Below are 1,153,433 nucleotides of genomic sequence, written 5' to 3'. Positions count from 1 at the left end.
TCAGATCTGTGGAAATCAATGGAATTCCAGAAACAGAAAAGTTGAGAAACACAATGACTGATGCTACTGGAGCTTTAGAAAACTCTTCTTCATCTGACCTTGGAGATTTGGCACAGAAAAAAAAGATTCCAATTCCAGGATGTAAAAGGCAGCATCACCTTTCTAAAGTTTATGGTCTCCTATTGCTGATGCATTGTTCTAAATACATAAAAGGGAGAATTCAGAAAAAGTTACAGAAGCAAACATGCTATATTGAACAGACTGGCAAATGCCCTGTATTTCACCAGTGAAATCCATATTTCCAGCCCTGGAAAGAATTCCTATTGATTCTTTTGGCTCTCATACTGTGTGTGTTGTAGTGGGTGGTTAGTATGTGGAAAGCCAGGTATGCACAACAAAGTGAAATGGGTATTTTGTCTATTTTGTAAAAAGTGCCCACTCCTGAATAGTTTCTCTGGCTATGTGAGTTGACACCATCAGGCAGCTGGAATAACCACAGACTCATGGCTCAAATACAAAAAGGAAATTTATTTCCATTAACCTTGCTAATTGAGAGATCCCCAAAGAATGCCTAGGCAGAGGTACAAAATTAGAGATGCAGGCACCATTAAACTCAGTTCATGCTAGAGGATTACTGACCTGCTATTCACACAGGCTTATCAAAAATTATTCCCAGCTGCAAGGTCACCTGAGCAATGTACAATCTTCCTCACCAGTCTTCTGCTTTTAACCCAGCCCACACAGTACTGTCCATGTTACAATGGGGAGGACCACAGAAATCCCCACATCACAACTTGAACCAGTACTTTTCTTCCTCCCTTATCAGAAATTTCACCACTATGTCAGAGAGAATAATAAAAAAAGAATTGAATCTGTGTATTTCTTGCCTGAATATATAAGCCTTGAATCTCACCTGTGGGTTCATCTTAAGTTTTAAAAGAAAACAAAAGCAAGTTGAAATGAAGAACGTATTTTAGATGTCACTGGAGGTCTTTAGGGATGCATGCCTCATATATAAGGTGCTCAGTACCCCTATACATCTTATTCTTAAGTATAAACTACAGGCTCATTTGTTTCAATAATTCCCTAACTTAATCTGTTACTTTTGCTTTTTTGATTCCTTGACTTTTTATTGCCTAATTCATTCACTCCGTAAGTGTAGGAGTCAATGTGAATGGCAAATACCAACCCTAATATGAAAGAGATGTAATGAAAAACTGTGATGGAAATCAGACTTTACAACACCACATACAAAATATGTGACTTTAGACTATGTGCTGCAGGGGTCCCAACCCCTGTGCCCAAATCTGCCCCTCTTGTTTCTTCAGTAGTGTTGAGTAAACTCAGCTCCTGGCTTCCTCTTTCCAGTGTCCTGTGAAGCAGCTCTGCTGCTGTCGTGAATTATTTCTTACTGCCCGGAGAGCCTGGGAAAAAGGACTGATTCACTACAGAGCATTGGAGGAGTAATTAGACACAACCCAATACTTGGCTCTGGGGAACAGCTGCACTGGCAAAATATCCCCCAGCAGCACTTCTTAAAGGACAGAGTAAAACAAACGAGACAATGAGTGAACAAGAGAAAAGTGAAGATGTAGACTTTAAGAGAGTGCTGGGAAGAGGGTCAAGTATCCCTCTAATCAATAGCTACATAGAGCAGGAGACTAATGGCACAGCAGGAGGAAACCAAGGCAGTTGAGTCAGCATGAAGGATTAAATGTGCTGTGCTGAACATCTCCGGTGCCTGTGCCATGGGCTAATCTCCCAGGCAGAAAGGGAACAGTCAGCCTAGAGCTGACCATGCAAAAGAAAGGACCTGACTTCTGTGTGTGACAGAGTGGGGTCAGGGCCACATGCCTTGTACTTCCTGGCAATTTGGGAAAATAATTCAACTGAGACAGAGAAAGGAATGCCAAGCTGACAAAGTATTTTCTGCTCTCCGTTCCTTGCTGGTGTGAGGGAGTTTGTCCACTGCTTTGAGGAAAATATACCACACAGCTGAGGGAAAACCAAAGGGTTTCTTTGCAGACGTTGCTACAGTTTGTGGGATTTCTAATTAAGCTTTTCCTCCCCGCCTTTTTTTCTTTTTTTATGTAACTCTCAGAAGTGCATCCAACATTAAAAACAAGGCCTCCAGTGAAGTTCAGCATCTTTTGTCTGAAAACTGAAATGTACTCTCTTCAGCAAAGAAGAAAGTCCTGAATATTTTAATACAATAATAAAATTTGTTTCACAAATACAGACCAAAGAGCATGGTGGGCCAGGTAAAATTTTATACAATGGCCCAGCTCTGTGTTACTTCAGCTCCTGGTCTGCCTTCCTCAGAATACTCCATTAAGAATGGATATATGCCCTTAGCAGGCTGTCATGTCTGCTAGTCTTGCCCACTCCTTAATTAACCTCATCCTGGGACCCTTATTCACATCTCTGACAAACTAAAGGATCTGACAAAGAATGAGGGAAAATATCAAGTTCTGAGTAACCACTTGATTTGCCTCTGTAACAATGTTCTTGCTCAATGCTGTTTTATGTCTCAATCGTGGAAGTCATAAATTGAGATATCAGTGACAGTTGATAAGGGGATGAATTACAAAATACTGTACAGCTTTATCTTTGCCTACTTATTCAAAGTAAGTAAATGGGACGTCTACAAAGCTTTTTCTACATAGACTGCTTGGATTTCAAGATGCAAGAAAATATCTCTGGGTGCTCTTTTGTTTTTGCCTTTCCTTCAGTAGATTTCATGTCTTGCTGAGCATTCAAATCCTACCTTCTCCTGACAGGGCAGGTATTAATTGTGCATTAAGAACTGCTCTCCTGCTGCATCCCAGTGAGATTTTTCACTTGGAGTAGATCACGCAGATCTTTACTTCCCTTGTCTCCTTTCCCTGCCTCAATGAACAGGTAAGCAATAAATGGTGACATTTGGAAGTCATCAGTGGTGTCTGAGTTAAAGCTGAAAGGAGCTTTTCTTGTTTTTAGTGCTTCAAGCTCTTGGCATACTCGAGCATATATAACTGAATTGACTACCTTCAGATCATATTTCCAAGGATTTGTTTACAATTACAGAAGCTAGAGAGACCTCATGTCAAACAAAAAAATATAACATAACTAAATATTTGGAAAACCAAGGAACTGACTCTTCTAACATACATATTTCCCTTTACAAGCCATGTAAAAGGCAGTTTCCACCTAAATTTAAGTATGTGAACCACTCAATCATGTACAACTATTTTCATTATACTTTTTCCTTTTTTTTTTTTTTTTTTTTTTTTTTTTTTTTTTTTTTTTTTTTTTTTTTCTTTTCCTAAATGAGATAAAAAACTTTTAATTTTATGGGAGAGTTCACTAGCATTTTCTCATCTTTTTTAGGAAGGTCTCAGTCTGGAGAACTCCTTTCATTCAAACCATATAAAAACTCTTTGAAACAGAGTCAAAGTACAAGAATGAGAAGTCATATTAAAGCATCACTACTCATTTCAGAAGAGGAAAGTGAATTCTTTAATCTAAAAGTATTCCATGATCTTGTAAGTGACTAAATTCTACACACAGAGCTTCTTTTAATTAACTTTACTTGGTAAGAGGGAATAATCAAGGTGGCTAAAGTAAAAATGTAAGTCCTAAGGCAAGTTTTCTGTTGTGTCAGTTAGCCTGTTTTTAAATCAAGAGATTACATAACTTCCTTCTCTATGTGGGGTCTTACTTTAAAGAAATTAAATTATTTAAAAAAAAATTGACTTGATGTGAAGTATTAAAAGATATTGTGTTTTCCTTTTTTACATTCATCAAGTTTAGAAATCATACCATATAAAAATGTGGTAAATAGGTATAGACTAAAAGTCTTGCTTTCCTATGAGAGACTCCTTTTTCATGATTGTAACCACAAAATGCATCCCACTTAGAAAAGGCTTCATAGAGAATCCCAAATGACATTACAAATCTTCACTTTTTCTTGACCTTGACATCACAGCCCTGGAAGAAGCACTGAGGGAAGTATATTATTGTGTCTCTGAAGCATCCTGTTTAGAACGTTGAAATAAACACCTTAAATTTTCAGCAGGGCTACACATGTGGAAGTACACACCTCAGGGACTTGAGCAAATTTTCCTGCTTGCATCTTACAGCCTGTGTAATTTTTTAACTGAATTGCTTTTTGACCATGTATTTCAAGGCCAACCTAAGTAGGACATTTCCCCTTTTGGTTCAAATTTGAATAGGAAGTTAATATACAGCGTTTCACTGCTTCAAAACTTTGGGTCTGAAGATCTTAAGCTTTCTGCCCTCACCATTTGGAGGTTTGACTCTAGGAATTCTGCTTTTATGCAGGGGACTGTTTTACAAAATTTTAAATTCTCTAATTTGAACACCACCCAGCATTTCTGGTATAAAGCAGAACACAAAACCAGTGTACTGGAGAGAATTAAAAAAAGTCATTTTATCATCTCACTTTTTATAAAATATATCAAACAGAAGTGGTACTGAATGCAAAGAGTTCTTTTTCCTTTGCAGCAGCTCTTAGGCATCCATTTGAAAAGCTTTTTACAAGCTTTTATAGGAGAGAGTTTCAAAAAGGACTGGGCAGACCAGGACAGAACTGAAGACAGGAAACACTGCAGAAATGCTTGCATTTCTAAGAGTCTTCTAAAGCAAAGTTTGAGAGTTCAATTACATTAGTGAAGTGAGTCAAGGCCACTTTTTCACTCAAAAAATTTGGTGTTGGAATGGCTTTTTCCTTGCTATCCATGTGTCCTGGGAGTGCTGGAAAACTCCTCTTCCCCAGGCTGGTGTGCAACACTATGATGGGCTGAATGAGGACCAGTGCTGCAAGACCCTTCTAGGTTCTACTTGTGCAATTTTTCAAACCATCCAGATACAAAAGAAAATCTATTCTCCCTCTTTTTAGCCATGTGAAAAATGAAGCATCTCATCTAAGCTGCTACTGTAACTTCTCCAGTATCATAACATGGATGTCAATCCATCCTCACTGCACTAAGCCAATGTCTCTCTGCAACCTGAAAGGTTGATCCACAACTGTAGCAGACTTCACTGTATTAATCTTTCCTTGCTTGCTTGCTTGTTTTCCTGTAACCTCATTAAACCTGACATTCTACAGAAAAAAAAAAAAGTTTATGAGATCACATTGTGTGTGGAAATGTGTCATCCATTTTTGAGCTTAATAGTCCTTAAACCATAAAATAATCATGTGCATCCCTGCATTCTGTCACTACTTTTGCTGCTGGATGCATAAAATCTACCACAGGTTTTTGGATGCTTTCAGCTTTATGACCTAGATTTGCAAATTAACAGTAAAAGTGTATGAGACGTGAGATTTTTTTTTCCTTTTATTTTTCTCTTCCATATCTGAGGCATTCTCCCACTTAAAAAACTCAGTGGAAGAAATAGCTGAGACACGAATCTGGCAACAAGACCCAATATTAATTCTCACAGAGAGGGTCTTTCATTTTTTCCTTCTGCTGTGCTCAAGAGGCAACAAAAATAACAGTGCGTTCTCTAGTAAAAACATTACTTTCCCATCTAAACTTCCACTACTTCTTCCACCAAAAAAATGAGTTACAGAATTATACCAAACCCTCACCCAGAAAATGAACTTCTGCTTGCAGGTCCCCAGAGCGTGGCCTGCACTTAAAGCTGTATTTGCTGCACATCCCCAGTTGGAGATGTAATAGTCAGACATTTATGAAAAGCAAATGTGGCAATAAATATTTCAGGTAGAGAAAAGTGCAAGGGCATTCCCTTGTCTCATTCTTGGCTTATAACTTGCCACAGTATCACAGACTACAATGTTGAGCTTGCCCCTGATGCTTGCATATTAGCACCATAAATGATATCTGGATAAAGTGTTTGTAGGTTTATTTGAAACATTAATGCTGATGCCTGACAGCATTATCTGTACTGTTTATATGACTATAAAATAGCTTTATAGTGATACAATTAGTAATGCTGAATTTAGATAGCATAAATGGTAGCACTGATTGTACCACTATAAACTTATCTTTATAGTGACATAAATGAGCAATATTTGTGTCATGGTGTTTTATGGCATCAGGTAATCTCAGGCATAAGAGTATAACACAAGGTCTCGCACACTTCAGTTTCACATCTAAAGTACAATGCCAAAGAACATTCTCATTCGCTCTTAGAACATCAACCCTACACTAATTTTCATTTACTTTAAGCTGCAGGGACAAGTTTATCTATAAAGCAATTTCAAGCACCACATTTCCAAAATTGTGTTCCTACAGCATTGCTGGGTTATGACTGGTCCCAGTGATGGGGCCAGTAGATGAGGGTTGATAGATGTCACAAGCCAGGGCAAACTCTCTGCTTAGACTTCTTTAATTGTCTCCCTCCATTGCTATTTCACTCCATGCCTTTTATCCCAAAGGGGGACATGATAAATGAAAGACTGATCAGCCGCAAAACAATTTTTAATTAATTTCACAGTTTTGCCTCATTCAATTCATAGCTGACATAAAAATGACTTTGAAAGGCTGCTTGCCTGCCATTCCCAGAGTGCCACTCACTAGCAAAAGGCAGGAAAAAAGACCTCTGATGTTACATTGTTATCTTTGAAAAATGATTTGTGACTACTCATTACTGGAGTGGATATCTGTGCTGAGTTAAGGTTTTATGCACATTGGTTAACAGTGCAATGGAAATGTCCTCTTTTGGGTTTTTTATATAAATTGCATTACTATTTGTAACACAGAAGACATAATCCACAGAAGTCACGATACCATCTCCTTCTCTGTTCCTTCCCCTTGGGCAATAGTAAGCTTCACAGGAAAACACCTCAGGAATTTCACCTACTCCCCTAATTCTCCATGATATCACTGGTTGTGGACTCTGCATTTTTTGCCCATGTATATAACGTCAATTAACTCAACAGGAGGAATCCCAGTTCCTCAGTTAACAATGAATTGGGCATCATAAACACAGATCTTCATATAAGAAGACTTCATTATGTAGGCAGCACTGTATAGCAGCCTGAACATCAGTGTAGTCTAAAAGCTGAACAATCCTGGGACTAAAAATCTAGGAGCAACAAATACATCTTCTTTTGTTCTTTCTTTTAACTGCAGTATAACTCCACCATCCATCCATATTTTTGTCTCAAAAAATGGTACAAATGTAGTGTGCTGATGGCAAAATACACAAAAGCAACCTCTAAGAAGCCCTGAGGGAATTTACTCATCCATTTATAAGCCTGGAGCTGTAATTTATTTAAACCACTCTGTTCTGCGTATCCAGCACACTGCACAATATTTAAGAGTGTGCAGTGGGTTCACCCAAAGTCTCCTTTTCAGCATTAAGAACAAGGACATATGATTACAGTTAGAAAGATGGGATCAAATATGATATCACATTTAAAAGAAATAAAGTTTTCCTCTCCTCAAATATGAGTAATTCTACAGTAGTACCACAGGGGCACTCTGAATTCCATGAAGAAAGACCTGCTTTCACTTATCTTCTGAAATATCTTGGATCCTTTTGGGTTTGCCCAGAGCCATTTCATTACAGTTTCCTGCCAGTTCTTTGGCTATTTTGTACAGCAGCATGAACCATCAGTGGAGATGCCTGTATTTTGGAAGTAGTTAAGATTTTTGACAACACATAGGGAAGAACTAAGAGATGACTTCTAGCATCATGCACTGGTTCAATGGGCATGCCAAAGCCTGAAAAGAACTTTCTGAAATTGTAGGGACATTTTGTTTTCCTCAGCCAACTCATCCATGGTGCACCTTTATGTAACTTTAACATCCTGAGAACATCTTTTCCCTGTGCCCTAGGCCCCCATCTTCTCTAACACATTGCATGAAAAAGCATCAAAAAAGGGACTTATCCATGTTAACTAGAAGGAAAAAGAGTGAGATGACAGAGCAATCATATAGGGCGAGGCTGACAGAAATAATACAACACCTTCACTGGTCCAGTTTCTAAAAATTCCCTTCTACTGACGATTTAAGAAGACTCAGTTGTGTAGTTCTATATGTCAGTCTCCAAACAGAGGTCCTACCAATCCAGCACCTTTGTTGAAAGCTATTTCAGATCCTCATGGACTGACCAACTGGGAGAGTCCTTCCTCATTCTCATACAGATTAATTTGGGCAACCAATCCTACCATCTTTTTCCCTACACATCAGTATCTCATACTCCTCTTTGATTTTTCCCTTCATGCTTCCTATAGGAGATAAAAAACCAGGAAGGTCACATAAGGCTGCCTGACATTACCATATATCTGTCATACACACAGCTCTCAAAACCTGGAGCAAATTCTTTCTGCATCTCATTACTAGGAAAATAGATGAAGTCCGAAGAAAAGGTAATTTTTGTGCTTTATTATCTTCAAGGTGCTTTAGTCTAGCTTAGGGAGAAACAGCATGGCCACGATGAAAGACTGAGCAAATCACAGGTTAAGTAGAACAAAACAAAATCAAATATCCTATCTAAAATAGGAACTGGAGACACTCATCATGTGTGTAAACAAAATGTAAATAACCTTTTAGATAACCCTTTTGAATATTTGAGAGTTGTCTTGGAAATTTTTGTGGAAAGAAGCTTCACCTTGTAACATTCAAGCACGATCAGTGCCACTTTTCATGCAATACACTGTGCATTCCATGGAAAGGAAATTTAGTCCAGTTGTTTATATTCTCCAACAATATATAATTCTGGAAACTCCATTTTCAGGAGTATGCTGGTCACATATTCAGTGTTTTCATTGTGGCCTCTAAATTTATTCTTCTTTTTATGAGAGCTATTAACAGCTTTTAAATATTTTTGGCTGCTGGAGGGTAATTAATTATCTGTGCTTCCAAACTAATCAAGGATATTAGTCTTTCTAGAACACTCAGGCAAACCATACAGGGGTAACTGGGGAAATCCAGATGGTTACTGCCACACTAGCATGCACTTTACTGATAATGGCTACCCAGGTTTTCAGAGCTTCTCAGTATATTCTCATTACACTCATATGGTTCCATTACGCAAATAATAGTGAGAATTAATTGCTTCTAATTGAGGTGATGGTATTAAATCAAATTAGTGTCTACAGCATAATACAAACAATGTCAACAATGCTGGCTCTGTTACGGCAACTAAATAGAAACTAAATACAAGTGTTCAGAATTGCATTCTTTAGTGATCTTCAGTGAGTTAAATTCTGGCCATTGAAGAAGAATGAGGTTTTACAAGAACACCCCTTAGGAGTTTCACCATCTCCTATACATAATGTGAGCTGAACCTAGTCAACCCAAATTTTGAATATTCAGGTACGGGAGAAAGAACCAGTATGCACAATTCATGCTACTGAAAGATGTCTGATAATATCCATGACAGCAAGAAAGTTTGTCCTTTTTCCTTCTTTTGGGTAAAACTTTCAAAAGATATTAAATACCTGAGAAAGAGGTGCAATGACATCTGTAAAATAAGAATCTTGATATTTCTGTTCTTTTCAAGTCCCATTTCCACTGCTGCTAACCAGCAGGACTTCAAATGGTGTAAGACTCTTCAGCTAGACTGTCCAGAGGAGCTCAACTGATCTCAGTGGACAGTTTGGCAATTCTTCTTATTTCTGCTGCCCTAAGATGGAATTCATGACTGTCACACGTGACAGTGACCACAATGATTTTTTTTCTTGCTTAGAGCAACGATGACATAGCTGAACTGATATCAAAAAAGATTTTAGCCTAGACTGGATTTTCCCACTGAGATACAAGCTTACTCTTACTTTCTGCTGTATTTTCAAGCAGGTGTGTACATCAATTTCCATAGCTTTACCATTTTTCCTGAGTTGTCAAGAACAGCCTCCACCCTAACGTGCAATGGCACAGCTGTGGTTAATTATTTTTAGAGCCTTTCAGTGGCACATCCCATAATAACCCATTTGGATGTGATAAAAGTGATGTAGACACTTGTCTTTCAGGTGATAAAATAAAGAAAGTAGGCTCGAAACTGAATAGATAAAATTAAAAGAAGGGTGTTTTGTGTGGTTTTGGTTTGGGTTTGTTTTTGTTTTTTTTTTTTTTTTTTTTTTGAAAGAGCGGTAAAATTTATTTCTTCTGAACTTCTATCCTGAGCTGGAGCAATTAGTGGAGAACTGCCGGTAAACATCTTGTCTAGATTAGTTCCATTACCAATGGGGAGATGTCAAATATCCACCTGAATCCCAGGGAAATTCCTCTAAATCTGCTGAATGTTATTTCTGCCCTGAGGAAATCCTCCAGGCATTCCATTGAACTAAATATTGATAACCTGACCCGCTGCTTGCAGAAATTTCTTTGTTGATACCAATCAAATATAAACTGTGCAATATTAAGGGCTTACTTTGCCCAAGATCAGGACACTTCCAGGTGTGGAAGACAGCTCCCGCAATGCACTAATAATAGCGCAGACAAATGAAAAGAACAGACCTTGGGTTTAGTTCTGATTTTCCAGGTCATGAAAAACACATGAAAGCAAAAAAAAAAGACCTTATGATCTGTCCAGATGTTGCCTAAACCCTCCTTTGGCCAAGGCCAAAGCTATGTCAATCATTTGTATTAATGTCACAAAGAAACTGATAGGAAGAAATCCATGGAATAAGCACACGGAACCAGATTGTCAAATAGATGGCACAACCATCCTTTTGCTCCTGGGTAGCAGAGAGGGATGAAGGGCAGAATAGGACACAGAGAAGCTTTGGGACTGATGTTTTGCATCCCAAGTTGTCACAAAATCTCTGCACCAGCAAAGTCAAACATTACTCTTGAAAAGAAATGAATAAATGGTCAAAAGAACAAAATGGCTGGACCTCATTGTCAGAAAGATTTTTTCCTATTTAATTTTATTTAGTTTCATGGTATTAGGTTTGTTAATTTTGCTACAGAATTACAGCTGTTGACTTTCTAAAGTGATTTTGTTAGAAGTCAAGGGTACATTAGAACCTGAAATGCTATTAAACACAACCATGAGTTCTTCTATGCCTGAAATATCTCCTAAAACTCCAATAGTTTGGCAGTGTGGTGAGCACGGAAAGACATTCACATCTGATTTCCCTGGGGTCAATTAAGGTGTTTTTCTATGTGGCAAAATATCAACATCTTATAATATTTATGTGTTAAGTAGACAAAGATGTTTCATATTGAGCTGCTGGAAATGTCCTGAAGAATATCTTTAAATATTGATGTTTCCCAATGTAGCCCTTAGACATTCTGTTTGCAGTGACATTTCAGCTTGCTATAATTTTGCTGTAATTAAACCCCTCCATTTTTTCCCCCTAGATAATTTGTGCATATAGACAACTGCATTTTTCTGCTACAACTAATTTGATATTTCACCAGCTTCTCTTATGAGCGGGAAGAATTCTAAGTTACTTAGCACATTTTAAGCAATTTTTTCTTCTGTTTGTAATTATACATTGCACCTGCTCAAAATCCAAGGGAACAAATGACTAGACAAAAAGGAACATAAGAGTAATATTTCAAACTGAGGTGTAGAACACACTATTCATGGAGGTAGAAATTTTTCACTTTACATCCCAGTTACCTGTTATGTCCAAGGACCAAACTGCCAGTATGAGCAGAAGTTATTTTTCCAAAACTGAGATTGGCATTCAGGTATTAATGTGTCTCACAAAATTAGTTTCATTTCAGATTCTGGAACTTCAGAAACTCCAAAAAATCACACATCTTAACTTTGAAAGCTGAATTAGAAGTGCTGTAATTAGAGGTGAGTTTGAAACCTCCATTAAACCCCACTTCAGGGATATAAGTTTTTTAAATATATTCAAGACCCATTGTTCTGGTCTTCTCAGAGAACATACTGTGTAAGACACATTGAGCATAGTATTTTAGTCTGTCGTGTAAGGAATGGTATTTCAGTAGGCAGTATATAGCCAAAAGCCGTTTGTCAGAACCTTCATTTTTCTTGACAGGCCAGTCAAATCAGTAATCATGCAAACACTGTCAGGGTGTGGGTCTGACTGCACAGACGTTTTTCCTTTCTGATACTTGACTGTGTTGCCCTTCTCTGCAAACAGCACTCAGAGTATATAAATCAAACCCTTCTCATCTTCTCTCATTTTCCTTCAAGCTTTAAATTATTACAAGACTGGGTTAAGCCACTGCTCACTTGCCCCTTGGTTCAAGAGAAAGGAATAATTTCCATTCATGCAAGTCTACATCACTGGAACAGCTAACACATCTTCTTTCTGTCCCAAAGTACCATGAAAGATGACTTCTCCAGCACTGGCATCGACCTCTTTATCAGGCATTACAGACAGTTGCTGCACCTCAAGTGCAGTTATCTCTGAGATATAACAGGAGATATGCTACAGGAAAGAAGTGGGCTGTCAGGATTTTGTGCTGAGTTCAAAATAAATAACTACTTAAAAAGTGTTACATGCTAAAATGCACTCATACATTTTACCCCTCTTAAGGGTATGGCTTTGTACTCAATCATTTTTTTAGCCATTTTAAGATTCGAGGTGTGTCAAGATTTAACCCTGAGAACCATTGTGCCAGCCATGCTACCATGAGTCATGATTGGCTTCATTTATTTAGTTGACTTAGGCATATTTCACAGGCATTATCAGTGGCTTTTGATAAACAGGAGATGGAAATATATGCTATCTGTACATCCTGGATAGCAGTCAATGGCCACAATATTTCAGAATAATGGAGTGTCCTTATAATTTTGGCAACAAAAATCTTGTATTTCCTTAAAAACCCTCAGATTTTCAAAATCTCCAGCTGGCCATCAAAAAAATCACACAACCCAGAAATATCTAGAAAACATCAGATCTAAGTGAAAACCAACAAGTTCTAGGAAGAAAGGCTGAGAAAGTTGGGGTTGTTCAGTCTGCAGAAGAAAAGGCTCTGGGGCCTCCTTGTTGTGTCCATCCAATACTTAATACAGACATTTACCAGGGCCTGTAGTGACTGAACAAGGAGCAAAGGGTTTAAACTGAAGTAGGGCAGGTTTACGTTGGCTATAACATGGAAATTCTTTACAAGACATGGATGAGACACTGGTAGACGTTGTCTGATGTTCTGTCATTGAAAATATGATGTTTGGCAAATTTAGCAAAATAAATGGGGCCATGCATGCATTATGCCACACAATTTTTTCTTTCAAATTAATATGTTAATGGGGCTTAGGGAGAGTCTCTGCTACTTTGGGTCAGAATACACAGCTGACAAAAGATGTAGAATAAACACTTTGGACCTCTTCCACAAACTGAGGCAACAGCAATGGCTGATGAGAAATCTCATAATTTATGAGCTGTTTCAAGGGTTTATCTTCAAAGTTTGCAATAAAAAAATCTTCTTTGGATTTAAAGTATGTTTAAATACTTTCACATAAGAAGTTTACTAAGTATATATTTAGCAGTTTTACATAATTTGTTATTACCAAGGCTAAAGGACAGATTTGCAAAAGAGGCATTTTAGCAAGTATTATAGATGAAAAAGACAAGGCAGACAGAAAAAAAAACTTGCAAAAACATCAATAAGAAATTATGCCACCCAGTCCAGTGGTTTACTTATTTATTCCTGATGATGCATTAAAATAATCAGCATAGTTTAATCTCACTCGGGCACAACATTTTTACACATGGATCGATGTCCTTTTATTCATTACTGTACATTTCCTTTATAATTTCTGCTATCATTTGCAAGGTGTAAACAGCTTCTAATGCTTCCTTTCGGCTCTGCACTTGAACAATAGCTTAAGTAATCAAGTAGAAAATTAATGAGAAGCAAAAGCTTATTTATAATTACACTCAGACCAAATTGCTATTTAAAGTATGAATAGTGCATGAACTGTTATTCTACAAATCTCCTCTAATTCCTCACAGATGCTAATTAGTGTTTGTCACATACTCCAGAATTGCTTGTTTTTCTGAACTAACCCTAAAATTAGCCGTTCCTTTGTAACCTACTTATCAACTAGAAAACTTTCTCTGCCATATTTGATCCCTTTAAGGGCAATGGTTTAATTCACATGCTAAAAACTATGTATGTGCTTAAGGTATCTTAACTCCACCTGTACCTGCTGATTTTGGCAGGATTTTACTGGAGTTCAATGTCCAGTATTAAGGATGTCAGCGTAGCTATCTAAAACTTCAGTAAACGTGGTCATTATATAAGTAACAGCAAGCAGGTAACAGGGAGCTGCAAATAATGTGTGCTCAGGCATTATATGTTAGTGGGAAGACTGCTCTAATGGGCAAAAGATTCACTTCATAGGTCAAATTGCTTTTGAAAACATGTGTTTAGGACTGTTCAGAGGGAGAAAAAATGGACTAGTTGAATTCACTTGTTCATACTGTTTCTTTTATATGTTTCTGCCATTTTCTCCTCACTCTTAAGAGGGCTCACAAAAGATAAATTCCAGATGCCAGGATGCCAGTTTTGTTCCTGGATGATCTGAGGGCTGATTATTCAAACAAAAGATGATATAATATAGTGCTGATGTGCTACTGAATGCATCCAGTGATATGCACTGTGTTCCCAGGTAAGAAACAAAGCCTGTGCTTTGAAATGTATGTAAATGATCAGTCATTTACAATCTGGATAATGGCATTCTAAATAGGATACTACAAAAAGAAGAGTGAGAGTCAAAAATGCCAAACTGGAAGAGCCAGACCAGACATCAATAATCAATAATTGTCAAGAGTGCAAAGCCCTCTCTGTAGCGAGAATATCAATAATACTTCAGGCCCACACCAGTCCTCTCATACAGAACACTGCAAGCATTTTCTGAACACTAATTTGCACATATCTGCTATGAGGTAACAACATTTTATTTTTGGTAGAGCTCCTCGGGCAAGTCTTGACAATGCAGTAACCAATGCTAGGTTCAAAATGTCTAAGGGTCCTTTTAGGGAAAATCACACAAAGAACAGCTCAAGGCATAGTCAGAAACTATTTGATATCACTTCTGAGAAATATAAAAGAACTTTCTTTGAACTCTCTAACAGGTATTTCTTTCCCATTGTAAAGCTGCCTGAATCCAAAATGTGGCAAGCACATGTCAAAGCAAAAACCTCAAATTATGAGACCACTGTTAATGCTGTTACTCACACAATCCCAGTGGTGACCACCCTGCTAGTCATTACTGCCTCTTCTGAAATGCTGCTCACAATTGGGTTAGATAACAAGCTGAGATATCCAGCTGCAAAGTAATCCTTTACTTGTCTGAAGTTTTCCTCAGTTACCACCTTATTCTCCTCCTGAGGGAGCACCTTCTGGAGCTTACTTTGACTGCATTGGTATGACTGTACTGAAGAACTCAGAAACACCATGTAAAAATCCACGCTCAGAATTATGTCACTTCTTAAAACAAAAATAATGTTTATTCTTCTTTCACCTTAGTTTCTACTCTGCTTCATCCAATACAAAGAGATTTTTCCCCTATCCTTTATGCAAGTTGTTTTTCCTTTCATTTTTCATTTACATGACAGAATTCCAGAAATATGTCTCCTAAAAAACTTTAATTATTCTCTTGCTTTTTTCTTTTTTTTTATTTTTAGTTTGTATCTGATTACATCTCACAGTGCACACATGCTTTAAGAATTCTGTCTCTTTTGATAAATACAAATATTTATTAGATTTTAATATGTACACAAGGACAGTTAAACACAGTGTGATTTTGTGGTCTCCATTACCACATGTAAAGGAGTACATTTTTCAAACATGCTCCATACATCTGACCTCAAATCCATGAGAAAGATGAGAGATTTAAAAGCAGCAATAAAATAGTAATTTTCACCCTGGCTGTCATACAATTGATGTGTCTCTGATAATGTGAAGCCAAAAGAACCTGAAAACTCATAATTCTGCACATAATCTTTTAGTATTCTTGAAGGATCATCCAGGTAATATGTCATCTCCGGAAAAGCCATAAAACTGTGCAGAGTATTACTTTTTTCCTTTTGGGAGAATATTGTACAATACTTTTCCCCCTCTCTCATTAAAGCATCTTGCCTCCGAGGAATGGTGACAATAATTAAATCTGTCTCAAGAGGTTGTCTCACCCCCTTATGGCGATGGACTTGTCTGTTCAGGAATGCCTTTAATTACTGTAAATTTCAGTCTATCTCACATTGAGTTAAACTCCTAAACTCCAAGAGAATCAAATGAAGGCTGAAAGCAGCAGCAGAGCCCACTTCTGTCAGAGCTGCACTACCAGGGACTGCCTCCACGTCTCAGAGGAGCCCAGCTCCGAATGGAAACTAGTTGGGTTTGCCTATTTGGTTTGGAAGAAATGAGGTGAGCAGAACCTTTCTCAGGTCCCCATCAGGCTGACTTCCCATTGGGATCCAAGTATGGAACCACAGAATCACAGAATGGCCTGGGCTGGAAAAGACCTTAAAGATTATCCCATTCCACCCTCGCTGCCATGGGCAGGGACACCTCCCACTAGACCAGGTTGCTCAGAATTCTACCCAACCTGGCCATAAGCACTTCCAGGGATGGGGCATCAACAGATTTTCTGGGCAACCTGTTCTAGTGCTTCACTACCCTCACAGTAAAATTTTTTTTCCTAATATCTAACCTAATTTTACACTCTTTCAGCCTGAAGCCATTCCCCCTTGTCTTATCACTGCATGCCCTTGTGACAATTCCTTCTCCTTCTTCCTTGTAGGCACCCTGATGTACTGGAAGGTCACAATTAGGTCACCCCAAAGCCTTCTCTCCTCCAGACTCAATAGACTCAATTCTCTCAGCCTTTCCTTGTGGGAGAGGTGTTCCATTCCTCAAATCATGTTGGTGGCTCTCTTATGGACTTGCTCTGTCCACATCATTTCTGTGCTGGTGACCCCAGAGCTGGATGCAGCCCTGCAGGTGGGGTCTCACCAGAGTGGAGCAGAGGGGCAGAAAGAGCATTATCAATACCGTGAGGACATTTAGAGCAGATTCCACAGAAGGTGACATACGGCATCTGACACAAAAGGTTGAAATAAATATCAAGTTGTTGGCCTGGAACTTCTCTGTCAACCAGTGTGACAGACAAAAAGCTCAGCAGAGAAGTCTAGCAGGTTCTTAGCAAACATCCACAGCTTGAAGCCATCATGTTCAGACCAACACCAGCTTTCTCCTTAATGGTACAGAGGACAGGAACTCTTCACCTGTTAGGTCACTGCAGTAGCACTGGCAAACATCGTGCTGCCATGCACAAAGGGAATTAAAGTGAGCACTCTCTAAGAGAGAGAGGAGTATTGATACAGACCCATTGAGTACGCAAAATCTTGCAGTCACAATTGTCCTATACAAGTTTCTGTTCCTTGGCTGAAGAGAAAATGTTCAATATACTCTCTTCTCCTCAGGCCTTTGGAGCATTTCTTGCTCTTCTTCCCATACTTATTCATCCGATCTTGGACTTTCTGCCCTTTAGGCTCTGCCCTACCTGGAGAGCCCACGGAAGACCCTGTGACAGGCGGCCATCAGGGTCATTGGTGAGCCAGAGCACGGGGCCCCTCCCAGCCCCGGCAGCCTTGGAGCCGCGCCTGTCCTTGGGGCAGGGGGCTGCAATCCCTGTGTGGACAAGGGGGGCACGGGCAGAACACAGAGAGGTTTCAGGGGCGCAAGCGAGACGATTCGTGGGCAGCACCTTGCGGCCAATCCCCCTTGTTGGCCCCTCGTCTCTTGGGATGGCCACGGCAAGAGCTGGGGGGGATGGCCCTTGGCAGGAGAGTCTCCTTCAACTCCTGCACGTCCGGGCTCTGACCGTGGTGCTCTGCCTTGTCTCTTCCAGCTCTTCAGGCCCTGAGAGAAGACGACAGCCCCTCTCTGATAAGCCTCTTTGTCCAGCTGAAATTCGAGGGGCGAGCTGCAGAACTACGGTCATCTGCTAGCTCAGAAGAACCAGCGTCCATACAAGACCTTCAGGCACCACACAAGACGAGACCACCTGGAGACCAGAGGGGACGGGGACCAGGCGCAGCTCCAGGCACAGCTAACGATTGGCACAGGAGAGCCTGTGGGAAGCTCGCGTGGCTTCAGCCCCCTCCCTGCCTTGCTACGCTCTCCATCCCTTCTCCCTCCACTATTCCTCCCTTTCGACACCTCCATCCCTTCGACACTCAGACCACGCCCATCCCCTTTCTTCCCTCCCAGCTCATCCCTTTGCCTTGCTACACTCTCCATCCCTTCTCCCTCCACTATTTCTCCCTTTTGACAGCTCCATCCCTTCAGCCCTCAGACCACGCCCTTTCATCCCCTTTCTTCCCTCCCCATCCCTTTCATCCCCTTCCTTCCCCAGCTCATCCCTTTGCTTCGCTTTCCATTAATAAACTGTTTGTCTTGTTCATTTTATCTGCATCTCTGTGGAGCTGAAGCAATGTAAACCCAGAGCCCTGGGACACACGTTATGTTATAAATGGGCGGAGATAATATTTTTCTCCTTCAAATGCCTTTATTAATCAGCTCTTACAATGGTGGCTCGAGGGGTTTGGCAGCCCGGTGCGCCCTTGAGGAGGAGGGTCCTTGTCAGCTCTGCAGCAGGAAGTTCAGCAGGGCTGGAGAACTCTTCCCTCGCTGGGAGTGTCCTCGGAGTTGTGAATTCTGTCTGTTTGCCTCGGGGTCTCACTCTTGGTTTGGTAATTTTAAGTTACAGTGAGTTACAAAAACTAGAAAAATCAGTTCCACCGATGCTCTAGGGTACACACGGCCTAGTATTGGTTCTTGTGGGTTTAAATTTTACTTAGGTTTATTTTTATAAGGGGTTTTTGGTGTTCAAAGGGTCCCGAGATGCACCTGGGATTTTTAATTTGCATGTACAGGGTCGCTCTGGGGGCGCAGGGGTTGCAGAGGCTCCAGCCGCCTCATGGCATGGCTGCACTCGGGGGGCAAGCGTTTTGGAGGTCTCGATGGTGGCAGGGCTGTGAGGTGGGGACGGAGCGCGCCGGAGCGGTGGCGGGAGCGGGTTCTTTTTGGAGCGGGTTCTTTTTGGAGCGGGGCGGCGGTCTGGCGGCTGCCCGGCTGGTTGCGCCACGTGGTGGTTTTGCGGGCTTTGGGGTTTTCCGCGCCGGGCTCGGGCCGGGGCGTGCTGCCGCGGCGGCGGTTTGGCGGCCCGGCAGCGGCCCGGGGACGCGGCTCTTGACGGGAGCCCGGGGACGCGCCGTCTGGTCGGCAGAGCCGTAGCGGCCGCGGCCGCCCAGGAGCGGTTTGGGAGCCGGGGTCGGCGGCAACCGCGGGAGCACACGGCATTGCTCCAGCAGCGGCGGCAGCAGCAGGGGTCGGGGCCGGGGCGGCCCCGCTCACTCTTGGCTTCCTCGGCGGCTGGGGTCCCCGCAGTGGGCAGCGCCGCGGAGCCAAGTGGGAGCCGTGCGGCACGCTATCAGCCACGGGGGCTCTCCCGTGGCCTCGGTGGTGGGCGGGCAAGCTTCCCCTCGCCCGGCTCCGGCGGCGGAAGCCCCCTTCCCCGGCGGCCGGCGGCTCGCTCCGGCGTCGGGGTGGGGGTGGGGGCCGGGAGCCGCGGTGCCGGCAGCTGTTTCGCGGCGGGCTCGGCAGCCGCTACCGCATGCCTGCGGGCGTTCGCCTCCCCCTCCCGGCTTTCTGGCACTCACGGCAGGCGAACTCGCTTTGGCTTCGGGGGGTGGCTGCGGTTTTTAAAGAGCTCCCTCCTTTTTGCTTACCAAGGTGGCTTCTCGTTGTTACATTACAAAATAAACATTCAAGATATTAATACACTTATTACATAACAATCAAGGCTTTCAATTCTCTAAATTTCATTTCTTTCAGATAGATGTAGCTTGAAGTGTGCAAAGCATTTCTCTTCAGGTGCAAAGGCTGCAGCTCATTTAAGGAGGTTTTGACTACTTTACTACTGTAAGGTTTTTACTACTCTAACGTTTTGGGTGCTGTTACTATAACATTTCCATAGTTGTCTTACTGTTCTAGTACAACCTTTAGTACTTTAGCATGCTGGGGGAAAAAAAAAAGCAACGAGGGCAGGTGTGTGTAACCTGCCCCTGTTTTGCATTAAAGGCTGTGAGATTAGGGTTTTCCTTCCGGCTTTTGGAAAGGAGTATAGATGGAGGGAAAATAATTTCGGAATAATGAGGATAAATGTCATAAACATCTGTTGACAGGCACTGAGAGGGAGAGCCTTCCAAGCAGGAAGGGTAAGACTGAAAATAGCTCGCCATAAATGATGTGATTCCACCAGAAAGCAACAGTTATGAGTTAGAAGTGGTATTGCCACTACAGGCAGAAATCAAAGCAGTCATTAAGCGGTGTGTCAGTGAAATAAGACCTGTAATTGTTTTAAAATTGTCTGAGCACTTGGCTACAGTGTAGGAATGGGGGCAGACATTTGGGGAAGGGCTGTGCAGTGGGAAGTAGGCTGGGTAGTGTGGCAGGGTGGGCAAGTTCAGCTTGCACTTTGAAATGCATTCCTGTAACGTGGAGTGAAGAGTTCTTCCCTGCCCCTTTCTTAAAACAAGAGGAACTCCAGAGGTTTTCACCCAAAACGGGGAGTTTTTCTGGCCTGCTGCCTGGCTGCTGCTCTCCAAAGCGAGCTGAAGACAGGCAGGAGGGGCTGGGCTGGGCCAACGAGGTGTTAGCACAGTTAGAGGAGTGTGTGACATGGGCTGTAACACAGTATCCATTTGCTCCCAGCAGCTACTGCTGTGATGTGTGCTGGTCTGTGTGCAGCTGTCGGGTCAGGATGGGCACCAGATCCCATGATATGGGCAAAGGGCATCCCAAGCGCCATGCACCCCTACAAACGACAGAGCCAAGGACTGGGGTAAGGCCTAATACAGAACTTTCTTTACTTGACACATCAGCATCTCCCCAGCCATCACTGTGCAAACTCCTATGTGGGATGTGGCTTTACTTTCCCCCACTGGAAAAGTACATCAACGCAGGGGTGCCCAGAGCGTTTGCTGATGACTTGAGCCATCAAATCATTCAAGATCCTTTCGGGCTGTCTTAGACGCTTAGGGTGAGGGATTCCTTCCAACCTGGGCCACTTTGGGTGGAGTGGGGGGGCAGCGCCAGAGCAGGTGGCGGGGTGTGCAAGGGCCCTTTAAGACACACTGCAGCACGGTAACGGTGGAATGGAAGAGGAATGGGTGTCCGTTGTGGCATGTGGTGACATTAGCCGTTGGTGGCAACGCAGCCACGCCAGAGTGCTCAGTGCTCGCGACGGGAGAGGACGTGCCAGAGCAGTGCTGTGAGGAGTCCCCGCACAGTGCACTCGTTGGCGTCTGACCCGGAGCTTTTCTGAGGCGCTACTCCCGCGGCTGGCCCGACGGCCAGACCGCGGGTCTTGGTGACTTGTAGCTTTCCCGAGACCAGACGGCATGGCTGGCATGGCGGCCAGATTTCTCCGTCTTCTTAAAGTTCCTAGGAAGAACAGAAATACAAGCCCTGCAGATGCTCCAGCACAACACCCTGAAGAGCTGGAGCAGTTCCAGCCACTGCAGGATGGTGAGTGGTAGAGCTGGGCTACAGGGCTGATGGCAGTGGACAGCTTGGCCCCATCCCCATTCCCATCCCGCCCACAGACGGCATGGAAGAGGGGCTGAGGCTCTCCCCACAGCAGCTGTGCTCCATCCCCTGGGGCATCCCAGGGCTGTCCCTGCCTGGGGAGTGGAGGCCTGGCTTCTCTGGCCTCTTCTGCAGCCCCCTCAGCTCTGGCTGTGCTCTTTGCCAGATGCAGCCATGGACCGCACACAAGAGCAGAAGCCCGCCCGTGGCCGCATCCGCAGAACCCTGAAGGTACCTGCAGCCATCTCCACCTGGGCTGGGCCTGCTGTCGCTGCTCAGCCGAGCTCCGCGCTTGGAGCGCTCCATGGAACATGCTTCTCTTCCCCGTCCTTTGCTCTCCTGCAGGCATTCCGCAAGTTGCTGTCCATTCGACGTAGGAAGACCTGCACCGCAGCAACTGAGAGCACGGGCGAGCCTGACTCCGGGCTGACCGAGCTCCAGGATGCCATGCCCGCTCCCACTCTGGATTTTTTCGAGGAGAGTGCTACTTCTCAGCAGCAGGCAAGCAGCTTGGGGCCAGGGCTGCAGGCCTCTCAGGATCAGGTGCCCCCTCAGGCCACGGCCACTGGACCACCTCAGTCTTTGAGGCCAGCAGAGTGTGGCAGGAAGGGAAGCACTTCTTGGGGGAAGCTGGGGAAGGTGCTCCCTTGGACAGCGCTCCAAGTCTTCCCCATGTCTCCTCCAGGTGCCAGCCGTGGTGAAGAACATTCACCAGAGACTGGCGGCCCGTGTCACCGTGGATGCCAGGCTGCGCATTCACTTTCTGAGGCTGGCTCAAGATCAACCTGCAGACGTGGTTCTGACCCTCTTGCGCTGTGCCCCAACGTGTGACAGGTACGGGGCCCACCTGCCTTGAGAGCTCAGGGCTCACCAGCCTCTAGGGCCCCTGGCCCCGCACACAGCCTGTCCAATGGGGTCTGCCAGACAGGCGGAGTGGTCCAGGACCCTTGGGCCCCTGTTTCCCAAGCCTGCTGCCATGCTCCCTCCCTGCCCCTCAGGGCACCAGGGCTCTGTCCCCTGGGCCTCCACAGCTGCACAGGGCATGCTACTGTGACTGAGACGCCCCTGACACAGAGCTCCAATCCCATAGAGCTGCTGCAATGATGTGGAGAGCCATAGGCTCGTCGGCTCTGACAGTGGAGAAGGTGCTGCCAACGCTGATGACTGTGATGGAGGATTGGCCGCTGCACAGAACGTTCACCTCTGATGGGGACAACGAGGCCGTTTTTGCCTGAAGAGGTGCTGGCATCTCAAGGAAGAAAAACATTTTATTTAGAGACCCTTTATATAATTTATGATTTTCTTCTTCCTTCATTATTACTAGAAGCATTTGCATGAAAACAGGATCCATATTCTTTGGACTTAATTTGCTGCTTCTGCAGCTGCCTTCTCTTCACCTGCCTTGTGCCTCTTACTTGGTTCTGTATATTTAAATTGAAGGTTAATATTAAAAGATTTCTTATTCCTAGTGGCAGTACATCTACTGTGGGGGAAAGAGGAGTGCTACAATTGTCCTAATGTTGTCTGAGAAAAGTCAGAGAAGAGAGGTAGAAAATAACATCTCTGTACTGCATTCTCCCAGAATATGGGTTTCAGTTTCACATAAACCTGCAGCTAACTTCAAGTAGATTTTAATGACAATATCCCATCTACTGGCAATCTGATAGGGAGAAAAGGAATAACAGTACAATTCATGTTTCACTTTATTTAGAAGTCAGGGTTGCAAGGTTAGACTTCACTATGTAGTGTAACAACACCTCATTTTCTCTCACTCCCTATTAAATGTTTATTTGTGAAACAGAATTGCCAGAGGTTATGTGATCCAGCAGGCTTATGCTTCACCTGTACACAATGTGTTTTTGTCACATGACAAGAAATCATTCTCAGTTGTAATCCTGACTCTTGTAAATAGTGAACATATACATTCATGTAGCAAAATATACAAGTATAAGAGTTTGTCTTTATAGTGCAGAGGCCAAACTTTACATTTTATTCATCTAGAAATACAAACAGCTACTCAGGTGTGAGTGGTAGATTATATTGTATATTCTCAGGCTTTAGTAGGATGTAGAATCAAGCAATCTAAATTTGACCATGGAAAAATTTATAAGAAAATATTCAAGATTCTGTCTGACTTTCAAGATATCAAAAGGAAGGACAAATATCACAAAGCCATCAGTTGATGGCTGGATAAAAGAATCTGAGGGGAAAAGATTATTGAGTGAAAGATTATTGAGAGAGGTTTGTGAACTCAGCTACAATGATATCATCAGTTTGCAAAAACGGGTGGAGGAGATCACACTGTCTTTAACACAGATGAATTTATCAAAAGCCAGGAAGACTTTCAAAGATGAGCAAAATCTCTAGTAGTTTTTCTCATCACACACCTACACAAGGTCTTCACAAGCTTTTGCTCTGTTGATGTTGGGCAACTAAAAAGCAGAGATTGTGTTCTGTTTTCTACAATCACTATGGAATTTTTAAAATCCACACCTATCTTTTCTTTAACTTGAGCACAATTTATCTTTCTTCTGTGCTGCACTCCATCTATTTTATCAAAGAGCAGATTGGTGAAGCACAGTATTATATAATACTTATAAATTTTTTTTTCTGACATGGAGAAATGTATGATCAAAAGTTGTAAATGCCAAATAGATGATAAGCCCTATAATTTACTTGATAAAAGCTGACTCCACAGGAGATATTTTAATGAATGTAATGACAGAATGTTCCAAGGGAAAAGCTTTAAAATGCTCAGATTACATTCAGTCTGTAAATTCTGTCCAGCTATTAAAAGCAAATTGATTACTATAAGATGATCATCACAGTAATCTCCACATTCAAGAAGTTTTATAATTGCCAGGAAAAAGTTGGAAAAAGATATTGAAAAGCAGCTATCTGTAACTGCAAACATATTGATCTTTTGTGATTTAGCAGTGCCGGTCTCATCACAATTTAGAAGTTTGTGTTCTGGTCCCTCAGCCCTGTTTCCCCAGAAAAACTTGTCCATCATCTATCTGTACTCACAGATATTTCTAGTTGCCACATCATGCATATTAATTCATCTCTCTCCTTAGGCATGGATTTTTTGTAGATTTTTTTGTAGACTGAACTTCCAAAAACATACATTATACATACAAGTGTGTGTCTTTGTCTACCTTCACATTCAAACCATGCCAGGACAAGGAGTTCCATCCTCTCTGAATCTTTTTGACATAGATATTGATATGAATAGTAATTAATTAATAAAATGATTCAAGTTCAGTAGAAAGCAGCTTAAAACTTTTCTTGTGTAGACAGGAGAATTCATGACAAAGAATTCTTCCTTTCTAGCAAGGAGTAACATCTACATTTAAGGCTGGGACAAGTAGTTATATATTAGCTATGAGTCTGCTATACAGACCTATCACAAGATCATGACAAACACCATGCTGAATTAGCATGGATTAAATTCCTTGTTTAAAATCTCATTTGGAGATCTCTCATTCACCAGAGACTGACTATGGAAAAGGATTCAGCTGCAACACAGGCTTTTATCAAAAATGCCCAAATGCATTTCCTGAGTGATAAGGTAAATATATTTCAAGTAAAGACATAAATACATGTTGCTTCAGATTTCAAACAATCATGGTTGGAGTAAATCTGTACAATTTGGAGAACACTTCAGCAATCTGTTAGTGAATGCATGGGATAAAACATCAGTGACAAAGTACTCGTTTAGTGGTAAATACATGGATGGCTGGGAGAGGAACTCTTGAACACAGTAAGTTTGAACATCAGCTATCTTAATTAAAGCTGCCTGCCACCACTGTAAATGGTCCAGCAAAGCATGCAGAGATGAAGCAACCAGACGGAAGAGAAGGGGGCATAATTTTGTATATGTTTCTGGGTTCAGTTCCAGTTCTTTAGAGAACTAAGGCTGATTGAATCTGTTCCTTTCCATGTGAGTCCTTTGAATGCTCTCCTTCTTCCTACCAGCAAGGACATAAGCAATCTCTTGTCCCTTCTATTTCAGGATCAGTGCAACTACTGATTGCAAACTGACACAAGGCTAGGACATTTGCTGGTGGGTCTGTTTAGGTTTTTATGTGATGTCATGTAAATATTTTCTGTGATGTAGTCACTACAGGTAAAGAGTATGTGCTCTTTTGTGCATCAGAGCTAGTGATTGGCAAAGATACTTTGGATGTATTAGCACAGAAAATGTGACTTCTCAAATAAAAGTTAAGTGCTGGGACAAATCTGTATGTGTTTAAGTTTTCCATACATAAAATAACTCTGTTTGCAACGGAATGAGTTTATAATCATTGAGTAAAATTGAGAAGTTATGAGCAAGAAAGCCAGGAAAAAACACAGCTGCTTTTTCTTGAAATCAATATAAAGGCAAAGAGAGGAAAACACAGTTTGATTTTCTGCCTTATTATTTTCATACATCATTTGAGCAACTCATTTTATTTGATTCTTTGACGCTTAACTTATTATATCAACTTTTATTTAAATTAAGCTGCTTCTAAACTGCTTTGATTTAGGCAATCCAAAGCAAGACATTTGGCAAAGCCTTTGAGAAGTCCTCTGTTAACAAAATCACTGTTGATGGTGGAATGAAGCTAACTTGCAGTGGCAAAGCTGAGAGTTTCTCATCATGTCTGAGAATCCTGTAGTTAACTTCCTCAGCCAAACACACTGGTAATAGCTTGGATCCAGGAAAACACCAAGTACCTATCAGCCTTTTCAAATAGCACCAGTTCACTAAGATAAATGAGTCCCTAGAGGTTTCTATTCCATCTGGACAACCGTTTGCAAAGCAAATTTTAATTCTTGCAATAAGCCACAAACTGGTGAATTCACTGAAGCTTGTAAAACCAGCCTAAATAGTTTCCAGTTCCAAAAATTTAAAAGGATTCCTGAAAAAAATTATAGGCATTAAATAATCTGAAGTAAACCAGCATTTTTAAAAACAGACTTTGGAACCAACACTTAGGTTGGAAAATTCCAGGGGCAAATCTTACCTTTTAAAGGGTATGTGGAACTTTCCCATTAATTTAACTGAAGTCATGATTTTGTTATAGGAGTTAGCATATAAAGTCCGATACACAGCTGAGTGATGAGGTGAACAGACTAAACTGGTTTTGGGGGTTGTTTTCGGTTGGTTTGTTTTCTGGTTGGTTTGTTTCCATTCTGGGTTAAAGGCCTGTGCAAAACAACCAGCACACTGAATAGTAGTTTCTATCCATGCTACTGGAATTTGATGCTGTTTGTGCTTCCTCTTGCATGGGTCTAAGCAACTTAAGAAAACAAAGTGTGAAAATGTGGCCACCTATCAACAGAGAAAATTCTCCTAAGAGAAAGCATTAATTTACCTTTAATGGCAGATAATAGCCGTTTCCTGCCCTTCCCCTCAGATTTATATGACGTTTCCAAGGAAACCAACTCTGGAAACACTTTTACAGTATCACTATGTACCGTGATATTCTTATACTTCAGAGCTTATTTAAGGCTTTGTAGGCTTATGACTGGAAGCAAAGGTCTTTCTCACTCCCTCATAAACATCCAGCTCCATCCCAATACTCTCCCATCGAGACAAGGATGAGAGGCCATGCAAGAGGAATGGAACACCTCTCCTCAAAGGAAAGGCAGAAGAGAGAGTTGGGGTTCAGCTTGGAGAAGAGAAGGCCCCAGGAATACCTTATTGCCAAGGAACTTAGAGAGGGGCAGATTTTTTAACAGTCCCTTTAGGGATAGGACAGAGAAGAATGGTTTCAAACTAGAAAAAAATAGATTCAGGCTATATATAAGGAAGAATTTTTTTACAATAAAGGTGTTGCAAGACTGGAACAGGTTGCTCAGAAAGATTATAGATGACTCATCCCTGGAAATATTCAGTGTTATGTTGGACTGGGCTCTGATCGAACAGATCAAGTTGATGATGTCCCTGCTCATTGCAGGAGGTTGGACTAAATGACCTTTAAATACCCCTTCAAACCCTAAATATCCTCTGATTTCCTGATAAGAGAAAGGAGCAGGGAGAAGAGGAAAACAGAAGCACAGAAACAGGAGGATGAGAGCCAGCCGTGGAGATACACAAGAAGTTATTGCCTCCCAACATTGTTGTTGTTTCATTTTGCATAACTTTATAAACACGTCATGTCTTTCATGCATCATGACATGGCTCCATGTATCCTCATGACAGCAAAATCCTTGAAATTGGAGGAATCTGTGAACCAGCAGGGCACAGTTTCTGCATTGGCTCCAGAGGAGTGAACCCCTATCTCAGTACTGGGGCCATGCTAATATTGATTATGGTTAAGGGAATTATAAATACGTCACTGTCCCATATTTCCTACATGAGGGTTTGGATTAGGAATACTTAAAGTTTCTTCATCTAGATAGTTGAGCTGTAAACTTGATGTCGTATTGAAAGAAAGATCAGTGAGGCTTTTATCTGTGCCTTAAAGCTGATCATCTGTCAATAGCATGGCAAAGTGTAGCTAATACTCTACAAATCAATTTATAAACAGCATTTTTGCTCTTTTTATTAAAGTATTATTTCAAGCACCCTTCGGATTACACTAATATTTTCAGAGGGCACACTTCTAAGTATCTTCAGACACTTCTTTACAGCCATTATGCATTTATTTTATTAAATAATTTGTCTGCACTTTAATACTTTCTATGCAACCAGCTTGCAAAGTCTATCACCTGCTCTCTTCATACTGCTGTGATATCTCTGCAGAATGGTATTGCCTCTGAATTTGTGTGAGAGAGGACTTATTGCTGCCTGTGGCATACCTGCTGCCAGTGAAAAAAAGTGAAGAGAGAAAGCAGGATGAGTAAAATCCTGAGGTCCATTTGAGGTCTTGCTGTATTTTCATTGAGAAAGTTGCTGAGAAAAGATAAAATCTTCACATCAGCAAAACAGCAGCAGATGATAAAGCACCTGGTCCACAGCCAAATGGACCAGGCTTGCTGATCCTGAAAGGTATGATTGTGTAGGAAGTAGGTAAAATATCCTTATGTTATCTATGTTTTGTTCCAGGTACATTTTCCATAACTTATTAGAACATACACCAAATATCTATTCTGGGTAAATTACAAAACTCCATATGACATTGAGGTTTGGGTAAAAAAAGTCGTTTGGAGATATCTTTGCCAAAGACAGAAAATTTGACACTTCAGCCTAGAGTCTGAAGAACAGGTATTTTTATTCACTTATTTTTCTAAATTTTTATTGTATCATGTCTCTGCAGAATAACTTTGATTTATAAGAACATGCTTGTGGGCATGAAAAGGTTCTGGATTTGAATCTTTTTTATGACCCAATTCAGTGATGGAACTGAAATCAGGATGGTGATGTTTGGAGCAAGAGAAGAATTATTTTGATGGCAGGATGACACTGTGTTCTTGAAATCAACAGATATCTCAACAAAGTAGATTTTAATCACAACTAAGAACTCAGAAAACATAAGGCCCATATTGATTGTCTTAGATTCCAAAACCCAAAAACAGCCAAGACGTGCAGCAAGGTCTGTCTTCAGCAAGAAGTGAGCTCCCTGTCAGGCCTGCATTCTCTGGTGGATCAGGACATTCGTCCCCATGATGGTTCCACCAACCGTGAGGAGGCAGCAGCAGGGTCCCTGCTCCATGGTGAGCTGACTTCTACTCATTATTTCCACTCAATATGGGAACATTATTCTTTCCAGACTCTGTGAAGGACAGTGAAAATGGTTTTTCTTCACAGTGTTCATTCATGCAGCATTTGACATGAGCCTAGCTCTTTGTATTTTATTACTGTTCAGCTGTTTTATTTATAACAGCAATAATTAGCTGAGATCATGTAATTGCAGCTGCTTCAAATTACTTAGTGCTTCTACACCATGACTTCCCACACCATGGAGGCATCCACAGTGATGATATAAATCTTTTACTGCATTGATAAGTGCAGCTATTTCACTTCTCGTCAGCTCGCCATCTGTGAACTGGGGGCAAAGGGAGCTGACAGTAGCACAAAGCCTGTCTGTTCCCTCAGAGAGCCACTCAGAAGCCATTTCAGAGTGTCACAGTACATAGTTTGTCATCTCAGTTGTTGTCCTGCTCTTAACTCTGCCTGTCATGATCCCCCTGGATGACTCACTCTCGTTACACAGCACGATGCTTGCAGCACTGAAATGAGAATTCCCCTTGAAAAGATGTTTGCAGTTTACTTTTAAGTTAGTCCCCTGAGTGCTGAGAAAGGGAACTGGTAGCCTTTCCTGTGCTTCAGTGGCAGATGACAGCTGATCTGCAGGCCACTCCTGCAAATAGCACACAGTCCATTGCAGCTGCTGCCCTCATTGCCTGTACAGGGTCACTCTTTCAATAGTGAGCCCTCTTTGACCTTGCTGACCTTCTGGAAAGCCAAAGAAGCAGGGACACCTCTGGGACAGGCATGGAGGGGCTTGACAGCTGGCCTGTAAGCCAAACTAAGCTAGTAAAAGAAGCAATTGATAAATTCAGAGTATATCCATAGCAAGAAAGAAGACGAGGCTGTCAGCATAAAAAGCAATTTAAAAAGACATAGAAAAGATTTTTGTAGTTAAACTATGTGTATAAGTAAACATGTATATGTGCCTCATTAACTTTTTACAAAACTTTTGCCAAATATATTAACACTAATTGCTTTACACCAGTAAATATAAAAGTTATTGTAATATGGTTATTGTAATATGATCAATAACTTAAGATTACGCTTTGTTAAAAGTATATAAACTAGAGAACAAGCAAAACAAAGAGACACGCCATTGTTATTCCATTTACATATGTGTGTGTGTGTGTGAGAGAGAGAGACCCAACAGTAACAGACGGGACAACCACCTGTGGCTGCAAAACACATGGAATCACAGAATCAGAGAATGCTTTCGGTTGGAAGGGACTTTTAAAGGTCATCTGTAGTCCTGCAATGAGCAGGGACATGGTTAACTAGATCCAGCTGCTCAGAGCCCTGTCCAATATAACATCGAATATTTCCAGGTATAAGTCATCTACAACCTCTCTGGGCAACCTGTTCCAGTTTTGCAATGCACTCATTGTAAAACAATCTTCCTTGTATATGGTCTGAACCTACTCTCTTCTAGTTCAAAATTCTCCTTGTCCTATCCCTACAGGCCCTTTTAAAGAATCTGTCTTTACACAGAGGTTTCTTTGGCTCAGAAAACATTCTTGTACACCACAATTCTCTGCTGTGCTGTGGGATGCACCTTAGTACTGTAAGGATGACCCATCTTCCCTTTTTCCCAGCAGTAGCTCAGGTTTGCCTGTCCTCAAGGACACCCATTTTCTCCTAATACCTCTAGGAAATTTTTTTTTTGGCTTTTTATATGTTTGTTCAAAAAAAGCATCTACATGATCGTGTAACCTTGCAGTTATAAATCAGTTTCCAATTTGACAAAACTGCAGGGATGGTCAGTAGTGCCATCCCATGTAATGATTGTCAATAATATGCATAATAAATGTAGCTAATATATTAAAAGTATTTAAAACCATAGCAAAGATTCATTATTTTAAGGATAATTTGTGATCACAGTTACAAAATAATTGCTTTTCAATACAAACAGAACAAAAGTAATTCTTTCTTCATGTCACTGGGAGTGTAAAACCACTTGATTTGATTTCCCCTTGGTACTCTATTGCTTCATTTGGTACTCAGCCTTGCAAGCCTGCTGCAATATCCAAAAGCAGAATTGGGCCTATGTATTGTGTGATAGTCAGCATACTTGTACGACATGTGGTTCCTGTGAGAGGCAAACCAATAACCCAGAGTACAGCATTCCCACTAGCATGCAATAAAATCTACTTAACTAAACCATCAGAGCACATTAGCTTTACTTAGTTATTAGAAGTGAAGAGTTTCCTAATAAAAAACGACCAGAATAAAGAGGAGGCTGAGTAAAATCTGTGATCCATAGCCATTTTCCCATTTGCATGAGAAGGTATCTCAAAATGGAAGTATTTATTTTAATTTTTCAAAGCAAGGTGTTTAGTAGTTATATGGTTAAGGGAAAAAAGGAAAATTTATATTTCGTTATGAAATAACTTTTGCTACCAGGCACTTTCAAGACATTTTCGTATCTGAAAAGAAGGCAAATATAATAGATTTGGATAAAAGTGGATATGAAAATTAAGAAAACATGGTGAAAAAATGGATTTTCCCAAAAAAGAAACATTAGTCAGGCTATGATGTTTTTCCTGTCCTTGGGATGAAATGCAGGAACTACAATTTTTTTCATAAATTCTTTGTTATGTTACAGCTTAATAATTTCAAATATTTCATTTTAAACCATAGCATTTTGGTTTCACCTTTTTATTCTTTGGAACCAAATGACTGAGCATCACAAGAGGAAAGTAAATGCAAATGTAAAAAAAAAGAATTTCTGTTTTCATTCTGAAAATGTCAGAAGATCTTTAGTCAACTTCTAAATGCTTTCCAATCTCTCAAAAAATGAGAACTTTTTCAGAAAACCTCACCCATTCCCATGCAACACATCATAATTTCTCAATAAAAAAAAAAAGCTTATTATAAAAAGAAATTCCCAGTCAGCAGCTGAAAATGAAGCAGTCTATAAAAACCAATAAATCAGACACCATGAGATTGTAATTTAACTATTAATATAAAGTAAAGCAATGGATGAGTTGAGATCAGCTGTTTGTAAATGTTTGGTTAATGAGTGAACTAACTTTATTTTTGTTGTTCATGTTTTACAAATATTATACATACAATGGCTGAAGGAGCCAAAGGTGAGCTTCTGGGTCCCAAGAAAAGAGTTCTTAAGGAAGGTGATACAGGTTGATAATAGAACCCAAAGCTTGCACAATTACCTCCAGCTGGATCCTGTGCCACTGACTGCCACCCTCTGGGACCTGCAGTGCAGCCATTTCTCAATCCACCTCACTGTCCTCTCATCCATTCCAGACTTCCCAAGCTTGCCTGTGAGGATGTTGTGAGAGACAGTGTTGAAAGCTTTGCTGAAGTCGAGGCAGACAATATCCAGTGCTCTGCCCTCACCCATACAGTTAGTTTTTTCATCAAGGAAGGCAACCATGTTGGTCAGGCATGATTTATTTTCATGAATTCATGCTGACTGCCCTGAGCACATTCTTATCATCCATGTGGATAGAGATGGCTGCCAGAACAAGGTGCTTCATCACCTTTGCAGGGATTGAGGTGAGGCTGACTGGCTGGTAGTTCCCTGGGTCCTCCTTCTTGCCCTTTTTTGAAGACATGAGTGACATTTCCTTTCTTCCAGCCCTCAGGCATCTCTCCTGATTGCCACAGCCTTTCAAGATGATCATGAGCTGCCTTGCCATGGTGTCCATCAAATCTCAGCACTTGTGGATGCATCCCATTCAGGCTCAGGGACTTGTGGATGCTGAGTTTGCCTACATATTCCCTAACCCTGACCAAGCAAAATTCCTATAGCCTAGATGCACACAGACATTATGGAAGATTTAGCCAGCAGAACAGAGGGTGAAAACAAATGCTTCAAGGGGAACACAGGGTTACATGGTCAAAAAGTCTGTCTGTTCTGTGCTTCATTATTGTGAGAAAATTTAAAATAACTGAACAGTTCGTGAAGTAGCTGAGCAGTTCATGCATTAGTTCACAAAGAATACATGCCCAGCCATGAGCAATTTATTGTCAAAATCAGTTCAGTGGTGCACAGGAAAATGGGCTTAGAGGAGCTTGCCAGACAGCTGGGTTTTATAAAAGTGATTGAAACACATAGGGAGGAATGGAAAAGCCAGTAGAGTAATGGGAGAAGAAGGAAAATAATATGCAACTGGGAGAAAGAAGAACAAAAGGGAAAGTATTATTATGGAGGCAAAATACACTGGAAAAGTCACTCTCTATTGAAAAATTGGAGCTTTCCACTAAAACTCAGAAACCATGAATTTTGAGATCATTGCTAACTCCAGACAATATTTAGAAGAAGGTTTTTGTAACAATTCATATTAGTCTGGGATAATTTTCAGAGTTTACTAAAAACAGCTGATACTATAATTAGTGAAATTGACAAAGAGATTCAAAACAAGAGCTTGAGGATTCAAATTACATTTAGTCCCTTGATAATTAAGTTGTTCTTCTAATTGAAAATCACCCAAGAGGCAATAAACTCCATGTGAGTTTTCCACAACCTCAGCACTATGATCTCAGGGATGGAACCAGCTGTAGTGAGTAACAACTCCTAGAACATGCACATATCCTGCAGAGTTGTATTAAGATACAAGTCCAAGGTCTTCCTTTCTCTGTGCATCATGTGCCCATGATGAATGCTAAAACAAGCAAGAAAATGAGAGAATGAGAGGAAATTACCTAATTAATGGGTCTATAGACTGGTATGGTAGGGTAGTTACTTTCCAGAAAGAAGGAGATCCTGGGTTCTCGTGTTCCTTCAGATAATTTCTGTGAAGCCTATATGGATCTTTACTGAGTGGTACACAAAAGTAAAAAGCAAGAGAACTTGGCCCTTCTGGTGTGCAAATGTCTCTGGGGTTCTGATACTAAGTGTGTTACACATTTTTTGCAGCAAACTTTCCCAGTGATTCCTTACATCAAAAGCAGAAATCATTTAAGGATAGAACTGAGGTGCTTCAATTTCCACAGAACTATTAAAATTAAAAGTATTGGAATAAAGCTACCCCCGATATTTCACGAGAATTTCTGAGACTGAACTCCTGAATTCCCAAAGAAGTAAGGTATTGATGTTTTTTATATCTGCTTTGGAATTTACATAATTTAAAAGTAAATAAATACACAATTAAGAAATTAAGAAATAAAATTCCTAGCAGTTATAAAGCACTTCATATTCTTCAAAGCACTCTAGGTTCATTAAATATATTACCTAATTAATTCCTCCACAAGCCAGTCTAAGAGACTTCACTTCATGCTGTGCACTGAGAAACTGTTGCTTGATTTAAGGTTTATGCTTACTGCTCTTCACTTTTACCATTTTGTCACCAAACAAAACCAATTCTTTGATGATTTTAACTTTCCATGGTTTTTTGCTCACATAATAATTACTTAAATGCTACTGACATCAGCCACCTTCAAGTCAGTAGAACTACTAATATATTATACAGTTATAATTTTTGCAGATATTGTTACTAAGTTGCCTTACTGTGCATTTAGAAAGGGTGTTTACAGGGGTCAGCCCTCCAGGATAGCCTCTCGCCTTATTAGTACAATCCAGACAATAAAAAGACACTCTGTCTTTTCTATCTTTTAAAATGCTTAACACACACCTGTGATAGTCCATCTAAGAGACTGACCCAAAACCTCTGCAGCTGGGTCTTGCAGCAATGCACAAACTGGAGATTATTTTTTTTAATTAGTTTTGCTGTTTTTTCAAGGCAAATTTGGAGTTTTTCAGGATGCAATGGTACCGTGTTCTATATAATCTCAAGGAGACTCCCTTTCCTAAAAACTGTTAGACCAGATGATCTTTCAAGTTCCATTTTTGGCTGGATTGTTTTACAGTTCTGTGAAACCTAACTGACATTAAAGAGATTTAGAAGGAACAAGGATTTTACTGCCAGAAAGTCAGGATGACATTAAGGCACTTCTGCAGAGTCTTTAGCATTTTGAATACAAAAATAAAGCTGTATACAAAGACTGCTCCTGATTCCACCATTAATAAAGTTTCCTCTACAATGTGTTGCGATTCTGAACAGATATATAGAAAAGAAAATATAAATACATCTTCTTCAAGATTTTTTTTCTCTCAGGAATATTCTCTCTCATGGAAGTAAGCACTGAGCATCATTTTATGCATCATTCAGATGGGGCACTAAGGATGCTGAAAATATGAATGCCAACTGCAATTTGCAGATGTTGGGTATTTTTAGGGGTAAATATTCTAATTTATTTTGAAATTCAATATTTCTTTTGAAAAAGAATGGGAACAACGAAACAAAGATGTGAGGAAAAAAATACAAAGATGTATGAATTGAGAGGTGACAACACATAAATCAACCACTGTGTGGTCCAGCCACCATGCAAAGCTGACTTTTAAAAGACTAAAGGACACAGAGGGCAGATTTAGGAAAGGCAAACAGACGATATCCACTCCCACATGTGGCACTATCACAGACAAAGAAGCACTTAAATGTGACCTGTGGGATACTTATGTCGGCTACGAGTTTCCTGAGCAGGTAGGAATTTCACTCTGATCAGGTGTCCCATTTTTGCCATTTCATTAGTAAGTGCTTCATGTTTTCTTAATCAGGAATTCTGGAGGTTTAGTCCAGTGTTTGTTAAAGGTATGGGAAACTCTTTAGAACATATTTATTAGAATAAAAGTTGCATTTTATTACCAAGACGTAAAATGCAGAATATTCTAAAAAATCAGTATCTCTTACAATATAAATTACAGTTACATCTTTAGAAAGGCAACAAAATATAAGCAGAAAAGCAAATCTGACCAGAAATTATGACTTTGGGTTTGAAAATGCTTTTTTCCAAGGCATCCAGTTTCTGACACGGAGCAGTAAAACTGGTATGAAAATTTAATTAAAATTGAGTACCAAAAGATAAAATCAGAATAAAATTGATTTCAAGAGACAAACTTCTAAATAACTTCTAGTGTAAATTATGGGGTAGAGTGCCTTTAAAAAAAAGAAAAAAAAAAAAAAAGACTTATTCAAAACTGGAAATTACATACTTCCTAATTGGAATTCTTAAATCTTGAGTTTATGATTAAAAAAAAAATAAAATTAATGTGTTAGTTTAGAAACAAATTTTAAAAGTAAGTTCTTTTCTAGTACAGATTTCTTTTACTTTTCATTTTATAAAACAATCTGACCTGTGGCTTTAAACCTTTGACTCTTTAAAGGAAGTTGCTTGGTACAGAAGATAATCTCTTTCAAGACCATGAATATTTATTTTCATTTCTCCCATGCAAGCACCAGCAGTTACCAAAGAGACTTACTGTTGAGAAAACACCTTTTTTTGCAGTCCTACAATGTATTAATTTAGGATACCAACTCCCACAAGGTAAGTCACATATTTCCAAGTCACATATTTCCATTTTCCATATTTAGTCATATTTTTTTGACTCTGTCTCTTACACAGTGAGGTTTTCTGTCCAAGGCTATCTGAACAAAGGCTTTTGTTCCATCCTATTGCTCTGAAATTCATGCAAAATTTCTCAGCTCAGCTGTGGTTTAAACCCATACACGTGGGTCTATTTCTGCAGCATATCCCAGGTCAACCCAAGTTCAACTCAGAGGTAACCAGTAATGGATCCCAGTCAATTCTAATGTGTGGAATGTGCTGCTGCAGGAGCTGTTCTGCATGTGCATTAGTCAGCCCTGCCACAGGGGACCTGATCTTGATGGCAAAGGCAGAGCAGGCAGCGGGGAGCAAAAGGATGCTCAACTCAGAGAGCTTAATTTGCATTAGCCTGCATAATTAGCATGCTAAACAACTGTATGGCTCACTCGGAATCAGGCTGCTCTTTTAATCCCTCTCCTAACTCAGTTCAGCAAAAGTGATGCAAGATAACAAAAAAAATTACTTCTTTTAAATCTGGATTTTTTTACAGAAAGAGGATGGGCAATGGCTACACCTGCATTTGTGCTCAGTTATCCCTGGGTAAGGGGCACCAAAAACACTGGAGAAAGGATGGAAATAAACAACTAGGGCAGGTTGTCAGGGCTGGTAGTTATTCTAACTTAATGACAGCCAGAACGCAGTCACTACTGTGACTGTAATCAGTGATCACAGCTAAATTATATTTCTTTGGGCAGCAAGAAATAGTGGAAAAATTTAGCTAGAATGGGTCAAGTCAAACATCTTTCTTGTTCTGTAATCAATTTCGGATAACAGCTAGTAGGGAAGAATACCAGAACTAAGCAAGTATACAGCAATATTTTCCCAGAAAACCCTCCCAGTCTTCAACGATTTGTAATTAAATGACTTCTGGACATAAACATGCTGACGTTGCACCTAAGAACCACTGATGTATTTTTCCTCTGCAAAAATCATGAGCTGCTTTTAGCAACCATGTAAAATTTTGGCATTCTCAATTCTGTGGCAACTGTACAAAACTTAACTAGTTGTTCAGTGAAGAAACATCTCTTTCTGCTTGTTCTCATCATCTCTTCCTCCCGAAATTTAATTTGTTGTAACCGTGTTCTTATGACAGAAGCGACAGTGCACAACTCACTTTGTATTCACCTGGCATGCCTGATTTTAGAGACTCCAGTCATGTCACCCAGAGTCATGTCTTTTCAAAGCTGAGGAGTCAAAGCTTATTCATCCAGAAAACTACAGTGACGCTTCCAGATTTCTGATCACCTTTTACCATAACAATTGTGCGGAAAAAAAGAAGCAGGGGAAGGGACCACACACCGTGTTGACATTGTAAGATGGCAATTTATAACAGCATAAAGATGTTTTCCATTTTTCTTCTCTATTTCTTTCCTAGTAATTCCTGACATTGTTGTTGTTTTGGGGGTTTTTTGGGTTTTTTAATATATTATTGTGGTGGTAGTAGTAATAGTAATAATAATAGTAATAGTAATACTAATACTACTAATAATATCATGAGTGTAATATATGTAGCTAGTTATTCAAATCAGCCAAATGGCCTCTAAACAATTTTTTAAGTCATAATGGTTAAGTTTATCTGAATCCAATGGCAAGGACATTAACCACAGAAAACCACAAATAATAAAAGTTATATCTGATTAGCCCAGGAAATTTTATATCCCTGCTGATGGTGAGCTGTAGACAATATAAAGAACACTGCAAGCAGCTGCCTTCCAGAAGGAACAGGCTACATCATACGTGGATAAGTTTGTAGAAAGCCTTGTGTATCTGCAAGGTCCTGCAAAGGAATAAAGACACTCCTCACTCTCCTGTGTGGGCCACAAGCCCTGTGGGTGACAGAAGCCTGGAGAGTTGGCTCCCATGCTTGTTGTTTTCTTTGGAAGGGCACAGAGTCAGAAAAGGGATGATAGCAGCCATGCTTCACACTGACAGCTGCCTGAGCAAAGGACAGACACAGACAAGGGACTGGGCAGAGAGTCACCTCGCAGGCAGCAGAAGAAAATCTATGCAAGGATTTTCACATAAATATTCCTTTGCAAAAGTATCCTCCCATGACTTCTAACTTAATGCAGAGTGATAGATCTGAGAGTCCTTTGCCATCCTTGAGACACACTAAATGTGTCTTTGCATTTGTATCTTGGCCAGAAAAAAAAAAGGCTTGACCCTGAGAAACAGCAGGAAGGGACAGAAAATAAAGATGGAACCCCTATTACCTAATATCTGAGTGTTAGAGATTGTCATTTATGCTAGAGAAACCCTTTTTCCCCAGTCTTGGACTCTTCCCTTAGTAGTGGAAAGCAGACTCAAACCAGTACAAAGTTTCCTTCATGGACAATGCAAAAAGTCTCAATAACTAGCCCAGGCTATAGTGCTGACTATGAGAGAGTTACATTCAGAGGAGATGACTTCTGGAAGTGTCTTGATTTTTCAGTGAGAAGGTTTCAATAGCTATGTAAGAATATTTTTTTTGAGTATTTGCTTTGTTCACTCTGCAGATCTTCCCTAAAGCATGTGTCACGCAGAAATTCAGCAGAAGATGGGTACTTGATTTCAATGGCATTTTCAGGAGACTAAGATGACCCCTGTTCTTACCATGTGCCAGGTCTGGAAAGATGAAAAGCAATAACTGTGGTGTAATAAAGCAATGAAAATACAATTTAATTGACAGAATTTGCATTTAAATTAAGTTTTAAAATAAAAACATATAAGAACTTTACAGATGCAATGTTTGTTACACCTTATGATGGCAATTTCTTAATGTTTGATTATATTTCCTTGATCCACAGGAATTTGCAAAAATTTAGACTCATGTTAAGACTGAAAACCATCCTAAACTTTATGCTATAAAGATTGTTTTAGCTTTTTGAAATTGGTATGAAAAATATTTGACTACTAACTTTAGCAGCAAAGATCCCATTGGTGGGACCCACATACTTCACTGCTAATAAAGACTTGGGATTGTGAAATTGACAGGAAGGTGTACTTTGAGTTAAAAAGGATAAATAGATGGGTCTTCTACCAGTAGTAAAGAATGAAGAAAAAACACAGACACATTCACAGTTATGAAGATGGAAAATTAATAAGAAGCAGATGCTAAATAAACATGTGGACACCATATTCAAAAAATTGTTAAATTCCTCAAAAAAAAGCTAAAACCCAAATGAAAGTGGAAAAAATATAAAAAGCCATAATAAATAATGCAGTTTAGTTTTAAGTATAGCACACAATTCTAGCCAAAACTTACTGTTTGGATTAGGCTTGAAATAGAATATAAAAAGGAACAGCACCAGGAACACAGAAATGGAAAACCTAAGAAAGGCCTAAGTTGACATATTCTATCATGAAAAAGCTGGAAGAAAAGCCTCCCACGGGGACAAGGGCTTCATTTTTTAATAATGCATGCTAGTGTGAATTAGGAACAGGAACTAAAATGCTGTGAAATCAATGTAATTAAAATATCTTGCCCAGGGGTTGAGAAGAGTATCTTGGAGGAGAAAGTTGTATTCCTTTTAGACAGGAATGCAGGCATGTGTTTATGTGTCATCAATATCATTCCTACTTATGCCATGCAAATAATTTTCATCATCATTAGCCCAGCATTCTGCCTCTCTGGGGTATAGCTACAGCAGTGGGAAGAAGTAGGAGAAACAGGAAACTGTATAAGGTTAAATTTCTGAAAAAACAAAACAAAACAAAACAAAACAAAACAAAAATCCGAATTAGCATTAATTTTTTAAGCCCTAAATACCAGCTAAAGCATATGGAAAATCCTTTAGGGTGTACCCAGCTCTACACCGAAAAGAAAAAACAGGCACAAAATGTGTTAAAAAACAGAGCCAAAAAAACCCCCCAGAACGGCACAGGAAACCATATGAACCCTCCAGTCTATGTATAGGGCTGGGAGATAACTGGATAATCTAGAGGTGTGACTCATGCAGCTATACTTGCCCTCTCTTAGTCAGTCCTTTATCTCATCAAATAATCCATCAGAATTCAGGCTGCCTGCCCAACAGCTACATCAACAGAGATCAGTCAATCAACCCCCTCAATGGTGCATTCTGTCAAATTGCATTATTTTGCTGGGCACCACACCAGGTTGTGTGATGTTGTCCTCCTTTGGCAGATGATGCTGGGGATAACAGCAATAGAGACCAAGCTACTTTTAACTTGGCAATGTTAAGGTGTTGACAGCTGGTAAGTCACAGGTGAGTGAATGATACATGTATGAAAGTGTTCTGGATTTGGCTGAGGTGGAGTTAGTTTTCATCACAGAAAATAGTGAGCAACTTGAGTTGCTATAGCCCAAGGCTGTTTCCTGAGGAAGTTAGTAGGATGAACCATAGATGCTGCAAATTCACTGAATTCTTGCATGGCAGCTTCCTGGACATAAACCCCCTAAATTAAGACAAATCTGTTTCAGGATTTCTCAAGGGTATCCTCAAAATTATGACTGGGAAGCTTTTGCTTTAATTTCAATTAAATAGAAGGTAAGATATTGATTCCTCCATCCTCAGGAATTAATATTTGTGCTATTCAAGGTACTGAATCTCTTACGTGGGTTTAAAATGCCAAGCAAAGCAGAGAAACCATTAATAACATGAATATAAAAGCAATCTAATGGATTCATTATAATCTACATACACACATAAAAATTGATTATAATCTACCACTTTTCATCCTGAAGCACATATTTTGGTTTATAGCACCTCATTAATTTTAATTGTAAACCTAGGAAATAATCTCTTTTTCTCCCTCCTAGTATACAGAATGGGAAAATGTGACTGATACATTTGTCATTTTGTTTCAAGTCGTTAACTTTCCCCTCCAATACAAGCCTGTACAGAGTTTATGAGGCATTGAGCAAGTTTTTAAAGCCCAGTAGAAAATGAGGAATTCTTTAATAAAAAGAAAAAAAAAAAAAGAAAAAAAGAAAAAAAAAAAAATACAGAGATAAAGAACTATCAAAGGAGGATCATAAGCTATTCATCCCTACAATTCAGGTTGAAGCAGGTCTGTCATTCTCTTATATCTGGTAATATATCCATGAATTCACAACCAAATTGCATTTTAAATTACAGTTGCAATTACTGTATGGCTTGCATTTGGTTTGCATTTTCTGTGTCTTCTAAATATTCCAAGACTTGCAAACAACAATAAAGGAGAACAGAGAAGAAAAAGCACAACAATTGTCATCTATATCTTATCTTCTGTATTTATTATGCTAATGTACTGAAGGAATTGGACCACAGCAGACCTAGAGTGTTTCAGCACTGCACAATCTGTTTTTAATAAGAGCAAATATTGCAAGATGGTCTTTTCTTCATTATTTGATAGAATTCCTGTGTTTGGAGAAACAGAAATTGAAATAATTTAATTTTAAACTGTGAGCTACAGTGCATAGTTCTGGCTTTGCAGTGCAGAATAGTACTGTATCCCTATTATATATCCCGCTATAGTATACTGTTTTTTCATGCCTTAGACACCCACTTGGAAACAGCATTTGATTCTAGCTCATTTGGTTCTGTGCTCATTATAAGTTTAAAATTATGACCACCTGCTCTATGCTGCATAATACCTCAGCTAGGACGGATGTCTTTCAGGGATCCATCTATAAAATGATTCAGTCTATCAAAATAACATTGAGAGGAAAGACTTATTAGACAGAAATATGTTAGATTTCAGTGGCTTGTTTAACCTGTAGTCCTGTATAACACTGTCAAATAAACTTAACCCAAATTATCCTTCATTTATTTTCATTTGTTTTTCAACTGAACTGAGGCAGTTCATTAACAGTGAACCCTGAGCCATCCAGACTGACTGTGTGGGGTCTTTGGCCAGCAACTCTTGCATTCAATATTGTTTAACAAGCACTATCATTTAAGAAATATATTATACAGACTACGAGCCTCTAAACCTTATGATGTGCAAAAGCATCGAGGAACATATAAAGCCCCAGAGGTCATAAAGACTTGCATCTTACAGGAATTAAGGGTGTATAAATATGTTCTAGGAGGAAAATAATACATCACACACAAAATACAGCACAAAGTAAAGAAAATAGAACGCAGCTGTAAGGTCTGACCAAAATGTCTTTTTATCTACCTCATCATTAGTATTCCATATTTGAGTGTGTGAGTCACAAAACTGTACTGTAAATCTTCTTTTATTCAAACTTATTACTAGTTGTGTCTGCTTCTATATGACTACCTGAAATTTGGTGGAAAAAATGGCACAGAAGCCCACTGAGAACACAACAGGTTTTCTTCTGCTTTCTAGTGTCTGTTAAAAAGCATCTCCTCTTCAAAATGAAGACTTTTAAAAAATATATACTGAATTTATTAAACTAGTAACCCACCTGTTTAATTTGTCTCTTCTTTTAGACTCCTGCTGCTAGGTACTTAATCCCACATTCCTGTATTTCTTTTCAGAATGACCATTCATCTAAATCAGTGTTTACTCGGGACTGAAGTGCAGCAAGAAAAAAGGATGGACTTTTACAATGTTTGGAAATACCAGTGTGTCAAATTCTTAATACCTTCAGTGCACACTTTATGTCTTGGCAAATTTAATCCAAAGTACATTTTTTAGAGGTAACACCTCTAAAAACACCTCCAAGATTATGGAGACAAGAGAGTTTGCACGATTTATATCTGAAAAACAGCTTTGTTTCCTTTGTGAGTTCAGAATAGTAAGCACTCTGAATATGCAGGAGGCAACTACCACTTCTCCTATGCATGCATATCCCTATTTAATGTACTTTATCTGAGATTGTGGAGAAAGTAATCCATATTGCAACTCCTTTGGAAAAATGACCCCTAATTTTTTGCCTTTGTCATTCAGAGTTTGGAGATAATTTTGTTAGAAATCCACAGGCAATGGAAGCACTCACATATAACCAGAAGAGTGCACAGTACAGGGAAATATACTTTTTTTTTTTTTTTTCAAACTGGGCAAAGACAAAATCTGTGCACAGGAAGTGCCATTAAAAACATATAATGATTCTCTGCTATAAATTAAATCAGTCTGAGTTTGCAGAATTCACTTCAGCATCCATTAGGCAAAGGAAAGACTCAACCAATTGCCTTTTATCTACCGGCCAGTCTCATGTTGGCAAGAGAACAAGTAGAGATGGGTTCAGAACATCCAGGAGTACACAGCAAAGGCTCCCATTAGCCCAGACATCAGATACTGCTGTGTGAATCCCTGCCAGTATCATCTAGCAGCTGGTGGATCCTTTAATACCAGCAAGCTCAGTGAGCGTATTCAGCTCTTGTTGCTATCACCAGATTGCACTGCGTAACAGTGGTATTCACCTTTGCAGATACAAAACTGAAAAGGCTATGCAGAAATACTGTCTAGCCAAAGCATAAATGCACAAAAACAGAAGGATGGGGGGTGTTTATAATGGGAAAGAATGCAAATGAAAAATATTGACAAATGTGCAAAAAAATAAAAAAACCCTAAATTTTTCAATAATATATGTAATTATTTCAATACAGAAAAAAATTTAGGGAACAGTCAGTCTCCACCAATTTTACTGCCTGCATGATATAGAAGAATATTGAGAGACAGCCTAGTGTGTTCTTGTTCCCTGTAGTCCAGGCTGCTCAGGAAGGCACGGCATCAGCCAAGAACTTACAGCTATTGATACAAAGTCAGACAGGTATATTGACTCCTTGGATTGTCTATAAAAATGGAAATTTATCAGAAGGCATTTTTTAAACACACTACACCCCATGAATTATTTAGCAGCTGCCTAACCCTGCTCAGTACTGCAACTCTGGCAACAGACACTGCAAGCAGAAAACTTTGCTTGGCACTTGACAGAACTATTGCAATCTCATAAATTAATTAGGTGCAATCTAGTGGCCTGGCATTTCCCTGCTGCACTCCACAGTGGCTTTATATCTAGGACAGGCTCACAACTAACATTAAACAGTGCTGCCACAGGATTGCACTGAGAAATGGTCCAGTCCCAATTTTGTAGGATTTAGTTTGGTTTTTTGCTGCATTTTGGTGCTGTTTCTGTATTCCTTAATCAACAAGAGCAGGTAGATAGGCACAGTATTTTCAAGAAAGAAGTGAAAAAGGCAATGTCAAATCTCCAAGGTACTTAGTCCTCAGATGTCATGGTCATACAGCTAAACTGAAAGCAGCTAGAGCATTGCTGGAAGTGCTCAGCAGCTGGTAGGATGAAAACCTGCAATCTGTTGCAAAAGAAAATGTACAATATATATATTTTTTTAAAGAAAAGAGTATTGTAATATAAAAAGTAAGGAACATTTATACATGCAGAACCAGACACTTCTCAAAATCCCATAGGTCAGCGCCTGCCTGGATACAGCTATGATATTGACTGGATGTTGAATCCCTCTTTTATCACATCTGCTACTTGATAAACAAGAAGAGAAGCAGAAGGAGCAAAGAAGCTTACCCTTTGCTCTTATGCCACAAGAAATCCCACTCCCTTTCAGAACCAGCACAACAGGAGTGTCTCTGTTTCAGCACATCATGCTGTCACATTTTCAAAAAGTATCTTTGCATCCCTATAAGTGGCGCCACGCAAAATTATTTTCCAAAATGGATGTGAAGCCCTCCTAAAGCCAAATCCAGGCCACTTGCTGCAAACACACTGATAAACTCAGCTCTCCTACATCCTGTGCTGAGCTGCTTCATGCCCACACAAGCAGAGATTTCTCACTGATCTCCAAGTACAAGCAGCTCACATTTTGTGCAGCCCCCAGTCCACTGTGAGAAACAACAGTTGTCAGTTTAAATGGTTTGGTTTGATTAAATCAATGCAAAATAGAAGCCATCATTAATAAATCATTCACCTTCCCTGCTGTTTCAATGATTACATATTAAGCTTTCAGGGTATTATTAGAACCCATATTTCCTTCAAATCTTTAGACAATTAATTTGGGGGTTGTGATTTTTGAGAGGAGAGTGATTCCAGCTTTTTCAAAATCAGAGACAAGGACTTTTTCCCATGTTCTTGCAACATTGGTAAGATGAGGCAATTTTAGAAACACAACAGTTCTTTTTTTACAAACCTGTATGGCTAAAAATATTCAGAAAACATACTGAATATTGATGGAGTGAGAAAATACCATTTTGTTTATATTAAGGAGTCCCTCATCACATAAGATACTGTGGTAGCAAGTATTGCTATGGGAAAAGGAAGAGCTCAGAGTGTTCTGAGTTCAGTTCATTCACTTTCACGGATTCTGTCTTCCCAGGAGACACACAGGAAAAATAGATATAGTAGGAAAAGAGGAAGGACTGAAAAAGCTATTCACTTGTGCCTGCTACCCATTTAACGAAAGGCATGAGTGGAAAATCCACCTCTACCTCCCCCTCTTCCACAAGCAAAGAGACCTCATTCCTGACACTCCCACGTGATTATGAAGTGGAAATGGATCCTTACTTTGTCAAGTGCTGAACACTTCAGACAATAAACAGAAAGATACATTTGAAGTTGAGAGACAGAAGTACCTCACCACATGTGCATGCTGCCCTGCAGTAATTTGGATCTCCACCACCTGGCATGACCTGGCACTGACCACACACTGAAATATTTTGTCTTGTGAGGATCCAACCAGAAAGCAAATAATTCATTATGATTCAATGACTGAGAGAGAGTGTTCAAAGATGTTTCTACACTAAAGTGCTGTAATTCAATGTCTTCTTTGGGTTAATAGCCCATGAGGATCTTCTATATTTTCCCCTGACCACTAGGAAAAGGAGCAGGGATACAAATTTAAGTAGAGCAGAGTCCTTGAAAATCACATAATTTTCAGCTAACTGAAATTTATAAATAATAGGTCAAGTTTTAAGGCGGTTTTCTAAAAGTTCCTGAATCAATCTTTAAGTTCTCCATTCAAATTGGCTTGATTTAGAACATTTAAAGATTTAGTTGACTTAATATGGAAAAGGAGGCAGTTTAGGGCTTTTATATGTCCAGATATCTGGCTTCAAGTTCAAGGCATTGCTGCAGAAGGAATTCCTTTCTCTTCATATGAACATAGTGAGCATGGGAAAGCTCCTTGGGCTCACCAGTTTGTGGATGCTTTGGAGATATCTAGGAGTTTGTTATCTTTTGGATTTGCTACTTTATCAAAACAGGAACTGATATTCTTACTTATGAGCTGGAAATTAATCCTTTAGTACAGTAAAGTTATTTTTTCCAAGACCATAAGAGATTCAATTTTCATGGCTGTTTTATTTATCATGCCCAAAGGCACACCATCATTCACCTGTGTCAATCTTACATACCCCCTATGAAGATCTTTTACAGCTGAAAATCTTGGAAATGGTTCCTGATCTATTTTACAGCAAATACAAATCTTCTATTCAAACAGATTCTGAATAAAATGGAGATAAGCTCTTAAATAAGATCTCTAAATGTGACCTGTGGTTGCTCTTTGCCTTTACAGCCTTCTGCTCACTATGTAGTTTGTGATGTGTTGTAAATTTCAGGCTTCTTTTTTTAATGTTTCTTGTTAATAGAAAAGTTATCCCAGATCCCAGCTCTTCTCCAGTTACTGTTACCTTCTCTTCCATCTTTGAAACTTCATCAATGCTATCAAGCAACAAAGCTAACTATGTATTTAATATTCAGATAAAGTATAATTAAATATTTCAACTCTTCAAATTATTTCTGTAGCAGTGTTTAAGATCCAGGGATTTTGAAAAATCATAAGGGAGCATAAATGCTTGAGTCTGAAAATCTGTTCTACTGAGTCAATGTGTGTTTTCCCCTGGTAGTGTTTACACACTAGTCTGAAGTGTTTCTAGTGCATTTTCTCTCCACATCAGACCCCTTAGCAGGAAACACCAGTTTAACTCCGATGACCTATATAAGTTTACATCTTAAGATGATCCTGCCTACTGAAATCACATATTTCACATAAGTCACATAAATCACATTGTCTTCCTCTAGAAAAGTACAAAATGCAGAGTGATTTCATCTCCTCAATTTTTCATTCATTAAATGGGACAAGGTGGAGAGAGCTCATTTCTTTGTTTCCTTGATAGAAAACACAACTGTGTCCAGAAGTTCATCACCCTTTCCTGATACATATAATTGGCTGCAAGAAACACCCATTTTTCCACCATTTTGCCCTCCTTTCTCTCAACTTCTCTTTGTATCACTTTGAAGTGATAATATACACTCATAAAATGACCCTCACCTGAAACTTCCTGCAGTATTACCAACCACATACCCTACCATCAGCTGCCCTCATAGTTCACTTACAAGGGTTTGCTATTTAATCCCTGCAAAGTGTAATTCCTGAAGTGCCTCACCGCTTTTCCTGTCTTTTAGAACAAAACCCAAGCGCAAATGAAGAGATTGCACAAAGAAGACTGAACCATGTGGAAGGACACAGTATACACCAGTTCTTTTGTAAAAATAAGGTGAAAAGGTGCATAAGAGAGCTAAGTGGTTAAGACTATGATTAAGAAGGGTTGGAAGATAGTGGGAGATGGAACATTCAGAGAGCAGTAGGTTAAAAGTTCAGCTCATAAACAGAAATTGCAGTTTGCAAGCAGATAACAAAGTTTTTGTGGTTTAGACATTCTTGGCATTTACCTAAATCTTTGAGACCCATGGGAACTTTTGAGGTTCAATCTCATTGTTGACACAGGCTGTAATCCTTGAGTGAAGGATCTACAAATAACTAACCTTCTCAAACTGTCAAGACTTGTAGCAGAATTTGCTGAGGCAAGACTGTAAGATAAATACTGCTTTGACAGTCAGCACTACCATGTGTTTAGAGAAATCATTGTGTTTTTCCAGATACAGCACTGAGACCACATGAAAATGGTTCAGTCAACTTTTCCTTCAAATTTCCTTCGAACATTCCAAGTCTATAATTGCAAGTGTACCCTAATATTCAAAATAGAGACAAATGATGACATTATTCATCTCATAAAAGTCACTATTTCTGCACTCAAACTACAAATATATACTTAAAATGACCTAAAGTAATATGTCATTCTCTTTCTTATACACAGATATAATAATCTATAATTTAATAATTTAAATATAACCCCTTTCAACTTTTTACAGGCTGTAATTGCTTTCCACTTTCTTTACCTGGTTATTCCACTGTAAAACTACACATCTACCTTCAGTATTTGACAATGTCTATTGGCAGGGACTTCAGGGACTTTCACACACTCTTTCTCTGAGACAGGTGGGGTTGGCACTCAGTTGTGACCTGTAGTGCTGCACACACTGCATCAACCATGATGGTCTTCATGGACATGCATACTCCTTAATCCTGCAGGGTGGTACAGATGTCCCCTCTCAGCCTCAAGATGAAACAGCTGGGAGCCCCAAGGGATTACACAGGTGTATATTCCTGTAACACTGCTACATCTGATGTTGCTCCATGAGATATTCATCCAAGCTGAGGCACCCACCAAAAACTGTGGCTGAAAAACAAATAAATCCCTGAATTCAAAAGATATTTGTAAAAAGTGTTTTCCTTCCCAGATTCATCAAGGCAGAGCCAGATCCTCAATTAAATGTAGATGACATGAATGTAGACCACAGATAGAGACTTTCATGTAAATTGGGTTATTTTGCTCTTAAATAGCAAACTGTTACCAGGAGCAAATTAAAGTGCACAGACCACAGAATTTTGTTTAATCATGGAATTATGAATTGGTAAAGAATTTAATTGCATAGAATTACAGAATTGCTAAAGTTCGGAAAGATGTCTAAGATCATCAAGTTCAACCATTAACATAGCACCACCACCATGTTCACCACTAAACCATATCTCCAAGTGATATATCTTCACTTTTTTTGAACATTTCCAGGGATGGTGATCCAAACACTTCCCTCAGCAGTTGGTTCCAGCACCTGATCACCTTTTCAGTGAAGACATTTTTCCAGTAATGCAATCTAAACCTCCATTGGCGCAACCTGAGTCCATTTCCTCTTGTCTTATCACTTGTTACATAGGAAAGAACAGCAACCCCCACCTCACTGCAGCCTCCTGTCAGGTAGTTGTAGAGAACAATTAGGTCACCCCTCAGTGTCCAGGCTAGACAACTCTGGCTCCCTGAGCTGTTCCTCATAAGACTGGTGCTTGTGACCCTTCCCCAGCTCTATCGTCCTTCTCTGGACATGCTCCAAGACTTCAATGTCCTTCTTGTGGCAAGACTGAACAGTATTTGCAGCAAAGCCCCATCAGTGTTGATGACCGACACCCAGAGGTCCCTTTCCAGCAGGCAGCTTTCCAGCCACTCTCCCCCAAGCCTTTGCATGAGGTTGCTGGGACACAACAGCAGGACCAGAATATCACCCAGCTAAATCTCATATAGGTGGCCTCAGAGCACAAATCCAGCCTGTCCAGGTCTCTTGGTAGTGCCTACCCTCAGACAGATGAAAACCAACAGAAAAATGAATTTTTCTGTTGTTGGAGCTCAACATACAATAGGTGATATGTTTCATATATATTTCATATATCTGAAAGAAATAAAATTATGTTTTCCCCTGTATGTCTATATGCCTATACTTATCTATCAATCTTTAACCATGCTCTTGTAAAGCGGGGCAGGTATATAAAGGTGAAGGATGGTTTGTATCAAACAGCCCTGAGCATTACACAATATGTGTTCTATTATCACTGCATCACAGAAACCACCTTATCTTCCTATCTGTGTTTTCTGACTCTATCTGTTGATAGTTTGGACTTTTCTTATAGCTACTATTTCTTTTTATAGAGCTTACTTGTAATGTGTTAAATTCCTTCACCTTCCCAATCAATTTAGAATGGTGTACTAGTACCTCCTGTTAATTGCCATTTATCCTCTTTGCCTTTGACTTTCCAGTATGTGTTAGTATTAAATACATAATAAATACATACTGGGAATGTATCCTAGCATCATTATATGGAATTCAGAAATGTGTCAAAAACAGTATTGGAAACACCACCCCACATCTTTATGAAAACCATTCTGTCACTACAGAAGGGATTCAGGTTGAACAGCTTATTAACATAAGCTGAAAATTTTACAATGTAACATTACTTGAGAAATACATAATTTTCTCCAACAAAAAAAGAACTCTACCCCTCTGCTCCTACATATAAGTCTGCCAGGAATAGTCTCTAATCAGTATGGAATATATTGTCTTGGAACTCTATGGCCATAAGGACTTAGTGTCATCTGCACACTTATTGAGGGTGCACTTGATCCCCTCATCCAGATCATTGATAAGGACTGGTTATTATTTATGATTATTTATTATTGATAAGGATAAGGATATTAAACAGACTTGGCTCCAAACTGAGCCCTGGGGACTCCCACTGGTGACCAGCTGTCAGCTGGATTTAACTCCACTCACCACCACTCTCTGGGCATGGCATCCAGCCAGTTTTTTAACTCAGCAAAGAGCACACACAAGCCTTGAGGAGCCAGTTTCTCCAGGAGGATGCATTGGGAGACAGTGTCAGGGACAGTGTCTGAAGTCCAGGTAGACAAATTCCACAGCCTCATCCCTTTAGTGGGTCACCTTGTCATAGAAGGCCATCAGGTTGGTCAAGCAGGACCTGCCTTCTATAAACCCACACTGTCTGGGCCTGATCCCATTGCTGTCCTTTACATCCAGTGACAGTACTCAAGATCCCAGCTCTAAGATCAGGATGACAGGCCTGTAGTTCCTTGATCCTCCTTCTGGCGCTTCTTGTAGCTAGGTGTCACATTTACTAACCTCAGTCACCTGGGACCTCCCCAGTTAGCCAGGACTGCTGATAAATTAGTAGTGAACCTCCCCGAGTATGACAAATAATTTGAAGGAAAGTCATGCTGAATGCTTAGGGCTAAGTGTAACTAATGTGTTTTATTTTTACATGTTTCAAGATAGAATGCCTGTTTTACTATACAGCTTTGTTTATTGAATAGTTGCCTTCAAAATTTTTTTGTACCCTCCAGCAACATATGTAAATTCCACTAGAAATTATCTTCACATTAAAGCTATTATTATATTGTACCATATTTTACTATTTCATAGCAAGTACAATCAAGTTTCCTATCCCAGAGCACATCACAGATTGCACAGGAATCAAAACCCCAGTGTCTACGTAGTGTCAAAATATGTCTCACCATGAAAAAGACAGGCTGTATTCTGACACAAGATAATTCAGTATAAACAGTGTGACAGATGGATGGTATATTTGAACTGGTGCAAATTACATAATTTCCTTTATAAGTTAGAAATCTATTTCCATTTGGGAAATTTTCAGTGGAGAAAAAACACAAGCTGAACTCTTAGCTTAGTATCAGTACAGGGAAATATTTAACCCAATGGAATTGTTTGGATAGGAAAGGAAGTATAGCAGCCAAAAGGAGAGCGGACAAGTCTTTTCAAACAACTGTAAAAATGTTCAGATTTAAGGAATGCCATCATCTCAGCTTCTTCTCGTGGAGCAACTCTACTGACTTGTACAGGGACAGGAGAGAAAAACAAATCAAGAATCTTTCAACACTTGAGAGCTTCTGGGAAATGCAAGCTGACTCTGCTCTGCCTATCAAAATACTTTGCCATTATAGCACATAATTAGGTGAGAACAAACACACATGCATCCACATCCTGTTTTAGAAGACACTGCTTGAGTGTTTTATGCTACGCACTAAATACAAATGTATTCATTCCATATAGCACAAAGAGGTTACCATGAAGGATTAAGGAGGAGGCGGAGTGTGTGGAGCAAAGCCTCCTGGAGAGTGTGAGGGCTCAGGTGCCACTCCCCATCAACCTCAGCAAATGCACCAGGGGAAAAAAAACATCCCAGACAAACAAGCAGAGCTAACCTCTGAGCTGGAGGAGCCAATCTGAGGATAAGGTTCGGCAGAAACTGTTGTGTGCATTGCTCATAATTCCTGATACCCAGCTGTGTACTGCTGTCTGGAGGTATTTTTTGGATAAATATGAAAACCTCAGAAACAACAGGGATTTATAGGGGGATAAGAGCCACTGAAAGACCATAATGTGAGATAGGTTGCTGTTTCAATATTCCCAGTGGTATTTTATTTTAAGGTAAACACCTGTGTGAATAACTGAGTCATATGTTTACATTGGGAGACCAAAGGAATATTTTTAAAATGTGATCTCTCTTTTAGGTTAAGTGAAAACATATTTTATTATTTTAACCTCTTAATCTTAAAGAATTCTTTGGAAAAATACATGAGGTTTCCATAGATCTTATTTGATCAAGTTTTGGGTTTTGGCCCTTTTAAATTTTTTTTTTAATTTTTTTTTTAATTTTTTTTAAATTTTTTTAAAATTCAATTCCCTCGACCTCAAAAGATAAAAAGGAACTCTTAAATTGAAAGGTAAATAAAGAATGCAACAAACTCTGCACAGGGTCAAACGGAGACAAGTCATAAGACAAGGGAAGAACAATGCTCCCTTTCCTCATAGAAATACACTCAAACTCAGCTGCATTGAAATCAAAATGAAGGGGAGGTATATTATGCTGCTGAGTAGAAAATATGACATTTTTCAGGTGTACTCTAACAAGAAACTGCATCATATCATTATTTATTCTGGCTGCATTTCAGTCCTTGAATATACTTTCATTGTGCTGCCAATCAGTAGGTATGTCAAGCATGGAGAAAGAAAACCTGTACTAATCATTAACAGTAATTAACAAATCTAACAGTCCCTGGATTGTGGGCCATCTGGGCTGGCAAAACTTGCCGTGCAGACAGCACAGAAAGGGGTCAACAAATAGTGTGGATTTAATGTATTTCATCTTGTCAAAGAGGTTTTGACAATACAACAGGACGTTGTACTGATGGCTCTTAAATAATGATGATAATAGTGAATTTTTTTTTTTTTCTTAATAGTATTTGTATCCATGGAGGAAAAAACTTTTAGCCTTATTTTGTAAGTAAGCTGTGACCTCTGTTTACATAGCTCAAATATCTCTCTCCACAATGAGCCAAGATAAGTGGCAAGTGACACAGTGAAGTACTGTACACTCTGTGTTTTGATTAATGTATAATGATGCACGGGCTATTTCTTACTCCTACTGACTTCTCACAATAACCACCTCAGAAGTATCCTCCAGACACAAAAAAAAAAAAAAAAAAAATTAAAATAACTTTATTTCTGAAGACTTTGGGGATTTAGGGAGGTATATAAAAGATCTTTGCTTAGAAATTGTTCTTACTTCTTCTATCAACTTAAAAATAAAATCAATGTCTTCTAAGGAAAGTTAGGCATTGTCTTGCTCTTGTTGCATGAACACGTGCTATTAAACTTACATTTTTTTTATTCTGACATTTAAACTGGTGTAACTAGGGAACTTACTGTTCACTTATTCCCTGTTAAGGCTCATCAAAGCTATATGCTGCTGCAAATTTTTTTTTAATACGTCATTGTTGCTGATATAGGACTCATACTTTTGAAAATTATAGTTCTATATAACTATCACTGTCAAAACTACATAATGTATTTGCTGTACCAAATCCTAACTTTCAAGACAAGATTTTTTTGAAAAAGCAAGACAGAAAACAAATATACAATTTGTGCAAAGGAACAGAATTATTTGGTAGTTTAATTGGCTTATAGAGTTGAAATACTTATGTATTTTCTTAAGTTCTAAATTTTTTATAGCTAGGTTTTTTTCCCACTGGAGCTCATTTTTGGCTATTTAATTGACAAATCTTACATTTTTATAAATGGTGAGCTCATAAAACATGCTTCATATATTAGACATCTGGAATTCTATTTAATCAGAGCAGGAGGGTATCCTTATATTGCTAGCTTGAACAGATGGATTATATTCCTCAAAACCAAAAAAGAGATAAGAATGAATCAGAATTTTTTCAGCCTTGCTCTTTTTCAACCTTCAACTCTCATTCCATAGAGAGTTTATTGGTGGGGGCTGTAACTGCGGGTAAACCTTTTCATTCATTCTGAGGTGACTTTCTTTTCTTTAACTGGTATATTTAATAGAAGTCCTGTCATCCTTTGTTTCTTCATTCCCCCTACCTACAGTATACACTAGGATCATTTCTAACAAGGAATTGTTGTTTTGAGATTACAATTTTCCTCTTTGGCAAGGGGTGGTGCATGCTGCAGAAGGAACTCAGAACATTATTAATTGCATTTGGCCTTTCATTGCCTTCAGTACCTTAAGACAAATATTTCTGATCATGGTTTGAAGGCATACTCTTAAAAATATGGGACTAGAAATTATATGCAAATATGTACAGGATTCAGTTGCTAATTTTTTAGGAAATCCATTCTTTATGCTTCACATGTCATGCAAACTGTCAAACCTTAAGTACCTAATTTGTGTTCTTTAATGGCATTTACACCAATATCAGAGATAGATTGAAGAAATATTTTTACTTCTTGAATGTTCACATAAACAATAGACAACAAATAAACAAAGCAGTTGATTATTTTTATTATTGTCGCATTTGCAATTGATTTCACAATTCTATTTATTACATCTGTTGTTTTCTGACTTTATTTCACAGCAGGCAATGGTGCTGAAATAAAGGAGTAGATGAGATAAAACAGTGCACTTCCCTGTGTTCAATGAAACATGGGAAATACACACTCAATGTTTTTTAAACAAAACAGAACAATGTCTCGAGGCTCATGGAAGCAGCAACCTCCATGTCAAAGTGAAAAATGAACTCTGACACAGGCTGTATCAGACAGAGTTGAACCATGAAAGCAATTAATGCCTTTTAGAGGATACTTATTTGATACTTTATCTTTGTGGATCTTCTATTTTCAGGACAATCACATGCAATGCTTTTTTTGTCAAGAATATAAATCTTCTTTAAGCTATGAGTATTACAGTTCATTAATGCTGCGTTTCAATGCTAATTAAATCCTCAATATAATTTTCAAGTACTGATGTAAAAGATGCAGAGGTCAAGGAACATTTGGCTACCATTCCTACTGTCTACAGTCCTTTGACTTCATGTTTAAGTAAGACTTTAAATTGCAGTTGATGGAAGAACAGCTTCTGTCTATTCCCTCTCCAGATCTTTCTCAGCTCTCTCAATTAGCTCAATTTACCTCCTGGCAGCTTTGCAAATGTAAAAACGTCCTGACAAATGAGATCAAATGGGAAGGCCAGAGTTTGAGAGCAGCTCATTGATATGATATTTGAGAATTGGTTAGAATTTTGTAGAATATCTCAAGTTAGAAAGCACTCATAAGAATCATCAAACCCAACTCCCTCTAGCTTACAGGATTGCCTAAAACTAAACCATATGACTAAGAGAGTCATCCAGACCCAATTTTGAACAATGAGTTGCTGACTTTCCTTAATTCAATTTCCTGAAGCCCATATAAAACAGTATATTGCAGTTCTGGGGAGAATATTTTTCAGGGAACTACATTTCTTTCCACCTATTCATCACTAAAACAAGAGCAGGAATTATTAAAAGCACATTCTTCTGATGGTCTTCCCATCAATATACTTTATCAAAAGGACCTGCATCCCATCAAGACTCCTGCAATTATGGATATCAAGTTTGCCTAGGTATTCTCTAACCCAATCCTTCTTCACCAAAGAAAAATCTTCCTTCCTCCAGACCTTCTCCCTGGTCTCTTGGGTGAGGGATTCCTGAGAGCTGGCCTTGATGGTTAAGAGTGAAGCAAAGAGGGCCTTAAGTATGGCAGCCTTATCTTCAGCACCTACTGTCGCAGGGTCCCCATCCCATTCAGTAGCAGTCACCCATTTCCCCTTTTGTTTCTGACGGACTTGAAGGACCTTCTTGTACTCCTTGACATCCTTGGCCAGGTTTAATTTCAAGCTGGCCTTGGCTTCTTCATGGCCTATCTGCACACTCTGACCACATTCTTATGTTCATCCCTGCTTCCATCTCACGTGTATATCCTGCTTATGTCTGAGCTTTGACAGGGGTTCCTTGTTCAGTCATGCAGGTGTCTTGCTCCTTTTGCCCAATTTCTCACTTATTGGGATGCACCATTTTTAGGCCTGGAAGAAGTAATCCTTGAGTATTAACCAGCTCTCTAAGATCCCTCTTCCCTTCAGGGTCTGTTCCCATGTGATTCTTCCACACAGATCCCTGAGGAGGCCAAAGTTATCCCTCCTGAAGTTCCTTGTTGTCATCTTCTTGTTCTGCCTTCTCACCATACTGAGCTCCACAACCTTGTGGTCACTGTGGGCAGCTCTGTTTGGCTGCTCTGATCCCTGTGCTCGTGATCGCCAGGACTCCCTGGGCTGCTTTTTACAGGAAGATACTAAACCTTTGAAAGACAAAAACCGTTCACCTACATTATGTGCAATGTGCACAGATATGCTGTTTAATGATCACTCCCTGTTTGACAGAAAACCCTTTGGCTTTAGTGACTTTTTCAAGTGCTGTACTCCCAAGCACTACAAGGGTAATTACTTCTGGAAAAAGGGGGAGGTCTCTTTTTTGATTCTTTTAGCCACCTATATTAGTATGAATTGCGATAAGAAAAAAGGGAAGGGAAGGGAAGGGAAGGGAAGGGAAGGGAAAGGAAGGGAAGGGAAGGGAAGGGAAGGGAAGGGAAGGGAAGGGAAGGGAAGGGAAGGGAAGGGAAGGGAAGGGAAGGGAAGGGAAGGGAAAAATACATTATGATCTCTCTGTGCCTTGGTGGCAAATAATGTGCACATTATCCTAACATTATGCGAATGTGACTGATCATGCAGAATGATGTACTGCAGCCATTGAGCTGGATAGTCAAATAAAAGAATGTGAAAACACCACCCTAAAATGTTGATTTCTTTCTTTAGAAATCTGTTTCACTTCCAGGAGCTTGGTTGGAGTCTTTTCCTATTGTTTTTTGGTGGTTTTGTTCGTTTGCCTGCTTTAAGTTTATCTTGAAAGGATACTCCTAAATCTGGAAATTTTTTCATTCAAAGGTTTGCAGGTCAGAGACAAAAAAGTCTTTTGATATTTTCTCAAACATCTCAAACCATTTTTAATCTTTTAGACATTTGTACATTCCCAGATCCAAGTATCAGGTTCTGTTTTAAAAATGCAGAATTATTCTTGGCAGAATGATTTCTTGGAAAATTTTGCAGCATTGAGTATGCATACGATACTATTTTTTGAACTCTTTATCTGGCAGGACACCTTGCTGATTTTTTTTTTCCTTGATGTCTGTGAGGTTCAAAGTGGCACCATTCTACCCCAGATAAAAATGAAAATCCTCTGAAATAGCAATTGAAGAGAAACAGCCACCACTCAGTAGTCCTTACAATATTGCAAAATGCCTGGTATGAACTTCTCCAAGATGACAAATGTTTGGATTTTTTTCCCCCCCAAAAAAATTAAATGGGAGAAAACCAGAAAACTTAGAAATATGATATTTCAGGAATTTATTTGAATATAATTTAAAACAGCTTGGGTGTCCATTTTCATAGGTACAACATGGCTTCCAGGCTCAACAATTAAAAAATAGCAGTGGAGAGACTTCTTAATGAAGACTTCCACATCTTGGATGACTTTCATAGCTACACAATCTGGTCTAGCCAACACCCACATAGCACCCAAATAAGGTATCATACTTTTATATACTCTTTATTTCCTTTCATGCTCTCTAACCATTCTTCATTCCTCTTCTAAGCATGCAAATGATACCAGCTTAGATTCCTTTCTATGCAGGCCAATTGAGTCAAATTCAGAGGCAGATATGTGTGTACAGTTAGTCAGAGAATAAAAAGTCGTGAGCTTCCATTGGAGTTTAATGTGGGATGAGGGAGAAGTTTAAATTAAATTATGTTATTCCTATTATATTCCCATATAGTAAACACAGTACTTTGAATCTTCATTTATCTTAATTTTTATTCTTGATGAAAAACCTTGTGCCAGCTCTTGTAGCATTCCTCCATTTCATTTGGGAACTCTCTTATCTCCAAGTATTCCAACCCTTTCTACCATTGATGTCCTTCCTATATTAAAGCTTATACCAGGAGATCTCATATTTCACATAATTTCTTTGTGGTGAATATAACTCCTTCTTCTGGTATTAAACTAGTTTTTGGGTTGTTTTTTACATGATCTTATTCTCTGTTACGGTGAAAGTTCCCTTAGAATCAATTATTCCAGCTACAAACATCTTGAATGTATATTCTACTTTTAAGTGTTCAATTTCTCTGGTGAGACAAACCCCAGCAGATTAGATGACATACAGACTTTGCAAACAGAAAGCAAGAAGCTAATTAAGAAGTAAAACTCTGCTCCTTTTCTTTGCTTGCATTTAAAAGTGAAATATTCATCAAGTATTAACCATGGCATGGGGAAACTGAACAATCTTTGTTGCAGACAGGAAAGAAAACCTTCTCCCTTACAGCTATCAGGTTCTGATTTTCAAAGGGCCTGCTATGAGATGTTTTATTCTAGTGCCTATCCTGGCTGCTATGTCAAGTGCAGGAAAGATGTCATCCCCTCTACATTTCTTATAGTTAGCTTTTTATTTATTTATTTATTTATTTATTTATTTATTTATTTATTTATTTTTTAACAACAATGCTTCCCTGCAGTTTATCTACCTTTTCTGAGAGACAGCTGTAAAATACATGTTTTCTTCCAGGTTGCCATGACTGCTTGCACTGTCTTTCCTGTCATTAAGGGAAAACATCTGTTGGTGGTTGACACTTGCTATGTGTCTGTCTTCCTGTAGGACTTGCAGCACCAACACAGGCTGTGCCAACACGTGTGTCTTGTGATTTGTTGTCTCTGTACCTGGTAGATCTCTTTACTGTATCTGACGATTGTTTTAAACTGTTTGAATTGTTTGACGCAGTAGAAAATGGCAGGATTTTAATAGTCACATTGCTCATTATTTATTCCAGAACTTCACAAGAGTTTGATTTCTTAAATTAGAAAGAATCACTCTGAAAATGATCCCTTCAATTCTCCAACAAGCCTGAAGCTATGGATCCACAACAGTGGGTAACAGAAGCCTGGTGGAGAAGCTCTAAATCACCCATTGCCTTTGAGTAAGGGTAAAGAACTCTGCCACTCTGGGAAAGGATGTATGATGAGATCCAGCAATCTGCCAAGATGATTTTCAAAATGGACAGATTCTGGGTCTTTTTGCAAGTAAGTAGGGGTATATAAAGTCTTCCCTCAAAAAACAGGTGTAGGTTTGTGGGATCTTCCATCTGAGGCCACAGAGGAGGGTGGTTTTGGGATTTTGTGCTTATTTTTGATAAAAAAGCAAAAGCCAGGAAGGACTTGGATATATAAACGAAAACAAATTATAAGAAAATTAAAGATATCTTTGTTATCCTTAGAGAAAGCAAGAGCTCTGAGACATTAATCTTGATGACAAGTTGGTTATGGCATAAATCCTGAAGTGAAAGTGTTGCTTTTTCCTCTCTTCATTTTAAATTTCTAATTTTCAATACAGCTTTAGAAAACCCAGATCATATAACATATAGAAAGGTAGGAGATAAGAAAAAGCAGACACATTATGCTAAGTATACACTATGCAGACATTAACAAAAGACTAAACTCAGTGACTTCAAGCTGAGCACAAGACTGACTACACCAGGATTTTCAGGAGGGTGGAACCTACATCACAAATTAAGATTGGGAAATTACAGTCAGTTTCAGGATTTTGCTGTACTAACTAAAAAACTTTTGAACAAGACTTTTGAAAACTTCCTCTCCCATAACATTCACTTTTGTTTCCTCCAGTGTGTGAGGCTCTAAGAAAACATTCAGCGTAATGAATTTCCTGTAACATATACCTAAGTTCCTACTTGGTTTTAAGCCGTGAATGATTATTGACATTCTCCTTGGTTTGAACTGCTAGAATAATTATTTTTGTTCAACAGATTAAACACAAGCTCAAGAATTTTGTTGATGCATTCATGCCTGTGTCTAAAGCATTAGTTGAAGTTTAAAGACAATTAATGAGCCGAACACACCAGATTTCAAATATCCACTTGTCCAAAATGCACCATTTTGATTAATTTATTATTTCCAGAGAGCTGACTAAGAAAAAAAGTTCTGAGTGCAAATTCTCATCAACACTTCTAAATTTCTTTAAGGGCAAGAATTTCAAACTCCTTTTATTTTCTGTAATTTTTGGGTGTGTTTACTGAAAGGATGTGAAAAGCTTCACTGAAATCATTGATAAAGCTAAATACACATATACTTGTTAGTAGGAGAAAAAAGCCTTAATTACCAGCTATATCTGATGCTTTTTAATTTGCTTCTGCATTGTGTTGCTGTCTTGCTTTCATTATGTTTTCTACCACATCTTTGTGTCATATCTTCTTGTTGTGAGAGCATCACTTCATCTTAATTAAATTTGTTGTTTGTAGTCATTTTACAGTAATCAATGCCTGTTTTGAAAAGATTTCCCTTCAATGAGGCGTATTTTCACTATTTGATATCCCAGTCCTTTTTCTTTCACATCTCTTTTATTTATCATTGTATTGTTTCCCCTGCTATTTGCAGCATGTCATGATTTAAGCCTGTTCAGATGGCAGTTTTAAATTTAATAATAGATCTGTCTTCCTACCAAATGCAGTGTAGCAGTTTCAGCAAACTGGCAGCAAAATTTGGTGATTCACTGAGAAAGTTTTAGGTTACTGTCAGTCCGATGAATTTAAGGTCTGTATTGAGCACATAACAAAGCACAAGACAAAAGTACAAAGTGAAACCTTCTTTTTGTTGTTTTTAAATTTCCTTGGTATTGGTTATAAATGTTAATGGATTTCAAACCCATAGTGGCTTTCACTGGTAGAACAGGCACAGTAATCCTATGTTTATAAATGTGGCTAGAGCTATTTTTTTCCTTTTAAAAGAGAATAAATTGTATTTTCCTGTAATACATCTAGAAAAAAAAATTATTCACTTCTTTCTTTAAGCTGTTGTTGGTGTTGTCACTAGATGAACTTCAGGTGCCTTTCAACCAAAAGCATTCTATGATTTCTACAACAGATGCAATGTAATGTTAGTTTAGATCTTGCTTATTGCAGGAACAGTATGTTTACATATATATCCTACTCCAGAATACACACTCTTATCACTCTGCCTTTAAACAGGAGCTGCTTACTGTAAGCTACACTGAGAATCTGACCACTCTGTCTGATACCTCAGTGAACAGAGTTCCTTTGAAAAATTCTCATCACCATGTGCATTGAAGCTGGAAAAGGTGCAAAGAAACATCAAGAAGAAAAAGACTGGGCTTTGAACATAAATGTTTATAAATTCAGCCGTATTTTTTTCTTTCTTTGACAGAGAAAGCATCTCATGCTATTTTTTTTTTCACCTTTTCACAGATTTTGCTATAAAACATTTGGTACCCATTATTGTCAAAGACAAGACTGATGCAGGCTTTTGTGGCCCATCTGAAATGCAGTTCGGGTGCACCCTTAAACAAGGTGATCCTTTTTGGTTGGTTCACTGGGTAGAAATGAAGAGGGAGATCCAAAGTTTAGAAAATGCAGGAAGCTGCATTTAAAGAAAGGTAGTCTTTGTGATGGGATAGTTCAATTGACCAGATTTAAAATGAGGTAACAAGGTAGACTAACAGAAAATTTTCAATATTTGCAACTTTTAAGTGTTTTTCCTATGACTGCAAGGCATAAAGATACATTGCTTATCTGCAATGTCCTTTCTTTTACATGACTGTGCTAATTACCTAGAAAAATCTGGTTGCTTCAAACTGAAAAACATCTTAATAGTATCTAAAACAATACTCATAAGGTCTGGCACACAGACACAGAAAAAAGCAAAGACCAATACCTTTCTCTCTGTTAAAAATGCACCTGAAAGATGCTACCTGAAGAAGAGATGTGGTCCATTATTCTCTCAAATTACAAGTCAGCTGATGAAACAGGCGTGTTCTTAGCCTTTACTTTAGACCAATGTGCAGCAGTGCAGCTGTAACTCTTCCTTCACTGCAGAGTGAATTCAACATTCATTGAATTAATTTGTATTTTCTGGGGGCATGCACATAGACAGTTTCTTCAAAATTCCTCCTGCTCAAAGAGCAATTTGCTAAGCCATGAAAATTCCCTTGTGTGTCTGAGCCAGCAATAAGCTGAATAAGGAAATATTACTTCAGCATGCCACCTCTTTTTGAGAGTTCATAATTAGCAGGCCATTTGGACAGCCTCTTGCCAGGGACAGCATGATTACCACCACTTAGAAAAGGAAGGCCCCAACAGATGATGCTGTTAATGCATTTCTTATCTAACACAGGCAAGATTAATGTATAATTATAGTGACATCAACTAAAATCTGCTTAGAGAGGAACCAGAGCTTGTTTAATTGACAACAGTTTAAGGGACTACAAAAGCTGATGCTTTCCAGCCTTTTCACTCAGCAGTCAAAAGGATGCCTCATGGTTTAACAGCACTGCTGCACTGTAGGATTCTGTGTATCTACACAGTTCCACCTAAGCATTCTGGCACCCGTTTTAAGAATCTTTCCACCTATCTTTTCCAATATCAAGCATCAATAATACCTCTTTCAGCCTCTTCTGGTTGTTTTAGGAAGAAAATTATTTTTAGAATTGCTATAATTAAACAGAAGCAGAAAATCACTGAACAAACCATTAAACTGCATTGAAATATGCTGTCTTCAAAAGCAAAATCTAATTAAGGTTTAAACTGCAATGTTAATTGCACAGCACTGAGATTCACCATGCATTATGGGTTTATTATCAGTTTTCTGGCGAGTAATTTCAGAGAGGCAAATGCAGCTTCTGGGAACCATGTTAAGTCCATGGAAAAGGACTTAATTACTAGCAGGAAAATATTTGCTTTATAGTTAGTTTAGGGCAGAATATCTGAAGATATCTTAGTAAGAGCCTGGGAACATGGAGCATCAAATAAACCACAATGTAGCAATTCTATTATCTTCAGAACTATTTATATTACATTTCAAATGCAATCATCTTTGCATAGTTTGGAGGGGACTAAACTTATTGTTAACATTGCTACAAATAACCAGATTCTAAGAAATAACATTCTTAGAGTAAAATAATTAAACCAAATAATTATTCATGGAATAAAGGAAACAAAGAAAACCTGTTTTGTGTTACCAGCACTCAATCCTCAGTAAAGGGCAGCATTTCAGACCAGATTTTTTGCCTGATTACTTTTCCTGCATGAAAACTTTTAAAGAGGAAAAATCTTTCTTCCTCTGTGCATTTTTGAGTTACTTTTTGCTGTCAGCTAATTCATAATACTATGGAAACTCCAGGTGAAGCCTAATACTTAGGCATCTGATTATCTTTTTCTTTTATAGAGACTTTGGTTAAGCAAGGCTCAGCTCCTTAAAGGCATTATGTCTTTACTTCTGAAGTCAGAACCAAAATATCTTTGAGGATTTAAGTCTTAGGAGACTATGTTACATCTAGTAATGAGATTGGGGTGCCCAGACAAAATTACCACTTTCAATTTTCCTTCCCAATGCTTTGAATTTTCACTCCTGTACATAGGAGTTTTTCGTAAAACTTAGATGAGTGCAGGTGACATAACTGGACAATTTGTGACAGTATTTCAGAATTCCTCATTTAATGTCCTTTGCATGCCACCAATGACATCTTTTTAGACATAGCTGAAAAATAGATGTAGCATTCCATCAGGATTAAACATGCACATGAAAATTGCACTATATTTTAGCTACAAGGTTTCTGCTGAGTATTTCCACCTATTTTTGACAATTTTCAGGGAAGGAATTTTGTTTGCACTGTAGACAGAGGAAGTGTTATTTTTCAGGTTGACCTGAAGACCTTTATCCACAGGTGAGTACTACTGTTGTTGCAGAAATATATATGTGATTTTCAAACTTCTGTTTTCCACCGAAGGAAAAGAAATGAGTTTTGGTAGCTGAATAAACCCAATGGAAAACAAGGAATGCTTGGAGGAAAATTGTTCATACCCGGAAGGAAATTGCAAATTGCTCAACAGAATAACCTATACACTGACATTCTTCATTCACAAAAAGAATCAGGTTATTTCATGAATGACTTTTGAAGAGAAAATAGAATTAAATTCACAGCTAATACTCCTTACAATAAATTATTCAACCAGATCGACGTCTTTTGTTACCAAAACAACATAGCTGTAAATATCTCTCCTCCATAACAGTGAAGTTTTTCAGCAAGAAAAAATGTGTTTGATGAGTGTAACATCTCTTGTCCCTCTGAATGACCCATTTAAAAATATACTATTAAAGCAGCCATTTTTATAGCCTGATTCTTGCATTCTGATTAAAGCAGAATCAATCAATGGTTGTGCATTGACAGCCCAATATATAAAATGATAAGGATGTAAGTATCACAGTCACTAATTATACATATATTTGAAAACTTCTGTCAGAAGGATACCAACTGCTCTTCATGTGCTAGTCCAGCTCCACAGTTGTAGAATCATAGAATGGTTTAGGTTGGAATGTACTTTAAAGATCAACTAGTTCCATGGGCAGAACCTTCCCCTGGAACAGGTTGCCCAGTGCCCTGTCCAGCCTGGCCTGTTTTGTCTCACTTCCAGGATATTTTGGATGAAATGCAGAACAAGCTGCACTCCTCAGCATGAACTAGCAGGTTGGGAAAGCCTGGCATCCATTGCTATTTAAGCACAGAAGATGAGGCAAAGTATGGAAGAAAGATCATAGTGATGAAATAATGGTATCTGTCCCTCACAAAGATTCACAGATTTTTAAATTATCCTGTCTGCTTAGCAGAGGCTGGAGCAGCTGACCCTGAAATGCATTGCATCTAGCCCATAATATCAGACTTAACTGTAGCAACAGTCAGAATCATATCAAATTTGATATCTGAACCTCCCTGAGCTTAGTCCTGTCTACATAAAAGTATTTTTAAATTTATTTTTTTTATTGCTCATCTGTCTCCTGTTCTGCAGCTTTCATATCACACTAGATGTAAGGACTATGCACATGTTTTTGCAATGTTTTATAAAACATTATGAGCCTCATTCAATTAATTAATTAATTAATTAAATAATATTAAGTCATCACACAGCACATACTGTCACTATTAGAATTGAAAGTAACTGCAACTATACTCAGAAGATGGCAGCTGCCAGAGGGGACTAACTAACAAGCTATTTATAATATGCTAATTTTAACTTGAACTACAAAAGCAAAATTAATAGTTAATGCAAAAACAGGAAACACTTCCTTTCACACACAAAACTTTCTAGACTGTTGCAGGGAGCAAAGAGGAACCAAATGTCCCCCAGATCTTACTAAAAGAAATTGCTTTAAATAGAGACATCAACTCAAACACTTCTATTGCAGGTTAATTTAGTCCAAGAACTTGCACAACTAGCAAAAGATGTGATGCAAACAGCTACTTATGCTTCTGAACAAACTGCTGTAATCAATTCTCCAGGGGGCTGACCTTTCTGAGTAAGATTTCAAATAGTGCATAAATGAACCTCTAGTTAATTCGTTCTCTAGACAGAATACGACTGGAGTGGGAGATATTTGGAAGTTTTTGCCTTTCATAACATATACAGGACAGCAACAAAATCAGAACACTATCATCATGTTATAATATTCCTGTAAACAAATGCTTATTTTTTCTGAATATACATGCTGCTAAAAATCCTCAGAGTAAAACTATTAAAAATAATAGAATACCAGTGTTTGTTTTTGTAAATAATTCTTTAATGCCATAGGAGGAATTATCAATTTTATACCAGCATGTCAAGATAATAAAACATTACTTGTCTTCCTATCTATGCTGGCCTTTACGTGCCTAGATAAAGATGTAGTAAAAAAGATTGTTTTATATTCATTATATAGCACAGAGTATCTCTCTTTGTTCCACTTTTCATATTTTCTAGTCCCAGCATGTGAAAAATCACAAATTTTATTCCTAGATACCTATTGGGCGTTCTTCAATAATAATTAATCATCTTCATGTTGCCTTTAGGCATGTCCTCTATTCTTAGGTAATTATTATCCACATGCTCAGGAAGATGCTACATGTTCCTTCTGCTCCTTGTGCATGCATACTAGAAACAAAATATTTTTTACTTAGCATGCTATTAGTTTCCATAGAAGTTATTTTTGCCTTACAGAGCTGGTAAATAATCAATACATTATAAAATGGATAAAACCTTGCTCCTCCATTAGATTTTTTTTGTTTATTATTTAGATTTTTTTGTCTATTATTAGTTTCTTTTTTTTTTATAAGAAAGATATACAGAATGGAGTTTTTTTGGGTGGTGTTTTTTTGTTGTTGTTTTTTTTTTTTAGTATGAGGTGTAGGGGTTGTTGTTTTTGAAAGAAAATTGATGTATCAGTATTTCATTTGAACTTTAGTGCATAAGCTCCATCACCCAAGGACCATAAGAGATCACTATTTTTCTGAAACATCTGCAAACACATTTAATAGGGAATCTTTACCCAAAAACCCCCCTCAAAACATCCCTCTTTTTATCTATATTTAGATTTATATTAGATGCTGCCAATTCTTTGAAATTTCCATTAAATTTTCCCTGAATGTTTAATTTTGAAACAATATGCTCAGAAATATCACATTTTCATTCCTAAAATAAGTAAAACTTTTCAGTTTGTAAGCATTTTGTTTAAAAATTCAAATGAATTCATAGTAAGATGATAAAAAGTTACCATAATTGCTAAGGCTAATTTTTTATGTCAGCTGTTTTGTTTTCTCCCCTTCAACTGTTTGAGTGACAAAAGCTTGCAAGATTTCAGCCTTTTATCTTGATTTGCTATGTGATTTTATTTTTAAACCCAAATCTTTACAAGAAGTTGGAAAAAACTTCCCTTGCAGGTTATAATGGGCCTGCTTAAGTCAAGAAGATAGAAGGAGATGATGTGCTGCCTAGGGAATAACAGGAAGAGGGAAAGATCAAGGGACAGAAGCAAACTCTCATCTTTGGGATGGCTCCTGAGGAATAACTCCTAAGTACATTTTTCCACAGATTGCATGGTGGGGAGGAGCTGTTAATTTTTTTGTGAGAGCACCAATGATTCCAGCCACAGTCAAAGGGACAGTGGAAAACATTGAAAGCAGTACTGGGCAGAAGAAAACGAGGCCATGACCTCATTGCTAAGTGCTCCACAAAAGCCTAATTAAAGTCCCACAGGCTTTTACAGTTTTTCTTTGCTTTTTATCCCATCCTACCAGGAGCAGTTTGTAAATCCTGCCTTGTCATCTTAACACATGGAAACAAAAATGCATCAAATGCTTGAGTAAACTGGGTTTTATGGTTTGTGTGAGATAATGGCAGGATTTGTTGAGGAAAGTGGATCATTCCCTTTCCTTTGTGGGTAATTCACATTACAAATATCTCTCCTCATATTACAAAAGCCAGATTGGAATCCCAAGCCGAGCAACTGACTTCCAACCTCTCTGGAAGCACAAGAACTCTTTCCTGAGATAAGATTTCTAAGATTTGCAGTGATGCAAATGTGCATCACACTGAAATCAAATAGTTTTTTCTATATTATTGTCCCAAGTTTAGAGTTAATTAATGCCTTTGAGGAATTTCTGTTATTACATGTAGTGACACTTCACTGAGTAACAATTAACAGCAAGGACCAGCCCAAGGTGTCTGTGAGGGGAGCTTATCCTGGGAACCACTGCTTGCTTCCCTACTCCAAGGATAAGGGTCATAGCACAGGTTCTGTAACAATCCTGTGGCAGACTGAGAGCAAATCTGTAATAGAAGTGTCAAGGTGCACCTGTTATCCATCCTGAAATACCAACTGGTATTACATACCAAGTTTTGCCATAGGAAACCCAACCATGTATCTCCTAGTAAGGGCAGAGCTTCTATTTGGCAAATATTTCTTTGCATAAGCTACTTTAGCAGTTGCTTCTATAAAATCATTTCAGACCTGGAGAATTTTCCAGAGCTACACCATTACTCAGGTATTACAGAAGCCACCTTCCCTCCTTTTTTTAAAATATTTATTTATTTATTTATTTATTTATTTATTTATTTTCTCTCACCATACCACCATAAAGAGTTTTATGTCTTTTTTCAGGTGCAGATGTCATTTACTGCTCAGCACCTTCTCCTTTATCTTGTCTTTTCCAGCCTCTCCTAGCCTCTTGGTAATTCTGGTAGACTCGAAATGGGACACTAAAAGTAAGGACTTCTCAACAGTGTTTCTATTAAATCTAAACTGTTGGAGGAAAACATCATTTTAATGTCATTTGTGTTTGAGCAAAATATACAGAAGAATTGTAATAGCCCTGACTTGAATTTTGCAACATGTAGGAGCACCCTTATTCTCTCCTTTGTCACTCACCCTTCTTTAATGGTAGGAGAGAAAAGGGAACAGACAAAAGGGAGAAACAATGTCTAACGAGAGAGAAGTACATGTGAGCAAAACTATTCAACATTTTTTTCAGCTGTAGTTTTAGAACCTTTCTCAAAACACAGCATAAAAATTATTTGGTTACTGACAAATTGTGTGTTCCTAAGCAACTCCTGAGTGGGAATTCAGCTGTAAGTTGAATAATTTCTACTGGCTGAGAGCCTTCTGTATGTGAGCATATTATACACCCTCTTTGATTGACCATTATGTGATCACTATGGCCTCAAGTTTTCCTTTTTTGGGAAAAACAAGGAATTAAACTAGCTGTTCAAAATTGACCACAAAAAAAAAAAAAAAGGAAATATGGTCTTCCTGGCTGAAGAATTTGATCTTTCTTCATCCAGGCAAAGACAATGCACTCCTTCCTCGTGGAGAAAGGAGGAGGGGCAGGCACTGATCTCCTCTGGCCTGAAGTTGTGTCAAGAGAGGATTAGGTTGGATATTACACAGTACTTCACCCAGAGGGTGGCTGAGAACTGGAACTGAGTCTCAGGGAAGTGGTCACAGCACCAGCCTGACAAAGTTTGAGAAACATTTGGAAAATGCCTTCAAATATATGGTGTTATTTTTGGGATGATCCTGTGCACACTCAGGAGTTGGAATCGATCCTAGTGGGTCCCTTCCAACTCAGGATATTATATTATTCTAAATTAGTTAAATTAAATCTTTATTGCAGATTTCTTTTTCTGCATTCTACGCATCACTTTGTTGTCACTGTGTCAGTTGTACTGGACCTGTCTGAAAGGACATATTATTCTCCTATACCTGCACAATATAGCAAAGCCAAAGTTTGTCTCTGCCCAGTGAATGTTTTCCATTTTAATACACACCCAGAACAAGCAATCCAGGGGAGCTTGAAGTGTAGCAGTGTCATTAAGAATGGTATTTTCATATGCACCAGTAACATTGGCCAACCACTGTTCCTATTGACTTCAGAATTAAATCAAGACCAAATCACTTTTTAAATACTGCTAACATGTTGTTTTCAATACAGTAATTAGTGAACATTTCATTAATCTTCCTTGAAATTGCATCTGTGCGTTACTTTGCTGACCTGTTATTTTCAGTTACTTTCAAATCACACACTATACATGCAGCAACATTTTGTTTCTGCTTCAGTCATCTTGTCTTCTTATATCTTATGCAATTAATATTTGTTTCCCTAACTCTTCCATAGAAGAAAATACACAGAAATACATTATCATCTAATGCACAGAACATCACCTCTCTGAGGAAAATTTAAAGAGATGCAACAGTGCAGTTTGGAAAGCAGTTGAACAGGTGTATGACAGAGGTACATAAAATCATAAGCATATGAGTTATGTCAATTGGGAATCAATACTCATTGCTTTTTGCAGCACAAGAGCTATGGGAGGCAAATGAAATTTTAGGAAACACCGTTTCACACAGCTTATAGTTACAGCAGGAGACTCCCTATGACAGGAAGTTGCTGAGACTCAATAGCATTCAAGAAAAATTAATGAAAAATAAAGTATTACTGAGTGCTAATAAAAATAACAAGCTGGGAAAAAAAAAAAAAAAGGCAAAAAGAAAAAGCTATATGACTTTCCTAAGCCACAGATTGTGGGAAGATGGAGGAAGTAAAGGGAAAAGCCTAACCCTATTCTATATATTCCTAAATGTTTGGCCACTGCCAGAGACAGGTATTGAGAGGGTTTGAGTCACTATAGCCATTCTTTTTATGGATGTTTTAAAATCTGAAGTACTGAAATCTCTGATTCTTTTTCACTAAATAACTACAAATGACACTTCTCTCTGAAATATGGTAAACAGACTGCATTTCTGAAGTGCCAGAAAAGCATTCATTATCATGCAGGTGAGTGTCAGCCAGTACGTACTGTGTTTGTCACATATTACACTGGAAGGCAGGGAGGTAAGTGACAAATATGGTTGAAGATGTGAGTAAATTACTGAATATATGGGAATCAAAAGTTCTCGTTCTGAACATAAGAGACTTGGTTCTTTGCAAGTATGACAATGTAATTGCAAAAGAGTGGGATTGTGAATAAAGAAACAAAAGAGGAAGAGTCTTGTGATTCAAGTGAAATTAACATTCTCAAGCTGTTTTTACTGCTCTCAACTTCTAGTTTTTACCAGCAAATTTGTTTGAAACCTTTCAAATGTAACAGCCCACTTGTGATTCTATTTTCTTGTCTGTTCCACCAACATATTTGTCTGAGGTATGGGATGGTTAAAAGACACTGGCAAAATATTAGGCTGTCTGATTCTATCCTTTTAGTGGTTCTGTGAAAAAAAACAATTTTGTCTGGTTTGTTCTGAATGTGGTTTTCATCAGTTACTGTAAAAAAAGCCTATTTGAGGACAGTAGAGAACAGCTCGGATATTGCAAAGTGTAGGATTTAATGAGTTTAGGAACTGACTTCAACAAGAAGCAGAAATATAAATGACAATTATGGTTGTAGCACATGTAAAGAAACCCATACACAAAAATATGTAATTATTAATTTAAAATAATTTTCTCAGATATTTCCATTTACCAATGCAATTTTAAGTGAAAAATAAAAAAGTACCAAATCTCTTTTCCCTGGATGGTCTCATCAACAGAGAGAGTTCGGGGCTCTAAATTCAGTTTCTGGATTTGCCACAGTCTGATTATGGTCTTGGTTTGTCTGTTTCTCCTTCTGGGCATCAATTCTTCAGCCTCAAGGTAAAAGTACTTCCTTGTTTCATCCTTCCTTTCCTTCTTTGATTTGTCCTTCTTTTCCTACCCATAAATCACTCAAAGAACCTACTGCCCTCTACAACACTAAATGTAACCCAGGGATGTTCAGGATTTGGTTTCCAGCCCTGGTTAGCTTAGATTTTAACTCATATTCAAATATTAAATACAATCCATTAATATCCATGCTGCAAAAATTAATGTTAGTATTACTTTCCAAATGAAAAGATTTAGAAAGACAACAATTAAATGGCTCACCTTATCAAAACTAATTCTTCGCTTGGAAAACCAACTGCTTGATTTAAGTAAAATGTTGTTAGAAATTTGTTAGAAATTTTTTCTCTTCAAAACTTCATTTGTGTGAAGCATCTTGATTTTGATGCAACTGCGATTTTTCATGGAGAATCATTCCATTGTCATCTAGAGGATCCAGACATTGCACTTCATCCTTCTTCTCTAATGTAGACAAGAGGAAAAAAATTCTGCAACCTTCCCTATTTTTTTCTGCTGAGTGAGACAGTTTTAAATGGGCTTAATGATACTCTGGGTCTCCCAAAGTCCATGAAAATTTCCATATGTCTCTGCGTCCAATGGAATTGCACAAGGGCACCATTTGAAAGCCTTTACTTCTCAAAAATGATGCATGGAGAAAGATTTTCTCTCTACTCTTCTGCTCCATGTGAACCTTGATGATAATGGGGGAAAGACAGAACTTTCCTTTTTTCCTCAATAAATGGCCATAGGTTTACATGAATGAGCTCACTGTGAGAGGTCTGTGCTGACAGGAATCAGCCAAATTCACATTTCCTACCCACACTTCATGCCAACCTCCTGCTGCTCTTTGCTCTTTCTGATGTCTGGAGCATCCCAAAGAAGGATGATGAAGATAATGCTAAACACAAACACTACACCAGAGAGTGGAAAAAAGACAATTAACATATTTATTTGTCTGCTATGCTGACAAGCAAAAAGGTCCCAAATAAATCTAATAAAATTTAAAAATTAAACATAAAAATGCCAGAGAAGTCTGCTTCAAAAAAAATAACAAATGATCTAATAACAATTTATATAGTCCAGTTAGTCACAATGGAGGCAGGCATGATTTTTTAGTTCTTTCTTTACAAAATGCAAACATTGGAAGATAGAGGTCCCCAGTGAGCCAGGGAGAGATCTGGGAACAAAAACCTCATCTAGTGCTTCATCGACTGAGAGACACTGCTCCTGAACAACATCACCAATGTTGGGAATGCATTGAATAATTAACCTTTCCATTAACAATTAAATATATCTGTAGGAAAAACTTGAGAAACCTTGGCTTTTCTGAAGGCTAAAGAGCAAACTCAAGAGGTTTGTGAGGTCCTTCAAATGCAGTATTTACTTGACCTAGTGCAGACCTGTACAATACACACACTGCCCTATCTTCTTAGTCAATAGAGAGAAATATTTCTCAATCCTTCCATTCCCAGGAAGACATCCAAAATAGGCCAGCTGGACTGCTTTTTTTTAAAAGGGCTTGTTTCAGGGAATATTAAGCATGACTTGAAAACTGTCTCAGAGACAGATATCTGCTCTGTAGAAATTTGAAATTATTTGACAAATCTTACTGACAGTGATATCAAATAGAGGTTTATAAGGGCCTGTTTGTGGGCATTATTGTGGTCAATTAAGAAAATAAGAACAAAGTTAGGCTTTTCAGAGGAATAAATAACTTCCATAAACTACCTTGAAATATCATACATCTCAATATTTCTTTGCTATATTAAAGTAACTTTGAGACATACTCTTAAAAATATTCTGATGACAAGTAGTTTCAGGGCCTAGTCCTTTAATATTCAAGGAATATGATTTTAATATCATTTTTCTGTGTGGGAACATGAGATTTATTTTTCCAGGACTGTGGGACAGACTGTTCTCTCTCGCTGTATGGAACAGAGCCCCAAACTACTTTGATGTGCGGAGTCATGTTGGGTTGGACTCTGGCCTCTTCCAGCAGGTCCACATATTTCTTGTGATCAGGGCTCCAGACCTCGATGCAGAACTCCAGTCAGAGTCTCATGAGAGTGAAGTAGCAGGGAAGAATCATCTCCCTTTACCTGCTGGCTTCTTCTTTTGATCCAGCCCAGGACACAACTGGTGACTACACTCTTCAGGATTCAACTGGCTTCCTGGGCTACAGGTGTACATTGCCAGCTCATATTTTCATCAGATTTCCATCCATGAGAATTCCCCTGTCTGACTCTGTCCTTATCTGCAGAGCTGCTCTCCGTGGGTTCTTCTCCCAGTCTGTACTCATGTCTGGGATTTAGAAACACACACAATTGTTTGGTGCTATGTAGACTTTCAGATTTGAGAAGTGCCTTGGTAAGAGCAATGTATTTTTGTTGTGATGGCTATGGAAGTACTATTCTGTGCTGGTCTTCTAACAGGTAGAGGCATTTTGGTATCTGCAGAATTCTAATGACAGCTTGTGCTTTTGTCTCCTCCTACCCATGTTATTAAAGTAGACAAACACACAAAAAATTCCTGAAGACAGAATGGCTTTCAATTGTTAGAAATTTCACTACACTCTCCAGAAAATAGGTCTGTTTGCAGACTACCCAAATGGATGATTTGGCAGATGTCTAATTCAGAAGAGAGGAAAAAATATTTAAAAATTTATGGCAGAAACTTGCAAAGCAATACATCTTAAGAACAGAGCTGACTTACATTTACTCATTATCTGCAGCTTATGGTGGGTTGTTACAGTAATTCAGTCACAAATGCAAGTTAAGATGCAGAGAAGTGCTCTTTATTTATGATGCTGATGAGGCATGCAAAAGTGAAACAGTTTATAAGGAAGTTAGGCTATTCCTTAGACCTGAATACTCAAAAGTGTGAATTTCATCATCTCCCTTTGCAGACAACTGTCTCCTGCCACCTCTTTGGATGAAGATACATTCTTTATTCAAGTCTTGGAATAATAAAGGGGACAAAAGAAGGGGTAAAAATGATCAAAACAAACAGCAAAATATTTAGATTGTTTTTTCAATCAGACTACCTAACTGAATGTGACAAAGAAAGGACAGTATAGTCAGATACTTCACTTGGCCCTCAATCTACAAAATCAATTAATCACTGCTTTATATCTTTGCTGTACAAGGCTTTGTGGTTTAAAGGAGGTGCACAATTAACAAGGAACATGCTGAGGCTTCTGATGGGAAATAGGCTCCAGAATCCAAACTGTGTATATGCCAAATATATATCCTTGTTAATCAAAATTCCATAAAGCTTACTCTTCCAGAGTCAGAGGATACTCTTTGGCAGAAATTGTCATAGTCATGAGGTTGTTGTAACAGGTGCCAAAATCCCTACAGGCTTTGCCACCCTATGTAACACCTGACTGCAGGTTTTCCCCTTTGACACAGCAGCAGACACCTGCTCACAGACAGTATTGCCACTTGCATTGTGTTGCAGGTCTCAGGACAAATGTGAGAGGTACATTTCAAACTGCCTCACTCCCCAGACAGCCCTGCTCAGAGAACTCAGAAACAGATCAGTGTCCTGATTTGGATTTGGGAGACAGTAACACATATGAAATTTATTCAGTTTATGTCTACTAACAGAGCATCACACAAAATGCATTTGCTAGAGCAGTATGAACATCTCTTAAGTGTATTATTAAAGCACTCTTAGGTGGCTACAGACTCAAAAACACTCCCCACTTTGGGAAGGAATCAAATATAATAAGGAAAGTGCATTACCAGAAATTAGGGCTTCAAGCACAAGGAACAACTCACAGTTCTGTGCAACATTAACATCCTTTTCTCTAATTTTTTTGTCACTTCAGGAACACTTATCATCATGGTCTAGTTATAAAAGCAGTACTTTGCCTACTTACAAGTTAATCGGGTTTAAAGCAAAAATTAAACGTAATTAGAAGGTCCATGATCTTAGACCACGAAAATTCAGGCTATTACTTTTGTGCAAAGCTTCATCCTAAATGGCTCTTTATTTCAATAAAATATCTTCTATTAATTAGCATCATGAACTCCATCTGCCAAATTGAGAGTGAGCTCTCTCTGTGTATTTCCAGTATTCTGAACCAAAGATTTCAAGTAACTATAAGACGATGCATTTTTAGTAGCATAAAACCCTGAAATGCTAATCCATGACAGAAGGAATTAGCATTTCATACACAATAACTTAAAAAGCAAGAAAAGTGTTAGCTTATGATTTACTGAATACAAGGTCTTGATTCCCATTCATTAAAGTTTTCATCAGACTAGTTACAATTTTTAAATGCATTAGTGTCATAGTTTAAGTTGCTTGTTATTTTTTTTTTCCTGAACTGATACGGACTTTGAATAACCAAAATGAAAGAACTTATACAAGATTCTGGCTCTTGCTCTTAAAGAAGCTCAATTGTGCAAAGGATTATTGAACTCCAGGCGACTTGGTGCTGTGACCACTTCCCTGGGGAGCCTGTTCCAGTGATCATCCACACTCTGAGAAAAGGAGCTTTTCCCAATACCCAACCTAAACACCCCCAATGAAGCTTCATGCTGTTCCCCTGGGTCCTGTCAGTGATCATCAGAGAGAAATGAGAAAGATTAATGAGTGTCTGTACGCCCTAGAAAGGAACCTGGCCTGACACACAGGTGAGATGCTGAGGAAGGGGTGAATTCAAACACCCCCCCAAACTGGGTTGGTGAGTGGATCTGACAGGCAGAAATAAAACCTTCCCCTGCCCTACTTCCTTCTGAGGGTGGGAAATAATGTTTTTCAACAGAGTAGTCTTATGGTTTTATCCCATAAGTATTTACTCAGAAATTCACCCATTAATAAAGCCTATTTACACGTTTCAACTTAAGCACATTTAAATGCACATATTTGTTATGATTCCTAGATTACCAAGTTCCTTATTGCCATATGCATTTCTACCCATAAAAATGCTTAATTTTAGCTATAGTCCAACTGAAAATGATGAAGTGCAGAAAAAAAAATAAAACTATTTTCGTTCCACTCTATTTCTACCTGCTATGGTATACACATAATAAATGCAGTTTGGGGATGGCAGTCATAAGTCAACATCAAACTCTCTGGAAAATACTGCCCTTCTCAATTTCCAATGCTTCCTGCAAAAAATCAGCACAATTTTGAGAATTCAGAAAAAGAAGTTGAATTTCTACATGGGGAATTACCATCCAATACAGTGTTATTTCACATAATGCTATCATGGGAAAACATACTTTGAGCTAAACAGCGCAAAAATTTGGCCAGATCCCATTACTCCTAGATCTTAATAACAGCTCTCAAAATACCAGTTTATATGTACAAAAACCTAATGAACCATACAATGATTGCTTACAGAGGCTGGAGCTGCAGTTGGCAGGATGGAGAAAGGGGGAAATCTGGCTGTTGCTCAGCCATAACCAATGAGGAGTTAACACAGAGGGACTGCAGCACAAAGCAGCACTTCCCCTGGCAGGATAGCTATTTGTTCAGAATAAAGGTTACTGCCATTCATTTGAATAAAATGGGCACTGTAGCTAACTTAACTGTCAGGCAAGATACAGCTGAATGGTGCTTTTGTTGAGAATGATAAAAGACAAGAATTTCAGGTAAAATGAGGTCTGTTTCATACATACCAGGTAACCTGACATATCTTATTTTCCCAGGATAGTATCAACTTGCTGTTTAAATAACCCTGGTATTTTGGCTTCAAAAATCCTGGAGACAAGCACAAATATTTTCTGCTTTTCACTTGAAAAAGTGCTTTCCTGGCCTGCCATATATTTTCTGCAGACACTTTACTACCTAACTGAAAAAAATATGTCCTAACATGTCTATGGGGCATTGCTGATGGAGTAATTCATGGAGGCTGACTTATTGAACACATCTTATCTGGGGGCCTGATTTGTTCTTGCTCTCAATGCTTTCCTGGTGCAACACACATATGGTTAGAGCCTCAAACTATGAAAAGATGTTATGGTACATGAAAACAGAACAATCTGGTCCTAAATATGCAACTCCTCTAGGTGGAAAAAAAAAGAAGAAGAAAAAAGACAGCTGCTGCCTTTCTATTAACATTACATAAAAAGAAAGAACAATTTTAGAAGATGAAAATTCAACTGAATTTAATAATGCAATGACTCTGGGGTCAGATCACAGCCAATTAGCTGCCTACAGAGTTAGTATTTCACTTGCAGGGTTTCTGCTCTGTATTTTGAGCAAAAAACCCAGGGCAAACTGCTTTTTTCACCTTTGCACAGAAGTGGTTTTTTCTAAGTCCTCCTTTTTTTGAAAGACATCCTCATTTTTTGAAAGTCCTTATTGTCTTGAAATTACTGAGGCTGAGTAACTTCACAGGTAGAAAAGGGCAAAATAAAAAAGTCCAGGTAATTTTGCTTCAAGTCCCTTATGCATCTCTAATGACATAATTTGTATTTTGTGTTCCCTTATAGCATGATAACTACATGAAGAAACATCATGGGAATAATTCCATGAAAGTATAATATTGCACATTGACTTTTTATAACTACATTTTCACCCTGACAAGCCTGCAAACTTGCTTATATGCTTTTTAACACCAGCAATATAATGAATCTTGTCTCAAAAATATTCCCAGTAATCAAAGCATCTAAGCTCCAGGCAGATATCCAGTACAGGAAATTTCAGACCACAGAGTTAAAGCCTTTTCCAGGATTAAGTGAGTGAAAGCTGGGCCCCAAAAAGAAAAATGTCAGGCAAGTTCAGCAATGTATGTTTCTGTAAGTAATGGCTAACAGGAAGCTTTCTAGCTCTATTTATTTGCAAACTAACCAGAAGGAATTTGAATTGACGCCTTGCTAAATATTTCAGTTGTGTCATACCAAAGTGCAGTGGCAAAGATAACAAAACAGAATTTCTTGGTAAACTGGGAAATCTCAAGGGAAGAATGACATTCTTAATTCTTACCATTCTCAGAATTCCTCATCATCATTTAGTGTTAAATAAAAACAGAAGAAGAGAAAACAAACAGAGAAAACAACTTCAAACCAACAGGAAAGGATAAATTAAAAGCCAAGGTTTTCTGTTACACTACCAAATGGGTCTTGAATCTCAAAAGGCCTCTTTTATTCTACACATTAGAAACAATAATGACATATGCTGGTGCTGCTATTCTCTCTGAAAAGGATGGTAGAACAGGGTTTGTTGGTAAATGGGCAGAGCCTATTTAAATATTTGGATTAGCAGTAAATAGAAGTGCTTTCATTCACCTGCTTGTCTTGTCCCTGCTCAGACTGTGCAGAGAAAATTAGAAAAACTCTACACGGCTTGTTTCAAAAGTGAGGCAACATTATTGTGCTGTCCTTACCCTCACCCTCTCCATAGCTCACCTAATCTATTTTATGCCACCTGTCAGGATCTGCTTGCTTTTAACTCGACACACTCTTCTCCAATTTATTTAAAATGAAGTTCTGTGCAGAAGTTATCTTGCTTGCATCTTCTTTGCCCCAGTTTCTTTAAACTTCCACTTTCTATGTTTAAAACCTTGCTTTGTTAGTCCAGTTTCAGCAGTTAGGAGAACAATGTTACGATACACTGCTTTATCTTCTCTGCTTTCATTTCCTTTGGTTATTCATTTACATAAGATTTCCTACCTTCATCCAGGAAAAGAACACATGTTATTTTTCAGGATTTCAGTGGTTAGAGCTTGATCATATCAATTACTGCCATCTATTTATCTGTTATATCAATTGAACAATAAAAAGAGCATCAGTGTCACATGAAAAAGCCAAACCCAAAAGATCTGAAAACAAATTTAACTCTGGTTTCTAGGGGAGGAATATTTCTGCAAAACTATACACATCTAGGATTTCAATAGAGATCTCAAAGATATAATAAATAATTCTCACCAAAGGCAATAAATAACTGAACTATAGAGTTAACACACCTGTGGAAATCTTGCCATCTCTGCTCAGTCTTTGTCATGACTACTGCACTACTACTAAGACATGCACGCTTCATTCATGTGTCAGAAGTACCTTTATATCATTGTGCTGGGTTTTTCAGTGATAAGATAACTGGAGCCATCCCTTAAAACATAAAACTGTCAAATGCTATTGAGATATCATAGTAAGCTTGAGCACAATGTTTAAACAGAGAATGAACTGAAGAAGTGACCAGAACCTTGGGTATTTGCTTAACATTACCAGCATCAGAAGAAAAATAAATCTCTCTGTAGGAGTTTTGATGTGACATTAAACATGACCTTTTAAGTAACTGATTGAAATGGGATTCTGTAGAAAAAGAAAGACATATATGAAATGTCGAGGTAACTACTGCATTCATTACTGATAGTCTCATTGAGTTTAAAAAACTTTTTAAAAAATAAATGCAATAGTCAGAAATTAATTCTAACTCATCATTATCATCTAGGCTACTTTTCAGCCAATATGAAAACAACTAATTTTAAAGGCATGTCAATGCAAAATCAACTAATAGACTGAAATTTTCAGATGGAGATGGAAGTGAATGAAATCATGATTAGCCAGGGATTTCCTAGGGAAAAAGATTGAGGAACTGCCCCCAAGTTGTGAAGAAAAGTCAGGTCTCCGATTTTTCTACTTGGCCTTTGGCATCCCTGCATCATGAATCCTTGTTTCCCCAGCACCATGCCTGTCAGACCAGCATTCTGTCCAACTCGGCTGTGCAGTGTTTGTTAAAGTACCCCCCTCAGAAAGAGATCTTTAAAAAACAACAGATTTGAAGGGAGCCTTAACCCTCTAGATAATTTTCAAAGAGCACCTTTGAGATTTAGAGAACTGAATTTTATCGCTTGTAAACTGCCCTCCAGAGTATGAAATTTCAAAAGCTGTGGAGCAAAAGCACAGGTTGAAGTCACACTGAAGGTCTTGGTTCTCCTTTAAAATACCTCACTCCCTGTGCAGTCCATTATAGTCTACAGAATTTGCCAGTAAGGTGGGCTTTTTTCCCATGTCCCCATTATGGCTTTTTTCCCCATATCCCCACCCCATTGGTGGCATTTTCCACAAAGTCAAATTAAGGATGCAAGGGCCTACCGTGAAGAGTACTCAAAGTCTGTTCGTAAAAGCAAATTATTTGGCTTCCAAAAAACAAAATTATTAGAGGTTTGTGTTTGATATTTATTTAAGTCATGCTAAACACAACGAGATCATAATCTTGACCAGGATTTTTTTACACTATGAAGCACTCACTTCTAGGTTTGTCACAGCCTTTGACCAAAGTCAGAAAATTGTACGAATAAGACATATTATAAAGGTAAAGGAAAAGTAAGAAGAAGGTTGGGAAAATGTATTAATGACATAAAAATATGTAAAAAGTAATTCAGATTGTGTTGTTTCATTCTCAATATAGATTGCTGTAAAGAGCATAAGCTTATTTAGCAGAATAACTGAGAGAATAAAAAGGAAAATAAAAAGTTCCCTATATTTTCATACCCTGAGTTTTTACCTTATTTCAGTTCAGAAAAATATTTACCTTATTTCAGTTCAGATTCCTACCCATCCCTAAAACTTTCATTTAAAAATATGAATTACTCTTTTTCTGAAGTCATATGACTTTGTTCCAAATATATTAATGAAAGATGACGTTGTATGACCAGATGATTATTTTGTTTAGTTGCAAAACCAGAAACAGAGAGCAAGAACACTTTGAGGTTACCAAGCTGAAAAAATTGCTTAGAATAAGACTTGAAGGGAGGGGATTATTCTGTGACTGGTTCATGGTCACAGCTTGTACTTCAGCATGTATTGTCATGCATTAAGTTGTAGGATTTTCTAGACAACTCTGACAAAGCCAGTTAGTACAAATGGCCTTCATCTTTGGAGATTTAATCTAGCCCATTCCAGAATAGAAATATTTATAAATATTTCCTATTTTTTTACAGAGAATGAAGTACTATGACATGTTTTTTAGCTGTTCTCAAATAGGGATTTGAGATGGCAATGGAAAAAGTCTTTTGAAAAGGCTTTTGCAGACTAAAAGGTGGTAGCTTATTGATTGACTAAGCTAGATCCCTATTGAAAATAAGTCAACTTTTGATCTGTGCAATCACTATTTCACCTTTATAAATCAAAGAACAAACTGCAGTGGAAGGGTCCAAAGCATATTCACACTTTAAAATACCATTCAGCAGTTACTGCTGCAGTCCCATGGCAATGCTTCAACAACTCCATACAATTAAATCAGACCCAGAAAATCCTCTGACTAAAAGAAGACAGAATAAGACAGAGACAGTGATTCTACTTCCATTACAGCAGGTAAATAACCCTCTCCAATTTCCTTCAAACATGGAACCAATCAGGTAATGTGCATCCTCACATTATCATGACATCTTCACACAGGTATGATGAATGTTTTTGGTGCCTCAAAATACAGTTTAATTTTAAAAGTAAGACACACGTAAACAGACCAGTTTCCATTCTATTTACAAGGAAATATCTTTCCACAATATATAAAGGACGATATAATGGAAGGATTTAGGTGTGCCAGACAAGAGCATTCAGTATACTGAAATTTTCACAAATGATAAGAAAAGTTTAGCTTCTCTAAGTACAACTGCTAGAAGGGCTTTGTTAGAAAGCAAAAGGAAATCTACTCTGTGATCTGTCAGGAAGAGCCTGGGAGACACAGCTGCTTTATGTATGGTCTATGTAAACCGAGCTGTTATCTCTAGAGTATGTGCGATGTCTTCTGCTACCCCAGGTACTGAAGCACAAACAAAACACGTGAATCACAGATATAAAACTGCTCCAAACCTCAAGCAGAGGGTTAGCTAAAGCACCAGCCTATATGCATAGCACATATGTTGCTTATAAAGTTTTCCAAAGTTTGAAGTTCCCTGAAGAGCTCTGTATGCAACAGGTAACAGTCCTTATTCCCATTCACAATGAAGAAAAGGCATTGCAGATTTCTTTCTTTTGTCATTTCTTTCCTAATGTCATATAAAAACTATATTCCTTGGTCCCTTAATTTACTTCCATTTGTATTTTGAGTTGATTCCTGGTGATGGGGTGTTTTTTGTTTTGTTTTCATTTTTTTTTTTCTGAAGGTTGGGGAAGAAGTCCCAGAAATCTGAAAACAGATTACAAGAGTAGAAAATTGAAGTTTCTTTGCTTTGGAAAGAGGTGGTGAGACATGGAAAGAGATTAGAAAGAGGGATATGAGTTGGGAGCAAACTATTCCTTGTGCCACTGGCTATTCTCAAGTAATCTGCAGATGGAACTCTGTATATCCAGTTATATCCAGCAGATGAGAAATGCAAGAAAAGGGAATGAAAAAACCCAAAACACAGAACATTTGCTTTGTTTTAAACATATCCATAATCAAAGTCATGTATTCTCTCCCCTGAATTATATAAGCTGTTAATAAAGATACCCAGGAGTTGTTTGGATTTCTTCTTCCATTGTAAATTCTTGAAAAATTCCATTTATGTAGAAGGTATATTTTCGAGAAATGCAAGTCAAATCTCCATGAGCAGAAGCCTAAAAGCTGCCACATCACAGAAAGCTGCATCCAGGGGCAAGGCTGCAAGCACAAATACACGCCAGCACTTTCTTGAATATCATCAGCTTTCCAGTGTTATCAGCTGTGTGTTCACCAGGATTTTTACACATCTTTCAGCAAAACGGGAGCTCCAAATGCAAAGTGAGCAGCTCAGGAAGGTTACATGTGCTTCTCCCCAGTGGGGGCTAAAGGTCACAAACCAATGAAGAGATTGAAATTAAGCACGCAGAGCAAGATTTCAATGTGCAATGAAGACAATTTGTTAAATACTGTTCCATGCTTCATATCATTCATTTCCTTCAATTCAGTATTTTGATAATTCATAAGACATGAAGCTCTACTCAGCATTAATATGTAGAGAATTCCACAGGGCAATTAATTTAAAAGGCAAAGCTGCAAAGGAGTCATAAATTAAGGATTGATTCTGTTAAAATATAACATCAGAGGGTATCATAAACCAGAGAGGAGACTTCTCATCTGGAAGAACACTTTATGTGTCTGGTGCGATATGAAATGCAACTGACTCTGTCAAGTGAGAAATTTCTGGAGATATGGACAAATTGACTTTCTCAGACAGACCTTTGCTTTGGGCTTCACTCACAGCTCAAAGGTCAGGAGTAGGAGCAAGAGGAGGTTTGTCCCCACAAGACACTAGACATGGAACAGGGGGATTAATTCTCTGTAGCCCACCTGAACGGTGAGTTTTGGTAAGATTTTCAATGATGCTCAGCTTTACCAGTAGCTATCAGTTCTGGCTAAGTTGACAAGGTTGGAAAGGCAAAGAGTCATAGATAAACCCCTCAACTGTATTCCTTTTCCAGAGCTGGTTTAGTTGTATCAATCTCAGTTCCAGTTATGCATGCAATGGTCAGAATTGTCTCTTTCTTTACATCTAAACAAACCTGAATCTTGGCTCTGAATAAAAGTGCCCTCTTTTTTTGAAAATTGAGAGATAAAACTTGTTTGTTCTTTTGTTGCCCTCACTTTGATACCATTTAAATTACCCAAACCTTATTTATTTGTTTAAATTGCGAAGCTGTTAAAGCAAATAAATACTTTTAAATCCAGATATAGAGCAACTATCTTGAGACAATGAAATATCAAAAATGTGATGAGGTCATTGATTAAATTGTTCCCTTCAGCAAACAGTAAATAAATGACAGCATGGATTCCCATTTGGCTCAGGAAGTGAAGCCAGCACAACTCACTTCAATAGCTGCCAAAGGATCATTGATTATGAGGGATCAAACTCTTTGCTAGCTCACTAATATCAAAGCAGAGAGATTAATCAAGGACTGCAATTCAGAGAAAACTGTTGCAAGACCCATCACAGCCTTTGATCTATGAAGGTTAGGTTTACCTCTGGCAGATCCCAGTGATGAGGCTCACAGGACAGCTTGGACACAGCTATGTCCACTGCAAATTCACTAAAACCCCTCCACAAAACTTTCAAATGCTTTTGGGAATGCAAAGTACCTTTCAATCTTTGTTTATCCTGATTCAGTTGTTGTGAGAGGTAGTCAATCACTGAAGTAGCTCTTAGCTGAAGAGCCTTGCAATATATTCTGCGCACCAAGATGCATTTTTCATCTGGCATACACAAGACTTCTCTCACATCAGCAACTTGCATGGTTAGTCTTTGTTATTGATAATTTTCTACTAGAATAAGAAATATCTTAAAAATATTCACTCTCTTTGTCAAGAAATAAAAGATTCAGCACAGCTAGCAGGGTTTTACTTGGGAAAGAATTTGCTGTAGGTAACAACAGAGTTAACTAAGTGGAAGTAGGGTAAGAGATTCTATATCTTCTTTTACCAGAAGCAGACCAAAACCTTAATCATGAAGTCAGCATTAAAATTCTCTTCTCAACTGGAACAGAAATTACTTTTTTAAAAGAAGTAATCTACATTAGATATTGTCATACAAACACTGAGCATACAAGAATATCATGGGGTTTTTTTAATGCTCTTTTTAAGAGGAACTCAACCAGCCTCTGTAATGAAACTAAAATGAAGATTTACCAAGGTCATATTCTTATGCTCTTGGTGAACTCATCCAGAACTTTCCAGAACTCCATCCAAATTTTCTTGCACCTCTCAGTGACAAGCCTTCAGCACACTCTGGGGAAATTATTCCATATGTAAGTGCTTCTACACAAAGCAGAGGATACAACTCCTCAACAGCAGATTGGTTCTGATTGCACATCTAATATTAGACAGCCTAACTCTCAGTAGGATTTTCAGAGAGAGACTATTGACTTACTGTCCTTGTGTGTCAAACCAACAACCTGTAAATCATATGACAAAGTATATGGGGAGTTAATTTCTGAGCCCAGACAGGGAGATAAAGATGCACCTAAAAAAGATTGAAACTCAAATCATTGATTTCCTGAGGCAAAATTAATAAAGATTTTTTTTCTCATACTTTACAGTTAAACCTCAGACTTCTGTCCTGCAGAAAAGCTTTGTGTTGGCTAGCATAATACCAAGTAATCCAAAATTTAGTTTCTTCTGTTAAACCCATTAAATCCAGATTTAACCTCGCATGGGAATGCATTTGGGGTTTTTTTTTTGCTGTTTGTCCATAGCGAAAACCCACAAAAAAATTTTCTCAGACTAATGTAAGGATGTAAAATGCATTTACTGAAGAAAAAGCAGAATAAAGGACATTCAATGTGTTTAGCATGTCAAAATTTAAATGTATTTTATTGGTGGAAGTTGTTTTGTGAAACAAGAGTAAATTTACGCTTAACAGAAATTCTACTTAAAAGGTTAAAAGTTCTCAGTAGTTCTTTATTCTAGAAGAAATTAAAGAACTTCCAAAATACAATATCATAAGCTTTATTACAATGTTGGCTGCCATGAGCTCTCCCCTATATTTTATGACCAAGCTATAAATTTTCCTCTTGGCAGATTGATAACTTCGCTCTTGCTGCTTACAAGCTCCAAATATGAACCCACCAAGTGGGGGGGGTGTGGTGTGCATAAAGTTCTCTGTGGTATTTCATTCTAATATCGTCCAGTTTTCTCCTGTTACGTTGTAAAAGAGTCTGTTCTCAGTGCTACTGCATGGAAACATGGAAAAAATACCAAGAAAATGAAATGAAGGTGAGCAATGAGAGGGAGAATCAGCTGTTCAGAACAGCTCAGTCTAGTCTCATTCTTGCATTTAAGAACTCCGTGATTTCTACTCTCCACTCAAGAGAAAAGTGGATTTAAGCAACGTCAGATTAATGAAACTAAAATAAAAATAAATGAAATAAAATAATAACACTAAATAAAATAAACCAAATGAAATTACAATAAAAATAAATAAAATTAAATTAAAATCACAATAAAATACATTAAAATAAAATAAAAATAAAATAAATGAGAATAGAATAAAATTAATTTAAACAAAATAAATAAATAAATAAATAAATAAATAAATAAAAATAGCATAAAGTAAATGAAAAATAATAACAATATTATTTTAATTATTTTTTTGTAATTTTAATTCAGTTTAATGCAATTTTATTTTATGTCACGTTTTTTTGAAATTTTTTTGGTTTATTTTAATTTAATTTATCCTATCTGAAAAGTAGTCCTTTTAGAATACTTTCAAGTTTATTTACAATCTTCATTTTGCTTTTATCTTCAATATATTCTTCTCAGCTAAAGACGACATGAATTTAACATTTTGTTGCACCATATATACTTATACCCACTTGCTCCAGTAATTATTAAAAGAGACAAAAGGAAAAATCTGAAATTTGAATCCACTTGTTTGGTACCATGAGGATAATTTCTAAGGTCATAAGACACCGAGGAGGATCTGCTTCCAAAGGCCTGCTATGCTTGTTGAGGTTCTAGACAAAGGAAATTATTATTCTGAGGGCCATCTGACAAGAGCTGTTGGCTACAAACAAACCTCTTTATTGCCATCAATTACAACATGGAAGATGGTCCACTACTGAGGAAAAGGCAGGAGGACAAATGCTAAAACTGACAGCAAAAATATGACATGTGTCTTTCTTTCCTTGAGTATTTTGTGTCCAACTCTGTTGTACAAAGGCAGGACTCTTTTAAAAAGTGTGTTAACAGTGTTGTACTTCTGAAATCTCCATTTCACATGGACTAATTGATGGCTCTGCAGATGGTCAGTGTTGATCAATCCCAACCCACTGTTATCAGTTAATAAAAGACCTCTTGTGACTCTACTTTAATACAAATTAATAAAGAAATCTTTGCCTAAGGAAGTTATTCACATTTTCCTCTATTAATGTTATTGTGGCACCATGAGCCTTCTTCAGGATATAGAAATCTGGACAGTGGCAAAACTTGTTGTTGAAAGGTAGAAGAGCTTTTCATACTGATTATGGACATTCTGACTTGAATAAACAGTGTTTGTAGCAAGCATTGTATCTTATTCTATGTGAGGAAAAGTACTTACAACACATGGAATACTTTAGTGATACAGTTTTGGGTTTTTTTTGAGGAATTAGGCATTTTTTTTCTCTTGAGTGATATTAACCTCAGACAGAAAAAGGAGACATGGAGTTACATTGTTGGTGCTGAACATTGCTGCACCATGCACGTTTGACACTTGCAAACTTCCCCAAATCCCTCTATAAACACAAAAGTCTGACAAGCCCTGGTGAGAAGCACAAAGCTACCTGCACAATGTTCAGATTTTGTTGAGTCTTTATAGCAAGGATCTGCTGTGTCATGATCTGACCACCCTCTGACTTCCAATTTAAACAAAAAGAGTTACAGATATTTTGGTAATTAATTTTATTTGCTGGGGAGAAATGCACAGTGTAAGCAATAACTGCACAGAAAAAGCACATATCAAAGATTTTTTTCAATCTTAGTGCTCATTTACCCCTTTTTTCCTATCTTCTGAATGTAGATTAGCACTTGATCTCAAGTTTAATATCATCTATTTATATTTTTATTTATTTTTTTTGGCCGTTGTGCAGAACTGTGGCCTGGTGATACTGTACCAAAACATAAATACTGGCAAAACTCTGTCATTTGATCCAATGCCCAGTATTCTATGAATTAAATTAATTACTTTTGCTTTTTAATTTTTCTAATGTAAGCAAGATACTAATATAATAATTATTATTTTTAAGAGATTGTTTTGAACACAGAATGACCATGTTCTCAAAAGTTGTGTTACTTTACAGATTCTCCAAGGGCAGTGTGGGAATATTTTATGTGAATTTAGAATGTCTTTGTTGTTTCAAGCTACTTTTGTTATTTAAGTCATATCAGGTCAGGATTTCATACTTCCCATTGGCCACAAGTTTGTTTTAAAGTCAATAACACACCCAGCTACACCAGAAAGTCCTGCTTTCAATCCTCTGATTCTACCACCTCCCTGGGCAGCCCATTCCAATATCTAGTCACCTTTTCTTTGAAGAAATTCTCCCTAATATTACATGCCAGTAACACCAAAAAGTATTTTGGAGAAAAATACTAAACATAATAAATAAGAACAAGCTAATTTTTTCCCTGGTTTGTGAGGGTGTGGAACATCACCAATAGAAAAATCCTGTTGCTTCTGCTGGAGTTGTCTTCCACATCCTGGCTGAAAGTACCTAGGAATTAAAGGAAAGAGAAATAAACTGAGATTTTATTTTTTTTTAAATCAAAGAGTTAAGCATTCAAAATTCAGAAGAGGCTCAGATGAGGCCCAAAACTGAAGAAATCAGCACTGTTCCTAATAGTAATGGAAGTGTTTAGTGTTACATTAGGTTTCAGGAACATAATCTCCTTTTTGAGGACAACCAGCACACCTTTTTGGCCCTGAACTTCTCTGATTTTGTAGTTGTACAAGGACTTTCAGGCCAAACAGTTCAGGCCTCTGTGTGCAGCACACTAATCATCTCTTGAATTAAAAACCTTAAGCTCAAGAACTCTTTCAGTACCAAATTTATTTATCTTGTCCTTTGCTATTATTAGACCCTTTATATAAGAGATGAATCTTGCAAAATTCCTTGCATATGAGAACGTGTAAGTTTGCTTGTCTTACTGCAGTATCTGTTCATATCTGTAAATGTTCAGGTATGAGCCAGTTGGGCTTATTTGATAGTCACATCACCAAGGGATTTTTGCATTATGTGCATGTCCAGCTTTGGAATAATCAGGAAGCAGCTCTGCTCAGTCACATCATGATAGGGACCTGCAGTACAGGGATGTGTGGGAAGTATCACTGAAAAGCTGCTGCTTTTATTACCTAGAAAATAATCAATTATCTGTTCTGAGGTAACAACAGTCTCCTGGAAAGATGAGAGGGAAATAGCAGCAAAAGAGGATTAATGGAGCAGTTAGTGTGGTATTGATTAGGCCTCTGGCTTGTGGGGCTCGTTCTGGATTTGGCTAAAAGTCAACTTTACCCAAATAATGGCTGGATAGATTTTTTTGCTGTGATAAGAGGACCAAATCCTGCATGCAAAAATAGCAGACAAGCAAGTGGTGTGGCTGTAATGTTTTATGTAGCTGAGAGTCTCCCAGAATATTAGTTTTATGCAGAATAATAAGTCATGCAACTGCATAAAATTTTCATGCTATTTTCCCCAACTCTTTCCACCATTAACACAAACCACACTGAAGGCAAAAACCTTGTTTATTAGACAAATGTTAATGTGGAAACTACCAAAAAAACCAATCTGAATAAAGGTTATATGACATTTTCCCAGACAAACAGAACACCTGAGTATCTGGTATTCTGCTTTAAGAAAAGGCTTCAGGTTGTTTGTGGTTTTGCAGAGCAGAAAGGAAATGCACTTACTAGAACTAGACTCTACATTGGTTTACAAACTCTAGGAACTGAGATGATTTCCAATAGAGTGGGTATTCATGAAGGTACAAACTGAGCTGTGGCAGTGGATTTTCTCAAAAGAGCAAGGCTTTTCTCTGTTTTGCCCTGGGAATGTTACCATGTTAATAATGTTAATAATCTCTGGTGTTACTTAATTAGTCATTTAAGACCTGGAAATGGCATAAGAAATGAGCAGGAGGAACATTAATGCAAAACTAAGGAAACTAGCTAAAAGTAATTAAAAGAAGGAAGAATGCTACAAGGCTGAACATGCCACATGACATTACAGGTGAAAGTAGGACTTAATAATTTTTAAAAACGTATTTACTATATACTTGATACCCAAATTATGGGACTTTTAATTTTTTTTTTCACTCTTCATTTTCTTATCATTAGAAGAAGAATCATTAAAAGCAATATAACAGCAAAAACAGAGGAAATGGCAAAATTCGAAATCAGACACTTGTTTTCTGTCCTATTCAAATAGTGACCATGGAGTGAAAATCAGGAAAAAATCTGTAGCAAGAGGGGAAAACACTGTAAAAGAGGCATATAATCATAAATCAGTATGTTACAGTAGCATATTCCAGCTCTAGTGTAGAATAGACTGTTTGCATGAAAAATATGTAGATTTAAAATGCAATAAAAAAGACCAACAAAAGAAATCAATAATGATACATTTTATTTCAAGCAGTCATAACAGCAGTGCCACATCCATCAGTCATATTTTCCTAGGCCGGTATATAATAATCCCCCTGATCCCTATATAATTGCCAGCTTCACCTTTTGAATTATCAACAGCTCTCAGAGCTTATTGCTCCGTACTTTCTTAATAAGAACCCGCAATCAATAATCTTCCTACTGAGTAAGCAGCAACCAGCCAGCCAAACACGGGGTGTAAATGTTTCAGAAGTGATCATTACAGGGATTTGAATGACAAGGTGACTGTGCTAATGCAATAGGCATGAAGTAAAGACATAATTTGGAAAATCTGCTTGCTGGAATGTGTAGGTGTCTTGCCATGGCAAAATGCTCATTCTGCAGAGGAGAATATTTACCCTTGCAAATGAAACTTCAAATCCTCCTGGAAGGCATTTTTTTTTTCCCTGAGATGGCAGGCACCATTAGCAGACTTTGATACCTCGCCATCAAAACAAACCATCCAGCATGTCTGCAGCCAACCTATTCTATTTGGAAATGCAACTGCTCACTGTTCCACACAAACTCTGCAATAATTGATAACAGGGATTTGCATGCAAATTTGAGAATAGTGTCACTTTGATGACAGTGGTTTAAATAATAATGGGTATAACAAGGGCCCTCACAATTTTTTTCTGCTACAACTCACTCTCTAAACACCAACACAGAAAACATTCACCTATCTTTGAAAATTATTTCTTAAATTTGACAAACAGAACAAAGAAACATTGATCCATAAATTAAATGAACTTTGAACAGAGACAGTTTTTCCGGAGTGCTTAGTAGTCACATTGAACAAAGGAGCTCAACTCCAGCATACTAAAGTTAACTTTTAGTCAACAAAAAAAAAGGATAAAAGTTTTCAAAATGTCTTGATGAAAAAAGTGGTAATTTTCTTTCATTCTTCATATGGCTGCAGGCCGTGGGCTCTTAAAAACCTTTCTATTTAGGCACATGGATTAGTTCCACAGGAAATACTCAGAACTTCTGAAAACGTAACTGTTTATTTAAATGTCTAAATGAATATTTGTTTCGTTATCCAGTCTGAAGAATCCTTGGGATAGCAGGTTAATTGTGGTCACTTACAGTGGCAGAATGCTTTCCTTCAAAAATAGTATCTAGACCTCATAGAAATTAGTCATTCTCATCATTACACTCTCAAATACATACATCCTCTTCTGTTTGGGGATGACAGTGCATAGAAAGATGAAAATCCTGACAATTTATTAAAATTTGCAAGACATAGCAAGAAAAACATATATTTATCCCTATTTTCAATATTATTTTTGAATTCACAAAAGGCTTGTGGTAAATCCAGAGTTTGATCAACAACATGACAGAAACTGATATGGAAAGTACCATCAAAATAGAAAGAGAGTTTAACCTTTATTGTATTAACTATGAGTTAGCATTTGTCTCTGTTGACAGGTGGTTTATTTAAACATTTTTTCCTGATCAATTTTTTTTAATGTGTTATTGATTTTACAAACTGGCTTGTAAGATATCTGAAATAAAAACATAAGGCATATTCATTTCAGAATGAAAGCTAAACTAAACTGTAGGCAAGAAGAAAATGAAAAAAAATTTAAAATCCACAGTGGCCTGTTCTTCAATACACCATCAGTGCCAAGATTCCAAACAATTGCTTATTTCCTGGCACTCCTGTTTGCAGAAAAATCAGGGTTCAGTGCCTGTTTACTTTGTTTCTTTTTATTTTATCTTTTTATCTGAGGTTTCATTCTGCAAAGGCCTCATAGTATTTACTGATATTTGTTTTTCTTTAAGAAGTGAGCAACTACTGAGCTTTCCCTATGAAGGACATGCTGAAACAGAATATCTAAAAGTCCTGCAAAGTACCCAGCCTTCTAAATTAGTCACAAAAATTCATTCCTGGCATTCTGACATGCACATTACCACAAAACCCAGTATAAAGACCTTTAGGCAAGACTACTGGTGAGCCATTAGATGAGATGATGATGATGATAGGAAGCTGGTCATTAAACAGCATACTCTTAAGGGACCACTTCTGCCACACTCATTATCCTTAGATATCCTTAGACTTAGAGCTTTATATATTGCCCACAACAGCAGCACCATCTAAGTGTTACAGCCTATCAATAGACCCAGAAAGGTCTGCAGTGCATTGCCTGGCCTATCTATTTTTTAAGGGAGAAAAATGCATTAGAGATATATAACATGTTGTTTCCCACTGGTTTGCATCTGTTGGTAGGACAATGATATACAGGAGGGTTAGATGCTTATTAATTTCATGTACTTCAGTGAATTGCTTGGGAATTGAAGTGTCACACACTATGTGAATATGGACAGAGGGTATGGCCTGCAAATGGATTCTGCTAGTGTTATAAAAGAGTAGGTTTGTACCTGTAAGAGTGCTTCTTTTAAAGGAAGGAGGGAGCTGCATGTTTGCAGATAGAGCAGGAGTGGTCTCCACTGTTTTTCAGGCATATCTTTAGGTTCGTCTCCCCTTTTTGACCTAAACTACACTAAGAAGCCTTACCTTTTGTGAAAAAATATGATGAACACTATTTGTTGACCTAAAGAACTATAGACTTTCCAGTCGTCTCCCTTGCTCTTCACCATAAAGCAGCTACTGACAGAGAAACCTCTAAATTATTCTTGCTTTTTCATTCCCTCCTCCTAAGTGATTCTAACAAATCTCCTCATATTCTTCACTCCCTAACTGATTCCTCTGCTTCAGAAAGATGGGAACATGCTGCAGTTTCCCAGGACTTCAAAACCACCATTGTGCTCCTGGCAGGGACTACCAAGAGTCCTGTCAAGAAAGGTCAAAGACATGGCTCAATTCTGGAGACTCAGGCTCTGATCCAAAGCTCACAATTATTGCACAGTCTTTTAACATCCTTTGAGAAAGTTAAGATATTTCTCATGCCATTCATGAGTGGGAAAGCTTCTACTGGTGACAAGAGACTCCAACATAACCACCAGTCATGGATTGGCTGAAAATTAACCTCAGCACATGAGTGAAAATTAATCTCTGTACATTTAAACCAAAAGCTCTGCCTTACTGTCCTTATAAGCACAGTTTTGGACACCTGGACCCAAAATTGGATCTTCTAAGACTTCTGCTACGAAGTGCGTAAGCAATTCAGCTGCATAGTCCATCAAAAGTGAATGGATTAAGTGCACAAAAGTGCCTCAGATCAGCAGCCATATCCAGAGTGACTGTATGTACAGCTTTGTCACTGCTCAGGTATGCCCATGTGAGCAGTCAATAGCTGGCCTTTTTCAGGTAGGCATGCAAACAGGCAAAATGGGCATTCCAGAGCTTGCAATAGAGTTTAAATACTTAGAACAGCAAGGTTGGAAATGAATAATAAAAAAGCTGTTTGGTTAGCAATTCATAGCCGCCAATTCATCAATTAATAAAACCAAAATTAATTGCTAACTCTGAAATTACCTCATCTATTTTCAAAAGAAGCTGACAGCTTGATGTATTAAAATAAGAATGATCACTTATTGTAAACAAATTTCAGTTTACCTCCCCCCAGAGCTCTTTAATTTCAAGAAGGATGGTGCACCTCATTTTTGTGTCTGCTGGACAACCTTCAGCTCTGCATTAGCTAATTAATTCAAAGAAGGAAGAATGTCTTTTCCACAGAATCATCAGTATAGCTAATATTATTTATATCTAACCATAAATAATACAGGGAAAAATATCTTTGAGTTCTTCCTGGGAATGCTCCTCTCACTTTAACCCTCTATCAATCCTTAGGGGTTTAAGAAAGCAATGATAATACGTGCTATCGTTGGTAACAAAAGCACCTCTGTAGTGTGGAGATGAAGGTAATAAAGCATGGTTTCAGAAACAGGAGCAGAAAAAGCACATGCATGCAAAACAAGGGAAGGAAATGCTGTGCAAAACTATATAACTATAGGGGACAAAGATGCATTAATTTAATTTAAAATAAGGTGGTGAGATGGTGTGTTGTCAAGGAATAAAAGAAGTATTGAATGAAGGTTTGAAAAAAGAAAAGAGAAGGAAGTAATATAGATAAATAAAACAACTGAAAGGGCAACACTTGTTGATATATGAAAGGACAGGCTTTCTTCAGTCTGTGGTGACAACTTCATGAAGAACTTTTCATAAACTTGAAAAGATGACTTCAACAGGTCTTTTCTGAAAGGATGTCACAGGGCTTCACAGGAAAGCACAGAAATCCAAGGCAGAAACTTTGAACAGCAGGAAGAGTGAGAAGAAAGCAGTGCAGAACTGAAAGCTCCCCTCTTGTTTGCATAGGGGTGTTAACTCTGAATTGTGAGAATATTTTAAGTAACAGACAATATGATCCCTGAGGAAGTCAGGATGCTGCACTGGAAAGCACCATGCACTGATTCATGAAAAGGCAGGACTGATGTTAAACTTAAGTTAATGTTTCAACCATTAAAAGGCCTTAAGTGCCTACCTTTAATCTTCTAAATGTACACACGCACAGGTTACTGAACTATATGTCTGGGATACTGTCATGTGAATCACACTATATTCCAACAAATGGACATGACTGAGTTTTATTTAGATAAAATGGCAGCATATACTAAGACTGGTAATCATTTTTCTTCTTAAAAAAGTTCTGGCTGTAAGTGCAGGTTTGTTTATTGAGGTTTTATTTTGTTTGTTGTTTCGATTATTTCTTTCATTCCCTTATTTTCTTTTTATTATTTTTTTTTAATTTCCCTTAAGCAGTTTTTCTGAAATTCTGAAATCGTGTGTATTGTTTGTGTATTTCCTTTCAAGTGCTAAATTAAATTTCTACTCCATTATTTCAGGAAATCCCCTGTATCTTCATACCTCAGGAAGTTTAATGTTTTCTGTTTATGTGATATCTGCTTATTTAAGTATTTGAATACTTATTTAAGGATTTGAATACCTAAATGCATTATGGGTAAACTGGAATATGCCGTGGTAAAGTCTTCGTCTACTAATTCATGTGTGGATTTCTACCACAGAGTAAATAAAATGTTTTTCTGTATGAAAGTCATGCTTGAAAACAAACACATGAAAAATCTACCTGCAAAGTCTTCTAATAGCAAAAAACATCAAAATAAGTGTCATCAAGCTGCAGTACTCTTGATAGGTTCTCTTGTCCTTCAGCATGACATGACAGTAACTATGATTTCAGTCTTAAAAAAATAAATAAGTTTCACAAACAAAAATTCCCAAAAAAGGAAACAAGCAAGCAACCAAAAAAACCCTCTAAATGTAAGCTGTTCCAGTCCTGAGTCAGCTCACACATTTATGGATGACTGAAACCAGCATTTTAATCAGCTTTTTAATATAAAATAGAATTTCTTTTTGCCCCATTCCTTTATTTATCTTGTGTGTTATTCCAAATACACCACACTGGCTTATGTCACTGAAGTCAGCGCAGACAGACAAGAATAGTGTCCATGTCAGGTCACAGTTAGATTCTTCTTTCCCACTCTACTTTTTCCAGTCCTGCTGAAAAGTTGTGCTGTGGTTACTCCATTCCACACTGTCACAGTGCCAGCTCTGATGTCTCACAATTGATTGAGCAGCAATTCTGGCAGCAATTTCTGTTACCTTTTCCTCAAATCTCCAGCTCCTGACATCCTGCAAAAGAAGTTGCAACAGGTCGTGGTATGGAGCATTAGGCCAGGAGCAAGGAAGACATGGTCTTTTTGAACAGAATACACAAAGATTAGATAATCTCTCCTGTGAGGAAAGGCTGAAATAGGACTGTTCTTTGTGAAGAAGGGAACTTTTGGGGGGATTATTATTAATGATTGATCTAATTAATCTTATTAAATCTCACTAACCTTATTAGCTAATTAATCTGACTAAATCTAGATAATACCTGAAGGCAAGGTATAAGGATGACATAGCCAGGCTCTTTTCAGTGGTTTTCAGAGACAGGATCAGAAGTGATGGACACAAACAGAATCACAGCAGGTTATTCCCAAATATCAAGAAATGCTTTTTCACTCTGAAGGTGGTGACCAAGCAAACAGCAACTTACAGTGTATCACAACCACTTTTCCATTCTCTTTCTGTGGAAAGAGCAGCACTCTAAAGTCCTGAGATATCTGAATCATAAATCAAGCCAGAGCTTGCTCAGAAATTCCACCCCCCAACCTTGTCCCCAAAACTGAGCTCCCAAGTAAATAGGTATTCAGCTCTGGCTTGTGATATTTTACAGATTGATGTGAACCCTTACAGTTATATTAAAGATGGAAGAAAGGAAGGCAATTAGTTACCTAGCATTGAAAATTGACACAAAATAGCAGAAACTGGCAAAAGTTTGTCCTGAAAAGAGAGAAACAGCATTGCTGGTTTTCTGATTCTCTCTTCTCCATTCACAGGGTTTACTGTTGGCCAAGAAAAGAGGAAGAAAGGAAGCACAAAGCCAGGCCATTGGAAGTCAGGAAATGAAAAGAGAAGAGACAAAGCTGAAGTGCAGAAATCACAAGCCTCACTGTCAGCATCTCAAGTTCAGAGCCAAAGGCACTTTCCACTCCAGCACAACGATTCATGAATTTAACTTTTTCTGTGAACCCTTACATTGGCTTGTGTAACAAAAGTGATAGCAGTGCAAAAGCCTCATATTGTGGTCCTAACTTGAATTGCAGACAACCTGTTTACCTGTGATTAAAATGGCAAAGTTCTGACCCTTGTCCTTTCTGTCCTTCAGATTCAAAATGTCCTGTGTCACTGTCATGCTCTAAGGATAAGCATATGAAAGGTCATTAAATACTCAGATTCTACCATAATAAAGATAAAAACAGGTTTGCAGGCAACATATTCTCTCTTCTGTTGTGCTTTTTTCTAGTAGGGATAGAGTTAATTTTCTTCATAATACCTTTTAAAGGGCCATGTGTTGGATTTTTTTCTTTGCTTGTGCATACAACTTTCACTTTACCTATTAAACTGGACCTCAAACCGTTTTTTACACTTTTACCATTCCGATCCTCTCCTCTATCTCCCTGTGGAGGAGAGCTGAACTAGTGTCTGTGTGAGGCCAAACTGCCTGCTGGGGTTAAATCACAACCAAAAGCAATTATGTAATCTTTTTCAATTAGGTATTGATGTACTGCCAATAAATAAAAAACTGCTCTTGACCACAGACTGTAATTTTTTCTGATTTCATATGGCTTGCTTAATTAAATTAGCAACATAATTTGCATTTGTTGGATACAGTCAGTTCCAAAGTCCTGCCAGAAGGAAAAATAGTAGCAAGTTGTACCTCTCACAGTAGGGACAGCAAAGATTTCTTATTTTTATTTCACCTTGACCCAGTGTGAGCAGCATTCCCCAGCAAGTCTACCATTCCAGCAAGGTTTAGAGGTGAGAAAACATTAGCAGCTGCAAATTTTATCCAAAAGGCACTTAGCACTTTTTTCTGCCCAAGTCTGGCTATGTTCTTCCTTCACTCTCATCCTGCAATAAAATTCCCTGAAATCAATGGAAAGGTTTCTTCCTATATCCTGAAAGGTATCCTTTCAGTTAGCTGAAATCTATTCATAGAAGATATATTACATTTTGTGAGCTTCCCTAAAAGTCCCTGCAACTGTGGACACCTCTTTGCCCTAGAATTTTAAATTGTCTACTGCATTGTAAGAAAATGAAACCCATGAATGCTTCTATATCATGGCAGTATCTCAATATCCATTCATCATCTGGCATTTTCTCCTGGGAAAAAAAGACTTCAAGGAACTGACACTGGCCAGCCAGGCCAACATGGCCAAGGATGCCCTACAGCCCCATAAAGCATAAGATTCATTCATGCCTTGTAGCCTTTTTGCAGCTTCAAGGCACTGATAGGGGAACAGTGTGTGTTAGCAGGGTCCAGGGGAGCCCAGCTGTGGGTACCTTCCCTGGTGCTGCAGAATTGTAATGGCTTTGATGGCAGGAAAGTGTCAGTAATATCAAGAGCAGCCAAAACAAAGCCAATTCAGAACCAGCACACCCAGATTTTGCACTACATTTGCCTTACTGTTAATTGTAGTCTCAGAGTATGGGGTGAGAAGTGAATTTCAAAGCCTCTGCTTAGCACATTCCTGTCTCTGCTTCAGACTTGCCTATTAGTGGTGCAAATTGTTCTCTTTCCCAATATTTTTAGAGTTCTCTCAGCCAATGCATCTGAGCACTCTGTAACCTGTAATGTGTTTACCCTCACAGCACCCCTGAGGGCAGTAGAGTGCAATTATCCCCGTTTCACTGATGGAAAACTGCAGTATAAAACAGATTAAGCCATTCACACAAGAATCAAGAGCTCTTTGCTCTACTTATTGTGGGCAGGTCATCTTGCTGCTCGTTTTCCATTTGGCCTGAATCCCAGTCAGCAGTTGAGAACCAGATCCAGCCGAGAAAATCTTCTCCAAGAAATCACCATGAAACCACAAACCTTAATAAAACAATGAAGGTATAAATAAATGTAATTTCTCTTGGGAATACTTTGAGCCCATGGATAGTTGCAACTCAGTCTCTCACAGTAAAGACACCGTGATGTGTCCTAGGACATGCAGCTGCTGTCTTCCCCTCCTTTCCCAGCTCACACTGCTGGCCCCTGGTTCCCAGAGGGCACAGTTCTGCTGCTGGTTATGGGATTGGCCTGCTCCAAGCAGACAGCACTCACTACTGAGAGAAAATAGCAGGGACCTGGTCGTCACACAGAGACCTGGAGGAAGCAGGAAACACCACAGGAGTGTTCCCTGGTCTGTCTGGCAGAGCTATGAATTTTATATACTGGGGATAGAAATTAAATCTTGTGTTGGAAGGATAAAGTCCATCACACATGAACAATCAGGAGTCAGTGTGATATGGGTACACATTCTGCTCTAGTATTTCCCTCTAAAGCATCTGCTGTGGGCATTTGGAAAAGTTTGCCTTTCTAGAAGGTTTAGTGATGAGCCATTTTAACAGTTTTGGAATTTGTTCTGCTTACTATGAACATTTTGATTTGAACTCTAAGAGCACCAAGAGGAACCTCATGGATCAGGAACCAGGAAAAAAGGAAAAGCAGATTTTCTTCTGAGGAATGATTAAACAGTAAATTGTCCAGAAGCAGGATGTATTTATTAATTCTATTTATCAGTACCATGGACAGAAGAACATCCATGTAAAAAAACATTAATGCAAAGACAACCTTATTCTTCGTTGGGTTTTGATCTTTTTTTATTTTGTTTTATTTTCTCTTTTAACTTAGTGCTACTTAGCACAAAGACATGGACCTGTGAATGATTTTTGTTGCTGTTTTAAATCAGCAAAGAAAAGACAGCTTAGATGTGTTAGTAAAATCTTCATCTCAGTCTGCCTCAGTGCATAATTATAATAGGAGTTGTGACACTGTTTATATCATAGAGATTAAATTTTGCTTTCACATCCCAGACATTTCACATTGTAAATCTTTGCACACTGTAAATCTCTTCACAGCTTGCTTCGTGTCCTGGTCTCAGTCACTCAAGATCTGCCATTCTGGGTTAAACCATGGTATCACTGTGTGACAAACACTGGCAATGGGGTTTGTTGTTAGCACTCCCTCTACAGAAAAAAAAGAGGGAAAAATAGGCAATTTTTTTACCCTTCCAAACCATGTATCACAATCTCACATAAAGGACAGGAATTATTTTATGAAAGAAAGCATCTGTGGCCCACGACTTTATTCTCATTCCCCTTCCTCCCTCTGTTCACTTTTATCACTTTCACTCTTTCTTGACAACAACTTCACATCTAGAAATAGTAAACTGTGTTACAAAGCCTTGAACAATTATGAGGTGTGTATGGTCTTGCAGGGGTAGGATTGCCTTAGAAGTCATAAAATATTTCCCACCCTTTCCTGAAAGGAAAATTTGTAATCAGTTTTAAAGACTAAGTTTGGGCTTAAGTGCTTTCTTCAATAAGGTAGATTTATGAAGTACCCAATTGCTTCCCTGGTTCAAGGTATTAAATGACAACAACACCTCCATACCCACTCTAAAAATTACTCAGAAAAGAGTTTTCCTGTGAAATTCATCTCATTCTTTTGGTTAGCAAAAGAATTCTGCACCTGACAAAGAGCTGATTCCTTTTGCTTTGGGAATTGAACGGATCAATATTTGCTGTATGAGTTTCTTGGCATCAAGTTGGCAGCAAGCGTTCTAGTTAACTGTACCTAAGCACAATTAGATTTCAGACACACTCTAATGCGATTCTTTCTTTCAGGTCAGTGATCAAACATGGTAAAATGAGTTGAAAGGCAGCACATTCAAGTCTTATTCTCTAACTCATGATTGGCATCTATTCCCTTGCCCTGTTGTGAACTTATGTACAGCAATATTTTTTTGGTGGCCATTAATACAGTTACAGTTGCTACTCCAATAACCATAGGAATAACCTTTCCCTCATTCTCCCATGCAAATAAAAACCTGTTTTTCTGAAAAAGGTCTCCTTCTTTTCTTCATGTGTGACAGTGGCAGCTCCTAATGATTTTTCTGTTCTACTCACCATGGGGAATGATAATAATCCCTGTACTCCTCTGCCAGCATGACAAACACCCTGATTTACTTAATAAGAGGCATTTCTGTGATTATTTATGACCCTGCCCAAGGGTTTTGTGTTTTGCGTCACTGAGAGAAAGGGGAAATACATGTGTGAGTTCATACATGTCTTGAAGTGGAGAGTTGCTCCCCTATTTTTTAACTTCCAGTACCACAGAACCATTTAATATGAAACTAATTTCTGACCTTTGGGGCTTCTCTACTTAAACACGTAAACACCTACTGCTATTTTTTGTCAACAGCTGCTCATCTTCTCTTAACTGTTTATGCACTGCATTGGTAATCATTAGATGTGATGTTAATTTAAATCTCAGTTTCTCTAACGGTCCAAGGAGCTGCAGAAGGAACAGATTAATGAGCAAAGTCACAAGCAAATGTGCAAAACCAGAAAATCTGAAATAAAATACAACACTGAAAATGAATGTACACACTGTCAGGGGTTAAGCCATAAACTGAAAAAAGAAGTAGCACTGCAAACCACAGTGTACCAAAGGTGAAATTTTTCATATCTTCAGATATACACTGATATTGCACATTTCAGACTTATAAAACAGAGTAGGTTTGTCCAGTAGACTTTCAGCTGTGTTTCAGTAATTTATGAACACAAAATTGAACAATTTTTTTTTAGAGTTTTTTGTTTTAACAAACTCATTTGTTAGCAGTAGTTCATTCTAGAAAAGGAGTGGTGCACAAAGATAATCAATTTGATATTTTGAAAGAAATATTCAAGACAGACACTTTAGAATGGAATATACATTTTAATCCCAGTAAATATACCGACTGAAAAGTCACTTAAAAGGCCTTCTCATACTTTTGAAAGTCCAGTGAGTCTAGTCACTTCTGAGCTTAGGTTGAATTGTAGAGCTTATGCTTGAATTTTTTTCATTCTGCGTAAGAAGATGCAAATAAAGAGGGCAAACAAAGCCAAACTGACCAAACAAAACACTTTCCTTTAATTTTAATTTAATATTTTATTTTATTTTATTTTTATAACATGTAATTTTTATTTATTCAAATTTATTTAATTTTATTTCAACTTTAATTCTATTTTTATTTTATTTTTATTTTTATTTAATTTAGTTTCATTTAATTGTTTTTAATTTTAAGTTAATTTATTTATCTTCATTTTCATTTTCATTTCCATTTTATCTTCATTTTATTTTTTATAAAATCTCATAAAACAAATATAATTTTATAAATTAATGAAAATAAACTAGAAAGAAAAGAGAAGAGGAGAGAAGAGGAGAGAAGAGGAGAGAAGAGAAGAGAAGAGAAGAGAAGAGAAGAGAAGAGAAGAGAAGAGAAGAGAAGAAGAGAAGAAAACTAAAAATTAAAATGAAAAGAAAATTATATTAATACAGTTTAATAGAAAAAATAAAAAAATAGAAAATAAAATAACAAATAAAATAAAGAAATGGCTCTGGTATGCAATTCTTATAATCTTCTCAGTCTCTTCCTTAGCTGCAAAATACATCTCTCATTTCAAGTTTTCAAGTCTATTATTCTTCCCTCAATTAACATCAAATATTGTTTTCTCTCATCCATTTTCAGTCAGCCTTCTCTTTTAACATCCACTCCTCAGAATTCACATCTGTGTAAGAGCGATTTGCTCAGCTTCATCTCAGCATTAGCAAGTCTTTACAAGACATGGAAATCAAAAATACTTCATTTCCTCTTTTCTCTTCATACTGCAATAATGGGACTGTAAGCCTTGGTTACTCAATCACTAATTCCCAAAGCCCAAATCCCCCTGATCTGACGAAAGTCAAACCACTTTGCCACAGACTTATTAGCAATATTACCACAATGAGTGAAAGGATGATGATTTATCTAGGGGGTCAGAACATAGTATTCCAGGACACTGGAATGTAGTTTACATCTTGGCAGATAATAAAAATGCAGATGAAATGCACATACCAAGTTAACAAATCACCTCAGCTTGACGAGATTTTAAAGGCTGATCAGCAAAAAGCCACTCCATTAGCTCTAATAACAAGTCCAGAGAGAGAAGATGCCTAAATGGCCTCCTGATGAAGTTCAGAAGAATCTGAAATGTATTTAAAAATAAGTAGATCAGTACCATTACTTTCAGTGCAGGTTACAAAACTCATGGCAGAAGAGAAAAATCATTTCCCATTACATGGGTTATCTAAGACATTTCTGGAAGAGCACAATAGTCAAAACCTCAGTTGAAATAAAAAGGAACTTGGTTTGAACTGTGGCTCCTTTATAGTCAAGCAATATTGAAATGCACTTAACTTAAAAGAAGACTTAAAAAACTTTAAGGCTTCACTGCACAGAGAGTGAGGGAGTACAGAAATGAAAGGAACTCCAGCTGAAATGGGATTTTGTTCCAGCAGCTTGAAACTGCCAAAACTGCACTCGCCTGTGGAATTCCAAGGTTCTCACAGACGCGGATCCATGCTAACTGGGAACTGCTGTGGCAAACACATGAAGTTAGGGACTGTTTTTTAGAAGAAAGGGTGTGTGAGGGAGAGTATATGGGGGGTGTGTGTGTAGGGTCCAGAGGAGGCAGTTCAGTCTCATCCTCTACATGCAATGTTAACACCCATTTGTATTCTGTCAGGTGTCATCACTTAAATCAGATAAAAATTATTAAATTTGTGCTTTTTCTTATTTGGGTTTGTTAGGGGTTTTTTTCTGAAAGAAAACACCATGTATGCCTGGCAGTGGCCTTAGTTTTGACACAACCTTTTTATCCCAGTGCAACAAGATGAAAAATACATGTCCAGGGCCTCCTGATGTTTCAGTGACGATAAAGACTGAAAAATTCATCACATCTCTTGTACACTATGATTGTCAGCTTCTGTAAGTGAATAAATTAATTATTTCATTAAATTCATAATTTAGTCTAGCCTTTTATGTCTTCTTTCTGATCCCTCCTGAGCTAGGATTTTGTTTTGCTGTGGTACACTTCAGTTGGTTTGAAGATGACGCTGAAGCCACAAGCAACACTAAAAGCAGCAACTATGACAGGCTTGCCCTTTTCATGTTTGCTGCAGTATGTTTTACATTTAAATGCCATTTGGGCATTACTGTCTCAAATCAAATGAAAACGCTTCAGAACCACCAACTATTCTGCAAGGTAATATTATATTTTACATGTAAATCCTTTTCCTTTCCTCAGGATTTTTCTATAAATCTCAAAGAAAACATTTGACTTGCCTCATAGTAGTTAAAACCTATAAAGATTCCCTTTAAATTATTTATCTACCACATTCCCAAAAACTTCCTCTGTCTGAAGGGCTCTGTGAGGTCTTAAGGGATGATATATAAATTACCCAACAGCAAGAATTTTAAAAACTCTGATTTAAAAGCTGGGGAAAGCATGGTTTCTGTTCTATGCAGTTTCTATATGATAAAATAGAATAAAACATAAACCAGTTGGAAATCCTTCAAGAGGATTCTAGAGCTATAAGTGGTGGTTCTGGATTGGAATTCTAGAGCTGATTCCCATCAAGAGAAGTATTCTTACCTGCAACCTTTGCTTATTCACTGACTCTAATTGTCATAAAATGACCGTGTAAGAAGCAAACTTGTACATATTATAGTGGAGCCTTGGGAAGTTGTCACTATGAATTAAATTGCCGATTTATCTGTTAAAACAAATTCCAAGTGATGCTTGCAGGTTTTTGACCTGGTCAATCAGGCTTTTTACTCCTATGCCTGTACAGCAACAAACACAGAGTGGCACCTACCCACAACAGAGGTTTCCCACCGTCTATGACATGGTTCATGATTAACAGCACAAGTTCCAGGAGTTGTTCAGACAAATCTCTCTTTCACATGAGCATGCATTGTATATGCACTCCTGTAGCGCAGAAAAAAAAAAAGTTATTAGGTTCGAGAGGAGGAGAGGGATTATTCTCTACATTTCAGTGACTTTTTCACAGGGATGTGGGTCAAAACAAAAAACAGAAGAAGAAATGATGATTTTTAGAATCACAATGGAGTTTATGTAGTTCAAAACTATCATTATCTTTACATTTGTTATTGCCAGCTCAGAGCAGTTTTAAATATAAAGGAAACTGGTTTGGGCAAAATGACTGCTAAAACACTAGTTCATGTTTCCTATTGTGTGGTGGTGCTTAAATTCAATTCCAGTTGGGTTTTCACTGCTCCAGTTTGGTTTTATAATTTGTGTTTTATAATTTTGTAATTATTACTATTGTTTAAGATGGCCACTCCTTCCCTCTCCTTCTCTCCTTCCCTCTCCTTCTCCCCTTCTCTCCTTCCCCCAGACTTTCCTGCCAAAACCTTGGTTGTCCTGGTAACCCTATCCCATAATAGTTGTTTACCACTTTTCTGTTAAGTGTCAATCTTTAAGTTATATAACTTCCCCATCCCCTCATCATGTATTCGTCCTCCCCAAGTTACTTATTATTGGTTCAAAAGTTGTGCATTCCCTCATTATACGTTGGCAAAAGGTTGTGATTGGTCCCACTCAATCCCACCTCTGTAACCCACTCAATAAAGAGCCGTGGCATTCCGAGGTCAGCGTCTCTCTCAGAGCGCTGCCTTGGGGACCACGCACCCCTTGGTTGCACATCCTGAGAGTCCCGCCTTTCTATTCTGCGCACTATCCGCACCGTGGTTGAGTTTGCCCACGCCTCTGGCAAAGTGGCCCCCGGGTTGTAGTGGCGGCAGGGCTGGCCGGAGCTGCACCCATTGGAGAAGCCGAACCACTGCACTATTGTGTGCTGCTCCTTCTACCATAAGTCCTTGCCCCTGTGCTGACCCAGAGTAAGCTATTCCCTCCCTTCACCTTGCCCTTTTGGTATGAGAAGGAATAGCTGTGGATGGCAGGCACTTAAAAACTTCAGTCCAAGACTGCAGCATGATAAATAAAGCGTGCCATAACAACAGAAAAGCAAGATCAACACAATACCTTGCACCTAAATCCTGAGCTTAGGTACTCTGGAGCCAATCAAAACCTTTAATAATTCTGTAGAAACACAGCCCTGTACCCCTGTACAGCACTACATAATTGTATACATGAGATTGCCTTAAAGAATCTCCTCATCTTCTTTGGTCGTGACACTGCATTATTTGTAGGGATAAGAAATGTTATGGAGATTTTTCTGAATGATTAAGTAGAACTGAAACTAAATGTAATCATACATTTATAGGAATGAGTTTCTTGTTTTGTTCACACTGGGAGTTTTCAACTGAATATTCACACTTATTTTTAAGCACACACTGCATCTCATGCACTACACAAGTCATAGATGAGGAAGGCTTGGATAATATTGATTTCAACAGACATAAATTTTTAAATCCTTTTCAGGCACATAGAAGAAACAAACACTTAAGGTCATAGAAAACATAACCATAACTTGGTTATTATGTGTAGCTGTTCCTGTGTCACCTGCATGAGGTGATCCTGCCTTGGCAAGGGGTTGGATGAGATGATCTCCAGAGGCCCCTTCTAACCCTAATGATTTTATGATTCTGTAAACAACAAACTTAAAATATCAGAAGATAGCTTAAAAAATAGTCTAATATGGATCAATTAAAGCTGTATATATTAGTATATAATCATGTTCTGTACCATACTACTTCAATTTGAGAAAAAATTTGTTGCCTAGAAAACTGATCATAAAATATTGAAAATACTTCATATTATGCTTTAGATTTAAATAGTACAGGTAAAACTCAAATGTAATTATCTTGTGTTAGGCCAGCTGATAGAGCAACCAAAACCAGACAAAATTTTACAATTAGTGTTCTGTCATAAATTCATAGAAAGGATAGAACAATCCAGCCTCACTGCAGGTTAATGATTATAGCTCTTAATGTGATCTAATTACATAAATCAATTGGACCACAAGAGAGGGAGAAGTAGTTAACCTCTGTCAATAGAGAGGAGGGGAAGCTGTTAGCATCTGTGCAAAAGAAAGGAGACAGCATAGAAATTTCTGTGAGCAATAAAGCCAATATCTCTGTCTCGTTCACAGTTTTAGTATCTTTGTTATGAATTCATAGTCCAAAATTGGCTTTTCAAAGTATTTTATACAGCTAAAAACTCTCCCCAGTTATAAACTCTCCCCAGTTTTCCTGATTTATATCCTTAGACTATTGGGAAGATAGTGAAATGATAGCACTGCTATTTTAAACTCACAGTTCTGGAATAAGACATCTAACACTTAGCTTTAGTCTAGACAGATTATTGAGAGACGAAAACCCTCACGGACAAAAGAATGGATGCTACCAAACGGTACGATTAAAACAAGAAAAAAAAATCCCAAATCATTTGGTTACCCTAAAAGGGAGGCAAACCCAAACACTGCTAACCAAGAAAAGGCCAGGAAAAACTGAACTGTAAAATCAGAGCAATGGTTCTCTCCATAATTTGCTTGAACTTTTGCTTTTCTCTTCCTTGTCTAGAAGGATTTGTGTGCTCGAAAGCTTGTCTGATTTCCCTGAAATCATATCAAATACTGCTTTTCCAACAGAGCTTCATCTCGCTTGTACTCCCACATCACAACAACTGCAACAACCTTACTATCCTGAACTTGATTTTTTTCCTGAACCATCTAGATTATAAAATAAATGAGTGCAGATTATATAAAAAATATTTTAAAAACATGAAGTAACATAACTTCAAATGACAGTGTGTGGAAACAGTACCATTCCACTTCTAAAAATGTCTTCTTTCCTCTGTCTTCTTGCAGGCCAACTGCTGGCACTAAAACCCTAGAATGTTACACATGCTCCAGGAATTATCACACATTTGATATTTAAGGAAGTTTTCCAAGGAACTTGACAGTGAACTTAAGACCAGTTCCTAAAAACAGTTTCCCATGCAAAGACTGTGAAAGAATGGTACCAAAAGTACACAAAAGTCCAAATGGTTATGAATTATCCAAGGTTTATACTTCACAGAGCAGCATATCATTATACCTTTGCTAACCCTCACTAAATATTCTGTTGGTTTTCACAGCATCAATAAAGAGGACTAGACTTTGAACACCAGTAATAAGTACACAGAGCTTTCCTTACGTTAGCCAAGACCACTTTACCCCTCTGAGTAAGAACAACCATGCTTGTAGTACATTTATAATCTGGTTTTAGGCATTTGCAAACTGAACAATAAATACTGAAGTATTAGATATGGTTGTGTGACACTACTCAGGTCTGATTCCATTTTTCAAGATATCCTTAAGGAAGTTTATACTTAATAAGAACAGTGACAGAAACACTGCCCAGAGGAACAGAGTACACCTATTACAGAAGTACAAAATGAGTAGACATAGTGCACATATATGATCATTACATAAATTAGGGATCAGGTGAAGCTTTATTCCAAGATGGCATTTCAGCACCTTCTCACCACTTCCTAATTCTCTACTTCATTGTAAATTAAAAAGCTCTAACATAAATAACCCCTAGTAAACTTACTTCTTAAGTGATACAATCTTAAACCAAGGCATTGATTATAAGAGGAGTTATAAGCTTGTCTACTAGAACAAGTTTTCACTTGAAACTTCATTTATGAAGACTTGATGGGACATGCTAATGTTAATAACAAACGCTTTGCAAGCAATCTATCCAGAGTGCTCAATATCCACAAGAGCACATCTGACTATCAAAGTTCACTGATGTATTTTCAAGACTCTGCAGCTAAGTCAAAATGAAAATATAGCAGAAATTCAGAAACTATGCTCTAAGGATCTGCATCAGAGATAATAAATTCTTGCACTTGATATGAATTTTCCATAGAAAAACATTATTCTGTTTCAAAATAAAAACTGAATACTTTTTACTGAATAGAATGTCAATTCTACATGTAAAACAGAATGCTAACTTATCAAATTTAGCTTGTTTTGGAAAGCAGATGTATTTTTCAGTTTCATTCTCTAATCTTTTCATAAGGTATTTTTCAAAATCCAAAAACCTGTAAAAGCAGATGAAATAGAACAGAAACAGGTTGCATTTTTCAAAAAAAAAACACCTACCAAAAAGCAACTTTTTGCCTAAGCATCTACCTGAGCATGAAAATAAAGGTAATATAGGAATTAACATCTCATGGTGTCATACTCAGGTCTATCAGGGTCTCTCAGGGTAGCGCAATTCCCTATCTAGCAGCAGGGAATATTTCCTCTTTTAATTTGCCCTCCTCTTCTGTGCTAGTCACATCCAGCCACAAAAATTTTCAATTTAACCCAGATAAAAGTGAACTCACACTTTCTGTATCATGTTAGGTCAATTTATTCCAATAGAGGTTTTCTGACCAGCTCCACCTTGGAAGTCAACTTATTCCCATGCTGAAGCAAACATGTGCTCTTAAGTGTCATTTTTGGATATATTTTTCTCTTCTCACATCAGTGTGAAGTACATAAATTGAAACAAGCATCCTTCATTCCTCTGTCTTGTCAACTAAGATTTTAATTTCCTGAGTGTAGTGACTTATGTGCATTTCCAAGTCTCCCTGCAGAGAGCTTTGAATTCAGCTGGGGCTCCTGGATGCTGCTGGGGCTCCACGATAGGTGTCAGGCACATAAAAGCACAGTGCAGGATCCAAAGCAGAAGTGATTCATACTGAATTAGAGCTCATAAGACCTCCTCATTAAAAAAATTCCACAGTGGCCCTACTTACCATGCATGTCATTCCCTAAAGTACTTGTGTAGCATCTGCCACCCACAAATAATTAACTGCCTAAGAGTGAGGAAAGGTGCGTGCAGCAAGTCAGATCGGCTGTTCCCCCACGTTCTGCCGGTAAAGGGATGTGAAAAGGGTAAAAAACACCAAGGCAGAGCAGCAATTACTCCACCACACAAAAGCACAAGGCAGCAAAGAATGTTTACACTTCAGCACTGACAGAGCAGATGAACACAGCTACCACGGAGCAACACCATAAGCTCTGAAAAGATTTGCATTTAAGCGTGTGTTAAACTCCCTCAGAGCTTTCCTGCCAGCACAAATTGTGCTGGCTTGACTACAGTGGAACTGTCAGAATTCTGCAGCCCAGTCCACACATACGTGTGGCTACAGGAGCGCGAAGATGCTCACACAAGCTGACACAAAGTCACACAAGGATAAGGGATCATTACAGCAGTGTAAATGCATCCAGCCTAGCAAAACTGTGCTGCTGTAACAGAAAGATCACCATGAGGAGCAGCGTATCTTCGCATGAGCAGCCTGCCTTTCAGAGAACACATTGGCTCAGCCAACACAATGCAAAGGTTCAGGGAAAAAAGAAGCAAGGGGATTCTGAAGCAGGAGCAGCAGCTCCCAGGAGATGAAAAGGAGAGGTACTGAGTGCAGCCATCATAACAAAGTCACCATACTACTGACCAATTATTGCATTAAAGCTACATGGTATCACAGAGGTGTGTTTCAGCTTATTAGCTGCCAAAAAATATAGACGAAAATTATAAAAATTATGCAGGGACCAGATCCTTACAGAGAGAAAGAACACATGAAACATTCCCCCTACAGTGGGAAATACCTTGTTTACATATTGGGAGAAACAAAACCGGAAAACCAGGATACAGTGTGAGAGAACAGTTCCTGTGTGTAATATATCGGTGGCACCAGGCCCTAGCACTTCAGTAAACACAATCAAAGCAGCACAGCTGGAATTTGTAGCCCACTGTGTTATCAGTTTATGAAAAGCTGCTTAATAGAGACAGTGCCATCTGGGCCAATTACAGACAGCACATCTTAGGCATGATGGAAAGTGATTCCAAGTCACTGTGTTAAAATTCAACATAGTCTTCTTTTGTCCTGCTTTTCCTTTGATTTTGCCTATAAAACAAGGACCAGTAGCAATGACTTTGGCTTAGACTAAACATACTAAAGTGCTATGGTAATTTCCTATCTACTTAATTGAAGGGATTTGGTTGCAAAGATTTAGAAGGAAAGAAATCAGCATAAGTTTCAATATAGAAGAATAAATCTCAGTTTTGGACTTGTCTACTCCCTCACACGTTATACACAAAGTACTCCCCTGGGAATAAACAGACCAGTTGTCATTTCTTTACTATATTCAGATCACTTGGAAGAAATAAAAAGAAAACCAATGCCAACAGCACATCATTCCAATAAAGCCTATGCAATAAACCAGAACAAAATAGAACTATAAGGATATGAATATTACTACACTCCTGATGCCCTATCTGACAACCTTTTGCATCAGCACAGCTGAGACATATTTTATACCTTTTCGTTTGCTTTTCTTTTAACAAATTCTGCCTAGGCAAAACTAAATCATACATGGGACCTGTCACTCCCAGCAGGACTGTAATATGCAGTTTGTCCAGCACAAAACCAATCTCTGTTTAAGAAAAACATTAATGGGTATAGCCACCAGGTGACATTTAAAGGAATTTATTCTGCAAAAAATCCTGTTTAAAGTGTCCCAGTGGTTGTAAATAACTTACTGAATTTTCAGCAGTAAAAGTTTCACTGGGCTACATAAAGCTACTTAACATCCAAAGGGGGGTATTACCCTCTCTGCAGAGAATACTGGAATTTTGTTCATTCCTTTGAGGAACACTACAAGAAGAACAATTAATCCACAGAAGTTGGCCCTTTAACCCCACCATGTAGCTGCTCTTGAAGGCTGCTCCTTTTTTAACTTTAGCAGAAGACGCAGCAGTGTCATCTGTGGTAGATGTGTTCAGTACATGTTCAAATAGGCACCAAATTCACAGTGAGTTGCTCTGAGCCTTTCTGATATAAAATTGCTTCAGAGAAGTGATGCATTCTGGTACTTCAGTTGAAATTTGTAGGAACTCACCTGGCAAATGTAAAAACAGAACTGCTCAGTAGGGAGCTGTTACCATCTACCTTCAGTGATTGGCTTTATAAAATAATTGCTTCTTTCATTACTCTCCAGGAAAAGAAAAAAAAAGCTAAAAAATTATGAACACTCCTGTCTTGCAGTAACTTATATGACAACAAATAAAATCTATTTTTATTAAACTGAGTAAAGTTTGTGTTGTTTAAATCTATAAGGAAACAGGCACAAGGAAGGTGTGGGAAAATGACAGGGGGTAAAATCAGAGAAAACTGGGAAGTTATATTCACATTCTAACAGAAGTTATAATAGTAAGGGAGTTCCAGGGTGAAATGCAGTGGCCAAATGCAAAGCCCTAAACCTCTGTGACACGCCCCACACAAAACATGCTAAGGGAGATGAAACAAAGGGTGGAGCTGAATAAAGACACCATGGCCAGGTTCTGTTTCAACCCTGCAGGAATGGGAACTTGACGTTTCCAGGTAGATGATAAACCACATAGCAGCTGCTAACCAGGAGAGAGAGGAGATGTCCTGCTGCTGAACCAGCAACTGTGGAAAAATTACTCTCCTCAGATGAACTTTGTTCATTATATTGTCATTGTCATAACTAACTCACACCTGCATCCCAAAGTTACCCTCACTGGGCATGTGATTTTTATTTTATTGACTCTACATCTAGGAGCCAAGGGAGAGAATTTTGTCCCTCTGGGCTGCTCTGTGCAGAGTCCCCATGATGGGACACTGACAGACTGGTCAGCACAGGGGTCTCAGCTTTCCAGAGGCACTGGTAGACCATCAGACACGGGGTTTGAGGAAATCCTCCCTTTCTCATGACACAGAGCTCCTGTAAAAAAGAAAATTTTCATTCAAAATAACTTGGTGAAGTATTAGGATGCACTGATCATTGACTGGGTAACAGAACAACAGAGGAGTAAAATTTCACAACACACTGATGGAAACATTTCTGGAAGCAAACATGTATACAGAAAGATACTGCTTTATGGTAGCAAGATATTTTCATAATCAGAACCATTAGATTTAATCTTTCATTCTGAAGTGAATATTCTAGTTGGATGTTGGTATAAAGGTGAACCCAATGAAGCATGAAATTACAAGAAGGTATTCTTATACTATTTGCTGCTTAAGTGCATCTGCATTTTTTCACCGAGAGTACTCAAATTACTTTATAAATACCAGTATTCTATTTTACAGATGAGGAGACTGAGATTCTGAATGGTGATGTTTGCTAGGAATAACAAGCAGTTTAGCAGCAGAGTTTTCACACCTAGTGGGGCTCGATTCAAACAGTGTTACCTCGTGAGCCATGCTCCCAAGGCAGGACTATGCAAATAACTTCTGTATGTTTTTGTTTCTCTTGCAAATCCTCTCTCCAGTCAAGAGACTTCTAGGTCGTCAAACAAAGAATAGTAAATTCCCCTTGTCACAATAAGCAAGAAAAATGTTTTTTTCATAGTTCAAGCTAATCAAAAGGAGGTGGTCTTGGGTGAGGGTTTTTTGCTTTTATGGCAAGGGCATCAAAGCAACTTAACCATGGAAAGACATAGAAAAGGATTTAAGAAATTATTTTATTGGAGACCAAACTGCAACAGTATCCCAGACCTTGAGTTTGGTAGCTAGACACCCAGTGAGCTGGGGAAAATGGAGAGAGAGTTCTTGCTCAGGGAGTCTTTTCACTGATCAATCATTTACTCTAAAATACAGAAATAGCCCCAGGAACACAGAGCAGAATAAAACATTAGTTCTAAGTTTCTGAATGCTTTTTGCTTTTCAGCTTTTTTTTAATGCTTTTTGACTTCTACAAAGATATATATGCATGACAGCAAAAGATGAAAACAAATAATCTTTTACATCCTAAGACAGAAAAAACCCCATACCTAGAATTTTCCCAGCCTAAACCAGTACTTTTTAGAGCTGCATCATTGCAGTTTATTTTATAATGAACTTAAAAGCTGAAATATCCAATGACATAGCATAGTGAAGGAGATACATCCTTTGGTGGTTGTTAATTTGCAGAATAATTCATAATAGTGGAAGAAACTTTGTTTCCTAAGAAAATTTCATGTCAAAAACATGTTAAATAAGACAAATGTCTGGAGAGGTGGAACTGTAGTGCCTGCATATTGAACAAGAAGACTTTGGGATTAATTAAAAAACTACTAGCTACTTCTACCAGCATGCCTTCGCAGACCTTGCAAAAATTCACCAGATATTATGAAGTGGCAGAAGTAACCAAGAATAAACAAAGCAAAAAATTAAAAAAAAAAAAAAAAACTCCTCAAAGCAAACATTTGCATCTAAAAGAAGTGTAAAACCTCAAAGTATGAGAGAGAATAGACTTAAAAGAAATAGAACTTTTATGTAATGAAATCTCCTGAATATAAAAAAAAAAAATTGACCAAAAAAACCCAAAACAAACCAAATCAAAACAAAACAAAACAAAACAAACAACAACAACAACAACAACAACAACAACAACAACAAACCAGCAATGTTTGTGATTCTTATTTTAGTGGAAAAAAATTGATTTCAAAAATGTGAGTTTAGGATAGTAATTTCTCTTTATTTGCAGTATTATTGGTGCTTCACACTATGAAAAAAAGTCTACTACTATTATTTTTTTTAAACCTACATTTCAACCAACTAGAAAATGAATGAATTTCCAGTGCCATTGAAAAATCTTCAATTCATTCTATTTCAATCTACAGGTGTATTAATTCCTGTACATTTCCCTCAGTTCTTCATAAGAAGCTCCTCCATCAGCACGTTTACATACTATTTCTAGCTGATCCATCATCTTTGGTAGAGAACAAGTAAAACATCAGAAAGGCAAAGAAATCTTTACGAAACCTTCAAGCCAGTGCTTTAAAATTTGGGCTGTCCAACTAAAGAGAGACTCTACACCTTCAAGGAGTGTTGGGGCCAGTGTGATAAAATGAATGAAAAACTTCCCTGAGAAAATTCTTATACCATCCTGAATTTATATAATCAGGATTTTTGCATCAGGAGAATGGCTGGAACTAAATTTTTTAAGATCCATGAGTCTCTCCATCCACCTCTGCACATTTTCATCTACGCTTCTGTGCATTGCCAGTTACAAAATATCAAATTTATTAATGTTTCTTGTGAATACAGTGGAAAATTCCTATATAAAAGTCGGAGAAGTGTCTATCCAGAAAATTATTACCTTTTTCTTTTAACTCAGAAAACAATAATTAATCTCTTAGGCACCAGAATATTCCCTTTTCAAAATATGGTGGTGTATTAAAAAGTAGGTTAAATGTGGTACTGTTTGTTTGTTTGTTTGTTTTCTTTTTTAAGTATCAGGAGTAGACAAATTAAGAAATATGGATTTGTTTACACTCCTTAGAATAGATATACAATAGAGGAGGGAGAACTGAGGGATGAAATAAAATGCCACATTTTATATTCAAATATCAACCAGGCAACAACATATATTTTGTGTTAAACACAGACAAAACAATGTAGGAACAATAGGAAATAGGAAAGTAATGTATCTGTGGGGCACAGGGGTCAACTTGTGAATTCCTTGGACCAGACTGAGAAGATAAAGCGGCTTCAAAGGCAGTCTGGCACTGTTTTCTCAGCTAGTCTTTTCCCAGAAGGTCTTTCAGTAGAAGGCTGCCCAGGTAATACAATTTTTATCTGGGACTTGGACTCAAAGATTCTTACTGGTCACTTCCAAATTGAGATATTCTATTATTTATAAAATTATTGCATTTTCAGTATCAGTTTCAGCAGGCTATCTTGGAGATTTATGACATCAATCTCTCTCAACATTTTACTTTCATTTAGACTATGGCAAGCCCATAGCCATGCAAAGGAAGAAAATCCCAGATTTTATTTCCACAGGAAATTCCTAAATGAAAACAACACTGAGTAAACTTAAAAGGGAAAAAAAATAATTAAATGAAATTACTTATTTTAAGTAATTTTTAAGTTCTTTGATTAAGCAGCCCAACTGGTTCATATGAAGTAATCATTCCTTGAAGTGTACTACTTAGCCCCAGCATGTCTGTGTCCAGCCTGCAGCAGCAGAACACTTGAGCACTGGCAAGAACATCTGCAGTGCTGTTGTTCCACGCATCCTGAGATGCCCTTTGAGGGAAGTTGCTGCAGCACATGGCAGCACAGTGCCTGTCACAGCATTGTCCTTGCCTTACTGTTGCCTGTTTTGCAGCAGTTTAGAGGCTGGAGACACAGGCTGAAATAAAAGGTTATTTTGTATATTCGTTTTCTGGAGCAGGCAGGTTTTTGGTCTCTAACTAGATTGCATTTGGTAAAAGGAGCACACCACAGATGCCCCCTCAAGGCAGCCCAGAATTCTTATCTGCCAATGGCACATAAGGTTTAATCAACATATGAGAAAGAAGGAAGGAAAGCATCTGCTGACCTGCTCTAGCCAAAACACAGACAATTTTATTCTTCTTAAGATGAAGTTACTCAGCAAGCAATCCCCTATTTTATTATGGGGGAAATGCAAGGCAGCCAAGCATCCCTACTAAATCCAACTATCCTGAGCTGCCCTCTGAAGCTGCAATCCTCAGTACTGGAGCCTGCGATCTGCCAAATTAAAACATTACTTAAGTAATCACCATTTTACAAATAGGAGAACAATTTCTCCTGCAGCCAAATCTCCGTATGTGAGACAACAAGAAAATGTTTCCACATTTTAAATATTAACTCTGCTATAGACACACCACATTTGAGATGGAAACTTGTTAACCTGCCAAGTCTCAAATAGCTGTACTATAAGAATACTGGGTTATATCCTCAGCTCTGTAAATCATTGACTTTACTTCAACAGAAATAATGCACATCACCTACAGATCCAGCATACTGTTTATTACTGAATTTGAATAGAAAGAAGTGCTTTGAAATATATAATGCCCCTGTCATTCATTTCAGGAATGCATTTTCATGATGACTGGTCAAATCTGGCTTTTCCCTTGTATTTTCACTGCTTTACTGGCAGATATTACAGACAACTTTATTTATTTCAAAAGCTTTGTCCTCATCCTTCTTATAGGCTCCCTTTGAGCATGGAAAGGTCACAAGTCTCCCCAGAGACCTCTCCAAGTCTCTTGAAGTTAAACACCCAACAACCCGATGTACAGCTGGTATTCAAATATGACTGTAAGTCAATCATCTTACTCCATAAATAGTGGAGAACCTGGTAAACTCTCCAGCATGGCAGTGGACTACAGAACAGGATTTCCCCTTGACTGGGGAAGCCTCTCAAAATTACTCCTTGAGCCAGGGTAATTCCTTGCAAAAGATTTGCATTTTGAATAGCAGCATGTTAAACTTTGAAATCTTAGATAAGTAATATAAAGGATGTATTATGAACATATAACCCTTTAGACATAAACTTTTGACTAATTCTCAGACTAACTCTGGATCCAGCTGCACCCAAATTCCCTTCAGAAGGGAGTTTAAAAAGCAAGGGAATCCTTTCTGAAACTCATGAGTTAGTGGGAGAGTGTTCCTTGCAGTTTTATCTGATGCTGTGCTCTATGCAGTAAATCATCAAATGTACATTGTCATGGGATCTTGTTAAACCCCTGCCACATTAACTACCAATCTTTGTTAAATCACTGTTTTATATCAATAAATATATTGCTACTTCACTGTTGCAAGAGAAGGCACAGCATCCTACACGACATCTGAGTGTAAGATTTCAATTGCAATACCCATTTTCAACAGATTAGCTCCTGAGCAATCAATTTGCTAGAACTTTCTTGACCAGTCAGATGGATATCTTAAAAAAAATAAATTCTTTCAAGCATCTGCAATTAAAATGTGGTCATGAGAATGTGTGAATCAGGAATAGGTGTAAAAAAGTACCCCAAAAAGAGAGACATTGAATAGAACTTTCACCTAAAAGCTATGGATAAGCACACTTAGTTTTGACATCTAACTTGGTTTCTTTTGCTTAAGCTCTCGTGGGGACCTTTCAGCTGGAGCAGATGTTCAGACCAATGGTTTTTGACAGTAATTGGTCATGACAAATAAATATTGAACCTGAGTTTGGTTAACACAGATATCAGAAACTGTGTCTGAGAAAGAGGATCTGGGAAAGTTTATGGAGGTGTTTATGTGTAAAAATAATATGGAAAAATGACATGGGCAGTTTTACACCAAAGACTAATATAAAAAAATGAATGGCCAGAGTACAGCACGAAGTTATTGTGTGGCTTCATTGGTTTTCTTTGGGTTTTTTAAAGTAAAATTAATCTGGGGACAGGGAACAAAATGAAGCATAAGCAATAAGTTCAACACAAAAGTGTTATTCTAAATAAAAGGGCAAGCCTCCCAGTAACCAACCTTTTATTATTTAGACTGTGTAAAATTACAAATAGCACTGATTTCCATCCAAGAAGCTGCAAAAAAGAATAAATCAATGGACCTTTTTTAAGACATTGTTACCTTTATTCTGATGGAGGACAAAACACTGCACAGCATGATAAAGGGACTATTCATATGCATCCAGTATTTACATAATATCTGACAAAGATGAGCTTTATCAGATTTCAATATGCACCCAATTTACATAGTCATAAAAATATCTGAAAATACAGCCCCAGTTTATGGACTGTTCATGGACACACTATTTCCAAACAAGGCCTTGCTGGAGCACACACAACATGCACCAGAAGTGGATGGAGAAACAAGCCACACTTGATACTCCGGGCTTTTCTGTATGCAAATGATAATATCTTTTAAATCATAATCCAAAACATAGGAAAATATTCCTGGTGTGCAGACACAAAGCTGATTAAAGAGTCATGTTGTCAGCTGAGCAGCTTACTGGCAATTAGTTACCTGAATAAAATGAAGGTGGTCACAACAGAGCAGCCTCCTATGAGTTACAATTACCTTTGTATTTGGACTAAATTTGCCAAAAAGCACAGAAATACTTCACAGTTTGTAAGAAGAACTTGCAAGAGTTCAGGGACTACATTTAATGAGAGGAAAATTATGAATTCACTACCAAGTGTGGCCACCTAAAAGCTTAAAGGCAATGAGCACAGAAGGCAATAGAACCTCAGACAGTTTGTAATATATAGATATAGATCATATAGATACATTTTCTCAAATAAAGCCCTGAAGTTTAAGAAACAATTCACTGAAGCATGCCAGTTGCTGTTAGCCCTACAGTTCGTGAAAAAAAAAAGAGCCAGTGGAGTTTAACTGTATATTTTGCACTCACTGAAAAAATGCTAAGAAGCAGAATATGAATGGTAGAGACTATTTTGAGACAGAAAACAAAAATATACAAGAAGAATGAGCATGCAAGTCCCCAAAAGATCATGTATTCTTTACTGGTGAAGTAACAAGTCCACTTACTTCAGTTTCCTTAAGCTGCTTAATATAATTCATGGAGAGACTAAATCTGAGTTCTCACAGCCTGACAGCAGAACTACCATGAGGTGATGGCAATGACAGATTCTGATTACATGACATCACATCTTAGAAGAAACGGGAAAAAAAGAGTTTGAAACTTAGGCCACAATGTTCCCACTTGTGCCTTAGGTTGTCACCAAGAGAAACCTGTACTTTGGCACCTAAGTCTGAGTGTCTTTATTTTATCACTCACAGCTACTAAATAAAGCCATTGATGTGAGACCAACAGAAGATTCACCACCTTTATAAATCTCAACATTTTCATTTGCACACCTATTTTCAGTATAAAACTTTAACAAAAAAAACCTCCTGAGAAAAGGAAAGTGCAATTGTTTTCACTCATGTCCAAACATATGATGCAGTTTTAAAATATATTATATAATATGATTATATTTAAAAATATAAATAAAGCATCCATGAAGACATTTTGTAGTGTTATGAAATTGCTTCAGAGACAAATATGGAAGTCAGGACAGGCGTCTATGTGAAAAATCAATGAATTAATTAAATTTCAAATGTTAATACATTAGCATGTAGCATATATAGGCTATTAAGTTTTAAAATAGTCCAACTATTTCAAGACAGATCACAATGCATGACATATAAAATAGTCTCTTAGATATCCATTACATAGATGGAATTTTCTTGCTGGAAGAGCTGAAAGTATAGTAAAAATCAACCAAAATACACAACTCTAGATAAAATCTATTTTCCAATAATAAAAAATAGGGATTCATCTAGTTATACACTGATATTTCTTAACATCAAATAAAACATTAGATAACTCCATATGAGAGAGATGATACATTTCATTTCAAAGTGTTGTGTCTATGCACGGATCGGTGTTGGTCACAGTTGGAAAATTTCCAGCTTCCACACAGGCTTCCTTTCCACTTTGGATAAATCACAAACACAGTCAACTTTTACAGGATTATTTGTCTATGCATTGTGTACTATTAGAAACAGAGGCAATGACACCTTTTGTCTCAGGGTATTTTTGGCTGCACAGGGAAGAGGAAACAAGAGAAGATAGATTGATTTTTTTTTTTTTTTTTTTTTTTTTTTTTTGGTCTGGTTTTGCATTCCAAGGAGGTTTAGATACCTATTTATTCAAATAGGCAGGTGCTTAGCCAGCCTTACCCTAAGAAAGGCTGGTACATATCCCTGCAGTAATCAGAATGCAGAGTTTAGCACTAATTTGCAAGAATGATAATTAATACAGTAGAAATCTTTGTTTAAACGTTGCCTTGGCTGAGCATGTTCAAAATTAATGACACATTGAATTCTTGCAGTTGATGCTTTCATTTGCATTTGATATGGGACTCAGATCCCTTGTAAGAATTTTAGAAAACTGTGTATGCATCTTTATTTTTTAAGAAAGCTCCTAGTGTTCAAAGGTGTTTCCCCCCAAGATTCAAACTTGGCAAGCAGTTGCAGGCCTCTCAGTGATTTCCATTTCAACATTTGATTTATTAAAAATACCCTAGATATAGTTTAATTTACTTGCAAATATTTTTTTTTACCTGTCCTTAAATGGAAAACCTGTGCACTTGAAAATTGTTTATTTCCACAGCAGCATCTGCAAATATCTGTGTAACGTCTGTTGAAATTTTATTCTGTAATTTATTGCAGCAGTATTTCTTCAGGCACCATAGTTGATATGCTTGTAACTTCTTTAGTAGCCGCTTTAAAGGAAAGTTTTTTCTTTGCCTCTCCCAGCTCTGGATAAAGAAAAGACTCAATGTCATTAAGTTTTCCTAGATCAGTTTCATTGTGTTTTTACTGATTGTTCTTTTTATGATGTAGCAACATGCTACACATGTTGCTTGTGTCACAAAGACATGTATTGCCACAAAACATTTCTTAATTTACAGCATTTGAGATTCTTTGGTATATTTAATCCAAAATCATAAGGACCTTGCAATCAGTAAAGTCAGTCTAATAGTAATTCAGTTTATGGATGATAGAATTCTCATGGAATCAAAACTTTTCTAGTTTTGGTCAAAATACTGACTTTTCCTGGCTTAGAACAAAACCTGAGCCCAAAACTCTGTGGCATGTTCAGTTCCATGTAATTTAGTAGCTTCCTAAAAGGAAGGGTTTATGAGTAACTTGAAACAGTGATTCCTTCCTGCAATGCACAATCAAAATATTTCAGTAACTGCTGCAAATGTAACTTTCAGATTGTTTTCCTGTGGTCCTTTGGGTAATCAAAATTTAAAGTTAAATGCTCATTCTTTAAGCTGTGTCTTTTTAATGATAAGTACTGTAACTGGATAGAAAACATCTCAACCTGTGTGCCGTAAAGTTCACAATATTTGGTGTCTATTAGCCTCCAAATAAACTTATTTTCTGTCTGCATTTGTTCATGCATGCAAATTAATGATATGACAAACAAGATGAATTCTAGCTGATGAAAAGTAGTCTGGACTGAAAGTTATGCTGCAGATATTTTCCATATGAAAATACTTACCAAGAAATTTTTCATTAAATTTACCTTAGATTAAATCCACAATATAAGAAATTGCTCTGATAACTTCAGCTGAGAAATATCTTCTTAATGAGTCTTCCTATGTAACCTCAGAAAGTATTGTAAAATACATTTTATATATATGTTACTGATTTTCCACATTTTTATTAAATTGCTGATTAAAAAAGGAAAAAAAATCAAATTTACTATGTTGCCAGTTACTAATATTCCCTGTTTAGAACACATTTTAAAAAGAATTAATTCTGATTAATAAATTTCTATCAAATGAATAATCTCTTGATTATTTTAATTGGAATTTGCCAAATGTACATTATTTCTGCTACCAAAGGAGGCAATAAATTATATATGCACTTAATTTTATATGGCTTACAGGCTTGACAAATTGCTTATTCAGAATGACTAACTAATCTATCACTTTTTTAGCAAAAAGTACAAAATGTAAAAAGAATCCTAATAAATTTACTAAACATCATCTATGTACAGAAGGAAATTAAACAAATTAAATTAAAATTTCATTTGCACACACAGTTAAGCAGGAGAATGCTCTCAGGTATGAGAAGTTAACAACTAAATGCCGTGAACATAATAACTAATTGTTTCCACATTCTAGACATTTCTGCATTTAAAGTAATTACCAACACAAACTCTTTTTGCTTTTCTGGGACACTTGTTCAATAAAAGCAGCACAAAAGACAGAAATTACTCCACCCTAAGCCTACATTGTAGGACTGTTTTAAGGTTTCTGGAGAAAATTAATGTATAATTTCCTGAAAATGAAGCACAAACGCTGTAAACTCAACTCATTCATACACTGTGGCTGCTCTGGGGGGGCGATGCCACCCTGCCAGAACCTGGCCTGATGTGGCAGCCTTTAGGCCACTGAGCAAGCCAGGCTTATTGGGCTCTGAACTCACACTACACCAGGTGCACTTCCAAACACCAACTCAGTGTCTGCCAGCAGTCACAGATACCACATCTTCTAAGAAACTTCCAGAGTTTTTCATCTCCCTATTTCCTTTTCCAGTGCACAGACCAAATTTAGCTGAGCTCTTCTTTCCAGTGGTCTGACTGTGTAGACATACTGATGAGAAAAGAAGGATTTGGATATGTTCTATCTCATAACTAAACCTGTTTTTTTACAGCTTGTGGATCTCCTAATGGCTTTTTCAGCAACCTGATGAGAAGTATTATACAGACAAGTCATCTGTACAGCAGGGGAAGCAGAAGACTTCTGCAGTATATTATTCTCACCCAGAGGCCTGGGTTCCCATTTCCTGTAGGTCCATGCATGAATGCCCACTTATACAAACTAATTCTGCAAGGGAAATATAAAAAAAGCCCTTCCATCACAGGTGTTTTTTCCTTTGCAGCACCACTGGATGGGAATTATTCCTCCGAACATCCCATATTGTAACTATATAGTTACAAAGAGGGTTCCTAAACAAAATCCTTGCTGGTGCAAGAATGTGTACCCACAGAACTGTGGTCAGGTAGAGGAAAAGTTTTCAGACACTTCTCTTTTGCAGCTTACCCCAGCCTGGCTTTAAACAAGCCTATTTTGTATTACAATGCTTTGGTTAGTTTCTAACAGTTCTAGAAGTTTGAAACAAGAAGGGAAGGTCTTCTCCTCTGTTCAAGGCAGTTCAGTACTGGCAAAAACACAATCGGTGGTTCTTGCAAAAAAGCCCAAACAATCAGAAGTCTTTTGAACTTTAATCAAAACTTGGTGTCCGTTAATTGTTCTAGATTAAAATGCATCAAATTTTTTATTTAGTTATCAACTTCCCAATAAAATCAAACCAGTATTGACACCTTTTATTATACAGATTCCTTAAAATTAGAGGTGAGGGTGAGGACATCTACATGTTTCATCTTCCATGTTGGCCTTTCCTTTGTTGTTCAGCCTCTACAATTTAAGTCTCTGAGGAAGGCAGCAGTTCAATCCCTGCAAAGCATGTAAGCTGTGAGCCCCAGATTTCAGGCCAAAGAATAAAGAACCATGACACAGCTGTCATCACTGGAGTCTACAGGATTTTTAATCTTCTAAGAGTCTGCCTAATAACTGTTGTCTGCTTCATTGTCTCAGAGCTGTAATTTGGCCAAGCATATGAGTGCAATTTTGACATCCACCCCTTAAAATCCATTATCTATCTGCAACAGTGTACAAAACACTGAAATATCCAAAGCAGGAGGAAAAATCAATATCAGCCCTTTAATGATATTATTCCAAGCATCTATATTAAGTCTGCACATACCCTTTTCCATCCTGAATTTGCTATCAGCTGTTATCACCAGCCTGCTGAATACCACAGGAAGTGGGAGAGTAAAGATGATAAATGCATACAGCTTTCTCTATAAGCAGGCAATATTGTGAACACACTGATGGAATAACACTGAGATCAGCAGGCTTCTCTATTGCTGAAGCTTTTCTTGCATGTTTATAACACAAGAACTGATGCCAGTGAATGTTTTTCACATTCTGTAACAGCAGTCCGTCACAGTATGTATTTATGTAACTAGAAAAATACATGTATTTATGTAACCAGAAAAAAAAAAAAAAAAAAAGCTGAAAGTGTTTATCAAGTTTTGAAACTTGCTTGTAGCTTCGAGTGAAATAGGTTGATGAAACAGTTCAGGACTGAAATAAATGAGCTTTGTATAGAAAAAAAAAAAAAAAAAAAAAAGAAAAGGAAGTGTAATTGCACAATTTTAAGGGATTGTCCAGACATCTGCCTTTTACAAAAACAATTTAGTTTCTTTTTATTTGCATACCTCAATGCAGTCTTAGATATTGAAGTTTCTCTATTTAGAGGTCATGGTCTTTTAGACTAAAGCCTTGCCCCTCACAACTAATGAGGGAGCCATTTCTTAAGCATTACCTTTGTACTCCTTCCAATCTTCAACCTCCAGCAAGAGCTTCACTACCCACCTCCCTACAGTGTCTTTCCCCAGTGTTTTCCTCTAAAGCTTGGTGATAGAAAGAACAGCTTTCTTGTTAGCAGCTCAGTCATCAATGGCCAGAGTCCAACCATGTTTCTGCTAACTCACTGCTTTCTTCTTCTTTTCTTTCCTAGGTACAAGCTTCTGCAGCACCTGGATACCTCCTTACAGCTTAGGGTCCCCTGCTCATCATTAGTGTGGTTCCCCTGTTCAGACAGCTCTCTTTAATCTTTGCTGTGCAAAAGCACCACCATTATCCTTTCCATTGCATTTCTCTTCTAAACCTTTAGCTCCCCTCTGCCACTTCTTTTCCCTCCTTTTATCTTTACTTCCCTTGTCCATTGATGTTCAGCATTTCTTGACACATTTCTGATGCAGAGAAAGCACATATTCCCTCTTAGGATCCCCGTTTAGTGAATAAATTAATAAGCATAGAATTGGATGACTTTGAAGGCAATAAATGCATTTTAAAAAGGGGCAGAAGGGTAAAAAAACCTGCTTGCTAGTGTCAATTTTTTGACTGCTGTCTCCATGGAAAGAAGGAAAGGCTCCTTCAACACAGTGATTTTATTCTCTAAAATTATTTCATGTTTTACCATCCTTAGAAGATGGATTTAAGATTCATTCTGTTGCACATTGTTATGTGTTGTCAGTATGTGCCCCTTTTACTAGAGAGAGTGGTAACATTCTATTATGTTCCACTGGTGAATAGGCATTAAAATTTTCCTTTCCCTGGGTTGCACAGCATGTGAGAGTGTTAGGGCCATGATATCGAAACCCTAATTCTTTTGTTTATGCAGTTAAATACTATTTATTCCGTCTGGAAATTCCCAGTTTAGTCCTTGTTGTTTTGGCCATCTTTTCACTCTCACACAGTTCACCCAACCTGCTCATGATTCCTTGTATAAAGGAGGAAATGTTCATAAGGAGCTGCAGTATTATTTGTTAGACCAATTGATATATCCACAAAACAAAGATCATCTTTCAGGGAAAGTCTTTAAATTTTATCTTAAAGTTTATTTTCCACAATTTATCTCAAGTAGGATATCCTTCCAGACACTATCTTAGTTATATCTTTAGAACATCTTATCTACCCTACTTGTACCACACCAAACACAAACCTTCATGCCCAGAGGAAGTGAAAGTGCATTTTCTTCATGCTTGTGTTCAAAGAAGGAGAAAGCACCAGCTGGAAAACAAAATTCTGCTAAGCTTGAAACATTTATACTTTGTTCTTTGAAAGTATGCCATCTTGGGAACACTGACTTAAGGGATAGGAAGGAAAGAATAGAGCATTGGAAACTAGACAAGAGGGAAGATGTACACATCAGTAATTTATAGACACGTATTTAGTTTAGTCAGATAGCTTGGATTCAAAATTTCTGCATGACAGTTATTCCACGGAGGGGCTATGATTCTCTGAAATCTGAATGTGGAAAGGAAAAATAAGATTCACTGCTTCATAAAATTCCTATTGCCTCAAAGCTGGGTATCCCTTTATATAACATAAGAAGAGCAGGCAGGAGGGCTCAGTTTCTGGAGGCATAAACCAGTTCTGAGTGTGAGCAGGTTTGTGTCTGCTCCCCTACTGCCATACTTTTGAATATTGCTATCCAGAGGTTATCAGTCAGCCACTCAATTGGTTTTACATTGATACTCTTGTGACATCTGCATATCTCCCAGAGTTTCACATTCAGCTCTGTGATGCAGGAAAGAACAATCTCCAGGGGGGTCACAGCTCCTGGCAGTGCAGGTGGGTTTAAGTGACTTCCCAAAGAACAAGCAGCTCTGTGGCAGAATAGGGATAATTACAACCGGAGTTTTCCAGATGAGATATGTACACACAGGAAATGGGGATCCCTGTTTGTAGCATTTTGAGGAATTTCCATGTAGCCTATGGTAATTGCTTCAGGAATTCTGTAGCTGCAGAACTCCATGCAGACTTGCCAATCAATTGGTATTAAGTGGTCCCTCTTCAGGATTCAACACCAGATGCCAGTATATACTCTCTGAAACATAAAATTATTTGGAAATATTTGTATTTTTTGTCACTGATGAAACAGGATCTGCCTAATAAAAATCATCAGGGTACAAGTGAGGGGAGACTGGATCGTGAGACCCTTTCACAAAAGGCTCCTTATCCTTTCAAAAAACAAATTGAATTAATATATATTATTTCAGAAACGTTTAATACCAAGCCATGTTTGTCTTTGAGTCTATATGACACGGAGTGCACCACTACAGAGAAGTTGCTGATCATTCAGGGAAACAGAACTCTGAAAATTTATTTAAATATTTGGTGTGTTGTCTGGTTGTTTGTTTGTTTGTTTGTTTTTCATTAAAAAGTCCAGTATAATGATTGCTTTTTCACTCACTTGAGATTTTTTGAAACACATATATGATTCCCTTGCCCACTGTGCCCTTCCTCAAAAACTTCCTGTCCCCAAGGAAAAGCTGTGCTGCAGTGTTAAAAGAGGTGTGAAAAATAGACTATCTCGAATGAAACATTTGATTTTTAAGTATATTTAAAAATGCAAAATTAATTTCCAAAAAATCCATTTCCCTCTTGAAATGGAATTATGATCTCTTTGAAGCTGTGCTAGATTGGGTGGATTCAGTTGAAAATTGAACTACCCAGCATAAGAGCAACTTTTCTCCTGAATGCACTGCTTAAAGCAGCTCTGAAAGAGCACAACAAAGAAATAAACACATCTCTTGCTTCAGAAGGAGGTGATTTAAATCCCGTTTCATTCCTTCAAGCTCAGCTCTATGTAGAGTTGAACAGTTCTGTGATGTGTGGAGGGAGCATCCTTGACATCTACCAAGTCTTAGAGAGAGCAAGGTAGATCACTGGCATTTTAGAAATGAGCACACCCTTTCTAAGCAGAGACTTCAAAGAGGACAAGATAGAATGCTTTTCCTTCTTTGAAATATTCACCTGCTGAAAAAAAAAATGAATTTCTTATTGATTTTCATCAGTTCCACTTGGCTTACAGCTCAAACCTTGAGCATAAGGGCTATTTTGGAAGCCATAATTAAAAACAATATTCCCCTGGAGTGTAAGAGTTAATGTTAAAATATTGCAGTTATTTATTTCTTTGTTACTTTGTTACTTTGTCTGATTTTCCTTTCTGTGAGGTCTTTCACAATTTTATCAGCTCTTGCCTTCTGTAGATTTTGTGCTTTTTCCAAAGTTTGGATGAATGTTTTTTGGACTGTTTAAACGTTTGTTGAATGTTTGAATCTTTTCAAGTCCCCTGTATTTAGTGGCACTTTCACACTGAAAACAATGTTCTGTTGTTCATGGCTGTGACTGGTGAAAGAAGGTTCAGAAGAGATGGCCAAGGGAGATGTGCCTGTGAAACTCAGTTCACTGAAAGAATGAGACTGCCCTGACTTAGCCAGGCCACAAGAACAGAGTAATTTACATTTACACAACAGTGTAAAATCAGACTAAAAAAAATTGGAAGAGAGCAATGGCTTCAACCTGCATATCCACAGTATCATAGAGATGGACAGTGGGAATCACAATGATATTGTGATTAAACTCTACATTGTGATTAGTATGTATTTTTTTTGTGTGTAACTTATAATAATATTGTTTTATGCAATGTATTTATCTTTAAATAAAGTAATTTGGTATTGAACTTTACATCCTCCACGTGTGAAATGCCTAAAAGAGACTAATCAATAAGTATTGAATTCTGAAGATGAATCTGAATAAGCAGCTGAGAAGAACCCCAAAAGATTTAAAAACAATTCAAAGGAATTAAAGGCTAGAAGAAACAAATGTTAAAATCCTTTGTTTAAGATTTTATGGTAATTAAATTAATAATTAACACAATTATTAAATTAATAATAACATAATTTTTTGAGGCATGAATGATAGTCCTGGGAAAATAATCTTTGCCTGGTGAAGGCTGACTTATGGACATGTCATTTCCCCACCACCATCAGAAGCAAACGGGACAACAATACATGTCACTTTTTAAACTGATTCTAAATTATATTTTCAGAGGCAGTCATTACCTGCTTTAGGCTTCCTAAATTTTGTATATTGTATTATTAGTAATTATTATGTGTTTATTAGTAATTATTATATGTTGTAATATTTTTGTATAATATGGTATTATATATTAATAAATCACATCTTTTATATTATCAGAGTATTATTGCTTGACTAACAGATGATACTGCAACTTCAGGCATAAATATATTACTTAGCTAATTTAAGCTGTTTATTTTTTCCTTGGAGAACCAGACTAATCTGGACAGATTAAGGCAGAAATGTTTGTGTGCAGGGTCTGAAGCAAGTCCTTAGGCAAATTCCACCACATTTCAAAAAGGTAATTTATGGGCAAAATGTCTCTGCATGGCCTAGAGTTATTGTTTATTCTTTTGATTTCTTGCCAACTAATGGGACATAATTAAAGTAAGTTCTAGCTTGTTGTATGGGAACAGGAGGGTTTGTGAACTTTGGACTTGATTTATTTATCACAAGCCTTATAATTAATTCAACATCTAATGTAGGTCTTCTTAAAATATTCTTTAAAAATTGTTTAAAAGAAAGCTCGAAGTCTTTTAGTCTGTCGAACAAGGTCCTCAGCATTATTCCATTGAAGTCAATGCAGAAAAGCATCAAAGTGGATTTGCTATCTGTGACTTGGTTTTCAAGTAAATTTCCACCTCTGTAACTAGGAGCATACACTGCTCAGGGCTTTTTGCTCACTTGATTACCTATAAAAATTAAATAGAATGAAACTAGAGTACTTTTACATTGTTTTGAGAGCAGCACATGGCCTCATTCTGCTGAGACCTTTGACTTAGCATTGGTTCAAATTAATTTCATGGTGTGACTAAAATTGATTTCTAGAAAAGAACATGAAAGAGGTGAAGAAAAGTGACTCCAACTCCTCAAAATTCTAGATTTTAAGACCACATCCCAGACATTTTTACAGTGTTCATTGGCTATTCCTGTCACTGCTGTCAACTTCTTACAAATATATTCTGACACAGAGAGACTGTGATAAGGGAGAACAATGCACACATCTCTTTTCAGTATGGTAGCCCCAGGGAGTTAGGCTGCCTAAATATTTGTGGAAGCAGGATTTTATGTTGCTGACCATTTGTGAATGGTCATGCCTTAAAAGAAAATAAAAGGAAACCAAAGGTTGTCATTATAAGCTACTTTCTGCCTTGTCTATTTATCTCTAAGACAAAACAAAAAACATTAAACCTGAGAACTTGTCTAGTTTCATTTAAGGAAAACAAATACTCAGCACTGCTTTTAGTAAGTAGGTCAGAAAAGTCTCCAGGGCATCCAACACGCATTTTGTGTAAACATGAGTTGTTAGGCAAATGAACTTAAAATGGACACAGAAGATTTTAGCATTTACATCATGATCTCTTCTTGGGATTAAAAGGAAATAAAAGAAGCTATAAGAATCTTACTACTATCTTGGGTCAATATTCCTCTTCTATTATGTGAAAGGGTGTCTCAGAAACTTTGGCTTTGTAAGCTTAGGTGTAATACCAGTGTACATTTATTAAAGCTTTGACTCTGCCACATCTCACTCTGACTTGACACAGACTTTGGGTTAATAAGCAGCCTTTTTGAAAAGGGGTTGAGCTCAGCTTTCACAAGGACAGTTTGTGTTCCTCTGGATGCTCCTGGGTTATTAGTTCAGGAGACAGGGCATCTATCCTCGGGCTTTCATATACCAAGTTAGGACTCATCAGTCAAATTTCTCAAGCTCTCACACAGTGTAAGGTTGCCACTGGGTGGTGGATACAGAAGGTTGGATACTTTTTCCAACAGCTGGGTATTGTGTGGTTAAAAGGATCTCCCTTCTTACTCCAGAAGAGGTTAATGGAAAATGTTTAATAAGGTGAATTTCAAACTATGAGCCTCCCCTCAAAATTTCCTTCTGATTTGCATGATCTTTGGGGCGATCCAGCTCTTTTTGGATTTGAGTGTTGTTGGAAGCTGTGAATTCTTGATGGACAGTCCATCCTGACCTAGCTGGACTGAGAACTACAACTTAATTATTAGAATGAACTGAGCAATTCGTCATTACCAAAAATCCAACTTTTTTCTGGTAAGTGTATTGTCAACAGCCAAGTTTCAGTTCTCTTAGTCATATTTGGTATTGAGCATAATCCAGTAAATGGCTTTTGTGGATAATTCTGGCTTTATTATAGGTGATTCCCAAGCACTTCCTAGTGAATATTCAATAGTTGGAAGCAAAGATGTTTTGCAGTGGATACTCAGAAAATATGTCTTTCTGAGCAGATGAGTTCAGTGCTCGAAGTCGATTTTTCAGGGTGACTACTCCATTTCACTTTATTTTCTTGTGGATGAACAAGACTTAAATGTCATATCATTTTCCAAGCAACATGACATCAATATTTACTGATGTCAGCCATTTACTAGACTTGTTCTACCAGCATTCTTACTTTCTGGCCATCTAGAATGATGCATTTAAGAACAATTTAAAGTTCTCCAGGATTTTTAGGCATCCACAGTTCCTTTTGCACCATTGCATAGGTCAGCAACAGAATAGGATGTCAATAATTACCCCACCATATTGCCAGTAACAAGCCAACTGTGTGATGGACTGGAAATTCATTACATGGCTCCTTAAAATTAAGTAAAGCTTCTTCTAATAGAACTTAATCTCATCAAACCTGCAGAGAACTATTGCCCTAATAAACCAGATCAATTGAAGTTCTGCTCTCTAGTATGGAACTTCCTCCTCAGTGTTATAACAGGTAGATTTGCACTGTCATTCATTAGCTCTATTGCCATTGACCTGCTAATTGAACTCTTTGCCAAGTGGGAATAATCTGGTAGCTAACCCATAAAATACTAAATGTTCAGAAAGACAATAGCATAAAATACATTTTGTCTCAGTAATGAAGCTGCAATTAGGCACATTACAGTTCCATATCTATTCATAATAAGAGCATATAACTACAAGCAAGCTGGGAAATGTACCAAATTTAATTTCAAGACACGTGTTATCCACCAGACATTTTTAAGGAGATACACAGAAAACAGACATTTTGTAAGTATACAACTTGGGTTATTACTGTGCCCTTCCACCTCTTTCATGTTTACCTCCAGAATTTGTTTTTTTAGATGAAATAAAAGGTACCATTTTTTGTTTTAGGGTAGAGATTCAATCCTAGCTACTCTGTAATATGCTTTTGAGACACTTGGAGGAAAGCCAGTTTATAAATGCCGCTTTAGTTGTTTTCTTTGTTATTGTAATATTTTCCCATCACTTTAGAAAACCAGCCACCTTTCCCCTCCGAAACAAAAGCTTCCATATTAAATGTATCTATTCTACACTTAAAAAGCATCTAACATTCAGGGAAGAAAAGAATAAAAATGTCACAGCATAAAATACAATCTTTTCTTTGTGGAAATTTCTGTCATATTTTATCTGCATCCTGCATCTACATATGAATGGACAAGCATTCATCGTGAAACCATTAGGCTTTCACAGGATGAAAGGAAATATAAATAGTTTGAAAAATGAATAGAAATACACATGCAATATGTGTGCTTTTTCCAGCATGATGTACGGTATTTTTCTGCTCTGCATTAGACCAAAATGTGAGCACATTAAGGGCTTAAAGAGTTGGAAGTGTTCAAAAATATTCTGATTAGAACCAGAACTAGATCAGAAATACGAGCAGGCTTTGAGCTACTGTACCTTAACTCCGGCCAAACTCAATGAGCCCTTTGTGAGATCATTTAAAGTGCACATGTAAATCCCTGCTTGCCCAAGGCAGTCCTAAGTAGCCAGAATTATAGATCTCCTATCTGCTGATCATATGACCCAGACCAATTCTTTAGCCCTCCCTTAAAGAAAAAAAAAAAGTAATATTTTTCTTATTCCAGATCTTCAGAGCATGATTTAACAACTGTCTTCCCTCCTTTAAGCTGTATTGTCATAGCCATACATAGTTGCTATGCAGAAGTGGTTCTGTCAAAATATCAGCACCTCATCTTATCTAAAAGACAACATCACTCCTATCTTGCTCTGAACTCTAAACAAAATGTGTCAAACCTGCCAAAAAATTTAGGTCAGTTCCTCTGTTAGAAAGACCTTTTAAAATTATTTATGTTAGTGGATAGGTGTAGGGAATTCAGGTGGATAAGAATACTATCCTTTAATTGCTGTTATATTTGTGTTCATTGCTCTGGTCAAATGCTTGCAGTCCTACTGATCTGGAAGGGATAAACAGCAGTTTATTTTACCTCAGTGATTTTATTTCCCATATTTGAATATGGAACACATAGGAAACAATCTACCACCTACTAGGAAAAAATAATTCTGAGACAGTCATCCACAACATTTGCAATATGTAAGAAATGTGAAGATTACCCTCTAAAATATACTGCCGTGTGTATGAAACTGAGATTCACTGTGACCTTTTTACAGCTAAAAGTAGCTGTAGTACCTGCAGTAATGTATCATCTGATCTTACAAAAGAATACATGGCAATGATAATTACTGGTGCTTGTGTAAAGATTTTTTATTTATTACTTCATGGTATTAAAAAAATACTTTCCTTAAAGTGCATTTGAAATCTGGCCTAGGAATTAATACAACCTCCAGTGTAAATCGACTGAGTTTTCTGGCTGCAAAGGGTTTGTCTGCTCTCAACACACACTTTATTGTCTCCTCTGAGAGATTAGACATGTACATGCTCTTCCTACACTTATTTTTTTTTCCGGGAAGCAATACATCTATGAGATAGTGGTCAAGATATCAAAGCTCTTTGGGTTTGGTTTTGTCAGGTGTGCAGCACTGAAAATCTTAACTGAAACCCCTTGTTACAGGTCCAGCATAAGAAATCTCTAAGGTTCCTATTTTGTGGGCAATGTGAGCCCAGAACTTAAAACACCTTTGCCAGGTCTGTGAGAACATAGACAACTTATCAACTAAATAATTGCAGGTGCTAAATACAGCAAACTCTTATTTCACACAGATCATGAGACAAAATTTGGCTCTTTACGTCTTTTTTTGTTAACAGCAGAAAGTAAGTTGTGTTTCAAATGTAGTATTGTGCTTCTGTTTCCTTGTGAATGGAAGAAGTCAAGTCCTGGAAGATAATTCCTTTGTCCACAACCTTAAGCTTCTTATTAGGAATCCTCTTGAAATGTTGTCATGCTTTGTCTCATTGTTGCTCCTTCTCCCAGATGGATTTCTCAAAGCCATGCAATTCCCTCCTCAGCATCTGGGGTTTGGGTAGAGCCTTTTCCCATTTTGAGCAACTGGTTACATAGCTGGGAAATCCTGAATAGAACAGCTTTCTGTTATTCCTTAGTGGGAAAGAGGTCTTAGACTTCCCAGACCACAAGCTCTGCCTCGATTCTTGCACACAAAGAATAATGAAAAAGTGTCAAGAGTAACCTGGCATTGGAACTGGTCAAGCACAAAGGTTGTGGAGTCTCCTTCTCTCGAGATGTCCAAAACCTGGCTGGATGTGATCCTGTGCAACCTTCTCTAGGTGAACTGGCTTTAGCAGGAGGTTGTGCCAGATGATGTCAAGAGTCATCCTTCCAGCTCCAACTGTTTTGTAGTGACTCTGATTCTGCAGCTGTCTTAAAAAGATTTTTCCCTATTGCCCCTGAGATGAAGTTGTTAAGCCCATTAGAAGAATCTCCTCTTTCCCATACCTCTAAACAAACAGTAACTCTTTTGTATGTTTATAACCAACCCAAAGAGCAAGTTCCTGTCTGCAGTTAAAGCTGAAATATTGATTCAAAACAGAGTTCAACATTGTCTGGCATTAAGATACTTGGTTTATCCTGGAACTTTGATGCTGTAAGCCAGAGAGCTCTGCAACCTACCTATTATAGTTTAATCCTGTTCGAGGATTTTGGAAGATATGTGGGGAGAAGGATGAGAGTGCTGCAGTTTTTTTTGCTTTTCTGAGGATATCAAAAGCACATGAGGTCAGTCCTCCTCGCCATAGTAAATGAAGATAATAAATGGAAAGTGCATGGGCATGTGAAAAGAAAATAAAAAATAAACTACACTTTGGTAGTTATAGGAAAGAGTTCAGCAAAATTAGGCATTCTCATGATACTCTCATACTAAGTGTGTTCTGATAAAACATAAAGCATTCCATTACATGGGGCTTTCTGCTTGTTAACAAGAATGCTCAGACTACCCAACACAATCAAGTTGTAGATTAAATGTTAGCTGTAAGGAAGAAATGAAAATTTTCCCTCCATAGAAAGTCACTAGTCTCACATTCTGGTTTTGACTCAATTACCATTTCTTGATGAAGGTCTGGAGTGTCACTTCCACACTTTCAATGAGGTAAGCAACCACACCTAGTACACTTCCATACCTCCAAGGTATGCTTCCATAGCATACTTCTACCGAGCAGATTTATGTTCTTCTGCCTTTTGTATTTCTGTTATTAGCTTTGGGATTTTTAGGCAAGTGTTAATGTGTGATGAGAAAACATCAATTTACCCCACTGTGATGGTTTTGTATATGTGACACCCTTTTTGCCTCAGAGATTTTGGAGGTGGAGAGTCCTCAGTCTACTGGGGAAGAACTGGAACCAGCTTCACAGCATGCCCAGAAATCAGGGAAGGAGAGGGATGGTTCTGGGCACTGAAGTACCTTGGGGTCCCATTGCCCTTGGGTGTAATGTTGAGTTCTGCCACTCATTTGCTCTGTTTCTGCCTGCCATCCACCCAGAGGGCTCAAGGGTCACAAGGAATCACAAGGAATAGGCATTTTGTGCCAAGGGTGTTCAAGGGGATAAGAATCAAGCATGGTCCTTGTTCATTTAGAAGCATGGTCTTACTCCTTAGTCGATTAATCTTGCTGAACAAGTAAACCTAGGAGCAAATGGATTTGATGGATGTCACTTTTGTCTTCTGAAGTTTGTTTCAGAGTATTATTGCTCTTTTTGCTTTCAGTTAACTTGCTGTTAGAAAACTAAAACAGTACATCAGTGTGAAGCCTCCAATTCCCAATAAACAGGAATTCTTTCCTCCCCTGAGACCAAATTAATCCAAAGGCAATGTAGCCTTCAAAGAGCCTGAATTCTGAATCTGTATTATTGAGGTAATTCCATCCTGCCTTCTTCCTCTTCCTGGGATAAGTGTAGCCACATGGGAGGAGTGGTGGTAGTAAAGACATGCATCTTACTATGCCACATATGCTTGAAGAATATTCTTGGTTGCCTGTGGGGATGAATCTGAAATTAGGCTGTTTAGACATATTTAATGCACTAGACTCTTTTCTGAAATGCTGGAAGAAACTTAGGCAAGTCATTTCACCTCTCTGTGCCTCTGAGGCACCTCACGCTGTCAGACTTTTTTAGACAAATGGGATGCATTTCAGGCCAGGGCTAGACTTGACTTTCCTGTTATAGCTAACCTGCAGGAGCCCCTTTCTTTCTGATGAATTACAAGAGCAGGAAAACATTAAACCATTCATGGATTAAAAAGAGGGCACTGGAAAATCATACAGAAGGTACTGTTGTCTGTTATACCAGCTGCTTCATGGCTGAAATCATTCCTAGTGCTACCTGGTCACCTCTGTATCCTGAGCTGCTCCATAATGCTCCAGTGTGTCTCTACTCAAAGTAGTGAGTTGATAGCATTTGAGGTCTCAAGACACTGACAACTCGTCTTTGGAAAGCTGTAAGTGTCTAAACTTATTCATCTTTCAGGTAATCTGATCTGGCTAGCGTAATTTTGTTCCCTTGGTCTTTTTGTCCATATGTCTCTATATTCAGCCCCCTGGCTTGGTTTCCTGTCTCACTGTCACTTTGAATTAAATGTATCCCCTCCCATTAAATCAGTCATGTTTGTGCTGTCATTCTCCTGTACGTCTGATGATCCTAGTCTTCACTTAACTTGATTTGCCATCCACTCTGGCTTTTATAGATGAGCTTTCCTGTCTTCATCTGCAATAATACTCATACAGGTGAGAGCACATGTAACTGCTTAATGGCACTTCTCCATTAATGTAAAGCCTGGAGGCTCATGTAAATCCACAAGATTGCCTGTTTTCACCACATTTCTATCAGCTTATGTCAGATGAAGGACTAGTTGAGAGTTTTCCTTCCCACTTCTCTCTTAAAAGCCTCTGGAAAGTCTCTTGTGTGCAAGTCATGAAGAAACACCTCACATTGTTATTCCTGAAATTCCTACTTAGCATAGACAGGTGACACAAAAAGGGAATGTCTAATTCCCACTCCTAAAATGATGCAAGAGAAATACTGCTTCCATATGTGAGCTGGTTCAGAAAGAAACTTAAAGGTAGAATTTTGTTTAATCTTGAGCCAGAAACTACAAAATCTGGAAACCAAGCATTGCTGAAAGTCTGTGAGCCTGTGGCTTTCAGCACTGGAGTTTGTGAGTATTAAGTAAGTGATAATTAAGCCAGAATTCTGCTTTGTTTCAGTATTGTCTGGGCTTCTCTTCTACACAGATCCTCTCTATTACTGAAGTAGAAAATCCTCTTAAAAACAATAGAAATTATTCAACAGAATGTTTACTTTAGTCAGAGTCCTAAAATTTGGATGCAGACAATTAAATCACTTGCAAGCTCTAAGAGTATTATCCATGTGCCTCTGAAAATCTATGTCTCAGTACTCACTGAGCAGTCTGACTTAAAAATCATGGTAAATACAATCATGGAGGGTAGCTCTGTGCATTTACATCTCCATGTCCCAAATCCACTTTCAAACCATAATGGTTCAATCAAAATTGACAAAATAGATGATGTAAAAATGTTTTATTTGACAGCTTCTATGAAATTATGGACTTAGTCAAGAAAGAGCCTCCTAAAACCTGCAGGATGGAAACACAGTGATACCTTTTCTTTTCTGTTTTAAGATACTTAGACAATACTCTAGAGAGGAGGGGAGACACGAGACTTCACTGGAAACTGGACTTTACTCTTCCTGCAGCCAGAAATCCTGTGGCAAATTTAGCCATTTAAAAATTGAGTCACAGGCCTCTCAAAACATTTCATTTGCATTACTCCTGAGCTCTGCTGACTACTTTGGGGAAAGAGTTGCTAGATCTTTCTGGAAAAAGAAAAGTGCTTCTGCAAGCACTTAAATATTTACCCACTAAAAAGTCATTAATTAACTTTCTGGGATGTTTTCTATTTGGTGTAATTTACTGTAATGCATCCATCAGGACAGTTAATTTGGTGGCACAAGCACAACATAAAGAAATGCCATGTCAGCCAAAGCTAATGTCTTTCCCTACCTTGTGCTGGGGATCACTAGTGTTTACAAGATTAATACTATTCACCAGAGGATGTGGTGTCAGGACAAGGGGAAATGGCTTAAAACTGAAAGACAGTAAGTTCAAACTAGATATTATGGAGATTTTTTTTTACTCTGGGCATGATGAGGTGGTGGAACCTGTTGCCCTGAGTAGTTCTGGCTGACCTATCCATGGAAGCATTCAAGGCCAGGTCAGATAAGGCTTGGGACAACCTGGTCTAGCGGGAGGTGTCCCTGCCTAGGGAAGGTGGGTTGGAATTAGGTGATCTTTAAGGTCCTTTCCAACCCAATTCCTTCTAAAACTCATAATCCATTCTATGATTATTGTTTGTCGTGGCCCCCAGAGGCATCATAGTTCATTGAGGAACCAGAGGTGCTCACCAACCAATGCTTTTGTGCTGCTTGATTCAGATCCCTTGGCTTAACTCTGTGTTGCATCTGTGCCTCAATTTATGCATCCAGGTGTTATTTACTACACATACAGTTTCATTGTTCTTAGAGTTACTCAATTTCTATTTTATTTTAGCTCCATCTTCTTCATAATAGTAAACTACTTTTCTTTCCTCCTTCAACACTGCATTAATATCATTTTTCCAGAGAAGAATTTTTCCTTCTGCAATTTTTTTCAGTTGTTGAGAGGAAATAAAATTTATCTCCAAAGCCATCTTCTTACATTCCTCTTAATTAATATAAAAAGCACTGTGGTTATGAACTGCCTTCTTGAGCACTGCATTTTAGCCTTTAGTTCCTGTATTTTCTGAGGAATTTTGTAGAATGATGAACGTGAAATCAAATATAGAACAAAGTTGGACTGTTATCATTTTGCTTTGCTTATTAATAAAAATTGGCAAGGCAGCCACTAGACATTTTAAACTAATTTGCATGTTGGAAGTGTTTTATAGTTGGAAAATTCTGTTTCCTTTTGTTTAGCTCAAGTGCAACATTTTCAGAGAGCTGAGTATAGACTAAAATGCTCTGTGTAGCCACTCTGACTGGAGACAGCTAGCAGTCTCCAGTCCTTCAGAAGTTTTCCATTGCCTCTCTCTTCTGAGGAATGATACCAGTGTCTCAGTTCTCCAGGATTCTTGCCTTAGTGCATGCCATGACAAGACCTCCTTCCTCTCCTAGCAATGTCTTTTAAATGGACTGAAAATCACCCACAGCGACAGCTCCTTTACTGCTTCTAGAAAGTATGAAAATACATACCCTTAAAAAACTGTTCTCCTGTGGTGGTTTGAATAATGCGCTTCTACTTTACAAATGGTTTCCAGATAATGTACCACAGGGGAAACCCTTTATGCCCTTGAAGGCATATCCCTTGCATGCTGTATATCAGCCCTGAGATACATAAAATTTTTAACAGTATCCCTTGTGTTTAAACTTTCTTCCATTCACACAGCATTTCCCTTATTACTTACTTTTATGGGCAGTGAATCTGTGGTGTCCATTACATAGATCAGTGTTTACTATCCCACTTAATGTGTTTCATTTCGACTACAGCTTTATAGTGCATCCCTTTTTTCTCTCCACTGTCTTACTATTAAATACTGCTGTTTGGCCTGTGCTCATGTATGCATTTTTTTTTTTTTTTTTTTTTTTTTTTTTTTTTTTTTTAGAAAAAGCTTTCTTCCAGTTGTAATCTCCTGCTTTATTTCCATACACTTTTTTCCAACACTGTAAGTCAGTTTTCACAAGAATCTACTGAAACAATAGATGAAAACACAACTAAATGCAACCTGTGATGAAGTGAACTATCAGACCTCTTGTACTGTGCTATAAATAGTTTTCAGGACTTGAGAGCAGAAGAACTTACAATTGTAATGTAAAGAATCTGAAAAAGTGAATCGCAGCAGAAAAACCTCCTTGTGTTTGGGCTGATGTTCCCTCTCACCATGTGCTGAGATTTTTGTATTCCTAATAATCCCACTAACCTGGTTGGCTGAGAGAGGGATATAAGTGTTAATATTTACATCATTTTAAGCAAAGAGTGACATAAACCAGAAATAGTAGTATAGATGCAGCTGGCCACCCAGCCATCATGGGCATGGAATTCCATAAAATAGCTGTCTATATGGAAACTTTGAGATATGAATGCTTCTGTCTTGTTTGAAGCAATATGCCCAGATCAGGTAGATTTTTCCAGAAATGGGAACTCCCTCTTTCCATACAGCTGTGCTGTTTTTCTGTTCCATCACATTCTCTTACCCTGAGGTAGAACATCTTGTTCTGCTGCTAAATCTGTCCTGAATGGCTCAAAACAAAGTCTGTTTTTTGACACAAGGTATCTCAGGATATTGCTGTATTTTGGTTGCAACTGTGAAAATTCAAAGCAAAAGCATTTTCTATAGAGAAACAACTTTTCTCCCAGTTTCTGCTGTGGACACCAAAAAATGCATATTACAGATTAAAAAAAAAAAAAACAAACAAAAAACAAAAAACCACAACCTTACCTGTAGACAGAACACTTATGTGAGGACTAGAATACACAAAAACAGTCTAGAGTACTCTGGCAGAATGAAATCATCACTGAAAGTCGTACCACACATATTTCCTAGTAGCAAAGAACAGAGTGGGTTAAGAACTTCCAATTTTGCTATTTTTTGGTAAAAAAAAAAAAAAAAAAAAAAAAAAAAAAAGAATTTTGAGGAAGTATTTCATCCCTCACTTTTTCTGGAGGACAAGAAAGTTCAGGGTTATCATCATAATATAGGAGAATCCTGAGAAGTTGACATCTGTTGTTCCATGTAAGTTAGAAGGTGTGAGAACTTTGGTGACTTAAGGAGAAAAGCCATCTTGAGTCAAATATTACTCTCACTAAAGGGCTGTGTGTCAGCCTGATCTGCATCCTGTTATATATTTATGAGCAGAAGAAGAAAATTTCTGGTGCCATTACAGCTTCCAAAGCTTTTCCAGAGGCTGTAGTGGCAGCAATGGAATCCGTCTAAACTCGGTTTTTTATTGCCCTCTGTGATGCAACAAGGAGCAATATTAACACCTTTCATTATTTCCTTTAGTTTCTCAATAAGACCGAGGTCTTGGAGTATTCTCATCTTTTCATTGGAAAGCTTTCCATTGGAAAGTTTAATGACCAGCTCCATTGCCTATCAGCACTAACATTTTTAGCACCATTATTAATGAGGCTGAGTTTCTTCTAAATGGAAACACATAAAAATCTTGTCAGTCTAAGCCATCTTAATTTTGGGTTTACCAGATTCTCAGCCGCTCATCAGCTGGCAAACTTTTTCAAATAATATCTGAGATCAAGATCAAAAGATCTGAAACTGTAATGTAGACTCTAATTAGGCTGTCAGAAGTTATGCAGAAGGGAAGATATTTGGCAATTAATCAGCCCATATCTAATACTAAGAAAAATATATTTATTCAAAGTCAGATCTTAGTACATTTCCCTTGAAGTTTTCTCCACATTGTCATTTTCAGTAAAATGTTCAAAGCAAAATCAAATAATTTTATAGTTAATAGTTCTCATTCCTTAACTAGGACTTAAAGTGTTCTTTAATGATGCAATTTTTCAGTTTTGTAGAACTGTATGTTTCAGTTTTGTTTCAGAAGAGAAAATCAGGGTAAAAAACTATCCATATGAAATGAAATTTTTAAGATCAGAACAGAGAATTTTATATAAAAAAACTGATATCACATTCTAAAACAACTCTTTTGGGATGTCTACACAAAGCAGAATTTTATGCTTCAGTTCTCTTTAAAGGACAATGAGTTGTCAGATTTCTACATAATTAATCATGTAAAAAGCCCCACCTTAACTGCCCATAACTGCAGCTAGTATTAGGCTTGAATTCATCCACCAAGTTGAGATATTGAAAGCAGAGGACCAGTCATTTGAGGCTGGTTCCATAAGTGCAAAGAGATAGACACATGCAGACCATTCACATATTCATTTTCATTTTCCCTCTGTACATGCCAGATTCTCTTAACTCAGTTTGTAGAGAGCTGAGGACAGGTATTTTTCATAAGTCTATCAGATATAAGCCTGATAAGCCTATCAGATATCAGATACCTCTTGCACTTGGACACCTCCTTGGTCTTGGACTGGACTTTTCAAGACACCCTTCACTTCAATACCCAATTCCTTTTTACTTCTACTTGCTTCTGTAATCAGCTTCTGGTTTTTGCTGGGGCACAGTTTCAGTAAACAAGCTGGTGGGTGAATTAATGCCCTTTCTGTTTCAGATTAGGTGAAGATGCTCCTGTCAACAGCTTCCAGGCAGAGTCCAATCCATTTGCTAGGCTGGAGAGCATTGAGAAAGGTTTAAAACAGGCCACTCCTTATCTCAGTGTTGTCATTAAATTTGGCTTCTGCATATTTGTCTTGAGACTGTCCAAGCAGCCTTAAAGCATAACCTGAGAGCATGGAGGAAAGTGAAGAAGTTCTCCTGGCTGAGGAGGCAGGGTTACATCCCTTGCTGCGTAGATATGCTTTCATGCCCCCAGCCTTTGGGAGAAAACAGTAAGGATAACAACAGCCTGACTACCAACTTCACTACACATTTTTTTGCTTGTTTAGTGGTATTAAGGTTCAGCTGGCACCTGCTGTGTGAGCAACCAAGGTCTCTAATGTCCATCTGCTGTTCAGCTATTTTATTTGATAACAGCTGATGCCAAACTCTGGGGCACCTCTCTGGTATACTCAACCTCTGAGCACAGAGAGTTTCCTATAAAGGAAAGAACTGAAACTGGGACTGGCTGATGAAAACAGATACAGTGAATCAACAGCATCCTCACAGAGTGAGCAAAAGGCAAACCACAATTCGCTGCAGATTGCAGGCGGGCCAGAATCCAGTGATCTGTGCCAAATGATAACAACAGAGATTTGGAGCCAGCTTGTACTTTTTTATTTCTTTTAAGATGTGCTGAATGCTTCATAGAGTCTGAAAAATATTCCATGAGAAAGCAATTCGGCTGACATACCGCTTTGTAATTAATGTCTCTCACTTGCTCTTTTTTTCCCTCTTAAATGGACATATTTGCATGCAGATAGCATCTCTCTTTATGTAAACCCTTCTGTTCCTACCAATCCCTCAGCTGAAGTCATAGCCCTTTTTTTGTGACACCAACATGGGTTGCTGTGTGATTATGATGTTAAGGAGAGTACATTATGGCTCCAGGTGAGGAATGAACAGCAGGGGCACACAAAATTGCAGCTCAAAAATATACTGCTTGCATGTAAATACTGACATTGTCATATCACAAATCTCACAGAGTAAGATTTGCAGAATATGGAACATGCAAATAATTGTAAGCAGAGTGGTTCTCCAGACTCTCCAAAATTCTCTAGAAACCATGCCCCTTTTTTAGAAAAAGTTGAATGTGCATGATTTCTTTGTGAACATTAATTCTAAGGGTTTACTGACTTGTTTTTCTCTTCTGTGAGGAAATAGCTCTTCTGCTCAACTTTTTTAATTTCCTGAGTGTTCCCACTTTTACAGCTTCCAGTTCTTAACTGTGTGCCTCAGTCAGCAGGCATTTGGGTTTGAACATAGCCTGGCTGCTCAGAGTCTTTGCTACCAGTAAGAGTTCTTTCTCAGAAATGAAACTTCAGAAACTAAGCCCCACTTCAAACAGAAGCATATCACTGTGTTGGGCATTTGGGCATTCTTGCACACAGAAAGTGCAGGAAAACTGTCAAAATTATTTCAAATGTGTGCTTTTTAAGATGTAAGACAGGTATTTTTTTGCAACTGTGATGCTCTGATAAACAAACGTACACTATCTTGAAAATTAGGTAACACAAAAGGACCTCTGATGATCATTTATGTAACTGTCATACACTTTTGGTCCTTTTCGAGATGTTTTCTTTCTATTAGTAATAGCAATTAGTAGAAATAATTGTGACTAAAAAGAACAAGACCTCACTTCATTAGATACAGAGAAAAGAATAAATTGTTGCCTTAAATAATTTAGGAGTCTGAGGATACCAGAACAGCAAGAATTTACTACAAAACTATCCCCCACTGAGGCTGAGGTTTTCATTAAGTCATTCCTACTGTCTCGAGTTGGAAATATGATAAAAACCTTATTAAAAATCAGAAGCTATTTTTTTCATCAAGGATGAAGGTAAATGGAACCTCTTCAACATGTGTGCCATGTCTGGATTTGTATTTCAGCAAGCTGATGACTGTATTTATTACCTGTATTGATTCATTACTATTTTTTCCCCCCCAGTGTTGACTAGGAGACATTTCTGATTTTCTTACAATAAAACAGTGCTCAAAGTGAAAAGAAAGATGAAAGGCTTCAGAATCATATTTTTCAGCCCTGATTAGAGATGGATGGAATTCAAATATGGTTCTATTCCTCGATCTTGAATTAAGGTCAGTCTGAAACCTACATAGCTGGAAGATATAGCTGGTAAGAAAATCAAAAGAAATAGGTTCTGTTCCCTGTCCACTAGTGAAACTGCAAAGAGTTTTCCCCTCTGGTGTTATTTGGAAAGCTTGAAAAATACTTGCAAACAAACTGAAAAAAAAACACAAAAAAACCACCAAACCCAAGCACGAAAAAGTCAGGATTTTTTTCATGTATACTTGTAATCCCAAAAGTTGACTGGAGTAAAGTACTTCTACCTTTAACTTTCCCCCTACTTCAGGTGAACTGCAAGTGTTCTCTAGACTTATGCATTGTGAAGTGACTCTCTTTTTGCAGCAATACTCCTTACTGAGTTGAGAAGCTCAACATGAGCCAGGACTGGATTCTTACAGTCCAGATATCCAACTGTGTCCTGGCGTTGTAGTTTAAGCACAGAAGAAAATTAAGGAGCACACATGCACTTGCCCCTTCCACCCCAGTGGAAAGGGGAGGAGAATCAAAGTAAAACTTGTAGATTTAGATAAGAACAATGTAATAATTGAAAACAAGGTAAAATAGAGTAATGATGGTAAATAATCATAATAATAATGATAATAAAAAGGGTAAAACAAGTGATACACAATGCAATTGCTCACCACCAAGTGACCAATGCCAGACCTCCCCTCTTAAATTCAGATCAGCCCCTCCTTCTGGGTGGCTCCTCCCAGTTTATGTCCTGGGCATGACATTCCATGGTGTGGGATATCCCTTTGGTCAGTTTGGGTCCTCTGTCCCAGCCGTGCTCCATCCCAATTACTTTTGCAAACCTTCTCACTGGCAGAGCACAAGACAAGGGAGAATAAAAGTCATTGAGTAAGGATAAACACAACTTAGCAAAACCCCCCAACTTCAGTGTCTTATCAACACCATTCTCATTTCAAATCTGAAACACAGCACTGCTACTGCTTCTGACGAGAAATTAATTCTACCCTGACTGAAACCAGGGCACCTGGGCTGCATCAAAAAACATATGACCAAGAGGCTGAGGGAGGTGATTAAATCCCTCTATTCTGCTCTTGTAAGACTCCACTTGGAGTTCAGCTCCAGGGCCCCCAAAAGAAGGAGGCGATGGACTTGGTGGAATGGGTTCAAAGGAAGGCTAAAAGGTGATCAGAAGGATAGAATATCTGCTATGAGGAAAGGCTGAGAGAGTTGGGGTTGTTTTTCCTGCAGAAGGGAAACCTCTGTGTAGACTTTCTAGCAGACTTTTAGTGCCTAAAGGGCACCTACAAGAAAGCTGGAATCTTTGTACCAGAGCATGTAGGGATACAACACAGGGTAATGGTTTTAAACTTAAAGGGTGTAGGTTTAATTTAGATATTTTTCACATCATGTAGCACTAAAACAGGTTGCCCAGAGAAGCTATGATGTCCTGTCCCTGGATGTACTTTAGGTCATGTTGGACATGCTGAGCAACCTGGTCTAGTAGAAGGTCCCTGTTCATGTCCAGGGGATTGGTCTGAATGGTCTTTAAGGTCCCTTCCAACCCAAATCATTCCATAATTCAATGGTTCTTGGTTTGCTTAAACTAGAAATGTTCCCTTGATTCCTAGAGGAATCTGGAGGAAGACCAAGATTCAGTGCTGTGCTAGAATGTCTTTAGCCTCTCCTATAGTCTATTCCTATTAATTTAGACCTTTCATCTAAGTCAGAAGTAGTTCTCTTTGGGGAAAAATGCATAATGCCTTGGAACCCTTTACCCATAAAGTCTCCAGTATTAATTTAACTGGAGCTGTGATACAAAATATGCTATTGCTTCCTCCTTCCTGCTGGTAGGATATCTTTAATCTCTTTAGCCGAATGTGTAGGCACCCACCATATATCCCAGCAAAGACCTGGGAAGTAGGACCTTTTGGGAAAAACAGTTCAGGCATCATTAGGTGGTTGAACTATGGCAAGCAGGAGGTACCACAACAGCATTTCAGAATCAGCTCAGGTACAGTTACACAGCAGAATAGATATTTATATGAAGATGTATTCATGAATATATACAGAGAATATTCATTACCCAGGGTCAGTGGCTTTCTATAATCTCGCGAAAAAACCCTATCACTAAAACCTGATTTGCAAATGACCTACTGGCAGGACTGGACATAGGGCAAGAATATTTGCATTTAAAATATATTCAGAGGTGGTTAGCTCATTCTTTCCTTAGCTATGTAGTATTTCCTTCTTGTACAAATATTTGTTAGCTGTAGATGATGGGGATTAATATGTGTGGATATGTGGAACCATTGGACTAAACGTTAAATAGACCTCTTGGGTGTGCTCAAACCAGTTTCAGAACTGAATAGTGTCTACATTTTTCATTTCATTTGGTGAGGGTGTTGGGGGGACCAGTGTGGAGATGAGAAGGGTGGGATGGTTATGGTAATGCCACTTATCTTTCAGTTAGAAAGAAAGGAAAGCAAAGGAAGGTTGTTGTTGAACTGAAAGGAAAACTTCTCCCAGCTTGACTGAGCTGTAATGCTAACATCACAAAGGAGATAGGGCTTAATTAATGAAGAGCAATATTCTTTCTTATTATTCCCCACTATTTCTGGCCTTGAATAGCTACACTATTTTATGATGCCCCTTAAATTGTATAATAGAGAAAAGAAGGAGCAACTTTCAACTCAAACATAGCAGAACTCCCATTCAGCTCTACTTTGACTAAGTCACAGCAAATGGGGTGAAAACATTTTCAAAGACTTCCTGGGAAAATCTCATCCCAAGAGCTGCTGGAGAATTAATGTTGGTTTTTTTTCAAATCAGACCAGTTATTTCAGTGTCTAAGCACAAACTGTTGGAACACATCTCTTGGTATTTCCTTTGATTTTCTATGGCTGGACAGAAAAGGAAGCCTAACCAAGCAGAGCTGTGGGATGGTTGGGCAGTTTTATCAACTCACCTTGAAATTTCTGGATATAACCTAATCAATGCACCAATGCAGAACATTGAAAACCTTCTGGTCTGCTTTAAAAAACCTATGAAATTAATTTTCTTCTGTTGTTACTTGGTATTTTTCCATGACTTTATATCCTGATTTTAGTTGGGGTCACTAAATTCTATAAATCTGGACAACTAGGCAAAAATTGGAAGATGAAGCAATGTTGTGTGAATTAGTAGGTTAGACATTTCAAAACTAGGTTTTGATCCACTAGGTTTACATCCTAACTTCCTGTCTACCATCAGTCCTGGTTAGCCAGAGAGGTCTCACTTGGCTGGAAGTTAGCAAATGTAATGACCACCTACAAGAAGGATTGGAAGAAGGATTTTGGGAATTGAGGCATGCCAGCATGACCTTAGCGCCAGGGAAGATTATAGAGCAGATTATCCTGAGTGTCATCTGTGGGAGGGACAACCAGGAAAACAAGAGCACCCAACATGGGTTAAGAAAAGACAGATCTTGATTTATTTTTTTTCCTATTTATGGTTTTATTTACTTTTTATTTTCTGTAAATCGTTGACAGGCCTTTTGCTAGCTAGCTAGCTAGCTCCACCGTGTTCACCACTGAATCATTTCCCAAGTAACACTAGGTTTTTGAAGAGTTCCAGGGTTGGTGATTCCACTCCTTCTTGCACAGGCAGCCTGTTCTGAGGCCTGACCACACTTTCAGTGAAGATATTTTTTCCTCATATCTGATCTAAACCTGCCCTGGACATCATTGCTGTACTGACTGGTTTTTGTCACCTGGGAGGAACATGTTCAACACATGGCTTGAAAAATCAGCTCAATTATCAGTGTACTCTGCCATATTAGTTATAGTTGCAAATTGCCTTTTTTTTTTTTTTTCCCTAGTAGTAATATGTTTGGATAAGCAAAAGGTGTGAGAAATTATTATAGTGGAAGCAAAGTGCATGTTTTCTTATAATTCAAGCCAGCTCTGTGATCATGACAATTGGTTTTGTGGTCAATTGACAGCAAGAGAGTTTGGATTTGCTTGGAGGGAAAATTAATCTTTCAAAAGAGAGCAAGAAGAAATGCAAGTGGCATTTCAGGATCAACCCTTAAAGGACTTATAATAGATCAGTATAATTAAAATTACGGTAACCAGTAAATAAAATTATTGCTATGCCCTAAATTTCTCAGTCCTGAGAAACACAAGGAATTTCTCTAAATAATAGACACTAACTTCCTGCACCTTACCTATTTAGACTGTGAATTTAGTTTCAAAATAAGGCAAGAAATACTTTACACTAGATCATTAATTTAATACTTATTAGATCTCAGCAACTAGCAAATACCTACAGAAAACGTGATATATTCAGTGCCCAGCAAATAAAAGGGAGTTGTGGAGCAGCCAATCTAATTACTTAAATCTCTCTACCCAGGGAAGAGTCTTCCAGCCCTTCATTAGGATTCTGAGCCATGTCTGTAGCCTGAGGAGAACAAAGACATGAGATGAAGGGGCAATGAAAAAAAGTAGGGAAGCATAGACAGTTCCTTATTTTGGTGAAGGAAAGGAGGATAAATGGATAAATGACATAGCCAGAAGCCACAGAGGTCCAGGTGAAAGTTGTATTCTTTCTATGCCAGTGCCACCGTGTGCTGCCTGCTGTTCAGCACTTCTCTTTGCTGTCCTTTACTAATGACACCTGCTCTGCAGCCTGGCTATCACAATGGAAAATTGCCTCTTGTGCAGTGACAGCCTTTGGCCAATGAGTCCTACATCTGCACAGGTAGTGGGACTATGATAACTCTTGTGTCTTCTTTCCAAATCTTGTATCATCCTCTCATGACTCCTTTTTGGGTACCTACCCTGCTGTCCAGCAAATCCTGATCCTCCTCTTTCTCTCAATGAAGAGGTGGTGCATTCCCTCTGTTCATCCAGAATCCACACACAGCCTCTTGCTGCATCTGATTGTCAGGTTTCTGGTAGCACAAAATTCCTGTCCTTTTTTGAATGTAACTGGACAAAGGAAGACCTAAAACTTGATAACAAGGCCCTGAGCTGAGAGAGGATAGACAGATGTCCACTGTAATGATTTCACTCCTCCTAACAAATGAGATACGAGGGAGGCTGCTTAGATATGGAAGAAAACAGGTGTCAAATCTTCCTTGCCAAGAAGGAGAATGGCTAAGTGAGTTTTAGGAAACTGGAAATTTAAGAAGTTAAAACAAAAGAGGACATGACCCAGGATATGGAAAACAGATGCCATCTGTCCCAGAACTCAGAATTGGATGGATTACATGCACCTATTCCATATAGAGAGTATATAGAAAGGACTTGAAATTCCTAAAATTGTTTTATTGGATAAGAAATAAAGAAAATTCAGATGTGCAGTGTGAGATAAACAAACTAGTCCAAAATTCCTACAGAAACACAGTTCAAGGCCAGCACAGCAGCTGCCTGAGAAGAGCAAACTCCACCAACTCCACTCAAGCAAATCTGAGGCAAATAGACAAACATTTTAGTTTCAATCACATGAATTTCTTTGGGACTATGAAATGTTTTTACAAGCCTATCTCTAAACCTCAGGTTCTTGTCAGTCAAGCAGTTACCCCTGGAATAATTAATTGTACAAGTACAGAGGATAATCCTGAGGGTCATTTTTTGAATGGAGAACCTACCTTGACATGCAGGAGACTAAACCTGTATCTGTTAAAATGTGTAATTTAGTGATTGATCATGAATGATTGATCCAGACTCCCACATTTTTGGTGTGACTTGTTTGGATTATGACCTGGCTTGTTTCATGGGGATGGCTCTCCAGGAAACCTGGACACTGAGCCAGAATGATTGTACTTCACCATGAACACAGGAACAGAGAAAACTTGACCCCAAAGCCTAGCACAAGCATCAAGAGTACAGAATGTCAGATAAGAGGTTCTGGAGCTTCCTCCAAGTGTGAGAGATGGAAAGAAAGAAACTCAAGAAACATTGAGTTTGAATTTGGCTGTTTATTCAAGGGGGTTATGATTTGATGAGTCTGTTCAGATGGATTCTGAATGACTTGAGAGACTGGTCCACTCTGTGCCCCATGGACTGTGAGATTCCTTCCTCCTTGATTCTGTCTGTGAGTCTTCTCTGATATATGAAAAAAGAGTAGTAGCTCTATGGCATGTGACTCTTAAAACGATTTAAACAAGTAAATAACTTCCTGTAGATAAATCAATGTTTTTCAATGTGTGGGAGCTAGGATTTTCTTTTCCTAGTCAAGTCTTTAACAAAGGGAACATGAAACAGCAGGAAAGCTGGCTTCCCTCCAAGAGCAGGGCTATATAAAGTTCAATATATTTCCAACACTGTTGCTATTCTTGAATGACAGCAGTTTTTCATATCTACTACTTTCCTTTAAATAAATAACTTTTGCTTTACATTCCACTTAATTCTGTACATAAAGGTCTGAATAATATATTATGTCAGTTAGTTATTAATATGAAAGTTAATTTTAATAAGTAGATGAAAAGACCACTTGTTTTCCTTTTTTAATGCTTTGCCAGTGGCAAGGATATTTTAAAACATTTTTGTTTATAGAAAGACTTAACATTGAATATAACTGCTTGAAATTTATTGCTCGTAGGTTCTGAAATCATTACAATTTTATTGGCAACTGTGTAACATCCAGAACACACCTGTGCTGAAGGGTTAAAAAAATCATTATGGATAAAATGACCAAAATAGCTATTCATTGTGATTGCAGGGATGGATGGGATTGCTCCATCATCCTTGAAGAATCCATTTTGTGTATCTATGTGACTGCTGGGCGCAGAGGAAGTGCCAGAGCTGCTCTGCCCCTCTGCCTGGCAGTGGTTGGTAGCTGTGGATTCAGAGCACAGTTCCGAAAACCTCACAGTAGGGAATTGTGTGATATCAGGTAGTTAAGTGATGGCCTCTGAGACTTAAGCTATTCAGGACTTGGAAAAATCATACTGTAGAGCCACAAGGTGATTATCCACAGGCACGTGCCTGCACTATTTTATAGGAATCATGGAAAAGATAATAAACATATTTTTAATATATTACTTGTCTTTAAATAGGTTTTTTCATACCTTGTTCCTCATTTTAATTGTCTTTTTGACAGCAATGGTGAGCCAAATGATGAGCAATGATGTTGTCTTTGGTGTATTTAATAGAATCTGTGCCATTGAAGTACATTCAGATGATTAAAATTTCATACTAATACCATGGAAATATCTCAAGACTGTCACTTTCTCTGCTAGAAAGTCTAAAATATGTGTTCATTTCAATCTGGTTACTCAATCTGTTTGGCAGTGTGATTGAATTGCTCCTTGCAGCCCATAGCCATGGCTCAGAGCGCCACCGACAAGATGCTTTTGTGACAAAGGCTAAAAGAAACTCTCCAACTCTTCCTGGTAAAGCATTGAAAGGTGTCAAAATCCATCTTAAGACTAATAGAAGCATCTGGTGATTCTATCTGACTGCTTCCTTTTGGCTTCCCATGTGGGATTTGTGCCCTTTCAGGAATCTGGTCCCTGCTATGCAGAAAGGCAGGTATAAAGAATTGCAAGTCTGTGTTTTAATGTGAGCCAGGCCATACAGCTGGACAGGATAACAGTGTTTGTGCTGGCAGCAATCAGCTCCCCTTAAAGCATTTTTTAATCTTGTAGTTAAGATACAAAAACACTGATGAGTTTCTGAAGAATTTGGTAGTTTGTACAGCTGCAACATCTTTTACTGGTTTTGACTGTTGATGAGGCTGATTTTTTCTCCAAATATTTCCATATTATTTCACTCATTTCCTTTTCTCTTTTTCTTTGACTAGTCATCTTAACAAATTCCTTGAATAATGTAACAAAGATTTTTATCTGGTCTGTTCCAGAGAGGATGTTTTCCTCTGCTGTAGTTACTAATACTGTCTTTGGATGCTGTAATGTTTGAACTTGTCCTCCTTGTAATAATCAGAATAGTGGTTCACCACACAAGAATGTAAAGAGCAAAACCTTTCCATAATCTTTAGACTCCTACATAGATGTCTGAAAATTGAGGGTGATGGGTGAAGGGGTCCTGCTGGATTCTTGATGCTTCTTGACAGTGCTACTTTAAATGTCACAATCTCATTGGGATCTCTCATTTCTAAAAATCAGAACCAAATCTGATAAGCTAGTGATCTCCTATGTCTTTTACCTTTCTTCCTCTTTCATCTTTAACTGCTTGTCTGTCTTGTGTTTAGCTTTGAAGACTTTAGCTGTATGTGTTCTCCTTCCCCGAAAGACTCCTATATTAGGTGAGATATTTTATCCATTGAACCTCAGTTTATTGCTTTTACTCAAAAGTCGTATTTCTCACACTTCTGATTCTGACATGTTTCTCCCCGTGTACCTTCCGCATGGACTGGAAAAAAAAGGAAATCCAGCCACTTTTCAAGATGTCTATACCAGCACTGAGGCAGAACCTGTCTTGAATGGAACAGCAGCTTAGGGGTCATGAATGTCTGAAACTTGATATGCTGTGGAATCTAAGTATGTTTGTCTCCTGAATTTCCCTTCCTGGGATTAGGACTAGGGGTTAGTGGTAGAGTTAGGGCCAGGGTTAGTTAGTGTTAGGATAAATATTAGGATTAGGGGTCAGATTTAGAGTTAGGGTTGAGTTAGTGTTAGGGTTGGGAGTTAGGGGTTAGGGTTAGGGATTAGGTTTAAGGTTAGAGTTAGGCTAAAGTTCAGGATCAGTGTTAGGGTCAGAATCTGGGTTAGGATCTGGGTCTAGGTTTGAGTTACGGTTCTGGTCAGGGTTACTAGAGTTAGGATTTAGAGTTAGGATTTTGGCTTCCTTTAATTTAGCAGGAAAAAATGTTATTTGCTTTAAATTCATGTTACTAAATAATAGTCTTCATGTCTTCATAATTCATTTTTGGGACCATCTCCAGGCTGTAAAAGTGTTTTTCTTCTGGTAGGAAGGGCTGCGGAATTACTTTGTAATAGCATATCCTGTGAGCAAGTCACTGGTTCCACAAGTAAGTTTGCTTATAAATCCTTGTCCAGCTCAGATCAAGGAATGTTTTGGCATAGAAATTGACTAAAAGATGCCAGTCAAGAATGTGTAGACAGTATGGTGCTCATGCTTTGCTAGCCAGTGCTCATTTGGACTAATTAATAAAAGATATTAAGAAAGTTACTGTAAAAATATGACTTTTGTAAAGTACAGTATGACTACTGTAAAAATTGACTTTTATGAATGTATTCTTGAAAAAAAGAAGGGAGAACCTCAACTACCCAAGTAGTTCTGTTTGGCATGTCTGCCTTCTTTGTTCATTCTTGCCCCTTGGATTTTATCACCCCATTTATGCTGATGTGGCAGAAAGCAGCAGTGTATATGTGAACAAAATATGTATATGTGAACAAAATATCGCTGGGGGATAATCTAAATTCTTTAAAACAGGTGGCGAATTACCTGCACTTCGTTTGGTATTGTTAGCAAAAACATTAATCACGTTGAATTCTTTTGCTATTATGCATTTGGATGTAAGAGATACTTCCATCTTAAGCACTGGATAATTCTAAGGGTAAATAATCTAAATACCATCCTGATTGGGTCTCAGAGCTCATACTCAAAACACAAGTATACAGCAAAGGGGGAAGAATGAGCTTTAATTTATTGGTGTTTAGCAGAACAGACAAAATTGCTCTTGCTGTCAGGATAAGCTGTTCATCCTCTCTGCTGATACACAGGCTGAACACTGTTTTCCTTTCCTGGAGTCTGTTTTTGTTGTAATGGGATGCACTTTCATGTAGATGACAGGAGAGAGGTGTTAAGACGTTATACATGACCGCGCAGCAGCTCGTATTTCCTCCTGTTAGCCAAGAACAACTAATTGGCAAAGCTGTTTTGGCAGAAGTTTCTTGCTCAGAAGTAATTTCAAACAAAGGGGACAGAGTAACACAGCCCACTTATGTCTCAGGGCCCTTCTAGTGAACCAAGAGCATCCCTTTACACTCAGAATAACCATCCCTTTCCTGAAAAGCGTGGGATTCTGAGGATGGTACACAAGGTGCAATGTATATGCAATGTTCATGCTTTCCCACTGGGGAGAAAATCCCTGAATGGCTCATTCCTAAACCTCATGCTGGTCTGTCTCCAAGTGGAATGAGGTTTGGCCCTGCTGAAACATGAACATGGAAATGATACCAGTGTCCAGTTCTCAGTGGGAAAGTGCATGAGAAGACAAGCCTGTGCAGCAGTTTTCCCAGTGTCCTGTCTCTGCAACAGTTAAAAATGTTATTTTTTAATCATCAAGAAACAGAAGCAGTGCTGTTTTTAAGAGCAAAAATTCCTCAGAGCTGTAGAAATACAAACTTAAACCTGTTCTTTGACTGGCTAGCATACACCAGGTAGCACACTGGGCCTGTGTGCATTGACAGGATATCAGATCTGTGTCCTTTCCATCCTGTCACACCTCTCTTACTGCTGCTTTTGTCTGCAACACATCGTAACAACACAGATCATCATCAAGCAACAGCAGGTATAAGCCATGCCTTGACATTCTGAAAAACTGATGTGGGATATCCCAAGGGAAGATATTTATGTCAGCAGTTGAGGCACTTCCAGCAGCAAACCACTATTAGAAGTGCGTGGGCCAAGTGTAGCTTTAGCTTTATTGCTTCATCCATAATCCCAAGGAGAAAGTGCACTAGGCTCTCTCTTAGGTGATTTCTGACTTGTCTGTTTTTCTTCTCAAGTTTTAAATAAAGCAGTTCTCAAACTTATCACCAACACTGTTAAGCACATTTAATTTACAAATATTGTCCAGACAACCTGTTTATTAGCAGTCAGACTCCAGTAAACTCAGCAACTAATTAATTTAATGCTTAACTTCAACAAAAGCAAATTAAGCTCTCAGTTTATATGGGTGATACAGTTCAGGCAGGATGCAGGTCAATTAATTGGGACATGCCAAGGGCCGTAAATGCTCTGACATAGCTAATTTAGATAATTTTGGCAGTTGCACTGCTTTAGGCATGTCTAAGCAATTATTATATCTTCTTTTGTCTCATATACTTGCCAGTGTGAAGTGTCATTTAAACTAGCAATGCAGAAACAGACTTGGGTTATTGAGTTTTGTACATAAACTTTTTGACTCTTGACCCAAATTTGCTATGAATTTGCTACTGAGGCATATATGTACATAGTTCAAGCATTGAGAAGTGGTGCCATGAATCACATAGCTGTTTACTGCGTTAGCCTTTTCTTAGCCACTTAGCAGCTGAAGAAAAAAGATAAACTTGGTATTTTGTGGCTACAATTAAAAAAAATATCCTGGATGAGCTGAAAAAAACCCTAGAATTTTCCTATTCTTCTGCTGTGTCTGGAGGTGCTTCCCCACTTCATAGCTCATTGGAATTTTTTGTGGGTTGCTTGCTGTTTCCCAGATTCTGAGAGAGCAAGTGAGGCAAAGCACAGGTGTGTCAAGTCTGTGTTGTGAAGATGTTTCTCACATGTGTCCACGGATTTGGTTTCGTTTTTTTAGGGTAGTAATGGGAACCAGCAGGCATAAAAGTAGCTGCCTAGAGAGCTCTCTCTGTCACCTCATATGCTTCAGGTATTGTCACCTCATCTCCTGGGACTTGAGTACAAGGGAGTGGTCTGACCTCTTCATAAAGTTGTTATAGATTTGCCTTTCCAAATAACTAAAGAGAGATGTTAGCTCAAAGCCTCTCACTTAGGAAATTGAGATTATAAGGCACGTTTGAAGTCTGCATTCCCAGATATATTGATCCTGTGGGATGTTCAGGGTGAACTTCCTGACATGGTACTGAAAAGAAACTGCAGGGAATATGGAAGACCTTATACTGGGTTTCTTAGTGCACTGGAGGAAAATAAGTGGCACAAAGAACTATTTGGGGAAATAAATTTAATTTACTGCCGATCAATAACAAAGCAGTAGAATAGCAAGTAATAAAATCAAAACTAAACATGCATTTCCACCACTCCCTCTTTTTGCCAGGCTCAGCTTCACTCCTGACCCAGCAGGCAGCACAGCAGGATGAGGAATGGGTGTTGTGGTCTTCTCACAACACTTTGTCTCTGTTGTTCCTTTCTCTCCATGCTGTTCCTCTGCTTCAGAGTGAGGTCCCTCACAGGCCCTCATGGCTGAAGACCACTGAGGGAACCTGAAGGTGCACAAGTCCATGGAACCTCCTGAAATACATCTGTGAGTCCTGAGAGAACTGGTCAAGGAACTGGCTAAGCCACTATCCATCATATTTGAGAAGATATGTCAGTCTGATGAAGGTCCCATTGACTGGAAAAGCGAAAATATTCTATTAGTGCTGTGAAGAGACATTGCAGAGTGCACTCATTTTTTATAGATGCCATCAGACTTAAGTCAGGCAGAGATGTGTAATGAATATTTAAAATACTTTAAAAAAGCTTACCAGAAAATTCAGCCAAGAGATGCAGGGCCAAAAGAACCAGATTGAGATGATTCAGTTCTCATAGCAATATGTTTATTTTTGGAGATAAGTAAGCTGTCACTTAAGTTTTGGTTAGAAACATTCACTTTATTTGATAAATAAGTCATAATTCATAGCCAAAAAAGCTCAAAAGTGCTCCTCTACAAAAACGAGAGTTCTCCATGGAAAATTGAGACACTTTATGAAAAGCAATTTCTTGTTGGTAAGGCACATATTTTGACTGAATTTTTATTTAAAAAAAATAGGAATAAGTCCCTCATTGCCTTTGGGTTTGAAAAAAGGTGAGAAACCTGAACATTAGGAAAGTCAAAAAAAGGGAAAAAGGATACAGAGGATGATGAAAGAAACTGAATGGATGTAGGAAGGGCATGTCTGGTTGAGAAAGAAAGAACTTTCCTTTCTTCTGTATTTTGCCTCATTCTGACATATATTTCACTTTTACAATAGAAGATCTGAGCCACATTTTCCTTATGATATATGGTATGAAATAAAAATACAGCTCAATTCAGAAGAGAACAAGTCAAACTTTGAAATGGGAATGTTTTTCCTGTTTAAGTCTCCTGTTGGTTACCTGCATTTATGGATGAAATTTCAAGCACCTAAGTTGATTACACATTGTGACTGCAAGCAAATTGGAGACACTCTGAGCAATCCATGTGGAGAGTACATGGTATAAAAAATGTATTTGGACATAGATAATGGAATCAAACTTGCTCTCATGAGCAATTATCCTGCTGATCAATTTCCTCTAAACATAGAAGCCTCATTTGGGAATCATATTTATGTCCAGATTGGTTTGTTTGTTTGTTTTGTCAGAAAAGGTTCATCTGTTTCTTACAGCTTTACAGGTAGTGTAAGGCAACAGATTTTTTTCAGCCCACACTTCCCTGGGTGAAGAGAGAGTTTGTAATTGTTATGGTTGCTTGTGTCTTCCTATTTGATGTCTATGTTAGATTGTTCAGGTTTCAAAAGCAAATTTTATTTGTTGTGTTTTCTGTTTTCCGTGGGAGTTGCCACCTGCTAATGAATCTTGCCTAAGGACTCATAATCAGTCAGAACTTGCTCTAACCATGACACTTCAAGATGCAGAGTTTCCAAAAACGCAGAAAAAGATCTGTGGTCTGTCCCATACATATGTGTGTGTATACATATATACACACATAATTTTTTATTTATTTTTTTGATCTAGTAACCTTCATTGAGTGAACCTGTGGTCAGAGAGGCTTTCTGAAATGGAAACTCACATACAAAACAATTGGTTCCTGGTGGAGCAACCTGCTCATGCTGGATACTGGTCTTGAATGAGCAGTGAGAACAGTCCAAGAAGCACAATGAACTCTTCACTTCACCCTTAGTTTTCCAGAGCTGTAAAGGTTCTCTGAGATGACTGCATTTTACATGATTGCCAGTGTAATGCACAAGCTAAACATACATACACTACTGGGCTATTTTATATATTTAGTGCAAAGATGTGATCAGAAGAGTGGACCTTGGACACAGATCTGAGCAGGACTTTTAAAGGAATTGAGAAATGAAGAATTGTAATTGGCATCTGTCATTTGGGTTATTTTTATTTTTCCGAGGTTGCTAATGAGATGAAAGACAGTCAGACTGCAGAATGGCAACAGACATCTTTGAACTCAATATCTTGGAGGTAATACTAGTTCTTTTCCCCAGAAGATGACATTTCTATTATTTAGGCCACCAAAAGATGTGACAGTTCTTTTGGAGACTTTCCTCCCAGGCAAAACTTCCAAGCAGTATTTAAAACTAAAAGTATAGTTGTATCTGTTTGTAACAAATACTCTTTTCTCTCTCAATCTGCAATGTTTTATTAATTATTGAAAAATCACTTCATTCACCCATTTTCACACAAGAAACACCAATAAGTAGATGAAGTCTTTGAGAACTGCATAACATTGAAAATTAGATCAGGTTTTTATATGCTTTCCATGTTATGAGAAACACCTACATTCAAACTGAGGAGCAAACCTCAGACACATTGAAGGCTGAAGATATTAAAGGGCTTCATGTTGGTTTATTGCAGAAGAGGAAATTCCATCAAAGTGGGATTTGGTGTATTTTTTATTGATGAGTCAGCAAAAGAAACTCCAGCCAAGAACTACAATGTGAAATGGAAAGGTACATGATTAATGAAGTTTCCTGACTTTGATGAAGCCGAGGGAACTATCTCACAGCAGAGGCACTATCTCACTCTCCACCTCTGACACTACAGCAATATTGCTATACTCTTTGAGCTTCCTGCGGGCTGGAGGTTGATTTCAAAACACATCACATCAACACTTAAAACCCAAAATTCCAAAGGTCAGAAGACTAGAATTCTGGGACTGGATTAAGCCGCTTTCTTCTCCTGCTGCTGCTTTCTGGGAGTAGAAATGTCCCAAGCTGTCTACAAGCCTATGACTGTGGCCTTCCAATGGCTCATGTACTGAAACCTCTCTAAGACTGATACTTTCTTGTTAGTGAAAGGGCAAGCAGCTATAAAATATGTTCACAGTTTCATGAAAAATCGTCTTCTGGCTTTCTTCAGTTGCTTCATCTTGCCTTTAATTTACTGTTGAGGGTGAAGGACATAGCAGTGTCATTTTGTTATTTATTTATTTGTTTGTTTATTTATTCATTTATGTATCATTCTGGCTAGCAGGCTGTGGTTATCTGGAATACATTTCCCCCTATGACAGCCACTTTTAATTTATTTGAGTGAGCGATCTCTCCTTTCTGACACTTTTGCTGTTTGAAAAATATGATGCTGTGTGATTGAGGAGGCAATGTAATTAGCCATGGTACAGCCAGAATTACCAGATTTTTTCAACTTTACACAAATGCAACTCTTCAATTTTTGGACCTATACATCTCTCTACTCAAGTGTTGAGTCTAAGTTTTGCCTTAGGGTTTTTTTTGGTTGTTTTTTTTTTTTTTAAACTCAGGATTGCTGAATACTGGAATGTCACAAAAATATTTTTTCTATATATTTCTGTAGTAAAACAGCCTACTTTGTGTTGCAGGACAGGAAAAACCCCTAATTTTTAATCATTCATTTTTAATCAGAAAGTTTGACAGAAGAAGTTTGAAAGAAAAGACACGTTATTCTATGTTTTCAATTCAGTGTTTTACAGCTGGAAGGGTAAAATAGACAGAACTCCTGTGCTATCAACACAAGTTTCTAGGTGGATAGAAATAAGGGTGTAATCACCTTTTCCCTCATAACCTCCTGACTGGATGTCTCATGCTTCAGGTTACATTGTCCTGAGACAATGGTACCTGCAGCTACTGTTCAGAAACTTCCTTCTGCCATGGGGATGGACAAGTGCACTTTGTGGTCAATGCATAATAAAAGCAAGAAACTTATTAGGACAAAAACATTCTTGGGTCTGATTAATCTAGCTAAAGATTGAAGTAAGGGGAGGATGTTGAAGGGGACTAAACCATTTCAGTGAATATGCAAGGCAATATTGCTGAAGTTGATGAAGACGGCTTTATATTTAAAGAGATCAGGCTTCAGAACACCTTTTGTGACTTAATAGGCAGAGAAAATTATTACTGTCCATTAAAAAATTATGTTTCACACAAAATGGAAAATCTGATTAGTGCACCTCAGAGTGGCTAGCTTCTAAAATTATAAAATTAATGAATATATGAAATATTTCATTTCATACATAAATATATCTTAATAGAAATTAATTACTGCATGCAATATAATTCATTTATTGCACATAGAGGACTAAATGTTAAATATGAGATGAAGTAAAAAGATGAGAATTTTCATTGCTTATTTATAAGTGATTTGGTTATTTGTTGAAGATTTTTGTTACTGTACAAACAACATAGATCAAACTCAGTGATAAGATAAACTCTCTCTATATTTTCAGTGTCTCTCATATGGTAATAAAAGAAGTCCTTCTTCATGGAGCAGATCATCTGTAGGTGCAATTGATCTCAGATATCATTTGGAGTGCAAAAGTTAATGAAATAAAATATATGCTTGAGGGTTTACAGAACTGTAACCTGTGCTTTCATCATAATGAATTTTCAGGCTATTGGACTATGAGAATAAGTACAACATCTGCAGTTTCTGCAACTGTCCCAGATAAAAATAAACAACACTCTCATATGTGCCTCTGATTTGGCAAAGACATAGTTGCCATGATTTAAGTTGAGCTTATCTTTCAGCCAACTCCTATCACTTGCACTGGATTTACTGGCTTCATTATTGTGGATCTCCTCATTTCCCAATCTTCCTCTACACTGTGAAAACTTCCTCTGTGTCCATTCTGGCAGGCCATTCACCGTCCTAACTTTGTCAAGCTGCAGCTTCTGCTGGGAGTTGTTTCTCCTCCTGGTCTGAGCTTCTAGTGCACCTGCTTGACAGCAGAGCATAGCAAATAAAACAATGCTAGACTCAGAATAAACATTATTTAGCAACAATCCAAGCATTGGTGTGTTATCAGTATTCTTCTCATAGCAAAGACAAAACATGGCACTGTACCAGCTGCTAGGGAAAATACTAAGAAAGCCAACTCCATTCTGGCTGAAAGGGTATCTGAGTTAAAGTTCCCAGCTTGCAGCCTGCAGCTTCAGCAAATCCAGCTAGTTGTGGTAATCAATTAAAGTAAAGCAAAGAGCATATTAATTCACACAATATTATAACTCTGTGCAACTCATTCTATTTAAAACATACTTATTTAAGCTGAACAACTGATATCTCTCAACAGTAAACAGAAATGTGCTGGAATGAGGTAGTATTTTTTCAAATAGTTTAAACCAGGTAGTGCTAGTTAATGTGTCCTGTGAAATGCTGGGAGGTATAGGTAGGAAAGGCATGTCCAGCTGTATTTAATTAGCCATGTTATTTGGAATTCATCTGTGCTAGTGTCAGTGTTTTATTGTGTTTAACAAAACTACTGGAGGAGAAACTAGATACAGCGGTCTAACAAAACCAGAATTGCTGCCTGAAGCTACTCAGCATTCAAGGAAACAGCTCACTTTTGGGAGAAACAGGATTAGAAAATGTCTGACTGCTCAGGGAAAATGGACTTGCTGGGGGGGTCCATCCACTTCTGAAGTAGACAACAGAGAAAGGCTTTGAATGTTGTTAGTCATTAATAATGCAAGTGATAAGAAAGGGTGATTGGGGTGGGTGGCAAAAATTGGTAACTTAACAGCTACTTTTAAGCTTGAGGGTAAAAACTACTTAAATTGTAGAGTGTACTTTTCCAATGGTCTGCTGCCCAAAGCCTTGGAGGTCCTTTTATAATGAAATCCAGAAAAAGAAACAGTTTCTTGGTGTCTTTTACTTAAGAAAGCTAAAAAATCACTGTCGATTTGGATGATATTTGAGTAATTTTCCAGGTTCGTCATTAGCCTCTGCAACCTAGGAGAGATAATTTGTCGTATTGGCTGGTGGCAATCATATCCTGAAACTTACTTAATTGAAGTCTCTCTGAAAGTGTCATAACATACTTCCAGTCACTGTCTTCAAAGGACAGCTTTGGCTGTACTTATGAGTTGGCCTTTGAGTTGTTGCATGAAGTCCTCCTTTGAGTGAGAGATGCACCAAGTAACTCCCTGAGAAGCATCAGAAAGTTATTTGCAAGTTCTAGGCAAAAAGCAAATGAGATCAAATCCTCATTTTTTCTGAGGTTTGGTTGTGTTCTGTGATAATGCCATGTTCAAAGGCAACTTGAACAACTCATTTAAGCAAACTTTTTGACATGATCTCAATATAAAACCTCAGCTGTGAGGGTTTTTTCCTGAAAATGATTAATTATTGTCCTGATATATGACTTAAGAGTGTTACATCCCACAAACAAGCTGTCACAGCAGAGAGTTGTTCTGTGTCCATGGTCTGCTTTGTTGAGGCTAAGAAACTCAGAACTCTTGGATGGCAGATATTCCCTTAGGGAGTAGCTTGCAGTGATTCTCATACATGCTTAAAGCAATCAGTGCTTGAGATGGGTGGTCATACTGAAAGTCCTATAAATATTGCTTTCCAAATTTCTTTCCTCCACAGAGCACCACTGAGCTTCCAACCATAGACAAGCTTTGGGGCTAGTTTTCAAGGAAAAGTTTTCCCACTGTCTCTGACTACAGTTTATGAATTGTTAGTCTGAATCCTTAATGCAGTGAAGGGACAATATGTATTGATAATTGCCTCCTGGCAGGGATGGGGAGATTTGGGGATTCATCTTGGGATAGTAACAAACTTGGGTGCCAGGTACCAAGAAAATCTGGTGGAAGGTGCCCTTGTGGGGCTGGAGCCAGGGGCAGCTGATATATTTTGCTTGGAGGTGATTAAGGACTGATTAACCCACAGATACTGTGATGTTTTTTGAGGCTGGCAGCAAATGTTACATGTATTTAAAGATACTCATTTGTTTTTCTGGGAATGGCAAGGTACTGTGGAGCAGAGTATGTTAAACCAACCCCTTTGAAGAATTAAAAAAAGGTGTGGTCTAATTGCAGTAAATGTCCATTCTAGATACCCTGCAGGGTTGTAATCTAATTCTTTCAAGAGGTGACTCTTTATGGACAGTGGTGATATAAGACCCGTTTTCCCATACTGATAAAATGGACATGAAACTTGTTACACCTATACAGAAGTATCACTTTCCTGAAAGAAGTGCTATCAAAATTTTAAATTAAATGTCACATTACTGCAAATAGTAAAAAGGTATATTGAGGCAATCAAGAAATTTATGCTGCATTACTGGAAAAAATAGCTTACATTATAATGCAAACTTCTTATTAGTCTATGCAAATTTATTGTGAGTAGTGATTTTACAGCATATTATTTTGGGTTCTAAAGTAAATGTTACACTGAAACTTAAGAGGTATATTATAAAGAATGTGAGGAAGAGTATTTGATTAAACCTGAAGTGAGATAGGAAATGGCTTTCCTGCCCTGGAGTGAGTGTCTGCAGGAGGGAACCAGCAACTGCCAAAACAGTGTGAAAGGTTGTGTGTGAAAGAAAATCTCCCTGGAGTCCCAGAAGCTCAGGGATTAGCATGGTTACCCACTTGCTTTGTAGGAGACCTGATTTCAAACCAGTTTTTGACAGGCTTGTCAGGTGGAAAAAGACCAGAGGTGGCAGAAGGTAGCTTTCAAACCTCAGTTTTTCCCATTTTTTCTGCTTCCTTTGTTTGTTTGTTTTGTTTGTTTGTTTTTTTAAAAGGGGTAAAACACCAAGCAACCTTATCTCCCCTTTTCCTCCTTTTGAATCCATTCATAGTTCTGCCCTGTTTTAAGTGAACTAATAGCTTTAGGGAGGGGAGTTATTTTAAACTACATTTACTAAAGAGCTCACATCAGCAACGGGCCCTTAAACTGAGTTTTAACCTGCTTGTCAAAACATGACATTAAGTGAATCAAAACCTGCTGACAGGGTCAATGAGGATATGGCCATGCTGATCTTTCTAATGATATAATGCAACCATGACCCCTGTGCAGAGAGGATAATTGATGTCTGGCCTCAGATTAAAATCTGAGGGATTTTAATAAGAAAGTTGATCTTACAGGATTAAATAATTGAGAAAAGAATGATAGAGCTTCTGCTATCAAAGGACTTAACATAGATCTGCCTGTTTAACTGCTTTAACAAGTCTGCAGACATACAAAACTAAAAATCCGTGTGGTTTTATGTTGTTCAATTCACTGGATAATGGTTTGGGATTAGAATTTGAATCTCAGAGACACTGAGAGGACTCAGAAGTGCTGGTAAATGCAGCAGGATCCCCAGTACCCTAAGAGTCACTGGGATGATTCAAGCTTTTCAAAAGAGGTTGTTTTATAAGATGTACCATTGCTGACACAGAAAAATAACTGCAAAAGGCCCAGAAGAAGAAACAAGGTTCTGACTACTCATACTGTCCATGGAAATAAAAACCCACAGACCTTCTGGAGATGAATTTCACCCCCTTTCTTTGCCCTCAGGTTTGTCTACTTTCATCTGGGATGACTTTCAGAGTAGGACAGCTAAAAGGACTGTCCCAACTGTATTGGAAAGGTTTATTCTTGCACAGTGGTTTGTATTACAGGGATAAAGCTATGCATACCATTATGGTTTCATGTCAGCTAAAAGTCCTCTAATCTAATGCCATTCTTTTCTCTGAATCTGGAAATTATGATCTTTGTCATGTCTTATTAGAGAGCATGAAATTGTATTTGCAGACACTTATGCACAGTATAATAGCACTCTGTTAGTAAAATGTAATGCAGTACAGATTCCCTCTCACATCCTCCCCTTACTGTGAAATGGACTCAGGAAAAGTTCAAGAGCAAAAAGAATCTCAGGCCATTTCACTTTCAGTTGTCTGTTTCTTGAACTTGGAAAACAACAGCCATGTATGATTTTATTAACCCCCTGTAGATACCATCTATGAGAGGCATTTCCTATATTCATGCCTAATCAAATTCAACATGTAAAATAAAGCTCAGTGAGGGATGATTAAAATCACCTCTTTCTTGCAGCCATCTGCCCTGCAGTGTCTTGTGCATCCCAAATGTGAGAATGTCAACTACCACAAAAGAGAAGTACTGTGTAAATGGAATGCAGCTGAGTCAGGGGAGGTTTAGGTTGAATGGATATCAGGAAAAATGTTTTCCAACTTAAGAGCTAAAAGACAAGCATTGTGTGCTAATGGGGTTAGACCATACTTTTTGTGTCTACAGTGAGAGTGAAGAGAAATCCAAATTTTATTTCACTTTTATTGTCTGGGCCTATTTAAAGTTATTTGCTAGCTCTTTCTGTTTTACAATCACACATCATAGCAGAGTGCAGTGGCATGCACTTCCACTTCCCTGATTCAGGACTTCCTTCACTGCAGGTTTTGGAGGCATGCTGGCAACTCAGGCTGTGTGTACTGACACAGCTGCACTGCAGTTAAATAGTACCATGCATTTCTAGATGTACATAGTAGCCATAATGACCTCACATCTGAGTTTGTCCTAGAATTTGCATGTGAGATTCAACTAAAATTTAGAGATGGCTTTTGCTCTCTCTCCCTTCCTACTTCAAAGAGATGTATCTCCACAAAGAATGAACAATTCTTTGAAGTAGCTTTTTTGAATTCTCAAGTACCTTACACTTCTGAAGAAGAAGAAAGGACATTGAAAAAGATCACAGCAAAATAATACAATCTATCACAGAATCATCAACTTTATCAGAAACTTGCAAATCTTACCCTGGTAGTTAAACTTTTACTCCAAAATTAGCAGATAATGCTTCAAGATTGAACCCCTCAACATTCAGTCTGTGTCTGAATTGTTCAGCAATTCATTGTTCAATATTTAGGTCCCTTGCTTTGTAGTTTGTTGTTTTTCTTTTCTCCAAGAGGGAGATCTAAAGCATCCTTCTTTTTCAAAGGTAAAAATCTTCACACAATACACAGAAGGAATGGAAACTGAAGTCCTTTGCTCAATTGTTAAATGTGTAGAACTAATAAAAGATGAAGTATTTGCTTTTCTGAGCCTCACATAATTACTGTCTCTGTTATTTCCCTTATGCCAGCTGCTTAGAGGATAAAAATTTGTTTTTATTAGAAATTGTGGCATTAATTACCAATTATGTCAGGTGTCAGGTTCGGGTTGTAGTTCACGTTATGGGTGGAGTTGCAATGAGATTTTAATTCATTTTCCATGTCTGAGTTTCTATTTGATGGTCACATAGCAGAAGTGTCATATTAAGTGTCATATCACTGAAAGCAATATGGGCATTAGAGCTTCTTCTGAGCCTGGGTTGTCATGTCCACCCCAATCCTTTGCAGACCAAGGCACATTTTTTTCCTTACAGATGACATGTGATAATTTGCACAAGAAATAGGGACATTTGCTTTAAGACTGTGTCAACTAGACATTCCCAAAATAACCTTGAAAAACAACCTGTATCTGTATCATTTATGTTGGTGTAAATCAAGGAATGTGATATTAAAACAGATGAAATCAAAATCTGGCCCTTGGCATGGGGGAAAATGCTATGGTTTTCTCATGAGTTTTGCAACTTGTTACAGAGACTGTCCTTCAAAGCATAACCTGACCTTTTTCCTTGAGAAATGTTTATGCAGCATATGACTTATATACAAAATTATAGCTAGAGTGAAATTGTGCACAGAGCTATTAATTTGGTTGAATGTCTAGTAGACAATAATAAATCTAGCTGACATTATGAGACCCTTATAATAGTCCTTGTTGATGGGTTGTAACAAAAAGGTTTACAGGCTTCTTCATTAGTAAAAAGTCAGTTAATAAATAAAGCTAAGTAAACTTGATACTCGATTCTGTTTGGCTCAGGTAGGTGTTTGTGCTGTGTGCTGCCCACTGTGTCTATTCATTAAAAAGGGAAAGAAAACAGGGCTCAAAGCCCATTTTACAAGCCACTGCTTATTGCTGTGGGAGTATCCATATATCTGTGAGCAAAACAACTTTCTCTGAAAGGGTTTGTTGACTCATTTCTTTCATCAGTGAGAATGGCAACGGTATACTTCATTTGCACAAGAAGTTTCACATTTTAAGACTCTTTGCTGAAAACATCTCATTATACTGTTCTGTAGAATGGCTCTGGATGTTGATTGTGTCTGTTGTCTTGAGGAATGAAGTAATTTTCCAAGATGGGGATAAACTTGGTGTACAGATTTGCTCAGGACCTGCAGAATATGGAGGAGTATTTGTGTTATAATTTCCACAGCTGGGACTTTTTATATTTGCTTCAGTTTTTCATTGCAGTTCTCTGTTTTGCCCAGCCAATGCTGTGAAGCAGCTTGGGCATTAGAGATGTTACAGGAATTAATTTTTTTGATTTTTCCTTTTTTATCTTTTCTCCAGTCCTCCCCCCTTTGCCCCAATTTTATATCAGTGCCTGTGCAATGATTTCAGTTAGTGCATATCCTGCAGAGAAGCAACTGCTGCTTTCATCAAGTAAAACTATGTAGTACTTTGGTTTGTGAAAGCATCTGAATGCCATCACTTGATATCAGAATTTAACTCTTTCTGTTGGAGACCTGTGAGGAAGCAAACCTAGGAGTGCAAAAAGAGCTAGAATTGCCACAGCAAATGGCTGTGGAGTCTGCATCCTTAGTTAGAGTCCAAAGCCATTTGGACACAGTGCTGAGCAAGTGGCTCTATATGGTCCTGCTTGAGCAGGGAGGTTGGACCAAAGGACCTCCAGAGGCCTGTTCCAACTTTAATCACTGAGATTTTGTGATAACCTACATTTGGGTCAGAGTGAAGAAGGTTTGGAGATCACTGCTAGAACTACAATTAGGAGAGACAGCAAGAAAATGTTGGACATATTTACATATTTATAAAAAAGATGTATATTCATATACACAGGCTCAGCTAAATCTATATACACTTCTTTTTTTATTTTTTTTTATTTTTATTTTTTTTTTAATTTGTAGCAGCATAGAATCAACAATATTCCACATTGAGATAAATGAGTAAAATAGTTTAGCAGGATATCTTAGCATGCTCCTGGGTTTAAGTATCTGAATGGTTATTTTCTCAGTGATCTCAGTGATTTTAGATGACCAAGTGCAACTTTGGAAGTCTGACACCTGAAGTGTTTTGGATTTACTTTTGAAGAAGTAAGTTCCACAATTTTTGAAACATTGCTTCTTCAAATACATGGCCTTCCTTCAACTGACAAGAAATTTTTAACCTAGTAATTACTACAAAAACAGCTAAAAGCATTACAGGAAAAAAATCCCCAATATTATTTTCTGTTCTTTGTGGACTGCTCAAATAAGGGGACATGCTCTCATTCCAGAATCTCTTTTGTTTTTGGCAACACTGTATACACCACTGGCTGAAAATTAATAATGCAGGAGTCAAAATGGATGACGTCACGGCAAAATGTTTGGTGGTTTGAAGTTTTGTTACATTTCGTTTTATTCCTCCAGAAAGGAAATGCACAGGTGGTCACAAAAGTAGTTTGAGCTGCTGTCTGAATTTGTGGGGAATAAAAATTGAGCATCATTTGTGTCAGCTTTTAGTTTTTCTGTCTAGAACACATATATACATATTCACTGCTGTGGGGAAAGAAACATACCTAATTGGTCCTCATTGCAGTTTTTCACATTTCTGTGCAACAAAGACAATGTAATCACAGTAAATCAGAGATTGCAGTGTTACTTTGATATCTTTGAGTCTTCTTTGGGAGCAGTCACAGGGTCACATGCCAAGCCCAGACTTGACTGACACAATATGCTGACTGGCAATGTCATAGAGTCTCATTGCATTTGTTGGATTTGCTCTGACGGAAGTGAAGGTACCTGAGACTAAAAATAAAAACATGGCTCTGCCATAGCCTCCAGCCTTCTCAGTTCACTTCAGTGAGACACAGAATGTGAAGGTTTTAGTTGCAGAAGGTCAGACCAGGTCCCCCCCGTTAGTCTCTTAGTTTACATGGCATGGCATGTTGCCACAACACAAAATGAGATGCCTGCCTTTTTCTGTCACAAGCCTTACAAGAGCCTTATGAAGAGAGTTTTCTGTATCTATACCTCTGCATCTTTTATTCTTTGGAAACATTACCTCCTTCAGCAAAGCAATGGATTTTAGATGAAAACATCTGATAGGACTGTAGATGTATGGTAATATAGCTTATATACATGTGTATGAATGTATGAGTACATACATGTGAATTTATGTATTCTCATTTAAAGTAGCTTAATGTTTCCTGGTCTGCATTTTTCTCTGGTCTATCAGTGCTACAGACTATGGTACGCTAAAGGCTGTAGAGTGATGCATATGTAAAGGTGACCAAGCTTCTCCTTTCTTCTTTTTACATCTTACTGTGAATTCCTTAGATAAGCTCTGAAATTAAAGGAGATGTCTTGTCAATGGATTATTCTGTACTTAGTTGAGACAGCTCTTTTATCAAGTTAGGGGAAGTGTTATGAAAATAAGCCAAGGAAAAGAAAGCTGCACTAAAGCGGCTTGGTTGGTTGAGGTTTTAAAGAGATCTGGAGCTACTGGGAATTACTTAGGTACTGCTAGTGATGGGTGTAGGGGCACAGCATCTGTTCCATCCTCAGAGCCCCAGCATTCACACCCCCTCTGTGCCTTGCGCCTGCTGGGTTTTGCAAAGCTCAAACCTGTCAAGGTGATCCGCTGCTTCTGCCCTTCGAGGAAGCTGAATATTTAACCCAATACTTCCACTGAACCTGACTTCCAGCTCTGTGTCAGTGCAGGACACCTTTTTAATCAATCTGTTTTTCTCAGTGAGAGGCATTCCCTATTAAGTTTACAGGATGACAAGAAAAACAGATTTATTATCAAAGTTAATGTAATTTCTGTGGAGTAAAAGCACGATGGCTAATGCTATGATGAGGTATCACTAATAGCATTACTAATTGTGACTGCCACAAATTTATAAATAGCTAAAGAATATCATTAAGTATGTGAATCATGAAGAGCTAGCTTAATTGTGTCTTGTCTTGTTATCAGACAAAGACAGCTCTTTGACTAATACTTAAAACTCCTTATCCTGAAAACCATCAGGATTTCATTATTTAACTCAAATATTTCAGTGTTGTTGCAGTATAGATGCTGTGGTTCCTTCCTCTCCTTCCTCTGCTCTGTGAATATGAGCCTTCTTTTTATACAATAATGTCCAGATTAGCTTCTGTTTTACACAAACTCTCTGAAATCTTTCATGCCTCAACTCCCAGCAGTATCCTTTGCCTAATTTTGTTTCATTCACATGAGAGGCTGTGAATGTGGCTTGAAAACACCCTTCAAATGTGTGTCTTGATCTCAGTAGGATTTCAAAAAGAGGCATAGATGCAAATGTGATACCAAGGTTGTAATTTGCCTGACTACTATTAGAGGTTACTTTAAAATTTGCCCATGGGCTTTGGATTTATTCAGTGTATACCCTGCATTGTACATGAGCTCCTCGGAGCCAGCAAGAAAGTAGATTGCATGATTATTTACACTGCAAGTACAAAAAGAAATTTTAGATCTTTTCTGTGTACAGCAGGAGGTATTTGGTGATAAGCAGGGTCCAATAACAAGTTTGGTTTAAGGTTGTATGCTAAAAGCTGAATTTTTTATTATTTTTTTCCTTTTTCCCTTCTTTTTTTTTTATTTTAAAATATTTATTATCTTTAAATACATTTTCCAATGGCTTATAGTCTTTGAATATCTGCTCTGAGATTAGGATATGTCCTTATTATGATTATTCTTCATTAAAAAATCCCGAAAGATATGTGAAGGACAGGCTGGGACTGGAGTTACACACTTTGAGGTTACTGTGCGTGCTCTTTCACAGTTTCAATGTATTTCTTGAAACGTACTTGTCTAAAAGTTAATATCACTGAGGCATTTCCACCAAGATTGCAATTAAATCCAGTCACCATCCAAAATCTTGGTCAATATGTTTTGGAATTATAAAGCAAAAGCCGTGCTGCTGTCTCGGGGCTGCTGGCATTGAGGCTGAGCTGTCCTTTTAGCTGGGACCCTTCTTTAAAACAACTTCTACCACCTAACCCTGAGCAAGTCAGTGTGAAGATTCATGGTGATTTAAACAGGAGGCATGAAAGGTCTCTCCTACAAATCAGCTTTACAGCTCCCTGTTTATGAACTTCCAAGCATGTATTGCCCTTGTGGTAAACAGACTCTTAAAAGAATCTGATGTTGGCAAATAAATTACATAAAGACAGTATCTGATGGCATTTTCCAGTCTGTTCTTTAAGCCAGGAAACACCACACTTTATTTAGTTTATTTGAAAACTTCAGAAAGTTTTAAGATCCGGTCTCTTCTCTAGCTAAATAATGATGCTTATGATTCTGAATGTTCATTGGTGGTGACACCTTCTGTGATGTCACTGTCAGGAATGGAAGATGGGAAAAAATAAGAAAACCAGACAAGTTTCCTATGTAGACATTGTATTCCAGACACTGAGAGAGCTTTGAATAAAATGTGCCCCATGGTCTGAGAAGAGAGAAATGCTTCACACAACTAATTTTTTTTTGTGTATTTGCACTACTGCCTGTATTTTGATTTTTTTCATAAAACATGAAGAAATGGAACTCAAAGTTTCAAAAAGCTTGTGCTAAAAGATCACTTGGTATCTTTTTCCAAAGTCTTTATTTAATTAGTCTTTAAATGCAGCCATTGTTTCAAAGAAATGAGAATGATTATGTAATGCATAGATTAAATTCAGAGCAACTTAATTGGTAAACATCTTTCATACCATTGTGCCTGGTAAGAAGTGCTGACAGAGTTTTTGCTTTACTTGCTACAATATAGTTGTAATTTTGTAATTTATATATATTTAAATTTTGATCTTTTTTTTAAAGTGTGTAATCAGTATTTTAAAAATAATTCTTATGGAAAAAAGAGAAAACATCTGGGGCAAGCCCAGTATTTGGTATCAGTATGAAATCTGGACAAAGACTTTATAACCTGAAAATTTTGGTCTTCTTAACAAACCTTTTAGAGCTGCTGACTTTAGTAGCAGAACTTCCTCTCCCCCTTCTCTTCCCCCAAGCCTGATGGTTTTTCATGCAAGCACAGCAAAATAGGCTCTGAGAAACTCCAAGCCCAAGCAAAGTAATACACTTCAACATGCCACACCCTCAGCCTCTCTGGGAAGGAAAGGATTTCATGGGCTTGGCAGTCATATGAATGTCCAATCTTCGTGCCTATTTTGAGAGAATATCTGTGCTTCCCAGACAGCTGTTTAGATTTTGCTACAGATGCTCTCTAAAAGTAAAAAAAAAAAATGGGAGAAGCATATTTTAAAAAGCCCCAAGTATCCTATCAAAGCATTAACAAGAGTTTGAAACTTGAGGGTCTGAAAGTATTGCATGCATAGTAAAAAGAAATGTAACTGGCTAACAGTAAGCATTACTTCTTAGATATTGATACAGCAGAGTAAGCAGGCATGATGCTTAAGCATATGAAAAATTAGGTTTTTGAGAAGACAACCTTGAAAATTAATTTGCACACTATAAGTCTTCAACTTTTCAATTTAAAAATATGATTGCATTCACACTATTTGTAATCTGATCCAGAATATAGAATTTAAGCCTCAAAGACTCCTATATCTTTAAAGAGCCTTAGAACCTCAAATTTCCACACCCTACCTCTGAGATCCAAGCTATTGTTATTCTCAGAATTGCCAAGTCTGAAACAACTGTACCCTTTCTTCTTCCTCTTATGTATTCTCATTGATGGCACAGAAGAATTGAAAGGCCTCTAAAGAAATTGCACGTGTGGGTTGCTGCACTCCTTTTCCAGGCTGATGAATCTCATTCTTAAGCTGCTCTTGCTGCTAAAGCCTTTGCTTATCTTGTCACCATCTTGTCCCCTCTTTGCATTGCTCCTGTCTTTTCAGAAAAGATTAAAACTCTGTGCAGTGCTGCAGATTCAGATGCTGCATACATTTACTGCCATAATCTGCTCTTTGCTCCTTTCCTAACAATTCTGAACTTCTTTTTTGCTTACTGACTATTGCTGAACGCTGAACTTATATTTTCATGCAATTAACTGTTTTTACCTTATGACTCCTTCCTAAGTGGTAAGTCAGCTCAGAAGCTGCCTTTATACACTCATATCAGGATTGTTTTTTCTTTTTTCACTTTACCCTGAATGCTATCTGCAATTTCAGTGCCCTGACACTCAGTGTCATTCCCCTACTCGTTCATTCCTCAATATATAATTAGATTTGCAGGTTACTGGCTGTATTTATCAGAAATGGATGTTGATTGCAGCGTGCATTCCTTAAATACAAGCTGTGTACCTCTAGATGGAGTCGGGAGCTTTCATCTCTGTCAGGTTTACAAATGCAGCTGAGTTGTTTTGCTTCTCATAGTTTTGGATATAATGCTCCCTAGGCGCATCTGGACACTGAGTGATCTGAGTATATCCTTTTTTGCCTTTCATTTCTTCTACTCCTTTTTTGTGACCTTTCATAAGCATTGAATTTGTGGGGAGAATACAGGTTAAGTTTGGAAAAGGCAGAGTAGATGTACTCTGGAACTCAGATTTGGACGTAACTTAAAGAGGATTAGAGCTCTGAATTAAAGCTGCCCTTAGGGGTTTTCCACAAAGTCATCCATTTCCATCTGATTTTGTGTTCTCATGTTTCTTTGCTTCTTGTTATCTCAAATTGCAAATGGCAGTAGATGGGCTGAAACTTCCACAGTGGGTGTGTCTGCAGTGCATTTTTGTCACATCTATAACTTTCCTTACCAAATTGTTTTTTATGACCAACTTTCAAATTACATCTTCACTTAAAAAATATCTAGTTGGAGGCCTGTCAGTAATGGCATCCCCCACAGCTCACTAGTGGGCACAGTGTTGTTTAATTTATTAATCAAATAGTTGGATAAAGGGGAAGAGTCCTTCTCAGCAAGTTCACTGATGACACAAAGCTGGGAGGAGTGGCTGATTCCCTAGAGAGATGTGCAGCCCTTCAATAGGATCTCGACAGGATGAAGAGATGGGAAGGGAGGAACTGTCTGAAATTCAGCAAAGGTAAGTGCAGGGTGTTGTTCCTGGGAAAGATTAACCCCAGGCACCAGCACAAGATGGAACAGACCTACTGGAAAGCAGCTCTGTGGAGAAGGACCTGGGGGTATTGTTGGACAACAAGCTATTGTCATTGTCTACCTTTGGTTGGCTGGAAAATGATGGAAACTTTGGCATGAATTTTCATAATTTGTTAAATTTCCACAAGGAATAATATTCCCTCTGCTGATTCAAGCAATGGTGTCTGGATATAATTATGATAATTTCCACTGGGATTACAGGCATTCTCAGAAGAAGTGGATTTAACACATTTATTTAAAGCTGTCAATAAAATAATTCCTGTCAGTGGAAAAAAATAGTTGACATTCTTCTTTCTTTGTCTTCCCCATTTCTGTCAGTGTATTACCTTCTCAGTCCTGCTTCTTTACAAAGGAAATTTGTTTAGAGGAACACATTTTCCTTTCATAACCAAGACCTGTAGCCACACAAAGACATCCACAACTAAATTAAAGATTCGTACTTTAGGAAAGAGACCTAATAAATACTAATTTAAGGGATGAATCTAAAAGTACTAATGAAGCTGCCTATCTAAGGATCACTCTAATAGGAAGACTTGTGGCTTCTGACCTGTGTGTGACAAGAGTAAAGGTAGCACCTTAGAATACTTTGTCAAAATATACTTGCTGTTTTATACTGGGCCAAAGGCAGAAGTCAGATGCTGTACTTGTGCAAGACATCTAATCAACACACCTTGGTGTGTCGGCTTGCAGACAGGAAATGGAACCCAGGAGGACATTCTTCTTCAGACAATTGCTTCTAACTTTTTGTGTCTTGGTTTTATTATTATAAATCGTCCATCCACCATTTTTTAATATTATTCAGCTACAATTCATTAAAAATATTTGTCATTACATATGTGTGTATAAAGGCAGAAGGCAAAGAGAAGATCTGGTGATATTTTTCTCTTTATTGTTCTGCTTTCTAGCCTGCTCACCAGTTTTGCTGTCCTCTGGATGCATTCAGTGACCTTCACACTCTTCTTAAACTGTGGGGCCCAGAAATGCACTCAGGGTGAGGCTGAATCAACATGGAGTGCAGTGGAGTAATCTCTCTTTTGATGGGCTGTTTGTGCTGTGTTTGATGCACCCCAGGATGGGGTTTGCCTTTTTGGCTGCTGGTGCACACAGTTCTGGCTCACTCTGAGCTGCTGCCAACCAATATTCCCAAATCCCTTTCTGGAGGGCTGCTCTCCAGGCACTCCACTCCCCATTTACACTTCTGCCTGGTCTTGCTTTGTCCTGGATGCAGAACCTGGCACCCGGACTTGCTCAATTTCATCCCAATAATCATGCCAGTACAAGAAGGCTCAATTTTACTTTACTTTAGGTGGTCTGTAGCTCCAATGAGTCTTCAGTTTTGAGGTTTTTGGTATTGTGGGGGAATTTTTTGAATTTTTTAAACTTGTTTTTCTAAACAGAATGTTGTTTCAGGTTCTTGTACCAGTCTGAATATTTCCACAGATGCCTCAGGCAAAAAGCTGGCAACTAGCATACAGGCAGCACACAGTGCTCACCAGTTTTATACCAGCCACTGCAGACAGCTTGAAATTGCTTATTCCAAGCCATCCACACTACAGAAAGGGAGGAGAGAGGTGCAGAAAGCAGCCAGACATCTTTTGGCAATTGGACCTCAGCACTGGCCACATTGGAGACATGAGCAAGGCTGGTTTTTTATATGTTCTTACTGCCTGTCTCCAGCCAAGGGCAGATATCTGCCAAGCCACTGAGAAAAAGAGCAGCCAGGAGCTCATCCCATTTCTCATTTCCCCATGGATATGACAAAGGCAGGCTGCCAGGTTGGTTCTGTGATGTGGTGACTCCTGTAGCACTGCAGATATCAGGATCAGAGATCCTGAATATCTCACTGGTTTCCTACCTAAGTCCAGGTCTGCTATATAGTCTGGAAGTCTAAGACATGCAGAGCATCAGTAGAAGTTCTTCTGTGACCTTCTAGGAAAGGACAGAATGGGATTTTCTAATCCAAAAACATTCCCTGGAAAACCAGACAAAGTATGCATCAGTAAACAAATGAGCACAATAACTATTTATAGACTAATAAGCAAAGGCTTCCTGTATCATGAGTACATTACAAAAAGAAATATAGGTTCCATTACAGCATCTATAAGGAAAAATAAAAATTTATTGTTGGATTAGCAAACAGAAGAAAAGTATTATACACCAAACTTATTAATGATCTAGAAGAAAAACCTGGCAGTATCTAGTGAAGATGATGAAGTTTGAGAATGATGCAAAATTACTTCACAAGCTTCTTACTTTCACAGATACCAGAAACTCAGGACGCTGGATGTTGTCTCTCTATGCTAATATTTCCACAGATCCCTAGGCTTTAGTTACTGGGCTGCTCAGCTACTGAATCAACACTTTTGATGTCTTGTGTGTGAGAGGAATAGTGAGGGAACCACGGTTCTCCCCACACAAGACCTTATTCACACATCCTTCCTTAGTGACAGTGAACTGAAAAAGATCAGTGCTCTATTTGCAGGAACATAGTCTATGAAATTCATTAAGATCTGGTGTTGCTGTTGCTCCTGAAATGTTTTGGCATAAAGCAATGTTTGCACTCTAAAAGAGTAGTCTTGACTAGCCCTGTTATTTCCAGCTAGAATGGATTGAGGAGCTCTTGTCCTGTTGCATTGGATGTTTGAGCCTTCAGCTGGTCATACTGTGAGGAGTGCTTAGCCCTGGGCAGTCTGAAAAGGCACCAGGCTGCAAAGTCTGTTTCATTTCTGAGCTGTTAAATTTAAGTTTCTGCAACCATTAGTCAACTTGTATTTGGACTGTGTTATCAAAATTATTACTATAAAGAGAAAAGCCTGTGGGAGGGTTTGTTATTACTGTTTTGTGAGTGTGTGTTTTGTTTTCCTCAAACAAAAGTTAAAATTTATAGTGCTCATACAGATGATCATTATGGAAAGGCCTCTCTCCTCACTCATGCCTCACCTCTCTCCATACATGTGATTTCTGAGATATATAATGGTCCTTCCACACATTTCCCTTCTTTGATTTTAGTATTAATTCTTTTAACCTTTAAGCATTTGTGTCAGTCCTTATGTTGACAACAATGAAAATTGTATTTCTTCTTACTGATACATGTATTCCGTCAGATTTTTCTTCCTGCAATATACTTACGTTTAAAAAAGGAAGTTCATCAAAAGTAAAGTGTTTTCTTTAATTGTTTCCTGAAATAAAAATTGAAAAAAATGTTTGGATAGGTAGCATTTTATTTTGATCTTTGTGGAACAAAACTTTCTAATCTTCTATTTTGTAGTAACTAATTTCAGTAGATTTGTGATTTCATATTTATAAAACAATACAAAGAAAAGCCTAAAAAATTACATCAAATCTATTGACTTTTCAACGCTAAGTACATTACCTGAGAGACTTTTCAGATAACTTTTCAGGATATTCACATGAAAAACTTTTGTTCTGCTACTGAGGAAAAGGCATTTGGGAAACCTAGCTGATGACATGGACACCATATGGTTTTAATGGATAGACAAAAAACATGTTGTAGCATCAGGGGATTTCACCAAGTGCTTCATCATTCTAAAGCTAAAAGCTGATGGCTATTTAATAGTGAATTTACCAGTGCAAAACTGTTCATTTTGTGTCTCACAATTAGTTGTCCATCTTCTATAAGCATGTCAGTTTTAGGAACTAGAAAGTTTTAAGCACTTTGATTGCTTCTGTGAACTGACAGTCTATTCCCAACATGTGGTTTCAGAGCGGCTGTCACAGAGCAATGAAATCAAAGTTCCTTCAGCTGTTAATGAAATAGGGAAAAAAATCCAACAAATTCTTACATACTCGGGTATATTATTATTATTATTATAATTTTAAAAAATTGTTCATGTTCCTCTAACCTTTGTGAAACAATTGTTCCTCCTGTCACATAAAATCTATGAAGAGAAATGCACATGGGTAAGCTTCTCTTGGATCCATGAATAAGACACCACCTCTCCCAAAATCTGACACACAAGCTGACAGACTTGAAAAACTTACACAGCAGGGAGAATATCACCTTGCTTCTCTAGCTAGAAATAATACTTAGAAAATTAAGCATCCTGTTTTTTAAAAGACATCACTGACAAAATTCACAAAAATCTCAGCATATGCATAATCCTGCAATACAGATGACGTGTAATATTCTCTGTTTTCATCTTGAATGGAAATATATATTTGTGTTTAATTTCCATTTGAGAACGGTGTGCTATGGAGGGTGGCAAACCTGAGGACCGAAGAGTTATGTAACAACAAAAACAACAACAAGTACTAGTATCTTTCTATATTCAAAGGTGTCTTTTATTTAGAGCTGTAGTAAACAAGTATTGAGAAAAAGCAACCTCCTTTACAGCATCTGAAGCTGAGAATTCAGAAATCACTGTCTTCAAAATTGTTATTGTGTTCAGAACTGGCATGAAAATTTGCTCATATTTCATCACAATATGAAGCTTAAAAATGAGAAAGAAGAATTCTTAAAAAAATAATGAAAAAGGAAGGCTCATGGTCTGCTGGGCTACAAAATGCAAGCAACAACTGCCAATATTCAAGATATTGGTCTGTGTCATTCTTTCTGTGGCCATGTCACTGGTCCTTCAATATGTTTTCACTACTATGGAATACACATTTTGTTTGTTAATCAAGTCAAAAACACCAAAAGCTTGCAAAAAACCATAGGAGCAGAAAGCTGTTTTACATTGTCATAGTAACAGAAATTTAACAGTACCCTTATTTGTCAGAAATTTGTGAAACATTGCTCTGGGCAAATTTACATTGAACAAATTTCTAATTTTTGTATAATTATTAAATAATGCCATTCAAATACAATGAATAATTCAATTCTCATTTATATTCACCAAGGACTTTACTTTTAATAATTCTCATCAGTGTGGACAGTTTGCTTTTTAGGGCAGGCAAGTAGGAATTTATCTGAGATGTTTTTGAAGTGTTTTACCTTCTGGAATTCAGGGAAAGGGAAAATAATGAGAGTCTACGTTATCATGGAAGTGACTAGCAGAAGCTTAGACAATAGAGTACATAATTCATAACCACAGTCCATTATTTAGGATGAAATGTTCCTCTCTAAAGCAAAGATAACAACAAATGCATTTAGCCATGGAAAAGTCAGACAGCTTGCACAAAGAGCCCTCTTGGTCCCATTTTCTACTGTGAAAAGAATCAGAATAAAATTCTGGTCCAAACAAATCCAGGGACTGTTTTTGTTAAATAGGATTAGTGTTGAAACCTCAATTTGTGTTTGTAACGTAGAAAGGCAGTTTTGACCAAGCCAGGGATATCTAGCTATTCCAATCCTGATGTTTACTGTCATGCTATCACTCTCCTATCAGATCAGCTTTTCCACCTTTAAGGGCCTCTTCCTGTAGTGAGAATGTTTCATTTCCTCCTGCTAGCTGAATTCTAATTTCCAGATAGCAATTTGTGTAGGACAGACAAAGATATAAGATAGGATTCTGCCAAACAGAGGCACGTTGAGCATTTTTTGCACATTTTCTGGATGCATTGCATGGATATAAGAAAACTCACTTTCTTCCTCACAGATAAGAGTGCTGAGCTTTTCTGCGTAAAAGAAAAGGAGAAAGGGAAGTAAGTGAGCATGTGCACGATCTGTCAGCAGAGGAGTTATGGAAAAATATGGCCACTTTCCACCAACTCATTAAACATGAGGTGAGATTGCAAAGGACTGGATTTCTTATCTTAAAGGTGGAACTGAGTCAGGTGACCATGGGACATGCTCAAAGAGTGTGGAGACTATGCCTTACTCAAGAGAGGTTACAAGCTCCAAGGCACAGCTGTCCTCTGGGGTGACTCATGTCACAGGGGCACTGTGGTTGACATACACAAAGGGATGGAGTGCACTGGGCTGTGGCAAATCCTGGAGCAGAGACAAAAAATCAGGAATACCAAGCAATGGTATTGTCCATAAGTGAACCAGAGAAAGGCTGTTGTCTTCACCTGCTTTCCTGGGTGTAACTTTATCCATAGATATTAAAAAATATTAAAATGATTCCCACACCTACACACCTATCCACTATGGTGGGAACAGCTGGACATCAAGCATTTTCTAAAGAAATCTCTGGATCTACTTATTGATTTTAAAAATATTTTGTTTCTTATCTGCAACTTATATTAGTTTTCCTTGTCTACATTTCTTTTATAGAAAATCAATGGGCCTCAGCACATTACAAACATTGGAGCAGTTTCCCTTTAAGCTTGCAATATATTTCTTAATCATTCTTTCTTTCTATTAATAATCCTTGTACACATACAGTTATTCAATATTTAAAACTAAAACCGTAAATGCAATATAGTGCCTTACTTCAGCTTACAACTTGTACAAAACCAAAGCTTTTTTTTTAAAAAAAAGCATTCCACTCTTTCAGGATCCATTAAAAAGTACCATTTATAGAAGACAATCATTTTAAGCTTTATTATGGCTTAAATATTATCTTTCTTCACAGTAACTTTGGAAAAGCAAACCTGTAAAATAAAACTCTTTTTTGTTTTCCTCTTCTGTATACTTCAGTTTTATAAATAAAAATAAGATACCCCCTTTATGGTAACAAAAAAATCAAAACTTAAGAGTGGAAAACAAAATTTTACCAGCATTTTTGTTAGCTAAACCCATCTACTCCATGTGTTTTAAGTGTATGATCTGGAGAAAGATGATTTCTTATCTTTAGGAATTAGAGTGGAGAAAAAGCTCATTAGCTCTTCCCTAATTTTCAAGAGGTTGTTATCTTTATATGACTGCTATCCGCGTTTTGCCCTAGAAACCAGATGCTTATGAATCTGTACATCTAAACTCCTTCCAAAAGACTTCTGTTTTAGATATGGATAATTTTAGACTCTGACCTTTGAAGCTTTTGAAACAAATCATCACCTAGTGTCTAAGAGGGGCACTTTAAGAGAAGAGCTCTTTCTCCAGAAGGGTACATCTCCTTTTTCTCTTTATCCTAGCTAGTCACTACATGTCCCCATCCCTGACATTTAATTGCAGCTAAAGCAGGTGGAGAAGGGATGTGTGTGGGGAGGCAGGAGGTGTTTCCATTGCAATAAAAGGCTATGCTTCTTTTTCTACACTTAGTACTTTGAAAAACAAGGAAGCTAATTGCCTTTGAAAGTGCTTAAAGTTATTTTTAAGCTATATTTAAATATATTTGTTGAAATGTGTCATTCTGATGATCTGATTCCCTCTTTGGCTTTCACATAGGTAGGGATTTTTTTTTTCATGCTGTTACAATTTTAAAGGGAAAGAAAGCTGGTTTAAGCATTTTTTTTTTCTTCTGCAATATTTGAAGAATGTATTTTTGTGGCAAGTGGATATAGCCTGTGTCCCAGCCCTGACTGAACCTACCCTTCCAAAATCCAGAACTGGGTACAATTACGTTAGATCTTCTCACATGTGTGAATCACAGTACAAATTGATTAAATTTAAATAGGCTGACTTCCCTAAGATATAGCATGTGTCACTGGCCTTGTGACATCTGTGATAATTAGTAGCCAGAAACTCACTTATTTTGCTGTCTTAGTCCCCATCTAATAGTGTTGGATTGTTACTACTTTAAGAGAAGGAATTGACAAATGGTGAAATATAAAGGGGGGCAAAAATTGTAACCATATTCTTACAGAATGTTCCAGGATGGAAAGAACATCTGGTCCAACATCTCTGCTCAGGTGGGGCCAGTTGGCCAGGATTGTCTCCAGACAGCTTTCGAATATCATGGAGGATGGAGATTTCACAGCCTCTCTGGTCAACCTGTGCCAGTTCTTGGTCACCCTCACAGCAAAAAGATGTTTCCTGGCTCTCAGGAGAACCCTGTGTTTCATTTTGTGCCATTGCTTCTGGCCATCAACCCTCAAAATAGCCCAACTTCACAGTCTTTACATCCTTCTGTCATGTATTTTTTCACACATTGATAGAATCCCTTCCAAAGCATTCCCTTCTCCCAGCTGAGTTGTCCCGGGTCTCTCAGCCTTTCCTCATATGAGAGATGCTTCAGTCCTTTCACTATCTTTGCACAGCTTCACCGGGCTGTCTCCAGAATATCCCTGTCTCTGTTGTACATCCCAGAACTGGCCACAGTGCTTCTGCTGTGGCCTTAAGAGTGGGGAAAGTAAAAATCACGCTGTACAGGAAAAGGAAGACATAATTTCTGATCTTTTTAATGCCTAAATTGGATTAAAAGGAGGGACTCTCTTCACTTTCAAGTTTCTATTTAAAACCAGGGAACTATTTTTTAAAAAAAAATGTATTGGCCTCTTAACAATTGCAACAGAGCTGTTCGTTTTTTCTCAGTGATTTTTTTTCATCACACTCCCTCCTAAGATCCATGCTGAAAGAAAAAAATCTTGTCCCTTATAAGGAACTTTTTGGAGAAGCTGAAGCACATCCTTTTCCCAAGACATTAACTTGAGGTGCCAACAACTTCTGCAAGCCAACCTCTATGCTCATGCAAATCTGCCCTGTGCTTTTGATGTCAGGAGAGCAAAACTGGCCCATGCCAAATTTTTATTGCTGGCATCTGCATGACTGATGTCCAAATTCACTTGAAAAAAATCAAAGTGACAAAGAGCACAGCAGAGAATGAGGGTATTCACTCTGCTGTCTTCATGTGTCCATACCCACAGCCTCAGGTGCCAGAAGAGTGTCACTTGTGCTGACACAACTCCAATGATTGTCTCAAACTCGTTGGCATTTCAGAGCTACCTTTTTTGGCTGGACAGGCACATTGAAGGAAACAATAATTTTGGTATTGAAAACTTTTCAAACCCAAATTATTTAGCCACTGAATTTCTGCAAAGCAATGAGACTTGTGGCATCTTATTGCTTTATCAGTAGCAGTGCTTCAAAATATACTCTTTGCATATGGATATTCCCAGTCATCATCTTCCCTCCTCTCCTTTGGTCATTCAGTAAATTTCCAGACATTTGATTCTGACCCCAAATCTGCACTTGTCAATGGATCATGTAACACCTGAAAGTATGCTTTATTCCTCAAAGAATACAGCCAAGTAGGGAATAAATTGAAAATCCTGTTTTCCACCTTAACCTGACCCATGGCAGCAAACTGCAGAAGCAAGCAGTTCTGAGAGTTACTTTTGTTTGGTTTGCAGTTAAGCCACAGAGAAAGTAAAGCACTTCCATAAGATACCATGTACTTGTGAGTATCAGTGTGTTGGTGCATTTTCCCTTGTCCACTCTTCCTGAGTTAATGTCATTTGTTGAAGATGGATATAAGATACAGCATGTTCCATGAGAAATAAGATGAAAATATTTTCCAGCACAGAAACCTTATTTCAGGGTAAGTTTCTCTGAGAGTTTTTATTGGGTCCCAAAGTACACAGTGAAGTTAAGACAGAACTAGCCTGACTTTACTAATCCTCACTTCACAGTGGATTGCAGTGCTTCAGTTTTGTAACTGAACCGGCAGTTTAAAAAGAACATCTGAATGATGGTACGGATAAACATTCCCAAGGGTAATTCCATGGTGTGGGTAAACATTCTAAACATTCCAGAGGGTAATTCCATATCATCTCCATCAATTTATGCCTCCTCTAATGAACACCCAGAAAAAAAAAAAAAAAAAAAAAAAAAAAAAAAAAAAAAAAAAAAAAAAGCTCTTATATTCTTCACCTCTTGACTTTCCAGCATGCACACACTCTACAAAATAAGATGTTTGCAAATCACCTATTTGTCTTCACATTAACAAAAAAAAAAAAAAAAAAAAAAGCTTTACTTTATAATTTCTTTCAGAGTTTTTTGAGTTCAGAGTGCATTTAGACTAAGCTTTAAAAGCTATTTTTTTTTTCACAACAAAATTAAAATTATGCTTGATTTAAAAAACAAATAAAAAGAAATACCCTTTGCAAGAAATTACCTGATAGCCAGGTTCTGGATTTTAAGGTGGTGTGGCAGGGAGAAATAACCTTTCTTCTTGAAACATATCCAAATTGCCAAAACCTTTTAAGATGCATCAGTAGGTCAGGAAAGGAAGGGATTCTTTCATTTGCAAGAGACTATCCACAAATGCAGAAACTTAAACAGCAAAGCACAGTTTGCTTCTTTGCTTTTTTATTTGGCCACCAAACAAGAAAGAATGAAGAAGAGAAAAATCCACTGTTCACTCAGTTTGCCTCTGCATTTCTGAACTTCAGTCTTCCTTTCATGGCCCCAATACATTTACCACAGCATCCTGTCTCCTGCATGGGCTGTGGGTCAGCTGCAGTGTGTGAATGGTATATGTGTTTGTCTTTTTCTCCAAGGTCAAGAATAAGAGTAGTTTCAAAAGCAGGCTTACGATGCTATTGTCCTTTCCAAAAAACAGAGCCATTTAATCTCCCTAATAGTGACTCTAATTAAGGATGCAAATATTCAATTAATTTGGAAAGCGCAATGGGCTTCACAATCGAGTGAAATAATATGAATGAAGTAATTGGCCTGGGACCACAATTTATCTTTATACTCTTTCTATTTCACAAAGGCATTACTTTGCTAAGAGTTATGTTTTATTCACACACTTGAGTACTAAAGCCCTGGGGATCTGGGATATTTAATTACATCACAGCAGCACACACAATGGTTACAACTCACAGGATACGTTTTCGATATTCCCAACCCTGTTGGCACACAACCCCCTGCTTTGCTGTCCTGGGAAAGACGTATATGGAAGGAAATGGCTTTGAGGAATGTGTATTTCTGAAGTGCTTAGAAGCTTGTATCTCAAAACAATCTTTTTGCCTGAGCAAGACTGGTAAATTATCATTAGTCTGAAAATACTTTGTAGTAAAGAAATTATACAATGTGCCATGATGGAGAGAAACAAACCAAGAAGGAACATTTAGTGGTGGGAAGATGAACCATGCAACAGGCCCAGACCTATTGGCTGGGAGTGAGGGGATCTTAATTTGTGCTGTATTGTGTTGTATGAGCTGCTGGATGAATCTCCTATGTATCTTGCAACTCTGCAGTCGCTTGCTGATTTTTGGAGCAATTCCCTTTTCCTCCCTAGCTCATTGATGCTAATGACAGGCTTTCTACTCATCATCTGGATGTTGCTTAGGGGTCACAGTGGAGACAACTCATTCTGGGTGTAACACAAAAAAACCCACCTGACAACCAAAACGGCTCCTTCAACTTACCCCTACTCTGGCCACTACCACAGAGAAAGGCCTTGCAAAATATTCTCTTTCAAGGGAAAAGATTTTTGTATGGGACTAGTATTTTAGGAGGGCTTTTTCCCAAAAAATACACAGGCATCTTGAACTGGAGTACCAGGATAAACTCCGAGTATCCCATCTCACTGCTTACTGATGCTAGTCAAACGGAATGTCTTGTCTCTGCTCAGGTGAGCTGGTATATTTTTCCACACAAATAAGGGAAATATCTTGGAAGTTCACAGTCAGAAATATGTTCAGTCTGTCTGGAGCATAAAGCCCAAAATCTGGTATAATGCCCAGAACCAGGCACATTCAGATGATTGGTAATTGCTAAATATCAAGTTCCAGGGCATCCATCACTACCTTAATGTCCTTTCACCTCCAGTGAAGTGTGAAGTCTTTATAAATGATAATGTTGTATGAACTCTGTTGAGTGATCCATCCCCTCATTTTCTCTTTACAACAAGGCACAGATTCAGTATTCCAGACTCAGCATCAGAAATCAGAGTCTGGACATGAGTCATCAATGTGTGCTCACAGCTCAGAAACCAAACTTCTCTTGGGCTGCATGCAAAGCACCGTGGGCAGCAGGGCCAGGGAGGGGATTCTGCTCCTCTGCTCTGCTCTGGTGAGAGCCCCCCTGCAGTGCTGCATCAGCTCTGAGGTCCCAGCACAGGAAGGACATGGACCTGTTGGAGTAAGCCCAGAGGAGGTCACCAAGATGATCAGAGGGATGGAACACCTCTCATGTGAGGAAAAGCTGAGAGAATTGGGGTTGTTCAGCCTGGAAAAGAGACCTGATCTGATTGCATCCTTCCAGTACCTGAAGGGAGCTGACAGGAAAGATGGATTTTCTGTGCAGATATTTACTTTGTTAGTTTTTCTCAAAACCATCTTAGCTGCAGAATTAAATTCAACTTTGATAAAACCCCTCATAGAATTAGGGTTCCACTGTGTAACCTTGTCAGAGTAGCACCTTCTTATTTTATGTCTTAAGGCTGACCTAGGCATTGAAATACTTATGCTGTGTTTTCTCCTATTTTTTCCGACATGTTTTTCATAACTTCCCTTGCCCCCTGAAAGTCCCTTGCCAAATTGTAGCCAGATGCTTGGCACTCGAAGAAACACTGCAACAGCAAGAAAATGTGTGCTTAAAAAGAACTGAGGCGAAATCAATTTCAATAATAAAACATATTTCATTTTAAAGTTCCTGAGATATTATTAAAAGAAGGAGCAGAACAAATAGGCAAGGAAACATGAAAGATATGTTGACAGTGTTCTAGCAAGCATTCAGCAGGAAATTTGAAGTTAAACTGGTGCTCACATTATGCCTTTTGTAATGGAATCCATTAAGGATTCCCTGGGCATGATTTCACTTCCTCCTGAAAACTAAAGATTACTATAATCTTAATTTAATATGTGCTCTCTCTGGCTGTAATGTCTATTCAGAATGCAAAAAATTTTATATATTTAGTGGCCTTTTTATTTAGCATTGCATCAAACGATTGAACAAATAACACAAAAAAATTGTCCTTAAACAACATTAGGCTTGCAATATCAGGCTGTTACAAGGCAAAAACATCAGAAATTGTTTTGCCCTCATTATGTAATGGAAGATAATGACAGTGCCCAGGTTCATCTGACTGCTTTCCCTCAGAAAGCCTCTCCAGTTCCTGCAGAGACAGAATCATCCCAGGAAGTGGCAGGACTGAGGAAATTTTTTTTGTTTGGGTCAACTGGAATTGCATTTCAGGTAACACTTCTCTCTTCATTTACCAGAGAGGCAGCCTAAGACAACTGCCCAGCTACCTTAGCCAGCTGGGGTAATTCCTTGACATAAGACCACATGAATACTTTCCGTCTCTGAAGTAGTGGAATACAGCTGCAAAGCACACTTCTCTGACAAAAAATTTCAGAAGTTTTGTTTCTTGTTTTGCTTTGGCACTGAGTTTTTACAATAAATCCCAACTTTCTGTTGGAGCCTTGGTTAATCATTCCTCACTATCTTCTAAGCTGTAGGAGAAAGGAAGGTCAATGGGCACAAGTTTTTATTTCGAATATCCCAAACCAGGTTGGAAAGGCAGCTCTGGTTATTTAATAATTTCTATCTCTGAACATGTCTTTTCTCCTCTGTCATTTCTTGCTTATTTTTAGTATCAATAATTCTATAGCAACAAGCAGTCTGTACTCCGTATACAAATCAGGAATACTTTAAAATGCAAACATCAGCATTTTAACAAGCTAAATAAGAGACAGCATGCTAATTCTGTATAGGATTTTCAAGTGAGCTATCCTCAAAGGACTATATAATCATTAAAACAAAGAGGTTTGAAAATTGAAATTAATATTGCACATCAGCATGTCAGAGAAAATTCTATCATGGCTTAATATATTTTTTCCTAGCTCAAATAATCTTGCTCAGTTTCCTGTGAGTTTAACAACTTGGCTTTAACTTGTTATTTGTTGTTGTGCTATTAGGTACTTTGATAATCACTTGATTTTGCTTTTATGCTTTGGAGGAAAGGGGAGCTCCAGATAAAGTATAATAAGGGTCAGAAAGCTCAAAGGAGAAAAAAGGAGACAAGAATAGCAACACTAGGAAATCTTTAAATATAATCTCTGGTGCCAAGAGCACCACATTTTAACTAAGAGATTTCATAGTGGATTTCATATTAGTGCATTTCACAGTAGATAGTGGATTTTGCAATTTCATTTATCATAAATAATAGACATATTTGGGCAGGACAATGAAAAACACCTGGGGAAATTAGATACTGAAATCTTGTTTTAAAAAAAATATTCATTTTTTTTTAAAACCCTGACCTTCAACCTTAAAAATAAATGTTTCTATTTGGCTTTCCTTCTTCTAGGTCCTGCAAAATATTTTGTACAGGACATCACAACTAAATCATACATAGGGAAAAAACCCCGAATAGAAGATCATTTATATCTTCTGGAAAGGCTTAAAGGGGACAGTTATCCATCTCCAGTTTGCAGTGAACTGCAGTCACCAAAATGCAGCTAATCCAGTGGAATTTCTACTTTTTGTGTTACAGAATCTCTGGATTTTTCAGCAGGTCCTTCAAGCTAGAAAGTCCCAAGCAGTTCAGCCTCCATATGGTAACAGAGTCTGGATGTTTCACTTGGAAAACAAAGGTATTGTTAGTGTTATTTCGATAGATGTTGCCTGAGGAATAAATTTAAAAGCTTCATTTTTTTTTTGAAAATTGCTGTGATTGAGAAATTAGTTCATGCAGAGATAATTAATTTTTGAATGACACCATCCAAAATTTATTTGCCTGGTTGACTGGTCAACAACATTTTCCAGACCCATGTGGAGAAATTCCTGCGACCAGACATTCAACAAAGGAAAAGGATGGCTGTTGGACAGCTCCTTAGGTGGTGTACTTAGTAATCTTTTGTGAACTTTTCATGAGCTGTCACCATTCTGAAATCAAGGAAGATTTCTGGAGCTATTTCCAGTATGCCAAGCGTTCAGTTCTAAATCTGACTGTTGCATTTGGAAAGAATCCAGGTGATGACTATGCAGGCAAAAAACCTTGAGATCTGAGTATTCAAGTTCCCGAGCCATCACTTGGGAAAAGTCCACTGATATTTTTAAATTTTGAGCAAAAACAACATTCAGCACAACCACAGGCCATTTACCAAAGGCGAGACTATTAAAAATGCCATATTATGCATCATTCTCCCAGAAAAGTTTCATTTAAAAAAAATAAAGATATCCATTGAAAAGAGATTCTGAAAAGATCAGTCATAGCTCAAAACTTTTAACTTAATATGACTCAGTTTACTACCAATGTCTTTGGCAGTGGGGGATGTGAGGTTATTTCTTATTAAATACTCCAAAATTTGCTGCCAGCTCTCAGAGAAGCTACAGATTCCATAGACTTGCTGTATGTTTAAAAAAACCCCTCAACTCTCCTAGTCTTCCGTAATACATACATCTTTTGAGGCTACATAAAAAGGTAAAGACCCAGCAAATTTTCTTTACACACTTAAGTTTTGATCATTCCAGTCCAGTTATCACTTGCTTTGCCATCTAAACATTATTCTCTGAAACTTCACTATCTGTACTGCTTTACTATTTTCTATGCCTTGTATTCCATGCTTTGTATTCCTCTCTTTTTACTTCATGAAGTGTATCTATCTCCATGCTGCATCCCATTTCTGCTAGTCTTTCCTGAGTGTTCTTAATATGGCCTAAGAGGCCCCATTTTCAATGGGGGCAAGTTTTTAGCTTGTTAGAGCCAATAGGAGAGAGAAGCTATCCTTACCTAGGGACACATTGCAAACAACAGTAATCTGACCACATGGTGTTGTGGCAACCATGAGCACAGAGACAGATTTGGGGTGAAGTGGGAGAAAATCAGCTCAGAGGAAGGAGGACAGAGCAGGCTTGTCTGCCATTTATTTTCAGCCCTGTCTTCTGCTTGCACACCTCTGGATGAACAAGGAGTTTGCCTCCTCAGCTGAAAGCACATCTATTTCTATACACTTCTATTAGAGCTGGCAGCTTGTCATGCCAGTACATCCTTCTGCTGCAGTGTATGACATGGCACAACACAGCAGTGTGACGAAATGAACTGCCAGAGCCACATCAGATATATTTAGAGTCAAAAGTGCCTGTGCCCAGTGGGATAAAAATATTATTAGATCATTTCAGAGGGCCATTTCACCAGGTGGTACTTGTGGTTTGGAGTCACTTTTTTGCCCAGCTCAGCTACTCTTATCATAATGGGAAGCTCATCTTTGTCATTTACCTCTTCAGCGCCACAAAATCAACTTGAAACAATTAGACAGTTTTAAATCTGTCTATCATTTTGTCACCTGTCAACTTATTCTTTGTTTCTCATTCAGGTGGTGACATGCCCTGAGCTCTAGAGGAGGCCACTAATTTTTCTGAAAGGGAGATTCAGTTGCAATTGAAATTTTATCAGTGTTTTTAAAGAGTATTTTTAGTCCATTTGAGAAATAAAACCCCATTTCTTGATGGGGATTTTTCTTACACATTTTCTTATTTTCAACAAAAGGATATTTTCACAGGATTTCAATGTTTCTGTTGGGATTTTTTTATTTCCTTCTCTTTTGTTTTTGAACTGAAGCAAAACTGTGTTTTTCCAAGTACATCTATTGTCCAGTATTGAGACTGCAAAGGAAGTTTTGCTTTTTATAACTCTGTATGAAGACCAAGCATCAAGCCATTCTTCCAAAGACTATTATAATACTGTAATACTTAGAAGGGATGAGTGGGGATGAGTGAGGAAAATGCATTTTCTAAGGCAGACGGACATATGCCTTCATTCTCATCAATGGCTATAAAAGTAGAAAAACAAATTGCATCATTTATACACTGTAAAAGTTCATTGAGGACACACCTGCATGGCCTGGTTTATGAAGTTCCAGCAGTATTATAGTTGCTTAGTTTTCATTTTCCAGGAGACAGCAGGAAAAGATATGTGCTCCATCCTCAGCTGTGGGGCTTTTTTGACCTTCTAGATTATACATCATCTGAAGATACCAGATTGTGTAAGAACAAAAACATTAGTATTGTAACATAACTCACTAATAGTAGTATATTCTTCAGAGTTGACATTATAGGGGGGGTCAAGTTACAGACAGACCCAAAGAAAAGGGAATGGAAATAGCCTCACTGGGCCCCACAGATATTTTTGTACTTGCTTGTGCTATCCTGAGAAACATGGATGTTTCACCTCTAACACTTTTTTTTCTTCAGAGGGAGTGCCTGAAAAGTCCTTCTCTGCAGACATTAATCTTGACTTTGTAAAGGGAAATTATAGTTTTTATAGAATAGCCAAAACCTGTATAAAAAGGATTAGACAAAAGTGTGTCTAAAAGTAAGCATATTCAGAAAAATGAAGCTGCAGGACAGCAGAATTCCAGCACCTTAGAGCACCTTAAATTCTAACTTTTATTAACTTTTCAACTTTGCAACCATTTTGGTGATAGATAAATAGATTCTTCTATTCTCCCTTTCTCTTTCAATTTTAGGTAAAAATAGCCAGATCACTCCTTCTAACCTTAAGATAAAAAGATTTCATATTTTAATCTCTTTTCCATAGTGTCTCTGATCATCACATAAATGATGATCGCACACATCTTGTGCAAGTGTATTTATATATGGGCCCTATTCTGGACTGAATTGAATGCTTTGAAGACAATGAACTTGGGAAGCTGACCTGGAACATAATTGCATAGATGTCTGTATAAAAAGTGTTATGAAATGAAACAACATTGTATATAAAGGAGAAAAAAAGTGACTCACCTGATTCCCTTTCTTACACATGTACACTGCTTGCCTTTCCTTTATTTTCTTTTCAAGAGAAAACATATGACAACATTCAATTTTCTGTCATTTCTGCAGTCCTTATAAATGAGAAGCATGCTAGGATGTAATTTAATAGGTGATGCATTTGCTCTCAAATTCTTGATTATATCAATAATGAAAGGTTTCTTCTTGATCACGTTCTGTAAATATGAGGTGTGAAGTTTTACTGACTTAAATACAGTATCAGTATATATCAAATAATTGATGTTGCTATGCTTAAATGTTCACCAAAAAAGTATTTTTGAAGGATTTGTGAAATTTTCATTTATACTTTGCTCATTACTCACATAAGCCGCATAATTAAAGAATTTAATCTGAAACCCCATAGCAGAAGTGATTAATCAACTGTCTATTTGGAAATGATTAAACACTCGACTAATTTCAAAAACTGATTTAAAATCCAAACTCCAAAGATATTCAAACATCTTCGAATATTATGATGATAATTAATGGATAAAATAATGGAAAACAAAATTTGGCCAAAATCATATTTATCCATAACTTATGGTTTCCTCAGCTCACAGTATGTAAAGGGAATTTATTACCTACTCTGAAATCAGGGTAGAAAGGTAATAAATATGTGTTTATTTGCCTTCATTAAACTCCCTTGTTCTTTTCAGTAAAATGTTTCCCTCTTAATACTTTCAAAGCAACATAAGGAAGTCAGTTGCAATTCCATTAGGTCCTTTTAAGTCATAGCATATCAAATAAATAGATATTAAATTCTCAGGTCCTGGTAGCTTATGTCAGTTTTGTAATTTCCCATTAAAAAGAAACAGAAATTGTTTTTAAAAGAGCATGTCACCCTGAGTGCCACTGCACAGCTCATAAATCCAGTCCTTGTTTTAATTTAGTGTGTCAGAAAATGACTCATTTGTTCATTATGCCATTAATTCATTCAGAACAGTACTTTGTCAGGGAAGTGCAGCTACTATAAAACTAATCATCTCAGACTATCTACTCCCTGGAAAGACAAGGATATCTCCTTCTCAGGATGGGTGGAAGCACACCTGGGCTCAAAAAAGGCTTATGCTTTAAATTGTATTTGGCTTAGTAACAAGTATTCTTAGAAACCCACCAACAAACATCAGTGACAAGCATTCTTAGAATTACCCCAAATCATTAGGGTATATTAGTTTAAAGCAGCCCTACCAGAGTATTCAAAGAATCACAGAATGGGTAAGGTTGAAACATTCATATCACTTCCAAATATTTCTAAATATAGAAAATGAGGAAACGATTTTTGTGAATATTGTCACTTCTTTGCCTTGGTGGGGCAGAGGGTGCATCACTGACTGGGGTAGCTGGTTACACTCTGCTGAAAAGCTCTGCTTCATGAGGACTCCAGCTTCAGTAGCTGTCCCTGTGCAGTGCAGTCAGTTGTGGAAACCAGAGCTCATGACATGTTAGGGCTGAAAATATTTAGTTCCCTTGGATCCTCCTGCTTACTAAACATCTTCATCCTATGTGATCAAATTGCCTAGTATGGGAACTTCACTGTCAAGGGAATCAGACCTGAATGGAGGTGAGTTAAAGGACAGTCCCAGCTGTCAGAGTGAAGGATGGACAGGGCACAGAAATCAGTAATTTCCTAGGTTATGGGTTCAATTTTGGATTTGCAGCTGCCTTTGATATTGCTAACATAGTCTGTTTATTTATCTTAGAAGAGCATCTACACATCTCAGTTGGAACTAGAGCTTGTTGGTGATACACGGAATACAGGAGATTTATTGTTGAAGCTGGTGATCAGCTGGCTCTGCTATACCAAATCCACATCATTATCTCCACAGCCACATTCTTCTGCTGCTACTTGGACCAAATGAGAAATATACCAATAACTTCTATTCTACCAGGAACACTGAACAAAATGCAATATTTTCCTTGGAGAACTCTGAAAACAGCTTCCTGAGTGTCTGTCAGCCCTTCTAACTTTCAGGAGTAATTTTTTTCCTGGTAGATGAGGAGAGGTTATCTTACTCTTCTTAAGTGTTGTGGGTTAGAAAGGTTTCTTTTTCTTACTATTGTAATATGTTTGTATTTCCAATTTGCTTAATTTGCCTGGAGAGTTGTGAAAGGCACTCTGCAAATCAGGCGAGGAAATCATGTGCTAAGATTTTTCTATGAATTAATCAAATATTATGGCAAAGATTATTTTCCTCTTCTTCTCCCACATTGTTTCTCTCTGATCACAGTACTACTCTTATTCCAGACATATTTGGAAAAAAAAAAGCTGCATGGCTTGAAACAATGAATAAGAGTCTGCAACAGTTAAGGTGATGAAAGAAATGGATTTTGTCACTAAATAGGATTAAGCCACTATGAAGTAAAGGGATACATAGTTGAGACTCTGACAGAGTTTCATTACCTGTGTTCCTGTTAAAGAGATAAATGCTTCAGCTGAGCTTTTATAGTAACAATCCTGAGGCTACTTTTCTACCTTGCTATAAATGCAGTCATAATGCAGATTGTAGTTTATGTTGACAAAAGCTGAAATTAGGAGCAGTCACAGTATTGTATCTTCCATTCTAGGGATTTTCAGGGTTTTCTTTCCTGTACAATAAGGTAACATGCAGAGACAGAAGAGAGATTAAATTATATTTTTTAAATTGAGTGTTTCTAAGACTGTTCTGTATGCATTTAAAAAGTTATTTAGGATTTTTTTATTATTATTCTTGATTGACTTTGATTGGCTTGTTTGTCAGTTCATTTGATTTAGGGGGGATTATCTTTTCTGCATCATTAATTTCTGTCCTTGTGCTCTTTGAAACGTATTACTTGCTTTTACTGGAGGCCAGTTTTTTTCCTACTGTTTCAGAGCAATGGCTTTCTAACCAGAAACAGACCCTAAAAGCAAAATCACAGATCCAGCTACTTCCTCTGTACTGCAGATATTTAGTATCTAAATATTCCTCTAGTAGATGATCCTTCCATTTTTCAGTGTATACATCAACCTTGAAGGTGATTTTGAATGAAAAAACATATAAATATGCCATCTAATTGAAGTCTGTCCTTCAGAGAATTAACACCTACACTTGAGTGCTAAATGACCCAATACAATTTGTAGGCATGGTGTTTATTCTGCAGTAGCACCAATTGTAGTGAAATCACAGCAGAAGTGAATTTGCAAATAAGGGCTCTGTTTAATTCTCTGAGTTGATGGGATGCCAGATTTCAGTGGCATTAAATGGGCTGTAATGGAAAACATGTTTTCCTATTAGAACTATATTCTGTAGCTGTAGGAGACATCAAGAAAGTGGTCCCTCATTGCCCCTTGCTACAGATAAATCTATGGTGTGTATTCACTGGAGTTTATTCATATTGATTTTTCATTTTATAAATCACTTTACCATTGCAGCACCTTGACAAGCTTACATGTTAAAGCACAATACATTAATATTTACTTGCTGCCTAAAAGCCACACACAGGCTTTCCTTGCTTTCTAATTATATTCGAGCATGAATGAAAAGAGGCTGAGAAAAGCAATCTCTACAATGGGAATGCATCTGATTTATACCCTAAAATGGGAAATTATTATAGTTGTAATAATATACTTTCACATAAGCTGTCACAAATGGAGTGAAACTTGGCCAATAAATACCCATTTTCTGAAATGGAAGAAGTCAAATGATCAGTTCTTCAATGTCCAGCCAAAAGGCAGTTATCAAAACTTGGAAAAATTTCCTCAAGACATCAGTAAAGGGGAAAGGAAGCTGCTTAAAGAGCACAGTGTTTCTTGTGTAGCCATGGGGAGGGTGTAGGGAAAGATCTTATTCCCCAATGTTTGCATTAGATATGAGCTGTGTCTAAAATAACAGACAGAAGATTTATTTCCCTGGAGCTTGCACTTCTTGCACATCTGCAGATGGCACAGATGCAGCGGGTGTTGGGGCACTTAGGGAAGCCAGCCTTGAGGAATGAGGCTGGAAATGTTCTCCCATTGTCTTCTGGAGGATTATCTGTCCCTCTCTTTTGCCAGGGGCTGCAGGAGGTTGCTGTGGTTTGTCTTGCTCCTTGGTAGGAAGGATTACACATTCCTTTCACCAGGTGGTTATGGCCTGGTGAGTGGGGTGTTGTGGGCCTGTTCTTTCCTCCCAAGGAGAGAAAGTTTGGCAAAAACGCTGCCTTTTGCATTGGAGCATAAGGTAAAGATGTCTGCTGGGCCCAGAGGCATCTCTAGGGATTTCCAAAAGCTTTTTTGAACATGTACCCAAACTATTCCCCAGCATCTTTGTATTTTAAAGTTCCTTGTGGATGTGAAAGGTTTATTTTGAGTCTGTGTTAATGCTTCTGTGAAGTGAGAGCTTTGCTCTAGAATGAAGTATGTGCTCTGGGGAAATTTATGAGTTTCTCTTTTTCGTGTATGTAAGGGTTGCAAATTAAGCTGTGGGATTGAGACACTGCTTTTATTTGGTGACTTCTAGCTATTTAAAAATTTGCCAAGATTTCTGCTTCTTTGTTGTTGGGGGTTTTTTATCAGTGCTTTTCTGTCTCAGCTTCCTATGTATAAATGAATGAAAATGTAGTTTTAGTGAAATGGTGTGAATGGTACTATGGTTGAGATGACTGTAAAAGGCCTTGGTTAGACTGATAACAGCAGGGTCAGGTCTTTGTAAGCCCACGGAGTACTGTTAAAAAGGGTAAAAAGTGGCTGTCCAGAGTGTAAACTAAATCAGACACAGAGATGGGACTCTTTTAATCCCTTAGTTGAGATTAACCCTACCTAAAGTTTGGCTATCTTAGACTCCAATTGCAGCTGATGAATTAGACCAAGTTCCGTCCAGAGTGCAATTCCTTCTAACCATGCCAAGAAGCTTGCTTTTTAGTAAATGAAGGAAGTCTAACAGCAGAAGTTCAGGGACAGGAGGCTTACACCACTGACTTGGAGGGAACTATTGTGAAGCAGGAGAGTGGATGAAAAATCTGCTTAAGAGCATGCTTTTCACTTAAAAGGTCCTTTCTTATCTATAAAGATAAAAGCACTTTTAAAAATCTGTATTCTGTATTTTTTTTAGCAGTCTACATATGCAGAGAGCTGTGAAGGAATTGGTACAAAAGCTGTGTTATAGTGAATAAAATCTTTCTATTAAATTGACAATCAAGCTCTTACTACCAGTCCCATGATAAATTTTTGGCATCATCCTTGATGGGGTGTTTGGGGCCACACTCTCTGGAAAGCAGACTCCCACCAAAGCACTTGAATGAAGTGATTGCTGCTCATTCTCTGCACCCAGCAAGGATTTCTTTAGAAATAGTCTCATCTTATTCTGCCTCCTAAGAAGTAATAGAGTGTTTGCTGACCTACAGCTTTTCTGTCTCTTCTGTCTTGCCCTGGTGGGAAAAAAAATCTCCTCGATGGGGACAGAGAGTTTTCAGATTTTCATTTCTTCATGGATAGCTTGGTCCACAGGGCTCTTTTGTGGAATAAATACTTTTTATATCTTTTTTTTTTTTTAATTGCTGCAATTGCAAGACTTTAGTTGTGGGTGCTGTTAGCCCTTTTCATCCTTCCTAGATGTTAAAAATGCTCAGTTTTTTTTGTCACAAGAGTGATCCTGGCATTTGTCACCCTGAGAAAGAGGTCTTGCACTCTGGAAACAAAGTTCCTGCTGCCTGTATTATCTGTAGTTACCTCTTTGATCACTAGAGGTTGTTGTGTACATGCAGGCTTAAAAACTGCCTGCTCCTCAGAGATGGCATGGAAGGGCTAAGGAATTCGGGGGTTGAGGGAAAAGAGGAAAGGGATTTTGTTCATACGGACTGGCAATCCTGGACTTGGAGTCTGTAGTCAGTAATATACACTGAATTTTGTGTTCTTATCCCGTAAGATTGAAAATTCAAGCTCCTTGCCTCTGTTAACACATAACTGTACCAGAGCATAAATGCACAAGTTACAAACTCCAAATTAACATTCTTTGTTCTAAAAGTTTTTATTTATAAAAACTTTGTGCATTTAAAGATTATTTTCTCTAGATTGGACCTTGAAGTGTGGTGTTTCATTACACAAGACTGAAAATATTCCTCATCAGTCACAATTTCTTGTTCTTGTACCTCTTGTGGACTCTCCTGGATCAAGGGGAGAGATTGGATGGAATAATGCAATTTCAGACAAAAGGACATTTTTTTTTCTTAATGACCAATATATTGAACAGCAAATTCCAATTAGTACACAAGCAAAAAATAAACCAAAATCACTCTCAAACCTGCATTCTCATCTCTCCACACACCCCCACACACACACTCGGCAGAATATAGACATATTACATGCCAATCTGTCATGTACACCCAAAGGTCAAGTCTTGACAGAGGAGAGGCTTTCACCCATAAATGGAGAAAAGACAGATCTTGTTGTCATGAACTGGCATAGGAAGAAGCCATTTGCAGTGATGTGACAGGTTTAATCTGTCCAACAATCAGAGAGATCTGCCTTCAGTGTTGCTGGGCTTTAGCCTTTTCCATCCTTATATGTTTCTTCCCACCATAGGCTGGTGTTTCTTACTTAGGAAGAATTAAGGAGCTCCTGAAGAAGCCTGAGTTAGAATGAGTGAAGTCTGAGCTCCTGGTCAGAACTGAAATGTGGATGCAGCTGCTAGTCCTTGTGGTGTCCAAGTGGCTATAAGAGGTGGCAGAGTTGTCACCCTGGCTCAGCAGGAAACTCCCATTACAGCTATCAAAGTGGGTGTCTCTTATCTAATATTGAGAATGGCTTCACTGAGAGCTCAGCTGCAGCCCCTCTGAAAGATTTTTATTAGATAATGGTTCTGATTTATGGTTTAATTTAACGAAGTTGGAACAACATCTAACCTTCCTCTGATTTTTCCCTGCAAGTACAGCTGGGACAGTGTCTGTCCTCTCTTTCTGAGGTGTCCACTTCACAGTGCCAGTAAGTGAATGCCTATTTTTCAATGCCAGAAAAGCACAAACCCAAACCAAACCAAAACCCCAAACCAAGCACACAAACAAACAAACAAACAAAAACCCCAATTTTTTTAAAAAAAATAAGTAACGAGTAGTTCTCGCTTCCAAAGTCAATGACACTTCAGGAAAAGAGCTACATTTCATAAGAGCTGCACCTCATTTCTGAAGAAGCACTTCTATCTTGCTCAGGGAATAGACTAAATTTTAACCACTTTTGTGACTGTCTGGGTTTCTAATTTTTATAAATGTTTATTGAAAGACTAAAGTCTTACCAACAGTCTGCCACTTTAAAGTGCTATCAAAATTGAGGGTCCTTCTTTTCCATAATAAAAGTACAGGTGTTGGGTAACAGAAAGAAATGTGGAGTAAACCTGAAGTGAATGGTGACTGAAGAATGCCCACAAAAATAAAAGTGGGAGTGAAACAGGGACATAACTCATGTGATCCTCCCTCTACTTGCCCTTGCTGGAGCTAAGAGGAAAAAAGAAGCCAGATTAGAGCTTTTGTTCAGCAAGGGACCAGGCTATCATGTGTTGTGACATCACTTTGACCTTGCTCTGGTCAATTGAAAAGAAACACTGTCTGTATTTTAAAGCAGTTTGCACACTTTTACCTCACTTAGGTTTTCTTCACAAAAACCGTGCTTGAACAGAAGAGTATATAAAGCATGATGTAACTTACATGAAAATGCACAATAGTATATGTGGAGAAGTGCTCTGTTTCTCAATCTGAATGGTAAATCATTCTTCTAAATCAACAGAGTTTACAGTGGACCTAAATTGATATAAAGGATTTTACATTCTATTTTGTGTTCATTTTTATTAATGTTCTGCATAGTAAATGCAGAATATTTACTCCTTTAAATCTTTGTGCCATTAGCTTATACCTATTTAATATTTTAAACTTCACAGGATTTTTTGTGAGTTTTGCTCCTTTAACTGTGAAGTAGTCAGGGGTTTATGTAATTATGAAGCCCTGTGTTTCCTGAGAAAACTAGGACACAAGTTTCCCAGGAGGAATTAGCAAATAATTAAAATATTGAGGAAAAGAAAAACAACAGTGAAGCACCAGCCAACAGGGTTACAGATCTCTGATATCTGACAGCATTTTTATTTGGTTTGTTTTTAAGTATTTCAGCTAAAGGATGTCCTGTGCTTGATTTTTGTGCCGCTGTGTTGGGGTGAGGGAAAATAAATGCAAGAATTGGACTCACTGAGTTCTGCATCTGCCAAGGTTAATGCTCATGCATCTGCTTCATAGTTTGTCATCTCTCTCCTATTCCATGTTGTTCTTTTGTCCTCCCTTTCCTTTGTCTCCTCCCTTTGTCCTCCCTTTTCCTTCACTTTAGACAATCAGTGTTCCTACCATTGTTTGATACCTCCCGTGCCTCTGCCAGAGGCAGAATGACAAATTTGTGCCAGCTTTGGCTTTCCTTGTGCTCTTCTGTGTCTGTAATTCCACAAAACAAAATTTAAGATGACCTTTCTTCCTCCGGAGTCTGAGATCTGAGATCTGCCTCATGTTTCAGGGTGCATATATCTCCCCCAAAGTTGGGCATCCTTTTTGTTATTATTCCCAAGGGAGAAGAGTGAGCAAAGACTGGAGACATAAGACCTCTGAACTACAGTTTCCATATGCATAGAAACAAACTGATACCTTAAAGGTTCAAATCTTGTCAAAAACTTGTTGTCATTGTATATTTGTGTAGATTTTTTTTTTTTAAACTGAGGCTCATTGATTTAATCCTTTTTTGCTTATCATATTATACGTGGTAGTGCTTAATTTGTGTAGAAGCAGAGGCAGTGTAGATCAATATTACAACACTTACACTTTGCTGAAGAGTACTTACTGACTGCCTTTTCACCTAATTACATGTGACCATCTAGTCTTTATCCTTTAAAAAAAGAAAAAGGGAGTTCTTAATCCCATTTGGAGATGGCAAGAAAATATCTTCCCATGCTTTACAATGGGCTTCATGTTGCCTGTTAAACCACTGCACATCTGTGATGAGAATCCATTTGAAAGGCAATTAAAGCTAAGGGGTCTGTATGTGTATTATGTATAAATCTCTGAAGTTGGCTTTTGTGCCAGGAGTACCTTTCTCCTCAAAGGAATTGTCATTTCAGTGATCACAGTCTAAGAAGCAATAAACTGTTTAAGAGCAAGCTCAATTAACAACCTTAATTTCTAAACTGAAGTGTCTGTTTAGGAGCATATCAGTGAATTATGCTCAGATTTAATTCTGAACTCAATATACTGTATTAACTTTTGGAAGCCGACCTGTCGAACACCAGCTGTGTGTTTCAGTGACAGGTTTTGATAGGAGCCAGTAGCCTTTTTGTCTTAGCAGATGAATTTATTGTTCACATAATGGAAAAAAAAAAAAAAAAAAGAGTGTCCATAGCTGCAGCATTCATATGAGAATGTTGCTGGTCTTCTACTTCAGCTGTGAAAATTTGTACCTGAAGGTGTATGACATCTTTTGGTTATCATAGTTTCTTGTACACTATTGAAAGTTCCTTGTTTCACTATTTTTTATAACACCCCAAGTAACCATTGTTAGGAAGTTGAATTAATTTTTTTCCTATATCCTAATAGTATTTGAAATTCCCTCCACACTAAAGAAAATCCAGTTCATTTTGATTCCTCTCTGGATTATTAATCAAGTTGGTGAAAGACAAAATGGCTCCAGCTTTCATGGAAAGCTGTAGGGATTCTGACATGCTGTAAGCAGAGTAGAGAGAAGTCTGCTTCAGGGGCCTGATAAAATGAATGCTGATTCACTGTTAGCTTTGATCTCTGGCTGGTAAGGTTGGCTTATTCCTTACAAATATTCTTTTTCATCTCCTTCACAACTTCTTTCCTGAAAGTATGACTGTGAGTTCTCAACTGAACATAATTGAGTTATGGTGACTTCAAAAGTGCTGTCTTTGACTAAACCTTGGTAACCAGCTGTGTGATTATCCTGACTTAGCTCCAATTCTAGGGAAAAATAGTGTTAGCCCTAATGACATCACTGCTTTTTGAGATAAATGCAGACTGAATGTAGACTATTATACCCTCCCTTTTGTAAGTATGGATACCTACATGTATCCTGAGGAAATGTTTTATGTGACAGTAATTGTGCAGCCCAGGATGGAAAGAATGGTCTGCTGAACTGCAGAGAACTATAAGGACACCACTGAAGATGCTTATAGGATGCTAAATCACACCCACTTTTTGATTACAGAAAACTTAAAGCATTCTTCACCCCATCTGTCTTTCCTTGACACCTGCTTTTCCCACGTGATCGAGCAGTGAGATATGTGCAACCCTGAATTTGGTTTCCTCCTGTGCATGTCCTCCCTAATCAAATGCCACCAACTACCATTCATTTATGGGTGATCTCTGTATATGAACCTTCTCCAGGTGTGATGGCCAAGTCCTGTCAGGAGTGGTAAGAGGATTTGGTAAATATAGGGCTGATTTTTTTCTTTTTGTGTTGTCTCCTCTGATCTACCACTACAAGTTTGTCCCATGCTTCATGGGAAATACATGGTCTTGGAATAACTCTCAGAGTTGTGTGCAATTAAGGACTTGCAGAATACCTGAATAACTAAAAGAATACCACCAGGACCTAGACCTCCAAAACAAATATCAGAAAAGGCAAAATATCTTAACTTACATTCTTGCAACAAAACATCCAATTCAGGTTATTTGCTCATGGGGTTGGTGGCTTCTGGAGGAAAAGTTTTGTTAGAAAACTTGGAGCTGTTGCCAACAAATATGACAGCACCTAGTAGATGCTGATGTGATGTTGCACAGCTGTGGCTCCAGTGCACTATTTGGAGTCATCTACATTCAAAGATTTCCATGTAATTAGGAGTGTGAAAGCTATTCAATGGAGTCTGCTACTTGTGAGGTCTTCACAAGTAGGAATCTGAATTCCAGCAAGAGATGGAAATAGCTTTCTTTATTAAAAAGCTGGTGAGTAATGGGAGAGGGTATTTCAGGGTAACTATTGTTAGTTAGTTATTGTTAACCTAGAAAGGCTCCTATTTGTCTGTCCTGAGTGAAGATACTTTTTAGACAATAGAATTCAGTTTTTGTGTTAGGGAACCCATTACTGGAGACAAGGCCTTAAATGAGAAAGTCTTCCATCCGCAAGGAATGAACTTGTTCAGGCATTGTGCACAGGAGAGTTATTTTTGAGATCATTGCAGTCCATAAGTTGGCAGTGAAACATGCCATGCCCCTGGTCTGTGATAGTCAAAAGAGATGGAGAATGAGAAAAAGTTGTAGCAATTTCTTTTTCTACTTCTTCATCTTCAAGACAGCACGATAAACCTCATCTCACCAATCCTCTCACACTCCAGAAGTTAGGTTAGTGTTTCCTTTTCTTGTCTTTGGTGCTGTTTGGTGTAAAAAGTAGACACTTTAAGACCTGAGGAAAATAACCCTACAGTCTCAGTAAAGCTTTTGTCAAAAAAATTTAAAAATTGATTGAAAAGTAAATAATAAATCATCCAGGTTCTTTTCAGAAACAGTTAATGCCCAGTGTTTTATTTTTCTGTTCTTACCTTGTCCTGTGATGAAGACCTCTCAGTGTGTCTAATATAATAATACTTCAGAATGGAAGCAGAAAGGGCAAAGAAAAATATGAAGAACAAGTCAGCAAATTGTATTAAACTTTCTTAAATGTGTTAGGAACAAGAACAGAGTCAGGAGATTTTTACATTACTTCAGAGGCATCTGGATAAGCAGTTACTGAAGAGGAGGGGGTGGTTGCTCTCAGCAGCCAGTGAACTGAAGGTCCAGTGGCTTGCCTTGAAGGCAGGTTTTGTAGTATTGGTTTCAATTCTCCTTTCAAAGGAATCTTAATTTAACTGCTTTAATTTCAGTAGTACGGATTGAGAGTCTAATTACAGATACTAATGACGTGTTTAAGAAAATGTGTGGTTAAGCTCTGGGCATTGGAAAATGTATCATAGTCCTTCTGTTGGCACCATGCTGAGTTTCAGAACAGTGGCATTTTGGAAAGTTTAGTTTCAAAGTCAGGCTTTCCATTTCATCTGAAAAAGAATTTCTGGGGGAATCCTTCAAGATGTCAAATCTGGACAACCTTAGATCTCTCTGTTCTGATTGGAACTGTTTTCTTCAGGAGACTGACTGGAAGACCATCCTGAAGTCTATTTCAAGCAATGTGAATACAAACTATATGATCATGTGGGTTGTGTCCATTTATTTGTATTTTGGGATGGGAGGGAAAGCCTAGGGATAGCACCAAGGGATGAGGTAAATGGGAGTAATAGCAAGATATAGTCTCCACAGACCTTGGTTGTTAGGAGCCAAGACTTAAAATTCCAGGAAACCTTGTAAGTCTCTGCTCCTGCCTTATTAATTCTGCAGGTAGAAAAGCTGAAATTCCCCTCTCAGGAGCCAATTTTGATGGTGATTAGTGCACTGTTCAGAGTTGTCTCTAACACTTCTCTCAAGTGCAGCATGGCTTCAGACAATGGGTTTTTTGTATCCAAGATTAAAGATTTTTATGTTACATCACATTGTTCTCTAAGTAGAAATTGTTTCTGAAGTGAAATACTCTTCACAAAGTGACAGAAAACCAGGCAAGGGATAAAATTCCAGCTACGAACACAAGTGTTTGTTGCACGCATTTAAGATTTATGGTCTTAAAAGGTGTTTAATTCTTGTGTTTAATCTTGATTGTATTCCCTATTGTGGCTGGCCAGATACTTCTTACCACCCTAAAAGAAAGGAGTCCTCCTTTAGACCTCTCTTATTTTTTTTTTATTTTTTTCTTTTTTTCTCTGAAAAGAGGTTAAACTGTTCAAGAGCACTAAATACCAATCCTGCAGATTTCTAGATCAAGTGTTAGAAACCAGTAATGTGAAACCTCAAATTTGTCTTTTCCCTTCTTCCCTTAAGCAAATAAGTGACAGGATGGCAATAATGCCAAGCAAACCAGTTTCCTGGTTTCTGTCCCAGGACTAGGAAGGTAGGAGATCATAATGGAATGTTTCAAATCCTTCACGCACCTGGGCTACTACTGGCCTTGCTGCTCAGTGGGTATCTTTCCAACAGATGCAGATTTACACTTGTTTAGAGTTTAAAATATACAATTTGGGGTTCATAAACCATCAAGTCATCTACATTCAGCTGCCACATTCCTCACATCTCAGTCTGTCTTCTGCTTCTGTGACTTCCCCATTCTCCTCCCATCCTAACTCCAGTTATGTTACATTTTGACCTTATGTGTTTTTTTCTCAAAAAATAATAGATACAGCTGTCTACCCAACCTTGTACTAAACTCCTGCTTTACCTTGAGGCAGATACTAATATGCATGTGTAATGCATTCCAGGGCTGAAGCTCCTGGATGGTTTATACTCACAGCCCAACAGGTTTATGAAGTTCTATTTTACAGGATGCCGACAACTTTATGAGTTTGCTTTAGTTTGTATTCCAAAGCAGTTGCTTAAACTGTGAATTTGCCTTGTTTGCTTACAAATAAGCAATTTATTTTATAAATGAACTCTTTTTGGCACTTCACTGCTACTCCTCCAGTGTGGCGTGTTTAACGTCTGTCATGGTTTCATCTTGAATCAGAAAATATCATAGGAAAGAGACCACTTCCTTAAAATAACAGACACCAAGATAGCCATTTGCAGCCCCAGCTTTTCAGCACATTTCTACTTACATAAGTAATTTGATTTCAAGGGGGCTATGCATTAAAACAAATTATAGCGCCCATGTGAACGTTTACATGGCTCAGAATATGATTAGGTACCCCTGCAAGCAGTGTTATTTTTCCAGCTCCAGTTGCTAAAGCCATTAATTGCCCAATGAGATAGACAGTTGTAGAGCAGACTTCCATCAAATATATCCTCCATGAAAATATTCAAGTATTACATGTGTGAAAATCTATAATAATGAGAAAAAAAATAGATTTTTGGTTCTCTCCTGAAATGTAACACACACTTTGAGACATCCGGTCTTCCTGGCAATATAGAATAAGATCTTAAAATGCATGGATGTGTTTTCTTTCAGCAACATCCTAAATTGGATTATCAGAATTGGAAACTTTTGGAAAAGTTCTTCTCCTGTATTAGGCACACTGTTCTTGGCATAAGGGCTATGCTGATACAGTGATTGTTTTTCTCTCTATTTATTTCCTTATCAGCACTAAAGATTGATGTAGAGGCAGGGGAATAACCCTTAACAAAATCACTATTCTGGGTAAAACTGGGGTCATGCTGAATCTGAGTTAAGACTCCCAGAACTTTGACAAAAATGCCCATCACTGACCTTTGATAAACTTACTGCTCCGAAACTGGTAAAAGGTTAATTTGCTGTTGCTGTATTAAGTCAAATACAATATTGCCTTTCCACACAACCTTACTTATCCTGAATTGGATTCTGTCTTATCTTTCAGCTAGAGTAAACTTTACATAAACTTTGAATTACCAGTTTGGCTAGCTAATGTCACCCTTGTGTTGTATATATCAGATCTAAATCAAATGCATATTGGAAATGCACCTGTCAGAGGGCCACGATTACAAAGGGACAGCCTGGGAATGGAAAGGATGAAATTGTTTGTTGGCAATATCAATCCTTTTTGAAATCAAATAAGCAGGTGATGAAATGACTCAGAGATATCTGATGATGGGTTTATGCCAGGCCCTAGGGGAGTTACTAAATGCACAACTTAGAAGTCCTTGAATTAGTCCCATTCTGTCAAGGGACTGCCTCAGGCTGGGTGAAGTAGTTTTGTTTCATAACATTTCCGGAGTACTGAGCTCCAGAACTTGCCGATCTGCAAGTTGGAGAAGGAAATTAGAATAAACACACACAATTGCCTACATACTCCTGAATTACTGTGTGCTGCACTGAAGCCAGGAGATCTCCTTCTGCTCCTTCCCAGCCCCTTTATCCTGCGTTTTCTTGATTATACCAGTGCAGCTGCTTGTGCACCTGTATGAAAAACTAGACTCGGGAAATTTATCTCAGTGAAGTGGTGTGAGGAAAGCATCTGAGTGGGTGTGGGGTGTGCTGTTTGTGGGGTTTGTTTGTTTGTTTATTTTTAATGGCCCTACTTTGACTAGATTCAGCAGAGTCTACAAAATGCGCAAGTGACTGAGAGCAGTTTTGCCAGCTGAGAGAATAAAAACCTAGAAGTCTTAAGCGTTGATTGATCAACTGAAAGTTGGAGATGTCATAATTTCTCAGCTATAAACAGTTTTTTAAATGCATTTTTCCTCTAAAGCATTGAGGATTATTATTTTTATTAGCTTAAAACCAGACAAGTGACCAGATATATTTTAATGTCAGTGAAGGTGATGTACAAAAATGTGGCCATTTACACGAAGTGTATAGGGGGTTATTTCAGCTTCCTTCTGTCCCTCACTATCAGGAGGTAATGGCAGCTGCTAGGAAATGAAAAGACCATTTAAAAGCAAGCTAAGTAACCTGCAGCTACCATGTACATGAAAAGAAAGCACTTTTTACTTTCTCATCACATTTAAAAGCTTAGTATTTACTGAGGTGATTTTTGAATTCTGGAAGCCTGTTTAGTTTGATTTATTTGTGGCTTGAGAGTTCAGATGCAAAGGCATATTTGTCATTTAGTTCTTGCTGCAAGGCTTGCCAAATACCCTGTGACTCTAATGAACCTGGAGGGAGGCTTCTTTACTTATGAACACGCTTTAAATTAAAAGCACCAACTGGCAGCTGAATTTTGAAGGTTGAGTGCACAACAGGGGGAAAGAGCAAATGGTAGAGCACTGCTCATATCCACAATTGAGGACATTTTTCCCCCTGGAAAGGTGTGCCCTTATGGAGATTTTGAACAGAGTTTTCTCCACCATGCTGCTCCTTTCCTTTTTTCCTGAATGCCAGAGTTAAAACCCAGCTTTATTGTTCCTCCATTTTGCTGTATGCTGAGCCCTTTAGGCAGTATATGTTTGGTTACCAATGTAATGGCAAGTAGACAGAACTTTGGAAAAAGCTGAAAAATAATAATAATAAAAAAAAATTGAGCTCTAGAAATCATCTTTCTTATAATGATCTTGAAGCTTTGAAGCATCTGCTTGGTGCCTCTTGCCTTGCTTTAGCCTTTGCCAAGGAATGTATTTCAACCTCTTCTGCCTCCCAAGAATGTGCAACGAGTTTCTCTCAGCACAGAAATCTTTCCCACTCACACTCAGGGGTCAAATGGTCTTTCTGTGCTTCTTGAAAGGAAGCAGGAAAACATCAGATTTTTGCTGTTGTAGCTCAACAGCATAGTTAATATAGTAAATCTAATCTATGCTGAGGAGAAAAAAAAATGGATAGTGAAGAAAAAAATATCTAAGGATTGTTTGGATAATTCATAAAGCAAGGATATCTTGACCTTTGTATCAATTTACCCCATGGTTTCAAGGCAGGGCTTTGGGAGTGTTTCTTTGTTAGTGTGTCTGCTTATTTTTTTTATTCTTTTACTGAAATTATGTTTGTAGGCTTAAATCACAATTTAGGCTGAAGTTTCTTCTTTCACTTTATTATAAGGAGCTATGAATGAAGATTAAGTGGCTGGTGAGCTGGTACACAAATGAGGTTAGAAATCTCAAATGCTCTGTGCTTCCCAGCTTAAACTGGAAGGAAGTGAAATGACAGGGGAAGCTCTGATATGATTTTCATGTCTGGAGAAAATTCAGCACAACAAAAAGCTGAGTTCTTGGAACAGAGGAAAATGGGCTTAAAGTGAAGACATTTTGCCAGATCTGCATGCTTATGGTTTAAATAAGGCTTTCATTCACAAAGGGATACAACTATGTATCAATTTATGCATTTTCAGAAAATACATAAATTTTGGCTTTAAATTGAATAAATCCCATAAATTTGAAAGGGACAGTAGATTATATAGAATATATTTTCATATAAACTATCATAAAGCAAATCCTAAGACCTCTAGATGTTATCGTGTTGAAACAGATAAAAAGTATTATTGAGTGTGATAGTATCAATCCTTTATTAAATCTGTCTAAATTTTGAATTCGAGGCACAAATGAAAAAGTGAAGACATTGGGGAGAAATCTTAATTTTTTGATGGATGTTGTTTCTCAGTAACAGTTAGGGTAGGATCAACTTGTGCTCTGCTTGAAGTCAGGCATTCTAATGACCTTTAAATTTAGGGACATTCACCTTCATCCTGCTAACCAGATGCATATTGCACCTGGACAATGGGCTGAGCAAGCAGTGGGATGTGGCAAAGAAGTAAGGATGAAAAGTGAGTTTTGCTGCACTTCTGTGAAGTATTTCCTCCTCCATGCAGGTACCCAGGTACTCCCAAGCAGCCAAGACCTGGTCAACAGGAGATCTGCACAGTGAAGGTGTCAGTTTTGTAACACTAAAGAACAGTGGTGAGGATGTGCACATTTTGCAGCTTTCAGATAAACATTTAGACAACAAACTGAATTGTTAGTAGTCCCTCTGCACATTCTGTTGTACAAGAGGCTCTTCTGTAAAAACAGACTAGGTTGCTGCCTTTTTTTTCTCAAAACTGGTGTCTGTTCATTTTTTGCCTTGATTTTTAATAGAACATCTAAAGGGTTGCATCAGTTCTCTCTGTGTGATTTGTTGACTGCACACAGTTGACAAATCCCACTTTTAGGGACAACAGGATCATCTGCAGACATTACTTTTCTGCCAATTTTCATCTGTTTTATTTCACTGTAGTTTCATTCATCCTCATGAAAAACAGTAATTCTGGGTTTGTACCATCAAATATCCCAGCTTCCAAGCATCCAGATCATATTGAAAGGCATAACTGAAATCTCCAGTAAGCATTCTGTGGATAAAATACAGACCCATTTAAGTAGCTCTAGGAAAACTGCCTTGTGTATAAATCTTTACCAGATGCAAAACTTCCCATTAAAGATACTTAAAGCTACAGTAGTTGCAGCTTCAAAGACAGGGAGACATGAGAGCTGAATTATCCATTTCCACGTGCTTCATCTGCAGTCTGCTTCCCTTTAACATGCTATTTTACCATCTGGGCCTGCTAATTGTGCTTCATAAGTGCACATTGTAACTGACTTGCCAAAAGCCAAGGTATTAATCTCTTTAATCTTCCACTGAGGTTTATGTTCCCACAGTTGAACTGAATTGCAAATTGGCTGTTGTGTGGCCACAGTAAATGGTGGGGCAGAGACTCTCTGTGAACTTTCACAGAGATTAGTAAATATGGAAACTAATCTGTTCTTCGTGGAAACAACTACTAAACCAATTACTGCTTTACAACCTATCTGATGTTGGCCAAACCTCATCCAGTTGATCTTGGCCCATCAATCTGGCCTGTCCAGTTCCCTCTGCAGAATCTTCCTACCCTCCAGCAGACCAATGTAGCAACTCAGCTGGGTGTCATTTGCAAAATCACTGAGGGTGCATTCAATCCCCTCATTCAGATTATTGATAAAAATATAAAACAAAACTGGCCCCAGTACTCAGCCCTTTCAATGGAAGGTGACTGATTGTTCTGAAATCTATTTATAGAATCACCACAATATATAATTTTGTACCACTGGCAACTTTTCCTCAAGGTGTGAGTTAAGGTGTTTTGAAAACCAGGGAGCTTCCTGTTACAAGCTGGACTCCATTTCTTTTTAATGGGGTTTTAAATATGGAGATCTGCCTCTGCCTGTGTAGAGGACGAGCAGAGCTGCAGCATCCACCAACCTATGGAGAAGCTCCTCCCCATCAAAGTCCATGGAGCCCGTGGTTTCAGGGATACCACTGATGCCCCCTTCATAAATTCTTTCTTGTCTTGCAATATGTTGGTGAGATTCAGCATGAGATTTGTTTCCTTCTCAGTTTTAATCTGGTACTAACCTTGTTCTTTGACCCCACAGGATCCATCTATGGGAGGTCTCTCAATCAGATATGAACTTCCTCAGGACTGCCCTACTAATGTAGAAATCTGCATTACTAACAAGCAGGCAAAGAAGCTTATGCTGTTATGAGCTCATCTGGTCAGTAAGTATTTAATTTCACTGCTGAATCTCACTTTAATCTGCTCTGAATTATTTATACATGAGGTCTCATGATAGAGATCTCCAACAAATCACAGACAGTAAGTATTGAGGGCTGTTATGCCTATTTGTCATGCATCTCTATTTTATCCATTTACTTCTCAGCAGTGATATTTTACATCTCTATTTAGTTTAAGTTGTCACTTCTCTGCATCCTTCATGCACTCTCTATTTTATCCTATTTATTTTTTTGCCTACCCGAGAATCTGCTCTGTATAAGAAAATATACAGTATCCATGTCTAGCTGTAAATTTTTGCAGCATGAAAGGATTAAGATACTTGGGAATTATTTAGTCTCTTCTTTCTGTGCACGGATACAGCATCTTGTACTTTTCCTTTTTGATCTTTATTCAGTTCTCATGGTCTCACTGCTCAAGTTTGTCCAGGTTTCTCTGGGTGGCATCCCAACCTGCTGTTTGTGTCCACAGCACTGCTCAGTCTCATGTCATCAGCAAACTTGCTGAGGGTGCACTGGATCTCTCTATGTCACTGACAAAGACATTAAAGAGCACAGGTGACACAACAGAGCCCTGAGGGGCACCACTCATCACTGACCTCCAGCTGGACATTGAGACATGGAGCACATCCCTCCTTCCTTATCCTCTGAATAGCCTACCCCTCAATTCCATGTCTCTCCAATCAGATAAGGATGTAGAGTGAGACCATGTTGAAGGCCTTACAGAAGTCTGAATGGGTGACAGGTGTTGCTCTTCCCTTGTCAGTCATTACCATCACTCCATCATAGAAGGCCGCTAGATTGGTCAGGCGGGATTTGCCCTTAGCGGAGGTGAGCTGGCTGTCTTGGAAAAATGGGAGAACTTCTGGGGAAAATTCCTGTGCTAGTGCTCCTGCTGGGGTAACAACAGAGAAGAAATGAGGAGGATGTTTTGCTTACCCTGGAAATGCTCCACTGCGGTCAAACATCAGTCATGACACTATACACATATTTGTCATTAATTAGAAACAGGATAATGGACAGCTGAAAGACTGAGGTTTTTTGACAGTCAAAGGAATTAATTCATATTTTGGAACGCCTGTGTTTAGGCTGGAAATTTTCAAGAAATCATATATAGACGAATTAAAGCAAGCAATGTAATTTTTGCTGGGAATCTAAAGAATGGGAGGGAAATTGTGGGGCGGAGAAAAGTGAGGATTATAGATTAAGATTCTTTTACTTCTAAAGTTTTCCTGTGCTTCATATTTTGTCTTTAGTGCTAAAAAATAAGTGGCTGAGGTAGGAGTCAGCTGTGGAGACACAGGCAAAGGCTGAAGGACTTTCACATATTTCTATTTTTAATGGCTATTCCATATCCAAGGTCTGGCTATGTTTTATGCAGTCTAGTGTGTTGAGATATGCACCCCACTAAAGGGAATAGCCACAACAGTAATCTGTGTGAGCTTTGAATGATGTGTGTTGCTTGATGCTTAACTCACCCTACACCACTCTCAGTAACTGGCTGAGATCCTTGCCCAGAAGGAGTTGGATACAGCAGGGCTAAAAGGAACACTGGGTGTGTAGCAACATGCTGTGCACTGTAGCCAGCTCCTTTCCTAGCAGCTGATGACAGCCAGCTGCAAAAAGTTCTAGGAAAAGTGGTGTGCATAGGATTCAAAACCAAGGGGCAACGGGCGATAACCAGCATGGTGCTATTGCAATGAAAATGCAGATGAAAACCACACCATATCTGTATCTTTCACCATTTTGGTGAGGGGTGGGGAACTAATAATTCCCTCATGTGCATGAGGCTGAGGATGATAAGAAGACTTTCCTCCTACCTGTCCTTTCAACCTAGGTATGCTTGAAGGAGAGACAAGTATGTTGACGCCTGGCAGATGGGATTTTCCATGTGAGGACAGGTTTAGTAATCTGAATCTAGAATTTGGCTGCTAATTTGCCCTTCTTGGAAGCAAGTAAATTGGATTACATTCATTCATTAGCATAAGATCTGGAAATGCAGAAAGGAACTGGATCTTTCTGTACACATCATGAATTGTCACTGCTAAAAGCAGAGCAGTTTGGAAGAGACGCCAAGCCTGGAGTTTGAGTTTCTGTTTATTAGCTATCAGCAAACAGTGACAGATGTGTGTGACACCTAAATCCTTTCACAGACTAATCCAGGAGGAAACTGGGAAACTGTACACACACACATACACAAACAAACAAACAACCAACAACAACGACAAAAAAAAAAAAAAAAAAAAAAAAAAAAAAAAAAAAGCCAACAACAACAACAAAAACACCTCCCCCCAAAAAAAAACCAGAAAAAACCCAACACCCTAGGCCAGGCATGTGCTCATGTGCTTAAAGTTCAGTGACTTCAGCTTGGTGGATTAACCTGTCTGGGATGAAATCCTTGACATTATGTTGAAAACTGAGGAATGATGAATGTTCCTGTCCCTACTCATCTGGTTGTTTCAGACCTTTCTTACAGAGATTGGTTTGGTATTTAACTTCACCTGTATTGTGCTGTTTGAAGGAGGAAAGTCTTTGGGCAAACAGATCAACATCAATGGTAATTGCTGATTCTAATAACAGACACCTTCTTGTAATCACTTTCTCCAAGTTTAACTAAAGTATTGATAAAAAACCTGCAATTTCTTGTTGTTGAGGAGAGTGATGCTACTTTTGATCCAAAACTGCACACCAGTTAAACACTTTTGAACATTGCAGCATGAAGCAAGTCCCTTATGTAACTGGTTTTTGTTTTTCCTTGCAGGAAATAATATTGCAAAGGAATTATTGAATAATCTTGTATCTGAATATCACTGCATGCATTATGAAAATATCAATAACTCCATAGTACTAAAGCACTCCTGTTTTCCTGAATTTTTCATTAACTCACGACTTGGAAAATTTATGTAATGAACTTCATGTAAATTCTTCAATAGTATCTATTGAAGAAGAGTAGAAAGTTGATAAATGGTTTTCCCCTCAAAAAAATTTTTTAATAAAAGGTGGATAAATTGGTTTAGTCTTCTTTCTGTACAAAACCCCTCACAAACACCAGAATACCTTAAACTATTTTATCCCTCAGTAATCTGGAGTGCATTTAACATTGCTCTTTAATTTGAATGTAAACTTCAGGAGTACTGCATCATGCATGTCCCCCAGCACATTACTGTCACTGAATGGGCTAGAATTCAGCTACCTTTCCTATAGCTGCACTAGTATGAATCATTTCTCCCTTCACAGTGGCAGATTTTAGGACAGCAGCATGTCTTTCTCCATGGAAGGCACAGCTTTATGTCCTGGAGTGCACCTTGGGCACAGGTCAATCTGAACTTTGCTTGAAGGCTGTTCAGCTGTGCCATTCTTCAGGTTTATACAGACATTGCAGAATGGGTGAGAGATGCCAGTGTGCAAGATAGTCAGCTAGCTCCTTTCCACTTGGTGCTGTCTCCCATGCAATAATGTAGAATTTATGGTTTTAATTAACTCACAACAAATTCATTTCTTGTCCATCCTGTAAAAGCTCAGTAAAAAGGTGCAGATGTGCACACAGACAAGGCCTTGGGTTTTTTCAGAAGGCAGAGGAGTGTACATTGTGAATTTTGTAAGAGCTGTGCATCTACCTGGCTGGCTTTCAGGAAAGTTTATTGCAATTTTAAGTCTTGCTCTGTGTTTTTTTCTCTAGAACCTGACAGTTCTATAGGGTGCAGATGGCATGATGTCAAGTCTGTGGCTATGCCTGATGCCTTAGTGTGGACAAAACCTGTGATATTCTCCTTTATGATAGGGCTCCATGTTCATGTGTCAGATTTTTTTAAAACTTCATACCCTCCTGCGTGTCTGTCCATTATAAGTCATCTGATTAACTATTTTAATTAACTCTGATTTCTATGCAAAGACAGTAGCAGTGCATGGATTGTGGACTGATTCCAGGACCCACCTGGAATCAGCAGCTCTCGTGAGTAAGAATGACAATAGCGTGGGCATTGTCAGTAGCAATTTTTTGTGTAGATTGCTCTATGAAACTCAGATGCATGAGGTAAGTCTTTTTTTGCAACATTTAACCTGGAAGATAGGACATGTTGTGTATCTACGTGCATGCGGATGTATGTTTGTTGAAACATCTCCATAGATAGGTACACACAGAAGAATAATGGAAGAATCCATGCTATGGATATTTAGCAGTCCTGCAGAGTGTTAACACTTTAAAGATATTATAAAATAATTATTATATAATAAATATAATATATAACATAACATAACATATAGCATCTATACAAAAAGAGTTCAAATGAAGATTTCAAAGTGTTTAATAGGAATATTTAGGTAAGTGTTGCATCCAAGAAAATATGGATGTGACAGACCATGTATTGCCTGTGAAAGGCCTGATAACACTGTGCATGTGTATATCCCCGGGAAACATTTGTCTCTTGGGCTATCAGAATCTATTCTGTCCTCTCTTCAACCCAAAATAAATAAGTGCATTTGGGATAGTATATACGATACTGTAATACAAAGAATAAAACTGAATCTGTGGCTTTGTGCTCCTTTACTAAAGTGTGGGCTCCAGAAAGAAATTAGAATTGATTTCTTTAAATGTCTGTGTCAAGAGACATGTGAATCTTGCATACATGGGTATTGGATCTTTTTCTTGTAGCTCTTTTTGTCATCACAAACCAACACTGAAGTTTCTCCCAAATAACTTCAATAACTATGTTAAAGGCAATTCAGTAGGATCTATATTACTGAGGTATAATTTCTCCCAGCAGTGTAATTTTAACTTCATCTAAGGCACAAGACTGCTCCCTTGGGCCTGCTGAAAGCAAATATTGCTATAGTTTTCACTGTTAAAAGAAAAAAAAAAAAAAGAAGGAAAAGGAGAAGAAAAAGGAAAAAAATCACCGTAAGAAACTTAACTCGTGCTTGTAGGGATTTTGCCTAGGCAAATGAGGTGAATGAGTTTTATTTGGAGTAGCTGCAAAATGATTGTCAGAAGTTCATGGGAAGGTAGAAAGATAAATGGAAGAATTTTGTGAGGAAGGTGGTAAAGTAATATTCTTTCATCTCATCTAACAGTTGTTGTATCTGCATGGTGTTTGAGAGAGGAAGGAGGAGTCTTATAGAAGGGTGGGAGGCTGGGGAATGACAGTCTGGATGAAAATACTGAGGAGAGTGACTTGGGACACTAATGTGCAAAGGCTGCATAGAGTGAGGAAGGAAGGATCCCTGTGCTCCAGTCCTTTAGGCAAGGGCCACTTGTGAATGATCATCTCTACTACACTTTTGTCAATGTTCAGGGGAAGATTTCATTAAGCTTTACATTTTGATTTGGGTGATTTTTTTCCCAGCGATAATGTCATCTCTATAGGGATTTTAACAAGTGTGCCATTTAGATTTTATTACGGTGAGAGTAGGCATTTGCACTAAACATTCAAAAAGCTGGGACAGGTATAAAATGCCTTTGGAACATATGTAGCAACATGTCACTTACATAAATGCTATAGGCTGTCCCAGTCATTGAAGAGTCATACCCCTATCAATGAGATGAGAATTTCTTGCAGTCAGTGATTTAACCACAGTCTGTCACATACAATGATTTGCAAAGATGGTTTTGCACATATTACTATTTAAAGGTTAAAATATAAACCAGCTGACAACTGGAGTAGCAAATATACTTCCATTATATTGTAGTAGTAGCAAAATGATCATCTTGAATGAGCCTCACAAGCAGGGATACTCATACTAGAACTTGTACAGTCATGCATTCCAGCACTGGTGCTTACCCTCTCACTCTTTTCAGACAAACTCTGAAATAAATAAGACACTAACTTTTAGACCTATTGTGAGGTCAGGTCTGAAGGATATTTTCCTTAGGAGAGCAGCAAGATCCCTGTCTCATTGAAGTATCTCTCAGTCAGGCCTTGCTCTTGTGAGCCTGAGGGCTGTTAGCTTTAAATGCATCAGCAGCTGCTAATTGCTGCAGTACAGCAGGAGGAGAGTCAGTCTCCAGAGTATTGCTGTAAGATAAATAGTAGTGATGATTGTGGTGTGTGAAATAGCTGGATGCCAAATCAACACTAAGATTTACCTGCTTTGCAAATGTTAAAAGGATGGAGTTTTTTCAATAATTTGGTTTTGGTTTTTTTTGGCTGTGATTCTGGCATTAACTAGGAAAGGAAAAAGTTCACTGTTTAACCATGACTCTCTCAGCATAAGTAGATTTATGTAGATTTACTTGGAAAGTGGTGCTTGCAAAAAACCTTAATTCTGGAATTTAAGGTTTTATTTCCCCTAGGAAATGCCTGTACTTGTTGATTTTTGGGTCACGGTAAGAGCTCACCTCTACTGTTGTTATTCATTGAGCAAATAAGGATAAGTCGTTTAAGTGTCTGCAAGTCCTAAACGAGCCTGGACTGATTTTTGTGCAAAATTGTGCTATTCCCTTACATGAGAAGGAGGTGAACCTGTTAGAATGAGTCCAGAGTAGGACCACAAAGGTGATCAGAGGGCTGGAGCACTTGTTTTATGAAGACAGGATGAGAGATTTGGGACTGTTGAGGCTGCAGATGAGAAGGCTCTGGGGACACCCTATAGCAGTGTTCTGGTACCTGAAGGGGGCCTACAAGAAAGCAGGACAGGGACTTTGTACAAGGGTATGCAGTGATAGGACAAAGGGTGATGGCTTTAAACTGAGAATTAAGATTTAATTTAGATATTAAGAATAAATTCTTTACTGTGTGGGTGACAAGACACTGCAACAGCTTGCCCAGATGCCCATTCCTGGAAGTGTTCAAGGCCAGGTTAGATGTGCCTTATTTTTGACAGAAAACTTTTGAAGTTACTCTACTATGTACAGATTTAAAAGCTTAACTTCATTGCTGTTTTACAGTCTTGACTTATGTTGTTTCTGAACTGCCTGGAGACAACATGATAAATATTTTTCATTATTATATCCAAGTATAGTCCTGAAGGATTTCTTTTGTCATTGAGTTGTTTCTAGGAATATTGCTGACTGAATTGTATAATGTTAGCCTGATACCATGGCTTTCTGCAATCAAATACTGTCTTGCTGAATAACTTGGGGTTAAAGTTAACTTTGAGAGTAAAAACATCCAATAAGTTGTAGATTTGGTCTGGTTTCTGTTTTGTCCCTATATTGTTGTTTGAATGAGTCCTGAAGCTCAGGCTATAATGTTTGGCAGATTGTTTCTGAAACAACAACTTGAATAAAATCCACCCGGGCTTCTCTGAGTCAAAATGAGCCCTGGCCACTGGGGAAAGCTCTTCTCAGCAGGCTGGACAGAGTCATCTCACACTCTTCATGGGAGGAATTAGGGAAGGAATTTAGATACCGTCCTATATCAAACAGTTTTCTAATGAGTAATTAAAATTGCTTTACTCGATACTATTATCTCTTTAGTAAACAGTTCTTGATACTTGCAACATTGTCACTGAATTATCCAAATTTTTAAGGGCTGGATTCTCAGCTCTGCCTACCTGCACTGCTAAATGAGCCATATAGACAGTCTGGGAACACTCCTGCGTTTGGGGTTAAATCCCATGCTTACTCCATTCATTGCTGCTCTAAGGGATCAATTAAATAAAGTTTTACTTTAATCTACAGCTGACTCCAGCCCTTAGGAATGCATGCATTTGGGTATTCTTGGGCACATACAGGCTGTACCTAACCTAGCATGTAGAGGTCTGAGTATGAAGTAAAATGAATTTGCATTTCCAAATTTGTCGTCTTTGTTAATTAGCATAGCTGCAGGCAAACTCAGATAGGTCTTTAAGGAAACCTAGAGAAAAATCTCAGAAGGCATAACCATTAGAGAGGCTGTGTCATTCCAGCTAATCAGGGTTTAATTTCCCTCCCCTCCACTTCCTAACCTATTAACTGAACTGTGCTTGTGGATAATGGTTTTAGAAGTCTGCCTGTAGTCAACTATATCTTGCCAAAAGAAATTCCACTCAGTGTACGAGAAATTTTATTCAGGAGATCACATTTCTGGATATGTAGTCTTTGAAAGTGCAGCTATTTCATATTCATATTTCATATTCAACAACCAGTTACAGTTACCTGGGTGCAATGCCATAATATATAATATACTGACTCTGATTCTGTCTTCTCTTTACATTGTCTGCCTACTTCAAAGTCTGTTGTTTTTAAGGCAGCATAGAACACAATTGATGTGAAAGTGATTTGGAGTCTTTATTGCTCCGCTGGCACACAGGAAGTGACCATGAATGTGTCATTCAAATGGGAACTTTTTGCATATTTTTTTCCAGAAAACTAAGCAATATGTAATTGATTAATTAGCTTTGATGCACAATTTTTTAATGGAAGAGCTGTCCATCACCACTAGTGTTAGTCAAAGCAGTTTTTCTGCTGATGAAGCAATAGATATGCAGGTTTCTCTGATGCTAAGCGACCTGTAAACCAGCTGCACCTAGCACATGGAGCATTAAATAGGAGTGGAGATGGTGCTTAACTTCAGTAAGATGTGTGGTGCTTTGTGAGCTGTCAGCCAACAGAAGAGAGCAAAACAAAAGGTGCATGAAAACAGTTGCTGAACAATGCTACGAGGAAAAAAGTTCTCTGCACGTGCGACAAGAAATGGGTGCAAAATGTTCCCAGATCCCTCTTTCTTGTTTATCACCATATGATATTTTCATGTTTAAGTGTCCCCATCATGTCAGCTGAGCCCATGGGTTCCACTTCACAGCATCTGCTCAAGGGTCCATCTCCATGTCTGAGATATGGGGAAAGGGCTGCATCCTCCCACACTTGGTGTAGAAGAGGCAGGGCATTGAGACAACCATGTCATCATCCTGATGTAGGGGTTTCCTGCACCTCTTCCTACAGGAAGAGCCAATGGACCTATGGGGGGGATCCCAAATAAGTTGATACTTGTGGCTGTGCCTCAGATGCAGAGCAGCTCTGCAGTACTAATGACCAGGTGTGTTTCTGTGTTGATTGTTTCAAGTAATCCCTGCAAACTGCATCCAGTGGCTCCAGCACTGAGGGAGGAGTCTGGGAAAGCAGTCTGATTTTCTAGGTTTGAACCAAACTTCCTCTGTGGTTTTAGTGCTGTCTTTGAAATCCAGATATTCCAAAGTGTTTGAGGACATAAAGGCCTTGGGACAATCTGAGCTCAGTCTTCATTCACTCTTCACCCAAAAGGCACAGGATCAAAATTAGCTATTGTTTCCCTTTACCTTTCTTGGCACAGGTATTTTAATGCTTGCTATTTCCAGTGCAAACTGGAGACTTTTCACTGAGGAGGACTCACAGCACTTGCCATTCTCTTCTGCTTGCCAACAGACAGTAACTAATGCTTCTGGAAACTGATTTTTCCTGTTCCCTTTGATATCTACTCCTGCAATCTCCCCAAGGAGGACAACACACAAATTTGGATTTAACTCTGACTGCTATATGACAGGTTCAAGTAAATGCGCAGACTCCTTGAGTAGTTCCAGATGCAGGGACTGTGTCCTGTTAAAATATATAATCTGAAAATGATCAGTGGGTTATGGAATTGACTGGGATGTCTCACTGGGCCACAATTAGAAAATAAAACAATACTTTCAGAAAGAGAAAAAAAAATAGAGTTGTTTTGCAGTTCTCTGCTGTTGTTCTTGCTGTGATCTCTTCCCCACACTCCACTTGTCTGTCCTGAGCTGACTGCACAAACTATGACCTTCTATTTCTCTAAGCAGATTTCAAGACAACTGCATGAAAAGGCAGTGTGGGAGGTACATGACATTCCTTTCTGTGTGTTGACTCCTAGAATTAAAAAAAAACCCAGACCCTTTCCAATGCATCTTCAGCTGATGGAAATTGGAAGAAAAATGCCCCAATTTGCTATATCTGGTAATCTAGGATGGAATATGAGCACTATTTCATCCCAGATACCCTGCTTATTCATTCCGTGCTGAAAAGTAGAATGGCCTCTCTTCTTTCACTGGAATGACTGCATGGAACTCCCAGTTCTGGCAAAAGCAGTGAACAGTTCTTTAAATGTCTGTAACTGTATTTGATGATGGTGAGAATAATCTCGTTCTCCACAATTTACTTGTTAGCCATGTTCCTGTTGGGAGCAAAGGAGAGCAAAACTGTTTTGTGCTTCTCCCAAACACACATTTTTGTGCTAAAGCAGTATCTGTGTATTGATGTTGCTTTCACTGCTCTCTTTCTCTGTAATCATCAGACTAGGTTGTATCTGTGCTTGCAATGTTGTGTTATCAAATTATATTGGTTCATAAGACTATTTAAGTGACCTCACATGTTTGCCTGAAAAAAGATGTTTGATTTCTGTGGTCACCTTCTCCAATCCATGACAAAACCTGTAGCTCAGCAAGAAATACCTTCCCTACTACTCAGAGACAGGGAATGTTTTGCTTACCACGTCAACAGCCCTGCTAAATAGTTTCCAGCCCAGCTGGAGTAATTGGCAGCCTTGGTGGTTTGTGCTCACTCCTGGCACCCCTTGATAAGCTAGAAGATTTGCAATTTGGAAACTCTGTATAAGGTAGATGTGTATAAATGTTATGACTGGCTCAGTGCTCATGTAGAGTGGTTGGACAAAATGTATAAAACATATAAAGGGTGCAAACGTAATTTTATTCAAACCTAATCCTTTCCCTAAAGGAGAGATAGCCTTGGATCTTGTACTGTAGGCACCAGCATAACTATACAAAAGTGTTTTGACTTAAAATAACTTAATTATGACTGTCTTTCCAAAAAGTACCCCTCAGCTTTGTAGTTTAAAAAACGCAACACACAGACACACAAAATAAACCAAACCAAAAACCCAACAATTTTTTCCTAATAACTCCTTCTAAATGACTTGAGGAGGAAGTTGTAGACAATCAGCTAAGTTGTTAGCATTATGGGAATACACTTGTGTTCACATTGTTCTGCAAGTGACAGGACAGGCAAAATCCTCCCAGTGGATTACTGGGAGGCCTGGTAATATGTTTTTATTGGATTTCCTAGATCTGAGTTGACATTTCATTCACCTTGGCTGAAGAGTGACACAGCAACACTAATTTAATATAAGATACATAGCTGTAAAATGTGAACAAAACAATGATGATTCAGAGCTCTTATTCTAGCGAATAAAAGTTGGTCATTATAGTGAGCTTTTGGGGTTTTTGGTGTTTTGGAGGTTTTTCAAATAAAGACAAGAAATGAGCTTTTCCAGTTAGTCAAGGAACAAACAAAACAAGTTGCATCAGGCTATAACTGGTCTGGAAAGAGTAAATGGTCACAGATTTGTACTCAGTAAATACAGATTGTATTAGTTTTATTAGGTTAAAAAAGATGTCATTGAGGTGGAGCAACTCTGCTGTGTGAGTGGTCTGAAATCAGTTTTGAATGTTATCTTGTGATTTTTTGTGTTAAAAAAATGAATGTTTCCAAGCTGAATCCCAGTGTAGCAATAGACAGACACCTTGAAGGAAATTGCCCATAATTCCTGTAGCATTGTAGGGGGCAGTCAGTGGCTGTTAGATCAATGAATCCATTTTGAAAATTTGCTGCTCTTGTGTGTCCCACAGGGAGGCATGGCCTAGAGTCAAATCCATATCCTGGCACATGTGGGAAGGGAGCAAGCAGCTCTGCAGGGCTTAGATGCCTTCTGGGATACCTGAATCTTGACAAGCAGGTTTTAAGCTATGAAATGCTTCAGCAAGGTCTCGCTTGCTTTTTGTTTCTCCCACTGTCAGGAGTTACTCCTTGTGCCAGCACTGATATTAATGTAAGTCGGAGTAGTCACAGGCCTGCACCTTACTCCTCAGGCTGGTCTGCCTGAAGGGTGACACCTTTTCAACACTTAGGATATTTTTTGTGTAAATCTCTTTTCAGGAATGGATGCACCATCCACCCTTGTCTTGTGTGGAATGAACTGTCTGCCTGGAGGTGGATGAAGAGACTGGGGATGGGATCCTTCAGCTGTGCTATCTGTCTATACAACCCAGCTAGATCAGTAGGGCTTGGTTCGCTTTTTAAATCTTCTCATCACTAATACCCCCATCTGAATTTCAGCATCCAAACATGAAAGCCTTCATAGTTTATTTTTAAAGTTCACGTGTCTATCCAGTCCACACAATTAATTTTGCTTTAGTGTTCATACTTACAGCCAAAATATCTGACACTTGAGTTCTTTTCAGGGTAAATTTGTTGTGTATTGAAAAATGTAGTTCAACATAGTAATGCTGAAACTATGCTTGAATTGGGAGTCCTTTTATAGTGCTACAGGAAATTCTTCCTGACTGTGTCACCGTTTGACCGGGGTTTTAAGTAGGTTCCCATAAGGCAATATCTGCTGGAGTCCTGTGAACTGGATTAGACTTTGTGTCTGAGATACAGCTCAGTAAGCTTCACACTCCGTGGTACAGTTTAAACACCATTCCATGTGCTACCATGTTGCCTTGCATATTCATAGGTTTTAACACCTTTTGGGAGAGGCAGGGTTTTTTATGGAATTGGCGGCATCAAAGCTGTCCGAGGACTTGAAGTACTTGCTGATTTTAGGTGGTTCTGCAGTATTACCAGTACTGGTAATAAATTAAAACACTTTACTGTATGTGTACCATTGTTAAGAGGACTTCATTTACTTTCTTTCAATGACTTCCAACTGTGTTGCTCTCAGCATGCATTATCCATGTGCAACCTTGTAAATAGCTTCTAGTTCTTACAGCACTGATATAAATCAGAGGGCCATTTTCTCTAGGGGACTTCAGCCTTAAGCTCTACAGCTTGTTTTGAAATGAAAACTGTGTTCAATTAAGGTGATTTGTTTGCTGCACAAAGATTTAAGTATCTCATACTGCCATTTATAGAGAGGCAGAGCTGGGAGGATATAAACACAGCATGAGTATTTCTTGTGTGTTCTGCTTTCCACTTCCACCTATCTCTTTGCCAGATACCTCCAGCTGAGATACAGTCTGCTGGAAGTGGGGTGTGATGAGAGTGCCACCAACAGTGTAGGCTGTGAGATTATCTATTCATAGATGATTCTGTTCACAGAGGTGGAGAAAAGTCTAGGGTGCGTCTCACACACACTGGCTTGAAGATAAGTTCCTAAATAAATAACTTTCTTTTCAAGACAGCTTGACAGATACAAATCAATGGAAAAGTGGAACAGAAAAAAATGCTCCTGGACCAATATTCTTGGCCTTGAGGGGTGTCAAAATACATAAAATTGCTTTGAACCAAGATATTGTCTTGGGGGTTTTTGTGTGTCATTCACAGAAGGAGTTAGAAGGATACTTGGCAAAACAAGTTCAGACTGCTATGTGTTTTTGTATTCTCCTGGTCCCATATGGGTCCACCCATCAGGTTTCTGCAGGGACTGTCAGTGCCTTAGCTCATTGCCCTGCTTTGTGCAGCTCAGCCCCCTGCACTGGCCTTGCTCTATATCCCCCTGGTAACTTCTGGCTCTCATTCCTGTAAAACTGATCAGGCTGTCACTAGTTCATTTCCAGACATGGCCCCAATAACGAAGCTGATTTTGCTGAAAAAAGTCTAATTTCTCTTTCTGTGAAGAGGCCAGGAGGAAAGAAATGCTACTCCTGCCACGGGGTATATCAGGCCTATGACATGCTGTGGGGCAGGGAGACAGATCTGACGTGTATCCCTGACATTTTTCTTTGCTACGTGGGTGACTTTTCAGACAATACCATCAAGATTACCAGAATGGAATCCCACATAGTTTCACTCAGACCTTTTGACTTTCAGCAGCTCTGAAAGTCAAATTATTGGCTCTCTGTGTTCAAGATTTTTGCTTCTCCTACTGCAGTTGAGCTTGGTTCTCTGTTGTCCTTGCCTCTGTTCCATTTGTGCCATAGGGAATTTCCTGCTCTGGAGTAGGAAACAGGGAGTAAGACCAGGGTACCTTTGTGCTAACCTGTCACAGGTGTGATCTCAGGGCCAGATCCTCAGGAATGGAAACAACAAACCCTGAAGGCTTTCACATCCCCATTACACATATCCTGTGGGATTTACTTCAGGTTACATTATGTTTGGTCCCAAACTTCCTAACTCAACATGTTTTTTGGAGCTCTCTCAAGGAAAACTATCCCATGAGACTTTACTTGCTCTATCACAGGACACAGTTTGAGATGTTCTCTGAAGTGCCACATGAAGATACCCTCAGGTGGATGAGGGTATCACTTGAGTGCACACATCCATATCTCTGCCAACAGTCCCCATGCTGAATTTGGACAGCATCTGTTGTTATATATCTTGAAGGGGAAAGTGAAAGACTTAATCCCAAAATTGCATCAGCTCATCCAGAATAGGCAAGGAATGATAAGGAAAAAAGAGCTGAGAGGGCACAGAGAGAGCCTAGTAAGGTAAAAGGGAGAGAAAATCAGATCAGGACCCTGCCATGGAAAGGTGATGGGGCCTGAAGACCCAATTGCAAGGAGGGAATTATGCATGAGGAGGCTGTGAAATGTCTGCATAGCAAATGACTCTTTCAGCAACTGATGTAGAGAGGTTATGGTATAAGAGAAATGAAGGCTGAACAGATATGGGGTGAGGGGAAGAAGGAAATGCAAGGAAATCTCTGGACTGCAAATTTCTCAGAGTGGGTGGTGTACCCTGAGAAAGTATTCCTACAGACTGTCCTTGTTCTCAAGCTTTTCCAGTCATTCACTATTGGCCCCATCAAAGATGTTTTCCCTTCTCTTGAGGAAGTGGTTGTAACACAGCATACACAGAGGTAGCATTTAAATATACATGCATAAGATGAGAAAGGGCATGACTGGATTACGTGTCAGCAAAGAAATGAGGACTATTCACTATTAAGATGTGAAGATGGTGTTGCTGGAGATGTAAAGTACAGAAGTGGATGGTAGGACACAGAAGAGAAGCACACATGATGGCCAAACGTACGGACAAGTTTCTGTATGCTGGGAGCAGTGTAGCTGTAACATTCAGGTCACTGTTGCAGTCCTGGTTTTTTTTCCTCCAGCTGTCTCCGTTTGCTTTATGTCTTTGAATTTTTTCTTTCACAAAAGCAGCCAGCCTGCATCTGGGGGAATAGGGAAACACAGCAAACTGACCTTTACAGTCAGGGATACTCTTGGGTGCCTCTTGTACTTTTATCCAATTGTGCAGCACTCTTTAGCTAACAACAAAACTGAATCATAACAAAATTAATTGCTGATACAGTGCAAGGGAACGCATCACTTACACATGCAATTTAAACACTGAAGTTTTTTTCAGAGGGAGGAGAAAAGCAGTGGTGTGCGCAGCTCTGTGTCTGTAGAGCTGTTCCAATACTGTTGCAGCCTGAGTTGCTCCAAATCCTTTGGGTACATTTTCAGCTTTTTCACAGTCGTGTGCACACTTGATTACTGTGTGTGCAAATCTCCAGTTGAGAGAGAGAGAGTCAGTAATTCTGGCAAAGCAGGACAGAACTGGTAAACTGTGGAAGTCTTGACAAGGCCATTTGTTGTCATAGTCTCAGGAGGATGCTTGTGGTCTGAGACTAAAAGGGTTCAGGGGAGGGAGTGGGAGTAGAGAGGGAAAATGTGATGAGCTTATTGGGGAACTGCATAGATGGATAAGAAGCTGGCTTATAACAAATCTATAGAATTACTATAGAATTACTGGCTAGTGTGTGTTAAAAGGAAGATAATTAGGATCCTGTAATTAAATATGTTTACACATATGGAACTTGTATTTTATCTTTCTGTAGTTGTGATAGATATGAGTTTAATTAATATGTTTCTGTAAAATTTCGCTGTCTAGATGAGTCATGGTGTTTATGTACATGTGTGTGTATGTTATCTGTGTCTGTGTTGGTAATCTCTGCATTTACATGAACAAAACTTCCAAACACTAGTCAGGGACTGGAGGAAAATCTGTAGGGTACTAGAGGGAGTTTGTAGAGCTCTGAAGGGAGTTTCCATACAGTGTAAAACTCCCTGTCCCAGGAGACGTACCTGGGCATTTCCATCTGAACCTGAGAGTGTCTTAACCCATTGAATTCTGTATTTCGTGGGCTTCCCTTATCCCTGAGGGATCAAGACTGTGACCATCACTTTGACCAATAGACATCAAAATTGTAACAAACAAGTCTTGTCAGGGCATACCAGGTGGTCACTTCATACCTTTCTACTCTTATCCTTCATTTCTTTCTTTCCTTTCCATTATTCTTTTCCTTAGGTGTTATTTTTATGCTTTTATAATGTTGCATTCTTAACCAAAACGGCTACATTTTCAGATTTGCCAAGTGCCTTATTCAACCTTAATGTTCTAAAGTGTGCAAGCAAAAGTTTATCTTGAGAATTCAGTTGTTTCTTCTGCACACAGAGTAAATCAAGCAACCTTCCCCTAACCCAACAAGCGGATCTGGGCATAACAATAGTAGTGCTTCTATATTGATCATATTGTCCCTTAAAGAAGTATTGATGCCTTCAGCTTTTGACTATTGTCTCTAAAACCTGAAGTATTTGAGAAGGAATTTCTAAGGAAAGGAAAGTCCACTATCCATCTTCAAGTTTGCTATACAGTTTTGCTTATTTTCAAGATTTGGAGAAAGGAAAATGACAGAAAACAAGAGATCTTCATTACATATTGGTGTCCAGAATCAAATTATGGTCTGTACTGTACTTCTCTTATCCTGGTGGTTTTACTGGAATGTCAGCTGTAACTACACAGCAGAATTTGGTTTACCTCCCTGAAGAGTAACTGACTTTAAAACTAGAAGTTTCTAGCATACCTTTTCATTCATATGTAGTACATCTTCACGTATATGTCTATGAATACATGCACTCCTAGATCCACATATTCCACTTGGTTTTATAAATGTAGTTTCAGAATAATCTCACTCATTGACCAAGATAATTGCCACAACACCCAAGGGCTGGTTCAGCTTTTTCTGTAGCGATGTTTGCTTTGAGCAGCATGACCTTTAGGTGCAGAGTATAACCCTCTGACAGGGAAAAGGCAGACAAATTTTACAGAAACACTGCTGACGTTCAGCATGAACCATTTAAATTCTAACATTTTAAGCACATAACTTAAATGCCGCTGCCCAAGAAAATAATTTAGTCATGTCTTACATTTCATGTCACATTCATAACTTAAAAAGGCAGCTGCTTCCTAACACTGATGAGAGCACAGCCAAGTTTTGTACAACCCCTGTGCATAAGCAGCTCTTGTCAGCTGTTCTATTGCAGGTGTCAAAACATTCAGTGACATCCTTTGCAAAAGGTAAGTGGAGTCTGAACAAGAGTCCCTGCTCTGAATCTGGCCAAAGCAAGCCAAGGAGTGGATGAGAAGGTCAGCCCAGGGCAGTGCAGGTGGTTGGCAGCTCTGTGCTGACAGCCTGAAGTAGCTAATGAGAACAGCTTTGGAAGAACTTGGTGTGGTCCAAAGGAGGCATAAACATCCCTACACAGTAATGTTTCTGGAGTGTTTAATAACATTATTCTATGAGATCCTTCTAAGATAAACCAGTATAGGTGGGCTGCCAGAAAATTAACATAAGATTTCTGCTTCCTTCACACAACAGTGACCAAGTGGATACCAGGGGGTTCTATAAGACTATGGTGCCATTTGATGTCAAATTCCATAGTTTTGAGGTTTTGCTGTAGATTATCACTCTGATTCCAAGGCTGCCATAATTTGAGGGGGTTAGTCCATCTACAACAGATGGCTTAATGTCCTGCCAGCTGTTTTGTCATTGATTCGTGGTTTGTTTTCTTTCTGAGAGATGATGGATGGCAGGATGGGGACTGGGTAACAAGGTGATTCCTACAACAAGCAAAGATCAGGTTTGTGACCACCTGAGGAACCTGAATGTACATGAGTCAAGCCAGAGTGCTGCTGAGGGAATTGGTTGATGTAGCTCCCAAGCCACTCCATGATATTTGAAAATCCATGGCAGTCAGGTAAAGTCCCAGGTGACTGGAAAAAGTTTGTACCGGTTTTTGAAAAAGTTTGAAAGGAGGACCCTGGCAACTACTGAGCTGTCAGCCTCATCTCTTTATCTGGGAAAGTCATGGAACAGATTTTTCTATGGCACATGGAAGAGAAGGAGATGATACAAGTCCTGCCTGGCCAAGCCAGTGGCCCTCTGGGATGAAGTGATTCCCTCAGTGGACAAAGGAGGGGCTACAGATGTATTTTATTTGGACTTCTGTAAATTCTTTGACAGGGTCCCAACAACATCCTTTTCTTTAAATGTTGTTCTTCTACTAGTAGACCTCACTTTAAACTGGAAGCTTATGCCAAAACTAAGAAAACCAAAAATCTTCCTTTTATTAAATTATAAAACAAACTGTACTGAACAAATATTTATTTTAAAATAAAAGATACTCTCTTCATTGCATTTTCCTGGTAAAACTGACTTCATTAGTTTTATTGCACCATTTTTTCTCATTAAAAGTTAATAACATTTGTTGATGAAACAAGGGAAGCTAAATACATTTTAAAATAATTCAGCATTAACTTACTCCTGCAAATATATGAAGATGCTATATTGTTTTCTGGAATATTTCGAGCTTAATTCCTAAAGGCATTTCAAGATTTTAGTGGTTTCTCTTGACTTAATTTAAGTAGGAGGTTTTATCCTTCATTTAGTCCTCACTTTGTGGCTGGAAGGGTCTTCTGCGGGAAAGGAAAATGGAAAACCTTATTGTTCTGTTTCATCACCCAGACTCCAAATGAGATCAGGGGTCTTTTGTATTGGTTAAGTGGGGAAAAAAGAGTCACATTCCATTTTCATCATTTTCATGTACTCATTGAGGGGAAATATTTTTTTTTTGTGGTCCAAATACTAAAATATTTACAGTGGAATTTTAAAAGGAGGATACCAGAACAACTTGAATAAAAGAAAAGGGTCTAATATCACCAAAATCCTCCTCCTTTCCTGCAGCAAGAAAGAAAATAAGGTTTTGGGAAAGAGCAACCTTCTTTTCCAGTCAGACTATCTGAAACAACTTTTGGCATCCTTGATTTTCAGAGTTAATTCTGAAATAAGGTCTTTACTGACGGTCAGGATATCATGTAGGTTAGGAAACAGGTATATGTTCTTGTGTTAAGGGAAACTAGGATTTTATAGATACCTGGACTTACAGATGTGTAGCAGGTGCTTCTATTTCAACTCAATTCACTTTGCAGCAGAAAAACAGAGTCTGCACTAAAAGTGTTGTTTCTTTGAATGAGTTTGCTCAGTTAAACCAGTGTTTTCACTAAGAAAACTTGTCACACATGCTTTTGTTTGAAACAGACCTATATTCATAGTTTCAGGAAGGTTAATAACATTGTGACTTCTGGAGAATAAATAATAACACAGTTCATTTTCTCTCCTAGCTGTCAGATGATGCAAATATAGCTTGGCATTGTGCAATGATTTAATGATTTTAAAATAAATAGTTTCTCTGTATACTAACCTTTTATACAATTACAGGATCAGTCTAAATTTACACTATCCTTCAGTGTAGTTGGTTATTTCAAGTGATATTTGTATTTTACTGTATAAAGTATTCTTTTAAATTAAGCTACTTGGGAATTTGTATTTATCTTCTAATTCTTTAAAGGATTTCATTAAAATATGTAGTTTCTCTAATAAACACCTTCAAATAAGAGATTGTGCACCAATATGCCATGTTGGTTAAAAAAGGGCAATGTAAAATGTTTTTTAAAAAGACCGACGTATTAATTACCTCTCCAGTGCTATTAATAATCAGTTGTGTTGTTGTTTACAAAACTTGGGTTCCAGTATGGCAGGATTTGCAGAGTTAGCCATGTACATTTTCACTTTACGTGACGCAAATTGGGATGAAAATTGAGGTAACAATACAAGGTCGTAATGTTAACTGGCAAAACTGAGTCGATTTCCTGGGCTTGAATTTAGCTCCTTGGAGTCTGAAAAACACTTCTAAATTAAAGAAAATGTAATGTAAATTATAGGAATTTAGAAGGACTCAAAGGCATTCTGCTTATATTATTTAAAGCCAATGGTAAATTAACAGTTGCCCTTTTGGCATCTGGGACAACTGCTGCATTAGTTCTAACTGTTGTATTCTAGAATATAAATAATTTGGTATTTTTAACAAGTTACTTAATTTCCATGCAGACAGTGTTAGGCCTTCATCAGTGCTTTGAAGCATGCTTTCTTTTCTATTTGTTTGGACAAATTCAAAGTCTTGAACACTAGAGATCTGGGTATCCTCTGAGCATGTTGAAGTGACATTTCCACTTCTGTGAATGCAAGATGTGGCAAAGAGTCTATAGGTGGCAGCCACTTGCAGCCTAGAAGGGTCTTCCACAAAAATTCTTCAATGAAATATAAAGCATTAACAGAGCTGTGATGTTGACATGGCTGTGACACCATAAAAACTGAAAAATTAAGTCATAAAATCTATGGCTCTCACCTCAGGGTTTTCATTTTCATTATGAGGAGACCTCTTGAATTAAAATAGTTTGAAATGAACCTCTGCTGTGTCCAGAAGAGTAGATCATCTGGAACTAATGACTACTAGTCTACTGGCTATTGCTACTGCCAAACCTTTCAGGCTGAGCTCTGGGTCTCTTCAGAATATATTTTACAGCTGACTGCTAATACAGTCACTGCTTTGTCAAAGGCCGAGGTCCAGGGTTTTCTATGGAAATGTCCAAACACCCTCATAAAGGGCCTGTAAATGCATTTGGTGATAATTTTTCTGAGCACAGCAGCAACTTTATTTACATTGTCTTGATATTGAAGGAAGGTTTTATTTGGCATTACTAAAGAAAACTGGCATTTTATCTGATTTCCCTCTGTTTTCTTTTTGGTTAAGAAAGAAAATTCTTATACTTTTGAATCAGGAATTGAAGATCTCATCTGCAAAGGCCCATGCCTCTCCCAAATGGATATAACCTGGCACAACTAAATCAAAGCCTAAAACTATTTTTTTTCCTAGTATAGCATGGTAGATATCTGTCACACAATTTGAAGGAAAACCTCCCACAAACTGATGTTGTCTTACTACTGCTAATCCAATAATGTAATTATACAGGCCCCTACTTCAGAGAAAGTGATAAATTGCAGCTTCTGTGTCTGAAAACTTTGACAATTAATCTAACATTTGATTAAGGCTGAATATTAATATTTTTAGCCAGATGTTTAAGTGCATAGTGATAAAATAACTGGGTGCCTGGGTACAAAGCAGATAAAAAATAGGTTTCTTTTTCATGGATCTTAACAGGTATTGAGTGCTGCTGGAAATGTGGCTCAATTGGGGATAGTAAAAGGCATTTACCATCTGGCCTATGAAGATATACAGAGTGCCCTGGGAGCCTGGGAAAATCAGATTTTTCTTTCTGTGTTAGGCTTTGGGTACCTGCATTGCTTGTTAATGTGTTTCCCACCTGCAGAGCCAGGGCAGGGAGAGGGAAATGGCCATTCATCCTCCTGATGATGCTGGGGAGGGGACAGTGGTCTTGATCTCCTGGTGTGATGGTGCCATGCACAAACTGACTTAGAACGAAAGGATGCCTCTTTCATCTGTACTGGGTTGTGTGTGTTTTCTCCAGAGAGGTGCCCTCCTGCAGGGGCAGATTTAAGCACATTTGAAGTGTGCTGAATGATGACTTCACATGTTCTCTACACTCAACTCAAGTTTTACTGAGTCTACTGGTTGCACTAGAGATGGACAATGAAGCAACTATGGCATTTAAACTCATCTGAGATGGGAATTTATTAAAAAAAAAGTGAAAAAGAGTGAGACAAGGTAGCATGTACAGCTCGTCTGTCAAAAAGGAGCTCTGTTACGAGTGTGTCTGTCAGCGCTTCAAATCATACAATAATGAAGAAGATATAAGTGGTGAACATTGGACATTGCTGTACCATAACAAACTGTGTCAGTTTGGATCTGGAAAGTGCTGGAGGCCTAAGCAGTGCTGCACAGGCTTATTTAAAAGGTAGTTCAGTAAAGCAAGGCCACTATTGGCAGACATGCCCTGCAGTGATTTATACCTCCACAGGAGAAATCCTGTGATCTGCAAATGGTTGAAGATCATGGTGGCAGTAGGCACAAGTCAACTTAGGATGAGTCTCTGCTGGGGCTTGACACGTGACTGACTTTGTGTCTCCACTTCAGGCCTCCTACCTGAGAGCTACACAGAATGTAGCACCTACATTTTGAAAACCTGGCTCTGTGGTCCTTGCCACCTCACAGCGTCTTCCTGTTCAGAGCATTCCTGGGATTAATATTCCCACACTGTGCTGCTCCACACCCCCTCCACAAGATTTACTTCATTGTCAAGTCACTCACTGCCCGTCTGTGATGACAAGTTCCTTGGATGACAACAAGGGATGTCATCAAAAATACACAGAAAGCACTGCAAATGGCTCAAGATATAACAGTTTTCTGATGGATTATTTATGTCATTCTCCACAGTTCAGGCTGAAGTTAGATACTTTTACTTCTATTTTCTAGTATTCATTTAAACTTTTGTCTGGTGAACATTCCTATGACATCCAGCTGCCCTTTTGTCACAGCATCCTTGGAAGATCCAATATTCATGAAGGGTAATACAGCTTGGTGAGAAATATTTTATATGGACAGAAGACATATGAAAGAAGGGGACAAACAGCTGATACCAAATATGTGTCCTTTAGTTGGGTCAAGGCACTGGGTCATGTTTGTCTGAAAACTTTCCACATTTTGCAAAACAGTTTTCACTTGAAATACTGAATGGGCAGTGAGGGGATGGGGGGGGAGGGTGGGATGGGGGGCGGTTGTAAGCTATTGCAAAATTGTTTGCACTTTTAAAAATTATTTCTGAGATGAATTGTAATTTTGGGAGGTTTTGTATATGTTTTATTGTATGCTTACATTGGCTGCCCAAGAAATTAAGTATTTCACTCAAATGCAGTATGTTTCCTGGGAGCTATGGTTCTATGTTCCCCATCCTTTTTCTCAGATCCAGACTTTTTCATAAGATCATTTTTTTCTGTTCCTGTCTTTGATGCAAATGTCCTGTTGCTATGACTGGAATTCTGCCTCCAAAAGTCAACAGCAAATGACACTCAAGCCATCTTGGTTCATCAGATGCCATGCGGCAGCTTTCTGAAATGACTGCTTCAATTTTCAATCTAATTGAGGGTTCAAACTGTCACTGGAAAGGAGAGATTTCTGTTCTGTACATGGAGAAGAAATTATTATTTTTTCCAAATGGTTTTAGTGGCATGAAAGCTGTACAAGTCACTTAGATTGTGACAGCTATAATTCTTAAGGAACCCATTAGTTCTTATTTTGAGACACCCCTCCTCTTCTTTTTTTTTTTTTTTTTTTTTTTTTTTGTGGGGGGGGGAAGTTTGGTTTTTTGGGGGGTTTGTTTTTGGTTTTGTTTGTTTGGGGGTTTTTTTTGTTGTTGTTTTTGATTTTGGTTTTTTGGGGGTTTTTTTCTCCTTTCAGAAAATGTCCATAACAGTTTGTGGCAGTCTGTCAGAACCAGACTTATCTCTAAGTGAAAGTGTTAGCAGGCATTTTTCAAAGGCTTTTTTTTTTTTTTTTTTCTGAGAATGTGACCTTTAACACAGGCTCCTCATTAACTGCAGTCATTTAACACGAAATGCCAGTAGCAGGGTATTTTTTCTAGTTACCATAGCAATATCATAGGATATCAGATGGTGTCAATAAAAAAAAACTCCACTGAAACATTATCATTTTTGAGCCACCTCTATTAAGACAGTTTAGTTTATCTAAGATCAGGTGATAATGAGTTCAGCTCGTATTTTTGTACCTTCATGTGACATTTGGTTGGTTTGTGCATGTGTAGCCCTTACATTGCTTGCCTACATATCCTCCTACTCCCCTCAAGGCCTGCTGTGCTAAAGTGGGTTTGTAAAAAATCATCACTCCCCCTGCCTTTTGGCCACCTGCAATCTCTGCATTTCTCCTGCCTAATGGCAAGGAGTGTTGTGGGATACATTTTATATGCCTTTTTATTTCCCTCTGCCACTTAGCATTTTATAAGTTCTTTTAATCTGATGAAGAAGGAGCTATCTGTGCATTCCTCCAGCCCTCATATCTCACCAGACCTCCAGGATTCTTTACTCTTATCATGACTATGCTTGTCTGTTTTGGTGTTTATTTTGGTGCAAGACCATGGACCTGCTTTTCCTTCCAGCATATTGAAGAACAAAGATAAAAATACCCATATGGTTCTTCATATAATTTTCATCTTTCAGTCCCAGAGAATTACCATCTGGAAGAAGTGAATGGAAGAGGGTTATACCTTTTTTCTTGAAAGGGTTTGAGCCAACGCATCCTTTGCATAGGCCATCTGACAGTGTCAGTTCCTATACTGGAAAAGCTGTGCAAACATTTACAGAAGTGGCCTCACTTGTTTTATGAATATTTTCCTTGCCCATTGACTGCATCTCATGATACTTAGGGTCTCTCAGAAAGAGAACTAATTAAAGCAGCACTCACAAAACCCATAGTAAATCTCACATTTCAATGCAAGCATCCAGTACATGAATGCAAAACCACAAACAGAATTTAGACTACTACAAAGAAACATAGGCATATAATTTTAATTTTCTCCTGTGCATGATGCTTGGGAAAAAAAAGTCACTGAATAACTAAAACTGATACATGGGTTCTTTATAAATACTAGATGTTCTTCAGGAGAAAGTGTTTTCCTCCCACTGTCATAAGGCAATACCATGCTCAGAAATCCTAATTAGTGATGGGCCATGAGGCAATCTCAGTATAATTTTGTGTCCACCTACTCCCAGATAACAACTAGTTCACTTGCAAAATCGTGATGCTGAGATCATTTTTAAACAGTAATCCAAAACATTAGAATTGTGTACAGCTGCACCTTATTACCCATGTTTCTACAATTTTCCTACCTGATCCACTTCATCTTCTGTATCCTAGACGTCACATTTTCAGCTCATGGGAAAGGTATAGCTGCTTTTTTCGACTATCTTGTATGTGCCTCTTGAATATATGGGACAGTATCACCTCTGAGACAGGGTTTATTTACCAGTTTTTGTTTCCTTACAATCAAAAATTTCAGTTTAAGAATTTTAGTCTATTGAAGTACTACCTGAATGGGAAAGTTTTGTCCATTTGGAAGAAAAACCCCTTCAATTTTGTATTCCAGAAGTTTGTCTCACTGTGCACCAATATAAACAGGGAAGAACTTAAAGTGTGCTTGTTCAGAAGTGTGCACAATAGTATTGCAACGGGGCACAACACACAGCAATTTGAATTAAATCCTCACACCACAGCTGGAAAGAAATCCTAAAAGTTATTGTTATTAGGACTGGGTATTAGAAATAAAAAAAGCCCATTTTCCAGGTTAGTCTCTAGATTCACCATGTGTATTTCTTGCCTGCAGATATATATATAAAAACAAGCATCAATACCAAGCAAATTGCCATACAGATAAAGTGTAGTCAAAACACACTGTTACTGTATAATTTGATCCAGAGAAATATTTTGAATTCAATTCAAGTGGTCACAAGCAGTTTGTGTTTCTACAGAGAAGTACAACATTAAGGCTTGAGAAAGCCTCCCTACTGAAAGGCTTAATAAATTCATAGCCTGAACTCAAGCTGGATGAAATACTAAATACATTTTTCTTTCTACAGACAGACTACAATTTTTAGTCTGCTCTTCTGTAAGCAAATTTGCAAAAGAGAGCCCCTTTTTAAAAAAATATCTGCTTAACTGAAGAAGAAATAAGTTGCCCTTGAAATTTTAGATAGAGTCATGGAGTCATCCAGGGCAGGACTGAAAACTGATCTTCAGTTGTAGTTGACTGAGTTAATTGAGACTGTCATTTATTGAATGAAGTAGTTTGGAATCAGTTTCACATAAATGTTTCAACATCTTGCCACTACCAGCCTCAAACAAGTGCAATTTTTTTATCAGGATTATTTCTTTCAAGAACAGTTAGTGTTTGGTGAGGATGGTCTGTTCTCGGCACACAGTGAGACTTATAGCAGCAATCATGAAACAATGAATTCATGATAATTTTGTGTGTTCATAGTATATAGTTTTGAAGAAATACAAGAAATTCCTTTAAAAAAAATAATCTGCTGCTTCATTACACTGTTTGTTACATTTCTAGTTCACTGAATATGTCCTCCAAATAAAGAGCTAAGAGAAGTACAATTCACGTTCTCTAAAACATTCATGGGCAACAACCACTTTTTATGCTTCTAGCTCTCTTCTCTTGTTGCTTTAGTTCTTTCTTGTGAAAGAGTCCCCATATGACCTTCTTTGGTGGTTCTCAGCTGATTTAATCCCTCTTTTCAGAACCTCTTCCATCTCTGTTTCTTCTTTCTTTTTCTTTTTTTTCCCCTCCCTGTCAATAACCAGAATTGAACGGGATTCCCTCTGAGAATAAAATCCTCATGTTGTCTCAATGCATTAAATAATTTCAGTACAATTTTCTGTACCTGGTCTCTTCTCCCTTCAACAGTCTTTTATTAAACTGTTCTGCCACTTCATCCCACCTCCATCTAATTTTGCCGGCTGCTTCTAGAATTCAAAAACTTTCTCTCGTGACTAATCTGAATATAATGCTCCCATCTGTTTCTGTGATATGGCACAACTATGATAAGCAATAACATTTCTATACAATCTTTTGGTGTTAATTTTCCTTTCAGAAGAGGTGATCTAATGGTACTGTATGACATGACAGCTGATGTGAGGCCACAAGGACTGTGGCCAGCAGATTGAGGGAGGTGATTCTCCCCCTCTCACTCTGCCCTTGTGGGATCCCACCTGTAGTACTGTGTCCAGCTCTGGAGCCTCCACCCTGAGAAAGATGTGGTCCTGTTAGAGCAAGTCGAGAAGAGGCCACGGAGGTGATCAGAAGGCTGGAGCACCACTCCTACAAAGACAGGCTGAGAGAGTTGGGGTTGTTCAGCACAGAGAAGGAAAGGCTCTGTGGGACCTCTTTGTGGTTTTCCAGTACTACAAGGGAAATTTATGAAATTTAGATGGTATTAGAGGTCCCTTCCAACCAAAGCCATTCCATGATTCTGTGATGGAGAGACAGAAGATTGGGAGAAGTTGCTTATTCTTTCAAAAAAAAAGGGAAAGGCTAAAAGCCTTCTAAGAAATTGCTACATACAGTAAGTTTAAGATGAAGGAAAGGGAACAGCTTTCTCTGCACAATATAGAGTTAACTTGTAAAACTCCTTAAAGAGCAGCTTAAAAATAAATTGGTTCAGAGACATGTAGGCCATATCCAGTGTCCATGAGCATGATGACCTGAATCCTTTTCTCAGGATGACAATATAAGCCTTTTTCAGGACATGAGATTGAACAGGTGAGGAGGGATAAGCTATGCTTATCTTAGAGACACAGCACTGGCTTGGACTAATCTTTGATTTTAACAATTGGAGCTACTCTTGTGTTTTCTTACACTGAACATGGACATTGCTAATATTTTTCTGTACTTTGGCCACTCTCTTTAAAATGGAGGAATGATGTAATGAAAATTCCCTTAAAATCTCGCAGCTGAGATGTGAACACAAAGGCAGTGTAGACAGCTATCCACTGCTGTATAAAACAAAACAAACAACGAAAAAAGAGCCACAAGAATTAGATGTGTAAGTTGACAACTTATTTCCTGCCTTACACATAGTTTTAGAGAATTCTCTGAGTCATAAAGATGCCGCCAAATTTGTAGCTTTACAGATTGCTTAGGATGTGCCACCTGTCCTCAAATCTGTAAACATGGTTCTGACTACGGAGGAGATTTGCATTAACATACAGACACCAGAAAAAAATCTTTACATGTACAGAACTTTTCTGCATTGCCATAAGGATTGTACATTCAGATATGAACATTCATTGAAAGAGATAGGCTGTATAGGGTTTTCATATAAGAAGTGCTTTCATATATTCTGCTATCCTATAGACCAAATCCAGCTGAATGTATCACTTTATGCCAAGGAAAATTTCAGCACATGCGTTTCTCTTCCTATCTTCTTTCCCCAAAGAAATCAATTTAGATGGATGCTGAAATGAATCATTTCATTGGGGAAATCATTGTAACTGCTGGAAATTAATCTAGGTAGACCTATAATTTAATTCTTAGAGTGACAGTCAATCTAGTTACATTATTTAATGTAAACTAATAGTTTATTGTAACCATAGGGATAGAATGGGATAACAATGACTATCACACAAGTAACTATTACAGTCTGTGTGCCTAAATCAATGCAACCTATTCTTTGCTAAAGCTATAAAGCTGTACAATTATAATATACCAGAGATATGAGGTAGAGAGGAGGTAGGGATTTTCAGGTGCAAAATGTGGGAAGGAACACTAGGGGTGCCCTCTACCCAATAAACGCATTCAACAGAAAATTAAAAAAAATCCATTTTCTTTTGTAGACACCCTTTTATTGGTGAAGGTAATAAAGGAGGCATTCCGGCATTCAAGTAAAGTAAAGTGGAGTAAAGTATTTCCCATTAGCAGATGTCTAAACTGTTGTTGAAACTTAACTATGGATCCCAAATAAATGAGGTGGGACCTCTGCTGCTGCTCATGATGTCATATTTAGAATTCAATGATTGTTTTTTATTTTTCATGCTACATGGGCATGATCACCATACACACCTCGACTTGGCCATGCCTTTGCTCATGCTTCACGATTCTGTATTGTATGATTAAATAAAATCCTTTTGCCATATTATCATGAAGACCCAGGTTTTGTAGGCAGGTTCTTTCTCTCCTGATTTTTTGGCTAACATCTGTCCAGGTGCTCCTCTGTGGTGTATATGAGAGTATACCAAGAATTTTAAGAGCTAGAAATGTGCCCACTGAAAGCTCTAGGCTCTGGTAGACCAGACATCATGGCATGAACCAGGAAAACAACTTTTTGATCCAGAAGAATCTGGCTCCCTGTAAGAAGTTCTGAGTCTGAATGGAGGTGCCTGCCCTGCCTAAAGCCACTAAACTCTGCCACACAGTGTAGTTCATAAACAAGCAAACAAATAAAAGAAAGCTCTGCTAGAAGTAGCTATAGGCACTGCTAAATGTCAATAATTGCTACACCTAATAGGGCAGCAATAATTCTGTATCTGCTTGGGCTTTGAGTCCACGAATCTCTAAACTGAGTTATTTTCTTAATATTTATGAAGCTGGACTGTGATAATTAATTGCTGTACAGTTTGGAAGAAACAGGCTGAGCAATTTAGCTAAGATCAAAGTAGGGCAATGGCAGGGAGAAAGGGCAAAGATTCAAACCCACATCTCAAACATTAAGCCACAGCTTAAATCATCCAGATTTTTCTTTTTTCTTATTAAGAGATATTACTTCCCCCCCTCCATTTAGGACAGTCTGAATTTTATGTTACATTTAAATTTAAGCTTGATCTTTCACATTACACTGGAAAAACATGCATTCTCCTCAATTCACAGAACTTATCTTCTCAGGGTAGAATAAACTTCTTTTAGAATTTACAAGTAAGCCATAAATTAGTTTAGGACTGAAAATTAATTTTAAGTTATGTCTCTTAAGAAATTTAGCATCTGTGCTGCTGGGTTTTTTTGTCCTGAAGGTTCTTAGTTCTCTTAGAGAGTAACCAAATTTCTTCAAGCTATTCACACCATTAAAAATAATTGAAAGTGTGTGTAGAAGTTATATTTAAGGAGGAAATTAGCTCGCAATTAAGTGAAATTATTGATGATAATTTCTTGACTGTGTAATGATAGGTTTTAAGAAATACATAATGTCTCAGTAATGTTTTATTTTTTACCCTTAAGTTAGTGTCAGCCTTAAAACTATCTTAGCTTTATTTGTGTGGTAATTGGCACTCCGGGGGAATTTGGAATGCATCATCCAGTTGGATTTTCTCCAGGCCCTTCTCTCTCTCCCTGAAATGATCACAGTACTTATTTTGGGGTTTGGAGTAAAGGTGGACTCATCTGCATAATGGTCCCTTCTGTCCTTTCTTCCCCTAAGCAGCTCAGGGGTGCAAAGTCCCAGGTTCCACTAGAAGGAAACATGGGCTGGATTTATTTCAAGTACTTTAACAACAAAATGTTCTGCTCCTCTGTAAGTGTGAGCTTGGGTGGATTGCTTCTATGACAGGGTCCACACTCAATGTGCTGACAGTTTTCCCTTGTCCTGCCCTACAACCTTGGATATGCTGCATAAAGGGCTCAGAACCCATCACCGAGCTTGCACTCAGGGTTCTGTGCCCTAAAGCAGGTGACTGTCACACAGCCAAACCCTTCAGGAGGCTGAGTCCATTTGGCCTCCTGGCACACAGTGCAAGCCAGGACTTTTCAGCCTGTCATGCTGAAATGAGGGTGATCTGTCAAGGGTAACCATGGAGGACCTGACCTAGACAAAACAGAGTATGTTTGCTGCTCTGTGGTTCACAAATCCTCCACTGGATAACATGAGAAACAGAGGATTAGGATGAGTCTGGCTGCTCCCACTGAAAAGCTGGAATGAGTAAGAAGCCTTTTACCATCTAGGAGGTACAGGATGAGGGAAAGCAGGAGTTGATGCTCTCTTGCTTGCCCTAATGCCACAAAAATATTTTCTCAGAACATGGGGGCTATTAAGTGCAGAAATTTTCTTTGAGATTAGGAGGTTCAGTAGGTTGGCATGATTGATGCACAGAAGTTTCTGCTAGCAATTCTGAGTACTGACAATTATTTCCAATATCACCTCATCGCCATTCCGTTCTTACCCGCAATTCCAGCTTCAATTGGGTCAAGAGAAGGTGGCCTCTAACAGAAATTTGAAATTTGGTTTTTTTTTACATTTGACATACTTTAAATGCTCCGGTGGCATTTCTCACCTCCCTGTTAAAGGTGAATAAAAGCCAAGGCCCATGTTGTTCTCAGCACAGACATGCTTTACAAGACGCACATTACCTTGCAGTTGTGCTGTGTGTCACAAAATGTCAAATACAGCCTCTCTGACTGTTAGATGCATTATTCTTATTGCAGTGGAGTACTTAGAAGTCACTGTGCAAAGCATCTCCCAAGCTTTCATGGATCATTGTGCCTATGAGGATTGAGCACTGAATGATAAAGCACTGAAAATGGAGATAATTTGTGTCTTTATCCCAAAATGCTGTGCCAGTGAAAATAACACCTTTGGGAGATTTATAGTGGAGCTGAACCTTTCTCTGCAAGAACACAACATTGCATCAGCAGGTTTTGGGCTAAAGGAAGACTTGTACCAGGTCAGAAAGTACTTTTCTTTCCAATAAGATAAAACAATGGTAACAAGAGAAGTGGCTATTGTATGAGGGTGGGACAAAGATTAAGGGTAGTTTAATTATGACATGCACACCAAGAAATTTTGCCTCAGTTTTCTCTAAAGACAGTGATGAAGGCTCATTATGAAATGAAAAGGAGAACATGAAGACCAGGGAAATAGAAATTGCTATATTCAGAATGTATAGGAAGCACTAAAGTTTCAATGACTGTATGGGGTGCTCAAGTGTTCACCATCTCACACATTTCTCTTCCACTGCTCATACCTGCAGCTCTCAAGAGCTGAAGGTCCATGGAGGGTCCTGAAGCAGATTGTGACAACACCAGTGAAATACAACCCAATTCTGACTCTAATTCTGCTATTTCCTCACCACCCTTTGCAGCTGGCTGCCCCACAGTGTAAACACAGGTGGAAGAATCATACATTCCCTTATTTTTTTATTCATAGTTCCTGTTTGGGGTAACACTGCAGGGGCAGTACACAGGGGAAGGACTCTAATTCATACTTAAACTGAGGCGTGCTGTGACTTGTGGCTTTGAATGGGACAACATAAAGCAATCCATCTCCAGACAAAAGGTGACAGATTCTGAATTTAGGGAGTTAATCTGTGGTGTGCTGACATGAGATATACAGAGAAATAACAGATTAGTGGAGAAACTCACTTGAGACTAAATGTAGGATGGATGGCTGAATCAAGTATATCATACAGTGTCTTATCTAGATTCCTGTCACACCTGTGAGCACAGTACTTGAAGAAGGCTGTAATTGATAGCTTAAAAACTACAAGTGTTCTGTCAGCTTGAAGCTTCCTTATGCATATCCAGTACTAAGGAAGGAATTTTCTAGAGTTTCAATTTATTTCAGACCAGTAAAATAGTCTGGTCTTTTATATATATATATACACACACATATATATAAATGCCTATAGCGAAATGGTGGAGAAACAAGCCAGTTGAAAGTGATATGTAAAATGAATTCCAAAATTAGGATTCAACTTTAGTGAAAAGTTGTCAAAATGCTCTGAAATTGATCTTGTTTGATGCAGTCCTATCTCCCCAAAATCTGAATTGCTTTTCAGCAAGCAAAAACAATTTCTAATGAATCCAATGAAAAACTTTTGACAGGCTCTTTCCCTAGAACCATATAATTTTGTGCTATATCCTTGATCCAAAAACAGCGACACTTTTGAACTTATGACATTGAATAAAAAGCATCACTTTTAGCCAGTGAAAAATCTTGGGGCATTGTGTTGTATTTTTACATGTCTTCTGTGTTAACACTAAGGATTCCTATTTGCAAGAAAGCTAAAGGTATACATTTGAAATAAATAAAGAAGCCTGACAAAGAGAGAAACCTGAAAGACTGGCTGAGAGGCTTTTAGATTATCCAGAAAAACTATTAATATTCCTAGGCCTGCAGCTGAACTGCGATAGTTAATAACACTGGGTGAGCTTTTTCACTTTTGGTGGTATGATATCCAATGTCCTTAGCACCTGTTCTGTCTGACACATGATATTTTTTGCCACAAAAAGGCCATATTATGAAAGCCCACCACCTAACCCTTGAATGTGAATCAGTTCAGAGTTTAGAGCTAGTTATCATGATCTAAATCTCCCTCAGGAAGATGGTAAAAACAACATTGGTTTAGGAGAATAAAGCAAAAAGCAAATGGGGTTGCTCACAAGGCTGTCAGTACAGCTCAATTCACATTTCACTTGCCCTCAGAGTTTGGTACAAAGCTAAATAGACTCAGTTCTGGTTTTACACAGCTAAATCTGATGACAGCTTACAAAACCAGCAGGCCCTAAGCATCCTTCATTATCAAAATTGCAAAAACAACATGAAGGCAAAATAAATTCTAGTGTTAGAAACAAATGTTTCATCTTTTCTGTCCTTTCTAACCCATATAGGATATTTCTTTAAAAAACTTGGGAGATATCTTAGTTGTGTGTAGGAGTTTTCATATGTATCAGGCTGTTTCCTCACCTGGAAAAAATCAGTCAGGTTGCCCAAACTTCATTATTACATACGGAGGCAGAAAAGGGTCCTGTGATCCTTCATAAGAGGACATAAAACTTTCTGTTTATGTTGGAGTGTAAACATTTGATTATATGGAAATGAGGGAAGTATATGCTGCAAAACTAAATGTACTTTATGCCAACAAAGAATCACAGGCAGTGTCAGCAACAGCTGATGCTCAATTTGGTGTCTTCAAGTATTCTAGAGATATATGTATCTGGCCTTAGGTGTGCTTCTGGCCAAAAAACACCTCAGATCACTGTTTTGGATAGGAGAGGCTATCCAAAGGAGGATTGCTTAAAAATGTCTCAGAAAACTCAACAGAAAAGAATAACTCCTGCAGAAAAGAAGTGGATGGCAACTTCCTTTTCCCATTATTGCAGACCTGAGCCTTACCAATGAAATAACATCTCTTTTTCTTGTCTGGATCTGTGGTTTGACAGAGCAGTCTGCATGTCACAATCTGCAGTTGGCAAAAGAAACATCAATATACAGTGAGGGAAAATTTTCTACATACAGATAGATATTTAACTCAGTGTCAGCTTTAAGAATAAGTTGGTTCTGGAAGGGTGGTTCTACTACACCAAGTGGCTTCACAGTAATGCAAACTGCATAAGTTAATGCAAAAATATAATTCTAAGCCATTGGTGCTAGTGGTGAAAAGAATAAAATTAGATACTTGAAGTAAATATTTCTCCTTTCTGAGCTGTGAGATGCAAGTTTTAGATTTAACTGATAAACAGCACCAGTAGGAGTGTTACTATTTTTTGGAGCTGTTAAATTTGGTTCAAAGCTCCAAGTGCAAGAGCTGGGTTAGTAATTGATGCATGTAGAAAACGCTCATCTTGTAAATCTTTCAGTGGCAATAATGATGAACAGCAGTTTGTACTCATCATGAGGCCTCCCTAGGAAGGTCTCAAGGATCCCCAGCAATCAATAATTAAGTCTAGTAGCAGCCTCTGCTTAAGAATTTTACTAGCTTTGAGAGAAGGAAATTGAGATAAAGACAACTTTTTTCCCAAACTTCTCAGTATCCATCCTATCTCTCCTGCCATGTTGTAAGGACACTAGAGAAGGGCATACTGTCAGAAGGTACTATGGATATTAATTTGAAGGAGTAGTACTCTCTGATAGGACAGAGAATTTGTCTCATTTGACTGGATGGAGATTTGTGTGTATGAGCTGATTACCCAGACCTTGTACTGGAGAAAGGCACTACTTGTGCTATACTGGTTCTGGCTGGAATATAGTTCATTTTCTTCCTAGTAGATGGTAAAACAGTGTGGTTTGGATTTAGTGTGAGAATAATGTTGATAACGAACTGATGTTTTTCATTGTTGCTAAACTGTGTTTCTACCAGAGTCAAGGATTTCTCAGCTTCTCATGCCCTGTCAGTTGGCAGGAGACATAGCCAGGACATCTGACCCAGACTGGTCAAGGGGATATTCCCTGCCATATGACATCCCTCTCAGTATACAAACACAGGGGAAACTGGTTGGGGACCAGTGGTTGGGAACTGCTTGGGCACTGGTCAGTGAGAAGTAAGCAATTGCATGGCTCATCACTTGTTTTGCATATTCTACTTCTTTCATCACTATTATCAGCAGTATTATAATTTTCTTCCTTTTCCATTCCATTAAACTGTCTTTATCTCAATCCATGAGTTTTCTCACTTTTCCAATTCTCTCCCCCATCCTGCTGGGGTCAGGGGAGTGACAGAGTGGCTGAGGGGCTTTGTTGCTGGCTAAGCCAGCAAGCCCATGGTATAAACTCAATAGAAATGAGACATTTGAAATAAGCCAGATGAATGAAAGACTAAAAGTGAATGTTTTTCTTCACTGACAACTGATATATCTGGATTAAAACCATAGATATCTAACTTTTACACATATCACATGAAGCAACACAACTTCCACATACTAAACTCCTCCTGTGTTGAAAGTCATTGCTGTTGTCTATAGGTTTAAATGGACCTCAAAGTAGCCCTATCTGACATTATCAGGGAAGAAGATGAAAAAATACTGAAACACGGACAAGAGTTTTTTTAAAAATGCATTGCTGGGAACTTTTTATGACACCATAGGAAGTTCTGACACTGACCTTGCTGGGGTCATTAATTCTCAGTGTCTCTGGAGACAGAGTGGGTGCCCAGCCCAATTTAATCCAGATATACCTAATCTAGCACAGTCTAGCACAGCATATGGCCATCTATCCATTGCCAAAGGGAAGTTCCATTATACATAGAACAGAGATGCAAATTTAATTTTTAACTTGAAATTTATTAGACAGAAATATCTTCAAGACCAGTTCAGGTCCCCTCCCAACTCTGAATTTTCCAACACTCGCTTTAATTGCCCCTGCTGAACTGTAATCAAGTCAGAAGAAAAACTATATATAAAACATTTTGTAATTTTAAAACAGTGGTTTTTTCCGGTCACATAAACCTTATAGGGGATTTGATAAACAAAAATCCATCAAAGCCAGCCAAACATGCTTGACTCAAGAGTGTCAATGTGGTTTTCACGGGTCGTCTCCCAAGTCCAACAAGTCTAGTATTTTGGTACGGCCAGTCATCAATATTTCTTTGTAGTCTCTAAAAGCTGGGAAAGGGCTTATCCTCTGATTCATGAAGGCTTTAATGCTTTGCATGTTCAAGGTTTTTTCCTAACACTTGACCTCACTTTCACCATTTTTTTCCATTCTTGGTCACATTCTACATCAGGGAGTTGCTGTCATCCTTGTTTTGCAAGTGGAGACTTTTGAAATGCAGTTATCAAAAAGAGAGCAGCAGCACTGAGCAGAGGCACAGACTCCCCAACAGTCTCTGCTCCCAGTTAGTTCAACAAAATATGCAGAGAGGACTTAAACTAAGTTTACAAAAATTGAGCACCTTGCAAAAAAGAAGGTACCTAATTGACATGGGACAATTTACTAAACATTTTTTGGTATCTAACAGAAGTTAGAGGCTACTAATATCTCAGAACATCTGACATTTTCTTTCACTCATTTGCCTCTCTGATGCTGATTTGAAGCAATAATACTAATTTTAAAACAGAAGCATCCTTAAGGATAAAAAAGCAGAGAAAACATCAACATTATTGTAAGAAATAACATTGCCCTCTAGTTTTAGTCCTGAGCAGGAAAAAAGGAGAAGGAGTCATTGCAGGTATCAAGACAGGGAGTAAAGGGAATTCTCAGACCTTCCACCTGTGGTGTCAAAATCAAAAGGAGAATTAGGAGAGCAAACGGCAGGTTACATATGGCTATGCTCTCGATAAATGAGAAAGGGGTCAAGAAATAACCTCTCTGTGAAGTATTAATTCCCCTATTGTTGAGTGGGTGGAGACATGAGAGACCTCTCTTACCTGGGCAGGGTTGTCAGATTTTGCCACTCTACCCAACGATTTTTTAGCAGAAAGTGATGGTGTTTTTCCTGTTTTCTTGACTTGAATGACTGTGTTGCCATTTCAGAGAAAACTGTGTGGAAAGAATAGCATTGATTTGTTATAATTTAGCAAACCTGGGAGTTTTTAAAAGGAGTCTGATCACCCAGGTCATCTGTTGAACGTAACAAGCAGTAAGGGGAAAGAGAAAAGAAACAGGGAAGAATAAAAGTAAGAAGAAGAAGAATGAAAAGAGAACATCAGAATGGAGGCTGGCTATCTGACAGTGTTTTTAGGAGATTGGGAGGCAGGGTTTTCTGGAGAAGAGCAGTGGAAGTTTCCTATTTTGATACCAATTTATTTACAAGGATACTTTGAATGAAAACATGCTGGAAGTATGTGCATAAACAAGCTGCAGCAAGAGAAAAATGGAGTATGGTTGTCAAGGTGTAGATTGCCAGTATCATGAGAGATTGTTGCACACCCTTCAGCAGGGAAATAGCTACCAAGTTTAAAAGCTTAGAGGCTGTGGTCAAGATCTGCAGCCCAGACAGCCCACCCAGTTCTAGTTCCAGTACACAAGAAGTTCTGAATGTGCCAGAGGGTTAAGAACAACAGCACAGTGGTACTGTGTGCCCTTCATCTCCCTGGGACCTCTCGGAGCTGAGGCTTACCAGCATCAGCAGCCAGGAGGGTTTAAATTCATCTGAAATAAACCTGAAAGCTTTCCCCTGAGATATTTAGGTATTCTACCCAAGGAAAAACAGCTTTTGCAAAAAGCTCGTGATTCTTCTGTATACTTCTGCAAAGAATGATTCCTTTCTTGGGGAAGAGGGAGAGAAAGTTGAATGAAAACATGCTTTATGGCCAAAACAAAAGCAATTTTTCTAAGCTTGTTGCTGTCTTTGGCCAGAAAGGTTTTTATGGATGTTTACCTTCTTGGCATCTGGTAAATACACTGAACAGCTTTATGAGAAATTAAATTCTAAATGTCTACAGATTTAATATTTCTGCTGCTGTTATCAAACTATGATTTCAGGCCAGCTTAATGGAAACTTGATGTGATAAGAGATTTTCACTTCAAAAAGAGTATTGTTACATTGTTTGTGGAGGGTTTTTTTTACTCCTATTAGCCAGGAATATAATGTTGAGGAAATTTAAATTAAGAGGAAACATACTTGCACAGGGATTAAGATAGGGCAGTAGGAGAGGGGAATATTTGTGAGAAATAAAGTTAATAACAGCATCTATATTAGTGTTTGTGATTGGAGTCTGAAGTTACACTTCCCAGCTCTACAAAAAAAAAAAAAAAAAAAAAAAAAAAAAAAAAAAAAAGGAAAAAAATAAGAAAGAAAGATTGGCAATAAGGCAATGACAGAGCAAGAAACCAAGATAACCACAAGGAGGTACAAGTACAATTTCTTTAAAGTAGACTGCCGATTTAGATAATTTGCAGGCATCTGGGCATTGTGGCTATCAACACAAATATCTTAATTGCTTTCCCATAGGTCTTACACCGTAGTGCTTCTTCTTTATCTGTTTTTTTCTTGAAGACATCTTGTTGAACCTTTCCTAGCCAATTTTATTTCTACCAGTTTGGAATTTTGTTGCACTTTTAAAAGTTACTAAGCTTTCTATAATCACTTCATCCAGTAAGTATTTTGGTTTTTGTTCAGTTGTTACCAGCAGGGGAGAAGCTCACGTTTGTGTGGCCCATTCATTAGTCTGAATAAATGAGAATGAATTTTCTACAGGTAATGTGTTTGTAATTACTATTTTCTCTGCTTGAAGTTGTGAAAACATCACAGAAAGAATCAGATTATGTTGCTCATGGAACCTTATTTCTTCTACTGAATAAAGAGCTGAATAGAGAAATATTTGTTAGTTGTAACAAACCCCCACTGAAGAAATATAACACTCCAGTGGAGAAGTGCACACATGAAATGTGACTGACACCTATTCTGTTTCCTTAAGTGCTCTTTGGGTTTTGGACCTCAAGTGCTGTGTGCTGTGTTTGTCTGAAAAATCCAACTACTCTACTGAGTTGGATAAATATGGAAAGCTTTCAAAGGGACTTTGGAAATTTTGTTCTGTTTCCTCTCTGTATAACTGTGCAGTGCAATGCTAAAATTTTTGCGTTCAGTAATGCTGGCTCAAAATGATGTTAATTATTTGTTAGTTTTGTATATGTATATGTATATGTATATGTATATGTATATGTATATGTATATGTGTCTGTGAAAAATATGTGGTTTACACATGGAAAAAATGTACCAGATGAAATCCCCTTTTTTACATTTGGTGCATTTTTTGTATGGAAAAAACCAAGAAAGTGAACATAAGGCAATAAAATTTGCCTTATCCTTGAAAAACAGAAGAAATTAATCAAAATTGTTTGCAGAAATATTCTTCAAAGTCTCTACACTAATAGAAACATTCAATAAAATTAAACCTTCCTCTCTTAGCTCAACATTATGGAAAAAAGATAATTAAACTGTTGAGAAATGTCACAGCATTGCTGCCTGTGTATTTGCATAGACAGGGAAACACAAGGAGCTTGTAAAGGGTTCTTGCATATAAATGTTGAATCAGAAAATATGTGTCCTCACAGTGAAATCATCAGAGAAGGCAGAGGCAGGGGCTGGCTGGGATAACAGGATTTCTGTTCTGTGAACAAGTGGCTCCGTGCTTGTTAAGAGACAGGGATGGCAGATGTTAGAAAACTGAAAATGGTGTTTTGGCAATGACAGAGTTAGGTTTCCTGCTGGTTGGTACTAACCTAGAAAGGACAGTTCTGCTTCAGCATTTCAAATGAGCTGCGTTGCTACTACTGCCACCCTCTTCTCTTCTCTGAACCAGGCTTTCTATTCTCTCTCATAGGAATACTCCCACGTCCAACCTTTTCTCATGAAGACCAAGTAAATAGAATTTGTGTCAAAATGTTAATTTTGCTCAATATTTTCTGCTTTCGTATTTATCTGTTACTCCTTCTTGATATTTTTTGTCAATTTGCAATTCTCATCTGTTTAAAAATAATAATAAAAAAAACCTGTTAAAGAAAATAAAAGGGGGAGAATGATTTTTAAGTGAACATAATGGGTTTGGTTTTTTTTCAGTGATTGAGAAGACCATAATAGAAAGCCTGATCTTCTTGCCAACAATTTAACTGTGGCTACAAAAGTGTGTTTGCAGTGGAGTGGTGTTGTGTAGTGCACCAGAGTAGTTCTTATCCAAGGGGATGATATAACAGCAAAAGAGTGTTTCCATCAAATGATATGTTGTCATAAAACTCAGTGCTATCCGTATGAGCAGCAGTTCATAATAAAAAGTAACGAGTGCATAAAGTATTTAAAACACATTTTGATTTTGAAATGGGTCATGAACAAATATATGGGGAGGTATGTTCAGCTTCACAACAGTTCTATAACATGAAATGAGATTAATTTAGTGGCACATAAAGCCACACTGCCAGGACAGGAAGTGAAGAACACCACGTTCATCTGAAATCTAGGCTCCCAGCTGTGGTTCCCAGGGATTCCCAAGATAGGTTGTGTAGTTCTTTTGGTTCAAGTCAAGTCTTTGCAGCTTTATTTTAGCTGGGTGGATGCAAATCCTTTTCTTGTTGTCCTTTATCAGGTGGGCTTGAGTTAGATGCCACAGACCTCCCTTTCTTCCTAGGAAAACTGACCAGTTTAGGTGTGTGCAGTGCAAACCCAGAGCATCAAGATCTGACCTAGGAGTTTTCACCTGAAAATAGGCTTATGAGAGACCCTGAAATACCCAAACAGAAGGAGCAAAACTGGCACCTCTGTTCTGGAAACAGGGTCCTAAATAATAACGTTTACTGTATGAACAAAGTATCAGAAAAATAAGGTAGCTGGCAATGCCAGTTGTTGTCTAAATTACTTGATAACAAACTTCCAGACTTCCAATGTTTCATTCAGTTTGCTTTTAGACAGATTTTTTTGCTGCTTTGAAACACTCACAGTCATATTTAAAGGTTGTTTAATTTTTTTTAAGAATTGTTGCCAGATTCAAACATTTTTGAACCACTTTATGGTAAAGTGGAGTTATTTTGGGCCCAAACCATGGCAGAGACCAGATGTGCTCCCTTGAGAATTTTTTTGCCAAACTCTAAACAGATAAACCAATCCCTCAAAATCCAAGAGTTTCCAGTGTTGAATGACTGTCTTTTTCACTTGGTCTCACTAAAAGAAGCCCTGCAGTTTCCGGGGAGGGGGGAATGGGGGTGTCCCACCATTTTTGGTTTACTTTGCGCTTGGCACATCCAGTCCTGCAAAACAGTAGGTCTTCCTACTTTCAGGCCACTTAGAGGTGTAGTACACACCTCCTTGAATGCACTCAGCTAATGCACCATTAGCCACTGGCATAACTACTGAGCAGTTGCTGAAATGCTCTGAGGGTACTATGTCCTACAATATTTGCTCTGCCAAGGCTTTTGCAGATTCAGTTTGTGCCTTCCAAGCCACTCAGCAAAGGGAGAGAAACCACCCCCTGTTACATGCAGAACTTTTTAAGTCTCAGAGAGCAGAAGTGACTCTGGCTCTCGAGGGACTCATTCTGTCAAACACACACACCACCATTACCATTTTGATATCACTGCTATGGTGCTGATTAGAGATTTTAAGCAACTCTGGTGGTTTCAGCAGCTGTGACAGGGAATTTAATTGGTGCAGCAGCGCTGTGTTAAGCAGCCGAAGTGTCCACAAGGGACTGCCTGGCTCCCAGCTCTCTGTGAAGACAGGAGGAGATCCTCAACAGCTTGTCCACAGTAGCTGATGATCTTATCCCTTATGTTCATGTTTTGCCAAGGCTTATTGCTGTGGGCAAACATGATGTTTCAGCTTCAGCTGTGCCTTGTGAACAGGGTACTTCCTTGAGCTACTCATGTCTGAAATAAAGCTTGCGAAAGGTTTAGCTAAAGACTAAAGTAGAGGCCAGGAAATATAGAGCCAGAAATACAGCAGCCACACTACAAAAATGCACTAATCCAGTTCAAATAGTTTGGCCCTGAAAGCACAGCTGTAATGGCAGATCAGGTCCCATCAGCTGAGGGGGAGCAGTGTGGTGCTGTTACATGACCCAGCAAGATCCTTCCCTTTATTCCAAGGACTTTGTGTCAGGAATAAGGCTGCAATTCCAAATCTGTTGCTGGCTGCATGGTTCAGACATTATTGTAAATGTAAAATAAGTACAGAAATCACTTTAAAAGAGAAAAGGAAAAAAAAATCGGGTCATTCAATAGAATGTTTCTACTCATATTTATTCCATTCTGATTTTTCTGAAACCATTCAAAAGTGATTTTTCCCAGTCATGAAAAGATTTTGCTTTAGATTGGCTGCTTTTTTCACATTTTTGGCTTTACAAAATCATCAGGTCTTGAGAGCATTGCCCTGTGAGAACAGCTAAAGGGAGAAGGTGAGCTCAGACACAGCATACAAAGCTCAAGACCAATTCCCAGGTAAATAACAGTTGCTAACAATTTCCCATTAATACGCTTTTTCACCACAGGGGTTTTATGTGAATTTTCTCTAACTGTGCAATCAAGTAAAACCTGCAGTCTTGAGCACTTGGTTAATATTGTCTCTTTGGCATATCATATAGATAAATAAAATTTTAAAGTAAATTTTTTTGTAGTGAAGTTCATGTTCCAGCATTATCCTCTCACTTATGAAAGTGTTTATAATGTGCCTCTTAAGCAATTGCTGTTCAGCTGATGAGCTCGAGATAAATTACAGCTTTCTGTGTCTTATCATTTTTCTTTAAATTTTGTTTCCACAAAAAATAAGAGAGCTGAATAATCTTTTCAGAGTCCTAGCTCAGCTCCCATTGCTCTTCTTTCTAACCAAGTATTTCAACAAATACTATAATCAAGAAAACACAGGTGGTTTGCACAGTGCAACCTCTTATATTATCGTATCTCCTTTATGGATAATAAATGCTGACAGGGCCTACAGACTGTTAGACCCCCAGCTATTTCTGTGCCCTGGCTTCTTAAGTGCTGTTGGAGCTGAATGAATACCCCTTCCTGATATGAGATGTGTTCTCTTCTCCAGCAAACTGAACCACACAGAGGAATCAGTGTCTCCTGATGATGCTCTTCATTGCATCTTTCTTTGCTCTTTTACTGCAATAATACATACAAGGAAGCAAATATCTCAAAGATGGCAAGGAATTCAAATGAAAGGCTTCTTCAGACTGAAAAATCATGGTTGCAATGAACAATTTTTCAGAATATTTTCTCTCATCAAAGGGAAAATATTTTGCTCTGTATTTTTTTTTCCCAGAAATGTGATGCTCACAGCCTTTCTGTCTTCTGTTTGAATTTCTGGATAAAGAGGCAATTTGGAAAAGTGTAATTCTTAAGTATGATTCTGAATAGCTTGACCATCTGAACCTCTAAAACCATGAAATAAAGAAAGATCCTGGGGGAATTCTTTTGTCTTTTTAATTTTTTTTTTCCTAATTCAAGCTGGCCTAATTTATCATCAACCTCAGGATTTGTGATAGCCTGGCTTTTGACCTCTCTCTCCTCCATCCAGGAATTTTCTTCATGTCATAATTATCCTTGTGTGGAACTACTACTTTAATATGTGATGAACACATAAGCATCAGTACTGATCACCAAGACCTGAAATGTCTCACTACAAATCATTCCTGGTCTCTCTGCCAGCAATGAAGCCACAGAGTCCTTTTGTCTCTCTTGCTGAAGTAGAAATAGTGCACTTCACAAAATGGTGCTCAGCTCACCCTGGCTCAGGAGCAGAACAGTATGACTTCAATCAGGATTTTCACTAAATCATCCTTCAGCAGAAGACAAAGTTCTTGTACTTCCAGTTTTGTGCCTGAAATCTAATCATCACACTCTGGCAGATCTTTGGAAAGTTTTTGGAAGATTGGCTTGCAGGCTTAATATCCTGTGTTCCCTCTTCCCTCATGGCACATCTTGTCCTCCTGCCTGGGATTACTCCAGGGAGACCTTATCACTCCCTACAACTTCCTGAAACCTCCTGAAAGGAGATTATAGCCAGGTGAGGGCTGGCCTCTTCTCCCAGGACAAGCGGACATAGCCTCAAGCTGTACCAGTGGAGGGTCAGGTTAGACACCAGGAGGAATTTCTTCACCAAAAGCAGTATCAAGTGTTGGAAGGGCTGCTCAGGGAAGTGGTAGAGTCACAGTCCCTGGAATTATTCAAGAAATTATTTGATGTGGCACTTGGTGCTGTGGTTTAGTTGATATGGTGGTCGAAGGTTGGACTCAATGATCTTGGAGATCTTTTCCAACCTTAGTGGTTCTCTGAGTCCATGATACTTGCCTTTCAGCCATGCTTCCCATCCTATTGTTCCCATTTCATAGGCCAGGGTGTTTTCAGCCCCCACAGCATGAGGAACCATACTAGATCTGTGGGTTCAGAGCAGGGTCAATGGGTGAGAAAATTTGCCCTGCACTGGTTCTTCCCCCCTCTGTCTGAAGGATCTGATGTTGGCTGCTCTTTAAAAGGGATGAACTAGATAAATGCAGTCTTACATATCCTGTGTTCACAGAATACATTTTTTGTTAATTCACAAAGCTGGATCTGCTGTTTGTTCACTTTTCACAATGATTTATCATTTGAGGATGCATTTTTCATGGAGAATAAAAAAAATTGAAAACACCTGAGGCATTTAGACAGGCTCAAAGCTCCAAAGAAGCCTTTTTACTTAGATGTTCTGCTAGCTGAATTAAATAGAGTGATAGAGGTAATAGATATTAATTCATACCACAGGGTGTGCATGCCAGGTTGCCTCCAGGTATTTAGCAAAAAAGACAAAATTCAGTTAAATCTAAACTCACTTGTGTAGAGGCAATCCATATACCAGAATTCTGCAGATAACAAATCAAAAGTCAAAGGAAAGAGTTGATGGTAGTTAAAGAGAGTGTCTTTTGCTGCATACTTGCAGCATGTTTGAGGGTGTTGTGATGGGAGTGCCATAGAACTTTAGAAATAAAATTGATATTTTTCTGACTTTTTGTGAGGCTTTAGCACTGTTTACACTCCTCTGAATCAGGTTCCTGCTATATGGACCCAGTACATGCTGATGCCAGTGGTCCTTCTGGAAAGGGCAGGAGAGGGGGTGATACCTCCTCTGAAGGATGAGCTAGTGCCCAGAGGTGCTGGTCATGAATTCTGGAGGAGAATTTTTCATTGCAGGGACAGTGTACTAATCCTACTGGTATTCCTCTGCTCCAAAATCCTCTCTTCTCTTTCACTGAGATTTATCTATCCTAAGCTGGCTTTGTCCCCACATCAGGCACTCAAGGAAAGGATTTGCAGCCCAGGTTGTACCCTGGTGAGTGATGAGCAGACTATGGAAAAGTCATCATCACATCAAAAGTGATCCTGCAAACTGGATTTGTCCTCAGTTTCTTTTGTATCCTGGAGGCTCAGGTCAAAATCACTGAAGTTCCAAAGTGCTTTAAGGAATCTTGGGTTGGTTTGGAAACAGTGCAGGATCCACATCCTTGTGGAGCATCAAACTGATGTTGGGTTAGAGGGTTTGCTTTGAGTTTTGCTGTTCCCAGAGAGTTTGGGAATTGTTTGAAGTACATTCATAGCCCAGTGTGTGCACTGTGAGACCAAATATCAACACTTCTGTACAAGAAAAAAAAAAAAAAAAAAAAAAACCCAACAATTTTTACTACAAGAAAATGCTTCCAGCAGTAGGGCACTGGAGATGCAGATATAAGTAGTGTTGTATTTTGGGCATGGCTGCATGAGGAAAAAGGAGAGCAAGAACATAAAGGCACAAAGTTTTAAGACTAGGACAGCTGACACAAATTGGAAAAAAGGAATACTTCATACCCTATGACATCAGCTCAGATAAAGTTATTTCCCCCCATGAAAATGACAATGGCATCCCTTCCTTTGAATGTGCCATCTTTACCTCTCTGTTTGGTATTGTCAACAAACTCTCTGAGGATAAAAAAAGAATGTGAAAAATCAAAATATTCTGTCAACATTGATTTAAGTACAACATTTTGAGTTGTAATAGAGTTTCCTATCAATGATGCAGAAAAAACCAGCCAAATCAATTAAACCAGTGGCACATAACCATTCACGTGAAAATGGGAACCCAGCTGCTGATTCCACTTAACCATGACTCTTCTTTGGAGAAACTGGGACATCCAATACAATAAAAGGAGTCAGGAAGGCTGTGAATAGAGCTATGCATGGAGAGACAAACAGCTTAAGAAAAACATGCCTAGTTGAAAAGCATTTGGTTCAGCTTAAGCTCATCTGCAGAAGACTTTTGGCTCACAAGAGAGTCACGAGAAAGTGTGAGGAAAAGGGACTGACTGATCCTGGGAGAAACTGAATGCACATCTACCCTTTGCAGGAAGGACTGTCTTTCTCCTTCTCTTTCTTACTAGTTAGGTGATAATTAAAATACATCTATGCAGAAGAAATCTATCTCCCTGAATAAGAGAAGCCTTGAAGTCCTGGAAATTCTTGAAAGTGTTAAACAACCTTAATATGACACAAAGCAATTTTTAACTTGTAAGTGCCTATGGAAAGAATAAAGCTTGAGCACTTATTTTGGGTTTCATCAAAATTAGTATATTCCTGCAGTTTCAGAGTTCTTGAAAAGATGAGAACCAAAGGTCTGGATGATCAAAAGTTCAGTGTCCTGAAGCGATAAATAGGAATGCTACAAGTGTGTTTAGGGATGGTGGTTTCTTGGCAGTGAAAATAATAGTAGGGGACATCTTAGCTGGCACATAGAAAGAGTGTTCTGTGCTGTGGCAAAAGCTTGTGGGGCCAGCCTCAACTGAGAGCCACATAACAGCTGTCACTCTGCATGTCTGTCTCACTGGCTTTCTCAAGACGGAATTAAGTAGCCCTTGGCCTGTGCCTCCATTCCTAAGCAGCACAGATATTTATGTGGCAGCTTTCAGACTCATCTCCTGCAGCAGGGGTAGCGTGTAGGCAGGCTCACTGTCGTGGGGGTGTGCTCTTCATCCCAGCAGCAGCTCCTGTACCAGAAGGAGAGCAGCCCTCATGCTCAGGACACTGTGCTGAGGCAAGGAAAAATGCAAGACTTTCAATCTTGCCAGTAGTGGTAACTCCTCAGCATGTTTGTGCCTATTGATGTGCCAGGGCATTCCAACAGCAGAGTTTCCTAAGCCAGATGTTAACGCAGGATTTCAGGTGGTTGACCTGCAGGTCATAATCCAGATGCATGTGTTTTTCAGAAATATCTTTCCTACACTCCTGTTTGGTAGGGTGGCAGACTGTCTTTTATTACTACAAATTGCTTTTATGGTGTTTTGTTTCAGCTGTTCTGTCATACCAGGAAGTTTTTCTCACCTGGCTCAGGAGAGATGGGAACTCTGTTTGAAACAGTCTGTGACAAACATGCAAATAACCTCGTCCAGACTTGGATGTGAATTTCCATTTCTCAAAAAGGCAATCTCGTTTCAAACTGGGGCTTTTGTTCTGTCCTTGAAAGAGACAGGAGCTAGTTGCAGAATGCAGATCCGTAGGAAAGTTTTCAACATCCCGCTGAGTGATGGCCTATACCTTGGATTTAATTTCAGGTCACTTTCTAGCACTGGGTATTTAATTTCTCATCTGTCCTATGAGTCCTACTTTACTTTACAATTGTTGATGCCTCTGAAAGCTCCTGCCAACAGTTTGCCATCTGTTTTAAACTGAAACCATTTAGTTTCTCTTGATGTGAGACAAAACCATCTGATACGAAAATATGAACAGTAGGTGGCCAGCTTATCACTTTTTAATGTACATGAAAACTCACAAACAGTATGCAGGGGCTTTGGTAATGTTCACCATCCCTAGATCCTTCCAGAGAGCCTCATTCAAGGCTAAGTGCAGCCATCTCCTAGATGTGCAGGATTATGACTCCTCTTCAGCTCAAGAGACTGTTCTTTCATCATCTCCACTGTTCATTTAAAATATATGTGAAACTGTGAGAAAACTTTGTTTTCTTGTTTGAAAGTATTCTAACTTTTCTTAATTTATGAGTCTTTAAAATGTTTGTGCTTTGTGCCCCTGGTGTGAGTGGAGAGGGAAATGACTGCTCATTATGTCTCTTATGAGAGAAATGAGGACTATCAGGTGAAAATAGCAGGAGATGGATTAAAAAACAAGAGATAGTTCTTGTGTGTGGCACTCCTGGCTAAAGCTTGACTGCAAATAGTTTAGCGGATTCAAGTGGAGACAGGAAAAGTTAATGAAGAGAACTACAGTGTGAGGCTTTCTTAGATATAAAAACAACATCCATCTCAGGAAGCTGGAGGCTGGGAAGTATATGACAGAAATGTTGCTGTATGTTTGACTTCTGATATTCCTCCCTAGAATATCTCTTCTGGCTACTCTCAGGACCCAGAGGTCTTTGGCCAGCACTAGCACAGACTAGAGACTTGGGGTGGGATGTTGGAGACATGGACTTCGGTGTACCTTTGCTATCATCAGGGGGAAGAAAGTTTTCCTTCTGATGAACTGACAGTGACTGCCATGTGACAAATAAATACTCTCCAAGCCTGCTTAGATTGAAAGCAGCCTTGGTTTTCAAAAGTGCCTTTCATTACTTCAGGCCATTTTCTCAAATTACAGATTTAAAATGGAGGCACCAGTAAATTACTTTATAACAAAAATACACATTTCAGTTGAGATGAATCAACATGAAGCAACAGAGAAATCAATAATGATGCATCATAAGAGCCAAAATCTGTAGGAACTCTGTTTTGTAATGGTGTTGGTTTTTAGCTGAAATAGTGGCTCACCATTTGAAACACACCAGCACTGGGGGAAAAGATCTCAAAGTAGGTCTCAAATGAATTCATTTTGCTGTCCCTCTTACATAGGACTACCTGCTGGTACAACTGGAAGAGGCAGGACCAAAACAGAATGTGAGGAGGGCACTAAGGTAGCTGTGGATGGATGAGAGAAAGTTAGGAAGCAGTGGCAGGACCTGGGATGGAAGATAAGGAAGGAAGAGGAGCAACTGCCTAGAAATTTACAGAGAAACAGGAACTATGCTCGTCCAGAAAAATAATATATCCTGGGAAAGTAGCTGTATAAGAGAAGAGGCAGATGAGTCTGTAGCCTCTTACATTGTGCTAAAATGGAAAGGCCACAGTTTGCAAGCTCTGGTCATTTAGGAACCAGGTCAGACCTGTGTTTCAGCAAGATACTGACATCTGTGTTTCTACCGTACTTTTTAAAGTGACCTAATGACTTAAGGGAATATTTTTCAAGAGTTATCATGGGGGGGTGGATTTAGGAGTACACAGCTCAGTTCCTCTCAAAGGCTCTTATGCTCCCAAATTAAGCTCTCTTGAAATCTCCCTAGTAACCATTATTTATAATACAGCCCAATCCTAACAGTTGCATCTTACTTACTCTCTTTCATTTATGAAATACTAGTGATCATTTTAGCTGCTTGAAAGATAAAGGACAATGGTACAAATTGTATTTCTTCCAACTTGCTTTTTTATAATTAGTTCCCAGCCAGCCTTTTTCATCATTCCTGAAATGTAACTGAACCAGTGATAGAGAGAAGAAGAAAACAAAGGAAAATCAAAGCTGTGTTTGATCAGTATTGGAGTATGTATCAATCCTAAACCAAAGGCTTCTGGCAGCTCCCAATAAAAAGGATACAAAGAAAGAAACTGTAAAAGGGGAGAATCATCTGCAGATCACTGTTAACAATAATTAACAGTACAAAACAAGGGATTCTCATGGGAATATGCATCTTCCAAAGATAAGGTAATAGTGTTGTAGCTCTAAGTGATTACATGAATTGATGCCTTGATCACAGAACTTCAGATAAGGCACTGACAAATCAGTGCTGCCACTGGCACTTAGGAGAAAGAGGAGCAATTGGTGCAGTTTCTGGGACCATTCTCAGTGTACAGATCCTGCACAGATGTGATGGCCATAAAAAGTTTTCTAATCCAACCCAAAACATACTGGGGGAAAATGAGAGTGCCTATGCAGGACAGGGACCTTGCCTTGTTTTATTGGAGCTTCCACCCAAAAAAAACTGAGAACCAAATTGGACCAGACAACACTGTGACTGTATCCACACGTTTTTAGTTTAAGAACAGTATATAGATTCTAAAAGAAGATTCAAGCACTTCCCAAAGGAGCCTGGGTGGCATTAGAGGTCAAGATTGAACATGTTTTAACTTAAAACCTTGAATAGTAACCTGCTAGAAAACAAAGGGAAACTTTTCTGTACACTAAGGGAAACTTTGTTTTAAAGGGAAATTTTGTTTTAAAACAGAAACTTTTTACTGGGTTTGGTGCTCTAAATTTATTGCAATTTTCCAAGATGTAATATTTTAGTCAGCTTGGTGGTTCCACCTTACTTTGCCAGATTTCCCATTTGGAAAATGGGAATATCCTTACATCTATGCAGAACAGGCCAGATTTTCAGTTGTCTGAAGCACATCACATGTCCTTTGGTCTGGTTATCCCTGTTCATTCCAGAAGAAGTTCAGGTCTAGTACAACCCTCTGCAATCCCTATAGAGACACTCACATACGAAATTGTGTGAGTGGAAACACAGACTGATTCAATGTAAATATGGCCCATAAAATTCATATCGATAACCACTTAAATGTGAGCTAGAATATTTTCCCTATATGTAAATTGAAAGAGCCAGTTCTGCAGTACCTTTTCATTCATTCTCCTATAGTACATGACAAAATATCTGATGATTGCAGTGTGAAAGACTCTTTTTCCAGCAGGCTTTACATGTAATCTCTCCAGATGGCCACTCTGTTAGCAAAGGGGAATAAAGTAGGAGCCCCCTCAGGATGTGAAGTTCAGATGTTTGCCAGCTGGATTTTCAAAGCTCAGGCTGATCCCAAGATCACCCACCTTTGTCTTGATACATTTTGTGCTGCACCTCTAAAGCTTGTCATCCACAGCTGCCATGCCTGACCTCACTGTACATTCCCTATGGAAACAGCTTCCTAGAAAACACAAGACATGAAAAAACCACCCAAATTTTCTCGCCATAATCACATTTCAAATGAACAGTTTTGCTGAGGGGATTTGATGAAAACTTCACTCTTAAACTCATGCAACTACTTCTCCCTTCCCAACATTGAGCTCATACTAAAGACCATTTTCAAATTGCTTTAAACTTTAGCAAAAAGAAAAGAATGAAAACATGAAGTACAAGGCCATAAGCCTTAGCTGTTCTTTCTTGTTCATACACATTCATGACACAAGTTTTTCAGAAAGGCAGAGAGGCAGTGTGTGGTGCAGGATATTCCACCTAAGCAAAATCAGGACACTTCTGAAAGATTTCCATTTGGTAGTTATGAACTGAATTGCAAGTAGTAATTAGCCAGGAAAAAAATCAAAATTCAGGCGGCTGCTTCTAGTCAGATAAAAGTTAAGCACATGCTTAGATTTAATGGGATACCTTGAAAAACCCACTTGTGTCAGCATGAATGCTTATATTATGCATATATTTACATTTAAGAATATATTTACTGTGGAACAAAAAACTTCAAGAAGTTCTTTTAAGTAAATTGTGATCCCATGAAGAAAGAAAAGTTCTCCATGTGATAGAAGTGGTAAAACCCCCATGTGTTTAGATTTGCTTCTAAGGCAGAAAACTGTCTTTCTGCAGTGTCACCACTACATCAAATGTTAAAAATACCAGGTAATCACCTAAATTTTCAAAATATCTGTGAAAATATCATAGTGAAGACATGTGGGAGGAAAGATCTGGTCAGATGAGCACTCAGTTTTCACTTTACACAGAATTTGAAGCCAAACACTTTTTGGAAGTATGCAGCACAAGGATAAGAAACAATGCTTTATATACTGCAGCACAGGCTAATAGTTAATAGATGTAACAAAAAAGGGTCCTTGCAGTGGGAGCAGCCATGAACTGGAATAAGCTATAGAATCTCCATCTTTGGATAATTTTGAAACTAATCTCTGCCAGAGAAGACAAGACTCTGCAAAATCTCATTTGGTGGAGATGTGCTTTGAAAAATTTTGAACCCAAGGCCACCAGAGAGTCTTTTCCAACCTGAGTTATTTGGTGATTGAGATGTTAACATCAAGCAAGTAAGAGAGAAGCAAGTGAAGGAATGTAAGACAATGCAGTAGGAGTGAGTAAAATCGATGATGAGTTGCAGTGAAGGTAGTGGATTGATGGCCACAGATTTCATTATTGAGAAGAGTGTGAGATACCTGAAATTATCCTATTTGTGAAGAATTTAGGCTCCTGAAACTGAGCAGTATATGCCAGGTGGGATTTTCTGAAGTGCTTAGATGTCTTTTGTTGGGATTCATGTCAAGAGGCCCCTCTGCCTCTGGGTCTTTCAAATGTCTTAAATGTATTTGGAACTCACTATTCATATGTAGACTGCTGGAATCTACCTTGTTCTTAGACTCAGGTAGTGGTAAAGCATAACTTGAAATGTAGAAGTAAACTCAAGATTGGTGACTTTGATTCTCCAACATGAGGTCACACACAACTAAAAGAAGTCTTAAGGATGAATCCAGAGCAAACTTTCACCACCTACAGAGATGTTTCCCAGGATCATTCTAAAATGCTTTCAGGAATGGCCCAAATATGACTGAAGTTAAAAAACAAGAAAAAGTTTTACAGTAAACTGTAAGATGTTGAGTAATGGCAGGAAATAATTTTAAGAATCTCACTTGAAGCTTCTATTTTGGGATCAATTGCTACTGGTGAATGAATGTAGAAAAATATTGGGAGTATTTTCAAAAACCGAGAACAAAATTTTGCTCTGACCTTATTCACATGCCTTTTGATCTACTTAGTCATAGACCAAATCTCTACAGGTGTCCATGAAAAGCTGGTTTTTAAATAAATCCATCAAATAAACTATCCCAACATGAGCATAATTAATCAGTATTGCATCATCCAGTTGGGGAAACAGAAGCTGTGTTACCATGGTAACTGTTTTCTGTTTGACTACACACTTGGGAGTATCACATTTTGAAAAAGACTATTTGCATCATTTTTGGCCCAAACAATCCTCTCTTTCTCTGTTTTAAAAAGGAAAGTCCTTATATCTAACACAAATAAGTCAAGAGAAAAGCTGATGCTACCCTTGTAAATTGTCCTCAATATCACATTGGGTAGGCTTGGACATAATTAATTGCAAGTGGAATGTGAAGGAATGGCATGCCAAAAATCTTTAAGGTAATTTCTAATCATGCCTTATGCTGCTCAGTCCTGCCAGTGTAAGCTAATGATCCTAGAGATGGGATTTGATGTACTCTGGCACCTGAAAGAAACTGTCAGTAGTTTTTGGAAATAAAAATGTGAGAATTCTTAATAGAATTTACCAACTCCAGGATGAAGTTCACTTGCTGAAGGCTGTTTGACAACAAAAATCAGTGTGTGCTCCAGGAGAGAAAGCTAGCCTTATCCAGAGAGGAGACAAAACATCAAATTCCCAGACATATCCCCACCTGTGTTTAACTGTGAGCAAACTTTCCTCCTTTTATTTTTCTCTCTCTTTTACAGCAGTCCATCTTCTTCCTCACTTCACCAGCTGAATGGTCAGATTCCTACCAAAACTTTGTGCCTGGATGAAATAGTCATGGCTTGAACCATGCAGACAGGTTATTGAATCTGAAAATCTGCTCATTCAATGGACATGCTGGGTAGCAGAGAGCAGCAGAGCTGCTTTGAAGTCAGGATGAGAGCCTGGATCAGAACTAACTTCTCTGGAGATCTAATCCCTGTACTGCACAGTCCTAGGAGACAGGTCAGGATTCAAACACCCTGTCCAAAAACGGGGTTAGTGTTACTGAAGGGGAAGCCATGTGTGTGTTCAAAACCACATTTAACTCCTTTTTGCTTAGTACTGGGGCTCTGTGTTTAGTCCAGAAATGATGACATATCTCAAAATTTGAGCAGCTGGGAAGCCCTGGAAGAACCCAAGTACTACTTGCCAGAAGAACACCCTCAGCTTGAATTGACTCAAGACTGTATACAAAGATAATATGGACACTAGGTACATTTGTCTTGCAAGCCATCAACTTCTTTTCAGCATAGCTATAGCCACTATGTACACCAGAAACAATTAGTAATTCTTATCAGTTTCATATGAGTTCTACAAGATTGTCTTACTCTGGTTTCTCCCCTGGTCTCTGTCACAAGCAGGCTGGCTCCACATTTTGTGTGCTAGCTCCAACTCTAGTGGTGACAGCTCCTGGGGAAATGGGATCCACTGTCACAGTGGTAGGCCAGCACCAAGAAGGACAGATACCCTCTGCACCACCACAGCAACTCTAGGAAATTCCAATAAACTACATTTCCTGTAACCCTACCTACCTACCTACCTACCTACCTCCCATCTTGTCTATGTTAGACACCAAATTGGGAAGCTCTCCCCCATTAAAAAAGCATAAATCCTTCATGTTCTAGGGCTATCTGAATATACATGCTAGCATCTAATAAAATTGTAAAGGAAGAGTAGTTGATGCACAGCTGATAAAAACAAGAACTGGAACAGAGCACTACGATGAGAAGAGCCATATCTGGTTCAACTTCCAAAGCTTAAAGAATTCTGAATATATCAAACTGCAAGGTACCCTGAGAGTTCACCTTGTTGCCTAATTGGCCAGACTGGTGAAAACAGATGTCCAGGTTTCTATACCTGAATATGTGTGGCCATATTTTCTCCTGGTGCACAGCCAGCCTGAAACCTTTCCCCACTGAGCACCACATGGCCCCTGGAGCACAGGCTACCAGCTGAACCCTGGGGAACCACTGCTATGTGCTCCATAGTGCCCCTGTTACTTACACCCCTAACCCAACTGTCATGACAGCAATTAAGCTCTGACGCAGAAATTTCTGTAAAGAGCTCACAGTGAAAACTGAAAAGGAATGTGAGTGCTGGTTCTTGCCTCCGTTCCCTTGCTGTGAGTATCCTTGCTGTTTTCTGGCTTCTTGCCATCTTGATGATTACTGTGTGCTGCCTTTCTGTACAACCACAATGTAGCCTGACTGCCCCTGGCACTGCTGGGGCACTTGACAAAAGAGTGTGTTTTAAACAAGTCAATGCATTCATACAAGCAGGAGGAGTCTGGTTCCTCACTCAGTTATAGTATTTCCCCTTTGTGTGTGACTTTCAGCATTGCACCTTCTTGACTTCCATTCAGCAGAGCATTTAACACTAGGTCTGCATTTGGTTTTGCAGCTGAAGCTTGGGGTTTTGTTGTTGTTGTTGTTGTTGCTAGTTTGGTTTTTTTGGGGGCTTTTTGTTTGCTTGTTTGGGTTTTTTTAATTATTTTTTTAAAAAACCCAAAGATCTATTTGGCAATACAGAAAAATTTCCAAAAATTTTCTCAGGTTTGTTGAATCATTCCTGTAAAAATAAAGTAGAAAAAACTTTTTTACCAATGTCGATTTTGTCATTTTTAAGTGTAATGTGCTGATTTTTCTGTTTAGAAGAATTTTGTCTGATAGAATGATGAAAAGGTCTAGTGGAATGTTGTGCATGGAGCATCAGGAGGTAGCTGTCCCCAAACAAGGAAGAAACCAAGCCTGGCTAACTCTGAGGCTGCCCCAAAATGACATTTTTGCAGCATTTTTTTCTATGATGATATAAACATACAAGAGCATGTCACCCTATCACCTGGTAGGATATTGAAAACTCCTGAAAAATATCACAGGTCAATTTTTTTCAAAGCACTTTCTTCCAACTGTATCTGACAAAAATTTTTTTACATCTGGCTGTTTTCTAGGGCAGATGTAAAAGTATTTGGAAAATCTCTCCTTCAGCCCTAAAAGAAAGAAGTAACCACTCAGCCAGTGTCAGAGCTACTTGTACACAGCAAAAGAACACTAAATTAACCATTTGCCATTTTGAAATCAGGAGTAACGCCCTTACCAAGACTTCTTAGGCTTGATCAAGATTTTGTTTTCAATTTAAATTGCATCTCTGCTCATTATCTCATTTCTCCTCATTTTCATTGTGCAACAGATATTTTTCCTGTTGAGGCAAATCCATCAGCTCCTGGTGCTGCTCATCTTCACCCTCATTCACCACGCTCACAGTGACTCAGTACTGAGTTACCCTGAATGTAAACAAAGTGCCTTCCATCCTGTATGTTGATGAATTTCTCTGATATGCTGATGATGTGTTATCTTTCTAGTCACTGTGGCAAGCCACGTGTTTTTATGTGCTGTGTCTATAATACCAGCCTGTTCCCACAAGCATTGATGACAGCCAGGAACAGGGAACCTGTTTGCATTAAATCAGGAGTGTGTTGAAGTTGAGGTCTGTCACTTCAAGTGACTCTGACTCTCTTTCTCATTGAGTATCTGTTTGAAAAATGATTGGTCTTGCCACCCATTGATATGGCAGCATCGTTACACCACGATACATCAATGAAGGGATTCCAGTTCTGCTGGTTTTACCATATGACAGTTTTCTGCAACAAAAAGTTTTTGGAGGGAAGTTTCTTGCCTTCAAAGAAGTAGCTGCTAACCACAATGACCCACATACCATTTTTATTTTTGAGAAAAGTTTGTCCTGCATGGCTATAATTTTGATGAACAGATGAGGAAAGATCAAGGAAGCAGGAACACCAGGTGAGGACATTAACCTAAGAGGTATGAGGCCTAGATTCAATCCTTGTTATGTGAAAATGTTTTTGCAATTTAAGTAAAAGACTTTGAATCAACTGCAAAACAGGAAGGATCCTCTCTCTCTCTTTAATTTCAAGGTCTCTTTTGGTATGGCTCCAGGTCTGATCCAGATAATATTCTCTAGTGCAGCATCACCCTATGGGATCACCCTAAATTCTGCATGCAGATAGAACCCAAGAGGACTGAGCATGAGATGGATGAGGGGACAACTACTGACAGCTACAGAGAAGTCTGGAATTTATTTCTGGTCAGTAGGTAATGTATGTAGGGAGTAGGTAAGTATTAGAGGCAAACAAATCAGAAGTTATAGAAATGTTGTTCCTGTTTTTTGAAATATTGACCTCCTTACTATCTTCCAATTATTTTGATTTTCCTGGGCTGTGATTCTTGGGCATATTTGCTATACTGTAGAAAAAAAAAGTGTCTCTGTGCTGTTTCAGGTAGTTAGAGCATGTTGTGCCCTGACTTCCTGCATGTTCTGAAGTTGTTAGTTGTCATGCTGAGCCTGAAGTTTGTAGACTCTGTATCAGATTGCCTTTATACACTCTAGATGGGGTACATGGAGACAGGGAAAAATTTTTTTTACATTCTAACAGGCTATGAAATCCAAATCTAGCATGAGAGAAACCTCAAAGACTGAAAGCTTGCAAAGAATGGTTCCTTAAAGTATCTCATGACTTCACCTTCAAAAAAATATTCTATACCATTTCAGAAGAAATTGTCATCAGATATATGATAACAGATTAACTTTTGCTGACTTCAGTCACAAAGCACTGTGTTCCCCTGAGCTCAGTCTTGCTTTCTTGGCTTCCCTCAGATCTGTAGGAACTGGTTGAGACGAATGCATTTATCTGACTTTTCCCGGTCAGACCATGAGAGTGTGTATTAACAGAGGGTGTCATGTTAATCCTCATGTAGTCTTTCCTTGGCTAGTGATAGCTCCAAATCAGATTATTGTACACAAATGTAGTGCTTTGAAATGCTTCTCTACATGGCTTATGTTAATTCCATTATAATGGACCACAATCACACAATTGTGATGGTAATATTTTTCACTGCTGTTGAAGATAGCTTGGCACAGACCCAGAAAAAATGCTTCTCCAGACACAAACAGTATCAGCTCTTACATTCTTGATAAGAATAAACGCTCTACATCCTTCCTCAAAAATGTAGGAGTGGAAGATTATTTAGACAAACATTAGAAATTCCTGTAGGTTTGGGGGACAGGAGGGGTTTGATTGTGTTTTTTTACATATGCAACACATCTTCATTATATATTGAGTAAGGATTGCTTTCATAGGTACATGAGGGGAAGAAGCCCAGATGGTGAATGAAAATTCTCTTTATGCTGATAGAGAATGAAAAGACTGAAATAATTCATATGGTATCTAGTTAGGCTGAAACAATGTCAAAGGATTGTCAAGAGTCATCAATACCACCTTAGCAAGGGACAGAATCTAACTTATTGTGAGCTACACAGAACTTCCATGAGACAGCAAATTAATATTGTGTGCAGAAAATAACACAGTGTATTAAATTAAATGGAGACAAAAATGCACAATCTGCTTTTATATTAATGTGTGATAACATGTCACTTCATACATTTAAATATCTTGTGACTCCAGTGTCTTGTTTTCAAAGCCTTTTCAAAATGAGGAAACTGAGTCAAAGTGAAAATGCGACAACTTGCTCACTTGATAATTTCAGGTCCCAGGCCACTGTTGAGACAATAAGATTTCTTCTAAAAATACCCAGGGTATTGCTTTGAAGGACTGTCACAATTTTTATTAAGCTCAAACATTAAAGGCAACCATGCACATACTGAGGGCACAAGCCCAGGAAAGTCCATGTCCTAAATGGGGTGATGGGAGAGAGGAGCAGGTTGTGACTTCGGTCTTTCAATTAATTTCTCAAGCAAGGCATAGAAGAGTTGCATTACACCAAAGGGCACAAGCAGAAGAGAGCAGATGTATGACAGATTTAGAATTGATTGAGTTGAGGTCTATGATGACTGAATTATTCTCAGTCTAAAGATGAAAGTACCTCCTAACCTTCTGTTTGTGGCTGCTTACTATTGAGCTCACTAGCAAACTTGAAATATGTTAGAGAGAAAGCTGACCTCTTGACATTGATTTAATCATCTGTCTAGCATTACAGGTCCCTAACAATTTGCAAAGAAACAGTTGCAAAGTAACATAAATTCCTTGGTCTTTTGAACATTGTCTCATTTTTGGTTTACCTTTCAAAGATATTCCATGCCTGATTTGATTAAATAAGTGCAAGGATAATATAATAGGAAGATATTAATTATTATTTTTCTATGGGAAGGCTAGACAATCAGCCTGATAAATCCAGGGGAACCTTTGGAATAACATAGGAACAACTAAGGTTATCCATATTAAGGTCCATGGCTACATGTCTGCTGTCCAGTGTGTGTGAAAGCCAAGAATGCTGTGCAGACCCTGCAGGTAGAGTTTGAGACCAGGCTGGGCTATGACAGTCAGAAGTCAGGTTGCATGCATGTTCCTTCAGCTCCTGGATGTTCCTCTTACTCCTGGAGGAAGTAAAAAACCTTGCTTCCCATAACTTTGCAGTCACACAACTTCACAGTGAAGATTCAGGAAATATGTGTTGGTGTATGATTATTAATCCTGGATATAGCACACTGAGCATGTCTATGCCACAGCTGAATTTTTGTTGTTTCAGTCTATGCAAGGGGGTAGCAGATTTCTAATTACTCCTTTCATGCCATGAAGCTTTTATCTTGCCTTCACTGCTGCACAGTCAAGGTTAGGGATGAGTAACATCACAGGAGTAGAGATGTTATCTTAACCTTTTTGTCCTTCAGTCCTTCTAAAAGTGCAGGCCTGGAGGGGTAGGAGAAGAAAAGTGTGATTTGATCCAAAAGATGATGTAAGACATGCATATATTTCCCCTAGGTCCCCATAGATGACAGCTTTTTTAGACTATATACATTACAATTGAGATGGAGAGAGGTAATAACAAAAAAAATGGGGAACATTTTCTTTCTTGTGCTGCAATTTCATAGTATTTTGCCTGAAACACTGGGTTTTGTGTTATTTTGATCAGGAATTGTACAACTACACAAAAGCTTCCATCAGTTGCCAGTGTTAAATAGTTAAGAACATGTTTTCAGGGCTTTTTTTTCCTTTTTTATTATTGTATTTGTTAATCTGGTAATTGGAGAGGAAAGCCAGGCCTTCCTCCTGCTTGGGCAGATTGGGAATGCTCTAAGTAATCCTGCAGACAAAAAATTGCCGCTCAAATACATGTTGGTATTCATCCTGTCTGGAGTCTGTAAGTTACTGTGTGTTTCTGAACCCAGCAGTAACAGAGAATAGATGCAGTCTGCACCTGAAAACCCCACCGGGAGCCTGGGCCAGGGCTGAGGGAGGTGGTCGAGACAATGGATCAGTTATACAGCACTAGCTGGGAGGGCCAAGGGGGAAAGAGCTTGGAGCTATTTTCCCTAATATATAAGTCCAAGCACGTTGGAGACTTTTCTTCTTGTGGCAGAACCCGGCTGCTGGGAAAGGCAGACCTCCTCTGACAGCACTCAGTGCTGGAAACTGTCTTTTCCTTGTTGATTTTCTCTCAAAACTACGTTTCCTCGCTCTTTAAGAACAAGCACCTTGTGAAGCTGTTATAAATGCAACGGCAAAAATCGGATTAACAAAGAAACAATTTATTAATAAAACAATCCCAATTACCGACAAAGAGAGAAACCACAAATAGGATTCGCAGCGCAGCGCTGGGTGGATGAGGGGTCCGTACTCTAAGGTACAGATTTCCCAAATCCACACGGAGCAGGTCGCAGCCCAGGGTTTTATAGGGATTTTCATGTCCCAAGGCGAAACAGGTGCCTGGAATAGTCCGGCAAATAGTCCAAATAATTTTCGGATGGGCTTCCCGAATTTGTCGAACTTTGCAAATTGTATTCCGGGAAGGTTCTTTTCACATGTGGATGGAGCCCACCAGTCCATGGTTATTTCAATGTGTATTCCTTGGCGGAGAATTCTCTTTCGTTCAGGGAGGAATTTCTCTGTCTGGGTATGATGCCGATTCTTATCTGGGTTGGCTAGTGTCTTTGTTCCTCCTGATGGCTCCTGTCCCGTTCTTTGTCCCGGGACTGGGGGATGGCAGAAGCCTGGCTTGGAGAGAAGTTTCTACAGACTGTAGAAACTACCTTTTCACATTTTTTATATTAACACCAATCTTACATATATTTCTATATTCTTTTATCACAAATTTTTACCCAATGCCACATTTATCACAAAGCCTTTAGGAAAGGGAAGCAGAAGGAAATCTCAGTTCAGCATGAAATTTTGGGTGGACAAAATGACATGGCCCAAGTGAGGTTGCAGCAGACTGAGGGCAGCTCGAAGCGCCGCAGCAAACAGACCGAGCCCTGCCTGGAGCACGCTGCTCGAGGGACAAAACAGTGCTGCGTTTAGCTCTGGAGAGAGAAAAAGACCATCTGGGATACACCCTAGTGGTGGGATACTGAATTCTTCCCTCCAGCCTGCCGGAGGACCTGCACACAGTTATCTTTTGCTGGCAGTCTGCATTTCAAGATTTACCTGTATAAAGACCATGGACATACAGAACACCTTACTGGAAAAGGACTCTGTGAAATAAAGGAAAATCTTCATGGTCATTAATTTCATTCAAAACTGTACTTAACACTGATTCCAGCAGTAAAACTGTGACTGTATTTACTTGAGGAAACCAAGACTGTAAGAAAAAGTTGACCTGAATCATTCAGTAATTAAATCAATTTTCAAAGCCTTGAGAATGCAGCTCTCAGAAGGTCAAATACTTCTTCCAATTATTTTAATTACAGAGTAAAGATTTTATGTTACTGGTTTTTTAATTCTTAAATGGTCATTGCTTTTCAGGGTACAAAACAAAACAAAAATTAAAAGCCACAACAAATCAAATCTTCTTCTGTGAAGTAGAATCATCCTTATGCCTAAAATGGGATAGAAATTTGGATGTTTCAAATATTCTGACAAGTCAATTTGCAATTCCTTTGCAATTAAGTCTTCTCATAATTAATCTCTAATTTTTATCTCAAATTGGAAAGAAAATGTCTTTTTTTTCTTTTTGTAAAGAAAGCAATTTGAAGAAATGTTGGTTAAGGAACATGAAAAACTATCAAGTATCTTTTTTTTTCTCTTTGAAAGATTGAGAAACCTCAGCAATACAAGATAGGTGAGGAGTGTGGGTTGTTTTCCCTTTGCTTTTTTTAGCAAAGAAAAGTCCCTTTAAAAGAAGTTATACTTATGGCTCTGTTTGTAACACTAAACAAGTATTCATATTTTAAAATCTTGGTGGCTTTTTAATGTAGCCACCCTTTGTTAAAATTAGAGCTTAATGAGCATTGGGTCACAGTTTAGCTCTGTGTAAAATAATCCTCTTCTCCTAAATTATAATCCCTCTTTTTTCTTTCATGGCCTCTTTCAGGCATAAGGGATGAAGAGAGAAACTTAATCTCACAAATTGAGGTGACAGTGAACTTTGAAGTTGTATCTAAGAGAGAGATTGATCAGAAGCAGTTAAGCAGTTCAGGAAAAAAAACAACCAAAGAAAAAGAAAAACCTGCACCCAGATACTGGATTCCCCTCCCACTTCTGTTGAACTGGGGAGTCCTTCTGACTGGTTGCTTTAGTGTATTTTGCAGACCTCTGTCTTCCTGTGGGGAGAGTATCATGCATTAGTGTTCTAGTGAGGTATTTTCCTTAAATTGCACTGATTATCATGACTATAATTTTTCAATGAGCTTCTGAAATTTTTTTTAGTTACTTCTGATTTTTTAGCCAGAGAAAGAATACAGGAATTAATCCAGCTAAACCTAAAAGTCCTTCATTTAACTTCTGATTTGCAAAGAATGTGAGATAGGAATCAGTGGATCAAGAAAAACAACACACTTCTACCCAAATCAAACCCTTTGGGACAGGTTTTACAATGTCCTCATTGAGTATTCTTGGTGAAATTGGGAGAAGGATTTACTGATTCAGAATCTGACCCCAAAAAGAGAAGTAAAGAGTAGCTCAAGCAATTCTGACATCAAAGGATGTCTCCTTGCATTTCCTGGAGGTTCTTTAGATGATACAGCAGATTAAATTGCAATGTATGTTCCCATAGTAACCACATTTTTCATCGTCAGTTTTGTTCCTGCGCACATTTATAAACTTTTTGAGCTTAAATGCAATAATAATGAAATATGTCATACCATTCAAACCTAACTGAGGGAGAGGATAAAAAAAATAAAATTTAAAATGTCATAGAAACAAAGGGAGAAGAGGAATAACAAAAAGGCAATTTTAGGGATGGGCAGCTTAGATAAATAGAGTTAAACATATAAACATATGTCATAACGCGTTGTGGACCTCCCACTAAGCATTTTTGATGTGCAAAATTGCCAAAGGATAGTGTGGGAGCAGGACAAATCATTGAATTTAGGAACAATGGGATTTCTTACTATACATTTTGTATGTAAACAGTAGCAAAGCATTGATAGCTGTGCTTTTGGACTTAGTAGGTCTAGCAAAAAGCATAATTCATTTATAGTTCTGAGGAAAAAAACTAATATGGGGCTTTTGCATCCTCTTTGCTATCTGCAGAGCTTGGCATCATTTTTAGTGCTTTGTAGCATCTAATAGCTGTAATATGAGAGAAAAAGAAAAGTTCCTTCCACTCAGTACTCCTTAAGTAACATTGCAGGTCACTGCTATAAAGCTGTTTTTCAGTTATTTATCTTTCCTCAAATTGTGGGATTTATAGTGCTAGAAACGTGTTTAAATAATAGTTAAAAACATTTTGCCTTTGTTTTATTTTTTACTTTCCATTTGAACTCTGACTTTCCAAAAGCTTTTATATTGTCCTACATGTCAAAACCAATATGTAAAATGAGATATGTTTTTCCTCAGAAATAAGAAAATCTTTGGGTTTTTCGCATTGAGTTTACTAACATTCCATATTATTTTAAGCATTTCTCTGTTCAGTTGCAAAGGAACACAACATAGAAGTTATACCAGAATGCTTTACTAAAATATGAAAAACAAGGCAGTGACTTACAGATACTGACAAAATGGTACCCCATGTCTCCAAGCTCATAAACAACACAACTTTCTCTAAAATTTACATATAAATCGGAAAATAAATCTACATTTACCTGATGCAATCTATGAAGTTAATCAGGTGAAGAATGCTTCATACAGATGAGTGTGTCCTTCACCCCAGAAGATGCAAAATTAAACATAAGAGACATTTAAATCCCATATATTTGCTAGTGGAACATTGCTCTATGATGTTTCACTAGAATAAGGCACAAGCATCAGTGATTCACATTGCCCTAAATGGTATCTTCCATTTTCCTTGTTATTTTTTCTTCTCTGTGCTCATAACAACACATTCCAACATCATGTGAATGAGCTGAGGACATGAAATAGAACCACTCCACCTAAACTTCACCTTCCTGGTGGTTTTTTTGTTTAGATACAGGGTGCAGCAGGACTGTCAACTTTCCATACAGGTGCCCAGGAATTAGCAAGGGGTGCTTGGGACTAGGGAGATTAGGAAAAGGGTAGGGTCACAGGGAATTATCTCTCCTTGTTCTGACTGGCAGATTGGCCTTGTGTGACATGCCACAAAATGTACCCAACAGCACCACTGAAAATGGGAAGTTCCAGGTCTCAAGGACAGAGAAGCAGTTTTGAGCTCCTCTGAAGCAGACCAAATTCCTGCTACCTGGTTTTCTGTGGTAATTTCAGTTACTTAAGTAGATATCTGTGGATGGTACTCTAAATCTTTGGGCTCTGTTATACTTGTGTCTTTATACACATATATATATGTGTTTGTGTGTGTCTTTGTATCCATATACATGGTTGCTCAGCCCTTCTGTGTTTAGCAATGTCACAGAGGAAATTACTGCTGCAGAATGTTGTACTATAAAAGAGTGTGGAAACACTTTTAAATATGTAAATATACATCAGGGAAAAAATAAGATTGAAACAATCTCACTTGTATTTAAAGTTTAAGAATAAGAGCTGAGAAGCTCACATTCTCCCCTAATGTTTCAAGGCACCCCATCTAGATTTAGTTGAATTTAAGCTTTTATTCCTATTGATTTTCAATCTCTATTAGTAACACACAGGCAAGTGGTGTTGTCACATTGCTCACAGTACTAAGAAATGAGTGGTTTCACGTCAGTGGTTTTGTTCTAACCAAGCACCTGTTTTTAGACAAGAAACAAATCAGCTTACCTACAAAATCTGGTGCAATGAGTTCCCTAAATTAGACAGACATGAGTATGCATGGCCAGGCCTCCAGACTTTTTCAAAAGCTCACATCATCCACTCAGCTTCCTGTGAGTTGAAAGGCACTTTACAAAAGCACTTGCACCCCTTGGGACTGACATTGAATCAAAAGGCCAGAGAGTTGGCACACAGCTTGAAAGGTATTAGGCAGGATGTTCTACAGAGCACAGTGTCAAGGCAGAAAAATTCTGCCTTCAGCTGAAGGGAAAACCTCCTAGAAATTCATCCTCTTCTGTACCCTTCAGGACACTCACTTTTTACCAGGTAAATTGTGACACTAATCCAGAGCCCCTGAGACTGTAGCTTCACTCCTGTGGCTGGTGGTTTGTTACTGTGGCAGAGAGATCAGGCACTTTATCATTACTTTTGCATAGCTGTAACATGACATGTAGGTAGAAGAAACAATGGGGTATCTTCTTCCTGCTTAGCATATGCAAACACTAAGGTACATCTTTGCAAAATTTTTTCTGTTTTTTTTTTTTAATGTTTCAAATTGCATTCCCAGAAGAATGCAAAAAAAGAGAAAGCTGCTTCCCTGCCCATAGCAGATAATTGTTTCCAGACCAAAGGTGGTTATACCGTAATTACAATCTCTCTGTCAATGAAAGTTTCATATCCTCTAATGAGTAGGTAGGCATGTACACAGTTATGATCCTTGCATAAATATGAGCATTCCTATCCTGCCACAAACAGGCCAATTACTTTTGCTGTTGTTTTTTTCTCAGTATATATGTCTGTTTTAATTATGAAGCAGGAAATCCCTCATTTTCTTCATAATTTTATCTATCAAATGCATTGTTGGTGTTGCTTGGCTGTAAAATTCAAACCTTTATCCTGCAGCTGATGCTTTTATTTTTTTATTCTATATTCTGATAGTGCCTGCCATGTCAGTTCCATGGATCATGACCATGTGTCATGAGCTGCCTTAGCAAGGGACCAGTGGGAAAGACACAGAACTTGTGGTCCAAGCAGGTGGAAGCAATGCTGCAAAATGCCCTTCTAAGGCCCACAGGAACCATTTCTGTACATTTTCATGGGGTACAGGTGTTTGAACACAGCCCAAGGACAGCACTTTTCTTTCAGTTGGACAACAGTAAATAATAAACTGTAAATAGCACAATTTCAATGCTGTTTTCAGGTGGGCAGAGGTAGATTTAGAGCAGATGAGAAATTCTTTTCAAGAAGTACTTTGTCATTTGTTTTTGTGGTGGCCAAAAATCTCAAAAGAGTATCCTGTCTAACCAGACAAGGCAACTTGATATGATGCATGGGGCGAGGATCTTGGGGCCTCCATTCAGAGGGCCCTCCATTCAGAAGCCCTAATTCAATGCTGGGAGAAGAGGAGAGTTTGTACAACCTGACAATAATTTGGTAGGAAGTCTGTTTTGCATGGAGCTGACCTTAAGTGATTTGCCCAAAGGCTTTCTAAAAGAATCCTCTAAAGAAATTGATCTAAGCAGTCCCATAATCATTGCATAACCACCTCTGCAATAAAACACTAATACTATAAAAGATGAGGAATCAAACAGTACTTCAAAGAGTATTTTCCCCTTCCTGTACAAGAAGACTGTGACTAAAGCTGAGTAAATAATTTATAATTAATTTTTAATTGTTGGCTGTTTTCCATTAGTGAAGTGTTCACAACATGAAGACAATATTCTCCAAGGTACTCAAAATTATTCACTGAATAATGTCTGCAAATAATCCTTCGTCTTTAACATGTTCATAAACACTTTCTTGCAAATCACAAATTTCAGAAAACAGAGTAATTTCAACTAGATGCCCCTATAATATAGCCTGTTCCTCAGCATGGATAAAATATATGGAATACTGAGGATTTTTGAAGCACATTATGAAATATCCAGTCTCAATTTTGATTAATTTTTTACCTCATTTACAATTCTGAAACAGCAAATTTTGTTGCAGATGAACTCATTTGCAAGTTGAAATAGTGTCCACTGGAAGTCCCACTTGTTTTGAGAGTAATTTCTGAGGTGATTCCTAACTTCAGCTGATGATTGTGGAGCAACCCAGATCTCCTCTTGTGACAGATAATGACGAAAGTGTCAGGAAAATCTACTGATTCCTCCTCTACCTTTGGATAAATCAGAGCTTCCTTAGACTTCTAAGAAACCTTACAACCTCTAAGAAGTGCTACTTCATTAATTTGCCCAAGAATGAAATTATCTGGAAAGCTATTAAAGGGGTGAGTTCCTTAATTTCTTCAGTAAAAGACAAAGATAGCAGTTAACTTTGAGGAAAACCAGCTGGACTTCAACGTGGCTGTATTTTTGAGAGAGAAGAGACCCATGCTTGTATAGTAACACCTAGTCAGGTAGAGCAGAAAATTATATTTTCTCCTCAGACTCTGAGGGTCCAGGTTTTATAAGAAGGCAAAAGGGCTTTGGCTCCTTTCCATAGCAAGGAACAGAAAATGATTCCAAGTAAAAGCTTTCCTGCCCCTTTTATGCCAGCACAGAGCTCTGCAGATAAGACACCCCTACGGACCTGATTGTGTTTATCTGTGCAGCAAAAAGAAAAGCAAACAATAAAAATTGGTTGACCCCTCAGGAAAAGATTCAGGAGATCCCTTGGAAAGGCTAGACCAGCTCTGTAGCATCCTTTAATCTTACAACTCACCTAGTCATGTTTGTCTCTGCTTTACAACACTCTTGCTTAATGACTCTTTCCAAGCTTACACTGAAATAGTAAGAGTTCCTTGTATAGCCAGTCTGGAAGTGTTTGTTTGCTTTTATTTTCTTTTCTAATGTATGTTCTTTTCAGGTGTTCAAGTGCTTGACTGGAAGTTTCACTAAATTAGCTGTTGGGAAAGATGCTCCTTTTCAGCACAGGGAATTGTGTCAAAGTTTGGCATAGCCAGTGAGAGCTCTGCTTTTGGCTGAGGTTCTTAGCAGTGAAACAGTCTGTCCCAGTGAGGTGATGTGGTTGCCAGGTAATCATGTAAACTGATCAAATGGGTCACACAAGAAACTAAGTTGATGGATAAGACTATGTCCATCTTATTCTGCCACTGACCCTTGACTGAAGCTGAAAAATATCTTAGTAGAGCAGGCGGAAATTTGTGTGGTTTGGCTGTTTTTTGGGAATTTTGATGAAAAAGAAGCCTGTGGCAATGATATTTCTTCCAATTATCTTTCTTTTGCAAAAGAACAAATGTCCCTTTGAATGCCATTGCTTTGCCACAGCATTCAAAATGAAATAATTTCAACAATCATCTTTTGCCCTTTTTGGATGCTTTTGCTTAAAAAATAAATTGGAATAGCTCATTTTATCTCGGCTTTTAATTCCTTTTCTTGGAGAAAGACAGCTTAACAAGGGAAGGGTATTAAAAAAAGGAGTAGGTTTTGCCCATTAAAACAAAACGAGCCATATTTTAAAAACTCTTTATAAATTAAAAACTTCCAAAATTGCAAATCATCTTGAACTATTCGTTTTCTATATGAAAATATCTTTCTCCTTTCTTATAAGTCAAAGAAGGAAAAATCATGTCTTCAGTATTTACCTGATCTAGAAATAGATTTTTCAGAAAGTCTGACTGCATTATAGTTTTTAATGTGTACCTGTCACCAGATGAAATAGTTTGAAATCTGTATGAAGCTGCAGAACTGAAGTGATCAAATAGAAATTATTTCTTTTTAAATTTATATATATTTATGTATATATATATATATGCACACATGTATATATAAAAGCATGTATTCTGCAATTTTCTGGGCAGCCTTGTGGGGTATTTTCTTTTTTCACCACAGGATCTCTAAATATTTGCACGCAGCCCTAGGTATCTCTTAGGGATGTAAACAACAAGGGAAGCTTTGTTGACCGCCTGGAGAGGTAAATTGTGTCTCCCTCCTGTGCAGATCAGCAAAACTGCAGTGAGGTGAATTTCTCTGTAAAGTAGAAAATAGCTTGGCGTTTCCTCTCTTCTTTAAGAAGCAGAGGTACAATGCTAATTCCATTTGTTCCAGTCTGCAAACACTAAAAATTGTCCACTTTTAACATATCAGTGACTCTCTAATGGCTCACTGTAGAAGGAACTGAAATTAACAATTCATCTTCCAGCAATTTCCTCTGCAAAGTAAGAGTTGATGAGAATTCTCAACAAAGTAGACAAGCTTGTCTTTTAAAAGACAACTATCTCGCCCTTCCAGTTTTCAGGCCAAATATTTCCCACTGATGAATTTTTACAAGGCTATCATGATTATTTATGAGGTATCATTACATTTATGAGGGTCTCATGAAAGGTCTCATTTACTCTTCATCTGTTGTGCTCCTTGCTGAGAGTGTAGGAAAGAAATAAAGAAGCTGGAAAGGGTCCCCCTTCCCATATAGATGTGGATTTCCCCTGCCAGGGATGTAAATGTTGGCATGAGTGTGGTGTAACTACAGATTCAGGAAGATGTTGCCTGGTTTTTGTGGTAACATGCATACACCTAGGTGACACTTATTACAAGAAAGACATTGAGGAGTGGAGTATTTTCAAGGAAGAGCAACAAAACTGGTGAAGGGTCTCAAGCACAAGTATTACGAAAAGCAGATGAAAGGACTGGGGTGGATTAGTCTAAAGGGAAGGGGTCTCAAGGGAGACCTTATCACTCTCCACAGCTATCCTAAAGGAGGTTGTGAAGAAGTGTGTGTTATTCTCTTTTCCCTGGAAACAAGTGATAGGATGGGAAGAAATGGCCCCAAGTTGCAGCAAGGGAGGTTCTTCACAAAAAAAATGGTTAGCAAGTACTGAAGTAGGTTGCTCAGGGAAATCGCTGAGTCACCATACCTGGAAGTATTTAAAAGACACATAAAAGGGGCACTTGGAGACCTGAGCAGTGGACATGTGCCATGTTTGAGCTCAGCTGGAAATTAAGCACAGCATGTCAACTCACTCTTTCTGCCCCTACTCAGGTGAGATTGGGATGAAAATCAAAGTAAAACTTATAGGTTGAGATAAGAACAATTTAATAGTTGAAAATAAAGTAAAAGACAGTAATAACAGTAAATAATAATGATAATAAAAGGGGAAAAACAAGAGTTGCACAATGCAATTCCTCACCACCCACTGATCAATGCCAGACTGCCCTTCTCCAATTTAGATCAGCCACTTTTCTGGGTAACTCCTCCAGTTTATGTCCTGGGCATGACATTCCATGGTGTGGAATATCCCTTTGGTCAGTTTGGGTCCCCTGTCCCAGCCATGCTCCATCCCACTTTCTTTTGCAAACCTTCTCACTGGCAGAGCATGAGACAAAGGGGAATAAAAGTCATTGAGTCAGGATAAACACGACTTAACAAAACCACAAAACTTCAGTGTGTTATCAACACCATTCTCATTCCAAATCCAAAACACAGCACTGCAACAGCTCCTGAGAAGAAATTAACTCTACCCTGACTGAAACCAGGACAGCATGGCAGTGTTGGTTTAACAGTTGAACTTGGTGACCTTAGAAGTCTTTTTCAGCCTTAATTATTCTATGATTCTAAGACCGTGATCTCCATATTTGTGTGTTTTCCTGGGTAGGAACTGAAATCCATTAAAAATAACGCTGCCAGAAAGGCACATAGCCCAAGTTGTGGCCCCATGCTAGCTCAGCAAGGGATGCAAAACTAATCCACTATGTCTTGCTGTCTGGTTTCCTGGGATCGTGCTATTTGTCAGTGCTAATTACCAAGATGGTAATGTTAAATTCATTGGGAGATTAAAAAGGCAGATGGCATATTCTTTTAATAAAAAACCACTGATTCCTTCCACTTTCTGTAGCTCTTTGTGCCTTCATTAGGATTTACATTTTAAATTATACGTGATCTAATAAACCAGCATGGCACCTCATTATCAAGGATGTATCTTCAAGTCTCTACCTGAAGGGACAGTTGAGGATTTTTTTCTGCTTCATATCTCTTGGTTTAAGAACCTGATCACTTGCTTTATCTCAGCTTGCTTCAAAGTTTCCAGTTGTGTCAATGCAAACTTGGCAACCTGGCAAAACACAAATTGAAAACTTTCAGCTGATTCCGAACAGTGTGCAGGGAGGAAGATGTGGATTTACAAAGCTCGGCTTACTCAATGGAAGTGTTACTTAGCCATTAACCAAATATCTCCTTTTGATGCCTAGGACCAGAAAGGAGGGGGAAGCAAACAAAGCTTTGTAGGCTTACAGCTTATTCTGGAAATCAGTGGAAACACATTTAGTCCTTTTCTTAGACACATGCAATAACATTAGTTATGACTCAGATACGAGATGCTGAGAGCAACAGGGGAGGGTGGGACTACACATATTCTCTGTGAAGATCAGGTGTAAGGCAATAATTAAGGCATAATCAGAGTATCTTCCTGCTGCTTTTCAATCACCATTCAGCTAATAATGACTTTATAGATTAAATACCAAGCTGCAGCTAAGTTAGGCAAGTGCAACATAAAAGCAATACTGATGTTTAAAGAAATTAGGTAAACAGTCAATGAAGCATAGCATCTCATTCATATTAATCTCCAGCAGAGACCTGGTTGTTCCAGTCACTGATTCAATCATTTGCTTGCCTAAGTATTTTACTTCCCTCTGTGCATTGTCCATTACATTCTTCCCTTCAGCATTCACCTCCTTCCTCTCAGGTGTTCCCAAGGTTAAACACCAAGTCCTCAACCCCTCTTCTTCACGGTAGTTTCTGTATGAAAGGGATTAAGGGAAAAAGAAAGAGAAAACAGCAGCTAGAAAATTGCTAGAAAATATGTGTGTACATGTATACATACACACATTTATACTAAAAATTATCTGCAATTAGCTGTTAACCTCCACTATCTCTCTGTGGCAGAGCTACAACCCTGATAGAGGTTGGCAGCATAGTAAAATGCTTCTGTTTTTAAACACTGCTTGATAGTTGTTTTTGCTGCAGAGCTCCACAGCAGTGGCTGTGCTGCCAGGAGAGCAGCTGGAAAATCAAGGATGGTCAAAACTGGGCAGTCACAGGCCCCCACCACTGTCCAACTTGTCCTTGGCTATGTAGGATAATGGGGAGCAGCACAGAGTGCAGGACAAGTCTGCATTTGCACATCTCATATGCACCAGCCCCTTGCTAAATACTTCTCTCATCTGACAGCATGAAAACAAGCAACTACCAAAATTGGGTTGATGATTGATTGGGACGTTCCTTGCTTCTCTTGTCATTATTTTTGCTTCTTCAGTAAATGCATTTGGCAAGTTTGGGCATGATGTCTTCCTGTCAGCCAGTAGGACTGGGTGCAACAGCACAAGTCTTTTAAAAGGATCACAGTTCTTTGAGCAACTATCAGGGGACCAAACTATGTGTATGGGTAAATTTCTGGCGCAGCTCCTGTTAAGGAGCATATCACTCTCACTCAGCCTGACAATAAGGCTCTGTAATTACAACTCCACACTCTGACAGAGCAGTAGAAACAAAAGAAATATTAACTGGTCTTAGATGTGAACGCCTTTCTTTTGATGGTTTAGATACTTCATTTGTGTCTTTGAACTCGTGAAGATTTTTTCTACAGTTAGAGGATTAGGAAGATTGGAGACACTCAAAATAGATGTTATTGAAATGTGAGCGGTTTGAGAAGAATCACAAATTGTAAGAAAAGATTCGCTCTTTCTGTCATCCTCCTTTCAATATCAGACTTCTTGTATGTGAATTGTACCAGTGAGGATTTTTTTTTTATTTTTGCCAAGAGGAAAGAAATTACACATAAGCAGAAGAAAGAATGGCATTAAATTAGCAAAGATAAAATATTAATTATGTGAAAATGCAAAGCAGGGAAAGAAATCAATTGTGAGGAAACAGCGTAAGAAAAGAATGTCTTAGCCTCGTCAGATGCTTTGTGGCACAAAGCCTTCAATCAGAAATGTGCTGATACTAAATTATCCCTGGATCTGATCTAGCTCTAATAATTGAAAACTCCCACTGCTGGAACAAAACCAGTTTCCTGAATGAACGCTAATTTCTCAGACTGGATATTAAGTAGACAAAGCTGTTGCATGCATCTAATCAGATTTGTATTTTTATTCCATGACTACATCCTACACTGTTGTGATTTAAAATTATCACACCCTGCCCTATGACATGGGTCAGTGAGAGTTACATTTTCCTTAGCAGTTTCTGTCTTCACAGCTGTGATTATAAATTCTGAAAGCAGATTTTCAGAAAAATATATTAGAAACGATGTGCAGATTAAATAATTTGTTCATTTAGTGCCTTATTAATACCACTGGCCCCTAGATTTTGTAGTTGTGTCTGTTAGATAGCTCAGTGGGATTTTGTAAATAAGGCTTGCATGTGAAGAGCACTCTTAACTTTCTCTCCTCTTGTAGTTTGTGTGTGGGGTTTCCCACATCTCTCTGAAAAAAAAAAGGATAGCACTCTACCAAGCCATCTGACATGACTTGTTCTCTTTCTTTTTCCCTAAAAGAAGAAATATACTCAGTTAAAAAAAAAAAAAATAGAATTTTGCTTGTGAAATAATATGTAGGAAAAGGGAATAGAAATAAGAACAACAGATCAAATTAAAACATTGCTCAGTGTAAAATACATTTAAAATTTATTAAATATTTTACCTACAGTGACTCAATTAAAATGTTAAAATTTCAGTAAATTATTACTGACGGGGGATTTGGTGTTTATCCTTTTTCTCCCCAACAAGTTGTTTTAAACTTTCCTGTAGTCTTTTGACTTATTCCCTTGGGCTTACTTATTCCTTTGAGTTGACCAATGGCCCTTGTTGCCTACCGTGGTCACTAGCAATCGTCCAGCATCACCACTTAGAGCTGGATTTGTCCTTTGTGTCCTTATTCAGGGCAATATATATGCACAGGTATCAGGACAGATCAGTGTTTTTGACAACTTTTAGCACATAGTTATGTGCATATCTGACACTGGGTAGCCTGGTTGGATAACGGTTTGAGGAGTGTATTACAATGACATTCTTTATTCAATGAAACATGAATCTACACTGGAAAGGAGTCAGGAAAACAGGGAATCAAGAAGTACTGCAGCTGAGCTAAACTTCAGTGCTGTAGCCCAATACTTTTGTATACAATTGTTAAGGCTCCTCCATCAGGAAAACTTTTTCCGTGCTATATTTCTGATTTCCTGGTTCTTTGAGGGAGTTATACACTTGCTACTAATCCTCCTAATATGAGTGGTTGAAACTGGGGATTTGTTTCATAGCATAGCAAGAAGCTTTACTTTGAACATCCTTTAGAAATAAAGTTGTTTTCTAGTAAGAAATTTTATACAATTGCTTGATGGACAAAAAAGAAAAACCCTCTCTCTCCATGAACCAAAAAGATCTGCTCTGCGATTGCACTGCCTGATGTCACAAAAAAGCAGAGTTCTCAGCATCTAAAAGGAGGTAAAGTTTTCTTGCTATATACACTCTATCTATCTATCTATCTATCTATCTATCTATCTATCTATCTATCTATCATTCCTCTATCTCTGTGTTTTATTAAAACAGCTGTTTTATTATGCCAACTGCTGTTGGATCTTTCTTAGTGAGATGCAGGAGGAATCATTATCATCATTGAAACATCACAGCAAGTGGTTTGGGTTAGAAGGCACCTTCAAAGACCATCTAGTTCATACATCTGTGATCATGGACAGGAACATTAGAGAGGGTTTCTCAAAGTCCTATCCAACAAGACCACGAACACTGTCAGGAATGGGTCTTCCACAACTTCTCTGCTGTGGAGAAGGTGTGTTCCAGTGTCTTACTAGTTTCATAGTGAAGAATTTTTTCCTTATGTCTAATCTAAACCTATGCCATTTTGGTTCAAAGCATTACCCCATTATCCTATTTCTACAATCCCTAGGAAATCCTCACCCCCTTTCTTGTAGCCCTCCACTAGGTACAGAAAGGCTGACATAAGGTTTCACAGAGCCTTCTCTTCTCCAGGCTGAACAATCCCAACCCTCAGAGTGTCCCCATGAGTGAGGTGCTGCAGACTTCTGATGATGATGATGGCCCTCCTTGGGACCTGCTCTAACAAGTCCATGACTTTCCTGTGCTGGAATCCCAGAGGTGTTCACAGTACTCCAGCTGGAGTCCCAGCAGAGCAGAGTCGAGGGAGGGAATCACCTCTCTAGACGTGATGGCCACAGAACACACTTGGCTTTTGGGACTGTGAGTGCACAGTGCCAGCTCATCTTATTTTTATTTTTAGCCACCAATATCCCTAAGTCTTTCTCCAGAGTGCTGCTGTCAATCGCCAATTGCCCAGCCTGTTTAGGATTGCACTGTCTCTCTCTCACCCTCACTCCCACCAGCACATAACAATCATCCTCAGGGAAGTTCGGCTGAGAGCATAACAAACACTCCTTCATGCTTTCTGGCACACAGCAGAACCAAAATAAAATTTAATTATAAAATATAATTTTAACATTAAATGTAACTTGCCACTAAACTTTTATTTCAAATTTGAAAAGCACATCTTTTCTTAAATGCTCAAAGGAATGATTTATGACTACAAAGACAGCTTTCATTTTTTTCACCTGCTCTGCAAAAGAAGGTAGTTTAAAATAAATACAGGGCATAAAAATTATACAGTCTTCTAGCTTTTCTGCCTAAAGAGAATGACTCTGTGGATGGAAAATGGAAGAGGGTTGTCAGCATCTTCTTGGCACAGGGGTGTTGGGAAGGAAATTCTGTCTGTAGTGTGTCTACTCTGGTTGACAGGTTCCAAAAGCCCTATCCACTTGATGTTCTCCTGGCTGTACATGGAGGCCTTTCTGGGCCTGATCAGTGATAAACCAAGGTGCAAAATGCAAATATATTTCAAATTCCACCTGCCATCTATGCCTGGAGAACTACAGTTTACACAGAGATTGAGCCTGGTCTTTACAATAGACTTAAAATTATCCCCAAGATGTGATGTAGCTGTGCCCAAATGTCAGTTGCTCATGCAACTGGAAACATTTCCCACTGTAGAGTGATGCGTGGAGAAGGCAGAGCACAAGAGGCAGAATATGCACACAGAGCAATCAGCAATGACAGTTATGAACCCGTGCCTAAAATCTAGACTCTAATTATGCCTTTGCTGCAGTCTTGAGTGCAATGACAATTGTGTTAATGAGGGTCAGCACTTGTGAAGTTACATAACAACCCTTATGCCATGCCCTAGATCAGCTCTAGGGTCTTAGAAAAACTTGTACCCTTTATCTTCAGCCTGCTGAGTACCCCAGTAAGGGCTCGGTTTGCAGCAAAAGCCACAGAGCTGTTTATATTGGAATACTGAGGCTGGCATTAGACTGAGATGGAGGAACAGCAGCAGGATATCAAACAAAATTGAGCTGTTACATTTCATCATTTTCCCTTTTCTGCTCAATAGACCAAATCTGCTCCATTTGTATTTCTGCTAAAGCTTCATTGCTGGATGAAATGCAGATAATTACCTCTGCAATGAAAGTAACTTGGCCATTTCATTCCATACCTTGGGGGACATGTTGAGGAAAGGGATAGTACTGCATAATGAGCTTCTCCTGTGGTGCCAGGGGAGAAGGAGTATTCAGAGCTTGAGATGGTACTGGATGGCTCAGGCTGAGAACAGATGCATGCCTCCAGGGCTTGCCAAGCTGGAAACTGTCCTCCTCCTTTATCATGGTTCAATCTTTCACATATGTAACATGCCAAGGCTGCTTCAGTTTTATGTTTGCCAGTTGGGAGAGGTGAGGCCACAATTCTCTTTCAGTCTATGAAGCCTGATAAAAAGGTGTTTTACTTTGACTGACAGGATGCTAATAGCAAAATCTCCCAGCACAACGGCCATTACTATTTAGTCTGTCAAAAATACAGTTTTTCTTGTAATTCTGAGCAATCACTGCACTATTTACTTCTCTGTTAAGTCCAGAGCTTCAAGTGACCATACAATGGGAATGTTGGATAATCCTGGCTACTGTAGAACTAGCCAAAACAAGGGGCTGGTGAAATGGGTCAATCCAGGCTGGAAGTTTTGAGAGATGTTCAACAACTCCTGCTTCAGCTTTACCCTGACCTCCATCATGCTGTTCTGCCTGTTCCATGAGGAAAATCAGAGAATAAGTGGTGCATGGAAAATTGTGTAACAGCAGTTTGTGTGAAAGTGATCCTGGTAGATCTTATTCTGGTCAATTCAGGCTGGACTTGGTGGGATTTGTTAGGTAAGGGATTATTCCAAGGCACCATATGAAAGGTAGCCACGATACTGAGCAAAGTGGTAGCACCAGCTAATCCACAGCAGCCAATGCAGCAGAGTTACTGTCACACTCCTGGGCCTCTCTGCAGTATGGGGGTGGCACCATCTGTGAGGCAGAGCTCTCAGCTGGGAATGTTGGGTGACATTCCCCGTGAGTGAACAGCCAAGCAGGAGACTGGATGGCTTCCTCCCTAGGAAGCTCCACATGCTCCACAACCTGCAGCTCTGAGGTGGCCCTGTCTGGCTCTCTCATTCCAGAAATGTTCTCAGAGTTTGCGGAGACAACCGTGCTGCAAGATTTCCCTGTCAACAAACCTCTGCTCCTCATCACAAAATGTGTCAGCAGAGCCACAAGTGTTGATTACTTCAGCTAAAAATAAGCCATTTTGAAAACACAAAGCCACTGTGGGAAAAAATTGTCTTCATAAGCTGGAATTTGAGAAAATTAGGCTTATTAAAATTTTGAAAATTAATTCCTATACTTCTCACTTTGACTCTTGTGAACACAAGGTCCTTTATATCTTACATCCAGCATTCATTGTCAGCATTCATTTCTCTCCTTAAACATTTGAACCATTACTGCCCATCTATTTCTAGACACTATTTCTCTAACATGACCTTTGATGTCATGAAACCAAGCTATGGGAAAATAAGGAAACAAATCTCTGCCCCATAGCCATAAAATCAAACCCAAATACCATTTTTTAAATATCAATTTTCATGTTTCCAACAAATTATATTGTTAATTTCTTGGGATCTGTTAGGCCAGAAAAAGACCATAATATATTGCCAAATATTGCAGGAAAAATGGTTCTTGCCAGGTTAACATTTTGAATGAAATACCAGTATAGCTAATTGGGAATTAATTTTTATAAATTCAGCAAATATAAGATTTAGAGAAACAAGCAAAGCTTAGTGTCCTTTCTGATGAGGAATACACGGAATTGCTGAGGTTCTGACACCAACTAGTTTATCCGAAGACTTGAGGCCCCAGGAGGAAACCAATCTTCTTAATTATATCAGTCCAGTATTTACAACAGGATGCCATGTGTTACTACAGTACAAAGGCATGAAATAATTTATTATTAGTATAATTTTATCATAATTTATATTGTTATTCTATGTATAGTACAAAGCTATCTGAAGTGTCAAAAATAACAAAATGGAAATGTTTCATAATTCCACTGTGCAAATCAGTGAAAGCTACAAAATGTTACTTCCTAATGACTTAGAATGTTTCAGATCATATTCAAAAAATAAAGCTTCATCACTATCCGTGGGATAAGTGCCCAGAGTCCTCAAATACTTTTTACTATGAAACTTTCTTCTACACTGTGATAATAACTTGGTCTTTAAGACTAATCTAGGAGCCAAAACTTGAGGAAAGAACTGCTAGTCCTTCAGAGTGCCATGGGATGGTAGTATGAATTGATAAAAATAATGTGTGGTGAACTGTAAGGTTTGTGTTTTGTCAGGACACAGCCTTGTATTTCTTTGTTCTTTGTTGGAGTCCAGGGCATCCCTCTGGGCGCCCTGGGAAGTCACAGACCTCGGTAGAGAGGCCTGGGACCCAAAAAAGAGGGTCTGGGGTCTGTGCAGGGGGGTTTGCCTGGCACAGAGCCCAGGAAGACACAGTCTTTGATCTTGGTCCATGTGAAAAACATCCAACAGAGAGAAGAATTGCAAGTCACAAATGTGTGACAGAGAGTAGTGTAGTTATCACTGTGCAGAAGATTTTGTAGTTTTGGGTTTTTAGAATGTAGATGCAAAGGGACAAGATGGTGATTTTAGGGCGGTGCCCTGGGTTCTTCTTCTTCTCCCTTGGCATCCATCTTCTGCAGTGACGTGGGCACAAAGTAGTTTCAGTGGATTGGATCAAAGTAGAAATGACCCTGTTAGTATAGGTGATAGACATTGGCATAAAATTGTAAATAATGGGTACGTAGTTATCTGTATAAGAGGTAGCGACCTCCCATCACAGGAGGGGAGTCGCCTTGTGTCCGAGCTGTTGAGAACATCTTGGCCAGACATAGGGAAAGGGGAGTCGCCTTGTGTCCGAGCTGCAGTGAACATCATGGCCGGACACAGGGGAAGGGGAGTCACCTCGTGTCCAGGCTGCTGTGAACATCTTGGCCGGACACAGAGAATTGTAAGATAAGAACTAATAAACAACGCGAGAAACCAGAAAACCAAGACCTTGAGACTCCACTTCATTCTCGCGCCGAACACCGAGCACCGAGCTCAACACAGAACACAGAGACACAGAGTCAGACAGCAGACCCTAAATCCTTCAGAGGTCAAGAGGGAAAATCACTCCCTTCGTGCCCACACGAACCACCAGCCAGCTTTGGAATCTCGGGTGAGAAACAACCGGATTAAAAACCCAAGAGTTCTTCCTGCAGCAAATGATGAATGAATACAGTTATTATTGTTTGCAAAACATGGTAACACTTATATCAAGCAGTTGACAGTCATGCTTTGGTTCCAAACCAAGAGTCCTTTTTTCATGATCCATTATTACTATTCATTACTCTGCCTTTGATAATAGATTGGAACCAGATGATCTTTAAAGTCTCTTCCAACCCTAACCATCCTGTGATTCAATAAGATTGCACAGCTCAGAGGATGCTTTAGTGGTGGGGGAAGCACTGTCCTGCAGGTGTTTACCACTGCTAAGAATTAGCACCATATCTTTAAACACTCCTACAGGTGACAAAGCTCCTCAACAGATCTGTGAAAACCAAACTGGCTGTGTACCAGGATGCTCTTTTGTTGCTTATCAGATATGCTCTAACATTTTTCCTTCTCAAGAAGAATTTCCCAGCTAGGAGCTGAATACTGTAATCACTGGCGTAATTCATGAAAGTCACTTGCTTTGAAAATAACAAAAATGTTATCATAATTGTCAAAACGATGGTTCCGTAATCTAGGAATGCTTGTTATCTTGCCGGCTGTAAGTTGTGGACCTGGTCCAAAATGCAGGAATATAAATGAGAGGCTTTTCATTGGCCTCAGCAAGTCTTGGATCAGGCCTTCTATTTAGATTAAGGAAGGAAACAGGCATTGCTGTAGTGCTGAGACAGGGTGCATGAATAAAGAAGAAGTGCTAAGGTCAGTGAAGTGGTTCCTGGATGCCACATGTGGAGTATAATAGCATCCAAAATGGTCCATCAACACAAGGCAAAGTTATTATTCCAGATATTACTAACTGGGTTTCACAGGCACCTCTACCATGCATTGGATGTGCATTCTTCTTTCTATGCATTTTAAAGTTAATTTAATAGAATATTAAACTAATTATGACAAATGATAAGCCAGATTTTTTTACGTTCTGGTTAATTACAAAATCGTATCTACCTAGTCTTGTAGAAACCAGATTAGCTGAAATGCAGTGTGTCTTCCCTGAATAGCCAAGGAAGGAATGAAGTAAAGAGGAAAGGCAGGAGGCAAATCACCTGAGTCAGTGCAAAAATGTTTAGGTGCACCCTTTTTGCTCTGATCCATAATAAAACTCCCCTCTCCTCAAATATCAAGTGAATGTACCTTTTAGAAGTCTCAAACAACCACTTTTTTTATACTGGGATTTGGTTTTATGACTATATCTTAATTCAAGCATGTTCTGCACTGCTATTCTGCTGATTTACGACTGAACTGGTATTTATTTTGTGGAAAGGCATCCTAATAGGAAACCCCTACCCTGAAGGAATCAGCCAACAAATCACACCAAAACCTTTCTTAGCGATTACTTGGTAACACTTAGTAGTGAAATTAAAATTCATGAGAAAAGATTTTGATAACTGCTGAAGCAGCAGCTCACGTTTCCAGATGGTCTGCACAAAAGTGACATCCTACACCCCTCGTGATAATACAATGTGTTGGCAAGTGATTGTGGACGTTTACTTATTTAACTAATAGAGGGATGCACATCATTTAGCAATAAAGCCTGCTTCGAGTAGGGATTATGGAGGATTTAGGCTCTACTGTCAAAACCTGCATTCCTCAAAATCATACCAACTGCCATCTAGGACAGCAAAGTCCACAATTTTCAACTGAGGGAACAAGGGAACTCTTTTGACATCATGGATGGATAAAAGTAGTGCTAAAACCTGCTATGTTTTAATGCACAGGAGGGGATGGACCTCATTAAAAAAGACAACAAAACCCAAAACCACCATCTAGGACATGCATATTTCTGGGAAGAACCATCAGGTAGACAAACTTCTGTGCTTTGATGCAGTCCAGCCGCACAGCCACTCTCTTTCAGGAGTGTTTTTCCTTACAAAAAGGCTTTTTGCCAGTGTTTCCACAAACAATCATTGGAGTTGTTTGCAAGCTGCCCAGGGACACACACTCACAGTGATGGGAGTAGACCTACAGGCAGCTTAGAGAAGAAAAAAGAAAGTGTGACAAATTTGGTTGCAATGGGAGCAATACATGTGTTACGAGATAGTGAAGAAAAACCTGAGTGCATGTGCAGTTTCCATCATAGCTGTATCAACAGCATGTACTTCCACACATATCTTTGCCTAATAGATATCTTCTGTTCTCTATTTTTTTTTCTCCCCTACTTCACTCACATTTACTGCAGAGTTTGCTTTTAGTGAGTTTTATGTGCTGGGATTTTCAAAGTGGCTTGAGGCTATTGACTTTCAATAGGATTTGGGTAGCTAATTGCCTTTTCCTTTGTACTTTACAAATTCCAGACATAGCTCTTCTGTGAGTTCATTTTAGTCTTTTATGACTGAATTTCCTGAAATGTTATATCCCTTTTGAAAGGGGGAAGAAAAAAAAAGGAGAAAGAATAGTTCCCCTGTCTCTTTTTAATGTAAACCAAAGGAAATAGTTGTCCTTTCTCCTCTAAAGGTCCAAAGCTCTTGGTCTCTTATCTGTTTAAAGAGCACAGACATCAAATGCATTAATTCAAGGCTCCTTGAGTTCTTGATTACAGCCTGGCAGCTGATCTGGGTGATAGAGATTTCCCCTGTTAAACCCTTCTCAGTGTGTTCCATGCAGCGGTGGCTTAGAGCCTTGTGTAATGGGAGTGAGAATGCTGAAAACGCAACAAATACCCCTGGGGCTGCCCATTCAGAAACTTCAGTTTCAGCCTCTCACAAGCAGCCAGCATGAGCTATTGCTGTCTGTCAGAGCTGACACGCAGCTTTGACCCCTGGTTGTCCAGAGTACCTTGTCTTTTGTCTCACCACTGCCCTTAGCTGTGTGCTAACTAACAGCTGCTTACTGCCAGTCTCAGACAGCAAAAGGCAAGAGACAGTCCGGCAAAACAGAAGCAAACCATTCACCTGACACAGCAGATAGGCCCATAAACATTAAAGGAAAAACAAATAGATGTTTTGTAATGGGAGCAGAAGTCTGCCAAAGAACAGAACGAATGCACGGAAGAAGTAAACTGCAGGTGAGATTTTGTGAATGCTACCTCAGCAAGAGTGAACCAGGGTCAACTGGTTCACCGGGGGAACTACATGTAGAAAACAAATTAGGAGAAACCAGAGCTAGTAGGTAATGGGTAAAATGCAGAGGGAGAGGGAGAGAAGCATTAGTCACTGGTTACAATTTGTCCCTTTTTCTATTTTTCTCTGTCTTTGCTGAGCGCATGGACTGTGCTCTGGCTTCAGGCAACTCAATGCCTTTCACAGCAAGGGATGGGAATAACTCCACAGAGCAGGTGTGCTCTAAGCTGTTTTAAAAGTAATTTACACACAAGGAGACTCCACTAGAAATGGAAAAGAAGTAGGAGTAGAAAAGCAAATAGAATATTCTGTAGCAGCCTTTTTTATCCAACACGATAGTGCTGTGTGACTGTCAGAAGAAGCATTAGGACAAAGGCACCTACCTTTGTTAGAGACTAAGAATTGTTTAAACTCCTTCAAAAAAGGTGCTAAATTGACTTAGCAGTGTATTAAGGTCACACTATGTTTGGAGGATAACATTTGCCTAATAAAAGAAGTTACCGAGCCTCCAAGATGATTTTGTGTCAGCACACCTTGTGTCAGTTGTAAGTTTCCATGTTTTACCTTCCAAACTATCTACAGACACATGAATCTGCAGGAAAGCTACTGTACCTGAACCTGTGCCTAGAAAAGGGTATTGCCTCTCCTAAAATCCAGCTACAATGCCAATACCACTAAAGGATGGGTATGAGCTGTTTCTAGATAAGTAAATACTGATGTCAATATTGGCTCCATTTTACTTCCAGGATTCCCTGAGTAATATGTCTCAGGATTACTCCTCATAAAATTTGGAGTCATGGTTGTTGCTTCTCAGCTTCCCTAGGCACAAAATGTGACTCTTGCTGATTGAGCTATCAAAGGCACTGCTTTAGAGTCTCATGCTTTCAAACCACTGTGACATATATTTAGGAAGTCATCTTTATTCAGCAAAGTGTGATAGCCCTTTCTGACCATGTATTTCTTTATTGCAAAGGTTTCAAGGCATGTATCTCCAGCAGAACTCCAGAGTCTGAAATAAAGAACCAGATTTTTGTCTGCTCAGGTTTGGAGTTCCTGCTACTTAAGCCAAGAAAATAAGTTCAATACATACTGCTTGGCATTTTACGGACCAATAGAAGGGTCTTTTACAGGAAAAGAGAAGCACTTCAAGGAAAAAAATAAATCAATAAACCTCCAACAAGATACCAGTTAAAAGATAAAAGCCCAGGTGTTGCACTGTACTTTTGGACTTGTTGAATTTCATTAGGTTCTTGCTGGCCCAGTTGTCAAGTGTGTCCATCAGACCCCATAGACTTGTGGCTATTCAGGTTCATCAGGTGATCTCAAACCTGCTCTTTGCAAACAGTGGGAGAGACTTCTGTCCCCCAACCCCAACCCAGGAGCTCAGGGACTCAGAGATATGGGAAACCTGACTGCCAGTGAGGACTGAGGCAATGAACCTCAGTCTTCTACATACCAGTTGTCAGCAGTTCTCCCTTCCCATTTATCTCCTTAGCGCAACAAGAACAGGGAGTTCTAGCTGCTAGGCTAAACTAATTCCTAACTAAGAGTCTGTTTAATACCCAGGAAAGGACCTGTGGTTTCTGCTAAGTGAACTGCAGATGAACTGATTGCAAAAACAATCAAAATCAGATACACAGTGTACGGCAGATTTCACCTTGATATCATTCATGTTGGGAAGAAATGGTCAGAGATAAGAGAAACAACAGCGAAATAGTTTTCTACAAGCAAATATCCCCAGGTTATAAAGCTCACCTTCATCAGTTTGGCACAATTTAATTACATTATTAAGGAATTTCTTGAAAATCATTGTATAATTAGGCAAATTTGAGTAGTTAAGTCAGTAATTACCAGCACAACTGCATTCATAAGTTGCAACTTAATTGTTTTATTGAGTGCCATTGCTCTGTATTTGGGAAACTATCACATTTCAGGTAATTGTAACATGCCAGCATGACAGAAAACTAATAACATAATATAAGCACATTCCTTGGGGTTTTTGCAATATTGTAATGAGCTATGAGACTAGGAAAAGCTGATAACCATTATCTGGTTTGTGCTCATGTATTGCCATTTCATACAATGACAGTAAAAGTAATTCAGGTTGCTAAAGATAAGCCCAAGCAACTCAGACAGAAGAAACTTCCCTCCTTCATCCCCATCTCATCTGTTTCAGTAGTTTAGACCATCTTTCTGGGGTTTCATGTCTCCTCATCCTCATGACAGCTTGGGGCTGGAAAAACAACTCCACTAGCACCCACACTGGGTCCAGTGGCTCCAGGCTGGTCCAAGTTGGACTACACCACTGCAGAGGAAATTTTGTCAGGGAGGTTTTGAGTCACTCCATTATCAGCTCTGGAGTCAGCCCAGCCTGCTTCCTTGCACAGCTGTGCCAGATGTGATGAGATGCGCTGCATGGAGAGGAGGCTTAGCAAGCTCACATGCTCTGCAAAACCACATTCTATTGCTTCTCAGTCATTTAAATGTTACTGTCTGGCCCCTCAGATGAAATGTTTTCATAGGACCTCTAATATGAGCAAGAGAGCATGGTATTTTTCCTCATGAGTAAATAATTGGATTTATCTCAGGTTAGGTTTTTGAGGAGGACACTATAAGGACATCCTTGCACTCTTGTGGAATATAGAAATTTTTCTCCAAGTCACTGAGTTCCAGTACACCAGAAGGGCAGAGGGTATTGAAACACTTTTGTGCTTTGAAAGTGTCAAGGCTGGCAGGAGGTACACTTGAATATACAGACACCATTACAGAAGACCCAACAATATTTCACATGAGGATACCAATCCTTAAGATGCATTTGAAGGTAAGAATTTCTACATGGGAAAAACTGAGCTTCAGAGGCTGAAATTATTTAAGGCCAGTTAAAGGCTGAGGGTAGGGCCAAGACCAAACCTCCAGTCACAAGTCACAGTCCCATGATTTTCTTGAAAAACATTGTTCCATCAAAATAAAATAAGTAGTTATTTACCCTCAGTTCAAAAGTGTTTCATGGGAACAATTCTTTTCCCTTGCTAACAGAACTATCCAGGTGTGGCCAAAAGTCAAATAAGCTCAATAATGTGAATTGCTTTTGGTGGCTTGTTTCTATCTTTCTCTCTGCTTTACTTCTTGGTAGATGTCTGGCTGACCTCTTCCAAGCTCTGATTTCAAATATAAATTCTAGCAGTGCCCCATAGAGGCCAATTTGATTTGAAGATTGCAGGAGACAGAGAGGATAAAGTTAATAAAATTGTTAGACTGCAAATAGCCACTTGATGTTATTTAATGTTTCTTCTGTTCAAAAAGGTCACAAGGATCATCTTCCAGTTCTCTTATGAGGAAAATCAAGCATTAAGGGAAGGAACATTTGTGTTAGGTTCACTTCACTGCTGAAGTGCAAAAAAAAATGCAGAAAATTCGTATCACTGGCTAATGACTGCATCATACTTTGTTGAACTGTGGCTAAAAATAGATGGATTAATAAAATGCTCCTAATAAGAATCAAAATGTAAAGAAGGCTCTAACTCCTTTCCCTCTTCATAAAGGTAAGGAATAAGAAGGTGTCATCTGGCAACTAATCAACACACCGCTGCTACTTCATTCCCCACTACATGTGATGGGGGAAAGGATCAGAAGGGCAAAACTGAGAAAACTTGTGGATTGAGATAAAGATACTTTAATAGGTAAAGCAAAAGCTGTGCATGCAAGCAATATATAACAAATTCCTTCAGTATTTCCCAAATGTTTAGCCATCCCTTGGAGACCAGAGCTCAATTTTCAGCCCAAATCCCAAACAGAGCCCCACACAAGCTACTATGAAGAAATTTAACTCTTTAATCTAAAAGTAGCTTTTCTACTTATGAAAAACAAGAAAAACTAAGCTTGACTTCCATATCCACTTTTTCATTTTGAGGCTGTAGTTTTTTAACTGTCCTCCACCATATAATGATTTTGTACATGGTAACAAAGTGATTACATTTTCAACCGAAGGGCAAATCAAAGTCCAAAGGTGTTTCATCTTCAAGGTACTTAACATGCAAATAACCTGATTGAAGTCTAAGTTAGGAAAAATGACATTACATATATATGCTTTGTGCATTCTGACTCTATCCAAAATTTTTGATCTTCATATGTCTGCTGCTTACCCAAAATAACACATTGTCTTTATGTCAAAAAGCATTTTCATTAAAAGTCTGGAACTTCTGTTACAGATATGCCACCTTTGTGTCTGCAGGCTGAAATTAAAGTTATTTAAAGTGGCTGAAAAAAATGACTGGAGATTTTACAAGCAATCAGAGGCCGGTAGGAGGTGTAAATTAGAAAAATTATGACACAAATCACTGTGAATTCTTGTGCTAACCAATTACCAGGATACTAAGTACAATCTTTTTTTCTGTACTACTTTCTGCAGAACAGTATCAACGACCTGGCAAAAATTTATGCTCCAGGGAAAGGTGGATTGGAAAGATAATCGGAGAGAGAGAGAAATATTAATAGCCTACAAAATTCTCTTCTGTCAGGACATGGATACAAATTTGGTCCATGATCAGCTGCCACTGAAAGATATTGTCAGGTTAGTAATGTTCATGGACATTGTAGTCTCCATTTTATTTCCTAGAAATCATTAATTAATATGTCTGCTTTGGAGATCTGAAGAAAAAAGATGAAAAATAGAACTCATCTCCCAGATTTTTTCCAAGGATGGAACTCTGATTGTAACTTTCATCTAATTGGGTCACAATAGACACAATGGCACATATCTGATGTTCTTTGTGCAGGAATTGGGAGTTTGTTCTGAAGTGAAAATTCCAGTAATTTTTTGAAATACTTAAATTATGATAATCCTCTTGACAATTGTTTACTTGACTAGGAAAGATAATTATGTCACGATATGTATCCACAGTTCTCACACCATTTTAATAAAATTCGGAGATTGGACAAAGCCTAAGAAAGGTAGCAAGGGATATTGAAACCCTGGATCAGCTCTCAAGCAAGGAATGACCAACTAGTAGACTAAATTTCTCCATCCTGGGCAAGAGACAACTGAAGATATGTTGGATACAAAACTGTGAATAACATACTGAGGACAGAGGGAGATTGATTATTCACTGTCTTCCAATATAAACATCAAGAGTATCAAATGAGGACAGCAAAGCCACAAATTAAAGGAGATGGTTCTTCAGGCAACGAGTTGTAGAACAACCTGCTCAACATCCTTCCAAAGGACCTTGTTTCTGAAAGAGGTTGTCAGGAGTTCAAGGATAGACAGAATGAAAGGCTTGGAAGAAAGAACCGTGAAGACCTTTCTAAACAGACAAACTACAGCAGGAAAAGCCCTGCTCTGCATGTGGCCTGAGAGCAAGGAAGTGTCATATATGCTTTACTGGTGACAGAAAATGGTACTAGATTGGACATGTGAGCAGAACTACTACAGCTGTGATTATCAATGTTTTCCATGTTCAATATCTATGTGTATATTTCTGTCCATATAGTTACACTCCATTGTTTCGGGGAGCTCAAAGAGCACCTGCCTCAAAAAAGCTACAGGCAATAATCTTTCCCAAGTTTCAATTTAAGCTGTTTTGCCACAGTGTTCTTGCTCACCCCTCTCACAAAGAGTGCCACAGCAAGGAGATTCCTGTGTCCTAAGGCCTTCTGAACACATGGTAACTCTTTAATATTCCTTTATAGAATAAATACATTATTTTTATTTAGGATGTTGACCCCCTAAGCACTTTGGAGATTGTTCCCTTCCACTGAAGGGAAATAATAGAGTAGGGAAAGAGCCCTGTCTGAGGAGATATAAGGCAATCAGTTTGGGTTTTTTTCTTTTCATTCGAGGATGGGATGAATAAAAGTTATATAATATTAATAAGTTGTTACTATTATTATTATTATAAAGTGTGCTCAGATTTTACCTCAGGCACTTTTCAGAAACTCAATTCTGTCACATTTTGCCAGGCTAACAAAGCACAATCAGTAGAATTATAGTAATACAGTTTTTCCAGATCTAGAAGTTTGAATTGGTGCAAGAACAAAATAGGAGAATCTTTTGTTGATGCAACAGTGAGGGAAAATGGAGTAGATGGATGCCATTAGCTCCTAACTTCAGTGCTCTTGCAGAACATGCCCAGCATCCAGTTCCTAATGAGATATGCAATGTTTAACCTGAGTTCTAAACATGGTGTCAGGAGGGCAACCAAATGTGTAAGAATAAATGTTGTCATGGAATATGGTCCTGTCAGTCATAAATTTCTTCACATGCTTTTGATCATGCCCTCTTCTAACATATCCAGTTTTAATCAGCTGTAAAGGCTAATTAACCTCTACATGTTTTGAAGAATAAAGGGAGTTTAAAATAGCACCTGTGCCAGTACTCTCAGACACAGGTTCCAAGCTCAAAACTGATTTACTCCTGTTGAAGCAGCAGATAGCAGGAAAAAAAACACCAAAACAAACAAACAAACAAAAAAAAAACCACAGACAGAAAGAGCTCTAAACCATGTATTGGACAGAAAACCCCCCTCTTTCAAAGTGTAGTGGTTACCAGGTGTAAAGGGGCTACAGAGGTCCAGAAGTCAATGGTAATGGGACCTAATAAATATGTGTTCTCCTGTTCATCCTCTGATGAACAGAAAAGGAGAAGTGGAGCAGCTGAAAGGAGTAGTAGGATCTTGGTTTTTATGGGAAGTGTGAGTGACCTATGAAATCATCTTGTGGAACACAGAACTTACATGTGGAACACAAGATGAAGTTTTCATTGTGACAGATGTGATTAAACTGCTGCAGGACACAGACCTTTGCTGACATAAATGTTAATGCTGTTAAGCTCTACTGAACAATATGTGGAATCTTTTAACATGTTGCTTTATAGTTTTCTTTATTATTTCTTAATTTTGCCACTCACAGCTTCAGAATTCATTCTGAACAGCCGTGATAAGTCCTCAGTTTATCAAGGTGTTCATCCTTGACTATTTACCCTGAGCTCCTAGATTCATGTGATTAGCTGAAGATTTTTTTGTTGTTGTTATCAATAGAATTTGTTTTGTAGTCTGGTGACAGGATTAAAAAAAAAACAACAAACCCACTGCCACCAAAAAAATCCCACTACACTCTAAAAATTGGCACAGAGAGACAATTGAATTCCTGGTCACTATTATCCAAAAACAGGAAGCATGGGAGTCATCTTGTACAAAATGTCCCCTATACTTACATATTTTTACATAGTGAAGTACTTAAACCATTATTTCCTGAACATATCACGTGAATGAAGTTGAACTGAAGGTTTTTGCAGGAACAATTACAGAGGTGTTTTTTGTGGGTTTTTTTGTTTTTGTTTTTGTTTTTGGTTTTGTTTTTTTGTTTTTGGTTTTTTTTTGGGGGGTTGTTTTTTTTTTTTTTTTTTTTTTTTTTTTTGAAACCTACACACAGTATTTTCAATGAAGATTCCTTTCTGTGAACAGAAATTTAGAATAAAACCAGTGTGCCACCAGTTGTCATGGTGCCAGGATTTGACAACTACAGCTGATGCAGCATAGTATCACTTTCAAGCCAAAGTTTTTGTAGAGATGGAAGAGTCTTCAATCAGGAAACCTGATGAATTGATTCCATTGTGATACGTGGGCAGAGAGTGAAAGCAGCAATACCAGCCATTACTGAAATGAGATTGTGGAGTTAGAGGAGATGAGGTGGAAGGGAAGAGCAATAAAATCAGGGAAGTTAAAAAAAGGAGGGGATGAGTAGGAAAAGAGAAGGAAGGACAGGACAGAGAGTGTTTGTTCAAAAAGATACAAAAAAGACCAGAGGGAAAATAATAAAAACAAACAGATGAAGAAAAATGAGAGAATAAGGAGAAGGTAAACAGAAAAACAGGAGAGGAATTTACATCAGTATTATTTTTTAAATTTACAATTGATCAGAGTTGACTGAAATTATCAGTTATTTACAGTGGGAAATAAGATTTTTCTGGTTTTGTTTGGAGGAGATTAGAGGACTTTTTTTCTCTGAGAGAGAAAGAAGTCATGCGAGTATTTTTTAAAGTAGGAGTATACAAGTTATTTAATTACATCTATTTCATAATAAAAATAAGCTTCAAATAACTTGGTCTTTCTCAGAGCAAAAAGGTAAAGATACATAAATCATAGTTAATTACAAACATGCAAGACAAATTTAAGACAAATTCACATGTATGTGTTAAGTGGGGCTCTAAATTAGGGCTGCATCCATCCAGGTGCTTCCATCCTTCAAGCAGCACAACCCAGGTCTGGCATTTCAAGCTTTAATGTGCCCAGTGAAATTAAATTACCCATTGACAAATGTGGATCCAGTCACTTATTTGATGGAGCAGCATCAGAATTGTCAACTGGGATATAAAATAAGTGTTACATTGTGTCCTCTCTCTGGCCAGTCAGCATTGGCTCATAAAGAACCCCTGGCAGGTGTGGCTGCTGGTTCTCATCTGTCTCAGTCCAGTGGCATCAGGAGTGTGCTGAAATTGACTGCAAGGGAGGATATGCTTCCCCTGGGAAATGTGTAGATTCAGGTGAAACCAGAGTCCATCCAGACAATGTGGGATACACTGAGGGAGAGTGGTCAAAAACATTCTCAGCAGAGAGCCAAATCGATTTCCAGTGAGGCGTCTGGAGTGAAGAAGGGTTTGTGAAGCACTGGACTTGATTCCTAAGGGAGCTTGAAAGGTAATAAAAAGAGTCATAAGGGGTTGAAAACTTTATTGCAGTCTGAGCTGAGACACTCTCCCTGCATAAATTAGAATAAAGGTCAGGCTTTCTTTACCAAACCCTTGAGACATGTACAAGTCAACTTGACAGCATTTATCTCTATTACAATTTATATTCTGATATTAAAAATAAGAAGGCTAAACACACAAACAAACAAATAAACAAAAACCCCAAAAAATGCAACACAAAAGAAAAGGACTTCCAAAAGGAAAATCAGAGAAAGACTTTTCCAGGAGATATCTCACCATGGAAAACTGATTTAATAAATTAACTTAACACACATGCTTTGTTTTAAAGCATACATTTATTCCATATTCATCAGAGAATTTAAATCTGCATTATGCAGTGATTCAATAGAATCAAGGTGCACATACAAGATTAAACATGGGTTCAAATGCTTTGCTGAATCAGGGCACAGTTTAGGTATCAAAAGAACTATAATTCTGCTCTCTCTGCACTTGCTAAATTTGATAGTGATGTGCAGGTTATACCCCTTCCATGCCTCTCAAATTATCATCTGTGGGAGTACCACAGTGTGACTCTGACATACAGAGAACTAATGAATAGTTCATGAGACTCTCAGTTATTATTTAATCACAGCTCCTTTATGAGCTGATGGAATTTCCGTTGATATGAAGGCAAAATAGAACAGCACTGAAATGTAATAGTGAAAACAAAGCTAAAAGTAAACTAAGTTACTATTAAAAGTAGAAGAGCACAGAAGAGAAATATGAAGTCATGATTGAAAACACAGAGATTTGAAAGATTTCATCAAAAAGACCAGTGTAAAAGAGTAGATAAACTGCTCAGTTCTATGGTGTGACGCTACAATTCATTCTTATGTAAAGAAATAAGCATTTAAAAACCTGGCCGAAAGTGCCATTTTTTCTTTTTTTCCTCCAAGAACATGTACAGAAGAATGGAAACTATGGGTAGTCAAAAATGAAATTTTTTCTTTGTCTGCTAAACTGCTACCACCAAAGTTAAAAGCCCAATCAAGATTATTAACTCTAAAGTTAACAACTTTAATATTTTTGTTACTTAGATTAATTGTAGCTGAGATTTCTTTCTCCAAAGTATTGTTATTATGACCAATTTTATGTAGAACGAGTCAATATTCCAGATTTCATAACACCCATGTGCCAAGTCCCAATTCTCTGCGCTCATACTGCATTATTTATACTGTTGTAATAAGGCCTGATCTAAAGCCCTTTGAAGTAAATGAAAAGACTCCCACTGACTTCAAAGGACTTTCTATTAGGCCCAGAGTATTTTCTTTTCAGGGCTTTTGTACTTGATAATATCTGATATGGTAAAATTTGTGCCACCTCTCCCCCTTCACCCTCACTCTGGGTGTTATTTTCTATGTTTATGGGTTACTTATTATTTGGACTTTTTTGTTTGTTTGTTTACACAAGGATAATCCTTAATAAAGAATATCATTTTAAATACAAAATATTGAAAAGTTGCACTTCAAGAGTGTTAAATTAAAATACTTTGGAAATAAAAATTCATTTTGTGAAGACTGAAATATTTTAAATATTCACTAAAATATTTACTCAGTATTTTGGGCTCTTTTCCCTGCAGGTGTCAATTGGATTTATGAATAGGTTTATCTTCCTCAAACCATATTTCTATTAATAAGTAATCAATGGGTGCCAAATATAATGCTTAGCCATAAAAATCCAATTGCTGATAATTTCAGAGGAAAATAAACTTTTGCAATTCATAGAAATCATTGCCCTTATTAATCTTATTTCCTATGATAAAGATTTTGAAATAGGTTTTTTTTGACCTGCTCAAACTCCTGTGTATCATGACTGAGTTTTATAAATTTTATGTTTCACAGTATATCCACCTTTGTTTAAGACCTTTGGGATGCATAAGCCCCCTGTCTTTTCCTTCCCTTCTTCTAAATTAAAGTACAGGTTTCACAGTCTTCCACCTTTCTTTTGTCTTCTGTGTAGTAAGATGTGGGTGTTAGCAAGAACATCTTACTTTCTCTTTTTATGCAGTTAGGTTCTCCAAAATAATTTGGAGGAGGTTGTTTACCATGCAGTATACATGTAATCTTCATTACATTTTCATTATTTTTTATTCATTAGAGGATATCCTTTTTCATTAGCATTTTTCAGGCCAACATCTTCTGGGGGATGTATTTTCCCTCTTACACACAAAATCTTGAGCAAATGCAGATCAGTTCTTTTAAGGTCAGCAAGAAATAACTATATGATGTATTATGACACTATGTGGTATGTTTTCTTTTACTTCTACTAGATAAACACCTAAATGACCTGATGTTTAGATCAGTGTGCTACAGTTTAAAGAGTGTGAACCAAAGTGTACTGAAATCAATAGAAATCTTACAATTGATCAAAATGGACTTTTGGTCTGAATTTACACATCCAACAAATTAATTTCACTTACTGTCAATCTGATATTATAGATTAATTTCTCTAATGGGGAAACTGTGAGCTAACAATTTGCATTTGTTAAAAGGTTTCATTTATAATGAAACCAAGAGTACAAGGCATTTGTAACAGAAGATGCAAGTCAAGAAAGCGATGTAAGTACTTCATAGACCCTCTTTGGAAGGTAGTTGTCTCTGGCAGTGAGCAGTGTCATGCAGATCAAATGGCACAATGACCTCAGTTTACCTCCACTCCCATGCTAAAAGCAATGTCAGATAAAAGGCACCCTTCACAGTACTTGCAAAATAATGCTGAGCCCAGCAAACACCTTAAACAGAGCAAAGCAGAGGAGAGGAAATATGGTTATTCAATGACTCAACAACCCCATATGCTGCAATTCCATCCTGGAATTAACTAGAGCCCTCCTCTCTCATGCCCTTAGAACCTCACATGTGTGCTGGCTTCCAGCCAGCATGGTGCCTCCTTAACCTGAAATGCAAACCACAAGTAAACACTGTTTCCAAACCGCTCCTGTAGCCCCAGCTGGAAACCATCTCTGATGAACAGAAATACCATTCTGGTCATCTGGCTGGGCTGACACCAACTGATTCAATATCTTCGGATTTGAAGATGACAAAAGTTTCAGTTCTTTCATGCATTGATGTTATTGTCTGTCCTAAAGGCTGTCATCTGGAGGGGAATTATTACAAGCAGCCAACCTGGAACTACATTTGAGACTGTAGAAGCTGATATTTGTTCCTGCTGAGCACTAGGACAGTGCACACTGATTCATGGAAGAGAGAAATGTCATTATTCACAAAGAGTTTTCTCCAGCTGCATATGCCATTTATCACTTTCAATCAGTATTACTCACAAAGAAAGAGCAAGCTCAGGGCATGGCCATCATGTTCACCCTTTTAACAATTTATAATTTACCAAATACAAGATATTTGTTCCTACTTTACAATGGCCTTGTGATGAAACAGGCAACTAAAAACACTCATTGCATGTTATGTATTTCAGGACCTCAAACAACTCTATTATAGTCACAACAAAGGACCATCAAAAGTAACTTGTGGGTACCAAGAGTTGGAAAATTCACCAGAATAGACATACCTGCATGGCCACACAAATCTAGTAAAACTAGCAATATATATACAGGATGGGCAGAGAGAATTCAGATGTCCCTAATGCCTGCGTTTGCAAAAAAGAGTGCTCAAAACCACTTGCAGAATCAAAGGATAACTGAGGTGGGAAGGGACCTCTGAGGTTATGTAGTCAATCTCCCCTACACAAAGCAGGGTCAGCTAAAGAAGGTTGCCTAAGACTCCGTTCATTACCTTTTTTAAGATCTCTGAGGATGGAGACTGCATTCTCTCTCAACACAGTTCAGTCAAACTTAGGATAACTGACTTTTTTCTTTACACAGAATTTTCTGTATTTCAGTTTGAGCCCTTTGCCTCTTGTCCTGTCACTGGATGCCTCTAAGAAGTCTCCTGCTCCATCTTCCTTAGCCTTCTCCATCAGGTCATATACATCATATACATCAGGTTATACACCTATCATCCTCTATCACATTCTCTCCCTGTTTTGAACAGCAAAGCCCAAAACTAGAACAGCATTTAAACTGGGACCTTGCTGCTACCAAGAATGGAAGATTTATTGAGAGTACCTTCCACATGAAAACCCTACGTGGAAGCACCAAATGTATTCTGCTAATAGAACAAAGACAGAGCCTTCAAAGAGTATGAGCAGTCACCTGTTGCTCTGGCTCATGAAGGAGCTATGATATCAGCATGCACCCATACTTTCACACCTCTGCATGATGAGAAGGGTGTCGCTTTCCTGAAAATGCATGGAATTTGAGTAGATGTTGCTTCTAAAGCATCATGAATCACTTCTTTTTAAGATGAGCAATCTCTCATCCCTCAGAATGTTATAATGAGATGCATCTCAGTCAGTGCAGAAATACAGGTTAGCCATGACAGATGGCTTCATCCTTCCTGAAGGAAGAAATATGCTCATTATAAGCTCAGTTCATGAATCCCTAGGTAGACTAGGCAGATCAACAGCAGAGTGCCCAGCAACACAAACTATGTCACACATACTGCAAGACTCCAAGTACATGCAAAAAAATCATTGTGGGTACTAGTGGTTAAAACAGATCAGAGCTGGAGTGGACAATGCCTTGTTTGATTGGTGGTTTTCTAATATTCTGATGATGAAATTTCAAGCCCTTCTGTCATGTCACATGAAGATGAGATCACATCCATAAGAACAACTTCATCTGTGGGTACATACGTATATACATGGAGAATATATAAATACTTTTTTCCTTTTTTTTTTTTTTTTTTTTTTTTTTTTTTTTTTTTTTTTTTTTTTTTTTTTTTTAATTTTATTCTCAGACCCATTTAACTCAAGGGTATCCTCTAGCCCAGTTTTGGATAAATGGAGGAACCAGAGATATAACATGAGTGATCCCCTCAGTAGGCATGAAAGTGACTCCAAGAAGAGTTTTCTATGTCCCATTGAAAATAACTTCACCTTTTTCATCTTGACCCACAAATTTGCCTCTTCAGGTCCTTTTTAATGCCATCATGATTGTATCATCATGCACAGCAGTTTTTACCATATAACCTTGCAAGACACACAGAAAATCAGTCTCCCAGGAACAGGATAAAGAAGGGATGCTCTGATTTGCATGTAATGAGCAGAAAAGGACCTTGCAGAGAGTGTCAAAATGAACTTCTTGTCCAAGTAATATAATTTTTTCTCTTCCACCCTGGCTGTGAAGAGGAAAGGTTGATCCCTTTGTCTCCCATCATAGGAGAATATCAGTTTGAGACCACCTGAGGAACTCGAAGTTCATGTGATCCTGGGTGCCAGAGCCCTGAGGGAATAGGATTATATAGCTGACAAAATACTCTCCCTCATATTTGAAAAGTCACAGCAACCAGGCAAAGTTCCTGGTGAATGGAAAAGCAAAAAACCTCACACTCATTGTTTTTAAATAGTAAAAAAGAAGTATCAGCCTGTCAGCCCCCACTATGTGCTTAGTAAGACCATGGGACAGATTCTCCTGGAACATGAGTTGAAACACGGAAGACAGGAAGGTGATTAGAAAAGCCAACAGGGCATAAAAAAGAGCAAATGGTGCCTGACAATGGAATGACAGCATCAGCAGGCAGGAGAGGAGCTGTGAATGCCTACCAGGACTTCTGTAAGGTCTTTGGCAAGGCAATCCACAACAATCTTACCTCTAAATAGGAGAGATACAGTTTGATGGATGGACTGTTGGATAAGGACTTAGCTGGAAGGCTACATCCAAAGAGTTAAAGGCAACTGCTCAGTGTACTGGTGGAAACCAGACATAGGCAGTGTTCCCCGAGGGTCCATACTGGGACCAGGGCGATTCGATATGTTCATCTCCAACACAGATAATGAGGCTGAGAACATCCTTGGCAAGTTTGCAGGTGACAACAAACTGTGTGGTGGAGTTAATTTGATTCAGAGAAGGGGCATGCAGAAGGACTTTAAAAGGATTGTGTTGGGCCTGCATGCACCTCATGAAGTTCAACAAGGCCGACTGCAAGATCAGGTTGGATGGGGCTATGAGCAAGCTGGTGTAATGGAAAGTGTTCCTGGCCACTGCAGGGGGTTCAGAAATAGATGATACTTCACAGTCCCTTCCATTCCAATCTATTTTATGATTCTATATGCGCAAGTTTGATCTGGCCCACGTTTTGATTTATTTCCTTTGGGAAAACTCCTACCTTCTGTTTACCCACATTAGAATACCCACACGTATTCTAAAGAACTAAAGGATTTTTAATGAGGAGAGTAAAATTGACGTATCTGTGTTTGCAGTAACCAATCCTCCTCCACAGCTGAGATGGGGACAGTATTTAAATGACATTTCTGCATCAATAATTTGGATTTCTGTAGCAGAAAATTAATTTGTCTCTTCTCTGTTGAAAATAACTCAATGCGTATTCCTGTATCCCATCTGGACTAGCAACAGAGGAGAAAGAAGCAACAGCACACCTAGCTGAAGAAATAGGATACAGAGCTCTTCCAAAAGACAATTATATTTTCATCAGATCCTGATGTATATTTCCCTGTTGTGTTAAACACAATACAAGCAAAACTCGGAAGACAAAGAAATGAAAATAGAAATGAGCAAAAATTATTATATTCATGCAACACAAGACAGTGCAGTGAAGTAAACAATAGAAGTAGTGTAACTTTTCATCTGACCCCTGCAAGAACATCTCCTTTCCCCTCACTTTTCATATTGCTATGTAAATATCTGCTGCTTATCAGCAGCACCCAGGATGAAGAGAATACTGACCTAGATGGGTCTTCTACTGTGAGCCACTCTCATATTTAGCACGACCATTTTCATCCTCAGCCTTACGAATACTCTCAGAGCAATTGCAAACAAGTTCAGTTCTCTTTGAATCATGAACTACCATAATAGATATATTCACAAAAATCTTCCTGCTCCCTTCCCTGTACCAGTCCTACAGTCCAACTTCTGTTTCCAAAAATAAAAGAAAAAAGAAATCATATCTATTCCGGCAAAATTTGCACCTGAACCTTTTTACCTGAGTATTGAATTGCATTTTCAAAGCAGAACCTGTACTTGCAGATGTCTATCTTGTGATTACAGTCAGAACATAAACTTAAAGCCACACTGCTTGTCATTTCTTATTCAAAGCCTGGGTACAAAGCTACAGGTGCTGATGCCAGTGGCATATAATTTGCTCCTGCAGTGATATTGCCTGATTAGCCATCTGCTACCACATCAAGAATTTTGTTACCTTCAGTTTAACCATGTCATGTTTTCAGCTGATCTGCATGTTGGTTTATGTAGGAACATTGCAGCAAAAACACTAGTGATTTATAAAGCTGGTAAAAACAGTGATAATTGTAGCAGGAAACAAAAAAATGCAAATGAAAATATTTCCCTGTTGTCTGCTCTCTGAAAATTACAATATATTTAAGGGGTCAATACTTCCTATTATCTCTACTTATATAGATATCATTACTTGGAAAGGGGTACTTGAGGTGTCTGTAAAAATTAAGCAAGTTCAGGCACTGAGTAAGAAATTCATTTGCTTCTGATAATATTCAAAAACAAGGGCAGAATTCAGAGCAGCACACAAGTAGAGACCTCATGTCAGGGAGGTATGGCGCAGCCACGAGGAGCCTAAAGAGATCAAGAAAAACTGTCCTGTCCAAAGGAACAGGGATATTAACGTCCACATCAGAATGAAGCCAACCATTTTCTTTGGTAGTTTCAGCCATCCCTATAGCCCTTGCTTGCCTGCAAATTTACTTATATTGCTGAACATATTTGTTTCAAACCATCTGCTTAAGAGCAGGGGCTAATGGAAAATAGAAATGGCCTTGGAACAATTAATGGAAGGCAAGTGCCATTAGATGAGCAAAGATTGAGGAGCCAGATGGCTGGTGTCGACGCTGACTTACAGCTACAGAAACTTGCCTGACTTTCCCTGCAGAGAGTAGTGATTAGCTCTGGTGAAACTAGATTGTCAAATGTTCTCTCATAGCCTGTGTGTGTCAGAGGGGAGAGACAAGACCTGCATAGTTTGCCCTAGATTTCAGGCCTGTTGTGTACTTTCAGAGCTCAGCAGAAAGTCACAGACTGATCTTCACAAGGTGGATGAGCAGCACACTGAGCAGACCATACAGTGCTCAGAAGAAAGAAAAGCAAGACAATTTGCTCATATTTACCCCATACTCTTCTTAAGATATAGGTCATTGTAGAAGGATACAGAAATTGGCTGCTCTCAATCTTTACCAGCTGAAAATTCAGACTTTATGTTGGAACAGATCCTTATGTGGACACCAGCTGAAAATTTTTGAGAGAATTTGAGTTGTATTTGCAGGGAGAAAATCCCTTGATGTCTTCAGTCTTTTTGGTAGAGCAAATCCAGAACAAAACTAAGTCCCATCACACAAAATCACCCATCTTTTTCTGCAAGTCAGAACTTCCTTTCACTTTTTCTTTTATTTTTTTTATCAATTTCACGAATGTTCTTCCTTGAGTCAAAACCAAGGAAAATAGATGCATAACAGAGAGCTCAGACAAAAGAATTTGTCTCCCAGCATGGGTATTGAGCTACCAAACTGTTGCTGCTACACACTCAAGGAGATCCTGTTTGCCCATATGTTTCAATATGAACATTTATTCTTCCACTCATAAGATTCTGCCTGAATCTTAAATACAATTTATCATTCTGCAGGGTCCATGACTGAAAGGCAGAATATAGCCTACAGATCCAATAAATCTTTTGGAAAAGAATTCTAACATGAGAAATTATATATATATATATATATATACAGAAGAATATATTTTTTAATATATGTAATGAAATTAAGAATTCACTAAAAGAAATTCTGTTACCTGGCAAGTACAATCTAAGCTATTAATGTGTCACAGAATGTTTGAAGATAAAAATCGGGATTCCTATGAAAGGAGCTTGACTTTTACACATTTGTGTTCATAGATTTTAAAGTGATACCAGAATCAGCTTGTTAGGCTATGACAGAGTTTCCAGCTGGATTTCAAACATATCAATTTCTAGAATGAAAAACATGTTCTTGAAATATGCCATGGAAAGAAATAAAAGGAACAAAATAAAAAGAAATAAGATTTTTTTTTTCCAGAAGAGAAGAAAAACCAGGAAAAGAAAACATTGACTTTTTTTTTCTTCCAGTAATTTAAACACTACTCTTACAGAAGTAACAAGAAGGTAGTCACTTTTCCTGTGGGTAAGAAGGAAGCAGGAACAAAGGAAGGAGCCCAGATGAAACAAATTAATAAACATCCCTAGCACACGAAAAAGAAGCTACTATTAATGACTAAAATATTTAAAGAAGTATGTCTTCATCGGGGAGAGAAGCCATTTTTCTCCAATGCTTGACCATCTAATTGAAATATCAGCAGGTTAAGTAGATAGAAAAACAGAGAAAGTAGGAATCTACCAGATGTTGCTCTAAGAAAGCGTTGGTCCTGTTAAAATTTGAGTAAATTATTCACTTACTCTTGTCATGAGCAAAGGATCACAGGAAGCAGCAGTGCATGCTCTGGGTGTCTTTGTATTCCATGAACAAAACTATTTTCGTTTGGCATGTGATTTTTAGTCACCTGATTTTGTTCCCTAACAGTGATCAGCATCTATCCTTGTGGGAAGCTGAGCTTATGCTTTTGGAGTACCTGAATATTTTGGCCTCTATAAGTGGTACTTAAGCCATAGTAGGTATCATGAGCAAAAGCAGCGAGAGATATGGTACATAGCTAAGTTCTTCCAAAGAACCACTTTAAGGTTTGTGGGGGCTATAAGGGAGATTCACCATGCAAAAACATGTCTTGTTACCTTCAGTTATGTGTAGTGCATGCCTTCATCAACAGCAATATTAGAAACCACCCACTGCAGATCCTGGGGAAAAATGCCATGGAGATCATGAAAGTATTCCACCAAAATGCTCTATTTTTCTTGTAAAAGTTGAACCCTCTAAGTTATATTAATGGTTCTATTAACATGACTCCAAATAATCTCTGCTTCAAACTTACCAGTTTGAGTCCCCTCAATTTGACTGGGCCAAACCCAAGAGTCTCAGCAGAAGCAAGGTTTTAATTACTGGTTGCTATAGGAGCAAAATAAGTATGTCTTCTGCCATGCCTGCTAGACAAGGAGACACAGGATGAAGGCAAAGGCAGCTTTATGCAGCCTCCAAAGGTGAGGAACTGAATCTGCTGTAGCTCGGATCTGTTGTAGCTTTGTCTCTTAAACAATTCAGGAAGTGTGACTGATTTGAAAAGAATCACAGCATCGTAGAATCATTTAGGTTGGAAATGACCTTCAAGATCACAGATTCCAACCTAACACTGCCAAGTTCACTAGTAAACCATGTCCCTAAGTGCCACACCTACACATCTTCAGGGTGGTAACTCAACCACTTTTATGGACAGCCCATTCTAATGCTTTCTAACTTTTTTGGTGAAGAATTTTTTCTTAATATCCAATTTAAGTCTCCCCTGCTACAACTTGAGGTCTTTTCCTCTTGTCCTATTTCTTGTTACCTGGGAGAAGAGACCAGTCTTGACCTTGCTACAACCTTCTTACAGACAGTCATAGAGAGTGATAAGGTCTCCTCTGAGCCTCCTTTCTTCCAGGCTAAACAATCCTAGTTCCCTTCTCTGCTCTTCAATAGGTTGTTCTCTAGATTCTTCATCAGATTTGTTACCTGTCTTTGGGTGCTTTTTTTTCCCTTTCTTTTTCTTCAACTTGATTGAAGTGCTGAGCTCAGCCAAAGTTCATTACAAGGGTGGACACATATGGAGGATGCACACGGGAAGAAAGAAAGCAGACGTTGGTGTTAGATGTTAAAAATTTCAGAATGGACAGGATCAAACAACACTATTTGATATGGTCAGTACTATCTAAACCACTAGTACTTGAAAATTCACTTTGACAGAAGGAACTCAATGTGCTGAAAGAGCTTTGTTCCAGGAAAGAAAAGAAAACCCATTAACTGTGTGTGCACACAGGCTTGTTTGTATGCACACACATTTGAGGCATGTTTGTCTCACACACTTCAAACACAGGTTATCTGGTTATCTGGTTATCAGTTAGCACTCACTGCATGTGTTTAAATGCCTTCATTTATATGGGAGATTTTCAATTGTGGTTGTTACAGGAGCTATCAGTGGAAAGTATTACAAAAACATTTCTTGATTCCAATTCATAGCATGCAGTCAAGTTTTGATTTTTTTCAGCAGACTTTCTACATTGCATTTTTGAGCTCAGACAAAACTTTTAGAAGAGCAGGGCAACACTATCAGTGGATTTTTCTCCAAGCTCTGACTAGTTAAGACTCAAGGCTGAGTTACTCCTGAGAAGTTACTCCTGAGAAGCTACCCCTGAGAAGTTAGCACAGAGTTAAAATTCCTGGAGGAAAAGATTACTCTGTGTGGTTTTGGACTCTTTTCCTTGCTTAAGCAGTAGCATTTAGCCAAAGCAGAACAAAGCCCCTTCAGGCATTAAAACTTTTTAAAATCATGGCAAGTATTTTACAAATCTCTTCAGAATTGCTGGATTCTATACAGTTGTGTGGAAGGGGTCTTTGCCATGGAGAGAGTAAGCCCACGGTGAACTGCAAAGGTGGTTCAGTTGCAAGATTCTTCTTTTAGGTTATCTTCAGCCTGCTTGTGAATAGAACATTAGCACTGAAAATGAAGAGAGAAGGAGTAGAAAGCTGAACAGGTACCAATAACCACAGTGAAATTATTGGATATAATTTCATTCTAAGACAGATTTTTGCATCAGTCATAGATTTTATCAATGCAGCTAAGTTAATGTTAAAGCCATTTCTACCATAGATTTTCTGCTGTGGTCCCATATGTGAGTAATCGCTACTAATTTTACACTGTGATGTTCAAATTCAGTATGAAGGGGAAAAATCTAGTTTTTCTGGCACAACAAAGCATAGATATTTTTAAGTAGTATTAAATATACAAGTATCAATACACTGAAACAAAAATAATTTGAAACAGATTTGACCAGTAAGAACAGTAGTATCTTCCAGCAGTGTATTAGCCTTAGAGCTTTTTCTTGTAGCACTTCAGAGTCTTTTCTAGACTAAGTCAAGACAAGAGCAAAATTAAAGCCACACTGACATTTATTCACCTCATCTCAGTTCAATATGATAAAAAAATATTTAGTTTAGCAAATGATCCACTGATTTTCCTTCTTTGACAGCCCTTCACAGAACATTGTGGACATTTTCTCCTAGATATGTTCTTGCAAAGGAAATAAAAGTTTCCACTCCCAAAGTGAATTCTCTTAGATCAGCAGAAAGTTTACCATGTGTTTTAGACTATGAAGGCATGTGTCACGGGCAACTTCCCAAGCCTGAATTTCCTGGTAAATATCCCTTAAGGCTCTCTGAGGAGACTTCTAGAAAACATTTTTGAGCTCTCTAAATTGGGTAACAGTGTTATCCTTCCTACTTTCCTTTCAGCTTACAGACTTTACAATGTAAATTCAGCAAATACACAGGGGTTTGCAGCCACCAGTGGAGCATCTGGTACAGCAAAGAGAAGCAGACCAGGAGAACACAAAGTGCTGAGTCTGAAAGATGAAATGTCTCCAGAAAAACCTCATCTGTGAGAGTGAACTTAGTTGTGCCCACTTCAGTAGCAGCCAAGCTCAAGTGCCCACTTTAAAGAGCATCTCTGGGCTATATGGACCATCAATCTAAGCCAGTGAAAAAATTCCTATGAGGGTACTATAAGTAAAAGTTAATACTACACCCTTAATAGGAGATCTGTAAAAGATGTACCACTTGAAACTGTTCCACTGGAAAAATACAGAAATTTTGCAAAGTTCTTTTCCCTTGCTGTGTCTAAAAATATATTTGAAGCTCGTGAAAGATAAAAAGGGATGGTTTTGAAGGGTTTTATTAGAAACAATTTATCAGTTTGCAGCCATGGAAATTAAAAATTTAGCAAATGCTTATTAACATGTGAGGAAAATTGGTGGAACATCCATTAACTGCAACTAAAATATTAATAAAATGCTCATAAACATCACAAAAGAGTAGAGCACTACCAGTGTCCCTTGAGTCACACATAAGTATAGATAAAGATGTCCTCTGCAGCAGGATTGTTGGAGAACTGCTCAAAATCCCACTCCATAAGCATTTTACCAAACACTACTGCTATTCCAAGGAACAGATCATCTTTGAGAACACACACACTCAGACCCTTCCATAAAACATTTATACACATCAGCTTTCCTTTTTGTTTCGGAGGGTTTGTATCACTCTTCTTAGTGTTTATCTACTTTCTCTACTACTTTCTCCTAGACCAGAACTCATTTTTTGAGAAAAGTTTCTTCTGTTTAATTTGACCATCCAATTTAATTTGATACAACTTTTCATTTGAAATGTTTGACTTTCAAGTTATGTGCAAGCAGATAAAAATGAAGTTAAAAATCCTTTTTAAACTTGTAAGCTCAGACATTTATATGAGAAAGTTTCTATTTTATACATATTATGCACTGGATTTCAAGTAATACTACGTAATATCATATTCTCCATTTTTTTCATGAGCATGAATATCTATCTGGGAGGCAAGACTTCCAGATTTTATACCCAGGAACAAACTAGCTTCATTTGCCCAAAACTATCAAGAAAAATGAGCAGAGAAACCAAGGAAGGTAGGAAATCCACACTGAGATCCTTGTAATGAATCAGGCAGAGGTAAAAGCTGACACTGTCCTTCACCCCAGATGTATATACCAGATGTATATACCAGGCATTCTAATCACTGTGCTCTTCTTGTCTAAATTATTATTAATTACTTATGAAATAGGGCCGAGCTGCAACAAGGAGACAGAAAAAAAATCTTCCTACAGCAGTCAGCAGTCCAGCAGTTCAACATCTCCAGGGAGGTTTGTGCCCTCTGAGTTTTCAGGTGAGTCTGCCATTTCCTCCCTGGCCTTAATCCACAGCCCATCACTTCCTCTTGAGGAGCATGGTATAAAAAGAATCCCCATGGGAATTTTGGTGTGGTGTCATCCAATGAGGTCTCTCAGGTCTCTCTTCCCATTATCCAAATACTCAGCATTTGGAGAGACAGACATCCGAGATACAGAAACATCCTATTCCACCTGCCCAAGCTGCTATCCACTTTTTCTTACAAGACATTATTAATTTCTAGACACTGAGCCTTGTCTCCACCACTGTTTGCCAGCACAGTGGAGGATGAATATGGTCATTCTTGCCTCCCCACTCTGGTGACAAGGAAGAGAAGGTTGTGTCTGACAACATGGTGAAGCAGAAAGCCCTTTTCCTGAAGCAATTCACAGGTTTTTGGGGAGAGGAGGGGGAGGTCAGGCACCATTACTTGGTTCCTGGCATTTCTACCATGACAACCAACAGGTAACACCTTCCACAAATCATTTGCTGTGGTCCTATGACCACTGGCATTTCAGAAATATTACTCAAAGACCACGTCTTCAAACTCCCCCCAGGTCTTCCCATGTGAAACTAAGGGATCTGTTAAAGAAGAAGGATGTACAGATTTCCTTAGGGCCGCAACTTGCACTTGTGATATGGCTTTATGCAAAGCACTGATAAAGTACCACTAAGGAACAATGGCATATATTCAAACATAAATAAATACTTGTCATAGGGAACCAGAAACCACCTCATAGAGTCCCAACCTTACGTGGCCAGACTGTTGAGTGTCACCAGAGACAAAAGTGAGTTGTCTATGATATAGACATAATCTCTATGAAATTATCTTCTCCAGACAGGATAACTTCAGTGCCATGGCATGAGATGCAAAGACAGACTGGTCACATCAGGCCCTAAAGAGATGGACGGGTCTGTTCTTGAAAAGGTTGTCTCTACCTAGTCATTGGGCCTCAAGTCCTGGTGAAGAGAAAATGTGGGCCTTAAGGCCTTAAGTATGTAGAGGCAAAATCCCAAAAGTCTGCTGAGTGAGTAAGTGGTTCTTTCTGCTGCCGAGGCTTTCCCCAGATTCATCTAAATTATGCTACCACTTTCCAGGATTAGGGAAAAATATTGACCATAAACTAAACATTTCCAGCAGGAGTAAATTTTAGACCATTATTGTAGATGCATTTCTATTTTAAGAGGTGCTTTACTGAGTGCATAAGCTATAGATGTATGGATTTGGGCAAGCAAATACTGCTGTGAAATGAAATTCCCATTTTACTCCCTGTCTTCCTTTCAGTCCTCCCTCACAAAGAATAAAGCTGAGCCATTTGAGGGATGCTGCTGTCCATCAGACATTACAGCTGGAAGCATGCTTTCTCTTTTTGATAAAACTCTTGTGAGGAGATTATTGTAAACTTTATGAGTTTAGTGGAAAATGGCAAGAACAGTGGGTCCTAGGAAACAGTTTGCTAAAAAAACCCAAACTACATCCTGCTTTTATTTGTCCCTTTCCTCCTTTGCCAATATTTATTTCTCCCTTCTTTTTTTTTCCTTCAGCTCACCCCTTTCAGTTATCAAATAAATCCTTTCAAAACTATCACTGAGGTAGGCATTTACTGAATAGAAACTTCTTGTTGCAGTGGAAGAGAATAATGAATGACCAAAGAATTGCTTTTTTGAACATATAGAGAAGAACCTCCATCTCTTATGTATGTGGGAGATTCCCACTAGTATTAATGGATATATCATGAGTGCACTGGAAAGTGACAAGATGTCCATAGTCACTCAACTGCTGATTCTTCCCAGCACAAAAATGAGAATAGTGCAGAAACCTCTTTAACCCTGTGTCCTGAGTAAGTGAATTTCTAAAATGCTCAACCCTTGATAAGTGTATGTGGCAGGTTGTAAAGCACTGATCCCATCTTCTGGGTGTTTTAAGATCTACTCTTCGTCATTCTTTAAAACCATAAAGGAAATAAATAAGAAAAAAAAAAAAAAAAGAAGACACTCCACATGTTCTTCTCTGTAGGGAAAATGGTCATTGGTTTTCTGAACTGTCTTTTTAGATGCCTTTTCTCAAAAGCATCTTTATCAAGAAATTCAAGGAATTATCAAGGAAAGTTCTCTATTCATGCTGGGAACTGGAAATTAAGTACTGTTTTATTCATTATTGAAAGACACAATCTATCTAGGACACTAGACAAACTGCTTTATATGTTCCTAGAATTGATTGCTTAGAAGCATTGGTTTCCCTGCTATTTTTTACACCTTTTTGCAACTCAAAGGTTTTTCCATTCCTGCTTTGCTAAAATCCTCAGGGTATCAGCAGAAGTGAATAGAACATTGAATCATTTCCCCCTGAGCAACAGAAGCTCATGTGAAAATAACAGTCCAGGCAGTCTAAGATGCAGAATCCAGATCCACTAAAGGTGTGCTGCTCCACAGAGTCTGCTGCCAAAATATTAGAGCAGTAAAGCGTAGAAAATGCTGGGGGATCCTGGGTTTTGAGGCACTTAGCCCACTAACACCCTACATACTGAGAACTTGCCTGGCTTATCCCTACCAACAGTAAAGTTATTCTCTGCATTTATCTTCAAGCAAGCCTGTGCTGAAGATGGGGAAGCTTGTTTGCCTTAAGAAATGCACAGATTGCTAATTACTCACTCAAACAGAACAGAGGTGAACACCTGATCAAATAAAAGGATATTAGGAGTGCCAAGAAGACAAAGATAATAAAAATTGCATGGAGAGGAAGATGATTTTGTTATTTTGGAGCACTCCAGTTAAAATTATTTTGATCCAATAAATTCTGTGTCCTGGTACTGCACTGTTAGACTTATATTTATAATCATGGGGTGCCTTAAAGGGTAAACAATCACATTGACATAATGATTACCTCAAGTCATAGTACTATAAAAGAAATAAAAATATTCATTTACAAAATTACTGCAAAGAAATACAGTTGCAAAAGTTCATGAAGTTACAGTAGAGTTACTGATCATCTTAGTAAATTTCTCCAAGCAAATTCTTACTTTGCTGAAGGCAGGTGATGACTTGCAATGCCATGCACACATTCACTACAAGGCATTTCCAAAACCAAACCACTGGGCTTCATCTAAATGGATTTTTTTTTCCTGTCTACAAGCATAAGATTGTATTTGTGCCTCATTTTTGGGTCTTGACAGAAACAAGTCAGGATCAATTAAAACACATGGGATCATGAAGATCTTGGGGTGAATGATCTCAACCATGGTTCTAAAGAAAAAAAACAGTAATCCAAAAAGTGACTAATCTAAGCAGGCTCACATATCCAGAGAAGAAAGAGTGATATATAAAGAAAGGAAACCTCAGTTCCCAGAGTTATTTCATTCTTTTAACATCTGCAATTGTTGTAACTCCATTAACTTGATGAACACTCACTTCTCTGTGAGAAAAGACAGTAAGCTGTCATCTGAGCCACAATTTGAATCAAGTCCACTTAGTGATTAGGTTGTTGATCTTCTTTTATAGTCAACAACCTTTCTGCTGCAGGAACTGCTCCAAGAGGTTTACCAAAGTAAAAACTCAATAATGGAGTGAATTTCTGTTCCTACGTGCAAAATTCTGTGAAAGTTCTGTGCCTTTCACGATATTTGCAATTCTGTTGAGAGTTTGAAGCATAAGCACACCATCCCTGGCATTAATCTGCAGGAGAAAAGCCAAGAAGCACCCTGCCAAATAAGCCACCCCAAAAAATATAATTCATGTAACTTTGAAATAATCTCAGGCCAATCTACTGTAAACTTGGGATATTAATGTATAGATTATGCCTCTGAGTGCTTCTCAGATTTGCAATCAAACTGAAGTTTGAAGTGCACTGTCATTATAACCTAATCATAATGTCATATATGAAGAGTTTTCTTGGAGCAGCTTGGAAATAATTTCTACCTTGAGTCTTCAAGCTCCTTTGGAAACATTTCAAATGAACTGTGAGGAACCATCTAACTTGAGCAACAGAGCAGTCCTCTGAGACAAGAGCAATGCAATGCAGCCATACGACTTAAAGTCATGAAGATTCTTAATGTTAAGGACTGAGGAGATGCTGCAGCTTTATTGGAAATACTGTAGAATAAGTGGGCAGCTGGATTGATCAGTTATTACTATTTATACTTCAGAGCACAGAGAAGAGGGGGGCAAGTATTTGTACAGTGTTTACATAATATGGTTCTGATGGTTAGACTCTTCACTGGAAATTTCATGTTCAGATGACTAAATGGAAATATCTTTTTATATATTTTTTATTTCTCAGATACATACAGAAAGGAAGATATTGTAAATATAATATCAAAGAATTAGTTTTCATAAAAGATGAGAAGTTACTTGGGCACATACTAACTATTGCTTGAAGTAGAAAGTTGGAGACCAGAGAAGAATGACCAAACCTCACAGCCACATTCATAGTGTATGGCAACATCAGATAAAGTGTTATAAGCAAACTCAAACATTGAAACTTTAGATAAAGTGTAAGATGGAATCTTACCATATCAAGACACATGTTCTGTATTTTTGATCAATGAGATTAGTCCAAAGACTAAGAAGGCATTTGGCCACATTCAAATTCCTTGACTGGTGTTTCATCAAAACTACTGCGAGAAAAGTTATCTTCCTAAATTATTTCATGAAAAGGATATTTTACTGAGTTTGCCTTCCCTGCTTCTATAATGGCCACATGAAAGTCACCATCACTGCAGAAGGCACAACTACCCTTGTTTCTGTTATGGCTTCAGCTGGATTCTATTTGCCCAACATGATCATAGTACCTGGATAAGGTTCACTAAAATCCATGAGTAGCTCCTTTCTTTGGCATGAATATATATAACATGCATGCTGTATGAATGCCATAAGTTTTTGGGATACAAAATGCCAGCTTTGAAGACAAGAGAAAGGTGGCACCCCTAGAACTCATGAAAAGAAATCACACTTACCAGATCTAGACCAAACAGGGAATAGAATGGGAGCTCTTACAGGAGCTCTTTCCCACCTTGCAGGAATTAACTTGCAATCTGTAATCCCATTCCAGAACACCAGCTGGTGTCACTGAATGACATTATCAATTCTGCAAGCAGGGATGAGGAGCTTGGCTCTGAGCAGCTCCCACCTTGCAAATGCTGCTGCAGATTCTAGCACATACCACACATGTGGCATGCAAGTCATTGAGCAAGGATGCTCCATCTGACAAGCTGGGGCTGGGTGATTGCTGCCAAAAAGACTCTGAATCATCGGCAGACTGGCACCGCTGGCACCTACAGCCATTCCAAAGTTTAACAGATGAAACTCCTGTGGAGGCAATGAATGTACACGTGTTGGGGAAGGTCTCCTGCACGGACTGTGAAAGTTACAAAAGATTGCTCATCAAAAAGTTGAGGTTGACTTTTTACCATAGTATGCAAGGTCATTTCAATCTGTTTTGAAGGACAAATAAGAGATTTATTTTGTAATTTAAAATAATCTGGATAGGCTGGGATTTACCTCCCTGAACCCTAACCTTATACTTTCTTTACAGACAGAATAAGACATTAGCCCTCCAGATGGTGATTCATCCCATCTCTATTTAGAGAGAATGAATCAACCTCTGTCTTTAGTGCTTTCTCTGTTGATTACAAGAAGGGCTGAGATGATTAGCTTATACTTACCCTCTTTTGAACACAGGTTAATCCACCCTTTCTGTGTTCCAGATGCCATACAGTTCATCCAACATCTTTTCATTATGGGAAAATACTCCTAATGTTATCTACTTAATGCTGTACAGAACTCTTTAGAACAATAAATGTACACCTTAAGCACCAAATAATGAACCTATAAAAATAGGGAACCAAATATTGTCTCTGCTCATCTATTGTTCTACAAAGTTTACTCTGGCCAACAGAAGTCAGGTTACAAAAAGCCTTTAAAGGCATCAGGGTGACTTCACCTCAGGTGGCACAAACAGTTAAAAATTTCTTGCCTGGGACCACTGATGGCAGAAGTACATAAATTCAATAGTGTTTCATCCCCACAGAGAATTTGGGAATCTCAAAAGATGGTTCATTAGTAGCCAGGGTCAGTTGTCTTTTTCTTCTCTAACCCTTTCAAATTAAGAGTTCAAATAGGAGTTCTGTTGTTTATACCCTGTAGAAGGCTGGCAAGCATGATCCCAGCAAGTCACCTGCATTGCTCACTGCAATTAGAAGGAAATGTGTGACTTTGAGAAAAGCAAACTTCTTTACCTAAGCAGCAACCATTGGAAAGTCCTTTTCCAATTTTTGTCTATTCTTCTGCTCTGAATAGTTCCTATCTCAATATTTTCCATATTTATTCAATCAAGTGTTATTTTATACAGATTTATGGTAGGTAAACTAGTTATACTGAGAAGAGCATGATTGTTTTCTCATGGTTTAAAGTATTGCTGATTTTTATCACACACTCTATATAAAAAATCATCTCTCCATTGTGAACATACTCAAGTACTTGCTTTTAGTTATTTCCATTTTTCTCCTGGAGTTTAGGATGCATCTCCTCAAAATGGATGACATTTATTTTCTCTTCTTCTCTTCTAACTTAGTTTTCCACTTCAGCTGCATCTACTGCAATGGAAATTTGAAGGAGCACAGTGAGAAAATGAAACACAATATATTGAGCTTCCTGCTACTTCACCTTTAGGTTCCCCCTCTAATTTCTTTACAAAAGGCAGGTCTCCTGTTCCATTATTTAGTGGTTTGTACAGAATAGATTCATCATCTCTAAAACTGGTTCTGTAAAATAGGCATTCTTTTTTAAAATAAAAGTCCTCCATTAAAGTCTCTTATATATTTTTTATTCTGTGAGACGTCTTGACATGGAACTACTTAGGAAAAAAAGCCTTGCCAGCAGTTCCAAAGCTAAAGTAACACTGGAAAAGCTGCATCTCCCAAAATTCACATGGTCTTTAAGAGGGTGGAATTAGGCCATGTATAGACACAGCTATTGTTAAGCAATGCTGTGAGAATTTGTATATTTACAAGGGAAGGAGAATATGGGCAGTTGCTTCTCTTTCCTTCTGCCCTTACGTTCTTCTCCTCAAACAATTTTAAACTTGCAATGAGATACGGTGCCTCCCGTATGTGGAATGTGGCTGCAAGAATGTGGGAAGAACATTTAGGAAAGCAAAATTCTCTTTAGTCCTTGGGGCTTTTGTTTTGGCGGGGCTTTTTCAGGGTGTTTGGGGTTGTTTGTTTGTTTGTGGCAGGATTGTGTAAGTTTTTATCTGTTTTGTCTTGGGTTGGGATTTTTTGTTAAATTTCCCTGGTTGTTAAGGATAGATATTACAGTCCCTCTGATGTTTCTGTTCATGTGCAATTCAAAATTAAAAGTTCCCATCTAACAAGTCTACAATGTTCTCACTGGAAAACTGCAGTTGTGCTGGGAAAAGTTTTTTTCCCAAGGATATTAGAAACTGACAGGTTGCTATCTGCAAGTTTGATTGTTTCTATTTTCTTATCAATAGACTGACTCCTGGAAAGCCTGTGCATCCTCTTTCATTGTAGATTCCAGGAGAAGGTGGAAAAAGGCACAAAAAGCCATGAGAGTCAGCATTCAGTCTCCTGGAATTTGCCCATGGATTTTTCTTTCCTTTTGAAAAGTGAAAAGGCAGTAAGTTATAAACATAACTTTATTAGAAAGATTTTTTCAAAACTTTCTTCAATTCGAATATACATGTATATTTCATGCAAATTTGGGATGCATTTTGTGATTTGAAATTTTGCAATTTTCCCCTGGAAGTAATTTTCACTTTCTGAACACTTCAGATATTCAAAGGGGAAAACAAACCTAATGCCCTTCTCCCTGTTAGCCAACCAAAGCTTTACCTGCCTCCATACACAACTTTTTCAATTAGCTATGTTTCGCTAAATGGGGAAAAATTCACCTTGATCAAATACCATTACTACCTCAGAGTTCCTGCAGTATTGCATTTGGGCCCTAGGAATTCATTATTCTTTTGGATAGATGGCTGCAGTTTATGAATGACACTTTTAATGTGGTCTGGAGAATATGATCTAGGTAGTTTGATAGGCTACCTCCCTTTAAACCCAGAAAATAGACAGGTCCCTTCATGCAGTGAGCATTTAGAGAATCAGAAATTACATAAAGTTATGTTATTCACTATATTCAGCCTAAACTCTGCATATGTGCTTGATGATAAAGTTTGTAGTTACTTGAGAGGTAAAGCAATGCTAACGATATTGCCTGATGATTTTATAACAGTTGCTCAAAACTGTACAAAACCATGAGGATGTAAAAAAAAAACCAAAAAAAACCAACCCATTTTGCCACTTTTTCATTTGCTTTTTCACTCCATACTGTTTCATGTAAAACCTGAAGCTGCGACTGTGGGACCTTAAAGTTGATTGAGACGTGCTACTGCCATTGCTTGCTCAAAAAGGCAAGAATCTATCTGGAGTCATCTAGTCCATATGAGGTCCAGTAAATTACTTTTTTATTGGATTGTTTCTTCTGAATCAGAGAAATCACAGTTTATTTTGAAATATCTCAAAATTCTTTTCTTGAATTGAGAAGAAACTCCACCCTGCATTCATGGTGGAGTTTCTCCTTCAGTTATAAACCAATCTCAATTTTTTTTTTTTTTTAATTTAGTCATGAGAAGAAAGATTTTGTTAGCATTTTTCTAGTCTTTATGCTCATGCATACTCTAAGCAATTTTTTAATACAGCTGCAACACAGAAGGTCCTAAGATAAATTTTGTACAAGGTAAAGTCTGTCCCAAGCCCAATGCTTCCCTCTTAGGCAAACAATTCCTAAAAAGTGCATAGCTACTGCAGCAGAATATATGTACCTGTAAGAAAGAAAACTGAAAGCAGACTCTATATACTGTAGTCTATTACTATTTTCTAGGGAAGTAATTATGATGAGAAGCTAGGTGCTTCCATCATTCTTCCTCTGTTTTTTTTTTCCTTACCAAGGACAGCTTCTCTCTGTTATGCTACTAACCTTGAGGATAGAGTTAGAATGAGGTGTTTAATGAAAATGGTCTTTCTAGAGGAAAACAGTTTCTTAAAAATCTTCAATTCTTTAAATCTTCTACTTGAGGCTTCTGATCACCATATAAGGTTCTCCATGTTGGCAGAGTTGTACCTTTTGTGGAAACAGCAGAAATAGGCATAAGAGAGAGCTACAAAAACAAAGCATCTCTCCTGATCAGTGTGGGAGACAAGCAACCCATAACACAAGCTGTTAACCATCTTCTTTGGAAGGGCCCCGTTCACAAGGATTATTTTCTTAAATGTTTCTGACTAGCCCTATTAAAACTATTAATAAAATCAAAGGGCCACATGAAGAGGATGAACAGGTAAAATTGGTGTCCTTTATTACTGGGATCAAAGACCCAGTTTCACAGAGCTAGTCTAACAGCTTATTATCCCTTCTTTATTCACAGCATCCTGTCCTTGGCAGAGAATATACACACATTTTAAAGGCATCACTTTTGAAAATGATTATACCCCCTCACACACACTCGCTGGTACCTTTTCAGCTTCATACTAAATTAAAACACTGTATTGTCATATGTCAACACATATATGGAAGTATTTATTGCACTAGTGAAATATTAGTTCTTGTCTGTTCATCTCACTTCCATATTAATATTACCTGTGATTTCACTAACACCTTATAAAAATCTCATAGAACTTCAGCATCAGAACAAGAACAATCCAAATTCATAACTGTATCAAGAAAATGTTTTCACTGTGCAGTTTTAAGCCACTTCTAGTCCAATAATTCTACATACCTCAAGGTGGTCTTGCCTTATCATCTAATTGAAAAAACAGAAGAGTTGCTTTTTGAATCAATGACAAATCTTTACATGTCAACTTCCACAGCTTCCTTTCTGCATTCTGAGAAATCTTTCAAATAGCTAGGCCTCCTGAGGATCCATGTCCTCTTTACATGCATTGATTCAGGTGCCAAATTTGGCAACCAAAGAATGGTTTGGGTTGGAAGGGCCTATACAGTTTAGCTGGCAGGTGCAAACACTACTGGATATGATAAGGATTTTCCTGTATTCCCATATTGTCCTTACAATTCAGTGCTAAAAATGAAAAAGAAACAATAAACCCCAAACAAACCAACCAAAAAAAAAAACCTAAACAAATGCACAAAATCAATCAAAACCAAACCAAAACACAACAGGGAATTGATCATGTTGGCTATTTTGCTTTTTCCTGAAAGAGGTATAATTCTGAGAATTTTGATTCATTTCAGTGAATAAAGCAGTACTATAGAAATTCCTCACTGGAATCAGCTTTCTGCCATTATCTAAGAAAGGTAATTTTCCATAATCTTTATGTTTTCATATAGGCCTAGTTTCACTATATATTGTCTAAGAAGGTTAGTCATCACAGTGTTTGCAAGAAATGGCAAATTATTACTAAATTTGGGCAAGGAAACAACTCTTACAAAGGAACAGTAACATTTTGCAAAATTTTTCCTGTCATAAAATCTTAGCACTTCTGGACAAGGACATATATGACATATATGTCTGTAGCAATATACAGACAGGAGACTCTTAGAGGTGGCCAGTGAAACAAAGGAGAATGCTCCAGCCATAAATATTCATAGCTTTTTCCTTTAACTGCAAACCCCAGAATGTTTCATCAAAGGCAAAACATCATCACTGCCATTTTCCAGGTGGGCAGACTAAGGCAGAGCTCTGTTAGGTGACTTGTCAGGAATCAATAAGCAGCTGAATAAGACAGAGGTTTCTCTGCCTGATCCTTCTACTGCCAGGGAGGGAGATTATAGGAGAGCTACAAGTCCTCTTCAAGAGTAGCTGTGGGAGAAATATGCCTGACATATGACTCAACCCTAATTCTAATTCTGTACCTCAATGTTCTTTCACAGAATATTTCTTCTTCCTCCTGGAAAAAACAGGACACAGGACACTTGATCACATCCAGCTTCTCTTGGACTGCAATCTTAGACATACCTTCTTTAAAGTTAAATTTGACAATGTTTGAGTACTTCATTTTTAATAACCAGAAATCTCAGAATCTTGAGACCCGTCTATACCAATCTCTGGGAAAATGCTAGTAGCATTTAAAGCCTGAACAGAAAAAAATCAAAAGAAATTCCTGGTTGCCCTGAAAACAATAATAAAATAGACTTAAAAAAATCAATTCCAACAAAGCGACATTTCTCCCTGAGTTTAGTAATAATCTGTATAAAATAAAAGGCAATTTTTTTAATCATCTCTAAATAATAAAGAAAAAGCTAGTTGTGAATGCATTGGTTTACTCAATAGTGCTAATTTGATCTGTGGTGAAGACAGGACCTTGGAAATATATCTCATGGTTTCATTATGTCACAGTTTTTGGGTGACAAAAAGGAGTCACTAGGTTTGCAGCAAGCCTTACTGATATGCTAGAACAAGCCATGAACTCAGACATCTGAGAGCAATGCAGGCCATTTCTGGCAGGTCATTTACAAGGGTAGGAAACTCAGCTTGTGTTCAGGGATTAGATATGATATTACACTTACATTAGCTATACAGTGCTTCCTAAATAGTAACAGAAAAGTGCTTTCTTTGTCAGGAATCTCAGCTGATAATCTGCCCTCCTGCTACATTCTGGTTTCAGATAGGAGCAAACACAGTACTCTCAGTAATTTTTTTCACATGTTTTAAGTGAGTATCTTAGTTTTTACTCACCATACCCACAGCTATTTTACGTGCAATGATGCCTTTTTGCCTTCCTCCTGCGCTGAAGGGCAAAAGCAAAGGGCTGTAGCTTCTCTTATTTTGGCTCCAAAATTTTGGACGCTATTCAGACAAAAGACAATGCTTCTTCAGTCCTTATCCTTCTGCCTTTTAAAGTCCCCCTCCAGTCTTGCTTCTAAGCGGCTGCAGGTACATCTCCCACCCTAATGGTGGCAGAAAAACCCTACACTTCACTCCATTGACTGCAGATAAAGCAGACTGCAGCGGGGGAAAGAAACGGGACACATCCTATCACAGTGTAGGGAAAAAAAAAAAAAAAAAAAAAAAGGAAAGCCATCGACAAAGTGAGAAAAGCTCAATAGATCATTGTGAGGGAAAAGACTGCAACTGTTTAATTTAGAGATGAACTCGGAAGTTACATAAAAGACTGAGGCAAATCTATAAATGATCAAATCAAGAGGCCTTATTGCTCACATACCCCAGACTGGGGGTAGAAAATGCTGGAAGAAATACTATAAAATTCTTTCCTAACCCTTGGAATTCTCTGTCAGAAGACTCGGTATTTTTAGCATGAAATAACAGTAAAACAGATTTGGTACGTTTGTGGATGTCTCCTAAACAATTATAGTAGATGTGGAATGAAAGGAGTGTGTTGGTGTAACTGACTTAGAGGTAAAATGTGTTTGCTTAAGAGCCAAGCTAAAATTTGGGTGATGTTTTTGAAAATTCACTTTCTTCTAGTAGACAATTATAAAATTCCCCTGGCACAAATCAGCTTCTGAGTCAGCCAGAGCCAGTCATGCACCTCCTACATTTATCCTATGGTTACATTACACAATCTGACAAGTTAAACTAAACTGGAATCACATCAATCACCTGATCCTAACACAGAATATTGTTTAAAAAAAGAAAAGCAAAGCAAAACAATGTTTCTGATTACAAGTAGCAGTCACAAACTTAAGGCACAGCTATAATAAATCAAATGCATCATCCTGTGTTTCATGGGGGAAAAAAAAAAAAAAAACCAACTTTTTTTTTTTTTAATGGTAAAAGACAGTCCAGCATAAGAAACTCAGGAATCTGCTTGTCTTAGATCCACCTATGGTGAAATGCAGTCATCACTAATTAATGTTAGTAACATTTTCATTCCTCCTACTTTCTAAGTGTGTACATCTGTCAGAACAATTGATCCCTTGCAACAGTGACAGGAGGAGCACTGAATTTTCTCATTATGATCAAAATATGCTGAGTGATTATAACTTATTACATCTGATGCCAAGCCTTAGCTATTCAAAACTTATTGATATAATTTATTTTCAGAAATGCTGAAAATGGGGTAACAGACATTCAACACAAAACTGGAGCTCCTTCACATCAGTGATAATATACTGCTCATGTAATTCTGGGAAGACTCACATAATTCATGAGTAAGGTTAAGTTGAAAAAAAATTGAATTGGGTGGAATGTAAAGACACTGTGCAAAATAAATACTTGTCCTTTTGTCTGGGTACTATCCACGCTGCCATAAAGCCCGTGCAACAACTACATGACATGATGGAAAACAGCATCAACTAAAAAGTTAGTTTGGAAGGGATTTCTGGAAGCTTCCCAACCTGACATGGGACACAATGTTTTACAGATTGAGTCATATTTTTTATTTCTCATGGTTCCTTTTCTTCCAGATAATGCTTTCAAAACAATCGTCTTTACCCTATTTTGAACTCCATCCTAGTTTTGACTGTTTCTGCCTCGTTTTCCATATCCCACCTGCTAAATGCAAAAATTTCACAATTAAAAATCACATTTGTGAAGTGGATGAAACGGTTACCAAAGACAGAAATAGTGTCAAGACAGCAGTCAAAAAGCACCAAACCCCCTGGAAAAAAAACTGGTTAAAACATACCTGCTACTGTAGGTTGTCTTAGGATCACTGGATAGGAAATAGGCATTTGTCTCCAATCATGGCCGTGGGCAGTGAGAGCCCCCGTGCATTACTGAGCAGGAGCCTGCAAAGCTGACATCAAACAATGCCTCACCCGTGTCTGAAAGGTGCAGACAGGGGTCAGTTCTGTGACTGCCAGCAGTGATTTAAAGCACATGTGTAATTGGAAACACAAATATGAGCTTGTGTTGTTTGGTTTTAACAGGGAGCTTTTGAGAATGGCATCATGCGACTGCACAAAGAGGAAAAACACCAATCAGCTCTGCAAAGAAAGTTACAGAATGGGACTGGGGAGTTTTCCTCCACCATGCTGTAGAAACTTAAGAGCTTCCTGGCAGATCCAAAACATCCAGCGCAAACTCCTGTTCCTCTGAGAGGGATTGTCACCTTACATGTAAGAGGCCAAAAAGAATGAGATACAATTTGAACCTTATTAAGGTTTATCCTCATCTGCCAGGAAGAAGATGTCAAATGCCTCAAGGTCTGAGTGTTTGGAAGAGGCCTGAAGTCTTTACAGTCTGCTGCTGCTTTAGAAGTGCCACTGCAGCTCAGGTTCTTTGCTTTTTAATAAGGAGGCCACTCTTCTCCTAGTCCCTGAAAAGGCCAAAGGCCTCCAAGCTTCTGAGGGTTGTGAGAAGCATAATCTAATGTGCACGATATGAGGAAACATTCATTTCTTCAGAGGGTTCAAGCTTACTTGCTCCTGTCTAGAGCTTCTAGTTGCTCCTCTGCACAGCAGTTGTAGGTTCTCCATTTATGATATCCTTTTCTTATTTTCTATTATTTTATTGTTACATTTGATTGGTTTTGTCATTAATTTTCTTCAATTAGGATCAATGGCAGTTTCAGCATCATTTCGAATTGCAGCAGCCACACACCTTCTCTGTAAGTTTAAATTTATTCAGCCACTCTTTCTACTAGCATTTTCCCATACCCCTATTCATTCAACCTCAATTAATTATCCTTTTTATGATTAAGTACCTAGAACAGAACATAGCTTTAAAGTAGAGCTACTAATATAAATATGGCACTCATAAATGTTTCTATATTATTATTTATCCTCCTGCATCCTGCTATATTTTTGTCTTCTCTTACCAAAGCTGCAGATCAAGCAAAAGACTGTATGATTTGCCAAAAATTCTTTGGTTAAATTGTTTCAAGATCTCATTTTTTCTAACTTCACCTCATAGCCTAAGGCAGAATCTTTTTGACTCTGAATTCCTAAAAGCCCCCTAGACAGCAGCCATATGTAATGTTGCTGCAACATTCGTGCAGAAGATGGACAATAGAATTGTACAAGCTAACCACAACATTTTGAAATACCATCCCTTGTTCCATATGACTAGAGTAGAGGCTGCCAAACAAGAACAGAGTGTAGGAGGAGGATCTTTAAAAGCTGTTAGCTTTAGAGTGAAATCCGTAATACCCAGTGGGAAGCTCTTATAAGTGAAAGGTTCTCCATGTTTACTGCATGCTTCCAAAAGACTTGCTGAACTAACATGTTGCTGGAAATACAGAATTTTGCTTCTTGAGTTCTTTCCTCTTTCAGGAAATGGCTGTGTCAAGGTCAGGTAATTTTCAAAATTTAAGTACAACCAGTGCTTTCTCAAGGGACGATACACAAGAATGCTGTTCTCTGAAGAGATAAGGAAGTCTTCTTCACCAAGAACTTGACAGATATTATTGTGCAGTGGCTGCACTTCAACATCAAGGGCTTTCTCCCATCTCACAGTTTTCCATGAATGTGAACTCTTGTCTCATGTCACTGGAGTGCTTTGGAGAGGAACACCAGACAGAGTATTCAATTTATTCAGTTTCTCCAGGCATGGATATTCTTCAAGTATAACTTCCAACATTGTTCTGCTTTCTGTTGGTTCATTTTTGATCTGAATAAATCAAAGTGATGTGCAGTTTTGTACCCCTGGCTAGCTTTAGAGAAGCCCAGTACTTTGCTCAGCCCTGCTGGGATTTACTTGTGTATGCACACTTGATTTTCCTGGAAATTTGAATTTCTTTTTGTCTGATACAATTTCATGGCTGTGGCAAACCCACACAGTTCAGCATGAGGTTGGAAACTGTTGCTATCATAGTGCCAAGAGATAATTAGCTCAGCAATGTTAACACACATGCTTGGCATTCATTATCAGACAGGGTGGGAACAGAATGCAGCAAGATTTCCACCACAGTTGTCCTCTGACCCTGCTGTCTGCTCTGTCCCAGCTGCCCACGCTTCCACCCTTCCTCTACAGCCATGGCATCAGTTTGTGCAGGTACCAGGTCCCAGGAGGCACTAAGCACATGCATCCGTGCTTCTTCCTCTTCCAGGGCACCTTTCCTCCCCCTCTCTCCCCATCATCTCTGCACTGCACAGCTCCCCTTCTATCCATGTTGACCAGCAGAACTCCACAGGCTTGTTTTCTGCTTTCTAGGAAGAACAAATGGAGCTCAGAAGGATGCACATGGAAATCTCCATCCTTAAAATGAAAGCTCACTGACAAGGCCAGCACAGGTTAAATGCCTGTGTTTCAAAAGCTCTGTGTTGGAAAGCCACTGTTTTCCATGTTTGGTACCTTTGACCAAGGAAGACTGAAAGGAGTTGTCTAAATCAGAAAACAGTTTTGCACATGGAATGTCTAAATAGCTGGCAAATATTTCATTATTGACAACGTAAAACAATGTCAAATGCTTTGTGCCTCAGAAGGGATGAAATTCACCTTCTTGGAAGCAATACCTGTGGGGTTTATGGACTCCAGCCACAAATCTTTTCCTTCCAAGCAGCTCCTTTTAGCCCTTGATCATAATGTTAAAAATCCCAAGAGAGGCCTGACACAGTAATTGTTATTAATTATCATTCGTTCATCTCTTTATGACCTTTTTCTTTGAGAAAATGCCTGCCCATTACTCGGTGAACATTTCAGATGGCAGTGCAATTTCCTAGACAGCCTTGATGTTGTAAGAGTTACCTGAAATAATAATTTATGCACAGTTCTGCCTATCTGGAGGACATTTTATACCCTAGAAAGGAAGAAGATGATTCCTTCAAAAGAAAATAAAACAACTAACCAAACCAAAAATAAACAAAAAAGCCCACAACAGAAGAAGAACATCCTGACTATTAAAGAAAACCCAAACCAAAACCCCCTTTTCTGACATATGTCCTTGAGCTGAAGATATTTGATATTATTTCTACTGGGACCGTGGTAGGTTTGGTTAATCCTTGTGAGTATTTCATATTATGTAAACATCTCTTATTATTATACAATACATTTTCTAATACATCCCAATTAAGCAGTTTCCCAAGGGAATAAAGGGAACTCTTTCTTACTTGGAAGTACAACAAGTAAGCCAGATTGAAAGTCATATTATGAATCTCAAAGCAACAATATTTTTTAAAAACAGCACACAACAAACCTTCCCTGGCTCGGGAGCAACAGCAAATATGTTAATATATAACAGCAAGTATGTTACTATGTATGGGAGCAAAAAGAAAAAGGAGACTAAACCTAACGCTTTTGCAAAAGTTATCTGGAAGATAGATTTTAAAAAACACACAGCAGTCCCTGAAATTCTAATGTTAATTTACTGGGATAATCTGAAATACCATTGAAACCCTTTGAAAACCCAGGGCTGAATGTTTGTGTCTGAGCTGTTGGACAATAAATTCATTTGGAAAGTCATTGGCAAGTCCTAATTTTCGAGGTTGGTGCAGGGGCACCAGGTCCTACCCACTTTATCTTGGATAAAGAAATTATGCTTGCAATCTAACTGTTCCACATCTTTGGCTACAGAAGCAATGACTGCCAGTAAACTCTGAGCCTAATTTTTATCAATATTTTTGAACAAAATGTACAGAACTGGAAGAGATTCATAAAATCTCAAAGAAGCCAACCCATTTATATGCATGTGTTTGACTATCACAACCCTATAGAACTAATATTTACTTCTGATAGAAGGAAGAGAGAGAATTTCAAAGGGAAATGGGAAGAATTAAAATGCAGAAATGGAAATTACTCTGGCTTGTGTGATGAAAAACATTCTCTCTGCATGTCAAGGAGGTCAGTCTAGTTAGCATCAGTATGTGAAAGATTTGGAACAACTGCAAATCTTGTACCACTACCTGTAGGGCTGAGGCAAAACAGAAGAGAAAAAAAAACCTCTAGTAGTAAATCCACAGCCATTTTATTTGTAGTGCACCTTCTTTAAATTCCAAGCAGATACAAACAAACTGCATGTTAGTTCTCTCTGTAGGAATATTTGTTTTGGAGTGGGATCAGCAGTATTCCCTAATCCCCATTTTTATTAGTAGTCCACAGAAAAATTTCAAAGTGACAGTTTTAAAGTACTGAACCCCACTACATCAGCAGAAAGCACATCAACACACCAAGCAGCAATTCTTCCCATAAAGTCACACTGCTTTATGTAGGAGACATTTCCTATTCAGGCAGCCCCTTAGAGAACTGGACAGCATTTGGGATAATTCCCAAATATCAAAGAATACGAAGCAGGCAGAAGTTAAAGAAGACAGTCAGCCAAAATATTTCTCTTTCTTTAACCCTGAGAAAGAATCCTTTGAAAAGTGCCAGGGCAGAATCTGTCCATCCTGATTATTTTGAATAATCCTTTGTTCCACCGAGCCTACCCATTGAAATGAAACTGGAAATACTAAGAATCTCCATTATCTCTGTTGGGCTGAGGGGAATGAATATGAGAAGAAAGAATGAAAATGATGTTATAAACTTTAAAAAACCCGAAACAAACAAACAAGAAATGAATGGACCGAACACAAATATGTTACAGGGTAAAATAAAATCAAAATCTTTCTTTTCATTTTTTCTTTTCTCCACTTCCTGTATTAACAGCAGAGGGCTGTTTTTCCACTCAGAAATGCCTCTTTACAATAAGCATGTCCAGACCTGATTAGAAAACTGTTTTTCCCAACATCATTTGGCTTTAGTTGAATTGCTATGGTTTCCCACCCTTCCTATGAATCAGCACTCCTTTTCCATCATCCATCACTTTCCACACAGTCTGCACTGTTCTGTCTACCCAGGGCAAAAAGAAATAATGCACTGGCTATACATCTGCCTTTTTCTGAGGTTCTTTACACTCACTAAGGAATGTACATCTGAAAAAGCAACAAGATGTACATTTTTTACTTTGGAGAAATTAGGACATGTTGAATATTAAAATATTTTCTCTGAGCTATGCAAAATATCTTAATGCTTAAATATTTACATATTATAATAGAAGTCAGAGGTTGCAAACAAGTATTAGAGATCCTTAGCTTGGGGCTCCATATAATGCAACCAAAACACAAAAGGGAACACCCTAGAATTAACAAGCAATTGATGGATGGAATAGGGGGGAAAAAAAAAAAAAAGTAAGCTTATGGAAGAATAATTGTAATATCAGTGAGTTTTAAACCCTGTTCTTATTATTTTGCAGTACTCTGTCCTTACAAAAGTAGCACAGAGATAGAAACAAAAGTATGCAGTGGATTTGTGTCATCTCTGAATCTGCCCCACAAATTATAGTTAAATGAGAGAAGCAATTCAGAGAACAGGACAAACTCAAGCAGAAGCTTCAGAAACAAGGACAAAAGAGATTAAACCTTTTAATGGAAAGGAGAGGAAGTGAAACTGCAGAACAGGTGATTTTTCCTTGTAAAACTCATCACTGGTGCTGCCAGGGTGAAACTCTTTCACCCTTCACAGGCTCAGCCAACCATAACGAGGACACAGGCTCAGTCTGTGAAGAGATAGTAGCAGAAATGTTTAGAATAGCATGGACTGATTCTTCTAAAAGGCTGAAATAAAATCTAGAACAAACTTGGGTCTTGTTTTAGCTGAGTGCTGAGTGCTGCTCCCTGAGAAGCTCAGACAGGAGCCCCAGATTGCATCCTGCAAACTTCAGTGGGCAAGAAAATCAGGATCTAGTCAGAAACACAGACCAAAATGAGAATAATGGGGGAGCTGTACTACAGGGGAAGGTTTCAGAGAAGAAAACATCCAGTGTGCCACCAGGCAGCTGTACTGCTGAGGGCAGAAAGAGGGATAAAAGCAGTAGGTCAGCTTCTACAGAAGTAACAAATGGCAGTAGCTAGAATAAAAGAAAATAAAAGGCATAAAGAGATAAATAACTCTCTGTGAGAAATAAGTCAGGCTTGACATTCGGATGTCATTGCTGAAGGCCATGCTACTGACAAAGGCCACTGATAGGCATCTTTTTAAATTTATCTGTCTGAAGTTGAAATCATCATTAAAAAGCCAAAATACTGTATTTTATTTTTGTGGGAGCCTAATCAATATCAATACGCACAAATATCTGAAGGAATGGTGCAAATAAGATGGAGCCAGGCTCTTTTCAGTGATACTCAGTGATAAGACCAGAGGAGGTAGACACAAACTGAAACAAGGAGGTTTTTTACCCTCTGAACACAAGAAAACTCTTTTCACTGTGGTTGTGACAACAATGGCACAAGTATCCCAGTGAAGCCCTTTGGAGTGTCCCTTTTTAGAGATATTCTTGTCTAGAAAAGATCCTGAGTAACCTGCTTAGGCAGGGGGGCTGTACCAAGGTGACCTCCAGTGGTTCCTTTAAGCCCAAACCATTCTGTGATTCTCTTTTACAATAATGAATCAGGTAATAACTTTCATTTTGCAGAACAAACAGTAATGTTCTCAGAAAATATCCTCCTTTATCTTTAAGCAGGATGTTACTTGACACAGGTTGCCTTTAGACTCCTTAGTACTAGAAACAGAGACAAAAGAACATGTTTAAAATAGATGAAAGAACTGACACTAAATACCTACCCCCATGGGTTACTGGAATTTTTATATAATTTCATATATATTTTCACATGGCAACTGGGCTCTCTTTGCTTTCACTGCATGTTTCAAGGAAAATCACAAATGCTTTTGAAGGGTTAATAGTTGGTTAGCAGATATTTTAGGGTATGTTACCAACAAGAGCAGCATGCGTAATATATGTTCATGAAAATGTCAGTGGGAAATGTTACACACAATTATAAGCAACCTATTGACTTCTAAGAACTTAAAGCAAGGTAGTAAACATCTATGAGTAATTATTAACTTTAAATAAAGTATTTCTGTACACTATCTTAATACTACTGTTCATGCCTACCTTCTCATATCAATAGCTGAAAGAAACTTTCATTTCTTTTGACATCCTCTACTTATTTCATACAAAGGATTTGAAAGTAGTTTTTCTAAGTGGGCAGGTGAATTCCCAGACTGAACGGTTTTTCGCTTCTTTTCCAGACCTGGTAAAATTATACTTCCAGTACATCCCCAAACTAAACACAACATACTTGAAATGTGAAACAGGGAGTAGCAACTGTCTGTTACAATTAAGGACAAAATGAAAATACTGTGTTAGGTATTACTCAAATACCTTCTGCTTTTCCTTAAAAATGTGTTAATTTAGCATGACAGCATTGAGGGCTGCTAGGTTTTTCATGATGCTTCATTGTATCTGAAAAGAATAATAAGATGGAAAAGTGTTTAACCTTTCTGTTTGGTGAACACAGATCTTACTGTCAGTTTTGGAAGGAATAAAACTATGATTTGTGTAGTAAATTTGATTAGTAGTAACAGAATACAGGAATCTTTGGTTTTGGAATCATAGATATTGTGTGAAGTTTAAGGGGAAATGATTTCTAAATTAAACTAGCCAAGGTGACAAATGTTTAACTACTCATCAGCTTACTGATACCCAGGTAGACAGGGGAGAGGGGGGATGTGGATGGATTTTATGCACAGAATCTAAATAGAATAAATCGGATCCAAGCATTGTTTTTTAAATTATCATTTCATTCTTTCCTGATAAGCAGGGTCGCTGGGACAATTCCTTCAAAACCTAAAAAAATAGGAATGCTTCGTTTCTTCAGATGTTCATTGCAGATAGAGAGGTACACAGGGAGAGATACAGATGCATAAATGTACTTACACATAGAAACTGACAGAGAAAATATGTGATGAAGTGGTGTGATAGAAAATCTTGAATTCATATGCTACTCCCACGTGGCAGACACCAGCAAAGTGGCCATAACATTCCAAACACATGTACACAGATTCCTTATTCTACATAAGTCTCATTATGAGTTCTGCATATGCCATCTATTTACAGTTCATCTATTTTAAAGAATTTCAAGCAATTATAGCCATTATGTGTCCCTCTGCCTGATCATCAAGTGCCTTTGATACTATCAGTTCAGATACTGCAGCCAGGCACAAATATGTGTCCAGTAAGTTTTAGACATCCCTGACTTTTTGACATCTTAGATAATAGATAAATAATAGATAATGGTGTGAACATACCAAATGCAATACCTTTGATACTGACAGGGTCAAAATCATATGCAGTGTACCAGTGTGTGATGTGCACTTCCACCACCCGTCAGAAATCCCTGCCTTTAGGATTTTGGACTTCTGTTATGTTCCTAAGCAAGGAGCAAATTTTGCCTGTCCTTGGCCTCAGTAAGCTTTGTAGGGAGAGAAAAGGGATTAGAAAGAAATTGCAGGGAGAGAAATAGTCTGGGTAGATTTTACTTAGAAGTGTTAAATGCAATTATGCAATTCTTTGTGTAGCCTTGCAGCTCTTCGCTGCAGCCATTAAAAGGGAGGGATACAACCTATTCCTCTGTTTCTGCATCTCCCAGTTGTCCCTCCCCACAATCAAATCAGGAAAGTACAGATTAAAGTCTTTCTGGTTTCCCTGTCAGTTGCCACAGCATTCTCTGGCAGCCCTGTGGAGGAGTAGCTGTGAAAGCTTTGTTCAGCCCTGCATGTCAAAGTGCCTCTTTTGGGCCACTTGGAGGGCAGATGCAGAATTCATATGCCCACCCCTCCTCTGGCTGTTCCTGGAGCACTGCCCCTGTGAGTGCCCAGAACAGGGAGAGTCCTCAGGGGGTTGCAGCACAGCACACAAGGAAACCTCTATTAAGTTCACTCCAAGGAAGATTTGTCAGACACTTTAAACTTGGATACAAAATTTGCCTGAAACACATCTCTCTGAGACCAGCCAGCCATGCTGCAAGTTCTCTTCAGAGGCAAAAAGTACAGTTTTTCTGGGAATAGCTAAGACTTTAAAAAAAAAAAAAAAAAAAAAAAAAAAAAAAAAAAAAAAAAAAAAAAAAGCCATAGAATTAATTCCTCCCTAATTTAATTAATCATTTTAGCTGTGACTTAAATATAAGGCAAATGTAATAAAAACATCAGGTTGAGACAAACTGCTGTTGAAAGTGTTGGCTGGAAGTATTAAAATGTGGCTAAGTTGCACACAACTGAGTATTGGCAGCTGTACCTGCTGTGTCTGTTTGTGGCACCACTACCGTACAGTGTTCTGCACATTACAGGCATTTTAAAGAACTGCTTGCTCAGTGCCCACCACAACCTCAGTTTTTGGAGGCCTCACAGAGCAGCACTGCTTCTGTAAGTGCTGTGCAATGGCCATGTAGGCACCTGAAGCCTTTCCAGTCCTGAAATCTCTTAACAACCATTCCCATGGAGCAAATATGTTATTGAAAGTGGAAGGCTGTTCCAAAATTTCCAGAAAGTGACAATCCTCCTTATAGCAGCCACGCAGCCACCTTGAAAACATGTGGATTCCCACTGAAGCAGAAATCTGACCCCTGAAAATGCATTTTGAACAGCTAAAATTCCTGAAAGTGATAGGAACGTTAAAAGTGTGTTGAAACAATTTAAGGAAAAGACCAACCAAACATCAGAGATTCACTGTAATTATTTCAACTTGGGCATTATGAATCTGGGAAATTAATAAGTTTTAATTTAAAATAAATAAGCTGACTTGTGGAAATGCCCTCATCAACAGCAGAGAAACTGACTGCTTTTACTGAAACTATGCCATAGAAATGCAGTGATGATTAATGTATAACTGATACTGTGACTTCTGAGATCTGAATACAGTTACTGTAAATGATGCATTAGATTAAAATAAAATTATCATTTTGCCCCATTTTGACACTGGAGCTGTCAATGGAGTTAATTACAAAGAACATTTGAGGATGTATAATAATATTATTTTTTTCTGGCTGAAAAGGTACTGATGCTTAATGCTACATCTAGAATGCTACATCCAATTTTAAATTAGTTTCATCAGATAAACTTGTTCACATATTTGTTTAGAATTTCATGTAAAATTCATTCTTTTCCCAGTCTTTGCTGTAATTCCAAAGAAGCAAGATATAGTCTTCCTCATTAGTGAAGAGACCAAATTAACCATACAAACTCATCTCACCTTAAAGAAGAGCTAAAAATTTGTAAAATTTGAAAAAGGGAATAAACCATCACATGAAAAAGATTCACTTTCCCTTGTATATATTATATGAGACCTTGTCAAAATTTCCAAGACACATAAGCAAACTAAAAAACTGGGAACTGCAATGGGAAGGGAAATTCAATGTTGACAAAGTAACATACGCAGTAGGAAAAATTTTCATTTTTACTAGGCTTTAAATTTGTTATTTAATCCTAAAAAATAAAAAGCTAGACTGTTACCCAAACTCAAGATGAGCACAGCTACAAAAAAAATTAAAGATAATTAAGAAAACCTACACTAAAAATGCTACTTCAGAAGTGGTTCTTCACAAAGAACTATATGCTAAAGATAGAAATTGCCTCTGGGAATTAACTAAGTGTAAAGAAATGTCTCTTTAAGGAGAGTCAAATATTCATGGTATTAATTTTAGAAAATAAAAATGCAGAATCTGCTATGAAAAAGGTACCCACAGTGTCCAAATGTGCTGTAAAGGGAAGAAAATCTTCACAAACAAGACTTGAAATCTAAATATGGAAAATTGAAAGCTGATCATGAGAAAAGCTTTCCCATCCTACACATTCCCTTATGAAACTCCTTGCTACAAAGTGTTGTTAGAACCAGTAATTCAGAAGCATTCAAAGTAAGACACAGATATGGAAAATGCTCTGGGTTTTATACTGTATCAACAACAAAGTGTTTTAGAAGGGATACAGGTCTGATTGTCTGTTCATTGGCCTTATCTCCCTGTGAAATATAAAGTAAGAGCTGCTGTTGAGGGTAAATGCAGGCCTGAATGGACCAATCATCAGATTCAACTCTACAAGACAATGCCCACACTGCCACGGTTTCCCTGCCACCAATGGCCTTTCTTAAAAAATATTTTTTTAAAAGCACAGTAACCTTCTCGCCATTCACATATTCACATATTCCTTACATATGAGACTATTTTCTCATATTGATATCTTGGATTCTGGACATGCAGACAGCTGATCTGTAATCATCTGTCATACAGAGCACGGGTGTAATGGGGGGATGCCACCTAAAGTTTTCCTAAAGTGCATCACAATCACAGATCTGTTTCTTAAAGCAAGAAGAGCTCACCAGATAATGTAGTGTTACTTGATTTATTACACAGGTAGATAGCATCAGTAGGAGCTGGTTTAGCAGTTCGGTTGCCTTTTTTGATTCAGATGACTGTTTCACATGTTCACAGAAGAGCTTAGTATATTTGGATACTGGCTTGTGTTAGTTACAAGCACATTTGGATAGTTTCTTTTTCTTTGATATATGTATGGCCCAAGGCTATTCCAAATTAATCTTGCTTAACAAAATACATTTCAGATTGGAAGAGGGGAAATATAGGTTAGATATATGGAAGATTCTTTAATGTGAGAGTGATGAGACACTGGAACAGTGTCCAGGTTGCCCAGAGAAGCTGTGGATGCTTCATCTCTGGCATTGTTTGAGGGGATGGGGCATTAAGCAACCTGGTCTAGTGGGAGGTGTCACTGCCACATCAAGGGGATTGGAACTTGATGATTTTTAAGGTCTCTTTCAACTAAAACCATTCTATGATTCTATGACCTCCACATTCGGAGATTGCTTGTGATGAGAAATTTAATAGAGCCTTCAATGTTATATGTGAAAGAAATTCAAATTATCATAAAAATAGACACTTTTCCGTAAAACTGAAAGCTTAGGTTCAGTTCCCTGCTTTAAGTGATACTAGATTTCTTAACTTGAGCTCAGAGTTATGCCAATCTGTACATCTAATCCTCAAGATGTTGGCCTCCAAGTATGGATTCCCTGAAATTTTTAGACCACTCCGAGACAGATAACCAGTTTCTCAATGATGGGCTTCTACCAGTACCTTCGATACCAATACACGCACAGAGCTGTAAAAGTGGGATCTCTGGGAGAAGCAAATTCAGAGAGCACAAATATGGTGTCTGGAAGAAGAGACAATGCAGGTTGCCTGCCACAGCCTTGTTGCCACAGAACCTCCCTCTGAGCGTGTGTTGGTGCACCCAGGGTGAGAATGAATCAGCACTGCGGCATCCGCAACGTACCACTTCCCCTATTAGGAACACCTGTTGATAATTTAACAGCCTGAAGAACAGCTGAAAAATGAGTCTCAGTGCTGGCAGCCAGCACATCTATTCAGCAGTAAATCTTTCCTCTTCAGCGGTTATTCAAGGCTCCTGCTCCTACACTCTTGTTTACAATGGCTTAGCTCTGTTGGTATTTGTGTGTGAAGAGAACACGAGAAAAGAAGAAAAGTAGGCTGTGTATTATCACCTAAGGCAAGAGAATGCTGCCTGCCTCCATGGCACATCAAAACTAGTATTAATCACACATATTTATAAAAAACTCCAAACTAAAAACAAATCCAACAACTTCTGGAAAAACTGTTTTCATTGAAATAATCAAAAGGATCCCCAATAGATATCTTACATGGAGGACAGAACTGAGAGGCAAAACTGGATACTTTCCACCAGAAGAAAAAAGAGAGGGCAGATCTAATCTTCTAGTCCCCAAGGAAAGAGAAGTGGACACGCTTCTTTTACTGGGGCCTAGATGGAAAGCATTGAAAGGTTTCACTTCAGTTCAAAGGTAGAGTGAGAACCTGTATGAAATAATCTTCAGTTCCTTAATGCTGTGGATATATTTAACAGCTTATCAGTTTTCTATCTCACCACTGACACATGAGCAGGGGGCTAAAAGGCACCTGAACAACCCAATCTAGTTGTAGTCGTTCACCAAGACCCCTGCAGCTGTGTCCAAGAGTAACAAAAATGCAGTCCATATGTGATATCTATTTTGACGTTGCTGTTGTGGCTCTAATCGTGTTAAGTTAAATCTATACCAGATTTAATCTCTGACAATTCTAGACAAATATCCAGCTGTAACATTTCACCAGAGCATATTTTTGTGATCTAGAGGAGGGAAATTTATTGTACAGATAGCACTGTCATGGAGGGAGAGAACACTGACACAAACAGTCAGCAATAATGGGTGTATATCATGGTAATATTTGCTTGTGGTTTCCTATGTCAGGAGGGAATCAGTGCTCCTCTTTTGGAAGCCATCCTGTTTCAAAGGAGATAGTGACAGACTTCATCATGGCATTACAGTCAGCATTAAGAACGTCTGAACAGTCTCTGACATATAGCTGAGTTGAGAAACAGAGCACTAAAATAATATCCTGCCTAAATGGCTTTTTGGCAATGCTATAAAATGTTGTCTATTTATGCAGTGAAATTAAAAATAAACAAAAATATTCATAAAAGAATACTTGAAACACTTTTCAAAGCTTTATAAAAGTCACAGTTCCAGCTCTCACATATAAATCTTGATTTGAAGAAAAATGCTAAGATAATACTTCAGGGAAAGTTTTGCTCCAACTATTGTGATACCTTCTGATACATCCCTCTTCTTTAATTTCTCTTCTTGATAGAAAGTTTTACATTCTATATTCAGAGTATGGGCTCTTGGAGTGTAGGCTGGTGAATTTCCTCATTCCCACACACCTTTGAACTCTCTCTTTAACTGTTTGTTCTAATGAAGAACAAGGACACATTTCACAGAATCATAGAATGGTTTGTGTTGGAAGGGACCTTAAAGACCATCTAGTTCCAACAGCCCTGCCATGGGCAGGGACACCTTTCAGCACTCTAGGTTCCTCAGAGCCTCATCCTACTTGGCCTTGAACACTTCCAGGGATGAGATATCTACAATTTATCTGGACAGTCTCTTTCTGTGCCTGGAAGAGAATTTCTTCCCAACATCTAGTCTAAACCTACTCTCTTTCAGTTTGAAGCCATTTCCCCTTGTCCTGTCACTGCATGCCCTCGGAGTCACTCTGCATCTTTCTTGTGGGCTCCCTTCAGGTGCTGGAAGGCCATACTTAGATCACCCAGACACCATCTCTTTTCTGTCCTGAATAATCCCAGTTCTTTTCCATTCCTCACAGGAGAGGTGCTCTATCCTTCTGGTCATCTTGGTCTCTCTCCTCTGGACTCACTCCAATAGGTCCATGTCCTCCCTGTGCTGGGGCTCCAGAGCTGATGTAGCACTGCAGGTGGGGTCTAAGCAGAGCAGAGCAGAGGGGCAGAACACCCTCCCTCACCCTGCTGGCCACACTGCTTTGGATGTGTTTGTCTTTCTGAGCTGGGAGTGCCCATTGCCAGCTCATGTCCAGCCTCCCATCCACCAGCACCCCCAAGTCCTTCTGGGCAGCACTGCTCTCCATCTGTTCATCTCCCAGCCTGTGTTGAAACCAGGGGCTGCCCTGACCCAGGTGCAACACCTTGTGCTGGAAACCCACAACACTGGCACAAAAACATAGTTCTCATTGTCTGGCCAGCTTTTCCTGTAAAACAAATTCAGCTTAAAATTAGGTCCAAGAAAGAAAAGAATTTGTCTCAAAGGTATGACAGCACACACACTGGCTAAAGACATTTAGAAATGCACTTACAAGGCCATGGTTTTCAAATAACGTTTTATAAGGTTTTCAATTTCAGACCTCTGAATATTTATTCTATGGTAGAAACAACACACAGCTTCCACTATAATGGAGAAATTGAGGGTTTAAGGAAAAAATAAAGTTAGTCAAGACACTCAGCTGTGCACAAACTATAGAAAAGGCAGTGTAAGGAAGGAGCAGTTTCTTCAGCTTCTAGGTAGAGGTTGCCAGAGGTCTGCTTGGATGACGAGCAGAGGCCATTATGATCAGTGATGGGTTCAAAAACTTAAACCCATTTCTTAATAAGATCACTGGAGATTTAAAAAAAAAAAAAAAAAAGAGAGAGAGAGAGGGAGGGATAGAGGGAGACAGTGAAAAATTTAAGTATTAAATTATAAAGACTCCCTGACTGACATTTATAATTACATTTTGAAACCCATGCCAAAGCAGTATGTCTACTCATCTGTAGCAAGTTCTGAACATGAAGCTTGGTAACAGTTAGGGATTTTATTTGGAATGTTTTACTGTGTCACTAATTGGGCTTTATTTAATAAGCCTTTTCTTAAATGGCTAATCTTAGAGGAGGAAGTGTGATTTTTTTACTCTTTTAACTTATTTTATGTTTTGTCACCCAATATTCTGATTGGATGTGTTTGATTGACTCATGCAGAAATGAATTAGGAATGGTTTTGTCATCTTGAATATTCTGTGGTAGTCCAGGAAGAGAATAAAATAGGAAAAGTTCATTTTTAACAAACTTATTAATGTTTTTGAAGAAAAATATTCTAAAACTACATTGAAAACTGGTGTCCATCTACAATTTCATCATTGTAGATAATGATAAATCTTATTCCTACTTATTCTCCCAACAGAAGTATATTTTTTTTTTAGGAATGTACAAAATGAACTGTGACCCATTTGAATAAAATGGAGATGCGCCAGTTTTAATAAGTGGATTTTGTTCCGTTCTTTCATTTCCATGAAGACCATGAAAAATTGGACCAAAATAATTGGCTGCTTCTTTTAGCTGGATTTCTATGCATGGAAAGGATAAATAGCACTTATGCCTGGTACTAGCACAAGGCCTGAAGCTACAAAATGAGCTCTTATATGTTTCCATTGGAGGCCAAAACCAATTTAAACATCAATGACCTCAATGGATTTTTGGATCAGACTACTTGGAAAGAAAGCATAGAATTAGTTTGGACTATCTCTGTCCAAGTTAGAGTGAGCACATTTTTCACCACTCTTAAATAGCAGCAAAGGGAGAATTAGGAAGGCAAACAAGAGCTTTTTCAAAGATCCCATCAGTTTTAGAAAAATACTTCATATGTTTGAAGACACTCTTCATATAAATCCAGAATTTTATAAAGCACTGACAAGTTTACTTCACAAAAATACATAGTACCATTTAATAATAAGAGTTTAAAAATACTTTGGAAGATTCTTAATGCAACTTCTTAACTCATATTGTCTAAGTTTCATCATCTGAAAACTGGTGTTTTGTCTCATCTGGACACTCTTTGGACACTTTTTCAAGGAATTTTGAAAATTACCAAGGTAATTCAGCCTGCTGAGGCTTGGTGGATTGCTTTGCCTGCAGATCATAAAAGGAACAGGAGAAAGGAATAGTTTGGATAAGGTGTTTTCTAGAAAAATCATGTTAAGCAAAAAGAACCCAGTTCTCCATACAGATAGAAAGACCTGCCTGAAGGTGCCAAACAGTTACAATTGAACTCCTGTCTTACGGTTGTGCCATTATAGATGAAATAGAATAATTAAATAATAATACAGGAACTTATAAAAGTTCTTGGAAATCATTTTTTAGTCTGTTCTTGTTACAGGAAAATCTGTTATCTCAAGCCATTTCAAGGCTTTTAGTAATGTACAATTTATGGATTGCCTTGGGTCAGGAGGATATACACCTTAAAAATAACTAGTGAGAGATAGAATTGAAGCTTACAAGCATAGGGGAAAGAGTTTCCTTCTGATCTCATTACATAATGGCCTGTCTCAATTTTGAGACTATTCTCATTTCTAGACACAGAGACAAAAGCCTTTCTTGGGAAAGTGGAAAAATTTGAACATGTGGAGAGTCGTGCCAAGAATAAACTTCTCTTTCCATCCATACCAGAATAAGAGGAAGGAAACTAACCTCCAACAATGGGTGTCTGTTTGCAAGAAGTATGAATCTCTTCAACCCTTGCAATCTGTTCTGGAAGAGAGCAAGTGTTCACAGCACTATTCTAAATACAGGGTGGAGGAATTCATGGGTAGCGGCAGAAAGTCAAAGATTTGTGTTCAGTGGAACAGATCACATGATTGTGACCTCCTTAGACGTGACTTGTATGAGTAGCTGTTGATGGGAGAGAGAAATTATATCACTAAACTTAGCATAGTTGATATTACTCACTCCCTATTTCACTTGTTATTATTTCTTTAAAATATTTTGTAGTGTTCCCAACTGATGACTTTCAGCCAAGATGATAGAGTATCAGTCATAGTGACAAAGAGAACAAATTCTAATTATTCTCTCTCAAGTCAAAATTAATAACATCAAAGTTATAATTTCTTAAAACATTTCAATATACCTTCATGGATGATTTAATGATTATTGTATTCTAGCAAATTTTACCATGCATGATGCTTCTGTTTGAGTTTTGATATGGTTTATACCATATCCTCTGCTAACTTAATGAGCTTTAGACAAAAATAGAGACCAAAAATAGACTGAAACTAGGCAGTTCATGACGACCTCCAATCCTTGGAAAAAGCAGAGTGAGGATGTACATAGTGAGAATATGATATAGTGAAATGGTCTAGTGAAAAGTGTCCCTGCCACAGCAGTGGGGTTGGAACTACGTGATCTTTAAAGATTTTTCCAACCTAAGCCATTCTATGAATCTATGGTGTGGTGATTCTATGATGATTCTGTGATGATTCTATGATGATTCTATGCTTCTATGGTATAATACCTTCTTTCATGTTAACAGCTCCCTGGTAAATTATCATCATCTAACCTAGAAAAGATAGCAAATTATACTCTGAAAGAGAAAGAACAGAGAAAAAAGGGAACTTCCAGGCCAATAGCACCATCAGCTTTTCTGGCATTACGAATAGAAATTTCCCTAGTAAATTGAAATTAACCCCATGACTTCACATTCCCTCGGGTCCCTGGGAGAGTATTTGCAAGCCAGAGGTTTTCCATGCTGTGTAACTTCCTGTCTTTAGTGGCAGTGGGACACTATAGCCAGATTAGACTACATTTGCCACCCCGCTGTATGTTTATCTAAGCAGCCACAGAAATGCCTTGAAACTAATGGGCCAGGACAGCTGTCTCAAAGGGTTCTGCAAAACCACCATCCAGGTATGACACTAGGATGGCTTGTTTGCACAGAAAAGTTGGCAGTTACAGCTACTGCAAGTGAGGAGAAAACAAATCTGATTCTATTTTAGTTATGCTGGTATAATGTCCACATCAGAGAGCTCTATTTTAGAGAAAAAGTCACTCTGTTCAGCAGTAACAACACTTTACCTCACTGGAGTAAAAACAGACCAACACATGTTTTTCTCAAATTAGAGGGTGAAGGGCTTTTCTTGCCACCTTTGTTATTTTTCTGTTTTTGGAAAAATAAGCAAAACAAAAATGGTTCTGCAAGTTTCACCAAGAGGAATAAAAGAAGGGGAGAAAAATGGATTTTGTCTGGGTTCTTGCCCTTGCACCCACACACTAAATAAAGGAATACTGAGGACAGGCAGTTCTAAATCACAAGAGGAAATCTTCAAAGGTAAAATAAAATCTTCTGACTGAATTGCAATGTTGCCACTTCCCATGTCCTTTCTGGAACACTTTGGAATGAAAATGTTTCTTTTACTTGTTCTGGGGGTTTGCTGGGTTGTTTTGTATTGATTTGTGGGGTTTTTTTGTGGTGAAAAAAAATGACAGGAATCTGGATGGAACATTTTTCCCTTGGTGGCCCCAGGCAGTGGAGGTGATGGGGCAACCACAGGTAGAGAGGAGAGAGGAAGTTGTGTCCCGAGTTTGATGTGCCACCACATATCAGTAGCATCCGTGGTTATACACAGGCAGCACCCCTTGGATGTGCAGTCAGTGAGGAGGGAGAAGAGAGTCAAATGCATGGAAGCCCATTTAATATGTGTTGCCTGGTCCATGCTGGCTAATTATCCAACAGGCCAGCATTCCGATGGAATGCCACTTGGGAAGAAACTGTGCAGTGAATGCATTTGCTGTGGTATTGAAATTAGGGTCACTCATTTGATAAGAGGGTCTGTTAAGGACTGTATGTCTCCCTGATGACAGTTCAGTTCTGTGGGAAGGGAAGCTAGAAAAGCACAAAACTGCTGCTAAGAGTAGCTCTGACAGGAATAGGTAAGTGTGGGCTGAAGCAATCATGATTCATGATTAACTTATGGGAGCTAATCAAAAATCTTGTGGGCAATCCCTGGACCCCTACTGTCTTCAAAGCCTCTCACAGCAGTCTCTCAGTATGAAGAAGGGTATTACATAAAGATGGAGAATGATTTTTAAGGGACCTGAATGAGAATTTGATGGAATGGACTCCTGTGCAATCCTGTGGTTGGCAATACCGTTGCCTTTCCCACGACATATGCCTGTGATATTGGCTTGCTTGGTGAGCCTGCTTGAGCAGGTTAGGATACACTTTCAGACACCAAACCAGACCTGAATAACAAATCAGAATGATTAGGACTCATCAAAAAAATCTTGCCTTGGCATGCCTAACAGCAGAGAGACGCTGGGTATCCTGTCCTTCTCCTCCCATATTCCTCCTCCCCTGCTGCAGTCAGATGCATGTGAAGAATAGATATGGTCAGACAGAGAGGCTCCATATGGGTCACAGTGGGAGATGCTCTTGGACTGGGCAATATTAAGGTGATACAGCAGGAAACAGGAACAGCAGCTTTAACTTAATCATAATCCATATATTTTCCTTTGAAACATGAGCATCTGATAATACCCAGTGCTTGCTGAGCTTCCCAGTTTGGCCACAGAACACACAAGTTTTATGTGAATCACTGTCAGAGGGCAAGTTTAAATTGTGATAAGTAGCCTATATGTAAAAGCAGTATTTCTGCATCAAGTAATAAGGCTATGTTTCCTGGGAAAGGAGTGGTTGAAATCCATCCCTTGTCACACAATATCATGAACAATAAATGTAATTTTAAATCCATTAAAATGCTGCCAAATACATTAAACAAAAATATACAGAGGATTTATTCAGCAGAAGATTTACAGATTTCCTGAGTAGTACATCATTATCGGAACTGTCAATTTGAAAATAAAAATTGTCAAGCCATCACTGAAACACCGTAAAAGCTGTGACAGAAATAGACAATAACTACTAATTTTTTTTTAAAATAAAACCCTCAGCAAACCCACTCTACACACAATTATCACCTCTGTGGACTACCAAGGAAACAGTAAAGTATGAAGTATACCAAAGAGAAGTCTGGTATCCAGCATAGTTAGCATCAGAACTCTCCAATTATTAAGTGTACTGTTGAAAAGCAGATTGTTGTGCATTTAATGATGGGATCCAGAGAAGCTGACATCCAAAACACATAAAATCCCAGCTAAAAGATGATAATTTGTTGTCACTTTGCTGTGGTTTGGATTTGGACCCCTCACTGGGCTCCTGACTGGTCAGCCTCACACTTGTTAGCCTCCTTGGTTAAGCTGAGACAAAGACAGGAAGTAGTTTTGTCGCAGTCCACAGGTAATTATTAAATAGGAGATTTCTAACATACAGTTTTCGGTAAGCCTTTCCTACTTACAAGCTTACCAGGCTGATGTGTTCAATTCCATTAAGCCAGTCCCATGCCTTGCTTTGATTTGAGAACACCAGAGTGCTGTCTTTCCCTTCCACATCCTTTACGACCACTCTACCTGCTTATTTCCTGGTGGACTACAAGATTATATTGCAATATTGACTCACAAGTAAAATCTAGGGCTATTGCACCCTGATGGTCTAGTAATTTAAGCACACCTTTTTCACCTCCCATATCTTTCAGGTTCTTTAGATTTATAAATTAACCCTCAAAGGACATCTGACAGTTAAAAACAGACAGGCACAGTCCCACAGAAGTGACTCTATACATGGTTGATCTGAAATCCATCTATAACATCTATACTGTGTTGTCCTATTTCCCTGGTGCTGTTACTTCATCATGCCGGTCCACTTTCTGAAGATAGGAGCCTAGGATCTTTTGCTTTGGCATAGCTCCTTCTTTGCACCGTGTGAGCTCTCTTTCCCAAGAAGCCAAATTCCTGTCTTGCTCACTAGCTGAGTTAGATCCACTTGCAACCAAACCATGCCTCGCTTTCCTTCCCCGAAAGTGGTCCCTTATCACATCTTTGCCATTTTATTTTTAAGGTACTACCCCAAGCACCCATCAACAAGGAAATTCTTGCGCTGGTCCCTTGCAGGGAAGGTCTGTGCCGTTACCATCTCAATACTTCACTTCTGCTTGGAGGTCATTTACTCCATTATTCCTCATGTTAATTACAGTCCACTCTTGATAAGATTTCACTGACCTCAGATGTAAAAGATAACAGAGAAAGTAGCCAGTGTTCCATTCAAAATGAGTTTGCAGTTTCACACTTAGAAGCATAAAGAGATCTGAATAGGTGGCTTATTAACAGATCAGGAGGAGTCTTAATGAACTCCTATGGCTGAGAGATGAAGCAAGACTATCCCAGATTAAAAGGAGCACTTTATATAGGGAGAAAACTTAACCCTTTAAGTCACTTAGCAGGGACCACGATTTTGTGCCTTTTGAATTTTTTGTGATAAACTTGCAAGTCCTAAAATGTCTCTGTTGGGTCCTCTTCTTAGGTTTGTACTGAAAAGTAGGAAGGCTGATTATCAGAATATTTCCTAGCTTAAGAACAGTACTTTTACTTTATGGAGGGGTACGGTGGCAGTTTCACTGCAAAAAATATTTCAGAGGAACTTGGTGTTTTTATCTCATGGTACATCTTGAAGAAGATCAACAGTAAAATAGAGACACCCATGTAGAGCTTTCCTACTAATAGGCTGACCAGAGGGAAAGAGAGTGAAAGGACCGGTGTTGTGTCAGCTTCCTTCAAGATGGATTTGGATGTGAGGATCTTCATTCTGGAATCTGACAAAGGCAACACTGAATTGAGTGTCTCCACTGAGCCCCAGTGTTGGGGATCTGGAGTTATGAAGTCAGTGACTAAACCTACATTGGCTTAAATAAAACCCAGCGAAAAGTTGGAGGGGTTGTGACACAAAATTGAATGGCATTACTGTAGTGTAGCAAGTTCATTGTGGTCTAGATTAATGCATTAGTTTAATGCATTTTAGATAGCATTTGCTGGTGGCAAAGGATGCTGCTCCAGTCAGTTCCTGTAGCTCTGCTGATGTCATTAAGCTGCGGTAATTCATTTCTCTATCATCATGCTAAGCTTTTCCCAGCTGCTGGTGTAGCCTCGATTATGATCAGTCTTGTGTTATTACATGGCAAAAACTGATCTTCTGTTTGGTTGCACCTTTATTCAGCTTTGTAAAATGCTATTTGGTCACTTAATACAATGCCTTGTTAATACTATCCTTAAACTGTAGTACTCTATAGACTGATTTGAGGTGATGCCCTGAATGTCCTTAGCTGGTCTGATTATTTATTCTTGCTGGATCTGTACCCCAGACAAATTCCTTTGTACTTCACACTGTTGCACGTACAATATTATTATTTATTAACCCTATTTTACAGACGGTGAAGAAGTGATATTGAAGAAGCGATAATGAGTGAGACTTTGAAGAACCTTGCAAACTCACTCCTGCATTAAAAGGGAAAACTGCAGTAGGTATGGTAACGCAATCAGGCTCTCTCAAGCACAAACACCACTTGTTTATGTTATTACTCCCCTTTGCAAAGGAAAATCCCAAAAGCTGGAGTAATTTTTGCAGTACAAACATAATTTGGCTTGATTTGCACGTTGTTGTCCTTTTGAAATCCTGGCAACCAGAGATAGGTGTCCTGCTTTGGCTGTGGACATCTGGTCACCCTCAAATGGAGCCAGTAATGCTAATTAATTCTAGCAGTACACAATGCCTCATTCTGTACTGTCATAATTCACTGAAGGCAGTGAAAGCTATACCCCTCTCTGTGAGGTTGCAAGCAGGCACGTGATTGGAATATTATTCCATCTGTATTTCACGCTCTTCATTAGCCTACATTTACCACAAAAGAAAGTTCAATTGCTCATACTTGGGAAAAACAGCAGGTTAATTTAACTTGCTGAATAGAGTTTTAACCATTGGAAAGCTTAATATTTTCTGAAAACACCACTAGTTTTGTTTATTGCATATCAACTGCAAAATAGTTTAAATAAACAACTACCTTACCTTCACTTATCTTCCAAAATCCCACAACCAAACAAAAATCCAAGCCAGTACCTTCCAGTTCCAGTAAGGTTTAGCTGTTTAATAGCCTTAAGTGCCTTTGAAAGTACCCTGTTTAATGGAAGAAATGTTTTAATATGAGAGGTTGCAAATACTTCACATCTGCAGAAAAAGATAGTAATTTAAGATTCCCAGTTGCTTTACTTTAAGAATCTGGGGGCTAAGTGACATTTTCTATAAAAGTACCAATTATCTTACCAAGTATTCAGCTTCTTTGAACACTGGATTTATCTCCATTCCATATTGTTGCATAACATGCTTTTAAGAGAAAATTTCAGCCAGTAGAACCCAAAGCTGGATGGCAAGGCATGGCTTGGTGAAAATATTGTTTCAGTGACAAGAGTGATATACCAGATTTGGTGGGGTGGGGGTGATGACAGCAGGGGGACTCAATAAATGCATCTACAGACTTAATTCATATGCACACCAGATCATATCTTTAAAGCAAATTTACTGGCTTTCTACTTTTTCCTGTTGCATATCACCAGGTATTATGATGGCAGCAGCAAGGGAAGGTTGAGTAATAACTCAAGAGTAATTTCCCTAGTGCCTGTAAATAACAAACATTGTTAGCAAATGAGTGATGGAGGTCAATGGGCCATAGAGTCATTAGATGGTCTAATGATATGCTGCAGGTTATCTGAGGGCACGGTGCTCTAATGACATTCTCAGCCTTCCCTGCAGCAAATAACCTCTGTAACCTGAGATAAGCAGTTGCATTGCGCAATACAGTACAATATCAAATGACCCCAGCAAGAAAATTTCTCTTCTGTTTGACATTTAATATGCCAGTATCCGTCAAAATCTGTCCTGGGAAGAGAGTTGTCCTACTTAAATCTGTTCTTGCTAACTGAGAAGCTATTAAAGGGCAGAACCCAAAAGTCCTCAGACCTGTGGCTTATGGATAGAAGGGCAACAGTTGAAGAATGCCCAGCAGGAAGACTCTTGCTTTGCTTTCCTGGCTGTTGCTTTAAAATAAATCTTTCAGAGTCTTCCAGAGCCATGCAAGACCTCCACAGAGCAGACTGTGCCCCTGACTGCTGCTCGTTTAACCCCCCTGAGGAGTCAGGTGGGCCTGATCTACATCCAGTGTAAACCACAGCAGAACAGAGTGCAAGGAGATGTTTCTTACTTTAAGAACTAGCACACACCCCTAATTGTGTGGAACAGCCTTAGTTTTAATGAAGTCCAAATCCTGGACTTCACCTAACTATACCGTCTCAGGAATGAAAGGCATAGAAAAGCTTGACAAGAGATAGAGGTCACAAGTTTATAATTATCTTGTTACCTCTTTACAAAGCTGAGGTTTATCATATCTACAGACCTTTAGTTCATTCCACTATATTACCTTGAAGTACCTGTTTTTAAGTGCTAGAAATTCCCTCTTTCCTCCCTCTCCCATTTCTCATTAGCTAAGGATGAGGTACCAAGTGCAAGACTTGTTTCAGAAAGGCAGATTCACACTGTGTACTCTGGGGGTTGGCACTTTGCAGGACACAAAGCAGAATCCATTGAAACAACCACAGCTCAGTAAGAACAGACACAAGAGAGTTTTGTTTCTGGATGATGATAGCTGTCACTGTGAATGGAAAGGAGGACAACCCAGTATGAATGACACATGTATGAGACAGCAAACAGCTTAGTGCCAACCATAGATGTTTTTTCTAGTTTGGATGGGATTGGCTACAATAATTTTCTGTCCTTCCCCGGAACTTACTCTTTTTTTTTTTTTTTATTTGAAACTTTCTTAGCTGCAGGACTTAATTAACTAGGATTTTATTTGGGGCAGGGGGAAAGAGAGAGATGGAGGAGTATGAGGAGTTCTCTTAAAAGGGAGTAATTCTCTTTAAAATCTGTCTTACTCTACAGCAATCACTCACATAATTATCTACGATACATTCTGGTGAAACTCAACCTTTGGTCTGCTCTACTCGAGGGAAATTAACCAGCAGAGCTGTTCTGTAATAACTTCCATTATTGCTATTTTGGTATAATTTAACTATTCTGGAATAACTCCCCAGTGCAGACATTCAGCTCCAGAATAAAAGAAATTTTATTCCAGAATAATGACTCTGCTTCCAGAAGGGAATAATCATTCTAGAATAAAGTCACTTTTATTTCAGAATCAAATATGCAGGGAGTTACTTAGGCATAGCTCCCCAATAAAGTTATTGTGGTGCCAGTTAATTTTCTCATGTATGCGGAAATGTTAGTAGCCTTCAGGAATGATGTGTCTTGATACATCTATCTGTTTTTATGTGCTAATGTCCATAAAATTAAGCACTAAGATCTAGTAGAGAATGTGTTAAGCTACATGAATTTTCTTTTTTACCTTGTCTCAAACACAGACAGTTCAAGATTTTGTAATAAACATATATCTAATCTGAAGAAAACAAAGAATGTTTGAATATTTTCCTCTGCATAAATTGCATGATATGTCAGTGCAATCTGAAGTTTATTTCCAACAGTTTGCAAAAATAGTCAAACAAAAAACAAGTATACATGCACACACAGAACAATTTTGAATTTCAGGATTGACTTGGTAAACATGTAAAATGACTACAAATGCAACTTTAAAGAAATTAAATGGAACAGATCCTCCTGGAAGCTGTGCTAAGGCACATGGAGGATGGGGACATGATTTTAGACACCCAGCATGGCTTCAACAAGGGCAAGTCCTGCTTGACCAACCCCGCAGCCTTCTGTGATGGAGTGACTCGATCACTGGACAAGGGAAGAATTATGGGTGTCATCTCTCTGGATTTCAGTCAGGCCTTTGATACTACCCTGCATGACATCCGCCTCTCTAAACTGTAGATCTATGGTTTTGATGAGTGGGCTGTATGATGGATAAGGGATTGGATAGATGTTTGCATCTGGAGAGCAGTCAAACCTCAGTGTCCAGAGGGAGATCAGTAATGAAGGCTGTCCTCGAGGGCTGCCCTCTGTATTGGTATCCATTCTGTTTAATATCTTAATATCTGTTTCATAACTTAATGATTCTAGTTCAGACTACAAAGGGTCAGCACAAGTTTGGAGACACTTACCTACCTGGTTAGCCAGTTCCTCTAAACCACTTTGATGTAGAAAGAAACATTCTCATTGCATCTCAGTCAAATCCTAACTCTGGAACAAGATGCAAATTAATAAGTATTTCATGAGAAATTTTCAGCTCCACTAGTTTCAGTTATAGGAAACTGCACATAAAAGCAAACAAACAAACAACAAAATAATTTTACTTAAACTTTAACAATTTTTTGTCTGTAAATTCAAAGATTAAATACAAAAAAATTAGAAAAACTATAGGACATCTCTTATGTATAAACAATGCTGTGTTGTTTCAATTCAGATCAGAAAGTGAAGTTGGTAAACTGGTATTTATTTGAGGTTAGGAATGTTCTTTCACAGTTATTCTGCTGTCTGTGAAAATCATCTATTTTGAGTAGGATCCTGACAGTTTCTGAGCTTCTTCTGTCAGGCATTCAGCACCTGTCAGAAGCAAACTCTTAGGTACTTCTTTTTAATACACAAATTTATATATATTCTATGTTAAGGGAGTTGACAGATAGACAGACTGGTATGTATTTTGAAGAAATAGCAAATTGTTCTTCCACAGTGTAGTTGTAGGCTGCTTTCATGGTCATTAAAGCCTATTTTAACTTTATCCAATAATTTTCTTCCATTTGTATTGGAAAATCTTAGACGGATAATTGTACCAATCATGCTGAAAATGAATAAGGACACTTCTGCAAAGTCTAAGAAAGGCTATTTAAGATTTTTCTCGATTTATGGTAATAAATTTTGCCTAGATTTTAACCATCTGTTACTTCACATTTTAACTTCAGTTACTTCATATTTTCAGAACCATCACCTTGGGATGAAGTGGCTCTATTCAGAATGCAGAGTTTATATTTAAATTAATTAAGGGATTGAACTGGATTCATTTGGGGTCTCTTGAGGGAGTTGCTAATGATTTCAGGGGCAAAATGTCCAGCTGTAAGTATAATGCCCACCTTGCTTTAAGTTTGTCAAGACATAGAGTACACTACTGTCACATGACAATCTAAGTAGATTTGAACACAATCAACTCCACATCTAATCTAGGGCCTGTCTTTTACACATCTGTAATTCTGTAATTAATTCAAAGTCCATATCAAAATGTCCCACCTGGAAAATATGAGATATTAAGTTGATAAAAAAACCAACACTTTACAACAGAAATAGATTTCCTCTGGATAATCAGCACAGTTACAAGAGTATGGAAGAATGTATGCATGTGCATATTTAAAACTATTTACATTCTAATCTATTTCATTCTGAGTTGTTTTCATTTGACAGATGGAGAGAATTTTGCAAATAGTGTTTGAACCAGCAGTATGAAGTAACTCGTTCTGGCTATATATTTTGGTGAGAGTAGACCTACAAAACGATCTTTATGACATTACTGTGCTCTTTCAGAAATAGCTTTCTGAATGTTAAAAACGGAAAGCTAACTTTCCAAATTAAAAAAATATAACCTCAACCAAAATAACTAATAAAGCAATATGATGGGCGACTCCCTCGTCAAATTATATTTTTTGTTTTTCACAATGAAGACTGACACTGGCACACTTGTTCCGGTTTTAGTTCCATCATTCAAAAATAGATCATTTCTTTTCACTTTTGATTGTTTTCATTTTGCCTGGGAATTTTGTATGCCCATTTCAAGTGAGAATAGGGGGTTTTATCCCAGATTTAAGGGCCAGCTTGAAAAAATATCATTCTTGCTGCAATAGTTTTACTTTAAAGCTGAAGTAGCATTCATTACCTTTCATAAATCAAAAAAAATATTTTTGATATTAGGCTTCATATTAGTTTGCTATACCAGTGAGAAAATGTGCATTTATTGAGTATGTGCTCTTCACAAAGAGAAAATACAAATTTTAGGACCAAATTAGTGAATAATCTAAGGCCCGATAAAGGATTTAGGGCTTTTTTTAGACATATGGTTGGTAACAGCCCACTCTGAACAGTGATCCTGCCATCTGCAAACACAGTCCTGCGCTCAGACCTGCTAAAAAGCACAACAATTTCATAATCCCTCTCTTTCAGTAACTTGCCTGGGATATTGCTGTGCATTTCCAAAGATAACAGAATTGCTGCATTTATAGTGCACACTGATAGTGATCCTAGAGTTTAGTAAAGTTGTAGAGCAGACACACATATTCTTCCAGCGTTTTCTGGCTAGAAATACATTCTTGTGTTTTATCCTTTATAGTTCAGTGCTTTGTGAAATATCTGATTTGCTGTGTGAGAGCACTACATTCACAGGAAATCCCAAAAGTCAGATTTATGGATTGTAATGCAGTTACCATTTGACTGTGCATTTTTGTACAACCAGAGTCAAGCCAGAGTTCTGCCAATCTGGCAAGTTGACGGGATGCCAGCAATACCAGCCCATGTGCCTACATTTCTTCTTCCAAATAGCCTAAATTTTTAGCTGGAAATAAAACCTAGCTATGTCATTTAGAAATATCCGAATGTTCCATATCCAAAATTCATGAGTTTGTATTATTTAACAACTCTCCTTCTAAGTCACCATCATTCTTGTAAGCTTTGAGTCAAGTCATGAAAATATATATGGTAAAGTGAGAAAAAAACAACTAGATGAGAAAAAAAAGGGAGAAAAAAAATGTACCAACTTGTCCAGAGAGCAGAAAGATAAATCCAACTCTATTCATACTATGTAAGAGTGCTCCCTTTCATCTTTATCACATACAGATCTTAAGCTTAACCCACTCAGTTGTAGTCATATGTTCATAGTGCCCATGAATACACATGGTTAAAGTGTGGGGGTAGAAGTACTTGGGCAGAAAATAACTGTCTGATTTCCTCTTAAGTTTTCCCCAAACTCATATACTCAGAGGGATATGAGGTACACTGCTGGGTGATATGGAAGAGCTTATCCAAATGCTCTCTCTAATAGAGGCAGCACCACCCTTGCTCCAGTCTATACCTGCTTCTGAAAGCTCTTGGAAGCATAAAAGCACAAAAGGTGCTTAAAAGTGGTTGACAAGAGAATATTAAATTTAGGACAAATCATATTTTCTTCAGTCTCACCTCCACAGCCCAGCTGGATACGTTACAGGTCAAAGAATGGAAGAGACTGGTCTGGTTTGGATTCTGCTCACTGTGGACTTTTTTCCCTTATACTTTGGAAAGGATTTACAAGAAGGAAATTTAGCAGCTGGCTGGAGCTGCATTATCACAGCAGTGGGAAATTTGATGGGTATCATCAGATTTCTGTGAACTAACGTCAGGCTTCCTGAACTGCTGCTTTATTTGTGCCCTGTGGGAATGCAGCCAATATTGTCATGGTATCGCTGAGGCAAATCACAAAACAAAACCTGCTGATGATTTCCTGTTTCATACTCCCTATATGCCACCCTGTTGCCAGTGATTTCATGGAACAGATACTGCTACCCATCCAGATGCACTGGACTCCAGATTTATACTTCCTTACAGGGCACCCTCATCACCCCATCTACCTGCCTTCCTCTACTATACATGCATGATTTCAATTAATAAAAAAAAAGAAAAAAGATGCACCACCTTCAAAGGCACTCTGTATATCTGCACTTTTGGGCAGTTTGCCTCTTAAAATTTTCCACTTACCTGCACTACGCACACCTAAAAATGTAGGACCTTATTGGAGAGAATATTAATTTTAGATATTCTTGTCCTGGGTATAGTTAAAACCCAGATCTCCTAGACTGTGGAAAAACCACCCCCAAATTGTCTATTTCCCTATCAAGTAAAAGGACTACTTTTGCAGACTGTCACACATACAATGCACCTGCCTTAGCTTCACATCCTGACTACCCTGGTGAAATTAAAATGCATATTTCCTTTCCTCTTGATGCCTCTTCCCCTCTGACAATTTGTCGTACTAGTTGAAGAAGCAGGCTGTGCAACAGAGAGTGACACAGAATAATATGTCATGTCAAATATATTAAGCATTTTAAAGCATCACAGACCTGAAGGATTTCAGATAAAAAGAAACAATTGTTTGAATCCTAAAAAAATGTTATAAAAACCACAGGGAATTTGATATTTATACCTGAGCTTTAATAGTGTCTGTGATTTCTGTTTAAGGTGGAGGTATGTGCACAGTAATGGCTGTAATGTTAAGATTGTAATTTCCATCAGCTTTTTAGTAGCACTGTTTTGAAATGCCAGACAACATGTGTGCTTTGGGGGGGGGGTTTCACTACTTTTTTTTCCTATGGGCATTGATGATGGCAGCAGGGTTGAGCCAAAAGGTCTCAGTAACTTCTGGTAGTCACCTTTACCAAGTGAAGTAGGATTTTCTTTGCTTTAGTTTTGTGGGCTCCTGGTTTTGTTGTGATGCTGTGTGGCTGCTGAACACACTCAGCGCTGGGGGGTGCTGTACAATGGGGCTCTGGAAAGCTGAACCACACAGAGGTTTCTAACCCAAATTCATGTAGAAGTATGAAAGTCAAAGGCCACGTGGTGTGCTAGTAAGTTACGTGGATAGGTCAGAGACCTCTCACAATATCTTCCTCTTTCTTTTTGCCAGGAAATTTATTCCCAGAATCCACTAATAACAGCATCAGCTTTAATTAGAGTAATTAGGAGACAGAGCCACATTCTTACCCTTTACATTGCTTTTTGGTTGTTTTTTATATTAGTGAATCTGCTGCTCTGATGAGGACTCATTTTTATTGTGTGATGAAACCCTAAAGCTTGCCACAAAGATGCTGCCTAATCATGAGAAAGGGAAGCATCAGGGAGAAGGAGGTGAGGAGAAGCTCCAGTGCAGCAGAAGAAATCCAGTGGTTGCTTTGGTATGAAAATTAATTGATGTTTGAGAGAAAAGAGGATTAGTTAAATTTAGCATTATTAAGGCAGGTCCACTGGATTTGTTTAACAGCCTAGCTGAGGTAAGAAAGAACAATTCTGTTTATCAGATGTGGGTCCCAAAATTTCCTGCATGACCAGAAAGAATTCCAGCTTTGAGACCTACATTTTCTACCTGAAACCAAAGCCTTTACAAAAGTCCAGGAACTTTACATTCACACAAGACATGTTGCTAAAAAGAGGGAGAGTTTGCAGCACTCATAATTTAACATTAGTTTTCCAAGGACTGCTGAGGAGTCATACAGAAAATATTACTAGATGTCCTTGACTGAAGCTCAGAAGAAAAAAACGTAAAGTGGTATCTATCTGAGAAGAGATAGGTCAGTCTCAACATGTTGGAAACAAAGCTAAGTGCTCAGTGGACTAGATTACCAGGTCACAAATCACACAGCAAATACAAAATTGAGAGGGCATGAGAAGCCTTAAAAATTCAGCCAATACTGGACTAGAGTAAAGAGCATGAGGGATTTTTTTTGCTTCCTGCATTGATCACAAAGAAAAGTAGCATCCAAATCTTGAGACAGAGCTGAAAACATATATTGAAAAAAGCAAAAGTTTTTACTTCTGTAGAATATGGAAAAGGATGAAAATGCATCTGAAATCAGGCTTCATAGAGATAAAATGTACTGTATAAGGACAGGAATCCACATTAAAAAAAATATATCAGACAAAAGCTAAACTAATTGTCAGCCTGAAAATAATAAAGATATGGCAATTTCCCAGTATATATGCAAATGCCATATGGAAAAGTCCTAAAATAAATATTTTCAGGATGAATAAAGTTTTGTAATCAGGAGAAAAGGGAGAATAAAGAACGCAATAAGACTATGTACATATAACTGTGCTGAAAAGAACATTGCCAGATGTGTGCATGTTGCATGTTCTCCCAGCATCTAGAGTGAAACCTAAGACTGAATACAGGTGCTTGTCCTGGAGATTTGCCTTCTTTGTAGAAGCAGCACCCTGAAGAAGGGATAGACTTCAGGAAGAATGAGAAATGCCTTCAGCTTCCTCTAATAGAGTGCACAAGGAAGATGGAGAGCAAAGGTGTGTTTCCTCTACCCAAGTCTCTGCTTGCTCAAAAATAAGTTGTCCAGGCTGAAATAAAATGGATTAATCCACAGTCAGTCCTAGTCCTCTGAAGAGAGATACCTACCAAACTTCCTTGAGAACAAAGGGAGCCTAGAGGATGTCTTGGGTTGTGTATATAACATGAAGATGGGTAAAATAAGATGGGATCAATCCCATGAAGAGTTTTGAAAGTTCAAATCCCGTGTAGGGAGCCAAAGTATCAAACAGCTTTGGCAGAGGTTTCTGACCAGAGCAGTATGGGACTGAACCCAAGTTTCTTCAGATGTACCCAAGAGTAATTATTGCATGAAAAAATATTTCTGTACTAGCTTTCACTGCAAGGGGTAAGTGTAAAATAATTCCCCCATTAAGGGCTTGAAAGATTTTGATTTGAGCCAGTAGCTGTTAGAGCTCCAACTTGTTTTATGTGCTCTAGAATAAGTGAAGCATCACATGAGGCTCCTTAGTTATCATGCACAATGAATAAGCCCAGCAAATTCAGCGTTAAACGTGAGAAAGCTGAAACACACCAAGACTTGGCAGTGCACACTCTTGGCACAAATGAAATTTTAACTTGTCCCTTTGGAATATCATGCAATACACTGTCATTTCAACAAGAGCACTTGAATACCTTTGGCCCAGATGAAACCAAATCACTTTGGTAAAGACACCATGGTTTATTTTCCTGTCTTCCACTGGCATCGGCAAAGAGAAATTATCTTGCATGGCTGCTCTAATTATGCATGCCCACACCATGAAACTTCCCTGTCTTTTAAGTAGTCTAGTTTAATTCATTGGAACATGTAAACTAATCATTTACTTGTAATGCCTTGAAAAATTCACCCTGTGCCCAGATAATAAGTCTTGTCAGCTTGCAGAGGTTTCACTGTGGTTTTATAACCCCTTTGTTAAGAACAAAACTCAACTGCACGATGCCATGAGCAAGAGCCTCCAAAGTCTAGAGCAAGATTTCTGCACTCAGAGTCCACTGCAATGCCCCCTCTCCAAGCCTAATATGAAAGAGCTTATTTTCTATACATCTTTTACTGCTGTTGACTGCCCATGCCATGTCTTCATTTAATAGCTATGGCTTCCACTAAGTTTATTTACTTGCCCCTGAAGCTTTGAATGAAGGACCGCTTACATTTAATTACCTTATAATGCAGCTTGAATAGTAAATGTGTGTCTGCTAATTGATAGCTCCTTCTCAATGAGGCTTTTTATCCCTGCCTGTCCCCTCGGGTGCTCTGGGTAACTTCATTGTTAGGATTGCTGATTCAAAGAGAAAGGGTACAGGAAATTCAGATTCGGTACTGTACAGTGCAGCCAAGCAAATGTGATCCACATCTGACTTCCAGGGAGGTGTGTTCAAAGAGGAATAAACAACTGTGCTGATGGCAGAAGCACGTGGATTGCATGCCTGAGGCTAGGTTGCCACTTACCTTTGTTTAAAATAGGTGTAGGGGGTGAATTAATCAGGTCAGCTGAAGACAGTCATAAGTTCAGTGCTCCAGAAGCATTCTCGAGCATTCTGTTGCCCAAAAGAAGAAACATCAGTGTGAATGATGCCACTAAACTAAGAAACAATGAGACATTTTAAACAAAATTTTGGAATTTTGAAAAATTCTTAACCAAAAATTGCTTTGCTCAATAAACACAACCATAATGGCTCTACTCAGGTAAGAAATACTGTTTTCTACTCCTGCCTGGGATGGGGCACTTTCATACCTGTCTTCTACTTACTAGAGGAGTGGCCTGTCTACACTGGACTTTAGACTGTTTAGATGACAGAAGATGATTAATAATTTAGGGCCCATGCATATGGCCAGGTTTTTGCCCAAAGTAAAATGATCTTGCTGAAACAGAAATAAGCATTATTCATTGTTTAAATGGGAACTCAATATCTGAAGATAAAGTCTTTGCTGCAACAAGTCTGGGGAATTGTTCAGATAGAAGCAGTGGCTGCTGAGTGATGTTTCAGGATATGACACAGCACCCAGAGACTTGGACAAAACTTTTCATATGAAGTGCTAAAGAGATGGGCTGTGCTGCAGCAGAGACAAACTATTTAGTATGCCTGTCACTGCTACAGGACTCAAAAATGTTTTCCCTTTGGGGGGAAAAAAAAAAAAAAAAAAAAAAAAAAAGTATAAGTTTCTGGACATGTCACACAGACAAGCAAGTGTACATGGGTTGTTCTTGTACTCTGAAGTTTTGCACTGAATGCCTGATAGGAATACTTCAGGAAAATCAGACGTGCAAATATAAACCTTACAACAATTTCCAGATGAACGAAGCTATCGTTTCACTTAGAAAGCCTATTATGTATTCCTTGTGTTATTCCAATAAATGTAAAATCAACATTGTGCTAGACACTAGATTAGAGATTATTCAAAGGCAATTGTCCAAAGTTATTTGGGGGACTGGCACAAATTTCACTCTTAAAGAAAAGGGAAAAGCTTGCTTTTTGTGTCATAATGTGAGAAGTAGCCTGGAAATTGCATCCTTATAATGTCATCAGGAGCTCCAAATGCATAGCAGTGTATCCTTGAAGTTTTGGAATCTACTTCCTTTACTCTGGAAGTACATAGAGATTTATATAGCATCCTTGTTTGTACTGCATATAACATGAAATATTTCTGTTTTGCTAGAGCAACTGATAAACAATACCTAGCTTCCATTTGTATATCAGGATTTTCAGTCTTCTATGCTCATGTATGGAAAATTATTACTGCATCAGGATTGAACCAGACAACATTTTTAAGCAAAAGCTGGCATACATTCTTGCCAGAGATCAAGATTGGTCAGAAACACATTTGCAGTTTATTTTACTATCCTTTCTAAACTTTCAGCAAGTCAGATGAATTGCCAGGCAGGTTTCTGCTGTTCTTTTAAAAAAAAAGCTTTTCTTCAAAAGCCCTCTTTTTGCTTTGTAGTTTCAGCAGAGATAAAACAACTGTGCACATCTGTGCTTTTCCAGTTACTGTATTTGTTTGTTTTGTTCTTGCATTTCTTCCTTATTCTTTGCATATCTGCGTGAATTGTGATAGAAATTGCTGTGCTCAAACAAACTCTTCCTGTCTCCTTGTCTTTCTCTGTTTATCCTTTTCATATGACCTTGGCATATTTTCTTCTCTGTTTTCATTCCTAAATATTGTTTTCTCTTTCAGGTTCAACTTTTTTGACTTCTTTGCTATCATCATCACTTTTATGATTCTTATTTTAAAGCCCATCATAAAAATCTTTGTTTTCTGTTTTATGTCTCTGTCTTCCCTTTCCTTCTTGTAAAAACACTGACTGTTTTCTTGGGAAGCTGTTAGGTGTCAGTTATTTTCCCTTTGTTTCCCCTACACTATTGCTTTAGATAACAGAGGATGTGTAACAAAATATACATGGTTTTGAAACAACTACACAAAATTGAATTAAATTACAGCACAAAGATGAGGAAAAATAGATTCTAGTGAACTACAAGACAAAGGGCAGATGCTGTTAGCTTGTTTTGGTACTGGACCTTACCAAGATCTAACTTTGTAGGTCTAGCCTTATAGACAGGAGACTTTGCAGCATTCAGCCCTTAGAATTCAGCATTTTAGAGGTCCTGCTGACAGCCTTTCCTCCATCTACTCTGTTTTCCACCCTCTGGTTTCTGAACTGGAGTTATGTCTCAGCCTTTCCTTTTACACTGATCATGATAATTAAAGGATTTCTGACATCAACAAAACACAGTTACAATAAATAACAGGCATTGTCCATTTGGTTAGAAGACATCAGAATTTCTGGAATTTGTTTCTTCCAGTGGCAAATGCCTTATCATAATGCAAGGTCATCTCCAGAACATACTATCAGAAAGTTAAGTTCTAAGAGGACACCATTTCTTTTGTTACCAGTGATCATGCCTGGATAAATGGAACAGAATATTTCAGGTGAGTATTCAGCATTTGCAAGGATGTATTTTGATTGTTTTCTACCATGATTTTTTTTGGATATCAGTCATCAGAAATGGTGACAAATGGATGTCAGATTGGAAGGAAAAAGCATGTTACATGGGGTGGGATTTGCTTTGGTTTTTTAAATTGTTATTTCTGACAACTAGATGAACTTAAATTGGACCTAGAGCTCAAACTGTCACTTGCCCTCCATTAAGACCCTATTCTCCAAGTGGATGCACTGGAGTGGATAAAGAAATTAAATTGAACAACACAACTCAAAGTCTAAAGCTCAACATCATATAAAACACTCAAAGTGTAATTGCTTGAAGAGTAAACATTAAGCAAGATTTTTAAAAGAGCATTAATTTATTACTACTTTCTGTAATCTGAATACTTTCTAGTAATCAACAGATTAAACATTACACTTTACAAACTTCCCTGCTTCCTGAATGAATCATTACATGAAATCACGCACTTAATAAGCTCTTAAACTTTCACTTTCATGGTATTATGCTGTGATTGTTTAATGTTAAAAAAAAAAAAAAAAAAAAAAAAAAAAAAAAAAAAAAAAAATCCTTACTTAGAAAGTCTGTGCCCATTCCCCAACTGCTGTACATCACTCAGCATTAGCTATCCAGGACAGCTGCCTGAATCACTACAAGAGAAGGTCACACCTGTTTTCAGTTTCTTTTATTTGGTCAAAAAGGTCTTATAGGCTTTGCTGCATAAAGTGAGAAAAAAAACCAAAACAAAACCAAAACAATAAAAAAAAAGGAATGGAAAATGTCTTTTAATGTAGAGCAGCACCTCTCTGAAAAGCAGACAGCCTGATGAGTATGCAGCTCTGTTGGGCAATAAAATTTTAATATTCATCTGCATCTTCTGCACTCTGTGGGATCCTGTAGACACTTCACAGGCGTCTGATTCTCTCATGTTTTAGGGAGCTCCCTGGTATACCTCCCCATGTGAATCTTTGGGGAGCTCACACAGATGAATACTGATTTCATGACCAAGTTTAGCTGTGACCAGATAGGTGCCCTATTCAAAAAAATCCATCTTCACTTTCTATGTATTATTATTTCCTTCTGATTTAGTCCTCTCCAGAGTGCTCGGCTTCTTACTTTTTTTTTTCCACAGTGATTGGTATTTCCTGGCTCAGGAATTTCAAGTGCTGTATTCTCCACTGTCTTGAAGGCCTTCGTTGAGAAGTAAAAGTTCACTCTGTATACACCGAAAGACTCATTTACCTCAGCTGAGCTGTACTGCTTTGTGCCAGATGAGGACCTGACCTACCTTCAAGAAGTGTAAGCTGACAGAAGGCACTCTTTTAACAAAAAAATAATAAAATTGTTTGTTACCTATCTGCACACTGATAAGTTCTTTCATTTCTGCGACTGACACCTAAACATCTGAATTCAACACCCAGAGATAACATAGGCAGTGATACTAAAAGACTTTATGTACTCCAAGTAGTCTCCTGACATAAATCTTTGAAGGCTCAGAGCCCTAACAAATACAACTGATGTACATGTATTGGTTCATAAATTCTGTTTATTACATCTTTGGCTGCCCTCTATTTGTTTTCCATAGTCTCCTCTGCATGCTGAAAAAGATGTTCCCCTACAGCTTGTGCCTACTCTGGTCCATTTTTTGCTGTAACAAACTAAAATACCGGAACAGGTTTGGTAGCAGCGATTTGAGTTTTGCCTCTGCAGTGACAACAAACACATCCTAATGAATAGTCAAGTAAGAAGACATAAATAATTAACAGATTTTCTTATTATTTTTAGAACATGCTAATTCTGGCTGGATCCTGGCATATAGAACAAGGGAATGCGTTGTAAAATCCCCTGTTGTATTACAGAAATGTTACCATTTTTTTTCTTCTTGCTCAGCTTTCAGATTCTTATTCCCTCTTCAAGAGCAAGACAATAAAGTCAACCTACCACAGTAGAATTTTAACCAATAGTTAATTAGCCATTCAGCTTCAATTTAAAACTAAATTGCTTTCCAAAATACTTCTGTATATTCCCTGAATTTCCTGGATAATTTTTTCCTTTAAAAGAAAGGAAGGTTATTTAATTGAACACCACAGGTTTTGCTTTCCAGGTTCTTGTAAATTTTTTGGATATGGTCTTACAGTGGTAACTGGCAAGCAATCCCATCTCAATAAATCAAAAAGTACAGCTGAGTGCCAAAAGAAAACACTTGCAATGAGTCTCTCCTATTGAAACCACATGATTTTAACTGATAATGACAAGAAGTACTTTATAGCTTGGTTGAGAAAATTTACTTAACATTGAATTACACACCCAAAAAATGAAAAATAATTTAAAAAAACCAAAACACTTTTAGAGATGCCAATGCTCTGGAGGTGACAATTTTTCTACCTACACACATTCTAACAATTACCCAAAGGGATGCATTTGAAGGTAGTGTGAGCATGACACACAATATTTAGTAATGCTGGACTCTAATTCTGACTGGCTGTCATGATTTTCTTTTCAGACCGCTGCCTATCCTTCATTCACCAGTGCTTTATACACTTTGGAAAGTAAGAGATGGTTGAATATATGACATCATTGCTGCTAACACCAGGAAACAAAAGAGGCTCATTTACATGAGAAAGGTGGCTTTTCTGCAGCAGTACGGGGAGGGAGGGTCACAGGTTCATTCCTCTGTTTGCAGGCTATGGATAGTGCTATAGGCTTACCATGCCTTGCACTGCGGGGCTCACAGTCAGCACAAACAGCACTGAGCCCATTGCTGACTACAAAAAGACCATTATCCCCTAATAACAGTTGTGCTGTCTGTGACTTTTGCGTGGCACTAGGAGTTCGTTTCATGTTCAATGGCTCTCTGAGAGAAGAACAAACCAGTCTGCCTCTTCTTTGTGCGGGTTAGTTCTGTGAGGGCAACGGACCAAGAACAGGGGAAGTTTTGTGACTGCTGTTGTCAGCAAGTCTCCCCCACACAGTCACTGACTTAATTTCACCTCTTTATGGTAGCGAACGCCATGCACATGCTGTGCAGAAATTAAAAAATGAGTCGTTGGATCACAAGAGTTTCTCAAAATGCCACAAAGCCCCCAAATTAATTCCAATAAATTGTTTCCTGCAGCTCAAGAGGTCCACAGTATACATAAGCCCACTTTAACAGGGAACATTTTGACAATTAAAACGTATCAGAAATCTGGTTTTCTTTGAGTATACTTCTTCTAATACAGAATTTTTGGCTCATGCAACAGCTTTGGAGTAAAAAAAACCCCAAACACTAGGAGTTTGCTTTTGGTTTGAGAAAAGAAGTAATGATCTGCGATTACAATGTTATGGATGTCTGGAAATATTCTTACATGACACAAAATGCTGTTCTTAGTTTCAGGGAGAAAGTGGGAAGTGTGCTCTTCCTCATCACGACTTGTGAGACTAGCAGGAAGAGGAGTGCTTTTGGAGATGCTTTGCAGACTAAGAGAGTATGTTCCCTGATTGTGGAAATAAGCAGAAGAAGCCACCCCACTCCCTTTCAGCAATATCAGTGCTATCGATTCAGTGTTGCACAAGTTATATTAGAAGGACTCAGAGAAATTGAAAGAGGTACATCTAGGCTTTTTCTATAAAGTGAAGTAGCTAACAGGAAGGACTATAGGTCCTCATGAAGTTATGGATACATCCAGTACTATTTCTTTAAACAGATATTGAATGGAGAGGATTCTTTAAAAGTTCAAATCAGGTAGCTCTAAACCATCAAAAGACTAATCTCTTCTTCCTGCTTACTCTCACGTGCTGGAAATGTCTGTCTCTTATTTGCCAACGAAATGTCACAGGCCTTACCTAACACTTTTAATAGATAGCTGACCACAGAGCATCCCAGAAATTGCTGCATCAGTAAAGTACACTGAAAAGGACACTGTAATCTCAAACCAACAAAGGCTGTGTCTAAATTAAGGGGCACAGTAATATTCTACTCTAGTGTCTCAATGAAACAACATCAGCAATTCCTCCCTATGCACAAAAATCCCAAATGTGCCACAAAATCCCCTTGCTTTACCACTGCACCTGAGGTGACCCTGCCACAAAAACCAGCACATGTTATCGTTGCTGGAATCATAAGCAGCAGACAGACTGTTTCACAGAGCAGGATATTTATATACTCAATGTGTTCGACAGGCTGCTCAAAAGAGCAGATGAGCACAGCATCCAAAAAACACTGGGTGTGTTTGTGTGATAAGCTTGTGTATGTAGCCAACTCAAAACACTGTTCTCTTGAACTCAGACAGTTTCCAATATCAATTTATCTACTTATTTATTTATTTATTTTGGTGACTATTTGACATTCCTTCTTAAGCTTAGAAAATTAAGCCTCCTGCTTCACCATTCAACTCCCTCCCTGCCATATGGTTGCTCTGATTCATCCCAGCCATCAGCTGGTACAGTGCACAGTTCAGGGATGTTTTAAGTTTTACCATATTTAAGGGCAGGAGGATTTATATGTTGCTCATCTTTTTGATATTCTGGACTTGGATGTGCCAACTAACAGCACTCATCAATGTCTGAATTAATGATATCCTTTTTTCTTTCAGATGACCAGTCAATGCAGGAAATGGGAAGGGGAAAAAGTACTTCAATTTCAATTCTCCTATGCCCAAGGCTGTGAAACCTGTAAATGTAATGCAGTGTACTTTCTCTGTTGCAAATTTAGCCCAATTCCCCCACAGCAAGTGCAGATAGATTAAGAAAAAAATAGACCACATTGTGTACAAGTGATTTAAGCTGCAACTGCTGGGCTTTGGTGTTATATTTATTCCCTGAAAGGTTTATCCAAGTGTGTTTGAAATGTAGAAAATTGATGACATTAGACAGCATTATACACTGGCCTGCTCTTTAAGTACCAACAAATCATTTGAACAAATAGCTCTACAGAGGGAAACACAGGCAGGAAAAGCATTTTTATGAAGGCACAAGACAGGGCCTTCCCACTATGGAGCCTATTCCCACACTTTCTCTATTCCCCAGAGACAAGAAGACACTTGTCTGCCAAGCCTCAAATCTCAAAGCCCGGAACCAATGCTACCACCAAGGCCATCACCAATATCCTCAAGTAAACAGTAACTAACAGACAGACCCACCTTTGTACCCACAGCTGCTTCAGATAAATGTTGAGCACATCTGCCAGCCACAAAATACACAAAAAATCAAAATAAAGTTTACCCAACCCATTACAACAAGCTCAAGTTGACCATATTGGGCTTTTTCTCGGTCACTAAACAAACCACAGAGAAGAAAGACTAAGATGAATCAGAACCAAGGAAATAAGTGCAACCACTGGAAAAAGAATGTATATTTTCATTCTATTTGAAAGCATAGGCTACAGGCAGCTTTATCCAATTTAACAAATTGCTTTCATGTTCAGAAATATTTGTTAAGGAAACAAGTCTAATTTCTGATGATTAAAATCTGTTTGAATGGTGTGATGAATAAACATTGTGTAACTTTTACACAATATTTTTACATACATTTGAGTGTTTAAAAGATTGTGGTTTGGATTGGATGATCTTCAGAGGTCCCTTCCAATCTTAACTATTCTGTGATCCTGTGACTTGCATGTGTTAAATTGCATCTTATATAATTGACCCTAAAAGAGAATTCCTAAGCAAGATTTGAACTAGAAGATTTGTTTTTTGAGTTTTTTGGGTTTTTTTTTTTTTTGATTACTGGTATAGTCAAAATGGACAAGCTTTCAAGTATACAGGCTCTTCTTTAAGCTTGAAAGAAAAGCAGAGGTCTTTCGAGTTTCATGGAGGCTGAGAACAACCACTTTGAATTTGTTAATCAGCTAGATCATTTGACAGAAAATGCAGCGAGTACCTCAGAAACACCTGCAACAAAACAGATGATAAGATATGTATCTCCTGTGAGAAAAGGAGAGGGGTGATTGATCATTAATTGAACTTGAGGGAATTAGCAGTCATGGAAACAAAAAGTGCTGTGAAATGTGCTATGAACATAGTATTTCTCTAATCAATTCATTATTTCCAATAGTATTATGAGTTTTAGTTCCCAGGTACTTATTTTGAGGCATTTCTCAGGTTTCCCTTGAAGATAAGAACTGAATAGGAAAAATTCAACAAAAGGTTTGTAAGAAATATTCTTTCTCAGATCTTTGAGCATGTCTGTTTTCTATCAGTTATTAACTCATTCTGGTGTTTGTTGATTGGTTGGTTTCACATATGCAATTTCCTTGTGGATATTCAATGTGCTTGCTAAAGTATATTACACATGGGATAGGTAAGCTCCAGGTCTTGTAATGACCCAGTGGAGGACAAAGCATTGTAAGATTGGAGGTGTGTAGGCAGTGCTTACACGTGATGTTCATGTGTTATGAATCTGTTTACACGTGTTTGTCCATCAGACTGCTGCTGTAGTGTTTGGTAAAGATCCACACAGAGGGCTGGAGGGCTGTTGAAGGAGATAGGGACTCATACTGCATTTGTGGTGGACTTCAGGGAAAGACTCCAGATGATAAAGTGTCATTTATATCATCTGAGGTGCAGCATTAGTATAAGCAGGAGCATAATGGAATAGACATTTAAAATATCTTTATCAAGGAGTCTCATTGAAAGACTAACATACTGCAAAATCCTCTGCATGAGGCAGCTGTGCCCTCACTGTCAGATATGGAAAGTGATGTGTGAAAATGAAAATAAGTTGACTGGTTTGGATTTCTGAGGACTACTCTCTGTGTTGTGCATACTCCAGGTTAGTCTTGGAGGCTTCCATGATGTGAGGGGTTGGTGCGTCATCACGTAACGTGCCAAAACTAGGCTGGTCCTGGTAAAGTTGGCTTAGGTTGTGTGGCTTATGAAGGAAGTCTTCTCTGTCCTGCAGGCAGGAGAAGAAGCATCTCCTTCAAGTTCATCACTCTGTTCAATGTAGCCTTTGTGGGTCAAGACATTATAGATCTTTGTCTGTTGGCTTAACCACAATGTAAAGACTGTGTTTAAAGCACTGCTAAGGGTGGTTTTCAGAAAGAGGCTGTGATACCATATTTTTATGCTGAATATTTCAGCGGTCATTCTTATCCTAAAGTAGTTATTCTAGCAGCCCTACATGGGATTTTGGCTAATCTTGTCAACCAGGCTCCTTCTTTAGACTATGGAGATATTTCCCTGCAGAGGCAGGCCATGCTGTTTGGTAAGGCAGGTGGGAAGTACCATTTGAAGGTGTCCATGTTACCCCCCTGGATGCCTGTAGTTAATACAAGGACTCAGATTTCTTAGCAAATATTCCCTTTCCAGTCAGCTTCTTCACAAAATAAATGAACTGTTGTTGCTTCAACAGTGTGAGATTTACAGGTTTCGTTTTCCGACCTATTGGCATGAAAACGTTTAATGGTGGCATTCCTACAAGCTCCCAAGGAATTTCACAAGAAAAGGAAATTCTTCAGTAATTTCTGATAAACCAAAAAAAAAAACAAAACAAAAAACAAAAAACAAAAAAAAAAAAAAAAAAAAAAAAAAAAAAAAAAAAAAAAAAAAAAAGACACAAAAAAATGTAGGAGTATATTACTTGAGCTCAGCAGTTCCTATAGTTCCAGAAGAGTGAATGTTTCCAAGATAGATCTTGGATGAGTTGGGCAATTCATCCACAAATATTTACTAAAGATGTGTGAGCTGGCACTGGTGTTTGGGAGTCAGACTCTATCCAGATGGTCTTGCTTTAATCACTGGACCAGGACTGTTGAATTTCTCTTAGTTTACACCAGCTAGAGTCAAAACAGGACAATAAAAGTTTCCTGCTCATTTTTACATCCAAGCTCTCTATTCCTGTTCTCTGCAGCCTTGGCTCAGTCATTCCTGTTTCAGCAGCTTCCCAGCCAAGAGCTTCCTCTTCTGATGGTCTCTTGGGACAGAGCAAAAGGAATGGTGGCAGCTAAGCACAAGCAGCTCAATCACCACACTGTTATCCGTAACAGATTATGGCAGTCTTATTCCTACAAAATACAGGCACCACACGCTGTCTAGCTGTGCTCTCTTGTCCTGTCTGTACAACCTGACTGACTAAAGCTTTGCCCAGCAGCCCGTTTTGGCCATTTCAGCTTTTCTGCAGTATCTAATATGCCTAAATTATATGTTTTAGATTTTTTTTAGGGATAAAATAAGACAAAAACCTGACTGTTTTGGTTTCAGGGGAAGGTGAGTTGAAGAAAGACATGTAACCTTAGGAACTGCAAGGCTTCTGAATGACCTACAGCTTATAACAATCCATCTCAGCAAATCATAATTTCTTTCTAATGACCATTTCTTTAAAAAACTGAGATGCTCTGAAGGTAAGAGTGTAAAAGTAACTTCATTCAACCTAATCTGCATCAAATGCTTATTAAATACTGCTAATCACAAACAAATTTTGCCAGTTTGTCTCACTATCAGGGATCAAACTGCTAACATAGCAAGGCACTTTGGTTCATTAACAGTGAGTACAATACTAATAAATACCTCAGGCAATTGAACCAAGCACTACATTGTATTAGGGTACTTGTTGCACTTTGGACAGCCTGGTGAATATGTACTTCATGCAGTCCACACAGCAGTGCCGATGACCCCAAACTGAAAACCAGCTATATCTTTGGTGCTTTTCTTTTTTTTGCTATAAAATCCTGTCAGGTCTGTGCAAAAATCTGCTGAACACAAGCAAAAAAGGTAGGTGGGTGCTAATAAGAATGGCTTGAAAGCCTGTTAATATCAAATCCAGAAGTTTCTTATTAAAGAATTTAGAAGTATTCTCAAAGCTAGCACCAGCTGCCAGTGCTGCTATGCCATAACTGTTTAGATGCTATGGTAACAGACAATGTGAAAAACACTGAGGTAGTTTTACAACTTTACTACATTTGACCATTACATTTACTTTAAATTCATATGCACCTGCCAGTGGATGTTTTAGATTAAAGCTCCAATGAATTCAAAATCTGAAAAAAAGCTTATTTAAAACATACATGTTTCACTCAGTTAATACAGAAATGAAGCACACACTGCTGGTCTGTGCATTATCTCTTAGTCGCTCTCATCCACTTTTCCTCTAACCCAAACACAACCTTTTTATAGCTTCAAAGAAACCACACCAGAAGTTTTGATAAATGAGTATGAAAGAAGACATGATTCCAAGATTAGGTCAAACAGCTCATGGAAACCTAAGAGCTGTCCTGTCACTGTTCTACTAGCAAAAAATAAACAAATTTGAAAAGTTAAAAAAAAAAAAAAAAAAAAAAAACACAAACAAACAGTAAAACTTCACACATTGTTCCCTAGGTGCACTGATAGTAACACTTGTGTGACAAGTAAGCATTGCACATTTCTCAGATGTTCTATATGAGGCAAATTACAGGTCAAATAATTATCTAACACCTCACCTTTTAGTATCTGAAACTGACCCCATCATCCCTTTAACTTTCCCTCTGGGGACTCAAGAAAAGCTCTGTTAATTTAGTGTTAACAAAACAAGAGCTACTAGGATAGCTGCTATCTTCACTCAGACAGGACTGAATAAACCTATCAGCAATGTGGTTGGGTAGCAGCTACAATTTAAATTAGATAAATGTGAAGTGATATGGAGTGCAAGAAAAAGCCTAATTATTTTTCACACACTGCTGGGATCTAAATTACCTAGAGACCTAAATTACCTAGAGTATTTCAGGAGCAGATCTAGCACTTATCGTTAGCAGGCTGGCGTGCTGCTGAGATTTCAGAGCAAGGAAGTGATTGGGCAAAATTATAAAAATTGCAAGGATTGCTGAAAGAAATACTGGAACAGACTACGATTTTATGACTTAGTGATACTTTTTTCCCCCTTAATATTGTGCACAGAGTAGTCTGTCTCCAATCCAAACTCCTGTGTGCCACAGATGGTAAAGTTTTGGGTGGACAGGGGATAAGAGAGTGGAAGAGAGATTACATACTGAGAACAATTAAAACAACCAAGGCTATTTAGTTTAGACAGGATGAGTATAAGAATGGCCACCCAAAATAATGAATAATTTAGGGGAAAGAGATCTGGTATTCCTCCATAGCCAGTCCCAGCCACATAATGCAATTACAAGAGACAGCTTGATTAAATTGACAGGCAGAAAATGTGAAATGAACAGAAGGAAAAGTACTTTAAAGTAGCACATTATCAGTCCACGGAATTCAATGTCACAGGAAATTGTTGAGGAAAAGAATATAACAGGATTTTAAGAGGGTTGAGTTATTTATATTGACAAGTAAAACTTTTGTGCCTAAATGTAGTTAAGTCAAGAGTGTAAGGGATTTTAACCCTTCAGACAGTAGAAAGCTGTGGGTAGGGGCTTGCAGAGAGGGGTCAGGATGCACGAAGCCAAGGGGAATTCTCCTTCCTTGGAACTTCAGAGATGGTAGAGTTCCTGTTAGGGCAACCTTCACATTTATAATTTTAGGTGAGGAAGGAAAAGGAGAGAAGAGGGCACTCTGGCATTTGTCAGATTTTGATTGTGGTCAGAATAGCATGTAAGATCCATGTGAATTCTTCCTAAAACACCAAACCTCCAGCAATATTTAATAGACATGCACCAAAATGCACTGGACATGGGGTGCTTGCTTGAGAAAGCTGGACAGCTGCTCACTGCAGTGCTGTCCCTCCCTGCTCCTTCCTCAAGGAATGATCATGTCTGCTCAGCTAATGCACTACTACAGTGCTCTACACACTATGAAGACTAGACACCTAGATTATCTTCTTTTCAAGTGTTTTGCAGCTTTTTCAAATCACAAAACCATGAGAAAAGATAATGAAAGTATTGCAGACTGTCTCACATTCCCTTAATCCAAATGAAGCTACATTGAACAGATGTGCAACATGTTATTACACAAATCATATAATACTTATTTGAATGGGACACTTTAATAAGGAAGCATTCATAAGGAAACAACATTATTGCTGCTAGAAGGTATGAGACTTATTGAATTGCAATGTTTGGGTATTTTTTTAAACCAGCTGAAACTAAGTACATTACCAAGCCTAGAATCCTGCCAGGCAACGTGGATTGCACCATTAGCTGCCTAAATACCTTAGTACTATGTTGTTTTGGTTGTCAAGAGTTATTTAAATATCTAATTCTCAGTGACACTGTTAGGATCAAAGGTGCCAGGTTTCCTATAGTGCAAGGATAATACTGTCAATCCCAATAGGCATCCTCACAGCATACAGCCCCTTCCATATCTGCTGCATCTCAAAATGGTGTTTGTATTTCTCCTATTGCTGTGAACTTGGGGGTGGATTTAAATCCTGGTGAAATCAGCAAGGCCTAAACTCAGACCTCAGGTTAAACACATGTGAATGGATTCTGAATGAGATGAGAGTATTGAATTATGATGTTATGACATTACAGAGGGGTAACAGCCTAGGCAGTACCAACCAGCAGCTTTGTGGGTTTTCATTTGCGTTTCCAAATTATCTGATGCATTGTCAAAATGTCCCTTTTAAGAGCTCTAGAGAAGCATATTTCCCTGGTTTTTCAAGAGATTGCTTTCATCAGTTCCTGCAGAGTTTCTCTAACTAAATCAGTGCCTCATTTTAATACATTTGACACAATAATGCTCTGCAGCTGCACACAGAAGGCATGGATAAACAGAACAGTAAATTAACAGGCCTCTGAAAACTTCCTAGCTAAAATTCTTGTCAGATTTTCTCAGTTACAAAAAAATCAAAAATAATTTCTAAAAAAATCTCCCAAACCCTAATAAAACATCCATCAGTGTTTTACCATGCATTCAAAATTCAGATCCAAACAGGTCTTGGTTTTTTTATCCATTCTTACTTTCTGAAAGGCATTTCATTGATATTTAACTCTTTGAGGGAAAGTTTTAAAGGGAAAGTTAAGAAGACTTGGAACATTTCTGAATGACAGGGAAATAGCCCTCATACAATGCTTGTCCTTGCACTATTTGCTGACTACTCAGAAAAAGAATTGTGGTATGTTAAACAATTAGAAACCACCTTCAGGTAAGATATGAGCCTGTACCAAGGTTGAGGTTCCAACTAAAGTAATATCCTTATATTTAAGTATCTTCTTTTATATCAGTTGAAGGATTATATTTATGACCTGAAACCATCCACTGCTTTTGGTATACTGTTTCCAAGCTACTTCCCAGTAAGGTCTGTCTTCTAAGTCTGAAGTCCACCACAGTGACAAGTGCTGTGGCAAATCTGTATTACAGTCAGAACCTAATTTTTCTTCAATTTGGTTAAGAAATTGTGTGAGAAAACTTTTTCCTATTTAAAACAGCTTTTAAATTAAATGGAAACTTGCACTAATTATATTTTTAATCAAAGCACATCGGGTTTATGGCAAAAGATATATGTATCAGTTGTAATTGGCTACAAAAACAAAATAAATTTCTTTTGGTTGAGAGTTTTGCAGAGGAAAAACATTACTTCCTAGCTATTTCTAATTTGTTCCTGATCTAATAAGGAAAGTACAAAAGAAATAAAAGTCAAGAGAAAATAAAGTTTAGCCATTGATTATGCACATGTGGTTGCCTCACTGGAAGGAGGAATAACCTGGGAGATGCATATCAAATTCCTTTATGCACAAATTTGCCAGATATCACATGGGGTATAACATACAAGCCTGTATAAGAAACTTTGCCACTCTTGCAGAAAACTGCAGCACTTTAATGCAACGTGCTAAATGAAATTTTATGCCCAGAAGATTCAGTTAACTTCTGAGCAATGTACTCTCAGCAATATTTAAAACTCACTCTGAAAGTCTGCAGCTGGCAGCTATTTTCCACTCACCAAATGTATTTCTCTTTTCCACATTTTAGGTAACTTTTTGCTTGCCTCTCTCCTCTGGTAGGTCACAGCATATGAATCTCTCTCCTTTCCTTTCCTGATTTTTCCTTCCTGTTCCTTCTCCAGTTTTAGACAAACACCTGCAGCTATCCACTGGCAACCTTCTCTCTCTTTCCTCTGATGGATAACCCTTGCTTTGACAGTTTTTTTTTTTCCCCAGTTACTGCTTGAGTTCAGGAGCCTATGCAATGCACTGTAAAACTGATATAGGGCAATGTCTGTAACATTGTAAATATGGAGGAATCACATGTTTTTACAGTCAGTGCTACTGTAGTTCTTGCTCCTTTAGTGCGTGATTTCAATCCTGTCTACATTGGTCATTTGTCTTGTGCTATAGAATAAAAGTTTATGAAGGCATAGTGATAACAGTTCTCTATCCTTCCATGCATATAAAATCTCAATTTTCTTCCACTGTTCAGAGAGGAAAATGTGCACCCTACGGGGTCTGGGGATGAATGCTTACCAGTCCCTAAAATCCATAACTACCTGTCCTACCTACCCTGGCATGATCACTTTATTCTGCAAAAGTAGGTAAACAGTGATTTGGGATCCACCAGATAAGACTTCAAAAAGTGATTCTAGCATCTTTGTGTGAATATTAAACTTCTCTTGAGACAATACCAAAGAATGGAGATTCATCTTAATGTTCTTGCTCAAAGGCTCAGCTGCAGACTCTGTCCAGTAACTCAGCAACTGATGCATGTCAGAGATGCCAACACATTTCTGCCAAGCAGAATGCCCTGATGCATTCACTTGTTAATCAGGATATCCAAGCACTCCATGTGTTGCCTGAGCATATTTATACTCTTTAAGTTGAAAGATGTTAGGTGAGTGTGCAAGATTTGTGATGACAGTAGCATTATGCCTTTAAAATTCCTGTTTAGTCTTCAATTTTCCAAGGAAATGGATTCATGCAAATAAATAGGTTGCAAGGCTGGGATTTTCAGAAGCACTTAACATTGGCCTGGATCAGCTATCTGAATTCCAGTGGGAGTCTGCTCCTGACATCAGTGCCAGAAGACTCATGACAGTGATGAGCACTTTGAAAGACCCCTCCCCACACATATGTTTATTCAAATTTATCGTGCAAGGTTAAACTGAAGATGCACATAGCAGAAGCACTCAGCACTCACAATTGGGACCAGCTTCTTTACAGAATATAGTCTATTTTTTCAAATATCTTAAATAATAATTGTTAGTGCTGCTGGAGCACCTATATCCCCTTCTGACACAACATCCTACAGGTTCTGCCTGAGCCATGATTAAAGATAAGATATAACTCCTGGCTTCAGTGGCTCAGAATTGGACCCAGAAAAAAGACAGTGCGTGACTCCAAAACAGACAAAGCCTGGCTGGAAACAAATCTGTCAAACTCAACACCTGCTGGCTCCTGTTCACTGAGCCAAACTAAAACAGGGCTCTGGTGCAACTACCTGAGGAAATGAATGAAGATGTAAGCACATGGCACTTTATCTATATGAATCTTTGGTCACTGTTTTTGTGTGCAGAGGTACAGAATTATTGCATGTCTTTGTCACAGAAATATGAGGAAACAACTCTGCTCTCATCACAAGCCATTAAAAATAACAGTCTGCATATTCTCAAGGTATTATTGACCACTTCTTTTAGAATGCTTTTATTTCTAGATTAATTTTTATTTTAGCTAAGAAAATTTTCTTCATTAGAGACTGCATACAGACCATGCAATATTTGAACTTCTAAAAGAAACTAGTCTGGTTCATTAGAAACTCATTCACTAGAAACTCCATCTAAATAACAGTCCCAGAGCAAGGGAATACCTGCAAATTCTCCCTTATGCACAGAGATGTTCTGTCTTTCAAACCTTAGTATGAAAATTCTAATCTTTAACTTCTTCTCCCTGTTCTCCTCCAATTAAAAAAAGAAAAATTCAGAATAAGAAAAATGCTAAAATGGATGTCTGAGTGTATTATAAAAGAAAAAGAAAGAAATACAAAACCTGGGGAATTTCTCAGCAGAAAGGTTGGATATGTAAATCTAAGCTTAGAGAAACCAGTTCCTGGCTATATCCCCCATCTGCTGGATAACACATTTGCACTTTCATGTTCCTCTTTGGGCTCTGGTGGAACAGTTGGACCTTTGGCCCAACTCCAGAAATGTGTTTGAGCTCTCCTTTCGTCAAAGCAAGTTTGGAAATATTTCCATTTTCACTTTCATCCAGTAGCACGGGATTGTCAACAAGTGAGGGAATCTCAAGGATCCCTGCAAGAGTCCCCAGTCAACACCTACAGGTGTCCTGGTCTAGCTGAATCATTGGTGCAGTTTTTATGTCCTACATCCTTAGTGCAGTTTCTGTGTCCCACACCCTCTCCTCTTGCCAGATGTCTGTGTGGCACATCCCACGCTCCTGATGGAACTCGGCCAAAACAAGGTAACTGCAGCAGACACCGGTGCTGCACTGCTATTTCCAGCCCCTACACTGTACCAGTCAAGCTCTGCTTTGAGAGAAGCAGTCCTTATTAATTTGGTGACATGTGCACATAAAAGTTCTGGATTCCTAAACAACTCCCCCAGTGCCTCCCCCACAAGCTGAATAATAACCATCTGGTGGAGCAATTTTTAAAAAGTACAGAGATGCCAGAATTTCTTTGGCAAGGTTTTAATCAAATTGAAGAAGGCAAACCCACAAACAACAGACTCCTTCACTCCACAAGCCTGATCCATCCGCAGACATTATCCCTCCTGTGCTTTGGAGGACTCTGGTGTCCTTTGGGGAAAAAAACACCACAGCGTATAATTGTTTTGTTAAAAATCAGACTTACTGGAGAGCAGAATAAATTCCACAGATCCTTGTGTTTCTAGCATTTATCAGCTCCCTTTTCTTGTTCCTGAAAACTTCTGAATCTTTTGCATGTTTTGTGTCTGTGTGAAACTGTAGTTGCCAAATACTCTCCCAGTTTTATTTCAGGTTTGATTTTCTGTAGGGCACTTGCTTTGCAAAGTTTTATCCAGTGAGTTTTTGGGTGAATATCAACTGTTCAGATTTGGAATTGGGATGTTTATATGCAAACTCCTTCTTTGATAGAATTTTTCACATGCCAATGAGAAAAGGCATCATTTTGATGCAGCTTGGACCATGCTCTAGCAGTTGGAAAAGATTCAGTGACTCTACAAAATGTACACTGACATTAAGGCCTTACACTTTAAAAATGCCCTTTGAACAGGTCATATGTGGACTATTCTGACTCCTTTCCCAGGACAAAGTCTTTTATAAGGGATATTATATAGTCAGAGTTGCAAAGATTGCCATATGCTACCAAAACAACTTTGAGAGAGAAAATTACAGCATGCTCTGGAGTTATTCAGCCCTCCAGAGCTGCTCCTACACTTACACAGGCAAGTGTCTGGGGTTTCCTTCTGCTGTTACTCACTCTTGAGCTGGAATGGGAATGCTGTGCTCCTTTATCTGAACGGACAGCACCTGTTTCCATCCTGTAACGTCAGTGCCGCAAGAGTCCTGCCTGGAAACTGGCTCCACCCAAGGGCTGGAGCTGAGCTGCATTCATGCAAAGGCAAAAGGGCTCCTCCACACCAGGAACAATTCTCCTCCAGCGTGGACTAGGGGTTGGAGCACTTATCCATCTCCACTTCAGCTCCTCCCTCTCCACTCAGTATTTACACTGCCTCTGCTGAATGATGGCAGGCAGGCAGCTGGATGAAAGCAATGGCTAGTCTTTAGTAATTGGCAGCATTTCAACAAATACAACTGCTAGAAAAGATGTTGTGCTTGGCTGAAAGGTCAAGCCCCTGCTATCTCTTTTTCTTGATTATCAAATTGCCAGAGTTTGCATTTCTGGGATTTTAATCTCTTCCTTACACAGGGGAAACAATATTTCATTTAAGATAGAGGCCCTTCTTCAACACCTCTTCCACAGCAGGGTGTTGATTTCAATACCACATGTCAGAAATAATCAATCTGGTTTTATTTCAAGGTTAACTAGAGAAATTTTATTGCTTTTGAGTAGAGAATTAATGTTACAGAGCAGAAATAGCATATCCACTCAAAGCAAAAGTGCTTTGGCCTCTGGAGTTAATGGAGAGTCCTCAGCAATCTGTGACAGATATTGCTAATCTTTTGCCTAAAATTAAAAGAATGTAGAAATAATTTCACACCTAAATCAGCAAATGGGGTTGGCCCCATTCTCCTTGGATTTTTTTGGTTTTTTTTCTTTTTCTCAGCTTTGGGAAATGTTTGCTCTGAGCAACTGGATTCAAAGCTTCTCTTAATATTTAACTTACATTAAAAACAATGTGAGTAATTATAAAGTGTTTTCAGCAAGTCCAGTGAGTTGGTTCTTGATCTTATTTCCCTCATTCAGAAGCTTAATAAAGCTCTATTTGTACAGGCAGGAGCACAATTCTCTGACTTTGTAGTCCTGCAAGTCTGTCTGAATTGCTGCACAATCCCATCCACCTTGTTCCTGCCTAAGTACAGTGGCTGCATTTCTGAGAGTGAAAGCAGAGAAACTTTTGTTTCAGTGCTTTATCTGAACCCCAGAAAAAAAAAAAAAAAAAAAAACAAAAAAACAAAAAACAAACCACCTGCAATTTGTATTTCATAAGTACCACTACTTCCCATTTCTGCCTCCACAATCACATCAGCATGGTGTCAGAAGGGAAGATTTTTTCCAGTAATGGGCCATATGACAGACTTATCAGGAAACTCCAAGCACATCGTTAACATTTTCTACCAGAGAAGCCTTGACAGTGTCTGTGCTCATTCATCTTTTTCCTATACCCCACACCCAATTCATCACACTGAATACTCATTCTACTGCGCTGCTAAGCTCCTGATGAAAAACAGGGACAGCCCAGGTTGCTTCAGGAAAATGTCTTAAATCCATTTGTTTCTTGAATGAAGAAAAGGATGTTTTGTTTGAGGAGCTAACAAGTGAGGCAACACCAGACACTCTGAAATAAGTTACCAGTCTTTGGTTATGCAAGCTGAGTTATCCCAGCAAAATCAAAAAAGATCATCCTCTGTTGTTGACATGCCTGACAAAGTGACACCTAAATTTTCACAAACATCCAAAGTGACAGAGAGTTTCAGAGAGAGATTTACTGGGACTGATCACAGAACAGGGTGGGAGACTTGTAATATTACAAATTTTCCTAGTCCTTTCCCATAATACAGCTGTATTTTCAATGTTAAGTGGAGTCAAGTGCTATAAAGGAGCATCTGCCTTGCTAAATATAATAGCCCCAAGTGGTTGATGGCCTTCTGTATTGTATTGTTCACGTCTGTGTTTGCCTACTCTAAGTGATAAGGGTAAAAATCTAGTAAATATTAAGCACATAAGGTGAAAGGGGGGGGGAGGAAAGGTTCTTCATTAAAAGATTTTTTTAAATTAAATACCTTTAGAGCAAGTGCTGAAGAACTAGATCTTCATGTGACAAGACAGTTTGAGACTTGGTTGAAGTAATATCTGACATTTATTTAAAAGATTCAGCCTAATTTTTTTTTATTTTTTTACTGCTAGTAGTAGTCATAGTACTAATAGTATTTGGTTTGTTCTTGTTCTGCTTTGGTTTGAAGTCAGTTATACCTCTTTCTTAGTCTAATACTAAATCAGACATTCTCTGTGTAGCTAGTACAGTCAAAATGCTTGGAGGGAAACCAGCAAAACCCACTTTCCTTCCTGCAGTGTTATCTTTCTCTTCTTCACAGTCAGTCATAGAGAGAAAAGAAATTGTGTCCTAGAAAAGATGAAAGAATTTTATGTGTGCCATAATATTAATCATCCTTCTAATATTATAATAACATTTGGAGAAATTCCCATAACACTGGATGACTTCTAAATGAATATGTTATTTTTCTTAATAAGAGCTTTCATAAACCATTGTTAAGCCATTATCAAAAACTGAATACCTGTGCATGCCATGAATTTGGTCTGCTGCAAAAATGTTGGGTTTTATTGACTGACAGACTCCATGATTGAAAAATGTAACTCTTTGCATAAGAAAACTTTAGGATTCAGTGTTCCTATCTGGAGCTTGAGTTGTAGTGCTAACAAAAGAGAACTTTACAGAAGAATTTGCTCTCTGGCTTTATGGAATCAGCAGAAACCAAGAGCCAAGCCCTGTTATGGTGTCTGGCATAATTTCCACGACAAAACAAAAGTTTCAATCACTCCCTCAAAAGTTGGCTGAACCCCTGAGCTTAATTAGCAAAGTAATTGGTCTCTGGTTCAGATGGAAGAACTGTGGTATGGTAGAGATGCAGCGTGGTACAGATGACGTTTAAATCAGGTTTCCTAAATATGCACATTTAGTGTATTTAATTGACTGTAAAATAATTATTCTGTGCTGTATAATTATGTTGTGGCAGAGACCAAGGCTTCTAAACATCTCAAAGGCAAATGTTTACAGGCCCAGAATTAAGACATTATTCTCTCCTAAAATATACAGCAAAACTACAAAAGTGTTTTATCCCCACAATGAGGTCTTTGCATCAGGCTTGAGGCTATATTTAAGATCCTCTCATTGTTTTCTTCCTCTAATTTTCTACCCTTCCTCATGCTATTTTAGTTTAGCAATACAGATGTAAATAGACTTCAAACCATGAGTAGCAATGAGGATTAAAATCTCTGTATGACATGAGTGGCTTCAGCTAGAGCAGAATATCTAAATCTACTCAAGTGAGAATTTCAGGTGTCAAAGAAGTAGGCATCTCCTTCAGTGGGGTGTTGAAGGTGGGATATCTCTTTGAATGCTGATCTGTGAACAGACCAGTGTTAAAGAGAGAAATTTGTTTTCCTCCTATTTGAGAATTTTTACTTAACCCTGGCTGAGGGAGCATGTTGCAATGCGAGGGTCTTCTTTTCCCCTGGGGGAGAAAAGCCAGCTGAGAGCACCGAGCACAGTTATATTTTGGGGAAAAAAAAATTAAGTACCGAATAGAAATCTGACTTTCAAGCTTTCCCCCTCATCTAACACTGCTGTTTATTTTCAAAAGTATCATCAACGCAATGGAGTGTTTCTTCACAAGTGTTGCGTCTAAAAAAGGTTCCTCAGGTCTTGTATCCTCTACCTGGATGCTTAAGGGGAAGCACATGGTGTGGAAAAGGCGTATTTTCCACTTGCTTTCAAGAAACAAGTCACCAAGTCTTCCCAGCTGGAAATCTTTCACTCCCTCCAGTAGCATTTCCCAGCAGTCACATTTATATGGACCACATCCTTCCTACTCCAGAAAGTTTTTTTGTGTGATTTGTAAGAAAGACCCACCTTGTAACTAATGAGCCTCGTGCTCTGCCCATCAGGAAATAGCGAATTCGTGGAATTAGGGCTGCCTCTGCTTATGATGGGTACAGAGCAATCTGCATACTACCATCATGTTAAGAGGAGAAAATTAGCAGATGGAGCAGTGGGAACTCCAGGTGAGGCTGTGTTCTAGGTTAGCATTATTGTGTATTCAACATGGAGCATTGAGCCCTGAACCAGAGAAAGCATCTGCTCCTTTTCCTGAGAGCTAGAAGTCCTGAAACTCTCTAAAACCCCTCAGGAGCAGAAACATCTGGAACTCCACTAACAACAAGATGAGAGAACTGCAACATCGGCAACCTTTTTAAATAGACAAGGATTGACATAGCAGAGAAAAAACTGATTTATTCTTTTGATTAATAATTAATCCTGTTGCCCTTTCAGGAGACATCTTTAATTTCTAATATTTATCATATACCTTAGATAATAGAAGCCCCAAATGTAACCCATTTGCTTTAAACACTGGAGGACATTAGCAGAACAGGCTTTTGTATGTGTAGAAAAAATGGGAGACAGATTTGATAAATTATTGGTCATGGAGAATTTGAGCAGCCCATCTTATCCATTCTCAAATGCGATAAATTTTTTAAGATCAGAGTGTATGTCAAATGGAGTTCATAAAGTGGAAAATGACACTATTTACTTTCATCAAATAAAATGCTGTCAAAATTTATGGCTCTGCACCTCAGAAATCTGTCTGAATGCTACTGTTATTTTGTGTAACACTTAAGTAATCCAAGCTAATAGGGCTATAAACTAAGTTATGCCAGCAGAAATTCCTATTAAAATAAATTTAAAAATCTTAAATTCATAAACTGAAGAAATACTCTAAGTTTTTGACTGGTATGTCAGGGGAAATGCTGTAAGCTTATAATTAGCAGAGATGGGAATGTCATCTAAAGTCAGCTGAAAAACCTGACCTGTGTCTTGACCATCATATGCCTTGAAATGGGATGAAATGGCTTTAACCATCTAAACATGCAGCTAACAGCATGTAAAGATAATAAAAATGGTCCTGATCCAGTTTTGCCAACATGGTATTTAATTACACAGTGTCTGTTGTATTTCTTTAATATTGATATAGATATCACCAGAACAGTAACATGTACTGCATCCCTGTTTCAATTACACTAAGGGAGATTGGGCCTATGAGTCCCCAGCTCCATATTTCCAACTAAAATGATCATTAATGTTGTGATTATTTAGACAGTCATCTTGATCCACCACAAAATTATTTTTTGTGCTTTTTTTCATTCTCCCCAATGTAAGGAGATCACAACTGCCTGCCTCAAGCATTCTTAAGAACACAAAGTCCCACTGTGGCAAAGTGTGTCAAGCAAAAGTCACCCCAAGTTATGAGACAGATGTGGTGGATTTCTGAGGCCACTAAAGCTGCCTCCCCTGTTCCCCCCCCTTTCCTTTCCCAAATATGCCTCCATGGATTCCTGGAATTCTTGCTCTGAGTTAGGCCATCTGATGGGAGCTTGAGATAAGAGATAAGATAAAGGTGGTACTATTGCCTGAGTGTTATCTCAGACCTAGGAGGAGGTAAAAAAAAGCTGGGGGAACACGAATCATGGATACAAATAATCCTCAAGGAAAGATAATTCAGCAAGTGTGCTGAAATCAGCTAATTCCAGCAGGAGGAGAACACAGCTCATCCACTCAACACAAGAAACTCACCAACTCAAAAGAAGAGAAAGACTGAGCACAGGATTAACTGACATTAGAAGCAAGGAAATCATTTAAACAATAGAAACTGAGAATTTTGTAGCCAATGAAGATTAATTCCTCTGTTTGTTAATATAAAAATTGTGAAGTTTCTAATGACCTTGGGACCCACATCACCTCTGAGGTCTGCAATTGGTATGTCTACTGCAGGTATGTTTTGGAATGAGTCTTGGATGGTCTTGTAATAGTTGAAACTGTAAAATAACTCCCTTGTAATAGGAGTTACATGTACAGTGTACAGTACAGTGGTGGTACTTATCTCCTGCATCTGTCCACAGATCCCCTTGTTGCTTTGATTGGAAGAATCCAGCTTGAATACAAGTTCATCTAGTTAAAAATCTGAGGTGTAGAATTGGTGCCTTTGTTGGTAATATTCTCATTTCCCTTGATAGACGCAGCAGCTTGGTAAAACATCAGTAGAAGTCTCAGTTAAAAATTTGTGCCCTATATCAGAAGGATAACTTAAAAATAAAGTCATCCATATTTTTGAGGAGTTAAACTACAAAGATATCCAATACTCTTTGATGTTTCTTCTATAAAGTAAAGCACTGAGCAGCTGGAAATCCTTAAAGGGCTAAATGGTGACTTGGCTGGGTTTTTTCCTACCTGATTCTCTGACTGTATCTCCCATTTCTTTCCTCCAGTCTATAGTGAGAACATTTACTCATTAAGTGAGCAAGAAGTACCAGGCTGGATTTTGTGACTTGACCTTCCCTCCAGTAATGTATATTGAACTGCTGCAAGCCCACAAATGAAACACCACTTGGCCAAGAGGCAACAGAAGGGAGACAATGCAACTTGCATGAATGCAACAACTTTCAGTACAGAGCTGCCAGCATCAATTGCTTCCCTTGATGTTAAGCATGAACCAAAGCCAAGTTAGGAAATACGTTGGGGTGTTTTTCCTTCCTCTTGAAACTGTTTGGACTGAGGCCCATTTTCTTTTTCCGTGCTCTAGCTAGGAATTCTCCTGCTATAGGAAATATAATACCTGCACTTCCTACTGCTGAAGAGTCTGGGCAGAGATGAGCCACAAGCTGAACCCCCACATAAACACACAAATTCATCTTTAAACTCCCTCTCTAATTTGAGTGGTAATCAGCGTGGGTAGTTACCATCTGATAATTATCTAGCATTGAGATGTTGTTAATCAGATTTCTTCCATTCCAAGACGCTTTATAGAATTGCGTGATGACAGGAGAAGGACGAGAGCCAATCATGAGCCCCAGAGTGCACAACATTCCCTTTAAAAGGATTCTGACACGTATCGGCAATGCAACAGGGTGCAGAACCTTAAGTGTGAGCAAGTGAGGTTGGGTCCAGAAAATATGGGCCTGTGGGATCAAACAGCTTACATGTTACACCAAACAGATTGCTGCCATTAATATTTATACACGGAAACTTGAGATCTGTGACTAAAGCAAGGACAGCAAGTTTATAATAAATCACTACGCTGTTTATAGTTCTGCAAAAGAAAAGTAAATTAAATGTCTCCTGTCCACGCACGATTTTTGACAATAATTATACTTAAGAATGAACATCCTACAAGCCTTTGTAAACTAATGCCATGCAATAAGGACTTTTTTGTTTTATCCTGGGATTAAAATTCAGCTTTCTGTGGTGAACCTTCTCAGCAGCACTTGAGACTGAGACAGGGGAAGACTCAAAGCCTAATTAATCAGACTATAATCATGAAAAGAAATTTAAGATGCAGATAGCTCTTAGCTTGACCTGGCATACAGTCATAATGTGCTTCATGTCCTTGCTTTAGTAACTGACAAGAGTGTTTAATATAATCTCTTATTTCTCAAAACCAAAGCCATCCATGCTGAAATTAGTATGGCTTTTTGCCCTGTGAAAGCCCTGGCACTTTACAGGAACAGAAGAATGCTGTCACATGCAACATATTTAACATAACATATAACACATATAACATCCCTTGCTCAGCTGATGCTTGTCCTCATCCACACAGCTCACCAACAGACCTATGCAGCAAACATTTCCTTCTTTTTGTAAGTCCAGGGTGTTCTCATCTGTACCTCACAAAATGTGAAACTGTATCTTTTCATCTTATTAGTATATTGCAGGAAATTATTTTGGCAATTATCAGATATTTCAGATTCACTCTGACATTTAATCAACTACAAACACAGCTTATTGCTTGATGTGTTCAAGTGCCATGAACATTATCCCTTAAATAGAATATGTTTTGTTTTATGGTTTAATTAGCTACTGCTAAAAGACATTATCTTATTGCATTCATGCTTGTCTAGATTTTCTATTTGCTGTAATTGGCAGATAAAATACAGGTATAGAGTATTAGCAGAAATCAAGTGTATATCATTTCATGCATTCAAAAATTTGCAAATAAAGATGTTTTTGAGGGTAATGAAAGGGTATGAAGAGGTTTAGAAGAATTTAGCAGGCTCTGATGTTATCTTAGAGCACAAAGGCAAAACAAAGAGCATTTTGGTGGGGTTTTTTTTAATCACAGCAAGGCAACTGTTCAGAAGTACAATGTGTTGGCATCCACTTCATTTCTCAAATTCCTGTGAAGATGTGCAAAATGGAGATACTCTGCTCTTGTTTCAATGATGGAACACAGTAGGTGGGATTCTCTGCAGTGTTTTTCTGGTTCTATCTAAATCTGCTCCAGCCAGTTTCAGGAGAGGGGTCAGGCTTCAATGGCCTTGTCCATCAAAGTGGCTGTGTGTTTGCTGCTGCCTCAACAGTGTGTATAGCTTGCAATGGCATGGTCACACTCACAAGGCATGGTAAAGCTGGGAATGCAAACATTGATCTTCTCTCCTTACACTAGAGGTGATGTCTCCATTCCAATGATTCCTACATGTTGTGTCGCAAGAGGGCACAAAAAGAATCACACTCACCCATCAGGATGTGAGATGAAAAATAAGGGCATTTTATCAGGGATCTTGACTTATATAGTCTTTGGAACTTGATCAAAGACTGGGGGACAAGAGGAACACCCCTCTGACCCCAGTGGTCAACTCAGAAGTCCATCAATTTGTCTTTCCCCCTGGAAAGAAATGCATTATTTATCAAACATCAGTCTTTGTTTTTGTTACAAGTGTAAAAAGACTCTAGTAAAAATACAAAACAATCAGAAGGCTAAAAAAATCAAAGCAACAATGTTGTGCTCAAATATAATGGCAATTTAGCCCAGCTGGTCAAAGTGGAGCACAGACTTGTTCTGCTTAGCTCAGTTGTCCTCTGTACTGCAGCCATAGGGGAATCCGTGGTCTCTTTGTCATCCTTGCAGAAGGCAGTTTAAAATAAACTGGTTTTCAGTAAACTAAATTCATATAACAGTGACCCACATCTCCACTGGAAAATCTAGATGTAATGAAACTCAGAGACAGAGGAAAACCAATTCTGGATGGGCCTCTTTGAGAATTGCTATCCCTAGAAACTGTTATAACCAGAAGTGTTTTCTGGAATACAACAGTGTGGTGGATGCCTGAAACTTGCTGCAACTGCAGTGCATTAATAATGTTTAGGATATCAATTCAGAAAACATGTATTGAGACTTGTAGGATGTAGATGTATTCTTCATCATCGAAGTCTGAAAATACAGCTGGGCAAAGTCTTTTCAGAAGATAAAAAGCTCAAAAATGTGATTTCATGAATTTTTGGGCTGAAGTTGACAAAATGTTTAGAGGAAAAAATTGTAGCCTGTAACATCAAAGTACTTCAATGTTTTCTAAAGTAGAGTTTTCCACTTTTTACTTGGGAGTGCTGTTCATAATTCAAAATGGGGGAAAAATCAACAATCTGAAGCCCTAGGAGAACTCATTTACTTTAAAGCTTGCCAACATGTTATGAATACACTCCACTCTTTCCTTTTGGATTTTGGTTTAATAAAACTTTGTTTTCTATCTGCCCAAACCAACACTCTCATTTATTTCATCAGCACCACATTATTTTACTCTCTGTTCTCTTTTTTCATTCATTTCCACTGTGTTCATGTTGCAACCAGGACATAGTAGAGTTTCAAAGCCTATCAAGTCACATACAAAAGTCAAATATGCTAATGCTAACATTAATAATTTTAAGATGTTTGCAGGCAGGATTAAAATGCAGCAATTTCTTTGACTGAGGGAAAAAAAGGCTAATCAATCCCCACAGCCAAGCTTAGACTGTGAGGTTTTTTGAGGGGATTTTACTCAGCGATATTCTCTTGCACAGGCAGGCTGGAGACGTTCCTTGCACTGATTTCCTCTCTGTCCCTTTCCTCCTCCAGCTTCCTCCCAGCTCATATCACAGCTCATGTCTGGCTGCAGTGGCCATGTTCTTGTAAGGCTGCATTTGTCACTCTCTGCCCACCCATTGGACTTGCTTCTGTAGTCACAACTGAGATATTAATTAGAGTCATCTGGGGAGGCACAACTCATCACTGCTCCCTGTTCTGGGAATTCACTGGAGAATAACATCCGTAACCAGACCTTCCAGAACATGCACGGTACTTGAACGGTACTCCTTGCATACATTTTTCTCTCCCACAGGCATGCTGTTGACCTTCAAAATCTAGATTATTTATCTCATTTCAGACTAGTTCTGCATGCCGTTGATTTTTTTATGGAGGAGAATTCTCTTTAAACTATCATTATAGCTCTGATGTAGGAAATACCTTTTTTTCCCTTTCCAAACAGGAAAAAATCAGATGGAGATGTTTGAGAGCTTAATGAAATAATTAAAATAATCTTTAAATAAATACATTTTATAACTCTGCAAAAAGAAAAAGATACTAAAAAGAGATGAAGAATACATTAATTGGAATATTCTAATTTGAAATGTATTACTCTTGCAAATGTTGACAAACCATATTGTAGACAAAATTAGCCAATTTATTATCCACATTATAATAATCAAGGATTACAAGGTTAAGGGTGTGAAATCCCTTACAATCTCTGTTGTGTTCCAGGGTATATTTAATTCTATTATTTAAATCTGAAAACTAAAATGTACTGACCTAATTAAATCCTGCTAAATAGACTGCATCTGGAAAAAAGGGAGATGTGCTAGACAATAAGAAACCCTAGTATCTCTTCCCAGGTCTTTCAAGCCTTTCATACAACTCTCCTAATTTGTGGTTTAATGAGAATATATGTGCACAATCAATGTCATGCATAGGGAGCAATGCTGTGGAAAGTACTTATGTTCCTGATGCAAATGCATTTCCTTCTCCTGTCATTGGCATACTTTTTTACTTGTAATGAATTGATACTTCTGTGGTGTTACTTATCTAGTGGCATGGATTAATTTCAATGCTTTCATTGTCTGACATGACTCAGATTTCCAGGAGCATCTATTGGACACCTAGACCATAGAAAGGGATTTCAGTGAGGCACTTTGCAGAAGATCCTCAGAGGTTCTACCACAATTGTAAGTGATTCTTGAAATTCCTAAGCCCCAAATTGACCTCACTTTCTCTACTTCACCACACAAGAAGTCTCAAGTCTCAACAGCTATATGATCACAGGAGACTTACTCTTTTATGCATCTTGTTTGGAAATCAACTTTATAAGCAAAAACTTACTTGTGCAGATGTTCAGAGATATCAGGTATCAGAAACTCTGAGTATCACTGCAACCAGTGGCTCATTAATACATAAAGAAGCCCTTTCTGCTTTCTTGCTTTCAATTTCCTTTGACACTGTATAGAGTAAATTTCATCAATACCCTCAGAAAGTCCCAATGACAAAGACACAGGCTTCAAACTATAGAACATTTCCAGTCTAGTGTCATTTTCACAACTTCACCAAAGGCAGCTTCTGCTGATTAACTAGTTTATCACTTAAACCAGTCATTTAATAGTCCACAAAAGTCTGTAATAAAATGCTCTGCTGGTAATTATTGTAATTAGGCATACCTGTCATTTTAAATCTGATTCTGCATGCATCTCTAGAGATTTCATAATTCAAGGTAGATCACCAAGTAGCTGGTTGAGTTAATTATTTGAATAATCTACAATTCAGACACCTAATATTATACCTACATATTCCCATGTGTGCATGCATTTTCTGCTCATGTCTGCAGAAGTTTGGCAATGCTAAAGGGAAGCTTTCCTGTGGGTTGTAACAGTACAAGATAAGGGCATTGTTAATCCCCTGCTGCTGTGGATTCTTCTGTCCCCAGATGAAATGGGTTGGCATGAAGACTCATGTGGATCTGGGCAGTCAGACCAAGGCACAAAATCAAGAGTGGAGACACTTAAGCTACGTAAAGTTGAACAAACAAGTTTAATCTCGACTTGTCACTTTCAGAGCTGTGTGGTGGTTTGACCCTTGTCGGACACCAGGCATCCACCAAAGCTGCTCTTTCATTCTCCTTCTTCAAATACATGGGGCAAGAGAAATTTAAAAAAAGCTCATGGGTCAGGAAAAGGAGATCTGTTGGACTTGGGAGAAAGCTGCTGGCAGCGTCCCAAAGAACCTATCCCCATAGCCCTGCCCCATCACTGCAAAAAACTTAACAAGCAACTCAATAAACAATGAAAATAAAAGGAGCCTTTGTATTAGTAGCAAGTTCTAAGAACAAATCCAAGATCCCTTCAAGTTTCAAGCCATAATTTTTCAGTCTAGTGGTAGAAACTGGAATTAAAATGTGCACAGAAGCGTATGAGAGCATCTAAAGGAGCCCAGCGAGACCATCACTGTAACTGTCTTATTTAATGATCTCCACTTTAATACCTCCTTTTAGGGAGAGGAATTGATGGCCTATACCTATTAACCTAACAAATATATGCATCACTCAGTCTGCTGAAGGAAGAAACAACCCAAACCTTTATGCTGAAGGAAGAAACAACCTAAATGCCCACAAAGTCTATTTTTTTCCTGAGAAAACATGGATGGGGGTATATGTAAAGCACTTAAAGATGAAGGGCATGAAGAACACAGAGATTTTTGGATTTTACAAATCAGGAATATGCTGTCCTGGCAGACCTGGCACAGGCTCTGATGTGACTCAACTACTGCTAGAGTTGAGCAATGTAAAAAACACTGGGAGAGCTATTGGTAATCTCACTTGAAAACTTCAGTGTCCTTCCTCTTCCTCACTCTTCTTCCTCCTCTTAAATGTAGGAGAATCAGACCTGCCCTTCCCTCCAGGGAGGGATCATTGAGATTAGGAACAGGCAAGGCAGCCCCTGAAGTGTAACGAGAAGCTTTGTGCAGAAGGTCTGAGATAGCAGTGGGAGAATGAATCTCTTGAAATGAAGAGAACAAATAAGAATGCAAATCTATTCAAGAAATGAAAACAATAGTCCTCACGATTTCTCTTGAGGAGGAGGAAGACAGCAGACCTGTGATCTGTAAATTCTAGAGGTTGCTGCTTATCCTTAATCTTCCCTTTCCTTAAGAATTTCCAAAATAAGATATGAAAGAAGACTGCAGCTTTCTCCCACATAATAAAGGTAGTAAAAGATGATATTCATAAAGGTCACTGTGCCTTAGCAGAGGAGGAGGGATGGATTTCTATTACTGGATTTCTCTCTTCTGTCTGCTTTTGTATGAATCACATGCTGACGTAATTTGAACTTAGAGGACACTGGATAAAAAGATAAAACATTTGTTTACCCCACTGTACTTGCAGACTACACTGACACAGGCACTGCTATTTACAGAGAGGTGGGTGATGCAATCCACCTCTGCAGATTCCAGGAAGTGTTCAGGAACTTTGAAGGGGCTGGGAGCATCATGAGACTCTCTCCTCCTTTGCACCTCTTGGGGCTGGGAGCAAAGAATACACCTGCCACAGCCTGGTGTGCGCTCCTCCCCGTCTGCACCAACAGGGAGGGCAAGAGCTAACCTGGGAAACTGCAGAGGATTCACCTCATCCTCAGTTTGTTTACATGTGTCCTTTGCAACGTGGCTAATCCTTTAGAAAGTAAGTGCCTGTAAGAACCCAGCCTTTCCTCACTAAAGATCAAAAAAACCGTCTCTTAAGTTGCCATATGTGAAGTTGTATTTTTTAACAAGTGTCTAGCATGCAATTTTTCCAAGTGATGATGTGCAGCAGGCAGTTCATTAAGATGTATCTTCATCTAATTGAGTGTTTTCCACTTACAGTATCATTTGGCCAAAAGCCAAATGAGAACTTAAGAGGTAAGGTACATGTCATGTTCAGCACATCCCAAATCCTGCAATACACCCACAGAACTACAGACTGCAGGGGCTGAGATGAACTTGGGAGATGGCCTCAAACTGAATTGTGATGATCTGCATTTTCATTGCCACCTGATGCACTCCTGAGGCTGTAGTCACATGGCTCCAATCAAAGGAAGTATTTGCTAAAAGTAAATTTATTTTGTGGCAATAGTAGTAGATAAGAATAATACACATAGCACCTTTTATTGAAACCATATGTTAAATCAGATTCATATTTTAATAAAAATGTACATCTCTAAGGAGAAATATGAACAGTAAAGGTATTGTTTAGCACAAAAAATGTTAGAGAAATTATGGATGCCACCATATAAATGCTGGTTCAGGGAAGTTCACTGAGCCTGAAATGTTGCAGCACTCTAAGTTTAACCCCTGACCCTTGGAAGGTGCATTCTTTACAGTTACTATATATCCATGAAAAATTGTGTTTTCTGTGGAAAGCGTGACTGGCTTCTTGCTGCATTTTTCTGTTTTCTTTCCCATAGAGAAAAGGAAATAGAGACTCCCAGGCTAGGATTTTGAAAACAGCCAGCAAGGGTCAGGTCTGATCCTGCCGAGGAAAATAGAATTCTTACATTAGATTTCTGGAAAGGATCAGAGCTGCCTCTGCACTGGAGGGTTTATAAAACACTGTCCTGCTGTTTGCAATCATGCTTTTACAAAATAATTACCTATATTTTATGTTCTACATGTTGTTTCAGAGCCTTTGTAAAATGATCAGGAATCCACCCTTAGAAAACCTGACTTGTATTTTCCAAAATGGGAAAGAAACCTTCTAAAATACAATATGCCTAAATCAAATAATATTTCAAATTTCTATTTGTCTGGGTATTCAATTGATAGATAGTCAGGCCTACAAAGTCAAACACTCATTTGTATGTGTCTGCACAGCTAAATCCCATCAAGACAGCTTTTCAGGGTCCTTGCTCAAGGAGCTCAAGGCTTTTTCCTGATTCCAGGAAAGGTGACTCTCAAACAGGGCCCAACACACTTCTATTTTCCATAACTAATGCCTTCAAATTGACAGCCTAACATTTTTGAAAACATAGATTCCATTGTTTTTTCACAGCACTTGCTAAGGTAGTTCTAATCTCTGTATAAGAATATAATGTCCAATAACATTTATTACAGTATAAATTTTGAGGTACAGAAAAACTTGTGAGGAATAAAATCAGTTCCTTTGCTTCTGATTAAGCACAAAATACCTATTATATACCACACTTTTTCTGGGTGCCAGGCTATTCTTTGCTTCCAGCTCTCCCTTCAAAATTATACGTGCAATTCCCAAGTAATGTGACAGAAAACTGTTGGCTCAATGGCAATCAATGAGCAAGGAAAAGACATCAGTCTCAATAGGAGCAAAAGGTCTGAAGGGAAAAATGATGGCTCTGTTTCTCAAAAAGGCCAAAAGGGGAATCAATGGCAGAGTTAAAAGAGCACTGTACACAGGAACTACACCAGTCTTTGACAACTTATTTTTTGCCATCTTGTTCCCCTCCATCCTCCAGAAGAAAAACCCATAATCTATTTTAAGTGTCCTTTGGACAACTAAATACTCCAGTCTTCCCAAATGAGGGATGTGATCATCTGAAGCAGTTCTGTTGCTAAGAAACTTGCTAACATTAAAGCCAGGACAATGTATTAATCAGCCTCCTGCATTTGTTAAGGCAACCTCCCAGTGTCCTGTGCCTTCTGTGCTCTTGTGAATTGGCCAGAGGTTGAAGTTAATAAACTGATTCCATGCTCTGAAGAGTTTGCAAACAGCAAAGTAAACATGTCAGCTCATCACAAGCTCCCAAAAACAGGGCAGGCTGGGTCAGTGAAGAGAAGCTTTGGCTTCTTGTAATAAGGAGTTCACCTGAAGTGAATAGTATTGAAAAATACTCTTTAGTTATTTCAGGGATCTTACAGATCTTACACTAAACAATCCCACTGAATTTCAGTGTTCTTTGCTCATCTGTAGCTGGACAGAGCTCCAGACAGTTCATTCAATCATCTATTTTTATAGAGAATGTAACTTTTTAAACCACAGTATTGAATTCCAGAAATACTGAAAATGCATATCATGGGCTGTTTAAAAGGTTTGCTGAAAGGTAATACGATTTCCCCATATAGTACTGATTACTGTGGCACAGGTTCAATGAGCTAAATGATGCATGCTCAAAGAAGTGGCAGCTGATTTTTCCAGAGAATAAATAGGATACTCGGCTTTTAAGACTGGAGAGTTCACTTGTGTAAGTCCATAACTGGCTACAAGCACTGGGGGTTAGCAACCTGAGCACAGGACTGGTCAACAGGAGTGCTTGGTAAAGGTATGTTTGCACAAATTTTACAATTTTTCTCTTAGATGGGATGAGAGATAATAAAGGCATTGTGAATAAGAAAGCATTGAAAGTAATGCTTGTCAGTCCACATAGATTTTTTTCAAGAGAACAGTGATGTTCTTGAATTGGCTGAAATTTGGACCCATTTCCAATTATTTCCTGTTAGTAAGGTATTGTATTTCTCTGAGACTGATACACACTGACCTCTACTCCTGCCTCAACATATGGTGTCCTTTTTCCATAGAAACTCAATAGCAGCAGAATACGTTGTGATTGATCTCCTTTGAATGTTAACAACCAAAGAACATGCCATTAATAAAATCCAAAGTATGAAAATCTATCTGTCATCAGTATGATGAATCCAGCCCATAATTCCACAAATCAAATCCCTCTGTGAAAGCAATGGCTGTTCACAGATCAATTTGTGGATTCAGAGTAAATCAAAAATGAACTGCCCAGAAGCTAAACATTGAGTCCATCTAATTTAAAAGAGATTCTATTTCCTAGGTCAGATTATTCACACAGTTAGTGTATGGCTTACTTATACCTACAGCTGCAGATTGGAGTCACCATTTTAAACACTCTTTCCAGCTACAAGTGGGTACTTGGCAAAGCTGTGGAAATGAGCTATCACATAAGGAGTGAGCTGAATGTGGACATTTGCTGTACTTCCAAGTTACAAGTTACTATGGCTGATTTTTTCTTGTTGTTATTACAGATGAAGACATTGGAAATATTGCCTTACTTTCTGGAGTCGAAAAAAAGGGACAATCTGCAATAAAGGGTCCTTTAACCTCTAAGCTAATCACAAGTATTCAATCATCTTTCACCTTCTTGTGCAATAGTTTTCTTTATGTGTGAGCAGGAAGAATGAAATCCAGGAAATGCAAAGGTGGATCTTGTTCTCTGATGGCTTTCCCTATTCACCCCAGGGAGAATTTGGATTCCCAGGCTATAAGCTATACTTAGGCTGCCTGAATAGTGCAGGAAGAAAGGTATAAAACTGAAAATAGAAGAAAACCTTTACAACTTTGCTGTTAAGAATTAGTTTTTGGAATCAGTGTCCTGATTTTGTTTCAGAAAGTCTTTCATGTAAAACTTAGAATTATTTCCATGAGGACAGACAATACTTGCACCTCTTCTTACCTGGGTGCTCTGCCTGCTATGCAACCCTTTCTGCTTCCTCTCCTGCTACAGCCAGTCCCTGGGACTTGAATTCCCTTCTGCTAGAAGGAAATTTTCAACATCCCAGTTACTCCAGCTCAAATAGCCTCTTGCCAAGTGATTAGGGAAGTTTCCAAAGGGACAGCTCTCCTTCTCCACTCTCTGCTGCATATCTTTGTCAACAGCTCTAACCTCTACACTGTTACAGAAATCATGAATTAAATATCCAGCTTTTGAAGAAAAGAGACTGAAGCCAGTGTCTTATCCTAAGCATGGGATAGTTTTCTTTCTATCTACATTTGGAGATGCACATGATAAAAAAGTGTTTTCCTATCAATCCCCTCTCTGCAGTGTTCGGCATTAGGTGGTATAAGCATTCCTTATCTGTGCTGCATAGTCCCAGCCGAGCCGTGGCTTTCCTTAGTGCACGTGTGCAACAGCCAGGGCACCCTGTAGATCATCTCACATGGTTCAAGCTGAACTATATCAAAACACATAGGGAAAATCCTGTCCACTCACTGTGGTGATTAACCCCAGGATGTTTGCCGGACTTCGAAATGCCTCTGGCACTTTTCAGCATGAAGACCCATTAGCTGGGAGGAAAGAACTGGCAGGAGGACAGGAAACAGCACTCTGCCTTCTCTATTTAATCGTCACCATATTTTGTTCACTTTTGTCTGCAGAAACCACTTAATTCAATATGGATACACAGCTAAGAGCAATAGGGAATCAGAATCATATTTTACAGATCAGCACCAGTAGAACTGAACACTTACATAACTCCATGTGGTTTTCACATGTCAGCCTGTGCTTGTCAGAAACGAAGAACAGAATAATCTCCAAAATGGAAAGCCAGTGTCCAGTTCAACCATTAAAATCTGGCAGAAAAGCAGAAAAGTTTGTACTGGTAAAAAACAGCTGCTAGAGGAAAGAGGAATAAGGCAGAGGGAAAGAGAGCTGAGTCCTCAAAAGCAGATTTTCAGGTGTCCAGCACAGCAAAAAAACATTAAGGAAAACCCTTACCATCAATATTAAATAACAAACACAGATGATCAGGGAAATGCAGGGGTTGATAGAGAAAAGAAGTGAGTATGAAGACAATAACCTTGTAGATGAAACACTAACCTCGTGTCAGTCAGGGAATACCAGATACAGCCTTAGCAAACCACCAGTGAAAATGAAACCAGTCCTGCACAACCTGTGAGGACAAATAAAAGCTTCTGCAGCCATATAAAGCAGTAGTCTTGCTGAGAGAACACTGTAGACTTTGAAAGACAGGGCAAGCATACAGAACCAGAAATCTCAATGACTTCTTTACATCTATGCTCACCAGGGAGATGGGAGGAAGCAGGAATAATTTTGCTGTATGTAAACAGGGGAGGAGAAAAATAACTAGCAAGTGAGGAAGGTACTGGAAGATTCAGAAAAGAAATACATCAGTCAAAAAAACCCTCCAGATGGCTTCAGGACTCGACAAAATAGGACATTTTAAATATTTTCATTGATGCTGGCTAGGGACTAGAGAGAAAATAATTTGACCACCCCTGATTTATGACATTAACAAAGGAGAAACCATGAAAATATAGCCCTTTACAAAAAGGTTCACAGATATCTTCAAGCGAAATCATGAGATATTGTGTCCAAATGAAGTTCAGGTCTTTTCCCTCAACTGGCTGCTGTTGCCTCAGAAACCTGGTCTTTACCAACCAACTCTCCTTTCAGCTGGAGACTGCAATGAAGTCACAAATCCACAATGAGGACATGAAATTCTTGCTACAAAAACAAAAGCCATGACATAGATCCAATATCAGCAGTTTTCCAAGATTCAGAAGAGGGATAGAAAGTCTGTGGAAGTGCCAAATCTTACTTGAAATCATGTCCTTCATAGAAAAAGTATATGAAACAATAGAAGATAACACTGTCACTGCTAATTGAAGACATTTGGATATTTTAATCTTGAGGCCCCACTAAAATGCATTAACTGCCATGAAACATGACACAGCCCTGGTTTGTCTTTTTGTAGGGGAACATGGATACCATCAAACTTGTACTTGAGTGCTACAAAAGAAATATGCTTTTCATATTGAATCTTAGGTAGATATTTTCTCTGACACAGTGATGACATTTTTTGCACTTACATTGCAATATGTGAGATTTTACCTTAAAATTTAGTTCCTGCCAACATATGGTTTTATATTAATATCACATATTTCACTTAAAATGCATCCATGAGGACCAATTTGAAAATATGAACCAAGCACACCGTGATGTAAAATAAGGATAGACAAAATCTTTAATTTTTTTTTTCAAAATATCTCTTTTGCCTTTAAGTTAAATTGCATTTTCACTAGGACTGACTTCTGTCTTTTTTGATCGCTACTAGAAAAGCTGCCCGCATGAATTGATGTAAAATAGAATTTGAACATTACAAATAACATGGCTCTGTGCTTTTAGTCACCAAAGATAGCAACCGACACTTTTCAATAAAGCTGATTTAATTGCTGCATGAAATCTTGTGGTTTGATTCTGTCCTGTGTGACTTCTTTAACCTTGGTGTGTTTATGTGATGTGTATAAAACCAGATGTATAAATCCAAAAGAAGGAAAAAAGCATTTGGGCAGACATGTGGAGGAGTAAGCCATAAAATGTCTGCTCTGATGGATCACAGAATGGTCAGAAACAGGGTGGTGTAGTGCTATATCCCACAAAAACAGCACTTTTACCCAGGTATTAGGACAGGTTGAGGAACTTTCCCCACAAACTTTAGGAAATATTGGAGTGAAACAAATAATTGTTTCATAGCAGATTTGTTGTGGAGCTCGAAAGACATTGTGAATGTTTACTTTTTCAATACTGATATTCCCACCACTCCCAGGATATCCTTCAACCTCTTCATAATGATGGAAGAGACTGTACAGATTTACTTTAAGAAAAATCTTGTTGCCATAAGTAGGTCCATGAGAAAAATAGTTTCTCAACTCTTCTTCTCCTGTATAAATATTTAAAGGCTTTTAGGAGTTTCAGTAAGAATATGCGGGAGCAATAAAAAAGTTGTCTGCTGTAACTACATCACACCAGAGCCTCATCCTTTCCCTCTTCTGCATTGTTTTCTAACCAGTGTTGCAAGGATTTCAGCAGTAAAGCTCACTGGGTTTCAACAGGCTGGACAGAGCATCCAGTGCCAGGCTTTGATGGTTTTCACTTGTATGATAGCTGCTCTCCACACTGCAGTAGTATCTGCACTGCCGGGTACTATTGGCCACTTGGGTTTGAACTTACCCTTATCAACAAATGGTCTAATCAGCATGGCAAGTAGTTGTGTGCCCATAACAAAGCAACAGGTTATTATCATTATTGTTGTTGTTGTTATTATTATTATTACAATTATTATGATGATTATCATCATCATCATCATGGTTTTCATTAGTATAATTATCAACATACACTGAGAAGCTGTTAAAAATGTTAAGCCTAATGAAGGTGTGGAAAATTTTATTTTCTGAAATTGTTGGAATTCTTTACCAGTTGAAGTATGGGGTAAAACCTGCTCAGTCTGAAGGCACATTCTACAGTTGCCAATTTGGCCAACCACCAGGAATGTTTTTTAGCATCTTTTTACAGAAAAAAAAAAAATACTCAGAATGTACACAGACTGGAAAACTTTATTCCATGTGCTATGCCCACAGCTCATCTTGCTTTTCTCAGAGTTTCTGGAGTTTTGGGGGTTTTCATTTGTTTGTTTGTTTTCACCAGTAGCCCTCAAATCACAGAATTGTTAAATTTGGAAGGGATCTCTGGAGATCATCTACTCCAACCCACTTCCCAAGAGGGGTGTAACCTAAAGCAGGTGACACAGGAATGCATCCAGGTGGATTTTAAACATCTCCAGAGAGGAAGACTCCATGACCTCCCTGGGCAGCCATTCCAGTGCTCTGCCACTCTCAATGTAAAGCACTCCTTCCTCATGTTGATGTGGAACTTGTTGTGTTTTAATTTATAACCATTACTCCTTGTTCTTTCACTGAGCACCTCTGAAAAGAGTCTGGCATCATCCTCTTGGCACCCACCTTTGAGATATTTCAGTGTATTGATGAGAAAATCTGTTAATTGATGGTTTGGCTAGTACCTTAGATTTGCTGAGGTCAGGTCTTAATTCACTAAACCAAATGACTACTAGTTTTGCAACATCCCTGGCTATATGCATAAAGTGCGTATGTTTTTCCTCCCCTCATGGCTACTTTAAGAGTAAGCAACTTGACAAGCTTTGGAAAAAAGGCAAATCTATCAGAAACTCGAGTCTGCCTAGTCAGAAGTGTCAAAACAGCCAGGCTCTGAGTCCTGGAGAGTATTTCTCTGTTACAGATATGCTGACAGGATCCCATAAGAGCAAGCATCAGATCTATTGGAGATGCAAAATTAACTAATAGATATATGGAGAGAATATAACACATGGAAATGTGGTGAAACATTGTAACTATTACATAAAAGGCCTGTGCAATCTATTTTAACATTTAATCTGCAGAAGTGTATTCAGCTGTACTAATTTCTCCCAAAGCTTTGCATTTAAGAGTATGTGTTTAACATTAAGTCAGACTTTCCAATGCCAAAAGCAAAAACTGACATGGTTTCCAGATGTAGATTTTAGTAGATCATGTCTCAGATAATTAACGGCTGTCAGATCTGAGTGGGTAAGTAATTGAAGCTGTATAGAACACAATTTATTGTCAAACAATACCAGACCTTCAGTGAAAAGCAGAAATCACATCTCTCTAATACAGGCTTTTCATTCTGGGAATAAGCTTGGAGGTATGGATTGAAAACATCAGATTTTCCTTCCAAATGGAAAAGTTAAACAAAAAGCAGTTCCCTGGAACATTCTTTATATGTGCTGTGTTATTTGCCTCCCCACATTACCATGTTTGCTTCTCGTTTTCTTCTGGAAAACATGCACAAATTACGCAGTTTCCCTAACCTACTCTACTTAGAGGAGACAGATCTGAACATCAACTGTTTGTATTCAGCTCACTGCTGCTCAAAATAGTTTATAGTTGAGAATAAACTGAACCATCAGAAATAGGATCTCAATCCTTTGAAATGTCAGCAGATCAAGTTCACTGCACAAGCAGGAGCTGAATTTTCAATCCAGAAGGCTGCATCATTGTCAAAAGCTCAAAATTATTTAGGTGAGCTGATTTACTAACATGGCAACTAACGAGATTTGTGCTCCAAAGTTTGATTTATACTTTGGATTCATCTTGTCAGACCAGCTGTAAATAATATCTGCTAAGAGCAACATTTTACGTGGTCCATTTTCAGTTTGCTCAGATTGCTGAGAAGCCCATAGTAAGTCATCTCTAGCATCAGACAAAATCTCTGCTTTGTCCTGGGCCACCATGTAGGAAAGCTAAAAGAATACTTGCAAATGGGATGTTGGGGGCTGGCAAGAACCTGACACAGCATCTACAAATGCTAAGCAGGTCTCCTGGTTCAGGATATCCCTCTTTATCTCTTCACAAGTTGGAGAGGGCCATGGAGAGAAAGTACCAGACCAGTGGCTGATCTCTCCTACATCTCTCCACTGATATCTAGGACCAGGATTTTCTAACACTGATACCATTAATTCACTGAAACCAAAGACAAGATGGTCCTTAACTACCTAAGACTTAGCAGGTCTTTGGTTTTAGCCTAAGGGAGAGAATAAAAGGCACACAGCCTTCTCTCAGTCTGCCCTACAAAAAATAATAATAAAAAAAAAGGTGACTTGGGCAACTTTGACACATCAACGCTGAAGATAAATCAGAGAGCAGAAAAAGGTAAAAAAGGGCTCTTGCTTTCCAAATCCTGTCAGGCGTCTTCACAAAGTTGTTCTTTCACAGCATTCACACCTTTAATCTTTTATTGTTGACTAAATCTGAATATCACAATGAAAAAAAGAAAAAAACAAAGAAGTGTTGAAGAATCTTTTCATTTTTTCCTTTTATATTCTGACTTTAAAAGTTGCTGAGAATATTAATGAATGAATAAAATAGAAACACATTTTAGAAAGAAGGCAATGTGTTTTCAACTTGTTTGGAAGTACAAGTTGCAGTTCAGATATATAACATGAACTTCAAGTAATGATCTGCAGACAGCTTCCCACAGGGAAATTGGAGCCACCTATAACAAAGCCCGTTTGCTACATACTTTTCTGTCTTCAACATGCTTGAAGTTCATCAGAGCACAAACAGAAAGTGCAGCAAGGACAGACAAGATTCTGCAAATGGCAGCATTTTAAAAGGCTGCATGTCTCAGAACATGCCCCCTTTCCTTTTGGATCCAGCGGCCAACTGGGTTAAGCACAGGGAGTGTGCTGCATTTTCATACCTCCACTGGACTCAAGTTTCCATAAAGAGATGTCAAATGACATCAGATGCATGGCTTCACTTCAGCAGTGGCAAGGACAGATCCTGTGTGCAGCTGCTGAATGCTGCCAAGCTGCAGCAACCCAAGACAGGAGGAGCTGTGTAGCCTCTAAAGTCGCTCCTCAAGTAATTAAAAGCAGAGCTGGGGCTCAGCTTCCCAGCATCTGCTCTGCAGCAACTCCACACCCCAAAACAGCTTCTCTAGCAGAGCTCAAATCCTTAGTACAAAGGAGTCATTGAAAAGCAAATCATTTTAATCTGTGGTATAGAAAGAGGTTCTGCAGCCAAGCTGGCAGTTCTTGCTCTTTCATATTGATTGAACGGTCATTTGTTATAATGATGGCTAAAACAGTCAAGCAGATGCTACAAATATTGCTGTTTTGATTTATAAATGTAGAAAACTGTTTGTCTGCTTGCCATAGAAAAATGCAAAACTTTGCATCTGATGTTTTCCAAACACAGTTTTCCAGGTAGTATTTCTGGGGTATATTTCCTTTTGCTTTTCATGTTTTAATAACAGAATATTTCACAGGCCAATGGCAAATCTGTGAAGGCTAATGATGTGGTGCTATGCATCTACCTCAGATATGCACCTCTAGTGCTAGGGAAGATAATAACCCAGGCTAACTCAGCAGGCTTGCTAACTTACCATGTCAACAGGGAATGTTTATCCTGCACATGCAGGATCAGTTTTACCTCAAGAGGTTTGGCACAGAAGAGCTGATAAATTCACAGCATGTATTCAAAAGCTGCTTTCAGCAAAACATTTCCACTTCTATTCTGGCAATGCTCGGATGTGGCTGAAGAAATCTCCACAAAGTGAGAGAGGAGATAGGGCCAGGAAGTAAAGATTAAAGAGAAATCATAGCTGAATTGTACTTGATTTTTCAGCTGCATCAGATATCAAGGGCTTGCTCATTGCACGGTGGAAGGAGGCAAATGAATATGGCTATAACATGGACAAGGTCTGGACAACAGTAATGAGGATGACTATAACTAATAAAAGGGAGCAGTACAAATACAAGTAAGCAAATTAGCATATGGAAGGTAAAAGCACCATTTCATCATGCCACACAGACAAAATTACCCCAGAAAATTGAATGTAGAGCTCTAATTGATGCAATTGAGAGAGACAGTGAAGCTAATCTGAGTACTTAATGACTATGATGGGAGCATCACAATGTAATTGCAATGTACTTTTTTGCCACAATGTATCATCACACCACCTCTGTGCCTCTGGAACAAATACATTTATTTGAATGGAAGCACTTAGATCCCCAAATCCCTTTGTTCCATGACAAAACCTGCATGCTATCTCCCCTGTCAAGGAGAATGTAGTTTTGGATACCTGTGGTTGTAGCACAGTGTTTATCTTGGGATCCATTTCATATCTGTACCTCTGCTCAGCCAAACTGATGAATTTAGTTAGTTTGTTAACTCAACTGGTCCAGAAAGAACTATGGGGGCTGTCTTGCAAGGACATAATATTTCTTCCCCAAATGCATTACATGCCCCCTCATATGTTACAAAACTACCTTGTTTGTAGTATTTGGTGCCAAACCTCCTCAGTGGTAGGGAAAGTGATTTTTCCCTTTGCATCATTTAAACACTTCATCTATCATTTTCATCATGTGTAAAACGAAAACAATACCAATCTTCTTCCCAAAGGCATTATTAGATCCAGCTCACTAGTTTAGTCTAAGAGATTCCTCAGATTATAGTAGAAAAATGTGGGGGGCTTATTATTATTATTATTATTATTATTATTACTATTATTATTATTATTATTTTTTCTTCACCACTATCAAGACATTGCATGCAGTCATAAGACAGCAAAAAAAAAGTAAGGAAGAAGCCATACACTTCTCTTTGGTATCTTTTTCTTTTCTTTGATATATTCTCTAACTGGTCCTGTCTCTGTGTAGCAATATGCCTGCTGCTATGGTCCTGTGACATGTTACATTACTAGTGAAGAGATGTGGTTAAAAATACCTTGTTTCTTGCCATAATATTCAATGGAATTTCTTCTCTCTCTCTCTTATAGCAACTTGCTAAATATTGCTATTGTTCCCCCTGTAGGAAATAAGAAAGAAAAAGCAAATCCTTCCCTTTTTATTTTTATTTTATTTTTTTCCAAGAGAAATAGTTAGCTTTTTGAAATGATATTAAGACATTCCCGAATTATTTTTGACAATGTGCTTTTTTTCCTATTAACTTGTTTGTTTTTTTTTTTGTTTTTTTTTTTTTTTTTTTTTCTTAAAAAGGATTTTCTCCGAAGAGGACTCTTAAAATAAAGAGATAAATTGAAGAAGCAGATAAAAATGTTTAACCTGCTTTGCTGATGTGCTACTATGAAAATCAGCAGCATCTGTTTTTAATGCTGTGTGATATTTTTTACTAAACCCATACATGCATTGCAAATACTTTCTGTTGATGAGTGGTTGACCCTCTAAACTTTTTTGTATGTAAAATTAGGAGGAAAAGTAAAAATTAAGGACAAGGACCCCTCAAGATATGTACTGCAGCCATTCCTGGCAAAAAATTATGTTGAAACAAGGGTTTCCAGCAGAATACAGGCATCAATAAACAGAAACAACCTATTTCCATGGCAACAACTCATATAAAACTTGGACAAAGAAAGCATGTGAGTGCTTACCTGACTATGTGTCATCTTTAACATGAAGTCAGTGAGGTGAAGTATCCTCCCCTGGAATCTGGCTAGTTCCCTGGAGCAGAAGAATTGTGGTCCCCTGCTGAGGGCAAGCCATGGCACATGGCCCAGGTTTGGGATGGTGGAAGGATATCTGCATCACAGTGTCATAGGCCCATAGAAAGTGGTGAATTAAGCTGTTATTGTAAAAGACATGCAGCACTAGCAGTATGGTTTTGTTCTATCCTTGTAATTCAGGACAGGGAATCATGCTTGAAATCACTGCAAATCAGCTGGATCACCTGCCTCAACAATTTTATCCAGTGGATAGAGAAAGATGCAACTGTATTTATCACAGTATAAATGCTACTGGCACCCAGAGTGAAGATCACCAGCGTGTTTGAATCATACATTTTGTATTAGCACTTTTGTTATTTCCACCTGAATTGGAATTTTTCTGCAGAGCTAGAGCAGACATGGAGCAAATGTAATTCATATTGCAAACGTGAATACATGCTGTGTTAGAGGGAAAGAATGCACTTCTCCTGGTGTTTAGACTAATCTTCTGTTTGTAAGAGGTTTTATAGGAAGTTTGCAAGAGCTGGTTGCCAGCAGAACCAGCTTGGCAAGGGAGGCAGACCTCCCTTAGAACACCTTGTGGGGATCCTGGTAAAAATGAGCTCAGATTTGGTCAAGTTAGGAGTCTTTGAGAACAGCATTTTACATACATGTGGCAATGTTTTGTTTTCTGGGGTTATTTATCTAATAAAAGCATCCAGAGTGAATATTAACTGCTCTCTGCATGCATAAGCAGCTAACCCCCAGGCAGATCGAGCATTCACACCTTCTGAGGTGCAGAGTGAGCCATATTCTTCCTTTATTCACTGCTTAGTAAAATGCACATAAAATTCTCCCCTTGGATTCCTGCAATGGTTGAAAAATCTGGTTCAGCAAGTTTGGGGGAGCACTGTGATGATTTAGATGTCCTTACAGGCCCAGAAATCTCAGAAGGCCCTGCTGTTTTCTCTCTGGATCTGCTGAGTGCAGACCTGCAGCCACCTCATACTAAGGCAGCAGGAGGTGAGAATTTTCATCCTCTGTAAAAGCAGAAAATACCAGAAACGCCCAACATGTGGCCTCAAGACCATAAACTGCAGGATTCAAGCATGTATTCTGTTATTATTTAAGTGTACAGGACTTCGGCTTGCTGCAGTCTTTGTGCTTAAAGGACTTTCTGTGCTGGATGTACTAGAGCATGACTTAATCTTTGTGGGATTCATTCTGGATCACTATGCTCTTGGTTATGTAATTTGTCAAGATGTACTACTTAAGGAGGAGCATTTGCTCAGTACGGAGTCTCACATCAGAGCTTAGCAGCCAGATTCCTGGTGCATGCACCTATTTCATATCAGCTGAAGGCAACAACAACAACAAAAAGTGATACTTCCATTTTTTTGCCCCAGTTTGAAGTGTCCAAGGAAGTTTTTTGCAGCTGATTGGTTTTCAATGTCCAAGCTGCAGATGATATCTATGTGGGGAAATTGGAAGGAGGGGATGCTTTCCCATGGGAGTGCTCTGGGATGGAGGTTGTTGTAGGTGCTGAATGCTCTATGTGTGACCACTTTAGGCTGTGGGGATTTTGTTGTTCCTCATGATGTTCTAGGCACCAACAACCTTGATTAGGTATTTTTATGTTTTCAGTGCTGTATCCTTTTCTCATAACAGTTAAAGCCAGAAAGACAAAGGAACTGATGCCATCTGCTTTCCAGCATGTGACAACACCTGGCAGTGCTAGGGCTCAGAAAGGGAGGGAGAATAAGTATATTTGGAGGTTATTTTCATAACTTACTGCAGGCCTTCACACACTTCCCGATCAAGCAAGCTGCTTGTGGAAACAGACTTTTATACATTTCCAAGAACTCTCCATAGATGTGCAAGCATTACCTCCATTTGGCTAAGAGTGTAATTCTGTGGCACTCAGAGACTAAATGTGCAGTCCAAAGCACTAGTGGCTGTTATTACTATTTGTTTCGATATTGCATCACCTTTGATGAAAACCCATTCTTAGGTCAGTTCTGTAGTCACTGCACAGTTACAAAACTAAATGACAGTTCATGCATAAATGAGCTCAGAACCCAAGTAACAGCATGTTTTAACAATAAATGTATTCAGAACTTCTGCCTTTCCTGGTTAGCCAGGAAATGAGGCTTTTTTGCCTCTGTCAAAGGCCTAGCAGGAGTCATCCTTCATTTGGACACATCCATAACAAACAGCTCTCCCTGACACTGACCACAGACAGTACAACAAAAATAATAATAAAAAAAGGACCTGGCTGCTACATTTAAAGTTACTTCGGCGTGCAGGGAAGCATCAGCCTGCCATGCTCAGCACTGCTGGGGATGGTTTTTCAAGCTCCAAACCTTGAGCTGCCTCAATCTCACCTCTGTTTTCATCTGCCCAGCCATGATGAGAAGAGGGCAGAGAAAGGAAAAGGAAATTAACCTAGTGTCTGCAAAATGCACTGTATTGCTTTTCCAGAAAAAAACACAGTAAAATTCTTAATGTTTCTAGTTGATATTAGCACAGGCAGGATGATATCTAAACACATGTGTGTATTGTGCCAAAAAGAAGAACAAAAAAGAAATCCTAGGTGGCCTTGAAATTACAGAGTATGAGTTGTAGGAGCTTTTAAATTCCTGTGCAAAATACTTCACATCCTCAACAAAACCATGTCTAAAAATAAGCCCATAAAAGATATCTGATGGCATTGCTCTGTGTGAGTTCATGTGCATTGAACAAACACGAGAATCACCAAGCAAACTGTAGGTTTCATGCAAGATGCTCACAGTCATTTACTTTTTTTGTGACTGATCCAAGTTCCACTCTTACCCTGAAAGAGAAAACATTGATAGATCCCAGAGCAAAGCAATTGTTTCAACATTGTAAATTGAATCCAAACATGAAAATAAGATGGAAGACCTAATTTCCAGAGTTGTAGACACACCTAATTAGAGTTCTCAGCTGCAGACTCTAGAGATTCTAAATGAATGGGAATGACATATTACTAGAAGTAAAATAATATGAACAGGAAGACATGGCATAATTTAGTTCTAACAGATTATGTGAAGCTATGTAAAGATTATACCAACAGTTAAGTGATCTGAAACTCCACCAGTGTAACCAGAAATGTTTAAACACAGTGCTGTCCTCTGAGGCACTGTAAAATCTCAGTGTTGCTGAATAATAACCTAGCTTCCCATATGTAAACCAGCTGGTTTGCACAAATGTTTTAAAGTGCTCATGACCAATACTTTGCTGTGGTATGACGAGCTTACAGTATCTGACAGATGAGAGCTGTAGACTTGCAATGCTACCAATATTTTCAGATCTTGAATGGACTTTTTTTTTTCCTGATTTATTGAGAGCACTATAAGTTGTGAGGAGCTATCAACAGTAACACTATACTTATGGCTGTGCTATGAGCTCTCTTGCAGCTGGCTTTGGTACAGGACTGAGACCTGGTTCTTGTGAATGCAAACAGAGACTGTTCATGACTTAAAGTGTAGATAAAACACTGGGCAAAGGAGACAAAGAAAATATGAATAAACTTTTGATATTTTGATAATTTCAGAGGACTGCTACAGGAGAGACACCTACAATGGCTGCCTTGTGAGACTTCTGCATCCTACCTTCCCTAATCTCCTAGATATGCAGTAAAGGTAAGAAACAGCTCTCTGGCAGGATGATCATGATAATGTTACAAGGTGCAGGTAACAGTGCAAAGAAGGGCTACCCTGAAGTCCACCTGAAATAAATGTCCAGCAAGAAAAATATTGGATAGCCCCTGCCTTCTGAAAAACAACTAATGCTCCAAGTGGATGGAGTGCTGTCACAGAAAGAAATTAAGAGGAAAAATATTTGCAAAGAAGGAAGAGGAAAGTAAATATACGTAGCTTTAGTCCATTTTAGAGGGATGACCTAAATAACAAGAAAAAAGGAGGGTAAATTAAACTGAAGCTAAAGTCTAAAGGAGAAATGATGAGCTGACCTATAATTAATAGAGTCATACCTTTTAAAGGCAAGGGAGATCAAATAATCATCTAGTGTAATGTACTGCTCTAGTGCTCTGAGGAGGACAGGATTCTGAGATTTTTCACATCCACCTTTTTTAGTTAAGACCTAAAACTGACTAGTGGAAAATTCTCTATGGGAGAAAATGCTGAAAAGGCTCATCTGAGCTCAGGAAAATGGACAAAAAAAAAAAAAAAAAAAAAAAAAAAAAAAAAAAAAAAAAGATAACAAAATAGTGGAAATTTTGTCTGCTTCACCAATACTATTTAAAAAATAAAGACAATATTATAGAATGTAGCATGAAATACTTTTCAAAATGAAAACTGACATTTAGCTTTGACAATATTAAAATTATAAAATTTACAATTATGAGGAGCTTTTTCCTTCTCAGAGACCATGTGTGAAGTGAGTTTATTTGCACAGCATTCAGGGTTTTTTTGATAGTAAATCTTCCCATGAAGAAAGGTGCTACTCTTATTTTTCTAGGCTCGCCTTTATCCCTTGTAGGTCAGACTAACCAATTCTGCCCAAAGCTCACATTTTCCAGCTATGCAAAGGTAGACTCTAAAAAAGATATCTGGTCAGGGCAGAAGAGCATCGAGGGATAAAGAATTCATCATACTGTCACTGAAAGATTATGAACCAAATGCTTAGGAAGCAGTCCAGGAGACCAAATGGATCAAAGAAAGACTGACCAAAACAGGGGAAAATTGTATATCCAACTTCTGCAGGCTTCTCAAGAAAAAAGATACTAATCAAATGACAGTGAAGCACTGGACCAGGTTGCCCAGAGAAAAAAAGTTAGTCCATGATGAGCCAAGGAATACAGCCCTAGGAAGGTGCAGAATTATTCCTGGTGAGTGTGAGTCTGTGGTTCATTGATTTTTACACCCTCTGTCAAAGACTGGCAGCAGTAACCCATACACAAAGTTGTGGAGGTGACTTTTGGATATGAGTGCTGTTGAATGCCCAGAGCAAGCTGATGCAGCAGGTGATGGGAAGCAGGGTCAAGAATTAGACACTGAAAGTCAGGTCGTGTAAGGACCCATTTTGTAAACGGAACACCTCAGGAAGAGGTATTACAGCAGCAAGGCTAAAAAAAGCTAACCTGTTTTACTTTGCACATAAACAAATGAGGAGCACCCACACTGATCCTGTACCTACATGGGAGAGTAAAAGAGGGCTTTTTAACTCCTAATCCTCTTTAATGAGATTACTGTTACATACCCAACTGTACACCTCACCTGCATGGAGTTTTCTGTAGATTTGGAAAGAATATATCCTTTTTAAAAGCTTTTTTTGCAATTAGCCATTCTTCCAAGTTGCTTAATGCAATAAGAGAGAAACCAATCCAAACCAAACCAACCAACCAACCAAAAAAAGAAGTGAAATGTAAAAAAATTACATTTGCATGGTGGAGAATTTAGAGGAGTGATGGTTCTCTAGAGTGTCTGGTTTTGACCCATGCTATAATTAATTACAGTATAAAATGTGTTCTAAAATAATTGCAATCAGGTTAGAAAATGTCAGTTGCTCACCTGTGCATTCTAAAGAAGTGTCTGGATTGAGCTTTTAAAGCTACATGAAAACAAACTCAGCTAGAAATTTTTGCAATTCAAAATATTTAGCTGAATGACAAGAAAACTAATCCTTGGTTTATTATTAGACATGATAAAAGATTCCTGAACATCTTAGATGTTCATCTTTTTCTTTTGCTTTTTTAATGCAGTGCTACACTGAAAAATGACTTTGTCAAAAAACATAGCTGAGTCTTTTGAAAGTGAGAAGTGGTTGTTGAAACACAAAACAAAATGCCTCAAAGAGGTCTAATGTTTGGAGGTGTGTGCTCTGCTCTTTCTCTTTTCCACCCCCTTTGAGGATGGCATCAAGTCTGATGTCTGAAAATTGAGGTGCTCAGAATCTTTAGCTTCCCCTGAAACACCAAGGAAAGAGAAGCTGGCTGAGGTTATCTGTCCTTGGTGCAAAATCATTTAAAGTCAGAGGCTTATTTCAGACCTTGACATAAGTTTTGCTACAAGTTTTGCTACTCCCATTAGCTGCAGAGCATGAACAAAGCAATGGGAGAGTGCAGTGGCTGCTTCTGGTGTATATGTTACTGATTGAGCACACTGCAAAGCAGCTGGAGCACTTCTGGTTTTGACCATGGAGACTGCTGATCCTACCGACCAAGACACCAGGACATTTGTTAAACTCGTGGCTGGTACCTCAGTGGAGATTTGCTGACAATGGCATTAATTTCCTGAAGGCCAGACTTTAACTATGAGACCAGCTGCTCCCATCCCTAGTGAAATGTGAATGGCAATAGACTCCCTTTCCAGCTCTGGAAGTCAGATCAAGGAAGTTAAAAGCAGGATTGTAGAGGAAAGCACGTGGTATTCCTGATCTTATGTGGAGGAAACCAGCAGCCTAGAACATGCCAGTGATTGCATTCATGAGGCAATTAGAAGCAGTCTGTGAGACTTGTTGGAAATTCATTACTCATGTTGATGTGTGAAAAGGAACAAACAAATTATTCACCGGGACCAGACTGCTATCAAGGGAAGCAGCTGAGGGAAAGGAATCCTTTCACTTGTAAAGGGAGCACTTATGACGCAGGATTACTAAAATACAGTAAACACAGTCCTCCAGAATGCTATTTTGACAGATCAAATTTTTGGAATGAAATTGCATGCTAAGTGGCATGCTTAAGCAGATGCTGGATGAAATCAAATTAGGGTTGGATTTAAACGATACTTTGAAATTATTTTAGTGGTTCTTATTGATTAGGAAATGTAATTTTACAGGACAATATTGTGCGTAATCAAAATGCAGTCATAAAGAAAAAGGTCAGGATATTACTGAGAAATGGTCTTTTATTTTTGCAGTAGTTAGCGAAGAAGACTGAAAACAGTAAAACTAAGCATCTTTTCCAAAGCATGGAAAAGCATATGTTCCCTCAATTTGAAGTTAGTAAAGTTAAGAGAATTTATTCAAACCATCAGGAGCTGTGTACCTCGTCCCATTCTGTGTACATTTCTGCTGATATAGCTGTGGGATTTCATGCTACTATCTTAAATATTTTTCTGATTTCATTTTACTGGGGAGGAGAGAAATTGTGTTTCATCACATTTTGTACTGAACAGTCCGCTGATGACTGTATTTCTCTTCACTTGATTATTTTTGAATAATTAATGCCTCCAAAGTGGAAGTTTTTCCATGTTACAAATCCACTTAATAGATACCTCAGTCAGAGAAGCTCTGATTTGCAGAGACACAGCAGGAGGAGCAGCAATGTATAGGATAGATCCTTGTTCAACCCTTTTTCTGTGTCTGTGCTTGTGTACCCCATATTTAAACACTGAGGAGGAGAAGGCACATCCTCTGCTGAGGGAATCCTAGGAATCAATCCATGATGGGAAAAATCCAGGCAGTGGTACATTCTATTGGGTTCAAACTGGCCTGAGAGGGACAGTCCACCTTCCACTGGCAATACTAGTGTCTTCCACAGGTTGCTAGTGAAAGAAAGGCCACAAACCAAAAGTGCTGGTAAAAATTAATTCTGAAGTTTCAGAAATTATTTATCTAGATGGGTTCTACTCTGTTCCCCCAAGTAGTACAGAAACATCTCATTCAGTAATAAAAAATATTTTATTTTAATAATAGCTGAACTATATAATTCATTAGCAAAATTATATGCTGGACACATGCAATGAAGGAGGTGTGTAAATTCAATATTATCATGCATATTTTATTATGCCATGCAAGCTGAAACAAATAGAACTGGAAAAGTAGAAACAAAATGCATTCACATTATTGAAATGAAACATTCATGCCTTTTCAAAACCAAAGAAGAAAATAGAAATGGTTCATTTAAACATTTTCCTGTCAAAAAAACCCAAAAAAATACAACCCTTAAAATTGACATCCTCCTGTGAAATGTTTTGATTTTAAAAACTGTTATTCTCTGCTGAGGAAAAAGTGTTCTGCAAAAAAAGTCTGCCTGTTCTCATTGCCAGATACAAGCAATGGAGCATTGATTACACTGTCTTTGAAAATGGAGATCAGTCCTGATGGCAATGACTTGTTCCCAGGCTCTCCAATTTGGAGATGCAGGCTGAGATGGTAGTGATGTCCTTGGGAGAGATGACTCTTGAAACGGTACATCTGGACTGGTCAGGCTGTGCACCCAGCAGGCCCTTTGCAAATAGCACAAGAAGGGATCTGAGCATAATGCAATGGTACATTAAAATGACTGCAGGTGATAGCATTTTAACTGCTCTGAAAATACCTGGCAACTAGTGAGCAGAATCACATCCACTCCAAAACACATTGCTTCCAAAATATGGAAAGGTAATTTTTGTTTCCTGACTTGAAAGCACCTTGCACCATAAGAAAAAGTGATAAAGATATGTGTGTTTTTATGTGATACTTGTTCAGCCTGCTACATACCTGAAAATAGTCTTCCCCAGCCATGTCCTTTACCAGCCTGACTTCCCCCTCCCCTTGGCTTATTAACAGGTGATAACTCTATCCAATCAAATATCTAGGCTGACTGTCTGAGAGAAAAGGTTACTTCGCTCCTCCTGAGAGCAAATTTCTCCCATATTCATCCAGAGAAACAAATTCAACTGAATAAAAATAAGTAGGAGTGCATTTGACAGCTATTTGTAAGAGCTCCATAAATTCACTTATTTCCCATCACTTAGTGCACTTCAGGAACAGCAAAGATGAATGTGCTTTCCTCCCCATCTGAGGGGACTTGTAGCTATAATTAAGAGGGTATTATTACTGAAGTCTAATTACATTCTTTAAAGTGTGCTGATAAAAGCAGATGAGGAATTATTTTAAAGCTTGATTCCACCACTGGTTCTTTTATCTATGCTGAAACCAGTCACCAAATAAACAAAATCTGGTGGGAACAAGTTTCACGTGATAGCATTTTTACCACTCTTCCCAGCAAGAAATGTAATGAGAGGGAGGACCAGAGAAGTTGGCAGGATTTTAAGTGCATTTTTTGTGAAATTGAAGTTTATATTTTGGTGACTTTTTTTCCTACTCGAAGAGCTTTTTCATTTCAGTAACAGTGGTTTACATTAGGGTCTATCTGGGTTCATTTCTTGCTAATTCTCATCTGGTTACTACTCCTGAAATCTTCTTTGACCTCTCTTTTATTTTCTACGTCTCCTCGCTGCCTTATAGCATGTAGGATACTAAAGCTCTACCCTCTGACTAAGGTTTGCAGACAAAATCAGAGTGTGGTAAGCCATTTCCACAGCATTTTCCATCCAGATGGATGGGATTCTGTGTTTTCGTTTGCTTGCATACTTATGCTTTGCACTCATTGTTGTCAGACGAGCCCATGGAGTGCACTGCAGTTTACCTATATTTTTACCTTCTCTTTTTTTTTTTTCCTAATGAAACGTTTCTTTGACCTTTAAACACTAGTGAAGGCAGATGACAATGTGTACAAAATGCTTGTCTTAATTGTTTTGAGTGATGTGACTTCATTATGAAACTTCTTTCAGAAGCTTAATTACTCCCAGTGCTGCATTAACAGCGAGGGGAAGGTATCAAATGAGACAACGAAGGGAGTTCAGTGGTTTTGATCTTATTTTCTGAAATCGGATGATCTCCTGCTCTCACCATTTATTAATACAGATCATTTCCTCCCATTTCTCACAATTGAATTGAGTCACTGTTTGCATGCTGATGGGGCAAATAAGTGGGGAGCTGCGTTCATCACTGCCTGATAATGGATGAGAGCTGCTTGTTCAGAGACAGGCAGTTCCTCTGGAGGCCCTGCGATTTGCCAGAATATATTACATTTTTCCAAGATTATTGCACAGCAGATGATTAATATTGCATGCTCAAATGGCCTTTTCAAGGACTGAGCAGGGAGCGCAGGGGGACTGAAGGAAAGCCTCAGAAGACTAATTTCCTATCTGTACATTGTGATAGAAATGCATAATTGCAAACAGTGCTTTGTAACTCGGCAGTATAAAAGGGGAGAGCCACTGAGCAATGTGTAGCCAGAGGAAATATGTCTTCAGTTAACAAAACCAGCAGAGCCCTGTTGAAATCAATGTGGCTCCACTGGTTTGCATCAGTGAAGAATCTTGCCCAAAAAATATTACTAGGGAGGTACAGCAGGGCATTACCATAGGTGAAACAGTGGTTTTAGCAGGACGAAGAAACATAGTCCTTAAATCAAGGACAGCTTCTGGTGTGGGCTCTACAGGATTGTGCAGCTGGAAGAAGGCTGCCTAGAAAAGTTAGGTGATATCTGCTCTGCAGTAGTAATGGAGTGTGCTGCATCTCAGTCTCAGTGGGAGGGTGAGGAAGAGCTGCTAGCACTTTGCTATGGGAGCTTTGTATGGACTGGATGATGTGCTTCTGTTGGTTTAGGGTGACTGTGAAATGTATTGAAGGTGTGCCTAAGGCTACATTGGCTTCTGTAGTCAGCAAAGAGCTCTCCAAAGCCACTAGCACAGGGATCTAATACTTGTGGAAATGCTTTAACAGAGTTGAGTGGTGTAGGTGAGAAAAGGTTCTATAAAGCCTTTCTCAGGTCTTGCCTCTCTGGTGTATCTTGGGCCGTATTTTGTCAGTGTTGGAAAGCAAAGCCTTGTGTAAATGCCCCCACATGATTGAGCTGGGTTTGGATGGACCTTGAGTAGGCTCTGTGATTTTTATGGCTACTGCAGCAGCAGTGTGGCTTCTACCTTCCAGGCACAAGAGCTTGAACCAAATTCAGCTGTGAGCTCAAATAATGTGAGAAAATGTCTAAAATTATTCACCTTCCCCTTCTTTAGCCTTGCAGGAGCACTTTTGGCAAGCTGCATGTGTCATGACTCAAAATCCTGGGAGCACATCCAAACTGGAAATGCTTCCCTCTCCTTCCACTCAAGTGTCCTCCCAGCTGTGTTCACTGCAGGCAGGTTGTGCTATTCCTGACATGCACTAGTTTTTGATACCACCTTGTTTTGGCCACTACTTTCTGTGTGTATTTGGCTTTTATTTCTTCCACTCCCTAACTGTTCCAACAGAGGTCCCTTCTAGGATGATACTGCCAATGTTTTTCTACCTGCCAGAGAGAGAGAAAAAGGGGGATGTTGTGCTGGGGGACTCTTGGGTGTGTTACGTGTGCAAAGGCTGCATACTGTGTTTGCTATCCTGAAGAGATCAGCCAAAATCACACTTAATATACAGACCTGGATGAATGTAGATTGTGTCCACATCAATTTCCTCCTAGCCAGATAGGGTCTGATAGCATCTACTCAGCTTCGTTTATGCGTCACCTAATGCTGCCAGCTCTGAGCTGAATGTAAGGCCACACAGAAAGCAGTTCAGCTCTCACACTTCTTGGTTCTGGATTCTCAGGGAAGAGTTGAAAAACAGGCTGAGTTCACTCTACATGCAAGCATATTCTTGTTGGAGCTTTAGTTTGCCCAATTGTGCACCCATTGCACACTAAGTGTATTTCTACATAGGTCTGCCTAAATATGATTCACATCTCCTTCGGCTTCATCAAAGCACATTGCCTAAAGCAAAGAAAATTGCTCAACACTTTTTGTTAAAAAAATTCGTTGGCCTCACTATCTTTGTGAGGACACTTTCAGAGAGGATTGGTTTTGGTTTATATTTTTTCCTTAATTAAAGATTTTTTGCCATAGAACTATTGGTCTGGAAATCCATTTTTTTTATATATTTGATGCTTAGATTACTCACTTGTTTATTGTCCCAGGATGGATGCTGAAACTTAAACTACTACCAAAAAGACAGAGAAGAAACCAATTTTAGAATATGATGAGTGAAGAAATCTGTGTAGCCTGGGCCCTTTGGTTTCCTGAGAGTGTTTTTGTATAGCTGAGCTTGCAGAGAATTTTTTGTTCCCCTTTAAAAATCCACACACATAAATTGATCACTCTAAGGCTGTTGTGTTGCATCAGGGGTAGTATGGTAATCTGGGAGAAGTGTTGGTTTATTTCCTTGCCATCAATTATCTGGTAAATATTTGGGAACAGTGAGTATTTTCAATAGAAGTTAGGTGGGTGAATGATGGTAGAAAAGGTCATGGCCCAGGTGATTTATCTGCAGGAAATAATTCAGCTGCTTCGTAAAACCACTTCTACATCTGGTCCTTTGATTGCCAAACTATTCATTCTTCCTAATGCATCAGATAAATGCTTATGTGAAGAAGCAAAATAAAGAGCTGCTACAGTAGAGCAGAAGGCAGATAATTTAAACATGGAAAATCTGAGATGTCATGGGAGATGTACATAAGCATCCCTTTGTTCCTTTGTCCTTCTCCTGGCTGTGGGAACAAGCCAAGCCTTAATAGCAAATGTGTTAATTCAGTTTCCAAGTTAGCTATTTGGGAGGAGATTTTGCACTCTTGTGTGGCTGACCCACAGGATGAAGTCAAAGAGATATTACAATAAAGGGGGAGGGGGGCCATAACACGATTTCCACGGTGGGTCTGTTCTGTGCTGATCAATAGAGGCTTCATCAGTGTCAGCCCACCGACAGTACGGCATCCAACCCATGCTACAAACTGCTTGTGAGCTGTGCACATTCCTTGATACTGTATTTACATAGCTTAATGGAGTTTTAAAAGGTCAAAATCCAAACAGGGTACACTTTGGAGCATTAGCTACATAACACAATTGTGTTGCTGCATTCTTAATTGTGTCTTCAGAGTACTGGAGTTTTTTCTTTTTTCTTTTTTCTTTTTTCTTTTTCTTTTTCTTTTTCTTTTTCTTTTTTCTTTTTTTTTTTTTTTCTTTCTTTTTCTTTTTTCTTTTTTTTTTTTTTTTTCTTTTTCTTTTTTCTTTTTCTTTTTTTTAACTGTGGGGCTTTCTGAGATGAGAACTGCCCTTTTAAAATTTATGAGTTGCAACAGGGACAATAGACCCCACAACTGATCTGACTGGAATGCTTTTAAATCTCTGTCTTCCTTTGTTTGCAGTGGAGGTAGGTGTAAATGCAGTAAATGTACATCATTCCAGTATTAATGAAGTTAAATAGCATTTGTTTCAGAGCTACAGGAAAAGAGGGCAAGGGATGGTGCTGATGGATGATTAAGGACTAAAGTTTGATTTTTGGCACCCTAAAGCAACATCTATTTTATGTTGGTTATGTTGGTAGCTGGCTGAAACATTTTCTGACTTGTTTTGGACCACATCTTGGGACCATAAGACCTTTACTAAGCCCTCGGGCTGTTTACCTCTGAAGGGAAAGTCTCAAGCTGGTCAGTCACCAGAGGACAGAGCACACATATTGAGTTACAGTATAAAGGCATCAATTACTTTAAAAAGCAGGTGTGCAGCATCCTGTGTTTGCTCTGTCTGATCAGGGCATCCTAGAGCTGAGTACACATTGTATGTTAAACCCTAACTATGGGAAGTCTTGACCTTTCCAAATGGCCATGTCCAGCACAGAGGGCACTGCATACGGCAAAACCAAGCTCAGCTCTATTGAGATGTTTCTATCAACATTTTCCCTGAGGCAATTTAGCCAAGCTAAAATATTTGGTGTATAAGCTAGTAATGAATCAGCAGCCCACATAGATAAGACATTAGCTCATATTTGTTCTTGCCAATAATCATTATCCCTGTAATTGATTTCCTTCAGCACAGTCTATGCATGGACTAAGCTGTCAGCTCAGAGAAGTCTGCCATGAAGCCCCGACAGCAAGTCAGACAGACCCCTGAATTATCCCAGCAGGTCTGATAAGGAGATACATTGATGGAGAGGACTTTCTGTGTCATTTATTGCTTTTCCACCCTCATGGCTTCCTGCTATGCTCAGAGCACAGGTTTCACATAGACAGTTGGTGTTGGTCTTTATCTGCAGAGCTATTTTCCAAGTAGAAGTGAAAATGTGTGCATTTATTACCAGTTTCTCATCCCTTGTTGCTTGCTATTAGAGAAACAATTATCTGAGGGATTTGAGTTGTTTATATCTGGTCTCTTAGGTCACTGACAAATGAGGGTTTGTTTCAGCTCTAGGGTTTTGATTGTGTTACTTGGGTAACTGTGGAAGCAAAAGGCTGCTTTGTCTTTCTTCAAGAAATAGAGGCTGGCTCCCCAATTCAGGCTTTTGACAAACTGTCCAGGATTTTTATGGAGCATCCCTTGCAACTTTGTAATGGCCCTGATGCATAAAATATGTTCCTTAAATGCTTTTTCCTTAGGGAGAAACTGGCTGAGAATAGTCAGGAGAATAAACTGGTTTTGCAATAAGCCTCAAGTGATTCCTTGGGCATAACCATCCTGCTTAATCTCACTATGCTCTTGCAGAGGTGTGTGGCTTCCCAGCAGAGCTCATTGTGTGTTTGCTCTGTCGGGGCTCTGCCACACGATGCAGACAATGCAGCTTATGAAGATAACATGAGGCAGTTCATGATATGACTCCTGCTGTAGTTCTTTCCTCCTCTTCCCCTTTTCATCTCCTGTTGACAGTGTGATACATTTTTGCCAAACATGGCAAAATGGTGCTCAGTGAAACAGGCAGGTCACACTGCTGGTGAAACATCTATGTTGACTTTTCAACCAAGACTGGAAGGTACCTGCTTCTGCTGGGTGCAGCTCTATTGTAGTTCTTCCTTCCACGAATCAGGATAAAACTCCTCATATCAGTAATACCACACAGGTGGTGCTAATGCCAAGAATTCTTCAATGCCTCTCCTCTGCAAGCCACACCAGGGAACAGGAATGTCACTTCAAAACCTTTTTTTTTTTTCTGCTGTCAAGCTGCTGGAGCTTCAAAGCATTTTCTTGCTGCCTGTGCTTTCATGCAGTTTGCTGCCTGTGTTTTTAGGGTTTATACATTAATGTTTGTTTCAGGCAGTCTGCAATAGCTCATTCCACAGAGGGCCAAACCCTCTAAGAAATATAAGACCTTTAGTTACTCTGGCTTAATTCTGTTCAAAACAATTCTGACTAGACAAGATAAGAGAGATCATTAGTTCTTTGGGTTCATGAGATGGCAGGAATCAAGAGAAGTTGCTCTGCTGCCCTGTGAACTAGTATACACAGGGCACTGGAGAGGGACAGGGGTAAGAAACAGGCTTTTCTGAGCTGTCCTCAGGGAAGAATTATTTTCTACGTGCAAAATAGAAAATATCTTTCTCTTGGTACTTCTGAAAATGACTAGTGGAATGAATTAATGCAATGTAATGAAGGGCAAGATTGAAGTGAAACACATGTTCTCAAATCCCCTTTCAGCAACTTCTTGGAGATCATAAAATGCTGAAACTTCAGACCCTCTTAATGCCAACTTCAGCTTCGAAACCACCCCTATTTTGACACTTAAAATGTCAGGTTCCTGCCATCATCTTGCTGTGTTTGTGACCTGGCATCATGTCTGGAGGAAATGGCACACTTCTTTCTAAAGGCTGCATTTAATCTGCTTTCTAAAGGTATGTTTTCTAGCCATTAACCTCTACTCTCTGATCAGAACTCTTCAGAAAGAGCCTTATATTTTAATCAATGGTTTGCTCCAAGGACAGGAGGAGTTTAAATTGTGAATTTATGCTGTTCCTAGATGTCTCCATGCCATCTTCCCTGAAACCAGAGTAGTGGGTCTGAGTCATCCTTGAAGTATTCCAGTTCAATGCTGAAATCAGTTGGATACCCAGGATAAAAATGCAGTAATGCAACAGTGAATCATCTCAGCAAAAACTTGTTTGTAGCATCCACTTCTGCAATGCTCCATGGAGTACATGGCTAATTAAACTATGGGTGCCATTGCTGCCTCAAATCAGATTTCAGAACTGGATGAGGGATAACTTCCTCCTGTTTGTTGTTTGGTTTTTGTTGTTTTGTTGGTTTTTTTGTTTTTGTTTTTGTTGTTTTTTTTTTCCTAGCAAGGAAGCAGAAGAGTAAAGGTTCAATATTGCCCTTATTTATTTTTAATATTTTCCCTGTAATTTATTACCTGAGACACTGGATGTTTCCCTGAGAGCTATGATTCTTTGATGGGTCTATTCAATATTGCCATTTATTTGTTTAGGCTGAAGGATCTGAGTTTACAATATCTAATGCTGCAGTGAAGCTCTTGCAGGCTCAGAGAGTTTATAAAATGGAAATTCTTCCTCCTGTTAAAGGAATTCTGCTTTCTCTGGAAAAAAATACAGGAACAACCTAATGTCATCTTTTTCTTCTTTTTTTTCTTTTTTCTTTATTTTTTTAAATCAATGCCTATTGAAAACTGTACAACAGTTTCATATTCTGAATATTGTTTTTCTGGTCTGCAGAGGTCAAGGGAGATTTCAGGAGCTATCACATTACCAGAAGGTATTAAAAATATGGAAGGTGATGAGAAGGGCTCAATATAACTAGTAGCAGCGTATAAAAATGAATTATGTGCAGCTTAACAATTTTGTTGGGTGCTTCTATTTGCCTTTTCTATGAAAGATACAGCAATCCTTTGCCTTACCAGTCACTCCTCTCATCTACCCCAACTCACTGCTATTTGTCCTCTTGGCTTCAGCTTCTAGTCCCAGCCTTTCCCACAATATCCTGACTTCCAGTAAAATGGGGGAAGGGAAAAAGGAGGAAAAAAATACCAAAACCAGGCTAAAAAATCCCCAGAGTCTGGGGGAAATATTAGAGCTCCCTGTGCTCTCAACATGCAGAGAGAGGAGGTTGTTTAGGGTCTTATGTACAAGCTGTGCTTGTTCAAAAATGTTCACGTGTCCAGTCCAGGAAGAACATTGATTTAAGTCTCTCCCTCTGAAGAACAAAGATGATGAAAAATTCAATGCAAAATGGCTGGCAAATGCAGCCAAATACCACTTGATGAATCACTAGCAAATCCACCATTATCACAAGCCTCTAGCAAAAGTGACAGCACATAGTTTATCCCCACTGGCACAAAAAATTATGGATGTGGTATTCATAACATCTCTGAGTAAGTAGTCTTGAGACTGGTCAATATGGAAAAAATATGAGCAGTTCCTTGTTAAATCTGTGCACTAAGTATTTATTTATTAGCTTGACAAAATGGATTGCGCTGTGTGCATAGATGGCACAGAGCATACTGTCCTTGCTGTTCAGCTTGAGGGAGACACAGGAAGGTTACTTGGGTTAGAAACCAGGTCAAGCAATCAGCCAAGGAGCTGGGAACAACAACATTATGTGCTGTCAGACCAAATCTAACCTGCTAAAAATACAAGCAGGGCAGGCAGTGATCCTGCCCGCTAGTTCAGTGCCTCTGGTTTTGCTGAAATGCTTTGAAAATATGAAAATATTTTGAAAATATTGAAAATATGGGTGTTTTTTCAAAAATATAAACAGATCCTGTAGAGGAAAACAAGTTCTAAATGAAATCCAGTTATTATACTGGGAAATGTTAGGAAACCTTAGTTAAGATAGCACAGAGTGAAGATTTCTATACCAAGCTGCAGACACCACCAGTGACAACAGTCAATGTGTTACCTAAAGTTGTATACTGTATTTTAACAAGCTTTTTCTTTTTTTAGTAGAAAATGTACAAATATGCTTCTTCTCTCTGAGTAATAGAAACTAATTATTTTAAAGATTTATATGATTTAATTTTTTTTTCTTTGAGGAGGCTTATTTGAATAATACTCATTATGGGGTTTTGGTTTAATACATGTATCTGACTCTTTAGACCTGGGAATACCTCTAAGTCTTCAGTTTCAATTTGGCCATCTTCATGTCTGTGTTGAGGGAGGAACATAATTGTGAAAACAGGCTTTGCAAAACCTCTCAGTCTTGGTTTTTTGCCCAGTGATACACTGAAGGACTTGGCTGTATGAATGTGTATGTTCTGGAACATCAGAGACTAAGAGAAATGGAAATCAGCACTGCATTTTTCCTTCTCTTTAAAACCACTACCATAATATGATCCCCATTTGCTGTCATGCCAGTCAGTGTGTGTAGGATGTGTCTAGACTACTTCAGGTCTGAAGAAGGCGTCATACACAAGAACTATCAAGGCTCAGCTTCTCAGATTTGCAGGGAATGGAATTTGATGGATCAGTAATCTCATCTGCATTTTTAATCCCATTTGCTTTTGCCGCACTAGAAGCATCAGTGAACTAAAATTTCCCTGACCTGTCAACTGTGGAGTCACCTCTGTAGCTGGCACAGATGGACTAGATAGCATAGGTGAAGGCTGCCAGGACAGTCTTTTGGTGTTTTCTTCCTGTCTCACTAAAGTGTTCAGAAAATACCAAAATTTCCCACAGAACCTTTCCAACAGAAAACTGCTATTTTCATGTGGATTTATCCTTTGGATCCTGAGCCAATATTCACATAAAGTGCTCATTCTATGTGTGTGTGGATGGTAGGAAATGATGCTTTTAAGACAAGAGGAAAAAGCAGTGGATGGACAGACAGAGTTTTAAGGGTTTGTTTGTTTGTTTGTTTGTTTGTTTGTTTGTTTGTTTTCCAATAGGAAATAATCTCTCTTCTTTTGGCTATATTTTCTTTGAAAAACACCTCACACTTTTCAAACTCAAAAAAGTTCCTTTCTGTAATTTTTGGGCCTCCTTATACCTTAACTTTACCAGTGTATTGAAGAATGGAGACTTTCAAGTGACTGAAAGCTGAGACTACTTTTCAATGAAGTCACCAGGAGCTTCATGACTAATTTTAGTAGGGAGGGGGAAGGTGAGCAATCCTTGCCACCTAACAACAGACAGGAAGCTGAATACCTCCACAATTGCTCATCTGCTGACAATTCAAGAGTATATTGCTATCTTTAAATAAATAACATAAAAGGTCACCTCTGGACTTGCCCCTGAAAACAGGAGGAAAGAGAAAAGCTGCAAAAAGTTTCCATGGCTGCTCTGTTTTTTTTACTTTTAGTTTTTTGCTTGGAAAAACTATCCACCACTTTCTTGTTTGTTCTCCATCCTGCGCCACTTCTGTCCTCATTCTTCACTCACACACCTGTGTATGACTAAAGGTCTCTGGTCCTTTGTGATCCAGCTCTTTAAACCACTGAGGTGCTGAGTGGAAGGGACCTCTCGAGGTTATCCAGTCTAACCTCTCACTCACTTCCTCCTCAAACAACATTTATCTTAGGAGCATCAATCTTCTTTACCAAGTGACAGCATCTTATGAAAAATCCAGGATATTTGCAGCTTTGTGACCCTTCCAATATAAAGCCTGTTCCTCTTCCTCGTCTCCTCTACTTTCCTGTGGCTATGGCAGGTTGCCAAGACTTTCAGCAGGACAATTCTGCATTTTGTTTTTTCCCTCTGTTCCTTTCCCCTACCACTGAGTTGGCCAACTCCCTGTAAATTTGAAAGTCTTACCATCTCTTCTCTCCTTTAGAAGTTAATATGGCCCTGTTGGGCACACTTGGAATAAGCTAATGATCAAATACCACAGAAGATGGAAGTGCTTTGTTTGTCATAGTGCTGGATCACTCTACAGTAAAAGATCACTGTCCCCTGGATCATTCAATATATGTTCTTTGAGTAACATACACCAAGCTAGCAACTGAAGTGCATGGTGACTCTGACCATAGAAAGAAAGTGAGAAATATTGCTTGTTCTTTCTACCCATCTCAGATTACAGGACAGCCACACCATGAGTTTTCTTTGGCTTGAAATGCCTGCCTCTTCCCTCTGCTGAGGAAGACAGAGCCAGGGAGAACAGACTGCGGCATGTGGGAAGCAGAAGGCCACAAGAAAAAATGCACTTGCTGCAGCTGCTGCTGCTGCTGCTGCTGAGTTATTGACAGTGGACAAGCAATGTTGAAACACATGGGACAGACATGGAGAAAGGTGGAAAGGGGAAACGTGCACTGAGAAGGTAGGCCTGGGAAAAAGCCCAAAGCAACAGGAACCGTGGAGGTCTCCTCTGCCAGGAAGCTGTGGTGCTGCTGGGCTTCCAGACAGAGCATGATGGCTAAGACAGCAGCAGAAATATTCATTAAAATGACTGCCTTAGCTTTTTGGACAATTAGTCCGATAATTACACCACTTATTTATTATAATAGCCTGCAGTTAATGGATGCTCTGCAAGGGAATTAATGCCTCCAAATTATTTTAGAAATACCCCGAATATGCCATCTTTTAAAATAATAATGCAGAACGTCTCTGTAGGATGTTTAAATAAGTTGCAGATTGCTGTGTCAGGGCACCCTGACCGCTGTTCCAAAGCCACACTTGCTCCTCAGGAAGTCAAACACACATTAAGGAAACATCTCTTCCTATGGGGCTGAGAGCAGGACCCCAAAGCTGCTGTGTGCACTACCAGAGCAGGAATGCTCTGCAGTTCTGTAGCAAGCTCTGTACACCCACCAAGGCCCTGCTTGTGCTTTGCTTCCATCAACAGCAGGGTAATACCTCGCCTGCCTCAGCCTTGGCTTGGTTTGTGCCCTGCCTCTTTGTCAGACAGAGATGGTGCCTTTGCCTACAGGCTATTTATGATCTGCTCAGCACAGCCTGTCAGAGGCAGTTAAGATACCTTCACCTAAGCAAATGCTACTTGCTATTGCCTTGTTATAAAACAAAGGTCATTTGAACTGAAAATACCTCTGTTCCTAACAAGGGCGGGGCGGGGGGGGGGAGTTCTGTTTAGCTGGCTGCTGAAGCAGCACAGGAGCCATGGGAGTGGGGAAGGGAGCAGAAGCTGGAAGCTAACACAGCTATTGCCAGAGCACAGATGATGTTGACTGAGTTTGCATGGATAAAACAAGCAGCCTCTCCAACCCTCAGTCTAGGTTTCAGCTGGCTTATCCGAGGCTCCATGTGGAGCAGCGCAGCTGTGTGACCTTGCCTGATTTCACTAATTGCCATTAAGATATGATAAAGCCCATGAGCTAAATTATATGTAAGATGAGAGAAAGAGATAGCAGGTCCAAGGATTCAAAATGAGAAATATAGCCTTGACAAAGGCATAAAACTCTAAGGCTAAAGCATGGAAGAAAATGGCAACTGGGCAATGTCAAGCATCAGCCTTCTCTCATTCAGCAGCACAAACAACCATTTCCCTACCCACCATTCTGGAAGGGATGCAGCAGTCTGCCTGTTGGGGTGGTGAACGTGTCCATGCTTGTCCATGCTGAACAGCCAGAAGCATGGCTACTTCAGGATTTGCTTCATTCCCCTACCTCACTGCCCTGACTGCACTGGTTTCATTTTGTAATCAAATTAATTCTCATTTCCAGCTCCTTCTTCGTGCTGACACAGCAGAGACAAAGGAGTGGTTCAGTAGTGGTTGCTTAGTGCCACACTGCTCCTTTTCACATACCCATAGCCTCAGCTTGGTGAATGTAAAACTCCTCTGCCCCAGCCAGGACTGGAGCCTGGATCTGTGAATCCAACAGCTACAGAAGTACTCAAGCCATGCTTCCCAGACAACAAGTGATTTGCAGTGATTTGCATGGAGTAAATCAGCTGTATACCTAAAGCTGCAATATTTAATACCTCCATTAACTGCCTTTATATCAAAGGGGCAGGAAGGAGCCTATCTTTATGTGTGCCTTGGTTTTGTGACACTGTGTTATATTTTTAACGAAGGACAAGATGTTCTGTTCTACAAAGCAGTGCCTACTGAACAATATGAACTAGCCAGGTACTTAAAATTATAATGGTGGCTAACCTCTAATGGACTGAAAAATGTGTAAACCTGACAAATCCCATAAAATGAAGATAATTCTGTATCAGGTATTTTTTGAACATGAACAATGTGTGTTCAGGAAGAATAAAGATTCACTGAAGCTACAGGGGAAATAATGGCAGCTAGTATTCATGGGGCTGTAACAAAATATTGTTTACAGATCTCCACTGGTTGTGAAATTATCTCTACTGAAGAAACTGGATGTAGTCTAAAGCAAAGATTGAAGGAGCATAAAACATGTAATATTGTAGTTACAAGGCACATAAAATCTTATTGGATCTGTGATAAATATTTGTGCCTGAGCAATTTTGCACTTTACAAACTGCTTTCCCTGGAGAATGGTTAAAGAATACAAGGACACCCTATTTATCCATTTCAAAATAACAGGCTACCACCCTATGATGAGGGTACAATATACCTGTTCTCAAAAGTGTCCAATTAATTGTTTCATTTTGTATTGAAAATACTCTTTCTTTTTTATTAAAGCTGCTTTCAATAGATAGGGGTATCATCTCTTGGGCAGCATTAATAAAGGCAGAAGATGTCCCTAAAGTGATGCTGGTTTGGAATTGAAACCATATATTAAACTCCCCATGGGGAATGAGGAGTCCACAATGCAGATTTAAGTGGAAGCTCTTCATTCAGCTGCTGTACAACATTTGAAATTTTTCTGTGGGACTTGGATGAGGCTGTGCTACAGCTCAGGCTATTTTAAAAGGGTTTAGCAAAAAATGCAGGCAGGTACTTTGTGAAATTTGTGGATGGGGAAGAAGGGCATTTGAAGATGAAGATAAGATTCCCTAAGTTGCAATGAAACATTTTCTGTAATCTTATATTTTAAAATCCAAAAGGACCTCACATGGACAAGTTTAGTTTTTCCTTTTGACTTGGCCTTTTATACATTTACACTGATAATTCCTTAGGCATTTTTCTGTTGTTCTTCGTTGATTGTTCCTGGGTGTAGCCTTTTTCCCATTGGGAAGAAGTCTCCACCTTTTTCCATGCATGGAAAGAGTTTAAAATACTAAAACTAAAATAAATCTTCTCTGTAGATTACTTTCTCTTTTCCAACATCACTTTCTGTTCAAATCTCAAGAGCTTGCTCCTAGCTCAATTCTCCAAAGGAAGAGCTCACTTTAACCTCTTCTTAATAGCATCTTATATGTCAACTTCCCTTTTATTCAGTAACCACCATGGAGGTTTATCCCTTGCTCTTAAAAACAAATATTTCCATCATTCCTCACAGAGGTGCTTGCTAATTACCAGGTCAAATAGTCTCAGGATGTGGTTTGGTGCTCTCATTGAGTCATCCATGTGTTTTCTGAATAATTGATTTGGAGAAAGAAGAAAAGGATGCCAAGTCACCACAGTTGTACTGGGGAGAGCTAACACCTCTGAGCCTGGTGTAAATCTCTGTGCTGCTGAACAGCTGACTGATAGCATGTAAAAAAACAGAGAGATGGCTTAAAATTGTGTCCTTCATTGTGCAGGTTTGGTGTAGGGCTTGTGCTGTGTGATATAAAGAAATATTAGTAGTGCCCCTCTGAAAAAAAGAAACTTTCCATCCATCTTTTAGGGAGGTGGGGGTAATATTTTAAGGAACTGCTATATCTGCATTGTTTCATGCTGGATGGGGACTGGAACAGCAATATTAGAGGGAAGGTGCTTCTGTTTCAGGAGCAAAGTCTCAAGGTAGTGGTCAGCAGCTAAATATCTACCAAAGTGGGGGCAGTGGGAAGAGGAAGAGGCAGGCTGCCATGAATAACTTGCAGAGAAGTTCCATATAATGTATTTGTATATGCAGGTTCCTTTGCTTGCACCCCTGGAGCTGTTTTGAGGGTTAGAGCAGAATATTTTTTATTATGGAATAAGTGCCACCATATGTATACTCTGCCTCACATAATTCTGAAGCTGGGCAATGTAGCAAGAGTATTTAAGTAATCCAGCCCTAACCAAAGTGATCAAAAGCAGATGGCTTTGACTAGGTTGCTTTTCAGAGGCATTGGTGGGCACAGGGCAGTTTTACCCATCTGCTGCAGTCGGGTGATTTGGACAGTGTACATGTTTGGAGTGCTAAATGCCAGGGTAGGAAGCTCAGTGCCACATAGCTGTAAATAACTTCACGGTATTCCATATGATTAAACATCCTTAACTGGTTGATCACTTCCCATTAGTTATCTGGCCAGGACTGAGATTAAATTAAAGTCTTGCAATCTACTGGGACAGCTCTCACAACTACACAAGCTTACAAGCAATTTGGCTACCAGGCCACTCTAGGCAGCTCATGGAGGAAGAGAGTTAAAGTCAATTATCAGCCCTCTCACCCATTTAATTCCTGGAATGGTGACTTTAACAGACAAACAAAGGTGTCTGTATGTAAAGCTGAAAGTCTGGATTGAATGATCAGACCTGCAGCACAACAAATGTTTTCTTATTTTTTGATGCATTTGTGTGATGCATCATAGTCCTGATATTTTTCATTTCTTTACCTGTATTGACACACCGCTGGGGAAAGCCCTTGCCTCTAGCTGCTCCAGATGCACATTTAAATTAACAATTTTTCTGCTATCTTCATAATCAGAAAAAAAAAGCAGCCAGAAAGATAAACAGGAGATGTCTAATCACATCCAACAACAGTCATCACTCTAACTTTCCTGATCTCTAGTAGCCTGAGGAAATAGCAACTGCATTTTGCATCATGTCCTGAAAGTCATCAGTCCATATCCACTACAAAGTGATGCAAAATGCTGGCAAGTCTATTCCCAGCAAGCAATCAGAGTACAGGCTGAAAGTCCCCGAAAACTGCAGCCTGTGTAAGGAAGCAGTTCCTTCCTGCATCCCAGTTATCAGAGGCAGGAAGCAGGCTGGTATGACCTCTCCAAAGTTTATCTTGTGCCCCTATTTGTGCTTTGTCACATGTCTATATTTCTTGCAGAGAAAAACATCAAAATCTGAATTCCCCATATTGCCATGTTTATTAATTCCATTCATTTTTTGTAAGGCAGAAAATATTAAGGTGTAAGCTCAAAGGAAAATGAGATTTTTCAGTTTAAATGCATGCTTTGAGTTAAGATCAAAGACAGACTGCTAGACCCACCTTTCATCTGTACAAAATGTTTTTTTTGTCAGCTTCCTTAATGTATTTGATGCAGTGTTTTCTGTGCATTGGCTTCAGTAGGGGAAGGCTGTATTTTTGCAGGGTGCAAAACCAGTTTGCTCTTTTGATTTGTAGTGGGGAGACAGATGTGTATCAATCTGTTCTTCAGCTACTAAAGTCAATATTCTGAATCAGCTGATACAGCGATGGAAAAGCCAGGGCTAAATCCTGGGTCAGTACCTGAGCTCTAATGCAGTCAGTAAAGCAATGCAAATTGCTGTTGAGTGGGGGCTGATTCCTACTCCTTGAACTGTGCAAAACCTAAAGTTGAAATGTAGGAGGGAAGGGCTGAGTTTCTTGGAAGCATCCTTGCTCAACTCACATCTCTAAGGCATCACTGGGGACCAGTTCTGGGAGCTATTTGAATTCTTGGAGGGTGGGCTGCTTACCATCCTCCCAGTACTTCCCAGTCTGGAAAGCATGGAAAGTGTCTGCCAAAAATGGGGAGAAACAAGGGTGCCATCTGAAGCTGACCAGCTGCTGCAGCAATGCTCTTGCTCACTATGTGTGCAGCTCCAGCAAGTATTGCTCTCCTGGGTGTTTGAGCACAGGACATCTGTAGTTCATGCACAGCCTGGCCACCTTTTAGGCAGCCAAGAGGTCATCCATGCATGCATTCTTCGTCATGTCTGGGCAAGCCAGAGTGAAGGTATGGGGTCCAAGAAGGGTACATTTGTTCAATCCACCATGCTCTGGTGCTGTGGAGCTGGGAAAAGCTGCTGTTCAGGAAGGCATTACTGAAGAGACAACATCACATTGCCTTCCCCCAGGCTGTCAGGCAAAATGCCCCTCAGGATTGCATCTCCTTGCTGAGATTGTCACAGAGGCTCATCAGAATAACACAGCTAAACTGAAGTCTGGCTAAACTTTTATGGCTTCTTCTTATCATGCTCTTTCCTAAAGTTTTATTGAAGGGAAGGGCAAATATGAAAAATATTAATATACAGTAAACTATTGAACTGTGACTGATGCTATCATGATCTCAAGTGTAGGGCATCATTCTGTTTTGTTAGCACTTTTCTGGCAAATTGCTTTGATGAGTTTAATTTTGTGGGCTCTGTTATAAACAAGCTGATTTGACATCTTGTTCTGAGCATTTCTCTTTCCTGGACAGGAGAAAAGAGTGATATGGGGGCATAGCAAGAAAACATGTTGGAAGCAAGGGACTTAGATTTCTTCCCTGTACGATATGATAAGATGCTTCCACCTGTAATCAGTAAGCAGAATATGAGTGTTTTCCTCAGTGCCTTACAAAATTAAAAAAGGATGCTTTCATCCATGTTACCAGTAGGAATAAAGGAAGAGATGATCAGAGCCACCAACTTTTGAGAACACCTACAACAAGCATGCTGGGAAGACAGAAAACCTGTCACAAAGTCTCATGTAAGAGAGACAAGCCATGCTTAATCAAAGCTGACACAAAATCAAGACTTTTCAAGGCATACCTGCAGTAAAGGTAAGTATTCAGACACTGTCAGTCTCTGCAAACATCTCCTGCTGCCACCAGGTAAAAAAAAAAGATCCTCATCAGTAATGTGTGATTTTCATTCCACTGTATATGTCACCAAACCAGCCTTTCTCAAAACTTGGCTGCTGAAATTTCTGAGGTATTGAACTATCCAGAGCTCTGGTTGCACAATACCATCTCCAGGGAAAAGCCACCTGAAGGTGGGCAGCCAGGGAGAAACAAGGTTAGGAAGTGGTGAGATGCCAGAGTACAATTTAATAAGACAGACAAGGTCAAATTTTATCCTTTTTTTTTCCTAAAAGGAAATCAGAATTTTTTAATATTCACTCCAATAGATTTCTGCGGCACTGCAAAAAAATTTAGCAAGAACTATGTGTCCACAGAATTATTTTGAGGAGAAAGGCAGGCCTTGGTGTCTGGAGAGAAAACAGGGAACTCATCTAAAGACTGAAGACATTAAATACAAGCAGTGGTAGGCTGTGGGGCAGAGGTAAAATAACCACTAGAAACCTTTATTCTTTTTGGTCAAGTTGCTTCTGAAGACACATCCTGAGTGCTTTGGTGCTGTCCATTGCTGGCTTAAAATCAACACATTGACAGAGTGCTACTTTTGGCTTAATAAAGTACATGTACTGTTAAAAATGCTTATTTTTAAATACTTTTTTAAGCATTGTTTCACATGCCACATGCTGGGTAATAACAGGAGAGAGCTCAATTGTTTTTAAAAACAAATAAATGGACAAAAAAATCCCTTTTGGCTATGAAAAGAGCAGTTTGTGAGACTGCTATAAATGCAACTATGTTTTAGCTCTGTACTCCCAGAGTCATCACTTAGTGCTTTCTCCAAACTGTTGTGTAGCCAGTGCTGCTTTAGCAAAGATGTTTTTAGGAGACCACATCTTCCCTTTAAGGACATGGTGAGGACAGCGTCCTTAATGGTGATTTCAAATGTCTATAGGCCTACCCAGTTTAAGTACATTCTCATTAGGGAATTCTTAAATTTTCCAAAGCTATGTGCAAAAGACAGACTTCTCAGCAATATAAAGTAAGAAAATACTAAAATACTTTCTATTTCTTTCTGTTTCTTCTGCTGCTTCATTACTGTTGATTTCCAAAGAAACTGTCTGTCTGCTATCTTCTCCTGCCTTGGGTCTCACATATAGGATTATCCTGCTGGAAAGATATTTTGGCAACTGCTACCAAAGAAACAATTCAAATCTGTTTTGTGTTTTGTCTTTGGGGAAAAAAAAAAAAAAAAAAAAAAAAAAAAAAAAAAAAAAAAAAAAAAAAAAGAAGGAGTTATTTTCCAGCTTTTATGTCCACAGTTAATTCTGCAGAATCAGATGGTACAATGAAAGTGTCCAAACCCAACTGAATATTGGCTGCCTGTACCTGAGAGTGATGCCACTTCAGTCACTTGGCTCCTCAAAACTCCTTTTGGTTTTAATAAATAACTGACCAGGTTCTTGAAGTGATCTCGTTCTTTAAAAAAGAGACTTGATAAGATTTTAGCACATTAAAGTGCAAAAACACCTGATGGCTTTTGTACTCCTTCAGAGGCTTCACTTCCTTTCTTTCAAATTATTTGTTTCTCGAAAGGAATTTAAAGATAGTATAATGTGTAATTTGTGTGATTCACATTTTGTAATTATTTCTACAAAAGCCTGAGATGCTGGATATGTGGATGAGCTGAGCAGCATACAGATAGGTTCTTTTCTAATATTCAGATGTTAGGTCTCTCACGTGTTGCTTGGGGAAAGAAGCATTTTGGTGGCCATTCTTTGAGAAAACAGATCTCTTTCCTGTTTATGAGCTGGAATAGGAAAGTTGGTCATTTCTTTGCACACACAGTCCAAGTGATCTGGGATTCCACCATGCAGTCTCTGCTGATGGCTTAACTTTAGACCCAGCATCTAATAAAGATTTGAAGTTTGTTCCTTTTTTAAAAACATTAATTACTGTGAACAGTTACACATCATTTAACCCTTGAATAACAATGACCAATGCATTTGGTACTTTTTTCTTCCTTAGATATTTTACTGTGCCTTTTTTAACTTCTTGTTGTTTGTGCCATTTTACTCCTCCAGGGCAGATGTCTATCTGTCTTCATATTCTGAAAATATATGATCAAAACCATTTCAGAAATAATGCAGAAATTTATTACATACTTGCCTTTAAACAAGGATTTCCAAATCCAGTTTAGAAATAGAACCTAGAATAAATATTTCTAAACAGCAATGTCTCTGCTAATGTGAAGTATTGTTACATGACTGCCTGCTCCAAGAGGAGATTTATAGACTCATAAACAAGTTCTAGTGTGGGCTAGATGTTCTTTCTGTCTCACCCACCTTTTTCTGCAGAGGAAGTTGTGCCCGCAGGATGGCACAACAATAGGTTGGGGAAATGTTATTTTCATTCCTCTGGTTAGGAAAATCTTACAATAGGAAGTATCAGTAATTTTTGCCATACAGCAGTTGGAAGCCTTCATGGCTAGACTGTGTCCTTTGCTGGTCTTTAACTTGACATAACACTGTCTGTACATGACATTCTAAGCTGTGATGTTGTTATTAAACAACTCCAAGTCCCACTCTTTGCTGTCTCTATTCATAAACTTGCACCTCTGTCCTACACTGTATGAAGAGGCATGAACTTGTCTGTAGACTTGCAGCAAAATTCTGTAGGGTGTTCCCTAGAGTCTCATAAGCTGCCTGTGTTTTAGCAGTGTACCTTTCAAATGAGAGTGTGGGGTCTGTGATCCACAGCCTTGCCCTCAGCTGGCTTCTCGACTTCCCCCCACCCCCAGCAGAGAGCTTATTGAAGCCACAGGCTGTCAGGCTCAATTATTTGCACAGCATCTTAATAGGACTTGCAGTTTTCCTAAAAAAACCCCACACCACCACCAACAAAAAAATGCCACTAGGGTCAATTGTCCTTTCTTCAAAATTGGTTTTATGGAATTCAACTCTCCCTGGGAGATTTGAGGCACTCCTGGAACTACTGCATAATCAACTCATGTCTTCTCTGGGGACTACACTGCTATGAAATCAAATAATGTTGTAATCTCGATGTGAAAACCAACTTCAGTCAGCACCTTTGATCTCAAAGGTTTGAGAGTGTCACTGAAAGAATTACTTTGAGCCTGATAGTCTTCCAATCAAATTGCAGCAAGTATTGACTATGATCTCTCCCAAACCTGCAACCCAAGCAAGAAAGGGCCTGGGCAGGTCTTAATGAGAGGCTGCCAAAAAAAAGACTCACATGACATGAGAGAGGTATTTTAGGAGCTATTGCTTTCCTCAAGGGCTTTCCATAGTTGTAACACTGCAGTGTGGTTTAGTAAGTGCAGAGCTAAAGGGATTATTGGTTGCATTGCTGAATGTAACTATGGTCCAGATCCTTTGTGCCCTACAGCTGTCCTGTGGCCTTATTTAGAGAAGCTAACTGGCAACTTTTCACTCAAAACAAGACTTTCTGTGTGAAATGGGCTTTCACTGGAAAGGCATCTTTCTTGTTTCCTGTTTTTTGGAAACAGACCTTACAAAAAAACAAGATGGGGAAAATGCACTTTTTTATTGCTTTGGTCAGTCTTTTTTGTTTCCAGTTTCATTTTTCATTGGTAACAAAGAAGGCTGTTTTCACTGGCATTTTTTAAGATGAAAAACATTCCTATGAAAAATAATTGGTGTTTTTCAACTGCCTCCATATGAGAGCCCTATAAACTCTAATCCTGCAGCTGGGGCTATTAACCCATACTTCTGTAGCCCAGCAAAGCTGCATTGAAATCAATGGAGCAGAGCACAACTGGCAGCAAGAATTGTTATAAGATCAGTGGCCAATTAGGCAAAAAGACAGCTCAAGACTGTTATGATAGTGGGAGCTAAAGCATTGTCTTCTTAGGTAACAGAGATAAATCACTGAAAACAAATCCACATGGCTTTGTAGAAAGGCACCAAATAAGAGTTCTACAATATTGTAGTGGATCAGCTGGGAAAAAAATGTCTTTTTGACAATGTTTTGCAGTAGTTTCTTAAATTATTATATCTAGAGAACAGAAATACACCACAGCTTTTTGTACTCAAGTTAATATTGGGGTGAGGAAAATATTTGGTTTTCATCTCTACCAGTTTTACTGCATACTGTAATTGCATCTTGTGCTGTACCAAGGGACGCATTCAGCCTGCCTTGCCAACTTGCTTCCACTGAAGTTATGGGAAGTTTTATTTGATTATCATGCCAGATAGAGGAGAACATTTTCCTGCAATGCCTGTGTTTCAGCCGCTTCCTTTTAAGTAGTCCTTTGCAAGTGGTTAATGATAATGATAATTTGATAATTTCTTTATGATTATACTTTCCTGTACAAAGAAAGGCTTGGTGGTCATGCAGTTCATCTGTGTTCTCTTCAAAATTTCTGGACCTTTTTGACCACTCTAAAGGAAATCTGACTGATGACAGAAGTTTAATTTTCTCCAGGGCCTGTGGAAGGAAGTAACTGGTTTCACTGGAAACATCTTAATAAGGGTGATTTGGGGATGAGCTGGCATTTTGTCAGTCACCACAGCCACAGCACAGGAGGAAGCCACCAAAAACAACCTGAGTGTGTGAAAAGCACCATTTACAACTTGTGTTTTCTTGGATACCAAAGCCAAAGTACTCTCAGATGCAGAAGCATTAGACAAGGCTTTGGAAACTTCATGCCCATTGACATTACAGCAGATGCTTACAGGATGCAGGAAACTGTGTTGCAGTGAGTTTTGGGGTCCTCTTGGGTTACAGTTGAAAGAGCAAATACTTTCCATGCACAGAGAAAGAAAAAAAAAAAGGGACAGAAAGAAAAAAAAAAGGTCAAGTTATGAAGCTTAGAAAGCGATCAGTAATTCATTAGTGGAGCTCTAAGTGTTATTAGCTCTGAAGAAGTCGTGATCTACTCACAGATAGTCTGCAAGTACAAAGAGATTAAATACACCAGATAATTTATCTGTTGTATGGGAATTGCTTTGTTCTAGCCATTATTTTTGCAGTATAATTTCTTTCTCTATAATTTACTTTTCCTTTCATATTGTTTCTTTATTTTTAATATCACTTTGAATTTGTCTTTTATTTTCTCATTTAATTATGTGCATAAAAAGAATAAAATATTGAAATGTTTAAACAACTCATTAAAACCTACTTGTAATCCTCTGTCTGGGACAAAAAGTGCTGCTGTGTTCAATAGCCCAGAGTACTGTAGTTTTATCAATCTTCTAAAAATCTTGTAAATCAGTACCATGGGCTGTCTCCAGTTTCTTGTAAATCAACTAAACTGCAAACTGGATCTCTCCAGTTAAGGAGATTGTCCAGGCACGTTTAACTAACCGCCTGTACAGCTTCTGTCTTCATCCACTCCTGTAGTACAAAGCCTTTACTCCATAATCGCTGCTACACACACAGCCTGGAGTTCCACTGAATTATTGGAAGATGAGAGTGAGGCTTTCAGAGACAGGATTTTCATGCTTATAAATTTTATTGGTGTCATCTTGTTCACAAGATATATGTAGGTCTCCTACAATATCTGTGACATCCATATCCTGCCTTATAATCACACTGTGCCACAACCATCACAATGATTAAAGAGATTACTTCTTTTTTGCCTTGTGTGGCGAGATTAGGGAAGTTCAGTTAAATGGGAGAAGAGCGATGAAGGAGAGCAGCTTTATATCATGATCAGTTCCAGGGAGAGGCCTTTAGAGGAAGCCTCCCTGTGCCCCTGAGGACTCAAGGAGCAGCATCTTCAAGTCGTGAGGGAGAGTGGGCATCTGCCTCCCACCCCCCATCTGGAGATCTTAGGACTGAGTCCTGCTTTTGAAGCAGATTTTGTCCTGCAAAAAAGCCTACAGCAAGACTGAAAAACCTGCCAGACAGACTAGGCACAGCCACGAGGTGATGAGGGACAAATCTGATGGTGGCTCTGGGAGGGGCAGTGGCTACGCCCTTCAACAGGATGGGAAATGTGCCCAGGTGGGAGGATCCAGGAGAACTCACCTCTCTCCATCCCCTTGCACCTATCAGCCATCCCAGTCCCTCCCACCTCACTGATACTCTCATTTTGCTGTTGAGACTATCAGCTTTTTTTTTTTTTTTTTTTTTTTTTTTTTTTTTTTTTTTTTTTTTTTTTTTTTTTTTTCTGCTCCTATACCCACCCTCCTGCCCCTACACCAGTTCTCTTCAGTGTGTCCATTTCACTTTAGGCAGTGGTTGTGATTGCATCATTTGAGTCTCCATTGTGGTTGTAGTATAGACAATAATATCTGTGTATCTTCTGTCTATAATTATTAGAATAGGATCTGGGACCAACAGTGACTATATAAAGAGAGCAGAGTGGATGTGAAGGGGCACAACTGCAAAGCCAGAACTGGGTCTTATGGAAGTCCCAGTGGCCTCTAGTGAGCTCATGGCTCTTCTGTGTCCTTTCCTCTGAAAGTGAGGCTTGAATACACAGATTACTGTGAGTTTTCTGGTCTGCTGTCCCACAGAAGCTATTTCTGGGGATAAGCTTTTGACTCAAAAATCACTGTTTAAGTATTGTACACACCACAACTTACAGACCCAAAATGAAACACTGCAATATTTGTGGTTAAATTGGATTGGAAAATGAGGAAAGTATTTGTGATAGTTGTTGTCTAATTTCAAGATTACCAAGGGCACCAAAGCCATCTTAAAGATCAGAGAGGAAATTCTGAATTGGAAATGTCAACTTGTCCTTAATGTGTCCTGGTTTTCCCAGGCACAGTACATCTCCCATTAACATGTGGTTGATGGAACAGATGGGCTGCAATGCTTGAACAGGGACATGGGTTACAGGGAGGCTGTGAGACTTTGACTTCCACTTAAAACTGTTGGCATTGTTTTAGTGCTACCTCTTAGCTGTCTTGTTTTAAAGGGCAGTGAGTCTTTGTAATAATGCCACGACCTAAACTGCTGGACAAAGGCCACTCACTACCATGTGGTCTTAGCACTTTGGAAAACACTGTAGCCCTCATAAATAGAGACACAATGAGCCATCACCTGTTTTATTGAAAGGTGGCAGCAGATGAGGATGTCTGAAATCACAAATCACAGCAACAACTTCTCAATATTCCTGTCTCAGTTTTCTTTTCTGTAGACCTGGACTGGTAACAGCTTCCCATCTAGCAGGGATGCTGCAAAGATTAATTATACATTAGATTATGAGACAATTTAAAGCTTTCTTTTTTTTTTTTTTTTTCATTCTAAGGAGCATTGTTTATATCATAACAACCTGGGAAGAGTTCAAGTGGCTCCTTACCCACCATATTATGCTTGCATTCAGTTTTAAGGTAGATCACCCTTATCATCTTATCCTTGTCCCTAATGTTACCAGGCAGGTTACGGCTGTGCTTTCCAAAAGCAATTATGGAGTCCTGTTGTCAGCTACAGCTTGGGAAGGAATTTGACAGGGAAGAGAGGGACCCTTCTCCACTTCCACATCCATCCTTTTTTTCCAAGTGTTCCAGGTAGCTTTTCTGCCTAAATTCTATTACATCCCCTGCAAAGAAAGAGTAGGCTGTATTTTGCATACTCTTGCTAATGAGGATAGCAGAAATTCTTAAAGCTGTCCCCAGAGCTGTGGAAACAGAATCTGAGCAGCAGCTGTTCCTGGAGGCTCTCCCTTTCCTGCTAGTTGAGAACTCGAGAACATTTTCCTTTACCCGTGTGTCTGCTGGTAGCAGGCATTTTTCTCTCTCCTCACCAGAAATGCTTCGGCAAACTTCCTTTTGAATTTAAAGGAAGGTGTTACAACGTGTTCCTTTAGTCTTGGCACTGAGGCCAAGTTCGGACTCTGCGATGATTTCCAGACGCTCAAAGGCTTTGTCCAGTAGAGGGAGCAAAGGGAGCACCGTGGACACCACATTTGCAGAGGCAGCAGAAAGGCTTCCCCAGCACAGGCAACCCTCAAATGCTCCTCCCCAGCCCCACTGGTGGGTTAGTGCGGCCACTGAACCATGCACAAGAAATCAATCCCCAGGAAGAAAACGGCCTTTGGATAGCCAGGTCCTGCCAATGAAGCCAGCCAGCCAGAAGTTGGCTGCTGGTTTCCAGGCTTTTAAAATATTTTTTTGATACTAGCTTCTTTAAATCCCATACAATAATTTATTTAAATAATACAGAACAATTCACATCTATTATTTCAATTAATTATCAGGCAATTAGAGTGTAGCAATTAATAAAATGTAATTATTAATATAATCATTAATATAAATAGGCTTTAGTAATAATTACCCTTTGACAAATTTGGGGGTGATTCCCTGGATGGCAGTAGCAAGCAGTATGCAAGGCTTCCTGAGCAGCTAGAACATGCTTTATTCTGCTGCAAAGGACCATTTCCACTCTGTTGTATTTAGTCCTGTGAATTGGCCCAGGGATGTGCTGTATCAAGGCCCCAGTGTGGCTTGGAAACTGGAAGCTTTTCTGCTTGGAGGTTGGGATTGGTGCTGACAGCTGGCACTGCTCAGGCTAGACAAGCCCAAAGTGCAACAGAAGGAAAAATCTCAGCGTTGGAAGACAACACATCAATTTTCTGGTTATAATTAGTGCATACCTGCCTTTTACCAGCTCAGTTATGACTGCCTAAATCAAAGTAGTGCTTATTTTCTAATTAGTTCGTAAAAGGTTACAAAAGCCATTAGGTGCATATTCAGAATATTACTTCACGCATTCACTAAATAGGAACATTAAAGATAGGATCAGATTTTCCTGTAGAGCAATCTGGCTGCATCAACACAAATCCCCTCCTCTTACAGTAATACCAAAACCATTGGTGCTTTTGTATTTACGTAAATGTCTGACTTCAACATGACTTTTTTTGCCTTTTTTTTTTTTTTTTTCTATTTGAGACATTTGGTTAAATAAAGACCATACTTCTCCGTAAAATATGCATGTCACAGTGAACCAAAAAACTATATCGCATCTTATTCAAAGACATTGAATGAGACAAATATTTTTTTGTCTCTGCATCATTTCCATGGCTTTAATTTTTTTTAAAAAAAATTACCATAGAAAACATTCATGCCAAAACTTTACACTTTCATTTATTCGAGGCAGCAAAGAAGGAATATTTTTTTAAGTTTTTCAAATAGCCACTTTTTCTCTGAGTGACAGAAAAAGAGAAAAGGTGCAATTAAAAATCACACCCATAACAAATACAGAACAAAAGTTTAAAACTTATAATTAGGTTAATATATCTTTGGATCAGTTTCCAGGGAGCAGCCTCTGCTCTGCTTTGCTCCTCTCTAATTTCAGAGTGATCTGTTTGTTACTAATTTGTTTTATTTCAGCCTAAATATGTATATAAGGTGCAAAGCAGTGGACAAGAATAATTAATGAAAGACCATATAGGGAAGCTAGGCTATGTTTGTATCTGTGTCCAACAACAGTAGTCCAGAAGAATTTCATACGAGAGGCATGCTTAACAAACAAGTTACACAGGCTGAATCAACTTTCGAAATCAATAGGAACAGAGCATAGAAGAACATCCATGCTATTTCAATTTCAGCAATTACCAGAGAGTTAACAAGCCTCTGAGAAAAATATTATCAGAATTGACACATTTCCAAAGTGTATTCTGATTTTAGCTAAGCCTTATCTTCTGACAGAGAAATGTTTTGTTGGATATGTTCCAGCTTCTTCCTCATGTCATTAGGTTTTTAATTCTTGCTTTTCTTAATACAATATTATTTTTTTGTGTGTGTGTGCTGTGGTAATTGGAATGGAAGCAAGAGCATGCTATTCTTCTGGCAGTCATATTCCCTTCAGTGACTTTCTTTTAAGTAACACGACATCGCAGCAGTGAGAACTAAAAGGCTACACACAGGCACCTCAGGTGGCTCTGATGATTGAGTGGTGGCTAACCACGGGTAGCTTATTGTGACGGCTCGGCCGCCGCCACCGCACCGAGGCTGAAAGCGAATACACGAGCGCATTCAGAATTCCCTAAAGATGCATTCTGTTTGATCCGCAAGGGATCGCTTCGGCTCTCACAAAAGTATCTGGCAGGAAATACCTTTGTTCCCATGAATGGGAGTGGGTCTGCTTTTCCATTTTCCTTCTCTCCCGGTGCTTTTATTTGCAGCCGTTTGAAGCCTGAGTCATTTCAAGTGTGATATTGGGTGAGACACTTGTGTGAGCACACTTGACTCCTTCAGCTATGGTGTTTGGCATGTTTAAAACCTCCATGGAGCTACCACCTAGAAAATAAACTGTTATTAATAACACTCTGAGATGCAAAAAAAACCCCAATATCATTATAGTAATCAGAGCAGCAGCCATTATCTCAACCCAAGATGTGCGATGATCCTTCAGAAACTTCTCTTCACCCATGGCATATGCACAAGGTGTTATTCAGGGCACATCATGTTACATGCACAGTGGAGCCCTATCCTTATCATTCACAGGAGTTGACCATATCTCCTGTGCTGCATGTGTTTTGTGCCATGGGGTTCCAGGTTTGTCTGGTACCATAGATGCGGCAGAGGAAAGCCAGTTTTGCAATAGGCAGTTTTGCTACAGCAAAACACAAGCTAGAGGCCTAATTAAGCACCATCAGGCTCCCCACTTCCTTCAGGAGATGTTGGGCCTTTAGCAGAAATAAGCACTGTTGCATAGAGTGTAATGTCAGATATTTGCTACCTGCACAATTAGAAAACCCTCAGGATCCTGAAAACAGCTTTGTGGAAATGCAGTTTCAAGCCTTGTTTTTTTGCCATGCGACTGCTGGGTCCTTCCTACCATACTAACACATAGTAGAAATATATGTGGTGTGCTGAAATGAAATGGAGGCCACAGTTGAAAATAAAAGATGTGGAGTTACTGAGTGCTGAGACCTGGCTCTTGGAACCTACATACTAAGCACTGGGAACAGCTTGAATCCTTGAAATCTTAAAAAAAATCCAAACCAAAAAACAGCATCCAAAAAAAAACCACCCACACATCCACACACAGAACAAACCAGAAAACAAACAAACAAGCAAACAAAACCCCTAAAAACTTGAAAGAAGCCACTGGGATAGGAAAAAAGCAAATAATGTAGTTTAGGTTTTGGCTGACTCTGAGGTGTTTGCACACAAATTCTTTGCAGAAGGATAGGGGGGAAAAAAGGAAATTACAGGTAGCAGGGAGGAAAGCAATGCAGTCAAAGGGAAAAATGTAAAATCTCACTTTTCTCATGGACTCTTTCTGGAATCATGGAAGCAAGCTGTCTTACTGTATATCCTTTGTAGTGGCAGAGGTACAGGAGAGCCTGGGAAGCAAGCACTGCCATGGTTCCTCTGTGCACTGATGCCTCCCAGGAAAAACCTCTCAGTCCTGGTGCCCCACAAGGTAAATAGCCCCTGTGGCACTGCTGGGACCAAAGCTCACAGCTCCTCTCTCTGTGAGCTGATACAATTCTTCCTTGTTAAGCACAAAAACGTTCAAAGCCATGATTTCAAGCTTGACCGTGACCCCCTATGAAAACAGGTCAGCCAATTAACTCATCATGAAAAACATTCCTTTTTTCCCCCCTCCCTCCCTCTCTTATCTCATTCTGAATCTATTTTAACTTTATGGGGGGATTAGATACCAACGCGCCTTGTGTTGATTCCTTGTGTCATGGACTCAATGAATCCTTCATTTTCCCCTTTTCCACTTCATCCAAGCTCCATAAAATGCCCAGGAAGCATTACTTTAACAGTGTGATGACAGTTTAATTAGATCAAGACTGCAGCAGAAGGGGGAGTATCAGGATTGAAGGCAGCTGTGGGTAAGAGTCATGATGTTTGCAGCTCAGCCTCCTTCCAGCCCACCTAAGTAAGGGCAGCTCAGGGAGAGCTGCTACTTGCATCTGGTTTTCCCTCAGGTACTGTGTCCCATCCAAGGGCCAGTGGCTGATCAATAAGATTGGGTTACAGTGTCTGTTGGGTTTTTAAATTTGATTTCCCTCTCTGAAGTTCATGATACCAAAGTTTGTGCTCAGTGTTCTTTGAATGAGCAGCAAAGAATAACAATGCAGGTACATGAAAGCCACAATTCTGGTGTTGCTAAAATTCATGGCAAAACTTCCATTGACTCAAAGAAAGGCAAGCTTTAACCTTCAGGGGGAAAAAAATGTAGGAAGCTTTAAATTAGGAGACCTCTAGAAGAAAATTGATTCTGGTATGAACGACGTGCCTTTCCCCACAAAGTCCATGGCTAATTGACTTACAGTCTTCACCTTTCTTGTGAGAGACATGCACTGTAGCTGTTTTAGAGCTCTGTAGGGTATGATGGAAAGAAATGGACCTACGTGGTATAAGGAATGTCAGGGAGGAAAGTTTAGGCACTTTGACTCCCACTTTTCCACACATCTCGGATTTTAATGTGTTTTTCAGCAGTGGATTTGTACAAAGGTACACAGGTTTCAGTGTGCACACCCAGGATTCCCAGGTGGAAGACATTTTATTGACCTTTTGACAATATCTTATTAACAAAGACTACTTTTCAGTTGGCAATCTACTTTAATAAAACATGCACGTGGTTATCCTATGTTCTATCCTATTTGGTACCATTTGGTTAAATGCATTTGTTTTGCAGTATTCATCATTCTTTTGTATTTCTTTTCTAACGCTCTGATATATTCATACATAAAGCTTTCTTTAGAGTTCAAATCTGAAGAAAAATCACAGAGATATTAACACCTTTTTATCTTATGTCACCATCTGCTGTGTCACCTCTGCAATGCAAATCATCCTCATTGCTATGTACTATTTTCTAGAATAGATCTTAGATCAAATCTTGCTCTCTTGCACTAGTGAGGAAATATAGTACAGGAAAACTCTTTCTTACCTTTAGTATTTTCAGTCTTCTATATTTAGGTTTCCTTTTACCTTAGTGTCATGTGCCTGACATTTAGTGCAACAATTCTCAGTGTACCATCATCAAGCAGAGAAGTGTTATGCATCCTATATTCCTGATGGACGTCTAAGGCTTGCTAAGGTCACACTGGACCCCTTGTGGAAGATTAAGGACTTAACTCCAAGTCCTTCACACACCAGAGAACTACCTACAGCACCAGACACATCTGACACTTCAATTTGCCGCTGTCCGGGCCCTGCCTGACACTTACACAGCCTGTGTCCAGGACATCTTCTGGAAAATGCATAACTTAATGCCTGGGTCCCCCTACCCTCCCCACTAAACATACTAGGCAATTAGCCAGGTAGCATAAGAAATTCAGATTATTATTTCTGTTACAAAGTTAGTTTTTTGTCAACTGGGACCTGCTGGATTTTCACATATTTATTAGGTTTACACAGCAAGATTTTGGTAGCAGGGTAGCTGCAGGTGTGGTTTCTGTGAGAACATATCAGGAGCTGTCCCCATGTTGGAAAATTCCAGATTTCAAGAAGGCCCCAATGCTGGCCAAAGAAGAGCTCATCAGTGAGCTTGAAGAATTTAATTTTGCCAGAATCTGTTGTGCCCATGACAGTGATTGCCAAGTGGTCTCCCTGTCCTCAATTCAACCCTCAAGATTTTTGTCATATTTTATCCCCTCTGTCTAAATGAGGAAGCTGAGTGATAGAGCAGCTTGGTGGGCACCTGGCAGCCACCCAAGTGGTCAAGGTCAACCCACCACAACATAATTATCATTGCAACCTGCCTTGACGAGACCATTGGCATTAATCCAGAGAGGTTCTATGGGTATCTGGACCAACACATGTTCTTTTCTTTGCAAAAATGGAGTTGATTGAATTAACTCTCGTATGCCACATTAATGCTGCTAGAACTGAAAGGAGGATATGCCCTGTTGAGCTTGTGTGATTTGTGTCCTAATGTGGAGCTGGTTTGTCTCTTAATGCAGAGCACTTGTTTTTATGGTATTTCCTAGCAAAAGAAGTAATTATATCTTTAACAGCATCTAGTTTTTAAAAATCCAATAAACAAGGCAGAAAGTAGAGAATTAAAGTGTGTTACTTATATGAGTGCTCTGAAGACACTGAACATCAAGGAGTTCGCCTTTGTCACCTCTCTGCCACTGCAAGTCACCCAAATAAGGTTTACTGTAACTGAGCTAATGATAAATCTGCAACTCTGAAAAAACAGCTTTCTATCTTTAGGCTTCAGCTATGCTTTTCTTTTGTCTGTATAGCCTATTTATGGAATGCTGCTGTTGAACTTGAATGCAAACCAGAAGAGCGCTCCTGCCTAAATTGTCTATAAATACCTCCTGGAGGAGCTTAGGGGGTTTTACTGTCCGTATTTTTGTGAAGTCCTCAGTGTGCTGCTCTGCTCAAGTATTTGTTTATTCCTCATTCAACATTCATTGTCTCTCTTCAAAAAGTGACCTCCTGAAATGTATACCCCATGTCTGTGTGAGGCTGCTATTTTTACATAACCCTGAGAACACTGAGGTTGCATGGGCCTCCATGAGACAGGAATATACAGAAAACAGTGTGTGCAAATTGCCATCTTGGATGCACCAAGATGCAGATAAACATACAGATTATTTAGGGAACTGACAAAGGAAAGGATTTTAGTGGAAATAATGCTGTAATCTACCATTTTAGATTTGACTGTTTGCTTGTCCTATATGCCCATGGGGCATCCAGAATAGGATGCAAATGATGACAATAGAAGAAAATGCAGAGCAAAAGTGTTACAGGATAATTTGTACCTAGGAAAATTTTCCTCATTAATTAGGCACAGATTCATGCCCTTAGGCAGAGAGCTTTCAAGTATTTTTCAAATCCGAGCTCTGGGTTTGTCTTTGTGGGGATTTTTTGTTGGTTTTGTTTGGGGCTTTTTTGTTTGAGTTTTTTTTGTTTGTTTGTTTTTGTTGTTGTTGTTGTTGGGGTTTTTTGTTTGGGGTTTTTTGTTTGTTTTTGTTGTTGTTGTTGGGTTTTTTTGTTTGGTTTTTTTTGTTGGTTTTTTGTTTTTGTTTTGTTTTTTGTGTTTTTTTTGGTTGGTTGGGGTTTTTTGTTTAGTTGATTGGTTGAGGTTTTCTTTTTGTTGTTTTTTTTTTTGTTTGCCATCCTCTGTAACCATCTCAGCCTCTTCTTGCTGTGGTATCACATGTAAGCAGGTTGTGTAGGATGGCCACTCAACAAACATGTGATTTCTTTTAAGAGATTTGATTATCTGTTTTTCTGACTCTTTGGAGCTTGAGCTGGAGGCAGGAAGGAGTGCACTCCTCTATAAAATTACACACTTTGACTCCCCTATGGCATGAAGAGGAAGGGGACAAGAATAGAGTAACAAGACATCCTGCACAGTTCAATCCAAGCTGCACGGGGCATTATAATTGCTTTATCATTTTCTCCTCCTTGTGATTAGGTTTTATGACACTGGTGAACACTCCTCTATCCTGTGATGGGATTATGACCATTTTTCAGATCGCTGCCCTCACCAGCCTCCAGCAACTCTGAGGGTGTCACATCTTTTGCTGCTCCCCCTTGGACACCCAGGACTGTCCTCATCATAGCTTAGCAGACAAATTACAGAGAGTATTATCCCAGTCCTGGGGCAAACACACAGATATTGGCTTTGGAAAATGCACATGAAAGTGCAAAATTATACTTACACCCATGCAAATGTATGTGCTTTTCCAAGGGGCTTTGAAATAGTGAAAAAACAAACTTGCTTTTAAGTAAAAAAAAAAAAAAATTCGAGAGATGAAAACTGCAGCCTACCCTGGGTCTCATTTGACATTGGAAATATCAAGATTGGCCACAATTTTGATAGCAGTAGTGTAGCATACTTAAATTTGCTTGGGTAATCAAACAGAAAATTTCTAAACATCAGTAGAAAATTGCAAGTTAAATATATTACATTTAAATTTAAATTGTCAAGTAGCAGCCTTATTCACACAATTCACTGTTTTAACTTATAATAAGTCAGTTAGTTGAAAAGCATAGAGTTACTACATGTCTTTTCTGCAGGAATTTATAGCATTTTGAATCTGGGGGAAGTGACTTCACCTAAAAATAAGGAATACTTTGTAAAACAAAATTTAGAGCTACTTGGTTGTATAAAAAAATTGGTATTCTGTTTTGGTAACATGTGATATGTGTATCAATTATCACTTCTACATTTGTTTAATGTTCCATAATGTAAAATACTTTTCCAGGAAGGCCCCATTCCAATGAAGGTGAGGCAAAATAGGAATTTGTGAAACCAGTACCGTACTTGGATTTATGCAGCTTAATGCAAAGCCTGAATAATCAGAAATCAGACCCAAAAATTAAATGCTGGCTTTATAAAAAATGAATGGGCCATAAGCAATCCAGAAAACAATTCACTCAGTTTTACAAGAACAAAAATGTTCACATATAAAATTGTGCAAGAAGCTAACAGGCTGACATCACCATCTCTTGGGCAATATTACACTACAGGTTTGTCTGGTTTGGGTTTTTTGTTGTTTTTGGTTGGGTTGGTTGGGTTTTTTTCTTATTATTCTATACAGCTCAAGTCCTGCAAGTACTAAATGGTTTGTGAATACCCTTGTTGATGGCACTCAATTTTTTGGGGCTGTAAGTGAGTGGGGAAGGATGTGGTGTGTAATAGGCCCACTAATAAATCCTGGTACAAATCAAAAGGCTAGAAGACTTTTGCACATTATTACATCAAAAGACTGAGTCTTCTGGTTGACAGTTGACTGAAGCTTTATTAGTCTTCCCACCAAAAGTGCCAATTTCTGGTAATGAAATAAGCTATTGTATTTCTTCTTGTTTATGTCTAGAACTCACTATGTGTGAATTTTGGAGTAGGCTCCAGAACTGGAGGACAAAGAAAGCAGCAATAATAAATAGACATGAAAGGATGGAATAAAATTGGACCACTCAAAATAGCATTACTCCCTATGATGACAGGACCCTAACTCTTTAGCTGCTTTCTGTTGTGATTTAAATTAGCAGCAGAAGTCGGTTTGTCCTTTAGATTGAAGGAGCATGGCCAGTGCCCTCAGGCCCTAGCAGAGGTCATGTATTGAAATGCTTAGACAGGCTCAGGTTGCCAGCTCAAGACCAAGGAAATAAAATTCCTGTCTCAAAATGAATCTCTCAGGCATTTTTTTTCCTACAAACTTGTTTATTTGTTTGTCTGAACTGCCTTGCGTCTAAGCAGAAGGGAGGACAAAACCTTTCAGCAAAGATGTGGAGAAATCAATTAGGAACATTTCTTTGAGTTTTCAGAGCAGATAGAACCCCAAAGTCAAATGTGAACTGTAGTCTCACACATCTGTGCATTCTTTTTCTCCATGTCTCTTCCCCTTGGTACAGGCAGGCTTTTCAAAGAGTTAGGGCTGGTTCATTCAGCTGCTAAGGCTCTGTGCTGAAGTTGGCCAGAGTGTGCCAATATTAATTCAACTGCCTGGTTTCTGCAATTCAATATACAATTGAATGTGCATAATCTGAGCAGTACGATTGATTTAGCATCAGTTTGGGAACTTTAGCTTTCAGTTTTCATGAATTATGTGTTTGAATTTTGAACTTTAATGCTGTACTAATGTAGACATTTGCATTTAATGACATATCAGTGAAGCTGAATAGGCCTGCCACCTCCTAAACCCTTAAAAGTTTCAGCTCTGTGAAAACCTCTTGCTGAAAATATGAACAGCAGCTGGTAGATTGCCTGACTGAAATGTTCTAGTCTTGATCAAGAAAAAAGAAGAAACACAGCATCAACAAGATCTTATTAATCTTTTGACACAGTTTTATGACCATTGTCTTAATATATCATGCCCCTTGTATCTAGAGGCTAATAAAACTTAAATAAAGCCAAATGATTTAATATTCATATAGAAATGTGACTATAGAAAGATGTATGACAGAATCACCAAAGAGATGAAACAAACATAATTTTTATCCCAGATTCTTTAAGTGTTTGTGATTTTTTTTAATGTGTCGACCAAATTACGTAGACAAATCTGAAGGAAGATGTCAGAAGTATCCAAAGTAGTCTTGCACTAACAAAAGCACCAAGAAGCACATTTGCCAAGGTACTTTGGTAACCAGCTCCCAGTGACTTCAGCAGCAACAACAAGGTTTGTTGAAGAGGTGGGAATAAGTTCCTGGAACTGTCAGTATGGACATATATTCTAACCTCTATAGAGGCATTGAAACAATGGAATAATTTATTGTTCAATTCAGTGTGTTTTAAATCTGGCAATTCTACATTTCAAGAGATTTAAAAATATTTATCTGAAAGAAAAATATAGTAATTTTAATAATATATAATCATGATTTGTCACCTGATTGTAATTGTTTTTGAAAAAAATATTATTTCAGTACATTGTTAGGAATTCTGCTTCCCCTTAATTTTTTGGTCTAAACATTTCTGGCTTTATCTCAAACTGCTGTAGTCTTGTCTTTAGAAAGTCATTATCAACATTTTCTTTTCAGAAAAAAGAATTAGTAGAATGCCCCATCTTAAAACAGACTTTAAAAAAAATTAGTTTGCATTCAGCTAAAATTTAAAAACTCTTTTCCACATGAAAGTAGCTTTCAAAGTTCAAAAATACATTGACTCTAGTTCTATGTTTTTGACTAGCTTTTATAATAAGTTTTTTTATTGCATGCATAAATTAGTTGGTTTTTAGCCTCATAACCACCTGGAACATACAAGCCTTTCACAACAGAGACAAAGATATAAATGTGTAATACGGAAAAAGAAAAATACAACTCTCAAAGGAATATCAACCCTTTCAGCTTGAAGGTTAAATATGGGCATTAAAAGGAATCCAATTAAATTGAAAACAAGGGTGTACTAAATTGCCCAACTGTAATAAATTCATTATGTATGGATAAAGGAAAACATAACAATTCATAATAAGTACATGTGCTTCTTAAGTACAATTGCTTCTAAAAGTAATTAGAGTAGATCATTCTTTGTTCCAGACCCATGTTCTCAGTAGTCTGATGGGTTTAGCAGTGCAGAGGCACCAGTACTGCTTGGGGAGATGGGAAATGTGCAGGAGTAGTAATGTGCAATGGGAAAACAATCTCATATAAAATTTAAGTCTTCTGTGTAAAAACAGGAAATAAAAGTAGGAACTGAATGTTATTCATTGTTAAACTTCAAAGACTATACCTTGCATTTCTGTGATTTTATAGCTGGCTTAAATGCTATTTAATTGCAAGCTTTTAGCTCCCCTCTTGTACCAGCATGATGTAATAACTAGATTATCCAAAAAACACTATCTCCCTGTTTCAGCCTAGACAACCAAATTTCCAAAGCAGCCTATTCCTGACAGTTCCCTCTGACAGGAAAGAAAGGAAGGCGGTATTGTTCCAGATAGCCTAAAAAGCCAGGCTTACCTTTGTGTTTCAGCTGCATAGTCCAAACTTTAGTAAGAGCCATGGTCAATCATAAGATTCCTGATGCTGATAAGGCTCAGAGCTGCCTGTGGAATTGCAGTTCTATTTTTAAAGTACAAGACAAAAGACTGATTGAATGGCCACTGCCATGTTTCCTCTCCTCGCTCCAGTTTCAAGAGCTGTTTTTCTCAATGTTGGGAGGAATATGGCTGCTGTTGGTTAAGAATGATATGGAATCAGAAAGCCAAAAACCCAGGATCAACAGGAAAAATAAACCAAACAAAAAGCCAAGCCAAAATGGCAGTGAACTTGGTGACCAGGAGCACTACTGACAATGACAGCAACCTGTAGACTTTTCACCAGAAGGATTCAGTTTGCTGAGAATAATATATGAAGGATTTGCATGCAGGCAGTGTCAGAGGGCAGACTTACACAGTGATTGGGATTGCATGAAGAAGCTGATTCATTAAGGTCCGATGCATTCTTAAGGAGAAAATCTAGAACGAGTGCCATTATTTAAAAGTATATTTCTCACTCACTGAGTCAAGATTCCCAGGAGCTATGAAAGGCAATCATGCGGTTCTCAAGTAATTGGAAATGTCATTATAATGTAAAATGCAGAAAACTTAATCCCCATAACTTTTTCCACAGCTTTTTTCCTGCCTGGACAGATGTTCCTTGTCAGCCTCTTAAAAAATACATGGACAATAATACAGGCTCACCATGGTCACTGCGAAGTGGTGTTGGTCTAAGTATTAGTTGAAGGCAAGGACAGGAACAGGACAGGAAAACTTTCACTCTAAATAAAATATGTGTATTTTGGTCAGTTGAGCAGAGAGGTTTTATAAAACCTAGGACTTTAGGCAAAACCCCCTATTCTTGTGCAGTAGATAGTGTAAATGTTAAAAAGCCATGTTATGGTAGAATTTGAAAGAAAGGATTAAAACAGGCTGTGGGACACATGGGGCTCTGAATCCCAGTGGCAAGATCACAAAAATCCTTTGATGTTCATTTCAAGGAACAGCCTGAAAATCGAGGAAGATCACAGGCTTCAGATATGTTGCAAAACATGTAGAATCATAGAATTATTTGGGTTGGAAGGGACCATAAAGAACATCTAGTTCCAATCTGGTTCCCCTGTATCCTTGCGATTTTAATCTGCTGGGCGCAATCACTTTCCAAAGGTTGCCTCAAGAGGTGAGCTTGGCATGATGAAATGCATTGTTTTAGCTGTAGATCTGGTGCTATGAAATTGTGCTTGTGTGTATTGCTCTTCAGATTTTTGAAAAATACTCAGAGTTGGATTTTCTCAATTCCCATTTAATCCAGTTCAGCCTACCTTCAGAAAGGGAAACAGCCCAAAAGTTGGTGTAACACAGGTGCCCCCTTATAATTCTTACAAATCCAAGGTCATAACCTCTCATTAATTTTTCTATTTAGCACTCTTATAGTCTACTACAGGTCAGTAGATCACTTCTACCAGGTAAATGCCTCCTTCATTTTGAAGAGAGCAAACTAAACATGACTTGACCCCCAACTTGGCCACATTTTTTTCTTGCCAGGCCCATTTTATGACTCCCATGTCTGGTTTCCCAGGCTAGTTCATCACAATGCAAAGGAATAGGTATGTACAATCAGGACTATGAATTACTAAATGCAGCATGAATTTTCTCTGTGGTAACCAAATGTCATTACCATTGGTGGGCTAAGTCAAATAATTTGCAATCTCTTTCATTCTTAGAGTGCATGTATTGACATTACAGAAAATAACCCTACTTTAACATCTTTCTTTTTGGAAAGCTCAGGAACGGGTGGCAGGGTTAATTAATTTCCCTTACTGAGAAATTGTGGGTCCTTCTAAATGCTGTGCCACTTTTGGGCAAGTTCAGAGGAGTGGGAAAATTTACAGGATTACCTGAGGATAAGAATCTATTTGCACCAGGGAAAAATGTTGTAATGCCTACAAGCAGAAGTTGTGCTGCATAAAACAAGCCAGAGAGTCTTCAAATCATTGAGGCTGAACCAGAATTTGTCAAAGTCTCTTCTACCACCTATGCAATGCCTTCCCATACCAGGTGAAGTTCTGCTCTGTAATATCTGGGGAGATCCAGTAGCCATCAGCAATATTAGAATCATCTACTTCTTGCTGGATTACATAAATACATAATAAATTTACATAGGATACGATAGAATAAAAGTATATAAAAATATAATAAATATATAATAAAAATATAAATATTGCAAAATATATTTCCTATAACTAAGCTCTTCCCCTTGCCATCATGACAAAGCTGATTTCTCCCATTCAGAATGAATCATCTCTATTGCACGCCTGTGGCAACAAGAAGATCTCTCCAAAGGGAAAAAAAAGAAGAAAAACAAAAGGAATCCCTCAAAAACCAAAACAAGTTGAAACCTGGATTCCCAACTTAGGGTATAATCAGATAGTGATTTTTTGACAGTCACAGGAATGGAGCAAGAATTAGGACTACATATACACCTCAACCTGAATCAACCATATAGATAGGGAATGACGCATTTTAAAAAGTGATTGATATGAAAAATGGTAAAACAAGCAGATATTATCACAGATCTTTTCACAAGGGAAACATACTTCTTTACATTAGCGTCCCACAGAAATGTATTCTCTCAAGTTTGCTAATATAGGTATGTTTATGGATGTTTTTACAGTGTTTTGTTCCTTTAGATGTGGGGTTTTTGTTGGGGTTTTTTTTGCTGTTGTTGGGGTTTTTTTGTTGTTGTTGGGGTTTTTTTGTTGGGGGTTTTTTGTTTTGTTTGTTTGTTTGTTTTGGTGTGGTTTTGTTTTAATGAAGTAATTTTTTGTTGCCAGGCTCTTTACTTATTTTTCTTTTTATTTATTTTTAAAAAGTCATAGGTCCTCAATTTAGAACAGTCTGAAGGGGATTCCATTCCTCCTCTCCCTAAATAATTTATCTACAGAAAACTGAAGCTTCCATTAACACAAGGCTACTCATGAGTCTGGGAAAATTTCTATAACAGAGATAACCGAATGCAGAGGCAAAACTTAAGTGCAAGCTAAAGAACAAGCAGAAGATGGTTAAGTAATAGTTCAGTTCTCAAGAGAATCCAGTTGTTTTGTCCATCCACCATGCAAACAATTTGCCAACAGGCAACAATGGAAGAGTCATATTGCAGAACTGCAGCATAGAACAACCAGAATATAAGAAAATATGTAGTGGATCTGCTGATGACTCCAGTATCCTCCCCAATGAAATATGGGTAGGGCAAGCACAGAGTGGATCTTCACTAAAGGGCTCTCACAGATGCTGCAGGGTGCATTGCTACACCAGGTGTGGGAGGCTTGGCATTTGACAACCCTGAAAGCAGTTCTTGTCTTTGAATGTTCCCCATTGCTTTTTCACATGTGCATGAGTCACCAGCAGCTCCACTGTTCCATGGCCCTGAGTCCCCCATTCTAATGCCAAGTGCCATGAAAAAGGATTTCCTTTCTTTGTTTCAAACTAGCCTTGCCTAGTTTCATTTGATGCCTTCCAGTTCTCAGATTGGAAGAGACAGGGAACATCAATCCCTGTTCCTGCTGTCCATGCCTTCTGGTGACTTTATGGTCCAAAGTCACATTAGAAAAATAAAAATATGCCCCTTGCTAGGATGCTTTTTATTACTTGCAGCTACATTGTAAGCTCTGTATATACAGAGCAGTTTATGGCAGCTGAGAAGGATTTTCATAGCTAAGGATGATCTGTAGTGATCCCAGCTGAACTGAAAGGCAGTGGGTCTTGCACAGAAGTAATTTATATGCCCTCTTTTCCTCCCAGAATCAAAATGCCAAAATTCACCCAAGCAAGATTTTAATTTCTCAGAATTATCTTCATGTATGCATCTAATATAGCTAAATCCTTAGACTTTGCTGCTTTTCTACCTGAGCAGGTGGTTCAAGGGTTTTGACACAGCCATTCTCAGTTTGGGATTTAATGACTTATAGCAAGGAGCTGAAGCAAAATGCCACACTGCATAACTGATTTCAACTCAACTCCGACAGTTTGCACAAGCCAAGGATCCATCCCCAAAGAAGGTGGTTGCTAAATTCATATTTTTCTAAGAGCAGTCACAAAGTATTTATAAGTTCTCTGAGAGCCTGAAAGCAAATGTGAGGGAGCCTCTCTCTTTCTGGACCTCTACCCCATGCCAGGGAAAGCAGCTTTCTCTTAGCTTGCAAAAAGCTCAAAGAAAAAAAAAAAAAAAAATCACTGCTTTCAGTAAGTGGGAAGGTTGACTATCCCATGCTGTTGTGGGATGAATGGCAAGAGTTTGGCAGTTAAAAGACTGTCAAAGAAACAAAATCACCTCACTTTTTTTTTTCTTTTTAAACTTCATTATAGTTTAAATATATGGATAGCTCACGACGCATGCATTTTAAACACAGTTTAAATTTTAATAAATAATTTAACATATTGGAGCAATAGTAAGATTAGTGCTGTGACAATTTGTTATCACTGGGTATGGCAATGAGGTTAAAAAAAAGCTGGTATGTACCCCTTTCCACTAGCCTTTCCTAAGGCTCCTGTGAGGGTGACTGGTTGGAATCCCTACAGAGGTAGGTGTTTATTTTTTCTTTTTTCCACTACTACAGCTGCTTTAGTTGGATTTTCTAAGTGTCAGGTTTGAACTCCATGTTTAAACAAGTAAGTTATCAATGGAAAAAGGATTGTCCTGGAAATTTCTTCCCTAGACATAAAAAAAGTGGGTTCTCCTGGATTTTCTGTTCCTACATCCCATGTTTCTCAAAGCACAGCTGCCTTCCAGTTTCTTCAAGTGCATGAACAGTACCAAGAATTTGGGATTCACCAACCCAAATCAGAAGAGGATAATGAGAAGTAAAACAAATTCCTCACAGGGGATGTGGAGGGGCAAGCACTGATCTGTTCTCTAGTGACAAGACCCAAGGGAATGACATGGCTGGGGAAGTTCAGGTTGGATATTAGGAAAAGGTTCTTCAGCCAGAATGTGATTAGACACTGGAATAGGCACCCTAGGGGACTGGTCACAACACCAAGCCTGACAGAGTTCAAGAAGTATCTGGACAACATTCTCAGGCACATGCTGTGACCCTTGGGGTGTGCTGTGCAGGGCCAGGAGCTGCACTCTGATGATCTTCATAGGTCCTCTCCAACTTAGGTTATTCTATTAGTCTGTGATTCTGTGAAATCTTAAAAACACCTTCCCCCTCAGCCACTCCCTCCTGCAAGACAAAGAGGAAGTTTCTGGCAGCTTCTCAGAGAAGCCACCCCTGTACCCCCTCCGCTACAGGAACTGTGCCATGCAAACCCAGTACAGCCTCACACCCAGAAATCCTGTAAACATTTACCCTTCAACAACAGCCCGCAGTCTGCCACTGTGTATTTGCATTATTCTACAAATACTTTTTGTTGTGAATAATGTAAAAATCATTGCCTATTGTGCTTCAGCTTCTTTAGCGCCTCCTGAAAATAGAACATACACTGAAGTAGTGCAACACTGTGCTGCAAATCTGGCTTTTGTTTGGTTCTTAGGTTTGTTGTTGTTGGGATTTTTTTTTTCTGATGTTTTGTAGGGGCTTTTTTTCCTGCTATTTTTCATCCTGTTTGAACAATCTGGTGGTGAAGCATCTGTCACTTTATAGCAACCTTTTTTACCGACACTGCTGCTCTTAGGCACTTGAAATAAAATGTCCTTTTCTCAACAGAAGGCCGGGTTGTGGTTACTGGCTGGTGTATAGGAATTGTTCCATGCACCTGTGAGAGGCAGCTCTTTCTGCACCATGACAGACCCACTGCCTAGGAGCTTGTGACTCTAAGGTGATAAAATAAAAATATTACATCAACCTGAAAGTGCAGGGCAAGTCCAAATGGGCTGAGCGCAATACAGTTCAAGCTGAGATGTATTTTTCCCTGTGTGTATTGTATCAGTTTATATTACAGAGGTTTCGGCAAATTTTTGCTTTTTATGGTAGGGCATGAATTTATTGAACAGAACAGGAAGGAGAAAAAACATTTTAAGGAAGAGTCCTGGGAACTAAGAAATGCATGTATTAATATTAGAGTAATACACATACATATGCAAATCACTGTTCTGGCTGATCTCAAGGTATTACGGTGATTTGCCTCCCAGCTTCCCACCCAAGCAATACAAGAGGGAAAAAAGCAGTTAATGTAATTTTTTCTGAAGAATCCTTGAAAAATACATTTTGTTTAATAAACTAAAATTATCTTTCTAACAAGGACAAAACATTTAATGACTGGATAGATAATTTCTTTAAAAAATAATAATAAATCAATTTCCTAATGAGACATGTTTCAATAAAAAAAATTCAACCTGATTTTCTACTATAACAATTACAACCAAAAACTGAAAAGCAACCAGGGACTAATCAATATATTAGTGAGAGGTGAATAGGGGATTAATTTTCAGAAGGAAAACAAAAGTAAGAGATAGGACTGCTTTACAGAGAAGTAAATCCTTTTAAAAAATGAAAGAGCCTGTACCAACAGAGTTATCTCTGAACACATAAAGGTAAAAGAAATGTGGCATCTCTGGCATATCTCATAAAGAATAAATCTTCATGGATATTTTTAAAAAAAATATATATATATTTACACACACACACAAAACAGAATCACAGACTCACATCAGAGAAAGTATTAGTCTAGATTGTATTAATGAACTTTGCCAGCAACTCGCACACTAAAACATGTTTGCATTAAGTGTTTCTTGAATTTTTTCAAGTAAGAAACAAATCAGTAGCAATCAGCCTATTGATACGTATTTCATGCAAGAAGAAATTCATTAATAAATTATTCACAAGCTTTGCTCTCAAGTGTATTGAGAGCTGGCAAGATGTCCATGGCTCAAGGTAGTGCTAAATAACTGCACATAAAACAGAGAGGTACTGTCAGGTAGCGTAACACAGAGATTACTGGCAGGTCTTGACTTAGTCAACATCCTCATTAATGACACTAAAGCATAAGTAAACAGAAACATAATGAAATCTGTTGGTAGCTGGAAGGAACTGCATGCCAGTGTCAAAGAAAGTGTCAAAGAAATACTACAGAAGAAGTGAAATGCCTGGGTCTCAAATAAAAACCCACTACATCAAATCAATAAAAATATTCAGTTCATACTTGAGAAGAACCACAGGCATGTCTCAGATTAATTTTCCATCCATCATCCGGAATTGGTAGCCAGATAATCAGAGTAGTTCTACAAAAGTCAGTGGAAACACCAGTGAAGATTGAAGGAAGCATGGAGCTGTTTTCTCCAGCTGATGAGCTGTTTCTTAGGGAAGAGGGCAGAGAGAGCAAAAGGTGGTTTTCGGTGCTGCATGGTGAGGTGCATTGTTTGTGTTATAGAGAGGCAGCAGCTCTTCTGATATAACCTACAGCACCCCATTGATTATACTATCAGTATTTTTAAAAGCATGTAAAATAGTTACTCAAAATATTTAGAGGTAAGGGGAGTGAATAATACCGAAGGTAATTTCATAAATCCATAAACTTGAAAATGTGTATCTTAAGGTGGTATATTAGTAAATGATTCAAGCAACCTTATTTGCTCTGGCTACCTCACAACCCATACTGAGAAAAATGTTGTTGCTGAGGGCCTCAAAGTGCTCTTTTGCCTGCTGTTTTCATTAGAAGCCATTCATGTTTTATTTAGATAGCTTCAATCAATGTGTATCTCTGTTTTATTTTTCAGTTAAACCCTGCCAGCGCAATCAACCTCGTCTGCAAATTGTTCTACATTGTCTGTAAGTGAATGCCTTCCAGTACTGTAAACCTTGTGTAGTTAATTGTTCTTAGAGAATAGGGGAATATTTCTTGATAGCAAGGCAATCATTTATGTGACAATGTGTTGTGTTTATTTTGAACACAAAATTCATATCACACTGTTGGTTTTGGTTTTTCTACCTCTTGGTACCTTATATGTCCTATTCGGGCTAACACAGAGGGGAAAAACACCTGCTCTGATTCTTCAAAAGTAGATTGGGTACAAATGGGAATGATGGATCAATTTAGCTGGAAAAACTTGCTCCAGTAAGGGGAGGTGCCTGGATATGGTAGTAGCTGAAGACAGAATGCAAGTTGTAAAAGTTAATGGCTGTTCTTGATGTAGATGGAGCTCACTGATAGAATCCCTAAAAACTGTGTGTTAGGAGCTGCACTGTTTCCCATGTTTATAAACGGTCTAAAAAAGGGCCAATTGTTAAAATTAAAAGATCCCTATCAAACAAAATAGTTGGTCAAGCTAGTGAAAACAAGGGCTGATCAAAGATTTACCGAGTTATTTTTGAAGGTGGAGAGGCTAGGTAATAAAATGGTAGGTGAAATCCATTTGAAACAGATTTAAGTGATGTACCTTGGAAAAAGCAATCCAGGACTCAAGTGAACAACATGAGCTCAAAGCTGGCTGTAACTTTCAGAAGCAAAACCATGAAAACAACCAGCTTAATCCTGCAAAATGCTGAGTAAAATCATAGGAGGTTTTACAGAGCAGACAGAGAACAGAAATTATTGTTAAACCCCAGTACAACCCCAAAGTTCATCTCCATTTTGAACACTGTGAACTACTCTGTCTCCTTCACCTGCAAACAAAACATGGTGCAAAATTCAGAGGAGATTGACAAAGGTGATGAAAGCTATGGGGCAGCTTCCCCTTGATAAATGAGCAAATGGTTTAGGGCTCTTGCTATGGTCAGACTTGACTTGAGAGGAGACAGTAGTTTCTGGGAGTCAGAGTCACAGTGCTAGATAGAGGCAGACACAGAAGAAACCCATGGGGTAGTGGGCTGCAGGCTCACCTGGCTTTACCAGGGCTGTTTTTATGGGTGTGCTCAAGGGAGAAAGACCATCAAATTGTGCAGCAGAGATTAAGAATGCATTACTAACTGTGGGGAAAAAACAAAAAAAACACCAAAAAAACAAAACAAAACGAACAAACAAACAAAAACACAAACAAACAAACAAACAAACCTCCACATATAATTGAGAAAGTTCCTGAAATTAAAATGGGTGAAAGAGTACTTGGGGGAAAATACCACAAGTGCTTGTGCTGTTGTTGCAGTATGTGCTTAGGGGGACAGCTGGAGCTCGTGTGGTTGCAGGGTGTGTGTGTAAGCTGTTTATATCCTGAACATGAACCATATGCTGCTTTTAAATCTTCCCCAACTAAGCAGCCATGTCTCCCTGATCAGACCTTATCTTTAAAATGATGACCGACTTCTGGGACTTTCATCTGTGCTTGCTTCCTGCTTCTGTGAACCTGAACATGGCTCTTGGGAAGCACTGTGGATTGACAGCTTCAGCAACTACAAAAAATAAGACATGATAATCACTGTCAGAGAAGGACTGGAAAGAGAAACTGAGAGCTTAATTACGGCTGCAAAGGAAGGAGTCCTTTGTACAGGCAATGATAAAATGAAGATAGAGGGAAAAAAGTACAGAGCACAAGAATTGCAGTCAGCTTTTGGAGACTATTAGCAGTTCAGTTTATGATCATAACAATACAGCTAGAGGTTTTTAGAAGATGCAGCCTAAAAGGCTGTCACACTGGGCACCAGGCATTCTGCAAGAGCCACAAAATACAAATAGCTTCATCTCAATAGGAGAGTAATAGGGGATTTGTTGCAATCTTAGTTCTAGTAAGAAATACTGATGCATAAAAATCTGCTTGAGACTCTTTTTTTGGCTGCTAATGGCCATAAGGCATATGCTAGGAGATCCAGCATGGTGGCCTTAGAAAGGAAGGAAGGAGACTATACAGTCTATATACTTCGTAGACACTGCTCGTCCAGTCTTGAAAATATCAGACTGAGAATGCAGCATAATACAAACACACATGACTAGCAATGACACAGAAAGCATAATTGCAATTACTTAAAAAATCATTGGGAAAACCAATAGAAATATAATAGAAATAAATAAAAATAAACATAACCCAAGTGTAAACCAATATTTTGCACACCACAAACATAAATCATGCACCTTCCCAAAACCAAATATAAAACATGATAATAGCATCCGAAACTCATTGATAGCTTGATTTGAATTGGATCTCCTGAAAACGTGGATGGTACAACAGAAAAACAGAAACAACAGCAGTAGTAACAGTGCCCTCTAGATATTGCTAACATAGCTATAGAAATATATACTCCTGATTAGCATTTATATACTACAGGTAAAAACCTGGCCGGTTTTGATGAACATTTAGGTGTAGGTGTCTGCCACACAATGAGATCCAGCTTGATGAAGCGGGTGGTTTCTCCTTGCCCAATATTTTTTGTACAGGAAAACTATGCATGTAGGTCATCTCGGTATAGATATGAAGATATAGATATTTCACCTGAAGGGGTGAAATGCAGGTTTCTGCCTTGATCATTTCATTCCTTTCAGCTTTTATGTGCAGGATCAGCTTTGCAGCCTGAATGGACTATTCTGCTTCAGTCTCTGTTTAGCCCAGGGGCTGGGATACGCAGCCAAAGAGGCAAATGTGGATCCCCACTGGAAGGGCTGTATCTTACTGCCCTTCCTGAACAAAACAACAGCTTTATTTCTTTAGGGATGACCCTTCTCTTTCAATGCATGTGTTGAAGTAAATATTCTTGTCTTAAAATGTGTAAATGACACCCAGGAATTTGTAAGAGGGGGATGCTCAAGGTCAGCAAAAGAAAAGCCAGCAGTGTGCAGGTGTTTGGTCACAGAGCCAAGCAACAGAATCTCCACCTGTACGTCAGTCCTTGAAAGGACACCAAGGAGCATGCAACCCATTGTCTTGAACCTCCAAGCTAGAGGACAGCCACATTAAAGAAAAGAGATAACACTTCAACTAGCTCATCAATAAGATCAGCAGTCCTAGCAGGAATCCTTAGTCCAAGACCTTAAATAGAGAAAAACATGAGTGTGGAGAGCTAGTATTTAACAAAGCCAACAAAGCAATGAGTAGAGCTAATTAAAAGTAAATAAAAATAAATAAATAAAAGAAAAAGAGGCTGAACCCAAACAAAACCAAACAATAAACCAAACAATAAAAATAATGAAAAAAAAAAAAAAAAAACCAAAACAAAAAAAACCCCAAAAACCCACAACCAAAAAATCCATTGTCAACAAAAAAACAAAGCAACAAAAAATGCATAGTGCTGTTATATTTTGACTTGAAAGAGAGCAATGTGGGGCCAGTGATGTTACACTGGCCTTAGATCACGAATTTCACAGGGAGAGATGATTCCTCCCTTCTTTGCACACAAAAGCTTCCAATCTTCAACATGTAAGTACGTGTAAGGAGTACATGTAAGTACTACAAGGAGTTTTATGGGCCCTGGTAAAAAAGGCTGTTCTGTGTCAGTGCTCCAAAAAGCAGAAGGCAGGTAACTTATCACCTATATTTAAATTTATGATTTTATGCCAGGTGAGCATCCTGGATTGACCGCCACAGAGCAGGAATTTTGCTGTTTGCATTTTATTTGATGGTGTTCTGCACTGCCACATCCAGGCTATGTAGTGCCCAGAAAATGTCACAAGCAAGAGTGTGGCACCAGGTAAGCAACACTGCAAAAAACACATGTACTGCAGTTCCCTCCTTGCACGGATCATTTGAACAAGCTGAAACTGAGTAAGATGTACCAGATGAAAAAGGTATACTGGATAACACAGGTAACTGGGAGCTCTCATATTCTAATAATGTTAAGGGTATTTTGGGGTTTAGCTGTGCTCCATGAAAGAGCCTGGTGATCCAGGACATATCAATTTGCCAGTCAATTTACAGGGGCCTGGCATTGGATACAAATATCCAAAATATATTGAGGGTCACATCTGAAAAGCAATTCCAAAGCTTGAACCTTATTTGCTACCTACTGCTTTAAGCATCCCTTCAGCATAATGATATTCATATTTTCCAAACCACCATGCTGCTCTCATCTTGGCCCACTGAGAAGCTGTTGTGTATACTAATTGGTGTGGTTTGTCCTATACATTAGGGTGTCCAGCTTAATTTGGAAATCTTCTTAAAATTCATACTTGAATTATTGATTGTACGGTTTAGACGATGAAATGAGATGGGGTGGATTTTAGAGTTATGAATAATAAACTCCTGTTCAGGCCAAAGCTACCAAGTGATGAATTCAAGCTTAAAGAGATGCCACCACTACACATTTTACATGTGCCAATATCAGGCTACCTCCAGTCCTTGCCACATGTTTGTTATTTTTCTTTATAGCCATGCAAAAATAGGGATTACTGTGTAAAGGATTTTAGAACACAATTCCCACTGGTGTCTGCTGATATTATGCACCTGAAAACCTCTTTTGAAATCTGCTCCAGATATTGATTGCTGTCCAATTTCCATTTGGCTGAATAGGTAAGGTCCCTGACCCCCTTTTCTTGTGTGCTGGTTGATAACACTTTATAGTCCATCTTGTTATCCTTCATGAAAGACATTAGGTACATCTTGCTTGCTCCTCTTTCACTTTCACAATTTGTCTCAGCAAGACCTTTCTTCTACAGCCCTAATGAGCACAAAACTAATTGGGTACATCTGTAGCCATACTTAGGAACATTCAACACTACGTGTCACTGTCACCCTTTTTGCACTGTTATGGTATCCCTACCTTGGTAATGGACTACTCAGCATTTCACACAGCCCTCAGGTGAGAGTCCACTGGCCCTTTCTGCATTTCAGTCATCTCTTCCTGTTGGATGCCTCTGCTGGTACATTTTGGTGTTTTGTTTGCTTTCTCTTCAGCTGGCAGGCACTGTGCTAACTATCTGAAGATTAGATTGCCCATTTGTCTTGGATCATATTCCTGTGACTCAATCAGAGGGAGCATTAAAAGATTTATAAAATAAATGTGTGAAACAAGGACGTGCCAATCAACTGTACAGTAGGGGGTAAAAAAAGCCATTATTTCAGTGACTGCTGCTAGTGTTAAAAGAAAACTGAACTTAATAAAAAATCATTCTCCTGATTTCTGAAACAGAGTCCAGGAGGCAAAAAGGTCATGTAGAAGACCAAAAAGATCAATTGCATGTCTCTGCACAACCACCCATTTCTTAAAGCTCTGATTTTTGGTATAATCCCTTTGTCTATGTTTTGACCCAGTCTTATTTGATTTATGTTTTTTATTCATTAAATTGTATGCATGAGGTATCTGCTCAAGACTTAACCTTATGTATGTTCCACTGAAGGGATTTTCTGTTGTATTTGATGCAAACCACTCTACCTAGTTTTATTATTTGAAATCTTCAAAATCTGTCTTTGTATTATTGATTTCTTTCTTTTTGAAACCTGATTTACCCCTAGCAATAGCATTTAGTCTTAAAAATAATTAGGATCACTTTACCACTGCAGCATAACCTCAAGTAAGAAAGTTAATTTCCTATTCAGTTTAGAATTTTTTCCATTAATACCATGAATACTAAATTCATACTATGGCAGTCAAAGTCCTCTGAGAGTACCTTTAAAATACCAATTTTGCAGCTGTGATAATTTCCTACTTTTGTTTCCCAAATGGCTTTAAATCCTCCCACAGTGTTGCAACAAGAGTGGTATATTCCCCTGTTTTTTTTCTCTCTAATCCTGCTTGCCAGAAGATAGGTGTGGTAAGTGTTTACAGATGATATCAGCATTACAGGATAGATGGTTAATAGTACTGCAAAAATACTGTGCCCAGCAGTGGCCAGTACAACATTTCTCCCAGTAGCTCAAATTTCTCTCCAGCCTAGCAAGCAATATGAACTGGGACCTTACTTTCTGGACATCAGTGTAATTCATCCTTCGTGGTAACACTGTGAGGGATGCTAGTGGTGGATTTGCCACTCTTCCTCATGGGTGGGACATGTTGGTTTCTTGCAGATGCCTAAAGGCTCCATGATCCTGGCTGGTGGAGTTATGCTAAGTTGCAGTGTGCAATGCATGTGTTCAAGTGCCCCATAGATAGATTAAGTTGGTTTCCTAAGGAGTATGAGAACCAAATATCTGTGTGTTGTTGGGTTGTTTGTTTCAAAGAGCATCTGATTTTCCTGAATACTACATGAGCAAATCAACAAGCAGCCCAGAAATTACCATCCACCTTTTTGGTCCTAAAAATCATTCTGCTGCTTCTCCTTCTCAACCAAGCTATTGCTTTTGCTGCTCATTGGGGTTTTTCCTGGTTTCCCTGAACTTTTCTGACTTTCACCAGCAGCTGCAACCAACAAACCTCTTTGCTTCCAAATTTGCTGTCAGTTCCAGGGAAACCTCTCTGATGGCACAGCTTATTTACTCTGCTATTTCTGCTTCCTGTTGTTTCAGCAATAACTGTGTGGAAGAGCATTTAATTGCTCTTCCCATTTAGCCTGGCTGAAGCATGCTCAGCACACCCATCTGCTTTAACATGACTTCTACATCAAAGTCCCACCCCTACTCTACAACAGCCAGTTACATCTTACAGCCTAATTTATCCACACACAAAAAGAGCCTTTATTTAAAAATAGAATCAGAGCTAGCTCTGAGAATACATGGGTTCGAATTAATGAGAAAAAAAAAGCAACACAAGTTCTTTAAAGTGAAATTCTAGCGACAATTTTTATTTTCTCCCACATTACATATGTACTAGAACAACAGAGACAGGCCATGCGTTCCAAACAGTTGAAATAACTTGGAATCGTAGAGGAAGTCTGTATTGTTAGGTTTCAATTAAGCTAAATTATTAATGATTTTTGTGTCTAATTGCCTTATTACCTCGACTACAGACAGATTCAAGTCAACAGCTCAGATGGCTTTTATGAATGGCCATTTTGCAATCCATGTCTAAGCCACCAGTCAGCAAGTCACCACCAGTCTTTCACAGTGGGTCTACCCAGCCTTCCTAGTTGGACTGAATACTACCTTTTTCAAGGCAACACCCCATCTTGAGCATCTATGCCAGAAAGTCTTTCAACGTCCCTACTGCTTCTGCTTCAGGAAGCACTGAAATGGCACTGACACCCACCAAAAGAGTAGGAATACCAAAAGAAAATCAGGCATATTTCTGTTTGTCATGGTTTACCTCAGCCATCAACAAAGCCCCATGCAAAAGCTCACTCACTCCCCCACCAGTAAGATTGGTGAGAGAATTGGAACAGCAAAAGCTAGAAAACCTGTGGGTTGAGATAGAGACAGTTTAATAGGAAAAGCAAAAGCAGTGCACTGAGGCAAAGCAAAACAAGGAATTCATTCAGTGCTTCCCAGGGGCAGGAATGTGTTCAACCATCTCCAAGTGAGCAGGGCCCTCCAGCAAACTAAGTTGGGAAGAGAAACACCAAATGTACCCCCCTTCACCCTTCTTCTCCCCACTTTATTTATTGAGCATGATGCCACATGGTCTGGAATATCCCTTTGGTCAGTTTGGGTCACCTGTCCTAGCTGTGTCTCATCCCAACCTCCTGTGTACCCCCAGCCTCCCTGCCAGCGTGGCAGTGCAAACAACAGAAGAGGCCTTGGCTCTGTGCAAGCCCTGCTCAGCAGTAACAAAAACATCTTTAGATTATCATCGCTGTGTTCAGCACAAATCCAAAACACAGCCCAATAATAGCCTCTATGCACAAAATTAACTCTACCCCAGCTGAAACCAGCACACTGTTATTGAGAGACTGAAAATCCATCTTCTGCTGCACAAGGCATTGGACATGAATAGGCTGCAAGGAAATTCGTTAGCTAAAAGTTAGGGACCAGATGTCCCATGGCACTTTCTCTCCTTTAGGCTTTTTTGTTGGTGTCTTGGTACTGCAAACCTACTATGGTTGGCCAGTGTGGTATGGTTTAAACCATCCCTTAAGTGGAAAGCATTTTTTGACAGCCCATGTTTTCAAAATGAAATCATTATTAGTTGCATTTTCCATGTAATGTGAGAGGGAGGTCTTTTGTTATTTTTTTGAGGTTATTCTTGCATCTAGAAAAATGGTATCAAAGTGAAGGTATATATTAGGAGGAAGAGACTAAAAAAGTCAGATTGTGAGCCTTGTCACTGATTTCTGCTTTTGAATGACTCCTTATTTTGGAATTTTGCTTGAGACCAATGCAAGCAATCCCACTGAGGTTTGTGCCTAAAAATGAGTGTAGGAAAACTCAGCACGCAAAACCAGGAGGTGCTTCCCTGGCAGGGAGGGATCTTATGGTGCTTTCCTAAACCAGGACCGCAGAGGAGATGATGATGGGGGAGATGAAAACACAAATTGTGGAGTTTGTCAAGGCCTAATTCAGTGTTACCATCTATCTATCTATCTATCTATCTATCTATCTATCTATCTATCTATCTGCTCAAATTGTTGGGATTTTATGATGAAAATGTGGATTTGTCATAGATAAGCTGAGTTTTGCTGGATCGGTAGTAGAAATGTTTAGCAGTTATGTTTATTTGTATCATTCCAGAGTATTTGTTTTTAAAAATTCTTGTAGCTTTGTCATGACAATACTTCAGACTGGGAAAAAAAAAAGGTGAAGACCAACCATAATACTTGATTGGGAAGCAAAGAAAACGTTGTATGTTTTGTGTAGGACAACTGGCAACAGTCCTGAAAAGAGCAATGTGTATCCATGAATTAGTCCAGATGTCATGCATCTTTGAGAATAAGGTAATTCATTACAGAATGTAATGGCTCAGTGACAGCTGTTTTTGGAAGTTAATGGAAATACGAGAGAATGAGAGAAGGCAAATAGGATATATCTTCAGAAAAAGAAGAAGGGAATAAAAGGAGAAAATAATCAGAATCACTGTCAATTACAATTCAGGAAACCCACTTTTAAACCATCATAAAATAATGAAATTATCATTAAAGCTCCACATGTACCTGAGGGATAATGAAATAATGAGCAACAAACGATGTAGACATCATGGTGCCAGGGTGGTAAGTGTGACAAATCCTCCTGAAGTAAATTGATTGGGAACTCAAAATCCTGGGTGAACAGATTCAAATAATACAACTTGAAGCAGAGATTTTTTTCTTTTGGGGAAGAGGGGGGTGGGGGAAGAAAATGTTCTGGAAACCACTCTAAGGTTGCAATTTGGTTTTGTTACAGGTTTCCCAGTGTAAAACACCACACTGAATTTCAAGGCCTAAAGGCTGCCTGCCTCTGCAAGTAAAAAATATCTGAATGCTGGGGTGATGGATATGGAAAAGAATAGGAGTAGATTATAGAGTCTTACAAAATGATAGAGCAGCACAACAAATCAATGTGCTTTGGGGTTGCTGGTGAAGGTAAGTTATATCCTCTGACTGCACAGAATAACTGCTCTTTATGTAATCACACCTGGGATATGTCATTAAATTGCAATACCTCATTACCCGTCCTCACAAAACACGGAAGAGTTTCAGGGAATCCAGATCCGAACAAGAAAAATTATCAGAGTCTTGGAAGGAGTGATACACAAGGAGAGATTAAGTAGCTTAAATATATAGCTTATCTAATCGATAATTAAGCAAGGGAAGGATAATGGTTTAAAAATATGTAAGAGAAGGAGAATTATTTTGCATGGAGCATGGTCCCAATTCAGCACAGTGCTTAACACGTGCTGATCCATCAGCCCTGTGAAACACCAATGTACATGATTTCAGTGGAGCTTGAGCACACACCTAAATTTAAGCATGAATTGAAGTACTTTGATTAATTTGGGCCATAACCACAAGTAATAGTAGGAAATTAAGAAATGCAAAAGTATAGGCTGAACACCAGGAAAATCTTCCAAACGGTGAGATATATGAGACTGGGGAGTAATCACTCAAGGGAATTGGTGGAAACCTTATCCCTGGACACATTTCAAGTTTTGCTGGACGAAGTACTGGGAAAATATCCTTTGGGGAATAATCTTGCTGTTGCCTCTGGAGACAACTGCACAACCTACTGCAACTATTCTGTGTCTAAGTTTTTCTGGGCTGACTCACAGCATTAAGCCTGAGACACGATTCTAAAAAGCACCAACAGCGCAACAGGCTGGTGGCATTTTGAAGCTCTTCCTTGCCTCCCCCCACAACTTATTGGGCTTTTTCCATCTTCATTACATGCAATGCTATGAGAGGGGGGAAAAACCCACACCACCACACATTCAGCTTAGTGTTTTTTTGTCTTTTCTTTACTCACTGACTAAACATTGATTTCATTCCCATCTCTGCATTAAAGCAGAGCTTAAAGATATAGAGGAAATCTAATTTCAACTTGTAGGACTTTGTTTCATTCCCAGAGCATATGCGGTGAATGGTGAATATCATCAGAGAGGTAATTGCATCTTGAAGAACATTGTATCTCATATGTCTGAGCATCCCAGCAGAAGCAGTATTACAGATTTGGTGGTTTTGCTGGTTTGGTTTAGGGTTTTTTTTGGGGGATGAGGTTGTTTGTTTGTTTGGTTTTGTGGAGGATTTTTTGGTTGTTGTTTTGCTGGTTTGTTTTGTTTATCTCCTCCCTGCAGACCCTGGAAGAAAGGCTGTTACAAAAAGAATTTTCCCAAAGATGGAGCAGTAGATTCTCCAAGGGCTTTTTCCACTGGGGATAATAATTTTGGTGAACCAAATGCAAGGTTCAAAGAACAATGGCTTTTAAATTGCTTTGAAATCTACTTTTTATTGAATCAAATGATCATACAAGACTGTGCACCATTCACTTGGACATGTGTGGCTATTCTATACCCATGTAGGAAAAGGACAGGTGTTCTCTAACATGACTTTGCAGAGATCTACTGGAAATGGAAATGGTTGAGACAGATCTGTCAAAAATTGTAGATTTCCTTTCCCTGATCGCAGTCAATATTCTTCCTTTATTTTTGCAGTGTCAGTGAATGGGCCCTGATTTTATTATTGGGAAAACAGCACTTACATTTATTGGTACTAATTTTCCACTGCAGATCAATACATCCAGAATAGCGGTTCTTAACCTTAAATACACATTTCTGTGCCTGTCTAACTAGCAATTCATCTAGGAACATGTGTGAGCATCCTCCTGGCTCATGGTCTTAGTTAACAAACAAGGTTACTTAATTCCCTTATCCCATTTAAAAGGATGGCCTTGCAAGGTCTCTATCATCACGGATACTTAGGAGCTTGTTAAGTCAAAAGCTGAGCAGGATAATAAATTGAGTGGATCTTCCATTGGGTTGGATCAGGAGGCCTCATTTGGGCCTTTCTAGTTATCTTGGCTACAGTTGAAGCTGGGAGTGCAGCAGCAACTCTCCAAGTAGGTCTGGTCACTGGGATAAAGTGTGGTGTGTTGCATGTGTTACCACTCAGGCAATAAGAAAACTACGGGGTTTTTTGGAATCTACTTGCTTGTTTTGTTGTTAAAAGAGCTTCATTTGTTGAGGTCCTTCCCTCAAAAACCAAAAGCAAACAAACAATTTGGTTTGTGGGGAAAGCGTTCAGCATGTTCCAGCCAAGATTACAAACGTTAATGCAAAGGCAGGCTTCTTGTCCTCTTTCCTGGAGGTTCCTGACTCTGAGGAGACGAGGGGATTCATGTTTCCCACCTGCTGGGGGTGCCAGGGAAAAGACAGGGTGTGCCTGAGCCCCAGCCCCGTGCTGGGCAGCAGAGAGCCCATCCTTGACCATCCCTGGGGGTCTGCTGGGCTGCTCGGTTGTGGATAACAGGCTGGGAGGTCAATGGTGAGCTGGGGGATCTAACGGGGAATGTGTCTGTGCTGGAAATACAGGCTGCGATTGGCTCTCCGGGAGGGGAGCAGTGGGCAGAGCACCAATCAGGGGTGACGGGACCACACAGGTGATGGATCGGTGCCGCAAAGCCAGGCTGCGATTGGCCGCTTGGATGGGGACAAAATTCCAGGCGGCCAATCGGGATGTGGGAGATCTAGTGCGGAGTGGGTCCGTGTCCTGTGTGGAGGCAGCGATTGATACCTGGCGGGGGAGCCAGGGGCCGAGTGTGCGGGCGGGCGGGGCAGGATCCTTTCGGGAGGGGCTGCGGGGCAGGTGCTGGCGGAGGGAGCGGGGTGGGTAAGGGTTGGCTGCGGGGCAGTGCGGGCCCGGGGGCGGCGGTGCGGTGCGGTGCGGTGCCGGCCGGCTGCTAGGTGGAGCCCGCGTCCGCGCAACCCAGATCCGGGCCCTCGGCGCTCCCCCGCCCCTCGGCTCGCCGCCCGCCCGGCTCCGTGCGGCCGCCGCCGGGCAGGGCAGCAGCGCCGCCGCCTCCTCCCCGGGCCCCCTTCCCTCCCCGCTCCCCGCTGCCGGCCCGGGTCCCGCCGCCCCGGAGCGCGCTGCCGGTGCGCGGAGCGTGTGCCGTGCCGAGCCGAGCCGAGCCGAGGCCATGCGGCCCCCCCGCGCCCGCTGAGCACCGCGCGGGGCGCGCCCGCCCAGCCGCCCCCTCCGCGCCCGCGGAGCCGCCCCCTCCGCCCGCCCGCCCGCGCCGAGCCCAGCCGAGCCGAGCCCAGCCGAGCCGGGCTGGCGGTGTCCGCAGCGGGAGGAGGAGGAGGAGGAGGAGGAAGGATCCAGGGTGTCTGCGGAGCGCGGGGGGCTGAGGAGCACCCGCCTCCCCCTGCGCGGGCGCCTTTGTGTCCCCCAGCCCCGGCGGAGCGAGGGGCCGCGGGCAGGGGAGCGGATGCGAAGAGCGGCTGGTGCTGGAGGGGAGAGAGAGAGAGAGAGAAAGGGGGATGGTGGAAGATTTCTCTCCTTTTTTATTTTTTTATTTTTTTTGGTGGTCTCTTCGGCAGCGGCTGTTCTTCCCCAGCAGCAGCAGCGGCGGCGGCGGCAGCGGCGGCAGCAGCGCAGGCAATGACTCTGCCGCATCCCCATCGCCCGGCCCGTGCTGCCGGCTCCGGAGACATCGCCTCGCTCTGAAGTTGCCCACCTGGTGGAGGAGGTAAATCGGAGCGGGGCTTTCGTCCAGAGGGGTCGGCGGCGGCGGGGAAGAGGAGGGAGCGATCGCCTCCCCCATCCCCACACACCCTGGTCCTCCGGGAAGAAGCTTGTGTAGCAGAAGAACACGGCAGAAAAGGAAAGACTTTTACTTCTTTCTATTTTTTCCTTTTTTTTTTTTTTTTTTAAATTTTTTTTTTAATTTTTTTTTTCCTTGCGTGAGGGACGTTCCGTGCTTGTCGTCCGCCCCCCTTTTCCTCCTGGCTGGGGGCTTTGGTACTGTGGCCAGGTCTGCTTCCTACTCCCACCGCTGGTTTTAATGGCTGGATTGTGGCGGCAGCTCCCCGCTGCAGGTTGTTGAGGATCTGATGGGGACTGGCGTCTCGGGAGCCGGGGGTGACTGAAGGTAAGTGACCAGCGGGTGGATGGATGGATGGATGTGCAGAGCCCCTGCCTGGCCCTCGCTCGCTCCCCTGCCTTGCCCTGGGCTGCGGGGTGCCCGCCGCCGGGATTGAATGATGCTGTAATAAGGGTAGTTTGGCTTCAGAGGGGCTGGATCCTCCAGGTAACGGGGGAACATCTCTCTGGCTCTGCCTGCCGGGCGGCAGTGGAGACAAGGGGTGCGCATCCTGTTTGGAATCGCCGGGTTTGGCTGTGGGCAGCTGGGGTGGCACAGGCAGTGAGGAGATGAAGGGGACCCGCTAGGTTTTGTTATTGCTCTCCCTTGGGGTTTTTTCTATGAAAGGCACCACGTTGAACGGCGGGGTTTGCTGGTGTTACACTGAGGAATTGGTGAGTTTCGTTATGTTTCCTCAGTCTCCCCCTTCTCCCCTCCTTCCCCAGTCCTTGGTGGATCTGCGTTGCTGTTTAATCGCTGGAGAAGCAGTTGCTTTCTTGGATAGCGGGGGCAGGAGCGGAGGGATGTTGCCGAGTTGGGGTGCGGGGATGTGCGGGGTAGGGCAGAGGTCTCAGCCCAGCAGCCCCGGTTACAGGTCGAGGCGGGGAGCTGCGCCTTCCCGGGCATCCAGCGGGAACGTGCGGGGTAGCTCGGGATGTGCAGAGCTCCCCACCTCCTCCTGCCTTGGCAGGCTGCGTTTGCTGCCTCTTATCAGTATGGGACTGGCGTTTGTTTTGAGCAAGGGCCGATATGTATAGCTGGACGACGAAAATGGCTTTTTTTTTTTAAATGCCTCTTTCCTTTTTAACCCTTTGTTTATATGCTCTCTTAATTATTTATTTGTGTTCCTCTTGCAATCGTCTTTTGACCGCGTAACTTGGAAGTAGGGTTGTAAGGCTGATGGTTCCTCCCTGCCATCATCCTCTTTCCCAGTTTGAGGAGCCCACCTCTGGCTGGTGCCCGTTAGTGCTGATGAGGATGTAGCTGCACTACCCCAGAGATGTGCCCTGGGTGTTTGGGGATTGCCTTCAAGGACCGAGTTTGATCAGCATCCTCGCATCCAGAGTGGTCCAGGGAAGCAACGCTGACCTCCCATACATTTTGTTGGGTTTTTTTCCCTCACCGTTTCCCCTATGGACAAGCAGATGTTTAGTTTTGCTTGAGGGGTGGTGAGGTAGGAAAGGAGCCTCTCTTTCTCTCCCTTTCCTGATAGGCAAGAGATTCTTCTCTGCGGTGGTTAAAACAACTCGTATTTTTGGCCAACAGCAATGTATTGTTTCTGCTTGTCAACTGTAGAGTTCATTATCGTTTTAGCCAAAACAACCCATGTCTATTGTATTTACTTTCCTGTTTAGATCACTCCTTAAGAGTTATTGCCATTTCTACTCTTACTGGTTCTGGTTCCAGGCAGCCAGCTGCATAGGGGGAGGCTGAGATGCAAGGGAAAGGGCAAAAATGCCATCTGTTTCTTGATATAAGGTACTCTGCTGGCTGCACTTTCTCTCAGTATTATAGCACTGATTATTCCAGAGTGTAAAATCAAAATTTTCAAAGCTGACCAAAAAAGAAATCTTCCCTGGAGTTGAAAAGAAATAAATTCCATTTTCATTGTGGAATGCTGCCTCTTAAGAGCGCAGCCAATGCTGCCTGCTTGGTATTGAGTAGTAGCATGTGCTTTGTAGAGCTCATTTATCATCATTTCCAGGGGTTTGTAATACGAACAGGCTTCTACTGTGCATTCATTAGGAAAAATTCTTCTATGGAGTTTTTCATGGGAGTAAACCAGGTGTTACGGGTTAAAATGGGCTGCTGTCAAAAAGTCTGCAGTCGTCACTTTAGATCTATGCCAATGTTGGGTGACAAAGTTCAGGTTAGGGCTCCATGGTAAAGCTGTATTTTTTCCTAAAGATTAAACTGCTCTGAGAGAACAGGAGTCAGTCCTTCTTCTTGTGGTCGAGGCTGCTCCTGTTCCTGCTGTTTAAGGGTACTTTAAGAGTACTTTTTCCTTATTAAGGCTTGATTTACTATAAAGTGAATGTTGTCTTGTTACCTGCCAGCAAAAAATAAAGTGGATACGTATCTCTGGTGTGTTTATTTCCAAAAGGACCGGTGTTAAAACTAGTCTTGACCTGTGAGTTCCATATAATTTCTGTTATTGAATAAATATATATTTTCCCTTTTCTCAGGGTGATTAGGAGAAGATATGTTTAGTTTTGCATTGAATTCCAGAACAAGATAAATGACAGTGTAGATTGATGATAGTGAAAACACTGAGTGCTGCTTTGTGGGGCAGTGAGATTTTAATGGTATTTATTAAGTTGAGGCTGCCGAGTCCTCATGGAGATGGTTTTTTATGACAAAAGTGGGAGCTGCTGTTCCAGTTTCTTTGTGCCCTCCGGAGATGAAGTAGTTTATGTCTCAGCCTAGGATATTTGAATTTGTCCCTGAGCCCTGCCGGCTCCATCCCTCCACCCCCCTCCTTTGTTTGCTTGGCTGTGCATCCCACAGGTTGGGATGCCATGAGGACCATGTCCTTCCTCCCAGTCGGGGGTAATGTGGCAGGGGTGCTCAGCTTGTCTGTCCAAGCATTAACTACAGAAAAGGCTTTTTTCCTCCTGAAACAGAAAGCAAATTGCCCTGTGCCTGCTGGTGCAAACATGAAGCTGGTTCTCTTTGCTGGCTGGGAGGGAAGTGCAAGCAGGTTTGTAGGTGAAAATGCAGGCATGCACATCCAGCCAGCTGACTGATGAGCTGGGCATCTCAGCGCAGCGTTGTAGGGCTGTTAGAAAAATAAATAAATAAGCATTTAGAGGCAGGTAGAGTGAATTCATATTCCTGAACAGGAATATGCATGACCTTTATTGTTGGGCAGCACTCAGCTGGAGGGCCTGATGCTGCCGTCAGGGTTTTCATATTCAGAGCATGAGTGGATGCATCATCAACACATTTGTTCATGCACACGGGGGAGGAAAGTGTTTGTAAATGGAAAAGTCCTACGAATGGGTGATTTATTAATAATTTTAATACTAATAGTGTTGGGGCTGGTGTAGATTGACTAGGAAGCAATTTAATGTGTGACACAATATAAAGGATGGGTTAAAGATTGATGAAAGAGATGGAATTCAGAGAGCAAGAATGGATCAGGGAAAAGCTAAAGCATGGAGGACAGGCACAAGGATTTCTATGCTTTAAATAAGTTAATTTTTTTTCCCTGTTGTAATTATGTTACTTGGTGGAAACGGCTGAATACTGCAATTGGAGTGATTTTGATAAGATTTTTTATTCCCTAGAGATTTCTTGCACACCACAAAAGGTTTGTAAGAACAACTCCAAATTAATTTTTTTTGGAATGATGATCATCTGAGAGATAGACATTACAATTTTGATGTGTTGCTGAGGACAATACTGAAACATCAGGACAGTCCTGCGAAATAAAGAAGGTTCTGTCTGCCCCTTCTGATGGGTTGCATATTGGGGTAGGATGTCCTGGTGAGCATCAACATCCTGGAGAGATGTTTATGGACACCCATTTCTTCCCTGCTGGTCCCTTTCTCATTGAATAGATGCCCTCCTGCTGGGATGGGAATATGAAAAATGCACCATGATGCCAAATTCTGAGTGTACATCCACACTTCAATCTCTGCTATGTCTTTAGGCAGTTGCAGGATGGAGAGCTAGAAATTGTCACTTGCAGGAGTTCCTTTACACTGGTGTATTTGTATTTGGTATTTGTATTTGTACAAATGTACCTGTCCCAGTAAGGCGGCGTGACGTGCTGGCCTCGTGACTGCCTCATCTCCTGGGGTCATGCCTGCCTTGAATTATGCCAAATGTTCATCACAATCCTCACCAGCACTTAATGTCAAGCTCTTTATTCTCTACTTGGGATGCATGTGAATATGTCCTGTTTCTGTAGGTGTTGATGCTCCAGCACTCCCTGATCTCATCCTGGTGCCTGCTGGCAGTGGAAGCTCCCAGAGCAGCCTGATGAACTAGGAGAACTTTGTTTTTAAGCATCTACTTTTAATTCTTGCCTCCTTTAATGGCAAGGAAACCACCTCCTACTCAAATCTGTGATGTGATTCTATCTAGGACGTTATCTCATTGCCTGTTTTTGGCCTACAGGTTTGCAGTGTAATGCTTTACGTTCCTCACTAGATAATCTCTACAGTCTGAAATTCCTGGCTGCAAGCTACGTGTTCGTTTTTAAGACAACTTCTCTAAGGATACCTTGACACTACAGCTTTTACTTCAGCATTCTTTTCAGAGAGCCTTCTAATTTTGCCTGTAAGGCAGATGTTTTTACCAGTCATTGCACCAAGCATCTGTAACTATAGCAAGGTAGCTAGTCTTTTCAGGCATTGAAAATGTAATTTTAGTGGTGTTCTGGACCACACTTTTACTTACTAAGTGGTGCTCAGTGTGCTATTTTTTCAGCCTGCCTGAAACCTGTTTTCCTCTGGACACGTATTTTTTTTTTCCTCCATTTTTGAACTTTTCATCTCTTCAGGCCCACTCCTGTCCAAGGGAGGTACTGCTGCATTTGTGATGGGAACTCCCACTGTAGTCAGTGGAGCACTTCTTTTGGCTACCCTGTGGGGGAAAGATGCTCCAGAACCTCACATGTGGTATCTTCTGAAAAGAAGCTCCAGAATCTCAGATGTGGTATGTTTTCAAAAACATTCCCCCGCTTCAGCATCAAGTTTCTAGTAATTGTTTTGTAACTCTTTGCCAGAGGTGGCATTTCAGGCCGAACGAAGCAATGAACAGAGAGGAAGAGTAGAAATCTGTGCACACTTCTAAAATGTGTTTGTGAAAACAGTCCAGAGTTAAAATCAAGACACTTTAGTTTGAGGCTTGACAGCCTTCAGTTTCAAGGGTCATGAAATAGACATCTTTCTGAAGAAAGCAAAGAGGAGTTTGGCAGCTGTCCCAGTTAGGCAATATGAAATTGTAGATTTCATTTAAATGTCTTAAGAGTAATAAACCTTTACAGAGTATCCATTGGTGCTCACTCTGCCAGGATTTTTGAAAATTATTTTTTTAAAGCACGTTAGTCAACATGTGAGTAATTACACAGGAGTTATTTCAGTGGCTACAAACCTAATGTTTCAGAGGCCTGTAGCACAACTCCAATTCATTACAGTGGGTACCTGTCAGGGAACAGCCTTGAAATATTATGCACAGTGTTTTGAGTAGTTTGGATTGTAGCTTTGCTACTATTAATTGTAAGAGCTTTACTGATTTGATTGCAGTTGCATTGATTTATATCAGGTAAAGTCATTGATTTTGAACTTTGGAACAGAGCTGTGTTTCTAAAACTTAGAGTGAAGTGTCATAAATACAAAGGACCAACATGAGTGTTTTCTTAAACAGCAGTACAGAGTTAAAATGGAGTGAAATAGGACTCTCTGAGTATGTGCTTTTGTAGAAGTGATGCTTAAAATTTAGCCATTGCCCTACTGCAAAGTCCTGCTCAAAGGTGCCAGCATTGCACAGCACTGTTCTGAAAGGAGGTGTAGTCTAAACCTGGCCCCTTTGGATAAGACTCTTAGTGGTTTTGTATCAATGGCAGGTAATTAGTTTGTGAGAGTCACTGCATACAATATGTACGAGTTTTTAGGCTAAGTCCCTTTCCCAGTCCCCAGAAACCAAGAGTCTAGTTACAGAGGTGAGGGCACTGCATCAGTGTTTAAAGTTCAGGGAATAGGAGCATTCTGACTAATGCAGTCTTGGAGCATCTGTTTATTATGTGCAGGCACATATATAGACATGTAAATACCATGATTTGGGGGAACAGACAGTTCTGATTTTTTTCATCAAACTCGGTGTAGTGAAAAAGGATTTTGGCTTTAGGTGAAGTCTGAGAATTGCACCTGTACCCAAAACATATGTACTCATGTGTGTATATCTGTGTGTGTGCATACATAGGTTTTATTTGTGAAATGATGGTGCTGATGCATATAGTTGTTTGGGGTTTTTTAACTGTCTTGCTGGAAAGATTCTACCTATTTAATTTCTGGTTGTTTTTTGGTAAGTGCGGGAATGGACAATAATTTGTGCATGGGCTTGCAGTTTTAAAATTTTAACTGAATTGCTTGGTTAGTAGTCCAACACCAAAATAGAAGAACCACATTTTCAGATGTGTTGAGCAACCACACATCTTATCAGAGCCAGTGCTGGTCCTTGCTTATTTTTTCAATTCTGAAGTTGCTGATCCCAAGCCTGCCTTAATGAGATTTTTTTTTCACTGCCCTCACAGTGAGGAAGAGAAGCTTCACTGTGTTGCAGAAGTGCTGTTTGCAGCGTACTTGCGGATGTCAACGTTTTCCTTCAAGCAAGGAGTAAGAGGCATGTTAGCTACAAGTATGCTCCCTGATTTTGGGCAGACCTAGGTTAGATGGGGAGTTTAGCTCAGAAGAACCCAGCACTGGGAGCTGCTGAGCTGTTGAATGATTTTTAGTGAAAAAGCCGATGTGTTGTGTTGGAGGACACCAGGAGACAAGGGGAGCCCTAAGCAGAAGCAGCACCCACCCCTGTTCTGTTTGATCAGTGGGTCTGTTTGCCAGCCCTGCAGAAGCACTGCCCTGCCTTGCTCTTCAGTGTTGCAAACCAAGCCTTTGCTTAAGCCCGTGAGAATAGGGGAGGGACTCAAGCCCAGTTTTTGATGTTCTGCATGGGTGGATACCTTGAATACTCAAATGCATTCCAGTGACAGCTGACCCTGTAAGGAGATTTTCAATAGCTTTCTGTATTTTTTCTCTTTTTTTGCCTTCCTCTCCCCTACCCCAATTTTATTTTATTTTAATTTTTTTTTCTGTTCGAAACACTGCTGAAGGAAAGAAAAAAACCCACCCTTTGAAGCTGTCTTCTTGAATACATTTCACTGATGGAGAATTTCAGGGATCGTGTTAACTCCTTTTCATTTGGTTTGCCTTTGCATGTTCCTGTTACAGACTGAAACACTGTGATTTTGAAATGGTGCAAATTCCCACCGCTCATTTCAAAGGGGACAGGTTTTTGTTGTTTGGGTGTTTCTGTTTCAGCAAGATGTATGTTGTGTTTTTTTTTTTTTTTTTTTTACCCATATGTGCTGTGTAATGCCAATCCTTACTTACCACTTTTGTTGCTGCATTCTTTTGCATTTTTGGTTTGGGTTTTTTGATTTTTTTTCTCCTTTTTCCCCCTGCATTTGCAAAAGGCCGTGGGATTCTATCCTGAATGATTTTTTTTTAATGTGAAGTCTATCTGGAGGTACACAGTACTGGTCTGTAATCCTGTAGTAGATGGCTTACCCGGAGTATCCGGAGAACAGGCGTTCTTGTTTCCAGCACACCACAGATTTCTATATTGGACATTGTGTCTCAGCTGAAGCTCGTTGGAACTGTGCGTGTAATCTAAAATGTCATTCCTTTGGATTTTGGATATTACAATCACAGGCTGTAATAGTTTGAAAATTTGATGTATATATCCCACTTCCTTCCGAGGGAAATTATGATGTGACTACTGCACTTGCAATTCCCACAGCACAGACTTCTTCAAGAAAATGTCATTTTGGATTATCTTTAATGGATGCAGGTGTGTGGAATGTCTGTGTGTCTTTTTTTTTTTTTTTTTTTTAGAGGACAGTAATGTTACAATCACTGCCTTATTTGGTACAGCTCCAAAATGACATATACCTCCTTGAGTAAAATTCTTCCTGATAGGTATTTGAAATATAGCAATTATGCTGCATAGAGGGATAACTTGTGACCTTCTGACAAGGGGTCCACAATTACAATCATAATGCACTGTATAGATCTCCTTAAGTAGGTCACCAATTTGCAATGAGTCTTTCTAAATCTGTGAGAGGCCTTTCAGTTGCAGGAGTGGGGAGCCTTGTTCTGTACAACATCACTGATGTTCAAAAGGGAGGCTGAAATCACAGAATCACAGGATGGATAAGGTTGGAGGTGACCACACTGGGTCATCTGATCCAACCGTCCTACTGATGCAGGATCATCCTAGAGCACATTGCACAGCTTTGCATCCAGACTGTCCTTGAATATCTCCACTCAGGGAGACTCACCATCTTTTTTGAGTGATCAGTAAAAAAAAGTTCTTCCTCATGTTCAGGTGGAACTTCCTGTGCCTCAGTTTCTGCCCATTACCTCTTGTCCTTTTGCTTGTCACCCCTGAGAAGACCCTGGAAACATCCTCTTGACACCTCCCTTCTGATACTCGTAGACATTGATGAGATCCCTTCTCAGTCATCTCTTTAAGACTGAACAGGCCCAGCTCTCTTAGCCTGTCACTTATATCTCAGTAAGAGAAACATAATCATGGAATCACAGAATGGTTTGAGTTGGGAGGGACTTTAAAGATCATCTCATTCCAAACCCCTGCTATGGACAGGGATACTTTCCAACTGGACCAGGTTGGTCAATGCCTCATCCAGCCTGGCCCTGAACACTCATTGTCTGGGCATCCACAGCCTCTCTGGGCAACTTGTGCCTGTGCCTCACCACCCTCACAGTAAAGAATTTCTTCCATAAATGGGCCCTTCATCACCTTTCTTGGCCTCCACAGGACTCATGCCAGGAGCTCCATGCCTCTTGTCCTGAGGAACCCAGAACTGGACACTCCAGGTGACTGAGTGCCCAGAACTGGCATTCCAGGTGAGCCCTTACAAAGGCTGAATAGAGGGGCAGGATCACGTCCCTCAACCTGCTGTCAGTGCTTTACTAGTGCATCCTAGGACACCACCAGCATTCTTGGACACCAGGGCACAGCTGGCTCATGAGTGACTTGTTGTCCACCAGGACCTCCAGGTCCTTCTCCACACAGTTGCTCCCCAGCAGGTCAGCCCCCAGTCTGTGCTGGTGCTTGGATTATTCTTCCACAGGTGCAGGACCCAGCATTTGCCTTTGCTAAATTTCGGATAATTTCTGCTGAAGGTCTGCACATCTCTCTGGGGAATTGGCCACTCCTCCCAGCCTTGTGTCACACTGAGGAGGCATCTGCCCCTTTGTCACTGATTAACCAGACCTGGTATTGAACTGTGGGGGACAGCACCAGAGACAGGCCTTCAGATGAACCCTGTGCAGTGATTACAACCCTCTGGGACCTGCAGTGCAGCCATTTCTCAATCCACCTCCCTGTCCTCTCATCCATTCCACACTTCCCAAGCTTGCCTGTGAGGATGTTGTGACGTTAGTGTCTAACGTCTTGCCGAAGTCAAGGTAGACAATATCCACTGCAAAAAGGGAATGATACCTTTGTAAATATCCTTGTTTTGGTGAGAAAACACAGGCTCGCATCAGTGAGCACATGAGGGTATTCCCAACTGAGCAGCCCTGTGTTTGCAGTGGAGCTGAGACCTTGGGTGGATCTCAAGATGTTTGAAACGTGTAGGAAGATGTTTGCCAATAGAGTCAAGCAGTTGTTTATGGCAGCCTAAACTAAGCTGCAGTTTTCCTGTTCAGGGGGAGAATCTAGACCTCCACAGTGTCTGCAGGGATGTTTTTGACAGAAGAGGTGGGATATGGTGTGGAATATGTCTCAGAGCTGCCTCACTATTTGTCTTAAGATTTGGCAGCAGCAGATGGAGGGGTTGTCTTCTCCAATGCCTTTATGCTTGGTTGCTCTCTCATCCTGAGCAAGCAAAGGGCAGCCCAGCATAACCTATGAGCCAGGCTGCAAGAGTGAGGATGCCAGCTTTTGTTTGACCCTTTTCAAGCTGCAGGCTTGAGCACAGCAAGAGTCCACGGTTATCCCAAGTTCACGTAATTTGGGGGCAAAGCCTATTTCAACAGTCGTCATTGTGGTAAAGCTGATTACTTAAATGCATAAATAAGTAATTATTAATAAACAGAGTAATAGACAGTGAAGAATATTATTTAAATCTGGTCTGTAGAAATATAGATGTATTTTGCAGTAGTAGTAGTAACATAATTTTAAAGCTGGATTTTTGAGTTGATTCCTCTTACTACTACAATAGTATAAAGGGCAAAGTGTGTTTTGGCCTAGGGATGCCAAGTCACCTCCCAGTTTCTAACTCAAAATAGGTCTGTGCTGTACTGCAGTAGGAGCTATAGTTAAACATCAAACAGATAATCACATTTTGGGTTTTTTTTCCCTGTAAATCACTTTTTCTTTTATACCATAGACATTTGTGTGGATGACTCCTTGTTGACCACAAAGATGTGGTTTTTGTTTCTTTCATTTACGTCCTCTATTGAATTAGCAGAGTTATGCAGTTTTGTCTGTTGCACTTGGGTGGGATGCTGTCGTGATTTAATTTAAAATGAAAGAGAGATGTCTTCATTTTGGGGAAAACCGTGGTTAAGTGGTGAGAGTAAGCAGGTCTAGCCATTACCAGAAGCCCTAATTAGAAGAAATCCCATGTACGGTTGACCTTGACTATTGAGACAACCCTCAAAGAAGAAAGAGCACTAAAAATTAGTATGCTGCCAGTGCTGCACTTTTATTATTTGATGTTATTAAGCAAACTCGGTGTGTATTTCTTTTTTGAAGCGTTTGATTAAATGTGTGATCTTATCTTGGTGAAATGGCCTGCTGGGCTGCAGACAGTGGTGTTCAGAAATGAAATTTGTTTAGAGCCTCTGAACAGACATTTATTCAATGAGACCTTTCTTGAATAATAGATGTGACAGTGAGACAGCTGTGCAATGTATTCTGGGGGTTGGGCTTAGTTTTTTTTTGGTATAGGGTTTTGCAATGTGATTGGGGGGGAGAAGATAACAAAAGAGCACAGGTGTGAGAATAGGATGTAGGGAAATTATCATATGGTGCAGATTCAGGCCCTAGTTCTGCTGAGAATTATTTTCAGATCAAGATTTATGTGCTTCAGGACTTCCCTGTTGGCATATGGTTTGGCGTATCAAGTGATGCACATATATACCTAGCTCTGTATCAATAATCTTATCCTTTAGCTAGAGCTTTTAGATGCCCAAATTTTGTAGAAGTAAAAAAAAAAAAAAAAAATCAAAACCCACAAACACAAATCCTCAGATAGGGATTTTACTCCTGTGGTCAGTGCTGATGTAGTCAATGGTAGTTGACTCCTGTCATCAGTGCTCATGCCCTTAAGCAGTCCTATGTTTTGTGATAGTTCCAAATTAGTGAGACAAAGGGAGACTTCACTACAGGGTGTTTAACCTCTTGTATTGTGTCCAAGAGGGAGAAAATGTGAAATGTGGGTGAATATTCTTGTCCTGTTTTTATTCTCAGTGTGCTGTTTTTGTCTGGGCTAGAGTTAATTTCTTCACAGTAGTTGTTGTGGGGCTGCGTTTGGGATTTGTGCTGGAAACAGTGTCAATAATTCAGGGATGTTTTGGCCACTGCTGAGCAGCTCTTGCACAGTGTCAAAGCCTCTTCTCCTCTCACCCCATCCCACCACTGAGGAGGCTGGGGGAGCACAAGGAGCTGGGAGGGGAACACAGCCAGGACAGCTGATCCCAGCTGACCCAAGGGATGTTTCATCCCATATGGCATCACGCTCAGCATTTTGAGCTGGAGGAAGATGAAGGAAGTGGAAGACATTTCGTTTGGTGACTTTTTGTCTTCCTGAGTAACCACTGTGTGTGATGGAGCCCTGCTTGCCTGGGATATGGCTGAGCACTTGGCTACCTGTGGGAAGTGGTGAATAAATTCCTTGTTTTGCTCTGCTTGCCTGCACAGCTTTGGCTTTACCTATTAAACTGCCCTTATCTCAACCCATGAGTGTTCTCACTTTGAGTGTGATTCTCTCCCCCATTCTGTTGTGGGGATCAAGCAAGCAGCTCTGTGGGGCTTCGTTGCCAGCTGGGGTTAAACCATGATAATTGAAGACAGAGTGCTTTTTTAATTGGGCACAGCTACTGTGGAACCCTTCACCAGGGAAATAAATATTCCACAGGAGCTTCCAAATTTGAAACATTGAACATAAAGTGGTATATATCTTGTTTTCCAACAAAACAGTTGACTTTGTTATAGTTTTCCATACAGCTCACAGGGATAAAAATTCATTGAATGCATGAACTGCACAGGTTTTTCACATGCTGACACACGAGTACATGACTTGCTTTTCCTGGTATGAAGCTGAGAACATGAGTACCTAGAAGCAGATTATTTTAAACTTTCAGTAGTGGGCTGTGGTGACCTTTGAGAGCTAGATGTGTGAGTTTTCCAAGTGACTTAGTCTTCCCCTGCAAAAGAAGGGGGAAATCCACTTTTAAAGGAAAGGAGACCTAGAGTGCCTCTGCTACAAAACTGTGTTTTGATCAATCCCCATCTGCCCCACTGCTTCCCTGCATCGTACAGCAGCTGTCTTTACATCAGGTTGGATGATGATTAAGTGATTCCCCCTTCTAGAGGTAAACCTTTCCTTGCAGGAATTGAGAGAAGATGTAAGCTCCATGCCTTAATGATATATTGAGGTGTCAACTTAGGAGGCCTCCAGTTTTGATGCTCCAGCTGCTCACCTTCCCTGGTCTTGGGTTAATGGGATTGTTTTTTCTAGAAGCTAGACAGCTCTCAGGACTTTCTATTAACTTATAATTATGCATATATTTTTCCTCTCCTAGTGCACAGCTAATCCCACCAGATGCCAAATGCAGATTTGTGAAGCTGGGTGTGAAGTACAGGAATTCATGTGTCTGTGAGCTCTGCATATTTTGCCATGGTGTTTGCCTGAGCTTCAGGGAAAATTTCTCCTTGCAAGGTGATTTGTGTATATGATACACTGAGGAGGAATATGCCCTGTAAGGATGTAGCTGACCATCATATTTTAAGGGGCTCTTCCGTACATCTGCAGCTGGATATGAGTTGGTTTTTTAGCAGAGACTGGGGCAAAGACCAGCAAACATGATCCTTTTTGAGCATCCTAGATGATATCCCCAGTGCTGTCTTGGTGCTGAGGGTGGTGACACTGTCTGCCATGAAATCATCATCCTGAGATGGTGGCAGACAAAGAGGAAGGGTAAGGGCAAAGAGAGCTGGGTTTGTAACCATTTTACTGGTTGCAGAAGGATGGAAGGTGTTCCTGGCTCTGGTGGAAACTCAGTGAGGTGCTCAGACAGGCCTTGTTTCATCTGGGTCCTTGCATGGAAGCTAGGTTATAATCCAGTCTTAAAAAAAACCCCAAATACTCAAAAATGTTCCTTTATGAACATGAAATTTACATATGAAAGCACAGCCTATTGGAAAAATAGTGGTCCCATTATTTTCTCCTTAAGCTAGAAGTCAGATAGGAAAAGGAAGATGGAAAATTCACTGGATGAAGTCTACTTGACATCTGCTCTTCTATAGAACTAACTTGGTTCACGTAACTCTGTATGTTCCTGAGCTGAGTCTGATAATTTGTTTCTGAGTTGGGAATGACATCTTCTTTTAATTTTTAAAATTTTTGTTCTTTTTTTTGTGAGTGTTGTAGAGCTATAGCATTTCAGCTAACTCTGAATTTTCTTGAATATGTGCCCAAAAAATCCACTACTGATAAATTTCTCGGTTGGCTGTTTAAAAAAGGGGAGTGGCATTCTTTACTAGCATTTTGTTGCTCCTAAAGCTAAGCTATTTTTTAAAATTAAAAATTGCTTCCCACATGTGCTGGGTGTGCTGGTTGGGTTGGTGCACATTGTGAAAGCAGCAGTGATACTTCCATTCTGAGAGATGTGGTGGCCCTTGGCAAAGGTACATGGGAACAGGAGGTATTTTGTAGTCCCTTTTCCCTGTCTAGAGGGCACCTGGGCAGAACTTGAGGACTTTGTACAGTTGTGTGGACTTTGAGGCTGAAGGTCTCAGTGCTGGCTGATGTGCCAGCAGTCTCAGTGGCAAAAACCAGTGATGGCAAATGCCACAAGGAAGGGCTAGTTCCTCCTTAGAGCTCAAGGGAAATCCCTTTGCCAGATGTTACAAAACCTCTGAGAAGGGGATAGTGCCCGTGTTGGAGGCAGCACAAGGTGTCCAGCTGCAGTGCATACTAATTAATGCATTTGATGACATTTCTTGCTTTCTACTCCTGTTGAATTTTTGCCTTTTTTGCCTAACATGGCTAATTTGTGTTAGGGAGTAAGGGACTAATGACAGCCATGCATTTAAAACTGTGTGTATATGCAGTAAAAAGGTTCAAAGGTTGCTGTGTAATTATGTTAAGTTGCCAGCCTCCTTGCTAATTTTTGGTTGATTGAGGGAGAAAGGAGGATCCTTTTGTATCCTGACAGGTGTCTTCTCTTCCAGCAAAGCAGAGGCTGATTCCTGGCTACTCCAGCTTTTTCCTAGCTGGATGCCGACTCCATTTTCTTGAGTTTCTCCTCTTTTATTTCCAGACTCATTATGTCGGGCATCCAGGGTATGTAAAGATGATCATTGTGTATCTACTGGTGCTATTGTAATATGGAGCAGTTATTTAAATTAATCAAGAGGACCTTGTTGATGAACAGGATGGGATAAAACAAAGCATGAGCAATGCTTTGTTTAATGCAGGTCTGTGGTCTCTGTATGAGGATTTCAGCTGCTGGCAAGACTCTTCATCACCTGGGAAGAGCTACTGGGAGCCACAAATAAATCATGTGAAATCTTGATGTAGCCTTGCAATGTTTGCCCTTTGGTGTTAGCTCTAGGTACTGGTGTCACATCATGGCAAAAATGGTATGGGCATGTGATGATGGAGGAGGATGATCCGACAGCATTGTGGTTGCCTCCATTTTCTGGGTGCAATGAAGAGATTATGGAGGGATGGATGGGGTCTTTTTTTTTTTTCTCTTTCCCTTTTTCTCTTTGCTCTTTTCCCTTTTCCTTTCCCTTTTCTCTTTCCCTTGCTGATCAGTTCTCATCTGTTTTACATTTTAGGATCTCAGATCAATGAAAACTCTATTTCCTTTTTTTTTTCGTATTGGTATGATTTTGTTGTGCTTTTCTCTATACTATTCTTGTCAGGTAAGGATATGCTAAAGAAACAGTTTCTGTTTTTAAACTGAGAAGAAGCTGTCTTTCCCTTATTAATTTGGCTTTGGCCAATGCACTGAAATCTTCAGAGTGATATGGAAATGTCCCTTAGTTTGCATGCTTGGATGAAGGCCAGATGAGGTTTTCTTGTGTGGGCTTGCTTTGTTTGTTTTCCTCAAAAACTGTGTTGATTCAGGCCAGTTGCTGCTTATACAGTCTTTGGATATAGTGTTTGTAGCTAATTAAAAATAGCCTCTGATTGAGACCTGAATGTTGTGGACTTGAATTTTCCTGCACATTAGTCATGTAAGGGGTTGCCTGGAAAAGTAAAGGGTGAATCAGCTTGAAGAGGATTGCAAATATCTGCTTCATTCAGTGTGGAGACACATTTGAAAAGTAATCTAGTAATGGCTCATAATATTGTTGAAATGTGGGGGAAATGAAAGTTTCTTTTAAAAGTACAATGTCTCGTCACTTTATTTTACTGATACCTGATAACTTAGAGGCTTTTCTGCACCTCTTATGAATTGTATGTATATTATAATATTATGATTAACAGGACTGTTGCCTGCAGGATCAGGCAGCAGCAGTAGTGAGTTCAGTTGTACAAGTGTGACAGGGTGTAATCCCCTCGTGCCCCATTATTTGTCTGCTGAGCTTCCTTCAGTCCCCGTGCTGACCTTTACCGCTTCATGTCTTTTCTCTCTGAGCAGCTCTAAGTATGTCACTGACTAAAAATGATATTTGAATACTCCAGTGGGAAGTTGCCTGTATACAGCAACTTTACAAAAATCATGATGTGCCAAAGCCTGTGAATTTTGGAGATACCTTAGAAGTTGCTGCTGTTCCAGAAATAATACCTATTATACTTAGGATATAAAAGGAATAAAGATACAAAACTTTTTTTTTTTTTTTTTTAATTATTGCTTTATGCAGAAATAATGGTTGGTGCTTTGATCCTGCCTGTGTATATTTTTATAATGGCAAATGCTTAGCTATTCCTTACAACTAACCTTGGCTCCAAATTTCTTGAGCTTCTGCTGGCTGCTTTTTGAAGAGTATGGCACTCTTGCAACTTTGCCTTTTTCCCTTCCTGAGCAAAATTATTTGAGCTGGTCAAGTATCTAGGAAAGCATCCCAGTGAGCAGCCTGCCTCCCTCTTATGGTGTCTGCCCAGACACTGAGTTGGGCTGAGCTGCAGCTGGGGAGCATCCACTGGGACATGTTTGGTGGTGGGTCAGCTGGTCACTGCTGTAGGCAGTGAATAAGCCTGGTGTGGTTAGCTGGCTCATTAGCGAGCTTTTATTGCAGTGCTGAAGTGTGGTGGACAGGAAGCGGGCATTGTTCAGCCTTGTTTGAATAGCTAATTGGTATTTTTATAATTTTATTTTTCATCCCAGTTTTGCTGTGGGATTAGTGTTTCTGGATTTTGTGGTCTTCTATTTTGATTTTGGGGTTTTTGGGGGTGGTGTGGGTTCTTGTGGGTTTGTTTGGGATTTTTTTCGTTGGTTTATTGTGAATTTTTTTTTTTTTTTTTTTTTTTTTTTTGAAAGGAGAAAGATGAGGTAGGTTTTGTTTATCTGGTCCAACTTAGATGTCTGTATGCAAGATAATGATTTAAATTGACCCTCCGTCTAATGGAAAGAGGCAGGCACTTTGGAGACATGATTCTTTTCCTTCTCATGTAGACCTTTAAAATATGTCAGATGAATTGCATCCTAAAAAGATTATTTCTTTCACTGACTGCAAAGGGAGCCTAAGGTGCCAAACTCAGATAGAGACATTTACATTGCAGATACCTTAAGATGGAGGAGGTGAATCCCACCCCAGGAAATTACTCTCCTTGGCTTGCAGTGCATTTCCAATTCAAATGTGAATCTCTGTGATAAGCTGGTACCTGGCAGAGCGAAGCTGATCCATCAGGAAGTGCATGGAGAGTAATTGAAATGGCCCCTGATCCTCACAGAGCTTGTGCCCAGAAGGAGCTCTCACTTCAGTTGGTGTAAGGCATGTACCTTAAATATCACAAAAATAAATACAAGTGTGATGGCATACAAGTGATTCCTCCTGTTAGTTCCTGTGTAGTCCTGTGTGTTATGAGTGGCACTCCCAGCATGGGCTTTTGTACCTCCATGACTTTTTTCTCAAGAACATGGAGTAACCTGCAAACTTGAGCAATTACACCTCTGCTTTCCCTTTTTATTTCAAGGTCTGCAAACATAAAAGTCTGTGAAGATGGTGAAAAGGCAAATGCTGGGAAATGTGTCTGCCTTGACTCGTGTGGGAAGGCATCCCTTGGGTAGGTACCCTGGGATGCTGAGCCAGTTTGTGGAAGAGGAGCTTCCCAGAATACAGCCCTAAGCTCCTGGTTCTAGGCAAACTAATGATTTATCTAACAAAGCTATGTCCTATGAATAAGGTATGCATAGATCCTGCTAGTCTCTTCAAGACTCAGGAAAAAAAAATAAAATCTTTTTCTCTGCTCCTTTCTTGATTCCCTGAGAACTACAGTTTGGACAGATGTTCCAGGGCAAGTTTTGACTGCTTCCCCTCCACCCCCAAATCAACCCTCTTCATTTCCCATCTGTTTCTGTGGCTGTATGGGCAACCAAGCTGGGAAATGAAGCTCTAATTTTAAAATCTCTGTTGAATTTGTCATCTTGCTAGGCTGTTTTCACCTGGGATCAGCTTCCTGGCTGGTTTACAGCTAATTTTTGTGTGGCTGTGTAGTAGTAGCACACAAGCTGTGGGACAGTGCAGAACTGCTCAAAATGTGTATGATGTTTCCTCTGCGGTGTTGGAATCTCTCTCAACCTTCCTGTTTCCAATCCTAGATGATCTGAAGGTCAGTCTCCAGTGTGTTGGTTAAGTCTCCTGCCCTAGGGAACACTGAGCATTGCATAAATGTGTATTACACATGAGTATGTATGAGTGGGAATGTGTACATATATACACATGCATGTGCACTTAGTGCCTTCTTTGACCCAGTCTTCAATATCAGGGCTAGTTGTCCTCAGGATACCCAGCTTTCAGAACTGGAAGTTGGTGATGGGGAGATGAGTGAAGTCCCCATAATCCATGAGAAAATGATTAGTGGCCTGCTGTGCCATTTAGGCCCTTGCACTACTGATGGGATCCCCTGTCAGGTGTTCAGGAGGTGTCTGAATCTGCTACTGGGTGATGACTTACTGGGTTTAGGGGTTACAGTGGCAGTGCTGGGTGGATGGTTGGACTTGGTCTTAAAGGCCTCTTCCAGCTTTGATGATTCTGTGATTCTCTAGATGTGTATGTATGTATGGTAACTTGCTTAGCAAGGCATGTTCTATTTACTTTCTTCCTGCTGTTTCTAATACACTCCAATGAAAACTACCAGAATTGAACCTCAGTGTGTCCTGGGTTGCAGTGTAGGATGTGCACAAAGTATTTATTCTATCACCATCTTCATGAACTGTTAAACCAAGTGGGGCAGTGTCTTCCCAGGCCCCCTGCCTTTGGGCTGTCTTCTGCTAATGGCCCATCCACGCCTGGCCCATGACTCACAGGTAACTCCCTCCAGGGGTTATCTCTGTTTAATGGGCCATCAAGGACCCACGTCACAACTCATTATCCCATTGTGAGATGCTCTGCCCAGGGGGAGGAGCCAAGCATTCTCATCTGGATATAATCTGGGATTTGGGACAGTGCAAGCAGCCCTTACCCACTGGATTCCCAGAGGAGCAGAGCTACCAGACCTTTCTACAGGATCACTGCTTCAGGAAGAGCACCTCACCTGGACTGCTTCCACCATCCTGCTCAGGTTGTATTCTGACTCTGTCAGTGGTCCTTTGTGTTACTGCATTTATTTTATTTTATTTTTACCTTTTTACTTTTCTTCTTATTAAATTGTATTTCTGACTTGGAGCCTCTCATTCGTTTTGCTTTCAAACCATGACACAGCGTCATGCAAATTAATTTTAAAATTTGTACAGAACTTTGGAGAAAGAGGTATGAGAGCAGTCTGCATCTTGCATCTCCAAAGTAGAGCTGTATATGTATGGTGCATGCCTGAATCCATCAATATTGCAGATACGTAGCACTAAATTCACTCATCCTGTTCTTAAGTACTTGGTGCTGGTTTCTTCTTCACAGTGTTGGTTTATATTTTTTAAGCAGGTGACTGAATCCTTCGACAGTCCTGACTTTTACATTAGTCCAGTGATGGAGATGGGATTTTAGGAGAGTACTGTAGCAGTCTCACACTGGTGGCTGAGTTTTTTATATTCTTTTTAGCAGCTGGTAAATTTCTGTGGTGCCATTGGATGATTTTGCCCTCATTAGAAGACTAAGGGGAGATTTCTTTGTTCTTTAGTCTTGATGGAAAATGGCATATGTTGCTTTTTCTAAATAGAGGAGAGCTGAAGTATTTAAATACAAAATAACAACTAGTGATGGAGCATTTAAAACTTCCGTTGTTCTGAGTAAGTTTTAATGAACAATGAAAGCAAAGCAGATGTTGCTGAGTGTTTACTTCAGTGTAGCTTAAAAATAATTTCTACTTTATGGTAATAATTGTCAGATCTAATTAAAAATTGTAGGAAAGCAATATGGAGTTAGATCCAATGAATGATTTTGTATGACTTATTACATTAAAAAAAAAAAGAAAAGGATAATATTGTTTGAAAGTTTTAGCCACTTTAGCTAGAAATGAACAATTCTGATTCAGGGGATTGAGAATGTTCTGTTCAGGGTTCCTCGATAGCCCTTGATATGCATCCTTTTGCCTCAGGTCACTGATTATGAAGTATATTCATGCCTTCCATAGACTTCTGAAACTATGTGAGTGTTTCATGACAGTTTTTTACGATGTGTTTGTATCTCTTTGCAGCATAGTGCTGTTATTTTGCTCCACTTGCTGGGGATTTATCAGTGCATCAAACATCCATACTTACTTTCAAGTCAGCATTGTACCCTAACTCCAGTGGCCAAGCAAAGTGCTTTAACACAGACCTCTTCCCAAAATTTTGTTGAGGTCACAAAGACATGTGTGTTCCATCTTGAATTAAATTAATTAGCATTAAAAAAACTTGGAGTGGTTTGAAGCTATAGATTTGTGAAGCTCCTAAGTGTGAGTCCAAAATCTCTGTTACTCTCCCAGGCAACACTTGCTGACAGAGCCAGGGTTCAAGGGATTTGAACATGCTACTTAATTATATTGTAGTTGAATCTTATTTTCGGTGATTTTCCTAATATTTGTGAATTTGAACAAATCTTTATACTGGAGGAAGCAGCATTTCTGGTTAGAGCTTGTCATACACTAGAGGCTCTGCTCAGTGCAGCTTAGCATCTGCCTCTGAAGGCATTGATTGAGCCTGAATGGCATCGAGGTGTTGCATTATGAGCAGCCTTTCCTACTGAAGGACACACTTGAATAGACAAGTCCAAGCACCGGCTCCTTTCTGAATACTATTTTGTATTTCTGCAAATCTGCTCGTCTCTTGTTGCGAAGAACTCAAATACTATTTTGATGTAGGCTTTGTGTTCCCACTGGTTTTACGGCAGCTGTTAGTATAAACTGTTCATGAAGCTGCTCAGGCTTCTGTAGTGTCATGTTAGTTGGGAGGTTTTTATTATTACGTCTTTAAAGACTGTCGTTTGTTTGTTTGTTTTTAAAGCATGTAAATTCGGAGCTCTATTAGTAAAAATGGGCCATGGGGATTGGTTGGCATAATGTATATGAAGCTTGTTTACAGAACAATGAAAAGTTGCAGGAAGCACTTCAGTAGCTGTATCTGCACTTCAATAGTTGTATCTTGGCAAGATACCAGTTTTGATTTCTGTATTGGTAAACTAGTATTTAAGTATCTTTTTCTACAGGTGGCTTTTTAAAAGCTGAAATTCTGAGAATATGCAGTGTTTTAAGATTCATCCTTCTTGAATGCCTTGAATGTTATAATATCTAGCTTTTATAGCCACAACTAGTGTTCTTGTGAGTAGTGTTTAGCAGTGTTCAGGAATGGCATATATTCTTGCTCTTTTCTTGCAGTAATTTATTTTTGTATTTTCACTCCTTTGTTTAAAAACAAAATCTTAAAAGGAGTATGATAATTACCAGTTATTAACCTTCATTTGCCATTAGTGTGTTGAAAGCTGGCATCAAAAATGCTGTGAGTGTTAAGAAATGTTTTAATTAGGTCATTAGATCCTATGTGATTTAGTGATAGCCCAGGGAGAAATGATAACAGGAAGAGGTGTAAACGGGCAGAGCCTTAATTCAACAAAGCATTTATACACATGCACTAATAGGGCTTAAATCCTCCCTTGTAGCTGAGCATTGTCTTTGCTGGGTTTGAGCCTAAAACTAGATTTTCACCTCAGATGAAGAGGGCTCAGCAACTTGGCAGGAGTTGCTGTTGCTGTGTACCTGGTGAAGTTGCTCAGTTTTGGCTCCATGGGTACCATTTCTGTGCTAGCTGGATGTGGTGCCACACATGGGGAACATCTGGTTCAGAACTTCTCCTCTGCTGTGATTTCTTCTTTGGGGGTGTTGCTAATCTGTTGGGAGAAAAAAAAAAGAAAAAAAAAAAAAAAGGAAAAAGCAAAAGCAAAATAAAAAAGGAGTCAGTATTAAATTAGTAAATTTACCTCAAAGTGGAAAATGACATCTTGTTTCTCGTTTGCTGCCTTGAGCTTCAATGGATGCTTTTCACTGTGGCAACATAAAAGTATGTATTTTATCAATATAATTTTCTGTGCTTGGGGGTAAAAATGTTTCCTAAAGGGCCCATTGCCTGCCTGGATTTTTACGTCTTCCCTGTAAACGGCTTATAGCAGGAAATACTGGGTTGATTTCAGAAGTCAAAAAAATTTTTGACATTTAATTATGGGAATATTTTTTGGCCTGCTTTACTGAAAAGGGGAAAAATCCAACATAGTAATTTTGAAGAGATGTTTAGTAGCCACAAGCTGTCATATCCTCTGCAATCGGATTCTGACCTTTTTTTCCTTAGAGCACAATCAATAAGATTAATATTTTATCATGTATTCCCTTCCTGCCTTTAAAAAGTGATTTGCCAGGAGGGAAAGCTTATTTAATGGTTGTACAGGTCAGTGTCCTCTATGCCATGCCCTGGTAACTTTTGAACCTGCTGCTGAATTTGATTACCAGAGGAGGAGAGGTCTCAAATTATTTTCTTTCAGTTCTGTACAGGCTGGTGGCTGGTTTTTCATAACCTCAGGTTTTGTTTGCTTTTTTACAAGTGGAGACTAGTGAGACCTGAACCTCAAATGATGTATTGAGACAGTTTCTTATAGGACCTTCAGTGGGCCTTCGGTCTATTTATACCATCTGCAAACTGGCTTTAATTGATGGGGTTTTGTACCTTTTTAGGTGAACATAAATTATATGAACACTTTACAGTCCAAAGTAATAAAAAATCCGAATTGTCACCGTTTCTTTCTAATTGTATCACAAGGCAGATTCCCAAGTAAAGTATGCACATAAACTTTTAGCCCATTGAAATATGCATATATAATTTAATTTGCATACATTAAATTCTTAGTTTCATTAATGATTTAAGATTCTTTTGCAGTCAGAAGTCTCTGGCACATTTTTTTCTTGATTGAATTGCCTATTCTATTCAAATAAGACTTGGTAATATTGCTTGTGCATTACAGAATGATATTGGTAACTTTGTTAGACCTTTTATCAACGTGATTAATTTATAACCGGCTGCGGTGTATTATTAGCTGAAGATGTATTACAGTGTAAGACTTCACTAGAGTGGAAATTTTAAAGTGCAGATAAGATGGCAATTGCAGGGCATGTAGCTGAGAAGGTGAAAGAAGGGAGGAAACCTTGGCATCTTACATCAAAGAGCATTTTCTTATTAGCATTGTTAAAAAGGCAGTGAAGTTGATTTCTGGTTTCCTTATAAATACAAATATTAGCTTGTATAAAAATTGAAAGAGCTCTTTTTTTTTTTTTTTCCTACTGAACTCCAGCAAAATAAATGCAGCCTATTTTAAATAATTTTGAGCAGCAGCATGCTAGATGAGTGAAAAGCCTTATTTTGCTGCTTGCCCAGTGCTGCCTTGGAAGCTGCTGTTGCTAGTGGGCTTTTTCCTATACAGGAGTTGTTTCTTTTGGAGGGTTTCAGGCATATTGCCCCACTAAGAAAAGGTAATTTTTTTGTTTGTTTTGAGGTGACTTCCCATTCATCTTTACCCACAGGCATCCTTCTGACACAGTTTATTAAAGATTGCTCTGTAGGAGACTGCTGTTGTTGGCATGCCATTGGGTTGCACCTTCTCTTCATCTCTTCAAAACCTCCATTTTCTTCTGATTTCCTTGGAAATTGGAGTAGTCTGTCTGGTTCTAATGTCCCCATAATGCTAACTCTGACCAGAGCTAGTTTGTCTGTGGAGCACCTGTTCCATGGTTTCTAAGTGCTAAAGAAATTAATCAAAGAAGCAACCAGCAAGAAGGGTCTGGGAAGTAGCAGCTCAGTTAATGGAGAGAATGAAGCTGCCATGCAGGAGGGCTCTTCCCTGAGGAATGGATGGACATCCCTTAAAGGGAAAAACAAGGACTGAGGACAAGATGTAAAGCAGCAGGGTGAATTGAGGAGCCCTGTGTGTTAGGTCCATGCATGTGTAGACTTTTTGGTGGGGTTTTATGATCCCAATGTTTATTTCACGGGGTGGATGCATGTGGATGCATCCTGCTTTTTATACTTTTTCCCTTCTGCTGTGTGTGCTGAAATGGAAAGCAAATCTGGACTGTCTTGTCCAAGACACTGTTAATGAGTGTGTTGATGGGTTGTAGTTGTCCATGACAGCCCTGATCCTGTAGGTCCATGTGTTGGCTGCAGAGGAGACTAGTCCCATGAAGCTTAAGTGGGACTTAAATATTTGAATGTACACATGAGATATTTGTGCTTACCTTGGCTTGACTGTAGGATGTTGGTATGGGCTTGTGTTGGGTTTCTGAGGTGCTCTGGTTGCAGAGAAGGGAGGATTAAAGGAGGTGTAAGAGAGAAAGTGGACAGTTACTGAGAACAGAGAAATCACACAGTGCTGAAAGTTTTCCTTTTCACAGAACATTAGCTATTCCCAAAGAATGTACTGACACTTGCTCTTGAGTACTCCCAGTTTGCACTTTGATATTAATTGAACCAAGGACTAAAATTCCTGCTTTGTTGATTGATTTTTTTTTAAATTTTAAACTGATTAATGTTTTCATTTGAATAACACTGCTGACTCTGCAGAAGATGTGATCTTTTAATTAGCAGATGTCAGGATTAGCATTAGTGTTGAGCTGTAATTAGCATTTTTACACATAGTAAAAGACCCAGGCTTAGTTTGGCAGCAAGGAGAATGAAATTATAGGTAGTGGTGTAACTTGGCACTTGCCTGCATATCTGTAATGGGTTTTTTTGGAAAAGTGAAACCCGCAAGTATCATGATCAAATCATGAAGTCTAGCGGATTAATCGCTGATTAAAAAAATACATATAAATTATTGGTATTGTTCTGTTAGTTAAATCATAAGTTTTGTTGGCCTAACAGAATTTAATATATCTAATTGTCACACACTAATGCTCTTAAATTGAAGGCTGCAAAGTGCTAATAGTTTCTTGGCTAGACTGCAGCAGTGTGCGTGGACATAGATGTCTCTGGAAATGGTATTTGGAGTAGAAGAGACATAACTGAAGCAGGTGCCATCTGGGGCTCCTAGTGTCCCACCTCAGCTTAATTTAAAGAACAAAGATGTATTGACTTTATGCCCCTGTTTGCAGAAGTGAGGGTTTATGTGGAGGAGTTGTATGTGAATGTAGGAGGAAGCAAGACAACAGTGCGTTTATCACAGGTCAGAAGGACCCAGGTACAGGAAGTAATGAAATCTGGATGTCTCCCTAGGAATGAAACCTTTCTTTTCCTGCTGATGGAAACCAAGCATGACTCCAAGTTAGTAGAAAGAGAACATTACCGGCTAATATGGGACTTAAAAGCTGGTTGTTGATTATTGTGGGGAACTCTGTTCAGTAGCATTTTATCCATGCAAGGGGAAAAAATAATCCTTTTTAATCTTGCTAAGGTAATTGAAGACAATGGTGATTTCTGCGACCATTAGTCAAACAAGTAGAAAAAACTCAGTAGTAGCATGCTCTTTGGTACACCAAAGGAAAGTAAAAGCTACTTAATTATAAGTATTACAGGAATGGAGGTTAAGAGTTTGCAGGTCAGTGGTGCTTGGGGAAGAAAAGGAGCCCTCTGTACAGCACACCTGTGATAATGGTCATGATGTTATGATATAGAATGAGTTTGCAGTGCTCCCATGGCCAGGTCAGGGAGGAGGATTCTATTCCTGCCTTGCGTGCATGCGTCATTCTGTTTGGTTTCAGTCTCCTTATTGCATCTAAACCCCAGTAAAATGCAGTTAATGATTCTGATGACCTTTGTGAAGGTGCTCTGAAATTCACCTTTGACAAGTGGTGTTTTAGGATGATGAGTTATTTCTGCTTGCCACTTCCTTGTGGTTTTAAACTCTATTGGAGTTTAACAAGACAAAGGCAAATGTTATGCAAGTTAAACTATGAAATGATATTCTAAAAATGAAAATCATTTGAGAGGAAACAGAAATGAGCCTTGAATCTGTATTAGTATTTTTTTTCTCCTACTTAACAGTTGAATATTTACAGGTAACAAAAAATTCAAATGCTTAAAGCAGATGACAGGTGGCTCCTCCCATCTTGTATTTCCACCAGGGAGAAGCAAGAAGTATTTAGCTGTCATCTTGCATATATAAATAATGCTTATAAGCATAACCACCCCCTGCAAACGAACCTTCTCTTGCTTCCAAGTCCCTGCCTGCATCTCTGGAAACAGCCATGAATGATCCTAGGCACTTAATATATGCTGGTTTGTGTAGGTTTGTATGGCTGCATTTGAACTTCCCTCCAGTGCTTTATTTCTGAAAGGAAAAAGAAATGCCATCAAAAAATGAAGGTTTTTCAAGGTGTTGACCTTTTGAGGGAAGAGCCTGGTGCATACGTAGCAGCGTAAACCTGCAATGATCATTCCATAAAATAGCATTAAGAGCAGTGGTGTGTCTGATTTGTCAAATGAAGAAGTGGCACATCTCACCTTCCTGCTGAATAAATACAGCTCATAGTGGAGGGTAATACTGTCATCACAACATAATTGAAATTATATTATTCCAATGTACAATTCAATAAAACTAACCACAGTAGTGGTGTTATCGATTTAAACTCAGTTAAAAGCAGTTCACATACTCAGTTCAAAATATTTCTGATGAATATCAGCCCTGGTAATATGATTTCCTTCATTCAGTAGCAGAAGTTTTTATCAGCCTGAAAGATCAGATAAAATGTTAAGAAACAATTTGATTTTTGCACCATTGGCCTAAACAAACTGACTCCTTACCAGCGAGAGCTCCTAATTTTTTTTTTTTTTCAGTCTCTGCATTTCTGATACATCCTCAGCTTTTAGTGTAATTAAAAAAAAAAAAAAAAAGTATCATTAAATGGCACTTGTTCAGAGGAGGGGTCCTTCTGTGCTGGAAGCAGGCACCGCTGGTTGTAGGCGTGATCATTTGTCATGTAAATGTACAGCTCCGACCTCTTCTGCACCAGAGGAAAGAGTCTGCAGTAATTACTTGGGTTTTTCCTAGTGTAATTACTGAGTAATCTGCTGTGACATCTAAGTACAACATATGTAGTCAGCCTGTGAGTAAATATGTTGTTTAGTGAATTGTAAAGCAATGTCACCCTTTTTTAAGTGGTATTGCAGGGAAGCCTTTTGCAGACACTGGCTCTCAAGGCTGTTTGCTCCTGGATCTTTCTGCTCTTTCCAAAGAGGAGCGATGGAGCTGGGGAAGGGTGTGGAGGACAAGTCTTAACAGGAGTGTCTGAGGGAGCTGGGGCTGTTCAATCTGGACAAAAGGAGCCTCAGAGGAGACCTTATGAGTCCTTACAGGTACCTGACAGGAGGGTGTGGCCAGGTGGGGTTCGGGTCTTTCTCACAAGTAACAAGTGAGAGAACAAGAGGAAAGAGCCTCAAGTTGCAGCAGTGGAGGTTTAAATTAGATATTAGGGAAAAAAATTCATCAAAAGGATTATCAAGCACTGGAATATGCTGCCCTGAGAAGTAATGGAGTCACCATCTCTGGAAGTATTTAAAAGATGTGTAGTTCTGCTTAGGAACATGGGTCGGTAGTGGACGTGGCAGTGCTGGGTTGAATTTTATCTCAGAGATCTTTCCCAATCTAAATAATTATGTGGTTCTAAGAGGTCACTGAAACATAAGGATGCAAGAGCATAGATTATTTCACAGGAGGGGAGATGAAAATATATAGAATTGGCATTTGCTTCTTGCTTTTGACAGGATCAATACTTCAGTCCTAAGGCCAACATTGCTCTTCTTTTTCCTTCACATTCTCTTCTGCTCCTTCCTGTTTTAAATCCACTTTTAAGAGGGCCTCACAATGGTGAATACTTTGAGAATTTAGATCTTGCAGTAAGTGTACCAGTTTGTTAGTTGTCTCTGGGTTTATGGTCAGAATAGCTATCAACTATGTACTTATCACTTCTTTTCCTGTGGCAGCAAGAGAGTCTTTAAAAAAATCTGTAAGAGTCTTTCTCTCCCCTGGCTTTCAAGAACTGTGTTCAACTCTTTCCATTTTATATGTAACTTTTGCCAAAAAATACCGACCTGTATATGCTCCTTTTGTGCCTACTTGCTCAAACTACAATACTCATTCTGTGCTTACACACTTCTCCCTGCTTTGTGGATAGTGTTTTACAAAACCTCGTGTGGTAGGAGCAAACCAGCTGTATGCAACCTGCTGAGCTGACCTGAGATCCTTGCCTTGTCTGAGAGTGCTTTGTCACTCTGAACCGGAGATGTAAGACATATTCTATGGTCCTTCTAAATGTGATGGCAGGGAAGTCATTGATAGCTGAAGGCATGTAAAGACAAAATCTTTACATTTTAGTTAGAGTCCTGGCATTTCACTATACTTTATTTTTCCTGTTTGGCACGTTCATAGAGATGCAAACCAGTTTCTTCCATCAGGAGCATATTTAATTGATTTCAGAGTGAGAAAAAGTAAAGGTGGAGCTCACAGTGAACATTATTCCTGTTTACAAATGTCCTGAATACTTCAATTTGTTCCATCACGTCAATTCAAAGGAAAGTTGTGTGTAAACAAAGAAATGATCAGTGTCTATACCTGCTTGTGTTGTTCAGTAGGCTACATGCAATTTTCTTGTCATTGTTTGGGTTGATGGTTCCCCACTTGTACCCACATAGCTGCTACCCCACCTCCTTTGCTCTGCGTAGGTCAGTACTGGAAATGGTTTGAGGATAAACTCTTCCAACAATGAGATAAAGGGTTGTCCTGGAAATGGGTCTTGGCTGGTGATCTGAAGAGGTTCAAGCCCAGAGTCAATATTTATAACTCAGGTGGCCACAAATACAGGTGTAACCTGCAGTTAGGAGTCTAAGCTTGAGTTTATTGTGTAATAGTATTTTTGGTAAGGCCAGAATTTCCAATTTGATACATGGTCTTAGAGGTTGTTACTTTTTTTTTCGCTTGAGAACTGTTAAAAAAATTAGATTTTTTTGTGGTGCCTGTTGAGGCAAATAAAGCATGCATTTGTGTTTAAATATATGTACAGAGTCCTGCTGAAGTACCTGGTTCCACAGGGAGTCTTTGAGGATGCATCACAAGCAAATGCCAAAACTGGCTCCAGCACCGATCCCAAGAGTATTTGGATAGGCCACCACCAGCCCACCTCTGCTGCCCAGAGGTCTCCCTGAGCTCAGCCCCTGAAGCTTCAGTTCCAGGATGGCTACAAAACAAGGAAACTTCTCTCCCTTGTAAGAAAGACTTCTGTCCCTGGCATTCCTGCTTGCAGAGAGTTTAACCCCTTTTTGTAGATGGACTTCTTGCCCTCTGTGCCAGTCACAAATCGCCACTGCTGAGTTGTCACAATTAGAATTTTTCACCGTGTGTCTTCTCCTCACTCCTGATTTGTTGCAAATTCAGGAAGAACGTTTTGAACAGCCTCTAGCAACGCTGCTGGTGGTACTTCACCCATGCAGCATCTTACCAAAATCTCTTGGAAAGATTTAGATGAATTGAATGTATGTTCATGGCTGTGCTCTAATGTTGCAAAGTTGCTGAATTTCATGAAGAACAGTTTCAGTCGTTGTCACATTGTAACGAGTTTTTAAGAAGATTTTTTGGTATGAGTTTGTGGTTTTAAAAAGTGGAGCTGATGTGCTTGTGAATCTTTTTGCAGGGTTGTGCCATGATCCTGCTTGGTAAAAGCATCAACAGCTGGGACTCATTGAAACAGTAATAGTAGAAATCAAAACAGGGCATTTGAGGTTGCATTGAGGGGAGACAGTGGTCCTGAAGAAGCAGCACTCCCAGAAACTTTGAGTTATTTCAGTGTCCCAGCAATTTAGTCTTGTTTAATAATGTGGGTGTATGGAAGTCAGTTTTGCTTGAGTGAACGAGGGTGGTGAAGCTGTTGGTTTGGAGGTGCAATGTGTCAGGAGCAGAGATCTGGAGGAGTGGTGTCATGCAATATCTTCTGTCCTCCTGCAAACCCAGGCATGGAGCAGAAGCAGAAATGAGCCCTGCAAAAAGAAGCCTGTGTAGTTGTGGGAGAATGGTTTACTTAAGAGGTGATCAGCATACAGAGAAATTAATGTATCTGACCAGATGAACTAAGGTTTAGCGCGTTCAGTGGAAGAAAAAGGCTACACTTACATAAACTGCATGTGTATAAGCTGTGCTGATTTGGCTGCTTTCACCTTCTGGGGCTCAGTTATTTGGGCAGGTGGTGAGGAGAAGCTCTGCTTGTGGTGTGGGTGCGTATGGAAATTCATTAGCTTGAGAAAATATCCCCACCCTAGCGATACTGGCTGGGTTATCAGGAATGCTGACCTTTTCCGTGTTTCCATGTGCTGAGCCCTCTCAGGAGCAGTCAGCTGGAGGGGTGCTGCTGCTCTGCCCTGCCAGGCAAGGCTGGAGGGCTCTTATCTCCTTCCTTCCGCCTCGATAACAGCACTTGTCATCCCACCGCACATGTGGATTTTACACAGCTCAGCGTGCTTTCCAGCAGACACCAAAATATTAATTATAATGCTGTAAAAATTAATTGAAACACAGCATAATCTCTGTTAAGTAAGGTCACTGAAATTGTCTTAAAATAGACTGCTCAAGAAATAAGATGAAATCTCTCCACAGAGAAGCTTAGAAGATTTCCTGTGCCAGTCCTCTTGAGATGCTTCTTATTGCCATTAAAGTGCATTCAGTATTTCTGTATTTTCCCTGAGAGTTCCTGCCAGCTTTCCTATCCTGCTCATGTCTGCTAACGTGTTAATAGTGTTTTGGCCTCCTTTGCCCAGATGGTGGTGATGGGGGCCAAACGCTGGCTGGTGATGTCTTTGTCTGAGCATTGACTCCTTGGGAGAAGACATGGGTGTATGGAAGATGTGGATGGAGATGCAGTCTGGTGATTCTTTGATTCCTGTTACAGCTCTAATACCTGTGCTGATCCTGAAAGAGCAGAGCTGGCACAAAACATTTGGTTGTTAGTGTGTACCCAGTGCCTTCAAAGTTGGTTCAGCAAAGTAGGTAGAAGGATTAAATCCTACAAGCTTCCCAGTGGCCCCAGTCCAAGTGGTTTTTGGCATTTAGGAATGGCAATTGTGTCTTTTTCATCCCATTTGAAGCCAGCTACTACCAAATGTGGTTAGATTTGGAAATAAAATGCATGTTTACTCTAGAGATTGTTCTTATTTCATTGAATTGGCCATTGGAAATCGATGGCTCATAACTTCTGTGTGACAGTGAGATGCAAACTGGCGTTTTTTAGCTAGGGATACTGCCAGTGATGTCATTGCATCAAGAAATTTAGGTGGCCATGTGGTGTGATAAGACTTTACTTTCAGAGGCTGTGTGAATGGGAGCTCTGACAGTTTGCAATTTCTGGTGACATCTGCTACATTTTATTTTATTTTAAGGTAAACTGCTGTCTGGAAAGGTAAAATTACCACCTGCAGTCAGAGAAGGATCTAACTGGACCAAACAAGCTTCCCAACACGTAATAGTGTGACCTTTTTCCAGCTCTGGTTTTCTCTTTTGGTGTTGCAAAGTCCTTTTCTCTGAATGCACATCAATGGACTGCAGAAATAGTAACCTTCAAGTGGAAAGAGGGGGAAAAAAAAGAAAGAAAAGAAATGTGAGCTTCAGGTGAGCAAGATGAGAGCACGTGTGGAGGAGCTGCTGTGTTGTCTGGATGCTGTGATGTGTTGTGCATTTCAGCCCTGTGCTCCAAAGACAAGTCCTTCTACAACCACTTTTTTTTTTTAATTAATTCTTGCCTGTTGAAAAAAACTTTGGGAGGAAATAGGTATGTGTGAATCCCACTGTCTTAAAGCTGATAGAAAGGGGTTGCTTGGACATCACAGCCAGATAAGAAGAGGCTGTGGGGCTTTGGTGGGGAGAGGAGGGAGCTCAGAGCAGAGGAAGCCTGCACTGCCTTTTTTGTATTTTTTTTTTTCAATAAAAATCTTATATTTTTGGAAGGAACCTCCCGAGAGAGAGAAGATAGCAGCATTGTGTATGAGTTTTTAATTCACTCATATGATAGAGCTTTGAGGAAAAAAACTGGATGGCACTTAATAATTTTTTGTGATTTTTGAATGATACAAAGATAACTTTATGTAGTGTGAACTCGAGGCTCTCATGGTCTGTGAACTCATGCAGCAGTGGAGAGGGAATATATTGCAAACTGCAGTGATTAATCCTAACAGTTTGTTTGTTAGGCTTCGTGGAGGCATGCCTTGCCATGTAGAAGTTGAAATAAGTCATTGCAGTGGAAATCTGAAAATCAGACAGCAGCCTTCTCTTAGATTTGACTTCACATGCGGCATCTGAATTGCGTTACATCCGTACTTTTAAAATTTGTGGTTAAACTTTGCAAGAAAAGAGCAATCAAGACTTCATGTTGTGATGACAAAGGGTGGATCCATTATCAGAGTGATTAGAGGCTCAGGCTATCCCCAGCAATTGCCATGCTGTAAATATTCAGTCCTCTTTACCCTGAAGCCAGCAGCCTTATAACCCTTTTAGAGAAGAAATGCGATGAGGTTGTGAGCCAGCAGACCCATTTGGAAATGTATTCTTCCTGGGCTGTTGGGTGTTACAGCACTAAAAATAAATTAAAAGACACCATCATAGGATATTATTACTAGCTTATGATGCAACTTAACTGCTGATAGACAGTCTATTATACCAATTCCTTCTGGCTGCTGACAGCTCACCAGGTGCTTGGAAATGTCAGCCCCTGCCCCGGGATATATGGAGAGGTTATGGTTTAATTTTCAGGTCGTCCATGTTTTCTGTGGGTGGAGAGTAGCAGGAGTTGGCCCCAGGAGTCTTGCATCCAGCTTGTGGTTTTTAGTGTTGTTCAGCCTGTTACCTGAGCAGTGCTCTTGCAGATCTCTTTGTTCTGTCAGACTTGTGGGTTTTGGTGTGTTATCACCTCATATGCTGGTAGTCACTTTTTTTTTTTTTTTCTTTATTGAAACAATCTCAATTAGTTCATATTGCTGCCACTTCTACTTTTATTTTTTTTTTCCCCTCGCTTAAGGAGGGACCCACTCAGCCTTCCTGGTATGTTTGGTAACTGTATAATTAGAAAGCTAAAAATACTGTACGGAAAGCAGCAGTTTCACAGGAGGTGTCCCAGTTTGGCGACACTGGGCTCTGAGTCACACTTGCTTCACTGAGAGCCGAGCTGGGTGAAGACAGCAGTGAGTATTGGGCACTGCCTTTCTGAGCAGCCAGGGTTTGCCAATGTGCGGTGCAGCATAGCTGAGGTCTGGCCATCCAGCCCAAGTGCTCAGAGTGCCGTGGATGGAGATTTATTGCACTCTGTGTTTATTTAGAATGTGTTACAATGCAGACCAAAACCCTGCCCAGTGCTTTGAGTACCTTGGTGCAAGGAGCAATGATACAAATAAGAGTGAATGTCCCTATCTTTGTCTGACAGCCAGCAGATCTCAGCTCTATCAGAAGAAATGCTTTTATCCTTAAAGATACTACTGCAAGCAGTAGCCAAATTTCATTTAATTACTGTCCTTTCGCTTCCTTCCATGCAGTGACAAAGCCATAAATTTCTCCTTCTGTCATGCTGGCTTTTCTCATTTATTTGTAGCTGTTAATTCCCCAAATCTGAACTCCAGTCGGGACCCTACTAATGTTGATTCTTTACACACCCACCATAAGAAAGGAGGTCTCTGAGGAATACTGAGGAAGCCTGTTTTACACCCTCTCTTTATTCTTTGATTATGTGCTGTTCTGGGATAGAATTTGAATGAAGGAAATTGCAAATTTCATACTGTGCTGTTGCACGAGGTGAAAGCCCTCTTGTTTCCAATTTATCATCGTTTTTATCATGTATCTTCCAGTGTACACTCCTTTTCATCAGCCCTATCACTTAGATTTGTGTGGTTCCTGGGGAATCTCAGCACATTGGCTGTTTCACCTTGTAGCTGTGTGGGAAACTTTTAATTATGAATCTTAAAAATGGCAGCACCCAAACAGAAGTGGAAAGACTCCCAAACTTGTTGTCTTCAGGCATTTGTTACTTTGTGAATCACTCACCTGATCCTTCTGGGGGCTGCTTTGTGACTTTCAAGCAGTGAACACCTGAAATGCCATAGGGGTGGCAGGAAGTCAGGACTGACTGCACAGAAAAGCTCATAAGGATTAACTTAGTTATTTATCCCCTTCGTTCTCACTTTAATCTTCTTTTAGTAACCAAATTCAGTGAACTGCAGAGCTGCTTAAAGGTCTGCCTTGTTCTGAGCAGTTTCTTTCAAACTTTATTTTGTCTCTTAGGTGAAATAGGGATTAAATTTACAGCATGGTTTGTGAGCCATGCTTAGTTCAAATTACAGTAAATCATTAAATGTGCTGCCTTTGGCTTTAGAGGGGAAGCAAATACAGCCCAGTACTGGGACCATTAAACTTCCAGGAAATGGTGAATACCGAAAATAAATAAAAATGCATGAGAAACACGTTTCAGCTGAAAAGTTCTAACTTCATTAGAAGTGCTTTTTAGAATCTCTGAGACTGGTTTGCTTTGTCTTTGGAAGGAACATGTCTTTGTCTTGTCTTGGCTAAGCTTTGGGGAAGAAAAGGGGGGCTGCTGTGCTGGGTGCAGGTGCCGAGTGGCAGGGCTGGGCACTCTGGGTCATGGCACGCAGCCAAAACCTGGCATTTCTAGTCCTGTAATGGTTTACCTTCAGTAAGTTGTAGGAGTTTGAATTTATTCTCATTGAGTCAATAAAAGAGAGTATAATAACTGTCTTGGGGAGGGAGGAAAAGATGTGCATGTATATTTGTTTATCTAGGTTGCTGTGGGTCATTTATTCATTGCTGGAGCACAGTGTGGCTCTTGCACATATTTATTTACTTGCTAATGAAAAAGCTACAGAATTTTGGAGGAAGGGCTGGGAACACTGATTTGGTATCTGAATGCCTTCCATATTCATGCTGTGTGCAGGCAGACATTTCTTTATATCCCATTTTAAAATTCTAATCTGTGATGCTGTAGATGAGCTGTGGGATGGTGGCTGACATTTCAGCTCATTTCTTATCATTTTAGTTTTAATCAGAAGCTAGTGCTCAACTTTATATAAACACCAGCAAATCAACTTCACTGGTCTCGTTGGGTGGTAATGAGGATTGTGATTTTATTCTTTGTAACATGAAATTTTGAACATAAAATTTTGACACAGTAAACTAATTTCCCAAGAATTCTTATCAAGAGTTATACAGAAAAACATTCACATGTATCCAGGGTTTTGGCTGCAATTGACAGGAATCAAATACTTTTGCCACCCAGGTTATAGGTGAGTCACTGACCTCCCAGAATTCAGTGGAATTTTTATGAGTGATTTTGCAGTCTCTGGCCTCCGATGTCACCAAGCTCCTTAGAAAAGAGGAGAACTTCAAAAGGAGGACTGTGCTGTACCAGAGCTCTCATTAAATTACCGAACCTTGTCCTTCTTACCCTGTTTTCCAGATTGATTTGTAACTAATCTTTTAACAGCACACAAAATCTGCAGGCCACCTGCAAGAAGGGGGGCTATTACCATTTAATAATATTTTCTCAACAGAGATACAAAAGAAATGCCCTGCAGAGTTAATCACAAATATCCATTGAGAATAAACATGCAAAATGTTACATCAACAGTGTTCCTACGTATGCAGCGCTCCAAGCTCTGCTGCTCTTAATAATATGTTGAGAAGGCATGGGTGTGTAAAGGAATGAAGATGTTATATGCATATATATATTTATATGTACCCACCAGCTGTATAACCTACATGCTAGACTTTACATAGCACTGTATCAGTTTCATCCTACTGCTGCCTGCAGGACTTCCCTGGACTTAATTACATGCTGGAAGATCTTCGCAGCATCAAGCGGTAGATACATTATTAAAAAGAAGAGCTTGGCAATGGCACAAGCTACATTCAGTAGTGCTAACTGTAAAATGCTGGATGATGAATTGTTTTTGTCAAGCTTGTTTGCCACACGTGCACCCCAAACTGTCCTAGCTGCAGGTGGAAATATAGTTAGGTCATCAGAGGGAGGATGGATGTGTAGCCACCTGAAATTTATTTAGATAATAAACAGTTCCAGTACAGAAAATAATCCTTAAAAGCTGAGTCCTGGGGATTTCTTCAGAAGGGAACTTGCTTTTGCCCCTAGGAGCAAACCAATTTGCTTGAGATAGCTGGTGAGCAAGCTGCCTGCTGCTAGCTACAAAAGGAGCAGTGCTGTGAATCACTGCAAAGAGTAGAACCCTGAAAAAAATTACATTTTTACAAGTCAAAGCTGGGTTACTTGTGTTACCTGGGTTAACTGTATTACTTGGGTTGCTTTTGCCCCATGCTCTCCCTCCCGTTTATTTTCTATCACGCAAGATTCCTGCCTGTGGAGGAGAAAAGATTCACAGTAATGATAGCACACCTCTTGGTTCACACCTGGTTTGCTGGGCTTTTTTTGCCCTTCACAGTTTCATAAACAACCATGCTGGAACTCAGCTTTAGGTGTGTCCTATATAGAGCTTTAGGTGTATCCTTATAGAGAGCTCTGGATGCGTCTGCTTTACTGACAGGTGCAGCTCTGGCAGTCTCATGGGTTGCGGCCAGTCCTAATTTATATTTGGGTGCTTTTACTGGTGAGACGAATTACCTGTGTTTGACTCCTCTGATGGGGAGGAAAGTTTCTTGACTAGCAGCTTTTAATGCTTTGCTGCACTGGAGAGGCAGCTCAGATACCAGTGTGAGGAGTTGGGGCTGATGTTTGGCTTCAAGACAGGAGATGGAGGGGCTGTTGAAATCATCCTCCTGCCCTGTGCTCCTGGCTGGCCACGTTTTTCCCCCCCCGTTGTTAAGCATTCATCAAAACACCGTGCTTGGAGAAGGGATTTGCTGAGCTCTGCAGGAGCCTCTTGCAGTGCTCACTTCAATAGGGAAGATCAGCAGTGTCCCACTCTGGCTCAGCATGGGAGGATGTTTGGGCTAGATGTATCCGGGGGTGAGGGTGGACCTTTACATGACACCTTAGTGCCTATACACAATGCAGATGGAAAAAAAAAAAAAGACTATTATGTACTTCTATACTCATATGTACACATACACACATATACTCAAGAGTATATATACCTTCTTCAGGTTGTAGTGATAAAATTACTCTTTACGTACCTGGGTATGTGCATTGCCTACACCTGTTTGCAAAACCAAGAGCAGGACACAGTTCTCTCTTCTAGGGACATGGTCCTTCCTGTAGGAACCCTAAGTTTACCTATTTGCTTTGCAGGTCCCAGGGTGCTGACTTAAGATAGTATCACTTTCTGGGCAATTTGAAATCCAAATATTAGTCAGAAATTTGGCAGGAGACAGGATGCCAAAACCAACATTTATCCATCAAAATCAATCTTAATTACAACAGAGCTAAATATTCTGATCTGACCACAAGATTAGCTTTATTATTTATTTTTTGCCAGTTCATGTCTTTCTAGTGAGCCACATTCATACTTATTTTAAAAAATCGCCTGTTTTCTGATTTATATTTTTTTAGGGTGGGGATTTAATTTTGCTCAAAGTGGAAATCCAGGATCAGTAATTTTTGGTCCTTCTGTCCTTCTGTCCTTCTGTCCTTCTGTCCTTCTGTCCTTCTGTCCTTCTCTCCTTCTCTCCTTCTCTCCTTCTCTCCTTCTCTCCTTCTCTCCTTCTCTCCTCCTAATTAGTTTTTAGATTCTTGCTGCAGTCCTACCCTCCCCCTTTCTTTTGTCCAGAAATAATAGCTTTTTCAGAGCCCTCTGCCAGCTTGAAAGGCGGTATCTACCAGTTTGACCAGATTCCTCATGTAATCAGCACAGATGTCATACACCACCTTTCTCCTCCCTGGGTCTGAGGCTATTCTGATTTTAATGGGTTTAAAGACAACTTCAGCATTAATAACAGCAACGTTCATTTATTCCTATTGCTTCTGACAGGTTATGCAGATGTTGCAGTTATTGTAACATTGCGCGCTTCGGATATCAGATGTACTTTGGTAATTTTACAAGATGTGTTTTGCCTAATTATTTCATCCCTGTTTAATTTCGGTTGTCCCTGACGTCAGGGCAGGGCCAGGCACATGTGACATGTATTCCCAGGAAGGGATTTAAATTCCTGGGCTTGTTGGGGCTTGCAGAAGTAGCTCCTTCTTGCCTAAGAAGTCAACCAGCAGCATCTCTGTGGTCTGTGCCCCAGCCAGGTCAGGGGTCCTTGGCTTCTGCTCCATCTTAGCTCTTCCTGGCCTTGGTTGGGTGGTGGCTCTGGCTTTCCCTGAAAGCCATAGGTGACCCCCGGCAATGCTGCTCCAGCCCCCTCCCTATGCTCCTGAGGTGAATCTTCAGCTTGTAATGCTGGAGGGTTTCCCTTGAAAGGGCTTGAGAAAGGGAAAATACTGTGGACAGACAAAAAAATGGCTCTTCTTAGAGATGTAATGCATTAACTGCAGTCAGCAGTTGGGCAGTGTTGCTTTTATTGCATTAGTTGGGTTTTTCTTATTCTAGCAAGCACAGTGGGGTTAAAATTCTTTAAATTCCTCAATTTCCCTTTCCTTAAATTTGTTGTTGTTTATTTATTTATTTATTTAGTATTTATTATTTGTATTTTAAATTAGAAAAAAAGATTTATTTAAAATGGCTGCACAAAAAGCAAAGAGTAAAAAATGAAATTAAAATGTGATGGCAGAAATGAAGAAATTAATCAATTTAAATAAAGGGAAAAATGGACACATATATATATATATAATTATTATTATTTTAAGGGCAACACCTTTTAAGTATTGCAAGTGGAAATAGGCAAAAAGTATTTAAAAAAAAAAGACCCAACTCTCTATTTTTTACCATTGCTGCTGGATGCACCCAGCTGTGCTCACAGCTAGTTTTTCTGCAGGAGTAAATTCAGCATGGAAAGTCTCAATGCAGGGCAGCACTGTTTTTGTGGTTCCCCAGCACACCTCCTGCATACAAACAAGACTTGGAGGTCTGTGGTAATTTCAGGGCCGGGGAACGAAGTAATTGCAGCCAGGAAATTATTTTCTAATAATACTGTACTGAACGTGCAGAGGAGAGATTATATCTAAGGCAGTTCCTCCTACTAGCTTTCTGTAAACCCCTACTTGTGTGTTTGGCCACCTTTTGGGGTAGCATTGGATGCCACAGGGAGGAGGAGCCTTTCCAAAGCTCCATCCTGGCATTACTGGCAGGGTTCTTTGATGAAAGAGCACAGAAAATCACTTTTACTGCTCACTGGTGCTCATGTTGTCCTGAAAAAGAGGCTGCTGCACACCTTTGATGACAAGCAGGCAAGTAATTACATGTGAAGGATTAAAAGTTTTGGTAATTTAGGCGTTTTGCTCATTCTGGATAGAAACTATTAATAAAGAGGTGAAGGACTAGGTTGGTACTCAGTGAATCTTAACAAGGTTTTGGGGTAATTGGTGGCTTGATTGCAAATGAAGTCTGTGCTCTGTTGTATGGTTGGTAGGCTGTGCTCCTTAAGTTGCTCTTGAACTGAAGGAGATGGAGGTGGTTATGTGCAGAAACATCATTTTACAAGGAAGGAAAATTGTCCCAATCATACTTATTGAGTTTGTTGCTTTTTTGGTCAACCTGAAGCACCATGTATCTTTTTTAAAAGGCTGAAATTACTCAGAATAACTGGATTTGTAGTTTTGAAAGTCAGTTGTAAAGTAATTTTGTGATCATTTTGCTGACTGAGACAGCAGCATGTTATATTTCTGCTCCTTTTGTCCCTTAAGACCTTCATAAAATGAGATCTTCTACCTCATGAACCCGTCAAAATGACTGCATTCTAAAGTAAATATGAAGGCATCAGTGAACATAATTTTCTTTGAGTTCAGTCCTGGTCTAATGGCTTTGACAGAACATCCAGTTAATTTTGCTCTAGGCTTCTGCTGCAATCTATCCTAAGGAAATTACTGGGGATGATCAGATTTCTTTGTTTGTGAGAGGTGAATGCTGCTGAGTTGCCCGCTTGCTGGTGCGGCCACGAGCTGGGCTTGCCTTTCTAGAGAGCATGCACAGGAGCAGGGATGCACAGGTGGAGAGTTCCTCCATAGGGAGGAATATCCAGTGTCCTACACCCAGGCTGGCATTGCAGGTGGCTTTACTAGGACGCTGGCTCTCTAGATGTGCTTTCACTGGCCTGCAGTAGGGACAGTGCCTCAGAGACCTCCTTGAATAGTTGAGGGGCTGATCCCTCCTTGCCCTGCAAAAATTTACTCATCCTTCCTGTTGCCAGCTGACAAGCACAGCACAGTGCTTTCCCTGCATTTAAATGCCCCTGGGTGAAAGTCATGTATTAAACCATTAAGCCACTTGAAATAGCCAATATTTTCTGGCCTAGAGGCTCACCTGTTGCATGGTGGAAAGTCATTGCATTCTGTACACCAGCAGTGCGGTGCATGGGCCAGGAGAGAAGCTGAAGTGGACCTCTTGGCCCAAAAATTTTCTGCACCTCACAGTTAGGCATTCTGCATATAAATGTGGGCAAATGGATGGCTTGGTTGCCATCTTGTAATTAATCCACGGGGTCTTGCCCTGAGTTGCATTTATGTGTTCTTGGGTGGTGGTCCAGCTGTTTGAAGTTTACTGTTTCCTTCAGAAAAATGTCTTAAAGCAGAGAAGATATAGGGAGAAAGTCACTTGTCTTTATAAGGCAAAAATATAGTGAGAGTGTGTGCACACAAGAAGCAAGAAAAGTTGAATATCACAGAATGGTTTGGTTTAAAAGGGACAATAAAGATCATCTAGTTCCACTCCTCCTGCCATAGGCAGGGACACCTTCCAGTAGAGCAGCTTAATCAGAGCCCATCCAACCTGGCCTTGAGCACTTCCAGGGATGGGCATCTACCACTTCTCTGGGCAGCCTGTGCCAGTGCCTCACTACCCTCCCAATAAAGATTTTTTTTCCTAATATCTAATCTAAATTTACCTTCTTTCAGCTTGAAGTCATTCCCCCTTAGCCTATCAGTTCATACCCTCTCAAAAATCAGCTCCATGTAGTGGAAGGGAAACAAGAAATAAAGCAATATCCTTTGCTAGCTGGGAGCAGGGCTCTTGCAACAAATCCTGACTGAAGCAAATTCTCCTCCTCCTTTTCACTTTAACACAGCAAAATACTGAGCCTTTTCTCTCTTCCCAAATTGGTCCTCCTGCATGAGTCCTGATCTTCCGGAGTATGGAGCATAAATACATAAAAATATTCTGTGTTGGTAGTTTTGAAAACGGTGTGTTTAGAATCAAAAAGAATATTCTGAACAAATTGGTACAGGGACTGTGATCTGAAACTACTGTACTCTTGCATTCTAAAAGCAGTAATTTTGGACTGGAGTCTCAATTTACTCTTAAAAGAAAAAGGTTGTTTAACCTTAAAAGGAATAAAATGGAGCACGAGTTTACTACCTAGCTTTTAATATCTTCGCAGAAGACATATGTTTTGCAATAATGTCAGTGTTTTTAAGTTTTGTTTCATCATAAAATAGGCTTTTTGAGTAAATTGTTTAATCAGAAATGTTGGCAGTAAAACACAGTTTTCATTTTCTCCAAAATAGCTTCGGTTGTTGTTTTTTTACACAGAATATTTATGGAAAATCTTCCTATTTTATGTTTTCTGTGGAGAGAAGTTTATAACTGGTTCAGTAAACTACATAATGCTTTCGTTACTAATAACACTGCATTTTTAAATGTTAGACTTGAAAAATCGTAGTCATTCCTTAGAGGAGGTAATTTTCCATCTTCCCCATTGCACTGAGCCTAAGGAGGACGGGCACAAATCTGGCTGTGCCATTCCCAGGTTTACTCAAGGGTGATGCTCCTGGGTGCTGGTCTGAGCCAGCTGAGCTTTTCTGGGCTGTTGACTTTATTCATCTCCCTGCATTCATCTCCCTGCATATCCACAGGGCAAGCATTTAGCCAGGAATGTGTCCCGTTTTAGAGATGGACAAAGCCCTCCGCCGCCTACCCCTTCCCCACGGTATTTACTGCTGCAATCGGTGCTGGTTTGCATCACAATCACCCAACCAGTTCTCCAGGAGCTGAGAGAATTTATCTTAGGAGTTATTGAGAAATTCATTTCTTGCTGCAGCCAGTTGTTAGGCAGACAGTGCTGAAGGTTGGGAAACACTCCATAGATGCCATGTGCTGGTTTTCAGCCCTCCCTGTAGAATCACAGACTGAACCATTTAGGTTGTGCTGCCCAGCCAGGTATTTAAATCCTCTTAGTCAAAGACAATAACCCCCATTTAAACACTACCTGCCATGGCGAATTCTTACGTAGGTATCTTTTATCTCCAAAAGAACCCCCAACCTCTTCTGAAATCAGTGTTTCCTTACCTTCTATGAAAGAAGATGTTTCAATTAGAGTATTTGGGCTGCTGGTTTTTGTGTTAATGAGACCGAGTGAGGAAACCCTAGTGAAATGTGCTAGTGAAAAAGCAGAAATTATAGATTTAGATATTTTGCTCAGTGTCTTAGTGAGCTTTTTAAATCTTTGTTTTTACCTTTTTACTTTTACATTCTGCTTTCAAGTTTTGCACTTCGATTAATGTTGCTCAAAATCAGTAATGCAAATAAAAGTATTGCTAGAATAAGAAAAAAGTGGTGGATTTTTTTTTCTATTTTTTTTTCTTTTTCCTTTCCCATCTGTTACAGGGTTATTCCTGAAGTTTGAAAAAATCACCTTTAAATAACATGAAAGTTTAATTGTTCATTGCCCTTGGGGAGTATTTCTGAAGGTCTGTGGCTAATTCTTGTTGATTTCAGGATGAAATAGGAGCCTAAACACCTTTTAAAATTCTTTCTGGTAGCACTTAGAGCACTTAGGAAGTCAGTGGGATTTGTGTGCTTATGTCAATGAAGGACTTAGGAAAATAATATTTAACAGTTTTAGATGCAGACCCATCAGTAGAAGCTGTGGGAATTTTTATTTCTAAGTTGCTTAGGTGCTGCTGATAATCTGAAATGATTGAAGGTTTCCTATATACATCTTAAAGTTCACTTCTTTGGCCCAGGATCATTTTTCACTGCCTTTTCTGTTTCACAGTAGAAACCATGGAGGCCCTTCATGTTTCTGAAAGTAAGGCAACACACAAGAAGCTATGCTTCCCTAAAGTGATATTTGAAATCTTAATTACAAAGACTAAGGAGAAGAAAAGCATTCTGCAGTTAATACAGCATGTATTGTCACTCCGTAGCAAGCAGGCTGATCAATTCTTATCTGACTTCCAAAATAAATTCACACTCAGAGGGATCCAAGGCTCTTCTGTGGGGCTGGTTGCATCCTGCCTGCTGGGAAGGGCTCAACCCTCTTCCAGCTTGGCTGCTGCTGACTGTCTGTGTCAAGGTATGTGTCTGTAAAGCCTTGCGTGCAGAAAAATCTTTGATTTCAATTTCAGGTGAAGCTGCGATCTTGACAGGCATTTTTTCCAGCCCTTTTAAAACATATTTTTGGTTTGTGATGTGGTGTTGGTTGGTTGGAGGTTTTTTGTGTGTTTGTTTGGCCAGGTGTTTTTTTTTTTTTTAATTTTTGCTTGCACAAACGTGTACATTTGGGGCAGGAGCAGCAGTAAATCTCATAGCAATGGGTTTTAGCAGGGTTTCCTTGGAGAAATGCTGGATGAACTTTGAAAAGGCAGAACAGTGCCTCATAGCAGGAATGTTGACTGCTGAAGAGTTACATTGGGTGAAAATAACTCTTCCCTAAAACAATCCTCATCTATCCTTGGCTGTCTGCTTTCTGCCAGCTTCTATTGCTGCTGATGGGGTCCAGCCAGAAAAACCATTAAAGATAGGCTGGATGGGTGATGGGTCTTTTGAAAATCTGCCTCTAATGTTAGAACAGTCAAAAAAATACAGCAGAGTACTTGCTGTAAGTAGTGGTACAGAGCATGACTACCATTTTCCATTTCCATTAATCTTCTATTGGAGTTCATTGGGCTAGCTTGAGCCAGGGTTGTAGCTAGGCATGTTCCTACCCTGGATTCTTACCTGGAATCACAGCCTCAGTGTGGCAACAATTTTAAACTTACTAGAAGGTTCTGAGTGCCTGTAAAAATATTTCTGAAGCATTGCTTTCCTGGGATAGAGGTGTATAGATGAGATACTGCCCTTGGCTTCGTGTGGTGTATCCAGAGGGGGTCTGAAATTTCCCGGTGGTTTGCGATTAAAAGTAATCTATAATAATAAATGCTGGAACAAGCTGAAATAAGAAGTGAAAAAAAATCAACCTAGGGAGCCTGTTTTCATTCTAGGAGTATTTAAACAATCGTTAGACTTTAAATATTGAAATTAAGGGTTTGTTTTCTGAATACTGCTGCCAGCTAGCATGCTTTGGGATGTTGTAGAAAAGCTGAAGGATTCACCTGCTAAATTTAGCTCTTCTTCACTCAAAAATCTTTTTTCCGCTTCTTTCTGAAAGCATTTCTGAGCAGATTTTCCTGCCTTAAAATACAGGGTGGTGTAGAAGATGTAGCATAACCTTCCTAAACAAACATACACACTTATCCCCCCTCTCACTAGCTTTATTTACAGAGATCCTACAGACCTCTCCGAGCTGCTGCACGAGGTTTCTTCAAAGGGGAAAACTTTCAGAGACTTACTTTGAAACGGTTGTAAAGATTGCAGCTTCTGGAGCAAAGCCTAGCTTTTGCAGGAGTCTGTTGGCCAGGTGTGAGAATCCATGGGGCTGCTGGCCAGTATCAACCCCATACATCAGGTCTGCGGGCCAGTGTAAACCCAGTAAAGCATCTTTGAGGTCTTGCAGCTTTGAAGTTTGGGGAAGGAGTCTTGCCAGCCCAGAGAAGGGAGCTCTGAAGTTGGAAACAACCACGATTAGTTTAGGAAGGATTTGCTGGCTTGATGTTTAGCTGTGGGATGCTGCAAACATTTCTGCTAAGAGGCTGTTTGCTGCTGCGCTGAGATTCCTGATTTCTCTCTTAACTATTCCTAAGTCTCAAGTAATTGTTCGATGGATGATTTTTATAGCACTTCTGGTTTATATTCCAGACTGTCTGGTGGTGTCAATCTTGATTTTCTGTGAAATGTCGATTGATAGTATAAATGTGTTTTTAAGTAGCAAAATGCTACTGAGTGGAGTTTAATATGAAAATAAAGCCATATTTGCAGAGGCTAAATTACATGCTGGATTTAGAAAACAGAGCAGATGCCTGTTCCAGCGTGAATTGATCCCAAGCTGGTGTGAATTCCTGAGGGTGGTTATTGCACTTATTGCTAAGGTGGGTGATGAGTTCACGTCGTCTCTTTTGCCCTGAGTGCCAAGGATAATGTGTCTCTCGGGAGGTGGCTTCAATTCTTATTTTCCTACTGTAAAGCTCTCCATCTGAGCCTGGACCCAAGACCTTTCCTGAGTTAGGATAGGTGTGGTTTTAGCCGAGTTCAGTATCTTGTCTCAGGAAGTATCGGCCAGCTTTCTACAACAGGGAGAATTTTGAATCAATCTGTTAGTTTTGATGTATTGGTACCTTGCCTGTAGTGGCAAGAGCTTTACTGAGTGAAGTTGCTTTTGACCTTCCCAAAGGTTCTTCTGGTTGTCATTAGTCTGTCTGGATGAACGGAGGAGTTGGCGGCCTTGGCAGATCCCCAGCTGTGCTTCCTGCTCCATTTGGAGACAGAGATGCGTGCACCAAAGTGGCTTTTCATTTTTGCTGTTCAACTTTGATGGCACTCTATTCCCCAAGTGCTGATACAGTAAATCTTTGCTTAGGTCTGTAGTTTTCTAAACTTACGTGTGATGCATCATCAGGATGGTGCTAAAGCAATCTGTAGAAAGATGCTTGCTGTGCAGGTAAGCATTTCTTATTTGTCTCCACTATCAAATGAAGTGCAATATTTTTATATATTTTGCATTTATCCAGCTATCTTGGTGCATAAGTGATGCAATTCAACTTGTAGTTTACCTTACTAAGAAGTAATATAACTCTTCATTTTAAATACAGTCCTCTTTTGTGAGTAATTTGAGGATCAGTTGGTCCTGTTCTTATTACTGTCTAGTTCACTCTGAAGAGAGCTAGACCATGTGAATTTTGGCATGTATCAAGTTTGAAGCTGCTTCACTTTCACATAGTAGATAATGATGGTTCTATCAGACACGCTGTTAAAACTTGTTCATTGCTCAAAATGGAAACATGAACAGCTGCTTGTTGCTTGTCTGTGTCTTGGCTAATTTTTAGGGATGGATTTGTTCTCATTTAGTAGCAGTGTATGATAGCTGTCAAAATGTCTGATTATTTATAATTTGTGATAATAATAATTTATTAATTTTTATTCAGTGTTTAATTCATGTTTCTAAATGGCCTGACATTGCTCATGAAGTGTCAACAGAATAACTTGCAACTGATGAGGAAGTACTGTTACTCTGAAATAGAAATTTGAGCATCCTTGCATACAGGAGGATCCTTTTATTGTCTGCTTGTGTATTTTGATCCTCTTTGCTGTCACAGCTGATCACCTCACAAATTTTTGACGTGGAATTCTTCCTGTTCTGTTGTCTTACAGGTGTGGAGCTGGGGCAGGGTGGTATGTCAAGTTATGTAGGTGCTTTGGCTCCCTTCCCATTTGGCTGTGCCCCCCCTGAGCCATGAATATTTTGTCTGTGGTTGTAATGTTAGTGTGAGGTGGTGCTGGTGGTGGAAGTGTGCTTGCTAGGTGATACAAGAGCCCTCCACAATTTATAGGATAATTACTGGAGTTGGGTGAGTAGAAATTGAGGGCTTATTCCCCTCCCAAGGCTTGGGGTGTCATGAGAAAAAACATGAAGGTGAAAGAGTCTCTTGACTCTTAGTCATAGTTGTCTGTATGTGAAAAAGTTCTTGGAGAATTTTATCTCCCAGTTAAATGTTCTATCTGGTGGCTCTGATGAATTTTAATTTTTTTTTTTTTTTTAAATTCCATTCATTTACTAATACTAAAAGAAAATCAAAGTCGGGGGTTTCCTAGTAGCATGATGTTTTTTTTTTGTTTGCTTTGCTCATGAAAGTAAGTGAAAAGCCACTTAAGCAGGACTCAGGTCTCCTTGTAGAATAGAGGTCCTGTTTGGATCTCTTCATGCGGCCTTGCAGTAAAATAATTTTATGTTTTCCTTTAGGTATTTTTGTTCCTACACGTGGACAAGATGAACAGGTCATTAAGATTTCAGCAGCACTCCCAGTCCCTGATATGGAGATATTGGAGGGAAACACTATGATCTGAATCATGCTGAACTGTTGAGCAGAACCTCCCAGACAAGCTTGTTGATAGCCTCCTCCCTTTGCTGGGAAAACAGCTTTGCTGATATTTAGGGTATGCAACAAAACTCTATCCCATGATCCAGGAGCATAGGGAGGAGGTGAGGGGCAGAGAAAACTTGTTCCTTGGGCCAGTCAGCTTTATAGCTGGCTCATAGTGATGTGTGGGTGAGCAATCTTGGTAAAGGAGGATCAAAGGAACAAGATTTTTAAGGTCATTGCTGCTGTACCAGCTCCAAGCAACAACCTTGGCACTGAGCAGGGACTTCTGTTTTCAGGGCCACCTGGGAAATAGCATTGTATTGTTTTCCCATCCTAGTGGTGGCAGAGCTAGTGTGTACTGGTAGTGGCTTAAGTAAACCCTTTCCTGCTTTGAAGATCAGAAGGGTTTTGGCATTTCTCATTTAGACTCTATTACTCTAGCGTTTACTTCTAGGTTTGAAGAGAGTTTTTGTCTATTGAACATAATTGTAATTCCCTAAATTTTAAGTTCAGATAAATAAGGCAGAGTTATAGAAGTCTGCTTTTTCTCTTAAGCAGGAATAATTTGTATCCATAGAGAAAATAGTCTAGAAATGCAGGTATTTAGGTGAGATTCAAGTGAAATAATGATTGTGCTGTGCTGGGCAATTTATCTAAATGCTTCTTACCTTGGAGCTGTGCATGGACTGACACCACTGTGGGCTTCAGTCTGACCTCTTTGGTGGGTGCCTGAGATGACATGCAGAGAAGTAATGTTTGCTTGATAATTTTGAAGTTTTAAAGTCCCAAATGTGCATAGCTGAGGTGTCATTATGATAAGAATCTTGAAAATTTAAGAAGCACTAAGCAATGTATTTGTACGAGAAGAGATAGTTTAAACATTCACTTTTTAAGGCAAAATTACTTCCAGAATTTATCTTCTTGACCTGCTGTGTAACTATAACACATAGTTCTAAATATAACATTTTTATAAATGACCATTCCTGTTGCCAGTAATAGGTCTTATGCAGTGCATTGCCATGACACCTGACTTGCTAGAAGTACAAGTTTTTATTAATGGGCAGATAAAGTTGCTGTTGCATTGCATCTTGTGGTCATTGCCTCCTGGAGTATAAATACACATAATAATGTTGTTTAACGTGACACATACTGTTTCACCATATTGACATTTCCATTCTAATGTACTATACCTGTCTGGTGAGGCTACCTTTAATGTGTACCATGAGCATAAAAATCATCAGCAGAAAAGAATAACAACCCACTTGAAGAAATGATAGCTCGTTTAGTGTTGTATTACTTCTGGGAAAGTTTTATGTGTGAACAAATGTTGCAGTTTTTCAGAGTGTGCTCCAGACCTCAAAATGCATTGTGCAACCAGTGTAATAAAATGATGATTGGGCCATGGGAAAGGTGCTGCATCTCCCAGAGGGAAAATTGCTACTTCTTACTCATTTAGCCTATGGCTGTTCTAAAGAAGCAGTCACAGAGTAGTGAAGTTGAATTATTCACAGCCCCCACTTAGGTGACTCTCCATCTTTATTAAATTGATTGGAATATCTTCTACATGAAATATGGAGGGAGGAGAGGGAAAGTATCTAGAGATGCCAGGGGAATAGAGCTAGAAAGGATCAGAGGGCTTGGGGAATAGGACTTCCAACACAAAGAAGTGCAGTAGAGTCTACTGTTTTCATCAGGGAGCAGAGCTCATTTTGTTGTTTTTTATTTTGCTGTAAAATTTGAGAAGAGAGAGTGGAAAACCAGTGAGATTTTCCTTTTTTAGTACCCCTGAAGACTACTGGGAGAGTTCAAATTTACAGCACAAAATTTAATAGACTCCTATTGCATAAGGTAAAAATACCATCCTCAGATATCTTGGAGAAATAAAATCATACACCAGGGTATTCCTTCATGCTGAGCATCTGTTTCCCCCTTTGCCCTGTCCCTGCTTGTGCACTGCAGTACCAAGATCAACTGGAGCTTCATTTTGCCTAAATCTTTCACATCTTCCTATGGAGCTCCAACAGAGTAAATTCATAAGTTCTTCGAGGTTTTTTTTTTTTCCTTTTTTTGTCCCCAGACAAGTGGTGCTTGTGCTTTGGCAAGAGTAAATAAGAAGTGACATGGTCTGCAGGAGCGGCTCTGAATTGGCCCTTGTCTCCCATTGTGTCCTTTGCCAATTAAAGGTCATTCACAGGGCACAGCAGTGGGGACATAGGGGCTAAGCCTATTGTCCACACATTAATGTTCACTGAGATCAGAAGCAGCTGAAAAATTCGGGGGCTAAACCCAGTTTTTGTATGTTGGCAGGGTGATGCTGGGAAAACAGGCACATGGGCGTTGCTGCCCAAGGGTGCACTGCTGTCACCAGCACCCAACTGCTTGATTTTTCCCCAAGCTGCTGCTGGCTGTGTTACCTTCCTCTGTGTCTCGTTGGTGGGATGCTCTTTGGGCCAGGCACTCCAGCTTCTTATTGGTGTCACTGTGCAGATGGGATGCTGAAGATGCTGACATGGTAAGAACAGACCCACTTCCCTAGAGCGTGTGGCTCCACTGCTTTCTTCCTATACAACATTTCTTTGGAGGATGTCAGGGCTTTGAAGGCAGTCATGGTTCGAAGGTTGTGACACTCTTGTTGGATGACCTATTAGGGACTCAGCTTTTGATGTGACAGAACCAAGTGGGGAGATGTTGTTGCTTCAGCACGTTAAAATCTCTGCTGAATTTTGGGAGATGGCAAGAGCTTAAAAGGGTGGTGTGGAGCAAGTGATGCCCAGTGCAAAATATCAGTGATAAATAGAGAATTTTGAGCTGGGAGGATCAGCTTTGTTTGGGGGCATCTTCTCCCATGTTTTAATGCTTACTTTCTGACAGGTTCTTGTCTTTTCAGTATTTCCAGTGTGCTTATTTACCATTCTGGCAATTTTAGAAAGCAAATAGTGAAAGCTTCATTTCTCCACTGCTTTTTTTTGAGGCTTAATACATTAAGAGAATGGAAATGAGTAGCTAAAATACAGTCACTGCCATGCCATATATCTTTGTCCATAAATTACCATTGAAGGCAAAAGGCTGAAGTGAGGTTTACAGGGAGGGCTTATAGGTCTGGGACTAGAATTAGGAGTTTTCTTAAACAGAATGGAATTAGATAGCAGGCTTGCCTTTGAGAGTGCAGGATGGGTTAACTCTGACTGTAGTGCTTCCATGGGTTAATGTCAGGCTCAGGTGTGATCCTTTGAATTTGTAGTTGAGATGGAAGAAGTAATGGTGTAAATGTGCCAAGGCAGCAGGATTAATAACAGGTGTTAAACCGTATTTCAGGAGACGTCACTACTCAGAAAACATACATCTCCAGCCTCTTACAGCCCTGCATTGTTTCGTAGGGGCTTTATTTCATGTTGGGCATGACAATTTGATAGCGGATTTTCTTCACCTTATGTTCTCTAGGCAACTTCGCAATGTGGCTGTTGTATCTTGTTATCTTTTTTACCATGAATCACATGGTTTAATTTTTTTTTTTGAATTCTGGTGAAGCTCCTGGAATTGAAATATTTCGTACTGATTTCGCCATTCATTAAAAAATTATTTTCAGCAATAATACTTAGCACCGAGTGTCAGCAAAGGTGCACTGAAGTCTTTAGAAAGATATGCTGATGAATCAATCCCTCTTGTTCTCCGAGTACTGCCCAGGGGACTGAAGGAGGCCAGGAACCGAAGATGCTCTTTATCCATAGGTTTCTGCTGCATTTTTATTGTTGTCTAATCAGTGTTTCCTTGGAGAGACAGGATCAGCTGATGAGGCACCTGTAAAAATTAATGTCAGGGCGACTTTTTCTTCCAGGTCTGAGTAGCATCCCAAGGTGAAAGCCTGGTTCCTCTGAAAGGATTGCCAAATTCTCATCGACTGGAGGCAGTCAGAGTAGCACAAGCAGGTTTTATTGCACTGCTTGCAGCTACAGCATTATAGTGATTGGCAAAAGAGACACCACAGGTACTATTGACTTTGGCTGCTGCAGTAGGAAGTGCATGGTTTAGTAAAATGAGTGCCTAAATGCAAGGAAAGATAACAAGTGTAGTCATCCTGTGCAGGAGTCCTTGATGTTACCCCTATAAGCGTGTGTCATGGCCAGGGTTTTGGCAGAACTCATCCAGTGGGCAGTGGAGCCTGCAGGAGGTTAACCTCTTGCCAGCCCCTCAGCTGATGGTCCCAAACATGAGGAGGAGAGAGCAGAGCTGGATCTGTCCTTCAGTGGGTGTTGGTCCCTCCTCCCCTTGCCCAGGAGTGCCATCCTTCTGATTTATGGTGCCCGCCTTTGGTTTCAGAATCAGCATTGCTCCTGTCTGCTGTCTTAATTTCTCATGCCTGACAACCTTCACGGGTGAGCTGGCTTTCCACTCCTTGATCCAGAACATTTCTCAGTTTATTGCTCACACAACAGAGTCTTTTAATTGAATTTATATTTGTTTGGATAGCACTTGTCAGTGTGGCATGAATCTTCATCAGGTTCAATTGTCTTTCACTGAGCTCATACATAATCCCTACAGTAAGTGCTCCAAAACTGGAATGCTTGTTCCCCCTTGAGGGGAAAGGAAGCTGCTTTGGTGCATGGCTTTTTCCAATGCCATTCCAGTGCCTTGCTGCCTTGCACCATCAAATTCTTGTCCCATACTGGAGACAATTAATAGGGTTGTGATGGTTGAGGTTGTGTTATTTCTGGTGTTTTTTTTTTTTTTTTTTTTTTTTTTTTTTTTTTTTTTTTTTTGTTGTTGTTGTTGTTTTTGGTTTGGTTTTTTAAAATTCAAATTGAATATTTATTTAAGATAATTGTAACTTATTTTTAAATTGTAACTTTTTTTGGTACTTATTTTTAATACTGTTGAAGAGGTACAGTATTTTTAATACTGGTGAAGAGAAATGCCAAGGCATCATGGTGGAGGAACGTGTTGTATGCTCAGACGCTTCTTTGCACATTGGAGGGCTGAAGTCTGTGGAATAAGCAGCTCCCCTTTTGTAGAGTCTGGGTCGAAAGGCCCCAAGACCTTGAGAATTACTGACACAGGAAGCACGGTAACAGTACTGGAAAAGGGATAAAAGAAACAGTACTGTAGTAATTCAGTTAACAATATGTTCGACAGAACGCATTCATAACTCTTCCTACTTGGGGACACAGTTTGCTTGCTGTATTATGCTAGTAGAGATAACCCGTAATTCCTTTCGTATCCTGTTTTTGAATCATTTTGTTAAACAAAGGCCTTTGAGTCCTCCTTTGTTGCTGAGAACAAATGGTGAGATTTTGGGGACTGTAGCTACTTTTGTTATTCACAAATTCCAGAGCCTTTCAAAATTCTTCATCATTCACATTCTAGGCTTCACCACACAATCATTCATTATGTCAGCAGCTGCCCGGGGAGTCTCACTTCAGCTCATTCAGCCCAATAATAGGCACTGGGACAACTGCTTCTGCATTAAAATAATAATAATAAAATAATAAATTGAGGTTCTTGTATGTGTAGAACAACGTGGCTATCTTCTGCTTTTTGACACATCCCTGTATTGAAGTCAATGACTGGTTTTGCTCAGTGTCTGTTTTGGAATGAACCTGGCCGTCCAGGAAATTGTTTTTGATATGACCAAACCCTTCAGTTCTGCCCTATTTTTGGTGCAGATACAAAAGATACATCTTTTCTATTCCATTCATTTGACAGGAGGATTTGGGATGCTCACCTGCCATGCCTTTGCAGGTGTATTAGCATATATGGGTATAGCTCTGGAGATCCCACAGCCCAGCAAGCACAAAGTGGTTATTTGTGGTATGGAAGCACAATTGCAAATGAGTGACCAGCGCAGTGAATGTGTGTCTTTAGTGCAACTGTTTTGTTTTTTCAAGTGAGCGCATCCAAGAACCTAATAATAATCTTAGTGTGAGGCTTCATTCTTTCTCTTTAGTTAGGATGAGGAATGTAATTTTCAGAGTGAGGCTGGATTATTCCCTCCATCTCCTGCACAAACAGGGCGCTAGCTGGCTTCCCTGCAGTATGCAAGTATCAGTGTCCCATCATGCAAGATATCCGTGCTGCAATCTGCCTGGTAGCAGACTAATCCAGGATGGCTTTATCCAGATGTCATTCTCTCCCAAAATCTGAAGTGATACACCCTGCCTGTGCCGTTGCCTCATTCATGTGAAGTGAAATTTGCATGCTGATTCAGCTGAGCAAAGGGAAGCTGCCTTATGGCTTTTCAGGGATGTATAGCTTTCCATACATCAGACAGGCTGTGCATGATGTTGCGCCTTTTGCTGAGCTCTTCCCTCCTACACAGATAGTGCCACATGCAACTGAAACCCACTATTGCTTGTGTGGAAGCAGTTCTCTCAGTTAAAGGAAGTAAATTGCAAGTTTATGGAAGATGGATAGAAAAAAATAAACTAGTTAATTTTTATTACTTTTTTTCTTTCTTTTTTTAAGCGAACATGAGAACTATATGGAAGTGAACAGATGTTGGTGTTAGCCAATTGTAAGACAGGGTCTGGAAAGGTTTGGTGAAGATTTTCTCTGTCATCATGAATACACTGTCTGGATGCAGGTTTCTTGCTTGTCCTGTCCAGCTGGCCTCACTCCTTTTCCTACACAGACTGGGCAACAAAAAATAGAAAGGGGGGAGAAAAGCATTTAAATTGTATTTGTAGCTGTTGTTCTTGGTGAACCACACAAAGCTTGTATTTTCAAATGACATAATTTGTTTTCAAATATTAGTGCCACAACAGGAGCTCCCTGTACCCTGCCATCTCCTCCATGCCTTGCAGATGGGGGCATTGCTTTTACAATTTGAAGCTGAGCTTTGATCTGCACAGTCTCCACTGTTGCTCACCTCAGCTGTGCTGTGGCCACTCCATATTTATGGTCAAGCACTTTTTTGTCTATTTTTTTTCCTTTTATTTTTTTTTTTTCTGTTTCTTTAGTGGTTTTGGTTTGTGTTTTTTTTCTTTTGAGTAATGGAAAATGTCCTCAACTGTTGCACCTTTAGTGAAGAGACTGTGTTTTCTTCTAGAAGAGGTGCTAGCTCAAGTGAAGCCCTCTCTTAGCTGGGAATTCTGTGGCAACACAACTGGCAGTTATTTACATATTGCATGTCTTGTTGGCCTTTTTTTGGAGATGGTGTTGATCTGAGCTTCCTAACCTCTTGTGCAACTCTAAACCCAAACAACAGGCCTTGTGATCCACATTCCTCACTTGACATGTAGCAAAGTGCCTTATCCTCCCTCCTTCCCCACCCCCTATGCCCCAGTTTGGCTCCCAGTCTTATTCCTTCTGTTTGTACACTTCCCTGCGTCAATCTCTGCAGAGGACGCTCAGCCTATGCCTTCTCATAGCTGAAGCATCTCAAAAGGGCACAGTTTTGATGACTTTCAGGTGTCCTGGGCCCCAGCCTCCACGTCCAGCAGCTTCAGCCTGACTATTTGTGAAGCAGTTCTTAGTCACTTCCTGGCTGCTCCACCTCTTACTCATTTCTCTGCCCATTCTTAACTTTTAGACTGTTTTTCTACTCTCTTTTTATTCTTACAGTGAGGTTGGAAAAGCCCCTTTTTTCCCCTGCTGCTTGCCTGGAGGAGAGTTGGAGAGGTGGTGGGAGTGATGGTTTTTTTTGGGTGAAGTCAGTGCTGGGCTTCACCAGTGGAGAGAGGCAAAGGGCTCTTCTAGCAGATCTCTCAGGCAGCATTTGTGAACCTACATAAAAAACCCCTCTTATCTTCCCCAAAATACCCAAGGCATGTTGTAAAGAGAAATGGGCTGCACTCTTCATGGCCAAATCTAAATGTGTCTTGCACTAGATGTAGATATGCTCAATAAAGAAAGACTTTAAAAAATAAAAGGCAGTAGATTCTTATGGAGAAGGTTCCTTTGCAGAATTTGAGTGGCTGGAAAGCTGCCTGGGAGAAAAGAACCTGGGATGCTGGGACACAGCAGCTGGACATACGTTATCTGTGCCCAGGTGGCCAAGAAGGCCAGTGGCATCCTGGCCTGGATCAGCAATGGTGTGGCCAGCAGGAGCAGGGCAGGGATTGTCTCCCTGTACTTGGCACTGGTGAAGACACACCTCGAGTGCTGTGTCCAGTTCTGGGCCCTTCCCTGCAGGAAAGACACTGAGGTGCTGGAGCCTGTCCAGAGAAGGGCAACAGAACTGCAAAAGGATCTGGATGTGAGTCTAATGAGGAGCAGCTGAGGGAGCTGGGAGTGTTTAGTCTGGAGGAGACCAAGGGGGATCTTGTTGCTCTCTAAAATTACCTGAAAGGAGGTTGTATAAAGGTAGGGGTCTGTTTTGTCTCCCAGGTAACAAGTGACAGGACAAGAGGAAATGGCCAGAGGAGGTTTAGATTGCATATTAGAAAAATTGTTGGCTGTGAGGGTGGTCAGTCACTGGAATGGGCTTCCCAGGGAAGCAGTGGGAGTCTACATCACCATAAAAACTGTGTCTATGTTGCACTTAGGGACATGGTTTATTGGTGACTTTGGTTGTTCTGGGTTAATAGTTGGACTCTACACATTTTAGAGAGTTTTTCCATCCTTAACGATTCTATGATTTTGCACTTTTTTTTTTTTTTTTTTTTTTTTTTTTTTCCCTAGGTTACCGTGAGCTTCCTAATAAACTGAAGTGATATCTGTCTGTGCCTTAGCTTCCTAGACCTTACCCAGCACCCTGAGGCAGTTTCAGAGCTCTGTCAGCAGGGCAGAGCCTTGTGTGTATGCTGTCTGCAGAGTCTGCATGCTGAGGTGTGTTCCATCTCCCTTTTCAAAGTCGGGAATGCAGCCTGGACGTGAAGGGTGAGGTCTGATCCCCTTCATCTGTTTTACTCAGTTTAGCTGCTGGGGCCCTCTTTGCAAAATTAAATAGAAGTCTGAGAAGAAACATAATTACATCTTTATGCAATAGCTGCACAAGTTATGCAGAGGCTGTGAGGACAAGCATCATTTCTGCTGGCCTGCCCTCTTGGCAAGCACTTTGCTTTTTGTACATGCTTTTGGACACTTCTGTCTGGGTCAAGATGAATCACTCTCTGAATTCCCCTGACTATATTTACTCAATCTCTGCTGACTATAAAAGGAACCTGGTGAGTATTTAGGCTGCTGATGGCTCCATTTTAGCCACCAGCCTTTGGGCAGCTGAATCTTTTGTTTAAGACTCATTAGCCTGGAAATTGCTGGGAAATTATGGTCTGAATGCCAGGAACCCCTGCAGCTGTGCCACCCCAGGAGGGGGAGAGGCAGGTAGGCATGGGGGCTGCAGCCTCTCTCATCCCTCCAGCATTTAACTGTGCTCAATGGGAAGCTCCTCCTGAAGCCTGTACCCCAAGATCTGATTTCTCTTGGGCAAAGCTACCTGTCCATCAGGGCTGTGCCTGCAGGTCACACCTAAGGAGGATTCTCCATTTGCCCTGTAAGGGTCCCTGTTGTGGTGTTCTGAGGTCCTTAAGGGGGTCTGGGGCTACAAAGACTTATTGTGTAAGACTGGCAGTGTATCAAGTTGCAACAACTTTCCCATGAATTAAACTTACTATGAGTGTGGGAGCAAATAGCTTATCTTCCAGTCTCATTACTAGAATGGATATGCCATTAGCATTCCAGAAATACACTCTTTATAGATATATAAAGAAGACTGTGTAAAAATCCATATCTGTTCTGTTACAGTGTGATGCAACAGCTATCCTTTCAATTCCAGCAAGCTGAGAGCTGCTGGAGAAATGGTTGAACATGGGGCAGGGTGGCAAGGAGCTGTTGGTAGCACATTCTCTGGGTTTCCTGGACTCCAGCATCCCTTTTCCCTGACAAAGGCAGCAGCTGTTGCTGCTGTACACAGATGTGGCAAAGTCCTCCAGGAAGGGAAGAGCTGCCACTCTGTCTTAGGAGCAGCTGCTCTTAAATGGTTATTTTCCTCTATGATTTCCCCCAGCTCTGAGTCTCACTGATCTCTCCTCATATGGTGCCTGTCTCTTCCAGCTATCAGACTGCATCTTGCATGTCAGGGAGCCATTTCTACTTTGTTCTCTTTTTGAAGAGGTAAGAGCTGAAGGCCTTGCTCTTACTTTTGGAAGCCTCTCTGCAGTGTATCCAGATTAATTTGTAATGTACTGGGTGACCCATGAAACCAGGTATCCTCCTCTCTTCCCCTGAACAGCCTCTCCAAATGCGCTCTGACATCTCCAGATCTCTTGTATCTGATGCATTTTGATTATTTCAGGCTGTGAGTTTTTCATGTTATTCAAGGAAAATTTCTTTCAATCTTGTATTTTGCACTTTGCTTGCCCAAATCAATACTTGTTTTCCATGTTACCTGCCTTGCATCTAGATACCAGCAGAGTTAAAAAGTTCCGGTTTGACTTTTTGACTTTTGCAATTTGTTCATATGAACTTTGATCCTCTTTTGCTTTCCTGCATCTGCTTTTATGCTGGATTTATATGTGCCTTCCATGCCTCAGCCATGGCTGAGAAACTTCACCATAGTGTAGGTGTGGATTGAGCTTTCCCATATTTCTGCTTCTTTGCTGTTAGGAAATCCTTTTTCTTAGCACAACTGGTGGTCTTTGCTAACTTGTTTCATTCAGGAAGGAAAGGCACACCTCTATTAGAGTCTTTGCTAATCAGGCATCTTGGATATAATTTTCTTTTGACTAAGCACTATTTTGAAATACCACCTCCTGTAGCATGATCTAGAAACTGCCTGGCAGGAGCTGTGCTTTCAGGTGGCAACCCCCTACTTTCGTGAGGCCTGCACCTTTGCTATGTTCACATTCCAGTACCTGAGCTCACACTTTTTATCAGTGTTTTTAGAGGTACTGGTCCTCACTCCAGTATCCATCACACATCCCTCTGCTGACCATAAGGTTATCTTTCCAGGTGAAAGACTTTTTTTTTCAGAGAGGAAGTAATTTTCTGGAGAAAAAGTCCTTATTTAAAAAATAAGAAGTCTGGGGGAAGGATAAGTGTTTCATGTTCTCTAAAATGTTATCACAGTCTTTTATTGTTGCAGATTCACAAAATACTTTAATGTGCATAATCATCTTTCAGTAATCAAGGAGAAAATGAGTCACTATTTGGGTTAATGTATTTCAAACATTAAAAAAACAAGTTTGCCTTTTTGCATCCTGTAGCTCTGTTGGACTCCTGTGCAAGTTTGAAAGCCTGAAGAGATCAACGTTCTGCTTTCACTGTCAACTATTTGCATTCAAGCACTTGTTTACCTTTTAAGCAAAGGACAAAATCGAGCTAAAACCTTGAGCAGACTTTTTTTCTTGGATTAGAGTGTATAAGCTTTGGCCATAAATCACCAGGAAGGCATTTTAGTTCAACTTTCTGTCTCAGTTTTCCTCATCAGAACAGAATAATGGAGATTTTAGTTTTGTCAGTACTCCTGGTTTGACCACATTCCTGCTGATTTCGTGATGGTCACTAGTGAGCTCAGAATGTCCTCAGAGTCAGTGCTGGAGGGCCCTTTGCTGAGACCTGGCTCTGTAGACTGCTCTTAACCTGTTGGTTTGAGTTGCTTACAAAGCTGTGTGTGATCTCTGCGAGCTGCAGGTACCATGAAAAGATGCTGTGTCTGTTCTCAAGGACAAAAACCATTTCTGAAAATGGTCTATGTGCATTTGGCCAAATGAGAAAATAGCACTGCAGTGGTGGTCTCAAATCAGGCTAATGAGAGAGGAAGTAAAATTTAAACATATACATTTCAAAGGAGCAAACCCACCCCACTCTTGTAGTCCGGGGCACTCAGCATCTTTCCATTTAACCTGCAGACTTGTGTGGCCATATTTATTTAATCTGCTGACATCCAGGGACAGATATGCTGACAGGGACTCTGTGATCTTAGGCTTTGCAATCAGTCCTGTCTCCTGCCCTGAAGAGATGCTGGAGGCACATCCTCTCTCCTGGTGGCTGCTTGACTTGTGGGGCTTTCTGGCATCTCTCACGCCGAGGAGAAGCTGCCATGTTTTGCCATATCTGTGCCATGCTTGCCTCTTGCCACATTGCCTGATGGTGTAGGTCTGATTTTTTCTTCCCCTATCTCAGTGAAGTCAGTTTAATGCTAGTGGAAGGCTCAGTCAGAGCTTAGCAGCCCCTGGTTTATCACCCATAATACTTAGAATAATACGCAGCAATAGGCAGCAAGGGTAAGGATGAGAGTGCACTGGAGGAGCCGCTCAATCCGAGTGTGCAGCTGGGTCAGGGTGTGACCCCCACTGTGCACAGCGGTATGTAGGACACACACCCTGGCTGTCAATAACCAAACTGGTTTTGTGTCCTGACTTTAATAATACATCTCTCTGAGGGGTGGTTGCTCCAAATGCTCCCTGTTGGCCTGCATTCCTAGTGATGGCTATGTCTGGAATCATCCCCTACCCTTTGAAGCTACCGATGGTCCTTTTACTTCTGATTGCAGCATTAAGCTAGAGTGAAATGATTGTGCAAATCCTGTGCATCGCCACTAACACGTCTTTAATATTACCAGGCAAGCTGTATTTTTAGTTGTGATAAGCTTTCTAAATGTAAACAAAGTAAGCAGCAAATTTTTCCTTTCAGCTGTAACAGTATTTTTATTTGTGTGACTTTGTGTATGTCAAAAGAAATAGTTTCCTTTTCTTCTACTTGCGCCATTAGTGCAGAAAAGATGGGAATACATAGGGTAGTTTAATGCAGATGTCAAAAACTACTATAGAGGAATAAAGTGGTCACAAAAGAGCAATATACGAGGTCTTTGGAAAAGAAGGAGGATCCAAGCAGCACTCTGTTTGAAAGGAAACCTGCACAGGATAAATTCCTCAGTATAAATCCTTTCTAATTTACTATTCTTGCAGTTTGTGGCTTTGTTTAGTATCAGATTGCCTTCATCCTGTGGGCTCCTGCAACTGGAGTTTATCAGGATTGAGTGACATGAAAGTGTTTGCATATTCAAAAATTAGTCTTTTTTACGACTTCCCAGTGGGACTTTTAGCTATGCTTAGTCTTCTTATCCATTCAAATCCACCGCTACAGTGTTTTAAAATCATAAATGCATCTGAATTTCACCATGAAATAAAATATTGTAAGTGAGGACACATGTTAGCAATCAACATAAGGTCTTTCAAATGAACCTTTGTGCTGCAGGACGGGAGGCTGTTTCCAGGGAAGTATTGACAAGCTCTTGATCAGTTGAAGCCCGGGGCACTGAAATCCATCAGTAGGCACAGAGGTTAACGCAGAACAGGTTTGGAGGTGCTCAGTACTTCTTAGTGATGGACCAGATTGTTTCTGTATCTCAGCCATAGCTGGCTGAGCTTCATCAGGCTAGCTGTAAATCATGTCATGGGGAAGGTGCAGAGGTAACAGTGAGAAGAAGAATCTGCTTAAATTGGGTATGTGGAGCAATCACAGCTTTTTCGCAATCTCCATGTGCCCCGAGTGCTGACATTTTGACTGGCAGTAAATTTTTCATGTAGAAACAGGAGTCGTGTTGGATTGTTTGTCTTATCTCAGTCCTTTTTGTTTTCATGCAAGCTTTGGCTAGTCTGTAGGATTGTTAATTGAATTTGTTCAATTAACAGAGACTTTCATGTTACAGTAACGAAAATTCTCATTTTTTGAAATTTATCGCTGGATAGCTAAAATGGCCAACTGTGGATGAACTTTTCAGAAGACAGGAAGCAATTAAAGTTGAATGTCATGGCTGTGATTTTCCAGCAGACTGGAGATCTTGTGGGTCATACTTATAAGATGCCCAACTTAACTTTTTTTTTAAATATAAGATTTTCTTTTAAAAAGGCAAGTATGCAGCATTTTAAAAAAAAATTCTCATGGCAAATAGTTGTGTGCACTGAAAGTAGTTGTTTTTGAAATAAGCAATTAGATGACTAAAGATGCTTTTTATAGTAAAGAGAAGTAGAAAAATCCAAATATTTGGTCATTACAATACAAGGAGGAAGGCCTGGGAAAACTGCTACACCGTAACACAAAGCACTGCAGAATGGAGGAGCTGAAAATAAAGGCACAGGAATATTGTCAGAAAAAGCTGGTGTAGTTTGCTGAGGTTAGAAAAGTACAAACACATCCTCTGTTATTTGTGAGGGCAGAGGGCAACTTGTAAAAATAGCAGGTAAATTTCTCATTTAATATTTTAATGAATTCTGTGATTTTTAAAGCCCTAGGCCATGTTTATATATATTTATATACATGTATATATTTATTAAATTGAAATGATTTTTTCTTCTAAGTCACTGTGAAATTCCTTAATTCATTTGGCATGCCTTGGCCACTACAACAGCAGAATAATAAGAGAGACCTTGGATCCTGGTGTGTGCACATTATACTCTACTGTATAGCAGTCGGCATTTCCTAGCAGTACTCTTACCTTCTTTTCCTTTAAAGCAATACAATTTAACTTTGCAGGCCCTGTCATCCAGTAGTAATTTTCTGTCACTGCAGGATACCAATCCTCTGTTTGCAGCTTAGATGCATTTTAGCACTTCACCCTGTTAGAACACATCATTGTTTGAGGGCTTATGTAGATGAGGGATCTGTAAGCTGAGTCTCTTAAAACTGAACTCACTGTCTTGTTTCAAACATTCAGCACTATTTTTTACCATAGTTACTTCATTTTGGTCCTTGTCTCATATTTGCTTTTTGACAGATTGAAGAAGAGGCAAAAAGAAAAAAGACCAGCCCAAACCATCCTCTGACGTCTCCCTATTTTTAATTCCTGTTGGTTGTTCTTGTCTTGTAGCTAGCTTTGCATGGAATTATTTAATATAGTTTTCCCTAGACCACTATTATATTTCTTTACCCATTCATGACCAAATTGGTTTTGATTTTATGTTTAACTTATTAAGACTAAGGGGAATAAGGATGTAGAAAACACAAAAAGGACTCCAGAACTGTTAAAGGTGAAAAAAAAAAAAAGTGTTTTGAAAATGGGAGGGCCTTATTTGCTTAAAGAACATAAGAAGAAAACGTAAAATGAGAGAGTAAAGAGAAAAACAGTAGGATCTTACTCAGGACATTGAAATACTCCATGTCTATAAGCTCCTGCTTCTTGTGTGTGGATGTGGGAAGTCAACTCAGTAGAGCTGCTGACTTGTGAAAGACTGAAATTTAACCTGCTCTAGCTGTGAGTTTCTCTTGTGGGTTTGTTTTTTTTTTTTTTTTTGGTTTTTTTTTTTTTTTTTTTTTTTTTTTTTTTTTTTTGTTTTTTTTTTTTTTTTTTTGTTTGTTTTGTTTTCTGTGTTAGGCTTGAGTATAGACTGGTAGAGAAGTTTGGAAATTTGTCCTTCCTTGCTACACTGCAGCTGGTTCCAACACAGTGGTATTCAATGACTTTGTAAGCAGTTTCATGGTTGCTAAATTCACTTTTCCTGTGATTTGATGTGACTTTCAGATTACTCATTTTCAAATTTCTCTTCCTTTTTGAAAGACACATTGTATTACTGTTCTTTGAGCCCTGTGGAGTTTGTAAAATAGGTTCCATAAATAATAGACGAGTAAAAAAAAATCTTAGTTAAAAAAAGTCAAGAATTCCTGATCTCTACAAGATTAAGCTCTCTACCCTTGCACACTTGAAAAAAAAACAAACCCTAAGATATCACAACTTTTCAGTGCAAACAGACCAAGTCCCACACTTGTTCCTGATTCTCAGTTTCTCCCCCTGCAAGTAAAACACATGTTTTGTCCAATTCAAAGCCCCCCTGCTTCCAAACTGGCTTGTCAAGTTCTGCATTTCCACAGACATTGCAAATTCTCCCATCCAGAAGGTGCCTGTGGAGATTTGGGAGCACCTGTGCAAGGCTCCGTGTCTGTTTTTGCTGCACTCCCTCTCTCCCTTCCCAGTGTCAGTGATGCTGAATCCCAGCATCCTCCTGTGTGCTGAGGAATGCAGCTAGGCACTGGGGGCTGGAGAAGCAAGAGAGAAAACTACTTTTTGGTGCAGGTTTTCCCCAAGTGAAAGCTGTTTTCCTGAGGGCTGGTACTTGGCAGAGAGGCCTATGCAATTGTGTGTCCTGAAATGGGCACTGACCTTCTTTTCTTTGCCACAGAGCTGGATCAAGCCCTGGTTCCTCTTTGAATGCTCTACAGAACTGGTGATCCTGTAATGTACATGACAGTGAGCACACCTGGCAAAGGAATCCCTTCTCAAGCACCTTTTTCTTTCTTTGACTATTTTTGGGATATGTCCTTTGGGATATGTATTTCCTTTCCTCCTTTTTTTTTTTTTTTTTTTTTTTTTTTTTTTTTTTTTTTTTTTTTTTTCTTAAAGGTGTGAGGGGCCAGAAGCGTCCAGCAGCATGAAGTTTTGGGAGCAGGGAGTTTTCAGGGGAACATAGCATCACTAGCTGTTCCCTGTTTACAAAGATGGTGGTGTTGTGGGGTCAGAGCTGAAAGTTGTGGTTCCTGGCGTGGCTAGAGGTGGAAAACTTTGTACTGCTGGGGGCCGAGGCACCTGCAGCAGGAAAGGCTGTCGTTACCTGGCTCAGAGAATTTTGATTAAGAAAAGGAGGGATCAAAGGAAGAGCTGTTTGAGCAAGTTGTCTTTTGTTTTTTTAATGTGAAATCACATTGACTGAAATACATTCAGGGTGGAGAAACCGAATAGTAATTTTAATGATGCAGCAAAATGTTAATGATGAAATATAGTTCCTCAGGCTCCATTTCATCATAGTCTGTACCTTTAAAACCATGGGCTTCAGGGGGCAGAGATTGTAGCATCTATCTGTTCAGGCTTTTATTTGACATGGTTGGGTAGGCTATTGAATTCTTACTCCCTGCCTTTAGCTTAGCTGTGTACTGTATGTTCTCCACAATACCTCAAGCTGAAAATTGATCTCTGGTCAATACTGTGTGATGATTCGAACCACTCCTGTAATCAGCACCGCTCGTTGAATGAAGTTCGTCGTGGGAGGCCTGATTATTGTCTCCACCAAGACTAACCCTACTGAAAGGGCTATCAGACTGTCTGAATTTGGACACTTTGGACAACTGCCATCAGGAGTTATCTGTGCTTCCAGAAAGGGCTAAATTGAGCAGAGATGAAGTGCTGGTGTTCATTGATTTCCTTTTTTAAAAAAAAAAACAACAGACTTTTTTCTTTCTTTCTTTCACTCCTCCAGACTAGGTAGAGCAGAGGCAGCTTTAGCTACAGGTTCTAGGTGTTGAGATAGCATTGCAACAGTGATGATGCATCTTTTTTGACCCCATGTGAGATTGTCTACAGCACACACTGAAAAATTACATAGGATGCTTTTTAAGGAAAGACCTTTTGTTAAAAATGCTGTGTTGTGTAAAACAGTCCTCTTGCTCTATGCTGTGGACAATGTAGAATGAAAAAGTGCCATAGATGAGGGTGAGCCCTTGCCAGTTTGTGTATCAGCCTCAATACAGAAGTTCTTGATCTACTAGAACAGGAAAGAGGAACTGCAGCCTTCAAGTACGTGCCTGGTTAAAGGGATTCACCATGTAAAGTGATTTCTATTAGGTCATTTCTTGGTATACCGTTGTCTTACATTATGAAGCTTTCTGGTGCTGTATAAGCAAAAGGGACATACTATACCAGCACAATGAAGAGCTTAGTAGCAGCTAATGATATTTAAACACGTGATATTTGCTTAGATAATGCCATGTATTTCTCCTATGCTGTGTTGAGGAGTACAGAAGGTACAGAAGGTGGGTTGGATTTTTTCTCCCCTAAATAGTGTAGAAAATTTCAGTAGTGCTGGTGTGACCTGTATTGAGAGATCCTGTTTCATTCTACAGGAGCACGTGCCATTGACCTTTCTTAAAAATGTTTTCAAAATAGCAGTAACAAACGAAGAGCAAGTACCATGACTGCATTTACTTCCCAGAATTTTTTTAAAGCTAGTGTGGATTAGGGCATTCCAAGATTTAATAATGGAAAACCAAAGGGTGAAACGACACCACTGCGCACTGTTGCCTCCCTACTCAAAAAGCTTTATGCAGTAACAGTGCATGGTCCAGGCTTGCTAATAGCACAGTTTGTCTTCTCAGTGACAACTCCTCTGCCTCTGACTCAAGGACCTGGACTGAAATCTTAATCTCACTGCAAAGCTCTCATTGACGTGTATGGACTTTGCTTCAGCTCCGTTTGATGGAGCGCAGTGGAAGCTTTAAAAGCATTCAGGCCAAAGTCTCTTCACCAGGGGTGTTGTGCCTGTTTGTCACCAGATAACCCTGTGTCTTTTAATAGAGTTAAAGCTTTGTGGGCAGGCTCTGCCCTTGTTTAATTCCATGGCATTGTTCCCATTGGCTTCAAAAGGAGGAGGCACTTAGACTGGGACTCTCAAAGGCCCTTAGGACCCTAAGTCCCATTCATTTCCTGATTTCAGTGGGACTTAGAGTTCTAAATCCCTTTGTGAATCCAAGCCATAATGCTCTACTGTCTAGGCACAAGTATTAACAAGAGTTCTCTTTTTATCCTCTTAGCATGGTAAGCCTGGAAAGTGGAGCTCTGTGTTATCTTCCCTGTGCTCCTGAAATAGGCTGAGAATATGTGTAGCTGTTTAAATATGGAAGTTATCTTCTTATTTGAGTCTGGATTATCATCTCCTCCAGAACTATAAAAAAACCCCAAAACAAATCTGGATGACCAAGCTCCTTTTTGAGCTGAAACTCTGCAGAAAGGGAGTTGGGGTAGAGAATGGGTAACATGAGTGAAGGGGGAAGAGTACATCAGTGCTTTAACCCCTTTCTGTCCTTCTCCCAACCAGCTTGGTTCCTTGGCCTGTGCATGAAAATCATGTATGTGACAAACCCTTTCCATACTGGTAACCATGAAGAAGAGCCCTGTGCCATAGTATCCACAAGTACTTGATACACAGAATCTGTGGTGAAGCTAGGTGCTCACTATAGAGGCCATAAAAAGCAAACCTTCAGTAAAAAAACCTTCTTAAGAGCCTCTTACAGACACTTTTTCAATCCCAAATGAGTTTTTTTGCATCTGCTTGCTCATTTCCAAATCTATTGATAATGGGCCCAATGTTCATCTGATGCAAATTAGTTTAGTGCTACTGAAATCAGGTCACTGCCTATGTTGATTTAAATTGTCTGAGGACCCGATTTTTTGGCATTATACAGCTTGCCCTCTGTAGCCATCTACTTCCATTCTGTGTGAGTCTAGAAATGCTTTTGAGTAAAGGAAAAGCTGTATGATGTGTCAAAAGTAAATAACGTATAGGCTTATGGAGGATCTAATGACTAGTTGTTGGCATATATTCTTGATAGACTAGGAATCCTTATCCCATTCATGGGTCAACTCTTAGCCTCTGTGACAAATACCTGGGGTTGCCAGAGAAGAAAATTGATGAGGTATATTCTCTGTGTTATGAAGATTCTAAGAAACAAGCAAAAATCCTTTCACCAAAGTGTATAAACCACCCAGTTGATCTACAGTTACTGCAGGGAACTGCTACAGAGGTGCTGCTCAAATCCTGCCATTTACAGTAAAGCATCTTTGCAGCAGGTAAGGCTTTAACTTAACTGATTTTGGGTAGATTTTCAAACCCCTGAAATATGAGGACTCACCATCCTCCACTGTTCCAGAGAGGAATGGGATATTAATAAGTGTGCAAGTTAGTGGGAATAGAGAACATAGCATGCTCTTGCATTTAGAAGCCAGGGGTAGCAATGCTGCTGGGCTTAATTCTGCTCCTCCCCTAGTGGGCCATCCTACTGAGCCAGGATGAGCTTTTCCAGGGAGCTGGAATGTTGAGTTTCTTTCTTCTTCTGTTGTGGATCACTGTGGTTTTAGTGGCTTGCACCACAGTTTTCTCTGCAAACGGGACCCTTCCTGCTTTTAGGTAATTTTGCTACAAATGAGCGAGTCCCAAGTGTGGCACAGAGTTTTGTAACTGAAGAGATCTTAATTAGGGAGGTTGTCAGAAGATTTTGCATCCCTCAAGGAACATATATTCCTCCACACTTGGTTTCTGTGTTTCACTATGTCTCATATCAGTTGGGCCTGATGGTCCTGAGAGAGGCTTAGAGCACAGCTTTGAAACAATTGTTTTTTCATGGGGTGGTCAGAGGGATTTCCCTGCTGAATTCCCAACTCATGGTAGCAGAGACTGGCATTCCAGGAGGATGCACAAAGTACCTAAGCACAGCATTTAGCAGTGCTGGCCCAGACATCAGAGTGGGGAGGGCTGGCCTTGCAGTGGACTCCAGACTGCAATGCAGGTGACCTGTGCTTGCATGCCATTGATTTTTCATCTGACCTTGCACAAGGGGCATAACCTCCTCCTGCCCTGGTTGGCCATCGGCACCGCAGGGACAGTGCCACTGCCTCTTTCATGGTCTTTGTCCTCAGACTTATTGAATATATATTGTTCAGGGCAGAAGGCGTTTTACTTTACGTGTGTGCAGTACTTAGCAGGCTGGAGCTTAGGACTCCACTGGGATTTTTGGGTACTCTGGTAGTAGTAAAATAATGAATGATAGCTCGCGTGCCGCTTTCCTCCCACTTCATCACTATTGCCATCCTGACCCTTTGCTGCCTATAAAGTTCCCGTATTGGCTTTGAAATGGTCTCCTGTGACGGTCAGTTTCTGCAACAATTGATGGGCGATCTGCAATTTACTCCACCAATGGGCATTTGGCATTTTTACTTCATTACTGGCTGCAGGTGCCTTGATTTGGGAACAGTCCCAGTCTGTAAACTCATTATTTGCTGAAGCTGTTAAAAGCTTAATGGAGTAGCAAAGAACCTAACCTGGCATGCCCTTGACAAGTTTGAGGTGTTATTCCACCGTCAAGAGCCATTGTTGAAGCTTCCACAAACTTTGTTGCATCCTGGCTTGAACAGATTTACTGAAACAAAATGTCAAAATGTTTGCTTGAAAGTCTGCAATTAGACTTGCTGGGGAATGGTTATAGAACATATTAGACAGAGTGGCTCTTAAATAATCTTCTTAAAAGCAAATTCATCTGGTTCTCAGAATTGCTTTCTCTAAAATTGCCAGTTGCCATGACCAACAGGGCTCCAGTGACTCTCAGGAATGTATCATTTATAAAAGTGATTGGAGATTAATTAAACAGAGTTTCATCATCTGGTGGAAGAGCTAAAATACATGCTTGCTGTGTGGGAAGTTGGCAGTAAAAAGGTTGTTCATGTTTCTGGTGGCCAGAGGTGCTGCTGTGCATTGTGAGGCAGCATGTTGATCTTGCCGCTTTGGGAACTTGCTCAGCTCTTCTCTTCATGACTTTGGTGGTGAGGCAAGAGGAGGGCATAGCTGGGTATTGCCTGGGGCATCAGCGACCTTCCACTCAGGAGGAGGAGTCATGGTCCCTTCCAAGAGAAAGCAAAAGATTGTATCCTTATCTTCTGTGATTTCCCTGGGTGGCAGCTTATCTGATAAGGAGGGACTCAGAGATACTTATTTAATCCCAGGGTCTAAAAGATGAAGCTTTTATTTTCTGAATTAGCATAAAAGAAAAAAAAAAAAAAAAGATGCCTTCTGCATGTCATGTTTGACTTGCACTGGCAGCTTCTGCTTCTCCAACTGTTGGTTGCTAAAACGTGTGTTTGTTGTGGGTGGAAAGCAGGGTAGTAAACATGATCTTCTCCAAACATCAAGCAAATTTGGTGTCTCCCCCCACTCCCTATTTTGAATCACAAATTTTTCTTTAAACCTTTGTAAATAATTTGAAAATCCATGTTTTATGCCTGTGAAGGATAAGTGTGACCCTAAGATCCTGTGAGCTTAAGCTTAAAATCTTCCTGTTTCCTACTCTGAATGGTACTTTACCACATACCTTTCTTAATTTTATTTTTAAAGTAGACATTCCTATTCTGCCTTCTCCTGGAATTAACGATGTCTTTGTCATTAGTGATCAAGGTAATTCCAATAAGAAAAAAATCACATGAGTTTTTAAAATGGTTCCAATTAATGCTTTTTTTCTTCTTCTCTTCACCCTGCCCCGTGGAAACAATTATAAATGTATGAGAAAATGTATGGTTATGCAGGTCAAATTATCCTTCAACAATGATTTTATTGTTTTGAATCTTACTCTAATACCCATGTGTCAGAATTTTGGAGGCTCAAATTTACTGATGTCACTTCATTTTCTGGCTACAGCAAGCAACCATAGCGTTCAAAGGACAGGAGCAGAGAGGGTTCTGTAAGCACAGGACAAATTAGCCAGGATGCTGTGTGTGTGTTCAGGGTGCAGAGCGTGTGCTGTGACAAGCAAAGGCACTGGATGTAGCTCCACACCAAAACCCAGCATTCTTGATGTGTCCTTGCTGATAGTGCTCATTTTGGCTGTGCTGTTATTCCTGGGGCACGAGGAAACCCGTGTGTGGCCACGCGTTGTGTTTCGTGCTGTGCCACCCTCAGCAGCTCTGCTGCTCCCTTGCCTTCCCGAGTGCTGACCAAAGCACTTCATTGTGGCAGTGCTTCATCTCACCACAGCATTGAGGAGGCTTCTAGCAAGGTGCTGATTGTTTCATGGTGTCCCTTCTTGGGCAAGGACACGAGGTAGCCAGACTCCTTCCAGATCTGTTAGAAATCCTGTAGGAAAAAGTGGAATTTTCACCCTTGGTGGAAAATTGTCTGGGAGTATCTGCTGTAGCAGATTAACATTGTTGTCCTGATCTCAATTTTTACTGTAACTTCTTTTTATTATGATCTGAATACAAAAACCAACTTAGACGGTTATAAGATGCTACCGTGCAGTTTATTTCTCCTAACCTACTAGAGTGTATCCTTGCCCAAGGCAATACGACATGCTGTCGGATTGTTGGAGTGGAGCTGTACAAAACATGAAAAAGAAAGGAAAAAAAACCCTCTTCATTTTGTTCTGGCCTTAAATGCAGCAAGATGGCAAAGAAATCCAGTGTAAACCTTTAGGCAGTCTATGCCTTTATTGCAGCCCTTGAAAATAATCCAGTAAACAAGCAAACAAGCATAATTTGGAGTGAATGGTGAAATGCTGTGTTTCTCTTTAGTCAGCTCTCTGCAGCCTTCAAAGATAGGTTAAGTGTCTGGCAGAAGGAGGATTTATGTGTAGTCAAAGGGCCATGCTTTATCCTAAAAGTGACCTGATTGCCTAATTATTATTTTTATCCAACTAGCTGTAGTTGTAAATAACACCTAAATATGGACTGGAAGAGTTGGTATCTGTTTTTACATTACACACTTTGTGTTTCCCCTCTGTGCTTCAAAGATTCACTGTTTGTGGCTTTGTGTTTTCCTCCTGCAAGCAAAGAAAAACCCCCAACCAAATAATTTTCTCAGAGGTTTGAAAATCTCAGCGTCAAATTGCAGACTTGGCAGTAGAATATTTGAAGAATTTCTGATTTAATTTTGTTGAATGGTACCTGTCAAGTGAACAGTGCATCCTTTTAAGAAAGCATTATGTTTCCTAGTCCTAAGATCATGGCATATCAGTTGTTTTGTATATACATGCATACACACCCCCATATATATCTGTATCTATTTGTATGCATATATATGCATAGATGTATATATATGCATATATATATTCACTAGGAAATTCAAGTAAATTGGGGAAGTAATCATGTCTCCTCTTCCCTGCAACCATTCCCTCTCAGCAAGATTAACTTGCTCTGTAGCAGAGGGTAAATACTTTCTGAAAAACTTCCTGAGAGCCAAGTGCTCAACTACTTGAAGAAAGCCTGAAATCAGTGGGCTGTGGGCACCTCAACCCTGTCCCCTAGTAATTCCACATTGCAGTGTATCTTCACGTCCTGAACCCTGTCCCACTGGTGTAAGAAGGGGCAATGGATATAGTGAGCCCCTTTACAGTATTTTGTTTTCCCTTGGTTGTTGGCCTCATATTTAATACCTGCAAAGTGTTGAAATGCTGAAGACTAGGTTGTTAACATAATTTTGACTCCTTTGTGGTTTGTTTCAGATGTATCGCTGTCCTCCAGAAGCAGTGATGAATTTATTTTCTCCTGACTATGGCAAAATATCTATCTGTCTATATATCTCTCTGTCTATATATTTACTTAGGTGACTGCAGATGGGGAAGTCAGAGTTGGAGAGCTCTACCTACTGGCTTCAGGTTTGGGGTCAGACTTGCCCTCACAGAGAGTGTGTGTTGTGCGCTGTTTACCTGAGGCACGAGCTCCTCTGAATTCAGTCGTGGGTTTATGTGCACTAAATTTTTACAGTAGAAATCCTCTGTTCTCACTTCAGCTTTCCTTTATCTTTCTGGAAGTTCAACTCTTACTTCAGCTTCTCAGATTTACTCCTGTTGGATGGGAGTGTGCCCAAAAGAGAAAAGGATGCTGCCAGTGAGTGGGAAGGCATGAATGCTTTGAGCACCTTCTGCCTTAAGACAACTCACGTCTTCACAGGAAGGTCTTGGAAATGTGTGCATTGAGTAGAAAGGAGCAATGCAGAGGGCCATTCAGGAAGAAGGAGAAAAGGCATCTGGCAGCATGAGAAATAGCCAGCATCATTTGTCTGGGAGCATCCAGTTTAGGAAAGCCAGAGTCATGGATCAGTTCTCTTTGCCAAGGCCTGCAGTAGAGAAATTGGTAGGTTTCCATTTAAGTAGTCTTGTGCAGGGCCAGGAGCTGGACTTTGATGCTTCTTGCGGGTCCCTTCCTACTCAGGATATTCCATGATGGAGTGATTCTTTGAAGTGCTGCTGAGTGCCCGATGCCTTCTAGCACTTGCCTGTTCTCATCTCGCTGGGTGCTGCCAGCTCTGCCTGCTGGGCTCTGAGTGCCTCCCAGCCCTCCCGTATTCTGCTGAATGTGCTTTTTCCTTGCACAGCTGTGTTCACTTTCTTGCAGTGGAGTCCCTTGTGAGGCTCCCTGCCTCAGGAATTTGTTCATCAGCCTGCAGGATTCAAAAATAGCAGCCAACCTTCTGCAGGGACTCCCTGGCTGGAGTAAACAGAGCAGCCCTGTGCTGTGACTCCACACAGTTCAGTGGCCAAGCATCTCCTCTGGGCACTTTGCTTTTATTTACCTGTGAGAAAAAAGTAGCTGGCACGTGGGGTTCTTGATTTCTCCAAAGCCTTAGGCTGCCTTTGTCTGACTTCCATCCACAGCAGAGGAAGGATGGGAAGCCTGGTTGAGCAGTGCCTGCTGACCTTGCCATGGTCATGACTCTCTTGGGGAAGGAAGGCGTCTTTGGTTCCAGATGCAAACTGGCTCCACACAGCTTGCTGGGGCTCTGTTGCTGCCTCCCAGTTGAGTAGAGAAGTTATGTGAGTCCAGCTTCCCTGCAGAGGAGTGCAGTGCTGCTGCCTCCCTCTGCCAGTTCTTCCTCCCGGGGTAATGAAATGGCTAAAAGGTATAAAAACTTTGTGTGGACTCTGGGAACAAGCCTGTGTTTTGGGGTCGCTTTGCTTTCTCTTTTTTTATGCCTTACTGGTATTTATGGAGATTTTTTTCATTGTGAAGGGATTGGAAAGTCTGCTCAGTCCTCCCTCTTGAATATGTGTTCCCAGTGTTGTCTCATTTCCAGGCTAAGGCATAATGTAGCTATCAAAGCCTCCCCCTTGGGCTCACCATGCAGGGTAGCATATTTTTGGCCTTAAGCAAGGGAAACAGATGATCAGCTGAAGCTAGTTATCCTTGTGTTAAAAGTGCCAGAGTGGGGCCAGCAATCCCTGCTGCTCTGGGTATGAACCTGCTGCAGGCACCTCAACTTCCATTATTCCCTGCCCTGTGCCAGCTGCTTCTTTTGAAGGCACTGCAACATCTTAGGAAGTTACTCTGCAGGGGAAATGATCAATGTAGAGTCCTGCCTCCTCATGTCCTTGTGGAGCAAAGTGTTAAGTCCATTTCTTGTAGTGGTGAGAGATGGCATTTCTCTCCTCACTGCTTGTGGGCACATAGTTTCTGGGTTTTCCTTAGTTTTGATTGCAGGAAAAGTGCTGACTGATAGATACAGATCCCCATCCTAGACTTGGCTTTCATGTGAGGTCCTCTGTGCTTCACTTCAGAGGGTCCTGAGCAACATAGCTTGGTGAGAATGCATAGATATGGTGCAGGTCAGGAGAGGAAATAGGAGAAAAAGGAACATTGCTATGTAATATCTGCAAATTAATTCTGTTTCCCATTTTGAGGGTTCAGCCAAATTGCCTGCCTTCAGCTTCCATTCCCAACAAAATCTAAGGATGAAACCACTATGGTGGCCAGAAAGAGCATAGCTGTGGGAGGAGCACCAGGCACACCCAGCAGCATTGTCCCTTGTGCCTCACAATTGCCTGTTGATATTTGGAATTCTGAGAAAGCTGTGTGTGCTGCTACTCCTTGCTGAGAGTTGATACTTGCTGGAAGCATGAGAAATCCTACCATGTCAACTTTAATGGACACAAGGCATTACTCAGGAGGTTTCCTGTCTGCTGTCAAAAATGCCACACCTCTGGGTTGCCCTCAAAGACCTGGAAGCCTTGAAGCACTTTCAGATTTTTCTGCTGTTGAAGTATTCTGTGTAACAAATATCCCAAAGACAACTTCAGAGCAATATGGCTCTGATTGCAGTACAAGACTATCAAATGGTTTCTCTAACCCTTTGATTAATTTTGCCCTTTTTCTGGAGATGAGGGCCTGTGCCTTGCCTGCCCTCCATCCAGTCACCAGTCACTAGTTCAAGTCCCATGGGAAATACCAGCAGAATTAGTGCTTTCAGAAAAGCAGGAATGGCCTTTGGCTTGTCAGAGTTCAAGGGAATAGTTGTCTTTTTGACAGTAACAAGGTTGATTTTGTGATCCAACCTCCTATCTTAACCCCCTGGATTGGGAACCCACTTGGACATAGATTTATATGCTACATGGAGAGGAAAGACAAATATTTGGCAGGTGTCACAGACTGTATTTTGCATGTTGCAGTGATACTAAATTCTCTACCTTTCCTTTTAATGTAGCCTCTGTTTTACTCATTCCTGATGATGTGAGATGTACGTTTCTGGGCCATATCCCTTGCTATATTCCTCTTGGTGTAGTCAGCAATGTACAAGACAATTACGATTATTTACTCTCCAAAGTGCTATGATTAAAAGAGAAAGCTGACTTGTAAGCATCTTCAAGGATAAGTCCTCTGTTATTTGGGGAAAAAAAGAGGAGCTGCTCAAATGCTCCAAAAGATTTTCTCTATAAAATGTTTTATTTATTTGCCTTTATCCCCCCTTTTGTTTGCTGTTTAGATGGATAGAATAGTGTTTTATGAGCTATATTAACTAAATCTTATCTGAGATGTGACTCTAAAGTAGGAACTACTATGAAACAGAGATGAGCCACACCAGGATTTTATTGCATAGTGTCCAGAGCTGCTGCTGATCTGAAACACCTGCAGCTTGCCAGTGCTCGGGTGGGGGGTGGCTGTTGGCTCTCCAGGGTGCAGGACTCAAGTCAGGCTGAAGGATGTAGATACTCAGGAATTAGAGGGCCGCAGACCTGCTGAGCAGGACTACAAATCATGCATTAACTTATATTTGCACAGTGCTCTGAAGATGATAAATGCTGCCTAAATGTTCACTTGAGCTTCAGCATGAATTAAATCCAATAGAAACATGGTTTGGGTATTATTTTCATTGCAACTGGACAGAGAGTTTTCGTAGTGGTTTTCTGGTTTTGTTTATTTAAATATTTATGAAAAGTATAGGGAAAAGATTTCATTAAGAAACAGATCTTGCAGTATTCAACTGAAATGTCTTCATATGTAGTTCTGTGGTATAACTGCAGCACCAAATCCTGCAGATTCCTTTGCTTTTGTGGCTACAGTAAAATGTTTATGATGACACTGAGAAGGGCAATCCAAGTTAGATGTAGCTGTCCCCTGACCCTTCAAGTTTTGCAACAGGAGTTACCATTAATTACCATCTTTGTGGAGCAGGGCACAGACTGACCAGCAATGGCTGCACTCATTGTGGCTGGAGCAGTGAGCTGAAATCCTTTGGCTGTTGTTACACAGAAATCCAGAGCAGCTGAGCCATAAGTCCCTTCCAGCCTGGAAATGGGAGAAGCTGGGCCAGGATTCCGGGGAACGCTGCCCAAAGCTAGGCTTTAAAACACAGCCTTGCAAATCTCAGACGTGCTAAAACCCCAGTGGCTCATGTGGATGTTGAAAGCTGTTTTGGGAGTCTCGGCCACTTTATCCAGATGACTGAAGGCTTTAGGACCAATTTGAGGAACCTCAGCCAGTATTTCTGGGATGATCAAAGCCTGACATGCATGACCTATAAGGTCTTAGCAAATGATAAAAATGTATAAGGAAGTTTGTTGGGTTTTTTTTCTCCCCACTCCCAGTAAGCCTTGCTGGATAAGACAGTCCCTCTCAGTTTAATGTCTTTGTGCTCTTCATCCTCCTACTGCGCTGTGCGGAATCTCAGCCTTTAACATTTTTCACCTTGTTGGATTCCCTGTGTCTATTAGTACAGCCGATGAGTCATCCGGCATATTTAAGTGCAAACCTTGAGAGAAGATAGCTCTAAAATTGCCTTTTCTACTGAAAGCTGATAAGCTTATTACATATGCAAAAAAGGGTACGTATATCAGGCAAAGCCAATATATGACTTGGTAGCGAAGACCAGTCGGAAATACAAAATATATGTAACGATGAATTTAAACACCCTACTAAATCACAGCTATACTGTTTTATTAGACATTCCTTCCTCAACTATGAAAGCTTTAGCTATCATATAAATCTGTCTCTTAATAGTTAGCAGTTACAGTTCTTTATAATTTATTTATCGGATACTGCTCAGCAGAAATGCACCTTCCTGTCAGCTTCCTTTATATACTACATTTTGTTCAATGCTGCAGGCACAGATTTTTTGCTATGCTCTCTCTGCTGGTGCTGTGATTGAAGTACAGTCCAGAAGCTGTGAAGATAGGTCTTACAAGGAAGTCCTTGGTGCTGCTGGCACTGAGCAAGGGCTTGAGATGGGCTTCTGCAAAGAGCTTCTTGCATTTATCCTGAGGGACCATCCACTGCTTAGGGTTTGCTTAGCACTCTGGGCACTGGGACCTCTTAGAGCAGTTCAGAATGATTGTGAAAAATGTACATCAGCCATCAGGGCTTTCTGGTATCCCAGTTCAGACCAGTTGCTATCATTTTTATTGCCCTAATGTGATGTGCTTTAGTGGAGTCACTTGTTCCAGATGTAGGAATAGTGTGTGAATGTCTCTGATAAGTGTTCAAGGAGATCCCAGCCAGCTAATAAATTGCAATTTGAGGATGTCGAACATGAGTTGTGGAGCTGGTCAGGTGTGTGTACAGACTGCCTTTCAGGGTGGTTCTCTCCTCAGCTGTCATGGTTCCCCCCAGCCATCTGGTGTGGAGCAGCCACTGATATCTGGGAGCTGCCATGGGCTTGTCCATCCTTCTTTCCTTTTAGGTCATTAGTGTCTCACCAGCACTTCCAGTCAATTAAGAGAGTGGTATTTAATCCTAATTCCACCAAATGTTTTTTAGTTTTTCTGTCCAGGGTTTTTATTGATAAATCTAATACTGGATGAAAGCATACTGCCTCTCAGTATTCTGCTAACTGACTAGCACTTTTTTTTTGTTCTTCATACTGTTTAAACAAGTCTAGTCTCCTGTTGTCATTCACTCGATGTTTTTTCAACCAATATTCTTGCTCTGGTAAGATGTTTTGGATACTGTGTCTCTGTTGATACTTGTCTGTATCAATGAAGAAGCACCAGCAGAAAGGGGGTTTCTCTGTGAGGTTCAGCAGAGCAGATTGAGAAGACACATTTCTCTGTGGTGTTCAGCTGCTGAGGCTTTTTGACCAAATGACCTCTGTAATGGTTTGTGCAAAAAGAAGGGAAATCTAAAGCATCTCTTTGTTCTAATTACTAGAGGTCTGCGTTCTTCATTTCAGGTCAAACCATTAGTAAGATCTTCTTTTCCATGTTAAGGAAATCCTGAGCAGTGCTCATCATATTAAGAGTTGATTATTCCTTTCATATTTCTAAACACAAGCCAACTGTGAATAAAACTGTGGTATCCTTTGAGACCTCCATTTGCAGAACTCCCTTAAAGGATCACCCAAGAAAAGTGCACTTTTTCTTAATGCCTTTATTTTTTTTTTAATTTCAGAGAGGATTAATAATTTATGTATCTTGTGGAAAACATATCATCCAGAACTGACGTGCCTAGGAGGTAGTAAAGGTTTTACTATTGGCTTCAACAGAATGCAGTTTTCTAAAAGTAGAAAGTATCTATAATGTGGGTTTGAAAAGGGTAAAAAACCCCACCCTGTTAATTGGTGCTGTTGTTATAAGGTATCATCATGCAGAAGTTTTGATTTACTCGAAACTAGTATCTCTGCCGGTTTCTGCAACAGATTTTTTTTCACAGCCATCCCATTCAGTTTGTCTCTGTAATTTAAATAAGTAATTTAGCTCCTTAAAAAAGCATGTGATTACCTGGAATACTTTCCTGCATTTTTAATTTGCTTTTACTCGTGTCAGACTACTGATGACATTGCAAAATGAAATGAATATTTGATTGCAGAGTTTATAGCAAATGCAGGTCTAATTGCTTAAGCCAGTCATGTTTATATATCTGGTGCCATCAAACTTCTTTTGGAAAACTACAGCAAGACCCTGGTCTGGCAAGGGCCCTTAACTACATCCTTAATTTTCATCCACACTAATTTTATGGAGGCTGCTAGGACTTCTCAGTTATTTGAAGCTGAGAAGGGGGCTGGCTCGTTTTCCTCATGCAGGAGTAATGCTGAGGTTTACACCCCATATTAGAGATGGTGTGGCAGCATGAGCTGCTGGTCCTGGTATCTCAGAGAATATGTAGAGTTAAGCTCATACTTAAACTGTGCACTTGGCTGCTTTGCTTAGTAAACTGCACCCATCAGCTGAATGAGAAGTGCTACTCCGAGCATCCATCTTGTCTGAGATTCAAGGAGAGACCAGCAAGGTGGAGGTTTTGCTGTTGGGTCAGGCATGGCAAACGCAAGGGGCAGCTTGGCAGCACTAGGGCTCTTCTGTCATGGATATTTAAGCAAGTTATTAAAAAACTTATTCTTGTCCTTTCTGTGAAAAATTGTGGCGAGTAGTTGAGAGATGATTTGTTTGTGCAAACAAAACTTTATCGTTTACCTTTAAAAAAAATTAAGATGGAACCAAGCAGGTAAAAAAAAAAAAAAAAAAAAAATTAAGTCGTGAAAACCAGTAAACTTCTCAAACATACAGAGAAAACGTGTGTTAGTGAGAGCTGGTTCTGTGCTACCTCTGGAAAACTTAACAATTAAAATATGTTCATCTGTTCCAAAAGGAAATCCAAAATTGGTTTGATTATTAGTTACCTCTTCTATATCACAGCACGTAACTTGAGGTGTTTGTTCTGAATTCCAGAGGTTTTTGTGGAAATGGAGTTTGCCCTAATTGTTTGCCTGGAGTTGAGCAGGTAGCAGCACAGCGCCTGGTTTAATTGAGAGCCCTGTATGGTAGGGTGATGCATCCCCTGCATGACAGGGGGTGACATATGTGAAAGCCAGGCTTGAGTGTCTAAGCCTTCATTAAAGCTGTTGCAGGGTGATGCAGGAGGATAACTCCTGAGGATTTTAATGGCATTGCAGGTGTGTAGCAGATACTGTTGGAGGAACACCATTAAAAGTATGAGCACCCCACACCAGAAAAGTTTCTTGTACACCTAGAGCAGCTGTTATTCCCCTTTGGCTTGGGATGTATCTGACACTCGATCCTGGAGCTGCCAGGAGCCAGGCTCTGTCTGCTTGTAATGTGTTCCAGTTTCTGGTGCAAAGAAGAAAATACTTCTAATATGCAATCTGTTTTAAAACACACATTAAAAAAAAAAAAAAATAATTAAGCCCCTACAGCTGTTTGAAAGCTGTTTGGAAGTATGGCATATTAGAAATAGTCCCAGCTGAAATGGATTAGCAGGCAGAGTTCAAGTGAGGAGGTCAAATTTGTAAACTGAATGCAATTTATCTTGTGGCACTGCAGTTTATCACATGGTTGCAGGAATAGAGAAATGCCACACACATGCAGATATTCACACCTAATAATTTAAGAAAACTGGAGAAGGTCTTAAAAGACATAAAGACATTAAAAGGCTTCTGATGACATCATGCTATCTGAGGTAATAAAATAAAGATGGTTAAAGTCAGTTCCAAAGCAACTGTAGCCAGCCAGAGATGTCTTTATATGCCAGTCTTTATATAGCTTTCATATAAAGAGGAAAAGCTTTCATATAAAGCTTTCACCTCAGGAAAAAAGGTGATTGAATCCTAATATTGCATACTAACTGTGTGAGGAGACACTGGTTAAGATTTTTCCTCTCATGGATTTCTTCATGCTACATTTCATTTATTTATTTTACATTTACAGAGATTCTTTAATGTCTGGATTAGCTGTATTTACATGTCTTTAAAACTTGCGGGATGATCTGCCCTGTAGAAAATCAAAAGAAAAATTTTCCAGGATGTGACTGTGTACTTTTCTTCAAGCCCCTCTTTTTGGGGAAAAAAAAAAAAATTCTGCTTTAGAAGGAGCAGGAGCCTTTCTTTCCTTCATTTTAAAAATCTTCATCATGAACTGGAAGGTTTTTCATTGAATTTGTGTAGCAGATTGTTGGATAGTTGATTTAATGAGGGTGTATGCATAGAGACACTCTGCTTTTCTGGTGGCTTCAGGTCCTGGTGGTGTGCAGAATTTTCAAGGACCATGCTTTGCCAAAGCTGCAAAGTTTTTGATCTTTAAAGTTTTGTTCACATGTGATATTTTACCTGACAGGATGCAAAGCTCATCCAGTGAGCTTGTAGAGAGTGCTCTTGAAAATCTGGTCATCCTGGGACTTTTATATTGGACTATGTTGCCTTGAGACAATGCAGCCTGTTAATAATGGTCTTGGTTATGAGTATCATCTAAGCTTGTGCCTGTGTGTTCATCATGCTCTGACATGGGAAGGTATTCTCCTGTCCTTCAAAAGAGGTTCACTAATGTCAGCAAAACAGAAAAGGTGATGGACCTCCTTTTGGAGGAGGACTGTGACTGCTAAGCCACTTGGAATTAAAAAAGGTCGGAATAATTCTGCATTTCAGTCACATTTGGTGCTAAGTTTAATGATAAGGACATTTTTTCAAAGACACTTTAGGTGGTGTAAACTCTAGGGAAAGATGTTACTGTCACATTAATAATAATTATTTACAAGTGTGACAAACTCATCTCGAGCAGCCTCTATTAGACACAATTTTGGAATGAAATTTAAAGTAGAAGGTAATTTCTAGATGCAATTAAAAACTTGTCACAGTGGAGAAGCAGCCACTTTCTGTCTCATTTTGATGGTAAGCACTGTAATGAAGTGGCTCAGCCTGGCATTTTCCTGCCTGCAGCTTGATCATGGACAATCCTAGTGCAGTATCTGATGCAGCTGCATTTTTAATGCATTAAGCTCTAAATGTTTTCAGAGGCAAAATACCCCAGACTTGCTTTTTATGATAATTTTCTTTTAAGGATTTTTTTTAAATAAGTCTCTGAAGCATCAGTACCCCTTATTCCAATTACAATAATTTCAAGATGTGATCCCTGCAGAATACTATGGAGTTGGTATGTTTGCAGCTTTTCCTTATCCTCACATGCCAGTTGCTGGAGGGATAGTAATTGGAGCATGCAGCCCTCCTTCCAGCATGCCTTTCCAGGCTGCATATTTCTGAACTCCTCTTTTGCTTTTGCCTGTTTATCTTTTTTATTATTAAGGAATTTGATGCGCGCAAAAAAAGCTTCAACCACAGCCTTGGGGCTTCTTTGGTTTTAGACCAAACCCATCATGTTTTGCTGTCTATGCACCCTCGTTCACCACTTCCAGTTACTCCAATCTGTTTCTAGCCCCTGTAATTCGGCCATGGATGGACCTTTTAATTTTGACCATCTAGCCTCAAGGATGAATTTCTTTGTTCCCCAGTCTGGTTTTGTCACCTGCATATCTTAGAGCCTCATTTCAAGTTAACAAACTTAAGTGAATGGCATTCATGCAAGACTATGATGGGCCTAAAATATCCATTGTATGCTAGTGTCCATGCTCACAAGCAGGACATTTAATAGCCAGTCTGTGAGTGTTTTGTCTTGATTTCGAGGCTGGCTTTTTCAAAGGATCTGGTAGTGACAGACTGCATGTAAAATCAGAATTATTGAACTTGATGTCCCTCAAGCTCTCAGCCCCACTGACCATACTTAGATCATGGCTTAGTTCACATATAGTGTGTGACCTGCAGTGAGATCCCTATAGGACCATCTCTTTCTGCTGCATTTCCATGGTTTAGGATGCCCTTGGACTGCAAATTGTGGCAGACCTTCATGAGTGGCTTCCCAGTGTCAGCTGGGCCTGACAGCAATACAAAAATCAATTTAGCATGGAAAAAAGGAAACCAATATATCCTAAGTTTGAATGCTGCTGTCTGGTGAGATTTTTAATTTGTGTGTGTTTTGGTAAAGGTTGGAGGAGTTTTGAGTTTGTGCAGTGCTAGGCATTTTATGGCATATTTAAATGTCTATAGCATTATTCGCTTTACCATCAGAAGGCATAAATGTCAGCCTATTGACACATTATAAAGACACAAATGGAATGTAGCCTGGCAGACTGGTGCTGGTTTTGAGGTTTAATAGTACATCTGTATCATTTATCCCAGCGGGAAATAACACAGGATGTTGCCTTGTAATTTTTTACTACTGTATAATAAAATGTAACCACAATAAATGGTGTCTAAGCAAGTAATGCAGTAGATTCTGGATTTTTTCCAGTATGCCTTTACCACTTAGGTTAGTTTTGCCCCCCTGCAAGTTGAGGCAAGGTGCATTTTGACTGGATACAAACAGAATGTGTATCTCTTTAATGTTTTACATACATATCTATAGAGACCTTTCTGTACATTCCACCTCTTAATTGGCTGGTATTAACAGTGGTGTGCCAGTTCATTCCTCTTTAAATCACTCCTATCATATGTTGAACTGTCCTTGAAAGGGTCTGTACTGCATTTCTGCACTTCAAGAATGTGTTTGCAGGTTGCTTACTTTCCCAAATGTCGTCTCTGTGATTTGGTGTCACATGCAGGTAGGCTTTTGATTAAAAACTTGAGTAATGACAATTCATGGAAGTGTTATCAGACTCATGCAAATGGAGAGCAGGGATTTTGTCTGTTTGTGTTGGGTGAATTTAACTTGTGGTACATTCCCCGCTCAATGCTAATGGGGCATCTTGCACATCTTTCAGCATCCTGGAAGGTGCTGTGTCCTGCCTGGTGCCAGTCCTTTCCTACCTTCCCTGTCTGCTCTGCTGCACTGCTGCAGGCTGGGATTTTTTTTCAATTTTAATTAAAGCCATGAGAAGTCTGAGAAAGGAGTCAGCACCGAGCTAGGCACTTCTGCAGGGGCTTGATAATGCAGAAGGGCTCTCTGGTTGCTTTGTAACATCTGTCCTGCAATGTTCCAAGTGAAGAAAAATATGAAAACATTATTCTGTGCGTATGAGAGTGCTGCACATTTGTAAAAAGACAATTAACATAGAAATGAGGGAAGCTTTTGATTCATCAAGTAGATTCAACAGACTGTGTCATTTCCTTGATTTTCATTTTAATTAGGATTAATCAGTTTTATCTCCTAAGGTCTTTGCAGAGAATTTACACGAAACAGAAGATTTTGGTCAGCAGTGTGCCAGTGTAATAGCCCCTACTTGAAGAAATCCAGCTGTGGCACGTATAACCAGGATTAGATTTGGCAGAGCTCCAGGCTCCCCTCTCCTCTCTCATTAAATGCCTTGCTGTTGCAGAGAGCTCTCTGGATCTTCCAATACCAGATCCTCAGTTTCACATAGCTGCCTGGTTGCTTGCTTCAAAAACCACTTGGAACCAGTATATTGCTTGGAAAAAAAAAATTCTCTGGGATGCCAGCTTGAAATAATGGCTGCTCTCTGCTTCAAAGACAGGCTCAAAAAGTCTCGCTTAACCTCAGCCCCCATTGGTCCTGACAGCTGGGAGCTAGAGCCAGCTGAGACAAAATGAAGCTGACCTTTTTCTCCTCAAACTCAATATATTTAACAGAAGCATTTAGGTTTGGATGGAGCTTCAGAAACATTAGAAGTGGAGAGTGATGGAAAGGAGCCAGATAATTCTATAGGAAGGAGAGCAGCAAGTCAGTGGCCTCATAGGGGAAGTTTGAGTGTGTGTTCTGCATCCTGCACAGAAGTAGGACTCCAACATGCCCTAGGTGAGTGTTGCTGTCTTGGTGTTGGGTTGTATTCTCTATCTTCTTCTTCTTATTATTTTTTTCATATTTTTAGAAGTCTCTTATGCCACCAAGAAAAAAAATAAAAATCTTTGAAAACAGTTACAAAGCCAAATGAAATCTTCCTGGTTTAGTTATTAGACTTATTTTTGAGTGGATAAATTTCATCATGGAAGTTAGAATAATTTGCAAACACGAGGACCATTTTATTATGTTTGTTTTTCAGTATCTGAAATATATATCTTGCTACAAAAACTTCCATATTATGTGCAAGTGAAAATTTAGCTTCCAGTTTATTTCTTTAATGGAGAACACATAATTGTTCAAAAATGTCTGAAATGTAAATGTTTTCCTATTAATTGTAGGAGAACAATATTTCATCCATGTGGGTCCTACAACAGTAAATATCAAGTGTAGGCTTTAAGCATCTCATACACTTAGTAGATTTGAAAGCCATTAAGTGTATGAACAGGAAGAAAATAGAGACAGAAGGCAAAAAACGCTGAAGGGAAAATCCTACTGAAAGCTCACAAAGCATTTTCAAGCTTACAGAAATGACCTGCTCCGTTCCTGTTACACAGAAGTGTTAAAATGAGAGCAGGCGACCCCTTTCCCCCAAATCATTCATCTGTTATGTCTGCGATGTATTTAGACTGAATCCTTTCCCAGATGCTGCGGATCTGTCGGTTCCAAGGGAAATTAATGGGATTTTACCATTTGCTTTGAGGAAAAGAGGACTGGACTTTCTCCTGCTGTCTTTGGCAGGAAGGAGCAAGGAGCTTTCCTGTCTGCTCTCTTTAAATATTGCATCTTTTTAAGCTTTTTTTGCCAGATAGCCTAATTTGTGTTACTGCAATATGCCATGTTGGAAAATTACAGAGGTTAATGTACAGCACTATGATACACAACCATAATGGTAGACTCTAATGTTTTTAAAATGGTAAACCAAAGGCATTTATAATACAAGTTGTAGTGAATTGCCTGCACTTCTTGCCAGAGATTACTTTAGCATTGCTTTTAATATTTTATGCACTGAATTTGTTTGCAAAGACTACAAGCTTCACTCACTTTGCACACTTGTGCTTTGTTCTTTGTCCCTGTACAAAGCACAACAGAGCCACTCTCTTGCTGATGAATTGTATGTCAAGAAGTTCTATTAAATTACAGTTATACTGCATTGGAAAGATTTTTCTAGTAATCAGTGAAGACTACGTCAGATTTATAGTGTCATAACTGAGCCAGGTAGTTAAAAATCTAACCTTTTGGAATATCACAGGTTGCATATTAATGTTTTAAATATCTAAACCACACATGAATGACGTAGGACATTTTTACTTTAAATGTTACTGTAGAGATTTGACGGTACATAATCCCATTAAAACAGAAGAGTGCAAGATGAAATGATTCATTTGCAATTATAATTATGCATATTGAGATTGACCATTCTTTAAAAAATTGGAAGTGCAAGGTTGAGAAGGGTGCTTGAGCAATCACTCTTAGTTGAGAGCATTGATGGAAGAATAAAAAATTTGAAGGGGATTGATTTGTCAGTAATCTGCATGAAAAAGTATGGGAAGCATTTCTTTGGAACGTGAAGGAGAGGTAACCCTTTCACCATCAGGGTTAGCTTTGCTTGGAGAACCACCACAAAAAGGCATGATCAAAATCAGAACAGCAAGTAACACTGAACTGCTTCACCTGCTCTTGACACTTGATAAATAAAGAGTATTAGTTGATCAGCATAGTATTGGAGAGTCAGCGTGGCCTCACGAGTACTCCAGAGGAGGTGGGTTTTGTTCTAGCTCTGTCAGGGGCCTGCTTTTTTATCTTGAGCAAAAATTTTTTCTCTCCTTGCCTTTCTTTCTGCTATTCCTTGATTGCCTTGTCTTTGTGGAGGATGAGCTCTTCAGGAGACAGATTTCTTTGCATTGTGTTCTCTGAACAATGAAGTCTGAGCCTCGCCGAAGCCTCTAGGGGCATCTCTAAAAGAAATTATAATTGTTAGCTTTAATCACTTTCATCAAAAGAGCTTGGTAATGGAGGGTGTCAGTTCGGAGGATTTGGAGAAATCTGTAGGGTGCCTGTTAATTAAGTCACTGTGGGTGAAAGTTGCTGATTGGGTTTCTTTGGGCTGATGCAGAGATGCTGATGCCTGGGAGCCAAGGCAGTGCTGCTCCATATGGGTTTTCATCCCCAGAAGCACGACACTGACGCTGGGTGCTCACTCCTCTGCTTCTGCAGAGCCAGAAGCAAGGTGCTTGGTACGTTTTAACAAGCAAGGCTTTTTCAGAAGCCTCCTACTGGTTGCCTAAAACTTCATGGGTTTTTTTGTGGGTCCCTCTGTTGTGAGCATTTGCGACGGAAATTGGACGGCTTGGCTTTTTGCAGTGAAGACAGATCCTTGGGGGTGAGCTGTCCCATCTTGATGGATTCTCCTCCTAGCCTTTGCTGTTGCCAAAATAAAGTGTTTATTGTTCCTCTCCTTATTAGCAGCTTCTGGTTTGGGATGGTGCAGCAGCATGAAGATTAATTACCCTTCTTGTGGCATCTTGTGATGCAGAGCAACGTGCCCTTGTCCTCTGTGGCTGGATGCATTACTCACCACAGCAGAGGATTTAGAAATACTTAGCCACATGAACACCAGCAGCCATGTTAGTAAAAGCGGGCTATGTTGAAATGTCTCCATTATTCATTTAGCAGTAAAATTGGCAGGTAGAGCTCCAGGGTAATATGGAGTGAAGCAAGGGAGAGAGGCGATTTCCCCTCTCCTTTGTGTCCTGAGTGAGACCACTTTGCAGATTGTCCAGGCAGAGTATGACCAGGGGAGAACTGGGGAAGAAGCAGCAAATGCCTTCTGAGAAACACTGTAGGTTTGGGGGCAAGCAGGTTGGTCAAGTGATCTGGAGAACAGTAAGAGGATCAAAACAAGGTTCCCTTGCATAAAGTGCAGGAGCTCCACTGCTCTGAGTATTAGTAGGAGTCAGAGGTAAAGCAGTGCCTCTTTCTTTAGTGTGTTTATTCTCTGTTTTAGGGCTAATGCCAAATCTGCCAGTGTGTGTCAGCTCTCTATCAAGTATTTTGCAAGATCTTTGCTCTTGCAGGAATCCCTGTATGGTTCCCTTCCTATTTTAATAAGAACAAGAATTCCCCAATCTGCATTTGAAATCTGCATAGAAATAGCATATGGCAGAGGCCAACTCAAGGTTACACATTTGGCATTTGGGAAGGGAAGGCAAGAAAAATTTACCAGTCAGTACACTCACATTATGATAAAATAAAGGTGAGCTGGGAGAAGAGCATGTGCTGAATCTTAAAACGACGCAGAAGAGCCATAAACCACAGTATGTTGTGCTATCTCTAGTCCTTTATGCTTCAAGCAAAAGTAAAATGTAGGGTATAATAAATGAAACAAAGATCTTGTTTTAATTTTATTTTAAAAGCCATTGCAAGGCAATGGGGTAACAAACATTAACTCCTTCAAACCAGGCAAACTACAGTTTCTCTGCCCTGTACTGCTCCCATCAAATGAGAATTATACTCCAAAAGCTTCTGGGAAGCAGGTAAAGGTTTTGCTATAAAGCACAAGTAGAGTAGTCTAAACAAATGGCATTTTTCCTAGAAATAAAGTATATGGATGCCCTTATGAGGTGTTGCTTGGTCTGCTCTACACTTGTAAAAGTAGTTTTTCCTACTGAAACTGTATATATTTGGTCAAAATCCAAGCTGAAAGAGGGTATAGTCTGTACATCTAGAGACTTTTACATTTGTACAGTGAAGAATAATAACAGGCCTTACCCTGAGTTTGCCTGTAAATTTCTTAGATGATCCAAAGCCCGTTTATTGCTTACAGAGGCAATTTTGCTGACAGGCAAGCTGGAATAGGTCTCGTTTTCTTCCAGAGCATCCTTGCATCCAAGCATACTTGCCTATTATAGAGAAATCGCTCAAAAAGCAGCATGCATGCTGGACTCTCAAGCCTTGTTTTAAGTTTTAATTTACTTGTCTGATTTCCAAGGTTACTGAATGCAAGCAATTGCTTCTTCAGTACATAAATAAGATGAATTATGTGTTAGGGACCACTGCCTCGGCCTTGTTCTTCTCATGCTTTCAGGAGAGGATCTGCTGAGGAGTGTTTGGAGCTGGGGTGTAACTTTCTTATTTTGCCATTGAAAATTAAAGTAAGACTGTTCTGGATTAGCTCAGATGTGAAACCTGAGCCTCAGGACTATTTTTTTGGTCTGAAATTTTTGAAGGAGTAGGGTGGTCCAGGGTGTGGGTCCATGGTAGCAGAGTGAAAGCTGTGCTGGTTGGGAAAGGCTTGGGGACTCACTGCTGTAACTGGAACAATTAGCCTCAGCTTAACACTGGATCCTTTTTTAATCAGCCTTTAAAGTTTTTTTCATTTCAGTGCACTTCTTTCAAATAACATGATGACCTGTGTTCTCCCCTACAGGTTGCAGAAAATGAGCTGGGTTTGTGGTTGATGTTGAAAGCAAAATTCAGGCAGGAGGACACATTGCTGTTTCCCTTGCATGGGTTTTTAATTACATTTTCTAATTGTTTCTCTGGGATGGGATGAGGTCCTGGGGTCCTGTGCCATCCATCTTTGACTCTGACAAGACTGATTCTCACTGAAGTTTCATCTTTAGCAATCCCAACTGTGAGGAGCAATTTTTCATATGTAATTAGTCCTAATAAAAACAACGCTTCCAGGAGGCTGACCTGGATCCATCTATTTCATTGTTTTGTCAATTAATGTTATATTTAGCATCTAACATTGTAATTAGAAGAAAATACTGAAGATGTAAAGGGACAGAAAAATTTTAAGTTGTAGCTGCTGAGGAAAAGGAATTACTATCCTTGAAATAATAATTTATTTTAACTTTTTTCAAACTAGATGTTTTTTATTCTGGTGCAGCGACCTCTAAAAATCTCTGATAAATTGTCTGGTTTAACAAGAGTTCCTCCAGATCACATTGGAGCCTGTTGTGGGACGAGATACTCACCTATCTGCATGTGTGTTTGAAATCTACTTGAATCTCTAAGGTTTTTTAAATTATTGACAGATACTGTCCACTGATTTTTTTTCTCTGACGGCTGTTTTGTATGTGTTTCTGCTGTCTTCTCATGCAGAGATCTACTTCATAGACATTAAAAATTCTTACTTTCAAAAATTAATTCTGTTGATGAAAAATCTGTTGTTCGTGGCTCTGTCCTCTGGTAAACGCATAACAGAAAGTTCATGAGTGCCTGATAAGTCCTCAGAGGCAAGTATAAACGTTTTTTAATTGTTTTCTTTTTCTCTTTGTTTCCAGAAATGTTGAATACAGTACTCTGCAAAAAATAGCGTGTGGATTTCTTGCACCTGACGAACAAGAAAAGGTAATTACTGGACCATATAGTCGAGCCTCATTTGTTTGCTGTGCTAAAATATTTAGACCTGATCACGTTGCATGAGCCCCCAGCACTGTGTCTGCATATGGGTTTTGTGTATTTTCAGTTATGCAGGCGCAGTTGTTTCTTGAGAATATTCCTTTATGTAAAGGGAACAGGGGAACAAAAGCAGCAGGGCATGAAAATGCTGAAGCAAATGGTAGGGAAGAGCATACCGTGAATATTTTCAGTACATGTAGAAGTGAAAAGGGTAAAAGAGGGGGAGAAAAAAATCAAGGCTTATGTGTGCCAAGGGAGAAAGAGCTGCAGACTTCGCTGTGTCTGCAAGACTGCCTGGTGGAGCCTTGCAGCCTGCTGGGCAAGTGTCAGAGGAGGCTCAGTGATCATCAGCCTTACAGCAGCCTCCTCATGTTTCAGTGACCCAGTAGCTTGTGGGGTGGTGCACCCTGCTCCAGAGGTTGTGAGCTCCTCTGCTGCCTGCAAGCCTGCCTCTTGCAATCGAGTTTCTTGATCCTCCTGGGTCGTGACATTTTGTTGGGGCAACGCAGCTCGGCAGGGCTGTGGCTCTGTTGCTGGTGTTAAACAAAATGCTGTTCATCAAACTTTCATGAGACACTTTGCCAGGGGCTGCATCTTGAAAGAGTAGGCTCCAAAAAAGCAGTGAGCAGAGCTGTGCTGCTCTGTACTGCTGCCATCTCCTGTATTTTCCTTCTACCTTCTTTCAAAGGCTGAGAGGTGAGCACCCCTACAGGACCTTGAGGGGTTTTGCAGTCTTTCCTCCCTGGAGGAAAAGTTGGACAAGGCAGGCATGGCCATGTTGAAGGTTGGTGGTCCTGCTTCAGCTGCTACATCCCTTCAGCTGTATGGTGATCCAGAAGAGGGACTGGGAACTCACCTCTGCCCTAAAGTCTGTGTCAGGCATGATTATTACTAGGAATCTACATGAGCTGAGCCTTTCAGTAAGTTTTTGCAGTAATTAATATGACTTTAAAGTAAGAAAATGTGTCAGTAGATACCAGTATGAAGAACAAAATGAATATATAATGTGAAGGTCTGCAAATCTGAATATAGCAAAGCAAACCTAGTGAGACTTATAAACATGAATATGAAGAGAAAGGCACAGCAGATGTTGCTGGGGTCAGGAAACTTTCTGTATGAACATGTGACATGTTTTTATGAGACACTTCATTTCATTGCTTGGGTTTGAAAAATGCATGTGAGTGACATCTTGTGTTCATTACATCTGCAGTGCCATACTGCTGATAATTAGCACGTGCATTTTAGAGGCAGTATGAAACCAAGATGACAAATGCAGACAAATCGTAGGGTGGAACAGTTCTGCTTTCTCCATGCATCAACATTATCATTTTCTGGAAGTCCATCTTTCCACCCTACAAATGCAAGTGTAATTTCAAGAAGCATGTTGAAAAACACTTCAAGGGCCTAAATTTGCAACTTGTGTGGAACCTTGTGTGTTTTTCTTGTGGTTGTCTCTGCATGCATCAATTTAGTGCAAAATTGTGACAGGAGAGGAAAAAGATGAGACAGAGGAAGCCACTCTTGGAACAAATAAAGATTTGATCAACATATATTAAACTTTTGGAGAACCACGTTCTCCAGTGTTTGGGGTCACAGTGTTTTGAACTCTCTTCCACATGCTAACAAATGGGATTAATTTTGTTAATTAATTAACATGTGGAATTTTGGGGTCATTTAAAACTCTGTAATGCTTTCTGTCACCATCATCAGCTCATTTCTCTGCTGTGTGACTGTCCTGTTTGGGCAGTTGGCATGTATGGGAGATGTAGTATAGCTTTACTGAGAGTCAGACAGTTCAATGCTCTGTTTATCCATGTCAAGAAGAAAGGTTGAAAAATTAGATTTCTTTAAAATAGTGAGTTTTCCAAGGGGAGTAATGGAAAGGTGGTGCAGATTACAGTATGACACAATGTGTTGGCAAAAAGGAAGACTCTGCACACTGTTGAGTCTCACTGGTGTTCCACTGCCCTTTTATAATAAGGTGAAATATTAGTCTAAGTTACCCGTGCAATTTAAAATTATCTGTACAATTCAGTCATTTATGTTTATTTATGCTTTTGAGACAGTTTTAAAGAGATTTTTGAAAAAACCCAGTATTTCTTTTTGCAAGCAAGAGATTAAAAACATGCCCACATTCATCACGGCTAAATGCTTTCCGAGGCCTTGAAACTCAACTACCCACACTATTGCAGTGTGGCTCAAACATGGGAATTATTCCCACTGGGTTTCTTGGAAGCTATAGGTGTTGTTTTAAAGTTTCACATAAGCAATACTGTAAGTAGGTAAGAGTATATATGCGGCAAAAAAATGGCCACTCACCTTGTTATATTTGATCTCCTCTTCTTTGAGGTCAGGTAGTCACATGCAATTTTTTTAATCCTGTGAATGGTATCCCTCAGAGTCATTTAGCTCTGTCAGCTGTGTGAGCAGAACAACCATGAGGTCTTTTTTTCTCCAGACTGCAGTGGTATCTTCGTTTGGTGCTGCATGGCACATGGTTGCAATGGCTGGGCTAGGGATGTATCAGATGTATTTCATTGCAGAGGACACAGTGGCTGCTCTGTGCATGAGCCAGCCCCTAGGAAAGGCTTTGTCCCATCTTATGGAGGCAGTGACCTTGATGGGGATGTTCACCCCCGTGCAATGGGGGCTTTTTGCACATGGAGTGGATTTCATGCTGTGCTGCTGTTAGCATCAGTGAGTGGGGTCCAAAGCTGCAGAAATTGAGACTCTGCTTTTACTTCCTGCGTGGCCAGGCCGAAGGAAGAAATCCCAAGGCTCAAGGGCATGAGAAGCGCTCTCTTCTTTTGTTCTCAGTGTCTTTTTTTTTTTTTTTTTATTTTACTGGCTGGCCATGACATTAAGATTTCTAATTAATTTAGAAACCACAGGCAGTTGAAGAGAGTGAGCAATGTAATAACTGGGCCATGGGGCAGAGTAAAAGCACATCAATTATTCAGGCAGTCGCTGCTGCTTATTCCCTTCCCAAAGCTGGGCTGGCTGTCAGCATGTGTCAGTGATGCTGCTAATGCCCTTCAGAATTTACATGCATAAATAGTGGCCTTTTAAAATCTGCATGAGGATAACTTTAGTATTTTCAACAATAGCTTTCAGCAGCACACTCTGTCTAGCAGGTGCCGGGGGCTCCAACCACTATTTTGGGTGCCTTGTTCAAAAATGGGATCTTGGCAGGTGCATCCCCCAGAAGCCTCTGCTCTGGAGAAGTCGCACCTCAAAGAGCTTGAGGGGCAGCCCCAAGCCATGCACAGAAAGAAACAATCCTGCTTTAAAATGCTGGTGGTGTATGAGAGTGTTCTCTCTGGGAGAGTGAGTCCAGCATCTCTTAAAATGCATCATCCCTTGCTTCTATTACTGTGCTGTCTCCAAAGAACATTCCATGAAGATGCCTTGGATGCCACTGGGGCTGGACCCAGTGCAGTTCCTCTATGGGGGAAGAGCAGGAAGCATCCTTCTCCTCTTCACTGCTCTGGCTATTGCAGGTCCTGCACTTTGACTGAGCAGTTGGAAAGTTTGAAATAGAGGAGTTTTCCCTCAGCCAAGACCTACATTCACAGGACTGGCCATGATTGTCTTAAAGGGGTGCACCTCAAAGTCTTGTGTTTGGGATGCCACAGGGGGCAACACAACCAGTAAGGGGAGTAAAAACTGGGGGACCTGTTGGATTTTTCTGCCATGGACTGCAAGTAGATGACAAAGCCTTATTTTTCTGTCTGGTCGGCATAGTTATCCCTGTTGCTGGAGGCAGCCACCTTGCTTTTTAAAAAGTGAACTAATTTGTGAAGGCAATGAAATAAAATGAGCCTAGCTAATTATGTGTTGTGCCGGCAAAATGACCAGCTTGGGTTTGGAAAACGCTGGCTGTAATTAATGGTGAAAGGCTTTTTCTCTCATCTGTGTAGCCATTATGAATCACTTTTCCCCGTGGAAACTTCTAAATCTGTCTCACTGGGGAGCCTGAGGAGGAACAGGTAAAATGGATTTGCCCTAATAGCTGCAGTTGTAACTTAAACACTTGAAATGATATTAAGCATCTCTCTCCATTAGCATTTCATGTTGATCCTGATGATATACCAGCAGAGGCTAAGACAGGATCAACGTTCATTAGATGGAGGAAACTAAACTCTGTAGACAAATGCTTTGGCTAAATGGGGCCTTCACTGCACTGAGAACAAGAATGCAATTAGCTGAAATGTTTGTTTACAAAATCTAATTCCTGGGGAGTATCTTCTCAGATTGCTGCTTACATCTCTTGGACTGGTTTTGTTGCCAAGGCTTGCAGGTTGACAGATTTTCCAAAGCTTGGTTGGTAGTATGTCTATAACAGATGTTTCAAACTTTGCATGGTAAAGCTGAACTCAAGTGAAGAGCAGGGGCTAAGCTGCAGGTGTGCCAGAGCTTATTTGTGCATTCCTTATATTTATTTTACAGTTTGCAGTTAAGTGCAATTAATAATAATTATTAGATGTTCCAGATATTAAACAGTGTAGGCTGAAGAGAAGCTGGAAACTGTGCAGTTCTGAAGTGCTGTTACTGCTGTCCTCCTGTCCCCCACCTGGAGCCTAGCCCAGGGGAGTCACTGATGGGTTCCAGCTGGGTGAGGATGCATGTCTTCCAGGATAGCTGCATGAAGAGCCTTGTCCTGGTTGGTTGACAAACATCAACACCCTCAGAAGGTGATTTTGCCCATCCACAATGCAAGTTGTGCTCTGGAAATGCTGCTTCTCTTTTGGTTGCAGAAATGGCCAGTGGGAAACATAATTGCTGCCACCCAGATATTAGAGCAGATTTTGTCATTGTGTAGAGTTTGTGGAGTGGGAAGGATCAGGCATTTTGAGCCTGTGCTGATACCAAGAATGCAGCTTCATACTAATTGTAAGTGTGCAATACAACATTGCACTGCATGCTTGGATATGGTGTGGCAGTATTTGTTAGCTTTTTTTTTTTTTTTTTTTTAGTCCATGTGGACTTGCTTCTCTTGCAGTTTTTTCTAGTGGCTTCCTTGCAACTCAAGAGTGTCTGCACTTACCCATGGGTGATACTGGGCAAGTAACCATTTCCGGGACACATTTCCATCATGTATCTGGTGGCAAACATGAAACAGTTACCAGAATAATACCTTTTCTTCTCGATTTGCTGAATACAAGATATTAATAAAATTGTCAGCATAATCTGTTTGGTGATGGCTTATAGTCATGTTAAATGATGGGGAACAGACTGATGAAGGCCATCCTATTGATGGATAAGGGCTACAATTTACCAAGCCTGCAGTAATTGAAGTAAAGCAAAGTTGCTTTTGCCTAATGTGCAGAGTAGTAGGTGATCCACAGGTAAGTCTGTGTATGTTGCACTGAGCGCAGCAACAGAGTGAAGGGGTGAGCTCTGGATGTCTGTGGGAGTTTGGGATGGGATAGGACTGCTGCAGAGGCTCCTTACATGGTTGCAAGAGGTAAAGTCTCAAAGTCTTTCAGATGTCTTAGCTGTGACTTGTTAACCAGCTCATGGCAGTGTTGTGGGTCTTGCTGCCTTCTCCCATGGAAAGGATGCTCCCCGGTAGCACTTTTCCTTCAGGCAGTGAAAAGGGAATTTCAGGAGTCAGTGCTGGGCTTTGCTCCTTGAAAGGCACTGCTCAGGAGATCCCTTGGGAGTCTATGCTAATACAGAATTTAAAACACTGCTTTTTCAGTGTCAGCACTGGAAATGACAAATGCTTCCCTTAATTTGAGAGAAGTGTCCCTGATATTACATGCTTATATATGCCTGAGAGTCTATTCTCAAGACAGTACATCGGCCTATCTCCTATGAAAGCTAATTGCACTATTAGGAAAAGATATTCTGCTAACTTAATAAGATACATTTATTTGTGTCTTAGAGGATTTTTTTTTCTGAGGTGGAAGGAATCCTGAATGGTGCCAAATTTCATGTGAAGTGTATTGTTCTTCACTGTCCCTTCCTCTCTCCCCATGTCAAAACTGTTCTGCAAATTGAAAACATTTTATAAGTTCAAGGCACACCAGTGTAATTGAAGGGAGGCAGCACTTATGAGAGCTGAAGGGGAATTCATTGAGCTGACTTGAGGCTGATTTTTTTTCCTGTGGAAGGAAAAAAGTCATTAGAAAGCAGCATTGTCGACAGGGCTATATACATTAAAGGTATAGAAAACTGAAAGAACTGTGGCCAAGGTGTCTCCTTTTGCCTGTCAAGAATCTAGGGCAGGTTGAGAGTTTTATTGCCTGGGCTTGCTTTGGGGTAGAGGACAGGACTTGGCATCTGGGTGACTGCGTCTACCCCCTCCCCAGAAGCCTCCTCCTCTTGGCATTCCACAGTGCAGATCATCTTTGTCCTCTTTGCACTTCCACAGACAGTTAAAGTGTTAGGAGCTGGGCACTGAGATTTTGTACCAGCATGATTTGAACTTAGGTCTAATTTAGACAAAAGTTTAAAGAGCTCTCTCCCCTCCCTCTCAAGCAAAGCACACTGGAGAGTCTAAATGCACTGTATCTGGCTTGGAGACATTTCTCTGTGGTTTATTGCTTTGCTTTTATTGAGGGGCTTTGTTTGCTTTCACACAAACTGATTCATTTGGACACAATGATTTGTTTCGCAGAAGTTGTTTGCTTAGGGATGAAGGCTGAATTAAGGGGGTTTTATGGGGTAGAAACTTTATTTCCACAGACTTTTTCAGATCTCAGTTCCACTCCCTGCAAAGTTTGTACAGACTCAGATAAAGTGGCCCTTGGCCAAACTGGAAAGATGCAATGTGCCAAGTAGCTGCAGGGAGAGCAGGAGGATATGTTAAATTACAGAGAGCTTTTGAAAATTTTAGAATGTCCTGCAGGAGCAAAACGATGGACCTTGTAAAAAATGTAAGATAATCTGATTCTGCTTTTTAATTTCCAAAAATAAGAACAAAATTGGAACAATCAAACCAATTTTATTAAAATATGAAGATATGCTAAGTACAGCATTAGATATGTATTTTTTCACTATAAATACACCCCCAAGGAATAATTCCATTTTTAAGATGAACTTGGTATTATGATAATGTAAAAGAAGTCTATAATTTATAATTCCAATTGGAGGTGAAGAAATTTAACCTGTCAGTTTCTCTATTCATTACTCCAGCAGTCAAGACCAACAGACTGTTCCTTCACCTTTGCTGTCAATCATTTAGATAGACCAATTATGGATTAGGTTAAAAATACCTATATATCAAAAGAGAAAATGCAGCAGAAGAAGGCTCAACATACTAATTAAAAAAAAAAAACCCAAAAAACAAACAACCTATCTGTAAGAGTACATTTAGTCCTACACTGTATGAGCTTCATGGCCAAAACTCCTCAGCTATTACTCTGGTCTTTCTGAAGGTGCCATATGGACCAAGTTGAGAAGTGGCTCTCCAGTGGTTGTGTGTTGGAAAAAAGCTGGTGGCAGCTGACAGTCTCTTCTGTACCATTTAGAAACCCTCACTGCAAAGGAGGAAGTGAAAGATAGTCCTGTATTGATATTTTGGTCTTCATTGTGCAGAGCCACTCATATATGCTGAGAAAAAAAGTGCATTCTGGCTGGCATGAGATCTTTATTAAGTTTTAATTTTGTAGTTTTTTTATTAAGCATTAATTTTGGAGTTTTGAGCCTTAAAGTCTCCAGTGCAGTGCTTCTTTAGCACTCAATTTATAGGGGAAATAATTGCATTGACCTCTGTTCTGCCAGTACTAAATAAATATTCAGCGTGCTCCAAAATAATTCCACAAACATGAAACTGGAAAATCAGATTCCTTATTGAGATGCATAAATGTACATGCAGGTCTTGTAATCTTGTATTAAAGCAGCAGCATTTCTTTGGGGTAAGTTTATTATGACAAAATATACATGGCCAAACTTAGATATAGTTAACCTAATATGATCAGACTGATTTGGAGCAGAGGTAGGTCAACGCTAAGTGCTTTTGAAAATCTCATCCCAGCTCTCTAGAGATTAGGGCTGTGAGTGCAGAGCCTCAGCCTAAGTCATGCTGAAGAGGCAGAAGGAATGTTTCTCAGTGGAGAGAGGCTTCATTTGGCCAGCAGAGGCGTGAAGCAGACTGGGGTAAGAAAGATCTGCAACCAGATGGAATAATACCCAGCTTTGCCCAAGGCACAAGGCTTGGAAGTTAACCCACGTGGATGCATGTGTGAGTCTTTGCTACTGCCAAAGTGTGTATATGGGCAGTCTCCCTGTTTTCAGGTGGGTAGGGGCATCCTCTCCTCTTATGTTTTGTTCAGTACTGCTGCACCAAAGAAGTACAGATGAAAAACTTGAGGCTGATGGCCCCAATTTTCTCTTTGATTTTTAGCTTTTTTTATTAAAAACCCTACATTCTTACAAAGATAGTGTCCTTGGGACTTGTAGCAGTCGCTGGAATCGCCCAGCATGGAGGCTTATTTTGGGTGTAACATTTCAATTTAAATATCTAAAAGTTAAGTGCTCTTTTAGGCATTTGTTAGATAGAGTCTCGCTGTTGCATGTGGGAAAAAACTTGAGGGCACTCCTCTTGCATCTCTGTGAATGGTGCATGTGACTGATTTAGTGAACAGGTCAAAAATAAAAGGTCTGCTGAGGCCACGGAAGGAGTATCTTCACCCTTTGCATGCATGACCTCCCCCTGAAATAAGTGGAGTTGTTTTTTGAGCCTGAGTTTCGCCCTTAGATCACGTGGGTATGATGAGAGATTTGACCAGATCCAAGTCATGCAGTATCAGTCCCTTTGTGATCGATGAGATGACTCACTCTGATACCTCATCCTCAGATATTACTCATTGCTAGTGCTTCATCCTGCACATGTCCAGCTGGTGGAGGTGCCTCTCCCATCAGCCGTGGTGTCCTGACATCAGATGAGTGCAGTCTGCAGGAACCTCCCTTCCTCTCTTTCTCTTTTTTCTTGGACCACATTAGCTAAAATTTTAAGAGCAATTTCTGCTATTAGAAAAAAATATTTAAATTATTATAGCATAAGCAGGAAGTTTAGCCTTTGAACTGCAGCAGCACAGTGGCTTTTATAAAAGCACACAGCTGCTTTATGTGCAACATGTGCGCCACTTAAACATCATGGGTTGCTTTCCATGATCCACCATTTTATACAGGAACACACTGGGTAAGTGGGTCTAAACCTGTTGAGGCTAATCCTTCGAGACTGACTTTTGCATGTCCTTATTACATGGAGCCTGCAAAAGACTGGAAAGACATTTTGTCAGTGTCAGTATATCCCTGGGCTAGGCCTGACACCAAATAAAAGAAAAAAAACCTGCAAATGCTGAAGGCAGAGGATAGGAAAGAAGCAGCAGGTTGAGTAAACAGATGGGGTGGGCCAACATTAAGAGCAGGCTGGTTATGGTAAGTGTAATGTGCAGAAGTCACAGTACATCAGCTGGCTAATCAGTGCTGAATGATTTGTGGGCATCTCAGCAGAGGTGAGTTTTAAGGAGGTTTGAAGGAGAAGAGTGTCATGGCTCTGCAGATTTGTATTCCTGCAGAAAGAGGGACTCTGTGAAAGACATGAAGGTTATTACTTCTGTGCTGTTTTTTCTGCATATATTTTTATTTTTCTACATTCTTTTTATTTTTCTTAAATTGTTTTTTGTTCTCCACATTTGCTACAGAGTCTCACTAATGAGCCAGGGTGGTTGTTGGCCCAGATGCTGCACTGCAAATGCTGTTTTTTAAACCAGCTGAGAATCTGGCCTGATATTTAGCAGTCACTTAGTACTTTCATCTTCAAAGTACTGTGCAAACATTAATTAATTCTGCTGGGGAGCATTCAAGAAGGTGCTGCTGGAATAGTTATGCAAACTGCAGAGCCACAAGAGATGGCAAGGACAGTGTTGCCGGGCTTGGGAGGTCTATGCTTACGTACATAATTCAGCAGGGCACAGCACAACAGGTGCTTTCATGGCAGAAAAATCACTTTTAGGTACCTGTTTTTTCTGTTGAGTGGGTGCTTGGTGTTTTCAGTGGAAGAATGTTGCTGCTGCCCTATTTGGGTAGATGGGCAGCCTGGGATTTCTGTTTCCAGATCTACCCCTGCAGATGGGTTCAGGCTTGCAGAGACAGTAACTGAGCAGCTAGGCAGATGCTCTGTGGATGCTCAGTGCTGAGGTATGGAGGCTGTGCAGAAGTCAGGGCTGCACTTCATGCTTTTAGCTTGGGAAATTAATAAACCACTTGTAGCACATGCAGGTTTGGAGGTGCACAGTGCTCTCCTCTACACTGGAGGTTCTTTCCATGTGAAAAACCATTTTGCCCATGTGGATGTTGTCTTGGGCAGGAGTGAAGAAGCTCAGCAGACCTGCAGAAATGACTGTGGGAAAGCCTTCCATCTTCTCTTTAGGGTAGCATCAGCAGCCTTTGGTGTGGGCTGCAGTAGCCTGCTCTGGGGAGGATGAGGAGTGCTCACCCATCCCCTGCCACTGGCTCTGTACAGGCAGGGCAGCAGCATTTAAAGCTGGCACAGTCACCAGGATCTCCCAGCTGCAAGCCTAACACACTCTGGCTCAAGGCAATCAACACTGCCTGTGCTTTGAGACTTGCCTGGAGCACTGCTTCTGAGTGGAAACACAACTCCAGGCACAGAATCCACTCAACCAGGCATTATATTAAAAGGAGGTTTTAAAGGTTTGTGCCTACTGATGCTGATTTAACAGCAGAGAACCACATGGGCATTACATGGCTTGATTTATGCTGTATCAATCCAACAGGCATCTAGGTGTGAGAAGGTGGGTAATTTTTTGGTATGATGGGGGTAAGTCAGAGTGGGATCAGGGAAGGCAGAGGGATGCTTGATGCCACAAAATAACATGGCAGGAAAGAGATTTTGCTTGTTGGATGTCTGTCAGGGATTGGATGTGAATCTGGGCTTTGGTCTGAAAGCTGAAGACAAGAAGGGTCTTCATGTTGAGCGGAAACAGGTCTTGGAGCAAAAGACAGATTCAGGTTGATAGGTGGGGAGGTGGGTTTTGGATTGGCTTTGCTCACCTTCCTCAGATGAGCAGGTGGTGGTGAAGCTTTAAACTTCTCACACAACCATTTAATAGCACTTGTCGCCATGGCAATTTTTGGAAGCTGTACAAATATATTTAGAAGAAGTGTATTTCTTTTAGCTTTGCCAAAATAGGTAGATAAAATGTTCCTGGTGACAGGTTTGCGTTGTCCGAGATCCTACTGATATTTTTCTAAATTTATTGTTCATGTTGGTGAGTTAAGGAGCCAAGGAAAAAGAGATCACCACGACTGAGACAGTTGCTTTTCCAGTGTGCATGGTCTATGAATTTAAGATAGTAAAATTCTATCTAGAACTGCACAGTTTTAATTTCCCGCTCGTCTAAGAATCTAAGATTTCAATAGATTAGCATGCTTGGAAGTATTTCTTTTTAATCTCAAGATACTACCATGCCTAGGATTGCATGAAAGGCAAGGCTCGATGTCTTGAGGCTTGAAAACTATAATCAAAGATATTTATATGAAATTTTAGTGTTCCATCATATCTTACTATCTTGGGAGTGAAAAAATAAACTTAATGAACCTAGATCAGACAGATTTGTGATGAAGTCCCAAAGAAGAGAGAGGGCTTGCAAGTAGCTGTGATTTTGCTGTATGATTTTAATTTTATGGGCCCCTGTTGTTCAACGTTTTCTTCAGAGTAACTAAGAGTTGCATTAAATATTAAACAAATGGTGTGATGATTCATAAAGAGGGTCATGAGCTCCATATGTGAGTTTGAAATTTAATCTCCAGCTGGTTTCACTATAATCCATGTCATATGTCCAGGATCAGAGAACTCCAGTATCTTCAAATAATTAGTTAGTGATCAAAACAGAAAAAAAAAAAAGAAAACCGTTGAAACAATTTCCTCTTAGAAAAAGCTGCTTCTTCAAAACAAAATTGCTTGTTAATGCTCATTAATTTTAATGGGGTCTTCTTTTGAGCAGAAGTAAGACAAAAATAATTTGGAAGATGTCAGAATGTCTTCTTGATAGTTGCAGAATTGATGATATTTTTTGTGTTCAATATCTTGCATTTAGAGTTGTAACTCTTACTCTGTTTTTAGTAGCAAAAGAGGGAAGTGAGACTTTTTCTTTTATCAAATGTAACTCATTTTAATTAACCTAAAGTAACTTTCTGTCTAGAATGCTGTTTCACCAGAAAAGAAAACTTGATTAGTTTTTTTCTGATATGTGTATATAATTTTAATACTAGTTTAGGTATAGAACAAAGAATTAAAATCTCCCAGTCTTTTATTTGGATTAGGAAATTAATTTTTTTCCCTGCTTCCCCCTGGAGCCCTGGAAAAATACCTGTCAGCCTTTCACTGCAGAGACAAATATGCTGAGCTTTTCCCCAGGCCTTGCTGAGGCTGCATCCTCCTTTGCATGACAATTATGAAGGGATGCTAGGGGATAGCAAATGAGTGAGGATACCAAACTGGCTCATCCTTTATAATAGGAGCCATGCACATACACAGACACACAAGACCAGTGCTCATTCACAGTTTCCCAAAGTGTTTTTCTGTGCTCCAGCTTTCAGCCTGCACATGAAGTTTACATATTGCCTCAGTTGCATCTTCCCTTTGAGCTGTAAAAGGTGTTTTGGGGGGACATTTGGAGGTTGAATATGGAATTTGCACTCAGGAAATACCATGGAGGCAGTGGAAGTGGCCCTGTTCCTGTGGGATGGGTTACTTCATGTGTGGCACTGCACACGTGGCTCTAACAGGACTGTTGCTGTTGCATTTAGTTGCTTGGCTCATGAAGTCAGTCACAGCACATGCTTGCATTTAAAAGCAGGCATCTGGATGCACACAGAATTTGAGTTTTAATGCCTAATAGTGTCTGTAAAGCTCTTGGAAGCACGACTAGGCTTAGCCTCCTAGGGAGGAGGGCTGTGTTTCTTGGTGTGTGGCACGAGTCTTACCTCTTTGTTCAGAAAGAAGTAGGGTATGCTGTTTCCTTTCCTGTTCCAGGAGGGCAGGATCTGGAAGTTATAGGACAGCTCATAGTATGGATATATGGAGTTACTGGTCCAGTCTCCCATTCAGGGCAGGGCATTTGTCTGCATGAGACCAGCTTGATAGTGACTTTGCACAGCTGTCATCTTGAAAACCTCCAAGGCTGGAAGTAGTGCTGTCTCTCTTATGACCTGCCAATACCCAGGAAATTGAATGCTTATTTTTTAATCCTTCTCCTCTTTTACTGGGAGAAGTGTGTAGACATGAGCAAATTTAAGGTAAGAAAAAAAAAAAAGCTAGGTTTATAAAATAAAAAAAAAATTACATCTACTTAACTGTGTCAAAAACATGTAATGGGGAAGCATGCAAATGGTTACGCAAGCAGGAGTTTGGTATGTAATTGTAAATTAGATAGACAGCTGCAGGGTATCAATAGACATATGGCAGGAATGTAAATAGTTTGCTCGCACTTTAGTGACATCCTGGAAAGCTGTGTGTAAACTTTCCAAAGTGAAGAGAGAAAAGACGATTTCCTGGAAAAGCGAGTTTTTCGAGAGAAGTAATTGCTAATAAATAATCTGTGTCCCTCTGGAAGGCGAAAGTTTTATTTTGGCACTCGCTGAAAAAGCAGCCTCTAATCAGACTGCATTTTCCCGTTTGGCTGACGAGCACCAAGCAAGCTGAGGAAGGTGCCAGTTCCATTGTGTGGTTGGAGCCATCATAGATCAGAGCAGCTCCTCCGTGGTACCTGCCTGCTGATTTCAGCATGACCTCCTGGCAGATGCTTTGTGTCTGCCAGGATTTAGGGAAGATGACAAAGAGGAGGGTAAACAGTTGAGTGATTCGAGAGAGGGTGTCAAATTCCAGAATGTAAATTTGTATGCCAGTGGGCAACACTCCTGGGTCTTTCACCAAACAAAATACAAGACTTGCTTGTGTCCCAGCTGTAGGGGTTGCTGCTGCTTATGGCCACCTTTAAAGTAATATCCTGCTGGAGCGGAATGCAGTGAGGCGCTAATTTTGGTTTATTTTACAAGCCAGCAAAGCTGTCTAAATATTTAGCGCTCTTTCGTTAATAGCTGGTCATCACATATTTTGCTTTATATTAGTCATACTATTGAGGCCATAGCAATTCCCAATCTAATGATAGCTAAGGTTGGTTCTCATATTATCTAAAAGATATAGCAAGAATAAACCTTGAATAGCTTTCTTGATTTTTGGATGGGTGTCTAGTGACTTAAGTCTTAAATAATTCTTACAAAGTTTGCAGTGGGCCAAATTCGGGTGCTTTTGAGGTCAACAGTAGCTATTCCAGTTTACTTTGTTGGGTTTGTGCATCTGCCTTGGGGACAGATTTCAGTCCCATAGCTTGTTAATTGTAATTTTAGTCAAAGGGCCAGACTTATTTAGGAACTTAATTTTTTTTTAATAAGACAGTTTTTGAAGGATGCAAAGAAGCTTTTATGGAGTAGAACCAGTGAAAGGAGAGCGAGAAAAATCAAAGAAATCCAGACATCAGTAATATTTCAAAAGTACATTTCACAAGGGAGTTTTCCTTAACTATCCTTCAAAGATGACATGACAGAAAATTTGGTTATTAATCAATGGTGCTATCTCTCTGTTGGGTTCAAGAACGCCTTTTAGAAATGAAGATTAACATCTGGTTTAGTCTACAAAGAATTTTTAGAATTGTAAAACTTTAAGTAACCATAAATTACTTAAAGTGCGTGGAGGATTAATGTGGAAAAAAAATACTTCCAAGCATTGTTCTTTAAGAGGTGAGCTTAGCCTGTGAAGTCATAAGGGTTATGTCATTGGTATATCCTTACCAAATAATTGCAAACATATAGCACAAATCAGTCCCTGGAATCAGTGGACACACAAATACACTATAGGGAGTTCTATTACAGCAGAGCTTGAGAATTGCAAAACCAATTTTCCACAGAAAAATTGCTTTCATATGATCTGAGTGCCATGATTTGGTTCATTTGAAACACTATAAGTCAAGCTGTTTGCTGGTGTTCCTAGCAGGCCTCTGTAATTCTGCATTTATTTACAAAGGTCTAATTTAGAGTAGAAATTATTCCCACTGTTTGTAAAAAAGAAATTGGAATGTTTCTTAGGTGTGTATGTGTGTGTGTGTGTGTGTGTGTGTTTAAGTGGATAATTTTCCACTCATGATGTAGGAAGGTGTGGCTCATAGCAGCAGCTATTGCTTTCCAAAAGTCACTCTGAAACATGAGATGTGAGCTCCTTTTTTCTCATTTATTGCAGCACGTTTCTGACTTGGTTTGCAGCAAGCAGAGGACCTCACAGTCTGCCCATGGCCACAATGCTGTGGATATTTTCTTCCCATTAATGGAGTTTGGTATTTACGTAGCCTCCAACTGCTTTCTCAACACACTTCTGTATTCACTTAAAAATAACAGCAAGTTATGCCCCTGTTAGCTATGGTGGCATTTTTGCATTTTAATGGCAGGTCATTGGCATTTTAATGACTCTGCAAGCTCAGTTCTGCTCCAGAGCAGTCTGGAGGGACAACATGATGAAGATATTTTCACATCCATGTTGGAAATAATTTGCTATGAAGAAGTGCCTAGTAGCATTAGGTGATTTTCTGACTGTCAAAACCTTGGTGTATTTTAGTGCTGAATGCTGAGAGCTGAATAGGCCAGAATTGTAAGGGATATAATGTCTTTCCTTCTTCTGGAAAGACTGGTCAGTATTTTTGCTGGTGGGTTTCTCTAGGAAAGCCAGGTAGAACTTCCTGTAGGTAAAAGAAGCCTGATGCTTTCTTTCAGTCTTATGAAGCCATAAGTCGCTTCTTTTCTAGTATGTACTTATTTTCTAGTGTAGTTTTGCATTTACATGGCTAAATTAAGTGCAGTGGATGCTGAATCAGGCCCTCAAAGAATGCTTAGGGGTGAATTCCTGAAATACGTAAACCTATTTTTCATCAGCTACAAATGGAGAGAGCCGTTAATTCTTTCTGTCCTCTGTGGGCTTCCCAGTAGTGAGAGTTGCCTGTATTCCCAGTGTCTTGTTTTTCATCAGCATGGACATTTGGGTCACTATCTCCTCTTCCCATCTCCCAATCTGTAGCTTCCTTCTCTTCAAATCTGTCTTCTCCTTGGTCTCAGGTGAAAGTGATGGCAGCTCTGTGAAAAAATTAAGGCTCAGTTTGAGTAAAAGTGTTGCTGGTTATTAAAACTGTCTGAGGTGTTTTTCAGTCTGAGGTGTTTTTCAGTGCTTCAACAAATAAGTGGTCATTATAGTCCTCTTCTGGCTTTCCCTTTCTCTGTCTTTTTAGTCTGAGTCCATTTCAGCCATGCCTGAGGGTACTGTGCCACCCCAGGAGCCTGTAAAGCCCCATGTTCCAATGGGAGGGTTCCCTGGCCTCAATAAAGGGGGTGCTCACTGGTGATGGGGTGAGATATCTCTGATGGGAAATACCCATTTCTGCCACAGCTCCAGCCCTGTCCTATTGGGGCTGCTGTAAGGCATTTGAGCTGAACCTGTTTTCCAGCAGTGGAAAGGGAAGAGGATTTGGCTGCTGCAGAAAATGTCAACATTTTTCAGGGGAGAATGGGAAAAATCAAAAAGGAAGGCCACTACTAGTGCAGATCGTGCAGAAGAATCTAACACTGTTAAAACCTGCAAGTTTGGCTCGCTCATCCTGAGCTGGTCCTTCCCGAGTGCTGCATGACTCCCACAGTCGGCTGAGCTCCCTGCCTGACTGCTTCCTCTGGGTGCTTTCCACTGGTAGATGAGCAAAGAGGGTTTTTATCAAGGGAAAGTGGACTAGAGGAGAAAATGGAACATTTCAGTCCTTTCAGAAGGTCTGTAGTGGACCAGCTGATGGAAAACTATTTCCAAGATAGCTTTGACTTGTTTTCACTGTCTTTGAAATAATGTAGGTTTCTGGGGGGAATTCAGTTTTTGTGTAATGCTTTATATTCTTGGAGTTTTGATGAAATGTCAAAATGTGTGGATCTTTTCCAGCTAGCTCAGTTTTGCCCTTCTGGAAAAAAAAAAACCAACCAACAAAAAAACAACAAAACAAGGTAGAGAGAAAAGCAAAGTCAGAAGCTTCATCTTGATTTGTTGAAGATGGGAAGCATGATTTCTAACAAGATTTAAGGGTGACTATGACTCTTATGACTCCTATGAAAAGGGATTTAACCTTTTCATAAGAGTTAAGCATTCAGAAACTCTTGTTATTCTTGCTGTCTTGGGTATACACTAACCTGCTGAGAAGGAAAGAAAATTAGAAAATATCTTCATCAACACCCCAATATATAACTCTGCAGTGCCAGCTCCTCCTGGCTGATTGTCTTGGTTAACATTTTCTGGATTGGTATAACTGAAGTTTGCATTTAAATTGCATGCTTACTAATGTATATTTTTATTTTCCATTGTCTTGGCTTGACAGAAGCTTCACCCTCTGGGCTTGTTGAGTTTCACTCTCTGACATTGAGGGAAGCTCAAAAGTCTTTCCCATACTTGTTCTCCATTTTGAAATGAAAATATTACACCCTGAAGTTGAGCATCTCAGTCTTCTTTAATGCAATATGCAGTTTGCACTCAGATCACTTGCTCCTGATATAATTTATACATGAATCATGAATTATGTTTGGATTCTCATGAAGCAAAAATAAATTGGGTAGAGCCACATCCAATTATATAATGAATTCCTCATGGTAAAATTTACAGCAGGGATGTTGCAAAGTGGAACACTGATAAAAAATTTCCAAAAGATTTGCTGCACTATCTCCCGATAAAAGCAAACTTCTGTCCATTTTAGGCATAGTAGAGCCATTTTGGTTTAAACAAATATTTAAAGTTGCATGGGATTGTTTTTCATTGTAGCTTAAGAGCTAGTGCACAGAACCATCAGGAAAAGAAGTACTTGGTGCAGTCTCACCAAATAAAAGTTCTTTCCCAACACATTGTAAAGAACCTGCTTCATAACTCTTTTTTATGTCTCTAAAAGCCACTTTCTGTGCTGCATCTAACAGATTATATTTTGAGGAGCTATTTCCTGACCCTTGACTTGACTTTTTTAAACTCACTGCTGAACCCTGCCTTCCCGGGCAAAATACGGCTCATGAGCTTTTGTAAGGTGAGCAAACAACCAGTGTCACTGGGAGAAGCATTGGTAATTTCACCTCTGTGGCACTGATTTCTTTTAAAGGCTTTTTGTTTGTATTTCTTTCCATTGTGCCATGACCTGTTGCTTTTGATTCATTTTTCACTCAATGCTTAAGTAACCCAGGCTTTGGTCATGCTGTGCAAATTTTTTCCTGAGCAGGACTTCTTCACTCTTTCCAGTGAGATACTCTTCAAAACCCATGACATGGCTCCTAGAAGCTACATATCCATTTCAGATGAAGGATGAACAATGAACAGGTGGATACATCCATGGTGTTTTTTATTAAACAAATCTTCTGGTGCTGCAGCTTGAATTAGAAAATTTTCATGACAGTGAACAAATACCTCTACCATGTAGACATCAAGAGCAGTTAAGGGAGCATTTTCCTTTCTTTGCTTTGAGTTTCCTGTCACAGCAAGTATTTGTGCTACTTTGCACCAGAAAACTCACCTATCTGTGTGGTGAGGACCTGGCTTTTGTGGAAATCAGGATAGTCACAATCCAAGAGCTTTGCAAGCAGAACATCTTAGCAACTCCCAAGGCTTAATACCATTTAATGGATAAATGTATTTATTGGATTGACTATGTGAAGTGTTGAAGAACACCTATACAAGGGAAGAGCCTGGGACCTAGGCTTCTCATTCATGCAGGTTTTCAGAGTTCCCTATGGTGGCTTTAATTTTCTGAAAGTTTTAAGGGTAACTGTCTTGGCCCACTTTCAAGCTGATGCCAGGAGGTTTGCAATCATCTTCAAGAGGCTGAGGATTTCCCTGAAGAGGATTAAAGGAGATGTGTGCCCTGATAGAGTTCAAGGTCAGAGAGAGAAAGAAAATGCTCTTTTTCTTACACAAAAGCAGCCTTAAATCTCATTTCTGCTGCCCACGTGGCTGTATAGAAAAGTGCAGGAGACATGGCTGGGGCAGCCACAGAGTGGGTTTCTAACCAGAGAGCGTGGTGTAAGCAGTCATTTAGGTGACCACAGTCTGTGGTTTGCATCAAGGGCTCTGTAGTGGGAACATTGCCAAACCAAAAGGCATGCCTTCTGATGGGCTCTTCCAAAACCCTGACTGAATTATTCCATTCCCTTGGTGGTGAGAGAAGTCTGGTGTTTTCCCCTCTGATAAGAGGCATGTTTGGCAGTGCTGTTCTTCAGTATATACCCAGTGCTGAGTTTTGTACCAAGTGTATTCCAGTTGTGCAGGTCAGAGTAGAACTGGCAGGAGTTGGATGTTTGTGCTCTCAGCTCTGCTCCAACTGTAAGCTTGGGGAAGGTGTCCTGAGTGAATGCTTTTTTGGACATCAAAAGCCATAACAAAGTCAAGATGAAGTATGTGGTTCCTGAGAGTTTACAGCTTTCCCTATATTCTTAGCTAAGCAAAACTTTTTTCTCCAAGTGCAAATTCAAGCTGAGACAATAATTAGCATCCTGTTTGTTTATTTGTCACCTTGAAGGAAGAAAGGTCAAGTATAGTCAGCCTGAGAACTACTTTGCCTTTCCCCCTTGAATCATTTAATTAGATTCTCATGTAATGTAAAAAAGAGATAGTAGCTTGCTGAAATGACTTAGCCATTTAAGACTTCTTTTTTTTCCCTCTCTTTTTATTTCTCTCTGGCTTCATAGACCAATTTATAATTTTTCTGAAGAAGTGACAGGTTTAAACACTTAACCCTTATTGCAGAGAATAGGCAGGTTTTTTTTGGTTTTTTTTTTTTTTTTCATTTTTAGAAGGGAAGGCTGTAAATCAACACAATGTACAAATAAAACTACTTTTGTATAAGGCAGTAAGACCACTTTAGGAAATGCTCAAAATAAATGTCCTACAACTTGTGCCTCTTTTCTTCACTCACCTCCCCTCGGAATACGTACATAAATACTTTATGCATAACTATTTGAAAACAGACAAAATATTTCTTGGGTTTTTTCTCCAGTATTTTTTCACCTGTCTCTCCTGGATTTGTTTGGCTTTTTTTTCTTTCTCTCTCTCTCTCTTTTTTTTTTTTTTTTTTTTTTTTTCTTCTCATTTTTCCATCACTGAGGACAGGATTGCTAGATAACTGGAACTGTCCATGTTAGGTTGTGAACTTGGTTCAGTGATTTTCATGATGCAATGCAATTGCAGGGAGGAGAAAGGCCCTATGGATTGCTAGGTTACATATCAGGATTTTTGTGAGTGCGTGTCACAACAGCTGAAAAACACTAAACATTTTTTTCCCCCTTCAGTTATGTCCTGATTCATTAAGAGTTAGAGCTGAAAAGATGCTTCCCTTATTCTCTCTCCTGCAGTGCAGTGTTCCCTCATGCGTTCAACAGGGACAGACATTGATTTATTTATTTTTTTTTTTTTAATCCCAATATAACTCTTTTCTGTGCCCACCCAACAGGACTGAGCTACCTTGTGGGTATTTTTTACCTATGCAGATACTCATTCACTGTTTAAGGTGTGCATTAAAGTGCAGATATAACCTCCCCAAAAAACGAAGTCAAAACAGCAGAGTGGATTTGCAGTATTACCCGTGTCACGGTATTAAAACTGGAATTTTCCTGAAACTTCTTTCCCCTGTGTGCTGTCCCATCCATTTTATCTCCCTGAAAGCTGAAGTTTGTAACCACTTCTAATCCAGGTCTTTTTCCTGTCATAACTTTTACTAGTAATGCAAAGCCCCAGAGGGGATTAGCCAACCTGAACATTTCAAATTTTAAACTTCAGTAAGTCTTGAGTTATAAGTAAGGAGAAAAAGCCTTTCTCAGTCATTTTCAAATCAACTTACTATCTGCCCCACCATACCTTCCTCTCCTGCTCCTGCAGTAAAACTGCATTTTTTTGGTGAATGTAGAATGAAAACCCTTTAAGGGAAAAATCGTGCTCATCCTTCCTCAGCACGGAGAGGTGGCAGAGCCTGGAAAATGCCAGAACATAAGGATGATTTTTCAGTCTCTCCTGTGTGGAGAAATGCTCCTGTGAACTCCACCTCTAACCAGCATCTTGCAGGCACTAATTGCACCTTGCTTTTAGATTGAGCAGCTAAACCTGCTGACTATAAAGAGGGAAGATTTGAAGGTCTTAGGTTTTAAATCATAGAAACCACTCTTCAAAAGGTACCTTTTTGCAGAGGTATTAGGAGCCAGCAGATCTCTCCATTTGTACCAAGAGCTACTTGGTGGCAAGTTAGTAAAACAAACAAAATAATTTTACGATGTTTTCATTTCGATCTGAGTACCTGTGTCGCATCTGTGAGGATGCAGAAGCATGTAGAACTGCTTGACTCTTTCCCAAAACCTTCCTCAAAAATGCAGCAGTACTTGTTGTCAGAAATTAAGACACATACTTCAGTAAATGCCCATAGGCTGGCATCTGTAAAAGTGAAGTGAGAAAGACCGATCAACTGTCACACCTGAAAGGAAAAAAAAAATCTTAGAAAGTGGAGAAGGCAATTACGGGATTACTGCAGTCAAAATAGCCCTATGGAGAAGGGTTTTTTTGTTGAGTTCTTCGGTTTTTTTCAGTGGTGGAAATATGTCTATTTCTGCACAGCACATTTGTATTCATGCTGCTTAGACACGCCACTAAAATAGCAATTCAAAAGTCAATATTATATTTAAATGTCAGACAGTTGAGATTTCAGTTATTTCTTAGCAAAAGGGCTCCAATGGAGAATACACCAGCCCATTGTCTTGTAGGTGGAAATAGACTGTAATGGACAATTATGAACCATATAGGCAGAGCTGTGTGGTGTCTATTTTATTTGTTTTTTTCAGAATTATTCCACATTTCAAAAACAGCAACAAGAAAATTAATAGGGTAACTGATTACCATAAGCATTTTTATATTTGGTACACTAATTTATTGGGATTTGGTAAAAAAGTGACTGTTTGGCTGGTTGTGCTTCAATTTCCAGTGAACTTCAGTAACTCATCAGGATGATGATGAGAAAAAGTCCTTCTGGACAGGGTAAAAAGTAGGTAGAGGAAGATCTGGGTGATGAAGTCTCATTGACTTGGTTGTGGAATAAAGCACATGGGTTTCTTACAGCAGCCCTTCACCTGGCTTTGGTCCAGGTTTATTTCTATTGCATCTTGTTCCAAGTGAGGGAATTAAGGAGTCCCACTTGAGCAGGAGCAAATTATTTTAGTTAACAGTTCTCTATTTCTTTAGAAAGAGTTTTGCATATTCAGGAGGAGTTTTATTTATTCTAGACAAAAACAGGGTTTTTCAGAGCAGTTTCTGGACTATATGTTAAAAGGGGGGGGCAAGGAGGGTGAGAAACAGTCTTACGCCATCCTTGGCTGTCAGTTCAAATTAAAATGTGGAAATTACCAGTGCAAACTAAGAGCCATATTCAAATGTGGCATATTGTTAGAGGCACAGCCATAATTTGCTTATGATATATTAAAAAACAGAAACACCTCAAGCTGAATTAGGTAGTGTTGATTGCCAGTTCCCTCCTGCATAAATGCCATTAGATGCCTAAAGTTACAAATTGCTTTAATAACTTTCACAACTGATTGGTAATCACCCTGCAGTTAATGAAATAGGGAAAACACCTCTCGCTAAATTCATTGTCTTCATTTCCTCTCGCATAATTTCCAAGGTGTAGAGATAATTTTCGACGGATCCCAAGCTAGAAAGGTCATCTGTTAAGTTTTACTTAAAATCACATTTGTATCTTCCTTTTTCGGTGCACATAATGGTATATCCAAGGCAGCTTTTCTATGCCCTGTTGTTCAGTGCAGCTTTGTGCACTCCAGCACTTGGCTGCTTGTTAGTCCCAAGGAGATCTTTGCCTCTCAGTGGAAGTGGGGCTGAAGGCAAGTTTGCCAGGGTTGTTCTTGCTGTGTGTCTGACCAGGGAGTTGGGGAATCACGCCATAAACCCCCACAGCAGCGCACTTAAAGCCTTATAAAACCATGTGAGCTGAAGAATTGCAGTTCCGGATAGACTGGTTTGATGCAGTTGAAGGTTTTTTGTGTCCTCCCAAAGTAGTAAGAGTTACAATAATTGGTCTCTGGAAAAGTCCCATAAAATTGTGTTGTCGTTTAAGGATAAAATTAGTGGCTGCCAGTTAATGGTGCAGGAATTATATACATGGCACAGAGCTGAGTGCAACATTTTACCTCTTGCTAGATTTCAGAGACATTAATGTCCCTTAACAAACATCTGAAGGTAATTTCAAAAGGTGGGGGTGATTACAGAAAAGAGCACAGCAGTGTTTTATAGTTGGGATTGCCTATGTATTAGACAGCTCTGACAGAGCGTGTAATTAATTTTTTAAGTGTTTATATTAAAGAATAAATAACTAGTAGTACATATGGCACATTATAAGTGTTTCAAGTGTGCTATAGTTGGGCTAAATGTTAGGTTATGTCTTTGTCATGGTTTTTAGCAGAGTCAGCATAGGTAAAATTGGCCATTTAGGGTCAGGTTTTCTTAAGTGCATTTAGCACACACTTAAGAGCATAAATACGGTGGCCTTGTTTTGGAAAAGTCTTCACATCCAGGCTGTGTATCAGCAAAATTCAAGAGTGTGGTGGTGGCTTCTGCCATCCCTGCTGTCCTCAAAAAAAAGTCAGCTGATTTCTCCAGCAGTCTCTGCTAACAGTGAGTATCTAAATGTGTGCTGAGCGCTTTTGAAACTCTGGTCCTTAGCTTTTTATATGATCTATAATTTTATACGCAGTGCATCTAAAGAAGAATATGTATGATTCATACACACATACAGGAACAACACAGAGGGATCATTTTAATATAAATCCCAGTGCTGTTTGTTATGTTCTGAGATATTGCGTAGAATAATTCAAATATTTATAGATAGTAGTTCAGCTTGTGCTTTGCTTGCAGCATTTGCCTTTTTTCATGTCTCAGTTGAACTGTTCTTCCTTCCTTCCTTTGCAATGTAAACATTGCCAATGCCCAGCACGGTCCTTCTGCTTCTTCCTCTGGAAATTGAAATGTGAAAAACAGCCCGTGGATTCTGGGTCCCATTTTCTGCCCTGGTCACTGGAGTTGTACCAAGGAGCAGGGCTGCATTTCTTTGCCACATGCTCCATAAAGAATGGAGGACTTTGCTCTGCTTTCTGTGGAGTGGGTCCTTTTGGGGCTCCTAGGGCAGAGTTTGTGTAACAGCTCCGTGTATATGGAGTAAGTTATGACTGTGCTAGATGTGAAGTGATGATTAGAAGGGTATTAACATCTGCATTTTCGTGCCGACCACACACAGTGTCTTGGCCTGGCAGTCCCACCTTGGGGGGCTTCTTCTAAGTAGATTCTTTGCACTGTTAAACAAAAAAGGTTTTTCTTCCTTACCAGGAAAACCCCAAGGTGCCCCAAGAGCCCCATAAGTTTGAGATGTTCTGGAAAGAAGGTTTGATGTAATTACCAATACAGATTTGCATTTGTCATCAGCACTGGAGGGTAATTAATCTGAATGTATGAAGTTGCCTGTTTGGGAAGTTGCACATTTTGCATGTTTCTCCTTTTGCTCATGCTTTACTTTTTCACTGCCTGGCTGGGAGACAGAGAAGCAGTAAAGTGTCAACATTGAGAAGTGTAGTATAATATTAAAATGCTCTAGTTTCCATTGAACAGATGATGGTAAGAAGTTATTTTAATGCATTTTTTGAGACTTGTGCTTTCAAAGACTCTTTAAATTATTACAGGCTGTGATGCTGGGATATATATGGGAAACAGCCATTTTAATTAGGAAGATACACTTGGGAATGAAAAGTCATTTTTTAAATGTAATTTCCTTTGTGAGTATTTTACTGACCACTTGAATTTATTTACCACACAGACCTAGCGATAAAATAGGTATTTATGGGTTGGTTTTTAATTAGAAATAATGGCTGGTAGAATTGAAGTGATTAATCATCTTATCCTTCTAGAATGTGGAAGTCCTAATGAAAGACAGTTGTATTGACAGTTTGGAGAGTGATCTAATGGTATGTTTTGTCCTCAAACACCACCACCACCAATGCAGTCACCTTTTGGCATGAAAGAGGAGAAAACAGGTTATCCTTCTTCACTGAGCTTCACATGGGGATCACTGAAGAATTGCTTGACAGAGTTGGGGTTTTGGCCTTCTGGGTGTCACTGCCATCCAAATAAGAGTAATTAAAAGAGTAATCCAGTGACGTGGCTTTGTTTCTCCATGCGAATGGTGCTTAGAGGGAGTGGATCAGGGATGACAGATTTATGGACAAGAGTGCTCATGACAGCAGGCTTACTGCTGAAACACTTGGGGAGATGCAAGTGAGTATTGTTTCAGGAAGGATCAGAGATTTTCTATCAGCCCTTTCTTTCAGGTTGAGAAGCATAGGGACAGAAATTACAAGAAACCCAACTTAACGGCTTTAATGGCCTCAGCAGAAAGAGGGTAAGAGTTTGAGGAGCATAGCACAAGGAGAGTTTTGCATGTAATGCTGGCTAGCTTTATTGAGTCATACATTTCCTTTACCCTCTCTGCCCGAGGAGGTTTCTACTCTGTATTTCAAAATGCAGTGTGTGAGAAACAAGAGCCAGCGTGGGGTGCAGTGTATATTTTAGCATGGAAGAAAAGACAGCCAGTGCATATAATTTTCTGGGAAGTAATGAAGTGTCATGGGAAGTGCATGAAATGAATGTGTTTTTATGTACTCATTTTAGAAATCAGGTTAGGGATAACATTTGCCTTTTTGTTAAAGGGTCTTTGCAGAAGTCTGCATCTGTGTGTGACTGCTGCTACCTGGTTTTCACTCTGAAGCTATGCTAATTATCTTTTCCAGAATCAAGGCACTTTCTCCCTTTTCAGTATCCATAGGAACCCATTGGGGATGAAAAAGCCTGAAATTTTTATTCCCAGCTTTTGTTTCCCTTGTCAAAAATAAAGGTATAATGGACAAGAAGAAGCAATTTCATTTAGTCTTCTCATCACAGCAGGTTTTATTATTTGCTTGAATCTCACTGCACTTTATTAAATTATACTTCTGTTTGAGTTTGCAGCATTGCTTTTCAAGGAGAGCCCACTGCAGCCCATTTTGTAATAATATGTGTTTTCATATAAGCTTAGTGTTCACTAAGTGAGCTTGAAATTTCTCCCTGGTCTGCCTAATTTCTGAGTTTGGTGCAGAAACCAAATCACTGCCTGCCCGTTTGTTGCCCCTTGTCCCATCCTGCAGATTGGAGCCTGTCCTTGCTAATGTAGGCAAAACAGAGGTAGGGCTACATCACATTGCTGGCTGATTTTCTTAACAAAACAGGCTTTGCAAAAGCTGCTTAAATTCAATTTGCATTTGTAAAATAAAAACACAGCAGAGCATGGTCCGCTGGGAAATTTTTCATGCTATGCAGGTATATTTTCAGAAGTGGTAATCAAATATTCTGGTGCTGTACACACACGGTTTCTGGTTTAGCTGTGGTCCTTTTGTTTTGTTTGGGATGAAAGTGAATGACTGTTGTTGCTTTCCCATTGAAGAAATCCATTCACAGGACAACAGAAATGTAAGCAGCTCTGAAAGTGTTGTTTATAGGCTTGAAAACGGGTTAAAAGGGAGTTTTGTCATTCCCTAAACCTTCTCATGGTGGTTCATGTGTATGGCCAAAGCCCCTTCATCTCTGAGGGAGACCTGTGGTAGCTGACGCTGAGCCCAGGCAAGTGTGAGAGAGCTTGCACCATCACTGGTGAGATGAAAAGACATTTATTCTTGTATTTGTCATTTTACTGCCTGCTCGTCAGAGCAAACCTGCTTTGTGAATAGTTCCAGGCATCAGGGGGAGCATGCAGAAACTGGTGGGATAATTCAGTAGACTTGAAAAAAAAGTCGCTGGGTCCATATAGGGTACAACTTGATGCCTATGATGTTGGTAGGGTATTATATATTAATGTATAAGTCATATTCATACATTTATTTTTGTTCTACCTGATGTCTGTGTCTGCCTGTAATGTTTTTCTGCTGATTGTGGTCTGAGAACTTTAATTTACCCTCATGGAAACCTTCTCAGGAAGAACTCGCTGGCACTTCTTTCTGCAAAGGGGCTTCTTTTAAACAAGACATCTTGCATAGTTGTTTGGACTGTGAGACCCCTCATTTCCAATTGTGGAGGGTTTCTCCTGTCTTTCCCCAGAGCACTCTGTACCCAGTGTGTAGGTGGCCACTGATTTGTGTGGGGGTGAAGGGCAGGTTTTGGGGTCTCCTCGCTGCTCATGTGGCCACGTAGGACTGAGTGGCCTCAGAAGCCATTTTCTTTTCAAAAGTCTTTAAAAAAATCTGTGAGCAAGGCTTAATTTAAGCATTAGACAGAGACACTGTTTGATAGTTTACAGCCAGTGTGTATGAAGTAAGTATTGCTTTCCTTAAAGAGGAGACATGTATTTTAGCTCAGCTGAGGAATGGGGAAACATGGGCCATAAGGACAATATTGTAATAGAGTCTCCCTTTCTAATACCAAACTGTGTGCTGCACTTCCGAAAAGCCAGGAGTTCTGGGGGCTGAGCTGATCAGAGCTCAGCATGCTTTTTTTTTCCTTGCCTTATAACCCTTGTTAACTTTTCAACTTGTCAAGTACATGGTGGTTTATGAAATTTTAAAGCTAACAGTATGCTGCGTGGGGATGTCAGCGATACGCTAGACTTTTGAGTGCATCCTGAGATGAATAAATCATGAAGTCACAGAAAGTTGCAATTAAAGAACCCAAACCTGGATGCTTGAAATATTAGACCTGGGGTTGTGTGATTTTAAACAATAATCATGGCTGGAAGAAGTCCACACTTGAATTATAGATCAGCAATAGGAAAAAGAAAAAAGTATCTATGAAATATGTGCCTCTTCCAGGTCATCAGACTGATATTTACTGACCTTAAGTGGACTTATTGAAGGAGTCAATTCCCTTCAGCTCAAACAGGTAGATATGATCCTACCTTGGTGGAGATGGAAATTGCCTGGCCTGCTTTCCCCTGGTCCCACTTCTTTATAAATTAAGATAATCCTTCGTTTGATGTTTGCTTAGTCGATGACCTTCCTGTATTTTGCAGAGTCTCTGTAAAGATGCTGCAGGTTATATTCATTTTTGCTAGAATCCACTATGGCTTTAGCTGCTACACTGTGACTGTGGGTCAGGCAGGGGTTGCATTAACATTTCATCCCATCCCCAGCTCCCCAGTCGCCTTTGAGATATTTCTGATTTTCCACAGACTTGAGATGAGCAGCTGATGTCTCATGCTTGCATTGCTTCTTATTTTAGCTTTTCCCTTAAGAAAGTGTGGAAAAAAAATTTGTCATTATGGCTGTGTGTTTCAAGAGGGTCTCTGTGGGAATTGTGTGTTGTCCATCCATAGGGACACCCGGTGAGTCACGTCTTTGACTCCACATCCATGAGTAATCTCCCTGACTTCAACAGGATTACCCAGGTGTTTAAAATAAAACTGTGTTGTAGAGGTCTGTGGGATTATAGGACCAGAAAGATTGGTTGTGTGGCTAGTCACCGAGATTTTCTTTTATTTTCTCATTTTATGAGTTTGAAAAGTCAATAAAAAAAAATGCAAAACACATGCATGATTAAGGCAGGGGCTTAGCTGCTGCTGTGCCGGGAAGTTCACAGTTAGGGTTTCTAGAGGAACTCTCTCATGGTTTTTCTTCCTTAACGTGTTTTCACTATTTAAAAATGTGTATTATGCGTCCCCATATACGGGCTGACAGCACCCCAGTTAAGGTCATTTTAAAGTAAAAGCAAATCTATCTGATCAATCTGACTGGTTCAGGTGGATGCACCGCTTGGCCTCGGTTTCGTGTGGTTTTGTTTTTCTCTCCTCAGTTGTTTCTTGGTCTCACCCTTATTGCTGCGGTTTCCAAATAGCTTCCAGCAGTGCACATCTGTACATGCTCTTTCATCTGCTCCCCAGGGAAAGACGGATGTGGAGCCAAATGTTTTGGTTGTGACAGTTTACATAACCATGCGCACGCTTATGCGGGTAATGTATATGTATGCGCTGTGCCAGAAAAGGGAAGTAGTGCAGAATTACCCTTACACCCCAAAGGTTTGTCCACCTTGAGCAGGTGGTTTGCCAACAAACCCCTGCCCCCTTTGTAAGCAAACTTGACCCAATTGCAAATTTGCACACCCCCACCACTCTGACCTGGGTGATCTCTATGGCCATAAGGGCATTGAGGGCCTCTGCAGTAACAGCCAAGTATATAGAGAGCTTGACTGGAACATTTTTTTTTTACTTTTTGCAGGCTGAAAAAGGTTAAAATTCATCATGTGACCTGGGTGTATATAGAGTCCCAAATGTATTCATCCTTGAAGTCCTCCCTCCTTCCAGGTTGTCCTGTTTCTGACTGCCCTGTGCTGCTATGAGTGTCCTGCCACCATCCCTGTCCTGCAGAGGCTAATGGGGTCCATCTGTGAGAGTTTGTATGGGAAACATTAATATGGGGAAAAGGTAGTTGGAAGCAAAACCTCTAAGTATATGGATTTAATCTTAATTTCTGAAAATTGATTTTAGATTTTATTTTCCCTCCTGTGAAACATTTTTAAAATTATAGGACTGTTAACCTGCTAGCAGAGCTTACTTACTTCAGTGAAAATGGTAGTTTTCTCATGGCTGGAAGCTTACGCAACTGCAAGATAATGTAGAACTCACACATGTCTAATTTTTGTAGAACTCACACATGTCTAATTTCTGATTTAAAACAGAAAAGCTGTGGAAACCTATTGTTAAGATTTGAGGACACTGGTGACATGAGATGTATGTATGTCTTAAATGGACATCAGCTGGAAACGAAGAAACATTATTATTATTATTATTAATAATATATTTTTTTAATTTGTTCCTATCAACAGTGCCATAGCAAACATAAAATCCATGGTAGGGTTGTAGGAATAGTTCTCTTTCACACGCAGCACATATAGGAGAGGGCCTAGATTCACATCTCTTCTTCCATGGTCTTTTACTTCTGTTAATAGGGTTCCTGAGCTGGTTTTACTGAGATGTTCCTTAAAGTGAAATAATTTGAGCATGCAGTCATTCTGCCCCTGTCTGCCCCTCCCCTCCTTGCTCTTCAGTAATTGCATCCTGGTTCACATTAATTTGGCATGCTAATTGTTAGAGTTAAGAAATAAGAGGCTTGCCAAGATGCAGAAGAATTAAAGTGATTGCCCTTTTGTCTGCAGAAACAGTGGAAGCTAATAATTATTACTCTTATATTTTTGTTGTGAAAACTTCTCTCTCCTGTTCTCAGTTTCCCAGACCTGTGTTTTGCCTTTGACAAAAAGCGATCTGATTTGATGTACATAGGCAGTACTTCAGAATCCATCACTCACATCCACAGCCTTCCAAGCTTACTGTATATTAATAAGCAGATGTGTCATCCTGCAGACTGCTCAATAATAGATCTTTTTAAGAACTGCTTTTCCTCTGTGTAGTTCAGGTACTCCAGAACTAGAATTTAAGCACTGCTTTCATTTTATATAGAGATATCAGGAGATACTCAGCTTAATGTAGAGCTGTATATTTGCATTTACAGAACATTTTGTCTTCCTTTTTTCTCTTTGCAGACACAAGGCTTGCAATGCCAAATAGCTCATCAAGATATACAGTGTGCAGAGAGAAAATAATGTCTAACTGTCGGTGGGTTTTTTTTGGCTTTTATTTTTTCTTTCCTAAAAGTACTTCCTTACATTGTTTTTAAAGGAGCCTGAGGAACTGAGAAGTACATAAAACCAGTTTTCCTCTGCCTGGGATGCTTGCTCCCTGAGGATGCAGGGATGCTGCCCTTGCTGAAGCAGCACTTCAGTCTCCTGGGCTCACTCCTGCAAATATCCCTGTGACTTTGCTTTGCTGTCCTGCAAACCCCTTGTCAAGTGGTTTCTTCTGTCCATGCTGGTCAGAACTCTGGATTTTGATGAAAGCCAGAAATCTCCCTGTTTTCTATTAATTTGGCCTCCTCCTGCCTTCTGCTGAAAATAAACAGGGCAGGAGCTGAGCCAGCTGGGAGAGAGCAAGGATATAAAACTGTGTTGGAGGAAAGCTGCTAGGAATGCCAACCAGCTCTCTTCAAGTTTTTCCCCTGGATTCTCAATGATTTTAAGGGAAATCAGGCTTTCTAGGACTCTTGCAAGACTGCCATGTAGAGATAGCAAGGAGCAAACTGAAGTAACACATAGGGCATGCTGACGACCACAAAGGTGCCGTAAAACAAACAGCAGGGCATGTTATTGTTATTATTCAAATATTATCCGGTTCCTGTAACATCTGGGAAGCCCTGACATGGATCGCAACCAGATGTGCTCTGTGCTTTATGACTGCAGAGTTGGGAGGGACACCTGCCCCAGAGCCCCCTTATTGTAAGGCATCATAGATGGAGTGTAGGGAGGCTGTGGGCCAGGGATATATATCAGTGATCCCTCAGCCTGCCAGAGAGCAGAGTCTATTTAAAAATCTACCAAATAAATGCAAGTGGAGATGCATATGTTGATTTTAGTGACACTCACAAGGTCAGGAGGGGTTTTTTGACCCTCTGAAAACGGATGTGGGGTCTGTCTTTGGCATTGCAGCAAGAGGAAGGGTTTATGGGATGACCAGAGAGAGTTTTCCAGCAATGAATGTGTCTCTTCTCTGCATGCCAGTGTTTGTTTGGTTTTCAGACATCCAAGTTCAGGGGAAAAGGTTCCATGGCAGAGTAGAAGTAGATCTTGGTAGCAGTAGAGGTGATGTTCAAGTTGGAGTTAAGCCATGAAAAAAGCCTGGAGATAAAAGCACAGTGTTTATTCTGGATGTGTGAAACAGAGGTAACCACATAAGAAAAACATGCAAGTGGGATGTGGTCAAAGCAACAAGGTGCAGAAAGGATCTTCATGGCAGCATTTTGAAAAAAAAACAAATGTGTCAGACTGATTTTCTGCAAGGCCGCAGGAGAGAATGTTGCAGTAACCAAAACTTGGAAAGGAAGGGATAAAACATTCTGTGGAGCTGGGAGCTCCATAACAAACCCCTTCTTGGGTACAGCAAGGAAAACGTGTGTGTGCAAAGCACAGCCTTAGGAATCCAGGTGCACTTTGGCTTTTGGTGAGCTTAAATAACCTGTTGGGACCATGCTTAAAGCAGAATCACAGCAGGGCGTAAGCAGGACCACAGTGAGGAGGACAGCAGTGTCCCTGGGGAGTAGAAGGAGGAAGATAAAATGGGAGCAGGAAGAAGCAGGGAGGGGAAGAAAACGTTGTCTCGGCTGCTTCTTGCATACTGATAAATGTTTTTGTAATAAAAACCTTCCTGGAAGGAGGAAGAACTGCATGGCCAGGCTTCCCAGCACAGAAGAGCATCACTTGGAGCTGCAGGGGGCCTAGTTTTCTCAATTGGGTTATGGCACTCAAGCTGATTTTAACATGAGACACTGTGTGCAGTGTGTCATAGTTCCTGTTCTGTTTCAGCCTGTTGGGTTTTTTTCTGGTAAACATTAACTTTTAATTTTTTTTTAGTTTTTTCTACTAATTAGTCACCCATCCACTTTCAAGTTGTGTCCAACAGCTGAATTTTACATGGCTTTCCCTAGGCAGCAGTTTGATTGGCACCTCTTCTTCTGTCCAGCTGCCAGTGTCCACAAATCATAAACCCCCCCAATTTATCTTTCTGCCCTTCTTTCAAAAATGAGTGAAAAGAGCCCCTGGATTCCAAGGCACAGGAGAGGGAGTAAAGGCAATTAAAAGAGACCCAAAAAAGAGTGGTTGCATTGTTCTTGCTTCCTTAGGAAGCATGCAAAAAAAAGTTGCACTCCAAAATCTGGGGGAGTTAGAAAGTGCTTTTTATTTTAAACAGACTTCACCGTTGCTGTGGAGTGGGCTGTTTTTTGTGGATTTTCTTTTGGGAAAATTGTTTTTTTCTTTCCCTCCCCCCCCCCCCCCCCGATTTCATTTAAATCTAGTGAAATTTCTGCTGAATCTTCAAGGCAATGAATTTACTTATGCAGTCCTTATATATATTTGTAATCAGATGGATTTTAAAGCCAAAGGAGTGCTGCCTGCTTTCCTCAAGTCAAAGGAAACTTGCTTGTAGTTGTAAGGGAGGTGTATGAAACACCTGGCTTGGTGCAGAGCTTTGGCAGTGGAAAGACTCCTTAAAAACTCCTAATTGATTCTAAAAATTAAGCCATTATGTAAATGTTTGTAATTCTGGGCTGCTCTGAGAAGCTTCATTAGTAGGAATGTAAGAACAGGAATTAATTTTACTTACGTGTAATGAAGAGCGGATGGGTCCTGAGGAAAGGCTACAAAGAGGAGGGAAAGGGATGCTTGTTCCCCCTTTACCAGCTCTCTTCATGAAGTGCCATTTCACAGGGATTTGCTTCCTATTTGTTTTTATTTTATTGGGGAGGGGATATCTCTGAATATATGGCAAGATACTACACTTTTAATGTCTCCCATGAATCCCTCATAAGGGTAGGACAATGTGGAAATGTGCAGCCAGTGTTGCATTACAGGGATGCATTAGAGGTCTCTGTCTCCACCAGTAATGACCAATTAATGACCACTGAGATAAGCAAATGAGAAGTCAGGGCTGCTTAGAGCTTTAACTCATTATTTCCTAACCACCCCACCCATGGACAAAGAGGCCAATATTAGTATAGTTTTATTTAATGAATATTTTAGATGAGCATGAGACTCACTTCATGGTCTGGCAGGGGGGCTGCCTGGACATTTTGCTTCCAGCCTGTGTGATATCTTTATGAAATCACATGACTGGAAGAAAATCCCAGATCAGTGTGGTGGCTGGAAGAAATTTGTTCAGTTGCTGTTCAGCTGAGATAGGCTGGTTGGATTTCCAGGAGGACTTGGCAGAAGCTTTGATGTTGATGCACTTCAGGTCAATGGAAGTGAAATTTCAGGTATACTTCTTTGCTGTGCAAAATGAGCCAAAAACCATCATGTATGCACTCTCACAAAGTGGAGTTCACCATTGTAAACCTCCAGGAGTTTTGCTGGGCCAACTCAGAGAGAAAAACAAAGAAATAGACAAGGTGGTGACAAAAGAGGGGTACCCTCATATCTGTTGGACATCAGATTTTCAAACCCATAGTGAAATAAGAAATGCTCATTTATTTCAATAATTAAGCTGAGAAGCAGGGACTTAAGGTAAAATCTTGGCTCCACTTGAAGGTGGGGATACTTCATCATTTATGTGTCTCTAAGATGTACATTGTACTCCCTACATTGAATTTTATTGGTTTCACTGGGCACCTGGTCTTGTCTCAAAGCTGGATGTTTAATGACTGGTACTAATAAAAGTTACTGACCAATCAGGATGGCAGAGGAGGCTTGGAATAAGCAAAGCAGTCAGAGAAATTTCAAAAGAGTGAAGACAACTGGATGGGATTGGACAGGCAATGCCATTAGCAGTGAGGGCAGAAGGGTGGAGAACTCCACATACGATGCCACTAAAACCAGTTGCCTTTTCCAATAGTGAGAAATGCCTCAACCAGCACTTGTGTGTGGGACCTTCAGCAGCAAAAACACAAGTGAGGGGGAATATGCAGCGCCTGAGAATGCTCTTCTGGCTGCTGGGACTGGACTGTTGACACCCTGGATACAGAAGTTGTACTACCAGGCGTATTTCCCGACCTGCTGCTGTTATATTTTTGTTGACAGCAATGGCTGCTGCCACTGGGAGCCTTCAGCATCCTCAAGCAGAATGTGTCCTTTGTTTTGGGAGAAAAAAAAAAATCCTGCTTTTATTGCTTCATCCTGCACAGCCTCACACAATGTGACAGTGTGAACCCTCTGGGTTTTATAATGTGGGCTCCCTTTGCCAGGGCTTAGGGGGAGAGTGATGTTATTAATGAGCTCTTTTGTGTGGCTGCTGGGCAGAGGGGTAGGAAAGTATAGGGGAATGTCCTTTTGTATTGCCCAGGCATCAAATGCAAGTGCTTTGTAATAACAGAAAGGAACAGACAGGGGAGCCCTTGTAAATACATTTAGAAGAGGCTGTGGAGGTGATACAGATGCAGGTTTATATCTGTGGCTTTAGGAGGGAAGGACAATTAGGTGTTTCCATGAATGCCCCTCACTGCTGCTTTCATTCCTGCATCCTGGGAGCCTTGCTGGGTCTCCAAGCACCCCTCGAATCCACACAGTATGTAAGTCCTCAAAAAAAGAAAGAAAATGACAGTGATCAAGAAGTTGTTTTGCTTTCGTGCCACACCTTCAGGGAGACAATGGGGAAGTTTCATTGCTCATGAGTGCTGAATTTGGGCTCCTAGCTGTGCCCTGTTATTCAGGAATGAGGCATTATGTGCCTGGGGAGAAGGTATTTAGCTCTTCTCCTTCCAGGTGTTTCGCATGTTGGGTGCTGGAGGAGATTCTGTTTTGCAGCAGCTTGTTGGAGTGCTCCTGCTTGGTCACATGAGAGAAGGCTGCTGGAGGTGTTGGTGAGTGATCAGGGGTTCAACGATTGAAAATTCTTATCAGCAGAGAGAGGAATGTGCTTTTTTCGGGGCTGGTTTTGTGAAGTCTTTGAGGCTTTCTCAATCAACAGAAATGGGATTTAGGTCAAATTAAATTGATGTGTTTGCAATAAGACACTGAGTCCATTTCCACTGGTTGCATCTCTTGAGTGGTGTGCAGTGGTCCTCTCTGATCCTTTCCACTCCTGGATACTGTTACTGCTCCTCCTTTTGCCTAAAACACGTGTAAGGTAATGCTTTACACAGTGTTATAAGGGCTTAATGTTTGTCTCAGGTATTCAACCCAACGTGAGGCTATGCTCAAACTTAAAATGTTTTAAAATGTGAATTAATAGCTCCTAAAATGAGTGTTTCTGGTGGTGGCAATGTTTCTCAGCCAGAAGTGGAAAGGAGAATTGAAAGATGAAGGCTGCTGTGTTATTTGAAGCCCCATATTATTGCACTTTGAAAGGGTTTATGGGGGTTCTGGTTGCTCAGGGAAAAGCAGGGGCAGGACACAAATAGGCTATGAGGAGCTCCGTGTGTCTCTGAAACCCTGCCTTCATTATTATGCAGTGCAAGTGGCTGTTGGCACAAGAACAAATTCCACTGTAAATTATGTGTGATTTACATGAGAAGCTCATTAATTCTCTAACACCGGATTTAGATGGTTTCATTTGTAAAGGGTGTCATTTTAAACACCGCTCAAACATATTTCCTTCTATCTGCTGACTCAGAGTGTGTGCTGAGAGATGATAAACAATAAAGTGTGTATGTGTTCATAAATACATGCACACAGACACACATTAGAAAATGGAATCAATTAGAAGGTGTGCTTTGTGTTTAGCAGTGCTGCCTGTGATATACAGATTGGCTGCCTGTTTTATAATTTTGTCTGCCTCAATGCTTGTGTGCTGTGGACATTGTTTTGCATTTATTGGTGCAGAGGTAAGCCCTTTTAATTTTGATTTTTAGTATTCAGCTTGTATCATAATACTTATTCTGTGCTGCTTCAACCCTCATTTTAAGAGCTTCCCCTTCCTGCACAAGCCTCTGCCCTGACTTTGGGAGCAGCAAGACTCAGCATGAATGAGCAGTACACTTCTGTGGGATAAGCATAAGCGGAGTCTCTTTTTTTCTTTTTTGTTGTGTGTTCCTGATTTTTCTCAGCTCTACCATAACTCAGAAATTTGGCAGAAATAATAGTCAGGAGGCAAAAAGAATATCCCTCAGTGGAAATACTTTTTTTTGGGAGGCTCTGCCTCTTGTTCCAGGACAGACACAGCTGATAGGCACACCAGAAGTGTCTGTGGTTGTAGCTCATATGTTGAGGCAATGAAGTCCATAGTTTCATTTAGTGCTTTTGCATTAAGCAGCATGACCCTTCTGCATTAGCTGAAAGAATTATATGCTCATTTTCAGCTTGCACTTATTGTTTTAATCCAGCATCTGGAGCTATGTGTTCTCTGATATAGGGCTGATGTCGAAATTTGGATGATGGTGTAAGTGTTTTATCATACATTCATGTGCTGTTTGGGTTTAAGTTGCAGCTTATAATTATTTTAAATGGGCAGTTGCTCTTTAGAAAAATCTTAAGCTTGATGCAAACAATAAATGCAGGACAAGCTGCCAGACTCACCTTTGAAGTCTCTCTGGCCTAAGGAAACTGTTCCTTGACATCTCATTACTTTCCTTCTCTTATTAGAAACAAATGTGGATTTCCTACACGTAGATTAAATATGGCCTGAATTAAGAAAGCTGAGTTAGGCAGCAGCAAAAGAGGAGAAATTATGCCATGCTCCGCTGCGGTTTTGTTTATCAGGACATAAGTCTGAATTTATTATTTTTATGACTTGTAAGTTAGTGCAAGGAAAGAAAAAGGAGCAGTCATTTTTTTCCTATGACAATCAATCTACTGTTTCATATGCATTTAAACAATTTTGCCACAGGGAAAAGAAAAACATGCCTGTCTTAAGTAACCTAAACATCCATGGTGGTTGTTCTTCTGCACGTAGCAGGGCTTGGGCTTTCCATGCTCAGTGACAATTTTTTTCTGTTATGTGGAGAAAGTGATTTTGACTCACAAGGTATGGGAAAATGTAGCCAGAGTTTCAGTGGAGGAGGAGGAAAATCCTGTAGCGCTTGTGCTTCTGAACAGCATATAGCAGACCTTCCCTGTGTTTTTTTGTTTGTTTTTTTTTTTTTTTTTTTTTTTTTTTTTTTTTTTTTTTTTTTTTGGCCCCAAGCTGAAGTTTTATGTCATGACCTGTCTGCACCACTTGCTAGGAGTGGATAAACATGTTTTTGAAAATAGAAATACTGGCAATTTTTTTTTCCAACAGAACTTCTTGCATTCAAGCTCCTGTTCTAATTTATTAGAGACAAAATTCGAAGGAAGGGGGAAACCAAACCAAGAAACATTGTGTATTTTAATTTGTCTTGAACAACTTCTCACAGAATAGCACAGGAACAACATTTTGTTTAATGTTACAAGTGTTGCAAAGGTGGTGACTGTGCTTTGCCCCTTTCCTCACACTTGCTGTATCTTGAGCTGGAGGTGCGTTGGGAGGGAGTTAGGATGAGATATATATACATGGTTATGGGTTGCAAACAGGCAGAAATCCTATACCCAAAGCCAGCAAGTGGCAGACTGGGTCACTCTTCAGATGCTGCCACCCTCTGTACACATAAGCCACTGAGTGTTAACCTTGTGTTGGCCTGATGTTTTTTTCTGTAGTGCATTTCTTTTGAAAATCCAGTGCTTCTGCAAGCATAAGATAGGTTCTTCCTAGCCTGGTATTGCTTCAGCTTGGCCAAACTTTAGGTCTGGAAAACCATTTTGAAAATATTTCATGGGGTTTTTTTTTTAGAGGGAATGTGTTTAGGTCAATTCTGTTTGAACTGTCCTAAAATATTTTACCCTCAGAGGGCATTTGTGATTTCAGCCAGCTGTTCCCTTATAGACTGAGAAGGGGGTCTGTGCCTGGTGCAAATCTGTGCAAGTATTATTGGAAAAAAATTTATAGGAACAGTGCCAGATGACACCAGCTGTTAATGGCACTCATTAAGCATCATGTTCTAACACATTGTTATTTTCCAGTGTAGATGAGCCCTAATGAACTCTCTCTTTCCTTTCCCCAAACCCATCATGCAATGTACTGTCTTTAGTGGAATATTTTAATTCTTTGTAAATTTTCATAAAAAAGTTTTTTTGTCATTTGAAATGTAAGCAGAGCACCTAGTGCTTATTTATGTATGAGATTGGAGGTGAGATCCTCTTGGTTATAAACAGTTTCCATCTTGAAAAATATACAGCTGTAGGTAAGCAAGATGGACAAAATGTGGGAGAAAAGAATTACCCTTATTTGACAGGTCTACTGAGACAGAAAGGGAAAGCAAAGATCCCTAGTTCTGCAGACTTACAAGTCTACAGTGTAATCCCATTTGGAGAAACACAGTAGAATACAGGAGTGAAACGTACCTTATTTCTCTAAAGGAAAGCTCCAAGAACATTCTTTAGCTTATGTCCATGGTACATAAAAGGGCAGGCCAAGTATTTCCAAAGATAAAATGAAACATTCTGCCAGCAAACTACTCTGTATGTGTGTATATATTCATACACACACATACATACATATATATATGTATATGAAAAGTGTACTACATTGCTTCTGTATGAGGATGTTTGGGTTTGGTTTCTGCATGGTACTGTTCATACCAAATGTGTATGTAGGTCGTTTTGTTTCCAATCAAAGCACTGAAAAAAATCAGAAGTTAATGCTATGCAAAGTGGAATGAGGCAAGCATGTCACCTGTAATGTGACAAGGTATTAACTTCTTAAGTCAGAGAAATTTAGCTGGACAGGCTGGAGTTTTAATCTGACTCCTGACTGCTGTGTCAAATAAATTTCTGCTAAGTGAGGCAAATGTTTATAATTAATTTCAGAGTGGCTTAATTTTTGCATGTTAAGCAAATTGATATCTTGTCTTATGCTCTGAAGCAGGGAGGCAACTCAGCATGAGGTTGTGTGTGATTTATTTAACAAGAGACCAGCTTAGGGACTCTGAAGTCATGCTTGGAGTTGAGCTGGTGCCCAGCATTCATGCACTGTGGCATTATGTCTCTCAAATGGCAGGTTCATGGTGAGGCAAAATCAGAAGTTCTAAAACTCAGAAATTCACAGATGAAACTCAAAGTTTATGAGCTTGTCTCTTTTTGTGGTGGTGGTGGTTTGATGCTGGCATAACTCTAATGACATCAGGCACTTAAGGAGTGACACTGCTGTAATAAAGACCTGGAGACTAATGGTGTTTGCAGTACCATTTCTCATCCAGTCTTTGTCTGCTGCTAAAAGCTCCTTGTTTGATTCTGCTCACCCTTTTCACAGCTGAACACACATCAGTTGACCAACAACAGTTTCTGCCTTTGGTGCTCAGGATACCAATTTATTTTTCCACCCAAGCAGAAGCAAAACTTAGGTTGGCTCAGTTTCTGAGGTCAGACAAAATCTGGTTTATGGCTGTGGGCAGAAGATCTAACAGTGGTAATGTTAATTCATAAAATGACTGATCAGTTGTTTTAAAGGCCAGGGGAAGCTTAATGCAGCACAGGACAGACATTGTTATCCTTTCAGTGGTGCTATGTACAGTTCCGTATAGATTATGCTGCTCCTTGCCTTATCTTCATTTATCTTCACTGAACAGTGGCCACTGAAGGTGCCACCTTCTTGCTGGACCCTCTCCTGCAGTTTGTGTCTGGCCCACGCAGAACACGTTAATATTTTATTTCTGAGTTAATGTGTATCTTTAATACTGTTTCTCTTAGGGGCTTTCCCACTGAATTATAAGGAACTTCTGTTTGTCTATAAAGCCTGATCTCCTGAAGTTGAGAGAATGATTATGGAGGAAACACACTAGTTCTTAAAATGCTACAAGTGGTGTTTCATCCCATCCCTCCCCTCCTCCCATGGCTTAAAATCTTTAAGGATCCCTAAATAGGCACTTTTTAAATCAAAGCATTAAGAAGCAAAACTGTGCTGAATTATGAGCCAGATGTTGATCCTGGTAACTCAGGTATGCCATTCCCTCACACCCACTCAGCTTTCCTTGTGGCATGTCCCCAGAGAGGATCCTGGAGCTGGATGCAGGCTGGGATCAATCCCCAGCCTGTGGCATCTGTTTGCTGAGGGTTGGAGCTGCTTGTTGAGTTGCAGTTGTGTGAACTGAGAAACGGAGACAACGTGATGTTGGGAGTGAGCCTGGATCTTAGGAACGCATTGCTTAAGTGACCTGAAACTAAGCTGCTGTCTGTGTGCCAAACCGAAGTTAAAAGCCATGTGGGCTTCAAAACTTTCTTTTTTTAAGAAAACACTTGTTAAAGAATAAGCTGCATTCAGTGATGGATTGCTTGTTGCTCTTGCCCAGCTATTTGTACTCTCAGCTTTGAATTACGCTATACACCTGAGGCCTTGCATTATAGGGAGCACGGTATGCACAGCAGAGAGCTGAAAATTTGGCCAAAACATTTATGTCTTGAAGTGCTGAATTGGGGGATATTACTGGAGGAAGGTAGTGCTGCTCTGCTTTCTCAGATCAGACTAACAAGGAGGAGGGATTTTTCTCATAGCAGTTCTTCCCCCTGGCTTTTTCAAAGTTTTGCTTGGGACTCTGTCTGGGGTAGCTTTGAATGTTGCATGAAGCATTTTAATTCTCAGCTGCAGGTAGGTGCTATTCCACGTCTGTAGCTTGTACAGAGAAAAATCAGGAAATTAAGAAAAAAATGTTTTGATTTTTTTTTTTTTTTTAACCTGATAGGTGGTAGAGCATGGAAGGGAAAGGCTTTCCATGCGGAGCAGAGGAGGAAGATGCTGGGTGTGGAAGAGGGCTGTGCTTTTATTTTTATATTTCCAAGACCCCAACTTACTTTCTAGGCAAAGAAAGAGGAAGGATGGTGGGGGCAGGCATGATTCTGGGGCATCTGGCCCCAGTGAAGCTCTTGCTGGTGATTAGGTCCATCTTGAGATCAACCTTTCTAGCTAACACATAATTACTGGGGTTTTGTTCCTACTTTGAATGGTTAACATATGATATGTCTATACATTGTTTTTCTTGCAGCTTATTTTTTTTCCCTTCTCGTGTGATTTGCAGGATTTACACACTTGGTTTGTGTTGATGGTGCCTCTCCTGACAGTTCTTTGTATAGAAAGGTTAAGGTGGCTCATGAAGACAGGAGTATTATGCTTGAGTCTGCCATTAGTCATCCTTAGCCGCTTGCATACTAATTTGGCACTAAATCATGACTTCTTTTTATAACTAAATGCCACCATTTTAGGCAACTCTACTTGTGCAACTTGCAGTCAGGCTGATGAACCAGTCGAAAATGATGGCACTGCACAGCTTCTCCCTTTCACATATGCCCATTCTCCAAATGTGGTAGGAGGACTGGAAAATACAGCCAAGTGAACAGAAAATGCAAATTGGCTTCATATTGTTTCTGAAGCAAGTAGCTTTCTATAGGAGAAAATCTGAAAAATTTGGAATATGCTACTAAAGTTTGCATGAGAACTTCTGCATCTCCTTACAAGAAGTGAAGTAGTGCTCTCCTGGCAAAGGCAATTGTGAAGAGTTATGTTGCAGTTGGATTTCTCTCGATACTGAAACTGGATTAAAAAGGTAATAAATGTTACCACACTTGCTTTCTCCTTTTGCCTTTGGAAGATGATCTGGCAGTGCAGAGGACAGCATCAGAACTAAAGGAGGCTTTATTTGTCTCTTGGGCACAAGTCTTCTTCAGGGAGAAGGTTGTTCATCTTTGTACGGAGGTGGGATCATTGACTTTTTCATCTGCAGCTGTCTAGGTACTGTTTCATACCTCAGGGGGATTTGCTGGATTGTTTTTTCTTGTAGCTGTATTACTTTGTCATGAGTGTGGTTCTCGGTCTGAATTTGGTGGAGCTGAAATCCGCTGACAGGACAAACAGTGAGCAAACATTCAGGGCACCTCCTGGCCGACAGTTTGATGAAAGAAGTGGGCAGGACTGTATTTATGAGCCATTGCCCCTTAGCTATTTTCACGAGCATAATAAAAGGTTTCTTTGATTTTTTTTTTTTTTTTTTTTTTGTTTTGTTTTTGTTTTGTTTTGTTTTGTTTTGTTTTGTTTTTACCTTTGCTGCTTGTTAGGCTGAGGAGCCCTATCAAGTACAAGAAAAAAATCACTTGCCAAAATCTTCAAATACAGCTCAGAAATTAAACTTTGGGCCTCAGTTGTCAATTTGCTCTGTGGTTTTCTTCAGTGTTCCTCTTTTTTACCCTTTCCATAGCTCAACCTTATATGCATATGACTATGATACCCACAGTCAGTTTATGGTATCCAGAAGAACAGCATGTTACTTACAAGGGTTTGGTTTTGGGTTTTTTTAAATAAGATTAGTTAAAGATATAAGTCCAGTAAATAATACAGTCTGATTTATGACTGTCTTGGGATATCTCCTCCCCTTCTCAGCTTTTCTGCAGTGACAGATGGAAGAAAATATCTTCCCCATTTTAAGAGTTAGTTACAACTGTGCACAAGGACAGGCACCACGTGGACCTCAGTGGGAAGTAGTTTTGATTTCTTGAACGTGGATCATGTTCCAGCCAGCTTCAGAAGTGAGACCCCCCTGATTGATATTTTTAATGAGCTATGGGAGAGTGTTAAAACTGCCTGCCTGTCTACCTACGAACCCTCAGGGTAGAGAGCTGAATCACTGTGAAGCATTAGAAGAGGCTATCTAACCAGACATTTTCTCTGGTGTAAATGGTATTCGTGCATATGTGCATCCCTTTATTCTTTTTAATTTCTCTGTTTTCTTATAAAGCAGCTTGAATGACTATGCTTCCATCAGCAGCCTCGATTAACTCTTGTCTAGCTGACAGCCTGAAAACAATATAGCAGTCACAATTTCCTTGCAGGTTTCAGCCACTGAAACAAATTCAGTCTCCTTTATATTTTTTTCTACCCTAAAGATATTGAAAGGGAAGCATATGTGGAAGAATAAGTGTTTGTGTGCATGGGGATATGTTTGTATGTGTGGATTTGTTCCGTGGGCCAGTAAATGCCCTAGTTGACCTGGAACCTGAAGGAATACCTGTGAATAGGGCGCTTTATAATGAAAATAGATAGAAAGCCTTTGGTAGTGGAGCTTAAAGGAATTAAGGAAAATATTGGATTCTGGGTGCAGTTTCAAAGTTGTTTTCATCACAATGGAAGTGGCATAATCAATATGTAGCTCTTTGGCTGTTAACTCTTCAGATTTAGCTGAAATCACATTAAATGGAATAGATTTTATTTGTGGCTTGGGCAGTAGGGTTATATTTAACTGAACTCTCTGGAAGTCAGCTATTTGGGAGCTGCCAGCTCTTCACAAAGTGATGCTGTCGTGTAGCTGTACCCAAACAAATCATGATATCATTCTTTTATCATTACTGATGTGGCTCCTGCTTTATAAACACCAGCTAAACACAAAAAGTTCTGCTGGTGTGTGTCCTGTTTGCTCCTCCTAATTTGCCCATTGATTTCTTTCCCCATCTGGACTCAGGTGAGCTTTGTTACTCCTTTCCTATTCCAAGGCATCTTTGCCAGAAACAGTCTCCCTGCCATTGATTTGAAAACCTCTGCTGCAAGCAAAAATGTGGGCCAGAGTTTTGGGAAGGTGAGGATCTGGGCTGAGTTTGCAGCTGTGTGGAGCATCTGTAGCCATGAGAGATATCAGTGGGAACAGTTGTATTTACCACTGCTGAAAATGACACGTGTTGGTTTTAAGTTCAATATTCACACAGTCAGTCTGTAATAGAATCTACAGTTAGGAAGACAACAATAATTATTTCTATTAACTACCAAAAAAAGCTAGCAATAGATCCATTTGAAAGGCCTTAGAAGCCAGTATTTCTAATCGCAAAACACTCTGTAAAAAATTATTTTTGCGTCTTACAAAGAAACCACCATACCACACAAATAGAATCCAAATGAAAAACTGTCTTGTATTCTGGAGATGCTGTCATGAGAAAGGCCTCCTATGTAGCATCTGTTCACACTTCCCACATATTGTGTAAATATATCCACTTCAAGTATTTAATCTTCCCAGAAGTTATGCTTGCCTTTCTTCTCCAAACAAGAAAGCTGGAATCCTCTCCCTCCTTACAAAACCCACCTGTAGCTTGGCAAACTACCAGATTAAGGTTGTTTGGGTTGGGTTAGGATTTTTTTCTTTTTTTGATAATGCTCCAATTTTAAATTTTGCATAAAAGCTGTAAATGTTTCTGGAGTTATGACTGATCTCATTTCCCCCTTTCTCTCATTCCCTAGGAACGTTCCTAATAAGTTACTCAGTCTCTCTCTCTTCTGAACAGGGAGAATTTCAGCCATAAATAAGGCAACACTTGAAATCGTAAATAATGTTTGGACAGCTTGTGCTGAGGGCTTCCCAAAGGGAAGGAGTTATTTTGTCATGGCAGTATGTTGTGGGGCTGTCCAGTGCCGTGCTTGGAAGCTGATGGTGTTGCTCTGGAGCAGGCTGTTGTGCAGAATGCCTCCATGTATCTGGAAGCTGGGTTGTGACTCTTGAAAAGTTGGCTTGTGGGATAGCAGAGTAAATGACACTGATGAGAAGAGGGAAAGGGGAAAAAGGAAGGGGGAGAACTGAAGCCAGCAAAAACTCACTGGTGCTGAGAAATTCCATGCTAAGGCTGAAACTGCAGCTTTATCTCATGACTTGGTGGGGAAAAAAAGAGGCAGGAACATATGTCAATGACAGATTGCCAACCTTAGCATTTAATTCCGGGCATTTTGTGGGTTTATAGGATTTGCTGACAAAAAGATGAGGGGGAAGGGTTGGATGGGATGTAATTTCCTGAGTGTTCTTCTTGTAGAGGAAAAAAAAAAAAATCTCAACCCATCTTCTTTTATTTGAATATATTGGAAACAGCCTGAACAGTCGTAGTTTTTCATTAGAGTAAATACCTTTGAGTTATGACACTTTTTCTCCTTTAAAAGCAGTTTCCAAAGCATTGGAGAAGTATGCATAATTAAATGCTTTCCTTATTTGAACTTCATTGGGAGGCAGTCTATTTCTTTCTTCATTTGACACCTCTGTGCTGTGCAGACTCGTGGTCTGTTGAAATGTGCGTGTTCACAAAGATGTGAAGAGCCCCAGTCTGCCTCTTCCACAAAGATGTGTAATGAGCAATGTTTTGAAGACTTCTGAGAAGCATGACAGCAAGGATATTAAAAGCTATGCCCTGTATTGCACCCAAGTGCAATAGACACCGAGTAGCCACAGTATGTAAAAGTTCTGTGTGCTCTCTTGCTTTGGCTTTTTGTGTCTAAATTTTTATCTACCCATGAAGTATCCATGCTCTAAAAATCACTAACCTGCTTTTGGCATAGGCCCTTGACAGGGAACCATTCTAAGTGATGCAGTTAGAATCTGAACTTTTAGGAATTTTGTTTGGATACTCTGGATAAGATATACTGAGTGGACAAGCTGGAGGAAGTTATTAAAACTTTGCAGGAAAACCATGGAGCAATTGGAATATAAATTATTTATTTTTATTTCTTTGCATTTTTTTTCCTTTCTGGACCAATTCCTAGAAGAAGGAAGTGGGGAAGGGCTTTTTTTGCTTTGGAGGTATGACCTGTTTCTCTCTTGACCAAGAAACAGCTTGGGAAAAGGAGAATGCTGCTCTGATGAAGGGATTGAAGCATTTTCAGAAAAGGCTCTTGGTTAAAAGCCTTTCAATATTCATAAAGGCCCTGTTTAAGTGTATATCAATTTGATGCTCTTTTTCTCATTGAGCAGAGAAACATGCTCTGCTCAAGGAGGAGAACTCCAGGAGTACATGGAGACTTCTTTCAGGGTAGGGTGCCAGTTTGCAAAAAAGTATGAGGTTACAATTTTTTCCCTTTTTGCATCAGCATCTAAGGAGAAGTCAAAGGCCTTATCTTTTGGCTCTGGATTTTCTCAGTATGTACTCGAGTGAGTTTTAGGTTCCCTAGCATTACAGAAGGAATGTATGTGTTAGTTTTTATTTTTTTTTTCCTGTTGCTGATGTAAGTTTTTGCAGATTGGAACCTCTGTTCTGATTATGGTGGGGTCATCCTAACCTGAGCAAATTTGATACTACAAGATGTGTGTGGTTCTGGGTTGCTTGATAAACCTTGTAAACCCCATGGGTGACGCCTCTAGTGGAAATTAAAATATATCTTGAGCCCTTTGTGCCCTAAGTTTTCTGAGCTGAGAAACTGCTCTAACAAAATTATGTTTTATGTTCTCCATGAGTTATTTGTTAATTTCAGGGTTCATGAAATAAAAACGGTAGACAGGCCAGTCTGCAGTACTTGTTAAGCCCATGAGCTTGTCTTTGCTGGTTGAGAGACTTGAAAATCCTCAGCAAAGTGTGGCTGTCCATAATAATCTTCACTGATCTGCCATGAAAGGCTTGGGGTGAGCTGGCAGAATTCTCTGGTAAACCAGAAGATCATATAATCACCCACAGCATGCCATTTCTTGCAGTATTCTCTTAGGATTTTAACATGCTGAAATCCATCCCTCTCAGGCTCATGAGGGTTACAAAGCCTGTGGGGATGGCAAGTGGTGTTTTTTAATCCTGCTCTGAGGCTCTGTGGATTTATGTCCTTCTCTGCTCCATTTCGTTTGGTTTTGCCAGCAAAGAGTTTTTTATTTGCAGTAGTCTTTCGTACTGCAGATTGAGTGACTTAAGCTTGGGCTTTAACAAAATGCATCTCTGAGCAGGTAGAAACTCTGAATTAATGAGAAAGGGGTATGTCTCTTATCTGTGTAATAAGTTTCACCATCACGTGTGTCAGCACATGCTGCTGGTTCATCCAGCTTCATGACACGCATGTAGGCAGAGAAGAGAGAAATGTGTGGCTTAGTATTGTCTATTGGGCTTGAAGAAAGACAGTAGAGAAATACTTGTCTGCCTAGTCCTGTGGCAAACCCATGATGAAAAGCTGAGATCCCTGTCCTATTTGGCGCATGTAGGCAGGGCAGTTTGTAGGGTGATTACATACCCCAGTGGTGTAAATATCAAAAGGGAGGCTCTCTTGCGTGCCTTTCCTGAAAGGTGCTTGTTCTAAAGTCCTGGAGTGCTAGAGACCAGGCCTAAAATCCCTCTTCCCCTGCCTGGGGCAATGACAAGAGGTAAAATTTTGATACAGAAGAGTTTCAGTCTACAGACTGCTGCTACCTGGGCTGTCAGGGCAGGGACATTAAAGCATCTCCAAAGTTGATTCTCATTTGGAATGTAATGGTTCCTGTGTTCTTTTTGGAGAAACGTCTGTCTGATTGTAATCTTTTGCCTAAGACTGTAATTAGCAAATGCCCCATTTTGACCATCAAGGACTGAGTCCAGCCCCTTTGCAGTGGGATTCTTTCCCTAAGAGAAACTCACTGAGTTGTCTGGCTTATGTGCGTGCACACACACATATGTATGTGCATACCTTCTACACAGTAATTTGCTGTAAATTGCTGCCAGCTTTTGAACTTAATGGGGAGGATGGAAAGGCCAAGAAAACCAGAACAGCAGAGAGAAAAGCCCACCCCACCTTTCAAGCATCTAAGGTTCTCTTAACAAAACCTGTGTTGCTTGCAGGGCCCATTTGGCATTAATGCAGCCTTGACTAATATTTTTGCAGCTGGATTGGTGCTAACAAAGACAGTTAGTTTTGGAAGGACCTCCATGAAGAACTCTATGTTGCTTAATTTCAAAGTCCCTGGATTGCTTGAGTGTGGGAAAGCATGTGGAGGGCTGTGGCTAAATGGTTGTCCCATCCTGGTGCTCTGGGCTAGGCATTCACTGTAGGTGGTGGTTAAGGACAAGGGCATGTCAAGCCAGGATAGCTATGGGAATCAAGGGATAATAGATGCCTAAGAGTAGCTTGTGCTTTCCCCTTGATGCTGGAATGTGTGGTGTTCCCAGTTAAACAAAAAGGTGAGAACATGCCCACCAGTGTGAGGGAAGTCCAGGAAAGCAAGTGATTTTTTTATTTTGCCGCATGTAAAACTGAGTGATGAAACCTAACCAACCTGTTGTAGTTACAAAGTGTTTCAGAGCAGCAGAATTGGTGTGTTGGATGCCCTGGGAAGCAGGACTGCAATGGTCCATGTCATGGCTTGGTGCTCTTGAAGCCAAGTGCACCCCGGTGTATATGATAGGGCTGGAGCTGCAAGAGGAAGGTGAAGGGTGTACTATCTGCTTAGTGTGCAGCTGATAATTCAAGTGTCCATGTTTACCCATAAAATTAATTTCTTGGAGAAAACAGCAAGCCATGTACTTTTTTGTTGTGTCTCTGCAGTACACCAGCTGGTACCAGGTAGTAGTAGGGTGTTTATTTGTAGAAAGAAATAACCAGGTTGAGAAAGAAGAGCTGTTTGGCTTGGTCTCCATCTCTTGCATATCCTGACTTTGGGTTTGTTTGTTTGTTGTTACATAGAGGGTTGTGACTTCAAGTTTGCCTCTGAGCCCTGGAAGTGCTCTATGTGCTACCTGAACTATCTGCCATAAAGGTATTTCCTCTTAAAGATATTGTCTGCATTTATTTTAGGTTCTGTTTCTTTCCTTTAAACTCTTTTAAGAGGATTGCACAGATAATGTTTCATGGAATTAGTTTTTTTTTTCATTTATGGGAATAATGTAAATGTATGCAAGCAGGATGTTATTGTGCAAGAGCTGTGATGTGTTTATATAAGGTGGGAGGGCTTGATTTATTACACTGAATATTTAATGGGAATAAGTCTGGGTGTCTGAGATCTATGCTGCTTTGTGCGAGTTAGCAGATAGAAGGGTGCTAGGTCAGGTTTTTCTATATGCACCTTGTGGATTTTCATATGCTGGTGTTTTACATCATGATGTCAATTTAGTGAGGCAAAAGGAAACGTTTTTAACGTGGGTTTTGAAAGCATGGAGAATAGGGGAATTTACTGCCCTATTTGGCTGTCCATACATTCTTCCCATCAGTTCCTGCCTGCAGAGCAGTGTGTTCCACTGGAGTTCCAGCTCCAGAATATTGCTTTCTGGGAGCAGCAGTACACATACAGGGTGGGGAGGTAGCTGGAATAGCCAGTAGGATAAACTACAAGTGAAATTTTTTTTCCCTTAAAGGACAACTTACTATGCAGGTGTCTGTAGGGTTCTTTTAGCTGTAGGGGTCTGCAGCAAGATCCATTGAAAAATGTAGAAGGTGGCTGTAAACTATGCATGGGAAGACTGATATTTATTTATTCACTTTAAACCTGAAGCTGTGTCTGCAAAATCAACATGCTTCTGATCTACAAAAAAATCCCCAGTGTTCCCAAAGGCAAGCAGGGAAGATGAGGGAACACTCGGGTGCCCAGCAGAGGGACTGCTCAGGCAGTGTCAGACTGGCTTTTTTCATGCCCCATTCCTGATGTTGGCATCTAAGGGATGAAAGGCAAATGCATCTTTGAAGTGTCATTTTGGGGGCAGGAAAATAACACCACAAAGGAAAACTTGGAAATTTCTGGTTTATGAAAAATTGAATTAATGGTTTGTGGTTCTTCCCCCCATGAATTGAATTCAAGGCCAGTAAATAAGTAAAACGTTGTTAATGGATAAGTCATTGCTTCTGAATTTAGAAAAGAATTATTATAGCAGGCATAGTTAGTGATGAAAGACCCCATGGTGATTGGTAAGCCTTTGGAACATTAGAGTAATGTGCTCTATCTAAATAGATAGATAGATGCTTTGCCTGGGCTAATTTTTCCAAGGATGAATTGATGACATACTATCAGGAGATGTCAGAAAAGAAAGCATTCAGCCTTGAATGGCAAAACTCAATTGTTTTAGACACAATTGATAGTGGCCAGTATTGGACTCACACTAATGGTGGCTGAAAGTGTTAGATTGGCTTTTTTTTGTCAGATCTCAGATCTAGCTTGACAGCAGCAAGCGTTTTCGATCAAAGTGTTGGTTTCTCCCCCCCCTTCCCTGTTCTTTTTTAGTCATTTGACAATAATTTACTACTTTGCTTAGCTTTTTAGTCAGTTGTCTCCCACTCCGGAAAGCCAGGTTTCTTAAGTGCTTCTATGATGCCAAGTTAATTGCCCGAAAATAAGTGCTTGAAGATGTATCAAGTATTGTCTCATCAGCATTCAGCACCCCTGCCAGAGCATGGGAGGGGGAAGGAGGGCAACGCCAGGAAGGTTTGAAGAAAAGAGATGAGGAACAAAGGAAAGCACAACTGTCCCACAAATGGCCCTGAGTGTGGCCAGGCAGCAAAGCTCTCTCTGGATGTGTTTGAATTCCTGCTGTACTTGCAGGTGGTCGAGTGAAACGTCATCAGTGCTGCAGTGTGGACACAGGTGGGGTTGATCTCCACAGCCCCCAAATGAGAGGGGGGACTGTGCTTTTGGGTGGCCCCAGGCTTGACTCTTCCTAGGGCCAAGCTGAGGCATGTCCCTGCCTAATCAGTGTTACCACTGCCTCATTTTCTCTGCCTCTCTATAGAGCAAGGGAGGAAAAATGGCATTCCTGTCTTGTCATTATGGTGAGGATGATTTCTAAATAAATGAGCAGTCTCAGAGGTATGCTTAAAATGCAAAGATACACAAGAGTGTTGGTGCAAGTTGGAAGTGTGGAGAGCAGAAGAGAAATCACAGCTGGTGCCTGTGAGTCCACCTTGCTGCTGGGATGTAATGCTGTCAGCACAAGACTGGATAAACCACAGCACCTTCTTCTTTTTTCATGGATAGTATGGGGAGAAAAAAAACCCAAAAATATATAGCTACTGCAATGAAAGACATTCATTTGAGGCAGGGCGGGAAGGATTTTATTGGATGAAGTACCCAGCAACCTATTTAAGTCTGAAATGGCCTTTGAAGGAGCTGTGGGGATGAAGAGTGAAGACAAATGCCTGACCAACATGAGAAACAGAGGCTGTGCAGGGACTGAAGTGCAAGTTGATCCCCAGTGCCTCAGCTATGGGTAGGCCTGTGGCTCCTGGAGAGAGCATAAAAATATTGGGGTACCTGACTGTTCAGCCCTGCTTGTCACCTTGAGTTGTGTTCCACAGATATGGGGAGAGGAATGGGACTATGACCCTCTCTAGACTTGCCAGTGCTTCCAGGGCTTTGCTTTATCCTCCTTTGCCAAATACAGCCAGGGCTGCTCTCTGGGATTTAACAAATCCTCTACTATTTCAGGGCTTGAGGGTATTGGCAGTGCTCTTGATCCCTCCTGCCCCATTCTTCCTCTGGCTGCTTATACGTGAGCACACTGGACTCGGCATGGCCAGAGATTTCTTGCAGTCAGTCGTCTTTCTGGGACACTCTGGTTGGATTTGCTCTAATGGTACCCACATTTGTGCCAGCCCCCTTACCTGACCTCAGTGAGTTTCAATACCTTTCTGCTCTCCTTTAATCTGGGAGAGCCGCCCTGCTCTGGAGAGGGAATGGGCTTTTATTCCGGCTTGTGCGTCGTCAGCGGATTTGTTAACTAAGCTTTATATGTAAAACGTTTAATAAGTGTGATGTCAGCGCTTTAGAGAACCTGCCTGACTTTCACATCCCACTGACAAGGCCTGCAGACAGAAATACTTGTTCTTGCACCAGAAAGTTCAATAGAGGTGTTTGAATATGTGTGTAGTCTGTATTAGTCACTTTTGAGAGGACACATTATTTGGAAGCCTTTTCTACCTTTCAGCCCTCATCTTGAGATCAGAAATGGTACAGTCCTTTACTTGATTAGGCAGGACTGAAAGTAAATGATTGCATTTGAGAAGCACTCTGAAAATTACTTAATATTGCTTTAATAAGGGCTCTCCATCTACATTTGTGCCTTTTGTCAGATGCGCAACCCTCGATTAATGCCTCGGTCTTTCTTTACCGGTCACCTGTGAATGTTACCCCATTTATCCCCGTGTTTCTGAAGGACCTTTTGCTGTGTATCTTCGCAGCTCTTCCATATCTCATTCACCAAACAGGTTGGGGCTGGCAATAACCAGGAAAGGAGTGTAATGAGCCAGAGAGAGCCCAGCATGCCTGGTGTGTAGATTCAGCTGCATCCTTGGTGCTAAATTCTCATGTACACCTTGGTTGGTGCTCACACAGTAATGTCAGCTCAATAACAGCCCTTCAGGATGCCAAGATGGATTTTACATTTATAATGAATGATATTTTTATTGTTGTTTCTAGCAGCAAAGAAGTTTAGTGATTGTCCAGTTCTCAGACTTGTGAGAAGCAGAAATGATGAAAGAAACATTGCCGCATTCCTCAGCACACATTTGATCCATCAATCACCCAGACAAAGCTTGCACTCCTAAACCATTAAAGTGTGACATCTTCTTCTCAGACTTTTGAATTTACTGACTTTAAAGCAGCAAGTCAATTAGGAAGCCAAACCTAGGCTGGGAGGAGAAGAAAAAACACTATTAAAATACTAACTTGACATGCTTACGTTTGTTTGATAGGCTAACAGACTGCTAATATTTAATTTAAAAAACCTGGATGCTGTCCAAGGCAAACTTATGAATAGTATAAGTCATATTAAAGCAAACTTTCATTGAGCACCAGCTTTCTCATAATTCGTTTCAGCAGAATGATACAGTTTCAGAGAAACTATGGCATTTCTTTATTTAGGTAACAGTGCTTTCTGCTAAAGGTTATTTCCAGAGGGTTACTCATCTTGTGGTGTGATGAATTAAATGGGGGATGGAAGAATCCAGAAGGAAACCTAGGCCAGGAGTCCTGCTCCTGTTTGCTTCCTGACTGTCCCTTGAAGATGAACATTGCAAAAAATTTACCCTCTATGAGGAGTCACCAGTGGTTACTTCAGGGGGGGAAGTGTGTTACTCGCAGCTCTCTGTTGGAAATGCCACTGTTAGTTTACCAACTCAAGGACTGGACAGGATGAAAAGTAGAAAGAAATGCAACGTGGAGTGGTTCTGAAATGAGATTGCCTGTTTAAGTGGCAGGCCAAGTGAGTGTACTGGAAATAAGGATTTGACTGATGTGTGAGATGCTTGCACCCTGTCCTGTTGTGTTGCTGTGACTGAAGGGGATCATGTGTCCCTGCACTGAAAGTCATAAAGTTTTGTTCCCAGAGATTTTGGACTGGTGTAGGATTTACGCTTTTGCCTTTCCTTTCGTTAACTGTATTAAGTTAATTGCTTAAGGGGGGAGGAACCTGCACAGAAATATTCAAAGGGAGCTAAGAGACCGAATTCTCTTGCTCAAGCTGTCCTTGATTCCTCAAATAGAAATACACATGTGCAAAAATACAAAATACATCCCAATATAATTAGACATTATGACGTATAATTAGTGAGTCTTCTCTAATAATAATAAATAATTATTATCATTTTAAAGCTTTTGTACTTCCATAGTAGTTCTAGCATTTGACCTCTGCAATGATTGGGAGCAAGAGAGGATTTTTTTACTCTTTAGCGTGTGTTTGTTTTCAATGTCCATGCCTTAGAAGCCATAATATACATGTGTGACATGTGTTTGTATTTCCTGGGTGAGGGGGATGAGTTGTGGGAGATAAAGGCATCAGTAGGCGCCATCAACAAGAAGCACTGAAGGTGGCCCTGCACATGAGTCCTGCAGCTGCTCCTCAGAGGCACTGGAGTTCATGTTCTTGACAGCTTCCCCTCCAAGGTCTTCAGATTGGCTTTTAATTGGCAAGCTCATTAGCAGGCTCGCTAACAGGAGGGAGAGTGAGCCAAATTTGTATTCTGTCAGCACTTGCTGTGAGGAGTCAGTAATCAAACAGCTTTCTTACAGTATCCTTTTTGGTGTCTGCTTCTAATGGCTCAGGTTTGTAGGTCTGCTATAAACCCCAATAAATATAACAGCCATTAATAACTGATTGACCAAAGGGATTTATGTAATCATGGGATTACAGCTGCTAATTCCTTCCTGCAGTCATGTTTCTGCATTTCATTGATCGGGGAACTGGCTGTAACACTGATTTAAACTAATGTCATGACAATGCAAGGGTGGTTTTAATGCCCCTTGGATGCCAAAAGGTTGCTTGGATGGGGAGTGATGCTTAGGCTGATTTCACAGAACTGTAAGAGGGAGGTGGGAAGTGATTGTGTGTTGTGGAGGGCAGTTCTTCTAGGAAATACAGCCAATTCACTTACTGGTCATTTCAGAAGAGGCAGCCACGTGAGGCTGGAGTAAGCTACCTTCTGCTCCCAAGCTGCTCCCATGGCTATCATGCATTGTGTCCCCACTGTGTGTCACCAGCTGGCCACCTCATTAGGCTGTGTCTGTGTCCTTCCCCTAATTGATGTGCAGTGATGGGACTGACTAACACTAGCTATCAGCTCTTCCGTGTATTTGAAACTTACGTTCTTAAAACTTCTTCAAGTCTCTTCCAGAAATTACTAATGAGTGTTTCCTCTGAAGGTACTGCCCGAGTGTCTTTCCTAACTGTTTGGGTCTCTTGTCTGAAATTGGACCCGAATTTTTCTCCTGAAAACAAAATTAATTTTTTTTTTCCCCACATGCAACTAAAATGAATGCTGGTGGCAGGAAGGTTTGGCTTGCTGAGCACAGGATGCTCCTGAACTAGTAAGGTAGAAATACTCTAGGTTGCAGAGGTGATAGGGATAGGGTGATGAGGGTAGGCATTGTAAGGCAGCTCTTACTGGGCTGGCTTGTTTCTGTCTGCTAAAAAGCTACAACTTGAGGTAAAGTGATGAAATCTGAACCTATGAAAATGTGTGTCAGCTCATCAGTGCTTTTAAGTGGGCTGTGGGAAGTGCCTCTAATGAACCATCTCTTTTCCATCTTAAAGTAAATGAAATTAAGCTGAAAAAAAAGCTGAATAGAAAGCATCAGATGGCAGTGGTAGACAGTCAGTGTTTGTAATGTGAAATGTGCTCTTGATTCCCAAGGCATAGGATGCAGGTGGTGCCACGTGTGCGATGCCTTTGAACGCCAAATGCGCCAGCTACATCTGAAAGGTATCAAACCCAAAATCTGAGCACTGGTGAGTGGTTATCAGCTCTGTCAGGCAAAATCCTCTGTGAAAAGTGGCTGCTGGTAGAAAAACAGACAATATGCAGAGATGAAATGCTTTTCATCTGTGTTTCTGAACTGGATGTTTTCCCCACAGCTTAAATTATTCTTTATCTTTTTTTTTTTTTTCTTCTTTTTCTCTCTCTCAGAAAAGAAGCCACTGACAGCCACATATAGTTACTGTGAATATGAAGAAAACAAAAAAAAAGTAGAAGTGAGCTTGCTGGGTTGCTGCCCTTGCTCCCTTGTGTAGTGGTGCACAGAGCAGAGCTTTTGTAAAGGCTGTAGATGATTTTCTGCTGCGCCCTTCCATCCAACAGCGGAAACAATTCCCAATGGTAGCAGGATTCTTTGCCATCCAACTCTGGGAACAATAGCCCTGTTGTGCTGTTCTGTAGGCTTCAAGAAACGAGTCCTTTCTAAGAACAGGGGTTTCTGGACAAGCTGTTGCCAATTCTGCTTCCTCCCTGTTCCTGGATAATTGTGTCTTCTCTTCTCGGGCTTTGTGCACGGGTGGGCACAGTGGAGGGAAAGCTGTCCTTCTCCAAAGGAAGTCTCACTTTTTCTTAACAGCTCCACGTGTTTCTGCCCTCCTAGGGCTTAGTTGGTATAAAAAGGAATACAACTTTGTGTGCCTATTAATTTCTATCTTCTTCTTCTTCTTTTTTTTTTTTTTTTTTTAAATTTACCAGCAGCTAAGAACTGAGTGTTATGACTTAAATGTTGTATCTGGGCTCTCTTTCAGGGGACAGCATGAATGAGCAGCAGATGCTGGATTAATGTCTTGTCCTAATCTCCTTTTATTTGCAAATATCCAGTTTCTTGCAGATGGCTCTGAACAACAAAAAGCATACACAGCCTGCCTCTGGGGAAAATTAGGTTGTTTGTGGCCACTGCTGTCTGCGCTATAATCCCTGCTGGCAATTTCTTCTTTTGTCACCAGAACAAGGATTCAGTGGCACTTTGAAGGCATGGCACAGCACAATGAGGTGGTATTGGAAGCAGCATCCCTTTAGGCACTGGAGCAGGGAGGTGGAAAGAGAAATAAGAGGACTTTCTCTTTTTAGAGAGCAGGTGGTTGCTTTTGTTTCTTCTCATCACCCTTTCACCAGTGCCACGGGAAGTGACTCAGGACAACCAGCTAATGTGAGCTTCTCTCCTTGTAGCATGAGGTGTCTTTCTGTGGCTATGGGCTGACTTCAGCTAATTTCAAGACAGATTGTCAGTTCTCCATCTCTGCTGCCCTAAGCTTAGCTGATGTGCAGCAAGGCAGTGCTTATTTCTGACTTTACTCTCAACTTGTCAGAGTTTGACAAAAAAGATCAAATTTGATGTGATGAATTAAGGGCAGGGCAATAATTGCTCTCATGAAAGGTAGAGGAAAAAGCTGCTTATCAGGAGGTAATTAATCATAATAATCAAATGATCAGATTAATCTTTGTGACCTGGCTGTGTATCAAATACTGACAACAAAAAAATGCGAGAGTCTTCCATTAAAAAATAGGTGGTGCAGCAGAAGAAATGAGCCTGAGGTACTGTGTGAGAGCAGGGGTACAAGGTGGTACTGTAAGATATGTCACCACTAACTGTACAGCAATGAGATTGACATCTACAGTACAATGTCACATTTTTAGCCCAAAGAGGAACGCTTTTTGATGCTAAGAAGGCAGGAAATTGCAGAAGATAATTAGCTCCCAGTGATGTATCACTGAGGTACCTGAAGTAGCTTGCTGGGTGCTGTCTAGGTAATCTAGGAAACCAGCCTGATGGTTTTTATTTCTTCTCTTTTTTTAACATGAATTTTTGTGGGTTGTGTGGGTTATAAAGAAGATCTCCTCTCTCTTTATCTCTTTGGTGGCACTGGCTGGGGTTGCCAGCTCTGCCAGCAAGCCAGGCCCAGGGGCATTGTAGCTCTTGGACCAACACATGAAGGTGAGCTTTGAGCAGAAAATGGCAGTGGCTGCAGGCACTTCAGGAGAGAATCTGATGTCTTTGCCTTCAGAGCAGACAAAGGCCCTCACACCTTCAGTTTGTGGCTGTGTGCCTGTCAGGACTGGTAGCTCCACTAAAAGTAGTTGAAAATGAGGTTTCTCCATCACTTAAACACCTTTAAAGGCAGGATTCGTTAGGAAGATTGATTCTGTATCAGCTTGGAGCATACTGAAAATCTGTGAAGTACAAACATACTAGTACTGCAAATTGTAATTATAATTGTAGTATGAGATGTACTTTTCATCAAGTCTATCATGGCAGCAATAGCAGTGAAGCTGTGGTGGGACAAGACTCCCTTGTCACAATTTCTGGCACATGAGTCGGGTTGATTTAAGCATCCTGCAGGTATGCAGACGTGTTAGTTGCATCTCTGACAGAAATATGTCTGTGCCTTGAGGCTCCTGCTTTTTTGGAAGTATGGGATTTATCTTATTTAAAGTCTAGAAATTGAAACAAGTTATGTGCATTTTTTTAAACTCTAAAAGCTGACAAAATCACTCCAATATATAGGCCCTATTCTAAATCCTCTGCTGTCATTGGATGCTCCACCAGATATGAGCAGTGAATAGGACAGGTCTGACTGGAGACAAAAAACCTGTCTTCTAATATGATGATTTAAGTGTAGCCTTTGCTCCATTTCGCTCCCCCTATTCTCTTTGTTGGAAATGTTTTTTTTTTTCTGTAATTTCATTGAAATGTGCAAAATTTTTTTGGCTGCAGTCCATAAAAAAGAAGCTCAGCTAGATGTGCTCTCATACATGGGTCCTTCTCTAGCTAGAGGGTGTGAGCCATCTGAGTGCCCAGTGCATGTCTTTGTCTAGGCTGGGCCCTCTGGCTTTTAGGGCAGGAAGGCTGTATGGTTAAATTTGGGAAAAAAAAAAAAAAGAAAAAAAAAAAAAAAAAGAAAAAAAAAAAGCTGTTTCCAGATGGCGATGGCGATTAAGACACGTCCGGGGTTTGTGCCATGACATTTTGTTCTGTCATAACTGCTTCCTTATGCTGTTGCTTTCTGATCTTCTCATCTTTTCATGGCACACTGCTGCAGGTGGCTTGGCCCAGGTGTAGCATCTCAGACAGATGACTTGAGGATCCTCTTGAAAGAAATGTTTTTTGCACTGTTGAACAGGCTGTACTTCTTAAAAGTGGGTTAAGTGAATTTGAAATATCGCCAACACTTACTCTCTGTCTCTGAATTCAGGATGTTGAAGGAGGCTTTGCAGGTGAATGTCTTCCTTGGAAGGAGGTTCATTGTTTTTTTGGTTCGGTTATGGGGCATTTTGTAGATTTGGACAATGGTAGTGAATCCCCAGGGGAAAAAGAGCTACAGTGTAGTTTTGAATGGGCATCAATACTTTGCTAGTAGCTCCTGCTGGTTTGGAGTGTTGAGACGCATCCCTAGGGAGGAAAAATATCACAAGCCATGCTGTGGCATGTTGTCTGAGCCAAAGAAAATAATTGGGCTTTGGAAATCTGTGCGTGCTTGTGCTGCAGGGTGGGATCCAGTGCCTCACAGATGTCCAGCTGTTGGCCTTCATGTAAATTTTGGTGGCCTGGGGAGCAGAGGAGGCTTACCTTGTCCCCAAGCCAACTGAGGTGATGGCAGAAGGGGGTTTGTCCCTAGGTGAGCAGTAACAGTTTGCTTCAGGAGCAGTCATGGGCTGCAGCCATATGACCACTGTTCCTTGAGCATTGTTTCTGTTCCTTGTTGTCTGTGGAAGTGTGTCTGGAAGGAATCACTGCAGGCCAACCCTTGCCACTGTGGTGTAATTCCAGCTCTACTCATCCCAGGGCTTTTTTGGCATTCCTGGTGGGAGGTGCGTGCTCATACTGACCAAGGCTTAGAAAAGTGCCTTGGCACTGGTTTGTTATAGGGTTTTTGGTTTTGGGGGTTTTTTTTCCTCCTCCTTGGAGCAAACTGCCACTGTCTAATGATACCAAGGCTGATGCATCTGTAGTTTGGTACAACAGATCAAGGCAGTGCTGCCAGCTCTAAGAATAATGCTGTCTCCAAAGCACATGGAGGAGGATTAAATGGTTTTCCAGCAACCTGCTGCCATCTGTGCAAACCATTTCCTAAAACACGCTGGTAAGTGCCTGTGGGAAGAGCTGCAAGTCTGGTTGTGTTTGCAAACCAGTAGATTAGTCACGCGTCCTGTCAGCAAGGTTAGACAGACATCAGCAGCCTAGGTGGAAAAGTAGCAGTAGGAGGGGCAGGTACAGAGCCAGGTGTGTGGAGTAATGCAATTCTTTGGAGGTGATGGGGAAGGAAAGGTGGCAGCACCAGAGAACTGGGAAATTTTAAATCCTTGTGCAGTAGAGGTGTCTCCCAGAGCACTGGTGTCATTAAGCAGATTGGCCATTTTGAGCAGGACAGTGATGGTGGTGTGTGTTATCATCAGATGATTTCTGTAGAGGTGAGAGGCTGCTATTTCTGCAGATTCACTTGGAGCCAGATTCTGCAGCCATTGCTTACATTCAGCAGCTTGACTTTCTGAATCCTGTGGATTTTGGGGAGAGCAATTGAGTACTAAACCCAAATCAACTTGAATATTGGTGGAATAATCTGGTTTTATTACCCCAAGTGATATATTGGAACTCTGTAATTAAAAGAGGGAGAGAGATCTTCAAAGCATCTGCTTTTCATGTTGCTATCTTGCCTAAGAAATATATCTTTCTGGGAGAAGCTTTCCCACTGAAGTGTGCATCTCTGCAGAAGGAAAAACAAATACCGACTCTGACATAAGCTCTGTTCTTCCTTGAGGCCTGTGAGATAGCAGCATAAAATGTGACATTTAACATCAGCCTTTTCTAAAGGCTTCTAGATAATTGTGAAGGATTCTTTTGTTCAGACCAGTCACTTTTCACAGATCCTCTGAAAAAACTCTGGAGGCGAATATCAAAAGCAGAAACTTTCCACTCTGATCTGGATAGCATGGCATTAAGAGGTCTGTTTTTAGCATTTGTCTTACCTTAAAACTGATAAGGCTTTAGACATCTCGCCCTTGCTGGAAGCTGGTGGGTTCATGACCATGATTTCAAAGCTGCTATACTGATGCTTGTCATACTTGAAATGAGTCAGGACTGTGAAGAGCCCAGTCATGAAAATGATCCATTATTCTGATGACCTGTGCTCATGTGAAGGCTGGATTAGTCACTGGGAGTCTATTTGGTGTCCTGCCATCAGCTGTTTTATATGGAAACTGTGAGCTCTTTGAGGTTGAAGATTCTGGCTACTTGATGTTACACCACCTAGGGCAGTGGGGCACAGAGCCAGGATTGAAATCTTCATTCAGCTAAAATTATTCTAAGGAAAACATTTTGGTTTGCAACTGGAAAGCTCAAAAATAAAAGTAAGTTCTTTCAGTCACAGTCAACAATGTCTCTTACGATGGTCCTAAGTACCTTTCTGAAGGATCAAGAAGTCAATTTGAGGCTTATAAGTAAATTAGAACATACTCTTCTTTGGAAAAGTGACATTAGACAAAACACAAACTTTAGCACGAGTATGTCAGGGAGGCTGGACAAGGGCATATCACAGATGAGTTATAGAGGCATAAGGAGACCAGAGGCTTCCAAATCCCAGCTCCTTGCCTTGCCCTTCCCATTCCATGCAACTTCTCATCACCAAGCAGTGTAGGAAGAAAGTTCTACTTTTGATGGGATATGTCAAGCACTTCACTTGGATGTGGAACTTAAATTGGAGAAAGAGAGCTTGAATGTGCTTATGGATTTGGGATTTTGTGCCCTCTCTCTTCCCTTGGAGAACTCTGATTTGCTGCTCTGAGTGCTTTTTGTGAACATCAGGACATGAGTTAAGACTGCACAAAGTCATCCATTTACATCTGGCTTCAAGTTGAAGTTATAAATACTCTGCAGGCACCGTGAGAGTAAAACAAGCAGGTTATCCCAAGTCATGACCATTGTTGAGGTGGTGCTGACACTTCCCTGAACTTTTCTTGGGGGCTTGAGCTGAATTTCAGATTTGTGGTGAAACCTAAATGCAGATCAGCACACTGCTGCCTCAGACATGGTAACAAAACCCCTTGCTTGGTGCTATTTTTAATCTTTTAATTTGTATTCTGGCCTGCTGAGCTCTCTGGGGACTGAAATAATGGTGACTGTAACTCAGCTCCCAACAATGGCCCATTTCCAGCAGGATTGCTCTCTTCTCTAGCTATTGAGTCCACATTAAACAATCCTGTTGACCTGTGTTTCCCCTCTCAGAGGGGCCTCATAACTGTGTACAAACACTGTGCTTTTAACAACCTGACCAGCACAACCAGGAAGAAATTTGGTATAGTTGTGCTTCCACCTGGAGGGTTCCCAAAGCTGAGGCTCTGGCAGCACTGACCTTCCCCTCTTGCTCTACATACCATTTTGTTGAAATCAATAGGCTCTTGGCAGTGTGTATGTTGTGGGGGGCTTAAAAATGGAGCAGAAATATTGGCAAGTAATCTGAACAAGGAATAAACTCAAAGCAAGATGTCTGTGGAGTAAGAGGAGCTGTAATCTAGTGGATTAGTTAAAAGCCAGTGATTTCCTCTGTTGTCTGCCTCCAGTCCCTTAACTTTTTCTGTGTTTCCACGTTCAAAACTATTATGGGCCTTGTTTTGTAATATGTAATTAATGAAGAATTATTTGCCTGGCACTTTGGATTTGGCTATTGCTGGTTTTTACAGCTGAGAGAGTCCAGTTTTTTTGGTTTAGCCTCTAGCTTGTCACAGTTCTTTTATTTTTCCAAGCTGCTTCTCTCTGGATTCCTGTAGCCTGGGTTTTAGTAGGTAGTCCATAAGCATTGCTGTTATTCCTATCCTTCCTTGTACTCAAGAATATGTTGTTATAACTCCTAAATATATTTGGACAGAACCCTTCCAAGGAATCCTTTCTTTCTTCTCTCATTATCATTAGGCTTACAACAGTCCCTGTGCCAGGAGCATGTCTGAGGATGGGCAGTGCTGGGGTCTTGCTTGTCTGGTTTTTATCCCTGTACTTCCTACAGATAATCTCTTTATTTTCTGGAGGTTCGTTGGTTGGCTGCTTGTTTCTTTGGGTTTATTTGGTTTCTTTCCTCCCCTCATCTTTGGTGTTGAAACTGCTGTAATGAAGGTGCTTTGTCCACTGGTTGCCCAGGGCTGCTCTTGGTCCTGGTGGTTACTTTAAGTAAAATGCAAACCTTTTGGATACACAGGGTGTAGGGCAGCAGTGTGTGCCTGCTTTGAATGCTCATCTTCTCTTCCAGATAACTTTGAAATGTGATACTATACTGTTTGTTTTTAGTTCTTTTGCGTGTGTGTGGTTTTTTTTGTTTGGTTGGGTTTTTTTAACAAAGAATAAAGTTGTATGCTTGTTATTTAGATCTGTGGGGCTTTTTATGCTTGTGAAATGATAATATTTTTACAAAGCACTTTTGTTAGTCGCAGTATACAGAGACTGAAACTGACTGATGGCCAGATAAACAAGAGCTGTCTGCTTTTCTTTTAGGTAACTAAAATAAGCTAGGGAAGGAAACAGAGTTGCAGGGAAGGGAATTGGTTTAGGATTTTGCACCACCCTTGCTGATTGCACTTCTTGATTCCGAAGTTTAAAGTGTGCCTTCTCACAAAGGCTGTACCTTTGCAGATGGATAGATGCCTCATTCATGGGCACATTACTGTAGAACCTGTGCTGGCATGCTGTGGCTTGTGGCACACGTTTGCTGTTGTCCTGCAGGATCAGGTTGAGATAGATCTCACAAGGGAACCAATGAGGTTCTGCTTACCATGCAATTAGGTGTGTGTACAGATTCACCAAGGAATACAATGTCTTGTTTCAGAGCAGGGTATTTGAGACAGGTGAAGTTCTAATGCTGGATTTATGGTCAAGTTGCTGCCACAGGCTGCATTGCTCTTCTGCTTGCAGGCCATTTCTGCTTTGGCCTGATTTCCAGTTTTCCTTCAATCATAGTAGAAGCAATTTGGTCTCTGCAAATAGGGCTTTTTATGTTGAAATTTATTATTCTAATTAAGGAAACCTATGATGTCCAAGATAGTGTTTTGTGTTTGCAGCTCAGTTCCTCATTTATTAATATCCATAAGTACTTCTCTGTTGTGGCTGAGTGCAGTTTGGATGAGACCATAACACAGCACTTGAAAATGATGAAAGAATGTCTGCTAAGGCTAAATCCTTGTCTGTCTAAGGCAGTTTTGTGGTACTTGAGTGTACTGACTGCTTTGGCCTTAAGCACAGTTTAATGGGGGGGGGGGGGAATAAAATCAGCATTCTGGTAAGAGGAGGCATCTCCCCTTCTCTACACTTGAAAAACCTAAAGGATAAAAAAAATAATCCAGTCAGTCCTTAAGGGGTGTGTGTGTATGTTATGTTTTCTCCCTTCAAAAATATAAATCCCAATTTTTCTGGCAAAGAACAGTAATATTAGAGAGCAATGGTCTGCAAAACAAGCAATTCAAGTGCATTAGGGGTTGACAACACTGTGGAGAAAGCACAGAGAATCAAGATAACATAGGCAGCATTTACCCTACTTTCATTTTTTATTTTTTTTTATTTTGGTTCAGTGTCAAGTATGGAGGTTCCAGCTCTTGGAACCTGCCTTCTGGTGCTGCAGATTTTTTTGTGTTCCTGTCCCATGTTCATGCTTCTCTGTGCATATATTATAAGCAGGTGAGTGGAGGCATTGCAACAAGCAAGAGAAGTCATAAAGTTTGGCCTTGCATTCGTTACTCTGGTGCTTCTGCATTAAAGGCAGTCTGTGTTGGCTTCCTTTAAACCTGTGTTAAGGTAAGAGGACCTTAAAAAAAAAAATAAATGCAGGTGTACATGCACGCTGTTTACTGTCAGTCAGCACACCCCCGGGAGAGGTGTTTCATCATCTACAGGCTGAGAATTTAAAACCAACAAATCCCTCCCCTGCGGAGATAAAGCCCTTGTGAACAGTTAGTTCATTATCATAGTCTCTGTTTTGCTCCCAAGTTCTTTCCTTCAGAGAATTGCCTATTTAACGAACCTCTTGTGTGAAGGGCCTTGGGAAGAACCAGGAGTGTTTTGGGCTGGGGGGGCTGGCAGTCGGGAGAGCAGAGTGTGTGTGCCATCCTTGCCACCTGTTAAAGGGAGCTCCTGTGGGAGGTGACCTGTTGTTCCCCACCTCTGTGTCAGGAGCAGCACTGGTGACACCATGGGGTGGCACCTCTTGGTTGCCTGCTCTCTCTGCCACCTCTCAGGTGGCTGGGATTTGTGTTCTGGGGGGGAAAGCATGGTATTTTACACAGGTAAAAACCAAGAAGGAAAATGTTTGTATGCCTGACCTGCATTGCAGGGGTGTCTGGCAGATCACTTTTTCAGCTGATGCTTTGATGTGGGCATTCAGAATGGCTGTGGGACTGTGAATAAGGGACAGTGACTGACCTGAATTTTGGGGAAAAAAGCCCAAACAAAACAGGCAGGCAGGTGAGATTTCATCAAGTGCCAGAAGAAATAGATGATAGACTGGCAAATGATATTTTTTTACCTTTTAAACTGTACGGCTCTCATTTCCCTGAACGTGGTTTAAAATTGTTTTCCCCTTCCACTGTAAATGATAAATTCTTCCAAGGAGGGGAACAATCATTTCTACATTGTACTAAGTGCCAGGACACATTGGTACTTACATAAAAAATGACTGTTTCATCTTTTTTTTCTTTTTTGTGTGCGTATGTGTCTTCCTACCTGTCTGACATATCTTTTTTTGGCATCCTCCTACCTGTCTGACTTAATGAAGGCTGTTTCTACAGAGGCAGCCTTTTTGTTTTACTGTCTTCCACAGCCATGGACTGGGTGAAAGTTGATAACTCTTTAACAGCAGCTGGGGAAAAGTAGTGGGTAGGTGTCCTGTGCTGAAGAGAAGCCTCTTTGCATAAAGTCATGGAATCAGGTTGGAAAACACATATAAGATGGAATTTAGCTGTAAGCCTAGAAATTCCAAGTCCACCACTAAACCATATCCTGAAGAGCCATGTCTACACATCTTTTTAAACACTTCAAGGAATGGTGGCTCCTTCACTTCCCTGGGCAGTCTGTTCTAATGCTTGACAATCATTTCAGTGAAGAAATTTTTCCAAATATCCAGTCTAAAACTCCCCTGATGCAACTTGAGGCCATTTCCTATCATCCTGGCATTTCTTATCTGGGAGGAGAGACCAACATCCACCTGGCTACAGCATCCCTTTAGGGAGTTGCAGAGTAGTAGGGTCTCTTCTCAGCCTCTTTCTCCCTAGGATAAACAACCCCAGCTCCCTCAGCTGCTCCTCATAGGACTTACCCTCTAGACCCTTCATCAGCTTTACTGACCTTCTCTGGACATGCTCCAGCACCTCAATATGTTTCCTGTAGTGAGTGGCCCAGAACTGAACACAGGATTTGAAGTGTGGCCTCACCAGTGCCCAGTACAGATGGACAATCACTGCCCTGGTCCTGCTGGCCATACTATTGCTGATCCAGGCCAGGATGCCCTTGGCCTTCTTGGCCATCCTGAGCATTGCTGGCTCATGTTCAGCTGCTGTGGACCAGTACCCTGTGGGTCCTTTTCCACTGGGCAGCTTTCCAGCCTCTCTGCCCCAGCCTGTAGCACTGCAATGGGTTGTTGTGACTCAAGTGCAGTACCTGGCACTTGCTCTTGTTGAATACCATACAGCTGGCCATGTCCCATCAATTCAGCTTGTTTAAATTGTAGGTATGTTGGTAGCCAATCTGAGGGAAACGCTACCAACTCCCTCCCCTTTTGCCAACATACTCTATCATCTGTTTTCTGAGATTTCTCTGTTGTTAAATGCTGTTGCACAGTTCTGTCTGGAACCTGCCTTCCAGAGAAAAGGAAAAGTCGATTTCTCCCTCCTCCCATAGACCAAATGTCTATGATTTCACTATTGCAGTCCATCCAATGCTCAGGTGAAGATGATACTGAGGTAGCTTCTCCTCAGCCTCATGTTGGGTGAAGATGACTTCATTTTTTCTCTCTTATGTGCCTCTAAACAGTGTGATAAGTTTTGGGCTTTGTGCCCATCTGTGAACTGAATTCTCACTTGAATTCTCATTCTCCTCCATCTTCAGCTTGTGAGACTGCAGGTTTCTACTGCCAATGGCTACTCCTTCAGAGGGAGTGCTGCTTACAGGATGCAAGCTCTAGAGGCAGATGTAATGCTGGAAAGGATTTTCTAAATGATTTTGTTCTCTTACTTCCAAGAACCACATGGGCACTTAAAGCTCTTCCTAGTCCACCAGAAATGAACTCCAGGTTGACTCAAAGGACATCTCATGGATGGACATCTCATCTCATTTCACAGTCTCTGTGAAACACTGATGAAAAATAAATAGTTTCTGTGGTGGGTTTTTTGTTTTCTTATTATAGAATGCACATCCAAATCCCTATTTTAAAAAGAGGGAGTGTTTTTGTGGTGTTTGTTCAAGTGCTCTAAACTCTCCCTTTGTTTGAATGCAGAAAAAACAAGCTTGTCTTGGTGTAGAAGCACTTTTTTGCTCATATAACTCTGCACCACTGTAATATCCAGCTTGGAGCAGTGTTCTGCCTGTGTGTGCAAACATGCACAGAGCCTGTATGGCTGCTGAGAGGGCCTTCAATTCATCTCTTTTTCTGCTGCTGTAACCTCTTAGTTCTTCTGCTTTTGTAGGTTTTGCCTGAAGTTTGGTATTTTAGGTCAAGAACCATGCCTTTTAATCAAGGCTGAAAATCACCTGGTGCTTTTTGAGAACTGTGTAATAGTGATTTGCTGTCAACCTCTCAAAGCTGCAAGGAAAGTAAAATTCTTACCAGAACAAAGGGTGATCACCTTCTGATGAATAAACTCGCAGGCAGTTAACATAATAACTATAATGTCTCCAGACATCTGTCCTCTCCCTTTTGCCAGCTCTCCATATGGCTCAGAGTTTGTAGGCAGAGAATAAAAAGGCAATCCCCCATGAAATGTGTTGCTGTATTTCATGGGACCATTCCCTACTCAGCCACTGCCATGATCCAGCCCTGAAACTGGCCCCTGTTCATGCAGAGCACGGTGGTGCCTCATAAACAGCTCTGCAGGGCTTCAGAGTCCAGGAGGTACCTGCTGTCGTAACACCCTCGAATGCTCTGTGAGAGATAAAACTGGTTCTGAGGGAGATTTTGCCACTCATGGAGGACAGTTAGGGTCTTTTTGGGTATGGGTGCTGCTTTTGACTGGGGTGGAGTTAGTTTTCTTCACAGTATGGATTGGATGGATTTGTGCTGGAGACAGTGTGGATAATTCAGGGATATTTTGGTCACTGTTGAGCAGCAGTTGCACACAGCACCCCAAGGCCCCTTCTGCCTCTCATCCCACACTGCCAATGAGGAGGCGGAGGGTGCATGAGGAGCTGAGAGGGGGCACAGCCAGCACAGCTGATCCCAAGTGACCCAAGGGATATTTCATCCCATATGGCATCTTGCCCAGCCTATAGAGGTGTGGGAAGAAGGAAAGGGGAGACACTTTTTAGAGTGAGAGTGTTTGTCTTCCTAGGTAACCATTGTGCATGATGGTGTCCTGCTTACCTGGGTATGGCTGAACAGTTGTTTGCCCATGGGAAGCAGAGAATGAATTCCTTGTTTTGCTTATATGCGCAGCTTTTTGTTTTTCCTATTAAAATGTGTTTATCTCAACCCACATTTTTTCTCACTTTTACCCTTCCAATTCTCTCCCCCTTCCCACTTGAGAGAAAGTGAATGAGGAGTTGTGTGGGGCTTGGTTGTTGTCTGGGATTAAACCATGACACTAGAAGACACCTGCTCTCATGCAGAGGGGTCACTGGGGATGTTTATTAAGGAATTTTCCTTGAAGCTTTTTAGTTTAGCCAGGTGTTTCAGAGGCAGATATGGGATGTGCTATGCCTTTAACCCAATTTTCTTCTTCATGAAGAAAAAAGGTTTTGAAAGCTGCTTTTGCTTTAGATAGCAGGAAGGATGTTTTAAAAAAAAAATAGAACTAATTAAGAAGGAATGTAGGTAGGTGATGGGATGGAAATTGAGGGAGAAGAGATAAATAAAAGCTTGTTTGTTTATTTTTACTTGTTAACATAGAAGTCTTCTCTGATGTGTTCTTGCTTGGATGGCTTCTGTTGTAAGTTTCTCAGGTGTTGGAACTTTGGAGGCTGAAAATTTCAGGCTTTCTGTGCTAAAAGACAGTGACCCTCAAGCAAGCACTACATTTGATCTCAGGCCGTGGAACTGGCTTCTGAAGTTGCATGATTGCACTGGGGTTGTGGGTGTGTAGTTTGAAGAGTATTGTGTGATCTCACAGGGTGAAAAACTTAAAATTTAAGGATTTAGTATATAGTAATATATATGGGGCAATATAGAAGATTTAAGGTGTTGTCTTAAGTCCTTCTTCACCTTCTTTTTCTTGGTTTCAGGTGTTTTTTTCTAATTGGGTGAAGAACGTCCACATTGTGGACCTTGGGTGGTCAGTTATTGGGTTAAAAGTGTAAATAATATAGGTGTCATCTCGTTATTGGGTGATTAGTGCTTAAATAACCTTGGAAAGAGTTAGAGGTACTCCATTTTCCACCTTGATAGTTGGAGCTCACGACTCATGAGACCATACTGTGGATAAGAATTAATAAACACTGAGTCTGAACATGAAAACTGTGCCTCCTGTGTATTAATCCTGGCTCAAACACAAAGAAAAGAAGATAAGAAACCCAGCATTCAAGGGATGATGGCAAAAGTAGTTAGAATCCATTTGCTTCTGTGTTGCTGACTGGCTGTTGCAACAAATGTGTGAGTTCTTCTGTGGGTGACTTTCTTCTCTCATTTCCTTAGATCCTGAGCAGCAGAGATTGCTAGATTATTTTATAAATAGTTCCAGGAGAACCTGGTCAGAGGGATTTTGTGAGCTCCTGAGGATTAGGGACTGGGATATAAACATCTGCTGCTTTTGTGAATTGGCTTCATCACCCTCTTGTGGCAGCAAGTTCCCTGGCTTAGGTAGGACAGAGAAATTTCTTCAAGATGTTTTGATTTACTGTGTTTTAACAGTGCTGGGTGACCCTTGACCCCATCTGGAGGAACCCAGGTTACCCAAATTGCTTTGCATGCTGTGACTGATCCCCTTGCTTTAGGAGAGTTATCCAAGTGATGTGTTTCTGTCACATGCAGGATGTTGGGATGCATGGTATCTCTAGCTGGTCTGGTTTTGGTGAGCCAAGTTTTGTAGAAAACAAAGAAGAATCTTGCCACCGTGGAACGTGTGTCTCCTTTTGAGATTGTAAAACTGCTTGTTAAATTAATCCCAACTACTGACTCAGTGGGTGTTGAGGGAGACTTAATGGGCAGCTCTCCTTCTGTGGCCCTGAGGAGTGTGTTGGTCTTACACTGACTTTTACAACATGAAAAGAAAGGATTGAAATGCTGATAAGGAAATTAAAGCTTTGGAGGGGTGGGGTGGAGGAAAAGCAAGGAAACATAGGATTTGAATTAGGGGCAAGAAAAGGGACACAAATGACTGCTGGCTGCACTGTAACTGTATTTTGACCCAAACTTTCTGGAGGTCCAAGTGTCCAAAGTCCTTTCATATGTCTTTGAATAGGTCAGCAGTACCATAGGTTGAAATCCAAAAGATTGCTTTATTCAGCTGGAAGGGGGAAGTATTTGAATCATGAGACTGAGCACAGGTCATTAGTGCAGAGAGGGGATAAAATAAATCGTGGGAGCCATTAACACAACAGTGATTAAAATATATCATAGTGGTGCCATAATTGGTACCTCGGCTGAGTGAGAAGTGAAGTACTCCAAGCTAGTTGTATTAAGTGTTCATTTCTGAGAGGCTGACAAAGATTTATAGCTTCTTTTCTGTAAGTCCCATTTAGCCTCTGTAGCACTACATCTTTTACTGATGCACATAAGAAACAGTTACTGTTAATGACTGGACCATTTCTCTGAAGGGTATGTTTAAAATCTGATTATTCTGGAGGAGAAGCATTGTAGACCTTGAGCCAGCTTTTGCTAAGACTGTTGTTTCTAGAGTACCTCTGTAGGTGCTGCTTGACTATTTAAATGCAGTCTATCCTTTTCACTTGCTGAAGGATAGCAGCCATGTTCTCCCCACACTTTTTGCCCTGCTGGGGCACTTTGGGGCTCTGTGATAGCTTCAAGGCATTCAGTCTCAGATAAAGAATCTTTTGCAAACCATTATTCCTGTCTGCCTGGCCTGAAAGCTGTGTTAGCAATTTAATGGCTTCTTGGTCAAGGTAATAGGCCCTGGACTGGGGTCTGAAAGGAACATTAGGGACCTGTGTCTCTATGCTGTGAGAGCCTCAGCACTGGGGTCACCAAGGGGCTGAGCAGCAGGGTCTGGGGGAGGAGAAAGGCTCCTTGAGGGTTATCAGAGGAAGGCCTTGGGGTCAGGAGTGGCTGCAGGGGCAAGGGACCTGGTGGTGGAGGCTGTGGGGTAGGACCCACACAGTCTGGGTGGGGATGGTGTGCAGCCCCAAAGAGAAGGTCCCGGTGTCCAGAAGTGCTGCTTTCCACCAGGAGGGGAGGGAGCAAGGCCAGGCAGTGACCACACAGGGCTTCCCCTGAGATGCTACTGGGAAGCTGGGGGGGTTCCTGTGCTACCCTCGTTCTTCTGCCAAACCCCCTGAATCTCTGACTTCCTAAGCAAATCCCTTTGGAGGGCTCTGATACCAGGTCTCTTTGTCAGCACTCTGTGGGGATGCACTCTGCCATAGGAAAGCAGTAGTAAGGTGCTTTTACGTTCCAGGGCTTTTGGAAAAAAACAAAAACAAAAAAACAAACAAACCTGAAAAGGTTAAATTTTCAAGTTTTATATGAAAACTCATATCTGTGCACAACATATATGTGTGTAACTTGCATATACTTTTCAGAAGGAGCAGTGCATTTTGTCTGTCAGTACTTGCTGCTGCTGTGGTCTTTGAACTTGTAATCTTTCTAAACATCTCCTGACCCTCCAAGCTGTCTAGCTGGTATTTATTGTTTTACCGATGTGTTTATCCTCCAGTTCTTTTCTAATCCTGCCCTGGTTTTCACCCTGAGACCGGGGAGCAGTGGGGGGAGGGAGAGGAAGGTGAGTGTGTCCCCAGGAGCCTTTCACCTGGCTGGGAAGAGAGACAGAGACATGTGGGTCTCCAGTGGCTGACAAGTATATCCATCTCTGGATGCACAATAAAATAAGCCCAGGCATAAATTTTGCCTGGTTTTGTCCCCATTTAGTGATTTGCTTTGTCTTCACTTCTGTGTGCTCAGTAGGAGCAGCTTTCAGTCAGGCAGTGCATGTCACAAACCCATCCCAGTGGCCTTACTGAGTTGCCTGAGGTTGTCCTTACTAAATGTTCAACCTGATAATTTTAAAAAAGCAGAATAATTTAAAAAATATTCTTTGTTCTTGATGTGTTTTGACAAACATTTAATGCTACCGAAGGTCCTTGTAATTGTCTGATTCTGACTTCAGGTTTTTGGGAAGTATTAAGTAGGAGTTATAGTCTCCGGTTTTACATTATGCAGGGTGATGGAAATGTTTCAGAAGGTGAAGCAAGAAGCATGGAAGTGTAGCTGTACAGAATCAATAAGTTCACATTGCTGCTCGTTTGGTTTGTGGCTTCCAATATTGCCCCTGAACAGTATTGATTTAATTTTCTCACTGTGGATACGGCATAGCTTTACTTTACAACACAGAGACACGAGGTTTCACGTTTTCATTTCATAGTGATTTTCATGCAGGCTGCCTTTGAAATTGCTGGCCTTACAGGGACACAATTATTGGCTTTGTGAAGATGAGCTCTGGCTTTGCTGCTTATTCCTGCAATTGTTTCTGTCCTGCCTCTGATAACCATGTGGTGGTGTTCCTGAGCATTCCTCTTTGCCCCTTTTCTTAATATATATGGGAAAACCTTTCAGACACTCTATGGTTAAGAAGATAAAGGAATGCATTTTAAGAGTTGTGGCTTGCTGCATTTCACAAGAACTTTCCTGATTTAAATTACAGTGAGAAAATGTAGAGACACTGAAGGGCTATGAGGACTGCTAAGTCCTGGTTTAGTCTTAAGTGCAGTCTGCAGGTATTCTCTGAAACCATGTACGTGACAATTATTTCATTAGGTAGGGTGAACCAGCCCGACTGACATTTTTCACTTAAACTGGATAAAACCCTGCTGCTGACTGGAAGATTAGTATTCAAAAATGAATCAAAAGTGCTGACTGTTTTTGCAAGGAAAGGTAGTATAATGCTGTGGGGAGAGGAAGGCACAAGGAAGTCCTATGGATCAAAAGTACTATGCTAACCATTTCAGGATTCACTTTTTTTGAAAGACAACCCTGAGCTTTACTCCCAATTATTCCTGACATGAGCTTTGTAGCTATAGTGTTTGCTTGGCCAGTGGTGCCATGCATGGTAGGGAAGACTCTGACACTGCCTCTCTAGTACCAGTCATTTGTGGATGAGAATAGCAAGGCCCAGATTAGGTCAGAGGAAGATCAGTGGAAGAACACTCCAGTCTGGCACCTCACTTGTCTGAAAGCTAAATGCTGGTGAACGTGTTTCAAGGCAGGTAGGAAACTAAAGTATGATGTAGCTGAAACGCAAGGGAGTCTTGCAGAGAAAAGTGCTTGAGCTAATTGTGTGCCACTGGGGGATGGCAATACTGGAACATGCTCCACTCCCTTGATTCTCTTCCCTGCTGCCTTTTTGCACAGGGAATGCTGAAGTTGGTGGGGAAGACCAAAGAGGATGTTGCCTTCATCCTTATTGTTGATATCTGTGAGTTTGTAACCAGGGAGCAGCCCCATTGTCTGACTAGCTGTTCTGTTTAATTGTGGCTAACTTCTAATTAATCATAAAGAGAGTTCTGGGGAGGTGTGTGTCCTCATCTGTTCTCCACCTATTAGTTTCTCTCAGTCTTGCCTTATAGTAATAAAAGCTTGAACTCAAGGCAGTGCTTCTGAGGGAAAAGTCAGTGGGTTTGGGGTTGAGCCGTGTGGGTTCTAGATATTTAAAAGGTGGAGCATATGCAGGCTGAAGTACGCTTGGAAGCAGGAAAAAGTTGACCCAAAAATGTGTGTGGATTTTGCACTGGAGGAGGATGGGGGAAACAGGACTTTTTGCTGAGGGAAGCACAGCAGAAATAGTGGGGGAATCAGGGACATGGAGGGCTTTTCAGCAGCATGGTGCTTCCTCCTGGTTCTTCTCTCAGCTCATAGAAAGCTGCCCAGTGGTCTGACCATTTTATGCAGCAGTGATCTGAGTCATCACATTGTACGTATCTTCTCCTCTGAGTAGAGGGAAAATTGCTTTAAGTTATTGGCAATTTTGAGGAGGGGAAAAAATCCAGGGATACTATTTTCTCCAGCAAATTGACTTTCTTAATCAAAATAATGTATCAGCCAGAATGTTTCAACAGAACTGAAATCTTCTATTAAGAGCACCTTAGTTTCTTAAAATGAAGTGCCATGGATTGAAATATTATCAGAAAAAGTAATTTCTAACTGGGTTATAGGAAAACCTATTTTTTAAAAAAACCCTGAAATTGATAATCATTTTCAGGAAAATGTAAAATTCAGAAAAAGTCATTTGGATCAGAAATGCTCAGGTAAGAGCAAATCTCTATCTTTTGTGTTCTGAAAGGAGAGCTTACATAATTTCAATTCTCAAGGAAGAGATAAAGGTAACTTTGTCAGGATTTCCCTGATATGTGCAGGTTGGTTGAGAAGTCCTGACATACCCGGTCATGTGAGCTAGAGACCTCTGATGCCTCAGAGGGAAATTCTGTTCTGCTGCTGGGTAACCTGGCATGATTTCCTTGTCTCTGAGTTAATCAACTCCTTCCTCTTCCTGTGATGGGATTTAAAGACCTCAGGCTTGTAAAGCCACCTGATTTTCTTGTATTTGGAGTGGATTGTGTTAGTCTCAATATTGGATTTTTTTAAAAACAGGGGCAGTTATAGAAGGGGGGGAGCCACCTAGAAGCTTTCCAACCAGATTAACATGAAAAGGCATTTTTGTTTCCTGCTGTCAATATGTGAATGTGACACACAAGAAGACCCTCATGGGTGAAGACTCGACCTCTGACATTAGTGGAGCTCTGCCAAACATTGCGTTCTCCCCCTAGCTGTGACTGAAGCTGTGACAAGGTGCTTGTTGGGGTCATCTCTTCCTGCCTTCACTCTGCCAATCTGAGCCCCACATCAGTGGGTTTAATTCCTGTAGGAGGAAGAAATAATGCATGAACTGTGATAAATTTGATGGCAAACTGTCCTGTTTGGACTTGCCTGCTCTCTCACCCTAAGGCTATCTACAGCCTGAAATCTACTGGCATGCAGTGCTTTGGCTTTTTACATGCAGATTCTAAAGCATTTGATGCTAAATTGTTCCTGGTGATCGCATCCAATTTAGGAATGCTATTTCTGGTTTTTTTCCATAATGAGACAGTCCTGGCTGGGACCTCATTCTGTGGGCTTGTGTATGATGCACTGCTGAACTGTACTGGCTGTGTTTGCACTGCAAGTGAGCTTTGGGCAAAGGCAGTGTTGGATTGTGTGGTCAGAAGGGACACTGATGCCAGGGAGCAACCTATTCCTTCCTGCTCTCAGAAAACAAATTTAAGTCTTCTCTCTGTATTTCTGTAAATAGTATAGGTAAAGCTCAAATGGAAAAATGTTACTTTGGGGGAAAATTGATTTCAGATATTGAGCTTTTTCCTTGATGGTAAGTTTGGATCTTGGTAAGGAGGTCTTGATCTTGCTCTTAGCTGAAATACAGTTCTCTTTTAATTCAGACACTGCCTCTTTGGGGTCCCTTGCTTTGGAAATGAAACGGATGTAAATGTAAGGTAAGCAATGAATGAAAGGATCTTAATGTTAGAATTTTAGCCATCAGTTGGCTCTCTTACATTTGATAGATTTTCCCATCACAGGCAATCTGTGTTCTTGCTTGCTCAGATCCACGCTGATGCCAAGTGCTAAACAATGACACTATCTATCTTTCTGCACAATTTGCCAATTTTGGTTACTTTTGAAGCCCAGTGTTTCTGCTTTAGCTTTGTGAATCTCCCTTATAGGGAGAAAAAAAATGAATAGAAGAGTGATTTCTTTAGCAAAATATTTAGGGTTGATGTCTTGCTGTCATTTATCCCCTTGTTTTATAAACTACAGTGCTTAGTCCACTTACAGTAAAATAAGTTGAAGTAAAGATGTAGTAAAGAGTTGTTGTTTGTTGTTTACAGTGAATTGCCTTTCAGATAATCAAATGAAGTACTTTATTGCAGTTTCACTTCCAGCTATGGCCTTAAATAGCAAAGGTTTTACTTGCTGCTTACTAGGCTCAGGGTGATGTTTGCTAAAGCTCTCTCTTGATTGTACATCTTCCTTCAACAATCAGCAGGATTTTGCCAGTGACCTCAGATGAGCTAGCATTAGAGCAGCAACGCTTTAGGAGAAACCTTCTCCTGCAGAGGAATGAGAAAAGGTGTCTTTCTTTCACAGGGAGCATTTCAGGAGTTACCAAAATTCTCCTTCTTCCCCCCAAATTCATGTTGCCTATCAAACATAGCTACATTTTGGTATTTACAGAGTCCCCTGCAAAATATCACAAGAGACAGGCGCATACATCAGATTAATTATCTTGCCTTCTAGTTGCCAGAGGTGCTTAATTTCTTCTTTGGAATCGAATGTGACTCCTGCAATTAAATGCTACTCCTCGACTAGTGAGACATCTTGCTTTTTATCTAGGTGGAAGCAAAGCATTAAGAGCAAAATCAGAAGTGGACTTGCAAACCACAAATAAAGGTGTTACTGCAAATTTTACGGCTGTTATACTCAGGTATATGGAAATGAGGTTGTTTGCTGTTTCCTTATAAATATGGAAGCTGAATAATTAAGTTCCTTGCAGAGTTTCTAGTGGTATAGCCAGTTTGACTATATTAGATGGCATTTGATTTTGCCAGATAGCTGTGACTGAGTTAAATGTTTACAATCCTTTCTTGATTATTCTAAATTCAATGCATACTTTAAAATATAAAATGTTATAGAAGTTCGTTGCTTCAGTTGGACAAACTATAAATGAGATCATTGTTATTGAATGCACTCACTCTCATCCTGCAGTAGTTTAGCTAAAAGATAATTTAGCTAAATTGCAATCCCTGATTTCAGAGGGAGTCAAGTAGGACTCTCAAGTTTCCCTCCTAAGTTTAACTGGGGAGAAAAAGGCACTGAAGAATCCTCTGGGTTTAATTTCGGGTTTCCCTCTTCTCATTCTTTACATGACACTGCATCATTTTCTGGGACTTAAGATAACCTTATGTGGTAAAGCCTACTTTCAGTTTTCTGGTGGACCTATCAGTGGTTGTTACTATATAATAGGTCATTAATAAATGTTTTTGAGGCTTACAGGCAATGTTATGTTGGCAAATTTTACAACAGGTGCCTTTTCTCTCTAGGTGGTTTTGCTACTGATCCTCAGCTATGAAGTATGAAAGGAGGACAAGTGTCTCATAGTCCTTACTCAGCGCCCAAGATAATTCTCTTAAAAAGCACGTTTGTCCTGATTGTCCTTACAATTAATTTCTGCTAGAAAGCACTCAAGGAATTAATTAATTTTAGCCTTTCACTTACCCAAGTATTTTACTGTTTGAAAACTTGATAGTACCCATTAAAAAGCACACATCTGGCTTATCTGGAGTAAGATTTTCTTCTGCAAAACTTGCTTTTCTTTTGCAAGAAGCAAGTATTTGGCTTTTAAAAACACTTTTTTGCAAGAATTTAGGTGCTAGTCACTTTGGAGAAGAGCTGGTTACCATATATATTGTGATGATGCCAAGTTGGGGTGTGAGAGCGGAGGCTTCAGCTGGAAGCTCCTGGTGGAATTCCATCCAGGTTTAAATGTTCTGTTTAGTTAAGATCCCTCTTGTAGTTTCAGCTGGAAATATCTGGCCTTTGTTTCACTTCAGAAGGGAAGAGAGTGTGTGTGATCTGTATTATATAAATATTTTATCCATGCAGAGCTTCTCATATAAAATGTTTTCTTTGTAGTACCAAGAGAAGTGTTGACTCTCAGCTGTAACACAGTGGCCCTTTCAGATTTGAAGTCGCTGTTGTGTGTAGTGACGCGATGCTCCTCATTACGAAGGAGATCAAAAAAAGTTGCAGTCTTTCAGCTTGTGTTTGAGGGGTATTTTCCTTAGGGATTGGACTAGGTGCAGGCCTGAAGGGCTGCTTTTGCAGGGGGTTAAGGAGATGGTGAGTATTTATGACTGCATATCAAAGTTGGCTGGAAATAGTCCACTTACTGGCTGAAGCTTGATTTCAGAATTGAAGGGCACACATAGAAATCCCCAGCCCCTCTCTCTGTCTTACAGCTCTGTTCTCTGCAAAGGAGTGTTTTCATGTCATTTTTTGTTGATTGGATAATATGAGAGAGGAAGGGGTAAGGAGGAAGAAAGCTGTGTTGTCCTGTGAGAATGCCCAAGACCTTTCATAACTAGGCTTTGGGTGAGATGATGACCTTTGTTAGTAGAATATAAGTAATAAGAAAAGTATCTGCGCAGAAAATGAGTGCAATAATTAAATCTCTTTCTTTTTATTTTCCCCTACAAAGATCAAAGAGGTTTGACTCTTGATTAATGCGCAACAGAATTCATTAACATGGTAAAATGTGGAAAAACAGGCTATTGGTTAATACTACACAGACATTTGCTTTAGGGAACTGTAAATACTTTTTGTTCAATAATTTGGCCTATTGCTTTTGCTGTTGTTTCTGTGCATGCAACTCACTCGAGAATACCACACCTAGAAGTTTAGATGCAACCTTTATTCTTCTGTATGCATATTTCTCTTTCTTTTTTTTTTTTATGATGCAGAATGCTGCTTCTATATTCCTGTCTTGCTTTCCCAGGCAGTGTATGCAGGGCTTTGCTTCGCTTGCCCGCTCTTTTTATACCACATCAAGTGCTGTTTATTTTTCTCCTAGCAACCTACTGGGCTGCTCTTTGTCTCTAGGTCTAAAAAGAAGATTTTTTCTTTCTTTTTTTTTCGTGTAGGTATGAATGTTTAAGGTTGACTGCTTGTGTTGAAAAATGTGACAAAATTTCTCTCCTGCTAATGCTCATTTTTGAGGTAGTCTCAAAAGAACAAATGCTAGCAAAGATTTTTTCCAACAAAGCAAGGTCAGGAGTTTTTCATAGATTTTACTTCAATCCATAGTATTTTTTAATTTGCATAATTTGCTTGAATAATATAGGCCTCCTAATATTTTCCAAGCCACTTACAATTAACTAATCACTTACACTTATCTTCAGCATAAACCTCATTGATTTTTATTTCTCATTGAAAACATCAGTAGTAGCAAATACAATCCTATTGGCTCACAGTCTATTAGAAATAAAATTATATTAAATGTCTTGTGGGGTGTGAAGAGGTTAAATCAAGGAGAGTCATCTGAGAAAGTCATCCTGGTGTGCAAAACATAAATCTGGTTTATATTTAAACTGTGTGTCACCCACCAGCTAAAAATAGCAATGATCATTAAAAGTCAATTTGCTGCTAAACACTAATAGACATTTATTACATCATAACAGATCTGAAAGACAATTAAACTTTTTTCCTAGATAACTCTCCTTTAAAAATGTGTTATTCACCTGGCTTTTGCAATTAATCCCATTTACTAGCAATTTTTGTTCCACTTGATATTGTGCATGTATGCATAGGCTTGTATGTAAGGCCATTTCCTGTTGTTACTCAAAGTCTTTCAAGAGCAGTACATTTTCAGTAGGAAAAGCTATTATCCCTCCTTATATTGCCTGTTAACTTCCTAATCAGCTCAAAAAGTAAAGGAAATCTACACTTTCTTAGAGCAAAACTACTAATATCTGCTACCATCCATTTGAGAAGAGACTACTAAGCAAGAGCAGGATAGAAAAATGCACTAGATGCACGTTTTACACGTAGGAAATAGATTACAGCTTTCTTGCTGTTTTCATTGCAATGCCTCAGTCAAGTGGTACCTTTTTCCTGTTTTATTACTGCATATAGTTGTATTTGCAAGTAGTGACTGGAGCTGGAGCGAGTCAAAGGCTGAGGAAACCCAGCACTGTCAAAAGTTCTGCTTCCTACGAGAAATGCAGTCATGATCCTGGTATTTTTGGTTCATGTGTTGCTATCTGCCAGGTCCCATGAAACGAGCCATCAAAGCAGGGGCAGGCTTTGTGCTTCAGCTCAGCAGTGCTTGATTCTCTGTAGCTGTTGATGTCTTTAACTGGGCTCTTTAACCTTCAGAGCCAAAGAACTGTGGGGCCAACTGGGCTGTGAAGGGGAGTGCCCCAGGGTGGACACAAGTCAGCCCGTTCCTCCTTTTCTGAATTGCAGGGCTCACAAAAAGCAGTCCACTGTCATCTTTGTAAGTAAGAAGCTTCTCTGACATAATGCTGCTTTTGCAGGGAGCAAACAGCTGCTCCTGGCTGATGCAGAGAGGGAAGGAGGCCACTAATAGGGCTCTGGGCTGCCTCCTGATGGATTCAGGCAAAAGAGAAATGGCTCCTCGCTGCATTCCCCTGCACACCTCAGCAAAAAATCCCATTCTTGTAGTGAAGGTAACTGTCATTAAACTCTTTATATATCTGCAGCTGCTGGTCAGTCTGGAGCAAATTAAAGAGGTCCTTTCCTGCCAGGAAGAGGAAAGGAAGAAAATTAAAGGTGGTCTGAAGGAGACAGAGCAGGAAGGGAGCCATAGGGAGGATAAATGAATATTAAAAAGTATTTTAGAGGCTGCATCCAGAGGCATTTAGGAGTAGTCCTCCTCTGGTCCCAATACCAGACTTTGCTTCTCCTATTTGAACTGTCATGGAATTTTCTGTCTCTTCCTCTGGCTTATTTTCTCCTTGGAGGCTGTCACTTCCTCACGTTAAAGCAAGACCCCGGTGCAGGATCTGTGCTGTCACAATTACAGCCATGGTAAGGCTCTTGAAGAAATGGGGCCAGGATGTGTGGGAGAGGTGATGCCTCCAAATATAAGCTGAGTTTATGGTAGCAAAGGGAAATTAAAATTATGCTGACCCTGGTAATAAGCTTGTCTGCATTTTCAGTGCATGCACCACACATGTTTTATTTGTCACAGAAGAATTGCCGAAGGCTCTGTGGAATGCAAATAAGCACTGCAAGAGTATTGTCAAACCTAGACTTTCGACATCCTGAATCATTCACAGGAAAGAAAAAAAAAATATTTGATTAAAAGTCATGCGAATTTTGAATCAAATATGTTGAATTATGTTTATTTACCACCGGTTTACTGAGCCTCTGAGCTGTATTTGGGTCCTATTTTTAAGCTTCTCTCTACAAGGAGAAATTTTCTTGAGAAGAAAGCTGAAATTTTTATTATTGCAAGGAGCTGCCACATATTGAGTTTTGCAATGAAATCATAACTGTTGGCAATACTGTGAAGAGAGCTTGCCTATGCATTATTTTCCCTCTATAAAGATGTGCTATCAACTAAAACATTTGAGGAAGATGGGTGTATTATGTAGATATAATAAAATTTTGAGAAAGATCTTAACACCTCCCTGAAATTTTTCAGAACATTGCTGCTGTGATTGCTGTATACAGTGATGACATAGGACTGTTCCAGGTGCTCAGAAGTTTATGGTGCTGTGCAGCTTGTGTGAAGAGCCACATAGCTTTTCCCAATACTTACAGGGATTTTTTTTTTGCCCTGATGGATTTGGAGTGGAGGGGCTGCCATGCTTCTTGCCAGCTGTGATCTGCTTTAGCAGGTGGTGCTTAACCAGTGAGAGTACCAAGTTTTTTGTAATCAGTTTTCAGAAAGCCCGTTGATCTGGGGTGGTAATGCAATACAAACATTTGCATATTTTACCACATCCTCACATGATACTCTGCACCTTTTGAAATTTTGCATGTGTTATCATATATTTGCACACATGCAGGGACCTTGTGAATGGTGTACTTTCCTCTTAAATCTGTGATGAAATATATTGCCAAGGATAACCAGCAGGCACTTAAAGAAAGTCTGGAACATTCAGTAGCTGTGATATTCAGATGTACAATTCAGTACATTCTTTCTAAGCTTCTAGACCATATTTTCGAGACTCTTAACTTTTTGCTCTGTTACCATGTGTAGTCACAAGATATGTGAATGGCTTCACTATTAGTATAATTATAATTTTCTGCTGAAATTGCTTTGATTCTGGACTGAATGGGAAAACCAAAAAAGCAGCTGATAGCTCAAGTTCCCCTTTTGACCTCTGGAGGGGCACAAAAGCCTCTATTTCACCTACACAGGGAAAAAAAAACCAAACCAAAACCTAACTATATTCAGCTGGTCTGTATTCGGGGTGCTTTCATCAAAGGCTTGATTAATCTGAAATGAATTAACTCAGTTAACACTCGAGAGTTATTTTGCAGCAAATCCCGCAGAACGTCTAAAGAGCTCTTTGTCACTTTGAATTATAGCCTAAACAGGTGGTTGATGAGCCTGGTTTGAGCTTTGAGTGGCTCCTTGCTGCCCTGGCTGCTCCCCTCAGGGAGGTGTAAGTAGCACTGCAGTGATACCCAAGAATCCAGGATAAACACAAACTTATTAGACCTTGTCATCATTGTTGTGTGTTTTTAAGGTTTTTTTTAAAAATTACTTTCCAGAGTGCTACATCAGGTGTAAGGGAGGAAATAATAAGCAGAATGGTCTTGAGTTTTCGCAGTATGGATGAAATATTAATGTACAGGAATGGCAATTAAGTGCAATAGAGGTGCAAGTGCCCATTTTAAATCTTTCTCACAAGAAGTGACTTGGAAATACTGTGTCCTTTTGCACATACTGAGTGAGAGGGCTGAGGCAATTCCTTCAGAGTTCACAGCCTCAGCAGAGGTGTGAGAACAGAAGCAGGGTCTGCAGTACAGAAAGAGGACCTGGATGTGAGCAGTTTGAGCCATAAGCTGGTGAGTCCTGTCACCCAAAGAAGGCTCGTTACCTCTCTGAGTGCTTCATCACATCTGACAGACTTAAAACTTGAAATAAAGAGCTAAAAGCTGTGGACAACTCTTATTGAGAAACAAAACTGGGGTTTTTTTCTGAACTTGGTGTGAACTCTGACTTCATAAGTATTTGTGGTAGAGGATGAACGTTCTCCTGGGCTGAACGCAGCCAGAGATAAAAGTTTACAGACAATTCTGTTTGTCTCAGAAACATGTTCGTGACTTCTTAAAAATGCACGTAGAAAAATCTGTCCATCAATGACCATGTGAGTGTCTATGAGTGAAAGTGCATGTGGAAATGCCAGGAGTGCACCTTGCTCCTGCCCTGCTCCCTCTGTGTTAGACTGTTGGTAATGCCTGCGTGACCTTTTACATGGCAGCTTGTGTTACTGCCACCACAAAGTGACCAGGGAGCCACATCCTGAGTACCTGACAGGGAAAATGAATTGAAATAGGATAAAGGTGGAAAGAAGACCGGAGGAGCAAAACTTTTCCTTTTTAGTAATGTTACAAAAAATAAACAAAAAAAAAGTGTTTTGCAAACAACCTATGGCCAAATGTATTGCAGAAATTCTTTTGTTTAGCCATTCCTAATGGGAGTGGAAATACAGCTCATTCTCTTACTTAAAGAAATTTTCTAACATTAAATTGCAGTTAATTTAATTTTGCAGAGATTGCATGTTTTATTTTTTCTTGCTGGGTTATTTCTCTTCCCTCTCTTAGCAAAATTCTGAATATGTTGCCTGAAATAAATTATCTCAAGTAGCAGATGCTGAGAATGGGGAATTACACCCATGGTTCCAGCTTAGACCATCAGCTTCAAGGAGTTTAATTACTTTCAAATTTTTACCCTTGTAAATAGTAAATTTAATCAATATTTGTTTGAAACACCACACTTACTTCTTACTTAATAGGTGACTTTTGCCAAAGGAGGAGAATAAGTACTGGAATCTTTTCTATTAAGAAACATAAAACAATCCTTGTATCCTTGATTTGTTTAAGCTGATTTTGCTATGCACATTTTGAGGGGTGGGGAGGAAATTGCTGTAACTCAAACCAGATAAGAAAACCCCAGCATTTCTGTCTGGCTCTTGCTAATGGGCCTCTTTGTAAGACGCTGTGTCCCCTCCCCTGGCTGCCTAGAAGATGCTGGATACCTGAAGCAGCGTTTGCCATGTGAGAAGGATAGTATACAGCTTTGTGCAGGTGCAAATGCTTGTGTTTGGGAGAAGGCAGTAATTAAAGGGAGTTCTGACAGGTTTGGCTTGCGCTGCTCTCAGTTCTGCTTTGAATTCAGCCTATCTGTTCACTCACCACGTGAACCGGTTTTCTTTTCTTTTTCACCCTCCCTGTAGACTGTCGACAGATGAGCTCAGAAAATGCTCCATGTGCTGCTTGACATCAACTGCTTAAGAACAGACTTGGGTAGATGTTGAGCTTGTCAGTGTATCTATAATGCTCTTTTATGAACAACGCCTTGATGAATACTTCACTGCTCATCTCTTCACTATGAGGCCTTAGTTTCCTTTATTTAGCTTTCTCCTATTCTGTCAGTAGCACTTTGAGCTGGATTTTTGGGAACTGCCAGCATGCAATTCTGGTTTGGGTGATGCAGCAGATCAGAATGTGAAGATGTCAGGGGCAGGCCTTTGGGCATAAAGGTCAGTGAGCAAAAGAACTTTCTCTTAAATCAATGCAGGCTGCATCATCTTTGTGGTTAAAGTCCAAACCCCCTAAGTCAAGCCCTTAAATTTTTCACTGTGATAGTGTATCCCTTTCCTGCATCAATAAATGTAACACTCTGCACTGAGCAGTTCACAGACAGTGAACTGTTTTCTCTAGTTTCTCTCTTTGGCTGTACTTTACCTGGAGGTAGTCCAACGGTGAAATGAATTTTGTTTTGCAGGCCTCTTTCTGTGTTTTACAATGCTGCTTGTGGGGGTTGAGTGGCCATTAAGAAACAGGGTTGTTCTGCTCATTTCCTATGTAGCTGTTTCCCTGCAGATATCCAGTTCTCAAACACACTGTGATTATTTGATTTCATGAAATACAAACCCACCCAGAATTTTGCGGCATTCCGGTGTCTTTGGTTGATCTAGTGGTGCCCTGTGTTGTTAAACACAGCTGGCATGTCTCCAGACACATTGTGTATTTCGTAATATTTGTTTGTGAGCTTAAGCTGAAGGAGTTGAAGGCTTTGTAGAAGCAAGTTTTAAGGGCAAGGCTGTGGCAGCCAGGGTGTGCAAACACCACCTGACAGGCCACGACTCCGGCTTGTTCTCCTCTGGCAGGAAGGATGGTAGAGCAGAGGATATTTGGTCAGATTTACAACTGGAGTAAACGGTGCATAATGATGAGCTAGTCCTGTTGTCTCTTTTGCACAGGAGCTTTGTGACTCAATAATGTACTTTCCAGGAGGATGAAATGTTTATTCCTGGCTCTCGTGGTTCCATGACATTAGTTCTCAAAAATTAGTTTTTGGACTTTGCAGAGGGTGTGTGAGTGCTTTGCTCATTCAGCCTCAGCCCATGAGATGACAGGAAAAATAACCCTAGAATTCTATCCTGCAGGAATGTATAGACAGATAAAAAAAAAAATTAAAGGGCTCTGTGCAAGTATTTTGCTGACAATTATCCCTTCTCTGGGACAGAGAGCCTAATTAATTTTTGTAGCTTTTTCAGTTATACCCAAAACCCTTTTACTGCACCATAATGTTATCTCTTTCTAACAGGCTTAGATTATTCAGAACTGATTCAGTTTAAACAAATAAAAATCGAAAACAAACCTTTGCTCCTTCACTGCCTGACTGAGCTTTTGCTTCAGGGAAGTGTACCTGTGCTTGGATAGCTTTCACCCGTCTCTGTATGCCTTTTCAAATTTTCTAGCACAAAAAGCTTCTCACTTTTGAAACTTTACAGAGGATGCTATAGAAGAAGCATGCATAAATAATAGCGGTGCTGTAGTTTGATGTGTACTGGTAGCCTACTAAAATATAAATGGAAAACTTGATCATTGTTCAGAATGTACAATTTAAAATATTCATGAGGCTTTTCCCTATCTGAAAAACAGACTTTTAATATTATCAATGACCATTTTGATTAGTCCTAGGTCAAGCAAAGTTTTAATTTCAAGGATGTCCATAAAGAAGCCACTTGACTGCAGAGTGACCTTGGATTTTTAGTAACCTCACATAGAGAGATGAGAAAAAAAACTATGGAAACTAAGTGCTACATTTGAGTGAAGAAATTTCAGGGACAGACTGGGGAGGAGAGTCAAGTGAAAGAATAAAATTTTGGCAGTGAAAGATATATTTATTAAAAAAATGCAACTTCTTTATAGGCTTTGGTTCTGAACAATATGGGGTTTTATTTAGTTGATCAGTAAAGATAGGAAGCAAAACAAAGGCCACTTTGTCATGCCAGACTTTCAGAAATATACCCACATCACAATGGCATGCAGCACAGTTTTTTCATACAGCTTTTTGGCTCAGACTTGGTTTTGGGTAAGAACAAAAGTTGGCAAAAACAGCTTCTGTGCTCAGAGAAGAATAACTTCTGTTGATCAGAGATTTTTGGAGAGATTTTTAATTAGACCAGTACTGTGAAGACTGCAGAGTCTAAGTAGTTCAAAACAGATATGTAAAGAACTTTTCAATTCCTCATATTTCCTCATCATTTTAAAGTCAGCGGGGAGCTAAGTTTCAAACTGCTGCTGCAGTTTAACTCTGTATAGTTGTTTTTTTCCTGCCAAGTTTGAGTCACCATGGCCATCTAGCCCCTTCTGGAGAGATTAAAATGATGGAAAGCTGGAATACGTTCTCCGGTTAAACGAGTGAATGTTTCTGTTCAAGAATGGATTCAGATTTCCTCGCGCTTTCCTGTAAGCGCATGGGATGGACAAGGCCATTATTTTTAATTCTACAATAAATAACTGCAGAGCTTGACTAGCAGTGAGTAGCTGGCAGTGACTAGAAAGTAGTCACTGCTGGTTATAGGATAAGGCTGATTTTGGGCTCTACTTGGGTTCAAAGCCTGGTCCAGATTCAGTGATTAAAAGCCATACAGGTTGCCTCAAACAAAGAGAGGCTGTTTGGCATATCATCAGTGGAAATACTCCCAAGCTATGTTACTAATCCCACTGCCTGGCCTGGTATCTTGCCGTTAGCATCCACAGCGGAGGCATGACAGAAATGCAAAAGGGAGGAAAAGGTCTTAGCTTTTTTGTTAAAACGGTTGTCTGGGGGCCTCTTTTGAGAGAGGAAGCAGAGCAGTGGTTATCCACCAACTGGTAACTGGTTCTCTGCACAGGCATAAGTTTTAATTCTGTTTTATGTAGGAATGTGCATGCATCTGAAGGGCCAGGGAGTGGGGAAGACACATTTGCCTTTACAGCTGCTGGCAGCAAAGAAACGCAACAAGACTTGATTGAAAACATCTATCTTACTGTTTTACTAACTGCAGTTTTTTTTCCTTTCTCATTTGTAGGTCTCAGACTCTGGATACTGGCTGTGGGATTTTTTTTTTTTTTTTTTACTATTATTTTTTATTGGGTTTTTCTCCCCTTTTTGGATGTGAATTGAAGGCCATCAACAGTTGAAGTGTTGGAAGCAATTGCAGGAGGACGCTCACCTTTTTATTTGAACCCTTGTTTGCTGGGATACTTTCAAGCTCTCCTTCACAGTCATGTGGTCATCACAGCTGCTGTTCTTCACAATGCTCTTAACACCGTTTGCCCATGGTGAGTGAGAGGTGGTGTAAACGTGCCTCTGGGAAGGGAAGACAAAATAGCAAGATTTTGTCTATGTCTTTTCTGAATGGTGTGGGTTTTTTTACAGGATGTTGATTTCTCTCCCTGCTTGCACCTCAAGTCCTTGAAATTCCCAGGTTACATTATGACTTAACTACTGAAACAAAGAACTCTGGTGACACGAAAGGGTTTATTTATCTGCGTTTAGCTGCTACATTAGACAGATGTTGTCTTCCTTTTTCTTGGGGAAAAATGGATTTATTACCAATCAAATCAGAGTAGGGTAATGAGAAATAAAGGCAAATCATAAAAACGATTTCCCCCCCACCTCCCGTCTTCCTGGAGTGGACTTACTCCCAGTTGTCTACCTTCTCCCCTGCAGCAGTGCAGGGGCACAGAGAATGGGGATTGTGTTCAGTTTATCACATTTTGTTTCTACTCCTCTTTCCTCCTCAGAGGGAGGAGCCCTCACACTTTTCCTCTGCTCCAGCGTGGGTTCCTCCCGTGGGGTCAGACATCCTGCCAGCAAACCTGCTCCCGTGTGGGCTTCTCTCTCCACAGAGCCACAGCAAGGCTGCAGGGGCACAGCTGCCTCACCTCCTGCAGGGGCTGCAGGGAGATCTCAGTTCTAGCATGTGGAGCACCTCCTGCCCCTCATCCTTCACTGCCCTTGTCTCCAGAGCCGTTTCTCTCACAAAGCAGCAGCTTTGTCCCCTTTCTTGGATATGTTACCCCAGAGGCTCTACCAGAGTCCCTGTGCTCAGCTTTGGCCAGTGATGGGTCTATCCTGGAGCCAGCTGGCATTGGCACTGTCAGACACAGGGAAAGCTTCAAGCACCTTCTCACAGAAGCCACCCCTGCAACCTGCACCCCCCCACCCCAAAACCTGGCTATGCAAACCCAGTACGGAGCTGTAGCAGAAAAACTTGATCTCTTTTATTAGCCAAGAAACTCCTAAATGAAATGTGACACATGTAATTCTTTGAAATAAGATTTTGAGGCCTGTTGAGTTCTTTTGATGTGAGAAACCCAAGTGTATGCTCGAGAAGTGAGCTGCCAGGTTTCACAAGTGCTGAAGGGTTAAGGAGCTCCTATTAGCAGTGATGGTTACTAAATGCTTAGGGCAGAGCTTTGGAAAATCTGGCTGCCTGATTTTTCTGATGCTTAAATGGAAGGGGAACTCTACCAAGGATCTCATTTTAATTAAAGGCCAGTGGAAGCATGTCTGTAAATGACATGACTCCCTGTATGTAAGCTGTGGGCCCCTGCTTTTAAAATATTCATCAGGCTTTTTTGAGCTTTACCAACTGATCCTTTGTGTATGTTCTAAGACACTGGAGCAAAATTCTACAGAAAAAAAAAGTGATTAAAAAAAATTAGTTGTCTGAACATATTCATAGCACAACAACCTGTCTTCTTATATAACACCTTTGGGGACAAAGGCTATCTGTGCTGTTGTTCTTCAAGCAAGACTCCCTCTTGCTGACTTGAAGATTACAATGAGTTTTTAAACTCAGTTGACCAATTAGGGTGGCATGAAAGAGCTATTCAGAAAGGTGCTCTCCAGTCCTCTTCAGAAGAGGTAAATGCTAAATGTTTTGTTAATTTTTCAAATTAAATAGTATTAATGGTAAAAGCGATTATTAGTTTAAATATGCCTCTGGCAGTTTTGTTTAAGATTCTCAGTGCCACTGTAGCTGGAAAGTCTTGTCAGATAGTCCCAGTAAATTAAAATGTCACAAGTATCCTAGGAGTCATATTATACTACAGATGAGCAAATGCCAGAGGTGCAGGAGCTATGTCTGGAAATATTTCTACCCTTTATGGTGCTCTCCAGACTAAATGAACAGGGTGTTTGCTATGGTGGTTGTGATAGTCATTGGTGGTAAATTTGACCATCATACATCTACACAACACCCCCATTATCTGATCAGTTGCTAGTGAAAGTGTGACAGCCATCTTTGAACAAGGGAGAGAGAACACCCTTGGTGTGACCCAAAGAACTTTGATTTTTCTCTGTTCTCATCTCTGAGTGGCCTGGATGCAGCTTCCATCTCAGAACTGTGGCATGCTGTTTAAACACATGCCACAACCTCACCTTCCTTATAAAAATATCCTAAGTAAGCCCCGCTTTTTCTTTTTTTAATTTTCCCTTTTAGTAATCCCTTTTCACTGCATGCAGAAAGCATTCAGCATTTATGCTTAACAGCAATCAAGCATTTGAGTTCCTCTTTTGTCATCTGGAATGACTCCTGTAGTGATTCCTGAAGATGATAGGAACTACTTTTTCAGACTGACCTTGCTGTATCTCATTCCCTTTTTGAGTTCCCTGGCACAGCCTCTTCATCCGTAGTGGTAGCTGCATTACAGACAGATTTCTTAGACCAGTGATCTCATAAATTGGAGAGGTAGTGGTGGTGTTTTGATGGTTTTTTTGAGGGGGCTTGGGTTTTTTTGTTTTAGCTATTTCATTTCTTGGAGTAGATTGTGTGTCTTGGGCTGTGAGGACAGGTATGGAGTCAAAGGGCATATACTTCAGTGATCTGCAAGATGAAAAGTAATCTTCCAGAATACTGCCATGGTACAATGTCATCTTGTTGATAAGCTGTAGAAATCATAAAAGAGGAGAAGGTCATGAGTCCTTGCATTTCCTCAGTGATGATGTTAATCTGCTGTATCCAAAATGCCCCAGCACATGCACAAATGGCACAGCACTGTCTAGTTTGGCTCAGACTGCTTTGAATCATAGCTCACTGAAAAATTAAGCCGTGTGAAATACTTAAGATAATAATAGATTTATGTAGTGGCTGCTTTCTTTACTGTTACCCTTGACTTGAATGGAACATAGCTTATAACCTGGTACATCCTGGAGCAGTGTAGCAGCTCTCCAAAAGCTATCCCCTCTCCTAAGCTACAGCAAAGCCTGTAAATCCAGTTGTTACCTAAAACTAAACCTGTTATACAAAATGAGAGAATTACACAAGATAGACTGAAATAATACCAAGGAATAAAATAAAACCATCAGCAATAACAATAAAAGCAAAGCCTTTTTCATCCTTTGTAAGGGCTCTGCTAAGGGGACAGGACTTTTGCACCCTATCTTCTTTTTGTCCCTCTTTGCAAGCTTTTCCCAAAGCATCTGAAGGTCTAAACCCTGGGAAAGTGCTCCTTAGTTTGTGTTTCCCCCCGATGTACACCTGAGCAAACTGATCCTCTTTCCTTGTAGCAGGTGGATTTCCAAGAGGCGTTTTCTGGAATGAGCAGCTGTTCTCTTTCTCAGCCTTTCTCCCCTTGACCCCAAACAAAGCAGATTTCTCTTCACCCATAAATGAACGCTGTCAAAAGTTCACTTGAAATGAGATAGACATGACAGGCAGCAGCTTAGTTTGCAAGCCTGGAGAGATGTACACCTGCTCTGTCACATTGCTGTCGTGCTCATGTGTGGCTCAGAGCTGAGATTTAAAACTTCCAAACTGCTGGACAAAAAAAATAATAGAACTAAAGGGATTCAGAGCTGTATGCAGTTAGGAGCAGGATAGGAAGGTTACAGTGGTTGCTGTGGGGTGAAATTTTGCATATTTTTAAAAGAGTAACTTATTTTAGGCCCTGGGGGAGAGCTAAAAGCCTGCTGTATGCAAAGATCTTTATCATCTCATCAGATTGGTTTATTATTATTTATTTGCAAATTATTTTTAAGGATTGTACTGCATGTCTAATTATATGATGTGCAACAAAGAGCGAGTTAATTGTTGTTACTCTGCCTTTTTTAATAATCCAAAAAGGAACAGCCACTTATTTTTCCAATTAAGTAATAATCCAAATTGCCCAGTTTCTGTTGGAGATTGTTACAAATGCAATGAAATCGACAGTTGTGGCTGTCTACCTGTTTCTTCTGCTGCTAAGCTCTTGCCTCGCACTTGTGACATGAGTGAGCTGTCAGCATCCTGGATCCTGCTTGGACAAAGTTCTGGGGTTTGGTTCCTACTGGTCATGCAGCTGTTTGGGGTTGTTTTGTATATATTTTAACCCTGTATTTATTAATGGGCTGCACACTGTTCTCTCCTGATGATCCATGGGGTTGGTAAGTCATTGCTGTGATTGCTTAAATTCCTAAATATTTTCCTTGAATATACAGTGTGATTTTTGGGTTAGAACCACACACTTGGCCAAAACTAAGCAAAACTGAAGTCAGAAGAAGTTAAACAATAGCGTAACCAAAACCTGGCTGAAATTACAGGTCAAACAATAGGTATCTGTGTCATGATTTAAGCTCAGCTAGCAACTAACCACTACACAGATGGTTGCTTATTTCACTCGTATACGAGTATAATTCTGTATTTTCATACTGAGTCCAAAACACAGTACTGTATCAACTACTAAGAAAAAACGAATTCTATCCCAGCCAAAACCAGGGCGATCTGACATGGCAGCTAGGACAGACTAGGCAAAAGTTATCTGATCCCAGGGGAGGTTACAAGTGCAGCAGAATTTCTCAAATAACTTGGGAGATTGGAGCTAAGTTTAAGCTAAAATAGGTTGTAGTTCAGACAAAGCCTGTCAAGTCCTGGAGCGTGGTATTTTTATGAAGCTTAGGGCCTAACACTGATACTTGACAGCACCAAACTGGCAGGACTACAGATGCTGCTGGCGCAGTTCTGAACTTCAAAAAAACTGGTTGCCTCTAAGAACTCATTTATGCAGTCTTGTGGCGTAGCTGTGAAGTGACCTTCCTGCATTTAGGGACAGATGCCATTTTCTCTCCATATGAGAATTAGTTTGAGATGGGGCTGAACTAATTTATCATTCGTGGAGTAGGAAGTGAAATTTGAAGTCCTTTCAAGTCATTGCAGCTGCAAGGAAGAGAGCCTTGTCTGCTGTCCTGTTCCTGCCCTCTGAGCTTCTGCTCCATCTTTGCAATGCTTCTGGGAGACAGCCGTGGCAAGGGCTGCATCCTTGTGAAAAGATGGCACTCCAAGGTCAGGCTGATCTCTCTAGGCATTAGCAGGTCCAGATGCCGAGCCAGTTTCTGTGGGAACAGTGGAAATATTTATTACTGAACAGCGCTGGTAGTTGCCTGGTGACAATGATTCTGTTAAAGCAAGCAGCATTATCTATCTTGGGGGAATATATGATGCTAGCAGGCTGGTCTTCGGTGACAGAGTGCTGTTTAATGTGAGCTGAACATTTGCCTCACTACTATTTTAATACGGTGAAAATACTGTCACTGCTTAAAATACATACTGTGTTTCTTTTATACTTGTACAAGTGTTATGTTAGCTAGTGAATGGTGGATAATTGCCTTTTACTACAATACTCTTTATACAGTCACAATGAAATACAAGATACATGTTTTATTAGTTGTGAAATAGCCAAGTTGACTTCCAGGCTTCTGCCTAACTTCAGTGTTTTAAAGATTAATCATCCTTGAAATATTTATAATGTTTGCTATTCTTGGCAATTTGTATTACTTGCAGCCGTGCCACCTTTTCCATAGTGGAACAAGTGATCGAGGAAGGCTTTTCCTGATAAAAGGGGGTGGCTGTTCTCTGTATAAACTAGAGTGCTTTCATTAGCAGCATTACACTAAAATTGAGAGTATTAAGTTCCCCATCTGATGACAGATCAATCTATAAACTGATAGAGGGTGAAATTCAACCTTTTTAAGACTATCCACTATTTAATTCTTGTTTAAGCCAATCCTCAGTGCAGAGGTCTGCATGGGGACCCATTTCTTTCATGTCTAAATTTCGCACTAAATAAGGAGGGATATAATAAACAGGTTTTCTCATAAACCTGGGTTTTTTTCTTCAGTTATTGGCAACTGTGTCTGCTCATAGAATCTTCCTGCTATAGGGAGGAAACAAGACCTTTTACTCCCAGAGGTCCATATCAGGACAAGGGCTATTTAATGTCTTCATCAGTGGCACTGACAAGAGATCAAGTGCATCTTCAGCAAGTTTTTTGTTGATACCAAGCTGTGTGATGCATTGACATGCCTGAAGGATGGAATACCATCCAAAGGGGTCTGAACAAACCCAAGAGAAGGGGCCAGGGGAAGGTTGTGATGTTCCACAAAGCCAAAGCAAGTCTTCACTGTGAGAGTGGTGAGGCACTGGAACAGGTTGCCCAGAGAAGCTGTAAGTCCCATCCTTGGGAAGTGTTCAAGACCAGGTTGGGTGGGGCTCTGAGAAACCTGGTCTAGTGAGAGGTGTCCCCACCCATGGCATGGGGTTGGCACTGGGTGATCTTTAGTCCCTTCTCATCCTAAACATTTGATGGTTTTTCACGTGTATGGCAGCAGGGCATGTGGGTTTCTTTCTGAACTGCAGCCACAGAAAACAGGCTTGCTCTCGCAGCAGCAGGACGGGGGTAAGCTGTGTTACCTTTCAGGCCTGCAATATCTGATGCTTCTGTCATTTGTAACAATTTCCTGACAAGACTGATTTCTGTTCTCTAGTGACCAACTCTGAGCTGATTTTTTCAAGTGTTAGCCAAGCCATAAGATGTGACAGAATGTGAATTACAGTGTAGTAATTCCCACCCAGCACATTCAGACACAAAGATGAAGGCCAAATGGCCTCTGTGCAGTCAAGTGTGAATTATTGTGCCATAATTTAATTCCTATTACATTTTACTGTGATTGTAAAAATGTTTTTATTAGTGAACTTCTTTAAGAAAAGTCACTTTTTAAAAAACAGAATTGAAAAGTGCAACGCTGAGCTTCTCGCAAAGAGGTGTAAATAGCTTTATGCAATAAGGAGTTTTGTTAAATCCTGAAAAATTGTATTTGTGTAGTTAATAACCCTAGGTAATGAATAAGTGTCATGGTGCAGACATCTGCTGTCGAAAAAGCTGACCTGACTCTAAGTATTCATTTTGTATCAGCTGCCCGGCAGGTGCTAAGTAGGATGATGAGGTTTCTTTGGTTTTGACCTAGTCTTGATTTGATATGGAAACCTTAGCTTGCTGCCAGTCTCTTGAGCCTTCCAGTCTTCTCCCGGTTCATGCTATACAAATGTAATGTCTGCTGCATTTGGGTTTGGTCCAATAGAAAAGGTGGTTTGGTGGCAGCAGTGTGGAGGAGCATCAGAAAGGGACTGGGCTGATGTGTCGGGGAAAAAATAAGCCAACCTGAAAACAGCTTGGGTGGTAATGGAGAGGAGAAACAAAAGGACCATGAATGCCTTAAAAGTCTTCCTTAATTTTCCTTTTCCTGTGCCTTTCTACAAACCTTAAGCATTCTTTTTTTTTTTTTTAAATTGAAAAGTCAAAGCTCATGCAGTTAAGGGGGGCTTAAAGGTTACCAGGCTAAAACCTTCTTCCCAGTGAATTGTTTTTAGAGAATTAAGAGCTGCCATGTGCTTGAAATGACAAGATCTCTGGGGTATTGCCTAGCTTTCTCTTGGGATTCAGAAGGATGCTGAAATTATCCAATCATACTGATCCAGGTCTGTCTCTTTTGTAGTAGTTCCTGGCTAGCAGGTAGTGCTAGATTAACCCTATTCCTCATGAACCCTTGTAGTCCTCATAGCTAAGCACAGATTTAATATGGGGTTGCTATTAAAAGTGGGTACTTTCAAGGCAGTTACTCTCTAAATGAATTTTACTCATGTTCTCAGCAACTAACAGGTCATCAGGATATTGATGGGGCCAGAGCTGTTTCACTTCTGATGGATATATGGGTATTAAGAATAGCATCCCAATGGAAAACCACAGTAGTTTTCCATGTAAGTGATGCAATTACTGTGGTTTGGCATTAGATGCTAATGCTTGAAAAAAACAAACAAACAAACAAAACAAAACCAAGCAAAAATGCTTGCCTGACTTTTCCAATTAAACATGAGAATGATCTCTCTATACATCCTTTTGGACCTAATAGTCCTAAGCAACCAGGACTGAAAAATGTAGTGTGTCAAAGCTGACTAATATGAGTACAGGCATCCCTTAGCCAATACCCATGGAGCACCAGGAGCATTTTCAAATCTGCAGCTTTCTACAAATAAGACACTTTGTCTTGGGTAATCCTGGACGTGCAAAAGGACTGGGTTTTGGGACAAGGTGAGGTTGAATGAGGCTGGTGCAGTAAAGAGCCAGCAGCAGAAGTGAGCAGCTTCCCTTTCCTTATCCTCATGAATAGGGGAGATAACTGCCCACCCATTTCCTATTTGTTTTCACCTGTTGCATCAATACCTTAATTTGGCTAATTGCTGATTCCTGTCTACTTTGTTAATGCTAAGCTTCCAGATAAACTCCTTTTCACGAAAACAATAGAAAGCTGCCAGGGGTTGGAGAGATTTTGATGTTTTGGACTGATTAAAGGGGTTTGGTGGGCGAGGCCGTGCATCCGTTCCCCCAATGAGTGGAGAAGTGCAGGACCAAAGGATGTTGATGAAGCAGCTGCATAATGCTAGGGCAGAGACATCCTTTTCAGCAGGTGGAAGCCATGGCCAGGTTTTGTAAGTACAAAAGCTTGCTGTGCCCGTCCTTTCCATGCAGCTGGAACACCTTTTCTCTGGATGTGAAAATTTGTAGGATTGTCCACAAATGGGTCGCTATTTCTCTTTTTCTAATAACTTCAGCCACCTTTAAACATTGTAGTTGGATAGAAAAAAAAATTACTTCTGAGAGTTTTCTAGCCCTAGTTCTCTCATACATTTGAAGCAGGCGTGTTGAAGCACTCTAAGCTAAAATGAGAAAAGAATGACAGGGACTGAATTATGGCTACCTGCATTAATGCACCTCCTCCTCAGTTGCTGCTAACCTGCTCCCACGAGATCTGGGCAGACCTGCTGTTTTCCTGTTAGGGAGAGCACCCTTTGCCCAGCAAAAAGCAGCAAGAAGCAGCTCTTTATTGCAAATGAAACTGCTGATTCCCCAGAAGATATCTTTAACATCCATTTTATCAACTCCACTCGTGTTAAATGAATCTTAGAGCCATCTGATGTTTATTACCCCATAGCATATTCACTGTTGTTCAGTTGTTTCCTTTATTGATCATGGTTTTTTTTGAGTTGGATATGTTTGGTGATGTGGTTTTATTTGAATTTGGAAGACATTTCCTGTTGTTCAATGAGCAACTCATCTGGGAAAGATACTCTGGTATGGGAAAAAATTAAAAGCATGTCAGACTTCAGTAAATTTTCCTCACTTGGAATTTCCCCGATTTCATGAAACAGTTTTGTGCTGGGCAGCCTCCCTGGAATATCCCTCCCAGTGCCTGGCAGGATGATCCCTGTTCTGTCATAGTTCTGCTCCAAGCTGTGGGATGTGCAATGGGTTTTTAGCCAACACCACACAGATGCTGTCATCTGCCCATTGTAGCAAGCGTGAGCCTGGGTTGGTGGGTTTTTAGTTACAGTGCAGGACTGCGTGCATCCCATAAACTCAAGGAATTATAATCACAGCAGCATATACTTTATATATATATATATTCCTTTGTGCTTTGCTGTGGTGGGCTGCTTTCTGCAAGGCTTGATAATGGTGGATGCCTTGTTACACATCCTGAGGTGTAAGCTTTGTTTTCTGTAAGATTCACAGGTGCTAAAAATCCTTCTCAAGAAAGGCCTGTGCATTAGAATGGGCAGAGGAAGAGGTAAGGACTAGAAATATGTCATTTTGTTACTGTCACTCCCTCCTATACCATAATCTGTGCAAACTGAGATGCCTGCTGGATTTTAGAAACTTAGTTGTCACCTGTTCTTAGTTCTCTAGAATGTGAAGCCATAAATAAATATAGCATTTTAATACCGAGTTCATTTAATCACAGAATTATTAGGTTGGAAGGGACTTCAAGATCATTGAGTCCAGCCCATGCCCTAAACGTTTTTGGGGTTTGGTCCAAATTGCATGGCAGGTGGGCAATTCCATGTAAATGCACTCTGAATCCAGTTTGCTCAGGCCCAAGGGGTTACTTTGGGAAAAGCTGGAGTGTAACATGGAGTAGAAGGTACCCTGGGCTAATCTGTCAAATCTTAGTGCTTGCAGTGAGTTCACTAGATTGTGGGCTGCTCCCCTGCCCTGAAAGTTACATTATTGTGCTTGGTCCTTATGTTCTTGGTAGAGTGATCCCCTTTAAGCTCTTCTAGGAACAATTAGAAATCCATCCATGCTGCTGATTTTAATGAGAATTTGTTTTAGTTTTTTCCACTTCTGCAGCTCTTGTTGCTGAAGATCTGTCTCCAACTTTTAATTCAGCATGTCTTGTTTCTATTACTGAAATGCTGGAGGCTGCAATAAGGGCTGATTCAGTATCAGGGGAGCAGATGACAAAAAGGAAGTTGGCTTTGGTATGTCAGTCTCGTGCAGCACTTCTCTCTGCAGTGGGGTGGAGGGGGAGATGTGCCTGTTGGCTTGTGAGCAAGGCAGTGTGGCTGGCTGTGCTGCTGGGGTCAGGTTGGAGCGCAGCTGGGAGCTTAGTGCCCTTCCAGCCAAGGCTGTGGATGAGCAAACCCATGTGGCTGTGTCTCTGCAGGCAGGGAAGAACCATGGTGGTGCTTCACAAAGCCAGGGGATGGTACTAAACGCTGCCAACTGCTGGTTGCTGTGCATTTCTCCGAGGGCATCCTCTTCCTCCCTCTCATGTGTCCGCTCCCCTGCTGGAGCAGGGCAGTCGGCACCAGGGCTGGCAGGTGTTCCTGGGAACAGGTCTCCCCATTATTCTTCCACTCTGAAAGTGGCTATGTCCTATTTATCACCTCAAACTGTATTTTGCCAGCATAGCTGCTTAAGTTTGTGTACATGTAATTGGTACTATGTTTTCAAGGAAGAATGCCAGTTTGTAAGAGTTGTAGGAAAATCCAGATCACTTGATTTTATTTTTCTGTGTGTGCTTATATGCATGTGAGAATGTATATGTGCTTTAAATGTAATTTTTGTACTGTATATATAAATGAACCCATTGAGAGCTGGTCTGTCTGAACTTGGAATAATGCAAGGAACATTTGACATGCCTTCATGTCTTCGTCATGACTTGAAATCCAACCTGTCATCACAATTTGTAATCTTATAGGCATGTGCAATTAAAAATCTTACTATTAGATATTGCTCGGGGGAATTCTGAGGACTAAAAAATCTAATAATGTTTAGTTGTTTTCCTTAATTTGATTTGGGGGAAAAAAAAAGGCCTCCTGGCCAAATGCCAAATACATAATGAATTCCTATCAGCAGCAGACACCTTAGAGTTTGTGAGCCCTGGTCACAAAAGCACTTGGAAGTCATGTGTTACAGTATCAGACAGACATTAAAAAAAAAAAAAAAAAAAAAAAAATCAAAAAACACTCCAACTTGCTTACCTTTATAACAGAATGAGTCTGGGCCTAAATTTTGAGGGCTCTTATTTGTAAAAAGCTGTTTTGGTGTGTCTTTAGCAGAACCACTTCTCCAGACGCAGAGCAGTTGTCGCGAGGCGCTGCAAGTACGTCCTTGCATCCTGACAGCTACAGTCCTTGTTTCAGATTGCATACCTGAATTCACAGGAGCCTGAGATTAAAGAGCTGAAAGACAATAAGATGGAGGAGATGAGGCACAAAATGGATGAACCTATAGTCTCTGTGCAGTGTCCTTGGGGATCTTAATTAGAAACAGGATTGGTAATGTTGTTTAGTAGAAACCCAAATGGCTTAGACTATTTGCTCTCTGCTGTGATTTGTGACGCTGGTGCCAAAATCTTCCTAGTGGGCCCCAGAAGGTGGGACTGCTCTATTTTGATGTCTGGATTGATGTGGATTCCCACTTTGTCCTGTGTACTCTGCCCTGGTAATGCTGGCTGTACCCCATTCACCTATGTAATATATGAGCTCTTTCTGCCTTTCTCTCACTAGGATGTTGAATTGTGGTCTTTCTCCTCTAAACAGCCAGCAGTTCTTGCAAAGCATAGTAACTTAATTATTTAGGGCCTGCACTGATTAGCCTCACATCTTGAGGCTATGCAGACTTTCAGCTGTGGAACATCTGGTGACAGCCCTGTTTCTAAGAGCCCTAGCCCTTGCACAGATACAGTGCCTTTCTTTTTTGGATAGTAAATATATGACAGATGTGAAATTCTCCAGCTCTTGGGGGAGTGCTTACATGTTGAATTTCATTATCCCTTGTTGGCCAGTTGGCAAAATGCAATCAAGAATAACTTTTGAGGAGGGCTGGTGTATCCAGTATCACTCTGGAACGCTATTATGGTAGAAATTTAGGACACAGAAAAGTTGATAGAAGGAGATGAGATCAGTCTCTCTAACTCTCACGAAAATGCAGTGAGTTAAAAAGGATAAACTCAAAGGGAGCTGTGGAGTATGAACCTCTCTGAGAATTAGACTCATAACCAGTTTAGGGGCCAAGTCCATATTAATGTGTTTTACTGCAGTATGTGATTTTTATTTTTGTTTTATTTATTTATAATTTTTATTTGTGGTAGTCTGCATTGGGATATGACAGTCTGAGTACCTTGTGGACATGGTAGCTGCAGAGCTGTCAAATGTTCCTTAGTTTTATAGAAACCTTCATTGGTGGTTATGTAGTAATATTGCTTACACCTCTAGAGCATTATAGGTGAAGTCAAATACACATATGAAATGGTTAGTAACCAGATATACTACCTACAAAGCAATAGAAATAGCACATAAAGCTGTGGGAAAGCACTAAGTAGAGCTGAAAAATAATAGTAATGAAAAGTATTTTTCTTGTGGAAGCCTGGGTGAATGTTTGTTCATAAAGCAGAATACCTGGCCTTGACAATATTAAAAGAAAAGTAATCTATTTTGACACAGTTTGCTGTGATGCCTCTGGTGAGTTCTCATGGCTTTGTGTGTGTGGTGCTTTCTCCTGGCTGGACTCCTTGACTGAAGAGCAGAGGTGCCAGGCTTGGCAAAATGAAGACCAAAAATGCAGGGTTCTCAGTTCTTGAGCAGAGAGGTTGATTGAGCTCTGCTTTTATTGGATTGCAGAGCTGAAAGCAAAATCTAAGAGAAAATCATGCCAAGAAACTGAGAAAGCTATTTACTTTCTGACAGTAAAATTATGCTATTGTATAGTAGAGGGAGTGATGGGCATTTCTTATTATAAAGATCCTGGAATAAGTTCCTAACATTATTTTTCCTTCCCTCACCTTCCTTTCCCTTCCTGCTTCCCAAATGAGTGGAGAATTCACCACCCCATCCCCCCCACTTAAAATACCAACCCAACAGATCATCTTGTCTGGGGAGAATTGTCACTGTTCCTCAGAGACTGTCTCCAGGGTAACTTTGTTTGCAGCATCCTCGAGGGGATGCTGCCCTTCAGATGTTGTTCTGGGAAACAAAGCTTTTGCCACATGCCCTCAAACACATTGCATTATAATCCTTTGAATCTATCTGAGCACTCACTTGAACCCTGCAGAATGCACAGGACTGTCATGCCAAAGTAGGGCAGGACTGAATAGGTGTCAACAGGATGTCTTGCTAGCAAATGTAGCCGCTTATGTATTGAAATAGATGTTCAGTGAAGCAAGATATTGGCTTGAACACAGAGGTATCCGGTTTTAAAGCACTCTTTATTTCAAGAGCTGTGCTGTTCAGACCAGTTCCTCTCCTCGTATTGTTCCTTGCTGAGTATTAATTGATGGCCCATTAATTAATTGACTCCCTTTCAAATAGGGGACTGTAGTAAATAATTTATTGCTTGACTTGGAGGTTATGTGATGGTTGGGGCTGTTGGTGTGGCACATTGAATCTATTCCTTTAACAGGCAGAAGGGGATGTAGGATAGAATATTAACATTTTTCCTGAAAATTCAGTGCACATCACACATCAACATCAGGATGTCTTGCATACTTGTGTCCAATGTAGAAAGACCTGATAAGTCAACAAATTTATCAGTCCCTGTACTTGCAGAAAAAAATAGAGATTTCTGTTGTGGCCTTTGAGTAAGTTACTAATTAAATAAACTTTATCATTCCAGAAAGATGGCTTATTTCATGGGCAAAAGTAGTAAGGCAGATTTGTATTTTGGATTCTTTCCTTTATTGTAGAAGGTAGTGGGGGTGTCTCCTCCACTGGCAGGCTCCTCACTTTGATGAAACTTGCACAAATTGAATTATTTATGCTCTCTGTCCTTTTTTGCCAGATGGGATTCCAAATGGGACAACAGGCTAAAAGTGGTTAGCCGGACACTGTGCAGCAGACACCATCTATGAGACTGATCTACATGATCTCATATTAGCTCCAATACCCTTGGAGAACAAAACAAACAAAAATCATCCCTTCTGCTACGCAGTTGGTTTGTCACTGCCTGCTGCTTCCTTGTGTGGATGGCATCTGCTGGCCCAACTTTCTCTGCATTAGCAAGGTTGTAGGAGGAGAACTGTAGGGGCCACAGCCCACTCTGGCCTTGAATGTCAGAAGTCAGCAGTGAGGGAAATGTGGGCTGTGCATGGAGCCAGGCAGGTTCTGTCTGGACACCTCATGCAGCTGTGTGCTTCACTTGACCATTATATGAGCTGTGTTACAGTTTTGGCTGGTGGTTGTATGGAATCTGCCACCAGCATTTGTGGCTGAGAGGAACAGAGATGCTGTGGGAGTCTTTTCATAGGGATGGCGGTCTCTGAGGAAAAATGCTATGGCACCATTACAGTTATGTAATAATGCTGTTGAAATAAAAACCTGTAGGGTGCTATTACAGATGGGGCTTCATTTTCACAAAGTTTCTGGACCTGGCACTGCTTTCCTTAATTTGACACCTTTCTTCCAAACAGAATATCCAAATGGTCCTTAAATTACACTGTGAGTGAAGAGCTTTATAGTAACCATGCAGAATAATGTGTTTAAATGAAAGCACAGTGTTGTTTCAGTCTGGGGTTTCAGATTTACCTTTCAAATGCTTTTAATCTCTATATTGCAAATTTGACAGATGCCTTTTATTGGTAGAAGACTTTTCATCTACCTGACCTAAAGGACACAGCGTTTATTTGCATTTAGGCAGGAGTTTGCAGCACAGTGAATTAGCAGTAAGCCGATACTTTAGTTCTTGTGTTTTCTTTGAGACCGCCTTTGTATTCTTTTGGATCATGACTTGAGTGCCTTAAATTTCACATATGTAGAATGTATCAATGCTGATTTGCAATGCAGACATGGGGTCTGGTGTGTACCTTATGAATATGATAGGTATTATTAGTGTTTGTATCCTGTGCTATTTTTATTTTCTTCCACCTTTTAATTCTGCTGCTAGTACAAGGTTAAATCTGCAAAGGCTATAATGAGAAACATGAGGAATACTAAAATCCAAGTGTCCTTGGCATGGTGAATCTGACTAGGTATCCCACAGTGCTGGGGTGCTCTAACTTTATCACAGTTGTGCTCTAAAGTCTTAGAAGCCGGAGACAGCTTGCTGGATAATTGTGGAATATCTAGCACATCTTGGCAGGCTGGGTAGTTTCTAGTATGCTTCATTTTTTTTTTTCATTTAATTTAATCTTCCTAGTGTCAATATCTATTCCTATCAGTCAGGTGTTGCTATTCCATTTGCTCTGTGGTGGTGGTATGATCAACTTTCATAATTGTGGTTACAGCTACAGTGTCTCCCAAAGATTGCTTAGCTGCGGGAGGGAAATAAAGAATTGTCACAGCGCTGCTGTAAATAAGCTCCTGGGGATGCTGCACATCCCTGTCCACCTTACGAGGATTGATTTCTGAACATCAGGATGTGCTTCATGTGGGACCCTTCTTGGCACCAGCTGCCTTCTCCTGGGTCAGTCTCCAGGTAGTGAGAAGGCAAAGAACGGCAACTGTAGAACTCTCATGCCCTGGCAATTTCTCTCCCTTTTCACCTGGCCGCAGAGGATTTTTTTTTGTTTGTTTTGTTTTGTTTTGTTTTGTTATTGTTGTTGATTAATCCATTTATTTTCAAAATAGACTGCCTACTTGTTCTGGCTGGTCTTGGATGATGATAAATTGAAGAGGCAGTCATTTTCAAAATAACATTCTACTGGCATCATTCCTTGCTCTAGGTGATACTTTTTTGCCTGGTGAATAGAGTGGTGTCTAAATAGGAGCAACAGCTGGTCTCTGTGTGCATCACTAGAGATGGGAGAAGCATATGGTACAGGAGATACCCTTTCCCAAGGAACTGAGATAAAATCTGTTAAACCTGACCTTGTTCACAGCATCGTAGTGCATGCTAAGGTCTAAGCTATTCCTTGCTCTTTTTCCACCTCTGTGGAGAGTGTTCTGTGGTTTATCCAAGAAAATAATCCAGAAAAATATTTAAGTAAATTCTTCTCTTAAAGGCTTTTATAAAGTTTTTCTCTAGTTTTGGATCAGCTAATTTAATAGTAGGCAGGGTTGCTGTCAGCAACAGTGTATGCTCACAGATCCCGGTTATGATGCAAATAGTTACTGCAACTCTTGATGTTAGAGACACTATGAAAACCTTGGAACCTTCCTCACAAGGAATAATTCACTTTACTCATGATTTTAATAAAAAGAAAAGTAATTAAAAACCCCCTCTGTTTTGACGTTTGACATTTTTCCTACTGTAGCGTGATTTTTCCCATCAGAGCCAGCTGTTGTCTGAGTTTTGGTGGAGACATTCAATATGAACTTATTAAAAAAACTCTTTGTGAGGGCTCCTGGAAACCTCTTACCTTTCATTTACTCTCAGTGGATGGAAAAAAGCAAATGAACATGTAAAATGGAGTTGTAATGTTTGATGGCCAGGCCAGATTTTGAGCAATATAAGAAGAAAATATGATTTATTTTCAGTCATTTTGGGATGGGAGATCAATTTTCTAACGATTGGGACACTTCTAACCAGAAGAAAACTCTTGGCTAAAACCAGCTTGGATTAAATTGTATTTCATTGTGAGTCCAAATGAAATTAATTAAATGTTTTATTTTTGCTTTTTAGTTTTGCTTGTTTGTTTGTTTGTTTTAGCCTAATTTTCTTCTGGATTATTTCAAAATAAGCTTCTAGAAGGCACTCAATTACTTCAGGATGGCTTTTGGGTGACTAGAGTATTTAACTGGAAAAAAAACCAATAAATTACTGTGTCCAGCAGAAAAAAATCATCTCCTGCATCACTGAATTTGCATCGGGTTATATCTTGAGATCTTTTGTGGCATGCCTTGTGATGTGTAGTGTTTTTCTTAAAAGACCTACTTTTAAGAAATAGAAAAAGTTATTACCTTAGACTGTCTACTTGTGTTTAAAAATAAAAAAAAATCTGTATTGCCCTCAAATTTAGTGCAGGGAGCTTTTTGATGATGTGATTTATAGTTACTGCCTCTCTATGACAAATGAGAATTTGACTTATATGATTACAAACATGCATGTTCTATGATGTCCTCTCACAGTTGTTTTGGTTTTCCTCTTTGCTTCTTGTGAGATTCACATTACTCATTAACTGAATAACAGTGAGGGTTACATGGGAAGGGTTGTGTTCCCTGGAGAGAGACTTCCTTGGAGGCATTGCTTGCATCTTTTTTAACCTGAGTTATACTGAGTAATGAATTAGGCTATAAAGGACAAGTGAGGTTGATAGTGAATGTGGTTAAGTAGTAGGAAAATCTTCCTTACAGAGCTGCTTTGACTGGGCTGTTGTGTGCAAAATTCTTAAGCCTTCAGTCACTTTCCGTGCTCCTTTTTTCCTGCACTGCTGTTGTCTTATTCTTTTTCAGTGAGCCCCTTTCCTTCTTGCTGGCTTGTCACTCTTGCTGCTCCTTGAAGGGCTGCTGGCAGAAATGTGAGCAGGGTCAAGGGGCTGAAAAAAACAGGAAAAGTGACGAGCTTTGAAGAAGATGACAAGATTTTGAAAGAAATTAAAATTACATGAAATTGCCTGTTTTAGGAGGGTGAGGCAAATGCTTTCAAATTTAGGCCTCTGCTGTTGTGGGCAGCACTTGAGGAATACATTCAGTTCGTTTGACATCATGGGGTAGTTTAGTAAATGAACACCTCCACCTACTAGTGTTTGATGGCATTTGTTGTTGTCAATGTACAGCAGGTTTTGGGGAGCTAGAGCAAAGCAAGCAGAACATAAGAATGTAGTGATTGTAGGGCAACTTTTTCATCAGGTCTAGTTACACACTAGAACACAATAAATATAGATTATAACTGGGCAGTAGCTAGAATCAAAAATATCTGAGGAACAGAAAAGAATGTTTGGGTATTTTGGGGGGTTTTTTAACTTATAGGCAGATTATTTTCTAGTATTGACTGCTTAGGCTGGTGTGTACAGGAGGACAGGTTTTACAAGCACAGGAACAGCTTGTGTCTTGCAAAGAGGCAACAAACAAGCATGCAGACCCCTCATCTTTGTGGGTTTCACATTTTATGAGGTGATTTGCCCTTCACTTCTAAATGTTCTTCTACACCTTTTGCAAGACAAACTTGGCCAGAGTGACTTAGCCAGAAGGATGGATGGAGTGCAGGAGAAGGCTCTGACAGCTTTCATAGTCTGCAGTGTATGATCAATATTCTCCACTGTCCCTGGGCACCAAATGCATTCTTCCACGTGATACAGTAGATGTAGCTTTGGGTGACTTGGACTGTTGTGTCAAATGTCACCCCTGGCATGTAGGCAGCACATCTAAGATGTAGACGTAAGAGACAGAAAAAAAATTCCAAATCTGAATAATAATATCCTTTTTCTTTTAATATATTATTTCCCCCAGAATCTGTTGTAGAGAGGGCTGCAAAGTGCATTTGTTTCAACATGCAACTGAACGTAGAATTGTGTTAGTTTATTAACTCCCTCTGTCTTAAAATATAAGTATTTATTGTAGCTCACAAACAGTGGCACAGTGGGATGCCATCAGAAGACTCATGGAAAAATGGAGGTTTTTAATGCTAACCAGCTTGTAGATAAAAAAGGTGTGGAAGCACCTTGTACATCAGCATCAAAGGAAAGATGTCAGAAAGGTAAAGGAGTGCAGCCTGTGCCTATTTGTCAACACAGATGTCTCTAGAAGTCTATTATTAATTAGGAAAGTGTTCTACTACAAATTATGAAAATTAGCAGGAGACTGATTTCAGTTACTCTTGTTTGTTCTCATTAACACTTTAACATAATGTGCACTTCAGCCAAACAAAGAATGGAAGCTTTTTGGTGTGTTTTGAGAGTGCCTCAAAAAGGACCTTGATTTATACTTTATAAAATTTATTTTTTAGCCTAATTAAAACATGCAAGTCCCTTAAGATGACTGTGCTAAACTGATTTTTTTTAATAAGCTGAATAATGTTTAATGTTCAGGGTAAAACCATCTAAAAACAGAATTACAATTATGTTTTGTATTTAAACTTAAGTAATTGGCATCAACACCACCACTGATTATGGTTATTATTGTGGAAGGTCATACACAGTTACTAAAATCTCATATGAATGACTGTTCAGAAACACACATGGCTTACATCTTCCAGTACCAAGTAACAGGGTGGCAGCCCTTATCTCACTGTCTCTGCATTTTCCCAGGACCTGATCAGATGTGACTGTGTGCCTGCAGTTTTGGGAAGGTGCAGTCACTGTGTTTGTAGAAGGGCCCAACTGAGCTTTATCTATGTTAAGGGTCAGCTAGTGATGGGAGCAAAGGAACTGGGACAGCAAACATCTGATGTGACATCTTGTGGTTTTGGTGACTGGACATTGTGCTCTTCCAGGGTAATTGCCAGACTGAAGCTGCCCTTAGACACTGATTTGGGTCTTGATGTATTTTTGATGAGAATTATTTTCCACTTCTCATTTTGGAAATCTCAGAGATGCAGCCTAGCTTATGTCTGTCTGCATTTATTAGTTTTGCTGCTCCTACTTTCAGTACGGAGGGATTTACCCTGTGTGAGCAGGGCTCACCCCCTCTTCTGAACACTCACAAGGGCTTTGCTGAGTAACCAGAATACTCAGAGAAGCAAAGGACAGTCAGGAGAAGCTGAAATCTTGGGATGAAGGGATCTGACTGTGTGCTGATCTTTGATCTCCTTCATGGCTTTTTTTCCAGCACTTCTTGGGGCTGCACAGGAGGCTTACCACATGTGTGGCATTTATGGAGATGTGTGCTTAGGGTAGCAGGAAGCAAGCGGGGTGTCATACCTGCTTTCCTCCTTGTTGGTGTCATGGCATTCTGCAGAAATGAGCCCTCAGTGATGTGTTCCCAACCTGTGGCTTCTGTACAGGGTGAAAATGTATTTTAAAATGCTGCACTAGCGCTCCTGATTTTTATGCACTGCTGTTGTATTATGTGAGATGAAGGGCTCTGTTTGGCTGTTACAGTGCATGATTTGGTCTGATTTGATTTTGTTTACTGATTTAGACAAGACAGATGACATGACTTAGGGATAAAGAAACCTTGTACACCTCAGTCCTTTGAGGTGCTATAAAGCATCCTTTGCCAGAAGCAGAGTAGTCTCATTGCTAGATTACTTTTATGGGAGCTCTGGGCAGCTCGAGTCTCACAGTCCTCTTCAAACTCTGAGGATTACAGCCATTATTCCAAATTTTCAAGGTATTGCTCTGGGTTGCATTATCTACATGTGATGTGGGAAGTGGGTATAGTTTGTGCTTGGGGAAGCAGAGACAAATATTAGCTCTGTTGCCATTTTATAAAAGCTGTTGCAAACCATCACTTGCAAGAAACATGAGCACACAGAGACACAATGTCAAAATGTGTGGTGGATTGTAGGAGAGCCTGATGTCCACAGCACCTCCAGTGATGTGACAGGGTCTGTATTTAACCTGATGAACAAGAACAGTGCTTTACCCTTGTCAAATTACACTGAGAATTCACCAGAGGAGTGAAACCTTAACCTTTCTTGCTGCATTGCATGGGGGTGTGCGAAGGATTTTAAATAATGAGTCCTGCTGAAAATAGTTCCCTTGTATAAACAGAATATAAATGCTCTGAGTGCATGGCTGGTCTAGTCTTTGGCTGCTTTAGTTTGTCTGTCTTCTCTCAGAACTGTCTTCAGCTTCTAATATCCTTTACTTGTAGAAATTGCTTACACTTTAATTCTTGGATAGGAATGATCAAATCCCACCCCTATTTTGAGAACAGCAAAATTCTGTGTACTTCAGGGTCTTACATTGCCTTTACCATGGGAGTGTCCAAATGCTTGGCAATGTTTCGAGGTCTGCAGTGGGAGGGAGATGCACACTTCTCTCACTGTGATGAGAGGAGCTCTTACGCCTGTTTGACTGTACTAGTGCTTTCTCCAGCTCTCAGATGGATGGTGTGGCCAGGCTGTTCTGAGGAAGGTAACCCTGCAAAACAGACTGTCTGACCCCAGTTAACTTACAGGATACAGTCCTTGGTTTGTCCTAAGCCCTCTGCCTTACCTGTTGTCAGGAAGTTGTTGCTGAAACCCATCTGAGGATACCAGTTTATGTGGTGCAGTGGCACTTCACAACAGTGTCCTGGCCTTGTTCAATTTACTAGCAGAACTGTAATTTCAGGGCTGGAGAGACTTGGGATTTACTCCATCCCCGTGCATGACCAGTGGTATCCGGAGCAGCCCTGCTCTGCTGTGCTCTGCCTGGGTGAGCTGTGCCCTGCAGCTGTGGATTGACAGCTGTTCTGAGACCTCGGTGTGACAATTGACACTACATCGAGTGGCACTGACCCAGAATCCCCAAAGGAGATAAGGAAAGATGATCTGGAGAGCAACTGGTCGCCTGGGTCGTGTCCCTTGGGCTCGACTGGCAGCTCTCCAACCAAGGGACTCTATCTGTCCAGGGGGGGACCTGTCACCCTTTGGGTTTGCCAGCAAAATCCTTTCTCTCTCCCTGCTGTCTTCTGTGTTGGCACACCTGCTAATGGGCTCTTAAAAGGTCTTGGGTCATTGTTTGAATTGCTGGTGCTGTTCTGTGAGGAGGACAGTGTAGGTGATACCACAAAACGAATGAAGGCACTAATGTGAGAGTGTTTTTTTTAACAGATGTAGCCTGAATGTTTTCACACTTCACTTCCTTGAAAAATAGAAGGTTTTAGCCTTCTGTGCTTAATAGGTTGCAGTGAAATGTAGACGTGGGTATCAAATGAAACAGAATTTCTAAATTTGCTTATTTGAATTATTGTCCTTGAAACAAATTGTTTTCACTCTGTTTTGTATTTATAAGAAAAACGTAATCCCTTGTACATTTATCTGAAAGTGTAATGGCCTTTTGTTTCTGCTACTCAAGTCTTCCTTCAGGGGGAAAATAGGTGTTTATTCTGCCTAGGTTTTTGCAGTTGCTTACAGTTTAGTACTCCTTTGTACAGCAAGTGTTGGATTAGCTCAAAGCGCTAGGCTTCATTGTTTGGCACTTTGGGACATGGAGGCACTCTGAATAAGTGTAAATAGCAGTTTATATACATGGTGGATGTTGGGAAGCCTGGATTACTGGGAAGCAGCTTCAGAAACTTGCAGTTTATTTCAGCTTTGTGGTACATCCACCTTTGCTGCTCCTCTGTCACAAGGAATGAAGGGAGATAATGGAAGGGAGAGTTAAAATGTGTCTCTTTGGTACCCTCTGGCTTAGCTTCCTTAACGTGCTGTGTGGATCTTCTGACTTTAATACAGCTATCAGATCCCTGGAGGCAACTCACCGGTAGGTTGGCTCTGACTTCATCCCTAGGATTAGGGATGCTGGAGATTTGATGCTCTCCAAGACTTGGAGAGATGTTGGTTGTTGGGAGGTCTTGGACAGTGCAAGAAGACCTGGGAGACAGAGAAGTTCAATTCTGAAAGTGCAGAAAATGCCTCCTGTTCTCCTAAAAACTTACTGTGTACTTTGGACTACAATGAGTGCAACGTTCATAACTGAAGAAGCAACTATTGCATGAGAGATTTTTCTTTTCCTGTTTTGGAGAAAGCTAATGATTGAATTTTCTTTTCACTCTTCCTATACATGGCAGATAAATAATTTAGTTGTTTTGCTTCCTTATTGGAGGAAGTATCTGCTTTAGAAAAAATGAGATGTGCTTTTACATTTAATTTTCCTAGTAAAAGGAATGTGAAAGGAATTTCAGTGAGTCAATGAAAAATAGCTCTATTACAATAGCTACTAAAGGTGAATCTTAAAATTTATTTTTTAATGGAGTCATGAAAAGCATTGGCAATATTAACAGTGTGCTCAGGTCTCTTTTCCTCTTTTTTTAATTAAAAATAAATCTTCCGGTTCCATTTATGTTAATGCACTTAGTAAATAATTTGGTAAAGAAAGAGCTGCAGGAATGAGGCTTGGAGTTAACAACCAGAAGGGGAATGCAGTGGACTTGGGCTGTATTGTTTCTAAAAGACTTTTCTAAATGTTAGAAACTCACGGTCCTTTAAGCAGATCTCCCCACTCAAGGTCACCACAAACCCTCTGTGCCAGAAGTTAAATGTGCCGTGGATGCATTGAGATTGTCTTGACATTTTGAGCAAGACACATGAGGATGCTCTCCACGTTCACAACAGTTGCTTCTTCTCATCAGTCTCTTTGCTGGCTTTCTCTTTCTTCCTGCATTTTGGTAGAGATTCTTATTTCGTCCTGCTTTATATGTCACTGAAACATTTCTTTCTTCTTCATTACCTACTCCCCTCCTCTTTCCAACTGCCTTTTGTGCAAAAAACCCCTGGGTAACTTCTTTTTTTCTCTCTACCTTTTCTGTCAGTTTTTTCCTTGTCTCCAGGGTGACCCCTTGCCCTCAAATGCTTGAACTGTGACTCTTTGTCTCAAGATATGTCAGGAATTAAGTTCTCTGGGACATTAATCTGTGTCACATTTATTTGCTTGGGAAGGTGCCGTGGATGTTTATGGCAATGCAGCTGTAGTGATAGTAATGTGAAAAGAACAGCTTTGCCTTTGCTAAAAGTTTGTCTTTTTTATAGTTTTAATGAAACAGCCGGGACTGGGGGGAATTCTGAAGGTCATTAAAATTTTCACGAAACGGTGTTCCTTGCATCCCTGCCCAATAAGATCTGATCCTATTGGCATTATATCATTGGCAGGATGCTGGAGTGCCATACTAATGTCAAAAGTGTTGAAATAAATGACAGCTCCATTAATTGGGCAGGCATTTGGGCTCAACTTGGGAATGTAACGTTTTATAGGTGTGCTTGGGGCAACAGAAGAGGGTATCGTGTTAAAAAGTTACTGGGCTGGGATATTTACTGCTGGGTATGTTAATGTGAGTGCCAGCACTGCTCTGTCTGTGGAGCTTGCACTGCTGGAGAGGGCGTTTAGGGATGCTGGGCACATTGCCTGGAAGGAGGTAGACTCTGCATATATCAGTTTTTTTCAGCTGCAGTCCCTTAGCACAAGGGGAGCTGTACACAGGCACTACGTGCTGCCTACTGATCAGGCACGCAGCTCCTGCCCAGGCGTTTTTAGGGAGCTACAGCTACATCCAGAAAAGTAATTAGGCACTTCAGCTGACATTGAAACCTGTGGGAAGACAGGAAGTAAGATGGTAGAACTTTGGTGGTTTTGTGGATATCTATGTTTGTTGTTCAACAGAGCATAAACTTTAAAAAATACTATCTCTAAACTGTGCATGGGTGTGGGTTTTGTTTTCCAGTGTTGTAGCAGAGGTACATGCAGATGTTTTCTTCAAGCTCAGTAGTCAATCAGTGACAGAAGTGGTGGGCTCTGCTTCCAGAGTAGCAAGGAAGAAAGTGTGTCCTTTGCACCCATTGCTCAGCTTTAAACAGACTGCAAAGTTTGGTTGCTCAGGAATCTGTGGAACAGAAATGCTCTTTTTGATGATTTACCTACTGTAACATTATCTTCCTGGTGACAAAAATATTGCTATATTTATACCACAAAAATTCCTGTTAGTAAATGAGAACTAAGAAAGGTGGTTATTAATCTTCTGTGTTGTAGAAAACATGGCTTAGTAAATTTTTTTGTATGTGGATAATTAGTTACACTTGTGCAGCTCAAGTAAATGCCATCAAATTGCACAGCAGCAACTGTGCTTTATTTGCCTAAAGAACTATTACTTACAATAACATGCAAAAAAAAAAAGTATTCTGGGCTGATTTTCACATTACAGGCTCATTTTTTGGGGGGGACTGGCAGTGAGGCATTGCTTTCTGTTTTCATTTTGTGAAAGAACCCTGGAAACCTGCTGTCTTTGTGTATATATGCCATGCACATTTAATAAGGAAATTACAGAGACAATAAAATTGGACCCCTGACATGCCTTTTCTTTTTCTTTACTTCATTTTTTTTGAACAAACAAACAAACTCAAGCTGCTTGTCAGAGTTGAGTCACACTTGCAGGCTGCTGCTGCAGCCATTACATGAAATTGGTTAAAGAATTGAAATTGCAGCTGGCTCTGGAGACATGCAGGTTTTGGAGATAATGACATTAAGGGGACCTTTATGGCTTATCTACCTTTCCACAAGTGGCAGGCAGGATATACTCATTTTAACTAACATTCGTGCTTCAGGTAATTTTACATGCCAAGCAGCTCTTGAATAAAGTTTGAAATCCCCTTGCTTTTTTATTTCATGGTGTTGATTAGTTAACAGGTTGCTGTTAATAAAACCAGGAGTTTTCAGTTGTTCTGCCCTATGCTCAGCTGACAGTCTGGACTTAGCCCCAGGCCAAGTGCAAAGCAGTGAGGGCATTGCAGAAGTATGAGGCAAAGCTTGCAGTAGTGGGTGATCTCATTTCCAGATGAGATTGAAACTTTCTCCCTGCAGAAGGTGGGAGACTCTGCAGGGGAGTCAGCTCAAACTGAATGCTTTAGCACAGCTGGTGTTGGAGAGTCACAGTAGTCTCAGTGCTGGAGGGGATGTGGCTGAGCCAAAAAGGAGGTAACCAGCAGGAATATCAAGCCATGCATTTATTAAAAACATCTTTAACATGATGCTCATCACATGAATAGCACTGACTGTATCTTCAAAGCTATCATAAAAGCAATAATGGCTGTGGGGGGAGTTTATCAGCTGTAACAATAATAACTCAGGACTCAGGTTTTCAAGGCACAATTGGGTGCTCAGCAGCTGTGACTTGCTGGAGTTGCCCACTGCTGTCACTCTCAGGGGCCAACTCCCATGTCACAGCCCACTCTGACCCCAAAGGCCACCTGCAGAAACTGGTCTGCAGGTTCTCCCTGAAGCTCTGCTTTTGTCATGTCTCACCGTCTTACTTCAAAAACGACAGTACATCGTTCCTATGGCTGTCATAAATCCAGTCATTGCTTTAAAGGATGTGATGATTACCATGGTTCTGATACCTCATGGTCTCCAAACTGGCAGCCTTTTGAATGGTGATTTTTATTGTGTACTCCAGCTCACAACTCTCCAGCTAGGCAAGGCCCCAAAATGAAAATAAACTATTTGATATGGAAAAAAATACTCAACTAAGAGAATAAAGTTCTGCAAGACCTCCTGGTAATGCTATCTTTTTTCCATATGGCTCTGATGGAGAACAACCAGGTAGATGCCTGCATTTCAGATTTTCCCTGTTGAGTCAGTGTTTGACAGGAGCTGGAAAGGAAGTTGGGTTTTTTTCAGATATCTTGAACGTCAGGAGCATGAGGTAAAAATGGCAGTGGTAATTTTAGCTCAGAGGAAAAAGGTTTTGTAGCTGTAATGGCTTCACCTGAGACCAGATTTTTGTTTTGTTGCAGTTGTTGTCAGAGGTTACACTTTCCAGAAACAGAAATTGGATTCTGCCTTCCTATGCTTCAGCTGAGCTCTAAAATGTATGATTTGTGGCAAGAGTTTGCCGTAGGCAGTGGGTTTTTTTTTTTCCTGATGTTCTCTAAGAAATTGAAATTTATGACAAACATGGCTGTTTTTCTTACACCATCTCCTATTTCTCATCTTTAACATTCATTAGAGATGGTTTGTTCCATAAAATCCTAATCCTAAAGGAACTCAGTAGAGTGTGGCTGTGTGCATCACTGTGACAGTGCAGATTCCCTATCTGCTAAGAAAAGCCAGAGGCTTTTTTGATCATGCCAAAATAATTTTGAGGGGAAAACAGAGGAAAATTTTCCCATCCTGACTGGAATGTTAGTGTCTCCAATATAATCAGTGTATAATTTGGGAGTGGGGAAAAGGGCATGAGAACTCCTCAGTGAAAATACTGGATTTCTAGTATTAGAAGCACTGTATTTTAATTTGAACTTTTTTTCAAAGTTGATAAAAAATATAAGCACTTGAGAATGAAAAAGCATTCAGGATTTTAGATTGATCTCTTCATTTAAAAGATATTTGAATTGGGCATTCTGACAATTTGAAGTTTTTGTTTTGCATGCATTTTTCCAAAAAGACTTCTCAGAATTTCCCTTCTTCTCATGAACAGATTTAGTTTTGACAGATCACCATTTTCTGATGAAAGAACAAGTTTTTTTCAGAACATTCTCAGCCAGTGCTTCTGGGGGCTGTACATAGTGAACAACATCAACCTGACAAGCATAATTTCTTAATCCACGTGTGTGTCAAGTAAAGGATAAAAACAGGTGCATGTTATCCTAGAATAAAATTGTAGATTCTATGGGGGTTTTATACTCTTTTGGTATTACTAAATAACAGTGTGACTTAAACCACAGAGCTTCGGGTTTAGACTAAATGTATAAAACAGGTAGGTTTTTGTGCTTTTTTTGGAGTGAGACAAATTAGGAAATCTGATTAAAAAGTAGCACACTTTTTTTTTTTGTGTATTGTGTTATCTGGCATAGAAGGCACGTGCTGTTTTCATAATTAACAAATTATTTTGTGGAGGAAGCATTTGTGCACATGGCAGACCTTGGAGGATGTACACTCATCCTTCTTTCAGAAAAGCTGCTTTTCTTTCCCTGCCTTTTTTCCCCTCCAGTCTGAAAGAGGCGTAACACGTTACAAAGAAGATACCCTTTGTTAGGTGGGTCTAGAGCTGTTACAGGTGAGGATAGCAGAAATACATCCAGTTGCAGTAATAGTTGGGTTACTCTGGTAACTCTCTGTTTGGCTGCTGGAACTGGGACTTTGCCTCAGCCATGGTCTCCCATTTGCAGGTAAAAATATAATGGAAAGCTGATATCTTCCAGCCCTTGGTCACTGGGTCCTGTTCTTGGTGGGGACTTAAAAGCCAGGAAGCAGTGGCTATGCTAAAAGAGTGCTGCTCCTGCATCTGATGGTGCTTTCAGCTCGTGCTGGGCTCTCCAGCTGTGCAAGGTGGTCTCTGACTGCCCCCTGCGACTTCTTGTCAGCCTTGGGGCTACTACCGCTGTGTGCCACTGGGCACACACACAAGTGTTCACCTCTCACTTCAGTAGGAATGTGACAGGCTTTTTATCATCATTTCTGCATCTTTTAAATCTCACTGTAAAACGGTGAGCGTACAGTAACAGAAGGAAGAAACCTCTATTTTTTTCAAACACTTGCTACTTCTCTTTGCCTCGGCACACAATAACCCTGTTCTCTAAATTTGCAGTTTTGTTCCGCAAGGTCCTGTGCACCCTCCAAATCTCGTTGGTCTCAGCAGTGGATCAGCAGTTCACTGGCCTGAAACATCTGTGGGATAGCTGCTAAAGCTTTGGTTGGCTTCTTCTTGAACAAAATTTTAGCCTGAGTTACTTTGTCCTCACCCTCACACAGCTTCTACATGCTTGTCCTGCAGACAAGGAGTGAGGTGTTGTTTGTCTAAACTTCATTGCCTGAATGGAGATATGGGCAGGAGTGGTCTGATAATTTGGGATGCCTGGACTAGGAAATGGTGTCCTGGACCAGGCTGGAAGGTAGCAGTTCTCTTGCTTTTTGTTTTATCGTTTGTGATCTTTCAATATCTGTATTTCCACTCCCTGCACTAAATTTCAGAGATAGTAATTGTTATTTTTTTAGAAAGCACATTTGTTTCAGTGCCCTAAAATACAATTATACTGAAACTTCAAGCAGCTTGAAGCCTGCAATTTCCATTTTCTTTATGAGAGGATATAAGGAAGAAAGAGTAATGAAGTAACCAGTTATTTAGGCCTTGATATTATTTCCAGCTGAATGCTGATGTACATCACTTGATTTCAGCAACCTCTGCTACACAAAATGACTCTTCTGAGGTTTCTTTGGCTTACTTGTTAATTGTAAGTGAAAATAATGGTTTCAGTGATTTTCTTCCTCTGATGGTTCTGAGTTAACTTTGTTATTTGGGGACTTTTTTAGCTACTTTCTGAAATTGATTGTTATTGTGACTGTCTAGGCTGACCTTGTGTTTCACTATAGGTCTTTATTTTCAATGTACATCTATATTTTTATAAATATTTGAAACACTTATAAAATGGCATTACACATCTGTGCCGCTGTGTAAACTTCTTTCCACTCTTCTAGTAGACAAATCTTGAATGCCAATGTAAAGTAATATCTTGTTAGTTTTATGCAACCTACAGATTTGATTAAAATGTGGTGGAAAAGTGCCTGTGATACATATGAGGAAGTGAGGGCAAACCTTTCCTGAATCATTGCGTGGATCTCACATGAGGATTGCTGGGAGAAGCTGTAAAAGCTAAGTGATGTGAATTAATAGAACAGTGCTAAAGATCATGGGAAAATGTTTTATTATATTCCAGAAATATTGTGGGGTTTTTTAATGGTAATTTGAAATGGCAAGAAGAAAATGAAGTCTGGAAATTAATTTGACTGTTACAGTGTAACTTTGCTGAGAGCTTACGGTAGGGCCCATAGCACAATTAATGCTTCCTAGGCAGTGACAGAGCTGCGTGACAGCTGCACCATCTGGCTGGGTGTGAGATAGAAGATGGAATTTTATCAATATTTATTTTATAATTAACCCCTGCAGTGCTGGTCCACATACAGGAGGAAGGGGTTTGCAAGTTGCTGGTTACTGCAGGGGTTGGAAGCAGAGTGTGGACTGGGAAACAGAGCAAGAGCTCACTTTCATGGAGATTGGCTCTTCTGTTGTGGTGGATATCCTGAGATCTGAATACAGACTTTGAATTAACTGGGCTTTGCTCATCGCCATATGCACCCACCTGTGGGAGCTGGAAGATGGTAGCTAAGTGTAATATATGGAGTATGCTGGATTCCTGTGGTGTTTGGGCTGAGCTGAAACTGGAGCTTCTTTTGTGCTGATAGGGTTTTTCTCTTTTGCCCTGTTATTTTTCTTACCAAAAAGTTAAAAAGTTAATCATTAGTGAAGTCTCTTTTCCTTGGCTTGAGGAGCAGTGACTCGGTGGGATGCAGAAATACAGACCTGTACGTAACAATATTATACAAGTCGTGTTCCTGTCTGTAGCAAGACTAGTTATGCCACAGCAGAGTCTAAGGATTCCTGGAGCTGAGGTCTTTAGCATGTCCCTGTTCCCACTGATTTTGGGTGGATGACAAGCCAGGCTCTTCCCCTATGATTATACTTGGCTCTGGCATGTTGGTATTGAAGAGCTTTGTTCTGGATGAATTATTAGGTATTAGTGATAGAGGCAGGTAATGTGTGTGGGGTTCCTGTAGAATATTTCCCTTAGTGATTTTTAGCTTTAGTTGGAGGATTGGCATGTGAGATGTGTTCCCCTCTGTTGTCATTACTACCTCCCTTCAAGGCTATCATTGAACTCAACAGGAGTTCAGGGAAAGTGTGGTAGGCCAGTGGAATCCTTGTAAATCTATTTTTTAGGAGATACCTTTTTACACTGATGTAATGATATCTTACTCAGTAGAGCAGTAGGGTGCAGGGGAGGAAACAACAGCACATGTATTTCTCCATTTTTTTTCCTGCACGATAGATGGGTAAAAGTCAGCTTAGGTTAATTACCTCTAATTTCCCTTTCTTTATCACATCACTCATTTTTGTTCAGGAGATGATAGGAGGCACCTTACTCTTTCTTCTGTTCCAAGCAGTGAGAACATCCCTAGGGAAATTATTACTGGATCAAGCTGAAGACTTGCTGACCCAGTGTCTTGTCTCCAGCAGTAATTAGCAACAGCTGGGGTAAAGGGAAGAGTAGTATGAGAACAATGGCACAACTGCAGTCTTGTGATATAAAGAGTTTCTAATCTGGAGATAACATCTGGACTGTCAGGTTAAAGCTACTGATGGACTCTCCTTTGGGAATTCATCTAGTTCTTTTTGAATGTTTCTAGCTTCTATGCCAGAGACAGCAAGTTCCCAAAGACACTATAAACTGTGTGCAAAAATACATTACTATGCTCGTTTTTGAACCTTGTCTCTGAAGCTATTTTATTGACTTCCCTCATTTGTGATATTAGGAGGAGTACTGAACAATTATTTCCTATTTCCTTCCTCATACCATTACCAATGTTAGGCATGTCAAACTTCTCTCTCTCTCTGTTGTATCTTTTCCAAGTTGAAGTTGCTGCTTAATAATGGGGCTTAGTGCCTCTGGGCTCCTCTGTGCACTCTCACCAGTCCTGGGGGCTCTCATGGAGGCAAGGGGAGAGGCAGAACAGTCGCTTTTCTTTTCCCCAATGTTCCTAGCTCTCTCAGCTGGCAAAAAGAGCTAAGTGAGGATCCTGCTCTTGCACTGACTTGCCTTAAGACCACTGATGAGATGCTTGGGCTCATTTCCGTGTGTCAAGAAGCCCCCTGAGATGGCAGATGAGTGGGAACAAGGTACTTGCATGCTGCTGTAGCAGCAGTGAAGCAACCAGAGGTGCTGATAGCATTGCCAAACTGAGACTTGTCGGGAAGGTGCAGCATTAGAGTGAGCATTGGGTTTTGGCTGAAGTCCTGTGTCAGTCTTTGAATGAAAGGTCATGCTGGTTCTTCTGACTACTCCTTGTGGACCTGGCCCGTAATCCCTTCAGACCGTAGTTTTATAAAGTGAGGACAGAAGCACTGACGTCTTCTGTTGCATGGCAGGCAGAACAACCTGAGATGTGCCCTAACATTGTGGGAACTGAGCCTGCATAAATGTATAAAATAGCTTTTACTGGGGACTGCATTTATCTTCAGGCTCTAGTTAAGATCCTTACAGAGCTCTATCAGCATAGGTGATGGAAATAAGTCAAGAAAACAAGGTCAATATTCAGAGAAATTGAAAACATCGAACGACAACCAGGCTCTGGCATTTCTTTTGAGAAAACTAAAACAAGGCATAATCCGGAAAAACTGAAACAATCAGTATAGTTACAAATATCTATTTTCTAATCTCTTTCAGACCTTGCTTCTCTTCATCCTGTTAGGGTGTTGGTGATAAATGACAGCAGGATGGCTGAACAGCCCTGAGTACTGCTATGAATGGAGCTGATGTAATTTGCCACTGTATTTTCTGATTTTTTTTCTTTTATTATTTCTTCTCTTTCCTTGACTTGTCTGCTTCCCTCTGTCTTGCCTACCCATCTCTTTTGGTTTGAGAGCCACATAGGCATCTTTGAGAAAGTGTTGAAAGCCTGTACTGATCACTTAAGGAATTCTCAACTCTAAGAGGAGGAAAAAGGTCTTAGGGTCCTTTCTGACTGGTTGTTGTAACTGCTTTGTTTTGTGACACACATGAGTGTATAACTCTGCTTCAGCATCCTGTGTTGCTGGGGTGCCATTCACAGGGGCTGCCACCACTGCAAAGTCCCTATGCCATGTGATGGGGGATGTGCTGCAGAGCAGGAGTGTTTGAGGATTTGGTCTCTTCATCAGTGGCTTTCCTGGTAAAGATTTGAAGGAAATGGATTTATTAACAAAAAATATACATTTGTTTTCTCTTCCATGCCCTTCTCTGTGCTTTGTGTTTCTTCTATTCCTTTTTCTCTTTGTTTCTCAAGAAATCTCCATAGCAACCTCCCTGCCAGGAGGAGGAAAGAAGCCAGGCTAAGAGAAGCAAGAGAGAGGCAGCCTGTGAAAATGGCTTTGGGTGTGTGATGGAATTGTAGCTTTACCTTTACTAATTCTGTTCTTGAAGTAACTGTTTAGTTTGGGCTGTTTTTGAGAGAAAGCAGCATAAGGTGTGGTGGTGCCTGGGAGATCCACAAGGGGAGAATGACATCTGTGCTAGTTTGAAGAGACCTCTGGAATCTCTAGTCCAACTTCCTGCTCAAAGCAGAACTGTTGTACATCAAGTGAGAGTGTGATAAAAAGGAGGAGAAAAAGAACACCACTTTCACCATCAATCTAAATTAAAGAGATCTCAAAAGCACAAAACCCCTTTAATTTTGAACAAAATTCCCTTGTAGGAGCAGGGTGATAGAGAAAGGAGGATGTGAGTTTGTGCACAGACCAACCCTGGGGGATAAGAAAATGATGGTTAAATTTACTTCCCATCTTTTGGGAGAACAGTGACACTGAAGGTAGGACTGGGAAGCTGCTGCTGGAAACAGCTGCCTGGGGTTTGGGAATGTCCTTTCCCAGAGCAGGGCAGTAATGCTCCTGTTGCCCAGAGCCAAAGTCCATGAGAAAACTGTGTTGACTCCTTTAGAGAGGTAACAAATCTGATCCCAGCACATAATTTCTCTGGACATTAAAGGCTCCCTAGCACCGAATCCACATGATGCATGCAGGTTAGCAGGAGAAAGGGTGGAGAGAAAGCTGACTGAAACACCCAGCGAAGGCCTGAAATCTTCATGCAGAGGTAGACCTGGGCAGCAGGAACCCAGAGTGCAGGAGGCAGGGACCTACTTTCCCCTTTGTGTGCGGTGCTAGAGGAGGTTGCCAAACATTTCACTGCCGTATTTTACAGCTATGCTGTGAGTCAACAGCCTGTTCAGTTTGCTCTGGATTGCCAGGTCAGCTGCTGTATAATCCCAGCCACGCTGATAAGTGGAAAATACAAGCCTAGGGAAATATGACCAAGCCATGGTGAGATACAGTGCAATCATTCTGTGCCTTGCGGGCAAATGCAAGTGTGTTGTGATACCAAGCCCATGCAAGTGGAGAGGTTTTTGCCTGGAGGTTCATGCAGCTGACACACAACAATACCACTTGTGGCAGGGCATGGGTGTAATCCTAGGACAGCCCTGGAGCAGCGGGGCAGAGCAGATATCTGGGCCCTGTCCAGTATTTGAATGTAATGTGAGAATGCAACTGAAGGATGAGAGTGTCTACAGGGCAATGTAGGGATAAAAATAAAAAGAAACCTCTTGTCTCTTGCTCCTTCCATACATTCAATGCCTGTGTGGCTTCTGAAGGATAAAGTGCTGCTGGTGTTGGTGGAGAAATCATCACATCCCTTGAACTGCCCCATCCTTGATGTGTGGCTGACAGCTTCAAGAGAGCCTTTTAGCAAACTGAGGAGTTGATCCAGTCCCAGACCATTAAGGATGATGCAGAAAAGGAGCTGTTATTGTTGCCAAGGAGAAAATACAGCTGCTTACCTTGTGACAAAAACAGCCATGGCTCTGGGTTATGTCAAGCTGACCTGGATGAGTCCCTCAGCTTCCTGGCTTCAGGAAGTATTGTGGTGTACCTGAATGTCATTTCGTATGGTTGGAAGGGCTTTCAGATCATGGCATTAGTACAGCAGGAGCACAAAGATGCTCCTGAAAATGATCACTGGGAAAGGCAGTACCAATGTCTGTGCATTCCTGGGTCAATGCAGAGTATGGGCAGGCTTACCCAACAGAGCCAAGCACTCTACCACTGACAGCCTCCAGCCTCCTCATTTCCTGCCTGCTGTCTCTGCTCTGGTACCCCTCCTGAAACAATTAAGGGGAGGGGAAGGAAACAAAACCCAAAGCCCCTCCAAATCACTGTGTGGGATTCAGCTAAGCTTTTTTGTTGGGCAGGAATGAAAGGTTTCCTGTAGGTTCTCTTTGTTTATTTATTTTGCATATCTGTTTTAAATTGCATTTAAAGGAATATAAAGAAAAAAAATCTTTGTAAGGAATTTGTTTTGTTTGGAAGATATTTCAATGGTATAGTGTTGGCTGTGTGTTTAAAAATGAGAAGGGGAGAATATTGTTTGAATGTTGCTTTCCAGTTTTGATGTGCCTTGTGTGTTGCTTTGTTCAGTGTGAATCTGGATAAATAACACATTTGATTGAAACAACTACCACAAACTCTTGCCTGTGGCTTTGAAGTTCAGTAAAATTGCAGCATCTCTTTGTTTAATTCTACTAATAAATTCAGTTTAATTTTAGAAACATGATGTTTTGCCATGTCCTTGCCTGGCACAAGATACAAAGAAATAAAATAAACTCTCAGTATTTACCAGCTTCACCATGCTTTGTGTGCATGTGTTGAACAGGGATAGTGATGCAGTTAACATGCACAAAAATGAGAATTGCTCTATAACCTAGGGGTCCTGGACACAAGCCATGCTTGAAGAAGGTGAAGCAAGGATAATTTCCAGGACTGTCTCCATGTGTGACAGAGTCATGAACAGGCATCAGTCAGAAAAATTTTATATTTGGTTGTGTTTTCTTGTTGCCACTGGTGAATAAGGACAGAAGCAGAAAAGGCTGCTCATAAAATGGCTCATGTCTGTCAGCTGAGCTTTTGGAAGCTTTTTCCTGTACTACTCTAAAGGTGAGGTTTTTTTTGCAAAGCATCCTGTCTCTCAAGAGTTCTACCCTGGTCTAGAAGAGACTCTGCTGGGTGTGTTCTGAATCTGTTAGGCTTTGTGTCTGCTAGGATGGACTCTTGCATAGTTCTGTGGATTGGTGATAACTCTTCAAAGTTATCACTGCAGGGCGAGATACGGTTGGGTGGTGACAAGGCAGGGAAGACTGATGTGATGTTTTCCCCTCACGGATGCGTTGTTTTCAGGGACCTCTCAACACACTGCTGAAGCTTTCCTGTCCCCTTTGGTGTTGCAGCAAAGACCAAGACTTAGCTGGTTTCTAAATTTGGCTCATGTTGGGTGTCCCCTGCAAGGCATGTGCTAGAATCCTTGTGTGAGAAAGAAATGAAAGAGGAGGGGGTGAGCACCTTGCCTTTAGGTAAGGAATGGGACAGTGGGTGAAAAAACAGTTTAAAGTTGGTGTGACAGGGTGCATTACAGGCAGTTTTGTAAGAGCTGATCTTCCACTTTTTAGATGGCGTATTTGTTTAATTCTAGTCAGCTCAGTGAATTAAACTTTTTCGCTTCACCTCACTTAACTTCTGTGTGCAGAGAGGCCTAAGCAATTGATATGACTTTTGCTTTTTGCGGCTGTTATTTTCTCAGGCGTGTTTTTGATTACTGTTGTCTCTGTTGCAGTTGTTTGTTCTTTTGCAAAAAGAGTGCAAAGCACTCGTACTCTGTATGTATTTTATTCCTTTGTCCTCACATGCATCAGTTTGAAAACAAAACAAAAAGACATAGAGGAAATGGAGAGAAGCAGGATTTCCTCCTTGTAGATTGTTCTCCTCAAGGGATGGATTCTCATCCATCTCTTAAAAGGTATTAAAATCAGAAAAGCAATATGTTACTTTGGATTTTTCCCTGGAAGTAACTTATTTAGAGATCAGGTGAGTTGTGTCGTTGAGCACCTGAAAAACCAGTGATGCTTGTGATACTTTATCTCTGCCATTTCTGTGCTTGGCTTTTGACAGAAAGCCTGTCTTGCCCAAGGCATGATAATATTCAGCCAAGACACACATGTGTCCTTGCACCTGTGTGACATAGATCTGCACACCAACAATGTGGCATTGCTTCACCAAAGTAACCCAAACTCCTTTTTTCCTCCTCATTTCTGCCTGTAGCAGTAAACAAACACTTTGGATTTGATTTGTGTTACAATATTATGATGTGCCCATCTTATAACAGCAGTTGACGTGTTATCTGCAGCCTGTGTACGGAGGTACTGGGGGGGCTGATTGGCATGCTGTCTTCTCCCTGTCTGCTGGTATTAGTATTCATATCAAAGAAAGCTGTTTGGTTCCCTTTCTCCTGGGCAACTGCAGGAGTCAATCACTGCTCCCTGATGTGAATGGCAACAAAGAGAAACTGTTCATTGATTCAGAGCAAAAGAGCCCAAGTGGGTGCTTTGATTTCAGAGAAACTCTGCCCTGCAAGGGATCTGCAAGGTTAGACTGCCAGTGTTTCTGTAAATTATGTCCAAATTGTCACTACCAAAGTGTTTTGGCAGTAGAGTGAAAGACAAGCAGGCAGGCCTTATGGATAATTTTACATTAATAACTATGACTTATATGTGCCAGTGTAAGACCTATGATTCCACTGTGAGAGTCAAACCATAATTAAATATCTAACTCTGTAGTGGGGCTATGCTGGTGGTAAATGGGGTATTGACTTTTGGCTCGTATTTTGACTAAAACTACAAACACAATGTAAAGACTTCAGCAAATCCCAATGCCTAAGGTGGTAATGTATTCTGTAAATCAATAATATATTAGTAATAAAAATGACCAAAGCATGCATCCATTAGGAATTCATAATAGAAATTTGTTTAGGTTATATAGTGTATGTATTGATTGCTGCTATTTAAAGATGAAATATGTCTTTGAAGCAAAGTGCTTATATGTGTGGCTGCCTACATTTTAAATTCATTTATTTTTAATATGGAGATGGACTTGATAACACGGGGAAATACGTATGAATAGAACCCAGTATTTTATATTCAAAATGTTATGGGAATATAAGTGTGCCGAGAAGCCACAAGTAGATGGCTGATGTTTCTGAAACCTAAATCTTGGGCTTCAGCAAAATAATAAGCAATATATGTGGCAGCCACTGTTTGCAGCTTCAGGCTTCCAGGTAGCTTAAGTTTTTCTTGGCTTTGTGCCTTAACACTGAATTGCTTACCTGTCCATTTTGTGCTAGATATATAATGTAACCTGATGTAATATAGGGAGACTGTATGTAGGCCCTGCTTTGCCTGGCTGGCAGGGACAGATCTGGGATACAGAGCTGCCAGCAGAACAAGACCTTGCTTCTCTGCAGTGCTGCTGGCTCCCTGCAGCTCCCACAGCTGGCACGAGGGGCTGCACAGCCAGAGACGGCTCACGGGGCACTGCCAGGGTTGGAGCACCTGCAGCACCATGACTGGCAAGTAGGATTTAGGGAATAATGCCTCTGACCCATCCTAGTAACATCACACCTGGCCTCTACATATCTCTGATGTTGATTTAATATTGTAGGGTGTACACTAGATAACAACACTGAGAGGCCAGTTAATATCCTTTACAGAATTACACTATTTTATTAGATAGCCATAGTGGAAGGCTGAATTAAAGGAAACAAAACAGAACCAAAAGTACCCAAGACAGACAGACCTACTAAACACATACCTAGACTTTCATCCATCCTTCCAAACTTATTCTGACTGATTAGTCCAGGTCCAGTGCATCTGCATTGTTACATTCTGTAAGGATGAAGGATGGAGAAAAAACAATTCACGTGCCATAGCTGCAGTCTTTGTCTCACTGCAGCAAATAAAAACTGTTTTAGATTACACAGATTATGGTTCATTATGAAAACAAAGCAAGCCTCTGACTGAAAATCCCATCTGTTGGTTTGCATTAAGCAATTCCCTTCCTCCTCCTTGGCATTTATAATTCCTGGGCATTCAAAGAAGCTGTCCTGAAACATTTTTTTTCTATTTACAACCACTAAAGGCAGTATACAAACCTTCTTTTTGTGGATAAGCTCAGCAGTTCTGCATAAAAGCTTATTGGAGGTTTTGTGTTTGTTTGTTTTGTTTTGTTTTGGGGTTTGTTGCTGAATTTTTTAGGGTGGGGTCTTTTTTTTTTTTTTTTTTTTTTTTTTTTTTTTTTTTTTTTTTTTTTTTTACTCTAAGTTAATAAATTCAGTGGGTTCCATGCAGGTAAACACCCCCTTCTTCCTGTTCTCTTTCCCCCAAATCGACTTAGATCCTTAAAATACAAAGAAACTCCTATGATCAACGAGCCAGACTATTTGCACAGTAGAGATCTCACCCAGTAATTTGTGAATCAGGCATCGGTGTGTTCCAGAAAAATACTCTTGTTTAGTCATTGTTTAGGGACTTCAGCTGATAAGGAACAAATCATATATTTATATAAGTAAACTGTTCTGTGGTAAATTGCTCACTTGGCTAAAAATATTTACCTTATTTCTATCTCCATGTATCAGACTTCAGCTTCCAGATATTGAATCTTGCTTGCTTTTTTCTACTAGATTAAAGAGAAATATCTTCCCCTGGTAGTTACCTGCAGACTACAATAGTCTTTTAGACTAGTTAAACAGACTTGAGCAATTTTAGTGGCTCACTTGTTAAACTGGATTCCCAGGCTCTACTTGATTTTTTTTTTCTCTTTATTATTTAAGTTCTTTTGCAAACGCTTTTAAAATTTCTGACAAGCTCTCTGAAGTGTAGGCACCACAATGTGTACATATTCCAGGAATGGTCTCATTAACACCATATGCAGGGCAATTTCATCTTCCCACTTCTACTTATTATTCACCTCCTCATACTTGCAGAGATCATGTTTGCCCTTTTGAGCCGCTGTGTGTCGTTCAAATTGTTATCAGTTATGGAAACAGTCTTGTTTCAGAGTGACTGCTTGCGAGGCTGTGGTCTCACATAATGAGCACTTCTTGTATTCTTACACGGACTTGTATTTGTCTGTGTTCAAGCGTGGTCTGCTCAGACAGTGTGTAGATCAATCTGCAACACCGACAAGGTCCGTGTCATTACTTAACATTTCATCAGTTTTTGCGCTGACTGCAAATTTGGCAAGCTCCGAGTTTATTTTCGCTCAGATCATTGAGAAGTGTGTTGAATGATTTTGGACTGATGAGGTTCTTGCTGAACTTCCAGAAATGCTTCAGTTGAGATGACAGTTCCACATTTACATTAGTTTTTGAGAAGCAACAGCTAATGCGTTTTTCCTGTGTGCAAGTGGACTTATGTTCTGTTTTTAGGCCTTTTTTTATTTTAAAAGCTTGTTAGTAGCAATGTGTCAGTGCCTGAAATCAAGCTGAAAAACAGCAAGAGGGGCTTCTAAGAGGGGTGTGGGTTTCTTACAAACTCCTCTTCTTCAGATTGAAAAATATTGGGTGTTTTGCTATTATATTTTTCCAAATATCTGCTAGAACAGAAAGCATCTCTTTATCACCGTGAATGATGAATAATTGTTTGTCTCTTTCTAAATACAGATTGGAGAGACTGAATATTTGTAAGGAGTTCAGTTTGTGCTTCATAGCTGGTTGTCTTTGACCCACAAACTTACTAGCTTAAAAATACTGACACTTCTTAAAAAATTCTGCAAGCGTGTTTTTTCTTAGTTTGATTTTTTTCTTAGTCTACAGTTATTTCATTTGTATTTTGAGCCTTTAGCACTGCATGTTTGTGTTTCCAAACTGTAATTTGTACTTGTTAACGACACTGCCTTTTTTTTTTTTTTTTTTTTTTTTTTTTTTAAGTGAGGGTAAACTATTTAATGAAAGAAGCCATTTCTCATGATTGCAGAGTTGGGGATTTTGTCATTTGGAAATAGACTTCTCAGTTTACTGTCTGCATTTTTAATCTTCATTTCTGTTTAATTTTGTGTTCAATATTTTAACCTATGAGGAGCTAACCTGGCTAAAACCCTCAAATATTTGTGTTACCAGCCAAGACTGTGGGTTTTTTTACTTACCAGGTAAAATTGGTTTGTGGTTAATTTGCTCGTAGATATCTGTGTGTTTGTGGATGGTGGTGGTTTTGGTTTTGTTTGTTGGGTTTTTTTTGGGGGGGGAGTTGATTTTTGTTTGTTTGTGGTTTTGGTTTGGGTTTTTGTGGGTTTTTTTGTCTGTGATCAACACAATAATAAGGGCAAATATTACAGTGCATCAAAAAGTCTGACTCAACAATAAACTTGCTCAGTGACTTTTTGTGTTTTGCCCAGGTAGTTAGCCCTTGAAAAACTGATTTATTGTTTTTTTACCCTACACAGTTTGAGGAGCTTTAATTCATAATAATGGGGGGCATTATAAGAACTGTAAGTAGAAAAAATCTGATTTATTTTATGAAGGTTTTTCCTTGTGCTCCACAAACTCCCTTGGAGGGACAGTGGCAGCAGAATTCTTTGCTCAAGTATGAAAAGGGAGTGCAAGACGATGGAAATATATAACTATTTTATTCTTAGAAAAAGCAGAAAATTCTAAATGTGAATTATAAATAACTCTAGAAGAACAATGCTTGAAAAAGATACAAAAGGAAATGGATATTATAGATAGAAGAAAAAGCGCTTGAAATGGATCCTTTGTTAGATAAAAGTCAGTTTCTATTTAGAAAGTGCACTTAAATGTACTGCAACATAATTACATTAGAAATTTAATTAATAATCTCCCAGAAAGTTTTCTGGAAACCTTTCCCTGGTGCTTGCCTTTTTTTTTTTTTTTTTTTTTCAGTTGAAAGAATCCGTCAAAACCAGTCAGGGGCAAACAGCACAGAGGATTTACCAAGTGCCAAGCAAGAGCTTGATTTTCCAAGTGCCCCTTCTGTGCTGTTCTGCCTGAGCATCCTCTGGTGTCACAGCAGTGCTGGGGCTTGAAAAAAGTCCTGCTATCTCTGACACCTTATTTCTAGGGGAAGGAGGAATGGACTCTTTCATCAGGTTATTTTGTCGAAAAAAATTCTTTGCCTTTGGGCCCACTATCTCTTTCTGATTAGGCTGGGCAAATATATCCTGGTTTTTGCTGCCAGACATATCAGCAAAAGATTTACTTCTTTCATCTACCTCTTGAAGGAGGACGATTTGAAACAAGTCCAGTGATTGTGTTTTTTTAAAAAAAAAGGATTAAAAAAGAATCTTCCATCCATCACAATTGTTTGCAGTGGTTTTCCCCTGAAGCAACTTAGATAATTTTTTTTCAGCCATATTTTCATTGAACTGGTGAGCATTGTGCCCTCAAGTGTAGCATCTGCACCTTTTTGTTACTCATACTGCATGACTATCCTTTTGTGTGCCTCTGTAGCTCCTGTTCCTAACCTGCACACATTTCCTCTTCGCTTCAAAGTGTCCTTTGGGACACAGACCCTCATTTTGTTCAGTCATGCACATGGGTGTCTGCAAAGGAGCACTACAGTTTCCCATAGAACAAGTAATGAATTATGATATCCAGTGCTGCAGGGACTTTCATAAAGTAGGGCTGCCTTTTAACCAGTATGAGATTGTTTGTTTTGTTTTTACTGAGCGCAATGTCTCTGTGACTACTCACACTTGTTATTGCTGCTTTTTAAAATGCTTTTTAGACTGTTGTTCACCACTTTGAGGGCTGGAGTGGAAAATTAATAGAAACTTGTACCCTGGGACACCACCACAGCTGGTGAGGGTGTGGGAGGGCAGGATTCAGAGTGTTTTGTTGCAGATAAAAATGTAATAAGGTGAGTTTGGCCACACTGTTTTGCCCTGGCTGCCCCTGATCTGCAATGGCAGTCCTGGTGGTACCACAAGGTAGCATCCCCTCCCTCCTACAAAGCCCAGAAGCTCTCAGCTGTTCACATAACTTTTCTGGGAGCAATTGATATGTCCAGGGCATTTCTGGGAGCCTACAGCTGAGCATTATTTCAGATTTTTAAAAAATTTTTTTGTAACTCACCTTGAGATGGGGGGCAGTATTGTGTGCGTGTAAGTTTTCTATCAACACACACCCATATCTAGCTATATAGTGTTTCTGGAGCAATATTTGCACAGGTTATATTAGATGGGAAAATAATTAAGCACAGTGCTTGCTGTGAGCAGGTGGCCACAATAGGAAACTTCATCACTCAAGATTATAGTTGTATTTCCTAGAAGGTGAACCATTTTTGGAGGTAATTAATTAGTTTTAATGTTTTGCTCTTTTCTGCGGAGGAGAAAGGGGTACTACAGACAAAAATATATGAATTCTTTGAAAATCTGCTTTTACTTAAGGTATACTTTCACCTGGAGCAAGTGTGCACATTTCAGTTAATTCCCCAAATTTAATTTTCCTACTGTTCTTTATTTCTAAGATTTAGGGGGAGTAAATAAAGTTGGCCAATGTTCAGATGAATGTAAGTGCTTCTGAAAAGCTCTTTGAAGCTGCTAGTAACTTCAAGGTGAAATCCTTGATATTTTGAGGTCAAAGGAGGAGGGGGAATAAACGTCATAGAGTTTGGGGAATCATGATTTAGACAACTGGAAAGAATGGCTTGGCATTGCCTACCTGTAATTCTCAGCAGAGTATCAGCAAAAACATATCTTGGATCTCATTCCTGTGTTCTGAGATGGAGCTCATACATGGCATGCTGTGGAAAACCTCATCCAGCAGCTGGGGACCTGGTTATCTTTTGTAGATTACTCACAGGTAATCTACAGTAAGAAGCACCCATTGGTTTCTAAAAATCACTGACCTTTAAGGTGTGTTCAGTAGGGGACCTCAAATGTCATTTTGCCATGTAGAAAACAGCCATTTTGCCTGTTTCATTTGCATCGTGCCTTTCTAGAAGTTTAAGAAAGTGCATATATATATAAAAAAATATATAATAGAATGCAATTCTGAGAAGTCAAGATCTTAAGGTAGTCTCAGACTTCTTCATAAAACTTTCACAGTTATGGCTTGTGGAAAGAGCAAATTCCCTGTTGCTATTTATGGCAGAGACTCAAAGGAGCTGTGATGGCTAAAACACAAAGAAAAATCAGTAATTAATGATCTTTGATTTAGACATATTACTTCCTTGAGATGGCTAGTCTTTGAGCTCTGGGTAACTTCTTGTAAAATGAACACTAAAGGTGTCATTTTTGGCCTTTGATGTAAAGCAGTTGGTTTAAATGGTAATATTTGGGGCCCCAGACTTTTCTACAGATGTATGAGTGACAGGCTCTAATACTTGGACAGAAATTCTTTTTTGTCTGCCTGTCTTTTTTTACTGGACAGTTATCCAGATTGCACATAGTTCTCCTTTCCAGGCAGTACAAACTTCAAAATAGATTTACTGCTCTGATAAACAAGTCTGTAAACAGCACAAAGTAATCTTCACTATGCTGTTCATCATTTCTGTAATAATGCAGATATTTCTACAAGAGCTTTAATGTTCCCCTTCAGAGGCTTTTCAGGGAACTGTAAATCAAAATTAAACTTTACTTTGTGAAGGTATTACTTGGTAGGAATCTATTATTTGCAGCTCTTCAGCAAAGCTCCAAATACATCCAACCTGTCTAATTTTTGACAGCCTTAAAAGAATTTCTGAAACTGTTGAGTTTGCTGGGTCTCTTCCTGATTTTTTTGGTTTTTTTGGGATCGGTTAGTTACTTACGTGTGGTTTTATGTTTGGGGTTTCCCCCTTTCTCTCCCCCCCGCCCCCCAATTTTTTTTCTCCTATGGTGATATAAAAGTCAAATTTAGGCTCTGCTTAATCTTCAATGGCAGACTGTCTCCAACTTTTGAGAATGTATTTGTGCCTTGGCCTTCTCCAGTTATCTTCATCCTGCTTCCTGTAGCCCAGGGCTGCCACCTCCGAGTTCACAGTGGTACAAGATGCAGAAGAGCGTTTGGGAAATATCCATCTAGGCCACCACTAAATCCTACTGAAGCCCATTCTAATGGCAAACCTAAAATAGCTCTGCTGGTAACAGGAAAGCTATTCTAGCTTTGTGTTATTTTACAAAGGATAGGAATTTAAGCTAGTGTTTTAAATGGGAATAAAAACAAACTATAATTTTAAATTAACTTATGATATAATATGAAATCTGAAAATTATGAACAGATTCTTTTTACTTAATGTTCTTAGGCTAAGCCCTTGATGCTCATTTATCTAACTGCCTCTATGATTATACCGTTATGGTGGTTTATAAAAGTTTTTGTATGAGATTAAAAAATTAACCTTACTAATGGCTATAATTAAAACCTACACTGGAGTAATTTTAAATGGGGCAGATTCTGTTATTACTCAAATCCTACTTGCTTTGCCATGTTAATTTGTGCTGTATTAAATCTGAGATATCAAGGTTGTTCAGCAATGTCAAAGCTTCTCTGATTTTGTGGTTTTTGGGGGCGTTTTTTTGGAGACAGCTGAGTGCCTGTTGTAACAACAATAACTTTGAATTGGGTAAGAAATGAGTGGCATGTTTTTCCTTACTAAGGACCCCAGTGAAATTTGTGGTGTATGGATTTGTAAAAAGGACTAGTCCCTGTGGCTCAGAACCTAATGCTTCCTTTATTGAGAATACAAATGTCTCGGTGTTATGGACCAGGATATAAAAGCCAGATATTTTAATAACGTCACTGTTAGGCTGGAGGGTAAGTTTATCATAAGAGTTGGTTATAGAAATTAAGCACCACAGTGCAAGGCTTTAAACTCAGACACTTTTCCTGTCTGTGCACAGCTTTTCTTGCACTTGACAGGTAATTCACATGAAGGAAGCCTGTACATTTAAAGAACATTTGTATCTAAGTATCTCATGTGCGCCTTTCATTACAAATTAGATGAGCCACTGCAAAGGAAAATATACTTGGAAATAGCTTTTTTCCTGTGATGGGGCCTAAATATTAATGCACTTGCATTCTGTGTCCCCTTAGAGGCCACATTTTGTTTGTCTGTTGTTCTCAACTTGTTGCTTCTGCTATAATTAAATTCATTGAAGTGACATTTAGCTCAGGCTGGGACTGTGCTTCTGACCTCTGATTTGAAGGTAGGTTGTCATGTATTTTTGAAAAGCACTCTAAGTTCAACCTCCCTTCCTTCTAAAAATCTTTTGCTTTCTTCCTATGACCTGAACTAACCTTTTCTGAGCTGATTTGACTCTATCAGCCTGGCAGAAATTCCCCCCTTCCCTTCTCCTTGCACTGGTTTAGTTCCCTGGTGAATTACTGAGCTGACCTGCCTCATGAAGGGCTGCAGCAAGACAGAACTGGATCCACATCCAGCAGCGGAGCCATGGCTGGACATAGGAGGGTTTGTCTTGGGGACGAAGCAGGATCCCTTTTCCTTTCAACAACCCTCTCCTGGCAGGTAGACTTATCCTAGACCACTGCCTCTTCAGCAGCTTGGAGAGTGGTGACCCTTGGTGATGCCTTGCTCCAGTGTAGAGATCAGCTTCCAGGTATCCACCTCTCCATAAGGGGGAAATAGGTAAGGATAGGCCTTGTGGGAAGGCAGGTTTCCTGCAGTTCTCAGTGTTTCCCATCACTCAGGAACGAGGCAGCAGCCCATGAGTCCCAGAAGGTGGGAATGGATAATCAGAAAGGAAGAGCAGTATTGCTGTTGCTCTGCATCCTCCCAGAGGCCTGAGCTGGGTCTCCCTGTCTGTCTGTCTGTCTTCACACACTGGCTCTCAGACACCTCCTCCTGTCAAACTCCTCCATTCAGAGCTACCATCTTAATTCTGTGGTCTTGTTCTTTTATCACTTCAGTTTCTTCTCTCCCAGGGCCTTGCAATGACCAATTTCCCTTGTGAACACTTATCCCTGGGTGCAAATGCATCCATTTCAGTGTTGTCTTTTTGTGGTGATCTTCCACAGTACACTTTGCCTACTGTCTGTGAATTTCTTTTCTCTTCTCTAGGAAGATACTGAGAGATTCTAAGAGAATCTAATGCTTCTTACTCATAAGGAAAGCTTCTCCATACTTTGAATAAGGGTTTGGGACTGTAATGGGAGAGAATAAGGATATTTATCAGCTGAGCGTGGCAAAGAGATGAGTAGTATTGGTGGTATGAAGAGTGAGCAGTAGAATTACCCCAGAATGTAGCTGTCTGGTGCTTAATTATCTGGCTGCTGTCCCTAGGCTTTTTGGGCATCCAGGTGGAAAGGGCCCGTCATTTGTCCATCACTGCTTTGAGATCTTGGGTACCTAGAAATGTGGAAACACATCTGCCATGGAAATAAAAGGAGCTTTCCACGAGGCTTATGCATGGAGACAGAGGCTCGCTTCAGAGATTTAGGACTTCAGAGATTCAGAGTTTAGGATTTGGCTAGGTTTTGGAGTTTTTTGTTGCACCCATTTGTATCCTTAGTTGTGTCACCTTGGAAAATTCACTGATTGTGTGTGAATTTTGGCAGTCCCTACAGAAAATCTTCTCTGTGCTGGCTACAATCTTATGTGTATCCTTTTAATTGTGGGGGAGGGCATCAGATTTAAACTTACAGATGAACATCTATTCTATTTTCACTCCTAGAGGCTGGGAGCAAATCCCTAGCAGGTGGCCCTTGCATGTTATAATGGAGATAGAGTAAGCAATTTATGGAACCATAAGATAGTTGACCTCAACCTCCACATAAACAGCACAGGGAAGTGTATGGGGATTTTCTGTTTTCTAGCTTTTCTTTGGTTGCTTTGGCTGGGGTGTTGCTCAGCCTTCTGTTTCTTTTTCTGTCTTTTTTTGTATACTCCATCCCATCATGTAAAAAGATGCTTTTCCAGTTTGTGAAGTCAGTTTACAGCTGGCTGTTTGCTGGGTAAGGAGGATCAAGGTGAAAGTGACCAAAGGAAAGCTGCAAATTGCTTTTGATATCATCTATAAAATAAGAAAGCCTGAGATGATCTAGGAGGATGTGGGTATTTGATTCATGTGGGGAAAGCAAAGCTGAAGCCACATGCTTCACTTTCTGAGGATACATCTAATTCTCTTCTTCCTTTCTGTGGCAGTTTTTAGAGTGCTTAATGGGGGAGATAAGATAATGTTCCCATTTTGACAGATGAGACAGCAATCAGCTGAGACACATAGGGGAGAGCTGAGAGTGGGGACCAGGACTGTCCAGCCTTGTGCTGCTGATGGCTTCAGCTCTTTGGCCACACTGGCTGCCTTCAGTCTACATCTCTTCCCCAGGGGAGCTGGATATGGATGTTGCAAGCATTTGCTGCAATGTCTTGGCACCAGCCTTTGTCTGCAGGATGCACCTTTCTTTAACCCCACTGCAGGCTGAGAGTAGAAGAAAGGCTTCTCCACCCTGTCCCTCTAGAAAAGACGAAGTTGTTAGATTTTATTTTATTTTATTTTATTTTATTTTATTTTATTTTATTTTTATTGTCAGCATCTGTAGAGAAAGTGGGGGAGAAATAATGATATTTCCATATTTGTATATTAATCATAAGATTTCAGAGAACTTTGGACTAACCAAGCTATTTTAAGCTTGTCAAAACTTTGTTGCTGTTTGTGAAAATACTGGGAAACGGGAATATTGGATGCTTGAGAAATGTTTGTTGTCACCATCTTTAACTTAAGCTTTTGCTTGCTAATTGTTCTTGAGATCAGAGGCCAGGCCTAATTTGGATTAAGGAAAAGAGAGACAGAGAAGAAATACTGAGCAATGTCTGCATGCTGCAAACAAATGCACTAAGAAGACTTTATATCCTAATAGGGAAAAGTAGGGCCCTGGTTTAGAAAAGCACTTCAGAATGTGGAGTGAGCCCTACAAAGCCCATTGACTCATTCACTGAAAGGGATTTCTGCTCCTACCCACTCCTGAGTAGGCTTGAGAATAAGGGGAGAGGGACTTTTTTTATTATCACTTTATGATTTTTTTTTCCCCACAGAGCCAAGGTGAAGTGTGGGAGTATTAAATACTGCAAAATTACAAACACAGAAGCATTATTCCAAATTACTAGGAAACCTCTTCCCCCAGCATGCTCTGTTTGCACTTGGGAACAGTAAGTCAGATACTTAGCTGGGCAGACCAAATCATATACAGAGCTTGTGAAAATAATTATCTCTACAATTCCAGCTTTTGTTTCATGGCCCTTAAATATGCACTGGAATTCTGCTCTGAAAATTCTGAGCCAGAACATGATTTTGCTGGGAAAATTGTATATAAAACCTAATTAAAAGCATCAACCCACACTTTTCTTTTAAAAGTACATCTACTACCATCATGCCTCTAAATGTAACAGAGCTCAACAAGTCTCTAGCAGCCAAGGAGACACGTAATTTAAAGGCTATTTCGGCATTTGATTAAGCACACAGTGATAACTACAAGCCCATGCCCTGCAGGCATGACAAGAGGCAATTATGTTCTGAGGTCAAAAGCGAGGGGGAGAAAAAGCACAAGATTTTGATGACTTACTTAATTTTCCAGCTCCTGAAATTAGCAGAGACAAAGGAGTTCTAAATCGGCCAGATAAAATCCCGTCATTATCTGTTGCCTTTTCACCCTCTGCTCTCACTTTGCCCTGCAGAAGCTCAGGAGGATTATTTTCCACCAAATGGCTGCACTTAAACTCAAGTTGGCACACATTTAAACGTTAAAGAATTCGAAAAACACTCTTTTTAAGTTCTGTATTTAGATGGCTGTCTGTGCACAGGATCCTGGAAAAAGACACCTGTTTTTCAAAGTAGTGAGCAGCCATCAGCTCCTCTTGACTTCAAGCCAACAATTAGGTCACTTATTTAGGAGATTAAATAAGGAGCTCAATGAGAGACTGCAAAGATAGGGAGCTGCTCAAAGGAGAGAGAAGTGTATTAATGAATTAATACAATCGTGCTGTGTATTTCACAGATGGGCTTTGATGTATCTTGTTTCACAGCAAAAAGCAAAACATCTTTGCTCCTTACAGGAAAACCAGTAAAAATGATTAAGTAAGATTATCATATAGGGACACAACAACAAAAAAATGTGTTTACAAGGAGATAAACAGCCAGGCTCTAATCTCCCTTTGGAGTATTTATTGCAGATCCTGGAATAGGAAAAAAAAAGCCATGCAGAGCAAGTGATTTGGTGGACAATGGCAGGATGGAAAACATGTGCCTATTGCTTTAGGAGAAAGCACAATAGGAGATCATGCTGTAGTACAGTATTCAGCTGCTTCTAGTTTTTTTTCAGATTGTTAAATTTTTTATGCTTTTTATCCAGAAAATAAATGTTGATGTTGACTCCATGATACCACAGGGAGGTGTCTGTAAGTGGAAGCTGTCCTTACAGGAAGCAGTCCAGTGATTTTGTGAAAGGCAAAAAGGTGAATTGCAGGAAGTTTAAAAGTCTGATCTAGAAATGTTTGCATCTGTCCAGAGATTCTTTAACGGAAAGTAGAACATGAGCTGTTATTTTGGGGAAGGAGTGTTCAGCTTGGGTTTGGGGTGTTTTGGAGGCATCCTTGGAACTGATACGCATGCAATTTTAGTAGAGCAATGCTATAAAGTCTCATGTACAGGAGGAGACACTAGAAATGATACTAGAAATGTGTTCTCATTTGAGGTAGAGAAATATCTTTAATGGTTTTGTAACTTGTTATTAGTAATTCTTAATGTCTTACTTCCAGCATAATACAAGAATTAAGGTTAGCTGCCTTTGTACGGTATTGCTGTTTGAAAAATGCATCAGGCTTGTATGAGTGAATTCTCAGACATTTAATTTTTGTGATTTTAAGCAGGGCTTTCCTCAGCCCTCACGTGTTTAACGTCTTTCTTTGATATAGAATAGTTACTGGAAAAAACCCAAAACATAGGAATTAAGAGCAAAAAAATATACTTTCTGAAGTTTGTGGCTCAGAAGTTTGGTATTCTGTAAGTGGGAACTGTAAAAAGTAAAGTAGTACTAGCGACTCTCTTTGCCTTTTTTATAGCCTGCGTTAACCTCCCAGAGAAAAAGATCCAAATTGCCTAAAGACTGGGCCAAACCATAGCTCCAAGCAGCTAATATTGCCTGTAAACCTCATTTTGTCATTTTTTTGGCAGTTAACAGGAGTCATCTAAGCACATGGCAGGAGGAGGGAGGGCCCTTGGCCTCAGCGTTCTGCCAAGAGCTGCTAGAAACCTTCTGCCTCCCATGTCACCAATCTGCTCAGGTTTAGCACGGAACAGGCTTGAGAGGAGAGCTCACCACAGCTCTTTTCAAAAATCAGAATCCTGGTATGAGAAGTTTTTTGGTCAGCACTGGCCTTCTGCCATAGAGTCCAGTGTTTGACAGGGCAGGGCTTGCTGCAGGCTTCTGTGGACAGATCGCTGTAAGCAAACTTAATACCTCTTGAAGCTGTCTGTAGGGCAGGCTAAAATTGCTGGGCTTTGCTGACTCTGCCTTTCTGGCTGGCTTGCTTCTTCTATCAAAAGTTGTCTCTAACATTGTCTCATCCTTCCTCCACTCACCTTGTTGACAACTGGTCTCAAGCCAGGAGTAAGAATGAGGCTGTGCACCTTAGAGGTTCATGTATGTCCTCCTCATTTTTCTCCTCTTGTAACAGGAGAAGTTGGAGGCAGTGAGAATCGATTGCATTACACAAATGTATGGTGCAATATGAGCCCAGGGCAAAACTGTTTCTCCGATCTCAGGGAAGGAGGACATCTCAAGTGATCCAAACCCTAAAGCTGTGCTAATTGTGCAAGCTATTATTCAAGAATAAGCACTTGTCTGTCTTGGGAGTTTGGCAATTAGTCCACAACTCTGGCACGTCAGTGAGGGTCTGATACCCAATAATCCCTGCAGTTTTACAGAAATTGGAATCTGAGAATCTGTCCAGTGATGCATAAATGAGACAACTGACAATAATAGAAGGATTCATGGAAGTCAATATGTTGGATTGCTGCCTGACAGAGCAGCCTTGATATGGTCAAAATGGTATTCTGAGAAGCATCAATATACTCTTACTTTCCATAAGCAAACTTCGTGTGCATGTACCATGGGGAAATTTTATGGAACAAACCAGCAGAACATTGGATGGAATTTTTGGTTTAGGGGAAGGGTATTTTGGTGTTTTTATACTGGGGCCAGCAGGAAGGGGAGTTGTTGAAAGATGCCTGGTATAAGATGGGCCATGGATCTACTGGAGGCTTAAACCTCTGTCCCTGTCACATAGAGAGGCTTGGGTTGTATGTTGAATTTTCTGGTTGGAAGTGTACAGATGTAGCTGGGAGAGCACATAATCCCTATATCTGGAAATCTTTTTGGTGTGGGTGAGTTTTCATTCTTCTGGAATAAAGGAGGAAAGGAGTTGACTTTTATTTCAGCTTGTGACTGGTGTGCTAGGCTGGGAAACAAGTATTTGGTTCCTAGCATCACCATGGATTTCCCATGAGATCTTCTGGAAGCTGCAAAACCCTTCTGTGGCTGAGTTGAGAAAGACAATGTGTAGCTACTTCATGTGGATATTTGGGGATTAATATATTCACATTCGTCAAGCTGTTTAAGATCTTAGGATCAAAGAGGCTGTAAAGATGGGAAATACAATTGCTTGTTGTCAAGTGATACTGTTTACTAATACTTTAGGGCTTTGTTTTCAAGGCATCTCAAAGTGTGTTTCTTTTTTTTTCTTTTGCAAACTGTAGCCTGGATTTCTTTTAAAACAGGTAAGATTTCTGAGAGCTCTTTAATTTCACAAGTGTTTGCCAGCTATTTGACCATCTAGGCAAATCTAATGCAAAGCTAAGACTGAACTTTAATCATCTGGTGTCCCATAAACTGGTCTTTCCATGGAAAGTATCACTGCAGGGCCCAAACTTTGGGATGGTTGCCAGAACCTGCGGCCATCCCCTGGCATGCTGTAGGCTACAGCAAAAGCCATTAGGATCACTTTTTCTAAGGGCTAAGAAAAGGACCAGGAGCAGTACAGATGTTATTACATCTGCTGTAGGACAGGTGCAATCTTGCTGAGCAGGTGGGATCCCAGTGCTTGGATTGCTTGTTGTCATAAAATTTTCTTTGCTTGTTCAAGTACAACGCAAGACTGTAATTTTATATATCAAAGCTGACTAGTTTTTCACCTGGTAAGTAGAAATAATAACAGTGCCATAGTTGCTATTTACCTGTTTCAATAAGGGATTTCTAAAACCCTACATAAAAGGGATCTACAGCTTGTTTATAAATGAGAAAATCAAGTCACTGAGTGGAGAAGTGATTTCTCTGGGCAGCCAGCAAGCCAGTGACTGGACCCTGTTTCTGCAGATCTTATCTGAATGGTACTGAAGCTATCTCAGCGCAGCATATGGGTAAAACCTGCTGCTGAACGTGATTCCGCTTTTAATTTTAGCCTCAGTGTGGAAAGTCAGCATTGACTGTGTTTCTGTGTTAATCCTTGCAGCTTTCAGCCGCGCCCCAGTGCCCATGGCTGTGGTCCGAAGGGAGCTGTCCTGCGAGAGTTACCCCATCGAGCTGCGCTGCCCGGGAACAGATGTTATCATGATCGAAAGTGCCAACTACGGCAGGACTGATGATAAAATCTGTGACTCTGATCCTGCTCAGATGGAGAATATCCGCTGTTATCTGCCAGATGCCTATAAGATTATGACTCAAAGGTATGGTATTTAATATTCTTTGTTTGCTGACTGTTGGTTCTTTAATCCGGAGCGTACACACCAGTTTGTGTGCGTGTTTGCATGAGAAAAGGCAGGTACTTAGTCTGGATGTATGTGTGCAGAATTACAGCTATCGTTGCTAAACTGTGGGTTTAACCGAGTTGGTTTAGCATCATGCAACATAAATAACATTTCCTGTAAGTACATCAGTCATCTTGATTCTCATTGCGTCCCAATTTTCCCTCTGAAATACCTAAATATCAAGGCTCTCAGTGAATGTAGAAAGTGAAATCTTTCTCAAAATGCATATTCACTACTTTTTGTGCTGTGTTCAAACAGAAGGCCAGTAATCTCCTTGAAACAACCAATATTTTGTGTTCAGAATAACATTTACAGTTTTCAAAACACAAAGAGGCGTCTGCATCCTTCCTTGTGTTGCCAGGCTTAGTTTTAGGGAGGATCTGAGTTTCCAGGCAAGCACTGGTATTCTCATTGATGAATTGCTAAATTTCTTTAGAATAACTGTAGCTGTTAAGTGTGGCTGCTGCATTTGGAAATGGTAACTGAGATACAGTCAGACACGTAGACAGACTCCTGTCTGGCTTGTAGAGCCAGGGCCTAACAGTTTATTCCAGCCTAGAGGTGTGTTCTTGGTTATGAAAAGCCTTTTAAATGCTGCTGAATTTTTAAGGATGTTTTCTGGCACAAGTGGTGTTGTGGGGAGGATTCATAAGTCACAGCTCTCGACGTGTAATTGAATTCAGTAATACATTCCTAATACATGAATAATTATTTAGTGCATTTGACTGTTAATTAGTAATAGAGATTAGTATTTTGAGGTATTAATAATAGCATTGGCATAAGGCAAAGTGTTGCTAATTGATGTCATGACAGCTGTGTTTGGGTCCTAACAGTGACCTCATGGCTTCAAGCAGTGCAGGGTTTTAATGGAGTATCTTGGTGTTGTGTTTGCTGTGAAATGCTTTGCACTAAAATGGACTGGTGTGAGCAACATGCATTTCAGCTGTGTTTCACATGCTAACTGCTATGTTTGACTTCCCTTTAGAAACTGCTCCATGTTGAGTATTTAGGTCTCAAAATGTTGAGAAGTCTCATGAGAAATGTCCCCACTGCTGCATGTGGCTCCTCTAAGACCATTCTTTAAGTCAGACCTCCTTGTGTAGCTGGTTGAAGTTGTCTTTGTAGGGTTGTGCCAGCTACATTTTCGAGAGATGTGGGGAGGGTAACAACGTGCCATCAGCCAGTTCCTTGGATTCAGTATGGTTTTAGTGGAATTACTGTAATTCTCCTGTTCAGGTTGTTAGTGGCTTCAAGCAGAAACCCTTAATCCTGTGCATATTGGCAGAATAAAGCCATGTCATCCCCTTTGTGGCTGTTACAGAGAACAAAGTATTCGTATTTTTATATTTATGTTATTAGTGTCCTCCAGGCAGCAGCTCCCAAGCCAAATGCAGAGCTCTGCAATGTTCTGGTCAGTCCCTACACGTAGCAAGTCTGCAATAAACATTGGCCCTTGGGTCAGGGAGGGCACATAATAGTCTTCCGTGCCTGTGGTGCTGCAATGGAAACTTGTGGTGATTACTCACCTCCAGGTATCATCAGTGCAGGCTCAAATAGCTTAGCAGAGAGTTAGGGAAGCTCATCTCTGGGGCAGAGTATCTCTGTTCTTATGTTTGGGCAGAAAGTGGTACTGAAGAGGACGGGCACTGAAGGGGGGAAAAGGTGTGCAGTCCTGTTATTGGGTACTATGGAGTTTCTTGAAAATAAATATAGCCTGATGTTAAAAGACAGGTAAAAAAGGGGAAAATATTCTACTTGGCATTTTTATCTGTCTCATTTCTTTTTTTAAGTCTCCATTAATTCAAAGAGTTGAAACAATTTAAAAATAAAACCATTAAAATGAAATATGTTCTTAAGATGCAAACCAGTCTGTCAGCTCACAGCTCTGAGTACACTTTACAGCTGAGCCTCTGAAAAAAGTATTTTAAAAGGAAAATTGTGACAGCCTAGTAGTTGTGGCACTAACTATGGCACTTTCTTCTGAAAACCTCTACCTGCAAAATTAGCAGTATTTGGGTGGATTTGCAGATTAATGCAGACTCTAACACAGTGAGCTTGTCTTTGCTAATGCTGCAGGCTGGGGGAGCAGCTGCTGGGAACTAAAGATTGTCGTGACAGTGAAACCTGCATGGTAATTGAAGCTGTCTGTGTATGGAAAGAGAAGTGGTATGTGCAGTGTGTGCTTATTATGCATTGATTAATTATTGCATTCATAAACACACAGTCCCCTTGTAGGCTCTACAGTAACCTGTCTCACTACTGGCAGATTTTAATCAGCAACGCTGCACAGCCAACTCGGAGGCATTCTGGCGTGGCTATGGGGAGGGAGAGAGGGAAAGATGGGAAGGAAAGTGTGTATGAGAAAGAGGTGGTGGTAGTGAGTGAGCTGAGGCTGTGAGTGAGCAGATTTATGGTAGGTATTAGTGATTGCTCTCCCAGCCTACTCCCACCAAAAGAAATGTGAAAAAACCCCCCAGAAACCCAACAGCCTGAGCTAACATGTTCCTTTCTTCTGTAAGCTTATATAAATTAATTTTTGTGCACGACTACGTGAGGTTATTTTGAAAGGGAAAGACATAAATCTTATGGTATGTTTGTGGAGCCCCCTAAGCAGAGGGAACACAAAGAATTCTTGCTGCAAGTATTGCTCTGAAACTCTCTACAATATTGGGAGTATTTCTTGAAGTAAAGGACATTTAAACAGCTTGTAGGGAGCTATTTTACACGACATTAAATCTCTGAGGCCTATTTTAGGTGTTTTTGGGTTTTTTTTATTTTGCCAGCTCTTCCCTCAAACATCTGAGCAGCTGTTGTCCGTAACAGCTCAGAAAGTTGTGCTTTATGAACTGAAGTTTTCCTGATGTGATTAGAAAAAAAGTATTTTGTAGAGTGTTTGCTTTGGAGAAGCATCTTTGCAAGGCCTGTAACAAATAATTAAATTCTAACCATGCCCGTTGTAAATTGTGTGCACTGTACCATGGGAGACTTTGCCATGTCCTCCCTTGAGTGACTGTGCCACAAAATTAATATATCATCCATTCCAACAGCCAGGGTTTCCTGCAAACAATTGGGAAAAGCAGCCTCCTATTCCCGTAAAAGTTGCCTTTGTTTTTATAGTGTTAACACAGTTTAGTATGTTAAAAACACCCTCTAGACAAAAGGAAAAAAATTGCTTTTGGTGTGCTCTCTTGACTTTCCTGTTGATGCTTCCCACCAAGGAAGCATCTTGGTTGGAAAGTAAGAGAAGGAGGAAGAGGGGATCAGGTTTTTTGCAAGTATGTTCACAGAACTTTATGCTGTCAATACTACCTTTGCATTTAAATTTGAAGTTTGGAACATTCTTTTCCATATATTTTAACTTCAAATGTTAAAAAAGAGTGGGGGGAAGAGGGAAATCCAAGCAGGAACGGTAGGAAGTACCTGACGTATAGGTGCACATACACAGAGCATTTTTTTTTTTTTTTTTTTTTTGCCCTAAAGGAAAGAGCAAAGCCTTCCTTTTGCTTTTTGGATCCTTACCTACCCCAACCATCATCTGCTCCTCTTAATCTGGAGGAAGGAAAGGAAGGATGGAATAATGAGGCAAAATGACAAAATCAGCAGGCGGAGCAGAAGAGACGGGAGAAATGTTCACATGTCTCAGCAGTTGTTCTCAAGATCAAAGCAAAATTCTTTCTGCCCTAGAAGATGTGGTAGGCTCTTGCTGGGGAAGTCTCATCTCTCTCAGCAATGCAGAGAGCTCAGTTTGCAAAGTAGGCAGTGTTTGCCTTTTGCGACAGCAGAACCATGCAGAGCTCTTGTATGCTGCTCTTACCATTTCTGGCTTGGGGATGAGGGCTGCTGAAAGCTGCTCAGCTATCTCTTCTCCCCTGAAGGGAGGCACAGCTGGGAGGTACTAGATGTCCTGCTGGGCCTGCAGTAGCTTAGCTGAGCTAATTTCCTTTAGGTTTGAGTCTGATCTGCGTGGCGTGTCCCTGTGGTTTCAGTGTTGACATCATTGATGAAGATTGCAGGTCAAGACTTAAAGGGGGGAAAAAAAAAAAGAAAAAGCGCAAGACTGCAGAATGTAAGACTGTGGTGAGTTGCTCTCAGATTTCCCTTTAGTTTCATCAGAGGGCCTAATCTTTTTATGGGAGAAGGGGCACTCACAATTCTCTTGGTAGTTGGAGGGATGGTAGCAGGCCCTTTGCACAGCATAGAGGAGAATAAATAAATTGAATGAAGCTGCTTGCATTACACTGCAAAGATTTTTCATCTCCTGAAGGGTTGTGTTTTGCTAATGTTTTTGGTTGATGACCTGAAAAATGCAGGAGTCTGAAATGAGTGCCATTATTATTGTAATAATATTGCATCTCATGGCGTGCTGTTATTGATGTTATCATCTCCTGCAATTTTCAAGACACTTCTCAAATGTCAGTGATCTGCACTTGCATTGGGAAATGAAGAGGCGGGATTACCTGCGTTTTACAGATAGGATCATTCACGTTGGTCATTCATAAAATGGCCACTGGATTTGAACAGACTACTTTTGGGGTGTTCTTGTAGTCTTTTACATTAAGTAGCTTTTTTGCAGTGCACGTGAGAAGGTGCAGAGGACAAGCAGAGCTGCAGACCTGGAGGCTCTGTACTGACAAGGCCATCAGCAGGACTGAAAGGGATGGCTTCAGCTGAACTGCAGCACAGTTGTGTCAGGCTCCACAAAATTAATGGCATATTTCTTAGAAAACAGCCCCCTGCTTAGATGCTGTCATCACCTCTGACTCAGATACTGAACGCCCTATTTGGTAGGAACCCCCCACCACCCTCCTCTGCATCCTGAGCACATTTTGCTAAGACTGCCAAGATACTACTCATTTTTCTAAATTTGTTACCACACAGATGGCATGAGAAGTACATTTCTGAAGGACTGAGATGCTGCAATGGGAAGCTAGGCTTTCTGGGAAGCCTAAGTCTGGCGCTTTGAGATCTCCACGTGAAAAGCATCAATATGGAAAAATACTAATGTTTCAGTTAAACAGTTTTTGTAACCAATAGAAATCAAGGGGGAATACTGAAACTCACGTTCCCTGGATTCTGATTTTAAAGGTTAGAAAACAAGTCTTGCCACTTGGTTAAACGATTTAATTTTTCACCATAGAGAAAGATTTTAAAATGAAGGGAGTTCTGTTAATCTCACCTGAACCTTGACCCTGGGACAAGGGCACATATGCTAGATTACTAAGACAGGGAAAAAAAATTCAAAAATAACTAAACAACAACAGTAAGTCCTAGTGGGGTTTTGTGCACTGGGCTGTTGAATCACTCTAAAATAGGTTGCTACTTCCCAGCCTACACGGTCTTAATTTATCCTACCTCTTCCTTTACTGAAAATAATGTTGGAGTAAATTCTTAAAGTGACAGCCCCTTGGAATTGCCCTGGTACCCTAGGAAATCAGGATTTGCCAGCTGAAACATCTCAGATGATTGCAGCTGCCATGGTAACAGATGAGGAAGAGGCAGTAGCTTCTGAAGGTAATTAGGTTCCAAACCCTGGAAGGCTTTGTCGATCAAAAATAGTGCTTTAGGCCTCCCTGGGTACCAATTGGTAGCTGTGGCCAGCTATAAAACACCACACTTAAAATAAAGAAATAAATAGATGGTTGTATTTGTGCTGTGGCTCTTGGGTTTTGGTTGCTGGTAGCATGTGACTCCAGTGCATTGCCATTTGGGAAAATCCAGACTTGAGCTGAGAAAGCAACATTCAACCAGCAGCCCCCTTGGCCAAAGGGAAAGGCTTCCTTGATGGTGGGCATGCTGGAGGAATTCATCTTTGCTGTTCTCTTAAGTTTCAGTTTTTGCAGGTATTTTGTTTTGTTTCTTTCCAGTTCCCCCCAACCTCGTCCTTAACTGGCAAAGAGAAGACACAGGAAAATCTCTTGGGTAAATCATATCTTGAAGTGGCCTCAGAATCTCTGAACACATGGTGGGCTGAAAACCATGGAGGAAAAATCCAGGTTTATTACTGCATCCATTACTTTACTAGTGTGAAAGTGGCCTCCTCCACTGTCAGAGGGAAGGAACTGACCAGCCCTTGGCAACCTTTCACATGTAGCTTTTGCCAGCGGGAGAAGACCTATGTGAAACATACTCCTGGTATCTGTTTTTCTTCTGAGTTTTGGAGGCTTGTTGAGAGCAGCAGCTCAGTTGTTAAGGTGGGAGGAAGGGTTAGGCAAGGATGGATGTGTTGCTGGCAGCAGAGTCTTGGAACCACAAGAAGGGCGCTCAGGAAAAATGCAGCTTTAGGCTCTTGGGTGTTCTCTGCTTTTGCTGAAACGGGTTTTGTACCATGCAAGCATTATCCAAAGTGCCCAAAGAGCAAAATTTAAAGCCAGGCATCTGCATGCTTCCCATGGCACCTCCTGTCTATTACCTAAATAGCTGAAGTGGTAAACATCAAAGATGCTTTTGCACGGTATTCCTGCATCTTCCATTCACTGAATGTGGCAGTCATATGAAGCTGTCCAGGAATTGGCCTTCAGATGCTTGGTGTTCTTGTCACGAGGCTTATATCTATGCAGAGCATTGCAAGATAGTCTGTAAGGTTTGTTGAGACTAAGTGGACTTAAACTATCTTAAGATTAAAAAAAAATTATCTTAAGAAAGACAAGAAAAAAAAGGCAAAAATTTCTTTTGATTAGAAAGATATGTGCACACTTCTCTGGTTGGTTTTCTGGTTAGGAATAATGTCTGAAGGGCTGTGAGATAAGATGGCTTTGAAGTAATGCATCTATATCACTTTCTTTTGCTTCTTTCTTCATGTACAAAAGAGCTCAGTTAGTCTGTGCCTGAGGTCGAAATTGGGTTTATACACAGGGGATTGTCTATTCTCTAGGACATTTCAAAGCTTTCATTCAGCACATTTTTGACTGCATCGTTTGTGGGATCTTTGGAGCTTGAACTCCATATTCCGTTCCAAGATGTGTAAAACCAGCACTGGCTTATACCACACCCTCCCTGTGTGTGTATGCCTGGGATTTCTGTGCCTCTCTGCAGGGCTGGAAGCTCTCCCTGCAGACCTCCCTCACCTTTGCACGCTTGCAATTTGGCATCTACAGCATGGCTTTGCATTTTATGTGATCACTCTGCTGATACCAAATGCAAACAGGCAAAAGATACCTATTAGACACAAAACATTTGCTTGCCAGCATAGAAAATATGGACTGATGCAGGCAATATTCCTGGATGATCAGTTCAATGTGGTCCTAAATTTAAGTGTGCATTTTGTTAGAGGGCTAAACTGAAGTTTATTTCAACCTCTTTGGGAAAAAGAGGGAAGGGAATGACAGTTACTGGAAGCAGTGACCCAAGAACAGGTTTTGATGCCCATTGTAATTCAGGAGAAGGATTTTATGTATCAGTAAGTGGAGTGCATAAGAAATGCCAGGCCACATTTGTGATGTAAAGAAAGGGCAGGATATGGAATTTGATTAGAACCATCTTCTATGCATTATGTATAAGATAATACATTGGTGTCAGTTATATTGAGTAGAAGCCTTAATTCAGCTTGAGTCCTGCTGACATCGTAAACTGGGAGACAGGGAGTGGTTTATGGGCAGTAGTGGAGTCTCCAGACTGAATTATGGCCTCAGCATTCAGTCTGTTACCGAGAGTTGCAGTTGGTAGCAGGCAGTATATTACATGCTTTTACCCAGAGTAGGGCTGGTGACAAGGAAGGGAAAAACTTTATCACAGAGACACTGTGAGAAATGGAGGACTGAGTTATGGGCAAGACAACAATAAAGAACTATAAAACTAATGCAGGAGAAGAAGACAGGATTTTGAGCTGGCCAGAAGGAAAGATGCCAGAATGGGAATAGAGTTTCCTCACGCAGTCTGGTTTGCCCCTGAGCCCAGTCCTGCCTCCCTCAGGGCAGGATGTGGCATCCCATAATGGACAGGGACTATCTCTACCACTCCAATGCCTTTTTTTGTTTTGATCCCTCATAGTTAGAGATGGCCTTTCACCCCAATGCCCAAGATTTTTAACATCCTTTCTAGGTTTTCAGCTTTAATTGTGTATTTCTGCTGTCTGTTCAAATCCTTTCTGAATCTCATTAAGTCCCTGGTCATGGTGACTTCTAGAAGCTCTAAGTCCAGCAGGCAAAAAATAATGTTGGGTCTTAATTTCATTGCCATCCTTCCTCATTTTGGAGACAGAGGCATCCAAGCTACCTTTGCCATTTCTGTTCCTTAGCTTGTATTCATTTATTATATGGCTTCTAACCTTTCTGTTCTCCAAAGGAGAGCGTGATGATCTTTCAAATATTTCTGCTTATGGGAGTTGGTATGGATTTTTGTTACAAGTGTGTGAAGGTTCTTGTTGTTCTTCCTGAATACCCTTCATTTTTAAGCAAACTCAAAAGGACAGAAGAGGGAGGAAAAAAATTGTGATAAATTTGAGAGTTTGAGGTCATTTCTCTCTATAAAGCCTCCTTCCGCTCTTCCTTTTCCCAAGTGGCTTTGAGTTGCACAGAATGTCCCTTTTGACTCAAGGTATTACACCCACACAAATACAATAGCATTCTTCCCCAAAAGGCCTGCTCTGCTCCTGATAAATGATTAGTTCTCCTGGTTGCTTGGAACAGATTGTTCCACTTCAATGATTACAGTGGTGCCAGCTAGTACTGGTGGAAAGCCTGGTCCTTGATACTAGCAAATGTGTGGAGTAAAATATCAATGTCCATTAGGCTGGAGGGAGCAAGGTTAGTTCTGGGAAAAGTATAGTACTTGTTTCAGGCATCCAGGGTCTTAGTCACACATAGTGGAGCACTGTAACCTTGTCACAGATGCTGGTGGACAGGACTTGTGCTCAAGTTGGTATCTCAAGTGCTTTTCCTATGGGTCATGGAAAATTTCACATACAAGTGCAGAGGAGTCATTGTCATTGATATTTCAGGGAGCAAAGAAGACATCTTTAAAAAACCCAGCCTGACCATGTCAGAAGTCCACCTCCACACCCTGTTTAATTACTGACAAGGTTGCTGGCAGCTGAAGACAGGCATCTTAATATCCAAGACACCTTAAAAAACCCCAAACCCCTTAATGATACATAGGCACAAAGAATATAGGTCACCTTCAATGCAGTGGATTAGTCGGAGCTTTGGAAAATCAATTTTGTTTGATTAGCTGCACTTTGTAGCTACATGGAAAGAGTTAAAGCCAGGCACCAAACAATGCAGGGTAATGCCTGTTGTGGTGGGCTGCAATCCAGAGAACACTTTGGTGCCTGTGTAGCCGTGCATGTGATGAGCTGTCTGAAGTCAGCATGGAGGTAGAAGCCTTCCAGGAAATCTCTGCAGAGAGAGAGGTCTCTCCTCAGTTTTGGGGCCTGGATGGCATCCAGGTGGTAAAAGCACTCAGTGGTTCACCTCACCCAATCACTGGATGTCAAGGGGACCTAAAGAGTGACTCACCCACCACCAATTTTGCTGCAAACCACATGGGTTGGTGAGCCAAGCATCGTTATCACTGCTTCCCCCATGTCTGTTGATTGTGGGGGGAAGTCTTCTATGCTCAGAGGTGGCTGAAGGGAAACTGAAGTTATAAACACTTGACAATTATTTAAAAACCAAAAGTACTCTATAAAATAAAGGGAGGGAAAGAGGATGGGGGTTTTGTTGTATAGTGCTTAAAAGGCACTTTGTTGCATCAGTCAACAGATTCAATGCCAGCTGACACAGTGTGCCCCAAAGATGTTTTTTATCATGAAACTTTGGTTTGGAGTAGAAATCGCCTATACATAAAGTATCCTTCAGAATGACCCATGTATTTGAGCTAGTACCGACAATAGATGAAATAAATTCCTTTATTCCTTTCTCCATAGCTTAGATTTAAAAGATTTAAAAGCACCCATTGCGGCCAGGAGCCCGACTCCCACTGAACTGGCATGAGTCTTGAGGTCTCAATGTCCAGAAATTTCTTTTCAAAATGGAAGTTCACTCTTAAATGGCTCTAGTGCCTTTTAATATTTTCCTCATGATCTAATTTGGATCTTAAGTATACCAATTTGGAAACAGCCTGCCTGACATCAAGCTATGAGTTTTTAAACTCATATGGTTTAATAAGATTAACTTGCTGCAGTTCTGATACAGTCTTCAGTGAAAGCTTATTCAAATTAAAAATCAGTCAGAGGGGAAGTAGCCTCAAGCATAAAGTAGGAGTGAGGTGGTGCCAAAAATCAGGGCTCCGAGAGGCTTTGTTGTCTCAGCCTTCGTTGAGAGCAGAAACCTTTACTGTCAAATTAATGCACTAAGAGGGGAGGGTGAAAAAAGCATAATTAAGAGATTAGGGACCAATAGTCCCTTTTTCAGCTGTCATCCTTGGAGGTGTACACAAATATGCACCCATAGAAATGGATACATAGTTAATTTTTTTATTATTTTTGAGACTTCAGAATATGCATTAAAATATGTGGGAACTCTCTTACACGTCTGCTTGAATTATGGAGAATAATGCACAAAGTACAGCAGGGCCACTAAAATGAATGAATAAATAAGTGAGTTCAAAGAGTATACCTGCCAAATCTGTGTTTTGGGGCTCTTCTGCATAAAATAATTAATTCATGTATTTTAAGCATGTTAGTTTCTTCCAGTGTTTCCTTGCATTTCAGCAGCAGAGTATCTCCACCATGAATTTAATTTCCTCAGTGTTGGTACAGGAAATCCTGATTGTGAAACGTCTTTTAACCCAAGGTTACATTTTAATCCCCTTCCTCCCAGAGGGACACCCTCAAGTTTGGCAAATACTGTGTGATTTCCAAATGTGCACCATATTGATAACGTGTATATGGTATTGGGGCCCTTCTGGTTCTGATTTGGATTCTGAGCATGTTGAGCATTTTTTTCTTCTTCCATGAAGAGGAAAACTCTGAGCAGAGTTTCCATGCATAATTTCATTCCACTGTTTCAGCAGGAATAATGCAGCTGTGAAAGAGGAATGTGAAATCAAGAGCGTATCACTTTTTGAATATCACAAATTTTATTAGGGGCCTTACAGGAAGGAGGAAATCTATAGGACAGATTGGTCACAGTCCAGTGTTGCTCAGCATGAAGAGAAACAAAGCTGCAGTGCCTGTGGTGCTAATTTAAAGTTGAGTTTAGCATTGGCTACAGGAATGGCTGAAGGGCTTAGTTGTGAGCATGAGGCTCTGAAGCAAACACTGGGTAGTTTTGACATTCCTGTGCTGCGAGAAGAGCCATCATCAGGTGTTGGTGGTCCATGGGAGCAATTAACTAGAACAAAATCGTACAAAAATGTGTTGACCACACAGGAGAATTAAAAAAAAATAGACACTGAGATTTGTGGAGGTATGTCTTTTTTGTAAGGATGATGAACATGTGCCTGTCCTGTCTCCTGCGGCATTTAAAAATATATTGAAAATAAAGGTGGTGGCCTGCTGGTGTTGGTTGCCATATGGCATAGCTTGGTTGTCTTTATCTGGGTAAAACTATTGCAGTAATGAATAACTTGCAAAAGGAAAAAGTTGCTGGAACATTTTCTTCCTGGAGAAGTGTACAAAATCTAGTTTGGTTACATGAAGTATTTCTCTATGCTTCCTTCCCTCTTCCAGATGGTTATTGGCAAAATAGACAAGATACAGTATGATGTTTTAAGTATATGCATTTCTTTAATGTGCAACACTTGGCATGTTTGTATATACATCTAGAGTGACTGCATATATGTACAGGGGGATGTACATATGAGAAAGTACAGCAACATGTGCACAGAAAAATAGCAAATGACAGCCTTTTTTTAAGAGAAAACAGCACAGCTCTTGCACAAAGAACAGAACTGATTTAATATCAAGAAGGAAGCAGAAGCAACACAGAGCTGAGACCAGTAGCAACATCCAGAAGACCCCAAAGGTATTGCAGAAGGCTAGCAAATCTAAATTGCATTATGATGTAGATGTTGGTCATTTGGGTTTCCTCAAAACTGCAAAGAAAGCAAGAAAGTTGTGCTGCCCTGGATATCTGTTAAGCCCATGCTTCTATACCACATACAATGCTGAAAGATTGTGGTCTTAATATCCCACACAGGTGTCATGACTTTCAGCTTGGCACCTTCAAACTTTTATGACTGCTAATCAATGAACTCACTCTGTGACTGTACATCCCACTTTTGCCCACTGTGTGTAAGACCATAGTAGGCAAATGGGGCCCAAGGGAGCTGGCTTTGTAACATGCCCAAGAATTTATCTTTTGACTTCCTGATGCTTAAATTTTTCCTTTTTACCCAAGCTTGTTATTTGATTATCATCTTCTTATCATCTCATTATTAGGCATCAGAGATAGCTGCAACTCTTGCTTTAATACCTTCATTTTCTCCTGGCTTTACTTTCTGCTGGATTTCCTCTTTCTTCCTAGGTGCTTCTCAGCGTCCTTTTGCTCCTAAGTGATCACTCTTTTCTCTGTGAAAACTGTGCTATTGTTGCTTATTTCTAAGTAATCCTTAAGTCTTAAAAAAAATAATTTTAATGTGGTTACAGGGTGTGAAGATGTAGGTCCTGTACTGCCCTAGAGTGAAGTTGTAGTGCCCTGATTTGGAGGTGCTCAGGATCTGCCTTTGTATGGCTGCACCAGCAAGTGCCTCCCATAGGAATAGCTCCCCAGGGAGGGCAGTTCCTATTTACAGTGTCTTCCTACTGCCAGCATTATGTGGGGAAGCAGGTGGGTATGTAACAAGCTCTTTGCTTGTCCTCTTTTGGCACTGAAGAGGCAATCTGTATTTTGCTGGGGAGCATCATACAGCTGAGATTTCTTTGATGTTGCACAGTCAGCCAGTATGGAATTAAGTTAATATTTTACAGTGCTTTGGTTCTGTGGCTGTGTCCAGCCCCTTCAATCTTCCCAGCTCCTAATGAGTTGAGTCCCTTGACTTTTGCTGGTCTGTGCATGTGGCTCTTCCAGCGCTAGCAGATCAATCTGTGTTTGTATTCCTGGCCTTGAGCTGTGCTCTGAAATGGCAACAACCCTGAGCATGGAGACTTTTGCTGCCATTTCAGCTCAGCTTTGAGTAAGTGATCATGCCTTGCTCAGGCTCTGAGTAACCTGAGATGGTGTGCAAGGCAGCGTGAGCAGCAGAGCAGGGTGAAAAGTACAGGACTGCATGTGCAGGAAGCAATCCCAGATTTGTTTGGAGCCTGGGTGTGATCAGTGATGTTTCTAACAGTGTCTTGGAGCATGAAGGACCTGATTCTGGAGAGTCTGGGGTAATGCAAAGCACTGCTGAGATTTAGTACCTCAGTTCAACTGAGAACATTTCCTGAATCACGGTGGTCATCTTTGCAAGCAAATGTTCGCAGGATCCAGGCTATCCCTTTTGCAAGTCTCCTGCTGCAGCTTTAAGGAGGCCACAAAAAGGGCAGGGAAGGAAGAGGAATGTGCTGGGCTATAGGGAGGATGAGGAGCATTTTATAGTGAAACCTTAATTTGAGGAATTTGCTTTCTTTGTCATGTAGTAAATTCATTAGTCATGTAGAGTGAGGAAGTTGATTTATGGCTATTAACTATATTGAATTGACAAAAGTAGCTTCTTGAAATTTAGTAACCAAAATTAAGGCCTCTCAGGCATTAACAGATTAAACTGCTTAAAACAATTATTTATCCTGTGCAAATGGGATAGGATACTTCTAGAGTGACGCCTGTACTGCTTTAGACATTTTAGTATACTTGTGATTAAAAGTCTGTTTGTAAATCCTGTTAATTGACTATTGGCACAGAGTGGTGGAGGAAAGGAAGGACCTTGGCTGAGATATAATAATTTTTAATTTTGGGGATTTAATGGGGAAAAAAAAGAAAAAAAAAAAACCAGTCTGGTTTGAGCTAATGTTCTTCTCTTTTTTCTTCTGCTTTCCATGAACTCTGTCAGCATCTGTTCCTACAGGATTTAAAGGAGCAAAAAGGGAGGCTATTAATAGCATACTATGTCTGTGTTAAACACAGTATTATACACATACATGGCTATTTTTATTGCTGAAGTCTGTGGATCAGGTGAGGTCCATCATGATAGCATCTGCATATGTATCATTCCCCACCTTAAATTATCAGTGTACTTTTTTTTTTTGTGCGTGATCATGGCATGTAGTCATATCATCTCCAAAGGAGATGACTGTGCTGTAAGTGGCTCGTCCTTGTATGCTATCCTACCCAGAAAGAGAAGGAAATAATTAAGATGACATGAATTATGTAGAACAGGCTTGAATAAAGAGTGACAGAAGGGTTGTCTTTGACAGCTGGATGTTAAATGAAATTTGTTTCTGTTGTTATAGATGCATAGCCTGTTTTTAAATGTATAATTTATTTAGATTTATTTAAGGGGGTAGAGTAAAGAAACAAGAAATCCCTGATGCGGAGAATTGAAATAATGAGTTGTTATACAAACATAAATAGTCATTACAAAATATTTTATTGGTCTATTTTTGCTGTATTTATAAGGGGATTTTAAGACTCCTTGAGTCTGCATTTTACATGCATGCAAATACATGCTACATTTTACCCAGCAATCCTTACTGCGTGCTTAATTGAGTTGATAGCAAAAAGACATGAATACTCCTGACTGCTTCAGCTTGGCTCTGGGGAGAGAATGAATTTTTCATTTTTTCCAAAAGAGAATTTATCCTGAATGACTGTTTCTCAGATTGTGTTTTATTACTCATATGTCTAAGAAGGCTGAAGCTGTAGGTGTGGGAAGGCTTTCTGTCCAGCTCTTCTGCACCAACAGACTAGACTCTAACCTGCAGGAACTTTATCTGAGAAGTTGGAACATTTACAAAGAAGTACTTAATTGTGTTATAACTGGGGGTGTGAGTGTGTGCGGGTATAAGAGTAGGGGAAAAGAGCTGTTCCCCTCTCACCTAAAAAGCTTTCAGGTGGTTGGCTGGGGTAGAACTGATCCTCTGGTTAGGATGGTATAATGCTTTATTGCTGTGTCCAGCAACACTGCTGGCCAAGGATTTATAGAGGGATGGGAGGAATTATTTCTTCTGGATTTCTTAGGCCAGGTCACATAGGAACTCATTTGCTGTTTTCTTGTGACTTTTCCACTTATGCTGCATGAAAATATATGCAATTACTATAAACTGTAGTTTTTATCAAGACCTTTTTTTTTTTTCAAAATTCAGAGTGTTCAGCAGGTTATATTTATTCTATGGTGATTAAGCTGAAAGAGTGCTTAGGACTCAGTAGTCCTGAAGCAGGCAATTATAGTAAAACTTGCCTTCAGAGGAAATTTTAGCCTCCTCTCCTCTGATTATTGCAGTCCTCAGCCTTGCCAGCTCTGTGCATTTGCTTTTCTCAGTGTGAACACCACCTGGGGTTTTTAAGGTTTATATATCTGCTAAGTGTAGAAAGAGATCTCTTTCTGCCTGTCCATGGCATTTGCTTTTCCTGTAGGTTGTTTGGAATCAATTGATGTCACTGATCTTTCTGCTTCTGCTGCTCCTGTTTGTTGCAGATGTATTTGATGCCTTTGATTGCTGCTGGCAGCAGGATTCTCTAATAATTTGTATCTCTGGATGGTTGCTTAATTGCCTCTCTGACACCCCCAGTAATATGGTCAGGAATTTGTCACTTTGGTCTTGAAAATCATACAATATGCAGTTTGCTCACAAGTGTTTAGTGGCACTTACGGAGAACTCAAAACTGAGCCTCTTTCTTTTCTATTTTTTCTATAGACTCCCAAAATTGCCTCTGAAGTTGCTCTTGCATGGTGAAGTGGAACTAGTTTGAAGTTTGGGAGGCACACAGGCAGCAGTTCTGAGGGCTGGTGGCTGGGCCACAAGCTCTGATTCCTTCTCCCATGCAAACGTGCCATTTGCAGATTCAATAGAGGAGGCAGGGCAACTTCCCACACTCTCTGCTCCTCATCCCAGTTCTACCCAGAAACGTGCAATGTATGGGTCATTGAATAATTCTCATTATTTGTTGCCCTAAAATGAAAACTAGAGACCTATTCAGGTCAAGAATTAAGTTGCAGTAAGGGTAATTCATTGTTACGTACTTGTGTACTTCGGTTGCCTGCACTGGGTGACAGAACAAATGAGAATTTCAGCAGGGCAGCAGGAGCAGAGTTGTATGGTCAAGGCCTCTGGCATTTCTTATGTTCCTACAATTTTTTCTTGTGTGCTTTCTCAGAAACAACCTGAATAAAACAGATTTTCTCTCAGTTGAGGTGTGCAGTAGATTTTATTTTCTGAAACAAGAAGCAATGCCATTCAGAAAGTTGTTACTATGATTAAAAAGTTGATTACCTCTTTGTATGTCTGGATCTATACCATGCTTTAGAGGATTGATTGACATGTGAGTACAGTGTGAGAATTCTTTAATCATTGTTTTCCTGATTATGGTATTCTTCAATGAAAACTGTTCTTTCAGCTTGTCAGGAGATAAATGTCACCTTGAGATCCCAGCCTTGTGGGCACTTCCCACAGGGCTCAAGGGAAGACTGGGTTTCTAGTCATGAAATGCAGAGACTGTTGGCAGAGATTTTGTCCTCCAGTGCCCTCTTTCCACAAGCCAATGAGTTCATTTGGGAGAATCATGGATCCTTCCCAGGGCGGGGTGCTGACTTTGTATTAAGTGATCACAAAGTGGGGTGTCAGTGGCATTGACAGCAGCTGTTCATGAGTAACACAGTGCAAGGAGAACCTCTCCCTTGCAGTAGAGACCCTTAGCTGGGCCCAGTGGCTTCATCAGGGCAGCAGGAGAATTGGGCATCCTCATGGAAGGAGGGTTACTGAGACCAAACTGGACAGGAATGCTGGGTGTGACAGGAATCTGCTGCACTGTGTATGAAGTTGTAACTCGCCCCTTTTCTCTATCATTTCAAACCACAACTTTTTTGCCCTTATGGGGATGGCAAGTATTGAATAAAGGACAGAGCAATCCCTTCCCTGCAAGCCATTTTAATGTGTGTTTTGGATCAATAGAAAGAATGAAATGCTTGTTAATGCAGAAATTCTGGGAAGGCTGTGTTGGGAGAACTGACACCATAGATAGATACTAGAGGAATAAATTTGCCTCTTGGCTCTCCAGAAGCCAAAAAACCACTGTAACTCAACGAACATAATAAAAAAAAAGTACTTGCAGGTTCCATTCAGATTACTGAAGATGCCTTTTGTGTGCTGAATCAGTGTTTAGATAAGTGTTGTGAGCAAGGAGAAGTCCCCTGGATAGCTGTTAGAAACTATTACTGCCAATAACTTCTTTTTCCGCTCTATTTTCTGCTTAGATGTTGGTTGATGTGGAAATGGGTGCTATAGATTTATTTTAGCATTAATTTATATGGGAGAGGTTACTTGTGAACAGTAAATAAAATCCTGTTTCCGAAGAAATACTAGAAAATTGGATGTTTGTGACATTCTTGTGTATTAAAAGGCATGGTTACATCAATAGGTGCCAAAGGAACTTATTGGATCATCTGTGAAATTCACATGGTATCCTTTTTATTACCATTTAGAAGGTAATAGGGAAGAATGACAGTGTCTATATTAGCAGAGTCTTAATTTTAATTAATTGTTGTGATTTTTCTGCACCTAAAGCCTTGCATCTGTGTTATATAGCTCTTTGGTCTGACAAGTGCTTTTGCTTTGTAGAGAAATTTTGGTTCAAAGAAGATGCTTTAAGCAACTTTGAGAGAGAAGAAATGTGTGTGAACGCTAGATGAACAACTGGATCATCTTGTACAGTGATGCATAGTTTGATTTTGCTATTTTGCAGGGTTTTTTGGGAGGTGAGGGAATTGCTGCAGGTGCTACCTGCTATGTGTTTTGTACTAGCAAACTGAATTTAGAGAATGATGAGAGAGCCAAAGCATGTAGCAGGCATAGCTTGGAAGCAGAAAGGTTTGGTCACCATAAAAGTGGGGGATAGCAAGGATGGAAGGCCACAGAATGGCTGAGAGAGATTTCTAGGGAAGTATTTTAGAAAGGAGCTTGGAGAGGTGATTTGAGGAAGAAGAGGAGGAAATCTTGTGGGTGAAGGCAGAAGCGCTCGCTGGTAAGGATGCCAACCTTGATGTGCATCGTCAGGCATCTAACTCAGTGATACTCTGTGTCTTCTGGGGCATGGAAGAAAATGGAAGCTGTCCCTTACTTCCACCACATCCCAAATTAGATTGTGCCCATGAGGGAGATGTAATTTAATTAACTCTGAGAACCTCAGCATTGCCGAGACACTGGAGTGGCTTCGCAAGCATCCCTATGACTTCACTGTGCATTCATTATCCCAGACTGCTCTCCTGTCACGCCTCCCGCTTTCCAGTTGATAAGAGCCTCTGCCTTTCCATTTGGTCGATTAAATGCTGTAAATTCTGCAACGAGGGGCAAAGCTTTAAATTTCTCAAGCGTGTCTGTGCGTCTTATCGTGAAGCCGATTCTATGTTGCTAACAGTATTTGATTCATACTGAAGGAAAATTGATGACCTGAATCCTCCTCACATAAGAGCTTCATTGTTAACATCTCTTGTTCTCAGCCACCTCCCCATTTTTTTTTATGCCTTCCCATTCAATTTATCAAGAATGCTTTCAGCAATCAAAGGCTAGAAAATCGCTTTCATTCTCGAGCAACATATTCTGTGTCATTTTATCAAGGTGTGGAGCTCCTAATTCTCTGAAGAAAAGCTAAAGAAGTGGGAGCTGTAGCTTACCACTGTCTCCCATGTCATGTTAACGGAGGATTGCAGCCAAGGTGACAACAGAGCATTCCCAGTAAAAAAAAAACTCCCTCACATGCTCAAGGAGCCGTGGGTAAAATAACCTTTCTCATTGCATCAGTGTTCACTGCCGAAACGCACAGCCTCAGCTCTGGCACGTGGTAAACTGCTCAGGGAGGAGGCTTTGAAATACCTGACCTGGGAGATGTAGAAGGACTGTGTGTGGATTTAAAAGAATAAGGAATATCAAGTGAGTTGACAGATGAAAGAAAATAGGCAATTAAAACTGGTCAGGCAGCATCAACACGAGTTCAAATAACCTCCTGCTTTATAGAGGGCAGAATCTCAGGTGGATTTTGTAGCCTGAGTTGTCTGGCTCTTTGTGATTGGGCTGCTCTCATCATTTCTACTTACTATATTTTGTTCATGCTTTTAAGATTAATTCTAACTCTTTTCTATTGCATAATACACCTGGTATTAGTCCCCTGTTTATGGAGACTCAGAAATGGGTTAAGCAGATTTAGGAAAATATGGGAGTAGTTAAGGATGCAGTTAGCTGTGGAATGGACCCACACATAATTTTACTGTGTTCAAGAAGTGTCTCTAAGGCTTTTTTGATTATGTTCTTTCTTAAATGAGGCTGAAAGATGAATAACCAAACTAAACCCAACCTTTTTTTGCTGTGTGCTTATAGTGACAAAACATGTGACTCTGGTGTTTTGAGGGATTTGGCAATTACAGTTTGTACAACCTCCACTCTCCTTGAAGAATGATAGCATTGGTTTGAGTTCTGTTTTGACAACTGAAGAGAAGGTGGCATGTCATTTTCAAAAGTAGCTTTGTTGAGGAATAGCAGTAAGACTTGAGTATTTTGCCAGGCCCTTTAAAGATGGCCTGGTTCACCTAGCAGCTCTGAACAGGAGCTGAGCCCTTTGGAAAATTTTGCTCAGGAAATGCAACAGTCAATATTTGTAACCTGGTGCTGGATATTTCAGATTTACGCAAGCAATATGCACGCAATTGCTGTTTATTGGAAAGAGGACTGGGGGGAGAAAAGCATATAAACTTAATTGAAGGTGCCATTCTGTTTCAGTGCAACTGGCAGGTCTGCCTGCTGTATGGCCACTGTAGTGCACAATGGGAAAGGGGGAGATGGTAACTGATGTCAACAGTTATGGTAGTAAAAGGGGAAAGGTAAGAAGGATGAAAGAAAAAATAAGTTTTTCACTGTCTAGTTTAAATACCTTTGGTTACCCCTTGCTTGCCTGCTGTAGCCTGACAGCTTTCACTCTTGTGGAAGCTGTTGTCTTTGCAATCCCAGGTAACAGTCAAGATCTGTCTCTCGAGTTGTTACTCTCATCCTGTGCAGTGCTCCCAGAAAAGCAGGAGAAACTCCTTGTAATAAATTATCCATCACCCTATATGACTGACTCTATTTTCATCCTACTGTTTCGTGGGTTTTTTTCTTTCTTTTTTTTTTCCCCTCTAAAATGCACTGGGTAGTTCAGCCCCTAAAGAGGAACTCCTCTGACACTAATCACTTCCCATCCATCCAGACATTTCATCTGATAGGTAGTAGAGTTGAATAGCTTGAAGATGCATGGCATGGAAATTATCGGGAAATGGTCATAAATTGCATTTGGTGGTTTGCCTGCTGGGATTTTTTGCTTCAGTCAATTTGGATTTGTCATGGTGATTTTGGAGCATTTGATTTCTTTCTTGTTAGTGAGTTTTGGTTTATTCAAAAGTATTTCTGCAACTGTTTTGAGATACTAATTGCATTCAAGCTGGTGGCAGAGAAGCCTAGATATCTTGAATAGTCTTCCAGATGACTTAATATGACAGCAATCCTAAACTAGCAGCCTTTTCATTTCTGTAATGTTTTAAATTAAAATAAACAGATACTAATGCTTTTTCAGTGAGTGCTTTTACCCTGTTTTGTTTTCTGATGGTCCTTACAGGTAGCATGTACATTCTGCATTAAAGTTTCTTTGTTTGTGTCAGAGTTTTTAGGTATTTCTTGCTAACTGGTGTTTAAGTTGCAGTGGTGCTCTCCTCAGAATATCCTGTCATCCAGACTGTGATCGAGCCCACAGTGCTGGTTTTAAATCCCTTCACACAGCTGATTTCTCTCTCACTGTTTTTGAGATATCAGAGCTAATTACCCAGAGGCATGGACATAATTGTGCTAGAATGCTGGAGAGAGGGGTGGTTTTGGTGTGCACTAGAGAGCACTTAAGATGGAATTGAAATAAATTCTCTCACAGGTCTCTTACTTTGAAGTATTCTTGCAAACTCCAAGTCAGGACCCCAGTATGCCCCATTTTCTGTGTGTGTTTCCATGTGTTGTATATACATGTGTCTTTTCCTCTGACACAGGTCATCAAGCTGAGCTGTCAGGTATGTCTTGTTATGAGAGAGTCACTTATTGGAGCAATGAATTGTCTTCACTGAATTAATTTTCACTCCAACAGGGTTTTCAATGAAAGTTTACAGACACTATAGTTTAGGCAGGCAGCTAACGCAGAAGGGATTTCTGTTTGTATTTCTTTATTTCAGTGCCAAAGGAGGATTAGCTTGTGCTGAAAGGGTTAGAGAGGTGAGCCAGAAATGCTTGACCTAGTCTTTACTAGACATTTGCTCATTATTTTCTTTTGAGCATTCTGAAAGGCCTTCTTCACACGTGTGGGCAAGAACAGGTTAAAAACCATGTAGACCTGCCAAAGCTTTACAAATCTCTTTACCAGCTTTATTAAACCAAGCTAAAAGAAAACCTCTGTATCTTTTTTTTCCTTTTATTCCCTTAACACCACCCTCCATCCCCCAGCCCTCCTCCCCCTTGCCCCATAGGATTTTGGTTTTTCTTTCCAGCCCACACATCTGTAAGTGCCTGCTAGGTACAGGAGACACATTTTCATGGTTCATTAGCTTGGCTTTCCAGCCCTGGCTTGTCAGTGTCCCCAACTCTGCAAAGTGTTCAGAGCTTTGTTGGGTTGCTTGTGACAGTGTTAGGATGAGTGCTTCGAATTTTCTGTAATATATCTGGTAATTTACTTGGATGTAACACGAGCTGGAAGATGGGAATGAGCTTTTGATCTCTGACATTGTGATATCAGCAGGGGAGAAAATAAAAAACACCTCAGAGTCAAGATATATTAAATTAGTTGGAAGGTAAATTGACGGAGAGTTGGCAACAAATACACGATCACTAACCCTTTGAGTAAAGTGTGGGTATGTTCCAGCAGTGGAAAGTAGTTTGCCCTGAAGCTTTTGTCTAAAAAAACTGACTAGTAATAGTAAGAGCAGAGGCTCAGCACTTCCATATTCAAGAACTTCTTGGGGGACATGACAGCATTGTCTTAAGATAATTAAGAAAATGGAAACTTAATACGTTAAGGAAGTCATCACATCTTATTTGGAATTCTTAACTACTTATTTAAGGCTCCATCCTCAACTGATATCCTATCAGGTTACCATTTGAGCAAAAACTGTGTGTGCCTCTTTTTGTAAGTCAGTTTGTTTTCCTATTTCCCTGGGCTCTGTAGTAAACGTAATGTAGTTCATTTAATGACCACAACATTGTAGATTGCCAACACTGTCAAATGGACTAGCCTTTGAAATCTCCACTGTATTTTGATGATAACATACCAAGTATAATCATCAAGCTGCACTGATCCTAAAAAATCCACCAGCCCGCAATCCCAAGCAAAAATGCAACATGTTTCCATTATCACCTGTCAGTGTGCTGGAATCCCCCTGCTTGACCCTTTGGAGGAATGTGTGCACTCCTAAGATGGTAAATGCATCCTGCAGTGTAAATGACTAACTTAATTTCTGTTTCCCATGGCTTTTGTTGAAGTTTCTGAAGTAGCTGTGCAACAAGCATGAATTGAAATCCTTCTGAATCACCTCCTAGAAGTTCTTCCTAGAATCCCTTCCCAAAAAGCTGCTCTCAGGGCAGATCTGAGATGTGGTCTAAATAACTTGTGTGCAGATTTCTTTTGCACAAAGTCTGACAGCATCTTTTTGGGAGCAGTAGTGGGATGGTAAATCCTGAATGCATTGCGACAAGGAAATGTGGAGCAAAACAGTATAACTTAAATTTAGGCCAGGAAGCCAGAACACATCAAGGAGCAGCTCTGCATTAAGGCAGATGTGCTGGGCACAGAGGGGAGCAAACAGGGATGGGAGGCAGAAGGAAGATCAGCAGTTAAGCCACTTAGTCAAGCTGTTGTTCCACAGAGGAGTTCATAGAATGTGTCCACTCTTTGTAAGCAGTTCATGTGCTTGGTTCCCCCTCAAATCTGCATGTGTTTATGTTTTCTTCCCAAGGATTCCTCTCTATTTAATAAGATCAAACCCAATTATTGAACTATAGACTTCCTTCCTTAAAACTCCATGTGTCCGGATTTCCCAGTAGTCTGCCTGGAACACAAATACCTGAGTAATTTAAACAGGTGGCCATTTGCAGTGTAATTACTGCAGTTGTTACTGATAAATAATGGCCTCAGCTTCCAATCCCCAAGAATATCTAATTTGTTTGCCTGCCTGCAATGGATTGTCTTCTGTGCAGAATATAGATGATCCTGCAGTCACAAGCCAGAAAAAAAGTAAGTTATTTCAATTCATCCACTCTAGTCCTGGAAGCACTTTGCAAGCTATTTGCAGGACCAGGGCCATCATTTTTTCTGTGAGGGCACCTGGTCTGTACCACCTTTAATGATATCCTAGTTTTGCAGAGAGCAGAGGAACCCTGAAGCAGCTTTCTAAAGTTTCCAGTTTGTTTCCAGGTGATTTTGTTTCCACTTTTATCAAATTGGCCACTTTCTTCTCCATAATCTCTAGCTGATGAAGGCATGTAGTATTTGACCATTTTGATTTTTACGATAATATTTTTACACTGACTATTTTAAAAGGTTTGGGTTTAATATAGAGTTTGTTTTGATGATGGTATTTGTTGTTGTTGTTAGGTTGGGGTTTTTTGTGGTCTTTTGTTTTGTTTTGGTGGTGTTTTAGGGGTTTTTTTGTAAAACTCTCCTTTAAGGTATGACAAATTTTGGGGAAAAATTATTCCTAATTTTCACTGATAATTACATTGAGTTTCTTTATCATCATTGTACTAATCTTAGTGAATGTATGCTCTTATATATGACACATCCAGGGATGGGGCATCCACTTCTCTGAATTCAGAGCAACCTGTGCCAGTGCCTCAGCACTTCCACACTAAAGAATTTTTTTCCTAATATCTAATCTAAATCAAATAATCTCCATCTTAAAGCCATTCCCCCTTTTCCTATCCCTACATGCCATTGTAAAAAGTCCCTCTTCAGATCTCTTGCAGCCCCCTTTAGGTACTGGAAAGTTGCTAGTTGGTCTCCCTGGAGTCTTCTCTAGCATGAACAGCCCCAACTCTCTCAGTCTCTTGAAAAGTTACATCAAACAGTTGCTCAAGAAATGTAGTAAAATACTTTGCCTGAATTTGTATATACCTTTTAACCATTAAAGTTTATTATGTCATTGATACTGCAAACTTGCACAAAATTTCTGGATGATAAGTTGACAGAGGGATAGTGGAATTTGGTTACAACTGCATTTTTAAGTATGCCAGCCAAAAAACAAGAGAGATAATTCAGTTGAACCTTAATACTTTTGGGTTGTGGGATAGGAAGTTTCTTTTCTTTGATCTTTGAAAAGCTGTCTCCCAACAGATATTCTCAGATGCCTTCTGGGGAGCTTGGAGTTGTAAACCTTTTGTCTGCCTAGAGACATCTTTAAAAAACCATAAAGCAAATAACCAGCAAAAATGCAACATAGCTTTGCATGCAAAAGCTGAACATTCATGTTAAACATGTATATATATCACAGGAAATGAGTCTTGAAGTTAAATCTAAAAATTTTTAAACAGTTAAATTGCAAGTATTTTTTGATACAATTGATGTATTGCCTATACCAGTGTTAGTGAATACAGTCTTTATTTTGAGGCCTTCCAACCATTTGGTGGTGATTTTAATTCATATTTGTTAGCAAACTGGTTTATCTAGTTAGTTTGAGCTGCTGAACACTAAGAGCTTGTAAGTAGAGTTGGTAACCAGACTTTGAGTGATTCCAATTGTCAATACCTTATGCAAGACAGCAGTGTGCAGATGCCTTTGTGGAGAGCTATGCTTTGTTAAATATTTCAGCTGTATTTTGTGTTTCTTGACTAAACTCCCATTGGGCGAGAACTGCATATTGAAATTCACCTTTTGGTTTGAGCCTGATCTCATTCTATTTCTTGTTGCTCTGCTCACAGCTTCTAGTTTTCTCTTCACTATCAGTCTGAGTCAAGAATGCTAATGATTTGGCACTCATTGGAGTTGGAAAGCTTTGTAGGTAGTTATACTGTTATTAAATCCAGCTCCTCGGGGTTTTTTCCATCTGAAGAACATGATATTCTCCACTTTCTTTGGTGACAGTGATGCCACTGTCCCATATAGTTCCACTATTTACCAGTCTCTATTTCAGTGTCTTTTACATATTACTGGCTGCACACTCATTTTCAGTATTTCACAGAGTAGATCCATGTCCTGTATCTTTTGGATGAAGCCGCTTTTGGTCGTATGCAAGCAAGATGCCATTATAAGCTGCCAGAACTTGGACTCCTTTTTTGTTGGACATGTTTTGTAATGGCATAAGAATTTTGGCATGCCGTGTTGTAGAGGCTGATGTCAGTCACTGCTGTCTAAACACACTAGATTTCCTATCAATTACACCACTAAATCTTTGACAGATTCTGCCAATCTTTGGGTAAATGCTTCCCAGTTCTTCATTTTGACAGCCAAAAGAGGAGAGGGAATTGAGAGCTACTTTGCAAAGAAGGTACAGTATGAGGAACATGTTGAAGTATTTTAGCTGACTTTTTCCACAGTTAAGAAATCTATGGTAGGTTTTGGTTGGGGTGCACTCTATTTGGATACCTAGCATCAGAAATGTCCTAATGTTGTGTTTGATTCTAATTTAACTTAGTATAGCTGTTGTTTCTTTTTAAAAAATTTTTAAGTGGATGGTGTATTGAGTTTTGTTTTCATTTTTTTAACCAAAGAGCAATTTTTGTGGTTGAATAATAAGAAGACAAATGTCAGTCTTTGTAGCACTAACAATTTCCTTGCCTTGAATACTAAGGTATCTCTGTCCAAGACGTCTTTGAAACACTATTTGAATGAGAGTGTAGGGAGCTTCCAGCTTTGTCTGTAACTGTCTGCTCATTTTTTCCTGCTCAGATGATCAGCTGGATGCCTCATTGCCTGCACCTTAAATCCAACATCTGTGTAAATGACTGGATCCTTTGTGCCTGTGCAGTTTCACCTGTGTGTTTCTGTATTATCTATGTATTTGTGTGTATTTTTAAGTGTTTTTTGAAAAAGATGTCTGCATTTATAGATATATGCCCGTGTGATAAAGTTATTCTTGAAACTAGGAGCTTAGTGTTAGCATATCCCTGTACGTATTGCTCAGTAAAATTAAATTCTATTATTAGGAATGTGATTTTATATAGACATGATCAACATTTGAACAACAGTAGTTGAAATATTTTTCCCATTAAAATCATTAGTTGTCTACCTGTAGGTACTCAGGAATGGTGTTTTAATGAGCACAGGTAAGCCATCTGAGGAAAGGCAAAAAAATAATTAGGGAATATAAACCTGATTTATTTTATCGAAGCTATTCTTTATTAGTCCTTAAAATAAGCGTGTTTTAATTGGCTCACTGCAGGGTTGGGTGACTACTAAAGAGAGGAGTCAAAAGTCATTTAATATAGCACTTCATTGTGGCTTTCAGTGCTGCTGTTACTTGCTTTTCCATGCACACAACAGTTAAACATAGGTAAATTAATGGAACTGGAGTTGTTTTGGAATGGTTATGCCACGTGGAAAGAGATGGCTTCTTTCCTAGACTTGTCTGAATAGAAGTTTTTTCACTTTATGCATGGAAACCTAGACCTAATGAGAAGTGCACTTCAATGTGGGCTTATGGTTCAGGATGTTCCTTTCCATTTTGCAGCCCCCTGAAATATACTGACCCAACTGCAAAAGGTACTGATAAAATGCCAGCTTGTGCAAAATGAAAGGTTGAGAGAGCCTTCATGCCTTTCTCCTAGCTGTTTGCACCAGCTTTTGAGACCACTCCCCCCCCGCTCCCTTACTGTCATTTTGCTAAATATTCCCCTTTGGGGGTGTTGGAGAGCCCAAAATAGGCAGCCCAAGCAAGCCCTTGCACTGATGTGGGGTCATCTCTCCAGGCTATGCCATTAGACTCCCAAGACCCTTGGAAAAATAGGCTAAAGTTTAAATGCATGTTCTCTCCTGTAAATTAATAAACTGTTATTACTTTGTTTTCAACGGCTGAATGGCTTTAACATTCCTTTTTGACAGAGATTTTCAGTGTCTCCACCTCCCATCCATCATTTCTTTCTAAAGAAATGTTTTCTTTGGGTTTACTTCAGGTTAAGGAATTTGTATTGTGTGTGGCTGTCGCTTACAGTGAGGGAATTCTGTTTTAATCCCTTAACCATCATTGAACAGAGAAGGAGTTTGTTCTTTCAAGTTGATGCGGGAAAGCATTAGTGGTGATAAAAGGATACATTGTTTAAAACAGCTGAGAAAAGCTGCTGTCTTTTATTGCTCTTTCCACCTTCCTTATCCATGATGGGCTTAGGAGGAACCTTCACTCTCTTTGACCGTGGAGGTCTTCGTTGTGGCTGCCTTATGTGCAGCAAGGGAAGAGAGAGAAAAGAGGAAAGAGAGCTGCTATAATCATTTTGCAGCCTGGTTAATGGCTCAGTTGAAGGTTGGGAATCCTGTGATGTATAAAGAGATTAATTAATGATCTGCACACATAGAACTGAAGCACTAAAATGGGATTTTCTGCTCTTGATTGTCCAGTCTTTTTTAATTATTAGAAGGATGGCACTTCTCACTCACTTCCTGCAAGTTTTGATCATGATATTAATACAGTTTTCTAAAATATGTGAGAAAGCAGCCACAGTCAGTGATTTAGCCATGCAGACACACTGAGCATCACCAAAAGCGTAATTTGTGTTGGTAAATACAACACAGTGCACAGTGCTTCATCAAATCTAAGCTTTCAGCTTTTGAATCAGACTTAATGTAAGCAGATTGTTCACCTCTTTGGATAAGTTCTGTGAAGAGAGATTTTAACAAATGGGGCTGAAGGCTGGGGCAAGATTCACTGTTAATGTGTGGATACTAAAGGAAGCTGACTTTGAATGTGGTCTCAAAATGGGGTAAAACCACTTAAAGAGCTGTTACAGTTACCCCTGGTGATACAACACCAAGGCAGGGATGTCTAGAAATGAGTTCTCGTGCCCTGTGGGTTGCTGGTCGACAGAGGAATAAAAGATTAAATGGAAATTACAATCCATCTGGAAAGGATTTATCATCACCCAGGATGGACTGAAGTCAACAAGGGATTTTATTAATTCAATTAATAAAATCTTTTTTCTCTTCCTGCTAAAAAAGAAATTGAAAAAAAATTAGATAAAGTAGCTGAAAAATAAGGTATCAGTGATGGGATTAGAGAGGTTCCTGCAATTTTGCAGTCATTTGCTTTGAATTAAACATAATTTGAGTGTTCATTGGGGCACTAATGCTTCCCCCCTCCCTCCCTTAGTTTCAGGCTATATTTGTAGGGGCTTTTTTTTTATTTCCCCTTTTTTCTCTAGTCAGGCCTGGCCTGTGGCCCTAATTGTGACTATGTAGGAGCTACTTCTTGTAGGTTCTTTTTCTGATAGTGTGTTTGGGTGTTTGCCTCCATGTGCCCTTGTCAGCTGCTTCCCTAGAGTAAGAGCTTTTCTTCTCCCAGCGTCTGATCTGCCTCCTAAACACCAGTGCCTTGGACGTGGCTGGCTGTAGCCACATGAGTCTTCCCAGTAGGGTAAGACCCACAAACTGCTGCTTTTAGGTACTCAGAGATTTGTGCTTTTAGGTACTCAGAGATTTGTGCTTTTATTTTAAACTAGCTCCTTATCAGCAGGGCACACACCAAACTATCTGGGAGATGCATTAAGAAGTAGATTTTAGGTGAAAGCTTTATTTGTTCCATCTGTAATTAAGTGATTTGTTCCAAACTCATAAATCTCTCCTGGCTCTTTCTTTTGCCACTAACTAACTCATCCTTCCAGCTCATGTCAGCCACTCTACTCCCTGCTCCCTTTCTAGATCAGGTTTCCTTCATTGCCTCCTTTCTTCTTGGACCTTGTGGTGGATTGGATTTTTTCCCCTAAAAAAAAGAGCTCATTTTGTTCTTCCTAGCAGCCTCCATTTCCACGGACTTTTTGTGAAGAAACTGGGTTGTTTTTTCTCTTTTCCGAGCATCTTCCTGTCAAGTCAAAGCTCCTAATTTTTGTCTGGCTCCTGACTCTAGCACGATTTTGGCTGTGTTAGCTGCTTGTGGCTAAATTAGCTGGTTCTTCCTTCTCCTCACAGTTCCTTTCCTTTATGCATCTCGCATGTCCCCCATCAATCTCCGTGTGCCAGCCTCAGAGTCTGGCAGGAGCAGCTGGCACCTCCTGCTTCCCCCGTGCAGCCGGGGATCCCGCTTGTGGCCCATTCTCCCTGCCGGAAAAAACTCATGGCTTGTTTCCCTGTGCTTTGTGCTCCGCAGGGCTGGACCCCCGTTCCCTTGCACACCTTGTTCTGCCCTCCCTGCCCGTGCCCGTGCCCAGCAGATGAGATGCTCCTGCCGTGCAAACTGCGCTGAGCCCTGCTTAGGTGGTCCTCAGCTTCTCTGCTGCTCAGTGCCTGTCACTCTTTATGAATCTTCTTCTGATTCAGATATGGTTGGAAAAATATGTTTAAGCTTCAGAGGACACCCCTGAGTTTGGACCCCCCAAAAGAGAAGAGTTCCATTACAAGCAGAAACATTTGGAGGGGAGAGGGTGGCAGTGCTGGTGGGTGTAGTGTGGTTAAAATTGTTGTGGAAATCTAAGCTAGCTCTCTGGGATCAGACATAGCAGTGACACTCCTGAAGATCCCTGTTGCCCTTTTGATCATCAGAAATATTTAACTCTCATACTGCCAGTCCAGGGTTATGGAAGAGCTCCATCCATTGAAGAGTCCTGGCATTGCCACTGCCATCCTCAATACATCTGCCTTCAATCCTTAGCCAAGCATGAGGTCTGCTTAGTGATATTATCCAAGCAGGGCTGAGGCTTAGGTGAGCTCTCATGACTCTGTGTGCTGTTTTTGAACATTGTTCAAGCTGTTCAAAAATGTTTGGAGATGAGTGAAGGAAAGATGTGTAGGCTGATACAGGCAGTAAGACATAAATGTTTTAATTAGGAAGCGCTGTTTGGATCCTTGGTGATACGCTGCACATCCACCATGTCATAACCCAGTGTTAATGTGCTCTTTTTGCCCTCTTATCCATGAATCACTGGAGTAAGTAGTGTTCAGGTTTGTTTGCTTTTTACTCAGTCAGGGCTCACACCCTGTGTGCTGCCAGTAAGAGTCAGCATTGACTCCAAAGCAGCTTGCCAGCACTATCAGTAGCTAATTAGAAATCTGCTCTTATGGTCAGACTTTCTTTCAGCATGTTAATTAATTTTCCAAACCTCTGTTATTCAGAGGAATGGGACCACCGTGGCAAGATAAGGAAGACCTGGCTTCCTTTCCAGCTCTGTTACACTTCTGGATTCCCATCCTCCTGCATGCCAATCAGGCCAGTGATAGCTGGAGTGGGAATGTGAGCTAGCCTTAGGAGAACATGTTCCTGCCTTTCTCCTCTCCATTTGATATTCTGTATGTGTCCCCATCTTTATTTTGCATTCTCTTCCAATATCTAATTGATTCTTTATGAGACCTCTGTGCTCCATTTCTTCTCTGTGTAAAAATGTCAGTGCTGTTCAGCATTGTTGCTCTGTGGCAGGAATCCTTGGGGTCAGGAGGCAGGTTCTGGGTTCATGTCCTCTCTCTCTCTCTCTCAGTGCCTAAACTCCCCAGGGCAGTTTGTGACCCCTTTTTCTCACGCAACTGGGCTGCTCTGTGGGGTTTTGGGGTATGCACTTAGAGCCATGAGCTGGAGGAGGAAATGACTGTAGCTTCTAAATTCTGCAGCATGTCATGTTGTTTCTCTCCTTCCACCTGCAAAACAGAGATAACTACTCTTAACCCATCTGTACCAGAACAGTGTTGATTTAATTAGCTGCTGTCCACAGGGTTTTGAAAGGTGTAAGATATATCTGGAGTATTATTAAAGGTCTTGCTAAGATTAGCTTCGCTGAGTTCTGCTCATTCCCATACAATTACCAGGCAGATGTACACAGTGCGTGTGCAGATATGAAATATTCAAGAGTTTTTGCATGCCTTTAGAAAAGTCATCCCATTAAAACAAAACAACACATCAAAGTGAATCAAGTCCTTTTGAAATAATCTTTCTTACTGTATGTGGTTTAGGACCAGCTGAACCATCTGAAAAGCCAAAGCAGGGAGCGAGAGAGGGAGAGGGGGAGAGAGAAAGACACTTATTTATGTGAGGTCTGTACCTCTGTTCGACTTTGTACAGCCAGAAACTGAAAGAAAGGCTTCCCCAGTGTGTCCAAGTTTCTGGTGAATGGCTCCTTTGGGTGCGGAAGTGAGTGCTGCGGATCCTTTCAGCCGAAAGGAACAGTTAATGAGTGTTCCTCTGTTCTGCGCTGCTGGAATGAGACACATCCCTCTTTCTAGGTCACTAAGTTAATCAAGTCAAGGATTTCTGTCCATTGTCCTTCTTATCAGTCACAGCTGCATTTGCATTAGGAAGCTTTCTGTTTCTTTAAGCCTCATTCATGTACTGATTAAATTCCTTCCCAAGTCTGCAAAAGCAAATGTCTAATGTATTATATAGCCATCTCCTGACCCAAGTAAAAACAACTTACAGTAGAATATGCTTAAAAGCAGAAAAAAGGGGAAAAAAAATAATCACTGCTTTGATTTATCTGATCTACAGTGATAAAACACAAGGGTAAAACAGGTGGAAGCTTATGTTTCTAATGTGTGAGTTTGAACGTGATGCCTGCTAGCATCAATATCAGTGTGTACCTGAACAAACAATCTAAGGTGGGAAGTGAAATTGCTCTTAGTGAATGTTTGAATAAACGCTGCTGTAGCATCTCCTAATGAACAGCAGTAGCTGTTGCAATGTGTTAGATAATAAATTGGTCCTGGCAGCACATTTCCATTTCATAAGAATGACTGAAGGATAAACTTCAAACAAAAAACCCATAAAATTACTACCTTTGTAACCAAAGAGTTGTAATTCTTATTCTTAAAATGTTTGCAGTCTGTCTATACTTATGCTTTGGTTTCACCACCAATTCATGGTCTTGATTTTTGGAGGTATTAGCTAAAACGTCTGTCCTATTGATTATGAGTGCAGTTTTGGGCAAATTAATAAAGCTTTCCTTGTCTTCTTGTGGCTGCTGCAGCCCTCTTGACATTCCTAAGAGGGCACCTCATTGATTTGGTTTTTTGGTCACTCTGGATCTCCTGAGTTACTGAGAGATGTAGACTTTAATCTTCTGCCAGTGTAATTCTTGCTTTTAACACTGTAGGAAAAACAGCCTTGATAATTTTCTTACCTTTCCTGTGGCCACTTCTCCATTTTCCAAACCTTTGACAGTCTTGGGAAATACCTCTTGGGTAACAACGTTTAGACTTCCATTTTTTTTGTAGTAACATCATCTCGTATTTTGTGCTTAGCAACTCCGTTTTACTCTTCCTCATAAATTTTCCTGCAGGTTCCTTCTCAGGGGGCCTCTCTTACACCATAAACTATGCCCTGAAACTTGAACCTCTCTATCCTCCCTCATCCTGGTAAGCATGTACGAGTTCAGGTTCTTTGCTGAGTAGGAAGGAGCTTCTTTGGCTCACTTTTTTTTTTTTTTTTTTCTCTTCCCTCCCCGCTGTCAGGCAAATATTTAATTCCCCTCAGCCCTGTGGAATTCAAGTGCTGTGCCCTAATCATGGGGCTTCCCTCAAAAAGCGGCCAGATGGAGGTCAGCAACACCGACAGGCAGCAGCAGGAGCAGGGTACGCCTCAGAAGCAGTGTGCAAACTGCTAATCTTAGAAGGCATTACAATGCAGTTGGACTAACCTGAAATCATCTTCGTTTCTCATGAGCCTGCTGCCTGCAAGAGGCTTGGATTGTCTCTGGCTTTTTTCCCCCTAGGCTGCAGTTCAATCAGTGTCTCATGTGCATTTGTTTTTGCATTTTAATGCCCACGAATCTATTCAGCCAGTCTTCTGAAATTCTCTAAGTGTCTAGAACTGGGGACCAGGGAAGGGCTCTGACTCACCAGTGAGTTGATGAAAATCAGTGGCTGTGTAGTAACTCTCAAAAACATGCAGACACATATTACGAAGAACCATATAGTGATCTCACATCAATTTCAGATAGCCTGGAAGATGGCAAAAGAGTGCTGCATTACTTGGCTTTTGCTGAGAACTCTCTCAACTGCTGCAGGAATTTCTGCCATTGCAGTGACAATGTAAAACAATTCCGAATCAACACAAGATCAAACATTTGTAAATTGTCCAGAAGAGACTGACTTTCTGCTGAAAGAAATGTTTGTTGAATGCGAATATTTTGCTTTTCATAGCTATGTAATTAATTTTAATAAGAGCACATAAAACGCATTTTAAACTGGAAAGTTTTTTCCTAAATCGCAATGTGAATCAACATATTCCCACTCAGCGTTTTGATTCGACAGTTCATCATTTTCTAAGGGAAAACAGTGCCTCAAAAGTATTTGGCTGTGACAACTCTTTGTATTTAACTGCATTGATAAGGAACAATACAGTGGTTGTTCCTGTGGATGCATGTGTGTCTGAAGAAACATGGAGGCTGGAACAGCTCAGCCTTTGGAGGTTATAGCTCTGCATTCATCAGGGATCAGCAGTAGTTCCATGGGATCTTTATTTGCTGAGTCCTGCTAAGGATCCGGCTCACTAAATATGCAAGATAAAAGTATCTCAAACCTCCAGCATACAGAAGGGCTGATGACAGATGAGCTACAGATTATTTGAGTGCTTTAACTATTCTTACCATTTGTCCACATTAACCTGTGGTTTCTGGGACTGCAGTTTGATTAAAATTCTTTGATTAAACAGAGGAGTTGACAAGACAAATGTTCCTTGCAGCCCTCTGAATCATGGTATGAAATTAGGAACCTTTTCCTTGTTCAGTTTTTGTTCATGTTTTCCACCCACAGCCAGGTGGATTTAGGATCACTCACTAGGGACCCAAACATATATTGGAGCAGAATCACTTATGCAAGAAAGTGTAGCAGCAATATCTGTAAAACTGAGAGAGTGGAGTTTCTTAGCATCCTGTGCACTGTAATTTTTTTTAATTGGTGAAATAGTTATAAACTTCCTACCTAGTTCCTTGTTTAACATATAAAAAAATTAAAAAGCAAGCAGAGACATTGTTGGATACAAATGCTCAGTCTGCTCAGGCTGCATCTGAACAAAGTTGTCCAATCCCCTTTGTGTTGCTGTAATCAGGATTTGCCTGAAATGGAGGAAAATATGGGAAGAGGCAGGCAGTGTGAGAGAGGATTTGGAGTGGGTGGTGAGGGATACTCCAGCTTTGTGCCTTTGTAATTATGCTGTGAAGTAATGCAGAGGGATAGTCTTAGGAGCAGATGTTTTAGGATATATTGGCACCACAGGAATCTAAGTCTGAATAGGATTTTCCTGACATGAAGCAGAATCCTTTGAAAACACCAGTAGACATGGATCTACAGGCTGGTTTGCACTGGATATTTTGCCAATGCAGTTGGTTAACAGCAGAGGAAGAAGTTGTGCCACACCACTAGGACTCCTAATTTCAGCACAGACCTGTAGGTAAATAATTTCTTTTGTCTGGGTAACTGGCCTTACAGAGAGGATGAAGGAAGCTCTGCCAGCAACAAGCCCTCTCTTACCAGCCTCTTTACTTCATGATGTTGTTGCATAGGTTTAGTTTGAATACGGCTATGCCAAAAAGAGGTTTTGATGATGCAAGGATTGTTTCTATTAAACACAAGCACTAAACTGGATTAATCATCATTTGTGATACTTCTGATAGAGGCAGTTAAAGTGATTTGCTGCCTTTGCTCTCTGTGCAGACCTTGGACAGAGGCTGACTCATTCAGACAAGGTCCTCACTCTCAGATAACAAAAAGGTCCTCGATGTTTCCCTGATTTCAGAGCATCATTTTGAGCTTCAAGGCTATTGCAGAGTCTGCAAGCTAGACAGTGAAATCGAGAGGTCAGGGATGGTGTTTTAAAACCAAGCGGGAAGTTTGGTCCCCCAGTGGGATCACTGGACTGATTTAGTAAAAATAATTGTCCTTGTTGGAACCGGTTATGTAATGAGAAATCTGATCAGATTTGATCAGTGTACAGCTATATTTAAGTGACACAGTGTCAGACCACCAGTGCTGCTGAGCAAATGTGCCATGTGGCCCATTTTTTACTTTTTCCTTCTAAAATTTATAGATAAAGGTTCCCCAACAGGAACAAAGAGCTTTCATTTTGCTCTGTCTGCTAATTCACTTGATGTAACAAGTTTCAGGTGAGCAGGCAAAATGACTTCCACGCCAATGTTTTTTTTCAGGTGCAACCATGTTTTAGCACTCACATCATCACTAGAAACTGCTGACCATTTCCACATCCGAAAGAAGTGGGAATAAAAAACTAAAGCAGTCTATGACCCATTTTGTTAGCACTGGGCATCCCAATATCCCTTAGCACAAAGGTGATCACAGGGGCAAAACCGCAGGGGGTTTGATTCACTTCAGTGTTCCTGCACTGGGGGACTGCAATAACTGCTGCAATCGATATTGCTATTCCACTGTACAAACAGAGCCTTACTAGGATGAAATTCTGTCCTTGGAAAGAAAGTGGGCACAGATTTACTCACCTAGTCTGTAGTCCTCTTAATTTTACTCATGTGAGTAACTGTTCTTGGCAGGGGCATAATAGAGTCTACACTTGTGACCTGGAGAAATTATTGTTCTTTTCCTGTAGAGCTATCTGCCTTCCCCCGCCCCCAATTTCCACTGGAAACGGCCTTGTTTGTCACAGGTCATCCCACATCACTGTGGCTCACCAGGGAAATGACAGTAATTCAAGTGCTTGGGTATGGATGTGGAGCTTTTCTCTCCCTGTTGTTTCGTGGCACGACTGATGTTACTTTGCCTTGCTTGAAGGCAGTGGTTAAGAGGGCAGGATGAGCAAAGCTGTGATTGCATGAGATGTAAATATACTTTGCCTAGTTCATTGTTTATACCATTCTGTGAGTGGTGTGAGAGTGCTTCAAAGTGGAACAAAGGGAAAGTGGGGATGAACAAGGAGCAGGGAAGACAGAAGAGAGCAAGGTCAGAACACCAGCAGCTGCCCCTGGCAGTGTTTGACAGCTTCATCAAAAGTAAAGGACTAAACTGATCTTGAAAATACTATCCCTAGATGGTAGAAGATGCTGAGAATTGCTGCAGCAACAGCAGGATGTTTGCATCCTTGTTGTCATTTCCATTTTATTTTTGCTGATGAAGAGAAGACATCTATCGTCTCCTCTACAAATAGGAGTTACTCATATGCTGTACTGGAGCTTTGGGAGTCTCTGAACTGTCTTGCCAAAGCCTTTACTGGCACTGAATCATCTTTGCATATATATACAATCAAGAAGAGAAGAGGTTGAGGCTGGATATGGTTTGTTAGAGGCACCAAGGAAAAAGGCTCAGGATGTGATCCCCTCTGCATTACGGAGTTGAGAGCAGGTATCACTGAAGTTAATGCATGTTATTGGTATGGTGTTCAAAGAGGAGAGAGGCCCAGGAGTTTGCTTTGGTAGGCATAGCAGGTTCTCCAAAGGACAGTGCTGTGCTGGTGTATCCATGCTCCAGCTGAGTTACAAATGGCCTGTGTAAGCCTCAAGGGCTTACTCCTCCAAGCTCCCCACACAGCAGCTGGGACAAAAGCACACTGCAGCTTGAGGAGAAGGAGAGGGAAGAAAAATTGTAACATCCTCTGGCAAAAATTATCCTATGGTTGCTCTGGAGTGTTTTAGTCCACTTCCTTTTTTTTTTTTCTTTTTCTCTTCCATCCCTAGAATCACTTGGAATTAACTGAAGTTGTGGCTTTAAATTTGTGTAATTTATTCTTGCTTGGAGACATTTAGTGGTGTTTTAATGTACCTTACTCACTTTGATCATAAGTCAATTAGGAGCAGGTAGAAACTAAACTGATTCTGTTGCTCTTAACCAGGGTTTGTATCAGCTTAACTAAATTAATTTAATTAAATCAAACACTACTGCATTCCTTAGTGTTCAAAAACAGTGTCTTGTGCATGTGTAACACTGAAGGTGCACGTGTGCTGAATATGTATGACATCACGTGCAAGCAAATTTCTGAATAACAACCTGCATATCTGTCTGGGAATTTATAGGTTGTCAATTACTCTGATGTTGTGTCTAATGGGGAGATGAAAATCCCCCTATAAATTCAGCTCACTGCTTTGGCGGCTTTGCTGACAGACTAGTAAACAATTTCTATGCAGAGTGTGATTTTCTAGTTTAGGAATGGAGCCACTTAGATTAGAACTCAGTGTTTTAGTGAGAAATGTCTAAAACGTTTACATAACCTATTTACATATGAATACAAACATTACAGGCTTTATATTAACAGCCCTTGTTGTTGCTCATTACTATGCATAGAAAAAGACATCAGCATTTCTAGTAGCATCTACAAAATTATAAATATGTGATAGAGTAATTACTGATTTGGAAATCCAAATTATATTAAAATGATTGTAGCATCTGTGTCTCCAAAAACCTCTCCATTTGTCAATTCTAATCTTCTATTGCTTAGGCAATAAACATGAGTCTGATGCCTATTTGCACAGTTTTGTGTGAATCCCACCCGCCCCATAAAATTTAAAAAGAAAATGGACAAAGGAGTTTGATATCAAGGTACCTGAAATTGGTCTGTAGCTGTTTCTTTCACCTTTTCTTTACCCTACACCCACAAAAAGATGAGAATTGGTGATAGATGTTGCAGATTTATCTGAGGCAACCAGAAGCTGCCAGAAAGATCATTCTGGAGCTGATTAGATTCTGCTTGCACAGTAAAATCTGCCAAGGAAGTTCCTGCCAGAAAAAGAAAGGAATCAGTTCAGGGCTGATCCTTTATTCTTTTTACTGCAGCCCTATTTGTGTCAAAGGGTTAGAAGGACCTCCTGTAAGCCAGGGAAGCATTTGGTGTGTTCCATGGCATGAGTGAACACAAGTCAAGCCTTACTGTGGTGACTGTGATGCTAAGTAGAAACCAGGCAGAGGTTCTGATGCCCTTCCTTATAACAGAGCTTTAAATCCAGAAGAGACCCTGTGGATCCCCTGTAGATCTCAGCAGGATTGGGCAGCAGATTTCCCAGGCCAGTAAATAGTTATAAAAGTAGTATGTGTATATATATATATAAGTTGTTCTTCTCTGGCTCTTAAAAGACTTTGCAAGGAGGTCATTGTCATGCTTCCAGTGGTGCGGAAGAGCAGAGACATCCCCCATAAGGTCACTGTGACTCCCAACAGAAATCTCAGAAGGGGCTCCTTCACCACTTCCTGTCTGGGCTTTTGGCCACTAGAAGACACCACCCAAGGGAATTTATTCGTTGCTGATAACTGGTTATTTGTAGGAGTGTCCCCTTCCAGGTTTTTCAGTCCCGGACCAGACTTCTGGCAGGGGGAGTCAATGGGAGATAATTTGCTTGGAAATAATGTGCTCTCTAGGCAGAGCAGTTGCTGACGTTGTGGGTGCTCAGATAAGCTGGGCATGGATAGACATTGTCATGCTGACCTTTAAGAAGGTCTTTGGGAACTGATCCATGTTTTTCCTCTTGCCTGGTGATGGAAAATGAATGTTTCTTCTGAAGTGGTATGTTTTCCCTGGCATGCATGTCCCAGTTTTAGCTGAGCCATCCATGATTCCCCCTGTGGCTTTAATTACGGCACTGCCTCTAGTTGTCATCTGTCTTTACACCTTCTACTTATACCACATAGGAGCTTAAAGGCTCATATATGCATAGTAACAGTTCCACGAGATGAAATGCTGCTGTATACATAGAGCATTCATCACACCTGCAAGGGAGGTTTGAATAAAATCCCACGTAGTTTTACTGCATGAGCAATGAGAGATCAGAAATGACAAATGGGTTGACAAATGGTGTGCAGTGCATAAAATAGCGTTATTTATTTGCTCAGTTGTGTCAGAGTGAGTGAGATGAGGTGTTTGTGAGAGTTGTCAGAGCATTTGTAAAGGCAGAGGCTGCAGGATCAAGCCCCAGCCCCTGGCAGTAGCAGGTGGTTAGCCATTAGGTGGAAAGCTAAAGTGTCTTTTCCCAGGCTGCATGGTTGCAGGGAGTGACACACAAGATGAAACTAGTTGATGCAGAGGAAATTTCCTAGTTGGTCAGTATTTTAGGGTTTGTCTGTCAGTCTGTTCACAATGAACTTACTCAGCCCTGTCCATACGTCTGTACTGGCTAATTCAGTACAATGAGGGGCATTGGCTATTTATACGTGACACTTCAAAAAGCCTGGAGTAAGATAAAGTCTGCCAAAAGCACAGATGAGGAAAAGCCTCATCTTCTCAACATTTGGAAGAGAATTAACTTTAGATAGATGCACTGAGAAAAAGAAGGAAGAATTTGGATGCCACCTGTGTCTTAACAAGCAGTTCTTGTTTACATAACAAAGAGAATAAAATGTGGTCGCTCACCTATTACTTTTCTGCAATCAGCATTAGCAGTAGTGAATATATGGAGAATTCTGTTGACCTTGAAGGTGAGTTGAGATGTCCTCACCCCTGACTGTGTACTCTCCAGCACCTGAGATCTGTTCCCCACTGCCCTTTGTTACAGCCAGGCTGCAATTTGGACTACCTAAGTACTGCAGGATTTTAAGTCACCGTTCAGAAAAAGCAGAGCCCCTTGCAAGGACAAAAGGTTAGGTCTTCACCAACCATAAGGGTGCTCTGCTACAGGCTGGGTTAACTAAGTAATTACAGCCATCCGTGGAATTAAATCCAACTCTTTCAGAGCCACAGAACGGACTCTTTGGCAGTGAATTACTTCAGAGAGAAGAGGCAGAGTAGCTGCAAGCATCATCACACCAGTGTGCTTGCCACTTACAGTCCTGACGGTGTGCAGACCTCAGAGCTTCTTGTGATTTTAGAGTCTGGGAAGTGTCATGGCATTATTAACAGCTACTTGCTGTGAGTTGCTGAGCTGATGCAGGGGCCCCAGTGTCATGTGGCTGGGGGAAATGCTTCTTGGTGCGTGGCTGTCACCTCTGTACCCATGCCTTTGTCTCCTGGAAAGAAAATGGAGCATTATAAATATAAATGTCAATAGGGCAAATGTGGAATTGGATGTGTCAGAACATCCAGTAGCAACCTCAGAGTCACAAGCACCCAGCACAGAGTTCAGTAGGGCCAAAAGCCAGTTGGCAAGTTACCCTTGGCTGGGAAACACAGCATGAGTCGGTGTGTTCAGAAGTCAATTTCTGGTCATGGTGCCAGTGCTGAAAAGCTGCTCGAGCCATGGCCTCTGCTCAGCAAGGGACACTTTTTGGGTTTTCTCCCTCACTAGGGAGAAATTTTCCCATTACCTCACCAAAGTTTGTCTGAGCATCCACAGTCAGTTCAGTGAAAGTCCAGAGAGTCTGGGCAGCTGGTAAGTGTTTTTGTCTGGCTCTTTGCAGTTCAAGTGCGTGCTTTCATTACTTGTACGAAGCTGGGGATGGATTTTTCTCCTCAAGACTGGATCTTTTAGTAAATCAGAGCAGTGGAGCTGTTTGTGTAAGGGCAGGAAGAGGGCAAGAGAAGCATTTTAGGGAGAGAGTGGTTAGGATGTAGCGTGTGGCTGATAATCCTGTAGAGAAGTTGGGCAGAGTTACAGCCAATAAGTTTGGGTCACATGGCATGGTCCTTTTTACACATCTTTTGTAATCTTTTAAAACCTTAATATTCCAGGCAGAGTTTGGGTGGATGGTTTGGGGGAGTCTTGCTGGTGGCATGAGCTGGTGAAATTCTTCATGTATTTTCTTAGTGCAGGCATACCCTTGATTGTGCACTCCTGCTACCCAGCTCAGACCCTGTTACTGGGATGTGGTGCCTGTAAAGGACCGTTCACCCTCTGAATTTCCTAGGATGTGGATCATGCCTGTGGGCAACTATAAGGCCAGCAGCATGTTTGGGTTTGTCTTTTCTAGGAGCAGGTTGATTTTTTGTTTGTTGCAGTAAAGTGAATAGTTGATGCCTTCCTCTTGGCAATGCTGAAGCACTCATGACCTAGGCCATGACTTGGTTGGAATAGACCATGTTGCTGTGGTGTCCAGTAGGTCTCCTGAGATAACAGGGCAGGTATCAGAGGCTGGGGTCCTCTCCACCCTGGTGACAGCTGGCAGAGAGAGCTAGAACACCCCAAGGAGCATTAATGCATGAAAATATCTTCCATCTTCTTATCCTTCAAATGCAGGCAGGAGGAATGTGATAGTGGGAGCTGTGCTCTCTTGGGAAACCCCATTGACAAATCTGAGGGCTTTGCATGGCAGAAACAGTGCAGCTCCCTGTCATAAAATGGAGAATTTTATTTGCTTTTATTAAGTAACAGAAACTTAATTAAGTTTCTCCTGAATGTAATAAAACAATACAGCTGAATGTAGATCAGTCCCAAGTAATTGTTTCACTGCTTTAGCAGCTGTTTAACTAATGCTTCAGTGTTAAATAGGAATACTGATATTTTATTCCTTTTTTTTTTTTTCTGTTAGAAGGGGCTAAGTGGTCTCTTTCTCAGGGGACTGTGAAGTTAGCCTTGGCCCTTTGAACCTAATTAATCAGTGGCGAGGCTCTTCCAGGGCTGGCTGTGGAATGCTCTTTAATTGCTCACTTGTGCAGTCATTTGTTTTGTTTAACCTGCGACGGATTAAACTCGGTTATAAAGGTCCTTGCTTCTGTTATAGAACAACTCCAGCCATGCCACAGCAGGCTCTGTGCTTGATTCCCGACCCCCCCGGGGATGGAGCAGGGGGACTTAGGGGAACATCACTCCCTGCTCCCCCTCTCCACTCTGCCTGGACACACTGGCATTTTTGTGGGTCCCCCCATCACCTCCAGTGAGTTTCCCAGGGTGTGCTCTTGGCAAAGGGAGCATCATTAGCTGTTAATATAATCCAAGAATTCTCCAGATATCTCCCTTGCTTTCTTTCATTAAATGTGAAACTTTAGAGACAGAAACTTTAATGATTTTCTGTGTGTGTGCGTGTGTGTAATCCTGTATGCTCTGCTGGGATCCCTCTGGCATCCCATGTCTCTGAACAGCTGTCAAGAAGCTCAGATTCTTTTCCAAATTGCCAGTCTCCAAAAATATTTCCTTCTCTTCTCAAGTATGGAATTTCGCCCTTGAGTCAGAGAGTCTGTGCAAAGTAATAGCAGGTTTCAGTGACAAAGCTGCCCAAAACATCAGGGCCAGAAATAAAATCTTTTAAACCAGTTGGGGTGGTGACCAGGACTGTGAATTTCCAGGCTACAATGAGACTCTGCTTTCTCTTCCAGCCCAAGTGAATTGTTTTGAGACATTGTGTTTCTTGTAATGCCTGCCATTAACATTCAAAAGAAAGCTAGATCATTTTAACATGTTTCAAAAAGGGATGTTAAAATTTATCTTCCTTTTTATTAGATCCACTGCAGCAAGGCACCCAGTGGCTTTAGAAATGTAAGTAATGAAAAGCAGAGAACAAATGTTAACTATAGAAATGATTTATGGAGACATCTGATGAATTTATCCTGCATCTTTACCCTTTCATCCATCTCCCTGGACTTCAGCTAGTGTGTCTGAGCAGCATCAGTCACATATTTTAAAGCTGACTTGCCAGAGACATGCTCCGTGCTCTGGAATGTGGATTTCCCAGTTTTTGCCCCACCTAAGGCTCACATACAATCCTGTACAGGCTTAATTGTTTTTTGTTGTTTTTTTTTTTTTCCTCCTATGGAACTCTCTGGATTGGATTACCAAAGTAGGCACTCTGTGGCACAGCCTGCTGCCTTGAAAAATGCTTAATAGCTGTCAGCTTCATCTGCTCCCCATGAGAATTGAGGAGTCCCAGGCCATGCTTGAACAGCTGTGCCTTTTTGTAGCTCCTCTAGGAAGAACCGAGCTCTTTGGAGGAATCCAGCCCTGGCAGGAGGCAGAGGCTTTCTGGAAAACTTGGCCTTTGAGTTTAGCTTCCCCAAAGGAAACTGTCTTACGTACAGCAAGTTTAATTCTTTAATTCTCAGGCGGGCTCTCTATTATGAAATAGTGAATCCTCTACTAACAAAGTATTTTCCACATCGTCACAAAGAAGACTTGAGGTTTTGCAGAAGCCCTGTTCCTCTGTTCCTACCAGCAGTTGTCCTGCAGATGTTCAGAGGCCCTTTTCCTATCAGACTTTTTCTCAAAGAAGTTTTTTTTTTTTTGCCAAATCTCTGGTTTTTAAACATGTGTTTTAAAGTCACATAAGGTGTGTAATAAACAAGTAGTGTCCCTTTCAGGATGGTGACCAGAGGGTGAGGAAGGAGAAGAGCTGATGGGTGTATATAGCTGATAAGGGATGGATGGATGTGCTGAAAACTGCCCTGGGGAAGGACAAGTGTGGGAGGAATGGGGGGCTGAGAGGGTGGAGGTGCGTGATCAGACTTTGCCCAGCCTAGTGCTGAGCACAGTGTAAGAAGCTCTCTCTGGAGCTGCTGGACATCTGTTTTTAAAAATGCTTCCTTCCATCCCTTCCTGTGTTGCCTCATGCGGCCACAAAATGTTCAGTGCTATGTTTAGACATTTTGAGCAACTTCACAACAGCAGTTTCAATACATTTGATGTTTGGCTTTTTTTCTTTCCCCTTACCGTTTGTTTCTGAATATGCTTTGGTTGGGCAATGCGGAGCTGGGAAGCGTATGAAGGTTTTGTGACACTGTGATTTCTCTGGAGCTTAAAATCAAAGTGCAGGCTGCCTTTATTCAAGCTTTGGGCTGAAGATCAAAGAGGCAGCATTGGTTGTGTTGGAATAAAATAAAAAAAGAATTCACTTTTGAATATTGAATAACATACTTAGTTCATTTCAGGATTATTTTTTGAGAAAATTTGTTTTATTTCTGATTATTATTTGTCTTACTTTAATGCCTGAGGCCCAGAGAGGGCCAAGTCTCCTTTGCACGAGGTGCTGTACAAAATCAAGGACCATGAACAGATTCTGTATCAATAGCACATGATGTGGCAGGCTGTTGGAGGCTGTTTCTTTACTCACTAATATTATCATTTTGTCTGAACTGCTTTAGCCATGGTGCTAAAATTACAACCTGTCACATGTTGATCCTGTGTTTCATTTGGTCAGGAAGAGCTTACTGTACCCTGCTGCCTTCCCTCTCTCTGCCCCCACCAAGAGGCTGAGGGCCAATTGCCACCTTAACCAAAATCTGTGGACATTTTCTTAAAAATCACATCACTATGATGCTATTGGCAGTAGCTATGAAGAGAGATGTTGCTCTGGGTTATAGAAGCAGAACTGCCTTGTGTGCCTTTGGTTCACTCTTTAGTTCATCAGGGAATTGCCCAGCCTTGACCTTCTGTGCTGTTTGGACGTGTTCATTTTTGTTTCATTCAGTTATTATGTCAAATTTGAGATGGAGTGCAGTACAAATTATTTTGGCCCCAAACCTTTCTTTAACCCTATTTGCAGAGGTGAAAGGCTAATATGTTAAATCTAGCAGCCCATGCATACAGATTACTTCAGCCCCTTTAGAGACAGTATTCTCTGATTTCAGTTTTATCTTTTGCAGGAACTGTTGAGTGGCTGGGATGGGGGCACTGGGTGGTGGCAGCAGTGACATGACAATTAGCAAAGAGGGATGTGGTGAAAGTAGTACAGCATTTTCCTTGAAAACAGGATGGAATATTTATTTATCATTTTTTGTTACTATATTTAAAACACTTCTAAATGTTCATGTTCAAATTTGCTTTCTGCTCAGCCAGTGCTGAGCAGCAGGTTTGTACCTCACAGTGCTACAGGCTGCAGTACCTTGGTGTCAGGCAGAGCATTGCTCCCTGTGCTGCAGGGAGGGTCTGAATACATTTCAGAGCTGTTGTAGAGAAAATAACCCATTTCAACTTGCTCTGGCTATCCCAGCTCTGGCTAGCTGCACTAAAGAAGAAAAAATGGGCTTTACCTCCCATTGACTTGTGTTAAAACGGCAATGAAGACAAAGTAATGTGGAGTGCCAGCTGAAATTCAGCCCAGATCTCTCTTAGCCTTTAATGTGACCTCCTAGCCCAAATTAAAACCCAGATTGTTTTCTGTTCACAGTTATTTAACTAGTGTTAAGTCTGGCTAAACTGATGAGCCTTTTATTGGTTGGTTTATTTTAGGTGTTTGCTCTCCTCTCCAGATACCCCAACAGTGTTTTGTAAAGTGGTTTTTTATTAGGCTGCTACAGAAGTTTATGGAGTTGGAAAAACTGGAGTACCTGTAAAAGGGCAGATGTAGTTCTTTAAAAGATGAGCTTTACAGTTTTAAGGCCTGGCTGGTGTGGTGTTTAGCCTTGAGGACCATCCAGTAATGTTAGCCTGCATTGCAAACCTGGCCTTGCTTGTGTCCTCATCTCCCTGCAGCTGCAGCAACACTCTGGCTGCTTGAGATGTGCTCAGTGCAGATCTGTTTTCCATGCTGCCCCAAAGTTTTTGTCCAAGTACGCCCAATGACTTGGGCAGATTGTTTTGTCATTCTTGCTTTAAGGATGAGAGTCTCTTTCAGCAGGCTTGTGTTCAGGTTTCCTGTAGCTGCAGGAGTGCTACAGGCTCGCCTATTGCCCTACACATTCATTGCCTTTGGGGATTCCACCTCCTCTCCTCTGTGCTAATTGCAAGGAAATGGGGCAAAAGAGATCCAAGGAAGCTAGAAAATGTAAGAGACATGATGAAGCACAGAGGAAAAAGCTTTTGTTGCATGGGAGAGCTCTCTTTTGGAGGTTGATGATGAATCACATAATCCCCACTGGCACGTCCTGCCCTAGACCTCAGATTACTGGCCTGGGGAGCCCCTGGCAGCTGAGCAGATACACCATGTTCAGGGGTACACCAAATTTTTATTAAAAACTCCTAAATCTTGTGAATTTGCTATTAAATGCCTCTTGTTAAATTTTAAGAGCCTTATCAATTAGTTGAAACAGTGCAATTAACTTTTTGGGGTTTTAATATGTAAAACTGGTATTTAATTTATTTCCAGGACCAGTTTTTCTTCTTGCTCCCAGGCTTTCCATAACATATCAAGATAGTCCCTTTAGTGACCTTTGCAGCTTATATTTGGTTTGTCTTTGCAAGATTTTTCTGAGGTGGTTTGGAGGCTTGTTTTCCTTCAATTTTCCTTTGTTGAGTATAAAATAATAACAAGGGGAATGAAATAGGTTGGAGCTGTAGAAAGAGGACTCCTTTTCCCATCAAACTTTGTAAGATTTTGCAATAACCATAGCAGTTTAAATGTATCTCGGTGGCATATCTGCACAGAGACACTCGGTGAGGCTGCAATTAGAGTGCTCTGCCTCATCCTGTATTAGTTTGATCACATAAGAAGCAGCCTATCTGACAGCTCCAGCACCTGGATAATTAAAACCCGTCAATAAAACAACAAAATGCACTGTGTAGTGGGACTCGTCTGTGCTAGCATTAAACACCGCAGATAATTATATCGCAGCAGAGGTTGGAAAGCCAGCCACTCAGTGCTCTGAAAGATCAATAAAAAGGCCCATTCATAATGAAAAAAATGCTAGAGAAACTGGATTTTCATCTCCCTGTCATTAGATGCTTTGCTTTTAAGGTTTTGCAGAGGCAGAAAAAGATTCTGTTGAGGAATTCTTTGTTTCTGGAAGCTTAACAGGTGGAGGATTTAGTTTTGCTTTTGTGCAGCACATTACTGAAAGCAAATGTGCTGAACCCAAGTATTTTCTCGAGGTTTACAGTTCTGTTCTCCACTCTCCACTGCCTCCCTTCTCTGCTTGCCTTTCCACCCCCCCGCCCCTTATTTCCAACCCATCATGTGAGCTCTACTTTTTAGTGATGCTTCTGTTTGCTTCCTTTTTATTTTCTCCAGGGCATTTTTTTTTCCTCTTGGATCTTCCTAAAGGGCTGATTTGGAAATATCATATATTGACAGGGGAGAACACACTCTTGGCTGACTTATTTGCTGTGACAGTCTCTTTCTTAAAGCACTCAACCAGAGAGGAGATTTTTGCGTTCTAGGGAAGGAAAAGGATGTCTTGTAGCATTGCCATGAAGGATAATGAATTAAGTCTGTCTGTTACTGTAAAACCATTAGAAAAGCATAATAGACCTTGAGAAAGAGGCTTAGATATTGATGTCTTGGCTATATTAGCGTGCCTGGGCACACGATGGCTGCCTTGTCTTTGCAGAAAAAAATGAAGTCTGTGTAAAGTAGGTGTTTCAGCTGAGGGCAGAGAGAAAGAGCGCCTTGTTTTTTTGGCAGCCATTGCTCATGAAACACAGGCGAGTGATTTGGTTGGCACACGTGGGCATTTAGAATCCCTTGTTGGAAGCTACTGTAGGTGGAGGGTAGCACCAGCTATGAGCAGGATGTGTTAGCAGAGTATGGGCTGGATATGGCAGCTCAGTACGTGCTGTACAAATCTGAGTTCGTGGATGTGAAATTTTCTGATCTTCAGGGTATTTAACATCCTAGTTTGGATTCTGACAATCTTGGATTCAGAGGAGGCAGGTGGCTTCCCCATTTGTAGTAGTTTCTTCTGTGCCATGTTCACAGGAGCTTCTGGTGCAGGAATTGTTGCTTCATCTCTGAAGGGCTTGTCCCTGGAGGATAAGGTGAAGGAGGGTGTGTTGGGATGAAATCGATGTTTGAGCCTCTAGGCTTTTTGTGGAGCTGTGCCTGGATTCTGGTTGCTCTTCTCCTGATGCCCCTAGCATGACAGGTGCCTTCCTCTGTGGTTTAGGCACCTGTTTTTATTGTCTGCTCCCCTCCTGTATGGAGGGTTGAAGGACTTGCTGGTATTTCACCTGCGATGATTAATGCTGAAAGGCTTTTGTTCGGGATTGATCTTTTATTTTATGCTGCCTTTGCATTTTTGTGCTGGCAAACATATTGCCCCAGACATGTCTAGCCTGATGTTGTTGACATATCTATGCTTTAAAAGTTTCTGGAAAGCCTGAAAATGAACTGCCAAACTATTATTTTTTTCCCTTTCTTTGTCACTTGCTAAATTTATTAACAATGTCAGCATTGAAAAAAAATAAAGATATCACAGCAGGAATAAGCAGCTGTTTATGTCTAAAGTGTTTCTGCTTCACTATCACAAGATGACCTTGTCACTTAAAAATCATAAAAATATTTTCAGGGAGAAGAAATGGAAGTTTGCTGAAGGGGAATGAAGTTTTGGTGTTGTTTTTAGTTAAAATCTGAACAGAGAGTTGTAAGTAGAATTAAGCCCTGCAGCTGGTCCTGAACTCAAATGTTTCCTTAAGTCCAAATGCTATAAATGCAAAACAAATGACATGAAATACTATTCCTGTTTTACATTAAAACTCCTGAAAGTCGACTTCCACTGGAACTGGGAGAAGTTCTTCAAAAATAATCCATGTTTTCTGTTCCTGTTAGTGTATTTGTTACATTGGATTGACACCTTGCTTCTAGGTTAAATGCTTTTCCAAATATCCATGTAGAAGGACAAAATGGGTGTCTTAAGAAGTAAGAATAAATGCAGTTGGAAAGAATGCATAAGGAATCCCCCTCTTTTTTTTTTTTTTTTTTTTTTTTTTTTTTTTTTTTGTCTCTTTTTTTTTGTCTTTTTTGGTTTGTTGTTTTTTTGTTTTTTTAATCATGCAACTGCAACAATTTACACTTTTCCCAGTAGGGTGATTTTTCCTTTCCAAAACATATATGTGAATAACGTGAACTTATGTTTAGATGATGGATGCTTAATGGCTGCCAGGTACCTCGGACTGACTTTTAGGAGGGTTTGGAGGATTCCCTTTTCCTGAACATACAGGAGCAGACAGGAATTCGTGTCTCAAGTCGGGCTGAAAATGCTGATCTTGTGTTTTGCTTTGGTTTCTGGTGTCTTGGTTGATCTCGCTGAGCTGTATGGACACTCTTGGTTCAGGGAAAGTGTCCACAAATCCCAGCAGCAATTATGGAGGTGGCTCAAGACATGGAGAGGGTGTTTGAGAAGCAGTGTCTTTACTCATGTGCCCACCTTGCACTTCAGGGCATGACAGGGAAAGGTGGATGATGGCAGGTAGAAATAAGGACTGCAAAATAAAACCAACACACACACAAAAAGATGGCTATAAGTTTCTTGTCAGATTTCATAATAAACAGCAATAAGGTGAACTAAAACCACTTGAGAGGCTACTCTCCTGTGTCTCCAGAACATTTGCCGTTAAAATGCTGAACAAACTAATAAAATGGAAGCTGGTTTTGTTTTAATAACATAAGATTGTCTATGTGGTCCCCTACATTCCCAGAGTCCTCTCACAGTTCTCTTGTTTGCTTGGCATCAGAACGTATGGAGAATGAGGAAATACCCCAAGAGGCCAGGAATTGCTTGGAAAAGTTGTGGCTTGAGGGCAATGATAGGGAAAGAAAAGTGGTTTTGTTTGAAGGGGCTGATGAATCAGTGCTAGAAATAAGAGGTGCTTGTGTAAAGGCAGTAATAAGAGATATAGATGGGTGTGAAAAAGGTGACTGCAGTTTTCTGGGGTACAGTTATGCTAAAGCCAGCAATGCAAGCAGTTCCTACACTATTGGAGAAGAATCCAGTGTGATGCAGAGCTGCTGTTCCTACTGTAGAGCTAAGGGAGCTGGGTGGTGTTTCTGTGATTGCCCAGTAGAGGAGACAGATTCATACCTACCAGCTTCATACCAGCTGGTGCAGTGCTGGTTCTCACTGCAAACTGTACCTCTAGAAGCTGGCAAAGATCTTCCTCCAAGAAAAGAGAGAAAAATTAAAAGAAGAAAGAAGAGGGGAGCGGAGTGGGGTGGGTAGTAGCAGACAGAAAAAACCCAAGAATTAACAAAAAGATCCTTGCTTCATTTACTGGAAAGGTCAATACCCAGCACTGAGCCTCACAGCTTGCAGGAGTTTGGAACAAGCATTGCCAAGACCCAGGTGCCAAGAAATCCCAAGATTCCATGTAAAATCCTGTGATTTACAAGGAAGAACTCATGGCCTGGTTTGCTGGAAATGGAGTATGGCATGAATACATTATGGTTTTTCTCCCTGTCATTTTCAAGGCTACAGATTCTTCATCTTTTACACATCTCCTTTCCTGTGTCACTTTTTACATGTCACTTAGTGTCACCTGGGCCTTTAATCTGTCTGGAAAGAAATACGACAAAGCTGAAGGGACTAAGAAAAGGGATAAAATGCATGAGCAAAAGCAGAGCAACCAGAGCTTTAATGATGAGTGTTTTTTACCTCTTTCTCCCCTTAAAATTTCCATAGCCCGATGTCTGACAGTAATAGTTCATTTAACAGGCATTAGGTTTTTTCCTATGGTTTTTAGTGTAAATTGCCCTCATCCCTTAAGTGTGCTGGAATGAGAAATCTGCCTGTTTCATCCTGGGATGATAAAAGGAAGCTCAAAATGCCAAGTACCACATGCAGTTTTGCTGTCCATAGGAAAGGAGTGTGAAAAAGAGAAGAGGTTGAGTTCTTCTGGATTTCAGTTGGGGATTTTTGCTTTTGTGGGTTTTTTGTTTGTTTGTTTTTTGTGTTTTTTTTTCATATGAACCCTTTTTTAGTTAATTTTGTAAGGTACTGACACAACGTAGTATTTGAGATTTTATCTGAGAGCTTTTTATTTGGTTTTCTGTTTTTCCTCCCCAAGGTGGTAGTGATAATTTGATCTCACCTTTTTTAAAAGTTCCTGTGTTTGGTAGGCTTTGCCATCCACCATTCCAGGAATGTGTAGGCGGGCTTCAGGATGTCCTAGAGTTGGGGGGAAAAGTTTTTGCATTTCTGTGCATTCTGCACTCCCCATTCAATCCCTTCTATCATAAGGCTTCTTGTAGTCTCTTTGGTGATACTGCAGGCTAGCATGCATTTGAGGAGGTTAATACCCTGTTGTTCACAGACAACTTTATAGGTAGCATGCTTTTGCTCCTGGTTTTTGTACCCAAGTTCTTGAATTAAAAAAAAAAAGGGGGGGGCACAAGGGAATGCTTGACCATTCAAAGCAAACGCTTCCTTGCAAACAGAACACAACACAGATGGACCCTAAATGTGCTTGTTCCTCCTCCCACCTCCAATTCATCATAATTCTAGATCTTTACTCGTGATTTTGAAAGGTGTCTTTGATCAATTGCTGTTATTCTGTGTAATGTGGCCAGTGTTGTCCCTTCAGCCAGGAGGACTATTGATTAGACCAGTGAAATTGTTTTTTGAAAGGCACATTGAGCCCAGTAAAGGATTTTTGTTGAAAGTGAAATTTTGGATGATGTTCAAAGCCTCTCCTGGAAAACTGCCCACTTGCATGGTCCAAGCTACCTGTGATATCCCAGCATGATTGAGGACAGTTATCTTTTTTGTTAAGAAAATTGTTTTTCTGTCTATATAATAAAACTAGTCACTTGCTGTGATAACTGCTGTCTTTCAGCTAGAAAGCACGAGAATGTCCCAGCCCTCTGGATTATCTGGTATCCAGCAAAACAGCCTGATGAGCAAGCATATCAGCTCTTATTATTCTTTCCATAAAATAAAGGAAATTATGGAGCTTAAGGCAGTTGCTAATGAATCAATTTTAATTTATAGGCTCAAATAAAATCCGTATTAAGGCTGACAAACTGTAGCCTCAGGTAAACACTAAGTATTTCCACTGCAGACCTAAATGGATTCTGTGCTGCATGTCACAGCTTCTGCCAGAAGAGCAGGAGGGTCAGCGGTCCCATTTCACATCAGAGGAGGCATCTTTAGAATCCTAAAGAAAATAAATGCAGTGGTCTACCCTTAGGAGGTCTCTTTCTGGCATGCAAAAGCAGAAAAATCAAAGACTAATAATATTTTTTTTTCTTTAAACAAAGAAGCAGAAGTTTTTTTCTCTATAGAATCACTGTGTGCTAAATATTTTTGCATCACAAATTGTACATTAGAGGTGCTTGTCCCGTGAAATCAGAGGTAAATGTGGGTTTCTACACATGCTCAAGTCAGTCACTCATGGACCTGTATATGCCTCAGGAAGAGCATCTTGCAGAACCCAACCTCTGTGTGCATGCTCTAAAGCTGAAAGATGCTCACTGCATCAAGTTTCCCTAACAGGCCTTGTATGAAAAACATTATTTTGGTTTTAAGACAGCTTATTTGGTGATTTTTTTTTTCTCCTGCCCAAGTGTTGCTGTTTCTACTCTTTGCTTTGGCTTAAGCAAAGATAAATACAAGATAACTGGTTTTGTGGGAACACTTTACAAAAATGTTGCAAAACAGTGTTTTGTCATCTATAAAACATACAGTGATTACTTTTTGCCACCTTTGTTGGTTTAGTCCTTGCATTTTGTTTGGTGAGGATGCTGGTATTAAAGAATTATCTCCTGGAGGGGAAGGGTTGTGCCACCATGCCTCTTCTCTTTAGATAATAAGCTGATGAACACGGTGGTGTTTGCCATCAGCCTCTGCGTGCTCACTGCTGAGCTTTCCCAGCTCATGCTGAAGTCCTGACTCCTGCATCTTTTTGACACTGGAGGGGCCACTCAGTTTCTTGATGCATCCTTCTATCTGGTCTATTTCCTGACTCTTCTCTTTGTTGCTTTCCAGATGCAGTAATCGGACCCAGTGTGCGGTTGTTGCCGGCCCCGATGTGTTTCCAGACCCGTGCCCTGGAACGTACAAGTACCTGGAAGTGCAGTACGAGTGTGTCCCTTACAGTATGTATCTTGATATGTTTGCACTTGTTTGTTCAGTAGAGATTTATTGTGGAGATTGGGCCAGCCTTGAGCTTGTCTCTTCTTGCTCAAGGGCAAGTAAAGCAGACCACAAGCATCATATGAGACTGAGCTGATAAGATATGAAGAATGGTTCTCTGTGTCAGGTTTGTGCTTAGGTTAAAAATATCCTAATAATGTCCTGTGTTGTACAGCATAACAGTGATATATCATCTTTTGGAAAACACTTGGGAAACCCCATTAGAGAAAGCAGACCAGAGGAATGAAGCACTATTGCTAGCTTACAGCTTCTCTTTACAGAGGTTTATGCTTGTACTCATACAGCAGCGTACTTCAACTGACCTATGTTCATGTAATTGGTGGCATTTGATAAGTGCCTTAAATACAGTATTGTATCACCAAGGAGGTAGGAAGCTATTGTTTTGGGTAATTTGATGTGTGATGGTGGAAAAATACTACTTTATAAGTTTCCAAAGTTATGAAGGCAAATTACAGGCAACCCATTTAGACTGAATTTTTGAGGGTAGAAAGCCAGTCATCTCAGAGGACAGCAATATGTGCCAAGTGGGAAATTCAGAGCTACAGGAAGTTGTGTACCTCAGAATTTACTTTCCATAAAAACCAAATTTGTTACATGCAGTTAAGGCCCTACTGCCAAAAAGGAGGTATCTGAGAAAGGAAGTAGCAATGATAATACAAGAAGTGCACTTTTTATTAGCAGTTGTTGGGAGCTGAAAGGTGAATAACAGTGCCACTTCCAGGTTTTCTGTTTGAGCAGGCCAAAGCTTATTATAGCACACCTCTCAAAACAACAAAGCAGCTATGGGAATGTATGCTTTCAACCCACAGTGTCATATTGAGAGAGCAGAAGGAGGCATCCATTTGCTGAAATCCAGAGTTTGGCTCAAGGAATAAGACCATCTTTGTTTCCTCAAGCATGGGCTGCAGGAGAGCAGGCGTGGCTGAGCCATGACAGGCACCCTGTCCAGCCCCTGGGGTGGTCTCCATCCCTCACCTGCCTGCTGCCACAGTCTGGAAAGACTGTGGGGTGTTTGGCTTCTGTGAAATTCCAAGACCACCTCTCTGAGTAAAAGGGACATCTCTGTTGAGGGACTTGGATACTCTGCTGGCAGGGGGCTCAGTGTGCCCATATTTGATTTTTCTAAACAAAACTGTGAAGCTTCTAAATGCAGCAATGGAATACTCTTTATGGAGTGAGCTCTTAAACCCATGGAAAGATTGATATCAAGGCTTAGGGTCTGCTCTATCAAGCAGAATATATTCCAAATTATAGTTTGGAGTTATTCCACTCTAAATGAGGCTTTTCATTTCAGAGGCAACACTGTGCATGGAAAGGGTTAGGGAAGATTGGTTTCAACTTATCACAGCAGGTTGTATTTCCTTGTGATTTATGATTTGCATGAAGATATGCTGTTCCCTCCAGAGACTGGGCTGGTAAAGTAATAGTCATTACCTGGTACCCCTCCACAGCCTTTGTTGCACATAAAACAAAGAAGAATAGTGGTGCCTTGTGAGAAAGGCAATATGTCAGTATTGCACCCCGAGGTGTTAATTGGCCCTGTGTACAAGATGTAGAATAACTCTTGTGAGAGGTTGCTCGGTAGCAAATGTACAGTAGGGACTGAGTATTTTTTTAATGATGTGAATGTAGGGAGGAAAAAGATGACAACTGACACCCTGCCTTTGCAATTAAGGTAGGAGCTTTGATGACTGTTTCCTCCACTTCTTTATGAATCAAATATAGTGCCTCTTCAAGTAGAGTTAGGGGGGAAAGACAAAGGGTGAGCATATGATGAAATAGAATCCAGTTTTCTGAGGTTGTTGTGTGTTACCTAGGAAATTTTGGGTCAAATCTTAGTATGTTGTTTCTCAGTGTAACACCAGGGAAATAGGTTGTGTTTAGGCCAACTGTCCCTTCATGTGCCGACATGGAGTGGGAAACCTAGGGTTCCATTTTATTCTTCTCCTACCTCAGTCCCTGCCTGGCTTTGTTACTGCCTTTATTTCTTCCCTCAGAATGGTCAGATTAACTTTGAAGGTGTTCCCAGCCTGGGCCCCCATGAGTGTTCCATAAGTGAAAGCCATCCAAGTGATGGGGAAGGTGTCAGCTCTGGGCAAGTAGGTCAGCAAAGTCCTGGCTGGACCAAAGCCACGCCTGGTGGATCAAATCTGTTCCTCCTTTTATGCTCTGTTATTGTCAGAGGTCAGTTCTTGTCACTGAACCCACATGCCTCAGCCCCTGTGCAGCCAGCCTTTGGTGAGTGGTGGGGTCTGCCATATGGCCATCTCCTAAAGGAACACCTCAGTTGCATAATAAAGGAATTAATATTTCAGCAGGCAGTTGTACTTGTGTGCAATTCCAGCTTGCCTTTGTCTGGTTGGATGGGTTACTCCTCACAGTTTCAAATCATTCTTTATGGACAGAGAGTGGATTTACCCGAGTGTTGGCTGAGCAGCAGAAGGGAGGGTGTGTGCATCTCAAGAGGAGAGGGTTTGGGAGTCATCTTTAACAGATGTTGCTAGGACTGACCTTAGGCACTTGTGCTCAGTGTAGTGCTAGTGTATGTGCTCCCCCAAAGAAAAAATATGGAAGATTTAAAACTCCAATTGTTAGTCTGCTTCTCTTGAGATTTTATTATTTATTTATTAACTCTTCCTCCACCACTAGCTCATATCGTTTTCTATATGAGGAGAGGAAAGCATCCCCCTCTCCTCTCAGATGAGGGAAATCCAAATGTCCTCCAACTTCAGTAGCTCATATATTGTAACATGTCCTTTGCATTACCCCACACACCACATTCCTGTGTGTTCACTAGAGATACCCCTGACAAGGAGAGTTTTATGAGGCTGCAGTTACTCTCAACATGTGGACAAGATGAGAGATGATTATGCAGATAGGTCAGTCCTCATCCTGTAGTTGCTTTATCTGGTACCAGCAGCCTTCTACTAGAATGGGCAGTCATTCCAGGACATCTGGACTTCATAGGTTGCCCTCTGACAATGAAAAGCAAGTAAAAAGCAGGTGATATCAGCAGGTAAAAAGATAGCAGGCATAATTTGTCAGGCTTCAGTGGCATCGGTTGTCCTATTTTTCTGGTATCGGAAAAAAAATCATCAAAGTAATTTTGTCTTTCTCAAAGCAGGCCTTAGCATGTGGCACATATTTCTCTAATGCCTGCTTTTCATACTGCCCTTGTCCTTCTCAAATACTTAAATTACTACTCCAGTTTTCTTAAATTGAATTTTCTTTTAATAATTACTGACCAAGAGAGTTTTTCCATGGTTTTTAATTGAACATGTACCACCACTGCAAACCTGCAGTCTGCCATTGCCAGAGATTAAGACGTGTTTCATTGTGGAGGGGTGACTGAAACTGTATTTAAGCAGTTTTGTGCTGTGTGTTAGTATGAGGAACCTGACATGGTGAGGGTCCTCTTGATCCAGTACTCTGCTGTTTCCTACTGCATTCCTTCCCTCTCCCTTTACAGATCAGAGTTAAATGGGTAATGGGAACAGCGCTGGTGGAGGTGGTTTTGTAAAGCTACGTCAACACTCTCATTGCAGAAACACCTCACTATCATCTTCTGGTGCTTGTACAATACTGTTGTCATGGTGCCAGTACATCTAGGAGTGTAATTTTTTTTATTTCACCTTTGTAATATGCTAAGGGCCTTCCAGTTTTACTCATGAGCCACTGCAGAAAGCAGATTTATCCAAAGATGTACATGAGACCAGTGGCCAGCAAGAGAGCCAGGAGCAGTGGTGTTGGAAGAGCTGCTGAGCTAGCTGTCATTGTAATCAGACAGATTTTCTATCAGTAACACCATAAACCCAAACCCACCCTTTGGTTTTGCTAATACTGTCTCTGTACGTACCTGACACTTCCCAGCTCAAACCATCCATGTTTTAGTAGTTCTGCAGGTGTTTCTGAGAAGAAGGAATAGAGTGAACAACCCAGGTGAGACTTCTTTTTCTCTCTCGAGCACATGTGCCCCATGGGGACATGGCAGTGGCACTGCTCTTCATGAGTGGGATTCCTGATCAGAAGAAGGGGGAAATTCCAACACGTGAGCTGCTATCGCCCACTGGCTTAGCCTGAAATTTAGGAATTGTCTGCATTTAGTTTTTATTTGGGTTTTGAAAATGGTTTGAGTTGAAAGTGCCAGAGCTATTTTCTGCTTTCTTCTATTCATTTCTCTGTAGAGACAACCTTACAGGCTCCCAAGGATCCAGCACAGTGTTGAAAAAGGATTTTTCTATCTGAGTCAGGTTTACCTTCAGTTTTTCCTGAGCTCCCATTTTCCTTAGGTTCTAGGTTTTGGAGGTCACAGAATAATTTGTGCACTGTTGTCCTTCAGAAGCAGTCTGTTTTTCAAACAGGGAATTGGAAAATTTAAGCTGTGTGATATGGAAAAGTGGCAAAAGGGTGGTGACTCAATGAGGACAAGCCCGTTGCTGTATTGATGGAAAGGATGGCAGCAGCAGGAGGGTGCCTCAGGCATGGCATATCCCACTGTGATGATAATCTGCCTCACACTCAGGCCACAAGTCTTCCATCAGCTTTTAATATTGGGGAGATCAGTTCAAGGATATGTTTCTTGCAAGGGAAAAATGCTCATGGCTTCCAGGGAAGGATGAATTGCTCACTCTTTCCATTCTGGGTAAACAAACTAATGTGAAATTCTCATATCTCTGTGATATGAGAATTTCCTTCTCCTTACAGAGAATTTCCTTCTTTAGCACTAACAAGAGGAAGGGAAATAGACCCCAACACGTGAGCATATTTAGTCCTTTCTTTTCTTAGGACTTTTTTTCTTTTTAAACATGGAACCTGAAATCACACTTCCCAATTGCTATAGTGATGGAAGAAAAGGTCATAGCCTTGCTAGAAATATTCCTTTTATTGCTGATAGAAGAGTAGATGGGCTCACATATCAATAAAAGTGAGGGATGGTAAGTGTGATGTGGGAGCAGAATTCAATAAAGTTTTATTGTATCACAAGTGGACTGAAGTGCATTTAAAAACATTAAGTGAAGGCACACAATATCTGCTCTGCTGGACCTTAGGGCCGGTGAATAGACAGATAATTGAATAATGACATTTTTAAGAGAATACAAGCACTAGAAAGCAAACTGATATTTTCATTTCTCTGAGATTGCTGGTAGAAAGGGAAAGAGAGGGGAGAAGATGGGACAAAATTGCAATCTGAAAACAGTTTAATGAGACCACTTTTCCCAAGAATACAGTTCTTAATTATTTCTGGAGTGCTGTAAGGCCATTATGTGGCCTCTAGGCTTTCCCTCTGTGTTTTCTCACTGCCTTCTCCATTGGTTGAGAAGCAGTGTTTGCCCACTGAGAGCAGTGTTGTGTTTTGTTAAACAAATGGACTTGCGGCTTCTCTGCTTTTCTTTTGCCCTGGGTTTTTATGTTTGCTTTGTTTTTGTTTTCTCCCAAGAGAATTAGGTCCCTCAAGGCCCAGCAGGAAAAATGGCAAACGTTCCCAAGGGATTAAATAAACCTGACTGTTGGCATTTTGGCTGGCAATGAGCGAATTCCCTCCTGAAGCCAGACCTTCTTTGTTTTATTTGTTAAATATATTATTTTTTTGTGCACAGGCTGAGAAGAATAAGTAAAACCAAAGAAAAAACAAACAAAAAAAAACCTGAATCAAAAACCCAACAGCAGACCTAACTATCCATTATGATTATTTCTGAGCAAAGAATCTTTGTCTCCTGCTGACAAATTGCCTTTTTTCCAATGCATACAATTTCCTGGCTTTGCAGTCAAAAAAGCCTCCTTTTTGTATTCACAGAAATTCCCAGCTTTGCTTGCTAGTTAATTTTTTTTTTTATTATTATTATTATTATTTTTTTTTTTTTTTTTAATCCACAGAGGCAGAAATAAAGAATGTATTGCTTCCCTTATCAGTCTTCCTTTACTGTGTTTGTGGAGAGAGTGCACCTACACAACAGCCCATTGGAAAGTGCTCTTAGTTAAAATAACCTGATAATATGGGCCTTTGCAAACCTCCAGGCTGACCTATCTGCATAGTCGTGTTCATAATGTTCACAAAAGGAAGGAAAGCTAAGAGCTAGGGAAATAAAGGTATTTGAAAACTGAAAGTAGCCTGATAGGAAGGGAAATAAACATTTTTGTAAGGCAGAGTGAAAAATACATGGCAACATGGTTAATTTTTGAATATGAGTTTGGCACAAGATGAGGCAGTTAGGTGGCTTCCAGTATATCTGTAATGCATGCTGGTTTGAAGGTCTGCTGTCAGCAGGAACAGCATGGATTTTTTTTTGTGGGGAGAACTTAGATACATGTTAGGCAATCTCCATTGTATGAAGGCCGTCCCTACCTGCTGCATCTCTAATTTCCAGCATGATTCTATGAAAAGCCAGCTCCTACTGGCTCCTGTCATCTCTGTCCTTTCCTCTAGATTGCTGAACACTTCTTCATATCTTCCATCCATGCCAGTATGAGCCTTTATGTGAAAAGTAATTTTTTCTCTTGTTCTCAGTGTTTAGCAGATTATCCTCTGAACCAGCTCACCACTCCCTAGTCCCAGGCTTAAAGTGTTGAAATGCCTCCATGCACTGATGCATGTCTTTAAAACATGCACTGGTTCTGGAAATCTCCATCAACAACAGGTTTTACTCCCATATGTCTTGGAGTTGCACAAGCTGTCTTTATCAGAAAAGTCACCACAGTGCTGTGCTCAACTCTATTAGGTCTGAGATGCTGCAATGGATGAGAGTTGGGAGTGTGTTACAGCCTGGGCAACCTATGAGCTTCTCAGATGATCATGGGGTGCTTGATTGCACATTTGTTGATTTTTTTATTATATCTTTAAGCTTGTACAGCAGGGAGAATTTGTTTAGGGTTTTTTTTTTTAAGAACATAAAAAGGTTTCTGTGGTAGAGCACAAAAGGCAAAATTCACATCTCTCCCCACCATCACCTCACTCTCAGAAAATTTGCAGCGTGGAGACCCAGACTTTAAATAAGTCAAAGAATTTAGTGTAGGTCTGTTATGTGTTTCTCACATAGGCTGCTTTTCTTGATATAGAGCCCTGTCAGTTCTCCTGAGGGCCTCTGTAATTGGTTTATTATGGAAGTTGAAGGTGGAAAACTGTGATGCGTAGTGTAAGTTATTTTATGAAGATTATTAATATAAAGGGGTAACTTAATTCCTTGTATGACTTCTATGCACTATTTATTCCTTTCCATTCCTGACCCGTGGCAGCTGAAGTTTTAGTGAGAAAGTGTATGGGTTTGGTTTGAGTCTACTCATTTAAACTAAAAGGTGCTTAAAACCTTTCAGTGTGTTGCCTGACTGCCTTTGGCCTTTGAGTCTGAATCAAAGGTCATTAAATTGCAGGGAAACTTTCTGTCAGAGTCAGCAAACTTTGGATCAGGTTCCTGGTAACCTGAGGCTGTCTGAATTCATTAGCTTTTTCATTTTTGTCACACCCATTTTTGGCATAGTAAATAACTGATATTGTCTCAGCCAAAAAGGGAATTGTAGCAATACTGCATAGAAAGAAAAATGAAAATATGGGGTATTCTTCTATAAAGTAATGGGTTACAGTCCTCCCACCTTGGCAGCTGATGGTTCCGCATCTAAATAGTGAGACATCTTTGAAGTATCTGAAAAAGATCTGTGCTACCTTAATAAAGATGCTGACAAAACGTAGAAGCCTGACCCCTGCCAAACCCTTTCCTGGAGCACCAACGGGAAGCACCCCACTGACTTTAGGTCCTCTGTACCAAGCTGTGTTTTTCAGCTCTTTCTGACATGAAACTTCTAGATATCTGCCACCATTTTGCTGTCTAAACATGACCCCACACTTCCCAGTTGTCTCTGAAAAATGCTGCCATCATTAAGGGAAAAATATATTTCTTCCCATCTTTAATAACCTATTGCCTAAATAGTGTTATTATGCCAAACACCCTCTGGAGACACATATGGATTTCATATGTTTTATAATAGATCTTCATGAAAATAGTATTTATGTTTCCAGATTTTATTCCCATTTTCCTTTAATTTCTCTTACAAGAAATATTGCAAAGGTTTCTTTCATTGGTGCAAGCAGTGTAAGGAGATTAAGACCATCCTTGCCAGGTGCTATTATAAATCCACAAAAGAAATGAAATACATTTATTGGGTTTTATTCTGGCCAATAGGGAGAACAGACTATGTGTATCCAGTGGCTAAGTTGAGGATTGAAGTTCATTTTTTCTAGCACATGAGGGAGGAGGAGGGAGGGGGGAAATTTGAGTATATTAAGGCAAATCCCTTTAGTGTGTGAAATACGAAAACGCATCTTTCCAGATCTAGAAATACAACTTTGTTGAATTTCTTTATATTAAAAGAGCTCCCAGGAAGAGAGCCAAATACATCTGAATGTATTACTTCTTTCCCTCATTTCCTCCACTTTTCTTCCTAACAACATTTCCAGTCAACTTTTAACAATATAGGCCTGAATAAAACCACAGTAGTTGTATGCACCCCAAGCTCTGGCAAAGGAGACAAACATAGACTGCATAGTATTTGATTTTTGTTAGCTTCTGTTTCCAAGAGGAGTAAAATGGGAGGAATTGTAGAGGACTAAGGCAAAGGGGCCTTCCCCAGGGTATCCTTTTGAAAAACAAACAAAACACCAAACAAAATTCTGCAACTTATTTATAGAGATTTCTTATCTAAAAAATATTCATGGCATGTCATTTACCTGGGCTGATTGCCAGACTACACAGAAATGTTAAGGGGTTTTTGAGGTGTTTCTGCCTTTTTTGTTGGGTAGGGGGGAGGTGCGTGGAGGGGGGAGGAGGAGGGGGAGTGGAATGATGACCAGTTCAGATTAGAAAAGATTTATTCCAATTGATTTCACAGATGAATGTATTGCTGAGGGTCTAAACTAATCTCCTTCTCCAAAGTCCTTTTTCCCTCCGTGGGTAACTTAAAAATGTCTAATGTAGTTTTTAAAAATGCCTTAATCTCATTTATCTTTAATTTCTCTGTTCCGCTCTACAGGCCCACATAAAAAGATTTACAGTGGGTATTTATTCCTTCCAATATCAAAAGCAAATTCCCTTCCAGATCTCAGTTTTCACTGATAATCCTCAGAGATGTATAATTTTAATTTACCTTGCAGATGACGTCTACCTGGTTTCTCTCTCTGCTTTTATGAAGGTATTATTCAGCCGCACCTCATTATCTCTGGTTTGTTTTTTGAGTTTGTTTTTTGTTTTTTTTTTTTTTTTTTTTCCCCTTCTCTCTTGTGTGTGTTGAACGGTGTCTGTGAGTGGAACTATTGTCTTTTCCTTTGCTGGAGTGCACATGCTGAGGCAGCAGGGGCTGGGACTGGCATGTCACCATGTAATCCAGCTGAGTCCTTTCTTTTTATCCCAGGATGCAGGAGAGGCAGCATCGGGGACTTGTCCTTTTTTTTTTTTTTCTTTAAAAATTAATAATCTCACATTTTTCCATTTCATCCCTTACAATGGCTTACAGGACCACACAGATGCACACTCACACACCTGAAAGCTTCCAAAACTTCAGATGTTCAGATCTGCAAAATAATGGTTCTACTAAACAGAACAGGAACTATTGTGCTCTTGGGATTTTGAAAATGAGTGTATTATATTTAGGTACCCTAATGAAAGCTGAGCTTCCCTGGAAATCTACCTTTAATGTCTGTATAGGAAATACTCTGGCATCATTCCACCTATGTTACTATTTAAAGCAGCAAATTGTGCATTTAAGTGCTGTTCTGAATGCAGCCCTAAAAGATGGTTCCACGTTTCTGCAGCAGAACTGAAGGGTCGGCAGAAATGTAGAGTCCATGGAGTAAAATGCAGACTTGAGTTTGAATATTTGACTTTAAGGAGAAGAAGAATCAGGAAACAATATATAGATGGTGTTGGAGATATTTTTTTATTAGCAAGACATGCCTCAAAACATTGAAATTGTAAGATAAATTAGTTTCATAGTTTAGCCTCCTGTGGGAGAGCAGAATGGAGTGGCTAGTGACTCTCTTTGGTATGAAATTACACTATATCTCTACTGGTGGTCTTTTCCTTATCACAGGCTGAAATTAGTCCTGCTTCGATATAATCGCATTTGTATCCTGCTGCTGCTTTGGGTATTTACACTCAGGTTTGGCAGTGCCTGAAACAGGAAAGACTGTTTCAGTCAGCAATCAGCATAGAGCTGCAGGTATGGAGGCACCAGCTACTAAAAGGTAGTAGGGGGAAAAATGGTCCAATCCCACAGGCACACCTGAGGCAGGTCTGATGCAGACCAGGGACCAGCAGAGGCACAAGCTGTAAAACAGGGATAAAATTGCCACCTGGATATTGGTACAAGGCACAGTTGCATTGCTGGTTTCACTCAGGCCTTTCCCATTGGCACCACTGGGACACTCCCAGCCAGGCATGTGCTTAAAGGTTTGATGGATGTCAGCTTGCATGTTTGCATCTTATAAATGATGTATGCAACTAACAGAAGCCTAATTTGGGGGGTCCTTTATGTGCTCAGGCTGGTGTTTCAGAGAAGAAACAAATAGGCCTTTGTCCATTTAAAGACTTACTCAGAAGAGTGAGCATGTGCCATGTACATTTCCAATGAAGTCAATAATTAAATATGTTCCAGATGACTCTGGTGGGGGAGGATATTAGTAATTACCATAAAGTGACAAATCTACATTCTGTGGCTGGTACTTTGAAAACAAAAAGTTAGTGTTTCTATTAGAATCCATTAAAAATATGACCTGATTCAATTGTCATGTTTAAGTTAAAATAATGTCTTAGGTTTTGGACAGTTTTTTCTGATTTTTTTTTAAACAGTCTTAATAGAGGTATAGTAGTTGTCTTTCAGCACATGCCTTTGATGAGAGCCCACTGAAACACTTGGGAGCTTTCTTGTTGAGTTGGAAGGAATTTGGATGCAGAGAGTGAAATTGGACAGTATTTAAATCAGTGCAGCCTTGCTTATTAAACAGCATGAGTCTGAGCCTTCACATTTGGGAGGAATTTGTGATGCAGAGATGGTAATATGGAGAGATTTCCAGTGAAAAGGAAAAGCATTTCTTTCTCAGAGAGGACTGATCTGTTCTGCCATCTTGTCTCAGAAACAAAATTAAGTGGCTAACAAAGTCTCAAACCAGTTCTAGAATAGGCAAAACCAATAATTTACATTTTCCCTTGATAAAAGGAAGGTCACAGAGCTGTGGTTAGCATGCAGGGAGAAGACCAGAAAGGCCAAATCTCAGTTAGAGTTGAAACTGGCCAGTGTTGTGGCAGATAACACAAACCTTTGTAAAAAGTAATTTAATAGCAAGAGGATGTCTAAAAAAAAACAGTGGGAGTGATACTTGTGAAGGTGATCACCCCTCTAATGGAGAGAAAGAAAAAGTAGAGGCATTCAGTGTTACTTGGTTTTTGTTTTCTAAATCTTTGTTAATCATGGTAGGCCTTGGGCTGCCTGGACCTTTCAGTTGGAGGAACATAAACGTGTGGGAGCAGTGACTTTCCTTTTGTGAAATTGTAAGGGACCAGCTGCATCAGCTGAATGTTGACAAGTCCATGATCCCTGGTGGAATTCATCCCAGAGTACTGATGGAACTAGCAGGTGTTATGGCAAGACCTCTCTTGGTCATCTACCAAATATCCTGGGAGTCTGGGGAGGTCCCTGCTGACTTGAAGGTAGCCAGTGTTATTCCAATTTATAAGAAGGACGGTTAGTCTAACCTCAGTTCCTGGAAAATTATGAAGAAGATCATAGTGGAGTACTATTGACAGATATTTAAAGTACAGTTCAGTTGTCAGGCACAGTCAGCCTGGGTTCACATAGGCAGATCCCTGTTTAAATAATTTTATATTCTTCTATGACAGGGTTACTTGCCTAGTGGATCAAAGATCTAGATACAGGATGTGAATTCACTATTTGCAACTTTGCAAATAATGATCCCAGACTAGGAGTTGCTTTTACCTCTCTTGAGGGATGAGAGGCTTTACAGAGGGAGTACAGATAGATTGGACCATCGGGCAATGATTAATGCAACAAAATTTAATAAAAACAATTGCTGGACTCTGCCTGGCATGGGAGAGTGGCAGCCCTGCAGAAGGGGATCTAGGGATGGTGGTTGACACCAGCTCAGTGTGAGCCAGCAGAGAGTGCCCTGGCAGCCCAGAGGACAATCCCCATCCTGGTGCATCAAACGCAGCATAACCAGCTAAACAAAAAAAAGGTGATATACTAAGCATCAATGCAACCTCCACATTGAGTCCTGTGTGCAGTTCTGGACCCCACAATACAAAAAGGATGTTAAGGTGCTCTAATGGATCTAAAGGAGGACAACAAAGCCAGTGAAAGGGATGGAAGACATATCCTGTGAGGAGCAGCTGAGAACTTTGGACTTGTCAAGTTTGGAGAAAACAATTTCAAGGGACAGCTTTGTTGCTCTCCACAGATTCCTGAGGAAAGGTTGTGTTAGAGGGAGGTGATCACTGGGATCCAGTAATAGGACACACTGGAATGGTTTGAACTGTGCCTGTGGAAGCTTAGTCTTGACATTGGGAAGCATTTCTTTACTGAGAAGCTCTGGCACTGGAGGAGTCTTCCAGGAGCGGTGTTTGTTACCCCAAGCCTGTCAATCTTTAGAAAGCATTTGGACAATGCCCTTACTATTATACTTTGATTTTTGGTCAGCCCTGAAGTGGTTGAACAGTTGGACTCTAGATGGTTATTCCAACTGAAAACAAATAATTTTTGCCATGGGAAGATGCTGATGCTTCCCAATGAAATGATAAATGGAGTTTCCAGGGCCCCGTGTGAGTGCCCAGAGACAGTTGGACTTGTTGGTGTAACGTGTGGTAAGAAAGCTCAAACAAATTGCTTTGCAACACTTCTTCATCTGAACATCTACACTCATGTTGAAATGGGTTTTTGCAGTCAAACACAGCCCAAATCTTATCAATTATGAATGGCTGCAACAGATGGTATATATTATTGTTTTTAAGAATAAGTGATATGTTTCAAACAAGAAACACATGCTGCTCAGCAGCTTTAGCTGCCACTTCTGAGATGGGAACCAAATCCCTGACCTTGTCTTCCCCTCCACTTGTTGGATAACATCCTATTTTAATAACCAAAAAATGAAGACCATGAAATATTGCACGATGGAAAACTGTGTGCAAACATCGGTTCCGGTGTAAGAGGATCCTGCTCTTTCTCAGCTTGCTGGGAGCTGCACCTGTCTGGGCAAGGGTGAAATTTGTGTTTGCAGCACAACTATCGATCAGCCTTTCCCAAGAGTCCTTGAGACAGGGAATTTCTGCAAAACTCCTTACTTAAACTTCAAAGAAGTTTGTGCAATGTTGCTGCAAGGAACTGGCTGTAACCTGAGGTCAAGGTATATCATAACGATGTTGATGAGTGCTTTGTCAGGTACCTGGCTTTGCAGAAAATACTGTGTATTTCTTCAGCTTTTCTTTCAATCCCCATTTGTTACATTGCTTTCTTTTAAAAACTGAAATAATTGCCATAAATACAGCAGGTGAAAGGTTTTCGGGGCTAAAAGCCTAGCTGTTGGAGAGCAATCCAGATGATCTGTAGAAGTCCTCAGAAACTGGACCAAAAGTCTTGGAGATTGTATTCCCTTAAGCTTGTGCTTATTTTTGCTATAGATATAAAATCCTATGTATGTGTTTTATCTGAAAACAGATAAGCTGTATAAGCATCTGCAGGATTGGTGCTTAATTTGGTGAAGAAATGTCCATTTAAAAATCTTCATTGCTCTTACAAAATTTGCAACAAAAACGTTTGCTGTTTATGATGCAGAATACATCTAGATGCATTGCCAGAACAAATGAGCCAAAGGTATTTTGTGATAGTAGCCATTCAAAAATAGAATCACAATAATTTGTTTATTCTCTGATTTATTAAATTGCTACAGCATCTTGGCTGAAACTGCGAGTAGAAAGCGTGTATTTTCTTCCTCTGGTGTTTTAAAATTCTCACTTAACATTCCTAACACAGCAAAACACTCATTTCTGTGTCTTTAAAACCAATCATATTAGTTATTCCCCTGCTGAATTTAGTGCTTATTCAAATGTACTCTCTGCTCTCCTTGAAAAGGAATTTTGGCTCAATTTCTTTAGTGCAAAGCCCTTCCTTAGTGCCTTGATAACACAGTGTTATCTTATTCTGTAATACTTCACCATACAAAGCAATCTCAAACTCAAGGAAGCATGCCAAGAGACACTGGGCAAAAAGCCCTTATGTAAAGTTTGAACTTCTTTCCCTTAACAGTGCAGCATTTGCACAACCTTCTCTTCAGGCAAAGAAAATAAATAAATCAAAACAAAGCTCTAAAGTTAACCAATAAGTTTTTTTAAGCAGTGCACTTGATATTTATTTTAATGGGAAGAAATCAACTTTGTCACTTTTATCAGACTAAACTAGAGGAATTCTTCAGTGCTCTTTGCTTACAATGGGACAAACTCCTTATATTGTGCCCAGATCTGTATGTAGAAAGTTTCCCATGTGAATTTGATGCCTTATGGGTCCTGTGTGGGAGTGTGGTGACAGTTATGTAAGGCCTAAGGGAATTTTTGGTTTTTGCTCTGGAGCTCAGGATAAGAAAAGGCAGATTTAGGTGCTGATGGCCACCTTGCCAATAGTTGCACCTCCTGCTACCTAAATCATGCTGCTTGAAGATGCACAAGAGATGCACCCTTCTTCTTCACTCCAACTTGTGATTATCCTTCCTGTAATTCTTTTGGCCCGGCACTGGGTTACTGCATTTAATGTGGCATTGGCTCTCTTTGCCATGCAGATTGTGGGCTGCATAAATCTGAGTAGGATGACAGTCTCATTGGAACTCAGGATGTGTGGGAAGGAGCCCCAGGTACTCAAGGTTTGCAGTCTTTCTCATGATATTACAGTCCATGGAAATTAGGTGTATGGATACCATTAAGTAGTGTCAAGATGAGTGCTATCTCCAGAGAGATTATTTATCACTTTCCTTTCCCTCTGCCTGAATTCAGGGAGGTTTTATTGAAAATTCACCTCTCATCTCCCCTTTTATTCTTTCCACTTCATTTCTCGCATTCTCGCTTACTCTATCATAAATATACCTGCACAGCTGTGACTGTAGCTTTACAAGCTTCAGCCTCTTAAACCCAAATGCTGTTCTTTCCAGGTGACCTCACCTTTCAGGAGCAGAGGCTCTCCTGGAACATGCAGAAGGATATTGGCTTGTAGAGCACTGGATTTACTATTAATCAGTCAACTTGAACTTCTTTTTTCTAATATTTTTATTTATTTTTATTTTACAGCTTTTTCTCATCACACCAGTAAAGAGTCTCAAAATGTGACCTCTCTCAGGAATGCAGAATTAGCCTTAGTGCTTACATGGCTTTTGTGGTACCAATGGTGTGTTTGTCTTTGGTCAATCAATAGGGTCAAGAGGCGAGAGTTTGTCTGGTTTATGTCAGTGTTTGCCTGAAGTCAAATAGGTAGCCAATTAAATTTTCCAATACTGAATGAGAAGAGAGTGGTAGTGTCAGCTCTTCTACAAATGCATATTAAATTACATGATGCAAAAGTGGCTTAAGATGATTCACAGCAATAATTTGACCCAGTTATGTGTTTATTGCATTTAAAAGACAACTGGGGGCTTGATTTCATTGCCAGCTGTGTGGTAGTTAATGATCAGTAAGAAAGCATCAAACTGAGAACAACTTCTGTTTCTAAATACAGCCTGCCGTGCTGAATTTCAGACATTCCCAGAATGAGTTGTGTGTGTGTAATGGATCTAAAAATAAGGAGAAATATGCTTTTATTGGAGACTAACAGTACAAATTCGCTGCAAAACTGTCCTTAACTAACAAAGAAAAATTATATGCAGAAATTATGGACTTGCTTCTAAATGCACATAATTGCTCTGACCTACAGCTGTATGACTCCTGATTAACACTGGCCATAAATGAACGTCCTAACACAATTTTGAAACCTATGTAATTAACAGGAGAAGACAAAATTGTTACTTCCTCTTCAGACTGACATTTTTACTGCAACCATTAGTTTTAAAAACATCAGGCAAGCCTGAATGGTCTGTCCAGTATCATTGTTTAAAAATTCATTTGTGGAAACAATTGCACATATGATAAACATCAGCTTGAAAATTCAATTTACTGCGTAAAGAATTTGGGGACACAGTTTTTCATAAGACAAAATAAGTGAATTAGAGCCTTCTTTTCACAGCCTGCAGGTTTTCTTTCAAGCAAAATAGCAGTGATTGGGTTTGGTCTATAAAAGTGTAGGCATTAAAGCTCCAAAGACAATGTGCTACAATAATGTTGAATCGAAGGTGCCTAAGAGAAAATGAATGTTGCAGGGGTTTTTTCTTCTCCTTTGATTTTAGGTTTTATTATGTGTGTGCCTTGTTAGCTCCATTTAAAGAAATGAAAAATGCAAATATCTCTTGCTCTAAAACATACTTTATTTGAAAAAACCCAAATCATTTCACAAATTAATTAAAATGTAGCAGCAGCCTGATGTCTCTCTTCACTCAGTGCTGCAGTGGAGATGATTCTGTGGTGATGTGTGACAGCTCTAAAATTGGGTGACGCTCTGGACATCATGCAGAAAAACCTCTGGCTTTGCTCACTTGTCTTTCTAGTTGAGAAAGAATCCATTATGTGGGCCTGAATTTTGGACCAGTGGATGCTCCCACTGGGCCATTTGGGTCGGTTTTTGAAGTGGGGATTGAGCAGAAAGCAGAATTTTAGCACTACTACTACAGCCATACCTTTAGCTTAAATCCAAACAAAATTTGGTTTAGTTTCTCAGGGAGTTTCCCAATCAGATTGTTCAGGGATAAAGTTTTCTTAGCAGCCCAGTACCTAATGGCAGAGCTTTTCCAACATCATGGTCTGCCAGACCCCAAACCTAACTGACCTGGAGTTAAAAATTGATACCAAGGCATTCCTGGAAATATACATACTCTGTTGTGTGTCTCTGCAACATGCAATTGATCTAAAAGCTGGGAATGTTTGGGGCTAGGCACACAGAAGGAGCTCTGTGTTTTTAAAAACACGGTCATGTCTCTGCAAGGCTTAGTCTGCAGGAGTTGATTAATGCAGCCATATTTGATGCTTATCCTGCTAGAGGTGCTTTGCAGTGGACATTGCCTACTGCCTGCACTGTTCCTGACTGCTCAGGCAACTGCGTAATTGCAAAAAGATGAGTGAGAAAAATAGCAAGCTTGGCATGTAAGCCTTGCAAGAGAACTAACAGACTAAAAAAAAATAAAGAGATAATCTTCAGTTTAGGGTTCAGTTATAATTATTTAGAATTTTTGAACACACTTTTTATTTGGAAGAGCTAATCCTAGATCCTAATCCTCCTTGCAAAAAATGGAACTCGTTGATACTGATGAGGAATACTTGAAGGGATGTTGTTGTGTGCCATGTATCATTCTAAGGAATGGGAAGCTCTCCTTGATTCTGTGGATCATATGGACCACCTACATGCAAATGTTTCATTCTTAGTTTGGGAGTGTTGCAATATAAGGTATAGGGAAGGGAGAGTAAGACCTGCAGGGCTCTTCGTCAGTCCTGTTTTCCTCTTGCTGATGACCTGACTCCCTTATGTTGAATTTTGGAAGGAAATGTTTTCTTGGCTTTAAATGCGATGTTTGTGCTTCAGACTGCATTTTTACTCCCTGGGTATGAGATCTCACTCTACATTCCTCTATCTGCTGGATATTACTTTTACAAAAGCTAATAAATAGACTCCACGTTATTCCTCTTTAGATTAGTTTGGTCATAATGTATCTCTTTCCTCCTGTCTTTAAAATGTCCGGTAGAGGACTTTAATTGTTGTTTTGCATCCTTCCCATCTCCAGTTCTAATCTTGGACCAGTTGAAAACTTTCTGTTCTTTCTTTGTTTCCCTTAAAACTGCAGTGCAATACCCTATGATGGTGCTGTAGACGATTTTAATTTTGGCTTACAGATCCTGAGTATGCATGGTGCTAGGAGATACTTTTTACTCTCAAAAAAGCTTCATTTGTACATGTATTTGCTTAAATGCACTTGTGGGGGGGAAAAAAAAAAGCCTTGTTTTTAAAGAGTTTCCAAGCACTTCAAAATTGTTTTTTATATATAAGTACGATTTTTCTATTTTCCTTTGGAATGTGCAGTGAAAACTGCTGAATGGTGATCCTCACATTTTCTGTATGGATACCGTTCTGTACAAGAGACCTCATGTGTAACAGTGTTGAAAATCTAATCAGGAATGCTTCATGGAGCTGCAAAATCATGTGGGATAAAACATTTTTACAGGGAAGCAAAGCTGTAATTTCCAGAGAAGGTCATGATTGCAAACTCAGTGTTGACTGGATGTGACCTGGATGAATCCTGGTGGTCCAGGAGGAAGCCCAGTTATGCCCTAACCTGATGGCCTCTCTTTTCTCTCAGTTTTCCTTTTGTGGAGCATAGCTGTTTTGTGGCTAAAGGTTGGAAAACAAAGCAGAAATTGCGATTACAGTCAACAAGCTCAGCATTCTCCACGCTCGGGTCCCAGGCGTGATGGTATTGTCTGCGGCAGTGCCATTTCCCACTATCGACTTTGTGAGCAGGAGCTTTCCCTGACCTGCTCTATAAAGCCCATATTGCACACAAAGCCCAAAGTCCCCTTTAGATTTATTAACAAAGAAAGCAACAAAAAACTGGCGTGCTGAGCCACTCCTCGGGCTCCTCCCCAAGGACTGCACTGCTGAGAGCTGGAGTCCTCTCTGCACACCAGGTACAATCAGGGGAGGCAAGATGTGCTTTGCAAAGCTGCTTAACCCTTTCCAGGGAGGAACTACATACATCTCGCTGTCTCTTGGGAGAAGGGAGGGCAGTGAGGAGGATGGGGAGGCAGTTTTTAATTTTTATCTCAGTCCCCACAGCATGCTTATGTTACATGACTTTTTGTATAATCTAATGGGTAGATTCCTGCTGTTATAAGTAGGAAAATTCAGAGTGGAGGGTCTTGTGACTCTGAAGCCATTGTGTGCATGTCATATGCCTCACTGCATTAGGCTACCCTTGCAGTCGTGGTCATAGAAAGCTGAGAACATAACAAAGGGCCTAACTGTCTGTGCCCCACTAGTGCCTGTCTATCTTGGCATTTATTTTCCTTAAGCAGCTAAACATCTCATTTTGCTCTTCCCTGCAGTGAATGCCACCCCAAAGTGGTCTCTCAGTAATCCTGAATTCCAGCTCTTGCTGTTGTGTTTTCCACTTTCTTGCAGTTCTGCTCTACGTGTTTTTAAAGGTGGCATCTTTGAGATCCTTGGCCTCTGCTGGCATTGCTAGGAAAGGAAACAGTAAGGCCTTTATTCAGAGCCACTGCAAGCTGGTGCCTGGTGGTGGATGTGAGGCATGTTTCCTCTCCCAGTATGGCATCCTGCAGTCTGGTGTAGCTCTACAGCAAGTGTGTACATGCAAATCTGCTTCCAGTTTTGTTTTACCTTGCCATTTAAGAGCCTTCTGCTGTGCAGACATCAGAAATGGGGGAGAAAGATCATCAGTAAAAACACCAAATGCCCTGGTGCTCTGTTGTTAGACAGCAGGGATGGTGACAGCCGTGGACCATTTGTAGAGGGGTGCAGCTCCAACCCCCTGCTGTTTCCCTGTATTTGGTGCCCATTGAGCAGCATCCCTGTTCCCATGCCCAGCGGCCCCAGACCTTATTGACAATGGTCAGTGATAACAATGCTGGTGGAGATGAAGCTGTCAGCTCCTTGGCTATCCCTGCTCGTGGGTTGGACACCACCAGCAGGTTCATGCAAAGACAGCTGCCCTGACCACAGGGTGCTGGGGTGAGCAGCTTCTGAGCTTTTGCCAGCGTCATGGGGGGTTGAAGTGTGACCAGAAGGCAGTGGGCCCTTAGGCTGAGGTCTTGTGCTGTAGGCATTCCTTTTGGGACCTGACTTGTGTAAAAGAGGAGCAGCTGTGCTGTGCACCAGCTTTAAAAAGATGGCTTTCCAAAGTGCAGCCTGTTCTGGGAGTTTAACCTTGGAAAGACTGAGGCCAGGCACAGCTCTCAAAGGAAAATAAACAGCTTTTGATGTTGCTTCCTCTGAGGAAGCAGAGGAGCGTTTCTTACACTTTTCTCCCTCCTGCTGCTTGATGAATTCGGGAGTAGAGTCAGATCCATGGGGAAGCTGTCACAAGGAAGAGCTTGGCCAGTTTGTAAGCTAACACCTGAAAACAATGCTGTAAAGTAACGAACCTTCAAAGTTCTTTAGAGCAGATCTCCCTGTAACCAGACATTCTCCAGCAGACTCTGCTGGTGGCAGACAGACACCCAGACAGGTAGCACGGCTGAGAAAATACCTTGGAGTTCATTGACAAGACGTCGGTGTCCAAAGCCTGCATCCTCTCTCCTGAGCAAATGTGATCCACAGGACTTCACAACATTGAACCTGTGGGACTAGAGGGAAAGAAAAATTCTCTCTTTAGACCTGTTTACTGTCTGTCTAAAGGGAGGCCACCATCCTGTATTCTGCCAACCATCCTTAAAAAGACCTGGGCAAGGTGACCTTGCCAGACTGTACACAGCACACTGGAACGATGCTGACAGCTGCATTTGCAGTGATCATCCCTTGAGGAAAGCATCCTTGCTTGTTCCTTATGCTTGCAGGTTTTCACACTTGATTTTGGACTATGGTTAAAGCAAAGAGAGCCAGTTTTGGCACCATTTCCCAGCTCTGCCACAGCTTCCTTGGACAAAGTATGTAATATTTTCCTGCTACCGTTCCCAAATGGAAATATTAATCAATCTTTAATTAACCTTGACTATGTTGTTTGTTTAGCTTGCAAGCTATTGGGAGAACAGTCTTTTCTCACTTAGAAGTGGACTTCTGCCTATTTCTGCTCTGGCCCTGGGATATTACTACAGCATAAGTAGCATCAAAAATAACAGGACATTGCCTCATATGGTACCTTTGCCATCGTGACAGTGTCACCCACAGTGGGAATATTATCACTGGCTTGTTGATCCACAATTTTGACTAAATTATGAATCCCAGCATGCAAAAGCAGGAGTGTTCAGATAAGCAGCATGGCAAACATCTGTGTTATTTAGGTTTAAAACAGAATTAAGAGGAACATAACACAAAGTATATCCATGAAAAAGCCAGCTTTCTTCCCTGATGCTTTAGGAATTTTTTACATTACATTTAGTCTTTTCATTAGTTTTCTAACTTTAGGCAAGTAGGAAAAAATACTTTTTATTTCTCAAGGCCTTCGCTTAAGGGAATCAGCATGACAAGTTAGGAATATGTATGGAGTTTTTAAATTAGCTGTTTTTTTCCTGTGAATGTAAGTAATGAAGTGATTGTTTCATGCCTTTCTTTAGGAAGACGAGGCCTGTTCCTTTTGGCTGTTATTTTCCCTCTATATTTGGTTGTGATGCAGTCAGAGATGACCAGAATTGTAAGCAGTGAAATGAGTTTTCTGAGACAGAATTACAGTTCTGATCCAAAAGGGGATGTGTCTTTGGATGGAAATAATGGACGATTTTAAAACACCTATTTAGGTAGTGTTTCGTGGTGTTTTGTTTGGTGTTTTTCTGTTGGTTTTTTTTTTTTTTTTTTTAAGCTTACACTTAGTTTTCTTGCCACCATCCCTCCCCTCACCCCAAAACATAAAGAGAAGAGAAGGAGATTTTAGTGTGCTCTTGCTGTTCATACTGTGGCTGTTTTCTTTTGTCTCCACTTGTGCTTCAGGAAGAAATGAGACATGTTTAGCAAATGGAGGTTTATTGTGGGACATGCAGATCTCTGAAGAGCTCTGATGTACCAGACTTGTCATCTTAGTTTTTCACTGAACATATTTCTCCTGTCCTTGTGTTCACGCACAGCTGTGCATATGTCAAACACAGTTTCGTTTTGCTCAATTCACTACAAATTGTGCCACAAGCACCTGGTCCAGTTTTCCTTTGGCTTTGTGGCATGGCTTGGAGAAAACTGCAAAAATCTCTGTTTTTTCCCCCTTTTGTCATCCTGAAAACTGGAGTAATAATATTCCTAGAGAGTTTGTGAACTAAGAATTTCTGTAAGCTAATGGACACTGAATTAAACTCCTGGCCAGCTGTCCCAGGCCACTGCTCCTTGCTCTGTCAGAGTTTCAAGGTATTGGCATTTGTGTTGGCTTCCTTATCTGTAAAATGGAAATACTACTTGCTCGAGTGTAGTTTGAAGGGAGGAGCTATGTAACACCTACTCTTTGCATTGAACAGGGAGTCCAGAAGCCATCAGTCAAAGGTGTTTTTTTCAAACTAGCAGGTCCACTGAAAGATCCAGAAGCCAGCAAAGCTGGCTACTTCCTGCTTGCATTTCTTGCCGCTGGCCATGACAAGACCAACACTGTAGCCTTGCCCACAAGGTTCCCCATGGCTTGAAAACACACGCAGCACCAGAGCTGTCCCATCCATCTTTTTTCCTTTCTCTGCTTGAGTGTGGCACCAGAAGAGACAGCACCAGCTGCCAAGAACCGCCAGCAACTCCCTCTTCAGCTTTCAGAGGAGGGCAGTCTCTCAGACAAAGTGACATGTACACCTCTGTCCTGTCTCTGTGTCTTGGGTCTCACACACAGTCTGCTATTATCACAAACATTGGTGTTGAACCAAGACATGGGCCACGATTTTTGTGAAACTGCTGTTTGAAAACCTGCTTCTTTAAATCAGATCCCTTTTTAAAAAATAGGTTGGTCTTCTTCTAATTTAGACTAATGTCTGTGGAGCTAAAGATGAGGTCTTCTACCTCAGTCAACCCAGGTAGAGCTGTCATGGGGACTTTCTTCTTATTTCTTTATTTCGTGCATTAGCTCAAAGAGAACATAGTAATGCACTGAAAGTTATTTAAATTTTTATAGAAGTATGCATTTGTGAAAGATTCCACACGATCTTCTGGCAATGGGGAAGGCTACCCAGAGTTCCTCACCAAAGGCACTGCTCTTGCCCTCAGATTGTGGGGGAGATGCACAACATCCCAGCCTGCACAACATCCTGCACAAGCCTGCTGAGGCCAAACAGTTGGTTAAACCTTTGTTGGGTTGTGCCTGAGTACAATCTGAATTTGTGATGTGCTGTCACTGCCAGGAACATGGGTTGTTATCATGCTGGTGTCCTCTGTCTGGGGAGTGAACATGGAAAAAGCAGACCAGGTTAGCAATGACCTGTCTGTGGTGGCTGATGGGGATGGATGTTGAGAGATGCTCTCTAGGTTGTATTTCCATACTGGTCTTAATGGTGATGCTCCTTAGCCCCTTTTCACCAGCCTTTCTTATTGTATGTCTGCATGGTTCAACTCCTCTCAAAAGCCCTTCCCCTCTCACTCCCAAAGTTATTTAGGAATTTGGTGGGAAGCTGAATCTCCTCTCCTGGGAGATGCTGTAAGCTGTGCTTGTGCTTTTTGTGGGTTCAGGCCATGACACAGTCCTATCAGATCTGTTAGATGAGTCCTCTTGAATGCAGAAGAGAACAGGATGCAGTGAAAGGAAAAGGCCAAGTCCTCTGTTCACCATATCAGCGTGGCCCCATTGATGCCCCTCTGGGAACTTCTGGCAATGTGATAATTTGATTTTTGAGGTATTGCGTCATCTAAATTATCCAAAAGAGATTTCAAGAGAGAAAGGGCATTTTTATGTGAAGCAGGCATAGCCTTGGCATCTGGCTCTGTCCCCTAGATTACTTAAGGGTCCCTTTTAACACTGTTTCCTATTTTTCAGATTACTAAAAGCTGGACTGAAAACTGAACCTCACCCTTAATTCTTTTTCCATTTTGAATCTAGCAAGATAAGTTAGTGTTGTTTTACATAAAAACTAAGCCATAGCAAAGTAGACAGATTTATTGAATTATCTCATACCAACATGAGTGTGTTTCATTGTCACTTCTTCTTTTTTTTTCATTTAGAAAGATTTTTAAACTTTTTTAATTTAATCTACTGATGCCATTGGGGAATAGCTGCATTGGCTATGAAATAGAGAGGGCACCACACACTGACCGCTCCAATAATCTGCACAGTAAATAATGTGCAAGAGCCTCAAGGATCCTAATTTTTGAATATATAATACATTAGAAGTTAAGCTGTTGCAAAATCACACAAAAGACTTCCCTCAGCCTTCATAAATTCTTATGCTTTAAATGAGAAATAAAGTAGTCTCTATTTTTGTGAAATGGTAGGTCTTAGCAGTGCCTAATATTCAGTTCATTGCAAATAGTACAAAATTTCTACATAGTCACTGCATATATTTTATTGCTGTAATTTGTGGTTCTCCCAAGCAGAATAATATTTTTACTTCACTGAATATACCTGTGCAAGTTAAAGGTCTCAGATGTATTCCTTTAAAGTGACAGTTCATTCCTGCTTTATATCAGTACTTTATTCATTAAAAATAAGCATAAAACACAATGTCATCCTTCTTAGCTCTGTATTCAAGCAGTGGGGAGCCAAATCCTGAAACGCATAAAGGGTTCTCTATTCACACTTGGGCTCAGGGCACGCATTAGCTGCAAGGTACTCCCTTAATGGGTTTACCTGGGTGCTTGGTTAAGTAAATACCCCCCCAGCCCAGCCTGTCCGGTCCGCCGGTGCGGCAGCCCCAGCTGGTGGCGGGCTGGCTTGTCGCAGCTGTCCCCAGAGCTCTGCAGGGACTCCCGGCATCGTTTGTGCTCCTCGGTCAGGCAGGGATTATTGAGGGCTTGGTGCGGCAGGGAGATGAGGGAAGCAGGCAGGGAGGAGGAGGATGCTTGTGCACTGCACAGAGGGGTGTTGAGGGGGGACACCCTGACATTCAGCGTTACATTCTGCTCCGCAGCTCTCGAGGAGGTGGCCGTGCCTGAACGCCTTACACTGCAAAGGCGTGCACACAATCCTTCCCATCCCCCAGCACATCTGGAGCGTGAGCTGGGGAAAAGGCGTGGGAGCCTTTTCACAATTCATCAGTGCATGATCTCCTCTGAAACATCTGCCTCTCAGCTGAGGTTTGGTTGACTCTGAGTACTGAGGGCTGAAGCAAAAGAGAAGATGAAGTGAAGGTTCCCAAGCAGTTTTCTGCAATACTTGCTTTAGCAATCTGTAGCTGGGATGTGTCAGAATCATTTCTTCTGGAGTGTTTTAGGAATGTGCCTCGGAGTGTGAGCTGTGCCAGTATCTTTGCATTGCACATGCGAGCGTATGTGTGTGTGACACACGCTTGGGTTAATTATTTAAATCCTGAAATGTTGGAAGCCACTCCTCTGCATATGTGCACATATGTGCGCACACACACACATACAGAACACTTGTGTTAATTACTTTAGCCTAAAAATGCTGCAAGGCACGCCTTGGTTCCTTTTTTCATCTTCTCTTTTTAAATAGCAGATGTTGTTAAAATTTACACCAGATTGTAAAATCTGTTCCAAAGGACCAGTCTGAAGTCTTAACATCTCCTTTCCGCTGCTCTTCACTTGCTCTCCAAAGTGGTTGCAGTAAAATCTCACCTCTCCAGTTACTTTGTAGGTGTTTTGCCAACTCATAGAGGGGAAAACAAACGTGTCACTTTGTTTGTCTTCATGGAAATCCTTTTCTGATTTTGATGGGCATTTTACTACAGCATCCAGGTGGAGACACTTAAGAATAAGTACTATTGACAGAGGCAATTGATACAAAATCTTTCCTGACCGTTCTCTCAATAGCTAAAAAGAAGCGGTGTTTTACCTACTAAAGCGTTATTAAAGGAAACTCAGCCATAGCAGCTGCTGTCAGCAATATGCCTTGCAATCAAACGAGAAATATGGTAGATACTCCAAGACATGAGAGAACTGCCAAGGCTTATTGCAGAGCAAAGAGCTTTTCAATAAATGTTTTCTCTGAAGAGCATCAGATTTCACTCACTTCTCACAGCTCAGACATGCCTTGGCAATCATGATTAGCCTCATTTGGGCCTGTGGAATCTATTATTTTATAGCTAGTCTCATAGCTGGCAGGATGACAAACAGTTTATTCCTCTTTGGAGAGAGATTGGACGGAAAGACACGGAGCTTTAATTCAGTGCTCCCCCACCTAAGATATTTTTCCTTTCCCACCTATTGCTTAAGGCAAGACATCTAATGTTTGCCTCAATCTCTCTGTCAGGCTTTTGACATCCCCTATTTAGCTCTTTCCTGGCTGAGGACAAATCTTTAAGAGACTTCAGGATTTCTATCATTTTAAAGTCAGGTAAGGAGGCAAGAAATATATTTTTAAAAGCCCCCGTACAAATAATAATTATTCTTAGTTAGCTACATTTGTCTAGAAATGCCATGTGATATTCCTGTGTGTTTGAAATCTCAAAAGGAGGAACAAGTGGGGTGGTTATCCAGGTCTATTTGCCTGACCCGGTTACAATGGCTGAATGGCCAAAGGGAGTAAGACCTAGACTCAAATTTGATTACAAGAGCTTTCTGGGGTTAGATTTTACCAGACAAGGTTATTTGTTTTGCAAACAGCTGTTTTGTTGTGGGTATTTAACCATTCTGTCAGTTTGTCTCTCCATACCCTGTCTCTGAGCACTCCTAGCCTGAGCTGGCACCACTGGGAATTAAAAGTACATTCCTGCCCTCAAAAACCACACTTAGCAGCCCTGGAGCATCAAGCACTGCTGCTAGCACCTCTTCGTCCATCTCTATGTGCATAGAAGCCTTTCCTGATGGAGGGGAGCAGCATCTTGGTACTCAGTTTGCCTCCAGACCCTTTTCAGAAGGGCACTGTTACATAAAATAAATGTGCTGGGGAAAAGCTCAGCTTTTTTTTTTTTTTTTTTTTTTTTTTTTTTTTTTTTTTTTTTTTTTTTTTTTTCCCTTGTTTAGGCTTGAAGCTGTAAGTAATGCACAGTAATGCCTCTTTCCCATTTTATAAAGAAGCTTACAGCCTGGATGAAGTTGAATTCATGTCTCTGTTGGGGAGACTGGATCTCCACATCTCGTTTGTCCTTCACTGCACGTCTGTGTTGCAAAAGGCTGATGGGTGCTCAGCATCAGGCTCTTCATTGGCAGCAGGAGCCAGCCACAGAACAAGTGCTGCAGAGGGTCAGCCCTGCAAGAGCTTACCTCCCTTTCTGGAGCTGTGCTTTTGCTTCTTTTACAATTTATTTATTTATTTATTTATATATATATTTTTTTTTGTTTGTTTGTTTGTTTGTTTTGTTTTGTTTTGTTTTGTTTTGTTTTGTTTTGTTTTTCTAATGGGAAAATGATGTCCAGGTGGCTGATTCTGCTGTAATTTAATGGCAGCTCGCTCATCTGCTGTTGTGCTGGAAACAATATGAGGCCAACTGCCAGGGAAAGTTTGGCTGAATGACCTGTAGCCTTAATTGAATTTTGCACAGTTCTTGTACACTCCTTTTTTTGTCTTCCCCTCTCGTGCTCACTCATTTTGCTGCTTCTTTTTTAATTGGCAAATTTAAAAGGAAAATTCTATGCACAACAAGTTGAGAACAACTTTTCTATTTGTGAGGGTGGTGAGTGGTGGCCAGTGCTCTGACAAACAGTTTGACTAGCATAAACAACTTTTTTTGTTTCCCATATTCAGGGATGAATTTATTTTTCAGGTCACTTTATCTTTGAAATGGTGCTCTAAACATAAAATCTCATTTACAAAAGAGATTTATACACATTAAAAAATCAGATATTCCTTCTGAAGATGAATTTTGAATATAACAATTCCTGCTGCTTTTTTTCTTTCCAGTGCAGTATATTTCAGGACTCATTATATCTTAAGTGAATTATCTTTACTTGAGAAAAAAATATTTATCTCTTGGAATAATACATTTAGAAGTGCAGCACAATCACATTCAGTATCTGCTGAAGCTGATTAAGTGTCTGCTTCTTCAGAGAAGCCAGTCACTGTGACTGCCACCTGGAATAATAATGAGAGGAGAGAGGCAAAGAAAGAATAGAAATTATTCACAGAATATTGGGAAATCCAAATGTTTGCAAAATCGTTGAGAACCAGCTCGTTGTTTGCTCCTCTTGCAGGGCCAGGTGCACAGCAGGGATCTGTTTAATCCCAAAACTCAGAATCCCTGAGTTTCATTTGCTTTCTGCAGGAGAGATTTTTGATTTTCTCTTTACAAAATATTTAAAGGCATATTTTTTTTGTGTGTGTGCTTTGGTACCTAAAATTAGGAAATGAGGTAATAACATTTAAGCTCATAGAAAATTTGCCTCAAGGGGACAGTGCCATGGAAAAGCATTTGTTATTACTTGGGGTTTGTGGGAGAGTCCATGTGAGTGCTTGGGCCTCTGATGCCTGTCATCCATTATATGAATACCTTAACAAAATGATGGCTTTCTCCCAAAATAGCCTGAAGTTTGATCTATAATACACAAGGCAATTTTGTAGGAAGCCATAACTTTTTTCATCTCACAGAAACCTCTAGTGGACAAGATTTAATGTATATTAGTGGTTTCCTGGGTCCTGATGACTTTTAAGTTACACTGACAGGTGTTTTAACATTAGTAATCCTTAGTTTTATTTTAGTGAACATCTATTAAATTTAGTTATTATGTATTAAAAAGCAGACTGAAAGCACTGACATTTTAAGGAAGCCCAAATTAATGGTTTGAAAGGTTTCACAAATTTATCAGATGAATGGAAATCTAAGGAAGAAAAAAAATCCACTTACGAGAAACGACAGCTTTGATTTCTGCAGATCTATAGATACCATATTTAAGGATCTAATTTAGGTTGTGGTTCATGAAAGCTTAGATTATTGACATTTCCAGTCTCTGTAGTTCACAGCAGAATTAATTAGAAGGTGATAATTTTGGGAATGTTTTACGTGAAGCCATTGTAGCGCAAAGTACTTTTAAAGCACCTTTGTTTATTGGTGCTTGGATATTATATGAAAAATGTAGTTTGGAATTTAAGCAAGGAAGATGATTCCTCCCTTTTATTAAATAAAGGATTAACTCTTCATTTGCTGTAAAAGGCAGCCATGGGTCCTGTGCAATAAATCCAGACAATTTTTTCCCAGCATTATAGGAGAGTCTAATGAGCATACATAGTTACAGCCAGACAGCAGGAAGCACTCTGTTTACTGAAGCCTTAAAATAATGTTATAAACTAACTCCTACCACTGTAATAGTTAAACCTAAATAAACTTCAAAGTTTAGCTTGCAGAATGATTTTTGTCTGGTGGAGAGCTCCATCGGGGAGGCTCGAGGTTGAATGTTCTTTCATAACAGAAATTGTCAGCCACAAGAAAGATAATTCATGGTGATATACTTGATAAGAATAATTTCTTCATTCTTCTGGCTGGAGAATGAAAGTCTGAATGCTTTACATTCAAGTGTCAGGTTGTTCTCAGACTGCAAATTCCAGTAATGTTAATGGGGTCTGTTCTCCATTTAAATGTGTTCTAGAAAACCCGTCATGTTGAGGAAAAAAAACAAAAATCAAAGTAAAGGAAGACTTGGCGGCAAAAAATGGAAAAATAGCAATGGTAGTATGTATTTGTAAAGTAGTCTTAGAAAACCTAATTCTTCCATTCTTTGTGTTTGCTCCTGAGCCAAGACTCAAGAGGTTTTCTCCTGTTGCAAGTTCAAATTTTTCACATTAAGAGTTCAGAAAATTAGTGTTTCATTGGCACTGACAGGACTGGAGTTTAGTTGTGACTTGGGGACAGCGTGATGTGGAGGTTGGGGACAAGGGCTGATCACTGTGTCTTCTGTTGAGAGGATAGTTGCAGTGGAGGGAGTGAACCCACAGACCATTGTATTGCGGTTTGGTTTCCTTTGCCTAGAGGCAAAATATCATCTGGCCTTCTGCTGGCTACAGCTTGCTGCAGTGGATATGGGTGTGTTCCCATTATCCAGGCATTTGGGGTCTGGTGACTGCCCACCTGCACTGAAATGGGACCCCAGGCTTTCCTAGAAGAAGTGGGTGGATGAGAGAAATGGTGCCATGTACTTTGTTTTGTGTCTGTGCTGCACAAAGTGAGCACTGAACTTGGCTGTGTGGTCTCTTTTGTCACTTTAATTTTGTGTGGAGAGAAGAAAAAGAAGCAGAGATGGGTACTTCTGCAGCATGTTGAACTTCAGGTTGCCAGAACATGTCATATAAATGCCGAGCTAGCTCTCTTAGCTTTTCTTCTGGTGAACCATATATGGAGGTTGAGTGGGTTTTAAATGCAAATTAATTTTTTTTTAAGTATTTTCATATTTTAATGAGACTTTGAGCAACCTGGCATAGTGGAATGTGTCCCTACCCGTTGCTGGGTGGTTAGAACTGGATGATCTTCCAACCAAAACCATTTGGTGATTCTGTGATTTTCATTCCCTGAGTTTAGGTATTTTTATTTCAGATCTGCTGCTGCTCTGAATTTTGAACGTGTCTCTTGTTTTATTTTATTTTTTTTTTTTTTACTGTGACTCCAGGACTCAACCATGCCTTCAAAAAAGAAGAGCCCCTTCACCTGTGAGCAGGCTCTACATGGGCATGCCTTGGGGTGCCTTGGTAGATTGGCAGCTTCTCAAACATGTCCCTGTTCAACCTAGGAACCACAGATGGGGCTGTGTGTTAGGGAGAAACACATAAATTGCTTTTCAGCTTCACCTGCCTACACGGGTGGTCAAGTTGGTTGTGGGTAAAGGATGAAGCAGCCATGTCTGGCATGAAAAATGGCTGCAGTTTGTGCTACCAAGGTCAGCCTCAAAAACCTGGGGTTTTTAGTCCTTCTGTATCATCATTAACTACGTGTTTAGCGCTGAGTGTGTTAATTATTAGTCTAATAAATCAATCAGATCTGTGAAGGACAGGAGCAGGGAGTGGATGCCACTTATTCCACTATTAAACATCTGCCCTGAAAAAAATAGTGAAACAAACAACTAGCAAAGTACAGGATGCAAATCTTTGCACTACTTTTGCAATTGCCTTTTAACATTTCCCTAGTCACTTTTTCCCCCCCTCAGGAGTTTTATGCTGCTGTTGTGTGGGTTTGAAGCAGTGCCAGGGAGACAGCTCTCTATATGGCTCTGCCACTGTGTGCCTGTGCCTTAAATAGTTGAGTGCAATTCAATGTGGCAGTAAGAAAATGAGCAGTTAATGTTGTTCAAGTGTTAATTGTACCAGAGTGTGTTTTCAGAGCCTCGACACAGCAATACTAAGAACATTTAATTAATGCTTTTGTGCAATTTCTCTGAACGGGTGGCAGGAGTCTGTTTGGGGACAGGCTGTAGTGGCTCATGATTGCACTCTGTCCTCAGTTTTCCTTCCATCTGAAGAATCATGAGAAAGTCAGTGTGTGTGGAAAGTCTTGTTGGTAAGTCCCCTCAGACATAACAAGTGGTCCTTGATTTCTTTTTGGCCTCAGGTACTGTTGAAGTCAATGGCACTGGCAACCACTGTAGGGCATCAAGGTGAAATACCCTTGTTCTCCTCTCATGCAATGACAGCAGGAATGGAAGACCTCGCTATAAGAGTAAAAGCTGTGTATGCCTGGGTTTTTTTCCTCTAGATCTGTGTAGGAAAGTAAGGTCCACCCTGTGCTGTCATCAGTTCTTAAACTCTGTAGACTGGCACAGGCATTACAGAGATGTAAAATTGTCTGTAACTGAGCAAAATTTAAAAAATTGTACCAGTACTTTATGAAGACAGTCTTGCAGTGGTATGTTATGTGACTGAAGGGGCAATCAGACTCTAATTAGACCCTTTCTTTTCATATTGTTCAATGAGCTAAATCCTCCAAGCTTTTCATGGAACCTGTCTGAAGAATATGGCACCCCAATATAAGCTGAGTAATTATTGAAATTCAAAAGCATTAAGTCTTAAATTAGCAGAGGGAAAATATGTATTACAATGGAAGCACCATTCAGAAGGTCACCAAAACACATCCATGTTTGGAATTATAAGAGAGCTGGATATGGCACTGAGTTTTAATAACACATATGAGCTATTCAGGGTGAGGGTAATCAACGCTTCAGGTCACTCAGATCAGCTGGTGATATGAATATACAAATACATTATCTCCTCTAGAAGCTTTCCTCTCCCTGCTTTACAATATCACACTGTTGTTTGAACGCATTACAAAAGCTTTTGTGCATTTGGAAATGTAAATTACTGCCTTCTATGCTGCCAGAGGTACTGTATACTATCATCCAGGGGAATCAGTGTGAAGCCATACATTTGGGGATCTGTCATGTTGCCTTCTTGCTTTTGCCAGGGACATTTAGTGCTTTTCTGAATACCTTACTTAACTATGACCAGCCACAGCCCAGGATGGGGAGAACAAGTGGTGTGTGGGTTTCTCCAATTGCTGAGTCTGGAGCTTTTTAATCTTGCTGGCTCCTTCCCTTGCAAAACCAGATTGCACTCAAATGCATTGTCTCAGGTCCCTAGAGCCCTGACAGCCACATGTTGAAAACATTTGCTTTTAACCTTAACCTGTTATGAGGTAGAAAGGCGCCTGAATCAAAGCCCAGGTAAAAAAGGCTATTGGAGTTTGGAAACACTCGTTCTGGGAGCTGCAGTTGGCTCCAGCTGTATGCCTCTCTGGACAGGGACGTGTAGATCCACATGTCTAGCCAGAGCATTTGCAGCCCTACCCTGAAATTGTTCTTCCTCTGAGCCTTCAGTTTCCCAAAAAAACAAGACTTTTGAATGCAAGGAGTTCTGCAATGCCATCGCCAGAGGACACTTGGCAAGTGTCTTGGTCTAGAAGGGGCTGGAGGGAACTCTGGGCAACAGAACCAAAGCATGCGTGCACACCTTCGCATTCCTGTCTCGCTTCTCCAGACAGAGAGATCTCAGCTGTCAAAGCCATCCTGGTTTGCTGGCATGTTCTTGCTTCTCCCTCTGATATTTCATGGGGCCTGTCTTCTCTTACACCTTCAGGGAAGAGGCCCCATGGAACCAGCAAACTGCAGGGCTGGGGGTGCAGAGGCTGTTGGGTCCCCACTATCCTGGAAGAAGTCAGGGCCTTTGCCACAACTGGAGGAGGCTTCTGGAGGAAGGATAGGACCCCCAAACTTTCTTGCAGGAAGGTTGTTAGATATAGAAACTAGTAATGAGTACTTAGGAATTAATAAGTGCACTTCATTTATATATTCCGTTTGAAAGGGGCTTTGTCCAAAGGGATGCAGTCTCTTCAGCAGCATTATGATGCACTGTGAATAATTCACATTAAAATATCCGGCAAGTTCTGGGGTTGGGCTTTTATAACAGTGCTTTACATATTTTTGTCTCGTTAACGCTGTGAATCTTTGGGATCTTATTTATAAGTGCTACCATGTTTCCAGTGCTTTCTTCCAACTCTTACTAAAGTGTGTTTCTCCAAGACAAAGGAAAGGACTCCGCGAACATCCATGGACACGCTTCATTTGACTCTCCTAAGTTTTCTTTTCACATCATAAGTTAATATTCTCCTGTTTTAGGTAGGGGTCTCTGTTTTACAGGATTTTGGCAAATATATGAAGAAGTATATTATAAAAAGTTTCTCCCTGGAATTTTTATTCTATACATAAAGCTGTATCAGTCATATTTCACTTTATGGGTATTTCATTTTGCTCTATGAAACTAGTCCAAGGTTGCTGCTGACAAGGTAGAGTCCAGGGGACTCATTACATCCCAAGTGTTGGGCTTTTTTTTTCCTTCTGCCAGATTTTTCTAAAGTTAAAATTTATCTGTATTTTGTTCAGCTTGTCTGCATATTATCCAGTGTATATGTCAGAGGAAAAGTTTATATATATATAAATGTTCACATACCAAAGTAAATTAATAAATCTTCCTTTTCTTATGAAAGAGGTAAAGAAAAGTACCTGGCCAATACAGTACCATTAATCTATTCTCTTTTCTCCTTTCTCTCTTTACCTCTCTCTCTACAATAGAAGTGGAACAAAAAGGTAATTAAATACCTTTCAAATTATATATATATTACTTATGTATAGGCTAAGTTATTTAACAGTTTAACGTTTTAGTTGAAATACTTTGTCATTAATTCTCACTACCTTTTTGTTAAAGTTTATTTAGTATCTCTGCTGCTCAACTTCACCAGATAACTCATATTTGCTGAAAAGTTTTTTACCAGTGCCACCTTTTTTTTTTTTTTTTCATTAAATTTGTATTTGAAGACTTAGATAACTCATTTTCCTGCCCCAAAGAATTTGGAAGGTGTGCATACTTATGTATGTGCATAAGTATGTCTTATTATGGCATAAAAGCCTCTTGGAAAAGGCACCCCTTTTTCAGCAACTCTGCGTGGTTACTTAGACTCCAGTGGATCTATATAATTTTGTATTGGTTATTAAATCTGATTTTCCTCCCCTCTTGCTCTCCAGACAACATTACCAATTTCTACTTTTACAAAAATTAACCAATTATGCTCCGAGCAGGAAGTGTGAATGTGGGATCCCATCTTGCCAGCCCCGTGCTGCCAGAAGCGCGCGGTGGGATACTTCTTCATGCCTCCCTGCCGCCCATCCCATCGTCACGGTCACTGTGCCTCTCGTGGATCGTGGAGATCAGCCTTCCAAATAACCAGCCAATATTCTGCCCCCCAAAGCATGCGCAGCACCTCCAGGCCAGGAGGATGCTGATGGGGATGGCGAGGGCCAGATTTGCTCTGCAGCATCCCTACTCTTGCCTCCCCATCCATCCATCCATCCATCCAGCTGGCCCCTCAGTGGTGGTGTTTCCGTGGGGCCGAGGTCAGCCAGGCAGCGGCTGAGCCTCTTCCCAGGTTTTGGGTGTGCCCTGGCCCCTGTCAGCCCTCCCCGAAGTCTGAGCAGCAAAGCATCCCAGTTAGTCAAACTGCTTCTCTGTGCTCCTCTCATGTAACAATAGAAGGTATATGTTTTTAAGTTTGAATTACTACTATATTTAACAGGACATTTTTTAACTGATTAAAATCTAGACATTGGGTTCCTCTCCAGCAAACTTTATTCTTTTCCTTCCTTCTTTCCTTTCTTCCTTTCTTCCTTGTCTTTTCCTTTCAGCATCCATATGTCATTCGTTTTTAATTGTGTGGACTGCATGTTTCATGTGTCCTGTAGCAGCTTGGAAAGTCTCATTTCTAGTTATACTCCAGATGGGTGTTCCCCCCCTCACTCCCTTTGCTTTAAACGCTCTTCTGAGTTGCTAAGGGATTCGCCTCTGCATTGCTATTGGTATCCTTTAAATATTTAATATCGCTTGGGCTGTAAGGATGGGAATTTCTTTCTCTTATTTCCATTTCTAGGCCACTCTTCTGTGGGCTGTTCAAATAAATATGTGGATCAATTCCCTCGGAGTTTAGCCCTTCACCTAGTAGGTACAGATTCACTGCAGAATATAATTTGGAAATACAAACCCAGAAATCCTTTGGGGGCACATATTCATTTCAGAGTTTACAAAACCGAGTGGTCCAAGTAAGTATACCTGTACAAGTAGATTTGAAAAGCAATAAGAAAACAAGCCACAGCTGATAGAAAAAGCGGGTGGGGGGGAAAAATTCAGTTTGGTGGAGCAGATTTTATTCCAGAGATATGGTGGGCTGGAAGAATAGTCTCCAGCTACAAGGCATTGCTCTTGGGTTTCCTCTCATCTCAAGGGTCCTCTGTTCTGGGACTAGAAGCTGTTGAGATGCTTGGGCCAGCCACCCCTGAACTGCCATTAACTTCTGTTTTTCTTTTAAATTCTTTTCCCCTGTGACAGTTTTTCTTTGCCCTGGACTGCTGAAAGGAGTTTACCAGAGCGAACACTTATTTGAGTCTGACCACCAGTCGGGCGCCTGGTGCAAGGACCCTCTGCAGGCCTCTGACAAGATCTACTACATGCCCTGGACGCCGTACCGGACAGACACGCTGACGGAATACTCCTCCAAGGACGACTTCATCGCCGGGAGGCCGACCACCACCTACAAACTCCCGCACCGGGTGGACGGCACGGGGTTCGTGGTGTACGACGGGGCTCTGTTCTTCAACAAGGAGCGGACCAGGAACATTGTCAAGTTTGACTTGCGGACGAGGATAAAGAGCGGGGAGGCAATCATCGCCAATGCCAACTACCACGACACCTCTCCCTACCGCTGGGGAGGCAAGTCTGACATAGACCTGGCCGTGGATGAGAACGGGCTCTGGGTAATCTATGCAACAGAACAAAACAATGGCAAAATAGTCATTAGCCAGTTGAACCCTTACACATTAAGGATTGAAGGGACGTGGGATACTGCCTATGATAAGAGGTCAGCTTCTAATGCCTTCATGATCTGTGGGATTTTATATGTGGTGAAGTCTGTGTACGAAGATGATGACAATGAAGCCACAGGGAATAAAATAGACTACATATATAACACTGACCAAAGCAAGGATAGCATGGTGGATGTGCCCTTTCCAAACTCCTACCAGTACATTGCTGCTGTGGATTATAATCCCCGGGACAACCTCCTGTATGTATGGAACAACTATCACGTTGTAAAATACTCCTTGGATTTTGGCCCACTGGACAGCAGAGCAGGTAAGGGGTTTATTACCAAACCAAAAATATTTCTATTTTTGTTTTATTTTTTTGTTTTAATTTTTTGGTTTTTTGTGTAAAATTGAAGACACTCCTGTCTTACTGATCTGAGTTTCTGCAAATAAAGCCCCGCACAGAGCTATAATGGTTATTAAGATATTAATATGTGCAGAATTTTTTTTTTCTTGGTTGAAATGAAGTGAACAAAGGAGTATCTACACATAAGTAGCCTGAAACAGTTTCCAAATGCCCATGCTTTTATTCACAGGGGTAGTAGTCTTTTCTCCTGAATTGAATTTCTTTAGTATATCATCAGATCATTTTCCCTTCTGCAGGAATTTTGACAAAACAAAGTGTGGAGGATGTTGTTGTTGCAAACAGCTGGAGGAAAACTGCCTGCCAGTTTAAATTACTTTGTTTCATTAAGCTGGGGGAGTTTTGTCTTTTTAAATTGAATATGTGATCATGCACCCACAAGTGTGTGTCTGGAGTCAGGAGGAGAATCAACAAAATCCTTTAAATTCTTGCTTTATTTTCTGTAAAGTTTCTTTGTCATCATTTTGCAATTAAAAAGTTGCCACTTTACTAGTAACAAGACTTGGCCACCACTGTGGTCAAGCTTGTATGATGTTGCAAGAATTTCCAAACAGTATTTGCTCAGTCATTTTAAGTGGTTGTTACTGTAGTAATGTAGTCATAGTATCAGGTAGTTCTTGTGGTGGACTGTGTACTTTGAAAGGCTGAAAAAATAAAAAAAAAGGCAGGATTGTCGCAATCGGGACACGAATGATCGACACTCGTCGAAGTGAAGTGAAGTGAGAAAGAGGAAGCTTATTATGATTTGGGGTTTAAATAGGGTTTGGAATTGGATCAAGGATTGGGGGATGAGAGGAACACCCCTCTGTCCCCAATGGTCAACTCAGAAGTCCAACAATTTGTCATTCACCTTAGAAAGAGTGTTGTTTACAAAACATCAGTCTTTGTTTATCTTACAATTCATGAGTAAAGTCCAGTAGAAATGAAAACAATCAGAAGGCTGAAAAATCAGGGCGACACAGGGTTAATATAATTTGGACAGTAAAATATTCAACTCATAACATGGCATTTCCTGAAACATTTATTTTTGTAAGTAATAAACTTGAAAGTGGGTGAGTGGATTCAGGGCTTTAGATTGCAGAAGAGAAGTGAAAAGGTTTCTGTTGCTGAGATTTTCTTTTCCTGTGTGCAGCCTATTACCCATTAATGAAAATGGATCAAGAGAGGCTGAAAGAAATTGTGGGTATGAAAATCTGGAGAATACTGGAATAAAAGTAGTAAACTAGCAGTGAAATTGTGATTTTTTTACAAAAATGTAAGGAAGGGCAGAAGAAAATCTAGAAGAAGCAGATGAACAAGAACTGAGCAACTGCTAAGGAGTAGAGATATTTTCAATGATGTTGACCTCTGCAAGATCTCAGATGAGTAAAAAATGATGTAATACTTCTCATTCTCCTAACTTAATGATGAGCATGTACTTTCTGGGTGGTGGAGTGAAGCAGAGCAATTTGTGGGCTATTGGCTGTCTCTAAGGAGTGGAAATCAGTTGCATCCCTTCCATTTCACAGAGTTTCTCTCCTTTTTAGTGAATTATTTTCTGGTATTATAATGGACTCTTTGCTGGCACTTTACATGTGGCGACCATTGCCAGTAATAACATCTTTAATATAATATTAAAAAAAAAGAATAGCTTTAATCAGTATAAAACCTAAAAATTGGGGGAAAAATCCTATTGAAAAAGGAAATTGTTCTTCCTTCTTTTTGCAGTGCAAGATGGTGAAATGGGAGAATAGGTGAAAACCTTGCAGGAGGCTGGAAGTCTGTGAGGTGCAGGGATTTGAATTATCTTTGTGTCTCTCTATTTTGAAGCCCCTTTAGTTTCATTCTGGTTTGGATGAGAATTTATAATCCCCCAGCGCATCAGAAAGGAAGCTGAAGCAGTTTTTAGCTTTGAATGGTGAGCATGAGAGAGTTAACCTGGTGTCAGGGAATCTGGTGAGCCTTCTCTGACCTTATGTGCAAATTTTGTGCAAAGCTTTCAATATGGACAAAAGTCTGAATTTTACCTGTGGTTTTTCTTCTCTGAAAACTGTTGAGATTTCCTTTCTGGCAAAACTGCGTAAGGATCCTGTTACTGCACTATTTTACAAGTTGAGAGGACTTTTGAGAGGCCTGCTCTGACAGCAACTGAATTTTTTGATGAGAAAATTTGAATGGGCCAAGACATTTCAAAAAGAAGGAAAAAAAAACTTCACTAATGGAGTTTACTGCTTCATTACCCACATAGCCTGATTAGTGGGAACAATTTTTGATGAATCAGTGAAACAGAAGCACTGACTTTGAGTTGAACAGGTGGGCAAATAGTTGCTTGACATCAGGCTTTTTTGCATAGAGGAGCCAGGAGACCGGCTCTGCATGATGCTTTCTCTTCCAAGTTCAGTGCAACCCATTTTCGGGTTAGCACCAAATTTCATGCTGCATTGCTTTACATGTAACACTAAATATCTAGTTGGCTTAAACCCATCTCCTCCAGCAAAGGGCAGGAACAGAAGCTGATACAACCCTGGAAAAGCAGTGAAGAATTATTTTTTTTTTTTTTTTTTTTTTTTTTTTTTTTAAATACAGGTATGTGTTTCTCTTCTCATCAAAAATCATCAGTATTTCTCTGTATTAGAGCCATGTTCAATGCAGGCATTTTCCATGGTGTTACAATCTGAGCAGCAAAATTTGTAAACAGTATCAGCTTAATTAGAGAAGAAAAGAAGGATTGTAAAATTGATGGGTTGAACATATGGGTTGTTAAAAAACAATTAAGGGTGAAGTTTCAGAAGAGCTCTTAAAACTAAAAATTGATCATAACAAGAAAAGTGAAATATTTAACTACTTAAATAGCCAGTAACATATTTGAAATCACTTGCATCATACATTTTAGGGATATCTAAAATAAAATACAGGTTCTGGGGACTGCAGTTCACCTAGAATCAAGCATTTTCAGTCTTTTCCCAGACTGTCCAGAAATACTGGGAGTTGGCAGGAGTTGCTTAATTTATAGGAAAGGCAGTGCTTACATCCTCTTGCTGTTCACAATGTCTAAGCATTTTCTGTGATTTTTAAATTAAGGATCTGTACATGTAGGTTTGGAACATGCTTGAGATCTTTGCTGTTGCAGAGTATCTCTCACCTGCTCATTTAAATAAAATGGGCTTTTACTCCTTGGAGAGAGTGAATGTCAAATCCTGGAGTTTCTGTGCTCAGTTTCTGCAGCATTCGAAGTTACCAGGGAAAACAAAATATTTTGAAGTGCTAAAAGCTGAGTTTAGCTGATCTAGAAGCAATTCAAGGCTCTTGATGGAATTAAACTCAACTGTTCGTTTTTCTCAGAAATGAGAAAAGCTGCATTTTAAGGTTTTATCTCGCCTTATTTTTTTTTCTCCTTTTGTCTGGAGTTGTTTTTCATTTATTCCAAAAGTGGTTTTGAAAGCAAACACTCCTTAGTGCCTGCAAGTCCCAAGAAAGCTATCATTAATGTCTGCCCCCAAGAAGTGAACTTGAAGATACCAAAATCCTTTGAAGTATATTTTCTTTGAGCTGTTTGGCCTTAAAATGAGCTTTTTGGAGGATGCTGCTTCATAAATGCTCCTGAGTTTTTAGGTTATTTCTTTGTAGCTTGTATTGAGTTTTTGATTTTGAAGCATTAGTAAGGATAGCTCTGCATTTCTTCTGTTCTTCAAGAAGTTAAACCCAGAACAGTATGCAGCATTTTTTTTTCTTAATATGTCCTACTAGACATATGCAGAGAGGTAAACAGAAGGCTGTAGTGACAGGATGAAAATTTTCTGCAACCTAATCATTTGATATGCACCAGAGTTACCTGTTTTAATCATCACTCACTTATGATACGTTCTGTGCAAATAAACACAAGAAAATATCAACAAGGCTTCCTCTCCAAAAGGTGAAGTGCTCCCATCCTGCTTCCCGGCGCTGTGCTGCATACAAACACACGTCTCCTATTTCTGTGCCTCAGCACCTCCCTGGGCAGGCACAGCTCCTGCCAGGACACCAGCCAGGGGTTCCTGCGCAGAGACCACAAGTTCTATCTTTTAAATGTATGAGGTTCCCCAGTGCTGGCAGTTCTTGCCAGGACTTAGGATGTGCTGACTGAGCATTTGGGTGCTTAGGTGGGGACTGGAACCTGTCCCATAGTAGAGAAGTCCAGGGAAGAACTTGAGCCAAGTTAAGGATCATTTTGTGCATACTTTGGCCTTGGATGTCCCAGAAGCCTTTCCCAGTTACATGAGAAACACAGACCTCTTATTTTCGAGAAGGTGTTTTAAATTATGTCCAGGAGACCCAAGCATTACTATATGGGCTGTTCCATGGATGTGTGAAGTTAGTAAATAAATATGCCCAATATGTAGGGAAGATACTGATATGATATATAGCACTTCTAATACAGCCTGAATGTGCTTAAGTGGCTTCCACACATTCCATATTAACACTGTGGTCAGCCGTTCTGGTAATCAAATGTGATACAGAAATTACATGGATATCTGTGATATTTTAAGAACCTCAGAGAGTGCATGTCAAACTTTTATCTTCCATATTTTGTCAAGTATTGTGGGATGCTCTCTTGACATGTGATGGCAAGTATTTTATTCAGTCAGAACGTTTGGGTTGTTTTGTGTTTTTTCTTCCTGAAGCAGTTTCACAATGCAGATAAGGTGAACCGTCTGTCCTTATAATATGCTAATTAAGTGTGCTTGTGTCTTGGGTAAAAGATGTGGCAGTATGGTGATGAATAAGGACTTTAAACACATATGACACCTCGTTAAAATGCAATTTTCACATCATAAATCTGAGGCCTTTCCTTTGACAGCTGAGTAATGTGGGTAGTGGGCAGAGGAACTTGAACATTTCGAAGCTGACATGTGCTCATGTGTAGCTGGGAGCTGCTTCCTGCGCTGCTCGCCCCCAGCGCCCCACTTCCTTGCCCAGGGACACATCAGAAGGGCTACGGAATCTTAAATCCCACTTGTGCACAGGATGTGAGTTGCTATTGCTTCAAGAACCCGTTGTGATAAGCCACGTTTGCTATCTCTGAAGTTGAATCCAGGCTGTATTTTAAAAGGCTGGCTGAGGCCTTTCTGATGAGCAGCTTCTCCTGGTGGACAAAGACCATTTTATTTTTTTTTTAGGGAGCTGCTGAGTGTTTAATTGCTGCTTCTCCTCTGTTTTTACTTTCCAGTTGCTTTCCTCAAACCTAGGAGTGTCCCTGACTCTCTCACTCCTGATCCTCCTCATTGCTTACAGTGACAGCTGCTGGTTGCACAGTGTTGCTGGAGGCTTTCAGAGAGATATGCTCTTGCTTTCAGGAGCTTCTGCTAAATGTGTGGTGTGACTGGAGCCCTGGCTTTTATCCACCAATATTTGCCCACATAGTCATGTTCCATTCAGTCAATGAATGTTTCAGTCCCTTTTTGCTATCTAAAACAAAAAAGGATGTCTAAGTTTGGAGGGGAAAAAAGAAGAACGTCTTTTACAGCAAAGCTGGCCTTTCAGCCTACATTTGTTGGGCAGACAGTACCTTAAGCTCAAAGGGACAGGAGGACAGTATTGCATTCATACTCCATTTTTAGGCCTGGTCTGTCTCTTAATTTTTCTCCTGTTTTAAATTTACCCTATTTGTAAAGCAGTGTTTGAGTAAAAAAATGATCAAAAAGCATCATGCCACACTAGAATTCTGAAATTAGGGGTTTCTGCTTTCTGTCTGGAAAGCTGGAGTTTGAGCTCTTTTGTCTACCTTCTCACAAAAACCCCATTGAAAACTGCAATATTCCTCAGCTTCAAAATTATCCCCTTGCAGAGCATGTTATAAATATTAATATTGCTTGGTTGGCACAGTGGGAGGAACTTCAGTGTCTCTTCATTATGAATAGATACATGGTTGCTCCTTTTTCCTAAATAAAACTACCATGGAACAGCAGGTAACTTTACCAGAGTTGGTGTAGCCTTCTTCTTCCTCAGTTCACTGCTCCTGCTCTGAGGCACTCTGAGAAAATGGTATAACAGACCTAACCCATCCATGAGCTAAGCTGGGATACTGCTGTGTCCTCGCAGAAGGTCAGTTGTTGCCATTGCCTATATCCATGGGCTGGGGTCCTGTTCCCATGGGAGTGCTTGGGGACTGGGCTGCTGAGCATCCAGGATGGTTGAAGTAGGGGAAGGGCAGGAAGAGACAAAATGATTAAGCTAAAACTTCACTTTCAAGCTTCAAAACAAAAGGAGGCCTGAGGCTTCGGCACTTCATAATCCTGTCAAACACCGTGAGGGGGAAAGGACCTTGCCAAGAACGTGTCTGAAAAGCTGAGACAGCTGTTTCTGGCAGCAAGCATGGGATGCAGATAGGGGAGTGATTGCATAGGGAAAAAAACATTAACTGCCAGTGAAAGATAGTGGCTTTTCCTCTTCTGCAGTGAGCTCCTCAACGTGAGGAATCAGCCTGAGTAGTGATTAATTGTTACTTCATTGAGTTCGAGACTACCGAGTCATGCTGACATCAGCCAGGGCTTATCAGTCCAGTGCGAGTACTTTGCACCAAACCCAGCTGTGAATGTGCCAGCACTTTGGGTTAGAGCTGTTTGCCAGCAGCAGGGAGCAAGAGGTGTCACATAGCAAATGTCCAAGGCTGCTTTTTTGCAGGAGAAAGGGACTGCATTGTGTGCTAGAGACAGTCTTTGACTGTTGGGTTTTTAAACATGATTCTAGTGATTATCCATGATGTATCTCTTGGCCAGCAGATTTAGCCAGCTTGTGTGCAGTGGTGGGGGTCTGCCTGGGACTGGGGGTTTAGACCAAGAAGAGACTCCTGAATGTTCCATTTTTGAGCTGTTGCTTCTGCCAGCTCCTTTCCTCCCAAGCCCAAACCAAGGTTATAATCTGCCAGACTTCTTCTCAAGACATTACCTGCTCAGTGTAGGTTATATTTGTGCACCTCAAGGCCCTGTGTAGCACAAACACCTTCTGCTCCTTGAGGTTCTGCTGTGGCCTGGCTGCAGAGCCAGTAGCCTGGCCTGGGACAAGGTTATCCTGGATTTGGTTTTTTGCTACTGCATTTTTGATTTGAGCAGTTCTTATTCCTGTTCCCCACTGAAAACACCTCCACCACGGTTGCTCACGGGTCTGGATTGCTCTCCCCCCTCGTCTGCCGCTGATTGTGTTTGTTCTGGAAATGACTAGTGTAATATTTTTAGCAACACTTATTAAGACTCTTCTCCTAAAGTCTAGTTCAGTGTTGCTAATTAACTTCTTCAATGCCACCAGCACTCTGCAGTGCTGCTGTGCCAGGTTTTCTTCTTTTTTTCTTTTTTCTTTTTTTTTTTTTTTTTTTTTTTTTTTTTTTTTTTCCCTTTTATTTATTTATTTTTTTTTTAACTGAGAAAGCAGATATGGATGCCTTGCCATATTTTGCTTTAGAGTCAAAGCAAAGGAGGGGAGGTAGTGGATGCCCTTCTTTCTGCCTTCATACTCAGATTCAAGAAGAATATGCAGCTCTTTAGGAGTCAGCTACAAAATTTCTGAACCTTTAAGGGGAGGCTTTAAAGAGTCTTCCCTTGACTTCAGGCAATTGTGATGATGTCCTTACCAAGTCTCCATCCTTCAGATGTGGCACCAAGTCAACTTTCCAGAGGTATATCAGTGCTGATAAAAAGTACCCCAAGGCATGTATGAGGAATGGAAGGGTCAGCATTATCCTCATAAATCCAGCTGAACTCTCATGGTAGGGTTGGATTGGATCAATTACTGATAGGAAGGGAATTTAGGTTGAAGGGGCAAAAAAATCTTGATAGCTAGTTTGAAGATGTCCACAATCAGGGAGAAATGGGACAAGCCATGAAGGGCTATGAAATGCCCCTGAAAGGGGAACACAGATTCCAGAAAGAAAGAAGTAGTAAGCACCTCAAATCACTCCTTCTCAAAGTGCATTTTGTTATTAGTAACTACACTAAATCAAGAGAGTTCAGTTGTAAAAAAATCAAAAATAGAAGTGTTGATTTCTTTTAGGTGGGTCCACCAGGTGTGCAAAAGTATAAATAAAATGAAAAACTTTCTGGTACAAAATCCCAGAAGAGTTTCAGCTTACCTTTTATTCAGGTAAATCCTCTGAAGCTGGTGGGACTTTGGGTAGAGGCTTCAGGAGTGAGTCTGCAGTGGATTACTGTTTGCCCTGGAAGGAATTGCATTTTGTCAGTGATAGTCTTTTTGACCTCCTGATTTGTGTCTGAAGCATCTAAAGAGAATATATAAATTGTAAACTGGAATAAATGGTGAATATCCATATGAATTTGAGTTGCAATATCTGCCTTACATTTTTATGTTGAAAAGGTTGTTTTTTAAGGGTGTGCTCATGACTGGAGGGCAAAGCAGACAATAAAGGCTTAGGTGAATGAGATGTGTCCAAGAAAACAATGTCATGATTGTTCACTGTAACAGGATTTCTTCACTGTAAATAGGATTTTTGCTTGATTAAAATGTGCTGAGAGGAAACAGGACTTAAGGCAAGTTTCACTGAAATACAGGATTCAGTTTGAAAAGACTGGCACTGAAGAGGCAAACCGGCTGTTTCATGTTATGTAGCTCCTCGGGTCTGTTTTCACAAAGTACCACCTGCCTGAGACTCAAAAGGGAGGGGGGGAAAAAGCAAAGAAACATCAGAGCTGAAGAGTATAGAAGTTATACACTGGTCATGACAGAAGATGGGAAAATCAGCTGCCTTTATACCAGTTTGAGCTGGCTTACTGGTGTGCCATTCATGCTTCCCTCAAATAGCTGGAATAAATTAACACAGCCACTGGAGAGATGAGGCATTAGGCAGCTCTGCAGTTCTTTTTCATGTGTTGATGTTTGGGACAGACACAGGGGAAGAGCTGTCTAAGCTGCAGGCAGAGAGAAAAAGTAAAGGCAACATCAAGTATAGACATGCCAGCAGAGATGAAGTCCCTACCTCACTCCTAAGATCTTTCCAACCTACCATGTGAAGAAAAGCTTTTGTGAGCCTCCATGTACTGGCCTTCAGTTGTTCCTCTGTGTTAAATTATTCCCTCTATCCAAGGCATGCTTGGAGGATGCTGTGGCTCACTAAGGTTGATCAGCCTGGATTCATGTGATGCTTTGCACTCTTGTACTGCCAAATTAAGCAAATGACTGGTGATGTTAATGTGAACACTGAGGCTCCAGGAGGAGGGAAATACTGAGGGAAAACTGCACGAAGAAATAAAAAAAAGGGAAATGTACCTCGGTGGCATTGACAGCAGCAAATATTTCTGGCCTTCTCATCCTAAGTGCTTGCTTTTCTCACTGGTCAGTAACTGCCAAGTATTTTCTCGGTGCAATATTGAGTGTGTTACAAGTTATTAACGAGAAATATCCTTGGAATGACTGGAACAGATTTTATTGATCAAAGTGTTGTGCTCTTCTCCGTGGCAAGTATCAGGCTGAGTGAAGGATGCCATCACCCAAAAAGCTAAGCCAAGGTGGAGAGTACTCTAGCGAGTTTCTGGTTGAGTTGTACAGTTTAAGGTGAACATTCATCCAGCATTCTCTTGGGAAAGGTGGCTGTGGCTGGTGCCTTGCTTGTAAATGTAAGCTCTCTTTATGGGTAAATCAAGCCTCCTCCTGAGCTCGGCGGGGAGTAAATGAAGCTTTTGGGTAGCCTAAAACTGCATGGTCAGAACACAGTGTTGTGTAAGACTGCTGTAATGTGTTTTCTTCATATAAATGAGTTCAAATTGACTCTGGTATGAGGAGTAGAACAGCGAATTAAATTAGATTAATAGATTTTTTAAGACCAGAAGGGACCATTAGCTCATTTAGTCTGACCTCTGTAATGCATTCGATTGGATTTCATCCGCTTCCTCTTCTGCTGAGCCTAATGACTTGACTTCAACTGAAGTGTACCTTCCAGAAAGGCACCCAGACAATCAGTGCCTCACTTCACTGAGTGCTTTTCTTGGTTGGATATTCTCTCCCTCAGTTAAGAGGTAAAATAACATTCACATTATAAGTGTTTTGATTATGCTTATTTGTATCATACGTAAAAAGGTAAAAGTACGTTTCTTGAGTCGTACTCTTTGGACCTTGCTCAGACAGTGCTCTGGAGGTTGACATCTGTGGGAGTTAATGGTAGGTCTGATTTTTCATTTTAGTTTTCTTAAGATCTTAGAAACTTGATACTGCTGTAGGAAATTCCTGGATAGACCAAGAAAGCAAATAATTCACTAGCAATGAGAAAATAGCTTTCTGGGCACTGAAATCAAGAAAGCCTTTACTTTCATATGTGTACTTTATGATAAGTGCCACTAAATATGTGTGTAAACTCTTTTTTCTAAGTAAAAGAAATTAGCAGTCTGCAGAGCTTGAATACTGTTCTCTTAATGCCACTTCCATTTTTATTTGAACCAGAGTGCTAGGGAGTGACATTTAAACCTTGGAGTTTGTCATCAAGTTCTAATTTTCTTCTTGATGAGAACATCTGTCCATGGGAAAGGGCAAAAGCTTGTTCCAGCAGTTTTTACATAAGGTATTGAATGATTTAATTCCAAATGGGTGTTCTGATTGTTGGCTTGTCTTTTTTTCCCCCCTTCTGTTTCCCATACTCTTTTTAAAGGAGTATACTGGATAAAAAAAGATGATGCTGATGATGCAAGGAAATTAACTGTAGAGGATACAAGAAGTAATTGGGTAATTAATTAATTGTCTTAAGAGTCTTGTTAACACTATTTTTTTCATTGCAAAATATACTGGCAAATTCTGGTGGAAAGAGGCTGTGATTTTCTTAATATGTGAACATGACTTTCCTGCACTCATAAGTGCCTTAATTCAAATTGAAATATGTGTTTTCCTTCAAACACTGTGTTTTGTGATACTTTGGGTAAGCTTCACCTTCAGGCATTTCTTTATGGTTAGTAAACACCTGAGAGAGGCTTTATCAAGGCTGTGGCTTTATTAGATTGAGCGGTGTGAGGGTAGGCATGTATCCTCCTCTTTTCATTGGAGAGAGGAACCCTTAAAATGGGGATGTATCAAGGAAGGCTAGGGAAGTCCTCCCTTCCCCTTTACAGCAAAATGTGTGACCAAAATGGTCCTGTGCATGTTTGGAAGTCATTGCCACAATGTTCTTTGCAGAATAAACAGCAGCTGTAACCAAAGAAAAATTATTTGACTTAGCCAAAATTACTCCAAAATCTCTTTGGGGCTAGCTGGTATATGGCAGTGCCAGAGGGAGTTTTGACCTGTGGGTCTCCAGGCAACCTGATTTGTACATTGAATGTGGCAAGCATCACCTTGCTGAACCATGGCCCCTACGTGTTTCATTAAATCTCCTCCTCGTGGATATCTTCTAGGGTAGGGGAAAGTGATGTGAAAAGTTTCCTTCTACAGTTGGTTAACACTTAGCAGTGAGGAATGTCTTGTCTTTCATGAGAAAAGCCAGAGCTGTAAAAGCAGGTCCTCTCCAGATGAAGCTCTTGTTACAGTGACCTGGCTGTCCTCTTCCTACTCCAGTTTGAAAGCTGATTTTAATATGCCAAAGGAATAATCATAAAAAATCTGACATGCATCAGTGCATTTCTCTAATTCATCTTCCCTGGAAACCTTTGGACCCTTTTCTGATAGGTAATATGTAAGAAAAGATGACATTGAGGGAAGAGGAGGGCTAAGACAGCCTTTTTTTCCGCTTGGAATCCACAGAAAGCAAACTAATATTTTTGCCTGAAGTCAGAAGAAAGGAAAGGTGGTCAAGTTTTAGGAAATCCTTGAACTCATGAGGCAGGGCCTCTGGTCAGTCACTAAAGGTGATACTTCCCATAGCTGGCATGACTGATTGAAGTCATATCTCTGAGGCATTTAGTAGAAGTTTTTGCTTGTTTAGAAACCTGTAACTAAGTCCTTGGGATATTTCCTGACATGGTGTCAATGCTATCTTGTCCTCTCTGTCTCTTTGTAAACTTCAGCTGTTGATTATAGAAATCTGTTTTATCTGTGCTGGGCTTGTCACTCTCTTACTGCAAGAGATTGATTATTGATTTATTTAAATTTTTTTTCTTATTACTGCATATTTTACAATAACACTAAGTAATGTTCTATACCCAGCTGAGTCTCCAAGGAATGCAACTGTTTCTCATTATAAAGGGGGGGAAAAGTAATTAAATTTTGATTATTTTTCCCTTTTGCCCAAATATCTTCACACAGTGCAAATTAAATAAAATTATTTAACCATGACAAGCACTTCTGCCAATTAATCCCTGAGAAGTGAAGCTGGAAAATGTATGCCACATGCAAGCAGGCAGTCACACACGGATGCCTGGAAAAAAGAAACCCAGAGGATTCTAAGACAAGCATGAGTTAATCAGCCCAACAGAGCCATGAATGGGAGTTTAAGCAATGGTGACGTCCCTACCAAAGCTGATATGAGCTCTTTGCAGCTTTTTTTTTTTTTTTTTTTTTTTTTTTTTTTTTTTTTTTTTTTTTTTTTTTTTTTTTTTTTTTTCCCTGATACTCTGAAGAATCTTTTTCCCTTCTGGCCTAATTGCTAGAAATTAATTGAAGTTCAAGAGCTCAGTATTTCTAGTAGCCTTTATACTGAAATTTAAGATGGGTAATTTAACTTTGAATTGATTCTTTTTTTCTCTTCAATTTGAGCTTTTAGTATGTGCATATTTTTATCTTGGCTACACTTGGGTTTCCTGAATTACAGGCAAGCTTACCAAGAGATATTCATTAGACAAATGTGTTTATTAACAACATAAAAATTGTTGTACTGAATGCCTGAAAACTGGATCCCATTATTTAAAAAGAAAATATTTTAGGCAATTCCAGTGCATTAAAGAAAAAAAAAGGTCTTGTCTTCCTGGATTTTTATATACCTGGTTTCATGACCTATTGAAAAACACTGATGCTTTTTCATGGGCTTCAAGGTCAAGGTTAGCCCTGTTTCTGAATTTTAGCAGATTAAAAACCCCACTTGAGGTCAGTGGCCACGTCCCCAGGAAGCAACTCTTCCCCAGAAAAACGTTGCCTCACTTTTATGGGGAGGTTCTCGGACATACGGAGGACCTGACTGACTGTGAGGTGCTGACTTGGTAAAAGCCATGCCTGAGTCTCTGAGGTGTTTATTTAGGCCTACTTGCTGTTCATCTTCTTGTATCTGAAATCAAACATTGAGTGCAGACTTGTCTGAAGCTACTGCTGCAGGGAGCACTATTGACAGTAGTGCTCTGCACACTTCAGATGTATAGATAGATAGAATATAGATAGATACTTGTGTGTTGATGAAATATATTTGAACAAGTGGGATTTTCATGCTAAATACACATTTGTTCTCACAGAAGACAAGGACACGGGAGGGTGTTTTCTCCTTGGATGAAGCTGTCCCAAGCAATTGACATGTTCTGATAGATACAAACATTTGATAGGCTTCCCTGACTCAAGACATCAAGATACTGTGCAGGCCTAATTAATTTGATTTTGCACATCACTCCAAATGTAATATAGGGAATTGATATATTTCTATCCCCTTATCTATTTTCTGTCTGATAGCATCCTCTTTTCTAGGCAGGACTGCTTGGGGTTTGGCAGAGCAGTGAAGGTCCTTGGCTCTGTCAGGCAGCATCAGCTGGCCAATACCAAGCTTAGCAGGAGAGGAAAAAGGCCTAGACCAGACCAAAGTGGGGCAGCAAGATCGTGAGGGAATGGAGAGGCTCCAGAATTAGGCAAAATTCCTATAGCTTTTAGTGAAGCAAAGACTCAGTTTTAACTCTTGACACAGTTAGACTGTCTGGATTGGTTAGGCAGTAGTTTGCAGCCTCTGATGTTTACAAGTACAGGCATGGCTTTGAAGAGAAAAGAGCATCAGCCTGATGGAATTTCAGAGACAGATTTTCGCAGGCTGGAGAGGAGTGGGCTGGGTGGCAAATAGTTGGGGCATTGCTGCTTTCAGCGTCCTCCTTCTCTATTAAGGTTGAAGGTTTTTTTATACCAGCCTGGGGATTAGATGTAGAAAATTGTACATTTAAACATAGAACATTTTTGTATTACCCAAGGAAAAAAAATAAAACAGATCTATGGAAATGAAAGATTTGATGGCCCTTGAGTAAATATTGTTTGAAAGTCACAATCTTTTATAAATTTCAGTCTTTTCTTCCAGGTCATAATAAAAATAGATCCTTGCACATCATAATTTCCTTTGGTGAATAGGTCTTTCTGACCTGTTTTTTTTTTTGGTATGGACATTATGGCCCCTCAGCCTTTCCAGAAGAATGTGCTGCTGATTTCAGGTTTGTATCCTCAACTCACTGCATTTTTAGACAGAGCAGAGAAAGCGTGGATTATCTATCTAGAGGAGATGTAACAAGGAATATTCCCTGCTTTTTTAGTTATCCCTATAGCTGTTTAATGTCTGTTTCATACTCTGCCTTTTCCCATAGCTCATAACTTTCATCTGCAAGTGGGAAATTTTGGAAAAACTAGGCAGTGGTTGCTGAACTGAACGAGGAGTCTTGGGTTTGCTGACCACTGGGTAATAAGATGAATCACACATCCTGCATTTTGCCTTGGGAGAAAAAGGAGCAAGCGTGCCAAGCAAATTACTGGGTGATTTACTTATTTGCAGTTCTGGGAGGGAGTCTTTATCTTCATAAATCTCAGGTTAGGATACATTTTGTAACTGTGCCCAGTGGTGATATATTTGTCTATATAAAAATCAGCGCCTTAGCTGTGTATAGGGAGCAGACCTCTGTGCTTCACCCTGGCTGCATTTGATATCCAGAGCTAACCAGGATTGCCCAGTGTTTATTTATATGCTGAGATGAAGCTCTGTGTTTCATCTGTGTTGCTAGATACATGGGCTGAGATTCAGCTCCTGGCTGGAATGGAGGGGTTGGCATTTAGCAGGGAGTGCATCATGTGCCAGGTTTTCTGATGGTCGGGTGATTGCGCTAAGAACGAACCAGCAAAGGGAGCTGAAACACGCAGGAAAATGTCACATGCCAGGAGTAGAGGGATGACAGAGAGGTGACCAGTGGAGTTAACTGTACAGCCTTTTTTGTGAGAGCTAAGCACAGAGGACTTTGGTTGAAAATCACCCTTGGTGCCTTTCCAGGGTGTCTGTCTGAATAACAGACAGGAATGGATCCAGGCCTTGCATCTTTTTGAGCTCAGCTGAATTTCTTTCTGAATTTTTTGCTATTCTAAGAGCTCGCTTTTCCACTTCATATTGTGGGGTCCTCCTCCTCCAACCGCAGTCTCACCTGAGTGCTTGGATGCTCACTGTTATCCAGTCATCTAAGTCATCTAAGTCATCTCCAGACAGTCACGATATTTTCTCATTTCATTGCACCCCACAGTAAGGTTATTGCCTGCTGTTCTCTGTGCATGTTAGTGCTGCATTCATAGTATTTTAAACTGAATTCTGGACCTTTGGTCTGAAACTATATGCAGACCAGAGCACAAAGGTTTTGCTGTTATCAAAGTTTGTCTACACAATCACTGTCAGCAACCTATCCTTCGGTTAAATGTATTGATCAGTTCTGATGTTTCCAATGCATTAATTTCTCTCTGACAAGTTTCATAGCTAAAATTTGAGAAGCAGGACTGCTGACCTAAAATGACCCTAAGTTCTTCTTCTTGGAGATGTCCTAGTCAATGAAATTTTGGTAGATGATCATTGACTTGTAACAGAATTATAACAGAATTAGTAAGTTCTCCTTTGTCCTGTGCCCTTTGAAAATGTAAGATGCATCAGTTCACTGAAAAGTTTTATATTAGTTCAGAAAAACTTCTGATCACAAATGGGCTAAATATTATAAACAGGCTTGAAGACCCTTGCCAGCTTCTGATGGGCAGAGGGTAGCACCACATATCTGCTTGGCTACCTTTCTGCCCAGCTGCCCCTAGTACAAGAGTCCACCAACAGCTTGAGAGAGGAAGCCAACATAGGAGATGTTGGGTAGTGGCCCATTGCTGTGTTAAAAATCCCTGTAAAATGTCAGTTTTTGCCTCCCTGCGCCATGGCTTCTTCCCAGCTGAATGCAGTTCACTACTATTTATATCACAGTCCGAGGCTGGAGAGGGCTGGCTCCACAGCTCACATGGAAAAGTGCAGACCTGCTGAAGGCAGCGAAGTTGCAGCCACTTGCACCACCAAAGGAATTGGTCTTTTGTCTTGTCATCTCTGCAGCCGCAGGGCGTGCTGCTCCTTGCTTGCTTAATTGCCAGTTTAATCAAAACCTGACTCGCTGTTTCAAATATGATTTCTCCCACTGAACACCTCAAGCTGTCTCAGCAGCTCTGTGTGTGTGTCCTGTGCTCACCGTGAGCAGCTAAAATGTATGGCTCAGGTTCAGGGTGCCGTGAATCCGAGCACACTGCAGCTGCCCGGGTGCTGTGGCTGAGCAGTGATGTTCCCATGCCAAACTCATCACTAACCTCCTTGAGAGGTTATCCCAGCATAGCTGGTAGGACAGAGCACAGGAGTGCTCATCTGCTCCAGTGCAAAGTCCAGCAGCCTGACTTGATTAGCAGATCACCGGGAGTTTGGGCTTCTGAGACTGTTCTGCTTTCATTTTCTAAATGCCCTCCTGAATATACAAATTTTCAAAAAGACAGCTCTACTGTATAACTTCAGGGCTAGAGACTGCATTGTTGAACGCAGAGATGGATTATCCAGAGTCTCTGTGTTCACAGGATTTTCAGTTCCATTGAAAAGTACAAAAGTCATCTTGCATTTTTAAGTATTAAAGTATAGGTCCTGAAGACTTTGAGGCACAGCAAAGAAAAGCCTAAATCTGTAATATTTATTATTTCTTGTGGGTTTTATTTTCCTTTGGTTTAAAAGTCCTAGGATGTAATCTCAGAATTTAGGGGTGCCACTCCTGACTTGTACGTGCTTGAGATTGAATGTGAAAAATCTTCCCAGCACTGACTTTTGAGGAATGTCATTCCAAACACCTGAAAAATGAGGCTTTTTCACAGGTGGTTTTTTTTCTTAGCTGTCCTGGGTGCTCTAAGCTTGTTCCAGTCATTTGTAACCTTTGTAATCAGCTTGACTGGGGTACCTGGGGACAACCTGCAGCCCTGCTCATCCATCTTCTGAAGCAGAAAGTGTAGTTATTTGCCCTCAATCCACAGCAAAAATACTTTGCTGTCCTCCACTTTTTCTTTCTTCTTTTGTTCCCACACCTTAATGAAAATCTTTCAGTGTTTTCGAAACCTCTGCTTATCCTGAGCAGAAAGCCACCTTTGTGTCAAATAACGGGCAGCTTCCAATCTGGCTTCTCATCTTTATAAAACTAATTGGAGATTTTTTTAATGTGGTGTCTTGAAAAGGAAAAGCTTTCAGAGGACTTGCTCCCTGACCATAGGGATACAGGATTGGATGCCAAGGTCTCCTACCTGCTGTGAAGGTGTTCTTGTCCTTTTTGTGGATGCGTGAGGGTATGGCTCCCTTTTTTTCCCCTGCTCAGGGACCTTTTTCCTGCCTCTATTCCTCCCCTCTGTCCATCTTTGCTCCTGTTTGATTTGCCTGGAAATCACAACAGCATGATTCCTCAAATCCAGTAACTTGAGAAGGAAACCCCTAATCTCTAATTAGGACACCCCTGGAGGGGAAGGCACAATGAAAACTTGAACTCCTGCACAAAGAAGTCACCTGTGCCAAGGAGCTTTAACACGCTTTGAAATGGCAGGCTGGCATAGGGAGCAGCACAGCCACCTTCATCAGTGGCATTCCCCTCCATCCACAGGGGCTGTGGAAGGGACATGAACTTTTGGCTGAGGCTTACCCAGTATTCAGCTGGCTTGCTTGGGGACTCGTGGCTAGATTTAGAAAGCTGAATTTATACTATTCTGAAGGTGTCACTGTCATGGTGGGGTCACAAGTTTTTCTGTCCTTATTTTTCTTTAAGCAGATTATGCAGCATAAAAATCTCTGTGCAGCAAGTGGCTTGTTTGTAATGCAAGTTACTAAAAGGAAAATATTCTTTTATCAGATGCTTATGTACACACAATTCTTGCTGTAGTGGTCACCAAGCCATTCAACCAACACAACCAACATTACTTGAAACTATCCTGTCAGTTACAGCTGGAATGGCTGATATTATTGGGACTGCATTCAATCCCAAGGTGCTGACCCAGAAAACATACCTCACTTTGAGTGTCCCCAAAGCCACTGAATGCTATTAGATATACCCTGCAAAAGAAGAATTAAACAGAGTTGCTCTCTCCTTTCTCTGGTCCAGGTTAAAAAAAAACAAACCCAAACAACACGTATCCATCCTGGACTCCTAAACAATGAGGTGGTCATTACTGGGGCTCAGTGTGAAGCTAATTCTGTAGAAGTTAGAGCCCCACTTAGGTCAGATACCTAATCAGAAATACAGGTGTTCTCCCTCTCTTGTTTAGGTCACAAGAGGGTGAAGAAAGAGCTTCATGTCCCTGGTAGAGGCCAGGTTGCCCAGATAACTGAAGCTTGAATTTGTCAGCTCTTCTAGTCAAGAGATCATTTAAGAAACCTAAATGCCAAGTTAAGGGGGTTAGCCTGTTAGAGGAAGTTTAGCTTGAAGTGCTGGTGAGGGGAAGTATATATGAATATGTAAATCTGTATGTTCATTAAAGCAACTAAAGGGTTGTATAAAGGGAAGAAAATATTTCTCTTGCATTGACATATTGCATGATTGTGTTTCAGAGGTGATAGAATGTATGTCTAAGGACAATTTGAATATTGTCTGTTGTAAAGGAAAATACTCTAAATAAAGCTGTCTATTTAAGTTTATAGCAGCGTATTTTACTGCAAAGAACAGGAGCATAAAGAAGAGTAAGCTGAAAGAGTTTTCAGCTGGGCTGAAACATACAACCTTTTGGGTGTACTTTTCAGACTCTGTGGTCTCATTTTCAGTCATGCTGTATGTTTCCTGCAGCCTTCTGGGAGGTCTGACAGGCACATCAGAAGCAATGTAGTGAAACAGCCTCTTCCCCTGCACGTATGCAGCTAGATCCTTGGGATCAGGAAATTTGGCAGTGCCTTGGGACCCTTGCCCCAGTGCTGGCAGACAGAGCAGTGCCCCAGCAGACCTGTCTGCTGCCCTTGCAGAGGGCAGACACCCAGCATGATTCATACAGGGCGAAGGAGGCTCAGGCGAGAATTAATTTGTATTATTCAAGGAGTACCAATCAGGATCTTATTGTTCTAGGCAGTGTGCAAACTTATAATCAAAACTGTCACTTAAAGGCCTACAAAAACATCATGGGAGCTAAGATAAGAATAATCCTGAGACATGCTTGAAGGGCCTTAAGGAATATAGGTCCTAAATACAGAATATCTAGTGCTAAAAATTATATTGGACCTTGTAGGAAACATCTGGTCTGTAGATGTTTGCTGTATGAACCTGTGTTCTGTGCAGTTATTCATAAGTCTGTGAGCTGGTGCAGTTTCTGACCCATTGCAAACTTCTCTTTCCCTGGCCATGAGCAAATAAATAAGTGTAGAATGACAACATGGAGGGAACCAATAGTAAAATCTTCTATGTCATTCCTGATTTTGTGAAGCAATGAAAAGGGACACAATAAAGTTTGTAAAATCCATAGTTGACTTCACCAGAAGTAAGAGTCATAAGCTATAGACTTCAAATCTCTTTGAATCTATAAACCATCAATTCTGCTTCACAGGTCTTAAAAAAATTGGCCACATTGAGCATGGGTTTCCTCAGGTGGGTAAAGAGGAAAAATAAACATCACAATGTTTTGATACTTAGCTCAAAAAATTAGAGAAAGACCCTATAAGCACAACAGCAGTCACCAAGTTATAAAACTGTTTATGCAAAGGTGAAAAGAGTGCAAAAACAACAAAGCACCAAATCGTATTTGCAAAGCACTTTTGGGCTGCTTGGCATTGCTTCACTTTAGAGGACTGGAGATTTCCATCAACCAAGGTGATGGAAAGAGATCCTCTCCTACTGATTGTGACAGGAGCATGCTTAATCTTTGCTATAAAGTGGCAAGGGTTCTCCCAGGATTTGGCCATCAAAAATTGTATTCAGAATTGTCACTGATGCAGAAAGGTTTACAGATATATTCACAGCTAGGGACAAAGTTTAAAATGCTTTGCTTTTTATTTTCTTTGGGCTGAGGAAGGGGAAGACAACTCCTAATGATTATTTTTAAAAAGCAATCCGGTAAGGCTTTCTTTAGACGGTTGATCCAGCAGTTTGTCTGTTACTGGCATTGGAGATAAACTCAGGCCTATAAGCTCAGCTCCCTATGCTGTTTGTGTCTGCACCCAAACTGTATTGACTCTGTCCTCAGTGGCAGTCAGGAAGTCCATATGCAGTTACTATACGTGGATTAGGGAAACTGTTGTGTTCCTATCCTGTATCTGTGTGCAATGGGGAGATGCAAGAGATTTCTGAAACCTTCCTCTTCCTCTCACAGGTTTCTCCATCTAGCTAGGTTAATGATGAACAGTGCAGCAAAAGTAGACAATCTCCCCTCTTCTCCCCCTTTCCCTGATGTTGAGCTGAAAACATGGATTCTTTAGGAGGCTTTTGATTGAGAGAGAAAACATGAAAACAGAGAGGAAGTCTGTCAGAGTTGGATCAATTTGCCCAAACAGCTCAGTTTTTCAGCTGACAGCATTTTAGCACTCAGAGGGGAGTTGTCAAAATCTCTCTACAGGCAGTCATGTCCTTCATGCTGAGAAATACCTTATATTATCTCGAAAGAGAAGAAAGAAGAAAAGAAAAGAAAAAAAAAAAGACAAGATGGCTTAGATTCCTGTTCTTTTAGGTCACAGAGAAAATACCCACTCTTGTTTCATTTCTTCATCAAGCCATGTCATGTTAATCTTGTTTGCTGCTTGATCACTCATTTTGAGATGGAGTCTGTCCCCTCCTGCAGTGTCCCCTGCACCGCAGCTGAGGCTGGGCAGCCAGCAGGAATGCAGGGGCAGGCAGGCAGCACTGCCTGTCTCAGGGCTCCTGATGCAGATCAGAAGAAGTGATTAAAGCAGTTAAGGTGCACTGACCCACTCAGAAAACAGATTACTCATCTCTTTGCACTTCCTTAATGAAAGCAGTTGATAAAAATACCTGTAACGAAGAAGATGCTTTAATGCTTTATTGTCTGACAGCTCTTTCTGGGCTGCAGTCGCAGCCAGGAATAGTCACAGGAACCCATGGGAGGTAAGATTTAAGGTTTACGTGGTGTGTTGGCCAGATAGCAATGGAAGATAGAGTTGATTAAGCTGGACAGGAGGATGCAGGTTGGGAGGCAGGGAATTAGGCCTGTGATGAAATGGGGGCTCACAGCAGAAGTACAGGCAGTACCAGGAAGGTACAATGTGGGAATGGAGATCTTGCTACACATGCAGAGATATAAAGGTTGGAAAATAAAGACAAAATTGGAGGGGACATCTGCTATAGGCTATCACAACTGGAGGCAGGCGAGAGTGACAAATTCTTGGACCACATCATGCAGTATCTGAAACCACAAGACACTTCAATTACCGTCTCCAGGCTGGTGACTCACAGATCTACCTGTCTGCTCTGAATGTGTCTCCTACCTCATAATCTAGCATCTCAGCTGATTTCTCTGACAACCCCCCTGCATGCTTTGCCGCTGAAATTTAAGCTCAGCATGCAAGAGCTACTGCCTGATTTTTTGTTCTCCCCCACTGCTCCCCTTTCTGCATGAACAAGAGTGGCATAAGTAAGAGAATGACAGGGCTGTGTCCTGAGCTCTGCCTGTGAGGAGTTGTGTGCTGTAACGCATTTGGATTTCATTAAACCCCTTGACCTGGAGTTGCTCTCTAAATTATGCTGGCAGGTGAATTTAAAGCTGTCTGAAAGGCAGAGAAGAAAGGTTGCAATTGGTGGGAGTCTCCCTGGGGCAAGCAGAGAATCTGGTGTGGGGGTGGAGGGGTCGTCTAGATACAATGCCACTAGTGTTCCCAGGTGTGGCTTTATGTTACGGTTAAACTGATAGCTGTCCCCATCCCACCCCTGGCTCTTCTGTTCTTGCCCTTTCCTTTGCTTCAGATCTGGCACTGCTGCTGCAGCAGCCTGGATTGGTTCTGCTCATTGAGCCAGTGGAAAACTAGTAATTATTGTTTTCAGTGGGGCATTTTCCATCAGATCAGCTCTACCTCGCTCTGTGCTTGCATTAATTGCCAGATCTGCTCCGAGAGAGGAGATGGGAATGCCTGGCCATGTCACAGGGGAGAGGAGACTGTTGTGAAATGGTTCAGCTCTAACAGCCTTGGTTAAGAGCTGCACCCAGCTGAAAGAGATGAGGGTGAAAAGAAATAGTCAGCAATATTCTTTCTCCTTTAAAAGAGGGAAAACTAAATCAAAATCTTCTTAAGATGATATCTGCTGCTCACATCTGATAGTGTGAGGTGGACAGCCCCAAGGAGATACCTTTCAAAGCAGTAGTATAAGGAATAATTTTGCCGGAGATAGACTGAATGGCTTTTGCTGGGTTTTCCCTAAACTTTTCCATCCCGAGTGTTTTCAGGCATACCTGAGACGGAACAGCCTGGGCTTGACCCACTAAGGAGGTTGGAAACATCCTGTTTGTCTTTTGGGGCAAGAGCAGAGTAAGGACAGCAGGAGCTGGCACAGAGCTCTTCATGTCAGATTCAGTCTCTGAGAGGTGGCCAAAAAAATCTGGGTTTTGCTGTATTCACCATTGCCATTGCTAAACCCACTCTGGGTGGTTTGTGACCAATATTTGTCATCTGCTCCAGGGCTCTGAGGACTGCATTGCTCCAAATCCCTCTGTTTCCTCTGCACCAAAATCCTTCTCCTCCTCTCCTATGTTTTTCAGTACAGGTGACTGATAAATCATATTTCCTAGCACAGCAAGCACATCTGGGAGGGGAGGAAGAATTCAGCATGTCGTGTTTCTTTAGCCTGCTGGGCAAGCCTTTGGGGAGACTAGCTCAAAAAATGTGGATCCCTGGAAGCCAGATCTGCTTTGGGCATTGGGGAAAGCTGCCTGGATGCAGCCTTCCTGCATGTGCTGCCATATGGCAGGGGGCAGGGAAGACAGGAGATCTTTAACACAGTTTAATTATCATGGCATGTGTGAAATATTTCCCAGTTTTTTTAGTTCTTCTTCTTTCCCAACCTTTATACCAGGCTCTTTTACCACAGTGTAGATTTTGGGATGTGCACTGCAGGAGGCAGAGCATCACTGGAGCCAAGGTGCTGCTAAATGAAATGTTTTAAGTCTTTAACAGAAGGATGTGGTTCATCTAAAGTCACAAATTAAGATGATCAAAATGAGGAATCTTGGTGTGGCTGGAAGAAGCTCATTCACCTCTGACTTCAGCTGGAACATGAGTTTCTGAGTCCTAAATACTCCTTGGAAAATACATGTCTGCCACTAGTGGAAAGCTTCCAGTTCTTTTACCTGCTCAGTTTTTAATCCATTCCCTTGGCATTATTTTTGTCCTTATTTTCTCTTGTAGCTCAAACCTAGCCTTGGCCCTGTCAGGTAATGGCTGTCACATGAGGGACAGCTTAGTCATCAAAAAGGGTCATTTTGATTTTCTTCCTCTCATGATTAGGGCTGTTGTGACAAATTAAAAACAGGAATAGTGCTACCTCAGAAAAGTCCAGACCAGCCTCTGCTCACGCAAGTGTGCTGCCAGATGCTGCTTTTGGATTTGCGTTTAGTCTAAAACATGAGATGCACGTGTGACAGGGACTTAGCCAAACATCTTCCCAGTCTACCCCTTTCCCTGCGTTCTTCATTGAACTTTCTTCCTCGCATCCCCAAGGTCGTCTTTGCATTTTGGCATCTGCCTGAAGTTTGCTTCAGTACTGGGAAACTTGGCCATAGCCCATTGAGGCTGCTGGTGTCGGTACCCTCTGTTTTCAGCAGGCAGATGTGACCAGGAGCCAGCTCTCCCTCATGGAAGCCACACTGCAGGTACCCTACTTTTTCCTGCTGCAGTGGCTCGAAGCTTGCGATAGTTCCCAGTATGAAATGCAAGATGCGAAATGGCAAGAGAGCAGGGATAATGTAGTCAGAGGGTTCCTCTTGGAAAAGAGGGTTTTCTTGTATTCAGAAGCATCCACGGCTTTGAGGGAAGAACAGGGAAATGACCGTGGGAGCGAGGGAAGAAGAGAGAGTGCGTGAGTTGCTGCTACCCTAAGGAGTTAAAAGGGCATTGAGAGATGAAAGAGAGATGTACAGATGAAAGAGAGAGACTCCATAAAAGGCCATGAATAAATGAGGCAGTGGACGGAATCTGTGCTAACTCTGACGTGTCTGAGGAAGAGAATGGCTTTATAAAAGCTTTATTTAAAAAGAAAGCTTTTAATGCAAAATGGAAGAGGGTGGGCAGTGAGGGAATGGTGTTTTATAAAGATAGTCATTGATGAAAGGCAAAAAAAAAGGCTGCCAGGAGAAGTCTGAATATATGCAGAGTAATAGGTCTGAATTAAATTTGTTTAATGACATGTCAAAAGAGTTTGTTAGCAAGCCTACCAGCTTTTTAATTTCCCTTTTCATATGTTTTTATATATGCCTACGTATTATGGGATTTAAAAAGACTTACGAGGGGAGAAAAAAGGACAAAGAAAAAAATTAACTAGTTTTGAAAATTAAAGAGAATGAGAGTAATGATCCTAGAAGCTGCCCTCCAACAAAGTGAATGTAGGCTTTTGCTAGATAATAAATTGGATTTAAAAAAAAAAATCCTGTTAACATTTACAGAATTACATAAATGTGCCCAAAAAGTAATGTTGTATTTTATAGATCAGATAATCACAGACAAACTGGACTGCTTTTAAAAATTACTTTTTTCCATTACATGGGAAAAAAAAAGCCACGGCATGTAAAGAATATTTTATCTCTGGATGTATTAGTAAAATTGTCACCATGTTTTTGAAGAATTTTCCTCAGAATATGTATTTTGCATACCTAGAATGTGTCCATCCTATTGTTACTAAAAAAAAAAAAAAGTAAAAATATGTGAAATCAAAGGCTCAGGAATGGATGTGTGGTTTCATGGGTATTAACTAATTAATGATCCAAGCAAATGGACTAACAGATGAGGGATTAAATCCATGGAGGTGCCTGCATTCAGAGGTGCAGACAAGAAGGGGTGTAGGAGAGGCAGTACCTGGGAACACGGGTCATTGGAGATACCAGCACAAAATTAAATTAAATCCTCTGCATGAAATGCTGACTAGGTTGTCTAAAAAGGATCTTGGGAACTGGTGAACCTGTGGAAGACAAAAGAATGCTAAAAGAGTCTGGGAAATGGGTGGAAATCTAAGTAATCTGACATGACAGAAAAAAAAATGTGTTGCAGTGATCACCTCTGGATAAGGACAGCAAAGAAAGGGGATTCTCATCCCTTTAGAACAAAGAATTTGAAGCATGTTTGTTTTAAAATATATCTCCAGATGGCTTCTCACTGCTGCTGCTGCTGGATCTGAGTCAGGTGTGGGGCAGAACTGCGATTCAGGTGCACAACTGTCCATACCCACCACAGGCACTGAGCAAAGGAGCAGCAGGGAAAAGGGAGAGCCATCCATTCAGGTGACTTCATGGCATCACCAGGGCTTTAGGGGACAAGTCATCAAATGTTTTAAAAAGCCTTATTTTTAGACTGGTAAATGTTGATGGGTTTTTTCCTTTGCTTTTGGTGGTTTGGATGTTTTGGTCTTATGTGTTCTATTCGGGTTTTCCCTTTGACAGTGCACTGGAATATCTCAGATAGAAAATGAGTAGGGGCCAGGCAGAAAAGTTTCCCATGTGCACGTATGAAAATAGACATTGTACTCTAGAAAAATCAAACGTCACCAGCACTGGAAATTTGGCCCAGGATCAGGAGGAAGGCCTGCCCTCTCAGGTGCTGCAAACAGTAGGTATGCTTCCAGAAAGGATCAGGAGGAAGTGGTTTTAATAGATACGCAGATGAGACTTCTTTGTTGCTACTTTTGAATCTGCCTTTGCAGATTCTTTTCTGTAGTTTTCTATCGTTGTATCTGTAGATCACTAAATCACTTAGGGGCAGATTTTTGAAGATGTTGGCTGTTTATTTTCTGTCTATGAGCATCCAGATCCCTTTTTTAAAAACAGTAAAAAAAAATCCCTTAGGCCAAGCTATTATGTTTCCTTCAGTCTTCACAAAACATTATCTTTGTTCTTCTAAGTTATTGGCTTTTTAAAATGCGTTGTATCTCTCATGTGGCAGACCTGAAAATAATGGCCAGTCAAGCACTTTTTCTAATTCACAAACATCTTTCTCATTTCCTCTACCTAAGGAAGGCATGTCAGCAGATAGACTTTCAAGGTCACATCCATATCATTGCTCCCAAAATTATTTCTACCAAACATGGGGGCGGTTTTTTCACATTGTCACAGCACATGCAGGTGGCCTGGCTGCTATGAAGACTGCTGGTTTGTGGCTACCTGTGCCACATCTGCTGTTTACTCTGTCCCACCTGAGATGGTGTTGATATTTAGGCAGCATTGGCCAGATCTGCATCCCTGTGTTGTGATGCAAAAAAAGCAGGTCAGGGATGATCCACAGCTGTCTTTCAGCCCTCACAGGGAGCCATGGGCACAGGCCTCTCCAGGCAAGAGGGATAAAGGAAATGGAACACAACCTGAGCTGATAGGTAAAAAATTGGCAACTTCATCAAACATTACCTTGACGATTACATCTGATTGCTGTTTAGTTTTTTACCTGGGAGCCAGCTGCAGAAAGAGCAGATGGTTATAGGCAAGGTGGGATTGGGGAGAAGGACAGCCAAGCTGTTCTGATACGAGGCACACTCAACTTCTCATCAGCAGCAGAGACATCTTGACCTTTGGTATTTTGTCAGAAGTCTTCTTCCTTTTTTCCTGCACCACTGTCAGCTCAGACTCCATGCACAGAGAAAACAGCTGAAGGATTGGAGAGACAGGTGTGGAGTGTTGTAGTGTTTCTGTCTTTTATTTTTTTTTTTTTTAAAGGCTCTCACATCCATCTTTTAAAGTGCTTTTCTACAGCAGCTGGAACTGAAGAGAGGGAGATAGGAGTCCCTCATTTCTAGGGCTGGGGCTTGCAGTAAGCATCTGAAACTGCAAAACTCACTCCACAGGGACTGGAAGTTGGCCTCACTTGGGAAAGCTTGTTCTGTCAGTCTTTGAGATCAACTTGAGCTGTACTAGTGATATTAGTCTCAAAACCTTTCATAGGTCCATTGGGTAAAATTTTGGTTTTTAACTGAGTGGCAGTGTTTTTAATGCCATTGAAGCCAAGAAGACCATGTGTTTGCATACCAGTCCCATTGCCAGGCTGTATCAAAGGTCACCTCTGGCAATAATAGTAAAACCAAAGCAAAAATGTGATTCTGTTGATTAAAAAGGTGGAGACCCTTTGTTTCTCCAATGTGAACACTCTGATGAGTCTGAAGAACAAGTGAGCTGGCATTCATACCCTGAAAATGAATCACAACAACTGTTTGCATTGCTTTTTTTGGAGAAGGAATATTAAAACCCAAAGTTTAATTTATTAGCATTGTGAGAAGTGTGCAGTCTAACAGAAGTCTGTTTTTTTAATAGTAGTATGTTGTAGTAGTTGTAACAGAAGGTTGATTTTTTTTTAAAGTAGTGTGTTTTGCATCAGCAGCAAATAGATAAAAGCTTTCTGCAACTTGTTTCATTTATCACTAGAGAGCATTTGATGCTACTACTTCCTCAATATAAAATAAAAGCCTTAATAAAGCAATAATAAGCTTCCATAGTTATTACTGAATTGTAGTGAATGTCTAAACAAACTCACAGATGTTTTTTAGTCTTTCATATAATGATGATAAGGGGATTGAAGTATCTCTTTGTGGGGATGGGCTGGAGAAGCTGTGAGTATCGAGTCTGGACCAGATCATCCAAGGGATCTTACTGATGGGTATAAGTACATGATGACAGGGAATAAAGAAGATCGAGCCAAGCTCTTCTTACAGGCAGATAGTGGAAAAGCTTTTCTATTTATTTTTTTTTTTCCTATGAGGGTGGCAAAGCACTGGTACAGATTGCCCAGAGAGATTGTGGAGTCTCCTCTGTAGAGATACTGGAAATGAGATTGGACACTTGCTATGGGCTCTTGCTGCCCTTGAGCTGGGCTAGGTGATTTCCAGAGTTTCCTGCCAGGCTCAGCTATTTTACATTTCAGTGGTGTCTTTGATGCAGCAAATGGGAAGACTTTTCTGTGGTTATAAGGGCACTGATCATCCTGCACACTGAGCAGCTCAGAGTGAGTGCAGACTGTCTGCTTGTTTCTCCTGCAGAACCAAGCATCTATTAAATGATGACTTTTGCTCACTAATGGCATCAAATGGGTTTTTAACATGTATATGAGAAGAGGAAAGCAGAGAAACTTGTTATTTGCTATGGGTTTGCCTGAAGCAGATTTCCCATGTTAAAGCACTTAAAAGCAAATACAGAATTTATGATGTGTTGGTAGATTTTAAACCTGAATTATGTCCAGTTGTTGTAATGGCTAATAATGCAAATTATCTGAGTCATCCTCAGTGTAAAGCAGTAAATATAACCTGCACATTCAGGCAAAGTTATTTTTTTTTCCCTCTCCCTTTCCCATTAATATTTTATCTCCCTGAAGAGATGTTTTCAACATATTATGTGCACCAGCATACTGTGCTTGTGGTATTCCTGGATGTCATTACAAAGAAGCCTGAAGACTGTACTGCTGCTCCTCTGCCTGTGACGCTAGGTTGGAAATTGCTTGGAGCAACAACAGCAAGTGTCAACAGGGAGCTGTATTAATTATTTGGAATGTGTCTCTTAAGAGGAATCAACTGCTTTTATTGCAGAACGAATATTACTTGAAATGGGAAGGTTACTCTAACTGTTATCATAATCTATGTGTCATTAACTTTCCATGTTTAGAAGAAGAGATTAACAACCCTGTAAATTGGTACAGTAAATAGATGAATTATAAAAAAATGTTTTTATTATAAATAGAAGTTTCTTGATATAGTTACCTCCAAATTGCTGGGGAAGGATTGAGTCTTTAGCAACTGAGAAACTGCATGATGGCGTTGGGAATCAAAAAATCTTCTACTCATGTGAAAACAATTCTGAGCTCTGAAAAATGATGTGTCTCTCCTGCAGGTGGGACAAACAGGTGGGATTGTGCTTGGTACCATGCTTCCTTCAAAAATGGCTGTGACATAGGAATGCTTGTTTCCCTCTTAAAGTGACATTTACAGATTGAATGGGCTTGTGTGAAATTGAGTTTTCTTCCATAGCATATATATATATATATATAGAGAGAGAGAGAGAGAGAGAGAGAGAGAGAGAGAGAACAGGTTCCAAGAGAACATGGTGTGAAGTAGATGTAGTAGTGGTAAAGCAAGTGTAACTAAAGTTCACCAGAGTACCCATGTTTTCAAGGAAAAAGTGAGAGATGGAAGTGGTTCCAGCTTGTCACCAGTGCCTCCACAACATGGAAATTCATTGTGAAAAACACAAAGAACAAAATACTTGTGAATCTGTTTTTAATCCAAATGCTGTGTATTTGACTCTAGCCCTGATAGATCTCTGTAGGAAACAGCAGAACTAAACCACTTATTTGTCCACAGGGCAGGCTCACCATGGGCAGGTTTCCTACATTGCCCCACCGATCCACCTGGATTCGGATCTGGACAGACCGTCATCCAAGGGTGAGTCAGTGGGACAGTCGCCATTCACTCGCATTCCAAACCAGCCACAGGCATTGGGTGGATATCACTCACTGGTTCACTGAGCCTCCATGGCCAAGCTGTCACCTTCCATCCAAGGACACTCTGGGGAGCAAATTAATTCCTGTAGGAGAGACATTTGTGAGATGCCCATGTCTCATGTGTCCCATTACATAGCTTTGAACATCCCATCACTTCACAGGGTGGTTTGCTCTCCTCACTGGTTTACTACTGTAGGGACAGGTACACCTTAGGTCCTGCCCTGTGTCTTGCACTTTTCCCTTCCTAATGGCAGTGCAGAGGCACAGGGAGCTGATGGCAAAATGCAAAAGGGCAGATTTCAGCTGCCCCTCAGGTGAGTAAAAGGTACAGAGCAGGTTGTACAGTGATTCAAGCCTGGATTCAGTCTGCATTGCTGTTGCTTGAAGGTTTTTTTTCTAAACTTGATGGGGCGTTGTTCATTATAGAGGATAACTCAAATTTTAGGCGGGATGGTTGCCCTGGGGAGTGATGCTAGTAGCCAATATGTGCAGAGTAAGTCCAGGATAGCCCTGCTAAGAACCACATAGGCTGTCTCAAATGCTGCAAATAAAGCAATATGAATGCAAGCCCTTGGATTCTCTGCCCCATTTGGAGGCTCATTCTCTAGTGCTGAGCCCCAGTGTTTGCCTCTGAGGCCTGGGGAAATGAGTTTGTCCCCAGAGCAAGCATATCTGGTGGTGCAGACTTCTCCCTTTGCTCCTTTTGGTTAGGCTGCTCAACATTCAGGTATGATACTGAAGTAAATAGCTTATTCTTCTTGGAATAGATAATAGCAAAGCGAAAATCATACAAGAATATGAAGGGATTTCTTGGTCAACTCTGCAAGTGTATATGAACATCAAACCCAGGAAATTTTGTGGAAGAAGAGAAGGGGAGGAAGAGGACAGCCAAAGTGTAATAGCATGGAGATATTCTATACCTTAGGTTTGCATTTTGTCCCTTTTTCCCACTCTTCAAAGGGTGCTACAGTGGCAGAAAGAGTACCAAATTGACCTGTGTGGTGATTGCCACCATTCTGCCACAGCACTGTGAGGCTGTTTAAGTGTGTTTGCGTCTGCACATGTTTCTCTAACTGCTCTCAATTGAAAAATGCGAGGTGGAGCCATGTGCTGGGTGGTGTGAGGATGCCAGATTCACAGTCCTCTCTCCACATCTGGTCTTGCAATGTGTACAGTCTCCTGGCAGTCCACAATCTCCATTCAGCTTTAAGTGAACTGCACTGGGATTTGACATGTGCATTTGAGATCATCCGCTTCTTCTAAGTAATTTGAAAACCTCCAGTTCTGTGGTAAAATTTACTACCTTGCTTTTATAGCAGAGCACTCTAGTGAGGCAGAGACAGTTATGACTTGCAGGACCTTCTTGCTCTAGTCTGTCATTGAGGTGATGAATCAGAGCTTACTTAGAATAGGTCAATGTAAATCCTTGCCTTGGCATCTGAACAGACTATAGAAGATTGAAGGATGCTGGAACAGCAGCAGACAGAGAACTTGTGTCTTGCTTTTTCCAAGCTGAAAGAGCTAAGGACTAAAAAAACTCTCCAGTGATCTGCCATTCATGAGGGCAGAGCTACCTCAGCAAGATAAATGGCAGTGCCACCAGGAGCAGGGCAAAGTGGGTCAGGCAGAACAGTTGCAGTGCTTGCAGAGAGGGTAAATAGAGTTTATCCAACATGAACTGCTACACTGGCAGCTTTCACCAGTTCCTCCACCTCCCTAGTTGAGAGATCTTAAAGAAGGAGTTGCTCATGGTGGAAGGACTGGAATTACTGCTGCTATCTGCTGGTAAAAGGACTTGAATACTCTTGTGTAACTTAATAGGAGAGAGCCAGAGACAATGTTAGCTCTGGAGGCATCAATCTACTAGCTGGTGACTAGGGGCTGTTAAAAACATAGTAATTGGTACTTTCTCCTGGGAGAAGAGCAAGGCTTTCCTCTGGCCCTGGGATATGGTTTGTGTAGCTCTGCTGCCTCATTTCTAGCCTCAGCATCCAAAATCCATTGGAGTATTGTAATATTTTTTTCCCCCTAAGTATATTAGGCTTATGATTCCTTTTTGTTTGTCTGCTTCTTCTCACACCTTAGGACATGCTTGGGTCATGTTCCAAGCTTCATCCCATAACCACTAGAGCTGTTTTAAACAAAGTAGTCAAAAGCACCTGTCCTTAAGCTTGTGTTCCTCCCTGTTTCCTGTAGCTGGATCTCTAAAACCAGAGCAGCATTATGACAGTCAGCATAAACCACTAATGCTTCTAGCTACTCCTCTGATGCTCTTCATTTCCCTTCCATGCTTCCCCTTGCACTAAGCTGAACACCAGATGCAGGCCAACCTTGCACTTAGAGTGGCAAAAAGAAGCAGCCACCATACAGTTTTAATTGTAATAAATGGAAATAGAACCTGGCTAAGATGCTTTAAGAGAAGCATCTTTCCTTCCTGTATTATCAAAAAAAGATACAGCTTTAGTGCTCCTGTGGGTCTATGCAGTTGGCAATTCTCAGCTGACAGATTTATTTGTAAATGCCTCTTCCTTCTCCTTTTTAAAGATTTTATCACTAGTGACATTTACACACATTGTTTATGCATGCAGGGGATTTTTACCTACCTTTCAGAGTCCTGACGCTGGTGGTGAATAGAGTATAAACTGCAGTAGTTTACTAGTACATTAGTGTCACTGTGCATTACAGGGTAATTACTCTGAGCCACTGCTCTGTGCAGCCACCCAGTAATGACACTGTACATCACGGAATAGAAATGAAGCCTTGAATCAGCATTTTTCATCAAGACACTTCTTAGTCCCCAGCCGCTTTTTAATTTGAGACTATTGTAAAATTAGTTCCATATAGAAGCACTGTTGACTACTGTTTTTACACCTCCTTTCTATCCAACAATTTGGATGTGACTACATGATTTTTATGCAAGTGTTTACACCTTCTTTTTACAGAATAATTCCAGGCATAGCTGAGACCTTAGGTTGTGATATCATAGACTGAAGATTAAACCTGTGTTTAAAAATGGATCACTGATTACTGACAATAGCAAGGGGATTCATAGATGAGAGTGACACTGGTACTCTGGCTTAGGAAGGGATTTTATAGAATTATCATATATAGCAATAAATTAAATGTTTATACTCAAATTCTGCCAGATACTAAACACAATAAAGAAGTGAATTAAACACACCAAATAGATGCACTAAAACTATAAAGCTGTGTAGAAACAGATTTTAATGTGTATGTGGAATCATATTAAACTTGAAATGTATGCCCGGCATTTAAAGCTAGGCAGCCTGAAAAACTCTCCTGCCCTGTTGAGCTGATGTTATGCAAAGGTTCCCTTCTAAGTTGAAGTCCAAAGACTAGTTATTTTGGAGATTGATATGTTTGAAGTCAGTACATTTCCTAAACATTACCTGATAAGCAAAACTCTGTACTGGTTCCCAGTTCCAGAAATAAATAACAAATAAAGGTTGCACAGGAAGTTCTTACCCTTCTGTGCAGATTTCTCTAGCCAGGGAGGTTGTTGAGGCACTGTGTTAGGGCACTGTGAGAGATTTTACCATAAACCTCCGTTATCAGGTTCCTATTCCATAAACACAGAATCTAGCCCTAGTCCTTAGACAGCACATTAGGGAGCCAGAGGTTTTGCTAGATTTGCACCTTTCTTTTCCATCTTAGTGGAAGATAACCCTTTGTGCTTTCTTTCTTTCAAAACCTGGATCCATTCTGCCATTTTTTCTCCCCTTTGCATTTGCAGTCTCTGAGGGAAAACCTTTCCTGAACATAAGAAGCACAGTGAAATCTTATAACCAGAAATAGAGTAGGCTTTTTGTAAGTATGCATTTTGGGTCTTATTTATTTTTTCCCTCTCAAAGGTCCCGAGAGGGTCGATGGCTTTGCAGATGATGTAGGAAGATCTGACAGCTGGGCTTACTGCACAGCCCCAGAACTCCCTTCCCAGGTCCAGAGAAAGGGGAGAGCTGGGCAGCAGGGCCCAGTGGCACTCCTTGCCTTAATTCAAGCTGACACATGGGGTCACGTATCCTGTGCTTGCAAGGCCCTGAGACACCAGCTTGCCTGCCTCTCCCTCTCCAGATCCAGCACCATGAGAGAGGTGCTGTTCAGGACTCCCTGCTGTGAGCCAATACTGGCCAAGCATCTTCTATTTCCAGGCTTTTTCATTTTCTGCTGGACTGCCAGTGGGGAAGGCTTCTCTCAGCTCAGGAGTCCTTTACAGTGTCCCTCTGCTGCCCTCAGAGGTCCTGCTTTACTCATCCTGCTTCTTCTGACTTAGCTATATGCTTCCAGCTTCTTAAGGCAATATTATTTTTCTCACATCATTCAGGTGGAGGAGTCCAGGGGAGAGGCTAATTTGATGCCTTTAAGCCAAGAAAGGATCATGCAGGTGAATGATATTTGGGGTCTCCTATATTCAGGACCTTCATTCCCTTTTCCCTGTGCAATTCTAGGATGCCATATTGTGTCCTGCTCTTTCTTGGTCGTGTACTTTGGTTTTGCTCAGCCTTTTTTTCAAGGATTACATCTCTCAGGGCTTCCCTTTTGTGGCTGCCCTGAGCCCAACAGGGCATCCCCCTTACTCCAACATGGGGTCTGAGTGCTCATTTGCAGCAAGCCAGCACCATTCTGTTATCTCATATGGCTTTTAGGAAAGCAGTGTGTTAGAGGCATGCAGGTAACTGGTGTTGCACCAGTTGGGTGGAAGGGAGGTGACTGTCACCACACCTGCACCATTAGTGGAAAGGTTTTGCAGTGACTACAAGCCTCATGTGTACTGTGAATTTGCAGCTGCCTTGTTTCAAAGTCTGTTCTTGAATCTGTCTACAGAGATTTGTTTGTTGTGTTCCTTTGCTGTTTGTTTGCTTTTCATTTAAGTTCTGGGGGTTTTTTTTGTTTTTTTTTTTTTTTTTTTTTTTTTTTTTTTTTTTTTTTTTTTTTTTTTTTTTTTTTTGTTGTTGTTGTTGTTGTTGTTGTTGTTGGTTTTTGGTTGGTTGGTTGGTTGGTTGGTTTTTTTTTGGTTTTTTTTTTTTTTTTTGTGTGTGTGTTTTTTTTTTTTCCTTGGTTTTTATTTGTTTGTTTTGTTTTGTTTTGGTTGGTTTTTTGTTGTTTGGGGTTTTTTTGTGATTGGCAGCCTCATTTGAGGCTGGATATCCACCTTCAAACAGGTTGATGTTGCAATGGGGTGGGTTTTGGGCAGGGTGGTAAATGTGGATGCTGGAATCTATTGCCAGATATGGAGATTGTTTGGGTCCTGAAAATGGTGAAGGCATAGATGAGCTCTGATACAATGCTTTTCTCAGTTTTATGCAGAGCTCTCAGAAAATCTCCCACTTTGGCTCAGGTCTGTACTGAAACATCCACCTTTCTGAACTACACTGATGTTCCTGGTGCAGGCAGCTGCTTTGAACATGGACCATGCTCTGTATCTATTAATTTCTCATTAGGTATCATGGGTGGGGCTAATGAGTATCACAACCAGAGCAGCCAAAGCTCCTGGAAATCTTGCAGCCAGCCTGTAGTTCTGTTTGCTTGTTGCCATCAGTTAGGTCCTGCCTTGCATCCTGTAGCTCTCCAAGTCCGAAAGAGTTAATTGGAGACGCTCAACATTTTGGTTTTCACTGTGGTGCTGAACTGTTGCTCTGATTTCTCTGGAATGTGTGTTTTCACTGCAGAGGAGCACCTTGGGGCATTGCTGTTTATTTATAAGATAACAGCATTTGCTCTAGCAGAAAGCTGGAGCTAACAAAGTCTCTCAAGGAGGAGTGTTAACTCCTGTGTGCTGGTGGAAATTCAAAGTATTTACACTTGAAAATATTTAAGGATTTTGGGGAAGGGGGGAAGAAAAGTCGGAGTGATATTTAACACCTTTTCCATTATTCTTAGTAATCTGAAAAAAAAATTTAAAAGGGCACTTTTAAAGAAGCTTTTTTTTAACCAGCTAGCTATTGCCTTGCAAAGGAGTTTTGCTGTGGAGATCAGCCTGAACTGTGATTTAAAGATGCCTTGAAATGTTACTCTTTGTAGGCTGTTTGAAGCCACCGTATGACCTGTAAGCTCAAAATGGACATGGACATGCACCCAGGAGATTCTTTTGACAGTGGCTTTCGTTTTCCGCTGCACTGAGTTTTGCCACTTGCCATCAGTGGTGGAAGTTTTCTCCCACCTGACAGTGGCAACAGCTGGAAAGTAGAGTCAGCTATGGTGGTGCACTCTCAAGCATCACTAATCTAAAGTGAATGTCCTATTACCAGCTTGAAAAAAATCTGTTGAACCAGAGCAATGTGGAAAAAAAGAGTGTAGTGCTGCACACAGCATCAGACCCTTTCTCAAACTTTTTTTTTTTTTCCTTTTCTGCCAGACTAATTTTTGGCTACACTTCTCTGCCTGAAATATTTATAGGGCAAATAGCTGTTTTAAATGAGCAGATGGGGGAGACATAAGACAAGCTGTTAAATTAATAAACATGTGTGGTGCTTTATCAGTAAGGGAGCCCATTTTGGCATTTCTTCTGGATGATTTGTATGGCCTATCACCATTGCACCTGGTGCAGGGACAAGAAATGGGCACTTAATAACCAAACAATGTGCAAACTCCTTCCATTATAACTTCATTATGTCAGATATAATCGTCTATAACTAGATGTCAAATACATAATTTATGTCCAGTTCCCCTGTGGAATAGTGGGCATATGAATGAATGGCCCCATTAATGGGAAGGAGCTTTTACTGTAACTTTTCCCCTCCTGGTACATGGTCCATTTTGTCATCTGGTATTAATTCTGAATCATTTCAGGGCTGCAGAAAAATGCCTGTTATATTTATATTTGTGTAATGGGAGAAGATGGCAAATAAATCATATGAGAGATCAAATTTCAGGTTCACTGATTTCCTAAGCCACATGCGTGTGTGAAAGAGACTAGGATTGGTCTGCAGTGCTTTGATTGAGAGGCATAACTGGCCTTCATTTTACACATCCAGAGATGTTGAAAAGGCACATGATGTGAGGTAGCACTTCCAGTGGGAGCCCTGTGCCCACAAGGAGCTTAGCCCCTGGAAAGCCAGGATTTGCCACTGCAGCTGTGCTGCTGCCATCCTTTGCTGTGTGTTGTGTCATCTCTCATGGTGTGTCATGTATAGCCTACCTAGAGAAGGGCTCCATGGCATAGCTGAAGTGTGTCATCATCACCTGGAAGGATGAAGGATATGAAAACTCTGTTATCTAAAGGATTCCTCTGGAAACATATGGGTGTGTTGGAGTGGGACATCCCAGTTGTTCAGTGGAAGGTTTGTATATATTCACAAATAAGTACAAATTCAAAGGATCGGGTTGTCAAGATTGCCTTTTATACTTACTTATTATTAATGTTATAATATGTAATACTGTTATAGTGTATAATGATCAGGGGTCTGAAGCAGCTCTGCTATGAAAGCAGGCTGAGAGTTGGCCTTGTTCAGCATGGAGAAGAGAAGGCCCCCCAGGAGACCTTCCAGCACCTTCAGGAGGCCTGCAAGAAAGATAGGGACAAATATTTTATAGGACAAGGGATAATGGCTTTAAACTGAAAGACACATTAGAAACAAATTCTTTACTTGTGAGTATGGTGAGGCACTGGCAAAGGTTGCCCAGAGCAGCTGTGGATGTCCCATCCCTGAAAGTGTTCAAGGCCAGATTGGATGGGGCTCCGAGCATCCTGGTCTAGTGGATGGTGTCCCTGCCCATGGCAGGAGGGTTGGAACCAGATGGTCCTTAAGGTCTCTTGCAACCCTATTACAAAATATTCTGTGAGTCTGTGAGTTTCTGTTGCTGTTATTTTTCACTGTGTATGTGATGTATTCATAGAAAGCAAATCACCCTTACAAAAGAAACATTAAAAATGTGAAGAATGTTCTAGTTAATGACAAGATAGGAACAGCAACTTCTAGAGACCCGAGCTATCCCATGGTGTAGTCTGTCTTCTTTTTAATAAAATGTAGAAATATAGTTTACCATGTTCTTGTAGAAGTTTATCAGCAGTGGTGTAGAAACAGGGAAATCATGTTAGGCTCAGACATACTACTCTTGACAGCACTGAGTCAAGGAGTTTTGTGCTTATTTGATGGCTCTTCAGCTGTGCAGTGGATTTTCTGTAGGTAAGCAGGTTTTTTTAAAGCACTTGGCTCTTGGAATCATCTCTGGCTGTATAAGATACTGTTGGAAATAAGAGATTTCCACCGGAGACATTGATCTGATGCTTTACAAAATGTCTGAATCTCAAGCCTGTTCTGGCCTCTGGATTTCCTCAAAGTGGTTTGTTGAATTTTTATTCTTTTCTTTGTGTCTTGTTTGTTGCAGGAAATCTAGTAATGTGATATAATCCATTCAGAGGGAAAGTTATACCTGTGAATTGTGTACCTCACTCTTAAAAAGTGCTTTTGAAAATCCCAGCCTTAATAAATGCATACTAAATACTGATTTACTGATTATGGAACACCATGCTAAGATTGTAACTTGGCTCCCTCATAAGAGTCCTCATATTTTATGAATTTCAGCCAAGTAAATTTGGCTTGAAAACCTTAGCGTTTGCTCAGAAGAGAAGGACTGCTATCCTCTAGCTCCAAATGGATTGTTGCTGCCTTTAAATTGGCTTGTTGTAGTTGGTTCTCCTTGAAAACTCACAAGAAGCAGTATTTGGAAGATCTTACTGCCTGTAAGAGCAGATACTAGGGTTGATTAGCTGTAATTATAAGGGTTAGAGGGCCACCATGCATGAGGGTGCAGCAGCCATGGGGCTGTTGGCCAAGGAGCTTTCAGGGATGGAGAGAAACAGCTGGACCTGGGGCAAAAGAAGGCTTTGCCCTTACCCAGCCAGGGATGCTAGGGTTTTTGCAGATAGGTAAAGGCTTACAGATTAATCATGCTAATTAGTAGTAATTCACTGCAGCTGGTTTTTGTTTTGCTTTGTTTTTCAGAAAATTGCTTGGGCTTTTTCATTAGAAAATGACCACAACTATGGATGCTTTCATGCCAGTCTCCCCTTTAGATTTTCTGAGTCCTGGTTTCGTGTTTATCTCATTATGAGCACTGCTTTCCACAGATGAGTGTGTGTGTGACTGTATTATGCCCACAAATTTAGTAGTAGACATGCAGCAAAATAACACTGTTACTGAGTAAACAATTACATTTCATTTTCAGGAATAAAAGGAAATGTGTGCCCATAAATCTTCTTCTAAATAATCTGTGTTGGAGAGTAAAAAGAAGATGAGGTTTCTAAATTCATGAAGGCCCTTCACAGTGGAATCCTGTTTGCCACTGAAGTGTAACAAGCTTATTTATATTTTATTGTGCTTCTAGATCAAGCTGTATTATTATGGGCTGCATTCCCCTGACACTATAGCTGTTGCTAAGGAAGAGGTGCATTATGTTAATATTTCGTGACCATAACTATGCAGGCTGGGTTATGTACATTGAAGTTGGGGTGGGGGGAGAAGTTCGTGCACCATTTTGATTAGAGCCTCCTCACATTGTTACTCGGATTTTAAAGCAAAAACTAAGCTTGAATTTGAGAATAATTCACACAGAAAATGGGAGAAAACGAAACAATTGAAACAATTTGTTCACTGAACTTTAAAATTGCTCAGCAGTTGGAATCTGGAGCTAGTACTGCTAAGAGGGGATCTGGCAGAAGCAAGCTGAATGCTTTTACCAAGCACGTACAGTGAAGAATTTCACAGCTTCCTCACGCCTTAATGTGTTTGAATCATGTAAACAGAGCATTCATCCTTAATTCCTATTTCCTGACCATTTCCAGTGCTGGTGTCTATTATGTGATTTTGGTACTTTCTCATTCATTTAGCTTGATTTGCTAAGAGCCTGCAATGTGGCCAGCACCGTAGACAAAGTAAAATGGCAAATGATGCATTAGCTCCAGTGTATGGAATTAGAGAAAAGGCCAGAGTCCCAAGCAAGATACCGATGTCCATGCTGGTTATTTTAACAAGTGCACTCTACAGACTGTATTGATAAGCATTATGAAAATGTTTACACAACAAGTAAAATAAAAAAGGAAGGATCTTGGCATTTTTCCTAAAGGAACGTTCTGAACTGAGTTTTCCCTTTCAAAAATGTTTTCTCATTAATACTGCTGCCAAGGCATGAAGTAGCCACAGAGGAGGACTGTGGCAGGAGCTCTCCTCAATTCTGCTGTGCCTTGCACCTTGCTGCTTCAGCCAGGACAATGTCCTCAGAAGTATTCTCAGAGTTACCATGGTCATGGTACCTGACAATAAATAATAGTATTTTCCTGGTACCTCTTTCTCTCAGTTTCAGACATTCAGTCCAACAGAGCTGGGTTTGCCCCTGGATCAGGTGGGTGAGGCTTATCCCCTGCTAATCTCATCTCCTAAATCGAGGGGTGCTGTGCAAGCAGGTCCACCCAGCTGAGATCAGTCCTGTTTGACAGAGCTACAGCAAGCAGTGGTCCTCAAGTAGGGCTGGGAAATCCATCAGAGGCTTGCCAGCATCCAAACTCTGTTAGTGCTTTTTAACATCAGCTTCAGCCTCTGACCCTGACATGATGAGCACAGCAACCTTTTCTCCCTTATCCTCTCCCTTCCCTCCTCACTGTCTTTGTTGCTCAAACCTTGTGCGTTGGGTTCTTGTGACCATTAACAAGGCTGTATGAAAGTTAGTATTGCCTTTTCCTAGCTAAGGCTGTCATAATTTATGTTGAACCTTGTTGCATACACTTGATCATAAAATCCTCTTGGAAGCTAAGGTGCCTGTCCTGGGAAGTGCCTCTTCCTTGGGCAAATTAAACATGATCTGAGACAAGAGCAGGATGGAAGAGTGAGAGGGAAAGGAGTACTCAGTCCTGAGAGTCAGTGCATGCTTCATGCTGGACATATGTGTTGTTAAGAAAATGGGAGGAATAAAGAGTAGCAGAGGGTAGAAACAGGCAGCAAGGTCTGTGCAGAGGGGATGGACACAGAGAGCTTGTTGGGCAAGCTGCATGGCTTAGAGTAGAAGAAGGCAAGATGGGATGGAAAAAATGGGTGAGGGGGTGTGGATTTTAAGAAGGTTTTTATGTAATGTGTAGAGAAATTAAAAATCTTTCAGCTTTAGACAGTTGAGACTTTCACTGCCTCCAGCAGCTATGCACAGACTAATCACATAACATTTATATTCTTGCTTTCCTACTCCAGGCACCTGTTTCTATCTGCTTGCTTCTTTCCAACTTTTGCTCTGAGCTGCTGCAATTTAACAGCAAAAAATCCAGATATTTCCTTCATCATCATTAACTACTCCTACTCTGTCCTCCTAGCAGTAATATAGAGCTCAGCCTAAATGTCAAGAGCAGCTCAGTGTTCTCATCCATTTTTGGAATGTGTTGAAGTCTCCTCATCCTAGTCACCCAGATCTTCAGCTCCTGTCCCTTTCAGATTGGTGTTGCTGTGCCTGCTGGCTCCTGAGGCCATGGGCTGGGATAGTCAAAGTCCATTGTCTCCCCATAATCCATCCATGGTTTTAAAAAGTGTCCCCTTACAGCCTAAGATTTGTGCTTATCTTCAAAGGACATTGCTCCTTACATTGTGTTTGGTTAAATAACCACGGCTTGGTGTAGATATTTTGCATATAAGCTGGCAGGGTTGACATTGTGAGTATTTTGCAATCATTTGTTTAATTAGCTGAAGCTCTCTGGGGAGAAGTATATGAAATGGCATACTCCCAAAGTCTAATTTAAATCTGTTTTGCTTTTTTTTATTATTTTTTTGATGGAGGGCTTGTAATGCAAAACATGAAAAAAGGTACAAGTGAATGGAAAGCAAGAAAAAACCTTCTGTTAATGGGTAGTGCCTCAGCAACAAAATCGTGCAAATACAGAAAGGAAATTAGATTGAGTAAAATGACCTACAAGAGGAACAAATGGAATTAGGTCTGCGCAGCTGTCTTGTCTATTTTTTTAATTTTTTTTTAACCTGTACTTCCCCTCTGTTTTCTTTCAGTGCAATACTTAATTAAGCTTCTCCTTTGTTTGGAGGTTAATTCCTTTTCTAATCTACAGCTATTTGTACAAAGGTGTTCATTAGTGGAGTGAACAAAGGCTGGAGACAGGAGAGTGGCAGGTGTTGAGCCTGGTTTAGGGGGAAGAGATTTTAATTTTTGCTCACAGCGAAATCTTGAGGCCCTGCTTTCAAATGCAGGGCTTCTGTGTCAATTCTCCTCTGCTTGCTGCTTCCAGTGAAATGGTTCCTGGGGGAAGCTGAAGGGTCTGCTGCAGCACCAGAGCTGTGCTGTCCTGTCTGCTCGCTTAATGCACTTAATTAGGGACCTTTGTGCTGAGGCCAACCCTCAAACTCTTACCTGACCACTGGTTTCTTTTTTGAGGCTTACCTGCCCATTGAAATCACTAAAAAATTAGGATCCTAAACATTTAATGAGATCTGATGCCATCTTCTTGAGTCCCCCATGGAGCAGTGAGTTCTGCATGTAGTCACAGCATGTCCTTGTTGCTCAGGACAGGCTCTCCTGCTTGCTGGCATCACAGTGGCCGGAGTACCTGAAGTCTCTGGTTTTGTTGTAGTGTTTGCCAAAACATGCAGAGCGCACATTAATCATATAAAAGTGTTTATATCGCAAGAAACTGGAGGAAGGATGCTAAATTTTGCTGCTGAGCTGAAGTGCTGGAGAGTGATGGAGTAGGGGCCAGCCCACCACAGGGCTGTCTGTCTCTCATGCTTGTCGTGCTGGCCCAGTGAACACAAGAGTGAGAGCTGAAACAACTTTTAGAGAAATAAGGTCTGTGATTCCTAAAGGAAAGACAGAATGCTCCAATAGTTAAAGCTGGATCCCTCTCACTTGAATAGTCCTGTTAGGAGCAATGTGACCAGCCCCATCTCCAGGCATTGCTCTGCCCATACAGTGCTTCACCTTCCTGTTGCATGGTTTTAATAAAGAGTTACTCCTTCCAAACATTGGGGAAAGCTGGGCATGGTCTAGGAGCCACTGCTTGCTGTCAGGAGACCAGATTTTATTTTTAGGTTTCCTTTTACTTGTTGTGTGATTAGTCATTTCATGCACTCACACATATATCTAGTTTCTGTAGAAAGTGATGTTTTTAACTGTGGCACACTCTAACCTTGTGGCTGTTAATTTAATATACTATTCTGAGTAATGGGAAATGGTCTTTTTGGTTCTGTAGAACCTCTAGGTTTGAAGGAAAAGAGAAAAGGCAGTTGTAGAGTTGGTTAATTACTGCTAGCACAGTGTAATTAATGTACAAATATTTCCAAAATCACCAGCTAATGACAGAAATGCATGTCCTATCCTTTCCATGCAGAAGAGAAATAGGTTTATACTTTAAAATGTTTTTTGTTTGTTGTGGTCTCTAGGCATCATTGTTGATAATCTGTGCACATTGGTAAAATATTTTGCACCTTTTGACATTTTATTTTTTTCAGAAGAATCGTCAAGATGAGAAATGGCACAAATGGGCTCAAGGAGTATTGACTTTTGCAATCAGTATCTAGTGAAATTAACATCTTCCTTCTGTTCTCTATGCAGACAATTACAAATTAGATCCAGAAAATATATTCCCAGAGGCATGGGTTTGGATTTTAAGAGAACACTGACATGGGAAGGAGGGAAAACATCTTAGCACAGAGCACTTTACCCCCATTTGTAGGTAGCTCTAAGCTACAAACCTTAAAAAAATTTAAAAAACCCCAAATTAATAGAATAGAAAAAGAATAAAGATGTGGGTAGAAAAGCAACACAGGACAAAACAAGGGGCTGTGTGAACAGCTTAATTAGTACAGGTTGCATTCAGTTGTGCAAGAAGTGCTGGGAAAATACAGAGCAAGGTATATGAGCAGTGAGGATAGAGGAACAGAGGTGCATGCTGAGCAAGGCAGGTTCTCCCATCCACCAAAATTGTACCTTTGAGCATTTCTGAACACAGAGGTAGTAAAAGCAGAGCAGAAGGGGCTCCAAGTGAAGAACCCGAGCTACGCTTAGTCCTGGGGTTTTTCCATAGCCAGATCCCATCAAGGATGTGGTGGTATTTCTACGGTGTTTTCTTGACCCACATTTCCAGCCTAATCTCCAACATATTGTCCATGTACAGCCTCTTCCCAGAGGCCCTGACTGTCCCATCCCACTTGTGCTGCAGCACAGGGAGAGAGTGCTCTGTGACCACCTCAGATTTGTTAGTTGGATCTTGAGCAAACCCAGTTTCTGCCCCAAAATCCTCACACACACATACACAGCCCCACATGCCCCAGAGGGCCTCAGTACATAAACCTGCATCTCTTGGACTCGGATGCCAAAGAAATATAAGTAACGAACAACTTTTATTGACCGTAATTGCACTTGAATTAACTAGATGCCTGTGTAGTTGATGGCTCCTGCAGCCTGACATCCCTCCTGCAGCACTGGAAACCTCATTGCTTTGCCTCACAACACTTCCTATGCCAGAAAGCTTCAGAGGGCACAGGTCTCTTGGCATAACTCTAAAATAACTTGGCAAGTAAGCTCCGGAGGCTTAAACTCTTGTCCCAGCTGGGATACATAATGATCTAGCTACCTGCTTCTTTGATCTTCCCTTTGTTCTCTGATTTTCACAGAGCTATCATTTGTTCACACGCCCCACAACCGCCCCCCCCCCAAAAAAAAAAAAAAAAAAAAAAAAAAAAAAAAAAAAAAAAAAAGGGGAGAGGGAGGCAGAAATAGAAGAGAAGAGCAAAAAAAAAAGGAATAGGGTTGGACACACTCCTTGTAATCTGCAGGCAGGGCTGAGATGCAGCCTTGGCTCTGCTCTTTGTGTCCTCAGGGTGGTAGTGCAGCTACTGCTTCCTCATGCACTGCCTTGCCCGGCTGGCAGGGAGGAGGAAGCACATCCTAACATTTAATTTGCTGTTAAGAGGTTTGTTGTACCTACATCCCTGTATTTAAGTGACACGGATGCATCTGCTCGTGAGCTTTGTTTCTTTAAGCTCTGTCAGAGATGCGGGGATGAGTAGCAAAGGGGGAGGGTTTGATACTGTGCTAGATAAGAGGGTTTAGAGTTGGGGACTGTAAGTCACTGTCAGCTCAGCAAGGATTTAGCAAAAATTTCTTCTGCCGCTCTATTGCAACCTCAGGGGGTGGGGTGCAACTTCTGTGGGCAGCTACGTGGGTGAAGAATAAAGAAACAAATATGTAGGCAATTTTTATTAGGGCCAAAGATACTAAGATTTTTTTTTTCTCTGTGTCCTGTTAAAAAACAATGCAGTTTATGAGAAATCTTAAAAGAAGCTGCTATTATTGGCTGGATAACTGAGAGTTTTTCATGCAGCATTTTTCAAAAAGCAAAGGTACTTCACACAGTTACAGCAACAGCTTCAAGCAAGAATGAACCACAGCATAGTTATTGAGGCTGCATCCCTCAGTGCTTCTTTTGTCCTTAAATTTCTTTTGTTGGGGCTTATTCACAATGCTGGTGTGCTGCTATTCTGAAAAGTGTGGTATTACAGGAAAAGATAATCGCATGGTGGGATTTAAGCTGTTGCAGAAGGGAGTGTAGAGTACATGATCCACTTAAAATGAAGAGTGTAGCTAAAAAGTCACAGAATTTTACAGTGCACAGACCATAATATACTGCAGGACATCTATCTTTAGCAGGAGGGGTTCAAATCAGTGGAGCTTTTCAGCCTTCATCTATGAAATCACTTTAGCATTTGGGTTTTTCATTTGGCTTTCTACTCTATTTGATTGTGGCCATGTTTAAATAATGTCAGAGCGGAAATTGGTTTTATTGGACTTAATTTTGTCCACAGCAAGATGTACATTGCCTTGAAATATGATGTAATTCCCAAGCAGAATGAGATGGGCTTCTCTTCAAGTCAGACCTCGGCTCTGGTATCTTGAGTTTTAATACACCAGGCTGCAGAGTAGCAGGAAATGGTGGAAATTGCAAGGTGGAAGTGGGTTTAAATGGCAGTAATCTCTACCCTTGCTTCAGGCAGAGAGCTGTAAATTGCTACTTTCTCTTGGCTCTTGCCCTAATGCGGGTTGTTGTTTGGCTTTTGTTTGATGGTATTGCACCTTTAAGTGGACAAAGGTAAAAAAAAAAAAAAAAAGGAAAGTTATAGCACTAGGGAAATAAAAAATAATAAATAAAAAGGCTGTCCAAACACCTCATAGTGCTGGATGTGACTATTTCTCAGACACAAGAAACTTCCAAAGGTGATGTACACAGATAGAAAAAAATTCCAAAGGTGAGTTACACAGATGGATATGCTGACTGTGAGTGAGGAGTAGCTGCAGTCTTTGATTAAATGCAGTTGAGTGAAAAAACCCAAAGAAGCATGGTGCAAAATGTTCCAAAGCCCTGAAATTATTAATGGCTCATCCAGCAGCCGTGTTCCATGTTGGAGCCTCTGAGGCACCCCACTGTTATCTTAAAAAACAACACAGGAATTTCAGCACTATGAAGAACTATTAAAAAAAAAAAAAAAAAAAAAAAAAAAAGAAGAATAAAAAACTGCTCACATTTTCAGGTTGCCATGGTTTTTGGAGACGGTGGTATTCACCGCATTCTAGATCTCAAATATAGACATAGCTAATTTCACCTGGAAGAGTGGTGGGATTTTCTCTTCTTTTTGAAGGGAAGATTTTGTCTGTCTGTTCTTGACCTACTGTTTCTGTGGGGTTGCTTGTTTGTCTGTGGATTTTGTGTGTGTGCGTGCAGAAATGTCACCGGATAAGATCGATAGTGAGTCTGTTGGGCTCTGCTTAATAATGCTGAAGTTTAGCTGGCGTAAGTGTGTAGTAACTCAGTGCACTGAGTGCCCATATCAAAGATAAAGGGTGGCAAGCCCATTTTTGGCTGAGAGTCACTGCTTTCTCAGCAGGCAGATTCAGCAGTTGGACTGATCTGACAGTGATGCAAGCCCCAGAGCCTGAGTTTTTGGCACAGGGACTGAAACAGTACCAGTTGGTTCCCACAGAGGTCAGAGCAGATGATTCCTGATGCCTTCTTGCTTTAAAAATCCTCAAACCCGTGCAAGGAGTTTCTGTGTATATTTTTTGAAGAGGGATAGTTTACTCAACTGTTCATACTGTAATGGCTTTGTTCTGGGCTGCATTATCCTCACTGGCTTGGTGGGAAATGACATTTCCCCCTTTCCTCTTCCTAGCAGTACTTGGGATTTGATGTATATATTCAGCTTCAAAGGGATTTTGCATTTGCACATGGGAATATTTGTCTTGTCATAATAACTGTGGCCTCAGAATATGCCGTTAACTGAAAAAAGAAAATTTTGTCTCATAGCTGCACACACACTTTATGAAGATGTTTCTTTTACCCTACACAGTGTTTTTTTTGGTTAAAATATTTATAACTGGAATCCAGGAGAGGCTGTGCAAGTCAGAACATGGTTTGTTCACTCTGTGCTCAATCCCCCCGTGAGCCCAGTGCAGTTCGTCACTAATCCAGCTGGATTTGAGCTGCAGGCTGTAATGTAGGAAGAGAAATGCACAGCAGGGTGCATGTCCTACCAGGTGAGAAACGTGAAAGAGGCTGTTCCAACACAGGATTGCAGCTGGGGCTGATGCTACTCCTGCCTTTCTCTAAATAGATCCTGGTGGTTGCACACCACTTAAAATGTGAAAAAATTGAAGCAGAGGTGGAGAGGTAAATACGATTTCCTGTAGACAAAGCAGTACATATCCACACATGTTATCTGGAGACAGCAGTGGGGATAGCAAATTCATTTAATTTTTTGTTCTTCTGAGTATTCCCTTTCTCTCCTAAAGGCATATTTTCTTTTGCCTTTGACACCTGTAGCCATTTGCCATACCAGTGGAAATGGAGAATAAAAATATCCCTATGATAATTTGGTAGTACTTTACACCAACTGTGCCATCACTTTGCACAGGCTTAAAAATGACTAAATGAGGTACAGAAAATCAGTCTGTAAATCCATACAAATTGTGGAGTTTTTGCATCTACTGATTTTCCATTGTCTGTATGCATTAACAGAAAGCAAAAGGGATGAATTAGTGCTCAGTTCCAGGCAGCTGTTCATCTAACTTCCCCAGGCTGCACATGCTGAGGATATTTAGGATATTTTCACTTACAAAGAAATAAAAAAAAAATTCACCAGCTTCTGTTATCTCTTCTGCTTTCTGTGGAGCTTTCTGAGGCCACTGCTGTGTTTTGTGCTTCCCTGAAGCTTGGCTCTGATGGTGTGGTCACCTTCTAACAAAGATTTCATACCAAAGAGTGGCTTTTGCAGGGATCCTTCTCTGAATGCTTCCCAGACCTCAGCCACCAACCTCTGTTTTGGGGCTTACATTTTCCATTAAGAACAGCCTGGGAGGTGCTGAACTCTGCTTGATATGTTGGTCCGGCTGGAATGCATAAAGAAATAGCTCTAGGTTGGCAACAGAGGATTTTTGAACTTGGAAGAGCAGTGGGAAAGCTTTGAGCCTACTGTGGCAGCATAGTAAAAGGACTGTACCTCGCATGTGTCACTTGCCAAGCAGTAGAAAGGTTTGATTTATTTTATGAGAAACCATTGTGCTGTCCTGCATGTTTACAAGGATGGGGAAGGCTGTGGATTAGGCACACTTTGGCAGGAGGTCTGTAAATTCACAGCCCATGGGGAGAAGGAATTTGGAGCAGTATTGGGGGTGTCCCACTGCTCCAGGCACAGCTGGAGGGAGAGACCAAGAAACCAGGCAAAAGCCAGCTCTCAATCAAGGACCTGGTGTGTGCTGGAAGGAGGGTGGGTGAAAGGAAGCTGTCTGGGATTTCAATAGGAAATATTAGCCCTGCTGCTTTGGCCTGACACACACTGAAGAGCAGAGAGACAAAAGGCCTGCTAATAGAGCCAGGCATGAGAGCCTGTCTTGGGCAGGAGGCTGAGGAGAGGCAGCCAGGAGAGGGGCAGATGTTTGAACCTGCCTGGAAAACACGACTGAGTAATTTGGGATACAGATGGCAAGTCAGAGAGAAAGACTGCATAGGTTATTATGGTGAGTGGCTTTCTTGGGGAGGGCACTTCTTAAGCTGTTATTTTTCTCCCTTTCTGTGGCTCCATGCTGCTGATCACAAGAGAAGAGGATTATTAGAGATATTAGCTATTTAGACACTAGAGATAACTCACAATGCTGAAAATTGAACTTACCTCTGATTAAAATTTAATTGCTCCCAAGCTTCCACTAGTTACTTGCATTAAGTTTCACACCATTGGAAAGTGCTCATCAACCAGTGTTGGATTTAACAGGAATTTGGCAGATGTTAGCGAAGTGCTGGAGGAATTCCAAACCACAAGATCTGTGGCATATCATATGTTTGAAAATTTGTTGGCAGCTGAAAGAAAAATCACAAAACTGGAAATAGCAAGAACTGGACACGGATCTCATCTCATCAAACAGCCAAAAAGTTGGATCGTCACCTCCAGCACCTGGAAGACAAGAGTAGGTCATGAAGTGCTGTCTGCCAGGTGTCTCAGTGAGGTGTAAAAGCAGCAGATACTATATTATTGACTTTTGGAGTGCTTTATGTGAGGAACCATGGAAATCTTCCTGAAAAAAAAATACCAGTCTGTTCTGAGGCAATTTAGCAAATTAGCTGTGTTTTATAAAACTTGTGTTTTCATTGCAGATATTCCTTACTCTTGAGGACATTTATTCAGAAACAGGGTCCTTGTTCATTAAGAGACTAATTTATTTCTGTTACATATTTGCCTCTCTATTACTCTTTGTCTGTAGCCTTGTACATTCAGCTCTTCTTAGCTTTTTGTCACCAGGATGTGCTCCTGATGCAAGGAGAGGACAAACACTAAAAAGGTTTGAGAAAGCTTGATCTATTTTTCATAAGTATATGAAAATACCAACTTGTCTGTGTGTAGTATTAGGAAAACCTCAGCAACTACAGCACAGCGAGGTGGCAGAAGAACAAGAGGCTTGCTTTAGACAAACAGGAACTGAATTAAAATTTAGAATGATGCAAGCCTTTATCAAAGAAACTAGTTAGTTGCATTTGAAAAGAAATATAACACACTTCATAATTTAGTATCTGTCATGTTTTAGTGCATGCAAGAGTCTTGACAGTGGTTGTGGCAGAAACTTGTATGGAACAAAGTAAATCTCACCTTAAGCCTTTTTCAATTGAAACAATGTTTGGTGCTGTTTGTGTGAAAGATTAAGTCAGATTCAGCCCTTGTTGGGGCTGAGCTGATGGGCCACAGAGATAGACCGGGATCAGTCTTGTGTTATTGCAGCATTTGATCCCTAATATACTATTTCATTTGTTCTCTAGTGTATAGAAAAATGCATTTCACATGCTCTTGTCCTCTCTAATGTGACCTGAGGTTGTCAGATCTCTGTTGTTAGGTAAGCACTGACTGGAAGAGATGCTGGATCCCTCTGTTAGTCCTGCTTCATTTTTTGGTGTTCATGTGGCTTTTTTTTTTTTTTCATCTCCTGAGGAGTTGAACAAATGAGGATTTTAAAGTTTGTGTTTCTGGTTGTGAAATGAGTTAAATCCATGCTAGGCTCTCAAGTGTAAGTCTAGATATAAAAGCTGTACTGAACTGGGGAGTATGTACATGCTCAGCACTACTAGGTTAATAAGTTTTGTATGTGATAGTCCATATCCCTAAGTTATGTATTGTATTATTGCTAATAATTAATACAGTTTTTATTGTAAAAAGGCAAAGCAAAATGTTTCAGTGTCAGTTGCAGTTCAGATGTGAAACCCATCAATGCTCCATTTCACATAGTATTTTTTAAAGATTTATTGAGTACATCCTCTATATTCAGAAATATGTGGATAGAAATTCTTTTTCCAGTGAAAAAACAGTGAAACTTGTTCAAAAGCTGATAAGAAAGGAGATGATTTTTTTTTTCCCCCAAGCACCAAAGGCAGTCAGTTTGGAACTCGAACAGTGATGTGGGAGGCAGAAGGTACACGTAGGCTGGTGCAGGGCTGTCTGCCAGAGAGTGGGGAGAAATAGGGCAGCACAGGCTCTCTTTGGGTGTTTCAAAGCAAATCTGGAGCAGATGTTCCTTAGCCCTGAGACACTGTTCTAACCATGAGCACTAATCTAACCTGACCATAATAAAGGCTATCCCTGCTTCTAATTCTGTCCAGCAAATGCAAGGAGACATATACAGAGGTAGCAAGCCATGGGAGGGATTTAAGCCATCTTGATCTGTTTAAAATTTGATGGGCTAAACCATCCACTGCACTCCCTCTGCTACCAAAGAAGAGGAACACCTTCAAGCAGAGATTAGGAAAAGCACCTTGCAAAATTGAGCATTCCTGTAGGTGTATGAAGAGGATGTTTGTAGTTTACTGGAAATTATAGGTATTTGAGATGTGATATAAATACATCAGTCACTGCTTGCTTATGTGCACTCAGGATTTCTGAGTTGGCTTGAGTGAATTGGGAGCCTTAGGTTTTTTTAGAGTTCATTGTAGGTCTGATTTCCCACACACAGCTTCATTAGATTGGACTCCTGAGTCAGTACTGAGCCTGTGATATGAGAAGATGAAACTTGATTTGAAAGTAAGGATGAGACCCCTAAATAACCTGATACTCAAAAGGCCAGTGTTTGTTTAAGGCAGTGGGAGATACTGCTTTCTTAGTGTTTTTAAAAATCAGGTCACTTGTTCAGAGACTAACACTGGGATCCTGTTTATGAAAGTCTTGACCTAAATGTCTTACCCACTGTGTTTGCATTGTTTTTTCCTAGGGGAAAAAATAATGAAGTGCTAAAATTAAGAGAAAGGGAAGTCTGCAAAGTCCTGCCTGACCCACTCATAATGGCACAGGCTGCAGAGGACTCGATCTGTACTGAGCACATCCCATTCCCCTTGCTTCCCCCCTGCTGTTTTGCTCTCAGTGGGACAGTGGTTTCCTAAATATTCAGTACCCAAGCAAATTTCTTTATTTGATTAGGACTGTAACACTTCAAAGGGACTAATTGCAAACAACAAAAGCAACTAAACTTGTGTCTGCTTCACAAGCTCCTTTACTGACCCATGGAGCAGGAGCTCCACAGGGAGCACGCACTTGACTTTCCCTTGGCACATCTCTGTCTCAACTTACTGATGTTCTCAGGACAGCATTTGGGTAGCTGTCTCACTTTTCAAAGGTCAAATATTTTCTCAGCTCTCCATAGCTTTTTCCATCCTTGGCCTACTAGCTTGGTCATAAAATGAGCCTTTCTTTACCTGAGAGTTCTTGGAAGATGCTGTAATATTGCCAGGCGTGTGGTTTTCTCCCCAACACGTCATGCTACCTCTAACACTGGAGGCCTGGAATAAATATCCAGCTGCTCCTGCTGCATCCTAAAGCTTCTGTTCGTGAATGCAGTAAGACTAATCATTATCTGTCTCTGACTGGCTGCCCAAATGATGGGTCATGTTGGCTAAATCATTACCGATCATCATTCATGCCATTTCCACATGCCAGCTACACGCCTGCTGCAGATGGCCTAACCTCAGCCACCAAGGACAGTGGGGACTGAACACATATTTCATTGAGAAAACTAAGGATGCCCTGCAACAAGGAAGGTTTAATCAAGCTTTGTTGTGCTCTCATCTTGCATGGCAGATTGGCAAGGAGAGACAGGCAGTGTGGAAACTTGCTGACACAGCTGTTATATTGTCAGCAATTAATTAGAAAGTTTTGTTCAATAAAATGTATTCTGGCCTAGGAAGGATGCCCTTGACTTCAAGTTGGGTTATTAGAGAACTGAGTGTCTCATAATATACTTCTTTTCTTTTTCTAGTATGCTTGCTTATCATTGGAAAAAACAGGTCTTTGCCTGCAGTTCTGATTGAGCCCATATAAATTGTAGAAGGTCAAATCACAAATGCTTTTAAGGGTATCAATTTTGGTTCAATTTGTCTATTAAAAAAACCAAACCTGTAAAAGAATGCCAGTTATGAGATAGGTGTTTTGAATGCAAATCTACTATCATGTCCTTTTTCATGTGGTGTTTGATCAGATGCAGCTAACTCTAATTGTAACTTGTTTTGTGGAGGAGGAAGAAGAGTGTATACAAACACGTCCACACAAACACAAGTAGTTCATCTGGCAATTCTGGGTGTGTGGAAATGAGTGGAGTTCCCACCCTGCAATCAGACTTTAATACTTCCCTGCTGGTTAGTGTTCTCTAAAGGGACAGAAAGTGGTAATTCAGCGAATACTACAATAGGGATGTAGCACATCAGCCAGAAAGATGCCACCCCACACTGCAAGTTGTCCCCACTGGACTTAGAGGAAGGTCGGTGGGGTAGTGTCAGATGTCAAGTAAAGGGGGTATCTAAAATTGTTTACCTTGAGAGAATCCTTCTTTTTGGAGTTAAGGGAACAGAGAGCTGAGAAGCAGGCATGAGGCTGAGCAAAGCTCCATGTGAGGATGTGTTCTCTTTCCTTTTCTGGGAAATTAAAGCAAATGGAAGACAATGGAGAAATAAAACTGGAAGGATCAGCTCATTACCCAAGGGCCAGATGTAGTAGTGGTTTGTAGGCAGTGACAAGTGAGATAGGCAGGGGTTAGTTTTGGAACTGACCCAAGATGAGGAAAAGAACTAAAAATAGAGATTTAAGATCCCTTTTAGTGGAGGTGAGCGAGCACTGTAACTAGAAAGCTGTAATGCAGGTTCCACATGAATGAGATTTTATTCTATGTGCAGGGAGAGAAATCTGGATAAGAGGGAGATTGGGGGTTTTCTGAATATTAGCCTGAATTTCCAGCAGGGATCCTATCACCTGCAAGGGCTTGGCCTTACCAGTGCAATGTTTCTGTTGGCTGATAAAGGAAATGTAACACTGCATTCACCACTTGGAGGATCCCTGCAAAGAAATTGTCTCCAAAGGAAAAATGTTCAGTAACACTGACTTAACTCATACTGCTTTCATCCAGTCAGGCTGGATTTATGATTTAGATACTATCAAAAAGGAAAAAGCTACCTAGAAAGCCCCAACAGTTAATTGTAAGGGGAAGGAATTTTTAAGTCAGCTTGGTCTCTGCATTTGGCTTCTTTCTCGTTTTACACCCTTTGCATCTGCTTTCCCTTTTTCTTCATCTCTGTCCCATCTCTCTCAGGCTGGCCTGGGTCAGTTCTGTCATGATTTTGTTTTTCATTTAGGCAGACACCACAATGTGAACTTGCCTCAGCTTGACAGAAATGGACAGATACTATTCTGTTATGTTGCTAGTGGAGCCCTGCACGCCTCAGCTGCCAAACAGATTTTTAAACATCCTTGAACAATGTTTGCTTTGCATGCAAGAGAGAAAAGAAATCTAATATCTGCTTTTAGATTCAGCCCTTTCCTTATGTGTTTTATTTGATTTTTTTTGCACACACTTAAAATTTCCTTTCTATTAGAACATACTCACCCTGTGTTGCTTAGTGAGATTTGAAATCCAATGACTGCTTGCTCTTGTTTAAAAGCTGGCTGGATCTAGAGCTGACTGTTCTTTTTATTTCTACTCATTTCCCTCAAAGGTGGTCAATGGCAGTGGATAGTACCTCCTCTTGGAGCTAAACATCCCTGTCCTCACATAAATCAGCAGCTGCTGGTGGATGGAAGCCATCTGTGGCAAATAAGTGTCAGGTCAGGGTGCCCTGGTAGGTAGCAGAGACTATTGGCCGCTCTTGGAGATGCTATTTGCTATTACAGAAGACAAAAGCTCAGCCAGGAAGCACAATTCACATTGCTGTCCCTGGACCTGAAATGATTCATGCTGCTAAAATAAAGTTGCATCTCCCTTAGTTACAACTCACTGGAGTCTGTTTGACCAGGCATCTCAGTCTCTATGAGATTTCTGTGCGCTCTGCTCCGAACAAGAGCTGCAGACAGCAAGGGTTTAACTGAATCAGTGATGCTGTTTTAGCTCAAATATGATGTTTAATAAGGGAAAATAACAGCTTAATTTGGAAAGGCATCCTGTAGGCCAGGGGGACTGACCTTGCAGGAGTGACTGCTGCCAAGAGGATTAGGGAGTTGTATCTTGTGCTCAGAAATGTACCATGGACATGCCGAGCTTGGCACAGAAGATGTGAAGAGTGGTCCCTCAAGCCCAATACCTTGTCTGAGCTTCAGGCTTTGCAGAAAGAGATTCCTCATGGAATAACGTGGATCGAAAGAAAGGTCCGTTCTTTTGCATTGGCAAATGATTTCCTCATACAATAACATGGGAGGATCAAAGCCTTCCCTGTCCACCTCTTGTTTTACTGTAATCCTTGGCACGTCTCAGCACCTCCCAGGAGTGTGTTGTGGACTGTGATGAATGATGTCCTCTGCAGGAGGAGAAGGAAATAAGGACATCAGGTTGGCTGCTTGAGGTGGAGTTTTCCCCAGCCTCTCCACACTACTCTGTTGTTAGCATCTGTGCTGTAGTTCTGGATTTTCTGGTTATCCGTGGAAAGGCTTAAGCCTTTCCCAGCACCAACTAAACAGCTCAAGGACAAGCGAGCAAATAGTTGAGGTGCTTGCAGTTTCTTTTGTAGCCTGGAGATTTGCTGCAGCAGACACTGAGCTTTTCAGGACACAAAGTCAGAAGTTGCTTGCTGATGGATGGCACAGTTTTCAGCTGAGGCTCAGGCATGGAGATGTTGACACAGTGAAGGCAATGGCATTGCACTAACCTGTAAACTCCTGCACCCCCAAAGAGCACCTGGGATCTTGGACAAATTGAATGGCTTTTGATGCTACCTTTTATTGTTTATAAACTGGCTGACTCAGATTCCTAAATCATATCTTTCCCTTTTTCTTCAAGCAAAATCACATTTCTCTCTTCCTTGGAACAATCTCTGTGGCAGCTAAACATAGTGGTTGAGCTGCTTGCCACTGCAGTGCCAACATTTGGAATTTGTATTTTGCTGAGCCATCTCCAGGTTGAATGCCATGGCAGTGAATGCCATGTCTCTGATCTGTGGTCAGCTAGGCTCTTTCTAAAGAAGAAAAAGCAACAAAATGTGTCTAATGTTTATTTGAAGGTTTAAGCATTTCTTGACTTGCGTAGTGCTGACCATGAAGGTCTATCACAGACCTTCCTCCCTTTCCATCTTGAGCCTGACCACCACACTAGAAAGTCTGTTTTTTCCTTCAATTCCAAATGAGTTCAGGGTTATGTTCTTTTTTTTTTTTTTTTTTTAGTATTACAGGCATGACAGATCTCCTCTCATTATAAATTATTCTGTCTGCTTCAGCTGCATGCTTTTTCTCATTTATATTTAAGATAATGGAAGAAGAGTTGCTTTTGATGAAATAAGTGAGCTAGATTTTTGGTTGGTATTATTATAAAATGAGAGTTCTGGCTGGATAATGTAAAATATTAGGGCTTTTGAGTTTTTTAGTACCTGTGAGGCACTGCAATGACTAGAAAAACTAATATACTTCTTCCCTGCAAATTGATGAAACTTCTTGATGCATGCATGGAATGTGAAAGGCTCAGGGCTAATAACATTACAGGTCTCAACACATGTACTAAGTGGTCTGCTGTAAAAAATTTACAAAACAAAAACATTTGAACATAGTTGATACTGAAGACAAGGAAAAGTAATAATCACTGTAGACTGGTGCATTTATTTTATGTTACCTGTGAGAGCTGTAAAATGAGGTTTAGGCTGTGTGCTAGAAGCATATACCAGCTTTTTAGCCATACACTTTAGCAGTAGTTCTATCCCAGATTGAAAGTAAGAAAACATCTGTAAGTATAAATGCATCTCTGCTATATTTCAGAATTGGATATATACTGTTTGACTATTTCTTTTTCCCTCCTGTTTTTCTGTTATACTTTTGAGTTGTGCTGTCCTATGGAGATGCATTCACATTTAGTTAAGTCTGTATATCTGTGTTTGTCTATAAAACAAATGTAGCTATTTAGCAGTTATGTTTTTAAGACATGTGCATTACACCAGGTCAGACTTTCTTTGTCTCTCCTCTCTCTCCTCTTTTTTAACATGTTGAATATGTGTATCTTTTTTTTCCTCCTTATGAGAGACGATTCTTTTGTTCAAAGTATCAAATTTATGCTTTGCAGTGACATCAGGTACTTCATTTTATGGATGTATATATTATAAAAAGCAAAGAGATTACACAGCTTAAAAATCTCTAAAGGATACAATTTTATTTTTTTTTCATTTCTGTGTCATCCTATTTGATTTTTTTTCCCACTAGTTCCCAACTTCCTGAGATTCTGCTGTTGCTTGTGAGGTTTTTATTGGTAGCCCAAGTGGGTCAGGTGCAGTTTAGGCTTCCAGGCCAAGAGTACATTATTGAAAATCCCTAGTCTGGCACAGCAGCACCTGGACATTCTTCTGTCCATGTGGTGCCTCTGGTTTGGACCAGTAATTCCCTTGGGCACGTAAACTTTAGCACCTGACTGCATATAAAACCACATGCCAAACCTGGGGAACTAGGCATACAACTTTGACCTAAAATACTTGCTTTTTAGTACTCCTCTTCACTTGCTTTTAAGTTTTTAATGTCTTCTCTCTTTTGTGGGCCTAATTTTGAGTCTTTAAAGGTCAATGGGTGTATTTTTTTGGCTGCACACAAGGAAACATGCTGACCTTGCAATGTGCTGGTCTGAGCTATCCATTAATAAGAATAATCTGAAAGCTGACAGATGTAAAGCTACAAATCAATGTTGAAAGTTTTTCAACCCTGGGATTATGTATTGTCATCCTGTTATCAACTTCCTCGGGTAAGAGTCTGAAACTACGTCTTGGCCAAAACTGGCTTCATGAGAGCTGGTAGCCCTTAATGGTTCAGAGAAAAAAATATTAGTTAAAACCTCCTTTTCTGATGTTTTGGTGGCTGTTCCTTCCTGCCTCTTGGGTGTCTGCTGTGACTTTTCAACTGAGATGACTGGCCATGGCAATGCCTCCAGCCCTGGAGCCTTCAGGGTGGAGATCTGAAATGCTGAGCATATGAATGAATATTCACCATTGCTACCAGCACCAGAGTGGCCTCCCTCAAATGAAAAATTAGCCTCTGGGACGTGAGTGAGAGCTGCTTGCATGCCAGGCTTTTTAGGATATCAGCATGGACTTGATAGTGCACTATGATGCCGCCTGTGTCCAGTACTCTGTTAGGAAAACTGGAGATCCCTGAAAGTGCTACTGAGTTCATTTAACCTTAAAACAGCCTGTATATTGCACAGTTTGTTTATTTGTTATAAATCTGCTTTGCTGAAGTAGATGTGTTTTTCATAATATTAATGGTGTTCTCATTGTTGGAGCCCTCTGCAGAAGTCAGATATCTATAAAACAAATTTAGACACCAGTGCTGTAGTTAAGTGTTGTTTAGGCAGATCCCTGAGCCAACATGAATACAGCTATTAGAATTGAGCTTTGCAATATATTGATGTTTCTACATAAGTAATAAAGAGTTTAGAAAGGGAGCTGAGCAGCGTTTTATGTATTTTTCAGGGAAACTGCTTTATTTCTGAAAGTAGCTGAATATTGATATTCTTACAAGGGGGAGTTTTGTCAGCTTCCTAGAATTGGTTTATGTGAAGCACTTTTTTTTGCCATAGGCTCCTTTCCATCTGTGTCTCCAGGGGTAGAAAGCAAACCACTGGTAAGTTTGGGGAGAGGATTGAACAAACCTGAGCACCAGCCAAAAGGCTGAAGCCGTGCCTGCCCTGTGATTTTCAGGAGGGGTCTTGACAGCACAGCCATACCAAAGTGCACCAGGACATGCTCTAAAGGATGAGAAAAGGCAGCCTTTCTTACCATTTCTCTGTTTCTGGTGGTTTCATTGGTCATTTTCTCCACAGTTCAGGATGGTTTCCTTGTAGGAACAAGAGTAAATGGAACAAATAAGTAAAATAGAAGCCACTGCAGTCAGAGACTGTAGGAAGGAAGCATCTTTGGGGGCTTTGGAAAAGAATTTAGGATTTTAAAACAGGTTTTTGAAATAGCTAGTGGGTAGCAAGAGGGGAAAATAGGTGGGTTTGCTGAAAGACAAAAGGTGAGGTTTTGCTGGCAGGTTTATAATTCCTATTGCTCTAGACTATGGATGTAAGACGTACTGTACAGGCAGCAGGGCCTGCTGTCATGGCTCCAGTTCATGTCTCGCAATGCAGTGTGGTCTGCATGCTAATGAAGTCAGTCCTAACATGGCTTAGAGGAAGAAGGGTGTGAGCAACTGTAAGTCCACCTTTGATATTTTATGGTCGTTTTCCTCTCTTTGATTTCAGCTGACCAGCCCACCCTCAGAGTTGTTTACACTTAAAACACATCAGGGTTGATTTGGAAGCATCCAGGATTTGGAAGCCCAGTACATGAACGCTGGAGGCACCTCAAATCCCAAGCTTCAGAGAAGCTGGGATCAAGGGATAGTGGTGCAAAGGGAGGTGAACTGTAATGCAAAAAGCAGCCTTTGTGATTTTAATATGCCAAGCTGGACAGCAAGTGGGAGTGGGCGAATTTTTATCCGTCTCTCCCTGACACCCCTTGCACACACGTGTGCTGTGGGGCCAGGGAGCTGATTTCTTGTAGTTCCAGTGGATTGTCTCCTTGAGCTCGATTGTACTGTGCCCTCTTCCTCAAGATAACAGCATAACAAAATCAGGTTTTAAATATTAATACAGAGATCACAGGAGTGTAGCTTGGAAGCACAGAATACTGAGAATTGAAAAGTCTAATATGTCCTTTTTGAAAGCTGTCCAATTTCTTTTTTATTTACAGCATTTGAAGCATTTCACAAATTGGAAAGCAACTAACCAGCCATTTCACAGGCAGATTATGATATGTTTAAGAAAGTCCAAGGCATTTATCTGAATGCAATTGGCCATCTTGCTGACTAACATCTAGATTGGAGATATTACACACACAGTTGAACAGAGACTATTTGAAGATGATGGTTTTCTCTTATTAAGTTGTGTTTGTAGCTTGCAACTGAAGAAATGTTTCAGATAGTAGTATAAGCTGACTGCCTGTGGCTCTGCAAAGGGCTCATCACATTGATTGGGTAGATGAGAAAATGCTGGGGCGTGAACAGTCGCTTTATGATTCCTGCACTCAATTCCATTCTTTGCAAATGCAGAGGTGGAGAACTGCTGGAGAGAGACTGGCTCCATCTGGCACTGCCTCTGCACAGTGCATGCAAGTTGTTCGATTAAAGATGCATAAGTGCAGGCAAAAAGTGGGAGACACACATTAGATGAAGCAACATCCGTTGCCATACACATGGAAAAAAATGGGTTTTCTTCTTACCAACTACACATGTGCTTGTTCTGCCTAGAAACTAAAAGGTATGTTTCAGCTTGCGTGGATAGCGCATACATGGTTTAATTAATTAAAAGATAAAAAAAACCCCAAACCCTCAAAAAGCTGGCAATCCCAGCCTCCAGTAAATCTCTTAAAGCTGTAAATGTGTAGTGCTCACGTGTCTGCACTCTAATGTGGTCTGAATGAAAAACTGACAGCACCTGTTACTGAAATCAAAAGTGATTTCTCTAACAATGGGATACTGGGGAATTCCTTCCAGGCTTCTCTTTAATAGAGTTTGAAGGATTCAGGTTGGAGGACAGTGCATAAGATCTGCACCACTGGCTCTGATGGATATGAATCATGCCAAGGGACAGTGATTGTTTAGGAGGTTAGAAGTTCACTCCATACATTCAGTAATAATACGCAGCTGGTATGTCCTTAAAAAAAATCGTACGCTTCTTTTTTCCCTTGTGTGAAACCACATGTGGATTGAAAAAAAAATCATCCGATTTTATACATTCAGATCCAGAAATTCAAAGTGACTGCAACCACATCTGACAGTATTTTTGAGAACTAGAGTGAATTGAAGCTAGAGTGCCTAAAAATAGCCCTTGAACTGAACTCTAAACATTCTTAGATTTGTCCATTTATAATAAATACTGATCTACTGTCTATTAGATCATCTCCTCTGTAATCTTTTCCTATGGGCATAGTTCATCTGCATTTCTAAAAGCATTACAGCATGATGTTGAAAGAAATGCTCTTTTTTTTTTTTTTTTTTTTTTTTCTTGTGCACCATGGTCCAGTTAAATTTCTGCATTCTGCATGCAGAATCAGTTGCAAAGTCTGGAACAAGCAATAGGGCATTAATACCCTCAGTGGATGGTTGCTAATGGGTACAAGAGGTTCGCAAAGGTGGATTTGGCAGAGGTCCTGGGCAGGAAACCACAGATAAGACTGAAGAATTGTCTTGTGATAGAAGAGGACCATGGTGAAGACAACAGGTGAAGCTCCTGTGCTGTACCCATTCATCTCCTGGTGTTGCTGTATATGTGCTATAAAATAACAGTTAAAATATTGTCTGATGTCTCTGAAGTTACATATTTTAAGCAGGATCCAGTCGTTTCTTGGAGAGGAATGGGTCAGAGAGAGAAAAAAAGAAGAAAATAGAGAAGTATCTTCTTTTATTCAAATGACAACTAAACTGGGGACCTGACATTAAGAGCTGTTTGGAGACAGAAAAAGTATTAAGTGCTGACACATGCACACCCCCACAAAAGTCCCACAGAAGCATTAAAGTTGATATTTCACGAAAATGCAGTCAGGCTGCTGTTTGGGTTCTTATTTTTTCAGGCAAAACCTAGAAATTTGCAATAATAGTGAGAATGTTTTTGACAGAACAACTTTTCTGTAGCAATCCAGCATGTGGAATGAACTGTTGATCATTGTCAGAAATGCAGAGTTTCAAGTCAAAAGGACTCTGGTAGGCATACTTTTTTTTGCCTGTTGAAAATCAGTGCATTCAGTGGCTCTTTGAATGTATTAACTGTCTTGCTGGGAGTGGTGCTGCAGTGAAAAGGACGAGCTGGGGCAGTTTGGGTGAACTTGAGCCTGTTGTGATGGTTTCACCCACTTTGGCTCTCACTCTTTGTTGTTTAATGTTAAATGCTGAGACTGAGACTCAGAGGAAAGTCCCAGTGTGTTAAGTGATTCCAGCTTGAAGTGCATTGAAACAGCTGAGTCTGCACCATGTCTTGGACCGCTGCTGTAGGTTTCCTCTTAGTGCAGGAACTCAGCATATGGCCCATATCCATTGCAGCATCTGCCCAAGCCCAGCAGAGCAGTCATATGTGGGCAGAGTAGCCTTGGGCACAAAAACTGATTCCCCTGCTAGAAGAGGTAGGAAAAAAGAAAATCCAGAGAGTGTTCTTCCATTTGTCAGCTGTCCACAAGGGAATGGTGCTTCCTTCTCTCAGATGTATCCTCCTCCTCCTCTGCTTTTCCTCGCTACCTTGTGTTAGTTAAGAGGGAGGAAGAGCTGTGTATCATGTTTCATGTGCCTTTTTCAGGGTGCAGGGCTGTGTGCTGTTGTGTTGTTGAAGACAATGTGCCACATTGAGCACTGTGGGGCCACTGCATATGCAATCTTCCATCACTGAGTTTTGCAAGCCTTTTGTCAGTGTCAGTAAATAAAGCTCCACAATCCCAACTGCCCCAAAAGCAGCGTTCACACACAGGATTCTGGCTCAGTTTCCCAAAATAATGGCATGTGTGAGCAGAGGGGAGAGCTGTTCAGATGTTTGATGTGAGGCCGACTTGGCCTTCGCCTGCAGTAAAAATAAATCATAGTTGCTCTCAAACACGTGGAAGGAGCTGTACATAATTTAGGGGCTAATCTCACCTTGTCGATTCCCTGGCCCACAGCTCTTGAGTAGCACCAGCATGTGGCTTTTGGTCTCCAGCAGACATTTACCATGAGAAGGTTTTGCAGGGTGATGTCTTTAACATAGACTCAGTGTAAGTTCGCAGTCCAACAGTATGTTAATGAGTTGGTGCTGTCTGTGTAGGTGCTTCTTTTCATCATCCTTTTCTGTCACCTCACATAGAGTTCTTAAAAAAAACCCAAAACAACACATGAGAACAAGAAAAAAGGCAAAAGAAAGTGGGAATATATTTACTTTCAAATATTACTGTTTTTCTCGAGAGTTTCAGAAGATGTTCTGAAATGCATTTGAAAATGCCTGTAGAAAATTAATTCCCATGAGATGCATTTATGTGACAGGGAAGAGAAAAACAGCTGTGATATAATCCTCCAATTCTATTAGATTTGTGGGGTTTTGTGCTGCTTCTTTCAAGGCATGCCTAGACCTTCTTATTTGCTATGTAAATACAACTTGCACCATCTTTCAGTAGAAGAAGAAATGATAAAAGGGACACTGTAAGCGAAGGATGTGGTTGCCAAATATGAAAAGGGCAAAACTACAGGGAGGGAGGAAAGGGAGGGAACCTCCAGGTTTTGTGCTTCTCGCAGCCTTCCCGACTCCTGCAGTGCTGTTTGCCTTTGTGCAGCAGCAACGTGTGTAAATAGTTGTGCATGGAGTCTGGACGTGCTCAAGAGACCGCTGGGATTGCTGCTGTTGAGCTGTTGGATTAGTTGTACCTCACTTGGTCCAGGCCTGCTTTAGGTGCAGCACAGGGAGCAGACAGGACCTCCTGGCTGCTGGCTCCCTATCTCATCTCCTTGAGCGTCAGGCTCAGGAATGCAGAGCTCGCCAGAGAGTGAAGTCATCATGGTTTGCTTGGACCTTGAGCATGGAACTTGGAGTGCAGCCTCTCCTTCCAATTACGTGAGCAAGTGCTGGCTTGTAGCATGCAGCCAGCAGGCTGAACCTTTGGACTGTGACCCTGGGGGGACAGCTTGATGGATGTCTCCTGTCATCCCTTACCTCGCCAAAGCCAGCAAGCCTCACCCAGGAAATCCTCTCTGCTATTTCTGCTCGAGGGGCACCTAGTTATCTTCATTCACGGGACAGAAAGTGCACAATGTCTCTTATAAAGTATTACTGAGTACACCGGGTCATTGGCTGGAGGCTTAGGTGCCAAAATTTAAAAAAAAAAAAAAAAAAAAAAAAAAAAAAAAAAAAAAAAAAAGTAGCAAATAGCCTTTCTTTTAATTAAAGCTGCTTTTGTGGTAGGAAAACGCTAGTCAGAGTCATTTGGGAAAGCAGTCTTCTATGTTTGGGAGCACCAGGAAGAGGTGAGCAGAGCATCTAACCACATCATGGTTATATGACATGTGGTGAATTTTCCTCATGGCAAATACAAAGTGCAGTTCACTTTTCATGTCACTACTTCAGGAAAGGGGAACAGAGAGAAATTGGGGAGAAGACAGTCCATTATTTATGTGAGATTTTTTTCCCTATGAGCAAATCCCTAACATGATTTTCCTTCCACCAAGCAAAAATCTGCCTCTATAAGCCTGAGCTCTATGTGGAGGTTGGGAAATAAAAGAGTGAAGGGAAAAACCTAAACATCTCTATTTTCTTGCTAGTCAAATGTGCCCTGAGTAGAGAGAGGCTCCTCTGGGAGTTGCAATTGCTCCCATGTGGACGCTGGAAATGTTTTGGGGTTTGTTTTTTTATGACTGCAGCTCTAATCTGAATGATGGCAAAACTTAGTCTTCTGCTATTACTGCCAGCTTTCTAGATAGAGCAGGAAAGAAAAAAGTGAAATATCACTTTGGGGTGTTTCTGGGGAAGAAATGTTTCCACAGCCATAAATTGCTTTCTTGGGAGCACTGAAAATTCCTATCCCAGTGCTGTGCTTTGTGGAATTCGAGTCAGCAGCAAAGGGTTGGATTTGTAAGGAATAAAAACTGAGTCTTACCGAAAAACTTTAAGGTCTTGATATGGCAATGCATGGTAAAAACAAACAGTAAGAATAAAATAATTAAGTTTATACATTTCTAGCTGTAGTATCGCTGGTGTTTTTTAAAGGTGCTTGTCTTGGAGCAAAGATTGTCTTGTGAAACAAGATCTGAAGAATCCCTCTGTTGAAGCAGTGCTGCAGTGCTGCTTTCCCTCAAGTTACAAATTTACAGTTTATTGGCAGCCTGAGTTAATCTGGAGGTTTGATCTCTGTTCTGTGCTGTAGGATTTAGGTGCTTTTGCACAGGTTGCAGTCTCTTCGTGGTTTTGCTTGGATTTGTGAATCATTTATATGTAAATGATCCTGATACCCTGTTCTTTTCCTCCTTACCAATTAACTTGCTTTTTGAAGCACACAGTTGTGTGAGCAAAATTAGCAAGTGGTGCTTCCCGGTGAAAAACTGGGTGGTGTTAGCATGGTGACCATGATTGCTGGAGCTCATTACCAAATTGACTCTTTGAATAATCAAACCTTTGAACTCAGTTCAGTGGTATTCCATCCGTCTCACTCCGTTAGACAACTTCGAGGCAGCTCTTTCATGTCGTCTTACAACTTGTCCTATGTAAATGGCGGATGTGTTTATTTTCAAAAGCAGCAAGAAAGCCCTGTGGAACAAGAAAAAAGTTGGAAGAACAAGCCCTCAAAGAGATTTAGACACTGGTGCCAGGGGGTTTATGAAAGATAAAACAGCTCATTTTTTTATGGCTAAAGGAAAATGCCATTAAATCCCTTGTGCCTAACTGCTACAGTAAACTTGCCAGAGCTATTCCAAAAACAGCATGCCGTGGGATATTCAGTGATTTTCAGTGAAAACTAGGCTTAAAAATTCAGTTCTTCTGTGTGTGGATCAAGGGGAGCTCCAGGGTGCTCAGTGTATGTTTCTATATGCTCACACATTACTGTAAAAATTATTTTAAACAGAATTTGCTAGCTTTGACTTTGAAACTGCATCCAGTGTATCTACTCAGTTCCTTTGCGCGTGGTGTAGGTAATTTTGCAGAAGGAAAATAACTTGTTAGTGCAAGAGTAAATGGAAAAATTTTACAACTTGTTATCTACCAGGCTAATCTCTATTATGAAGAAATAAAACATACTTGTGGCAAGTCCTGCTGCAATAAAAAAGTCATATTTGGTGAAGTTCCTTTATAAAATTTAGTTCTCCCTGTAACATCAGAGGGAATCATTGCTTGGTGACCTAGTGCAGCTTTGAGCAGAAACTGGAACAAATCTGTCAGGGTCTGCATGTTTTTGCATTGTATTTTTCAGAGTTCATTTAAACTCAGGTTTCATGGTGAAAGGGAGGTGGCAGAAGAAGGCTGGAAAATCTGTTCACTGAATGTTGGAGACCTGTTTTGAGATTAGTGTCCTGGTGCTCAGGTGAATTACTGTAGAAGCTCCATTTCCTTTTGCTGGAGCAACAGTGACTGAAGGCTTTTTGGGTACTGGAAAAGGTGGGTTGATAGTGAGGTGGTACAGCATGGAAATTAAAGTAAGAATGGATCAGGCAAGCCTTTTCATATTGCTTCCTTACCTGCATTTCACAGTCTGCCCCAACATTTTCTCAGGCAGGGATTGAGGGGGCAGTTGTGAATATCTGGCATTTAACTGGACTAAAAGTCTTACACTTAGAGAAGCTGGAGGATGCTTGTCTTTGAGTGAAGTAAAGGAGAAGGGAGAAGCAAACTTTTCCATAAGCTGTGTGTGACATGGCATGGCAGGGGTGATGGGGCAGCAGCTGGGTGCAGCCTGCTTCAGTTTCCCCACCTGATGTTTCAGGTCAAGCCATAGACAAATCCTTGTGAAGCTTCAGTCTGTGCAAGCACCTTGGTCTAAGTAGGAGGTTAAATAAGGTAATTGTAAAGTGGGCATCCCTCAATATTCCCCACACACTCAGCACTTGGTGCAGCTATTGCAGGATGTCCAGTGGGTTAATGTACTTCTAAAGCATGTTCTCCAGCTCTTGCTGCTTGACTGCTCATTGCAGGTTTTCAATGGATTAGCCCACTGAGCATTATGGTCTTGAGGATCTGGCTGGGCTGATGTGCACTTTTGCTTGTGTCACGTGGGCTGCAGGTCAAGGGACCAGGCACTGCTCTTGGGATGGAGCAGCAAAGCACGAACCTCAGAGAAAATTGATGGCTTGCTCCGGAGTGCAGCCTTGTGTTCATCCCTTTGTGCACTTTTGATTTTGGGAATGGATTTGTGGTTGGGTTTTGAGTTTTGTTGTTTTGAGGTTTTTTTATTACACCATGGAAAACGTTCTTCTGTCCAAACCAGCTGGGTCTTCAGCAATACCTAAAAATTAAAAGCACTTCTGTGCTAGGTGTTCCCTAGAAGATGAAAAATAAGATTTTTACATTAAAATGCCAGGAAGAAAAACGGTGAGGGCATAAAGTGCTGCTTTATTTTCATCAGATGCTAGTGCTTTTGGAAAATCAGTTGTGCTCCAGCAGTCATCACCCCCTTGTGTGTTTCTCTCACCGTTTGATCCAGCTTTGCCTTAGCTCCAGTTACACCCTGCAGGCCACTGGAGTCATCAGAGGGGACATCCTCAGGAGCTAGCCTTGGGTCCTGTTCCCTTCCTCTTTCTAACCAGCTCTGCCTTTGTTTCAGGAGTATCGACGTCGGGGGCCCTGGGCTCGGGGAGCACCACTGCCAGCACCACGCCGCGGGTGGCCACCAGCACCACGGGCCGCAGCACCACCACATCGGCCTCGGGCAGGAGGAACAGGAGCACCAGCACCCCGTCCCCCATGGCTGACGTCCCCGACGACATGACCACACACCTGCCGCCCGCCTCCTCCCAGCTGCCGCCCACCGGCGCCGAGAGCTGCGACCCCATGGAGGCCCGCGACATCATGTGGTCCCGCACCCGGCAGGGCCAGGTGGCAAAGCAGCCCTGTCCCTTGGGCTCCATAGGTGAGTCAAGGGCTGGGAGGACACAGCGAGCTGTCTTCACTTCCCATGACACCTTGCCAGTGTGCAAACCTTGTGGGGTTGTGCTTGCTCCGCTGCCTCCAGAAATTCTGTGTGATGCGCCTTACCTGGTTTTGCCTGTATTTGTAGCCTCTGGGCTCACTGACTGATGTGTTGGTGGCTAATTCTTTGCTTGTTTTGCTAAGAGAGGGGACAGGGGAGGAAATCAACAAAACTTGTGCTTTGAAGCTCCTGAAATAGTGTGAGTGATTTTTTTTTTTTAAACTACAGCCAGCATCCAGTGTGATCAGCTGGGCAAGTGGGGGGGGAAACAAAGCCAAATCTTTCAAAATGGTTTATTGCTTATTGGATTTTGCTCCTTTTCCTCTGCTCTTCCCGCAATTGTTTTCTTGAAAAATGTTCCTTTTGGAAATTTTCTTTTCAATTTGAAACATAATTACGTTAAGAATGGGTTTTGGCATATGGTTCAGTTTGCTATGTTTTAACAAATGCAGTTTTCTAAGAATAGATATTTTTCATGCTAGTCTTGGTATCCAGCCCCAAAAGCTCACTTTCAAATAAGAAATCTTAAAAGTGGAGGAAATTGCCTAAAAATGAGGGTTGAAGGGATCTGACTTGCAGAGGCAGAGGAGAGACTCATAACTCTCCACTTCTGGAGAGCCATTCACACCTGTATATATGAGTACTGACTCGCTCTGGAATTTGGTGAGGACAGACTGATAAAATATATGTTAAAGTATGAGGAGCATGGAAAGGCATCAGGGTTGAGAATAGGTAAAGAACATTTTTGCTGTCTTTCCCAGCCCTACTCGGTAACTTTAATTCAAAAAGTATGATGTGATTTCCAGAAATGAGAAAGGATATTCTGAACCAAGGCTGTAAAAAAGGAAAGAAGATGAAAAAAGAAGATAAAGGCTGGATGCGGGGAGTCCTTTCCTAAGCATAAGAGCTAAGGACTGGATGGAAATAACTAAGGAAAAGATAATAGCCCAACTTATGGACAGGGGATAGCCATAAGGCTTTCCCATCTCTAATTTCAGTGATTTAGGCAGCTTGTTAAAAGCTGTGATATATCAGCAGTGATGCATTTTTCTTTGTCTGAAAAGGTCTAAGGCATTTTTCTGTCTTTTCCAGCAGGCATTGGACAGCTTTTCCCAAACAAAACTCTCCTCTAAAGTCTCTCTTGACAGTTGGGGGCTGACAGTAAACCCCAGCATTATGTCTTGGAATTTGTAGTGTGCAGACTTTTGTGTTTCCACCCAAATGTTGTAATGATGATCCAGATCCCTAAAATCTTCATAAAGCAGCAAGGAAGATGAGGCACAGGGTCTGATCCCAAATCATCAGTGGTGGGGCAGAGCACTCAAGGTGCTGGCTCAGTATTTGAGATCTACTTCTGATTTCTTAGTATCTGGCAGCTTTCCTGCAAGTCCTCTGTCTGTAATTGCTGTTTGCCAAATTTGAAATAATATTCCTGCACAACATCATGTGCCTTTTATGTCTTAGGGCCCTTAAAGGACCAAGCTGAAGGGAGACTAGGCCACTGAGATGACTCAGAAGTGTCCTATTCAAGACCTGAACACTAATAAGCTCCCAGAAGCCTTTGGCATGGGGTGCTGGGGGCAAAATGCAGCCAGTCACACTGAACACACTTTCCTATTACAGGTGTTGCAACTTTCCGGTGTCTTGCACCTGATGGTATCTGGGAACCCCAAGGACCTGATCTTAGCAATTGCTCTTCACCCTGGATCAACCACATCACCCAAAAGGTAAAACCCTTCCCATGTGTTGGCCATTCTGAGTCTGCACAGTGACCTTGCTCAGCACCTTGGGTTTTCTCACACAAGGAGCCCAAAAGGATCAACAGTCACACATAATGCATGAGCTGTGCATTGTAGCCAGGAATTGCAAGGAGAAAGCAAGTGTCTCATGGAAATTAAGGCAAAGAGGGTAAGAGAAGACAAAAGTGAGGGACTGGAGAGTGGAATTAAACTAGTGTGAATGACATTTCTTGTTTGTGGCAAGAAAAGGAAGAAGAGGGAGGAGGAGGTGGGTGGACATATGGAAAGTACTGAGTTGCTGAAAAAGGAAACACCCTTTCATGCATCCTCAAGGATTTTTTCATGTCACGCAAGCACAGAATAAACCCCATAGTTAAGAAATCTTTACCAAAGAAAGGCAGGCTCAATGTGAAATGTTTGGTTTGTGCCTCTGACTTTCTGTTTTTAACTCCTGCCCAAATTATAAAAGAACTGGTGGAATAGAAAACAATGCTGCAGTAATGCTTATCTTTTGACTCTTAAGTCCCTTGATGAATGTTTTCTAGCACTTCATCATTTATCAGTGTTAAAAGTGCATTAACGTGACAATAGAAGTTCAAGACAAGCAGAGCTTATTTGGTAGCAATATGTTGAGCATTTTTGTTATTAATGCACAATGGTGCTTTCAGCTGATTTCATTACAAACAGAGACCAGATGTGTGTTTACGCCACGGAGTCTGTGGGCTGAATCTTTATTATAGCAATTTGTGGGGATTTATTCACTCCTTTAGCCACAGTGAGCGGGTCCTGGTGTTGCAAGTGAGCTGTGCTGCTGCACAGTAGTGACCCAGAACTCCCAAAGAGCTGCTGCTCACTGGTGAATGGGATGGGGTCACCCCACAGACAAGACTCCTCTCTGCCCCCCATCTAAACTGAGACCTAATAATCTGTGAATTGCTAGCACTGATCATCCCTATCTTGCTTCATCTGTGCTTATACCCATCCCCTCCACAAAGGAAAACTTAACACTTAACAAGGGGCTGCTGTGATATGGCACAGCCACTACAAAGCTTGTGGTCTTTCTGTCCCTCTCCTGCCATACATCCAGGAAGCTGATGAACACAGGCTGCCTTTGCTGGCATTAGCAGCTGTGTGCAGCTCTTGTTTTATGACCTACATACTTACCCTGGAGGGGTTAATATTACTTACTCCAGCCATAATTCACTCAGGCAGCTGGGAGACCTCTTGCTGCTTGGTGAAGATGACTAGGCCGTTAGCCATTAGCAGAGGGAAATAATAGCCTGCACTGATGAAATCTCCATCAAGGTTAGACTTATTTTATTTGAAACCTTAGCTATCATTTGTGTAACAAATGAGCCCATTTAATTTGTTACGTGCTTTCAAAGCAGGCTAAAACTGAACAGGCAAGTTTTCAGAAATGCCCAGCAGATTACAACTGGGACTAGATTTTTTTTTTTCTGAAGGAATTTAGTTATGTTCAGCATTGAATTCATTTTACCAGTTGGTAGAAGGACTTGTGGAATCTATGAGATGACCCTGAATCTAAGCTATTTGCCTGAGAGGGAATTCACTGGGATCTTGAGATACATGACCCAACCTCAATGACAGCTGTTACAAAACATTAAGGCTTTTCACAGGAGTGACTTTTGAGGGGAAAGCCTTGCAAGGCTCGCCTAGGGATTTGTGTTGGGGGTTGCAATCATTGAAACACTTACATTGGAAAAGACCTCTAAGATCATTGGATCCAGTTATACTCACCCAGCACTGCCACGTCCACCACTAATCCATGTCCCCAAGTGCCATGCCTACATGCCTTCTAAATCCCTCCAGGAACAGTGACTCAGCCACTTCCCTGGCTAGTCTGTTTCAATGCTTGACCACTCTCTGTGAAGAAACTTTTCCTAATATACAATATAAGCCTTCCCTAGTTCAACCTCAAGTGGTTTCTCCTTGTCCTATCCTTTATCACTAAGAGAAGAGACTGATACCCATGTTGTTACAACCTCCTTTCAAATAGTTGTAAAGAGGGATAAGGTCTCCCGGCCTCCTTTTCTCCAGGCTAAACATCCTCAGCTGCCTGAGCAGTTCCTCCTAAGCCTTGTGCTCCAGATCTTTCCCCAGCTTTGTTACACTTCTCTGAACTTCCTCCAGCACCTCAATGTCCTTCCTGTAGTGAGAGGTCCGGAACTCTACACAGGACTCAGAGTGTGGCCTCACCAGTGCCCAGGAGAATCCCTGCCCTGGTCCTGCTGGCCTCACTATTGCTAGTCCAGGCCAGGATGCCTTTGGCCTTCTTGGCCACCTGGGCACAGCTGGCTCACGTTTTATGCTGGGCAACTTTCCAGTTACCCTTCCCCAGCCTACATGGAGTTGTTGTGACCCAAGGGCAGGACGTGCACTTGGCCTTATTGGACCTCATGTCACTGGCATTGCTCCATCAATCTAGCCTGTCCAGATCCTGCACATGCCACATGAGGACACTCAACATGATCTGCTCCATGATATTGCATCACATTTGGAACTTCCAGTCCATTAGGAAGTTAGTGGACACCTGCAGTTAGCCAGGAGTGCTGATAAATGATGGAAAGTGGCTCAGTAAGCTCTTCTGCCAGTTCCCTCAGTACCCTTGGGTGGATCTCATCCAGCCCCATAGACCTGTGGATGTGTAGATGGTGTATCAGGTCACTGATGGGTTTTTTTTCCTGGATTATGGAGGTTTTCTTCTGTTCCCCATCCCTGTCTTCCAGCTCAAGGTGCTTGGGTACCCTGAGGACAGCTGGTCTTGCTGTTGAAGATTGAGGCAAAGAAGGCATTAACTACCACCTCAACCATTTCCTCATTCTTTGTCACTATATTTCCCCCATATCAAATAGATTCCCCGTAGCACTCCTTTTGTCTTAAGAGTGTTTAGAGAAATGTTTTTTGTTGTCTTTTATGGCAGCAGACAGGTAAAGTTCTAGTTGAGCTTTAGCCCTGCAAATTTTCTCCCTGTATAACCTTACAATATGCTTGTAGTCCTCCTTAGTTACCTGCCCTTTTTCCAGAGGCTGTAAGCTCTCTCTCTTTTTTTTTTTTTCTTTTTTCTTGTTTTGTTTTGTTTTGTTTTTCTTATACCAACCAAAGCTCTCTGTTCAACCAGGTCAGTCTTATTCCCCACCAGCTCATCTTTTGGCACATGGGTGTGTCCTGCCTTTAAGATTCAATAGGATCCTTACAATAAATACAGTTTTAAGTTACTTATTAAATAACCAATAGCCATTTGGTTTCCCTGCCCAAACAAGAGGCATGAAAATCATCACTGCACTTACAGATGGAAACTGAATCATCCATAAATCAAGCACTGGTTTCTAACATCCCTGCTGTGGATGGGATGCTTCCCAAAGCTAGCAGATTTGCTCCAGCAGCTCTCTGAAGATGAAAAAGGAGCCTTCCTCCTCTAAGTCAAGCCAGCTTCTCTTCTTGCTGCTGTGGGGACAGCTAGAGGGAGCAGTAAGCCAGCTGTGCTGCGAGGATGGGGCTGGTTACACTCTGCAGCTCAGCTCTCCTGCATCCCCAGCTCTCCTGGTCACTCAGCCCACTGCATCTGCTGCTGCAGTACAGCTGACAAAATGGGTAAAAAATACTTCTTTGTCAGCCAGGGTTCATACCTGCTCAGCATGTCTTCTTTCCTAATCTGTTATATCTCCCAAAAATCTGTCATCTCCTGGATCCAAAATTCTCAGGAAGAACAGTGATGGTCCTATGGAGCGATTTCAGCCAAGCCAGAAAGGATGGTAGGGAAATGCTGTGCTTGCTTTCCATATCTGTGTAGTGAAGTAAAAATGATTACTTACTACTTCTTTTTCTCCTGCTGTGCTCAGACTGTAGATTGGGTGTTTGCCTGCTTGCATCACGGTATTAGGTTTTACAGCCATTTCCTAGCTTCCATTAGAGTTATTGTGCTTGATGGAAGATCAGAACAAATGTTCTCCTCAGCAATTCATTGGCCTCCTGACATTTACTTTAACTTTATTGTTGGTGCCTACCATGCCCTCGTAACGGAGCGGGAGAATAAACTTGCCAGTGCAATTGAATTATGCACTGCTACCTGGGTTATTTCTAGAGTCAAGCAGTAACAGGAAGCAAAAAGGTCAGCTTTGGATACATTGCATCATCCTGATCATGAGGTCACACGTTCAGTCTCAGCCTGTTTGTTTTGCCTCTTGCTTTCCTCAGTGCCATCCTTAGTGTGGCGTGTGACTTGCCTGAAGACATCTCTTCTGTGCTGCAGCTTTCAGCTGTGGGTGCTGCCGGGGAGGACAGGCACTGCTGTGCTCAGCTTCAAGCCTCTGGAAGAGAGGAAGCCTCTTTTGTAGCAGAACAGAAATATTTGTGCCCTTTACAAATGCACCAAAAGCCTCAATCTGTAAATCTAAAGCACGTGCCATCCTTGCCCTCCTGAGTGGCCTGGATCATCCCAAAGAGCAGGTGAACCTTAGGATTCATAGCACCTTCCTGAGATCTTGTACATCTTCTTGGGTGTGTGTTAGAGGGAGAGTGAGGTTTTATGGAGGACATCCCCACATTGCCTCGTCCAGGTCTGAGGATGCAGTTGCAGTCCTGATGACAGCACAATGAAATCCTCCATCCAAGTTGCTTTTGGCAATCTATTTTGCGAGCACCATTGTGTATCGGATGGAGCAGACGCCACAGAGGGTGGCTTATTAAAGGGTCATTAAATGCAGTTTAAGCTGGTTAAATACCATAGTTTCAAAGCCACTTTTTCAGTGGCTCTCTCAGTCTGCTGTACTCTGTAGAGAGCATTGTCTCTTCTCCCAGGCAGCTGGCAAAAGGACAAGAGGACACAAGCTGTGCCAGGGAGGTTTAGGTTTTCACATCAGGAGACATTTCTTCATAGAAAGGGTTATTGGGCACTGGATTGGGCTGCCCAGGGGGGTGGTGGAGTCACTGTGTCTGGAGGTGTTTAAGGAAAGGCTGGATGTAGTATTCAATGCCATGGTCAAGCTGACATTTTGGTGTTTGGTCATAGGTTAGACTAAGTAATCGTAGAGGTTTTTTCCCAACTAAGTGATTCTGTGATTCAGAAAAAAGAAAAGATGGTAGATGTGCTCTGACTCTTTTCTGTGAATGCACACACATATATTGAAATTCCTGCCAGGGAAGGAAAAATGCCATGAAGGCTTTGCAGAGTCAGAAGTTAGCCTGTAGCCCCCTCTTACAGCCTTGCTACCTGACTACTGGCAGCTAATGGTGCCTGGTGAAACCTGTCAGATGTTTGTTCCTCCAGAAAACAGCATCAGCTTCATGGTCTTTCCAGCTGACCAGCCCATACAGTACATTACTGTTTTTAAAAATCCTATTTCAGTCTTTCATTTTTTTTTTTTTTTTGGTTTTTTTTGTGGGTGGTTTTTTTTTTTTTTTTTTTTTTTTTTTTTTTTTTTTTTTTTTTTTTTTTTTGTAGCAGTTTGCCTCTTCAGAAGGCTGCAGGAAAATACTTAGGCCTTTATGACTACGGTGTTTTAGTTTGTTTGCTCTCTTCTCAGCATATTTCTTATTTCTTATGAATTTTCCTCTCTAAATACTTTTTTTTTTTTTGCAATTTCTCTCATTTTTATTCTACTGTCCTCTTCTGCAGTTGGGTTTACTCTGAGAAAGGTAGGACTGAAACAGCGAGCATTGCTGCAGGAGGATCTTTCTTTTTCTTTCCAGACAAAACTCTCCACATCTGTTCGTTGGCATATATGAAACAGGCAGGAGGATATGTCCTCTCCAAAACTATTATTTCACAGTCTTTTCACTCATAAGAAAGTGCAAGATAGTGGCACAAACTTGGAAATCGTTACACAGAGAGATTTCAGGTGTGCCAATGATCATTTGTAAATCTGGCCTTAATCTTGTCTTCCCAAATGGAAGAGGGGAGGAGTTCTTTTGGCAGACCTACAAAACTATGTTTTGTGTGTGGGCGTTGTTGGCAAGAAACATGTTTTCACTTCTTCAAATTAGCATTCCGACACTGGTGTTATTCCATTTGTAAAAGGTAAAAAAAAATATAGGCCAAAAAAACCACAGAAACCAAAAATTTGGTTTCAAATTTGATTTAAACAGAATGTTGTCTTTTATCCCAGAATCCTACTTAATTTTTAAATTTAATTTTTTCATAATTGAGCTAGAAAATGTTTAAAAAGTAGCCTTATATCAGGGAAAGATATATTACTTTTAATTCCCTTTATTGTTCTCAAGCCTTCCAATAAAAAGGTCAGTTACTTACACGTTTTTTCCCTACTTCTTTCTTGTCTCTCAATATCTGCTTGAGCCATGGAGAACCTCCAGGGGCTGTTCCTGTATTCCTATATAACTATGTCAGTGTTTGGGTTAAACCGTATTACATGTTTTGGAAGAAATAATGTAGAGAGATCATCTTTCATGCAGCAATAATGAAGAGAAAGATGTGGAGAAGTAATTTTTAGAAAGGAACTAAGTTAGTAATGCATCCTCTTGGGTAGCAGTAAGCTTTGCTGAGCATTACATAGAATTAACAAAAAAAGAAAGGGTTCAGTCCTGTTTTTATAAGAGACCAGATAATTATCTTAGCCCTGGAATATTCAGCCAGCATTTGGGACTCATAAGAGAGGTTGGGTTTGACAGGACTGCATAGGAGACACTTCAATTTCAGTGGAAAAAGCTCAAAAGAATCAAAGAAATGGGCTTTAAGGTGTCACACAGCCATCATTCTGGACACCCCTGTCATGCACACAGCCAGAGAGGAAAGAGCATCTCAGCACTGCTGTAGTGACTTGTAGCTGCACATTCTGTGTGACCGTTTGTAGGTGTGGAACTGTCAATGCTAGGATATAGTTTCATTACCTGCCAGCCAAAAACATTTTCCCAGAAGAATGGCGCATCTGCGTTTTCAGGAAACCTGGGTGTGTGAGATAACTTTGGGTAAATACTTCTGCGTCCCAAGAGTTCGCAGAGTCTGAGCTTTAGTCTGCCTTTTTCTTGGGCATTTCTTCCATTGCTGCCTATTTTTTGTGTAGTTTATTTGGCCACAGTATAATTCCTCAGATTTGCAGGTTTTAGGGTCAGTCCAAGAGAAAAGGAAAAGGGTTAATTAGTGACCAGCCTGCACCACATTTGCAGACAGATAGGAACAGCAGCAACCTTCAGGGATAGAAAACTCTTGTGTTTGCCTTTGTAGCAGCTGAGAAATATTCTCAGAGTGTGCCAGTTTGCATACCACATACCACAGGTGTGTGGTCCAAGGGAAAATGTGGGCATCAAATATTGAGTAGCGGGGATTTTGTTTTTTTCTGATGTATCTGTAAAAAATATCTCGAATTCCCGCAGTTTTCTGCAGAGCTTACATAAACACAATGTGTCATGATACATGCTAAGCTCCAGCACTGAATTGCAGGAAAATGTTGAAATTGATTTCTTTATGTAAAGGGATTTGATGCAGTCATTCTTTCAAGTTCTGAGAGCCAACAGCAGAGGTCAAAATTCAGCTTCTGTGCTTATGCATGGCTTCCTTCAGCTGCTTAGGAGAGCAGGCAGCTGTAAGAATAGGATCTGGTTTCTATGGCATTAGTCTTCTGTGTAACAAGAAAGAAATAATTCAGTTTTTGAATATATCTTATCATTGCTCTAATGGGAAGAACAACATATTATCTCCTTTATTTATCTTCTCTGTATCATCATATGCGTTAATTCTCTGAAGACGAGCATATGAACATCTTGAGTTAGATTTCATTAAATCAGATTGGCTTTTACTGTCAAATTGATGGAAGTAAGTTATTCATTTATAACTTGGCTAATTGATTTACAGAGAGGTAGAAGCTCAGCCTATAATCTTTCCCTAGAATCTTGCTTTTATAATGAGCACCAGAAAGTGAGGGAACAAGAGAAATATCTGATTTCTAGCTATTGGTAGATAAGACAATTGAAAATTCATATGAAAAACCCAGCAGAGTTTGCCATTGAGCCCAACAGAGAAGTGGGAACTTCATTTATGTGTCATCTTGTGTAACTTCTCCTTGTCCCAGGCATATTCCACATGGATTTGCATTCCAGATCACAGATGGGTAGATAATAAATAAAAGACCAGCAACCTGAAGGGGTATTTTTGTAGTGGGCTGCTCATGAAAAGGAGATGGGGCCAGCTGCCCTGTCCCAAATCCCCATGGCACAGAAGAGGAAAGGAGTACCAGATAGGGAGAGCAAAACAGGGCAAGAAAGGGGGTAAAGCCACAGGGAAAAAGTGAGAGTTTCCTGAACTGTGAATTTCCCTGCAGATTATTTGTGAGTTTTGTAACTCAACTAGATGGTATAAGTCTTTTAGTAGAAGATGTAGCCAACCAGCCTGCTGGCTTTTTGCTTCTAGTGGGCATCTGCTTGAGCCTTTTGTTCTAGATTTAGGATGCTTTTACATATGCTGAGAGTCACAGGCCTCATTATCAGTGGCTAGTGTGGCAAGTGATGCTGAGTGATAAATTAGTACCAGATTATTGTATCAATAAGATGGAAATTGTGAACTTTTTGCTTTGGTTTTTGTGGGTTATGTGATTATTTTTGCTCCTTTTACAATGAACTCTTCTGTTCAGAAATTGTAACAAAAATCATCTCTTTGCTATCACATAAGCTTCTGGAATCAGAAACTTCTTTTTCTTGACAGGAGAGGCTACTTACTTACATGGTTTGCTTTTTTTCAAGTGGCACAGTAAGCCAATGGGACAAGCTAATTAAAGCCCTCCTTGGAATGGGAATCCCATGGAAAACAGTGCCCAGTGAGAAGAAATTTGTTTAAGCCACCATGGCTGACTGGAAAAGCAATATGCAAAAAAACTAATGATCAAACCAGGAAGACTCTTGTTGTAGTTGCGTTCTTGGGAAATGCTTCTATTCCTCCTTCCTTCTCCTCTTCTTCTTATTCTTGAGGGGGCTTGACCTGGTTAACACTGTGGGGTTGGAAGGCACTGGGGTGACATCTGACTGGCAGCTGGGGACAACCTTTCCCTGTGCTCTCTCCTGGGCAGATGAAGTCGGGGGAGATGGCCGCCAACATCGCGCGGGAGCTGGCGGAGCACACCAGGAACCACCTGTACGCCGGCGACATCGCCTACTCCGTGTCCGCCATGGTCCAGCTCGTCAACCTGCTGGACGTGCAGCTCCGGAACCTGACTCCCGGCGGGAAGGACAGCGCTGCCCGCAGCTTGAATAAGGTGAGGGCAACGGGGCCTTTTCAGTGATACAGCCTGTCTCTTTAGCCCAGTAGCACCTTAACTGCATTGCAACAGTGTGGTTTCTATGCCCACGGTTTAAGAAGAGTTATTAGTCCTTCTGTCATTTCCAGAAGTAGGAGGAATTGCTACATAGCACTAAAGGTGCTAGGAGTTGCCAGTTGTGGGAGAAAATATGAGCTGTGGAGTCTGTAAGAATGCATTTAAAGCTGAAGGTTTCCGTAGTGAAAGGCCCTCTTCATCACTGGATCTCATGTAAACTCATGGGATCAGACCTACCTAGGATTCCAACAGTGTGGGCCTGGGTGTCAGGACAAAGAGCAGCTGGACCCTGGTGACTATGAGCGTGTGGTTACATTGGCCTCCCAGTTAAAATGAGACACAGAATTTTGTTCTCAGCTGCTTATCAGGCTCTGACAGTTCTGGCATTCATGTAAGCATGAACAGAACTTGGTCCCCAAGATTATATGGGGAATAAGTGATCCCAGCTAAACATAAAACTTCTTCTATGTTTTATAGAGAGAAATGCTTTTCAGAGACATAATATGGTCTGTTTTTCTTGTAAGTTATTATTGTAGACTGATGCTGTTTTAAATGCAAAGGGCTTCAGGATTGTTTGAAGTTTGTCGCATGGGAGCTGAACTCCTGCATCTCATGTGCTTTGCATGTGCTGTGAATTGGGTTATCCTGATGCTTTTAATTAGTGCTGCTTCCAGCCATTTTATAACAATGTAGGTAATAATTGTATTAACTGTTACATCAGCATAACATTATTTGTTATAATCATACCATGGTTCTTTGTTGAAATGATGGTGATGTCTGACAATATTAGGTAAAGCCACCAATTAATGTCACTTACTAACGGGTTTCATGGTTGTAGTCTGCTTGCTCTTCTGGATGCGTCCCAGCCACGCCCAACATTTTGTCAATTCAGCTTTGCAAGCACATATTTTTCATCTTTGTTTTTATCTCACCTTATTATATTTGTCTCAATTACAAGAAATCAGGTTGTATGATGGGGGCAGGAACTAGTTACTGAGGGGAGAGGAAGACTGGACAAGGCAGAGCTTCTCGGCTCAGCTGTCACTCCTGGGGTCCCCACTGCAGGTTTCTTTCCCCTGCCATCAGCTTTGCACAAGCAACTCATACAAATCAATTGCATTCCACATTAAAATTCTGGACCACGTGAAGTCCTGCAAAACAGCGATGCGAGTCAGTGATCCAAATGACAGGCTCAGTAATTTACTTGCTCTCATTCCCCACTTAATTCTTTAGAAGAGCAACTGCTCTGTGTTCATTTAAGAATGCATGAATTCAACTTGGAAGTAGTATTGGGCAAACAAAAGGCAGCAGAGTTACTGCTCCATTTTCCCCTTCACTGATCAAGAGTATTTAAAAAAAAAAAAGAAAAAACACAGGAAAAAAGTAATTTGCAAAGAGTTTTGTTTAGTGCTGTTTAGTCAGAAAGAAGAAATAAAGTAAGCACTAGCCATTAAATATTCTTTTAATCATTAAAGGAAATGTGCTGGGAATCCGAAAGTAATCACCTGTGCTGTTTTGTACTGGTGGGGTTTTTTTACAAGCTGATGTACAATGAATTGAAATAAACTAGCATAATCAGAATTTTTAAAAGCCATCATCTTTCAGGAACCACTTTTCTGTCACTAAAAGCTTTATGCTTTCCACTGGATCAGGCTTAATTAAGGTGATAATTGTTCCATTTCAGACTGGGAAGACCCCAGAGTGGATAGCTCTGTAATTTTCAGCACGGCTTTCTTTGATCTCCATTTGTTTCTGTAAAAAATTGTTTCATACTGGGCAGATTTATCTAGAAGAAGATTTCTACTGTTACAAATTGATGAATTAGAAATTGAAATTAGGCATTGCATGATACCTAGATGTATTTTGTTTATTTCAGAGCCTCAAAACTCTCAAGGACAAATTTGGCTCTCAGCTGTACTAATGGGATTTCACTGCTGTGTGTTGAGAGCGCAAGTTGCCCTGAATCTCTGATGATGTGAAATTTCCAGTCAGGCACATCAGCAAAAACAAACCCAGCCAAGCCAGTGGCTCTGAGCAACCTGGATTTGTGAGCTTTTGTTGCTGTGATGCAGAGCTCACCAATTCCAGGTCACTGCTGCAGACTGCCTGCCAAGCCCCAGGTCTGTCAGGGCGGGTCCATACAGGTCCAGGCTGTATCAGGATGCAGTCCTGCACGTCTTGCTCCCTGGGGCTGGTCCTGCTCATGTGAAGCTTGGTTATATTTCACTGTGGCATCAGCACTATCTGACTGGAGAGCCCATGCTCCTCTTATGCAAATAACTAGCAGCCTCATCTTTTTCAACCTTGTTTGACATGAAAATGTCATGTGTGATCTCCAAGCTGTAAGGAAAACATCATATCTAGAGTATCTCTACTAGACTTCAGTGTCTTCTACCATCTAACAGCTGCTCTTGCAAAGTTGCCAGTCTGTGCTTCACTTCACTGAAAAAGGACTAACCCACATTTCTGGAGCCAGTCCTTCCAGTTTCCATTGCTACCTAACTCACGCTCACTCCTTTAGTTTGGTTGGTTTTTCAAGAGCTGTTTTAAGAGAGAAATGAGAGTTTTTTCACAGGCATTTTCTTCTTTTTTTTTTCCCTTGTTCTGTCACTAACTTGTTTTTTCTATTCCGTCTTTAATCTGCTCTCTTTATGGACTCAGCTTCAGAAAAGGGAGCGCTCTTGCAGGGCCTATGTCCAGGTATTTCTTGTGTTTTTAATAAACGTGTCCAGTTATTTGACTGAATGATTGTGAAGTGGGTCTTGTCTCTGTGAATAATCTGATTATTACCAGCTTTGTGGCAGCAAGTTCTAAGGTTAAGGTTACAGGATAATAATGTCATTTTTTTACCTCACCAACCTGCCCCGTTTCTCTCAGACTTGACAAAAATTTGGGACAAAATCTCTGAACCAGAAAGTAGAAAAAACCACAAGAGAGATCTGACACGACTCATCCAGCCACCTGAATGAGCAGGACAGTATGGAGATGTGCAAGTAAAGAATGCAAAACCGCTGCTCACAGTGGTGTCTCCAGACCAACTGGGTTTTGCTTTCAGCATGTCGTTCAAGTTACTGCCACCTGCATTTCCTTAGTTTTCCTTCTTCCCCTTCTACACTTTTAAATTTAGAAACAATTCAAAATGGCAACATTCAGCATGAGGGAGGAGGTAGGATTGTAATGAAATGCAGAGTGTCTCACAGAGAGATTGTTGGAAGTAGGAGATTCCTGCAAACAATGCATAGGGTAATGAGCATCCCATAAAGTTCACCCAGGTCTGGCCTGACTTTCATAGGCTTACATTGTGTTTGATGTGGACAAAGTCAAGCCCCAGCATTCTAGAAAGATCACACTTGTGGGCTTTTCAGGAGTGGACCTTGAGTTATCCTGTTAATCCTGTCACCTTGCCTTATAGCATTTGCTCCAATGTTTTTTTATATAAAACTGTTCATGTACTGTAGGTGAGTTAATGCTGCTTTAAGAAATGTGAATGTTTTACCTTCTAATCTGTCTTGTGTTTGTGAATGGATATTGTTCTTATGGGTGGTTGATCATTATTTATATGTATATGTGTAACACTCGTAAATGAATTCTGTTTCTGGAGGGAGCCGTCTGTACCTGCATTTTCCTGCAAAATTCTGTTTCCTACAGTCGGTACTGACTTTATTTTGTGAGCACATATTTCATTTAGCAAATGGGATTAGGTGGTCTGGATTTCTAGGGCATTAGAAATAAAACAGTATTTTTGCTGGTAGGCTGTCTTCCCTTTGGAAAATGTCTCAAGAGAAAGTCACCTTTTCCCTTCCATATACATTAATGGGTAAAGATGAATTACGGAGCAACACATCCCTTGTCTAGGATCCCAGAGAAAGCAACTAGAAGGCATTTGAAGGAATTTAGGAGAGTTTGCAGTGCAGTGCTCACTCCCAAGCTAGCTACCTTGTGTACTGCTACCATTGGAGACGTGGTTAAGACTGCTTTGACTTTGGGCTGTACAGTCCTGCTGGGGACATTGGGTGCTACCTGATCCCTAGTTGGCCTTTCCACCCAGCTGCACAGGAATTTTCCACAGAGTCGATGCACACTCCTGCTCTCATGTCTTTTTTTCAAACAGTAGCAATTGGTGAGTTTAATATACCCTACAGAAAGAGAGCCTTGGTAGAATAAAGCCTGAATACTCTGCAAAAACTTCAGCATACTCTTAATTTCAAGGACTCCTTTCCTTTCACTTGGAAAGGTTGCTTGCATGTTTAAACATTAATCATGCACCTACTTCTTCAGTAGATGAAAACTGATGAAAGCTCATTGCTTGAGCTGTTAAGTATGGATATGGACAAATCTGTTACATATATTGAAGAGGACAGTCCTGTAAAAGAGGGCTTGAAGAATGAATTAGATGGCCTAATTGAAACTTTCCAGCTCTGCTTTGTACTATATGGAGGTAAAGTAATGTATCTCGACATATTTTCATACAGTATGCTTCTATTTGGAAAATTGTGTGGCTAAAGTCATCAAAAAATCTAGTGAAGGAGAGGTTGTCTGTAATAGCAATTAGATGTGACTGCAGATGGTCCTGTTACAGGCCACTCATCCTTTACCAAGAAGTGAAATGTTGGAGCTGGGTGAGGAAATTTAGCAGAGATTTTTCAACAAATCTCAAGTGGTGACACTCTGGGCTTTGTAAAGTCAATGGAACATGGGAAATCACTGAGACATATGGCGTTAATGGCAGAGAAATAGAGTGTTCAACTTTGCTGGCATGATCTCCTCATGCTGATCCCATTATTGTGAGGAGCACCCCTGGCTGAATTTGGCTCAGAGGGCTGGAAGTGTATCTTCAACTCTGTGCTCCCTAGACAAAGGAAGGTGCAGTATGAAGTTTATGTGAGAGATGTCCAGGAATTGTGACTATCAAAAGTGGTATTGAGGAAACGTGTTTTGTTGGAAGGAGGAGGGTGACCTGAGAAGATGATAATTGCTAAAATCAGTCTGTTTTCTTTGGGCTAACCAATTTAAGTAGCTGTGACTGACAGAAGGTGTGTAGCGATTGGTGTATGAAATCCTCTTAAACTCAGAATAAATTACTATAAATAAATATACAAAGTGGATGGAGAAATTTTGCAAGTTATTCAAACATAAGACTGAGAATGCATTATCAGATTATCACCTCATCTCTTCGAATACCTTTAAAACAAACATGGATTTAATTTGTTCAATTTTGCAGTATTTGTTGAGTTAAAAGCTCAGTGATTTTATTTACTGGAGATAGAGGTTAAAAATGCTGTTTCTTTAATTTCAAATGTGGCAAATTATCTTTTTTTTTGTCTCAAAAATCCAGCAAGAACCAACCTGGCAGGTGGCGTGATAAATACATATTAATATAATGACTGGCCAGTTGCTGGAAGATTTTTCAGTTATGGTGATAATTAAGAAACTGCTAAGTGGGTTTTAATTTGTGATACTAATTAATAGTCAGCTGAGACTGAGCTGACCAAGGTGTATATAAATGTGGCCTCAGCAAGGTGCTCTGTTAGCAAAGAGGGTGGCCTTTTAGAGAGCAGAGATCTGCATCTCCTATGCCCACCTTTCTGAAGTTCTTGCACTCTGTCTTGGGAAAGGGATGGAAGTGTCAGCATGTGGGAGAATGAGTCACAATGGGTGACACATTTGATTAGCATAGCTTGGTTTGGTGGCTGGTCTGTGATGTAAGCTGGTATGAATTTTCTTTAATTTTTTCAGAATTTATGCTTGTGCATCTTCCAAAAGTTGTTGTCCTTAAACTGAAGCCCTGGAGTTGTAGAAAACAGAAATCACTCACCTTTTGGAGGCTGTGAAACTGGGTTTGGTGTCACAGATTTCTTCCTTCTTTCTCAGCATGATGTGTTTGATATTTCCTTGCTCCTCAACTTAAAATGCCATGGATGCAATTCTCCTGTCCTCTAGGAATGGAGGTGGGGTAGTAAAGGAAAAAAAAAAGGCTAAGTCCTCAAGTAATGTAGTAAGTGAGGCTGTATTAAAACATGTATTAAACATGGGAGGAAAGATAGAGAATTTGCTGATTTAGCAGCTAGAAACACAGTTTTTATTACAGGTTCATACCACACCCATGCTTGCAGTCTTTTTATCATGTGCATGCATCTGATTGCGAAGTCTGAACTCACCTGCTTGCTTCATTTGGGTTTGTGGGCTGCAGCTCTGGGGCATGAGGAGGCCAATGAATTTCCCTGCAGTGCCAAACCAGAGGCCTCTTCCCATGTGAAATTGCATGGTGCATTTGGGATGTGGATCTTGGCAGACAAAAACTGCACAGGGTTCCCATTCTTTTGGTTTCTTTTATAAAGTCAGTATGAGTGGTTTTAAAGCTGGAGGCTGGTGAATACGACAGATAATGTGAATGGCAGCTTTGTGGAAAGGGTGGAAGGAGGCAGCAGAGGGTTTCTTTTGCAGAAACTTCCTCGTCTAATGGAGTTTGCTGCTCTTGGTTCGTTCCTGCCATCCTCTGAGCTGCCCTGTAAATCAGCTTGCCTTGTTTTGTAATTCTACACTGGTGTGGATAGCAAAGATTATGGAGATGCCACCTGCTCCTTGATAATTGCAGGAGCTTCTGGGTGCACATATCATCAGAGCCACGCATGAGGCCAGTGATAAGGTGGTGGCAGTCTCCTGATAGCAGATAATGGCAGGTGGTTGGAGAGTTGTCCCTCTGGTTTTCTTGGAAGTTTTCTGAACACTTCTTGTTTGAAACATGGGCTGTTTGAATTGCTGCACTAAGCAAAAAAATTAAAGGCTTTCCTCTGAGGATTCAAGGCATTAAGTTCAGACCTGAGCAGAAGAGACTTTTTTTTTTCTTTGCTAACCTAGTAGTTCTCATCAGATAAAAGGTGCATCTGGGACTTAGCCAGTACAATTTAGAGTGGATTAATTCTGTTTGTCCTACTTCTCTCTTGCTTGCATGATTGGTCCCAACTTCCATGAAGACTAAACAAAAGAAACTTGCAACTCTGAGAGGGAGCACAAATTGAATTATGCCATTTTGCTTGTGTTTGTTTGTGTTCTTCTTGCCCCTGCGACAAGAAGGACTCTAACCTCCATTTATATAAAAAAGGCAAATTAATGAAGGTTTTCAAGTTCTATGTTTGGTCACTTAATTGGCTGTATGACAAAGAGCTCTGCAGTGTGTGTCAAACAACTCTGAGAGTTCTCTGATGATTTGTGCATTGCTTGACTCCTGATGCTATTCTGCACAGCCCGTCAGGTGAGGTATCGTTGTTAAAGTGGCTGGAATAAATTGGCTAGCAGTGAGCATACAATGTTGTATATTAACTATAGCTACAGGGAGTACTTTCAGCTGCTTTTTCAAGAGATCGAGATGTTTGCCCATCAGCATCAAAGTGCCTAAAACTTCCATTTAATATAATTAAAAGGACATCTGAAAGAAGTGTGACTCGCAGTGAGGTTCTGTGGTTTGGTAGTCCTTTGTTCAAACTCTGTGAACTTAATATACTTCACAGCTTGAGAAACCTGCACTTGATTTGTGTCAGCAAGAGATAAACTAGAAATCCTCACCCTGCATATTTCTGCTGCGGTGAGCCCGTTGTTAGGGGAGAGGAGGATCAAAGCAGCAGCCTTGGGTTTGTGACCAGACTCCAAAATTCATCGCATAAATGTTAAAAAGGAAGGTGACCCCATGTTCATCCACCTACAACTCAGCTACACCTATGTTTAGGTTCTCATATGGCAAAACTAAGGAGAAAAAAAAAAAATCTACTGTTTTCTATATTTCTCTATGCTTACTCTCTGCTTGAATCTGAGTCAGTCCTGGTATCTGGTGTCACTGGTAGAAAGTCTGAATATAACTTGCCATAGGGGGCAGCAGGAGGTGTCCCTTTGATTTGAACCGCTGGAGAAAAGGAAGAGTCTCACAGACTCCCTGGGAGTTTCCTTGAAGGCTGTGGATATTCTGTCAAAGAGGCATTTCTGATGTGTGGCCCATTTTCCTTTCTTGCTATAGCCTTGCTCACTTCCCCAGTGTAATTACTCTAACAGTTGCTTGTATGGTTTCAAATCCCAAACAGTAGGGCAGCAAATACAGATGATTCATAAATGCAGTTCTCAGATTATTCTGCGGGGAAGATCTCATTAGATGAAATAGATCATATGTTATTTCCTTCTTCCCAATCAATTCCTTTTATTTCAGTCCTACGGATGCCTTCTGACCTTAAAATATTCTTCCTCTTATAGTAAGTAAAGCAAAACCATAACCTGTAATTTGTAACCTTGTTCTCTTTCTCATATCGCCTATTATTTTTTGCATGCTCCCATTAGGAGATTATTGGTAGTTCAAGGCCAAGATTGCAAACCTTGCATACCTAGTAAAAGACCATTAATTCCATAGTTAAGCATTTTGTAGATGGCCTAATTTTAATAAAGGTCAGCGCCTTTCTTCTCACTACAGTAAGTTCTCAGCACTGCTGGAATTCAGGCCATTTCTGAGTCAGTACAGTTCCTGTAGCCACAGCATAAACATTTTCTGTATTGTTGAAGAGAGGGTTGCATGCTCTCTCTTGGGAGCCTTTGCTCTCAATCTGCAATTTTAGAAATTCCTCTGCATGGTCATGGGAAGTTATCTTCTTGCCTTTGCCGTGAGTAAAAGGCTTTGTCTCAGTTCACCAAAACTGATACCATCTGTTGCCAATCACCACTGTGGTGTCAGCTGTAGGCTAGTGCTTCTGGCTTAGTTTTGAAGGCAGAAACAAAGATTAGAACTAGATATTCTAATGATTTATTTATTTTCAAGCACTCACTGTGGCTGAGCTTCTTTCAGTCTAAAAATACATGTCCATTCCATTGAATGTTACAACAGTTTTGTGATGACCGTGTTGCTTTTTAAAAAATCTTAGACTGTGGCTGAACTTCCCTGTAAGAAATTGTCTCCATTGTGCTTACTGATGCTTTGACCAGAGACAAATTTTGATTTTGAATTAAAAGAATAAACGGCAAGGAAAAAAATCATCCAAGAGTGAAGAGGCTTGTCAGACAGATTTGAAGGCACTTTGCAGCTAAGAAGTAGGATTTAATGCCATCATGTAGCCAAGTGGCATTTTCCTTGTTTAGGAAGCTGAAGAAATGTCATGTGCATCTCTTTTTGTCCTGAAGTCCCACACAGCAGATGAGTGTAATCATTTGATTGATGACCCCTGTGTAGTGGGATTGAGGTGTTGTTCATTTGCCATTTTAAAAAGACTCGTCATTTCCTGAGCTGGCCTCTTTCAGTGCACTGTATCTTTCCAGAAGCATTTATGTGCCCACATCTGTAGTTTCATGCTGGCTTTGTCCTCTTAAAGGGCCCATTCTGACTGTACCAGGTACGTTCAGAGTTAATGGGAGTTTCTCTTGTGCTGGTGCTTTTTCTGACCAGAGGCAAGAATCAAACAACTTCCAGCAGAACTTACCAGCAGAACTTGTCATCAATGGCATTGATTGTGCCTTTAACTCAATTAGTTTGGAGGCTTGCAAATATTGATAGCTTGAGCAAAGGGTTTGTTTTAGCACTGGGTGTTTAATATGAATACAGAGCAAAACTGGCTATTCTTGAGCAAGGAGACAAGTAAGCTTCTTTTAAGTACCACTGCTTTCCAGTCAGAAAAAGGGGAAAAAGAGCATAACACTGTGATCACTGTACCATATCAACATTACAGTGCATCTGCTCTCTGATGGGTTTTTCATTTGCACTGTGAAGTGTGGACCTGAAAGGAGTTTTGTGCTTTTTTTTTTCCTCTGCTGATTTGCCATAAAACCTCAAGCTGTTATAAAAAGTGGGCAAGTTATGTGTTTGTATTTTTCAAATAAAGATAAGACATTTGTTTTGGAGCAGTATGGGGAGATCACAGGCAGGACCAGAAGCTCAGGCCATAAGCAGGGCCTGAGGCTGTGCCTGTGTGATTGCACTCTGCAGGCTGTCCTCGGGGTAAGCAAACCTCTTTGGATAAGTGTACTGGCAACACCTTTGGCACAGGGGTACCAAAGCACTGCTTGCTTCATGCACTAGCCATGATTTTAGGCTATGCAAAGCCTCATGGCTGTAGCTGTTCATATCCTAATGATATGTGCACTGCATGCAAAATTCGTGTGAGATCAAGGAAGTGTTAGCAGTATGAGACAGGCCTTTAGAAGTTATAAAATTCAGATGTTTTAATTAGATATGCCATTGCAAAAATGGTACTTTATTGCCCTGTGCTACTGTCCTCATTCTCCCAAAGCTGCTATAGGAGGTAAGTCCTTGATGTAAGTTTCATGCTAAGTAAAGTGTGCAGTGTGTTCAGTCTCTTCTTAAGATGCTGCTTTGTAAGGAAGGACAAACTGCATATTTGAAAATTACTCAACAGAAGGATTCAACCAATATTCCCTGTAGGACCTGCTGATATTCACTAGCCGTAAAGCAGTATTTTCTCCAACTGTATGTTTGTTGAGGTTTTTGGTCTTCCATGAGCTGCTCAGCAAGAGGCCAAAATGAACAATAAAGGTTTAAAAAGATCCTAACTCTAGGAGAGCTGCTGGTTTTCTAAGGTTAGGGTTAGGGTTGCTGTGCTTAAACACCGTTGTACATTGCAGTCTGGTGCAAAATTTGGCAATGAACTGAGTACCTCTAACATCTCCTAGTTATTTTCAGTGTTGAGTCCCAGTTAAAGAGGAATTTTACATTGCAAAATCTGTTTTTATCAAGGAGTAGAATCTTGGATGTTGGTGCAGTGAGAGAAAATTAACTAAATATGGTATTACTGGATATATACAGAGTTTAAACCTCCTAGGTGTAAACTGTGTGCCACAAAGCCAGGTACTCTCACCAGACTTTTTTAGAGAGAGAGAAGAGGAAAATAAATGAGCAAGCAAAATTCAGTTTAATGAAATGTAGCAGCTGTCACAAAGGAAATCAATGAGATATGTACAACTGGCCCTTTAGTAATGCATAATTACTGTAAGGCTTCTAATTAGTTTCCTTTTTACAATGCATCTTTTAATACCAATTTGTAAGTGTCTAAGAAGGAAGGTTTACATTTTGTTTCTTTTTTGTAACCTCAGGATAGAACTGTAAGCACATGCCCTTATTTGAGAAAAACCTCCCTCTGCAATTTATTAACATTTATTTGCATTGAACATACAATCTGTGGTTCTATATAACCATGTAATGAATGGCATCACCATCATGGGATTTGTCTTTTGTGCTTGGCAGGGTCTTGCTCTTCTCTCGATGTCCAATTGTAGTCACTGCTGGGGACATGAAAGGTCCACTGTGTTTAATATTCTGTGACCCAGGGTGGTTGCTCTTTACAGGCTGGTAAATTAGAGGGTTTGGCTTTGCATGTATAGATATCCTGACATCACAGAGAGCATAAAGCTGTGATTCGTATCTCAGCACATAAAAGTGGAAAGTCTGCCTTCTTGGCTCCCTTCTGCCATGTCCTTCTTTCCTCATTTGATCTTAGCCTACAAACAAGCAAGCTGTGCTTTATGAAAACTTTCTCTTGATCTAATTTGAGTTCCTTTTGTCCTTCTCCTGATGCATCTGTGTGCTTGTGCCGTCTAGTCATTAAGTCCAAGCAACCAAAGCATTGGTTTGGTGCCGTGCTGTGCATGGTATTGAGGTATGTTTGGGCTCCAAGCACCACATTTTTATTTTGCAAGAAGCTCAGCTGAGCTGCATTTGGAAGAAGGAACAGGCAGAGGAAGAAAAGAAAACCACGGCAGAGGTAGTTCTTTAGCTTGGGAAGTAAGGACAGCATCTTCAAGTGAGGTCATGTGGCATTCTTTAATAGGTGTTCGGTTCTTTATGGATAGGTATAATCTTGTGATGTTGGATGAAATGGGGATAATCCTTGGGGTAGTCTCTTCTACTTTCAAATGGGGAGAGAAGCTAGAGAGTATCTGGGCTCCCTACTTGGCTGCATGTTAAATGCTAGAAGTGGGGTGGGATGAAACTATGTCAGGACTTTCCTATCTCCTTCTGAAGGTCCCCACCTTTATCAGGATCCCCAGGCATCTCAGGTAAAAGCTATCAAGCCATCAGCTCACAAGCACACCTATCCCATGCCTTCTACATTTTGAAATGTTCTCTCTCAGGGCTAACCTTCCTCCAGCTGGTCACTGAGAGGCTTTCCTGGAAGTTTGGCACAGCTGTTTCTTCAATGCTGGAGCTTCATCAGACCACAAAGTCATTGGACCAGGTGCCAAACCCATATAAATCACAAAGGCTCAGCTTAAATGTAAAGACACAGGCCTATCCTTATCACGTGTGCCTGCTTTCCCACAACTCCCACTCCCCTACCCAACTTTTCCCAGTTGGCATCCCTGTCTCACAAGGCACTGTTGCTGTAACAGCTGTTTTGTTTCATTTAAACACCTACCTCAGCTCCTGTCCAAAATGCAAACATTTCATTAGCACCTCATCTCCTTGGCTTCAGCCCACAGCACTCGGCCATAATGAAGTGCTGCACTCAGAAATATAATGTGGGGAGCATTTGATTAATGCACTGAGACAGGTGAGGGGAATGACTCTGGGAAAAGCTAGGGACTAAATTAATCTCGAATGTAATGCCAACAAAGACAGTATACCAGCTTTGTTCAGATATGCGATAAGGACGTGACCCAAAGTCCTTGGAAATCTTCCTGGAGCTTTTGTGCTTGACCCCAGACCCAAAGTGATGTGAAGTGGCTGGTTTCAGGTAGTCACTTCAAGAGGATGGATGCACAGCATTGAGTGGGGAGTGCAAATGGCGCAGGAAGCGGTACATTAGGCTAATTGGTGTTCTGTCTCAAACTTGCATGCACACATATGTGCGCATTTAAAACGAAAAGAAAGAATGCATTAGATAATTTTTTTTTTCTGGGGAAAAGTCTTTGCAGCAGATGTTTCACTGTAATACAAATATTTCAGCATCTGTTTCATATTCTGATGAATAGACATTACCTTTCTGTCCAGAGCCAGGAGCTGGATCTGCTGCAAAGACATTTTCTACCATCCAGATATTGATAGAAATATGCAGGATGTTGTTTTAGCAGAGAATTTAAGACACTGGTAGGAGCTGAGCTAAACGGAGGTAAGGCAAATTGTGTGATAACATTGAAAGGGGAGAAAAACCCTCATTTTCTGATTTCCATGCATAAAAGGTCTTTACAAGGAAACACCATGTTGTGTAGAAGCTATATCACAAAAAATCAAGCTTTTAGGTCACTGGAAAAGAATGCTGCCTATTTTTTTTTTTTTTTTGCCTGTGAAGAGATAAGCTACCAAAGTACACTACACAATTTTATTAAGAGCTGCAAAGATCAAGCTTCCAAAATCTAAAACACAGAAAAATATCAGATGTAAATGCTATAGATTTTTCAGTTTCTTCTTGACTACTAATTTCAATCAAGCTTGTTGTATGTACATAGCAAATGTGTTAAGATAATTTTTAGACTGTTCAGGAAAATCAGTTTAATAATCAGTTTAAAAATTGATTTATGGATATCAAGTTCCACTTTAAACCAAATGAGTGAGGCATTCTTTTTATGGTACAGGAGAAGTTTGGCATAAGAACAAATGAGTTAATTGACCATGAATAAATATAACTGTGAAAGTAGGAGCTTTGTGCTGTCAGAGGAGCCCAATTATGGCGTAGTCTCCCAACAGGAAATATGATTGTGTGAGAAACCTTCCAAACTCAAGGAAGGTATCTTTGCTGGGATTAAAAGTACCAGCAGTGGTAGTTCTAGCTGTCTGCATTTCTCCTTGAACCTTGGTGGAATTGAAATGGTTGTTAAAGTTGTGTGGCAATGAAATCTAGTTTGATGTGATCGTATCCTCCCATTGCTCATTTGCACCTGACCATGACTGATGAGTGAGTCAGGATGTTCTGTTCTCTCTGTGCCATTGTAACACTCCTCCTGAGGACTCTGATGGAGTATGGGCTATGCCACAGCTTCTTTCCACCCATGGGTTTAGCAACAGTATCAGAAGTAAATACTGAAGTATTCCCATGATGATGAGCCCATGGGGCACACTTTAGGCTTCGAAAATATTGAAGTCCCATGGGACTGTCATCAGCTTGCAGAGCAGTGGTGTGGGTTTGATGCCTGTGTGCTCAGCATATAGAAAACTATTACAAACAGCAGTTTCATCTTGAAGGGGAGGTAGGTTTCTGCATTCAGCATTAGCAGGCAGTGGAGGTGTTTCTCTGTGGGGTAGGCCTGCCTGGTGACTAGACCATAACCAGCTGAAGAAAGCATGATCAAAGTAGCTTATTTTTTATCCTTTTCCTCTGCACAATCAGTTCTATCAACTGGTACAGCTGGTCTCATTTAAAAATGTTAGCTGAAAAGTGGTTGAGTCAGCTCTGGTTAGTAACAAAGTGGGGAGTTTAGGTTGAGAAAAGCCTTCAGTTTGGGTAAATTCTACTGCAGTATTTTTGTAGTCATGAGACCAGTAATTTCGTGTCATCTTCTGTGATCTGGATGTGTGCATCCAGATTAACCTGTGGGAAGTTATCCATGGGAGAGCTCTTTGTGCGTGGCAGCCCAGGGCAGAAGATGCACTGTAGGAGGGACTGAAGCAGTTTCCGCAGGACTGACTCCTTCCTGAATGCTGCTGTTAGAAATGTAGTGTCTTATCTAAATCTCTATGGGCACCTGCTGCTGCTCTGGATGAAGTGGTGTACTTCTGTGTCTTCATGGCTGCCTGCCAGAGGTTATGTGGTGGAAAATGTTTTAGGGAGCGTAGCCTTTGCAGATACTAAATACCTTCAGTGAGTGCCCCAGCCCTGCTCTTGAGTTCTGGTGCTGCAGATGGGTTTTTCCTGCATGTTTCCTTAATCATCATCTTCCTTCTACTCCTCCTTCCCCACCTGCCCTAATTCCTTCTTTTTCCAAGCCCATCTCTGATGATTATGGAAGCTGAAAAGCACCATTCTCAGCCTGCATTTATAATAAAATCAGTATTTCCTCCCTGTCCCATCTGATGGTATAAAAATTGTCCTGCTCCATTGCAGGCTGCCCTAATGGGTGGGGGAAGGAGATGCTGTCATCCCCCTATAAACTGATGTGTGTGGAGGATGGGACAAAGCATATGTCAGAGGTCTCTGGTTTGCTTTAGGTTTGCCAGAGCCTTTTCTCACTCCACCCCTCTGCCTTGCAGGCCATGGTGGAGACGGTGAACAACCTCCTGCAGCCTCAGGCTCTGAACGCGTGGAGGGACCTGAACGCGAGCGAGCAGCAGCGTGCAGCCACCAAGCTGCTGGACACGGTGGAGGACAGTGCCTTTGTGCTGGCTGACAACCTGCTGAAGACAGACATCGTCCGGGAGAACACTGACAACATCCGTAAGGGACACATCCCAAAAGTACCGAGAGCAGCCCGTGGAAGAGTAGAGGCTGTGAAGCCCAGCCTTGGTCTTGGTCCCTAGATTAATCGGAGAGCGATTTGTTAGATACGTCTTGGGCCTTGGTCAGAAGGACTTCAAAGTCTTTCCGAAAGAGCCTAAAGGAATAAGGCAACTCTCTACCCTTGAAATCCCATGGAAAATGAGCACCTGACCTGCCTTTATTACTCTTGGCTTTGAGGGTATAATCTGAGCTAAAGCAATGAGAGCACTGCTTCACAGGGGGATTGTTCATTGTAAGGCAATTGTGTTTCATTTCATACAAATTTGTGTCTTTATTCAGCTGATTGTTGATTTTAATTAAAAAACAAGCATGATGGAAAGCACCAGCACTCCCACTGTGCATATGTAAAATGAGAACAACTCTTCTTTCTATTTCCATGAATACAGATCCTGAACACTGATAACATTTACAGAAAGTACCAATCGCCAATGGCAAAGAACTAGTATTCTCAGATTTTCATTTTAACCATTGTCCTTAATATCCTGAGGTTCTTGTTTACAAGAACTGGTTGTCTTTCGTCTTCCACAGAGAGTAGAATTTATTTGCACTTTTTTTTTAATTAAATTTAAAACTTCTTCAGGGGAAAGATTTAAAAATAAATAGGAGCCCAAACACATTCTAGCGTGCAGCATTGTAAGTTGATTCCCCTCCTCTCAGCTGGTCTGGAACACCATTTTGTAGCTTTGAAATACCGTGTTGAAGATCATTTCAGCAGAGATTTTTTTCTTACTGTCTGTCTCTCTTGCATACAGAGCTGGAAGTTGCGAGACTAAGCACAGATGGGAATCTGGAAGATCTGAAGTTTCCCCAGAACATGGGCCATGGGAGTGCCATTCAGCTGTCAGCAAATACCTTGAAGCAAAATGGTCGAAATGGTAGGTCTGGCACCTCAGGCCATGCCAGCTTCATGAGGCAGTCATGCCTTAGGCATTGTTTTGTATTTAACCATTTAAAAAAAAGTATTAATTGCTATGTTAATATTTCCATTAACGGGTAGCATCATTTGCTCGTGCCCTTGACTGCAAGCTACGTTGGCTGACTGGAAGTGTATTATATTGTGAAGTGATTCACAGCCTTCAAAAGTATTTTGTGATGGTAAAAATGCATCAGATCCTTAAATTATGGGGCTTCTGGAGCACAGTGCTGAATCCAGAGGAGTGCTTTTAACTGCTGATGTCTGCAGTAGGAGGCTTCAGATGGGATAAGAGGCTCATTTGAGTAAACTGCTTCACAGCAGGGCACCATACAAAGATCTGAAAAAGTCAAGGGAGAAAACAATAGTAGCAAATATTAATAATGAGCCAACATGGCAGAAAAGGTTGATTAACTATTATGAGTCTAAATCTTTAGTGCCTTTCTGTGTCTTATGAACCTCCTGATACAGCATAAATTTTAGATGATGCTGTATGTGAATGGTCTTCATCCTGCCAAGCCATTTATTTCCACATGAGGAGTTTGAGCAGGCACATTTGTTGATCTCTACAGCCTCACTGTAGACCAACTTTAAACTCATAGGCTTCTGCTGGTGGGCCCAACATGCTCCTATTTCTGAGTTCCTTTAAAATTTAATCTGTACGCAGGGGACAACACTCATATATGGGCTTTGGTCACTGAGGCAAAACACAGGATCATAGTAGCATGGCTTGGGTTGGAAGAGATCCTTAAGATCATCTGATTCCAACCCCCTTGCCGTGAGCAGGGACACTTTCCACTAGATTAAGTTGCTCAAGCCCCATCCAACTTGGCCTTGAACACTTCCAGAGATGGGGCATCCCCAGCTTCTCTGGGCAATCTGTGCCAGTGCTTCACGCTCTTCTGCATAAAGAATAAAGAACATGGAGTGTTAGGGCAGCATTACAACCAGACCAGATGTGTTAAAATTTCCAAAAAATTTAGACAAAGTTTGGTCTGGTGGTTCAGAAAGTCAGTCTTGCCATTGGTTTGCTTGCACAAAGGATTTGAGGAAGTATTTCTTTTAGAGACAGTTTAAAACTCAAGCTGTGTAGTAAAACTCCAATAGAGCAGGACTTTAACTCTGCTGTCTGTTGGCAGCAGAGAAAGGGAAGTTTCATTTTACTAAACACAGTATCACTGGAGAGTTCTGTTCAAAGCAGAACCCCATCAATTTGCACCAGCTTGACACATGCCCAAGGGTCACCAAAGAGCTACAAATAAAATTATCATAAAAGGATTTAGGTTGGGAGGAACCTTTGGAGTCATCAGTGTCTCACCTTCCTCAGATGCTGTGGTGATTCATATAGAAACAAAACCATACCTCTCTACAACTAATACATATAAAGGCAAACTAATCACATTCCTTTCTTATTTATAGGCTGTGAAATAATGTGCAAAACAGAAGGCAAACTGTATGTTTTCAGTTAAAAACAGTTGGCTGGTAGACTCGGTTTTCTGCAGGCTCTCCAATGGTGTTTTTCTGATTATCTGATGGGCAAATTAGGAGAATAAATGTATTTTTAGATGGAATGTCTGAAATTTTGTTTTACCTGTCATGTGAGATTGGACTTGTGTTAGAAAGGTTTTGATTTCTTCTCCCAGAGTTATCCCTACACTTTTCTGAGATAGTCTTAATTTATCACCAGACTAAATTATAGTTTTATACTGCATCTGTGCAACATGTCAGCTAGAAACATGTTTCCCAGGTATATCCAGGAGAATAAAGTGATGTCAGGTGGGAAATGGACCACCTGGCCTCTTTTTTTCTGAAGCCAGTTACACCTACTGATGCCAAAAATAAGCCCACCTTCCCTGTCTGTCTTCTGCTCATCTGTTTGGTTATAAAAGTTTCTTTTGGAAGAAGCAGCTGTGCCCTTCTTATCCAAGGACTACTTGTTGCACCGCTTGGTGCTCACTGGAATTGGCAAGAGGTGGGTTTTCATATGCCACATTCTGGTCCTTTCACATTTACTCAGAGCAGTTTTGAAGTTGGTTAAGAGAAAAGATTTGCAATCTAAGAAATGAAAAAGCCACCCCAGTGATTCAATCTGGCCATCTAACTTCTTACCTCTCTTCTAGGTGAGATCAGGGTGGCTTTTGTGCTGTACAACAACCTGGGCACCTATCTCTCCACGGAGAATGCCAGCATGAAGTTAGGGACAGAAGCGATGTCGACCAATCACTCTGTCATTGTCAACTCCCCTGTCATCACGGCAGCAATAAATAAAGAGTTCAGCAATAAGGTTTACCTGGCTGATCCTGTGGTGTTTACTGTCAAGCACATCAAGGTGTGTGAGTTCAAAAAGCACTTCTCTTTTTTTTCTCAGTTTCTGAAATGGAATGATGCAGAAGTTGGCTGCTGTGAGGCCCCCAGCAGTTCTTGATTAGATTTTGAATTATACTTTTGTTCCTTTGCACTTTGTGTTATTTATGGAGAAGGTCTCTTTTACGTTGCATTAATAGAAGTAAAGAAAGTGTCTCCTTGGAGCTGATGCCCATTGCTTGGTTGCTGACACACATCATTTTGTAATTAAAAATTACCAATAAATTAGAATATACCATAATATTATTTTATCATGGTGGCAGGGGATGTTAGAGGAAAGTGGAATTACAGCAAAAGAGGATAGCTAGTCCTCCTGTTAGCCAAGCTCAGTCATTGCAAAAGTTGATTGCTTAAAGCAATTAATTTCTCTGCTCTGCAATGCAAATGAAGCAGTCTGGTTTTGAAGAGCTGGATTTAGTCAATGTCTAAAATTAATCAAGAACAAAGAACTGAGTTTGCATTAGCAAAGAGTGCAGCAACAATCTAACTTTCTCTGGTATTGGCAAGTAATGCTTGACATATAAACCACTGCTGATTATTTATCTAAAATTAAAGGGTCAGAGTTACAGAGAGCCTCAGTAGTGCATTTAGAAATCTCTGAGAGCCTATCATTGTTATTGCATTTATTAATTTCTTTCCTGCAGCAGTCAGAAGAAAATTTTAACCCAAACTGTTCATTCTGGAGCTACACGAAGCGTACGATGACAGGGTATTGGTCCACCCAGGGCTGTCGCCTGCTGACAACTAACAAGACACACACCACGTGCTCCTGCAACCACCTCACCAACTTTGCGGTCCTGATGGCACATGTGGAAGTTAAGGTAGGCATTGCAGATTCCCAGGCTGCCAGTGCACTGGGCGGGAGAAGTGGTCGATGTATGGCACCCTTTTGTTACCGCTAATGGAGCTGAGCAGGGAAGTTGCTGTGTCACAATAACTCTGAAAGTAGAAACTATCTGTTGTAAGTCTTCCTTCTGCTCTGTGGTGAAACAGGAAATAGTCACACCAATACAAAGCCTGTCTTAGGCTTTTAGCGTAGCCAGTTCTGAGCTGGGGATGGTGAGTGAGCAGGTTTAGCTGTTGCTGTATCCTTTCCTTTGCTAACTGGTGCAGAACATCTCCTGGCTGGGTCCCTTCTCATAGGGCCCTCCCTGTGCCACCAGGGAGTGGTGAGATGAGGGAACAGAAGTATGCAGTCTGTCTCTTGGGGTGCAGGTTGGATATCCTGCTGGCAGCAGCTGCAGAAACACTGCCACAGGTGTTTGTGTGAGGTCCATCTGTGGAGCCAACAGTGTTTTCCTCCTTCCAGCTAGGGGGGAAAAAATGCAGTCTGCATCTCACTGTGTGACAGAGAGATGCAGAGTGACACCTGAGAGGGAAGCTTCTAATACCATCCTATATAGACTGGGCATCTACTTGAGTACATGACCAGCTGGTTCTCTTGCCTGCATTTATGTCCATGATGTAAATCTGGCTTTCCACACAACTAACCCCACTGGAGCTAAAGTTAATCCTGAAGGTAGATGTTCCTCATGGTAGCAGTGGTTTTGGGAATGAAGCACACATTTGGGATTTTACACAAGAACAGGGGAATGGTTGAGATGGTCTTCCATCTCCTGAGCTGCCTTGGCTGTCTTAGCTTGAGAACAGTCTAAACTACTGGAGAAAGAAGGAAGGCCCTGATACCCAAAAGATTCTGGCCTAGTTATTTTCTTCATTGTGGTGTCTCCGTTTCATGTGCCTGGCACAGCAGAAAAATCCACAGCTCTGAACTAGATATGGAACTGGCATCTTCCATGCAGGCAGAACTTTACAGAATCACTTCCATGACCGGCATAACCATAAAAGCTATTACAGTTTTAAAACTACTTTTTCTCAAGTAGTCTTCCAGTGTCACTGCTTTGTGTATTTTTGTTCCACTTAATAATCTGAAGAGGAATGTAAAGAGCTGCAATAAAATATATATTAAATAAGCATCATGCATGACAAAAGCTCTGCAAAAAAAGAAATGGGAGCCCAGGAGCACATTTTGCACTACAGCCAGGTCCAACTGAAAGGGGCAGGATACATCTGCTGCTCCTGCAAGTTGTGGTAACCACTTTGTTCTTCAGGAGTCAGTCTTAGTCCAGGAAACATGCCATTAAATGTTTGTGGCATTGTCCTGGGAGATGCCTGAAGAGAAGGCCTATTCAGAGCACATATTTACAGGTTAATGACATTCTGCAGTCCAGGCCTGGTTTTGCCAGTTTCCTACAATTGCTTGAATTTTCATAAGAAATGTGTGTTTGGCTCATTATCACCCACCTGGAATTAACAGATATGCCTGAGTCACTGAAGTCAGAGGTTGCAGCTGGGAAATGCAGATAATGATCCACTCCACTGGTGGGGATGGGGACGATCTCTACTGCGTGGTGCAGATACAGCCTGGTGCTCAACAAGCCTCATCTCAAACTGCAAATAGGTCAGCCTTGTCTGCACTTTCCATCCAAACCTTCTGAGACAAGTAGAGCTGCTGTTATCTCATCTTGCAGGAAAAGTATGTAATACCCTTCCTCGCCCATGTTCATCCAGCAGGTTGGAAAGAGCTGCAGCTGGAAGCTTCCTGAGTGCGAAGCCAGTGTGCTGTATTAGCTAGTGGCTGTTTCTGGGTGTTAACAAGTGCCCTCAAGACTTTCAGGTCATGTTTTATCATTTGGCTGCAGCCAAAGTACCATTGCAGTAAGAGCCAAATTGGCTCCACTTTGTTGACCGTGATACAACCGGACAGCTTCCTGGCATGTCCACTTCAGTGATCATCCTGGCCTTAGGGCAGAGGCAGGGCAGGCTTTCCTCCCACATAACACAGACACATATTTCAGATATAAATATGCAAACATTTGCAGCTTGTCACCTTGCTCTTCCTGGTGGCATTGTCTTGCTCCATGATGGAGCTGACCATGTGTCTCTTGGTGTAGAAGGTGGCTTATATGACCTTCCTTATGCTGTTGTAATGAGCTGATTTTAAAGTCTTGGCAGGACAATACCCGCTGGTTTGGAAAAGTAGAGGTTTAAAAACAAATGGGGGTTGTTGTCATTCATTGACTCATGCTCACTGCTCATAGATAGGCTTTTGAGCCATTTTTTTATCTTGTGGCTGGTTCAAAAAGGCATTCCTTAGTCATTCTGTGACCTGTTAGTGTTCTTGGAGGTGGAATGATGCTTGGGGAAATGATTTTGTGTGCTTCTGCAAGGCCTCTTAGACAGTGTTCAGCAATGACCAGGATCTCTAAAAAGGACTGTTGTACACACAGTAATTATTAATACTCTGTGAATTTTGTAACAAAACCAATTTTCTCCCATGATTGATTTGTAGCTTCCTGACTTCGATTGAATTTTTGGATCCATAGGGAACATCCTTTGGTGTAAGGAGTATCCACAGCACCCTGCTTAATGAGACTGAAAACTGGGCATCATGGGGAGCAGACATCATAGTCCTGCTCCTTAATCAAAAACCAGCACCAATTTGGCAAGTGTCACATCTGCTCATGATTGATCTCTGTGCCTGGTAACATGGCACAGGAGCGTGTTCTCCAGGGGGATCTTGGTGGCCGCTCTGTGAGTTCAGGCTATGGTTTAGTTATTAGCAGAGTGTGTGTGGCAAGGTGGAGCTGGAAGGTAGTGTGTCACTGAGGAGAGGTGATTGATGGCCATCTGGCTCTCCAGCATGAAAATACAATATGTCTTTGTCCAAAGGGACAGCAAATGCCACCAGCTGACCATGGCAGCAGGGATTTGTGTGCTCAAAGAGTAGAAGTTGCTGAGATCAATTCTAGTCTGACTAGGACAGTACCTAAATAAGAGGAGAATTTAATTTGAAGATGCTTTCTGCCTGTTAAAATATGTTGTGCTCAGAGTTTCCTATTCACCCACTGGGGTAAAAAAACAGTGTCCGAGACCAAGAGATGGCTGTGCACACAAGCAGGATGCATAACTGTTGGGAAGAGCAGTGGACCCTCACCTGCAAGTCCCCCTCTAGCCACTGTCTATAAAAATGTGGTGGCTCTCATGCTGTGGAACAAAGCCCATTGTTAAATAAGCCATCCTACCTATGTAATTGCTGTAGAATTATTCAAAATTTACAAGTTGTTTTTCATAAGCTTGTGCTTTGCATCATACTAATTATAGCAGATGCATTTTAAATGTATCATGGGAAAATTATGCAGCCAGAAAACAAGTTCAGAGCTGGTGGGAAAATGCAATTAAAAAACCCACCCAAACCAAAATAAGCAAAGGTACCCCCAGGGTAGATAAATGTTGCTTATCAGTATGTAGTGAGTGCCAGATCTTACTCTTCTTTTTTTAAATACAAATAGAATGGGGGAAAAAAAGAAAGGTGTTTTGTCTGTCGTAATTAATAGGAAGGTTTCAGGTGGGTTTTTTTTACTACAAATGTGTTACACTGTGCTGATTATTTGGAGAGTAGAAGCATAAGGCAAGATAAGGAGAGAAGAGAATAAAAATATGAAGTCTAAGTAGAACGTAGTGGTCCATTGCCTAAAGCAGTAGAGGAGCAAGCTGAAGTTACTGCAGGCTGATCCTGTGTTCCGGCCTTCATGTGCAAGTCATATGGCTCACAATGGCAAGAAACTTCTTCCAGAAACTGACATTTCTCACAGCTTGGATGGATGGATGGATGGATGGATGGATGAATGGATGGATGGATGGATGGTTACATTGAGTTTGGCACAACTGCTGTAGCTCATTTCTTGGGTTGGAACTGCCATGTGAGTAATCAGAGCTGCCAAAATCCAGCCATCATGGGAGAGCAGGATGATGGATGCAACTATTATTCCTAAGCCTCACCTCTTCTCCACGACTGAATCTCACCTCAGCTGCCTCTCAGTTGCAGTGGGGTTGGTGAGTACAGTGGAAATAGTGGGCTCTTGCCACATGCTATATGTGCAGTAGTGACACATGGTGAGGTGAGGTCTGTACCCATTTCTCTGTGTATACCTGCCCTCATACAGCTTTGTTCTGGACACAGGGGTTTCTAAGACTTAGAATGGCTGCTGCTTCTGGGAGTCACTGGGAGGCTGTGGCATTTTGGGGAGAAGTTTATGGGAGAGAGTTCTGCTAGGAGGTCTTCATCTTGCTGAGGAAGGCAGAAGAGGAGGAAGATGGCTTGTGTTGCCCATGCAGAATATGAAGGCAGCTTTGTGGTCTAAGCAAGGAGAGAAAAGGTGACCTTGTAGGAATGCTCAGGGATCTCAGTCTTATTGTGAATGGCCAAAGTCAGAAGACAATAATGTTGCTCAGGGGCTTCAGGTGGGAGTTTTGCTCTCTTTATTCCTGGGTTAGGACCTGATGGTACCAATGATGGCATCACCTTTGCAAAGACCAGAGGGACTGTGTAGCAGGTCCATGGTGCTGTATTCACTGTGGAGCACACCTGCCTACCTCCTTTGGTGCATCCTTAGGGAAGACAGGGAGGATGGATGCTAAAGCAAAGGGATCCACCAGCTCGTATTCCTCTTGGCCACAGAAGAAGAAACACTCACTTAAAGCCTCTCATGCCTTCATAGCCACAGCAGGTGATGCCTTTAGCCAGTTCAGATGCACTTCAGGAATCCTTGGGGTTTCCTCCCAGTTCATGTACCCCAGCTGGTGCTTTTGACACATCTACAAAACCATCTGCCTCTTCAGTAGCCCTTTGCACATAGCCACAAAGTATTAAAGCCAGGTCATAGCAGTAAATCCTCTCTCACCACCAGAGATGGGGGGAAAAGGGCAGAGAGACCCTGCATGGCCCTGAAGAGCTACAAATCCAAGAAGCAGCATCAGCAATGCACAGAAGTTCAAACCTGTCCCACTTGGGTCTCTGCCCAGCCCAGCACTCTGCCAGCTCCCACCAGGCACCAAGTGGTCATATTTGAGCTAGTTGATGACATTGTGTTTTTATTTACTGCTTGCTTATCCTTCCGCCCCCAAAGATATTACTTCTTCCATTCCTGGAGGGGCAGATTAGGCAAAGAAATGTGTCCTTTGCTGCTGGCAGCTTGGTTTGGCTGCTGTTTTCTTCTGCTGATGTTTTTAATAAGGACGGAAATGGCTGTTCATCTCAGGGAGAGCCATTCTGTCATAAGCTGACATTCCTTGGGATTTGTTTTTATTAGCTCAGCTCTGGTGTACAGGCACTGCCAGAGCTGCTCATTGATTTTCCCAGCCTGGATAATATCAAGGCTGCCTGCTCACCCTGCTGTGGTTGCTACCAGTGCTCCTGTAACTCCTCCTGCGCAAATCCCCATCAGCACTCTCCTCCTACTGCTCTTGGCCCCAATGAACAAAATCAGGTCATTATTCCCAAGCCAGAGACATCTCCTTTCACTGGGCTTTGGGTTCAGTTCATACCTAAATCATAAATGTAAAACATACTTCCTATAGAAACCCTGTCACTGAAGTGTACTGAATTTTGGTTTTTTTTGTTTTCAGTTACTCAGTAAGTTGTTCTTGTGCTAAAAGTAATCTGTGTGTCAGCTTATTCTGGGAAGTGAGTGTAGCTTAGTGGTAACAAACCTCATTGTCTTGCATGCTGTGCCATGCAGCACCAGTCTGGAGAGCCATGGTGCATTTGGGCTAGGAGCTGTTTGGTTGATGCTGTAGGGAAATTATCTCTTGGACTGACATCTGGTATTTCTCATGGGCTCTTCTGGTTGTCCAAGTATTTGGGAAGATCATTGAGAAGCTGCAGGTCACTGTTGTCTATACACTGATGGTCTCAAATGGATGTTGCATGCTTTAGAGACCCTAGGGCTTCCGCTGTGCTGGAAAGATATCCCTAGGGATCTTCTGGGAATGGCAGATCCCAGAGGGTCATGATCAGTGGCACAGAGTCCATTTGGACCTGAGCAGGGAGGTAAGAGCTGACAACACCACTGGTGGTCCCTTCTGACTTTCACCATACTGTGATTCAGTGGTTAGCATGCACATCAAAGCTGTTTTATCCCTAGTCAAGGAGTTTTGAACAGTGCTGGACAGGGAAAATTTGCTCTTCTTGCATTTTTCTGCGGTTAAGAGACCAGGCTTGAAGGCTGAGACATACATGCAAAATCTTGGTGTGCCAAGATTGTGTATCATATTTAACGCTGGAATTCCATATACCAACTGTGTAAGCCGGGTTATGCTGCTCCTTGTTTGTTACACAGCGATCAGGTGATGGCAAGGAAAAACTCATGGCATTGAGAGAGGTTACCACTATTGTTCTTTTTCCTATATTATTCTGATTGCTGTAACAGTGCAGTAATTTACAAGTTTCAGTCTCCAGTAAAAGGCAAGTTGCCTTTTGCTGTACTTGCTGGTGTACAAGCTCTGGGTGTGCCTGCCCTGAGGGGAAGCTGGCACTGCCGTGGGGAGGATGCCAGTGCTTATCAAGTCTTCCCTGATCCACTGGCTCTGCAGTAGCATCTGAAATTGGGCATCCCAAACAGCCTGGAGTGTACCCAGCCTTTAAAATTCAGTTCACTCCTTCTCTTGAACTTTACTAGAAAAGCTACAAATTCATATTTTTTTCCCCTGAGGTTTTTTTAAATTGCTCTTGTTCCCAGTTTATTGTTGTTATTCCTTTCTGTTTGTTCTTCTGTGAGTTTGTTGAGTTTGAGGAGGGAGTTTGTAATTATGGAGAAGTTGTTTTTATGGTTGTTTCCCAGCACTCCAGGGATGAGTGTTATGTACGTAAAATCAGTATTATCTTTACGATTAATATTAAAAAGAAAAGCAGTAAGAGTGATAATAATACAGCAGTGAAGCGTGTTTATTGCTAAGCATGGTGAGCTTCTTGGGCAAGCAGCCATTCCCTGAAGAAGACAAAGAACATGGATGGTGGGATCCCTCTCCAAGAGCAAAACACCTCTAATTCCTGCATCATATCTTAAAATCAGCTGAGTTGTGGTATTGTGATAAGAGGTTGGAAGTTGGGACCTGCGAGATCTATCTCACCTAGGGGAAGAAGCCCTTGGAGAATTTTCCCTGCACAATGCTAAATTTGTTTTGTGATGGATGAATCTGGCCACATCTGGGTGGGGTGCGTGCATCTGGCAACATCTGCCTGGTTTCTTTCTCCCTGCATCCACCTGCATTAGTTGCCTTGTCCTGTTGCCCAGACCAAGAGCTCTTGGTCCATTCAGCCTGGCAGGCCAATCTAATCAGATGAGGGCTTGTTCAGGGAGATGTTCTCCTGCCATTCCCCTGCAGCCTCAGACAAAAGAAAGAATGATTTGCAAGGTGCAAGGTTTGCATTAACATTTTTCTGCAGAGTTAAGAGGGATGGATGAGCCGGAATGACACTGAGATAAAGCAATGCGCAGCTGCCAGGGAAATGATGTGCTTCATCTTGTCAGGTTTCTGGGCGCTGCTGGATGAGCTGGCTGGAATAGGCATTTCTGTCATGAGCCACAGAAAGCACACAATGATTTCTTGTCTCTCTGTTGGACTTGTGACCTCTAGTTCCTTAGGTATTGGAAATAGTCAGAAAGAGATGCAAGGAGGTTTGGATAAAGGAGCCCTCCATCTGTCCAACTCCAAGTCTTCCTGGAGACAAAACTTGAGCATGGGAGGGATGGAGCAGGGAATCACTCCCCATCATTCATTATCATTTGATGCCTTTCAGTCATGCTGGTAAAGCCAAAGAGCTGAAAGGTTTGAGATGTTTCTTGCAAGCACTGACATAGCAGAGTGTGTATCAGGAAAGGCCATCTGACATTTGATGCAGCTTTATCATTGGCAAGCAGGCAAAGAAAGTGGATAAATTAATCACCTTTTCCCTCCATCTGTCATAAGCTTTTATCCCATGGAGGAAAAAATGTTTCCACTTTGCTCTGGCTTTTTGAAGCGTGACGCTATTGTATTTGCCAGCCTACGTACTGCCCAAGTCATCAAAATGTCAGAAATGGTGGAGAATTTGATTACCACAAAGCTGGGCTTTCGAGCTGCTCTGGTCTTTGTGAAATGTCTCCAGAGGTTTCCAGTCAGTTTTTTCTCCAGCTCATTGACTCTAACCACTTATACTCAAGCAGTCGTCTTGTGAGTCTCTGTGTATTTCTCATGTTTTATTTACATTTTGCTGAGTAATGATATCTGTAATTTCACCACATCTGGTGGAAGCCTGGGGAGTTACAGGTAAGTTTTATAGCCTGAATAAGGAAGAAGTTGGTGGGATAATCTCACCAGGAGGGTCTCATCATGTGCCTCCTCTTTCCATGAGGGACATGCAGTGTAAGCTCAAGAGCAATGCAGCTGTGTTTTATCAGCAGAGCCGAGGCTCACCTATCCTGCCTCTCATAAAACTTTGTTGCCTAGCTTTGCACTGGCTTTGTTTGCATAGCTTTGAAGTACATCCATGTTAAAAGTTCATCACAGGGAATCAGTCACTTTCCAGGCTGTCTTAAAATCACTGTTCTGTTACAGTTTAAAAGCAAATGCGTGTCTTTCTGGGTAATGTTCTTAGGATCAATCTGTCTTCCCAGGAGCTCTAAAATATAACTCCAGGGCTTGAAAAAGAAAAATCAAACTTCCTTTCTCCTTCCCCTGTGGAAAAAGAAAAAAATATGTAAGCAATCTCTTTCTTTCCAAAGCCTCCAAGCTCATACATCTCTGAACATTTAAAGAGAGTCTTTTTTCACTGTTGGCAAATGGTTGTAATGGACTTGTAGTTGTTGGACATGATGTCTTTACACTGGAATCACTCTGTTCAATGGTTCTTTGTACTCTGTGTCCATGCACTCCTTTGCCATACTTGTGCAAGATTGAGCTGCACACAAGACTACCCCTGATATCTCAGTATTTTCATAACAGCATTATTGTTGTTTCTGTAAGGTTTTGGGATCTGAGTCCATTCAGGGCACTTGCAGGTTGCAAGACACTTTGGAGTCTGTGTTTCAGGTTGCAGCTTTCTTGCTGCAGGGTTAAAGTTTAGATCCATTTAATCTTTTTGGTACTGATGCCTTGTGCCAGATAACCGTACTCTGTGGCTGGGATGCCTTAGAAGTCACACATCATGCAACTGATGAGTTTTTTTGTTTTACCTTCAGCACAGTGATGCAGTCCACGACCTGCTCCTAGACTTCATCACATGGGTTGGCATCCTGCTTTCACTGGTCTGCCTCCTGATCTGCATCTTCACCTTCTGCTTCTTCCGTGGGCTGCAGAGCGACCGCAACACGATTCACAAGAACTTGTGCATCAGCCTCTTTGTGGCAGAGCTCCTCTTCCTCATCGGCATCAACCGGACTGACCAGCCGGTAAGAGGCAAAGCACTTTCTGCTTCTGTCACAGGCTCTTGTCTCAGTGTATCTGCAATGTTTGACCAGTAAGAAACATTCTGCACACTCTTCATTCCATGCACGAGTCCTCACAGGGCTGGGCCCCTGGCTGATAACTGGGACTCGCATGCTGTGATTTCAGGGGCTGTATGTGTGTTGCTTGTCAATTATGTGTATGTTCATTTAATAAGCAGGTTGTAAAAATGAGCTTATATCATGTACATCTTCATCTGTTTATTTGCCTGATTGTGTATGTGCCTACCTTTGTATCTTTTAATATCATTTATATATGCAAATATGTGTCTATTTTAAAACAATTCACACATGTTTTCCAAGTGAATAAAGGTTCTTCCTTTGGAGACAGAAGATAAGAACACCCTCATTTTTATTAAGCCTCCAAGTAAGAGTACTCCTGACTGTTGCATTAATTAATCATGATAAAAACTCCTTCCCTTGCTCTTTTCAATTCTCATGCAGATTGCCTGTGCCGTCTTTGCTGCCCTCCTGCACTTCTTCTTCCTGGCAGCTTTCACCTGGATGTTCCTGGAGGGGGTGCAGCTCTACATCATGCTGGTGGAGGTTTTTGAGAGTGAGCACTCCCGGAGGAAGTATTTCTATTTGGTGGGGTACGGCATGCCTGCGCTGATTGTGGCCGTGTCGGCAGCGGTGGACTACCGGAGCTACGGCACGGACAAAGTGTGAGTGACCTTGGCATTGCTTGGACCTGTTCAGGAGAGATGGGAGTGGGGGCAGCAAATGGTTGTGAGGAGCCCAGAGGGTTTGTTCAGGCAGAGCTCAGCCAGGAGGCATGCCTTGCCTTATCTCTGCTTCTTTCAGGACAGATTCCCCATCATGAAATTATTTGCAAAGGTATATTTTCTAGGGAAGTCAGTCAAAGAAAATTTTGTCACATCATTGCATAACATTAGCAGAGGTGACTGTCCCAAGTCTCAGTTTGGTACTATATCAGCAATATCCTCCTTCTCTAACTAAAGAGTATTTCTTATTTGGATGAAGATACTGCTTTCTTCTTTTTTTTTTTTTTTTTTTTTTTTAGCAGTTCTATCAAATTAACAGAGCCTGCAGGCAAAATAGGTGGTGACTGTGGAGTGCATCAGGCTCTTTGCAAATCAGAACAGCTATATCATTTATCATTAGGAATATTCTTAAGTGTTTTCAGCATTACTGAAGCTGGTATGAAAGCACAAGTTAGATTATCATGCAACACCGTCTAATGGAAAACAACACCATCTAATGGAGCCTTTGATTCTCTTTGCCATCTTTGCAACAATAGGATTAACAATGTGTTTTTATTGCCCTTTTTTTTTTCCTTCCCTTGGAAGTCTGCCTTTCCAGTCTCACTTTAACTGAATTAAGGGCTCAATATGAAGGTACATATAGCAATGAGCTGTATGAGGTGGTTCTGAAGCTCCTTTTTAGCACAGATTGGGTCGGGCCGTGGCAGCATTTGATCTTCTGTTAGGTTCAACTGCAGATTTTTTGCCTGAAACCTTATTAGGATATATGAACCTTTATTTCTTGAAAAAGCAGATCTGTAGAGCAGTGGAGCTGCTCATGATCTGTTACCATGCTCAGCAGGCAGGCTTGGATCCCAGATGGATAGTTGTGTTGTGTTCCTCCCATGAGTAGGAGAACAGCGACCTGAATTTGTATGAATGTCACGCGTTGTGAAAAGGAAAGGAAATGGCCCACACAGATAAGGGTAGGAGGGTGTAAGTTTTTAAGGATCTCTACCAAATTATCCAAAGTAGTTTGACTGACTTTTACAGGCCCAGAGGGCAAAGAATAAATAACACAACAGCTGATTGCCATTTTTGAAGATTTTCCATCCATTGCCACCTGCTTCCTGCCCCAACAAGCTCTTCTATTCACTCCCCCTCTTGAGCATTATATAAGCACCTATCGAATCAGGTAGGAAACAGTTTGCCTTGTACCTTTAGACAAATTTATTCTTAACTGTGCTGTTTCTGTAGAGGACATAGCTCTTCACAGTGGCCTACATCAGGCACGTTGAGCCTCAAATATATTCCAGCTGTCTGGAAAGTCAGTTCCTGCATATCTGTCATTGCTGGAGCATTGTCCTAACCTGTCCAGTTTGCAGTGTAATATTTTGTGGCTACTTTCTATGCTGTTCACTCTTTGACTTTTGCAAATAGACCTTGGGTGCCCAAATGTTTCCATGGCATGGAAAGTAGAGGCAGAAAGTTTGGCTGAAATTCACTAAAGGCGAACACTTCGCTATCTTGGCATTGAAGAGGCATCAGTCCTGTGTGTGTGCCAATAAAATATGTCTCCCTCCCCACAGCACAAAGTGGTATTTTTAATGATTAAGCATGTATATATAATATTTTGCAAATAAATATTTACAGAGATTTGCAAATCTAAAATATTTATTTATAATTTTTTAATTCCAGAATGCACAATTTTATCACGTTCTCAAGAGGAAAATAAAAACCATACAATATGTTTTGTATAACTATCATGCTCCATCTGGTTGATGGATGATGATGTATTTTTCAGTATAATGTTATTAGAAGGGTAGAACTGATTAGAATTTGTAGTGAACTCTATGCCAGGCATACATAATTTGATTGCAAGAAGTTGCTTGGTTTTGCCAGGTTTTGTAAAACATCCTCTGGAATATATTACTTGCCTCCCTCCATTATTTACTGCATTTGTTTAAGCGGGACTTATGGAGCTGTTAGTGTTATTTGTTTTTTGCCTGGCATTTGGTGCCACCATTCATACATCTCAGAATGATTTACTTAAACACACAGTGTAGGGTTTTCTTGATTTCATTTTCCTTTCTAAATCCAACCCTCCCATAGCACATGCCCAGATTACATAGCCAGGAACAGGCACTTGTTCCTCTCTCTGTTGCTTTATCCTCACTTGGTGCTTGTGATTTTCTGAAGTGTCCTGTGTCCTAGTATTCTCATTGGCATTTTGGAGGAGCTGTTCCAGAAAGATACTCTTATACACATAATTATTTCAAGGATAGGGATTGATCTTTTTCTTACTTTTTTGTTTGTTTGTTTGTTTGTTTTAGAACAGTTCAAACCCCTTATATTCGGAGATTAATTTGCTTTATGCCTAGGCAACAGCATAGTGATTCCTTTAAAAGGTCCTCCCATTCAGGCTAGCTCAGCTGTGTTTGGTCATTTCCCTCAGATAAACCAGAAATGTTGCATCTCATGTTATTCTGATTGTAACCTCTAAAGTAAAGATGAAAAGCAGAAAACCCCTCTGCTGACAGTGTGGTTCCCCCACATTGCCAAAGAGATTCTGGCAATGCTGTCATGAACTTCCAAGTGACTGTTTCTTACCGGCCGTATCTTCGGCTGCTGGGTCTTAAATGGTCACTACTCAAGTTTTGCTGCAAAAAAAGAAGATCCTGGGATTGTATTAAGAAAAAAAGAAAATTAAAAAGATCCATCATTTGCCTTATCCTCTGTGTTAACCAAATACATCCATCTCCTCAATGGACATGATGTCAGGGGTCATGGTGGGCAATGCTACAAAATGCAAAGAAAATAGTATAGAAAATAGTATTTGCATTTGTAGTTAGTGTTTGAAAATAACTTGCATCTAAAATTCAGTGAAAACTCAATTATGGCTTTAGCAGCTTTCGAGAGGACTCATGCTAGAAGCAGGCCATCCCAAATCAGCAGCAAGAAGCTATTCCATATTTCCATACTTTCCTCAGTTTCATATCAAAGCCTCTTACAAATTGCAGAGGAAAGCAGCTATGCTTTGAGTGGTTCAATATATTTTAGAAAATGCACTTGTAGGTATATTCATCCACTGCTGATCAAATCCATCATGGCAGGGATCTCTCTTTTGTTTCTCCCCCGCCTTCTTCCCCCCTTTTGGAATGCTATAAAGCAGGATATACATGGTAAGCAATCCAGCTGTCAGAAAGCAAAATGAAAGCCCTGTGTATGTACACAGCCTCTGAGTCCATCAGCCAGGCGCCGACATTTCATGCATGTAAATGCTGCTCAGAAAATAGCTTCTAACAATGTGGTCTGTCTTGGGTGGCTCCACTGAACTTGTTTTATTTGCAGTGCTGCTGCCAGTATTTGGAGGAGGAAGTGTGAGCTATGTGGATGCTGAACTCCATTAAGCAGAACCTATATTGCACCCTTGAAAGGCATGTCTGGTGCATACATATCCCATTACTGCACCCTGACAAGGAAGCTGTACAGCCACATGAAACAAACCGCTGAGCTCCCATGAACAACATGATATGTTTAGGGCTCTTCAAATTTTATGGTCCAATGGCAGCTAATGATTGTTTATTGGTTATATTTAATGCACACCAGGGATAGTTTAGTATTTGATTTCTCTCCATGCAGAAAATAGAGTAAACTCTTTGTAGTCTTTATTATTTGGGCAAAGCTTTAGGTGAATATTGCGACTTGCCGCTGTGGAAAAGGAGAAAATTAAGAAGTAAAGGAAAGCAGTGCCACGGAGCTTGTGACAAGAACTGAATGCATTGGGGTGACTCCTAGAAGAAGCAATGGGGTTTTGAGCAGTATTCCCTACATACACACATTTCCTGATAAGCCTTTGCCTTGCACTGAGCCCTGAAGGAGCTCGTTTGCTTAATGGCAGTGCAGCCTAAACTCATAATGTGGCAAGTCCGTGCTCACAGCGCAGCTGCGCGTGGAGGGTCACAAGTAACTCAGCAGCCCAAGATTAGCAACTCTGGGAAGTGAGTTGCCTGATTGCTTCCTTGTTTTGAGGAGCTCATTTATGCAGCTCATTGTGTGTGTGGGTTTTTGTCTTCTAAGGCAAGAAAAGCTCAGTGTGGTACTTGTCTGATTAGCAATTTACAGCTCCAAAACGCAATTGGCGGGGTGCCTGTGTTTTGATGTTTTGGTCTTAATTTGCATTTTTAATGAGGTATGACTTAAACAGGTTCAAAGTTTCATCTCTTCCTGATGACCACCAAAAACCCCATCTTTTTTTTTTAAGTCACCCAAAACTGAGTATCATACACAGTTTCATAGAAAGGCGAATTTTCTATTCAAACAAATAAAAAATGACATTGCATTCTTTGAAGTGTGCAGAGAGGCCTAAAAAAAGCCTTCTGTGTTTTTCACAAGCTGTGCTCCAGCTTAGGTGAAGCTGTCTCTCCCAGGGCTCCTTTTGCTCCATGTCTGGCCCCCACTTACCCTGATGGCAGGACCTGGTTCCTCTGCTGTTTCTCATCCACAGGCATTTGTCTCTTTGTCACTCAGTTGTTTTGTACAACTGAAGGGACAGATATTTTAGGGGAGTGGAGTGGAAAATTTCATTCTTTTTGCTGTCTGGAAAATGAACCAGTTACATTGCTCTTCTTTGCTGAGCCTGGCACAGTTTTTTGCTCATTCTGTATTTCAACTTTTCCCTGTTTTTCCCCATGTCCCAATCTATATGCATTCAAAACCAGCTGCACCAGGTGTGACCGTAGGGTGGTAATCATGCTTGAAGAAGAGAGATTTTATGCATTTCCTCTTCCCCAGACTTTCCAAGAGCCAGGTCACTCTTTATGCTGAAGGAAAACCAAGTCGATGGCGACTAAAATATAGTGTTCCCAACTCCTGGGTAGCAGGGGCTGGAGGTTGTTTTGAATGTTAAACTTGTTAAACTGTCAAAAAAAAAAAAAAAAAGGTTCAAAATATTTTCATTTAAAAAATAAAACCCCCACAACCCTCTGAGTCCTCTCCCACACAGCAGCACTCATTATCAGTAGAAAAAAGTGATGGGGCTGCGCATTCTGTGATTTATATGCAGCAGCTGAGGCATAAGCACTAGTTACTCATTTTTCCTGAGAGGGATGGGGTAGGTATAAAGTCTGAAAGGCCGTGTAAATATGTGAGCTGCTGCTATGCGGACATCCTTGTTTAGGAATGGGGGGGCACTTTTTACAGGGACTTCATTATCCTTGAAACCTCTATTCCTTTGTCAAATCTACTTGCAATTGGGCGACATTTCAGATGTTGTTATGGGTTATACACAGATGTCACAATCGCATAAACCTTTTCCTATAGGGAATTAGTCTCAAGTAGTTTCGAGTCACTCATGTTGTTCCATTACCAGCTGCATCTAAATCACCTTGAACTTCAGCAGCCACGGAGGAAACGAGATTTCCCAGCAATCGCTCTGAAAGCTTCTGTTTGCCTCCTGCATTAAGATTTTGATGCTATCACTTGAAGATTCTGGATGAGCAGCTGCAGAGGCAGTTCAGGAATGTCAGTCACGGAAATGACAGTATTTTAATTTGTGACAAATGTCATTATGAGTATGTGTGTATATCAATTCATCTCCAACACTGAGGAGACCTGAAATTTATATGGTCAGGGAGGGAAGTGAGACGTTTTCTCTGCATATTTGAATTTATTCATATTTTTGGTTTCTCCAAGTCACAGAGGTTCAGGGTATGTTTTATTCTCTTGTCAGGCATCTCCTACTGATCATCTCCCATAGGGCTGCTGGCACAGACCTTTCTGCCTGTTGCAGAGTCCATTGGAAGGGAAAAAACATTAGGCACATACACTAGAGCTGTCATTTGTGAGAACTGCTATCTCCAGCACCATGATAAATTCATATATACAGTTCCTGTCACTTGCCTAATCATGAAATTGCATCGGATGTTTAGCATAAGAGTGGTTTTATGCTTTCTCAGTCCTTTGTGTATAAACGGAACTGTGATTTGCAGCATTGCAAAGACGACAAGATATTATTATTTTAAACATTGTGCGAAACTTTCTTGAAATTTACATTCGTCTGTCTTGTACCGAGTCACTTCCATTTTATCTTCCTGTCGCCTGGAATGAACTAGGAATGGAAATGTAATTTCCCAGGGGCCTTAAAAAATGTGGGGAGTATTAAATGTAGTTGAAATTAAGCGATTAATAATTTAGTTTTAGGCCATGAATCAACTTCTTGTGATAGCGCAGACCATATGCAACCCTGGAAACATTAGTGGAAACAAAACACTCAGGAGGTTCAGGGAAATAAAACACTTTAAAGGAAAAGTTGCTGAACCTAATTAAGCCTCAGCGTTCTGTTATCCAATTCATGCTTCTTATTTTGCACCAAAGTTTCTCTGATGTGCTTGCTGGAGAAATGTCATCTTGCTTGACAGCTGACAGACAGCTTGCATTGCATCAGAGCTGGAGAGCAAAGAGGAGCACAAAGTAGAGAAGCAGCTCCGTGGATGTTCATCAGCCCCCTTCCTTAAAAAAAGCCACAGTCTAAGGAGTTTTTCCGACAGATGCAAAAGCCTTAGTAAATAGGCCTTGTGCCATTTTCTCCCCTGCTTCCTCTAGAGGTAATTATCTTACTCCATCAATAGCGCTGTCAGAAATTGGGCACATAATTCAGCATTTAAATGAACAAGCAATGTAATATTTCCTGTCTCCCACCGGCGTGTTTTGCAGCTCACATTCTTCTCTGTCACTCGCTCACTCTTGATGTATGTCCTGGGTGCAGTCCTTGAATGCCTCCTTTCCCCTGTGTTTCATTACAGATGTTGGCTCCGACTTGACACCTACTTCATTTGGAGCTTTATAGGACCAGCGACCTTGATAATTATGGTAAGAACTCCTAATTAACTACTCCATCTCTCAGGTCAAGAAATAAAACTTTTGCTGTCCCTTTTCTCTTTATCTTTAATTTACACAGATTAATTTGAGGAAGGCATGTTCTTCTTTGACCCCACCTGGCATAGCAGTTAGACCCTCATTATGAGAGGCTCTTGGCATTGCAAAATACTTGATCAAAATGGACCAGGGAGCTTCAGAACGGGAACTTGCAGAGTTTGGTTTCTATCATTGGACATTTAGAAGTGCCAAACTGTTTTGATGCAACTCGCTGCTTACACTCTTTTTTGAATTCAAGAGTGAAGTTTTGCACTGATAATGGGGGAAAAAAATAAAATTAAAAAAAGGGAAATCAGGGAGTGTTGGGAGGGGAGATGAAAGAAAGTCCAAACTGGAAAAGAAGTTGATGAGGGTTTTTCCTAACCAGCAGAAGTTGAAACTTGTGTGACTTCATGTGTAGCATGTTGCCAGTATATCAGCTAACAAAGCAACAAGGTAGAGAACCCAGCTTTAGAGACAGCTGGAGTTTTCTTATACTTTAATCGCTACAATATGGCTTAAATAAACCATCCTTTGTTTTGACTAGACTACAGTTTGGTTAGCACAGAAAACCAGGCACTCTCACTTCAATGCAGACATTGTCTCTGCTTCTTCTGGTTCTCCTGCAACTTGGGAGCCATTTTAGCAGTCTTCCACATCAGGAAGGGGGCCAGGCCACGAACTACTACTCTTGGGGTTTTTATTCCCTTAAGCAATTCATTCATAAAAAGATACCTTCCCTTTTTGATTATGTCTCAAATCCTAGATTGGGCTTTTGGGAAACTCCTTCCCAGGAATTGGCTGCCTTGTGAACACTGAGGCATGGAAACACCATCCCATCCTTTACAGAACAAATCAAACACTTTTTTCTTTTTGTTTTTCAACTTTGCATTGATTATTGCCAATAGTTGTGATTTCCCTGCCCATCTGCCCCATTACAATGTGTTTAAAAGGTGTATTCACAGAAAAAGATGCTTTTATGCTTCATTTCAATGGGCCTGGCTAAGTAAGGTGATTGGAGGGACTTCACAACTGTACACCTCTCAGACACAGGAAAGCCCTTACAGCAAGTATTTTTTATTTTCCATAATGCCGTTTGAAGCACTACAGTTGAGGTTAGAACCAGCCTTGTATCAGCAGTGCCACAGCTCTGGTAAGGATGTGGCATCACCAGTCCTGTAATCTACAGGCCTGGTCACCTTATAAAATGCTTTTGAAATTTTCTGTGATTCAGTCACTATAAAGCTGTACTGTGAGCTAATTTCCTACAGTAACCTATCTGTTACAGAGAAGGAGCTGACTTTCTCCCCATCACGTTGTGCTGTGTCACATAATCCTTTTTTTTTTTTTTTCTTCCTCCATTGCAGCTTAATGTCATCTTCCTTGGGATTGCTCTCTATAAAATGTTTCATCATACTGCCATACTGAAACCTGAATCTGGATGTCTTGACAATATCAAGTAAGTGGTTTTTATCTGCCTGTTTCTGTCCTTTGGTGTTTATTCCCTCATTCCTCTGAGGAGCAAAATAGGGGAACCAGCTCTGCCAGCAGCACTGCTAACCAAGGATAATATCTTGGGCTATGGCACTGCAGAGTGGTTTCTAAAAGATATCAAGTGGCTGATGATGAAGCTCTGTACTAGGATTTGGCTGCCATTGTTGGCATTTTCCATTCAGTGTTGCATGAAGGAGGCAAAGGTACATTTTCTGTCCTTGAAGCAGGTAACCTTCTAGTCTATGTAAAGGAAGTTGTGCCCAATAATTACCAGCTAATTATTGTAGTCTCTGCAGGGAAGGTGTTGAAACTGTTGATTATTACTACTTCTGTGTGCTCTGAGGGCGGCTGCCTTACTTGTTTGCTGTTTGTTTTGGCCCGTGACAGATTCCATGACCTCAATTCTTCCCCAGCGTCTTATTGCTTTCAGCAAAGTTATCGAGGATTTACCTGGGGGTGCCCACATCAGCAGGTGGATGTGCTTGCTAGCCAAAGCATGCTCTGTTTGCCCTTGTACTGGGCTAACATCTGAGCCTGGGCATCTTAGTGTCTAGCAAGCTGCTTCATTATATTGCTAGAGTATTAGTCTCTGTCACTGCCTGTTTATTCAACTACCTCTGGCTTTAATTACTCTCTTCAAAAACACATGCGAGATTTCAGGTGCAGCGCATGATAAGATTAGGAGCCTGCTAATTAATAAAACCACCTAATGAGCTTCAGGAGGAGGAAATTGTTGGGAGTCAGCGCTTTACTGCTCACTCAGGAAAGGAGAGTGTGGTGCAACGCAGCTTGAAGTGGGTTCTCCTCTCTCTTTCATGGTAGGAAAGGGAGAAGAGGCGTAAGGGGAGCTCGTTAGAAGATGTCTGAATTGCACACTTTTAAGGCAGCTCTCAGCAAGGCTGTTGTTCTTACTGCTGAGCCACTGGTGCAGATACAGCTTTAATTTAAACCAGGTCAAGGCTCCCCCAAAAACTTTCTCAGCAGGCACAGCTTGCAGTGCCACCGGTGTGCCATGACCTGTTATAGTCCTTTGGGTGAAGTTTTTGTTTCTTAGATGCAGCTTCTCCCTCGAGAGTTGGGAGGAAAGGGAACTGGAGTCTGCACAAATGCAGGAGACCCCAGTGAGCTCAGAAATCCTCAGAGCCCTCGTTCGCCCAGGTTGTGGAGAGTCTGCTCTGCAGGGAACCTCAATTTCTCCTGCCATCACTCTGCGATAAAATGAAATCAGAGGAGCAGTTCCTCCTGGATGTCCAGGATTGATCCTAGAAAGATAGTCTGTAATTTGGTCTTGGATGAGGCATTAAAGGCATGGTACATTTAATAACATTTATTAATATGGCTACTTGTCATGAATTAGTGCTATGGGATTGCTCACTGAGAACAGTCTCTTTAATGTTACCCACACAAAATCATCTTACAGTATGACATTTAAATTAAAAATTGTGAAGAAAAAAACAATAAAAGCCTTATAATTAAAGCAGAAATAATAAATGCCTACTGAATAATCTTCTTGAGCTAATCTCTAGTATCTTTGTTTAAAATGCCAGGAATTTATACAACCAGTTGCATCAATTATAATGTCATTGTAAAATATTTTATAGGTTCTTTGGCAGATAAGTGTCTATTCCTGATTTGACTTCATTAAAACGTTTTGAAAACACAAGCAATTAAAATACTTTTAAGTATGTTGCTGATACTCTTCCAAATGTGTTGCTTCATTACAAATTGCTTTTTATGCTTGAGAAAATAAGAGCAACATAACATAAATTCAGGAAGACGCCAGGCTCACCCTAGGAAGTTTATCAAACCAAGCATTTCAGAACAGACTTGATTGTAATCTGAATACCTAAGCAGGACATCATTAAGTCTCTAAATTCAAGACATGTGTTGTCTCAATGTTAGATGTGCTTGACTTAGGAGGAAGTGCAGATTTGTAACAGAGAGGGGAGTTCACCTTGGAGGGAGGTTTCCTAGGGAAGCAAGGGGCTTGCAATCTCTAGGATTTTTTTCAATAAGATCATAGTTGTCTTCTAGATCATAGTCTAGTTGCAGGTAAGATCATGCTCTCCCTGCACAATCATTGGCTCTAAGTTAGATGTAAAACATGGATGTGTTAGGGCAGCTCTGGAATAAAAAGCCATAGAACATGTTATTTCACAGGCGACCACAAAGATCCTTTCTGAGTTTCTTTCTGTGGGTCTACAGGGTTAGTAAGAAGGCACCCAGGTCCCAGAGCCTTGCATCTTGTTGTATCAGTTAATATTTAATAAAACAAACCAAACCAAGGGCCTGCATTGGAGGGCCCCTTGCTGCCATCTGCATGTGACAGCTTTATAGCACATGGAGAGCTGAATGAGAGTTTGTTCTCCAGCTCATTTCCTAGCATTGCTCTGTGTTAGGCTGTGGTGAAGCTCTCGCAACATAAATCCTGAGCCTATTTAACAACAGCAAAATACTTGATTCCCTATGGCAACGTAAAAATAAAGGCCATAAAATATTTTAATAGGCTGTTAATAAGCGCCCCTGCAATCTGGTCCTTGCCTATGTCACTTTAAAGGTTAGAAATACATTATGAAGTATAGAAAATAGAGAGCCAAATAACTCCACTTAAATTAATGAACTTGATAAGAGATCAGGTGTCACCTGGGATACCTTTAATTACTGCACCAACAGAAAAGCCATTCAAAGGGCAGTGCCTGAACCAGATGTTGTGTGGCTGATAGATTTGTAGGCAGTATGCAAAGTTGTAAAAATAAACTTCCCTAACCTTCAGGAACAGTCCCTGGATTATTGTGCCAGCATGGGAGATTCTGACATTCCTGCAGTGGGGCACTGGTTACCCAGGGGTTACCCAGCAAGAGATTTGATTAATACAGAGCTGGTTTATTTTTGTCCTTGTTAACTTTTCTGGCTTAGCCCAGCACTTTCAAGAGGGAAATAGGGTAACCACATATCTGGGTCCTTCCCCCTGTGCCAATGGCATCCTCCCTATGATAGGTTGGTACTGAGCTGATTCAGTGGGTTGTGCCCACTAAGACAGCAAGATTCATGCTCTAGTCCTGCTTTTGAGGCATGTAGCCAGGAAAAGATGCGAGCCTGTGCGTGTGGGATATGTTGTTCAGAGCTGCAAGAGTTTCTATGCCTGCCACTGATGCCATGAAGACTGGCTTCCATTTTATAAGAGGTACCATCCCCAAACATAGCATGCTTTTACCTAAGCCCTTATGAAAAAGTTCTGTTTGATGTCTTCCTTCAGTATATTTACACAGAAATTTTAAGGATTCATCCAGAGTGGGGATCTCTTCTGCCTTTATAAGATCTCTTTAGTATGAAGTCGCACAGACAAGAATACCCAAACTGCTGCCTCTTGGGTGGTGTATGTAGCTTCTCACCAAACACAGACTGGGAGGGGATTTTGCTTCCCAGCCTTTTACAATGGCTTTTTCTGGGTGCTCGAAGTCCACTGTGGCCATTGCTCTTTCAAGGTGAGCAGAGATGGGCAGAGAGGAGCGTTGTTTAGTCCTTAGCTCTGCCCACATCACACATATCTCACTCCTGGCCCATCTGAGGCTAAAAGTGGAATGCAAAGGGTTTACAAAAAAAGGCTCTTGAGCACAAACTAATTTACTGTCAACAAATGGTACCCAGGAAGGCATTTTGGAAGATTGATTCCCCCAGCTCTTACAAGCTTGCAGGGAAGGCACATCTTTCAAGCCAGGGACTACACAAGCTTTTTGGATGGCGAAAGCCTGCTGTGCTGCTTGCACCTGTAGCCTGTGAGGTGGAGACTGTAGGCATATCAGCACAGTATTGATGCACTCTTGCTAGCAGATGGCTCCTCATGAGGATGTGTTACCAGCTGGAATTCTTTAGAGCAGCTGTGAGGCTGTTTTACTGGAGGTTGCTGCTGTGTGGAGTGATTTCTGGAGCCGAGCGGCTCAGAGTCTCTCCTTCGTGCTTTTCCATTGTGTAGGGAAGATGTTAGATGTGCAAAATGCCTCAGACTGTCGCAGACAAGACTACACTGAATCTTTTTCATATTCACATTCCTGTAGGAAGCTTTGTGTGACAACGGAAAATGCATTATATGTGAATAGTCCAGCACAGTTCTTCCATTTTCCATCCATCAACTCCTTTCCAGGTGGTCAGGGTGTGTACTGTGGCAGCTTGCACACCAGGTTTCCATCCAGCCCATGCCAGATGCTGCAGCACAACAAACCATTCACGTTTCCAGATGCTTAACCACTGTTCTCTGTGCAAAACAGGGTTTCAGACAAAGCCGCTCCTCGAGTGCCTTTGCACTGCATGGCAGTGCAGTGCTTGTTCTGCAGCCATTTAAATACTGCTCATTCAAGTCATTGGGGTTATAGTGAAGGGAAAAAGAGAGGAGCTACACTGATGGTAATCCAGATGTGCTCTTGAGGAAATCTAGTGAAATCTGAGCTCTTGTCTTAGCTGTGAGTTCTCATTGTGCACTGTGTGGGGCTCATTAGTTAAGGACATGGAAAACTGCTGAAAAATTGGGAGGGGAGAGCCATCATTTAGCTAACAAAAGGGAAATCCTACAAGCAGATTTAAGAGGGTTTATCAATGGGGGCCAAGCAGCTGCTACACCTGAAGTTACAGTGGACTTTTCCAAATGGCTGGAGGGGAGAGGATCTCTCTCAGTAGAGACCATCGTTTTCCTTACAGACATAACCTTTCCTTTGAAGTTCCCCCAGGCATCCATCTCTTCTCTCCCTGGTGTTGCCTGGCTGTGGTTGAGTCTGTTAGTGTTCTCCCCAGGCCAGACCAGACTTCCTGACATTCTTCTGTGCCGTAGTATGTGGTAACGAGATTTTATTTTGTTTGCTTTGGAAGAGCAACATGTCAGCTGTAGCTGCCAAGAGCAGTTACAGACCCACAAGAAAGAAGGCAAGAGGCAAAGGGCTTTGCCAGTTTGTTTCCCTTTTTGTCCCATTTTATTGTGTTACTGGTTTAGTCAGGGTAGAGCTTGGGTTCTGCCATAGGCCACCTGGATGCTCTTTAGAAAGCACAGCATATGGGGACCCCTGTAGTCCTGGGTTTGTTGGAAAAACTCATTTAGTACAGTAGAAACTCACCTGAAAGTCATCCTGGAAATTTAATTTTCTTTCCTTCAGAAAGGGAGACCCAGGGTCTTAGCAGGGAGCATGTTTTGTTGCTAAAGAGGCACTATTAATTAGGGACCTTGAGATAGTTTAATCCTGGCATTAATCATTGTATTTCTGCTGCAGTTTTCTTCCTCTTGTGGAAACCTGCTCCCATCCCATCTTCCACAATGAAAGAATAAGCACTATATCAAAAACGTGAAATTCCTTAGAAAAACATGTCTTTATTCGGAGCACACCAGAGATAATGTTTTTAGGCATTGTGACTGGATTCACAAGAACACATGCTGAAATCCCATTAACAGGGATGAAGCAGAAATGTCCTGCATTGCTGCCTTCAGAAATCAATCCTCAAATGACCAAAAGAAGCCCTTCTCAGCTTGCTGGCTGCCATGGAAGTTTCAAATGGTCCATGGCTAAAGGCACACAGCCCTGATGTAATGGCTAAACAAAAATGTATATATTTTCTCAAGTTTCTGAGTGGAAACAAAACTCACACCATACTCCTCTATTTTGTTGTTTTTTTGTTTGTTTTTTTTTTTTTTTTTTCCCATAGAAGTCTCTTGCTCAAAGACTTACAAGAAATAAATCTAAGAATGCACAACTTAACAGCCAAAAGTAGGAGTCAAATGTAAAGATTTAACCTTGATTATTACTATATAAAACCTTGCAAAGCCCAGTCTGGGCTCTTTCAGGGAGTCTGGCCCAGGTTGTGGGAGGTGAAGGATGGGGAGCACCAGGCATAAAACTGAGAAGCCCCTTTTGAAGATATGCATCTTTTAAAACTGTTGCCATAGCCCGCTCTCCCCATATGTTGTATGGGTGTAAGTGATTATCTGCTCATTTTCGTGCTTCAACATATGTATTTTATTTAAAGAGACATGACTAATCCCAGCCCCCAGATTAGCTTGTTGTTTCAGTCCTGTGGGTTTGACTAAGTCATAAAAAAAATCCTCAGTTAGGTAGAAAATTGAAAACAAAGGTTAAATAGAACTTCCAAAAATCATCTGCAGAAATGTTTAAATTAAATCCTTGATTCAACACAGCGGTATTATGCTGGCAGGAGCAGAGGTTTACCAGTCTAGCTTTATTTACTCAGCTGATTGAAATGCAGAAGAAAGTAAACATCCTGGGTTTGGTGCAGTGGGGAATGAGTTAGACTTTTGAAAATGCAAGATTTTTTTTTTTCCTCCTTTGATATGGAGCACTTACATTGCCACTGAAAAACAATAATTTGTAGCAGGTATGCTTTTGCTAATGGAAGATTAATTTGCACTTTGTTCTAGCCATTTTAGATACAAAATAAAGTAGGAGACAATAAGGATTATTCCAGCTTTTTCTATGGTGATTTAAGATCCTCTATTGGTTTCCAGATCTTCCTTGTTTAATCATAAAATGCTACAACCTGGATATAGTTTGTGATGACAAAGGGTCTGGAACTGGATATTGCATTGGGTCCACCCAGGGGACTGGACTTGCAGAACAACACTTTAATCCTTCATTACCTCTGGATTTGTGGTTGCTTGGGAGTGCAGAGGGAGGACAGGGTACAGTGAGGGGGTCCAGCTCTTGGGAGCTTGCCCAGCACAGCACCTAGGTGCCAAAGGTCCATTCCTTTATCTTCAAAGTTCTCAGATTTGTGCAGTAAGGGCTGAGAGTCTGTCAACATGAACACTCCCTGTTAGGAGCAGCAGGCATGGAGAGGAAGTTTTCATGCACCTGTGTCCTGACGGGACGTTACCTATAACTTAAATAAAACAACAGTGCCTGTACAGAGTGAGCTCTCTTTAAAGGTTCTCATAGAGCCTTACTAGCAAAATAGATAACCGAGTGGGCTGTTCAAGAAGAGGGCATTGAAAAATCTCTCCTTCCCACCCAGCTGTGCTATATGCAGCATGTTTGGATTCCTCTGACTTTTGGGAACAGTAGACTTAGAGCACAGCAGCTCCAGGGATGGCTTCTGGAAGGGAATCATCCATGGATTCCTGTTCCAGGAGAGGATCATCTGATCCTAATGAACCAAAAGGGCTCCCCAGCCAGTGTTTGGGTCTAGATAAACTTGGATGAGAAGTAAGTGTGTTTAAACAGTGCTTGGGATCTGCAGACAGCACATTCTCTTGTCACCAAAAATCTTAACAAGAGTGTTTTGCAAGTATAACCAAATGATCTGGGCACTTTGGAAAACGGGGAAGAGCTTTTTCCTCCTTTGGAAAATTTTCCTCTCTGTGAAACTTAAATATTTGCCGTGGAGTACTGAGCTGGGCATTAGAAACTTCTTCCCTCGTTTTCGTTGTCCCAGAGCTCTGGCCATGATCCATGTGTTTCATATGGCCTTTAGAGAGTACTGTGTCTTCACCGCCTGATGGTCATAGAATCATAGATTTATAGAGTATCTTGAAGATCACTGAAGTTCAGCTCCTAGTTCTACACAGAACACCCAAAAGGCATTTTCCAAAGGCTTCTTGAGCTCTGTCAGGGTTGGTGCTGTGACCAACAGGCTAGGAAGCCTGTTTCAGTTCCCAAACACCTTCTGGATAAAGAACCTTTTTCTAATATCCAATCTAAACCTCCCCTGACACAATTTCTGGCCATTCCCTTGGGTCCTGCCACTGGTCACCACAGAGAGGAGATCAGTGTCTGCCTCTCCTCTTCCCCTCATGAGGAAGCTGCAACTGCAGTTGTGAGGTCTCCCCTCAGCCTCCTATTTAACAGGCTGAACAAGCCAAGAGTTGCCTCAGATCTCCCTGGATGCTGTGTAAGAAAGCACCATGCTTTTTAGTCCCCTGGTTAACTCAGTGCTACTCCTATATAGCCCTCATCTGCATCTCTGCATGAACAAACTTGAACAGACAGCCTAAAATAAACCCAGAAAAACCACTCAGAGTTGGCACAAAATGAATTATTTACAAGCTTCCTACCAAGAAAAGGTATGGCACATTTATATTTTGCCCGAGGGCCAAGTTTGTGAGCACCTCAGAGGCAGAAGCCCTGCCAGTGCTGGAAAAACATCTGAGACTGTGCTTTTATCTGCGTGCCTTTTTCCCCCAGAGATGTTGATGGCAGCATCTGATTTTATTTGTTGCAATCTGCTGCTGTTTGAGTTTTTCACAGGAGAGTTTAGTTGATATCTGATTGTTTTGGTTTGGGGTTTTGGTTGTTTACCTATGTTTTTGTGACTGTTGTGTTAATGTTGAATGGTGATCGTAAAGCACTAATCTTCCCACTGACAGGTGTCATCCTTTCTGAATCTAAAAAAAAAAAAAATCAATCAGTGGTTATTGATTTGAGAGAGTGTCCTAGAAGATATTAAATACCTACAATCTTTCTGTGAACCCATAAATCATGATTATTGTTTTAAAAGGCCATACATTTTAAGTACTTTGTCAGCAAGCCCTGCTGGTGCTATTTGGATAATACAAATGTGTCTAAAGGCTTTGCTGAATCCATATAGTGTGGAAACAATTAGATATGTGGTTACACATCAATGTGGCTTGAATAATTGTGCCATGCCTTTGCAAAGTTAGGAAGAAGGAAATAAACAGGGTAAGCAATTCTGAGGGTAATTAATTACTTACGGAAAATGAGATGAACTTAACAGAATTGCTCTTTCCAATTGCAATAATTAAGGACAAGTCTGAGAAAGCAGGACATGACTTGCCTGGGTGAGTTGAGCAGAAAGGGATGATGCTTTGCCTTTGGCAGAACAATCCAGCCACTCGTTGCCCCAGATCATAGGCTTAGGCATCATGTAGTGCCAAGGAAGGTTTTGGCCTCATTTATGTGAATAAAATTTGCAGATCTACTGGTGGAAATCAAAAGTGGCTGTCACTTTTAATATAGATAAAATTACCCTTACACCAGGTGGTAGAGCCTCAACCTTTACAGATCTCCAAGGCATGTAAAGGGCAGGAGTTTCTCCTGGAAATGAGGCTGCGGCAGGCTCACTGACCTCGAAGATGGTTACAGATATTTTGAGGGGACTGGCCACCTGCTGTCAAAGACAGTGCAGGAGCCAGAAGATGAGACTGGTAAATGATGACTTGGAAGGCTATGTGATGAACACCGGCAGCCTAAGGAAAGAGATTAGGAAGCCATTTGGCTTCATGCCGTCAAGGTGGTAACTTTGTCACGAAATGCAAAGGCAAAATCCTTTAAGCACTCTTTTATTGCTTGCTATTGATTTTTCTTGCCATGAAGATGCTCCTTCACTAATTAACGATGAACCCGTTTGCTTTATGAGGGGAGTGCTGGACTTTCCAACTCCTTCAGTAAATCAATTCTTTCTAATCCTTGAAATTAAAAAAAAAGAAAAAAAAAAAAGAAAAAAAGAAGAAGAAAGCAAAACATCCCTACTACTTCATATTGGCAGGCAGTGGGGAGACACAATAGCACACTTTATTTTGTGTTTCCCTCCTGCTTGCCTGCAGGAAACATCTGCCTCTCTGCTTTATTTGCACCATGTTAAAATTAATTCCATGGCTTTTTCTGAATGCTTTGGAAGGGGGCACATCATCCATCTGTTTTTATTTGAGTTTCATCACCCCTAACAGCTACTAAAGGTCCTGTATACTCATTTGGTGTTTTTCTTTGCTTTTCAAACAGTTATTTTGAGGCCCAAGGCATCAGTCCACATGCTTACTGAGCCTTTTCCTGCTATCACAGAGATGGGGAAATACTTGGAATTGTCAAAAGAGTGATAAATTCAAGTTAAGTAAAGTTTAACCATAACGAGTTGTATTAAATTATAATACATAGAGTCAATTAGCTATGTAGGGTTTTATTAAAGGCCTAGATTTACTCTAAATGTGGCTCAAAACTAAACTTTGTTAAATTAAGAAAAAAAAAGCTCTTTACAAAGAATAAGAAGACCAGCTATTATTCTCTTTTTAAATGAGAGCTGAATAGCTGCTTTCTTATGACAGACTTTCTCTGTTGAGCAGCATTTTAGAACCAATCTTCATGTGACTTACTTTTCCTTCTTCAAAAAAAAAAAAGGAAAAGCTTTAACATTTCACGATATTGCTAATCTAGGTACATGAAAGTCATTTGCTTCGTGTAATATAAGTTGCAGATTGTCTGTAACTGTTTTGGGTTGTCCATGTGCATCCCAGCAATTCAGTCTCCTCTTGACAAAAAGGTATTTCTTGGGGTTTTAAAATTATAGGCAGTGCAAAAGGAGTTCCTGAGCTTAGGATGAATTGATTTTGAAATTCCTTAAGCATCTAAACAAGGCTATAATTTACTCATTTTAGCACCTTTTTTAAAAAAAAATATTGGTATGGAAATACCACAGGAGTATAGAAGGTAATGTGAACAATCCTTTCTCACCACATAAGGAGAAAGTACTCTGGGAAATGGAAAGACATCTAACTTAAATAAGGTTTTGAAAGAGTTTTACATGATGTGTAATTAACCTTAAGAAGTCTTTGCCCCAAGGTAAAGTCAGGGCTTTTTTAAGATTAGAAAATGAATTAGGTATTTATACAGATTGGTAGACCATCCGCTATCCATCATCTGGACTGCAAAGAAACACAAGGGAGGTGAGGTAAGATTTCACAGGTTCAATGAATAATGCAGCCACTAAAGATCAGCTTTTTACCTTCAGGTATTTGAAAGTGAAGCCTCTACCTAAGCCATCATTCAGATTTCCTCTGCAGTCAGTAGAGAAACGCATTTCTTCAGGGAGTGGTGAAGCTCCGCCTACCTTAAATGCCTGTTCTTTTAAGAGATAAATTCCTCTTTGGGGGTGCCAGTCTGACATTAACTGTGGGAGGAGCAGCATCACATAATTTAAATGCAATATCCCTTACTGCCAGGTATTGGATGAATTTAACCAAATCCACAGATAGCACTTCAAATCTCAGGCTCTGCTAGGCTAGATTTTCCAACAATTTCTGCTTCAGCTATTACTGAAGCTATTTTACTACTAGTGAATATAATCTCAGTTTTCCAGTCAGCATCTCCATTTTTCTGGGAACTGAGGCTCTTCCAAGGCTTTTCTGTTGTCTAAGTGATGGGTTTTATGTATTGCAGATAATGACACAGTATTACTGCAGCACTGATAAGTTTTCACAGACTGCACCAGGGGTAAAAAAAAAAAAAAAAAAACAAAACAAAAAAAAACAAAAAAAAAAAAAAAAAAAAAAAAAAAAAAAAAAAACAAAAAAAAAAACAAACAAACAAACAAAAAAAAACCATAAAAAAAACATGCTGAAGTAATTTTTGTCAGAAATTGTTGCGAACAGAAGAGTTAAGCTTCTTACAGCACTTGAGTTGGTAAAATGAAAAGGATTGTATTTCATGAGACTAAATTCTACGGTCCCTGTGTGCAGAGAATTAAACTGGGAGTTAGGCGTCTTTGAAAAATCTCACTTCTTCAGGCACCTGTTTGCTTCAGGCAGTGGGTCCTAGACACATCCATGTTGGAAATAGGGTGAAAACTGCTAACATCTTTTTGGTGGTTTTCTCCTGAGCTGCTTTGAAGTGTTAGCCTCAAGCTCAAAGAGAATCCGAGTTTACCAGTTTTGCATTTTGTCTGTACAAAGATGAATCAGAACCTTCAGCTACCTTGAAGAAACACTATTAGGGGTCACTGAAAAACTTTGTGAGGGTCTGGATAGTAACAGCAACATAAAAAAAAAAATCTAATTCTCTACTTTTATAATTTAGTGCTGGTTGCTTTTCAGTGTAAAGTCTTTACCATAAAACCTGCATGTTTGTGAACACAGTAATAGAAATCCAGGCTCTGCTCCTGCCCACATTGCTGGGCTGACAGCTCCAGATTGTCTCATATCTTCATTTCATTTAATTGCATTGTAGGGGAGCTGCAGGTTGCCAGTATTGACCAAAGGAGGTCTCAGCAGGATGGAGTGGCCCTGGTTGACAGGGGTAATGAGATGAACATATTGAGCCATCCTCCATCCCTGGCACCCATGGGGGTTTCTGTGAGGGATGGCAGGTTCAGGAGCTCTGAGGCCTGGGAGTTGTTGCACATCACCTGCCACACAGGCAGGGTTAGGCACACAGCCTGTCCCAGAAGGTCAGGGAGACTCCCCTAGGAAATGGCTAGACTAATCTTGTGTCCCCACAGTGATAGGAGCTGAGTGATCTGACTTGGTTTCTTCATCACTGCAGTGAGCTGCTTTTGACCCTTGCTTGGCAGAGGCCTTCCCATGAAATGGTAGTAACTAGGTCCATGCCTTGTCACCCAGGGCTTTAGAAGATCCTGATGCCATTACCTCAAGAATTCTGCAGTCTGACTCATAATGTGGCAACTTGGGAGTTCCACTTTGGAAAAGTAAATGACAATAAAGATACTCCTGTAACATGCTCCAGCCCCACATGCAGAGAGTGCTGGAAGTGTGTTGAAATTTTGCCACTTGAACACATGAAAGCCACCTGTGGTGGCTGTGCTGAGGTTTCAAAACTCGTCTTCTCCAGGGATAGCCATGACATTTGAAAGACATTTCCAAGTCCATTGACAGCTGTGGGGATGATAGCCAGGAGGGGTAGCTGCAGCACACAGCTAGCAGAATGCCTGCTTCTGTGCATTAAAACCAGCATTCTCAGTCATGTTTCAATTCCCTGGCTGGCTGGTGTGTTCCAGGCACACCTGATGTCAGTCCACCTTTGGTTCTAGTGATGGCCGGTGGGAGAAGGGAGGGGAACTAGCAGTAAACTCTATTCTCTATGTCATAATATTTCTAATGTTGGTGTTCTTGTCTTTATGTCTATGCATTCTTTAGCTATGAGGATAACAGACCCTTCATCAAGTAAGAATGACCTGAATGGCTGATAAATTTCATTTATCAGTGTGGTCTCATGAACCAGCTGTCAGATCAATATTGAAAAATCATTAAAGCTTCTGTCATTCGCTTTTGAGGCAGAAGAGCAAACTGTGCGGGAAAATGGTCAGGCATACAGCTAAGGTGCAGAGTAAATGTGCTGCATGTGTATTGCCAACCAATTGTCACCTTATTTGCTTTATATTCCTTAATTGGATGTTACTTGAATTCAAGTATCCAAGTTAATCCTGTGTAGTACAGACTTGTTCTACCAACAGCAACCTCTGGTCCACTGTGCACTGTCACTGGGATTGCTTTATGGTTGTATAAATACAGAAGCAAATTTTCAGAAAGGTGTGTGGCTGCTATTCTCCATCATTCCCTTTCTAGTTAATGAGAGTAGTGCAAGTAAATCTGTGTGCATTGCTGCATTGGAGATTCTTTACTCATTGGAGTACCTCCTAATTGTCCCTAATTGTAAAGCGCTGATTTTCAAATGCACCAAAAAACAGATATTTTTTTGTTACTTTATTGCAATAAAATTTCACTACTGGAAAGAAAAGTTATGAAAAAGCAGCAGCAAGTCTGTACAATGAAGAAGAGAAAAACCTCAAGCTGCACCAAAAAAAAAGCAAACCAAAACCAAACCAAAACCCAAACCTGTGAAGAAAGCCAAAAATGCCTAGAAATTACACAGGGCATCCTTGCTCTATCTCCTGCAACCAAAAAAGTAACGTGCAGTAGCACAAAATAGAAGCAAATCAGTTTTGCAGTAGACTTTCAGTTTGTTCTTCTGGTGAAGAGTCCTTTGTGTTTGTTCTTTCAGCACCATTCCCATGTTCTCTTTCATCGCTTGGTTCTGTTTTTTTCTGCGGATGCGGGATGGAGCTATTCATAGTAATCTCCACATCTTCTTTATTGCCGGGTCTTGTTTTCTGAGGCACAACACTGTTGATGCGTGCAGTTTGCACTGTTGGGGGTCTTCTAACCCACAGATTCCTTTCCATCACTGAAGGTAGCTTATCTTCACTAAATAACTGTTTCTTTCCTGCACACCTCTGCAACCAAAGGCTCTTTAATCAGATTCAAGAATGGGCTGTGCTTCAGAGCACAATACTTTTCCGATACCCAGGGAATAATTTTTAAAATACTCTGGAAATAAAAGAAGATTTTTTTGGGGGATGAGAAAAGAGGAAAGAGGAAAAAAATTAAAAGGGGGTTTTCCACTTAATTTCTTCTCTTTCTTTTTGTAAAAAAGAAAATTAATTGTATTTCATTAATTGGTATGCAACTAGGACAATAGCATGCTCTCACTGATGGTGGAATCCTGGGGAGAAAAATGTCCCAAGTGACTAAAGCTGTAAACTTTATCTAGTGGCTACCTTTCTGAAGGATTGTGAGAGTGTATTTTCAATTTGCATCACAGTAAATATTTATTAGTGGGATTGACTGGAAATGCTTCAAAGGAGCTGTTCTGGTCTGCTAGGTACATAATAGTGATTTTTAAAGAACTGTCTTAATAAGCAGTTACCTTAGGGAGCTCTTCTGGTCATGTGGTTAAATAATACATATTTTATAAACTTCAGTGGAAGACTTTATGTTGCATTTTCATTCTAATACCTAAAGAAAAAAAAAAAAAAAAAAAAAACAAAAACAAACAACAAAATACTTGAATACAACATTGGTATGCTTTTGTGTATGACAAGCCCTGCTAAAAGGAAAAGGATTCAAGGCTGTAGCTGCTGTGGCATCTCTGTAGAGACAGATTGTCTGTCTGACCTCTGCAGGACTCCTTTGTCTCCCCAGGTTGCTGCTGCTTCATCTTTCTCCCCCTTGCCCCATGCTCTGCTTAATAGATGGAAGCCCAAACATGCCCAAATACAGGCCACATTCTCACAAGGGAGGCAGACAAGGAAGCAGAGGTGCTGGCTCATTGCAGTCTCATCTGATTTGGGATATAGAAGGGCTAAACAGGGAGGAAGGGGTGCAAAGATTGGATATCAGTGTGTTCATTTTTACAATGTTGCACCTAATAACAGGAGACTGCAGAAGAAAACCAAAGCCTTCAGGTAAACGGAAAACAGATATTCAAGGTGCTGCTTGCTTCCCAGCAAGAAGTTGACTCCCCTCCCCCCTGCAGCAGCAATTCCTTTAAAATTGTAGGTAATACATCATGTGAAAACTAGACTAGGAGCAGGACAGAGTTCCTGTACTGCTTCTCACACTTCATCTCTTGTCCTAGTATTTGAAGGTCAGTCTTTGAGAAGGTAATTTAGGAGATGACTAAATGTTATTTAGCAGGGTAACATGGAATACCATCTCAGGAAAGCTGAAAGCTCTGCCATCCCAGCAGAGCTTCCAGCTTTCCTGAAAACACCAAAAAAACCTAACATGCAGCAGTCATCCCATGTACCCAGCTCTGTTGTCCAGACAGAAAGTCAGTGGGAGAAAGCAGGCAAAAACCTCCTGCTCCCCCTATTTGCCAACATTTGGGGCGAAGCAGTGGCTACACCTCTACTCCCACTGCCCTTCTGATGTGAAGCAAGTGATAATCTTAGTTTTGCAGCCCATGTGAAGAAGGATTGCCCCTTCTTTTCTCCAGGCAGAAGTGTGGCAGCAGCTATCGCGTTAGCAAATGTGTGTGAATGCCTGTACGAGTACACACACTTCCCCTCATTGCAGGGAGGAAGAAGTGTGAAGCAGCATTGCAAAGAACATCATTGTGTAGAGTGGAGCTGGCAAGGAGGGAAGGCTTGCCCACCTGCCTGTAGCTGTTTATCTGGCTTACAGGCATATGGGAGACTAGCTAAAATGCAGCAATACATGTGTCTTGGTGTTAAGAGTAAATAAAGAAGCTAATCCAGCTGGCAGTCCTGTGAAACCAGTGGACACTAAAAAAAGTGACAATCTGAGTTGTCATTTCATTCAGTTTATTTTCTTTTTCTCCATTTGCAGAAATAACATCTACATGTCATTTACATGCACACTGCTTTTACATATTTAAAAAAGGAAAGAGACGTGGTTACAAATGTGCTTTGGTTGTGATAAATTTCTATGCTCATAACACTTCCATTTCCTTGTATTTCCTCAAGCTTGAAGATTTGTAAACTGTATTCAGCTTGAAGACAAAAGCTCCTTCTGATTTATTTTGATATGCTATTTTCTTTTTGCTAAAACCAGGGGCAAAATCTTCCTGCCTGTAGACACGTGCCTTCTTTTGTGTGGATGAAAAACCAATCCCATTCTTTTTTTCTTTTCTTCTTTTTTTTTTTTTTTTTTTTTTTTTTTTTTTTTTTTTTTTTTTTTTTTTTTTATGTTGTTTTGTTTTGTTTTTTTGGTTTTTTTTTTTTGTTTTTTGTTTCTCCTAACAGGTCCTGGGTTATAGGTGCAATAGCCCTACTCTGCCTATTAGGACTGACCTGGGCATTCGGACTCATGTATATTAATGAAAGCACAGTCATCATGGCGTATCTCTTCACCATATTCAATTCTCTGCAGGGAATGTTTATATTCATTTTCCATTGTGTCCTCCAGAAAAAGGTAAGACAGACGTTTCCCAGCAGCAAGAGAGGTGGTAACGAGGTGTTTTGTTGCCTAACAACCACAGCATAGCATCCTCTGTGTGCCCTGATTTTGTATCACACAGATTTATCTCTGTGCACCTAGTAAGGGTGGTATTTAGGCTGGGAACCAGCCCCATGTTGGAGAACGAGGTTCTAACAAGGACGTGTGGCAGTAGCATTTCAGCAGCCTGGCAGATGTGTCAGAGGCAAGGGAAAAGGCAGCTGTCAGTTTGCAGGGCCCTGTAACAGGGCTTTGCCTGCTGTCAGCCAGATTCTCCTTCCTTGTATGTCAGTGTGAGAGGGGAGAGAATCCATGAGCATCCAGAAAGTGCTCACGTGGCTGAATGCTCACAGCAAAGTGGAGCTTTACATCCTCATTTGCAGTCCCTGCAGGAAATTACCCCTTTCTGTGGCAGCACATGTGGGTTGATGGGATGTAATAGGGGCTGCTTCCCCTACTTTTTTAATAACTGAAGGGCCTGTGCTCTGCAGCGGTTCATTAGCCTTTGTATTGCTTGGGTTTGATACAGTGTTTTGGAAATCTTCCTCAAAGCAAGCACAGCAAGTGCTTCTTGGTGGAAATTGAAGTATGCCCCAATTAACGTTTGCAAGTTAACAGTGAAGTAACTCAGATAAACTCTGGAGGGGAAAAAGAAAAACCCAACAGAATAAAAATTCTGTGTTTATGTAGATCAAATTTACAGCCTCTGACAATCAGTAATAAGTATTTTTAAAAACCTTTTTGTTTTCTATTTAGATTCAGTAGTACAGAGCTCACCAATTCTGTGCATGTCTGCTGATAATTTGCTATGTACACCTTAGTTTCAAAGGGCAGTTTACTGAACTAATAAACATAGGGAAGAGTTTATATTTACCCCAGTTTCTCAGGGTAACCAGTATCTTTTGGTGAAATGGCTTATTGAGTAAAGTCAGGTCTGTGTTGAGATCTGTCCTCCATCTGATGATAGCCACAGGCTTGCTCCTCTGTTATTCACATTTTCCTATGTAGTCAAAGGGAGATCTGACCCATGAAAACATAATCAAAATTCATCATAAAAGGTGAGCTCTGCAAGTGATGTCTCTGGAAGGATCCGCAGAGCTGTGTGTAAATGTCATTCTTGAAACCAAAGGAAGACTTTTGAGGTTAAGGATTTTGTCCTTGTTGCATCTCAAATTTGTCCATCCTAAGAAGCTTTAAAGCTTTATCTAGATGCAACTTCCTGCTGATCCCAAACTTTTCAGAAAGAGAGTTTCCAGGCAAGATGATAGTAAGAGTGTAGGAAGCATCACCCTTGTTTACTAAACCTGCAGGTCCCTTGCTGTGAGGAGTTTAAATTTCTGCACCATTCTGACTGGTACATCCTCTCACCTTCAATGCACCCCACATTGAAGGGGTCAGTCCTTAACCCAACACCCCTGTACTGCTCCACAGCCTCCTGGCTCATGGGATTCTCAGTCAGCATGACAGAACCATTCTCTTTTCTGTCTTAAGCCAATTTACACCCTTAAACTACCACCGATGACTGCAGAATTGTTCCTGATTTACAGCTGTACAGAGGGAAGGAGAATACCACTGGTACCTTGCTGTGGGGTGGATGCATCTCTCTGACCTAAGAGCTGAGGGAGATACTCTTTAAGAGAAGAAAAAAAAAAGTCTTTCCTTTCCTATCTATCATGGCCTAGAAAATCGGCAAAATGCTGCAGAGAGGCAAGCAGTGGGTGGCTAATTAAAGCAATTGAATTATTTTCTCTCAGCAAAGGATTGATTAGGCACTCGAGCATATTGGGCACTTGTGGTATGTGTTTGTCTCAAGCGCTTAAGGAAGAGCCTAATGAAAAAACTGTAATTTGCTATTTAAACTGTTGTTTCACAGAGTTGTGAATGCTCATGGAGAGTTTGGCAAAATTTTTACGGCTAACCATGTGCTTCAAGGAATTTAAACTGGTGTTTTGGACATGCATGATGGTTTGGGGGCTTTTTTGTGTCAAAGCGTAACATGACCCTCTTTTGGCTCTTCAGTACAGTCTGCTCACCTTCAGCCATGTCCCATCTGGTTTCTGGGTATTGCTGCCCGTAAAAAGTCACACCTGAAGCTTGGTGGAAGGTTAGATCCTGTCCAGAGACAGTCAGTGTAGTTCCTCTGAAGCAAAGGAGGTGGAGCGGGTTTGACTGCAATACCCCTTTAAAACATGACTGGCTTGCACAGTGCTGTGGAAAAGCAGGTTCCAGCCATCCCTGAGCATTGGGAATAATCTCTAATGCTGCTGGTTCCTCAAATTTCAATTTGACTGCAAGAAACATTTTTTGTATAAAAAATCAATATCTTTCATATGTTTCTCCTGGAATTCTTTTTTCTTAGTCCCCTGCCAGAAGCAATAACTTTTAGTACCTTGATGAGCCAATATGCTAGTTTATATCAAATCTACAACGACATTAATTTTCAGTCATGAATAGTGTACCTGCACTTTCTCCCATGCTCCTTTGATGTGCCTCCGAGGATGCTGTAACTGGCTGGTGCCAACTAGCAGCATTGCTGCATGGGAGCAGTCTCTTCTGACATCCTAAGCCACGAGCTCAGATGCAAGGGGTACTAGACTGCAAGGGGTACTTTCCCACACACTGCAGCAGATTTTGTTTTAACAAAACACTGAGGAAAAACCTGGGGCTGTGTTGGAAATCAGAAGGCAGTGGGCTGGAGAAGGAGCTACCTGCTAACCACTGCTGCTCTTTCCTTGGCTAGGTACGTAAAGAGTACGGAAAATGCCTGCGCACGCATTGCTGTAGTGGGAAAAGTACAGAGAGTTCTATCGGCTCAGGAAAAACCTCGGGGTCGAGGACACCTGGAAGATATTCCACAGGCTCACAGGTAACCCACGCTTTTTGTTTGTGTCCCAATGCCATGCCAAGACCCTTCCCAGCTCTTCTGGGAGGAGAGCTCATCTCGACACCAAAGGATCTGTCTTAGGTCTCTCCCCAGTGCACCTGCAGAGATTTCTCTCACTTCCAGACCTGAACTCAACACAGTGGGTTCACCTGAGAAGTGATGGCAATTCAATGCCTCTCCAAGAACCTTCTAAATAGTTCTGTTGGGAATAAAAAGTCCAAACTTGCCTTCCAGAGGCAGGTGGGTGGTTATCACCTGAGGTGTCTTGCCTGCTCTCCATGGGAAGCAGAAGGTGGGAGTATTTTATCAGCTATTCTGCATTTCAGTACATCCCTTAATCAGGAGCTGAAGGTTGTCACTATTAACTATTAACATGTACAAGAACGATGCTGTGTTCTTCTTGTAAAAAAAAAATTAAAAGCTACAAGTGTCTTGTAGCAGACTTCCCAGTGAAAGAGCTGGCTTTCTGACATTCAGTGGTTTTGTCTGTTCAGTGCCTCACACAATTTGTCTTAGTTTATAGATCTTTTAGGCCAAGCCACTGGGGTCAGACTGTCTCACTAAGATACTAGCTTTTGTTGCCTTTGGTCACCTGAAAATTCAGGTTTTGTGTAGTTTGCACACTTAGCAGTTTTGGAGCTAACTTGTGTGTAGAGATGCAGATTTATGTACGGAAGAGTTCATATAAAATGAAGAAGCTTATTTCTTAATCAATAGAAACCAAACATAAATATATTCAGTATTAGTAATGGAAGTAATTATACATGACAGTTCCACTATTAAATTATAAAAGACATGCAGCGAGTAACAGCTTATAACTTTCCAGGAAAACCTAATTTGCAATTTATGTCTTGGAGCACATCATTATTTATTTGCATTGGTTTCCAAGATGTCATCCAAAAGCTCCACTTTGGTGCTCTCATAGGTCTGGTAGCTATGCAGAACAAATAAAAGTGATAGAATAGATTAGAATAGAATAGAATAGAATCAAATCCCAATAATATCCAAAACTCACAATATCCAGCAGCATTTAGGTGGCTGATTTGAAAACCTCTAGTGTTACATAACTTAGCTGCTGTGCTGGTGTCCTCCTCTCCAGGAAGAGTTGACATAATGGTCCCCCCCATCTCACCAGTCCCAGCACAAGAGACCAAGCCCTTTTGAGGGTGAACTGAGTCTTCCAGCAGCAGTCCACTTGTGGCAGATGAGGTTTGAGGCACCAGGGAAGATTATTTTTTCTGCAGAAGCATGCCCCTGGAAGGATAAAAGTTCCTTAAGGCCTGTTGTAGCCAGGAGAAACCTCTTACAGGGGATGAAGAATAGATAGGGATCAGTCTGAGTTGTTGAAAACATCTGGCTCCTAATTTTAAATAGAGAAGGCCATGAGGAGGAAAGCTTCTAAGATCCCTTTGTTCTCTGAGAAGCACATAGAAAACAGAATAATTAATCTACAGTGGATCATGTCAAAGAAATACAATAAATTAAATGTCCAGGTGAAAAATAATTACTGTAAAAGGGCATGGGCCTCATGTCACATGGTACTTCCATTTATAGAGGGCTAATGCATGATTGAGAGATGCTGTTAATGCTGGTTAATGAGTAATCTAGGACTTTTCAGCCTGGGACCATATGATTAAGTCTTGGCAGATCTCTCGTGGGTAAAATCTCGTGGGTAAAAATGGATAGTACTGGATTTTTGGCACTTAAGAAAAACATTGTATGTCACAGTGGAAAAAAGGCTTCCCAGTCCCCACACCACCTAGAATCACTTTCACACAGCCAGGGAAAACATCCATCAGAGTCACAGATGTGAGGTGAGGGAGTTTCCCTGGGACACCTGGGTTCTCCGGTCATCTTCATGCCGGTATTGGGATTGAACTGCTCACAAGATGCATTTGGCTGATTTTTTGATATTTTGCAAGGTCTACTTGGGGAGGAGTGAAGCAGTGAGGTAAATGCCACAGAGGGAGATACTTCACAGCATATTTGAGGAACAAAACAGAAGGCCAACATATTCAGGACACTTTTGCCAGTAGCAGAAGCTATACCACAGATGGCAAAACCATCACAGATTTTTCATTATGGGAACAGAAGTCATTCATTTGTGGGGGATTTTTTTTGCCCCGCCTAAAATCCCCAAGATGGAAAATAGCTATAGAAAACTTCTGTTCATTCAGGGACACCAACATGTAAATCAAGTCTTCTGTCACACTTCACAAAAAATAAGAAAGAATTTGTCTGAGTATGAGAAGCACATGTTCCTCTGTGTGTAGGTTATTTTTCCATTATTTGGTGCTATGTTGATAAACCTGTAGCTGGCATGGAGTCTGAGTTTCTCTCAGGCATAATTTTTTTAAAAAAAATTAAATTAAGATGTAAGCAATTCAGTTATACACTTTTTCTTTGAGCTAGGCATTTATATTACAAAGTAAGTCTGGCAGGGTCTGGCATGCATGAGGCAGGTTACAACGAAACAGCAACTGCTTGCTTACAGCTGGCTAGAAGCAAGTCTCATCCTGAGCTAGACATGCCAGCAGCCATCTTTAGCGAGGCAGAAAGAAACCTCTCTACAGCTGCTAAAAATTCATTGCCTGCTGTGCTTCAATCCCTCTTCAGAGCCGGATTCGTAGGATGTGGAATGACACAGTTCGAAAGCAGTCCGAGTCTTCCTTTATTACCGGAGATATAAACAGTTCAGCTTCACTCAACAGAGGTAATTATAAACTATTTTTCATATCTCTAACTCTTCTGATGGCTTTAAGGACTCCGAAATGTGTTGCCTCTTTGCCCCCTGCCTTTTCCTCTCACTCCTAATGTCACTGGACCCTTTTCTACCACCCAAAAAATGTTACAGTGATAAATGGGAGGAGGTTTTATGGTGGTTGTTGCCTTCTTTTTATTTTCTTTCTTTATTTCTACACGTGCACGTTCAAGAATTGTAATTTCTGGAAGGAAGTTAGGAAAAGTGAAAGAGAGAAATGAAATAAAGTTGAAATTTCCCCTTTCCCTCAGAAAGCTGCTAGTGCCAGAAGTTGCTGACGTGTCAGGCCTCGTTGCTGACAGTGGAAATGGGCCATTGCAGAACTGTACAGCCTATGTTAAGCATCACAGGAGTCCTGATTGTCCTGCATATGTAGCAATACTGTCATCTTTACAGAAGCAAAAGTGAACAGCAGAACATAGATGTAAGGAAAAACTGTGCTTGGAACAAAATTGTCTGTGTTGGTGTTGATATACCTAGTTTGAAGAACTGACTGATGTGAACTTTATAGACATCTGCGGAGGAAAGGCTATCAGAAACGTATATGCCAAACAAAATGTGGTGTCTGGCACAAGAGGAAATATGAACAGCTTTTTTAAACCAAGTGTTTTTCAGGGAGTTGTAGGAAAGCGGCAGTAAGAGAATACCAGAAAAAGAGCCTCAAAAATTGTTTCCTTTATCTTCCAGTACAGCTACTTTGTGAATTAACCTTGAGCAACCAGATGCCAAACTCTGTTTTGTATTATCTGTCCAGTTGATACTAAAAATCAAACATATTTTGAGTCCTGATTGTTGGTCTGCAAAGCTCAACTGAGAATTGAGTTGAGACTTTGGTTCCTATTCGGTTTTTTATTCTCACAGAATTCCCACTGTTTTTAGGGTGAGTTTTGCCAGAAGATAGGCTTGAAGGATTTTCACTGTGCTGAGTAATATTGACTGCTGAGTGCTGGGGGAGCAAGGGGTACATGATTCTGTTCTCTGAACATTATACATAGTTCCCAAATCAGTGCAAAGGGGGAAGGCAGTGTAACATGGAACCATACTGTTCTTTAAGTCACTGGTCGTTTTTATGTCAGGATATTTTCCCTTTGCACTGAAGATTCATTACTAAAGTTAACTATAAGACTCCATTACTGCAAATGCCTGATTTATCCACATACTCTGCCCTCACATGTCTCTCTGTCTCTGCATTACAGACTGCAGAGCAGCAGCCAGACTTCTCTGGGTCTAATATAGGGGGGAATTGGTTGTCACACAAAGGTTCCAGCAGGAGCCACTGTTTCCCTCAGCCATCCCACTGCTCCATCTCAATGGCAGACCAAAAGGTGTTATGCATGAAATGTTTGCTCCTTTAGTTAGCACAGAACTTGAACTTGCTCTCTGATGCAGCTGAGGTTACCACAGAATGTGTTTTAGCAAACAGAATCTTCTGGGCTTGCTAGCAAAAGAAAAGTATCTCTCCTTTTTTGGTTGTGCATTTTTTTTGTGCTAAGAGGGAAGTATGACTGTCAACTGGGACAAGTGAAGAGGTTTCAAGTGGACAGTCTTCATCCCAGTGTGGTGAGAGCCTGTTACTAGATGTGCCTGTTATTTAAAGGTCAGTTGGGAAATGAACTGCCGGGGAAGCATCTTCAATGCAGGTTTCATCCAGCTTTTTTCCTTGTGTAATACTGGATGAGGTGAGTCACCTGAAGGGCCTGAATCTCTCTACTGACTACAGAAGCAGCCTAAGTGTCTTAAAGGGAAGCCTTTTAGGTGGAACACTGAAGTGACTTGAGTAAGTTTTACAATTCTACAGTCATCCTCCTTCTTTTTTACACAGGCAGGCACAGTAATTGTTGTTGTTGTGTTTTGGGGTTTTTTTCCTGGTAAACAGGAGTATTTGCAAAGTGGAGGTTAAAAGCATTTCTATGGGAGATGACATCTCCAAAGCAGCAGGTGGTCAGTTCCATATGGAAATACACCTGACATCAACAGTAATCCCGGTTGCATGGTACTCCAGGTATTTCTCCCTTTATCCTGTTTTTATTTCAGCTGAAAAGCAACATTCATAGTCTTAGAGCTTTCCATAGAGAAAACTCTCCAGAGAACTACAGCCTGAACAGAGAAGAGGGGCAATGTGTTTTTCACGGTTCTTATCTTACTCTTAATATTTACATATATATTCATCTTTAAAGGAGCTGCTTCATTAATGTTTTATTCACAAGCATGCTAGTGAGGCTCGGAGGATTCAAATGTGAGCCTTGAACTATATGGTCAGTAGCTTTTACTGTCTGAGGCTGACACAACTGGGTCCCATTCCTGTTCAAAACTCCCACTCTGGCCCCTGCAGCCTAGACACCTTTTGCACAAAATTAACTGTATCATCCAAAGTTAAACATTCTGTGTGTGCTGGCGTTTTCCCCAGAGCCTTTGGAGAGGATTCCGTGTTCTAAAACAGAAAGAAAATGATCCTTTGTTCTCAGAATTGTCCTAGTATCGAGGTCCTGGAGTTTAATTTCACTTCTCCATGTCCTGGGCCAGCACTGAGTTTTCATGTTTCTGCTGGGGGAGCAGAAAGCAGTGAGACATTCTCTAACTGGGGCACTGTCTCATTGAAACCTGTTTTTTTTCCCCTGATACTATTCATCATATTCATAGCCCCCTGCCACATGATAACATCCCAGACAAGACTGGTCTAGCTATCCTGTATATTTCCTGTATGATGACTGGCATTTCTGTATGACATCTCATCCCTTCTTCCTTCATGAACCTCCTGGGCTTCGGTCTGGAATGTGGTGTCTGTGTTAGCACATCCCTCCTTCAGACATACAGCTATGTCTTTCTCTGATTCAGCAGCTAACACACTGCTTATGGCTCTTTTCAGCTCCATATTCTCTTTTATCTACTATTCCCCCCTCTCCCTGCCAAAGTAATTGACCATAATGTAACTTTTCTTATTCTTGTTTATCACACCAGGAATTTCAGGCATAACCCCAAACTTGCCTGATGTAATGTGTTCTGTAATGAAAACTTTACTCTGTCCTAAGGCATACAAGACTATTTCAGATACTTCCTGAAGGTAGCGTCTAATTACTGATTAATAAAAAGTATGTCTAGCTTTGTTTCCCCTTGCTGCTCATTATGGCTTAGTAGTTATGTGGATTTGGGGTTGTTATACCACTGAAATCAGGAGGAAGGGAAGAGAAACTGGCTGTGGATTTCCTTTTTTACTGTCAAATGAAGAGCATGCCTGTCCACCCCATGAACATGGTCTCAGTTTCAGGATCCAGGGGGATTCCTGCTCCTTACACTCTCACTCTGCAACTCTGTCCAATTTTTCACACCCTGGGTCTGGCTGCATACTTCTGGCATGTATTTCACATTCAACCTGTGCTCTATGTTTCTTTTCCTAGTGCTGAAAACTTCAGAGGTGTAAAAGCTGAACCAAACTGATTACCTCATAAGTAGGAAAAAGAAGTTTCCCTTTGCCTGCACAGTGTTTGATGTGTGATCTTAATGCAGGCACTTGAATGCAGTCCTGAAAAAGTAGTACAAAAGGAATGCATGTAGGATGGACTGTTTGCTGGAGTTTAGTACTTTTAAGGCTGAAAAGTGTATGAAGTAAATGAAGGAAAAGCAACAGAGCTTGCCTGAGTTTGGGGTATATCCAGCTGGCCACCTCAGAATCATGAGGGATGGGTCTCTTGGCACCTTCAGAGTGTTAATGTCAAAAAGCTCTAGGATAGCTCAGCCAGCCTTGCAAGCAGTCATAGCATGAAGCAGCAATGTGACACCAGCCTATTTTTATCCATGTCTTAGGTGAGAGGCAATAAAGTAATTACTGTCTCTCTTTGGATATGAGACAATTGGGAAAGAAAAAAATCATCATGAACTATGTGGTACATTGTTACCCTTCAGGTTTTCAGGCAGATGGTGATATGATGTGCGTGATTTTTTTTTTCAGGGGAAAAGTGGAAGTTATCTGTTAAAGGACTGTTTCTTGTTTTGGTAAGGCTCAAGAACAGCAGAGACAAAGGACTTTGTCGCTGGTACAAGGCAGTGCTTTGTTAAAAATGTGTTCAGATGGAGTTGTGTATATCAATTCAAGTTAGCACATAGTAAGTTTTCCCTCTTCAGGGAAATAATTGGGCTGGAGGTAAAGCCACCAGTTTTCATAGAGAATAGAAACTGCTCCAGAAATGTGTTGTGTTGGGTCAGGTGCTGTTCTGCTGTGCTCTGACTCTTAGCTTATAAACTAGACAGCAAATTTAATAATTTATCCCAATAGCAGTCCTGCTCTATGTACACCTCTTGTCTTTTGGATATATAGATATATAGATAGATATATGCTTTATGTCCATCCACCCCCAAAGTACTGCTCACCATCCCTACCACCATCATCCATGGAGGTCTCCTGGAGGGGCTTCTTGGTGATCTGCATTGCTGCTCCACTTGTCTGAAAGAAAAGAAACAGCAGGGAGCTGTAAGAGCAGAGCTGTTTCATGAGGGAGAACACCTGGGAGCTGAGGGGCAGTCAACACAATCCAAACTCTCAGTGATGGTTCATTGTGCCTGGGGATTAAGCCAAGAGGCAGAGCCCTGGACAAGGTGAGGAGATGAACCTGGTCCAGGGTTCAGCCCAGACCACCAGGAGATACTGGCAGGGACAGGGGTGGAAAATGAGCTACAACCCCGGTCCAAGATCCAGCCAGGAGACAGACACAAGGCAGGGTGCCTAGAGCAGGGTTGTGGCTTCCTGGTGGGTCTCATTGAGATCACTGAGGCCTACAGGGGTCATAAGGACCTCAAAAGTTGTTGCAGATTGGAGCCCAGGACCCCTGGCAGCTCTTACTGAAGGATGGTGAGTCTTAAATACAGAGTCATCCATGTGGCCCTAAGGGTCCATTCATGAGGGAGCAGACCCTTGCCAGCAAACCCCATCAGAATCATCACAAAGCCCTCAGATGCCCAGTATTGGCACAACAGATATTATCCCTGACTAGGAAGGCCGTGATCATTCCCTGTTTACTTCCATGCAAATAGGCTGAAATGGGAAATAAAAATTAGAGTATTGAGGTTTGTCCCTCCCCTTTGCTTTTTCTTCCCAAATGCATAAGTGCCGTTGCATGTTTCCTCTTCTGGGTAGCGTTCCAGAATAAATACTTGATTTCCCTTTGCTTTATTATTTCTCCTCTGTGTTTTTATATCAACCACGAAGACTTAATCTGAAACACACACAGGAAAAAGGGAAATTATTGCTACTGTTTTCAGAAGTAATCAGTTTAATGTCAAATTCATGTGGATTTCTTCATAATGAACAGAACAAATTGAGCTCAAATTCAAACAGTGGGAATCTGAGTCAGAGAGGAAAATTAAAATGAAGAACATTAATATCCTGATTTCTAACCCAACTGAGACCTGATTGTTTCCTAAATGAAATCTCCCATCAAATTCCTTCCACCCACCCAAAAATATAATTAAGCTGTGATTTCCATGCTGAAATCGTATCTGCATTGTGAATTCAGTGGGGACAACTGTGTGTTGCAGAATTATTTTCAGATGGATACGTTTTCCCGCATTTTTTGGAAGCAGTTATTTAGAAAACACCAGTAGAAGGTTAAATTCTTCCTTTGGTAGGAGACTGTCACTCTGTAAGACAGGAAGGAGATATAAGTTAGTACTGAGGCAGTGCAATGAATTGGGTTTGGTCACCAAATCTGCCCTTTCTGCTGAGAGATGAGGGCTGCTGGATGTGTCTCAGTGTTGCAAGATCAAGAACTTTCAATTCAGCTGTCTGCAGGAGTGGTGGTTTTTTCCCAGCAGTGAAAATGGGGGAATTTGGTGTGGTAGAAAGCACAGGCAAGCAGGGGAGGAGGGAGAAAGAAAAAAAAAAAGAAAGGAGCAGAACTGGATTCCCCAGGAATCTCAAACCCCATTCCTGGTACACTTCAAAGTGCAATTGTTGCTCATTATAACCCATTTGCCAATACTGACTCCTCGCTGCCTAGATAAAGCAGAGAGAAGGTGGAAATTTGGACAGTGAAAGTGCTACTGTTGTCATACATCAGCCTTTCTCAAGATGCTTGTTTGCTCCTTGATGGATTAATGTGACCAGCGTGACAGAGACATTTCTGCTAAATTTATGTTGCATATAAAACAAATAGCAAACAGCCAAGTTCTAGGAGAGGTGGAAGTGCCTCTGCTCATCTTGAGGACACCACCAAATGATCTGTCACTGTCTACACACTTCTTACCTACTCTGAGTAACACCTATGGCTTTTCTTGTGGCTTGAAGATACTAGAAAATAAATATTTCCTCTGTTTTCTTCCCATTTGTTGTCTTTTTACAATTGGCAGCAAACAAAGTGCCCGAGTTCCTCATGTTAAGTCAGTCAGCTTTCATGTCATGTCTTTCAGAGAGGTCATTTTAGGGTGTGGGGACTTACTAATTTTAAATTAGTGAGTTGTGGCTATATGAACATGCATGTTGGCAGCAGTGTTAAAGGTCACTTTTTTTCCCCATTATTTCTTATTCCTTTTAAGGTTCTGGGATAAGCAAGTTCACTGCAGAGGACTCACAGGATGTCCAAGGTGTGCCTACAGTTGCTCTCTTTGTTCATAAATGCATCTGTAGGTGCCTAAAGGAAACTCACCAAAATATTCACGGATATAAAAATACACATTATTTTTGGTTTCTGAGCACTTAACAGCTCAAAGACAGTTTGGACTAAAGGAAAGTGTCTGCCTTCTGCAGACAGTTTGGTCTTTTGAGTACCACCACTGCCCAGCTGAGTACGTGGTGCGGAGCAAGAGCCGCGTCTGTTTAACACTGAACACCCCCTGGAGATGCTTTAAAAGCTTTGAGCTCTGTTTTCAGTCATGCTCAGGGTTTGATGGATGTAAATGCAGAGGAATTATCAAAGCTGAACCTGTGATGGCCCTTGGCAGGGACAGCAGCCTCAGTGACCATTGAGAGACCATCATCTGTCATCATGCAAAACTCACTTCTTCATGGTCATTGCTTCAAATCTAAAACACAGCACTCTCCTCCCAAATCTGTCTCTTTCTACAGAGTGCTGAGAGGTGCCAGTGCCTAACAGCTGTTGAGCTGGCATGGGCAAGGTGCTGCGTGAACCTGAGGGATGCAGCAGTCCTTCCCCTTGAGCATCATTCTTCACATTGCAAAGCCCTTAGTGCTAGGAAATTTATTCTGTGTTTCAAGGGATCCATCAGTCCTGTAGCCTGGATGCCTCTGGTTTAGCCATGAACAGTGGCAGCAGTGCCAGTCTCTTCCCCCTCTGGAATATGATTAGATGTTGAGTTTCTACTATTCTTAAGTCAAGGCTGCTACTTGAGAAGGAGGGTTTAGGAGGTGTTTAAGTGTCCCCTGGTTGTTTGGTGGAAATCAAACAAAAAATTGGCTGCTGATCCAGAGGCAGCCCATGGCCTGTTTCCTAGCATCTCATCCAGCCACAACTGCTCGAATGCTGCAGCTCCTGCTCTTCACTGGGCAGATTGGTGTTCAAGGGTGCTCACTATCCCAGCACCCTGGGTGCTTGTATTAGTGCTCACAACTCCAGAGACAGGCTGCAAAAGAAATAGCATAGTCAGTCAATATCAAGGCTTCAAATCTTCATTTTATCCACTGCAGGAAGCTGTTCCTTTATCTTCCCATCTCACCACCACTGGCATTTTCCTAATGAAGTTCTTTGGTTTCATCCTTCCTGCCTTTCTGCTTCTTCTGTTCCCTCTTGTAACTCTTACAGGCACACTTACCCTCCCCTGACCCCATGGATACCCCTTCCTGGGGCCCATTGCCTAGATGAAGGGTGTATTTGGAGGGAGTAATCCACATGCACCAGTTCTGTCATGAGGGATTGCTGTTTGTAAGCCAAAAATCTCTGCAACTCTTTTAAGCAACTGTTGGTTTGGCTAAATGTCAGCAACTGGCCTCAAAATGACCCATTCTGATAATCACATATGAAGTAAAGAGAAGTTCCAGGTAGGTGACAGCAAAGGAATATTTTCTGTTTGTAAGGGAAAGTCATCAGCCTTCTGGACTAGCAAATTGCTTCTGGTGGTTTTTATCCTTTTCCCCCCCTCTTTTTTCAATCAGCTGTACATTTTATGCTAGAAAAATTATGATTTTCTGCATCAATGATCAAAACTTAGGGAGTTTAACTCTTATTTCTGCCTGTGTGCAAAATTAATCCCATTGTTGGTATTCTCCTGGTTTATTTTGCCTCTCTGCTGCCTGGGACTGAGTTAGCTGAGATTTGTTGCAGTGATTTCAGTGAGTGACATGACATTCTTCCTTTGGGAGATATTATGAACTGGCTTTGATTTTAGGATTGACAGCCATATAATTGGAAGTTCAGTCATTAGGTGGATCAGCTTTAAAGAGGAAAAGTAAGGGCAAGGCAATTTCTGAAATCAGAGCAGGCTTTGGGGAGTATTAGATCTGGCAGAGTATTGCTGCAGAGCAGTCTTAATATGATGACTGTGAAGGAGGAAGGAAGGAAGCATAGCTGCTTTTATAGATTCCTCTAAGCATGGTCCAATTTTCACCACAGGCAGGGCTCTCTGCACATCTTGGGTAAGGCTTCAATTATAGTGAGAAATAATCATAATGAGTAACAATTAGGAATAATGCATGTTGGTACAGTCGAGGTACAGTGTGGTATAAACCCTTTGAAGGGGTAGTGGTGGTATAAAGAAATTTCCCATCCTGGGATAATGTTTCTGCTTCAGGCAGTGAAAAAGTAATTAGTGAGTGACAAATACTACTAAATCAGTGTGGACTAGCTGTGTATTTTGAACATGGCCTGCAGATTATAATCCAGCGGAGGTTTGTCATCTAAAATCATTGCTGAAGAAAGGAAGGGGAAAAAAGGGGGGAAAGAAATACTTTCTCTCTCCTGTCTCTGCATAAAAGCACAGGATGTTTCATGTGGCAGAAGATGGCCCAAAGCTTAACAACCTCATTTGCTGAACTTCCATTTCACTGCAGTCAGTATTAATAGCTTCACAATGAATAGATTAGATGCTGCAAGTGACAACAAACCTATTTGAGAGAAATTTAATAGGGAAGTTTATTGAAGTTTATTAACTGAATCCTGTTGGCTATTATAAGAACAGAGCTCGATAAATCTAAATGTCAGAGCATTCGTTGGAAGGAACTTGGAAAAATGCTGAAAATACCTGCTGTCCTCCAGCAAATATGTGTGATTTTGCTTGTCATAATTGCATTTGTTGTTAGAACAAATTGTGAACACATGGAAGACCAGAATTCATTAAATACTTGAAAGCTCTACCTGTAGAAAAGGACACTGTGGAATGCTGGTAAGGAAAGTCTCAAAGAAAACCAGAGCTTTGACTCCTACAGGCCTACTTTTGTTTCCCTGGGAGCAAAGTAGAATAAGTTAATACTGAGTGAAATATAAAACCAGCCAGAATTTACAAACTGAAATCAGTGCAGAGAGGCTATTCCAGTGACATTCCAGTCTGAGCTATTTACTACATTTAGGGTAAGGCAGTGTGTGTTATGGAGTTGTTTTAATGGACACTTAGAGGAAGACTGAGCTCTTACCACACCATTTGTGTCGAAGCTAAACCATGTCCCTTCGTAGCTGAGTTCTACCTTCAGGGAATGGTCCATGTTCTTCCTGGCTGTCACTAGTCCCTGCAGGGTAGTCTGAAGTCAAGGACATGACGTGCAGGAAGCTGAGCGACCTGGTTCATGGTGGAGTGAACCACAAGATAACTTGGGTGCTTCAGGAATCAGAGCAGACAGGAGTATAGCACTGTGCCCTTACCTTGTGGAAAGGGAGCTGCATTGCTGGCAAAATAGGGCAGAAACAGGATTGAGATTGACTGAAAACACAACAAAACAAACAAAAAAGCCCAAGAAAATCTACATTTTGGAATTGCTGGGTCAGAGACAATGAAGCATTTTGTTATAACTCAAATGTGCTTTTTCCAAACTACTTCTGTTTCTATTCCAATAAAAAGTTTAAATGATACAAAAAAAAGTCAAAGTCAGCTTTCATGTCAGCCACTCTTCTGGAACAAAAGGGGAAAACATTTAATTTAGACAATAGTGATTTTGTATGGACATTTTTTAAGCATTGAATAGTTCATCCAATAAATTCGTAAGCTGGTCCGTTCTCCTTTCTCAGCAAAACTGCTCTTCTGTCACATCTGCTGGGCAGTGGGGGAATCTCTCCAATCCCCTGCTAAAATGCACATACCAAAAATATTTTGGTATGCAATTGAAAAGACCAGAAGTCAAAGAAGATACATGGTGGTGGTGTTGCCTCTGCAGACAGATGATCCCAGTTAAAGCAATGCTGTTCAAACCCTTTCAGCCAGGCAGAACCATGGTGAGTTGACAGTATTATTCAGAAAATCTGAAGGAGCAGTTGAATCCATTTCCCTTCCAGCTGGGTAGACCATGGAGATGATTCACAGTAACCTGTGTGGCTTTGTCAGCCAGCTGCCCACAAGAAATTTTTTTGAATTTTATTCCTGAGTGCTGCAGTCTAGAGTCTGGCAACATGTGCCTGTGATCATCATTTTCATCCTTTGCTTTCAGTGAGTGAATAAGCCATACTTGTGTTTAACAAGGTGTAGTTTTCCCATACAGTCATTACACAAATCTCTTCCAAAAAAATTATCACTACATTCACTGTTATCCTGCATCAAGGACATGAATTTCTGCCTTAGAAAGGAAATAAAACATTCCATTTGGTTGCATACTGTCATTAAAATAATACCTACTTTCATAGCCACAGAAATCAGCTAAGTGTAGCTATCTGAATCCTTTGTGTCTGGTTACAGTGATGTTAAAAATTGTGTGATTTTCATCTTCTTTGTCCTGGTTGGTTTTCCTAACAGCTTTTCTCACTTTGCAAGTCAAAAGTGCTACCTTACAGATCTCTCCCTGCACCCTGAGCACAGGCCATGGCTTCTCCTGGCCTTTTAAATCCAGGAATGGCTGGATCTGTGGTGCTTGAATCAGGAGGATCACCTATGCTATGAGAGGAGCAGGAGCATCTCTGTGTTACCCAGTGAATACTTGCCTTCTGAAAGGCCATCATCTCTTTCTCCTTGTGATCACAGCCTACAAATCCTTCATTTGAGGAAATCTAGTGTCAGGAAGCCTCGAACTAAGCGCTGGCCTTTACAGAAACCTGAATTTGAGTGTAACTTTGGATGTTAGAGCTGACCTGGTAGCTGTGTTTTGCTCTGAACTTTGGTTGAATACCAGTGGAAACAAGGAGACTTGGGACTGTAGTTGTACCAGTGTGGTAGCAGGGAGTATTTTTGTAGAGGTGTGAGTTCTGCTGTTAAATGTTTGCTGGTTGTGATGATATCATCACACTCTAAAAGGTGAACCTGTGGGTTTGAACCCATCTTTTTCCCAACCCCAAGTTCATGCTCTCACATGTACACAGCATGATAGGGGTTTGGAAACAGAATGCATTTGCTTTCAGCAGGGTGCCTTTGACTAGCAGAACTGAAGGTGATTCAGCACATCTGGATAGAAGGCTGTTCCCCCAACTGAAAATAAAGAATTGAGGCTGTGTGCTGGGCTTAGGTGGTTCAGCAGATGGCAAAGAAGGGATTTGTATAGGAGCTGCTATTGCTGGAATGTAGGAAAGCAAGGATGACACAGAGCTGTGGGGTTTGCTGGGCGAGATCTGTGTTGCACTGCAGATGCTGAGAGCCGAGGATCCAGCAGTAAGTGAATAAATAAAAGTAAGTGATGATAACTGCTGCCTGCTGAGGATATTAGGCACATTGCCAATGCTGGGCCAGACAGCTGCCAAGGGTTCCATCCCAAGAGTGCTCTGACATGGAGGAGATTCCAGGCAGTCGACAGGCACTTGCAGCCCTGATCTTTCTGTTTCTTGGGCCCCTGGACATGCACTGACCTTTATGTTGGCAGCCCCAGTGATGCGCACTCACACAAAGGACTGCAGAATAACCCTCTTTGCTATCCACCATGACGTTTTGGGAGAGCATGCTGCTATCATCCCATGCTTACTTTATTGGGGTTTTGTTGGCTTTCTGTTACCAAGGACATTTTCATGCAAATGAGGTCACAGTTCCATAGTCTACCTGCTCCTTCTGCTCCTGCCTCATCTGCAGACCTAATCTGCTCTTCCTAATAGTGCCGTTGGTTGCTATAGCAATGATAAAGTGGTATAAAAAAGTCAGGGTGATACTTAAATGTATGGTTGGTATTACATTTTTCTTTTTTTCTCCTGGGAAAGAGAAACCAAATTATGAGGGGTTTGTTGTTTCCTTTTTTTTCAGGAGGGGAGGGGTTTGGTGTACTGCTGTTTTATCAAAAGGTTTAACTGTGGGCTTTTTGGACCCTGGATGCAATCCTCTCTCAGCACTCTTTTAGGCTGGGAATTTTGCAACTCAAGAGCAGTTAGTAAGAAACAAGAGCCCAAATCTATGAATACAGGGTACATATCATTTTGTATTTAAGATGCCAAAGTTACATTTATTGTGTCACGCAAAGAGTATGATGTTTGTGAGCTCACCCTGATGGGAACCTGCTTCAGAGTGCTTAGGGCCCAATTGGCTCTCTGAAAGTCTTGAAGGATATCTGAACATGTTAGCAGAGGGTTTGTTTTGTATTTGCACCAGGAGACTTACTCAGCACTGCCATTGAAAGTGGCATTTTGAACAGTGAATTAAAAGATCTTAATGAAATCAGGGGAGAGGAAAGCAGAAGATGGCATATTTTTGTTCAGTTGCTGCATACAGGAATGGGTGGCTGTCGTACCAAGCCCTGTCTTTTACACATCCAAGAATAAAAATTACTGTCTTATTCTGTATTTTCAACTTTTTTTGCCAAGTCTGTAGTCAGAATCATGGATCTGTATTAAAAGTTGTCTGAAGGGGCCATATTTGTGTGAATTCAGCTCATTTGGGAGCCCACCATGCTAGTAAATGTAAACAAGCAAAACCTACATTTAAGTGCTTACACAGGTTGATCCCTTCTTTCTTGTCACAATCTGAGAGCATCCCTCATGCAAAACAGCTTCTCCTGCCCAGCTGTGGCGGGATCAGCTTATTCCTGTCTGCTGGGGTTCACTAGGAAGGATCAGGCCATGGATATATTGAGTGAGATGCTCTTTCTGGCAGCTGGCATTTAAAGGCACCTCAAGCTAAAGTGCTCAAAAGCCCACCGTGCGTATATTTTTCATATCAATTCTCATAGGGACTGAGTTGGAGATTGAGTTAAATCTCAGACGGGAGGATTATATCACTTCTGAGTTTATGGCTGGCATTAACTCTGGACATTCTCATTACTTGTATAAAAGTGAGACCCTTTTTAAATCTTTCATGGCCTGGCTTGATTAAAAGTGGGATGAAAGCAGAAACAATTTTAATGGCCTTAGTGCTCACTGGTATAAAACTAGTGCAAAACGAGAAATGGTTCCTACAGTCTCTCATCCCAGATGTATTTGAGATTGAGAGAAAACACATTGCCAGAAAGAAAGAATTGACTCATTTACCTATTAGTTACATTCAAGGTTACTTAGTTAAGCGTTCATATAATGTTTTCTTACAGGAGACAGCTTTGTTTCCTTATTTTCAAACACAGCAGCTCATCTTGCTTTCCATCAGCATAGACAAAAATATCAGGTGAGAGAAAACAAGTATTTTTTTTCCAGCTGCATGTGTTGAGGAGCCTCCCTGGCATGCAGCCCCCATACAACGCTGCCTTCTACTTTGTCCTGTGCTCAAAAGACCGATTAAGCGATCCGCTAATGTCATATGCCTGGGGCTGGGAAGTGCTGGGGGATGATGAGGGAGAGGCAAGAAACAGTCTACTGTCTCCTCTACCTGCAAAGACACGGAAATACCATCCCAGGCCTGCATACAAACACAGCAGGAGGCAGCCTCCACCTAGCCTGAGGTTTGGCCAGTTTTTGCCTTCCTGTAAATAATTAGTAGGTGTGAGCTTTCAGAGAACTCTCTGCTAAAGGGATTTGTATCAGCCATAGGCGCTTAGGGTTTATATGTCATCATCAACTCCATCCAAAGAGATTGTATCCAGTGCCCTACATACCTTGCAAAGACAGCCTTCACCTCGGCACGGCGCCACCTCCACACCTAAAAGAGGCAAATGGGGTCTCCATGCCTCAGAAAAGCATTCCTGAACAATGGTAAAAGCATTCCTGAAAGAGTTACTGGTTTTGAGGATTGGCTTTTCAGTTACTTCTTTGGGTTTAGGCTATGGGATGTTGGCGACAGGCAGGTCACCTGAGCCCTCTGACAGTCCCGTCCTAACTAGTTCTAGTTGTTCCACTAGTGCCTTACTTTCCTGGTGAAAAGGTTTTGTCTTTACAGTTTAGTCTTGAAAGTTAAAAACCATGGTCATCCTTCCTGCTCTAGAATTCAGTGGGATTGGCCCTGAAGGGCAAGTGTTTTTTATTTGGTCATGTCTCTGGAGATTAGAAGAGGTTTAGAGCAAGGGCTTAAGGGTTTTTCATCCTGTAGGTCAGCTAAAAGGTAGGGGGAGACACTGCTTTCTGGGTTGATGCCTGCAATAGCAATTGAGCAGCCACTTGCCAAGCCATGATGATCCTGAAAAGCACAGGTCCAGAGGCTGAGTCTCCAAGGGGTAAACCAAAGAGCAAAGGACAACTTCTGGGCTGAGTGTTTGGAAACAGCAGCAAAGAGGTGTGGGAGTGGGGAAACAACGTGTTTGTGGGGCACACAGAGAGCCTTGAGACGTGCACTTTGTGGCCACTCTCATTCCTGATAGAAATGCCAGATGGAGCTGTAGTGTTGTCACCTTCCAGGATGGATTGAGGTGGTTGTGGATGTTCTTGATGGTGGTATCTGAGAAACAGCTGAAGTGAAGCCCTCTTAGACATGAGAAAGAGCTGCTGTCTGAGAAGTGCTGAGAGCCTTTGGAGAGGCTGCGTTCTCCATCCTTTCTCTATAATTCTGCCTTTTTGATTCAGATGTGTTGTGGAGTGGTAAAAGAGATCCTAGCACATAGTGGGAGTTGAATGTGCTGTTGTCTGTTAGTCATTATATATATATATTTTTTTTATTATTCATTTGGCACTTTCCGGAGACTTTTCCCCCCACATTGTGTAGGCTGCCATCTTCCTTTCTTTCTTTGTAGCAAGCATGTGGGCGCAGCCTTGCTTACACTCCGAGCAACTGGGGAACCACCATAAATGTAGCTTATCCGCTTTCTGATACATTTTCTTTTGCGTTGGTTTGGATTTGTGCATCGTCAGTAACATCTGTTCTGCTTTAGTGGCATACAGTTTTCCGAGTCTAATTAGCTGGCTGCTTGTAATCAGGACTATTTCAACTGTTGTCATTCTGAATGTTCTTTTTCCCTTTTTTTTAATACCACATTTGCCTGATTGACCTTTTTTGTTGTTTTTTTTCTCTGTCTTTCTATCGGGCTGCTCCAGGAGCCATGGCTAATCATCTTATAACCAATGCTCTGCTTCGTCCTCATGGCACTAACAACCCTTATAATACATTGCTCGGGGAATCGGCGGTCTATAACAACCCTTCTGTCAGCATGTACAACGCACAAGGTGTGCTGGAGTTTCTCTCTAATTTTTCTAGTGAGAATTCCATTTTCTGTGGCTTATTTTGGCCCATTTCTTTCTTTTTTTTCTTCCCTTTTCTTTTTCTCTCCCCACGCACACACACTTTTTTTTTTGGAACTGGGCACAAAAAAAAGATCCCCTCCCCTTCCTTCCATTTCAATGCATCTTTCCGTCTTCCAGATGCTATTTTTCCATGAGCAATCCAATTCACTTTGAAAGACTCTTGTTGGTTTTACTCAAAGCATTCACAGTGTTTTGATTTTGATTTTTTTTTTCTTTATTCAGTCTCCTTGCTTTTGTATTGTTTTGGACTTCAGTGTGTGTGTGTGTGTGTTTTGTCAGACACATCCATTCCTCTCTTTGTTGTCCGTGCATTTCCTTGTTAAACCATTCATTTCAGAAACAGGAACACCACTGAAGGTAAGTGAAGCTAAACTGGCCTTTGCCACCAAAGCTGCTTTCATTTGAAATGGCCTGGAGAATTGTGGCTAGCAGTGCACTGGTTTGCACAGAGAGTAGAATGCAAAATAAAACAAAACTGCGCTTGATCTCTAAGGAAAATGACAGTTGAAGCAAGAAGTGTAGGCCAGCTCCAAAGAGCAGAGCTGAGATAAGAAATGTTTTGCCGTTTGCATTTATACATTTTATCTGTTCAACTGGGGGGGAGGGAAACAGAAAAAAGGTGTAGTGAATCTAGATAATCTTTGGTATCCTCCTTTTGGCAACAGAAAAGAGGCAGGTAGAGTCAGTTGTACCTAATGGAGGTTTCTGCTATGGAAGTCACTCTCTTGTCACCTACATGTTTGTCTCTGCTCTGGCTTCTGTGAGAAGAGACATTGTTTGTAAGCTGATGTCCTGGTGCTTCTGTGAGGGAGAAGTAGATGTGTTTAAGTAGGGCCTGAGGAGGAGATGGGGAGTGTGGAGCTCTGACAGCTCCTGTCTCTTATTGACTCCATCCTGCTCTGCCCCTTCCATGGGTTTGGGGTTTTTTTGGTCTTACTTGTAAGGTGGCTGAATCACTGCAGAGTAGCACTGCATTCCAGTGCAAGTGTGCCAGCACTCTGTCAGCTCGCCACTCTCAATGAAGACATCAGTTCCCAGTAAAGGATATCCAAGAAAGGGAAAATAATGATGGTTATAATGCAAGCAGGAAAGCCCTCTTTGTACTCTATGGCAGCATGTTTTTTGTGACAGAAATAGTTGAGCTGTATCAGTAGGGTATTTGCATTCAAAGCACAAGGAAAGCACACATTTGACCTTTTTGCTGTTTATTAACTTCCTAAACTATGCTAACTTTGTGCAATAAATTTGCTTCCAAGAATGCTTTTTCAAAAAGGGGCTACTGTTAAACATGAAATGCTCTGAATTTTAAGAATTTCAGTGTACTGCAAATGTTGAAATGAGCTTTGATGTTCTGACTAGCTTCTTGCATGATAACCTTGAGGTGTGGGAGTCTTTTAAATCAAATGGCAACAGGTAATGTTGGGTCAGCTTTTGCCTTAAGAGGAGTCCTGATGTTCAGGTCTGGGTACTGTAACTGAACCCAGGTGATTTGGGCAGAAATGTGCATTACATGTATTTTAATAATTTTGTGTTCTTCAAATTTTTAATACTAGAATCTGATACAGTTACCTGAGCTAACACAATGTTATTCCACAAAAATAGCGTGATTTTTTTGCAAGTGCTATTCTGTTCAACACAGATAAGTAACAGCAAAACCTATCCAGGCTTCATCCATGGGAGATGAAGAAAGAGAATGGGACCAACACTGGTCCCATTTAAGCTCCTGGAGCTTTGCCATTGACTTCAGAGGGAGCAAAACCCAACCCATTCTTTTCAGGAGGCTGCAAGTTAATTAATGACCACAGAACTGGTATAGCTATTAGTTTTCAAACTGCTTAGGTCTCTGGACAATTACAAACTGTGAATATTAGGAGATCCCGTGGCAGAAATGAAGGGTAGCAAAACCAACTAGGCCTAGTGGTCTTGGTGGCCCTTTGGGGTTTACAGATGCTGCACCAGCAGGAATGCTAAAGCCAGGAGAGTGCATTGTAAAAGTAGATGCTGTCATCATCTCTGCGTGTGCCTGGGCTGTGGTTGGCATGCAATGAGGCATTGTTAGCTAACACCATCCAACTAACTCATTCCACATCACTAAGACTGTGATTTTTTTTTTTTTTTTGTACCTTCATGTACCACTTCCGGTGCTGGCCATGGATGGGACAGGATACCCTAAGGAACAAGGGACTGATCTGGTCCACCTGTTTCTTTCCTTTTCCCCAGTTATGTCTTTTAAAATACTATCTCTGCTTAGGCCAGAGCTGCCACATCTGTGGTAGACAATCACCAGGGGCAGGAAGTCCTAGAAATTACCCTTGGAAAGACGGGGGGAATCAGATCTTAAAAGGCCAAAATCCCGTGTTTCAGTGGCATAAGTGAGTCCTTGATAGGACACAGAGTGTAGAGGAAGGAGGAGATGGTAGGTGGGGGGCCAAGTGCTCACTGTCATTGGAAGCTGAGGGACGTACACTGGCTCAGTCTCTCCAAAGCAGGAAAACATCCCAATACATTTTGTCAGAACTAATTTTGAGAGAAAGTGTTCACAAGCACTAATTACCATTAACAAGCTCTACTTATAATCCAACGTGCCACAGACCACTGAAGAGTGGGAAGCTGAGCGTTATCACTGCTTCTTCATCTTATTCTCTGACTTTTCTTGTTTTAAGCCTTTCTTAACAGTTTCATTTAGCAATGCCATTATTCAAACTACTGTTCCTCTTTTTTTTGTTTCTTTTTTTTGCCAAGTCCATATAGTTTGCCATATGTTTGGTTAAGGTAAAAATCAGACTTACCAAAGTTTGTAAAATGCCAGCAGCCCCATGATGAGCAAAGTCATACTCTTACAAAGCACTATTGCAAAAGATGGACGGCAAAACATTTTTAGCAAGGAAACAGATTTCAGTTTCAACTGCCAGGGGTTATTATACCTAACAGTAAGTAAAGCCATTAATTTTAAGACTTTAGAAGTAACAATGGCAGTGCCTGTCTTTTCAAACATGACTGTTACCAGCTTTAGACTTTTCTTAAATTTCCTGGCATTATTTCTTCATTTGTGTTGCACGCTGAGCATTTTATAATGGCATTGGAAAACAATTGAAGTGTGATAATTTTTTAAATAAAAATGTAGACTATTGAATATTGTGCATAAAATACTTTTTTTCTGTCTAAAATGTCAATATTTTTAACCTGAAATAAACCTTGTAACAAATTCATGTATTCTGGGCAGTGGAAATTATTTCCGTTAACTCTCTTCTGCATATCATCAATTTGCTTTTTATTCATGTTTCTCCTACTGTCGCTGTAAGCTTACTTGTTGTTTTTTCTTTCCTTTTCTTCATGCTGTCGTTTAGAGCCCTACAGAGAGACAAGTATGGGAGTAAAGCTAAACATTGCATATCAAATGTAATTTTTTTTAGTTCACTTTTATTGCATCACATATAGATGATGTAGTTAATAAAGGAAATTAATCTCACAGTTTTGAAATCGAAAGACAATGAATAGACATATGTATATATATGTGTATGCGTGTGTATGTATGTATGTATATATATATGTATGTGTACATATATATATAGATGAGATTAGATGATGCTTTCTTTGTTTATTTCTCATTTTTGTGGTATTGTTTACCCAGCATATTTTCTCATTTAGTTGTGTATGCTCTTTTTTTTTTTTTCAACTTCATGTTTTTATTTGCGAGGTCATGGCATTTTTATATGGCGTGTTTCATTGCAGCCCCCACTCTGTTCTCACCTGCAATGCCTCCCATTTTATTTCTGCACCAAACCCCAGATCTATGCATTGGCAGCAGGAGCACAGTGCTCAGTGCCTCAATGCATACGTTACTCAACGTAACCATCAAACAGATGCTGTTGTTCCTGTCACCCATTACATACAGCCCTCCCCCAAAAATGCTCACTTTTCATTTCTCCCCAAGCATCGTGACTCGGTTGGAGAGCTTTTACCGTGAAAATCAATGGCTTTGCTCTATGTCTGTGATGGCTAGTTGATTTTTTGGCATAGCTCCCTCATTTGCTGGGGAACCCAGGATACAGCAGCACACTCTAAACTTCAGAAACCTAAAAGGTGACCAACACATTTGGGGCATTTCTCTCAAAAACAAGAAGAAGCCTTCAGTAGTGCTTTCCAGCCCTTGACATACAGCAACTACTCCATCGCAGATATAGACTGAATCCTGTATTTTCAGAAGGTACACATGCCATGTACTAAGCATGGTATGAGCAACTGTTCATCTGAAATTGTCAGTTTAATGGCTTCTCTGATCCACTGTGCCTTGCTGGGAGATGCTTGCCAGTTTTTGGCAATGCCTGAAGCCCTTAGCTGAGAGGTCAGTAAGTTATTTCATGCATCCCCACACCTGCTCTCCTTCCAAGGAGATCAGTGATCCCAAAAAAGAAAATGTGGTGGCTTAACTGCTGGGCCTGATATTCTTCTCCCTTGCCCCCTCATGCTGGCATTGCTCTCAAAGCACTTCCCTGCCATCTCCCGCAGTGTTTTGGGAAAGAGCTGAGCTCCAGCTTTACGTTGTCAGCATTGAGACACCTATGGAGATGCAATAGCCAGTTAGAGCAGGGACATCCCAAGACCCTGCTACTCCTCTCAGGTTCCCATAGGCCCACCATACTATGGCAGTGATGGTATCTGCTGTACCCTTCACTGAACCCACTGCTTTAACTTTGCAGGTGGAATAGGAGCTATTTTTAAAGGCTTTACAAGACCCCAAAACAGCTGCCGTCAACATCAATTGTATTAGAAAATCCCCATTTGGCCAATGTGGAGTAAATAATTTTGGTTATGCCTTTAAGCCAGAAGAGGTAGGGCATTTAGCCTTGCTCCAGAAAATCCTGGGCCAGGAAGCACTTTGTGCCTCCCCCTTGCTACTCCCTGAATCCTGCCATTCAGTCCGTATGTCTTTATTTATCCTGACAGCCTGCCCAGCGAAAGAGAGAGCAGACTTTTTTTTTCCCCTCTAGGAAGGATACACTCCCAAAGAAAGTTTTGGTAGTGATTAGCCTGGGCTGCAAATACTTTTCCCTCAGGCCCCTTCATCCAAAGCTCCTAGAGCTAGGGCAGTTGGGACCAGCCCAGGGTTTTGAATTTTTCAGCTCCCTCAGGAATACCTAGAGCACAAGAGCTGTAGGAGAATACTGGCCAGGAGAGGTTATCCTTCCAGCTGGATGTTGCCACATCAAGTCATACACTTGACAGTGCTTTCCATTTTTTTGGTGGGAAGCCCCTGACCACCAGCTGGTTAGATGGAGCTGCGCCCTCCCATTTTGGCCATGACGCTCTCCTTGCTGCCCAGCCCCAGCAGCCACGGCAGCCTAGGAAGGGGGTTTGAGTGTGCACATCCCGCATGAGTGTCCTGTTTGTACAAGTCACCCTCTCTTGTGTAATGTTTTTCAGAGGGGCTTCTGAACAATGCCAGGGATACAAGTGTCACGGATACTCTACCACTGAATGGTAATCACGGCAACAGCTACAGCATCGCCAGCGGCGAGTACCTCAGCAACTGCGTGCAAATCCTTGACCGCGGGTACAACCACACGGAGAACGCCCTCGAGAAAAAGATCCTGAAGGAACTCACCTCCAACTACATCCCTTCCTACCTGAACAACCATGAGCGCTCCAGCGAGCAGAGCCGCAACTTGATGAACAAACTCGTCAACAGCGTGGGCGGCGGGAGCGAGGACGATGCCATCGTGCTGGATGATGCCACCTCCTTCACCCATGAGGAGAACCTGGGCCTGGAGCTCATCCACGAGGAGTCGGATGCCCCACTGCTGCCTCCCCGGGTGTACTCGGCGGACAACCACCAGCCCCACCTCTACAGTCGGCGTCGCATCCCGCAAGACAACAGCGAGAGCTTTTTCCCTTTGCTGACCAACGAGCACACGGACGACCTGCAGTCGCCCAACAGGGATTCTCTCTACACCAGTATGCCCGCGCTGGCTGGCATGCCCATGACGGAAAGCGTCACCGCCAGCACCCAGACCGATCCTCCACCAGCGAAAAGCGGCGGTGGCGATGCCGACGATGTTTACTACAAAAGCATGCCCAATCTTGGCTCCAGGAACCACGTCCATCAGCTACACACTTACTACCAGCTAGGTCGAGGCAGCAGCGACGGTTTTATAGTCCCGCCAAACAAAGAGGGAACCTCCCCAGACGGCAATGCAAAAGGACCCGCTCACTTGGTCACTAGTCTATAGAAGAATCAGCAAAAATTAAACAAAGAGACGACTAAAAGCCTCTCCGTAACGCTCGGTTTACTATTCTGAGTTAATCCAAACAGTGGTAATATTGTGTGTACTCCTAAATCTTCATGCTGTTCAAAAGGAAATTCTCAGACTTTTTTTACTGGAATTTTTAGGCCAGCCCGGAGAGGACAGTAACTGCTGTGCCCCCCTTATCTTCCCATCCTTCTTCCCTCCAGACAGACTTCATTATGTTAATGAAAGAGATAGATAACGGCACACTTCGTGGCCTTCTCAAGTTATGCCGTGTTTGTTTAAACAATCCTTGATGCTGTGTTGCTCTTATACCGAGGACCTGATTTAAGAGGGAAAACAAAAATAAAAGGCCAAAAATGTGCATTTGAAACTAGTAGCGATGATGCATCTAGGTGGGAGCGCTGCGTAAAACAAGCTAGCAAAACTCTTTCTTACCAATCCAGATCACATCATGGGTTATGGTCACTCACAACTTGGTTTCACTGCAGCGCCCTTTGCTGTGGGAGCAAACAAAACGTAAACAAATTTAATGAGACGGAAGGGAATCCTAGAATCCTGTGCTAAAGGCATATTTTACATTTTGCTGTATTAACGGATGATAAAAACTAATGGCAGAAAAAGAGAAGCGAACAATTTCTATGTAATGTACAGATACTAGCATTGCACATATAGTCTGCTTTCTGTTCCTCCAGAACTTGCGTCCCTGTTAATGTAGTGGAAAAAAAAAAATAAGAACTTTTTTCTGTTGTGCTGGTCTTGTAAGTTTGTCTACCAGTAGGAGCAAGGTTTTTCATAACTCTTTTTTTTTTTTTTAATTTTATTTTGCCTCTTCCACTGTTCCCTCCCTCTGTCCCCTTCCCATCCCAGTAAAAAAATCTCACTGGGCAAAAAAAACCCCCCCGAACATCACTTTCTAAGGACCATTTTTAATAACACCATCACCATTTCTTTTCAGCCAAGGCAGTCTTTTAATTTCCTCGCTGTATAACCTTTTTCAGCCGGCATGTTGCCAGCAGACCTTTTGGCAGACCAGAGCAGGGCAAACTTCCTCATTGTCAGTGCACAACCGATCGTGACGATAATCCTGTGAAGCATCTCTGGCGAACAGCCCCTCAGCCAGGCCCTCAGGTCACATCCAGGGACTGAGAGAGGGTTTTGTAGTCGTAGTGGGGGTTCTACAGGAGACGGCCATTTCCCTGGAGGAGCAAAGGGCCTTTTTGGCTCAGTCTGGTCCCTGGTTTAGGCACTTGTACTGCAGTGGTTAAGAAGAAAATAGATTGACGCGTAGTGAGCTAAAAAGTACTTTGCAGTGATTTTTAATTAAAAAAAAAAAAAAAGTCCTCTGTTCATTATTTTTCCTAACAGGAAATTTATTTATTTGACCGGATTTTTAAGTAACATAGGCTTTCTGGAGGTAAATTAGCAGCACGGAGTATGAATTCTTCTTCTTTTTCTCTTTTTTTTTTTTTTTAATTTATGATCCATTTTGTACGGTCTCAACAGTTGAATGACCTCATTACTAATATTTGTTGTAAAAGTGAAGCTTGTTTGCCAACCAATAAACAACTGATCACGATTTAGAAGATACTGTATGTATGTACTGTACAATTAATCTCTCTTTTTTTGTCGTTGTTGTTCCTCTCTCCATTAATGTCTTCAGTATGAAACTCCACTCCTTTACGGCATGGGTGAGCAATGCCGAAGAAAGGAGGCCTAAGCTGAGAAATTTAAGCACAAAGGTTATGCAGCTGTGGCTGACTAGAAATAACAGGCTGGTGGTACTTGTTCAGGTGCAGAAACAACACTGGTTGACATTTGTTGCGGGTGATTCTAGGTCTGTTTTGTGCCTACTGTATAAAGTAGCCAACGACACGTGGATGATTTGAGTATAGTGTTTCACGTGTCATGTCTTTTAATCATTGTAATATTTTTCTTTTCTTAATTTGTTTTTTTCTTTCTTTTTTTATTTTTTATTTTTTTTTTTAATTTGGGTTTTCTGAGATTAAAAACTGCTGGTAGCATGTCAAAGAGTAAAACAAGTCCCCGTTAGGCCTTCATGGTCATTGTTTGCTGTCTCTTTATTTTCTTGCTCCGGGCACATGCCAAGCCACCCTCACCATCCTGGGCCACATCGTCCTTCCCACCCCACCTCTGCCAATGGCCCACTGGCACTTTGCTGCTCTCCTCCAGCCTCCCCCGTCAGATCCCTTGAGTGCAGTCAGGAATACAGAAAGCCACAAAATAGACTGGAAAGGTTGACAGGGAAAATAACCACCTCTGGATATGATTGGTAATGAATTTTTTTGCAAAGTCTTCCCATGGCCTGGGCTTAGGGGTTTGGTGTTGCCTCCATCTAAACTGTGCATATCCAAGTCCCATCATGCTGAGTAAAAGCCAGAAAACTTGGAGCATGTGGGTGAGGCACATGTTAAACAAGATACTCCCGGTCCTGGAGGATAAACACAGCAGCAGCAGATCAGTTGGAACAGTTCCGCTCCATCCCATGGTTGTCCTCATGTTTGAGCAGTGCTGCTCGGTTCTCCTCTGCAGAGTCGTGTTGGACTAGAGAACCAGGGGTGGTGGTATTTGGTATTACTCATGGCCTACAAAAGAGTCTGGTTTGAGTCACCTGAGTCCTTCCTGCAGCACTCCGGCCAAAACATCTTGGGGAAGAAACTCCATGTGGGACCAAGCACTGATCACAGCAGTGCCTCTTGATGGGTCTAGGTTTCGGCAAGGGAGCATTTCCTAATGGAATATTGGGGAATCACCTGACTTTATAGCAGAGCAGCCACTGGCCAGCCAGGATGTGCTCTTACTCTTGATGCTGCCTCCCTGTTTCATTTTATTTTCCATACCAGCAGTGATGGAAGTGGATAGTGCATGGCGGATCCACTCTTGCAGGTGCAGCAGGTGATTCGCACCTGTGTGGTCACAACAATTCATGTAGGAGCCCAAGAGAGGCTGCTGAGGCTTTAAATAACGGAGGTACCTCTTACTTTGGGGGAAAGTAAAAAAATCTTTTACTGTATTAGACTCAAAAAATAGTTGTTGGTCTAGTTTGCAGACTCAAAAAGTAGTTGTAGGGGTATGGTGGAATTGAGTTCATGCAGAGGGTGAGAGACACCCTAGCAAATATCATCATGGTAAAGTGGCATGCAGGTGATGAACACAGCATTTACTGGTGTTTCTGAAACTCCGCAAGAATAAACCAGTGGTGGGTTTGCCATGGGGTGGTTTTGTCCTGCTCAAAAAATCTTTTACTACAAATGGTCATTTTTCCCCAGCCCTTTTATGTATTTCAGGTTTATCAGTGTGCAAGCTGTTTTTCCCATCTTCTCTATCCCTTCTCTTTGCCAGCCTACCCATGCCTATTAGCGCTTTGATTGCAAAAAAAATGCTGTTTATTTTCAAGCTGATTACTTCTGTCCCCAGGCTGTTCTGACATCACAGGATTCACTGTTGGTGCTTCTTATGGCTTAGGAAACAGCTGAATCACAAAATAGAGGAAAATATATATTATTAATTTTATTAGGCCAAAAATGGTTGAAGACTGTAGTATAGTGGGGGTGTTTTATGAAGGGGAGCAGGACGCAGATTATTTATGGCATTTTCTTCCCCTTGAGAACAGATTTTGTTGTGTCAGTTGATTATGGACATGGTGAGGGTTGGTGCTTGTTGATAAGTAGCTCACTATATGCAATTCTTATGTGACTGGCAACAGTGTCTTCTGTGCAGACTGCAGCTGCTGAAAATCAACTCACAGTTTAGTCCTTGGTGCCTACAATGCTCCTGGGGTATCAGGGAGAGCTGCAAAACTTCTAAGGCATTTCTTAATGCTGAGCCAAGGCAAGAATGTGAGAAAAAAAGCTTGATGAAAATGTAGTAATGATTATGGTGTTAAATCCATACTCGTGCTTGGGGCACATAACTGTGTGAGCTGGGTTGAAAGGGATAATCAGCCCTGTACTCAAGGGATCTTTTCTAGAGCTCCATTTAACAACAAAACAGAGGAAAGCAAACCAAACCAGGTTTGCCTTATAGGGAGAACATTAAAGGTTCATCATTCAACTGCAATAAGCATCCCATTTTCAGCTGAAAACAGAAAAAATAGAGGCAAACAGGTAGTGCTTGATCTGATGAGAACATCAACTGATACACAGACCATTTTCTGAAACACAGGGCCACCTTTGAGAAGCATGAGCTGCCAGGCATGTTTGGAGTGAGGATTGTTAATGTTGATCCATTGATGGAGTTGTCCCTCCAGAAAGCCTTTCTTGCAGGTGGGAAGAGGGGGATGGAGAAGTGCAAGGCTCCATCCTTTGCATTTTCATGAAAATCATCTTAGAATGCTTTTCAAGTTATGAATCCCTTTTTACACTCACTCCTAATTTGTGTGGGACTGGGTTATTTGTGCTGTGTAATGCCATTGCAGACCACCCCATAAAGAGCTGACACATCAGTTTACTGCTTAAGGACACTTTGACTAGAGCAGGCAATTCCCACCCATTTTCTGCAAGAGCCAGAAGAGACTGTAAGTTCTCCTTGAAAAGTGAAGGAAAAATACAAGGCAAAAGACAAGCCAAGAAAGACCATGTAGGCTGGAGGGTTGCTGGGAATGGGGGATATTCATCACAGCTTTGGAGGCACTGTGTAGGCGATAATTGCTTACCATGGTCCTGTTCATTTCTGCCTGTTGATTGCTTTTAATTCCTTGACATCTGTAGTTGTTTACCAATCTTTTTCCTTCCTCCCTTGCCCCAGGTAATAAGCAGTGAGATACCTCAGAGGGCCAGGGGAAACAGTGGTGATGGGGGGAGGCACTGAGCTCCTGGGGGGTCCTTTTGTGTCTCTGTGTGTCCCTATTGCCTGCATCCCCCTTTCCTAACCAGCTGGCCTCTCTGTCACATGCCCACATGCCCTTGATTTCACTAGGATATGAAGAATGTAATACCCTGCAGAATTGCCTAGTCAACAGGGATAGAAGGACAGCTCATCTTATTTAAAAGCCTGTCTCATGAAAGCCTAAGAGCACAGGCTTGGTCATCTGTCACACCCTGATCTCCTCCTTACCTTTAGAAAGAAAAGTATTTTTTAGCTATCTACTGCATTCAGCTACACTCTATGCAAATTTTATTTAATGAATATTTTACGTTTTAAACAGTCTGGGCTCATGAACATTATATAAATGTCATGTTGTTGCAGGCTCTCTGGTAACGGCATGGAGGACATCCTGCAGTGTAAAGCTGAAGCCAGATAAAATCTGTGATTAGTGCTCCCAGAGACGGCAGCCATGGACTGTTCAGTGACTGTCCTTGGTGGGGGCATTAGCAATGCAGTCAGGGGAGGGCACTGCAGTACCCCTGGGAGGCAGCAGTACTCCCCTCTCTGGACTGAGGGAGATTTCATTCAGCACAGGTAGCTGGCCTAGGGCCAGTTTTGCTCTTCCAAAGGCTTTGGCAAGCCCTGGGGATGCACGGATCGTACACCAGATCATTTATCATCCCAGTTCAGAAGAGGCAGTCTGTTTAAAGCTGAAATATTGAGACTAGCCAGGATAGCTTGGAAATCTTCCTTTTTCACATCAAAATAGCTTTTTACAGGTGCTTACTGTTTATTGTATTCAGTACACCAGACAGATGGTGATAGTCTTCTTCAGGAAAGTGCCAAAAACAAAACAAAAAAAAAAAAAAATCATCCTAAGTATTTTCTGTTTTTTCATTTCTTTACCCTCCACATAGTTTCTTGTCTTATATTTCTACTCTTTAAATACACTGTACATATGTAAAAACCCAGGCTAAAACCTCAATAAATAAACAAAAAATATTGGTATACAGAGCAATTATTATGTGTTGGAAGCAGCTACTTGGTATCTTAGCAGTGCTGGTTTAAACCCCAACAACTGAAAACACTGATGTAGCTGCTGCACAACCTCCTCAGCTGGTGTGATGGCAATATTTGCACAGATGACCAAATATCTTAGACTGCCACCTACAATGGACTGCATCTTGTGTTACAGTTTTGGAAAGGTCATTTCCAGCAGAAGGGTGCTTGATGGGTAAATTACAGAAATAATAAAACTCTTTTCAGCCTGCCTTCTCCTACTTTTCTTGGAGGCATCTCAGGCAGAGTTAAATTTGGGTCCCTGCAGCAGAAAACCTTACTCCAGGCATGAGCCCAGCAGCCTTTGTATCCCACCAGCAGCAAAGGCTTCACCTTTCAGTGGGCACAAGTCTGTGGTAATATCCACTGAAAAATGGATTTGGAGGGTGAATGTTGAAAACCAAATGGTCAACAAACTGGGTGGAGGATGTCTGGGTATTCCACTTGGGAAACAGAAGTACTGTGCCCCAAGCATCTCTGAGGACTTGGTTGCACAAAAGCTTCAAAGGGGGTGTTGGAAAATGGACTTTGGGTTGGGGGGAATTAAAAGAAAAAGCCCCTAATTTCTAGCAAGGCTGTGTCCTCTGGCTGAAATATGCCAAAAAAGAATTTCTCAGGTGCTTTCTGTAGGCAGCTAGAGAGAAGTGCAAGGTCATGGGGAATTGGAACCGTGTGTGATAGGCATATTTGAGGCAAGCTAAAGCTTTGCTGTGGTTACTGGATGCCTGCTCTGGCCAGCCCCTGGTTTCCTCACCTTAAACAAAAAAAAGATAAGTTTTAATGGTCTGCCACAAAACAGCCTTTTGGTTTGAGTTTGGTGGTTTTTTGAGAGGATCCCTTCCTGATAAATGGAAGAGGATATTTTTTTTTCAGTGCAAGCACCTCAGCTCTGCCCTTTGGTCACCCACCTTTCCCTCACCCAGTTCCTTGCTTGCTTATTCAAACTTAGAGATAAAAGGCCTCATTGCTTAAGCTGCTGTTGGTATCAGCCAGGAAGAATGCTACATATTAAATAGGTAGGAATTTTGATGTTCTTTATTCTTTACACACTCTGCACCCAGGCATTTTCCACTGCTGGTAGTTTGTACTGCAATGCAAAGCAGCCCACTGAGCTAACAGCAGTGGAAGTGAAAGGAGAAAATGCATCCCACTACTCAGGAAAAAAAAGAAAAAGAAAGATTAACAACAAGGAAAGGTTGAAAGTCCCTCCTCCTCAGGAAAACCCCAAAAGATCAGCCAAAATGGCCAAGCTGGGAGATGTCTGAAAAGTTGCAGGTTCTGCCTCCACCACTTTCCCTGTGTCACCATAGAGGACAACATATATTTGGGGGTTGAGAGAGTGAAATTATTTATGCTTAGAAAATGGCTCTAGAATAACTCTTGATTCTTCTTGAATGTGACTAGCCTATCTTACAATCTCCCTGAAATATTATTTATAAGAAAGCCTGCATGTGGTCACCCCAAAGTGTGTGTGGCTGTGTCCTCCCAGCATGAGCTCATGAAAGGAGGCGCTCTCCTCCCTGGAGCTGCAGTGATTATAAAGGCAGCTGTAAAGCAGGGCACTCAGGATGTAAAGCTCCCTTCAGATAATGTCTAATATCAAAATAAATCTGTTTACTCTGCAGTCATTTATACTGAATATTTATTATTAAGGGGCAGGGGGGACACAACAGGAAGCGCAGTTTGCTCAAGCCCTGTTGTGTTGATACAAACTGGTGGCTGCAGCTCAGTGCTGTGCTAAACACAGAGGAGCAAAGAGGCAGTGTCACTCCTTCTGCAGAGCAGTGGGCAGCAGTGGCCAGTGCTGCTGTACAACAAACTACTGGCTTATGTGAGGTCAAGTCCAGGCAAAACTAGCACCAAATTCAGCAAAAAGGGTGGGAGGAGGTTTCCAATGGGATGTTCACCCATAAATCCATTCACCTTCCCTGAGCAAGCCTTTCTTTTCAAGGCAAGACCAGGCATCTCCTGCTTTGTTTGGAGATGGAAATGGTCTTGAAAATAGCTGGTGGTGGTTGCAGAGTCTCTGGGGATTTACCTGCTCTCCTCTTGTTTTTCACAGAAGGTGGAAGGACGCCCAAGCAGGAGCCAGTCTTCAGGCGAGTCACCATGGAGGACAGTGTCATCTAGTGCCTGGGGACCCTGTGAGCCTCCCTCAGCCCACCCGTGCCAGTGCACCACCTCAGCTCCTCTGTGCCTCAGCTCACCTGTCCCTCACTTGGGATCACACAACAGGAGAGGCTGGAGAAGCTGGCCTCAACCAAACCCTCAACAAACCCTTGCATTCCCAGGGAGAGAACAGCCCAGCTGAGACTCCCACTGCCCCGAGCATGGCAGCGCCCTGGGAAGTGCCCTTGCCGTCTGGTCACTCATCTCTTTTTTGAAGATGAGCAGAACAGGTGAAAATTGTCTTTTGTAATAAGAAATTCGTTTCACCTGCTCCAAACATTGACTTTGCAACCTCATAACACTTAAAAGATGGCTGAATGTGCTTAATCCATCATCCCGAGCCTCTCTCCACACTCTCAAGCTGGGCTGCATAAAGGGGAACCTGGCATATCCAGGTTGCTGTTGTAAATACAGACCTGTCAGTGTGAAGAGCCAACAAGGGAAGCACCAGAGGGACAGAGAAGTAGTCCTTACACCAGAAGAAGCTGAATGTGCCAGCAGAGTACTGTCAAGTGAAGCTGTTGCTTGTAAATAGGGACCGACGCATGTGTCCAGCAGCAGCTCCACTTGGCCAAAGCTTCTCGGGGAAAAGCTGCTCAGATTTTATTGTCTTGTGTAAATAGAAATATTTTTTTGAGGAAAAAAAAAATGAGCCTTAGTGTCTTGAAGATAGCGTTTCTCAATCAGCTCAGCTGGGGATGGATATATGGGAACCCACGGGATCTGCCTGCTGGAGGCTGGCATGGGCTCTCACAGCCAAGCTGTGCCGTCACCGCAGGTGCAGGAGGCACCTGAAGGAGTCTGTCCAGCAGAGGACTCAGCAGAGGACCTGTCCAGCAGAGGACTCAGCAGACATTTCTCCCTAGTCCCTGTAAACAGGGTGAAGTCACTGGTCCCATGGTCTCCGCTGGTGTAAATACTCAGCTACAGCCCACAGAGGACTTGGACTGCTTGGTGCAGTTGTGGGAAGGGGGAGGGTGGGATGGGCAGAAATCATCAAAGGGATGCAAACCCCATCAGCGTGGTGATCCCCAGGCTTTCAACATTAGTTAAAAAAAAAAAAAAGGAAAAAAAAAAAAAAACCAAACCCTGAAGGCTTATAAATGGTGTTGGGCCAACTGTTTGGCTGGGTAAATGGAGGCATGCCTAGGCATGTTCTGTGTTCATGTCAGCCAGTGCCTGTCTGTGCAGTTCTCTGTCTGTGCAAACATGTGTGCAAGGCTGTGTCTGGTTCGGGGGGCTGCCAGCCAGTGCAGGTCCCTGTGTCTGTGTAGCTGTGTCCATGAGAGAGGAGAGAAAATGGATGTGTGTGTTGTACTGCCCTTTATATGCCCAAACACATCCGAGGAGTCGTATGTAATGCTGCTAGGTCCAGCTTTAGTAGCATGAGTGCAGAGTAGTGTTCCACACCTCTCCAGAGAATGAGGCTTGGCAGGAAGGGAGATGGTGTTAGCTGAGTAAGAGCTGATAAATCTCGGCTCTGCATTGAGTTGTCATCCACTGTCTCCTGCTGTGGCACAACAGTGCTCATCTGCAAACACCGTCAGCAAAATAGGGCTGCACTTGAGCATGGGCACTGGCTGGATGGTGCCTCCTGGAAGTTGGACGGGAGCTTTGGGGTTTCCTTTTCATCATTCACCACCCAAAGCTTACTTATGCCTTATTTACTCTTGAGTTCAACTGTTGGGACTCAAGCAGTGCAGGGAAATTAGGAAAAGAGAATGAAATTAGAATATGAAATCAGAAAAAAGCTGATGCATAAGAAGAAAACAGGTATTTTTGAAAATTACCTCCAGTAACTTTCCCTGGACATAGGACACTCTCTTCAGCATTTTGCAGGAAAGCAGTGCCAAGGCGAAGTGTCTTCCCCACTAAGAACCCAGATTGCATGAAACAACTGTTGCACTTTTTAACACAACACTGGGGCCAGAGCCCCTTTACCTAAGTTTGCAAGGAGTACGCAGTGGGCAATCAACAGAAATTGAAAGCTGCCTCAAGTTCCTGAGGGGTGTGGGCATCTAGAGTGGTAATTTGCTTGCAGTGGTCCACAGTGAGCTGCAGGGATAGTGTTTTCCTCTTGAATACTTGAATACCTCCTGTCATCCAACTGTGTCTGTTACCATTAACACCTGACAACACCAACCAGTGCCAGGTGATTTATATATTTATCAGGCCATTTATTTATGTATCAAAGCAGTGCATGGGGGCCACTGTTCTTTCATCTGCCACATGTGGACACCTCTTCCTTTCCCCACTTCTCCATAGTGTCCTCAGGCAAAGTGACCATCATCTTGGGGAGCTTGTGGTTTCCTCCCCAGTGAACGCTGTTAGCCTTTTTTCCAGGGAGAAAAACAGTGAAAGATACAGCAACATACCCTGACTTTGTGCTGGAAATGTGCTGAAAGTCAGCCAGTGTATTAAGCAAAATAAATAACTCCAAAATTTTTGTCTTTCACAGACATCAGTGGACCATTCTTACGGTTTCTAGGCCCCCAAAGGGCAATGCTAAATCCTGAACCCAAGGCTTCCTGACCCTGGGGAGGTTTGAGCTGCAGCATGGGGAAAACAGGGGCAGCAATTACAGGAAAGAAGATATTCCTTGGTTTTGCTAGATTGCAGGAAAGCAAAACTCCCCTGGGTTGGGTTGAGTGGTGGATTTTTTTTTCTTTGGAGCACTCACTATTAGCTCCACTCTCCAGACAATCCCATCATCCCGTACCTTAAATCCTTGTCTTTGTGTCTAGAAGAGTTATTCTTGGAGACGTTTACAACAACCTTCAATGTTTCTCTCTCTCTCCAACCCTAAAGAGGCTGACACCCCACAACTGACAGTTGTAAAGATGAGCCAAACCAACCGCAAGTCCTAATAAAAATGATGAATCTCATCCACTGCATCCATATCGATAGCACATGTCGAGATGAGCAGTGAGGAGGGGGAGGCAGATAATCACTGAAAATTGTGTGTGGGAGGTGCTGTTACCAAACCCACCCAGCAGAGTTTTGATTTAATCCAGCCCTGAGTCAATACTGATTGACATTTCACTTGCTTTCCATATCATAACTGGACTTTCTTACTCCTCAGGCATGGAATGAATCTTAATACATTGTAATTACTGTACTCCTGGTGGTGAACCGGTATGAAAAGCTATCACAGAAAGCATTAATAAAATGTACATTATGAAAAAGAACTCGGCATTGTCTGAAATTAATAATGCACCAGATTTTTCTCATCCATGCCTGCTCATTACAGGTCTGCCCTTGAGTTTTCTATTAAAATGACTTATTCAAACTACTTATATAGCTGTGTTTAGCGTGAAGTTATCTGCTGTAGGTTTGCATCCCAGTTAGATGTACGGCATGAGGACTTATTAATCTGTTATATCTTTCAGGCATTGATTTTGGTGACATTTATATAACGCTGGTATGACTAAAATGAACTGATTGATTCACGCGTATGGATTAGTTTGCCTAAGACTTTGAGGCTAGGTAGCTTTATCATGCACTGTAACGCCAGAATTCATCACTGTATTATTTACGAGAGACTGAACTGGCTGCATCTCAACAACTGAAGAGATCTTCACTGTTTTATTTATGTATAAATGTTTACTTAATCAGCCGCCAATTTTGTTTAGCAGAATTTGTTCGCAAACGGAAATTGTAAATGATAACGTGGTTTCTATTTTAAAATTTATAGGCTTTCATCTATAGCAAAATTCAAGATTTCCAAAGTGTCTTTGTCTACTGGCAATCAACAAGCTCTCTTGTATATGCTTTCTGGTAATTGCAATTAGCTGCTGCAATATTTCACATAAAAAACAATGCAACCCTAATACGGGAGATCTGAGTGGTAGTGTGTCAAAGTCAACATAAATATCCCAAAGCTTGCAAACATTCCTGGAGGTTTAACAAAGCAACAAGGAGCCACCAGCCAGTGCAAAGGCAGGAGCTCACGGACGTGTGTGGTGATTTCTGCTGCCTTATCTTACAAGAGAATCCCAGTTCCAGGTAAATTGTGTCTCAATCATGTGGGCCATATCCCCTACAACAGCTTGAGGAAAGCCTGGTCAAAGAGGGCAAGGAAAACATCTGCTCCCTGTGCATTGCAGCTGGGAAAGTGGCTGGGCTACAATGAGTGTTTAAGGGTATAACATTCCAAGCAGGCTTAATCCCAGGTTCCCAATCGATGGCACGTGTTTTCTTTGGACCGTGCTGCTTCTCCTGGGGACCAAGGAATAAGGAGACATAAAGGATTTATTAAATGAAAGCAGAGACTTTTGTGTTAGGAGCTATTTAGAAATATTTTTAGTGCAAAGGCACAGAAGAAGTGATATGTTAGAGACCTATAAAATAATAAGTAATGTCCAGAGAAGGTGAATTGAGTGCTGCAGTTCACCATAGGTTATACAGCAAGTGGCACTATGTGGGGCAATGAAGAGGTAAAGTCTTAAATGTAGTTATAAGTAATGTTTCATTACCCATCACAGGATTAACCTACGGACTCCCTGACCCAATACACCAGTAAGGTGATGTACAATGAGCTTTAGTAAGATATTATGCTGTTTTACAGTTTAAAGAAAGAATAGGGGGCGGGGGGGGGAGGGGGAAGTGAAATCAAGAAAAGCCTGTCACCTAGTCTCTTGTTTCAGGGTCAGAAGGAATTGCTGGCTCCTTGAGGAACTGTGGAAACACCCCTGCTGAATCTTCAGCCATACTTCACACTTGTGGGTTTGGGGCTTTTTCCCAACCATATTTTTTTAACATAAAAAATTACAGTAGTATTAGGTAGGCCTGGAAAATAACTTGCTAGCTGGCAGTGCAGACTAAACTTCGCATGTCAGCACCCTGGACTGTAATTTAAAGAGCATGGGATCACAAGAGAGTGATGCAGAGGGGTAACTGTGCCTCACAACCATTGAACCCATCACTGCAGAACTGGTGTCAGTAAGCAGTCCCTCTCCATGTCTCTTTTTTGGCTCCCTCAGGTACAAGAACTCTGCAATTACATCGCTGTTATGCTTTGCCCATTACAGGCCAAAACAACCAAATTCTCTCAATCTACAGGTTTGTTCACTATTCTTTTAGGGTAATTAGGAGAGCACCTGACAAAGGCTAGGGGGAAAAAATAGTAAACACAATGTAAGTCTGTTGTATGAAGGCTAGGAGCTGCTTTAATCAGCTCTGTGCCCACCTAGATGTAGCCCTGGTTCCTAACTGGAGAAGTAACTACAACACCTGTGGATGTTGCTTAGAGGCCCCTTACCAAGCTCAAGGGTGTGTGCTGAGGAGGATTTCCTCCATGCAGGCCAAAGTGACGAAGCTGCCAGTGTTTGCAGCAATTTTGTAAGTCCTGGCTAAACTGCAGATTAAACTTTAGGAAGATGTTTCAAGAGTGAGTGGAGTTCTGAAGAATGATTACTCTGTTGGACCCCTTGGTAAGACACCCCACATGCTAAGTGTTTCTGTTGATGTGCAAGTACGGCAGTTTGACTCGTGCCTCAGCAATTAAATTTTATTTCCTGTCTTACGCCCTGTTTATTCATGCTAATAGCTCTCCTAGATCTTCTTGGATAACACCTGCTGTGTAGGAAGGTATAAAATTGTAGGAAGGGCTGAATATTTGTCACCGTAATGTCATCAAAATGGTCTCGACTAAAAGGTGTTGCTGCAGGAGTCTGATTTTTTTTCTCAAGCTTCCCTCCATGCATATGAGCTTTTAGTCATGTTTCAAAATAAAATGAAGACATGCCTTTTTTTTTTTTTTTTTTTTTTTTTTTTTCATCTGTAAAGCTAAAAATGAAGCTGTTATGTGCATGCTTCCTTCTGCTTGGATGCACTTGCCAGCATCTGCTGCTGTGGGAAGCTGAAGTCACTGATGGCAAGGCTAAATTAAACCTCTCCAGTGTGTGTGTTGAGGGGGCATAAACCAACATCTGCAAGGTGGCTTTGGGATAAGGGTAGCTGACCCTTAAGTTGATGTGCCCTGCTTAGAGCTGGCTGTCCTGGGGATGCAGCAGCTGCACAAAAATGGGACTTAGAGATCCCTGTTTTGTTTGCAATATCCTTTATTTACCCTTACATATGTATTTTTGTGTGGTGCGCTCCCCCTAAGCCCCACCCGTGAGGGCCAGTGGCTGCCAACAGCTCTGCACCTCTGCTGAATATTAAGCAGCTTCCTAAAAGGAATGAGGCTGTTATGGCTGAACAGCTTCACCATGTGCAAGCTGCACAGATATCCAGCAAAGAAATCAAAGGCATGATGTCACCAGTATTTCTTATCTAAAATTAAATATCTGTCTTACGTCCCTAGACACACTGAGACTTTGTATTAGAAACATATACTGAGAGTTCAAACTCTGAGTCATCTCATATATATTTCACTCAAGCCAAGGGAATAGCAGTGAGAATAGACCTGCAAAAGAGCAATTCTCTATTCTAGCAAGACAAGGAAGAAAAAAAATATTCAGGGAAAATATTAATGGGTTCACAAGCGAAAAAATCTTGCCAATGAAATTGTGTCTCTAATATTCTGTACCTTTGCAGTAAAGTCATGATTTGCTGTGGAAAATGCAGCAGAGAATAAGTGGGTCAACTTGTGCTCATTAATGGAAGAGACGGAGTAAGTGGCATTTAAAACAAGTCCACTCAGAAGAAAAGTGAAAGTTATTTATTCTGAAGGCATTAAACGTTTGTTGTCAAAACTGGATTTCAAGAGCAAGTCACAATGCTTTGGGATGCCATTGTCCATGCAGGGTTAAGCCAAGCTCTGGATGTGCTGAGCATTTCTGCTGCTGCTCTCCAATGCGTTGCAGGACATGCTGGGTGGCCACTGCTGTGCCCTTTCTGGCACATGCCACAAGTGTTCCAGCCCAGTCATCAGGGGCTAAAGTGGGAGACATGATGCTGGAAATTACTTGGCCCCATCTGTGCTAAGGGGTAAATTGTGCCAGGCTCTGTGTCAGCCCACTCACACGTCAGCAGCCACACTTGGGTGCAGTGAATATCTGTGGATCAGGAGTACTTTTAATACCCCTTTACCTTTTGTCTCCCTATTATCCTAGTAATGGGCCCTATGTAGTCCCCAGTCCTGTGGTGGTTCATCTTCCCTCATTCATCTCACGCTGTGCTGCTGATTTTCTTCCCACCTGGGTAGGTTCATGTGTTGTGGGTACACCTTAGTTCCTAAATAGTTTTCTCCAAGGTAGATAAAGATATTCCTTACTCCACAAAAAGGGGTTGTCTTCTCCTGTGAGCATTCCAGTCATGAAGGAGCTGTGCACTGGGTTCTCTTGGATTCTGGTGATGCTGCCCATATAGGAAGGCATGGGGCAGGAGGAAGCAGAGGCATTTCTGGAGTTACAGTAGAAAAAACCCTGCGCTAGGCTGTTCTCCAGCTTTTACTGGATTATAGCCCAGACCTGAGACCCAACAGATGCACTGTCAGGTATGAAGTATTGGCCCAAGATTTGTGCTGGCTCTGTAATGGGAACCAATTCCCCTCTCTAATGCACAGTTGTTGCATTGCATAAAAATCATTATTACACATTGTGAAATCTAATTACATTATTGCACACTGTGTATACACTCTAATAAAGGCAGTGGAAGCAATAACACTGCTAGTAATACACCAGTCCACTGAAATTGCCATTGGTGTCAATTTTACATTCATTTTTTTTTTTATTTACCCTGAAGAGCAAGGCTTTTAGCCTGCTTGCTTTGGCAGGTGGATGAAGTGTCAAGACCTTACAAGGGCTGCAGAATCCCACAGCTCCTACTGCGGTATGGAGCGTGTGAGGGGACTACCATGTTCCAACTCTGATATCCAGTGGTGAGACCAGTCCCTCCTGAGGGTTACAGAGCTGTACTGAGATGGTTCCAAAGCCAGCTGGCCTCAATTTCCCTTGAAATCTACTCCCCACTGACAGTAGATCCTTGGGCACCTGTGTTCTTAGATCTGGTCTGAAACCAGATGGGCTCAAATGCCTCCACTCCTCTGTTGTTCTGGTGTGCAGGATGAAGAGGAGGATAGATGGTTCTTTGTCATAATTCAGACATATATATTTGCCAGCATTGAGCTGAGAGGGATTTAGCTTTCCAAGAGTATTTTCAGTTCTCTGCTTCCCTACCGTTAAACTTCTCATTGTAAACCTTGTGTGATGAATATGAACTGCTAGTGCCAACCTGCTGGTTTCTTGCACTCTGCTCTCCTTGCAAGCTGTCACACAAGCTCTTTTTAGTAGAGGAAGAGATGAAGAGGGGCTCCTTAAGCACCTCAACATCTTCAAGGAGTTAGGTGCAGAGTTACCAGCCATTGTGATACTGTTTGCGATGTGCTCTGAATCCATCAGCTGAAGAAATCACATTGGGAGCTGAGGAGAGAGTTGTAGGGGTTGTGATGATCTTCTGAAGTTCCCTTCTTTTCAAGTGTGGGAAATGAGCCCAGGGTTCAGCCTCTTAAGAAAAGAAGGAAAAGGAAAGATGTCAAACCACAGATTGAGGAAAAGTATGGCTCTGTATGTCCTTTCCTAGACAGTTTCAGACAGTGAAAGCTGCTCTTCCCATCACAACCTCTTCAGAAAAAGAGAGCTTGAGCCTGCAGTTTTTCAGTGTATCTTTACTTCTAAATGAAATGGGATATCAGAAGCTGGTCCTGAAACAACAGCAAAGCATTTACAGGAGAAAAAACCTGGTACTGCTTGAGTCTCCTGTAATGCCTTTTTGCCAGGCCAAAGGCTGTCCAGGGTCTTGTGCTGAAAGCCGAGCACAGCTGGGTGATCTCTTTTCCTAATGTGCCAAAGCTGGTCCCTGCATGGGGCAGGCAGAGTTTTGGTTTTTTCACAATGTGGGCCTGTTTTACATTGGGTAGTACACCACCCCAGGAACCCATAGGATCATCTCTCTCCTACTCTGGTGTACAGGGCATCAAATGCACCATGTCAAGACCCAACTGCTCTGCTGGCCCTCCCCCATCCAAGGAGGTGTGTCCATCCATGTTTAACACTGAACCATCTTGTAAAACAAGTGATTCATATAGTCTGCCTACAGACTGCCTGAAAGTGGCCCATGTATTAGCTTTTGCCTGTCTGTCTTTTTCCAAGAAAATCTGCATGGAGACACATAAGTCTGTGGAGCACCCATGGATCAAAATGTGTAATTTCCATCACAATGTTCTGACTGTAGAGGACCACCCTCTCTTTAATATTGCAAACTGTGTCTTACAGATGTGTTGGACAAATATTCTTTGCAGTAGCCAGCAGAGTATGAAATGCATTCTGGCTATAGATATTACTTTTCTAGTTTTTCTGTGCTGCCAGAGCCTCTACATAGTAAAGGCTTTAAGGGAGCAGAGGCAAGCAGAGAGTTGTTGAGGTGAAGGAAATTATGGGAGTCTATCAAGGGAGAAGAAAACATTTTAGTCTAGGTATCCCAGTTACCAGACTGCATCACAAGGGAGAAGAAAACACTTTAGTCTAGGTATCCCAGTTACCAGACTGCATCAGGTAAAAGATGTGTGCAGGTAAGCATTAATTTAGTTTCAGCTGCTGAATAGTTGTTTTTGTTTTTTAATCACCCTGAGATTGTAATAAGTTAATTCAAAATCTCAGTGAAGTATTCAGCAGTCCTCCACTGGGAAGGTATGCCTGAACTTAGCTGTGTCCTCTTGGCCCCCTGAAATCCTGTTCTGTATGCACATTTCACATTAAGGATGCCACCACTCTTTTTCTGTCTCGTGCCAGTCTCAGAAATCACAGATCTCTGTCTCTGGCAAGCTGTCTGGCAATCCTTCCTCTGGGAGGTGGTTTTTTTCTTCCTTCTCTTGGACAAAAGTCTAGAGAAAAGAGAAGTGCCAAAAGCTATATATGTAAAATCTAAGAGAACTTGGGAAGCAATGAGGAGGGCAGTGACGGATGAGGAATAGGAGGAAAACACTGTAAGCAACCCTGTCTTCCTCTCCTGTGGGGTAAGAAGGTCAAGCTTCCTCGGCACACAGCTGAGTGCTAGTTATAACTGTCAAGTTTGTATCAAACCTACTACCTGATTTTTCCCTGTAGTAAATTACTGTGGAAGTCAACAGTATTTCTGCCTTTATTGCAGAATCATGGCTATCAGATACAGAAGAGACAAAAGGGCTGCCTTGATAAAGGCCTCTCCCTTGATGCAGTGATTTATGAGCAGTACTGGCTTTCCTGGCCCTGCTGTAGCAGATATTGCTGTAAGGAGTCTGGTCTCAGTCTCCCCTGGCCTGAAACGGAGGTGTGAATATTGTTGTGGACAAACAGGGGCTTCCTGAGCCAGTTTAACTTTATAAATCATCTGTGCTATCTTGCAGTAGCCAACGCTGAGCTGTCCAAGCTGACCAAGTCCAAGCATAGAGGATATTAAACTCCTGGAGAGTGGGAATGGTCAGGAGACCTGGGGTGACAGCTTTGGGACATGACTGGTGTAAAGCAGTAATACTTTACAGACAGGTGCCTTTCTTTTTCTTCCTTTTTTGATCACTTGTTAATTAAACTTGCTCCACACTACTACACCATTAGGGGAGATGAACTGCCTTGCTAAGGAACTAGACTGAGGGATTTGTACAGACTATAACCTTGCCATATGCCTTGTGCCCTTTCCCTTCTTCACCACCACATCCTTTAGTGATTGTAACATTTTCATATTAGTTTCTAGCCTTTTTTTATTATTTTAATGATTAATTCCAATTAGTCTCTCATCCTGCAGGTGTTATTAACACTCATAAAAAACTCAATATCCTGCCAGTCCCAAAATTCAATAGCATCCTTCACTAGGGTTCTGATGCTGGGGAGCAGTGATGCACTAAAACTTTGCAAAATGTTCTAGCTGCCAAGGAATTCTGCAATGTTGCATGAGTGGCAATCCCCCTCTGTTTATATCTGTCACAATGTTTGGAGAAAAACAAGAAAAATCTGGGCCCCAGGTAGAAACCTGAGCCTGTTGGGGAATTAATGAAATCACACTGTTTGGAGACTTGCAGATGCTGTTCTGTTGGGAGCATGCTGAGGCTGCCATTAAATCCCTTTGGATAAGACTCAGTAAACATCTGGTAGCTTTTTCTAAAAAAAATAAAAACTGTAATTGTTCTAGGCCTTGTTGTCTGCCCACGCTGGTAATGTGCCTGCGAGGCCTAATTAGCTGACAAGTGACAAAAGAGGCCACTGGAGCGAAGGGGAGGCCGGGTGCCAGGATTGTTAGATAGGCTGGGCAAGAGCCATGAGAGCCAGCACGTGATGGATGCAGGAAAGGTGTATCATCCCCTGCTTTGTTACAGATGCAGGCACATGAGGAAACGAGGCAAATTGATAGGACAAAGGCTCAGCATTTTGCTATTCATCTTATGTAAAATTGGTTCTGCAGAAGTCTGTGAGTAGGGTGGTTAGGTCCTGTAATAGCTGGTCAGTGCTAAAAGAGCCCTGACCTTCAGGCTCTACTGAGTACTTTTCAATGCTTGTGGAAATAAGATGGAGAGGACTTGCACTTGAGTCTAGCAGGAGTAAGATTAGTAAAAACTGATGTACACTGCTGTAGCTGTATTCCTGTTTGCTATCAGTGATAAAATCCCCACTCATTGTCAGCAAAAGCAGAATTCGTTTAAGGCAGAAGACAGTCCCATCTGCTCTTATAAGTGAGTCTGTGGGACAGGACCATTAGTTGGGCACTGCGAAATCTGACTACCTTCTTTGCTTGTGTCTTCACCTTGAATTGTTGCTAATTCCTGAATTGATACATTTATCATATTTTTGTGGATAAAATATATTGAAGATGTTGCCTTTCCAGATCTGAGGTGGACTTTTCAGCTGGTCTCTAGCTCCATATCAGTGTGAGGGCTACGCTCTGACTGCACCACAACTGGGCTTGGCAGTGCAGGGATGCCCAGCGTGTGTGAAGCTGTGGGCTCAGGTGCCATATGCAAATATTTTTGAGTCTGCCAGTCCTGATGTTTGGGCTTTTTCAGTACTGCACCCATGGCCTGGCTGAACTCTGCTTGTTCCTTAGCTGGGCACGTATGGATCTGGAAAAGTATTTTTAAGTGCTTAAGCACTGCTTAGCACATTACTCTAGTTTTGTTTTGAGGAATTAGATCCTCTTCATTTGTCTTGGCTTCTCTCAAACAGTTCCCATCAAAGGGGTAACAAGATGAGTCATGGGGACGGAGTAGTGGTGGGTTATGAGAATATCTCTTGGTCTGTGTTTGCCAGCATTCATGCTGAGATCACAATGCTTTTTCCAGGTGTTCTGGTAGATTTGGGGGTCTCACAGCTGTTAGTGTCATACCTGCACCAACATCTGGCCCAACACTGCTAAACTCTCCAGACTGTGCTGCTGGAAGTGATTTGATTTGTGCTGAAGTCACCTTGAATCACAATTACCAATGGGAAGGAGTGGATGCATGTGAACAGTCAAGGATAAAATTGTGTAAAGGAGATCACCAGAAGTGAAAATGAGATCACCAAAATATCTGCCAGCAAATTCAAAGTCATTAGCTACGTTTGTTTCCCCACACAGTCAATAGTTCCACCTCCCCACTGCTCCATAGAGAAGATGTGCCATGGACAGTAAGGAAAACCCCACCAGGGACACCCACCCTGGACATTCTGCTACACCCTCTCCTTCTGTAAATCAGGAATAAAGCCGCTAATATTCAAAAAGAATTCTCCAAGGTAGAATTTTGTAAATGAAAAAAGGAAAGGTTTCACACTCGTTTTCTTCTGTCCAGGGCACCATGAAATTAAAATTTTTGGGTTTAGATTGCTGCTAACCTTAAAACTGTGTTCAGAATTAAAATGAAATTAAAAAGTTATATATTACAGATATTGTAATATATTACATATAATATGTAAAGATATCATATATATATATGAATACCTACAAGTTCAGGTTTTGGCAGCCACTTGAGTGCCCTGGTTTGGTTTTGGTCTGATAAATGGGTGCAAAAGAAGTGATTGAATCTCCACACCCCATGTGTTGTGCCAGGTCTTGGCTGAGTTTATCCATTCTGAAATGACTTTTAGTGAAGCTCTCTCTGCATAAGATATTGCTGTGAAATTTTAGGGCAGACAGAGGAACAAGAGAGTGGGAGATAGATGGAAGCAGGTAAAACATATTAAAATCTTTAAAAAAAAAAGTTTTGTTCTTTGAGAACAACAACAGTAATGCATGCTACTCAGCTGCCTTTAATGCTTCAGTCCTTTTATTTCTTTGGAAGCAGGGGAAATCCAAAACTGAAACAAGGCAACAACACTACACTCTTTTTCTTCTTCCAACACAATACAATTCAAGGGCAGAACATTTCAGTTTTTATTTTAGGATCACAGGTAAATGAGTTGCCATCATCTTTACATTCCTGGCATGATCTGCTTCTCAAATGAAAATTCGGGATAATGATTATTATTTATAGACAACAAGGATGACAAAGGCAAAGTAGGAAATGCTCTGTAAATGCAAATAAAATTATCCTGGCACCACCTGCACATTTGTACATGTATACGTGTACATAAAAATAGGAAAGCCTAGTGAGTTATTGAATAGAAATGAGACTGGCAAGAAGTATTTTTCCCCAAGCCGTTACATATTCCACAATTCTGTCACGAAAATGTCTTTCCTCCCACCTCTGACATTCTATTGTTGCTTTTCAACCAAAACAAAGCAAAAGGAGATGAAAAGATTGAAGAGGAAATGGTAAGTTATTTTCAGAGGTAATTTCTGTCGAGTTTTTTTTAATCATGTGCTGGCATGGTGACAAAAGTTACCATTGTGTGCTCAGAATGATGTTTGGTAATTTGTTTTGCCTTTTTTTGTTTGTTTGTTTGTTTTTGTTTAATAATGACAATGTTTGTAAGACAATAATGCCTCTTTCCCAATTTCAGGAGCTCAAAGACTGAAAGGCACAGAAAAAATAGAAGAAGAAAGAATAAAATGTCCACTTTGTATGCTCTAGCTGGTACAAAATGTCTCACCTCCTTTAGCAGACCTTCATTCCTCAGAAATTAGGATGAGCAGCAAAGGGATGGAGAACATTGGTACAGGCATGAGATGAGCAACCCCAAAACTGGTGCTCAGCCTAGTGGTGCTGGTAAGTGGATGTGGGATGCCCAGCTAAACCCTTGATCAGTGCAGGATTAATCCCTGCAATAGTGTTTTCTCTTTATTTTCCAGCGACTTTTACAAGCAGCACCTAGCAGAGTGAGCTGCTGGCACACACATCATTAGCAAGCACACTGGTTCTATTTCATTTTGTTGCAGTGCATATTTTATAAGATTATCTTATTTTGGAAAAGTTTGCCCTGAGTGGTGCTTTTTGTTTTCACACATGTTGCAGCTGCAAATGCAGGCAGGGTTGTGCCGCAGAAGAAATGTCTTGCTCAATTTTTTTTTTTTTTTTAATTTTTATATATGAGGAAGTACTTTCTTCCCACTTTTTATTCTTTTACCCCACCTCTTCTAAGCAAACGTTTGCTTACCAAGAACTAGCACAGCCTGATACTTACATAGATAATTGGGACTCAGAGAAGTACATTTATCCTTTCTTCTGCTTGGTTCTGTATGGTTTTGCAAAGGAGGCATATGCTCCTCCTTGGACTTGAGGTTTTTAGGTTCAAACAGAGGTGTTAATTGCCTGTCCCAAAGCCTAAAATCCCAGGAAAGTCAGAAGAATGGAAGAGCATCCTTGAAGTAAGATGTGCTAGAGCAATTGCCTTAACGACAGCTGCAGGTTCCAAGCTTCCTCAGCTGTAAAGATCTGTCAGTTCAACCCTGGGACTTCACAGGTTTGGCCACTGTGGTTTGAAATTTACTCCTGGGAAGCCATACTGAGATGGAAGATACAGGAGACAAAGATGCCGATCTGGGATGTAGATGCGACCCCACCACAAACCTTTTAGCATTTGCTCCTGACAGGGGAGCTGCACTCACCTGGAGTGAGCCCTCAGCCGTGATGGTCTCTATAACTCCACCACCTGGCTCCAAGCCTGCCTCTTGCCCTTCAGCGACTCACTGGCAGCAAGCACATCCCCTCCCTGAAGTACATTCTGGCCCCTGGTTTCTAGATGCAGCACTGAGGTATCCAAGCAGGAAATGTTCTCATGGGATAGAGAAGCTGGTTTCCTAGTGCACCAGCAAGCACATCAGTATGATTGGGATCACCCCAGAATTACACACACTGATGGAAATACACCTTGCAGGTTTGGAGCTGAGCTGTGGGAAAGGCTTGTTTTAAAGAACAGGTGACGGTGAATCACTTGAATCTGAAATGAAATGGAGGTCTCTTGTGAGGGTGGGGATGAGCCCACCTTTATAATGGGCAGCCACCTTGTTTTCTGTGGGATTAGATAATGGGAAACCTTCTTTCTCTCAGATTTTCTCAAAGAGATATAGCACATTCAATTAACAGCTTCTGTCCATCTGACTTTTACACATGTTCATGCCTTAAAGAAAGTATAACAGCATTTTATAACAATACCTAAAAGAGATTAGGCCTAGAAAAGAACTCAGTATAATCCTGTTATGTAAGAGCAAGAATATATTGCAGGCTATAAATCAAATGCTTCCCACAATGGAAAGCTCCTTCATTACCTTTTAAGCCAGATAAACGCTCCAAAAAAGCTTAACTATAAGGTATGTGTTGTGATAAATAATGCAAAAATCAAAATTTAATTGCTAGTAGGCTTCCCATTTGCTTGCAGTCAGGCAACCTTTTTCTTCCACCACAGAGCATGTGCAAAGCCCTTAGAAACTCCACGCATTAAAATTGCAATTATGGAAACAATTTATAATCAATACGTGCTTATTAGGGTAACCTGTAGCATGTATGGGATATTTTATAGCAATTATAATCCTGACAGTCCTTTCTGAGAGCAAAATTTGAGTCTTGGTTTTTTCCTTTCAGGTTTCAGTCCCCGCAGTGCCATCTACTGCTGAGATAAGTTTGAATGCTGAATTTATTATTTCTTTGGGGTAGAATTTTCAGGGACTGTTATCTGCAGGTGAAACACAAGCTCATAGGGAAAAAATAAATGGTTGTAAAAGCCCAGCAACCTATGGCTAAAATCTCCCTCCCACGGCTGAGACCAAAAGGAAAAAAAAATTCCCAGACTAGGATCCGTCATTTGTAATCTTACATTACTGGAACCAAATGTTTCTTTGGCCACTCCTCATTCACTCATGACAATTCATTACTCAGCCACTGGGAATTGTCTCAGCTCCAGTGAAAACCATGGAGTTATACCAGCTGCTATCAGCTGAACTTCTGTTAAGGAAAAGGTATGCAGATTTGCTTATTTATTTTGGAAACAAGGATAAACTACTTCTGCCAACCAAACCTACAGCCTTGCTTATTTCTGAGTGATGAGAAGTCACTTCACTCTTCTAAGAATAATTAAGTAGTATGGCTAGTGAAGGACAGCTGAAGTAGGTTCTTGGCATCTCTAGTTTAAGTTCAAAGGATGTTGAAGTTCTGGCATGACTTTACCACACCACTGTTAGCAAGGGAAGAGGTGCCTAAGGTAGACTTTAAGATTCCCTGAAATAAGAAAAAATACCAAAGTAGTGAGTTTTAAAAGAAAAATCAGATAATTTTTTCAGGTAAAAATGCATCTTCCTCAGGTGGCACCTTGGAGGTGTTCATGTCTTATTCTTCTCTACCCATACATCTCTTTCCCATAAAAATAGCCTGTGGACTGGACTGCCTGCCCCAGGAAGCCTTGTTTTCAAGCCAGAAAGGCCATCTGGCTCTGCTCTGCTCTGCCAAGGACCTTCAGCTATGGGGGGAAAGGGTACAAAACTCTGCACTGTACCCGAGACTGAGGGTTCTTTCCAGCGGGGCATTTATTACAGGGTAAGGAGTGAAAAGAAACAACCGTTGCTTTGGCTAAGAGTGTCAGTTTTGTAAACTATTTCACTGCTAAAATAAACTTTGAAAAAGCACCACTCTGAAATTTATTTATATATTCATTGAGGTGAGGAGAGATGTTTCTCCAGAGTTCTCTTCACAGTATGCTGCAGGTGAGGCGAAGTCCTGTCCAACCTGGCAAACGCTCCTTGTTTAGGTGGGAGCAGTCGAGTTCTATTGAGCAATAAGATGGCTGTAAGAGCAAGACCATGACCCAAAGCAGGGTCACCTGAAAGGCTGGAGACACAGAGATTTGGGTGAAGAGGTTCAGCTGGGAGCTGACAGCAAATGCTGAGGAGTGATCAGTATTTGGGAGGGCTGAAGAGAGAACAAACTGAGAAGAGAGCAAACATAACTTTGGAAGCAGTGAGTAGAGCACAGACTGTAAGGTGAAGGCTGAAGAGAGGATGCTGTAGGTCAAAGTGACAGGGCAAAAAATAAAGTAGGAGCAGGGATACCATCTGTCCTATAGGACCAGCTTTTGGTAACATATACATTGGACTTTATGCAAATCCCTATGAATAATTCAGCATAACCATATATTTCTTTCCACCCACCTTAGTAAGCTTCCTCCATCACAAGTCAGAAACAATTTTATGAAGAGCAGCTAATGGCCATTTGTCTTATTGAATTACTTTGGTGTCAGTATGGCTTATTTTATTTATTTATTTTGTAGCTGAGCAGAGAAGGATGAAGTGGAACAGGAGACATGGAAGGTCCTCACCATCACAGGAAGAACCCAGCTTAGGAGCCTGGGACAATACTGAATGCATTGACATCTTCAGAGGTTTTCACCTTCTAGAAAGGACCACAAAGCCTGCAAGGGTGAGTCTGCTGCTCTACACAACTCAGAGCAGCTTCCCATCTGCTGGGAAATTCATTGATGCTACAGAATGATGCCCCCTCACAGAAACTGATTTTGTACACCCCGAAGATGCTTTTTCTTGACATTCTGAGCATCATCTAGAGTGCCCACCTTTCAGCCAAACTAGTCCTTTTCACTGCACTTCTCAAATGAAACCCTGAGTTTGCCAAATGAAAGGAGAAAAAGAAAGGATTGATGAAGGAACCCTTTTCTGGGCTTCTTACAAGAGTGAAGCACCAAGTGAAAAAAAGTAAACTTTAATGCAGAATTTGCCACTGTCCTGTCAAATCTGTTCATCTGGCCCTGGCTGAATATTTCAACCCAGAATAGCTCCAGCTGCTCACTTGCCTGTGAGAGAGCTTGAATTTCAAAATACCCCCTTGATATACCCTGTGCCTCTGCTGGGAGCCCAGCTCGAGTCTGAGGGATTAAATCTGGATGTTATTAAATTCTGCTGATCAGTGACAGAAATGCCTTCAGAAAGCAGTGCTGAGCAGCTGCTTAATATTGTTTTCGTGGTGGTAGAGAGGCAAATGTCTCTTGCACTGGCTAGAAAAAGCAGTTTCTCTCATTCCTAGAAGCATATATTGTAGAAAAACAGCTCAGAGTCATACTTTACAGGCTAGCTGCCAAAACTTCATCAGAAACAGAAGAGCTTCAAATAATTTGCTAGACAGTGCCTAGCAGGTGTCACTTTGGAACTCTCTGGTGATGATAATCCTCAAAGATTGCAGAGAGGTGATTTGACCAGAGAATACAGGTCCACAACACGCATATTCCTTCATGAGCACCCACTCTCCTTGCTCATGCACCAGTTCTGATAGGAAGCAGCTTGACAAAAAACATCTGCAATTTGATCTAAAAAGAAAGAAAGAATAAACTGCTCTTTTAAGTTGGCAGAAAAAAAAAATAATCCCCCCTACCCCCAAACAAATCAATACAACGTCTTGAATTGGGAAAGGATGCTGTGTAATTGGAATACAGATCCTGCATGAAACCCTGATTCTAATCTGAGGTATTTAATGCTTTCTTGCCACAATAAAAGAAGAGAATTAATGGACTCGGTGGGAAATCTAGATGGTATTTAGCTCTGAATCAGACTATTATTTTACACTTGGCATTGATAGGAGTCAAAATGAGGCCACAAGCCCAAGACTTTCTCAACAACTTGTGAGTGCCAATTCCCTTTATATTCCCATGATCCCTGCTTGGAGGCTTCCCTTTCTCCAGCTCTCAATCTCAGCAACAGCAAACTGAAGTAATAAATAATGAAGCCACTTCAGGCTAAATGTGGGTAAAAAATGCATGCATTTTCTCTCTTTTTAAATGTGTCTATTGCACATATATGTAAGATATATCTGACAGATTATAAAATATATGATAAAAAGGCAGACATTTATTACAGAAAATTTCTATGAATGCATGCTTTCTCTATAAAGAAGGCACTTTTTTTCTCATGCTCTGATCTCTATATCATGCATGTATATTTGGGATGAATTAAATAGGGAGACAATCTGAACAAATTTTTGCACTTTCTAGTGACAAAAAAAAAGATAGATATTGCAATTTTTCCCCCCAATATTAAAAGAGCATGTAAGAAATGGGGCAGAGGAGGGAATATCATGAATAAAACAAAACCATGGGAAGCTCTCCAAATCCTTCCTAGAATCTCCTTCCAAGGACAGGATTTATTTGGAAGGTATCTTTGCAGTGGTCCTCAGGATTCCTTGGATGTATCAAAAGAGCTGTCTTGCCCTTTCCAAGCTCACTCTTGTGCTGACTGCAAACCAGATAATACTGAGTGTAGAAGCCATTATTTATAAACATAGGTGTCTGATGAGTCCTCCTGATGCCTTCAGAAGCGGATGTGTAAGGTTATGAATATCTTGCTCCAAGCCAAATGGCAGGCAGGGAGCAGAAATGAGGCTGGGATTTGAGAGCTCCCAGTTCCCGTGCCTTTCTTACAAATCCTGTCACACAAAGATGAGGTGTGAGAACAACAGCACAAGAAAAATTCTGATGATGATCACCAGGTGCTGTGTACTCATTCTGATGGTATTCTGGATGCTTCCCTTCAAGCAATCTGGCTTCCCTCTTGTCTGAAATACCTAGGAGTTGGCCTCAGGTGTTTGGAAACCAAGAGGTACAGCAAATCATCAGCAATGCACTTGCCAGATCCCACAGAGCAAGGATGCATGGCTCAGCAGGGAAGAGGAGGGGCAGTGGGGCACCCTCCAGCAAAACCAGATGATGGACAGTAGGAAAACAAGGAGGAGCCCTTCTCCTGCAGCTCTTGTCGAAGAAAAGGCTGTGGGACTGCACTGGGGAACAGAGAACCATGTGAGCAGCTCGTTGGCTTTGGGCTCAGTGGCCAGTTTCATTGCAAGCACATTTTTTCCCTTTTACTTAGAAACAGATGTCTAGAAAGACAGATGAGAAAATCTGTTTGAGAAAGACTTAAGGGGGGTTTCTCTCTCCTTCCCCAGAGCAAACGCTCATAACAGAAGATTGCATTGTGATATTGGTGGAGCCACTGAAACATATTCAGGCTAGGGAAACCCCATCTGAGTGCCGAGAGGAAGGGTTCAGCTGCAGGGCTCAGGTAACTCCTGGCTGACTGGCTCCATTCAGACCTGCAGTGTTTTATTTCACAAGCCAGTCATGCTCTGCAGAGGCCTGAGCATAGCTTGACAGAAGAACAGTGGTTTTGTCCTCCCTATCTTTTCTACAAAATTACCTTTGCCTTTGTAATCTGATGGGCTCAAATGTTTGATAATCTCAGATTTGTTGGTAGTGGATATCATGTGTTGGCAATCCCCAAATTGTGCAGCCACATTTTAAAAATAATTGTGCTGAGGTGAAGATAAGCTATTGTCTCCAACTACAGGCTTTAATAAAACCTGTGTATCAGAGGATGAGGATCCAAGCCAATTTAACCTAATTGACCCTCCTAAGCCTTCTTTCTTATCTAAAAGCTCATTCTTTGCCAGTCAGCCTCACGATACCTGTGGTTTGAAAAGTGTAATTTTTAATGACCCATTATCTACAGCAGTCTTGATCCAGATAAATAAATGCAGGTATCCACCTCTAGATGGATGATTGATTTAGTTACAGTGGTCAAGTTCAGTCGTTTAGGGAGAAGCAGCCTGCTAAAGCCAGCAAATAAAGATGAGATGGAGGGGGGCTGAGCACAGGGCTTACCTTGACAGAGGAAGTGATTTCAACTAAGGGAAATCCAGTGTTGCCTATTTAATACTCCATGGAGTATGAAAAGGCCTTTCAGAAATAATTATTCTCTATATATACTGTTGTAACAAGGAAAAATTTAGTTGCTGCATAATGAATTCAAAATTTTCCTGTAAGTTTTGATGGCTCATTTGTCATTAGCTTTTGGAAGGGGAGAAGGAAGGAGCATGCCATACTGATTAGCTCAGGGCTGGGTGGCCTGGGAGCATGCTGCCAGCAAATCTTGCTGGCTACATCAGGAAAAAGGTCTCCAGCACCAGCTCAGCTCTTTGCTTTGGTTGTCTTGTGTCCTGCAGTCCAATGAGAGTGTTCAGACAAGAAGGGAAGTGGGAACAACTCCTGCGGCATAATGAGGAATACCACATAGCTCAGGCAGAGAGGGAATTGGGGAGCGAGGCTGGGAGCAGGTAGATTAATCCATCTAAAGGGCACACAGTTGTTTGGCTGGATACCTGATGTGAATGCAAAAGAACAGATCTGCTTTTTGCTTCCGAGTGGGAATACAAATGAGAAAATCAACTCCAACCACATCCACCTCTTAAAGGCGGAAGCAGGACACAGTGTGCTGCTCCACCAAAAGCAGGGCAGACCCAGCACAGCAGCAAGGTTTGCTGGGAGCCTCGGGAAGTCTACTCATTGGACAATTTTGCTAGTTTTTTTTTTGTTGTGGAGGTTTGTTCTGCTCACTCCCATGGGCTCTGCTGGCAGTGGGCAGCTGTTTTGAATCACTGACCCCAGCTGGCTGGAGCAAACATCTGCCTTTCATCTAGACACAGCTGCTTCTGGGGTCAGGACTGCATCATAAGGAGGAGGCTTGCCCTCAGTTAAACCTTATGTTGTTGCATTTAGGGGGAGGAGTGGAAAAGAAGCATTGGCCTGTATTTAGTCCATGTATTTTCTGGTTCTGTTTGAAGCCTCCCTGTGGAGAGGTCTCCATTTTGCTGTTGGTTGGAGAGGGACAGGGAGGAGAGGACAGGGATCTGTCCCCTGTGTCCCTCCCTAAGCACTTGCAGGGTGAACAGCTCTGTTCCTTGGGACTGATGGCTCAAAAGCTTGGTGTTTCTCATGCTGCTCACAGTAGCATAAGAGTATCATGTATGCACACACATACCTGCATATACTCACCTACATATATGCACGTGTACCTACAGAAAAACATGCAGGCTACCTTCTGCCAGCTTTTGGGTAGCATCCTGAGGGGCTGTGTCAGGTGGCACTTTCTCTTTCTGTTGTTGGCTTGGGAACTGTAACCTTTAGTGTTCCTGCCTGGTTTCAGCACCTGCATTTCCAAATAAGCCCTGTGTCAGGCAAGCTATTCACATTGAGGTCAGTCAGGGAGATAATTTGGGACTATTGCCTGCAGTATTTAGCAGGAGTCAGCTGCAACTTGCAATAAAAGGCATCTCTTTCTCCCATCTTATTCCCCTCAAAATACCCTATTTTTGCAAAGCATGTAGAAGAATTTGACTCCACAGGGAGCAAAGAAGAAGGAGCTGGTAGGACTCACAACTTTGTAGCATCAAAAATGTCCTTGGCATTTTTTTTTCTTTTTACTATTCATATTCCATGTATGACTAATTTCTCTAGTTGCTGTCACTCATCCTTACATGCTCTCTGTGTCTGGTGGAAATGGGCAAAAACTCTCTGACCATCAACAAAAAAGCAGAAGTAATGATTGTAATAAATGGAAAAAATATGATTTTGACAGAAGGAACCACTCATATTGGCCTAGGTGCCAGTCTGTAGCAAGGAATTTGCTTTGGGACAATGGCAAGACCCACCCACTCCCACAGCAAAAGTGGTCTCCTGGACCTCAGCCACTATTTTTTTGCTCCAGCCTGAAACTTTGGCTTCTGCAGCATCTCTTGCCATATTTAGGCTTTAAAATAAAATGTCCAAGCTGTACCAAGCTTGTGCACCATGTGTAGCAAATTATCAGGGCACCATGGCATTAATAAACCCTACTTGCCTATTCCAGCTTCACCTGAGTCTCCTCCCCCTGTGGTGCCCACCCATATCACCCAATTAATCCCTGGCCCTAGCCATGGCTGAGGGTGCTGGGGAATAACTTATGGAGCAAGATGAGCCTGTGGGAGTATGTATTTGTCTCCTCCAGGAATTGTGCGGGTTGAGTGAGCCTTTAATCGCAGTGAGGGGAGTTCAAGAGCAGCTGCATTTCCTCTTGCTTCTGGTGGTGTGAGAGTACAAGTCCATGCTGTGAGTCCAGTGGCTGAGCCTTTGCTCTGATGCCTGCAAAACAAGCAGAGATTAAGGTAGGAACTTCTTTGTCCTGGGTTTGTAGGGAGGAGTTGCTCTGTTCATGAGCATAATGTGATGTGTTGTGGTGTTTGTGACCCAAGAATCATTTGCAAGTGGTTGCTCCTTCTCTAGGATGCCTGTTGTGGAGAAATCTGAGCCTTTTGGGGAAGCTGAAGTCTGCTATGCAATCTCAGGGGAGGAACAAGATTTTTTTACCAGGAAGAGTCAGAGATGGGAGGAATTAACTGTGGTGGGCAGTGGTGTGAGATTAGGTGCTTTGATGGGAGACTAGGTTAGGAGGTAGAGCAAGGTGTTGCCACCTAAATGATGGCATTTGGGTTTTTGTCCCTATAATGAAGAGTCCAACTGAATCAGATTCCAGCTGCGCCCATCCCATGCTTGTCTCACTGACTATCACCACTTCAAGATTCTTCAAAGGAGCGTGCAGTCAGCAGCTGGTGTTAGTCAAAAGTAATCCTACCCTATTGGAAAGGAAGCAGGGGGAAAGTATTTTTTGACAGTGAGTGAAACAGAGCAATTTCAGTAGGGGATTGTCCCAGACCAGATTCAGCAGAGAGGGAAACATAGAGAGGCAGCCCAGAAATCAAAGTGTGTGGAGGAGAATAAATGCCACTGTGTGTTAGGAGACTCGTGATGTTTCAAAAGTGTGCAGTGAACTAATGTAGTTTCCCCCTGTGCATATATATATTTATTTAGCTACAAAAATAGAAAAGGTGACATTCTTTTTCTTCACAGAGCAGCCCACCTACAGAATTAAATATTGTAATATTAGAGAAAAGCCATTGGAATGGTCTTTAATAAAATGCTTGGACCTGACAGGTAGGTTATTGACTATTATAAAGCTGTTAGATTTAATATGAATCTTCTTGGCAAGCCCTGGTATTCATCACATTTTCATGAGTAGGGAGAGTTTGTAGATATTGCCAGATGTGGTCTCAGAGTGGAGAGCAACTCAGATAAAAATTGCAAAAGCAGCTAAATGATGCATGGGCTGAAATCCCACTTCCAATCAGACCCAGAGCATGCTGTGAAAAGATTTAGTGAGTTACCTCCCAGCAGTTTGAAAGTCTTCTGAACACTTACCCAGTTGCCTTGGGAGAGAGTAGGGTGGGCAGAAACTGGTTAATCTGGCCTTTATATTAATTTTATCGTAGAGATTACTTTAAATCCTGAAGCAGAAGGTTATATAACCCTGTTAGTATTTGTTGTTGCAGCTTTGAAGTGCAGCACAAGTGTCTGATCCCTGATTTTTTTTTGACTTTTTAACATCTTACTGTAGGCAATATCCTAACTTTTTGCTGTATGACATGCTGCTCTTTTTAGCACTGCCTTCAAGTTTACAGTTTCTCAATAATATTTTGTGCAATTTTGAAAAACAGACCTCCCTTCTACCTTCCCTGGCACACAATTTGGTCAGTCCTAATTGATCTTCCAGAGAACTAAGGATATATAACCTTCTGCTGTGAACTTCCCTGTTTTCTCTTGTGTAACTCCACAGCTTCTATCTTCAGTGCTTAAATTTATTTTGAAGTCATACCCAGAGATGTTCCCAGTAAAAGTCTGAGTGTTGTTCCTCTGGGTACTGTACAAACACAAATAATAACCCCCATCCTGTCTTTGGGAACAGGAGCTGTGGGGTTCCTAAACAGAAGGGGCAGGTTTTCAGAGAGGTGCTTTGCTAAAACTGATCCAGCTGCTGCCTATGGGAGATGTGCACTCTTGCAATCACAAAGCAAACACATATCATTTGATTTCCCTGTGCTGAGATCCTCTTTCTTTGTATGGTTTGGGGTTTTTTTTAAGATAAGATGCTATTGCACATTCTCCCTGCTGAGCATTCATGTTGTCCAGGCTTGTGCTATCGAGTTTTGCCTTTGCCCATTGGCTCTTGCACTCCCTGTTTCCATAAGTCTAGTGTAAGCTGTGAATGCTGTTGAGGCCTCTTCATGGGCTTCTGCATCAAATCAAAGGGTTATTTGAGCAGTGAGGGAATGAACACATTTGGCACAACAGATAATAAATAAATGGTGACTAAAACAGACAAGAAATGTTTTGGTAAATTCAAGGCATTGGCTGAAAAACTTCGGTAACAAAGTTTTGGAGACTAAGCTACTGTCTGACAAAATCGTCCTAAAGAAAACACCTAAATGTGCTCTGTGGACAACATTAGGGCAAGTTGAAAGAGTTAACATCTAATCAGAGATTTGGTTTCCTTGATTGACAGACAATTTTCAAAAAGAGTGTGGTTTGTCAAGAAGTCATTCCCTTCTTCTTCCAGAAATCTCTCTTTGAAACCAGGGCAGGCAATTTCCTGCCTGTGATGGCATTCAAGACATGAGATACCCTTGTGTTTGACAGCAAAGGACACTGGTTTCCTTTGAGCTTTTTCCTTTATCACTGACAACAATAAAATTGTCAAGTGTGTGATTTGAAACATCAAATTCAGTATGAACTTTTGTGTAAGCAAGGGACATTGGACATAATAACTTTTTTCTCCCATCTGTACTGATATATGGGACATCCAAATTGACAAATGGTAAAGATTGGCTGATGTATGTGTATGGTAGCTTATGTATGAACTATCAACAGACCAGCAAGGTTATAATGAAGTCATCTTTTGAATTTACTAATAAATTTCCCTTTCTCGGCATTGGTCCAAGGTAATGAAGTGATGCTTCTTAGCGGTGAAGACAAAGAAACTTTGTAGCTGAGGAAGTGCCCATTTTGATTGCAGGTATGGAAATAGCGTCTGTCAAATCACGCTAGTAGTATTTTATTTTTATAGAGAAGCTGGATGCATTTGTACCTGACCCAAAACCCCAAAGCTATCTCTTTTCATTTGGAACATATCAATCACGTTAAACAACTGATGATTCTGAGTATTTTAGTTCTTGAGTGCCTAAACAGGAAGATTTGAAAGTCACCTGCATTTTAGATTTGCTAACTTCAAGTCTGTGTGTTATGTAGAGACAAATGAGATCTTTATATATCCTTTCAGATACTGGCCTTGAGCTTCACTTTGTTGAAGTGTAAGTGCTACAAAATGTGGCTGAGCTGTCTCATGGAGAGGAGAGCAGACTTTGCCTTGTGAGCCATGACTTCAGTGTGAAATGTCAAACCACTAATCTTTGTGTGATGTGTATCACTGAATTGTAGCTCTGGCCAGATGAACTGTAAATATTAGTTTTTAACCCTGCGATTGAGTCCTTAGAAGGTTTCAGCTTGTCATGGGTGTGACATAGTTTTCAAAGTTTTGTGGGCTTTTTTTTGTCTTTTGAAAATAAATTGGCATTACCATGAAACTGCACTTCAATACCTTTCAAAGTGAGTCTTTATATGAGGAATAATTTCAAACTACAAGTATTGGTCTGTAGACTGAGAGCAGCCAAATCTTTAAGCCAAAGTTGTTGTCAGGAGCAGGGACAGAGCAAAAAGGTTAACAGGGAACAGAGCTTACATCAGCTATGTAAAAGCTCAGAGGAAAACTAAATGGCCACATGTTTAAAAGTGATAGATCATGTACTACCCTGAGTTTATGATAGAAGTCACTCTTCATACTTGTGCTTTGTCCCCTCCCCAGGCACAATACCCTGCATTTTCCCTTTACCATTGGGGTTAAGTGCAGCTGTGGGCATGCCTGGGTCTAGGGTTGGATCTGGCTGATGGTAACAGGGTGTCTTGCCATAACACAGTTGCACTCAACATTGTGCCTACACCCGAAATTTGACAAAAAAGTAAAATTGGTGGCACTATGCTGAGCTGATCAAAAACCTGTGGGGTCCCACTGAGGTGATCCAGAAGCATCACTGATTTTTATGTTAGTAGACAATGGCCCCCAGGCTAGAACAGTGTATTGGTTTTAACTCCTAGACCTCTTTCCACTCTTAAATTACTACTACCTTCAGCCCCCAAAGAGCAAAAATACATGATGCCACAACTTCTTTGTAAGAGCAATTTAGCTTTTGGTGCTGAGTGGCACTGTTACCAGCTGAGTTATGGAGAAAAGCCTGAATCTAACAGGGTATTTATTTTACTTAGCAAAAATTATCCAACAGTAAAAGCATAGTTGCTGCCATTAGAAATATGACTGTTTGAATAAAAGTTATGGCAATAGTAAGATTCAGCTATGGTATGTTAATTTGAAAGTGCAGTAAATCTGTCGGGATTGCAAGTCAGTTTAAGAGCTAAAATATAATTGTTGTAAAACACTGAACTGCAATTTATATGTATTTTTCCTAACTGCTTGTGGGCTAGCAATATTTCAGTTCTATAATCACAATTTGGACCTTTTAAAAGGGGATTTTTTTTAATACAAGTCAGCAGAAGTAGTATTTTATTACTTTTCTTTTTGTGGAGTTCTTTGAATGCAACACACTTTTGGGAAGGAAAATGGTTTGGGGATAAAAATCAGCAGAGACTACTTTACACTTGCTTCTCTTTTCTGAAAGATAGACATGACTGAGTGTGCAATGAATAATTTGTCAATCAATTTGCAGCTCAGTGAAAACAGCTGTCGAAGTGGGCTTTTGTTACTTGGATTTCAAATGCCATTTGACCCTGCAGATATGCTTTTTGCAATGATGTTCTGTGATATCAGGTAGATATGTTTTTTAAAATAAAAACCCATTAGTAACCTAATATCCTTTTTAAAAAATTACCTTGCTTGCATAATTGAGTAGGGAAAAAAAATCCTATAAGCTGCTTTTATTTTGACTGAAAAGTTAAATTAATGCTCTGTCAGCTTTTAGTCTCAGGCATCTTCAGGAATGGTGTTCCATGGCAGTTGCCTTGCCTGTTGGTTACTCAGGGTCTGTGCCCATCTCCTCAGATGAGCTGTGTTGGTCTCTGAGGAAGCAGAGAGGACATGAGCCAGGGTACTTGCATCATGCTTTGAACATCTGGTTAATATTAGTTATGTGATAATCCTCATACCCTCATTTGAGAGCAAGTAACACATCTGAAGAATGGTTTGTAAGCATCACCCCCAGCACAAACTCCAAGGGATGGTGGAGGCTTTAGAACCAGCCCAGTCTTCAGCAGGCAAAGGGCTTAGTGCCTTCTAGGGAGCATTCCCATTAAACTCACCTTCACCTCAGTTTTCAAGAGAAGTGTGTTTTTATATTGCCTGACACCCTCAAAGGAAAAAACCCAAATGAGCTAGATGGTATCTTTTAAGTCCCGAATGTTGGTGCATAAACTTTAATTAATTAAGGAGTTTCTATGAGCTTTTAGAACAAAAGCATCAGCTTTGGACAAAGAGATAAAAAATTGATACTGTTTATTCACAGGCAAGAGTTTTGGGAGAGAAGTCCCCAGGAGCCAAATGCCCTGTTTACAGGATATAAACTCATGAAGCAAGGTTTGGGAGGGGACTGATGGCTTTGGGTCCTTATGGGTTAGTGGTGAGATCTGAAGCCTTGGGATCTCATGTGGTCTCTGCTCACACTTGGGCTGTGTCAGGCTCCTGAGAGGGGCTATTGCAGAGGGTGTGGTGTTGTGTTGAGTTCAGACCCACTGAAGCTCCTCTGGAGATATCCTGGAAGCTGCCTGAGGAGAAAGAGAAGGCAGTCTGTTCATTTATCCTTATTAGGAATTACTTCTCAAAAGCTTGTAAAGCTTCACTGCTCCAGAGGAGGTTATGTCTGCTGATTGAGGAGAGAAAGGGAAACAACAGAACAAGTTAGGCTAATGTAGCCTTTTGAGTTTTGCAGTCAGATGAGCTTGAGAGATTAAAAGGAAAGAGAAAAGGATAGTGCATATGCTTAAGAAAAGGATAAATCCTCCTTTGTTCTCATTACTTTGCAGTGGTTTTGCATTTTATTTCCTTCATTTTGGAGGTTTTTAAAGCATTAAGGGAAAGGAGACTTGACAAATCTTTGGCAGATATGAGATGAGCCTGAATCAGTGCAATGAGACCCATCTGCACAGCCTGAGCTGCTGTGACTTTCAAAGCTAGCACACTTTACATTAGTATGGTGTGATAGCCAGAGTGGACAAAAAGTGAGAACCTGGGATGATTTTTTAAATTTTCTTGCTGCTTATATTGAAGCATGGCTGTTCCTGCGTCCTGCTAGGAAGGGGCCAGGTGCTGCTTGCACTGAGCTACACATCTTGCATTTATGTGGCTCTCTATCAGCATATCTGTGCAAAAAGATGCAGAGAATACCTGGCCCCAGAGCATTCACAATCCACTTCAGAGACAGGAAGAAAAGGGAAGAAGAGGCAGCATATGGGGAGCAGAGTCCTAGTAGAAGTCACTACTGGCCCCATATCCAAATGAGAGTTCTGTGACTTCCAAGCAGGGATAATTGTCACCATGCCTTTAATATCCCACTGGTCATTCCCTGGGCATGAAATTTCCCCTGTTGCAGGTCTAGCACCCTTAAACTAGCAACTCACCCTCTGCAGACACATGCAAGGCCCTGGCAGGGTCCCAAGGGCATGCCAAGGTCATGCCCTGCATGTTCCCTCCACCAGCAGAAAGGACAGGTGCCTGCAAGGACATGGGGCACTGCTGTAATTCAGTATCTGAACTGGTGCTTGCTGACAACTGCCTCTCTGACTGCATGTGTTTTTCAAAGTCAAGAGATTGCTGAGTATAATGGGAGAAAAAGGCCTTTCAGATGCTGTTTGTGGTCTTTGGGTTTCAAAATCAAAACATCATCCATCTGTCAGCAAACACAGCACACAAAACTTGCAGGAGAATCCTCTCCAGTTGCTATTTCCCTATAACAAGACAAAACAAGAAAGAAGAAAAGGCATTTTATTGTGAAGTCTCTCAGGCTTGCAAATGCACTCTGCCATCTCTGCTTTCTTTTGTGTACATTGTGCTTGGCTTGGCAGGACCTGCTCTGTTATCCTTCCCTATCCCTCCTGCTCCAAAGCAAAGCTGCAGACCCCGTTAAGAGTTAAGTGCAAGGGATGCAGAGCTTTGGACAGGGGAAGGAAAACAAGTTGAGAGAGCCTGCAGGCATAAATGCTCACACTGCATAGGTTAAGAGGGAGATGGAGAGTGACAGGGCCCAAGAGCAGGATTTAAGGGAAAGGAAAAACCCTCCCAGGGCAGAGGGGGATGTGTAGTGACACTATGAGACAGTCCCAGCAGGCAGCTACCATTGAGAGAGACTTTGAATGTGTGGAGCTGCAAAGAGCAGGTGGGATGGTCTGCTTGTTAGACACTGAGGGTTGCAACAAGAGACTGACCAGATGCCTCTTCCCCAGAGCTCTCTGGAAAATCCCACAACAAACACTGCCCTTTCTTGCCATTCCCCATCCACCCTCACCCCCCCACCCCCCGATTTTTTTTCTACTTTTAAATCAGGTAGCACACTGTTTTCCATCTCATGACTGCTCAGGCATATGCAGGGCTGGAGGTCACAGAAGTGGAGCGTGCCCAGCGTTAGGACCAACTCTGCTGTCCCTGTCTCATTGTGTAGGAGCAAGGCATCAAAAACCCCTGTTCCTGCCTGTTTGGCTGGACAGGGCTGAAGTAATTTCTCTCTAAATATAACTCTGCACACATGGTGGAGCCGAGCTCTGCTGGCATAGCGAAGCACAAGGAAAGGGAAGGCCAGATGGCTAATTCATGCTGAAAGGCAGCATGAGGCAGAAGAGAAGACAGGCAATAACTTGGCACAGTTACTGGTTTCTTGGATGCTTTTGGACAGGGCATTTTACCTTTCTGTGCCACTTAACCTTGGCTTTTCAAGTTTGTTTTTTTTCAAATGGTGATGCATATTTGTCAGGGACTGTAGCTCCCAAAAGGGAATAATCATGGCACACAGACTTCAGGCATATAATATATGAGATATTTAATCAAAAAAGGGAAGCAGGTGCATCCTCCTGGAAATTCAAATGATCCATATTTGTGACTACAGCAAGCCTTGGCAGGTAAGTATGATGGTGACTTCACTCATTTGTACCAAACCTGTGTTCTGTAGGATCTCTTTGCCATACAGGAGGTTAGAGTTCCCTTAAATCAGCTGGGGAGCATGATATCACTTTTATGTTCATTTTAGGAGGACAGACAGCACCTGATCCAGCAAATAGTCACTTGGGCTGGAGCTAACCTCTGTAGATTTGTAGGTTTTTTGGGGGGAAGGTTGTTTTGATTCTGTGAGCATGGACCAGTAAGCAGGCAGTTAATGACTTTCGGCTTAGTGCCACTTTTGACTGAGTTGTAAATAAAGGTTTTCCTTCTTGTGGAGCTACAGGTCTGACACACAGGTATTTCTCAGAACAGAAACTGATACAGATTTCCTGCTCCTAAACAGAGTTAGTGGGTGAACAGGATCTCTGTTTGCTTAAGACTCAAAAACCGTATATTTTTTATGTGACTTTACTCTGACCTTACTCAAGTTCTCCGCTTTTGTACTCACTCTGCCTGGAGGCAAGTTTCCAGAGTCCCTTCAGTCTGCCTGCCAGAATGGCTTTCTGTCACCTGGTCCTCAAGCCAGGCATTCTCTCTATGCAGCTTGTCCATCCTGCCTGTGGATGCAGCTTCATTTCTAGAGCTGGAACTCAGAGGGCTTGCAGCCTTGTACTGTAGCTCTAATTGCTCATTCCTTGCACAGGAAGCTTGAGTGCTGATCTGTCCATGGCTGGCTTGGATGTGTAGGAATGGGGGACAAGGGAGTTGGAAAGATGCAGTGACTCCTTACTGGATCATCCTATGTTGGAAAGAGAGGAAGATGACACTCAAAATTTCTGTCTCAAAGGTCAATATTTGCCTGGGCTGTTGTGTTGTTTGGGGCAGAGTTCTCTCATCTGCTTTGACACATTTTGGCTTTTCAGCTGCTGCAAGATAAGGTTAAGGACCACCAATCTCCTGCTCAGAGTGCACTTAGGAAAGTACACTCTGCCACCAAATGAAATGCTCACAGGTATTTCTTCCAATGTATGTGTGGTTCATATTTGCCAAGACTGGAGAAACTGATGCCATGCTGTGCCACAGGCTCCAGGTGACACAAACAATTACAGGTGATGAATTAAGTGCAAACATTGCAAATTATCACCTTCTTTGTTTGCAGCACAGAAGATACAAGCCAGTTGACCAAAGTGGCACTGTGATGATAAAAGCCTTAAACCAAAGCAAGACAAAAGCTATGCCTAAAACCTTATGCTAATAATCCCTGACAAGCTGAAGCTGGGATTTCTCCTAGGCTGGGGAAAATGAATGCGGTTAGTTATTGGTTACTTGCTGAACACCCAGAGACAGCATAAGTAGAATGTCAAAGTAACTCCAGCTTCAGTGCTGCAGGGTTTGCCAGGTTGCTATTGAGCCACAGCAAATGAGATGAACCCCCAAAAATGTGGGATAGATTAAAAGATAAAGAACTTCAAGGCCTTCTAAGCATCTAAACAGAAGCTGATCAATGATCTGGAAACTTGATTTAGCAGCAGCAGGAAAGGTGTAAAGAAAAGAGTCACAAACCCAAAGCTTCCAGCAGTCAGCCCAGTGTTACAGGGGTTTAATCTGTAACAAGATTGTGTCCAGGTATTTGAGCCATGCCTAGTTAAATTCTTGTGGCTCCTCAGATCCTTCCCCATGCATTTGGCATGGCAAGAGGGATGGTCCTGCAAAGGCCCACATCTGGCTCACAAAAATGTGGTGTTGGAAGAAGGTAGTATAGCAATGAGTGTGTGTTTGCCTCTTAGCTATGCATTAAGGAAGACATGAGGGCAGAAACAGGGAGATTCTGCAATGAAGCTTTAGAAAAACCCAAAGTCAAACAGGGACAGGACTGGCACAGAGGAGGCTGTGTAGATCTGCTCTGTGTTGTGAGTGAAGGCAGAAAGCCTGTCTTCAAGTTCTCTGGAGTATGGAGAAATGTTGCTGTCTTACCAGGTGATTGTGTGAAACACTGCCTTTCTGCAGGAAAATGAAGCCTTTGAGTAGTTCCTGTGCTAGCTACTGTGGCATTTAGAGTACATTCAAGCAGAGTCCAGAACTACCGTTTGCTGGCTTGTCTAGCTGTTGAAACCAGCTTTTCTGGTGATCTCTGGGTGTCTTGGACCTGCCCCTCCATGCCCTTCTCACAGCAGTGGAAAGTCGATTATATCATAAAGTATATCTGCCATTCTCCTTGGAGTCTAAAAGGAATATAAAAGATGTTAAAACCTCCTCTGAAGCTTGCATTCCCCTGCCACTGGGCACATAAACATTACTGGGATTTCAGACTCCTAGATTCCAGTAAGATTGAAACCTTGCTTCCCAGTGCAAAAGATTGACTTGGTTATTTGAAGAGTATCAGGCTGCCAACCTTTTGCAATCTCTGCAGAAGGAAATAGCTTCAGTATTGCTTGCTTTATTCATCTGCCATGCTGCGTTAGGAATGGCCGAGCACAGGGCTTGCAAAACAGGATCCAGGCTGTGCTCACACATCCTGTTCCAGCTGCAGCTTTATGGATGAAGCCATTCACTCCCCCATCCTGCGCTCCCTCCTCTCTCTTCACCTCTTTCTGCCAGGCATTCATTCTTTCCATGCAGCCAAGGCAACCACCAACCACGGTGTAATTGCACCCAGTCAGGCTTAGTAAAACATACAGCTCAAGATAAACCTGTTTACCTGCTCAGTCTCTGATGGCCCAGCCCTGTAATGGTTTGGGGGAAGATGATTTGAGACTGCTGGAAAAAGCAAAGGAGCTGGAGGCAAAGCTGCCTGTGGGGTTACCCAATGTCAGCCAGGTCTGGACAGGAGCAGAGCCTCCCTTCAGTCTGAGCTGCCGAAGAGGAGTTTTGAATGGGGAACTACTGTGGAGTCACATGCTCCAGCAATTCAGCATGGGGAAGGCACAGGAGGGCCATGACCCGTGGGGTATGCACGTTGTGGGTTAGAATGCCATCACCTCGCTGAGCAGAGCACAGAAAGCTGCACATCTGGAACGTGTGGGAGCTGTGGTGGCTGTAATTACAGGCGTATGGCACACTGGGTCACTCTGCTGGCTGCTGAGCTGCTGGAGCTGTTTGAGCCTGGACTAACTTTGCTGTGATTCATGGTGTTAATTATACAGTTTCTTTGCAGTGAAGGAAGAAGCCTTTTGTCCTTCTTTGTTTCAGGATGGTTTTGCTTTACATCTGTCAAATATTATTATTTTGTTCCCAGTTTGTATTAATTTTTGCAAATTGGTCCCCACAGTGAGAGTCTGTACAAAGGTTTTGTGCTGCATCTTCTAAGCCTGCCTTAATGTCAGTGTTTATCTTTTGAAGCTAATAATTAAAAGGGAAAAAATACTGTCTGTGGATTTCTGTTGTGATGCCAGTTGAGTCCATTTTCTCTTGTTGGTAGCTATCAGATCTGACTTGCACCCACAACAGACTGTGTTTGGGGGGGAAAAGTGTCACTGCTTTTATTTCATGTCTGGCCTGACAAGAATAGTAATGAGAGCAGCAAAGCACTTGCATCCCCAGTTAGCCAGCTACAAAACAGGCAGGCTGAGTCCTCGATGTACTGTCAATTCTCTGTGTTGTGTAGGCAATTAACATTGATGCTGAATTAATTAATGATGAGAAAACATCAAAGGGTTGGGGTGCTTCAGTTCAGATGAGCACCAAAAGCTCAGACTGTTATCAGATTGTCTAGGAATTGTCTGAGGGGAATCTTATAATAACCAGTATTTTGCTGTATGCCAGAGAAAGGCTGGGGCTTCCACCCTGTATGTTATGTGTTCAGACCTCTAAAATGTTCTAGGAGACATTTTTATGGAGACTGAGCATTTCTGTTGTATCTATGTTATGACCTGTTTTGTAAATATCTCATTAAAAGTCTTATATTTGTTCTGTTTTAGAGATACACTGCATGGGTCCTCTTAAAATAGGGTATTAGTCTCAACTTGAGCATTTTTAAGAAAATGAATGAATTCTTTTAAGCATGGTCTCCAGCACAGACATAAATAAAGGAGAGGAGGTTGGCAGTGAGGCTACAGGTTGAATTTGCCATCGAAGGCAACATTTTGATTCCCCTGTTTCTGGAGACAGAATTAGTCTATGCATTTTCTGGAATTACAGTTACTGAGCTTGCCTTGCTGGATGGATCAGAGAAACCCACTGGATTAAGTTTGTATGACAAAGTTTTGGTAGCAAAGTAGGAGTAGCTTCTCTGGTAGGAGTGGCTTCCCTGAGAAGTAGTAGTAGTAGTAGTTTCCTGTGTTGAAACTAGATTATATTTGAGGTTGCTTTCAACTCAAACGATTCACCCAATTTTTGATATGTACAGCAGTGTTTCTGGTCCAATCCTACAACCATAAATATCTACTCTTCCTATAGAGCAATGCAAGTCACTGTGTTAGTGACTGAACTGTCAGCTGTAGGAAGGCATGAAAAACAAAACTGAGCAGCATGAGAGTCATTGAAAGGAAATCCCACCACAATGTGTGGGGTGTGGCATAGAAGTGCTGCTGCTGAGCCACAATGCAGAATTTCTTCCTGCATTTCTGTCCTCACAATATAATTAAGTGTGCGCTCCCACATGTTTGCCTGAAAAAGTTTCCTACTGACAAGAATAGCAAAGTTTTAAAATTAAAAAAATATGAACCAAAGGGAATGAAAGTAGTCAATGTTTTATTATCCAAAGGGAACTTTGATGTAGAAAAGTTGCACACAACTCAAACCATCAATTAAATTCACCTCATCTGTGGCCTGCTTGATTTCAAAAGTCTTTGACAAGACTTGTACAAAGAAAGTTTTAAAAGTTCTTGCATTGTAGTTAGTATTTAAAAAATCATAACTTTTTTTATGACTACACATACTCCATTCCTCTTCCTAAGGTAGCAAACCAAACATCTGCTTTTTAGGCTCAATGATGCTTGGATCACGATCAAAGGGAAAGGTTGCCAATTAACCCCCATGCTTTCCCCACCATGTGTGTTTGATGCCATATTTTTTCCATCTGATTTATTTCATCTAAGCTTGATATTAAATCCCTTACCAAATTCAGATTAACCATGGCTTTCCCATTGCTCTGACAACACATCAAAGCTTCAGAGGACCCAAAAGATTGAATTAGCCACTGTCTGAGTCTTCAATGAGCTGCTCTTAGAGGCATGTATCTGTGTAAGGAACAAAGGGAATAAGTCATATCTCTGCTCTGAAACTTCCAGAAAAGTTAAATGGGTATAAGGTAAGACTAAGCTAAATTTAAACAAGAGGTACTATGCAGAGTGAGCTATATACAATAAAGTGGGCTTCTATTCCTTATAGAAAAATTACTAGAAAATAACCAGCAACAAAGATCTTGAATAAATTTAGTACGTATTTCATCAAAATGGGATGCATTGTGTTACTAAAGGAAACATGTTTGCTATTTGTATTAAAATAACTTTAGAAATGGAGGGAGGAGCAACAAGGCACTGTAAAACCTCACTGTGCTCTTATTGCTTATTGCAATCATTAGTTACCTTCTCAGGGTAAAGGGACAAACACTTTAAGTCTGTCTCAGAGAGCTAGGATACTGCCAGGAGCATTCAGCATTGAAGAAACCTGAAGATGATGCTTGGGAGAAAGAGGGTAACAGTTTGTTTAGAGAGGGGAAAAAAAAAAAAAAAAAAAAAAAAAAAGACTGTGAATTTAGCCTTTACGGCTCGAAGTCAAAAGACTTTGTGTACAAGACTGGCTTGACCTCTTTGTCCAGATAGGAGAGCTGTACCTTATCCCCAAGAATGAGTTATTTTTAGGAGGCTGCATGTATCCCTCATACCTCAGTGAACAGTCTAAATCAGAGATAAATGAGCTGGATTTGGTCCCATGGCATTGGCATTACAATAGTGACAGTGACTAGTAGACTGGGCAGGGCTTTGATGTCACTTTTTGGGGCAACGCCTTGCACATCCTTTGTGAAGGCACAGGTAGTGTCAGATGCAATGATGTCTGTAAAATTACATCTAGTCAGTTTTGTGGGAGAAGAAACAAAATCTTGGGCCTAGCAGTTGAAATTAGGATTCTGTCCCAAAGGTTGTTTAGAAGTCAAGGAAGACCACAAATGTTTGGACCTGTGCCATGCATTTTTTTGGTTTCTCCTTCAAACATATCTGCCACTTCCTAATGAGCCAATTCAAAATTTTTCCATTTGGGAGACTGTGGGGAGTCATTTCAGAGATGAAGCTCAGGCTCAAAATAAGAGGAAAAGAGTAGAGGATGGAGCTGTGGTTTGCTGAAAGGACCAGCCCAGATGTGGGGGTGAGGAAATCCTTTGGGACCTTGAGTAGGAGCTATGCAGGATGGAAACAAATATCTGTAACAGCAGTGTGGGTTTTATTGACCGTTCCTTACAAAGGCAATTGCATAAAAAAGTAAAGCATCATACAGTGGCACTGGAAAGGCATTGCTTAAAAAGAAAAAAAAAAAAAAATCCTTGTTTGAAAAGAAAAGAGATTGTCATAAGAGAATAATATAAAATGCAGAGTCAAATGTGGTCACTCTCACACAATGGTCTGATGGAGGAAGACTCTCCACTGTAAGAAGTAGTGCTTGTGTTAGGTAATAGTTATGCTGCGTAAGGAGGTGACTGAGGTCAGAGTTTGGACTCATGTTTTGTTCTCAAGCCTTGTCTTCAGAATGTGCTGTGTGGCCAGGTATGAAGGCTGTTGTGAAGGGGCAGGAGATGAGCTACTCTTTATAGTGAATGGGACAAGGAGAGGCAGTTTTACATGGCAACAAGAGGAAATATTCCTGGCAGCTGGCTAGTACTGCCTTGAACTTTAGCCATCTGCAGGACCTTGGAATATGAAACCTGAGGTTTTGCTCCACTCAGGTATGTTTAAGTGCATGTGTAAAGCTAAGTATGTATATTAAACCATTTGTTTTCAGTGTGTAATGAATGGAAGAATGTTTATTATCTACAGCCTTTGAAGTCTTGGCATATACTGACATAGTTGTGGGTGTGTGGGTGGAAGGGCAAACATTGAAACAGGAGAATATTGTTTTTCATCAGCTGATTGGCATTATGGGCTAACGATGGCCAATATTATGCCAGTACTTAGTTTAAAAAAAAATCCAAAATGCTCACAACTACACAACTTCAAAAACAGACTTATGATACCCATCAGCATCCAAAATATGAGTCTCATGTAGTAATGTTCAGCAAAGACGCACAGGAATTTATGTACTCACATCTCTAGCACTTGGAGTTTAGTTTTTCCCAAATGTGCCTATTCAATGCCAGCAAAACCATTTTGGTTCCTTTCCTTGAAAAAGATATTGAAACAAAAAAGCTTTTTCTCTGTACTGAGGTCACATTCAGCTGTACAGATGGTTTTGATTTTGTTGTAGCACACTCTTACCTATATCACTATCTTCCTTTCTAAAATCTTCCTTCCTTTCCCCTGCTTTATTTATATTAGCTCTTGGGTAACATGAACGTCAAAATTTTCTCTTAATACTAAGTGTCTCCAGACAGTTTATCTTTGGACAAACCAACATTCATAGGCAGATCATAAAGTTTTCTTCCATAAAAGTGTTGAAAATCTTGTGCTGTTTAATGGTGAAATGGGCTTTGTTTCTTTAAAAATATTTTTTGTGTCAGAACAATTTTTTCCTTACAGTGGAAAGTTAAAATGAGCCAGAATAGAGCCAGTATCACCTGCTGACCCCCCTTAAAAACATAGGGCAGAAAACACTCTGCTATTCCTGTCAGTGAACCTGGCAAGCTTCTTTACCTAAAGCATAATTTCCATGAAGATCAATAGTCCTGATTATATGAATTCAGGATGAGAAAAGTCACAGTATTTTCTGGCATATCTGCTGCTTACTGGTTCTTGCTATTAGAAACCTTGTACTTCACTCTTAGTTGACCTCCTCCAGCTTTGATTTTAACCATGAGTGTTCCTAATGCTTTGTCTTTGAAAAAAGAAAAAAATAATTTGGTTGCTCAAATGACACTTGCAGTCTTTCAACAAAAAGAGGCCATTCAGAGCAGCTGAAAAGCAACACTGAAATGGTAACTGAGGTATGACTCCCAGTTCTACCTGCTTCCCCCAAATTTTCGCATAGGCTGGAAGGGCAGGAATGGGAAGGGCAGGAATCCATGGGAAGACTTTCAGAAACAGAAGTGATGAGAGTTTTGAGTTGCTTTTGGTTATTCCCTTTGCCATTTTCAACCCTGGATCTGAGCAGGGAGAAAGAGGAGGGCACCTGAAGAAAATGGGATGGGAAAGGAACAAAAATGAGGCTGAGCACTCAAAAAGTGTTGGAATTAGCCCTCATCACCAGACTATTTTCCCAAAGGTGCATGTCTGAAGTTGATAGTAGAGTTGGTTACAGAAATACAGATACTTAGAGCTCAGTTTTCAAAATCAGGTTTTTAATTCAGCAATTAAACACCTGCACGCTGATTATTCAGAAAGCCTGTCAGCACTTACCTCTTACAGTGGGTGTCAAGTGCCAATTTTAGGTCTAAGTGCAGATGTAGGTGCATGAACAGAGGGTTTCAAGATTGGAAACCAGGCTCTTAACCGCAACAGGTTCATCTGCCTGTGACTCCTCTGCACTGAGCAGCAAAATCAGCTGAGCTTAAAGGGGGAGAAGGCTGAGAATAAGGAGCACAATCCAGCTAATAGCTGCTGTTATGAAACTGTCGGAAGATGACTTGTTGCCTGACAAGGAAAGCACTGTTCTGCAGAACAGGGCAGCAGGCTCTTCAGCTCCACGCTTACATTTGCTTCCTTTTAGTTTCTGAACTATTTTTCAGTGCCTTCCCCTGCAGACTGAGCACATAATTTGTTTAATATATTTAATGGAGTACAGCACCTTCTGAACCCAGAGAGACTGGCTGCTGTTTGACATCCGTCTCCCATGGGGTAGAGGTAGTGTGCTGAGGGGCACCAAGGTATCTGCCACAGGAGTGAACAAAAAGCCTGAGTGCTGGAATCTGAAGGAACAGAGGAAAAGAATGTAATGAAAGACAGGGTGCAAAATGAGACATTGAAGGCAGCAGGGCAAACACAGCTCCTGTCATCAGGTTTCTCCCTGATCTGAGGACAGATGGCCTATCATTCCTAGCTTGTGCTTCAAAATCTCCTGGGAGCTGTGATCAAGTATTTTCTTTAAATCCAGGCTAACACAGTGATAAGTGTGAGCCATGTATATCACAGATTTGAGGTATGGATTTCTGCTTTGTTCAAAGTAAACCCAGAAAGAAATGCAGCCTTGTCAGCCTTGTGCTAATATCTGCTGGGATATTTCTTGTGCGAAAGAAAGGAATCAGCTTCAGGTTGTGAAAGAGGGAGCTCCATTTCTGCACATACCCACCAGAAGGGGACTGAGAAAAAGCAGCAATATTTCCAGTATGTAAGGCTCAGGGCAGGGACAAAATGCCATGAATATATTTGTGCAGGACTTTCTAGAGGAGACAAAAGAAACCCCAATAAATGAAAAGGCTCAAGCTGGTATAAAGAGCCTTGCAGATGCTCGTAAATGGTGATAGAGCCTTGCCTTTAAAAGTTGAGCTCTTTGAAAGTAAAAAACCCCTTTTCAACCAGAGCAGGACTCCTCAGTGAGATGAACAAAAGGCTGAGATGTGGACCCGAATAGGCAAATTTACTGTGGTCTTGAAGGGGATAGAGGAATTGCTCTGTAAGTGCATTCTCAAAAGTAAAAGTGATGAGACCCCAACCTCTTGCTCCCTGTGGATGGGAGAAGGACAGCAAGAGCTAATGTTCTTCCCACTATCAAAGGAAGTGATGCTGCCCCCCAGATAAGTGTAGCAGGCTGAAGTGGCATTTTAGAGAGCTGCCTGAGTTGGCCCTGGCTGCAGGAGAGCTAGTTCAGTGGTGCTGTGTTAGGAAGACAGGAACATAATGAAGAAAATGTTGCTTAGGTGCCATGGACAGCTGCAGCTCCTGCAGCATGGAGGCTGCATCCTCTCCTAAGGATGGCAAAGGTGAAGGGTCCTAGTAGCAATGGGGAACAAAGTGACACGGACCTCCTCATACATCCAAAGGAGATGGCTTTATTGTAAAAATCTCACCCTTTTTATACCTTTAATCTCTATGTGACATAACAGAAACCGAACCCAGACCTGACAGAGCTTAACAAAAAGAAGGCAGTGATTGGCTGGCCCAGCTGCAGCGTGGCTGTCCACGCGTTCTACCATCCAATCACCTTTCTGCTCATGTGCTGTCCAAATGTTCTACCATCCAATCACCTTTCTGCTCATACTTGGTTCATGTGTCTCTCCAGCCAATCACAATCTCGGCTGACTCTCCTCCCTCCTGGCTGCCCCCACTCCTCAAATGACCGCCCAGCCCCAGCTGTGCCTTTCCCACGGGGGCCTTCTGGGGAGCATCAGCCTGGACACACTTTTAGAGTTATAAATCAAACCCTACAGGTCCTGTAGGGTTTTAGAGCATTAATAGCTGATACTCATCAGTATGCCATCAACATGTATCAAAGCAATAGCTAACTAGTCTAGACCAGAGCCAGCAGAGACATTTGGTTTTGTTTGCTCCTTTTCTCTTGCAGTGTGGGGTGAATCAAACAGGAGGACCTCTTCTCCTTTCCTTTCTTTTTTTTTTGCTCTTTCCTACCCCTTTGCCTGTTCCTTGCCTCTGTTGTGAGCCTTGGCACTACTTGCTTGGAAGAAGAGTGTATGAAATGGACAACTGCTGCCCAGAGCTGCTGGGGCCTCAAATCCTTTTCTCAGCAAATAAATGGGGAGCAACCATACCCAGATGGATTGGTGGAAAGAAGTAAATTATTATCAGTATCTTTGAAATGTCAAATGATGTTGTCAACAGAAGAGCCCTAATGTGCCTGATGCTCCTGTGTATCGTTGTGGAAACAGTGCCTCTATTGAGAGAAAGCAGGGAAGAGTCAGAGAGGGGATGAATTAGCTTACAACGAGTCACTGCAGGATTTGAACATTTGTTCCTATTTACACTTGCGTCTCCTTTCTCCAAATTGCATAACTTACTCCAGCAAAAGCACTACCTTCCTGTCTTGTGTCATGCCGGTGCTACTGAACCTTGAGTAGATGCCCTCTCGTTTGAGGTTGCTGGTGCAACAAAGCTTTACTGATTTAGTTGCTGGGAATTAAAAAAGAAAAAAAAAAAAAAAAAGCCCCCAGTTATTAGACTGCTTGTTATATCCCACCATAGCAAAATAACATCTGGTTTTCTATAAATACAGCAAGCCAGTCATTAACAGTGGGACTATTCACTGTTTACAGAGCTGCATTTGAAAAGAACCAAAATTCAAAGTATTTGCTGAAAACTGCACAGCATCTGTCTGCAATAGACTTTTGATAAACCCAGTCTTACATTCCAGTCATCTTCGTATTCCAGTATTTGGATATTTTGTATATGACTAGCTTTTTTTCCAGAGTCACAGAGATGTTGCTGCTACAAGCAACATGAGTGTTTCCAAAATGCACAGAAACTTCTTGTGTTCAGAACAACAGCCTTGGAGACCTGTTTCTTTTTAGGTATGTGAAGACAGTTCATCAGAACCAATCAACATTTTATCCAGGTAAAGCCCTTTGCTAGAAAGGGCAAAATAAACACAAGTTGTGTTTTATGTTAGGGATTGCTTAGAAACATCTTAGTTGTGATCACACTGCAACCTCCTGCCTCACAGCTGTATGTTGAGAAAGTCAGAAGAGGCATGCAGAAGTAAGGATATCCATCCACTGAGGCTGAGCATCTTTATAATCCACAGGACTTCTGATGCACAGTTAATCCACTGACACTGCAGTCCCTCCAGGATCAGGCTGCCCAGACAGACCATTGCAAATAGGTATATTAAGCCAGACTTCTTTGCACATGCTGAAAGTCATGAAGCCTGGTTCCCACTGCCTTTTTCCTGTGCAGATATGCTGATGCTTAATAAAACTCATTACACATTTCCCCAGGCACTAAGGAGAGAGGAATTTTTCCCTACCTACAAGCCAACTCTGTCACACACGTGCAGGGGCTAAGTGTGTGTGAGATATACATCTGTTTTATGTAGATAAAAATTGCCAGAGAGGTTAAAAAGCGACCCGTGGGTGGACAGGCAAGGGTACAAACAGGGAGATCTCATAATGATTCCTTTCAGGTAAAAATCAGATTGGAAGGGGATGTTTGCTATCAATGATAGAAATGCCTGGCACTGAGGCACTGGCCCTGTGTGGTGAATCCACATTGGTATTTCTCTCAGTGGGGCTGCTGTGTTAATGATATTTCCCATCAGGATGCTCCAAGGAGGTGACACAGGAGGGCTGAAGCAATCATTTTTTGCTGTGAGAAAGGCCTGATATCTGGCAAGGCTCTCAGCTGCTTTTGCAAAGGTGCATTCACCCGTGTCAGGATGCACAGGCTCCAGCACGTGTTGTAATTATGTTCAGAAAAATCTGTTTCCTTTTCATTGTGAATAGACACAGGCATGGATTCACCTTTTCCTGCCTACTTCGTGCTGCTCCTACCAGTCTGACCTCCTCTGCTATAATACTGGTGGCAGGAGTCACCTGGGGAGGAAGCCTTTCTGAAGGAGAATGAGTTGTTTTGCAGTGCATCAGAAAATGGATGAGTTTGAGCTCTTCTACACCCATTTTGAGTTTGAATTTTAATTTAAATTTTTTGGTATTGTACTACCATCCATGGCTTCTGAGTGTCTTCCATATGATAACAATTAGCAATTCTAATTAGTAATTGTATGGAGTCTGTTAGATAAATATCCTTCAGGATGTGCTATAGAGCTGTAGTTTTCAGTATCACAATGGTAGTGCAAGGCATTTGCACTACTAAAAATACCTCTTTTGTGGAAGCTGCTGCTGATGCATTTTCTGATGTTAAGGACTAGACATTTGGGGCAACTGGAAAGAATACAATCATGAAGTGTTTCCTGGATGGTACTGTGGCAGAATTCCCAGTCTATCCACATACACACACCATATTGCCTGAATGTTTTTTAGGCTTTCAAGAACAGGTTGCTTAGAAAAATCTCCTCAACAGAAATACAAATAAACAGAATTTCTAAAGAAAAAATAGCATAGATTATAGACATTCACAAAACCTGCACAACAGAACTCTTGAGTGCAGAACATTCATGGGGTGAGAGCTATAGGAAGATCCCATAAATTGCTTTCTTGCCTGGGACACCTCGTGCAGTGATGTAAAGCGAGTGGGTACATCCTCCTGCTTTGTGTCAGCCCAGCAAGAAAAAAAAAATGGAACCACTCTGAGTGACCCTGGTCAGAGATAGACCAATTTATTTTTTGACCTGTGCTTACCCTTGGCTGTATCATGAGATCATGAACCTGCTGAGAGCTGTGGTGGAAAATGTGACCACAACCCAAGATCCCATATGCTATGGTCTCCTCTAGCACCATGTTCAAGAAGGAAAATCTGGAGGGCAGGGATGTGGGGGCTGAGCACTTTGAAACTCAGCACAGCAACAGCAAGAGCTATAGAATATGCACTATTTAAATATTGTCAGAATATGCACTATTTAAATATTGTCAGTAAACCAAGGAAAGCTGTCAGAAATCGATGTAACTTTTGATGTTCAGAACAGTAATGGTAGAGGTTATTGCAGTTTTATGCAATATGGAATGAAGAGATATTTTAAATTAAACAGGAAATTGGCATATAGTGATAACAAACAGTAAGTGAAGATGTTTATGATGAGATACCTTCAGTCTGTGGGCCTGTGTATATGCAACATGTAATGTGAGCAAAATTTCTTGTTGAAACATTCATGTCATGTGCCTAGCCCAGAGAGAAAAAGACAAGAAATCACCAAATTAGAAAAGAGGCAAGGAAGAACAATCTGGACTCAAGATCTACTGTGCCATTATGTTTAAGTAAGGGAAGAATATAAGCACAAAATTAGTATTTAGGGCTCTAAGAGACCTTCACACCCCATCTATAGTTGATATTCAACCTAACAGAACTCGTGTGTTTGGTATATCTTATGGTTGTTAGAAACCATTGAAGGATTTAAGTAGCTCAGGTCCCACCTGAAGAGAATGATAGCCTGAGGCTGAGATATAGAAGTGCTCAGAGAGCCAAAGGCACAGCCCCAGGGCCGTCACTTCCACCAGTAAAAGCACAGTGTTAAAATCAAAGCAGTGGTGCAAGGTGCTCCTCTCCATGGGCCGACACTCAATGCCAGATGGAGTGAGCTCCCCAAAGCTCCTGCCTGCTAAATCCCCTGAAACCACAGCTGTGTTATTCCTTTCACAGAGATTGGTGGGACATTCTCAGCCCCAGCTCATTTAAATCTTTGGCTGAGGTATTAACACAGAGCAGGAGAGGAATGAAATAAAGTGTGCAGGGGACAGAAATGCACACTGGGTCTCCTGCTGGCTCCTAAGGTGAAACCCCAGTGTTGACCAGTTTACTATGGCCAGTTGGGGTGTAAAAGTTGCACATGTTTGCAGGGCAAGACAAAAACTTCCCTCTTATTTTCTGAGAGTTTTCTCCCCTCTCTAAAGCTTGCTACTGCTGTGTCACCCTGCAAAGAGACATAATTATCTACATATAACTAATCTGGAATAAAACTGACTCAAAGTTGGACATTTTCCAGCCTAATAAATTTCTTTAAAGTAGGGAAGACCAAAAACATAACCAGTATAGTAATATATTGCAGGAAATGCTCTTCAGTTTTAATTTAAAATATTTTACTGCTGGCATAAGCTTTAGAATGGCTTTTAAGTATATTTTATCTGGTCCTTCTATGATATAAACTTTTAATTAGTCATAATCAATGGAAACTGCGAAAAGTGTCCACCACTATGTAAAACGAGAGTTGCATCCCTGACCTATGCCAGCCTCAGGGAGCCGATGACAGAGGATGGTAAGTCCAGGTCTTGTAATATGAAATAGCAGGTTAACTGATTAGTAATTATTGTTGCTAATAAAATGCACCCTGAAACTGGTTCTTTACTGTGTTAATAAATTTTTAAGTAGCTTTTCTCTGTAAATATTATACCCTTACCATGTTGAGATGTTTTCCAGCCATAAACAAGGAGGCTGGACATGACAGTGGTCCCACCCTAGAAGGAGGAGGGTTCTGTTCCCCACAATAAGTTTCCCTATTAAAGCCCATCTCCAGTGCTTCATTCCTCACATAAACAGTTACTGCAATGCCAGGTTGGTACTAAACTGGTGGGACTATACCACATCAATGATGTGTGAGCCCAAACTGCCAGAAAAAATACTTCACTTAAATTCAGGACCTGGCCAAAACAGTGGGAGCCATCTGACCTAATATCAGCCATCCAATAGTACTCTACCCCATGGGCATTTAGGCTCCCCACATGACTGATGCACAGTTCAAGGCACCTCTAAGAGCAATTGGTGTACAGCCAAAGGTATAGTGTGTAGTGACAGGGGCACAGTTTGGTCTTGGACATAGATGGCTTTGTTTGGGTAGTAACACCACCAAACTGTTACCCACAGTGTTACTGTGACTGGCCCATTCAAGTCCCTTCTTCCTTGTTTGCTGAAATGTTCTTTATCTGCAACAGTATTCAGAGGTTGTCTATCCATAGCAGTTTTCATACAATGGGCAGACTCATTTTGGGCCAAATAACGAAAAAAAACCACTTAAAGCAGCATGAGAAGGCATTTATAATTTTTTTCCTACAGATCTGTGCCTCATGAAAACCCCCTGATCCTCCTTCAGAAAACCAGGATCTTGGTAAGATATACTCTAGCTTAAACCACAAGCCTCTAAAGTGTGTGAATATGTATTTAAACCAGATTTTTGGAGGAAAATTAGCCATTATTCCATTTTCAATTCTTGTTGCCTTTTCAAAGAAAAAATGTGGGACCTGTGTTATACACTGCACAAAAAAAGGGATGGAGGGCAAAGGCTGAAATCGGGTGTGAAGGCACCTGTCCAACACCATGGAACAAGACACAGCAGAGGCACAGGGAAAATTCCACAGTGGGCGTGGAAAGGGAGGAAAATAGACTTGAAGGAAACTCAGTGAAAAAATATACCCTCTCCCATTTTCTTTTTCTTTTCTTCTTAAACCTAAATCTACCTGGCATAGTGTTAAGCTCTATTCCAAATGAGTGTTGTTATAAATAGTGCTCTGCAATGCAGCCTTCACATATGACAGTGTCAGCCTGCTGACAGCAAAGTGTGTCTCCATTTATAACCTCACTTTCTTACCTTGGTTTGTCACCTTAATTTGCCACCGTTACCTGGGAGCTGACAGCTTCCAATTACAGTCACATTTGCAATTCTGACAGGAAGCATCAGGGTCTGGGTTTTAAAGGTTTGGTCTATTCTTTCCTGAACAAGTGTTCTCCCTGAAGTCCACTCAACAGCTTGTTTCTGAGATTGTCATCTTTTTCACAGAGGTGTTTTGAATTGTAGTGAAGTGTAACCTGTGTGGATCCAATGTAGTTCTTACTAGAAATGTTATACACTGTTACTGAAGATTTCAGGTGCTACTTTGAAAGTTTTCTGCATTTATACAAATAAAATGACCTTTAAATTTGAATCAAAGTTTTCTTTAGAGATTTCTGCAGGTATAAGGTGCTGAATTGCTCATTTTGAGTGGCTCAGTGAGTAATACACTGATGTGAAGACAGATTTGGGTAGAAGTCATGGAGAAATCAAGGCTGGTGGTGAGTGAGGTAAATTGGAGGAGAGTGCATGGGAGATGCTCAGGAGGCAAGTACAAAGCTTAACCTGCCCTTCTTTCAGTTGTCATTTCCTTTAATGTCCACACCCACAGGACTTGAGACCAGGAAGTCAGATATTCCAGCTCCCTGTTCCCAAATAAAGTCTTTCAGCCCTTTTAACCAGCTTCTGGATAGGAATGAGTAAGGGAAGAGGAATGTCTTTGACAGAGAGCAATTCCCCAAAGGGGCTGAGCACTGCAGGCTCTAGGGAAGCTGGTGAAGTATCTTGGAAGTGCTCTGGAGAAAAAAGATGCCTCTGGGGAGAATATGTGTGAGACATCAAAGGTGATTTGTACGGGTGAAGATGGATCTCAGACCTGATCTTAAGCTTTGCTGTTGTCTGATCACTGTATCATCCTTTATGGCTCCAGGACATCAACAGGTAGGGTAGGTCCCAAGTAGGAGCTGCTGCATCTGAATGATTTTTTTTCTTTTTCAAAGAGCTAACTAGAAGATGAAGTTAAAGGAGAGACCAAGGGACTCCTAGATGCTGGCAAGGGACATGTCAAACAAGCAGTCTCAAATTTGTAGCCAGCTCAACAGAAATCCTGCTGGTAGTGGAGATGAGAGAAACAGACCAAATTTTCCTTTCAAATATGTGACAGTGGGTGGAAATGGAGTCTCTTCCATGTTACTTCTCCTCTCAGCTTCTGATGATGCCTGCTGACAACAGATGCCACAGTTAGAAGGACACAGTCCAGGAAGGGAAGTTGGTGCATCTGCCACCTCCTGGTTTGTGTCTTTTGTTCAAGCTGCAGCCATCCCTCCTCTTTGTATTTAGTGGCCTCTCACAGAGCACTGCCTCTCTACTCTGTGCAGGCGGGAGACGAAAGCAGCTCTGAAATAAATGCCTTCTCCTCAAAGAAAGGCTACTTGGGAGTGCTGCTCTCATTCTGAAGTGAATGGAGAATCCTTGAACTGGGAGAAGTTGCATTGGCCATGTCAGAGACAGACTGGAGTTGCTGCTGAATCTTGCTATTGTACCTTCATTTCCCCTCTTAGAAACAGGTTTGAAAAGTGACATCACCCTACATCCGTGTGTCAGAGGCCTTGACTCATTATTTAGTACTGATTTACAAGGTTAAATAGAATCTCTTTGTGTACTTAAACAGGGATAAGGCACAGGAAACTGTATAGCTTTCCATCCTACTGGGATCTGAAAGTAAATAAGATTGGCTTTTCAATCACAGGATCATCTTTAAAACACAGTATAAAGGGCAATTCTCTCCTCTTTCCAAAGGAATTAAATTTTTGGTGTAAGAAATTGAGAAGGAAGCAGGAAGGGACTGGTGAGACAGTGTGAGCCAGAAGTCATATGCTCCAAGCAGCTCCCTAGAGTAGTTAATATGGTTTGATTAAAATTAGGGTTTTTTTTATTACACTAGTGTTCATAGAGGATTGCTCCCAGCTCTGAGAACCCGTCCTTCTGGGTGCAGGAGGAACTCCAGAAGCATTTCTCCAGTCCTATGAGCAGAGTGATCAGTTATTCCCACACGAGGTGGGCCCAGGCAGCAGTCACAGTGTAATTGCAGGATGGATTTCAGCATGGGCAGGATGCTGCAAGCATGCCACAGCCCCATGGTGCAATCCCTGAAATGCCATGGGCACATGCTAGAAAGGACACTGTTTTTCAATGTGCAAGAAAGATTACTCTGGTCTGATTTATTTCCAATGTGAAATGCAAGGAGAGAGATGAAGATGCTTTCCTGGGGGCTTTGGATCCCTAAGAGAGAAGAAAAGGCTCTGCAGAGGGTGGGGCAACCCACCTCTGTGTGTTTTTCCTAAGAGGAGCATTTTCCTCCATGGCGATTCTGGGGCTGTTTGCAGGCTGCATCACACACACACAGGCATCTGCTGTTTCCCATCTAAATATCATGCAGCATGGGTGAATAACAAGCAGAGACACCTGTGCCTGCATCTCAGTTGATCATTTTCCTAATTATATGATATTTTTTCATGGGTCAAAACATACTAAAACAACCACTTAGTGGAAAGCTGGTTAGAGGTGTGTGACTGACTCACTAATAAAATTGCTGTGCACTTAGTATCTGCCAGAAGAACCCAAAGCACCTACTGGATTTTGAGCCTGATTTTCTTTTGCCTTACACTGATGCAAATCAGGAATGACCCCTATCAGTCATTGCCCATGTATAGACATACACATAAAGGCTAAGAGGAGGAAAGTCCTTAAAGATGGATGGGGAGATTAATTGTATGTGAAAAGCCCTACACAACTTGGATCACCGTATTTGCAGTTGCACAGAGCCACAGGCTGCAAAAACACATGGAATAGTGAGTGTACATCCTGGGACTTCCTAGGACATTGCTGCCCAGTACTTGAATCTGACTGCAGGTATGAGCTGGAAAAGAATTTACCAGTTTGGTTACAGGATGAGGGACACAACACAAGGAAAAAGCAAAGCAGTTTGAAAGCAAAATACCTTAAATAAAAATTCTACATTATTTAGAGGGATGAGGTACTGAGTCTTTCTCTCTGAAGTTCTTGGAAGTTGCAAAATGCAACCAAATGTGCAGGACTGGGAGAGAGAAAACACCACAAGCAGGTGTGAAAGAACACTTTCCTGAGGCACCTTTGGTCTTGCCCACACACAATGAATCGCTGTCCTTTCCAAGAGAGGCAGTGGGAGAGAGAGTGCAAACAGGGAGGAAGGAACACAGATTTTGCAGAAGGGATTTATTATCCACTTTAGAGGTGGGTACACACACAATTTTGGGAAGCACATACAATTTTGGGAAGCTTTCATTATGTGCTTTTGTCATGATTTCTACATGTGCTTCCAACCATGTTGTGCCAAGGGGTTTGTGTTGTCTTAAAGCCCTTTATGAATCATGTCTGTGCTATGCAGGTTTCATGTTTTGAAGAGCCAAGAGATCTAACGAGAACTTTTCCTGTCTCTGGGATAGTGCAATTATTTATTGGAAGAGAAGCAGTCAGGTATGAAATGAATGAATTTTAACATGTTCTTTCAGTTCTTTTTCCCTTGAGACTTCCCACCATCCTGTGCCTGCTTTCCCCACTTGATCCGTCGTGAGAGGATTGATTTCCAAAGGAAAAAATACCATTTTGAAAGACTTTTCTGAAATCATAACTGACTGGCAGGGAGACAATTTAATAGGGGGAGATGAAACTGGGACACTGGAGATAAGAAGTTAATAGGGGATTTAGTCATATACACAAAACAGCACTAGACAGGTGGATGTAAAACAGCTCTTTGATTTCCTGCAGAGCTTGCTGTAGTGAACAACACGTTCTCTGAACGTCAGCAAGGATACCTCTGTGACCATCTCAAATGTGAGTGGCCACTGTCCTGCAGATTATAAGATCTAGATGACTGGAGCTGGAGAGAAATGATGCTTGTATATTCATGCCACACAATTGTAGAGAACCCCACTATGTTGAAGCCCACAAGATCAATGTCAGAGGAAGATAAAAGATACAAAATGTATAATTATTTCACAGCAGAATTCTAGGATTATTACCCTATCTTCTTTTATCTATCTATTTTCTATCTATTTATCTATCTATTTTACCCTATCTTCTTTTTAAAGTACTGCTGGAAATAAACTTTTAGGTGATGTTTTTTGAGGGCACCATCAGGTTTATTGCAAGGGTCTGCAAGCACAAGTGTGCATACTTAAAGCACAGTGGTGCATGTTTTAAACAATAGCATTAAGGAAGCAAAATGTCTGCAGAATTAAAAAATGAAATAGAGCACCTCTAAGTCCCTAGTGTTTACACAGAGAAAAAGACTAGCATTTCCCTAGTCTGCAGTGATTTATTATGGTTCCTTCTCCTGGATGGCTGGGAAGTGGCAGGAACTATTCCAGGGTATCCCAGAACTCCCATGGTCCCAGACAATTGCTCCAGGAATTTAACATCATTAAAACACAGCAGTGCACTCTTTGTTGTAGGCTCATTGCTGCAAGGAGCAGGGAGAAGTGGGGGTGTTGGTTGTGGGCTGAAGGACCCATAATATGGCTCTTAGAGCACAAGGCACAAACCAAATCCAGAACTGCAGGATATTAAAAAAAAAAAAAAAAAAAAAAAAAAAAAAAAAAAAAAATAGTAGAGCAAATGGAGAGGTAGGCCTTCAACCTTCAAATCTATAAATTAGTAGGAATTACTGCCTGACAGTAGATGACTTTTTAATGTCCAAATTTACCCAGTTATTTAGGTGTCTAACTCCCATCAATTCAAAAATACTTGATGGCCTACCCTTTTATCTCTTTTTTGGGGGGTTGGTCTTTTTTTTGCATGAATTTCTCACCTGTGCAAGGAAGGAGTAATAGATTTCCTTTGTGGGGTGATATGAGGATAAATATTAAAAGCTGTCAGGCTTGGTTAGGGCACTGGAAAGGACAGAGCAAGCTCACTGCACATCAACAAGTATGTGAGCTATCAAGCTGGCTTTAGGGCAAAACTGTGAGGATCTAATCTGTGCAAGATGAGAAAAATAATTTGGAGCAAGTTACTGTTCACAGCTCAACCCAAATATTAAAGTATGCACTCAAATGTGAGGTAATGTTGTTAATTTCAATTATGTTTTTTACCTTAGAGGCTAATTCTTCTATGGTTTCTCTTCACAAAACTGACTTTACTGGCTCAGCGCCATAACACACCAGTTTACATCAACATGTAAGACTCCTGAAAATGTACATTGCAGCTGGTTCTCACCTCTGACAGCCAAACCAAGCACAAAATCAGTGCAGACTTGCCCCATGTGTGTCACTGAAGTCCTTCTACAGGTGTTATTACCAACCTAATTAGAACGATCTTCCAGTCTTCCTTTGCCTCCCTCATGGCCATATAGAGAAGGGGCACCAGCAGAAGCCTTCAGCTGTTACAGGCACTGCTTTGGCAGCTTCAGTTGTTTTTGATACCCATTGCTTAGAGTTTCCCTTCTGCTGAGGCCAGGCATGCACCCCTTTCTTCACACTGCACCCAGGCCTGGGCACCCAGGGAATTTTCCTATGTTGCAATATACTTTTTGCAGGTATGTTCTTTCTCTCTTTCTCAGGAATTAGAGGTTGGTAGAGTTTTTTTTGAGTACTTTCACAGGTTCTGGTTGTTTCTGGTTTTTTCCAAAGCATGAGACATTGGCTTCTGTTAAGGCTGTTTTATTGGCATCACTGGACCTTTGAATCAGGTATGACAAATTCCCCATGATGCAAAATCAAGTTGCACTGGTATAGGGAATAACATTATATTTACTACTCTAGGCTTTGTGTGTCTTTCTCCACTAGTTTTATTTCATTGACCTCTGCACAGCTGCTCTTGATGCCTTCCCCTGTAGAAAGAGAATTACTCTCTCCCTTGAGCTTTGCAATGCCTAAGAGATTCAGAAGCTAGCTGGAAATTTTCAATATCAATTACACCTTTACTGCTGAAATACAGCTGTCTGTGGATAGTCATGGGTTTTTTACTGCTAATAGGAAAAGAATATCTCACAGTTGTTAATTAACACTGCTCCAGATTTATCATTATTTCAACAGGATAGCCTCGGGATGGATTTAACCCCTTGCTCTTCTAGAAGCAGTTTAAATGACTTAATCTTATTCAAGAGCATAGGATGAATTGTTGGCTGGGATGTTTCAAAGGATGGGACTGTTGGTGGAGGCTGCTGCCCCGATGCCACTGAAATCCAGTAGGATTTTGATGTGGCTTGTCCCAAGATTTTGTTGGTATGGCTCATCCCTGAGGTCAGACTCTGATTATTGCAGTAACAGGCAGCAATTACCAGGCTCACAGTAAGCTGCAGAGGTCTATCATCAGAGAGACCTGATTGCCCAGAGCAAGAATGAATTGCACTTCTTGACCCATTAGTGATCTCTAATTTTATGCGAAGTATTGCTGTTTAATTCACTTATTGAGGTTAATATTGAATAGCTTTGCTTACTTTGAATGCTCCTCCTCTTATCATTTGCAATTACCAGTGGTGCAGCAGGGAGAAATGAAAGATCAATGAAGCCTCTCTTATCTTTTAGTATCCACCTTGTGAGGTGAATTTCTATTTTCTTAGAAGGCCACAGTGTTGGGTTCGTTCCGAAGATGGATGTTTTTGAGACTGCTTGGCAACTTTCCACCACTTGTATGTCAGACTTGATCACTAATTCCTGCCTCTGTCAAAGGTTAATAGAGGACTGTTATGTGTGTAATCCTGCCTCACTGAGGAAAGGGGTCAAATGGGTTTATAGGGATGAATCTCTATTGATTGCCAGGAGTATTTAAAATAATTGGACTCAAGCAATCAGATTAGCCAATTATGATTATGAGATGGGTCTGTATGGGATAATGTACATGCTTGATATAGATTGCAACTGATCCAGCTTCATTTGTCTTAACATGCTGAATTTTCACTCATTTCCTTGTTAAAGCTGAGACTAATTAGAATAAGTTTTAGGTATCAGTACATAAAATTGACTAGAAATTAATAAAATAATATTTATCTCTAGAGAATACATAGGGAAGTGGGCCTTCATTATAAATGAGGGAATAAACTGGGTGTTACAAGCATTAATGAGGTCAGCCTATGACAAAAAGAATGCAGGTGTCTCTCAGAGATACCCACAGAACATGTGTCATTCTGTCCTTGTAACTATTTGCCAGAGGGCGAAAGAAAACCCAAAAAACACAAACAAAAACAAACCATGGGATTTATGAACCTAAGTCAGAGGAACACAGTGCAAAAATAGCTTTATCACTCGGAGGGCAGAGACCTGCAGCCATATCCACCAGAGACACCCTTTAAAAAAACCTACCTCCCCCTTAAGGATTCTCATGTGTTTCTGCAGTGTTTAAGGAATGCTTCAAGTGCAGACAGGAGATAGGAAGACCCAAAGCTTAGGGGTCCTGCTAGCCAGGAGGCTGCTTTTACACTGTAGGATGGAAACTCAAATATATGGTTCCAAAATGTTGATGTCAAAGACTGATAATTCAGACAACCCAAACATGTGTTATTTTTGAAACCTTGCCCTGTATTCCTGATTCTAGGAGGTAAACAGGAGCTATTCGTGACTTCAGATTTCAATATAAAACTGTGCTGTTGCCACTGGAAGACATTCAGGATTACAGTGCTGAGGAAGCAAGCAAAACCCTCTTGCCCTGCCTTCACAAACAATAGATAAATTCATCTTTCTACGGCTTTCAGGCAAGCAGTCAAGTTATTAACAAATCTGTTTCTTTTAAATTTGTCCTTAAGAAAGTCAAGCTCCCCCTACTTTGCAGGTTGCACTGCATTTGTACACTTCCAATAAGCTGCAGGCACTGACACGTAGTACAACGTGAACACATGCCTGTACCATAACCCAAGACTTCACAAACTGGAAAATCTTCTTAGTTGGTTAAACTAAAAAAAAAAGATAAGGCAAACTTTGAGGCATTTGGAAAAATGTTTTAAGCTAAATCAAAAGTCCAGTGACTTTGGTCCTGTATGTCTTGAGAAGTGGAAGAATGGTCCTACAGGATGAAACTGTAGGTCCACCTGACCCACTATCTCAATTTAAAAGGAATTGGGAGAAAAAGATGAAGAATCAGACTTGAATACAGTGATATCTTCCCAGCTAGTACTCTTGAGAGTTAAGACCAAAAGCCAGAAGTTCTCCAGGTTAAATAGCCATATTTTGATGGTAGTCAGTGCTGTATAAAAAAAGCTGGGTCGTTGCCATAGGTATATCAAGGATCTACTTTCATTACTGAGTGAAGTTTACTTAAAAAAAAAATTAGGAAAAGCTCACAAACTTGGCTGAGAGCCAGGCTCCAAGTTCATTGCTATCAAAAGAAAGACACTGTCAAGCAAAGTGGACTTTTGAGTCAGGAAAGGGGAAGAACAAGCTTGCTGTTGTATTTTTAAATTTGCATTACCATAATCAGTCCCACTAGTATAATTTGGAGGTGAAAAGGTCACTTTTTCCTGCCATCCCAGCACTTTTTTTCATAGTCCAGACCCACGGAGTTAATTGTAGAATGCCATCCTTTCAAATGCATGGCTCATCAAAGGCAATTGTGGCAACCACAAGCTGCCTGCACCGGGTGGGATATTCTGCATCAGGTTGTGAAAAGACTAAGGCTGTTGACACTTTAACATTATTAATTAGGTTCTAAAAACCTTGTAGGTCATTATGCTGGAAAGCATAGGTGGAAAGTTTCTGTATCTATTATCATGGTTATTTCAGGATTCAGAAAGTTATTTTCACAGGCAGAAACACTTTCTTTAAGTGAAAGTTTTCATGCTGCTATAACTGGGATTTCTGTGAAAAGATGTCCAACATCAACAAAGTCCAAAATTTCTACAAGCACGGCCCCAATTATCATCAGCCCCATGCTTGTCCATAGAAACAATTGTAAAAGCTACAATGGAATAGAGAAAATCACACTTTAAAAAATTTGATTCTCTCTCCTTTCTGTGGCTTGCAAAACGTTTTACCAACATTTGCAAACTACCCTCTTCACATGGTGAAGTTTTTAGTGCTGTTACTACAGGTGAGAGAATAAATTAGAGAGGGATGGAGGAATCTTCCCATCTTCTGGCAGATCCTCTTTATTCCTTTTCAACCGCACTGGCCATGTGTTGCTGGGAAGAGCTTAAAATCTTTACTGGTAATTTTTCAGTGAAAGCAGTTTTCTTGCACAAGATCTCAAGATTTTGTCTGGGAAACAACTGAGGTCACACCTGCAGAGGCAATTAGAAATTGATTTTCAAATCATCCACAAGCAGGGGCTTGCCAGCCCTCATTATTGTGGTTTTTTGCAGCTCTGGGTTTCAGGGTGGCTGGTTTGCCCCCATGCTCTGTCACTGTCCTTGTGTTGTCTTTGGAACTAATGAGGGAGAGTGGCTGGAGAGTTACAGGGCTCATGTTCACCAAGTCAGCCACAGGCACCTTGCAGTGCCCTTTTCAGCCTGCAGTGCCTGTGCATAAAGGCAGCCCTGGGGGGGAAGATGAGCTGCGCACAAACTGGTTCTTGGAGGACCCTCACTAAAGAGCCTGGGATGTGGCCTGGAGCTGTGCTGAAGGGGACACCTGGCTGCGAGGCCAGGTGAGCTGAAGCTTTGCTGTAATGCTGTGGTTCTCTCTGTGCAGGCAGAGATGCCTCTGGCAAGCACCTGTGGCTTGGTTTGGCAAGGCAGTAAGTGATTTTTTTTATTAAGCAAGACCCCTCTACTCCTTTCACGGAGTGGCTCATCAGGGAAACATAGGGCTAAATAGCCATTGAACTGAGTAGGACCATGACACATTTTCCTATGATTTATGTTAAGAGAGTTGTGATTTAAAATCATGCCATGGCCACTTGTTTTATTACTACAGGGCTGGTCAAAGGTGTATTCTCCAGAAGCCAATTTTCCTAGGAAAAGCTACTTTTGCCTAAGGACAATCTCAGCTGACGTTACTATGACGAACATTTAAAGGAATTTTAAGCCAAAGAATATGGAAAGCAGGGGAAAAGGCAGAACTTCATGAATTTTTAGGAAAAAAAGAGAAAAATATCTCTCTTCTTTTTCTCTCTTAAAAAAAAAAAAGGCTTAAAAAAGGAAAAAAAAATTGAAATTTAGTCTGAAAGCTATCCCATCAAAAGGCCTCACTTCCTCTGCAACACCCAAGTGTTTTAGTATGGGTGTGTGTTACCCCTCATCCCTAGTGCTGATGCTCATAGCACCCTCTGTAGGGCAGGACCTCTGCCTGCCCAGTGCTGCTCAAAAGCAGAATAGGATAGTCTTTGCTGCAAGGAGTTTAAATCCCACACTCTTATTATTAATCTTTCTTGGTATTTTGAGTCCTGTGACATACTTTGTGACACGGGTGCTGTCAGCTTGTGGCCGTTGAGAGCTCTCTGCAGCAGGCAGGCTTTCCTTCACAATGCTGTATTAATTGCTATTATGTTTTGCTTTCTGGTTGTGGCATGTCAGTAATCTGCTACTTACAAATGTCTGCTCCCTAGGGAGAAAATAAATCACATGTATTTTTTGGAACCAATCCTGCTTCAATACTTAGGAAATGCGTTTGGTAATAATATTGGCTGTAATCCTCCTGAGAGAAATTAATTATAAACATGTAGCAAGGTAATCAGGAAGCTGCTCTTGCTGTGACATTGAGCAAAGAACACCAAAGCAAGCAGAAAGGTTGGATTGAATTAAAACCAAAGCATGTCGTGTTCCTATGGGTCAGATGGGATACAGCTCCATACTTAGGAGCCCCTGCTTCAGGGAAAGCAGAGCTGGTTGGACAGAATAAGGAGTTTATAGCATGATGCTGTTACAAAAGCTGGTGTGCCAGTCCAAAGGCTTCTGGTAAGGTGGTGTATGCTGGTTTAGATTTGGGATGTAGATGTGTGCCCGAGTGCCTGTGCCTGCTCATGAGGGAAAATTCTTGTGTGCAGTGAGTAAGACCAAAACACCTCGAGGGTTAAAATTGCATCATAAACAATAACATGTTATTGCACTGCCTCTTGTGTATGGCTGCCCTCTGCCCTCATCTTCTCATTCATCCCTGGGACCTTACAGACCTCCATCCATTCCTACCATCTTCTCTTTGCCTCTCTCTTCAATCTTTCCCCCCTAGGTAGTTGAAGGGCTGAGTTTTGTTTTGCCTCCTCTTTGGCTTTCTTCACTCAGCATTTCCTGGCACTGTAATACCAATTTATTCACCAATAAAACACAAATTAATGTGGTTTTCTTGAAGCAATTTCACATGAGGGAAAAGAAAAAAAAAATCTGCTTTTATCCCTGTTTCTTTATTTTGTTCGGGTTTTTTTAATAAGCAGCAGAACCTGTTCAGGTGCCTGGAATATAAAGTCTGTCCATATATATTGGATTAATGGGCTAAGCATGAAGGAAGTGGTTAAAAGGACAGGAGAAATGCAGTTTATCCCATGACACATATTCACCCTACCCCCAGCCACCCCAGCACAAGGTATAGATCTCAGCGTTAAACAGCACCACTGTTTAACTTATCACAGGGACGCTTCATAGCCTGAGAAAGTGAGAGATACAGGAGTCATTTGAAGGTATAGGGGGGAAATGAAAGGAGCAGCTCTGTGGTAGAGTGACTTGTTCACCCTGGGAAGCCCCTGCTGCCCAGTGGGGCATGGTTGGGGAGATTTCAGCTCCAGAAGGCTTTGGCTCTACCCCTACATAGCTGTAAATATTTTCTGAGGTCACAAAACCTCTTTGAAATGGCTGTAATATTCACCTTCAGGTAGTTACTGCAATTGACCTAAGTTGCATTCTGCAATATATAAGCCCTCAAAACCTTCTAATTCTGTTTTTATCAGTAACGAGGTCATTTTTATAGAGGCTGTCCAGCCATTCTTGCCTTCAGTCTTTATACAGGTCTTCTTTGTCTCCTTTCTATCTTACCTCTAGGCAATTACATCTGTTATTTTAAAATAATTTTGTTTGAGATCTCAAATATGTAGGAGAGAAAAAAAGAAACAGTTCAAAGAGAAGCAAAGAACACCAAAATCAAGATAATGCCACTGTTTTTCAATATATTACAATATTGCCAATTTTTCTCTTTACTTCTGAGAGATTAAAACTGAGAACACTGATGATGCAAAGACTTGCCTGCATTTAGCTTTCTTAAGTACTCATGTCAACATAATTTGGATTGTTTCCACTCAGCGTATTTGTGTTGCTTTTAAATAGATCACTATCCTTTAGAAAAATCATCCCATCTTCCATAGTTCATTCCTCCAGCTATCTGTTTAGGAGGTCCCATTTTCCCTTTGAAATATATTGTGAAACAAAAATTCAAGGCTGAAATCCTTCAAGAAATCTGCTATGGTTGAATGGCTGGCTTCTAATAAGATGACTCCTTTCATGTCTGAGGTCACTAACTTGGTAACATATGCCATCCCTGATCTCCAGAAAGTGCCTAATGACCACACTTCTCAGAGGCTGGAAAAAACCCCAAGGTCTGTGTTGAAGGCAGAAGAGTATAAAATTTGACACTGGTATCGCAAGGTGCTAGGCATCACCTTTTAAAGTAGTGGAGTCCATGGATTGCCTTCAGGTCTCCATGAAGGTCTGATGTTGTCTGCTCTTTTCTATTTAAAAGGCCTGGGTTGCAAAGAAATCCTCTACATGGCAGCACCATCCTTTAGCTTTAGCTCCAAGCAATAGCAAAGGGCTGAGGGCCACCATGCAGGTTGGGCTGCTGGGCTGACAGGCTGACAGGCATCTGGCACACAAACAAGGAGGCAACGCTGTCAGAAGGGAGAACCAGAACATGCCAGGATGCTGGTGGGTTCATTATTATTAGTTTTGTATCCTCATGAGCCTGCTTCCCATGAATACTTGATGAAGCCCGAGAAGGTCACTACAGCTTGTTTACTCTCCATATGGCACTTCTGCATGTCCCTGCTCTGTGTGTGTGCATGGGATTTTTTATCCTTTAGCCCATGGCACTCATCCAGATCCCCCTTTTTCCTTACCTGATTAATTCATGGGCAGGGGAATAAAAGGACAAGTTCTTTATTATTCATGACAGGTGAAAAGCTGTATGTACTCTGAGCAAACCTGAGGGGAAGCTTTCCTGTGTTTTGTGTTTGTGTGTGTATGCATCATTATGGAAGCCAATTACCCAGGAATGGGTCTCTGAACACCCTGGATGGACTGTTTACACTTCAGTGGGTTTTGCCAGTTTAGGCACATGAGTTGAGTTAGGTTGGCAACCCCCTCAAGGAGAAGTAAGCTTATTCAGCAGGGAGTCACTAGCCAGTTCAGATTAAAGAGGTTGCCTGGATGGAGTGTGTTAAGCTTGCAAAGGGAGTTTTACAGGGATAATTGCCTCTGTGTTTGCTTTTGGCTGGAAAAAACTGGCTGTGCTCAAGTTTCCCATTTCTCTGTGCCATGCAAACCAAGCCAAGATAGCTTTACTAAAGTGTGCATGAGGCAAAACAGCTCTGGGCTATGGTCTAGGGAGAAAAAAAGATGGAGACTTGGGACATGGCAGCTCACAGAGGTTACTCGTCTTGGTGCAAAGTGAGCAGAAAGAGCCATCCCCCTGCAGTGCCCCTGCTCCAGCCAAGGGTATGGTGAAGCAGTTATTGTCCCTGTGAGATGGATTCGTGTTGCCAGCATGACTGATGGGATAGCACAGCTCCTCCTCTGACAGCACTTGAGGGTTTGACAGGCTTAAGAAAAGGGGCCCTGGGCTTGAATTCTGCAGTCTTGCTCAGTCTTTGGCCTTGGCTTGACAGCCCTGTGTACATATTAAGTAATTTTGGTTACTGATAAGAAGAAAATGTTTTGGTATTCCTAACATAAGTGTGGAAACTGAGATAGTGTGATGATTCACACCAGAAAAATGAGTCACTCTTCTGTCATTAAAAAATCCCTGTCTTTCGATGCAGCTGTAACACAAACTTAATGGAAACCATTTCAGTATTTTGTTGTCCTATCAGAGATGAGCATCTTGAAAACCTATGGGATACAGAGTCCTGCCATGTATTAAATCTTCCCTGGTTCCTCATGATGCCAGCCTTGTTCTTTGCCTCCCTTTGGTTACCTGCACAGAGTAATGAAGGCAAAAAGTATTTCTTGCTGTCTTGGGAGATGTGATTAAGAGGTGATCAAGTGGCTGATGCTTTCCTAGGCTGGCTGGTAAATCTGTCTGTGTTAAAAATTAGGAACAGGCTTATGTACTTTAGATTAGAAGAGAGCAGGTGAGAACTTTCCTCTTTAAACCAGATGTAACCACATCTGCCTCTCTTCTAAAAGTTTTGGCACATGGTTTCTAGAGAAAAATGGTGCTTTGCACATTGCAGTAGGCATGCAAGAAAGGTCACTGCAGCCAAGACCCACTACTGCCATGAATAACACTGGGAGGTACAGAGATGAGAGAAACTATTTTGTGATTACAGCTGTTTTTCTCTCCCCTTCATCAGGTGTGTAAGGCAGAAGACACTGGGTATGGACTCTTAATAAACTGTGATAGTTTTGATAAATTTAAACATGCTCAGTAGATTTCCCATAAGGGAATTACTCACAAGGAATAAAGATGATTAATGTGAGATTTTAGCTGGACAAAACAGATGGTGCAGTAAAGTGTTTCATGTGTTTCAAAACTGCTCTTATTTGGTGCTAATGAAGAGACTGCAGTCTCCTTGTGTGTTAACTCTCCACTGATTCTGCAGCATGTTTTTAATCCCTGTTTCCTCCCTTACTCCCTCTCACCAGGAAAAGTGCTGTCCCCCATCCATGCTAGCTACTGTATGATACCCAGCCAAATAAAACAAGATAGTCTGTAGTTTTTAATGATCACAGTGATCCACAGGTGTGCAGAAATTGTGACTCACCTTGCCTTTGCTAGCCTGGTTTTAGTACTGGGCCAAAGTCCTTATCAAGCTGCCTTTCTCCTAAGAGCACATTGGTAGAGACGTGCCGTCAGGGCTTTTTCCAGTTAATAGAGTCTCACACATGTGACTGCCCTTCAGTCACCCTTGCCTGGCAGGACATCACTGATGCAGGAGCAGAGATGGAGACCAGAATGTCTGTGACATATCTGTGTAAAACAATTGCAAGGGGAGGATGGGGACAGCAGCTGCTCTATAAAATCAAGCTTCCCTGGATTCCTGAGATGATCTTTGTCTGTTGCAGTGTGCATTTTGGGGTTTTCTAAAGTTCTGTATGTTTTGTAATTGGTTTTATAATGGTTCATCCCTACACGCCCCCTCGTCCCCAAATCCCCTGTGGCCTTTCCCTGGTGATGGATCTTGTCAATCACTGCCATCACACCCTAAAGTTCTAGTGAGGCTTCAGGGTCATTCAGCCAGGTATCAAGTTCCCCACTCCCCTTTCTGTTCATAGATGACCCTGCCAATTGTCCCCTGTTCTTGGTCACTCCCCTCTTCCCTGAGATTGGTTCTAGGTATCCCCTTGCCCGGGAGACGCCCCTGGTACTTAACCTGTAACCTGAAGCCCAGAGGCCACTCTTCAGGTGGGTCTCCAGGTGGAATAAAACCTGGTATAACCCACGTGGGAGTCCTCCTTCTTCCACGCCGTAACCACGTTTCAGCCTGAGGTTCAGACCCACCAAACATCAAAGGTACAAGGCTATACCTTTCATATGCAGACCGGTGAGAGACCTGGCCGGTAAAGCTGCACTGGACACCAGAATATTTGTCCTTTATCTCCTGTTCCTGATGTCAGTACAAGTCTTGTTATCATTTTCCAGCTGGTCTGGTTTGTGCCTATGCCTGCTGTCTAAAAGAAGTGTAATGACGGCCCCTTGGGCCAGCCCCCAAATGCCCCACCAGCTTCTGTAATTGACTCCCAGGTTGGCCCCAGGTAGCTCTGCCCAGCCCTGGCATGGAGGTTGGTGTGTCCCTATGCACTGTGACAGGCCAAAGTAATCCCACTGCTCCTTTCTCCTGCCTTGGGCAATCCTGGTTATCCTCTCCCATAACTTTCTAAATTGGAGCAAAGCTGAAAGGAAAAGGCAGCACCAGCAGGAACTCTCCTGCTTCCCAAAACAACGCCACCATGAGAAGAGCTCTGCTGTGGGGCTAAAGAGAAAACTAGAAGGGAGGAGTCCCCCTCAGTGGCTTAGGCTGGTCAAAATGACCTTTGGGTCTCCACATCACTGACCTGACACAATCTAGATGATACAAACAAGCATTCATTGATTTTTGTGCATGTGGGGTGCTCAGATGTGCTTGGCATGGCCTGGTCTCTGAGCAGGGAGTAAAGAATTTTGCCAGTGGTTTCAATGGGAATCAAGAGAGCAGCAAGAAGTGCCTTTGAAAAATCATACCTTCAGTTTACTTTTTAATGCTAACAGAGAAAAGATGTACTTCCCTTGTCAGCTGGAATTTTGTAAAAGATGAGAGATGATACCAAGATCAGATCTTGGGCTTTAAAAGATTTGGAGTTGTTTTCTTTCTTTCCACACACTCACTCATTGCCAGTTGTCCACACTGGAGAGCAATGAATTAATTTTTTCCTCAAAGTTCATGCTTTAATACTGAACTAAATAAAAAACCAATTAAGTACCAGATGACTGTGACAAGGCTAGGGTGTTTTTTTTTCTTACCAATATTTGAACACCAGAAAAAATTATTGGAGAAAAGAGTTATTCAATTCCAAAGTGTCCTCATTTCTAGTATTTAATTAAGTGATGTTCTAAATGATAGCACATCTTTACAGCAGAATAGAGCAAGGGAAAAAGCTTTCTTCCACTCACTGCCATGAATATCTCTGCTAATTAGAAGAAAAGTACTTTTATACAGTAAGTATTATCTTGTTTTGTAGAAATTTCCTTTTCTTCTATTTGGTGAGGGAAGAAAGAAATGTTTGTGTAAACAGGCAGCAACACACTCTGAGTTTTTGATTCATGAGGTTTTGGTCCACCCTCAGCTCAACCCAGGTGCCTTTTATCTGAATATTTCATCATAGGTGCTGGGATTTCCTAATGTGGCGATGTCTGAATGCCGTTGCTGCTTGCTGCATGGGAGGTTTTTTGGGGTTGTTTTTAGTTTTTTTCCTTGCTTTTTTAAAGATTTATTGGATGGCAGTAACACCAGGGAGAGACGTGGAATGGGAACTCAGAGTCACTCATGACGGGTTGCTGGTAACAGGATCACCTCTTAGATCTAAAACTGAACCTAAGTGGCAATTGCTGGAAAACCTCAGAGGGGCTCATCTACCTGCTGTTTGGTTTAATTACTCGTGCAGAACTCCCCAACATTGTCATGGAATTTTTTGTGACTTGATTACTTTAATGAATAACTCTTGCCTGCAGCTGTTAGTCAGCAAGAGGACACTCAGCCTCACATCACCTCCTTATGTGCTCTTGATCTCTTTTCCACAGATACTGCATGTTTCCTTTAATCAGCAAGACAATTTCCTCTAAATGTCACTTGGTCAAATGACATTACTCATGGTGAAGAACCAGGGAGGGCTAAGGTTGCCTGTGCAGGCAGAGAGGCAAAGGGGCATGGGGATGCTTTCCCCAGCTCCCCTCCTATAGGGAGGGAAGAGTGCACAGGACTCTGAGAGCCCTCAGCAGCTGCTGGAAAAAAAGAAGAAAGGAGAGTTTTGGCCAGTTTTGAGGGACTGGTGAAGGTGACAGTGATGCTGCATTTCTTGTGACACATTGCACAAATGTGCCCATCTCAGCTTTCTGAAGAGGTTTTGCAGCCAAGTCCCATCTACCCAGGTTCATTTTGTCTTGGAATTTCTGGCTAGCAGGGAAAAATGTAAACTTTTGCGGGCTTTCCTCATCTCAAGACTGGATTTAAAATGATTGGCAGAGGGAGGGACAGACAGTAGTCTTGTTTCCTTGATTTTCAGGGAGGGCTGATTCTCTCAGATGTTCTCTTAGGCTGTGATTCCTACTTTTTTTCCGCCCCAAAAAAATTGTCAAGGTCATCTAGATTATTGTCAAACTGAAGTCTAAATGAATAGTAGTAATAAAAGGGATTATGCAGACAATAATCATTCTTCACTCATAGTTTATAAAAACTTTCTGCTCCATGGTATAAGATTTTTTTTGATTTATTTTTTTAAGTGCTAAGCAGATGCTCCACTGTAATGAGAGGAAACAGAAGTGGAAAACACAGAGGCTCATACTTAAACAAATGAACAGATGCAAGGAGTGGAAAACAACAAGGTAAACAAATGAGTACTTTGAGTCAACAACCTAAAACAAATAGGAAAAAACCCACAAACAATCAGCCTGCACCAGTCTGGAGCTGGTATTAATCACTTCTCCAAAGTTTTCACTGATTTTTTTTCTTTTTTAGTGGAAGTTGAAAATGAACTTTTCTAGCAATTTTGCAGTATACCTTTGTGTGGAAGTCCCTGCCACTGCCCTCATGCTGGTGCTCATCTCAGAGTGCAGACAAGGTTGCTGTAATGCTCCCTGCTGCCTTTTCACCCCTCAGAAGCAAACTGAGAGCTGGGGAAGGTAGGAGAAATTATCAAATAACCCAGAATCTGTAGGAGAGTCAGAACAGGGACTCAGCATCTTTTGGGTGCTCTGGTGGCTCCTCCAAAATTGCAGCTTGGCTGCTGAGCTCCTGGACATGGAAACCCTCTGTAAACCCTCTCACCTTTCATCTTACGACACACACACAATATACTTCTTATAGACCGTGGTAAATAGCCCCCATACCTGTATAGTTTTCCTGGTGTCTATCAGCTATAGGGACTTACAGTATACTCTGCACAGATGCTGACATTGACATCAGTGCTTCTGCTGGGGTGGGCAGAGGAGCAGGAGACAGAAATAGCACTTCAAACTGGACAGAAAAGTCTAGATGAAAGCTGTCTCTTGCTAGATGTCAAAAGCCCTTCTCAGTTCAAAACACCAAGCCTGGGACTTTTCTGTTTCCAGGGATTGACACTGGAAATATGGATGTGACAGCCTTTCTCTCTACTCCCTACATCAGCTGATGAAAATCGCTTTTCCTCTCTCTCCAGCCTCCGCTTTGCCTTTCCTTTTGTCTCTGCTTCTGTGTATCTGCACAGAAAGTATCTAGACCCAAGGCTCTTTTGGGTCGGCTTTTCTGCAGAGCTGCTCTCCTGGCTAACAGATTCTGCTCTGTTCTCCTCTGTTAAAGGGCTTTGCATAACACACAGGCAGCATTTAGGGAAAACAAGCACCAAACACAGCTGCTGGTGCATCTGAAAAGGGGATCAGTGTTGAGCATCATGCTACCAAATCCACTGTTTTCTTCCTCAGTGCTGAGGGAACTTGCTGCTGCCTGGAATCTTTCTGTGCAAAACTGGGGGCCAGCCCAGTTTGGGCAGACTGAGGCTGGCAGTGGTGTGACCTTGTCCTCTGCCTTGGTCATAGCTGCAGTAATGGCAACCAGAGACAAAGGAAATGGTGAGCCCCAGTCCACGCTGTGGCAAGAGACCTGCTGTTGCTTAACTCAGGGATGCACAGCTTTTTCTGCTAGAAAATCCTTCAGTAAAGAGCATGTGTTGTAAGTAGCTGATGGATTTCACTCCCTGACATTTCTGTGATAAGGAAAAGATGGGCAGCACCTAATTTCTGAAAAACATTTAGACATTTTTGCAAGTGCTTACATAATTTTAACCCAGTGTCTCATTACCTGCTTTTGAACAAGGTTATTATTCATTCTTTATAAGATCTCCTCCTCTCTCCTTGTCATCATTTATCCTTCTTAATTAACAAATGGCATCAATTAAAATGTCAAATAGACTCTGCACAGAACATGCCAAAGCCACACTCCGTTATATGTTGAAATGAGAACATCCCCCTGCGGTTCGGCAGAGACAAGGATAGAAAATCTTGTCTGAAATGCAATTGCTTGCAAGCACTGCCTGTAAGGGAGGATGGCACTTGTCTTGCACAGAGGAGCAGACCTGACAGCCGCAAACCTCTCTTCTGAAAATCTACTCCTTAATTTAGATCGTTGGCTACTTGGGGTGGGAAAAAGCTTATTGCTTGGCACTTATCTTAAATTATTTCAGCCAACTGGCCCTGGGGCTGGTCAGTGTTGAATATTGCGCTCCCAGGAGAGTCATCATGAGCTGAGGAGGAGAGAAGAGCATTACCAGAGCATGATGCAAATCCCTGGTTTACATACCTATTTTAGGATAGGATGAATCACCCTCTCCTGTGGTGAGGCAGGTAGCTCTGAGGGAAATGAAGCCTGCCTGAGCCCTGAATCTCTCCTGAGCACAGCCTACCCCAGTGACTGCTGTGTCTAGGTAGTTAATTTTTTGACAGCTGAAATTAGCTGAGCTGTTCCACAGTGTTTAGTGTGGCATGAGGGCAGGCTGACTCTTCATCAGGGGATTCATCAGAATGCTTAATCAAAATGTATTACAGTAAAGGGCATTTAGAGGGCATGGCCATCATTTTCTAGGAACAAATACTACTTATCCACTAGGGCCTAATGGTAAAAGCCCTTCACTGTGAGCACTCTGCTTACTTCAGGTCCATTGTATGAGGCAAACTCTAATTTCTGCTCATGCAGATGAAGCAGAAATGCAATTTCTACAGCCCAGAGCAGGCAGATGTTCTTCCTTCGAGCATTAGTTCATGATGTGACTCTAAGTGAGCCCCCTACTCCCACTTACCTGTGCCCTTGCTCTCCCAGGCAGTCTGCAGAAAAGCATTACCAGCTTGGCAGGGAACTGTTGGCTGCCAATTAGGGCTTTGAATCATGGTTTTTACCTAAGAGCTGTGGTCACGGGCTCAAACTCTGTTGTACTAGAGGCTATAAAAATGCACAGTAAAAAAGGACTTTGGAGAGGATTTTGGAAATAACAAATAATTGCAAAACTGGTAAAACAATTGATGCTTGTTCAAATACACACGTATGTAACCCAATGCAAGCTTTCAGCTGCCAGTCACAGCAACACCTTTCCCTTTGGTAAGACTTCTGTGTTTTCTGTTCCTGCTGCCATTAAACCATGGTGCCAGCACTCAGAAATGCTGCAGAAGGCCCTCAGTCCCTGCTCCAAGCTACAGTAGGTCCCAAAGCAGAGTGCAGTTTTCCGTGTCCTGGGCAGTACAAAAAGACCAGAAGGAAATGCTTCCCTGGTAAAACACAAACTGACAGATTAAATGGTTCTTGCTTCTTCCAGCCAAAAGGCAGGCAGAACTGCAGGCTTTATTACTGACTTATCAGAGGAAATCTTAAGCTCAATAATTACATTTTTTAAAAACCCTAAGTACAATTCATGGGATGTGCATGCACCTCAAGGGAATCCTGTGGCAGTAAGCCAAGGTCAGAGAGGCATTCTCTAGAGAAATGATGATGTTTTATGTTGATTCACATTTGGTAATGGCAATGTGTGTGCCTGCTGGGCTGCTGTTACTGCCTTTCTCTTCCAGACCTCCCCTTGGTCTGCATCTCTTGCTCAGTGAAGCTTGGCTCAGGTGAGGCACAAATAATACAATTCAATTCACACATAGGATAAATAAAGCACTGTTTGTGTTTGCTTGCAGAAAATAATTCTGATGGACAACTCCCACATCTGTTTATTTCTTAAGCTATGCACACACTCAAGCCATTTCTAGTAGGTGAAAGCCTAGGATTTAGGAAATCTTCTTGGTTTGTTTGGTTAATTCATTTGATAAAAGCTTTGTTCAAGAAGGCATCTCCACTCAGCAAAATGCCAAAGTTTATTCTTAAATTCAAGCAAATGCAGAAATCCTACTGAATAGAAGAGGATTTGTTAGGTATGTAATAGTAGCTTTGTGCTTAAATATTTAGCTACTAGAGTGGAACTAAACAGATGTTTGCGTGACTTTCTTGAAAGGAAATCTGAGTGGGTACTGCAATAGGAAAATATCCCAAATCTGAGTTGATAAGGTGTCCGGAGCACTGAGTGGGTGCAGTGGTCTGTCTGTGGATGGCTACTGGTCTGTATTCAGGAGGGACTGATATGCTGCGGATGACAATTTGCCAGTTGGGGTGAGTCACAGCCTTTTTTTCTGCAGGATGTGAAAAACACCTTGGAAACAACAGCATAGGGTAAAAAAAAAAACCTTCAAAACTTTACACGTGTAGTTGTGGGCTCCAAAGTGACTGCTGCCAGTTAGAAAAGAGGTTTTAGAGCTTCAACATCTGCTCAGTCCTCATTAGTAGTTATGCTAAAAATTATTAGGAAAAGTGAATAGAAAATCCCCCCAGGCTGCTGTTTAAATACATGCTGTTTTTACATCTTGAGTGCTGCATGAAATTTGTTTGTCTAGCTTAAAAATGATGTAGCAGATCTGGGCAACCTCCAAAGCAAGGCAAGAAGGATTATCAGTAGTATGGAACAGCTTTCTCTAAGGGTTGATTAAATGGTCCAAGGCTGTTTGGTGTGGGAAAGAAAAAAAAAAAAAAAAAAAAAAAGGTGTCTGGGGATAAGATACATAAGAAAATTATAAAAGTATGAGTTTGGTGGAGAAGGGGAAGTTAGTTGGTCTTATAACTCAGGAGTGCAGAACATCAAATGAGACTATAGAGTATCAGACTTGGTACAAACAAAAGAAACCTTTGGAGTTTTTCTGACAGTGGTAAGTTATGTTGCCAAAGTCATTGCCAAAATGGAATCAGATCTTGAACTGTCTTTCAAGCTGGGGAGCAGGAACTAAAGATTTCAGAGAGGTGGATCCTCTAACAGTAAAGGGCACAAAAATGTCCTGAGCCACCCAGGAAAGATCTTTTTCAGTTAGCAAATTAAGCCCTTGCTGTCACAGGAAGGGAGTATTGTGATCTTACCCAAGGATTTAGGAATCCTCCTATTAAAGCTAGTTAGCATTTTCCTAATTTACTCTTCTGGTTGGAAGTCTGCTATTGAACCTTGAAACTTGAACCATCTTCCAAATTGACAGTCTTAATTTATTAATTACTTAAGTGAATGTATTTGCTCTTATACCAGTCTTAGCCCTCAGCATGAGAGGCTTTTCTTTTCCCCCTGCTGTTTGTTGCCCTCATATATTTTATAAAATTGCAGAAAAACAGCATTGCAGGAAAATATTCATGGTTAAGTAGTCCTTACCCTCACTTCAAAGCCAATCCAGTCATCCTGATAAAATTCCTGATTGATATTTGTGTAACCCATTTATGAAGACATTGAGCAGAGAAAACATCCACACTGTACTTGGCAGGTGCATGCTGGTGTTTTGCTTCTCCACCTTCACATTCAGGAACAGAAAATGCGCTGCTTCATTTTTAACTTCAAAGGGGAGAATTAAAAGAGAATGTGGAAGAATGAAAAAGCTTACTCTGTAGCCATCTAGGCAAGCCAGACAGGAATAAATACATAAAAGGAACAGTCAAAAGGGTCAAATTCTTGGATTATAGCATAAATGCTTTAAGTAGAAGCTCAGAGTAACTGTGTGGTTACCCATGAGGAAAAAAAAATTAAAGGGATTACAGTCAAACAGTGCAGTAAAAAAAAGCCACTAAGGAAATTTAGAAATGATGTTTCGACACTCATGTACACACACAAAAAGACATGCCCAAATTCTAAATGGAAAGTTAAATGCTAAACCCTAAGAAGAAGAGCCGTGGGGAGAAAAAAGGGCGAGAGGGGGGTGGGTGTGGAGCTGGGCCTGCTAAATGCACTTTCCACCTCCTACATACATCAGAAAAAGGGATGTTGCTGTCAGTACTGTAGGGATAATAAATGATTGAGGCACAGTCAGGGGCACCCAGAGAGGATCAGACTATGTAATAAAAAGGCATTAAAAAAATTCATTTTGAGTGAAGTGAGGGAGCTTTCTCGTATTGCAACATCTCTTTCTGGGGTGCTTTTCTGACAGTCTAACTCTAATTAAATTACTGATAGAAAAGGTTTCCAAGTAAATTAGCAGGAAGAATAGTAACCAATTGCAAAAGCTAACTAATACTCACATAAGAGGTGTCAAGGAATGTAAGTATGAAAGTGTTGACCTACCAGCTCTGTTCTTTTCATGTACTCTTTAAATAGCTCTTGGTACCACAGGGATGGAAAGTGGTAAATATAACAAATATTTTTGAAGTAAAGTCTTGGAGCATCTGGTGTAAACTGTAATTAAGAATGGAATGAGTAGGCATTCGGATAAATTGATCCAGTAGGGAAAAAAACAACTATGCAGTTTTTATAAAAAGAAACCATTATCATAGAAATCTGTTGAAGCTATCTGGAATGTATTAATTACAAGAATCCAATCAATACAATGTACAAAATTTTTAAAATCTGACCAGTCTTTTAAAGATATCAGGGGATGAGAAAAAAAGGTTAGTTAATTTGTGTATCTTGTTCCTATGTATTAAATGTTTGTAATTAATTTTTTGTTGTTGTTGTTGTTGTTGTTGTCTCTTGAAAGATAAGTATTGAAGAGGTAATGGCAGTCTATACAATGCTCCTAGGACCTGGTATGTTCTGTGTAGTCACAGGAGATTGCAAAAGGAGTGATTAGGAAGCAATAAAATTTCCTGGTGTTTTCATGCTAGTCCAGAAACACAAATCTAAACTTGATATTGAAATGTTGAAAGCATTAAGTGACTGGCTGATAAAACGGCAGACAGAATTCAGTGTCAATAAATGCAAAGTAATACAATGGAGAATGGTGCTAAGTATGTGTACAAAATAAGGGGCTTAGGTGAAATATTTTCCAGGAAAGGAGGTTGAAACTGTGGTGAGTTCAATGGAATCAACAGCCAAAACTTTTTTTTCAACTCTCCTCTCCCATTGAAAGAAATGTTATAATATCTTTCTAAGAAGGCTGTAGATCCTGCTAGGTCTCAGTCTCCTTCCTCCAATATCCTCCCTGTTATAAGAGTGCAGACCCATGGTATTTGTGACACCTTTATGTCTAGAACAACTTTGCATTTTCCTAATTCAAAATGCTGAGCTCCAGTTTAGTTGACTACCGCATCTTTTTTCCCTAGTTTATCAAAATTTACCAGTCCAGATTTGGAAACAGAAAACAGTAGATGTCAAAGTGAAACACTCCATCTGGGCAGTGGAAGTAATTAACTGCAGGGAGAGATTGCCCAAAGGTGACAGCAAACCATCCTTCACATCAACTTCTTTGATGGAGATCGAACTCTTCTGCTCTGAGGTCAGTGTTGGTTCAGAAGCAGGACTTTGGGCTTGACACTGGCTGAACTCCTGGACTCCACACTCCCCACCTCAGCTCTCCCGATGCCTCTTTCCTCACCATCATCTCCACTGTACATGCACTTTTCCCCAAGAAAATGCTGCTCAAACAGTATTGCATTTACTAATTAGGATAGCAGTTACTAATTAAGTTTAAATTCCAATGTACCAATCAAATTTTATTTCCTAATTGTGCTACATTATCACTAATTAGAATAGCAGTTTTTACTTAATGGATTATATTTAAATTAAGATGTCTCCATCCAATGTTTTTTCCTACTTACATTTTAACTAATTGGTACTGCAATTATTTAGTTACGTTGAAATTGAAAATATATCAGGCTGGTAGGGAATCATATGATGGTTTGCTTACGTCTGTATGATACTAGCAGGAATGATTAAGATATAGTCCAGTTAATTAGTTCTGGAATCAAAATAATTTCCTAAGTGTTTGAATAAGAAGTGAGTCTATGCTAGTCCCTTGCCACAGCATTAAGGAGGAGCTTATTATGGGCTCAGTAAAAATCTAACATGGTTATGGGTACTAATAAGCTCAGATTCTATCTGCAAATGTTTGGGCTTAGCTTGAGGAGTGTAATATACTTATCTTTAGGAATATCCTTACTGGTCATCCCGCATTTCTGAATAAAAGTCTTTTGATTCCTACTTGTCAATGCTTTACAGATTCTGAGATCCTGTGATTTAAGGTTGGAAGGGGCAACTGGAGGTCATCTGGTCCAACCTCCCTGCTCAGGCAGGTTTCCCAAGAGCATTGTGCTCTGGATTATGTTCAGATTGTTCTTGAATATATCCAGGGAGGAGACTCCAGAACCTCTCTGGGCAGCCTGCTCCCATGCTCTGTAACCCACTCTTGTTCAGGTGAAACTTCCTGTACATCAGTTTCTGCTTGTTGCCTCTTGTCTTATTGCTTGCCACCACCGAGAAGAGTCTGGTTCCATCCTTTTGATATGGTCCCTTGAGTTAATCACATACATTGATAAAGTCCCTCTCAATCTTCTCTGATCCAGGCTAAACTGGCTCATCTGCATCAATCTTTTCTCCTAAGAGAGGTTTCCTAGTCCCCTCATCATCCCTGTCACTCTCCATTGGACTCACTCCAGGAGCTCCATGTCTCCCTTGTCCTGAGGAGCCCAGCACTGGACACAGCACTCCAGAGGCACCTCACCACGGCTGAGCGGAGGGGCAGGATCACCCCCCCAACCCACTGTCAATGCTCTTCCTAATTTACCCCAGAATACCATTGGCCTTCTTGGCCACCAGAGCGCTGCTGGCCCATGGATGACTTGTTCTCCACCAGGACCCCCAGGCCCTGAGAGGTGCTTTGCAGCAGCTCAGCCCCAGCCTGTGCTGATGCCTGGGGTTATTCTTTACCAGGACCCTGCACTTTGCTGAATTTCAGACAGTTTCTCCCTGCACATCTCTCCATCCTGTCGAGATCCTACTGAAGGGCTGCACATCTCTCTGAGGAATCAGCCACTCCTCCCAGCTTTGTGTCATCAGTGAACTTGCTGAGGAGGACTCTGCTCCTTCATCCAAGGCATGGGTGAACAAGTCAAACAAAACTGGAACCAGTATTGACCCATGTAGTCCACAGGCCTCCCAAGGCCCCAGGACCCTGTTACACTGATCACAACCCTGAGATATGCCATTCAGGTTGTTCTCAATATACCAGTGCTTTTGTGATGGTTATGAGAAAAGGGCTTTGAAGTGTTACCGACCATGCTATACCCTATTCTGTTACACCATCCAAATAGATGTTGGTAATGGTGCACAAACACAAGACTTATGCCAAATGCTGAGTATTAGCAAAGAAGTAAACAGATAACTGTCGCAATCCAGATCAGAGGCTTATTACCAAGCTAGCTAGAGCACGGAGAGGGAATCATCACTGGCTAAAGGAGTTGTGATTCTTGCTCTCTACTAACTGACCTTAAAGCAGCATATGGGGCACTACGTTTCAGATTGCAGCAAATGCCATGACATGGGGGTTTTAGTGCCACAGCCCTTCAGAGGAGCACAGTGTGCAAGCTGCAGGCCACACTTGTCCTTCCCAAGTGCCAGCTGACCCTCACTGCTAACAACACCTCAGCTCAACAAGAGTAAGGGACTCTGTTCTTGGGAGCAGTGCACATGTGGAAGAAGAGCTACAGCCTTGGAAAATCCCTGTGTATTTTCTTTTTAGTGCCATTGTGAATCTAAAGAGGAATGGGATGGAATTCCTATGGAAACTCTGTTTTTTATGATCTAACATATAAATCTTGACTTCTTGAAACCAGCCAGGCAGTTTTGTAACTGCATCATAACAGAAGAAAATATCTGGGAAAAGAAGTCTAAAATGACTTACTACCAATTTCATAGTTGCAATATTATTAAGAGAAGGTGAGGGTAGGTATAATGATTCAACTGATCTATAACAGGTTAACAACTTTCCTCATAATAGGTGATATTAAAGAAAAACAAGCTATATTAAATAAATAAATAAATACATGAGATAAAATGTGGGTTAAGTTAGAAGGAGAGGTTATGGGTGCTTCACAAACAGAAGGTCCCATTAAAACGTATCATTAAATACAAAATTTTGTATCCCTGAGATTTTAAAAACATTTCAGCAATATCAGTTCACCTCACTTCCCCACCCCAAGAGGGTAAATTTCAAAAAAAGGCTTGTATTCAGCAATACCTTCTCGTTCCTCCCAACCTATGTTTTCTGGGCTTTACAGAAGTAGACTGGAACTCCAGAGATATCCATTAAGAGAAATCCAGTCCTTTCAAAAAAACTGCACCATGTAAAGATAAATGCAGAATAAAAGATATCAGAAAGTCAGATTGTCCTCATATTAAAAAAGATGGAGTTTTGAAAGTCCTGTAACAGCCAATGTCCTCAAAAGCTCCTGGTGTATTCAAAAAGAACAGAAAATGTCAATGGAAAACTACTTAATAGAGGCAGAAGGATCAGTTTGAGAGGTAGAAGATGATAAGCCAAGCTAGCAATGTATGTTTGAGAGACTGATTGTGTCCTTCATTGTAATGCAGCTATAGACATGAAGGCAGATGCTGTATGATTATTCTTTAACAGTGAACGATGAGGGGATTTTATCCATTTTCTTTCTAATTTACTCTGACTTTGTAAAACCGTGGTACTCCTAGCTCTGCTCCAGCATGCTAAGGACTCCTGTCTGTACAACGTGAACAAATGATGAAAGACTTGGGCTGTATTTTTCCATTTGTGTAACTTATTTTAAGGCAGAATGTGGAGTCTTTCTCCCAACAAACTTGGATGGCTTTTAGAGTATAGCTGCTTTTGACTGAAATGGGGAACCCAGCTGAGAGTCGTGGCCAGGCAAATTTCTCAGAGTTGGGTGAGCTCCAAATGGAAACTACAAATCTGCCACTGGGTGAATACCCAAGGGATGCAAGCAAGCATTTGTGGGCTACTCATATTTAATATAGTATACACCTGCAATTCACTCTCTGGCTTAATAAGTGGCAGAAATGGAGGGGCACCTTGAGTTAGGTACACAACTGGTAAAATTGCATGGAGATATCCTGATTTACTGCAGTGGCACCTGTGCTGTATCAAAGAAATGATTTCATGTCCTGAAATCCAATATCCAACCTTTGATGCTTACAGGAGGTGCCCTCAGCCAAACCATGTAAGGACCAGTAGGAACATTTCTGATTGAGTTAGTTGCTGTGAGAATATGATCTCATGCCATATCAGTTTTTTAGCTATGTATTGCTTTTAGTGATGTTTCCACTGATTTCTGTTTTCTTAAACTCATGGGGTTTAGCACACCAGCTTTGGATGGAAAAAAGAAGCAGGTTCAGACCATTGCCCTCTAAGTTGCAGTCATCCAAAGAGAAAAATTGCCCTCATTCAGACTGAAAAATAAAAAGAAGACTTAGATGAATGCTGTAGCCATAAGGCTGCATGCTGGAAAAGCCTAAATTTTGTTTCGTATGAAGGTGAGGGAACCTAAGACGATGGGATTCCATTTTTACAAAAATTACCCACTGGGGTCCGGTCATGTTCCACACTATGGCTCAAGACCTTCAGACCTCCTATGAAATGTGTACAAGCTTCCTGTCTGGTCAGGTTTATATTCAAAGCATTATCAAAATCTAGTGTACAATAGTGCTCATGCTTTCTTATATAAAAGCATGGTAGGCACAACTGAGCATAAATGGTATGAAATCAGTAGGGAAGCATTACTGATAGAGGCTCTGATTGCAAAATCTGAACTTCAATGTACTATTTTTGTTCTCAGTAATATAAAAGACTTTAAAAAATTTACAAAGCACGGGGTGTGTGTGTGTGTAACTGTGATAATTATGATAAGCTAGTTAGCAAAACTGAGGACCTGGTGTTTAAGTTAGACAGACTGAGTTTACACCAAATTTCATTTAATTGTAATTCTGGTGGAGAAATATCTTCTGATCCTTCTATGAAATCTTCCAGCACAGCCCTCACCCCACACAGATGGGAATTCATTTGCTAAAAGGACAGTTGGCAGCAAAGACCATCCTGAGCACTGTGGGCTATGTCTCTTCAGGAGACATTATTATGGCAAACACTCCCTCTGTGCTAAGACATTTAAACAGTCTTCCCGGCAATGTTAAAAATGTAAGGTGTGCATGATTATGAAATATAACTATACAATGACTTCCATATTTAAAAAGCAGCAGAATGTTTTCCAGCTGTGGCCAGTAAAGTGTCAGAGTATGATATTACTCTCAGCATTCATTTCTGAAGGCAAAACTATTTCTGCTTCCCTCACTCCCTCTCTGAAGTGCTCCCCTCCACACCTGGTGATCTCTGTTGTTTGATGCAAGTCTTCATTATTCATTAACTTCTGAAACTGACTGAGAAATCCAGACCCTGAAAGCAGTGCAGCACTAGTGAAAATTCTCCTATTTCTTTCACAGGGACAACATGTTTATAGGTACAATCCAGATAAAAATCTCCAGGCCAGTTTTGCTGAAGATAAGAGAAATATTCCTCATAGGAATGCAGCAAATACCTGCCAACTTTCTGACTGAGCAGAAGGTCATAAAGCAAGTATAACTCAGAAAAGCAGAGGCATATATAAGGATCAGAATGAGAGGTGAGAATTAAAAGCAGCTTTTGTAAGTATGGGAGTGGAAAACAGCTGAATAAAACCAACTCAACATTAATGCTAGCATGGTTTTCTGCCTAAGAAAATGCAAAGCCATATGTGTGGAGCAAAACAAAATGGCTGCACTGATTTCCAGAGCTGGAAGAAAAGCCGAAGGAAAAGGAAAGGAAGGTGAGTTGGGAGCAGCAACTACTGGATGCTGCCAGGATATCTGAGACCGTAAAGAATATAAGCTGTGAGACAAGAACAAGAGTGCATTGTGATGTGTTTGCCTTCAGTGAACACTCAGAGTAACAACAACACAATTCTGTGGATTGAAATTCAACCTGTGACACAGCCTAGTCACAGATAGGCCAATACTTCTGCTGTCATGGTTAACAGATGTTCTGTCCGAAGGGGCCAGGAGCCATCTGCTTATGTCCTGATCTACAAAGCTCCACAATTTGAGAGAAGAAAAAACCTGGGAGCCTAAAATGTTGCCTGTCTTGTCCATTCAAAGTCTGACAAAACTTGCCCTGGCACCCTGGCAAGAACAATTTCTCTGGGCTGCCCAATCCACTACTTGATTGTAGCTGCACTTCTGTAGATCTGTCTTCATTCTTGCTTTCTGATGCTGAATGCTTGTTCTTCCTCATACTTGGTTTATCTCTGTTATTTTGGACTCAGTTATATTGTATTCTCCATGGTTTCCTTTTACCAAGTGTTTGTGTTTGCCTTGCTGCTTGCTTAATGATTTTTGAAGGTCCCTGACCATTCCTGACCACTGGACAACCTCAGGCCATCCTTATTGCTCAGACTTTTGGCCTTGGCTGCACCTTGTTTAAGGTATTGGATTCTCTTCTGGGATAGAAGGTCGTCTCTTAATTGCAATCTCTCTATCTACTGTAGTGACCCTTATTACAAAATTCCAGGAGCCATATCAACTTAAATGGGTCAAAAGAAAAGAGTAGAGAAATGAGAGGCACCTGCAGTAGTTTGAAATTAGATGAAAGGCCCACAAGATCCAGAAAGATGCATCCCATCTTCTTTCTAGCTGTCAGTTCTGGCAAGGACTTTGTGTAACTAAGTCTCAGCAACCAAAAAAATGAGCATCTTTTTTTTTGTGTCATCCAGTGCTTGTTAATGTAATACGTGTGCTTTGAGTGTTATGATTATTTATTATTAAACTAAGGGAAACATTGCATGAGTCTGTCAGACTTTCAGGAATAGCTTGCACTCTTGCACATGCCTTTCCCTTATGTACAATTTGGCACCTTTGAGAGCATTGTTTTTGTCTGTGCTTATTTTAAACTGAGAAGCGTAAAGAAATGCAGTACCAGTCACAGGGGGAAAGGGAAACCAGTTATTTATAGCATTGAGCAGCTAAGTTTTTAGGATGTTTATGAGCATGTTTAGTGGCAAGCAGTGCCCTAATTCTGTAAGTGCTCAAGGACATCCTGCACTTGACACACTAGGTAAGGGCTTCTCTTGGCCCAGTCTCCCCCATGCCACCAGGGTTGTCTTTGAAAGGAGATTTGTGCTCAGAACAGATGTGTGAGCTACAATTCTGGGCTCAGGCATCACTGGATCTACCTCGAGACAATCCAAGACCCATCTGGATGCCTCAGCACAGCTGGCAGCTTCATGTGGTGGCAGGATGGCAAGCCCATGGGGAGGAGAGCACCTTCTTCTCCATCTGGATAGACAAGATGGTCTGCAGAGTGCAGGAGGGAGGGCTTGCCTGAAGTTGTCTGTTGTGGGGATGGTTGTAGATAGGAGACTTTCCTGAGAGGGTACAAGGCTACATCATGCCAGGTAACTTCTGAGCTTTAAAAAGAGGACATTTGTCATGTGAAATAATCTATGGAGACATTGTAGCAAGTACTCATTAATTCTGTCAGGTTAGTTAGGTTCTAGCCATCAGAACCATTTCCTATTTTTCTGTCTTATTTCCCCTTCAAGTACAAATTTTGTTTTATATATATATTTATTTTTTTCCATGAGAAATGTTTTTCTAAGATGATCCACACATATGCACTGTAGTTAGTGTTCAATTGATCCTGTTAGCACTATGAAGAAATGCTGATCCTGACGGACACTTTGATGTGCTAAACTAAATCCCAGCGGGCACAGGTACCAAGAGGAGCCCTGCAAAAACATGACAAAAAGGTCATCATAATTAGCCAGATTTTTTTTATTGTAATACATCAATATTTGATTAGCAATAAGTGTTTCCTCTGATCTCACTTGCTTCATAAGACTGAAAACAAAGGTAGGTTGGGATCTCTTTACTAGGCTAGTCTCAATCTCTTTTTGAACTCAAGGATACAAAGCCCTGTAGCATCAGTGGGAGGTAAGTTATGCCAAGAGTAAACACTTTTTTACAATTTATAGCTTATAGGTACTAGAACAACGTAGGACTTGGAGCTGTGTTTTACCAGAGGGTATCAGTTGTAGCCTAATTTCACAGTGCCATGAAGGTTTGGTTGAGGAAATATTTGAGAGAAATGCAAAATCAGCATGTGAAAGAACTTTTAACAGCATAATAGAGTGAATGTTGGTTTTGCCTTTTAACACTTAATAACTCTATGTCACATGTTATAGTCCACACTAAGATGTACAGATGTTCATCATAACTTGGGGTACCTGTAGCAAAGTTTCATACTTGTCATGTGAACATATCATGGGCCTGTGATCCGTTCCACCGTGATCTCATCTCTCAGATGAGTCTTCCAGACCCATTGGTTTGAAGGAATGGATCCCAGGCACATAGTGGGACTTTTATTTTCAGCTTTTAGCCTACATTAGATGTGAATCTACAACTATTGCACTTTAAAAGAGAAAATTCAATCAACAAAGTTTATAAAAACATTTCTGCCTTGTATAGGATGTTGTTGCAGAGGGTTTTCTTTCTGACCAGCAGCATTTTGTTGCCTCCTCATTGCAAAAAGAACTGCAAAGTTCTTTTCTGTGTCTTCGAACATTTTTTTTCTTTCATTTACTTTAGTGTCTTCTGGACTCTCCCTGCCACAGAGTGCTAATACATCTTTGCCCTGTGGCAGCAACCCCTCACTGATCATGCACAGCCCTTTTCAGAGGGAAGGAAAAGCTCAGAGAACAGCAATTGCACCTCAGCAAAAATGCGTGTCCCTCTCTGCTTCCCCACATAATACTTTGGAAGACTGAAGGTAATAATAATAATAATTTTAACCCATGTTATCCACTGCAGACCTACTCATGGTGAGCAACAGGTTTAATCATCTTAGCTGCTGTTTGTTTGTCCATAAGTTATCTAGGAGAGATTTTGTCTGCTCAACAATAATAGTGTCATATATATGTGACAGTATTTCAGTCTAACTTCTGCCTTATAACTAATGGTTCAAATATCAATCCACAGCCAGTTGTTTTGTGGTTTGTTATAAGCTCTATGTTGCCTGTTTTGTTTCCTCTTGATGGATGCAATTTTTTTTAGTTAAGGACATAAATAAATCCCACATAATCACACAATGACTCAGCCACAAATATGTGTGGTTTCAGAAATGTTCAGAGCATTTTTATTTCTTCTTATGGGCTGCTGAATAACTTACCTTTGCACTAAAAATCACTGCACACAAGGGTTTTGGAAGTACATTCAGAGATTTACTCCAGAAAATATTAGCCTATTCTCACTTTTTTTTTTTTTTTTTTTTTTTTTTTTTTTTTTTTTTTTTTTGTTTTCTCTTTCTCCTTGTCAAGTCCTAACCACAGCTCCTCAAGATGAAGCCAGCTATTTTAAAATAATTAAAAGTTTCTGCTTTAGCATGGCTTCCATTGACACCACATCTGCTTGAGCGTGGTAGGAAGAAGCTTCAAGCCAATTAAAAGGAGATGGGTACATTGTACAGCTCCCTTCTCTCTTAGTGAACTTTTGACCAAGAGGGCAACGTATTGATGAATTTCATTTCTTCCTAATCTGCTTGTAGTCTGCTTGATAGCTTGGGGCTTTGCTCTCTTCTGTTTCAGTACATTGACCCTGCTCTTCAGAAAGCTGTGGGTTTGAGGCAAAGATTTCAAGTTATTACAAGATGTTGAGAACACAGATCTCTCCTTGGCTGTCTGCAAGATGTTTCCTGAAAGTTGACAAAGGCTCTCACCCCAGACAAGAAGTAGCAAGGTATTATTTCACAGCTTTTAAGGTAGTAACAAAGAGTTTCACTCAGCACTACATAGATGAATAGACCAAGTCCTTCAGGGTGAATATGTGAAAGGGACAAACTTAAGTGCACCTGGGGGCTGTGTTAGTGGAAGACACGAGTTGTATGAGGCTTTTAAGAGCTGTTCTTCAGGCAGGTGCTCATGTGCTGGTCAGACAAGTCAGAGGTCCCCTTAGGAGTAACTCTACACGTATGACAAGTAAAGGACATTTCTGTACAAATCTGTTTCTGGGATCATGCCGCAGGTATTTTTGCAAACATCTCAAGTTGTAATTTTGCCAACTTCTCTGCCTGTTCTGTAGTGGTTTGTCTTGAGCAAAGTCTAGTGAACAGGGTCAAGGACCCAGTGTTGCAGGATCCACACTGCAGCCTGCTCGCTATTATGCTAGACAAACAAAATGGGTTTGCTTTTTGTCCTTGAGCACTGGTCAACAAAGAGTGTTGGGCTCAAATAGCTGTTCCTTGAATAACCAGAAGAGGTTTTTCACTCATTTCTGCTAACACTTGGGTGTTCAATGTTAATTGAGATATGCAACAGCAGAACAGGACCACAAGATCACTTCTTGTGAGCAGAGGATGATGCTAAGAGGAAAGCAGTTTACATATCCTTCAGGAGAAAAGCAGAGCAAGAAAAAAAATGATCTTCTTAAACATAGCTACAAGAAAATACCTGACACCTACATCTTAATATTGGAAAAGTCCTTTGCTGTTCAGAGACCGTACGTTCAGGATCTAAGTGACAGGTGGAAGTAACATTCTGAAACTAGTACACCATGAATTTCTATTTCCTTAGGAATTTAATATTTATAAAGTGGCTTAGCTTTGAATTGCTATGACAGTATCACAGCATTAAAAGACTTGCCTGTCCTGATAATATAAATGTAACTGCTTTCCCCAAGAGCATTTCTGACTAGTCCCTGTTCCAGACTATTTTATTTTTTCTTCAGTTATGACACTTTCCACACATACAGAATGTGTCTTTGTGGCATGGAAAAAGGTAAGCATGACCTTTATAAAATAAAAAATATTCATTGCATCTGCAACAAAGACTAAATGTAGATGAAGTCGAGAGACTTGTATTTACTCAATATCTGGAAGACAAATACTGACCAAATCTTTTTATCACCAGTACGCCACTCCAAGTTAATCGGAAAGACAGAATGACATCACAAAATCTCATCAAAGGGATTTAAGAGATGTCAGTCTGAGTTCCTAAACTTACAGTGAATTTGGCACCTAATTTTTTTACCTAGTCTTTGGACTTTCAGGATAATAGAAAAGAAATAATGGAATGGATAGGATAATTTAGGAAGAGATTGTGTTTGAAACCACATTATCAAATAAATCACCCTCTGTGGGAGAAAACAATAGAGTGGGACCTTGATTTTACCGGTTGGATAAAGATAAGTATTCAGACAGAGACAACTAAAGCTTAGGAGGATAATAGCCTGTCCATCGGGGCAATGCTGCCAATTAATGTAAATAGCAGCTTATAGATCTCCTCAGTATTGCCATTGGGCATGCTGAGAATATTATTAACACCTTTGTGGCCATCTGTTATTATGGAATTAGAGGGGCAAAAGGAAATAAGAAGAGAGGATCAGCTTCTCATTGGAGATGCAAGGGTTTCCTCTTACTTAATTAAGCAGAATTTTTTCAGGCATGAAACATGGAAAGTGTCTGAATTTATTTATTCAGGGACTCCTTCACAAACATGCCACATTTTGAAACCCTAGATCAGAAGAGATATTCTTCCAAGAGGAAAGCATAATTTATGCTCCTTACAATACATGGCTTGAACAGTTTGTTAATGTTACTACTTCTTCCTTCTAAGTCCATTAGTGTTTCAGATGAGGACAACTGTCTACTCCTCACCTGGACAACCCCATAGAATATAAAAAAGGATAATGTCCTGGAGGCTGTGATTTGTGGAAAATTTGCCATTATCTTGGCTCAGCTCAGCTTATCTGTTTGAAACTAAAGGGAAAAGAACTTCCATAATATTGCTCATTATAGGCAAAGGAAGATTGTGCCCAGAGCTAGTTAGTAGGACTGATTATAAAAGTATTGTGGGTTTTTTTTTCAGGAAGATTATTTTTTTCCCCTGTGGAAAACAGTGTATTAGAATGTTCTAGTGGGAAACAGAAATATTGTGTCTTAAATCCACAAAGAAATTAATTTATAAATACTTCTCTTTTACCTTATGGAAACTGCAATTCTGGGCTAAACAGGAAAAATCAGATATACAAATTACTTGGCTTGATCTGTGTAGCCACTCTTGACTCCTGAGCAGGGAGGGAGGTCAGTGGCATCACAAACATCCTGACCATGGTGCATCATAAAAATGAGCTCAGAGCTTTTTCTGCAGAAAAGAATGACAACCCACAGCATTTGAACCATAGAGTGTCAAAAACCATACAAAAATCATTACAAAATGCACACCTTTTCTGGTTTGATTAAAACACCTAGTTTTTACTGACTGTTTTCTCTATGGAAAAAAAAAAAAAAGAAATGGGAACTAGGTGCTGTTTGTGATCAATAATACCTAGCTTAGTTCCTCAAGTGATATACACAGGTGTTTTTGCATTTACTGTTATCTGATCGAAGTAGAAATACCAAAAGACTAACAGAACATGCCTTGTATCAATACAGTAGCAGCTGCAACAGCATTGCAAAAGCAGTGGAGAATTTTAGAGTGCTGCCAATAAAGTCTTTTCATCTCAAGTTTGAGCTTACAGAATGTTCTGACTTGTACAATAATCTTTTCAAAAGGCATCTCTGAAATAACACTCACGATTAATGTATTCTGGAAGAATCTGTGTGACTCCTGGTTTCAGTCCACTCCCAAAATCTAGGTTAACAACTGAAAAGGGTTCCAGCTAAAAAAATTTAAGCAGTCTTAATAGCCTTATGAAAACAAACTACAACGAAAAAAGAGCAGACATATAACAGCGTAAATTCCAGGTGACAAAGATAAGTGCATCGGCCTGACTGACAGACTGATGGTGGGAAATGCTTCTGCCCTGCCTGTGTGCCCTGCCATGAGCAGCTGGGGCCACTGACTGCAGGTGAGGATTTTGCAGAGGGTTGCAGTGAATGTGTGTTTGTAAGATTCCACAGCCTCAGCTTTCCACTACATGACCTAGTGATGGGCAGATTTGCCCAACTGCCAGCAAAAGGCAGGGTCTGCCAAAACAGCACTAGGGAGTTCTTATTGATATATGTCATTTTTACTAAGACAAAGAAATGAATTTTGCAGGGTGCTGGCCACAAGCCTGAGAAGATTGAGGTTGTCCCCTCACACCACTAATGAGAGCACATCAATCAACACCATGGCTAATTGGCTCCTCAGCCCACTGCTTCACCTTCCTGGCAGGTAAGGCTCTCCTCCACCCTCTTGCTATTACTCTGTTCTGAATTTCATTTCTGGTGTCTGGTTTGTGAACAAGGATTGCATCATTGCATCATAACAGCAGTTAATTAAGAATGAAAACCCACCCAAATCGATTACAACAAATCAAATTACTCTTAGGTCAAAAATGCAGCAATGACTATTGCAGTGAAATATATGAAAAAGCTGTCTGGATGGTTCAGTATTTATAGTGGCCAGCATCCACAGTCAATTCCCCAGTATAACAGGAAACAAACAGCATGTGTGAAATGATCTCATCTCAGCAGGGTGCTGATTTTATGAGCACTTCTGTTGGTGCTTATCTTCAGACATGTAGATAGATCTACATGTGATCTAAGCATAACAGGTTTTGGAGACAGCAGGAGGAGAAGAGCCCTGAGTAAATGCAGAAGGCAAAAAGGGGGGGAAAAAGTAAAGGAAAGAGAAAACTGTTGGAGAAAATAAATAGAAAAAGAGTTAAAGGGCAAAAAGGTCCCTTTTTTGGTGGGTTTTGTTAAGATTTTTTGTTTCATTTTTCTTTCCCTTTGTGAGTGAGATGAACTGTCCCCTAGTAGCATCGTTTTTGCATGCAAACTGTGTTCTCACACATGTGGTCTGATGGTGAAAGAGATCCCAGCAAGGCTTGTGATGTGAGAAGAAGGGGCAGGCTCAGATTGGAGACAGAAATGAACGTTTTGGAGAACCAAGATTTTCACGGAGGCAACATGTAGAGGTGATAGAGAAGGCGGGAATGCAGCACTTCTTTAAGCCATAGCCACAGGCACAAATAATAAGACATAGGATATAGTACAAGGCTTTAGAGTTGGTCTCTGCTCAAAACAATGCATGGTATGAGGTGTGGCTGGTAGAGATGCCTACTGTTCTGTTCCCTTATAGACTTTCACTCACATAGAAGTACTACCACCAGAAGGTAAATTAAAAGAAAATATTTAATGTACTTTACAGATCTTTGAGGGTGAAAAGTTCCAGCAATGAACCATTTTCAAGTTCACCTGACTGCTGATTTTGCAAAGAAGAGGCAAAGAAAGACAGAGGAAAGATGAGCAGGGTTCTCTTCAAGAGACAGGTGAGTTTGGGCAAAGACTACAGGGGGAAAAGGAACGAAAGAAAGAAAGAAAGCAGGCTCTTGCAAAGGGGCTGGGGAGGTACTGGGATGCCAGGGATGGCTGTGGGGTAATGGTACAGAGACAGTGGGATTTATACCTGCAGATAGGATACCTTGATGAGAAATGGTTGTGTTACCACAGGGAATTTCTGAAGCTTTTTACCAGGAGTGTGTTCTTAACAGCACTGAAAATATGGCTGGATGGAGCAGATGACAGCCAGCATAAATCAACAGAGGGCAGCTAATTAACAACAGTAAGGGACACAGCCCAGTATTTCAGCTGTTGTAAGGTGCTGTGCTTTTTCTAGCAACGGGGTTAAGATGCAGTGATGAATTGACACTGTTTAAAAAGTTTCCTTGTTTTTCTTCATATGTCTGTTGGAATGGGCTGGGCTGGTCCCTCTGATTGATTCTCTGAAAAGTAAATGGGTTTGGAGAGCTCTGCCTATATTGGGGGAAAATCTTTCCCTAATGAGAAAGACCCTGAAAAAGCCTTTTTTTTTTTTTTTTTAAATCTGTTTGTTGAGGATATGAGGCTGTTCTGACATTTCTTTCTATGTCTGACTCCCTCCTGTCCTTCCCCAAAAACATATTTACAAACTGCTCTGACGCATACACGTGTAAGTGAGGTGACAAATGTGTTAGCATATTGTTTTCATGGGACCTGGGGCACAAGCAGGAGCAGGACACCAGTGCTGAGCTTTGTTTGGAACATGTGCTTTGCTAGATACCAAAGAATCAAGTCATAAAGTTGCTGCTGCCTCTGCTTCCCAGAGCAGAACAAGAGCAAAAAAGTTACACATTTATTAGGGAAAGAAATTAGGATTATAATGAGGATGATGGAAAAGGTGTGGGCTGTCTTCTCCAGAGTTTCTTCCCATGGCTGAGGGAGGGCGAGAAAGGATGCTTGACTTTCCTTGAATAGTAATGCCTAGGAGCCTCAGATAAAGCTCTCATTTAATTTTCTGTTTATACATCAGATGGCTGCAGTCTTCATAAGTCTTTGATCATCCTTTCAGGAAAAGTGTTTATTGGGGGCAGGTTGTTTTATAAGGCTGGTGGTTTGTTTGGTGTTTTGTGAGATAGGGAGTAGCAGTGTCCAGAAGATCAGATGTGCTGGGGATTTTAAAGAACAATTGGACTGAATGTGCTCACGAGTGCAGCTCCTAAATGCACGTAAATGTTTATGGAAGAACTTCAGACTAATAAACACAAAGTGCTTGTTTGTTTCTTTTCTTATAAACAAAGAACACTAAAGGAAAATTAATATGATTGGAGAAAATAAGGATATGAACTCGAACAGCTTGCTTCAGTAAATGGATTTTGTCAGCTTTAATGTACGTGCCAGTGACACTTCAGGTATAAATGAGGACTTGAGAAGCTCTTAAATCTGAAGATGGAAGCTGATGAAACGTGATATTCTTCCTGTATTTAAATTAGGCTTAGCAACTACTAGATGATCACTTAAACCCTGTCTGATTCATCATTTCCATGTCTTAATAGTCCTTAATTTCTCCAGCTATTTTGAAGGAATTTATTGCTATTGTCCTGTTGAGCAGCTTCATTGAATTAATTTTTGTGTTAGCATTGTTAACTTTGGATAAAGGTAAAAAGATCTCTGTGTAAAGATAAAAGATGACCATATTTTGCAAACAACAAATAAAGAGAGATAAACCTCACATGCAGTATAAACATTTCAAAGTAATTTAATAATAATTCTTTTTGCTAAAACAACCAAACAGTTTTTTTTAATCAAGTATTGTGTTATATGTGTATTGCCTTTATATGATATCTTTATGGACAACTGAAGATTTTCCAGACCTGATAAGTTTATTTCACCTTGGGCTCTGCTGATTGTGAGACCTTTTATTTTTCACAGATATTTTCTTTGTGTCCATAACACTATTCATGTCTCTGAGGAGAGGCAGGAAGGGGGTAAATATCTGCTACAACCTAAATGACAGCATGGTTTGTTCGTACAGAACAAAAGCCTGAAGTTTTTCAGCATGCAGTGAATAGATCAATGTGTACTTAGAAGCAGAAAGAGCCTCCCTGGTTATCCAGGCTCATCCCTGCAGGCTGTAACTTGTGAGTGATTCAGCTACCTGTCCTTCTGGTAGAACTTATTTTTCCCTTCCTTCAATTAAGTCAGGACAGGGGACTGTTTGAAAGCACGATGCTTTTTCACTGCTTTGTGGAAACAAATGCCTGTTGGCTGACTGAAAGTGTGTTTGGGTCAGCCCCTAGGGCTGCAGGTGCTGCACACAGAGATGTCAGTCTGCCCTGTTTAATGTCTCTCCCACCTGGACATTGCTGTACCTTCCACCCTGCTTCAGCCAAGGGCAATGTGGCCAGCAAATGATGGCTGCTCACACTGTGCTTAGCTGCAGTATTGCCCCAGTGGGGAGAAGGAGGGTAGGTGAAGGGCTCTAACCTCTCCAGACAGCAGAACTGCTGCCAAGAACTGATGTGCTAATAAGTCCAGGTTCTGGGGCCATGCTCACCCTTTTGAGGCAAACAGTGCACACCCAACACAAAGGAATTTTTCATATATGCATATGTAAATCTGCAAGCCAAGAGGATGGAAAGAAACTTTCTCTCTGACATGCTTACCTAGGAGCAGGATCTGTCTGAGGCATTGGCATACTCTACCAGAGAAGCATGCCTCTTGCTTGGCTAAATAAAATACAGGAATAATTCCTAGTGAAATGTTTGGGCCATTGTTCAGATCTGAAGCACTTTTTATTAGGCCCTTTAATCTGGATTTAGAAACTACAAACTCCTTGGCTTTGAATGTCCATGTCTTAGAGGAAATTGCTTCCCCACCTCCACCCTCTGATCTCTCCGATCCCTGAATATCACTGTATTCCAGGAGAACTGGTTGAAATTTCAAGTTGCTGAAAATAAAGATAGGATAGTTCTGTGTTTGGCACAGGCTGTGGGTCACCCAATTTATGCTTCATGCTCCCTAGGGAAGTGGCAGCAGGTGTCCTTTGCCTGTGTGACAGAGCTGGGAAGATGAGATGCTCTTAGTCCTGAAGAATCCAGACAAGGAGCCAAAGATAACTGAGGATTTTCACCTTGCATTCTCTGTACACACTCTCCCAATGCTGTAGAGAGAGCTTAAAGCAGGGCTAGATGATCTGGGTTTGTGGAGAGTCAAGATTTAATTCTGAGCCCAGCACAGGGTGCATGAACCACGTTCTTTGCTCTGTAACTATTTCTAATTATTAGATCCATTCACTCCTCTTAATCTACTTATTAAAATTACTAGCTTAGACTCCTCTGTTACAGAATTGTTCTGGAAGAAGTCTTTTATTTGCAGTTGCTTAACATTAACAAACAAATTACCTGTCCCTGCTCTTTGCAATGATAACCTAAGAGCGAGGACAGCATTTGCCATAAACTGCTCCTGTGCTGGCTGCTTTCAGTAAGACTGTCATCAGATTAAAGGATGAAATGAGGTTCTGCTCTGACAGCAGGAGGAGTTAAAAGAAACTGGCTTGTAAACAATGAACAGTTATGCTGGGAATTAACTTCCAAGGAGAAGAAAAACTCCTTCAGAATATAACTAGGTGAAAATTAATGTTAGGCAAATGGATAAGGTTTCTCACAACCATGTCCAAGTCAACCAGAACGTTTAATTTCCCTTGTCCATTTTGCAGCTGAAGTTTGTACTTCTCTTCCAGGAAAATTCCAACTTGTCAAGTTCCTGCTCAGTATAAGCACATGGATTTTATGGCCTTCACAGTATCGCCATTGCTTTTTTTTTTTTTTTTTTTCCTGTTTTAAGAGCAGAGGAAAAAGGAAAATTGTGAATAAGGAGGCTAATTAGTGAAAATGGGCTTAATTTGGAAGCCACAGGTACCTCTTTTATAAGCTTTTGTTGAGCCTGTGCCCACAGTAAATTTAAACAAGCTTTAGAGAGATGGTAAATCTCTGTTTGCTATGGCCTGCTTTAAATGGGGAGCTTTCAGCACTACTTTGCTCATAGCTAAGGGCACAGATGAGGTAATAAAACCAACAAGTCCTGGGAAATACCCACTCAGCTGTGAGAAACATTTCCTTGAATCCCTTGGTTTTTTGGATCCATATAAAACAGCTTTTATTGTTTCAATAAGATGCATGGTGGCTACATCACTGTGGGTTTTACACAGGCTGTTGTGAGATTTGATTCCTCAGCTCTCTGCTGCCTTCTGTCTTGACAGTCAGACATTTCAGGCCTCTTTCGAAAAGAATGTAATTTGTTATCACAATTTCATCTTGCAGATCCTGGCCAGCCTAATTGTGGAAGGTTTCATTGCAAGAATTGAATACTGTTCGAACTGAACCGCCCCAGCTGAATGAAGCGTGACCTTGTGTACACCTCTCCATTGAGCGGGAGTCACTTAGGTGAATTACTATTAAAACAGGAAAAATCAAAGCAATGCAATCACATTTACAAACTGTGTTTGATGGAGTGTAGCAATGGGGAACAAAGCGACATGGACCCCCTCATGCATCCAAAGGAGATGGCTTTATTGTAAAAATCACACCCTTTTTATACCTTTAATCTCTTCTGACATAACTGAAACTGAACCCAGACCTGACAGAGCTTAACAGAAGGAAGGCAGCGATTGGCTGGCCCAGCTGCAGCGCGGCTGTCCACACGTTCTACCATCCAATCACCTTTCTGCTCATACCTGCGCTGTCCAAACGTTCTACCATCCAATCACCTTTCTGCTCCTATGCTGTCCCTCCAGCCAATCACAATCTCAGATGACTCTCTCCTCCCTCCTGGCTGCCCCCGCCCCTCAAGTGACTTCCCACTGCCCGGCCCCAGCTGTGCCTTTCCCACGGGGCCTTCTGGGGAGCATCAGCCTGGAACACTTTTGCAATTGTAAGCCAAAGCCTACAGGTCCCCCCTCTTTTTTAATTAGGCAACAAAAATCTGCTAGGAAAACCCCAAACAATTCCTGAGACATTCATAACAGTGGTAACAATAACAACTATAGCAATTTCTCAAAAACTGTAATATAACATATAGGCATATAGCATTGTAACTATATACATACAGAATCAGGATGGTGTGACAAAAGGCCATGCACACTGTGAGGGAATCCACTTCACTTGGTGGCCTATAGAGACACAGGCATAACCTCTACCCCATGTCAGCAAGTCCAGTGGGTCTTTCCATTTTCCAGTCAGTAAGTCCTTTATAATCACAGGAGGTTTGGGATGTGCCTTTGTGTTGAAGGAATACTGCCTTTTACATGCTGTTTGTCCTGTCTCATCAAGATTTAAAAAACAGGACATGTAAGGCCTTGGTTAGTCTATTGTGGGGACACTCCAACTTCCCTTCTTTTTTTTTTTTTTAAATATAAAGGCAGTGTCTGTCATTCCTTCTGCAGGACCCTTTGTAGAAAGGAAGACAAACACAGCACAATGTATAGAATAATTATTATGATGACACACATCATTTAACTTGAAAATAGCTTGTCTAGTGGGAGAGTGGGGAATGCTGGTATTGTACTCCATTGCTGCAAGAACTTACAAACTTTGATGGCATCTGGAAGGCTTAGAGTGTCAAAACAGGTAAGCCAATGCCAGATAGCATCACGGGGTTTTTTTTTCAGTGTGAGCAGTTGCCAATATGTTGGAAAAGCATTTGCCTAAAAAGAAGTCCTTAACTTTTTAAATGCAACAGCTTTTGTCAGAAAACAGCTAAGGCTTAACTTGGCCCGTGAAAAACTATTTGGTAGGCAATTACAGAATTGTATGTTTAGCAATTTATAGAAACATTTAAGGAACTATGTGTCCCAACTTCTTGACAAAGAAAAACAAATGGTCATTTAGAACACTAAGTAATTTGAACACAACTTTTTTTGCATAGTTGTTATTTTTTGTTATAGGGCTAAGTAAACCTGTGTGGAACTCTTAACTCTGTAAACAAAAACAGTTATAACACCTAAGGCGGATGACTAAACAAACCCTTTAGTTACTAAAGCTTTGAGAGAAACCATTTTAACATATGTATTGAAATAAACAACAAAAAGTTGAAATTTGTTATACAAGGGGAGATTACCCCTCTCCATCCCTTCATTGAGGGAATTCCCTTTTAAAATGATCGATGCAATCACAGAAAAATCTTCCTGTCCTTGTGTCTGAAACCCAGAAATGAGCTGCTAGCACAACGAGCATCTGTTGCTGGTTTCAAGTCTAGGCTGGAGTCGCTGAGCTCTCTCCCATCTTCCCAGAAGTATTGTGGGGGTTGCAAGATCTTGGACTCTTTGCTGGCAAAGAGTGTGGGCTGCGACCACAGCCAATTTGCCACAAGCTCCCACAAGGTTCAGCGTGTTGCCCTCCTTCATGGTGGCTTCTCTGCATCTTACTACAACGCCGCTGTTCTGGGCAGAAAGCGCAGTATCCACTTGCTCATGGCGTGGGAACTCTGCGCCGAGGTGGTTGACTGTGCAAGGATTTTTATCAAGGTAAGGCAGCTCCGCAGGGCTTGGGTTAATCTCAGGGTCAGGCAACTTCACAGAGTATGGGTGGATCTCAGGGCCATATAAGGGTTCTGTGGCGCTGAGGGTTCCAGGGAGTCAACTTCCAAAGCCGTGTAATGGCCAACATTCAGGAGACTTCCTTTAATGGCTGCCATAATAGTCCCCTGTGTAGAGAGGGGGCCACTAGCTTTGACATCGCCATCCCCGGCAATGTTAAAAAGTCTCTGCCCCAGCACTTGCCAAGCTTCTAATTGTAGGGGCTCACTAAGTGGGAAATCTTTGACATGATGAGACACCCAGTCCAACTGGGTGTTCAGCTTTGCATCAGCCATACTAACAGATTGCTGATGTAGGAGCTGCTGTACCTGGCCCAGTCTCCCGCTTTGCTCTTTTACAATTATAATCCCAACCCCTACAATGGAGGTATCTGATTAGACAACCAGATTGTTGTGTTGTGTCTTGCATGGTGCTGAGCAGGAGAAAACTCCGACAGGGCCACTTTTCAACAGGGCCACTTTTCAACAGGGCCAATTCACATTGAATATGATGAGTGTGTGTGTTCCTCTGTGCCACAAGCTGACCAAAGAGGACTGCCAGGAGCAAGTGAAATTCTGATGTCCCACTGCTGCCTGCTAGCAGCAGCATGTGTACTTTTACCCTGGTTATGGACAGGAATAATTTCTTGACCTGAAACCTCAAACCAAGGCTACACCTTTGTCACTCCCCTGTCCAAACTACACAGCAAACACTTGATCTAGAGAGGTGAGAAATACCCATCACTTGCAGGAGCTTCAGCTGTATGATGAATGGCCCAGCATATTTCTGTCTGGATCTCATTGCTTAGGAAAAAGGCCTGCTAACAGTCTTAGCTGATACCAGTCACAACACAGCAGCTCTGGAATTAACATTTTGAGAGCCTCAGTTAGGTCTCTGGTGTCACCCTAATGACTAACACATTAGCAGCTCTGAAAATCCATGTGCAAAGGAATTACCTGCCGAAAGAGCAGTGTGAAAATTTAGTGACGTGTGTCTGTGTGTTAGTACCCAAGAGCTGAGACACAATTTCTGAATGTTAGTGTGTTGTCATTTCTATACCACCACTGTTAAAAAGAAGTAAATTACACCTGCAGGATAAGAATGCATGGATTGATTGAAAAGGGTAAAAGGTCTCTATGTGGCTTGTATTAAATTTGCTATGCTTCTTAGCAAGCAAGCTAGAGTTGTATGGGAAAAAATTTGGCATCGGATGGGTATGGCCAATGGCACTTCACAGTCTTGTGCCACCAAAGAACTGGAAAGTTGTTTCTGTCTGTAGAAGAAAAAGCCACAAACCTCAAATCAAAATTCATATCCTTGCTAAATACTAAAATTCCCCCTCATTCGTAGGATGGCAGTAGTACCAGCTCCCGGGTAAATCTGAATGCTGAAGAAAAGCTCTGCCACTGAACTTCAGCCCTCCATTGGTATGAAGGACTGAATTTCCTTTATGAACAACCAGAATAGCTATGCTTCCCTAAGACAGGGAGGTGGTAGTCTTCCCCCCTCCAAAAAAAGGAGAGGTTTTAGCATGGCACTGATTTTATTAAAATATTTGGCTCTTTAGAAAAAGTTTACTGGTCAGGCTTGAGCCTAAAAAGCAGATGTGATAGATATAAATGAAATAGTAAAGAGCTCAACAGTGACAGATGGGCTGAGCCCAGGCTCTGGAGGCAACTCAAAAAATAATCAGATTGAAAAGTTGAAAGAATTAAGACTTCTTAGATATGCAGACAAAACTGGAGTAAATCAATATATATTTATTTTTTAAATAAAAATTCAGTTACGATTTTCATAACTTTAAATAAAAAAATAAAAGCTGCTCTGGCAAGTTTTTTTCTTGTTTGTTTGTTTGGTGGTTTTTTCCTTGTTCTTGTTTTTTGTTGTCTTTTTAAATAAAAACCTCCTCATCTGAGCACAGCATTAGAAACTACTGTAATTCTGAAAAAAAAACATTTGAGGAAATGTTTGTAAGGTCTCAACAGACTCAAAGAAAGATTGATTTAGGGAAATGACAAATGGCCATTAATCCAGGAAACTCTGGCCCTTTAATGAAATGGCTTAAAGAGCAGCACAGGAAAAGATGATCAAAGGCAGATCCTTTCTTAGTAACTACAAATGTGGAGCAGAGATAAGAAGAGTGAACAAGTGTCTGATTGCCTTTTACAATGAGATTATTACTCTGTGTGATCATTAGATATGAATGAGGTCTTTTAATCACTGTAGCTAGGTCTGGTCCTTGCCCATCGGCTGAATTCTAACAGAGGTGTGGTGTAATTTATTTAATATTAATAAAGATATTCCCTCCCTCACCAAATAACTCATTATCTGTTTTGACTTGCAGACCTTGTAGAGCAATGGGATGGTGCTGTCTGCCAGCTTTTGGCCATTGCTTTTGGCTAGTGAGTGAATAATGACAGCTTTTCCACTATTTCCTAGCTCCATTGAGCTACCTCTGCGCAAATCTCATCCTTTATCCCTCACTTCCTTGAACTGTGCATTTGCTGTAGCACTGTGAAATCTTGAATTTTACCATCATAAGCTTGTGTCCACAGCTGGGCTCTGTCACAATGGTGTGTCAGGGACTACTGGATTTCTGGGTGCTATGGGGTCCTGCACCATTCTCAGCTTTCCAGTTTGCAGCTGCCTACAACATGCTACTCCACTATCTCTTTTCAGCATCCTATGTCAGTGTGTATTTCTGTTATCTGGGCATTTCTGATGCATATGACATCTTTTGTGTACCCCTCTCTTGGGCCTCTGATGGATGGCAGACATCCTGATTACTAATCTTTTATCCAACTGCTATTCAAATTCATCCTCAAATGCCTCATTACATCATTTTCACAGCCACACTAATTAAATATGATACTTCTCATGGTTTCCAAGCATCAGTTCAGCATGTTCCACTTCACTGCAGAATCCCTCTCTCATCGTGCCAGTCTCACTGCTGCCATCTCTGCTCTACCTTCAGTATTTCCTGCACTTCCCAGTCGTGACTGAGCACCAAACTTGCTGAATCTACCTCTGTCCTGTAGTGGAAGTGAGATAATGGGCATTGTCTGTGCGTTACTGGCATTTGACATTTTGTGATAACAGCTCCCTCTATCATCTACCAGAAGGCACTGAATAATAATACTGGGAAAAGAGCCATCCCCTCTAAAAACCTGCAAAATTATCCTAATAAAATCAGTAATGAGATCTAGTTTTAAAATAACACACATCCATCTCCTGCATACAGATAAAATGCAGACCTCCATTGACATCAGGTGGATGCCAAATTCATTCCACACTGTGGCTTGAAGATTAACCTTAAAGCATTATCTGTTGCTTTTCTTCGGGTAGTGTTCTTCATGTTTAAATTCTTTTGGAGCACCTGACCAGAAAGTTAATATGTTGTAAAAGAAATGCAATATGTAAGGGTTCAGTTGATTTAAGGTACAGAATATAGAAAGTATTATATTCTGGACACTATTAATTAAAAGGATTACTGACAGCAGTGGTTTCCAAAAGAGGAATTTCCAATTTGAGTTGAAAAATCAAATATATTGGTGGAGAGAAGTGCTTTTTTATCTCAAAAATTAATAGCAACTTCCTTGGTTTAGCTGACAGTTCACCTTTACCTCCAAAGATAATTGTGTTATTTTGCATGGCTGTACAGAGATAGTTACACTGCTAAGCACAAAGCTGCCATATAGGTTTGCTAAGTGCTCACAATATAAAATAGCATATATGCTAGAACCCTCTTTATCTTGTGCCATAGGTCAATTACTTTTCCCTCCAGATGAGAGTGGAAGTTAATTATTTTGGGAAGGGCCAACTTGACCTCACAGATTGTAGTCACATTGCAGCATTTGCAGACTGATTTTCTATAATGGCTGCATCTTTTCTCTCTGTCAAAATCATTCAATCTTAAAGGATAAGTAATAATTATTTGTACACCCCCCCCCCCCCTCCTCCACCGATGATCTTTTAACACATCTTCTCTGAGCCATGTATACTCAAGTAGAATTGGCAAATGCGTGTAGGTGTGAATTGAAATTTTTGGTATTAAAATCTACAATCTACACAAAATGTTTGCCCTCTCATAACATAGGATGCCTCAGAACTGGACTTCAGTCTCTGGATGGCTATTATTATTGAAACCATTCAGGAAAGCTGGAGATCTAAATCCATCAGAGAGTTTTGGAAGCCCTAAAAAATTTCAAAAGTGTGAGGCTGACTTCAGACCTTTCACAGGGCTTTATGCTGTTCATCCACCCATAGAGCGACTCAAGTTTAGATGCAGAGATGGCTCTGTTGTATATTGACATCAAGAACTGCAACAGGGAGGGCTTAACCTGGGAATTTCTGTGCATTAACCCACAGGGTGTCACGCTGATTGATGCAACAATGCCCTATGCCAAGCCCACAGAAAACACTTCAGTGCAGGCTCTGTAACAAGAGGGCAGGAGAAAACATTTATGTTGTACTCTCTGCATACTGCAGTGTTCAAAGTGACAAAGGCAATGGTACATATGTTTCTAATCCTGAGTTTCTGTTGTAGTCATTTTCGTGTGTATTATTGGGACAGCTTGAAGGACAAAAGAGGGTGATATATTGTACATGACTGTCATCTGCTACTAGGATGCCATTTTTATCCTCCCTTTCATCCATGGTCATTCTCGCTTTTCTTTTTTCCACATGGTTTTGCCTGCTCTTTTCGCATTCTGCAATTTAGGCCTAGCTCAGGTATCAAGAAGAATTTCAGTTCTAGTTCTTGATCAAGAATTTTAGTCCAATTTTAGTTGCTCTCAGCGGCTGATATTTTTTTAGTAGCATTTATTGTTAAAACTAGACTTTTTCATATTTCCTAATAAACTGAAAATAAAAGTTTCTTCTGTTTCCTTATAAAACTCCTAAGTGGTGTACCTTGAGTCTCTGCAAAATACATGAAATGAGAAAATAGTGAATCTCTGGATGCAGCAGCCAACATAGTGTGAAATTCAACTCTGTGATGGCAACAGTATAATTCCATAATATTACCACTCTATACAGATAAGCTTTTTTAGCTACAGTTCTGTTCTAGTTATACCAAAATCACGTTTTAAATTTTCTTTATGGAATAGCAAATTTTTCAATTGAACAGTGGTTTTGTTAGTAAAAATACTGCTGCTCGGTTTTGGGCACTAGAGTCTGTGGATCACAGATCAAATTTCCTTTTCCTGAAGAAACATTGGTAATGTATAACTTTTTGGAAGAAATTCACCCACTGAGGAGTAGTAGGAATGAAATGACTAAACAACATGAAACAAAATTAGTCAAATGATGTTAATCTGTTCAAAGTGGAAAGTGGGAGCAAACCACCTCATATCTGAGTTTTTGAGCATGTCTGAAATTTCCCTATGGAGCTCTGAGCAAAAGTGGTGGGGATGGATGTGGAAGCTGGGAACACTGCTTTTACAGGTGTGCACAGTTCCCAAAGGCTACAGCTCATCCTGTTATGCCTGGAAGATATTCCCAAACCAGCAGTATTTCCTCTTTGAATACAGAATTAAGTTTTTCAATAATGTAAAAAGAAATTAACTTCAGGTCATTTCGAATCAAAAACAGACAAAGGGAGCCCTTAAGGATTTGGTTCCTTCTAGCAGAGCTCTTTTTCCTAGAGTTATACAGATAACAAGGCTCATCAGATCTTCCAGTGAAATTCTTATTTGTGGATGTGTAACTTGTGAGAAGCAGAACTGATGGAATCTTACATCCTATGATTTTTTTACCTCCTCTCAGGCTGTCCTGCATTATAAATAAGTTAAACTAGGTTCCTTCCAGATCTCTTAAGCATTAGGATTCAGCAAGGGCATTACTGCAGATTGCTTTCACCTGAACTTGTTGGTGTTCAGCTGGTGATCCCAATGGTAGAGGAAAACCCTGAAGAGCTCTCACTCAAGTGCATGACAGAGTGTAGGTCAGTACTGATGCTGAGAACAAAGGTCTCATAAAGCAAATGTTCCTCAGTCTCTGGAACATGTAACTCTGCTTCCTAACCAATTTTGTGTTGCCTGTAGACTTCCAGAGGATTGGACTAATCTTTGCTCCTTGTCTGGTACCACCAGGTAAGGTGAAATGCAGGGATAGATTTCATTTGATGCAAAGGATATGTCTGGATTGACTTGATAAATCTGAATCTAGCATATGAATCAAGCTTGCTCTAAAAGCCAATTAGATGTCAGTGCTTTTAGCTGTTAGTTTTGATTGCTCATAGTAATACTTTGGATTTTAATGTAACTTCTGCATCATGCAGTGTGGTTTTTTAGGTCTCTACAATAATTTATTGTTCTTTAGTCTCCCTTAAACTCATCTCTTTGGCCTACACAAATGATTTGAAGATGTCAAATTAATGTATGTGTGCCACAGTGCAATTGTAGCTGCATGCTCTTGCAAAGAGCTCTTGAAAGTTTGCTTTAACTTGGAGTTCCTTAGTATTAACTCTTCTGCTGTTTGCTGTTAGAGTGACTGTTTCTGCCTTCAAGGCAGAGGCTGCTTCTTGCTGTGGCTGGAAATTGGAAAAGATAAGAGAAAAGTTTTATGATTATTTTCCTTTGTCCCTAGACCTCTGTCTTCTCCTAAGTTATCCTTCATGTCTTTGCTTATTTTTCACTGTATTTTGACCTCCCAGTCAGCTTCCTTGAAATCTGCAGGTATTGTGTGTCTGTTTTTCCAAAATTTCTCCCTGACCTCATTGGAGGAGATTTTCTCCCTGCAGGAGACCCTGACCAGTAGGGGTGAGGGGAGGAGTGAATCTGTAGTTCAGCCCAACACACAGTAAATAAACTAGACAGAAAAATAATTTTGAGGTGTGCAATGGGTTTGAAATGGCTTCAACCCACCTTCTCCTTCCTGGTGATCAGGGATGCCTGTTGTCATGCCAGCTGGCATATTACAGAGATCAGCTGTGGGAATCCTGTTGGAATTGTGACTGGACTGTGTATTGCAATTGCTATAATTTACTAAGTGTAATGTACACTTGTATTATACTTTCAGTACATTTTCTATTACTCCACTAAATCAGAAATCCCATGTGACATCAACTATATTCACACAAGTCCGTTTGAAATGAAATCTTTCATCTGCCATGTGTGGACTCTCTAAAAGAACCTTGTCTGACAGAAAAAAAGGCAGGGAAAGAAGGAAGGATCAAGATTTAACCTTAGCAGTGAATTCACACTGACCTTGTTCTGGAATGGTCTTGATCTCTAATGGTAATAGATCAAAGCAAAAAATTAGTCTCTAAATCCACATAACGTGAGGTACAGTATGCTTTTCTTTCTTGGCACTGGGAACAAGTTAAATGAATCCCATATCACATGTGAAAAATGCCTAGTTAGATTAATGGGGAAAGCTAAGCAGGGCTGCATTTAGGGTGAGAACAAGAGACTTGCACAGACAAGACTGGGAATGCCCATACCTCGAGGTTAAAGATGGAACACTCCTTTAAGGGCAGACATACAATGTTAATTTAAGTACTCAAAGTGATTTTGCATAAGCAGGAGGGCAGAGGGACACCAAGTTCTCTTACTTTGTCATTGGGTGATACAATATAGTAGCTTGAAACTGACTAGAAACTTATAATTAAAGGTTCTGCAGAATATATGAAGGTTCTGCTGAGCTTCCTGCATAATTCTCAGTGAAAGGAGAGGAAAAATTCCTTTGAAAATACAGGAGGCAGTGAATCTGTCTGCTCTGTGTGAGAGAGCTCCAGCAGAGCTGCTAAGGCCTGATGTCACTGAAGGGTTGTAATACTTGAAATTCAGCATGATCAAATAAAATATGCAGAAAGCAAGCACAGCCTTAGGCTCATTTCCTTTTAAGCAAACAAATAAAAATCTGTAAGGGTATGGCAGGGGAAAACAACACAGGGAAGAAAGCCAGCCTTTCACTTAGGAATTTCAGGTACCCAGAAGCCACTTCTGTGGCCACAACAGGACGTGGATATTATTATGACCCAAGTTATGGACCACACTCTGTAGTGGACTCTGTGTATCTGAGGGTCCAGAACATGGTATCCAGAGCTGTCTGCTCAGGCCCTGCTCTTTCAAATTGATTGGTATGGGTGGACCTGGTTTCCTATAAAGAATCTCTGTTGCATCTGTTAGGGCTGTTTGCAGATGTGGTTTTACTGTGTGCCTGTGTGCATCCATTCTGGAGAAGGAAGGATAAATAAAGCTTCACAGAAGGATAGAGAAAGCTCATTTTCCAGAACATTCCTAATTGTCACTGTGAACTGATCTCCCACCACTGGTGCCAAACCAGTGGATTCAGTCTCTCAGGCATTTTTGAACTCAGATGTGCATTTGGGGGACCCCTTGGGGGGACCTCTGTGATCCCTTGTCATCTTCCTGTGCTTCCCCTTCCCATGTGCTTGCCATCCAGACAGTAAATGCAGAAGGTACAGTTGAGTGGCTTGTGAGCAAAAAGTGCAGCTTCACCAGATGCAAACTGGTCTCATGTTTTGATCTGCTCCCCTACCACGCTCCCCAAGTTTGTGGTTTAAAATAATTGTTTCTGTCTTACAGTTCCTGTGCTCTGATAAGTCTTCTTGTCCACTAGTCTTTCTGGATCAGCATTTTGTCTTTGATCTTCGACAGAAACTGGATAGATGAATTAACATATCAAAACAAATAGGCTTCTTTTATTACCTTTCTCCCAAGTCAGATAACCTGGAGCTTTTCCAGGAGCAGAAGCTCCTCTATTTATTACATCTTTTTATGGTGATCAAGGTTTGCCACCTTTGTGTAATAGGACACAGAGCTGGAAATAGAAGAAGACTGTTCGTATCAATTTTGGTTTGATCTTCTCTTCACCACACTGCCATTGAAAGGTTTTTCCCACCTCTGCAGTTGGCTACAGTATATAAAATCACTTGCTGCTAACAGTGCTCTGCTGCTCTTCCTCAATTTTTCTGCAAGGTTGTGGGTTTTTTTGGCACTCAGCAATGGATAGACTTAATTCAGCCCAAGAAGTTGTTGGGCTAGAAAAGTAGAGGAAAGACTTTATCCCATAAAGACACAGAAGTTAAGGACATTTGTTTCCAGTCTTTTCATTTATTTTGTCTCTACGAAAGATAAGGTAAAGGACAAAATATAATGTCACAATGTTCTCATATAGAGGTTTTTTTTTTTTTTGTTCCTGGAGCATAGAAGTGGGAATTAGCTTAGAGAAGACTGAGAAAAAGAAGAGGACAAGTTGCTGTGAACCGTCACAGTCCCCTGTTATGTTTGCTGACTTTCTGGATTTTATGATGTTTCAGTAGTTGAAGGTCAGCTCAGTATTCCATCTTCTTAAGGTAGGTGTTTCAGTGAGGCTTTGAGCTTTCATGTTTAAAACAAGGCAGCCCTCCCAAATCCACATTTCCCAACCTGCTGGCTGTGTAAGAAGTGGTAAGACATGTTTTCCTGGTACCAAGGGCTTTAAAACTGCTGGGCATTTTTAAATCGCATGCTGCTGATCCTCTTTTTCCAAGTGAAATAGTAGCACTTCCCACTTTGTAGACAATGGGAGTCTTATCACTGCTGTGTTAAGAGCAGAGTAATTCCAAAGCTGTGCTGAGCTGTTTTGAAAATCCCTCCTTGAGTTCCCAAGCTTTAATCTCTTGGTCCTGCAAGTAAAGCCTGTACATTCCTACATTCCTTCAGCCCCTCCCTGGCTTTAAAAGAAGTGCACCTTCTTAGTAAGCTTGTGTCTCAAATGTGAAGTGGTATGGGGATGAGTGAGAAGGGTTTACATAGACTTGGAATTCACCCTTTAATTTTTTCATTCTAGTGTCATAGGAACAACAACCTTTGCTTTGTGTAGTAAACTTTACAGAGGAGGACGTGACATGGTTTATCTTGGAAGGATGGCAAGGCATGAAAAATAATTGTGGTGACTTGAAAACCCAAAAGTGCAATTTTGTGTCTGATGCCATTTCTGATTTGCATTTCACTGTGTACCAATGGCAGGAAAAAAGATATAATCAGTGCCATAAAGCATGGACTTCCAATCCCCTTGAGAAACACAGCAACCCCTTCTAGAGTTTTAGTTGACATGGTGATATTTAAAAACAGCAATATAGGACCTTGGAAGCCATGGTAACCTTACAGTAGAGACACTAAAATGTAAAGCACCCTGTAGTGAGACAATGCAGAAGGTGTGTGTTGGCACTGGAGCTGCCCCACTGGGAACCACTTATGATGTGAAAGTTGTCAGGGGCAAATGGTGTTTGGTACCTGACTTCATGTCTCTGTGCTCACAAGAATTATTTTTATTGCCCAGTGCTGCCCTTCTGCAAAGCTGCTATTACAGGGGTCACTCTATTGACCCACCATCTGGGTGTTGTGAAGGAAGGTGGTCTGTCAGGCAGTGCATCAGGGTGCAAAATCTGGAGTCCTGTGCTCTATGTCAAGCTCCTCTGGATGCTTACAGTGTTGTGTGGCTTTCTGGTGTCTGCTTGGGTCAGAGCTGTATCTTGGCTCCACTGAAATGTGCCAGGCTTTCGGCCAGAGAGGCTTGCAGCAGAGATTCTGCCTGAGAATACTGTGCAAAAATTTACTGGGGCCCTGATCCTGCTCAGAGCTTCTAGATTGCTAAAGCAATATAAAGGTTAGCAAGAATAACTAATTACAGACAGCCTAGCAAAGCTGTTCCCACAAAGAGTCCTAGAAGGGTGGTCTCTGAGGTGTATTTGACTGGCTCCACATACCTCTGCCTAATGCAGAGATGTACTTTCACACCGGTTTCTGGCAGGCTTGAGCAATCTGTAAATCATCTCAGGTCTTTAAAACCACGACTGCCAGATGTCCTCCTGTAGCCAGAGGGAAAACTGCACTCTCTGAGTTGTAGTGTTTCCTGCCTTGGGAAAGGTGGCTTTTGTTTTTCCTACAGTATTCAAACAAAGCTAAGTGTCATTAGTATATTTTTTGTAACTTTTTTTGGCAACAGGTGGTGGTGAACGGATTAATGCAGTTACTGCAGACCTTAAGACTTACACTAGTCTGAAGCTATAATGACAATACCAAAAATGTCAATATATTTCCAAGTTTAGAGAGAAGTGATAGCTTAGTATTACTGCATGGGGTTTCTTTTCTGTTTACTGGTTTCTTTTAGGCATACCTAAAATAGTTCAGCTGTTCCCAACAATACTGAATGATTCCTGAAAACTTTTTCAAACATACAATGGAGGTTGACTTCCTACTGGTGATCCAGTGGCTGAAGAGACCCACGCTGCAAACCTTGTACAGAATCCCTTAAGGTTCATGTGCAGATAATTGTATTTGTGTGCTGTTGTCATGGTTGCATAGGTATGGACTTTCCCGTTCTGGAAGACAGAGAGGAAATTTAACAGTATGTCACTGAGCAGGTAAAATCACACAGGGACACATGCCTGTTGAAGCAGCAGGATTGTGTTCTTCCTCTTATCTTTTCTCTTCTCCAGCCTCTCTTCCTCCACTTCTGCACTCTCACTTTACTCTGTGTGGCACATTCCCCGCAAGGAGCTCCTAAGCTCTTTACCACTAACCTAAGGGTTGATGTTGGTGAGAGCACTATCACAGAGACAAACAGAAGGGCCAGACCAGTGCACAGAGCTTCTGTCTACCTTGCATCTCCCAGCTGTATTCCAGAATAAATCTGCATGGATTGCAAGGTTTTTTCCCTCCTTGCGTAATTTCTTACCTCCTTTTTCTACGCAACGTTTACATTCATGAATCTCTGGCCCTTTGACTCTCTTTCCTCTTCTGCTTCCCAGGGGTCTTTACTGATTTCTTTCTTTCATTGTGTTCATGTCTGCACTTACAGGGGAGGTTGGGTCAGGAAGCATAGGCTTTGTCAGAAGAAGGGAAAGGATTAGAGGAACTGTGAATGTCCTAGGCCAAAGTTAGACCTCTAGAGCTGTAGATACCAATCCTGTCCTCCTGATCTTGGATAGCCTTGAGCAACAGCTGTAGGTCAGCGAACCAGCAGACTCTTCTGTCACCATTTGTCATTGTGCAATGAGGTGCTTGTTGTATGACAGGGGTGCCAATGATTTCTCTGTCTGAACCCTTTAGGCAGTTTTGTTTTGGCTCTTTGTAACAAAATAAATGTGATCACAGCAGGTCCAAGCAAATGTGTAGTGTATTGTATTGACGTAGGTAAGGCAGGCACTGAAGATACACCAGGAAGATGCCCACAGCCAAGGTACAAATGCTTCCAGTGAGATGGATATCTGCTTTAGTGAGTAAGGAGGGTAGTCTGGTGTGACCAGCCAGCGAGGTACTTATTGGTGTCTGAGACAATACACTGGTTCTACACTGGAAGTGGAGGAGAAAGAGGTGGAGATTTAGAGCAAGTGCTGAAAGCCTTCCTGGTTTCCTTCAGAAATTCATACTTGGCTAATGTGTCAAAACCTACTTTGCTGCTGTTGTGTCCCAGTTGGATCTTTCAAGGCAGCACAAAGATGTTGGCATTTGCTGCTTTGTTGTGTAAACACATTCCTAATGTTGCTTGTGATGTACGACTTTAAGAGCTTGGTTTTCTTTGGGTTAGCAAAGCAAGTAATGGGAAGAGCTGTGTCCTGTGCCACTTCGAGGGGAATGGAAAGAGACAGAAAGCAATTATTCAAGTTAGAATGCGTGCAGAGCATTTTTATTATTGTTATTTATTGTTTTATGGCCATGCGAGTAATGCTGCGCTTTGGAGGACGCAAAGTGAGCCTTCGGCACAGCTCGTGTAAATCACAATGGCTCCATGACACCTTTGGATTTACACCAGCTTGCTTTCTCTACATTCTGGCCCCTGGTTTCAGCCTCCAAAAATTGCCTTGTGCATTTTAAATGTGAAAAATTGGGACAGCAGGCATGATGAACAAGAGAGGGGATGGGGAGGAAGCAACCAAGCTTGCTGCCTGATGTGAGATGCTGGGTGCATAGGCAGAGCATGACCTTCTCTCCTCTCTGATTTTTCATCTGAAAAGCTTTGATAAACCTTTTCATAGTATTTTGACTAATAGTTACATTGGAGAAGGAAATGGGAGGCAGAGGCATGTTATAAATCCTTGAGTGAAAATAGCTAAAACAGCTAAATTCCTGTTTGCATTAAAATATGTTGGTTTGTCTGCTTCTCTGGCTGTTTAGCTGGCAGAAGTATTTTTATTTCTTTTAAACATGTAGATGAGTAACCCCTTGTGCTGCTTTACACATATGGAAGCTGCTGCAATGCCTGAAGGCTCAATGTGAGTAACTCATCCATTGGTTTGGGTTCAGCCATGATTTAGAGCCTTTTTTGGTTGTCATGGTTTTCCCCATCCACATCTCAATGCTTAAGATTTCCCAGGGTAGGGAAGTGCAGCTATGAAAAATCATGGAGGTGGTTGTAGAGAGTTGGTGAGAAGTCGTGTAAAAAAGAATGTTCTTAGGGGGGATGTGTGCAAGGATTTATTTGTTTATTTATTCTGTTTAGAGGGGGTGGGAATGAGGCTTTCTGACTCCTGTCACTTCAGGAAACTTCCCAAGGCCCCCATGGCTGCTCTGCTCCGTGCGCCTTCCACCTTGGGGACTGACCCTGTCTTAGTGGGGCACCAGCTGCCACTGTTCCTGCAGAGGCACAGATTGAGAGTGGCACCCCTCCTCAGAAGAGGGGCTGGCACCACATGGGCTTGCCCTGTTTCCTCCAGGCAGATGTCTCTGGAGTTGTTGCAGAAAAACCAAGGAAGAAGTGGGTTGTGTGGGCTAGCTGAAACCAGGGCACTGGCATGGTGGTGATTGGGTTCTTGATTCTTGCAAAAGCCAAAGCAGTCAGCACTATCAAGATGTGTAAGAAAATAAGACAAGGTAGTTTACAAAATTTAATCCCTGTTAATTTCGATGGGTTTAAAATTAGGTTAACCTTTATAATTAGCAAAATAAAGCTTTCAATAATCATCCCCAGGGAAAAGGGAACTTCTTAAAAAAAAAAAAAAAACAAGAACCCAACAACAACAAACAACCTTAATTTTGCTCCATCTATTCTATACTGACTTCTTAGGCACATTTTACTGCTGTCTCTTCCAAGCAGCCCAGGTGAGGTGCCCTCCTCTACCATCAGGCAGTGCTCTCTGCAAAATGTCCGTGTGACCTCAGCAGCACTGCTGTAATTCACCTTGAGGGTGCTTATCAGTGTGTTCATTGCCAATACAATTCTGGCAAGCTTTCTAACTAACCTTTTTAACTAATCTTTTTAACAAGCTGTGATGTCTGTATTTTCCACTCTAGCTGTTAACAAAACATTGTAAGTTTTTAATTTCAGCTCAATTATAGTAACTTTGAGTATCTGTATCCTTGCAGTCTCAATACTGACAGTGACCTAACTCTAGTTAAAGTGAAGCTAAGCCTGCTGAGGCTTCAGACCTAAAAAGGCTCTGTTTGCATTTTTACAAAGCAGAAGTCATAACTTTTCCAAGCCTAATTTGCAGTTTAACTATGCAAAGTTGTGAAGAACTGTACAGAAACAGAAACTCTCACAGAATTGCAGATTTTTTTTTGATCTGAATGGAGACATTTTTATTCTTGCGTTTTTTGTAATGCACGAAGTGCGGCCTTTTTTCCTATTAAAAACTGGAAAAAGTGTTAGGTGAAATACTGTTTCAGTCAGTGAAAGGAAAGGGAAAATTGTGCGCTTTACCAAAACCAAAAAGAAAATACTTCTCAGAGGAAAGAGAAACATTTTGGAAAGAAATATCAAAATGCTTAATTTTGAAAGTGGTTTGTTTGAACACTTCAATTTCTACTTTTACCTGGACATACCTGTTAGCTAAATTTAATTTGAATTTTCAGATATTCCTAGATAAATCAGAACAATATTTTAGACTTCTTTTCTTGGTAGTTGATTTTATATTCATATGAAGACGGTTGTCTAGCAACTGTTAGCATAACAGAGCTGAGGTATGACCTCCACAAATAACCTCTGAAATTGAAATTTGCTGCGCATTTGAGCCACCTGCATCACCAAAAGAAAAGAAGTTCCTCCCTAGTCTTGGCTTTTCCCCCAGCCTCTTTATGGTGTTTCTGTCCCAGCATGAGTTGTGTTTGGGGATGTGTGAGGGATTGGGTATTGGTGCAATGGACAGACCCTTTATTTTGGCATTAGAGAATTAAAAAAGTTTGAAAGATGATCTGGTCCATCCCTTTGTGGGAAGGGGAGCCTCGAGGAGACTATCTAGCATGCTGCCTGCACCTTGAAACTCCAGTAATGGACACATTACCACTTCCCTGGGGAGGTTGTTCCAGTGATTGTTTCACTGTAGGAAATTTCTTGCATCAAGATGGAACCTCTCTTGGTGTAACCTCTACCTCTTGCCCCTTGTTTTGTCCATGTGACCCTTGTGCTGAATAATTTCCCTGTTATGTGCAGCTTTGCAGGAACGTGTATATTTTATATCCACATGCTTCAGGCAGTGAGGTGCTGGGAAGGAAAGACACCTTACATCTTTGCCAGGCAGAGAGATTATTGATAAATATTGCAGGCAGAATTTGTGGTGACCCTCACAGAGTTTGGATGAAGCTTTAGGAAGCCTAGAGAAAAAAAAAAAAATGGAATAGCTCAGAGAGAAGCAGAGCTAATGAACCCTCATTTCCTATGTGTTTGTATTTTGAGGAGCAACTCCATGTAGGTTTGCCGGGGCTTGGTCAGACAGAGCATTCATGGTACAGTCTTCTCCCAGTCAGGGTCTTGAACAGTATTTTCACTTGCTCTCCTGCTAATTCCTGCAAACACCACGAATGTTTCTGAGGGCGCTTCCTCCCTGCCAAAGGGAACGGAAATTGGCTAATGAGCTCAGAGTCAGCAGAGGGAGGCAAAAAGGAACATGCAGAGCATTTAACTGGTTTGGAAGCCAAACCACAAACATAATCCTTGGAGAACACAGTCATGTGACACGAGGAGTTGAATTGCTAGCGGGTGTGGGGGGGAGGTGAGGGTGTTATTACCATAGCATGCATAGAGATGCCTCAGTGGGTGGGAAACTCCTAAACTTCAGCACTGAAAGAGACTGCTATTCTAAAACTGCTTTGCTCCCTCTTGTGTCCCATGGCATGACTAAGGGGCCTTGCCAGTTGAGAGGAAAACACTTGGACTCAGATAGTGAAAGCTCCCTGATGCTGTCAGTGCTCCAGGGCCTTGATTCCAGCAGGGCTTCCAAACTGATTTAGAATGAAATAAAATAGTGGGGAGGGAGAGAAGGAGGCATAAATATTTTTCCCTTGTTAACTTATTTTCCCATTTTGTGCATGAGCTAATGTGATGGAAAGTGATGCAGCTAAAATAAGTGCATTTGTTGGGAGCTGTGTGCTGTGCTGTGAGTTATGGCTGGAAATTGCTCACTGGCCAGTCCATTCCTTTCCTGCACTGTATCACCATGTGCTCCCAGCAGTGCCCGAGGCAGAAGGCCCCTGGGAAGTGTAATGAATATGATGGGGTGACAAATGCAAATCTGGTCAGCGAACAGAGCAAGGGCCAAGTTGTACAGCTGCTTTTGCCATCATGACTGTGGTTTAGCACCTGAGCCCATAAAAGTGAGGGATGTCACCAGCCCTGGGGGAAGGAATAGCAAAAGGGCAGACTTCCAGCAGAACAGGTCATGGGATATGCCACTTTCTTCAGGAAGCAAGAGGGTTGCTTAGGGTATGTGCACTTCTGAATAAGGCTTCACTTCTTACTTCTCCTTTTGCACCTATTTTAGAAACTCTCTGTTGCATCTTTACCTGGTCTGCAGCACATTATCACAAACACTGTAACGCAGTTCTAGCTGTGAAATGCCTCATGTTTTCCCGTGGAGCACATCTCCTGCAGAGACTTTTCCCTGGCCTGCATGTTCTAAATGAAACTCTCATTTTGATGCGTCTTCCATCTGCTTAAGTGTTGGCCATAAATAACAACATATTACAAAATTGCCTTCTTGTCAACACACAGATTGTTTATGTGTCATTTCCTCTATCCTTTGTGTTGCTGCAACTTCCTAGGGAAGGAGGATTTATTGGTATAGCACCATTTGGGAATGGAACCAAATCCTATGGAGTATGAAATAAATGTAGTCAATTTTTGGTACTACATTTTTATTTATTTTTTTATGAGACATCTTCTTTCCTTGACGGCTTTGCATCTCACCATGTGGCATCCACTAGCTTTGCCATATCATCTGTTGTTTAGGGTCTTATATTTCCAGAGTATGTTTGCAAGCTGAGTGTAGAACTGTGAACCACAGTCCCACGGTATTTTTGACTGAAAGCTAATCTGGAATTTCCACTTACTGTAAGCTAATCTTGATTCACCACAGCCTCATTTTGGTGTCAAATTGAAAGACGGGCTCTATCAAATTTAAAATGCTGTTGGGAGATTGGTCAAGGGTCATATTAGGAAAGAAACAGAAGTTTCTGTTTTCTAGGATCTCTAAATCAAATAGGCTATAAATAAGTACCCGTAAGTATTGGATTTCTTGTGACAGTAAGTTTTTAAAGCCCTTCCATTCTGAAGGCAGTGGACTTGTGTGAATGCTCCCTTCCCTAGTGGCTGACAGGGCCTGGCTCTTTGGGGACCAGCTGATATTGCCATTGCTCCCAATGCAGAATTTTACAAGAGCTCACAATTTTCAAGTTGAGCACTGTTGGAATGTTTCTCTGTCATTTGAAATGCTGAAATATTGTTATTAAAGCTGTTAATAAGCCTCTATTATCTCAGTGACAAGTGCTCTTATCCCAGTGAGATTTATTATAGATGCAGTGGATACAGTGGGTGCCAGGACTTAGACCATTGGGGTGGTGAAAGTAGAGAGCTGGGTGTCTGTCCTTGTGGCCCTGGGCCAGCAGTAGCACGGCTGTCTTTCATGCTGGATTGTGCTATTCTGCATTTGTTTTTTAAAAGCAAACTTCTTGAAGTCTTGCTTACTGAGGATAATTATATATGTGCTATGTGTGTAGCTCATCCTCACAAGCAAGTGTATTTCCAAATAGAGTTACTTCAAGATGGAAATACTTGTCTTTCTTTCTTGCTTTTGTACAAGGATACTTTTGTTCTATCTCCCAGAAGAATGGGGTCTGGCTAAATAAGCCAGGCATATGCTTTTGAGGGAAAAGACTTCATCTAAGCAATGAATACTCCTGGCTCTAGACCACTCAGTTGGACCTGGAGAGTTTTGATGATGATTCAAAAACAAAAGCTCTGCCTAACAAGGCCTGTTGCCATTTCTATGTAGACACAAGTCAAGTCTGAGACATGCTGCTAGCCTTTTTACAACGTATGTGACAAAATTCCCAGAATCTGCTGCTCTAACTTTTCCAGAGGGACAGAATTTGGACTGCTTGTTTGCCTTGAGATTTATGAGATCTTTTGGAGAACTGACAGCATGGATAGCTTTTCTTAAAAAATTGTTTCCTTTAATCTTCACTGAGCTTTCTTGGCTTTACTGGTGCTATGTTTTACAATTAACACTGGTGGATTTTGTGATGTAGAGATCACTGGCTTAACTCTGTTTCTGTTCAGATCTGCAGTAAGCCTCCCAGAAAATCCCCCTCTTCATTTCCCTTACCCCGAGCTTGCTTATACAAATGTATACAGAAATTTACCTTTTCTTGCATGCATGAATTAGTCCCTTAAAAAGAGGCAACACTCATCTTCCTTGCAGAGAAAGCTAGAAGTCTTCAAGCTGCTGAGAAGAGGGAAGGTCACCACAGGGTCTGCAGAGTGCAGGGAGGAAATGCACAATTTCGCTTCCACTATGACAGGTGGACACATTGAAGGTACCCCAAGGCTCACGTAGAATTTGCAGAGAGCCTTGGAAGTTTGGTTGAAACCCCTGGAGACGGAAACATGCAGTGAAAGCAAAGCAAGCAGGGGGATTATTTATGACCTGCTTCTCTTCAGGTTTTTTCATTATTGTTTTTTATTCCTTCAAATAAGAAAGCTGGCTAGTCCTGATTGTTTCCAATGAAAATTTGTCTTCTGAGATTTAAAGATCTCTTCAAATAGCTAAAGATGTTTAGTCTTTTTGGGGCATTTGTTGCTAAAAGCAGAACAAAAACTTCTGGCTGCATTATGTTTGTAACATGAAATGGCTCTGTTTTATTCTTAGTATATCTTTGTCTTATGGAAATAGATTTCATAACTGATCTTATGCTGACCAGAAAATAAGTGGCATTAATCATAAGAGGCAAAACCCTGATGTAGAAATTTCTTTTTTAACAATAGTGAAAATATTGTAGTTTTAAATAGGGTGAACATTCCTCAGAAATTGTTATTTCATTGCCTGCGTAATCTTACACTGAGATTCTAGGGAGATGTATTACAATTTCTGGGTATATTTCTCCACTTTAAGGGTATTGATGATTATCAGACTATCAACATATCTGAAATAATCTTCCTTTTAAAGAAAGGAGGAAGCTATCCACTATACCCCAGGTTTGTAGTGGATAACATGGGAATTTGTTTACATTTCTGGAAGAAAAGATTAAGAAAAAGCATTCCAACAGAAAAGGACAAGGGATTAGACTCTCTGCTCAGGATCTGAGGTATCTGTGGCTGGTCTTAAATTTCCAATCAGGCAGAGACATTCCTCAGGAATGACATGAGGAAAACTGAGCTTGCCTTGAGGTGGAAGTTTGCCCTGTAACTCCTAGAGGTCCCTTCCATGCCCTGTGGGTGCATGATAGTTCCATGCACTATGGACTTATCTTCCTGACAGCCATTACTTCTTGTTGGATATGTGTGATTTTTGTCTCTCTGTACAGCTAATAAACTATATGCTTAACAAACAAAGAGGACCTATTTAAGAATAGAAAAAAAAAAAAAAAAAAAAAAGGGAAAAGTGAATAGATTCCCAATCAAGTACTAATTAATTATAAAATTCTCTGATTCTGCATGAGTTTATATTGCTCTTTTGTCTTTTTCTATGTATATTTTCTCATGGGGCTTTGGCTGAATGACCTAGCTTTAGTGTTTTTCCTGCAGGATCCCTGTCTCAGCCTGAGCAGTGCTTGCAAAACTGGTAGCTGCTAACTGTTGGTTGTTCTTCATGCTCAAAGTCAGTCCCTGCACATTCTCTGCTTCACACTGTATCTTGCTCTAAAAGCAAGGCATCTTTATTTTCCAAAAGATAGATACTTCCAGTGTTGCTTCCTGCAGTAATACTGAATAATCAGTTAAGTGAATGTTGTGGTTTGAAAGCAAAATGAATGAGAGGTTTCAAGTCAGAGATATAATTTAATAAGAAGAAAGGTAAAAAGGTAAAAGTAAAATAAAATAAATGCAATAACACAAAGGATCACTGACAGAGTCAGAATACAACCTGAGCAGGATGGTGGAAGCAGTCCAGGTGAGGTGCTCTTCCTGAAGCAGTGATCCTGTAGAAAGGTCTGGCAGCCCTGCTCCTCTGGGAATCCAGTGGATAAGTGCCCTTGCACTGTCCCACATACCAGCTTATATCCAAGTGAGAATGCTTGGCTCCTCCCCCTGGGCAGAGCATCTCACAATAGCATGAGAAGTATGAAATGGGTCCTTGGTGGCCCATTAACAGAGATAACCCCTGGAGGGAGTTACCTGTGACTCATGGGCCATTAGCAGAAGACACCCCAAAAGCCATTAGCAGAAGACACCCCAAAGGCGTTAATGGGCCATTAGCAGAAGACACTCCAAAGGCCATTAGCAGAAGAAGGCAGGGGGCTTGGGAAAATACTAGCCCACCTGGTTTCAACAGTTCATGAAGATGGTGATAGAATAAATACTTTATGTACATCCTACACTGCAACCCAGGACAGTGAATTATCAATGAATGCAACTCACTGTTATCATCTTCACTCTGCACCTGAGATAGTCAGAGAGACAGACAAGCTAAAATCAGTAAAAATGTAAATTTATTGTTTAAATTCAGTTATTTGATTGTGCAAGTTCTTGCTTTCTGCTGTAGTGTCAAACAGCAGTCTCTAGGCAATGCAGAAGTTTGAGTTACTCACTGCTCTTTGAGAAGGCAGTTCAACCTCAGTGTTCAGAAAATGAGGTTCACACTGTTCAAGATCATGCAAAACTTTATGGTTGCCAAACATTATAAATATAAAAATATAGTGTCCCAAGTCATGGCCTTCATGCTCTCTTTATCATGCCACTAAGGTCCTACTGGACAAAAACGAAAGAGCTATGACATGGATGCTACTGTGTTTTATTTTCCTCGTAGTCCTGAAAAGCAGCTCTGGGGAAAAGGGTGGTATCACCATGTGTGCCATTTCTTGGGTAGTTGCTTATTGTGAACACATTAAAGCAAAGTCACAGACTGAAGCAAAACATGGGGAATACAATTGTGCTACTATTTTTCAGTACATCTAATGTTAGATAACATATCTCTGTCCAGAGTTCACTACATGGGCTTTTTTCATTGTTGGCTACCTTCTGTTAGGTGTTTGATGCTGAAGGAAACAGCGGTGTTAGCACAGAGCCTTGTCCTTGTGTGCAAGTTCATGGAAGAGTGCCTTTTCTGATGTAAGACTGCAGGTTCTCTTACTACTATGACTAGGGTCTGCTCAGCTGTCTCATTGAGCAGAGCTTTTTCCCTTTGCTTCATTTTCTGTGTTCTGTTTATTGAGATATCCCTGTATTTTTGTGGGTGGGCGGGGTTTGGCCCTCCTACTCCTGCAGTTAAGAGTTCTGGCATGATAATGAAGAACAACTTCATAACACTTTTACTCCTTTGGGATGGAGGCAGAGATGCTGTTCTCCATTTTGAGAATGTTTTATATACAGTTATGAAACCTAGGCTGCTAAGAAGAGTGGAGCCATCCCCAGTGTAGCAGCCAACAATTTTGACTCAGTAATTTCTGTAAAACAGATTTATCAGACATTTTCACCTGGTTTTCTTTTTAGTAATTTAAAATTGTTTGTATCTTGGAGAAATGCGTACAAATGGGCCATCTCTTTCAGACTTATGCACAGAGGCAGCTCTTAACATGATACAGATCACTCTGTTTCACCGTGCAAAAATGTGTAGCATCCATAGGCCAGTGTATTCAAACAAAGCTGTTGCTTTATGGGAGTCTATTTAGACCTTTGCATTCCATTGCTATCCTGCTTATGAGTTATTGGCTGAACCTTGTGCTTGCCAGCAGGTTCTCTGGTGTGTCTCACTGTATCCCCACGAAGTGAAGTTATATTTCTGTGTGATACGGAGGTGAGAATGCTTCATGAACAGTGCTTTTCATCTGTGTGTGGTGGGCTGCTGTACAAGAATAGTCTTGAGTCCTTGGTCCTCTCTGTTGTAGGGCAACATGAATTGTGATGCTGTGAAATGCTTAGTACAAGGTCTGTCCTGCTCTGGCAAAACTCAAGCTTTAACAAGCTGCTTGCCAGACAATGTGTCTGTGGAGTATTTTTCATGGAGGTCCTGATCTTTTAACAGTCTTGGTACTCAAAGCCCAACAAAGTTCCCTGCTCTCCTTAATATCTGGCAACTAAGGAAATTTATTGCTTTATTGCTGCTTTCTCCTATTATTCTGTACTAGACTGAAAGTTGTATCTTTTAGGAGTGCTGCTTTGTCTTTGATCTCACAAATAGAGCTGAGGGTAGAGGACCTGGAGCCAAGACTGGGTACACTGAGAACAAAGTAAACGGGAGCAGAAGCAGGTTTCTCTGTTACATTCATTTCCAGACAGCCAAAACAATTAGCTTGAGGACTTCAGAAAACTATTGCTGTTGTCTTCTGACACCTCAGAAGTGGCTCCACAAGAGCCATCACCATTCGAGCATTTGATAGAAGTGTGATCTTCACTTATGGGCTGCTGATGCGTACAATATGAAAGATGAATTTTCTGCTCAGACACTCCCCAGCTTATTGTAGTAGAAAATTGTGCTCTGCGCAACATTGTTTCTTTTGCTGTACGTTCTGTGTTATATTTCTAATGCTTGAATCAGGGTTATAGATTTCTAGAGTTATGTGATGACAGCATAACCTTGGAACTATTTTTAAGACAGTGTGGCAGATAATAGAGCCCCCAAATTTACATTTGGTAATAAAGAAATGGCTTCTATAAAATTTAATATGGACATAGAAATATTATTATGACTTTGCAAGTCATTGCAATGGAAAAGCTCCCCTGCAAGGTTTTCTTTCCAAAGGCAGCACTTGGCAGTGGTGGTTTCCTCACGTAGGTCAAATGTGCCCATTGTAGTTTTCAGTCTTACAAGGTAAAACTGAAGGTAACAGAAGGAAGTGGTAGCAAAAATAAATTTGATTTTTATTGTTGGCTTCGTTTCAATAATCTAGGAAGTTATTAATAACTTCAGCTACTTGAATAATTTATAAGATACATCTCTGGTTTTTTTCACATTAATTATTTGATCATTTCCTCTGATTACTGTTGTTTTGTAATTACAGTGGTGCCCAGAGGATCAAATTAAGTTGAGGGTCTCTTACTCTGTCTGCTAAGATGGAGTTCTTTCCTAAAGAAGCTGCAATCTAAGTTGCTGTGATAAAGAGAGAAGAAAAGATAAGACAGTTTGCTCAGGGTTATAGCAAAGTCTCTGGCAAAGCTGAGTTGTCATCTTGGAATCCTTAATGCCAAAATGACAGACTGAAGGTTTGTCTTTAATACCCAAGATGGTGGTATTTAATAGAGCTGAGAAGTCTAGAAGGAGAAATAAAATCCATTTTGTGCCAGTGGGAATGAATCCATGAAGGCTTGGATGTGAGGGATATTTTAACAGCTTTTCCTGAAGCACTTGTTGTTTGTCATAGCTTGACCCCAAGGCACGGACCAGAGGTCTTTGACTATCACATGAGGTGGTTCTTGGGCTGTACTCAACAAAATTCAGAATAAGTTTCAGATTCATCTGCATGCTTTCCATTGCCCTGACAAGAAAAACTGTTGAAACTGTCTGATTACATTTCTATGGTTTTATATTGCTTACTGTAATTTGTTATCTTTGATTTAACTTATGTACAGTGTTTGCCATTGTAGCTGAAGTTTGAGAATTCAATAAATTATGAGATTGACTTATTTCCATTAAAAAAGTAATTTTGAAATAAGATTGCTCCTCTGTCATGCTATAATTGAAGACTGAAACATAATGAGAGCAAACGATTGTTCTGTGGATTTCAACAAGCCACTAAAAACAAGGGGAAAAAAACCTTTGAAAACCTCAAACTCAGTCTCTCTGTTTTAGTTTAACAGCAAATTCAGAAATATAGCTGCTCACTGAAGTCAAGACAAGTCACTTTGTTGTGTTTAAGACCAAAGAAACAGAATTGAATTAAAATACTTTATGAATAAGGTAATTTGCTTGAAGATGTAGAGTATTGTTCTCTGCCTTTTAGTATTACAGACCTTTTCCAGTTTCCTGTTGACTTAGTCAGACCAACAGAGATCCTTTGTGCTTGCAGTTGGATTTTGGTGTAAGCCAGTAGACAGGAGAGATCAGTCCCAGAGGATGATTCAATCTCTGTGTCTTAGAAGGCCATGAATGAACTGAACTTTGGTGTAACTTTTCTTTCTCTATTAGACCACCTTAGAGTAGAAAGTTAATCCTCAGGACATGAATGCTTAAGACTGAAATGTTTTCTATTTGAGTTTTAGGAAAACAAGGAATAATTTCTGGGAAAATAAATATTGCACACCTAGGCTTTTAATTTTTTTTTCTGGAAATTGCATGGAATCCCAGAAAAATTGTTCAGGGATGAATCTCAATGGCCAGGTACTCATTTCCTCCTATCTGAGAGAGGATATATTTGTGGGGTGTTTTTTTGGTGCACATTTGTTTGAAAACTTCTTAAAAACCTGCCAGCAGCCAAGATTCCAAATACCACAGAATAATCCATTTCCCTGTTTCAGTGGTCTCTGGCCCCTTGAAATTCCAGTTGCAATTAGGAAGATTGTCTTGAAACTAAAAGCTAACTTGTCCTTTTTTTGTGTGCACTTGTGCCAAGTTTTATAATTTGTAGAAGAACCACCAGGCATCTATGCTGTAAGGGATTCCTGGAAGTGTTTTGCTATTGCAAAGAGATTTACTGTATGTACTAAGATAGAAGATTGTCTCATTCTTCATACGTCTCAGCGTTTTGAGGATTAAATTTCAGGTGTGTGGTGTGTTGTTGTGTGTATGTGTGTGGTGTTTCATTTTGATTGTGTCTTAAATACATTGTTTTGACATTTGCACATTCCTTGGCTTGTGACCAAGGTTTCTTTGCTGCCTGTGGACAGATATTTGGATATGAGAGCATCAGTGCTTTTGAGGGGAATAGTTACCTCATTTTAGGCAATAGTGGGGTCTCACATGCTGTGTCCAGAATGGTAATACAGAGGTTGACCTGTGATTAGTAGGAATGCAAGAGATGCCTTGAATCCTTTGAAACATATAATGTTAGAGCTGTGCCAGAGTAAAAATCAGGTTTCTTGCTGCAGGATCTGGAATCTGATCATCAGCTCCTACAACAAAATCACTCCAGTGAGCCTAAACCTTTGTGGCACCTGGGTTCTATCCCATTAGGTTTCACTGGTTTGTCAGTCACACCTTTTCAGCCTGCTTAGCTGGACAGGTATTCACTCCATCACCCAGAGGGAAAGTGACTGGCTGGGGATATGGTAATGAGTGACGTAATTACAGAGGTCACCAGGCAGCCTGGCTCTATATCAGGACACGAGTGACTTCTTGATTATTCCCAGGTTACCAATGTTTTAGGTCTGTTTATTTTCAGCAAAACATTATTGGGGCATGAAATTACTGCTAAGATCTCAAGAGGTTCCAGAGGAGAATGTTAATATTGTTAGGATCTCGCACTTAGGAAAGGAAGCTGGCAAAAGGTGCACAAAGGTAGGGAGGCAGGGTCTAATTATAAGCCAATTAAGGTATCTGAAGAAATAAAAAGCATAGTCTAAGAGGTAACATAGACAAAACAGAAAACAAATCCATCTCTGCGCTGTGATTTCTGTAACAGAAACCAGATTGTGCTCTGGTTTTACAAGAGCATTGAGATTCCTTAACAAGAATACTCAGGAAAAGAGAAGGATATAAAGTAAACCCATTATAGAAGTTTTTTTGTGTAGTAATCAGAGGGGTGGTGGTGGAATTGTGTGCACACAGCAAAAGGAAAAAGGTTGGTTTCTAGGCCCCACACTTCCCCCCAGCTCCACTCTCAAGGCCAGCAGGACTTTCCTGTGCTTACTCTTTCTTAGCAGAGATAATTATATATGTGTAGGATCCTGAACATTGGCTCAGCCACTGGAGCTGAGTGATGCAACTGAAGACCAGAGTTAACAGCATTGAAGGTGTCAGACATTTTTTAAACGGATTAAACAGAATAGAAGCTGTCTGTTTATACATCTCAGCAGGTCAGGCTGAAGCTTAACAAAATGTTTAATGCATGTGCTTAAATCCATTCCTCTACCACAGAGCAATGGTAGTCCATCTGTAACATTCGGTGTGTTGAGGCTTCAGTGGAGGTGCTGTGCTGACTGACTTGCAGGCCCTAGGCTCACATGCTGTTTTTAGAAATACATTTTCCTTTCTCCTTGTATAACTCCTTGCTATTTACCATGCTGCTTTAGCTGAAGTGCTGGCATCAGCCAAAATATCAGGATGTTTCCTGAGACTGAAGTTCACTGCCTCTGACAGTTTGTAGATACAGACGAGTGTTTCACAGCTGAACCCGAGTGGTAACTGAGTCCCTTTCTGTTTGGAAAAGTTGTTCAGCTAGAAAGTGCCCTGCAGCTAGATCCAGGGATTTGTTCTACTTATTTCTGTGGATGTCATAGAGGATCACTTATTCACAAGGTTCCTTGTGTTTTTCTGACTTCTTGGGAGGGTTGCTTTTTGAACATTTATTTTGGTATCAGTGTTAAAGGTGGCATTGCATTCACCTGTGTTTTCATTCATTCAAATGCATGGGATTATTTATTGCTATTATTATTAGTTATTTTTTTTAGTTATCTTTTCAGCTCTGTAGTGGACTAGAATGGAAGTTGTTTTCTACCTTGCTCTCAGTGAGATAATTTTTTTCCCAGAGCTTTTATTTGTTGTTCTTGTCCCTAGCCTTAGCTACCTAGTAGCATATTCCACAGAGGAAAATAAATTGTGAAACACAAATTATCTTCACAAAAAGTAAAATTATAGAGTGGATAGGAAAATTTCTTTAAGGGAGAGGAAAGAAAGAAAAGGGCAAAGGAAGGCTGGAGTGTAGAAAAAGATGGAGGAGGAGTTTCCTCAAGAAATTAAGGTGGTAACTCAGACTCTTCTACTGGGTCAGCAGTCCATAACTATCTCTTATCTTCTAGAATTGCCAGCTGCATTTGGGAAGTGGCATGTTTCACCTAAGAGTCTCCTTGTCTTGGTGAATATGTAATTCTTCAGGAGTGTCCTGGTATTCTTTGGTCCTTGCCAGGTACCAGAGCTGAACATTCAATTCACGTGGGGAGTTAGCACATTTAACACATGTTTCATAAGCTCATTTCAAACACCCCTTTGCTGAAGTCTGGTCACCATGGCCAGCACAGTCACATTTCAAACTGTGTGACTCATGGCAAACTGGAATGGAAAGGCCAAGCACCGATGTTGTTTGTAGGATTCTGTGAGACATTTAATAAAGAAACCAAAGGAGAACCCTACTGCAGGGTAATGGGACACGGCATGGTTTACCAAAGACTTTGGTAGAATCTCTGATCCCAGGCATTTTTTAATCCCTACTGGATGTTTTTCTACAAGATGTCCTCATTCAAGTGTACTTTAATTTAGGAGAATAGTTTTCCAAAGGTCAGGTACAGTAATTGTTGAGGTATTTCATATCTTTGTCTACATTTCTATAGGCACTTAAGTAAATGGTTTCAGGGAATGCCAAACACAAGACAGACATAGAGACAAGAGGATTTGTGCTGAATGAAGACCAGACTGAAAGCCACTGAAGCACAGTTCTCCACAATAACAGTTGTGTATACCTGACACCATAAAGTGTTTGTGTCAACCATATTGTCTCAGTTTTTCAGCTGTGAAAGAAAGCATAGATTTTTCAAGAGTTTGCAAATCAATAGCCAAGAGACATTTCCATTCAGAAACGCCAATAAAATAGCCTAACATCTACATTGTGTGCAAACTGATGACCTTGGCATAAAGCCTATAACATAATAAACTTTGAAATAGGTGGGAGGAAAGTGATTTAGGAATTATAAGCTATTTGGAAATTATATGAGAGTGTGTCTATATATTTCAAGAAAAATCAAAAGCTTCATGATAACTATTTAGCATTTGTAACAGCTCAGTATAAAAATAGAATCAGAGGTAATTTCTTGATTTAGCAGATCTTTTTTTCATAAGCAAAACAAAGGGAAAAAAAAATGTTGGTATTTGGTTTTATTTTTAACTGTGTAGTGACCACAGGAGGACTAAGGCTAAGCTTGGCACCTTTCTCTTTCCAGTCCTTCATATGCTGAGCTCCTGCAGCAGTTGTTGCTGGTAGGGTACTCAGAACTGCAGGCTTTGACACAGGAAATGTGCATTCTCCAAATTTTTTTGGAAATGGAGATAACCATGCAGGTAGCAGTCAAAAAATAGCATCTTTGGCTCCTGTTGAACAAGAACATCACACAATGCTCTCTGAAAAATAAACCTCTCTGTTTCTGACCTCCTGTTTTAATGCGGCCAACCTGATCTAGCCACTGGTGCTTTTCTCAGTGTATTTCTTTGATTTGGAACCAAAGTGAGGCATCCAACTGTGATGTTTGCTTTGATGGAGCCACTGAATAGAGCAACAGGCAACCAGTTAATACTGCTGTCCCTAAAGCAGGGTTCTTTCACCCAGTGTTCAAGAGCCAATCTACAAAAGGAGTTGAGATATTTGATTTAATTACCATTCTGCAGAATAGGGTGCCAGACATCTAATGATGCCAGCACACCTTCTAGGAAGCAGGCAGTCTTTTATCCAAAAAGGGAATAAAGAATGAATAATACAGAAAGAGATGTCTGGTCCTTCAGAATTATATAACAAAATTTTTTATGTGTGTGTGGTGGTCTTGGTCAGGTTCATTGTGTTACCATTTGCATATATAAATTTCTCTGGATGTGTTTTTTAGCATTACAATAATCTGGGGTAACTTGAGGTTATATTTTCATCCTATCAGCTAACACCAAGTTATTATTTAATCATATACTCAATTACAGTTTCTACTTGAGTCTATTTGAACAATTAATTGTTAGTGAAATAAGGATTTATACTACTCTGTTCCTGGGGACTCTTCACTCTTCCATTGCTCTGGTACACTGTTGTCATGGTTTCAAAACCAACCCAGAGTTACTGTGAACTTCTTTGTGGATTTTTAACCTCAACTGACATCAAATTCTCCCCTTTGAGACTTAGGGACATATCCACAGAGCATTTCTTAGAGTCACACCCTGTGTTTGAAAAAGACACAGTTAATTCACAGTAACTAGAAAGAACACAATAAACATATAGTTTTTGATTCTGTGACAGATTTTGGTGCATCAGTATAGTCTTTAAGGGCACCTACAGCTGTCTACGTGACCACCAGAACAATGTAAGGTTCTTTTCACTTTTCTTTCCATGGCTCATCTCTCCAAGTGTGGATGTAAAGTTTCCATCTTGAAAGTTGTGTACTGGCCAGGGTCAAAGGTGTTGGCTGACTGAACCACCTGTGTAAAAATGATAAAATGGGCAAAAGAGACAGTGAATAACCTTTTATCATTCCTTCCCCTTTAACACGGATTTGATTGTTTCAATTGCCCAATGTTTCAGCTGGATATGACTTCACCTACAATACTTCAAAAGGACTCGCTCTGACTCAGTAAGTGAGTATCACCAAGGCAGTCAGCAAGAAAAGTTCCCATTCGATCTGAATTGCCAGGTAAAACTTTGAAAAAATTTGTTGTCTTTTTTTTCAATTGTACTCTTCACCTTTTAGCTAGACTGGGGCCTACAGAGGGTGTGTAAATCCCATTAAATTGCAGAAACTTTGATACTTCTTGGAAATCCGTTTCCACATTAATTTCTTCATGCAACTTCTTGATAAGGATCTCATAATTTCAGCAGTTCTGAGAATTTGTTGATTTGAAGTTCTCCACCATTCTTCTGGTATTTGTTGTTGTTGTTGCTTTTTAACATTTTGGTATTTCTGCCAGTCCATTTTTCTTCTTCCATCAACATATGCCAACAAATTTACATTGTCATTGTAACCTTGCCATTACTCCAGAGGCAATATGTTTTCGTTAATGTGTTATTAATCAGAGTAGAGCTGTTTTCAGTTTATGAAGGGACACCGTACAGCACAACTGCACCTTTCTTCCCATTATGGGATTCTCTGATTTGAAGGCAAAAATTATTTTTCTTTGTTGTCTGATGGAAAAAAAAAAAAAAAAAAAAAAAAAGGTATATTTTAGATCCAAAACCAGTAAAATAAGCATTTGTTTCTGGAACTGAGGCTATCAGGGTGTAAGGAGGGGTATGATGGGGTGTGTGTGCATGTATGTATATTCATAGTTATTTGGTTTATGGCTCAACTTCTGTGCCAGTCCATGTTCTTGAGAATGAGGCTTCTTTACTGGTAAAACAGGAGTATTTAATTCAGACTGATACTGCATGGCAGTATTTATCAAGGGCTCCAATCCTTTACACGCTTCCAGTCTAATAGGGTATTGATTTACCCTGACTGGTTGTGCTCCTGGCTTGAGCTCTACTTGAAGTGGAGTTCACGTTCCCTGCTATGCCTGGTTTCTCTGAAGCCCATCTCCCTGAGGGATTACCACGTTCAGTGCTGGACCTGGGATGTCAATCTCAGGTTCATCCAAGGTCTGGTCCATTAGTAAACAGATTTAGGCCTTCTGTGCTGTTTCCTGTGAGAGGTATAAGTTTTACAGACTTTTTTTAAAAACTTTTTTTAAGTTTTTTGAGCATTTAACTTGCATCTCGACAATGGAAAGAACATTCTGGCACGCATATATATATATATATATATATATATACACACACTCATGGGGCAATTTAATACCTCCATTGTACATTTTGTAGGTTGCTAGAGTGGCTGCAAAGTTCTTTTTCCCATTGCTCCAAACATTGGTATTGTGACACTACTTACAGGCCCTTACTGCTCATTATTATTGAATGTGAGGCTCTGGTGTCTATTAAAAGCTCTATTGCTTTGTTCCCCAGCTTTATTGGAAGTACAGGATCTGCTGGGTATGCATTGATACTTTCCCCCGGTCTCTTTCACTCATCAGAATCCTCCAGCATCATAATGTTAACATCCTCTAATGGACCCTTACTGCCTACAAAGAGCTCATTGATTCAGGCTCAGGGTGGGGTAGGCCTTTAGGACCCCAGAACCTCTGCCTGTCCTTTTGCATTCTTTGATATCAACCTCTTTTCTTCTGCAACAAAAAGGTGTTCAGTTCAGCCTGCATATCCTCCCTCCATTAGGGTCACGAGTCAGCATAGCATTTTCTAGAAGTTGATACATCCCTTCTGGATATTCTGGATTCTCTGAGTGTAAACAGACCAAATTAACAACTCTGAAGTACTGAATGGGACATTTACAACGGGCTGGCAGACCCTCTGCCCCCACTGACTGCCTTAGAGGTACCTTTGGCACTGGGTGAGTATGCCCTCGAGTCCAGCCTGCAACAGGACTAATATTTTAATTTCCCATAGATGTCAGTCTCTTGCTTCACCCAGAGGGTGATCTTGGTTCTGAGAAACAAGAGTGATTTCCAAGGCAATGGAACTGGAAAGAAAGGCAAGTCTTTCTTTGGCCCTTGCCCAGTTCTTGGTATCAAATGCTGAGCATTTCAATACCAGGAGTTGGGAATGACAGGCTTGTTTTGTTTCTTCATTGTCATCTCATTCATCATCAATATTTTGACATGGTATTCTTTGTAGTAGTTTTTGACATGTATTCTTTGGGAGTGTATACTACTCAATCCATGCGTCAGGCACGAGGTATTAGAATCTAGTCATGTATCTTCAATAGCCATGTAAGTTTTTCAACATGAAATTTTAATGTTTTGTTTATGCTGTGTGTGTGTTTGGTTTTTTTGTTGGGTTTGGTTTTGTGGGGGTTTTTGTGTTTGTTTGCTTGCTTGGTGGTGTTGTTGTTTTGTTAGTTTTTTTTTTTTTTTTTTTTTTTTTTTTGTTGTTGTTGTTGTTGTTGTTGTTGTTGTTGTTGTTGTTGTTGTCGTCATCTTTTGGGTTTTTTTAACTGAGCTAGGTGAATGGCAGATTTCTTTCAGATCCTGTCCAAACTCTGGTTCGGAAGCTTCATTTTTCTATATGTATATATTTTCTATATATAAATGTTTTTTGTATTTTGTATAGTAAATGTTCTGTGTACTGACTTAGTGACGTCTTTCTTCTTCTGGCACAGAGATGAAGGGGATAATTTGTTATCAAGTGCTCTGTACGCCATGTAACTTAGGAGCAATCAGTGATCAGGAATGATGGGTTACAAATCACTCTGATTGAAGACTTGTTGATGTTTAAGATTGCATTCCCTCAGGTAGGATGTGCCCGTCCTCCCCCTGGGCCTCTCACCTACACCTACCTCTGTTCCTTCTCTGAGAACTGAAAAATGCTGCTTCATTCTGTTATCACACTTCTGAAAACTTAGAGCTTGAAGAAAACATGCTAAACAAGGTCTGAAGTAGCTTGGATACAGCTGCAACTTGCTGTATGCTACCCTCCTGCTTTGGAGACTGCCACAAGTATTAACTAGCAATAATAAAATCCCTTCTGTTAGAAGACTTATGGTAAAAATGATTGACATGCTGCAACTGTTTTGATCTAAATAATTCAAGCATGTTGTGATGAAGCAGTGTTGAAATGTCTTAATTCTTCCAGATTATTGTGTCCTGTCAATAGGAATGAACTGAGATTGGTGGTGCTGGATAGACAAAGGCATGCTTGCATTTTGGAGTCCTGTGTTAGCTGTAATTATCACTGTTGGTGATTATAACCTTATTACCCTGTGGTAATACCTCAGGAAATCTTCTGTAGGACTCGTTGTGATGATAATTATCTTTTCCCTAGATAAGTTTCTCTTCTGCTTGGCAATGGCATTGCACAGTGAATTTCTGTATTTGAAATACTTTCCATTCAGTCCGAATTTAGTTAAAACCAACCCACAGCTGAAGCCATCTAAGAAATCATTCTAAGCTAGATGCTTTTCAGTGGTGCAAAGGCTGTAAAATTAACTGGACTCTTGTTCCAATGTCTGCTGATCTGAGATGGCATTGAAAACATCAACTTGCCTCCCTTTTAGATCCCACAATGGAAATGATATCTGGCCCATATGGAGATGGATCTGCATGCAGTCCATCTGACACTGGGATGTTCTGCAGGAGGCTGTTTGATGCTAAGGCACCACCTCACACAAAGTGTGAGCATATAAATGATTTAGAAACAGAGCCATGGGGACTCTCATGTCTAGTCCTTCAGATCTATTTCTCTGGCCTTTCTAGCGGTGCTACTTGTTACCAAGTTATGGACTGCGGAGCCCGTATGTTGAACTCAATCATCATTTCCTCATCTTGAATGTTTAATCCACACAGAAATGGTCTTCCATCTGCTTGGGGTAGTATGAGCAGGCTGAAGTCCACAGTAGACTTTCCTAAAGTATTGGATATTATGGCTGTGTTCCCTGTTCTGTTCCTCTGGACAGATCACTGGATCCTCCACCTGAGTGGCACCTGCTGTTTTAATAATGGGGTCCTCCTACCTTTGTTGTGCTTAAGACAAATTAGCCTTTAAATGCTCTGCATTATAATAATGAGGAGTCAAAGTGCATTTTAGAGTTTCTTTCCTGTCTTTTTAATTATATCTGCGGTGGTTAGGAGGCCAGATTAAAATTCTGATTTTAATGATAAGCTGCTTAAGTTTTGACATTAACAATCTTTAGTTAAAAGGGGGAAATGTGTCCAAATCTGCTTTACAGCTAACACCTCAAATTTAAGCCTCAGTTTACCTTTCCCTTTTGAGGAGTTTGCATAACACCTGCAGTCTGATTTTTCTAGTGTCATCAGTATAAATCAAGCCTCATAAATCAAGCTGTAACTACAAGCCTTTTATCTGTGAATTTTATTTGCAGTGAAAAGAGGAGGCTTCAGGAGGTGAAACTGTTGTCATATGAGCTATATTCACCTGCCTGGAGCAGCACACAGACTATCCTGGTCAAGAGAGAGCCTTGTTCTTGGAACTGATCTACAAATAGACTTCCAAGCTAGGAAGCTTCCACATACTGTTGGCAACGCTTGAGCTGCACTGAAAGACAGCATGGTACTTTATGGCCTTTCCTTGGGATATTGGCATTTGCCCTTGCTTTGGCACAGATTGCTTATGGATTGCAGGTGCTTTACTTGGACTTTGTGTGGGAAATTGCCACTGAGTGATGTGTGAGTATCCAAGGAGTGAACAACTGTGTTAATTTTTTTGCAGAAAAGCTACAGCATGGGAGAACATTTGCTTTTTATGTTCCACATAGGCTTTTAAATGTACCAGTCATGCTATTAAGTTTCCATATCTTCTCGATCCCAACATGTGGACAAGTTATTTTTTTGTGTCATTTGCCCCATATAAAAAAGGGATAGCTGTTCTCAGTTGTTTCACAGAAGTGTGATAAGGACAGAGCCTTGAAAAGGGGATTAAATGTTGTCTCTTCCCTGCTACAACAAATGAGAGCAGGCTTGGATGGGGGTGCTGCTCAGCCTCTCAGAATCCAGGGCTACTGTTTGTTGTATAGTTGGGCTTCAGCTTTCTGTGGTGCTTCTGCTGTTGAGGTGGGAAATTGGAAAGGTTATGACTGGGAAAAGGTCATCTAGTGTCCAGCAGCTCCTGCTGCCGGAGCATCCTGCCTTTTGAACTGCAGTAAAACTCAGAGCACTGTGGTCCTGTGCTGAAGCAGCTCCAGTTGCTGAATTGTGAGTGGGGTAATTCAAATTGGGACTGTAATTGGGGTAGAGTTTTTCCAGGGTTGTTTTCTAGGGTTGTTCACCTAGTTCTAAGGGGTGACAGGACAGAGCCTTTCATATCACTGAATCTAGTTTGTCACTGAAAACTGATAACATTTCATTCAAATACTTGGATTATATGTCTTATGTCTAAATGAAGAATGTGTATATTTCTGATATTTTGAAAAATCTCATTGTTTTTAAAAACCTAGATCAAATGACTAATGCATTCTTCAAAGTAAGGAGAAACTCCTGTGGACGATTTTTCAACACTTGACACTTTCCCAGCCAATTTACTTGTTCAGAGCAGAATAAATGGAAGTAGCTTTTCTCTAGCATGACTGCTGGCTATTTCACACAGCTACCTTGATGCTCTCTAAATGGAGCCCACAGAGAAATCATTGCAACAATAGAAGAAGGGACTGAAGTTGCAGGGAGCTAATTAGTTTGCAAACGTGGAGCTTGTGAAGGCTTATTTTGATTTCAGACAGATAAGTGAACTGGGTTCAGAGAACATATTTTTCCTGACATCTGTGTGCATGCATTCTGTGGACAGATAGTAGATGTAAGAAATGGCCAGGTGAAATTATCTGCTATCTCTGAATCTTGTCTGGCAAGTAGTAAGGAGTGGTCAGCTATGGGTTATTTTGAAGGAATTGTTACAGCACTCCTTGCTAAAAATTGCATTTCAGTGCAACCTCACCATCAATTTTTGCCATGCTTTTTCTACATCTCCTGGGATAAAAAAGCTCTTTTTGCTTTCTGCCTTTGCAAATTGATGAGTGGTACAAAACAATTACCTGAAGCCACAGACAGGGTCTGAACTTGAAGGCATTCAAACATTTGTTTTCTGTTCAGACATGTGATCCCTTGAAATCTCAAAACTTTTTAGGATATGGAGTGAGGAGAGAGAAGTGTCTCTTTGTTGTATTTGCATGCACACTAGAGGCAACAAGGTGATCCCACTGCAGGAAATGCAGTTGTTAATATTCTGGAATGTGTTAATAGGAGTGAATAATATCAGGCGTGAGAGGTAGTTGTAGTTATTCTGCTCTACTTGACAAAAGTGGGAATATGTTTGTGTTACTGGCTCAGGTATTCCTGAGAGCATGGAGATTCATCTTAAGAGTCCCATGGTGATTCTTATCCTCTTTACCAAGAATTATAAGCTGCAAATATTACCTTTAGGAAGAGAAAACTGCTTGTTCAATCTAAGAAAAAATATCACTTCCCATACATAAAGAACTCACAAGAGAAGGGCAACGAACAATGAAAAATGAACCACTCCTTGAGGTTAAGCCAAGAAGTAATTAATCTAATTGGAAGTAATAGAAATCTTAGTTTGATATTAGGGAAACTTCTTCACCTTAAGCACTGAAAGTATGTTGCCCACATGCTCTGGCAGAAGAGTTGAGTACACTGCACACAAAGGGGGATAGAGCCCACCCTATTTTATCATGTCCCTAGGTTGGACATATCCTGAAATTCTCTGTTCATTTGATTGGCTTTTTTTTAGAAATAGCATAAGAAGTGAAGACTTCTGGTCCTTATGGCTTTGTTTTTCTAGGACAGACCAGTGCACTGAGATCTTTACAGGACTTACATGAAACTGTACTGCATGCCACAGTCAGACATCCTCTCCTCTTGATTATATGGTCTCTCATCATCCTTTCTGCAGAGCATTCTCAGTCACCCTTAGGGAAGGAAGATTTCCTTATTTTCTAAAAAGGTAAATTAGATGCAAGGGAGAGTTCAGAAAATAGGCAAAAATTCTTCTTTACACTCACCTATGTGATAAAATGTAAGCAAATGTATTAAGCACTTTGTACTGTTTGCCATGTAGGAGGTGGGAGCAGTGACTTGTTGACCTCCCTTCAGGCTCTGCAATTCCCCTTATGGATGAGATGTGAGTTGGGCAAGATGTGAGTTGGAGTGCTATACATCCTCTTTGGACACATAGCTGATCCCACTAGTCACTTGTACAGTGTTCATCAAAATGTTCCCATCTCAGAAAACACAGCACTTCACTGCAGCCTGTACTCTGGCTGATAGATGTGTGAAACTGCACACTCCATAGTTCTGGATAAATGGAGTGCTTGCTTCAAAGACAAAGTGCAGGGCTCGTGAACCTGTGCCTGTACAGTGTAAATAGTATTCAGTTTCTAGTCTCTGTGAGACACCAGTTCAAAATTTTGCTGTGGTGTCAGTGGATAAATGAGGAGTAGCTTAAGGGTTCCTGCATTCTAGAGTTAAAGTGCTCATATGGAGAAAAAAGAGAATTTCACACACCCACTTTAATTTTGACAGATTTTTTTTAAAAAACCAAACAGACCTTCTTATGTGGTTTTCTCAGGTATGGGTTGAAGGAGCTAACATTTATATCCTGTGCTAGGGGCCTAGGTTCCAGAGAAGGTAACTGCAGATAACAATAGTTTTCTAACAAAGTGATCGCAAATTACATAACTTAGATTATATCCATGCTCTGATTTATCTTCCTGGTTCAAACCCAGCCTAGCTGTGCTTATCCATTGTTTGAATTCAGTTCTGCTATGCAAAGAAAAGGCACATTTGTACTGTTGATTCCATGTGTACACTGCCTTGTTTGTGCAGAGGCAGCTCTGGAACAAGATTCACTGTGAGAGTCCATGTGCAAGTGGTTTCAAAGGAGATTTTTCAAGATGCTTTTTTTTTTCTTTTTAAAAATGCAAATCTTGTTTTGCTTTCTTTCAGGAATTTGCTCCCAGCCCTTTCCTCACTTCTAATGCAAAAGCCTTAACCAAGACACTTTTGTCCCAAAATGATAAGCCCAAGGTTCTTTACACTAGTTATGTATGGGAGGGGTTGGTGGAGAGAAAGATCATCAGTGATCACTAGGATTTGCACACTTGTAGACTATTTCTTTTCCACCAGTGTACCATTTGGTTCTTCAATAAATAATATAATTACAGAAGAACCACAGGAGAAAGCACTGATGTGGGAAATGTGTGCACCTGCACTGTTCTGATATCTTGACCAAGGAGGGTGGATTCTAGAACAAGGACAAGTAGGCTGGAAGGAAAGAACATCCTCATTTTAGGGAACTAGAAAAAGTGACTTTCTAACCAACAATATTATGATATGGAGATAAAAAAGATCTAAGTAGCAGGAGTTAAATTCTGGGGAAAGAAATTAACCATTCAAGTCCTATGACAGCATCTGGTAGTGGGAGAAAAGTCCATAAATGCCTAAAAATTTAGCTTAGACTGGAATCTGGTAGAAATTTTGATAGAGGGAGGGGAGTGAGCTTCTAAAACAGCTTCCCAGTGAGTATGTGTGTGTAAAGGGGACAACAGGCTTGCTAAACCACTTCTAACTGGAGCTAAATCACTTAATGCCACTGTGTTTACAGTGGCAGAAGGCTGGATTTGATGAGCCAGCTGAGAAAGTCGATGCAAATACTATTCTACCTCCACACTAACATATAAACATGAAACTGATTTAATTATTAGATTTCTTCACGAGGCAGGAACATCTTAAGTGCTTTGTGCAACTCCATGCTGTGGTTTAGGGCCTGACACCACTGAGGCGTTGCTAAAATTAACATAAATCATACAGAGTGTGGATGTTACCCAACCATCATGACTATGAACTAATCTGTCCTGTGTTGAGACTGTTTCCATTTAACCAGAATTGCCACTGTCCAATTTATAAACCTGCCTGTTGAACGGGGAATTGGAATGGCTTCTTGGGCAGACTAACATCCCAGAGACTAAACAGCAGCTACCAGCATTATCTGTCTCTTCTCATGAGCACAAAATCCACCAGAAAAAAAAGCAAGCAATTTCTGATGCTTTTTCAACGAACTGTCTCAGAGAGAGAGTGAGAGAAAAAAAAGTGTTTGTTCCTAAGTTATATGGCAAAAAAATGACTATAGAAAGCTCTGGATTTCTTTTGTGCTTGCTTCATAGTTTGCAGTAGCACTAGGATTGCACTCTGAACCTTTCTAGCTAATACTACAGCCTCTTAAACACAAACATTGAATCTGGAAGCAGGCTTACTGCAAACACTCAGAGAGCAAAGAAGATAAACACAAGAAAATTGTTTCAGTATTTTGACAATCAAGTCTGAGAGCTTTTACACATTGACTCTTGACAGTTCAAGATGTCAGAGTACTGGAAGTGAAGGGTAGTGACAGGAGGAAGAAAACAAAGTAGGAACCTAACCCCCATAGCAAAATAATAATTAAAAGGCAGATCATAGAGGAATTATGTGATTTTTCCAAGGTGCTGACACAAGAATACAAGATTTTGTGTGGTCAGGGTGCTCATGGGGCTTCATTAGGGCTTTTATGACTGCTGCTATTAACAAACCAATGGTGTGTCCACTAAAACTCAACATCAGCTGTTGAGTATCAGCACGGGAGCTATAAAAGCATAAAGCTAATTTCTCTGCATCTGCCTTTTCTTCTTTGCATATAGTCCCTAACTGCAATCTCTGGTTTTGGGTGGGTTTTTTGAGTGGTGACTTTCAGTTAGATTAAGGTTGGTTTGTTCACAAGATTGACAAAGTGCGTTAAAGCTTGACAAGTTGCAGTTCCTAAGAGCTACAATGGTAACACCACTAAACAAAATATTGGAGCAGTAATAATCCTCAGCAGCTTTTTCATCTTTCATACCAGTTTATTTTTTTTTCCCCCAGAGGACATTTCCACGGCTGTTCCTCTGCACCCTGTTTATATAAAAGAAAATTATATTTTCTTATTGAACAGTGTTCTGGTTACATTCCTCATATCAGTGTGTGATGCCTAAATTTTTCATATCTCTGTGGTCATCTCTTAAATGATATGTAAGTGCATAGTGCTGCTTTGTGTTGTTTTGTTTCTTCTCTGGTAGAAGACAAATGGTGTTTTCAGTTTGGGGCTGCACCTATGTGTTCTCATATTTCATACTTTGCTGTCCATGGGATTGAATCCAGCCCAGCATAAAAGCTGTTGATGGATGCTAAGTCGACTTCCTCAGTACCTGCTTCGTTCTGTGTGACCTCCTGCCCCAGGGAAACAGTGGAACTGAGGTATTGAGAGGCTTAATGGTTTACCTTGGTCCTCATGCATGCCCAGTATTAGTCAGCAAGGCGTCCTTGTATTCCCCTCTTCTGAAAATTCTGGCACATTAGTAAAACCAACAACTTTTACTAAATGTGCAACCTTTAGATGCTTATAAACAGGAGAGGACTTAAGATATCTTTTTGAGCTTTCTAGCAGATTTTCAGATGCATGACTTTCATATGCACTTCGCCCAAGATTAACATTGAAGTTACAGCACAGAGGGTGAATCTGTGCATCTCAACATCTGTGGTTCTCAAACACATGCATGAAGGCACATGTGAACACATATGTACATGCTCTTGTTTGTCAGCTTCTCTGCCCTTAAAACTCTGCATGGCACAGACTCACACTTGAATTCAGGAAGAATTCCTTCATGGGAAGGTTGCTAAGTGTAGGAACAGACTGCCCAAGGAGGTAAAGGAAGTGTTCAAGAAACAGGTGGATGTAGCACTCAGTACAATAGTCTGGTGACGAGGTGGTGGTCGGTCAAGGGTTAGGCTGGATGATCTTGGAGGTCTTTTCCACCCTAAATGCTTCTGTAACTCTGTGTCTTGGAAGGCTTTAGATTTGAGCCTGACAGCAGGTGATGGTGTTTACTCAGAGCTGCTGATGGCACTATGTGAAATTGTGGGTCAGTTGAGGAAAATTGCTGAATCTCAGATTACAGTAAAGGTTGCAGAATTGCTTCTGCCACCGCAGCTATTTTCCTTTTAGGATTGTCAGGTGTTTACTCTTGCAGAATAAAAAAGGGAACACTAAGCACCTCCAGAAAATACCTTAGCCTGGATGCTGGATCAGACCATGTGGGTGCAAATGGAAGGATTTCTAACTGAATGGCTTGTCCCGATGCCAAATCCAGATTTCTTCTTTAAAGCAGTCTCCTTTTGGGGACTTTGCATGAAGTAAGAAATTAAATATCAACACACTTGAATACAGTAGTATTCTTTCCTGTTAAATTTTACAGAATGTGGAGCTCTGTGTGGAAAAAACATAGGTTTTTTCTCTTGGTGATGTAGAACTGTTTTTTAAAGTGAGCTCTGTGTCTTTACAAGAGATCAGTACTGTTCATATAACAGTCCTCTTTGTAATAAGATTTCCTCTTCCACTTCCCACTATGTGGGAAGAGGGCTCTGCGTGCCATACTGATCATTAAATAAAGATTGTGAACATACTACTCAGAATGTTGCTGCTATTATAAGCAGTGATAAAACTAGGCATCAAGTGTGACGTCAAGTTTCAATTAGTCATGCTGGTGAGTTACTTTCTGGAAGATGCTGTTTAATGGCCTCTGAGGAAGTGATCTTGGACTATTTCCTTATAGGTGGGTGACTCATGCTCAGTATGAAGTGTTGTTGCACCGTGGGCTTGTATTTCAGGACTTGGAAATTGAGACAAATAAGGCAAGTTTAAATGACTGGTATTCCTGCTTGTACGTGCAAGGCCTTCAGCCCACAAATCACCTTGGAAACCACAATACCTCAGGACTACCAGCCAGCAATGAGTGTAACAGCACGGCAAGTAGTCTTGGAGATTGTAGGGGAGGCTTCCAATGTTCCTGAGCTGTAGAAGCTTAGCTCTAGAGAACAGATCTTTTACAGCACCAGCATGATAAGACCCTCCTGTTGTGCGTTGATAACACAGTACTGTGTCTTTTCAGTCTTCTGAGTCTAGTCTAAGTTCTGGCCCTTTTTAAGGCTTCCCGGGATAGGTCTGAAGTACCAGACCAACCTTCTTCTGCCTCTCTCTTAGTGTTCTTTTGTCATAGTACCTAGTGGTAGATGATATTTATGTTACTTTTCTCTGTCGCTGGGCAACTAGACAAGGATGATGATTCCTAGAGTGTGGGAAGGGACATTGTGTTGTCATCATCTAGCAATAAGTGAGAAAAATACCATGTTGCTAATGTGTAAAGTATCAGTAAGGATCTTCTGTGCAATTGAAACTAAATTGTGTGTTGGGGCAAGCACACTCACTTCTTGAGGTCGTGCTGAAATTTTATGTACTGCAGCTTCAGAGAACTGCAGTTTAAGGTAGCTCTATTTGCCTCATTGCCTTGGGTTATGTGTTGTGTTTTGTTAGAGATAGAAAAGCCCTTGGGAGGCAGGAGGGAGTAGCAAAAGCAGCCACTGCTTAGAGAACAGAGCAATTCCTTGTTCAGCTTTTATTCCTGACATGGCTGAGAGAGGGCAAGGAGTGAATTCTACAGGGTTTGGGAGGTGGCAGCCTTCACATTTAGTAGGTGCTGTTACTGTTGTCCTAGTGTTGGGGAACTTCTACCTATCCTCCTACTTGAGTAGTTACAGAAATATCTGCGCCTGATATTTCAGCCAGGGGGACCATGACACATGTGCTCACCCTGGAGTTATTTGGAGGGCAGGGGGCTGTGGTATGAGTCCACAGCTGACATGTGGTACTGTTCTCTATAGATGCCTTTTGGGTGGATACAAACATAAGGTGAGTTCAGCAAGAAGGTTGTGGGACCTATAGTGCCTCCTGTAGGAAGGAAAATTGGGGGTGGGTAAAGGCCTAATTGTGTAAATGATCCTCTGAGAATGCTGGAGAAGAATCCCAAAGACTTGGAGGGGGCATTGTCATGGAATACTGTCTGCACATTTGTGTGTCCTGCCATTTGCCAAGCACAACAATTAGTTGGAGATCCCAAGATGCATTAGCTGAAATTATGCCAAATGTTGCTTTGGTTCTATAACACCTGTCACTTCACAAAGGTTATACTTTGTTTTTAATAATTCATCTTTCTGTTATTTGTTTCTATGTAGACAGCTAAAATGAGATCCTGTTGGTTAGTTACACTGAAGCAGTCTTCAGCTGGCTCCTACTCTACCTCTTCTGGTTCATCCATTTATAGTAATAGTGGAGGAGTTCTGTGCTTTTTATTTCAGCAAAAATCAAGCAAGCTTGTTTTGAAATACAGCTGGGAAATACTACCTTAAATATGTGGCTAAGTCCTTAGAATAGATTAAGAGTCTGATGTTTCTAATAATAATAAATTACTGAGAGTGCATTTTCTGCTTGGTAACTGACTGGAAGGCAACAAGATTACTTTCAGTGTTTAGCTTCAAATATTAGTTTTCTCTTCCTTAAATTGCATTAGTTATATCTAATTATAGGTACAGTTTGTGGTAATCAATTAGAAGCATAATGATGTGAGTTGCCTCTGTCTATAAAGAATATATTTTGACTTGGAACATTAGAGATATTTTGAATACTGTGTGATTTTCATTTATGATTTGATTACACAGGTAATTGAAATGTGACAGACTCTGATAACATTTTGTTGGAACAAATTGGTGAGTTCAACTTTTCTCTCAGATATATTTTTTTGCCTTCATAAAGGCAAAAGGAATGAGTTTTCAGCTGCTTGAGGTACAGATACTTATGAGGAATTTAATCTTTTTGCATTGGGTCTTAATTTTTCTTTTCACTGTGATGTTTATTGGAAGAAAAAACCAAACAAATAAACCTCAATTTCTGCAGCTAATAAATCCAGCAACAGAGCTGTTGCTGCCCAGTGACGGTAAACCAGAATTAAGTGTACTTTAGAAACTTAGATGTAGATTATAATGAACTTATGTCAGCTCAAAACTGTGCTATTGCAATTATGATATGTAATATTCACAAATAATATGTCTAGTAATTCTTGGCTGTGATGAATTGTAAAGCTCGGCAGGTACCTAAAGACTCTGGAGTTGTACAATATTCAGTAAACAGCTGTAAATGCTTTTACAGCTTTTTCCAATGAAACAGAATGACCAAGCTTATGTGAAATGTCAGTTAAAATAAGTCTTTTTTACTTCCATCTTGTAATATGTCTGGGGGCTGATTGGGCCACTACACAAGTCAGCACACAAAACCTTTATTTAGAAATAAACTATTCAAAACAATTCAAATGCTTTATATGCAGAAGAAATTACAAGCAATTAGATAGTACCTAGCCAAATTTTTGCCTTGAGTAACCTAATTTTAGACTCTAGTCATGTAAATGTACAAACCTAGATTTACTTATGAGTACATTAACTGCAGCAAGTTGTTACTTAACAATGAACTACAGTGTTTGCATAAATCCACTCGGTGGACCTTAAATATGTTGTGATAAATTGGTTTGTTGCAATGGGTAAAAACAAAAAAAACCAGGCTAACCAGAAACTATTGTTTCCCTTTGGTGGAGAATCTGAGGAAGACTAGAGAGGGAGAGTAAAAGGAGAGCTGTTCTTTACCTGCTGAATAGAAAAACTTGACTCTGGAACTTCCCACAGAATACAAATATCCAATATATTAATTCAGGGCTACCTCCCCTAATATTATGGGTAATAGTAAAGTGTTTAACTGGAAAAATGTCTAAAATTGAATTTGCATAATGTATTTATAGATTTGTGCATAGATATGTGTGAAAATACACTCTACAAGCATGAGTGCCATACCATATGTAACATTATAGGTCCTCTTCTAATATCATGATTTGTAGATTGCTAGCATTTCTCCATGTGAGATGTGGATTCCCATATATAGTAGATGTAAGCTCTCTAAAAGCAAGTCTGCTCTTCCTGGTGGTTTTTGGAATTGTCACAGATTTGCAGAGTCACAAAGTTGGTAGCAGCTTTGAATTACGTGTGAACGTTTTGCTAGTGGCTTTATTCTATCCATTCATTATCAGCAGTGTTGAAAAAACAGGGAAAACAGTCCTGGTAATTTTTTTTTTTTTTTTTTTTTTTGGGGGGGGGGGGGCGTGTGTGTGCGTGTGTGTTGTTCTGTGAAAGTAAGCTTAGTGTGATGAAGTTGGAGAACTAGGTAGAAAGGCTGCCTTCAGCTATTTATTGAAAGAGATGAACTGTGGGTTGTTCCTGAGGTTCTGTGTGTGCTGCCTGATTCTCACCACCCTTCCGTGGAGCAGAAGTTTGCCTGGCTCCTTCCATAAAGCGTCCTTCCAGTGCCACCTCTTGGTAGGTTCACACGCTGACTTTGCTGAGGAGTTAATTCCATGAGTGAGGAGGTCAGCCCACCTCGCAGACAGAAACAGCCTCTGTACCCTGCGCTGCCTGCTGTGCAAGCACTAACCTCGTCTGGTACCAGGACTCCACATTTATTAGTTGAAAATACTGTTGGTCTCATAAAAAGGAGTGGTTGGCTGATGTACTGCTGCTGGGTTTAAGGCATGTTGCTACAAAGGTTTGCATGCATTTGGGTTTAGCCCAGTAAATATAAAGCTGTAAAGTGACATTTTCCAGCAGGTTTTTGTCGATTCAGTGTGTCTCGTTGCCTGGATTATAGTGCTGAGTGGTCAGCAGTTTTTACAGCTGATGTGAAAGGAGTAGTGCTTTTGGTGCACCAGGGCTTACATAACCTTATGTACTCTGAGGAGTAAAATCAAGCAGCATGTCCTTTCTGGACTTCGTTCTTCCTGCTTCTCCCAAGATATCCATAGTACTTGAGGTTCTAGGAAGGAATATTTTCAAGTGGATAATGGCAGTGCACCTTCAGCTTCCTGAAACAGGGTTCAAGAAGGAAAGAACAAAATTATGTGGATACCTAGCACCAACACTCCAGATATTTTAGTTTATTCATTCTGCCTCCATTTTATCCCCTCCTCCTTTCTTAGGCTGCTGTCTGGGATTTTCTGTTAATTTCCACAGCAGCATAACTGGAGATCTGCAGGTGAGCACTGTGTGCCCTCTAGCCCTTGCATGTGTGGGGTATGCTTTGGGAGGGCCCCTCCTGTCAATTTTGACCTTTGGTCAGTTTGATACCATCTCTTCTTTATGGACATGTTATCAGAGGTTACAGTGCTATAATCAATAGCTCCCTTACCTTTTACTTTGTTATAGATTGTACTTAAAAGGGCTGAGAAAAGCTAGAGATGAAGAAACAGCTTTGGAGAACACACCATAAAGATGCTCATCTAATCTAATAATATAGACTGAACAGAAGAAGAAAAATTGAAAAGTGCTATTCAAATACCAAACAGTGCCAAAGAAAGCATTCTGCAAAAGTGTTTTGCAAGGATAATTAGGAAAGAAAACCACTTGTAACGGTACATAATGAAATGCAAAAGGGAGTATTTACATCAGCACAGAAGGTGAAAAGATTAATTTTTCTTTCAAGTTTACTCCTAATGAAGTTGTGGATTCCTGACTGACAACTGAGCCCAAAAGTCCTGCTGTCAATCTCTTACTCATTTTAATAGCAGGTACTTAATGTTTAATTGCTTCAGTATTTCCAGTTTTCTCCCTCCATATGTTTTGAAAGCTCTCCATAGTGATTTTTGAATTGTGGCATACACAAACATCCACTTTCTCTTTGTTCCACTGGCAGAGAGAATCCACTGGCACAGCACAGGACTCTAGGTACATAGAAAATAATTTTTCTCTGTAGTTTCTCTTAAAGATGTTTCTCGTTCCTCTTGAAAGTCAAGATTATGCTGTTTGACATTCTCAGCTGACTGCCCTATTTAAAAAAAAAAAAAAAAAAAAAAATCACTAAGCTTTGGGAAAATGTTACTAGGCCAGAAAGAAAAGTTGAACCATTTGAGACTCTAGGTTTATCAGTAGGACATTCACATGGGACACAAGAGACTGCATTACTTGGAATGTGGTGTTTTTACAGAATTGAATTCTTCTTGGGATCAAAATGGAGTTAATTTCATTGTTTGTGGGTCAGTGAGAAGATATTTCTTGCAGGTCTCTGCGTGGTGATTTTGTTTGAGTAGCTCAAAATTTGGAGGTTTTGTTGGCTCACTTCATGGATGAAGCAAGTTATGCACTGTAAAACAGTGAGCAGCAAGCCAATCTTCCTAACCTGTTGCTTAAGCATGCCTGCTTTGTATCGCTGCACTATATAGTAGCTTTATAGTCATTCTCTATTTATTCCTACTAATTTTAGATATTCCGAGTAGAGTGGAGTGTTTCTGAAGTACCCAAACCTGAGTAGTAGGTGTTTGTACCAAGGCTTGAATTCCGAGTCCAACCCCTTCAATATTGGATGGAAATCTTGGTCCAGTTGAAGCTGATGCAATTACCTCATCTCTTTTTCCTTGAAACCAGCTTTTCCAGCCCTTCTGCTGTGCCCAGAGTGTCAGCATATGCCTCTGTATACAGTAGTTATGCTCTACTGTTAGGAATTATCTGCATTAAAACAACTAAAGGAGGGACTAAAATCAGGCTTTGATTCTGGTGCCACATTTAAATTTCTGGGAGAACTGACTTGATCCAGAAAAAATTCCATTAGGGCTTGAGGAGGATATTTTTGTGTCTCAGTTCCATCTGTTTTGCCTTGTGTATAAGGCCTGCATCTTTGACACAGGCCAGCTGCCTGTGCCCATTGTAAAATCAACCTGACAAGTTTAGAGTCCTTGATGCCCTTCTTTGTTAGTTACATGTTGTTCTCTGAAACGCAGCACAGCTGATCTTGGTCACATGTGGTGATTTGTCCCATAGCATATTTTACAGGCAAGTGATTACAACGTAAGTATTGTGGTGCAACTTGAAATGGGCAATAATACTAAAAATCATTAGTGTGTAGTAATAACTCAGATATATAGAAACCTGCCTGAATAGCTTCTATAATTTTGTGTCATGTATGTGTTTGCCCTTTATACATTTTTTCCTTGTAGGCCACAGAAGTTTTAATAGGATGTGGGAATCCCCCAAGGTCTCATTCATCACAGGCATACTTATTGAAGTGTGTCTTTATTTTCCAGGAGATGTCTGTAAAGGTTCTCTTCTCATAGTTTGGTTAATGGATGGGAGGAGAAAGGTGTGTGGGGTGGTTAGACACATGCACCTTTACTCCCTTGCAGAGATGCACCCCAGGCCTGTGGCACAGGGGAAAACTCCTGTGGAAGTGCTGAGTGCTCTGAAATGTGACATGGTTTCGTGTTAGATTGCAAGTATGATTAAGTCATTAGGTTTGATGATGATATTCTGATGCACTGGAAAATTGTCATGGCACTGTAACAAGACTGACTGAACTAAAGTGTAGTTCTTGATGTGAGATAATACTTCTACTGTGAAAGTACATGGAAAAAACTCATTAATAATGCAAGTGGTACACTGATTTTTAGATGCAGTCAAAGCAGTACGGAGTTTTAACAACTTTCAGGATAAGTGAAGCACTGCAGAGGTCATTTTCTCCCTGTGTACACTCCAGACTCACATTGAGGCATGTTGAAGAACAGCTGGAAAAGAGCTGTAATAGAGGAAAAGACATGCTCCTTTCTTCCTTGCCCTAGGAATTGACCCATCAGTTTTCTGCTGATGGTGAGAGCAGATGGTCCCAACTGATACTGCAGGAACATATTCAGTCACCAAGAGTCAAACTAATCTCTCCCAGTATTGGTCATATTATCTAAGCTAATAGCCAGGGCTCTTTCTGGAGTGGCTGATGGAGTCTTGTCTTAGTGCAAAACACATCCAAAGTGGATGAACTTAGCTGGCTTTTGGTGACACCTCCTTGGTTCCTCATGGGAAGCTTTTAAATGTCCCAAACAGGATAGTTCTATCTGACAAGAGTCAGGTGGTCTGGAGGGGAATTGTATCAAAATTAACTGTTGGCTTCAGAAGTTGCTGGGAAGAGGAGAGGAAAATAGAGGGTGAATTAACAGATAACTGAATAATGCATTTGCTTAGCTTCGTAAGAGCTTGATCACTCTCTCCTTTTGCATTTACATGTTATGTGAGAATTGAACACTATTTACAGCTTTATTCCATGCTGACTTATTTCATCTGCTCATTATTCCAAATAAGAACTTTCTGTAACTCTCTATCACAGGTGAAGAAATCTAAATAAATTAAGCACATCTGCAAACAGAGCTGCTGCTGTACTTCTTATGAACAAATAGACAAATGTTAGGAAAGATATTCTCAGCTCTCTGCTTGTGTCAATGTGTCAAACCTCATCAGGATTAACTTCAACCCCTGGGTATCAGCGTATCTTTCTTCACAAACATTTATGATTTCCTGGCACTGGTTACCCTGTCCTTACCAACAGAGAGACTTTTATGCTGAGATGAGTTACACAGATCGAGCAGAAACATTAGCACAGCAATTTGAAATGATTGATATGTGCAGTGCTTTGTCTGCAAAGCTAGTTAGCTTGCTACTTTTGACAAGGCAGTTTAACAATAGAAAATTGTTGATAGTGATCAAAACAGATTGCTGTGTGGAGATGGTAGGTTTTTCAAATGGAATCTAAGCTTTGTAAGCCTCCTAGTTCTGCCAAAAGCTATTTACCTTAAGTTACCCAAGTTCTTAAGTTACTTAAATGCCTTAGAAATACTACCTCTAAAAGGGAACTCCAGAGAATTGCAAAACCTAGATTTCATTTAATTGTCACAAGGTAAGATTCTAAAAATTGCCCAAGTAGGAATAGGATTTGTGAATTCATATATCTTTGAAGTCTGGCTCTAGAACTTCAAAGGCAGACTGTGGAAGTGAACTCCAAAGATGCAGAGGTGTGCTTTGGTATTTCATCTCCAGATTTACTGTTTCAATTAATGGATTTGCTATACAAATAGAACATTGTGGTTCCTATACTGACAGTTTCATTCTGAAGATCACTGTGTATTCCCTGTGTTAGTCCTGAGCTGCCTGCAACCTTTGGTTGGCTTGTGCCATTCTGATTTTTAACAGTGGAGCTCTTCACCTGACGTGCACTTCCTTCTGCCAGCCCTCAGTTGCTCCTTGTAGCTTTCTGTGCTCGTGTTATTCCTTGTATCACAGTGGTGCTCACGCACTCTAGCTGTGCCTAGGCTGCTTGTTGAGCATGATGCTGAATGAGAGGTCTAAAGGGATAAAAGGTAGGGACACGGAGGCAGGAGCACTTGGAAGGACCTACCCTCGAATATGGTTTCATCGACTTTGTTCATCCTTTTTTTAGTTTAGCCAGGGACATGAAGGTCATGTCCATTGGCCTTCTGTGGATTGGCTCCAGCTTCTGTCATCCACTGTGGGAAATGTGTAATGGCACTAAAACAGCATGAAAAGGGGATAGCAGCCCTGGTACTTGGCACTTCTACATTTTTCTCAGCTATGTTGAGCTTTTGTCAACAAATGACTTCACTTTTATCATTGTTGTTCAGCTTCAGGTCACTCCCATGATCTCATCTTGTATTAAAAAGAAAAATCAAATCAGTTTCTCAAAAAATTTGAATTGATGAAACCCAGTTTATGACAGTAGTCTGGCTTCCTTACAGCAGCAGCTCTCTTATCAGGATCACAGCCTGAGGAGCTCCACAGCCCCTTTGTTTTTATGGTAATCAGATTCTTTCATCCCAGAATCCAAAATGCTGTTGGAAGATATTTAATATTCTAGCCATTCCATGTGTCAAACAAACATTTGGGCTGTATCTAAGGTGGAAAACAGAATTACATAATTTTTTTTTCTCTTCTTCTGTATGGCTGCCTGTCTTTAAACATGTTGGTGAAAGGATTTCCCTGAGCCCAACTACAGTGGGGGAAGGTGAAGTTATATCTTGGCAGCCACAGGAAAACCTAAATTTGTTGGCCATGGCAGAGACGCTGCAGAACAAGTAAGGAGAGCAACAGATTCTGGAAGCTATTTTATGATTGATGAAGATATGGGTGGTGCTGGAGGAATTTTCCAAAGCACCCGGAATTGACTGTGAGCCTCTCACCATAAATTACCCTGGAAAATCCCATTTGCAAAGTGATTTTAAAAAACAGGCTGGATATAGAAGAGGAGCTCTGAATGTCAAGCATGATTTCTTGCCCAAAGCAAGATTGTCTCCTGCAATATGGTGCAATCTATGTACCTGTCTTTTACAGACCTGATTATGAGGGTAACTGATATCTTCTTTCTTCCTGTTTTTTTTTTTTTTTTGAAATTCACCTAAAAACTGTCTTTAGAGTCATAGCCTTCCTTACCCACATAGCAAGATAAGAGACAATGTGCAGACAATATGCCATAGATTATTTTGCTAGGTAAGAAGGAAAAGCAAGATGTTCAGAAGACATATTATTTAATTTTTAAAAAAGGTAGTTAAATATATAAATCTTTCCTCATAAATTCTCCCAGAATGGTCCTAGTTGGAAATTTATCACATAAAAGTACTTTAGTTTCACAATTCATTTTTTTCTACTTTACATCTGTAAGTTGAAGATTGATGCCTGATTAAAACATTTTTCCCATACCAGAGAAATTTCCAATTAAAAAAAATCCTCAGCAAAAAGGAACATGTCAAGTGAGAAAAATCACAGCTACCTGCTCTGTGGGTTTTCTACCAGATACTGACACCTGAGCTCTTTGTAGACTACAAGAATAATTACAGTACATTTGCATAGGCTGGTGCTGAGTTCCTGCAAAAGAAATCCAGGAAAAGATTAGCATGCTTATTCACATACCTTGCATATTATACAGTGGATTCTTGAAGTAATTGTCTCCCCTCCACCCCCACCATGTACCCCACTTCCCAATTTTATTGTTGAATAAAATAGCTTGGAAATTTTAGATAGACACTGACTGTATTGGAATTTGTGTAGGGAACCAACCAGAAACAAAAGCAGTTGCCTAAGTAAATATTGTCTCTGCTTGACTTTTTGTAAGTGCTTTGTGAGAGTGAGACCTGCATATATCACAAGCTAAACAGTATTTTCAGCTGGCTGAGGCTGGTCACGATTCTCCAGCTAGGATGAAACATCAACCTACAGTTTGGGGTTTTTTTGCTAAAATGATATCTAGAAACACTAGCTGAGTACTAGTACCTGAGTACTTGGCTCTGTACACAAAGAAAGCACATTCATCACAGGACCAAGAGGAACAAGAGCCTTGTCCTACCTACTGCATCTTCTGCCATTTCATTTCATAGGTTCTTCTGCTTCACGGTGGAAAAGTAATGTTCTGCCTTTGGTGAAGGGAAAATCAAGGAGAGCTGTAACTGTTTGCAGGTTTGTAAAAGCCTGCTGCACTGACAGGACAAGCAGTGATAAGGCTGAACTTCAGAAAGGATGATTTAGATAAGATGTGTTAGGTGAAACACCGTAACAATAAGACTGGTAAGAGCTTGTGCTGCCTGGTTATGATGCAGAGTCTCAAGTAGCAGAGATACTGTAGGAAAAGCCTCACATGTTTTTGCAGGGGATAAAGATGACTCTAGGCATTCTTCTCAGGTGCTTTCCTGTCCTGGGTCTCTGCCCTTCTGTGCCTTCAAAGACATGATTCCCTCTCAGAATTATTGATTTATTAGTGGACAGAGCACTAATGGGTGCATACAAGGGCCTATGTTTTCTTTCTAGCTTTATTGCTAGCCTGATGCATGACTTCTTGATGCTGTGGATCAGGGAGATGGCAATAATCTTCTCATGTGTCTTTGTTACAGGGGTAGGACACTGCATAATCCCTCAAATGTTAGAAATGCCTCTGTCTTTTCATGGTAATCTTCTTTCAGTAAACTGCTATTCTTGAAGCAATTCTGCAAGCTTATACACTGTATTTCAGGAAGAAAAAAATGTTCTAAAATATTTTTGTTAGTTATTTCTATAATTGTAGTGTCTACTGTATTACTTTTATTTATTGCAATTTATTTCTGGGTACTAAAACTGCCTTGTTACTTTGCTTAAGAGGCAACACAAAATAAATAAATGAATAAATTATTTACCCAGCTTTGGTGTGAATTACACCCCCTTCACTGTAAAGTTATGCATTGCAGAAGTTATTTTTGATCCTGCAGATTGAAGGAGTTTTGAGATTACGGACTAATCTTTTGGAAGCTCTCATACCTGCTCTTGCTCAGAACGAGGGAGAAGAGCTCCCCCATTGAGAACAAAGGGAGCTGTGAGGTGCTGAGCAGTTTTGAAACTTCATCCATACAGCTTTAGACTGTGCATTTTGTTAAGGAGTCTCTCTGAAGGTTACAGTAGAAAGGCTTGGTTTCAGCAGGCAATAACACCAAGGGATTTGAATTGATGCTTATTTTTCCTCAATTGGGCAAACTAGGGCACACTGGAAAGTATGACTCCCAAGAATCCAGAAGCTGAAGAACAATTTTATTTCTAGCCTGAAAAATTACCACTCCTGCTTAGGATAGGCCTGCTGCATTCACACCTATTTTTAAGCCCCAGCCTTCCACATACTTATATTTCTCCCTCAGTATTTGCACTGTGACATGACAAGGTCTTTGCCTGCTTTACCAATGAACCCTACCTTCAGTTTTTGGTCTCTCTCTTTTCTAGTCTTTCTTTACAAGAAACTCTTGGGGCTGACTTTTCAGAAATACTGATCTCTTCACTCTGCTTTCTTACCAATAAAGTCTTGTGCTAAGGCAGTAAATGCTATTCAACACTTACTTTCCTGTGAGAAAGTTGAATAGTCGCAGTTTAAAAGCAGATATCTGCATTTCTTTGTTGCCTGTTAATGTCACAGTATCAAAGTGCTTCAGTACAGACTCAAATCTCTGAAAAGCAGAAAAGTATTTCTATATATCTAGTTTGCAAAAAAAGATGTAGTACAGACAGTATTGCATGACATTTTACTTAAGAAGCAGAAATAAGTACTATCAATATGGTCTATATTAAACAACTTATAATGAAAGTGTAAATCTAAGATTGTTGGGTAAGGGCTTGGATGAGTTAGTCCTTGGCTCTGCCTGCATGACATTTTCATCAAACAAAGCTAAAAGCAATACTGATAATATCTACAGATGACATTAAGGCTAAAGGAATAGCAAATAAAAAAGAAGTCGAAATCATAGCAGTCTGCATGCAGCTTATTCCAAATCTGCAAATTTCGTGTGTGGCAGCACGATCTTGTGAAAAGAATGCTCCCTGTACGTTCATGGGTGGGGTCTCTGTCCTAGGACATCAGGTCTCCAGAAAGTAGCTGGGGACTCTGATGGGTGATGAATGGGGTATTGAATGATAAATGCCCTACAGTGCTTATCAGTCAACATACTTATATGAATTCCAAATGTATAAAGATCAATTGTACCATATGAGTACAAGGTTTATATTTTGCTTTGTTGCTGTTAGGACCACTGCTGGAATGCATCTTTGATTTTCATGCTGATAGCTAAAAATTAGTGAGAAAATTGAGGAGAACTGTGAGGAAGATAATTGAGGACCTGAAAACCAAGCTAATATTTAAAAGCATACTTGGTTATGAATTATATTTCGTCAAAGAAAACCTGGATTAGTCTGATCACAGCCTAGCAATGTGTCTTTGAATGTTTGAGAAATACAGTAACAGGTTTCCAGCCTTCAAGGGAAGGAACAACAACATACAGTAATGAAAAGTTGAAAGCACTGCTTCATTTTGAGTGATCAAGATAATTAATGACTGAAATATTCAAGCGTAATTACAGATTCACTCCACACTGAAGATTAAATGAGGAAGCTTTGCTAGTGTCTCTCATACCAGAGTGGAAATTAGAAGGTAGAATTGGTTCTAGACGACTGTAACACCTGAGTCATGGGGGTAATACTCAACAAGTAGCGAGCCCCCAAGGCTGGGGCTGCTTGATTTTATTTTCCTTCCTTATTTTTTGAGCCTCCTGGATGTAAAATGCAGTGTGTTATTTCCGAATAGGCCCAGCCCTGCAAAACTGGGCCTATCTCAATGCCCTCAAGACTAGAAGCTGCAGTGCTCTGCCATATCTATTTTTTAAGAAACCAAGATAACAGCTAGAAATATAGGGAATTCCAGTAGGAAATTAGGAGGCCTCCCCTTTCTGCAGTGAAACCAAATCTACCTGTATACTGGATTTAGGTGATTGCTATGTGAATAGCTTGGTACCATCCTCTTTCCTATTCATTCACACCTGCTTTCCTCAAAATTCATTCAAGCCTGAAGAGTAAAATATCATTTCTAATGCTTATTTCATTACATCTAGAACTGAAGCCACCAATTTCAATAAAATATATCCAGAAGGGCACTGTGTCATTTTCCTGAGCATTGCAGGAGACATATTAAAATGTATATGCTAATTGAATGTAGGGTAGCAGGATTTGAAGGTTATGAGCTTTCTCTTGCTTTTCCTAGCTATTCAGTATTTCCCTTATTTTCATGTCAGTTCCCTGCCAACTTCTTTTCTGTATGAAGTAATCATATTCGGCATTAGATTGTAGGATAGCAATAATAATAATAATAAAATACTTTCTGAATATTTTAACAGCATGGCATATATCCATGCTCAAAAAATTCTTTGAATATGACCATGATCTCATTTCCTTCCTGTTCTTTCACCATCACACATGCACTGAAGTGACGGACAGTCAGTGCCAAGTCCTGAATCGCATGAGATCCAAGGGGTATTTTCACTTCTTTCATCAGCCAGGCTGAAGTGTTCATTGCAACCACAGTAAGGTCCAATAATGTGCACATTGATGAGAAAACTGCAGAGCAAACAGAAGTACGGCAGCCCTTTGTGTTTGAGATTCAGCAGGCACACAAGGCTGAAAGCGTCTCTTCTGCTTTGACATTATCTACAGGTTCAATCTACAATATGCTGATTCTATCATAATACAGAAAATTGGTTAATTCCCTCTGGAAATTTACAATAAAAATAATTCTCCCCTTGAACTGCTCTTGCTTCTTCCTTTGATTGGATGATGCTATCGCCTTCATTCTTAAGTGGGGGACAAAGACAGCATTTATATAGCCAAGTATGTGCATTTATATAAAATCTGAACACTTTATGCACATACTTTACACTTTCTCTAAAAATATTGGCAAGTGAAGATAATTAATCAGACTTATTTCCAAGTCACTAGGACCTGTGCAAAAATGATATCACTTGCAGTTGTTATCAAATCACTTTGTTAATTTTTTTCCCCTCCCCACAACTTGGCTGCTTCTTTTCTTTGAGCATTGCCTTCACCCAGGATGTCCAATTCAGCACTGGAATTACAGGTCACCATGTCAGCTGATACAGAGATTTTATTATCCCAGTAGGAGCCATTTTGCAAGTCAAATGGATGTATTTTATTCATTCACATATGGAAGACAAGAAAGCTTGGTAACAACAAAAAAAAACCTAACTTGAAGTTTACGCGTATCTGCAGAACACAAACTAGCCAGAAGCTAAGAATAAAGCAGACATTGTTTTGGCAGGGAATGTAATTAAGCACCAGCACAACTTGTCTGTAATATGAATGAAATCTCTAAATTTCATAAAGTAGCTGCTAAGGATCTGACAGATGTCATGAGCTTGTCTGGCACTTAGGAGGTGGGAGCCATGGTTGGTGGCACGAAGAAAGATCAGATGATGGAGATGGTGATCATCTTCTTCTGGCTTCCTAATCTTAGACACTGTGAATTTCCTGAATTTTTATGTGTTTATGGGTAACGTACACTGGAAAGTCATGTGGCTCTCCTGTCAATGCATAGTGACACAAGCCATGCTTAATGAGATGCAACTCCTATTTTCCATGTGTGCTGTTGTGAAGCTTTAAGGCATCTTTGTGTTCTCCTGAATTATATTACAGGTGAAATTCACATCTGATGAAAGGAGTTCTCAAAGCAATGTCAGCTGTTTGCCTTCTGACACAAGTTAGCACACCCTGAGTCGTTGGCTAGGAGTGAGCATAGATGGGTAGAAAAGGGCCCTCTGGGAGGTGATCTAGTAGGGCTGCCTTGCCAAGTGTGTATTTTCCCAAAAAGCATTCTCAAAAGTGACAGGCTCGCTGTGTAGTGTGTAGGAAATAAACACCTTGATAACAACTGGTTACAAGAATTGCAGAACAGTAGATTGGTGGTGATCTCATATTTTTTGTCTATTAATAGTTCTCTTCTATTACTACTGGCTGTGGTAGAAAACACAGATACAGAGAAGCACAATTTTGTAATACACCTCTGCAGACTCTGAGACATTTTGGCAAATACTGAAATACCATATACATGCTGGTTCCTAAGCTTGGAAGTCTTTGTGAGAAACTCCCTGAAGTAGAAAGTTTCTTACTAAGTGTGATTTCTGCTTCCTATTGAGATTTACTGACTTGCTTCGTTTCCCATAAAACATAGAAAGAAGGAATCCACTGTGTAAAATATTTTTTCTTTTTTTCTCTTCTTAAAATTTATTTATTTATTTATAAGAAGCCATTTTATGAGCAATTAGGGTTTTTTATTTGCCCCAGAGTAATATTTTTGTTTCTGATTTGGCATATCTTTATTAGGCTAAATAAAAAAGCTCTGCTTAATTTCCAGAAGACTAAAGAAAAATAACTTGTCTGCCAAAGACATATCATGTTCATAGCCAGGCACTTAAGCTTGATATTGGTTCAAGTTCAGCAAAAGTGCAGGGAGGAAGGGCTGACTCAGGCCAGAGAATTGTCACAACTTTTCCTCTGCCTTCCTTGCTTATTCTAGGTTTTGGGAAAATCATGCTGGACAAAGCCCAGATGGAGTGGAAACAACCTGGGTCTGTTTTTGATGGGGAGAAGAAAGCAGTTACAGTCTCTACAGACAATGTGTCTGATACCAGAAGCAGGAATAGCTGGCCTGGGCTTCCATTTTGTCTTACTCCCACAAGAACTGAGCAGTCTCCTCCTGTGGCTGGCACAGGCATGACTAAAACCATTTCATGATCTCCTGAGAAACTGTGTGATGTATCTGCAGGAAAATGAGATAAAATATGCAAGTGCTCAGTCCCCTGGGAAAGGGAAATGAGACTGAGAATCTGGAGGGGTTTTAGGGTTTTTCTCCTAGATCTTCTGCTTCTGAATGCAACAGTCTAGTATTTCTAATTCCCCAAAAGGGGAGGGATATGTTCTCAGCTAGCTAGAGAGCTAAGCTGATAGAAATAAAATGAAGGAAAGAGTTTAGAAATATCTTAGTTGCTTGCATTAATCAGGATTTTTTTTTCACTTAAAAATTATCTCAATAGAACAGATCTTTTAGAAGCAGTTAAAGAATAATAACAAAAGCAAGATTTAGTTAGCATTGAACTCCTTATATATACAAATCAAAAAGACTATTTTTTTGATCTTTCATAAATATTAAAAACTAATTTTTTGAGAATTACTTTTATATTTTTTGGATTTTTTTTTTAAATGAAGCAACTAAGCAATCTCATTCATAGGGAAAACAATCTGGAAATGCTGTATAATGCTTTTGTCTGTAAAGTGGCTTACCATCATTTGGTATAACGTATTCCAGTCAGCTTGCTGACAGCCAAATGAATTTATGATTCTTTGACTCATTACAGGTGAGTAAAAGAATCATTCTTGGTTTTTAACTACTTCTGTAACTTAATAAAGGAATAGCAAGCTGGAACATTACCTGCTGTCAGAACACACTCCCTAAATAACCTCATCCCTAATTCTACTTTATTTATAAGAATGATGCACTTTCAGCTTTGTATTAGAATATTAACACGTCCCGATTTCAGGATTGATAGAGTTTTTTTTTTGGAGCAAGGGCTTACAAAAACAAGACTACCTTCTTGAACCTAACAGCTTTGTGTATCTGTTAGATAGAAAGCTCCACCAACTTAAAATTAGACAAGATAGAATAGGATATGTGAAGTTCTGTTCATATATGCCTTTTGAAATGGATATATATTATATCACTCTATTAAAACAAAAAAGGCAATAGCAGAATAGTCTTGTTATAAACACTTTGAAAGTTCCAGGGCATGGAAGAAATTATTCACTTATTTCGAGTTGCTACTTCCTGTTATGACAGAGGAAAGGGAATGAAGGTGAACTGTAGATTCCTGATGAATGATCCTCACTGCAAAGAATCATAGTAACTTATTGCTTGCTAAACAGTCCAAAATTTTGGTCTTGCTGAGACATTGCACATGTTGCTTTCAGGAACTGTAATAACTTTCTGTTGTCCCTCCTGATACAACAGCCTCTTGATCCTTTAATTAACCCAGATGTGTCTAATAAGCAAGAAATCGTAACTTTTACCAGTCAGTCCAAAATAACGTATAGTGGAGAGAAGATTGTATTTCTTTGACTCCTTTGTGTTGAGTTTCTTAGAGGAGAAAGCATTGAAAAGCAAAATAGGAATAATGAAGAATTTTATTAATGATAGGGAATGAATTGGGAAAACAGTTCAGATACAATTTAAAAAGTTAAAGGAGAGAGGGATGGTTTTGCTGATGGTTGGCACAACATCTCAGCAACAAGGAGCCAAAATTTCTGTTGGCTCACAAAGCAAGAGAAAGTGAAAAATGTAAAAATAAAGAGATGAAAAAAATCCCATATGTCTGTGTGATCCTGATGAACCTTGAAGACACAGTTTTGGTAATCCAGTGCCAATGCTGCCAGCAATAATTCAATAGGAGCCTCCTAGTGATTAAATATCCTTTTTAACATCAGTAATAATTACTGTGTACACTTAAGCAATAAACTAATTCCTGACTCCAATCCCTTATAATTAAGGCTAATGAATTGAGTTGTCTTTAGTATCAGATAGGCCTAAACATTTATAAAACTATAAGGAGAAAAGACAAAATGGGAAGCTTTCACAGGGATAGTGTAAAGATAATGTGACATGCTCTTTCTTTAAAACAGAAATATCTGAAATGGAATGAAAATATCTATTTATAAAATAAAAAAAAATGTCAACAGAATGGTCTAGATGCATTTTAGCCTGTTGTCTCCCTCCATGCCCTGGTTGTTGAGGCTTGTTGAAAATTTTCAGAATTGTAACAAATATTTTGATTATCCATTCCTACTCTAGGCTCACTTTCTCATGTTATTTTTTCAACTATTGTAACGGGAAGGTATTTAGATGATTCAAGCAGTTACAAGTGAGCTGAACTTCCAAAGCTCTCAGTAATGGCTTAATTCTGTTTGCCATTCAACATGAGAAGAAGCAGTGTTAGGGCCAGCAGAAAACTCCAAGGTAAGGACTAGAAAACCATTTCTTCTCATTCAGTTTTGTGGACTCGTTAAAAATAATAATTTAGAAATAAAAAAATTATTCTAGACAGAATCTTATAGCAAAAAAACTTACATTCCTCCAAGTTTTTACTTCTCTTAACATTCCATGACCTCAGCAGTATAAAGAGGTATTTCATTTGATCCTGACAGGTTCCTACATGTGTGTAGTACAAGGAGTAGCTGAAAGTGGTTGAGGGATGAAGAGGGATGCCTGATCAGGTAGATTCATCTCGTGCTATTAGTATCTGTTGTAAGGGGGAAGAAATGCAATGAGACTACGGTTCTGCCTCTATGCCTTTGCCAGCTGATCTCAGTGCAGAGCGATTTGGAACCTCATCTTTGTCTGGAATACATGGTCTTAGGCTCTGTTGCTCATGCAAATGCAAACATGCGCTGGGGCCTCTATCAAAATCTCAGCTGGGATAAACTGATGTCAGTGGACTTTGGTACAAATCCACATAGCCCCAGAGGACTGACAAGTCTGAAAATACCTAGATTCTCTGCAGGTTTCATGTGCCTACATGCACAGTTTAATGGCTATTTAGTGTCTTCAAAATGTCTGATATTTGCTAGTATTGCTTTTTCTGAAAGTTCCTTTAGATGGCACTTGGGCTGCCTTTAAAAAAAATATCTGACTCAAGTCCCTTAAGCAATCCCTGTTAAATGAAAATGTTCAGCCATTTCAATCTCAATGGGAGATTTTTGTCTGAGACAAAATTTAATGTGATGCTCATTCACATCTGTAGAAATATATTTAAAAATTCAAAATGACCCAATGTACTAAAATGAAGCACATAAATCATATTATGGCATTAATCAGATCACCATATGCAGTTGCCAGCCTCTGCTTAATTTGACTGGGATATATAAAAACATCATACATCAAGTAAAAGGTATTTTTAAATGGGCTGAAAGTAGCATATACTCCATTACCATTTCTATTTTTTTATTAATGATCAAATGGAAAAAACCTAATTTGTAGTGTTGATGACTTGAAAACTTGGCAATCATGTTTTTGTGTTCTTCATGAAATAAAAAATGTGAGAGAGTATGTGTGCCTCAGAAATGGCACAGATTTGTGTCCATACATAAGAGTGTGCTCATATTCACATAATTTACATAATCCCATGTAAGGGCTTTTCTACAAATGGGGCAATGGAAAATATGTTGAGTGACACTTCTCTGAGTATCCCATGTACTTTCAGTGAATTATGCAAAGGTCCAGTGAATCAAATGCTTTATAAGGAAAAGTGCCTCTGATTTTTCCATCCTTGGTACATGTGGGATTGAGCATTTAGTTTTAATGACTCAAACAGAAAGCAACTGAATTGCAACTGGCTGTATGATTTTAAATGTCTTTTAATAAGGCTTTCCCATTTTCCCTTCTGCAAAACACTTTCTCCCATCAGGATTTTGCTTTTTTCACCATTCTCATCAGAATTTCTGTCTTTTATTTTTAAAGAGTGTTTTCAAATGGGATCAACTCATTGTGGTTTTTAGTTCTTTCTGAGTCTGACATTCATAATGAAAATCTAAAAGCGTCAGTGTCACTACCACACTGGAAATTGATATAATGCATGCTAACGAAGACTTCAAAGGAGGAACTGTTTTTATTATTTTAATTTTAAAATGACAGAAATGTTTTCTTTAGTCAAGCCTAAAAAGCACATTTGAGGTAGATCAGTTCAGGGAAGAAGCAGAAAGAGATAATAATTTGTGAAGTGAGCAAAGCTGTTTCTTGCCATTTTTCTTCCTGAACTCTGGCAAATTTAGGTACCTTTTTGAAGAGCTTACATAGACTGATTGACAGTTTCTGTATTGGTTGTACACTATATCTTTGTGTCTTCATATTTTGTGGAAATAAGATTGAAAGTGCCAGCATTGTAAACAAATCACAAGCACTGAGTAAAATGTAAGAATTAACTACTAAGTTTAGGTGACAATTGTAATAAGATCTCTACCTGTGGGAAGAAAGATAAAGTTAGTTACACATACACCTTGGTCTCAGCCTCAGAATTGCTGATGTGATTTTTGAAGGGATGAAGTAAGATGGAATTTTTTTCTTTTCCTGAAATCCATGTTGTTGCTGCCATTGTTTAAGCTAACATTTCTTTTTACTGCAGCTCATTGCTGCCAATGTTTTTGATATAATTACTTCAGAGGCCCATGTTCCTGATCCTTCTACACCCCTACTTCAAGCCATTTGCTTGTGTGATCTGCAAATTTTTAGTGCCTGATGAATGAGTGTTAGTATGAAATGGGAAAGAAAAGGCATATAGGGGCTGCATTTCAACTTTTCACTTCACCTCAGCCTTTAGAAGCATCTTTTCAAAAGGCTGCTTCTGAAACAAGATAGGTGACTGTGTGGAAGCCTGTAAATGGTTTTCCTGTTTTATAGGGAAGTCAACTCTCATTCTGGTTCAGCTTAAGCTGTACTTGCAGAGCAGTATGGCCAGATTTGGCTCAGTTTCTGACCCTGCTGTCCTTGCCCATCTGATCTCTGTTGCGTTCTTCCTCTGCTGCATCTGCTAAGCACTATCTTGCTCTATCTTGTCTCTGACATATTTCTCAATTGTGTCAGTGGGTTCATGACTAAAACCTAAATATTTTTTTATCTTTGAATTACAGGTTTTTCAGCATAGAGTTAATTGCTGCATGCATTTTTCAGTGACAAAAGGTTAGGAATTTATATTCTGTGTGTGCTTTTCCCTCTCATGATCTGTCACTTGCTCCATATTGCATTTGCCAGGCTGTTGGACTTCCACCGTTTTGCTGTATTTTTCTAGTCCAAGGTGCTCCTTTAGGATGAGTTTTCTTCTCAGTATTTTTGCATGCCTTTTACAAGTGCTGTGCAGGGGAGGTGATAGACTCCAGTTTCAGCCACAGCCTCAGCTTCTCCAACTTGAATTTCAGGGCTGAAAACCAGCCTTGCATTGCTGATAATTTTATAGTTCTATTTCAGCAGCTGCAACTTAAAAAAAGTACATTGTTTTGGATTTTTGGCATCACATATTTAAGAACCCTGTCATCCAGCCTCTAGAAACTAGAGGGGGAAATGTAGGAACCAAAAGTATAGACCTTTGTGGTGACTTTCAGAGCTAAACAGCAGTTTAGTCTTGGAAATTGCTTTTCTTTTCCTCTGTGGAGATGTGTACAGAGCAGGCTACATTTCCCTCCCGTGCTGTACAGTGTTCTCTGCTTGTCAGTGGTACAGGTAACTTTCAGCTTGTCATTTGCTTGATGTTGCTTGCTAGTGCTGCAATAAGCCTTCATATGTGTGCATTCTTGCCAGATATATGTCCCCTCATCTGGCTCTATTCCTTGTAGTTTTTAAGAGTATATGCCACATTAAAAACATTGGTGGAATTATCTGCTGGGAGATGACACTCCAAGCTGAAAAAGTGAATGATAAGTAATGAGGGAAGTGGGAAGTAATGTATAAATGCAGAAGTTTTACGCTCTGAAAATTACTGTAGCATCGAAGTCCCTAGATGAGTAAAAAACAATGTGCCAACATTTCATCATAGACTCTCATCAAAACTTCAAATAGAATTTTTACATCCATAGACTATCATGAAGTATTTATAATTATTGTGCCAGGAAATCTAGCTGGTGATTCTCAGAAATCAAAGGATGAAAAATAAAAGATACATAAATGAATAAATAATTACCGACTCTCTCTGTGCATTCTCTAAACCTAGAGTGTCAAAGTTTTCCTGTAGTGGGGGATGACTGATATTTTCAATTGAGCTCCCTAGGAAAGAAATACAAAATGGGCCAGTGGAGGAGGGAAGGCTTCACTGTACAGAGCTCCCAGTGAAATCAGCAGGAATGCTAGCTGTACAGTTTAATATCTATGCCCTGACAGTTAGGGGTAGGTATCTTTTTCCAGATATTTAGGGACTTGATAAATAGGCAACAGTTTGGTATCTAAATATCTCTCAGGATGTGGCCTTTGTACAAGTGAATTGTGATATTTTTCTGCAGCACATAAACATTGTGATATGTACAGAACACTGCTGTGTCAGGATTTCCATAATTCTGATTGAGGGCTTGCACTTTCTTCATTAGGGTCATAGAATCTTAGAAAGGTTTGGGTTGGAAGGGACCTTAAAGATTGTCTAGTTCATGGGCAGGGACAACTCTCACTAGACTAGGTGATTTGGAGTTCTGTCTAACCTGATCTTGAACACTTCCAGTGATGGGGCAAACACAACTTCTCTGGGCAACCTGTTCCAGTGCCTCATCTAATCTAAACCTACTGTCTTTCACTTTTGAAGCTAGTATGCCTCTTCCTATCACTACATGCTCTTGGGAAGTAGGGGAAAACAAAACTGTTTTTTGCAAATCATTGAGGCATTGAGCTCCTAATACAGTCAGGATGGGAAGATGGAAGAAGTTGTAGGCTTCTAGCTGAGTGGCTGGGCTGATACTCCCTTCTTTGGATATCACATGGGGAACAAGCCAAGGTAGGGAGACACAGGTGGTGGAAGGCAACAAAATCTTCTTGACCAGCAGGGCAGTGAGGGAGACTGAAACCACTCATTTTGCCTGCTGATGGGGCATGAGGAAGACATAATTGATTTCTGCTGAAGTTTTACCTGGAGCTGGGTAGAACCTTTGTGATTACAAATTCTGTGTGCTGAGCCCAAGGTAAAACATCATGCTGGGATACCCTGTGTCCCTGCCTGTATGCCAGCCAGGCTGCAGCAGGGTACAGGGTGAGGTTGTATCCAGGTGATACCCATTCTGCACAGAGGGAGCTTCCTTCTTGTGAAGTGCCATGTAGGCATTGTCCTGGGGGAGGAATGTGGACCTGGTGCCATCTGTCCTGCCTCCAACTACACAACTGAGATAGAGGTGCTGAAGGCATAACTGAACTAAAGGCACTGGCATTACTTGTAGGAAGCACCAAAAAACACAGAACTGAATTTTTTTAAAAAATAGTATTTTAATAGTTACCTGTGCCTGACTTGGCATGCTGTCAAAAGAAGCTCAGTTTGTAGAAAATAAAAGGTATCCCAAAATGGACAGACTGGGAGGGGAGAGAAAGAAAGAAAAGAGGAGCATGTCAAGGTCTTGGCAATGACTCATCATCTAGATCCAGCAAGTGGCTTAGCCCTACTAGATCTTAGTTTTATGGGAAAAGATTCCATATTCTTTTAAGGTCTAGCATGGCAGTCTTATATCTTAACTTACACATTTTTTAGCTCTTGCTTGTATTCAGTTGTTCTACTCCCACTGCAAAGCTGAATCAATCTTCGTGCCACAGTTAAATACTGGATGATTTAGTGTGCCATCAAAAACTGCATAAACTGCCTATTAGAAATGTATTAAACATTCAGTAGGAAATTGACTGTTCACATATCTCCTTGCAGTAACAATACCCAAATAATACAGCAGTCATTACCCAAATTATCTAAACTTGGTTAATTGTACAACAATGTGATCATGGTTTTGTGACTGATGATTTTGATTAATAGAGTGCAAGAATAAAGTATGACATCTACATTTGAAAAGATCAGGCTGTGTTTCCATGAGTAAATGACAGGGAAATATTTGCAGTGGTGTTCCTTAATCCCTACCAGGATCTAAACTTCAGACCTGTGACCTTTTCTGTAGTAGGTAGATCCCTGTTCTAGTAATCATATTTTCAGTGGTAAAAGTAATGAAACAAATCCAATGCACTTCATGTTAACGGCATGAATTTACTTTGCCAGATTTATTCCAAGGAGAGAGACAATTTTTCAGATATGTTAAATTTTTGAACAGCCCTGAAAGAATCTTTGAATCTCCAGATGATAATGTGTCCTGACACTGGTAAACTTTATTGATGGAATAGGCTCATTGGTTTATTATTATTCACCCACAGTAGCAGAAAAATCCCACATATTAATCTGTATGTTACTCTCATTTTGTTATGAAATTCTGGATAGGAAGTCAGGTTTAAGAGCTTGATAGTTTATCAGGGTGCTGAAAAATGTCTGACACCATTTTGAAACAGATACTGCTTTTCATATGGTTAAAATATGGAGAGAATATGTACTTATCATCTAGAATGAGGAGATCAGTCCAAAGAGATGATGGGGCAAAAAAAGCCTGTTGATTGAAAGATACCATGAGGATACTCCTCGCCATCACTCACACATTGGATGAGGCTGTGGATACGACGGCCAGAATTAACTGTTCTCATCATATCTGGCATTTGTAGGAAATTATGTGGAGTGCTGCCATGACTCATAACTTCCATCTAAGCTTCATTACTTCCATCATTACTCCTCTAAAGTCTGTCTGCATTTTCAGAATATTTCTGTGCTTTCATTTTGAAAGCACAGAACAGCTGGAAAAGAAAAGGAGTTGTTTGGAACAGGAAACATGCTTTGAGTTAAAAAAAAAAAAAAAAAAGGAGAGGATATTTGAAAGAATTTCTAACATCATAAGAGAATTAAATATTTGCCCTGAATTGCTAATGTGTCTGTGGAGAAAGGGAATCATTAAAAGGAATGATGGTCCTCTCACTTTCACCCAGACTGATTTATGGCTTTACAGTCTCTAAGCAGGGAGCTAACTGATTTGTCTCCAATATGTTTCAAGGGGTACATTTTCTTGTCCCATCTTCCCCAGGGTTTAATATTGTGCCTTGCCCTCTCACCGTCTTGCAGATTTTCCTGAGATGGAAGGGTAAGTTCTTCTCATATGAGAATTGCAGGTTCTGAAGGAAATAAATTTTGTCCATGGTTGGGCCCCACATCCAGAAGATATCAGAGCCTAGAGATGGGTTCCCTATCCCTATATGGGGTCTGTAAAATTGCTTCTCTTTGCCTGGACCCAAACTTTATTTTCAAGTCATAAGAATGAAAGGGAAAACAATGTGTGCCCATTAGGAAATGCATTAGAAAGGGGTGCAAATCAAGTCTCCTGCTGACGCTGACCATCTTGTTGGGATACAAGGATGTTTTCTCGCAAGATTTCTGTCATAGTCCTACACTGTAGGCAAAAGACTTTAAATGCCTCCTTCTATTCCTGTCTCTGTACTGCTCAGGCTTTTGCACCATCAGAGGAATGAAAGTGTTTAACTTTTAAACATGTTGTTGAAATATTAAACAAAGTTTTTCCCGCTGATTGTTAATGCCGTATCAAAGCAGGTTTGAAAGGGCTTCATAATCTCTTACATAATGCTGTCATGCTGTTCATGTCACTGATGCTATTTCATCCTGATAGCTGCCACCAGTAGGAGGCTCAGAAATGTGATTGTAACCATTCTCAAATGCATCTTAAATAAATTTCACAGTTTGCTCTTGGGGAGAGGTGCTTTCTTATGCTACAGTTTTTTAGGTGGAAACCAAATAGAATGTTTCATTACCTGTCTCCTTGTCTGTGCATTGCAACACAGATAATCCTCCTATGCCTCCCAAAACGTGGATTACTCTTAAAATAGCTGCCTTTCCTGGAGTAGGGATAAGGAGCTGGAACACAACTGCTCCCATGCATTGACTTCTTTCATACAGCTGATTTGAGGGTTGAATCCCATGTGGTATCTTCCATTGCACCTAACTCTGATGCAAGATAATTCCCTTGTACCCAGAGAGGACTCTGTGAGTGAAATCAAAAAGTGTCTCCTGTCCCCCTTCTCACAATCTCTGGTAGCTGATGAAGGGATTGATTCATGTGGGATTAGGAGATCCTGCTTCATCCGAGTTAGATCAATAACTCAAGTAATGTCTTTCCACTTGACTAGCCATATCAGTGTGCCTGGATAAAAGAAAGATGTGCTTCTTAGGGGGAAAGAAAGAATTCTTCAGAAAGAATCCAGCTCAACCTGCTATGGTCTGCAATATATACTGAAATAGCAAATATCTTTTGCCAGTTAGGAAAATTAGGTAGATATGGGCATGAGAATTTTTTTCAATATTATATCCTTCAAACCTCAGTGTAAGAAAGTTATTGACGCATGTAATGATGTCTTTTGGAGCAGCCACATTCTTGACTGCTTCCCTGAGACAGAATGCTTCCTTGGAGTTAGTCTTCATGTAAATATATCTTTTGGTGTGTTAATTCATACCTGGAGCCTTCAGGAACAAACAGGTGTTGGCGGTACTCACTCGGAGAATGGTAAGAATAGTGTGTGTTAGGTGAGGGAAGGGAAAGAAACAGGAAAGAGCAACAGAATAGGGACACACACACTGCACCCCCACTTCTTCCCATTTCCAATTTGGTATTTTAAATCTGAAAGAGAATATAAACCCTGAGATACTTGTGCTGTGGGTTAATCAAAAAATGACAATTTTTTGTGCCTCAAGGCAAGGTCAACTTCTTTGAGAAAATGCTGTCATGTTTCTTGAAAATCAGACATGTTGTTTCCATAATCAAAATTTGTTCAGTCTGTTTTGAAGCAGCAGTGGTCATCTGGAAAGAGAAATGTTCCACTCTGGGATGTCAATGGGAAATTTTGATCTAAGGAAAATAATCTAAAGTTCTGTGGTCTGAAGGTAGAATTGCCAGAAGGGAAATTCAGAGGAAGTCCATTAATGTGGCCACAGCTAGGGGGAAGAACTTAGAAACTGAGAACATGTGTGCACACCTGGACTAATCAGGAAAGTCTTCCTGGGATCACAATAAAGACATTTCCATCAGTTCCAAAGCTTTGGCAATTGGTTTACATTTTTGCATCTCTATTGATACCTACTAGTTTTGGCAGATTGTTTTGATTTAGTGGCTCAAAGTACCAGGCATTTCATGGAGTATGGAATAAGTAGTCAACTAAGTGGTAAATCTAATCTGCTGCCCACTTAATTCAATAGGAGAACTTCCTTCTCATTTTGCAAGGTAATGGAACAAGTTCCAACCAGTCTAGCCTTTTGAGGGCTGTAGGTGTGTACACAGCTTGCTGAGCAAAGATAGGAGTTGGTGTCACACTTGTTGCTTGGGTGTTTATCCTTTCTAGAAAGAGCTTTTTTCTCTTTTCCTTTGATACACTGTATTCTTTGCTTTGTTATAACTGCATTGATGAAAGTGCACTCAGTTTTTGCAGTTCAAAACCCCTACCAACCAGAATTTCAGTCATCTGAGAAGAAGAGCATTTTTACACTATAGAAATGTGTTGAAAACTGGATTACTGCTGTTTCTGCTGCACAGAGAAGCACTGTTTGTAAGCTTACCATCTTGCACCTGAATACAGCTTTATAGGGTCAGGGCCTTAAGAACTGGAAAATGTTTTGGAAGATTTTTGGAATGTACTCATTGCACCTAATTGTTAATAATAACAAAAGAAGTCCTTATCTAAACTAATGACAGGATGCTGTCAATCCACATATTTCTTAAGGAGAACAAAAAACCCAGGATCTTTAAAAAGAGCAGTGAATTTTAAAATATTATAAATACTGCACAGATTACCTGTCACTATACTTCAGAGTGTGATATTTATTATGATTTTTTCCATCTTGATTTTTCTTTTTGCAGAGGAAAGTGACAGCAGAGTATTGTTTATTCAGTGTCGGGGTGGGGTTTCCAGCTCCATCAGAATAGTGCCTCAGTGTTAGCCCACTGCTCATCACCAAGGACCAGTGCCAGCCTCACAGTTGGCGGCTTTCTACACACACACTGAAAAGCACAAAAGGTTCTCAGGCTCATTCCAGCTATGCTTTTAAATCTGTCTGGAAAAGATTCTTCCCCTTCAGCAGTCCTGGTGATTAATTAGCTAGCACGAGCCTCTGCAATAGCTCAATCACACTGAACAAGTGGTGTCACATTCCCTTTCTAAATATGATTATTGCAAATGTCCATGACATAGCAGCAGGTTCCTTCAGTGAGATCTTTTACAGCTGCAGAGATTACAGAACATTTGCTGCTTTCATTTATTACCAGAACATCTCAAACAATTTCAGCTGTAAAGTCAGGGAATACACATAGAATTTTTGGATGTATTGGAAAGTTATCTGCACTATTAAAAATTGAACACATACAGGATCAAACTGGACTTACAAGATACGTAATTTGGGGATTGTTTTATGATTGATACTTCATTTTGAAAATGTGATTCTATTGCTTGTTCTTGTCTGCTACTGCTTGCTTGCAAACACCAACCTCTTCTCATGTAGGTAAATTGTTCATCACCAATTGCACAGGGCAGATATTCCCTGAAGATATTCTCTGTGGCTCCCCCACTTTCTGGCACAGCTGACCCCTGCCTCCCTTCTAATTCTCCAGATGGTCATATCTAGGGAAGACAAGCACCCTGTCCAAGAATCTCTGAAACCAGAAACTTCTGGACAATACAATTGTATGATTAGCTCATGGTACTGTCACTGGTATTTGTGCCTGAATTCTGAACTGGCTGCCATGTCCTCCTTATTGTAATTTCAGCATGTCTCAGCAGAATCACCTTAACAACAGCATTTACAAAAGAAGCTGTCTTAAACCCTTAAAGCCTTTATCGTGGTGCTTATTAAAAGATAAAGGCCATACTAGAGAAACAAGAGACCAAGGAAGTGTTTAACACCAAGTCAAGTGTTCTGCTGGGACCAAAGCAGGGAGAGAAGTGAAGTTCTATGTATCCTAACCCAAAATTCTCCCAAGTAAACTGCATTGCAAAAAATGCAGCTCTGAGCTCAGGATTAAAGTACAAAGAACCAAAAGTGTTTACTTTCCTGTGTTATAGTTAAAATCTTCCTAGATGTAACTGTTTCTCAATAATACTTTTCCCTATGGAAGATAGGGCAGGTTTTTTTACACTGTGGTGTGTGAAGATGCTCAGTTTTAGAACCTTCTCAGGCTTTTCTGACCTTTATTGTTCTATTTGTTAGCTGTATAGAAAGTTTCAGATAAATTTTCTGGTAATGCTCTTTCTCTTCTGGAATCTACCTGCTCTGGTGTCACTTCCATTAAATCTATTTACATCCTGATCCACAAACACCACATGCTGATAGTTATTAAAACTAGAGATAGGGTCTGAGCTGCCCAGCAAAGGAACCAGTGGGAGATTAGCCTCTGTGAGTGCAGCTCCAAACTGGAATGCATAATTCAAGTGGTGATAAGGGACAAAAAAATGAAAGGCAGATAAATCCAGTTTCAGTTCACAGGCAGTGCTCCTACTTCAGATGCCTCTAGGAGGGAATTTGTTGGTTAATCAAGAAAGGTGCATAGCAAGACTTTTCTCAGCAACTGCTGTGAGCTTAGTAATATGACATCTTGCCTCCTCTTTGGCAACCACAGACCTCCAGAATTTGGTTCCTGCTTCTGAGAGTGTGTTTCCCTCACTAAATATTTAGGAAAGAAGTGCTTGTATGTCATGTAGATACTACCATCGAATAACAAGGTCCATGAGCACTACAGAGCAAGATATTGCTAGAGGAGGGGAATATGCAGTCATTCCTGCTCTGCAGATGTTTGGGAAGCATGGTGTGCTGATGTAGAGATCATCACCTGAAAGTTACAGTACCCTGATATATTGAGTTGCTCTTTAACCTCCAGGATGACATCTTCCTTTCCTCCTTCTCTCTCAAAACTTTCATGTGCACAGCTGGGATTTGTCCCTGTTGCTAGGTGTGGAGTAGATGTTTTTCTTTTAGCTGTTTGGTTTACACACCTAAGATGTCTTTAGAATCAAGACTGAGGGACAAAAACTTTGTGGAAGAAAAGAACTGAGCTTTCAGGCTGTACATATCTCCTTGTGTTGACACTAGAGAGCCTCACCAACAGGAACCTCCACCAGATATTTAAACTCTGTGTGTCCAGGGCTGCCTGGCAAGGCGTCTTGCAAATGAGACAGAGGAAAAGTAATGTTTTTAAAAGCAAACCTGGTTTAATGTTTTAACGGGCAAACCTGGTCTCAAGGGTCAGGTGTGTTGTTAAAGGTAACAGAGATGTTAATAGTGTACCTGGTAGTAGACAGTACTAGACAACTAAAGCAGTTGTTACCTTTCAGATGACTCTCTGTATCTTGAGTGATTTCAATCATCCTTACAGAAATTAGACTATTAGGCTTTGTTTCCTAAAATCCTTTGTTTCAGAAGACATTTATTCTTGTAAGAGTAAACCAAAAATGAGGGGCACCGTGGTATTTAAGTGCATCCTTCTTTTGTAAATGCTGCCAGTAAACCCTAAACCCTTGGCCTCAGCTTCCACAGCTGAAAAAGCTATGATATACTAATGCCTACCTTCTTCCTGTGAGTACTTGGCTCTGACATGGCTAATTCATTACAATGTTCAAAGCACAGTAGGTTGCAAAATTATGATTATTAAAGCCAGCTATTAGAGAGTGTTGTCTACTTTGAGAATATTGATTTAATCATGTCTCTCTGTATTTTAAGTCTGAAGTGATATGATTTGGAATGATAAATTTATTCTATGTCTGTACCTAGTGAATAATTGTGAAGTCTTCTCTGTTCTTTCTGTAATGAATAAAAATAAATTGACTTAATCAGAAAACACAAGCAAGCATGCTTGACAAAGGAAGTCCACCAGGCCACACTGCATCTGCTTCTAACTTCATTTTCTTTTTCCAGATGTATTTTTTGCTTCTTTCCTCCCCTCCTCCCATCTCTGTTCTAGTCAGAGATGCAAGGAGAGTAGATGCATTGCACTCTGTTGTGTTGGCCTTGTACCATGTCTCCAGAGGAGCAAGACAACTGAGGGGACCATACCCTGCCTTCTCTCCAAACGTAGGTTTGCTCATGGCCAGGTTATTGTCTTCCTCTCTGTCCTTGTGCTGTTTCTTGCTATGGAAGGAAACAATATACTACTGTTTCCATAGCTACATATGGATTAAATCTTTCATGTCACTGTTTTTGAGACTGTGTCCAAAAAGGAAAGACATTTATAATAGAAAGGCATTTATCTATTTGAGTACTCCCTTGTCTCTGGTAGTAAAAGCTCCAGCTGCAGTGAAACCTAGTCCCCATGAGAGTCTGGCTTGTCCTCCTGGGACAAACATTACCAAATTCATATGGATGGCCTCATTAGTAGGGATGTAAAACCGGTATCACTATGGCCTGACCTTTTTCTACAAAGCCACTTCAAAACTCTCTGAGATTGCAGACAAATGTTCTTGTTTGTTGTTACTGGCTATGCTGCCTTCTCTGTATTTTATGGTTTAGGCTGAAAGTACATGTCGAAAAGAAATTATCCTGCTCCCCTTAAGCTGTTTAGGTTTTTTTTCCAGGACTTTGGGGGTCCCTGGGTGAAGGACAAGCAGCTTTGAGAGATGGCAGCAGACCTTTGTAGAATTGATACAGCGGGGGCACAAATTCTCAGCCCTACTTGTGTGTGTAGATGGAACTAGAGCCCAATGTGGACATTTTTCTGTGAGGGAGAAGATTGTGTTCAACTCAGGCTCAAAACCAGTTTAAAAAGAAATAGAAACCTACCAAGCATCTCTACTTTCCAACTCCAGCCCCTAACATTTCCTCAGCTGTCAACACTGCTTTAGCCAGCTTTCCTAACAGCAATTTTGATCTAGCCTTAAAGAGAAGATTTGAAGGATTGAAGTGCTCCTTTGGGGAATGAAAAATATTTTCAGGTCCAGTGAGAGCTGATTTGCTTTTATTAGATTCACTTCTCTGTTGTAATAAACTAGGGCATGATGTTGTGAAATGCATGTTACAGTATTACCACCAATAATGTCATCACTATTAATATGATGTCTGTAATTCACTGCATCGTGCCTCATTATTTCATCTCTATAGATTCTTCTTGTTGTGAGTATAATCATTTTTATGTTGTATTAAATTAACTCTCTAAGAGGTCCAGCACTCTGTTAATATTCCCCCCAAATAGAAGGTACTAAGATGTGCACTGCCTCAAAGTGTTACATTTTTTGTAAAGTGATAGACTAATATGAGAAAAATCTCCCCTTCAGAGTATTTCCTTGGGATCATAACGGCTCCTGCATCCACTGCTTTGTGCAGACCCTTTTGGGCAGGATACTGTAATTATGTCATTGTCAAAGTAGAATTTTCTTTGGTCTTACTGATTATCTGAAATTGTTTTAATTTCTGCAGTCCGCTGGGTTTGTGCTAGCAAACATGCTTGCTTTATGTACATGCAAGGATGTGACATGAAAGATAGTTTTGGCTCCATTTTTGACACTGAAATGATTACTTTTTGTCCACTTTATATTGTATGAATATGTCCAACCCTTATTTAAAACTAATTTCTGACATTAGGCAGCTGAGATGCATAGAGCATTGTGGGAATATGTTAAAGTTGCTGTAGGGATGTTGTACTTCAGCCAAGGACACTGCAGACTGCAATAGGGTTATAAAGCAGATACTTGGGAAGTTTTGGAACTTGCTGGTCTGGACGTAGCATTAACTACATCCAGAATTGTACTATTTCTTGCCATTTATTTTACTTGAACTATATTTGTATATGTATAGTGGTGTTTGTCTTTATCACTACCAAGGTGAAATGTTTTGGTTTTATTACAGGTTGGGCCTATGGTTTTCAAAGCCCTCCAGCATTCTGGTTAAAATTCTTCAAAAGAACACGCATTTTCAACCTTTCTCCCACACTCATTTGGACTACTCCCAACAGTTTTTCAGGAAATTTTCATGGACCAAATTATGCAGAATAGATAATACTATAAGTAACGATATTGTGAAAATAGAAACATGTTGTATGCCCTGTTGAAAAATGGGCATCTTGTAATATTGCATCTTAAACTGAACATGGAGTTTCAACAGGACATGGTTTCCTAAGAGCTGGAGATGTCTTTGGTCTTTGTCTTGTTTCTAGACTTGAAACATAAGGAAGTCTATTCCCTTGAATACATATGAGTGCAAAACCCATGAGCTCGGAAGACTTGAAGATTATGATAAAGTGAAATGAAAAATACACAATCCCTTAAAATATGTGGAAGATTATCCAAAAGCATATGCTTATAGTAGGTTTCTGTGCATTATATGTACTCCTCCTCAAGTGCACTTTTTCTTTTAAAGACATAAAAGTCACCGTGGAAACCTACTGCAACAGCTTTTGAACCATCAGCAATGTATAAAAGTCTGTTCTGAGAAGGGCTAGTGACAAATGAGGTGAATTAATTTCTGAGAACGGCACAGCAGAGCTGGAAAATTGGAAAGAGTAACAATTAGTGTCTGTAATAAGAGCCTTTGGGTTCAAAGAGGTCAGTGGGTCCTTTTCTCTTCTACTGAAACTAGTAGCTGAAGTTTCATTTACCAACTTCATTTCATAATGAAACTTCCTGCAGTATCCTTAACAAGAACAAAACTTGTGAGGTGGAGGAAAGAGATTTAGCATTCAACTGGCTAAAATTACTTTTTCTACCCAGCCAGGAAGAAATTTTTATTCACTGCTCATTATTGTATATGCATGCTACACCTCTGTATGTAAAAACAAGCAATCAATGTTTTTTAGCCTTTTTCATCACTGAATGTTTTCAGGAGGAAGAGCGTTTCATTTATTTCACTTAAACAAATAGAGTTACTGTGGAATCCATCTTGAATACCTGAAATTCATTTTTAAAAGCAAGCAGGACTGATCTTAAAAAATAAATAGCAAGGTAATGAGAACTGTTGTCAGTTAACTTCATCACCTCTTCCCATAGCTGAATTTTTTCCTGTTTCAGTTTGACTGCAACTGAGGCAAGAACCAGAAATGCTAATGACTGCCTGTGTATTGGGAATATGGCAAGTAGTCCTCATTTGCAGGCACCAATTACTCATAAAGGAAATGCCATGACACAAGGGGTTTTTTCATTCTTTCATTTATGGTTTGATTCTGTCATCATTATTTGATAGTCATAGGCATAGCAGGATGCTGCTCAGGCTTTAAAAACAAAGGGAAGTCAGCCTGAAGCAAATCGCCTTGCACACTGGGGAAGTTCAGAACTGACTCCTCACCAGGCCTGCTTTCCCTTTTGGATGTGATTGGAGAACAAAGTTTCCTCACAGGAAAAACTAAATGTTTTGAGACTTCCTTTCAGCATGTGAGGATGAAAGCAAATCCCTCGACTCTGCTTATTCCCTCTCCTCACCAGCCATGGTGTTTCCTACCTCCCTTCACTGCTTCTCTGCATCAGTCATTGTCTTTTCCCTTTGCTTTCAAACATGTTAATGTCTCTCTCATGCTACCCTATGAAACATTCCCTATGTCCCGTCTGCTTCCTTCACTGTTGTTTCATCTCTTGTTCCTGCCTCCCTCTGTGTTTCACCTCCTTTAGCAAACTGTACTGTGGCATACTTTTCTAGCTGTTCACTTCCATGAGTGGATTGCCTCTGTCCTCTACTTGCTGTGTGGGCTCCCTGCTCAACACTAAGCAAGTCCATGCTGACTGTTCTTTGCATCCTGATCCTAAATTGCCTGAAACTCTAGGATAAAAGGCTGTGTTTCACAGCTTGCTTCTTCAGGAGCTTCTTCCTCAAAGGATGGAGTCTCTGTTCATCAGAGATGAAGTTTACATGTCAGAGTGCAGATTCAATACTGCCACCTCTCTCCCTGCTACAAAGATCCAGGGATTAAGAAATGTGTCTAAAAGCCTTCACTCTTTCCCCCCTCGCTGTAAGTCTTGTCTCTCTTCTGCAATTGTCTCAGAAACAAACAAGGAATGGAGGAGCTTAAATATATCTAATAAGACTTTTATGGATTCATTTTCCAGTTGCAAAGGAAAAGTGACACAGGCTATAGGTGGCACCCTGTACCTCTCCTGTCCTGTTGTCAATGGTGTGGGTTTTGGTGTTTTGTATTAAAGGTCTGTACAAAGAGTGCTGGGAAGGCTTTGGTTTGCTTTGGTGCTGTCAAGTGTTCTGTGACACGTTTATGGAGTTCTCAAGCATTTGCTGGGTATGTGTTCCGTGGTGAACAGTGTTTTCAACAGAATGATATAGATGAGTCAATGAAATTGTTCCCTCCTCAGTCTCCAGAATGGCAAATAATGATTTCTACTTGTACTGCTGATGCTGTTTGGACATCAATCTTCAATATTGTGTGGGAAAATAATGCCACTAAGAAGAGCCAGCTCAGGAACAGTGTGGAGTCTTTTCCCCTATGCTGTAGATGCTCCTTCAATATTTTGATTCACTCCACTTCAGAGTTCAGGTCACCATCCAAAACCTCCTGGTCTTTTTCTGTTCTCATTTTCCACTGTATCTGTATTTCATCAGGAGGGTCTTCAGTTTTCTCTTTGACTTGTCTGTGAAGACTCTGCCATCTCGTGGTGCTGTTCTCTGGTGACTCTTCCTTTACTGGGAGTTGCCCTTTGGGTGCAATAGATCCAAACTGCGCTGTATATGAATTCCCCATGCAGATGGTAAGGACTAAAAAGCTGGAAATCAGAGAAATTTTGTATTCTCTCCACATTTTAGTTCAGAATCTGAAGTGGGAAGTGAAATAATGTCCCTGTTTCTGCGTGGTGAGAACGGATTGGGAAAGTGGCCACAACTGCCTCTTTCAGCTCTAAGCTTTAGCTTCTAATGCCGTTTTCTCTCCATCTCCCTCCTTTTAACAGCACTCCTTTCTTTCTTTCTTTCTTTCTTTCTTTCTTTGGAAATACTTTCTGCAGTGTTGCAATAATATACATCTAAAATTTAAAGAAAATCCCAAACCAGCTTTTCTTGCCCAATATTCTTGGCATTATGACATCATAACCCCTGTGTGTCCTGTCACTAAAACAAATGTATGAAACAGTTCCACTTCTCCTCTTTAATTGGAACTAGCTTGTTTCAAGGAGCTGAAGAGGCAGACTACTAACAAAGGTTAGTGTGGAGAAATATATCATTGTCTTGCAGGATGTTCTAAGTAGGTCTCTTGAGTATCAAGGTCAGAGTTTATTTAGCAGCAAGTTCTACTGGTATGAATCATCAATAGTGTTTCTTACACAATTTATCAATGCCTGGCAATTATACTTTATTCTCTATGGAAATTCTACACTTTTTCTCAGGAAATGGTGCATATTTTTAACTCTTCATTGTCCTTTTCAAGTACAACTTTCAGTTTCTTTGACACAGAAGAATGGAGATGATATAGCACTATGCTCTTTTGAGCAGGTTTTAGCTCAAAAGTCAATTCTACATCAAAACCAGAACTTCTTAAAAAGGAAAATTGATTCAGACTGAATTAATTTTTAGTAAAATCCTGGTTTTTCTGATTTTCTATGCTTTAACAAAACCACCTTGGGCAATAAAATATTATATATATATATATAATATTCATATACATATAGAAATATAAGTATATATATTTAATTTCTAATCAGGAAAACCACCTTCTTTTTGACTGGGAAATGAATTTTTTTCAGCAGCTTAATCCATGCTTCAGTGATATTCATGAACAAGGCATTTCTGAAAATTCAGGATGGTTTTTATCAGTTTGGTGAATGAACTCAGAAGAATTAACTTCTTTTAACTGCTAGACTAAATATGGGTGGACTCTCATGGCTCAAATGGCTCTGAAATTCCAGCTGCTGGCACCTGTTGTCTCTAGAAATGAGCTGAAGCACTTGAATGGGGGGTAGATCCCATAGGTGCCAAACATGGGTAATAAATCATGAAGTCCAGCTCACTGTGTTGCCAAGACATTTTTCCACAGTTAAAGGAATACTGAAGCAAAGAACATAGTAATAATGTAGGCAGAATTTTGCAAAAGTGTAATTGGATCTTGAACTGCAGTTCAACATCTCTGTAAAAAAAAAAAAAAAAAAAAAAAAAAAAAAAAAAAAAAAAAAAGAAAAAAGCGCCAAACCCAACCAAAAATCCCCAAAACTCCAAATCCAAACACCTAAGCACCCTCTACCAAAAAATCCCCAAACAAAATGAAATAATCCAAATCAAATAACTCAAATTAACACACTCCACACCGGTGCCTTGATTACTGAGTAGGGGAGAGGCACATTTTTCAAAGAAGGTTGTTTGTACTAATAATACCCAATCTCACTGTCTTTTCCTTCTGGGAGCCCTGGTACCTTGCATTCATCTGTTACACAGTGCCTAAGTGACAGCGCTCCCAGACCAGCTCCTGTGTTTTGCTGGAGTGTACAGGACATGGCAAGGCTGCCTGTGGCTTTATGTTTCATTTCTGGGGGCACTCCTTGTTTCTAATATAGATACCTGTTCAGTCAGAGTTTACAAATGTTAAATCAAACGCATTATTTCTTTCTTCTCTGCTCTTACAGAATCCAAAGAAGATGAGTGACATAAAACACTAACCCATTGAAAACTCATCCCCCTCCAAACCATTTATTTATCATTTCTCTGACATTTCAAGCTTCATAATGCGTTTTCAAGATTTCCCTGCAATTAGGCAGACTAGCAGTTTCCTTTCTGGGAAAAGCTCAGAATCCCATGGAACAGAATTCCAGGAGCTTGGTCTTCAGTGCAAATACTGAAGATCACAAGACTCCCCGTGTTTCGGTGGACAGCCTTTCCCAAGCTGTTCCTTGAGCTGCAGTTTCCCCAAGTTATTTGTGGAGATGATGAATGCTGCAGGTTAGACTGTGTCTGTGTATGGCAGAGAGGCTCTAAGCCCCAGGGAGCAGGTGTAGTTGAGGTTATCAGTGAAGCAAAGGCAGGTATGAACTGACACATAAGTGGCAGAGCTACAGATTCTCATTCCTTCCTATCCATTGTGTCAGACTCAAAAGTGGTGCTGGCTGAAGAAGCTGTTGTAATGTGGGTTCACAGTCAGGGCAGAGCCAGCATTCAGCCCTTTCTTCCAGTATGTAGCTGAATGCAGAGTTGATGCGAGAGCAAAATATTCTGCAATTAAGGAGTTCTTTGTGTTCAGTAGTAGCAAGAGGCTATGCCCCCTTCTGATTTTTGCTCTATTATTTGGGATTCACAGCAGTGTTGATAAATTTTGGTATTACGTGCATCAAGTTAGGCAGATCTGCACTGTGAACTGGGTTACAGGGTGAGAAACTCACTTCCATATTTTTATTCTGCCGGGAGAGGTTTGGATTAGTTTTTATGAAAAAGATCCCCAAAAACCAAACCAATCGCTGGAAGAGTGTTTAGGCACTAGATTAAATTGTCCAGGGAACTGGTGGAGTCACTGTCTCTGGAAGTGTTCAGGAGGTGCCTGGATGTGGCATTCAGGGATATGTTTCAGGGGTGAATATGATGGTTAGAGAAGGCTGATGGCTTGTTTAGATTATCTTGAGAGTCTTCCAACCCTGTTGATTCTGCATGAGCTTTCTAAATTCATCCTAAACCAGGACAGCAGGTTATGCAGGGCTCTGCTGAGAAGTGCATAGGGTGAGAAAAGAAGATTAATGAGGTCTGTGACTGTCCTTTTCTAGTTACCCAGTGGGGAAATTTGTTTCTGCTATAAGCCATCAGGAAATAATAACCTCACTGGAGCGAAAGGAAAGGGGAGAGAGCTGAGATGCAGGAGTCCTGGGATCTACATATCTCTTTAATGTAGTCATGTCTCAGAGGAGAGTGTCTGCCCATGAATTTTGGTCAAAATTGGCTCATTCCAGTTTGGAAGACATGTACGTGAGCTGATTTGTGAACTGCACTTCGACACACACTCTTTTTTGTACCCACTTGATTGAACAGTGAAATATTTCATCAGAATTAAAATCAAACTGGTACAACAGAGTGTGTGTTGGCAGATGCTGGACACACCTTCTCTGTGCACAAGTTGCAAAGCAGAAATAAGGAGTTAGATTTGACAGACCTATCACCAAGTCTGGAGGCAATGCAACCATGTCAACATAGCACTAAACCTGGAGGTAGAGTTTATGTTCTTTGGCTCCATGCCATGCTTTTAAAAGGCAGTATCGAGCCAACTATTGAGTTAGCATCTCCTCAGGGACGGTGTTGTGCAACTGAATGTGTGCAAGACAATCGTTCAGTGGTGTAGGGAGTTGTTTTGTGGCTTTTTGGGTGGTTTAGCTGCTGCTGTTGGTTTGTGTGTGTTCGTTTGTTTTTAAAATGTATTATGGTCAGCAAAGCAGGAGGCTTTATGGTGCTCTTGGCTTCAGAGCTTGCTATGGACCTTGTTCTCTTCATCAGTGCAGGCCATATTGTCCAGGCTATGAGACGACTAAGCTGTGCTGAATTTTGTGGGAATGCTTTATAAGAAACCTGAAGTTGTGCTTTAAACTTTCATACAGGCTGTACTTACAATAAAAAGCTTTTAAGAGGAAGAGGGAAGAGCTGCAGTCATGAGGAGTCTAACATAGAAATAATAAACTTGGTTCTTCTAGAATGCCCCAGTATCCAAGGCAGAAGATGCTGATATTTCATATAGTGAATGTTCCATCTCAGATTATCCTGCAAGCCTTGGGTACACAAAGCACAGCAGGGTTTACTAGGATACCACACAGTTTGACAAGCATTCATGAATTTAAAGAAGGCACACTGTGTTCTCAGGTTCCCTGCCCATGCCCTTTTTCTTTACCCAAGAAAAATGATTATTAGAAGGGAAAAAATGTGAAAATTTGGTGGAAAGTGTCTTTTTTATTACATTTGCTTATGAGTTATTGAGCCTGCTGGTTACCTTTCACAGAGTTTATTAAAGCTGATTCTGATTTCGTCAGAATCCATGACAGCAAAGGACTGTAGTCTTGGTTTTGGTTTACTTTTACAGGGCACTCCTAGAAAACGTGTTGAAGTACTGCATGTTGCTTAAACACTATATGGGACAAGTAGCAATAGCACTGCTGGGGAAGTAGCAATGTAAAATGGTGGTGGATCAAGTGAACAAGGAGCAGTAGAACAGAACAGAGGCAATCCTCCTAATATCTTCTTATTGATCAAGTTTTCTCCCAGAGAGCTAATAACTACTTGAATGTTTTCCCATTACTTGAATGTTGCTTGTGAATCTTCCTCTTGTGACCCAGCTGTGGCATCATAAACATTCAGCGAACACTGAGTTACCATAATTCCCACAGTGCAAAGAAATTACCTGGGAATTGCAGTGAAAGGTCACCTTAAATGCAATTCATGGGCATCTGGAACACCTGGTCTACTTCTTTTGCACAAAATGTTACTTCTCCAAGATTCTCTGAGGATAAGCTATTCCCATTACAGTTTTCATAGAGATTATGGCTCTGGTTGTGATACACACCTTGCTCTTCATGGTAAATCTCTGAGGCAGAAGTTCTGTCCTCTTCCACTGCTAAATCTCCAAGCTTGCTCACTTACCTTCTTCTTTTCTATTCTCATTTCCCTCTTTAACCAGGGAAATTTATTGACATAGACATTACTTCTCTCCCTCAGTACTGTTTTGTGAAGTGCTGATAGCACAGAATCCTTAATCCGTCTGGGGACATTGTGGGACAGAATTTTATGTTCATAGTGCCCTTGGTTTGGGTAGAACTCATCTTCGAAGGATGTCATCTGTCTTCTATGTATCTTAAGTGGAAGCTGGAGGTTACATATTTGAGAGGTTCGTGCAGATTGCTTAAATAACTCAAGCCTGCAAACCCAATAATCATAGAACCATAGTACTGATTAGGTTGAAAATGACCTCTAAGATCATCAAGTCCAATCACTAACCTAGCACTGCTCTGTCCACCAAAAAGCGGTGTCTCTAAGTCTACACAGCTTTAAAATACCTCAAGGGGTGGTGAATCAACCACTTCCCTGGGCAGCCTGTTCAAGTGCTTGATGACCCTTTCAGTAAAGAAATTTTTCCCAATATCTAATCTAAACCTTCCCATGAGCAACTTGAGGCCCTTTTCTCTTTGTCCTGTCACTTTTTACTTGGGAGAAGTGACCCACCCGATCTCCCTACACCCTCCTCTCATGCAGTTGTAGAGAGTGATAAGGTCACTCACCCCTGAGCCTCCATTTCTCCGGGCTAAACATCCCCAGCTCCCCCAGCCACTTCTCTTAAGCCTTGTGCTCCAGACCCTTCCCCAGCTCTGTTGCCCTTCTCTGGACTCGCTCCAGCACTTCAATGTCCTTCCTGTAGTGAGGGGCTCAGAATTAACACAGGATTAGAGGTGTGGCCTCACCAGTGCTGAGCACAGGGGGACGATCACTGGTCCTGCTGGATACACTATTGCTGATACAGGCCAGGATTACATTGGCCTTCTTGGCCACCTGGGCACACACTGGCCCATGTTCAGTCACTGGCAAAAAGCAGCTCCAGGTCCTTTTTTTCTTGGCAGCCTTCCATGCACATATTGCAGACTTTAGCATTGAATGAAATTGTGACCTGAGTGGAGGACCCAGCACCTGACCTTGTTGAACCTTGTACAGTTGGCCCTGTCCCACTGATCAGTCTATGTAGATCTCTCTTCAGAGTCTTCCTGCTCTCTGGCAGATCTGTGTCTCTCTGAAACCTCTCTCAGGTGTTAATATGGGCTGAGAAGTTATTTAGGGTAGTAGAGACAGACAGCGATTGCACACTTTTCCTTACAAGAGCAAGAAAATAATACATTATAATGATATCAATCAAGTTCTTTGGCTCACTGTGTATAAACAGAAGACAACATCTTTGTAACAGTACCTTTACAAAAATATTTTTGAACTATTTATTTTACAAAACTGGACAAGGAAAAAAGGGAAATTTTGTTATTTGCCTGCTTCTTTTATGTGACATGCTGGCGTTAGTGACTTTAATTTCCAAGAGGCATACATTTTACAACTTTTTATAATTATGTTGAAGCTCCAGGGGGCATATATGGGAGACTGTGACTTTGGTATTATGGGAACAAGAAGTAGAGTGAGTGTCAGAACTCTTGGGTGAATTGCCCAGATGAAGCCTACGTGACTTCTCAAACAGAGGGTGTAAAGATCATCTTACTTAGCCATGAGATTTCCTGATGATTTCAGACACCTTACTGTTTTCAGGCACCAAATTCCACACTATAACTCTACAATCTGTGTTTGAGCAGATCAGTAATTTCAGCTTTGCCATCTTCTGCAGAATACAATGTTTTGGTTTAGGGGTGAGGCACTCTATTTGAAAAAATAATTTTTCTGAGAAATTAAATTTGTGAGGTATTGGAATTTTTTGTTAGATTTTTTTTTTAAAGAAAATAGTTTGGCAAAAATGTAAATGGTCTCAGATTAATGAGTTGGATTCAGTCATCTGTTATCTCTGCTCTCACTTTTCTTCCTGTTGTTATTTTATTTTCTTATTGCAAATAATCAGAAGGGGAAATACTGGAAGAAATAGTCTTGTATGTCTTCTATTCCAACACCAGAAACCTCCCTCTCTGACTCTCTCTCTTCTTTCTGACTATTTTTCAAAGAAGTATTTTAGACATATTTAACTGGTCTAGTAATGAAATCCTCCATGTGTTTTTGTGATCTGAAAAGCAGGGCACAGCAGGCTGTGTCTGTGCTGTGTGCCTGTCCTCTGGGTGCAGGTACACAGGAAAGAAGCCCTTTACCATGCATTTACTGGGAAATATTTTATCTGCAGTTGTTGTATTTCCTTCTTGGCTGCTTTCTAGCAGGCCTAGGATGATGCTGTGAATCCAAAGAATTAACCTGTGTCATTGCATTACAAACATTTCAAGTGACTCTCTCCCACAGAGCATATGGACTGGTCCCACATCTTTGGTTCTGCACGCTGTTTTAGAACAGCTCTTCCACATGATTATAAATAATTGAAGGACCTGACTACTGTTGAGAAGGGACCCTATCTCAGCAGCAAGCACAATTTAAATCAGTCCCTCCTCTTTAATTCCTCCTATTACCCCATCTATTCAGTACCTGGAGTAAACATGGGAGTTTTGAAGGGGATGCAAAGTTTTACTATTCAGTGGGATAACAGAAATGTCTGAGCTTTAAACAGAGGCCTTTCCGGTCAGTCAGTGAAGACTGCTTTTTCCTCTATGCAGTTTGCCTTGTCTGAAGTGTAAGGTCCTTTGGAAAGTCATTTTTCCTGTTGTCTTTCAACACCCTGGGAAGCCTTGGCTTTCTGTAATGATGCTTGGGAGAGGATTTCTTCTGTGCTAGTGTTTTACATGTCCTTGGCACCAGTATGCTGCAACCATGGCAAATCCAACTTCTCATGGAACTACACTATGAATAGCTGCTGTAACTTGGATATTTTCAATCTGAATTCCAGACAGCTGGCAATCACGAAACATTAAACATCATGGTTTCTCTAAAGATATTGCTGAAGTACTTACATAGTGCAAATAAATTGCTCTGCATATACCAAAGATATAAGTTAAAGCAGAGGGATGCTATTGTCACGTGCTAAGCTAGTGATATTTTGCAATTTGCCATGTTAATTCCTCCAAGATTCTGCAGTAGTTATGCTCATCTGTATCAATGGTTGGTATCAGAGTCTCCTGTTATGCAAAATAAATCAGTAATATCTCTCCCTTCCAGGGAAAATGTGCAACAGTTTATTGCCTTGTAGAAGGAAAAATAAATTAACAATGCTGACTGTAACTGGAGTGAAACACGAGGGAAATCAGTTTGCCATGAAAACATCTGTAAAGGAATTATCTTGCTGAGAATCAGGTATCAGAGCTGCCACTTTAGTACGGCCAGCTTAGATGAAAAGCTGAATTGCTGAGCAGCGTTTCTCATACTGTGAAGTAATATAACATATTTCTAATGCAAACACATGAGCTCAGGGCCAACTTTATGGTACCTAGAGTCCAGATTCTTGGATGCTTGCCTAAGCAGAGCTGAACTAACCACATGCAGCAAAACTTCAGGCCCTGTGGTTATTAGGAAGAAGACTTACACTCTTTGTAACGTGACCAGAGTTAGAGGAAGGAGGGTTACACTTGAGGATTGGAGGAACTGCCTGCCTTTTAGGAAAAATGCAAAAGGGAATAGGTTACCATGCAACATGCAAAAAAGGCAAATGATTGGCCTGAGGAACAAGTTCTTCTTTTAGGCTAATGGGAATAAATCTGGAGCTACCAAGCGGGACTTGTATTCTCTGTGGCTCTGGTGGGGCAGTGCCCCATGCTGAGAATCTCAGGTGAGTTGACCTCTGCTCCTGCTGAAAACTGCCTGCAGCTCATCTGGCTGTGAAAGAGAAGCAAGGCTTTGGGGGTAGGGGATAGACAATGAGCTGTAGTGCTGGTCAGATTTTTCCATTGCTATGGAAACAGGTATTGTGCTTGCTAACCCAGTGCACTAAGCAGGTATTGGTAGACCTCTGACCTCTCTTCATTTTAATTTTCAAGCTATTGGAGAAACAGGAGAGAACAAAATGTGTACAGGAGGAGACAGTCAATACAATATTTTGCTCAGGGCTCAGACCAGAATGAAAGGGTGTGAGTTTACTTGAAGAAATTGACTTATCATTTTGAGCATGCTGCAGCCACATATATGAAGTATCATTAAAGTACAGGGGTTTCCCCACCTCACCTCCTTCCTGAAAAGAACTGCATATTGGTATCACCTGGAAAAAAGGTGGGAGTAGACACCTTATTTATCTTATGCATGCTCAAAAAGCCCCAGGGTGCTTAAGTTCAAATAGAAGTTGGTTGCAAAATTTCTCTGCAATGTGAATCCTGATTAATTTCTATGATTATTTTAGTATTTCTATCTGACAAAGTCTGTGATATTAAAAGGATTTTAGTGATTCTTGATCCTTTTTAATTCTATGTCACATTCTACTTAAAATTTTTACATACCATGTTAGGAGAAATTTTCTGGCTTGTGAGATTTGAGTGGAAAGGAGAGAGAGTCTGGACTAATTTCTACACTGGGCCATGCTCAACCTGGTAAGCCTTGTGGAGATGCCTGAGGTGAATTGGGCTTGATATCTGGCCTGATGATTTTATGCCTCTGTGAAAGTAATTGTGTTTGCATATCATCTGTGCATAAACATATAAAATATAGAATACTATATTTCCCTTGACTGCTTGCTTGTCTTTTTTCTATGATGTGGCTTTGCAGAGTAAGTCAACCCAAACTCTTGGACTTAATAGGTAGAGGTGGGACTGTGCATAAGGCTTTTGATGGGAAATTATCTTTTAAATTCTCTCTGAACTCATCAGTTGTTAAAATAATTTTAACTAGTCATTAAGTGCTTCATTAGAGTGTTTTCTTCTTAAGCTGCTTTAGTTAGATTAAAACTGAATTGTGCCTATTTCTTATTACTCATTTTTGCCTTCTTTTTTCCTAAATGGACTTTGGCTCATGTATTTTTGAGGTTTAATATCAGTTCAGCTGAATGCTCTTGAGTTTCTGAATTAATTCAGTCATTTTGTCTTAATGACCATGAAGAGTTTTGTTAAGCTGGAGTGCCATTAAACTCAAGTGCTGTAGTGTTTAGAGCTAGTGATCACTGGGGGAAAGCTTGCAGGTAGGAAATAAGACTGGAAGCTGGACAGAACGCATGAGGGGTTCATTTGCTGTGAATTCAGCAATAAACACCTGGAGAAAATGTGGTCCAAAGGGATGCAAAATCAGTAGTTTGCTGAAGAAGAGTGTGCAAATTCTTTCAGAATTGATTCTGATCTGGAGCTCAGCTCTGCATTTTCTTCCTCAAGTCTGATTGATACTTCATCATGTGTTGCAAATAAAAATATTATATGTTGGACATATGTTTTATATAGCTACTCTTTAACTGAAGAAAGCTCAGATGGCCTTGGCATATTTGACATGTTCTCTTTCTATTGATGCTGGGGGAAAAAAACCAGACAGTTTCTTTTGTTGTCATATCTACACCCATTTATAAAGAAACTGAATTGAATAGAAGGGGGCTATTGTTTCCAGGACAAACTGCATTTTGTCTTAGGACAACCTAAAATTAAATTACTTTTTTATCTTTAAAAATGAAATGAAAAGAGGTTTGAAATAAAAAGTCATTGAAAGTGTAAGTTATTTCTCTCAAATTCTTCTGTATTTTTTTTTTTTTTTTAGTTCAAACACATTTCTAAACATTTTGACATTACCCTATAGATACTTTCACAATGAGAAAACCCACCAGATTTAACATGTTAATTTAATTCTGGTTTAATTATTTGACTTCACTTTGTGTTCTGTGTACTATATGAACTGATGAGAAAAAGTTCTCAGGTTGTACTACGTGTGACTGGTAGGGGCCACTCCTAGGAGACAAGAGCAATGTGAAAGTCGCTGGTTTATCCTAATGACAATGAACAGTTTTGCATATACTTGGGCACGGCAAGGTTTTCAGAAGTGGTTGGATTTATGCTTGCTTTGTGCTCACTGAAGTTGTTGGGATTAGCAGCCCTGGCAGGCTGCTGATGAGCACTGTGAGAAGCCCTTCTACACGAGCTCTCAAAGTAGAATGGCTTCTTCCCATTGTGTGAGTGGGGTAGGTGGTGGTGCTGTGGAGAAGATAGGATGTTCTTAATTTAAGCTACCAAACTTCACTAAAAATCTTAGCAATGCCAGGGCGGTTTTTAATCTTCTCACAAGTTAGCAGGGTGAGTTAAAATGAAGAGTTTATCTTCACTGAAATGTGAAAAGTGTGGCTTGCTTTACTCTCCTTCTAAAAATAAGCTGTTGTAGCAGAAAACTAACTGTTCCAGGCTGAGAGTGTTTAGAAGACCTGTTGGGTTTCTGTTGGTTTGTTGTATTGTTGGTTTTGTTTGCTGCTTTTCATGTGTGTGTTTGTTTGTATTTACAGTGGAAGTATGGCTTTTGCCCTTTACACTAAAAGCACATCAATGATTTTAAGGGGTTATGTACTCTCCTAGGAGTTTCAGTTTTTAGGTTTTCAATCTGATACCCCACTCCCTGTCAGAGAGCTTTTGTGGCTAATGCATTGTGGCAGTGGGTTGGTGAGTGCTAATGGTTATCCCTCGTTGACATGTTATATGTAAATGTTGCATAGGTCATTACCTGTTACCCCTTTTTCTCCCTCTCCTTAGTACCACAAAGCAGTTACCTGTCAATCTTGCTGTTACATAGCATCTGGCCCTGCCAGTCACCCTGAGACCTCTCCCCATGTCTAGAAGCTTCTAGGAAGAGTCCTGGGTGATTGGTTAGATCAGGGTTTCCCCCTCCTTCAAGTTATATGATTGGTTATTATATTGATTGATGCTCCCTGAGTCACGCCCTGAGTCCCTGTCATTGGTCCCCATGCTCTGCCCTCCCATGTGTTCCTTCCCCCCTTTAAAAACTGTTGCCCTCAGGTGCTCGAGGTCTCTTCGTCTCTCCGTCTCTCAGTATCTGTGTTCAGAGCCTCGGCCCTGAGGTAGAATAAACCTCAGTTGCTGTTTCTTCGGAGAGTCCTGTCTCTCATTTCACCCATGCCTTAGTAGTGGCTCTGCTTCACTGGCTCAAAGACCCCTGTGTTGCAGTGGTGCCAGGGCTGGCCGCAGCCAGCAACGACTGGGAGAAACCACTGTAATGCATCTCAGCCTAAGTTGTTTCTCCTTTGAATATCTGCTGTGAATGGTCACCAAATGCAGACAAATGTGCTTGGCTTCATAGAACTTTTAGTCCAGGCCAAGTTAAAATCTAAAGGAAATGTGTGTATATGAATGAAATGCGAAAGGTACAAAGGCAGCGTAAATAGTGTTCATAGTGACATAAGTGAAGAATAGGAAAAGAAACAATATGCCTACTTCAGTTTAAGATCACCTTTAAAAGGTGCTGGTGGTAAGCCTTTGGCTTTCCCTGCATTCACTTGGAAAACATGGAGCTCATGCCAGGCTATGCAGGGCAGGAAGCTTGCTCTTACTGCATGTTCTGTCTTCTCTCTTCAGTAAAGGTGCTTGGCTAGAGCAGGAAAATATGCTCAGAGGGGTTTGTTCAATTTCTCATCCTGTGCTCCAGATTATTGATTCTTTCTCAGCATACACTTTTGACTTCTCCTTCCTTTCTCTTTTACTACATTTTCCTCTCTCTGGAAGGGTGACCTTGTTGCCCTGATGCACACACAGCCAAGACATGACTGAACTCTTGAAAGGTGTTTATCTGCTCTCTTCCACTTGTAAAGCTATGTGTATTAAGTCTTTCTCTACCCTAAACTTAGAGATACTCACAAAGTAATTAAACTTAACTCCATTTGGTATAATGTTTATGGTAGGTGAGGATCATTCATGGCTTCCATTTCTGACCAGACCCTATGAAAACTCTTAGGTTGGAATGGAGATGATTTGAGGGAGGGAAAATCTAACTCAAAATTTGAGGCTACTGCTGTAGTCCACTAATCAATCAGCGCAAGGGGCCTGTTCACAGCACCACTGTTAAAGTTTTTCAGTAATAAACTGATCATAGGCTAGGCTGGTAGAGAGGTGAAACTTTCTGAGCTATTGTTATTTAGCCCATTCAACTTGTGAGCATTAAAAACAAGTGCAGCGTCCCCCTTCTTCTTGACTGACATGTACATCTTCATAAAATGCAGGCAGAGAGCTACTTCAGCAGAGATTGCCCATGCTTAACAAGCTTCTATGCACTTAACAGGTGTACTTCAGCTTTCTTTGAGAGCTTTGAAGTAGAACAAGGGTTGTTTTAAGTTGGACAGCTCTACATCACTGCAGCATGTTAGTACAGCATGAACACTCTATATCTTGCATTAGAATAGATTCTAAACTTATCACATAAAATTGGCAGTAGCTAGGTATCTTCATGTACTCTGAAAGTAAAACTAGGGCTCCAGCAAATGTTCCACTACCTGTAAAAGATACCCAGCCCTAAGTTTTTGGGCAGTCGAGTGACGGTGCCATTCACTAGACAGCACAGTATAGGAGAAGCTCTTCTTTGGTATAAAGACCCTAGAAGCTGTGCACTTGACAGTCTGCCTAAAACCACGTGGGCATGGGGAAATATCTAGCAAGAAACTATGTAAAAGCTAGAGTGTCTTGAACTAGCCAGTAGTGTTTTGCAATTCCAGTAGATTCTGTGACATATCTGACTGGAAATGCTGGCAGAAAACTGGTTGATTTTGGTCTCACTTAGGTGGAATTGTCTTCAGCTTTTCCAAACACTAAGACATCCTGACAAGCCCTTCAGGCTACCAACACTTCTTGAAAGGTCTTTTCCTTACACTCCATGCAACTCTCCTCTTCCCTTGTTTTCTGTCAATATCCATGGGCACAGCAATACCAGAAAAGTTTACCATTTACCACAGACTGGTTAAGAGTGTTTGGAATGTTCTGTCCCTTTCCTGTCACTGTCTCTTGGATGTGTTTTAAGCAGATCTGAAGATATCTATATTCTCTTGGATCTCAAACCACAGGCCAGAGGGATTATTTGCCCTGGATCATGTTTGAAAATATGCCAAGCTATGGACAGATGCTATTAGATGTAGGTGAGGATGTTTTATAGTGAGTTTTGGGAGAAGGTGCTTTTTCTGTTCTTTTTCAATGCCTGTTAGAAACACTTGCTACGTTTAATTCATAAGTACAACAAGAAAAGCCAAAAAAAAAAAAATTGCAGTGCTTGAAATGTAAAGGGTCAAATAAGGCATAATCAGTCAATATTGCTTTTTTGCTTTATTTTTTTTCTTAGGACTGTTTGAGAGAAAGAATGCTTTTGAAGCCTCCGTTAAAATTAAAAATTGAAAAAGAGCACAGAATGCGTGAGATTGGCTAACATTGCAGGAATTCCTGTTTTTGAAGTATGATCACATATCCTTGAAAGGAATTAGAAATAAATGCCTCTTAAGGGGCTAAGATAACAGCAGCAAAATAATCAAATTCGGTTTCTGCACCTGGTGTTGGCTGTAACTGGTAACTTCAGCACTAGAGAAATGGGCAGAACTTGTTGTCCATCATCCAAACAAAGATCAGACTAGCTTCTGCTGGAATGTTTAAAGCTTTGCTCTTCACTGTACTTTCAGCTATTGGTTTGTAGAAGTGTTGCAAAAGGTTTCACCTGGTTTGGGGAGGCCATGCCCTTACTGTGGAACAAGGTGAGCAATGAGAAATATCTTCTTGTCTAGTCCTTGCACTAGAACCCTTGAACCCTTTGTTTCTTCTCTTCCTTTGCCTTGTAATGGGATCAGACTCTTGGTTAAGCATCTGTAACAGAGAGAAAAAACATGAGAGTTAAGGTCTAAGGAAGAATAGTGCTCTTTCTCCTTTCCTCAACTTTATTTCCTCTTGCCATTCTGCTTGAATTTTCCTTCTTACCTTCACCAAATGAGGAATGCTGGAAAGAGGTGGTGGTAAAAAGGACCTGTTTCTGTGGTTGTAGATGTACCAGTTAAGTCTGGCAATGCTTCTGTATCCTTTGACTTGAGAGTCTGTGCTCTTCTCATTCAGCAGCTGTGCTCTGACATCATCTGAAAGTGGATGTAGACAGATTTTTGTTTCAGCTAATTGAGCATTTTTAATTTTAGGTACTATTTTATGAAAATGGGGTGTCATGGAGTCTTACCCCTTGGACATATTAGAGTATAGGCATTTCCCTGATAACATCTGTGCATTTCCTCTGCATGCTATTATTACATAAATAGCAAATATTGCTAATAATAATGAGCAATATATCCAACTGTTGGCATAATGAGCATGTAAGCCAGTGAGTGTTTCAAAAATGAAAAAAGTCCTGCAGCCAGTTTTGGATAATGATTTTGCCATGGGGGAACCTAGGAAGAGAGACAAAATTTCTCAAGATGCTGCAGCAGCTGGCAAGGTCTCCCTGGTTGCATTGGCAAGAGATCTGGGAAAACACCAAAAGTAGTTCATTGCTTGACAATAACATACCACAGAGGAGTACTCCTTGGTGTATCTGAAGATTATCTTAAAGTGAAGCTTTAATTAAATAAGAGGAGAGAAAAGAAGAGACAAATTTTGTTTAGGGGAAATATGTTTAAAATTGAATGCAGCCAGTGACAAAAATGTGTCTGGGACACCTTTAATCACAGGTTGTGGCTGCAATATTTATGTGAGCTGTTGTCTGTGTCTGCTTATTTCATGTATTCATGTGGCCTGACAAGATCAGGGAAATAATCTTGTCTGAATGCAAGTGAATTGTCACAGAAAGAGTAGCTATTCAGATAAGATTGTTCTGCTGCACACTGTGGGGCATGAAATGTCCCCTGCTTCATGCTCATGGATGGAAAGGTTCCATGAGATTTCAAGACATAGCACTTCTCAAAAAAATTATATTCTGTCTTAAGAATGCCAAGTTTTAGAACAGTATTTCCTTAATAAGAAGGGATAGCAAGCTACAGCTGGTTTTAGGTGGGATGTAGATCAAAACCTGCATATAAGATTTTCTTTGTAAGAATACTGAGAATAGAAGGAAAATGACTCCTTTTAAAAGGCATTGTGATTTTTATCAGCATTGTGGCCAATATACAGTATAGTGCAGTGAATTACCTCTTTTATTTTCTAATACTTATAAAAAGTCATTTTGAGCATCACGTGGTTGCATCTGAATTTCAGGTAGATTTTTGCACATATGCCTATGCATCCATATTAAATACTTGTGGTTTTCGGCCCTGCTGCAGAGTTTCAAGGTCCGAGTCACAATCTGGTGCCTCATGAGAAGAATACTAAAAGATATTTCTCCCAAGCAGACAGAAGCAGCATTTGAAGACAGTCTCACAGTTTGAGCAGTTTGGGATATTTTTAGTGAAATAGAAAACACTGATTTGCAAAAAATATTACTTTGTTTCATTAGTTTATCTACTTCGGCAAAGTTTTTGAGGGATAAATGTTTCTGAAATTTAGGGCTGTCAAAATTTAGCCAGCTGTTGAATGTCAGATACTAGCATGGACTGGCTTGGGTTTAGGGAGACCCAATCTCTGAACCAGCCCTAACAGGAGACTGAGTGTGGGATGTACCTATCCTACAAGTGTTCCTGCAGATTTGTGCAGCAGGTCATTTTAAATATGAATCTTTTGGCAACTCTTGTCAGAGTTGATTCATCTTGGGCAAAGGCAAATTGACGGCTTATGGGTCGTGCCTCTGTATTTAGTGCTAGAGCATCCACACAGCTGGGATGTGAGAGCCTGGCAGCCCCCTCCCCATTATGGGAACAGGCCGCTTGGCCCAGTGTCTCATGCAGCTGCCACAGAGATGGTCTTGGAGCAAATCTGGAAAAGCTCTTAGTTAAGCACTTGGAATACTTTTTGTTACCACTGTTGTGCCTAGCTCACCCTGGGGAATTGAGGTGGTTGGGAAGGTGACAATGAGCTCCTCCATCAGCAGTAACTCCGCGGTGTTGCTCAGCCAGCCTGTTGCCTGCACAACACTTTCCAGATCACTAGATTTCTACTTGAAGGCAGTGATACCTTTTTGCCAGAGATAAGCAGGTATAGCAATAATACTGTGCTTAGAGAAGAATCAAATACCATTCTGGTAGTTAATTAAAAAAAAAAAAAAAAAAAAAAAAGATGTTTTGCTTTTGCCAGTGTTTCACCTTTAGAAAAAGAGTTAGCCTTTAACCAGGTCACTGTTTTTGACTTTTATAGCAAATGAAGCATTCCTACATTGTCTGAGAGATTGAATACATGACCTGCTCATTTGTTTCTGTCAACTCAGTCAAAAAGCCCCCAAACCCTCCATTGATGCGTTGCATCCTCCAGATCAAATTCTGTGAGGCTGGCTTGTGGAAAAGGCAGCTGTTAGTGCACTGAGCTTTCCTTGAGTACTACATGTGCCACACCCGTTGTTTTCATGTCCCTGCCAGAGGGAATAGCAGAGGAGGGGAAAGCACTGAAATGGGGAGAGAGAGGTGTTACTGTTTTCACCTCCTTCCTAGTCTGCCATATCCTCCAACCTCTGTGATCTTCCAGAGCCTGAAAATCATCCCAGGGATTCTGGGCCTATGGGGAATGACTCAGACTTTGGACTCGGTAGCATTAGAGGAAAAATAATCTGAGTAATTCTTTGTGAAATGAATTAATTTTTGACTAGATCTACTTGTTCAACTTCAAAGGCCTTGGGTTTGAGCTGGCCTTAATGTAAAAAACTGTTCTTGGCATTGAGTAGTGTTCTCTGTTACACTAAAGCTGAGGTTTTTCTCACAGCAGTTAAGGAACTTAAGTTTGTTTCTATGAATTCTTCACTCACCACTGGTACACATTCAACAGGGAGGACTGAAGTTATAATTTGCCTGATTGTGTACTGTCCTGGGATGCAGTGATAAGCATTCTTCCATCACTAAGCATTTGCTGATCTCATCAATAGTCACAAAAGTGTATTTAAAACCATGACCTTAATATTATGTTTATGATCCGGACTTAAGCTGGTAGTTTTGCAGTGCCTGGACAGTGTAAAGAAAAATCTGGTTTACCTATAGCCTGATTTTATTGCTCTGAAGGCACCTAAATACTATTGTTTTTCCCCTTCTACTTATCTAGGCTCTTAATGAAACACTTTAAGGCGATGTAAGTATTCCCCATGGTGTGCTCAATCCACCAAATGTTGCTGACAAGTTTGTTCCCTTGGGTTTTGTAGCCTGTTCATTGCCTACCTAACAGATTACACGTGGGGCAGGCCCTTTCCATCTCCAACCTGATGACTTGGCTCACAGAACTCCTCACCCAGAACTGGGGATTAGAGGCAGTATCACAGAGCAGAATACAACAGATAACTGAACACTAATTTTTTGCTTTCTCACTTTCTCTTCAGAGCCTCATTCTGAAAATCATTAAAGTGAAATGAAACCTCATATTTATTCTTTCCGTGACTCTGAGGGAATAATAAAAATTCATACAGAAAATTATTAGTCCTGTGCAATATTGGGAATGTCTCAGCTGAATGCCAGTCCAAACTTGCTTTCTTTCCTCTGTATAGTGGTGTCTGAGTCTGCTTGCCAAGATTGCTCAAGCATTTTCATTTAACAGCTCCCCTGCTAGTTCAGAGTTCTTAACATTGGTGGGTAGTTTTGACCTCTTTTGCTCTCTTTCTGCTGTGTGCTGTTGTTTTTGAGGCCTAGCTTGTATGTGTGGAAAGGTCACAATTTAGTTGCATGATGCTGGGGAAGATGGCCCTTGATGCTGACATGGGCCTTCCTGGACTCAGTAATGCATCTCATATTGGTGACAGGTTTATTAACATTACTTTTTCCATTTCTGCTGTCCTGGGTTAATTCCAGGTCCAGAAAAAGAAGTACTGGAACCCTCTGAATGAGGTGATGTGGCTGTGACTATTACTGGTTCTTATAACAGCTCTTCCCTCAGGAGACACTTTCAGGGCAGATCCAGTAGTTCTTTGCAGTAGAACTTTCCATACTGGCTGTGTGTGCCTGACCATGCTGATCATGAGATTTTCTCTGGAACTGAAGCAGCCTTTGGATTCATTTTGGAGAGGGCTGATTTCTCTTTTTCATTTGGCACCAGTGTCAAGGGCAATTGCCAATCCCAAGAGGACTGTTCTGAAAGGACCAGCCACTTACTGATCTTTCTCCTCTTGCAGTCAAATACCACCTTGGAGCTGTGTTCTGGCATGGATTCAGTGACATTTAAGATACTTACATCTGGTGCAAGCCAAAGACCTCTTTTTTTTTTTTTTTTTTTTCCCCACACTCCACAAGTTTGCAGACAAGTGAGAACTGCAGTTGTTTCTTAGTAGAATTTCTGTTCAGAAGAAAACCAGTCCATTTCTGAAATAAAATGGGCACAGGTGTCCCATCCCTAGAGGGTCTTTTTCTGGACTGGTAGAAGTTATTGTGAGTGAGTGTTCTTTATGGAGTGATCAATACAAAGCAGAGACAGTCTACTATCAGTATTGAGTAAATATGTGCTGGGTAAAGGAAACATTAGACACACAGAGCTCAGCCTCACCTTCCTTATGGACAAAAGCATGAAGGGTTTACAAAAAGGAGAAAGGGGATAAGCCTCCTTATGTGGAATCTGGAAATGTGACAGACTACACTGTAGACTGTCCTTCAGTCACATCTTCTGGATTTTAATAATACAAGTGTCTTACCTATGTTTTGAACGATGCAGTAAATTCTCCATTTGGGGTTAAGTCTGAAGTTATCAATCACCATCTGTCTGCTTTTGTTTTGTACTGAAAGTCACTTATGTGGCAATTACACCTAAGCAGGACAGACTAAACTAAGTTGGAAAGGCTTAACTGTCTAGATCCTAATTGGCAGTAGGGGTTTATGGAACACTGGCTCATTGAATGACATTTTGCAAATGTTTGTTTTGATATTCCCAATTAGAATTAGCATATTATTGGCAGTCAACCCTGTGTAACATTTGGAGTATGATTGCATAACTTCCCTTTGGTGTTTTGTTGTGCATCAGGTATGGGAGTTCTGTCAGGAGAAGCAGCAGCCTAAATTAGGAGCCAGCATCTAATGTCTGCTTTTCATTAGCTCAACCTCTTAACTTCTCTGAGTGTTATTTCTTTTTCTGATGTCCTGTAGACAAGTCCTTCTGCCACAAGTGTAAAGCCAATCTGTAGTACTAGATGGGCAATGAGTTTGTTTCAGCAAGTAATACAGTATTGTTTGATTGGTTCTCATGGCTCTGATTGCAAAATGCTGTCCTGCTTTATAAAAGCAGATCTGAGATAAGATTTGACAAACATATATCATATACGTCATTGAACAGCTAATATTATCTCAGTTCTCTGTTCATACCAGTTTTCAGCCAGGCATTATGTATCGTGGAATGATACAGCCAAGTTACCCTTGCCATAGCACTCCAAACTAATATTACTTTCTCATTTCTCACTAAAACAAAGGTTAGGCAAGTCTTTTGCTACTTGTCTATTTGTTGACTGATATATTTTCTTTTAACAATAAGTTAATTTCATAGTCTTATAGTCAGTAAATGGGGTTTTTTTTGGAAATACTCAGATCTTGGTTTTTGATGTTTAAAAAGTAGGCTAAATAATAGGGAGAGTGGTTAAAGGAATAGTAGCAGGGACAAACATTTCTGAGGGACAAGGAGGAGATCTAGGCAGATTAATATTAGTGTCCACTGTAGGGTCTGTATACATGTGTAGCCGGAACATGGAACTTCTCCCAACAGACTTCTCCACAGCCAGTCTTATCCTACAGAACAGGAGCACTGTTGTGCTGAGAGAAACTGAAGAGAGCGAGCAGATGAGGTGCCTAGCTTCCAGTTCTAGACTGTGTCCTCAAAATCCCCTTTTCATCAGTCTTTTTAATACTGGATTTTCTGGTCTCTGCACGAACTGTGAAAATAAATTATGTTTCAAGAAATGTAGTTTAAGAACATTCATCATTAATATCACAGGCATGTAGATGGCTGCACAGTGAGCCTCACTGCTGACTCGAGTGCTCCAGGGTGATGTACAAGGGTGTCTTATTAGCCTTTGCTGCTGATTTATATATTTTATTGGTGCTGGTATTAAAACGTGTTTATGTAGAACAAGAAAACCACGCAGTGTGCCATTCAGAATAGACTTTGTTGTCTTGCCTGTTTGTTGAATACATTATGTGGAGTGTCAGTGGACTAAGCCCCAAGCTACAGTGGAAATAGGCAGAGCAAGAAGAATTAAGAAAAGCAATGCTTTCCAGACCTGGCCTAAGTGAACCGCTCCAATTATAGCTCGGTAATGAGTTTATTAAAAAAGATGGATGAAAGCAGTAAGTGGTGAGATGGCAATTGTTTTTCATAACTGACCTTAGCTAAGTGTAATTTGAATAGACATACATAATGTTAACTTGGAGGTTTTAATTTTGGTTAGGATAATCACAGTTTGAGCACTCTGTGCTCTCCTAATTCAAGATACTAATATATTCCATATTTTCTTAAGGGCCTTGGACATAAAGTTTAACTAACAGATGTGCAACAGATTGAGTTGGGAACAATATAAGGGTAGTCAAAAGAACTGCTTTGATTGTAATTTAAAATAGAAATATAGTTTCAAATTTTAAAACGTATAAGTCTGTGTGACTTCTAATGCTTGTGATTCACAGGCAGTTACCACCAGTTCCCATTAATGGAAAATGATGATGATTTACATAATGCTAATATCTATTCATTATTTAAATCCTTAATTATGTGTGCAGCCATGTGGTGCAGTAAAATAATAAAAGGATTAAAAATGCAGGAAGTAATGGTTCTTTCAAGCAACTGGGAAGTCAGGTGGCCATTACATTAAAAAGAAAGAAGATAAAAATCGTATTTATGCCACCTTTTGATGATTTTTTGAAAAGGGAGGGCTT

At 40.3% G+C, this 1,153,433-nt stretch overlaps 1 protein-coding gene across 15 annotated transcripts; it reads left to right on the top strand.

Annotated features, from left to right (window-relative positions):
* Window positions 1-474,196: 474,196 nt before the first annotated feature.
* ADGRL3 (adhesion G protein-coupled receptor L3) lies at window positions 474,197-965,533 on the top strand. 15 transcript variants are annotated; one of them, XM_083862080.1, is made up of 25 exons: window positions 474,197-475,143; window positions 563,485-563,551; window positions 650,657-650,909; window positions 703,594-703,807; window positions 756,458-756,567; window positions 790,520-790,534; window positions 792,324-793,124; window positions 822,812-822,892; window positions 860,219-860,524; window positions 862,208-862,311; window positions 871,356-871,541; window positions 886,768-886,951; window positions 887,767-887,889; window positions 890,048-890,256; window positions 890,936-891,112; window positions 900,353-900,562; window positions 901,061-901,281; window positions 908,124-908,190; window positions 909,603-909,694; window positions 926,014-926,182; window positions 928,947-929,072; window positions 931,707-931,803; window positions 947,298-947,426; window positions 950,852-950,869; window positions 952,929-955,028. In XM_083862080.1, the coding sequence occupies exons 3-25, from the start codon at window positions 650,855-650,857 to the stop codon at window positions 953,732-953,734; spliced, it is 4,500 nt and encodes a 1,499-aa protein (XP_083718206.1). In that variant the 5' UTR covers window positions 474,197-475,143; window positions 563,485-563,551; window positions 650,657-650,854; the 3' UTR covers window positions 953,735-955,028. The 15 variants fall into 15 exon arrangements, with proteins under 15 accessions (XP_083718206.1, XP_083718205.1, XP_083718209.1 ...); XM_083862083.1 differs by lacking the exons at window positions 790,520-790,534; window positions 947,298-947,426; window positions 950,852-950,869 and adding exons at window positions 588,057-588,161; window positions 638,975-639,028 and having other exon boundaries at window positions 474,200-475,143; XM_083862081.1 differs by lacking the exons at window positions 790,520-790,534; window positions 947,298-947,426; window positions 950,852-950,869 and adding an exon at window positions 638,975-639,028 and having other exon boundaries at window positions 474,200-475,143.
* Window positions 965,534-1,153,433: the final 187,900 nt, after the last annotated feature.

This window comes from Zosterops lateralis, assembly GCF_965231275.1.
Source record: "Zosterops lateralis genome assembly, chromosome: 5".
NCBI lineage: Eukaryota > Metazoa > Chordata > Aves > Passeriformes > Zosteropidae > Zosterops > Zosterops lateralis.
Note: the sequence above shows the minus strand (reverse complement) of the source record. Positions and strands in the feature narration are given on the sequence as shown.

What these genes read in the sequence shown, in the direction of transcription:
- ADGRL3 (XM_083862080.1), top strand. Translation starts at nt 650,855, where the DNA reads ATGTGGTCATCACAGCTGCTGTTCTTCACAATGCTCTTAACACCGTTT. An exon ending in GGAGAACACTGACAACATCC is followed by an intron (nt 886,952 to 887,766) that starts GTAAGGGACACA and finishes TCTTGCATACAG; the next exon opens with AGCTGGAAGTTGCGAGACTA. An exon ending in GAAGCAAAATGGTCGAAATG is followed by an intron (nt 887,890 to 890,047) that starts GTAGGTCTGGCA and finishes CCTCTCTTCTAG; the next exon opens with GTGAGATCAGGGTGGCTTTT.